This window comes from Falco cherrug, chromosome 3 (genome assembly GCF_023634085.1).
Source record: "Falco cherrug isolate bFalChe1 chromosome 3, bFalChe1.pri, whole genome shotgun sequence".
Taxonomy (NCBI): Eukaryota; Metazoa; Chordata; class Aves; order Falconiformes; family Falconidae; genus Falco; species Falco cherrug.
Window position 1 is genome coordinate 84,158,576 of NC_073699.1, and position 1,153,433 is coordinate 85,312,008.

Below are 1,153,433 nucleotides of genomic sequence, written 5' to 3' on the forward strand. Positions count from 1 at the left end.
TACATTCTCAAAAAAGGCTATTGTATTTTTTTTTCTTGCCTCTGATCAGCGTCCTGAAGGGAAGGGAAACAGTCTGCAACAGAACTGACTTCTTCATTCACGGAGCGCTTCATCCAGCAACAACCCATTCCACCTCTCCTCTCAGGCTTCCTATCTAAACACTAGTGCTACCGTTTCATGGAAAGACTCAAAAACCAGTATACACTAGATGCAGTCTCTGCTCTGATGGGGGATGAAGAAAACCAACAAATACATGTTCTTAAAGAAAACCCAAGAACACAGTGACAAACAAAATACAAGCCTTCACCTTCCTAAGAAAAAAGAGTACACACTACAGGTCTGACAGAAAAATTTTGAGGAAAAAAATAATTCTTTAGGAAAGCAAGTCAGGTACTTAGTACCATTACTAATTTTACAGAATACAATCATGCACCGTGCTTATCAAAGGCTACAGCTACAATGCAGATGTACTTTACCCATCTGTTGAAGAAATCTGATGAAGATTTACTGCTGTAGACTTTGTTTCTTCTCGTTGAGGGTCCTCGAGTTACCATGACCTGCATTCCTCTTTTACTGACAGGAAAGAACATCAGCTGTAACCAGTTACATTCAAGCGTCTTTATCGTGTGAGGGAGGAGGTCTATGTACAAAGAAATACAACTAAAACTGAGATTTGTCATCTTAATGCTTTACATTATTGCAGTGTCTGACCAAGAACATCTCTGCCTGCTGTAAACAATCCCTTACCGATAGCCTCAGTTTTCCCAAGTGCAATTAACATACCTTAATCCTGTAGCTAAAGGCAATGGCCTAGACTTAAATCTCATTTTAAACTTGAAATACCCAAATCTGAAGGGGATATGAAAAGTGTTTTATAAAACCCACACCCTCCTCCTCCATGAAGATGGTGAGTATTCAGAATAAAGTTACTCCAAAGGGACAAAAACTTATTCCCTTCAGCTTTGTATGAAACAGATTGCTGTGAATGTTTTAATTAAACAGACAGGAGCATGTGATGAGCATACCACCATGGATCAAAGTACAAGACGTACGTTTCAAGACATTGATGACAAAAGAGTAAATCATACTGTTGAAACTAGAAGTAAATAATTTCTAATTACTAATAGCATTTGCAATACTGCTGATAGCAGGGACATGGAACGTGTCATGACTCGATCAACGTTATGCTAGACCTCATTTATTTTCCCCAAATTGTAATGAAAGACGACATTTTTTTAATAACACAGCATGAAAAGTAGGCTCAGGAGACCTTACTGCTCTCTATGACGACCTGAAAGGAGGTTGCAGCAAGGTGGGGGTCGGTCTTTTCTCCCAGGTAACAAGTGATAGAAGGACAAGAGGAAACAGCCTCAAGTTGCACCAGGGGAGGTTTGGACTGGTCATTAGGAAAACTTTTTTCACTGAAAGGGTTGTCAAGCACTGGAACGGGCTGCCCAGGGAAGTGGTTGAGTCACTGTTCCTGGAGGTATTTAAAAGACACGTCACTTAGGGACATGGTTTAGCGGTAGGCTTGGCAGTGCTAGGTTAACGGTTGGACTTAATCTTAAAGACCTTTTCCAACGTAAACGATTCCATGGTTCTATGATAATGTGAGTGCAGAGTCTAACGATGTAACACTGCAATAGTCCCAGTGCAGTGTATCTATCGTATCTGCACTGTACCATATATATGTGTTCTATTATATACACACTACACATGTACTAAATATAGGGTGCCTGAAGTATCGGAAAGCTTCTAGAAACACTGTGCCCATTTCTCCAAACTCTTCTGTGAATCACTTGTGTTTTGAAATGCACTATGTAAATGTTAACTGCAGTTTTGTAAGAAACTTGCCACCTCTTCTGATACAATACTTCTTTCTGAAAGAAGACTAGAACTTGAAAAGCAATGGAAAATATTACATTTGATTTCCTTTACCGTACCAATTTATTACCAGGCTTAGATTCTATAGCTTCACCAGGATCAAGTGAGCATCTCCAATTTCATAGCGGAAAACAACTACCATTCTAGTTTTTATTTTAAATTAGACTGGACTATCCAAAACAGCTCATCCACTGTATCATAAAACTTCCTAATAAATTTCACCATCTATAAAATGTTCATTAGTCACGCAGCATTCTGTAATAAAAGCCCATAAACCCCACAAAACCACACTCTGCTGATTTACACTGTACTTAGAAAAAGCCCAATATACAACTTCATGCTTTATTGTTGCATTATTGCCACACTGACGATTACAGAAAATTTCTTTTGCAATCATTTAGAGGTAACATCTGAACATCTCATGTGCTTGTATGTTATTGCAACATATTTTAAAAGGGTGAATAACCATCAGTAGGCAATCCAAACCACCAGTTACGATTTTTATTTTGGGCCAGGCAATGCTTTGGTAAGGACACCTATAAACATGGATACCTCTCAACAATATATAATACAATTTCATACAGAGACATTTTCTAACCATGTAGGAATTCCTGCACTCTAAAAGCCGGTAAAGCTATATTGAGAGCCATACTCCACTGTACAGTCTTACATATCCATCTAAGTAATCAAAGACAAAATTCAGGTATGCTATATATGCTGTATATATTGCAGTACTTTGTAATTCAACATCATCCATGTTCCTAACTTCTGGTATTGGAATGAAAATGTGGTGCTGCTTTCAGAAGCATTTCTTCCAGCTTTTACTAGACACAGGGTAGACAGAGGTACCTAGCCCCACCTAATCGTGTGCTTCTGCACTGAGGTATGTTTAGGTTTCCACTGCAGTCAATGGAGTCGAGAGTGATCCAGCTCATCTTGAAAGACACTTCCATTTGGTCAAAGACACCATATGTAAAGTCACCGACTGTCTTGACTACACCACCATTGACTATAGCTGGAGTCTAGACACTACTTCAGATGCAGGCACAAGACGATGAGAGCTCAATCTCATCCAGCCAGCAGCTACCAGTACCAAGCAACTGCACTCATCTGCTTGTTTCGTTGCTGATGCAGCACACTGACAGCTACTGGTTGCACCATCAGTGAGATGCCACCACTTTCTGTCCTGAATCTGCAACCATTCCTGCCAGCAAATTACCTCATGCAGATACTCCACAAGGCTCAACAGTGCCACCCTTATGAAAGAGTTGCTCATGTGTGAATCACTTGTACACTCATGAGCAGCTACAAAGAAGGCCTCAGATGTGCCAACATCAGAAACAGAAAGCGTTATTTTCAAAACCATGCATACTCTAATACAGAATAATTCTTAAAAACAACACTCATTCCTTAAGGCAAGTACAGTTATCTAATTAAAATGGTAATAAGGACTGCACATACAGACTGTACATCCTTCCTTGGGTGTAGAATACATATATCCATGCACACTCTTTGCAAAACATCATTTCCATTTCAAGACTATGAAGAGATGGAAATGTCAGGTCCCTCCCACCCACATGAAGTGAGTTATTCCACTTACGAAATGGGCCATATTTCACAATTGTGCTACTGCTGTTGTTTTAAATCAGCTACTCCAGGAATAATTATTTAGTCTGCAGAATTTTTTTAAAATAACATTTTTTAAACTCTCCTTGCTGGTTTTCAATACTACTTGATTTTAAACGTAAATGAATAAGTAAAGCCCCAAGTGACCCCAAACTTTCTCTGATTTGCCAGGTGAATATTTGCAGCACTAGCTGTACCCACTTTTTTGATGTTATTAGAAGTTTTATAGAGGGTACTAGAGATTGTACTGTATATTTAGAGTCTGTTAAAAACAGAAGCACACTTCAAAAATGCAGGTGGAATGTTTAAAAAGTTATTTTCTTGGGTTTTACTGAGATGAGTTGCAGAAGGAAAATGATAGAGCTAAGTGATTTTGAACTGTGCAATCAAAAGATTTAATTATGTGGCCAAAACTAATCTGACTGCTCTGTTTGAAAAGTTTCTTCTTTATTCCCTCATATCACTACTGTCTTTATTCACAATAAGAAGACTAGGAAAAAATGGGATGCGCAACAGAGGCTAGGTCATAAAATGAAACACTTATACTAACGGTAACTCCTTAATTTCAAATGTGATCCAAATTGTAAGTTAAAAAAAAACAAACAGATTTTTCACCAGTTTATTTTAAGTTCAATTCTGGAGGGTCCTGAGCTCCTTCAGCTTGTTATTGGAACTGAGAAATCATCACCTCAAAAATACAGCCCCCAGTGAGAGCCATGAGATCACAAATCAGTTTTCTTGTAACTGATTTCTCTCCCCTCTTCATACCCACAGACCTCCAAATGGAAGAACCTCAGCAAGACTGTGCGAGTGCAAAGGGGTATAAAGAAGATTCAGCTGGATTTCTGCCCACTTGAGAATGTTTTTGGGCCCTTTTACCACCTCACTAGTTGAAATCAGAGGGCACAGTCATTAGGGTGTAACACTGCAGGATACTGAAGACTGCAAGGGTTCTACGTAAACAAGACAGCTACCCATTTCTGTCTCAACACACACATCAAACTCCCTCCAGATAGTAAAGGTTCCAGTACAAAAGGGCTATTCTTCCTTACCAGCTTAGCATAAAAACTACATTAATTATCCGCTATTGCAATGCCACAACTAAAAGTACAAGTTTTAAGCTCATTAATCATATTATTCACACTGAAGTTTTATCTTGGCAAAAAGAAAATCTTCTAAAAAACCCACCCCTGATCAGCAATAGAGAATTTTCCATCTGGGATAACAACTGAACAATGTCTTCATTCTTATTAACCCTTGAGAATTAAAATATAAGAAACAGTATATTATTTTAGAGGTCAATTTTACTGATTTGACAGTGTGAATCCTAAAGGATTTTTGTCTTCTCTCAAAAAATTATTCACTGATGGCAGTTTGGCTGTGATTTTGATGGAGAGCTCACTTGCGAGGCTGGTGGATGTGCTGTTTGACATGTTGAGGGTGAGGAAACTTTTCCACAGAAGGATGTGGTTTCTGATGAGCCACCTGAGCCGCAGCTGGAGGGAAGTCCTTATCACCCTGTTCAAAGAACACACCAGAAAGAATATAAGAAATATTAAAAGAGTACTTTCCAGTTCAAGTGGATGGACATTTTTAAAAATGTGAAAAGCAGATGGAAAACAGTGTTGCATGTTACTCTGAAATCCCCTGTACACATCCTATCTTGCCATTCTTTTAGGGAACTTCAAAATTTCTCTTATGCAAGTTTCACTTCTTCCAATTCCACACACCATCCAAAACCACAGTATCTTAAAGCGACCCAAGGGAACAACAAAAAGAAACATTCCAGCCTTCAGTGCTTAATAGCTGCTCATGCTCAGTGACTTTCCCTGGCTCTGTATGGTCAGATCTCCTTGACCTGTTTGGTTTTCATAGAGCAACCATAAAGAGGAGACTATTCCACAAACAAGGTAAGGCAGTGTGAAAAACTACCTGCACAAGAAAACCTAGTGTAGTTCTGTAGGAGGAAAGGCAGGATCTAAAATGACTTTTGACTCAAATCTTAGGGGTGACTGGCTTTTAAGTTTAACATGCTCTTTTAACCAGTTCTGCTAGCGTTAGTTCTCACGTGCTGCTGTTGGCAGCTCAGTTCACGTGTAACCCTTACAGCACCTATGTACACCTGTCATGTCTAGGGTCAGTCCCCACGGGCTTTTCAAAAAGCAAAGGGAAACAACTACTACCAGTGACAGGGGGAGGAAGATAGCACCATAGCTTCCCTCTTTAGAAACTGGGACAAACATATAAACCAGAAACTCCCTGGATTCCCGTGGCTCACGGGGTGGCAACCTTACACAGAGGTATTTTGTACAAAGCTGACATCTCAGGTGGCTTGTTTCACACCTGACCCACTTCAGTCTACTCCAAATTCTTCCTTTCTGTTCTGACATAATGTGGGTTTTTATAAATCTTGATCACTAGGTTAACTTTTTACATCTTTTTCTCTCTTCCAAGTTGCTTCCAATTTTCAAAGATCTCCTCTTCTCAGACTTGCCGCTTCCTGCCTGCCTTTCCCCTGGTGCCACCGTATGCATTTTCCATACCTCTCCGACTCCTGACAAAAACAGGTGTCTGAAACGGGTAATGTGAATGCAGCTCTTCTGTGACTCGTGGGTACTGTAATGGTTGCGCAGGTGACAGAGTCAGTCTGTAAATGTTAGCAGGAAATGCCCATCTTAGAATCAAAGCATTACAGAATACTTCAGGCTGGAAGGGACCTCAGGATGTCTCCAGCCCAACCTCCTGCTCAAAGCAGAGCTAGCTGTGAGGTCAGACCAACTTACTCAAGGTTGTTATACAGTCTGGTCTTGAAAACCTCTAAGGACAGAGGCTGAATAGCCCCACCAGGCAACCTGCTGCACTGCCTGCATGTCCTCAGAGTGAACAAGTCTGTTTCTTTGGCCTAGTCAGGCCCTTCCTTTTGAATTTGTGTCTGTTGTCTCTCGTCTGCCTGCCATGCATCTCTCCATCTTCTTGCTAACTTCCTTGTATATGTGGGAAGGCTGCTGTTAGGTCCTCCCAAAACCACCTCTTCTTCATGCTAAACAAGGCCCGTTCCCCCAGCCTCCTCTGAGGGCATGTGCTCCACCACCCTGATGCCCCTCCAGTGAACTCACTCTGGTTTATCAACATCTTTCATACACTGGGATGTGCAAAACCAGATGAACTATTCCATATGTGGTCTAAAGTGTGCTGAGCAGAGGGCGATAAGCCCTTCCTTCGATCTACCAGCTATGTTTCTGCTAATGCAGCCCAGGATGCTGTTGGCTTTCTTGCTTTTTTGCACGCGGCTGGCTTAGAAGTAATTAGGGATCTAAATGCCTAAATAGATATCCACCTTGGTGCAGACAGAGGTCCAGGAAATACAGCACTTATGCTCCACTATCCTTATGGGATATGGAAAATGGCATCAGCTCGCTCTTTCCACCTATATGACCTGACACAACCACAGCATCTTACAGTAGAACCCATTACACATCCCAGTGATGTAAGGCTATCATGATAAAGCCACAATAAAATCCCGTCACAACATACAAGGCATGAATTACCGACCATACAATTGATGGCTAGTTAATACTAATGATTTAGCTTATGGATTTCCAGGTCCTGCCTGTTGTTAAAATCCAGGGAATAATGCCTTGAATCCCAAATACCTCAATGCACATATGGCAGCTGAAACGTGTATCTTCAAACACGTATCCTTACAGGCAGGATTGTCGCTCTTCATCACAGATCAAGCTATAGCAGCAGACTTAACATGCAACCACTTTCAAAGGAAATGAATGCAGTAATATCTAGCTTAGATATGAAAAGAAGATCCAATAAACTTAAAGTGCTAAAATTCAAAGTGAAACAGTGGAAGTAATTTCAATAAATAATTTCAATTTCACACAAAACCAAAAAGAACGTTCAAAGTGGCTTACATAAATACACAAAACGTAAAGCCTCTTCTCATAAAAGAGGAAGAGGAATGAAAAAGATTAATTTTGCTCTGATCAGTGATAGTTCTGAAAAGCCTACAACAATTTTTCTATGATTGAAAGACATTTAATGATAATCTTACCCTAGCAATGACACCAGAGATGAACACCGTTGGTTTAGGTGGGCTGAAAAAAAAGGAGGGATTATTTGTACCAATTATTTGTAAGGTAAAAATGGAAAGTACATCACACATCAAATGCAGAAAAAGTGGCTTTTTTGGCAATTAATGAATGTTTTGAATAGACAAGACGTATTTCCTCTTCAGCTGACTACTGCCTTACTACTACTTACTGCAGACCTGCAGGTTTTGGCTGCTGTATTACTTCACCTTAATTGTGACAGCAGTACAAGGCTAGTCCAACAAAACACAGTTCCTTACTAAAAGCTGAGAGTCTTTGTTTGTTTGCATTGGTTTCTTAATCCTCAAATTTTATATATGAGCTGCCAGCAGTACTTTAGGCTTAGTATATTTGTATTTCAACAATGAAAACTGTAGTTGGACTAAACTTACTGCTGTGATGGAGAATAAAACAAAATTCAATTTTATATCTGTCCATCAAATGGATTAAGATTCTGAGTCTCAGATAAAACACTTACCTACTCTATTACATAGAAGGATAATGTTGTCTGCAATAAAACAAATGTTAAAAAACCAGAAAGCAGAGTCTGCTCTACTGTTTCATTTGCAGACCTCCATCCATGCCAATAGGAACAGACTCCACAGGCAGAATTCCACTTGAAGCTCGGTCAGCACAAGCAATCACTTCCCCTGGGCCACTGGTCTACTGAACTGACCACCTCTACATGGAGGCCAAAGTGCAGCCACGTCTGTTCACCCTGGTGACAGCAGTTGCCACAGTGTGTAAATTATAAACACTCAGAAACTTCAGTGGTCTCCTGGGCAAGTAAAACCATGCGTCTGCACGGGCTCTGCAGAGGGATCGAGACCAGGAGCTCCAGGAAATCTCCACAACAGAGGTAATACTTTTGTAAAAGAATGATGTAACCTGAGGCATTGCAAAGGGAAGGGGAACGTGGAGGTGCAGCTGGGCCTCCCCCTGAGCTTGTCCATAACTGAGGACTCAAGAGCAGGTGGTTCATTAACCTGGACCATGAGAAGGGTCCCTACCCTGTGATGTTATGGCTGACAAGGTTGGAACAACACAAAGCAAACACAAATTAAATGACTTATTAGAGGAACGATACTGACTCTTATGATGCACTTTACAACTACACAGCTTGTAAAGATTTATTAATATGATGTTATGTGAAGTTAAGGTACCAAGCAGCAGAGTATTAAATCTTGATATAATGATCTAATAAATATTGCCTGAGCCCTGTTTAAGTCACAGTATTGCTACACAGTTTCTGAACACCCTAGTTATTTAACAAGACTCATCATCCCTTCCAGAAATATCTGAAAAGTCAGAAAGAGAAAGGCAGGATCAGAAAAAGGCAGAAAGGAAGGACGTTCTGCTCTAAAATGCCCCCCTTTAAGAGTACCAGTGATATTTCCTGCAGTAAGAAAGAATATTTTGATAGCAACATTAATTCTTCAATCTAAGTTTTTGTTAGTATAAACTAATAACAAGCAAAGATCAATAGCAAAACACTTTCATTTTTTCCTAATTGAACTGAGCCAATTAGCATGTTACAGTCTGCATGAGATTTCCTGAATGCTAAGTAACAAACTCAAATTTAACTTTGAGAAAACACAGATATACTGCAGTGGCTCAAGGTATGATTCATAAACCAACACCATGACATTATACAGGAAATGAACAGTAAATGGAAAGAAAAAGTGTGGCAAGTTATTCTTCAACTATACATGGAATCTGGCTTTAGTCACACTCAGAAAAAGTTTTTTGTTTGACATTGCATTATTAACAATATTCAATAGTGAGAAATTCAAGCTAGATGGATTTTTTTCTTACAGTCTTACCATGACATTTCAGTGTTCACTATGCTTGGATGATGCATGAAATTCAAATCAGTACTTCCCCCCAAAAGCCTCTATTTGCTGAATGTGCTAGTCTGCCCACCACCACACTGTACTATCTGCTGTGTGTTTCATACTTCTTGCTTTAAAAACAGATTAAATGCTCCATGGTTTTGGCCAAACGACAACCGGAAGGAATCTCTTGAATAATGGTTGTTTCAAACACAGCTTTTCCCACTGCAAGTTGCAAAACTCTTCTCAGAAACCCTTGTCTCCTGTTTGAAATGCCATGCTATTAATATTCAAAAGACCCAAGCCTGCAAGTGCTAAGTTCCCTGGGTACACAATAGAGCTGAACAGAGTTACAATATCTGGCACATTTCCATACTTACTTTTACTTAGTTACATGTTCTTTTGTCTAAGGAAATAGGCTGAAGATCCTATAAAGATCATCTTCATATTGAGTTAAGCTAAAATCCAGACTGAGGTTTATGTTTCAGGTAGTACCACAGAATTAGCTAGCGTACCTTTATAAAGACGACAAAAAAATCAGCAATATCATTTTCCTGGTAAAAACTATATCTCTCAGATACAAAGCATTTATACTGAACTCTATCATGAAATAACAGTTAGCCTTGTTTCTGTGTGGCTGCTTCTGTGATTGTCTTTAGTTGCACTGCCGTAGGAACAAGACACTCATTAGGGCTATCCCATGAGTGTGTGGTAGGCACCAAAGCACCTCACCCTAACTTGCTCAGGGTCCACGTGGAACGTTTTAGGATAGCACAGGGCAATATGCTGACTCGGAGGGAACAACCTAATGGGAAATTAGAGTTGCAAAAATTGTATCTACACTCAGATGCAGCTGGAACTGATTTGTCCTTGACTTTCACCCTTGTCTATCCTCTCCATGGATTTTTGACTGGACTCTTCTTGCTTTATGCTAGATTTCCAACTTTTAAACAGAAGAATTAATGGGAATGCTGACCTGGTTTCCAGCTCAAGCGCCTTCACCCTCCATTGACAAAGATCTTTCACAGAAATCCTGGCATTGATTTCTGGCTGACCTGAGTGCCCACACTCAGCTGCAGGCGCTTCACCTCTCTACTTAACTGATAACAAAGGTAAAATGCTTCACTCCTACGGAAGACACACCAGCCTATTAGGAAGTTCATTTTAATGTATTAATTACTCCCTAGCAGGGGAAAAGTCAGAAAGCTGGCCAGAAATGCAAATTATTGTGTCTGTTTTCATGTTCTATGTTAAAGCCACTGGCCTTCCCCTCATTTTTATCAGGTTACATCGTCCCAGAAAAGATCTTCAGAAACTTAATATGATGATGTATAGAACCAGAATCAAGCCAGAGTACATATAATCACACATCTATACTAATAAAAAATTCAACAGATCAGAGAAAGGCCTGGATAATCAGTCACTGATTCATGCTTTAATTTTGTTCTTAATGAGGAAAATCTTTCCACAGATGAACTTTGCAATAAATCCAATCTTTACTGCCAGATTCTCAAACCATTGGCTTTTGTGGACCCAGATTAGCTGGCAGGACTGTAACTCTGTAATTGCACTCTGGACATCTACTGGCATTGCAGTGTTGCAACATCACTCATCACCTTTCCCAAGAACCAACCGAAAATAAAAAGAAAAATGGAGAATATGCACAGGCTATCATTGCTACATTTGTAAAACACTTCTAAATGCTTAAAATTCTACTGGTGTTTTATGCAAAGCACAACCTACATTTCCAGTATTTTGTAAGCTGTGATGGTTGCTTTGAGGATATACTTAATCTGATGAAAATCGGTTTGACAGATGTTGTTTTGAAGATGCAGCATTCCTTTGTCTAGGCATCAGTAAACAAGAAAGCAAAAAAATACTACTTTCTGACAAAAACTGATCTTGTTTATACATATATGTGCTTTACAGCCATTTAATGTGCACATTTATTTAAAGTTAAATAATAGCCACAGCCAATACTGTGTAAGGAATGCAATGGTGTGTTTGCCAAGACTGCTTAGTGTGTCGATACTTTCAGAGCAAATCCTTGTTTTATTATAATATGGAGAAAAAGAACACATCTGTTAAAATCTGAGTGTTCAAAGAACTTACCCTGATTTTACACGTGCGATGCTGCTAAGAAGTGCACCTGTTTAGCATCAAATTCTTTACTGGATTCATTTACCCTGATTGTATTCAAATAAAATAAAAGATTTCTATTATTTCATAATACTTAGCTTAAATAAGATCTTTAGCTGACATTGAAAGGAAATCATAAAATGATAGAATACTTGAAAACATCATTAACTAGATGAAGTGAGGCGTTAATAACACTAAAATCTTACGCCTTCACCTTAGAGGGATTGGTTGAACTGAAGTCTGACAGACATACTGTAAAGGCAAACACAATGACATTGGAATTACTGTGAGATCTCCTACAGGCCACAGAACATCCATAAGGCAAATTAGTATTTATCCAACTTCATTTAAAATAGAGAAACTGAATAAATTAATTTTCTAAGTGAACCGAGAATTTTATAGTTTTTAACTCTATTGATATATAGCAGCGTATGTGCACACGCATGTGCGAAGGCTGTGGATATATACATATATAGATTACACAGATCACACAGATTCACAGCCATTTAAGAGTGGTCCCAAAACGCAGGAAAGAGCACCGCACATCCCCACTGCCAAGCGGGGGATGAACACCTGCAGCCACTCTCCTGTTCACAGCATCCGAATTTCCTACCACACCACTACCTGATGGACGGATCTGAATCTGCTGCTGGTTTCCAGCGGCAGTTTGAATGGCAGATCCAGTCTGGAGGAGGGACTATGAACATCACTCACAGTGTGATCCAAAACAAAAGCCTACGTTTAAAGTTGACAAACAAGGAAACAGAACCAAGCATACGCATCATCCCTTTCCACATGAACTATAAAAGCTCCTGAAATGGGAAATGGGTCTTACTGCAGCCAGTGTAGAAGGCTAGTGATCCATGTTCACTGGTGCTAAGACAAATAAAGAACAAAAAAAAGCAATGGTATAAATAGTACCTCACAATATACCTCATTTAAAGTACTGTATTCAGCACAGGAACATCAGAAATAAAGACTGACAGCAAAAATAAAGATGAAAAAATAGCTGAGAGCATGAAGAACCTCCTATATGAGGAAAAAGCTAACAACTATTTGCGTACAGTATACAAAAGACTGCAGAATACTATTCCCATTTACCTTCTTTACAGTATAAGTGTACTTAAAGCAGAAGACATACATTTAAAACTAATAATAGCAGATAAAATACCATAAAATTAAATGTGGAGCCTCCTGAAAATAAGGCAGCATCAAGAGCAAGAGTTTAGTGAAATTCAAAACCAGAATTAGACATTTATATGATACAAAACCATTCACACATCAGTTAGGATAGAAATGTGTAAAAATTATATGAATGCTGATGCTCCAGGGCTCAAGTTATCCTTATAACTGATCAGGACTACAAAGAAATCTCTTCTGTGCAGAAGCTAAACTTTGATATGCCATTACCCTTTCTGCCTTCAATTAAATATCGTAAGAGACTGTTTTCCCAATACATCTGATTCATCCAAAATTCATCTATGTACTGTAAATCAAGGTACAAGCACAGTCTCAAGATTGCCATTATGCCAACATTTAAAACAGGTTAGCCTACTTTAAAATGGACAGAACTAAACAGATGAAAGGCTTTTGTTAGGCTAGAAGATTATTTGTCAAAATAGGTAAAACCAAGTTGAATACATTAAAATTACATTAAACTAATCTTCCAAATAGGAATGATTCATATTTGCCTTTTCATATTCGTAAGAACTAATTATATGTCTTATCACAGGTGATCACCTTTTGCTGTTTAAGTGGGCCTGGCAAACAAACCTATGAAATATATAAATAACAGCATGATGTGTTTTTCAGAGACTTAAGAACCACAAATCATGTCATAATTTTTAACTACCAAAGAGTAATGGTGGAGTTTGCAATTTGGCATTTCCTTCCTTTAATCAATCATCCAGTAGCATGTACTATGACACATAGCTGGCCTCTAGCTGTGGAAAGCAAAGGAGAAATTCCCGCAACAGGCTGCAAACTGAAGAGGCACCTACACAGAACCTGGAGCCATGCCCAAGTCCCCAAACCACCAAAGGCAGCTTGCAGACAGCCTGCACCTCGCTCCTTCAGCACCCCAAAACAGCAGGGACTTGAAAACTGAGTAGAACCTTCCTCTGAGCAGCCTGTCCTTTAATTCCTTGCTCATTTCCAAAGAAACATACCATTCACTCTTGCTACAAGTTGCTCAGACAAGCAAAATGGAAAATACATACGAGATAGTATGATCTTCAGTTACCCACTGATCCCTCAACTGTCCCCTAATTAGAGCAAGTTTTGCTATTTTCTACCTTGTCCTGGCATAATATTCACTCCATGGACAGGAAGTTCTCCAAATTTTCTCAGCAGATTTTCATCTTCAGTCAACAAAACTTCAGACTTTAATCCTGCCCTTATCTTTCTGGAATTAGAAGCATTTTGGCCAGTTGTTCAAACCATCCAGCTTAATCTTCAAGGTTGCTTGGGAATTCATATTTTCTGCTTATGAAACATGAAAGCTAACTAGTCTTAGTATCAATCTAATACCTCTTTAAAGATGTCCAGATACTTCTGTACAGGGGTGCTTATTTGAATTTACATAGTTGCCTTTGATTCTGGCATTGTATGCAAAAACAAATTCCAAGATGATTAAAAACACACTGAGATGATTAAAAACAGATTTCTCAGGAAGAGTAAAACTAAGACGCACACTACTCATCAGCTTGCCTGAAATACATTCCCATTGGTTATAACACATTTAGGTTATTAATTTTCTGGACAGAAAAGTAATAATTAGTCTGACTGAGTTACCAGAGGAAAATATTCAAGCTGATTGCATGGGGACATACAGTATCTGATGTTCTGTGATAATTATCCTGTTGAGGTCATTTATTTATCTGACATAGCTTTCAAACCTTTAAGACCACCCACAGGATGGCACTGTTGAACCTCTGAGTATCGTGTTCAGTAAGTAGGGAACAACCTCAAAGAAATCCAGGTGCTGCGGCAAATACTAAACCAAAAAGCAATGCTTCCCCTTGATGCCAAATCCTGATGAAACGCACTATACATACGCACACACACACATTCATACACATACCTACAGACGCTACTTTTGGAAAAAAAATTATTGTCCCCATGGAATTAGTCTGTGCCCTGATACACCCCATGAGACAGCTTCCACTCTGCTGAATTGTTTCTCTTCCTATGCAGGCAAAATTAATGCAAGTTTGAAGGAAGAACTCAATGCCCTATCAGGAAATTGTAATGACTATTTGTTTTGCTATTCACATACAAGCAAATTGGGTGTCCTGATCTTTTAATGAGGTGGTAAATCACTGGCCATTATATTTAATAGCAACTGATTGACATTCATTGTTCTTACATTTACTGTCAACATATTGCAGCATATGGCCTGATTAATCTTACCAGTCTCTCATTCATCTTTGTTTTTAGTGCATGTGTTAGCCATAAAAGAAAATTATTTAAGATATCCACCATCTCTTATCTACCTTGTTGTACATGACATTGCTATCAGAAAGTAGATTTCTCTTTCGTGTCATCTTCTGATCACAAAATGAAGATTTAAGTATTTCACCTTTTCCATAGACTCAAAGGACTGAGAAATAGTCTGTTATTCTCCAACTGGTGGTTAATTTATTAGGGTTCAACCCTGTTACCACAGTATCTACATTAGCTCTTAGTGAACATCACTGACAAACTTCCCACAGGCAGTGACTGCAGCATTAGCCCACTTAGTATCTGTAGGCACTTAGCTCTGGAAAAATTAGAGCTATTAAAACTGACATAAAGCAAGCAGTATTTAAATGGTGACACAACTCAAAGGAAACTCTAAAGTAAGGAACTAAGTAGAGTAGCCTTTAAGCACAAAATAGACAGCAGACGATGGTGCAGAGGGGTGCAAAAGGGGAGAAAGGACCAAGCCTTTCACCTATTAGCCAAGTGCTGAAGTGCGTCCCTGCGCATGCACCCATGGCAATAACACATTTCCATACTGAGAATATTATGACCGTGGGCCTGCACTGCAGTGTGCCAGCTACAGAGACACATTAGGCAGCTGTGGCACAACTGTAGCTCCTCCATCTCCCAGCGGTTGAAAGATGAAGTGGAACTGGAAAAATGGTGTGACACTGTACTAGGAATACACGATGTCAGTGCAGTGAAGGAGACACAGAAGGTAGAAGCCAATGAGAAAGTGAAAATCTTCTGAGTCTTGCCCAGGTGAATCTGTTTGCCTCACAGACACACAGCAGTGGCCAAGAACTTCCCAACCTTTCCTGTTAGGAGTTTGTATCTGAATCTTAGATACTGTTATCTCAAGCCATTAATTGTTCAGTAGATGTGCACCTTTCACTCTCCTACTGCTTTGCACATTTGCAATATTGTTTCTTACTACCCCGAACTACGCTGTAGACACAAACGTGCATGCATACATCATCTTCCACACCACTACTGTGAGAGGTCTTTTCAACCCAGTTTTACACCATACATTCTGCAGTTGCACCCCATCGTTATGTGAAGCTCTCCAAAGAAAATGCAAACTAAAATAAGCATTTTTTCAGTTCTGTGGCTGTTCACGGCTCCACCCCCAGACAAAGATGAAGTTCTTGCCCATTTCAATATGCCATCCCTGGGAAAGCTCTGAACACAATGAATGGTGCTGTGCAAGGTCATGAAGACACTGTATGAGTGTATCGGATCCTGTGGTGGAGACTGTGTGAGCGGCTCTGTTGGCCAGGAACTTGCTTCAGTTCAAACCCTGCCAAAGTTATCAACACAATTCTCCGTATTTTCTAGTGACATGTTTCTTGTCATAGGAATAAGAGACCAGTAAATCCCAGAACCTGGAATTCCTCTTATTTCAGACATAGAAAACAAAGAAAAGTCTTTAAGTATGCAATCTTATATTTAGAGCTCATAAAGGAGCAGCAGAAGACATAATGAAAAAACATTTTCAACTTAGTGGCTTACTTTTAATAGTAAGAAACCCCCTAACATCTAATAAACCTAGTCCAGAGCTAGGTGTTTAATATGACAAAAAACAAGGAACAGAGTTGCTCAAAAAGGATTCAGACAAGGGGGCATCTTTGTTTAAATGAACTTGGAGAAATTTGATTTATCCACTGAGGAACTGACCTCTGTTGATCTGAGAGGAAGCAACCACTTCATTCCTCTGCTACCTTTCACCTGCTGCGGAGCTGTGGCGGTTGGAAAGGCAACATCTTTGTTTTCCATATTATAGAAACATCCAGTCACCTAACACAATCAGAACAGGCTGTTTCTTCCTTCCACATTTATCTTAATGTTTTAATCTAGAAAGTCAACATCGGATACTACTGCAATCATCTGCAAAACCTCCACTGTCAATGGGAGTGGAACTCTGTACCAAGAAAATACACAGAAAATGACCTCGAAGAAATCAACAGCAATGGGATTCAAAGCATTATGATCTGAAGGATTTCAAGAGGAGTCCTTAGATGTAAGCTTTCACTTAATGTGAAATAAATGCCTAGCTTTTCTAAGTGATAATAAAAACCATGGCAATGCAAATAGGTAACAGATCAATGTGTTGTTAAATCTGAATATAGTTCTGCAGTAGTACCCTTTCATTTCAATGGGATGTAGAAATCTTAAAGGAACTACAAACTCCTGAATGTCAATACTGCTAGTGATTTTTCTGTTAACCTAACAAAAAAGACTGCTAATTCTCTAGTTCATTCTGTTAGATCTGTCACCTCCTGGTGCTCCGTTTGTTTGAATGGCTTTTAATTGCTTTAATAATAGCTAAAGGAGGCTCAGGGGAGACCTTACAGCTCTCTAAAACTACCTGAAAGGAGGCTGTAGTGAGGTGGGTGTCAGTCTCTTCTCCCAAGTAACAAGTGATGCGACAAGAGCAAATGGCCTCAAGTTGCACCAGGGGAGGCTTAGATTGTGTATCAGGAAAAATTTCTTCACCAAAAGGGTTGTCAAGCACTGGAACAGGCTGCCCAGGGAAGTGGTTGAGTCACTGCTCCTGGAGGTATTTAGAAGACGTGTAGATATGGTGCTTAGGGACATGGTTTAGTGGTGGACTTGCCAGTGTTAGGTTAATGGTTGGATGTGATGATCTTAAAGATCTTTTCCAACCTGAACAAGTCTATGATTCTATTTCCTTAAAGAAGTACTATAGCACCTGCAAGGTGGTAGCTAACTGCTTGGCCACATTACCTTCTCCCAAACAGGGTGAGATTACATTTTTTCTGTGATGCACACATAGCTTTGCTTCTTCACCCTGCTTCTGAAGGACAAATAGAACAGTCTCTCTGAGGAATAAAAATGAAACAAGCACGCACAGCCTCAGCTGAGTTTACATTTACTAAACGGCAGCAATACTGTTGATGCTTCATACTAGTAGTTTGTACTATTATTTTATACTTGTCATTTCTGTACAGGGCACAACAGAAAAGAAAAAAAAAAAAAGACACTACAACCTACTCATTTTATTTATCCACTACCTGGTGGGCCTGCTCTGGCTAGAGTGCTGTCTAAAGTTACGTTTCTGTAGTTCTAGCTGAAGGGTGTCCTCAGCAAGGACAGTTTTTCTAAAACAGCTCCCTAGTGGTAGCACCTCTGGCCACTCTGGATGTTATAACAAGTGACAATATAATAATGGGAGCTGAAATAAGGTATCATTAGCCTACCTTTGAAATCAGGGATGTGATAAGTTTATAAGTAAATAAAGTGTACCTATCTAAGTATCAATCTACATTAGGAAAAAAAAAGTCTCTACATTTCTTGAAAGATTCCTCGATTCCTCTGGATGCTTCAAAAAGCTATTGCTGTCATCCTGTGTGTATTTGGACATATAAACATTTCAATTAATAGCTTTGTATTTGCTAATGAACCAGGACATACCTTTTGCACAAGTCTACTATCATTAAAATCTCTCCTGATTAAGGCACCAATTTTTACTCTGTAGATCAACAGAGTAATGGAGTCCCAAGCACGTCAGTGTGAAAATTAATGGAAATCTAGGACACTGCTATCAGATTTTCAAACAATTAAAAAGTGGAAATAGTAGTTGTCGCAGTAAGTGCACCTTCTTTCACACAAACCAGGCGTGCACATTTATAAGCACTATACTGCATGACTTTTCATAACATGGTATGACTTACTGACAGTTGATTCTTTTCTAATTTTCACATTTTGAAGAAACGTTTTGTAAATATGAAACGCTTCCACTACAAAAATGTATTTCCCATTATTCATCTCTCAGTCCCATCTCATTTTCTTATTTCCCTTCCCACCTTTAAGACGCCACAATCTGCTGGGACACAGAGCTAAACATCTGTGTAATGCTGACTATTTTAAGAATTCAGTATAAAACTGAGTATGGATAAAAACATTTAGTTTTCAGTACAAAAACATGTGGTTAGAGGGAGCTCAAGATCTGCAGGAGCAGGAACCAGAGGGTACAGAGGAGATAACGATCCTGTCCTCTCCATCTCCTCCTCTTCTACTGCCTCTTAGTCCACCCAGGCTAGTTCCCAAACCAAAAGATTTTTGTTTTTTTTTTAATAACAATATGTTACTTGTACTATTTATGCAATATGTTAACTGTGCACAATGCCAAGTTAATCGCCAAACAGCTTCTTTTCTCAGAAGTGATGACTTTGGATAGCAAATCTCCAATCTTGGTACTTTCCTGAGAAAACATATCTGCAAGTTACAGCATAATCACTTCACATGTAAACAGAGAAGATTTGGAACTTGTAGCAACCAAATTTTGCTCAGTCTGTAGTGGAAGATGATGCACTGCCTGATTCACTCCTCAATTCACATGATCTTAGAAGCAGCTGGAAGCCTCTGCGACAAGAAGTCTTAAAAATACTTTAGAGGAACCACACCATTCTGGATCTTAACTTTCTTCTTTTTTTTTCAAAGACTCTAGGGAGAAAATTAAAGACATACCAGCCTGAGATTACTAAGTCAAAGAACACTGAGAAAGGATTCAAATCTGCTCATATCAGGAAAACATACCACGAAAGAGTGTGAACAGTGACACAGAGTAGAAATCATACTGATAGAAATACATATATCTGAGAAAGGTCTCACACTCCATTAAGGCTCTAAATTCTGGTTTGATAACTTACAATACAGATAAATCTTGTAAATTGGGCACAAAAATAAAATAAATCCAGGTTTTCATTTAACTGAAAATTAGAGGAGGTATTATTTGAATTTTTTATTCAGTTAAGAAAATTCTGAAACATAAAATAGCAAAGGTCGATGGAAAGCAACAAAACTAGATGTAACGATAATGCATTTTGGGAAATGGTGTCTATCTGTGGTCACTTCTCTTCAGTCCCACAGCGATTCCCAAAGCACCTACCACATAGTAGGTGCAAATCAAGTGGTGAGGCTGGACTACAATTGAGGCTGCTCCCTGACACACAAAGCTGTTGTCCGGTAAGTATGTAATCTCTGATGGAGGATGAAAAAAACCCAATCACATGGATTACTACAGGTTTTTGGTCACAACCAGATAGTTACGCTTAAAAACCTCAAGAAGCCAAGTTAATACCCAACACGTTAACTGCTTGTATTTGTATGAACTTATAATCCTCCTTTCACATTATTTCCTGTGATCACATTTTGACTCTTCTCATGTCAAATACCTACCTATTCATTCTGAGTTTATCGCCACGAAAAAAGCAAAAAGAACAGGTGTAAAGAGAACGTCCTTAATTTATCAAAAGGCCAAACCATTTTCTAATTTTCATCCTCTATATCTATGGCAAACCTTTACATTAACCAATGTGGCATTCCCCTTATTAACCTATGCTTTCAAGGGAGAAGACAGACCTCTTGTGTATACTTGCTCTAAATACTTGCCACTACGACATAAAAACTGACAGAAGGGTACTGGGCTCCTGTCATATTTATTTAAAATCTTTACATAGAAGTAGTCCATGGGGACATACCCTAGGCACCCAGATGACAGGAATGCTATTGCTGCAACATAATGGCCAGCTGCAAACTGCAGTTTAATTTCTTTTTTTTTTTCCTATCAGAGGGATCTCTTCTAGCTACTTCCAGTTGCAAAGAAAGAAATTTCCACAGATTTTATAGCAGTGAATCTCATTCATAACTGTAACACATCAAGAGAAGTAGAAAGTAAAAAGCGTACAGGAGCTTTAAGTGACAAAACCAAGCTTTGTTATGAAGCTCTGCTGTGAACAGTAGTGTTTCCTGATGCAACATGGAGAGGATAATAGCACAATCCACAGTTCAGAAAAAACCCTGTGCAATTATGCTACTTGATTTGTGAGTGGAAGTAAGAGAAGGGCCCATTCTTTCCAAGGACAGACAGTTCAAGAATACTGGGCAGAAGTACAGCAGGAGAGGAAAGCGTACAGGCAAGGGGAGGGAAAGGATGGAGAAAGAAGAGGGGAAAAAAGGAAGGAAAAGGTGTATCCTCTCCTTTGGCAGTACTGCTGAGGACATACCAAGACAAATTTCCTAAACCACAGTGGAAGTGCAAGCTCCTGTAACAGGCCTAGATGACAGGGCAGAAGAAACATCCAGGGACACACTTCAGTTACAATAAACAGGTATCTCGTTTTGCAGACAACAGTAATACTAGAGGAAGCGCATGAAAAAACAATGCAAAAAAATACTATTGACTTGCCCATGAAGTACTTTGATGTAAATACCTCAGAGTATCAGCAATGGGCATGTTGCCATGGGCTCACCACCTCATCCAAAGAACTCAGCTATGACCTTGTTAAGGATACAAAGGGAGACAACACTAGTGCACAAATATTCTTTCTCCTCCCCCTTTTCCGCATAGGTGGGCTAACTACAGCCACATGTATGCAACTCCCCCCCCTCATATTTTATTGAAGTCACATGGAGAAAAACGATCCAAGTGTTTTGTAGCTTATGCAGAGACAAGGACCACCCTCATTCTCTTGAAAGACAGCACTGAAAGACAGATTTGATACACCATCAGCGGTAATCTACATATGACTCCTGGTACCTCTGCTATTTCCAGAACCCTAGTTTTCATACAGACCACTGGAACTCCTCAGTCTTTTCTGACTCAAAAGGTTATGACTTGACTATTTGAAATAGGAAGCTCACAACTGTCCACAGCAGAAGAAAAACACATGAGAAATTGCTCACTCTGTATCTGCTTTGTGCTTGGCATGGTACAATCATGACGTGTGATAGAAATGATAAACTTAGCATTGCGTCAAAGGGGGAAGCTATGATTATCCATGGATGTAACAGAAGTCATGCTGATTTTAGTCCACATTCGCTTTGCAGAGTTCCAAGTAACAGCAGGGTGTTAATGCAGAATGGAAACACTACAGGAAGCATGAGCTAAACCAATTCACTATTAAGAAAGTCCACCCTGGAGTAATTCCCGTCTGCCTTTCTCTAGGTTGCACAGACTGGAAAGCAGCCTCTCATGATTTTCTCATCAACGCATCAATATTCAGGAAGTCTCATTTTGGTTTCACTTAGTGTTATCTCACTGTCACTCTTAGCATATGAAACAATTTGATCAGCTGTTATCATTTCTTTTAGGTATGGTAATCTTGAGGAACAAATTAATTACAAACTTAAACCAGGCTGACAGGTGTGACTATTCAGTGGTGTTTTTTTAATGGAAATGCATATTTAAAACTTCAGGAAGGCTTGTAATTATTTCAGGTAGGTCAGATTTTGGATCAGATCAAAATATTAATGTAGCAACGTGAAGGTGTTATTTGGTGGTGCTTACATCTTTGGAAAAATCTAAGGAAAATCTATTTGGTATCTCAGCTATTGTGTACATAATGCAACAGTTTCAAAAGCAGCCTGTAAACTTGAAGTCTGTGTATTTTCATTGATATACCTTGCCATAATTTCCAAAGGGGTCAGGCATTCACAATTTCACTTGATTTAAACAGGAACACTGTAAGTCTCAAAATGGAGTGAAGAGTATCAAGTAGGGTGCTTGCACTTGAGAAACTGCTTCTGAATTTTCAGCAGAATGTGTACGTGAGCCTACAGGACCACTTCAAGCAAAAGGGGAACATCGGATACAATCACTGGGAAAAATATGGAAAGAATTTGTGCATGAATGTAAAGATTGTATAGAGCAAAAGAACTGGTGCGCGCCCCCTCACACATTACCTTGGTTTTTAGTCTATACAGTCTGGTTTTCAGAAGGTAACCAATATTTTTCTATAAATTTGGCTGTAATTGTAAGGAAATACAATATTGTGCAAAATGTGGACTCGACAGCCCAAAAGATCATAGTCCTTTTAAGTACAGAAAAGGCAATGCAAGCAGAGGCCAACTCAAACACCACTGCTCATGTGACCTTGTCCCTGGACCTGCACTTCAGTACCTTCCCTAGTGGTTTATCTGACAGCAGCTTAGGCTCTGTTAGCAGTGGCCATAAACAGGCACCAGGCCACCAGTAACACCACCATGGCGATGCACTGGTTCAGTGCTCACGGCAGGCTACCTCTGGAGCTTCAAACACCCGGAGCAGTTGTCTCACTCTGAAGATCACTAGCTTTTTCTTCCTTTGTGAAGCATGTTAATGGTGCATATACACTTTCCGCATACAAAACACACTCATCTGACACTGGCAGTCTGTTGATCAGAACCCAGATCAGACAGTTTGGACCAGCAAGGCTGTAGAGATAACCAAGAGGTGGTTCCCCATTGTCCCATCAACCCAATCTGTAACATCTGGGGATGCTTGCATAAGGCATCTAAGTGGCTCTCCGGGATAGATCATCCAATCTCTAGTACATGCTGCTTGGGACTCCTCCTGGACAGCAGCACAAAGAACAAGGGCCTCCTCTAAGATGACTCTTACTAAAGGTCTGACACTACACTTCAGATTGATTTAAAATTGCGTCTTTATTGTATCATTCCTTTAATCTAAGCCTCTTAAGTCTGCTCAGAGTATTGCAAACACTCATTCCTAACCTATTCCCCAGACATACCATTTACAGAGTTCATAAAACCATTTTCAATGATTCTGCTTATTTTTGAGAACTAGAAGAGCCATGGCTAAAAGACAAACAACACTGAAAGAACTAATAAAACAAATTACAGAACTGTAATTACACAGCAGTCCACAACAGAACCACGGAATGGTTGAGGTTGGCAGGGGCCTCTGGAGGTCATCCGGTCCAAGGCCCTGCTCAAGCTGGGCCACACAGAGCACGTTAGCCAAGACCATGCCCAGGCAGCTTTGGAGTATCTCCAAGGACTGAGGCTCCACAACATCTCTGGGCAATTTGTGTTCCACCACTGCCACAATAAAAAAAAAAAAAACAAACCAAAAAACCACATTTCCTGATGTCCAGAGGGAATCTCTTGTGTTTCAATTTGTGCTCACTGCCTCTGGTGCTGTCACTGGACACCACTGAAAACATCCTGGCTCCCTCTTCCTTTCACCCTTCTTTCAGTTATTTATACATATTGATAAGCTCTCCCTCAGCCTTCTCCAGACTAAGCAGACACGGCTCTTTCAACCTCTCTTCACAGGAGTGATGCTCCAGTCTTCATCATCTTTGTGGCCCTTCACTGACTGGAATCTCTCCAGCAGTTTCAGCTCTCTCCTGTACTGAGAGGCCCAGAGCCGGACACTGTCCTCTGGCATATCAGCCACTCCTCCCAGTTTGGTGTCATCTGCAAACTTGCTGTGGGTACACTCTGCCCCATCACCCAGATCATGAGTGAAGATGTTGAACAGGACTGAACCCAGTACTGACCCCAGGGGTACACTACTAATTACTGGCCTCCAATCAGACTTTATGCCACTGCCCACCACTCCCCGGGCCCATCCAATCAGCCAGTTTTCAATCAACCTTGCTGTCTGCTCATCCAGCTCATACCTCATATCATCCTCTCTATGAAGATCTTATGGTAGACAGCATTGAAAGCCTTGCTGAAGTCTAGGTAGACAATATCCAAGGTTCTCCCCTTGTCTACCAAGCCAGTATTTTCATCACAGAAGTTTATCAAGTTTGTCAAGCATAACTTCCCTTTGGTGAACCCATGGTGACTATTCCTACCATCCTCTCGTTCTTCTAGCACCTGGAAATGGGTTTCCAGGATTAGCTGCTCTGTCATCTTCCCAGGGACTGAGGTGAGGCTGACCAGCCTGCAGTTCCCTGGCTCCTCCTGACTGCCGTTTTTGAAGTGCTTATAAACATTGAGAATTTTCTTCTTTTTTTTTGTTGAAAAAAATACAATTCTTACTCTAAAAATTCTCTTAGGTGCTTCCAGAAAACAAAAATGCTAGGTAAGGGTGGCACCGAAATGTAAAAGTTATGAATAAGGTATTTTCTTCTTCAAAATATTTTATTTTCATTTAGCTTTTAACTTAACTCTTTTAAGTGTCAAATACAGTTCCACACAGAGCAATCAAGACTTTTTAAGTTGAGACATATACATCAGATTATGCAGTCATTCTGCAATAAATACCAAAGATAATTAAAGAACTATGAACTCATGAAGTGATTATGATATACACATTTCATTTTTTATGGTTTAGAATTAACTATGTAAGCATATATTCCTCTATGAAAAGCAGCAGAATAGCAAATTTTAGCAGCTGTACTAGAGAAACTTTTGATACAGTTAAGGACTTAAAAGTTATTATCGACAAAAATTTTACACAATGCTATTTGCACAATAGAATTTGATTTCCTCCTTCCTTACATTTATGAACTCAATTTCTGTTTAAAACAATTCAATCATTCTAATACCCTCCTCTAAGGTAAGAGACTTCTAGGATATGGAAACGTCAGGAATTATTATATGGAGACATATTTGAAGTGGTACATTTAACACTTAAACCACCACCACCACCCCCCGCCCCAAACCAAACCAAACCACTACTGTATTGGTGATACAAGGTCTAGGTAAACCCTGACCTCCTGAAGCTGCCTGGGGAAGATTCATGTAAATTCCCTGGAAGGTGGATAAAGTGGAAAGCGTGGGCCTCTACAGGCAACACTTCATCTTCACAGAAACCGTGTGGGTTAAGAGACATCAAAAACTTCACAGAAGACTGGTGAACTTGTGACTCAGCAGCATCTTAATCAAGTCCCATGAAAACTAACATGTAACCTGGTTTTTTTCATTTTTTTTATTAGTGCTTTCACCCTAAAATAAATAGTACACAGCTGTGCAAAGGTTGGCTGGTTGCTGTTTAGTCCCACTCCTTGGGAGATCAGGGTCGTAACAGAGGAAGCGAAGTCTCTGTCAGAGTTACCACAGTAAATTGCAAATATGAAGACTTTAAAAATCCAGTTTTAAAGCAGAGAATAGGGAACCACTGATAAAAGCAAAACCATAAAAATAATTCTAAAAGTGCAATAAATACAGGCAAAGAAACTGAATTAGTGCCTAGGAACTGCCTTTTATTTTAGTGGGTCTGAGAGACATCATCCTGTTTATAGCTTGGACACAGGAACCCGCAGCATGGCCTTAAAAAGGAATACATAATACCCTTCAGATCAAAGCTCACTCCAGCTGAGATGATTTCCATAGCCAGGAAAAAATGCACATTTCCTAAATTAAACCATATCAACACTTTAAATAAAAAAAAGTTTATCTTACTGGAAGACACAGGGCCAACTTTTTTCTATTGAAAACAAAAAGTTTTGAATTACAATTTCTGTTCATGGAAGTTATCCTTATGTTTACACAACAGTCCAGATCTTTAGACCTCATTATCTGAAGGGGGGAAAAAGCCAAACTAAGGTAACTTCATGCCTTCTACTCTTCTGTGTGCTCAGATCTACTATTCCAATGCAAAAAAATAAATAAAACCAATACATAGCTGGACAGCCAGTCCTGTGCTGTACTTTGTTAGCATCAGTTCATGCACCGCAGATGACTTCCTCTAACTACGAGGGCTTCATCCAAGATAATGTCTGCCTCTATAAGTATGAATCCCTTATCCATGGCAAGAAGTTCTCTCCAAGATGCTGAACTGTTTCTGCTGCAATTGATGGATGATAATCTCACATGTTCTGTATTACTATTCTCTGAATTTCAAAAAAAACAAGAAAAATTACCTCTGTTTCTTCCAGGTACCTTAAGAACAGTGGACAGATTAGCTAAGGGTTGGTTTTGGGGACCAGGTGGTTTCTGGAATTTATAAGCCAAGGGAAAATAAATGCAAATAACAAAGACCTTGAAGAGATGTATAACAGAAGTCACAGGGTAGGACTCATACAACATTACTTGAACACCTCTAGCTATACAGCAGTCAGAGCATATTACTTCTTACCTTTTAAAAAAACCATCCTGATACTTCTTGAAATACTCATACGTGACTGACAGCTGAACCAAGATAGTTCCCACCAGCACTTGGCTTCCTCTACAGCAATGTGGTTGCCTACCCTCTGCAGGTAGAAGAGATCTCTACCACAGAAATTGCTGATCCCCTGGAAAACAGGGATGTAGCCCAGCTGTTTGAATAACTAGCTTCACAGGAAGGTAAGTCCTTCTGCCATGCTGAGAGTGGAAGCAACTTTAAGAGGCAATAGCATTGCTGCAGCTTATACGAGACTCTCAACTGCCACTTCTTTGTCAAGAACATCCTCTGGCATTTGTGAGTGTGGCATAAAAACACAGTGTCTTGAGGTGATAGCATTGTTCTCGCAATGGCCTAAGGACACAGGCAAGGCAAGCTATGTATGCATCTTCAGGTGAGAAACAGAAGTCTGAATATTTCAAATATATAAAGGGCCACAAGACCAAAAGCTCATCTAAATTCCCAGCTATGTTAAGAGGTCTAATGCAATACACCATCTGTGCTTGTAGATAAAAAGTATTTGTGCTTACGTGTATCAGCTACCTATGTGTATAGCACAGCAAATACAGCTCACCCTGTACAAGATTCCTCAAAGCTTCATGGGCCAAAAGAGACTGCCCTACAATTTCAGCAGACAGCAACATCCCCCAACACAACACATAAAACACCAGCTACACTTTATCATCATTGCTTCTATGCATTGTCCCTACTATACACTGTTACAGAGGAAAATCCCAGGAGATACGAGTGCAGAAAATATGAGCTTCACAGGCCAGGCAGGAACAGATGAAGGCAAAAAAAGGCAAAAGATTGGGATTTGTGAGAGAGAGGTAAAGACACCTGAAGCTAAAGTGGAAAGAAACCTAACACAAAGTGCTAAGTGATGAAACATAGGCTACAGACGATGAGGCTGAAGAGATCAGACTAAGTTTTACAGCTAATACACCTCACTTCTCTCCTGGAGCCCTGGTGAACAGCAAGCTAAACACGGGCCAGCAGCCTCCCCTGGCAGCGTATTTTGTGCTGGAGATTTATTGCCCACTGCTGAGCGCTCACTAGACCACACGTGGAATACTGCATCCAGTTCTGGGCCACCAGCGTAAGACATCAATAAAGCAGAGTGAGCTCAGTGAGGGCCATCAGGATGCTCAGGGTGCTGGACCACCAACCCAGTGAAGAAAGGCTCAGGGAACTGCATCTGCTCAGCCTGCAGGAACAAAGGCTTTGGGGAAATCTAACAGCAGCCTGCCAATGCCTACAAGGAGGCTGTCAAGAAGACAGGGACAGTCTCTAAACAGTGGTGCATGGCTGTAGGGCAGCATACAATGGGGCTAAGCTGAAACAAGGGAGGTTCAGATCAGCTGTGAGGAGAAACTTACTATGAGGACAGTTGAACAGCTTGCTCAGAGCGATTGTGTAGCTCCATCCTAGGAGGTTTTCAAGACCTAGCTGAATAAAGCCTTGAGTATTCATTCTGATCTGACTTAATAGTTACCACTGCTTTGAGCCTAGACTAGAGATCTCTTGAGGTTTTCTCCAGCCGGAATTATCCCATGATCCAGAGCCTCGACTGTGTTCATAAGATGCTAAGGTTTATAAGCAGCTTAGAAGTATACTACTATAAACCAGGCAATCTGCACCTGGCAGTTTCTAATAGTGACCAACAGCAAATCTTTAGCAGAAGTCCTGGTGACTATAAAAAGTATACAGCGATCACTTCCCTGCTATTCTTCTCATCAACAGCTCTCTTCATCTGTTCTTATCCAGCTTGGCAATCAGTTGGGAGATCTGAAGTCTCACCATTGCCTTTGCTGTCAGCATACATCCGAAATAAGCTCCAAAATTATTTTACACTCCCCTGTAACGTGTATCCAGGTAGAAAACAAAATTCTGCTAATAGTATGTACATTATTTAAAATGAAAGAGGCTGTGAAACTGGTAGGAGAGTAGGATGAAGGTGCATATGAACTGGCTGCTACTTAATGGATTTTAGATGATTCTACTCAGTTTGTCTACTATTAAACATCTAATAAACAGAATTCACAAATTACATTGAATGCTCAACTAATTTCTTCTACACTTTCATATAAGACAGACATACACCTTCTGTCTTCAGCAAACAGAACAGACCTCTGGTGATAAGTGAGGAACATGCAGAAGGAGATCCCCTTGCTGTGATGGCTGGAAAGGGTTTAGCAAATAAACTAGGGAATGGTCAAGAGAAAAAACAGCGAAGGCTAAGGGAGTCCAGTGATTTCCCGGAGAAAGTGCCAAAGCTATACTTAGCAGATCACATAACCAAACTTTCCACAGACTACACTTTTTTTTTTTTTAATGGTGTCCAACCTGAGATCCTCAATTCAAAGAAAGAATGGCCAACACAAAGGCAACAGGAACTATGGTTGGAAAATACAAAACACTACATGTAGGCTAAGTATTCTAATGTGACTGGGGCTGGCCAGCTAATTAACTATGTTCTCTGCACCTTAACATAAAACTCAGCTTCTTCATACCTTAAGAATGTTTTTAAAATAAACTGATGCTGGAAGCACCACTTAAGCACCATGGAAAAAGCCCACAAGGAAATTATTCAGCGACTGCTGTGAAAAAAGATTTTTTCAGTGTAATAAATAGCAACTAGAGCCACAGGAAATTCAATGGGGATTATAAAAGGTTGAGTGAGTAGCTGCTTAATTGCATAAATTCTGTGAAATAAAGCAAGTTCTGAAGAAAACTTAAAGAGCTGATCATGCAGCTGAAGTCTGTCAGTGAATTTATAGATGGGAACAGATCTAACACTAATTCTTAGTCTGGGGTAGGTGGGTGGATTTGGTTGCTTATTTAAATTCTTACTGCTACTTTAAGACAATTTTTGCATATATGAAGCATCTGATTGCTATCATTTTAGTCTGATGGTCTAATAAGAGAAGTCAAGTCTGAACCAGTTTTATTAAAATCATAAACATGTCTGAAAGGACAGGTCTTATGCCACTCCTGATGCTTTTAGAAGAAATGACCAAACCACCAAAGCTCAATGACAGTTAAGTAGAATATTTTTATTTTTTTTCCAAACTTCCTTTAACCTAGTAGTATTATTTAGGGTATCTGATATCTTTCCTGCAGCAGGATAAGGAAAAGGAAGATAGCTTTTTCTGTTCTTCTGAAGGTCGCTTTCACAAGGGGTGCAGGGCTGCACATAGCTCATTAGATGGTAAGCCTACACAGGATGACATCTTCTGCAAGTTTGTTTTTAAAAAACAAAGTGGGAAAACTGATTTCATCACATGGCATCATACTGACCACCACACTGATGAAGATTTGTAGATTGTTATATTCACTGAGAATATTAGTTAAGTCAGAAGGGTAAACAATAGTAGTAATGAGCTGTCATCCTCTGCGCTGGCCAGCACTGCATGAGGTAAGGACACTGCTAATACCTTGTGTCTAGTTCCTGGTCACAAAGGAGTAGCAGCATTAGAAGCTAAATATGCTTTTCTGCACTCCTTTCTGTTTCTCAAGTATAATCCCTCCTGCCAATCCACTTTGAATCTTGATTTTGTTCTCCTCCTTCCTCTCCCTGTTTCTACTTAGCTCCTTATTAATCTCAGCAGGCTGCTGAGTTTTCTGCCCTATCTAAGTGCAGTCCAGGTCTCTTCTCTCACACTTACACAACTCCACCTTCTCATTATCTTTTCAGACAATTACAATCTTTTCTTCCAAGAGCAGCCTCCTACTCTCTGAATCTCCCTTCCTTGTCCTAGAAAGATTCTCATCCCCTCAGGATCTTTAATTCTTCCCTGTATTATCTAGCTCTGATAAATTACTGCTTGGAGACGTTGGTCCCTGGATATTTCTACAGTCAGGATCCTCTGCTGATTTACTTCTTGTTGCAGGATCAAAAAGGAACTTCAGGAAGCAGAACATTTCCCTGCTGCTGCCACCCAGTGCCACTCAAGAGCTGACAGCAGGTTGCAAAGCCAGAGAGAAAAAAAAAAAAAAGCAGTTCCTCAGGAAAGAAAAATGCCAACATATATTTACGTGTCAACTTGAAAGTTTTGCTAAAAAATCTTTCTGGCACTGTTGTGCAGTTTTGGCCACTGTCACAGGGCAAGAGCTGATAGTTACGTTGCTTCTTCAGAAAATCCAAACAACTGCTGGAACCAAGCAAAGATAAGAAGCTGGTGGCAACAGTAAAGACAGCTGCCTACAAAAACAGCACTTAATCGAGATTGGTGCCTAAAGTCTTACCTTCCTGAGAAACCATTGTTTTTTCCATTTCAAAGCCAATCTCACAGCAGTGTTTGGCAAGCTTCTTTTAATTTTGGAGAGAACCCTCAGCATTCTGTGACTGCCTAAAAGGTAATGCCTAATTACACAAGTCTGAAGCGATAACAATAAAACTTTGATGATTCATACAATTGGCTCTGAGTTTATCTATGCCAGTTGCCAAGCTCTTCTTTTCAGTCTTCTCTTTGATCAGAGAAAGTGACCTTGCTGTCCTTTTAATACCAACTGTAAAATGAGCTTGCAATTAGTTCTTTAAAGTTCAAGTGATTCTAATGAAATCTCTTATGACCAAAAATGCAAATTAATGCTTTAGCTCTACATCTTGATAGTTTAGGGAATTCGGATTTTTCTCTGTCCCAGATACACTAGAGTAGTGAAGGAAATATTAACAGGACCAAAAACATCGGGATAAACATACTAACATGTTGCCAAAACTAGCAAAATTTTTATGCCTATGTTAATTAGCAAAGATTATGAAACAAAAGTACAACAGGGTTTTAAAGCATTTGATGAAAAGAGCACAAAAACTTGCATTATTTCTACATAAGCGAAATTTATAAGCAGCTGTTCCTAAAAACATGCATATTTCAGCTCTTTCTTTCTCATTAAGTCAAACAACAGTTAGATAATAGAGCTGAAATACATTGGTACCAAAATCATTTTATCGCGTTTCCCAGCACATCAAGCTGTCAGTCTAAAAATTAGTTTCATTTCAAATTGAACTTGACAGGCAGTCCCTCGGTGAAAGAACATGTGTTAATTTAACTAAAACACATACCCTTTCTCTTTCAAAATGCCTCCTCCATCAAGTTTTTGCAATACTCTTTTTTCCTGCTTTTTCTGTCATCCCACAAATTCTTACTGTGGACACAGCAAACTTCTAAGGTACTCTCGGGTGGTACACAAATGAAGATTTTCCCCCCTCCCTAAAGAAGCAGACATGAAATCTGGACTTAGGTGTTCCTGTCACTCACGAGCACAGCAGGTAATAAAGTATAAAAACAAACTGGGAGAGGGAACTTCTCCTACATTGGGTTGTTAAATGAGGACGAAAACACCCCCTGAGGAACCGACACTTAATAAGCACAGTGCCCTCTATACTTCATTGCCTATCCTCAGACAACATTCTTCATATCCATCTGTGCTGTTACCCTTTTGCAACTGAGGTCCACGAAGTGGCTCCTGGATCAAGTAACAACCACCAGAGTACGCAGTGAGGACACTCCATGTTTAGCTGCCATAAACCAAGGACACTGAAGAACAGCTGTCTTCCCATATCCAAGTGAAAAGAAACACTCAAAGAAATGCCAGCAAAATTCGCCTTGGAGACTTGGTATTGTTAATTCTGTTATCAGCCAGTGTTACCCCTTGTTCGCAGGCTCATCTTGCCTCAGGGAGAGGTGTCAGACACAACAATACGTAAAACTACTCAAGAATCTGATTATAAGGAAATTTCTTCCAACTATATGATATGGAGGCTGGCATTTTTTGAGGAAGATAGTCTCAAATACGTATAACCTATAAACACTGCTACTGTAAGTCTTTCTTTTTAAACCCTCCAAAGCTCTTGTTTGCAATGATATCGAGTCAGGTCAAACATGTTCTAGGTCAAACATGCTTCAGCTAAACATTCTTTTTTGGCTTGGGCTTTAAAAAAAAACCACAGTTATAAACTATCCAGTGGTCTGAAATTTCACCCCACAAAACAGAAAACTACACAAGTACTGCTATTACCTGTAGACACAGAAGCACAGAATGGTTTGAGTTGGAAGGGACCTCCAGAGACCATCCAGCCCAAGCCTCCTGCAATGAGCAGGGACATCTTCAACTAGATCAGGTTGCTCAGAGCCCCATCCAATCTGACCTTGAATGTTTCCAGGGCTGGGGCATCTACATCTTCTCTGGGTGGCAACCTGTTCCAGTGTTTCACCACCCTGTTCTTCCTTATATCTAGTCTGAATCTACCCTCTTTGAGCTTAAAACTGTAAAATCTTGTCCTGTCACTACAGGTCCTGTTAAAAAGTCTGTCCTCATCTTTGTTATAAGCTCCCTTTATATACTGAAAGGCTGCAATAAGGTCTCCTGGGAGCCTTCTCGTACCCATGCTGAGCAACCCCAACTCTCTCAGCCTTTCTTTGTAGAAGTGTGCAATCTCTCTGATCATCTGGCCCTCCTCTGGACCCACTCCAACAGGTCCATGTCCTTCTTATGCTGGGGGCCCCAGACCTGGATGCAGCATTCCAGGTGGTGTCTCACCAGAGCAGAGCCGAGGGGCAGATCCACCTCCCTGGACCTGCTGGCCACGCTCCTTGTGGTGCAGCCCCAGAGAGGGCTGGCCGCCTGGGCTGCGAGCGCACACTGTCAGCTCACGTGCAGCTCTTCACCCACCAGTTCCCCCAGGTCCTTCTCTGCAGGGCCGCTCTCAACCCATTCATTACCCAGTCTGTACTGATACTGGCAACTGCCCCGACCCTGGTGCAGGACCTTGAACCGGGCCATGTTATGTTTCGTGAGGTTCACCCTGGCCCACTTCTCCAGCCTGCCAAGCCTGCCGATCAACCTCAGCTCAGTCGTTGTGCACTCTTAGGAAGGAATTGCAAAAGCCTCTGGCAAAGCTGATCTTTTTAGCATACTTTGAGCATGTTGGACTGATTTTCATAAGCTCCTCAATGCACTCTTTCAGCACGTTTTATTGAGGAATCTCAAGTTCAGCAGTTAACGTTTACTGCATGCCAGGTAGTGAAGAACAAAACAATTCAGGATTTACAGATTAAAACCCAAAGTCCACATTCGGTTCATGAACTTCAGTAAGAACCGCCAGAGATCTCTACAGAGCACTGGCACAGTTAAACTTCAGATGAATTAAGTTTACTTCTTAATTAAGTTGTGGAACTGTGCACTGGATACAGCTTCTCAGTTGGCCCCGATGGAGCACACAGCAGCAACAGGACATGGGTAGCTCAGTGCAGGTATCGCTGCGCTAGGGAGCAAAGGTCCTTTGAAAGGGAGATATAGAGGGGAAAAAGAAGTGTTCACACCTCTGCTTACCCTATGAGTGTAACAGCCACCCAAGGGTCGCTGCAGGGCTCCTCAATAATACTTCATCTCCCCTGGCCTGAGTTGAAGCCAGCTTGCTGCCCTTAAAACATACTCCAGTCCCTGAAGAATTAATTCAATACCACTCAGAGCAGGAGACACTGCAGATACTCGGGATAAAATCTAAACTAGCCCCTGAAGCAAAGAACAATCGCCTGCAATTCCTCTTAGATGATCACAGACAGGTGGGAACACAATCCAACAGTATTTCACAACCAGTTTTTTTTCAGAGGCTGCTTATTTATGCTGCTTTTGTTTACTATGACTAGGTCATAAATTAACAGTTGTAGTTTCTAACTCACAGCTGGGCTCATATAAACAGAATTATTCACCTCTACAGAAACTTGTAGGGAGAAAAAGAAGTCTGCTTTGCCCTCCCACAAGGCTATTAATTCTTTTATCCTCAAGAAGGTACCTCAAGCTGGAGTTAAGAGGGTTAGCAGTATAGTCTGTGTAAATCCAAAAGCACTACAAGCTGGTTCCTGGCTGGCCTGGAGAGTAAAAACAGAGCTCAAAAAACTGTTGCTTGTCAATAATCTCAGACAACAAATTCCTCCTAGCTGGTGGAAATGGGTAAAGGAGTTTAATCACATTCTGGCTGCAGCCTAGCCTTCAGTCATTTTATCTGCTAACCAGCACAAACCGTGTTAGCCCACGGCCAGGGCTGCAAGGTGAAGCTTGCAACAGAGGCAGAGCTACCACTACAGAGGAGAGATGTAACTGTTTTACTAGCTGCCTGACTCCACTGACAGCACACTGTGCCTACCTCCACCCTCCTTTCTCTTCCCACTACCATGCCAGAGACAGGAATCCAGTTAAGACAGTAAGTTACCACATGAATATTTCAGACAGTAACCAGACTGCCAGCTGTTCATAACTGTTTCAATGTGCGAGGCAAGGCAGAAACTACAGTGCAACTGAAGGAATCTTCATCAGTTTTTCATATTGCTGTGGTATTTGATCATAACAAAATACTCGACATACACACGAACCAGCCAGTTTGCTAGAAGACATCCAACAGCACTTTAGTGGTATCTTTGTAGCTCATCTGAGAAAAGCCACATAAGTATTTCCTTTTATTACCCTGTATTTTCACTGGATATTCCAGTCTTGTGTTATGGAAGAGGGTAAATAAAAGCATCCCACACCACCTCTCTACATGATTAACTTGACACTTCTATTAGATACTTCTTACTTCGTAGTACTATGGAATAATCTAAATTGGAAGGACTTGAAGTGATCAGTCCAGCCTCCTGCTCAAAGTGGGCAATCTTGCTGTGCCTTAACCTGTCAACTTTTAAGTATCTCCAAGGATGAGGATTCAAAACTTTCCATGCGCCTTTTCCAGTGGTTGACTACCAACATCAGTGTGGCTGTTTTTTTCCTCCTTACATCTAGACAGAATTTCCCTTGCTGTTGACTCTTACCCTTTCATTGTCATCTTCTGGGAAAAGTCCACCTCCATCTTCTCTAGATCTGCTCATTAAGGAGTTTAGTTACCAGATAATTTGGTGATCATGTTCCCTAAAAGGGCTTGCTTCTCCTTGCCTGTTTCAAATGCATTTTGAAAACACCAGTACAAGGCACCAGTTGCTTTGACTAACCTGTTTCACTGAAGTGGTAACATACCCTAGGCAGGCAAGAATGGGTTGACTTTTGCTTTCTTAAACTACTCTTTCATGTCATTTTACCACTGGTGTACCTGTGCCTAGCCTTGTCCCCTGCTATCCCAGCTCAATGAACCCTCTCCCCAGGTGGGCTCTAGCCCTGCCCTGCTGGCTCGCCTGCTTGGGTGATGGCAGCCACCCTGGGGACCACCTGTCCCTGATGGGGTGCTGTGGGGCTGCACATCCTCTCCAGCAGCAGCTCCTGCCACACTTGCTACTTCACTTGCAGTATCTTTCACTTGAATAGTGTATGGCTAACATAAAGGTGTCACCAGTATTTTTTGATTAAAGAAATTGTTGGATTCCCTGCAATGGCTTTAATTACCTTAGCTGGTTCCCAGTTTATGTCCAGTCCAAAAGATCTCTTGCTTTTGACAACATGCTATCCTTCTCCAGAAAGCTTTAAGAGAATAATCAATTTATCCCCCTGAAAACTTACCAACTGTTATGTTAAAAAAAAAAAGTGAATTCCCACATGGATTAACAGAAATAAGGCTCACTTCTCTGTCATGCTTACTTTATGTTGCCACAGTAACTACCAGTTTTGCCTCTCCCTCCACTGGCCATGAACTCCTGGATTTGTTAAGACTGGGAGAGATTAAGAAAACCAAAATATTGTCAGTTCCCACTTCCTGCACACCCTTACAGGGCTGGGCTCTGAACTTGGGTGGCGCAGAGTCTGAAGTGAGCAGAGAGGACCTGTCTGAGGTCAGACCTACCTGCCCGCTTCGGGTCGGTTTGCACTTTGATCTGGGTGGCTGTGACCTTGTTCTCAGAACACAGTACCACCCACAGCCCAAGCACCAACCCTCAGTGCTCACCAGCCTTACTGATACCCCCCTAGTTACATGCCCTACCAATGGTGAGGAACTCAGAAGGACATCACCAAACTCTGCAAAAATAAGTTTCAGGTTACAAGAGCCCCTGGGAAATACTTCGTTGAGAGCTACTAAATACAACGACACAAAAGGCTGCATGTTTTCAGGAGAATCTTCTTGCCTCTGGAAACGCTGATGTTGCTGTAGCTTAAAGAAATTTACTTTTTAACACAGCTGAAGAAGCGTCTTTGGTCCCAACTACTGTGTGGGTACGTGACAGACATCACTTCTGATTGTTTCAGGAGTGTCTATAATTACCAGCTGATGAATGCTACCACGGAAGTTGGGGGTTATGCTGCCAATACTACTTCCCCTAAATGTGACTCTTCCAGGACATTGTCTCCAAAACAACATCGCTTCCAAATGGCTTCAAGACGCCTAGCAGCAGATGGACAGCAGACTTGCATCCTACATGAAAATTATCACACCAGGACTGCAGGGGGCAGGGGAGGGGGAGAAGGGTACTCATTACTGAGTACAAAAAGTCATGAACATAAAGAACTACACACTGAATTAAAGCAACTCTACTCCGCATAAAGATATTTTTTATGGCATCTTCCCATACAGTGGTATTTCATCTCTTCCAACAGTTTACTTCAGGGAAGTAAAAGCAACTGACGGATGTACAGAACCAAATTAAACTTTTACATCAAAACCATTCATATCTTGACATCTATCCAAAGATTGACTAGTCTCACTGGAATTTATTTGCAGAGACTATGGTAGTTAGACTAACATATGGTACTTAAATTTTTCATCTGTATTTACCAGGTTGTTTTCTCAATTCTCAACTGGAAAAACACAGACATTTCTTCACAAAATCTCTGCCAAGGTTGCAGTAAAATTCTTTTTTCAGACAACTCTTACATTTTCTTCCTTTTCTGTATTTCAAAAACCAAAACATTTTTTAGGTGGGCTCTGCCCCCCCCCCCCCCCCCCCCCCCGCCCTTTTAGTCAAATTGGCTTTGGCAGATCATGAATCATCAACTAACACTGCAACTCTTATCTCCCTTCATCTTAAGAAAGAGGAAATCAAACTGAAAAATGTATGAATCGAGGCTCTTTTCTCTTTGGTTTTCATTCTTTATGGCAGCATTTGTATCTGCTAGGAAAGCTCAGTCTGTATTTATGCCCATGACTATAGTCTGAAGAAACCAGGAAAGAATGAATCACATTCAATTTATGCCATGTATTAAAGATAATGGATACAAATCTAAGGAAAGCCTAGGAGAGTTAAGGTGCTAACTCATACACTGCTGTGCCAAAACTGAACTCCTGGAAGCATTCCTTGGCAATCAAAAAACAAACAAAACAAACATATGTATGTCTTGAATTCCCTTCTTCCCCCTAATAATTCTCAGAATCAAGCCAGGAGAGATTTCCTGAGATACTGTAAACAATATCAGGGTCATGTCCAAGCAATTAGATTTACACTTTCTCTGGCCCTTTTTGCCTAGGGAATCTTGCAAGATTAAAGGTATTAATGGTATCATGTGCAACAGCAGTGAATCCAGAGAGTAAGACTGCATTTCAGTTGCACCCTGAATTTTCTATAGAGCCTACAGATCTGCTACAGACTAAACAGGCATAGGATACAGAGACCAGATCCGCATCTAAGGCTATGGAGGCATGCCTGTTGATACCAACTGAGAGTCTAGCCTACTTATGTTATGTACAACAGGGTTAAGAAAAGCAGCAAATTGTTAGAATAATTTAGAATTCAGTTTCAAAATGCCTATAGAAGGTGCTCTGATGCAGGCTTCCAATTTTTCAGGTCTCTAAAAATCATATTGCAAACATTTTGCAGACCACTGCAGCAGTGCTACGGGATTGTCTTCATAATCGGCTAATGCCGCCACCATCACAGAGAAGCCATATTCCCAAGTACTCCTCTTACTCAGTCTCAATACATAAAACTTTAATCAGATCACCATTCCTCCCAACACACATATGTCTCTATCAAAACAACAACTGATCTTAATGTAAGTCAGTCTACAATTAACCACACCGTGTTAGATTACATACCACCTTGCTGACTCTCAGCAGGCAGCAGCGAACACGTGGGGAAGGAGATGAGGATGGAGCATGCAGAAGAGTGCTCCTGAGAGCACTCTGCAGAGATCTGCTGCTCAGAAACTTCCTAAGCCGGAGGCTATGTCCCTGTATTTAGTAGCCCTCAACAAACTATTTCCCATGAATTTTCCAGTGGCTTTTGTAATCCAAAACTTCTTGCAGAGTTCCTTGCAGAACTCCTTCTGGAGTTCCTCACCATTGGTAGGGCATTTAATTAAGCTAAACAGCTCTGTATCACCTGCAGACTTGAAGATTCCACTGTTTCCTTCCTTGTTAAGGTCACTGACAACAATCAGTGCTTTCACTGTTTGCCTATATGAAGTCATATGTCTACTGTTTCCATAAATATAACTGTTGCTCATTCATTCAAATCCTAGTGCGTAAATATTTGCCCAGAAGCTTCACCCAACACTGCCCTCTCTACCGAAACGTAAGATGGGCTATTGTCCTCATTTTGGCTGGGATAGAGTTAATTTTTTTCTTAGTAGCTGGTGCAGTGCTGTAGTTTTGATTTAGTATGAGAACAACACTGGCAACACACTGATGCTTTAGATTTTGCTATGTCATGCCTACCCTAAGTCAAGGGCTTGTCATGCTTCCCATGCTCTGCCAGTGAGGAGGGGCACAAGAAGCTGGGAGTGAGCAGAGCCAGGGCAGGTGACCTGAACTAGCCAAAGGGATGTTCCACACCACAGAACATCATGCTCAGTATATAAACCGAAAATTGTTTGCCGGGGCTGCCAATTGCTGCTTGGGGACTGGCTGGGCATCGGTCAGCAAGTGGTGAGCAATTGTATTGTGCATCAGTTGGGTTTTTCCTTTTGGGTTTTATTCCTTTCTCCCTCTCTCTCCTTTTCATTACAGTTGTTGTTATTATTACATTTTATTTAAATTATTAAACTGTTCTTATCTCAACCCATACATTTTACCTTTTTCCCAGTTTGCCTCCCCATCCTGCTGCAGGGGGGTAGCGAGCGAGCGGCTGCGTGGTACTTAATTGCCAGCTGGGGTTAAACCAGGACAGCTAAGGAATCCCATGGCAGTAAACACTCACTGAAATTATAGCGGACTAGAACTGTGAAAATTCAGTAACTCCAATGTTAGCAAACATTATTATAAAGGCTGTGAAAACCTGAGATGATTTCTGATATACTTTTCCTGTTAGATTCTTTGTACAGACACTTTGTCCAATTTGATATTCTTCTTTTTCACCGCATTTTGTAGTAACACAATTAAGTTCAAACAAACAAATGAATGCCACTTATCTCAAAGAAGCTATTTACTTGCCAGAGTTTCTCTCTTAAACACATACAAAGAAATTAACTTAGAAAAGGAAATATTAAAACAAGCAAATAAAGAGTTAATTTGTTTCAGCAATGTGCATCCAGAATTGGATTCAGCATATGAATCTATTACTTTATTCCTTTGTTTGCATATTTTGGTACACCACCAAGTGAGTGTAACAGTGTTAGAAAACTTCAGCTCAGGATTTTCTAGAGAAAATGAGTGAGGTTCAAGGTAAAGTTACTCCAAAATAGAGGTTATATGTGTGGCTAAATATTCAATACAACTTACTTTCAAAACTGAATGATCAAGTGAAGAAAAAAAACCTTCAGTCTACTTGGTATGCACAGAATTCCACAAAATGTAAACAAGTCCTCTCATTAAATAAACTGAGTTACCATGAGATATGGCAGAACACACGCTCAAGTATCAGAAACCGGAAATAAAGCATAGGAATAAATCAAATATCATAATGATGGAGGTTAACAGTGGAATCTTGCAAGAATCTCAGTAAAAGAGGTCTAAATAGCAAGAGGACAATGTATGCTAATGTTAGTGAATTATTCAGGGTATAAAACCCATGAAAGTATACAGTTACAAGGGATCTCAGAGGAACAATGGAACAATAAGGTAAAAGAGAAAGATGGCACCTTGATAAATGTAGAATATACACACTGGTAAAAACAATCCTAACTATATACATAATGATGGGCTCTAGAACAGTTTACAAAACTCAAAAACGGTGAAGTTACTGTGAAAAGATTTTTGTAATCAGCAGCTTAATACCCCAAAGGCAGTTAAAAAGACAACTGGAACACAGGAACAATTTAAAGAAAGAAACAAGCAGAAAAATAGAACCATGCCAGTGTGCAAGTCCATGGTATGCTTTTACCCTCTACATTACCACTACAATTCTGGTTATCACACCACCAAAAACAAATGAAAAGGTAAGAGAGAACTCAAGGAAAAATATACAGTAGAGAGAAGGTAAAACAAGTAAGTTATTCACTATTTCTTAGTATATGAGACTTGGAAATCACAGGAAAAAGTTACCAGGCAAGCAAAAAGAAAACACTTTCTGCAGCATACACCATACACTACTTCGACTGCAGTGCTACCTCCACAGGAAGACAATTATCAAGATGAGAAACATACATATGCTCAGAGAGGTTAGCGAAATAGAGGCTGGGTCCAATGGCAATGATGTATTATGATCAGCAAGTTCCTAAGCACTAATTTTGATTGCTAGATGCTGGGAGAGTTCATTGGCATCACTCTACACAGGCCCTTCTTGTACACTGCCCCGAGGCACCACGCTGTGGGGAGGGCTGCGCGGCAGGCCCAGCACAGCCATCCGTACTCTTTAAAGCAGTAGAGGAAGGAAGAGATTATAATGATGTTATAACTCCCCCTTTCCTTCATTGTATTAATAGTTCTTTATTGTTTCAGAAGACATGGCAACAGGCAGGGAGAAGTATGAACTATACAGTGTCTTAAAAAGCTGTTAGCTAATAAACCTTAGTAATTTTAAAAATATGCTGGAAAGGAAGACAAAAATCTGGTGCATGAACTGCGAGCAGCTGTCTTCCCTTTCCTCCTCCTGTTGGTGGGGAAGAACAGTGTGCATCAACTTAGTGAATTTCCTCTTCCCAGTAAAAGGTACTAAGACCTGAAAGAATTTTCAAAGCAGTAAAACAATCCCTCCCCCCCCCCCCCCCCAAAAAAAAATCTTCTAGCCTATTTGGTATGCACAGATTTCAAAAAAATGCCAACAAGCCCCTCATTAAACTGAACTATCATGGGATACAGCAGGAGACACTCTTGACAATAAGAAACTGGAATAGCCAGACAAAAATGACACATCACTGCTTTAAAACATATATGATTACTATAACATACCTACTTCTGTTAAGAACTACACAGCTCCTAAACACCATTTGTGTTTATTTCTCAGTCCGACACAGAAAATATGGAAGAGCCAATTCCCAACCATCAGACCGGCTAAGCTGTTAGTCAGCTCTGCATAGAAGGAAACCATACACAGAGGTTGAGGTCAATATTTGAACTCTTTTCAGAAAATAAGAGGTGACTTCAGGAAAATATAACAGGAAGAGGACAACTGGCAACCACTAACTAATACAGAAATAACTTCAAGGGTAAGACACAGCATGAAATAAAAACATGAAGACTGGGAAACAAGGTGTCATAAAGGGGGATGCTCCAAAGCATGGCAACACGAATAAAAAAAAATTATCAGCAGGACTACAAGTTTTCTGTAACTTGTAACAAGAGATGAAGGAAAAAATGTAGTATTAACTCCAAAGCCATGTAGAGGTCATTGAAAACATCCCAATACAGGGAAAGAACCACAACAGCTACTGTTACCAGCCCGAATGCCTATGTTTGGAGAAAACGGCAGAACACAAAGCTCCACTCCTCAGAAGCTTTTGAGGTTCTGGCATTTTCTTTCCCCATTGTAAACTGGAACAAGAATAGTATCTTTCAAACACACCAGCAGAAACAGAACTCTGTAATGTCTCAAAACAGGAAATTAATTCTACAGCAGTTTTCAAAACAATAAATAAGAATTTTAAATTTCATTTAGTCAAATGCCTTCTAAATAGCCTTATGTGGAAGAATCCATGGTAATGTTATTAGTGTCACTGTTGATATAAAACAGCATACACATAGCTATATACACTTTCCCCATAGAATCACAAGTTAGCATGATCCCAGAAATAAAAAAAGAATCACAGAAATGCGATTCAAAACCAGCTCCTCTTTGAACACATTCACAGCCCCAGGCTCACCATGTTATATGTATTCTAAGGAACGAGTCCCAGAGAAACTGAAACTCATCAGAACTAAGATTTGTGTGAACATTGCTAAAGTATTTTTTACTAATCGCCATTTATTTAACAGGATGACTGTGACCAAGATGCAATTATTGAAATGCTACAATTAAATCAGAAGACAGCAAGCCTACTGCAACAAACACTTTCGCATCAAGTAATGTGCTACAATGAACAGCTCTATCAACTGCTACAGCAGACTAAACAGAACAGTGATGATATGATAAATGTTTACAGTGTTGTCTTTAATTATCTCTTGTTTATCTCCTGCTTCTAGTACCAGTGTCCTGGGCACAGCTGAGTGCAATTTCCTTCTATCTGGCCCACTGACAGTTAACAAATGATAATTCTAAGTTTATTTTAATATTAAACTGCTTCAAAGTTCAGTGCCTGATGCAGCTGAGGCAGAAGAAACTTAAAGGAGAGGAAGGTGCTACTTAAAAAAACTAGATGCTCATCCTTGGCACACATGGTGTCAATCTCACACACCTCCTACTCATTTTCAGCTCATGGTGACTTCACTTCAAACATAGGGGGTTTTATTCTAAATAAACGAGTAGCATCTGGTCCTCTGGCAGCTTTTTCTAGTAGAAATTCATACCTTTAGCTTTAGAAATGCTCACAATGTTGCTGAACATTTGAATAATAGAGATTTGGGCTTTGCTGGCATAATGAAAAGGGTTTGATTTTACTTTTGAGTTTGGAAATTTTTGTGCTTTATAATGGCTATGTAATACCTGTTTCAATACTGTGTGTGCCTTCAAACCGGCATGGTAACCATGCATTCCAGTATTTCAGAAAGGCACCAAGGGAAAAGCACAAAGCAAAATGTCACCATTTAAGATATTAGCTTATGATATTTTACTGCTCCGTACAGTTGCAGAACACCATGCTAAGCTGTGCCACTCACGAGATACTACTTCGTATCCACTTTCCTCTTTGTGTATGACTAAGCTTTTCACACTTTCCTCATCACACAGAATACAAGACTTCCATTCTTCTAAAATCTTACTCTTACACCAGCTTGGCTGACAATTCAACTCAGCTTCCCAGCTAATTTCATAAGACAGCATATGTTTCCTGGGATGAAACCCAGCTCTTGCTGAGCTGGATGGTGTTATCTTCTACTCATTTGGGGGGTGGGGAGGGTGGGCGCAGAAATATCAGACCTTTTTTAGTTCTTTCACACATGCACACAGTATTTCAGGAATATGAAAAGAGCTATCTGTACCATTTCATAACTGGCACTTACAGTGAGGGATTTATCAACTTACTGCTTCAATCATCAGGAAATACTGGAAGCATGAAACAATCTTTCAGAAGACTCACATCTTCCTGTATGAGAATGCTTCATTCATAATCCTGTCTAGGTTTTTCTCCATTCCCTACATTCACAGATATTTTCACTTCTTAAATGGATATATTCACAGCCTCTTTCCTTGCCTTACAGTAGTTCTGCATTTAAGAATCACTATTATATATTCTGTTCTCTGTAATTCTAGTTACATCTATAACTGCATATGCGTTTGATATGGTTCAACGCAGGTCAGCAATTACTTTGCTGCTTCTCCAAGTAACTGGTCATATGCAGAAGATATTGTCCTGAAAAATCAAATTAAAATTGCCAGTACTGGGGGTGGTGTGTGTGTGTGTGTTATATAATTAAATTATGCATAAATAAACATCTACTAATAGTAAAAACTACACAAAAGATTAAGACACGAAGGTTAATAACAAGGTGGGAAAATGCATTGGAGGCAATATTACCTATATAAAAGATGACTACTGTGACACTGTTAAGCTATTCCCCTACCTGTGAAGTGAATTTAAGTCCAAAATAACAAAGACAAGAAGAAAAAAAAGGCAGCAAGCACAGAATCTTTTTGGAAATTAAAGATATTTTGAAGAAGGTAGGAAGCTATTCCCCTCATTGCACTATGCTCTGCATTCTGCTTAATAATATTACAAAATTATAGTTGTTAATTTTTTTCACAGGTCTTTTGCCAGCAGAACATCCTTTTAGCCTTTGGAATATTTAACCAAGTAAAGAAGAAGTTACAGTTACACGACACTGTAGTGTGACAGAGGGATAATGGCCAATACGTGCTGCAGTTTGCATCTTTCCCAGAAACTGCAAGCATGGTATTCACAGCCAGGTTGCTTTTTCATTGCACTTCCCCCAGACATTTCATCCTCTAAGGCCAACTACCTCCAAAGCTCCACATCCGAGTAATAAGAGCTCAAAGGCCAAAGACATGAATCAAATCCCTCAAGAATTGTATCAGTTATATCCATACATTTGACAGAGTTGTCAAGCATAAAATGGCAATATATGGTCTGTGAACATAATCTTTGCGTAAAGACACATCAGCTCACAGAGGTAACAGAATGAGGCCCCCAAAAGAGGGAAAAAAAGACACAGAGAAGTGATGGAAGAAATGTGAATTCTGTCAAAGAACATCTGGGTGCTTATGATAGACACTTTATCAGCTCCCTCCTACAGAGCTGCCTCCACTGGCACAATAGCCCAAGCGACCTTTGAAGCCAACGATCAGTCTCTCAGAAAGAGACTCAGCCAGTCCTTCAACCACCAAAGCTGCACATTCCCTTTCTAAAAAAACTTAAGCAGACAATGTTGCAGCCTACCTGTCCTGACCTGTCTCTTTCTTTTTACCTTAAAGATTCACCATGCCAAGTCAACAACTGCTTATTTTGCCAATACTTTGGGTTTATAGATGATGAACACAAATAAAGAGGTCTTTTTTCAGCTTTGTGTTGGTGAGCTACATAGAAGAAACACTGATGGGCTAGTCATACTGAGTACTTACGAAGTACAATGCTACCTGTTCATGCGGGTCTGGTTTTCCTGTTTAACAAGCTGTAAAGTTTTGGGTGGTGGGGTTTTTTTTGGTTTTTTTTTTTTTTTTTTGCTTAGAACTTCCAAGATTTCCCTTTTTCAAACACCTGTTAGCCCTACAACAGACATTAGAACTAACTGAAACATTTTCATCCATGACAGAACTACCTCCTCCTACAGCACCTGCGTGCCAGCGAGCCAAACATCAGACATCATTTCCCAGGTGGCAGCTGTTCTGAAAGTTAAAGGATCAGGACTTGAACTCTACAGTTTCTGCCCTGGCTAAATAACCAGAACAACAATGTGAAACACAAGGAATAGAAATAGTTTCAAAGCACTTCCATATGTAGGGTGTAAACAAACATACAAACCTGCTCTAATGGCTTAGTAGTATAATCTACTTTATATTTTTGAAATTCTGTCAGAAGTTCAGACAACAAGGGTCATTAAAAGGCAAAAATTAAATACATTTCAGTGACAGCAGAACCTTCAGTGGCAAATGAAAAACAGAAATAATGCCTGTCACTTATTTCTTGTCAGTTGCAACAGAGCAAAGTGAGGGAAAGGAAAAACAAATTTACTCTTGAACTAAAGTATGTATCTGCAGCCTAAATTTTTGAGATTTCCACCACACTTCTAAAAGAAAAAAAGCAGGTGCGGCTTAACTAGCATACTCACACTTAACAAGTAACATGGAGGGAGATACCTGAAGGGTAACAAGGGCCTTCAACAACATCTCTCTCACCATGTAACTGAGTAAGTACTGAGACCAGCTCTTTGACATATGGACACTCATGTTTCATTAGCATCATTTTGCTTTTGAGTCACAACACTCTAAACTATCCTCTTAATATTTTTTTCTTTTGCCCAATGCTAAGGCCAATATCCACATCCTAGACTGAATTAAAATCCAGGCTGCATAATTTATTCTTTCCAGAGCTAACAGGGAAGTCAGACATAATGCCGGATTCACAATCTCCAGGTAAGTTTGAGGTACAAACCACAATTTACATACATATACCGAGAAACCACTCTACTACATTTATATTCAGTAATTAAGTCACTGTAATTACCCACTTTGTTTCAGAAATATAACAGAAGAGAACAAAAGTCTTTAGACATGAAAGCCTTTGCAGTTTACCCTGTAAAAGACAAAGTGAGCCAGATATCTGCTTTAAATATTTTTTTTTTAAATCCAGATGCTGATATGCGATTATAGTTTCTGCTTCTTGAGGTCCCTGAGTGACAATTAATGAAGCTCTTGTGCAAAACTGAGCAAGCAGCTCTCACATCAAATTATCTGTCTTTCAGGAGTATTTATTATGGCTAGAGTCAGATGCTGGCACAGGAGCGCACACGATACTGCACATCTCAGTTAAACATGCATTAATGGGCTTCTAATAAAACCCAGAACTATTTATTCCAAACATTTTCTGTGATAACATACAGCCCTGAAAAATGATGGTTTCTATTCATAAGCCTACTTCTAATTCTGTTTCACCTTCATCTAGCATCACAAAAAAACCCCACACTTTCTGGCAGCAATCAGTATGACTGCCTATCAATCAAAACTGCAACCATATCTAAAAACCGAATCAACACAAGTCTTAAGCAATTACAGAAACATAAAAAAACCAATAACAGATCAGACCAGAAGCTCATCCAGCTAGTATCCTATCTCCGACCAGGCTGATCACAACCAGTTGTCTTGAAGAACATGAGGGCTGAGGACCCCACCTTATAATCAAGTTTATTGTTGACATCTTGACCCCAGTGGCGCCACTCTCTTTTTTTAGTTCACCTAAACCAAATGGTGCAACCCCTCCCTCCCTTCACTGAGTCTTCTCCATATAATTATATCCAGCCATTCCTCTTAAGTAAAACTGTATTTATATCAGACATATAAAATTCTTTCCATTACCACTCAAAGCTGAGAACTGCTTTGTAGGAAAAGTTTAATTTGTGTAAAATCATCTTACCACACATTGTTTTAAGGGATCACAAATCACCATCATGACATGTCAGCCTACCATTTCATGAAATGGTAGGTTGTCATTACAGTTTTATTTTAGGAAACAGAACTGAATAAAATACTTTGCAGAGTAAATTACAGTAACTGGATTGCAAGTTGCTGAACAACAGAGACAAACGTCAAAGAAGATATACCTGGTGAATCACCTTTACAACAGCACAGCTGGCTACTTCAGGGGTGTCTACCTGTATCAGCTTTGTTTACGTTAAGACTAGAAACACTGACCCACTGTCTTCTTCTACAAGCAGGCTGCAAAACCAATGCCAGCTGTCTCCAAATCACAAACACTTCTATGAATTCCAGCTGAAAGCTTACTTGCAGAGCAGCTGCTCAAATTTGTGCCATCGTGAGGAGGAAATGCTCTTGGAGCACCAAGTTCCCCTCAAAGCACCCAGGGAACTCGAGAAAGCTCAAAATCTTCTGCCTCAATTTACTGCCAATTCCACTAATCTGTCCTCAACTGCAATGAGATTAAAATAATCACTCAATTATCCTGGCCTCCCTCTTCACACACTGACACACAAATTACTCTTCCCTGTTTTATTATTTTCTCTCACCTCATTCTCAGCTTCCCCTATCACCTGATACAAACTGCCTGAAGGGCTGTTTGCTTCTTTTGACTTTGAGATGCAATAGGGACTAGAGATTGCATCATATCAGTGATACTACCTTAAAATGGCAAAGACTAAAACCGTGAAAGTTAAAAACACAGATGCCTCTGCTTAGCAAAGGAACATAAAATACCAGCTAGCAAAACCCAAAAAGTACATATATATTGGTGTCAGAAAAAGCAAACAGAATGCTAGTGGCCTCTTCTCCCCCCTCCTCATAAACATCTCCTGATAAACCTCCCTCTGCAGGCATCAGAAATCCAAGTGGTTTAGAAGGGCACTGTGAATCACAGGAGCAGACAGGAACTCCAGGGGACTGCACCTTCCAGCACAAAAGCAGCTGACATGCTGCAAACAAAATTTAATTCTGACAAACAACAACTTTATATACTATGGCCTGTGGAGTTTGTTTATTCTGTTATGGCTAAATAACTTTTTGCTCACATCTAAAGCTTGTACAGCGACCGGAGCTATACCACAAGTATTCCCACAGGAGCCTACAAAAGGCACACTAAACCCTTTTCCTCACAGACACAAAGGTTTCCCAGTTCTACCAGGAAAACAACTTCTCCCAGCCTTGTAAACCATCTTACAGTTTTGTTTTATAATTCATTCTAGTTCCCATCTATGTTCCTTATGTCCCTCCTGCCTCTTTCTCAAGAAAAAGAGGCTCAGGGAAGAACTTACAGCTACCTGAAAGAAGGTTGTACTGAGGTAGGGGTCAGTCTTCTCCCAAGAAAAAGAACAAGAGGAAATGGCCTCAGATTGTGCCAGGGGGGATTTAGATTGGATATCAGGAAAAATTTCTTCATCAAAAGGGTTGTTAAGCATTGGAGCATGCCACCCAGGGAAGTGACTGAGTTGCCATCCCTGGAGGTATCTAAAAAGATGGGTAGATGTGGCACTTAGGGGCATGGTTTAGTGGTACACTTGGCAGTGTTTGTTTTACGGCTGGCCTTGATGATCTTAAAGGTCTTTTCCAATCTAAATGATTCTATGATTCTAAGAGGATTAAATCAAAGAAACAAAAAGTTCAGATCAATGCTTTTTGTATTAATATACAGGCTTGTGAATAACTGTATGCTCAAGTGCCTAATACAGACTGACAACGTATCCTCTACAAGAAAGCCAAAGTGAGAGGCAGTCTCTAAGTGCATATTTTGACAATAAACTGATCAGGTGGCCGAGGCAATGGATTTTAAGAGGTGCAATATCTAACTATTTCCCAGTTAATAAGGTAGCTCTAGAGGTCATTAAACTTTCTTCTCTGACTTTAAAGCATAAAAATTGCTCATGGACCTGCTTTACAACATTAATATACAGTGCCTACTTGTTAGCATCTTAAGATCAGGCCTCCCGATCGTTCTGCTGGCCAGGCTTTGTTTTGCATCGCGGATTGGTTTCAGGGCACCTGACCTGGATTCCCTCAGATGACGCTGAACTGAACATGCAGTTCAAGGCGACACCTAACACATGCCAGCTAGGACTGGTCCTTCAGTCCAGAACACCACATTAAGTAATCTCCAAAACACATGCCCTGTGAACATGAAGTCCTCAGCACCAACTGTTTCCCCCTGCAGATCTGCTTCCACTGTGCCACAGCACTGGCTAAAGCAGACACAGCCACAAACACCAGGTTAAATTTTAACCTCTCCCTACGCTACTTGAGTGAGAGGGGAAAATTTGATAAAGCAGATAGCTATATTTTAACAGAGGTTTAGATTGGTGAGCAGGCATAAGAAGTCTTCTCATTTGGATCCTAGGATTCCCTTGCCAGGAGGTTGGCATGCCAAGGAAATGTAAGAATAAGAAGGTATATAACACCGTACTGGGCCTGGCTGAGATGGAGTTAATTTTCCTCATAGTGCTGTGCTTTGTACTGGTAGCTAGAAAGGCGCTGGTAACACACCAGTGTAATGGCTACTGCTGAGCAGTGCTCACACAGCACCCAGGGCTGTCTCTCCAACATTACCCCACCTCATCAGTAGGCTGGGGGTGGACAAGGTCTCGGGAGGGGACACAGCCAGGACAGCTGACCCAAAGTGACCAAAGGGGTATTCCATACCATATGACATCTGCTCAGCAATAGAAGCTAAGGGAAAGGAGAAGAGAGGGCATTCATTATTAAGGCGTTTTGTCTTCCAGAGCAACCGCTACACGTACTGAAGCCCTGCTTCTTGGGAAGTTACTAGACATCACCTGCTGATGGGAAATAGAGACTAAATCTTTTGTTTTCCTTTGCTTCTGCATGTAGCTTTTGCTACTGCTTTATTAAACTGCCTTTATCTTGACCCAGAAGTTTTTTCCATCTTATTCTCTCCCTCCTGTCCTGCTGAGGAGTAGAGTGATATAGCGGCTTGGTGGGCAACTGGCAAAGAGCCAAGGTCAACCCACCACGAACCCACCTCAAATAAAAGGATGTATTCCCAGGCAAAGTTGAAATTAACCACAAGACAAGATTCGTTCCTTTGGACAAAACTTGACTCCAGTACAGACTCTGTTCCTGCTTATGTGCCGCTGAACAGAAATACAAGATGACTGACTTTGTTAATAAAGAAATGCGTAAAGTTCAATTTTCCTACCTTTCACTTGAACATATTAATTAAAATTACTTTTGCCTTCTCGTAAGTATCTCCTATTCAAGTTGTGATTTAATAAACACACTTGTTCTTATTTATGCAGACATTTTCACAATGCTTATCTATTACTATTGTTTTGCACATAAAATAAACATCATATAAGCCAGTCTGCTTGCCAAAGCACAAGAATGGCTCTGGGTTTTTTTTGCCTTGAGCAAATAGCAAGAACATGCAGCAAGCTAGTACATAAAGATTTGAGGTAAATGTCTTGGTTACAAAGAAAAACAACTAGCCAAGGAAAGCAGCACAAACCCAGTTGGCTTTTGTATGAACAGAAATACAGCAACAGTCCACTGAACCTCCCTGCTTTCATTTCTACATAGCAGTTACCTGATAAATCTAGTTAAACCTGCTAAGTAACTGCTGTCTTTGTATCCTCCACCACTGAAACCGCTAGATTCCCACCTAAAAAAAAAGCAGATAATATTAACTGCATTTATTTTTACTTGTCTTTTAAAAAGCACCATGTTGTCAAATATGTCACAGAGAAAGGAATATGGACCAACGGGTAGAAGGAATCACCCAGCACACAGCAAGACCACCTCATACACAGACTGACAACCTAATGTTTGCATCCAAATGTGTCTAGCCTCTATTCTTCTGCAGATTCTGAAATGTTTCGAGATCTTAGGAAGGCTGATGTTTTACTTTAACCGTACTGTTTTTCTTTAACCTTCTCTTACCTAACAGGACCATTTAGAGGAGGGTCAGCAAGCTAAAAACTGCCATATTCCCCAGTTCTCTTGAAGGAGCATGTAACTTGCTACTGCTTTAAATCAGTTTTATGATACAAAACCAACCGTATCTTTGCTTTGTTATCCACAAGGCAAAACAAACATGATAAGGTTCAAGGTCATGGAAATTCGCCGTAGCACATGCATCAAATCAAAGAACTCACCTGCTGGTTTCCCAGTCTTGGTCATCCTTATCTTTTTCTTCTTTGGCATCAGAATTGTGTGGGTGTTTCTGCACAATCCGCATCCCACCAGCTTTCACTGGAATGGAAATAAGAGACATGACAAATCTCAGTCAAATCAGCATAAGTAAAGAACTTCTTAAGGATGAGGGGCCCGTTCCCTCCCCCTCCTCCCCCTCAATATTTTGCATAGTAGTTTAATAGTAATCACAGTTTGAAAAAAGGGCCCAAAGTGTTTAAAAGTGGCAACTCTGAGGAACAGCTACTTCAGGATTGCATCTGCCATTCTCTTTCACATCATGCCATCTTTGCTCATCATGAGAAGCTGCAGCTTTTTACCACCTGCTTCCAATACCATTTTAGAAAACTCAACTCTGTTTTAACTTTCCCCCCACCCCTACTAACTTGCAGCCATCAGAAGAAGAAAAGGAGGCGATGGCTTGCATAACACTACACAAAAAGCCACAAACATGAATGTTAAATACTCCCACAAAACAGGAAGGGCTGAAGAACCTTTCCTGTCATTTCAACTTAAAAACTACAGCTATAATAATAAGATTTATACAAAATAGTTCTTCACAAACAGTATAACAAAAAGCAATGTTTAGGAGGACTGTAAACTTGCATTTAGAATAGAGCTTTTTGTTTTGCAAACCATAAGCATTTACTACATTTCAAATACTTGTCCTTATATTTCAAATTTACCATAAGCAGGTATTTCCATCTACCACATTTCAAATACTTGATTTAGTTTTAGAAATGACACAAATGTGAAAGCATCCCTTTGAAACACAAAACAAGAAGTGAAAGCTAATCCACTTACTTTCATCATTTATCCCCATCAAAGCAAAATATAAAATAGGAACTAAGCCAGGCCTAACACTGCAGCTACTAAGCAGAGCAACAGGCAGGCTGCTTTTGATCTACTTTCTGTTTTAATGTTGTACCGTTTGGTTTTGTTTTGCTTTTTTTTTTTCTTTTTGCTTCAACTGCTATACATGCTTACAGGACAGCACAGGCTAAGAGGATGCATCTCATTAGCTAATTGGATGGGTTACATTGTCATCAGCAACCACATCAGAAAACCATTATAGCAGTCAGCAGTCAATAAAACCACCTACAGACGCGTTGGTTTGTGTTTCACGTTGCAGCAACACAATGAGGCTGTGGGCAGCCTTGGCAGAGATGTCACAGCCGGAGCGAGCAGGATGCCAGGGCGGCACAGGGAAGGAGCAGAAAAAGCAGCTTGTCAGCATGGCTGGGGGAAGCTGCACTTCTGACAGCCCTCCCGTGTCCAGTCACCGAGGGCAAGAGGTGCCCCACAGCACCTCACTGCTAATCCCTGAAACCTAGAAACAGGTTTAGTTCTCTGCTCTTAACCAGGACAGCAACAGAATGGACAACCCTGTGCATAAATTTTACAGCCTGAATGAAAGGAAGCAGTAAAGAGAAAGTGGCTGCCCTAGCAGGCAGTGCCAGCTCTTTGGCCCTGCGATCTTTTAAACAGATTTTAAGCTTTGTGTGGTATTTGAAAGATAAACTTCTGAGTCAATAAAGACAGACAATCAACGGACAAAATCAAAGAATTATCTTTTCAAACCCATCAAAACTATGTCCCCATATCAGGTATTTAAAAAAGCCAAACAAAACACTAACCATTTTGTGTTCTTTCTCCAGCATAAAACTTACAATACTTGAGCTGATGAGAAATTATTCACACGGGACAAGAAAAGATAGAAGGGTTAGGCAATAAAGAAAAGTAGTTTTAAAAATGAAACAAAAATTGAAATTCTTATTCATTTTCTTGATGCAAACGCCTTAGAGATGCAAGCTTGTTTGCAAAAGCAAACAACACTCTTGAATTTTGTGTTCTCCTAACACCTCAAAGTGATTGGTATGTTTTATTTACATTAAATTTATAAATTTAACATCATTGCACGATCAGTTCTTACTGGTTCCCATTCAAATTACTTTTTGTTGCTGTCTCCACAGCAATCTGCCAAGTTACAAATAGCACTTCTGCACAGTATGTGCACGCTTCCACGTTCTTCAACCATCTAATAAAAACCTAAAGAAAACAATACCCAAAGATTTAGTGCAATTTTAGGTGGTCTAAAATCTCTCTCCTCTTTGTATATCATGAGGCCACCAGCCACTTGTTTTCTCTTTATCACTGGCAAAGATACACAGCTAACACATTCAGATTTGTCTCCAGGGAGAATTAACAGGGATTAAAAAGCAAAACCCAAGATAATTAAAAGGTATTAAATGCAGTAACTTAGTAATTTTTATAATCTGATTTTTTGCACTAATATCAACAGGCATAGCACAGACAGTTAAAAGTACATTGGTGCACAAAAGCCTTCAGTAATTCAGGGTTACTGTGCAGATCTGGGAAACGAAAAGAACAATTCAGCGAACAACTGCAGTGATAACATATTTCTGAGACCAAACATTAAATAATTAGATCAGCATCCTGTATATATAGGTGGTGTACATCTCTGCCACCCATGACACAGCATGATCATACCCAATCTAGTTTCACAAGATTTAGCTTAAGAAGAGTAACACCCTTGTGACATAATTCACCTTCCTTTTCAAAAGGTTTCAATCAAGCTCCACAACCTGAGGGTTAGCGAGAAGAAATGGTGATTACATCCATCAAGCTATAGAAAAAAATCCATTTGTGAGATTTTCTTGGGACTTAACAAGGATTCATCTGTTTCTTACTTGCCTAGCATTCAATACGTAATTTGACAGATGCTTACCACTGTGATTTTGTCATTTAAAAGTCATTCTTAAAAGACTAAGGGCTCAGATTTCCTTATAGTAAATCCTGCACAGAGCAGAGAGTGGATTTAAGTAACTGATAAACCACCTTTCAGAAAACTGCAAGAAACCAGTGCCCAGAAGAGGACTGTGTCAACGACTCCATGCCGGGACTAGGAAGGAAGCGGTCCCCATGCCCAAGAGGGAGCTCCGGCTGCAGCTGCTCTGTAGAGGCCAGGGGGGACCTGTGCTAAGGCAGGAAGGGACTGGGAGACTGGGAACGGCTCCCTTGATGGTGATGGCCAACAGGCCACTAGCTTCTGAAGCATGAAATAAAGATGGGATCACCTGCCAGCATGCTCCAAGAGCAACAGCACAAGTCTGTTTGCGCCACTGCCAGGTAAGAGTCAAGTTTGGGATTTTAATTATTATCCATCATGTTTTACTCTCAAGAGGCAGACAGGACTGTCTTGTTTGCCCTGTGAACACCAGCCTGTGTTCTTCTTAGGGGTACGACTGACCACTCCTTCTGGAGATGCATTAAACAACTGTGTTAATTACTACTCAAGATGACCTGGAGTCGGGAAACGTTCTCAGTCTATTTACCTACCCTCCCGCCGGCTCTGCCATGCTTCTTTCAGATTCCTCCCAGTTTCTGAGACTGAGTTCTGAAGCAAACCCCACCGTGTTGCAGCAAGCACCCAGTACCTAGCAAAGCACCACAGCTCAGCAACGCCAGCTCACTCAGGTTGCAGACCCGAGGCAATGCTTCCTGGGAAACCTTCCATCTCAACCCAAATTGCCTGCTGGTCACAGCAACGGGACAGGAACTTTTAGAAACCCAAAGTATGATCAACAGCTTTAGCAGCTTCCCATTTTCCTCGAGTATGGTATTAAGAAATACGTTTTATGTTAATATTTATGTACCATATAGTAACAGGTTCCATTATATCGGTAAGACATATGAAAAGCCAGGACCAAGGGAAACACAAAACAAGCTGTTCTGCAAACTTAAAGCAGCAACAGTGTCTGACAAAAGAACAGAGGTAAGAGTTATTGTATACCTCCATTTCGCACAAATCTTGGCTCAGAGCTGTTATTTTTATAATGCAGGAAAAGCATGTGGCTATTTTCATGAACCTACTGCAAAGCTTCATAAACAAACTATTAACACAATCACCTTGCTTTATTCCTCCATGGTATCTACTAGAAGAAACAAAAAAGCATAACTCTGCAGACCTCTTTTGAGGGAAACTGCAAACTGTACAAACCTACTCAGCAATGTATTATAGGCGCATTGATCTCACTGACAGATGGGTATTTAATAAAGCTTAAGTGGGGGCCCTCTTAAGTTTCACAAAGGAGTTCAAAGTCACTTTGTACACCCTTTTACCAGCCTGAGGTCTTGAGGTTTCTTTCCCTTTCATTATCCTTTGCCTTTTTAAGTGCTTTTCTTCCCGCCCCCCCCCATGTGAAAGATCAATGGGGAGAGGAAGCTAACAGACTGCACACAGTCGGTAAGCAAGGGCTAACAGTGCATATGAAAAACAACGAATTTGTCAGTTCTGCTTTAATTCGATGATCTAAATCCTTCCTAGCTTTCACATGTTTAATTCATACTCAGTGGGGTAAGACACATCCATAATTACAGGGAGGGCTCTTTATATAACTGTATGCAGCAAAACCAGAGCTTTTAAACCATTAGGCAAAAAAGATCCCCTATTCACATCTTTGCCTTGCTAGGAACTTGCCTTGTTATTTATGGACACAATTCCACCTGTATTTATATAGTTGGGGTGTGTGTGTGTGTAATAAAATAGAAGTAAAAAATTCTTAAGGCTTGTTTTCAAACTGCCCTATTGTATTATATTATTATTCAAGTACCTAAACTGGCTTGAGATGGAAGATTAAAACCTAGCTTCAGCCCCTAGAGTGAATATCAACTAGTCAGCACATTTGTTGTGCATTTTCCAAGCATTGAAAGACCACAGGACCGCTTTCCTCTGCAAACCAGCTAAGAACCGGCTTCTTCCAGAACTGACCTTAAGATACTGTAAAGCATTAGTTTTTTTCTGGCCTCAATGACAGACTTGGTGATCGCTTTCCTTCAAAAGCTGAACTGGTAAATACTCACAAAAATCCACTCAGGGATGCTAATGATCTTAAAAGGCACATACCGGAAAAAAAGTTCTTCAGTTCATATGCGGATGCATGTTTTACAAAGAAAAAAATAGTAATACTAAAATACTCTTGAGAGCAAGGGAAACCTGAACTGTACTAGAGTTATGCTTTTGCACTGTGCATCACTAGCTTCTCACATGGCTGACAGAGGCTCATTTCAGTCTTTAAAAATTTTCACCCGTTTCAAAAGACAGATTTTGAAGCACAACTCTCAACCATGCAACATCAGAAAATAGTCACAAAGCAGCTAAATGAAAATACCCACCATTTACCTTTCATTCCTTTTCCATCGATGTTAACAGCAGGAAGACACAGCTAAACCAGCCTAAGGTCTTAACCATCCCGCTTACACTGAAGCCAACATTTACCCGACTTCAGGGTGAGCCAGCTTGAGGGGCTATGGCCGCAAAGGCTGTGGACAACGGGAAAGGTGCTTTGGTTTGGGTCCTGAACCAGCTCACCGAGAGGTCAGGTAAGAACTAATGCCATGACAAGGGGGGCTGCAGAACTGGGGTGACTCTGCTCAGCCTAGAGACTGGCTTAACTGTACTGCTGACCTGTACTTGCTGTGCAAAGCCTAGCCAAGCCAGTATTTCTCACTTCTGTTACCTATTTACAGGAATTTCAGGTCCTTGTTATAAAAAAAAAAAAGCAGAATTCAATTAGAGTTCAAAAACTGTTTTCAACTTTAGCTTTAAATCATATCAGCTGATTTGAATATAAAACTCACCACCCTGTGATTTAAGAACTTCAGCATTTTTTGACTGTAACACTTAAAAAAAAAAACCCCAAATGAAAAACTATTCCACTGGGAAACACTAGGAGACACATGAAAAGCTGCTGGTGCCGGGACCAAAGTTCCCTTTTTTAGGAAAGCGGTAGTAAAGAAGAAAAAACTAACAGGACGTGAAGGAACAAAACAACTTGGACACTGCGGGTAACCGAACCCCATCAGAAGAGCTGCGGTCACCGGAGGGTGGCAGGTCAGTGCCCCACCGAGGGCGACACGCAGCTCCTACCCCGGGCAAGGCAGCAGCGGGCGGAGGGCGGCGGAGCTGCGCCGCTGGGCTGCCAGCGAGCGGCTGGACCCCCCCGCCCGCCTCGCCCCCCGCCCCGCCAGCCGGCGGGCGCACGCAGCGCTGTGCCACACTCGCACCGCAACGCCCGCAGCAACAGCGACCGTCTGCCCGCCGGCCCCGCGCTGCCCGCAGCCTGCGGAGCTCCGTCGCCCGCCCGCTTTACCAGCCCCAGGCGGTGGCTCCGTCGGCCCCCACCCCCTCCTGTCGAGGACGGGGTGGCCTCGCACGGAGGGGCACCGGCGGGGACAGCGCTGCCTCCCGGGGCGCAGGCTGGAGATGCCGAACCGCACGGACACGACGAGCCCGCAAGCGGAGCGTGGCCCCCGCTGCCGGCCAAGGCGACCAGCCGGCGGTGGAAGCCGGGGGAGGGCGAGCGGCTGGCAGGGATGGGGGGACGGCGCCAACCTCCCGGCGCCAGAAAGCCGAACCGGGCGCAGCTGGGGGCGGCGGCGCCCGAGCAGAGAGCACAAGGGAGCCACCCGGGGTCACACACCCGCCGGCAGCGGCGGTGGGACCCGCCCGAGACCACCCTCCTCAGCGCCGGGCAGCCGCCCGCCAGACCTTCGCGGCGAACCGGCGCCCGGCCGGGCTCTCCCGGAGACGCTCGGCTGCCCAGGCCGCCCCGGCCCCCCCGGCCCCAGGGGTGGAAAGAGAAAGAGCGGAGGCACGGGAACCGGCGGCCGTACCAGCAGGAGGGTGTCCGGCCCGCGTCTCTGCTTTCTCTTTGGGAGGCGAAGACATTGTTACTGTGGCGGCGGCCCCGCACCGGGCACCCGCGCCCGACACCGCGCCCCGGCCAGCGCCCAGCCTGCCCTGCGCGCCGCGGGCCCGCTCCCGCCCTGTCAACGTGGCCGCTCGCCGCCGCCGCCAGGACGCGCCCACCGAGGGGCGGCGCCCGGGCCCGCCCGCTGCGCTGCAGCCACCGCCCCTGCGCGGACGTGCCGCCGCCGGCGGGGGGCGCGGGGCGGGGCCGGGCGGGGCCGGGCGGGGCCGGGCCGCGGCGGGGGGGCCGCCCCGCTTGGGTCAGACGGCGGCTGGCAGCCGGGGCGGGGCGGCGCCGCCCGTTCCTGGCGCGGCGCCGGCGGCGTGCTGCCTCGGTCTGTCGCCGTCTCTCGGTTTGTTCACCCGGCGCTTCGGGTTTCTTTAACTTCTCGTTATCCGTTTTACCACTGCTCGGTGTGAAGTCAGCGTTGCGGAACCGCCGCCCCGCTGCAGCCGGCCTTGCCGCTTGGGTCCCCCCCCCAGCAACAGGACTTCATCTCACCGGGTGGGACCGGCGCCCGCAGCCGGCTGCCTTTCACCCCGTTCCGGTAGCACAGGCAATCCGGGAGGGCGGCACGCCGTTTTGTCGAATTGCTGCGAGGAAGCGGCACAGGCAGTTAATGTGGTTCTGAATTATGTGCCTCTGCACTTCAAATAACGCTTCCAATTAGCGACTAATGGGCAGCTCGCATCATCCGCCGCACTTTGCGTTGCCGAGCGCCGCCCGCGCCGCGGGTCCCGGTACCTTTCCCGTTGCAATCACGGCGCCGAATCCCACCCGTTCACAAAACCTCTCAGCCGCTTCAGGTGCATTTCCCAAGTGGTGCGGGAAGAGCATGATACCTGAACGAATTATATTAGCAGCAAAGTGGAAGCTATACGGGCTGTTCTTGTTATTTATAATTTGACATAAGAAAGCGAGTCACCCGAAAGGCGAGCGTGTGATGGTTGGAAGCTGAACCCCCCCAAAGTGCTGTAGTGATACCGCATCCCAGGAATGTTACAGGGAAATTAATGTTGTAATATTTCAGGTTTTTGCTATCACTCTGTGTTGCAATGACATTACCATGGTCGAAATAGAACCGATGGGTAAACATACAGAACTTTTTTTGCAACAGTCCAAAATATAATAGCATCATAGTATCTTTCGCAGCCTGCGTGAACAAATGTTATAAAAATGCTGTAACTAAGTTCTTGCATTTTGCTGCTGGGTAATTTCAATTTTTTACACACACAGCACTTCAGAGTCTCAGATTATATTTTCAGCTGTGTCACCTTCTGTGTAGCCTAACACAAATGATGCCAATTCCCTTTCCAGTCTCTGTCAAAGTCTGTTCAGATTATAATTTTTTCTAAGGCAGAATTGTCTCCTAAATGGAGATTTTAATGCTTCTTTGTCTACTGTCCTCTGGACTCAAAATATTGTATTTTCAGTTATTCTTCTTTTTCCCAGGTATGTTTCATTTGGATTTCCCTGTGCTGGCTACCAGAGTTGGTATGAATTTTTGCTGCTGCAGGTTTAATCTAAACCAGCTGTTATAGAATTGAAATTAAAGAAGATGTCCTTTATGACATTAAAACCCCCGCAAGTTAATGACTTTCTCTAAGAATCGGTAATAATTTCATATTTCAGCACAAAAATTTGGTATGGGAGGGATAATTACATCAAACGTGTGCTTCGGCTGTTCTTGCAAACGTTTCTGGACGTTACGAGACTTTGCATGTTGCCATTAACACAAGGCCTTGTATGAAGGCTTGCTGTGGCTTCATGGCTAAAATAGGGCATCCATCCTGAGTACACCTCAGAAGCACCAAGCTGAAACAGGGTGTTTTCTGCAATGCAGCGGTACCTCAGGTTTGAAGCTGGGATCCCAAGGGAAAGGATTCTAGTGCAGAAGGAGCATGGAGTGGAAGAGAGGAAGAGGGATGGAGTAAGGAAGAAGCAAGGCGCAGGAGGTCTTGGCCCGAGTGGACAAGGAGATGAGGACAAAAAGTTGAGCAGTGATTCAGGTGGAGAGGTGGCATGAGAATTGTGGAAGCAGAGCAAGTGTCATGGTGCCAGACAAGAATCATCTTTCCTCAAGCAATGAAGTGGAAGCCAGGACTGGTTGGGTGAGATGAGGATGAGGAGCCCTGGGGGTGGGAGGAAAGACTGAAGGTAGGTCAGGCAGGAGCCAGCATGCGGAGGATCAGGCATGCGGTAAGGAGAGGGAAAGATCTTCGCCACTTTGCAGAGCCTGGAGGTTCTCAGACCTCCCATACTTGTCAGTACACGTAATTACTCGTCCTCAAGCACAGGGGCCTGTGCAAATACCAGGTTTCTGTGCTTTTAGAGGAATTATATAGAAATTGGTATGATACCATAGGATTTAATTTTCAGTCATCATTCAGTTATTGTTGTTAACATGTTGGAAGAAAAGCAAAAAGACAAGAATCACACACACACCCCCCCCAGTGTAAAAATCAAGATTTGTAAAGTCAAACGCCTAAATAAGGAGATGCCGTAAAGGTTGTGAGATTTCACTTTTTGTGAAATAGAGTGATTGTTTCTTTGGTGGATCTAAGGCAACATACATTTCTCCAGCTAGCAGCAGTGACATAGTATTAGTAGTGATGCCCTTTATTCTTTATTAATGACAGGCATTAAAATGTGAGGTGGTGTCGGTCGGTTTGTTGTTGCCAGCAGTCTGGTTGTTTGTGCACCAGCATGAACGAATAGGAGCAACTGTGGGAAACTTCGATGGAAAACAGGCAGAGTTTTTACAAAAAGTTGGCTGTGGAGTCACTTCCTTTGCCAAATCAACCACGCCTGGTGCTGACACCCCTTTCCCAGAGATGGTAGCAAATGCAAGTCTTTACTGGAAAACTAGTGAATGACAGCATCACAACATGGCACTGAAATGTAGCAGTGCTGTGAGGGAAGAGTGAATAAATCAGGTTGCTTAGAATATTTTTATTTTGTGTTTTAATATGTTTTGAAGACCAGTGCATGTTTCAGAATAAGAGCATTTTTGTGAAAGGATTCCACAGCACACCCCTTCCATTAGTAGGTAAGAGCTCATAATAGGTATCTCAAGTATCTGTGACATTATCCAGCACAACCAAGAAAGAGTATTTTCCAGCTACTACTAATTTTAACTAAAATAGCAAGCAGAAAGAAGCTACATCCTTGGTGGTGACGGTGCAGGCAAAAACCCAGCTCCCGCAATCAAAAAAAAAAACCCTCAACCAAAAATAGGAAAAAAGCCCTTTACAGATCCTAAAGGCTAAGTTTAAAAAAAACAAACATGTGAAGAGCTTAGATAGGAAAGTATGCAAAAGTATGCATATAAAACCTATTTTCACTGGCAGTTGGCCCTTCACAGCACTTTTGACAGTAATACTAGGTTCTTATTTTTGTGCTTTATAGCCCAAAGTATGTTCAGTAAGCAGTCTATTTTAAAAATAGGCAGTCTGTTGAACTATGATTAGGACACCATTTATGTCTATTTTGAAAGAAACTCCACAGTACTTAACAGATGGCTGCAATTTTGGTGTTTTCACTCAGGGCCTGCAGCAAAGGTTTGTGTTCTTTCTGAAAATACTGAAGCGCACAGAAAGCCGTTTCTGGGCTCAAGTCAGGGGGAAATTATAATAGTGCAACCTGGGGTTACTCAATGCTTAAAAGGCCGCTAATTGTTTCACCACTCAACTTCTGCTGTCATTTCCAGCGCACATATGCACATGCATGATGTAAATCCGGGCAAGCACAATAAACTGCTCTGTATTTAGCTATAAGGTAGGCAGAACTCCCTCAGTGAATAGGTTTTTGCCAAATTTATAGATAAACTTTGTCAATGAAAACTACCAGCTGATTTTGATCATGCATCTGAAATAGTTTCACCTAAAAACAATCAGTTGTTGTGGCAGTTGGGCTATTTTGTTTCAACAACATGTTTTAATATTTTGCTATTTTTAAAGATTAAAAACCACTGAGAAACGAAATGATATTTCTCTTTCTGCCCCCCTCCCCTGCCCCCCAGCCAATTAATAAAAATATCATTTCTTCACATTGTTCTAATACTTTGTGACATTTTTAGGGTAGCATGATAGTTTCTGAGAAATTGTAAACAAACCAAAAGGTTTTCTTTGGAATTTGAACTTTCACTTTGACTTTTTGAGTTTGCAGACTTTTTACTTGTGTATGTTGTTACCCACTAATTAATGTAGCAGACTTGCAGCCTGATACAGTCACAAGATAGGAAAGTTACCTGCTTGTCTACTTCCATGGAAATATGTAAAGCATTTAGCAAAAGGCACTTAATAGTTGTTTAATTTCTGTCCACTGCTACTCTGGGTTAAGAAAAGGGTGCCGTTTTTAAGACTGTGGTTTGCTTGGAAATCTTCAGAGATTGTGTGGGCTGCTATCCAAAAAGGTGATTTTGTTGCAATGTGCAGATCTGAGAAAACAGCACAGGTAAGAAAACAAGCAAAGTCGTCTGGGGCAAGGAGCAAGGTGCTTCAGCAGCAATTTTTCACCCTTCCCTTACCAACTTCTTGCATTGCCTAATTAAAGTCACTTGGGTTGCCAATGTTTGCTGGTTTCTCCTTATCTTGATGATCTGATTGATTTCATGTTGTTATTCTGAACTGCACTGTTACTCTGAGAAGGAACGCAAATTTATTTGTTCACTAGATTTACCAATTCAGTTTTCCAGGAAAGCCTATATAATTCATTTTTTTTCCCTTTAGAATTAGAACAAGTTCCCACTGGGGCAAACACATAAATCTGTTGAGTGTTAAAAGTTACTGAATTTAATCATAATGTAATTGTAATACTCAGGTGCTTTAATTTATTAAATTTCCTTGGGAACATTTCTGGTAAAAAGTGTGCAACAGGTCTGTCTCATCAGAAAGGTAGAATGATCTTTTCACAAAGAAATGTTGCAACCTTACATTGACACTTTTACGTTATATTGTCATGAAGTCCAGACTTCTGAGCTGCTATCAAACATTAAATCAGCACAAACAGCAATATCTCAGTATGAGGGATTACTGCTGAGATGTGAATCAGATTCAGGAGGTTTGTAGTAAATTAAGAAGTTGTTCTGTAGCCCTTTTTCACACAAGCATTCTTTTTTTCTGTTTTTAGCTATCTTAGATGCAGTTACTGCTTTTTACATTTGCTTCTCCCCACTGTTGCTTACCGTATTATTTTAGCTGTTAAGTTTTAGGTATGGTGCAAGCTAGAGTGACATAATTTGTAGTAGGTTTCTTTTCTTTCAAGAACAGTTACGGGTTGTTATTTGCCATGCAGCTGAAGCAGAAATTTATATTGATTTCATGGGAGAATTCTGCCTTTAAGGAAAACCCAAATGGAAAACACTATCACAATACAGCCTCATGTTAAGCTAAAATTTAGTGCTTTTCATTAAAATCTTTATAAATGTCTCTACCACTATATACTAAAAGGAAAATAAAGCAAAATAAAGTAAATAAAGCCCTGTGAGTTTCCAGAGACCTTGCTCCACAAAATATTGTGGTTCATTCTTCTTCTAATTCAGCGCAATTTAGTTCTGCCTTAGGACTCACAGTGATGATACTACAGAAGTATTCTGATATGGAAGATTAATAAAGCAATTTATAGAGTCAAAGGAGGGAGCAAGGTGGGAGGAAGACAGGAGGAAGAAGAGAGAGGAAAAGAGAAAGAAAGAAGGAAAGTAGGAAGGGAGGGAGAGAAGGAAGAAGGAAGATGTCTAGTGCAACAGGGAAAGTAGAAGCTATCCTTTGGAGTTTTTTCATCCAAAGATCTCAACATTCTGCATAAGGGCCATCGTTTTCATTATCCCCTGCCTTATGATGGGTAAATGGGAGTACAGAGAGCTAAAAATAAATTACCAAAGGCAAACTAGCAGCAGAGATGAAAACAGAAGCCAGGCCTCTTGAGGCACAGTTACCCCTCTGTTGACTCATTAGCCTGGGACTTACTGAAGAAATTGCATGGTTTATCATTATAGACAATGGGCATACTACTGCTGCCCAATTAGCAAGGGTCTTGTTCTTCTAGCTCTGTAGATGACAAGGCTTCCCTCCACAAGACTGTGAGCATGCACAGCCTCTTGGGTTTTTTGAGCAACACGGCAGCTTCATTGTCAGTGGGAATGGGGACTGCGATTGCTCCTCAGAGCTACTGGTATGGCTTCCAAATGAGGCTCAAGAAAATTTAGTGTTGTACTTCGGCTTCTCTGTGCCTCTCTTTCTCATCCCATTCTGTCTTTGAGATGGCAACTGATTTGGACCTGTGAAAGCTGTGCCATTTCAACAAAGCAAAGAATTAATGTGCATTAATTCAAAAGTGAAAATGAAAAAAAGTCAAGCTAATTTAAATTTTTAGTGTTTCCAAGCACATTGGATTTGATGGGGAGGGGTTTCCACATTTTATTTCTAAAATCAGTTAACATCAGAATGTGGGGGGGTTTGTGGCTGTGATGGGAACTGAGAACCTGGCTGACTGCAAGCCTTGCAAGCGCTCTCTTTACAGAACTGATGGTTGCTTAGTGTCCATATTTCATATTTAGGGTCACATACCACATCCATGAAAAACACCACCAAACTTCATTGATTTCAGTATCTTCAGATTCTTCCTTTTCTTTCATAGAAATTCTTCCTGGCTTCAAAGTGAGTTTTGCATGTCCTCAAGTATGGACAGTTGGCCCTGGTTTCTAGGAAATAACCTTTTAAGACTGTAGGGTTGATTGTTACAAATGCTAAACAGCTTCCATTAACACAAACTCATCATAGGCAAGCACCTTTCAGAGCTAGACAGGGTGACTGTCTTGGAGCTTAGGCACAAGGAGCCATTCCTGACACGAATGAAGTTGGTACTCAGAGCTTCCCACAGTAACAGTACCTGACATACGCTTTACCTGACCTACTTTAACTTTCTAAGAGATACTCACATCTATTCTAAAAAACACTTTTTCTCCTGAAAGAGCAAGTTGCCATAGTTTCAGATCTTTGGTAGTTGAACTAAGATTTCTGTTAACTTTGCCGCAAATGTATCAGTTGCAAAGTTCAGGTCTTTACCCTGTGCATTATATATTTATGTTCCTTCCAGAGAACATTAAGTAACAGACAACAAGAAATTATATATTGTGGTGTATATTTAGTCCAAATGTGTCTTTGTCTAGAGTAATGTAGTCGTTTTTTAATCTTTGAACTGATCTTAACACATAGCTCAGTTGTAAATCTACCCAATAATTTTCCTGTAGAAACACTACTTTACATTACAGAGAGAACTAATTGCTAAACAGTAAAAATCCCTTTTCAGTTGAATTCTAGATGCCAGATTTCCAACTATAATTCTTCTTTATTCTTATTAGAAGGAGTCTGACTGTGTCAACACTCTTATTGATGTTTTCTGCTGAATGCTTTGTTATAAACTGAACATAATTAAATGTAAGTAGACTGGTATTTCATCACGGCTCAAGGGTATAAGGCTAACACATTCTTTCTCCTGTTATCTCTCCAGTCCTCTTTCTTCTTACATGAAAAGAATGCAAAATATCAGCATTCTTTAGGGTTGGGAAGTCTTATGACCTCTCCTTAGGAAAATGCAGCGTTTGAACAATGGTGGAAGGGTTATTTTCCTTTTCAGTTGTGTTCCAGAATTCTGTCAGTTTTAATGAATATATGTTCAAAATACTTGCTAGTTGAGAGCTAAAGATTATAAGACATTTTTAAAGTATGCACTGTATTTTTTTTCTTTGCACAAAGATCCAGTTTGCTTACCAATTTTCATTTTTTTCCAATTGTCCAGACTACATAATTTACATTAATTTATTTTAGTTGCTAGTAGTATGATTTCTATACTTTTCCCAGAAGTCTAGTTTTATGTTCAACAGTTATCCTGTGTTAAGTGTTTATCAAAATATCATTAGAAGTTTTTTCATGCTTGTGCTGGGTCTGGCTGGGATGGAGGCAATTCTCATCACAGCAGCCCTTATGGTGCTGTGGTTTGGATTTGTGACCAAACCAGTGTTGATAACACAGCAGTGTTCTGGCTGTTGCTGAGCAGTGGTTGCACAGCATCAAGGTTTTCTCTTTTTCCCACTCTGTGCTCCCCCAGTAAGTGGGAGAAAGGGAGGGAGGGAGCAGCTGTGTGGCTGCTTTGGCTGTTGGCCTAGGTGGACGCACCACAATGCCGTACTATGGGAAGCTGAGAACCAGCTTCACTCATGTTAAGAGTGGCTGCCTGTGCCTAAGTTCTGGGACAGCCACCCTGCAGGTTCTAGGTGCTGATCTACAATGAGCTTGTGTTAATGGCAGCTGTTTAGCACCTGTAATAGTCAACCCTATAGTCCTAAATGGCTTCCAAGAAAATTTAATTCCCTGACTTTTCCATGCATGGTTGCCTGGCCTGTATTTCTCCAGGTTTTCCTTCTTGCCCCTCTTGAAGAGGGGTGTGACAATTGCCTTCCCCAGTCTTCAGAAACCTTGTGATTACCATGAACATTGAAAAGTGATAGAGATCTTGCAATGACAGCAGCCAGCCATCCCAGACTGTTGGATGCACCCCACCAGACTCATATGTCCAGCTGGTCTAAGTGATCCCTAACTCTGCTGGTTACCCTCTACCATGAGTAGCACTTCAGTTCCACTGACTGTTATTAGGTCCTTGGTACACCTGAGGGAAGAACATACCAGTAAAAACTGAGGCAAAAAAAGCACCAAGTATCTCACCTTCTCCATACCCTTTGTCACTAGATCCCCTACGTAGGAGACATACAGCAGATCTAAGTTCTCCCTAGCCTACTTTTTGATGGCAATGTACTTACAGAAGTCCTTCTTAGCCATGCTAGTTTGTCATCCAACTAAATTTTAGCTTCACTAACTCCATCTCCACACATAATATAATATATTATAGTGTATAAAGATGTAATTAGATAGTATGTATATACACATATGCAGCTGTATCTAGTAAAATGCAACAGAAGTACTATACAAGGTGAAGAGCTAAATGCAGAGTGGATATGTGACCCAACTGTGTGTAAACAGGTTTTTATATTAAAAAAAAATTACATATAAGTTTATTTGTTGCGTTTATAGCAGGTATGGATAGACCAGTCAGACTGTCATATCAGGAATCACTTTAGTTTCTTCGCAAAATTCCAAAAGAACAAGTAATACACACTTTAGTATGCGTCATATGCTGTATAACTAATAGCCATGTGTGAAGGCAAAGGTCTGTCTAGCTTCAAGACTGAAGCTCTGTAACTGCCCATAAGTGTGAGTCTTGTATTCTCTCCACTTGTTTCCAAGAAATCCAGGTCTGGCCATCTCTCAGTCCTAACCTGTGAGCTGGGACTCCTACACCATTCCATAGAATCCATCAGCCCTGTACTCAGAGCAAAGGCTGTGGACTGACATTCTGTAGTGGATACTGCCAGACCCTGCTCAGTGAGGAAGTCCACATTGTGCTACATATGCATTGAGGAGGTAATTTTCTTCCAGATTTACCTTCCCTGAGAACCTCAAAAACTCCTCAGAATGTGCTTTTATAGACCTTCCATATCTTTGGTGCAAAATAGGCCTGCGTCCCTTGACTTGACCCTTCCTCAGGAGCCATAGGCACAAAGGCATTGCCTTGAGCAATCTGCTGGCTGAGGAGCTAGTTTCCCAAGCAAACCTGAAATGGAAGTGAATTGTCTCAGACAGGTACATTTACTCAGGCCTCCTATGTCCTTACGTGGAATAAGGCACAATGCCATCAGCACTGTACCACAGGCACCTTACATGCTTATGTTATGGTGAATCATGTTGCTCATTAACAGATAAGCCTCTTTTGTACATGACCATTGAATTTTGCAGTGGTTAATGCACCGTGCCTTTGTGCAATCACTACCACTATGCCATACAATATCTCAGTGTCCCTCAGCGACACCTGCAATTGTTTGAAGGATCCTTCTTGGCATCCTTGTTCTTCTAATTTCTATCTGCTCCTTGTGTGGCAGCAAGGGTTGGTCCTGTGTGGGTGTCTGGCTTGTTTACCTTCCCAAGGCAGCTTCTGTGCAGAAGCCCTCTGTCGTGTTATGTGGCCATAGGGTTTTTTTACCTCCCTGCTATCACAGTTCGCTACCACATTGTTGTGTAGTACTCTCTTCCCTCCTTTTCCAGCAAAGTCCTCAGGACAGTAAGTTACCAGCGGCTTTCCACTTCCCATTTCACTGCCTGTACTGCATTTTGATGAATTACCAGAGGCTGTAATGGCCACCAAGCAACCTATTGACATTGCTTTCTTGAAGAAATACTGTCCCTGGATCTTGAATCCCAGAAAATTGAAATTGTGATGGTGAGCTGGTAATAGCTGAAATACCAATTTGGTGTTACAATTTGCAAGCCATGTTACAAGGCCAGGGGGAAAAATGACTGATACTGCTAGGTTAAGGAAAATGTGCATCAAAGAACTAATCGAGGGTCACCACCATCATTTGTGGACAGTCTGCGAGTATAAGAGAGGGGCTGAATGGATCACTGTGAATTCATCACATCCTTTTGTCAATATCTGTCCTAGAGGAGTAAAGGACCCATAATCCTCTTTGCAGCCACCTCATTTATAATTTTTTTATAGGCCATTCCTTTCCAACCCCTTGCTGATTTTAAATTCTTGGCTGCTACAGTGCTCCTGGTTCCTCCTCAAGGACAACTCTGCTAGAAATATTGACTCTTATGGTCACCCTGAAACAGAGCCTCACATTCATACAGATTAACTGGGAAAGTTCTGGCTCCCCAAACTGCCTCATCCTTCTGCTCAAGTATTAGTGCTCCTTCCTTGCCCTTTTCATCCACTCCTTATCATCCTACTTGCCCTTTTCCATGGCACAAACTTAATCTTAGTTTCAAAACCTGCATCTGGCACAGCAGTGTGTAAGTTTATAAGCTGCCTAAAAGACAGCGCTCCGCATTGAAACTGAACTGCACTTTTGCTGTCATTACCCACAGCCACAAGTTATGCTTCACTCCACTGTCCTCTGTCCATCAGTTAATTCTTGCCTAAATTCAATCACAGGTTAAAAGTGCATCCTTCAAAACACTCTGTATGGGCTGCCTATGCTTCTGTTATGCTTGTTGCTAGCTCTGGCTTCTCCTTTCTCTGCTCTATTGCTATCTTTTCCCAATGTGACAATGAAAATAGCTCCATATGGTCCTGTTCCAAATGTCTTTCCAGAAGATTAGCCAGTCCTCTGTATTGCTACCAACCCTGAACACCTGATGGAAATCCTTCCACCACCAGATTGGGCCGGAAGGAATGCCTTGTTTCTTTGCTCTGCTCAGTCCCATACGTCAGTTAAGTACCTGTTGTTTTGCCTGCTTTCTGTTCACATGGTCATTTTTGTCCTTTGGAGACCACCCTGGCATAAAGTTCAGCTGCATCAGACTCACCCTCAGCAGATGAAAGTATGTATGAGAACAACCTAGCTGCTTTTTAGTCTCGTGGGCACTTCTATCTCATGACTCCCAAGTCCATAGGGTAAAAAAGAAATGAAAAATCCCAAAGGAAAAACCTCACATGATGCTCAAGTGCTTCCACTTCATCTGTTGGAGTGGGTTTCATGGTCTGTCTCCCACACTCCTTGTACCACTTGGGCATCTCTGCTGTCTCCTCAGCTATGAGGGGCTTTATCCTGGACCTCTGCTGGGCAAATGCTGGGACTCCAGCAAAGGTAGCCTTGAGGACTCGTTTGTTGCTGCAGTGGCCTTGGGGTGCTGCTGCAGTGTCTGAGAAGTGCTATGTGAGAGCCTGCATGCTGCACTGATCCCAGTTAGCTGCATCATGGACCAGAAGTCAATCAAACCCCATGCTACAACTGTAGCTGTCAGCTGGGGATACTCTTCAGACATCCCATGCCTAACTTACCCTACAGGGTAGAGTTGAATTGCATCTAGTTCAGTGATCATATCTGATAGACAGATGTGGCATAGTCCATTGTTATGTTTGTATAAAACATGAGTGAAGCCTTACATGAAATAAACCCTTCAAATTAAAGAGGTAATACACACTGACTTTCAGAAATACTTTTGGGTTTTATCAGGTGGGAAGAGAAGTGTATCAGTTGGTGATAAACTGATTAGCAGTTTGTTAATACTCAAGCCAAGGAGCTGACTATGTCTGGTTTACCAAAAAGAAAGCAGCATTTTCAAAGAAACAAGGGCAATTAATAGTAAAGAAAAAGATCCAAAGTGAAACATCACCTTTCACTTAAGAAGCAAAGGTTCAAAATGTTGTGGGAAGAGAAATTTGATTTTGAACATACCCTTAAAATGTGTTTAAAGGAACGTATTATGAAAGGTAGCATTCTTCCCTGAACCAAGATCCCCTTCCATGACCCCAGCCTGAGAATGTAGTTATTTCAAGGCTGGCTCTTCAGCCAAGAGAATGTGAATTTCAAACAGTCTCTCCACTGCCTCATAATGGGTGAGAAGAAACTTTAGTGCCAACATAAATAACGACCAAAGATCTGCACGCATTTTCTGTTTCCTTTTGGCACTCTGACTTTAGAAAAATTAGCAACCACCTATCTTAAATTCCTTAAGCAAACATTTTTCTTCCTTTTTACTTCAGGCTGGCTTCAATTTAGGATGTTTTCATGGTAAGTAGCTAATAACTTAATCCTATAGGTGCAGCTAGCCTTAGACCCAGTTTACTGGAATATTCTTGCAATGCCCAGCATCCCAGTGCATATTTTTTTTTCCTTTCTGGAGCTTGTCAGATAGGACTTTAAGTTGAAGAAGCATTTTCTGGTGACTTGTTCTAGTCAGGGAAGCAGCAGAATAGTGGAGGAGAATGCTTAACTCAAGAATTCTGCCAGTTTGGGTGTCAAAGTATTTCCTAACACTGAATGAAAGGATTTTTAAATATCGAGTTTCATAAAGTGAAAGGCATGCAGCACCATGAGAAGCAGCAGGAAAATGATCTGTTATAAATATTTGAACTCTTGCTGAGATATCTTTTCTCCGTCATCCTCCCTGGCATAGCTAAAACTAACATCTCTATTGAGCTTAAAGAACCAGGTCAATCAACTATTGAACACAGAGCATTTGTCACCTAGAGGACTGAATAATTAATGTAGCCTCACTAATCTGATATCAAAGGGAAGGAAATGTAATAGCAAATATGCTTATGCATAAGGGGAAAAAAGACAATAGTAGCATCCTATCAGGTCTGCTTAAGTGGTTCACACAGATGAAACTGAGCTGAGGGTACAAACTGAAATGCCTAGTGAAAATAGGCTGATTGAGAAACCAGAATAATTTCTTTTTGCTGCAAAGAGAAGTGAGATAAAGGTGGAAAAGATTTCTAAGCCTGCTCCAAAGGAAGCAAAGAAAGTATTTCCAGCTGGAGATTTTGGACTTAGAGATGAAATCACTGCTGCTAAGCTTGGCTATTCTCTAAGGTAATGAAAGATTCAGGCTTGTTGTATTTTTGTAATTTCTTCAGTATATCCTGCCTCTGAATATAAGTTTGGCAAATCTAGAGGTAGAAATCCATTTAATTTTCTATTTACTGCCAGAATATTTCTTTTGAATGGTTCTTTCTCTATTAAAATGTAAGGATGTGTCGAGGAAACAAAATTATATATTCTGAAGATATTTCTTGAAGCTTAGTTACATTTTTGAAGGGAGATGCTGTAGTCTCAATGTTCTAAATTGCCCTAGAGCCAGTACAATCTACAGAAGACAGTATGGAAAAAGCAGGGTAACAAGGGAAACAGGAACTGGTGAGTAAGACATGTAAGCAAGCACAAGTATATTTTTGGAGATCCTTGAGGTCCCCAGAAGCTGCATTGAAATTTATGCAAGTTTCTGTTTTGGGAAACAACTAAAAACCTGTGCTTGCAATCGGATAGAGAAGTGTGGAAAAGATGAGGAACTGACAGTATAGAGTAAAAAATACTCTAGGGAACTGTATATCCGTTTTTCTTGTCTTATCGTGTATAGTTTAAAGCCTTTTCTTCATGAGAAAGTTGAACCAGTCTGTTGAGGCACGCAGTTTTAAATAAATATGACAGACATTCTTATTTAAGCTTAAACCGATTTCTTTCATTTTTATTTCAGGACAATGAAAAATTGTGTATGCTATACCAAGTAAGAAGGTGTACACAAGAATTTACTTTAGTTAAACTAGATTGGTTTAAAACTTAGTCTAAATTAAATTGGTGCATCTTTCTGTTGTGAAGAAGGCTTTCAGCATGTGCACTGTCCACATTAGAGACAAACCTGGGGAAAGTATTTCACTGCTGAGGAAGCACAACTGAGGATTCACTGTTTTTCATAGAAGTACTTTGAGAAAGAAGCTAGAATTAAGAAAAGTTGACTGCCTATAGAAAAAAACCCAAACCACACCACAAACAGGAAAATGCACATACACAGAATGAAGTCAGACCACAAAATCAGGAATTAAAGACATTGAAAGCCAGAAAGGCCTGATCAACAAGCAGCATTAAGCAAAGCCAAGATCACTGATACAGGCAAAGAAACATTGCATTTAGCTTGGTGAATAAACCTGCTGACAAATTCAGAGAATTTAAAGCATATCATATTTAACACTGAAAGACGAAGGGAGATTCAGTGACATGTCTTTGTTTTTAACGGACTAAAGCAAAGTCAGAAAGGCTGCTGGCTTTGAGAGTTGTAGGCAAAGAAGAGCACACACGGAGGCATGTTCATCTCTGCTTGGTTCAGCATGTAAGAGAACTGCAATGTGGACTTCAAAAAAATCAGTGTCACATTCTGTTGTGAGGTGGGTGGATCAACTGAAAATCTGTTGTGGGAGAAGGAAACAGAACTCCTTTCTTAATACATTGACATGGAGATTTTCTCTTCTCCAGCAGTTCATATATATTTGTAAAAACGTAGTAAATCAGTAGAAGAGAGTCTGGGTAGAAGGCAGACTGTACAGATCTAGGAAATAATGAAAAGTACAGAATTTGAGAAGAAATAAAGGGCAAATTTTGCAATAATTTTACTGAAAAATTTCATCATTTTTCAACCATCTGTATGTTATAATTAGGTGATCATGAGATAAACATGAAAAGGTAAAGCATATAGGATTCTTTCAGTAACACAGAATGGCAGTGAAGGGAAAAAAGCAACTGTGATAATAAATGTAAGCTAGGAGAAGAAAGAAGGCTTATCTGAGAAATGAGAGAATCCATGAACTTAAAATACCTAGTGGTAGTAGTAGGAGACCATTACATGGCTGACTGCAGACTAATTGCATTTGTTCAGTCATTGTGAAAACGGATACAGATGGGATGCACAAGTTTGGAAATACCCTACTGTTAAAGAGAAAATAAAGCAAATGTTACGTGATAAGCCATTACCTAAGATGATGTTGTTGGAGAGAACTCAGAAGATCATATGTCTAAAATATTCTTTTCTGCTTTAGCAGCTCTTTTAATTATTTTTTACTGATTTTTTTCCATCAAAAGAGATGTAGGAGAGTGATTGGGGAAAAGAAGGAGGAGGCAGATCTTAGCCAGTAAGATAGGTTTTCTTAGTCTGCCACTGACTGAAGTAATGTACACTTCCTTGCTTGAAACAGAACTTAGTTTTGTGAAAATCTGTTAGAGCTGGTTGCAGAACTTCATTGGCTCAATGAATATTTTGCATTTTCTCCACTGCTGTGGTACTGCAGGTTCTTACTGGGATGCCTTCAAAGGCATGGTCCAGATTTTACAAGTTTTTTCAAGTAGAAACAACTGGGGAAACAGCTGATATCAAAGTTAACAATTCCTTAGAGATCTGAATACATTCCAGATTAAAAGGGAGAAAAAGAAAAGCCCAGACAAGTCTTTTGTATCTGGTTTGCATATACTGCTAGTACACCTAGTGGAAATGGGCTCACAGCTGTTATTCATGATTGCTCTGGTTTTATTACATGGTTCCTGGAAAGTTACATTCGGTCCCAGAAAATCTGGTATTGGTCAGAGGGGAAGCATAAAAACTCTATCTCCAGCTGCATAAACACCACAGTGAAGTCCTATGTAGTTCTCAAAATAGTATGAGATGGCCGATACATGCCAGAGAGGAAATCTTCCTTACCAGTTAGTGTCCATCATTTCCCACAGTTCAAATAGATTTACCAGTCAGAGACACTGGGCAGCCTTTGGGCCAGATGGCTCGCACATCATTCTCCACAGCTGAAAAAGGATGCATGTTACCCTTCATTAGGAAATCATAAGATGCACTTGGCAGTGCGTTCCTCTGAGCAGGGTGACTGTGGCATTTAGTGTGAGAGTATTAGAGGGCTACTTCACTTGCCATCTCTGCACTGCAGGTAAATTAGATTTACTGCATTCACTTTTCTGTTTATTTGTCTCTTAGAAACACCCTGACACAAAACTTGTTTGGGTTTTGGGTTTTTTTGGTGTTTTGTTTTTGTTGGGTTTGTTTGTTTGTCTATTTGGTTTTTTTCCAAATGCTTTGAGGCTTCTGGATAAAAGCAGAAAGAAAATGCAAAAGACATTTTGTGGATAGATTTAAGTCTGAAGGTTAAAATACTGCTGCGTGGTGAGGAACACTGAGGCATTTATGGTACTTCCTTAGGCTCTGTCAGTTACCCACATAAAAAGTCAGAAGTGCAGGCCCTCAAGCTCTGGTAATTTAAAACAAATTTTCATTCATTTTGGCTAAATTGCTACAAACTTAGGCAAGACACTTTAATTAGATAAGCCTGGGGAACTCTTTGTATTGCAGCAGGAAAAACTTGTAAGAAAGGACCTTATCGCCTTTGAACAAAATTCTAGAAAACCACAGGAAAGATTAAAATTATACCTCAGAAACTCAGAAGATTGAATTGTTGGGAAAAAAGGGCTTGGGAAGAAAGGAACAATAGGGAGGGGGAGACAGAGCCAGTGGTAGCGGTTTCAATATCATTTAGAAGAAAGAGGAGGTCAGCCAGAGCGGTATACACCAAAGAATTGTGTCTGAGGCTTCACAAATCACAGGGAAAAGCTCTCACACTTGCTACCTATGATCCATGTTTCTCACATTTGGCTGACAGCAACAGGGAAGACAGACTGCAAAAGCACTTCTGCAGGTACATAACGAAGAAAGTTTGGAAAGCATTATTATTCTCTCTGTGAAAGACAGATTTTAAATATTTAAATCAATTTAAATGCAACCGTTCTTTTCTAAGTCAGAGAAAATCCGTAAGCGCATTGAAGACGTGCGAGGATTTTGGTAGTAGGCTTTGCGAGGAAAGGACCCAAAAAGCAATTACCTGAGATGTAGTATCTAAGCATCTGTCAGCCATGTCTGAAAACCAGGTGCTTAAGCTGGTATGACAAAGCCGTTGCCCAAACATTGGGCTGTGGCTGCAAAGAGGCTCTAATTAGTATTCACTGATGTGTAGCCTATGGACTCCCAGCCCTGGAGGCCTTTGTGCATTCTCCCATCTAAGCCTACACAGACTAAGCAGGGATGCCTAAACCAGGCTATGTTTCTAACCGTGTCACTAAAACCATGGCTTGTCTGGCCAAGAGAGAGCCGAGCTTCCCGGCAGTCTGGCGGGAAGGTGGATGTTGCTCGGCAGAGCAGAATACAAGAAAAACATGTTACAGAAATGTTGCACAAGCAGTCACCATTAATGCTATAATCTTACCTGGTGTTTTATCATTTATCTAAAGTCCTTGCTGTCAAGTTTGCACATTTACAGGAACCTCTTATCTGTTTCACTTTACTGTAGTTATCTGACTATTATTTTGTTGTGTCTTTTCTGCCCTGAACAATGTGGTGTTGTGTTGGTTGGCCATATCCCAAGTGAACACCTGGCTGTTCCCTTGTGTGTAGGTTAGTTACTGCCTTTTCTACGCCCCATCAATGCACAGCCCAAAGTTACCAGCTGCTGGCTGGGCTGGGACTGCCAGTTTCCTTCAGAAGGTGCTGAAGCTCCTCTGCTGGTGACCGGGCTTGAATGGTGGCACCCATGGATTCATTATCTGGCTTAAAGCCCCTCTGCAAAGGACTGGGAGCGACTGCTTGTCTGAGCTAGGAGGCCCAGCTCTGCTCTCCTGGTATCTCTGCTAGCATGGTGATGGTGTCCTTACAGCCTCACTAGCTGACCCGCGGTGGCCAGAGCTGTGGCAAACAGTCATTATTCTCCCTCACGGTATTTAATGGTTGATTCTCTGATGTTTCTTCCACCACATGTGGTGTATGTGTTCAGAGCAAACCAAACTGCTGTTCAAGGCTCTGAATCTTTCAATGAGTGAACCATTCCCTTGGGTACCATGCAATCTTTTCATTAGTTAAGTTTATTGGTTGGGGGATGTCATTGGAAAGAAGATCCAGAGCAGCAGGATGCACTGTGTGACTGAAATAACATCCGGGCAGAAGCTGCCCAGAGGCTTGAACGTGATAGCAGCTTTAAGTTTCATCCCAGCAGATGAAGTACAAGCCTGATGGTGTATTCTTGCCTAAGTCCAAAAGTTTATTTGGATGTGGAGGCATGCTGCTGATGGCTTCTGGCAGTCATGATAAATGGTAGCTTGTGGTCAGGCCTCTCTGCTGCGCATAGCTTCATTGGTTTGTGGTAATTACTAAAATTTCACTCTTCACAGTAAATTTGCAAATAATTTGCATCTTTTCTCATTATGCCTTTGACATTTGATTTATTTAGAGTTTCTGTACCTGAGTATTTCATTGTTGTGCTTAATCACCCCTCAATAACTAACATTTACAGATCTTCAGGGACTTTTCTGTCTTCAGAGAAAGCATTGACCAGCTGCACTTTTTAACATAGTACCACAGTATCACAGTATTTAATTAAATACCCAATTAATTTAAATTGTGAAAATATAAATAGGCCTTTTGCTTTCAAATTACTCTGCTGAGTAGTTATTATCTAGCAAAGTAGTTTAGTTAGTACATTTTATTTCAGAAAATTCTTTATAGTAATTGCCCTACCTGATTTCAGGATGTGATAGATACTGTCTTAATCTTCACATCTTGTCAAATATTTTTCCTGCTTTCATGACATTTTCTACTATGTATATTTATGTCCTGATACTTGGGTTGTATGTCTGGTAAATTGAGAAGAAGCTTCAAGTGGCATGGCTTAGTTTTTCATGACACCAGTCCTTAGGTGATACAAACAACTGGTTAAAAAGAGAATTTCAAGGGTGACAGGTTTTAGGAGGTGGTCCTGAAACCATTATTCCTATAGTAAAGCACCACCTTTTAGTAAGATGATCTCTTCATACTTTATGGAAAATTAATGAATGAGGAATAAAACTGGCTAGAAGCTGAGTATTACTTTGATACGCACTGCATGACAAACTCCAGCAGGTTAGAAAGAAGAGCAGCTGGGTGGATGGCGTATGTGCCTATGAGTCTAGTTTAGTTCTCAGCACCATGATATCTGAGGTGGACTTAAGCAAGTCACTTAAGAAAAGTTATTTAGAGAGAATCAGTTATGTGCCATATTGCCTAATGCCATAGCTCTCACATTAGAGGTACACAGTCACCTGAGTGGGAGCTCTCACTAGCCAACAGAAATCAAAGGTCCCACTTCCTCCAGTGCTTGAGGAAGATTGAAATCCATGTCAGTGGTTTTCTAGGAGAATATTCCCAACACTGAACAGCTCATTATCCTAACAGAAGGGAGTGGGAGAAACCATTCCTTCCGGGACATGTCTCTTGGCTGTACCAGCTGGAGCACACTTAAGGATCCATATTATATTTAGAGACAATTGCTCAGCTGTGACATCTCTACCGATACACTAAACAGGGCACAAGAGTATTCTGTGGCCCTGAACCTTGTAGACCTGGCCTGGCTTGGCCTGAGTGCTCCACGACATAGCAACTAGCCTTAAGTCTCCTCCATGGGGTGCTTCTGTGGCTCCAGGATAAAAATATTGTTTCTGCCTATCTTTTAGCTTGTAGCGTCCAAAACAATGAGAGTGCTGTAACATGGTGAGGCACAACAGCATGCAAAAATGTTTGAGATTGCACAATCACCTGCAATTGCACAGAAGGACAGTGCAGGCCAGACAAATGTGGTAGAGTCTTGTGTGTGCTGCCTAGTGTTGCTGGTCTTCGGCTCAGCTGTCTCAGAGCCTGTGGGCAGGTGTGGGAAAACCCATGCTAGGGAGCATGCTAACAATCAGGCAGTAAGAACAGAATAAGGCAGCCACAGAGTGCTTGAAGATGCCTCTACATCCTGTTCTAGTAAGGTGCACAAGCATAGCCAAAAAAAGAATCATTCCACGTACAAAACTTCAAGCATGTAAGTACCTTGACTGCTGGAAACAAAAGTGCTCATTGGAGTAGAAAGGAGCTTTTAAGAATTAGGTGCTTAAATTGATTTCTGGCCTTCCTCTGTCTCAGCTTATCAGCACTGAGGGTAATCACATGCCCCTCTACTCAGTGTTGTGAGGATGAATAACATAACGACTTACAGGATTCAAACAAAAGGATAGTAAGAGCCAAACAAGGACTTTGGGTGGTTTGACCATGAGAACAGTAATGCAGTTTGACTGCAGTAATACTCTTCAGTGTTGTAGACTATCTCAGCTCTGTCAACTACAATTAACTGCAGTATTGTAAATTGACCGTAGTATTGTGTTGAGATTTTCCAATTGCAGATAAGTGAGTAGCCATTTGGATGGTCACTGAAGCAGTAGTATGTGCTTAAACCTGGTTCCTCTGATATGTCTGTTCATGATGATACAAAAAATTGATATATGTAATTATCTTTGCCTTCCCTCCTTTCATCCAAATCTCCCACATTACTCAACAAAGTCCTCACAGTACGTCATGTTAACCTCTGAGGTGCACTGAGGTCCCAGGTGGGCTTCACACTATTAGCTACAGGACAACAATATGAAGTGGAACCACTCCTGAAACTGGAGGTTCATTGTAGAGTAATCTGTTGTTGTGGCTCAACCCCAGCCATCATTTCAGTACCACACAGCCATTTGCTCACTCCCCTCTTCCCCCACAGTGGTATGGGGAGGAGAGTTGGAAAAAGGTAAAACCCGTGGGCTGAGATAAGAATAGTTTAATAATTTAATTAAATTATAATAATGATTATAACAACAACAACAATAATAATAATGAAAAGGAAAAAGAGAGAAAGGAATAAAACACAAGAGAGACAAGTGATGCACAATACAATCGCTCATCACCCATTGACCAATGCCCAGTCAGTTCCCAAGCAGCAATCAGCAGTTCCCGGCCAGCTTCCCCCAGTTTATATACTGAGCATGATGTTCTGTGGTGTGGAACATCCCTTTGGCTAGTTCAGGTCAGCTTCATGGAGAAATGCTGCAAAGACAGCCCTGCTGGAAGCCTACCACTGCCACCACCCAGAGCTCCTTGGGGAGTGAGCCCACTGGGATCCATGGAAAGTGGGATGGCACCCCTGCTGGTAAACAAAACAGGGGAAGAACAGAGGGTCACAGGTCACTGCCTGGTGGCTATCTGGACTGTTTAATTGCTAGCATGTTCCCCCACCCAGCCTTGGCCCATGCTGGCTGGTATTCCCTGAGATGCTGCTGGGACACAGTTCAGAGTTAGCAAGGGTCAGGGTCAGGAACTGTTCTAAAGTGGCATTATGGGTCAGGACACACTGTTTTGGGAAGGAAATGTTCAGTTGTATGTGTACCAGTTGTGCCATGACATTTGCCCTCAGGGCCAGAGCAGAGGGGATCTAGGTGATGCTGAGATTCAGGAATGAGAGAGTCATTACTGCACTTCAGTGGACAGCATGCTGACACTGTAGTGAGGGGTATGTCTATCCTTCATCTCGAGATCTGGTCTTACTTCTGGCCACCAGGTATAAGACAAGAGTTGAAAGGGACCTTACCAGTTGATTTCCAGGCAGGGAATGGTCTTGCAGCAGGGGAGAGTGCCTTCTAGCCCAAATCATGCTTCAAGGAGCCAGCCTCCCTGCTGTTTGTCCCACAACCCCTCACAATCTCTGTGTCCATCTAATGCAGCCCCAGGACATGATCCAACATGTAGCAGGGAGCAAGGACACCAGGAGATCTGTAGCAGTAGGAAAATATGTTGCAGTTACAGACTGGCTTACCGTCTTGAAAGCTGGCACCTTCAAACTGAGCTTCAACAGCAGTCATTTCTGAGGTTAACTTTTTAATGCTCTGATTTGCTACCTCTCCTGAAGTTGACGGACTAGCTTCAGATTGGCTTTCTAGTTTAAAAGAAAAAGTTTCTGTATAACAACTCTGGACAGAGTTTCTGCAAATGAGAGTTGTTTGGCGACATGACTGTCTTTGTGAAGGGAATTTTTGACACTATTATTACTCCAGCAGAGAGATCTGGACTGTAAATTGTTTAGCATTGGTTGGTTGATCATCAGCTGATACGTTTTTCATTCTGCTCCCATTGTAAAACTTGGCAGCTTTGCAGTTTAAATGCCCTCTGCTAGATTTCTAATCTATGCTTTAATAGACCACAAAGTCTGGTTTTGGCCTCAGAGTATGGGTTAGGCAACTGTGGTTAGGTAACCAATGGTCAGGTGTCAGCGGACTATGTTTATCAGAAATCAAAGCTATCCAACACTGAGTTCATTTTTATTGCTTTTTTTCAAACGTGAGCAAACCTTCTTTTGTACTCAGAGGCAATTTTATCATATTTTCAGTCCCTCACTGCACAAAAAAAATCCCTTTGAAAATAAGAAGAAAAGATTCCATAGTAGTTTTTTCTCTGAGATTAAAGATTAACAGTTCTACTACAGGAACTGTACCAGTTCCTACTTTTCTACCCTTAAACTGGGTGACATGGCTTTTACAGTTCAGAGGCAGTTTTGGCATCATGGAGGAAATGCCTTATGTATTTAATGAAAATTTATATTTTTAATTAGTAGTATTTTATGTTTTATATATCATTATTCTAGACCACTTCAGGAAATCCAAGTAAAATATAAGCATGTAAATATCTTTATTTTTGCAGGTAATATTATCAGAATGATAATAGGGTATGCAAATCACAATAATGTATTGGTGTTATAATGTCTATGCCTATTTCAGATGATGAGTTTAAAGTTTTTAATAAGTTGACCTGATGATCTTTTTAATCTGGAGAAAGCTGAATAGCAAACATACAGTGCTAACTTAAGAATATTAAATGGAGTTACAGTCTTGCCAGAAGCAAAATTCTACCAGAGTGACAAGAGGTTTTTACTACTGTACGTGTCCTACATTTTGTAAACAGTGAGAAAAAAATGCTATAATGACACTTGGTAAACTTAGCACCACTATACAAATGAAAATATAAAAGATAATGTATTGTTCTCTACAATTCTATGCAGTCTAATATATGCATGTTACCTTTTTGTTTTGAATCTGTCTGGTGATTAGCTCATCAATCCTCTTATAATTATTGCAAGAATTATCCCCTAATGGTGGTAAATTTGATGGCTATTATGTGTGGATGTTATTTTCAGTCTTCTCAATGAAAACACAAGATGTTGTCCTAAGGATTTTGCAAACAGTAATTCAGATAAAAAAATCTTTTTAAATAAACACTGTGGATTGTTTAAATTTTAAAATTATTATAGGTTTACCTGCTACAGTATCACAAATACTAGATCCTACAGAATCTTTTTGTAATTAAAGGCTGAGTCTTTATGAAATAGTTAGCAACGTTTGACAGAAGTTGACAAAACCTGCAGACTCTTGATTTTGTATTCATCAGGTACTACTAAATCATGTTTCTGCTTTTAGAAGTCCTTTGAAATAAGCTTAGCTTTTACACTTTGGCTTATTTTTGCTAGATAAGGAGGACCAGAGCTTCAGCTTGTTAAAATTGTTGAAGAACTGCAAAAGCCAGTAAAGAACTGATGTTTTATCTCAGTTGAACCTGTCCAAGATTTGTATCAGAAGTTTTCAAAGTACTGCTCTATACTACTTCTGGTTTTCATGTATGTCCTCTCCATGTAAAGTCATCATCATATATACACAATGTAGCCTAATTTTACACCTAGTTTTTACTATTTTGGAGAACACACTGAAACTACAAGTTGGTTTTTCTCCAGTATTTTGTTGTAATTTAATGGGAAGTCTTGCCTTCTGCTATAGGACAGCTTCAGGTGACAAGCAAGTCCAACTAGCCTGGGCACAACACCCTGCTAGTATAGGCTTCATTGCAGCTGGCATGGCAGCGGGCAGTAAGGTGCCAAGCCAAACACTGACATTCTCAAAACTGCTAATCTGTCTCCTGTTCATGGAACTATATCAGTTCCTCAGACCTGGAAGTTTCTTGAAGTTCTCATGGTGTGTAAGTTTCTGTGGATGAGAACTCACACAGCTGCTCAGATACAGCTTGTTAGTCTTGTGTTGTGATGGACTGATAAAGACTCTTCAGGAAGGACTGGGTGGGAAGGCAAGAAGGAAGAGCTTCCCTTTATGTGAAAGGGCAGCTGGAGTGCATGGAGCTATGCCAATGGCTGGGTGATAAGCCAGTGACAGCTTATGGGTAAGGGTTAGTGGGCAGACCAACATGGGTGACATTACTGTGGGTATCTCCTGTGGACTACCTGATCACGAAGAATAAGATGATAAGTCTTTCTTCAAACAACTGGAAGAAGCCTTGCATTCACAGGCCTTTGCCCTCTTGGGGTCTTTAACCACTCTGATTTCTGCTGGAGGGACAACCCAGCAGGCCACAAGCATTTCAGGAGGTTTTTGGACTTCATCGGTGACAACTTCCTGACACGGAAGATTGAGGAATCAACAAGAAGAGACACTCTGCTGGTCCTGATACTTATAAAAAAGGAAGGATTTGTAGAGGATATGAAGGTAAAGGGCAGCCTTGGTTGCAGTGACAAGCGAAGGAGGAGTTCAGGATCTTGTGAAGCAGGAGCAAGGCTGAAAGGCAGATTACAGCCCTGGGCTTCAGAAGAGCAGACTTCAGAAGAATCTCATGGATTACAGCCCCAGGGAGGAGTCCAAGACTGTTGATCACTGTTCAAGTATCACCTCCTCCAAGCTCAAGAATGATTTGCTTTGATGAGTAGGAAATCAAGCAAAAATAACAGGAGGTCCACAGATGCAATAGACAGACTAGGGAAAATGTAGGTCTGCTGCTGAACAGGGCTGGTGATCTAGTGACAGAGGGCATGCAAGAGTCCAAGGTACTCAATGCCATCTTTGCTTCAGACTTTACTGGTAAGATTTCTTTTCAGAAATCCCAGGCACCTGAGACCCATGGGAAAATCTGGAGCAAGAAAGACTTACGTTCAGTGGAGGAGGATCAGGTTAGGAAACATTTAAACAAACTGGACATACGTAAGTCCATGGGACCTGATAGAATGCAACTGTGAAGGCTGAGGGAGATGGACAATACCACTGGGAGGCCACTTTTGATTTTCTTTGAAAGGTCATGATGATAAGAAGAGGTTCCTAAGGACTGGAAGAAAGTAAATGTCTCTGCTGTCTTCGGGAAGGGTAAGACTTTTGATCCAGGGAACTACAGACCTGTCAGCCTCACCTCAATCCCTAGGAAGATAATAGAACAACTAATTCCCCAAAATATTTCTGGATGCCTGTAGGACAAGAAGCTTAAACAACCAGATAGCCTTCTGTGATGAGATGACCAGCTTGGTTTACCTCAGCCTTAGTAAGGCCTTTGGTAATGTATCCCCCAATATCCTTATAGACAAGCTCATGAAGTACAAATCAGGTGAGTAGACAGTGAGGTGGATTGAAAACTGACTGAACTCCTGAGCTGAAAGGGTTGTGATCAGTGGCACAAAGTCCTGCAGGAGGCCAGGCACTAGTGGTGTGTCCCAGAGGTCAGTACTGTTTAACCTCTTCATTACTGACCTGGATGATGGGACCGAGTGCACACTTGGCAAGTTTGCAGATAACATAAAATTGGGATGCATGGTTAATATTACAGAGGCCTGAACTGCCATTTAGAAGCACCTTGTCAGGCTACAAAAATAGGAAGAGACAAGTCTTATGGAGTCCAGCAAAGGAAAATCTCATGTCCTACACCTGGGGAGGGATAATCTCATGCACTAGTACAGACTAGGGGCCAACCATCTGGAAAGCAGCTTGGCAGGGAAGGACCTGGGTGTCCTGATGGACAAGAAGTTGAACACAAACCAGCAATGTTCCTTTGAAGCAAAAAAAAAATAAAAATCCAATAGAACCTTGGGCTGCATTTGGAAGAACATTGCCAGCAGGTTGATGGAAGTGATCCTTTCCCTCTGCTCAGCACTGGTGACGCTACATCTGGGGTGCTGGGTGCACTTTTGGGCTCCCCAGTACAAGAAAGACACGAACTTACTGGGGCAAGAGTGAAGAGCCACAGAGATGACTAAGGGACTGGGGCATCTCTCCTATGAGGAGAGGGTGAGAGTACTGTTCAACCTAAAGAAGAGAAGGCTCAAGGGGGAATCTCATCAATGTTTATAAGATACCTGAAAGGAGGATGTAGACAAGATGGAGCCAAACTTTTCTCCATAGTGCTCAGTGACAGGGCAAGATGCAATGAGCCCAAACCAACACGCAGGAAATTCTACTTAAACCTAAGAAAAACACTTCTTTACTTTGAGGTTGAGTGAGCACTGGAGCAGGTAGTCCAGAGAGGTTGTGGAGTCTCCATCCATGGAGCTACCAAAAACTGACTGGACATGACCCTGAGCAACCTACTCTAGGTGACTCTGTTTTGAGCAGGGAATTTGGACTAAGCAATCTTCAGAGGTCCTTCCAGACTCGGTTGTTATCTGATTCTGTGGTTCTGCTTTATCTGTTTCCAAGGTGTGTTTTTCTATCTCACAGGGACACTACAAAAGATGATGAAGGCTATGAGGTGCTTAAACACACCAATAGTATGAGAAATTACCTGTAAACCCTAGTTTTGAAAATATAGTTTTCCCTGTAGTATGTTGAAGAAAGAAGAGGCTGGTGATGTCCTCCTTCATGCCTGAATACATTGCTCACTGAACCCTGTGCAGTTTCAGGTGTTTTAAGTACAGTCATTTGCTATTTGCTCAGTAACAGAGATACAGTTCAGGCTGTCCAGGCACATTTAAGAACTGTATCAGGAACTTCAAATGACATGGAGTCAGTGCAGTGAGTGCTATACTAAGTTTTCTATCCTTGTTGTCTGTCATGTTTTAGCAATCATTTCATAGACTGCACTGGCAAGATTAAATTCTTGCACAAATGGAATTTATTTATTTATTCAGTTATTTGATTAATTATTGTAAGATGAAAGAGACTTTGGTGTATATTCTAAGCAACACAATAGAAATATTCCATAATTTGAAAAAACTAATGTTAAGTTACGTTGTGTTATTGTTTTCCTGTCATGGCATATTTCATTATTGCCAAGCAGCATACATTTCTGTAATGCTGTGGCAGATTCTCAGTGGAATGGAGTTTTTATCTATCATGTTAATGAATGGTTTAATAATACAGTGAGAAAGACTACTCACATAAAATGCTTTAATGATGGATGTCAGAGCTGTTTCTAAATGGATTTGTTTTAACAAAGGCAACTGTGCTTCCTCAGGCATCTGTGGGATTGCAACTAATAAAGGAATGAACGTCATTAAATTGGTAATATCATGTGCCTACAGTTTTATTATCCTAACTTCTTTTATTACGTTTTGCTAGATATTTTTGAAACATGAATTGTAAAAGACTCTGTTGCTTTTATCATTAGAGTTGAGGAACCTGCATTCATTGCAGTGTTCCCCACAGTGTATTCCCCTTGTAGCATGTATTTAAATATATCTAAGCCACACACATACAGAGGTTAGAAGACTGTCACTCTGTTTATTAGACTGATGTTCCCTGGGAATAATCAATAGCAAATGATGACACTATAAAAAATGCAATCACTGTTCTGTATTTGAGAGAGAGTGTTATAAGCTTTTGTTTTGCTCTGTTTGACTGGCAAGTCGTGGCTGCATTTTGAACCGAAGCTGGAAAAAGGGTCTACCAGGCAATTCAGATTATTATACTAAAGTACTAAGCACCAAACCTCTCAGTGTTTCTGTGAAGATATTATTAGAAAAGTTATGTGCATTTTTTTCTGATACTACCCACAGAAACAGGACAGGTGTGGAAAGGAGAAGTCATGAGTAAAAGTAGAAAAACAAGAACAGATTTAAGCATAGTACAGATTTCTTTACAATACTGAAACTCCTTAGGATTATAAAACAGCAATTCTTGTTGAATGTTTCCTGCTGTAGTGTTATACTAGTCTTTAAAATCATGTACAAACCAATTTTATATACAGTCAATACCTGAAAAATATCTAGCCTCTTAATTTGCTGGCTGAAGTAGAAAAAAAAGTTGTGAATTACGTTTATCTTGTATAAAAACATATTTACGTTTTGTATGTCCTGTGTGCATCCCAGGTAATGCACCTGGGAGCCAGTCTTTCCTCTATGCATGAAACTCTCGAGTATTTGAGCATAGCAAGCCTCAGATTAAATTATTCAGTCTCCCATTACTGTGGTTTTGCTGCATAGGAATGAAGCAGTTGCAAGATTGTATGAAATATATTTCAATTCAAGTCTGAAATCCTACTTCTGGCAGTGGCCACCACTTGGCACATCAGAGTAGGGCAGCAAACAAACCAAAATCTAAACATGTAGGGGAGAAATTTAATCTTCACTTTTGCTAAGATCATTATTAGACCTGGAACAAGAGACATGAATGCCCATGTTCCTAACATTTATGTCCTGATTTTGTCCAAAGTGGGTCTTTGGAAACCTACTGCTGGTAGAAGAAATATCTAATGTAATATATACATACAATATATGTACACATATCAGGTAAAATACATATATATATGTATGTAGGTATATCAGGTAAAACACAACACCAACAAAATACTATACAATTTTAGTCAAGCATATTCTGAGAAATCTTCCACATTGTTAGCTTCATTGATTAAAATAACATTTAAAGGTCAATTGCAAATTGTTTTTAACGTATTCTTTTTCTGCAGTTTTTGCTGTGACAGCTGTACTCTAAGGCTACGACAAGTATCCAGGGGAACTAATGGCTACAAAAGTGACTGATAATAGAATAATACAGTTTTATTTCCTAATGGTACTACTAAATTTAATTGTCACAATGTGCTTCCTGAAATCTTTGTGTCTTTAAGAAGTGGCTCTTCTTTCTTCACTTCTATAAGAAATACATAATTAGTCCTCATTATTACACAGAAGTATGATTTATCCTTTCTCCTACCACTCTAGAGAGCTGGAAAAATATGTTTACAAGCAGACCCACATAACTACTTGGACAGGGTTTAGGTATCTATGAGCAGCATTGCAGTCCTCAAAAACCTGTGCTCTGCTCATGCCAAATTCCCTCAAAGATTTTGTTTTTTTGTTTTTGTTTTTTAATATTGCTATTACACATGCACTTCTGCTTGTGAGCAAACTTAGAGGTGTCTCAGTCTTGACAGGGCAAAGCCTTTTGGAATCTGTTCGTGCATAAGCCCCATTAGCAGCCATTAGACAGGTACTTGGCCACGTATTTTCCAGAAGGATCCTGTCAGCAAGGCACTAAGTGCATTTAAGACTGGTTATCTGCTTGGAGGGCGGTGGTGGCTGCCCTTCTCCTCCATTTCCACTTGCTTCTCCTCAGCGGCTCTATGGCCAGTGCGCTAGCTCAGGCAATATAAATTTAAGTCCCTGCTTTTGCTTTGCAGAAGCTGGTTTTTATTATAATCCAGCTTTGGCAAGACATGCATTATACAATTTGTACCTTTTCTGTATTTAAAGCTTCTCAAAAAATGTCTAGTAATTGATTGAATAAATTGAGCCCTTCATCTTGGAAAATGGCAATTTTTACCAGATTTTATGACTTGCTAAGTTTGTTATTTCATGTATCCAGAAACCCTGAGGCTTCTGTCATCCAAACAAGTTCCCCGAAAGCAGGAATTATTCCCACTTTACTATGCTAATCTACAAATGCGTTTTTTCTTGGGAAGGCCATTTTCCTTGACATTTCAAGCCTTGAGCTCCCAGCTAAAAATAACAACAGGCATTCCAAATGTGCCAGTCGTTTTTGCAAGGCAGCTTCTTAATAACAGACCAGCTGCAGGAGGTACAGATACATTCAGAGCAAGCCTTCCTGCATCTTCTATGGAAGAATGGGAATGGAAGCCAAGAGGAATGTGCAAAGCATGAGGAAGGAGCAAGGCCCTAAAACAGGCCTGTAGGGGAGAGATGTGGTATAAACCAAAAGCCCCTGGAGACAAAGGAAAGGAGGTCAGCTGGTGGCAGACAAAGAAGGAACCAGTACTAGCATAATGGTTGCTGCTTGCTGACTGGGAGGTCATCAGACAAAGTGGTCTGGTGGCAAGTTCATAAGAAACACATGGAGGCAATTTCTCATACATCATATAGCTCACCTTCCAAGCACCTTTCCTTCAGATGGTGTGAATGCTGGAAGCTTCTGTGAGTTATGGGTCAATGGGACAATTCTGGGGGGAAAAAATTAATTAACTGAAAGTTATTGAGTATAAGTCACCACATCTGGCTCAGGTGGTCCTTGAGTCATAAGCTGTGGAATGCTGGGAGAGAATTTGGGGAAACAGAGCACATTGTTGCAATCATTTGTAATAGGCGTATATGTGGAACCAAGAATTTATTGTTAGCCTAGTTAATGTTTTAACAGTCTACTTGTAAAAATTATGTAGTTAATATGAGAAAGCCTCATTAATAACGGAGTTAAAATTGTTCTACAAGAAAACTTATTGATACCTACCCCTTTTCTCTGGTGTTGTGTTCACCATTCTGATGTCCCTCTGGGTGCCAAAACAAAGACTTGAGTCTTCATTGAGATGAATGGTGGGAGTCAGAACAAGTCATCAGCATCCTCAGGTCTCAGCTGGGCACAGTGCAATGTCCATGTTGGGCGTGCCCATGTCTCCTCAGTCTTTGGGTCTGCTCTGGCTATTTTCATAAGTGTTCCTATCACAGCCTGCCTCCTTCTTCCTGCTTCCCAAGCAAAGTTTGAGAGCTGCACACTGCCCTCCGGCAGGGCATCCTCCCTGCAGGGCTGGGTGGGGTTTTTTTTGGCAGTGGCTATGTAAGGGTTCCAGCCCCTTGACCCAGGCACTCCCAGAGTGAAGCCAGTGTGAAGGGGAGGCCACAAGCATGTGGCCACCAGGCGATCGTTGCCATGGCTAAAACCAGCTCCTACCAAGTCAGAGCCAGACATATCCTGAGAGCCTGCGCTGCCAGCTCTCCACCAAGCCTCTGGCCTTGTGCCACTGATGGCAATTTACTGGGCTGCAATATGGTTGCCCTGTTTTCTCTTCTTCCTAAGTTTTGGTCAGTTTTTCCTAGTTTTGGTCATTGTCACAAAAATGTTACCGATTGTTGGACTTTGGGATCAACCTAGTACAACTGCTCATGTGCCAATGCAAGGCTTCTTCTGTTTAGGGCTGATTAGCTGAGGGAAGGGGTCATGAAGGGGAATTAGATTTCCAAAATTCACACTGGATCTTTCTGTTCCTCCATCCATAGCCAACAGTTGTTCTACAGGTCACTTCCAGAGTAATTTTTCTGTGGAATAATTATTTTGTTGCCTCAGAATGAAAACAAAATAAGTTTTCACTTCCTCTTTGGACAGAAAAGTTCAGAGATGCCTGTGCTACTAGATTTAAGCCCCCATAATCCAAGGGAAATGATTAGCGACCATAGGACACAAGTCTATGGGCCTAGATGGGATCCACCCAAGGGTACTGAGGGAGCTGGTGGAAGAGCTTGTCAAGCCACTCTCCATCATATATCAGCAGTCCTGGCTAACCTAGGAGGTCCCAGTTGGCTGGAGATCAGCAAATGTGACGCCCATCTACAAGAAGGGCAGGAAGGAAGATCCAGGGAACTACAGGCCTGTCAGCCTGACCCTGGTGCCAGGGAAGGGTATGGAGCAGATCATCCCGAGCACTGTCATGTGGCATGTGCAGGACAACCAGGTGATCAAGCTTAGCCAGCATGGGTTTATGAAAGGCAGGTCCTGCTTGATGAACCTGATCTCCTTCTGTGGCAAGATGACCCACCTAGTGGATGAGGGAAAGGCTGTGGATGTTGTCTACCTGGACCTTAGTAACCTTAGTAACCTTTGACACCATCTCCCACAGCATTCTCCTGGAGAAACTGGTTGCTCATGGCTTGGACAGGTGTATTCATCACTGGGTAAGAAGCTGGTTGGACAGCCAAGCCCAAGGAGTGGTGGTGAATGGAGATACATGCAGCTGGTCACAAGTGGTGTTCCCCAGGGCTCAGAACTGGGGCTCACTGTGTTTAATACCTTTATCAATGATCTGGATGAGGGGATGGAGTGCACCCTCAGTAAGTCTCCAGGTGACACCGAGTTGGTGGGGAGCGTTGATCTGCTTGAGGGCAGGAGGCTCTGCAGAGGGATCTGGACAGGCTGGACCGATGTGCCGAGGCCAGTTGTATGAGGTTCAACAAGGAGAAGTGCCGGGTCCTGCCCTTGGGTCACAACGACCCCAGGCAATGCTACAGGCCTGGGGAAGAGCAGCCGGAAAGCTGCCTGGAGGCAAAGGCCCTGGGGGTGCTGGCTGACAGCTGGCTGAACATGAGCCAGCAGTGTGCCCAGGTGGCCAAGAAGGCCAACAGTGTCCTGGCTCATATCAGAAATAGCATGGCAAGGAGGACTAGAGAAGAGATTGTCCCCCTGTGCTTGGCACTGCTGAGGCTGCACCTCAAATACTGTGTTTGGTTTTGGGACCCTCACTACAAGAGGGACATTGAGGTTCTGGAGTGTGTCCAGGGAAGGGCAATGAAGCTGGTGAAGGGTCTAGAGAACAAGTCTTATGAGGAGCAGCTGACGGAACTGGGGTTGTTTAGCCTGGAGAAGACGAGGCTCAGGGGGGACCATATTGCACTCTGCAACTACCTGAAAGGAGGTGAGGTTGTAGTGAGGTGGGTGTTGGTCTCTTCTCCCACGTAACAAGGATAGGACAAGAGGAAAGGGCCTCCAGCTGTGCTAGGGGTGATTTAGATTGGATATTAGAAGAAACTTCTTCACTGAAAGGGTTGTCAAGCTTTGGAACAGGCTGCCCAGGGAGGTGGTTGTCACTGTCCCTGGAGGTATTTAAAAGACAAGTAGATGTAGCACTTAGGGACATGGTTTACTGGTGGACTTGGAAGTGCTAGGTTAACGGTTGGACTTGATGAACTTAAAAGTCTTTTCCAATCTAAATGATTCTATGATTCTTCTGCAAAGCCTTGAGCCAGCTCTGTCTCAGGGTAGAAATGTGGGATTCATATTATATCTTTACTCAATTTTCATCTTACTCAAGCAAATTCCCTCAGAAATCAATGGAGTAAAAGCTTTTGAGCTTGAAATAGTTGCAATAAAAATACTGGTTAATAAATAAGCCTCCAGGACATCCACAGTGCTTTCAAAAAAGATGAGTCTTTCCTCATTATATTAAACTTGCAGAAATATTATCTCTAATGCAGAAGGCCATATGTCAAAACAAGACTACAACCTGACACTAAGCCAAGGTACAAAACTTTACAAATAAAACTTTCAGAACACACAATTTTGATTGTGCAAGAATTGACAAAAGTAGAGAAGATAGGAAAGGGCCATCAGCCTCCTCCAATATGCAGGGCGAGTCACCAGACCATGGTGAAAGATGCTCCTGCCAGAGTTCATTTAGAATTGGCAGCGCTCCAATTTTGCTCCAGTTTTGCTGTCTTTTGTCTTTACACAATCAGCACACTATGTCAAACACTCCAAGTGTGAAGAGGTCTATAGCCACATGTACACTGCTCTTCCAGGAGGGCTCCCAGGCTTCTGAGCCATGAAAACATGATTCTGCCTTGATAATATGATTTAACCTCAGTAGTTTGCTACATTTTTCTCCATTTTTTGCTAGTTTTCTTTCAAATCAATTTTAAATTAAAAACAAGAAAAAGGAAAGACTCAACTTTTTAGTTATTCCTGGACTGTTTGGCTAGAGTTATGCTGTCTGACCCAGATCAGTAATCACATCTGACAACTTCAAGTGAAGGTTTATGCTTGACTAAGGGAAAATAAAATAAAAGTATAGAAAGGATTTATTTGCAAAATGGTCATTATTCTTCATTACCTTACATAGAGGTGTCACAGAGATAGACTGCATACAAGACACTGAAGGGTACTAAAAAGACCACAAAGTGTTTATTTATAGACAGCTGAAATATTTCCCAGAGGCCTAACTTCACTGCAGCACCCTTTTTATCACAGTGTAAATGGACTCTGATTTTAAAGGCAGAAGCTAGCCCCCAATATACATTTAAGTGATCTTCATCGCTTCTCACAGCAGAAAATTCCTCTTCTTTTTTTTTTTTTTTAACCTCTTTTTTTTAACAGGATGCAAATATCTTTCTATTTCAGCACACAGCATGGACAGAAAAAAGGCTCAGGGGCAGGTGTGTGCCTGGCAGAAAGGACAGAGAATTGCTTTAGTGTTTGAAATTGTGCCCTATATTTAACAGTACTGAGTGAACCTCAGCAGTGAATTTTCTTAAGAGTGAAACTCACAATCTGTCTAGATAATTTCCCAGCCTGTAAAGGATGGAGAGAAATCAAAGTACAATTCCAAGGGGTCTTTAATTTTTTTTTCTTACAGTTAATGTGTAAACTTTGCACAAAAGCACTCCAACAAGCGTGCATTTCACTAACTACAGGACACGGGAATACTACTGTTGCTATTGCTACTACTATTCCAAGTGCTTTTAACTGTAGACAAATGAAAATAGTAATCCATACCTCCCATTGGGTTAGTTTTGCACTAAGGTGTAGTGTTCAGGTTAAGGATAAGTTTGATACATATCTCTGAATAAATGTCTTCCTTACTGTTTTGAAACAACAAACACATTTGTTTTTCTTATAATGTGACCTTTACATTTGCTGAAGGCTGCATATATTTTTTATTTTTCTTTAAAGCCATTTTAAGGTTTTCCAGTAATTATTTGTTGTTTATATAAACAATAAAGTTCAAAACCCATTCCTTAATTCCAATACATCTGCATACAACTGGTTTTAGAGCTAGTCTGAAACTTTGTGAAATTTCTTGCTCTGCCTATTCAACATGGCAAGAACCAGCTACTTTTACCAGGCACTCTGCTAGCTAACTGGAAAAGCAGTTCCTACATTAAAAAGCAGGCAAGATTTTTTTCTTCTTTTGAGGTTATTTATAAAATCATTTATTTTTCAATCACATGCAGGCACTCAGGTTAGAGTGAGGCTTTACTTTGTGGGAAGGCTTATGAAGCAGAAGTACATCCTATATACTAAAAATATTTCTAGCCCAATGCTCCAGCCACATTGGGATTTATGTTTCTACTTTGACAGGGTCCTAATGTCAAGCACATGGAGTGCTTGAAGGACCGGACCAAACTAAGGTAAGAGCCAAGAATAAGCACAAAGATCAATAGAGAAGTGGGGAAGACAGGCAGTACAAAAATATAAGCATGTGGTAAGAGAAAACATCTGTGAGAAGTGAGATGGTTGCTTTTTTGTTTTAGTTTAATTGAAAAGTACCAGATGAAACCTATGGAAAATGTTACAACTAGCAGAAATAAAAAATTACTAATGGAAGGCATATTTCTGTTATGGGTTTCATCAAAAGTTGCTACAAATACTTGGCCTTCCTCTAACATAATTCATACTTTTAGTTTCTAGGGTCTTGACAGACACACGAAGCAAATCACAAGCACACTGAAGCTTTACTCTTTCAGGAGACATTTTGCAAAACAGACAACATTGGAGATGCCCCAGCTAAACAACGTCCAATTCAATAAATGCAGCATGCTCCATTATTTGATGTAGTCTAGCTTGAAATAAACGACGTCCAGATTCTCAATTGTTAAAAAAAAATATAAAATAAACCCAGAACAATTCCAGCAGGAGAAGAAGACTGTGTTGATAATGCCTCAATTCTGCTTACCTATGTTAGAGAAAAATGAATTCAAGCTGGAACTGATGCTGGAAAGCAGGTCTATTAAAATGACAAAGAGAGGTTAAAATACAGAAGACTATTCAAAGAGCCTTGTTAGGAAAAAGAGTGTGGATGTTGCCTAAAAATCATCAGGTGCAGGATATGATACCAGGAGGGAAGAACTATTTAAATTATAGGACACGTAGGAGAGGTATTCACTGGAGCACTCAACCAGGATTCAAAAGACTCGGCTTCAAGTGCATCCCCATTGACATGTGGATATTGACCTGCAGTTTCTTTCTACCCAAGCAGGTAGCAAAATCAGTAGGTTAGAGGCATGTTTATTCTCTCTGTCGTAGTTTCACATGAAGTGGAAGTAAGAGAAGAAATGGAGTGTGCCCCAGAGTCCTTTACACCAGAATGCTGCAGCCTGGTGTCTTCCAAATTATTGCACTCCCCAATATATGAATGCTCCAGCTTCTTCCCAAGAACAAGGTGGGGAAAGGTTGCTGTAGCAAAATATATCCTTTTACAGAGACTTCATCTCCAATGCAATACAACACACTTTGCTTTGGTAAGGCTTGCACTTTTGGGATTTCTGGAGCCAGATGGTCAAAACATTTTCCTTCATAGGAGTTATATCAAGAGAGAGCTGAACCAGAAGCTCCCACTTCAGTAACTGAGCTGTCACATGCAATATATGTCAGTCCTCTTTTTTTCTGTGAGATGCTGCCTTTGGCACCTGACCCTGGGAGAGGATGCAGGAGCCTGAAGGGAGCCAGGCACCTTCCTTTTCATTAGGGTAAGGCATCCAGGCTCTAAAGAGGGCAAAATGTAAGACAGACATCTCAGCTATTTTTTCCTTTTTGGTTAGGTAAGCTAGCTGCCTGGCAGAGCCAGCCAGCTGGCTTGTGTGGATCCCTTAGGCATGTATCCCTCTGTCTCCATGGATTATACAGAGAACCTAAGCCTGAAGAAACTTCTGTATTCTAGTTCATTGGTGACTTCATGACACCAAATTAAGAGTATTGAGGAGACAAACTTGTGACAGATGTTAGTCAAATTGCTTCATGCTCTACTGGAAGGTGGTCAGTTGACAAAGAGTGTAGGCTGGTTTAAAAATTTCTGGATGCTGATGGTAGAGATCCTGTAAGACTACTTTGGTTTAACGGAGGTTCTTGCTTACATAAATCTAGCTAGAAACCTTGCAGTCCAGTTGATGTTGTACAGAACACATCTTCATTCTCTTTTACAAACTATCTTATACTTTCATACATATATACATACCCTGTAAATTCAATGCATGATTTTTAGCGCACCAGGGTTCAGATGACTAAAGGCCAAGATCTTCTGATCTCAGTATAAGCTTTTCATTGTTTTGTCACAACAAACTTGTTAGTCTAAAAAGCAGACACTGAAGACAGTGCCACTAGCTTTGCCTTGATGCTTTTTTCCTCATGTCCCATTTTCCCAAAACACACAGCAAAGTTATAAAAAATTGAAAACTAGAACTGTTAATGAGTCTCAGCCAACATGACAGTTTTTTCTTTTTATTCTGTGCATCAAAGAACCATGCTGCTTTTTTTTTTTTTTCCCCAGTGTAGCACAGTTCCTTAAGGCATCTAATCATAACAATGTTGTCTGCAGTCAAGGAAAGAAAGTGAAATGTTTAGCTCAATCTAAGTCAAAACCTATTGAAAAACCCCTGTCAAGAATATAATCTATGCTGCACTCCTTGACCATGCTTGCTTTCTGAGTAGCCTGCCTGTAGCTTGCAGCTAGATCTCAGAATTCCCAGAAGATGGCTACTGGAACTGGTGAGCAGCTGAAAAGAGCATCAAAGGTAAAATTACTAAAACTGTAGTTTAAATGATGTGTGAAAAACTGAAATAAAAAAAGGTAATTAACTTTGAGACTGTTGCCAGAGCAAAGGCAGCATGAGTGCTACAGATTATTCAAAATTGGGGGATTTAGTTTTGTTCCTAAAATAGTATGCAGATTACCTTTTGAATGTCTTCTTTTTACAGTCTTGTTTGTGAGTAATCCCATGAACAGCTGTTTAGCCCAACACTTTGAGCAAAAAGCCCAAATGACTGACCTGATGTAACCTCTTTCCAACCACTGCCCCTCATCTAGACTGCGTTCAGAGACTGACACTACCCTACAAGGGCTGGAGTTAATTAATAGATTATTTTCCCTCCCAGTTTTTAGGATTCGACTGAAAAAATACCAGTGAACAGCCAAGCTGCAGGCAAAAGTAATAAAGGCCTGGCTACATAAAAACACAAATAGGAAGTAATTTGTTATGCCGAGATGTGCAAGACTGCATCACAAATTAAACACAAAGGATTTTATTATGTCATATTTCACATGTGTTTGATTCTTACTGTCATAAACATGCTTAAAACCACTGGATGTTCCAATTTTGTCCTTACGGATAAGCCCATCTTCCGAACGTTGGATTCTTTTAGCACATTGGCTGTTTGTAGCTGCAAGTGTACCCTTCAGTCTGCACCTTTACACAGACAACTCTCTAAATTAGAACTGGGCATGGGTTTTACAAGTGGTTTCTAGGAAAAGGAGAACATTGCCTAATTTGAATTTTGGTTTCCCATGAGTTGATGTTCTTGGTGTTATTACAATTGAGGCTTCACAAATGTACAACACAAAATTTTACTTCAGCATTTCAGAGCACAGCCTCATGTCTGGCTCCTCTTGTGCACTGTTGCTTAATTGCCAAATCTGTAGTAACCTTTTTTTGCTATGGTCAGACATATGTGCCTTATTTCTATGCACTAATGACAGAGTTACAATAAATTAGGTTCTAGTATTTTGGGGGGAAAGTAGGCATTTTTTATCTCATAAAATCTTGAAGTATTCAGGAAAAGGCTCACAGGACACTGGAAGGAAACCTTTCTCCTTTGTGGAGCCTCATGTGGAAATCAACATCTTTCTTAGTCAATGTGTTTAACCCCTGCATTTTGGATCACAAAGGCCGACTAAGAGAACGGTTTGGTGCAATTTTGAAGCAAATCCCATTTCCATTTATCAGCTTTTGGTAATTTCTCAGTATGTATAGAAACTAGATCTACTTGAAGAAAACTCAAACTCTTCTCAAAACTCTTCTTCAAAAATCACTTTAACATTTAAATGGGGCATTAAGTTCTGAACTACTGGGTGGGATGCATCCAATTTTCCAGCATAACATTTTTTCTTTACAAAGTTTTGAACAACATATATATTAAAAGCACTTGGGCCAGGGGATGAGGCTAAATTTAATCTGAATTAGATTTCCTGTCAGGGAGCAGCAAGAGCAGGCTGCTCCACAAGGGAAGGTGAGTGAGGGCTGAGGATGATGGTGGGGCAAGCAGGGGAAGCATCCTCAAGGATCGGGGGGTAGAGCAATGCACCTGAGCAAGAAGAGCAGAGCAGTAACCAGGCTTAGCTGACAGTGATCATCAAATGTTGGCAGTGGTGAAGCAAATCTGAGGTCACATCAGCAAGGTAAGATCAGGATCAGCAGGATACACAGCTGGGCACAGGCACACCTACCGTGTAGCTCAGGCAAGGAGCAAGGGCCTAAACTGAAATACAGGTCCTGAGCACAGGGTGCAGGCTCCAGACAAGGCTTCTCACAGCATAGCTGTTTTCATAGATGAATGATGCAAGGTTTTGTTGCTGCACTGTGTTAGAGGTGATCCTGAACACAAGACACTAAACACTGTTTTGTGAGGGAAGATGTTGCAGATCTTGTTGGTGCGCTCATGGCCAGTTTAACCCTGGACCTGCAGGTTCCTCCAAACAGGAGGAGACTCTATAAGCTTTGCAAACTGAGCAAGAGCTGGAGTTAGTGAGCTGTGAGATAGTGAAGCAAAGAAGATTTACAGGTAATTTTATATTCTGTCCTTTATTCTCCTGTCACATTTGAGGAACTCTCTCCTGAATCTTCCTCTCTGTTGCTGTTTTGCTCTCTGACCATCCAGATGTTTGTTGCATCTTGCCAGAAACCTATAGGTGTTTCATTAAGCAGGTCATGTCTGGGGGTTTAACCTTTTCTCATGTGGGGAAAGACCCCATGTAGGTTCAGGGAGCTTTTCCCAAGCAGTCTAGGTTGCTGCTTTGGGCCAACAGGAGTGAAGACTTTCCAAAGAAATGGAAGGACATGCTTGGTATTGTCTGCAGAAAAAGAGAGAGCCCTTGCTGAGTCTTCTGTGCCATGAAAAGAATTTCTGCATCAGCCAGGATTTGCCTGAGCATCAGCCTGAGATTAGCTGAGGCTCAAGTTAACTTTGTTCAAAACTTGGCCTGTCCCACAGAAATTCAACCGTTGTTTCCCAGAATCTTTTACAGGACGTAGACCCATGTTAAATACTCCCATCACGGTCGCAGGACCAGACTGATTTTGCCCTATTCCTTATTTTGTTGTGAAATATCACATAATTCCAATCCAAGCAGTGTATTTATGCTAATAAACTGAAATCAAGAGGTGTTTTTTCTTTTTCTTTTTTTGAATCATCATGTAGAATCATTAGCAGGTAAGATCATTCTGCTGTATGTCACCAACATTTGAGCTGATTTGATCTTTTCCTTTCCACCATGGTAAAGTTGGCGTTCCGGGTGCATGCCACCACACTCTTCTCACAAAACGCCGGTGAAGTTAATTCCAAAGCAACTCCACCGACTCCAGTGGAACTGGGAAGCGTCCAGTGCCTTTGAAAATCAAGCTTCTTATTTAAAGACTTAACTCCAGGCATGCAAGTCTCAGTAAAGCTTATCTTTCAGTGCTGAAATCAGAGGATGATACAGGGGTACAGAAGAGAAGCACAGAATGATACAGTGTGGAGGCCTGGCAGCTTTTAGGCACACAAAGAAAAAAGAGGAAAGAACTATGAATCAGGCTTTGAAAAAGGTTTGGGGGAATTATTTGAAAGCCACAGCCTCTCTTTCAGACAAGATGTCCCAGCTAGATTTCAAAATACAAATACCCTAAATTCTTAAGGTTTGAAGTCCTTGTTATAGGGAAGTGTTCCCAGTATTCTAAGTCAATCTGAATGTCTTGGGCAAGGGAGCGCCAAGCAATTTGATTTGAATTTCCAGTTCTCACTTAGGATAAAGCTAGTTGTACAAAACCCAACAGTGTCAGAGGTGTTTAAATGAGGCAATCTGATGAACAAAAATATAAAATCTTTTAATATGGGTGAAATTTTCAACTTAAAGGCTGCTGTGTATATATGTAGTAAAGAACAGAGAGGATGATGAATAAGAGCAGAATTAATTCTGGTTTTACTGTCCAAGTCAAGCTGGTGAATTTGAGAGCTGTTCTACTGTTTGTATTATTACCACATGCCATCATTAGATTCACTGATGTCAGATCTAACATCAAATCCAGGCTTCTAAAAAGAAGCAAGTTTAACTTTTAGTTTATTTATGATACAGTTAATGGCTTTTGAAGTGTGTCAATTCCTGCCATGAAGGTAAACGGAGTACGAATACACAGACTGAGACAGATGCTCCCTGGTAAGTAGACCCTTTTGAGATGGACCTGCCAAATGTTGATCATCTTAGCAGTGGAAGGTGTATGTGGTCACTCAGTAGACTTCAACAAGTATTTTGTAAAGTGACAGCTCCCTCAGAATCTCCCTCACCTTCTGCATATGATTGTACTCGGGTCTTAGTCCTTGCTGCATGATCTGGTTTTTATATCTGGGAAGTCAATTCACTTCTGTCCCGTGGCAGGTGTAGGCTGCCAGTAGTGTAGTGTGATTTCCCCTGATGTGCAAAGGCTGACACACTAATGACATCCCACTTACTAATGCTGCAAGGACTGGGAAATAATTATTCTGGGTTTGCAGTGATTTGACCTTCTGTCCTACTCTTCTCTCTGAGCGAGTGTGTGATTTCAAGGAACAGCTCCATTTGTGCTGAAGGCTCAATCCATGAAACAGGTTCCTGAATTAGCCAGGCTAAGAAAGAGCAGATGAAAGGTGAGTGAATGGAACAGAACAGTTGTGAAATCCTTCTTTTCCTCCATTGATCTAATGACAGGTAATGACTTCCCAGTCTGTTCCATAGCCATTTGGCAGAGCTAATATGATGGCATATTTTTAGTTAATCAGTAATTATTCTATTAATATAAACTGCAGTTTGTGAAATGTAGGGAAAAAGCTCAATGTGTTAATGTGTTAAACAAATCTGCTAAAGCATTCCATGTGTTTGAAGCATCAATTATTTCCTTGTTTACTAGACATAGTAGTCTCAGGCTAGTCCTGAAAACCAAAAGTAATAGCATAGACTGATGTGGTTTACATAGGGTAGCAATGCACATGATATAACTAAATCCTTACACTAAATACACAATGTCCTAGTAACATCCATGACTAGTGCAAAAAAACCACCCAAAAAGTGTCTTACCAGAGAAGGAACTACAGAATAATTACTAAAAAGTTTTGTCCCCAGCATCTAAATGGTTTTTTTGTTTTCAGCCCTGCTTGATTATTAAGAAAATCTAAGTAGATGTTTGTTAATTCATTAATATGTAAATTATATTCTTTTGTGACATATCATTAGTTTAGATAAGGCAAAGACACATTTACACCAGAAGAAGAAATCAGATATTAAAAGTTTCCAGAATCATTCCCATGCATCAAAATCATAAAAGGGTGAAGCTGAAGTGCTCTGTAATCTAGAGGAATTTATTTTATACCTAAAGTCATACCTTAAAAGAGTATTATTTTATAGTGACAAACTTTTCTGGTAAGAATTCTTCTGTGTCAATAGTTTGACATAGGAGATAACGGCCAGTTCAACAGCACTGGTGCTGACTCTGCTTGCCTTATTTGAGATGAAATAAGTCACTGAGGCCTGACCAAGCCTGCCTGTGCTCTCAGGACTCCAAAGGACGAAAGATGCTATTTGGCTGGAGTAGCCCCTGGCATTTAAAATTTTTGCAATCAACAAAGGCCGCTGCTGCTGCCAAAAAGATTACTTTCCATAGCCTCGCTAATGCCTGGGAGCCTGTGTAGAACAATCTCCATCCTGCAGCACACACACAAGTCGTGACTACAATAACCCAGAGAAACCCTCTAGCACCCATGACTTAGTGAAATCTTGTTTCAAGCTAATCTGCAACCAGAATGTGATCATCATCTTCGCTCTCAGCTGCCCTGTTTCTGATAGAGAGTGCCAGGGACCAGAAGTGCACATCTGAGGCAGCTTCAGGCCAATGTGCAAAATTCTCTCCTACAGAAAATCCCTGTAATGAGAATTTAGTGACTTGCTGAACTTTCTGCTTGGAGGGATATTATCCATGTTTCCTCTTGTAAGAATTAAATCCTCCCTTTTGAAACTCTAAAGCCTCTATAATGCAGTAATCATCACGGCTGTAAGTGATAGTGACAGATGGCCTCAGATTCTATGACCCTAAAAAGTAATATATTCAAGGGTACCAGTGAGCAGGTCTTCTTAAATGTAAGGCTTAGAAAGCAATAGTTTGCCATTGAGTTTGTTGGTCTATTTGCTGTAGTTTCCAGAGGTCTCAAAATGGAAATTCCCATTTAAAAATGTCTTCTTAAAGAGTAAATTCTACCTGATCATAATTGAAGATTTGTCTTGCTGTTGCAGAAACTGCAGTATTTGAGGAGGCTGTGCACAGCACAGGGTCTTCTAAGCATATCAGTCTGCAGGACTGAAGCTTTTCTGAGCTACCACTGAAGGGAAAGATTTGAACAGCTGTGCAAATAGTATCAGAAAGATCTGGTGTGCTGTGCTAAGGTACTGAAGTTTTAATCTTGTGCTCATTGCTTAGGGGCCACATTTTTAGACAATCACTGAGCTGCCTGGATTTTGCCTTGCTGCACAAATCTTTGCTCACAGACTCCTGGGAGTCCTCTTGGAGAAAAACCTTGCCCAGCAAAAAGCTGTCTTGTTGCAATTTAACAGTGACTTTATGTCCTTGTGGCTACGGCTTTATTTAGTATACATTCATAGCTAAAGATCTCAAAGTAGCTTAAAAGTAAAAAAATAAATAAACCTAACAGAATGTGAGGATCATGAAATTAGAAAAACCCTGTGAAAACAAAGGAAATTTTTAAAACTCTTCTGCGACTAAACTCCCACCTCCCCCTTTTTGTGTGTGTGTCAAGCTATCAAGCACAAAAAAGATTTACATGTGGTTTGCCATCTTCCTAACCCCTCTCCTCTCCTAACTTCTCAAAAATCAACAGCACAGAAGATATGCAAGTATATCGCACCCATGTTCCTAACACACCCTTTTGGGGTATGACAGGCTCCATAAAGATGCTGTAAAATCAGCCTTAATTAGATAAAGTCCCATGGTGTGTATGGCCCTAGGCAGTCATCTGCCTTCTGATTGAAGCTGTGGGGAAGCCGAATGGTCACTGGACTGGGAGGGGAGGAGAAGGCTGCCTATTTTGCCTATGCTTAGCCCTAAAATGCCATGCTGGTTGCTGCTGCCATGCCAGGGATAGCAGGCTCTCCATGAGATGGGGACCCTGGCTCCTCCCAGCAGTCATGGTTGCAACACCCCTGCTTCCTGCTCCCAGGCAGCCCTATGAGTAGCGAGTTCAGCTCTGCAGGACTTTTTTTTTTAATGACAAGGGATTGGTGTTGGTCTGTCATCCTTGGGTGAGAAAATTTTGATTTTGCATAAATTTCCTGTGCCTTGAGCCAGCTTTGCTTATGCACGTCACAGCTGGAGCGTGATGATACAGATATTTAGGATTCAGAAGATATCTATTTCATAAATAAAATATCAGCTATACAGATCAAGTAATGCTTCTCTATGAAGTATTTCAGATTGCCTGAAACAAGCTCAAAGGAAATTTATGTCACCTGTGGTGCATGCCATAATCCCCTTCAACTACAGAGGTGTATATCCTCATGATCAGAGTTTTCTGGAGGGAACTTCAGCTTGCTGAGGGTTGTGAGCCTTCCAGAGCTTCATTAACCAACCTCCCTGCAATTCATACTCATATGCCAGCCATCACCAGCAGTAGCGTTGTGAAATGGAAAAATCAGACAGGGGACATTGGAAAGTAGAGTGTTGCCCAAAATACTTAAAGGGGATTGGTTGGTATGGGGCGATGAAAATATAGGAGTTGAGGTGTCATGACTACTACAATGACACCTTATATCACACAGAGCACGGAGATGGCACTGTTGGACCTCTCCTTGTGGTCAGGACATCAAAAGGACAGTTAAAAGCTGAAGTCAGGTTGTACCATAAACTAAAAGATCAAACATTTTCAAACAAAGAAAATTCAGGATGAGAATGAACAGAACTAAAAGGACTTTTTAACAATTTTTTGTTATACCACCATGCTGTTGCATGGCAAGTCCCTTCTTACAGGCTTACTACTTGCTAACTTCTAGTTGTAACAAGACCAATGCCATCTCCTCTGGCTCTGTAGCAAACAACCTCTTGCTGTTACCTGTCCACCTGCTGCTTGCTTTTCTCAGCAGTTTCCTTGGCTGTTCTGCAGGCTCCTTGCTGCCTGGCTGCCTGCTCCCTGCCTCCCTTCAACTGGGCCCATCCTGATCACTGATGCTTCCCTTGGCCTCGCTTAGTGGCTCCCAGGGAAAAGAGTCTTCTGCTCCATCCACAGGTTTCTCCTGACTCAAGATTGCACAGCTGGGGCAAGGCTGTGGGATAAGATAATGTGCGTTACATAGTAAACCACAAACACAGCAGGAGTCAACTGCCAAAGCTACTTACTTCTTTCAGTTATCATCTCTCCATTGTTTTTGTGGGTCTGTGTGCAAGAAACAGCACACATTTATAATCACAGTGTCTGTTAGAAATACTGGTTCTACAAAAAAAAGCTATGGAGACTTCACTCACAGAATAATCGTGTAACAAATAAACAAGCATACTGTACATGAGCACCTAGAAGATACTGAGGTGAGGTGGCACATCCAACATCGACTTCTCAATCTGTTTTTGCCAGATTTACTGATCTTGTGTACATGTAGAAAGCATCAAATTTCATATACCTTGACTTTAGAAAGACATTGCCTTCCTTTACAGTCTCTAAGAAAGTTAAAGAAACATGGACTGCTATATGAATTGATTTGATATAGGGGAAACACTGACTAGAAAATGAGACACTGTTGTAACAACAATTCGCTGTTAAAATGGGAGATATGTCAAGCACCAACCCACTAAGGGGTGATCTGCATACGGTGTTTTTATAACATTTTAATGAATAATCTGGATCAGGAAGTTTGGGAACAGAAAGCGGGACAGTGGAAGCAATGGAAGAGAAAGTATGACTACTGATTCTGCAGGTAAGTGTCAAACTCGGAAGGACTTCAGAGAGCAAGCTTAGGATTCCAGATACTTTTGATGAATTGAAGGAATAATCTGGAAAAAAGACAGATTACCAATCAGTAATGAGAGTAACACACTTAGGCAGGAACAGTCCTTTATGTAAACAGATGAGCAGCAAGAAAACATTCTGCAGGGAAAAAAGTTAGATTTTGTAGTGAAGAACCTAACTCAGCAGTGTCATGTTATTGCTAAAAAAAAAAAAAAAAAAAAAAAAAAAAAAAAAAAAAGCACTAAAAAAGCAGTAAACCCACTATACTGAAAGATATTTTCTATTTTATATATATCTATATATAGGTAGAGAAATAAGGGATTATAGCTTAAAAGACTAAATTCCACTGCAGTCAGCATTGCCAGGGTCTCAGCAGGAGGAGTATGCCCACTTTTGGTGACATGTTTTAAAAAGGGGTGTGCAAAAAAGCATTGCAAACAAAACAATGAGAGCACTATAAAACACCACCTACAGGGAAAAGTTAAGTCAGTTGAGGTTATTTAATCTAGAGAGGAAAATGTCAAGGAGAGGTGTAATAACAGTCTTCAGATGTGTAAAGGTGTCGCTTCTAAAAGCAAGTGAATAAGCTCTTCTCTGTGTCCGTAATAGGCAGGGGATAAAGTAATAGGTTTAAAGTCAGGAGGAAAGATTCAGGTTAGACATCTGGATATCAGACATACTACATGTTCCCACAGAACGAAGAAAATTTAAGTCAATCGAGGGTGATTTATCTCAGCAAGGGGACTGCACATAATGGGGACTCAGGGAATGATCAAAACTTCCCTGACAATTACTGAATTTGATGCTACTCTAATGATGCCAGGGAATGAAAGAAATGGAGGAAATAATACAAGTTGTGATGTGGAGAGCCAAAAGGTTTTGGAGTACAGTGTAAATAACACTGCAAAAGAAAGATTAAAGAGAAGAAGTAGGAGGCAGTAGGTAAGAGGAAGCAGTGGGGAATAAATTAAAGTGGTGACAGGAAAGTAAGGATGCACCTGGAAGATAAAAAGGTGAGGATGGGGGTGAGAAAGAGAGGACCTGTCCTGGAAGATCCAGTCCTAGTTGGACCCCTTTAGAAGTCTAGATGTTTCCAGACCACACTGCTTTCCAGACACTTCCACAAAGTTCTCTGCATGGTTCTGTGTTCAGGAAATGACCATGAAACCAATTGGCATCTTCTTCCTTGTTTTCTCACAGCAGTTCGCTGCACAGCCCCAAGATTACTCAGTCACTGTTCTCAGAGATCAACACTTTGGCAAACCCAGCTTTTTCTGCACTTGGATTTTAGTACCAATATACTAATTACTCTGGGAAGTTTAATAATGAGCATCATATAGGAAATCTCCAGCAGGAAGTTAGGGGATAAAGTACGTTTCTCCATGGCACTGTTCCACTGGCTCATCCCTTCTTTTATTCCTGCAGGCTCTGTCTTTACTCATCCTATACTTCCCAAAAGCTTCAACAGGGGAATCAAGGATGCTATAGGAAACAGTGCAGTTTGATGCATCCCACCTACACACCACCTTCTCCTCTTGCTTTGGGCACTGCATAGCAATTAGGAGCTGGACAGCCAAATAATACTTCTGAGGGTCTGGCAATAGCATGCTGTTATCTTTTACTGCTACTGTAGTATGAATACAAAATAATAACCATAAACTGGCAGAGTACAGTTAACACTTGAAGCAAGAATCTATATAAATAGCACAGAGATGGTAGCCCCTTTTGCACAGGCAGTTACATGCTCCCACTTTTTCTGTGGGAACAGAAGAGAATCACCAACCATGATGATTTATTTGTGCAATGCTATTGTCAGTGGCAAAATGACAGGGAGGAGAACAATCAAACAGCATGCAAGAGGGAAAAATGTCTGAGCAATTTGCTTCCCATGGTACAAAGTGTAGTGTTGCATCTTTGGACTGCCAAATATTTTAACTGCTGAGATCACACAGAGGAGGCATTTAGAGTTTATTGCAAAAAAACCCAAGTTCTTAAAAATATGTTTCCCCATTAATGTTTTCAGGCACATGTCTGCTACTCATTGATCAGCTAATTCTCTGCAGGTGCATTGTCTTGGAAGTAAAACTTTTCCCCTCCTCAGCAACACTGTTTAATGTGATGAACAGTGTTGTCATGATGAGCTTCAATAATTTTCCCCTCGCCAATAATTCATTAAATTACAGAGAGACTAGAGGAACTTTATGGAGTTAGAAAGAGGCCCCAGCAAATCCTTCCATGAGAAAAGGAACCAAGCACTCTGGTGCTTTATTGCCAAGGAAAGGGGTAAGATGACTGTGACACCAATTTCAAGAAGTCACGAGTCCAGACCTGCTAAGGTTATTGAGAGTGGGAGAATGTTACTATAAGCCAACTTTTTTCACTATCAGGAAAAAATGTATACATAAAAAATACAGGTTTTATGAAGCCCTGTTCCTCATGCATTTTTTTGCCTTTAGGGAATGTTTTCTAGCTGTATGATCATTAACATGAGTATACTTTTTCAGTACAGGTTGTTTACCTTGGTAGCAAAATTCAGAGAAAAAGACCCTGGTAATGGACATTAAGATCTGTCAGGCTGAAGAGAAAGTCATGAACACAAGCAAAGCAAAGTAAAAAGGTCAAACTAATAGCAAACAAATAGTCTCCAAATCTTGTATGCAATAACGCTCTCAGAAGCTGAACACAGAGCTTCTGTCATTCTGCCCTTCTTGGCCCATTGTATCGTCACTTTTAAGACTACCTCCTAATCACAAGGGAAGGAAAAATGAAACTGGACAACCCTGAAGTCCCAGTAACCATACAGTGCCTCTCCTCACATCCTGGACTGACACAGTAGAGCATTCTTAGTGTACAAAGATGTGCTAATGAGCTTATTTTCTCCCCCGCCTCAGAGATTAAAAACAGCTTTCCTGAAAGGGAGTTGCTGTTAGAAGCTACTATTGAAGTAAAGCAGCAGCAGGCAGCAGGTTGGCATCATTTCTGGATTTCTCCAAGACCAGAGGAAATTGTTTTCTTCTTTTGAACTGTAGATAAAGTTCTGCATTTGAAAACAAAATTAAGAAGTCTTACAATACAAATCTACCCTCCTGCTTTCCCTTCATTTAACAGGTTCTCTCCCCTTTCTTTTCCCTGCTAGCGAAAATACACTGCTTCATAAGATTTTCTGACACAGGGATCATGAAATCTCAGCTCTCAGTCTTCCTCCACTTTTTCAGTGGGAATTTTCGAAAAAAGATGAAAGCACTAGAAATCATTTGTTAGATGTCCCAGGGTATTTCCTCCATGTCAGAAACTGGACAGACAGGAGAACAAAATGTATCTTGGTTTCAACAGTGTCTTCATTAACGGAAAGACTACCTAACACTGTTTTTTCTTCTTTCTTGTTGTCTTAGTGATGGTTGTGTTTACTTTATACAAATTTAGCAATCCTTAAAAAGAAAGCTAGTTTTCTACCCTTCTCAGAAATGGAGAACCATGTTTCACAACTGGAGGAAACCAAGCTACTCAAGGATCATTGCCATCGCTAGAAAAAGCAGCTTTTGAAATCCCCCAGCACACTACTTTTCATTTAATCAGGTTTTTATTGAGAAGACTGTTCATGGAGGAATACATTTGAAATAACAGTCCATCAGGCACAATATTCTTGCAAGGGTAGCTAAAGTGAGCTACCCTGCATACCTAGCTATTTAAAGATGGGAAGCTGTGCAGTATTGCAGGATTGGTACTGGACAAGAGTGCAGTGCTTCTATGTGCCAACGTGAAGAGAAAAACAGGGGACGGACACGGTGACCTCGGGTGCTGTGCTGTCGTTTGTGGTAGTACTGAGCTAGACCTTAGGAGAATAGCATTTATCTAATAGCTCATCTTTCCTGGGTAGACAGCTTCCAAGGACTCCACTCCTTCATTTCTCCTGGGTATAATACAAGCTGGTGACAAGGATGTGCCCTCAGTCTGGCTTCACCATCTGTGTGGTGCACACTGGGGCCTGCAGTTCCTGTGACTGGATCAGGATGTTTGAAATTATATACTTGCAGTTGATGACAAAGAGCTTTCTGAAGCATGAAGGTATGCATTACTTATGTACTGCCTTGGAGCAGCTTGCACTCTCCATGCTCCTCTTTAGGGAAGAAAAATGGCACATTGACCCCATGGTGTTAAAGATCTAAACCAAATGGTCTACCTAATTGAATACCTTTGGCCACCCCAGGCAAAGATCAGTCAGTCAAAAGAACAGAGCGCAGATTTTTTCAGGGAACTGATCATCATGTGCCTGTCTGGAAACAGAGCAGATGCCATGTGACAAGAATACCTTGGAATAAAAACAGCGGCAAACACAGGTCGGAGGGCAACCTGTGAAAATTTGCAAAGGTAACACATGTGGAGCTGAAAGACAGCAAATCTAAAACACACCCAAAAAATAGTTTTACAACTGCAGTACATCTTCATTTACTGCAACATCTGGCAAAAACCCCTGGAAATACTGCGGAAACAGCAGGTGTTGTGCTCAGGTTTGCTGCAGAGTCCAACCTGGAGTACATGAAGTTACTGCAGTAGATGTGCTTGTGCTGAGCAGGACTAGGCTGCTACAGATGGAAGGAGGTGTATTGTTAAGGTATGTCAGGGTGGCTCCAGATCACTAAACTAATGTTGGAGTTGACTCAGTCATTTCTGTATGTATTTGAATCCATTATCCCACAGTACTTCTGGAGTTTATCACTTTTTTAACCTATATTGTGTGGTTGGTTGCCTGCATGCAAATATGTCTTTTGATACATGCTATGTAGATGCTGAATCCTGTATAATGCATAGTTGTACTGCTGTGCTAGGCAGATATTTGCTTGTTGCAATTAACATGCAAATAGCAATGGGTGCACTGTTTAATACTACCAAAAACCATTAAAATGCAAACTGTGGTTTCAGTTATTACAGGAGACAGTACTGTGAAAGTGCTTGATTGTGCAGTTTGCTAAAAAGGTTAAAATTCAACATAATGTGGCTTTCATACGAAAAAAAATAATCCTGATTTTGTGTAGGAGAGATTATTCCACAAAAGCTAAAAAGAAATCACTCAAGTTGTTTTCTGGTTGGTTGGGTTTGTTTAGTTTTTCCTACTTAGGTTTCACTAGGAAGTCTTTTCATTAATTTAGGAGAATCAAATAAAGCCGTGGTGCTGACAGCCTTTCACTATCCAGGATGGTCAGGGGCCTTCAGTTAGAGTGAGTTGGGCTTACGTAGTCTGGAAGGGAGGAAAGTGAGGGGTCATGCAATATCTGCTAACTTCAGGGGAAGTCACGAAGGTGGAGGAGCCAAACTGTCCAGAACATTTGCAGATGATACAGTGATGTGCAAAGGACACCAGCTGTGTCTTGGGAGGTTCAGGTGGGACTTGAGGAAAAGCTTCTTTATTAAGAGGTCGGTGCAGCACAGGAGCAGCTTACCTGGGAACGTGGAAAATGTTGAAGGTTTTCAAGAACTGGCCTGCCAAAGCTGTGGCTGACCTGATATTGTACTGGTGATACTTTTTCTTTGAGTGGCTTGTTAGACTAGATAGCCTTTAGTGGTCATTTCCCACCAGCATGACTATGATTCTTTAATCTGCTCACAAGCTTGCAGTACTAATGAGAGTTTTGGTACCATCAGCAATCACAAAGCCATTCCAGATCATCTATCCACATGAGCTATAATGACAATATTAATTTCCCAGAAGAACTGTATTACATTTTTCCTGATGAGGAACAGCTCAAGCAGTTAACTTTTCAATTTTACCTTCTACTTTATGTACTTTAGGCATAGGATCTCCAAAATAAGGGTACTTTCCTGAAATAAGTATGTATACAGCAACATTTCTGCATTCCCCAAACAGAAAAGTTAATATAGGCCTCCTGAGGATTGTTGTTACATTGAACAAGATTGCCTAAACACTGGGGTTTTTTTGCATAATGATAACATTCAGCAGTGCCAAAACATCTTTCACTACTGTATCTGTTGCTACCCATAGTAAGAGTGAGTCATTGCCGTAATGAGTGGGCAGCCAAAGAATAGAAGAAAGGGAGTATATATAGGGGAAAACAGATAGGGAGACGTGTTGTGATTCACCAAACATTGCTTAGGATGGGGAAAGATGAGCCATTAAATAAATGCTATTCTCCTAAGGTCTAGCTCAGTACTACCACAAAATAATTGTTAAAAATGGTGGGGTTTTTTTCTCCCAATAATGAATAGAGTGGAGTTTTCAGAAAATCATATTCTTCAGGCTCCTAGGGAAAACAGACACTTTCATAATGCTTTTGATGAAGCATCCTGGGTGTCTGCCCCTGCTGCTTGCTGCACAGGCAGAGAAGTTCTAACAGATTGTTTCAGAAAAAACTAGAGGCAAGTTTTTGTGATAATTTTATTTCATTCACTGCCTTTGAGAGTATATACATATTGCCCAAGGCAGAGGCACAACTCAGTGGCAAGTTACTGAAGTCACAATTCATGTTTGTGTATTCTAACAGCAGAGTCATGCCTGACTCATTCATAAGGGAGGGAGAAACAATATCACCAGCAAACAAACTTATGGATGTAAAGCTATGGCTTGCAAGTGTACAAACTCAGGAAAGAGTCCCCAGTGAGTCCTGAGCTGGTTTGTTTCTTGGGTTTGGCTGATCCGACAGATTTTTCTTGTGCTGTTCTGTAGTTTCTGTAAGCCAAGGGTGAACACCAAGGCAAGACATCTCAAATATTTTCTTCTTTAGTAATTCCAGATTCTGTTCAAAGCCCACCTCTGCTTCTGCATATCAAGATGAAGTGCTGCCTACAAGGCACTTAAGTAAGTGCACTTCAGCTACCAGTAGCAGGTACATTACAAAAACAAAACCAACCATTCCACACAGCTGGAAAACAGCATAGCCAAAGCTTTTTGGAAAGTAGGAAGATGTTGGTGTGGATACTGTAATAATATGCAGAATCATATGTTCTCACATCTTCACAGTTACAGAGAAGTTTCTGCAAAGCTTAATGAGAGTATGGGAATTTCTGTTTTTCTGTAATGTGAAGCAGAGCAGGTTTATAAAATGCATGTGCCCTGAAGCCCTTGTTGAGCTCATTAATTCCTGTGAGATAACATACTATGTATGCCTAACCTTGCAAAAGGAGTGATCTAGGGGGGTTTCAAAAGTGACTGGACAAAATCATGGTAGAAACAGCCTGTTCACAGCTACTAGCTATAGAGATACCAGTTCTGGTTCAGGAAGTCCCTAGAGGGATGGCAATTTACTGGAAGCTATTTACACTCAGAATCTTGTTATTGGCAAAAGGGAACAGAATTTATCAGGAGCCCTATTAATGTTTTAGCAGTCTAACAATCCAAATTACTACTGCATTTACAGTAACATGCACTCTGAATCAAAACAGAGAAACCTCATTAGTAATAGTTAAAATTGTTTTACAAGATTTATTGATATCTCCTCCTTTTCTGTGATGCTTTGAAGGACCTTCCAAGGTCCTTCTCAGTCCTAAGGTCAAGGACCTAAGTCTCCCTCATGAAAAAAGGAGTGGCATGGCAACAAGTCATCGGTGTCCCAAAGTCTTCCCTGTGGGCAGTGTGATGACTATGGCAGAGGTCCCATTCTCCTCAGCTATGAGTCTCTTTGGGGACATTTTTATATAACCTTTTATCACAGCCTACCTCTTTCTCCCTGCTTGCCAGGCAAAGTTTGGGAGGTGTACGGCTCCCATACCCTGGAGAGGCTGTTTGTCCTACAGTGACTACACGGAGATGCCAGCCTCCTGCTCTGGGCACTCCCAGAGCAAAGAACATGCAAAGGTTCAACAGGCACGTGGCCACAAGGTAATTGCTGCCACAGCTGAAGTGTGTGATCTTTTACTTGTTATTGTCAAAGGTTGTATTTACAGGGCTACAGTGAGGAGAAAACTAAGAGAATATTGCCCTTGTTGGATGTTACCTCACCTTATGGACTATGTACATTTGCTCTTGGCAGCTGCTGAACTAAGGATTCGGGACTAGGCAAATGACCCAAGGCAGTCCTCTTTACGTCTCTCTAAATACAGATGGAGCCAAGAGCCAGTGTCCTGTGATCTATACATGATGCCAGTGCCTCTTGGGTTTCTGTACATATAAAACAACCACATAAACCCCACATCTTTAACAGGGAAGAATTCTGGTTTCTGCTTCCTTTTGTCTGAGGGTCTGACAAAAATGCTAGTGGTGGATCTGAAGGAAGAAGGACAATATTAGTGAGATGTGTGAGAGTTTGCAGAGCTGAAGGCGTTTTGTGACAGGGCAAGGAGTAGGAGCATGATATGATGCTGAACATGCAATAAGAGGCCAAGGAGGGTGAGGTTAGCACAGGAGCACTGGATAGGGAATATGGAATTGCTGAGATTGTAATGATTCCTCATGTAACCATATCAAGAGGAAATCCACTACAGATTTTAGTAAAGTCATTCATGTATGCCTGATTGACTTATCATAGAGATCCTGTTTGGATACCCAACAGTTTACCTCTCTCAGCTGAAGCTATAAATGCAAACTCTAAACAAGCTATGAAATTTATAACCTGAAAAAATAGGTTACACTGTATCCAGAGTCATCCTTTTGCACCTACTGAAGCCTAGGTTTTATATAGCAGGATAAAGCATTTCAGTGTGGACATAAAAGTGATGGCTTTTCTTCATTATTTTCATCTTTCCTGTACTAATTGTAGTGCACTTTTAAAGTATACATTTTAGAAGGTGATGACAATGCTTGTTGGGAAACTCAAATCTTCTTAACATCTGTCTCCTTTCTCTTGCTATGACGATGCTACGGTTGTGGCAGAATGCCTTTGTCCTGCTCCTTAAACAAGTGCAATCCTTTCCTTCTGAAGTTCGGGCACTGAGTAGTTACTATTCATAACTTTTCTTACCAAGTCTTTTCTCCATAGAGCATGATTTTCACGTTGCACTTTTCCTATTCTACAATGCATCCATATGTCCAGGGATACCCCATCATGGGAATGAACTGGAGTAGCTCCGGTGACATCAGTGATTCAAATTTTGTAAATCTGTATTAATCTGACCCATACTGACTTTTTGATACATTGTGTATTAAAATTGTGTGTTGAATCCAAACATTTATTTTCACAAATCAAAATAAACTTCAGTCTGAATGCTTTTTTAGAATATGCTTTTTCGGAACATGTTATTAGGAACTTGTTGAAGCTATTGATCTAAAAAAAGGGTAGGGTGATAGGTCTGCAGTTTTATATACTGCATGTTGGCTTCATAAACCAATTGATCTAAACAATCTGCTTCACGCTGAAGCATAACTCTTTCAGCGTTAACTCTTACTTTACCTTTGTTATTAAATTACTTTCTAAATGAGATATGCCTGATTAAATTATTTTAAAGACCAAACAAACAGCTCAAAATTTGATTAATTTGCTATTCATGAGTCACACTGTAGTCAGAAGAGGCTTTGTTTAGCAGTAAATTGATATTAAACAATGCAAATTCAGGTTCAGTCAGTACCACCAAGAACCCAATAGAGAATATGCCTTCCTTAAATACTTTGACTGACAAAGAATAAACGATCATGTTTATTAGTTTCATCTGGCTTGTACTTTAAAAAAGTTTGGAATATTTACTCTGAATTCATTTTGGTTGCCGAGGTGCAAAACTTGTAATCAATAGAAGGAGGCACATACACCTGGTCATGTAAACTGTCCCCTCATTCTTTTTTGCAGAAAGAAGATTACTACAGTGAAATTACATTGATGTATATTATCATGAGAGAAGGGTCAGGCCTTGACATTCATGAGGTTAATGAGACACAGCAGTTAAGACTGTCATCTGTCATGGGTTTTTTCTTGCCCCCCCCCCCCCCCCCCCAATCTTAGTTTTAAAGCCTCAGCTCCTGGAATCATGAGACTATACTGAGGTTTTACCTTTTTTTTTTTTTTTAAGAGAAGTTTAAAAGTCTTGGAGACTGCTGGACATCAAGGGTTACCTGTTGTGTGACATGTTTGTAGCTGACACTATAAACAATGACCCAGACAAACAACCTCTTGACCCTTCCTGATAGAGGAAAGGAGAACCAGCTCACACATCTGCCTCCACTCAGTGATGCTTTCCAAGCTCATTTGGATGCCTTCTTTGTCAGGTGTTTGCCATAAATTTGTCCTTTTCTTCCTATGTGAATTTAGCAATGTTGGGTTTTAAATGTCTATATCTAGCATAAGTATTGTCCTTTATTTTATTAACTCCATAGGGTGAGATAGAAGGTCATTATTAACGACTACACCGACACTGGATATTACTGAACATAGTAAAGCAATTTATACTTTATTGGCCTAAAAGACAGATCCTTTAAGGACAGCTCCCTTCATAGTTAACAGAAAAGAAAATAGGCACCTCCACAAGTCAATTAATCCAATACTAAAATGAATCCCTCTTTATTACAGAGGAAGCCTAAATAGCTAGCTTAAACTAGATGCCTCTTAAATGGCTACAGTTTGATGGGATGTGTCTCACCCTTGTGTCTGAGGAAGAAAAAAGAGCTGCAGCCTCCACAGACTGAAATTCAATGTGGTGCATAATATTCTTAATGGGGAATACTTGAAAATTTGTCACTGATAACTCATCCAGAATTGCAACAACAGGTCGCTGAATTGCTATTTATAGCAAAGCTTATTACCATTTATCCTACTCAGGTTGAGTGACCTTGGAATTTTTGCTCATCAGACCCTTGAAATTTCATTTATTGCCTAGTCTCTGGCAAGGAAAGGAGTGCAGCTACATGCTCTGATTGTTAATGTGAACAGCAGAAGCACTATTTTCTACAGCTCTCTAGCTTTTCACTTTGGCTTTTTTAATGCCAAGGTGTTAACTGACAGTCCCACTTCCTAAAGAATGGAGGATCTACCGAGTTTCAACCTAGCACAGCTCCTGTTCCCTGGCCCCCGCCCCCTTTTTTAATTCTTTTTGTCTCTTTCCATTGCAGGCACCATGAACATAGCTTTCAAGGCAGGGTGTCACAACCCAGATTACAGATATGAAGATCCAGAAAACAAACCCATGTACAGTACAGAAAGCTCCCTTCATTCTGATCAGATAAGCATAACTTCTCCTCTATTCCAGGGAGACCAACTTTTGTTGTTGTTTTCTGCCCAGTGCAGAAGACACTTTTTTTGTAAAATGATGTATAAAATTTCCTCACATGGTGGAAAATTGGGTTCCCAGGCAGATGCACATGTAGATAAACAGGTCGACACAGTGGTACAAGCTAAGGTGACAGGGCATTCTGGCTCTTGTTGGCTGTGACTGGCATGACCTTGCAGCTGCAATGACACCCTTCCTGTGAATGCGTTCTGTGCACAACTGCCTGTAGTTTTTAAACTAGAAACACACATATGAGTAGCCCTGCCAGTGAACCACCAGTAACATCAGTGGGCTAGAAATTTTTTAGCTTGAAGTTTCCCTATTTTGAGGCAGGTTTTTAATTGAAGAAATTTAGCATTCTTTGGTCATAAATGGCTATATTGTCAACACCTCAGTGCACAGGACAAAGTTCTTCAAGCTGATTTCCTATTTATAGCTGATATCCAAGTGGTCCTATAATTTTTCTCCAGAACTGCAGCACACAGCTGCAGAATATCCCATTTGTTCTTTTCAGACTGCAACCACTTTGCAAGGGGCCACTCAATGTCCCAGCTTAGCTCTTTCACCCACAGCCTTGGGTGGAAGTGCAAGTTGACACTAACTTCAAGTAGATATTCAACTCCTTTCTGTATGTAGACAACAATGACTATTCAAGCCAAGATTGCTGCTTGAAGTGAGGCAAGGCTATTAAGCCAGCAAGCACATAGCTGCCCCACACCAATGTGGTAAATCCTCCAGTCTGTCCCAGACCCACTTCCTATTTTCTGCAAATTGTCTTTGTCATTGGCTACTGGTTGCCTGCAACTATCAATGCCTTTTGCTGGAGGAGGTAAATCTAAGAGAGAAAGTTCTCTTTATGTGCTCTTAGGTAATTCATGATGAAACCCAGTAAAGCAGACGTGAAGGTTATCCCAAAAACCTCCACTTCATTTAGTTGCCACAGCTTGCAATGGCACTGGAGATGTAGAAGGATTTGATTGCAACTGCTGCCAGGAAGGATTTAGTGCTTGTGATTAACACTTGGGCCTGAAAGCTAGGCTTTACATCCAAAGAAGCAGCCTCAGTTCCTAGAAGTGACTACACTTGCCAGCAGCCTGTGAAGCTTCCTTGAGGAAGCACTAAAAAAGCAGGACACAAAAAAGCATTGTTTGTTCCCCGAGTTCAATGATCCATTTTAAATGTACCTGGCTTGTACATTTACATGTACGTGTCTTGACTGCTGAGCAAAGCAGTCACTTCTGGGAACAAAACTGAAGAGGCTGCATTTGGCTATTGTTTTTCACAAAGCTTTCTCCAGGACCCTCAGCAGAAGACCCAGATGTTCAGCAAAATAAGAAGGAACCCTCAATATGCTTCCCACCTGGCTCTTGGGCATGTCAGCCTGAATCCTCTCAAATACTCTAGAGAGGTTATCTGAAACCCATGCTTGCTGTGAAAGGCCACCATGGTCTTACTGCTCTGTGCTACAGCTCTGATGTCAGGGTACCTGAAAGGACAGCCCTGCACAGGCTCCCTGCAGGCAGGCCACGCACCACATTGTCCCCCACTCAGAGAAGAGGAATCTTTCCGTCTTCTGGTGTCTCCCATCTCTGAAGTCAGTCCTGTTAATACCACCAAAATGTATTTCCCTTCCCAGGACTACTAGTGGCATGGAAGTGGTGTTAATACGTAAGTTTGCTCTCTTCTCTGTCTTCACGCAAGACTACAGGTTAGCACACCAGAGGCTTACAAGCAATACTGAGATTTTAATTTTACAGAGCATTTAGTCTTTTTCAGCTCACACATCACTCATTTAATTCCTCAAAATTTTCACTTTGCTTCTTCCCTCTTCTGCCATTTGGAATAGGTAGTGTTAAAGCAAGATAAATTCCTGTTATTTTCAGATCAGCTCTCTACACTTTCCTTCAATGTTTTAAATGGTATCCATTGCTTTGTCTTAAGCACTTTGTAATATGCAGTCTCTGTGGGCTCCGCAAATTTTCTGTAACATCTACTGAAAGGTAAACTACTCAAAGTGCAGCATAATCTTTCCAAGCCCAACTCCTTCATTTTTATAAATCATATATAAAAATAATCAAATGGCATGCCACATGGGGTCTATTCTTAACCTAATCAGGCAGTTTCAAATTTGAAGCACGTTATTCCAACAGCAGCTTATAGGTAGTTTCTCATCATTAAAATAGATATTCTGGTTGCTGTGGCATATTATGCTGTCCACATTCTCTGTTTTGTGGCTCAATGGAGAAATCCTGACTCCAGGCACTTCTTTCCTCTCCTGTACAGTTTAAGAAGGTGTCTGTCAGCTGCTTGTAGGCTGTATTCAGAGAATCACATCTTCAGATGTTTGAGCTGCTCTGTGTTCAGAGGGAAGTCCTCCTGCTTACTAGCTCTCAGGAGATCCATCCAGGACCTGGGTAGGTTACTTCATACTTACAAGTGTAATCAACCAGGTAACAAAGATTTCTGTACCTCTGGATGTTATTCAGATATGTCTATTTCATTCCTTTGATCATTATTTTGAAGAATTAGATTGTTTCCAAAACCCTGCAGTTATCTTCTGCATCTGCGAATGTGTTTCACAACAACTTCAAACACCCAGTCATGTTGGGAAAAAATTGTAACCTCACACTGCTCTGTTTTCCAATGTACTGTATTGAATGACAGCTTTTAATTTTTGAGTGAGAGCCCAGATTCTTGATCTTTAAAGAGTCAGGACTCATGATTTGATATGAAAGAAAACCCCTACTGTAGGGCGATTTTATAAACCTACTAGGCAATTTGTATTCTGTCTACTGTAGCAGAGGTGCACAGTATACCCTTGTCCCTCTTGCATGACAGAAAACATGCACCAAGTTACTTAAATATGTGAATACATAAAAACATTTATTTGCTTTTCTCCCTACTCCTTTCAAAGTACACTTCGAGTGTACTGTTTGTACACAGCTCCTAGTAAATCATTCTAATCAGAAAAGGTCTATGCATCATTTGGTGTTCACCAGCCCAGCATGACACTGGAGTTGTAAATGTATAAACACGCGCAGCTTCTTGACTGCTGCCGCTGCATGTAAGAGCCACTTGACAGCAGCAGTGGGAGACGTACAGGTCCTCTTTTGCAGATGCACAGGACTCTCACCTGGACGTAAGGGGAATAACCTTTACATTTACAGCAGTACAGAACTTACTGTGGGTCCATGGCACATATATATGCACATGAGACAGTACATTACAGCATCTTCTAGATCATGTCTAATTTCCCTTTCTCACTAGCCAGGTTATTTGCTTGGTCACTGAAGCTACAGACCAGTATGTGGTTATAGTTTTGAAATTCAATTTCCAAACAAGATAATCATGCTACAAGCAGATATGGAAGACAAAAAACCAAAAATATATAAAAGGAAACCCAAGGGGTGGGACTAGGTTGGTTTTTTTTCTTAATGACTACCTGTGTTCTGTTCTTTTCTACTTTGCATTAGTGATAAAAGATAGGTATTTTCTTGCAAAACTGAAGTTATTCAGAAAGCGTTATTCATTTGGTTTAACTGCATGTTTGACACTATTATAGCTGGATGTTTACTGCTTGATACACAGTCCTAAAATTTACTATGAAGAACAGTATAGGCATAACTCAAACATTAACAAGCAAAAGGGGATACGCTTGAGAGCCATATTAGTCACATCTTGAATCTACATTGCCAAATCTTGCTCTTGGCTTTGGTCTCCTTCACAGCATTACGGGGCTAAATATTATGTGCACTGCTGAAAGCCATTTTTTTTTTTTATTCATTTGTTTTTCTCAGGAGCAGAGAAAGGTGATGTCTTTCTAACAAGTAGGTCTGCAACCACAGAGAACTTTAAAGAGAAAATATGCTGAATGTCACCCATGCAGAATTCTTAACAGTAATGACATTAGGTTACTAGTACCCTGCACAAACATTCCCATATAAGCAATCTGTCCAGAGACCACAAAACAATGACACTTCACTTGAAAGTATATCTGAAGCTGTACCCTTTCAACTGCAAATATGTTAATCATTATTCAGGAAGACAGATTAGACTTAATGTCAGTAAACTTACAGACTAACTTAACTAGTTTCCCTGTCTACCAATCTGTTGCTCCATATGTCCAAATGTACAGCAAAGTGCCTCAAGAGACAGCAACATATTTTGTGCTCCGAGACATCCATCACACCTGGGGCTGGGCTCTGCCTCCTGAAACACTTGCAACTGCATTCCCCATAGGTGACATCCAAAACCTGCTTACCAGAGTTATTCACCTACTTTGGCTGACAGGAAAACGTGGAGTGGTAGCCCAAGGTCTTACAAATTGCAAGCCTTCCCTTGAAGCCAGTTGTAGAGGAATGAAGGCAGTGGGTTGATTAGTATTGTTAATATAGGGTTTATTTCTCTGTCCACATCTGATTGTTCTAGCAAATCTATGATCAATCTCCATGCTGTTAATGAAGCTGTGGCAATTTTGTCTCTCCGAGGCAGCCTCAAAAAGTACCTTTCCAATACTTTGCCATGTCTGAACGCTGAAAACCTTTTTCACTGTAACTGGCAAATCATACTTTTTACACCACACTAGTAGAATTCTCACTGCCATTTTGTCATATTTTACACCTCTTTTTTCAAATATATCCATAAGCATTGCAAATATATAATTTACCTCCCTGTCCACATTTAATGGTTCTAGTAGATCTAAAGACTAATCTCCATGTTGTTAGTGATGTTGTTACAGTTTTATCACCCCTCAAGGCAGCCTCAAAAAGAAATTTTCCAGCATTTTGCCATATCTGAACACTGGGGACATTTTTCAGCATAACTAGCACATTATTTACTTTGCACCATCCTAGCAAAGTTCTTATTGCCTTCTTGTTATACTTTACACTTCTTTTTTCAAATAGATCTATAAGCATTGTTAAAGTGGAATTTTTTTCTTCTGTACCCATATCAATTAGTCCCATCTACATTGGGTACCAAAAGTTGCAATTTGAGTCAAGATGGACAACAAATACTGCAATAAACCCATATAAATTAGTTATTCAGCTCACCTCTCAGTGTCCATTATGGGTCACAGGTTCTCCCACTTGTCTCAGCTACAATGGGCACCAGTTGTTGTAGTCAGAGCCCAACTCAGCCAGTCTCACACAGGGCACCAATTGTTGCAGCACAAACAAACTAGTAGGCTGCAACAAGGCTTTTACCATTGGTCAGATTCTACTGTCTGTGCTGTTTCTCCTTCCTCCAGAGACCAGACCAGACCAGACCAGACCAGACCAGACCAGACCAGACCAGACCAGACCAGACCAGACCAGACCAGACCAGACCAGACCAGACCAGACCAGACCAGACCAGACCAGACCAGACCAGACCAGACCAGACCAGACCAGACCAGACCAGACCAGACCAGACCAGACCAGACCAGACCAGACCAGACCAGACCAGACCAGACCACACTACCCCTCCCCCACCCAACCACCTCTCCTACAATCCTCAGGGCTATTTAACCACTTAGCAGGAATGAGCTACAGCTGCACATCATCCATGTCAATCAACCCACTGCTGTCGAGGCAAGGACATAGCTGCATGTTATCAGTTCTGATCAACCCACGGCCTTCATTCCTCTACAGCCAGGCCGTTACCAGACAGGTGATGGAAGGTACACAGCCCAGCATCTAGCCTAGGCAAGCTTTAGAAAGCTGGAGAGGGACTTTTTACAAGGGCATGTAGCAATAGGGCAAGGGCTTTAATCTGAAAGAGGGTAGATTTAGATTATATACAAGGAAGAAATTTTTCACTATGAGGGTGGTGAGGCACTGAAACAGTTTGCCAAGAGAAGCTGTGGATGCCCCATCCCTGGAAGTGTTCAAGGCCAGGCTGGACGGGGCTTTGAGCAACCTGGTCTAGTGGAAGGTGTCCCTGCCTATGGCAGGGGGGGTGGAACTAGATGATCTTTAAGGTCCCTTCCAACCCAAACCATTCTATGGTTCTATTATCTAATGATACAGGAGCTGTTGCACTGTCAACAATCATCATATGCAATGCCTTGGTTTATTCTCTAAGAATGAAAATTGATAAATGTGCAGAAGAGCACTGAGACACAGCAGTGCCATTTCCCTTGCTTTTTCATGGCACTGAATGAAAGTCTAGAAGAGTAACTTCCTTGGAAGCAAATAGAAGAGATGTGGTTACATGCCTCCACAGAGCTGCTGGTTTGTGCGTCTGTTTGGTCTATGGCTGGGAGGCCTATCCTTGACTCGATACAGATCATGTTTTGCTTCTTCCCCAGAAAACTGATTAAACCACAAAAAAAAACCCAGCTTCCTAAAATCATCTAAAGTATCAATGAGCACACCTTTTGTCCCTGTAATAGGGCAGGCAGCCTTTCTTCTTTAAGAAATAGTAGGGCTTAAGGCCAATCCTCAGTGTGCTCCATGATGTGACCCCTTTAATGCAACAGGTATTTAAAGGTGCCACAGGCAAGCTGGGGAAGGAAGACCAACTCCTAATCAAAGAGCAGCCCCAAATCAAAAGAAAAGTCAAGCTGGTAACTCATTTTAGAGGGCTGGTTTTTTGGTAGTTGCTGTTTAGGGGGAGCGAGGCTATCAGTTTTGTCTCCACTTAGAGAATCTGTGCAAAAGAGCAGCTGATAAAAGGAAATCAAGTTTTGGAAAAAATCTTGTGATGTAGGGACACTATCAGAGAAAGGCTTTTCCTCACTAGAGTTTGTAAGATGACTCAAACTAGAAAGTTGTGTTGATATTCTGGATGCTGTTTCAGTATTAGCAAGAAATGGATGTCAGGGAGCCTGCAAATGGATGAAGTTCAACCATTGTCCAGATATCTTCAGGACTGTATTTGGCTAAATATGATGTGTGGGGCATGAACCTAATCCTCTTGAATAAAACAGCCTTTGGTCTTTTCATCTGTGTATTTGGCTGAACTGCCCTCCTCACAGCTTTTTCTACGGAGGTAGACGGAAAATATCTCTTGCTCAGCACCTATTGCAAGATTGTAATCGAAAAGAAAACTTTGCATATATTTTTTAATATTTTATAAGATGTATATCATTAATATATAGTTAGACAATATTATATATATGAATGCCAAGTAATATTCATGTAGATATGTAATATACAATATGTAATACACATATATGTGATATTATATATATATATATATAAGGAATTACAAAGCTTTACAGAAGAACAAAAAACCCAGACACCTTTGATTTGCTTTTCAGGTAATCTTTTATCTGTGCTTTCAGTGCTTTCAACCTTCTTTGGAAAACAATAATTAAAGTTCACTGCAGATCATGATTGCCAAGACTGAAATGAATTCTTCCTTTGTCCTGACAATATTCTCTGTGCTCTTGTAATGCCTTTTCACTTCGATCTTCCAAAAATGGCTGTGACTCTTTAGGCCTTCACAATGTTTCTCACTTGTTTAGATAAAAAATTGTTGCTAGGCACACTTTTTATTATTTTTTTGAGTCACTCTTGCATAGTCCTATTCTCTCTTGATATACACAGTATAGCTGGGACAGGCAGGAGCTTCTTTGGGGCAATATTTATTGAAACATACTCATAGTCTTCATGCATCTGTTCCAGCACCTGAGTGTTTGAAAGGGTAAGTGCTGTGATAAGTGGCACAGTGTCTGTAAGAAGATCTAGCATGTACATAAACACTTCTCTGGACAAAGAACAAGGTAGAAATACATGGACATGTATGCAGCTGGTCCCCAGAGACCTGGTCGAGGTCTTGATTTGTTTGGAAGAGAAATGGAAATGAGTAAGACAGTACAGTATATTGTTCCATGTTTTAGAAATGCTTGTGAAGAACTTCAAACTCTACAAAGAAATGTCATTTGGTAACACCCAAAGAATACAATACTCCATTTTTTCTGGATATGCTGAAGTTTCTTCAAAGACTGGGAATAATTTTGAACTATAAAATGAAGAAGCTACTTAAGGCATACTTGGTATGTCAAACCACGTAGTTTCTGTACCAAATGAAATTTCTGATTGGGAAGTTAGACTATACAAAGAAAAATCAAGAGTGCAATATAAAAAATATTTCTGAAATGCCACATGTCTTGCTCTCCTTACCTTGAGCAGCCCAATCAGACTTTATTACTTCGCTTCAAAAGGAACAGAAGTAAAACAGAAGCAGTTGGCTTGAGAAGGGCAACAGGAGGTCAGAATGCTGGAGCTGCTACTGTGTGAAGGGAACTGCAAATGACCTGGTTATTAGCAGAAAGATTATTAACAGAAGATATGGTAAGGGATCATAATATGTTGTTGCAACTCAGAACAGACAGCTACACATGAGGAAAGAGATCTTGGAGCCATTGGTGACTGTTTTCCAAAATAACTGACCTGCTGTGCAAAAGCAGCCAGAAAAGCCGATGAGGCTCTGGGCATCATTGGGAACACCACATGTCAAGAACATGGTGATACAAGAGAAGATACTGAGAAGAGAAACTGCAGCTATCAAAAGGATGCAGGGGTTGCTTCATAAGGGGTGACTAAAGAGGCTGTGGCTCTTCAGTGAGTAGAGGAGGAGACAGATGGGGAATACAACTGGGGTTTACAAAATCACAAAGGCAGCAGATGAAGCAAGTGCAGAACTGGGTTGTTAACCAGATCCCATGAGGTGCTGGTGCTGGGGATGCTCAAAGAAACTAGTAGGATGTTGGTTTAAAACAGAGAAATGAAAGCACCTCTCTGGGCTGTGGGTGGTGAACATCTGGGGTTTGCTGCTGTGGGATGTTGTGGAGGCAGACACTGTCAGCAGGTCCAAAGGGAAGAGGAGAACAGTCAAATTCAGAGTCTGCAGGTCCACCCACATGTGTTAAAGGGAACATGCAAGGCTGTGTACCCTCTAAGATCTCTTACAGAGTCCCAAATGCTGGAGGAGTGTGAGGAGGGTAGGCTGCAGACAGTAGCAGTCATGCCACCTCTAAGTAGACTGTTATTCTGAACCCATCAGGCATTTCATACATTGTTAATACAAAATATAGTAAAAGGGTAATTGGGACATCTCATTACCAGCAGCCTAAAAAGTATAGGCAAGTGGACACTTTATTTATTCCATAATCAGCGGAATTTTAAAAAAAATAGACATTGTTTTGCATATTCCAAATTCATGGAAATCATTGTGAATGATATGGAGTTAAGAAGGTCATCCAGCCCAGACATGAGCCTATCCACCGATTAGGGTAACATCAAGAGGAGTATTTGTCAGCTAATCCCTGAAGACAGGGAGAGATTCTTTCTGTGTATAATTTTATTTGTTAATCACAGTATGACTTGGGTTGGTCTGTTTGTTTTCTGGCACAGTTGTTCTCTTGCCCATGTGGAAGAAGGGAATTAATTCACAGTGTATTGCTGCCACTTTCTACAAGGGCAACAACTTTAAAGGGCAGGTGGTGGAAGGTAACTTCCATAAATGCAAATGTATTTACTTCTGCTTCCTTAACTGTGGCAATTATGAATTCAGGAAAAGTTGCTGTGTTCAGTTCCTTCAATACACAGAATTTGGCTCACAAAAGAAAGCTGATGGAATTCATTAAGCAGGTATATTTTTAAGCTTCCTTCATATAAATGTTCTCTTGAATCTGTATCTTGGCAATGGTCACGTCTGCCAACTTTCGTTCTTTCTTGTTATTGTCTGCCACTGTATGGAGTTGGTTTTCTTTTGCTTTTATGTTAGAGCAGCTTGAGGACTCATACTTCCAGAGCTGAGCTCCATGCTACTGAGAGAAAATGAGCCATGAGCAGTAAAATCTCCAGTGGCACAAGAGAAGTTCTCAGTCTAATGGTTAGAAAACATTTTATATTTGCAAAACAGGAGTGAAACCCCAGGTTGTGAAAATGTGCATGGTTTTATATGAATACACTAATTTTTACAACTTTTTACCCTGAAGGAAACCCCAGGCTTTTGACAGTGAAAATAATAGAAGTTATAGAGGGTTATTGCTATTTCCTCTCTGATTCTAGGTTGCATCTACTCTCATATTTAACAAGATAAAGTAAGTTCTAAGATGACATTTCTAACCACTACATTAAAGAGACTTTTTCTTTTAAACTTTCAGTTTCTAGTTTAATAAAGTTTTGAAGATTTAGACATGTTTTGCTGTTCTGATTTTCCTCCACTCCATGACCCTCTTATTAAACATGGATATTATATTATGAGAGGCTCTTGATGTGGGGCTTTAGTTGCAAAGAGCCACTCCTAGTGCTGAATATCTAAAAACAAATGACTGAAAACTCACCTACAGTATTACTTCCATGTGAAGTCACAATGATAAGAAATGTTTTACTGGAACTTTATGTTACAATCCTACTTTCCTACCCTAGTCAACACTCAAAATTCCTGGGCAATCTGACATGGTTTTGTGTCAGTTCATACGTAGATAATGGAAGAAGAGAGTCCGAACCTCCTTCTGGCTTTTTATAAATGAAGGTACTTTAGATTACAGGATATACCAAGCCTGCAACACTTGTTTTGTGGTGTCATGTCAGCGTGCATCCTCTTTGCAGGACCTGGCTGACAGGAGTAAGGGCCCAGTTCAAATTTCAGAAGTCACTAATAAAACATTGGTTTGCATTCCTATCCAGAAACTGGGGAAATGAAATTAAACCAGCAGTTCCTCAATGACCTACCTAATCTTCCTCACTTGTGACAAATGAATTAACTGGCATAAAAAAAAAAAGAACACAGCATAAAGGAAGGATAGGAAAAATATGCCCACAGATAGATCCATGGAGCATGTCTAATTTTAATGTATCTGCTTTATTAATCTCTTCTCTCCATCAGATGTCAAGAGGAGAGGCCGTTCTACTTTTTTAGGCATCAGCCACTTCAAGATCCCGTGCTACCACAGAATCCATCTGCTTCGACAAGAAAGGGGACTGTAGCTGCAAATGTAGAGAAGAGCAGCTGTAGCACCTTTTTTTAAATGGCAACAAATGGGGTTTCTCTGGGAGGGGTGCAGCAGTGCAGCATTTTTATTTGTGACATACTGCAAAAAGTTTGTCCTGCTGGGAAATAAAAGGGGACAAAAACTAAATAAAAAGCTCATGTTTTTAAAATAAAGAGACAGGAAATTTTCCTGCAAGTCCTTCTGTATATTTGCAGCAGCAAAAAAAAATTATGTAGCAGTGATAGTAGTGGCCCCAGCAGCACAGGAGCAAGTGCTAAACACATCTGGCCCTGGTAGTGGTGGGTCACTCCTCTGTGTAATAGGTACAACTGAAACACTTCAGGCAGTTCTGTCACAGCTCTTCTCTGTCAAATCTCTCCAGTGATTACTGAACTTGGTGCACAGCTGGCGGGGGTAACCCATGGCAAAAAGCCCATCTAGAGAAACAGCCTGGAAAACATAAAGAAGCACTTTAAATCTCCAGGAAAGCTGGATCTCTCCAGAAGCCTGGAGGACACCTGTGAGACTGAAAGCAGACCCTTGTCTGCAGACAGCAGGTGCCAACATGGATGACATAGAAGGTGCCTTAAATTTTTAATTTTGATGTTTTTACTAGTTTTCCGTTAACTGCAAATCTGTTCTACAGATATGTGAATGGTATTGTCTGTGTTTACAGGGAGCACCGAAGACAGTAAAAGCAAAATAATTTGTGACTGACTTAAGGATGAGGAACATATTCTGCAATGTTGGCAATAAAACCAAACAGCAAAAAAAGAAGTTTATCTTGGCATCCTAGTTACTGTCATCACCCAAGAAAAGCAAGAGATCATACTGGTAGCATAGGTGGTTAGGGGTTCAGCCCACATGCAGATGAGAGAGTCAAGTCAGACAAATCCATTCTGCAAAGTCACAAGCAATGTCACCTCCAAATTCCAGAAAAGGGGAGCAAAGGTGGCTGGTTTTGCCTTGATGAGATCTTAGCAACAGCTGCAGTTTTGAAATTAGAAGTCCAGGACCCACTGATGTCAGAGCAGAGACCATGCAGTTCACAAGAGGTGACTGCACAGATTGGTCATCCAGCTCCAGGTAATGCAAACTATGTAAGGATTTTTATTTTACAGTGTGACAATTTTTTATTCTTAACTGCTGTGACTGGATTTGTTTCTGAGACAAAAGGAGAAGGTTTTGGCATGAGCCAGTTGGAATAGGTCACTGAGTTCTGGAGATGCTCACGATCTGAGTGCAATGCTGTGAAAGAGAGCTAGTGCACTCCTTAGTTACCCTTCAATGACAGCACAAGGGCGGGGGTGGAGGATGGGCTGAATGTGCACGAAAGAAAGGCTGGAGACCACCAGATATGTTTCTTGGAAGCAGTGCTGATCAGAGACACTTAGACAGCAAGGACATGTAAATTGAAGTCTAATAGGACAAAGGCCCTTCAGCATTTCCCACCTTATGCTCAGAACCGCATGTGACAGGGCTCCAGATGGTGTACAAATGTGAAGAGGATTTGCCTGGACCTTTTCCTGCAGTGAATTCCCCAAGCAGCTTTTAAACTCAGAAAAGCCCAGGCTCATTATAATACAAAACTCCACTGCTGACGTCTGTGGATGGCGACAGCATAAAGTTGTTGATGGGGTGCAGCACCAGAAAGGGTGGAGCCAAGGAGGTAGAGAAAAGTAAAGATCCATCAGGAACAGTGAGTATTCAACCAAATTTGTGTTGTTTTTTTTTCAAGCACCTATAAGATTTCATTAACTGTCATTAAATTGAGTTGGAAATATTCCCCCAACTACTTCTCAATGTCTCAATAGTAGGGTTGATTTTTAATTTTTTTTTTTAAGAGAAAAGTTTCTTGTTTTAATTAAGCTCAAAATGTTGGCTTCATGGCTGGTCTTCAACTCCTCCCTTCCTGCCATACTGCCTTTCTAAAGAGAACTTCCTCTAAGCAGCCTTCATTTCCACATTGTAAGACTGTGGTAATTATAGTTGGAGCTTTGCTGATTTTGTGGAAATCTTATGAGTGAAGTCATAATAATAGAGCTTAGTGTTTCAGCCTCTTGCTTTTATTTGCACAATTACTGGCTTGATAAAAGAAACAGATTTTGAATATGTGATGGCTGTAGATACTTAAAAAATTCTCTCCAAGTTATTTCCTTAGTCAAGTGCCCAGCACAGTCCCTTATTTAAGGATCACAGTGACATCGTGAGTAGGAAGTCCAGGGATATGGTGACAAGTAGGTACCATTGAGCTTGCATGATAAAGCACATGCTGTCATCAATTTAGTTATTAGGCCCCAGCTGTGGCTAAACTCATGCATTTGCATATTGTTATCACTTTTTGTGAGTTCAAATTTGCCTTTAGTGGTTTTTTTTTAAAGGATCTGCCTTCTCTATTCTATTCAGTAGTGATTCAGACAAGGTGACGTAAGTTGTGAATTTCAAAACTATAAAATTCAGTGTTATTAATAAAAGCACAGACTTAAAGGTCTTTAGAAACAATGTCTTCAGCTTCTATGAGAAGTGCAATCTCAGAAAGAGAAATCCCTCCCAGGCAAATTAGGCATCTGTCAATGCAGCTGTCTGCATAGGCTGTTTAAAGCAAAATGCTTTGATGGTGTAGGTAATAAACTGGTGCTGGAAGTGGTACAGTGAGAACAAAAGAAAAGGTGGATATGTTTGCAATAAAAGCCAGCTGATGGGAGAGCCAAACAAGCGTGGAGCGAGTTGAAGTCTGGCTGAGTGGTGTACCAGGTGTTAATGGGCTCCAGCGATCAAAGTGACTTTTGAACAAAAAGGCATGGAAAAGTCAGGCCAGGATAGGGATGGCCGCCTGCTTAACTTCCACCTTAAACATCAGCTGATGCGGAAAGGAAGACAATGAGAGATCGGCTTGGGTTCGGTATGGGAACAGGAATTCAAAATTAATATGTTTTAATTTCCAGTAATGATATCCAAGGATATATAATGGTGTTTAAATACGAGAGTCTGTAGACTAGACTTGTTCGTCTGGGTTGATAAGAGGGTTAATGGTGGGAGGCAAAGGCAATTTATCAGCGTATCTTCTAAAACCTGTTTATTTCACATAGGAATTCATTTCAGACTTGAAAGTCTTAGAGTCCTTATGGCTAAATAAAATAACTCAGCGCAACAAGTGAAGTATGCAAATGATTTTATGACAATTGTAGCTCTTTCCCTTTCAGCAAGTTATTTGCCAACAGGCTATGAATTTTGAATTTGTTCCAAAACCAATTTCAACATAATTTTAGCATAATTTTCGTCAGCTTGCCATGATGAGTATTAATTGTTTATTTTCACCATATGAATATTCATTCAGATTTGCAATGATATTATCTCTACTTATTTGGCAACAATCATATAAGCAAATAGTTCATTGAATACATGTAATTTTTAAATACATCTTTGGTCTGAAGTCTACCAAGAACATTGCAGCACTGAGAAAGTTTTCCATCCAGACGCTCTCAAAAATATTTGTGTTAGTGCATTTGATGTTTGGGTTTTGATAAATCTTCACAAAACCATTACCCTCAGCTTGCCCCTCAGTGCTACGGCACAGACTTCACTCACAGCTTTGCATAGCTGCTGAAATTTGAACTACTGATTTAATAATTTATTCATAGACTGAATAACCTATGCTATACATAATTTAAGATTTGGTAAACCATCTTGTGTTGCCTATAGGCATGGCTGTGTTAAATCTTACATGCTTATGCAAGATGCAAGTTTTTAACTAAAGCTCTTAAAGGCAAGGTTGGCAAGGGGATTTCAAGATAATATAGCATAATGAGGATTATGTGTTGATTGTATTTAATGCTAATGATTTTGATTTAATGATAGAAAAAACCAAAAATTAAAATGGATTTTCAAATGGAAATGCATTTCAGAAACAAGAACTTTTCAGTTTTCCATTGCCTGCTCTTTTCTTACTATACTTACATATTTCGTTATATATTTTAAACAAGGGAAAAACGAACTTAAAGTACACTTGTGTGTAATACTTTTTCTGCTACCTTCACAATTTTTTTTTTATGTCTCCCAAGCCCACAATGTAATCATAAGGTAATGGTGAGGCTTTTCTTCTGACTTTGAACTAATAATGACACAAAGAGACTGAGTCTCATGGTAGGCTTTTCAAGAAGATTTTCTATCTGAAAATAGTCTTGATAAAAAGATAGTAAAAGTGATCCACAGATACAGTAGGGGGCTACTTGGTTTCAAGCATTTCTTTGATAAAATTTTCAGACAGTATATTGTGGTTCATTCTAGAACTATTTTCCAGTTTACAGTTCCCACAATTGTTTCAGTAGAATAAAACCTGGGAACCAAATAAAAATATAAGGAACAGTAAAACTTTTTCATCTTGGGTTATATTCAGTGTTTGGCAGACTGAGAAATTTATCATGCAACTGGAATAACAATTTTCTATTTTCATAAAAGTTCCATGTGTGATAAGGTATTTCTAAACCCGATCATTTTGGATGTGAAACAAATGCATACAATTACTGTTTTATATATCTTTGGTTCACTTTGTTGACCATTTGGTAAAAGGAAAAATCATTAAGCCTTATGGCCATGTTCATTGTTATACTCTGCAGATAAAAAGGGGCAATAAGCATGGCTTGACTACCTGTTTAACATGATTCACCTTTTACTTGGATTAATGGAGCATATTGCTTAATCTCCTGCTCAGTATCCCACTTTATTCTGAAAGCAGGTGCTCAAAGTATGCAATGGGTCTGGAAATGACAATCAGACATCTGCTATGTGTGGAAATGAATGTGTGTGTTTGTGTCTAAATATTGCATATATAAACATGCACATGTACATATACAAATGTGTATGCATATATGCATGTATCTGTGTGCACACGCATGTAGAAACAAATATGCATGTATATTCTAGATCTTCCAAATTAACAGTCTGCTTAAGAGTTTTCTCTGATTTCACTAATATTTCCATGTGTTTTTTTTTGTTTTGAAAATAAGCAAGCAATTTCCCATCTGAACCTCTCCCAATCACATTATCTTGCCAGACAAAACACAATTTCTCTTCTTTATTTTCCATTTCATGGTTTTTCTCAAAGAAACGTCTCCATCTCCTTCTCCAAAATCATAGGGCTCTGACAGCTGTCTCCTCTGAACTGATTTTTTAATTTTTTTTTTCCCTTCTGGAAATAACAGCACTCCTGGCAGCTCAACACCCTGTACTGCAGCTGCTTTGTAGTTTTAAATTCTTCTCCACTCTCCACCTCCATTAGTCACATTCTCTTCCCTGTGGTGGATCTCTCTAAGTTTATCTTGAGCACCATGATGAATTGACCCTTTGCTGGTTAATGATGTACTCACAGAATCAATTCATAAAACTAAGTTAGGTATTTATTAAGAGCAATGATGGAGAGGTGCAATTGGACCTGCCTTCTAGCAATGTGTACACAGACTTCAAATCATGCCCTCCTCAGACTTGGACTCTCCAATTCCCAAGAAGCTCAGTAGTTGATTTGAAAAATAGCTTGTAAGGGCTTGGATTTCTCATAGTTATTGTACTGCCAGTATATCACTGTCATATCTGTATGGCGCTATTATAAAGCCACTTGTGTAGCAATATGTATTTAATATTTTGCAACAGGGCAATTGGCCTTAGGATAGCATCTCAAAAGCATTATTTTGACCTGTGCAATTAGCATGGTACTTGCAATATAATCTTCTAGCTAATTAGCTTTGCTAGAAATCCCATCAATGCTACTCCTTCCAATAAAGAAAATGCCTTGGAGGGAAATATTTTGTCGGCTTTGCAACAGCATTAGTGAACATTTGGACAATATTTAATGTATTGTTGTATGTGAAAGAAATATGTCTTGGAGAAATTGATTGTAAAACCTGTGGCCTCCCACTTCTCTACTGACAGGTGCAAGCTCAATAACGAAAAGCACAACTGCATTGCTGAACTTAATTTAGCCAACAACGTCTGGGCTTGTGTATGGAGCAGTAGCAATGCCCAAATTCTTCCCTTCAAAGATAAAAGGAAAAACCCCATCCATTTGAAGAGGCCAGAGGCAATTCACTCAGGGTGGTCAGCAAGTGACTTCTCCCAGCTCTCCCACATGATTGTACCAAAAGAGGCAGGAAGCTGACAGCCAGCTCAGATGGGTATGTCAATTACAAACCACAGTTGGTTTTTTCTGGAAATACAAATTGTTCTCTTTTACATAGTAGTTAATTCTTCAAAGCTCAGAGGGGTTAGTGAGATCTATTTCTGTGCAAATCATATGAGACTTTTGCAATGTGCTGAAAAATATTTAACTACAAAAGATAGCTGAGGGCTCTATCTTCTCACAATGATCCCAGATTCTCCAGAACTTCATTGACTTATTTACTGTCAAGAAGTGTTTGAACAGTTTTGAGTGTAGGGTTGAAACTACAGATGGTAATTGCTGTGGTTTGAGTGTGATACCTTGCCATAATCAGGATTTTTAAATTGTGGAGCGTAACTGAGCAAGAGAAACCGAGGCTGGGTACCTTGTCAGGCAAAGGCATTTCCTGATGTGCCTTGCTTCCCAACTCTTCTTATTGCTCCCCACATGGGTTGTTCAGCAACTCATTGTGGATTTCCCCTGCCTTTGTGTATGGTTCTTGTTTTGGAAGGGCACCAGGATGCTGAAGCATCTTCCTGCTGTTAAACAGGGATGTGACCCTGGGGAGCTGGACTGGGGCATACCACAGGGTTGGCAGGTTAGACTGAGTGCTGTGACAATCGTTTTCTCATTCTAGTATTGATCTTTGCAATCTTGATGATCCAAATTTCTGTCTGTGATGTTATTATGAATCTGTAGATAATATGCATTAAGATCTAATTGGATTAAATCATTAACAACATCAGAAGCGTGCTAAGCCAGCTGCTGAAATAAATATTTATGTACCAAATATGCATACAAGCACACACAAATTATGAATACGTATAATGTAACAATATGAATGACAATTAAAACAATGTAATAGCACTTTTAAAAGTTCTATTCTTAATTTTATTTTCCCTTTATCTCTGAATGTCAGCTTTAGCTTGGGCTTTCAATGTTTTGGCTTTGCTTATTTCAAAAAACCTGTGACTTTGTTGTAATGTTAAGAGTTGGGTCTGTTTTGATTTGGGGTTGGTTTTTTTCATTAGAAAGAAAACTTTGCTTTGAAAGTGATGTTATTATTTGCAGATCCCAAGCCAGGTGCTGTAAATAAACATCAAGGTGATATGATAGAAAATGGAAATAAAAACTGAGAAAGCATGAACTGTTCTCAGAACTAGAAAATAAGTCTTTTAAATATTTGAAAGTGGGGTGGTTTTTTTGTGAGGAACAGTAAACAAAGTTGTACATCTGTATGTTGGTTGTATAGCCAAGTTTAGGACTGACATTATGAGGAACTTGCCTATTGGTTTGAAATGTAAAAGCCTAATAACTGAAAGTCAGAAATTCATGTGTTTGTGTTCATATTATAACCAAAAAGCATCAGGTTTAAGTCATCATTTATCCCTTATAAAACTCTGAAATGGTTAAGTGTCACCCAGTCAGGCGTCAAGATGCAATGAACCCTCAGGCTGCACAAGAGACCAGACCACAACCTCTCTGCTGAGGCAGAGATTCCTGTAATGGAACACGTTGAGTGGTGCTATACAACACTTACCCAAATCTTACCAGGAAACAACCATCTTTGGGTGGCTGGGGAGAATCAGTTTCCTTTCCTGCAAGTTCCTTATGGCTTTGGTTCAGGTTGTTGCCAAGTTTTCTGGTTTTCAGTTGGGAGAGAATTTTTTTTCCTGTCCTAGCCAGCAAAAGCAACATTCACCATGTCCCTGTTTAATGTGTCTGTGACTTCTCTGCAAGTGTTTTCAGAACTGAAGGTACTTCTGATTTTGGCTGTCACTCATAACAGGTGGACCAAAGGTCAGACCTACGCAAAGCACATCATCTGTAGGAGATGGGGACGGGCAGTGTGTAGGTGCAACATATCTCCTCGGCGATGGAACAAGAAGTGAAGGTTCAGTCAGATGGACCTCTCCTGATAGCCTGAAAACAGTGTCAGTTGCTAGACCCAGAAGGGGCCACTTCCCTGGAAATGGAGGTCTTAGCAGGATGCATTGCACGGCTCTCTCAACGCCTTTTGATTATCAAAAAGAGAAATAGAAAAGCCTGAAATGGAGACCAGGCTACAATGCAATGTTTCCATACTGAAATAGTATCCTCCATGAGAAGACATTGCTCGCCTTATCAGATGTTTTATGTCAGAGGTGCTGATCTCTAAGCGTGGTGGGCTCTCTTGGAAAAGTCAGCAGACCCTTACCTGAGCAAGGTCGTCTCTGTAAGACGCAGAAAACAGGAATGTCCCTTGGCCCAGACTAGACTAGACTCAGTGAATAATTTGAAGTGAAATATTTTCTTAAGATCAGCATAAAATATTCTCATCCTGTGGTCAAATGTGTGAGATGCTCGAAATGTCCAATGAGAACTACTTGCACCAAGAGGATGTCAGAGAAAGGACTGCTTGGTAGGCCTGAGAGCTATGAAAGTCCCATGGAGAAATTACAAGCTGTTTTACTGAGCAGTGTCTAATATTACAAACGAAGTAACATAAAAGCAACACAGGACAACCCCACCACCCTGACACACACCCAGCTGAGCTGCAGCGTCTGGGTTGTCCCACACCAGGTTTCTGTTGCCATCTCACCTCATGCTCGCTGGCAGTTGGAACAACATTGTGAAACAGGAATGTCATGCAAAGGTTCTCGAGGTTTTAAATATCATGCCTGGCATTTGGGCTCCAGGGAGTGAATATAATCAGATCAACTTAAGGGGGAAAAAATAGTTTTAAGCAGAAATTCCACTGAATTTCCTGGAAGTGATGGAGGAAAGGAAACTGTGGGCTGTGTTCACCTTCAGGGTACAGAGGCACATTTTGCATCTCAAAAGCCAAGCCAGAAGTTAGGACTCTGAACCTTGAAAGAGCATACAGCCCTGTGCAGCTTAACACCTACAAACAGTCCCACTGGGCCGTGGGTCTCTTCAGGTGGGCAGTGGTACTCACAGGCAGAAATACCTGCAGGATCAGTGATCAGTGGCAGTCTCAGATGTGGCATCCATAATCCCATTTCTCAGGCCTCATTCTAACCACCAGAAGGCAGGCTGAAAGTGAGCAAGCCTGCTGTCCTTATACAGTGAATTGTGCTCTTAGTCACTGTGAAAATATTTAAATCATAATAAAAATAAAAACATATTTACACAGCTTTTTTTTTTTTTTTTTCTCTCTGAAATGCGTCTTCTTTCATTTTTTCCTCACTGACCCTGAAAGCTATTTCATTTTCATATTTCACCAGGCCACCTCACCCTTTTGGAGAGAAATAAGTGTTCTCAATTGGGAAGGCCTGGGAAGTTCCTATTCACTGACTAAAGCTGGAAAAGGTCAGCCTTGACTTTGGTTCTTTAAAAATTAAGTTCTTACGCATTTCTGTTGTTGTTAAAATATTCTAAGGATGCCTCCAAAATCTCCTAAAAGTGAAACTAACATCTGGTGCAGGAACATCCATGCCAACATTTAGCCTCATGGCAATGCATAATTTAGCCTGAATTTCACCTCAAAATGAAAAGGCAGAGGGGACAGCAGTGATTCAAGACCTTTCAGGTTATGCTTACCTGTCAGGTTTCTTTCTATCATCTGCCAACTAATTAAGGTAACCTTGTCAAAGAATTAAATTAACACTCAAGTGAAATGACAGAGCTTTAGATGTCCTGGTTAGAGGTTATCCAGTTTCTCTGTTCTTGGCTGCAAGTGGCCATTGCACACATGCTTTCTGCTGCCCCACTGAAATTATTTTCCATTGCAACATGAGACATTGCAAAGATGATTAATCTTTCCTCTTCTGCAGAAAGCCATTTTTTTTCTCTGCTTTCTTGGTGAATTTTGTGCACAGTAGCCAGAAAAACAAGGGTTGCACAGTCAAAGGATTTTGGGTAGTAAAAACACAACATAGTGAGTCAGGATATGTTGCCCAGTTTCTCTGGCTTTACTACAAACATACTGTGCAGCCATCAGCTGCTTGGTAGAAGATACATTTCATGAAAAAAGATCAGGGACAAATTTTTAAAAAGGAACTCATGTTTGCTAATGAGATCTGAGAAAAAAATCTGCCCATGAAAATTATATTCGAAGCTTTAAAGTGATAAGCATTTTATAATTGTTAGGTTTACCTTTTTGCTTTGCATTGCCTTGATTCTTCATCCATGTAATAGTGTTTTGCTGCTTACAGACGTCTGGGGTAAAGGAATTCATTGCTGTCTAGAGTACCAGCACAACCTCAGTAAAACCATGGAGACAAACCCACCGGGTGGGCAAGAACGTATCCTATTGCGTAGATGTAACCTTCATTTTCCAGTTGATACTAACACCAACTCTGAGATCTGTGATCTATTAAATGTAAATGGGATAGGCTAGGTACTATATGTAAGTTTTCTGCAAAAAGCCCCCCATACTAATACAGGAGCTGAATTGGATAATAAAGTAGACTTGTTTATGAAAAACTCAAGTAAAAAAGTCTGTTGAGTTGAAAATACAGGGACAATCAATTGAACAGTGAAAATATGACAAGCGAAAGAGGAAGCCAAAGAAGCAGTGTCAGCTAAAAGTGGAGTTTGCAGTGAATTTTATAGCTCTTCAAGGAGGGGAAGACTCAAGACACAGGAAAAAAAAAATCATTTGCAAGCTTATCCAGGCAAGAGACAAATTATAAGGAATATGAACACACACTTGCTTATGTTAGAGGTGAATAAGGTATATTGGAAATGAATGCTGAATTAATTAGCAGTGCTTGAAGTGATTATTTTGCAAGAGTACCACATGAAGAGAATGCAAGAGAGGAATTAAATCATGTAAATCCAACTGGGATGAGATTGGCTGTATTTAAAGGAGCAAGTCATAAAAGCAGGTAGCAATATGAAAGTGAGGAAAGACTCTTGAAGAAGTGACTTGTTATGGAAGGCATTTTGATTGCTTTCCTAAGTCTGAGGAAGTACTAAACCAATGTTGTAAAAGCTTTGCAGAGTATATGCTTAAATGTGAAGAAGTATTAGGACCAGCATAAATAATCCAAGTGAAATGGTGTTGCAGAATATGAAGCCTTGGCATAGATTACTGGAAGCATCTGTAGAGAGACAGATGTTTAGATGTGTTAGACGGTTTCATGGTAGGAAAGAGTGAAAAACTTGCTGTATGTATTTTCTTGGAAACTTAGAGGAAAAAAAACCCCAAAGCTACAGGAATGGCCTTTGTAGAAATGGAAAAGGCACACGCTTATGTCATGAGAACAAGCAAGTTGGTTTGGAGAACTTTGTATGTGCCACCTCTGCCGATAAAGGTGCTCAAAAGTGAGAAAATATGCAGACAGCTACCACAGAACATGCTGTTACTTAATCAGGTGCAAAAGCTTGTGATGGCATATTAGCTAAAGGTTATCGATGGCAACATTTTATGTGGGCATGAGTTAGGCTGATTGTTGGTAAGACTTACTGAGGTGTAAGTACAGCTCAGATTGACTCTATTCTTTAAAGATAGTCTCAGCATGCAAAATCAGTATGGTTCAGTTTCTGAAAATGATGCTGTTTAGTTGATCAGATGGTTGGCTGCTCTGTGAAAGAAAAAAAAGGAAGGGATAGGGGCTTTTGTTCAGGTTGTTCCAGTGAAAAGCAAAGGGAAGGAAAAAACCCAGTCTGAACTTTGGGTGGCATATATGCACCTCAGGGCTGTATTAATAGAATAGTCCTAAAACAACAGTGGAAGAGACAATTGTGGGAGAGGCCACAGCCCTCGCCTTCAGACAGGATTTAGCTGCAAGTAAATTTGTAGGAGATAGCTGGCTACAGACATGGTAAAGAAACCTGCAAATGTTGCTAACTCCAACTAAGGAAAACTGTATGACAGAAGAACTTTCATGATTTTTACCTCTTCTCTAAAATGCCTGTCATTATCAAAAAATTACTGTACCCTTCGGGAATACAAAACACAGGAGAAAATTATCTGGCTTCTCAAACACAGGCAAATAACCTGTATTATAGATGTGTTCAGTTTCCTCATCTTTTTTATAGGAAAAACACAGTCTGTACATATGCAAAGCCTATGTATAGACAGACAGTACAGCTTCTCTTTGGTTTTCACACCAACCTTTGGCAGCAGCCAAAGAGCTTTGTTCCAACACCTTCAACGGTCAAGTTTACCACCACAGCAATCTGATTATGACCCTCCGTCAGGCTGCATGTTAAAGCCTTTGTAAAGGGTGTCATATTGTCCACTTTAGCACTTTTGCTGCTAGGCAAAGGGGGCTGAAAGCTGGGTGTAAAAGCTGGACTTTCCAAATGTGGAGTCCACAGCATTTACGGAATCCTTGACTCATCCTGCATACTGCCACCAAATAGTGGCTTTGGGATGCTCATTTCTTTGTGATGTGGTTTTGTGTGTGTGTAATCTATGCCCTCCCAGCTCAGCTCTAGAGATACAGCATGGTATTTAAGTGTTAGGTATTCTCTTGGTGATTTTCTTTTACAGACATCTGTTGGAAGATAAAAGCCTTTCAAACAGAACTCCCTCTTCAAGCTGTTAACCCTGTGACTAGCTACTGCCTTGTTAGTCTCTAGTAAGTTATATATTATTTTGGTTTCTGTAATTATTTTCTCTAACATTAATCTAGCTTACAGTTATCATCAAAAGCCATGGATTTTGCTCACATGTTTTTTCTGCAAGAAGAAACAATTCTTTAATATGCAAATCAGAGCAGCAACATTGGATGAATTTAGTCAGCATGCCCCTGAAGGAAAGAAAGGCTTTTATGAAAAACTCAAGGTTACAGTTATGTTCCTAAGTGCGATGAAAAAGCTACTTAAGTCTTTAGAACAGATAAGGGGGAAGATCGTTTCTTCATGAAAAAAAAAATATTCTTGTGGAAGATATTTACAAAAACTGGGAGCTAAATTAGTAGGAGGGTTGATATGCAGAAACTGAACTAACTGTAATTTTGAAAAATAATGATGCAGCCTTATCTTTCTTACTTTGTTGGACAAATTGCACATTCAAACTTTAGTCAACATAGTAAAACAACCTGTCTTCATAGACCCATTGCAGGAATCCATCTGGAAAATACCTTGACTAAAGAAGTCTTCCTTGCTAACAGGAGGTAGAATCAGTGAATACAACTTACTTCATTTACATTGCTATAAAGGGATTGTGGACCATAAGCTTTGAAGCCTGACCTAGGATACTGCTATACAGGATCTTCATACTCTGAGATGCAGAGCCAGGCAAGGAAGATTTTTCTGAGTGTGGTTTCTCTTCGGGACTGAAGAGCAATATTGACTTACTGAAATTTATACAAACTCTCTTTAACAAGTCCTTGTGCATGTCCTTTTCAAAAAGCACATACCTAGCTGAAACACTCAATTAAAATGGATGTTTGTCCTAATTCAGACCCTATTCTTCCAGCCCACATCACGTCTGGGGAGTTCAAAACAAGAGATGCTCCCTGCAACACAAAATGTTTATTGACTGTGATTGATTGGATGAGCAAGTGAATACTGGAACCAGGCTTTAACCAGGAATGAAGAGCTCTAAACACCCTCTGATGTAAATCCAGTGTTAGGATCTCATTTTCACTTTTATAAAGACAATTAAGACAGTTTTAGAAAGAACAGAGCTCCAGTGTTTATTGAACTTTATGAATTGATCATGCTTCATCCTTGATGCTTCCTGAAAGCAATAAAAAGCCAGTTATGCATTATTTGATTATCACTGTAAGGCATAAATGTCTTCAGTGAATTAATAGAAAATGCAGATAAATATTTTGTTTCCTGAAAGGTCAATACAATTTGTATCGTACTACTTAGCTCTATCAACATTAAGGAAATCAAGTAAGTAAATAACGCAAATCAGTTATGAAACACATAAAAATAACATTCATCATCCTTTCAGGTGACAATAACAACAGCATAAAGAGCACAAAGAAGAAAATTAGTATTTGGTCTCATCTATCAACACTGAATTCTGTCTATATTTTAAAGCATCTGTCCTAATCAGAGTCAGCTTCAGCAGGGGTCCTCTTACTCTGCTTTTAGAAGACTGAGGTCAAGAAGAAGGGCTGAATATAGCAAAATATCCACCTGATCAGATACGATACCTTCAATTGTCTTGCGGAGATGCCCTCATCTGGACAGAGCCTTCAACAGGGCTTCTGCTCCACAGGGTACTGAGTCCTTTCCAATCATATTCCAGCATGAAGGAATGCCTTGTGGCATTTTCGTCTCCTGAAAGCTTTGGATTTTAATGAAGTTTGACCCTGCATTATTGGATGTGCCCAAGGAATTTTTGATTTCCAGCAAAGTAAGCCGAAAACAAAGCTGAGCAGCTCTGTGGCTCTGGCAGCTGAGAACTGACTGAAACAATATCTTATTAAAATAATCTTTGAAGTCCTTACCTATAAGCACACAGCCACCGGTGTATTGGGGGAAACAGGTCCCCTTCTGGTGAGGTTTCATGCTGGGATGGGCACAGATGCTCTGCTGTTTTACAGGTGTTGGGTACTGTCTGTGCTGCACAGCAACCACTTGACAATTCTTGACATAAATTTAGCAAGATCTTACACATATGAGGAACAGGCACACGTTGAGAGCTAAGCTAATTTTCCTTCTCTGAGCTTGCCAGGCCTGAGAAATGTTGGACAGGAGCTGCTTCTGTCCAGGGCATCCCTCCAGTGGGGGAAAAAAACATATCCCCCTGACATATCTGCTGTTAACCAGGTTAACATGCAGTCCCTGTTAGTCCCCTCAGGCTGATGGGGCTGTGGGTGCATCCATGCTCTGTAATGCCTGTCCGCTTGGCCTTGGATGCAGGTCATGCCCTCCCTTCTTTGCTTATCACATGTTGTTCATGCCTCAATCCACAACTGTGTAATTTGTTATAGTTTATCCCTCACATATCTGGATGAATATTTTTGCTTGTGCTGACTGCTGACACCACACAAATGTGCAAGGCTAAGCAAAACCTCAGCTAAGACATATAAATATTAAGATGGCCGAAGAGATAGGTAACAAAGCTGCTGTTACAATAGTTTCTAGGATGATTTTTGCAAATACTGCTAAAATGGGTTCAAGAACAGACAAATCCAGACAAGGCCTGACGCTTAATACATTCTGTTATTGTTATAAAGCTGAAAACTTATCATTGATACAAAGGCGTAATTTCAGTTGTTGTGGTTGTTGTTGTTGTTGTTGTTGTTGTTGTTGTTGTTCTTCTTCTTCTTCTTCTTCTTCCTAGTCAGCCTTGCTGACCTTGGCCTGTCTCTGTCCGGGTGTCTGAGCTCAGTGAAGCCTTGGTTCCCCCACAGCTCTCTTTAGGACTTTTGCTTCTGCCAGGGCCACCCACTTGCACGATGGGACATGTTTCTGTCCTGCCACCACCCAGATGTGGCCACTCACTGGGACCGCACCAGAGGACAAACTGATACAAAGCCCTTGTCAGTCCCGTCTCCTCCAGGGCAGAAAGAGTGGCTGGTGCCCCCCATCCTGAGCAAAGGCACCAAAACCATGCAGAGACCTGCACGTCCAGCTGAGCAGGTGGCTGTACAGAGCTGTGCAAAGACCTGACAGACTCAGTGCACCTCTGCCTCTCCTGTAGGCATGCTGCCTTTCATCCCTTTCTGTGATTCGGGGAGCTGTCTTTCCAAAGAGCACTTTAAATGCTCTCAGGACCTTTGCCTTGCAAGTCTCTTCCATTATGTCAAACTGGTTTGACTTCATTGAGCCTCAGTTAACTTCAGTTCCTGGTGGCAGTATTTCTTACTTTGCGTATTGACCCAGGTACATAGCTGGCCAAGTCTGCAAAGGACTTGGTTGCCAGTAACAGGAGCAGTGGGTACAAAAAAGGGAGGTTGCTAATGAAACACTAGCTTCAGCACCCTTCAGATGCATGTGAAAAAAATTAAGCTGAAAACGTTTGCATTCAATAAGCTAAATTTCTCTCATTGCCTCAAAATATTTTACTGAAAGGGAGAAAAATGAGAACCTAACAAGGAGATGAACACAGCATCTAACTGTGCCCCACTGTGCTCTGCCGGCTGCTCCAGCCAGCCCTGCCAGCTGTGTCTGTTACTCCACCTTGCCACAAAACTGATACATTGCTTAATTCCTACAGAGTCCTTTTGCATAGAGGACGGTCCTAGAACAGCTTCTTCACTTCACAGTTGATGCCAGAAGTCACAAGCAAAAAAAAAGACGTGATCAGTGTTTTCCTGGTTTTGGACTATAACTTCGGCACCACGGGACTGGCTGCTGTTTTATCTTACAGCAATTCCTCACCCCTGGCACCTAACTGGCCTGGCCATCCATGCACCTACAGCTACAAACCCTTCTCTGCTTTATAGCCTGCTCTTTTTCAGCAGAAACACCCCCCAGGCACAGTGAAATGACAAGGGCCAGCAGTCCCTGTTACAGGCCAGCCCGTTGGTCACTCCACATATTTTTTTCTCCTCTCCACCAGATCTTCATGGAGTATTTCTCTCTTTTTTAGCTCCTTTTCATCTCTGGAATAATTTTGCAGATAAGATTGCTCACTTTTAGGCATCAGCCACTAGATCTGTCCAAATGGCACAGAAGAGCAAGGAGTACCTGGTACATTGTAGTTAGTAGTGTCTGAATTACCGGGTGCTTCCAGTGAATTTTTCTATGCTGAAATTGAGCCAGTGTTCCTGCTGTACAAAAAATTCCTCCTCTATTACCTTTTAGCCAAAACCACCTAAGGAAACTACACTGCAGCCAGCACACAAGAAAACGAGAGCTAAGATATCATTAAACAGTTTTAGATGTTGCTAGTTCCAGGCAGCAACCTATTTCAAATGGTGGGCTGGGGGGGTCACATCCCCTTTTTGCTCTGCCAGCCCTCCCTGTGTGGGGAGGATGGAGGTCTTGGAGGAAGGATCAGGAGTTTGGTTGTGGCAAGACACACACCTGCTGTTATGCTCTCCAAATATATCTGTCCGCTGAGATTCCATGAAAACAGTCGGCCCCACTGTGGGGCTCCGTCGGTGCCGTGACAGATGGCCTCGTGAGAGCTGGTGAGTAAGTGCCATCAGCAAGGCACAGAGTAAATACCTGGAAGTAAAAGAGTCCCAGTCTTTCTGCAATAATTCATGATTTCTGGACATGGGATTGGAAACACAATAAAAGAGTATACAGTTAATTTCCCACTTTTTACCTCCCTTAGCAGGTCAGGCTTACCTGTGACTGACATTGTTCTGGTTTATAAAACTGCTTTTATTTTTAAAAACAAAGTTAATACAGCAGACAAACATCACACTTAAAATGTGGCGTGGCAGAGACAAGATGAACGACAGCCATTATTTGTCAAGAAAGAAGCTCCAAAATCTTCCTGTCTTTTTAAGAACAGTTTAATCTTAATTTAGCTGATTTGCAGTGTCATTAATTAACTACATATGATATACACAGCTACCCTGATAGATCTGGAATTTCACAGTCTGTTAGAGTACATAATTTACATTTACATCACAGTGTTGTTAAACAAAATCATTATCCTAACACATATGCATCAAATTTTAGGAAGTCAAAACAACTTCTCTCCAACTGCATTTTTCAATTATATATATTAACATAACTTTTTTTTTTTACTTAGTCAAAATATATTCCACAGATAGTTACAGCAAAATGTCATTGCCCTAAACCCTAATTATCGAAGGTAAAAAAAAAACAGTGGAAAAAGCCCAAACCACAGACCTGAGCTGTGGGAAGCGTAGTTTTCACTTTCCCCTGTGTTAACAACTGTGGCTTTACATTCCCTTCTTACTAAGTTAAAAGACATTATAGATGCCTGTATGCTGGCAGGGAGCCGTCCTCCTTGGTGGGGACTGTGCAGCCAGCTGTGGGCAGTGCCCCCCCACCCAGGGGTCTGCGCCCCCTGCTCAGGCACCTCTTCGCCCAGACCTGAGCCTGGCTCAGTGGTGCGAGCTGCTGCCCGTGCTTTAATGCATCAGCAAACCAGGCATATTTAACGTTTCCATTTTTTTTATTATTATTATTATTTTAAAACGAGAAAAACACAAATTTTGTTTTGGACACACAATTTTCAGTTTCCACTAACTGAGATTTCTTTTGTCTCCATCACAGATAACCTGTGACTGCAAGAGCAGAATGAGTGGCTGACATGCAAGTGGTGGCTCTGCACCTGGGTTTTGATAATTGGAGTGGACCATAACAACTGCTTTACATTATTAAAAAGGAATCAGAGGGGAAAAAAACCCAACCAAACAGGAAGCCTCTTACTGAATGTAAAGCAGAAAACTGATGTGGAAGGCCCCTGGCTGAGCTGCAGCAGGGACGTCAGGCAGCGGTGCCCAGTTGGTGCTGAGCTCCCTGAACCTGCAGCACCTGCAGCGCTCCCCCCGCCAGCGCTCGCACCTCAGCTTCAGCACTTGTACCCCACCAGGGACAAAGACACCTCCACCTGCATGTGCCCACTCTTGCTGTCCCTCAGCCCCCAGCCCGTGGTGGCCCCCCAGGCTGCCCCACACGCTGGCACAGTTTGCCTTGCTTGTCCCCACAGCTGAGGGCACCCCGAAGCCGGTGGGTCTTTTCTGAGCAGCTTTTGCACTGTTCACTCTCGGCTGAGTGCTGGTGTGTATGTGTAACAGGAGGCTGTTACTTCAAAAGGACCAGATGCTTTTTTTGTTTTCTTTCCTGTGATGGTGAGCCTGTCGTGGTAGCCAGGTTATAAGAAGTGGTGTTTGTCCCATTTTGTAATGTGGCTGTAATTTTGCGTATTTCGATTTGCTTAATGCTGCTACATTAATAGTGGCTACATGCCACTACATGAGCGGCTGCCTTGTTCACATCCAAGACTTTAGGCAGAAACAACATAAAACATTGTTCAAATACTACATATAATGCAAATTCTCCTCCCCTCCTGCCACCCCTACAAAAAGCAAACCCCAGGGTAGCTTAGAGGAAAAGGTTGTGTTTGATTTTGGGTTTTTTTTTGAGGGAAAGGGCGCAAGTGTTTTTTTAAAGGGACATATATTTGCTATGGGAGATATTAGGCTTAATACAGTAGATGCTTCATTTTTTTTTTTTTCTCCTTTTCTGTCAGTTGATGTCAAACAGAGGTAACAATGGATTGTCTGTGTACACAGTAGCCCCAATCCTCTGCCATACATTTTCTCCTCAGTCTTGATGTGCTATTGTTTTGACATGTTTAGTCATCAACATTTACTGGCTATGTAACATTCATGTAGAATAAGTACATTATGTAAAAAGCAACCCCATAGACACTGGTCTATGTATAAATGAGAAGGTTGATGTGAATTAATTTTAATTAAATTTGCAAAAGAAAAAAAAAGTAAATGAGCAAACCACTGCTATTTTGCTTTCCTAGATTTAGTGGCAAGCTTCAGATTCTGCCTGTCTGGAAAGGCAAGGAATTTCAGTGTCTGAAACTACTCATCTGGCTACTGAAATTAACTGCAAGAATCAGCCACTGCAAGTACTTCCTACCTATGTCTGTACTGGGTCTGGCTGAGCCCCACAGCAGCCCCCATAGCACTGTGCTGGTATGGGTAGGGAGAAGGGTGTTGGTAACACACCAGCGCTTTGGCTGCTGCTGAGCAGCGCTGGCACAGCACCAAGGCTGTTGTAGTCAGAGTCTGACTCAGCCTTACACGGGGCACCAATTGTTGCAGAACAAACAAACTAGTCAGCTGCAACAAGGCTTTGCCATTGATCAGACTCTACTGTCCATGCTGTTTCTCCTTCCTCCCGATGCCAGACCACACTGCCGCTCCTCAGGGCTATTTAACCACTTAGCAGGAACGAGCTACAGCTGCACATCATCCATGTCAATCAACCCACTGCTGTCGAGGCAAGGCCACAGCTGCATGTTATCAGTGCTGATCAACCCACGGCCTTCACTCCTCTACACAAGGCTGTGTCCATTCTCCCCCCACCTCAGTAGGCTGGGGGTGGGTGAGATCTTGGGAGGGGACAGAGCCAGGACAGCTGACCCAAAGTGACCAAAGGGATATTCCATACCGTAGGATGTCTGCTCAGATACAAAAGCTAAGAGAAAGGAGGGGTGGGGGGGACCATTCATTATTTTCATTTGTCTTCCAGAGCAACCACTATGCAATACTGAAGCCCTGCTTCCCAGGAAGTGGCCAAACATCGCCTGCTGATGGGAAGTAGAGAATAACATCTTCTGCTTTCCTTCGCTTCCACACAAGCAACTTTTGCTGTTGCTTCGTTCAACTGCCTTTATCTTGACCCGCAAGGGTTTTTTTTCTATCTTATTTTCTCCCCTCCTCCACCCCATCATGCTGAAGAGGGGAGTGATCAAGCGGCTTGGTGGGCACCTGGCATTCAGCCAAAGTCAACCCACTACAATGTCACTCTCCTAAAGCAGTAAAAATAAAATTTCAGAGAGCCAAAGGCTATATAGTATATTTTCACAGACAGATACTAGCAAATAACTTCCTTTTTTTCCCCACCTTTTAGCTATCAGGTTGCAGCCTTTGGCGTGGTAGCAAGAGTGGCCTCGGTGTGCCCATCCTGTGAGGAGGCGGCACCAGTTCTTCACCTGTTCTCGGTTTAGGCTTGACCTATAACTTGGTGAAGCTGATGGAAGTCTTTCCAGGGACTTCTGTGGGCTTTAAAACCAGGTGTAAGCTAAAGGTTTATACTTTGCAAGAGTTTAGCATATGCTTTCTTCTGGAAAAGCAGTACCAATGCCTACAGAGGAAGAAAACTGCTTTTACAATTGTATTAAAAATACCAAAGTGAGTTCTATTGGGAAATAGGTTTAAGAATAATGCATTGGCATGGTGTGTGGCTGGAGCACTGCGCCTGGCTAGCACCAGGACACGTGCATGTGCCTTGCCGGGCTTGCCGAGGATTGTGGTGTGCTGATCTTTTGAATGATGTGGCCCAGTCAAGATGGTGTAAAACCCAGGGTGGGTGTTGGGGAAAAAGAACTTGAAGTGCTTGTGTTAGATGGAGCTGTTTGGCTTGGCCATCAGAAGACTGGAGCAAGAATTAGGAGCAAGTGCTGCAAGAATTAGGAGCAAGAATTAGGATCAAGATGTGATTGATAGTCACTGCTTTTCTCACTTGTTTTTTAGCATAGCCTGGAAGGTGGAGATGCCCCCCTCTCTACAGCTATCAGCCACAGGCTTCAGTCCCCGTGCCTGGGAATGAAAGTCAGATCTCCAACTTTCAGCCTAAATGTCTACAACTGGCTTTAGGCCACTATTTATAAACTGGGTGGTCCCCTGGAGAAGAGCAGGACTGCATATTTCTTCAGCAGATGACGGTGCACATCTGGCCACCAGGGAATATGTTGGGCTTCAAGTTGCAAGTGGCTGGAGCTGCTTCTCAGCAAGCCCAGCCCAGGCCCCGGCAGCGTGCAGTGTGAGTGGCTGCTCACACACACCTGCACGGGGTATTGCCCAGCTGACAGCAAAGGGTCTTTGCCAGACTCTGTAAATGAGGGTCTGTAAATGAGTCCTCGATGGGGCTGTCCCTGCCCGTACCATACCCACGTACCTGCTGGGGAGAACACACTCTGCTGTTGATAGTGGTGGGGCAAGGGGGGAGGTTAGCAAAATGTTGCCTCTGCTTTAGCTGCCTAATTAATGTCTTTTCGACCTAAAATCTTAGACCTAGTCTTAAAAGTCTTTGATCAAGAGCCTTATTCCTCTCCTCTCTCCTTCAGAGCAGTAAGCAGTTACTGTCCTCATGCCCAGCATCTGCTGGCTGAATCTGCAAGTGCTCAACGGTGACCTGTCATTTCCCCCTGCTGCTCCCCCCCCACACCTCTAGCATCGTGCTTTGTGTACATCATGTTGCTGCCATTAAATATCCAGCACGTTAGCTCATTATTAATATTTGATGACCTTAGCGCTTAAAATCTCTCATTGGGTCCATTCCACTGCTAGTAATTATGGGTGTGTATCTGTCTTCACTCATAGGCTCCAAGTTTCTCTATTTTTAGGGCCCTTGTTTGTTGTTCCCCCCTCCCCTTTGGACTGCTGTCTCCATCCTCCCACTCTCACCACTCCCTGTGATACATACAAGCACTAACACTAAACTCAGAGCTCTTTCTGCCAGCTGGGAGGAGAGGATGAGTAACGGGAACGGAGGAGTTGAGAAAGCCTCCCTTGCAGCGCACTGGCTTGCGCGGCCTGTGCTGTGCCAAGGTATAAAAAAAGTAAGTCAGCATTTCTGATTCGACTTGCAAGTCTCCCCGGCAAGATGCTCCTGCAGGCTAACGCAGCCCAGCCCCAGGAAACAATCACTCCCGAGCCCTTACGTGCACTGCGCATCGGGGCTCCCAGCAACACACCAGTAAATTAATGGCTCGCTCTTTGTTTCTTGGCCGTGGTCTACGTAACATTGGGGCCAAGACTGTGTTTTTTTACAGCAGTTTCCTATCCAGTGGCACCAGCCTTGAGCTTTTTAGTTTATTGTACAGGTGTAGATAAACTATCTCTCTGCAAGCCGCGGCAGCAGAGCTCTTGCAGCCATCATTAGGGGTGAACCGGGTGGTCTCAAAAATACGTTCCCCCTTTGCTTGCTGTTGCAGAGCAGGTTGCACTGCTAAACCTGGTGGAGCGGGAGGGGGGAGTGAATGACTCGAGAGCTGAAAATTTGCTATCTAATATTTAAAATCAAGGGTTTGTTTGCTGTGAGAAGCTAGGCATCGATCTATGGAGTCAGCTTCTGAGTTTAAACATATTGCACTATGACCAGCGATTCTCCACAATACAGTAGGATTTATTAATAGAAAATATGTCAATATGAGTTTGTCTTTGTACATGTCGGCAACATGTACAGTGAAACACATTTTTTTCTCAATCTATATTGTTATAGTTCTTTTGTGTTATCTGACATAACCATTTATATTTTGGGCTTAAATATGTTATTTGTCAAAATGTACTTTCAGTGTTAATACACCTTTAAAATCATAGTTTATCTTTTAAATATTGAATTAATATTATTTTTTTTTCAAATCAATATTGCTCATGTTAGTGCAAATTTGTTAATCTTGAGATAGGTTAACCATTCCTTCCAGACCATAAACAGCATTTAATAAAACAGTGAAATTTATATAGCTCTACACAGCTGAACAAGATTCTAATACGAAGCTTGTTAAAAAAAATCCGACATTTTACAGTACATCAATTGCATTTTATACATTTTTTCGAACAGTTTTGTTTCTTCTCTATTTCTGTGTGTGATCTAGTACAAGAATGGAGGGAACAGCAATAGGTAACGATACTTTCCTCAATATTAAAAAGAATGCATCATGTATATCTTGCTCAGTATGGCAGCAGTGTTGGATTCCCAAGCCTGGAAAAGAAGCCAGGTAATTCAACACCTTCCCAAAACTCAGTACAGCAAAAGTGAACGTTATCAGTCGGAGCACTTGCCACTACAGAAGAACGGAAACAAAACACAAAGTATAGACAAAAGGTATTTTATGCCACTTCATCGATCCAGAATCTCTCAGTTGCGCAATGGTCAACATTTGACTCCAAGTAATTCCTAAGAGGAGCTGAAAGGGGGCAACGTGGGCATTTCAGTAGTTTGAAGAATGGAAATAAATCCAAATTACAATAACCTCCTGTCCTAAGAACTTCAAACACAATGACGGATCCCCTCGGCCTGTTGGCAATCCTGCGCTTGGAGAACTGCACCAGCCTGGTGGTTATCAGGCAGTCAGGAAGAACTTCAAGTTGAGAGTGACATTCTTCATTAAAAAAAAGTTTTTATACTGAAAATGTGCTTTGTTCAAAAGAGCACTGCAAATGTCACTTATCTTATTAAAATCAATGTAATAAATAAAATATAAACAACCTGTGTCCAAAACTATGAATAATATTTTTATCTACCTCACTATACATCTGGCCCACTGTGCCCCTCCCACCCACCCTTTCTTAAATTTTTTAAAAATTTTTTTGCATGCGATTTTTTTCCCCGTTTACTACAAAGAGCAGATAAGGTTACATATCGTACACTGGGAAAAGCTGCCAAAAAGATTAGACTATAGTCCTAGATTACCAATAAACCAATTCTACATCACAATACCTGCCTGCATGAACTACTTGGGCTGTGTCCTATAGAGCAGGTGATGACTTGCGAGAGACTTCTCCCTCTGCGAACAGCCAAAAGTGTGCCAGGTGATGTCAAGACTATTACAATGACTAATCACAGAAATGTTTGCAACCTAAACCAAATTCCTTAATTGTAATTTAAGCAATTTACAACTACTCCATTTGTGGTGGGTCTTATGCTGTGAAAACCATATGCTGAACTGTTGCCTGAATCAAAGAAATGAAGAAATAGCAGATTCTTTTTTTGACTTCCAGAATCCCAAGAGCTAAGATGAATATGCCAGCTCTTCTGGCCTCCTAGCCTAACGTCCTTTTCTTTTTTTTTTTTTTTTTAATTAAAAATAAATTATCTGTCCCTTACATTTTTTTTTTTTTTAGGTTTTACTTTAAATGCACAGAAATGGTCAGTATCATTCATATTTGAGGAATGTGTCCTGGGTTTTCTTTTTGGTATGGGTTAAAATAAATGATTGTCCTAATGGTTCAGGAGTTGGACCCTTCTGTAGCCTGAAGAGTTTGGAGACTCCAGACTTAAGTCTGTTGGGTCTTTGTTTTCCATTCCCTCAGGGAGATGGCAAGATCAGACTCTGCCTTCCTTGAGCAGCTGCTGGTTGGTGGCTGGAGAGTAATGGAATTTCCTCAAGAGAAGATCAAGAGATGCTATTTTCAAGGAAATGGCACCTAAGGGTGAAGGAGTCAATGAAAAATCCAATAACCCCTTCCTTTGTGAGTATGTGGCCTAACAATTTTGAATTGCTATCAATGGTTAAAAAAGTGAGTAAGAGAAAGCACATACTGGAGTTTCCACTGTTGAAAAAAAAACTTAAAATGAAACAAAAATTGAAGCCTTAACAAAGAAAACATTGGATGAAAAGAAGTCTTACGCCACACAAACACACACACTCAAACACACGCACACAGAATACTATGCATACATGGACACACACAAGTAAGAATGTGTATTTGTATGGTAGGTTCTTGGAAATAGACATTCTTAGCAAATATGGATGACAGATCAATTGTAATTTATTTTCTTTTAACACTGTATCATCATAAAGAAAACTGGTATAAATGAAAAAAATCTATTTCAAATATCTACATCTAAAATTTTAGGCAGTGAAAAAGCACTTTGTTGACAAGGAGTGTGGAATGATGAATGTTAATTGTCAGAAACTGCTGAATGCCTTTTTTTTTTTTAGTTGCCACAAACAAATTCACATATCAGAACAAACAATACTGCTAAATATTCCTTTTTGTGGTATTTTTTTGGGTTTTTTTTTTTGTTAAAACGCACCGGGGAAAAGAAAACAAAAAACTGGAAATTCATACATCTTTCAAAATTTGAAATTGAAGCAATATTTAGAACCATAGATGAAGAAACACTGTGGCATTGGTGTAATATACACAATGCACTTTTTTTTTTTTTATCTGTAATGTACATCAAATACTTTACAACAATGCATTAACAAAAGGCAAGAAACATCTTGCTGTACAGAGGAAACCCCAAATGCAACTTGAAGCCTAGATTCACAATGAATGAGGATATTAAACAAACTGTGAGACGCTGTTCCCCATAAAGTATGTACGTTGCTCAGTTACTTGTGCTTAACTCTTAACCCACATCCACTCATATTCTCCCTCCTTCCTTCAGCCACATTCAATATACAGCACTGAACTTTAGACTCTACAGGCCAACAGTAAAGTTGCCCCACACTGTAAAATATATATATGTATATATATATATATTTCTTTCTAATTACTCCCAGGTTTAGCTTTCATATCTTTCAGCCTTCTAAAAAAAAATCTCTTTAATTTTTTCCACACTGGTTATCTGGGCCTTCCTATGGAACAGGCTTTAACAAACTAAATTTGCAGGAAAAAAAATGTCTTGTGGTATGCATGCACATGCACAGTTCCTGGAGCTTTTGTATCTGCCCAAGTCTCAAACCCAGGAGTCGGGAGAGGCTGGATAGTGGCTTGTTTCATAGTTAAGTTCACTATAGGGACGAGCAGCTGAATAGAAGTCGACGTAGTTGCCAGTTGACTTTAGTCCCAGGTGCATGTTGTATTCACTTGCAGGTGGACGATGATGCACTTGGTCCTCAAAGAAGGACTCATCATAGTTTCTTGTTGAATTCTGAAATGGCTGATATGGTTCATAATCTTTTCTGCTGGGCTCCTGTGGAACTGGCTGTGTTGAAACCTGAAAGACAGTAATAACCACAGCTTGTTAGATACCGTTCGTTGTGGGCAAGAGGATGGAAGAAGGAGTAAATCTGACTTGTATTTATGTTGCTGGAAATATAATGTTGTGCATTACCTTAACATATGCTCAAGATATTGCTCGGTGGTGAATTAATTCTGCAGCTTTGCCTTGTCATTCCATTTCTTTAAATTTATTTATTCAATATTATTATTAAATATATTTATTATTTAATATTACTGCTGCTAAAGATGCTGGTTTACTTCAAAAGTAGGTCAAGCAGTGTAGTTTACAGTTCCTTTCATTAACTATAATCTGTGTATAACTTTCTGACTATTTTGCAGATATATAATGCAAACATTGGTGGCCAAAACTCAGCCTTGAAGAATTTGAACGGAAGCGATACACACTCCAAGGACACTAAATATTTTGCAGCTGCCTTTGACACAAGTGAGATTTAGGGTGACACCACATCCTTAAGAATCATTTATAGTCTTCAAGGCCCTGACATGAAAAATTTTCAAGCTAAGTGCCCTGAAATGTGTCCTTCTGGTACTGTTAAGCAGAATCATCTTCTTAACCACCTCCTCGACACTTCATGCTGGCAATCTTGTGTTGTTGCTACATTCCAGCAAGCTGCCTTGAAGCTCAAATACTTATGATATACAGAAAAAAAATCTCGGTGGTCCCCGAGTTTAATGTTGCCACAAAGTCTTTTTTCAGGCAGCCCAAGCGAGTCTCTGTTTTTATAGTTGGGACTTAATTAAAATCTGAAATTTATAAACAAGTGCTAAGTATCTTAGTGGAACACTGCCTTTCACTTCATGCCACCTCAGTAAGTTTGGGCAGACTTTGTGACTGCAAAATGATACAGCCTTTCAGTGGTCAAATGGTCATCACTGGGAATCCTGATGGTCAGACACCAGTGTCAGAAAACTTTGCAGATCCTGCTGACTCTACCAGAGCTAGTACGGCTCCTTTAAGAAGAGGACAGTTGCACTGCTATGGCCCAAACTCTGGTATTCTTTCAAAGCATGTCCGTACTAAGACTCTATGCATAGAGTGAAAAAGGCTGTCTATGCCTACCTACTGCCTTTAAAAATCCCACAAATGATGTTGCAAGACTGTGCCCAATATTAGAACTGCACAAGGGAGCATAACTACTCTAGTTTTTATTCCTAGTGCTGCTACCAACGTGTACAGGACATTCAGCCCCTCATTTCCTTCCACATATTCAAACACAAGTGTTTAATTTTGGACACAGGAGAAAAATTTTATATGAAATGACCTATTCATATGCCCAAAAGGTGGAGATGGTAATTTTTTTAGTAGAAAATACGAGAATGAAGTACCATTTCTGGGTTCTTTTTAGCTAAAACGAGTCTTTCTGATATGTCAATCACAAACCTGGCATTTAATTGAGAAAGCAAGTGGGAAAAGGTGGAAAATTGGTTTTGTTTTGCTCCCCTCCCCATTTGTTTTCTTTTTGCTCAAACTCTCAGCCACAAAATCAAATTAGTTGATTCATGACTGCAGTTAGAGTGCACCTGCTCTTACACCACCTCATACCCTTATCTTCTTTAAATACTGTATTAATTAAAAAAAGCTTAATCTCTCTAAATGCAATAAAAGCAGAAACACCTTCATGCACTGAACTGGCTCACACAAAGAAAGAATATGGTGCACCACAGGAAATACTGGATACTTAAAAAAACAATAAAGAGAAATGTTGGCACAGAATATCAGAAACTCTTTTCACCTTAAGTCTGTGGATTAAAACTGAAATATCAGTCTCTTAATATTGAAATTCCAGGTAATCTAGTGAAAATTTTCAGAGAAAAAATATTTTTTATCAATTTTATTAAACATTCATTTACCTGTCTGATACTAGTGGTACTTCTCAAAGCTCTCTTTGGCCTCATTTCTCTAGTTGAAAAAAGCTGCCACTTTGGCGTATTACATAGGGAAGTTTAAATATTAAGGAGTTGTGGTAATTAAGGATAAAGTAGCATTACACATAATGATGAAACAAAAGTCTATGGCTGCAGAAAAACGTCCGTTTCCTGGGAGCTGAGGAAATACCTTGGCAGTACCAGCCATATGAATGCCATACACGTCAGTAATGCAACCGCCCTTTTTCTGAGTGCATTAGCTTGGCACACAAGCTGCCAGTTCCATTTTTGTAATGCTCACCTTATCCAGGTGCACTTACTGCTTCTGGCTTTCAGAAACAGGACATTTTACAAATCCCAAAGCTCCAGACTGAATGGCTTGGATGTACATGCATGGGAAGTGGCCTTGCCAGTGAAATGCTAGCTTTTGTCTTGCCCATGCCCCAGTGCATACTTTAAAAACCAAACAAAAAGTCTTGTTGCAGTCATGCTAAATGGCAAATCAGAGAGCTTTAGCTACACGTAAGTACGGAGTGCACATCCCTGCAAGAGATACAGGAGGTTCTTTCTCCAGGCCTGTTCCAATCTTGAGTTTTTGCTAGGATGCTTTAGCACGTGAGCCATGTGGTATCAGCAGTAGCGCTGAATTTTATGATGGCTATACTCAAGTAATGAGATGTGCCTGCCCTGCACCAAATTCACTGACATGGGATATCATGAGATACCAGAGCCAGCAGAATTGAACATTAGCTTGGCTTTTGTAGCCTGTGCCACACGTATCTAGAATTTCAAAGGCATTAGGTCTCAAGCCCCTCTTGATTTCAGTGTGAGTTAGCGGCTTAAAAACCTTGGATAATTATTGCTCATATGCTGTCATAACCTGTTGGACATTTTTGAAACTTGGGCTGAAATTATCCATTAGCATAAAGATTATAGCTTGTTTGAAGCCAGTACTAGCATTTGTGCAAGCGGGTGACTCAGTTCCTCTGATGTAGATTTATCAATCGGTACTTTGCTTTATTTCCATATAAGATGTTACAGTGGTCTTTTGCCACCTGAAACAGCAACATTTTAGCCTCTGTACTTACCTGGTTATGTTTGATTTCTTCAGCAGGTGCACCATACGAATTCCTGTACAAAGTTGAGATTCCAGTGTTCTGAGCTGGAGAGAGATAAAAAGGAAGGAAAAAGCAGATTTACCAAACACACCTCTTTGGCCTCAAAGTGAATTAAGTCATTAAATATATTATACAACATCTCTTTCCCACACAGAAAAATCCTTAAAAGCATCTGCAGACTTCTGTTTTCTCTTCCTCCCGCTAAACAGTCACAATCTTTGCTTTGCTGTACATGCATGTACATGGTATACACTTACTAATTGTAACAGACACTGTGTCATGTTTATACCGATCTTGTGCACTTCACGTATAAATCAACAAAGTAATTTCATATACAGCTAGCATTCAGTAATGTATTTCAGGTTATATATGTGATTTATGTCACACATACACTAAACAGGTAACAGTTGAGATTAAGAAACATTTCAGTCTTTTCACTTCAGTTGTATATGTGGCTTATTTATACTACAGTGCTTTTGCTATATCGTGAATTATTCATGGGAAAAGTGATTAAATGCAACTGAAAAATGAGTTATGCAGAAAATTAATATGTAGTTATACCGAAGAGGTCTGGCCAAGATGGTCTCAAATCCATGAACTGCTGTTACATTCCTCTTGGATGTCCTGCTACTAATATGCATGGACAAAACTGAGCTATGAGTTCAAAACCAGAAGTAATTCCAAAGACAAGGATAACATCACACAGTTTTGCAAAAATTTATTTCCCACCCTCCCCCAGAAAACCACATAAAAAGCTAGGATTCTCCCTACAAAGCTGACTTCACTGATCACTTTGATCTGACTATCTAGCTAAGCTTAGTTTGTTGGTAGAACTCAAAAGACTCATATTTCAGAGAATATGAGGGTAGTATTTTGTGTGGCTGCTGCACACTGTTCTTACTGGGTATGCATTATTAACTTTCCAGGCGTTATAACCAATGAATTGATGCTGTCATGAGGACTCTCATTATAAAAGCATGTGCCTGAAAATAAAATTTGAGTAGCTGTTAATCACAGACAGCAGTGGAATTGAAACATGTTGCTAATGTGACTTCTCTCAGGTCTCTGTGTAATGGTATAAAACCTGGAGGCACCAAGAGTTGCTTTTAAATACCTTCACAACTCAGAACCTTTGAGGGTGAGGACTGACCATCACAGCTGAAACCCAACATGGGATCCATGTTAGTCACCTCACTAAGAAGAACCACAGTTACTTTAGAAGTAACCACTTTTTCTTCCTTTGGCAACCTGCTAGCATGGACCCCAGCATGTACAACTGCCTCTGTCTTTCCCCCTGCCAGCACACCCTCTCTGGAGAAAGGAATGGTATCGTCTTCAGTCGAAGTTGACTGTAATATGCCACTTCTGATTCATATCTGTCATGGGTTCCATGGTTAGGGTATAGTTTTTGTCAGTTTGGTGCACTGCTCCTTGTTGCTGATTTACAGATCTCCAGCGGGTTCTTGAAACAGGATAAAGACAGGACGTTTATAGTGGGGTGATGAGCCCTAACCGCTGGAAGACTTTTCACTTCATAACCATTAGCGCATAAGGGTGAAAAAAACTCTTGTTTTTTTTGAAAAGCTGGATGCAGTTACATTATGCAGTGCATAATCCTGTGTAGGAAATGGGGAAGAGCTCTGGAGGCCTCCAAGGAGTACAGCAGGATCCTTTTCTTGAAGGTGGGAAGAACATAAAATCCAGTAACAGATGCTGGTTGGTCTTCTCCAGTGGTAGGTATTCTTAATTCCACCTGTGTGCTAATAGGTGGTAACAGATGGAAATGATGACTGCTTGAATAGTTAGTTCCTCTTTGGTCATAGATGGTGGTGCTAAAGGGTTGATCTGCCGAAGTTCTCTGTTCAGGCTGCGTTTTGCCACCTAACTTGAGTGACGTCTGAGACAACTGTTATTTCAGCATTTTTTGTATTCCAGCTGCATCCTCTGTTACAGTGTTTGCAAATCTCCCTCCTGATAACAGCCTTTGGTATTAGAGGAGTCCGCATCAGCATTGCTATTTATGGCGCATCTTATGATGGCATGACTCTCAGTAGTACAACTGCCAGATCTTTCCTTGACACCATCTTTTTTATGCTGCTTTTCTGAGTTTTTGCTTGTCCCACGAAGTGCTAGAAGAAGTTGGGTTATACAACTTCCTCTTCGCAAGATCTAAAGATACCCAGAGTTAGTGTTTCAGCCACCCGTTTTGTGAAGTGCTACTTCTTGAAAAAAATGAAACTGACATTCAATGTGTTGGACTCTCATAAACAGAGGAAGAACTTCTTGTAACCATTTTGTTTTCATGTACATAAACGGCAAGATAAGCAGGGTTGAAGTTTCATGCATGCAAGCTATTAGTCAGATATGACTGAACATATTCAGTCCAGACAGGACAATAATGTTCATGGTTACTTGACATCAAGAATAGAAGACTGGTATAAGGTGCGACATCTGAGAGTTTTATGAAGAATCTGATGAAAAACAGCAAACTGGGCACGTGCTAATTTGTATGTTGTTCCTTCAGGCGACTGGAGAGACTTCAGGAAGGGTCAAGGCCTTTCCATCTTTTTACAGGTATATAAAAAGGTGCAGTATATATGTGCTACTAATAGCCACGACTATTCCAAAACCAGAAATAGTCCAGAGCTGGTGCGTGGCTGTCCAATGCACTAATGTGGCATTTGCCCTGATGTTCTCAGAATTGTCACATGGCAGATTGAAGACTTGCAGTCTCCCAGATCACATATTCTGTGATAGAAAATGGATAATACCAGCTTATGAAAACAGCTGCAAGGTCTGCATTGCTGATTTCACTGCAGTGAGATGGATACAAATTCACAAGTTTAAAATGAAAAAAAAAAAAAAGGTACTATTCTTTTCTTAATGTAATAAAAATGATGACACATCAAATGCTTGGAAATGAATGCCAGGAGTTCAAGAACAAGAATTCTTGGCTTAGTTGCTGGGAGGCCGAGGTAATTCTGTCACTGAAGGAAACGTAAGTCAAGCGATGTAGCTGCTAGCCTGCAGCCCTGCTCCAGTATCTGCTTCTGAGCACACAGGCAGCATCCCTGGGAACTCCATTCCCGCTCTGCCGTGCTTCAGTGAGCAGTTGACTCTTGCTGTCCAAAAGCAGAGGGTAAATATAAATGAAAGAAGGGAGAGAATGAGCTAGATGAACAGACAGATATTGTGTGGTTTGTATCTGATTCTTCCTCCTCATATTGTACACATACAATCATGGTAAAATTATCGAACAGAGAGAGAGAGGTTAATGAAACAATTTTCTTTTTTAAAACATGGCAAGATGAGGGAAAGGGGTAGAAGAAGTAAGAGATGGGAGATTTTCCAGGAGCTACACTTCCTTACAGAAATGTAAGAAATGTAGCTGCAGATGAAATGATTTGAGGAGTGATAGGTGTGGTTGTGTTGTGTGTATTTTATGCTGTATCTAAACACTAGTACATTAGTACTGAAGAGGTACTTTTTACTAGGCAAGATTGTGAAGGTTCCAAAATGAACACTATGATCAACCTGCAGTGCTTTGTGGTTGCATTGCATAAAGAACATTACAGAAAAAATACCTTCCTTTCTCCCCTGTTTGGTTTTCAAGGTGATACTGGTTTAAAAAAAAATACAAAAATCATAGTTTCTCATAGCAGTTTTCTGCAAAGCTGACAACAGCTTTGAAAATTATGTCACTCAGTGGTTTATGTGACAAAGGTATCACCCACCAAAGCTGTTCCCATATATCCCAGTCGCTTGATTCATGGTTTAATATTCAGCTTCACTTCTTGTAAGTACTTATTCTGAACACATTTACAGACACTTTGAAATAACAAGGTGCTACCCTTTTGCCCCCAGAAACACAGACTGATAGTAAGAAAGGAAAGCTCAGCCGGACAGGTAGTCATCCTCAACCAGTATTGCATAACCTGCCTGTTCTTGCTATGAGCAGCAGGACTCCATTTCCTACATTTTACTTCAAGACAGTAAAGGCAAATGCTTCTGTGCCTCACAAATCTCAGCTAGCAGAGATCATTACCTGTCCCTATCACTGCCACCTTCCGCATGGTGAAAGATGAGGTAAGGGCATGAGAAGAGATTACAGCCTGTTATGGTTTCTTAAAGTAATAACAATTCAAGTAGCGTGAGCATCTGCAGCTATTGTAACAGATGATGGTGGCTGTTTGTGTTCTGAATGCGCAGAGACTTGCAAGTAAGTTTAAGTAAAAAAAGTATAGATGATTGACTCTTTACAACCAAAAGAAAATAAATTAATCAGAAGGTGTTTCTGCTGGTGGAAGTGAAGATACAGGCTGCAGACTGTGATGCGCATGTTAGTTCAGTGAGGGAACTAACAAAGCAAAAAACCACTTCAGAGCAGGAGTTCCACGATAGTATACAGTAACCTTAACTTTCCTGTTCTGAAGGAAAACACCATGGCATAAATAATGTTATCACATGCACTTATAGGTCCTGGGTTTTTTTAAACAAATATAACAAAATTTAATCTTAAATATATACTTTAGGTGGTAAAATTTTATTATTGGTTATTATTTTCTACAAAGAAGATGGACAGTAAATATAAAAAGCATCATAAACCTGTGAAGAGGGCAATGAGAACTTTGATATTGTTCCTCTATTTTTTAGCTGTCCTTGCAAAATCAATATCAGTTATCATGCTGTTTACTTCATAGTTTCTCTATTTTTCCCAGAGGTTGCCTGACAACTCCCCACAACAGCAAGAAGCCAACACTTCTACTTGGAAAATCCATCACAAAACCTTCATTTCAGTCCCAGCCAAGAGGTCATAAAATTTTGGAACTATAAGCTGAGAAGAGTTTTGGAGAAGAGCACGGAGACAGTCATGGATAAATTAGGACTACAGCTGTGGCTCTACATTCTGTGTAAATCCGTAAATCAGAGAAAGCTTTGTGTAATACATCAGCTTGGCACAAAATACAAGAGCAGCTCAAAATATGTATACGCCAGGTGGAACCTGAAAAAACATTTATCTGAGTCCTGTAGGCTCTGTGGATGTATTAGCTGCAATGCACTGTCTGATGCAGAAAATGAAATACAGGCATTGCCATGAACTTGCTACACAAACTTGTATTAGACCATCCAGATAAAGCCCAAACTTCTCACAATTAAAATCACAAATACTGATTTTATATTGTTCTTTAATGGAATGTTTATTATTTAATGAGAACAAATATGTTACAAAAATTTCATGTTGAATGTTGACAAGCAAGACTCCTTCAGTCACTTTCTTTTGCTCTGAAAATAGTGCTTATTTTGAGCTTAGACCAAATGAGCAGAGATTTGGTGATCTGTAAGAAAGAGAAAGTGATTTATTAATTCCACATTCATTTGTACAATGGTTGTGTAACATTGTAAAATATTATTACAATTTTCAACTTGGTTTTCATTTTGATTGTTTTCACTGAGCTCAGTAGGTGGAAAAACAATCAATAGCTGACCACAATGCTGCGAGTTTCAAGTTTCCTTGCTAAAAGCCCACCCAAAAGATCAGTAAGAACAGACAAAATACAAGCAGATATTAAAGGAAAACATGATGCAATAATCAAAGTGGAGCAAAGGTTCCTGGGGAAGTAAAAATCTCACCCCCCAAACATTATATTGAAAGGGAAATAGGAATAGCAGAAGAAAAACACTACAGTAAAAGACAAAATGAAAATGGTTGTGGAAATGAAACCCCCAATTTTTTAACATGTGGAGAGAGACAAGACTATCTGCAAGGAGACATAGATTTTCCACATGGAAACACTTTTTTTGGGGTGAAACTTCTGATATAATCTGGTAGCCTAAATTTGCAGACACAACTAGAACAAAATACTAATGTTTCTGCTTTTCCAGCCCACTGCTTTTACTCCCGAGATTCCCTCTTCATGGATCCTTGACAAAGTGCTGAAAACAATGCAGTCCTGTCCCTCACAATTACACAAGTAAGGACTACTGAAGTGTTTCAGAGAAACACCTTGGGCAGTGACTATGAAACATTCAAAATATTACAGATAGATAAAATGCAGTACCTTAACTGAATCTGCTGCAATCTCACGTAGTACACTGCAGGTGACATTCAGGACACTCCTCATTTCTGTGGTTTCCAAACGTCCTTGACTTTATTCCTCTTCTTCAGATTTTCACTTTCAGACTAATTAATGTTCAATATTCCATTTCCACACAAATTCAAAGTCTGGCCTTTAGGTTTTGATTACACAATAGTGTATAACACAGTAGGTGCTGCATGAGAATCACCATATCCTGAATACAGTCTTGAAAGCTAGTATGGATGCCCTGATGCTGAGTCAGCATGTTCCTGGTGTCCCCAGTGAGCTGAGGGCCACAAAGACAACCCATTCTGGCATCCTCTGAGCAAGACATCTACAGAGGGCCTGCGAGAAGGTAACAGGCATTCAGAAAGTGCAGAGTGACTGCTCACTTGTGATTTTTTGCTTGCCCTGAGGCAGCATTTGGAGAAGAGGACACCATGGTGCTCAGCACTATATAAATGCAACAAAAAGTTCAATAAGGTTTATATAAGCCTGTGCAATGGTGATGGAGGCCAACATGTATTTTGCAACACAATTAATGAAGAGGTGCAGTACTGGGCAAAGCACTCAACATTTTGTAATTACTGAAATGCTAACAGGTTAATGAGCTCACCAGGGGCCTTCAGTAAAGCCTGCAATAGATGCTATAACATACACAGTGAAAACTGTTGCATTTAAATCAGCTCAGCTGAGAAAGCAACATGGATAGACTTCACAACCAGGTAAAAAATGTTCTAGGAATGGCTGATGTGCAAAATAAGCTAACCAGTCCTGGAAAGCCATTCCCTGCAAAAAACAGATGTTAGAGATCACTGCACATGCTCAACCATTGATATGCTTGCAGAAACACCACTAGTTATTTCCAAGTGATCTATCAGCTTTGCTCTGAAATGAACACAAATGTAAAATTAAAAATAAATGTCCAATTGGTTTTAGAGCCTTTCTTCTGTGAAGAAACATGGCCTTCACAAATCATTTTCACATAGCATTGTATTCATTAAGTATTTCTTCAGCTGTATTTCTCAATTTGGCTAAGACTTTGGCATCAACCAAAGCAGGTCGACTCTTTCCTATAATAAAGTAAACCCAGGCAAGCTTATAAAATCAGCGGTCTATCACAGCTGATTTTTACATATGCTATGCACGCATAATCTCACCTGTCATGGTGTCTTTCCTAGAAGTATGTTCTCCCTTATTTCCATGGTAAGTGGCATTTGTTCCAGTTGATTCATAGTCTGTTTTTCTTTCTTTTAGGCTGATCATTTCCCGAGGTGAGGCTGGGGCACTTGCTAGATCACAAAAATGGATTTATTTTTTCTCGCCACATATGACTGAATGTAGTGCTTAACTCTAGAGTAGACATTTTAGTAAAGTTTACATTTGTAAGCATACTAACATTAAGCTGTTTGATGAAACTACCACATTAGGGAGGGAAAGAAAAGGTGCTTTTTTTTTCAAGTACAGGACAAATGTATTCATGGGACAATCAACTCTAAACAGAATTTTCTCTCTGAACGCTTTACTTTTTTCACTCCCACCCAACATCTAAGATGGTCACTATGAAAAGGTACAATAATAATAAATCTTTTTCCCCTTTGGCATTTCAATTTCTTTAACTTGTCAAAACTTTCTGGTATAGGCACTTCCATTTTTTTTCTCAAAAGGGTTCATTTATTTCTGTTGTAAAGATCATTAACTTTCAATGTGTGGAAAACCCCCTATGAAATGGTTTCTTACTTCCCCTGTTGAAAATAAACAATTCAATTAAATGATTCTACTGGAGATGGAAAGAAAAGAAAGGTCTTTTTCACAGAAAACATAGCAAAGAATGCCTAACACTTAAAGGTAACTCAAATAATTTCTCTGTCTTTAAATGAACAACTGCCATTAAAACAACAGCTGCTACTTTAAGGTATCATTAAAAGTAAAACCTTCATCACCTATACTTGTGATATGGCTAAAAGGAAGAAAGTGCGAGGTGACTAGGAGGAGAACTCCGTTTGCACTTGATTCTCACGCACTGGAGAATGTGAAGGTGATCACTGGCACTGATCATGAAGACTTAGAGCTTGTGATGCTTAGGAAAAGGAGAAAAACAGAGGTAAAAATAATGGCTTTCACATAAACTGGCTTCAATATATTTAGGTGTTGGTAGATACGATGCATTTTTCCTGTTGTGGAGGGTAGGGGAAGGAGCACAAGGTGAGTGGCAGAACACCCCACAACCTTGTGAAGACACAGTGGTACAAAAATAACTAAAGTGCTGGTGCTTACTTCCACACCCTCCCCTGCCTCCACCTCAATATCTGATATGTCAAAAGAGCCTCAAAAGCAGCAACGTCCTTGCTTAAAAAGAAGAAAAAAGATTTTAAAAATTGTAACACAAGCTCACTTATGAAGCTTTATCATAAGTTATATATTTCAACATCTCTAAACTATGTTACATTTTTTTAGTTAAGAAGTAGAGAAGTCCTTGTACTTAACTAATGAGTAAGGAATCACAAGTGATGTTGAATTCTGCTTAGATTGGTTCTGCCAGCCCTGGTCTCTGAATTTACAGAGAAAATGTGGGACGGATGGTTTTTCTTTTGAAGCCATTAGAATTGGTGATTGCTTTTAAATTGCTTGTCAATAGTGACGTAATTCTAAAGCTGATAATCCAGCAGATATAAGGAAACATGACATTAAATTACCAAATCAGCTAATGGCAAATTGAGTATAATAGGGAAGAAAACAGAATACAAACCCTGAAAAAGTTGCTAACACAAGGATGCATGTTGTTTCACATACTCTGGTAATGCTTTTAAGCACTCTGGTGTTTTGAACAGAATTGACTGATAAAGACAAAACTATCTCTCTGTTCCCTGTGGGAATTCTCTCTCTTCCCATGTGAGAACAACTGCTCTCCAATAAGTGTTAAAATCCAGAAGCATCTTCTTTCAGAGTTTTTACTGGAGGCAGACATAAAATCATTGGTTGACGTTAGGCTGGAAATTGCCATCAAGATTTTCTGCTCTTATCCTTAAAGGACACTGAAAAGGCGGCAGAGCTTTCTACGCTAGTTTAACCATCTTATCACCAAGTCCTAGGGATGGATGGGACACTGAAGTTCATTTACTTCAACTCTTCACCTCAAGGTAGGATCTCGTATACCAAAATAATTTGTGACAGATTTTCATCTAAAACTAAAGATCTCTAATGACACAGATCACGTAACTGCTTCTAGCAGTCTGTTCCAGTGCTTTGTTTCCCTACTGTTAGAAAATGTTCCCTGATGTCTAGCCTGACTCCTTGCTGCTCATTATTTCCATTTGTCTGCTACGAAAGTAGAGAAACTTCATGCCACTCCTCTTTACAGCTGGCTGTTAGGTGCTTCAATACTGGGTGCATACTTCCTCCCACTGCCCCCATCTTGTGTCTCTCTTATTTGACTTCAACAATTACAGCCCTTTCAGTGTGTCCTCATATCCTGATTTCTCCATCTCCCGATTCATGTGTGCAACTGACAAAAAAAAATAAATCCCTAAATCATTTCTAAAGAACTATTGTCTAGCTAGATATTCTCATTATAATTTATTTGTAAAGGATTGGATCTTTTTTTCCCTTTGGACAGTATCTCAAATTTCTCAGGATCGCTCTGACTTCCAATAATGCCCTTCAAGGTACATGAGTTTCTCTGAGCTTTATGTCGCCCGCAAAGTAATAGGCATCCTTTGTATATTCAACTGCGTCATTAATAAAACCACTGAAGAGTACCGGGTTGAAGGCAAACCTCCAAGCAAAGCATTCTTCCATTTTGGCAATAAGCAATACCCCTTCTTTGTGAATGCTTTGCAGTCAGTTTTGTATGTACTACACGACATCTCCTGTACTGTTTGCTAGTTTGCCCTATCTTGCATATAATAATCTTCTGTGAAAGTCTTACTGATTACAGCAGATTTTATTTACTGACTGTTCTTTCCACAGAGCACTTTAACTATGTTGTAGCAGGAATTCAGGTGGATTTTGTAAGAAAAAATCATATCAAACCAACATTTAGATTTGATATGGATACTACCAGACAGACAGTAATTTATACGACTATGCAGAAATAGACACTCCTAGACTTACGCAGTATCTTGTCTTCCTACTATCTTTGAGGTCCTCAGATTGTGTTTATTTGTTCCAACAATTTTCTGGAATGAGGTTGAGCTGACTAGTCTGTAATTATATGGGCTTCTCTTCCTTCAGAAACAGCAACTGTTATTTGTCCTTTTTCAGTCTAGTGCTAACTCGTTATGACAGTAAGATTTAATCCAACATTTCTTTAAGTATCTTCTTTAAACAACAGAGTAACAGAGGTGAGGAGATAGTTCTGGCAAGAGACAGAACTAAGATCTCAGGGCCAGACATTTCAAGTGCCTTGCACTTACAGTCAAAATGAGCATTTGGGGAACAAAAAAAAGAAAGGTAGAAGAGCCCTTCATGGACTTGTGCAGTGACACATTTGAAAACTGAATAGCAGCTCTCACTGCAGTTCTGGCTACATTTTAAAATTTCCTCAGTGGTTGTTCTGCAGGACTAAGATTCATCATCTATATAATTAACAAAACAATTTATTAAAAAAAATACAACTGTGGCACAACACTGATTGCAATAATCAGTTGGCAATTTCAATCCTAAACTCTTGGTGTACCTATGGAATGACAACGTTTGACTGAACAAGTAGTAAAAAATACATTGAAAGGCTGACTGATTTACTCTGTTTATCTTAGAAGACTTTCACTGGGAATGGTTTTATCTAACCAAGGCACGTTCTACCTTAGAATAAGCTGAGGGGGAAAATATCCAGATTTCTGAACAGAAAAATTAATTAACACTGTGGCATAAGTTGTGATACTTACATAAATTCATTGTAGGGACCATACAGAATTAATGATAACTGGTGTAAATATGTCATCAATGTTACATGAAGACCTGTAGTCAATCTTTTGTGAAACTTACATATGCATGTGTATGCACACATATAGCATCGGAATAAAAGCTGACAAAAAATGATGTGGATCCTTCAGCTTCTGCTAAGTGCGCAGAGTAGTCATAAACAACATAGCCGTTTTCAAGACTAGCAAAGTGAGTAACAGAATTTCCTTGTGCTATTAATGGACGCCACTGCCCTAAGACCTAGTCAGGTAATTCCAATCAGGAAAACACTGCATGAGAATTCATAACAAAGAGTTATGGAATATTCTTTTTGCTGTAAAACTTCACAAGGTCTTAATAAAAAAATAATTCCTTTTTTGAACAGATAATTCATAGAAGAGTAAATAATGTATTTTTTGCCCTTCCACCATTGTTAACAACAAGTTCAGATGTCAGTGATATTGTTTAAAGAAGGAAAATAACACTGATGGGTTATCTCTGTCTTTACTTCAGTCCTGAAAACCTGGTCTTACCTGAGCGGTTGTTAGGAGACATGCGCACGGGAGAGATGGAGGGCGTGCGTGATGAAGAGTATGGTCTTTGCCGATCCCTTTCTATTGTTGAAGATGAGGCTACAAAGTGATACTGTGACCATCCATCCTGCAACATCAGACATTATGACAGCAGTCAGTGAAAATGCCATACAGTTCCTCATTTTAAGTACCAAGTTTTTTCCTCTTTTCACTACATATACACAAATAGGCTACTAGCTTTTTCCTGCCACTGGGTGGCAAATACTCTTAGCAGTGCAGGGTACCATGTGGTGAGTGCAGTGACACACCAGGAGAAAAATTAAAATGCAGAAGTTCTTTATGGTAACACATTCCAGAAAGACTCGAGTTACGAAAACACTGAATGACTTTTTAGTCTATTTGTTTAACAGTTCTATCTTTTCCCATGCCTCTGTTTTTACACTGCCAATGGCATTCTGGCTATGAAAATATTCCAAATCACAAGACTGCCTGTTTTCATGGTGCAAATCAGTTTTTTTCTTTAAGTCATTTCTATCTTACAAGGAAATTTTGGATTAAGTAGACGGTGAAGCTCCAAGATTATCAAAGTTATTGCTACTATTTGGGTATCTATTGTCTAATTATATTAACTGCCCACTTGTTCACATGTAAGGGAAAAGAATCAATGCATTTTCCTTGTTGCATTTTTCTCCAAGATGTATAGAAAATAATTCTATTCCTTCTACTTAAACATGTGGCCATGGTGATGTACTTTTAAAAAAAGAAACTAAGTAGTACAAACACTAGGAACAGTTGGTTCAGCAATAAAACCCATCAGTTTAAATCATTCATGTTTTGTGCCTGTACCGTAATATAATGCAATAAAAAAAAATTAATGTACTTTACATATCTAAAAGGATATTAAAAATAGTTTGAAAGTATCATGACAGAATAAATTTGCTTTTGCTAGTGCTCTTATTAAATGACAGTACTTCAAATGTCTTCAAGCATTGATAGCTTTTATCTGTCTTTATCACTGCTTATGTTAAATCTAAACCAGTAACACTGAGTTTTCCAAATCTTGCACTGAAGGCATAAGATTTCTGTTGAGCTCAGTGGAAATCAAGTCAAGCACCTGACATGTGCTAAACAAAATTTTTGAAATGAAAGGCTCAATAAAAATAAAGACAATAAAATATTACCAAAAACCAGCTGGAATTTTCCTCTTGCTTACACAAAAATAATACTCCATTGGAGTAGTAAAGAATATTCCCACCCCTACCTCAGGCTGCTCCAGACATCCAACCCCGAATACCTTCCCCCGCCCCATCCTCTGCCTTTGCCCAAGGCATCTCTGTGACTGTTCCCTCCACAGAGACCATGGGCACCTGGGTCTCGGAACTGCAAGAGAAAATGGCTTGAAAATCCCCCTTCCACTAGACTTTTAGGAAAGAGAACTCAGCGAGAGTGTGGCACAGCATGAGGAAAGAAGATACTCATACCTGATATAGAGGGAAATGTTGTAAGTAAATCAAGACAGACAAAGGTGACACCTAAGTACAGACTCTGAATGCCTGTACTCCTTACATAATGTGTTTGTATAAACATGCGTGTATCTCAGTTGTAATGTCAAAGGGAAAAAAAAAAAGGAAGAGTGAAGCCTGGGCCATGGCTTTCACAGCAGTCATGCCCTTCCCTGGAGGCTATAGTGAGTGTTTGTCCACAGAGGTCACTCCTGTTTAGGGCACTGAACTGCACCTCGTATTTCATGACAGTCATATAAGAAAATATAAGGAAGAAACCCAGTTAATTAATAAAAAATACTAAGGGTAACTTGAAAAAAGAAACAGTTAATCTTTAATACTACTTGCTTAAAGCAAAATTTTCTATATCCAATCTTTCATTTCCCACAAGCAGCTTCTACACCAGTTGTGTCCTCCAACCTAGCGCAAGGAACAATGAGAATGCAAACAAAAACATCTGTAAGGCCCTAAATTCTTAAATCAAATTTGAAATTATTAGAAAATTTCAATAAATATACATATATATAAAACGTCTATCTATAAAAATGCATACATATTTTGAAGAACAAATAATTTATAGCTTTAATTATAATGAATAGCTTAAGTAAAATAATCTTATCCAAGCATCAAGATTATAAATAACATAATTAGCATTGTTTTCACACGTTCTGTTAAGAATAACTTTCATGGTGGTTTCATACAAAAATGAAGCAGCATACATGTGAGAAGCCCAAGCCTTTATCCTCCTAAGAAAAATGGTTCCCTTCTTCCTTCTTCCCTGGGGTCAGAAGTTCTTACCAGAAAGGTGATTCTATAATTCACTCTGTTATAGTTTCCTGATCATTTATTTTCTTCTAAACAGACCAATGAAGAGAAAGATACCAAGACTCTAGATCTGATAACAGGAGAAGGAACAGACTATTACTGTCTTCCTGCAAAAGAAGGAGACATCAGCCACGCTCACATAGTGCAAGGTAGAAATGCTTCCAGCTTTGTGGATCTCGATACATCCATGCCAGATGCACTCTCCTTTTGCACTCTTGCTTTCCTCAATCCCTGGCAAGTGGGTCAGAACAAAGTGACCTGAATCTTTCCCCAAACTTTTCTTCCTGTTGTCTGTTCCATCTGTATTGTTTACATTAACACCTGGACCCTGGTTCTGATGGGAAGCGGAGGAAATAAATACCTGTTATCTGCACAGTCCCATGGACTCTACAGGAACAGCATGTGGCACCAACTTTGTTTTTCAGAATATCAACAGGTACTTTGACAACGTTGCTTCCTCAGAAAAAGTACTGCAAGGCGGTTCAACAGTGAGGGAGCAAAATCCAGCTGTAGTTGGGATGCTGGCAATAGCACTCCTCTGTGTGGCAGATGTTCCTCCTCCTCCTCCCTGCAAATCCTCATTTTTCTCTCTGCCAAGAGTGCCTATAATGAGGTCTTCAAATGAGGCTCAAGTTTGCAAGCCCAATCAGCTCAATAAAACAAGTCAGGCAAACAACAAACTCTAACAGAAGTATCGCGGTGACTTGGTATTGCTTTTGACTAAACAAGGTGCATTGCTATCGCTGTACAACAACCATCATGGTGTTTTTAACAGCATTATGGGAAACTCCCAGACATCATAGTATCTCAAAACCCTAAAACTTTTAAGTCATCTATTTTTAGATCTCTTCTGCCACAAGGAAGAAGCTTCTTTCCTTGGAAAGGTAAACAGTTTGTAACAAATTTATTAAAACTATCCCCATCAACAATTCCAAAAGCTATTAGCGTTAAATATTGAAACTAATTTTTAAGAGCCTAAAGGGAGCATTTTCAATTTAATGCCGAGATAAATACCACCTGACGTGATGGCTGCTTTCATTAGTTTGTTTCAGCTCTAGTGCCTGTAATGAAATTTAATTAAATTGATTTTGGTACTTAAAGGTACAGTATATGCAGTGTCCTGCAGAGAATAAAGCTAACTCAAAAGCAAAGTATGTGAGACTGCATTTCAGAAACAAATTTACCAGCCACAAACGTGACCTAGGAGAGGAAGAGTAAGACAAAAAGATCTGACAAATTGGAAAGAAATTCAATGCAGTTCGGTAATAGAATGGATGCATTTGTTAAATGGCAGCAATTAATTAATAGGTAGCAACTGCACACTACAGAAAGGCAACCAGAGTACAGAACCAGTATGTCCTTACTGTTTCTTCCTGGGTATCTTCTGCTGGACATTTCTCTACATTTTGACTATAAATGAATATATATATATATATATATTTTTTTCTTTCTCAATTATACTCCATGAAATTCAAATTTTAACGTTTGATTGGCACTGCCATGTTTCTGACGGTACGTCCTTGGGAAAGCTGCAGGGATTACATTTGGGGCGCGAGTTGAATAACCACTGTAGAAAACAAAAGTGATACTGTAGTCTCATTGGCCACCTTTTACTGGGCTAAAGGAGCAAACAGGTCCTTTGTCTCCCTGCTCAACTTTGAAGTAGTTTTGAAAATAAAGCATTTTCTTCAAGCCCATGGGAAATCTTTTCAGGGTGAATAAATTTACTGTGCCAAACACACACTGCATAGGTACCTTATGAAAAAATACTTTGGGTTTTCCACCATATTCTTTTTGTGTTTAAAATGTAGGGAAAATGAGAAAGGAGTTTTCTATTGCGTTTTAAGATTTTCAAATTCTCAGAATTCTAGAATTCTCTGGTAGCTGAGTTCTTGACGATAGGAGATGATTTGTGGAGGTGGGTGACATCAGACACGCTGTTTTCTCACTTGTAGTACAGTAACACTATGAAAGCTGAATGAAATTAAGCCCTGACGGGAACTGACACCATGATGACACAACGGGGAAGAGCACCTGCCTGAAGAATGCACAGATGAGAGAGGAAAGAGAGGGGAACAAGGAATGGGTGGTGGTCAGGGATGGACCACCAGCATCGCCAGCCTTGATGCCGTGCCTAGCCTGGATGACCTCATGGCATCCACTCAGAAAAAAAACATCAGCTCATGTGCCAATAGCCATGCAGCAAAAATAAAAACAAGCCCTATCCTCTGACTGATTATGCTGATCAGCTGCTAAATAGCCAATGACTTAAAAAAGCACTGAGTGGTTTAGAAAAAGTATACATTGGCTGCATGCAGATCAGTATCTTTCTGATGCCCTAATATTGTTAGGAAGAAAGAGAGCAACTTCTTGGAAGCAGAGAAATCCCCTTAGGGAAAAGAAACAAGAATGATGCAATAAATCCAATAATGAAATAGCTAAAACCTGAGAAGCGACAGGGAATGTTTTGTCCTGTCTTCCCCAGGTTTACAAACTCTCCAGCATGCTACTTGCTTTAGGCTTGATCCTCTTGTGACTATTATTAATAGACATTTTTCCAAATGATTTGAGGAATACAGGACCAGACTTGTTTTGTCATCCCACTTCCTTACCTATAAGCCAGCATTTTACTGGTTCCAGGATATTAACTGCAGTAATAACTGCTCCTGTAATGGTAATAAGCTGTAGAAACGTGAAGTTTTGATAGGCAACCGCTTGCAGGAAATCAGTAACTAGACCCACCACGGTGTTAGAGGTAGGTGATACAGCAACAAGGCCAAGTGCCTGTAAGTACGTAATGCTGCATCTACTTGCTTTGAAACTCAGCCAGACATTGCTCTGAGTTGCTGGTGTTGCTTCTTTCGCAAGCAAAGCACTGCTGTCAGGTTAAATGAAACATTCTGACTGGTGTGCACCAGTGTGACACTGCCTAGAGTAAAAGATAAATCTGATGTGAATTAAGTCAAGGCTCATCAGACTTACACAGGTCTAAGCAATTCTTCACTGGGAATTTGTTGTCACGACACTAATAAGACATAACAGAAATTAGAACTGGATCAAATTATCTACATACATTGACATATGAAAGTTATGTGCATGACTCGACTGTGGTGAGAAATCTAAAATGATAACAAGGTTGGGGTGATCCCCATATTTATTTCAAAATGTTCCTAAACGGGATTTTTGAAATAATGTGGATTAAATGTTCACCAATCACCATACTTATTACACTTTACAACCTGGCTTCATATTAGTTTATTTTAATAAAAGAGAAAGAATAAATACACTTCCCAGTGCTTCTCAACAGAGATAACCAAGACTGACTTCTCTCCTCCTGCCATCCCCATTGCAGCGGAGGGTAACCAGCCCCCCCATCACACCTGAATACTGAGTGTGCTAGCAGGACTGCTCCCTGCATGCCGCTGAAGGAGCTGACAAGGAAATGTCAGCTGCTGAAGAAGAGACGGAGACACGGCTGTTCTCTAAAACAGCCCCTGCCTTTGTACTTGAGGTGTGTTTACTTTGGAAAGGGATTTCAACTAAATTCTTGCAACTGTGGCAACTCTAGAAATAATTTTTGAAAACCAAACCAACCAGTTTTAGATAAGTAATCTAATTTAAACATAAAGGCGTTCTTTCATTTTTTCACTGAATTGACAGTGCCAAATCCTTTTATCAGTAAATGATTCCTAAAAGGATTGTTCTTTCTGGATTTGCTTGCGTTGTTTCCAGGAAAACTCAAAACCGGCAGAGAATTCCTGGGCATTGATCTGCTTTATGATGTATTCTGAATAAATCTACTTCACTGACGGTTTCTTCTCTCCCATCAGCTAAGCTACAAACAATTATAAGCAGTATATTGACATTTTTACTCCTAGAATTTTGTCTTTTGCTTCCAAAGTGATAACTCAAGATCTGCTGTTGAAGAGAAGAGATTGAGCCTGTAAGACTGGCGTTCTCCCAGTTTACACATTAGTGGCTGCTATTTCAGCTAAATCCTTCAACTAATTCTGCGTTAAGTCTGCTAGTGGAAATCTGGAGTAATTTCAGTGGCTTCAGAAGATGAAGGCCTGCTGATTCCAACTGTTCTGTTTCCCCTCCTCTCCCAAAGATTTCTGAGCCAGGCCCTCAAAATCAACAGATACAAAGTGAAGACATGGAGCATTGAAGCTCATCTTAATTTGAGGATTTTAGTATTCATGTTTATCGTTTTATTTCTACAGCTTATGAAAGCCAGAATATCACTTAAAACAGAGAAATTATTCAGGTTTGGGCGATTTAAAAATAGTATTATGATTTGGATAAAAGTGCAGGAGTTGCTTACAGCACAACCACTTAGCTGAAGTGGTTAAAGAAAAATACAGTTTGCTTCCCAAGCCTTATGATGGTGATGGCAGTTACTGTTTACAGGTTATGTCGGGAGTATGACATACTGCTGCTGTGCAAGCCTGGGAGGAAGGTCACTCGCTCCTCCTTTGCACAGACATAACAGAGGGAAGAGGACGGAGACCCTGCTGAGAGCACCACGGTAGCAGTGCCATCACTTGAGCCAAGGCAAAGAGCAGTGGTGGCTGGCCGGGGCAGGAAGGACGAAGCCAGCAGGGCAGCAGAGCTGACACTGGAGCAGCCGCCTCTCCCAGGGGCTCTTGGCTCCCTGCCCCAGTGCCTGATGCTGGAGGCTTCCCTTGCTGCTCCCTGGCCAGCACAGCTGTGTAATACACACACGCACTGCTTTAGCCTCCTTTCTTATGATGCACAGTGGGCTTGATCTCAGTACTTCTCCCCTTTTTACTCTCAATTTCCATGTACAAATGGCTTTTAAGTGACCACTTCTGCATCCCGGACACAGCAGAAGTTCACTTGCTTAAGAAGCTGAAAGAGAAATATGTATTTAGGGCAGCATGAGGCTTAAAGAAGGGCTCCTAGTTATTAACTGCAGCAAAACTGTCTGGCAGTGGATGAGGATTATTAAATTCTCTGCAGGGTCTTTAAAGTGACATTTTCAGAATCAGTGGTTAAACTCATTCTTTTTGAAATTAGACGCATATCTCCCAGCTTCCATCTCAGCTTCTGTGAAAGCAAAGCCATTATTCTCCTATTGTCAGTGTTCCACCTCAAAATCATTTGGAATATTTTCTACCCCTATTTTTTTCTTGTCATCGCAGAGCCTGAGGTTCTATATTCTCCTGAGAGTTTCACCCAATTTTTTTCTTTCAAAATACCACAGACGGCCTTGGCTAGTTTTCTCTTTTTCAAATGCTTTTTTTTGGGTCTAGTGTTATCTTCTAATAACGTATCTTCTACCGTAATTTTACATCTCATCCCTTGATTTTAGCTATGAAGAGACACATGAAAAGTGAGAGATATGTTAATTACTTGCCAAATCTACTCAAGTAAGAAAAAGTTAGGTAACTATCCCTGGTTGTTTTATACAGTGCAACTCTGGGACGTTTCAGGAAATCACTGAGGCATTGCTTTACCTATCCATAATTAATTATTGATTTTCTGTTGTGCAAGTTGCAAAGATGACAAGACCTAATCTGATGAATAAAACAGCTATAGGAAAAGGGAATTGTATGTGAGGCAAAGCATGAAGGACAAGACTTCAGATACGGCAGAGTTCATTATTCATTTTGCTGAGGTTATATGCAGCTAAATAATAAACCTTTCAAAACACTGCAATAAAATGAAATAAATTCATTTTTCAAAGCATCACTTTGCCTCTTAAACAGTAATAAAATAGTTTTAATATATTTTAGAGGAACTGAAGGCAGTATTTGGCCCTTCAGCTAGAATTTCTGTTCTCCTGTTTTTCCCTGCATAAGGTATATAAGCTATAACTTAAATTGTTAGAATCCCACAGAACTATTTTTGCTTGTATCTTGTATGCACAAACCCCCTTGGATCCAAGAAAGTGTTTACAGTATTTTTTTACTTCTATTGTAATTTTAATTCCAGTAATGCAATTTTACCTATCTGAACGTGTTATACCCTAGAAATGGAAACTCCCATTCTTGGCCACAAAATCTCAGGGGCAGGACAAACACTACTTTATGCTCAGGAGCAGTTTCTTAAGCCTACTGTCCTTACAAAGACTAGAAGCTAATCAACACCTCATTCTTAATTTTCATGCATTAACCTGTAAAACCATCCAACTACAACTCTTCTATTATACCTGTGAACATGAAATATGAAAAAAATCATTATCAGAATAAAATCTGCACCATTATTTCTTATGTTGAAGAACCTGGCAGGACGGATGATAATGACTGTGATCAAGAGCTATTTGGACTGTGCTTCCTGAAGAGTGGCACTGTGGCTGAAAACTGGGGATTGTTTTATTCAAATGTGTAGCTGCCTGACAACAAGGAATCAGCACCCCTTTGGAAAAATCACTAGACACACTACCGGTGTCCTTGGTTTTAGGTCAAAAGATCTTGCATAAATAGACTTAAAACTACAGAGTCAGAGATCCAACTGATTATGGCTAAGCTGCATGAGTTTGAAAGATACACTGCTTTGAACACGTAGTTTACCAACACACTGAGGCATTAATAATGAGAAATGCATATTCTTTTTTCCTGAAATACCTTAAAGAGTTTTTGATTTGGTAAAGAAATACTTTAGTATTGTTAACTCAAACAGAAAGACGCTATTGGACCGAAACCTACAACTCCCATTTTAGAGAAATTACAACTTTCTCTAAAAGCACTTGGCAAAATTAAAAGTAACAAAACCAACTTAGGAACTGCCAGAGAAACTTTTCATTTCTACTTACTGCAGGAAGAAGAAGCCATAGCTCTTTTATCAAGACGAACTGTATCAGCTAATAAATGAAGTAAAAAAATTCAAACAAAGCCCACATGCTGCAAAAGAGACTCCTTTCAAAATACAAGGTTTCTTTCTTTGAGTCTGAAACAGCAGATTTCAGGCCATTTTTTAATTCTGTTAGCAGTTTCACGAAGAGAAGATGGAAGAATTGAGGAGGACTTCCCATCATTTTCCCCCCACCCATTTATTAGATCATGTAGAACATCAAAGATCCGAAAGTAAGATATTGATGCACCAGCTTAATATTTCATTGAACTTCGATGGATTTTACATGTACTGGCCATGTTAAACAAACACTTTTAACCTCCTTATAGGACCCAGAAGAACAAGGATGATGATAGCATAAATACAGCAACACAGAGGACCATCAGCAGAAGATGCCCAGTATTATCATCAGACCATCATAGCTACACTATTTACCTCTGAAAAGAAAATATGCTTTGATTGCTATAGTAATAAATTTAATATGATTTCCATCCCCTCTGGGCTGCTTGCATATGCTATTACTACTAGTAAAATTTCTGCTGACCTATTAATTTGCAAAACCATAAGCAGCCATCCAAGGCACCCATTCAAGTTTGTTGGGAGAAACTGAGTTTCTCACCAATACTACATATGTGCTTTTATCTGTGTCTGAACCTAGATATGCAAACACCAGGCATAGAAGTTTATTAAAAATGACATTTTGTTCTGAGGGGTAGAAATAATGTCCCTTTAATGAATTTTGGAGAAAAGGACTGAAATGAATTAAAAATGGTTTCTCCTAGCACTCATCTTTAAAAGACTTTGGCAAGTCTTTAGAAAGACTTTCGGATTCTTTTCAGTATTGTATATCTGAATCCACCTAAACTTTGTTTGCCATTAATTAATGTTATTTATATTTGTTTTAAAATATTTAATACATTATTTAAGTGGACTAAAAATGTTCCCAGTCCCAAAACACATGCAGATAATTTTCTTAGATATTTACTTTGTATCCAGGTATTAAAATCCAATCTTATTCTGAGGAACTGTATATTTAAGAAGAAAAATTCTGTAGGTATGACCTTCCACTTACGCATAACCCTCCATATTCTGCATGCCTACTCGTACCTCTACCCTAAGGGTATTTCAGAAACTTCAGTTATACAATTCCCTTCAGAAAGAAGGCTCTAAGTCAAAGATACTGACTCCTGGGCTGCATTTTAAATTTTCTTTTCTTCAGAGAAGTTCAAAGGGTGGAGAACTTTAGAGACAGACTTTACACAACTATGAGATTAAATTTCTCTCTTCTAAATCTGTACTAAGTAACCTTAAAATGGGCTTGGGTTTTCAAGTAAAAAATACCTAGTCGTTCCCACATAAGTCAGCTGGAGCTTACCATGAAACTTGCCATCAGTGCTGAGGATGCTTTAGCATCACATATTTGTATGCCTCATTCTAGAGAATTGTTTGGACAAACTCTGATATTTCATGTAATTGTTTAGCACCTCTTGGGTCTACTAGGTTTTGGACGAGAATGGTGCAGCTTCCACGCACTTCTTAGTGAAAATTTAGAAGAATTACTGCTGACTTGTACAACACTGAATGTTAAAGGACAGCACTGTTATGCCTTTAAGGCCCTCAAGGGGAAAGCAACAGGCATAGCTGCAGATACTTTCTAAGCTCATAGCTAAAACCATTAAGGTTTATCCCTTTACATATTGCCAAGCTTTCTTTGTTCAGAAATGAAGCTTCAAGGCAGCATCTTCTACATCCATGCTGTGTTGTAAGTTTTACATACACACATCTCTATTTGTGTATACATATACGCACATATAGATATTTGCCAGCAAAAATGCAAATATGTTGTCACACAGACATATAAATATTTGCAAGGGTGCAAAACCCATATTTATACAATGGACAAGCTAGGAAAATCGGAACATGATCTACCCGACTGCACAAGTAAAATGATAAGCATTAAAATAAAATCAAAATAACATTGTTTGACTCTAGTATTTTTTAACAGTTTAGATATAAATTTTGTCTATTTTCTAAATTGTTCTTTTTAAAAACTAGGCAAATTGTTTAGAATGATGATACAGCTAGGTGAAGACACAATATATTTGTGTTATGCCAAATGCTGAGATTTTTTTTGTTTCTCCCTCTCTTACTCTTTTCAGTTTATACCCCATTTATTCCATGTGTGAATACTTCTGAAAACTTCTGCATATGCCGAAGTTTTTACCTATATAGTTCAGCTCAATTTATTAGCACAATTTCCTCTTTAGGCTTCATGATTTTGCTTATGATATGTAAATTCCTACTGTACAGACAAACAGGGTATTATTTAAGCAGGCAACCGGCAATAAGAAAGCCACAAATGTTAAAATTTACTTGATAAAGTTTTGAATATTATTAAAAATACAACAGCTGGGAAGGCATACACGATCAAAAGAGGAAGTAAGGTAAATGACAAGTTTATACTATACAATCATGCTACCTAGCACTAATTATGTTGAAAAATGTAGCACCAATGTAAAAAGAAAAACAAAATTCCAGTCTAATGTATCATTCCTCACTGAAGAGGTTTTGTGTCTCTAAGAAAGGATGTGAAAAGATCAACAGATTATTCTTTGGTCTGCAGCTACTACCTGTTATTTCCTGCAGAACAGAAAATATGCCTTTGATTTAATGAAGAAATACTTCATATTTGCATGTCCACTGGGAAAGGCAAACCTATTTTACATGAACACCAGAAACTAATATACAGCATAAAATGTAGAATTAATAATAATACAAAACACACAGAAAAATCTGTAACACCAACTTTTTCTCCAGTACTGAAACCAATGACAAATTCATGATTAAGTATTTAAAAAGATTGCCATTTGATAAAAAGCCACATTTAAAATGCTCATTTAAATGTGAATAACATGTTTTTAGGCAAGAAAGACTGAAATAGGGAAAAAAAAAGGAAGTATATATTTGAAGACTATAATTTTTTTGCTATATTGGTTATGGAATCTGTATCTTCTAAAATTAGTCAGATGATGCTTTAAAAAGGCTTGAGTATGTTAATTCCACAGAAAACTTGCACATTTCCTTTATTTAAAATCAATTTAGGAATTTGGTTAATTCCTGATTAACAGAAAGTAATGTCATATATCAGACGATGAAATGCTGGGCATTTTAAATATCATGCTCCTGTCAGCTAAAGATTAAAAGGATTTACCCTAACCTTGAAAGATATTCATGTCTAAAGTATTTAAATGAGATCTTCTCTGATGTCTTCTTTCTTCTGGGCAAACTTAGTAGAAAAAAAAAACAAAACAAAAGAAAGAAACAGCATAGCTACTATGACCTGTGTGATCAGCAAAAACATACACATTCTTAGTTTCTCTAAATATTTTATCAGAAAAATAGACAAACATATGTATACATAAAGGTTTCTCCATGGACTTACTTGAATGTTGTGCCTATATAGAAGGTATTTTGTTTTTCCAGTAGTGCCATGGAGTCACATTTTATTATGAAAAAAATATTAAGAGGAAAACAAAAGACTATGCTTGCTTAAGGAAACTGAATTTGAGTACCTAAAATCAAATAGTGCCTCTAATAAATCATGCCCAGTTGTGCTAATTCTCATCAACTCTACTTATGTATGAGAGAAATCTTTGTTGTTCTTAGTAATAGATTTTGAAAATTAGCATTTTAAGAATTTAATTGACTCATGGAAAAACTGATTATTCAATAGGTATTCTAGTTTACCTGGGATCCTATTACTGAAATACACAGCTATTGCTTTTATCTTAGAGATGCCATCAGGCCAGAAAAGAAAGCAAAGAGCTTGATAAATTTAATCTGCCTTTCAACACAGTGCTTATCAATAACTGCCTTTCTGTTTAAAAGGTTGCGACAACAAAAAAAGAGATTACAGAAATGCTAAAAAGCTTTTCAGGGAACTGAGTGTAATGCACTTGCTTCCCTCCCTGATATATGCTGTCCTCAGAGCAAAACTTTGCACACCTTCCTCATGTGGCTGAAATGCGTAAGGCTGCTTTCCTAAGTGAAGCAAGATGCTTTCCACCTAGAACCAACAGGCTTTAGGAAATTATATTGTGTAATTTAAAGATATATTCTCTAGTAAGGTTTTGTTACTTTTGATTTGAACACCTCCTGTAGAACTCTTTTGGGTACAAATCTCATATGCATGAAACAACAATTCAACACTGGTCAGCTGACAGCCAGAATACCTGGGTTGGGGAATAGATTCTGGTTTCTTGGCTCTGGGAGAGAGTATGCTGAGCGTGCCATGACCCAGAGTGGTGGGTTGGTGAAAATCCTCTGTCATCAGTCACACTGAAGCTTGGGGCCGCCCACTGCCACAAATCAATCAATCAGTCAATTATTTATTAATCAGGTATTTGCAGTTTCATAGCTAATATAAAAATGGGCCCTAGACAATGCCTTCTCTATAATGATAATCTAGCTTTATATTACAGTGGGGTTTACCTTAAATGAATCCATCCTTTTTCTAAAAGGGTGACATACTAACCTGAAAAAGACCTTGGCAATTGTACAGAAATAAATTAAGCCCTGATGAAAGATCAGCACTGCAAAAGACATATGCTCATTAATGATCTGAGCACATGATTAGTTCCTTCAAGTCAAGCCACTTTTTTGAGGAACTATTATGTTCTGGATTTGGAATTCAGATCCTTAATGTAGGGTTTAAAGTTCTGCACGGACCTTTTCACTCGATAAATTTAACCTAAACCAGCATCTTTTTGGGGGACATCTGACTGATGATCACCTTACCAGATGAAAACCAAGTTAGGTGTTCCAAGTCTACATGACAGCATGATGTAATTAACATTTTTAAAGGGTGAGTAAGTGTATTTTACTTTAGGAAGCACTTTAGATTCTGAAACTCCTTGACTAGGGTTTGGAAGTTTACTGCTGGCAATTTTCATGGAACATTTAGCCATAAAGGACTTTCTCATAGGGTCATCACTTTATTATTCTGTAAGTCAGATGAAAATAGAGTCCTCTTCTAGATCCAGACTGGCTTAACTGCTTCTAAGGCTTTGGGCAATTCTAAATATCTTTTCCAGCCAATGACAGACAAGGCCATCTTCAGAGTGACTACCCTGAATTCGTTAAATGCCTATCACAATAGTATCCCTATTGTAAATGGCACACTACACACTGAAGGATGACTGACTTTAACAGCCTGCCTGCTTTCAAATAATTGGGTTGTATTTTTACTCATATAGTAGGTGAATAGGATTAACATTTCTATTACTCCATGCAGAACAGAAATGTATTATAATAAATGGGAGAGAAAAATAATTTCTACAAATTCATTGCGATCTCTACTTACATCCTAGAAGACAGAATAAGTGTAAACATAATCATAGACTGTAAACAGATTTCATTGGAGCCTAAGTGGTTAGGCAAAGCAAGGAAATTAATAGAAAACATATTCTTTCTGACAGTTCCTCCAGCTCTTTGATATTACACACATTTAATGCTAATTGAAGCTTGTTTTTAGCTAATAAATTTTCTTTCTGTTAAGCTCATTTAGGACAACCCTTTTGCTCAAATTTCCTCATGTAATTTAACAAGCTATGTGTGTTTAAGAGTAGTTGGTTATTTTCTTGAATATTGAGATAGATAGGAGTTTACCAGGTAACAGAAATCTCTCTTACAGAACATCTGTATTTTCCAAGGTGTCCCCAAATCTTCAACCACTTAATACCCTAGACACTGGACTGGCGCCCAGAGTTCCTGACATGGAAGAAGGTGTCTTTAAAGAATCACCATATTAGAACCTTTCATCTTGCTTGGGTGGCTAAACATAAATGGGACAGGACCTCTTTCTGGAGACTGCAAGCAGCACTTAATTCTCCTTCTGACAGTACAGATTACCAAGATATTTGAAGATGAGGGGTGCACCATGAGTCTGAAGCACACGGACAAGAGGAATAGCTCCTCTACCTGGTTTTTCATAAGTGCTGGGCCACTGACCCACCCATGGAGCTATGGATCATGTGACCATTAAGCACTTTTGAAAATCAGATTTCAAGTATTTTGGAACAGACTTATGAAAACAGAGGCGGTTAAATGACCATTTATGAAAATGTACGTCTTATTTGTAGAGAAAAAAAGTTTGAAAATGACATGACATTAAAGTCACTCTTTAGGAAACTATTTAATCTAATGATGAAAAACTGAGAAGATAACTCCTTTTTTACTTGCTAAGCTTTAGCAGTATTTAGAAATCAATCACACTAAGTAACCTAAACACTGTTTATATGGGACTGAACATAATGTTGTTTTCCTTTTGTGGGATTTTTTTTTTTCCAGATTAGATTTCTGTTTCACTGAGCAGTATTTTCTGTGAAGCATTCTGTGATGAAGGACCTGCCAGTTAAACTTCTGGGATGGCTGGCAACTCCTTCAACTCAAGACTAAATTAATTGCTTCCTCTTGGCCCATTGAGATGCTTTTGGGGTTGTTTCCCCCCCCCCCCCCCCCCCCCCCCCCCCCATAATTTTAGGACTGGAAACATTTATGCGTTTTAGAACTTTGTCCTGTTGGACCATGTTAGGATAGTGCCAGACTAACCATAGCAGGGAGTGACATCCTCTTTTTACCCCCAAAGCACAAGCCCAACAGGGATGGTAAACACTGTCACCTCACTCACAGATCTGAATGCTGACTATTTACTTCCTGTGCCTTTTCCATGCCAGCCCAGTCTATCAAGTCTATGTGTCCCACTGAAGCCACAACACAGCTATGAACTGGAAATCCTAGTACAATGGACAGAACCTGTCAGTGGAGCATACAGGGTGTGACATAGCTCTGCAAACACAATGCATAAGGTATTGTGGACTTACAGAGCTTTCCAAGTGGAAATTGAGACAACAAAGCCAATGTCTCCTTCTCCTTGAGCTTGCAGCTCAGGCTGTGGGAAGTTAGAAACCTATCCATCATTCTCCTGAGCCAGAAAAGCTACAGTCTCCACCTCAGCATGCTTTTCAGAGAATAAAATCCTATTTGAGAAGAGAGACCAACAGTTCAAAGAGTGCAACTCCTCTTGTATCAGCTATCAATAAATGGGCACAATGCTCCTGCTCCAGCAAACTGAACAAAAGTAACACAGAAACCTTTATCCTTATTTTTGACAGGACCTTGGGATTCCTAGGACGCATTGGATGCTGCAGATTAGTTAGCCTGTGTCTCCAGTAAAGTTCAACAGGCTGCAAAAGTTCCAGCTCTTGCTTTTGGGGCCTTACAGAAAAGACCTATGAAATCAATAGGGCCTTCTCATTGCTTTCATTGGGAGCAGGATCAGCCCACTGCAGAGAAGTCCCCGGGCAGCACAACTCTAAGCTCTGGACTGGCTCAGCTACATTGCTGGCAGAGCTTGTTCTGTCCACTTGCTCTGCCTTTCTGTTTAAACAGCATACGGGCTAGCTTGAAACTCTTTTTTCCAGAAACCTATCTCTAGCTTAACCTGGTTTACTAGATTTAATCTTCCATGCCTCCTATCTCACTGACTTGTGGAATAATTTTGCATTTTGTCAGGATAAAAAAGATGGATAAGACTTGAAAATTTTGTGTTGTCAAAAGATACTGTTTGTATTCTTAGCCAGATACACTATGACCTTGACACAGGGTATATTACTTGATTTGGTCAATGAAATTAACAGAGTTGTTGCAGTTGCTGCTGCAGTTTTTGGCTTTGAACGGCCCAGAGAAAGAGGCAACGTCTGTCAGACACTGAGCGGCACAACGAAATTTGTGTACGCTACTATCCCTCTTAACATGCTGAAGCTGACACCCTGAAATCTGTTAAATTTGGGCTATTTTTTATGCAACAGCTGATTTTGACAGTGTCCTTGGAGGCTCCTTCATTTAGTTTTCACTATGTAGGCATATTAATGTTACAGCTTTGGTTAAAGCTGAGAAGCTTGCTCACCCATGATGGGATTGGAGCTTGCACGAAGCAATGCACATACCCTGCTTGGGGCAGCCCTGCTACTGGCAGCCAGTGGAGGACTAGTTTCTGACTCCTGCACTTCACAGCCAGGAGTTTATCAGGGAGTGCTGCAAGTGGGAAATTGGTGCCTGTGCACTTCTTGGCTTTTGGTCCTTCACAGGTGAGACAAGTCATTAGGTGACCACATCAATCCCTAACTCTGGATGGGCTTTCTGTCAGTGCAGCTGATACTCTGCCAGCGATGGGATGATTCCTGTAATATTGAGCAAAATCAGAAAAGTTAAAGAGGTTTTCATGTTTTTGCTGATGCAGTCATATTTGGACTAAATATATGACTACTGCTGTATCAGCACTAAACATATGTTGCCTTCTTTCCCCATTAATACAAAGAAAAATTATTCTATTCTTTGTACCTCTCCTTCCTGTACTGCACGCATATGGCTCTAAAATATACCACAATTCAAACTATTTGGTTATACTGTTTCTCAAACAGTAAGAAAAGTGCTGCTGCTTTTCCTTAAATGTGATGTGATGCTTGTAATTTCTTTGTATTACAATACAAAATCGTGCCTCTCTGTAGGCCACCGATTCTTTGAAAGTAATTGTATAGATACTTCTGTACATAGGAAGAAATTGCTGATGATAATACAATGGGATTTACCTGCACTTCAAAAAAGGCTGTGCAAGTGCGAGATCCTGCAAAGTGCTGATCATACTATATTGTCAACTGTATGTTCACTCATTTTTACTAGCATGTGTGTTTTAATGGAACAAAATAAAGATTGCATTGAGTATTAGTATAATGAAAACTGTTCTAATTTTCCTATCACAAAAACATTATTTTCCCAACAGTAGTGAAACTCAGGCAGCCAGCATAAGTCTGCTATTACAGGCAAGTTTAATAAATACTATGACTTTATAAAGATAACTGTATGTCTTTTAACAAACGGGAGTATTTTAAATTCATTATCTGAACATTTTGATTAAAAGAAACCATATTTATACAAGGTTTAACACCATATGTAATGGCATGTAATGAGTACACAAATACATAGCTGAGACTGACCTTAATTTGTGAAGTCTGTAGGAATTAGCCAATACAGAGATTAATGAAATGCTTCTTGAGAATACAGACAATCTGTCTGCTGTGAGTGTCCTGGAAGCTACCTCAGAGGCTAGCCTGCCCTATTTTCCACACCACATCTATTGGTGGCAGCAGAAAATGTTCTTGTAAGCATGCAAGGTACTTAGTACCTAAGTATGCTTAATATGTAAGTATGTTACCAGGCATTCACATTGGCAGCCAACAGAATGCCCTTTAAGTAACAGTATAATCAGAAGCCATACAGCATATAGATTACCTCATGCATGAAGCAACCCCAGAAACTGCTCTTCTATCACAGCATATATATACAGACAGAAGGTTGAAAATGAGCCAGACATTGTAAGAACCTCTACATGATTATGGTGCAATAAATTTCAGCCTCTACAGTGCAGCCACCCACATGTACAGAAGTCAGGCTATGCACACTTCCAGTGCATTACTGCCTTGTGTCAAGAAAAGCCTGCTCTACCTCATGTTTGTTCCCACCTCTTAATGGGGCAGTTGAGTACCAGCTCGTTACTTGGAACATCTTTGCACATGGCATCCCTAGGCCTGCCAAGGATGACTGAAAATACTGGAAGTGAACAATGGGAGAGACTCAATAATCATCTTCCTTATTCCTCACACTTTACACAAGCAGGGCTGAGGCATGCAAAAGAACAACAGCATTTCAAACAGAAGCTTCTGCCAGTTTGAGATTTGCTGCGTAATTTCATGTAACTAAGTTCTTTTCTTGTGCAAAATGCATACAACACAGACTATGCCACTGTGAACTTTCCCTACTTCACTGTTCTTGTGCCTCAGCCTTAACTAGGACCTGAACTTTTGTGCCACATGAAGTCTTAGCTCTCTTTGCTAAGGTTACAAATACAAGTATCAATTAGATAAGCTGTCAAATCCCATGTAACAAGAAGACCTTTGAGAACTAATTTGCAGGCTGATACTCAAATGGGATGTAATTCAGTTTGGAAATATTCAACAAGAATTACTTTAAATGCTGTAATTTACTAATTAGACACTTTAGAAGATATATAGGATGTTGTTTCACAGGATCGTATTACAGTATTGCAATTCATTTTTAAGAGGCCCGTGGGATTGGTATGGTACTACAGATTCCATACACTCTGAAAACCAAGTATATGATGCTACTGTCTTCCAGCTCATAGGAAGTGAAGCTATCAAGTTTCAGCCCAGCTCCACATGTAATTGGTCACTAAGCACCACTACTTCAGACACTCTTGTTCACAATCTCATGAGGAAATTTGGGAGGGCTGAAGGGCTGGAAATCTGATAATCTTGTCAGGACAGGGTGGGGTGGTCTAAAAAGGAAAGGTGCAGTGGGAGAGCTTGCATAGGTATCTTTATGGACAGAGGACTTCACTCTCCAGGGCTGTCGGATCCAGCACTTTTTGTATTAATTATTTTGAAAATCAAATGCACATACCCTTTTCACCACCACATGTATTTTCAAAAGATGAGGGAAAAAACTCAAAGCTCCAAATATCTGAAACTTTAAACTCTATGTAAACTTCCAATCACATAAATGTTTTGGTCTAAAATCTCTCAGCCCCCAGATTCGGATAACTGTATGAAAGATGATAAATCTAGAAAAAAAACAAGCCTTACCTTCTTGTAGAGACTTCTCAGGTCTCTGTACTGCCACATGCTATTGAGGACCTGAGATGCCGCTTTCACCACTTTTGGCGAATGCCTGTTACATACATATATTCAAAAAGGAGAGAGAGAGAGAGAGAAAGAGTGAGAAAGAGACTGTTAAGTACAAGACTTCATTCATCCCAAGTTTCAAATGCATTGCTATGGATTTAAACCCAAAATTAGTGTGTTTCAAATGTACCATAAGATCTTTGGTTGGCATCTTGGAGACCAATCTGTTTTTCAGCAAGGGCAATACATGTTACTCCTACAGTAGTAATTATTCAGTGAATGGCAAAACGTGCGTTCCTCAGCACACTGACAGTAAGGACGCATGGCAAGAGCACAGTAAGAGGAATGGGAGAGGTAGCAGTTGGCAAAATTGTTGCAGACCCTCTTCTTACTCTATAAGCTGCCAACCTTCAACTCTTGATGGTGTGCTCAATGTATTAAGTTCCTCTTAGCAGTGGCCAAAAGAAACACTCTAGATGGGTGATGAGCACTGTTTTTGAAGTGCAGAGCCAAGATGCAGAAATACAACTGATTAAAAAAAGTCATGACAAATTTCATCAGGAATCCAAATTAGGACCTGTATCTTGTTCACACCATTACCCTTTAATGATGGCAATACAATGTTATGTTGAAAACCATATGTAACTTCACATGGACTTTCTCTTCAGAAAGGTTTTGAAAGAAGCTCTAAACTACTGTTAGAATTAGTTGGAGTCACATACTCCTCTTGGCATAGGTAACTTACAAAAAAGTCTAAAAAAAAAGATATTAGAGTATTCAGCTCAGTCACGAAGGGTCAAATAAAAAAGGACTGGGAAAATAACCCAGCCCGCTGAAGAAGCATACGCTGTGCTGTACCAAATAAAGCAGTAGAGCGCTAGAAAACCTTGCAACGGCCAAAGTCTGGGGTGAGGATTGATGGAGTTCAGGGCAGTCACTGAGGTGATTCATGTTTTACTCAGAAAAGGCACATGCATTGCAAAACCAAGGAGAAACCAGAAAACCAGCAGCATATGCTACTGGTTTGGGCAAGAAGTCTCAGGGGTCAGGCTTTGGTGCATCCTGTGACTTCTGTGAAGGAATGCTGGTAGGCTGACACTCAAGCTGGTAAAGCGATGTTCATGACACTACTGATTGAAATAAAATACAGTATTTTCCTAGTAATTTATTTGGTGGGGTTTTTTCCTCTCTTCCATTTCTTACCCAGACTACAGCAGTAGGGGGGTAATTAGTGAATAAATCAGAATTTGTTAAACCCTTTCAACTATAATTGTTTTTATTATACTCCCAGCTGTACTGGCTAGTGGGGTGCTGGCAGCGTGGAGTAACCAGGAAAATAACTGCCAAACATACTATGAGTACTAAGGAGAAACAGGAACTATATGAAACTATGAAACCAATATGGGCTTGGCCAATATGACCTTCTGAACACCAGTTCTCTCATGCTGTCATACAGGGAAAGCGCTCAAGCCCTGGGAATGTTCCAAAGGCTAGCAGGGCCAGCCCCACACTCCTGGCACTGATACATACCAGGATGTACAGTCAGCCTAGTATCCTGCACTTGTAGAAGCAGTCGCTTCATACTGGACAAGATAAATTCATAATGAAGTGGTTTACTGTATTAAAGTGAGCGTGCCAGAATTTCCTATCAGTCCAATAACCAGCAATTCAGATTTTTAAACAATGGATTGCCTGTAAGAAACCAAACCAAGTAATAGTGCACAGTACTAAAATTCCTGAAAGCTTTAAAACGGAATTTTCACTTAAGGTGGGCACTTGTAGCACTGTGAGTCAACAGGTTTTCTTGTTCTAGAACTGTGTAACCTGTAACAATTAATAGCACAGGACAACTCAAAGTACTTGAGAGGAGGGATATGCATCATGATTTGGGAGGGCAATTTGGAATTACTCAATACTATCTAGCCTAAATACTTTCATTCAATATAGATAGGTCTTTCACAGTTACGAGGGTTACATAGACAGTGAAATATACCCTCAGATCCTCATAAAACTGCCCATGAAACTCTGAAAATTCTAAACTCAACAGGTATTAAAAATCTCTACCAGATAGTGAAAAGGTAGACAAATGCATTATTCTGAGGAAAGACACATTCAACTTAAAGAGAAATGGATATGAATCTGCTTGCAATATCAGTACATTTGACCTAGAAAATACAAATGAAATTTTTAAATAGATTTAATAATAATAAAATGCAAATGTAAATAAATTAGCAGAGTATGGGGAGCTCCCACAACTGGAATCACATACTTTGTTATGCTACTACTTTTTATCCCTTACAATTAGAATGTGAGAATGTTTCAATAATGAATTTGGTATGAAAAATAAAAGGGTGATAATAGAGGAAAGGAAATGTGATTAAATTATATTGGCAACGCTCCGATCACATAGGCGAGCATAAGTTCTCATACCAAATGTAGGGTGCATAAATCTTTCCTTCAAGTTGTGGCCTGGCTTTGTGGGGCTCTTTTAGAGCTCTGGTGCTGCAGTAGGCTGTGTGATGACAGCTTCGAGCAGGTGGACTGATGGGTTTTGTACACTACAGTGAAGGCTTTTTGTTTTCAAACTGCCATAGTCCCATTGCACTATACTTCTGCAGGTTGACAAATATGAGAACCAGGCTATCTGTTTTAGGCAAAAGAAGGATAAAGAGTGAACTCTTCATGAAGAGTGTGTACATAGGAAAACAGACAAGTTGAAACCATAGCTGCTCTGAAAATGTCAACAGTTGTGTGTAAGATTTCTGCATGTTTCGGTGCCTCAGAAAGTAGTCTGCAGGTATCCTAACGCTCTCTGAGAAACAAGGTGATAGGAAAATCCATGGATTTACTTTTCTACTATGCCCCACCTTACCAGCAAGCTGGCGGCAGGGAAAAGGGTGCTGTGAAGAGGGACAATGACTTTACATTCTTCATTCCCAGAGCAAGAGGACCAGTATCAGAACTGTGGTGATGTCCCTTTCTTTCACAGGATCCTTCCACCCGCATGTCACCCTTTCTGCAGGGTGCAATCCAACAACTCTGCTCCCTAATGTTTATCAGGATCTTTTGGAAGCGCTTAGAGGTAGCAGTTACTGTAGATAATTACTCTCCCTTTAACTGCACATGCAGTGCACTCCACGCACTGCTGATGGTATGTCAAAAATAAACACAGCAGAGACTTTTGCTATCAGTATTGTCTTGTTTCTTGTCACCTTTCACACCGGGCATATGATTTCTGATGAAACTAAAGAATTCAACTCATGATTGCACAGAGGAGGCAAACACATTCAGGACTAGTAATAACTACTGGAGATGTTAAAAAGGTGCAAGGTGATTTGCAAAACATACTTGTCTCCTTTACTCTTAGATATGCCAACCAGTTTCTCAATGCCGCCTGCGTCTCGTAAGGCCTTGGCATTCTCCATGTTTTTAGTGATGACTTCATGCAGAGTGCAGCAAATGGCAGTAACGGTGTCATCTGACATGGCCTTGCTTGCTGAGCTGTTGCTGTTGTTAGCGCCTGGCAGTCGGTGGACCAGATCCCTCATGGCATACTTGCCTTTGTTGGAAGAAAATGAAGGGAGAATTCAGAAGATATAGCAATAAAGGGTGATGGAGAAGTACAGGGAAAACATGCAAGACTATTAGCACCATTCGCATCATCGCATGTAATCTAATTGGCTACTGATAGTATCCTGGAGCAAGCCACATTTATACGATTGCACTTCAAGCCTTTCACACATTAGGGACTCTGATATCTTTCCATGCTACATCAGTTGGAGACTTTGGATAAGGTTACATCATGCCATTAGGTGAATGAAACGATGACAGTAAAGGCCAAGTATATGTGTAAAGATAACCTGAATACCACAACTTACAGAACGTGGCAAGTCCTCATCTCCCACCACACAACTCATAACTTGTTACAATAAATAGAATGTGCATCAGTTGTTAAAAACACTACAGTGAATGCAAAGCCAATGACGCTGTTATTTGTGAAGAAGTCTTCTCTGAAGGACCAGTTTCACTGTACGAGGTTAATTCCATAATACATGCAGTAATTTAATTGGGTCTGTTAGTGTTTCTTAAACTTTATTGCTCTGAGGGGACACCATCTTTTCCACACATCCTCAGTTATATGCGTAGTACTAAGGAGAAAGGGAGCCTTCTTGACATCTATTCCTGTCTGATGTTTAGTAAAGAATTACTTTATACAACACTAACCTCCAGAACTTAAAATATACTAAAAGGAAAGGGGCTATGAATTTTTAAAATGGTCACATTGAACTGAAGACATAAAAAAGAAATTCTGTTGATTATGGTTGGACTTGATTATCTTAAAGGTGTTTTTTAACCTAAATCTCTGAGTATTTGGATGTGTGTGTGTGTATATATATATATGTATATATAATAAATGTAAATGTAAATATATATATATGCAGGGCAGGGTTAGCACCGGCACAGATAAACAAGAAGCCTCACACCAGTTCTAGAGGGTCATTATTATGGCAAAGTGGCTGTTCAGACCTTCAATGCAATAAAGACAAGATCAGAGGGGACAAGGGCCTAATGAAGTTCTTGCTGAGGTCAGTGAAACAACTCTGAACCACCTTCAGTGCAGCTGTGCTAGCAATTTGCATACAGCAATCACCGTAAGTGTATCATGCAGGATGAAAAGGACAGGAAAATTGGGAAAAGTAAATATAATTAGTAAACTAATCTACATCACATTTTATGAATGAAATAATCAGGTATGATTATTGTATATAATATGATAATTTAATCAGTTTTTTGATAACTTACTAAAGTTCTGATCAATTTGTATTTACAAGTACTTGTTAAAAATCTTATTTCTGAACTCATAAATTCAGTTGCGTGTGTCGACATTTGAAAGCAGAGGTAAAAGGAAACCCACATATTTTAAGTATCAGATGTTAAACTATTTTTATTTTCCACAATTTTGCCTGCTGTGGTAGAAACACAGACAGTCATTTGGAACAGAATATTCATAATACAGATAAAATTAAAATTGTTGTACAGAAATGTTAAAGGTTATCAAACAGATTTTGTGGTAATGTGAGTCTTAGAAACTACCCACTCTGTATCATATAAAAACATTCCTGATTATATAAAAAGCACAACATTACCAAAAAAATGTGTGCAGCAGGATTTGAATCTTACCACTGTGCTGCAGTACAAATACAAATCTTGTTCTCAAACATTTTTATTTCATTGCACTTAATATTTCATTGGTCATTTCCGTTATTAACTTTTCAGCAATATTAATATCCGATATCATACAGATGTTAACACCACTTTCTTTTTCAGAAATGGTTGGTTTGAGCGAACTGAAAATCTTTTTTTCCCCTGCACATCTATGAAACACTGTTCAAGAACAGCCTGAAATGCTATTTACATCTGGATCTGTTTGTTTTACGTAACACGAACACATTAAAAGTTGCTTATCACTTACAGTGACTCTACTTCAGTCTGTAGCATATAGCAAATTAGGCTTGTGTATCAATAAAATACAATAAGCCATGATTTGCTGTAGCTTTTACTCTTCCAATGTCATGTCTGCCACTGGTCAGGAGTAAGTACAAGTAGATAAATCAGATCAATGAGTCCTTCTGATTTACTCTGTACACACATCCAGAACAGACCAGTATTCCTTTTTCCTTTTGTACCTCACTCAAAAGTGCAATGGAGCATCTCACCATCTCAGCCCTCTGGAAGAACCAGAAGACAGTGATCATTCCATTAGCTGCCAAAGACTCTGTCACTTAGCACCGGGTATAAGGCAATCTGGATGGCTGCCCCAGGCAGATTTCTTTCCTGGAGCTAGCCTAGTATTCCAGACAATAGTATTTGTAGCAGTACACACCCCCAGACACACAAGATGCTTCTTACAATAAAGAAAGGCTTTGGAACTATCAGGAAAAGCTCAGTAGGAGAACGAAACTAAATACAACTGACCATGGTATAAGCATTCTGGACATGTTAATGCTCAACAATTCTAACATTTCTGCTGTGCATACCCTTAAGTTAGGCATGAGAAAATCAAACTAGTATTAGATACTTCCAAACAATAAAACAGACTTTCGATAGATAATGTGTAACAGTGGGACAGTACAGCATCCCTTATTCTGAGCAGCTGTAGTAATTCCAGCTCAATACTACTACACCATTCTTAATCAGTTGCATATTTAAATTAAATATTCTGAGCGGTTTTGTTTAGGTTTTTTTTTTTTTTTTTTTTTTTTTTCCCCCAAAGAATTGCATCAGACTTAGCCTTTGGATAGAAACTGTCAGAAGACTCACAGTGCACATTTTGTAGACCTAAAATCTAGTCAGCATATTGCAGCTGTGGCAGCTGTGCAAACTGGTGTCCAGTTTGGAGACCCTCCCTAGCAGAACCTGTCATGACAATGCCAGGCCCCTAGTCCTACCAAGTGCTGCCTGTGGGAGACACAGGCTTCCTCCTCCCTGCCATCAGCAAAAGTCAGAACTGCCACCTCCAACAAAGCTCATCACACATGCAGGTAAAGCAGCTGACTGCAGACGGGGATCACGACTCAATGTGTCCTTCTGGGTGGCACACCAGCAGGATGAAGAGGGGAGTGGCTGGGCTCTAATGTTGATCTAAGCCACTGTTTACACGGTTTTAAAATCTATTAACAAGTGAACTGTTAACATATTTTGTGTAGCTTTAGTACTTTGAACACTTTGTTAGCTATTTTAAAATATATTTGGGATGAGAAACCCCACTGCTTTAGCCATAAAAAATGTATCATTAATTTAATTTAATTCAAAATGTATTGACTTATATCAAAAAAGCAGTAAACTTGCTTTAATACAGAGTTAAGTCATGAAGTTAGAAGGACTATTATTTATACTGCAGAAAACATTCCACAGTAACTTGACTGCATTCTAAATGTGTTTCCTAAACCTATACATATAGTTAGTTAATAACTGTACTACATTAATAGCAAAAAAAAATTAGTTCTCAGTTAACTTCTCTTATCTCAGTTATGTTCCTGCTGTGTTACAAGACATGAAGGACAGAAGAGTTACGATTTCTAGCATTACCTATAGAAGAAACCTTGCTCTGGTTTAGAGTGGTGTAAGTGTCGAGTAATACCAATAAAAGCACAAGTACTGCTACATCTGCCCAACACAGCTGACAGCACATATAATCCTTGACTTCTGCATTGGTGTATCTTACAATCTACAGAGTGCTTGCATTTACAATTATTTTTCAACATTAAGAACCTCTTCTGAAAGCAGACTGAAACGTATAATGGAAACTAGTCTTGTAATGTCAGCAAAGTTTTATCTAGCACTACTAGTAGGAAGGCTGGGGAGCTCAACTTGCAGCTCAAGAAGTGAGAACTGATGCGGGTCCTGGGAAGAGAGAGGGATGTGTGTGAGAATTATATTAAAAATAAATAGCAGTGTTAATTTTCATTAGGGTTCATACAGAACTGCTTTGATCTACAAAGAAATTTATTTTTTTATTTGAGCAACATTACACACTGTAAGACCCAAAATCGATTTGATGCTTTTAAAGGTGACTTACATAATATAACATAATAAACGTAACCACCAGCTTGACAAAGAAAAAAGGAATCATATTTATTTGTTCTATTTTGCTCATCAAGGAAGAAAGACATTACCTAGCCATAATTTGGGGGCAGTGTCAAAAGAAAGGGCTTGTCCTGTAGGTGTTCGGGACAGCATTTTTCTGACACTCTATAAGTTATTTTTCTAAGATAGGACTGCCATGTCTCTTATATTGAGAGCAGGATTTGCCTATCACCGTACACTAAATCCTTGACTGTAAGATGATAACATTAGCTTACTAAACATTTCAGCAATGCAGATTTAATATCCTTTCCTTTGCACGGTAAGGTGTTGTTAGCACCTTAGTACGTGCCTCTGTTACTGAATTCAGGAAGCTTTTTCCTTCATAGGATCAAACTGATAGCTGTCCTAAGATTCTGCCTTCAGACCAAACCAGCAAATTACTCTTCTGGTAGATTTAACAGAAGCAAAATCATCACAGATAAGGTTCCACTTCCAGAAATACTTCTCTACTACTGCCTTGAGATAAATTCACGGCTGTTGTAACTCCATTGACTTCATTTCCATTTTCACTCATCTCTAAAAAATTACTTTGACACATTGGCACATTTATTAAATAGTTGTGACATGGTTCCTAGTTTGAGAGAACCAGACTAGGAAAATTAACCTACTGAAAACATGAGAAACTTCACACAGTAGAGCTTGCTCTAATAAAAGTAATACATCACCATTTTTCCACCCTCAAAGACACCCATTAATTCACATTGTGTAGTTAGATTTTACAAAAATAGCAAAATGCCATCATGTTTTGCTTAAATGCTAGAGATATCCTATTCCAGAACAACTGGTGTCTGTATGTCACAATATATGTAATTTCTGTTCTAACATGTGCACTCCACTTAAATTTCCAGACATAGGTGGTTTTGTGCATATTCATCATCCTGTGTTTTTAATACCATTCAACTTCAGTATTTCACAGTCTTTATGGAAAGAATATTTCTGGGACAGCTTTTATTATTTCTTTCAATCATTACTTAATAAATGTGCCAAAACTGTGTACTTAAATCAGATGTAAGAAATTTTGATCATGAGTCAGTATATTCAACTGATAGTCTAATAAATTAGAGTGTAATCATCACATGACAGCAGCGGAAAAAATACTACTATTGTATTTGATAAATAGTTCATTTGTGCACCCTGCCTTCTCTTGTCAGATAGATGTTGTTTTAAAGTGTAATTGATAATCACTATTGGCACTAGTATAGCATCTGAAAGTGCCCCTCATGGTCCAGCTGTTTCTGTTCCAGAGGAACCTTGTCCCTTCTCTGAACAGTGGAAATCTAGTACGTACTGAGGCGCAATAGGGGGTACAACAGCCCACAAAAAAATGACTGTGCTTAGGATGTGGACTCGGACTGCCTAGACAGTACAAGGTATTTTGTAGAGCATCAGAGCAGCAGTGAATCCCATGTGATTTAAGAGGGTAAAGCTTTGCTAGTTTCCATAGTGAGATTTTCTCCTGCCACCGAAACACCTGAAGGAGAAAAACTACCCTGAATTTTAAAGGCGAAATAGGTTAAGATGTAAGAAATGCTGTCAGACCGGGTCATAGAGCCAAATGTGTATTTTTTTATGGGACAGAGGAGGAAGCAAACTCAAGATGAAGCAGGGTAACATCACAACTACTGGGCCAGCAGCAAAGGCAGTGGATGGAAGGAGACAAAATGTGTTTTTGAAAGCAAGAAAGGCTGCAGTACTGAGGTTGAGAGACACTTGTCCCTGTGAATAGATGATTACTCCACAGACTTCAGGGAGCACCAGGAAAGGTGTGACTCAAGAAAAGAAAAAATCTGCCTGATGTGGCAATGTTTGCTTATAAAGAAGGAGCCCTATTGCAGAAGACAGAGCAGCACAAACTGAAATAAGGGTCATTAGCCACCACAACGTTTAATGCCTTCTCAGCTGAGCACTGAACGTCATGATGCTTCCAGACAGACTTTCCACCACAACCACAGAGCCAGTGACTTTGCTATCCACCTCGCTCCGTAATATAGTCCCTAGCATTGCTGACTGCAGCATACATTGCATATGAAGGAACTGTAAGTCACAACAGTTTGTATACAGCAACCCCCTGTCCCCTTTGGTCACTTCTGGTTTGACATGACTTAAGCTGTTGACTGAGCAAATTTATGAAGCTCAAAGGCAGTGGCTACTGTCAAACCCACATGGTCTGCCCAGTCCTAGCTAATGGTCTGTGATGTTGCTCATCACAACAGATCACCTTCTTGTTGCTAAGACCACCCTGCATAAAGTATTACTCTAAGAGTAACGTGGGAAAAATCCAGAGCTTTAGCACTGAAAAGCATGGGCCCTACCACTTCTAGCAAGCTAGAGAACAAATGATTTTGGATTAGGTTGGGATTTAGGTGTAAAAGGAAAGATAAAACCATTTTTAGGCGTAGGGGGCAATTCATGTGTCCACATATGGGGGCTAATGCAGTTTCAAATTCCCTTAAATACCTGAGGTATCTGCACAGAATTAGTAGACCTATGGAAGATATGCCTTCTGGAAAGGCAGATGGAGACAACGTAGCACACCCTATGGTCTTTAATGTTTAATGCTTATCTTTAGTTTCATGGGGAGGAGAACTGGGAAAAAGGTAAAACTCAAGGGCTGATATAAGCACAATTTAGTAATTGAAATAATAACAACAACAACTGTCATGAAGAGGAGGGAGTAGAAGGAGGGAGAAGGGGAGAGGAATAATATCTAAAGGAAGGGAAAAAGAAGGGAAACCCCTCCTGCCAAGTGATGCACAATACAATTGCTCACCCCCTGCTGACTGATGCCCATCCAGTCCTCGAGCAGCAATTGCTAGGCCCTGGCCAGCTCCCCCCAGTTTATATATTCAGCATGACGTCATATGGTATGGAATATCCCTTTGGCTTGTTCGGGTCACCTGTTCTGGCTGTGTCCCCTCCCAATTTCTTGTGCCCCTCCTGCCCTCTCGCTGGCAGGGCTTGAGAAACTGAAAAGTTCTTGACTTAGTAGAAACACGACCTAGCAACAACTAAAAATCATATGTTATCAGCATTATTCTCACACCAAATCCAAAACACATTGCTGCACCAGCTACTAAGAAGAACATTAAATCTATCCCAGCTGAAACTAGGACAGCACCTGAATCTCATTCTCAATGATTGGCCAAAATCGTTTTTTAGGTCCCCCAAGTCCTTTTACTTCTTATGTTAGGGATGCACACAAACATTTGTAATCTCTGGAACTTCTGAGTAAATGCATATGAAGACATTCAGTACATAATGTTAATTGACTATAGTACTGCAATTATCCCTATCCAAAGAATTATCATTTCAGTTCAATCATTTGTAAGTGAATGAGTGATGAGTTAAGTTAGACTGGTCTGAGTGAGCACTTCAAAACTCGTGGGCTGGAGCCACTACTTTCGTTGCTGCCAATTAAGTTGGGATAATGAGCGCTTTGAGCTAGAGAGTAATGCCAGACTTCACCTCCTTGCAGGTTTATGTGAATTTAAATGTTAAGACTCTGTGGAGATAAATGATTTTTGGAGAAGACAAAGTATAAAAACCGTTACACACACATGCCCTCCTATGCCCCCAAGCACCCAAGTGCACATTGCTCATGGCTGCTGAAACAGAACAAAAGACCAGGTGGAGGTCTCAGATTCCCTCTTACTCTCAGAAACCTGATGCACACTTTTCATTTTTCCACCACCTTTGATGGCAGGCAGCAAGATTTCAAGATAGCAGATTGGTATTCAGTATGGACCATGGCAAAGAAGAACAGTATCTTCCCTGATGCATTGTATGTGATGTTCCATTCATTGGTTTTCTTTTTTTTAAAGTCTTCTTTATCAAGAATAAATTCAGGTCTAGGTAGTGTAGCATATAAAGCCCTACAGGGAGCAGGAATAGTCATCTTTTGCAGTTTCAGGGAAAAAACCTCAAACTTTCATAGAAGGATGAAAATACCTGAACCATCAATATCTGTGTTGGTGACGTCAATTGAGATTTGCTTGTAAAAGAATCAAATATCTAAAAGAGTAACCAATATAGAAGCTTTTATATTTTTAAAAGGATTAAAGATGCTGGTTCTATATTTTGCAAGAGAAAGGTATAGCATAAGGAGAACCAGGAATGGCAAAGGGCACAGCCACAACAGGGAGGGAAGAGCATGCCTGTATGCTTCTATAGTAGGTACAGAAGCTAGCAGCATTGGGCAAAGACAAAAGAGAAATATTTTGGTATTTTCACCCTGAATATGCCATGGGAAATCACAACAGGCTGCAATGCAGTCACCACTTTTCAGCAAATTGCTTTCTCATATCCATGATCCCTCAGTTTTTCTTTCCTGCAGCAGCATTTTAACCCAGCCACCTTCCTCCTTCAGCTTCTCTGCTTCCAGAAACAGATATCCATTTCACTATTTCCTGCCTCCCTCTGGCTTTTCTTGCTTTCATCTCACCTTCTCAGGGCTGCCTCCTCTCCCCTCTATTATATGACTAGTTATTTTTGCTTCCTTGAGCCGTACCCCCTCAGTCCTTTGGGTCTTAACAGCTAAGATTTCATGTGCATTCGCCACCTCTTGTATATCTGATATTTAAGTGTGTATCTCTGCATCTGCCTTTCCTGCCAAGCTTTTCCACTCTCTCCTCATGTTGGTTTAAACACCTTCAGTTTGATGCTCAGATAGATCCTTCTTGTCACACCCCTGCATGCCCATGCCCCCCCTGCCCCAGGCTTCTGCTCTTTAATGTTCTGAACTAAAGTACATTTTAGCTAGCTTACAAGCATAGATTTTAGACTTGAAAACACCAGTGTGTTTAAAAGCTGTTGCTCTTGTACTACTCTTGTTATTTATCTTGTATACCTCAATTCCATAGACAACTATCTATTTAATCTACTGTTACTCCCAATACTGATTTTACTCCTCTCTCAATGGAATACCTTCATATTCTGCATTTCTCTTACACAGCAAGACTGCAGATATTCAGGGTTTATATTAGCAGTTGTCTTAAAACCTAGAGATTAAAGGACTTCCAGGGCTCTCTAACTGGCCATAACCTGCTAATTCATACAGCATATCTGTCCCAACGTGCTTTAGAGGCTAAATCCATGACTACATTTTGCATGCAGAAGCACTTCAGCTGGCTCCATTGGTGCTAATGCCAAGACTAGAGCAACATATTGAGACCCTGCTGTTCATCTCTACCTCTTCCATCTTTGTTGCTGTCTTTTTGGCAATGGTCATGGGATGCATGCTGCCACTGAAAAATGGATTTCTGGAGAAACTAGCTGTCCTTTGGGCGTATAGATTTTTGCAGCAGAACAGCCAGAAAATTAGTACAGAAATGGATTTATGGGTACCATGGCCAAATGGAATTTCTGTTTACTAACCGCATGTCTAACCCAGCATAGTGGATGGCTTCTATTTTGAATGTTAATCCATGTATCAGCTGAGCAATCTCTATCCCTTCTCTCTCATGCTGGACAGTCAAACCAACCATCAAACACAGGCAGCCCAACTCAGAGTGACTTTTCTGGCCTGCAAACTGGTTTTGGAAGCTGAATTTGGAAGGAGGTGTAAGCATTAATTTGTTCACTGTCTCACCCACGCTGGACTATAAAAATAAGTCAATAAAAGTCCAGCTTGACCTGCCTAATTATCTGTTGACCTGATATACCAAACAACTACTGGCTCCACAGAAGCGAAAAATATCCACCATTAATCTTCCATTTGTCAAAGGTAAACTGTCACAAACCCACAGATATTACTGCTCTTCTGTTGTTCCCCCTCCCCTGGCCAGAGAAAAGGATTTGCGTGGTGGCTTTGGCTGTCTCCCTTGCAGTCTGAGCTTTGGTAGGTTGGTTGGGAACAAAAAAAGATTCAGGCTTGATTGTTCTTGAATCCAAGGAAGCTGATCTTGCATGCTTGGGTTTTATATCCATAATGGATGGAGTCCATGTGGGCAAACAATCAAATAATTTCCTTTTTAATTCATTTTGTTTACATTTCCTGCCAGGTATACAAACTGGAAAAGGCATAGAAAGGAGTTGTTAGCCTACCTATTGACCCAGGTAGTGCAAATATATCTAATTAATCAGCTCCTTTACACACCAACAGATTTATTTCTCATTTAGACTGCACTGTCATCTTTCCTTTCATCTTTCCATTAGCCCAAGGTAAGAAAGATTCTGCAAAGGGAAGAGATTCCTCAGTTTAATTGCTGCAGGCTAAATTTTCTGATTACTTGAGCTGGTTTTAGTCCCTTGCTATCCTTTTCCTTGCTCCCTGCAGAGAATAGAGCTTTTGGAAAGCTGAATTTTTTAAAAAAACATAGTCGTTTAATTAATGTTATGATTAATCAGTGTTTCTAAAGTGCTTTGAAGAGGAAAAGTGCTATGTGAGAGTTGAGTGGGATTTTAGTTTTATCTGTATTATTTTCTGAGATAGGATAATATTTTGTTAATAGTCTGATTCAAGGGACTTTAAATTAGGCCATAATGAAGAAATAAGAATGTAATCTATTTTTTGAAAAATAAGTTTAGGCTTCAAGATCTATGCCCTGATCCAACATGCAATGAAATTAATGAGCCTGTCTACTAGTGTCAAAAGGTATTAAATTGGATGCATAAAGAAGTAGCTTTTTTTTTCTCCTTTGGTTTTCACTTTGTGTCCAAAACAGAATGAGATCCTGAGGAGACCGATGTAGCGAGTGAATTCCAACTAGACATTACCCTGCTTTAACTGTCCATGAAGTAATTACTATTTATTTGCTATTATTTTTCTTCTTCATTTGTGCTATGCTATTGCTGCAAATGAAGCAATAATAAACAAATTTGTCCCTATTGTATGGTCTGAAAGACTGATTATTTTTGCATGCTTTTACAAAAAGTTACGAGAACATCATGGTGAAACATACAAAAATTTTTATGTTTGGAGATGTACATGAAAATATTAAGAGAAATAAAACAAAAATGGATCCTCATGGTATATTCTGCTATTAAAGATTAAATACAATGCCTTGATGTAAACGTGTTAATAAATATAAATCTTGGTAAAGTGACAGTGTCTTTTGAAAAAAACTCTTCCAACAAATATCAAAACTACTCCAAGTCATACTGTGATGTTCATATATTCCTTAATTACTGCAATGGTGAAACATTTCTTAAGTCATTACCATGAAAACTCTACATGGAGCAGTTAAGATAATTAATTTGTACATGATGGCAAAACAACAATACTGAGGATATGTATCAGTATTTCAATTGCTTTATGGTGCACCATACAATTAAATCATTTATATCTGGTAACAAAATCCTGGTTAGTATCTAAGGCTCATTGAAACCATACAATACCTTTACAGATGTCAATGGGAGAAGGACAGAAGGGAAAAGAAAAAGAACAGGTAAAAGAACAGCAACAGAAAAAGTGCTGTTTAAAAATATTTTTAAAAACTTCAAAGACAATTTATCCTAGAAAGGGTAAAAGCGTAATACAGTATTTGCTTTTTTCCCTGCAATTTAGAATTGTTAGTAAAGACCTCATAAAGACACAGTATCTATCTGCTGAATTGCTAATGCATCCGTGTAACTAAGACCATACAAAGGTCTGCCATAGTAATGAAGCCATAGGTACATGTACTAGAAATGGGGTCTCTCACAATGGTCATGCAGAAAGTGCACACGTAGTCAGTTTTACTAGATATTTTTTACAAGCCAATCCATTTTGCAAATACTAATGTGACTCAGTTTAATTCCTGTTCATGACAGAGTGCTTTGTGTTCTTAGCAACACAGTCATTGGAAAAGAGCAAATTATATTGTAATTTTATATTTTACTTCACCTGAAGCTACCACAATTTAAGGTCTGAATACAGCAGGTATGCCAGCAAGAATATGGTGCAGAGTGAAAATAAGCTTTGTGTTCTCATGGGAAGGGCAGAAATGCATCCGATAACCTTCCTTAATTAATGTATACTGTATGCTTTGACTACAACATGACTAGTTTTTACATTTCTCATAAAAATCTTCCTCAGTTCTTCTTAGCTGTCATTGTTAGCTGTGTTTAAAGAAATTGTGAAAAATGAATCCTGGATCAAGAGTACAGATCTGCTAGGGCATAGTTCTGTTTGTGCTTCCTCGGGAGGTGGGAGTCAAAGGATTTACAATGTGACTTGGTTTTGGGTTGTGTTACTGTTGTTCCTTTCAAGGTAACAGCTGCAGGTGGCATCTTCAGGCTAGTAGCTAATCAGGTCTTTTCTCTGGTGGTCCTCAAAGAAACCTTGCCTCCAGGCATCCATTTGAGCTTGCTCAGTGCCACTAAATCATTGTTTTTTTAAACTGAGTCACAGCTGCCTACCTACATCTGAGTAACATACAGAGGGAGGCTTCTCAGGACTGCACACTCACTGAATTTCCTTCTCCTACCTCCATGGGCATGTAGTTGCCCACATGGCAAGAGTCAGAAAGTCTACATATTAGATATACTAGCCTTGATTTCCTTCCTAGAGATCAAGTTGGACAGAGATATTTCTAAGGCAACATCCATAACTTCTTAGATCCTTTGAGTTCATCACTCTCAGACCTCTGCAGTGTTGGCTGATCTCTGCTACTACCAAAGAGAGGGTGAGAATTGGGCAAGTCTTCTGAAAGTCTTGAGGAAAAGAATAATCTGCCAGAGCAGCTGGCTCCCTGGTTCCACATGCCCTATTCTAAATGGTCGGAGTGCTCTGAAAGAATAGGGTGGAACCAAGAGTGGAAATTTTACATCTACTCAGCAGTTTTGCTACTTCCTCGTGACAGGGTGGAATATAAACCGCACTCTGCATTGCAGGGTAAGGATGGGAGATCAGGTTTTAAGTGCTAGAAAGGATTTCACTTAACAACAAGAAAACAACAAAGCTGAAAAATAAATGCTCTCAGTCAAACAGAACAGCTGAACGGTCAGATACAATGCTGACCTCCTAACCAGAGGAGATTCACAGAACAATATTCCCAAAGGTAAACTATTTCTTGATAGACTGCTCCACTGAATTTGAAGAATATCATGTTTCTTTTGTGAGAGCAACCATTGTTGTCAGTGTCACCTTGAAAATTTTTGCACACAAATATATGACTTTGCATATACTCATGCTAATAGAAGCATTTTCCTCTAATTAAAATTAGTACTCTGATTATTTGCTAGAATAATCCTGAGTTATGAAATCCAAATAATGTATAAAACATATCACATTAAGAGCATCCTGAGTAGCACACAATCTAAGATTCTGTAACTTTTCTCCTGAGAGTAGTAAGTAATGAGGCAATTTATTTTCCTCATGTTGCACATTAGATCTACCAAACAGCAGGTGAACTCTGAACACCACCACTGCAAATTCTTTTGGTACACAGAGCTGAATTTACTGCCTGATGCTGCAAAATCTGTAAACTTGGACTAGGAGCTTTTTTATCTTAGGGCTGCAGAGAATTTCTCAGAATTTTGAGAAGAAAAGGAAATTCAGAGCCTGTGTCTTCAATAAAATGCAGGACAGCCATAAACTCATAGGGTCATTCACTGATAAATTAAAAGACTAAGTTCTCTATGTTAGAAAGATTAGCTCACCTCTCCTCCTGTTTTCCAAAGGGCTAAGTGTATAAAACTGATGTGGAAACATGCATGAATAAGGTGCCTAGCTTAGGCATGCTTGACCATCAACACTGGTATTTCTGGTAGCAAAAATGAAACAAAAAATGATGCAGATAACTTCCTTATGAATCACTGAACACTTGAAGTTGTCAGGATCCTCTAGAGATCATCTAATCCAACGCTTCTGCTCGAAGTAGGGTCAGCTTGGTATCTTCTTATATTTGGATGGAATTTCCTGTATTACAATTAGTGCCCATGACTCCCTGTCCTGACACTGGGCATCGCTAAGAAGAGTCTGGCTCTGTCCTCTTTACACCCTCCCATCAGGCATTTAGATACATGGAAAAGATCCCCCTGAGCCTCCTCTCCTCTAGGCTGAACAGTCCCTGCTCTCTCAGCCTCTCCTCACAGGAGGTATAACCCAGTCCCATAATCATCCTTGAGGCCCTTCACTGGACTTGCTCCAATATGTCCATGTCTCTCTTGTATGAGGGAGCCCAGAACTGGACCCAGTACTCCAGGAGCAGCCTCACCACTGGTATGTAGAGAGGGATGTTCACCTCCATCGATCTGCTGGCAACACTCACAATGCAGCCCTGTCAGGGCTACTCGCTCATTTTGCTGCTGTGGCATGCTGCTGACTCATGGATTTTTAAAAATTTTCTTGGCAATTGAAATGATGGCGAAGCAGTTAGTGCAGTGAATGTGAGACCACATTTTTTAAGCCCTTACTCTAACTCTGACCACTAACCCTAAGCCCTTGTAACGTGACCCCTAACCATTATCCCACCACCCTTCTCTCATCCTTTAACAGCAAGCCCTAGCACAAAGCCAAAGACAACCCGCCCACCTCTTTATTTTATCCCCACCCTAAACCCTTGCTCTGGTTGGCAGCCTTAAATTACTGTCCCTAACGCCAGCCCTGGCCCTCACTGCCACTCCCAACTCAGCCACCAACCCACACCCTAACTGCTTACCATGAAGCCTTCAGAGAACACCCAGTCCTCACCCAAAGCCCTTCCCCAACTCCCAACCCTAATCCCTCCTCCTGGAAGGCGAGCTCAGCCCCCTCGCCCTCACCCTGTGCAGATGCTCAAAACCTAAGCCCCATCCCACCTTCCTGGCCCTGCGCGTTCTCCCCCTCTCCCAACCCAGCCCTCAGCCTGTGCCCAGGAGGGGCCGAGGCCACTGAGGCAGAGAGGGGGCGCCAGGGCAGCAGGCAGGCATTTGTGAGGTGGCAGCTGATTGGCCAGGGCAGCAGGCAGGCATTTGTGAGGTGGCAGCTGATTGGCCAGGGCAGCAGGCAGGCATTTGTGAGGTGGCAGCTGATTGGCCAGGGCAGCGGGCCAGCACTGCAGGGTGCTGGAGCGCCTTGGCAGGCAGCTGGGGGAGGCACATGGCGGGGGCCTGGGGTGCAGGAGGCCGGCCTGCTTCAGCATGTGAATAGGCAGGAGCTACAGCCTGGCACATGAGGGCACAAAGGCTTGTGAGAGAACTGGGCCAACCAAGGAAGAGTGATTTTGCAGCTGTAAGGGGGATTCAGATGATGGAGTATCAATTGTGAGACCACATTTGTTAAGGCTTTGCACTAACTGAGCACTAACCCTCAGCCTGGCTCCTCAGTCCTGCCTCCGTCTCCAGCCCCCAGCCCCGACCCCAACCCCACACAAATACCTGACCCCAGTATCACAAACACAAAGTCCGAGCCCATAACAAAACCCAATAATGAATAATCTGGTAAAAGAAAAAAATAAATCGCCACAAGAAGTATCTATGATTGTCAAAAAAGAAACCACCTTTTTTTGGCATGATCTTGCTCTCATAAAGCCAAGCTGAGGCAGTGAGGTAAGGCTTAATTTATCACTGTCTCAAGCAAACGTTAGTCTTCACTTTGTCAAAAAATTACAGATTTTGCTCCCGTTAGCCACAGTGTTTCTGCAGCACAAGCTGGTTCCCAGCTCATTTGACTTAGCAGAAACACCCAATTAAAATTCCTGCCTATGAATCAAATCCAGTGTCAAGCAGCTGGATGGATCTGATGCAATGCAATAGCAAATGCCACTGGTCTTCCCTTTGACTGTTATATTAAACACTCTTTATAAATGGCATCACTAAACTCAATAGATCTTAAAGATCATAGCCCTACCCTTAAAAAAAAAAAAAAACAACATTCCACTCAGATAAATGAAACTTTTGTGAAAAAAAATAAGGGAAGGAGACAGAATATTAGTATTGTTCCTTTCAACACAAGCTTCTTATGCAATATAATCAGCAATAGAGAAATATTTGCAGTCATGTTGTATGACATTTATAGGAGACAAACCATACCAAAAAGGTTCTTCAAAAATCATTAATATAAAGCATGCTCTTATCAATTGATATTCTACTGGATATTTCTTAGCTTCCAGATATATTGACATGCATATTTTTATCTTTGCAAATGTCTGAAATATATCCTCAGCACATATTTATTTCAAATATTAAAAGTAAACATCCTGCAGAATATCTTGGAACCTGGCCCACTTCTGAGTTGTGAAATCCTCTTCTGAAAACAAATTAAAGAAGATAAATCTGTCATTTATGTGCAAGTTCTCTTTGTCCTGGAATTATTTTTCCTTTCACAGACTGAGTTAGATAATGCTCTCCTTATAATTCATAGAAGTATTTGGATTTAGATACACATGAAGAAATGTTTGTATTAATATCAACTAAATTTCATAATTACATGAATATAGACGCAGGATAACTGAGATTGGAAAGGACGTCTGGAGTCTGTCTAGACCAACCTCCCTGCCCAAAGCAAATGGAAAAACATCACAAGAAACTGTTTTAAAACATATATGTATTATATCTGATCAACTAGTAACGGATGGCACATACAGTCCCTTTGCTGCTCTTCTACCAAAAAGGCTACTGTTCATAATGAAATAAATATTTAAATGACATTAATATGTCTTTTCATGTTTGCACATGCATGTTTAGTCTCTTCTTCCAGTACAATTTTTAAACAGAATTTTACCTGCATACAGACCACAACAGACTATCATTTATACCATTAATAACACAATGGACTATCACTCTGTGATACGAATATATTCTGGGATATGAAGGCAGCAAGAGTATCCAAGTGGAAAAATGAGCTAACATAGCAGAAAATATGTATTCATTGATAGAACAGGAATGGAAACTAAGATGGTTTCTATGTATTGGTACATGCATATACTACTATGCAGCTGCACATGCCTTTAAACCCCACATCTTTCTTCAACATGAACCACTAGTCCGTTAGGATTTTACATCATTCCATGCTTTAGCTACCCCAAACCCCTATGCTGCTTTTGTTGCTGTTGTTGTTGTTGCAGCAGTTGAAACTTGATGCTACTTTTCAGACATTTTGTAATTTGGGAGGAAAATGGGCATAAGTGTACGTCCCTGGGAGGAATACAGTGCTAGAGCAGCTGCAGTTTACTCTCACGATGTTAGCCCTTATCCTTGCAGACACGCAGCCTGCAGGGAGGAAGAACAATACAGAAAGAACTCAGAAATGAAAAGCAGGCTATTCAAAATCATGACAGCAGTAGCATGGAGTCACTTACAAGGTTTCAAGAGGAGGTTGGTTTTTTTTTTTGGTAACCTATTGATACTTTGTACCTATTAAAATGCAAATGTGCCAGTAAAATATGGCATATTTGTGCATTTTATGGTTAAAAGAAAACACCCTGTAGCAGAAGGTCTATGGAGGAAAGCTTGTGAATCTCTCTCATCCTGACATCAGTAAAGGCTACAAGACTAGTCTCACATAACACTCATGAGAAAGCTAACAGGAACTGCTGCAAACAGGGTGAAAAATGTTTGGATGGTGCTACTCAGAACAGTTACCAATGGTTCATCATTGAAACAGAAGCATGTATCAAATGAATTCTGTAGAAAATTTTTGATATAAGTTCTGCAGACAATCTTCTATCCTGGTCTATATTCATCCAGTGTCATGGTCAGTGGTATGGATGGTGAAAACTGGAAGGACAGGGGCTGAATTTGAGGACTGATTTAGAATTAAGTTTTCTTGATTTAGGAGGGTTGAATTCATTAAAGGCAAATGGATAATATCCCAGGCAGGAGATGATTATCTGCAGAAACACAGAATGAAGAACAACCTATTGAGCAATAATTCTGCAGACAAGGATCAGGAAGCCCGAGTGGATCACAAGAAGGGATGTGTTACAGGATGGGTTGCTGTGAGGAAGACAGTTATACAGGAGTATATTAACTATTATTCCTGGCAGAACATATAGATAATATGTTCCTCTGTGTAAAGCTTATGGAGGAATACCACAACAAGTCTGACTGCTGAACTTCAGGAAAGATAAGGACCAAACAGAGTAAGTCCAAATGAAACTAAAAAGAATAACTAGGAAGACAGAGTAAACGGACTGCTATCTCAGCTTCAATGACATATTCAACTTCTCCAACTATACCACTTCAATCTGCAAGCAAGGTATACTGCTTTCTTCTTTGTGGTACTGTACTGCAGTAGCATCATTCTTACTGACTGTCTTCATGAATAACTAGATATATGGCAGAGAAGGCATCTATTGGAGGCTGCAGATCATCACAACGAGACAGAAAAAGCAGGGTCTCTGAACATATGAGGTCTTCATATGGTCTACTTAAAGAACTGCAATAAAGAAAATTGGGAGTCAAGCACCCAAAATCAGTAGAACTTAAAGAAATGGTCCAGCTGGTATTTTTTATGGTTTGGGATTCTATACTTGCAAGATTCTCTATTGGACTTTGAAATTGAGTGGTTCAATTTATTAGTAAGGTCCATCTTAGTTTCACATAATTTATTCAGCCAGCTAACAATATTTGTATGTGGTCAATTAGGACTAAGACTTGGGTTGCTCCAACGATATAGTTTGGATCCTCAGGAAGAGACTTGTCCTGTCAGGTTTTGGGATCACTATATGGCAGGCGCAGCTCTAGGGGCTTCAGGAATTTTAGTCCATGAGGCCCACACATCACCAAGGGGCTAAGAAGCCTTTCACCTTTTTCTTTGTCCAAAGACAGAAGTATACTGTTGTCTCTGCAGACTCTGAAATAGATTTGCTCTGTCCTTCTGGAATGTCCCCTTGTGGTATAAAAATATTAACTACAGTTTCTATGGAGTTCAATACACCACCTTTGCTGTTAATTACACTTCTTGTTGTGGCTGCAACAGTGTGTCCATCATCTTCCTTCTCATCCTTGAGTGCTGAAGGTCTTACAGGAATAGCATTAGGCACATTATTAACATTATTTGGTTGATATTTGGCTCATTGAACCTGTGCTCTGAAGGCATCCATTCCACTGTTGAACTCAGGTGACTGCCATGAGCTGTGTGCTTTCAAAATTGGTTGGCAAGAATTGGGTGATTTTGATGGCCATTCCAATATCTGTTGAACTTGATTTTTCAGGACTTGTTTGGGTTTAGGACTTTCAAACTTACACTTAAAGGGCTTGCAGCACTCGTGTAAGGTTTTATTGTAAAACAGCTGTTAAGACAGAGTGACTGTTGTCTGAATCTGTTCCTTTAATGGAGCCTTTGTCAGGGAAGCTTTTCTGAGGATAAAAAGTGGACTGCATAGTGTCCTCTTGAGATGATCTGTAAATTGCTGGCTTATTGTGAGGTGGAGGGTCAGACACTGAGTTAACTTAAGAAAGTGCAGGCTTGTGATGGGCTGGGATAGACAGGACAGGACTATTTACTGAGGTTGTGTATACTGTATTGAAGGAGTAGGAGGAGTTGTAACTTGAGGGATTAGCTCATAGCACTTTTCACCAACAGGCCTATCCATTGATTCAGCATCAGTTGTTTTCCCCTTAGATTAATTGGTAAAATTCAGATAATTCTGCAAATGTCTTGGTTTCATGGGCTCAGAATGATGGCTAGCAGGAACTTGCGTAGAGAGCTTATTTTCAGATCTCCTGCAATCGAAGTATGACAGCTGCTTTTGATAGTACTCTTCATCTTCTTCAGGATCATGATCATTTGAGACCTTCACTTGAGGTCTCTGTGGTTCAGGGGCCCTGCAAATACACTTCTTAGATGAAGTACCCTTTAAGCTTGTGAATGAGTGTAACACACTGGTTGGAAGATAAGGTAACATGATCTTGCAAAAGCAATAAACCACTTAACTTCCTGGTATTTGGAAAAAAGGAAAAAAAAAAGACATTCAAGAAAGAAGTGAGATGAGAGAAATGGCAGCTTCAGCAACCTGAGTCACCAGATCCAGGTCTCTAAATCTGTCTTCCTCACATTTAAAACTGCACAATTCCCCAAGTCCATATGACTACCATCTTTCTTTTCTTACTCTCCCTGTTGTCTGTTCCTTTTCTTTCAGAATCTGGAGAAGCAGAAAGCAGAGACACCTGAGCTCCTTCTACTCCTCTTCATAATCCAGGAAATATTCTTCCTCTTTGTTATCAGCCTTCAGGTGATTTAGCAATCCTGGCTTCTGGGTCAGCTGCTGCCATTGCCAGATGGAGCCACAGGGCTCCTCCTAATTGCAGTGTCTTACTGCCAGGATAATACGTACTGATCTCTTAAGTTTTAAGTAGATTTTAAAATAAAAAGGGTAAAAAAAAGACAGCATTTGATATCCATAAGAATGTGAAATAGTTATAACAAAGCTAATCTTTGACTCTTAATCAATTTTTGTCTTGTTTGAAGCTTAAACTAAAGGTGCAGGGTTTTGTTTTTTTTTTTTTTCTTTTTCTCTTTTTAATAACTTTGCCTCAGCTTTGAAGTTTTTGTAAGCTGAGGACAGCTTATCAGAAACATCCCAGTAAATGAAAGATGCTTAAATAGGGCTACAAGTGAAGGAGATGAATTTCAGTCTCCCAAGGAAGAGGCTGAGCTCTTCAGTATAAGGCATATACATATTCAGTCCCAAGGCAGAAGAATGGATTTAACTACAGTGGATAATTCATAAAAATCCATCCTCAGAGCCCCTTTTCAAAGGCTTTGCTTGTAATGTACTCGGTATCTTGGATTGTTCGTGGCTGACAACAGAGGAGAAGACATGTTCTTTTCTTTGTGGCTTGATTTAGACATTGCAGTATAATACTGTACAACAGAGGATAACACCTTTAAATGCTGAAGATTTAATACCTATATAGGGAAATCATACACACTGGTATAATCATATTCCAAAGAAGCCTGCTTTTGTCTGGCTGAAGAATGCAGCTTACCTGTTTTGTTTTTCTAATTTTCTAGTAAAGATGTGAAGGAATTAAAACACTTTTTTGGGGTATTTTGGTTTTTTTTTGGGGGGGGGGGGGGAAGAAATGGGAAGAGAGGGTTTGTAGTTAAGTAATAATTTACAGTGGTGCAATAATACTATGGTAGGACTCACAGTGGCTGAATTCCAACAAAATAAAACAACTTTCAGGGTGCAGGCAGACACCCAGTATGCAAATGTGGAAATTTACCAGATAATGACATTTTGAGCTCACAAGCACTACTGGGCCAAGTCAGAGATTGCCACCCCTCCATTCAGCGCATTGTGTGGCTTGAGTTCATTCTGTTTAACAGAAGTTCATCTGTAAAAGGAAAAGAGTAATAATTTGCTCACCCAGCTCATTTTGACCGGTAAGTCAGGCAGTGGTGACTCACATAAGTGGTTTGACTGTAGAAGTGATGTGTTAATGAGAGGCTGGAGGGAGCCTGGCAGCAGGAATATCTTCTGCCATGGACTGCCTCAGGGTGAGTTACCATGTGAGGGAACTGTAATTTCCTAAAGATGCTAACTCTATCCACTGAGAAGCTACAATTTTAGAGTGAAAATAGAAATTCCACTATTAAAAAAGGAACCGTTTTATATAATATGTTTAAAAAAGAATTTATTTCTGTTAAATAGATGTAGTGGGGGAAGTGCAACATTTTCAAAGGACCAAAGTGACTTCATTGGCATCCAACTCTATTTTTCAGAATAAACTATTCATCCATATAAAACAGTCTACTTAAAGACTATGTAATGACCAAAAATAGAAATTCAGTTCTTAAATCACCATCAAGCACCTAAAGATTCTACCCAGATGTTATTAGCATGGTAAAAAACAGCTGTACTTTCACTTTCCCTGCTCTCAAACTTAACTAATCGATTTAAAGTAGACTTCACCTGTGTTTGACAGTGTTATGATGATTAGCAACTATGCAGCCTATGCACTCCACCTTAATACTGCTTTGTTACTCTGAGTTGAACCTTGCTTCTCAGGTATTTGATGGAAAAATTCCTTTTAGCTTTCATGAGAATAAGCTGATTAATTAAGCAAGATATTATTCTAGTTTTCACAACTGTATGCCATAACATGCATTTTTAAAATGAATGCAGTACCTTTCTATATGCATGTGTACTCCCCAACACAGCTTCACTTCCTCTGTGGTGCAGATAAAAGGTCGGATTAAATCCTACATACATACATACATACACACATATCTATTTCTTGTGCATTTTTTGATATATATATGTAAAGATTAAGTTAAAGAGACTCAATGTCAATTTGATATGGGGATAATTTTGCAGATGATATACAGAGGTGAAGAAAGTTAGAAAAAAGGAGAGAACGGAAATGCATGTGGACACCAGATGTTTGTGATTACATTTCTTACAGTGACAAATTTTTTCCATGTATCTGCAATACTTTAAAATTCATGTTACTGCTTTATAATTGAATTATATATCAGATCAGGTCAGAATCAATTAGTCTACATGTGATTACTAAGATTAGTTTAATAACAGGCATCACAACTGAACACTAGGGAAACTACATGTATACGTTTCCACTGATTTTAAAGTAACTGATTCTAAAGAAAAAGTTAAAGATATTCCACAGTATTTCCCTTTTAAAAACTGCAAGTACAGTGCTTTAGTAAAAATGCAACATTTTGAGCTATTACTTTAATTCCCTCTCTGGTAAATAAAGCAAACTTCTATGTCTAAGTGAATTATAGTGGCAATTATCCTCTTACGGTCGTGATTGCACAATAAGATGATTTGACCCTGGTTCTTATATATTGTCACACTGAAACTGTGCTTTAAAATTTAGTGAAACCTGTCCTGAAGTAACTTAAGTATATGCAATGATGTCACTGAGATTAAACACATTTAAAAAATGTTTATCCACTTCTAATTACTGAGTTTACTCTGCATGGCTTGAAACAACAAACATGTCAGCTTACCCACTTCTTACTCACCATAAACTTACTGAGATCTTGGCTAGATAAGTGGATGATATGGTGGGTGGAAAACTGGCTGTACTGCTGGGCTCAAAAGGTGGTGATCGCTGGTACAAAATCCAACTGGCAAATGGTTACCAGTGGTGTCCCACAGGTGTTTAACATCTTTATTAACAATCTCAATAATAGGATAGAAAGCATTCTCACAAAGACTGTGGACAATATGATGTTGAAAAGAGAAGTCAGTACACTGGAGGGTAGGACTGCTATTCAGATGGACAGCTGCACAGGAACTTCAAGTTCAACAAAGGCAAATGTAAAGTGCCGCAATTAAGATGAAATAACCCCCTGCCCCAGCACAAGGCTGGAGGACAACCAGTTGGAAAGCAGGTGTTCAAAACCACTCCAAAACCTGGCAGTGCTGATAGACAAGTCGGTCATGAATCCACAATGTGTCCTTGCAGCAACGGCAGCCAACCACATCCTGGGCTGTACTGGGGTAAGGGTCCAGCCAATGAATCACAGAAATGATTCTTCCTCTAGACTCAAATGATTCTGCCTCCAGACTGCATCTGGAGTATCACGCCCAGCTTTGCTCTCCCTAAGGTCAAAGACATAGCAAGTCTTTGTGCAAGAAGTACAAGAAAGACACTGCAATACTGGAACAATCCCAGTGGACGGGGGCTTGGAACACATGGCCATATATGAATTGCATTTTCTGGGCCTTAAGAGAAGGTTAAGGAGAGATCTTACTGTTGTCTACAACTACTTAATGGGATGGTGTAGAGAAGATGGAGTCAGACTCATCTTAAAGAGCTCCACAGCCTAAGAAAAAGAAGAGACACAAGTTGGGACATAGGAAATTCCAACTGATAAAAGGAAGAGAATTTTTACTATGAGGGTAGACAAACAGTACAACAGGTTGCCCAGGGAGGTTAAGGAACCTCCATCCCTTCATCAACTGCACAAGGTCCTGAGCAACCTGCTCTTACTGGACCTCCCTTGAGCAGGATGTTTGACTAGCTGACCTCTAGAGATCCCTTCCAAGCCCAACGGATTCAGTAAGACCAAATTCTGTCTTTTGTTGAACTGGCAGACTGAAGCCTTCCCTACAAACTTCAAAAGTGAGTTTAATTTTCAAATGCATTTTAAGTTACCCAGCTAACTTCATTTTCTAGCCTTACATGGACTAAAAGTAGGCAAACTGGCACAAGATCATCTAGTACCCCCATTAATTTCTTAGTATATGTATCCCAGACTGTCAGCAATTACTTAACAGCTAAGCCTACCCACAACGACAAGTAACTTTTGAATTTTATTGGTGATTCCTTCCCTGTGCATTCATTGGGGTTTATAAAGCACTAGCACCAAGGTAGATTTTATTTCCATTTCTTTCTGTAGGGTAGGGCTCCACAATATACTGAAAATTCTCAAATGATCGCTTTGGGGGTGGTTTTCTGATTAAGTTTGTTCAAAATCTTCATTCTGGAGTACAGGAGGGATAGTATCTAAAATACCAATTATCTAGTTCCTTTGAGAAAAAGAAATACCTTCAATTGTAAGTTTTAATAAAATGCTGTATTCTTTAGTCTTAACCTGATCTTTCAATCTGCACTAGGCATATTACATTTTTACACAAAAAACATGGGTTTAAGCAGTAATGCATATAAATACTTTCTTAGATCAATTCCCGAAGTCTGATCTATCATTATAATGTATTATACATTATGCATCTATAAAATTGCTAACTCTAGGGGGTAGTCATTATATCTTTTTCATGTTAGCACAATCTCTTGTATAATGCAGCCACAAGAGGAAGCAAAAGGAAAATGAAAAACATAATAATACTAAAGATTGTATCAGTAATACCAGATTTCAAATCATTTCATAGAGATGCCATGGAGAGATCAATGGGGCTTTGATCTGATTCCAAGGGTTCTCTAGGCTTTCCTTGGGAGGAAAACTAAATTTCTTTATTTTTGTTTAATTGAGCCCATTGAGATACTAAGTACCAGAATCACATTCTTACTGTATGGAATTATGATAATAAGGCCCCTCAGCAAATTGATTATTTCTTCACTTATTTCAGATGATAAGAATTTGTTACCCTTTTAATATTTTGTAACTGCATATTACAAAACTGCTGCTATTCAATCCCAGCAGTTATAAGCATGAAACAGCCGATATGGATTTTTTTTTTAAAATTGCTTGTTAAGTAGGGGTGCAAAAGAAGAACCATAGAAATGAGCAGAAAGCTAACACATAGTGACAGTGCTTCCAGTCAGTCCCAGATAGTGCCTTTTTGGAGACAATATATGCTTGTAAAGTTACAATATTCATGAGGAAACACAAGAATTCATTTGTAAAGGGTGCAGCAGAAGGGTATTTGAAGTTTTAATAACGTTGTCTGAAACAAGAGCCTTTAACAATAAAACCCGTAATAAATGATGGAAACAACTAGTGTATGTAAAAACTTAGTTTTTACAAGCAAGCAAATGCTACATCAAAGTACTTCATGAAGAACAACTATTCTGTAAGAAAACGCATCTGAAGATGCCAATGCAGAAACCAACAAGTATGAGACTGAGTTCCCTTTTTATAACTGTCAAAGACTAAATTAACACTAGTATCACCCGTATTTTGGCATAGAATGCATTTAACTAAATAAAGAAATGAAATCACCATCTGTGTATACTGGGGCAACTGCTAAAAATGAGAGATGTTGTATAAGCACCTGATGGTCAGGAATGGAAAGAAAAACTAAATTCAACTTAACTGCAATGAGCTAGAATGTCAGTTGTAAGAATCCAGACATTCGTACCATTTCCTACTCCTGCATTCTTTGTACACTGAATCTGTATCTTTTACCTTTGTCATATTTTTATCCTGGAAAATGAGACATTTTATGGTGCAAGTATTTATCTAATGGATGATGACAAACATCAGTATTACCTATCTACAGGTATTTTACTTCTGTGTTAGCCTACATCTTGTCAGTACAGTCCTCCCATGCAGGGGCACAGAAATCTTTTATGTTCCTGCAATCTGAGTTTCCTACCAGTGTCACCTTTGTGAAGAGTGTTTGGGTTTTGTCCTTAACATTCTTCCTTTTTAAGCAACAACCACTCTGAAACATGCAGAAGACATGTTTAGGGACGCTGAAATAGAAATCTGTCTCAAAAGCCACATGTGGGGAGAGGGACATTGTGTATCACCACTTCACCTGTGAATATCTAACTTGGGAACTAGGATTGCACAAGATTTTGCAAAAACTGCTACACTAATTTAGAGAGTGCAAGGATGTAGATGCACAGAGAAAATTACTATTAATGACTGGAAGCAATCCATAAATAGCTTAGATGTAATTGACACCCATTCATCCTTTTTTTTTTAATTAAAAAAAAATAATAAAAAAAATTGCCATTTCTTAGCTCCACCTCCAAAATCCTTTGCAACTACAGTGCCCCAGCACCACTCCAGGCTCTTCACATGCGAGAAGAAAAGGATGTTACTTTATCAAATGCTAATTCACCTGCCATGTTCTACTCTCTTTCACTGACATGTGTCATGTATAGGATAGGAGTTCTAGTTTCTTCAAAGAGAAGTGCTTTCAGTAAAAAATGCCATATATGTAATTTCTGTCATTTGAAAATCACTTAAGTTGATAAGGATTTCAGGAGAAAAGGTAATTTTGCATCTTACATAGAATAAAACTAGCTCACTGTTACATGAATTGAAGCAGATACAGAACAGGCTGGAAACATCTGTTTTGATACACTTATCTGTTAATGTAAGGCTGTCACAAAACTTGGATTTTCAGAACTGCTTTGCAGATTTAGGATAATTCCTCCTGGATTTAAAAGTACTTTTAAAATTACTTTGGCAGTTTGTGACATCTAAATTTCTACCTTTGTATGTTTTATGGAATATATGACTGAATTATATGCACTTTTTAGATCAGAACTCTGAATTTTTCAAAAGAAAAGTAGCATTTCTCAGCATGAACAAACTGAGAAACAGAGATGAAAATTAATAATGAATTGTTTGAAATGTCAATCTTTGGAGTGAGAAAAGTGGATATGGTTACAGTTTAATTGCTTTCTACCTTGTGCAGAACAACAGAACCAAACAAATTGTTTGTCTCAAACAAAATGTAAGGTGCAACTTGGAGCACCTTCTTATGTGCAAAATGCACATCAATGAAGTGAAAACACACATCTGTTGGCTGCTTGTTGCTTTTTGGTGGTATTGTTTTTGGCAGTCACACTGAATCTAGGCTTTCCTGGGCAACCGCCACAAGATTTTGTTACTTTTATGACTTGCACTCAGAATTTAATCTTCAGTAATACTGAATTTGAATACAAACTTATAAAACCTATAATAAAGACTTTAAGGATTACAAACCTTAAAATATTATACGTCATCATTTAAAATTATCATTTTCATCTAGATAAGCTGTAATGGTGCAATACTGAAGATGATTCTCTTGGAACTCTGGCATTTAAATAGAAATACAGGCACTTTCCAGGCACTTCTCCATTGACTATTCTGCTATGAGGAATACCTGCCTGAGGTCTGGGTTATGGTTAGTATTTGTGAGGTATCTTGATCTCATTTTATGGAGATGAAATGCTGTGTGACTCTTTGAATTGGCATTACTATGAAAAATAGATCTGTGAAAGTGGTATACTTCATTGTCCTAGATCTGAGCCTGTACACAGTTATTTCTGTTGGTTTTAGTAACAATGAAAAATTGTAGTGCTTTTTCACTAATTGCCTTTGCAAAGTTTACCAAATTATTAAAGAGGAGCAGGACGGTGCTTATTCTGCATTACCAGAACAACTTCTGATGTGGTATTACTTGCTTATCTTCAGTCACCCAAAAGTTAGCCTTTGAGTCTCTGCTACTTCTCTAGGTTCTCACAGGACCCTTTCCACCACACGATGATATCACCTTTAGGTGATAGAGGTTAAGTGGGTTGAACATATAGAGTTGCCATTTTTTCTCTACTGTCCACAGCCTACCCAACTAGCTGAAACACCATTTTTTTAGATAGTTCACAGTACAGAAAAATCCCTTCAAATCCAGACATACTTAGGCAACAGGGAAGTTCAGATGTAATAGACTTATCTAGTCTTGTAAATGCTTGATCTTGACTTTGATACTAAAAATGAGAATTCAGTTTTACCACCCTGTTTTTCCCCCTAAATCCCTTCACTTGAGAATGTTATTTAATAAGAAATGACTGAGGAAAGAAGCCTTCCCTAACCTCTGTAACTACCAGGTCTTCTTGTCAGAAATATAGTTGAAATTAACTGGAGCAAAAGTCAATGCACAAGTGGCTGAAAGAACATGAAAAGTCAAAATCTCCTTGACACACAGCTTTTACACTATAATGGGAAAAATATTTAACATTTAAACTACTACCAGATTGAATTCTCAGCTCATTTATGTATACAACACTAGAAACCAGGGATTCTGGACTTTGCTGTATAGGTGTTATAAAACACCAAAATTTAATTAGGCATTCACCACCTTAAACTAACATCTTTCTCTTCACTGATACAGAGTAAGGAGCACCAGCTATTAATGCATAACCATACCTTCCATTTCATAAATCAACTTCTTGATGACAGCCTCTTCTTATTCATGTATCTGTTTATTGTAATATAGGTTTTGCACAGCTCAACTATTAAATACTAAAAATGAAGTGCAATAAAAACTGACACAAATTAAAGAAACTGCAGCATCTAATCTGTCTTCACCTTCTTCTGAACAAATGTCTATAATTCCTGATTAATGCTTTCTGACATCTTGTGCATTGCAAATTTATGTCAATTTAACATTTCAGTGACTAAGATAGTTTATAAGTCAATTAAACATTCAATAAAAAAAATCACTATCTCTCAGATCCTTGCAGATGTTACATGTGAGAAATTCAGGGGTGCTCACAGTTAAAAAGATAAAACTGCATGTAGACATTCTAAGTGGAATGAAAGTTGCACATTTGATTTAACAATCTCCCAACCCATCCCCATATTCTCTATCAATGTACATTACTAGGAGTTAGATTTTCTTACAGCTGCTGTTCTTGTAACTACAAAACTGAACAGTGTTTTTACTTGGATTTATTACTAATACTGAAACAAAGTTACAGTCTTACGATATGGCCATCTTCTAAGACAGGAGAACCCCATGTAGTTAGTTATGCTCCAGAAGAATGACATTCTACTGTGAGAATACAAATACTTGTTTTGATGTATTTTCAACCTAACAGCTGAAATAAAATCTTTCCAAATGAGAATCAGTATCACACTTTGAAATGACATACCTGACCCTGCTTTGAGTGCAAGGCTGGGCAAGATGACCTCCTGAGCTTCCTTACAACCTCAATTATTCTCATGTTTATCAATTCATTAGAGTTGTGAACTCCTGATACATAATTCAATCAAACTTTCTCAAGTTTAGCAATAAAACTTTGAAAGAAACACCAGTTATTTCAAGCACTCGAATCGACTCCCATTGCTCATGAGATGGCAAGGCATACACTCAGTGGCAGTTTACACATTGCCAAGAATTTTTTCACTCAACAATGGTGAGACAATAATACAGGGTGAGATCCATTTTATCATGTTAGATAAAACACATCACTTTCTGGGAGTCTCTCTCTCTCCCAGCCAACTATAAGGGAGTTTAATACAAGTATTTTATATTGGACAATGAACTTTGAGACACCCAGCAGGATTAAGCAGGTTCCAACGCACATTAACAAACAATTGAATTGATACGCTATCCTTGAATTTTGTGCGTATTTTCTAGCTGCATTACCAACAGATGAGTAGTGAATTGAGAATAATTCAGTACTGACACCCTGCAGCCCCCAACTCAGGAACAATTATTAAAAAATGACCCTGTTTCAGCACTTTACTCAAAACCTTGTGAAGGTAGCAGAAATTGTACCACTAACTTCACTGATCTGAATCATGCTTTTACAGTAATGGCCACAAAAAAGGATGTCTGAGGTATTGCAACACTTCAGGTTATGCCATCAAACTTCCTAGAATCTAGAGCCCTGAACAGACACATGGATCCTCTACACATTTTATGGGAAGGAATACTTAAGGACATATCTTCTATACAGGACAGGAAGTCAACAAAAACCTTCAGGTGGAATTGTCATTTTCTTTTTTCAAGGGTGAATGATGTAAATACTTCCAGTCTCTAAGAATATCTTTCATTTGAGCACAGAAGTACAGGCCAAAAGAAAAAATGATGCTCTTGAAATACCAGTACAATACTTCTCTAAATCAACACTGACCCAGAACAGCGTTAGAAACCACTGTCAGGGTAAGAGAAAACTGACAGAAACACCTGAAGCACAAAACTGCATTGAAATTTTACAAATTTTACCTCCAGCTCTGCATTCACTCCAAAGCCTCTACCGTGTGGACTTATCACTAAGTGGTATGAAATTCAATACTAATACAAGAAGGCAAATCCTATATTGTACATATTCTGCTGTATGTGAATAGTGAGAAATTTCTCATCTGGGGCAGCCTGAAAAATCAGCTTAATTCTTCTGAAAGACCACCTATTGCACTTCAAAAAGCCACAATAATTGTCTTTTAAAATCAAAGGTAAACACTGTGCATACACAAGAACAATGCAAATGCAAATTTTGGGGACAGAAATTCGTCTTTTAAAAATTTCACTAACAAAGTCTGTATCTGCTTGTGTAGGTAGAATAACAAGTCACATAGTTTTTTTCAATTAACTGTACATTTAATATTCTTTTTTTGTTAAAGAGGTCATGGATGGCAGCAGAGAGGAAAACTGCTGGCTGTGTTTCAGATAAAAGAAAGATGAAGCTGATTTGTTTCCAGGACTGAATGGGGAATCTTGGTTTAAAAAGCCTTCTCTCATGTAGTTTGGGGAGAGGAATAGCAAGAAGGGAGGCTGCTGCACTGGTGCTGGCTGGGAGACTCTACGGAGGAAAAGAGAGTTTGTCTAAAGTAGGACACAGGGTCCATAGTGCAGGCTCAGGTGACCCACAGAAAGCTTCCTAGAAGCCCAGAGGACTGTGTGGAAGGTGTCTGAATCAGAAAGCCACTGAAGGTTGCTGGAGCATACTGCAAGGAAAGAATTCATCCTGCAGAGATGGTGTTTACAGGACACAGGTTTATTTTTAAGCCTTTCTGCCATGCCCAGCTGATCCAAGTTTCTCCTATTTAAAGAAAATAAAGCTTATTCTAAGTTGGCCATTTTCTGACATCATTCCAATGAAGTATGGCTTTAAAGAATAAAAGTCTGCAGGTGCGCTTACTGTAGGGAAGGTGGTGGGACAGCTCTGGCGTGAGGCACCAGTCTGACTGGCATCCTGCCGTGGCACTGCCAGAAGCAGCAGGTCTGCAAGGTAATGCTTAAGTTAAAAATTACATTCCTGGAGGAGGAAGAATAATGCCATATCCTCAGATTAAGTCCTCTATGTAGTGCTGAGGGATGCAGAAGGGTGGGTTTGTTATTCTCCTTCCCCTTCCTCCCTTCCCTTTTTTTTTCATGAGATGGAAAGATGAAGGAATATGAGGATGACATAACTGCACAGAGGTCATCAGCAAAGCTCTTGGAGGACCTGTGGGACAAATGTGATTTTCTTCTATCTAGTGAACCATCAAAAGTAAAAAATATGTGCTTTTTGGCTAACTCAGAAGCATCTAGTGGGGTTGCAGGGAGAAGCTAATGGCCCCAAGGAGAAGCTTAGCAGAGACAGAACCTGCTTCAAGGAATAAAATGCAGACTTCCAAAATGCTTACAGAGCATGTGACAAGAAGCAGGAAGATGCTGGGGTACCAGAGGGACACAGGGGCAATATGCAGACTGCTGGAACCAAAGAAGAACGAAACAGGCAATATCAGTAGTAGGTCTTTTCCAGACACACAGCACCACTTCCCCCAGCTGTGGCAGTACTGGGAGAGAGAAAAGGCTGATAAACCTTCCCATGGGGTGCACTGTTGGGAAGCAACGTAGAGTGGGTGCTATTACATGCAGACGAGGGTTCTGAAAGGCAAGTGGAACATGAATGTGGTCTGACCATGACCAGGAACACATCTGGGTGGCATGCCTGAGGAGGGAAAACCACGTGCTGGTGACAGTACTACGTAGGCCAGGTTCACCATTTCTTTGAGTGCAGTTTAGTTTTGAGATGGAGAAAGATGAGCATGCCTGCTGTTTCAGCCTGGGGACACAGGCCACAATGCAAAAGTGATGGAGAAGAAGAAAAAAGAGGGTCCTTTTAAGGACATGGACCATGCCTGAAATCAAATCCAGGAAGAAGACCTCCCTATAAATAAAGAAAATGCTGTTATGGGGATGGCTCAGATAAATTGTAAGAGAAGCTTGGCACCAGCCTTTAGCAATATATCAACACACTTGATTTGTGTGAAAAACAAAACATATTGGTCAACCCAATGAAGTCTAGAAAGAAACCTCTGGCCATTTAGGAACGGAGTCTTTTTGTTTGTTTTGTAGTTCGGTACAGGTGAGTGGATTTTAGCAAGCTTTCTGATATATTTGCCAGATGCCTCAACACTGATTTATGGGCTGCTTGGCAGCAGCAGTAAGAAATACTTCATTCTCTGGCACATATCAGTAAAATTTTTGTCAGCCAGGAATGGAATCACAGCACCACTGAAAAGAAAGCTTTATAGATGCATTAAAAAAATCCAACCAACTCAATTCTACTTACGTAATTTTACTATACACACAATTGGAAAATTCACCTTTAAAAAAGGTTATATTAAGGGGGAAATTCCAGTTTGTGAGATAGAGTTTGTCACCACAAGAATATGATGCACCAACAAAAACTGCAAAGAGGAAAGATAAACAGAATGTTGATTCCGCTTAGGCCGAAAGATGTTTGAGTGACTAACCTGAAGAAGCCCCTTTTGAGTCCTCCTTTCCGTGACAAGAGCTAAGACATCACAGAATGTATGGAACAGCAGCGTTCACAAAAATAGACAACCTACAACATGAGTTGAACTTCTTCACTAACTCGAGTGTTTAGCATTTCTGAAAATCAGCTCTATATGCCCTGTTCACTAATAAATACTCAGGAACAAGTGAAATAATGACCATTGTTATGTTTCTTTGAAGTTCAATAATGAAAGCTGAAGAAATGAACATATAAAGATCACAGCTAAAATGGCTCAGGAATTATAGTCATAACTTCCCTGTCATATTGGCATGTTTAGACTGTTTTTAAACTGCAGCAAATGTGTATTGCAGTTATGAAGTACAATTCCCCAGATTCACCCCATGAATAACTTAAATCTGAGCAGCACTGTACAGCTATTACAAGTTGGCTACATAAATACATTTATTAGGTAATTATTTTCAATAGATTTTTTCCACCTTTTTATACCACATGTTCTTCAATAATTTAATAAAATATTAAAATGCTGGGGTTGTGCAAGCTTATTATCTATAATTGGCCCAGTATTTTGAACGGCACATCACAGTAAGACAGCTCCATTTCACAAGTATAGTCTTACTTTCCTAAATGAAATGTGCAGATATGAGAAGGAAAAAAACCTTTCAATTAAAAAATAATAATCAGAGCACAGAAAATGCAACCATATATAGTCTAATTCATGGCATTACAAACAATGTTTATATTCTGTAAATTCAACTGTACGGAGTTTTTTGTGATGTCAATAAATAGAGAGAAGAGATTATAGAAGATAACTCAGTATGAATGTGGTCTGTGAACCCTGTAGAGGAAGTTCTACAAATAAAGGAATAAGATAGACTATGACATGCTGTAGACAGAATGTGGGGGTGGAATCATGAGTGGAAAAAAAAAGGTGTTATTAATCCAGATTTGATGGCCTGATATACTTGTTTCAGCAGTAATTTCTACTTTAAAATTCCTAGAAAACAACAAAAAAACCCCACTAAGAACACATATGCAGCATCGTGCTTCCTGAAAGCTGAATGCAGTACATAGAACAAAATTAATTTCATGCCAATTTCACCAACTATAACACAAGCCAAAGCTGCAAGAAGCACACTAGTCTTGCAGGTAAAGCATCAGTCTTGTGTTCAATCCCTGGGCAATCACAGTAGGTTTACACTATTCACCAACCTCTACCTCTATTTGCTTTACAACATTTTGTTAATGAAGTCTCTTTAGTTCATAAAATACATGAGATGAGCAATTGTCTTGTTTTAAGGACTTGCAGAGCATTCCTGCAATGAAGCACTAACCCTGAGATAGCACTGGATACAAATAATCAAATACGACCAAGGTATCTACCTGTGGAATTCTGTAATTAAAAGCAGAGAAGTATGCTGTGATGCTAACAAATTAACAAGTAAGCAAAAATGAATAAAAAATATGCTCTTAATGTACAGCAGAAGCAGAAATAATTTTGTCATGACTGTTGAAATAGTTCAAAATCAAGGAAATGATTGTTTTAAAAGGTAGAAGATGCAAGATTTTCATGATCCACAGTGTCTGGATAAACGTCAACTAAAACAACTACAAACCCCAAGATGTGTGCTTACCATACCATCAGAATTAAGGGGCAACACTGATTCATGTAAACTATTGTCCTCTTCCTTAACTGCATACGTTTGTGAATCAAGCATCTCCCAGTTCTCTTTCTGGAGCTACCAATCTGCCCAGTAAATTCCTGGAACCATCTTAAAGTCTTTATGATTTGTCCCTTCATGACCCCAAGATTACTTGCAATAGATAACCTGAGGATCTGGAGTGGCTGCTCTTAGATCCTCGATCTGGAAGATGCAAGTGTTCCTGCTGGCCTAGGAATGAAGTGCTAAAGCAGACCAAAGCCATTGCTTTTCTTTTGGAGATTACAGTATGACAGATATGAAACACTGCATGATATTTAATTAATTTAACAATTCCTTGCAATAAAGCATTAAGCTGTCACATAAAATCTGAATATGACACATCAGAGAAAGAATTAAAGAAATTGTGCTAGAAATGTAAGAATAATTGTTTTCATTGTGCTCATTCTGCTGCAAACTGGAAAAAAAACCCAAACCCACACAACAGATAGATTGTTTGGAAAGAACATACCTATTAACTCCTTATTTCTGACATCTAAGGCCATGTTTCGTAAAGCTGTAGCAACTGCACATACCACCCGGTCATTGTCTATTCGAAGCAATTCCACCAGGATTGGCAATCCTTTTTCTTTGCGGACAGCAGCACGGATGTACACTGACCACTGTAAAAACACAAGGGAGACCATGAAGAAGAAAGTGAGAAATCCTCTACAGAAAACAAGGCATCTGAGGTTATAACAGATACAGAGTAAGGGATAACAGAAGTGAGAGGATGCAAACTCAAATAAGGGGAAATAATTGCATTTATAATGCTAGGCAACCAATTGATTTGGAAATCTGCACTCATTTTTTATGGTGGCAGAGAAATTAGATGATGAATTGCCTTTACTCTTAGGACACCTGGTTACATTTTTACAGCCCAAGTCTGCAGATGACTTTTTTTGCATCAGCATTTCCTATGCAACATCTAATAATACTTGTTCACTGCTAAAACAACTAAAATTATATTACAAAATATGTATTACAAAACATGTTCAATAGGTCTAAGTATTTCTTTGTTATTACCTTAAGAACTATTCAGTCTAAAAACATGAAAATGCTGTTACAACTTCTCTTCTGAATGTCAACTTGTTCAGAAGGAAAAATGAGGACAATTATATATCTGTTTTTGACAACTGCAGAGGTCCTAACCAGACAACTATTGTACATCGAGGAGTTAGAGATTCACATAGGAACTGACCTGAGGGAGGTGCTGGCCTGCACTGCTGTGCTGCATGTACCATGTGGCTGCAGGATAAACCCAGCTGCTGACTGTACTGGAGAAGCCTGTAGGCATCTCCCACTTGGCAGCTGGGCATGACATTACTGGCATGCCCTTGTCTTTATCTCAAAGTGAAACAGCATGTTCTCATGTGAACAACTTTTTTGTTTGACAGTAGAAATGATGAATAGGGTTGTTTACTTCTAAGAAAATACTCTAAGACTATCATTCCAGTGAACCTCTCCATGGATGAGATCTGCGCAGCATGCCATGACTAGGAGGTCCATCCAATGCTGCACAGCTTGGGGTTCCCTGAAGGAATGAAAGATTAACTATACTATCCTCTTCCATTCCACTGTCAGCTCCAGAAGTTGGAAAAAATGTAAACAAAACTGAACTGTGACCTTGTGATTTTAAAATCTATGAGTATTGCCAAATTCGAGATGTTTGGACACCTGCAGGATGTGCAGGTCTTCTCAGGACAGCCCATTTCAAAACAAGCCATCCACTATCCTTACTACATCCCGAACTCTTCTCTGGATCTTTCATAAAGTTCATATTCATGCTCCTCATACTGACAGTTGAAATAAATTTATTGAACCAGAGCTGCTCTCTTCTTTCAGTGCTATGGCATGGATGCTTATCCTGCCATGGTACCTGGAAGGTGAAGACAAAGTTCTGGAAGCCCTTAGCCTTTGAAATATTTCAAATATTTCAGAAACTAGGACGATAAGCCTTAGGATTTTCAGATCAGGATGACCCTTCTCTTTTGAAAAATCTTCCTTACAGAATAGTTCTATCATGCCTTAAAGAACAGTTACATTGCAATAGTGTTCCTCCACAAACAGAGAGTAAAAAAAAATCCCATGAAAACAAAGCATTAGAAAAAGGTAAGCACATTCACTGTCAGCAGACCATGCTCAACCTCTGTGTACCACTTGTACTTACCACAGCTGAAGCACTCACTTTAAAAGCCAGCATCTGTTTATACTATAGACAGGTGCCCCGAATGGCAAAAGCCAGAATGGAGACAGTCAAGGGCTGAAATGTTGCAATATCTGAAGTGCAAATACATTCCAGGTGATGTCGTTCAGGGGAAATTGGCCAAAAGGAAAAGAAATCGGCATTTAAAGAATATTATTTTACTATTTTCCCTCTGTAGTAACTATGCTAACAAAAGCCAGCTGGCTGGACTTTGCTGTAGATGAAACTGGTAACACGATAAGCTTTCAAGTCAGGTAAATGGGTCACGGGGTTCTCAGAATCACTGAGCACAGTAATGTAGCATGTCTAAAACACAGATATGCCATGATTTTCTGCAGCAAAGCAAATAGCTCTTAGGTGAGAGAAGTGGTAGCAGGATTCTTGACAGATCTTAATTCTATACTTTGCCCTCCAGTCTCTTCTCCAGAAGCAGCGTATAGGATGATCATCAGATAAAAAAACTGAAATACATCTTAAGGATCAGTAAGTTTGCTGAAAAAATACTTTCTTTCCCATACCTTGACTTCAGTGCTATGAAAGTACTAAATTAATCATTCTAAGCTTCCTGTTTTAATAACGTGTATTTACCCGCTAGTGAAACACGCTCTCACCTGCAGCTGGGTGTACCCAAAGCAATAGCTCTTTGCACATAAAAACTCCCATTGATGTATTTTCTACACGTCCCCCAGGGGAGGCCTCCACTGTGTCTGCTGTGATTATAAGGTGACTGCCGGAGTTCATGGTAAGCACTGAGACCACTTTGAGAAAGGGGAGAGCCTGTCTGGTTGAGGTGAGAGTTCAAGCTAGCACACAGTATATGGAAAGATGCTGATGTTCATTGCAAAAGTACATCATAGATGTAGTGCCTCCAATATGGATTGCATGGGGAATCAGTGGGGGTGTTTATTTAAAAAAAAAACCAACACCTTATGTGCATCTATTCAATATCAGAAAGAATCTAAAATGATCTTGTAGATTATTCATTCTGTTATAAAACACTCCATATTAGAACCTCAGTAAACAGTTTGCCTTTCATTTTTTTTAGTCAGCTAACAAGGGAAAACACAAGCACTTGTTTTAAGAAACCCAGGTTTAGAAAAGACTTCTTGGGTGTAGTGTTTCCATCATCCATTCAAAAAAAAAAGTTTGAAAGAAACAAATTAAAAAATGTTCTTTTTTTGATCCTGGGGAGAGTAGAAGATGATGTAGGAGAAACACTGAACGAATTCAGCATGAAAAAAAGAGAAAATATAAACCTCCTTACTGAATATATGACACGCGAGCTTTCAGCATCTGTAACGAAGAAATTAATTTTCACTGCATATAAAAAATACAGCTCCAAAGTTTTCATAGGGGAAGAATACAGATATAATGTTTTACAGATGCACATATGCACACACATACATAAAACAATGGGAGAAAGGCAGAAAACTGGGTATGAAACTGCTCCTCTCCCCAGTGCATTCCTCCCCTCACAGCTCTCTTTTTCCAGAGGATGGCATCTGCTTTGGGAAAAGTTCACAGACTCCTCAATGTGTGATTTGCTATCATTTCATCTGCGTTTTCAAGTCATGCACCTTAGGCAGAAACACAGAAATGTCTATTAATTGTTTCAACAGTCTCTGGAGAACTTTTCATGTGGCAAGGGGTAAGAACTGTGTATGTCTCTTTCCTTAAGCTGCCAATTAGAAAAAGTCTCTGCAAGCAATTACGCTGTGTGGATTTCAGGAACGCTGAAATTGAGATGCTTCAAAATGTCTATTTTATTCTTGAAGAGAATGGAAAAATTGATTTGCTCTTGCGTATACCGATGATCCTTTTGTTTGCCTAAAGCCATTGTGAAACGCGCCTGCATTTCCACATTGCAGGTCAATTGCTAATATGAGCTCACTGAAGTATAAAAGAGAAGAGATGAAAAATCATAAAAAAAGAAGAGACAAAGGGTTTGCTGCCTATCAGTAGGTAAATGAGGCACTCTGCCAATATACTTAATCATCCTGTTACTCCACAACTCTGTGGTAGTGTCAACGATCAAATAACTGTTCAGTTTGTAAAGAGCAAGGGCTCCTATGGGAACAGCAAATACTTTAGAGGGAATAAGGAGAAAAAAAATACAATAAAATCATTACTGTTGTATCAGATTGCGGCTAAATTATCAGAGACAAACCTAGGAGCCACAATCTGTCATGAATACTTTTTACAGATAATTGAATTTGGGGGGCATAACTACTATACCTCACTTTGAAGGTACCTAGTGCATCTCTGTGTCCACTTTCATTAGTAGCTCCCTTTTTATTTTTGTCATAGTAATTAAGCAGAAAAATAGAGTAAACTGGAAAATTATTTTTTAGTTTGTCATGGTTATTGTTATGAAGGACCCTTTCCAGAGCTGAATGCCTCTAGGGATTAAGATTACATTAGGCTGAAACCCAACAAAAGAGTAATTAATCTAGATGAAACCTTTTTTTTTCCAAAAAAAATAAAAAGCCTTTAAGGCAGCTAAGTCCTTTTAATGTTTCATATTGTTTTCTTTATTCTTCTATGAAGCAGCATCACATGAAACAAAAACAAAGAAAGAAGACATTTCCAGCACAAAATGAAAAAGTAAAAACCCTATCAAAATAAACCCATAAAAAAATCACCATGAAATACCAACAACTGTATTCACTTGGTATTTTGAATGCATTCACTTTTCTGCCATTGACAACACTGTTATTAGAGTACCTCCAAGATATTTCACCATCACATACTTCAGTTTTGACTAGAATTTGCTTTGTATTGGTACAGTTCAAGACTGTGACTCAAAGACTATTGAGATACTGAATAGTAAAAGAAATTGCTGAGATATAAACTACAAAATGAAAGCCAAATCAGGGCAGCAAGCATGACAAAGCAAACTAACTTACGAACAGAACCAGGAAGATCAGAGACTTGGAATTTCCAAAGGGAAGCTTAGAAAGGGGCTGTCTGCCAGCAGCAGTGGAACAATAGACCATGGAAGAGAACTGCATGTTGAGTAATCAAGGATCAATGAGTAATCAAAGATCACTCTTCCTCTTTGATCATACTCAATGTGATACATGTGTCAGGAAAAAAGAGAGTATTTTTACATTTTTACATTTCACTTGGAAGATTACAGGTCTATTTTACTCAAGTAACGCTGCTGGGATCCCTGAGAACTCACCACCTGACAGAGAGAAAGGCTCTGAAATCTTTATTAATTTTTTGCAGTTTCTGAAGAGAGTGAGCACTTCCCGGGGACTTTCTGCTCCCTAACTGCAGTGTGTTGTTCTCAGAAATGATCCCATCTGGTAGGCCACCAGTAAGTTCTCCACATCTTTGTGCTTGGACAAGAGAAAAGTGTTAATAGGTTACTGTTCTCTTGCTCCATGACCTTAGCCAAGCTTAAAGAGACAAGAAAAAATCTGGTGGGCAAAGATATACAGGTAAATAAATAAGTAAGAAAAAACTAAAATGGTGTTGAAAGAAAGTATCTTAAATGTTTGAGAAAGGTAATGTTTGGAAGGAACTGCCCTTGCACCTCATCATTCTTGGTTCTGCAGTACAAGTATATACTGTGTATTCAAAATGATCTGAGAGCCGTTATAATGACTTTTCCGAATACTGTACCTAGTATCATTAAAGGCAGGCTTTGAGACCAAAGTGACACATCTCATGAGAAGCAAACTCATTTAGTAGGAGATCACTTTGAGCATGAATACACCATGAGCTACCATGCTCCCATTCCACAAACGGATGTCCACTCTAACCTCCTCAAGATGTCTGTGATATGGGTGTCTGCAGCAGCAGGTGTCACTTCTTGAATGTTGTCCTGTCCCTTTAATGTTGTCTTCCTTCCTATCAAGTCAATATGTTTCCCTGTATTAATTGATCTTGACTTATCTATGGGGGGTGGGGGGTGAGTGGAGGAGGAGAGGGAATCCCACCCAGGTAAGAATATCTGACAGAAGAAAGCATTGGTTATTTAAAAAGTTTCCCTTTGTTGATTATGTGAGGTGTTACAAACAGACTTCTCCATTTTATCACATAAGGATTCATAATATTAACATTTTGGAGAAAATGAATATAAACCTTTTCACTGTAATCCAAAAAACTTTGTCCTGGAACAGATTGATGAAACTCCAAAGTGTTAATATGGAAATAACTAGAGTCATCAGAAAGTCTGGCAAGGAACCCACAATATGTCCTTGCCTGATAAATTGAGGAAGATTGATAACATAGATGTCTGCTGCATTAAACAATAATTACTCATTATCTGCAAGTATCTGGATGGTAAGGCGCTTGAAACTCTTTTCATACCACTCTTTGAAGTTGCTGCACTGACCTTGTGACTGAATCAGTCCCTTTTATGTTTTCAGTTTCCTTATCTAGTAAGTTACTTAATGAAGCTCTTGCTCCCATGAGAGTCAGATTTCTTTAGGATGGAATTAAGAAAATAAATGTAGTTGCTTGCCTCAGGACAAAGACTGAGATTGCATCTAGCTACCTCAAGAGATCAGGCCATGACCCATAAACCCCATTCACATGGGTAATGTACCTGTTGGGGACTGAAGGCAGGGACATTCAGTTGTCTAACTAAAGAGCCTTATCATCCCCTGCTGAATATGATCAAACATTGAAGGAAAAGGAAAGGAGGTAGAAAGAGCTAGCCAAGGAATGCTATGGCCTCACGTGATTGCAGGCCTTAAATAGAGCAGCACTTGTTCCTGATGGAAAGGAGCCCAAGGAGAATTAAGGAGGGGGGTCAGCAGAACTGCTACCTTGGACATCCAGAGGGCTGACTTTGGCTTGTTCAGGAAACTGGCTGACAGAGCCCCTTGGGAGGCAGCCCTGTAGGGCAAAGGAGTCCATGAAGGCTGGACATTCTTCAACAAGGAAATCTTAAAGGCACTGGAACAGGTCAACCCCATAAGCCAAAAGATAAGCTGGCATGGAAGAAGATCAGCCTGGCTGAACAGAGAGCTATGGCTGGAACTGGGGGGGGGGGAGGGAAAGAGAGTTTATGACCTTTGGGCAGGCAACTCAGGGGAACTACAAGGGTGTTGTGAGGTTATGCAGGAGGAGGAAAATTAGAAGGGGCAAAGCCCAACTAGAAATTTGTCCGGCTACTGCCATAAAAGACTATAAAAAAATGTTTCTTTTAAATACATTGTCAATGAAAGGAGAGCTAAAGAGAATCCCCATATTGTATTGGATGCAGGAGAAACATACCGACAAAGGATTAAAAAAGGCTGAAGTACTTAATGCCTTCTTTGTCTCAAAGTTAGTAGTAACACCAGTTGTTCTCATGGCACCCAGGCCCCTGAGCGCGAAGATGAGGACAGGGAGCAGCATGAAGCTCCCATAATTCAAGGGGAAATGGTGAGCGACCTGCTACACCACTTAAGCACACACAAGTCTATGGGGCCAGATGGGATCCACCCAAAGGCATTGAGGGAGCTGGCAGAGCAGCTCACCAAGCCACTCTCCATCATTTATCAGCAGTCCTGGCTAACCTAGGAGGTCCCAGTTGGCTGGAGGTCAGCAAATGTGATGCCCATCTACAAGAAGGGCAGGAAGGAGGATCCAGGGAACTACAGGCCTGTCAGCCTGACCCTGGTGCCAGGGAAGGGTATGGAGCAGATCAACCTGAGCACTGTCATGTGGCATGTGCAGGACAACCAGGTGATCAAGCTCAGCCAGCATGGGTTTATGAAAGGCAGGTCCTGCTTGATGAACCTGATCTCCTTCTGTGGCAAGATGACCCACCTAGTGGATGAGGGAAAGGCTGTGGATGTTGTCTACCTGGACCTTAGTAAAGCCTTTGACACCATCTCCCACAGCATTCTCCTGGAGAAAGTGGCTGCTCATGGCTTGGACGTGGTATGTTGTTCAATCGGTAAAAGTACAGCTTCATGGCCGGACCTAAAGAGTGGTGGTGAATGGAGTAACATGCAGCCAGTGACTCGTCACAAGTGGTGTTCCCCAGGGCTCAGTATTGGGGCCAGTTTTGTTTAATATCTTAATCAATGATCTGGATGAGGGGATGGAGTGCACCCTCACTAACTTTGCAGATGACACCAAGTTGTGGGGGAGTGTTGATCTGCTGGAGGGCAGGAGGCTCTGCAGAGGGATCTGGACAGGCTGGACCAATGGGCTGAGAACAATGGTATGAGGTTCAACAAGGAGAAGTGCCGGGTCCTGCCCCTGGGTCACAACAACCCCATGCAATGCTACAGGCTTGGGGCAGAGTGGCTGCAAAGCTGCCTGGAGGCAAAGGCCCTGGGGGTGCTGGCTGACAGCTGGCTGAACATGAGCCAGCAGTGTGCCCAGGTGGCCAAGAAGGCCAACAGTGTCCTGGCTTGTATCAGAAACAGTGTGGCCAGCAGGACAAGGGAAGTGACTGTCCCCCTGTACTGGGCACTGGTGAGGCTGCACCTCAAATACTGTGTTTGGTTTTGGGCCCCTCACTGCAAGAGGGACGTAGAGGTGCTGGAGTGTGTCCAGAGATGGGCAATGAAGCTGGTGAAGGGTCTGGGGCACAAGTCTTGTGAGGAGCGGCTGAGGGAACTGGGGTTGTTTAGCCTGGAGAAGAGGAGGCTCAGGGGGGACCTTAATGCTCTCCAGAGCTCCCTGAAAGGAGGCTGTGGGCAGGTGGAGGTTGGCCTCTTCTCCCAGGTAATGACAGGATGAGAGCAAATGGCCTCAAGTTGTGCCAGGGGAGGTTTAGATTGGATATTATGAAAAATTTCTTCATATAAATGGTTGTCAAGCATTGGAGCAGGCTGCCCAGGGAGGTGGTTGAGTGACCATCCCTGGAGGTATTTAAAAAATGACTAGAGGTGCACTTAGGGACATGGTTTAGTGGTGGACTTGGCAGTGTCAGGTTAACAGCTGGACTTGATCTTAAGGGTCTTTTGTAACTTAAACAATTCTATGATTCCATGAACAGACACTTGGGAAAATTAAGCTGGCCATCCTGTCATTAAAGCAGATGAGGTAAGTTTGTAAAGCCTGAAAACTATCTGTGACAGAAGACTGGGCACCCAGAAGGGAGCAACCAAGGCCCAGAGACCCCGTGCTACCTGTTCTAATGTAAGCCATTGAGTTGCCAACAGAAACATAGTAAGGTTTTGTTTCTTGGTTTTAAAAGGTATGTACCAGCTATATAAGTTATGATAGTATTTTAAAACAAAACAGGGCCATATGAATGAAGAAATTATTTTTAAGGGTTTGAGAAAACTAAGGAAATCCTACTTGTGGTGCCAACACTATGTTTTTAACTGCATGTAATAGCAAAGACAATACTGGAGGACCAGAGGCAATGGGAACAAACACACACAGGAGGTTTGCAGAACATCAGGAAATGCTTTTTCACTGCGAGGGTGACCAAGCACTGGCACAGTTCGCCCAGAGAGGTTCTGGAGTCTCCATCCTTGGAGACAGTCAAAAAAACATCTAGACATGGTTCTGGGCAACTGGCATTACAGAAATGTCTCTGGCAGATAAACAGACATCAGCCTAAACTTAGCTGTTAGAGACATATAGACAGACAGTAATATACAGATACCACAGTATCTCCTTTCTTCCTGAGAGGCAAATTTTGTTCAGAAGGGACATAACCTTGGATTCCTGACATCATTAACTCTAGGACATTTTGCATATAACTTTTTACATGCTCAGTATATTTGATGTATTAATAGCCTATTGAACAAGGTGAAAACTAAAAAGAACTCACCACTTTTATTCCCACCATCTAAGGAAAAATACTGATGCCAGACTACATATAAAAAGGTCTGTGCAGATTTCCTTTTACACTATGAGTCCTGTAATTTTATACCTTGTAATTTTTTTAATCCAAGGTATTAAAGTAAATAATGGTATGAGGTTGCAGAAAAGACTTCAGGTTTGACGTGTTACAGTGAAAGAAATTTCTTAATAAGCAGGGAAATATCTTTGGAATACAGCTGAGTGAGTCAGTAGACCTATTTTTATTTGTGCATTTTGGACAAACTTGATTAAACCCAAATTAAGTGGCAAAGAAAACCTAACAGGGCTCCCAGTGAAAGCTGATACCTAATGGTAAGCAAAGAGTCTCCACTGCTTCCAAAGGCATGTCTCAAGGCTTATTCCCTCAGGGAAAACTCCAGGTAAGCTTGATGAGGAGTGTATTTGCCTAGATTTTTATTTGATATTACTAAGTAGCTTTAAAATAGAAGTTAATAATAAGTATAATTAGAAAAAGTCTACTTTTGAGAAAAAAATGTATCTCAGAGTGGCAATGAAAGAAAGCAAAACCAAAATCAATAGCCATTGTTTTTTACACATTGCTTCTTCTGCCTGTAGGCAGTTTTGGATATGGTGAAATAACCCACGTTACGATTTGATGGGAGAAAATATTTTGGGAAGCAATGACTCCACTGAAACAGAAACCCACCCAGCCCCAGGTAGCAGCTGAATTCTGCAGAATGGGGCAGGTGTGTGCACATACAGTGCTGACAACCCGACCTGCAGGCTGTCAGGCTGCATGTGTACTTGGAGTGCGTACTGCCAATGGCCAGCAGCCCCGTCAGGAGGGGGACGTGCAGTGACCAACTGCTAGCATCACAGGCCACTGTGTAGAGCAGCTGTCAGACCTCAAACAAGGTGGTATCCTGGAAGCAACGTGGAAAACTGTCACATCTCCCCCAAAGGCTTACATATTACATACATTATATATAATGCTGTCTCCATATATATTGTTCCAGAAAGGCCATTCATATTTTCCACTGCATTGCATGCATCAAGTAAGGACATGAATAAAAATGAGAAAACCGAAGACACATGTACTTTTCCATGAAAGAAACAGGCCTGCTTCCTTCAGATTCCAATACCACTGTCCTCCCTATGTAACTTCTTAGCGCAGAAGAGCGACATGAATGAACCTCCATATAAACCTGAAACAGCCTCTTCCAAAATGAGTTCTGCTTTGTAGATAAGCTGTCAATCTTTTCTTCAGAACCAGAATATACAGCAAATACAGAATATACAGCAAAGTCATAGATCACAGACATGATCTATCCCGGCTTAAAGTTTTGCACTGAAAATCCCCTTCCACATTTCTCAGATCAGAATCCTGTTTTAATGGTAAACTTTCACTTGGACCTGTTAATGTGTTTGTCACCAATACACTCCATTTTTGATTTGTTATAGATTGTCTTGGTTCTAATAATAATTGCACAGACCAAATGTTGTATTAGTCATTGTAAAAAAAAAAAAAAAAAAAGGTTTATTTTGCAGATGGGTAATTGGGTAATATATGGTAAGACTTTGGTCCAGACTGTTTTATCTTGACGTAGCAAATAGATATGTATGACAAACTTTTTACTTTTTTGTTAGTATCTGGCTTTAGAAGGAATTCCTGCAACTGAAACAGTGCTAAAAATGTCCTACAGATTAAGATTTATTATATGCATGTGTTGATTTTATGTGTATTTATCAATGAGAAACTATATTCCCTGAAATAATTAAAACTTTCAGCCTCTCACAGCTGTTAATCCTTAAAGCTATGTCCTGCTGCTTTCTTTTTGTGTTTGGAATTTTCAAAAGCAGTCTAGAGAATTTAGACACATATCATCTGTTAATTCTAGTGGCAGACATTTATCTAAATCCCCTAGACTATTTTTTATTTTTTTAAAAATTATTCAGGGTTCCTTTTATCTGCTCACTTTCTGTTCATAATGGCACTGGCTAAGCACTGCCTGTGTTAAAAGTGTTACCTCATGGTCATCAAAGAGGATTAAAAGGCTTTATATCAGAGGAACCAAAAGGATGAAACAGCTAGGAAAGAATTACTCTGAACTTCACCGTATTTTTTTTTCCAGCAGGGGCCGTACCTTTGAAAGTAGGTGAGCATGCCTGGTGCCTTGGCTGCCTCATATATTCTGGGATTTTTCTGGCAGTAAAATAATGCTAATTGGGGAAAACCCCCACAATTGCTTTTGTTATTAATAGCAATATTATTTATTTTCATGTAGTTTGTTCTTTTTCTTTTTCAGTCCATCATAGAAGTTCTTCTTGAAATACTTTAAGTGGAAAAAAAAATAAATTCCCATTCTTTATACTATTTCTTGGAGGAGCTAAAAAAATGAACATGTCTTTTAGGAACAGCCTCTTCTTTTAAGAGTTTTCTACCTTTTATTTTAGTCATTTTATATCCAGAAGACTGCAGCAGTGGAAAAGAGGTCAAAAGGTGGAAACATCAATGCTTATGTAATCCCCAAAGAGGATTATTCCCCTCACAAAAATGGCTAGTATGACATGTGAAATTAAGGATATTCATTCCGTGTCTGCACATCACTTGTAATGAAATTGGTGAATCTTTAGAAAAATAGAGGAACACAAGAACAACTGAGCTTTTCCAGTGGTATCAGCACAGAAAGTATTAAAGTTCAAATCAGTTTTTCTAATGTGGCACTTGCCAAAGAGCTCTGCGGAGCCTTCCTGCCCCTCCCTGTATACTTCTGCCAACTAAAAAATGACAGGTATACAGGTTTATTAGAAATGGGAGAAGGGGCATCACTTGGATTTTAGCACTCTATTGGTCCTGGCAAATATGCACACATTGTTTTCTCATTTGGACCAGGGCTACACCCATTCCCAGAGGCACAAAATACATTTATCATGTTTCTGTGCCAGGATTACACAATCTGATGTGGTCCGCAATACAAGAACAAAAGAAGTATAATGATTTTCAAGCACAGCGTATACATAGCACTTTGCAGGAAAAAAAATCACTGGACAGATACTTGGTTACTCATTTCATATGTCACTCTGAGCGTAACAGTCAAAGGCTAGTAAGTCTGGAGGAACACAGTGTTGAAAAAACCCCATGTGTCTCTGAAGATCTACTGAATGTGCCAACTCAACTTCCACTAAAACTTTACAGGGGAAAATACCAAATTTATTAGCATCAGGGCTAACATTTCAAAATTAATGTCTAATTAAATTGGTATATACATATCATATACCAATGCCCAGCTGCTTCAAAGCAAACAGGATACCTTCTGAGACATAACTTTGGTAACTGCATTTTGCCATACGTGTGTGTTTTCATAGTAAATGAGAAGAATTCCCACTGAAAGTTAACTTAAAATCAATGCATTATATTTATACAATAGGGTTAGAGAGTTAGTACTTTCACCCCATCAAACTAGTTTAACATCAGGAAAGCAAAGAAGGAATTGCCCTAAAAAGTATACCAGGGTCAACTGTTATCTTGGATTTTACTGATTTGTTCTAAATATAGGAATATTTTCAAAATCTAATAAATGAGTTCTTAATTTTTTCCTCAGTTCACTGCAAATGATACAAGAGAGAAAAATGGATCTTTTGTATATAATTGAAAAGCAGGATTAGCTGGAATACAGTGCCTTGATTGAGCATTTCCTTGCTCATTGTACATATTTAATCATATCATTGTCTTATTTTAATAATGTCTTATTTAAAAAAAAAAAAAAAGTAGATGGTAAGATTACTGGTGTTGGTGTCACATCATTTATATTTTGCTCTACTCTTGCCTGGCACTCTTAAAAGACAGAATGCCAACCAGTTTCTGCAGTGACAAAACAATATGGTTTCATTTGATTGTCACCGGTGGTATTCTTGGCTCATTTTTCATAGCTCTGTCACCCAGATTCACAAAGAAGCTGCTTCTCCTCATTTGGATATTGGTTTTCAGTGGCAATTTTTCATACTTGACTTGACCAATGTGATTTTCTCTGTTGTATGCTGACTTTTGCTACGATATCACTATCTGTATCAATTCAGTGGACTTAAAATACCACCTTCAATTTGTCTGCCAATAATTGTGTGAAAACAGAAGGTTATTCCACTACCAGGAGCATTCAGATATATTTATATCACCAATTTACTGTCATCTGTAGGGGGTGTTCTGAACTGAAAAAGGAAGACGGTATCAGGTTAATACTCCTACCTTCCAACTCCCAGCAGCCAAGTTCTGCAGTGCCCCTGCTGCCCCCTCCAGCGTGTCTGGATTTGAGCACTCAGAAAGAAGTGTGAGGTAGGGTTTGACTATTGAAGGGTGCCACAGCATCTGGATTCCTTTGGGTGGTTCTGCACAGTCTGGGAGAGGTCCTACGCCATCCCACTGTTGGAAAGAGCAAATCAGATTGTTAGCAAGGAACAGTGAAATACTTAAGAATTGCCTCAGCTGAAGCTGTAACATCTATGTGTGTGTGTGCGCGAAGGCATCTGCCCACAAGCAGCCATTCTCAATTTTAGCTTATCATGTGATTCTTCATAGAGAAACCAAATTTCCTACTCAACACTCCTTATAAAAGAGCTAGAGCACTGGCAGATATCACAGGGTTTTAGCTAGTTGACATAAAAACACTTTTCACTGCATTTACTTTTTTGGGTGGGAACAGAAGCCCAGTGATGTGAACGTATCTTAAAGAGGCAAATCTAGAACTTGCACGGGAAGAAGAGATTTTCCTTTTTCACATCCTACTCACTTCTCTGCATTCTCTCTCTTCTCATAAGGGAAAAATGAACAACATGAAACACTGTTGTGGAAAACTAAATCATTCAATGCCATGAGCCCTCCAGCCCCTGAAAGGCCCAAGTGTGACAAGTCTTCCTCAACTGCACAACTTCTGGCTTCTCACCATGAGAGTGCTGGAGGCCTCGGCCATACACCAGCCAGCTGTACGGTCTGAGACTCTGATGTAGTTGGTAGAAACACCTGTCACAAAACAGACTCTTGCTCTCATCACGTAAAGAGTTTTGCCATGAAAATAACCATAGTCTGATATCCAAAATGGGCAATATTAAAACCTGGACAACAAGCAGGTTATTGCACAAAATCATTTTTACCAGAAAGAGAAACTTTATGCCAGGAAAATAGGGATCCACCTCTCCAGTGGCATGCACAATGCTCACACTCAAGCATGAAACATATTAAAAGAAGAAAATTCCAGGACATTTTTTTTTCTTATTTAAACAAAAGTGAGATGCGGAATGCACTTTTAATGACATCTTAAATGTGATTTCTATCTATATATGTAATGTATATTTTGGTTTGCTTTGAACAGATAAAGGGATTTAGAAAATTCATAGCCTTCATACCACTGTTAGGAAGAAGCCCTGGCTTTTTAAGAAAATCTCTTTTCTAACACCTCTGACATGTCCCGACTGCATGACATGGTACAAAGTAAAACTTTTAACGCCTTGGGTTAGAGCTTACTGTGATTATATAGATAAAAAATATGTATCAAAACATTAAACATCTACTAGAAATAAAAAGATAGTGCAAGTCAAATTAACTCCTTGTTTAGATCTGCAACAGTTAATTCAATTAGTTATGAGTCAAACACAACAATACCTGCACTGGAAAAGACCTTTTCAGGAAATGTCAATCATAATTTTATTTAAGCTAACTCTAAAAATTTACATGCAGTTTAAGGGACAATCAATCAAGTCTTATCTAATAACAACTAACAGAACTTTAGGTTTTGCTAGATTACTACCATTGAGAACTCAAACCAACATTTTTTTGTAAATAAAAGCAGAACAAACACCAAAGTGGAACGATAGTGGGACCATTTAATACACATGAACAGTTACTGAAAACCAGAAAGCTGCTCGGATGTGAAATTTACTGCATTGGACAAAAGTTACCACAGTTTAAAAGAACTGGCACAGCAATACCCAGTGGTGGTTAAGAAACTACAGGAAAATTGCCTTCTGGAGAAACAAACTCTTTACATGACACCATTACAGGGCTGTGCCTTTGAATGTTTTAATACATTTCTGCCTTTAAACCAATAGGGTGATGTCACTATATGCGACTCAGTTCTCCTTTTTTCTCCATATAAATCACCATCCTTGTCAGAAATGCCTTCTTGTCAGCTCATAAAAAATACATTAACACCTGCTTCTTATTTTAACTCTTGGAATCCAATCATTTGTGCTTTTGGAATTTTTTGGAAAACAAATCAGAAACACATCTGACAGGTCAAACCTAACCTCACACCAGATTTAGGCTCTGTATCTTACTTAATGAACAACCTGTGATGTCCAAGGGTATAAATTCAGGTCTTCACTCATCTTGTTCCAGTTTGCATGAATTATGGATGCATTATGCAACTGCGTAGTGTCTGCACAAGGTATTCACTGTATTATTTCAGGGATAAAGTACATATAATGTATCAAATGTATCAGATCTACCCAATACTTTTTCTGTCATATAACTTTTTTTTTTTTTTAAATTTCAGTATCTAACACTCTTCGAAGCCCAAGGACTACTGAAAATCAGCTGATACAAATAGAGCCATATATATGTTCATGCTGTGCTGGTACATATAAAGCACTACAAATGACACTTGCAGATAAATTAATATTTAATGTGGTTTTGCCTTTCTGTCCAGTAAGGAGAAAACATTTTTTAAAATTGTGAGACAAATTACTGCCTTTCCCTGCCATTCTTGCAACTCACTTTTAGCACAACTGCATTAATTTATCACCAACTCTGCAGGAAGACCTTTTTCTCAAGACACAGCGATGCCTCAGGGTCCTTGTAAGCGTGATGGAAGTCTTTGGTACCGCAAATGCATATGCAGTGAAGGCACAATAAATCCAGTGACATTGGATAATGACCTGCACTATTCTTCAGACGTGGTGTGTGTGTCCAGAACACCTGAGCAGCATGCACAGGGAGAGTGTCACCACCAACTATACGTAACATACGTGCTGTCTCTATGGTAGCCTCTTCAATGTTGTGCAATAGTGACAGAACTGTAGCCAGTTTCTAGGAGGTAGAGGGCGCAAGCAACCATGCCCTGTCACATACTCCTTGTTTCAGTTCCTCTCTGGTCCTGCATGCCTGACCTCAGCTAACCCTTCACTGTAGGACTTAATGGCTTCTGGCGTCTTCTGCATAGTTGAAACCAATGCCTGCAGCTGTACAGTCCAACTGCTGCAGGGCACGCAGGATTGATACAGGTCAGAAAAGATGCTCTTGCAAAGGAGCTGATCTTCACCTATTGATTTTATATTTCATAAATATAAACATCAATTACCTGAGCAAAAAAAGTACTTTCCCCCACACAGTATGTCCATTTTCTCAAATGGTGGCTGAGGCATGACAGAAGCTGCTTTGCAGTTCACATTGCTCAATATCAATGAACCAAGGCAGCATGCTAAACAACTCTACCCAGGGAATTACTGGAAAGATTACTGTATTGTTGCAGACCATGGAGAATGATCAGTAAGGTCTATTTGAGACAGGCTGTGGAGGTAGTAGGAGCCTCTGAAAAAGAGGATGACTCCATGCAATTACTCTTCCTAGCTTATGCTAAGGAGGATAAAAAAGTCGCAAACAAATACTCCTTCCAGGCTTGCCTCCTTCAGCTGAAATTACCCACATATATTATGGTTGAAGCTGACAAACTGTTATGTGGGTGAGATACAAATCTCTCATTTCCTGAAACTGGTGCAAAAAACAGGGATGAAAGTCAAGAAGAATAAAAAGCCAAATATAAAGATCCTTAAGAACAACAGACTTTTGAGAGTAAGAATACTCTTACAAAGTTTCCAAAGTTCTCACATTACTAAGGAACTCAGAGGAGAAAAATGCCACCCATCAAGATGCTCCCCTGTGCCACACAACAGATATCTACTGCCTTCTTTCTCATTTCTTCACTTCTTATAGTGTGACTGTACTGAATAGCAGGGAAAGCTTCAACTCCGTAAGAGGTATTTTAGTTTTTGTACTAACAACCTCAGGTTGGTGGGGTTTGTTATAAGGAGTATCATATGACAATGGGCTTTCCTGTGGTAACAAAACAACAGTGTTTTCTTTTTATTTATTAAATACGAGTACTTCCCTTTCTCTAGGATGTGTAAAATACCACTACCATAAAAAAAGAAAAATCAGGAAAAAACTCAAACAAAACCCAGCAATGACTAAAACCTTCTTGATCTCTCTCCAATGACCCTAGACATTTGAGGTAGTCTGATAATGCTGTAGCGATGCTCTTTACAGCAGCACTGACAAAATTTGTATCAGCAACTAAACAGGGATCACCAAAAGCACTTTTGAAATGCTGAAGACTTTTAAACTAACAGACCCTTAAGAGGACAACGATTTCTCAGCCTGCATATCTTAGTGGCTGTGGCAGTCTATGGCAGCTGTCCCTAGGCATGTCAGTCCAACAACCTCTTTTGGAAGCCTTTGTGCAAGAGGTGCATTGGCAATGTTGTCAAGAGCAGAAATCTAACATTAAGCAACAACAACAAAAAAAATCATCAAAATCACAGAGCTTGCTTTAAGGGGTGATGGGAATACATGCAGCCGATACATTGGAGGCAGGAATGCCACTGTTTACATCAAGTCAAATTTCAGTTTAGACATCCAGACCTAAAGAAAGCTGGTGAATATAATGAAGGTGTCTACTGACACAGCGACAAGAGGAGTAGGGTGGGAGAGGGCAGAGCTGCTGTGGTCCAGCACCATGGAGTCCCAACAAAACTGGGCAATTACTGGATATAGTTTATTGCATAAGTAACAGTAACCTCCCCAGTTTGTTGCAACAACGTTTACCATTTGGGGAAATATGTTTGGAATGCTTTCAGAATGTTCCAAGGTTTTGAATCTTTATTATTAATCTGAGTTATGAACCTAAATTATACTTCAGATTATATATTACATTCTGAAAATACTTATCAATGGCTTTATGCAAATTTTTACTATTATTATACTTAGTTAAGAAAAATAATTTCATTTTATTTATGCATTTTGCCTTCACTTTAAACCACACCTCTCCCAAATAAAACAGGATTAATTCAATCCAGGGCAAGGGTCCTTGGCATCTAACTATATCTGCTTCTCTACACTCCTCTCTACTCCACAGGAAACTGAAGCTAATGGGCTTTGCACTACATTCCACAAATCAACAAATACAAATTATATTTAATAACCCTGTAGTTTTGACTTTGAAAACAACTTGGTCATACATGATACTGTGCAAGACAAGAAAGCAACAAGTGGAAGTAATATCCTTCCTGTGACAAATGTACTGGCAACACAGCCTTTCAACCCTAATCTCAGTTAGGATTATTAGCTAAATGAGGAGAAACCTCAATTTCTCTGTTTCTGTGCTTATTAATTTGGTATCACTCGGTACTGATAAAATAGTGGTCTTGCCACATGAAAAAGCATATCTGACAGATTAATTTTTTATTCTTTTTGAAATATTACTGCCTTAAACCTGCTATTTTACCTGGATAGAACAATTTGCAGCCCATTTAGCAAGCATGCTAAAGAGGTGTGCCAGTCAATTCATAATGATATATAACTTGAAACGTTGCTGTTATACCTTAAAGGTCCTGACAGAAAGTGAAAGGAAAGGTCAGGCTCATTTCAAAAGTGTCACTTCCAACCAAAAATCAGATTTTGGGCTAGATTCTGGGTTGACAAGAATGATCACAGATGGGGAACTCACGAGGACTGCAAAGCCTAAAAGTCAGCTCATTTCTTCTCAGTGAAGAAAGGAAAATAAACTAAATATTGCCATGTGTATATAACAGGCTGCATAGCAAGAAATAAAATAAGGATTAATGACAACTCCCTGATTCTTTCACTGAAATTGGACCATACACCTTATTTACTCTAACTGCTTTTTGTCATAAGCTTTGTTTCTTGTACAGCTCAAAGAATAAATCTGTTGGCAGCAGTGAACATGCCAACATCAGGGATAAAATTTTCAGCAATGGAAAAAAATAGTTTCCATCTGAAGAGTGGCATGATACAAGGCAGAGAGGTCAATGTTAACAATGTCCTAGTTGGAGACAAAGACCTCACCAGCTGGAGGGCTTTGTGGGGTGAGGGCTCAGTAGCAGCTGATCACAGGTAAGCAGCAGAGAGGATATAACAATGGTGACAGCAGGGAATTACAGCCCTTGGGGTCTCAGAAATAGTCAGGCGAGTCTCACTTTTCTCGAGGCCTTCACAGAAGTTTTGTTTTCTGTTTTTCCATAGGTAATACCAATGCTATACCTAGTTTTTATTGCACATCTTTGGAAGTTTTGAGTCTCTTCCAGCATTACACTTGTATGACAAAGCATACACCTCAGGAACCTGTCTGAGCTCTGGTAAACTGCCGAAGAGAAGAATGACCGTGGGTTCTTTTAACACCAACCACCTTTATTCTGAAATGAGAAGAACACTTGTTTCCTGTGATCCTAAGGGAACTCTTTAAGTAAAGTCATTTGAAAAATGTCATTAGACTTAACTATGACCTGAACAGAGAAATGTCTCTTATTTGACTTCAAGATGTAGAGAAATTGCCATTGGTATAGACAACTGACGTCATTAATGAAAAAATATATTCCAATTGGTTCTTAAAAGGCCTTTCAAAGGAAACCACATTTTATATTACCACTCAGGTCTCTTCTCCTCCTCAAGTAACTTATGTGTAACTACAGCTGAAATATAATGTACAGAAATAGGGATAATTGTTTCCTAAATCATCAACCAATGAAAATAATTACTACTTTCTTTACAGAGAAAACCAATGAGAAAGTGACTTTAATGTTATAGAAGGTTTCTCCTGTTTTACAGTTTAAGAAAAAAAACTCCCTTAGCTCCGTATGGGATTTTTTTTTTAAAATACAAAACTGCAACTTCATCAACATCCACCATCTAAAATGCTACATCTGGTATTACCTGTCCAATTACAGTAGTTTTGCTACTGTAATTAGCTTTTAGATAAGTAGAAAACTTAATTTTTTTAAAACTTTATTTAAAGATTAAAGACAACCCCATAAATGCCCACAGTGGTCACTTCAGAAGGAGTTCAAGAAAATACATACCTGAGAAACTGAGTAAAGGACTGAAGAAGTATATTTTAAAAGGAAAATTTCGTAACTGCATTCACTAAAATCTGAATGTTTTTTTCCCTGACACTGTTTGGTAAACCTTATCTTCTGAGGAAGACTGAAACAGTCCATTTTATTATATGAGAACTCCATGCACTGTCAAAAGAAGAACAATACCTATGCCCTCAACACATATTTCCTGGGTACATAAAACCAGCAGGCTGCAGAAGTGGGAATTACTTCCCCGTAGTGAGGAGTTGCAGCTCCAGGGATGTGTCTGTGCCCTGCGCTTCACATGACCGGCAAGGCATAACTCTCCAAATATTAAAGGAATCACACAGGTTAATGACTGGAGTTTTAATACGGGGCTGAACTCCACTTTGTGTATATGTAAGTGACAGTAATAATGAGCCCAAAGAAATATTTGTTTTTACATTTGTGAAGAACTTTTCTGACAGAAAACTAGGTTTGTATGGTCTAGCGTGAACGATCTGTTAAAAGCAGCCTGAAGCTTAATGCCCTCTTCATGGGCATCTGGGTAACTGAATACTCCGGTTTCTTTCTCTTCCATTTCTTTGAGGTTTCCTTCCACAGGTTCCAAATCCATGGTGTGCAGCGCTTTCAGTGTTTTAGATGCTGTACATCACTGCATCTTTTGAAGATTGCATAGGTATGCCCTCGTTATTTACATCTAAAACACTGTCCATCATGAGTGTGATCTTCAGAATGATATTACAAGATATTTCAAAGCATAAAAGCTTTGCTGCTGAGGCACATAAAGGAATGAGCACTTTAAAAATAGCATCCTGAAGAGAGCACAAGATCTGTTCTGAGGGGCAGAACAAGCAGCAGGTAACAGCTTAAGCATTGCAATTGAAAAGAGATTATGAAAGAAAGGCATTACTTGGAAAAATTTAAAATTCTTGCAGAAAAACAATGGGATTACTGTAAAAGAATATGTATATGTGCAATAGGGCAGCAGTCAGCACATAGGGAGACAATGTATAGTGAAACGACATGTGAAAGTGTTCTGTAGAAAGTGTTGATGAGCATAGTTTAGCTGGGTCAACTCTTAACTTGAGGAACACAAGGTGATCCTCTTGTTAGAGATTCTTGCCTGGAAAAAAACAATCTCAACAAACCACAAAAGAATTTAGATTTTTCTTGATGCCCACAGGAACAGTAACCTGAGCATTCTGGACTGCAACACAGACTAGAAGAAGAAAATCATCTGGGTTCCCAGTTACTCCTGCTTTTCAGAGATGCGAATCTACTGGGGTCCTGAAAAACAGGACAATGACAAAGTCAAAGAAGGAATAAGTGTTATTTTTTTCATTTTACATAATTGGACTGGGTGGTTTCCAGAAAGCCAACTGAAAATACTTGCATAGTCATTTTTGCAAAATAACTCGACAAAAAATTACCTTTATCTTTACCCCAGTTTGAGCCAGGGATCAAGCTCTACGCTATTAATAAAAAGGCACAGTTACATGAAAAATATTCTGGTTTTCTTTTCCATTTATGAGGGTAACTTAGGAGACCTGTTTCCAGCATGGTGATCTTGATGACAGATCTCAGATACATTTTTTAGTAGCACTCTAGTTAACTTGGTAACATATTTTACAAAGTTAAGTATGTTCAACCATAGTCAAGGATCATGGGGTGAGATTAGCATAGTCTGCAGAAGGCTCACAAGGCTCCCTTAAACTGCTCAACTGAATAATAGCCACAGGTGAGAACTGGTATATGGCAAGATGGGGAAGGCTGTCCAGATTTAAAGGAAATGAGATGAAAGAAGAAAAAAATAATTAGAAAAAATATATTTCTAACGTTTATAAGGCAAATTGGTCCAGTGCACCACAAAATTAGTTCTGGAAAGAGTAAATTTATTCCTTTGCCACAGAACAGCCCACTGAACATAAACCTGAAAATATGTGCATAGTTTTACTTTTCTTTGTATTTTAAAAATTACATTAAAATCTTCCATTAAACAAACACAAGTGGATCTGAAAAGACTTTTCATGCTGCATGCTGATAATGAACGCTCACAGAATCAGACAAAAGGCTATCTAGAGCAGGCAGAAACAAGTATATTGTAAAGGAAATCAGCCAAAAGAGATTAGTCCTTTGGCCTGGAGGAAGAGAAAAATCTTTTATAGGGAACCTTTAAAAAGTACAAAGAAGTCTAACAGGAACTTTGAAACACTCAGTGGTACAGAGTTACAAGTATGAACCTGAGATCCAGAAATCACAGAAGGCATATAAAGGGAAGAGTTAAAAAAGACTTTATATAGTGTGTGTGCATGCACGTGTTGGTAAACAGAGCACCAGAAGGGAAAGGTTAGTTGCAGTATGACCCATTCATATCCAGACATGCTATTTTTGTTCCTGCACTTTGAGTAACTGCAAGTGCAATGTGTGGGAACTGTTAATTCAGGAACAGGGATGATGACTGCTTTTTGGGGTAAAATCAGTTTGCTTTGGCACTTTTTATCTCACTGTAGCCTAATAAAGGAAACCAAACAAGAGGCCATAATAAATTCAAGTTATCTGATGACTAGTGTTTAACTAGAAGAGTATGTGAAATGAAAATCTTACTAGTCATGAGCGCTGTGTTTTTCAGCACCGGAACGTTAGCTTGTTAATATTCCTGTAACTTTTCCACATCAATACAACTTACCTTTATGAATTCAGGAATACTTTCAATAGTGGTTTACATAATTTACTCAAATACCCTGTGCATCTAATTGCTTACTTAAATGCATATTTTCTTTGAGCAATCCAAAACAGAAATAAATGGCAAAAGAAAAGCCAAGTCTAGAAAGAGCTGGAGAACTACCTGCAGCCAGCACAGGTCATTTGAACAAGTTCATGAATCAGTAGCCATTCTCATTGCTATTTAGCATATGTACTGATACAACATCATCTTTCCCATAATATCATTATCAGCGTTCCAGAAATTTTAAGTTGTTAATGGGAAAACAAGGAGATAAATACACTTTGAAAGTCAACCCACTTAAACAAAAACCTGTAGCACCTCAAATAACTCGAGGAAACTTTTTTTTTGTACTTCTTGTAAAAATTAAGAATTGTACTTCTCAATCTTTACTTGGTAATGATGTTAAATATATCAAAACATGCATGCTTTTTTAAAAATTCACTCATATTGCTTGATTCAGACCTGTATGGTTTTCTCTTACCATGCAGAGCCAGAGAACAAGACTAACTTTGAAAAAGTAAGTATACAAATAGAGGTCTGATGTTTGCTTCCAGCAAGGCCTCTCTACACACACGTGGCTGTGTGGGAGTACAGTGTAAACTACACGCAGGATTACATCTGAATGTTGACCTACACTTTTCATTACAAATGGCTTCATTTAATAGCCTGAGCATTTTACAGTTTTTATGGCGTTCACAGTGTACCCATGACTAGTTTCCTGGTGCACCACAGGATGTGCAACTTTTGTTACTCCACAGCTATATTCAGTTTTAAGTACTCAGCTAATTAACAAAGGCAACTGTTGTATATTATGCATCATGCACTTTATTTCTAATACATTGCATTAATTATTAATATTTTAAATGATGGGCACTTCAACTATTTGCAATGCAGCTGCAAGTAACTTTCATTACCTGATCTTGTGATTTCTTTTTCTTCTTCTTCTTCCCCCAGCACCCTGAACTCTCTGCGTCTTTTCCATTGGCATCACCACAGAGTAATCCATCAAGTTCATCTGTTCCCATCTGCTGTCCCTGAGATGTTTCTGCAGCTAGCCTGTACGAGAGGTTCCTCAGAATGCACACACAGTTTTCAACGGTCTGAAAAGCATGAAAAAAAAAAAAAAACCAAAAAAAACCCCAAAAACCCCAGAAAAAAGTTAAATTCTTCCCTTGCTCAGTCTGTATACAAAGCAGAAAAAGTATCATTGATCTTCGCACATACATTTTCTCAGCACATACATTTTCTCAGCACAGTTCTTATCTGCTCATTTCTGAGTAATCCTCAAGTAATTGTAGCTTAAGAGATTTAGAAATTGTTATGGAAAGAAATCAGTAGTCTGGACAGTATTTTTCTGGGTGTTTTCTTATTGTAATTTTTAATTTAATCCTGGAGCCCCATGTAAAACAGAAGCTGTGGTAAAAAGTGATCAAGAGAACATGAACACACAGAGAATGTCAGCGAACTCCCACCTCAGTGAATAGAAAATGCTACAAACAGAAAATGGCAACAGGCTCCGGGTCTGATTTGTATTTTCTTTTTTAAACCAGAAATAAGCTTTTTCTGGCATAAGGTCTATATAAATTACCAGAAAAAATGGGATCCAAGTTCCATTTCCCAAGTATTTGTACCATGAACAGATGATGTTTCTCAAGTCCCAGAAGTAAGACTAGAAATCTTAAGAGTCTTGCTGCTTTTACTGCTTCTAGCCAGGCTGCAGATACCTTGTGGGCAGCCTTTCCCTTTCATCTGTTCCCCTAAATAGGTTGTGCCTTCTGTAGAAGATGCTGGAAGGAATCCAGAAATGGAGTGAGACCCAGTGGAGGAAAATTCACTGGTAATTCAACATAATTTCTGCAAGTCTAAAAGAAGTTCAGTTTAGACTTACTTGAAGCCTACTCATTTAGCTGGTTCAATTTGGTTTGACTGTCCCTAATAAGAAGGATATGAGCTTAATCTTCTGGAGGCAGGGAAAGCACAGTTAAAAAAGCCAGTCTGTATCTATCTGTATTTATTTCAACTGTTCCTAATGCTCCATGGAGATAAAAAGTGATAGTCACCACATCCCAGCTCTGCTGCTCCATTAACCCAGAATGGAATGACTGTGAGGCTTTCGGCTCTATCTTACTCTGACATATTCACCAGTGAGGCAAACAGATGGGGCTTCATTTACTTTCATATACCACATGAGTTTACGCCAGGTATGCAGTTGGCACACAGTTTTTGCGATGACATTAAGTTTCAGAGATGATACTGAACTCAGACTCATCTACACAGGAATATTTATTTATCTTTTAACATAGATGAAATTTCACAATACACTTGTACTAATTTGACATCTCCAGCTAATTACATAAACACATGTACAGTAATATATATGGGTGTGCAGAAAGTGTCCTTAGTGCACCTTTCATATCTGAAAGCTTTACAGACTTCATAGTGGCCATCAATTTTTTAAGAAGTTTGTCTCCTATTTTACTTTTCTTTAACATTTCCATATGTGAATTCTATTCAGTCTCACTAATAGTTACTTCTGCACAGCCATAGCAAGCTGAAATTGAAGATTGCGTTTGTGGATTGGGGTTTTACATTTTAACTCCCCTTTTTACATATAATTGTTTTTGGACTTGAAAGTCTCATGTTGAAAACAGCTAAGCAGAGCCCATTGTGAGGATGTTACTTCACACTAAAAACTGTTAAGCAAACTTCCAAGGCTCAAATGCAACTGACACCTTCTTCACTAAGGTGAACTCTCACAAGCCAAGAAAGCTGGCTCTAGTCATGCATCTGGAGAGACTTCACTCCTTCTTGACTTGTACCTTTGAACTTCAGGGGTCCTTCTATTCCTCAATTCTTTTTCAGTTTCATCGTAAGAGAGCTAAATATGACTTCACTAGCCTTTCTACTTTAATAGATCAAATTAAAACTGTGAACAGAAATTTCATCAGGTAACTATGTTTAAGTCACTCATTTTTAACATTTTAACTTGAATTAGCATAGCTTTTTATCACACATTTATAAGAAACATTGCTGTTAAAATGCTTGTAATGCTGCTAAGATTTATGCACTCAACTTCACCAACACAAAATGACTACTAACAACTCTGCAGGTCCCCATCGTCTTTCCGAGTCTGCAAAAGCAGGGACATGTTTTTCAGTACTTCAGTTTTTAGTCACTAGCATTATTACAAAATTATCTAATAGGAAAATTGTCATGGCATTTGGAAAACAACACTTGTAACATCAAAAAAGAAAATCAATTTTTTGTTATCATAGCACTATTTTTTGAAACTAGATTAAGAAATGGTGTAGTTATTTAAATATTAAATGTTATTAAAATTATACTCTACTTTCAGGTAAAGATGCAAGGCAAGAGGCTACACCATGGTGTTTTGTATATAGCTGCACAACTGCTTTGTCATACAGTTAGAAATCTGTTAGACAGGAGCTTCAGACTATTAAGGTACAAAGAAGATTTCTTCTCATTTCTTCAGTTTTTCCTTCATTTATGACTTAGCCTGCATTTTTTCCAACTCATACCAGCTACAAATTAGAGTATAAACAGAAGAGTCTACATTAAAAGAATAGGCAAAACAGGGATCATAACTATGCTCCTTATTTAGCCTTTTCAACAGTAAAAAAATCCTGAAACAAGTTGGATCATCTACAAAGAAACTGCTGAAAAAGCAGCAGCTGAGCTCAGATTGGCTATAAACTGACTACCTTCCTCATCCTCCTCTATCCATCTCCTGGTCTGCTCCAAAGAGGCCCAACTTCTCCTTTCTGGTAGGCAAGCTGAATCAGGGAGCTTTTAAACAGTCCCCTGTTCAGCTCTTCCGAAGCTAATGAAGCTAAAAATGCTCCCGTATTTGGGGGCTGCTCTGCAGGAGGTGGCAGAGAGGGGTGGGAGTTAGCTGGCTGCAGACATCAGCTGAGTTTTGCCCTGAACCCTGCTGCAAGTGTGGTGTTTAGTGTGTGGGCAGGCCTCCTCTAATCCTTCTATTAATGAAAAACTGATCATAGACTAATGGGTTGTGAGCTTTGCTGGGCATTTTGCCCCCCCCCTTTTTTTTTTCTCCTTTAAAAAGGCAAAACATGCTGCTAGCTCAGCACCCCATGCTACAAACCTCTCATAATTCCTCTCTCCTCTCCCGAATTCATAGGCAAATTTCACATATTTGGTTCAGGCTAACGACCGGAGAGTTCTTGAGATTATCCCTCTCCAATCTATAAACCACAGAGGTCCACAGACAACCACCTGTGAGGGATCATCTGGAAATATAAACCCAGGGGGCTTTAAAACTTGACGTAAAAGGTTGTTCTCCTGTGATTCTTAGGGGTTTGCAAATGGACCAAGGTTGCCCTAGAGCAGCAACTAATTAATTTAGCACCATATACTGAAAGCAAAAGGTATTTGAAACTAGCCTTATTCTTCTTTGGTATACGGTGAAGTATTACAAACCTTCAATTTCTAAATGCAGGACGTCTTTTTAATTAGGCAGTGCCTTTCACCTTTGCAGAAGCATGTTCATATTGTAGTACTTTAGAGGAGTGAAGCTGAGAAAGAAGTGCACCTTAAAACAGTTATTATTGAAAGCATTCATTGATCCTTTTCAATGAGCAAACACTGTTGGTTGTATTGCAAACCTGCCGATTAATCGCCCAGAATTTTTGCTTGTTTGTCTGTTTGCCTTGTAAGCCTACCTCACTGTTATGAGCTCGGTCTCATACTGGGTACTGACAATCAATTTTAAGGTAAATCTGGCAGAGCAAGGTAAGGAACTTGACATGGAATATAACATATTTGCTCTTCTTAAACCAGTATCATATTTTCTCCTTTAGTAATTCAAATGAGAGGATGACATGCTTACCTGTGCAGACTACATAGGCCAACACAAGTGCAATACTTAATGCACAAAAATACACAGCTCAACAGAAGGAAAAGAAAAAGGAAGAGATGGGCTGAATTATGTTTTGCTAAGGCATCCCTCACAACACATTTTTTAAAAACTCCTGTCACTTTACAGTCCTGATGCACCCTGAATACCTGGATTTCTTGATCCTGAAAAGACAAAAACGACAAACCTTACTATCAATTTCACTGCTCCCCAGAGCAGACTGGATCACGTACAGCAATGCGTCTGTCAGGCCATCACACTCCCTCATTCTTCTGCGGGCCTCCTCTCCAGCAGAGCTGACATTCCTGCAAGGCAACAGCAAGAGTCACCACCTCCCCTCCAGAAACCTTCTCGCAATTAACATACAGATAAAACAACGGTTTTCTTTTCTCCTTTCATCAGTTCAGAGCTGTGAATAATGAAGACAGCTGTGAGTGAGCTCAGGAAATGTAACACAGAGTGGAACAAATGGAAGTCATCAGGTCCACCGCAGGAAGGGGCTGAGAGGCCAAGCAGCATGTGCCCGCCGGAGCTGGGAGACTCTCAGCCTACTAAAATTTGGAGCAGCTGATCATTTCTCCATTTTTATTTTTTTTTTAAGTAGGTTTTATAGCAGTGAGCAAGCGTTTTTAAAATGTGCATATGTACATATAAATCAGACTTTAAAAAGTCTATAGAGGTTCTGCCAAAGAAATCTCCTACGATTTAAAGAGCCCAGTAGTTAGGGCTCTTAACCTGAGGAAAAAATATTATCAAAGCATAACATAAAAAACAGGGTTTCCCTTTCTCTCTCATTTTTGAGAGAACATTAATGCCGCAATCTTCTCTTTATGTTGTTACTCACAAGTTGTTTTGCATTGCAAAATTTAAAACCTTAGCTTTTTACAATTGTGTTCCTCAGACAGGGCCAGAGGGCCTTCTTAATGCATTTATAAAACCGGAATTAAAACAAAATCTACTACATAACATTGTATGTCATAAAGTTCAAAATATTGATATATGAAGAAACTAATATGTATGAATGAGCATACATAAATAGAACCTATACTTGCTAACATCAAGTCTCCCTGAGAAAAACTGCATTCAAATTTGCATAGCATTTTTGATTTGGAAATGGGTGAATTAGCAATCTCAGGATAAGGGCAAAACTTTTCACATAGTTTTCCTTGGTAGGGGAAGACAATCCTCTGCTGAGATGGCTCATTTGTAGCTCCTCTCTCCCCACTACTAAAGTTTATACAAAGGAAGAACAGAAGAGAGCACACAGCCCTGCATACTTAATGCTGATGTATGGAAATGAAAGCGAGAGCATTAGCCCTTTGGTTTGGAAAGGAGGCAAGGCACTTTCTTCCTCTTCCACCATTTTCAATTGTCTTTGCATTAAAGATGGAAAAAGAATGAGAATCCTGGAGGGGTGGGGGTGGGGAATGAATTTTAGATGGAGGAAGGTGAGACGATTTAAGGATAGTTTTCCTTTCAGTTCTGTCTTTGCTTCTACCTACTTCATCCTGTTCAGCCTCCCCATCATCTAGGGGGGGCGGAAAAAAACAACAAAACATTTTCCTTCTCCTAAAGCACCGAAGAGTTTTCCTCATCAAACAATCTTGAATCTGGACAATCTCCCAGCCCCTACAGTGCAGGTTCCTAATTGATTCTGCTCCCTAAACACACACGACTTTCCATCTATACTCTGTATACTACAGTTGTGCTCTCTCACCCACAAGCTGCCCCAATTAATTCAATATTGTTCCCTTCACCTCTGCAGACATCCCTACAAAAAAAACATGCAGCTCAGGAGCACTAGAATGAATTCCTGTATCTCCCTAGCACACAAATTCATGCTTTCCGTCTCCTTGGGACTCGCCAGTTCACCCCACAGTACACATCAGAAGTGTGCCCTTCACAACGGCTTGCAAGTTTTGTGTTGTCTTGCTCTTCCGGCCCCCGAACTCCATACCTCTTCCCCCTCTCTCTGCTGCTGTAAGAGCAACACATGAGGAGGTCTCCTCCAGTTCATGGGGAAACCTTCTTCTGTCATCTAGGAACTGGGGTCTGGAGCGCATCAACTGGAAAAAGTCTTCCACTGTCTCTCCCTCTGAAGTAATGGAAAACTTTTGACTTCCCTTTGGGTGACAGAAATTAGAAGGTAAAATTATAGAGCATGGTCTTCCCAAAACAGTGCCTGTGCCCTGTATTTACAGGGCTGGGGACCCTGCCTAAAGTGTATTTTGAGTAGACTGCCCCCTTATTGAAGGCAACAGCTCCACCTGAAATTCCAGAAGGGCAGCACACCTAGGAAAAGCAGAGTCATGGATCTGAAAAGTGCATTGCAGGGTGGGCTGTGAGGGCAAGTGGGATTAATGGACTTCTTTTATCTGAAATTCTACTCTTCTACCCTCCAGAAAGATAGAGAGAGAGCTGCATCTAGCCCTAAAAGAATAACTGCACAAATTTCAATAGAAGGATGCTGTGCAAGTGTTCTCCCTTTTAAACAGAACTAGATTTAACAGTCTGTACTAACATAACGTGTCCAGGCTTCTTCATTTTCTGCAGTTACATGTACTGAGTGCAAGGTTTCAAAATATATAGACTTAGACACTGGTAGAAACAGAGATGTATATTCTCCCTGATTTTTTATTTAAGGTGATTTCTCCGTCTCTCTAGCATGGCTAAATGCACGTCACCTTGACTCTCCAGAGCCTGCAGACTGGCAGACTCTCAGCTCCTCTCCAAGTTCACCAGAAACTCCTGCTCACCAAGACAGCAATGCAGACAACCTTACAGTCCCTGAGCTGTGAGCTGTCTGCCTCACGCATTTCCAGCCAAAGAATATGAGGCCTTTATACAAAGTAATACAGACACACTAGGGGCACATCTTGCGCAGACAATGCATTCTTTGCCCTGTGTGGAGGAGCTGTCAAGTTCAGTTCTTCTGTTCATCATCCTTCCCCATTATGCTCCAGTTGCTTTTGTAATCAAGAAGTGGATATACTGAATTCCCATGACTGCTTTTCCTGTTCTTTTAAAAGTCTCTGTAGTTTCTGCACTGACTCATAGCTACTGCAGCCCTCCCCAGCTTCGGTGTATTTATTTACATGGGAAATAGCTTCAAAACCAAAACAAATCCAAACCTTGCAGCAACATTTCAGCTGAAATAATAATTTGATTATTTAAAAAGAAATGCATCCCATTTCACCTCTGTTGAGGAGATCATTGTTAACTGAGATCTTTCACAGAAGATCTCTAATATCACCATGTTCAGGCTATGTAATTCTGTGAAAGAGAAGCAAATTCCAAAGTTATGTGATGAGCTGTTAAAGAAAACATGCTGTCATCTTAATTTTGTTACTTCTCATTGTCAACTTGAACACGCTGTAGCTGTCAGTGTGACAGAAGTAAGGCACAGTTTGTCACTTGTGAATGTACAGGTCAGTGTGCAAACCTTAAACTCGAGCATTAGTATTATCTACTGTTGGCAAAACGTCCCACTAAGTAAGTATGTATTACTCCACTGTCAGTCTCCAAACAGATGAAACCACATTTTATGAAATGTGGAGATACAATCCACAGGTTTTCAGGAAAAAAACCAAAACCAAAACAACTTTTCTGTTGTAAAGGCAGCCCAGCAAAAGTTTGAATCATCTGGTAAATTTTAATTCTTTGTGGAAGCTCTACTCACAGGGTGTATGTGAGGTGTAGGCTGACATTTTGAATCTAATTAACTTCAGAGGGAATCCAGTCCACACACGGATACCAAGAATACAGAGTGCTGAAGAGTAACTCTCAGTTTAGTCAGAAGATCCCACTCAGACCTCCAAAAACCAGCTAACGTAAACAGCTTCTTCTCAAGAGAGGAACACGAAGGGCAGATGGGCATAACAAGAGCTCAGACCACGGCTCATCAAACTGCTATTTTATGAACAAATGGCAGGCTGATTTTGCTAATAATCTAGGAATGGAAAGAGAACTACAATAATCCAGCTTCAGTTTTAAGGGAAGATGTATCACAGCTATCATGTCATCACCTGGTAACTAACAGGAGGCATGCTCCTCCAAACACACATAAGAAATGTCAATCCCTTGCTCTATGGATATGAAGCATGTGGCATAAAGGAATGTGCTGTGCAACACATACCTGACTCCTGTCAGCTCTGGCACTTACCTTACTTACTCAGTATAATTGGTGGGATCTGAGGTAGAAGAAGATGGGTGGTGCCACGTAATTTCTTACTCCTTTGGGGTCATTTTCCATGTGCTCATACAAACGGTGGTAGATTTTGAGCAATATCCTTATGACTATAGGATAACTAAGTTTACCTGCCTTATCCAGGGGAGAAACATTGAATTCTAGGGAAAGATCATCTAGAAAGCCAGTGTGCTGACAGACATGCCCTCTGGATGTGGGAATATTTAGCAAACTATTAATGTTACTCCCAGTGGCAGTTCTACAAGTCTCAAAGACAGAATTACAGTATCTACAGAAGCAAGTGCCCTCCTTGGGAGTGCTGAGGTCACATCAAGCAGTATGGCCATTCCTGTACCAACTACAGGTCTGCCTGCAGAGTGCAGTTCTCTCTGTAGTCACCTAGGATAATTATCGAGAACAAATAATCTGTATTTAGCAAAGATGAAACTGAGATGAGTCTTTCTCAAAACCCCATGACACAAAGAGAAAGCATGTTTAATTATCTAGTATAAGTAACATTTTTGCTAGGGACTGATGTGATATAAGAAAGGACAGACACAGGAAGGACAATATCCTAGACCAGGTAGTATGCAGAAGTTATCTTTGGTATGAAACTTCTGATGTGTCCAAAGCATACCTTTATTTCAAAACGTTTGTGTAAGAGGGACTAATCCCAACAGCCTCTATCTTCTTCATCCCTCTGCTTGTTATAATAGCCACCAAAAAAAAGAGATTTTTCACAGACAGCAGGTACAGTTTATATAAACCAAGAATTCAAAAAACTCCATTAAAGTTGTAGGACTTACGTTTACATTTCCCTGAGGATACCTAGCAAGGGAAAAGCCCTCAGGAGAATAATGAATAACTGAATTGCAACTGATGCACTGAACACTCATCTTCAAAACACACATATATATATGAAAAACCCAAATCCTTGCCATTGGCCTCCTCTATATGTGCTCTCTTATATGCTGCCTATTATTATTTGTCCGACTGACTAGGCCTTCTCCTTCAGGGACAGGGCCTTGTCTCAGTGGCAAGCTGGCACCCACAGTCCCATCACAGGCTGCAGACAATGGTGATGGTACTGTAAGCTGGTGTGCAATGTAGCAGATGATCATGTAAGATTATCTACTACATTTTCTGTGTACTTTTCTATAAGCATTCAAGCTCACTGCTGCAAGGGTCTAATACAGTAACACAGACAGCAAAAAGAAGCAACCAGCACCATGCACATACCCAGCAAGTGTGCTCACAGTCATCAGCAGTCCTTTGGCAACTATACAATTTTAAGGTCTTTTTATAATGGAGTGGACCGTGAATCACATTGGCTTATCTGGAAGTATTCAGTGCAGCCATTGGACATACAGTAAATAGACGAGCTGTAGTAGTTATGGTTGCTACTGTAACTTTTAGACAAATCCTAATTTTTTTATCATTATTTGTACACTAAGACTTTTTATAATCATCCCTTAGTGTTGAAAACTAAATGAGCGGATAAGAGTAGGTATTTGCCTGACAACATAAAAGTTGAAACAAAGCAGTGAGACAAAAAATAAACAAACATGAGATGTTTCATATTCATTGTCAGGAGTTTCTAAGTGTTAGACTTTTAGTGACTACAAAATCAGCTTGCTGTTTGGAAGTAATCATAAATTAAACCAGATTTTTCAGCAACTGCTGCAGATCCTCTTTGCAATTTTGCCTGATTTGAATGACAGTTCAATGCAGTATTAGCAAGATTTGCAAGATTTCTTCTTGATATATGTTCTTAGTACCAGTTATTGCCTTCTTTATGTATAAATTGGTCTTCACAGGAGTAATAATTTATCAGTCCTGCATGTGGATTAAGAATAACACAGCTTTTGGGGCAAATTCTATCTTATTAACTAGAACAGCTCAACTGTAAAGAAGCAAGACTATTTTATATCAACAAGGAATTTGGTGGCAAATCTTTATCTCTCAGGTATTCATTTAACTTTAAAAGCATACTTTGTACTTAGAGAAACATCTGACAGTGTAATGTGGATAGAGTCTTGGTTATTAACCTTTCCATCAAATGCTATGACAATGTGATTTAGCTTTCATTATTCAGCCATACTTTTCATTTTCAAAACATCAGAGCAATTAGCCTACCAAGTCAAGCACTCAACAGGTAGCTTTTACTGCTGTGCTTCTGCATGTCCAATCCTTAGGGTAAATACACTATTTTTAATGACTGCTCTGTGTGATCTGTGAAGCAATTGACTTCTAACATAATTTTTAGCTATTGTGATCTATTTTGAGGCGATAAGTGGTTGAAAAGAACATAAGCTGCAATAAATATCATAAAAGAAACTGTCTCCCTAAAAAAACAAATGAAACCAAACAAAATTTTATGGCATAAAGTATTTTTAGTAAGGGTTCATGGTATAATCAACCATTGTCTTATATAAAAGACACAAAAATAATTCTAACTCCACTCCTCCCCTTTTGCTATGCGTTTTAATTTGAACTGCAACTTCCATTTAAATACAGTGCACAGAACCATATACAGTGTGTTCAGAAAATGTTTTCTTCCCTTGAGAAGAAGCTGCTATGGTGCAGACTCTGAAGGTCATAATGGGAACAGTTTAAAGATGTCAATGTGAAGACATTTTTCTCACCTTAGAATTGTACCATTGCCAAATGGAGCTCTATGTACGCTGAAGACCTGCTGCAGACAAGTGAGGTGTGGTGTGATACGGTCACCTCCGCCAGCAGCCACGTACCGTACTGCTGCTCACTCTTGCTCAGGGACCGAAGCAAACCCAGAGATGAGGCAAAGCAAACTTCTATTTTCAGCAGTCTTTCCTTTTTCCCCCTTATCTGAGGGAGCACAGTAAACTGGGCAATCCTAAGGCATTCGAATGGCTGCCTTTTCCACTAAAAAGCACAAGGTTGTATGAATTTAAATAAGAAGTATCAAGTATACTTCAACCATGAATCCTGCTTCAACATACACTGTACTCAGTCAATAGCACTTTGCACATCTTAGGAGGCCAACATTTGAATCTCTAATGGCAGCATCTGAACTGTTCACTGTTACCTAACTGTGCCATAACCATGGTATACAGCCTCTCACTTTAAACTCCTTTGGTCCTTTAGGACTGGAAGAATGTAAAACCAACAGCATGTTGAAAAATGTGATAAACTATAAATAATAGCAATAAAATACAGAAATAGTGGACATAGGATATGCTAGGGGGGTTCAAAAGGGCTGATTCACAATGCTGCTTTTGTACTTTGAAGATGAAATGCATAAGCAATAAGCACATTAGATAAGGGACAGATTGATTTATAGTATTTATTTCACTTTTCAAAAGACTTTTGACAAGATCTCTAACAAACGTACTTTAATAAGAATAAGCAACCATGGGAAGATGCATGAGTAATCGTTAACATATAGGACATAAATGGCTAGTTCCTACAGTGGAGAGTAGTCACCAGTGGAGTGATTTATTCATAACCTATCAGAAACAGCTGATGAACAACGAAATGAAAAGTTTACTGAAGATTCTACGTTATTCAGAGTAGTAAGTTAAGTGCTAACAGGGAAGTACTGCAGGAGTTTAAAATTAATGTACATAAATGTAGTGACGTACATGGAAAAAAATATCTCATCTATTCCTGATTGTATTTACAGTATGTTGGGCTCAGAACTGATCACTGAAACCTTGGAATCATCACAGCCATCCATTAAGAGATAGCTTGATACTCAGCAGCAGCCAGATGAGCAAAATGGACATAAGGCATATAATGCAAAAATATAAAGTAAACTAAACAGAGTATGCCACTGTACACACTGTCCTTATTGTGGTGTGCAATTCTGACCAACTTAACACAAACGCTGGTACAACCACATTGTTCCCTGCACCTGAACTGACTGTTCCAGCATTGGCTCAGGCACTTCTGACCTACAGATTTGCTTGCCCCAGGATACTGCAGCTTTTAACGTTTTCATGGACGCAAGAGCAACAGAACAAATCCATGGCGAAGGATGCCACTGAGGCTGGTAAATGCAGGCATCGTGCCAGCACCCAGAGGACTGCATGGCCTGCAGGAGCGTACCCTGAGGAAGCATTACTGATCTAACTTCTTCCCTGGTTACCCACGCTGGTCACTGTGTGAACTCAAAAATAATGTATCAGAAGCTTCTGCATTGTAAAGTTGCCTCTCCTCTTTTCTGCGTTTTCCTGCTCAGATTGTTATCTCATTTAGAACAAAGTCATTGATCAGACATAAATGGTTATCAATTAACCTCATTCTACCTCTTATTTATCAGATTATTTTCTTCAAATGCTTACAAACTGCTCTGTTTCGATGTTCTTAATTGCCTTCCTCTACATTACCTGTTCAAGCAGTTTCTAAAGTATTAAAATTCAGGTTATTTGTTCAACATTTCTATGTATACTTTTCTCCTCTACTAAAAGATGAAGTCTGTACTTGTCCTGTCTAGCACTGTGGGAAAGCCTCTGTCTTCCAAGAGCTGCATTAGCCAAAATATTTCCACAAGAAAAAAAAACAACACTCCACTTTTCATTTTTTGTAGGCTATATTCTCAGGAAAAACTCGGCATTACAACTGCATTCATAAGCACACCTAAATAGAAGCAAGCAAAATGCTTTAGAGTTCAGAATAAGCACCAAAGGAATATAGACTGCCTGTAAAAGACAGTAATTTACTAAGTGTTTACAAATATTATTTTGACTGTATTTATCAGCACGTTTTACACTACTGAGAGCACATTATGAAATCCTCTGAATGTAATTTCTCTAATACGATTTTCATTTTGTAAAGAAAAATCACTCTCGTTCAGCCAAAATTTTAACACACACAAGAGCTGGGGAAGAAGATTTTCTTTCATACCTGAAACTTTGGAAAAGTAATTTAGCCAACTTCATGTTGTGTGTGAAATTTCTTGCCATCCTCTGGTATATATGACCTTGTTTTAGCTTAAGAAAAACTAGTGTTAACAAATGAGAACAGAAACTCTTGGTTTTGACAGTACTTTCCCCTGTGACTTATTCCCAATGTAGCTCATGTGCTTTTCAGATGAGCCTCTTTTCTATACGCTCAGAAATATTTTGAATGACTGAGCTGATTATGATAAAAGTTCAACTTCAGAATCCAACATGGGGCCAAAATGCATTCCTGACCTAGTTCGATGTTCTACCTGAAATTGTTTAGTCCTAGCAGGAACATCCTAGCTACAGAAGATATAGTTGTCCCTGGAGTAACAGAAAAGGACTAAACAGTTAAAAATAAGCATGATGCTTTTCGCAAACTGAGCAGTTTGCTTATTTAATAAAATTCCCAAAATATAAAATCTGTGGAAAAGTTTCACAAGTATAGTTTTTGGAATCAGGAAAAAACTGCCACCAAAACCCGCAGAAAACAGACTTTGGGTTATGCTTTTTTGAAGTTTATTTGTTAAGTATCTTGCTTTCTTAAAGGACCAGTTTGTGATCTTTTCTTCCCTCTGACAAGAAATTATGAACCCAAGAAGTTCTGAGAGTTTGTACTCTCTGGAGTCATTGTCTGCTCCATTTTAATAAGGCACTTAGAAATGGGTCTCCAACACGCTCAGAAGTCTTTGCTGAAAGAATACGGCTGTGCTACCCTACAGAAGGAAAAGGGAAAGTGACCTGAAGCTCAGTGTCTGTATTTAAACTTTCTCAGTCAATTGACTGTCTTGTATTCCAGTGAGTCTCAACTGTTGTCCATTCATTCTCTTAACTGTTCATTATAAAAGAAAAGTGTGTTTTAATTAGTAAATTATAGCTCCCTATCTTGCTGATGTTATTACTTGGGTCTCCTTTTTGGTTCATATGTACAAATGAAACATGAAGGAGTCAATCTCCCACACAAAACAGGCAGCTTAAATATCCACTGAATAGTCTGTTACGTAGGAAGAAAGTCCATATGCCAAATAGATGCATTGGCTGTGTATTTGAAGGACCTCCTAAAGTTTTAGTCACATGAATTCAGTTGAGGACAACCAAGCCTGTGCAGTAAAAAGCCCTGTGGCACCACTGTCAAATTCCTTCTAAAAGATGATGCAAAAAGACGTATCTGAGACTTAGGTATAAAACCAGTTATCTTACAGTAAACTGGGTGGACAATTACATTCCCAAATAAGTAGACGCTTTGAAATGATGACAAGATAAAATGATACCTCCTCCTAGCTTGAGGATATACCAATGTGAGCGCGTGCCTATGCAAACATGAAAGCTGTGTCTTAAGAAAAAAGAAAAATAGAACTTATTTCATAGATATTAACTCAGAATAGCATTTGTTTGTGAAAGCAAACTACTTTAAAACTTGGGACAGGATTTCACGACACTGTCGCTTTGGTTTCTTACTCTGTGTTAGACAAGCATTCTACTTGGGCTAAGTGACAATTCAGATGTGACTTTCCAGCTGTACAAGTATGAAAATAAATAATTGCGTTCTGGGTTCCATTTTGACAAAAAAAAATATCTATTTTTTATGTTCTAATTTTCACTTTTGCATTTGTTATGCTGATTTTTAAATTTACATTGTTCTCACTAAGCCAAAACAAAGAGTTTTGATTCAGGTATTATAATATATTGCATATTCCTCTCACACACTTCAGTAGGCACCTAAGCTCAGTAAGTCTGTTTGCATGTGCCCTTGAGTTTGAAACATTTACAAGTATTACTAGTAATGCACTTTCTCTCAGGTCTTATTAAATCAAAATACTGGAAAGTTATACAGTTCTTTTGCTTTGGTTTTAGAATCAAGTGAAAAAAGATCATCACCCAAATCAGACCATAAACAATGTAAATAGTTATATTGAGCAGAGTTAACAGTCTGAAAATCCTATGAATAAAGATGAGGTTCCAGAAAAAAATATATGACTTGTAATAAGCAATCTTATCAACGTGGAGGAACAAACAAACAGGATCATGATTGTTTAAGTCATATGATTCCCCTAACCTACAAAGCAATCTCCCTGTCACATCTGAGTTCCAAGTGCCTTCCTGCATCTAATTTACAGTCTTGAAAAAACATTATCAGTGCAGAGCCTTGAGAAGAAGGGATGGTAAAACAGCTTTGGTTGTTGACTAATCAAATGAGCACAATTAATTATAACACCAATCGGTTCATTACATTATTAGGTTCATCTCATTCATCAGCTACTTACAAATTTTTATACCGAGGGTAAGAAGTCACAAAGCAGAACACTCATTAGAATATCAGAAAGTATTAAACACTACTCTTGAATGAAATAAATTAAGTTGCAGCATATCATAGAGAAGTAGTCAAATGCTTTTCAACTGTGTGTATACTGGTACTCTCGGTGAACTGACTGCTATGGACATTTGTGTGGCTAGAGTCTCTCTCCAAACTTGAGAGGCCTCTTTCTTGTCTACCAAACTGAAAATCCTTAGAAATGCTGTCTTATCTCTCATTTCTCCCTGTTCCTAATCTAGACTAGTTACTAGTGTATTAGTTTTATCTTTTGTTTTATGGTCTATATTACCGGCACTTCACAGTTTTCAGTTAGGCATCTCAAAATTCATTTATTATTTGCTTATGTTATTTCTTTCTAGTCACATAATTCATTATACGACACTGTTCCTGTGAAATTGCATTTTACTATTTCTAGAACAATCTCTCCCCTCAATTTTCTTCTTATTATGCTTTAGCTCCATTAAAAACATCAAGGTATCTATGCTGCTTCCCACTCACAATGTTATGATTTTTAAAGCTAAATACCTGTAAAAAAATCTCATTATCATAAATTGCCTAATTGTAAAAAAAACCCAAACCAACAACATAATGTGATGCATAATAAATTATAATTCGTATGCTTTGGCTAAATGTGCCTTCAGCATAAGAAATAAATATTTATGTTCATGTCCTATTTTCATGACCGTTAACCTGAAATTGCCAGAGTGTGTATCCTACCTCATATTATGTCACTTCATCATATCTCCAAGCGGCTTTATGTGCATACTGAGAGATGATGAAAGAACTGACCCTCTAGCGTGCCCTTCAGCCTAATGAGTCATTGTGCATCATTGCTGCTTGAAATAACCTGTAAAAAAAGAAGGGAATCACTCTACTACAACCCTACTTATCTCCACCTAGTCCATGCCATATAAAACGATGAACAAACACTCTCTGCTACTAGCACTATTGTCAATGCTCTCTGCCCCTTTAGTGTATACCCCAGGGGTGGTGTCTGACAACTCGGCTCTCCTGCCGAAACGAACGTCTTACAAAACCCTACGCTGCCCTGTCTCAGTGCCTGACTCTGCTGTATGTCACAGTGATTGCTTAGGGGACAGAGACTGTTTACTGTCCAAGATTTCATTTTTCCCTTTTCATTTTAAGACATACCCTTTGAGTCAATTCACTTGTTCCTGTTAAACTAAACACCAAATTCAAACTTCCCATTGGTGCCTCAAGATGCTCATGAAACTCTTGCATGAATAGCAGGCTCTCTTCTTCCACTTTGTCATTCATTTTGCCAAGAAATGCACTATTATGCTTCCCATCTGCAAATGTATACATTATGTTACTGTATTTACTTCATCCTGATTCTTTGTATAAATTGAACCAAAGCACTTGTATGCAGTGAAAGAAGAGGACAAACAACGCCCCCACCCCTGCCCCTTTCCTCCCTGCAGAAAACTGACTTTGCAGGAGCTGTGGGTATCTAACTGAGTAAAGGCTTCTGCAGAATCATTGTGTTCTTTATCCCATAATAATTTTTATGCATCCTGTTTCTATCAAATCTCACCTTACATAAGGGTTTTACTATACATTCTTTGGGCCAAGGGGCAAAGTGCATTTGTTTTAAAAACCCGTATCAAAGAAAGAGTTGGGGAAGAATTATGGAAACTGAACAACCGAAGTTGAGAACTGGTTTCAAGTATAAAGTTACTGATGCTGTGGCAACCTTCACTCCCAATCTCTTGATAATTATTCCTAAATTAAGGTATTTCTGCAGCTGTGATTATTCATTAGTTGACAAATAAGCATCCCCTGAGTGACAGATACTCAGCACCATCCAACCTGCTCCCTTGTGAACTGCTGTTACAACACACCCAGGGTACAAACTTCACCTCAACACAGTGCTTTGACTGCAGCGGTGTTATGCCTGGCAAGTTTAATACTTTGTATGCTTTGTGCGCCAGTCAGAGACCAAATTAGCTAAAAGATAATTACGGCTTATGAAGGTGTCTGTTCTTTTATGAATAAACACTCATTGTAATTTTTTAATTATTATTTTACCATTCTCAGTTAATTGTCAGTTACTCAACAACATAGCTTCCTCTGGTATAGTGCAAACCCAGTTCCCAGAACTACAGTAAAATTTCCTGTATTAGGTATAAAAGTGAAAATTATTTAACACAGCTTTTGGAGGTTCAGTGCTTATTTCCCAGCACAAAGATTATTTCCATTGCCAAATCTTGCTGAAATAAATATGCTAATATCAAATACTAGTGGATTATTATTTTTTCTTCCTGAACAGGTGGCTCTGGTAAAACGACACTCCATCAAGATGGTAACTGCATGAATCAAGTATCGTAACGTTCCAGTTCCTTGTGCTTGAGTTATCTTTCTGCTTAGAGCAGGAGGGATACAGAAGGCTCATGTGACTGTAACGATAAACTACCTGTCTGTTTTGTATGAGATGATTCATTTACAGACACTGCACTAAGAAAGTCAGAATGACCCTGCAATTTATTAATTATGATTAAAGTTGCTCCTACCACTTCTGTATTTTTTTATTTACCTATTTTTTTACATACCTACCTACTCACCTGCCAGCTTTACATACCAGGCTATGGCCCAGGACCCCTCAGCAGCAGAGCCTCGAGCCCTGTCCCTGTGACAGTGATGCTGCAGCAGTGCTGGACCCCAGCCCAGTTTCTGGCTTGTTGTTTAGATTTCCTGCCTCGGCCTTGGACCTGGCTTGATCCCCTGCTGTCATCTGATGCTCCCTGGAGTGCCAACAGGACCCACGGATTTCCCTCCAGCTCTGCTCCCCTGGACTGAGCCCCCTGTGAAGTCATTGCCTGTCCATGTCGCAGCCACCCTCACCTTCCATCTTGCGGAGCCTGGGGAGCAGCCCTGCTCCTATTGCTCCCTGACCCAATTCGTTAGTTAGCTGACTCTCAGGTTTGCAACACTGGTCTCGATATTCCTTCTCTTTCCACCCCTAAAGCCACTGAAGACTGAGCAGCGCTTTTGGTTAAAGGTCTATTATTCTGAATGCCCTAATACTTGTGTACTTAACTGGACTAGGCTCAACTTCATTGACCTCCACAACTGTGAAGTATATGGTCTCCATCTGAGATCCCCTGAATCTCAGCTCCTCAATAAACCTAAAGCTATAACTATGTCATGTTTAAAATCAGCTGTTCATGTAATTTTATGTATGCACAGACTGGAAGGTCACATCAGTTTCCTATTTTCCTCTTCATCCTGTGGATTTTGTCATATGGGATCTTACAACACTGAGGGCCCTACACCCTCTCATACCATGTGGACTACAGGTACTGGAGGGGCCTCAGCCGAGGCTCAGCCTCTCTTCTCTACTGGCATCAGGATCAGATGATGACTTGGGCTTTGCTGGGTACAAGCACCTCTCCCTGCATCCTCAGAGACTGGCAGCAGGTAAATGTCCCTCTGAGCACAGTCCTGGGAGCAGACTTCTTCGCTGTGTGAAACCACACCAATGTTTAGATGAAGACAAGAGTCATACACCTGCCTCCAGAAACACCCACTGGCACCAATGGGTGCTGCCTAACACCGCAGGAATACGCAGGCATTGTATGGAAACCTCTACTGGAGGAAGTTTATAGAAAAGTTATTTGCATTTCATATGCAGTATTTATCCTACACTAACCTCCTCTGGGAACACATGGTGTACTCTGACCAGTGTTCACAGGGAGAACTACTGAGAAACAACTGTTCTGCAGTTCTTTGCTTTCTGCCCTTCCATTCGTAGGCAAGTGTCTCTAAGACAAAACTCTTGGTTACAACACTCAAGCTGTAATGCAGATTCAGCTTCAATTTAATCTTTAAGCCTACTTCTCACCAGCCTTATCTGCACTCTTACCATTTTACCTAAATGTTGCCCTCAACGTCATGGCATTAAGCCATGCAACACCACTGTCATGAATGTCATCTGCTTTCTGAGAATCTCCATGGATAGCAGCACCCTGGCAGAGGGAAAACACGAACCTCAGTGTTGTTTACCCACACCTCTGCCAGCCAGTAGTCCTGCTGTGACGGCTGCAGCCAAAGCCACTTGAATACATGCAGGTGAATTCTGGAATCTCAGTCCACACAGGAAATGTTTTCTCAGAACATGCTGAATTACACCAAGCTGTTTAACATTTATAACTCAGACAGCAAAACGTCATACACCTGCCTTTACTATTTGCTATAGCCTCTTGCAGTAATAATTTTGTGACGTTCAGTATGCCTCCCTCCCACTTCCCCCAAATTAAAGTGGTTTAGACTACTTAGGTCTTCACTTTACACATTTATAACCCAAACTCCACTTCAGGAGTGGCATTACAACCTGCCCCAGAAGACAGGCAGCCTGTCATACTGTAAACTTATTTTAGAAATCTACTCTGTTAACTGAACAAAGCATGACAGCCAAAAAACACCGTGGTGCTGGAAAAGTTGATTGCTACTATTAATAACCAGAAAGAACAGCAGTAACAAGCATAAACCATAAAACTACTTCAAAGATCAAGTGCAACCATCTTTGTTTATTTAGCCCAATGATGAAATCACTCTGAAATAAAAAGCAAAGAGTTCTGGAATTATTGCAGTATACAAGTTCAGAGATCTCCAGAAATATATGGAGGCATCAATGAGATTGAAAAATAACACCTAAATGTTCCAAAGTTATATTATTAGTTAGGAAAGTTAATTAATGAAAAATCCACTGGCTTTCCCCTATCTCCATTCCTTCAAAAACTATATTATTAATATTTTGCATAGAATGTTGAAGTTTGACCCCAATTTTGAGGGGATTTGACTGAATTTACAGACTTTCAAGTGGCACTTTAGACACTGTGCATGTAATGGTCAATATTTTTTATCTGAATACAATTTCATCTTGAAGTAAAAAATTACGCACAGCAACTTACTACTGCAATTCTGAGATTGCTTATTTAAATAAACATCGTGTTATGTATGTCCAATACCGTAACTATGCATTTCAATTTAAAATCCCATCAAAATCCCACTTACTAATTCACAGAACTTTATTTACTTCATAAGCTATTGTATGACTTAGTTTTAACGAAAATTAATACAAACCAAATGAACACATTAACCTACACTACTGTAATACAAAAAAAAAATATTTCAAATACAAATCTTTCTCTAGCTATTTGGCTGATGTTTGAAGGTAATCACACTTGCAATTGCTAATCAGTTCATCATTATGAATTATAAAATACTTCACAGAACAGTATGATTAGAAACTCAAGCACTGAAAACTTAAGTTAATACCCAAATTAAGTTGGCCTCTGCAACTGCAATTCAGTCTTCTTTTACAGAATGATCATCATGCATTGTCTACACCATCACTTTTCACCCCCGTAGGACTCATGCCACATCCACTGCACAGGATGGACTTAGCTGGTGGGAATCAGTTACCCTGCAGAAGGGGCTGTTCCCCTTTACACTGCTTGCCTCTGTCCACAAGTACTCCACGACCAGAGCAGGGGAAGAGAAATAATGGCCCTGAGACAGGGAAGGAGGCAATAAAATTTTGTTCTTCTTGAGATTTTGTTTCAGAGCTTGCAATTCCTGTATTCCTTGCTTTCCAGGGACATGAAACTCTGGAGTTACTGACAGAATCTCAGAAATACTGGTTGGAAGGAACGCATGGGAAGTCAACCAGATCCAGGCTGCTGCCTGAGGAATGACTACCATCAACACAAGACCAGGTCAGTGTTTTGTTAGAGAGCCCTGAAGACATCAAAGGATGAACATCCCACCACCTCTCTGCTCCAGTGTTGCACTACCTCCCTGATAAAGCATAACTCCTAATTTGAACCTTTTAAGCTGAAACTTGTGACCTCTTCCCTACACCCTCTCCAGATTCTGAGCATCTCTGTTGAACTGGGTGGGCCCAAAAACAGACACAGTATTGCAGAGGTGGCCCAACCAGTACCAAATAAAGTGAGAAAATCTTCCATGGACCTGCTGGCCACAGATGTATCCCAGTCTACCACACGCATGATGAGAACATGTTGTTGTCTCATGTTTGGCTTTGTGTAATCTATAAACTCCAGCTCCTTTTCAAAAGGAATGTTGCTCAGCCAGAGAGTTTCTAGCCTGTACTGAGAAAACGCTCAATAAAGTGACAGTATATTGCATCAGTGCTCTCCCTTCATGCACATGGCCAAAGACTTTATCACAGAAGGCAACTGTACTCATTAAGCATGATTTACCACTGGTAAATCTATGCTGACTGTTCCTCCTTCACATGTTTGGCAATGCATTCCAAAACCTCATGCTCCGTGGTTTTTCCAGGTGTTCTCGTTTCAGCTGGGATACAGTTAATTTTCTTCTTAGCAGCTGGTGCAGTGCTGTGGTTTGGATTTGGTGTGAGAACAGCCTTGGTAGCACACTGATGGTTTTGGTTGTTGCTGGGTGATGTTTATACTAAGTCAAGGACTTTTCAGTTCCTTGGGCCCTGCCAGCGAGAGGGCTGGAGGGGCACGAGAAATTGGGAGGGGACACAGATGGGACAGGTGAGCTCAACCAGCCAAAGACATATTCCATACCATGTGATGTTGGTATGTGATGAAGAAGAAGGAAGCTGGGGACATTTGGCATTATGGTGTTTGTATGCCCAAGGAACCATTAGGCATGATGGAGCCCTGCTCTCCTGGGGGTGGCTGAACGCCTGCCTGCTGATGGGGAGTGGTGAATGAATTCCTTGTTTTGTTTTGCTTGCATGTGTGGATTTTGCTTTACGTATTAAACTGTCTTTATCTCAAACCACAAGTTTTCTAACTTTTACTCTTCCAATTCGCCTCCCCATCCCACTCTGGGGAGAGTAAGTGAGCAGCTGTGTGGTGGTTAGTTGCTGGCCAGGGTTAAACCACATCAAACTCCGGGTTTGAGGTAAAGATGGTCCCCAGACTGTCCTTTTTGTTCTCCTCAACGACAGATTAATTTTTAGCTTTCCTCTAGCTCTCAGACACTTCCCCCAAACACCAGCATGATAGGTGATTCACAACTGTATTGACCAGCTTCTCTTGCAGCACCTTTGGGTAAATCCCATCCAGTTTCATGGATCTGAATATATAAGTTTTCTCCAGATAGTCCTTAATCTACTGCTTGCCCATTGCTGGTTTCTCCTTCCCCTTCCTAAAACATGCTTAAAGGTACACGAGTCTAGAAGTTGGATTTGCCTGGTAAGACTGAGGTACAAAAGGTGTTGAGTTCTTCAGTTTTTTTCCCATTTGTCCATCACTAATTTGTCTTCTCCATACATCAAGGGACTTGCATTCCCCTCAACTAACTTTGGCTTTGAGAAGAATCCCCTGCTGTGATCCTTTATGTCTCTAGTTAGCTCCAGCTGGGCTTTGATCCTCTTCATTTCATCCCCAAGTGCAGAACCAAGGCTTTTCATACTCCATTGTTCTGGTCTCCTCTCCCTGGTGCTTCATGAAGCTTTCTGTTTACTTGAATGAGCCTTCTGCCATAATGTTCTATAGAACAGCGTGGTTTGTTCCTATGTTCTCAGTGATTTATTTTTTTTTACATGCAGTGAGCACCCTTACCCTGTGAAGCAGCTCCACAGAGGATTCAAAATCCATTGAATTTGTGACTGCCATGGGTACACTGGTGCTACTATCAGGAGGAATGATCAAAGCATAGGCAGGTATGGTGAACAACCAAATTTAAAAAGGAAAGTATGACACTACACTTGAGAATAACGATCTAAATGTATAGTCCAGGCCCACAGGAGGTTTATAGCAAATGCAACAGTCCGTACTGCTGGCTGAACATGCTGATGCAAAGCTGCTGCAGGTACATCTACCCAGTGCTGCAAGTCAGCCTTCCAGTTTGTACTGGATCTGGCTGAGGTCTATATGAACCCTCGTAGTGCTTTGTACTGGTAGCTAGAAAGGTGGTGATAACACACCAGTGTTTTGGCTACTGCTGAGCAGCGCTCACAGCACCAGGGCTGTCTCTTGAACCTTCCCCCCTGCACTTGTAGGCTGGGGGTGGGCAAGATCTTGTGAGGGGACACAGCCAGGACCAAAGAGGTACTCCATACCATATGATGTCTGCTCAGATACAAAAGCTAAGCTTTCTGGAGAAGGAAGGCTGGGGGACGACGACACTCATTATTTACGATGTTTGTCTTCTGGAGCAAGCACTACTTGTTGACTTCCAACAAGTGAAGAAGCACACCTGCTTCCTGGGAGGTGGCCTAACATTGAATGCTAATGGGAAACAGAAAATAAAATCTTTTGCCTTCCTTTGCTTCCACACACATGGCTTTTGCTTCATTCAACTGCCTTTATCTTGACCCACAAGGGTTTTTTTCCATCTTATCCCCCCACCCTTCTGCCGAGGAGGGGAGCGATAGAGCGGTTTGGTGGGCACCTGGTGTCCAGCCAAGGTCAACCCACCACACAGTTTGACTGCTGACATCATTCCTGTTTCCTGCCCGAGTATCACGGACTGACAACAGCAGTATACTTTGACTGAGACTGAGTTGTGCTGAGGCCATAAAATTCATTTCACACAAACTATGAAAAGAGCAGAGCAAACTCCAAACTGGCATCTGCTGGAAACCCTTCTGATTCTCACTGCAGATTCTGAGGATGAAAAAGTATTTATTGTTGATAAGATCTGTTAAACATTTATTTTTTACTGCACACACGAACTTCACAAAATAAACAGCACAAGGACAGACCTCCAACAGAGAGGAGTAAATGTGAAATGACTAAGCAGGAAAGGAATGAATAAGCTTAGATGCCTGCCAGGAGTCACATTCCCAAAACCGCTCCATGTCTGCACCAAGGAAAACTCCAGCTGTTCAGAAGTCATTGTAAACATGATCAATCTCCTTCTTTCTTTCTTTCCACAAGAACAAAAAAGAAGGAAAGAAAATGTACTGTTGGTATTACTGGGAACCACGAAGAAAACTGTTGATAGTTTCACTATTACCTTCATAATACATTCCTGCACTTGATTTAAGAAGGGGAGCCATTAGGTTAGCAGGGCTTATAAGGAGCAATGGTAGTCAATTATTTTTAATGTGTGGCAGCTACCTCTAAGGTTTTTGGTAGATGAAGGCCAGTACATGACAGTTATCAAAGTATTAAATATATTACAGTTCCTGCATATTTGATTTTACCTATTATGTCTGATAATACCAGACATGGTTTGCATCAGCATCCCCCAAACTCTCTGTGTACTAACTCTAAAATAATGTGAATGCCCTTATACAAAGTATGAGATATTTACTTTGCTAAAGCATGATCAATTAAAATTGAAGGAAGAGGAAACAAAAATCCTATCTAGGGATTACAATAGTTTAACTTTGTAAACTCTAAATCTTTATAGAATTTACAGTATAAAGATAATTTACAATAACGATCTACCCAAGCCCCTGAAAAATGGCTTACTACATAACACATCTACCAGCAATAAAACATAATGATAGGGCTCATGCTATGAAAAACTAACATTTGTTTACATAAATTAGCCCCCATTTAGTAATTACACTGTATGTCTGCCATAAGGTCAAGAAAAATGTAACCCTGGCAGAAGCAATACTGTATGCATTATAGTCTAGACAGAGATATGTTGGAAAATTATGCGGGATAATAAATCAGGTTACGCATTCCATGTGTTTCATGATATGTGGAGCCACGATTCTAGAATAAAATGTTTGTCCTAATTCAGTCACTTTCCACTTTCTTAAAAGAAATACTACCAACTGCTGTTAATCAGGCCAAGGAGTACCGAATAAAGGAAGTGTATAGCTGTATAAACAGAGAGAAACACCCACACAAATGCACACACGTCTTTCTTTGCGGCTTATTAGCAAGAAATTATATATTTTCATGATAGATAATAATTATATCAAAGTATTTAAAGTACCTATATATTTGGAGGAGTAAATGGTAAAAGAAACTGATTATTTACAGGTCATTTGTGTATACACAAATGTGACATACAGCAGTAGTATGCCTCTAAACAACCACTACTTCATTTAGGTGCCTAGTAAAACAAGCAAGCTAGGACAAGTAATAAATTGCTTTTATAACCAAAGGAAGCTGACTGATTTCCCTAAACTCCTACAAGGTGGAGATGCTGCCTACTTAACTTTGGATACCTCAGTTTTCTTGATCAAAACCCACACAAAAACCCCCTCTCAATAATAGCAATTAAAAAAAAATATTCTGAGAAATCTGATGTTAATTTTGTGCTCAAAGACACAGTTAACTTTTCTACAATCTCATTGAAGGCAAAACCAAAATTACCAGGCCTCTCAAAAGTAAAGCCAAAACAAAACAAAAAAAACCTGAACACATTGTTCCTGTAAAAGCAATTAAAAATTCCCACATTATTCCTGTAAATCACGTAAAATTTCAGTTCAGTAAAAGGCATCATTCATGTGAATTTCTCTCTCTCTCTCTCATTTCAGCATTCCAGTGCAGCTACGCTCCAGCTGATATTGCTGGTGGACCTGTTGTCCTCAGTAACCTCTGCAACCTAGTGACAGGGAAGAGTGACATGATGTGAGCGAAGGAGGACTATACTGTGTTAAAGACAGATAATGTCTAGCACAGAAGACATCATCCTAGTTACATCACTGTCCTTCATGTGACGTTAAATGAAGCTGCACCTTCCTTCATAAATTTGTCCCATTTGATCCTTTTCTTGTTCACAGCAAATATTCATACAAACTCGGAAATGTTTGTTTCCGCCACTTGGTCATGCTTGTAGGTGAATGTAAACAGAACCATTACTCTCTGCTGTGCTCCCTTTATCACATGATCTATAAAAAGGATGACCTCCCACCCCATCCATCCAGTTTGTTAACTAAATACAAGATCTCCATTGTTTCTGTGAGGTTATGAAACTTAAACACTTCTGAGGCACAAGCTGTGCCCACAGCCGGGCAGCATTAGCTCTACTCGTTGACTGCAAGTGCTCACCTGAGCAGCCTGGAATGTAACCAGACTGTGAGCACAAGCAGCTAACTGTAACACATAAGTAACTAGCTAAAGTACAAACAATATTGTGCATTTTCTTGTATTTGCACAGATTAGAAGACACTCCTTTGCATAAAGTCTGGCAACCAAAGACAGCAGGTATCAATCAAAATCAATTTGACCAGTCTACTGAAAAATGTCCTCAACATGGATTAATTACAGAAAGTGAACATAGGGAATTAAATGGTATCATTTAAAAAATAAAATATTTTATTTTCTATTTTATTATGTAATTTTACTTCATTAGGGAATAATTATAATAAAAAAACAACCAACACAAAACACCCACATTTGTATATGGACATTATTTACATGGTCCCCTTTCATGACCACCTCCTTTGAAACACTCTCCAAGTAGTGTACTTCTGTGCATAGTAAATCAGACATTAAGATGGATGAATGACAGCAGGGGAAGAGGAGGAGTTATTTCACAATGTTACTGTCCTTCAAGAGAAAGCGCTGAAGCTGTAACCAACTAACTATAATAAATGAGTACCTGTCAAAAAGAAATGAGCTGTGAAAGTAAAAAAGCTACACTAGGACGAACACTTCAGAAGTACTTTGTCACGGAAATCCTCTGTATGCAGTGTGCAATCCTAGATAAAATACTATCAGGCAGATGTTAAATGTTTTCATAATAGTACATGCAGATGCATTTAAAATACAGGACTATTACTGTATTTTTTAAAAAAGAATGTGTTCTTTCTTTCCAAAGGAAACTTTCTCAACAGTAGTAACTTGAAAATACAAAGCTAATTTAGGGAAGGAAACAGAAAAATACTGCAAAGCCCACAAGCCCCTATCATCTTTGTTTAACTAATTTTTAAAGAGGAAAGCCTTCCATCCTGCCTGCCATATCACAGAGAAACCTAGCCCAGACTTTGCTAGCAGAAAACAGGAAAATCGTCTCATCCAGTTCTGTTGTTGCCTTGCTGAGGCAGTGTCCACAAGGCTGTGTGCGTATCAGTGAGAAGCTATAGCTGGAAATCAGCATCACCTTGCCCTAGCTTTGAACCCTCTCATTCCAATGTGTGAGTGTCTGCATAACGTCCAGAGATATATTCAAACTGGATAAACCTGATGAAACTTAATTAGTGATGTGCATCACATGCCTTTTACTTTAGTATTTATAAAAGTCTCAATTTACCCCCAAATTAGGTGTCCACTTTGCTATTCCTCTCAAGAACGGGGGAAATCCATTTGATTGCAAGTGATGGGGTTCATCTTTCTTTCTCAAAGTATTCTTACTAGATTGTCCTCTCCACTCAAGGAAGAATCTTAAAAAGCAATAAAACTCTTCTATGGAAATGTTTAGTGACAATAAGAACACAAGCTCAACACTCACTGGGCAAAGTTTCACAAAAGATGATATCCAGAAATACCTGCTGCTTTTCAGTCTTCAGCTCAGACATTGTGAATGGACTGTAAACTACGGAGGCTTGGCAGTCTGCAGTCTGTTTCATCACACCTCCAAGAGCTGTATTTTTATTTATTTACTTACTTCATCAGGAGGCTTCCTGGGAAAATATTTCCAAAACAGATAAAAGTAACAAACTTTGTAAGTGTGGTTCCTGGGGACTTGCAGATCTTAGGGCTTCGACGCTGAGGGTATTACTGAAGACCGCCTCTTATGAGCTATCAGTAGCTCACCAACTTGCAGGAATGTGGAATGCCATCAAAGCCTTCCTGCAGGAAGACTTGAGCATGGGCTCAACTTGAGCTGCTGGCATTAATTACTCTTGTGCTTGAAATGATCTGGTTCACATGCACAAAACTTTCTGAAAGAGGGTGATAAAATGTTTTACTCTGTGATGTTGGCTGGCTTATCCAGAAGGATGAAGCAAGCTCAGCGTACTTCAAACAGATATCCCTGCTGAAAATCCTTAGACTGAGCAAAAAGACCAAATGATCTTCTCCCTCCTAGTGGAAGTTTCTTCAGATTTGAAGCAGTCTATCATAAGATAATGAGGGAAAGCTGCAGAAGTATGCCTTGGCTTTCCTTCACTGTGCAGAGCTGTGAGTTTTCACATGTTCCTTTCTCATATTGCCTGGTGATGCTAACAGTTTTAAGAGGAGAAGAGCTAGTTAATATACGAATCATGCAATGAGCACCACAGAAGCTGAACCTTACTGAGTATTATTTTATTATCTGTGATGGAATTGAGTGGGCATACAGACCCTGGATGATTACGTCTCTCATCTTCCTTGGGTAAATAAAACATCATCCTCTATCATCAGTCACCATGACCATGAGAAGTGCTACAGAACTGTCACAATCAGTTTTCCTCTCATGCTGAGACAAATAATATTATCTGTGGAGCCGGAGTATACCAGCTTTTCTAAGTACCCATTCAAAAAGGACTATCCAGGATTTTGGATAGTCAGCAAAGCAACAGCAGACATACACTCCGGTTCCCACCGACACCTGTGGCCCTTGTGATTCCTCCCAATGGGCCCAGACAGTTGAGACAGAATTGGCTCCATCTCGTCAGCTTCCCATGCAGTAACAGCACGGACATGCTGACACCTTCTAAAATACATGTGGTGCCACTTAGGCTTTGAGACTCTTCCCAGAAAGAAAATAGCTGTGTCACTGTGATACCCAGCTCTGTAGCTGGCCAGCAAGAAGGAGGCCTGTTATAGTCAGCTGGACCGGGAGTCAGCTCAAATCAAGTCAGCAGGACACCAAGACTCAGATCATACTTTATTACAGTGTCTGCCAAGCTAACACTCACTACTGCATAAATGAAAACTGTTCTGAGATGAATAAAACTCCAAAGAATCTAAGCCCTTTCACAAAGCAAACAATTTCACTTTCTTCAGAGCATCCACATCCACGCAGCTTAACGCTCTGACAGAAGGAAATGTAAATTAACACTACCTAACCATGCAAATATGAGCAGACTTTAATTTTCACATTAGGCACTAGTTAACAGCAGGCATTCAACCTGAAAGGAATTAAAACCACCAAAAGTTGGGAACAGTCAGTCATTCAAAACATACCTGAGATATTCAACACATCCCTAATCCAAGGGTAGGGAACACCATAAGCCATTAAGCCTAAGAGGCAGCAGTTGATGGTTTTGTCATTGTTGCTGAGCCTAAGAATACCGTAAGATGAAAGCATAGGTACCGAGGCACATTCATTCTTTTCATATGTGTGTGCATAATTTCCAGCAACAGTAAATTAGTAAACTACAGGAAGAACACACTTCTGCCATTGCAACAAGTAAATATTTGTAACTGTATGACACCCAGTTAAGTTGCTTTTTTGTTCCCTAAAAACTCACATATAATCATGTTAAAAAGAATAAAAGATCCTAGTTGAAGAATAGAAACTAAATGTCACCTAGGTCCTAAATTACCAGACTCTGACATACAGGTCCAATATTTCTAATTTGTATGCAAACATGAAGCCCCACTGAAATATGAATGAGTTTCCTTGTTTGCCCAGGGATCATTTAAATAATATTTTCAAGATGGATGTTGACAGATCATTTTTTGGCTATCTCAGGGAAAAATCAATACAGTGGGAGTTCCTTCTGCATTTGAAAGCAGATTTAGGCAGAGCAGCCCAGTGTCTCTCATCAGATAAAATGATGGAGGAGAGCGGTATGCCACCGAGGCTTTTTATATGTTTTTAAGTATATAACAGCAAAAAGTGTCTGGAATTATGCTGCACTATTTTTCAGACTAAAGAAGAATACAAAAGGCATTCCATAACTTCACTTTAAAACAAAATTTCTGCTGGAGATTTTTATCAACTTGAGCGCAGAATGAGTTTCCAGAGCCATGTGGAATTTGTAGCATCAATTTGATAGGCTTAAGTAATGCTTTTACCAGAAATGCTGAAAAAGCATTAAGCTTCAGAGAGCTATTTGAATACCACTGCTATAATTAATACAGTATGACCTTGTATAAACCTTACAAATTTGTTCATGAATATGCAAAGTGGGAGTAACTGCACTGTGAAGAGAAAGTGGGGTGGTTAAGTATCTGACACAGCTACACGTTTAATTCTGTTGGTACTTTTCCCTTGAGTATCTTCTGAATAAAAACATTACAGCAGCAATCAGAGGACACTGATCTAGTCACACTAAAGTCTCCCTCTCCCCCAGAACCTTTACATTAATTTTTATTTCAGATAAATTTCTGAATGATCACAGCATTCAGTAAAAAACTCTCTCATATCTTGCAGAATTTCACCTCCAAAACCTTATGCTTAACTAGGATGCAATCCTTGTGGCATCTAAGATTGGTTTGTGACTTTTTTCTAGAGTTTCAGGTCTTTTTTCTAGGTCGTTTCATGTACTTGAAAAGGCGCAAAATACATTTTGCACAGCCTACTGACTCTTACTCATGTTCTGTGATTTTTTCCATTTTTGTTTGTGGTTAGAAGACTAGGAACATGGCTGTGAACATTTACACATGAGATAATGAAAGTTTTAGGCCTTTTAAAAATACATTTTGCACAGTTCGGGGCCATGAAAGCAGCCTGTCTGAAAGTTTTGAATTGGGGTGCCTGAAATTTGATGCTTAAACTCATTATTAACAACATCAAAACTACAAATCATTTTCAGAGCTGGTAAGTCATCTATAGTCTAGAAATAAGCAAAGCCTCTAAAACCCAGGCTCTTACACAGACATCTACTCATTGATTAAAATGCCTGCCATTAGATAAATGCACCTTAGAGCTTACTCCTTTCTATATTGTTTTAAAAGACAAGAAACAGCAGTTCAGCTCATTTTCGCTCTCGTGAACTATGCTCCTGCCTGGTACTCTGAGAAGAATTATCTAACTTATTAAAGAGTTTTTCAAAATTCATTGTGTACAAGTAATAAAGAACCTCTAAGCTAATACATATAAAAGTAAGCAATATGCCATTCAGCTTTAACCTGGAAAGACAAGATGTAGAAGTTGTGATCAAGATACCTTCATTTATATAAAACTGGAAATTATCTGGTAGTCATTTGTACAGTAGATGTCAGGAATCCTTCTCAGTTTCTTCAAAATAATGGAGAGTTGGCATTAGCCCCTCAGTTCCTCTACAGCTTGTCATTCTTGAGACCCAGGTGCATAAATGATATAATTTCAGTAAGAGTTTAAGTTTTAATGAAAAGGGATTGAACTTCACAATCAGTCATTAAAACTAAACTTTTCCTTAGCTTCTTGACAAGGCTTACCTCTGCACTTACTTCAAACTCCAGGTCCATGAGAAAAATCCAAGCTGAGGAAAGCTCTCAGGAGAGCATGCATTTGTTTAACAATGGACACAGTATAGCCAGTATAACCTTGGAGTTTAGGAACTCTGGTTCGACATCCTATTTGTGACCAAATGAGGTTTAACACATGGAGGGCAACTCTACAGACTACATAAAATATAACGTGTTTCACCACAATGCCTTCACAGAATGTAGCTAGATAATTGGCATCGAGTCTGCGAATCTGATGGTCCTTCAATGTTAATTACACCAGCTTTGTAATTCTAATAGCTCAAAATGTATTAAAAACACAAGAACAGGGGTGATTACCCCTTTACCCAGGATAAGACTGTATTTAAACAGGCTAAGGGAAAGAAAAATTGCACGCTTGGATGGGGACAGCTTCCTCTCTATAAGTGGATAACCCTGCCTCAGTATCCCTCTAGGTAGTTGTCTCTCTCCCACACCTCTTGTTTGCTGGAACCACTTGTACTAAAAGTCCCTCCCTTGAGCAGGCTGCCAGTGGAAATACAAAATTAACAGGAGTTTTAAGTTTGGATTCTGACAGGCTTCTTAATGGAGCATGGGCCTTCTGTTATCTAATGCACAATATTGCAAGGTCAGCCTGAGAAGTGCTCCTGTGCTCTAAAAACAGCAAGGGAAATACTGAGATGGTTAGCAAGTCCCCATATCCACTACAGCATACCCAGGGATGGAGAAAATGTGACTGTTCTATTGACTGGAGCAGAATCATAAAGTCAGCAGCAAAGGTCCTGGTCCTTCTGTAAGGAGTCAGCTCTGTTTATACCCAACAGAAGATATTCAGAGCTTGCACCAGTCAGTAAAGACAGAAACATATTTTTAGCTTCAATTATCAGCCTTGTCAGATCTGTATGTATATACATACACACACATATACACATGCACATATGTACATGTAGCAGTTCAGTTTCTTAAAAAAAACATGTTTTGCATATATCTAAGATGTTTCTACATACAGATGTATGTTTCTTTAGAAACTAAACAGATGATGAATAATACAGTCTGTGCTATTTATTTTATGTTGCTCCCACATCTTCTTTTGTCAGTATGCAGCAGAATATTATATTCAAAACAGATTATAGATATTCCTAAGAACAGGAATCAACAGACTGGGTACTTAGAAGAGAACTGGAAGAGAAATAAAATGGTGGGATAAATGCATTAGCTGTAAACGTCTGTGAAACAATCATTCATTCAGAAAACAGTTAAAAGCATTTGATATTCAGGCTTCACAGTTAACTCGAATTGTTTTAACAAGGTGATTTGATCCTGCCAAATGTTGATCTGTCCAGTAAATACTACTGGGTCAGTTACATTTAATTCATGTTTTAAAAGAATGAATTTTCCTCTTTGCTTTTCTGCTCTGAGAGCTTGCTACATAATTTTTAAAGTTGAAAAATTATGCATGGTATTGTGTGAAGGTTTTCACAAGTATGAAAGTATAAAGTATGAAAATTTGAAATGTATGGGACTTTATAAACAAAAACTACTTGAATTACTCTCCCATACAATTTCTAATCCACTAATGGGGGGAAGATAAATATTTTAATACATCTTTGATTCTTACAATTGCCCCTGTATCTTCAGCGTTCAATGAAAAATTAAATAGAACACGGAAGAAGGAAAAAGACAGCATTTTACGATTTTGCATCTAAAACCAGATTAGAATCTTAAAAGAGTAAATTTTTAAAATTCTTTCAAGTCTTCAGATTAAATTCTATTAACTTAAATTTATCGGAAATTCATAGAAAAAAAACAAGTTTCCAGACTGTACATCAGGACAAAAACTCTTGGAAAGATTTTTTTTTCTGGTATTTTTTCACATCGTCTTTGGACAGAGATCTAGTTTTCTGAAACATAAGATTGACACTTCAGGTTAAGGCAACATTATGCAGTATGTGTCTCCCGTTGACTTTAAAATTTCAGATTAGGGATTGTAAACCCTCTACCCCTCCCCCAAGCAACTGTGATTCCAAATTCAGTTTTCATCTGACTTTTGCTAGTAAGACTAACCGAAACTATCAACCAAAGATACAGTATTTCCTTATCAAAAATAAAGCAGTCACAGCTGAAATCCAAAAGGAAAAAAAGAAGTAAAACCTTCACAGATCTTAATGAGGTAAGGTACTAGCATCTCAGTGGGGCGGCAAGTAAATTGGGTGATTGCTCCAACACATCACAGTGAGGTCTGGCAATTTATGAAAGATGAATATTAAGAATAAATTTTTAAGTGATAGGTATAATGCTGTATTTAGCGCTTTGAATTATCCAAACCATTTCAAAGTATTCAAGTTATGTAAAATTAATTAGTACAATATTGTATTAAAGCTAATTTCTTTTTTCAAATCAGAAAAGTATGCAAAGTGTACTTTGTAAACAACATCTTTAAGGGAAAAAGAAAATAACAGGAAAAGAAGGTCTGATATTGCTGCTGTCTTTCATATGTATGGTTTCATACTGATTTCAGCTGGATTACTGTGTGACTGGAATTGCAGCCTTAAGAATGTGGTTAAGCACAATAATGAATAAGCAGTTAAATGTACTAAAAATTGTAGTTAATAAGCAACTTTTTAATTGAAAAAGCATAAGAAAGTCTCATCTAGAAACTGAAAATTTATTTAAAGTTTTCTGCGGTGAATGCACCAGAAAACCAAAGGCACAGAAGTCTGAAAGGAAACCCGCAAATCCTCCTGGCATATTTGCTAGCATTAAACTTTATGTAATAGAAACTACGTCTCCAAAATCTGTCAGCAGTACAGGTTCAGAAACATTTGTCAAGTATTCTGAACACCACTTCTTTTCCTATAATACAGAGTATTGTCACTGATAATCCTGATGCGACTGAATTTTAACCAGTGCCTCTTCAAAAACCAGCTCTAGCAAAACGAGAAAAAGAAAACAGCAGAGGACAATCAAACCAGAATCTTCAAAGAAATTCTATGATGGACCTTCCATTTGCCAGATAAACACAGCACTAGCTCAGCCAGAAACCACGTAACATCTTGATTTAAATTACCTCCCTTGCCCAATGAGATCTTGAAATGGAAATATGAGGCTTGTAACTAGTTACAAGTGGAAAGCATGAAAGCTTTTTAGTTTACTGGGGTGGTGGGTATTTAAGGAATGCTAGCTGAAGTACTGCTTGCACAGAGCATGCACTACTCTATCCATCTCCAGAGCTTTCTAATCTTTTCTTTCTGACATTTGCTGTTCCCTCCAGCCTACAGCCCCATTACCTGACATGAATTCAATGCAATAATCCAGTTACCATCTCAGAGGTCAACTGACACTTTTCTCTCTTCCACAAACTTAAAACTTGACATTTTGTTCAGAGAGAGATACTTTCAACAGCAACTGGGGAAAGGTAAACAAGAAAGTTCTGGGTGGTGTGAAGCAAGAGTAAGTTCAACCCCCTCCAACATTCTGGCTCTGCCAAAGAGCATCCAGACTACGTGGGATGAAATTATTTAAAGAAGATGGGTGAAAGCCAAATAAATACCTGAAATTGTTAGAGAGGACAGAAAGATGCATCTGGGATATAGGGAGGGTCTGATATCAGAAAGATATTAAAAAGCTGTACTATGGCTGAAGGGCCTGGGTTTAGAAGGAAGACCAACCTGCTCAGGACACCTGTTTGAGCTGCTGTCACAGCTACCTGGGAAGCATTCAGGAGTTACAATATGCACAGTCTTTTGCAGGCAGATATGAGCTTATTTTGCACAAGCTGACCAGAAGCCATTCTGCTATGACAGCATCCCATCAAGCAGTTTGGTAGTAAGCCTTGCTGCAAAGCAACAGATCAGGCAACATACCATTTTCATGTGGCCCCAAGTCCTCAGGCTGACCCAGAGGGCAGGCTACAGTAAGCTCACAATCAGTTTGCAAATGGGTGCGTGCGCGCACGCGCGCGCGCACACACACACGCAAAAAAAAAAAAAGGAAAGGTTAAAAAAAAAAAAAGATTTCAAGACCAATGTGCAATGAATCCATCAACTATGAGAACTGAGGTTTGCAGGATCAGGGATGGATATCATTCCCTGAGAAGCAGTTTGGAACAATTAACAGGAAGATAAAGCTTAAAATGTGGGGAGACTAGCACTGGACATGCCCATTCAGAGAAGGGGCACCATAAAGCCCCACATTTATAATGGACACTTCTTCCAGAGGCAGCTCTTTAACTAAGACAGGTTAAACACTGGAAGTGTGAGACGTATAACATGGTACAGGTCTTTATGAAATGACTTCTGTCACAGTGATTTCAGCAACTTCTTTTCTAGTGATTTGAATGCAATGCAACATAATTATACTACCAAACTCTTCAAAAATCAATCCAGCTCTGGTACAAACACCTAGCTTCAGTCACATATCCCAAAATAGCTGGTGTTCGCATATACATACCTGCATTTAAGCTCGATACAAGTATATTTGCAATATGGAAGTTATTAACTTCTTTCTTTCTCTTCCAATTACATATAAACCATCAATAGTAATTAATACTTTTTCACTTAAACTTTTCAAATATTAGTTCTGAAAGTCAGACATTCCATTTGATGAAATAGCACAAAGACAAAAAGGTGCTTGCTATGGATATGTAAAAAATATTTGTTTTACTTTGCTTCCTATCGAAGTTTTTTTTTATTTTGCTCTTTGATGGATATCTGCTTTGGATGCAGCAAATATCACAGATTGTATTACTGATACATACTATTCACCTAACAAATTTCCTATGATGTATGTATGTAAAAATATTAACTAACCAATTTTCATGTCTCTTGAGAAAGACTACAGAATCTCCAATATACAAGAAAAAAAGAAAAAAATGCAATGCTTGAAAAAACTTGCCTAATATGTTAAAATATTTCAAAAACATGATATGCGTTGGAATTCAGAAATTGCTGTGACTCAATCCTTTTGTAAGGTTTTGTCAGAACTGAAACTTCTTACTCATCCTATTTTCATTCTTACATCTACAGTGATTTTTAGAAACAGGCATATCATATTGGACATATTTATATAAGTGCACTTTGGTGTTTCATATGCAAGTTTGGCATACAAATATAAACATAAATAAATACCATACTTGTCAAGTATCTATTTAAGTATCCTAGTTGAATAATGTTAAATTGGTTGGTCTCTTATTGAAATCCGTTTCTCATCTTCACGGAGCAGAAAAAAACCCTACTTTATATATTTATCGTAACTCCAGCAATGGCATCTGGAACCTGTAAGGCATGTTACTTTTTGTGAGCATCTTCGTTACTTTTTGTGCTGATTAAATTGGGTGTAATAGCGAGAACATACTCACTTCACTAAGCAACTGGGAGATGGGACAAATCTACAAGGAGAAGAATATCTGTAATATACAAGCTTGGATGAAAAGACTGATCAAAGCTGCTAAGAGAAGAAAATATAGAAAAGCCACGGCAGCGCTTCCAGACATTGTTTTTTGAATGGCCTTGTTTTCTAATTAGTTTCCAAGTTTACAGCACTGAAAGTCATCATCTTTGCTGACAAACAAACCAATTATTTACTTCACAGAAGCCTAAGAATGAGAAATATCAATTCAAGCCAAAGCAAGATGATTAAGACAAAACAAATGTTTTGCAGTACTCACCTTAGGCACCCAGTGGCATTGCGCAGCACCTGTGATGAATGGAGTTGTATTTTATGATCATCCTGGAGTGGAGAGTTTTCCCATCCAGAGTGAGGGATGATCACTGCATTGGTCAACACTGCAAGGGCATCCTGGATGATTGGCATTTTCAGTGCATCACAGGAGGATAGATTCCAGAGAACTCCTACAAAAAAAGCGAAGGACTAATTATTAACACTCCTGCAATGAAGACTGAATAATTTTTATTTTTAAAAAAACCAACACATTTCACAGCATTGGTGTTCTTAATAAAGGTGTTTCTGTCAAGAAAAAAACCCACTGCATTGTAAATGGGGCTAAACAATACCTGCATGCTTTTGCAGTGGGAATACAGCTCTGAATACACAACAAGTTGTCACAGGAACACTGGAAATTTCTCAGAGCTAAGCCTAAAAACTGAGCAGCTGGTTATGACCTAGGCCTATTTAGGCTGTGAAGCACACATGGAATGATGAAGTATTACATGCATATTTTTAGGGCTTAAGACTTCAGATTTCTTACTTCTAAATAATAATAATAATAAAAAACAATAGCAGAAAATAGGTTCTCATTTATGCTAAGACTATCACTGTTGACAGATATGCACTGAGAGTACAAAACATCAACTCTGTGATCTTCAATGTAATGAAAGTAACTGTCTAGGCGCGTTTATACTACAAGGAAAAAGACTTCCCTCGCAACCTGATACAGTAGTATGGTATTATCCTGGACTCCAGCAAGTAATTTTCTATTTTGTCAATACTTTACTACACAGAGTTACAGAATACTACTGGTTTTGCACAGAAACAACCAGCTTAATGGTGCAACTCACAAGAAGATTTACTAGAATTAAAAAAACCCCAACCCTTCTGTGAAAATTCCCAATGTGCCAAAGAAATGGAATAGCAATCAAGAGCCTAAGCTTTCTGAGCACAGCTGCAAGGATCAGGGCCACTAGAGACGTGCCACACAGAACACAGGCAAGAAGTTGCTGGGGGCAAGAGACTCTGCTTTTCATTCCCTTGTATATATTTACATATTTGTTGGAAAAACACATTTGATTTTTGTGCTGTGCCAAAAGCCTGGTGCTGCCGGGCAGCTACTAGTGCTGGAGGAAGCCAAAGGGCAATACGCTGGTTTGAAGCAGCAGTGGTTTTTATTTTAGCCCAGTGTCCTCCCAGGAGCAGCTGGAAGAGCAAGCCTGCCTCGTCCTCGTCCTCCCCTTGCCAACATACACCCAATCCTACTCCTTCCTACTTTCCTTCCCATAGTGACAGTAGCCCAGCGGACCCACACCTAACCTTGAGTGGCAAAACTGAGTTTTGCCTTTACGGCTATCATGCCTTGAATCAACACAGAGAAAGATTATCATCATTGTATACGCGAGGTTACAAATAGGAACATTACACTATGAAATTCCAAAGTGAGTGGTGGTGGGAGGAAACTGCTAAAGACCTTACAAACAGACTCAGACATTTATAAACGTAAGCAGCAAGAACACCACTTGCTCAAGGCTTTCTTTAGCGTTCTGTGTTTTGAAGGACAGGTGTAATGAACAGGAATTAACGTACATCTTTGGGTTTCCCTTCAAAATTAATTACCTCTATGGGGAGACTGTTTCAGTCATCCAATTTCATGTTTTAATTATTTTATATGGAAGTGTATGCGAAGACAGTTATGCAGCTTAATGTAAAAGATTTTCTTAGCATACTAATAAAAACCCCCAACAAAATCTTAAAATATTCTGTATGTAGTAAACAGGCAGAAACTGACAGACTTCAGCTACAGACCAAAAAAAAAAAAAGGCCGAAATAAGAATACTCTTCATTTTTTCATTTAAGAATTGCTGCTTGAAAGGGGAAAAACTGTTTGAATTCTGTTCCGAATGCCTTTATGTAAAGCAATAGCATATTTAAAGGAATAAGGGCCATAAAGATATTTATACTTGCTTTTCTATGACCTATTCTCAATAAGCTTTATTGGCACATTTACTATTCCTGAAATACCTAGTATTTTGCTGGTTTCAGTCAGTACAAACAATGTGGTTGCCACTGTTTTAACATTTATCTAGACAGGTGTAAATTATGTGTGTGGTATAGAAATAGAGAATCAGAATGCCAGCCTTTCCCCCTTCAAGGTCGGATTTAGTTCTTATGCATCACAATGTGTTGCTTCTTTGTGAAGAAGTCCTGTTTTAGAAATGAAGCAGAAAAGAGTGCTTTGATGGCAACAAAACAGTACTTTGGGCCTCAAGAACTAGTCATAAACCAGAAAAGCAGAAAAAAATTCAAAAGAAGCAAACACAAGAAACCTGCCTAAGCAACATGCTTAAAAATGTGTGTCTACACTATTTTCTATTTACTCTAGGTCCTTGCTAATTAAGAGTAAATTCACATAAACATCACAATAACTTGGTGTTCAGCAATAGTCGAGAGACCCAGAAATAATCTTTTAGCCCTTTTTCTCTATTTAAAATCCACTTGACACTGTACATGAGCTTTTGCTCTATGAACTGCCATAGTAACAGGCAAGCTCCAAATCCAAATAAAAACCTACGCATTTACCCAAAAGCCAAGAAGTGTGATCTAGTTTCACTAACTGGAAATTAAATTTTCATAGTAAGAGGATGAAGGGATTACTGGACTACATTAGCTGCTCTACATTCTCCTAAAATGACTATAAGTCAAGGCAGAATCAAGCAAAAGAGCACTGCTCAGTAGGCCTGACACAGCCTTCAAATTTTTTGCAACTCGCATACAGTTTAAGATGTAAGATAATCTTCTTCTGTGCTAGAACAATGTATTTTATATAATTGTAAGTCTTTGAGTACTAGCAACCACCTTAATGAAAAAAAAAAACATTCTGAAAAATTATAATTTATTCTCACAAGTAGTGGGAGTCTGCTACTTGCTGAGGTTGGTATTTTAAGTGCCTCCTTGTACCCTTCCTTAATTAAGGATTTGCAATCATGAAAGGGCATTGGCAATTCACTTTCCATTACTTTCACTAAATGACGACCCAGAGCTAGATTTATGTGGGGTCTAAGAAGATGATCCATTGCCTTGACTTTGCAAGAGAAAGTGATAAGAAAATAAATCTTTTACTTGAGGCACCTTCCATTATGGGGCATCTTCTTCTCCATATGACTCTGAACATACTTTTCAAGCACATATGCATTACATGCCCTTTAAGATTATAGTAAGGATCTTGTCACTGAGATCATCTGCCACCTTACTCTGAAAGCCCTGACTGCACTGGGTCTCTGAGCACAATAAACAAGTCTGGAATAGCCTCAAGAGGTGCTTTGGCTGCCCCCTAAATCACTTGTGTGTCATCAGCTGCCCACAGGAAGGGGAGGGACCTGACTCGGCATACCAGTGATTCCTCACAAACAGTAGGACCCATGCTGTTGTGTACGTACTAGAATAGAGCTGTTAACCCAACAAATAAAATAGTCCAACTCAACAGTTCAGCATCCACAGACTGACCATTAGATCAGTGCTGAACATCTCATATCCAGTCACTAGTGCTCATAGTATCTTATCTCCTCCTTGCTTTTAAGGTTGTAAGGCATTCAGAGTAGGCGTTCTGTCTTCCCATTTGCAGATCACTTTAGATTGTGTTGGATGCTTCATAGAAAGAGAAAAATAGCTATGCCAGACTGATCATGTCTATTTGCAGGTTGAAGTTTTTCATCCTTACATATAACGAACTGAAGCACACAGAAGAAAGCATCTTGCAATCCCATTCTGCATTCAAAACTAAGGAGAAACTGGTACTGAAAGCATTCAGCTGGTTCCAGTTGGAAGATGGATTTTGTGTCTGAGTACCAACTAGCAGTCTTGCAGACATCAGACAAAGGACTGGGGAGTCTACAGGAGTGCTCACTATGGAGATATTGCTGTATCAAGCTACATCTTCTGGAGTAATTTATCAGAGGGCATGCATCTACTATGTTCAAAATGTTATTTAACACACCAAATGAAAATCATCTATTATAAGAAGGCCTTTCACAAGCAATCAGATTTAAAAACTGGCTATAAATTTTGAAAAAGGTTATAATCAACCTTTTCAAAGACATAACTGTACAGATACAGTTCATAAGGAAAACTACACACAGATCTTAATTAAGGCAACTTAAATTTGTTGCCACTGGAGGAGGGAACTGAGAGAACCAAGAACCAGGAAAACTTTATCTTTCTCTTAGCCAAAGTCCAGAAGACTGAAGACAAGACCAAGTCTTTTAAAAACACAGTCCAGGCTGATGAGAAGTTACTGCAGACAGAGCTTGTCCACAATACTTTCAGCTTAGAAACAGCACTCCGTTTTACATAAATTAATTTAAGCTATTGCAATAGGTTCTGTACCACTTACCCTAAAGAAGCAAAGTATTTAAAAATTTGGAGGGACTCAATTTAATGGAGCAGTCTGAGACAAAAACCCATCATCTCTGAATCAGGCTGGAGCTGAAACTCATCCTGATTAAACTCTTCAGTGCATTTTTTAGCCAGTGTTTTACTTAGAACTAGTACTCACATATGTGCATCTATAGCCATATATAACTAAAGACCAGATGAGCCACATGCTATCCTTACTCCATTCAAAGTTAAGAAAATAGAGATCAAACACTTCCATGCAAAAATATCACCCTAGCAAGAGAGCGTGTGCAAAATCAGGAAAGTGTTAACAATTATTCAGTGCATGATTTTAATGCTACCACAAAATATTACTTTATACATATAAACAAGCCCCTCTGTGATCTAAGAATTATTTACTTTAAAGACAAAAAAGAGAGGGGGGGAAAAGTAAACATCTGTAGTGAAGAACAAGAAAGAATTTGAAAAACGGAGGATGTTAGCTAAATGCTTACAAACAGGTAACAAAACATGGCCTTGGGAGAAGGAACAGATACCATAAATATGTCAAGCTGGGCCACAACAAGATAAGCTCAAGGAGAACCAAATAATTAATGAGACTAAATAAAAAAATACTGGAAGTATGTGCGAACTATCCTAAGATCCACCACCACTCAAAGATGCACCTTTGAGTAAAGAGAACCCCCTACTAACAAAGCCCCCTCCCCACATAACATGCCTAGTGAAAAAACCCACACTGTACCTTTAAATGGAGATGAGGCTTGTATCAACAAATGAGAATTAATTGTGATTAAACGTAATTGTAAATAATTGTTACAAGTGTATAGAAATTTTTACTAGGCGTGCTAGCTTTGTGGATTTAGCACCCGGCACCCATTTCTGCACAGACATGCCATAAACAAATACCTCCACTTTGTGCATGGATCGGCTCTTGCGCACTGGGTGAAGAACCCAGATTCGGGATAACATTAGAACAACTTAAGACTACAAATATAAAAGGAAAACAAGAAACTGGAAAAGGCAGCTTTGCTAAAAAGCACTGCCCCTGCCACACTACCACTGTGTATTTTATCTTTTCATTTTGCTGCAAAAGATGTACTTTGCCAAATAAATTATACGTTAAAAAGGATTGTAAGTAAAGAAGTATTATTGGGAGAAGCAAGACTTTGGTTTTTCTGAATTTGGTATGTTTAAGTCGACCTTAAAGTTATACTAAGATTTTTCTCATTTAATATTCTTTATAAAAATTTAAAAGCCTTCCAACTCATCTAGGCTTTTAATTTCCATCTTAATTTAATAGTTTGGTCATGGACTGATGCAGAATGTCATTTGGTAGTGCTGGGAGACCGCATCCAAGGAAGAGCTAACAGCGTTGGCAGGTTGTTTGGTTTATACACTGAAGGCGCACACATGGGTACTAGAGGGAGTTTCCCTCATGAACATGACAATTAAGAATGAAATCTGAGAGCTAAATACCCTGCACAGAAGACAAACACAAGGGATCTTTTGCTGGAGTCTGCAGGAAAAGCATCTTTTACCCCACGCTGTCAAGTGCTAGAAAAGTGATTTCTGGCTCTTCCTTCGGCTTTGCCCCCTGGCGCCCCCGTCGGTGCAGCGCCGCCCTGCAGGGCTGGACCCGCGCCCTGGCAGCAGGGTCTGCGCTCCCCACGCGCTGCAGCAGTTCTGCTGGAAAGATGCTGGATACCAACCCCAACACGCCTTAATACAAAGCACGGTAAGATTTCACAGCCAGCTCACCGTCAAGGGGAGGAACTGGTCCTGGTAACAGACTTCCTATAGGAAACAACCAGTGGCTGATTCGAATTCTGGCACCTGAGCAATTCGCAGTTCATAAGACAGCTCCTTAAAAGTACACTATAAAAATAAGTTTAAAATTGGCATAACAGAGGAAGAAGTTTCACCAGTTTTCTTGAAATAATTTTATCTGGTTACTGAATGAATACTTATGTGCACCTTTCTTGTAATTCACTTATTTACATGCACAGAGGTGGTTTTCTATCTGTGTGTAAGACGACCCATGAAAAGTTCAAATTGAGAAAGACTGGGTTTCAGTAAATGTCTTAAGCAGCCAGGGGCTTCGGGAACAGTACGTGAAGTTGTAGCCAGATGTTTTTTTTTCCCTTTGCAACCACTCATAGCCTTACAGAGCAAAAACTTCCATAGAAAATAAAGATTATTGGGTTTTGTGGTTTTGTTTTTTTTTTTAAATTAAAAACAAACACAGCTTGATCATGATACATACAAGCACAAGACCATATAGAAGTAATATAAACATTTCCTATGAAAAACTAACTTTCTTTCTCAATTACTGCTCTTTTCATTCCAAAATTACATCTAGGATTTTATTAAAACAAAATGGAGGGACGAATTTTAATATTGTTTGCAAATAAATTCTGTCCAAATGCTATTGCTTTAATTGAAATGTCTGTATTCTTCTCACAGGACTGAATTTTGACCTGACATTGCTGCTCTCTTTCTGCTGTACAGTTTAAAATAACATGTAACTGTGGAAGGGAAGAACTGTCGGACAAGAAGTTTAGACATTTATTAACTTTAATGTTAGACAGTAGAGGAATTAGTAGAAGGGATTACTGGGGAAAGAACAGTGGTTCCTGCTTAACTTGTTTTCCTAACTGATCCTAAGTGATGAAACTGGTCCCATCAAACACAGAAGCCAAACTAAAAGCAATTAATTCTAAGTGAAACACAGAAAAAAAATCAACTGCTTTCAAACAAAATTTCATCCCAACATGTGACTAATGGCAATACCATTCCCAATTAAATACTTTGTTAGAAAACAAGGAAATCAAACAAGGATGCATATATAAATGCAAAGATTATTATTTTTTTTTAATGCTTACACATCTGTTTTACTGAAGAATTTCTTCTCACACGCAAGACCAAAATATATGTTTGGTAAGACACCCTAATACAGAGAACAAAAATGTTATATTTAAAACTGAACATCAAGTTACAGGTTTAAGTACCAAACACCTTTCTCACAAGAACCAGTTAGGAAGTTAGTCCTGTCTATGTTGCATATACCTACATGATGAAAGGCTCATTGTACAGTTGGGGGGGGGGAAAAAAAAAAAAAAAAAAAAGAGGATACACTTATTTACCAACCAAATCTTAAAACTGTTATCTAAGATAGAGACAGCACTGAAAGTAAGATTATTTTGGAAGGAAGAAGGGAGGTTGGCCTCTGAACCTAAGAATAAGAAAAAATTAGTGGCCAAAGTGAAAAAAATAATTTCATCACAAAACAAAAAGCTTTCAGCATATCCTCAAACTTTCATTTTGCAATCAAAATAGCGAAACATTTAGATCTGTTTCTAAACAGAAACTATTTTCAAAATAAATGTTGACGATTTTGTTTTGCAAGAGGCAAACATTTCAAACTATAGAGTGGTTTTAAACTGGAAGTGTTTTAATACTCCATTTTTCAGTCAGAGGCATTAAAATCACATGTCCAGCTGAATTTTTCCAAAGGACTACTACTTGCTGAAAAAGTTCAATACAGTTGTTATGTCAAGCCACATGCTGCAACAGATGTCCTCTATTTATCCCTCTAGACTGCATTGTTTGATATTTCCTCTTAAACTTAGATTTGACCAAAGTAAAAAAAAAAATAATATAAGAATAATTTCTGTAGCATATTAACAAGCAAACTAGGAAATTGGTTTCATTGCCATATGAATCAAAGCAACTGGAATTAATTTTCCACAGAAGAAGTATGTCGCTGGCTGTACAAGGGAAAAAACAGTTATTTCTCATTTAGACTTGGAAGTTGATGTGGTTCATACATGGGAGTGATTCCACTGCTAGAGAGAAAAAGAGAGCAAAAAGGGACTACCTTGAGTTTTGTGCTGGCACTGAGTGTGGTAAATTCAGGACAAGTGAATGGGAATTTGCCTGGGAAGCAGGGAGGAGGCAGGCTGTGATGGGAAAATTGATGAAAACTTCCTCAAGCAGCCCCTAAGAGAAAAGAGAGGGACGTCCCTGCCATAAGCATCGCTCTGCTCCAGCTAAGACCTCAACTCCCCAGTGACTTGTTCAGGCTTTCCCCTAGTCACCTCCAGGGAAAGAGGCACTGTGAACACGAGGAAGGTTTTGTATTGCTATTTTACCAGTATGTTCCCTTTTACCTGTAACAATTCTTGGAATGTAACAACCTTACACAATAAATCAGTGCCCCAGCCAGTTGTTAACATAGCAGGCAGAAGATTTTAGAAAGCATCTATTTAAAAACCTCTCCTTATCTAACTGGGAGCTTCAGGGGGTGAAGTAGTTAATCTGGTAATTCACAAAAAAGTTAGAATGTATCTTCATGAACACAGCAAATCCTATTAGTGAGTTTTCCCATTTTCAGAGCCAAAATAGTGACAGCATATTGAAAAAGGGGACAAAGACTGTTCTGTAATTAGACAGTAAATTGTAATACATTTTGTGTAAAATAATTCAGTTGAACTGTCAATATTGTCTGCGTAAGTGTTATTTGGTAAGACAGTATAATTTCTGAAGCAAAATTACACAATTTATTAAATTACTTCTAGATTTGCCGTGACATATGAGCTATAAATAGGACGTGTTTTGAATGGCTCCAGAATTCCCTGAAGACACTGTAGCCTACAGGCTGGAAATCAGTTTCCCAACAACGTGTAGGTATAAGCTGTACAGCCTTTTACCTTCCCGATTTGCAAGGAAAATGGGTACGAAGATTTGGTGTCTCAGTAAGTGACTGCACAATGGGTTCATTGGAAGAGTTTATAAAATGCTAATTAATTTCTGCTCTGAATTTGTTTGGAAATCACTTCCACATTTCAAGAAATGATGACGATGTTTTTTGTAGGTGATGATAAAACCTAAAATTTAATTTTACCAGACTGTAGTATCATACTGTAATGTCCAATGGTGTTCCTCCTTACATGGCTGTGCCTTGTTATAACACATCCACTGACTGTGAAATGTCAGCTTATTAGTCTGGAGAAGGACAAATAGGTTTTTTTATTATTTTTTTTTTAATATAAAGTATTTTCTAAAAATTATGATGATGCAATAATGATTTTGAAGACTCTCTATAAAACCTTACATTAACTGATTACTGGGGTGGAAAAGCAGAGCAGCCCTGTAGCTCACTAACCATGCCACTGCCATTGCTAGTAACAGGCCAGAGGGTTTATACGACTTCAGTGAGACCTCCAAAGCTGAGTTGCTTGAAGTTGTTTTGGGGCACTTGGACCTTTAGCTTGATTAACTCTAGCAACTGCTTCTGCAGACCAGGTGGCTTCATTTGCTCTTGTTTAGCTTTGCATAATGGTGTGCCATAAGCCTAATTTTATTAAGGCAGCAGTAACAGGTAGTTTTTCTGCATTACATGAATCCTTGGACTCCTTTTTTCCCTCTAACATGATCTTAACTGTAACAGCAAGGAACCATAAACTATTCTGTGCAAAGTTTGAGGTGTGAGACGCAAAGCATGTTTCTACTGCCATCTGAAACGTGCAGTAGATTTGACAGAGAGTCTGGCATTTTGTATGAAATTCTCACTGGTTCACAAAACTCGGGGCAGAGGTTGAAGAATCCTTGCTTGAAAGTATCTGAAGTAATGGGAGGGAGCCAAACTTACGCAACTTCTATGAAATATAAAGGCTTTTGTACTTGAAGAAAGAAATACTAAAGAAATCCTAATACGTAATCCCGCATTCAGTCATTGGCTTCAATCCAGGGTAAACAGATACAAATTTCCAGCACACAAATAATTTTGTTGGTGTTGAAAGTAGTGTTATTTCAAAAAAATAATTAGAAGTAAATTAGTCCAAAAGATTGAATCAACTCTTAAAACTGATCATGTTTGGATATTGTATTTGCAATTACATCCATATAAAGAATGTGTAGGAAAGATTTATTACAGCTGGTACCCTTCACACCTCCCTTTTGAATGAAAAGCGTTTAAAACATACAAGCAAATCTTAGTGCCTAAGCAAGCAGATTTGAAAGCTGTGAATCTTATCCTATTTTTAAATAATAGCATTTAAAAAATAATTAAGCTTAAAGTCTTTAAGTCACCTGTCTCTGTGCTTGGGAAGTTCCTCAAAGCATTTGTTTAAAGTTACTGCAGAAAATCTGCCTATCTGCAGAGGAGAAACTAAGCAAGAACGTCTTTTCTTGCCAAAATAAAAACAAGCCCTTCTGAAAGCTGTGTTTTGTTCTAGCAGCTATCTATCTCCACACTTAACCTCCCTAATTTCCTTAACTTGACAGGACATTGCGATTGGGTGTTGGAGGCGGAGGAGAAACTAATTCACAGAGCTGCATCTTAAGAGGCGTTTGTACACTTTCTGCATTTATCCCATGCCTCCATTTTCTTTAACTAGATGAGAGTTACGAGCCTCAAATGATACTTAGCAGTCTTACTCTCTTAGTTAAGCTTATACTGAACCAAATGTATGTCAACCTTGTCGCAGCAGTTACACCATCATGAGAATTTAAGCACATAGATGGCTCTTCACATTGTCTGTTTGAAAAATTTGTGATATCCAGGATATGCCAAAAAAAAAAAAAAAAAAAAAAAAAGGATATAGTAGAGATTTTAAGAATTACATCTAGGTGAAATACTGTAAGAATGCAACTCATGGGAGAGTTTGATTCTTTACTTAAGTCTGTGTGAAGTAACCTCAGAGTGCGATAAACCATCCTTTACTCATTTTCAAATCAAATTTCTGAAGAGCAATAGGGTTACAAATAGTTGCCACCTCTAAATGAATGTTTATATCACAATAAAATTTCACATCTGTGTTTACACACTCCAGTAACTAAGCTAATGTCAAGGGCACTTTCGCAGAAAATTATTAAATTGATAAATTGCTTCAAGATCCAAAGCACTAGTCAGTCCTCTGCCATAATATTGTTAAATATGATTTACTATACAAAAAAGTCACAAGTGTAATACTTAACAAAGTCCATTTAGAAAATAACATCACAAATAGGAAACAACTTCACGTGGGTGGTGTTGACTTTGGGAAGCCCCAACAGAAGAATTGCCATTGTACTAGGAAGTTAAAAATTCTAAAGAAGTGGTCAGAATTACTTTAATAAAAATAGAGCATAATAAATCTTCCACTGAAGTAAGCCAAAAGGTCCATTTAAATAGAATACTCCCTTAAACCTGCTTTACACATCACTGCAGGGTTGCTCACTTGCAATTATGCTGATTAGCAAAGACATATGCAAGGCTCAAAGGGACCTTCTATAGTGTCTTGACCAACCTGCCAACAATTTATGCACATACTAATAAGGAGTATGCAATCAAAAGGAGGTTTAAACTGCAGCCATTACCTCAAACCAGATAGATACAAGGGCTACAACATATAATTGCTTTCAGTAACACTGACAGACTATCAATAAGGTTATAAATACTGCATTATATATGTGAAATCTACTAAAAACAGAACACAACATAACAATGTTGCATAACATGGGGTGACAACAGAGGACCAACCAAGCCAAAACACAAACTGGCCACAGCTCAAATTAAAGACAACAGTAATTAATATTGGAATCCAAAATCTGGAAAGTAAATGAAAAATTTTTCCTGCCCAACCTGACAATGGGCCAAATACACTTGGAAAACTAGTGCCTCTTTGAAAGGAACCTACATACAAAACATCTTACAATTTTTTTTTCAGGAATGGAACAGATGCTTTTTGATTCAGTGAATAGAAAAGTGAATTAAATATACAAAGTCCATGTCTATCTATCTAAATATAGTGTATATGTATAGCATTAGACTGTTTATGCTTTTGAAACTATTTTGTTTTGTAAATGTGGTAATTTCCATAATTTATTTATTTTCAGTAGACAATAGTTAAATCTCTGACACCTTAATGTCAACTAAAATAAGCAGCAGGCTGGTTGCCAGCACAGGAAGAAACAATTTCCCATGTCATTATTTATAGCTATATTTTTTTATCATCATGTGCCTTCTGAAAGTGGATCATCCCCTTTTACCTTTCAATCAAATATGGTATATACAGTTTGAAAACGGGTGATACAGTCATATAAGGGGCCTCTTTAAACAGAGTTATTTCTAATTCAGCTAGGTTATTGTTCACAGGTAGAAACTGTGCTTTTAGCTGTAATGGATTTTGTTTGTCAAAATGAGAAGAACGACAGTTCAAATCATTTTGTCTGAGACAGGTACCGAGGTACCAGATGGAGCTGATAGCACAGGGAGCAAGCACAGGTTGGAGCTAGCAACAGCTGCTTATCTCACCTTCTTCACAAGGCATCAACAGGATTCCTGTGTTTTCTTTGCTAACACACATTTTTCATGTCTCTCTTTTTTTTTATTATTTATTTTTCCCAATAGCAAAACAAATAGAAAGAATGCTAAAACAGAATTTTGTGGAAGAGTTCATAATTAACTTGGGAAAGGCAAGAGAATCACAAATCAGCTACTCATTGTCATTATTAACAAGGGAAAACATTTTTTTCTACCATCTGCAGGATCTGTGCTAATTTTGTACTGTGTTCTGGTCTATTTATATTTATTAGGAAAGTGTTAACATTTAATTATTTTAAAATAGAAGGCTTTTATTTTTTTCCCATTAACAGGAGCTACTGTGGAAACTAGTGGCACAGCGCTGGGGTGAAGATGGCTACATTAAGTACAGTGCATCCAGCTCATGCCAATTTCTTTTCATTTACAGACCTACATGAAACCAGGTATCGTAATACAGGTTCTCCTTGAGTTTCTGGAAATTACCAGAGGTTGTAGGCCATGCTAAAATCTGTATTTCTATCAGAGTATTCCACTTCTGCATAAATGTATACATTCATTGCTATACCTCTGTTTATCCAGCTTCTTCTAGTAAGAAACAGCGACTGTGGAAGTGTTTCTGGAAGAGTACACTTTCAGTACATTACGAAGTATTTCCTGGACATTAACACTATCTAATTTTGCAACAGCCAGGCAGCAGACTTCCCTCATGGCTTCTACATGGAAACCTGCACTGAAATCATTTGCTCCAAGTGAGAAAGCCTTGAAGCACTATCACTTTGCAACGAGGTTCAGTTTGCTCAATAAAAAAATTGAGCATGTTAAGGTTTTCCAGCATTAGGCCAAGACCTCTGCTGCTGAGGAGAAAGACAAGATAATGAAGAAGTGAAAAACTCCATTTTGGAGAGATTATGGCAGAAAGAAATCTCTGAAAAGAGGAAAACCCACAAATGCATCGAAGGCAATCCTGACAAGCAAGGAGCTATAGACAGGGCTAGAAAGCTGGTCTGCAGGTAAAAAAAAACTTCCAAAACCAGTCTTGAGATATTTCCTTAGAGAGAAGCAACAAGAAGGAAGAAAATGTGTGTGTTTTGAGGAAGAAACTAACATCGTAACTTCCACTCTGGCAGGCAGCGCTTCACGGTACTTGGGGCAGGTGACGCTAAGGTTCAGACATATTGAGCTGCTAAAAACCTGCCCTGCCCATATTTCTTCCCTCACAGCCAAGTGCCTACTCAAGAGTGATTTCACACCTTCATCTTGCCAGATTTCTGGACAGGTTGTTTAGACTTGATAGGCTCAGTTCCCCATCTGTACAACCATGATAATGACACTTTCCCACCTAAGAGAAGCACTCTGAGGACAAATGCTGGAGGAGTATTTAGAGGCAGTGATGACACAGCCTGTATGACTTCCTAAGGCAGGAACTTTGTTCCTTCTCTGAAAGTAACAAACAAGAACAGCTCTTATGTAAACAGGCTGCACAATGAACAGGAGATGGAAAGGCTCAAGGCTAAAACACACACTTGCTATTACTTTCTCTGTACTTCCTTGAGGCTACAGTGGCACTACTGAAACAATTATCTTTCTGCCACCTGAAAACAGGAAGGCTAGCAGAAAGCAGGAGGAACTTCATTTATTTTCCCTTGTGCCCACCACCAAGCCAAATTTTCATCACTGAGGCAGCTGCTGCAGGAGCCATCTTTCCTTCCCCAGAAAGGACAGAGGGAAGGAATTTAGCTGGGAAAGCTGTCACACTATAACACTTTACAAAAAAACAAACGAGAACTGATTCAGAAGCATGATTCCAGCCTGTTTTCTAAGAGATACAAGATGAGAGAAGCAGCAATGAGCCTTGCTTTGGAAAGGAGCTTAGCATTTTCAAAGCAAAGGCCTATGATTTCATTCCAAAAGGCTCAAACCCTGGCCAGGGCAAGCAGTGGCCTTCCGGGATCTACTGGCTATTAAAAAACCCAAAACAACAATACAAAACCAGGCCTAGGAATAAAATCTTGAAATACCACCGACTTTGACTCCATTCCTCAGGGTCACCATGTTGCGCTGCTCCCCCTTCACAGATGTCCAGCATTCCTGATGCTCACCATTCCTGGGAGGTGCACCTACCCATACAAAGGCTGGCTACTGCCTGCCATCGCTGGTCAGGACCTGCTCATCTCAGCAGTAACAGCTTGAGGGCATGCTAGCATCCTCCCCCTTTCTTTCTGTTGGGATTCAGGAAAATTTAACAACATACTGTGCAATGGAAGGAATGTAAACTGTAGCCTAGTATCTTTTATTTAAATGACCTAATGACATTATGTGCCCTGTCTACAGACAGCAAGAGAAGCGCCACTGTGACTGCTGAGGTATACTGCTGATGTTCATTAGCAGTTTGCCACTTACTACTCAGAATAAATAGGCAGAATGTTCCCTGGAGCCAGGACACAAGACAACATAACCGAGAGACAAACAAGTATGTTGAATCTGAAGCGGTGGTTACACTTTATTAGATCTGTCAGTAATTCTGTCACTCTGCAGGAGGCACCATCCGAGCTCATGTAACGCAGTATCTCCGCCCCATTAATCCTGACTAACAAGTATGAGATGATAGGTGTTGTAACTAAGAAACAAAATTAAATATAAATATCTACATTTAATAAACACCGTGTAGTTTATTCAGACACCCTCAAGGAAGGAACCTGGAGTCAACCAAAGGACAATAATCTTATAAACTGCATCCTAAATGAGGCCTGACCCACAAGGGTAAGTAATTTCTGCAGAAGCATAGATGTAACGTGTACTCTGATGCTTCTATGACAGAAATGAGAAATTTTCTTACATAATTTAGTAGGAAAATCATAATGGAAATACAGGCATTGTAAAACAGGATAATGAAAAGATCGTAAGTTTTTTTTATTTGTAGCAATAAATTAATCACCACATTGATATTAGAAATCAAATAAAATTGAAATCAGAAAGTGAAAAATTTGGAAAAAATATCTAGCTTCTGTTTTGCATTTTAAACAGGATAGCTTAGGGGAAACACGGGAGAAAAAAATCTCCAAACATTCCAAGCTGGCGTTGTTTGACAGCAATTCTGTATTTCTGAACATCTTTCCCCACCTTGGATTTCATTACGAAAAAGTCCAAACAATCTCAAAAAGATCAGATTATACTATATAAAGAAATACTCTACCACTACATGCATGTCTAACATACATCACACAGCATGCTACCAAATTTAAAAAAAAAGGCTTCAGAAGATGACATTGTCCATCTTTTCCATTTTCCTATCAGAACCACAAGAAAGGTACAAAACCCCTCAAACAAATTCTCCCTGTCAATATACCAGATATAAAAGAAATGAGTAACAGTTTCTAAGAAAATTGAGTAAAACCTGACTTCTGCAGGTGCAGCCCTACAACAGACAGGAGGGAGAGCAGTGGATTCCCCCCACAACTTATCTGTGTATGGAGCACATCTCCTGCAAGAATATTCACAGCTAACCAAGAACAAAGTGACCAGCAACTGTCAGTGGAAACCATGCCTACATCTGTAAACTGCCTGCATGATACTGATAAAAGCTATTCATACATTACATATATCCAAAGGGCTTGAAAATGTTTTGTTATGGCGAAGAAGATGGTAATAAGTTACTGATGAAGCAAGTGGCATGCAGCACAGAACTGTGCTTGCAGGGCCTATACAGAGTTTGAACAAAAAACAGCGAAAGATTCAAACCTGTGACCAGTTCTCTAATTTCCAAATCTGTAGTCTTGCGGAGTAACCGTACTAATGCTGGGATACCACCACAGTTTTTCAGAGCGATTTTGTTGTCATCATTTGCCTTCCCATATACCAAGTTTCTCAAAGCTCCACAGGCACTACGGTGGACTTCTGTCATCCGATGGTCCAATAGGTCCACCAGTAATTGTATTCCGCCTTGTCGTCTTATCTGAAACAAGCCAAAGTGATAATCATAAAATTAGGGAATGAACACTGGTACTATAGATGCTATGCAATGCAATTAAGTTGTGGTTTATGTAAGCTATGCACTAGCAAAGGTATGCTGATAGCTCCACAAAGGTGTTATATTACCCTACTTTGATGCCTTGTTTTATTTTTTTCAGTGTCAACATAACTGAATAATGACAAACCTGAACCTCTGTAAGAACAGCCAGAAGTTAGTCAAGAATGTTGCCTCATCAAGGTTTCTCAAGGTTTAGCAAGGTTTGCCTTGGCAAGGATTTCTCCTGCACTGGAGAAACATCACCTGCTTTGGAGTGTAACATATCACAAGGTAGAGGAAAAACCACAAGACTACGGCAAACAAGCAAAAAAACCCCATGTAATGTAACAAAAATTGTAGGAGTCCCACCTTTTAAATTTAATTACTGGGAATATGGGCAGCTACTGTAGTCTTTGCAAGGATGTTATATCAAAAAAAAAAAAAAAAAGAAATGGGAAAAGCAAAGATGAAAAGGAGGAAGTCAGCACAAACATAAAGACAAGGATAATGGATAAATAATGAAAAGCTTGTTCTGTTATGACTGAGGGAGACCCTTAAGTGATGCAGAACAGAAGTCTTACTCATTCCTAAGGCAGCCTGCAAAATAAATTTCTAATGCAGTATCTTACATTAAATATCATTCTAGAAAAAGCACAAAAATCTTTGAGCCAAATGATCAAGAAGTTCAAGAATGCCAAGAACAACTTATAAAATTTGTTTGCAAATACCCACCTTTGTTGTTCTCTGGCACTATTTGCTCCTCAAACAGTAAACAGTAATCAGTAACTATACTGATTCATACCTAACATCCAAAGAGCACAATGCTTCAGCTTCAAGTAAGTTATATAGACATTTCTGTCAAAAAGTTTCTCCATGTGTGTTATCAGCTAAGGTGCTAAGACATTTGGCTAAGGTTGACCAGACATTTTAGCTGGCCACTTTACCAACTATTGTAAAATTTTGCATAAGACAATAAAACAGATACAAATAGAGTGTTTTCAAAACTGAAGGGAAAGGAGAAAAACTAATCTTAGAATAAACATTTATGATGAAAAAGTTTCCAATTCTTTGTGAAGCTGTTCTTGCATAGGCATTCATTCTTAAGGCTCTTTGCAGAGAAAAGGCTCGGGACTAGGAAATGGTTAAACACAGCATACTTAAATTTATTAGAAATTCATGCTTATTAACTTCAAATATTTAGGAACAATCAATGTATGGCATTTCACGAACCTAACATAAGCTTCAATAAGGCTAAGTGCCGGGTCCTGCCCCTGGGTCACAACAACCCCATGCAATGCTACAGGCCTGGGGAAGAGCAGCTGGAAAGCTGCCTGGAGGCAAAGGCCCTGGGGGTGCTGGCTGACAGCTGGCTGAACATGAGCCAGCAGTGTGCCCAGGTGGCCAAGAAGGCACACAGTGTCCTGGCTTGTATCAGAAACAGTGTGGCCAGCAGGACAGGGGAAGGGATCATCCCCCTGTATTCAGTGCTGCTGAGGCTGCACCTCAAATACTGTGTTCAGTTTTGGGCCCCTCACTGCAAGAGGGGTGTAGAGGTGCTGGAGTGTGTCCAGAGATGGGCAATGAAGCTGGTGAAGGGTCTGGGGCACAAGTCTTGTGAGGAGCGGCTGAGGGAACTGGGGTTGTTCAGCCTGGAGAAGAGGAGGCTGAGGGGGGACCTTACTGCTCTCCAGAGCTACCTGAAAGGAGGCTGTCGGCTGTCGGCAGGTGGGGGTAGGCCTCTTCTCCCAGACAACAAGCCATAAGACAAGAGGAAACGGCCTCAAGTTATGCCAGGGGAGGTTTAGATTGGATATTAGTAAAAAATTCTTTACTGAAAGGGTGGTCAAGCATTGGAACAGGCTGCCCAGGGAGGTGGTGGAATCACCATCCCTGGAGGTGTTTAAAAGATGTGCAGATGTGGTGCTCAGGGACATGCTTTAGTAGGCCCTGGTAGTGTTACGTTTGCAGTTGGACTTGATGATCTTAAAGGTCTTTTCCAACCTAAATGATTCCATGATTCACTGCAAATAAAGACTGAGAAAGGATTCAGCCTTTAAGGTTCCAAAATCAAGCTATACAAAATTACTCACTGATAAAACAAAAATTCTCTCTTTCTTCTGCTGGTTTATCTGGCATATTCCTGTTTTTGTAATAACAGCAAGAACCAGCAATAGAGCATTTTTGTAATTAAAAAGTGTACATGCCGAGATGTTACAGTATTAAAGTTTTCATGTTACACAGTTACAACACAGCTTTGGGCTAAATGCAGAGTGGTAGTGTTTAAAGATAAACTATTTTCCCTGAAATAGGCATTATATCAGTATATCACATCCAACTTTCTAAGCAATATGCAGGTCACCTGGAAGACTACAGCAACCAACACCACATGGAGTGTGCAGAGAGATAAATGGACATTAGTAAAACATATCAACTTCAGACAGAAAAGTTCATTAATCTTTTTGAGAGTCCATGCTTCTGCTGCTTAAAGAAACTGTGACATTCTTCAGTTTAAAAACCAGAAAAACAGACCAAAGAGAAAAGGTGTTGCAATACATCTCCCTGGTCAAAACTTCATCCGTGTGAACAAGGTGACTTGCAACGAAATCATTTGCTCCTTTCCAAGCCTGGAAAAAAATTTACCAAGTTTATCTGGAAGGGGTGGGGGTGGGGTGGGGGTGTGAGGTTTGTCTGCTTGCTTGTTTTTATAATCCATCACCATTTAATCTTCAAATTAAAATACGTTTGTTTCCCCTTACAACCAGATATTCAAGACTAAGCATACTACATGAAGAGCCACCTACGCGACAAAATAGATGACATTTACTGAAACAAGACTAGGAACAAAAACTTGCCCATCATTTCTACAAAAGGTGAATCAACCAGTGAGCTTCACACTTCAACCTCTGAAAAGAAACAAGATCCGACAGAAGAAAGAACATGTTTAAAAAATACACAAATTGTTCTGGTGTGATGAGTAATATCAGGAACAACAGAATGAAAACATGCCTGCTGATCTTTGTGAATTATATTTTTAAAGCACAATATGCTGAATGAATATTTTAATTGCTTCACTGCTAAAAAAAGATTGAGAAAAAATATTAACTTTGTAGCAAAAATCATTCTGTGTACTACAATTAACATGAAGACTCAAAGGGCCCTGCCTCTATTCAAAGTTCAGGGGCACACTGTGCCTGTGCTGTTTTCTCCACTCTCCCTCTAGGACACAGCCAACAGGCATCCCATACTCCTCAGAAGTTTTTCTTGTGGATGCTCTCAGGTGACAGTGTTTGCTATCTTCCACTCATGTCTAAGAGAAAATGTGTGGTATTGCCACATTCAGCCTGTCCTGAATTAGTCCTGAGCTGCACCTTCCCTTTTCAGTCACGGTATCTGACAGCACAGTAGTATTCAGCTCATGCAGCTCCTCCTCCCCCAGGAGCCCAAAGTCAGCAGGCAGACTGAAGTGATTCAAAGATACTAAAAGCAAGAACATTAAAAATTAATCTAAAATGCATTTCTGACAGAAAAAAATGGGTAATACAGCAGAAATGAAATGGATGTTACATAACACTTTACCTAATTTGACAAAATTTTTTAACTTCTACCGAAGAAAGTACCTATCCTTACCTGGGAAAGGCAAGACTTATTTTGCAATCTTTCTTTGAATTTCCAGGCTCAGATACTTGGCAAACTGTCATGCAGGCAGAGGTGAAGCTGATTCTTCACAACTGGGAGCTCAGTTTCTGATGCTGTTCTTTTTCTGGACTGCTGTCTTGCTTTGTTTTTGTTTTTCTAACATCCCATTATCCACCAGAAGTCTCACTCCACCTTTGTGTTTCCATCACATATCTATATAGCTGTTTAATACTATATTCTCCAGCAGGTTTAACTATGCCTGACAAATGGTGAGACTGTGATGGATCTTAGCAGAATCTATTTACATTTATGGAAACTGAAGCAAAGGAAAGAAAACTGTTTGTTCAAGTCCTTTATGGAGTTAATAGCCGCAGCCTGGAGGTCAATTCTGACCTAGTAAGTCTCCTGGGGCAGATCTCAGCTGAGCTAAGTTGTCACAGCTCCAGTGAGTTCAGCAGCACTATTGCCAAACATCTTTGCCAAGAATACTGGGATGGGCGCATAAGCAGCAATTTGCACCAATGGGGCATCAAATCCCACTCTCCCAAAGGACTTTCAACAGATACTTCTGTCTCTCTTCTGACTATGAAGAGAACATTTCTTAATGTAATATTTATTGGCAGCTCAGTGGCTGCTGCCTTGCTGCTTCTAGGAGAAAAAGAAAACAATACACTGGAGTCTGCATGCCTACTACAAGGAAACAAACAGCATAGTACCAAGTTGTCAGGACATAAAGGAGACCAACTCTATTCTCACACAGACCAGTCCCAGAGTAGCCACTTCTGAAGTCAAAAGAATGACCTTCAACTCTGCAGCACAACAGTTAGCCCAGTCATAACATAAAAGTTTATTCTTCCTGTCTTGAACATTCCTTTTTTACTCCATCTCTTCTAAAAATAAAATAAATAGAAATTAATAATAATAAAAAAGGATCAGACTAGAAGTATAAAAATGCTGGGTGTGTTGCGATGTTTCTCATGACTAATCCATGGACATGTTAATTTCTGAATGTTCTTTCCTTTTTTTCCCTCACTAGAAATATTTTGTTGACGTCTTCAGAAGATGCTGTTAGAGAGCTGTTAACTAAATAAAACAGGCTGCATTCTTTCACACATGGCATTATGGAGTGTACAGCAAATCCCATCAGGACCAGGAATCCCAGCATGCATCAGCCTGAATTCATTTGTTTGAGCCTTCCTAATGAATTAGGAATCTATGCTGTGTAAACCTACGCCAATCAAAGTAAAAACTGAAAGAACAGAGATTACATGAATTTTGCCATGAATTTTTTTCCATCAAAGTATGCACAGAGCTGCTTTTGTCTGATGAACCCTCTTTTCTTCTTCCATGAAATTTTTAAGCTGGTTTTTTTAATGTTGGCCCTCCACCGTTAATATTGTAGCCTACTTGCTGGTCAGAAGCACTTGCTCTGGTTAAGTCCCATGATGCCATGACGCAGACAGACAGGACAGGAAAAGGCACTGGACTTTCTGGTCCACAGACCTGCAACAGTGTCTTCGTGTCAGCTTGATGCCAGAGTCTTCTCCTCTGCCACTGTTACGATGTTAGGTCTTGCATGACATCTGGGAATGTATCTGTATCCACACGATGCAGATAGAAGGTGAATTTGGACTCGAGAAGGGGTTCAGACCAGCGCTGGAGGCAGCGAAGATGTTAATTATGTTCCTAATAAGGACAGCCTGGATGTCTCATGCCAACAGCCTTTGAGAGATGTAATTTATCAGTTTAAAGGCTGACCTTTGATTCGATGGTGTTTACCAGAACAAATTTTCCGTATCAGTGGACTGTTACTACCAGGAGTTACACGTGACCAGCCTGAACCATACGCATTGGTAAAACAAGTCAATAATACATTGATGGTGTCTGAAAGAATATATATATACACTTGATTAATGAATGATTTTAGCACATGAATTATTTGACAGCTTGCTTTTCTGATCTGATACAAGAGATTGGATGCATGTGTGGAAGGAAAAGAAATACAGGATATTAAGGGTATGTAGATACGTGAAATGTAAGGACACCATTGTTGTAAGGACATCTGATCATTGGCTGTCCCATATAAAGAGATGAGACAGGAAAAGTAATAAACCACACTTAGGTATGCAAACCCCGCAGAACAAGAGACAATACCAAAGACAAGGTCTGTGAAGTCACTGGTTGATGGGCTACTGGAGGAGCCACTCACAGGGTTGCAGATGTTCAGCCTGAGCTTTGTTAAGTGGTAAGGAGGGTGGGGCATGACAAAGTTCTCACAGGTTCTATGGGGAACAGCATGTTTACAGGATGCTTTCAAGGGATTGTGGCAATGTGCAGAGCTTATGGGATGTTTAGAAGGGCAACGGTAGGAAAAGGGAGACAACCAAATGTTTGGGGAAGGAATAACATGAGAAAACACAGGGAAGGGTGTGATGAAAGGGGCTGGTCATGTATAAGTAAGTTGCACATCAGCATGGCTCTCCGGCCAAACCTTGTGCTTAATCACTGCAGTCTGTTTTATCTTTTTATTAAACCTAATACCTAACAATTTTCCTGGATGAAGATGGTCTACATTCTGGATTGGCATATTGCTAGTGAACCTTGAGCTAGAACACCTGATGAGCAGGACAGGAGATCTGCGAAAGAGCTGTCAGAGACACTGTAGATCTAGGGGACAGAGATAGGTGAGACCAGGGTCTGAGGATGTGCTACTAGGCAGACCAAAGGTCTGAGCCAGCTACCAGAGAGACCTCTTTGTGTCTGTGTGTATGTGAGATGAGACCTGCCAGCAAGCTTTGAGCCTGATTAGCTAGAGATTAAGGACCACGTATTGTTCTTTGTGTTTGCATGAGCGCTGCTTTGTGTGCATGGGGTGCCTGTGCAGGCACTATCCTCATGGTTGTGTTGATCTGTTGCGTGACCTAAGCTTCTTCAACATACATACCTAACAAAATGAATAGGGACACTTTTATTTCCAGGATGTTCTGTATCTGATTAATTTCTTGTCCATTTATTTCACTGGTTTTGTAGATACGTAATTTAAGTTAGTATACGCTACACTAGAAATTTTAACTGGGTTGTATGTTCAGCCTTATCTCATGTTTACTGAAGGATAGAGAACAAGAGAAATCACCAGCTGCCTTGTTAAGCTAGTCTAACGGAGAAGTGCCCACCTTCTGATGCAATGCTATAACATGTCCTGCTCCATTTCCAAGCAGCAGTTAAGAGCTTGGTCCCAATCACTATGAAGACTACCGACACTAATCCCACAGATGGGAGGAGATGGTTCATGCAACATTAAAGCACCACTCTTATACAAAGGGTATCTGGAGTCAGAGGATCGGATACAGAGCACCATAAAAAAAAAAAACAACAAACAATCCAGAGACCTCTCCCAGGGTATATTTAGCTCCCTTTGGGAAAGATGTCTGGATCTACAGCTCTTGGTATATTCTCCCTGCTTTGTTTTACACCGGTTAAATACAACCTTTACTATTTTTGAGACCACTCTGGTCAAAGGATACCTTCTGTGCTCTGAAAAGAACCAACAGAAGGAAAATTTATGAACATGGGATTTCTTAGGAAGGGGAAAAAAATTTGTAAGTATTGTAGCAAAGACTGCAGCCTTCTTAATTTACCTTTTACTTTTCATGACAAATGCATGCCCAAGCTTGCACAAATCGTAACACAGCTTGAAACCAAATTATTGTCAGATGTAAGCAGTAACAGCATCACAGTTCATGACCTTAATTGACAAAGCATGCTACCTGTCACCGATTCAGCACAGACGCCACACTGTTCCTCCAGGCTCTGTTTAAAGCCTAACAATTGTATGTGAAAACCCAACTGACCTGGTTCCCTGGGGATGGGGAAGGTTTGCCTGAAAAGTGAGGATAACTAGAACTGTCAGACTGACCAGAATTCATGCTTTGACTTACAATCAAAAGTATTTTGTCACACTTAGAAGGACAGATAACTTTTCAAATGTGAACAAAATACAGGTGAGTGATCTTTTTTCATATCAAGGTATAAGTAAACTGGGCCTGGAATTTGGCTGTTGCTTACGGCTTTGCAACAGCAGAAGCAAAGTCAAAGCAAAGAGATGTTAGCTGTTGTGACTATTACTATATTTTTCAACTCAATTTTAAACAAAAATTATACTATTCCTCCCAGCAGCAAAGAAGAAAAGCAAAACCCTTTCTCTCAATCACTGCATAATGGAAATTGCCTCTTACATTCCTTGGAAAGCTGTAAAAATCTGAGCTAGAGCTACAAAAAGGAAGAAAAGTGAAGCTTGAAGTTTTAAACAGTTTAGCCAAAGACTGTTAGGTAATGAAGTATTCCAACACAGCCTAAAAATACTGCTGTGATAGAAACCAAAACACCCTCCCCTCTTCTATTTATACTCAGCAAGTGGGTATCCGAGATATTGTTCAAATTTTGCCAGTAGGTATAACTGGAACATCCTCTTCTGCATTTAATTCTGACTACCCTGCTGTACAAAGTAAAATATAATGGAAATAGAGAGGATGAAGAATAGGTGACAAAAACTGTTAGACTGACAGAGTGATAAAGTGTGTTTCTAAAATAACACAATCTCCTCTTCCCAATAAGACATTAATGTGTTCCACCATTAACAGCTCTCCAGTCCTAACTCAAAGGTTAATTCATTGTTAAATGCTGGCTTTCCAAATTTTTCTTAATAACCACTTTTGAGTAACTCTTCATCCAGAACACATAAAGGAACTCTAACAACAATCAAACCATTTTAGGCAACAGGGATATTAATTGTCATCTTAATTGACATAACACACTGCATCATCCACCACTTACTCTGTGGCATTTCCATTATTCAGAAAGCATGTTTCAATATATCAAAACACATGGAATTTTTTTAATGCCACTGTGTTACATATGGAAGAGAACAACTCACTTCTAGCACAGGTGATGGTATATATCCAATAAACCTCAAATTAAAATGGCAATTCAATTTTAATCTGCTTCTGGAAATTTTTAGTAATAATGAGTTTTAATTCTTGTAGATGCCAGCTTTCTAACTAGCAGAATAAGTGCTTATTATTTCACACACTAATGGATTCTGAACAATTCTGTTTCATGGGTTCAGGAAGGAGAAGCCGCAAGTGAGCAGAACCAAATGTCAAAAGCATTTTTAAACAGAGGCAGACAGCACAGTGTTTCTGAAACACTCTGGCTACGGCCACCCTGCTCCTCTCAGGCTCACTTTTTGGGCAGACCGGTGTGCCCATACAGACCAAGGACTACAGGGAAGTCCAAGAGGCCACTGCCCACACACAACTTGACCACACTGATTGGTTATACACAGTATATATGAAATGGTTAAATTTCTGTATTTTTTCACTGCAATTTCAAATCCTCTCCATGAGACTCTTCTTATCCTTACCTTGTTTGCATTATTAAAATGACTTTCATCTAAGAGGAAAAAAATGAGTCTTTTTCAGAGAAGGGTTTGGAAGATGGGTAGTCTCATTGCTAACTGCTTTCAGAGGGCTGATTCCTAAAACTTAAAATAGATGTGAAGGGAAGAAGACAAATCTCTATCAAAACAGAATATGGGAATAGTATTCATTACAATATGTCTCTTAATATAAATGTGCTGTTTCGAACTTTAATTCCTCTCCACTATTTCTTCTGACCTGTCTATGGAGCAGCAGGTAGACAATACAAAACTGTAAATTGCAAACATCGTGAGATTTATTACAGACAAATTTACCTGTAACATCATAGGGTAATTTAGTCTCATTAGCAAAGTAATTTGCTACAAGTTAAAAAAAGCGCTGAGAAATTTTAGCTTAAAGTAAGAGTGGAATGTTATGCAAATTGCTGCATTAGCTCTGAAGTCTAATTTGTTTAAGGAAGTTAAATTGGGGTTTGGATATAGGTCCTGTTTAAGAATGGTTTTGTCATTAGGGCATACTAGATCAGACACAAAGGCAACAGAAAGCTGTGAACAGACATAATATAAATAACTTAAACCACTGGTACATATACAATGTTCTGGTTGAAGTTAAATAAAAATTGTCCCCTTTGTGCTACACTGCAGCACTTGCAGAAGGAGGCCAATCTTCTTTCTCCCTGTAGAAATCAGGCAGGTGGTCGGAGGAATGGTCTGTGACACGTGAGGATGCACAACATGGGGTCAGCACCCAGAAGCTTTTCTTCTGGGAGTGGATATTCTATTTTTGTTACTGAGTATACATTTGTTTCTCCTGCACCTCTTAAGTGACCTCTTTAGATCCTGGGATCTATGCGTGGGGTTAACAGAGACTTGAAAACATGTTCTGAACAGGAGGAGACTCAAAATCATGCTCTAAAATTGCCTTGAAAACATACAAATAAACGTGCCGCCTTCTCAGCCAGTAAGCCTTAATGTATTCTGAACTGTGATACATTTTGGTTTTCATGCTTGGAAGGAAGGGTATGTCCATTATAAATCAAGGTTTTAGCATGATTTTATTTTTTACTAAAAAAGTCTCTGGCTAGGTATGTGTTACCTATAATAGTACAGCAGTTTAACCTAACACTCTTAAAAAACATTACATTCATAGGCTGACACAAGCATTCTACTCTAAACATCAGGCATTAATGGGATCATCCAAATAACACTTCCAACTGCAGGCACAGAGCTGACCTAAAGTGCTTGTCTGACTGTGAAGGTATCAGAAAAGCGATTTTCAACCCCACTGTTAAAAGAGTATCTCCTAAAATGAACAGATCGGCATTGACCTGCATTAATCAAGCTTCTCAGCTTTTGAATCACTGGAGGTATAAACTAACACCGAGGAACACACACAAATCAGGAAAAATACACATAAGACAAAGCCCTTAGAAGGTATTGTAATTACTTAATCTCAATTCATAGTCTTTCCTTTTTGAAACAGTCAACAGAGGCCCAGTACTGAAGAAGGTTCAGCAGTGTGCACTTCATAGGTAATGCCATGGCAATATTAATTTAGGATGCAAAAGACATCAGCATACTCAAGCACTGATCTAGTACTGTCTGAAGTTAAATTAAAAATTATGATGATTGAATAATTATGATTAAGGCCAAGGGTTTGGATCATTTACTTTCTGGTATTTAAAAAGAATTACGCATCTATGTGAGAATGAAGGATTACATTTATTAATGGGGGTGGGGGGAACAATCAACATATATACTATACCTAAGAACAGCCTGCTACTCCTATAACTAGGTTCCTAGTGAGGATAAACAAGGTGAAGAAAATTTTAAACAAAATTAATGTAAATAGAAAAAAGTTTTTTAGACAAATGCAATAGGTAAGTACTTCAAATATTCTAGCAATAGCAGAAGACATCAACTTCTTGTTAGATGAAAATTTCTGAAGCTGTAGTTAACTATACTCAGTTAAGTGTATTATTAGTGGGATTTAGTCCATGTAAACACAAACATCATCTTGCAACAAGGTGGTCACCACAGAAAATTCCTTTTTTTAAAGTCATTTAAGCCCAAACAACAGAACAACTCTATCTGATGTTTCAGTTCTAATTCAATAAGACTGTTTTGATGCTTGCTGTAGCTGTCTCAGATAGCTGCCCCATAGAATAAACAACACATCATTCTCAGATTAAAAATACATTTATAATTTATTAGATCAAGCATCACACTGATGACCCTCTGTTCCCATGACATTCTCTACTGCAATTTAAAGAAGAGGTATTCTCTCCTTATAACTGATGTATTATCTTCCAAAGAATCTTTCAGTCACATAATAATTTTCTGTATTAAAGCTGAAGTATTTGGGCAGCCAGTTATTGCCTCAAAAGCTAATGAATGCATTCTCACAACATCCCTCTCTGGTAGTAAGATTTGCTAATAGAAACTAAGGCACATAAAATTAAATTATTTGCCTAACATCACAAAGGTAAGCTGTGACAAAGCTACAACTATGACCTGTAATTTGAGCTCCAGTGCAAAACTGCAGTGCAGGATCTTTCCTCCAACTCTCCATTTACATGAGTATTATAAATGGAGTAAAAGTCAGCACAAATAAGCCTGCCTCGTATCTAATGTACTTTGAAATACCCACAGTTCAATATACAAAATTAAATATATATCTGTAAAAGAGTATGTATTATAGTAAGTGTGTGCATACATATATATACTTTTCCTGGTTTGAATATTATTTTTTCCCCTTTGTGTAGCTCATGTTTGCTTTCTTCATCTTCTAAAATCCATTACTTTCTTCTGTTTTGTTTTTTTTCTAAATCACCTACATCTTTGAAATAGATGAGGACCAAAATCTCACGTGGTATCTAGGACACGTGGAACACAGACTTGCAGAAGGCCCCAGCAACCTTCTCCATTTCATTGCCTATTGCTTTCCTGACACTTAACCTTCCATTTGTTTGTTGACTGCCAATAAGCTTCAGATGACACTTTCCAAAAGCTCTCCAGCATAAAACAAGAATTCTCTTTTTTCAATTAGCAGAATACAGAAAAAGCATACAGAAATTAGGAACAAGCAAAATGACCATAAAAAATAGTGCCACCTCACTGCTAATGGACTAACTTCTTACTACTTTATAAAGCTTGTGAGTCGCAGCAATTTTTCAGTTGCTCCTCAATACAAGACTAGCAAAGTAGCAGTTTAAAAAAACACCCAAACCCTCATCCAAAACCCCGTCATACCTTTGTGTGTGGGGTAAGGAGCGTGTCCCTTTCTTCAGGGCCTTGCTTGGTTAACCATGTGCATGCAATATGTCTAGTCAGGCAAACAGACAGATCCAGCAGTGCTGCTGACACCGGTGGGCTGCGTTCCCACCTGCTCTTCAGCAACCATGGCAGCAGCAACAGCTGAAATGTAGGGGCTGATTTGGACCTATTGTATATATCATTTGCCATCTTGCATCAACTATTTCTTTATATATGTTAAATGAACCTTCTAGTGGGCATTACCATGTCCCTACTTTTTATACAGGTGAGTACGCAGGCACAAATCAAATCTCTTTGCCAAACTAAAAACCGTGATTATATTCCAAGTAACTTTTCAAGCCGTATCTCACAGATCCATATCTGTCCAAACCAAGGTCTCAACAAGATACCAACCTTAGAAATGTCAGCTGTTTATCAGGAAGCAGTACTTTCCCAGGATGAGGATAAAGACAGAATCTGGCCCACAACCAGTAAAAAACGTGCTAAACTTCAGATTTGCAAAATGGATTAATTTTTGTATCTTGTTTCTAATTGTCTTGTTTTTTATTTTATTCCTTCTGTGGTATGAGTCATACTCTTGGGTTACACCAGTGTAAACCCTAGAGAGCAGGTCTGACTTCAGTAGCATTGCTATAAGTTTACTCTGAGATTACATTTAGGACTCTGGTTCAAGTGACTTCTAATAGTTTTATGCAGTGGCTGGATAGACAGGTATGTATTTTAATTTTAGAGCCCCAGTTGTCCTTATGCCTCTACAAATCTGTGCCTTATGCTGGAACCATTCTCGGTAGCTTAGTAACAGCCACCTCTTTGTATTTTTAAACACATTTTGGAGATCATCTGATGGTCTTTACCTTAGAATTTTCGTTTGGCTTTGCCTTTTTATCAGGACTTCAATACACCGTATTGAAATAATTTTGCTGCCAACCTTTTTAGTTCAGATATGTTGAGAAAGCATCAAATTACAGTTATTGCTATCGATCTTAGGCTATTTTATTTCTATATATAGTGTGCAAAGTCTTATTGTGGCTTGCTGGATGATGAGAAAGGTAATAAAAAAATACGCTTTACAATAGGAAAGTAATCCTCTGCATTCACACATCAGCCGAATAAATCAGAGAAGCAATTGGCAGAAGAGTTATGAATAGGAAAAAAATCCATGGTACATACAGTAGAACATTATATTACTTGAAAAAGTTGCAAATATGTTTATTGCCCATTAAAATGTGGGAACATCGTATTAGTTCATGTCAAATGACGCTGTCTTTCAGTGTGTATTACCTTTCCTTCCCTAACATCTAATTTTTGTCAAATACAAAAGGTAAGGCTTTTACTAATGTTTTAATACAACCCTGTCATTTTGTCCTCAGACCAGCAAAGAGATACTCATGACACAGTGCGATGTTCTTCCTGCATCTGCTGCATGCCACAGGAAGTAGCAAGAAGGCATTCCTCTTGCACACATAATTCTATTTTTTTTCTCTCCTCCTAACTGCATGAAGCATTATCACCAGATGTTCACATCCGAATTTTCTGGCTAATTGAATTTATTGCCTGAAAGCCTCTTCTACGCAGTTACCCACTCACAGGCAAGCTCTGCCTGCCCAGAGCTGAAAAAGAAACCTTTAGCCAGTATTCTCATTTCCTGCGAGGTATGCTGTAGGAGCAAGTGCTAAACCCCGATAAACAGGAGGTCTAGACAGGCTTTGTTCAAGACCTCACTCACTCCCTTCAGCCCACAAGAGGACCAGTGCCAGGCCCCTAAATGGCAGCAGAACAGAGGTCAAACTCTGTATCCCAAAGGTGTTTGCAGACACTGCTAACAGTTTGCAGCAAGAGGATAGTCCAGGCAACAACAGCAAAGCTGCAATTATCCATATGAAGCACGGACAGTAGTTAGTAATTTTAAAAAAATTATTTTGGCTTGTTTTGGCTCTAAGTCATTGTTGCTGACTACTTATTAGTATCACAGAAAAATGTATCTTAAAGAGGAACTTCTGCAAAGAGCAGGCAAAACTTTTTCCATCTGGCTATTCCCTGGAGAGGGAGTAACTGGGCAGTGGGGAACGGATGGACACCAAATCAGTGTAAAGCGGTGTTTGGGGTAAAAATACCAATACACATTCACAATATTAAGCCCACTATTCTGTAAAATAATCATGTTTTCAGTCACTTGTAAATTAATTCTGTTCAGTCTCTTTGCAAGATGAGGCACCCAGAATGAAAGTAATGAGGGACAGCCCTTACAAATGTTTTCAACCTGAAGCTGCATGGGTGTTGATATTGATGGCTTGTTGCCATCTTATCACCCTTAAGAAGAATAAAAGAAAACAATCAAAGCAGAATAAAATTATAATCCCTGTTTTACAGTAGAGCCCATAGTCACGGAGGGCTAAAAATGGACCCAGGGCTTGAAACTTAGTCAAGTGATTTCAGTATAAATCCATTTTATTTCAGGTATATTCAGGTATCCAGCTTTTACTTAATCTGTTCATGAATTATGACATCTTCACATATTTACCCCATCTTTCTCTTCTCTCTCTGGCTATAATGAAACATAAATATGTAAATTTTTTTGTGTTGCTGCGTAAGAGTAGATTTTAGCTATAGGTGTGCTAGAGAAAGCTAAAATAAAAGATACTCAAAATTAATCAAATGAACTGTTCTTGTCATGGTTTGATTTTGTAATTATTATCATTTCCACAGCTGATCAAGTCTCATTTAATAATTATAGGTCAGTTATTCTACACTTTGCAGTTATAGATATTACTTCTCATGTAAGATATATAGAGTACAACACAAATACTGCAACGATGTAGCCTGTGTTGGTTGAAAAACATTCTTCAAGTACCTCCAGTTCAAAAGTTCTTTGCAAAAAAAACCATTAGAAGTTAAATAACCTTTGAGAAGGAATTAAAAATCGGCATTCAACATGCTAAAGAATAAAAATATTGAACGTAATGGGAAAGAAGTAATCATAAAGCTATTTGCAGACTCTGTCTTACTGTGAAGAGTAAGACTCTGTGGTGCTCTTGACAGTCGTGCATGAAGTTACAACTAACTTTCAGTGTAAAATCATACTCTTGAATGACAAGATACAAGGAATGGAATGTCTTCTTTGATGAAAAAGTATTCTCCAATGCAAACTAAGACAACTTACGAAAGAAAAAACAAAGGGTCACTTCCAAAATTATTTTGAGAATGAAATAAATTAAAAAAAAAAGAAGAAAGCATTTTGTATATGAATAAGTGACAGTAAAAACCCCCAACCTATACTGCAAAACAACACACTATTTGTTGTTTGACTTCTTAGAAAACAGACTAGATGCCTGTGAGAACTTGAAAGATTAAGTCCTGTAAAATCATCATTAATAAGGCTCTATAAAAATAAAACCCGTAAATTCTTACATAAAGACTTGTTTTTGGGTATGTCACTGGGTCCTGCTTCACTTCATTAAAATAATTTCTACCAGTAAAAACTACACAGAAAGAGTAGGGAAAGGGACTGTTTGACATTTACTTGTAAAGGCAATGGGGTGACAGGGTGATGCCCGGGGTGATGGGGTGATAAACCGAACCGTCCTGCGTGCAGTAATCTATGAAATCATAGGTAAGCAAATGTATGAACATCTAGGGGCTCATTTTGGGAATAAGGTGCAATCATCATTAAAGTTGTAAATTCCTTGTGAAACCATTCAGGCAAACATTTCTCAAAATGTGTGCTTTTCCCCATACAGATGTTTAGCCTAAGAAAACTATAGTTATCAACATACTAATAAAATGTTTATAACTGAACAGGGGAGTATACTTAGAAAGTATGTAGCTGCTGTTTGCATTAAAATGCACTCAGCAAATATTTTAGAGTCTCTGCAATTTTTACATTGCTTCTCAGTATCGCCTATGAGATACCTCTTTCATTCAAACTAAATACCATGACTATATCATGCTGCATACAGAGATTAAAGGAGTTTACATAAAGCCTTTAATGGAAAACTAACAGTATCATCACTGGACAAGCCAAATGCCAGGCTTTAACTGAAGAGATTTCAGAGGAAAAAGAGAGAAGAGGAAGGCTATGGGAAGGTGAATGCAAAATTATGATTCTTCTTCAAACACATAGGAAAAGAAGGATACTCTTGTTTTCTCTGGGACCCCTTATGAAAACGGGGGAACCTTGCATAACACTGAAGAAACAAAATCAAGATATTCTTCAAGGAAGATGAGAGCACCTTCAATCACCTTCTGGATCCTTCAAATGTTATAAACCAAAGAATTCTGTCAGTATTAGCCAGCAGGTCTAAAACAATATGGACTGTTTCTCCACCACCCCATACTAAGTGTAAGTATTCCCTGGGAGAAAGCCATGCTAGAAACAGGTACGCATGTACCCTTGACCATCATGCACGTGCCAGTACAACGGATGACATCAGAGTTACTACAACACTATAATGAAGGTAAACAAGAGGTTAATGTAGTCTATGCCTGCTGCCTAACAGGTGAAAGAGTGGTGGTACTGTGTTGAAAAGGTTATGGGCACACTTTGAAGAACTCAGAGAAGACGATGCAGAAACACCTTAAGTTTAATGACAAAATGAATGTGAATGATGGTTCCGAGCAAGTTGGGAAAATGTTTTCAGTGTGCAATCAGTCAGTTTTTAGAACTCCAGCAATAATGCCTGGACTGACACTTCTGAAGGCAGTGTATATATATATAGGAATGCTCTCCAAGATAAAGAGGAAACTGTCCGATGCACCAGTGTTTATTAAGGATGCCAGGGAAAGCTTCAGGCAGGACAGTTCAGGTTGCTGTTCTTTTGTTTAGCATCTTTGCATGATTTTCCTGCAAGGAGAACCTAAGTGTTGTGGCTTTGATGGTAAAAATTAATTTCCTAGATTGCAGCAAGGAGTCACTGGTGCAGAAAACCCCAAGTGACCTGTTGTACCTTTGCAGCTGATGGCAGGCTGCCATCTTCCATGAGCACAAAATGGTGTTGGCGTGTGAAACTGCACAACTCAACCCTTTTATATGGTGACCTCATACAATGGAGTAAGATGTCATTACAGGAAGAAAAATTGCTGTGGCAGAATGAATCCTGTGTTTAATAGAATGTGCTCTTTTAAAGAAATGTTCTCTGCTGTGTATTTTAAAATACTTCTCTTTTCCTATATCCCCTGTCTGTTCCTCCTTGGCATCCAGGACCGGCTGCTCTGGCTCTGCTGACAATCTCACCATTGTTAGTGTAAGAGCCCTCTCCCAAGGAGAAAATGCCATCTGAAAGGGCCTTCTTGTGCTCTTCTGCCTGATCAACTCTTCATTTGCCTTCAAATACCAGATCAAAACTTCTTCCCCCCTTTCCTTTTGCCTTTCAGTTGCATTCTCCACTGTCATCAATGAAAGAATAATTTATATTATGAATTGCTAATGTATTCTGAGGTTCTGAATTACAGAATTATTATGCCTAACTGTAATGGGCTGCCTGGCAATTTTTACCTTTAGCCTTCTGCCTCCCTGTGTCCCCTTTCAGATATATGAGATTTTCAGTGAGGATTGGTCACTGCTCAACAGGAGTCAAAAAATCTAACTATCAAACATTAGCAAAGATAATCCAATTTCTCCAACTCCATTCCAATGTCTGCTGTACCACCTACGCACCAAGCACAGGGACTAAAGGTAGAGAATGAGAAGCACTACTAACAGCAGATGTAGTGCATGCCTTGCAGTCAACAATACTTAAGGGGACTCAGAAGTAGCACTTGCAGAAAACTTTCAGGTAAGAGCAGTAGTTACAATTATACTTTTAAATAAAGACTAGCACTGAACAGCTTTTAGCAGCATACAAGCGGCAGTCAGTGTTTATCTCATTTACCTGTCACTGTACTGGTATGTTCAGGAGTGGAAAGAGCAAAAGAAAAATTTTATCAGAAATATAAAAGCTAACTCAGTCCAGAAGTTGGTTTTTTTTTTTGTGAAAAAGTAAATGACTTGTGATGTTTTAGTACCTGGCCTGGGACATCTTCACATAAACAGTTACTAACTTTGAAGGTCCTTTAAGTTAGAGAAGGGCATTTGCAGATCTCATTGCTACATAAAAGACTGCACAGGGCATTTATGCTCATGTAGCAATAAAGGTACATTTTGAGAGAAATTATCAAATTCAGAAGTGTGCATGTGATCAACACACGTTTTAGAAATAACACCTACCATAAAGAACATAGTCATGAAGGGAAAAAGATCTCTTGTTTCCCTAGCCATACATCAAACGTTTTTGACTGCACTTCTTTTTCATATTTGTCTTCTGTAGAGTATTTCCACTTTATTTTCATGGGGGGAGCACAGGAAGCAAGGGGTAGCATTCCACACTTCAGCCACAGACATTTAAAGCATTTTAGAAGAGAAAAATGTAATGGTAAAAACCATAAAAGGTGTTAGGAAAATCAGAAGTGTATGATCATAGCTGCTATTTTCTATTTCTGTCTAAATTTTAGCTGACACTGTTCTATGCAAACCTTTGTCCTGCCAAGCAGATGAGGATAAATTTATTCAAATCCCACTAAACTCTTATGAAAGTAGGACAAGTTTACCGCTATACAACAACAAAACTCGAAGACTGAAAGCATGGTCAGGTTCAGAGGACAGATAATTCATCGACTTTTTGGTAGGCAATACAGCGCAAATAATGCTTAAAAGAATCAAAACATTATTTCAGGACAACTACTTCCAGAAGCTCTTGATAAAACAGCCATTAAATGCAGTGTGACAATTTGATGCTCACTAATGATAAAGGTAAATGAACATTATTTTTTTTCCTGTCAGGCAACTCCAGAGTTGAAACTTTAACAACTGCATTACTTTTCAAATTCAATGCAACCAGTAAATTAAATTGTTGCATAATATTATTACCTCTGTATGTATGTGTATGTTCAAGTGCATGTTGTACATAAACACTTAACCAATTATTTAGTGAATTCAATCTGCTTTTTCCTCTGTGCCTGACTGCTGTACAAAATTCCAGCAGTTTTCTTAACTTGCACATTCCTATGTTTGTCTTCCTCCAGGGTTTGAAAGACCACTATGTTTTCTTTCTTTAGTCCAAATCATTTGCTATGTTGAATCTAAGTATCTGGTAAAAGAGGAATCTTCTGTGCTTCAAAAGAATTGGAATTTTTCAGTTTTGTAATCTCAAACTTACACCTGGATGTGTCCTGGTGCTTCTTTTGCCTGCACCTTGTGTCCAAGCTGGAGTGTTTCCCTGCAAGTGAATGAAGCAGGACTATTGTGCTACTTTCCATGAAGAAGGAATTGGATATTAAATGTGGTCATTCTCAGATAGAGGAGAACCTGGTCACAGCACACAACTGCAACACAAATACTTTGCAGAAGAGTGAATTTTGGTATCAGTTCTTATTATTTAGGTGTTAGTTCAATTCATAATTCACACACATCCTTAACAGTCGCCATGTGAGTTGTCCCAGGCAGGTTTAACAGCACCACTCAAGTTCCTCTGGCTAGGCTCAACCCTAGGAGGAACCTCAGATATCTGCTGCAATATCCCCTTATCAAGAGGATTTTGAACTCCTCACACAAAAGGTTCCTCAAGAAATTCTTATTCAGTGGAAAGCTCAAGCAGACCCTAAGCACACTATCGAGCCCTTTGGGTGGATACTGATTCTAATGAACACAGAAACTGTTTAAGTGCTCTGCTGAATCATGGCCTAAACACAACAGGACTTACTAAATGTTATAGGTTCATAGATAGATAGATAGATACAGAAAGGGATAAAACAGTTTGCTAATGTTGGATGCTTTAGTCTAAAAAGCTCCACAAAGCATTAGAAAAATGAACAATACATACCATTTTTTGCCTTTAGAAAAATCCACAGTACCAGAAGTTTGAAAGATGTTTAAAAGCAAATTCTCTGGTGGACTGTTAAAAAAAATGTATTTTGGCTTGTTTCCAAACACAGTTTATGTATTATGGAGTGAGGAATATATCAAAGCCCTGAATAATAACACCTGAAGGGGAGAAATCCTCATGTTATCTGTTATCTTTTTTCAGAGAAGCTCAGAGCTGCCTAGTGCTCTACTGTTTTATACAGCTTCATCCTTCCAGCTTGTGAGTCTGAAGCTTACAAAGGCTGGTATCATACTGGGATGGGTTACATCAACAACAATCAGTCTTCTTTTCCCTAAATGGTTAGCAATGAAAATCAAACCATATTCTTCCCTCAAATGTGATAGCTACCTAAGGGCTCTCAATCTATGGCTAACAGGAGGCAGCACAGATTGTGCAACGAATAAATTGCTCTAATAATTTAACTGACTTTCTCAGAGATAAATCAATTCCTTTACTGAAAAACTAATTTGTGAATAAGGATGAGAAAAGAGTATGGGGAAAGCATGCAGTTAAAATTTTCAGCGATACCTGTAACAGAGTTCTCTTTTCCAGTGCATGAACATTCTTCATTTTAACACTTCTGTAAGGATTTATTTTATTATTATTATTTCTAAGATGTTTGAGGTGATGTATTCAACTAGTGCAGTTCTGCCAGTGCCAGCAGACCAGATACTTATTTACTCACTGGGGGATTTCTTCTGCATGAAAAAGCCTAGAAGGGAAAGCTACAGCCAGACAGACCCACGAGAGGTATGTGCTGAGGGTGAAGAAAATGAAGCACTAGCAAGTGAGCATCACTGCACAGTTCTGACAAATAAGCAATAGCAGATCTTGATCTCAGTTTACCTTTACACGCCAGGCTAAAAGATGCCAGTACAGGCACAGATTTATGTACACACCACATGTCCCTGATTAGCAGTATCTCTGAGAGGGCCAGGGGAGGCAGCTGGGGCTGGTGACTGCTTCACGCATTCAGATTTAATTGACTCCTGTGTGTTTGTCACATCCTTCAGAGCTGCCTTCCTTCTGTTTCAACTTGTGCCAAAAGCTGAACTGGTCCCATTAACCACAGGGATCAAGCAAGCAAGAAGTACCGATCAGCTACAGGTACAGAACAGTCTATAGTGCTGCCTGAATTACATTTTAGATACAATTTGCACTGTATTTCAAGATCACAGACAAATGATCATAGTTCAAGCTGAAAACCCGGTGAAATTAAACTCTATTCACACAATTATACATTAAAGCAGGCTTTGATTCAGAATCTGTTTGCTTAATTTTCATCTTCTGAGATTGCACTTAGCATCCAAACGTCACTCTTTGAAAATCCTATAGAAATGCTCATACGTTTCAGTGAGATTAAGACTATGCCGCTATCTGTTTACTGAACTACTGTTACAGTGTTTAAATGGTATCCAATCAATAAAAATTCAAAACCAAACAAAAAATGAGTGATAATGTTATTTTATGCATTTTTAAAATTTCTCCAATGATAACAAATTACTTAAGTGAAAGCTTGAATAAAATGGATCCAGACATACACATGTGACTTCTCTTGTAACTCTTTTTCAAGTACATATTAACAATTGGTGTTGATAAATGGTAGACAGCATCAGTGCTGAGAAAGGGTTTGTAAATCTTACCTCCGCTTTTATTTTATTGTCTCCAAAACAGAGGTGTTGTAAGTAGGCTGCAGCATTGGACTGTACTGAGGGAAACTGATGCTGTAACATCTGTATAACTTCTGGAAGCTCTGGATCTCGCCATCCAAACTCTCTGTGTGAAAATAAGAAAGATTCATCAAAAATTCTGCTGTTAGTGGATAAATGTGGCAACAGCTGGGTCAAAAAGGATGACAGACATGTCCAAGTAAAATCTTGATTCTTTCCCCCCATTATTTTCACTGCAAACATCAAATAAAATAAAAAGCTATTTTTCATTTTAAACTGTACTTCTCTGAAAAAAAAGAAAAGAAAAGGTTATATCAAATGTAATTAGAGTACATAACTTTATGGAACTAGGTCTCTAACCGCTAAAGCTTCTTAAATTAAAATGGTTGTATGAAATCTTACTATAAGAAAGAAAATACATGCTCATATCATTATATTTTCCTATTAAAATATGGAGGTTAGAAGCAGAACCACAAATGGTTTGCTATGAAATGCTGGTTTGTCAAAAAGTCCTTTCTACTTACTGCAAGTTTGGTATAAATTGCTATCTTATTTAGAAAGTAATGGCTTATTTTGTCTTTTTGTTTACTTTTTTCCAGATAAGGTCTATGCTCAATGTAAAACTGTTACACAGTTCAGGCTCTGTTTGAGCAGGGGGTTGGACCAGGTGATCTCCAGAGGTCCCTTCCAACCTCAGCCCTTCTGTGATTTTGTAATGTTACAATTATACAGTAAACGCTTATATGTCAGGTTGCTTTTAAATATTCATTCACACTACTCAATCTAAAGCAGCTAGGCAAATACAAAACCTCAAACTTTGTACTTTAATCCTACAAAGCATGAAACACTATTAGCATCAAATGAAACAACTGAATACAAGTGTGTTGAACAAGTCCCAGCAGGTATTCCACAGCTTCCAGAACTGAACCTAAAATCAATCTGTCACTTCAGGTAATTTTTCCCTTTTGTGTTTAAGGGTAAAATCATTCATGAAAATGGCTTTGGACTTTGTGTCTCAAGCACCAGAGTTGCACACAGCCACTCTGCATGAGATATCTAATTCTCACATGCCTTTTCACTAAGAGCTATTTTTTTGTGCCATATAAATATTTTTCTCATTTTCCCTCTAATGCTACATGTACAAGGTAAGAAAGTCAAATTAGGGGAAAGAGGCGACTTGTGAAAAAGTCTATAGGTTCTCTGTTGCCGTTCACCTGGGAGTTCATCACCAAAAAAAAAACAACCCACAAGAGCTGTGGCAGAGTCCAGCTGTAATATTTGAAAAAATATTCCTGATCATTAATTTCCATCTCAGATTACAGGGATTCTGCTGCACTGAGGCTGAGCATACATCACTGGGGGAATTCACAGTAGCTCTTCAGTCTGTCTCAAGTAAAATCAGGCATCTCACACTTTAAATACAATAGTTCTCCCAAGACATTTTGTTGAAACAACTCTCATCTGACAATAATAGTGAATTACTACAGAACAGAGGTACTGTCTGTTCTCTTCTCATATGAGATGTTTACCAGATTGAGAGTTGTCATTACAGTTGTATTTTTATGAAGATCAGAACATAAACAGGAGATATAAAAAAAAATACACTCAGAATTTAATCTATTTCTCTTCTGACAAAACAGATGTTAACTCATGAATATTACATTTCACATTAAGTGTTTAATACAAAGAAACCAGGAAGATGCAATAATAAACTATATATGGACTATTCCATTGAACCTTTAGATGATACAGACTATTGGGAAGCTTCTACAAGAGACCTTTTGCATATGTTTAGAAAGATCTTAACATTGAATTGACATTTTGAAAAGTCAGACAACATTGTAAGGGGTATCAGGGAAGACTAGAAACTTCAGCAGCTGAAGATGGCTAACACCACATTTTCTGTGTGTATCAGCTTACTATGACACTGTTAAAAGAAGCGATTCTTTGGTTAAGCACTTATTTCTATTTAAAAATGGGTAGTACAAACCCAGAAGCAAATCATAAATTGACACAGGAGACAGAAACAATGTTATTTGACATGTTAGCTTCCTCTTATATTTGATTTCTTACTGTTAACCATGGTAACACTTGTTAACAGGTTCTTCGAACATATTAGATCTGCCTCTCATATACATGGCTCTCAGCCACTCAAAGACATCTTCCAGAAAATTTTTAAAGATAAAATATGAAAACCCCAAACCCACCAACCTTATTGAGGAAAAATTAATTAGCCTACCTCCACTTCTAATTTATTCTTATTTTCAATCCTAGGTGCCAAGTGGAGGTGTTGGTATTTTGAAGAGGTTACAAAATACCAGAAGAAAACAGCTTGTATGACAAGACAATGAGGGGGAACATCTGAATGAGTTGTTTTATACTGAATAACTATACTTCAAAGTGTTGGCACTTCTACCACCAAATTCGCTGCCAAAGGAAATTTCCTCCTTCATAATATATGTATGGCTTGAACAGAAAACAAACAACCAAAAAGCCTATTATGTGCAATAGTATACCATGGACCATGACGACCAGCTCAGGTTCTTCTTCCTCTTGCCCTGGAATACAGGCCAGAAGAAGTAGTGAAGGGGTAAAAAGAAAAGGTCCCTTCATCAAAGGTATGGTTAATTGTTCTGATGAACCTGCAGTCTTGACATGGTATTTACACATGAAAAAAAGGCTGTGCCTACTTTTCCCCTCTGATCTCCCAAAAGAAAAGTCAGCAAATAAGTGAGTACGAATACCTGTTGGAAATGGCTTTGTGCACTTTGGACTTTCAGTAGAAAATCGATTCAGAAAAGAAACCCTTAGCACCATATACTGAGTTGATGTCACCAGTTTTAGGAGAGATAATGAACAAAGCAGGAAAAAAAAAAGTTTAAAAATCTACTTCCAGTATGCACTGTCATTTCAAGCAGATGGTCTCTAAAATGATTATATTTTTAGTAGTTTCTAAATCAAATAGGGTAGCTATATAAAACAAACAAAAACTTCTGTCAACAGTTAAGGCTGCTTGAATAATTGTGATAATTTTAGTAGCCTTCATGACAAGAAGGACCAGTTTCCAGGGGTTTAAATTTTTCATTTATTTTATACAAGTCTCTTCTAGGTGGAAAAAAATAAGTGAGCTAGAGAAAAGAGAGGATTTTATTTGTTTTTAAAGAACTGCAAGCTTGCCACTCTATTAACATTTACTTGAAAAAAATATTTTTTAAAATTTGGTTTAACTATGAAAAGTTAGGAAGGCTGCTTAACAAAGACAACTGGCAAAGGTCTTGAGAAGAAAAAAAAATAATTCCTGAAGACAATGGTACAAAACTGTCTGGAACATTTTGCATAGATGTGGGGGAACTTTCAGGCCATGGCTCCAGGCATACCTGTATGACAAAAAATACATATTAAAATAGAGAGCCAAACAAAAAGTATGAGAAAAAACCACGAGTATGGATAGAGAATATGTTGCAGAAGTCAAGAGCTGGAATAAACTGGGTTGTACCCTGGAAAGGTAATTGAAATCAGATAGCAAAGTATCTTTTACTGCCTACCAGCAAAAAGCAGTAGTAGGGTCCGTACTTGATGAAGACATGGGTCAGATTAAAGGAAGAGAGAGGGATGATGGAAACCCAATCTACCTCCATTTCTGTGAAACTTCTGATATTGTGCTCCACGGAAATTAGGTAAACTGTCAACATACGAGGGTCCAACCCCTAGTGAAATTATAAAGTAGAATTGAGCAAAATTTGAAACTGTAGTGAATATCCTAAACAAATATAGCTAAGCCTGTGCTCTTTATTAACATCCCCCATGCTTACAAGATCCAAGCGAGGCAATATCCACACAGATGGTGAAACAAGTCGGAAGGCTGGAGTAAATCTGAGGAGGTGTGTGGCATGCAATTTTTGAGAATGCTAACAATGTATCTGTGTAGTTGATCCAAAAATGAAGAGTAAGCTAGATCTGTACATGCAGTATCTTCTGCTATTGTCTAAGTCTCCCTTGGAGTACTGACACTAAGCTGTTCAGGTCAGCTAAAGGCTTCTGGTGGTGGTGTGAGTTTTTCCACAAGACAATCACAGCTGTGCAAGAACACAGCTCTGGCTGGAAAGCATCATTTGCTGTGCACTTCAAGTATTTTGGCACGTTGTGAAAGTGCATTATTTCTAGGAAGCACCCTCATCTGAGGAGACTGACCAAAGCATGCCAAGGCCTTCCACCTTCTTTCTTTGACGGTGCTCTAGGAATGTAGGTTTGATCTCATTTTGAAACCTGCAGATGGTTTTAGGTTGAAGTGGTGACTAAGGCAGATGTTCCATGGATTATAGCAGGCTACTGAGTTATATGTAAGTTAGCAATATGCATGCCTAGACTATCACAATAAGCTACATTTTATCTGTGAGCAACTTAAAAGAATCAACAAGGAGCCAGACATGAGACACAAATCTGAAGTGGAGCAGCAAAAGCAGTAACACCAAGAAATCCATGCTGACTGGAGTATAGCAAGTATGGCAACTCCTACTCCTGTCTCGTATCATGTACATCTCAGAAAGTAAAGGACATACAGACTTAAAAGCGATTGTTAATAACACAACTGAGTGCAGTGGCTATGAGGCTTAAAAGTGCTGCTGGATACAGTGTACTGCATCTAAATGTTTGCTTGAATTATGACTGAATTTTCTTCTGCTACTGCAAATACTGATGACATACAGAAAAAAAATTCCAAAGTTCCTCTATATCTGCACTGATTTTAAAAAGGCTACAGAGTAAGTTTTGAAAGCACAGGTCTCCAGTTGGTGACTAAGCATGACCACTTCTACAGAGCATTGGAGAAGCAGGTGTGATGGCTTTGGTCTACTCTCCATCCATTGGTCACAGTGAATCTCACGAGAGCTTGGGTTCTTAATTCTGAATCACATTATTAGAGCAGAACATTCACATCTGATCAAGCAGTTGGCACAGGAAAGCGCTGACACCCAGAGCTATTCCCGTCTCAGCAGCATTCCCCAAAGGCAGCACTGTGAAGACGCCCGCTGTAAAGAACCATATGCTTGACAAACACTGAACTACCACCAAGCATTTATCAAAGAAAAAGAATACAAATTTTTAGGTGTATTTATTACAAAACTGTATGTTTAAACCAGACTGGTCCATATGTGCCTACCTGTCTTCATACACATGCATATATAAGAGACAGTTTTAAGACTGGCAAAGGAGAGATTTTTGTATATGAAGTGGTATTCAAAGGCAAAGAAAATATAATCAGAGGTAAGCACAACCTTTCTTATAATTCTAACTCATAAGCATTGTCCGTTGCTAATGCCAATCTACCAGACTTTCTGCTGAACTTACGCCTACAGAGATATACCCTTCTGTTTGCGCTGCACTCCCCCACCCCAATTCAATAAACAAAGCCTCAAAATTCTCTTTTGTCTAGTTTCTGAAAGGAGAGCTGTGAGAATAGTTTTCTGGTAGTACTAGGAAAAAACAAACTACATGTAGCTCAGGATCAAACACAAGAACTATCAAAAGCCAAGAGAAGATCAAAGAAGGAACTACCTCCCATGTTGAAAGGGAGAAATTTACTTCTTTTACAAACATTTGGAAGGGAATATACCAGTACTACAGGAATATCTCTCCGAGGACTTTATCTTAGTACATTTAAAAAGAGCAAAGACAAGATGTTAAACTTAACTGGGGGGGGGGGGGGGGGGGGGAAGAAAAAAACCCAAACCTTAAAGATAATCCAGACAAGTACTGTGATATAAAGAAGCCATCTAACAGCTTGTTCCCTCATTTCCTTTCTGTGATTCTATGACAGCTGGTCAAACAAAATTGAACATACACTTATTACACTTAATTTATTGGGAGTTAAATTTGAAGTATTTGCAGAAAGTATTCCCCTTTTTCAAACATACTTCACCAGTCTGAATGATTTGCTGCAGTTTAAGAGAGGCAGAACTACTGTATTTGCTTTAAAATGTAACATATGAATATTGGGTACCTGTAAGCACACAATTTTAGGAAACAAAACAGATGTCAATCTCTGTTCCACTCACCTTGAAAAACAGACAAAACCCTTCACCACATTGTCCTCTCTAGTCAAACTTGGCCAAAGAAGTGTACAACAACAAGCAACTGATCGTGTTCATCCTTAACCCCACAGTGATTTTGAACCACTTGCATCCACAATATAGTGCTTAAAACAAACCCCTTAAGGCAGCAATGAACCCTCATTAGCAGAGAGCTCCCTGTACTTCTGTTTTGTCATTTCAGGAAAGATAAACCAAACCAAGACTACTGGAAAAGTCAGGAACAAAATAATCTGTCATAGTTTAGGCTAAATTTGAAAACACCAGAAATAAGAACAGAGAAAAGGTGCCATACAAAATGTAAGTTGTAATGAAAGAAAGAAATCCATCTATGTTACTGTTCATTCCAACCTGAAAACTGCATCCTGTGTGGGGTTGGATTGCTCTGTATGACTGATGCAAATGCGTCCAGGGTCACACAATCAAAGTAAATGTAAACATCTCACTAAACCTGCAGTTCTTGAATCTCACAAATCTTCACCGTTTCTTTCTCTAATGGAGTTCTTAACACCTTCTGAACAGCTGCTGTTGTTAGAGCAGCATGCTTGACTAAGGGCTTTGTAACATCAAAAAATGATTGCAACAAAGTCCTCACTGCGGGGTTGCTTAATTTTTAATACATGCACAACTGTAAACTTGATTCACAGGCAAAAAATTCTACAAGTCGTACAAATGGAACTGAAGAGGAAGCATTTCACTACAGAGTCGAATGACACTTGAGGTATGAGTGAAGTTTATTTCAGAGCTTGTCAGCACTTGAGCAGGCAAACATTACAGGCGTGTTTGGCCAATAGTTACAGATTTTCACTTGAGTAACATGCTGGATCTACTTACACAGGTATACTGTGACCTGCTAATATACTCTGTGTTATGATATTATGTACCATTCCTGGACCCACTTTACCGGATCAATAATTTCACTGATGGAAATGGGCAACACTCTGTAATCTGGCAACGTATCATTTAAATATTTAAGTGTTTAATAAATGAGCAAACATTTGACTCCAATATGTAGTTTATTTTTAGTTAAGCATGTATATTACAGCTTCCCTAGATTTCAAATTTAGCACAACTGAACGTAAAACAGCTGTGCAAACACTTGGCAATCCTGCCAAAAACCTGGATGCTGCTCTTGGGTTATGAAATTTTCCTTGGTTTATGCTTCCATGTGGCCTAAACTAGAACCACCATGCAGTAGTGCTTACACAGATTCATAAAAAATGTGGTCTCTACAATGTATTTGTATCTGCTAATGTGGTGCAGAGGAGGATGTGCTGTGGCAGGTGCAGGGGATTCCTGCCCGGCTCTGCCAAGCAGCAATGGAGATGCTCTGTGTCCCAGGTCTAACGGAACCATAAACCTGAGCTCTCAGAGCTAATGCAGCACTTGAAAGGATTACCTCTTTGATACAGCAAAAGGCTAAAACCAACTTGTACAATGGCAAATCTAACCTCCTGAAGTTCTGCCTTTGTATCCTTCAAATATTCTCTCATAAGGTATATTTTTCCTGTTTTTACATTGCTACCTGTGATCTAGCTTTTAAAAGAAGAAAACCATATGAAGTAAGCTTGTGAAGAGGCAAGTTGAGAACTACTTCAACATAATGAAAATGGTCTGGAGTTAAACCATCTGTAGATTTCTTGAACATTTTCATCTTAAGAGGAAAAGATTTTGAAGATGATACAGTTGAGAAAAGATTATCTAATGACACTGTCCCATGTGGTACTATTTACAGCTCTAGGCTACTGCTTCCAATACAGCATGATTATATTGGCAGGTATAAGCATCATCTGCTCAAGGTTACCATGAATTCATTTACAAATGTCTTTTTAATAGAGATATATTTATGAACCTTTATGAAATAATCTTTCACACTATTGGTACTGATCTATAAATATTTGATTCGGTTAATCCCAGTCAGGGAGCTTTTAAGAAAAAAGTTGCCTGTGCCCTGAGGTAGCTGGTATAATGTTATCTCCCCTCTAGACTGTGGGGTCGGGAGCAAAGAAAAATTAAGGTCTTTGGTGCTTTAGGATGTCTTTTGCCATTTATACTATAAAGTTTGTTTAGTGTTTTGCCATTTGGTGGGTTGTGTTTTTTTTTTTTGTTAGAAAGTGGCATTTCTCTTTCGGGGTGGTTGAGCTCAAACTGCCTTGAAAATCTTGTTTTATCTCTTCTTCTGCAGGCATTTGCATATACAGGGACTGCTTCTGCAAAGGTGAGTAAGAGGCAAATTAGGTAAGCTATCAAGATGTCTTTAAGCTGCCTAATTTATCTTCTTTCTCCCTGCAATGCATAACATTTTTTGACCCCCTACTACAAAAGGGCCTTACAGTAGCATAATACATTGCAGCTGTGAAAATATGCCAAGTTAACCCTTCCCTGAGGGACCAGCTTACACTTGCTTCTCTCCATCTACAGCAGTTCACACTTCACAGGGAAGATTTCAGAAGATTGTGAAATGTTGTTCACTGGCAGAACAGCTGCTGCAGATGTGGATGAGCTTTCCTCATAGATCAGAAAGGTGGAAATGTAGACAGGAGATTAACACAGTAGACGGACCCAAGGGATTCCAGCCTTAGCTTTGTCATTGACTTACTTTGTCAGACATAGTCATTTACTTTATTGCCTTTCTCCAAGGCTTGATAGATTCTTTGTCTTTGGAGACCTGTAAATCAAAACTGTCTCTTTTTCTAGAACTTGTGTTCCCATTCAGAGGTTCTTAAACCTTTCTGTATTTCAACAAAATAAAAAATAAAAAAAAAAAAAGAAAAAAGAAAAAAAAGCTTCTGAGGTCCTGCTCCCATCTGGCCATGTAGAAATGTATGCTGTCTAAAGAACAAATGCTACTCCACAAAACCCTGATTTTCCTAGGAAAATGGAAGGGGCACTTTAGAGAGGAAGATATTTTATTCCCCCACATGCATCGTAACACCTAACCATTGCAGCCATAAAAAGAGAGAGCAAAAAAGCAGCAGGAACAATTTAGCGTTAGCCTAACAGCACCAATGTTAACAATTCAAACCACGCTCATCTGCAGGAGAGGAAGCTGGCACACACAATATGCCCTGGAAGTCTCAGAGCATCCATGTTATTTTTTGAAATAACCACCAGCACAAGAGCTCCTAAAAGGTTTTGGGGCACTCTGCCTCTCTCCAGTTGAAACTTTTAATGTCATGTTATTAAGCACAATGAATGTCATGATTAACGACATGACAACACATAGACTGTCTCTCCCCACTGCTCTCTTTGCTTGATCAAACTTCTGGCCCCAGCACATCTCCTGAGCTCCATGGCAGTCAGTAACAGGAGAACAGCTTCTACCCTTTTCCAGCAGAGATGACTGAAATTCAAGCTTTTTCAGGTTTGGGAAAATAAAAAAGAAATTAAACTGCATATCTCCCTCCTATCTGCAAATAAAACGTCTGGGCATATTGCCACCTGGGTAACCTGCAGGCTGCCATGGCAAAGTAGGGACCACTACAACCTGTAGAAAACTGGGGATTTTCTGTGTGTGCAAACAGCAGACAATAGAAAATGCCAACAGTGCATACAGTTATCACAAGCTGCAGAAATACTTTTTACAGCTGGGGTAGGGCAAGGAAATGGTGCCCCTCAGAAAGTATTATAATGCATTAACCCCAAATGTCTTGTGCTATTTTATTGCTTAGTGATTCCTCCATCAAGTGCACTATTGGCTTGCTTTTTGCTGCATAGCAGCAACTCTCATCCTCACACCTACATGCCCAGGGCATGGTTCTTACATATATAACACTTCGCAGCACTCCCTGTCTTCCTCAGCACAGTAAACCCTTCAGAGCAGACATTCTTTTGATATTTAAGCAGTGCATATTAAACAATAAAACTTAAAGTTGACTCAAAATATCATACACATTGATAAGCCACAGAAACTGGCCTGAAACACCACATCTGGAAAGCCAAGAGAAAAACCCATATATATTTCAAACACTGCACTAAAAAACAACAAACTGTTCTCATCTTTTTTTTACAGCTAGACTTCTATTTAATGTTTTAGAGAAATAGATGAACTCATTCTGTTCATTAAAGTTGCAAGCTGTACAATGCTATAAATGCACTTGATCTTCTTGTCAAAGGGAAATACAGACTAATGGCTTTTCTTTGCTGCCTTTGAGTTTTCATTAAGCATGAAAAAAAAAATGATCTCCTGCATGCTAGCTTCATGTGTCTCAATGTACAACCACTAAACCAATGTAGTAATGCAAGACATACTTGACATTCAGGAGACAGAAAGTTCATGGGATCAATAACGAAACAGTCAAATTGTTAAAAAATTGCTCAAATGGAAAGCTGTTGGATGGAAGGAAAAATATCCACCGGTAATGAGTGGTGACACTCAAATACTATTACTACTTTCCATCACATGCTTTTCATCTACGTCAAAGCACAGTAGAAATTCTAGAGAACTCTCCTAATGCAATACATAGATACCATCTTCTTCATGTCAGGCATGGGTAAAGTGAGACAGCGCTTACATGCCTCTCTCACAGGGGAAAAATAAAAAAAAAAAATGGCAAAAGTTGTAAGAGCCAATATTAAATCCTCAGCCTTAGCTTTTAACTCTCTGAACTAATACACTGATTCACTGTTAGCTGACTGCTAAAGGTCTTCAAGAATATAAAAGTGCACCGGATCTGGACAGTATTTCAGGGGAGCGCAGGACAAGAAGAGACCTTCAGGGCCATCAAAGCCAACTTCTGACTGCAAGTCTGCTATTTGGGATGTATGCTGCAGCATACGCTGCTCAAGCTGAAGATGGCCTTGTTTAGGGAAATGTTAATCAATCTCAGATTTTGTTGACCCTAACAACAGTTTCAGTTTATAAATGAGAAAAAAAACCCCACCAAAACGTTTGTCCACATATCCATTCAGAAGGGGTGCTTTTTTGTTGTTTCTAACCTGGTATTTCAATCTTGTCCTATTCTACTCAAAGCACCAACAAACATAATACATCTCCCAGAGTACTAAAGCAGAAAAGAAGGCTGTACTTCTGCACTTGTAGGGTGACGTAAATGGAGAAAGGATGGTTTCTAGGTGGGTATCTAGCACGGTAACATCTCTGTTCTCTGTTTAGGCCACAGAATAACCCAGCCTCTCCACAATGACTCAAAAGTCAGCAGAAGCGTAACAAGCTCGTCAATAGACAGATACAACTAACAGAAAGTACCACCAGTATTCTACAACACCAGGGAAATCGACAACCCTCAAACTGCTGTGTCAGCAACAAAACCAGACCTAGAACAGCTTGTCTTACCTAAGAAAATACTGCAGAAGCTGAACCTGGGGAAAATTATCTTACATGGACTATACTCAAGAGTCTAGTGCAGAAGTAGGCTGTAGAGTTTATATAAATGGAAAATAGACATCTCATATGTATATTTGATAGTTTTACCTTAGTAAAATACAACTCTCAGAAAAACATCCTTTGAACATGGAAAACCAGGTCCTCACTTAGTTGCCATCCCATCAGGGTACAACTGGGACGTGACTTTTATATCCTTGACAAGAAGAATGAGGCTGCGAACTGTTCTGCACAGCACTTTTACAGAAATGTTTCCAGCTGAACTGTGAAACACTGTACATATCTAATAAATCCACTGCAGAAAATAATCACACTATTGATTCAGGCCAATTGCCCTTATTAATGAAAGAAAGAAATACTGCCAAGGATCTGTCATTTAGAAATCAGGATCAGTATCTTAAAGAGCTCTTTGAAACTTGAATATATTAAAGGAAAATTTATGCTTCAATCTATCAACAATATTTCCTCAGCCTGTGGAAGTACAGCTACCTACAGAAGAAAGATGAGTTACTGGTATAGTACCAAGTTGTTATTGTATGGTACTTATTTCCATGCAACATGTTCTGGGTGGGATTTTTCACCTGATATACTGAATTCCAGTGCCCACTACCTTTGCTGATCCAAAAATTTAGCTGGCGTGTGACACCTTGCAACATATTCTGCTAACTGGAAGAAGTACAGACTGTGAACTCCACCTTTCCCTTTTTCACCTCAGAGCCAATTCCTTTTCAGACTCTGGGTAACCTTCCCCCCCCCTAGATTTCCTTACTTAAGTTGAAAGGACAACGCCACTCCTTCAGACTTTGAAACTGTCCTCGTATGTGCTCAGCTGACAGCACTGACTCCAGCTATAAAAACCTCCAATATTTACATCCTGTAGCTCTAAATGGAATAATTGCCTCAGACTTCAGCAACAGAGCTGAGATCATGGTTACATACAACCAAGGAACTGGTATCATAATTGTTCATAAAACAGATTTCTGATATGTCTGATACATTTCTGAATTCTGATACATTAAAATTAGTTTAAACTGTGATTAAAGACTTAAGTATTTATTCTGCAGCATGCACAAGTCAGGTAAGCATGTACCCTATGAGTATTTGAACTTTTGAGTAGACTATCTCTTAAGAAATTAGATTTTGCTCTAAAATGCTCCCCCAAATGAATAGCAGGTTCATTTGCTAGATTGATGAAAACTGTAATGACAAGTCGTTCCAGTCATCTCTATCAACCCTCATTCACAGACACTGAACCCATTCTGACAACTGTTTATTTCCTTCCCTCTTCTCCCCTGCGATACACTCAGATCAAGGGCTGGACAGCATAACCTGCTTTACAGAAGACATGAGCATGCTTGCACAGAGCAGACAAGAGCTCTCTGTCTAGGCTGGCAATCAACCATCTCTCACACAAGACACAGAAGCAACCCTTGATTCCCCCCTCCCCCTGCCCCCTTCCCTTTCCTTTTTCAATAGCCACCGATGTCTGCAAGCAGAAAAAAATGGTTTTTTACACATCCTTAATTTTATATTTTTGGTTATTTTAGAAAAATCTGTATGGTTTTGAAATTTGTATTTCAAATTGCTGCTGCAAATTTCAAAGTCAAGTTCAAACACAACAAAGTCCGTAGATTTTCAGTATGTTGTTCTCACAAGAGCAGGCTGGGAGTGAGGAGTCTTGAGATTTTTTTAGGTCTGTGTCAATACTTGTTGTTCATAAGTTTTTTTCTAATGGCAAATACAAATTCACATAGGAGCCAGTGTTCTTGATATAGCTTGATAAAAATGAAACTGATATCCAGTTTCACTAAAACTGTGGAAAAGCCATGGAACTGTTCTGCAAGATAGGATATTGTATCTGGTGTTATTTATTTATTTATTAGTGGAGAAATCACTATATAAGCCATTGAAATGGTTTTTCTCCATTTAATAATAATATCTCCCTCTCTACACGTTTTCATTTGAGCATAAAGAAAGGTGATCCATGAGCAAAGCTCTGTAGGCAACACTGCAGATGAAGTTCAGAGCACACCACACTTTCAGGCTGAGACTGCACTTTTTAACCACTGCTTTATACTGGAGTCTCTTTCGCTCCAAAAGCAATGGAAGAAATACTAAGCTCAGAGATGGCTTATGAAGAATTTCTATATATCAATTTACATGCACAAATCAAATGACTATATTAGCTTTTCCCAGAAGCGGATACTAATTTACATTAAGGAGAATATACTGCAGCCTTCTTTTCACACTCATGAATATCTGAGATGTACAGCAAACATGGATATTTTTGTAACATACAAAATTATATGTTTGTTGGCAAACTCCTCAAGGCTTTCAGTCTATCAGATGGGGGTCACGTAATTCTGCGTTCTTTGGTTTTCAGTACGGTACTGCTGCTATGCACCTGCAATGTTCTAAGTGGTATTTAGTGTATGTGTCTGGTGTGTAAGTACTTAGTTCTTTCCTCCCCTAAAACAAACTAAACATTAATTTAAACTTGCTGATGAACATAAAAAATAAAGTTAGATATGAACAGCAAATAGCCTCTACCTTCTTCTACTACATAATGAGAATTGAAAATATTTTACCCTTTGTAGAGAGCAGAGGACACCCTGATGTTGTAATCACTCTAGCATGAACTATAGATACGTAACTGTCAAATTGGCAACCATACATTTTACTTGTACAATATATATTTTAAGTAGAAATAAAGGTAAGTGCGTTAATTAGCTAATTGGGCCCATTGTAATTTCAGAATAGGAAAACTGAGAAAAAAATCAGCAAAACAACAATTACAGAGTTTCAGAGTATGTTTCCCATTGGCTTTGCAATACACACATTTCTCAAGCTTTTGTGTAACTGATTATATTCTTTTTTTTAACTTCTACGAGTAAACAGCAAAACTAATTAGCTGCACACTATTAAGTTAATGCACATTTATCTACAACAATTCAATTCTGACTGTGAAATAATCTTTCTAGCCCATAATTACACTCCAGCTTAATTAGCTTAATTTCCGCAGCACATTCTTTAATAAAGAAGCTGACATAAGCGTTGGTCTTAAATACCAAGGATATTCTAGACAAGTAGAAAAAGGGAGACAGGCAGAGCTGCATTAAACACCTATTACATTATGAAGATAGTACATGTAAAACAGAATACAAACTCAATACTGTCTGAACTATGACAAGCATCTGAAGATGCTTTCACAGAAGATAAGCAAAACACTTAAAGGGCTTGAGAGGTCCCTCTGCCACTTCACTAGAAGTGGTCCCACATCCTTCGCAGCTCCTTCATCCCAGCATCACATCTCATCCCCCTCACCAAGGGAAGCCAGCAGATTACTCATTATCCTATTCAGTGTATTAGTTTCCTTCAAAAACAAAACGTGTTTGGTCTTGCATCTCTTACATTAATTTAAGTGCGAGCAGTCAGATCCTACTGAAGAGAGCCACTGTAGGTGAAAAGACAGATTGGTCTACAGGCTCATTTAGTCTTCAGTTTGCTGGTGAGAATTTAGCAATGACAATCCCAGTCAGTAGCAACTGGGCCTCTTACGGACACTATTCCTCAGTACTCAGGCTGACAACACCAAACCAGTTTTCTATGGGCCAATGTGGACAACATGTATGTGGAGGTATTGGACAACGGCACCTGAGTGCTGCTGTGCTTGATGTGAACAAGGAGTTTTGCAGGAAAGGCTCTGCTTCCCCTCACTAACCCTCTGGCTCATCTTGCTCTTCTGCTGCCTAAGCCCGCAATGCGCTGGGTGTCAGCATACATCAGATTTATATGTCTGGGCTATGAAATGTAACCTCTACCGTAACACAAACAGCCACAAGTCTCTCCGGAGAGTGAAGAGCTAAAATGAAAAAAAATACTTACTTGTGTCTTCCTCTAACTGTTTCTAAATAATGGTAGTTTAAAATGAACTGTTACCTGAAGTGCTCTTGAGTTCTGTGAAGGATTCTGCCTAAATATATGCTGTTGGTGATGATGTCCTTGCACTCTTGCACAGTTACGAATGGTGTAAGTACAATTTGACCTATGTAGGATTACCATTTATTGTGTGAGACAATGAAAGACACTGAGCAAGTTTTTTCAAAATCACCAGGGTGATTTAAAGCTGGAGTCCTATTTTCATGTAACCTCATAAAGGATTTTAATTTAATCAGGTTTCCAAAATGCCTAAGACTCTCCTGAAAATGTAGAGTTCAGCTTTTAAATCACACAGACACTTTTAATAACTTTACTTGCTGTAATTAACTTTTTATTTTGAGGTTAGTGCTATTAAGCAAGACCAGGACCAAAACGATCTTTGCATACTAATCAGTCACTGACTCCTGGCTGCTGAAACGTAACATGTGAGATGTCCTAAAAATTGAACATAAATTCAGAGGAATAGGACTTGATAAATCAGTTCTTGGAGAAAAATAAATGGGCAATACCTATTCCAACTTACTGCTTTCTCAGGAATATGTACAACTAGGCAAACTCTGCTTGATTAGAAATTAAGATAAGGAAATACATCATAAATGAGGTTATAAAATAACTTTTATTTTTATTCAGACATATGAATGATGCATTGACTACTGTCTCCAGACTATATAAACACAGCCAGTTCAAGATGTTTCAAAAGCACAAGGAAAACTGAAGAAGATGCCCCAGGAAGCTGTTCTACTGCTCATTCTGCTCATTCATTACATCAGAAATGATGTAATCCCATTTTGAGGCAGCCCTTGCTTGGCAGAAGTGAAGAAAGAGGCAGCAAGGCTGTGGCTAACTAGTTCTGCACCTGCAAAACCTGCTTGGCCTTCCAGCCCAGCCCAGGGTGCCTAGGAGGATGCTCCTGGGACAGGCATCTTACTGCCTATTCTGAACCAGCACCAGCCAGGTCTGCTTAGGACCACAGTTTTGCAGCTCCCATCAGTTTGCAACACAAAGCCAACAGCAGCTGAGCCCTTTGTTTAAAGCCACCCCTTCGAACTGCAGTTAAACACATCGCACAGAATTACAAGTCAGCTTGTCGGAAGTCAAGTAATAAACTTTTCTAGAAGGTTAACTTTTCGTGTTATAGTTCAGACCAGAATCCACAGGCAATAAAAACAATCATCATTTCCAACAGACTTTTAATTACCTCTGCTAATAAAATTTCACTTTATCTACCTGTTTAAAATTAGGTTATCTAAAAAGATACTAAGGTAGCTGAGATTATCAAAAGATGATAATGATTTTGGCTGCTGAACTACAGCTGCCTGCCTGTGAGTCTGTCTTTGTCAAACTGTACACCCAAAATTAGTGGACCTAACACTACTAGCCAATTTTGAAAGTCTTGGCCTGCTATGCTTGTCTTGTTCTTTCTCCTTGACAGTTATTTAGCTCTGCCAATTTTTCTTTCCAGAGAATCAGAGCACTGAGAAGAAAAGAAAGAAATTCAGCTTCAGCCTTCAGTCCTGCAGCTTTGAGTCAGAAGATAAAGAGTTATGGCTTGAAGACATGAGATAAAAGCAAAGCAATATACCCACAGCCACAAACTCAATGAATTAAACTAAGAAAAAAAACCCTGTAGGTCAGGCAGAGATCATGCAGAGTAAGCACAGCAAGAGACAAGGCAATGGGAGACATAAATGTAGTTATCTTTTCCATGTCATTTCATCTCTCTATACATCTGTTTTGGTACGTATTAAAAAAGGCCCTTCTGAAAGGCTCTTTGGAAAGATTTTTGAGAGCTTGCTGCAAAAATCACTAACTCCAGGGCAAAATGTTATTACCAGCATTGCCACAGAGGTGCAGAGTAGTCACCAAGACTTGGATCATTTTAAAGAGGGTGAAGATCTAAGACAAAAAGAACCATCAGGAGGCAGATTATTGACCACAATTTGTCAAGCAAGCATTGCGCAAAGGAAAATGAGAGAAGCTTTGTAAAAGGCAGTTTGTTTCACTTGCCTAAAGAGCGTTTTTCATTTACATTGTCAGGTGTTTTTCTCTGGCCTAAAAAATGAATTTCCTTGGAATAGGTTCCTTGTATCCCAGTACTGAGGACTGATGCTGACTGGAGAATATACACACAATACGTATCTAAAGAAAGAAAGAGAGGCTTAAAAAAATTCCCCAGCTTATTAAAAATAAACCCAGAGTATGCAGCTGCAAGAATGGTCAGTCACAAGTAGTCACTGAGGATAGTACTTAATAGCATGACATCTTAAGTCAGCATTTTACCTGTTCTGTTACCAAGTTGTTAATAAAACACGCGAATGCCCCTCACAGCTGAACAGTTGGGGAGGTTTCACGACTGTTTTAGCAAGTAGACTTGCTCTAGTTTTCTGGTGTGATAATGAAATGACTCATCAATACTGAGATGTCAAAAGGAAGACTCATCTGCCTAAAAAGTGGGTTTTACTTTACATACTCTCAACAGCAATTTTATGACAAATCTGGAATGGGTCCGGGATTTGCAAACAGTATATCTGAGTATTTCTGTGACACCACTCACCACCAGACTTGCCAGTACCTATCAGCCTTTATCACCATCTATTTAGCTGTCTCAATTGTTTACCAACTGGTAAATGTCTAAAACTACTCCTACCATCTTCCACAAAAACAGTTTCACCATCCAGTATAACCAGGTAAGAAGCTTACATTTCTGGAGAACGCTGCTAGCCTTGCCTTGGCACTGATTTCTTTCTGGGTCAACAAGGGCTAACATTTAAACTGTCAAAATTTTAGTTATCAACATGATGGCTCAGCACTAGATTTACTTTTCAGACATTTTAATTTTTATATTGAAGCCACATACTTATATGTCATGTTTTATTCTATTCTAAATGATAACAAAATTACATTATCAAAATTCTTTTTAATAGAAATTAATTGCTACATTTTTTATTAATTGCAGTTTATGTGTTAAAAGTTTGACACTGCATTTTGTCCAATGTACTTTTTTTCATAAATGGTATCTACAACTGTATAAGGCACAGCATCAGACTCTCAGGGGCCTGCTTCATGAGGAAAGTACAATGTAAATGAGGGAAAACCAGGAACATGGTACGTACTTTTCTGTTATCGTGGAGAAGACTTTTGAGAGCTGGAGATCAAATACGCTGCGTGACTATTTCATGAGTAATTAACTGATGCTGGAAGGAGGACACCAGTTTGGCAGAAGTGCTCTGGGGCATCGATCTAGAGGTAACACTAAACCAGAAAATAGGTAACTGAACTAATCAAGCCATTTTCGATCTTCTTTTATTCACAGTTCTGGTAAGTAATCATTAGGAAGGCATTTATTACCACATTAAACCTGCTCTTATGTCTTCCCAAGACTATATTTGGTTGACTGTAAAACTCATGAGCCAAACAACGTTTTCCTAACTTTTAAAGAGTTTATTGACATACTGCAGGCTTACATTCTCTGCCTTCTATGCATTTTAGAGGAAGGGTTTTAAAGGAAGAACTGCTCAAAAAGGCATGTTGTGAGTGAGGTAAAGTCATGAGCCCCGCACATTTAAAACTTGCCCACTGCCTGTTTCTTTGGTGGGTAGCCAAAAGCCCATGGATCTCCAGGTACGACTGGACTAATTGACAGGCAGTTCCCTACGCATCAAAGTGTTAAATCAAAGAATTATACCATAGTTTACTGTGATGATTTGGCATAAACAGTCCAAAGCCCTGTTTGAACTCAGGAGAAGGCAACACTCAAATTACCTTTCATGACTACCTCATGCCATGTGAACCCCAGAGAAGAGAAGTCAGCCAGGAGCCTGTCCAAGCTGATGAATGTTCCTCTGGAAGGAAACCTGCATCTGCCCACCCAGACCGTGACTGGATCAGGGATGTCCAGCCCTTAGGGACGCACTGACTGAAGCAGCTGCTGAAATGATCAGAGCAGTTTTAGGCAATCCCACTTTGTAGAGATAACAGCTCATGAAATTTTAAAGAGCAATGAAGTTACTCATTAAAAAAAAAAAAAAAATAAGGCATGGCATCCACCACTATATAACACCAAAGCTGCAGAATGTCACATTCCTCCCTCTATTCTAAAACCTTCAGAGGTTTTCTACAGTCATGTAAAAATCTTGAGGCATTTTTAATGTTTGTAATGAAATCCCAGAAGTTAAAAATGCATGAGAATTCAAACACTTACCAGAGCTGTAATGGAGGTAGAGTACTAAGCAGTAATTATGAATATTTTCATGTGATCTGTTTTGAATCAGATTGCATAAGGATGTAAAGGCTCACTATTGCTGAAACTCAGATGGAGCACCAGAAGTGAGTAAGACCATCCAGCACACAACTGAGTGACAATGACAATGATACAGCTTAAAAACCTTTGTGCTTCTCTGTGAGATATGAAATTCATTTGGCAGTGCTGGAAGCTAAGGACTAGTCAAAGGACTACACAGAAAAATTATTTGCTTTCTGTGAATACTTGTTTAAGGCATATTCAGTGCAAGCTGGCCTTCAAGGATCTGTTGATAACTGAATTCCAGTTTCAAAGGTGGACATAGACATGGTAAGCAGACAAAAACCCCCAGCTATTCTCCTTTCCCCAAAAGAAAACAGAACAAAACCCCCTATATAAATATCTGTTCTGTGAAAGTTGTCCTACCACTGGTAGATGAAAAACCATGGAAAAGGTAACAATACATTTATGCAGAGCAAAGTGTTACCAGATTTTAACTCTGTAAGATCCAATGAGAGAAGTAGCCACTAGCTGTAGAACACCGCAGTCCTGGGACAGCTTTCTGAACCATACAGGCAGAGAATGTCAGGGCTGTACCAGCAGCTTCTAAGACACAAGAAAGTGGTGCCATAAAACATCCCCAGGGAGGACTGAAATGTGCAGTCAGGCTGGAAAATGTGTGCTACACTAAGTTTTCTTCAGTTAAGCACCAGGATTTCTGCATTTCCCCATGACCTTCCACTCCAGCTTTTAGTCTTTAAACAGAATACTCACTTTCTAGATTGATGTTCTGCTCCTTTAAATAGTGATCGAACTTAGTAACATATACAGAAAACCTTACAAGTTACAGATACTTTATTACTTTCTTTCTAAAATCTTTCCACGCACATTGAAACTGACAATTAATAGTGCTAAAATTTGTGGAAATATCAGTATACTAGAAGATAATGAGGTGCAACTGTCTAGTCAGGCACAGAAATAGGGAAAAAAATACCGCACCACACGCTTTAGCACTAATTAGCTTTAGAAAAGCACAAACCTGTACACTGGAGTTTAAGCAAAGGAAGAACAAAACCAAAACATGTCTTTCTGCACCATTCAACTGGACCCTGAAGATCTAAAGTTTTTCTAACATATATTTAACATGCCTTTTCTAGTTTATGGGGAAAATAGTTTTGAAAACATTTATTTTAGTTTATATATGACACCGACATTCAGACACTTCTCATATTTTTAAGCTAATTCAAGGACAGAGAGTTCACTGAAGTGGATAAAAAACTAGCATCTAATAAAACAACCTTTCAGTTTTCAAACACAGTAGTTAAAAATACATCTTTACAACAGGAAGGAGGTCAAGATGACACTACCATTGCATGGAGGAGCCATGTCCTTACAAAGCACTCTAACATGGGCTGTTGACAGCGAGGAACAAGAGAGCTGTGTCCTTCTTCACAGAACAACTGAGTTAATGAGAGCCAGTTTTTGGAAGGATATCACAGCTTTGCATTTGCAGTATTTATTAGAGAGTATTCTGAATCTGGAATTGTATCAACTATCTGTCATTGATATAGCATGTCCTTATATTAGATTTCGTTTTTCATTGATAAAACAGGAGAGTAAGTATATGCCATTAACACCTCCATATCCATATTTTTCTTTCCGACTGTACATACGTGGCTGTGTCCACAAATTCAAATCAGGTTTAAGACACTTGCATAGGCAACTATTTAGCTCAAATGTTTTTTACCCCTGACTATATACGAAACAAAACTGCAAACATTTACAGTTCCTGGTAATAGAAGTCTGCCCGTTAAATTTTTGTTTTCTTTCTCATTTAATAGAACTAATATATAAAATCATACAATTAATGCTTTAGTTCTTAAGAAAAAAAAAAGTAAGATTTTAAACCCCATTGTTTTTATTTGAATCTGTGCAATACAGATAGCATCAGTCAGTCACAGTATGGTGACCACTGAACTCGGCAGATTTTAACCTTCTGACATTTTACCGTGTATTTTTATTAATGGAACTTCAGTCCAACTGTCTGGCTATACAGCTCTTCCACCACCCAGTGCCAAGGAAAATTTGGGATAAACGTATCACACTAAACCCCACAGTAGAGTAGCTACTGGCATTTTGGCTCAATGGGGAAACACTTGTATTTTAACTGCCAGAGATACTCAACTCTGAGCACACACCATTTGTGTGCAATGACATTCTGTTAGCAAACTGCACTACTGAGCAATCCCAACTTTATTAGATTCTTAAATCCTAATTTGTTTCAGGTTGACATGACATAGTATGTTTCGGCTCCTGCTGTTAATAATACTGTTGCAATGAAGAAAAAACGCCCATCTGCATCTTCCCACACAGTCAATGACACTGAGAATCTGTGTGCTAATGGATTTTTTTGCTTCTCCAGAGTATGAAGACATTAAAATTTATCTATACCACAAACAGCATGAAAGAGTATTTAGATTTTCTAGTAGGTTTTTTTTTTTGGTAGTGTTTTATTGTACAAATAGACACTTTACCTAGACAATTACGTTTTTCTAAAATCTTCAGTCTTATCCTACATTTTCAAATGCTGAACAGTGCTGTGGATCACGTAACTGGGTCACTGTATTTGTTTATAAATCCAATGTTTTAAGTTAGAGTGGTACTGTTGAGTCAGTATGGAAAATGGCATTGGTCACGGAGAACCATCAGATGACCATGGAGATGTCATCTGACAGGCTATTTGGGGCACACTTAACATCATTTAGGACTCACAAAGCAAAAGCTCAGATCACAGATGTAAGGACTAACACTCCCATGGAAAAAGGATAGCGTGTGGTGAATCTGGATAATTCAATAAAATAGGTCTATCTTAAGAGTGGAACAAATCTCTAGTAAGAAAATATGGCTTACTGGTGGGTTAGATTTTAAGAAGACTTTGTCTAGTATTGCATAGGGACTAAAACCTTTTACTCCACCAGAAATTAAGCCCCATAGTTTTGACAAGAGCAGCAGCAGAAGAACGGGCACCCTCTGATTCTCTTGATGTATGACATAAAAATACCTTTTGTCTTTTGTATCTAAAAATAATACGGAATCTATACATTAATCCACTGCTTATTCTACTCATAAATGGAAATATTAACCTATATTATGTTCAGAACGATGAAATGATTGTCATCAAGGTTTTTGGCCAGAAGATCTCTGTTATTTCAACAAAACCAAGACCTCTGACAACTTATTTATTGGGAGTTTTCAGCAGGGAGGTCTGATGAAGAGAAACAGACCTGCAACAGGGAGATGGTACTGACAAACTCAGGAGGCAATTCAGGCCTTACTCTCTGAAATGCTAAGGAATTTACTAAGCTAAATCAAAGCAGTCAAAAATGCCATGTTGAGTAATATGTTACAAACTTGGGGTCTGGCTAATGGTTCATCTCAGCCACTCTGTCCAAGTACCCCCTCCTTTTTGTTGTTGTTGTTATTGATCACTGAACAGCCATTTGAACAGAGCGACCTTTTACCACCACAAGAACCCTCGTTCATGCCTGGTATCCACTTAAAATGCACCACTGTGAATAGGAAGTCATGTTTTTTTCCACATACATCACTTCATTTTTACCCAAAACAAATTTCCTCTGAATATGGTGTGACATCACAATATTTTTCTTCACAAGCACATTTATCCTCTCATATTACATTATAGTAATACGTGAGCTCATCAGTTCTGTTCTTGATTGCCATCTCTACTAGTTTGATACAAATGTGATACAGCTCTGAGCTGCCTAGACCTAGTTTGAAGCCTATTTAGGAAACAGCCATCCCCTGAGACATTTTATGGGGGCCAAAAGAGGAATGCTACAGCCTTCAGTTTGGCTATTTTGTTTCTGAGTGCTCTTAGTACTCTTAGATGAACATTATTCTAGTCCTGGCAATCTGTCATTCCTAGTTTAGTACTTGTTCCCCCAGTTTTGTCACCGATACCACACTGAGATAGATCCTATGATAAGCTCATTTCCCCTTCCCTCAAAAAGGAGAAGGATGGGAAATGAAAACTTTTCACTTGCTTTTCAGATGTTTTAATGGAAATTGCTGTGTTGGCAGGGAAATTCTGAAGAAAGAAATGTTCTTCTAGTGTAACAAACACTGTGATTCACAGGTTGAATTGACTGTTGGCACAGTCCGCGTAAGCAATTCAATATTGAGGGCATTTTCACTGAATCACTTTATCACATTCTTCTCCATCCTATGACCTTGCCATTTCTAAACTTGCCTACCTTTATTTCAGGATGACAGACTCTAGAAACTTGTATAATCTTAACTGATGACAAGTGATGTTTTCCCAGGTAAAGAGCTGGCCATGGATTGAGAACTGGCATATACGTCTATGCCATTAAGAACTGGGGGAGTCAGACCTGATGCAGTGCAGGCTAAGGGAGCAACTAAATTAACAGCTAGCACTGACACTGCTTAATGTTTCTCAAAGCTGCGTGGCCACATGGCAAATCATCTCTTAAGCACCAAAGGAAAGCTGGAAATTTTCTTTGTAAATCTGATCATATGAATGAATGGGAAACCCAGAAGCTTTATGGACCAAGATCATCCTCTCAGTCTTTGTCATGAGAATAGGAGTAAACCAAGAGACTGAGACAGATGCTACAGGTAGACTTGGAAATGTTTATCCTGTATTAGGGATAATATGATGTAAAACATCGTACCAGGCTCACTGAATCTAGCAGGTTTAGTGCATTACGTGGTGGACAACCCCTAAAACCTGTTTGTTATTAAAAAATAAAAATGTATTTTAGTAAAGGTTAGGACTTCCTATTATGTCAGAATTACAAGTTATCTTTCATAAAAATACATTTATTACGGATTTTAAGTTTTACAAATAAAAATTCTCATTTCCTATTATGTTCTATCTCCTCCACAAATGACAAACCACTTTGACATATGAATCAGTCTCACATTTACTCACTAGACAGATTCACTTTGTGATTAATGATGTTTAAATGTTACACTCACATTCTTCCTACTTCTAAAAATTTCCTAATTGTTGCAGTTGCAGAAAATCTTTAAAAAAAAATCAGCATCAGAGAAGACATCTCTGGTTGGAATTTCATTGACAATTTGAGAAATACTTTGTATCCACTGGATGATGGGCTCAGATTAGGGAACTGATTTCCAGATTTGTGAACACTGGTTTCATTTATGGCTCAGTGCATATCAAGGGAAGAAAGATCAAGTCTAAAGTGATGTTTCAAGAATAAAATTTATCAAAATTTTTAGATGCAAAATTTGAAATCAAATCCAAGGTTAATGGTCGGACAGTTAATAACTTTTTAGTTCTAAACACTGTGAATCAGAAATTCCTTACTAGTCCTATTTTGTGCTTCTTCACATAAAATTTGTAAATTTTATAGGGGAGCGGAAAAAATATGTGTGTGATTGAAGCACTCTCAGCATTCCAAGTTCTGTCTCCTCAAGGAATTATGCAGATGAAGATCACGTTCAGCCTATAAGTCTTGGCAAACCTTGCTGTCTTAATAAGAAGCAGATTCTTTCTGGACAGCAGGTATAATTCATATTAACAACACAATGATAAAAAAAGAGCTAGCTAAAAGAACACAAGCAAAAGACTAAACATTATGGTAGTTTCTGGAACAACTTATTAAAAGAAAAAAGAAAAGTATCTGATTTTTAGAGGAGCTACACTCTCAGTATTGAACTGCGCAAGCATGCAGCACTACTGGAATGTAATTCCCTTCTAACGTATTGCTCATCTCTGTTCACTAATAGCTCACTTCTAATACATTGAACTTTGGCTTTGTTTTTCCTCCTTTGTTTTCTTCCTTGAAAAAATGTCATAAACTGCTTTGTGGAAGTAAAATTATGGAAGTAATTCCAATTATATATATTAATATTAATTTTAAGTTAATGAGAAACTTCATAAATTTCTTTTTAACAGTAACAAAGGTTTATGCAATCTGCTTCTCCATTATTTTCAGATTTTGCAATTTGCTTCTTCAATGAAGAGTAAAAATTTGATTTAGATAAACACAATTATTTACATTCTTTCAGCAAATGTTTCTCAGATGAACTGGAAAATAATTACACTCTGGATACCCAAAGGAATAACAAAATCCTTGCAAACAGCAATCCACACAAAAGATTTTAATTAGCTTTTGCTTTCCTGTGTTAAATTTAATGCACAGAGGGTGCCTGTCCATCTTCTAATTCTGAAGAATATTTTCTTGCATTTTACCCTGTTCAGCTTTGAAGTAATACATTTTTTTGCACTTGACCACAGAAGTCTTGCAAATTCCTGTAGCTCATACCTCTAAAAATACATGATTTGCAATCCACTATCATTCTTCATCATTACTTCACATTCTTCTTCAAACACATCAATTTCTATGTAAAAATGAGTATTTCATGTACTGACTCTACCATTTCTTTTATATTTATCTGTCCTTCTCCTGAGGTACTGCAAGGAAGGCTTCCAAACAAGAATAGTGTATGGCTTTCATTGCCATGCTTCCTTACTCCCTCTTCCACTTTGTTAATAAGGACCTCTCGTTTAAAATGATCAGATATAGATATTTTTTTCAAAAAAGTATTTTACCACAACCTATAACAAAAGCTTTAATAATCATGTCTAAATTAAAGCCTTTCAACAAGCTCTTGGAGTAGATGACAACACTCAAACTGAGAATATGTGAATTAATTTGAGTCACATTTCATGAGGCGCAGTATGAAATGCAAAACTAAACCCTAACAGATTTCATATAAATATATAAAACCTCCAGCATACTACTAAAATATTAAAATTGCCAGACAGAGAATTTGGAGTCTAGGAAACACCAAAATTGCAGATCTGCAATCAGCTTTCTGTAGTACAAACAAACATCAAGACAATCGCAATGAAACTGGTCACAGAAGATTTATGATTTCTGGAAATTTATAATTGAGTTCTGAGATAGTTCTTTAGGAAAATATCCTGGCTACAAATGAATAAATATAGCAAGATAAAATAGGGGTAAGTAAATGAATCAATGCTTTAAGTCTTGTATATTGGAAAAACTCATGTCATTTACACATCTATATGTCAAAGTCTGTTCTGCTGGAACACTGTTGAATCATTCAGTGTTCAGCAGCTACGTATCCTTCCTCACGCAAAACTCATTCTGACGTGAAATATCTTTGAAAACACAAGTAATCTATTCTGAGTAGAAGAAAACTGCATAATGTACTATTATAATATAACCAAACACAGATACATAGTCACGGTAATGGAAAACAAAATATGGCAGTGAAAGCTCAGGAAGAGTTTCTTTGAAATACCTGAAGGACCATAACAGCTACTCACAGCTCAGGATGCTTCAAACCAATTATAGAATTAACCCACAGAGGAGGGAATAATTTAGTTATAGTATACTATTCCTGGTGTAACAGGGTAAGAACGCACATGCATTTTGCTTATGTGTGTAGAGGATGATGGTCTTTTGCTCCATTAGTTCTAAGTGGTTAAAGCTATTCAGTCCAGCAAGGACAAGGTCACAGCTTCTGAGAGTAATAAACTGTCCACACAAAAAGCTAATACGGTCCAGTAAACAACCTGGTGCTGTTAACACCTTCTTTAAGAATCCTGGTCTCAGAGTTCAGGGAAGATCATGAAAAGTTCCTAGGGAGAAAATTCAATGTCCCAAAGTAGGTGGACCCACCCAAACCTTTCCAACTCCAAGAATACCCTCAAAAATGGGATAACTGTCCATCAATGCACATATTATGGATGAGGGCTGCAAGACTGCCTCAGGTTGTGACCTGACTCTCCCTTAAGTGCGACTGATTCCTGATCAGACGACATAGCTGGTTTTGGTGTGATTTTCTTAAACTAGAGAGGATGTGATCTAGCTGGGTTTTTTACTTTGTGTATTTTATTATTGATGCTTAAAGACAAGAAAGTCCCCAATACAATTCCCTCCAGCAAACTGCTTGTTTAAATGGAAATCAAAACTATCATAATTCTGTTTTGACCATAGCATATTGTTTAGTACTCCTCCTATTTTCAAAAAACAGAATCTAGGTATTTTCCCAGAAATTTAAAATACGTTAGGTGAATATATTACGTAGTGCAACATAAAATATTTACATATTTTTCATTTGTCCCTCTTGCATCAACAAAAATTCAGTCTTATCTCAGAATTTTGTGAGTAAGATCAAGGACACAAACTCACTCAGGAAAGCACTGGGGGTGGCAGGAAGGAGGGAGGGAAGGAAGATGCAGCTGAAAATACAAAACTAGAAGCAGGGCAAGAAGCCCTTGCTGGAGGCAAGGCTAGTCCTAGCATAGAGTGAGAAGAGCTGTTGGAAATAAAAGATAAATGGAAGTTTCGATCCAGGGGGAATTTGGCAACATCTGGAAGTTTGCCAGTCAAGTGAGTCGCTGCGATACAGAAACCATCTTAAAGCACAAAATACACATCCAGATAGAAAAACAAAGGCAGAGCTCCAGTAAGAAGGCATCTGTTGCACATCCCATGTACAAGCACCCGCCCCCTAGTAAAGCTGCCTGGATGCACCATGATGCAGACAGTCTCTGGGAGCTTTTCTGAGGGGCCTGGACTGAAGGAACTCAAAGAAACACAGTCCATGGTTCATGGGTAGCACTTTTAGAGACACTGATGAGCAGTCTGGTCTCTACAAGTAGAAACCAAGTCCTCGGAGAAAGAGGGTGATCAGACTGGTAGAGGAGACATTCAAGAACATCGTAAAACAGTATCAAGTCCAGACTAGCATCCATGACATTATGTGGCAGGAGGGCATAGTACTAACCACTGATGGGGAAATGACTGCAGTACTGAAGCCTTTCTATCCAAAGATGGCCATGCACCCTTCTGTTCTGGGAACAGGGCCCATGAGGAAGGGAAGAGGTGGGCTGTAACAGTGGGATTGGCACCTAGGAACCAGAGGCTGGGTGAATTTGCAAGACCACACATTCGCTTGCTGGATGCAAAGGTCATATGAAGGTGTTCTGGTTTCAGCTGGGTTGGACTTAATTATTTTCTTAGGAGCTAGTGCAGTGCTGTGTTTTGGCTTTGATGTGAGACTTCTCAGTTCCTCAGGCCTTGCTAGCAAAGAGGCTGGAGAGACACAAGGAATTGGGAGGGGACACAGCCAGGACAGTTGACCCGAACTGGCCAAAGAGGTATTCTATACCATGGGACATCATGCTTGGTATATATAGCTGGAGGGTTGGCCAGGGTGGGCAGGTCATTGCTCAGGGACTGGCTGGGCATTGGTCAGCGGGTGCTGAGCAGTTGCATTGTGCACCACCTGTTCCTTTCTTCCTTTCCCTCTGGATTTTGTTCTTTCCCTTCCCCTTTTCATTGTAACTGTTATTGTCATCATTGTTACTATTGTTCTTTCATTTTCATTCTGTTTCAACTATTAAATTGTTCTTATCTCAACCCTTGAGTTTTACATTCTTTTCCAACTCTCCTCCCCATCCCTTTGGGTGAGGGGGAGTGAGTGAGCGGCTGCGTGGCACTTATTAGGGTTAAACCATGACAGAAGGGCACAAAGTTTCTGGATCACTAGGTAAGAAGCACTGGGTTTGAGGAGTCTGCAACTCTGCTCTCCATGGATACCAGTAGTACAGGGAAAAGGCAAGAGAAAGGTTCAGAGAGAAAATCTAGGACCCTGTAAGAGAAGCTGAAGACAAGGTCTTCCATGTATTAATGTACTTGTATACCACACAGGACTGTTATCAGACAGAAAATCAAAGATGCTTGGCTAAAAAGTGAAGTTTCATATTCATTATGGAGTGGAGACTTTTGTATGAATGATTAGATGCTGGGAACAAGAAGCCTGTACTGGAGGGATGGAGCTCATTTGAACGTTAATGGAATCAACCTGTTGTACTTCAAATCCAGAAGGTCATGAATGAGCTTCTTATTGATATGTGGGGGCTGGGGTGAGGAGGGGTAGAAGATGGTGGCTGCGGAATAGCACATGGTGTAGGATAAATCTTCTACTATGGATAAAGACAAAGAAACAGTAAAATTTCTGCTTAAGGAGTCCATAATAGAAGGTGCAACTGTTGATTCTTATGGCATGCAAGCTCTTATTTGAACTCTTGCAACAAGACCCATTCCATAAGTGACCAGAATGTAGTATGCTTCAACATCCCCATATAAAAAAAGGCGGCCAGAATATCCTCCATAGTTTTGCTCAACTTCAGAGAATGGAACTACAGAATGAAAAGACTGTCTTATAAAAGAAGGGTAGATAAGATACTTAACACAGTGTGAATGCTCCCTTAGGACACCATAAAGAAAGCACTATGGTACTGTGAATCACCTATCAAAAGGAGCCTGAAGAAAGAAGCTAAAAAAGATGAGAAAAGTTAATTTTCAAGTAGTGCTTCCGAGGTCTTTGAAACTAGTTCATCTAAAAAGCACACTAGAGAAGTTGGAGAATGAAGGAAAATTCAAGCGTGAGCTTACACCATCAGCTCCAGATAGGCACAGTGAAATGATGTAATTCTACCTACAGGCAGATGAAACAGTAAAATCTGTCCCAAGTATGGTGTAGTGAAGGGGAATTCAGAAGGCATCTAAAGCACTGATTGCATCACATCCATGAGATGACTCATAATGGAAGAACCATTTAAATAGAGCTGAAGGATAACAGCAATATAGTATTTAAATTGTTTTGCAGTGTGCAAAGTCAATTGGAATCTATGAATGGAAAGCTTTAGCAATTTTTGTGCATTTCTCCTTTTGTTCCAAGAGCTGAAAGTACTTTATAAACATCAATTTACTGAGATGGATGAAATGTTATGGTTTTAAGAATGAAGTGACGTCTGAACTGCGACTCAACAGTTACCTAACACAGTTCCCAAAGGCTCAGAAACAGCACAACGTTATTTCAGTGTAAGGCTAGAACAGACTTTGGACCCAGCTAACAATCTCACAGAAGGAACAAATAAAGCCAGAGACCAGTAATGGCTAAAAAGAGTTAGGGCTTTGGATTTTCTCTCTCTCTGCTGGTATCCCCATACCACCACGCTGGGCTCAGAAGCTGACTCAAAAGGCAAAGCTACCTTCACCTATTGCATTCCCAGCACCATTCTTAGAAGGATTGTATATGAACATGCATCTGGCACATGTCTGCAAAAGTGGTAAAATCTGAAGAGATGGAAGCACAAGGTGGTAGGAAGAGAAAGCAAGACTACAAGTTGAAGGGACAGTCACATTAAGAACTCTTTGTTGAACTAATCACCATTTTCTAATGTTTGTTGCTTAAAGGTATACAAAGAACAATAACAAATACCAGACAGTGATTAATGAATACTTGCTGATTTGCTACCACAGCAGCACTTGTCAAATCTTTACAAATTATTTGCAAAAGCTAAAGATTATGAAACCTTCAGAAGAAAGTACTGCTGAAAAAAAAAAAAAAACCCCAACACAAGGGGAAAAGGACAAATGGGAGAAAAGAATTGCAAGAAACTCTAAATAAGCTAGCTAAGGAGTTAGCCTCTTGGTGCTTTTCCCGTTAAGAGATTTTGCATGAGATGCATGATCCTTAACAGTTCAGTAGTCAAAATGTCTCATTACTCAACAGTCTTATGGCCAAAAATCAGTACCTAAATCCATCTGAAACTGTTTAAAAAAAGAGTTTGAGATAAACTAGTGACTGCAAGCAGTAAAATGAGATCACTGGCACACATTAACCACTGAATACAATTTAGAAATAGGGAGGCTGAAATAAATGTCTACTGGCCAACACGCACAACTATGAACAATTGCAGTATTTTAGCTACCTTTTCACCCCTATAGTAACTACTTTTTATTGAAATCATAACCATGTACTTTGTGAAACTCAAACTGATGCTTCCAAAATACAGGTTATACATTAATCCCATCTGAATGCCTTTTCTGTAACTTCTATTCAAAAGAGGCCCCAAATCCTCTTAATTACTGAACAAGTCATTTAACTTTTATGATTACAACTGGGTGACCAGTTGAAATGCCAGACAAACTACTGAGTCATTTTTGTGGATTTCCAGCACTGATGCTACCTTTATCAAGCTGATATTCACGAACATCAATTCAAAATGAGAGAAAAGAGATCAAGATGATTAAATGCCATGTTGAAACGTGAAATCTCATGTACTGCAGCTGAGTTAATTTGCCTAATATCTGGAACCCTCAATATGGAGCTGGCACACATTTCTGAAGTACATAAGCTTCTTTGATTTAAATTATTTTGACCTATTTGATACGGTTGCCCTTGATCTTCTGTTTTTAGTCTACTTTAATGAAGTATGTAGAAATAAACTATACATATCTAAACAACTAAATCCAAGCTCTATTTTCAAGACTTTCTACATATATTGTATCTTAATACGTTTTTGTTTTCACCCTAAGTGAATCACAACACAGAAATCTGGGAAGGAATTTTAACTTGGGTCATTGCTTGAACTCTCATTATTTCTTTCCAGCTGAATCAAGACTGGTGTGATACTATGTCCAACTACTGCAAATGTGGAGAGGAGAGACTCTCCCTGGAGAGTAACTTCAGGGAAAATAACAAGACACAAAAATTCACTCATAACAATACTAGAGAGAACACTGGGTCCTGATATTCCTTGGATTGTTTCGAATTTTTCATCCTAAAAGGCAAAAATCTTACCTATACTTTAACATTTTCATAGTGACTGAGCAGTTTTGGCTTGAGGTATCATTGCATTTTGAGAGACAACTACGGAGATTACAGAAAAAATCAAAATATGAAACAGAAAACTAGCACATATCAGTCAAATTTCATAATCTGACTGGAGAAAAGGAATTTTTTAAAGCTAACCTCAAAAACTGTAAAACCAACCAAGAGAAATCCCAAGATTATCTGGATTATATTTCAGAATAAAGAGGATTACCCTCATTAACAAATGCCCATGAAGCTTACCTTTTAAATAATTATTTGCCTATTGTTATACCTATATCAATTTCTTTCACTGTTTTACTATGGTGCTGGATTCTTTAAGTACATTTTCCATTTTGTTAATATATTACCCCACTCAAATAAAACACAGCAAGGTGTTTTAAAATGCCGAGCAACAATTCCTCCACAGCAGTTCCATGATTCCAAGTCTTACAAAAATCATGTGCAGTGAAAATGAAAACATATTTATTATTAAATCTGTAATCCAAAGGTGTAGGTATCCGCTCCTGAATCTGTAATTGTATACATTGTGAATTAAACTAATTCAAGTGTATGACTGTTATTTTAGAGCAATTCCTATAGGAAGTAACTCATAGAAATGCTATGTTACATATACTATGTAAAAAGCTGTCCAGCTTACTGTTCAATGACTGTTTCTTTAAAAAAAAAAAATTCAGAAGAAATTGCAGCAGGAACACAGCATGCAATGACTGTTAAACTTTCCTGCAGGATTCATTTAAAATAGAAAAACAATCTGGTACCAACAATAGCATTATATCTTAATTTTCTGAATTTGTATTTATTATTACTATTAATTTAACATTTAATGAATAAATACTTATTAAATATTAAGCTAACAGTTGCTAAATGCTAAGAAGCACTTTTTCAATAGATATTAGAGAAGCAAAGTTTTAAGATGCTACAGGGAATAAACCAGCCAGATATACTAGCAAATATCAAGCAAATGTCAAGCATAACCCCAAATGCAGCAGAGAGGTCACTCTTAAATTATTCTCCATTTTTTATATCTACTGACTGTTTGAGCAGAAGTTTTAAAAGAAATAGATGAAAACACAGGTGAGTAACACAGATCACAGAGCTTAAGGTCTGCACATATTCTGCTGGGACAACGATTTATTTTTCTTTTTGTTTATTTTTTGGAAAGATAAAAACTTAAACCACTATTCCACAAAAAATGGAAATAGTAAGGAAAAAAGGCATATTATTAGGAAGAAAGATACCTGTTGCTGAAATACAGAATTTCCCAGGCAGCAGACATAAGGGAAATTTTGGTCTCTGTCTATCCCCCAGATTCACTCCCCACAGTGTTGGCAGGCAAGTACTTGATGCCTGAGACTATCACTGCAAGAAACACACTTGGCATTTTGTGCTGCTGTAAAACAACTCCAGTTACACTGCTAGCTAGCTTGGTGCGGATGAGCTGCTGCATGACTTATCTTTCTGTTTTGCTGTTAACTGCTGTTAAGGTTTTTAAACATGTTCAGATGCCATTTTCACAACGAAAAATAGCCAAATTCAATACTGCCTGTAACCTCTGTTCTGCTTAAGATTTCAAGATACTTTAACCACGTCCCTAACTTTCCAAAGTGTCCTTACAGCGGTGGCAGATTAAGCCATATGCTGGTTTTCTTATTTCGCTGTGAAGTTTTAACACAGCCCTTTATCTGATTTGTTTAAGTGCAGAGGAACTGATTACTGACATTACAAATCACTAAAACCAGAAAGTTTACGTTCACTCAAAACTGTCATGGAGTCTAGAAGGCTTCCTTAAATCCCAGTTTGACCTGTTTTCCCCCTCCGCAAAACGGCCAACACATAACTTTGCAGGAAAGGGCAGTTCCTTCTCCCCTCATCCATGAGTAGATGTGGTGGTGCATTTCACTCCCTCCTCCGGGCTGCTCTACATCCTCACAATCCCCATTAGGCCTTGGGGTTCGTGTAAGGAGTTGGGTAGTTAAGCACCCCTTGACAGTACCAACAACTCCTGCACGGCTAAGGTGGGGAACGGCACTGTCCCTACCAGGAACTCCTGGTGCCTGGCCAAGGTAGGGAATGAGAGTGCAGTTAATCCCTGACAGCCCTGAAACATTTCCTGACTTGGTTCACAGCCCAAGTGACATTAGACATAATCCGCTGACCGAAGACATCTCCCATTAGACATAAACTGTCAACCAAGCCTGAGACTAAGACTGGGTCTAGCTGCACCTAAGCTGTATTGAGAGTTTAGAAAGCAAGGGAGTCCACTCTGAACCTCATGACTCAACAGGAGGATTTCCCTTACCCTCTTACACCTTTGATCTCTATAAATCACTTCTAACCCTATTCTGACTTGATTTTAATTTGATTCACCTTTGTGTATTCAATTAATGTAATAAATAAAAAAGCAGACCTTGCCATCGAATTCTGTGAAGTTGCATTTCTACAAATTCATATTAAACCTATTTCACTCATATCTTTGATGGCTACTTTTTCCTTTAAGCAACGTGACCTAAACCACTCATTTTGCAACAGCAGATGGCTCTGAAACGTAGTTCTCCACGCTCCCATCCTGCAGACGGAAACAAGGAATCCCAAGAGTCTCTTCCAGTACCCCTATTTCCTACATGACTGTCTATCTTTAAATAAATAAATCTGGCTCATTTCCACTTAATTACATTACTTTGTAATTTCCAAGTCAAATACTATTTTGTGGTTTGATTCTTTTTTTTAAATAAATAAAAAAAAACCAACTGTGCCAAATCACGTCCTCTGTCCTGACTGGTAACTACAAGAATCTTCAATATATAAGATTCCAACTATGCAAAACAAAACATAAAATTAAAGTTAGCATATGTTTGCATTCTTTCCAAATTAATAATGAAGACGGAGTGGGACTGTTCCCAGCGTCAAGCTCCTGGCACCATATGCTTTGCTGTCTATCCCTACATCACTGTCTCATCTTTTATTCTTTAAACAGTGTTTAGCTTTTTTTCCCCCCCTATGAGATCAAGTTTTTATTTCAGCTACTGTGAATTCATGACAGACAGCATCAAAGGCTACACAGACACACAAAGGCTACATCTCCCCTATCTAATTTCTTTCAGACAGGCCATATTTTTCTCATTTTTCTCAGGTTTGAAAAGTATCATTGAAAGATTCTTCAATTTTTCAGTATATGAATGTTACAGGCATGAATTTTTCACAAAGAAGTAAAGCATGGATGAGATTCAGTTGTCACTGGAAACCTGGTTCAAGCTCCTCAGAAAATTCCAGACATATATCCTTATTAATATTAATTTCCTTGTAAAACTAATTTAAACAAGGAGAATTAAGGCTAATCAACTGATTTATTGTTGGCATTTTATTCTCAGCTTTTGTCATGGGACAACAGTTGCTACAACCAGAAAAAAACCCCAAGCCCTCATGTTTTAATAACTGAATAGACCACAAGCCAAGATTATTTCTGTTAGTGTAACAGGTATAAAGCTTGAGGAATTCACCACTGAGCTCCAGTGTGACAAGGATGGGTACAGGAGATGGAAGTGAGGACAGGCTATGGCAAGAGGAGTGCAGAAATACTGCCTGGACATGCATGGGTGCCATTGAGAAAGCTAAAGATGAGCTTGAGTTGAGATGTGCAAGCAATGTCAAACGTCCTAAGAACAGCTCCTATTGCTGCACTAACAGGAAAAGGATGACCAAGGAAAATGCAAGGTCATTTCTAAATCAGTAATCACAGGCACAGACAAGGTTAGAGGTACCCAATGCCTTCTTCATCTTAGTCTTCACCAGCAAGCTCTCCCAGGGTTTCATGTCTGGAGCAGGGGTTCAAAGAAGAGAGAAACTATCAGCAGCACAGGAGGATCAATTCAAAGATTACTTGACGAATTTAAATGCATACAAGCCCATGGGACTAGAGAGGATGCATATGATGGTGCTGAGAGAGCTTGCTAATTACAACGAAAGGCTGCTCTTTGTCATGGCATGGAGATTGGCCAGATTCCTCAATACTTGGAGAAAAGAAAATATTACACTGGTATTTTAAAAATGGCAAGATGACAAATCAGGGTAGTACGGGCTAGTAAGCTGTTCTTTGGCACCTAGAAAATCATGGAGTAAGTTGTCTTGAAAGCCACTCCTAGGCACACAAATTAGAAGTACTTTATTGGGAATAATGAGCCAAGGGTAATCGTGTTTGCAAACAATGTTACCTTCTGTAATGAAATACCTAGATCTGCGGATGAAAAGAGCCATCAATATCAGCCACCTTGATTTTAGCACGGCTTTGACATGATGTCCCACAGCATCCTTGTATCCAAGCTGAGAGGTTATTTAGCTAAGTGTACTTAATTTGTACTCGACCTGAAAGATTGTAACAAAGTGGAACTTCTCAGGGGTTTATTCTGGGACTACTCTCATCAGTATGTTTATTAAAGACACACAAGAGAAAAAAAAATGCACCCTCATCAAATTTGTGGACAACATCAAACTGGGGAAGAGCAGTCATAGAAACACAGAAAACTAACTTGGAGAGAACCTCGGGAAGTCAGTTAGTCCATGCCCCACTCAAAGCAGGTCTAGTTAGACTAGGCTCCACAGGACCTTATCTAGCTGAGTTTTGGGTATCTCCAAGGATGGAGATTTCACAAATTCTGTGGATATGTTTCAATATTGTAACTGCATGACAGAAACACATCTTTGTATTTAATCCAAAATTCCTGTCTTCCAACTAGTGCCTGCTGTCTCTTATGCTATCTGGCTGAAACTCTGAAAGACGCATGGACAAACTTGAGGGCAGGTGTGCCACCCAGAGGGACCTGGACAGAGTGGAGGAATGGGCCAGCAGGAATTTTATGACGTACAAAATGGAGAAATGCAAAGTCCTGCTTCTAGGAATAAACACCTGCAATGGTACAGGCTGGGAAATAACTGTCTGAGGAGCAGCTCTGTGGAGAGGGACCAGAGGCTCCTGGTGGATGGCAAACTGAGCACGAGCCTGCAGCATGCCCTGGCAGCAATTAAGCCTAACAACATCCTGGGCTGTACTAACAGGAGTGTAGCCAGTACGTCAAGAGGAGGGATTGCGCTCATCGGACTGCATTTGGAATGTTGCATCCCAGTTTTGGCCACAACCATATAAGATGTTCATAAACCAGGAGGAGCTCAGTAGACGGCCACTACCACTTACCACAAGGTAAACAGGTGGCATAGTGTATAAGGAGAGGCTGAGGAACCTTTAACTTGAAGAACAGACGACTCAGGATGGGCACTGGACTGAACAGCAACCTTACTTCACCAAAGAGAAGGTTATACAGAAAGTTGACCTTAGGCTCTTTACTGAGGTCCATGGCTGAAGGATAAAAGATTGGTCAAAAATTAAAATCAGGGTTGCTCTGACTTGGCATAAAGAAAAAAAATATGTTCAATATTAGGAGAATAAAGTACTGTAAGAAGTTGCCTAAGGAAGCTGCAGAATCCCCATTCTTGGAGGTTTACAAGGCACACCTAGACAAAGCCCTGGGCAACCTGGTCTAAATTTGCTGTTGATCTTATACTGAGAAGCTAGTTGCATTAGGACCCCCGAGGGGTTCCAGAGGGAAAAATTCCACAATTCTAACTAGCTCATTTCAAGAAAGCACTAAGCTCATAATTAAAACCGAAGAAAAAAAACCCAAAACAAAACACAACAAAAAAATACCAGTGGCATAACCGTCTTCTATTTGGCCTCTATAAAGTTCTTCTGGTTAGTCAGAGTTGACACTGCATTATCAAACAGTCTTAGTGCTCATATACTGCCGAGTTATTAGAACAGTACTATGTTGTTTCCACTTTAATGATTCAAGACTTTAATAATGTTTACTCTATGATATATAATGCCAATTCTTTCTATGATTGCACGTAATTTCTACAGCAACATGCAAGTGAAAAATTTAGCTCTTCATCCTTTAGAGGTAAATATGGTGGGGAAAATGTAATTTTCCTGCCTAACAACAGAAAAAAAAAATGACTTAAAATGTTACTATTTTTCATTTCAGAGAGAGCGAGAGACAGAGAGAGACAGAGAGATGGAGAGAGAGAATCTGGGTTTGATCCCTTCCTTTAACATGCCCTTAGGATTCATACACTAGATTTATTCTGCAGTGTTCTCATAAATATAAGATGATTAACAGGTGGCTAATATCTACCAGAATCTACAAGTAGCAGGGAAAAAGCCCAAGCCCTCTATGAGGAAAGAAATGCATTTTGATACTGAGTCCATAGCATACACCAGCTTTTGAAACTTGCTGTGATTTGGCCCTACAATCATACTAAGCTTGCATTGTAGTCAATTAAATATAAATAAAAATAAGACACCCCTTACCAAGGAAAACCACGTACTGTGATCCTAGCGGAAGGTAATACAACTCTAGCTGAAACTGCAGAAAGGTTTATTGTATCTTTGTTTGAAGCTCTGATCACAGCTGCTGGGACTTATCTTGAGTCAAACACACAAGAATCATTTGGGTTGGACAACAAAAACCTATTGGGTTAGCTTCTACAAGATTCAACACTACAGCAAGTAGTTAGTAATCCTGGCAGAAATGTTTTGCTTGTTATTTTGCTCAGAGACCACACAGTATCAGACTCAGCATTACTTGTTCCACAGTCATGTTCTTTGTATTTCTTCAAGGAAAACTGTGAGCAACATACCCAGACTGAACGTATTCTTTCATAGATGTTAAATTAAACTCCTAATACTTCCTAAAAATTAAATTAGAAGATGCAACTAAGTGAATACTATGTTGTGAAATAACTCTCATATAACCTATTAGGTACACACACTCAGAATGGGCCCTCAAACAGACTGGTCATGGGTACATGAGACTAACAAATCCTGATAAAAACTGCAGTGAAATAAAGACATCTGTAACAGTGCGTTAAATCTTAGATAACCATAACTCTGTGGAATCTTAGTGAAGACTTTGCTTTTTTCAACTGATGTTAATGCCTGCACAGAATGGAATTTACCTTTCATTCTCAAAAATGACAGCTGATTCTCCAACTTTTGTGGTCATCCTGTGGTCCCTGTGACAGGTGTTAGGGTGGCAGGCCTGCATGGTGAAGTTCTCACTAAAATACAGGGGAAAAAACTGTCTCTGGTCTTCCATACATGATCTAGAAGAACCAAGTCTATGGACCACAAGGTAACTTAGAAACCAGATCTAGTCACATCTTGCATGTTTTCCTGTCCCTAATACCCTGAAGCACACTGCAATATTGTGTCTTGCACTGAACACCCATTCTAGACTCCTAATACTTCTTAACCATCTAGAAAGCAGCTGTGATTCTTGAAATTAAACACTGGTCTCCATACCCTAACCAACAAATGAGCATAGGCCGTGACGCTGCTGCTGACAATTACCTATCAGCTCAAGTGCTAGAGCACAGAGTTGTATATCCAAGTCGTCCACGCACCGGTGGCAACTCCTGCCAAGGGACATTATGACTCCCTATGACAGAAGTCCTCCCCGCCCCCACCAACATTAAAGATAAACCTTTTAAAAAGATAGCACCAAAAATTACTTCACTGAAAAGTATGCCATAGCCTGTATGCAAACAACCAGATGGAGAAAGGAGGCAACTTTCATTTGCATAATGACTTTAACTGGAAATGCATTGCAAACATGGCATTAACAGCATGTGATATATCATTGTTACTATAGTGGCATCCCCAAATAGCACTGATGGGATCTAGGCCTCATTATAAGATGTACTCTATAAATGTATATGCAAAGACATAAACCATACTTTAAAAAACCTTTCATCTATTACAGAATATCATCTGCCCCAACTGACTACAACACAAGGAAAGAGAACAGATGGTTCAGATGGCAACTGTAAACAAATTTTACAGATAGCTAAACTGCTCCTAATTATATCAGTTTTGAGATCTCCTGTCACAGCTTCACAATTTATAGTATGTAGCCCCCTTAACCTCCCTATAATAATAACTACAGACTCCCTGCTTCTAGTCCGACACTTCCTCTATTAACTAGTTTTTCCTTGCTCCCTTCTAATCTTCCAGAATGCATGAAAAAGGATTTCCCTTAGCTACTGCCTGAATTAGGAAAAGACCAGACAAAATAGCAGCTCAAGTAAAATTCACAGCAGTGATCAGGTAATGTTTCTCTGCGGTCTTGCCTAAATATTTCCTCCTTGTGCAATAGTACCTGATTGAGTCTTGACTAGCCTCACAAACAGCCAAGGACCTGGGGCCTCAGGTCACTGACTCAGTCTCCTGCCATGGACAATGATGGCAGGAGAGCACCTCAGTGTTGCTGTCTTCCTCTCGCCTCACGTGGGTATCATTGTTCCCCACCCCTACACCCCAACCCTATTTTAATGGGCAATTAGTGGTCAGTTATGATAAACTATTTAAGCTGTTATTAATTGTTTCTCATTACAGAAGAAAGTCTAAAGCCAATTACTATCTTGTAGAGCAAAAAAAAGGATCTTCTGTTACTTTCAAGGGACATTTCTAGGTAGCGACTGTCAGTAACATGCTGAAAAGCAACAGCCGAATTTAAGAGCTTGAGTTTTTTCTTAGCTTTCAGAAGACTGTGTGTCTAAGAACTACGTCATTTATCATTACCGTAACTGGGAGTTTTATGCTTTTTCCCCCAGAAGAAAACGAACATGCATGATAACAGGAAGCACATACGTGGGTCTAGGTTGGAAACACACTCTTTCTGTTCACAAAGCAAACAAGTACATAAAAGCATAAGTTACCTGCAAAAAGAGAAATACCACATACACCTTAGGTCCAGATGCTGTCCTGAAACAAGATCATGCTGAGCTCATTTACTGTCATACCTATCCAAAGCCTACAGCTGGGTTTGGTTACGAATCTTCAGTCCAGTTTAACAATGGAAGTTTTTGTTTTACTTGTCACTGTGAAAGTGTATGTAGTTTAAATCATATTTTTCATTCTGAAACGTTTCACAAAGTGTTTGTTTGCATTAAGTCCAAGTTATTGTCATACTACCTTTAATTTCATTTTCAGTACTGTGTTCTAGCAGTATTTTTAAACTGAGATGTTACATTGATGGATGTATTCAACACTGACTACTTGCAAGACACAGAAATGTAAGAAACCCAGCCTAAATGAAACAGACATCAGGGAAAAAGTGCTCAACAACCTTTAATCAAGCAAAACAATAAATAATAATAATAATAAAAAAACACACAAAAAAGCAGTTCATATACACCAGCACTCGTGTTAGGCTTACTTCTTAGCAGCTGTACTAAGAATTCTATACACCTGAATAGAGTTTAAAACTAGTAATCTTATTAAATTTCATCAAAGCCTTACTAACTGAAGGAATCATTTTTCTTCCATGGGAAGCATTGAAATGTATCAGATTTGACCCCACTTCAGGGACTATTTGTCTTCCCATGCCAGCTCTTCTATCCAAGGACAATGATAAACAATAATGAGCATGGTTCAGATTGTAGCAAGGTGAATATAAAGTCATCTGAAATTTAAACTGGTTTAAGCTGCAGCTAATTAGAAAACCAACAGATACAAACAGGGAATACAGAAAGCATTTTAAGAGTACTAGAAGATGAGGGATGATGATCCAGCGAGGAACAGTATGCTTTCATGAAGAACAAACAACTATGCAGGGACAAAAGGACAGCCATCAACAGTCAAAGCCTGAGCTCTTGGCACATTTGCCCACTGCTTGATACTGCATGTAGTCCCTAGCTTTCCACTTTGTTCTCCTTTTAAGAGAATCTGCCCTGCCTTTGAGTACTTCATGTAAGAATATAAAATATAGCAGAGGCCTTTCATTATGGAACAGTAAGTTAGTAACTACTCTCTAGCAACAGATTGTAATATCCACAACTAACTGGTCTGTATTTCACATCATCAACAATACTCTCTCTCCTAGACTCACTAAAAGCTTTTATTAAAATATCTCAAATTCTATTTTATATATACATGGATATGTGGTGTGTGTATATATACATATACACACACATGCACACACACACACACAAACTCATTCACAATCTTTTCTGAAATGTATCAGTCCAGTCAAATCGATGACAAGGATGACTGCAGTCATCCTTGGATGAGTGTGTAAGCAAACTCATTAGATAATTTAGGTTGGAAGTGTCATCAGAAGACCATCCAGTTCCACTTCTTGTTCCAAGCAGGGTGAGCTTCAGACCAGGTTGCCCAGGGTTTAAACTTGACGTGTCTTAAAAATCTCCAAGGATGGAAACTGCAGCACCTCTCTGGGCAACCTCTTCCACTGCTTGATTCTGCTTGTGGTAAAGTTTTTCCTATATCAGGTCTGTACCTCTCTGATTTCAGTCTCTGCCTCATTCTTGTCCTTCAGCCATGTGTTCCCTGCGAATACTCTTCCCAACAACATCCTCTTAGGCACTGGAAAGCCATCATTAGATCCCCCCAAAGACTCCTCAGTAAGCCCTGTTCTCTCATCCTTTGCTCACAGGATGCATGTTTTGGCCCCCTGCCCATCTTCAGTGCCCCCTCCACAGAGCTCCAGTTTGTGATGTCTCTCCTGTATCAGGTGGGTTGGTGTGCAAAGCTGGGCATAGAATGTGGCCAAACAAGTCCTGGGTAGAGGGGGATTATCACTTCCCCTGATGTCCTGGCTGTGCTTCTGTTAACACAGCCTGTGGCACTGCTGGTCGCCCCTGCAGCCAGGGCACACTTGTTGGCTCATGCTCAGCTTGTGTCTGCCGAGGCCCCACGTCCACTGCTGCAGAGCTGACCCCAGCCAGGCAGGCACCTGCCTGAGTCACAGCCTGGCCTTATTCCTTGCCAGATGCAGGACTTGGCATCTGCCCTCCTTGAATTTCCTAAGGTTCCCCTGCTGGACCATTCCTACAGCCTAAGTCTCTCTGGAAGGCAGCTCTGCCCACAATGGTATCAACAGGTCAGCCTAATGTGGTGTCATCTGCAAATCTGAGTACAGTGGTCTCTGTTACTTCATCAGATTACTGATAAAGACATTAAGTAGGGCAGGTCCCAGGATATCCCACTTGCTACTGGCCTTCAGGTATAGTATGTCCTTTAATGACTACCCTCTGAGCCTGACCACAAAACCAAAATGGGTCTCATCCCATCCAGACCATAGTGTCCTAACACGGATAAAAGGATACTGTGGGAGACACAGTGTGAAAACCTTGCTAAAGTCAAAGTAAAATGACATGCGCTGCTATTCTCCATTCCTCAACTCTAGTCAGTTTATCAGACAAGCCAATTGGGCTGGTCAGGCGTGATTTACCCCAAGTAAATCTGCGCTGACTGCTTCCAGTCATCTTTTCCTTCACAGGCCCATAACTTATACCGGAAAGACCCACTACACCAGACAGGTTACTTTACAATCCCATTTCATTAACTCCATGGGCACACAATTTTAAAAACTCCTAATAATAATTAAAAAAATGTAATATTCTAGTGTCAGTGGATGTTCTGCGTGGCAAATACTCACCCCAAAACCAATCCACTGTCACTGATAATAACTTATTTCTCAAGTTTCTGAAGCTTTCTAAGTAACACAAAATTCTTCTTAAAATAGGCAGGCAGTATAAGAATGTATCCTACAGACAGAAAATAGGCCTAGAAGTTCTCTGAATTTATTAAAATGCCAAGTAAATATATGAAAAGAAAGTACTTGTCCTTTATTTATTTACAGAAGGTAAACACAACGTAATAATCCCCACATATCACATAACAATCCAAAAAAGGCTGGAATTCTAATCCTCTGATTTTTGTCAGTGTTTTGTTTATAAATATATATTCAACAAACAGATTGCAGTAATGGAAATACTAGGACATGTCATTGCCTTGGACTTTTCATGTGACTCAGCATCAACATTAAGTAATACTGAGCTTTGAAATTCAGTCCATAATTAATGTTATCAAAAAAATTTAGTGTTCAGATAAGCCCCTTCCCTATTGTGCCCAGATAAACAGTACGGTTCTATTCATCTGTTGAAGACTGGTTAGAGTCAGACCAACTTAATAAACTCTGTCAGGCAGTGACATAAAACCACAGGAACTGAAACTCCAAGCCCAGACAGGATAGGTGCACGGTTAGGACTACACTCCCAGTCTCCAGCCAGAAGGGTGACAACAACTGTGACAAGCACAAGAAAAACAAGAAATCCTGAGGAGGCAAAACCCACACTCCTAACAGATGTACATTTAGACCACTGAAAGGGGGATGGAGATGCTAACATTAATTTCTACACATTGGCAAAGTTATTGCATGGAAGAACTAGTCTTTGCTAATCCATGTGGGGAGTGTATTGTTTGCAGTGATCCTCACTTGTGCAAAGGCCTAGTCCACAACATCACAGTCAATAAACCATCTATCAAGAAATCATAAAGTATACACAGATCAATTATCTTTCCAGGAGCAAAATCCCAAAGAAATCACTATGGTTGTGTTTGATTTCAAGACAAGGAATCACATTAGTAGGAAGCAGCTTGCTAAAAAGAGGTTAAGAAGAACAGCTAATGGTGTTTCTACCATCTGTCAAGATTTAGCGCTGTTTAATACACTATACTGAAGTTTGAGACACACGAATATAAACTAAAAATAAGTTATCATGGCTAAACAGCAGGGAAAAGGGCATAATTAGAGATTAGGAAACCAGTCTTCAGAAAACTTTGAATTGTGTTTAAATGTGGAAAAGAAAATATAATGAACTAACAGGTTGAACGTAGAAAATAAGGCAGGTCAAAACAACAGGCAAACCAGTACCTCAAGAAACACTTTCAGAAGGTATAAAAGCCAATGATAAATCCTTTTTCAAGCACACAACAAGAGTTGAAAACACTCCTGAGGAGCATATGACCAAAGCACAAGGTATAAAAATAATGTTCATAAAGATGAAGGCGAAAGCAAAGGAAGTGCACATATTTACTATTTCTGTGCTCAATGTGGGAAAGTTCAACAAGCCCTTTCTAAGGAACTCACTAAGAAAACAGTCTCAAATTCAATGCCACAGAAAAGGGGGATGGAACAAACTGGATGAAACAAAGAACAACAAAAGTGCCAGGTCCAGCTGTTCAAGGAGTTAGTCAAAAGGATCCCCTTTGAAACTGGAACCAGGAACCAGGCAGCCGAGCAGAACTGGCAGATCTTTAAGTACGCTTTCAATAAAGCACAAGAGCTCTCAATCCCTAGTAAGAAATCAGGAAAGGAAGGCAAGAGACTGACATGGATGAGCTGAGATCTGCTGGTCAAACCAAAGGGCAAGAAGAAAATGCAAAGGCAGCAGAACCAGGGACAGATATCCTGGGAAAAGTATAGGGATGTTGCCCAGTTATGTAGGGATGGGGTCAGGAAGGCCAAGGTGCAGCTGAAGCTGAACTTGGCAAGGGATGCAAAGAATAGTAAGACGGGCTTCTATAGGTCGGTCAGACAGAAAAGGAAGGTCAGAGGAAGTGTACCCCCCCCCCCCTCCCCCAACAAACACAAATGGCAAACTGTTAACAATGAATGAGGAAAAGGCTAAGATAGTCAAAAACATTTTTGCATCATTCTTTACTGGTAAACTCTCTTCCCTTACCTTGGATGGATTGCAAGACAAGGACTGGGGGAGAAAAGTCCCCCCCAGTGTAAAAGATCAGGATCGTGACCACCTGAGGAACCTGAACATACCTAAGTCTATGGGGACCCGACGAGATGCATCCCAGAGTCCTGAAAGAACTGGCTCATGTAGTTGCAAAGCCATTCTCCATGATATTTGAAAAGTCATGACAGTCAGATGAAGTCTCTAGTGTCTGTCTGCAAAAAGGGAAACGTTACACACATTTTTAAAAAGGGTAGGAAAAGAGGACCCTGGGCTCTAGTGAACCATCAACCTCACCTCTGTGCCTGGGTAGACTGTGGAACAGATCCTCCTTGAAACTATGCTAAGGCATGTGGTGAACAGGGAGGTGATTCGAGGTAGTTAGCATGGCCTCACCAAGGACAAGTCTTGCCTGACCAATATAGTGGCCTTCTGTGATGGAATGACTACACCACTGGACAAGGGAAGAGCTATGGCTATCCGGACTTCTGCAAGGTCTTTCACGTGGTCCCCCCACAATATCCTTCCATCTAATTTAGCAAAATACGGATTTGATAGATGGGCTGTTCAGTGGACGAGGAACTAGTCTGAGGGATGCATCCAGGAGGTAGTGGTCAATGGCTCAATGTTCAGAATGAGATCAGTGACAAGTGCTGTCCCTCAGGGGTCTGTATTGGGCCCAGTACTGTTTAATGTCTTCACCAATAACAGACTGTGGGATCGAGTGCACCCTCAACAAGTCTGCAGATTACAACAACCCGAGTGGTGTGGTTGACACACCTGAGGGACAGGACATCATCCAGAGGGATCTGAACAAGCTCGAGACGTGGGCCCACGTGAACCTCATGATGTTCAAGACAAGGCCAGGCCCTGCACCTACGTCGGGCCAACCCCTGGTATCAGTACAGGCTGGGTAATGAATGGGTTGAGAGCGGCCCTGCAGAGAAGGACCTGGGGGAACTGGTGGGTGAAGAGCTGCACGTGAGCTGACAGTGTGCGCTCGCAGCCCAGGCGGCCAGCCCTCTCTGGGGCTGCACCACAAGGAGCGTGGCCAGCAGGTCCAGGGAGGTGGTTCTGCCCCTCGGCTCTGCTCTGGTGAGACACCACCCCCACCCTGGAGTGCTGCCTCCAGCTCTGGGGCCCCCAGCACAGCAATGACATGGACCTGTCAGCGCGGGTCCAGACAAGGGCCACAAAAATGATCAGAGGGATGGAACACTTCTGCAAAGAAAGCCTGAGCGAGTTGGGGCTGTTCAGCCTGGATAACAGAAGGCTCTGGGGAGACTTTATTGTGGCCTTGCTTTACTTAAAGCGGACTTGTCAGAGAGATGGGGACACACCTTTTGGCAGGGTCTGTTGCGATAGGACGAGGGGTAATGGCAGTAATCTGAAAGAGGGTAGATTGGACTAGATAGAATGAAAGGAATTTTTTATGAGGGTGGTAAACCACCGGCACAGGTTGCCCAGAGAGGTGGTAGATGCCCCATCCCTGGAAACATCCAAGGTCAGGCTGTACAGGACTGTGAGTAACCTGATCTAGTTGAAGATGGCCCTGCTCATTGCAGAGGGTTGGACTAGATGATCTTTGGAGGTCCCTTCCAACCCAAACTATTCTAAGATGGCATGTGCCCCAAAGAAAGCAAAAGAATGCAAGAGTGAAATGAGAACTACTAGCCGGAGCGTGGAACCTCCCACTTAAAAATGTATGTGTATTAAGTAACTGGGAGGCAAATAAAAGTAATGCTAATTAAAAAAGAACAATTTTGCAGGGTTTATGTGGGGAACCACAGGCCTGTAAAATGCTGGCCAAAATTTTAGAAACTATTCTAAAAAACTGAATTAGTGAACACATGCAAGCATACAAGCCACTGGAATCTTGTGGAGAACCAAGGAATGCATTGTTTTTCCAGAAGAGCAAAAAACTTGGGTTATAACAGAGTTCTAAGAAAGTATCAGCTCAATACTCTGAAGCATCTGTGAAATTAATATGAATGTGATTATTACGAAAACAACAAAAGACAATGGAGTCATCATAATTTTCTTAACATACCTATTGATGGTACACTTGTATCTTGAATGCTGTGCATAGTTCTAATCTCCCTCTCACAAATATAATGAAGCAAGCCTTATTAAAAATAGAGAAGGTTGACAGGGAGCACTAGAAGTCAAGGAAGAGCTTCCATAGTATATATTACTAAATACATTAGGAATGTCTCAACCTGGAAAAGAAATGAGCTACAGGATGTGTGGTAGAGATCTACAGAATTATGAGTGGCACTGAAAAGGGGAATATGGATCTATTTTTTATAGCTGTGTTCAGTACAAGAGTTAAGGGATGTCAAATGAAACCATCAAATGTTAAGTTTTCAAAGAAATCTTCACACAAGGTGCATATAAGCTGAAAACCTCCTTGCCACATGATGGATGCTAAAGCTTACATGTGTTCAAAGAGAGATTAGGCACGTTCAGGAATGACAAGTCCATAAAGGACTGCTAAGTGTAAAGCTATCAGGTTCTTGACTTGTGATACTTGGTGGGGACTGCAAAAGCATTCTGTCACAACAACAGGCTTGCTGTCCTCTTCCCCAGGTGTCTTAACGTTGGCCTCTGTCAGAGAGGATACAGGGCTCAACAGACCTTTGATCTAACTTAGAATTGTAATTCTGATGGTACGCTCCTTTGTCTTTCAGAATGCTACAAGTGTAAAGACTATTCAAAATCTCAGACAGAAGTCAACAGCAATTTGAGAGGAACGGGGAAGAAAAGAAAATATCTGTCTTGCATGTTTAACAGTGGTCTAAAAAGCATAATGGAAGCAGCCACTGTGTAACAGATGGACATGTATCTGCTTTAAGAATACTGCTTTGGGTGCTGCTGTTCCACACCAGTTTTTCTTATCATCTCAGCTGCCCTTGCACCCTATGATAAAGGCAAATCATGCAGTACATGCACATCTGAAACATAATGAAGACAATCTTCATTAAATAAAAAAGGATGCATAAAATATCTACAATGGAAAACAATTACGGAAGTTAGTACAATATTCACTTGTGCACTTTTTACATGTAGTTTGATTAGCAGTATCTTGTCTTAAAAAGGGTCTCTAAGCTTCTCTCACGGCTCTTAACAGGCAACTGATTTTAACATCATCAGCATTAATAAATTCAAAGCCTTGGAAAGAATGTTGATGGTCTTGTTTGGCTATAGCTATAACTTTTGCCAGTCAAAACAAGTGTCTGTAGGAAGACATTCACAGTGAAAGGTGAAAAAGGAACAACAACATGTAATGTACCATTTTTTAAAGCAAAAGTTATTAATGCAAATTTTTGTGTGGTTAAAACAATTATTATCCAAAAAAAAATGGTCTGCATCAAGCCAAGGGCTAATTTTTAAAAGTGTCCATGGTACATGATTACATCTACTGTGAACACTACTGTGAACACTGATCACAGTAACTGTCCAAGATTCTTACTTCTAAGAATCCACCTTCATAGTCCTTGCAAACATCTTGAGCAATTTAGTCTTATTCTTAAACACCATATAGTTGGGTCACATCCTCTTTATCTTCTCCCTCTAAGGGGAAAGAAGTCCTAAACCAGTTTTCCCTTCTCGCTTCACTGAGGGACTAGTCTACAGCACACATACCCCATGCAAACTTCACAACCAGACGCAGCATACACACATCAAGCATGGTGGTGCATGTCAGCAAATCCTTCTGAAGAGAAACAAGCTTAATACCTCAAGAATAGCTTCCTCCATACAAGCTTATGCTGCTTTCAGGATTGCTTCTTCCTCATTTATCCCTATATCAATAGCATCATGCCTGTAAGTGTAAATAAGCTGCCTGTAAGTGTAAATAGCATATCTGTCTGTCTCCAATCTTTGAAGACCGTTGTATGGTCAAGACCTTAAAAAGATTCTGCATCTCTGTTGTTTTTGCATGATAGGACACTGTAGGTCTCATTGCAATTTACTCTAAGCATCGTTACGTAAAAAAGATTGAAAATAATTTCTTGCAGGACTACTGAGGATGCTGCTTTAGGAAATTATGAATCCTTAAATTGTATCTGACTGCAAATGTCCAGATTATGCATATTGACATTCATTATCAACAACTACCATCTTTATAGGAAAAACAAAGAAATTGCTAATGGTGTGGTCTGATGAGAATATACAAATAACATTCTATCAGGCCCTTGGCATCAGCTGACCCTCTTAGGAGTGTGCCAGCACGAGATGCTAAAGCCTCTTCATCATCTTGATCAACCTCTTAAGCAAGCTCTGCATTCCTTGCCTTTTACTTACATATGCATTTGTGTGCACGCACACATATAAATGAGAAAAGGAGAACTAGGGCTCTAACATATTCCTAGTAGCTGATCCGTAACATTTCTATCAGCTAAGTGGAGATCTCTAGAAAGGTAAACTAGTATTTCCTGTCACCTCTCTAAAGATGAATAATAAAACCAAAGGTATAGTAGATTCAGTGCAGAAAATAGGCTGAGACACCTTTGCAGAACTGTTACCCCTTAAGTTCAAAAGTTGGGCATTTAGCCACCTAAGGTAGCTGATAACATGACCTTGTCTCAGACAGACTTATTAGCCTGCACGGACAGGTGAATCTCTTACACATTGCTGAATAATTTTCTCTTCCATCAGTAATGTCGTACCCTCACTAAGCTATAAAAGCGCAGGAACATCTGCGTGGGTGTGTGTGTGTGTTTTATAGTTCAACTATCACTGTGGAAAACCAGACCCGAAGAAAATACATCAGCTTCCAAGTACTCATTTCTTTCATTTTTCTTCGTTCTTACCAGTCTTTAACAAATCTAGGCTTCAGCAAGTTGCAAACATCCAACATTTCTTGACCAGGCTTTTCCCTTTACTGACAGCTGCATTTCTTACAGCAGGTGGACTCCCAGGGACAAGGACTGTTTTGGACTTTGAAAAAAAGATCTTATCATGCCATTATTCCACTCTTTGTATTTTCTCTGGCTAATCTTCTGGATATCTTTAGGATAGTTGCAATTTGAGAGACACAAACATCCCAGAATGTTTGGCATATGGAACTATGTTTTAAAACCAAAGTGGTCACTTCTGTCAAGGAAATTAAGATATATTTGCAGAAGGAAGTAATATTTTAGGGTAGATGCTTTACCACACTTTTCTTGCCTCCTCCCTCCTCCAAACCTTTAAGATCTCAGGAAATTAGACTCTTTTTTAATAATCCATTTTATTTTCTAGGAGTTTGTCAGCATCCTCAGATTGTGTGCTTTTCATCATCTGATAGAGAATCAGAGAATATAGAGTAAAATTCTATCCTGAAAGTCCTTCAGAGAAGCATCTTCCAGGAAGGTGTCATGTTCTTTACCACTCTATCACTGACTACATATGAATTTTGGCTAGGAGTCTCCTGCACCCCTCACAGCCACCCACCCCTCCAAAAACAAAAATAAAAAAAATTGTGATGTACTTGAAAAGATGTTCTGACTCTGGCCTGAGAAAATAGCTGGTCAGTGATGACTCTGCATCACTAAGTTCTAAGCTGAGAGACACTGGCTAAACAGCAGTTATCTTGGGAGATTTAAACAGCAGTGAAGTAATGATGAACCCTCAACATCATCTTCCCTGAGCAGAATGAAGGTAAACAAGATGAGAAGTGATTGTAGCAAAGCTTTTCTACTTCATATTCTGAATCCTCACAGAACGGCTCTTTTGATTGATCCATTAACCAGTCTTTATAGCCACTGGTCAAGCAGGAAAGAGAGGTTGTGCTCGAACAGGAGTGTCATAGCAGCCAGCCTGAAGCAACTGCACAGCCACACTTGTTCTTTCTCAGTGAAGAACAACCTTCGTAAAAGGTCCACATTAGGCACCCAAATTCAAGTATGGATGTCAAATCATTATGTCAGTCAAAGCTGAGCGGCAGGCAGTGTAGCAGACGTATATCAATTGTGACTAAGGATGTCCAACCCCACCAGTGTAGCTCAGAGCCCTCAGGTCATTTGGACCTTACTGGCTCCCCATACAAATGAACCAGGTGGTGCTGACTTAGGGCCAGTTTCACTTGCATCAGGGCTGACCTCCCTCTGCTGATTCTGTCAGAGTAATGCTTCTGGCTGCGGCACTGTACCCTTTTCCTCTCCTTACAGCAAAATGGCTTCTGTGGCCAGGATCACACTGTTATTAAATGATGCAACCAAGACAGGCATTCTAGACATTAAACTGTGAAGAACAGTATTAGAAAAACTGAAGTAATCTTAAAAACCATTCCCTGGTAATATCTTGTAATAAACAGACAGCAGGCCACACAGCTAACAAGATTCCTAATCATTATCAGTCTAAAAATTTGAAGATTAATTTCTTTCCAGGTTGTATAATGTAACAAAAATAATTAACATTTTGGAAGCTTATAAACTACTTTAACCTATATAAAGTACAAAATGCTCAGAATCGACACAAGCCGTTTTCCCTTTTGGGTTTTATATAAGCAAAGTCTGTGAGCAGGACACAAAAGAACGCTGTGGATTGAGGGTGTAAAAGAGACAGATGATGAGGAAGACCCCTAGGGAAGTTGATGTTAATACAGATCTTGCACTGTACTCCAGAATATCACAGTGTTAGAAAAAATAAGTACATTGTTTTATCATCTAAAAGCCCAGATGGCCACAAAGGAACAGTTGTTCAAGATAAACTCTAGTATCCCACAGGATTTGCAGTTTAATAATATGAAGCCAATTATAAATCTGAAGAAGCAAGCCAACACTTTTTTGATCTGAAGTCTAGTTCATTTTTTCCTATGTATGGAGAGAGATATATATGGATACCAGAAGAAATTAGCATGCTACATCTTTCATGGATAATTTTCAATGTGCTAAATGACAAACATGTAAGTGTTATTGTGGCTAATATTCAAATGAGATGATATTCCCATCCTCTATAGCAAATGTTTTTAAACATCAGAACTTGTAACAGGAATGTAATTAAACCTGTTCATTTTTATTTATTATTTAATTCAAACTGCAGTGTTCAGCCTTTTCACTCTTAGAAATTTTTTTAGTAGCAATAGGCTACCTGCATGTCTGCATTTAACCTGTGGCCAAAGTGACAGTATATAGCATGAAACAAATAGGTTGATTGTGGAAACTGGGGAACAAGATTTCATATGCAGTACAGTTGCTTTTTCACGAGATGATCTTATAATCATGCATGGCTGAACAATGCAACTTGAATTTGGAAGGCTATTTACAACTCATACGAAAGACAGTATCGTTATTCCCACACTGCTATGGGGACATAAAACAGGTATTTAACTACCATAAAGCCCAGATGCCCTTTATAATCAAACTCTTTCAAGCCATCTAAAAACAAAAAACAAACAAAAAAACACCCCAAAAAACCCAACACAGAAAAACTCAAGCAAAAACCTTTGAGAAGGCACTTTCAAAAAAATGAAAATAAATCACAAACAAAATACTCCAGGTCAACCCCTTATCTCACACATCTCAAAACACTGTTAACAATTACAGGATGAGTTCATTCTGAGACATCTTTCTTAGTAAAGTTCTGTACATGATCCAGAAATATGAAGTAATATCACTTCCTACCTGTTACAAGTTAAGATAGTATTACCTCGACAAATTTCCAAGGAATTTTCCAATTAGCAGATAAGGGGATTAAGGAGAATAGGCAAGTATCACTGGGTCTGAAGCAAACAGTGACAGTAAAACATAAGTGGATCATGGCTTTCCAAGCATGGCTGTAGAACAACTAGCAAAAACACATTAAAAGGATCATGTAAGAAATATGACTTATCTCAAAGTCAATACTGCAATCTGTATCAAAAATCAGTATTTATAAAAATCAGAAAGGCAGTGTTTCATTTCATGGGCAAGGCTGAAACAGGAAAATACATAAACAAGCACTATTACATAGTAAATCATGACTGTTTTTTACAGGCCAATCTGTATCAATATATGCTGGGGCTGCACAGCAGCGCACTGGTCATCCTGTGACATAACACAGGCAAAATTCTGTACTAGACAGTAGAAATGAAAGAAGAGTGGTGCTACATGCCTTTTTTACCCTCCCTTTTCCTTCTCTGTAATTCCCTTCCTTCACATCCCTTCTTGGACTTCTAGGTTCAGTCTGTTTCTGTGATACACACACATGCACATACATACCCACATGCATACATGTATCCCTTCCCTTAGTATGATCAGTCATCTGCTGAAGACAATGGAAAATAAGGTTGGTAAAATTTGCAGAATCAGAATCAATCCATGCTAGAAATAACATACTCTGTAAACACAGTCATGCATTCAAATACTGTCCTCTGGAAGTCCCAGACGGGTATCTTTCTTTCGCATACAGTAAACAGATTTCTCTGACAATCTATGACAGCTTTTGTAGGAAAATGCAGTAATTTCAGAGTATGCGCAAGCTACAGTTTATGCTGACAATTCAAACTAGCCTTCAGCTATAGCTGCCTCACCTACCCACAAAACAGCAACTGATAGCCTCAATTTTTGGATTGCTATGCAGAACAATCGTGGTTCTGCACATTGTTCTCAGAACACAGGCTGCCTGGCTCAGGTTTGCTGTTCTATTATTTATGCTGCCTGCACAACAGTAACAGTACTGTACGCTTACCTTTAGTGAAAAGTGGCATCATCTTCAACACTAGGAATATAGAGGGGTTGAAAACTTCCATTCTGTTTTATGTCTGTGGACCAGCAAATATTAGAGCATTTCTTGTGAATCAGATACTATACCTTCTGTTACAGATGAGTTATGATCAAGTGTTCAAATACAACAGGTAAATTTTGTAAATAAAATTAAGATCCCTTGTCACAAGATGTCTGAAATACTCATGGCATTTATACAATCTAATCTCCTTTAGAAATGCTGGGTAAATTAACTTCATTTAAATACATTTCTATGACCACATAAAGTCAGTAATTTCCAACCAATACAGGTTGCTCTGATAGGGACTTACTAGCAAAAGCATCTACACTTCAGCAATACATAAACTAAAATAAACTATGTAGCTTATTCTTAGCTCTGCTATCCTGAGTACTCATGATACTCACAAAACCTTTACATCAGTACAACCACCTTGATATCAAAATAATTACTTATGTAAGTGACTGCAAGCAAGGATAAACTTCTCCTTCAAAGACATCTCAGACATGGTTTGTTACTGCATCACTGCAGGAATCCCATCCTAATCAGGTTCCATGGAAATGAAATAACTGACTGCCAGAAACTGCTAAGGATTTGGGTGTTTTCCCCAGTTTTGCCTATTAAGTTTTGTTTACTAGACTGGAAACAAAACTTTGGCAAACAGTCATTGGATGAAATTTTTTGTCAAGTTAGAGCTACTACTTCACAGAAAAGTGTAAACTGTAATCAAAACAAACAGCAAAGTCGAAATCATACAGTAAATCAGCATGTGAAGAAATCTGTCCTATGTGAAAACATTTAGAAACCTCCTCTTCTCAGCGTTTTATAATCCAGATACTCTCTACGGTCAAATTCCGTTAAACAAAAACTTTACTTATGTATTGGAAAGCACAGCTTAATATTTTAGAATGCAAAGATTGAAATGCAATTGTACGACTCCTCCTTTAGTCATTAAAAGCAGTAGAAGGCCACATTCCTTACTGAATGCATCTATGTGCTTCTTCGACCATATAAAAATAAAAAGACAAGACATAGAACAAACTGAAATTTGTTTGAAATAATTTAGAATATTTAAATTGTTTTGTAAATTCAGAATGAAAATGCAAAGACAATTCACCTCAGAACATGTTAAAATAACCTTAACACAGCAAACATTCAGGAATGCCATATTTGAATAATGCATGGTTTTGTATTATATTCAGCTTTACCAATCTGTTGCAGTGAGAACCCTCGGACTCCTTGGCAAGTGCTCTTCCATGGGGAAAGGCATACTTCATCCCTTTTTCTTGGTTTTGTTTAAGCACAGCATTCTTCTGCAGGACTTCCAAAGTTACTGAGCCTGTCAGCTTGATATAACTGAAAGCAAGTAATGGCAAGATCCAGCTTTCAGGTCAGTCTTAATTCTCAAAATATTCTTTAGCTTTCCATGACAGAAGATTCCTGATCCCTGCTTTTTTCTCCCTTCCCCCCAGATGGCATTCCATATGGCATACCAGAAACTGCATGTCTCTTCAGTTTTGCTCCAGTCTTACTACAATTTGTGGAGTAGACAGGGGGAGGAAAGGAGGCAAAAAAAGGCATCCTCTCCTACGCACACCCAACTAGCTCAAAGACCAAGTAACCTAATGTGAAAAAAAATATTTCCTACCTATAAAACAAACACCAATCATGTTATAATCAGGTTTTGCACACCTTTTAGTCATCAGTATGCCTACGCTCCCTAAACTCCAAGGTGAAGTGAGGATAAAGGATATTTTTTAATTACATAATATATATCCAGTAACTTTGACAAATGAAATCCAGACATTGTTTCCCAGAAGTCTGATACACACAAAGGGCTTCCACCATTAACTAATCGAAAAATAATTTCTCAACAGCAGCTCCCTGTCAACACTCACAGCTTCTTCTATCAACTCCAACAGGGCTGTTAGACCTACTCCTGAAAACTTCAGGCTGTGCCAGTTAGAAAACTGCCAGAAAGGAAACTTCAAGTAATAAATAAGGTGGGGACCATCTACTGATAGAGCATAGGCGTATTGTGTGTCGTATAGCAAGGAATACGCCCCCCTTAGCAAGCATGTGCCCCTCTTCCACTACCAAATTTAAGTTTTAATTTGCCCTATGAGTTATTCTGAATTATGAGGTATTAAAACCTTAAACTTCATATCCGAAGTATCATCATACTGCCTCTTCACCATTCCTTGCATGTAAGCAAGAGTTCAGCTTCACTGTCCTAGCTAGGCACGGCACTTAACACAAACCTAATGAAATTCTGCTCTGAATTCCTCCCCTTTCAGTAGAGTAGTACTTATCCCAAGAAAAATAATTTTATATTCTGCTTTGTGAGGGGGTAAAAAACGTATGCTCATGAAGCAAGGGGACAGAATTCCCACTCTAAGCAGAGAATGCTTTAGAGTTGTGAACAATGGCTGATGAGATGGCTGCACACCCTGGCACACAGCACGTTAATCGAGGCTCTAGAAATTATAAGAACAGGGAAATAAAGGCTGACAGCAATTCCAAGGAAGCATTATCTGGCAGGACACCTGTATGCTACAGTTCCCCTAAATGTCAGATAGAAAATTCCACATCCTGCAGGCCATACTTCAAATCTGAAGGATTCAGAAGCCTAAGAGCCAGGAATACCTCGTAGGATGAAAACAGAAGGTAGTAAATTTACAACTAGGAATATTGCTCTTGGAGTTCACATGCAAGTCTACTTTACTGTAAGTCTTAAGCATTTTTTCTGCTTTTCTTTCAACAAATACAGAAGAAACATTTCCATGTCAATCTTCTGGCCATTTTAATTCATACTAGTTTTATATCTGTCACTCTCCCATGTATTTTTAGTTACTTGTTAAAGATCACTCAACTACGTCTAAAGTGTCAAACAGCAGAACATGACAGGAAGAACATATCTATTCTAAGGACTTCAGAGACCGAAGTCTTTGGTTTGCAGGTGAGGTAACTCAAGAGGGGTATTCTTCGCTTGACTCTTACTAGCTTTGTATTATTGCAGGGGTTTTGAGATTTCCCAGCATTACCAAAAAACCACAGAAAATTTTCTTTTATTACTTCCCCTCATTTCTTGAGCTTCCATGAAGAGTAGTCTTCCTTAATAGGCTATAAAACTTAATTTGCCATTAAGCATGTTGGGAGCCTGCTTCCTACCCAAAAGAAGGAAGCACCTTCTTACGTGATGCAACATGCAATCATTTTACATTATTCCACAACTCCTCAGAAAAAGAGATTTTAACTCTAAATAGTAAAATTAAACCCTAGTCAGGGATAATTGTCCTTACGAAGAAAAAAGCAGTTCTGTGCAATTCAAATATAAAAACAATGCCAAAATGAAACAACACCGTATCAGCCAGTGACTAAATTTCATTTGAAAGATAGTAACTTTGCTGTCCTATACAGCAAACTGCTGGTTTCACAAGGAAGGACCTGGTTACATGTATGTGAAATACATAATATAAAAAATATGTATTTAATACAAAAAGCTGTATTACACTTTAAAATGTAATACACTCTGAAGTATAAATACTATTTGAAGTTTAGACATGTTTGGGTCTTATTCACAGGTCTTCCATGGACAGCAACCTCTCCTAGCAAGCAAATTAGCAAGGACTAAACCAAAACTTACTTACTTCCTCACCTCTTTTGAACTGAAAAGCTACTTTCTTTTTCATCATAAACTCAGTCATGAAACAAAGCACAAGAACTTCAGTCTTACACATTGGCTCTTCTGGGGCAGAGCTTCCAAATATCACACCCCTAGTAACATGTCAGGTTTTCTTAGACATACCAGATGACAAAAACCGATTCAGAAGAGTCCTTGTCACTTCAGAATTACACTTATCACATATTTTGGTTCTTCATATAATAGGCATGCAAAAGTAATTTGCTGCAGCGTCAGTTTGGTTGATCACTAAATTTGATTTGTGTTAGTGTACACAGTGTCCGAGGTAAAGTACTAAGCTACAAGAACTCAATAATGTGGAACGAGGGCAAAACCCCTAGACTTCTGTAAATCCTCAGGTTACTTCTATTTGTTTTATAAAATGCATCCCATACTTACTCCGTATTTGAAGCCATGGAAAAAACATTAAATTCTCTGAAACTTGCTTGTTACTAAAATACTGAAAATGAACTTGTCCACTCATTGAGATGCTTGTCAGCAGAAGGTACCACAGTTTCCATTTTATAATCAAGCAAATCCCAATGGTATCAATAAAACTAACTGCTGTAAATTGAATTTGGGTATGTAAAATACACAGTTCCTGAGCTGATAATGTCAAAGCAGACAGATACTTTGCGCTGACCAGTACAAAGACCGTACAAGGATACAGGCAATGACTCTACCTGAAGTAGGCCATACACTCCTTCTAAAGAGGACACTGGAAAGACCATGTCCTTTGAACATGAGGCCTTAGTGTGAAAACTGCCAGAGAGACTGCGGTCTACATCAGGCAAAGTGTTTATCACCATTTACACAATCAATTTCAGCAACAGCCAACTGTATTGCCAAGGACAATCCACTCACACTGTACCTGTCCTACTGTTTCTTATAAAACAAAGTCATCTGACACACCTCTGAACAAAAATCACACCCTGCTCCTGTGCCCCATATCCCCACCTACATGTACATGCTGACAGCATGTAGCTCCGTGCCATGTACATGTAGAATCCATAATCCATCTATGTATACATATTATATATAAATTTTTGTGTATATTTATAGTTTGTATTTATACTATATACACAAAGATTGAAGTTCCTACAAACCACATAAAGGTTGTAGGCTGGGTAGAGGCAGGAGGTCTTCCAGTGTCCCGTTACTGAAAATCCCATGCTCTGCACTTTTGCTTTCCATGACATTCTGTGGCCAACACATGTTCAGAATAGAAGCCCTACTTAATACTATATACATACACATATACACAAACATATATTTATATGTGTACACAGTAAGTTACGGCTTTGCAAATGTTAAGTGTGGAGTGGTAAAGAAAACCAATTTATTCTTCCAAGTTAGTTAACTATACTTAATACTTTAGCATTTAGATTGTTAGCCTATTTGAAAGACGTGGTTTTTTTAATTCCAGCAACCAAGCTTTCACAGCAGTTTTGATTTTTACAAGGTGACAGCATGAGATTGTTGACTATAGCTGGCTACATTTTCCACACAGCTTTCATAGATGTCCAAGGTCCTTCAGACTTCTGCCCCGTGCTGCACCCTCTGAAATGCTCTTTTAACACCAACCTTGAAAACATATTTGTTCATGTCTTCCAAAAAGATTTTTACAATTTTCACATAGCATTCTTCATACAGACTTTCACAGCTGACCTATTCAGAAAGAAACTATCCCCTTCCTTAATCCTTGGGTTTTCTACTTAGACACGCTTACTAAAGTAACAGTGAAACACAACAACATTAAAAGCAGTCTGGGGATACCAGTAATTATTTGTTTTGAAGAATAAAAGCTTTTAGCTGATTCAGAAAAGTAAACATATTGACATAATAAAATAATTTGACTACTTTTCTTTTTAACCCTGCCTTCCTTTCTATTTTATCTTGTTTGTCGCCAGTCCACCTTTCTGCATTTCATTTCAAACACAAGATTTCTGGAACAAAGACATGCAATTTTATGCAACGTAGCATAAAATTATTGTAGCATGTACAGCAAAATTAAATCAATGGACCACTTACATTTACATACTAGCAAGATGTGCAGAAACAGCAGCACAAATCCATGTTTTTACCTGTGTTTTCCATATTAAAAAGGAATGCAGGCCAGTAATTCACCAAGAACTTTTCATAGCCTCCATTCCACCTTGCACCTTCCCATGGGAATTACATCATTATCACTATCACATGTGTATATTGAGAGAAATACATAAATATTCACAGTAGTCTCCTTTTCAGTGGGATCCTAAGAGTATTTAGGATAATTTAGTATTACAAAGCCTAAATTTTACAGGGGTTTGGGGAGAATGAGGAAGCAAATGTTCTTTCCCAAAAATGTTCCTTCCCTGAGGTAAAAGAAATGAAGTCAGAAATCGTATTTTTTACAATACTACAACACTCAGCTAAAAGCAGCCATTTCTCTTCCCTCTGAGCCTTCTAAGCACTCAATCAGTCTTTGAATTCCATGAAAAATCAAAAGCTACATTTACTCTATTTAGTTTCCATTCTTCATTCTGGCTTTTATTTCAAAAAAGCATTATTATTTTTCTGAAGTTACTAACCAAAACCAAATGCCAGCACAGGAAAACTACTACTTGCTCTAATATAAGTTTATTTGCTTTTCGCTTTTACCACTGAGAAATAAGTTCAAGCTTCAGTCTTGCTAGAAAAATCTAAACCATGCTTCACTATAGGTTTAATTAAAATTTTAAAGCTGGATCCATGACATCCAGTTTGAAACAAAATCCTTACCCTACAGAGATCTTGGCAGCAGAAAATGCTTCTCTTGTTACATTGACATCTTAACATTTGAGTGGTAAGTTATTTTAATAGACAGTTATTATCCAAGAAATGTTATTTTCTTGTTTGAATCAAGAGGTTTTATCTGTCTGAAAGTAGGAAAAAACCCACAAAACTGCTTCCAACTGTTGTGAACAGGCTAAGAGACTCAGATGTTGCAGATAACAGAGGTAGGGGGAAACTACAAGAGCATTTTAGAGGAAATAGACTGAGAAAGTTTTTTCTGCATATTTTTCATTGCAGATTTGTGAAATTGGCAACAGCCTATTAAACGTTTCCCCCCCTACACAAGCAGTTTCACAAAGTGGAGAAAAACGTATTAGTAAAACGACAGTTTCTGCCTATATTGAGAATAAATGTTGAACCTCAAAGTACCATCACTGAATTTCTGAAATTCACTAGTTTCCCTATTATTCTAATAAAATGTCAGACACAAGTTTCACCTTAATTTTCTTACGAAAACTAACAGGGCTCCGAAAATCAAAATCTGCCTCTTAACCACTGTTGATTAAGACTCACTGTCAAATTTCCATTTAGAAGTTTCTTTGCATTGTTGCATTTACTCCATCCAAAGTTATGTTACAAAGTAAACAGAATATACTTTTTGAAAAGACTGCAAGATTTACCATATATTATTATATTCAGCACAAATGGAAGCACCAAGAGCTTAGCTTTCCCAAGAACCCTGCAATACCAAGGAACTAAATCAACACCATGTGCAGAGAATTCTTTTTCCAAAGAGTTTTAAAATGTTAGAGAAGAGTGCTCATAAATAGTTTATTTTAAAATGTTTCTGAAAACTTTTTTGTGCATTTCATTACCTTTCAGGCTACACTGAAATTATCAAGACAAGTGTGACAGGCTACCTTCATTATTCTGCATGTCTCAGCTGTCACCTACCAGCACCATCATTCCTCCGCCGTTCATTCTATTCTTAATTGTACAGAGGCAATATAAATAATGCTTTGAAATAAATCCTAGAGAAAGATTGATGCATAGATTATTTTTCTGATATTTTCCCTCCATAAACACTCTTGTGAAGGAAAACAGCTCCAACAGTTCTTCCCTTCACCCTTCCAAAACACGTTGGGTTTTTTTTCCTTTTAGCAGTAAAGTGCAGACTTCTCATCACAGGTTCTTGAAAAACAGTTGAAAAGCTGATGACTTTTATCCCATTCTTACTGCTCATTAAAAAAAACAACAAAAAAATACCCCCCAAAACCACAACAGAAACACCTCAGTGAAACAGAGTGAAACTTAGTCATGTTTAACATGACTGAAAAGTAAAATCTAAGCCAAACTGATTTTATTTTAAAGTAACAAGGGGACAGAAGATCTAAGTTCAGTATCAGACAGCATTATGTCAATGAATATGTAACAGAACAAGAATAAGGATTCTGCATTCACGTTTCAAATTATTCTGAGAAGCTGTTTGCTTTATTATTATGAGGCAAGTCTGGCCTAGGAATAAACCTGCTGGGGATTAGGAACTATTAGGCTCGGTTTCACTGTACCCATGTGTACAAGTGATACAATTACATGCATATAGGGGGTTATAAACAGGGTCCTCAATGAAAGTATTTCCACTTAGCTGACTTGCAAAATGAATCAGTGATAACCCATAACTGGAAAGGAAAAGGTGGAGAGGTGCTCAGCGTGCATTTTGAGATATCAGCTCTTTAGTTTCTCCGTGAAAGCCACACACACACATTTGTTGACAAGGAGATTTCATTTAGGAAGTTCCCCCTGTGAAAACGCAGCCCCCTGCTTCCTATACAGCATAACCAAACTGCTTGAAAGTGTCTCTTTGCAGACTCAAGAACTGGACCCCCATTTTTACTGAAATAATGTATATAACCTTACATACTTCAGAAGGAAGGTTTTGTGCAGCACTTCTCTGTTGTTATTGTTGGGTGGTGGTGGTGGCGTTTTTTTGGTGGGTTGGTGGGTTTTTTGTTTTTTTTTTAATTCCCAGGAAGGGACATTCTGGTGTGCAAATCGTGCAGAAGCAGAAAGGTAACAGATGGTTGCTGGAGCTGTGCCACAGAAAATGCAGCCGCTGACAGGATCTGTTATCCCTTAGCAGCTGCAGATAAAACCTTTACAGTTTAGGATAAAATTTCATTAAAAAATGTAGCTGCTGACAAATGGAAAAAAAAATTCCACTAGAGAACACTATTCAAAGAAGATTTCACCCCGCAGAGAAGATTTTATGTATTTAAAAGAATTCCTGCATATGTGAAGGAAAAAGTACTGTCTAAACGGGGGTTCTGTGATTTGGCTACCCACGGCAAACTCCATTCTCAACAAGGATGGTAAAGCCACCAGAGAAATCAAACCCCCTTATCCCACTTTTTTCTTCAGAAAAAAGCTATCTAACACCAAAACATCTAAAGGATTCTCTGTGTGACAACCTGTGTGCTGCCAGAGCTTTAGAAGACATTTGGCAACTACTCCCAATGCAGAGGAATGTCAATCCTTCCCTATTAAAAGCTACTGGAAGGAATCATAGAGCTATACAGAAAACTCAAAAAGGCATGAAATGGCTAACCCCTTACAAAAGCCAATTTCTTGCAGGAGAACAACCCCAAAAACACGTCCATTTTAAGGCCATTCAAGGCCATAAATTTAGGTATAATGATAAGAACACCTATGTAATTACAGGATCACATCACCAAACAACAGAGGCCGCTTCTGTCCGTGAATTACTGGACACAAATTAAGACTGTCTAAAACAGTTAAATATTTTATGTCTTCAACTAAAGTAAACTTTATTAAAAGCAAAATATCTGTTGTGAGTAGGCTCAGATACCCTGACCCTCTGCAAGCAGATGACTAACCATGCACTCGTGTTCCAGAGATACGCAGTTCCAAGTATCAAACCAGAAAGTGGACAGCAGCAATATAATTTGGCCAACAGTAAAGTATCAACTCCACAGAAATACAAAAAAATGTAGGTTGCTCCAGGTTCACGCTCTGCCCAGAGCCCTAAGCCGTCCTGGGCTTCACTGACATGGTTCCCTCAGGTCCTCTTTGCAACACAGCATCAGCTCCAGCCCCTGCAGCTGGTGAGTGAGGCTGACCCACCCTGTCACCACCCACATCCAGCAATGCCTGACTGCAAGCATGGCAATGCTCTGCCGTTAATCCAAGGGGCATGGGATCAGCAGGTCTCCAGTTAGCACCGTATCCCCACACAGTCAGTCCCACGGGCAGGTCCCCTCCAAGTAGCATGCTCTCCAATGGGCACTATGGTCACAGGCTGCCCCCGTGTCACCTTGTGGACGAGCAAAAGTAGCATGGTAATTTTCTACTGACATCAGTGCCTTGCTAGTGGGAAAATCCCAGGTCATGAACATTATACCTAACATCTTAAACGTCATCTTGGGCCTTAGGCCAGAGGAATCCACCCCTGGAACACTTTCCTGATTCTTTCTTGAGACATGTTAAGAAATAAAATAGGAATGTATACCTCCCCCGCCCCCATTGTTCTGACCCCCGTGATTTAAGGCAATTTCTTTACCAGAAATTGTTTCATAAGTGAAGGTCACGCGATATTCTGCACTTGAAACATTTACAAAGAAAGAACAGGAGAACCTCATACTGCAAAACTGTTGTTCAAATAACCTTGCTGATTTTTGGAGGCATAGGTAAGTGCCAGGTCGGAATTACATAGGTGTTTCCATGAGGAGGTAGCCAGGACTATAGAACTGCTAACACTGTGTTAGTCTGCAGTGGTTTGAGAGAAGTTACCAAGCATGAGTATTTTAAGGACAAAGAAACTGCATAAAAAGCAGTTATAGGAAATTTAGTTTCTGAACCTTTCCAGGACTGCCAGGACTGCCAAGAGGAGGGATCACTGCCCATAGTAATAACAAGAGCTGGAACAAGTGAGGCCAATTAGCACAGCTTCTGAGAGGGTAACGCAGAAACACGACACAATGCTAAGGTGGTAATGGAATTATATTTACTAAGAAACTGTGTTACACTTCAGTTGTCAGCATTCATTCCTCCCGCTTCCACCAACACCCCCCCCCCCCCCCCATAACTTTTCTTTAGCTTTATCAGCAACCAGAGCTACACATTCAAACAAAGTTTTTATATTAAAGATGCTCAAATTCAGGTAGGCAGAAGGAAAAACATAGCATCAAACAGCATAAAAACAAAATGAGCCCTCCTCTTTGAAATGTAGTATATGAAATAAATACATCATTGTCCTGGTTTCAGCTGGGATAGAATTAATTTTCTTCTTAGTATTTAGTACAGTGCTGTATTTTGGCTCTGATGTGAGAGCAATGTTGATCGCACAGTGACGGTTTTGGTTGTTGCTGGGTGATGTTCATACCAAGTTCCTTGGGCCCTGCCAGCAGAGGGCTGGAGGGGCACGGGAAATGGGGAGGGGACACAGCCGGGACAGGTGAGCCCAACTATCCAAAGGGATATTCCATACCATGCAATGTCATGCTGAGTATATAAGCTGGGGGAAGAAGAAGGAAGGGGGGAATGTCTGGCATTATGGCGTTTGTCTTCCTGAGTTACCATCATGCCTGATGGAGCCCTGCTGTCCTGGGGATGGCCGAACACCTGCCTGCCCATGGGAAGTGGTGAATTAATTCCTTGCTTTGCTTTGCTTGAGTGCGCAGCTTTTGCTTTACCTATTAAATTGTTCTTATCTCAACCCTTGAGTTTTACACTCCTTTCCGATTCTCCCCCCCATCGCTCTGGGTGAGGGGGAGTGAGCGAGCAGCCATGTGGTGCTTGGTTGCCCGCTAGGGTTAAGCCATGGCAATCATGTCCTGGTATGGAACAAAAGGATTACCAAGGTAAATTCAAATTATTTTTAAAGAGTAAAAACCTAAATCCAAACACTTTAAACTTGTGTAGCTTTTGCTCACTTCCCGAAGTAAAATACTTGTTTTCCCTTGGGACAGAGTTTGCACAGCTCCTCCTTTCTCCACATGTACCTTTCTCCATCATATTTTTACCTTTAGTGTATTCAGGAAACCTAGAGATCTCACCCTGTCCTTCTTTGGGCTAAAAAACCCTTACCACTTCTTTCCAAGTCTTCAGATATCTAGATTCTTCCATTTAACATGGTAAGGATAAACATAACCCCCAAATTATTATAGGTGGGTGCCAAGTTATATAGCAAGTGATCCCACTGTTGCTGCAGTGGCTTAAAAAACCCAACCAACCAACGAGTAAAATGAATGAATATTTCACAGCAAGTCTAGAAACTAGAAGTTTCCCCGGCAACAATGGCTGTAGGATTTCTATGGGATTGGTGGTGGCTTTTGCTTCCTAGGAAACAAAAAATGCTAAGAACTGTGATGCATCTCTGAACCTCACTTGTTCATCAAGCTCCTGGAGTGGGGCAGTGAGGGGGGTGAGACAAAGATCTAACCGAAGGTGGTGGAGATCACCAGAGAAATGGTGATGCACCGGAGAAAGAAAGGCTAGCGGCTTGACTTCACATCAGGCTCCGATCCTGAGTGAGCTGGCAGAGATCAGTTTATTCCCATCTAACATAGTTAGTATACATCGAGTGAGCTAGGGTTCTTGCAGTCAGGCTCTTAATTTATAAATGCTATGAAGTTCTGCTAGAAACTAATAAAAGTCGTGAATGATTCTTTCCCTTCATCATTTTTAGCTCAACTCTATGCTAGAAACATTATTTCATCAAACTCCTGGTGTTATCTCTTACAGAAATTTCCTGCACTCTTAATGATGTATTTTGTACAAGGGCTATAAAATTAGCTAGCTTTTGTTTCCTGCCTATAAAATAGTTATGCAATAGCACATTAAGGTCCAGCTTCAGAAACTAACAACCTCTGCACAGCAATTTATGTCTCAGTGTTGAGGATGATTTTCAGTTGCTTTTTTTAATGCAAAAATTTGAGACTATGTGTCCTGATCTTAGCAAGCTTCTTCAAAATTTTCCCTGTTCATCTTCTTCACCTAACACACTTCCCTCCCCTCCCTCCCATCACGTTTCCCATGGAAGTAAGATAATGTTATCCTTGTAACTTCAAAGCACCTTACAAATGTAACTTACTCTCCACATTCCCGTCAACAGTAACATCATTATTATCTATTTACCTGATGAGACGTCCAAGAGCTACTACTGAGAAGCTTCTTACGTGGTTTATCTTGCCAGGAGATTGTAACAGCTTACATGAGCCCAGTAAAGCCTGAAAGTATGGTTCTTTCCATGTTTTTAATGTCTGGTTGGAAAAATATATTTACAACATTTTCTGGCTCTTACAGCCTGTAATCACAGAAAGGCACCACGCAGATTTTGCATCTGTCAAAGTCTGCAAATGAGCCACAGGATACTGAGTAAAATGTGTGGCAAACAAAGGCAGAAACTGCACTGAGACGTATACTCACCATTAGAAGCTCAGTTAAGCCATTCAAGAACCAGGAATAAGTTACAGACAGCGTGAGCATGAGGCACACTGTACACCTGCTACTTCCTGGATGAATGAAACCATTAAAAAATGCAAGAGATTAAAGAAACAGTGGAATGAGCTTTGTTGCTGCTGTTCTTCAAGTGGCAGATGTGATGGGTTTGTGTGGTAAGGTTTGATAGGGGCTACAGGGGTGGCTTCTGTGAGAAGCTGCTAGAAGCTTCTCCTATGTTTGGAAGCACAAACGTTAGCCAGCTCCAAGATGGACTGGCCACTGGGCAAGGCTGAACCTATCAGCAACAGTGGTAGTGCCTCTGGGTTAACATATTTAAGAAGTGAGGGGAAAACCTGCACAACAAATTGCAGTGGAAGAGAGGAGTGAGAATATGTGAGCAACAGCCCTGCAGACACCCAGGTCAGAGCAGAAGGAGGGCAGGAGGGGCTCCAGGCACCGGAGCTGAGATCCCCCTGCAGCCTGTGGTGAAGACCACGGTGAGGCAGGTTGTGCCCCTGCAGCCCATGGAGGTACATCTGCAAGCCCTGTTCTGTCTCATTCAAACCAGGAATATGAACTTCAGTCTTCTACCTCTTGGGTTAGAGAGTTATGCCAGAGACCCACCAACACCACCAAGAGTCCTCTGGGTTCTGAAAACCCAAGCCCACATTTCAGCACTGACCACAGCAGTGCTGCACAGTGTTGCCAGCAGCTATACTGTAGTCACAGCAAGACCTTCTAGCCCACCAGAAGTTCTTTTCTGAAGGTGACAACCCTTCCCAAATAGGCTACCAGACATGTTCCGACCAAGGTGTCCAACCTCTCACACATGCAGGTTTACACTGTTACACTGATACCTCCTTACACTTTTAAGTGCCTGCTGGCTATTAGAGAAAGGAAACTCCCTAGCTCATTTCTTGCAAACAAAGCATGTTTTGGGGGGGAAAAAAAGAGGGAAGGAGAGAGAGGCAGCAGGAAAAGAGAAAAAAAAAAGATTAGTTTTGAAACTTAAATTTCATACAAAATGTTCTGATCTAAATTATTTCTTTTCATAGGTGAAAAGAAAGCCAATTTAAAAGTTTAGAAGATAGACAGACAGCACCGTCATCTTCTGTTTAGGAGGAAATTAAGTCCAGCAGAGGTAATGAAATGGAAAGTTGACTCTGAAAGCACCGAACAGAGCAGAAAGGTCTCAAAATATTACAGTTAAATCATGAAATACCTGGAAAACTCTTTCCCTATGCTGACTTATACCCAGACAGTTCTAACTACAAGATAGTCTGTTTTCTTGTAAAGTTGCAACAGGATTCTACTGCTATAGTGATTTTGGTTGGGTTTTTTTGTTTGTTTGTTTTGGTTTTGTCGTCTTTTTTTAAAAAAAAAATAAACAAGAGCGTAATCATTATTGTGGTCTGCTCTATAATGAAGAAGGGACCTTCTACAGCTTTATTCACCAAATTACCGCATTTCTTAAGAAATAGTTTTAAAGGTTAATAAACATATCTTGGGAAAGGGCATGCCATAAAGGAAAATTGTAAATGTAGATCAATATAATTCAATGCAATATGAAACTGGACATTTGAACTCTGAAATTCATTTGGGTAGGCCTAATGGAATGTATTCCACATAATTCTTGCTGTTAATTCAGCTTCTTGCCAGCTTCTTTGAAGGAGACGATGTGTGTATACTGGCATGTAAACAAAAGCAGGTAGGAAGAGAAGTCACACAACAATGAATGAAATGTTGACACAACCTATCAAACCAGACACAGCAAGCCCATAAAAAAGCAAAACCAAGTTTTGTTACTGCAAAACTTCATTCTTATGTATTTAATTGAATGATGTGAAAATTATGTATTTTTCATCTGTTATGCAGCAAGTGATTTATCAGTGGTGCGACATGGACATTGTTTCTTTGTAGGTTAAAAAAACTTAAAAATTAAGTAATTTACACACATTTGTCAAGTTTGTATTTTGGAGCAAAAACTGGAAGGCGCACAGACTGAACACTGGATACTAGCACTGCTATTTCTAAAGCTCCCCAGTTCCCCTAAAGCATAGGAACAGACAAATCTTTGATAATTCTTTGGTGCCAAGAGACAGATTAATCTTTCTTAAATGAAAGTAGGCTGGAAAATATCACACGAATACATATTTCTGATACTTTAAAATACTCACATCTTCTCTCATTCACAGTTCAGTAGGAACCAAAGGCAAGACAGTAATTAGAAAATAAATATTGTATTCTTTCCCTCCTTCTCTCCCTATGCCACTTTGTCATATAAGAGATTATGGCATGAAGCAGTTGATATCACAGCTGTACTGCATATTTCTCTTCCTTTTTTGATATGAAGTAAACATAAAAGAATGCTCTGAAGAATCAATCTGTAAATTATATTTGATAGCCAACTTTCCTGTTTTCCATATGTGGAACTTAAGCATTATTTCTGACAGGCAATAAGGAGTTTATTTCCTTTTAAATAGCAAAGCCTCAACTTCTCCACCAGTATAGATGTGCAGAGTTTTTACTACCTGTTATATGAGCTCCTATCAGCTAACAGTCTACATGTATAAATTAAAAATTATCCTTCACCAAAAAATGGGTAATAAATATCTTGATACTTCTTAAAAATAGTTTGTCCTAAACTGCATTTTATGAAAGTTGGATGACGCAGAACAGATGTTGAGCTAAAATTTCATTTGCCAAATGTCAGCTCAGAACATATATGTAAAACTGGAGTATTAGTAATCCAAACTACACAGTGAAAACAATGGAAAAAATTGTCAACTACATCAGCGCCTGCCAACCATCTTTCTGGGACTTCAGATGGAAATTCCGCATGAACTGAAGAATCCAGAAAATAATGTTCAGTTTTAGGAACTCTAATTGCTTATTAGGATGAGTACATTCTCTTCTGGGTATGTATTTCTTACATTGAGCCGACTGACATATAGCAAACACTAATCAAAAGCCTGCAATTAGTATGCTTTTATCTTGCAGATTTTCCTCTGTCAGTGAGCCTTTGTCTGGACCTCTGGTTGGATAGGTAGGCTCATTATCTGAAAATGTTGCCTGCCATTCCCCTTCATGATTCATGTCACTCACAGAAAACGCCAACTAATCAGAGCAGCAAAAGGTATCTAAGGAAATTCAGAACTTACTAACTGGCAAAGTCCATCCACTTAACAACGTGTTTATTTTTTGCTTGCTGTGTAAAGTATAAACTTTGAGGAATACAGTTAAACTTAACACAGCCATTGAAAGTCTTTCTTGTATTTAGGCCATGTTTTCCTTTTACTAACTAAAGACAGTACTTCTAATTATATGTCCCATGTGCTACCCCAAATAATTTCTGTCTTTCCATTATAATTTTTCAAGCATCTGGAAGTCTTCTGTCCCCTCCTTTCCACACTTGTCATTTATCCACATTTTTGTAATCTATGCATAGAAAGCATCATATTAAAGGTCACCTCATTGCTTTTGTTGCTTTTCTCCAAACTCCTTCCAATTTTTCAGTCTTTCCAATCGCTGAATGATCAGCAACTGCTGTAGGCCACAGATTCAAAAGCCAGCCTGTCTAGGTGGACTACAGCTTATGAGGACTAAGGCATAACATGATTATGTGTGCTTCTGACATTTCTTTGGAAGATTTATTCAAACCAACAAGTGAGGGCAGCAATACTAGGTCCGAGACATCACACACAATCCATGGATCAAATCAGTGAGATCAAGTGTAATGCAAACCTCTTTTATAAAAAAGTTATTTCATGCAAAATCCCAATCCATCTAATAGTAATTGGCAATAGTCTTTAATGATGCCTTCTAAAAGAGTTTAGGAAGTTCAATTTATACCTGAATGCCTGCACTCCTACTTTACCTAAGGAATGCACAAGTGGTATCACAAGAGGAGAAAGAACCAAAAAGCAAGACAATGAAGAATTGCAAGAGGAAATCTTCTTTTACAAGCATATATCCTATATATTAACTGACTAACAGTTGTGAAGTGATACAGAGCAACTAGACAGAGATAACCTCTTCTTAAGAAGACATTATGTCTAGGACTTGTAGAGATACTGTAAATTTGTCTTTCCTGCCTATAGGGAATAGTGCCTTAAACATCATCATGCTTCCCCTAAGAACATTTCATATAGATCATAGTCATTTCTCCTCTGGTTTAGTGCACCCCTACTGTGATTTTCTTTAAGTTTGAATATGAGACAATTACAAATCAAAGCTCTTCTTCCTCCATGGGTTTTTGTATTCTGGTAAACAAAGAAATCAGAATACCAAGGCTTCAGAAAAAGACCTCTGGTTACTAATGTTTGCTCTGAGGCAGGGGGAAGAAGAGGAGAAATTAAATTTATATTTTCTCAGATTTCTGGAGGAAAAGCTAAGGTGGGGGGGAACGCTGAAGACAGACAGACGTTTTCTCAACAAGTAAAACTCCACAATGGCAGAAGTAGCTGCAAGAAGTGATGTTTCTGTTGTGCCAGAAAATTTAGTTGCTGTTGTGTTCCTGGCTGGACAGACCAAGAGAACTGCTCTAATGCTAAACAAGTAGGGAGATCAGCTTGTGAATATTTGGCTTTTAATGCAAGGAAAGAAATCTTTTCAAATTGTAACTTAAACACCTCCAGCATTTTTGTTGGGGGCAAAAATCTCAGCTCTCCTATCATTAAATTACACATATCAAAACTAACTAAATCACACCATCTGCCATAGAAAAGCTTTGTATAAATTAACACTTTTAACAAGTTTAAACTTAAGTTACTAAAAAGACTTGTTTTCTTTTCCATCAGAAAACTGAACAAAATCACCAAGTGCATGAGGATTACAGTTAGCATTACCATTGCTGTTATCATGGAAGTCAGATCATTTGCTACAAATGCTTGGGGTATGCATGCCTACAAAGTTTCCTCCTTGCACCTTCCCTAGGTCTATGAGGATGGTCACATCTCGCAGCAACATTAAAAGTTGTGCTATATATTTTAAAAGCATGCACGGTAACAACCATTTCTGCAAAGCTGTAATACATATATTCTGTTACCACGTACTGGCATCAGAAGCTTGCACAACACACAGGGTGAAGCATAAGACCGATTACGTGTTGCTTCACATTGCTCAGTCTCATTTCCCAGCACCAGAATATCCTTTTCTGCAGCTTTTATGAATATGAACTGCAGACAAACCAAGAACTGTTAACAACTTCTGCCCAAGCAGCGACTTGAAAATTCAGTTCACAATGGTTAGAGCCATACCACTCCTCCATTTTCAGAGAAAATTACTTTTTGTAAGTTTTTGAGGGCTGGTGCTACTGAAAACAAGCTAAACACACATTCCAGACCACACTGATCATTTCATTTCACAGAAAAGCTCATGAGAGCCTTCCTAGGTAAAGCATTAAGACAAACTGTTATGAAAACAAAATCTTTCATGTAGAATCAGGTTATTTTTGGTTTTGTTTTTTGATATTCAACAGCAGAAACATACAAACCAAACTGCAATTAGAAACCTCTGCATGACCAAGAAATAGTAGACAATGAAGGTTTCACCCACCTGGGATCTTTCTGAATGCTATCAATGGAAGGTGACCTAGCCAAGGTCCCTTCAGGTGGGATGGCTGGCCCAGATTTGCTGTATGGTGATTCAACAGAAGGACAATACTGCAGCTGTCGGTAGGGGTCTGCGTAATTGGAGGCTGGGCCGGCTGCATAGCTGGCCCTCTGGAAGGTCGCTGTTGCGTTCTGTGTGCCGTGTTGACTGCCTGTGCGCTGTAAGGGTACGGAGTCGACACCAGGGGAAGATGGGGCTACGACAGGAAAGTAGGGACAAAGTAAAAAATTGAGGACCTGTTCACAGAAATGGTTAACCAGGTCTAGGCAGAGGAAAAGAAAAAAAACACCAAAAAACAAAAACACACATATAAAACAGGGGTTAAAAAGAATGAGAAAAAAACAAACAAACAAACAACATTGTCATTTTCAAAACCACTGAGGTAAATAACCATCAAATGAATTTCTAAATGATATGCTACTTCTGGACTAAAAGACCTTTACACCAGTTAAACAGACTGTAGCAGTGCTTCTCACTTTAGGTTTTAACTGCACTAACCTGAAATGAAACAAAAGTGCAGAAGCAGCATGCAAATAGCCAAGCTAAGATTCACAACCACCACCGAGTGAGGCTTTTGTGGTCCTTACAGTGGTGGAAGTCAGTCAGATTCACCAGCAGAAGGAGGGTCAAACCAAGCTCAAGAGTCCAAATTGAGATGCATGGCTCTATGGCAGAAGAAACAGACAGCCATAGCCATCCCGAGTTTGTAGTCCTGGTATCCATGAAGCAGGTAAAACCAGACACCTGCTACTGAGAGTCACTGCGTATGCTTTGTTAACCAGTCTTCTGCAAATTTCACCTTAACACTTAGGAAACTGCTACTGCTAACTCAGTCTGAAAAAGAGCTAGGCACAAGGTGATCATGTAGATGTCTTACTGCATGCCAGCAACAGGTGTGCTCACACGCCACAGCTCAAGATCAGTGCATTACCAGTTTTGAGCAGCTTAACCGATAGATTTAAACTGACTTAATGCATTTGCCACTCAAAAATCTTACTTATCTCTCCTGTAGCCCATTATTTTTCTGTTACAGCATCATGCACTGGAGACCTAGTCTGATTCTTATAAAACATGCAACATTTTTGAACCGAAGTCCAGTAATAGCAAATGGGTTACCACTGTAAGGACTAGAGGACGAACATCCCCATGATCTTTGGCCTGGAAACAAATACATATTAAATGCTGGCTCTGCTCAGAAGGAAATTTGGACTGTTTGTAGTGGCATGTGAACTCACGATGGCTCTCATTTCCCCCTGTCCCAAGATACCAAGAGTACTTTTGCCAACAGGAGTGAGCCCAGGTCCAGGACTATTTTTAGCTTGGGCAAATTCATATGCTAAACTGTAGGCAAAACTGCATACAAAGAGACGAGTTTTCGTAACAGATTTCCCAATCATTTCACATCAACATGCACATTTACATTTTAAGAAAATAAGTATTTAATATCTTACAGGTCCATGAAAGAAATTTTGTTTTATGTAAAAGTGTCAGCAAATTAAATACAGTAAGCTTTAAATACAATTACAGCAGTTTTGTCTGACCTAGTACTTATCAAAATGTGTATCATATCTTTGCCTTATTTTTAATTCTTACCCATGGTTCTTAAGTATATTATTTTACAGTAACAAGTATCGTAACTTTCTGACAAACATAGATAAGAGGGATCACCCCCTTATCTATTGCCCCATCCCTAGAAGTGTTCAGGCCAGGCGGGATGGGGCTTTGAGTGACCTGGTCTAGTGGCAGGTGTCCCTGCCCATGGCAGGGGGGTTGGAACAAGGTGGTCTTTAGGGTCCCTTCCAACCCAAACCAGTCTATGATTATGCTCACTTACATATATGGCAACATTTTACAAGTACTGCTTTTGTTTAATTGCTAGTATATATTTCCTTATGAAATGAGTAATAGGACACATACAGAACTTTTCATAAAACTGCATCAGTTAAAATGCAATAACAATATCAGCACACTGAAACATCCCATGCACAAATCATGCTAAATTCAGTATTGGGAAGACACATTGAAAACAACACATTTTAACAGAAAATACACACAGTTCAAAACCAAAACTTGATGCCTTGTGAAAAAAGATTAAAAAAACAAGTTAGAGAAAATACCGGAAATATTTTCAAGTGAAAAAACCAAAAATATAATTGTATACTGACATACAATACTCTTATGTGTTGTCACTTCCTAGAACATGCCGCTAGCTTTTGACATATTATATGGGGAATTGCAAAAAGCCCTACAGCACTAATACTGCTGAAAACAAGAACTTAATTGTCATGTAGTTTGCTTTGCAAAATACTCCATGCTATTTCCCTTCCCCTCCTTTGAAAGACAGTTCAGTGGAAATCGTGTTTGCTTTTAAATTTTTTAAACTTTTCTATTTTCTCCTTTATCTTGTTATCAAAATAGGTATTTATATGAACTGAAACTAGCTGTCATCTTAACACCTACAAGCTTTTTGAGTCACTGATTAATTTCTCAAATTATCCTCCTAGCAGACTGTTACTTCCTTTTGAATTTTATCACAATGAACACAGAAGTGCCATGGACCGAATATGAGAATGAGACAAATAATGATTTAGTTTAAACATGTGCAACTAAGCTTCATTGGCTGGTGTTACCCAAATCAGTTAAAAAAAAAAAAAAAAAACAACCAAAACCCCAAAACACCTAAAACAAAACAAAACAAAAAAACCCAAACCAAAACAAAAACCAACCAGAAATCCCAAACACCTCACACTTTAGAATGACTTCTACATCTAACTTGACTACACTACCTTCAGGGACTGTAAAAGGGTTAAGCTTTAGCAGACACTTTTACATGAATGATTTCATGCAAGACTGAAGCAAAGCCATATCCTCCCAATACGCTACTCTTGCTTAAACAAATACTTTTGTCAGCCACACTTACTGGGCGAAGTGTGGCTCTTTAGGCTATGGCAAACCTTCTGTCTACTGAGATCTCCCTTCTATTTAGCTATTAAAACAATAAAGCCATAGTAATTATGCCTACTAAAATTAATAACTTTAGAAGTCCATTTGCCTCACTCAGCAACAGTAAATCTTCAGTGATGCACAAGGGCATCCAGAAGGCACACACCTGGAGTGGACCAGAAAGTGTTCATGTAAGAACCATGTTTGCAGATTGTCATGCTTTTTTTTTTTTTTACTTTTTTTTTATTTTATTTTTATTTTTATTCTATTTTTTTAAATTTATTTTTATTTTTTTAAATTGAAGACACTTACGCCTTTCTCTAACTTTCACATTTGACTCTCCTCTCAAATCCGAGCCAGCTACACCTTGATCAGAATCAGCTTAGCATGGGTAAGAAGCAATACTACTTTGACAAGGATTCGGGGTTTGCCCCAGAAAGAGAAGAGATGGGCAGGAAGGAGTTGTAGCAGAAATGCTGTTTCTGGAGAAGTAGGTTGCCTCCCCTTGCCCCCAGAACCAGCCACCAGCCTAGCCTTCCTGGGATCTGACAGGATCATGGTCAAGTCATGCTGTTGCCCTGGGTCTACAGCAGACCCTATTCTGCCTCTGCATAAAGGTAAAACCGAAAGTCATAACCAGATGGTAAAGAAGCAGGTATAGTTTTGTGGACACCTTGACACCTTGTTGATTTAACAAGAAGCTTGGAGGTAAAGGTGTCCACAAAACTATACCTGCTTCTGGTCTTCAGAAGTTCCAAAACTGATACGGAGATCAAGATTAAAATCAAAATAACAAAAGGCCTCAAAACCTTACTTACCCTGTATCCTGCTTTACCCAAGTGACCACCCACTGAAAGCGCTGGTTTTAATAGTGACTGCTGCCCCCACTTCTTAAACACTTGTATTCATTCAGTGGTTCACGTCAGATAAATAAAGTCTCTCAAGTTCTGTTCCGCTCCTTTTGCACTGCTCAGCCTACCTACCGCTCCCTTCCCAGGCCTGCTCAGCACAGTGGCCGTGCAGAGGCACCTGGAAGGGTCCTGGCATAGGGCTGCCCTTCCCAAGCGCCCGCTCCACACACACACGAGGGGCAGGTACGGACTGCAACCTGCAAGGCTGAGGCTGGCTCACACCGGCGGCAGGGTCACAGCACCCACTCTCCTGCAGCTAGCACTGAGTATAGCAAATAACATGCTTACCAGTAGGCCAATACATTTCTATATATTCATTAAGTTTTAAACGACAGTGTAAGAACCATATGCTTGAGAGGAGAATTTAAATTTTGAGTTAAGAAAAAGATTTTACTGAGAACTTCCAAAGTGGAGATTTCACACCGTGCAAACGAAGAACTATAGTCTCGGTGAAGAGATTTCAGTTTGTCACCGAAAGATTTAAGAGCTTGTTTTAATTTGGCATGCCATTAATACCTTAAAAACACCATATCTACCAACACTTCACTACTGCAGCACCAGAATTGCATCCCCCAGGAAAATGGAGTGTCTGGTGTACCACACAGACATATACTATGTTCTTACAACTCTTTTCCAAAGAGAAAGAAAAACCCCTGTTAAATGTAACGAAAACCCTCCAGAGACCTGATGTATGCTCTGATTATGGTTCTTTTGATTGCAGAAATAGCATATAGAAAAGCCAGCCTTCATGATTTTCTACAGCTTTTGCACAGTATCAACAAAGATACAGCAACTTTTAAATTATTGCCGAAAATTTAGGTGTATCACTAAATACAGTTACAGGCTCATAATGAGATACTCAACTTCAAAATTCACTTTCAGGTTTTCTACCTTGTCTTCAAAATTTTGACACCTCTAGAAACAACTAACGGAACCCAAAAAAGCAAGAACACCTTGATTTAGGTGGGGATACTATTGCACCATGCCTAAGTATCTTAGGTAGACCAAATCCACATAAAAACTGCTAAGAAGTTCAGACTCTGTAGAAGTCAGAGGGCATTTTGCCCTGTTAACATACAAAGGATTAGACCTTCAGAAAGGATAAACTCATTTGCAAGACTTATCTTGCTACACCTTGCTGAAAATTACTAATTTTACAAGGTAATGCTGCCGTTTGGTTTGTGGATATTACCTTGTAAAATTTTACTCTTATTATTCCGTATCAGGAATTCAGTTCCTGTGTTAACCTTCTTCTTGTGCCTTTCATACAGATTTCACAATTCTGTACTTTTTTTCCCCTGCTTTCTTTTTTTGCTTCACTGATTTGCACCTGCAGTCGATTGTTACGTGAAAGTTGAAAACTGGATCCCAGTAATATGTCTTATCAGTGAAAGGAATGTCCACCATCCCTCCATGAGTTCATAAATGATACAAATGCAGTGCATTCTGTTGGTAGCAAATACATAGGAAGATTTATAAATCAGATACTTTTCCTATCCAATACACCATAAAAATAACACAGTGCATTCTCTGTCAATTAGGAAACAGAATTCATCAAATCTGGGGGATACAAACACTTTTTATCTTGAAATATAAAGTGTGTTTTAGACCACGCACCAGCTTTTTTACAATAGAAATTTAACAAAATCTACTATAATCAAGCTAGGAGCCAATCAGCAATCCAAAGCAACAAGCACATGCAGTCAAGTTTAACACTGTTCAGGAAGTACGATAATACATATATAACAAGTTTGCTTAGCGGTTACTTTTAGCAGCACTTTTCTACATTGGAAGTGTAAGATATTAGAGAAATATTTTCAGGTTCCCCCACCATATATTTACTGAAAGAGGAAAAAACTCCCAATTATAATTGATATTAATAACTACCTCTAAGGTAGTTAAGACTTTATGAAGGTGCTATCATATCCTCTGCTCAAAGTACACAGGCACAAGGAATTTCATACTTTAAACATGCAAACTGAGAGCAGAACAAACAAACAAAAAAAGCCCAAACCCAAAACCACTAAAGGATTTCAAGACACAAGGCTCCAATTCAGACTTAAAATACTCAGGACCTTATGCAAATATCAAGACCACAACTTCTGTGGAGCTTGACAACTTTGTTACACAACTTCTTGTAGTCAAAATGGGAAAACCAGTCAAAAACTACTGCAACTTTCTATTGCTCGTTTTCCATCTTCTTCTCCCTCACTTCTCCACACTCTTTTATTTTGTCCTATTTAGCTGCCAATCTTGCAATCAAAACTCCAGTCTTCAAATCCTCAGCCAGAGAGAAAGAAAAAGAACCTGTAAGCGAATCTTCCCTTGCATCCTCACAGGATGGGCTCTTCTCAATTCAGCCAGCTTTTGCTCTCAATGTATCAGCTTTTTAGGGCTCCCAGGATTGCATGAAACTTCACACAGTCAACTGGAACAGCCTCTTTCTCTCTATTACCTCCTTGTCCTCTCCTGCTCTCAGGGATTTCTAGTTATGCTTCAAAGACTCAGCTAGCCTTGTTCCCCTACTTCTTCCTGCTGGCTCCAGTTTTCTCCATATGCTCATATTTTGTGTTTATCAGGGGAAATACAAACTCTTTCCCTTCACAGCTAGCTCCAGCATGCTCAGCACCTTCAACAGCCAGGCACGGCAAATAGCCTGTCTCCCTGCTGTACCAGGTATGCCTTTTTATGGGAATACAACATGCCGTACATGGCAAATGCAAGCAAGCAAAAGAAACAGATACTGAACAGCATGGTATTCAGCAAAAAAAGTGTCTCTTCCACCCACAAACACGTGAGTCACAATTTCCTCAGGTACTAGTTATACGTGGCTGTCACAACTACTTGTAATTAGTGTGTCTACGTGCTGTAGCAAGCACGTATTCAGTAGTATTTTTATTATCAAATGTTTCCATGACATGGTAAGGAAGAAGCCTTTTTTATCAAGGCAACATCCATGTCTCTTGCAGATGGCATCACAGGAGATTTATGTTGTTCAAACTTTCCCAGGCCAACTTCAAAGCCAGAGGTAGCTGTTTGCTGCTAAGCTATTACTTCTACAGCAAATACTCAGTGAATCTCCAAACTGGTTAAAACAAGTTAATTCCCACCACTGGCAGCTGCAGAATACTAAGCCTAATGAAGATCATAAGCATAGTCAAAGTAACAAATTATTACCCATCTGCTATTTGATCCTTTCAAAAAATCTTAAAATCAACTCTTGACCACCTCTGTATTTACATGCCACTGTTTTGTGGGAGAACTACTCCTTGCTTCATAGAAGTCACCTGTCACTTGTGCTTTGCATACTGTTGTGTTCAATAAATCCTCATCCAATGCAAAAAGTGACAATCTTTGAAGACTGAAAAACTGAAGTCACTATTACACTGATGTATCTTTTAATTTTGATTTTTAAAGTGTTCTTTAGATCTGACACTAACTGTTATAATAAGGCTGAACATTCCTTTGCTTAGAAATTTATTATTTTTTCCATAATGCAGAAAGAATTGCTGAAATAAAATACTGCTTCCTTGGTTTCTGTGCTACTTCTCTGTTTACAGAGTACCTGGTATCTGGTCACTTTGAAGGCTCCTTTTGTCTATGTTGTTCCACTTCAGTTTGCACATTCTTACATTGTCTGTGTCTTGGTTTCCTTGTCATGCTTATTTTTTGGTTTGAAATACGTACCTTTTTTTCCTTTTATTGAACAGTTCCATTGGGGGAAGACATATAACTGCCATTGCTTAGCCTGTAGCATATGGAATAATGTTCTTAATCACCAATTTAGACTCAGCATTTCTTTACTAGTAATTATTTATGGGTTCAAGTATGTGATTAGCTGGTACCACCTAGTTCCATTAGGGTTAGCAACGGAAGGAAATACATACCTTATGAATTAAGTTATCTATAAGGATTTTTGTACTTCTAAAGAAAATTTTAATGAAGAAATAGGTACACAAGTAATTCAGTGAGCAGCAATGGTGACAGAGTCTGTATCTCAGAAATTTGTATTTCAGTTACACAGATACGGAGCCTGATATGAAAGAATTCTGATCAAAGTTTATTTGCAGCTGTGCTTGATGCAACTTCAGTGAAACCCAAAGTCAACACTTGAATACAACCTCTTCCACAGCCAGGTCTGTTGCAAGGCTTCACTGCTGTGCCCAGCCTCACACTCCCAGACCCACACCCTTCTCAAATGCTACATACATCCCTCCAGTTGTCCTCCACCATCAGGTTCCAAAGTTACAGGGTGTCCATCACAGTAACACAGCCTGTATGTCAAAAGTGTATATAGCTAAAGCATCATTTTGAAATTCATGTGGTCTGAGGGGACACCAAGGTTTTATGCAGACATTAGGATTCCCCTAGCAACCACATACGTTCAATTATTTCAGATTCCCAACTCTCTGACTCGAGACAGGAGTGACTGACTTCCTTCTTCGCAACCAAACAAGGCAGAAGCCGTATTTTTCAAGTTCATATTATTAAAAAAGTATATTAAAAATATAATACTCCTGTCCATCTCTGGGAACTAACTGCATTTTACCTCTGCCAGATTTTAATTTCCACTTGTATATCCAACTTCCATTCTTAGACTCAGTTTCTAACACGTTTCAGTGATGCTCCTTTGCACAAAATAAAAATGATGCATCAACATAAGGTGATAATTGGATGCCAGCTTTGGCTGCCAAAGGTGTTATGCCAAGCTCTTTGCTCTGATTGTCTCTTGTCTCTCTGAGTTGCATTCCTCAGTTTTGGGAGAACATGCAGTTTAATTCATTTGTTACATGAGCATTTAAACAGAGAAAGTAACAACTGCAAGGCCCTTAAAAGCAACTGCTCCTTCAGAATCTGAGATACTAAAATTCATCTGCCAGTTTCCTCAGAGGAGATAAAATTCAACCCTGAGCAACAGCACTATACAAGACATACACATCACTTTCCTCCTCTTTGTAGTACTACATGGTTTGACATTGTGCACATGGGACATAATGACCGTAATGATTATAAATCCCAATCACAGCAAAACCACACAGACCATACTACTGCACATCAACTAGCCTATTGAAACTAAATTTCTGTTTTCATTCCAAATTCACCTTCTCTTGAAATCCCTGTTAAAAGTTTCCTGTCCAGCTAGCTGACATAAAACAGAACACATGGATGGAAGTCACTATTATTATTAAAAAAGGTATAATTATGAGAAGTAACAGATGAACAGCCTGCCCTGCATCATGCTACAGCCTTCAAGCACACAGATGTCTTCTCCTTCAAATACTGACTTCTCCCTATTTAATACGCTATGATTCCAAGTAACAAAATGGGTGCTTACTAGTATTTTTTAAAACACCTTACTGAGCTTCAGCTATGTTAATTAGTAGTTTCCACTCTGAAGGAGAGTTATTTTACTATTGTTAACCACATTTGTATTGCAGTGCCAGATCATGTGATATGTACACCTTAAACATTAACTTAAACTTCTGCAAATGATAGTCTGAAACTTGCTGGACCCATTATAGTAAAAACTAACATCTTTGAAAACTTGCTGTACTTGTAACCCTACATGTAAGCTGCTGAAATTATGATAGAGAAAAAGACTGCATCTAAAAGAAGACAGTCTTTTATACAGATCTATAAAATAAATATTACAGCTTGAGTTAAAAAAAAAAGGGGGGGAGCCTGGTGATTTATTAAAAGGGTGTCTTTAAATACAATGCTGCAGAAAGAATGATCCTCTAAAAGCATTAGTTGTCTTGAAGACATCACTGGGTAGTTACCTCAGGTACAGCATTGTGGTTTTGTTCAGCAAAGACTACAAGGAGGAGATTTATGAAAGGTGTCTGAACTGCTTCTTATTTCATGAATGACAACCCTGTATCCCTACCCAACACTGAAGTAAATAAAAAAGAATGGACATAGTCCTGCATCACTAAAGTCTAATGTGACGAGGCTTTAACCTGAGACTACACCTGTACTGTAAATAGATCATAAATAGTTTCTGGCACAGAGTAGACAAGTGTATTTTCTCAATAGTGTCAGGTGAGATTTACAGGGTATGCTTCCCTGACCAATGTTTTATAATCACACTTCTCCCTCAATAGATGGCAAAAGTCAAGGGACATCCAAGAAGCATTCAGACACACTCTAGGTCACCCTTCTATTCAAAAAGGAGAATTAGAAAATACATAGGACAAACCACAAGCATCTGGAGGTATCCCATTCATGGGACAGAGGAAGGAGACTGGATAGTGACCATTTTGAAAGGTTTCTATTCTGAGCAGCACTGAAATCTTGGCTGTCTTCAAATGGGTACAATTCCTCTGTGGAGCCCAGCCACAATACTTTGCACCTATAAATATCTTATTTGGAGAAATTCTTCTCCACTATAAGGGACATTACAGATTACAAAGCTGGTTCTACAGGGTTTTCACATCCTGCCACTTCTCTCCCTTTCTCATTGCTCTTGTCCACAGCTTTACAGTGACCACTGGGTAACAATGAAGTTCAAAACAATGTAATTTATTAGACTCTGCCCAAAAATTTAATAGGAATGATTTTTTTTTTTAAAAAAAATAATTCCCCCCCTCCCCTCAGAGAGGATGCCACTGTACCTGGAAAAAGAATTACCTAAAAACATATACTCAAGAATGTAACACAGATAAGGCTATACCAGACACCTCGGATCTCTTGAATGAAATGGGATTATGACTTTGCATTGCTTTGAGGCAATTTGTTATTCACTATGCAGATCACTAAGGTATTTTGTGCTCCATCTACTTTGTACTGAAGATTTGTTCCCCACTTGTGTCCTATAATTCTCTCTCCCAAAGCAATCTTATCAAGTGGATGTCAGTTAGCAATACAGGTCTATTATCACAACATTACCAAACTGATAGAGATGCAGTGGTAGGAATATTTTTTCTTTTTAATTTCCCTGAAAACATTATGTCCTATAGTCAAAACTCCATGCTGTGTGATTTACCAGCATGATCCTCAATTAATCTGCAGCTGTGGCATCACAGTATGCCCCTGCACAGCACAACAGCTTGTGACAAAACAAAAAATAAAACAAACAAACCTGTCCCTCAACCAGAAAAAAACCCCATCGCTTAAGCAGAAAGAAGTGTTGTTTTGTATTTGTAACCTACCTGTTGTACTTTAGGACTGAACAAAAACTAAATAAAGATTTGAGAAGCAATATCATGGAAAAAGGGCTTAATCCAAATGGGGAAAATTTAAGATAATTTTTCTGTTGCTCCTCCTTTGTGCCTGCAGTTACAATGCCTGCAGTGACAACTTCAAAGCCAAATTAAGTAAAATATATTTGAAACCAAGGTTTCCTTTCTCCTTTCAAATGAAGTATCTGTAATCCAGGAAGTAGCATGTAACAGGTAGCTTTTCATTAATAGCCAGATGTTGCTCTGGAACTGAACTATATCAATGTACTCATTGATGCTCACTGTAAGAATCTGAACACGCCTACCTGCATGTATAGAGGGACAACAAAGAATGATTTTCCCTCTCTCTTAAAATTTCTTTTACTCATTAATCTGAAGTCTATGGAATTACAAGTGATACATATGGTTAACTAAATCTAGTTCCATGCCAAGCAATACTAACACAACCTGAGAAAGGATAAGATAGCTGTGGGGCAGCTGGGATATAAACTGCCACGTGGAACCTGCCACTGGCAACATACAAGGCTCAAACATCAGAGTCTGGTTCCCAAAGCTGAAGTTATGGTTGCATGCCTTGCAAGTATAGAAAGCTATGAACTAAGCCCTATATACGGGATTCATCATGACATTACAATTGGAGTCCTATAATGTCTTTTTTACATAATCTTATTTCAACATAAAAATGTTGTGTTAGTATTCTAAATTTTTTTCAGCATGTTGAAGTTACAAACAATTTCAGTGATTTGAAATGGCTAAAGAGAGTAAGTTATGAAGGGACTGCTTGCTATAAAGTATTGTAATAACTCTATCAATTGTATTGTAATAACTGTATCAAAATAATCTCTCATTTTGTAAATGACTATCAAAGGAATATCTCTCACAGCAAAGTTTAAAACCCCCGATGTTCTCATATCTGTTTCAGATATCATCTGAATACCAAGTGCAAGGCCATGCATACGGGCCAGGCCAACCCCTGGTATCAGTACAGGCTGGGTAATGAATGGGTTGAGAGCGGCCCTGCAGAGAAGGACCTGGGGGAACTGGTGGGTGAAGAGCTGCACGTGAGCTGACAGTGTGCGCTCGCAGCCCAGGCGGCCAGCCCTCTCTGGGGCTGCACCACAAGGAGCGTGGCCAGCAGGTCCAGGGAGGTGGTTCTGCCCCTCGGCTCTGCTCTGGTGAGACACCACCCCCACCCTGGAGTGCTGCCTCCAGCTCTGGGGCCCCCAGCACAGCAATGACATGGACCTGTCGGCGCGGGTCCAGACAAGGGCCACAAAAATGATCAGAGGGATGGAACACTTCTGCAAAGAAAGCCTGAGCGAGTTGGGGCTGTTCAGCCTGGATAACAGAAGGCTCTGGGGAGACTTTATTGTGGCCTTGCTTTACTTAAAGCGGACTTGTCAGAGAGATGGGGACACACCTTTTGGCAGGGTCTGTTGCGATAGGATGAGGGGTAATGGCAGTAATCTGAAAGAGGGTAGATTGGACTAGATAGAATGAAAGGAATTTTTTATGAGGGTGGTAAACCACCGGCACAGGTTGCCCAGAGAGGTGGTAGATGCCCCATCCCTGGAAACATCCAAGGTCAGGTTTACAGGACTGTGAGTAACCTGATCTAGTTGAAGATGGCCCTGCTCATTGCAGAGGGTTGGACTAGATGATCTTTGGAGGTCCCTTCCAACCCAAACTATTCTATCATTCTGTTATGAACTACTTCATAACCACCAAAAAAGAAAAAACCTTAAAAGGTTAAAGGTTTAAGGTAAAAACCTAAAAAATGGTTATAGAACAGGTCATCTGTAAAAGGAGACACAGAAAAACATTATCAGTTTTTGATGTTGCATGACTGCAATAAAACAGGCTTAACAATTCTTCAAAGAAGAATAAATCACTCTATAGGATATGGACATCTAACTTTTTTATATGACCTGTTTTTCAAATATTGGAAAATTGCTTCACAACATGAAAAAAGCTTCACCTTGAAGGAATGACTTCTAAAAATATCAAACATATGCAATAATTTATTACATATGAAGACAAATATTTACGGTCTTGTGAAGATGATAGACTTCAGCTCAATTCATGCATCCTTTGTAGCCTCATGCTCCTTTTATAAGGGACAACAAAAGGCGCTAAAAGACATGACAAATGTTGAGAATCAAAGAAGGCCTGAGCTGGACCAGCATAAAAAACATGCAGCAAATTAAGTACTTGTGTATTTGGAAGCAGCATTAAGCAGTCCATGCCACACCCCTTCTCTGTTCTTGCTGAAAAAACCCTCAATTTAAAAAAAAATAATACTTGCACCTACTCTGCAGTTACTGTTCCCACAGACCACTGGCTCCCTTGCTGGCAAGGCAGAGCCGACTGGCAGCAGCACAGTACTCACTCCCAGAGCAAGGTGGGTCTCTGCCCCACCATGCCAGCGGCAGAGGGAAGGCAGACCAGAGGCACGGTGTTGGCAGCTGGCGCAGCTTTCCAGCAGCAACTCCACCGTGCCGGACTTCTGTCTACCAGGGCAACGAGATGAGATGGAAGCTCAAGTGGGTTGGGTGTGTGGCTGCCTTTCCTACAAGGAGGGAGTCCCCAGGGAGGGGATGTGAATGGCATCTGAACCTGGCACTGAGAGTGGGAGGCAACCAGACACCAAAGAGCTGGGACTGCTGTGCTTTGCTTGTCCAATGTAAATGAGAGAAGGCCAGAGCTATCTGAGCACCCAAAAGCCATAAAACTAGCAACATCTTTTCCCTGCAAAAACCACCAAACTTAAACAAACCAACAGTGCAATCAATTTTGTATGGGCTGTTCCTGTCTGGGGTGGCAGAAAAAGGGGGCTTTGCTTCTCCCTCTTGTGCCTCTCCTTTAGGTCCTGAACAGAGACCTAACTCTCATATCACAGGCACCTTGTAAGATGGAACAAGGAGGCAGAAGACAGGAATGGCCCAGCCATGTCATGAGAAAGCCAGCACAGCTCTATGATAAGACAAGACATGTCAGTTTTCCTTGTAAATCTTGCCTTCAGACACTGCTTAACCTCCAGGACAGCAAAAGCCTAGGCCAAATGCAGGGGCAAAGCAGCAAACACAAGCACAGTCCCCTGGGTCCTCTTCCCATCCCTACAGCAGCGCACTAATCCGTGCAGAAAGACCGGACTACAGGAGCAAATGCTGCCCCTACCCCACTAAAGCAAGACACACTTTTAACAGGAGAAAGATAACGTTAGAAATAACCAGGAGCAGGGATCCACACAAGGCACCCCTCGGTGCAGGCTCCTTTCCTTCAGCAGATGAAGAACCAGGCAGGTGCAGGAAGGAAGGTGGAGAACAGGAGGACAGCATTTGTCCAGAAACACAACAGTAATTCTCACCTCCAGCAGTTCTTCCTGAGCTGCATCAGAGGACAATGTAATACAGTTTCTCCCTGCCGCTGGCAAGCACCTGAACAGAACCACGGCCTAGAGCAACGGGTAACTCTTCCCTCTGAAAAGGAGGCCCCTTGACTCTCCACGGCTCTCCTGACAGCACTTGCCCTCCACACAGAAACCCAGGGCGCAAAACCCCATGTTACTAGTTTGCACCTGCCATCATGAATTTCACAGGCCTCCTCTCTTCCATCAACACTGTCCACCACGGCAGCCAGGAGGCAGTGCAGCCTGCGTAACAGACAGCTTCAGAGGCAGTGGTGCGCTGGTGGAACCACCCAAACATCAGCAGAAGGAACCTCGGGGAGACCTGGCCTTAAGGAGCAGAGGCCATCAGAGAAGCTGAAGGGCAGCCTGGTAACCACCTTAATACACATAGGCATTGGGCAGCCTTGAAAGTAGCACAAGAAGTGCTGGAGGATTGCCCCTGCCCCACACGTGCTCCCCCATGGATAACCCGTTGCAAGGGCATGCTTGGTAGACCCTTCAAGTCCTGCACTAGGCCACTCTTCAGAGGCAATGCAAACTTTGATGGCTTATCCTCTCACTATTTAACCTCCTTTCAGTAAATCTTTCATTTCAGGGTCCTCTTTTTGATTTCAGCAATATCAACCACCGACCCTACTCTTCCTAACTTTCCCTGTCTCTCTGGGAAGCACAGAAGAGTTCTCACAATGCCCTGCGTGCCCTGTCTTCATCAAGGAGACACTTCAGCTCTGTGCACACAACACTCAAAACTAATACCAACTGGTCATGTAACTATACAAAGCTGCTGGACTTCCCATGATTGAGCTGTGTCACAAGGCCTTCTCCACGGTGACCTTTGGGGGTCAGAGGCAGAGACAGTCCTAAGCCTGTGCATTCCAGCCAGTCCTTTAGCTTTCTTCAAGGCCATCAAGGTTCCCCTGGTACCAGCAGGATGCGTATGTCCTTCACATTGCTGAGGAGGCCAGGTTCACTCCTCTGGTGTAATTGATGGTTCATCCTTGCCACTTGTGTGAGGTTAGGGACAAAGACTCTCACCCACAGCCCCTTGAAACCAAGGAATGCTCTTAATGTGTGAGCACTGTGCAGGTGTTGAGGTCTAAATACCCATAGATCACAACAGTCACCAGTGCTTTTAAGCAGCAGCACTTATTTATGTGACAAAGCCTCGGTTTGTAGTGAGTTCAGAATAAGCACAGACCTCCCACTTACCACCCCTCCTGCCCAGACTGCTGGGGACAGCACTCTCGCAAGGCTTTTAATAACTCTATCCAGAAATCACATCGTTTTTACAGAAGAGGGCTCATCTCTTTCACTGAGAAACCACAACAAAAGCAAGCGTCATTAAGAGCTTCCAGACAGTGTGTTGCCAGCATCCAGAGGGTGATGGCAACCGGTCCCGCAGACCCCACTGCCGCAAAAGCCATGCTCCCCTGCTGCAGGTCGGCAATGACAGCCCAGCACACAAGCAGCACATCTGCTTTCTCCTCAAGGCAGCTACAGAAATCCCAGGCTTGCAAAACAGCAAGATTTTACTTAGACTTATTTCATGTTTAACGTTAATTAAATGCCAATAACTAAGGACTAAATCCCTAGTCTAAACTTTTAACTGCAAATAAGCAAATGATCACTGATTCTGTCCCCTGCTCTGGCTCTGCGACCCCTCCCTCCTCTTCAAGTAATAGCCCTCTTCAAATTCCAGTGGTGTCCATGTAAACATCCCATCAAATAAGCTTATCTCTGCTATTAACAACTTAGGATTTAAATTAATAATGCATGGCCTTTAGGTTTATAAGGGAAGTAATGCACCTGCCTTGACAAAAGTTATTGCTGTATTTACAGCCCAACTAAATAACAAGTTGTAAGCTGCTATTCAGTAAGTAAATGAATTCATTATTTATACCATGCCAGAGTACTTCCTCTAAACATATCTTTTGTGGATCCCCATTTCAAAAGTAGAATTTCACATTTACTGCTACTTTCAGTGCAAACATTTGGGCTTGTACTTTTTATAGGAGAGAAGGCATTACCCTTTCAAGACCAAAAGGGATTGTTAAGTAAAAGCTACTGATCAAAAAACCTATGCACCTACTGCAGTCAAGTTTGAAAGATTATTTTTAGCTTAGACAGCATGACAGTAACACACCCGGTCATAATTTAAATCACAATGTGATGAATAATTCATCCTGCCCCTATCTAAAGTTATGCTAGTAAGGGAGATGTTCAGTAAGCTCCTAATATTTTCTACCTTCTGCAATACGTGGCCTTTAGTGCAGAGGTACCGGCATGCATTTCATTCACAAGTAGAATACAAGGAAAACAAAAAAAGTTTAGAAATAAAAAAAGAAACATCCCCAAAACAGTGAGTAAATAGAACAAACTTAAAGTAATTTACCCCGTAGAGAAATTCTAGCTTATTGAATTCAGCTCAGTAAAAGTTTATTCATCTAGAGGATTGTCCTGGCTTCAGCTGGGATGGAGTTAATTTCCTTCTTAGTAGCTAGCACAGTGCTGTGTTTTGGCTCTGATGTAAGAACAATGTTGGTAGGACACTGATGGCTGTGGTTGGTGCTGGGTGATGTCTATACTAAGTCAAGGATTTTTCAGTTCCTCGAGAGGGCTGGAGGGGCACGGGAAACCGGGAGGGGACACAGCCGGGACAGGTGAGCCCAACTATCCAAAGAGGCATTCCATACCATATGAGGTCATGCTGAGTATATAAACTGGGGGAAGAAGGAGGAAGGTGGGGACATTTGGCATTATGGCGTTTGTCTTCCCGAGTAACCGTTACTCATGATGGAGCCCTGCTGTCCTTCGATGGCTGAACACCTGCCTGCCCATGGGAAGTGGGGAATGAATTCCTTGTTTTGCTTTGCTTGCATGCGCAGCTTTTGCTTTACCTATTAAATTGTTCTTATCTCAAGCCATGAGTTTTACACTCCTTTCCGATTCTCCCCCCCTCCCTCCGGGTGAGCGGGAGTGAGCAAGCGGCTGTGTGGGGCTTCGTTGCTGGCCAAGGTTAAACCATGACAGTCCTTTTCGACACCCAACGTGGGGCTCGAAGGGTTTGAGATAACAGATTTGATTGGAATGTGCTAGTTTGAATTTATAGCCGTTATTGCTGTTTAGCTATTAAGGGGCAGGTTTCTGTGCTTACCATGGGGCTTGCCTGCCTTACTGTATATATACTGTATACCAGTGCTCGTTAGTGGCTGCTTCTTGCTTTCACTGCTGGCTGTACTGCTTATCATCTCACTGTGCTGTGCCCCGGAACGTTCTGGTAACAACCGTGGTGATGCACTGGGGCTGGCAAGTGGCCATGGCATCGCTGCTATTTCTGTGCTGCTGTACTGGACAGGCTGGAGCTCCAGTGTGAACTCGAGTCAAAGGGACTGTGACCTGTGGATGAGCCCACGTGGGAGCTGGACACCCCAAAGCCCCTGTAGCCGTGACTAAGTCCATGCCTGAGCAGGTATAACTCACAGTGTTTGTGGTCATGGTTATGTCTGTGCTGCAGCAGGCATTCCTCTGGAGGAATTGTGGCCCAAGGACAAGTCCGTGTTGGAGAAGGTACGCCTCGAAGCATCTGTGGCTGTGGGTAAGTCTGTGCTGCAGTAGGTACACCCTGAAGCATCAGTGGCTGTGCACAAGGTCATGCTGGAGTACCTCAAAGTGTGTGGCAGCGGAGAAGCCCACGACAGAGCAGGTACAGCCCTGAAGAGATTGTGGCCAGGGATAAGGCCATGCTGGAGATGATTTACTTCTGAAGGGACTGTGGCTGTGGGTGAGGCCACGCTGCAGCAGGTCTATGGTGATGGCCCATGGGTAAGGCCATGTTGGAACAGGTGCACCTCAAAGTGGTTGTGGCTGTGCCGCAGCAGGTATACCCTGGAGAAACTGTGGCTCGTAGCTGAGGCTCCACTTGGAGCAGGCTGCAGTCTGTGGCTAAGTCCAAGCCAGACCAGGGGCAAGGGGAGGAGTTAATTACAGCGTTAAACCCTACAGGGTTGTCCGAAGGGTCCAGGGGTGGAGATTGTAATGGATATACCTTTAAATTGTGACCCATGAATTGAGTTTCATGTTACAGGAATGACTGTAGCAGCAACCATCTGAATCATCAGAGGCCAAGCCTGACAACAAGCAGTGCAAGTGTAGCAGTGACCTGACCTGAGCTGGCTTTGATGGCTGATAACCCCATACAACAAACAACCTCTCTTCTCCTGAGTGACCACCATAAGAGATCATGTTCATGGACTAAATGAACTCAATGGACATTTTGTGGACATTTTATAGACATTTTTACAGGGGTGGTGCATAGACTAGGGGAATGATGTCCGTGTATTATACCAAAGAACGGGAAGGGGGACGATGGTTAACGAGGGTGTATTGGAAAGTGTAGCATGATGTAAGTGGTATGGAATAAGGGGTAGATACTGTCCTGGTTTCAGCTGGGATACAGTTAATTTACTTCTTAGTAGCTAGTACAGTGCTGTGTTTTGGCTCTGATGTAAGAACAATGTTGGTAGGACACTGATGGCTGTGGTTGGTGCTGGGTGATGTCTATACTAAGTCAAGGATTTTTCAGTTCCTCGGGCCCTGCCAGTGAGAGGGCTGGAGGGGCACGGGAAATTGGGAGGGGACACAGCCGGGACAGGTGAGCCCAACTATCCAAAGGGATATTCCATACCCTGTGATGTCATGCTGAGTGTATAGGCTGGGGGAAGGAGGAGGAAGGTGGGGACATTTGGCATCATGGTGTTTGTCTTCCCAAGTAACTGTTACGTGTGATGTAGCCCTGCTGTCCTGGGGATGGCCGAACACCTGCCTGCCCATGGGAAGTGGGGAATGAATTCCTTGCTTTGCTTGCGTGTGTGACTTTTGCTTTTCCTTTTAAATTGTTCTTATCTCCACCCTTGAGTTTTACACTCCTTTCAGATTCTCCCCCCCATCCCTCTGGGCGAGGGGGAGTGAGCAAGAGGCTGCGTAGGGCTTGGTTGCTGGCTGAGGTTAAACCATAACAAGGATGAAAAACTGAGCGGGCTTTATTCTTAGTTGTGTAAACATTCCTGAATGTAGTAAGTATTTAAGAGCTAACAAAAAACAAAGAGGTAGATATCTACATTTAAAAAAAAAAAAAGTTTTCATTTGGTAAAGTCACTTAATCTTGCAAATTAAATGAAATTTTCAGATTCACGAAGAATGTTCGCTTTAGAAAAAAGCGACAAGAAACAACACAAAAATAAATGCTTTGCAAGTACAACTAGCATAATTTTTGTTTCTAATGGGCAATGCTAGCTGCAGAGAAAAATATCCATGCTTTGGACAAAGGCCTTAGACTAGGTTTGCCTTTCCTTTTTTCTTTTTCATCAGATGTTTAAAAGCATGCAAAATCTTCATGACTCCATTTACTGTTGTAATGGGCAAAAGAATGTGAACTATGGTCTATAAAGGAGCACACTGAAGTTTTAAAGCTCCCCTCCCCACCGCCAACCCCAGGTGAGATTCATGCATACATAAGATACAAGCCATGAACCCTTGGCATGTATCTTCAAGGAGTACACAGTAATCTACAATCCCTCGTATTTTATACAAAATAATCAAGAGAAATAGCTAGTCAGTCCTCCAATAAAAAAAACAATGTAACACATCCCAACGAAGAGATAAAATGTTACATGTGCCAAATATCAGTTCAACTCCTTCCCCTCCTTTCTGCTAATCTGAGTAAAACTGCATGGTCTTCATGAGAAGGGGTATGTTCCTACAGGCCTTTATGGTAGAGGCAGAAGGGGTCCGAGAGCTGATCCAATCCGGCCCAAAATTCCCTCTGAGCACTGAGAGCTCTTCAGCCTGGTTGTGTGAAAGGCTGACAGCATCCACAGCTAACAGCTATTGATGGAGCAACAGAATAATTGGCCTGGCATGCATCCACTTGCTTTTATTTCCCCTGACCCTGATGATATAGGTGGAGGGGGAAAGCAAGGGATGATCAACGCAACACAAAGCTGGACTGATGGGGTTGCTCCTCAGAACGAGCCTAAAGTAATGTTCAATCCATATCCCAAACAGCAAGACAAAATTCACCTTCACAGAGCCTGTTTCTGCTACCCAAACCAGTGTATTTTTTTAAGCTTTTTCTCCTCCTTTCTAAAAACCCATCTTCAGGTATTACCCACTAACATCCCGAGTCCTGGTTTCATTCCCTGTAATTGTGATCTATGTTGACAGGGTCTCCTTCCTTACGGAGGTGTTGGGAAGATGACAGTCACAAGACAGTCTGCTACTTCAGCACAGAGAACCAAGGGATGTTTTGCAAGCAAAACAAGAAACCCTCTTCAGGGCATGACTGGGAAAGAGAGCGCTGCATAGAAAGTAAGACCCAGCCACATGTGGAACATGAGGCTTAAAATTCAGTATAAATAGTTGCTTCAATCACTATCGCTGCTTCCACTGCTCAGTGATTCAGGCAGAGATCTTTTCCCTTTCATGCAAAGAATAGTAATCTTTTCTCATATACACCAAAACATACACCATGGTAGCTCCTTTAACAGGAAGGAAGTGCTGTAATGGCGTTCTTCAAAAAGTACAAAGCTGTTACAGGTATTTAGCTACAGAACTCTGAAAAAAGTTTTAAAGTATTTTCTTCTGTACTCTGAACACCCACAACTTGCATAAAGCCATAGAAATCTTTAGACATGCAAAACCTGACACTTTGCCCTTGGAGAAGTGGTTCTAGAAATAAAAAAGATAAGTTTTAAAAGAAAGCAAAGTATCTTGCTCCAAGAAGTACACAACTTTTTCTTGAAGAAAATGGGAGTGATCTGAAAATGGACATAATCTTCCACCTTTAATCAATACAGCAAAGATAAAACACCCGAAACACTTATAATTCCTAAGACAAGTTCTTTCTACATCTGCTTTAGGCTATTTTGGCTGTAGCATTTATGTACTCTAATTATTTTGTGCATTAAATACCATAAATATCCCTGTTGATTTGTGATCTATTTGTGGGTTCCAACATACAGCTGTATTTCATTTGGTGAGATGATGTTCTGCAAGCAGGACTTGTACACCAATGCATTTCATGGACAATTTTTATTATTTATGGATAGACCAGTGATGCTAACAGCTTTTCTCTATGCCATAGTTCAACTTTATGTCTGCATACCTACACCTAAGTGTACCTCTGTAGGAGAGAGGAAGAGCATTTATGTATGATTCACTTGGAAAGCAAGTGAATAATCCTTTAGCTTCATGTGGAAGAAACTTTGCAGTCCTTTTGCAACACACAAAATACCTTTGCAAACAAAAAAACCCTACCAATTTCTTCAGAGACAACAGATTTTTCTCAAAGAAAATACACAAGATTAATAAAAATATTCTCTCTCCCCTTAGTAAGCACCTTCCCCAAATTAGATTAGCTTACTGTACATATAGCACAACATTAAGTATTTATCCATTTCATGTGTGCCTTTGAGGTTCTATCAATAGCTGCCATCTGCACAAGGTATTTTGTTTGACTGGCATGCACATAATAAATTTTGTTTGGCACATCAGAAAAAGGAAAACTAGGGCTGAAGAATAAAGTATATCTCATAAATAAAACAATCATGCAAGTTACATCCACCTACCTGTACTAGTGCGGTATGTGCCTGTGTGTGCTGGTTGCAGAGGGTCCCCTTGACTCTGGCTGAGACTCCTCATAGGGGGCTTCTGATAAACTCTGTCTTCGTAAATAGGATCTATATGGTGTTCTGGAGACTGCAGTGCCCTTAACTCGGAGCCAAGGTGGCTGTGCTGGCTGCTGTAAGATGCCCGAGACCCAGCTGCAAATAGATTTATAAGAGACATTTAAGAGAGAAGAAAAAAAATGACAAACACAGGATATGACTTCATTAAGTTTACTTGAAAGTAGCACGTAAACACAAAAAAAACCCCCAAACAAAACAAAGAAATTAATCTCTTCAACATACAAATAGAAAGAGCATGCAAGGGCAGCAACAGCCTCAGTTAATCACTTCAGTTGTAGCATCCAGCTGCCTGCACCTACTTCAAAACCTCACTTCTTCCAAGGGAAGTACATATTTTGGAGAGATAGGTATCATGATATCATCTCTTTCTTAAACAGAGACCAAAAAAACCCCAACCCATCTCAAAAAAAACCCCCTCACAAACACCTGTGATCCAGAAATGACCTAGACCAAAGGGGTTCACAGAAGAATGAGGAATGGGGGAGAAGAAAGGAGCTGCAGTCAGAACTAGCTCCACACGTTATGCTCATATCTTCAGATCTAGAAATGAATTAAGCTAAAGCTGATGAATAGATGTAGCTATATGAAGGCTTATCTCTTTGGTGCTTCACTGAAGTACAATATAATGGTTGTGCCTTATCAACATTTTGTCCTCAACAATTTTTAAAAAATCATATTGTTAAGACATCTACAACTTAAATATCCTCTGATGATTAAACACGCCTCCTGCAAAAATCTATTTTAAGGATATAGGGTTTGGGCTTTCTTTTGGTAAATAGCAAGATCAACTGGGAGTGTATTCAAACACTTTCTTATTCTACTATTAAAATGTTATTTTCAATTATGAAATTTTAAAAAAATACAATAGACACTTGTGTATTTCCAGCTGAATTCACTTGAATCCCTTTGTCACTTAAGCACTTCAGTGCTGTGGTCTGTTAGCAAGATTCCCAAGGAGAGGCACAGGAAAGCTATATAAACATTACACATTTTGCAGGCAAGAACAAAGCAAGTATTCAAGCAACACTTGACAAAGGTTAGGTCTGTATCACAAAGTGGTAACATGCTATTTAAATGTTTAGAAAAGCAATCAAAAGAGACAACTACTACAACTCTTGTTGATACTCCTGTGAGGTTAAAAAAATGGATGTAAGCAATGTTCTACTAGCTTAGCTTGTCCCGCTCAGACCAAAAAGCTCTACCACATTCATTGTGTCAGCATGGGATTTGTTGCACAAACAAACACTAAATATTTTTAAAATTTAAAGCACAGATATAAAGTAATGCACGATAGTAACAGGATTGAAATGAGAAAGAGACGCAGACAAAATGTTACTTAATCTTTAATACAAATTGTCTGGAGGAAACTAATAATTTATTCCACTTCTTCCTAATCAGCTTCTGCCATAGATGTGTTTTCTTCTGATTTTTAAAATGTACATGCATGTTTTCAGGGCAATACCCTATTTGCATATTTTTCCCTTCAAACATTTTTCAGAGTGACTTTCCATTAGCACACCACTGAAAGTAATTCTGTTGTTCCCCTTACTAGAAAGTCTGCCAAGAATCCCAAAGACATATTTTATCTGTAACTACTGCAATTATCCAGGAAGTTGATACTAATATTGCACAATTAAATTTTTCATAGTCCACATTTTCAAAATGCTCTTTAACCCTGCACCTTTTGAGACTGATTCTTGGACCAGCTCCACCAAAGTCTAGTATCCTTCAGAGTGGACTAAAATACAGCCTGTTACGATTAAGTTCACATTTCACTGTGTACTTGGTTCAATCTGTATTCAGAGGAAGAAATATAGAAAAATTGAGGGCAATATTTTGGAGGTTCAACAGTGCATCAACCAACCAGACTTGTCACAGAAGAAAGAATTACACCCCCTTCTGTAAGTACTAAAATTCTTTTGTCCATTTACATATTAACATTGCTTTGGAACAACAGATTTTCTTCTTAATCCTGCTTCCAGTGAGCTGAAAGATTTTTTCCCCATTGAATTTGTTGGCAGTATGACCCAAATTTTAACCTGTTCTCACACAGTTATACTAGTCTTCTGGTGAGGTGGGCTTAATTCAACCTCCTTCATACTCTGCCAATAGTTCTGAATCTTTAAGTGCTAATACTAGCCTAATACTAACTGGAAGTTTAATATTAGTTTATTGTGCTAATATTAAACAGAGATTTATTTGCATACTGCACATGTAATTAATACTGTAATACTACTATACTAAACAGTAAACATATATAACCAGAGAAACTTCTTGATCAAAACACATTACACAGTTCAAGCAAACAAGACAAGGAAGATGTGATAGACAATAAAAGAAAACCAATATAACTTGCCAGGAAAACAGTTAAGTGGCAATTTAGAAGTAACTTGGAAGCCACCTGAACAACACGATTATGGGCAAGCACCCCCAAAAAAGGTTCAAGAATTAAAACTATCAGGAAGTAACTGCCACTATTCCTGTAACATTTCAAGAAAACAAAGATTTCAACAGGTAATTAAAATAGTTTCATTTTAAAACATAAATGCTTTCAAATATCAGAAATTGTGGACATCAGAACATGAATATAGTCTTTCAAGCACATCTCAATAACCTTTAGTTTCAAGCAAAACTGATTCTTTTCTACAGACATCAAAATGCAATTTTACTACGCTATTTCCAAATTATCAGTTATCCATGTTTAAACACAAAATACTACCACCCTTTAGAGTTCTTAAATCTAGTTTTTAAAAGAAAAAGAAATCAGAAAGTTCATAAAAAGATGCACCACCACCATTGTTAACGTTTCCATTAAGTTGTTATTCCAGTTTTTGAAATACCAACTTCTGGTTTTGTTAAAATCTCTTTTCTATCACTCTTAAAATTCTTAAATGTATTAATTCATTCAAGTCTCAACTTAGAGGCAATAGGTTTTTATTGCATATTTTATTTAGTAAAATCAACCAACCAATTGCTATTATACCAACAGTTATCTTTGTTGCCGCTGTTGTATCATATCTAGCAAAGCTCTCACAGAAAACTTTCAGAAAAAAACCTAACAATTACAGCTGAAGACAACAAAAGACTTGTAGGTTTTTATATCATTAAAAAAGAAAAAGGGGGAAGTGTGATGGTTTCATACAACTGCATGCTACTTCACCTACACACTCAGCCCCTCCACCATACTCTGCTGCTACTTTGGAAGACACTGGAAAGACAGTTAAGATAATTGATCAAAACAAAGACTGCACACTCAAAGAACTGATGCTGCTGGGAAAGAGAGAGGTGAAACAGACCTCCTGCCTGCATCCTGGGATAGCAGCAAACAGCTACATCCTTTACTACCTGAAGCTGCAAGCTGATCTCTATCATTTGCTTAAAAAACCCCAAACCCAACTTGCATTAATGCAGTCTAAAGCTCACAGCGGTCATAAAAGCAAAAAGGTAAGAACTGAAAACCAGCAGTCAATATACTGTCAGGAAGCAATAAAACACTGGCTTACCAAGGCCCATTAGCATTCTCGCATTCAAGGAGGCTCACTGCCCTCAAATGTGGTTTCCTTAAACACAGAGGCACCATGGACACATGCTCATCTCAAACTGCCTTGGCCAAACTGTTCTCAACCAGCCACCATCCTTTCACCCCAGTAATAATTGTGCACTGCTCTGGGTTCCTTGAAACCAAAGCAGTGATGCGCATGAAGGCCGCACACAACTCTCCTACACATTCTGAAAACGGACTCATGTCCCTCCCCTGGCCAACAGCTCCCTAACAGCAATGCTATTTTTGCCTGGGGGAAATATAAGGCATCAAGCCCATTCAAAGACAGGTCTACATACAAGTTCAAAGAAAAGTCATGATTAAATTTAGAGTTCTACAAGCCATTAATTACAGATCATGTATTTAGCATCCGTGTACACACAGAACTCTTATGACCATGGCTGTGAAGGAGTGTGGGGTTTTTTTCCCTCCCTTCTAGACTGAAAAAAAAAACCAAAACCCAAACCCAAAAACACTGAGAAGAGCTAAACCATCAGGGGATGAAGAAACCACTTGATAATTAATTCCTTAAATAGTCCGATCTTTAGTCTGACCAAAGACTGAGAAATTATCTGCCTGCAATTCTGGAGACACAGCACAAAGTATGAAGAAGACTAAAAGGCTCTAAAATAGCTGTGAGAGGCATCAGAATGAAACAGACAAGTAACACCAAATAATGTATCCTACTTTGATTTTTTGTTTGTTTGTTTAAAACCAGAAACTGACTAACTCTAAGAACAAAGTACACAGCAAAGAGCATTCTCTGTCTTCTGAAGTCTCCAATACTGAAACCTGATGCAAAGTGGAATGCCCTTTCTGCATCTCTGTGGAGCTTGTAAAAGTGGACTGTGCTCAGGCTGCAGCAGGGGTATCTCGTGAGTCCCCAGCCAGGTGAATCAGACTAGGGCAACCTAGAACCAGCCAGAAGATTTACCAGATGAAGATACCATATTCCTACAACCTTTGTTCTCCTCCCACATCCAAGAAGGGCAACAGAACTCAGGAAGAGTGCAGTCCTACCTAACTGGATCAAAAAGACAATCTCTACCATTGACAATTAAAACCCCCCACCCTTCTAGCTGAAGGTTTCTGTATTATTCAGGTATGTTCCTCACTAGTATAGGGAAATGGTTGTTTCCTAGGAAAATGTTCTTTTCTGACAGCCTCACTTTCCAGATGAAGAAAAATACTGTAATTAGACAAGTGTAACATGAGAAATACACAAAATAATCTCTAATTGCTCTTTAGAGCTTCTACAGGCTGTCACGGAAATCAATACAACACGTCTGAATGGCACTGCTAATCTGACAGTTTAGGTCAATAAAGTAAACCACTATCGGCAGCATTTGTCACTTCAAGAAGCTAAAGACATTAAAACTATTGAAATGAATGGAAACACACAAGCATTTGCATATTGCATAGGCTTTAATAAAGCCTGGACAGTTTTTGTTTGTGCCCCTTGTGAAAGCCTTTACAACCTTCATCCCACCTTGCTGCAGCCCTAAGGAGCGCTAAGAATTCATAATACTCTCTAAACATGTCTAATAGCAAGAACATACAGTATTGACCTCCTCTCCAGGATTTAAGAGCGCATTAGAAACATGAAATATGCAAGTGATCATCTCAACATGATGAAAAACATCCAGATTCGACTAGATAAACCATTCAGTCCTCATTTAGAAATCCTCCATCCCAAAATACATTCAAGTGTCCTGTTACAAATTTTCCTTATGCCTATGATACAGGAACACCATTAATGAGATACAAGCTGAGGATACAAGCTGAGGATGAAGTTCAATGACCATCCTACTACTTATTACTCATCAGAAATGTGTTTATGCCATTTAACTTAAATTGGTTGTAACCCCACACATTTCAACACACCGTGTATCTCTGGCTACTTGAGGCTCAAAGTACCAAACTCCGACTTGAACAGATATGACACACTGCACTCAAGATATCTGATTTTCTAACAAAGAGGACTGACTATCCACAGCTGGCTGTATAGATTTTTAATTTCAAATATAATGACAATATTGCTTATGTAATTTGCACTGAGGTTTTTCTTAGGTTACAATTTAAAAAAACTACCACAACAAAACCCAACCCCACATAACAGTAAAATTGTAATAAGACCATCAGTGAGATAAGAGACTGCAGGCACAGAAGCCAAAAGAGAATCACAGGAATTTTGTAGCTTTGGTATGTTGCATGCTTTTCAAAGGACTGAAAGAACTTTTTGATTTAGATGATGCATCAGGGCTGAAATCCCTTTCTGACATGAGTTTCTTCTAAATGCTTGCCCTGAAATGCTACTGTCCTTAAAAAACCCAAACTAACAAAGAAAAATTATACAGTAGATCAGGTCATAGCTTCACTGTAATGCTGAAAAAGCAACATGTGAGAAAGGGTAAGAATAGCAGGATTTTTACTCTGAATTCATATGTAACGTCACCTATTTTACAGACACTAACCTAGTTTACATAGTAAATAAGTTGATGTGAACCCAAGTACAGAATTAGAAGTGAACAGGGGGGAGGAGAAAAGTCAAACATTCATAGCGTTTTGGTATTGACCTTTTTTTGCCAGAAATTTATGCAGAAAAATCTCCAAAATGCTTGTCTGAATACATGCATCTTCCACTCACAACATTGGAAAAGGACAGTATGATCTACAATGTTACAATAAATAAACACAATAAAACTAATAAAATGGGAATATACCAGCACCGTGTGATGAAAAGTATGATACCACAGAGAAGAGAACATACCTAACTCAAGTACTGAAAGCAAATACAAATTTGAGACATGACAGATGGTTAAATTAACCAGTAAGACATGACAGGCCATATGGCAGTACCAGCTAATACACACCTTGGGTATGTCAGCGCTTGTCCCTAGCATACCAATGATTTGCATTCCTTAGAACCAAAACACAGTGTGAAGTGAATTCATTTTAATTGGGTTTAGACTTTTCTTAAGCACAGGTTTCTCACGTGTTTAGATTTTACACACACAGAGTATCAATTAAGGTTTTTCTTTCTCCAAATACTGAAATTAAAGATAAACTAACAGAAGTTCAGAATTAAACTAATTTTTGTCTTTATATGCTTTTTCCATTCTCTCTACACTATTCTGTCTGTGACTTGAGACTATTTGTACAAATAAAAAAAAAGAAATAATGCCATCACTGAATTGACTGATTACACATGATACCTTTCACCTTATGTCAAACTCCGGATATTCAGAAAAAACATGAATGTGGTACTTTGGCATCCCCAGTCCACATTATAGGAGGTCACCACAAAACAAGTATGTGCTATAACATATGAGCCCCCAGATCGGAAAGAACAGACTTGCCTCAACTGTCGGTATCTTAAGACTGCCTTTCCTCAGGTTTTCTACTTAAAAGATTAAAGTGTAATATGAGGCATGGCCTGGAGTGTTTCATGTAAACCATCACTGTACTGTCAAACATATTAGCAGCTTCATTGTCAGGATACAGTCAATGTTCAGCAGTAAGGCTCACACTGTGGAATTTCGCAGACATAATTTGACCATTAACCAGATTAAGTATCTTAGGAAAGTCTCCTCAAAACAGATTGGCTTTGGCTGCTTAAGCAACACTGCAAAACCAGCCTCTGACCTAGGGTTAGCACTTTTCATATCACTGCTAAAAATAAAGGCAGGGGGTCAAAGAAAGGAAAAAAGATTACACTTTTTAAAACGTAATAAGCAGGTCTAAATAAACTTTAAAAATCATTTGGTACTTCTTATGAGACACAGTAAACTTTTATCTGGATAATTTTTTATTCCATTTGAACTTTTTTTAAATCAAATATTGAAATTAAATACACTCCTAAGTAAATTTAAAAGACATAAAGCTATTTTTTTTTTCTTAGGTTGCCTATGTTTACTTTTTAATCACGCAATATAAATTTACTGCAAAGTATTGAATCAGCTATCTTAATTCTACAAGTCTAGGAAAACCAGAACCCCCTCCCCCATCATAAATTTGTGTTTCCTCACAAGCACTTTTTTTCCTGCTATCGTCCTCATTCTGTTGAAAAGCATTCACCTACTTAAAATATTTTCTAAAAAATGAATTGTTAGTGGAAGAAGAGAAGTGTAACTGGGAGAAAAGAAATAAGAGGCAAAGTTAGCCAGGAAGAAACAGCAGATTAAATGTGACAGACAAGTTCAGGGAGATAATTCCCACTTCATTTCTGATATAGGGAACTGTCACTGAAGAAAAAACAATAAATAAAAACTCCCCCAAATCAACCACTACCACACAGTGACAACAACTTGCCTCCAGCAAGGCAGAAAATGATAGGTAATTTTTTAAAAAAACCAACCCCCCCCCCCCAACAACAAACCCAAACTATTAATTGAATTATTGTATTAGGTGCTCCCCCTCTTCTCTTAAGCATTGCCTCTTCCCTTCCCCTCAATCCTGCCAATTTTTCAAAAAAGGGGAAAGTCCTATGTACAAATGTGAACAGATATTGCTATCCAGCAATACAAACCACTGTTTTTAACCTTCCTGCTCACTAACTGCATTGACTGAGGGCTGAGTGCTTCAGCAATAGGATGATGTTACTAAGCAACAATGCCAAGCAGCCCTGTGTATGCTGTTTGGAATAGTTCACCACAGCTTCACGACAAGTGAAAACATCAAGCCTTTGTAGCAGAAGAGATCTTCTTCAAAGTTTTGCTAAATACATTTATTTTAGAAAAGTTAAAAAATTTATTATTTCAAATTTTGAATTATAAAAGCTCGTGTTGCACCATGCACTCTATACTAAAGCAGCAATACATTCAGCTCAACAAGTAAAGGAACAGAAATACTAGTGTAATTGGTGAGATGTGCCCCAAAAGTAAATATCCAGGAAAAAAACCAAAACAAAACTCTGTGGGATATTTTGCAAGACTCTACAGCTAACACTTCTCTGACAAGGGCTGCAAATCAAAAGGAAGAAGTGTCTTTAATTCCCCAAAGCTGGGTCTTCCTTCCTTCTCAAGGCACAAGGCCCCACCCAAGGCAGACTCAGGGACCTAGTTTCTGCCTGGTAAGCAGCAGTGTCGACTAAACATCCAAAACCCCAATGATCTTTATAGGGCTAGAGACCACTTCCAGCAGCACGAGTGACTTGCTAAGAAGCATTGCTGCCTCCAACAAAACGAATCAGGTACTAGTGCACTGATGCTTACCAGTGAAAACATAATTTTCTGATCATGTTCAACACTGTGGGAAAGCACAGCATCTAAAAAGCCCAGCAGCTCACAACCCTTGCCCCAAACCAAGCATCGACTCAATCAACCTTAAATGGAGCAAGTTCTCACAGCAGCTCTGGTGTAAAAGGAAGAGGAAAGCATTTCCACATCAACTCCTCCCTGCACATGGAACAGAAAGAGTATCTGGAGCTTAAATCCAACTAGAAGTGAAAGTCTCAAGACTGGCACAGGAAATTCATTAAGGAACGTGCGTTGCAGAATAGCGGTGCCCGAAGGGAAAAACAGTCAGTGTGTGACAGTGTGGGAAAGGTAACACCAGAAAATAAAACTCACTTGGGTAATGAAATGTTAAGTTTGTCCAACTATAGTACTCCTCAACTGGCTTTTGCTGGGCAATCTGAATTTTTTATGTAATCACACTATCATTCCTGGGAGTTCAGAGTTCCAGCCGGTGGTTTCCCAGCTAACAGGGAAAATGCAAATATATAGTTCTAATGAATCCTGACTATGCATGCATCCTTTTAAGAAGTATTAATTTATGATGAATATTGTACATACTTCTTTTGCAAACCTATGTTCCAGTCTCTGACACAAGCGGCTGAAATCTAAGAAACCACATCTGGGGTTTGCTGACAGAAGAGTGTTTGCAACTTATCTTTTGTAATTCCTTTTACAATGAGATTGCACATTATTAGACATGTGAACAATATTAACTTTTGAAGATTTTATCTGTAACACTTTGTACTCAAACTTGCATTTCACTGAGAGAATGGAGAAAAGCATCAGATAGCATTTGTTCTTTTACGTAAAGTCATCTTCGTTAGAATATTAAATGCTTTCTCCTCCCAGTAAGTGTTTCCTTGCAATCCCTGGTTTCTAGAAATTACCAAGACCCGACATGTAAGTCTGTGACATTCCAGGGGAAAAAATGTGGTTCATTATCTTTGCCTTTCTTTCAATGCCACATTTAAGAAAGGGAAGATCTCTTTGGATATTCTCTAACACAGTATATTACTCATCAAGTTTCTATTATCCATTTGAGAATCACTGCATTTAAAATGAAAGAGTGAAAACACGGACCTTTTATTAAAGGTATACATACTCAATTTGAATACAATCTAATTGCAGAATAGAGTTACGCATGTAAAAAAGTTTAGAGCAGCAATTATCCACATTGACAGTTACGTTCATTAGATTATCATAGCATTATTCAAGCTGGTTCTAGGTTGTTAATCGCTTATTAAAATCATTATAATATCTAAAGCGATTCTAACAGGCTTGCTCTAAATAAAAGAAAGAAAAGAAATGCTGAATGTAGAGACAAAGAGGAATACTGTTAATACCATGATCATGAGGAGCTTAAGGACCTAAGCAAAGTTTATCCTGTAACCCATAAAATAAGTTTTCTTTTTTAATTCAGTACGCTTACTAATATAACAATAATAGTAAGCATTTAGTACCCAATTTAAAAAAACTCATGAAAATAGCTTATGTAAATCCTTCCTCAACAACCAGAAAGCGAAAAAAGGAAATAGATAACTACTGATTTTTTTCCAGGAACTGATTTAAAGGAGATGGGGGGAGGGGGGGGGGGGGGGGGTGTAAGAGAGAGAAGAAGAAAAAAAAACCAAAAAAGACAAGAAAAGAAACAACACTAACACAACAGACTTTGTGATGTGCCACTAATCTCAAAAATTCATATTATCCCTGAAAAGCACAGCGAGGAAAGGACCACAAGCTGAAAGAGTCCTGTCACTCCAGCAGAGTTCACAGCAACGACAAATGGTGCAAGAGAGAAATGGTGACAGAAGGTCATTAGCAAAAGTAAAAGGAGACCTAACAAGAAATATAAGAAATGTGTTCACAGCAGTTTGTAATAAACCACTGGAAGAGTTCAGCTTTGAGAAGGGCTTCAACAGTTAATTAGTTGATGAACAGTTAATTAATTAAAAACAGTCAATTAGAAGGATCAGATGCATGTTAGTCCAAAGGTGACAAACACTTGAGGGATTCTGAACTGTCCCACAATTAGCTCCTGGTTTTCCATAAATGCAAACTGACAACACTTCCATGTCAAATCGATGCCTGACCTGTGTAGCCAACACCTCCATGATCACATGGCTGGCTGAAGACACTTGCATCAAGTTTTGCCTGATGTTACAAAGGCAGTCTGAAACCTACTGCAGACTGAGAAAAGCAGTGACATGCAAGCCATCACGATCTTGATAAACTTCAGACAAAAAGAGATTCTTGGCTAAGACAGTTAATCATTGAATTCCCAGACTCACAAGATAGGATCTTAAGCAGGGCAGAACACGAAGTGGATCACTTTGGAGAAGACTGCTCAGTGATGCTCAGCATTAGCTCCAGATCCTTGCCAAAACCAGCTTGAAGTGGGACACAGACAAGGATGACATGAGCTAGACGGGAACTCCAAATTCAGACAGAAAGTTATGCAAAATTTTGATGAATAAACCTTGAAAACTTTGAAGCTTAGTTAGAGACCAGACAATATGGAATCATGGCTCAAGGGTCACTCTGACAGGGCTACCAGTCTCAATTCTTTGAGGGAAAACTGAAGAACTAATGTTCACAGAGAACCTCCAGCCAAACACATCACAGCTGGTTAGTCAAGGCCCTAAAACCAAAGCCTGCTGGTGAAAACAAATCACTCTTATGATACCTTTTGCCCTCACTCCCTCCTTGGTCAGATGCTACTATCCTAAAAGGTGCCAAAGACTCCACATTGATTTTGTCTTTGAAAAAAGACTGGCAAATTGCTTCATCAAATTACTTATTCTTACCAGGATTTAGCAGTCTTGATGCATAACCTCCACCTACTGATAGCAGCTACGTAAGCTATCAGCCTTTCCTGTGTTAAGAAAAAGAGGGAAACACACTAAGTCAGGTCTAGGCACAACAGGCTTCTACATTTCTTGACCACCCAGGCAAATCGTTTGAGAAGAGAAGAGGGCTGGAAAGAGTCTCTCTTACCCACAGAGGGTCACAGTTCTATACAGTTCCCCTGACGAAGTCCTAACCCTATGTAACACTCCCAATTTTCCTTGTTATGTGATTAGACCATGAAATATTCTATTATGTTCCTAATATAGGTAGCTGAGACATACTGCAGTCAAAAAGGTCACCCAGGTCTTTTCCTACTCTTGTTTTCAGCCAAAGGTTCCTAATTTGTAACTAGCTATTAGGTGCATTATTAGCTTGGTTCCAATTCTATTCTTTCTCTCTGATCTGCAGAACTGTTTCTATACAGGATTTATCGTCCTCTCTTCAGAAAATGGCTCTTAACATTCTGCTATCAAAAAGTTTCCCTGGCATATTCCAGGGTTTAGTACCAAGATAATAAAATGAAAAAAGTATTTTTCAAGTGGCCAAAAGAGTTCTCCTTGTGGGGCTTTATTAGTAGCATCCTTCCTTTCCATTAATTTGATTTATTAAATGACAAACTGACAATGCTCCTTTGCACAGGTCCTTGCCCAGCTATGCTCTCACAAGAATATCCATCTTCTCTAGCTTAACTAAACACTTCGTAAGTGGCACTACAGAAAATGGGTGCTCTGACAGAGCCCTGACAGGGAATAGAAAGACATCAGATATAACCTAAGAAAAGGTCAGTAAGCAGGTTATTCCAGTACAATCTGGTTTTGGTGAACTCATGTTGCAAATTATCCCATTAACCATTTATCACCTTCATGTCCTGTATTATGCTTTCTATCAGTTTCTGTTGCAACGTCCACCAAAGCACTGTGATTAGCTGGTCTGCAATTTTTCTTTTACTTGGTTCTCTCTTTCTTCAGGGCATAGTAAACCCAAACACACAAAAGCCTGTCATCTCCCTCAACCCCCTGACCCCCCAAATATCTGAAAAAGTCCAACTCACCCTCCTTTGCAGATCATGCTCGCAGGACTTTGATATCAAGCCTGTGAAGAGCTTATGGCACCTTTTGGTGAGCAAATGTAAACACAATTGCATCTCTGCTGAACTGGAATGCTCAGGGAAGGTGTGGGTGTGGGAAGGACCCCATGGAGAGGAGGCCTTTTGGTCTCTAGTCACAATAAATCTGCCCCAGTATCAGAGGGCCACAGCTCCTTTTCCACCCTTGCTTTCTTCACAGGCAACACTCTTTAAACCCAGGGAGAGCTTTAGTCCTACGATCAAAAGGTTTTACTGCCGGACAGCAGCACAGCTGGCAATCTGATAAAAGGGATGGTTCGCACCTGGGTTGGAGGGGGAGGGCAAGGGGCCATAAGGCAAGATACAGACATGACACCATGGAAGAGATAAATATAGAAAAGTGTATGCAACAACTTCCGCAGAAAAGTGAGGGCTGACTGAGATTTAAGACTACTTGTATTCAAACTGATACAGCAATTTTCTATTCTTCACTTACACACTACAAGTTGCAACTTGATGTACTTATTAAAAATCTATGTCATTCAACTGGCAGTTTCATATGTCATACCTTATAAGATTAGTCATCAGTTGGTCCTTCTCATTTCAGCATATTGAATTCTGACTTTTGCTTATACCCACTTAGGATAATATACAGTTCCACGAATTCATTATCATTAGACAGTATCTCTCTGCCCTCTATAATACCACCTTCAAAAAACCAAAAAGTATTCTGTCTGTTGTGGGTCCATACCTAGGTCATCTTCAAGTTTGACCCTACAATTACAGAAAAAAATGCCTCATTTATCTCCCATGATTGGTCACAGCAAATTTGGTCCAGTGTAGTTTCTGGCAGCCACCACTGATGGCCAATGTTTTTCAACTGTGAGCACTTTGCATCTCAGCATGGGTAACCATGGACACCTCCCCACCCAAGTTTTAGCCTTAAATAAAGGGAGCCTTCTTCAGCTCCCCAGTTCACAATCTTCTTCCTGCCACAGTTAATCACTTTACTGATGATCAGAGGCACCTGCACTGCTTTAAAGCTGGTGTGTGCACATAACCACCAAAAAGCTATCTGATATCCCAGCAAATTAATACTTATGTTATTGATGAGCTGTGTACTGACTTTCTAGATCTCGGCTACTCCACCTACTGCAAAAAGTTTGCGTGCCATAGCAACTGGAAGGGATGAAGTTTTCAACCACAGTAGAAATAAGTGCATATTATCACTTCTCTTAAATACCTGAAGACCATGAGGGACTGTCACCATTTATTGAGGGTTTAATGACAAACATTTCCAGGCCTTGCAACAGGGTTTTAGACCCTGAGGAAGCTACAGCTTCCACATGTGCCTTCTTTGCCCAGTAAATGATCAACACACACAGTCATCCCAATTTAGATCATATACCAACAAGCAAATCAGAAATGTGATTGAAGGGGACTTTCCTATTGCCCAATACTCCCTATACCATACAATAGCATTCTCTTCTACACTGAACAAGCAAGTTCAAGGCCAAAGACATTTGGGAGGACTCAGAATCATGCTCCCGGCCACTGAAAAGGACAAGTACATGAAGACACCATGCAGAGCTGAGGGCACAAGGCATGGTAACAGGCATGGACAACACTCAGCCTCACTAGCATGCCCTCAAGACCCAAAAGTTCATGAGGCCCTAGCCTCTCCCTGTAATTTCACTAAAAGTAACTAAAGTTACTAAAGTTACTAAAAGTAACGTTTAGTAAAGTTACTAAAAGTAACACAAATCTAGGTAAGCAAGACAAGGCTGTATGAACTGGGAATGCCAACACTGACTAATGTATTTCCATTGCTCCAAACAAAAGTTCCAAGAAGTTAGGTTCCCAAAACACTGCTCTTCATGCATTTCATTATCCAAGGAAAACTGATGGAAAAATTCCAGCTCCATGGATTAAACACCTTTCTGCTATGAACACTGACTCTTCTCTGCTAGCTTTTTGCCAGCTTTGGTTCCTTTTTGTGCTTCTTTTCATCAGGTATTTAAGCACAGATTTTCTAAACGCTGTTCTGATGCTGAAGAAATTCCTTCCAGTGGCTTGCATGCTTCCATTCAAATCCTCCCCTTTTAGGTACACTGCTAAAGTTCAGGACCAGAGGCCAGAAACTGCAGGCCAGGTTGTGGTTAGAAGCAACAGCACAGACTTCAGTACTGACCAGTCACCTTAAAGCCCAGAAACAGCCACTGCCACTCACATTTCCCACAGCCATTCAGTTGAAGTACTTGCAGCTTCATACCAATGGAATCTATTTTCAGCAATGTTGCAGACTGGTTTTCTGTGCCTTAGAGCTTGCTATTTTGCAATATTGTTTGACTTCACACCCCTCTGAAAGACCATTGGGAGGAGCAGTCAAATATCAAGAATAGGAAGCAAAGGGGAAGGTTATGGTCAGTATGAGAACAGGACCCGTGTTTAGATGTATTTGTAGCATTTGCTCACACAGTAAGTCAAAGCTCAAGTTCATTAGTTCAAAGACAGAGCCTACATGAGGCCTCCATATCTGGCAAATTAATGTCACGTACGCTAGATTTGAAAGATGTAGGAACAAAAATAATGGCAGTAAGACATTTCAAAGATACCCATCTTATTTCTTTTGCTTTACTGCTGTAGACTGTCCATTTTGGATACCTTCTCCAAATTGAAACTGAGCACTATTGTAAATGTTTCAGTTGTAACAATTAATAAGATCATTACTGGTGGAAGGAATAGGTAGAAGTAGAAGAAGCGACAAAGAAAAGCAAAGTGAACACTGAGTTTTGTATTTTTATCACCTCCAAGACCAACTTGAGCACTTTTAACCTCCAGGTTACAATGCAGAAACAAATAACTTTGTTTCTTTCAGACAAGAAAATAAAACAGAAGATTTTGAGACATGCAATAGTATTTCAGATACTTATCAGAGACTTATAACTTGTTCTCTTTCGGATACAATCTCAAAACAAACAGGAGTGGAAGGAGAAAAAAAAAATATCCTGGGACTGCACCGTCTGTCCCAGAACAAAAAAGGATTACCAATGTTCTCATATGTAAAAGGTCTGACAGCAGTTAAAAGAATTTCCTAGCTAATAAAAACAATACTTAGAAGAAATCTATAGAGAACCATTTTGGTTAAAATTAATGAAGTAATTTTGTTTTCCCTATAAAAGAAATAACTCACAAGATCCTGTAAAAACACAAGAAAAGTAGTTAAGGGAAACAAGTGAGTATCCTTTTTGTTATGATCGATCACATCTATAGTCCAAGTCCAACGTCAAAATATCCAAAGATTTTCCTTCCTTACCTGTCCAAACAAGTACAATGGCACATCACACCTAGACTGTTTTATTAGCTCAGCCCTGTGTCTCAGGTGGGGATTTTAAGGTACAGAGAAATTTTATTTCTGGGATGATTTAGATCCACTTTGGCTGTGGATTAACATGTTGATTGCACCTTCCTTATCTATAATGTCCTGCCCAAAACCTGAATGATGATGCATGTGGTAAGTCTTGCCTGCATTTGCAAATGGTGCAAATTTGGGTTTAATGTAGTCCAAAAAGAGTATTTTACTTGCATAGAGCTTAAATCCCCCAAAGAGGCTAATTTAAATTAGGTTAGCAGTAACACTGATTTTAATACTAACTCTGCTGAAAGTTTTTTCTCCCCCATGTAAAAGTTTGAAAGACGGGTTTGCATGCATGTCTGCTCACAAGCAGTAATGCAGCTATTCTAGCACACCTACATAGTGCAGTGTGATTTACCAGAGAATTGTAACACTTAACTAAATATTTTTTTGTAAAGATGACAATGAACTAGTAATAAAGAAATCTCAATCCATGCTAGTAGCAACATTTATCAGATATCCCATAAACAGCTACGTAAACTGATCTGCTCTATGCCCGTATGATTGCACACCAAAATGCTAAAACATGTCAACACTCATGATCAAACAGCAGTCCTGCCATAAATCTCATCAGGAAAGCAGAGTTCAACATGTCACATGCAATGAAAAGCATACAGAAGGAGAAAGGGCAAAGGAAGGTCCCCCGCAAAGAGGGAGAAGAGCGAGACAAGACAGATGAAGGAGCAGAAGGAACCAGTTAAGACCTTGATGAACTCTGAAATCTTTGCCCAATTAAGAGTGCAAAGCATATTTTATATAAACAAGTGCTATATTAGTATTAATACCACACATGCATACAAACAGTGCTGCCTCAGAAAGGACAAATTCCCTTTCGTTTTGATTTTACAAGGACCTGAAAGACGACTGTGTTTGCAAACATGAGGCTGAGCACTGAAGTTTTCAGCTGTGGCATCAGGGCTGTCTGAGGGATACTGCAGCTCCTGTTTCTGTGGAACATGCCACTACTGCATGAAGAATAGCTGCATAACATTCTTTCCACTTAATATTATACAAAGTGATGCACACCAACACTCATTATTTAAACCTAACCTTTTAGTACAGTTGATGGAGCATGATGCAGTCTTCAAATATATTTATTTTCTTTTCAGTTTTTTGTAATAATGCATAAAATGACCTGCCATTGTCTTACGTGTCCCTAGTCTTCCCTAAGCCTGATGAAGAGGCCGGAGTGGCTCTGCAACACCAGGGCTGCTACACCATCACATAACCTGAGGCACAAACTACATCAACACCACCATTTCACTGCCTCCTCTCCCTTTGCTCCTAAATCTGCCCGATTCTGGCCAGCAGGAGAGGCTTCAGAGGACCTTGAACAGTGGGCACCTGTGTGACTGACCTGCCTCCTGAAAAGCTTTTCCCATGTTTCTGCTGCTTGCTGTCTTACATACTCCTCATTCCAGGTGAAATGCACTGCTTTGGTGAGTTTGGCTCTCAGCAGCACTCCACAGCTCAACCCAGGTGCGGAAGCTGCAAGAAGGTAATTACAAACTGTGCTTTCTGGACTCAGACTGCTGCTTGGACAGTTGAGTATGCTTTAGAGCAGTGCGGATTGGAAAACTACTTCCAAAGCTGTCACTGCAGATCATAGCAATGAAGTAGCTAGACTAAGAATAAACACAGAAAGTGTACACTCACAAAAACCACTATATACACGTACACACACACACAGTTGGCAGTGGTAACAGTTCAAGTATAACTAGACTAAAACCAATTTCTGAAGACGTTTCTAAGGTTACTTGGTTAAAACTGAGTCACTGCATGCTGTTGCATGTCTTATTTAAAATTCAGGATGCAGTCTAAGAGTTGCCATTATTCTAATTTCAAGATGTTTCATAATCGAGTTCATGGGAAATTAATATAAATAATACCATCACTTCAATTAAGTCTAACACAGATTCAGTGTTGGGCAATCTAGGTTTGTATTGTACCTTTACAATTACAATTTCAAAGAAAAAAAAAATCATATCTGAAGGTCTTCTCTTTTAAACATCTAACCCTGGTACTGATGCCATTCAGTTTGTTTAGCACACTGACACCCAGTAGTATTCATGAATTAGCTCCATTACAAATTTCTAATGTCATGCAAAATAATTAAAACAAATGCATTATTTGTGTCCCTGGTAATTACTACAAATATATTTTTTTTTTCCCAGATATAAAAAAGGATTATTTTGAGTAACATCATCCCTGTGATGACACATACATACCAATTCAACTTCACATTAATCACAGTAGGCAGACCATCTATCAGTGCAATGTGACAACTATTCTCCACTCCTACTCCTCCTGTCTCTCTCTCTCAAAAAAAATCTTTGGATGTTCTGAAGAAGAAGCAAAAATCTCATTTATTGAACATTAGCTTTTCAACATACATCATAGCTTGCTCTCCTCAATGAGTTTGATTTCTAACAGAATGATTAGAAAACTTCTGCAATAATATAATATACTTGCAGCTCAAATACCAAACCTGTTCTGAGCAAAAAAAGCCTATAAAAAAAATAATTATGAGTATCCATAACATTTGATCCTGGCTAACTCTAAAGCAAACATTAGTTTTAAGCCTCTGTGTAGTCCATTGAATTTAGTGAATCCAGTGGAAGTCTAGAAGATTAGTCAGACTCTTACCAGGGCTAGCAAATGTGTAACTCCGGATCCTGTGGATGCCATTGAGGAATATGTTACAGAAAGGTAATGGAAAATAAAAGGTGGGAGTACACAATAGGAAACTTTGCAAAAGAATAGGTCATGTGATACAGCTCCTTTCAAGAACTACCTGAAAGGCATGTCAACACTGTGGAAGAAAAAAAAAAAGGCAATTTCCTAACATACTGTTGCTTTCATTTTGATTACTCTGTTTTTAAGTAGCAATACTATCTCTGCATGTCTGTCACCTAGTACTTCTTCAAGTTACAGGATTTTCCATTTATTATAAAATAAGACAGTGAGATTTTTTTTGCATATCTTAAGATCCCTAAGCAAATCCCTATGAGATACCATAACTGGGAAGCTCTTTACGTTTGTTCTGATTGGCACAACATTTGGAAAAGTTAGTATTGCTTTTCCAATTTTTACAAATGTAATAGCAAGTTTAAATGAACAATCACTATTCCCCTTCCATACTAAAATCAACACAAAAATACACCAGTCATTTCCTAAATGCATGTTTTTACGAGTTCTTCCTTCACCTGAACCATAAATCAGTGACAAGTAACTCCTCACAGTGTGTCCTGAAAAGAGGCAGTGAAGGAAGTACCTACATTATGCAAGACGCAGAAGAAGTCTTATCAAAAGCTTTTATTTAAAAGCAATCCAAGAAAATGAATGCCAGTTTTTTAACTTTTATTCAAATCAAAGTAGAAAACCCCATTAGAAATGCCTGTACAACCACTATTGGCTAACAAGTCCAAAAAAGTCCACATGCACATTGCAACTTGGGTCTAGTACAGGACAAACAGCTTCTCTAATGCTGTAGCACTTCAGAGTCATTGTAATAGGCCTTAAGCCCTACAGAACAAGCTTTGACTAAGCTATCAGCACAGGTTTAATGCTGCAATGCTATAAAAGATGCCTTCTTCAAAAACAAAAACCCCAGTAAAATACAAATTCCAATGCTAAAAGTACGTAAAGAGAGATATGGACTGTGCTTCCTAGAAACTTCCCGAAGCAAAGACTTCTATCCCAGAACAAAGGTAAAGAAAAATCAAGGAAATACTGGCAGTTCATACCCACAGGTGTCCAAGTTTTAGATTGAATTATCCTTCAATGCTGACAGTTCCCTCCATGCCTATTTAGGCCCAAGCAACTCTTGCTATAGGATTAAGTTGCAAAACTCCCAAAACCATGAAGTCTATGGCAATTCTAGGTTTCGACTTTACAAAGGCAGTATTTAATACCTGTGGCCAACAGTGCGTTGGACTTGAGTGGAGAGAAGCTGTACTAACATAATTGCTAATAAACCACTTTGTAATTTGAGAGTGAATATTTGACAATAGGATTGATACGTGTCCCTTGATCTCAATTTTAGCATCATTTAGTGATACCATCTCTTTATACATTCTGAACTTCAATAACAGTGTTACATAAACTAAAAAGGTTTTCAAATTCCCACCCTTTAAATAGGGGAAAAAACCCCAAACCATCAAAGAGTTCTTACGAGGAGATAAACTAGTACTGTATTTTTTTTATCAGTGAATTTAATCTGTATGTTTAGACACACTGGAATTATATAGGATGCCAAGAACTGATGGAGTAGAGGGGGAGGGGAGATGGGTGAGAGGAGAAAGGGGGATGAGGAGAGGTTTTAGCTCCAGTAAGAAACTTGTGTACCTGCCTGATAAACACAGCCAAACCTCTTTATGTATCCTATTTATCTTCAAATCTATTTATGTCACACAAGAGAACATATGAGCATAGCAGCTGTTACTATAGCAATGAAACTGGAAATTTTGAGAACACTAAAACCCACCCCTGAAGGATCCTCAGTTTAGCAGAGAGATGGTTTAGAGAACAGTGCACCCGTATCTCACTTCTAGGATCTGTTCAAAGTCTTCGGTTACAGAGGCATTAAATCAGCTGGAACAGCCGATTCCCCGAAGAGCACTCGGAGCCAAATAACCGCTACCTATTACTCGGCACAACTTGGTACACCGGGAGTTGCTGCTAAGTAACCTCAAACTTGTCAAATACCCCAGGAAGCGCCTGTAAATCCGGGGGAAAGCGATTCTCTGCAAAAGGCTCACAGTTTCTGATCGCGGCAGAGAAGGCATTCACCATAGTAACATACTCCCCCCCACCTCCCCGATCCGTGGGTAAGAGCAGGGAGCTCTGCGCCCAGCGCTGCCAGCCCCGCACCCTCCCGACACGGCGCGCACCTGCCCGGCACCGGGAGAAGTAACGCACTTTGCTGAAGAAGCAGGCGGGCGGCCCGCCGCTCCCACTCACCGGAACGGCAACCACGATCCCCCCAAACCGGCTCGGTCAAACGCCCCCCGCTCCTTCCCCTTGCCGGCCCGCAGCCCCGTCGCCCGGTCCCGGGAGGCGCGGCGGCTGGCGGGGCGCTGCCGCCCGGGGCCGGCGGGGCCGCGTTGCCCCTCCCTCGCCCCCCGCCACCTGTCCCCCTCCGCGGCCGCGGCGGCACCGCGCGTCCCCCCCCCCCTCCCCGCTGCCGCGGACCCTGGGCGCTGCCGACCGCGATTTACCTGCGAGGGAGCCGGGTCTCTGCAGGGTGGCGGTGGCGTACAGCTCCTGGGAGTGCTTGCTGTACTGATCGGCAGCGTGAACCAGCCGCTTGGTAGGCGACAGGGTGGCGTAAGTGCCGATGGTGGAGCTTAACTGGTGGATAGGAGAGGAGGAAATGTTAGACTGGACGGTGGGCGGGGAGGTCACTCGGATGGGGGACGGCGACAGTCCCGCCGAGGAGACGACGATGTTGATGGGCGAGCTGGTGCTGTAGGACTTGGCCAGGCGGCTGGGGGACTGCTTCGGGGAGGAGAGGCGCTGCGCGGTGGCGTAGGCGGCGCCCTCGGCGGCGGAGCCGGCCCGCGGCAGCTTGGTGGGGGAGCCGCCGGGCTGGGCGGGCAGCGGGGAGCTCACCCGCTGCGCCGGCAGCGTGGAGCTGGCGTAGTAGAGCGCGGCGGCGTGCTGGGGCTCGGGCAGGTGGAAGGCGCTGCCGTGGCTGGGCGCGAAGGGCTCCCGCGGCTGCGGGGCGGCGGGCGGCGGCGGCGGCTCCGGGCCGCCCGGGTGGGCGCCGCGGCCCCCCGGGCCCTGCTGCGGGAAGGAAAGGCAGAGGCGTCAGCGGGGGGGGGGGGGGGCGGCGGCGGCGGGGGTCGTCCGGCTCCCCCGGGCTGCTCGGGGCGGGGCGAGGGGGCTCGCTCGCCGCCCCCCCCCCCCCCAGCCGCACGCAGCCCCCTGTTTGACCTTAAACCAGGCCGGCACCCAGCGCCCGGGGGATTAAGGGACGCGTTAATCTGCTAAAGCATTTCCAGCCTTTGAGGGAAAACCGGCCGCCGGCTGCGGCCGAGCGGCGTCTGAACTCCTCCGCACGGCTGCGGCGGGCACACGCCGCCCCGGGGTCTCTGGCTCCGAAATGCGTTGGCGTACCTGCCCTTAACCAGGCGTAGGGCAGCCCGAGTTCGAGTAACTGGGTAAATACGCCTTCCCCCCGCCCGCGCCCGCACTGTCGTCCCGCGTACATCAGAAAGGAGCAGCTGAAGCCACCGGGAAGGGCTCCAGTCGGGGCTCGTCGCCCACAGAGGAGCAGCCCGGTGCCCGTACGAGGAGCGGCACCGCGCAGGACACCCCCCCACCCCCGCGGCGGCAGAACCGCGGCGCTCGCCTCAGCGCCGGCCGGGCCCGGGGCAGCCTCGCGCGGGCCGTGTCCCGCCGCCGGCAGGGCGGGCGGCCGCCTCGCGCCTCCGTAGGCGTTGCGAAGGGGCGGGAGGGCGCGGCGGGAGCTGCCGGCGCGGGGCTCCCCTGGGGCTCGGTGATTGCGGGACTGGGCCGGGGGCGGCCGACGCTCCTCGGCAGGTGCTGCCTGTTGGAGACTCCAGCGACGTGCCCGAGCCGCTTCTGGGGCAGCGGAGCGTGGAGCTCGCCCTGGGGCGCGGGCTGCCTCCCCGTTTTACCGAGGATCCCGGGCTCAGGAGATCTCGGTGAATCTGGTGATAACTGAATCCTCCGACACCTGCGCCCCGCGGTGAGCGAGAGCCCGGCGCGCCGCTGGAAGACGCGCTATCCTTTCGGATACGTTATATTATTTTTTTTTCCTGGTTATGCAGGAGATTTATTTGAAACCTGAGGGAGCGCTCCGGCTCCCGGGAGCTGGCGGTGCAGCTTGGTCCGTCTGACCAGTGCTTCGCCCAAATACACACACACACCCCTCAGCCACTGATTTCCTTAGCAAGAAAAGCCTTTAAAATGCGAATAATGAGTTTTGTGACCCGATTCAAAGCGGTGTGCTGAGTGCCAACAGCGGCGTTGTTTCACATTTAAATAGCGACGTGGGTTTTTAGTAGCCTCCTACATGAAAAAAAGAAGTAAACAAAAAGCACCATGTTCCCGGTGTGAAACGATTTACTTTCACTAGGATACCCAATAAAGGATTTGGTTGGGAACAAGATAAAACAACTAATCAGAGCAAAGAATAAATGAGGTTCAAAATGCATGAAATACACTTCTTCCTATGTTGGCCCATAGCAATTTTTCTGTCCTTTTTTTTTTTTTTTTTTACTTTTTGAGCTCTGCCCCTCAAATGCTTTGCATCTGAGGGAAGAATATGTGTTTTTCTAGGCATGGACAAGATGCAAGGCTCTGAAAGAGCTGCTCCTGGTGCTTTGCTCCCAGTTAGTAGCATGGAAGCTACCAGCACTCCCAGCATTCAGGTGTCTCCAGGGAGCACTGCCCGACCCAACCCTCTGTGGCTTCGGGAGGTTTTGTGCCTGAAGAGCAATGGCCTTATAGGTAAATGTAATGTAAACTGTTCCCTCCAGCTATTCTGCATGCTAGGTTCTGGGTGGACAAGAGGATAAGAGCTGTAAGTAGCTAGCTTGGTGTTGAGTTGGACTGTCCTGATAGCGACTGTGAGTTACAAACACCACGGCATCAAGTACAAGCCTTGAAATTTTCACAAACAGCCAAAATGTTCAAGGTCCTCATCTGAAAGACTCCTAACAAAAACCAGGAAGGCAAACTCTGGGAACATCAATGAACTTTTCAAAGCTACTTTCATGCTGAGCTACTTACCGTCTCTGCTTTAAACTGGAAAGAAGGGCTAATCTGCAACTGACTGTCCAATAATGCGTTTGAAGGGAGTAGAGTTTTCATTTTTCCGGGTTTAAACTGTATGGTAACACTTATAAAAGAAAAACAGGCTGGCAAGATTTAAGACAACATGGACAGAGCAAGTTTTGCACATGGTTGTTTGAACCAGCTATGTCATCAATTGATATTTGTTAATAAATTTTTCTTTTTGGACTGTCAAGTGGCATAATAGCATACTTTGTAATATTCAACATTGTTCCAAAATAGTCTTCTGTAATGTTACCAGTGTCTTCAGCAACACACTGCTAATGCACTGGTAACTTAGGCAGTTTGTCATTAATCATAAGGGTTTTAGGCAAGCACTGTCTTCATGTATACAAAATTTCGTTTTCTCATCTATTTCTACACTGGTTTATGTGTCAAGGATTTAGAGTAATTACTTTTAAGTAAACCAGTATTATCCCATATTCCTAATAAATCTCTATAAAGCTACAGGCATTCTGCAAGTACTAATTAAAAAAACAAGTAAGTCCCACTTCACAATTGGCTGTTATAGGGAAGAAGGTGTAGTGGTGGGACACAAGAATTAAATAATTAATAATGCAGCATACAGCACTTCTTAAAAAGCTAAGCATTTGCTCTGTGTGAAGGAGAGAACTTTTGGATGAACAGATTGCAATGAAAACATTAGCATGCCATATTTTCTAGGATGTGACTAATCTCAGACCTGTCTTAAATTTACTGTGAGGTTCTTAAGGTTTTTCAAAGAGCCAAGTATGCAATCACATTCTCCACTTAAGCTTTCAGAGGCAAAATGCATTTTAGTTTCCCCCTCTGTTTCTCCTGTCTGTTGTTTAAGAGAACCATACAGACATGTCACTGTTCATCCTCCAATGTGATGATATATTTCACACGGAAGAATGAAATACAACGGTATTTCCCCCTTATTTTATCATTTATCCATTATTGTTGTCAACCTGATAGTGAAACTGTGTTTAAACTAATAAATTGAGATCAAATTTTCTTCCCAGTTGTTATATCCTTCTGTATCTATCGATTTCGTAGATGTGAATAAAAGCTACAACCCTATAAATACCTGTTCTAAGACTAAGAGATTTAATTTTTTGGTATCCCAAAGAAAAGAAGACTGATTTGCTTATTTGGATTCAATAAATCAGTTCTGTTATATATCCTTTTTAACAGCAGAAATGTGTGAAAAAAACACGAGAACATTAATATAGTTATGAAAATACGTTTTTCTCATTTAATCTTTAATTCCTTACTGTATAGACAAAATGAGATCTGCACAATCTGCAGAGCTCTATACAGAAAATTACTGAGGGTGTCCAGTTAGGTTATGGTAGACTATAGAACAATGTAACTGTTGCTTGCTTGCTATAATTCATGCATTTAATGCACTACATTTCAGGACATCAGCATTTTTGGGGTGTTTTGTTTTGGTTTGTTTGTTGGTTGTTTTTTTTTTTTAATAATTCCATTTGAAAATTTAAATCAGAACTTTAACCGAAAAAGATTAAATATAAGACTGCAATACAAGATTTCTTTTTTATGAAGTGGAATTGTGAGGGGCAAATAACTATTGAATTATTTATTCTGCCAGATGTTTTTCATGGATAAGGAATTATAAAATCCTTGATGGCTAGAGAGCTTAAGCAAAACTTTGGGGTCAGCTGCTAATTACTGAAACATCAGCACACTGATTATTGGAGATTGCTCCAAGAGGGAAAAAACTCTGAGTAAGACCAGCAAAACCAGAATAGAAAACGCCTCAGAGAACAACAAGATGACCATTGTGAATATATTAGCAGGTGCAGTAGATCTATTTGACATATCTAAAATCCCTTCAAACTATTTTCTTTTTAGGAATGCCAAAACGTAACAGCAAAACCTGGTACGTTCTGTACATCTATGCTTCATAATTCACAGGTGCTAAGGAACTGACCTTCTGTCAGTGCAACTGCCTGAGCCTTAGAAACAGAACTAAGAACAGAAAAAGCTTCATAGTAATTTCCTGGGAATGAGATAATCATAGAATTTCCAGGAAATGGTGGAAAATTTGGATCATGATACCAGTTACCCTTAAGAAATGACAACTTCCCCTCAAGAACCTGTCTACTCCTCTGACAGATAATAGAAAAACTGAAAAGTCGTGATAAATTTGAGTAAATCTGCATGCCCATCTTAGGTCTGGATGAACTTGTATTCACAAGCGTTTTTAGTTTAGCATTAAATGCCAGCACCAGTTTTCTGTACATTTTGCTCTCTGGAACTTTCAGGGATCACTTGGCCCTTGAATTCTGAAACAGGGTCTCTGATGAGTATGATGCAGTACACTGTTGCCTGTAAGAAGACCCTTTCTCTTGATTCGAGTGAGGATTTTCCAATTGGATGCTGAAGTGGTGCAGAAGCCATCCCTCCAGGCTGCTTTGGCTTCTTGCATATTGGTGAGTGTTAGGCAGCAGGCTTGATCATCCTTACTAGGGTTTTTAAGAGACATGGGTGGTTAGGCAGCAGACTTGATCATCCTTGGCAGAGTTCTAGAGAGACACAGGTGGCCTTTTAAGGGTCCAGCTCTGTTTCACAATCTCAGTGATGCTCTGTGCTCTTTCAGTGACTGCAAGACTCGCCAGCCAATTGAGAGCTATTTTTTTTCTGTCAGCTCAAAAGACCATACGGCTTCACTCAAAGTATGACTCTGCTCTGGTTCTGATGCCTCTATCAATACTCTTCTACAGAGGGCAGAAGAGCATATGGAAAATGCTTAACAGTCTCCAGCCTTCAGGATGCAGACTTCAGTCCTTGGGGAGCACCTGTGGGTGGGTCTTTCTTCTGCAGGACTGCTTTGCTGTCATTTTTAAGTTCCTGACCTAACTAGGAAGATGCTGCCCTATGTTCAAATGCAATTATATAACAGATGCCAGACTATACGACTGGATCCCTCAAATGTGGCTTATTCCATCTCTTTCTCCTGATTTTATCACAAAGGTAATGGCTATACTGTGTTTGCAAAATCCAGCTCAATGCTATTAGGAAAACTTGTCAGCATACCTGACCCTAATCTAAATGGTCATATGTATAGATGAAGGTAGGTACCACCATCATAGTCTACATGTATGCACAGAATTGTGAGAGATCCTTTCACAGTGTTCAGAGATGGTCAGTCTCTGATTTTAAAGCAGCAATGAAAGCTGCAATCATTACCTATTGTAGCATCAAACCAGCATTATGCAGATCAGTTCCTCACTACCGTAGGTGTTATACTAGTGAATTGTTCTCTGTGAGTATCTTTGTAAGAGTAACGTGTCTTAAGATTTCATCTGCTTCCTTTAATGACAGAAAGATTCTCATGTTCATATTTGGAATCCAGTTTTAAAAACATCATCATCGGCCACGTCCTACCAGAAGTGAGGTAGGTTAGCCTATCACCCTTGTGGCACAGGTGACTGATGGTGAGAGGAGCCATGAGTTTAACTGAAAATGCCAGTATACAGTTTTTGCTTGACAACTGAATACTTTCTGGTACTCATTTGCTAATGTTCTAAATAGGGCTAGTGAGGTGTGGTGGTCTGATGAACGACAAACTCATGACTTGTTTATAGGAAAAAGGAGACAAGTTAGAAAATTAACTGTTAAAGGATTTTTAAAGACTTTTAAAAATTATTATTACCTTTATTTTCCATCTGCTTTTTATTTTTAAGGGTTTTCAAATTCTCTGCCAGCTTGTTCAGTCCAGAAACTTCAGGAGCATAGGGTAATACACAGCAGGGGTTTACCGCTGTTGCTACCTCAGCCTCTGAAAAGACTGCAGCATCACCAGAAGCTATAAAAGTCCTCATACAGAAATGTAAACTACTTTCACTTCCTTTCCGCTCCCCTTGCAAATAATTGACAGTACATGTGGAAACCACTATTAGTAGTACATGCTATGCATCTTATTCTTATGATAGCTACAATGTAAGCTGACCATTCTCAAGGTGACAGTAAACCAAATCAATCATTGTCAAAATAGAAGATTCACTTCTGAGCAACTATCTACAAAATCTGCTACTTTTTGTAGTAAGAGCCACTACTGACTCTTCACAACTAACCTTAATCAATTAATACAGGATATATCAGGATCTGGACACCAAGAAGCTGTTTTCAGTGAGGAAACAGAGTAATTCCCAGAGGAGCAGTTGTTACGAAGAAATCCTATTCCAGTAGCATTTAGAAGATAAAAGTTTCATGTTCTCAAGTACTCAAAGCAGTGGAAAAACTCTATGATCTATAATGAAGCCCTCCAAACTGACAAAAATGTTAGATTGCACTTCGCAGCACTATACAGGAAGCCCCAAGACTAATTAGTTTCTCTTTTTTATACAATTGCTTTTTCAGAAATTGCTCTTGCTGCCACAGCTGGCCTTGGGACTATTTACATGTTTTTTCCACCCATTTGGGCTATCATTCATGTTCAGAGACAGCTATATTCCTTGCACAGAAATACCAAAGAAAATTATCACAATCTGAGCATTTTTGACTCCTGAGGCTTATTTTAATTATAATAGGGATTGCAAAACAATTCTGAAGATTGACTTTTTTCTCCTTAATTGTGGGCTCAGCAATGGTCATATTCCAAACTTTTTAATTTTAAGTTTTGACTCTTCCTCTTCTTGCTTACCTCTTTTAAAACCTCCTTTATATGCATTTTATGGTATCAATTCATAGTTTACATGGTAATTTGTTAATATTTTCAAGATGTATTTTAATTGAACTGAAGCTGTCAAGCATCCTTTGCAGGATGGTGGTGTGAAAAATTATTATGTTCAATGAGTTCTTTCCTGCAGGAACATCTACCATACAATCTGGAGGCACATAGGAAGAAAACCTATCTTCTGCCCTCTCATACCAAGAGAAAAAAAAAAGGAGAGGAAAGGTTGGCTTACTAACTTACTAGTTACCTTTCTGAAGGTAACCAGTTCTCTGCAGTAGATGGGTAGATGGTTCATGAGAGCTCTTCAGATCTAAGCAATGGCTTTTCAGTGTGATCTCAATGAAAGAAATCTAATCATTATTTTTCCCCTTTCCATAAATTCATCATTTTCTGTCAATGAGTATGAAAAAAATTATATTGAATATCACTACATCTAATCCCTAGACAATTGCACACTTTCCCTTCCTGACTTTTTTTGTTGTTGTTCTTTCTCCTTCACCTCTCATTTCTTCTTTGTTTTTGTTTCTGTTGCTGTCATAACCTGTTCCTTTTCTTCCATCATATCACTTTTTCTAGCCTCCTTGAAGAATGCATCACACCCTTTCAGGCTAACACTGAGGGTATGATGCTCTTCACAAAGCGCAAATCTGCCCAGGCTTCAACTGCCTATTATAGCCTCCTTTTTCTTTCTAGAAATCTGGAACCCTGCTCTCCTGCTTGCTTCAATCCCAAAGAACATCAGGGAAGTCCTCTTTGGTAAACACAGAAAAACCCTGAGGACTTACCACTATGCAGGCTCATTTTAAAGCCTTTATAGAAGAAAAACTGATACCTATCCAATTTTAAATGAAATTTAACTGTGCTTTATTTCATTTTTCTGTCTTAGAGGATAGGGAGCTTTTCTGAGCAACCTGAGAGGACAGAATATTGTATGTCTCTCAGTATCCCACAGACTGTGCAATGACTATATAACACTTGAAATCTCTTAGCAATTTAAGGCTTTGAAATTTAAATACTGCTTAGTTCTACAGAATCCTGAATTACAAAGTGTCCCAGTGTCACGCTGAGATGGACTGCTTTGCTGGGGCAGTTAACATCTAAACAGAGAAAATAACCTGAGCTGACCAACAAAACCCAGTCAAGACTTTGATTATGTACAGAAGAGTGAACTCTTCTAGAAATTTTTGTCTAAACTGAAGCTTAAACATCCCAGTGAGAGGCTTTGATGTCACACTGAAAAGGACAGAAGGTGAGAGGGTTACGTGTCAGAGCCGGGAGGAATCATTTAGACAGGAAGACGGATTTACAAAGCTTTAAAGAGCATCTGAAACAATCTTTCAAAATGTTTGAAATGTACAGGTGGCTGTCTGATAAGTTGCTTGTCTTGCAATATAGGGGGAAAAAAAGGCCAAAAATTATTCTTACACTCTTACACTTGGGATTAGGCCATGGCACCAGGCGATGCATGGTATCCCAAGCAGGTTTTGCATCTGGTGTCAGTCTGACTTTGGTTTTGTTTGCTGGCACTTCACTGCTTTCAGTTATACCTGATGCCAACGAAGAGAGATTCTAAACCTTAGTTACAGTTCCTAGTCAGTGCACTTACAGAAATTTTCGTCCTTAAATGCCTAAGCATGTTGTCACCAAAATATATATACAAATGAGTAGTACAACTAGCATGTAAATCTCCTTTTTATGTCACCAAAATATATATACAAGTAAGTAACTACAACTAGCATGTACATCTCCTTTTTAATCAGGATTATTTTGTTACCGTGCAAGTCAACATACTTTAGATTTACAAAAATCAAGGTGGCAGCTCCCCTCTGCTGCAGATGCACTGAACGAGACAGAGAGTAAGGCAGACATTCACGTGCGGGCAGGCACCTAACAGGTCTGTTTCCTGGGAGCCACCCCACATGATTTCAAGTGTGAGAGACCCGTGCTGCTCAGAACACGTACCTGGCTGTAGCTCTGGATGGCACCTCTGGCCTGACTGCTGCGGGCTGGGAGCTGGGCAGCCGCTGTTTCGCCCAGGGCGAGGGTCTGGTTGCTGTGGTAGCTGGCTGAGTACTGGAAGGACCCTTCAGGTTTGGAATTGAGCTGGAGTGCACTCTGCGAAAGGAGGCTGGGTCCTGTGGGGACAGGATTTGAGGGCAGTCAGAAAGTCTCAGTGAAAGAGCATACCTGTATTATCTGTAGAGTGAGCCTTGAAATTATCAGATGTATGTGCTTTCAACTTTTCACAGTTTGGCTTTCCAGTAATAAAAATCACATACATTAAATTATTTCTTTAGCACTCAGTCATCATTATCATTGTATTCAAGCTACAGACTACATTGATTTCTTTGCAAAAAATGTATGGTTTTGACTGGTGAAGAATTTGTAAGCCTAAACAAAGCCAACCATACTATTTGATAAAATCTTGGTTTTCAGCTCAGAATACTTGATGAGTTTTCTTTTCTAAGGATAAGCCTTGTTTATTTCGCTTAATTATATCCAGTTGTTCTGCATGGTAAATGCTAACTTGTCCCTCCCTGGGCCCCCAGCACATTAGCTCTATTGATTACTGCCACTTTGTCCTGTACACACCATGATGTAATACTTCAGTGCGTGTAGGGATGGATGCCAGCCCTTAAAATATTAATAGCTTCTCTCATCATGTAGGACTCACCCTGAACTCAGTGAATCTTGGATGCCTGTTTTGTCAGCTGATCTTATCTTCCCCATCCCAGCACTCACCGTCAGGAAAGCAAAATGTGGGCAGCGAGCTTAAATTGGGGCTGGCAGACTGAAGTGCATATCAAGAGCATGAACAGTGACACTTTCCACAGTTACGAAGTTGTTCTTTGAAACCAAAACATGTTATAATATTAATTAGGTTCATGTACAAGTGATTTAGCTTATCATGTGTCCATAGCAAATTCCCCAATTTTTGACACAAGAGTAATTATCAGACAGGGACAGGCTCTTCCTACACTACATTGTCATGTGGTTTAGACATGACCTCCCATAACCACTTTTAATGGTGAACTCATTCTATCTCCACACACAAAGAGCTACATTAAAGAATGCCCACCTAATCCTTCCCTATGCCTTCATCAATTTTAGTCTCTTTTAATTTTCAGTAAACTAGCTTACTCTTCCATGGCGTCTGGGCCCAGCAAGCAAAATACAAGACTAGAGGGTTATGCTTTGGCCATTGAATGAATTACAAAGAAGTCTACCTTCAACCCAACAGCTATTATCTACAGCATATTCAGGAGCTTCATGGGGATGATAGGTTCCTCTTCTGGTTAGCACTAACAAGCTCATGAAAGCATAGAAGGTGACACAAGCCTTATGTGACGTGAAATGACTGCCTTGATTTTGCTCCCACAGAGCATGTGAAAAGTTCAGTTTTAAAAAGACTCACAATAGCAAAATTCCAATTTATTTCTTCAGAATAACTCCCAGTACATTCCTGATACAAAGGCCAAATGTTATGACCTTTAAGTCTTTGCTACGAGGATGTATAGCTGCTCCAAAAAAATTTCCACTTGAAAGTGTGCAAACAACCCCACCTCCAAATTAACATGGAGAATATTTTTTCCCCTAGCCTGTTTCTCAGAAATGGTAGAATCTTTATAACTGGTATTTTCCAAAAAACAACCTGAACTGTTCATATTACAAACAAACTTTGTAGGCTGTGGTCGTGGCTTAACCCTGGCCAGCTACTAAGCCCCACGCAGCCGCTCGCTCACTCCCCCCACAGTGGGATGGGGGAGAGGATTGGAAAAGTAAAAGTTAGAAAACTCATGGGTTGGGATAAAGACAGTTTAATAGGTAAAGCAAAAGCTGCACACGCAAGCAAAGCAAAGCAAGGAATTCATTCCCCACTTCCCATGGGCAGGCAGGTGTTCGGCCATCCCCAGGACAGCAGGGCTCCAGCACATGTAACGGTTACTCAGGAAGACGGCCATATGCCATATCCCGAATGTCACCTCCCTTCCTTCTTCTTCCCCCAGCTTATACATACTCAGCATGACATCGCATGGTATGCAATATCCCTTTGGATAGCTGGGGTCACCTGTCCCGGCTGTGTCCCCTCCCCATATCCCGTTCCCCTCCAGCCCTCTCGCTGGCAGGGCCCGAGGAACTGAAAAGTCCTTGATTTAGTATAAATATCACCCAGCAACAACCAAAACCATCAGTGTGCTACCAAGGCTGTTCTCACACCAAATCTAAACCACAGCACTGCACCAGCTAAGAAGAAAAAAATTAACTGTATCCCAGCTGAAACCAGGACGGCTATGTAAAGTGGAAGTGTTTGCATCTAAATGCAGACTGGAATTATGACACTATTTTACATATCAACACAATATATACTGCAAATTCAATTGCATTCATCAGAATATTCCAGGTATAGGACAAATCTAGAAAGTAATTTCTGGTCCCTGCATTTTCCGTACAAGTACAGAAGGAAGCAGGGCTCTAGGTATGCTGTGAGGTTATTAAAAACCTATCACATGCATAGGACAGCTGAACTTAATCCTGCATGGGTGCTTGTCTTAAATCCAACATTTGGTAGCTTTTCGTTCCCTGACTGAAAATAGGGTTTACTAAGCATTTTCCCATTTCAGTGCTTTTTTTTGCAAATTTTGTTCTTTAATGAAAGAAATATTTTCACAGTGTTTTTTTTTTTTTTTTTTTTAAAGAGCATGAAGAATATACAGGCTTAGTTTTAAAATATATCTGTAGACTTTATTTAATATTTTGGATTTTTAATTTTCACTGAAAATTTGCCTGTGATCAAGTGACATGATTAAGTTCAGAAAAATCACAAAAGCATAACTTTCCCAGGAGGGGCAAAAGTTGCAGCAAGAAAGCAATTTTTGTGCATGAAGGTGTTTGTACTCATTCTGAAAGTAATTATGCCGTGACATTTCTAAAGCTTAAATAATGATTAAACTATCACATGCTAGTAACTCAATATGTTTCAATTTTCATTGCATCTGGCTTTCAAGTGTTCCTTTCATATTACTATGGCTCACTAGGGGATTTACATAGCCAGCTATAATCACATACATGGGTTCTCTGCACCATTTAGCCTAAACACTTCCATGCACTTTAAGAAACTTATCCAAACCATTAAAAAAAAAAAAAAAAAAAAAAAAGAGTAGAAAGTTTGGAGCACATGGTTTTAAATTTATTAACTATTGTATAGCAGTTTTTATTTTGTACCTTAACAAGTAGTAACGATCAATTAAAACATATACATTTCAATAAAGTAATTACACCGTCATTTGAGAGAGACAGCCAGATATTTAAATTTTAAATAATCCCACATTTCTCAAGCAAACCTAGAATGCAGTTGTGGCTGCTTGCCTGTAAATAGTAACTCCGTCTAAACCAAGCATACAAATGCCATGAAACATTTGAGATCAATCAGCATGATCTTGAAAAAACTCAAGTTTGTTTTTCAGGATTTAGGGACTACAAGCAGTCCCATCTTGTTTGATATGGAAAAGATGGATCACTTTTCTCATTAACATTTTTGAGATTTCAATGTGAAGGCAAAATCAAACCTTCTGAAGACCCCTCAGCTCACCCAGAAGAGAACAAAGTGGTTTGTTTATGTACTTCTATATGCTGATAGCTCTTGACAACAAACTACTTGTTTTTCCTGGCAAAAATTTAAACTCTGCTGTGTTGGTATAAGAAAATGGTTGTGCAAATATTTTTCATTTGTTTTCAGAGAATTTAAGGCAGCTAGAAACTCTGTTTTCAGTTAGGCACTGCAAATCACTAGCTGACTGCTAGAACAATTCAGTCTTATTTGTTCCCTTAATGCTACATAATTAACTACCAATCTCCAATTTAAAATAAGCTTAAGAACAAACACTACCAGCTTCACAAGGGTTAATTTAGCAGATCCCAAGGATCTGTAGTGTTGCTTTAAAAATTCATACTAAATTTTACTTCTCTTTGGGGCTATGGGGAAGATATAACTACCTGTTTTCCCCTATGTTTTTTCATCATCACATAAAAAAAATAACACCTATTTTCTTTGTGAAAGAATGTTAGTGTTGGAATATTCATACTGGATAGTACCAAATTTTCACTGCTTCAGTCAGTGCCACTTTCTTCCTATATTAAAATACTAGCAGATATTTGTGCAAATTCAGGAAGCTAAGTCAGAGCCATCAGACTGCAAGAGATGCCACAGTGGACTAACTTCAAAAGATGGAGCAAGGTATTGTACTTAACTCTTCCATTTGTCTCCAGTTTGGACTGCAGACAATACCTTCCTCTTCCTCTCAACCCCAGGCTGGTGAAAGTCTCCCTGTCTTCCTCCCCCTGGCTGCTGTAACCTGGCTCAGTAAGGAGCTCAGGGTGTGCTTCTTGCTTGGGGGACAGCCATGGTGCGCTTAGGCTGGGGAAAGCTGCTGGAACATGGAGAAGATCAGGCAAGAAGAGAATGAAGAACATGCTTACATCAGGGAGCCACCCCACAACGAAACCTCAGAGGTGATGGGAGAGCACAGGACTTTCCTGGGAACCAGAGAATGGAAACAGGTGTTCCCTTTATGGTTTGCCATGCCTGCCAGCACCTGTGTCTGCAGAGACAAAAGCAGTCACCTGTTCAGACAGTATGGGGAGGGGGCAGGCTGTGAAGCTCTTTTAATTAATTACCCACCCCTCTTACTGGCAGTTACATTGACTACTATATGGCTACTATTTTTGTTTCAAAAACCTAATAGTTTAAGTTATCTGGAGCACCTGAGGGTACCTGGCACACTTACTTCAAGCAAAGCAGGGAAGACAAGCAGATGCAGTGCAGGACTTGGCCCTGCTCTGAGTCCTACCACTGGAGAGAGCAGCACTGAAGCCCACACTTGCTACCTTCCTGGCATGTTGCATTCAACAAAATAAGCATAGCCTGGCGTTACACAGAACAGGCAGATCCATGGCATTTACTATAGTATGGCAAAAAATGTGAACCAGTGAGTTATAGGATCCATCACAAGCCATAGAAGGACAGCTTCCACAGTATCTCTCTGCTTCTGTCAAGAGGGGGGTCAGGGAAGTTGGAGGCTTGGAAGCAAACCCCAGGAGAAGCTGGGTGCTCAGCAGGCTGCTGTGATCCACAGACCCAGGTGCTATGATGCCCAAATTAAGCAGAGACAACATTACATTTAAAAATCGGGGGGGGGGGGGGGGGTGAGAAAAAAAAAAAAAGAAAAAGACTGATGTGCATCAGCACAGTACTGAATTTTGACTCAATGAATACTCATTAATACTGACTGGAGCTTCAGTAAAAGATGACCAAAAATAGGCATCATCACTGACAGCAGTTGAAAAGCCAGGGGCACTTGGTTAGGAACGAGAGCTGCCAAGTTAGCATGTTTTCGTTTTCTTCCCTTCCCCCAGGGGGTAGGGCCTTGTCTAGTGACCACAAAAGTAGCAAAGCTCACCTGAATTCTATCCCATAGTGGTCATAAGCAGAAGCCTATCTCACATAAGAAACTTGGTAGGAAATTGGGCTCCAAGGAGCTTACCAGGCTCAGAAGTTAAGCAGTCTTCTAAGTGGTGAGAGGCTGGACCTTACACTGATTAGAGATGGAGGGCAAGGAAACACATCCTATTAAATGTTGTTACTTGTAATATTACTGGATCATGAATTAGATTTTTTTTTTAAAAACCAAATAAATGATATAAAGTCTGATAAGATTTAAGTACAATCAGTATTTGTGATATGTATCTTTACCTACAGGGCAGCAAGTTAAGGTAGTAGGAATCTGTGGAATGTCTCCATTACAGACTCAAGAAAACTTTGTATTTTTTCTGTCTTATACTGTCGTGCCGTTGCTGGGTCACAAAGCAAAATAACCAGATGAATGTGGGATTCTTGTAAAGGACTCACAGAAAAAAAACCTGAAGAAATTGTTCCCCATGGGGATATCAATGACAGCCTACCCCTAGCGTCCACCAGCCAAACGTCTGAAAAGTTATTCCTGTTTCCTAATCTTTAGACTGCAGTATCTCAAGGAATACTTCACAAATTGTAGCTTCACAATATGTAACAATTCAAGATGATGCTAATCAATAGTATGGTCAACCTTCAAAACAAACAAAACCAGGCTGAATTATGAAACAGGACTAATATATTACAGAATTTATCATGGAAGAAGTATTAAATAAAATATTATCTGCTAGTTGTTCAATTATAAAATAATTACCATATAATGACAATTTCCACATAATACTATATTATTACAAGATAAGGGCATGATTAATTCAGTATTCAAAATCTGTGCAATAATTACTTCTAATGGGCTAAAATAATTACACTACAAAGTGCAGAAACATATACCTAGTCAGCCCCCATGATGTGACTGCACACTTGTTACTTAGCTTTTCATATGAAGTTCCCAACAGAAATATCATGCAAGTTAAAGGAGAAGTTTGGTTTGTTTGGTTTTTTTCTCTCCTTAAGATTTAAAGTCAGTTAGTTTACCAGGGCACATTTCCTTCTCCAAGTAAGTACTAAAGTGGAGCACTACTACTGTGTTACACATTTCCATTTGGTCAGTCATGTATTGCGATGCCAGTTGTAACTGACAGAGAAAATAGACTAAAATGTTTAGGAACGAACATTTAATTGTCTCCCATACCAATTATAAACAACACTTCACTCACCTTCGATCAATTGACAGAAGTAGTAATGATAAATTGTAGAGTAAGTGTAAATAAAGTGTGTTTAATTAGTGTGATTAATCACTTCACACATTCTTCAACCTGCTTTGCTCATTTGGGTAACAGTTGAAAGAAAGGACTAGCAAAACTAATTTAATGTCCTTTAAACATTCATTTACCGAGTTAATAGGTTGAGGTGCCTCACATCCCAGTGAGAGGAACCATCTCCAAACTGTTAGTATATGCCTAATTAAGGATTTCAAATACCAAAAAGTCATCACTTACTGTTTCTTCTGCCTCTCACGTCATTTAGTTTGAGCATGAAATATTGATTTCTACCCTATAACCTGGTATTTTCCTTAGTTCATTGAAGTGCGTGTACTCATGGTAAGCAGTTGCTAACTGCTTCTAAAACTTAGTTGTATTTGTTACCCTGTTTTGCAAAAGAAATGGATGATTAAGAGAGTGTAAAAAAAAAAAAAAGGATGAGGTCAGAATATCTGCAAAGCGGTCACTCAATTTCTGAGGTTTCAACTGTATTTGGAATGCTGGGGGAATCCCGGAACTATACTGCAAGAATAATAAAACCAGGGATAGCTCTTGATGGTAACCTGCCAGTGTCCTTCCACAGTATTTGACAGTAAAGAAGAGGGAAGGATAGTTAAAAGACAAGGTAGAAGGACCTGTTCCTAGTGATGCTAAATTCTTTGGCATCTGGTACATCCTGTTTTCCAAGTTCTGCTCCCAGAATTCAGCTGCTGGGACCAGTAAAGAAGGAGTAAACTTCCCGTACAAAACAGAAGGGTAAGGAACATTTGTTTGCCTGTTTTAAGCCCCTGCATTCCAGTATGGCCTATTTTTGAGGTCATCTGAAACATTCGTTGAAGAAACTCTCCTGCTGAGGTGATTTAGGGTGGTTTTGGGAAGCTGAGTAATGTAAGTGAGGGGAAGGGAAGCCCTGGAAGTACCTCGGGGTGGCATGGAGCAGCCCCCTTGGCACTGAAGTTCAGACATCTCTCCCCTCTTCCCCATTTCCTAGTCTCTGAGGAAGGTGCAAAAAGTGCAGGCAGAAGCAGTGGAGGCGGGGGGCAATTGTGGGGGGAAACACTGGGAACTAGACGAGAGACCTTTGTGGCTATCAAAAAATGATGTTTTCTTAATTACAGGCAGAAAAAGGAAAGACTAAAGAAAGGCAAAACCTAAGATCTGCAGACAAAAATAAATCCTGTCAGCTACAACTGGTCAAACAGATTCCACAGAAAAAGGACGTTCAAGCCAACTGTTAGTCAGATCTCCAACAGAAGATAACAATCAGCTACAATAGAACTAGTAACAAGCCTTGCCCCCATTCTCCCTCCAAATCCAGGACTAGTACTAGAATTGTACTAGGAAAATATTTAAAGATCTGCCTTCTAGGAGATAGTATTAAAGATACCAGTACTTTTATATTACAAGAAAAAATGCCACGGCTGCAATGTAACAAAGGTATTTTGTACCCTAGGAATGAAGAATGTTGGGAAAAAAGTGGTTGTTGGGGGGAAGGAAATACTAAAAATTAAGAAATAAGTGATAATAAATTATATGCTAAATCAGAAGCAGCTCCCTTGGTATGAAAAAAACTTATCTCTTTAGATGAGAAGCAGCAATTCTTAAATGAGCACACTGAAAACAAACTTGTTCTAGAAAAAGGGAGAGTAATTTATATGCAATACCATGCTCTACCAGCATTAAGAAGGCTATGTTCTACCTAGAAATACAGAGAAGGGCTTCAGTGTTGCTATAGAACCTATTCTTAGGTACTGGAAAATAGGATTGGGTGCAATGCATTCAGAAATGTAGAATAAGTTCATTTTCATCCAAGAATTCTATAAATTATATATATCTGGAGAAAAGATGCAAAAACTAGGCTGAAACTATTATGTAAGGGAACAATACAAGGATATCCCTTCTAACTCTCTTTCTGACCTAATTATTATTGGAATGAAAGATGAAGAACACTTTATTTCAAGAGTAAGCAAACCGAGAATAGCAAATAGTTTCATTAGGTGCTGATAATATGCTTTTTACACAAAATACAAATTCTGCTGTTATTGTAAGAGATAAACAGAGGTGTTGGCTAGGATTTGAAATAATAAATCACTACTCCAAGGCATAACAAAGAAGCAGAAATGTCCACAAGAAGTTGTAGAAAAACATAAGTCCTGAAGTACATAGAAAAGAGTAAGGCCTGCATCCCAACTGGAAAGTAAATGGTTCTTTTTTGATTACTTATTTTTAATGGTCATATTGAAATCCCAGATTCAGGGCAGGGGGTATAGCACCAATGTCTAATTCAGAGACGATGTCTGACACTACCAGGTTTCCAACTACTGCATAATGCTAATGAAGTGCCTCCAAAGAAGAGGGAACCCTGTGTGATTAAACTAGGACTGCAGAGTGGCAAATGTGATCTCCTCTTAGTGTTCAGTAGAATCATGTTTCAAAACTGGCACACGCAAAATATTGCCCAGTGGTTAAAATTCGCTGACTGTGCACTTCTGAGGGACAGGAAGAAACCCAGAGAGAAATAAGCAGTTCTTCAATAGCTGAGCTTAGTAAGTAAGTATTTAATGCGGAAGGATTTCTTTAGGGATAGATAGCTTTTATGGCAAAAATGTTTAGGCAATGGATTATAAAGATAACGGGATTTCCAGTGAGTTTACATAAAAGTCTTATGGAAGTTTGTAAATGTTGCAAATATGAAATACTATCAGACTCATAGAACAAGTAATGTAGCAAAGCCTAAGAAATCCTGACGTAATCGGCTGTCTTCAGGGTTATTTACTCAGATAGTCAACGTTTTGCTTTCTGTACTGTACCACACATAGCATTAATCCAGATGTTTGTATGAAATGTAATACAGCCAGATCTTCTGTTATAAGTAATTACTTGGTAATGTTTGAGTGTAGGGAAAAAAATCTGGAGTTCCATTACTAATGAGAGAATTACTGACAATTTTAAAGAACAAGACCTAAAGACATGCACTAAGCAACAATAGGTGTATACATACTTAAGCTCTGAATAAATAAGTTGCCCTTACATTCTTTTTTATTTTATTTTTAGTAGAAAAAGCTATCCTAAATTTAGATTAAAAGCAAGGATAACCTACTACTGCAATTTTTAAATGGCCCCAAGATGAAACAACTTCTTTTGTAGAAGATTAAACATATTTTATGAAATCACTTGCTAAACTCTGCAGATATCGAAATCAGATAGTCTCTGAAAGAGGTCATTTACCATTGGCAGTAAGGTTGACATGCTTTATAGGAGCAATATATAAAAACAACGTAGGAACAAGACGGGCAGGCAGCAAGGATAACGACTAAATTACATTTCTGCACTATGGAGGACACAAAGAGGAAAAATAATATCCACTAGGGATATCGAAGAATGATCTGGAGCTCTCTTGGCAGTAAAATTTCTGCTGGCACTTGTTACACCTCCGTGAGAAGCCTCTGCCAACAAAACCTTGCCAGTGGCCTAAGGTAAACATTATGTGAATTACATGAAGAAAATAAATCACTTCTTTCCACAAATGTCACAATTTGCTAATAGTGACCATGTTACTACTGTGAACGTCTGCAGGTGATATGCAGTACTAGGAGGGGCAGAAGTCACAAAACAATTCAGCGTAACAGAAGATTGGTACCTATTAAAAGATCAGGCTATAGAACCACAGGAGAACAGTGCTCGAACTGGGCTTCTGGATGGGATTAGATAAATCTCTGAATGTGACAACAAGAAGAAACTTACACAGAGGAGAAGGCACTGCATGCAGCAACACAGACAGCAAGCCCCAACTCAGAAGGAACTGTCATGATTCCATTTGCGAAACACTGAATTTTGGCATAAATAACTGTTAATTTTTAATTTGCGTTTTCATTATCAGACTCCCATTTTGCAAAGAATAACTACATTTAAAATTAAATGCATGCTTGGATAACTGAAGAAAAAGCCAAGTATATCAAGAACATACTTTGCATGATTTAATCTTAATTTTTTGGAAGTATTTTATATGTTGGAAGACCAACTGTGAATGTCAACTGTTCCTAGTCACCCTCTGTGCCTAGCATAGCCTAAAGCTGGTATTGATAGTATTAAACTAATGTGTTCCCTTTTTATTTCTAGCAAATAAAATCAGATGGTTATAGACATCACACAAACATGACTCATATTGAAGCTGAATGCATTATCAAAAATAAAAAAAAAATCAACAAATCTCTTCTGATAGACCTAAATTAGACTGTTAAAAAACCCCAATAATATTAATGATTTTAAAAAGCACCTACTAGCTTTTGACTGTAAAGCACATAAAACTACTCACAGATATATGGATCTAATACAAAAGTTATTAGTAGATCTACTGTGCTATTATGTTGTTCTATGAACTTGACTTCTAGCACAGAACAGATTTCCTCTTCTTGTGCAAAGTGGAACTCATTTTTTTCCTGACCTTTGACAGGCTTAAATCTTGAATCTTTTCTGTCCACAAATGAAAAAGGCTATCTGGTCTCTGAGGCAAGCCAGTTCAGAACATGAACTTCTGCCACTGCCTCAGAAGTTAATTAATAAGTAAGTCAAAAAGGTCAAAATTATTACAATCTTTTTCATCTGGCAAAAACTCCCCTGCCATAAAACAGAAAGTAGACCCTTTTGTTTCTGCTTTCTCTTTCTGTGTCCACAAACGTGCACTACTCTCAGCTCTCACGTTTTACTCAGAAAATGCATTTCTCTATTTATAAAGCCAGAATGGAAAAACCTGAGGCAACTCCCTACTCTGTGTTATCACAGAAGTCACAAAAATCCTACTTCATTGAGAGCTATGTAAACTGCATGTACCACAAAGGAAATCAAAACCAAACCCATACCTGCCAAAATTTTCTGTTCCACATACATCATTTTACGCAGGCTAACAAGCCAACTACCTCTTTTTCAAGGCTGTATCTACACACTGCTTATGCTCACAAGCTGGCACCGGCAGATCCCAGAATGATGCGGCTCTTGGCTCTTCTAACTGTGCCGAGCACGCGGGTGCTGGCATGCCACTAAGGCATGAGTAGGGTGAGTGGTTTGTCAGTCTGTTGTGAGGATGTGGGTGCATTTGTTTCCTGGCCCATACTACAGACACAATATTTACTGATGTTCTTTTGCGTTGTAGGTTGGGATGCCAAAAGTCTTTCTTTGTTCTGCTCCTACAGATGCTGCCATAAGTCACTGTCATTTTCTAATGAGTTTCAGTAACTGCCTCCTGTGGTAGATGAAGGAACACCTGGTTGCCTGTGCAGGATTTGTGTTTGCCACAGCATTACAAGCTGATCACTACCTCCTTTCCACCTCTGATGCTGCTACTAATTGTTCCTGCTTTCCTGGTCTTGACTCACACCTTTCCGTTTCCCTCCCCTCCATGTATGTTTTACCTGCTGTTACTGCTCCTGTGTTAATTTGACATTCACATTTTGTACTACCAGTACTAAAGCCAGATTGTGAGGTGTTGCTTTCTTTAGGCAAGGATTTTAAGTCAGCTGCAGAGCATAAAATGACACCAGGTACCAAAGTTGGATTCATCTCAGGACAAGTAAGCTCAGAGGTATGAAGTAGTATCGCGTTATCAGTATGGAATTTATATATAAAAGTACATTTCATCACATAGACATAACCAGAAATAGAGAAACTCCAAGGAACATGCTGCAGGTGATGGCACATGGAAACAAAAGATCAGCCTACAAGCTGCTGTACGGAAATGGAGGACAATTAGAAATCACATAGCTGTGATGTTGTCACTGTTACCCCTGGACTCCCAACGTGACACACCAATGAGCAATGCGGATTTGCTGGAAGTTACGTAAGCATGTAAAATGTGAGGATAGTAAGGCCACTTTTACACAGAAAACACATTCTGACTTTTTTTTTTTTTGCCTCCAAGGATGACTCATCATCTGTTTTGAGGACAAAACACTGAGGCTTTATTTCATGATGTGTGATAACAGAAAAGATAAAGGAACTGGAAAAATAGAAGATCGAGCTAAAACAAGAAGGGAAACAACAGACATAAGGATATGGTAAGACAGTAATGGGTAGTTTATGGAAAGATGGGACAGCATAAAAAGGTGAGAGAGCACAGGAAAAGAGAGGGCTAGGGAGAGATGCTAAGATGGCATGTCTCTGTCTGGAGATTCCTTCCTGAGGAGAAGAAATTGCAAGAGGCAGCCTGTGGCAGTCCAGGTCCAACAGTAGGGGCACATACTGGACCATCATGTTTTGAACATTACTTCTCCAGTGGCTTTTAGCACTTTCTCCCTGACAAGCCTGTAAATACTCCCAGACACCCTATTGATCTACAGAAGGGCCACAGAAGAGCTGAGGTGATTGAAGTCCTGCACAGGAGGGTGCCACAGCAACCCCTTTGCCACCCCTGAGGAAGCAGAAGCTGCTTCCCTGAGTTGTCGTGGTTCCTTCAGCCTTCACCAGGCCTCCTGCTTGTAAACAACCACACATGAACTTGAAGACAGGCAGCGAACCGAAGCAGAATGAGATCAGCTGGACCCGAGTCACAGTCCCTAACACTCCACTTTCAAAAAGTCATGGTGGACCATGGCTGGTGAAGCAGACACCAAAGCTTGCCAGCAATACCGGTGGTGAGAACCCATATGGTGGCTCCGCTCCTAAGTTTGACTGTTTGCAGTGGTCTCCTGCTGCCTGCATAAGGGAAGAGACTGAAAAGGGAAACTTCACTCATGTTCTTAAAGTGAGAAGACTGATACGGCAGCAACAAAGATGTGCCTGTTCTACCTGGCCTTTACCATCCTGATACCTGTGGTGAGAGCAAAGGTGATGCAGTAATGAATGACAGTGTTTGAGCTACATCTTTTCATCTGATGCTGTTCTCAGGACCTTTGAACTCTGCCTCTGACAGAGGATGAAGACAATGAAGTCCAAGCTCAGAATGCTCAGTGCTGATGGAGCATTTCCTGAGGCAGCACCAGCTGTAAACATTGATGCAGAGCTGCTGGCTGTTGGGTCAGTGCTAGAGCCTGCTTCATATTAACAAATCTTAATGTCTTAGTGGGGTTTAGCAATGAATCTAAAGAAACTCTGCATCGTCAGCTATTTTGTAAAGACATTAATTTCCTGCTGAGGACGGCTCCTCAAAGCAGGTCTTGGTCTTTGTTACCAGCCTGTGGCTATTACAATGTTAAATGACGTGATAATTATTTCATGCTCACACTTAGGGTGATTAGGGCCAGAAAGAGGAGGTGGATAAAGGAAACATCCTCATTTCTCAGAAATCTAAGTATTTCACAATTACTTCAAAAGACTGAAATTGACCCACAGTTGAGACAATTTCTGTATAACTTTCTCTGTGAGAACATACAACAAATAACTGTGAGATCATCCTTTAACAAAAGGTGTCCATCTTTCAGATTTACCCCATCACCAACTGGGCAAAGATGACTTCGAAACTCCGAAGTTTTGCAGCCAACATACTGAAAAGGCTTGTATTGGAAGAGATGGATGTAATAAGGAGAGGCATCCAAAATGCCCAACCATAAATGTTTACCCTAAATAATACTGACAGAGGTTTCATCTGTAAATCAAAATTTCCTCAGACCTCATACTCTGAGAGATTTATCTGGAGCTAAGAACTGTTGAGTCAGACAACTGCCAGGTTTGCATTAATGCAGCAGAAGAAAAGATGCTGTGACCTGTGTTACTCGCTTCTGCCACTCCTACTCCAAAGTCTCCAATCCTAAAATGAAAGAGGGGCACACATACTTCCTAGGTGTTTTTCAGTTCTGAAACACGCTCAAAGAGCACATGATTTTATTAGTGTGTGTGTGTGCTTACCAGGAGATCCCACAAGAACGCTTTGTGTGCACTAAGAATGACTCAGCTGGATCGCCCTGCCTCTTGGAGCAGATAATGAAATGGAAGTAACTTCATCTATCAACAAATTGTGAGGTCTACTGATGCCAAATTTCATCCCATTGAGCATGTCAGCCATCTGACAGGTGGCAATTTCACAAAGCAAGAGCTATGGGATGGGAAAAAAACACACATCCTTTTACACATTCATTGTATAAATAGTGCCTGTTTGTTTCAATCCATTTTCAATATCTATGAATAAAGCAGCTGATAAAGGATGAAAACCATAAAGGTTGAACAAGGAGTGCTCCTTCAAACTGGGACATCTGCTTTCACACTGAGTAAGGAGGACCTCTCTTATTGTAAAAAATTGCTGAAACAAAATGGAATTAAGAGAGTAAGAGCTTAGCCCATCTTTTTAGCCTCAGAATTAGACAGGTTATTTAAGTGAAAACCACATCTGTCTAATACAACAGTTATATATAATTTCATGTGACAAAAATAATCGGTTCTTCTAACATAAATCATTCTTCAGAGGAAAAAATGTTGACACCTAAATGGCATTACTACCTATTTGTGCTGCATTTTGGACAAATAGTTTCAAGGGACTATAAGACTTAAGATACTGTGGGACTGAGTCCTCAGTGGTGAGCCACACTTTTTCTTCCCCAGAAGGACTAAGACATCCTTAACTGACTGTATTTCTGTCAACATGTAGCCTCAGTGAAGTGCACTCTGAAATCGTATTAGCCAAGAAACTTAATCTACATTATTTCTATTCCTTTATCGGTGTGCTGAATTCTGTAATTAATCCTCAGCACCAGGACAATAGGATCACAGAGATAAATAAAAATATATTCACAAAATTTGGGAGGAAAAAATTGGAGTACTGGCAACGTTAGCTGGGGAAACTGCAATTGCAATGTAAACCACTTATTTTTAAGTAAGTATTTATAATGTAGCTTTTAAAAAATATCAGACAAATGGAAGACTGATCCAAGAGGTTTTCTGATCTGTGTCAACAAAACCTGTGGCTGCAGTCTGTGGTATTGATCTAGAGAGCAAAGAAGGAGGGCTGCCACATGACGTGATTAAGCAATTGAAAAACAGTGTTACAATTCTGTTTCAGTTAGAAACCTGAACACCAAAAGCTCCATAAATCTGACCCATAATCCTTTTAAGACGGGTCTTATGCTCATTTTGTGGAGACTGAAGCAAAGGAAATAGCATGAAAGATTTAAGTATAGATACCTTAAAATAGAATTAAGAGACATCTGGATTAGGAGACGTTTGAGCCTGTGGTTTAAATTAGGAAGAAAGTGCCAATGGATTTGCTTGGTAATCTCAGCAGTCCGTCTAACCCTCATTTTGCTAATGCCATGACAGAGGGAGTAACCGTTGCCTGTCTCCACCACTGTAGCCTGTAAGGGTTCAGTGTAGTCTGTAAGGAAACGAGCTTCAGCTAATTATCTCGAGAAATGGTTTTGATGCAAGTATCATGGCATTCCTCTAATGTGGCATGCTAATGGTTCACAGGGATAGGGGTACAGGGGAACTAGTGGGAGGGAAAGAAATACAGGACCAATATATTCCTCTTGTTCCACATTTATCTCACTCGTACACTACCCATCTATAAAATATAAATTTACAAACATTGGCAGGAAAAGGTAGTTTGGTCCTTAACGATTGCTCAGATGCCTCCAGTTTCTCCCTGTCACAGAGGACGGACATCTGGGGGCCCTCAGGCAGTTCATCGGGACCTTTCCCTCTTATCTGCAGGGCGGACTGTGACATTTTGAAGCCTTAATGACAAAGGTCCTCAGCAATCACCTTTCCTCACTCAGTGTTGGATATCTGTGTTTACTCTCTTTTCTTTCCATGAAGCTTTCTACATTTTCAATTGTTCTTATGTGTAATGGAGTGGCCAGGGGAATGGGGAGTGGTGGTGGTGGTGGGGAGAAGGAAGCAACAACAAAAAAAGAGAGGTGTATTGACTAGGCAGTAAAAAGAATGAATCTGAAGTAGTGTGATTTTGAGACAGTGGTGCAGTAATGGGAAGGGAGGAAAACATCTGTTTCCTTCATCCCCCATCTTTCCAAGCTTTCTAATCTGCAATATTAATTTTTGTTCTCCACCATACATACTCAGCCCTCAAAAAATTTTTTTTCATGTGTCTTTCCCCACTAAATTATTCAATTTGCCATGAAAATACCTTTGTTCAGCAACAGTCACTATTCAGTACTCCTGTGTCTCATGTCTGCCTGAAACATCCCCAGTACTATCTCTGTCCTAAACTAAATTTCGTTCCCCTGCATGTTTCCTTCCCCCAGTGATTTCAGGTCCTACACTTAACTGTGCACTCCTGTCCTTCTCCCATGACTCATCTCCAGTGTCTTACATGCAATTAACTTGGCTCTCACATATCTGGTCTTTCCCCTGATCCTATTTAAAGTGACAAGTTATTTATCTTCATTTGTGCAAAAGCCGTATTTTTGAGCTCCCATTAGAAAGACATAATGGTGAAGTGAAGAGATTGTTTCAGAGAGGAGCAGCCAGCTCTGCAGTCAGCTCTAAGCTGCCACGCTGGGTGTTACAGTGATGTATACAGCAGAGAGAAGGACAGATCAAGTGCCCTCTCAGTGTCACTGAGGAACCAGGCTGGTCCCTAGGACTCCCCATAGCTAATGGTTACTGCCACTAGCAGCAGCCTGTATACCTGCCCACCCTTAGGGACTGAGGGTATCTGTGGGACCACCATCGTTCTGCTGGTGACATGCCCACAAACACTTAGGACAGGACAAACTCCCGTCTGACCCTCTGGCTCCACAGAAACTATGTTAGATCATGTTTGATGTAAACACTAGTGATGCAGTGGTGACAGATCTATAGTTACATAAAGAGAAACCACTGCAGCACAGGGAACTGGACCGCAGAGATACACGTTCAGGTCTCAACTGAGCTGCAGATTCTTGCATAATTCTAGTATTTTCCTTACTTTTTGCTTGTTCGCTTATAACTGAAAACACATGGTTTTGGGAAGTCAGTTTACACTGAGTTGGAACAGAAGAAAGGCATGGTACAGAAGCTCCCCTCAGATGTGTATAACCCTGTGCCAGGGTCAGCACCAGCACGGAACACTTGCAAGACAGCATGCAGCAGGTATGAATCTGCCTGTCTTTGTCTGATAAATACTTTAAAAACAGTGATCGCTCAGCTTGCGTTTTACAAATTTAATACAAGCTTATTTCTTCTTTTATTTGCCGATTCACATTCAGTAAGGTTAATTAGTGAGCATTCCTATTAGCAATACAGAACCCCTCCTGTGTACGCCCCCTTTCATGTGACTCGTCCCATTACACTTTTTTTCATGGCTTTTATTTGCTACGAAAGGAATAGCACATGTGGAGTGATGTTTGGGATTTAGCATATTGTAATAGCCGCCTGCTATGTGACAACTTTTTAAAACTAATTCTGAGAAAAATCAGAGTGCATGAAACTGAATCATAAAGATTCTCACTACAGACACGCTAATCCTCTACAAAGGCAGAACTACTGATAGATTAACTTGTTAGACTAGATGTGCATAGTTCAGAAAAAGAAGCTGTGGTCATACCCTTGGGCGGGCTTTCACATGATGATTTTTAGAAAAAAAACGCCTCAACTAGATTAGAATTGCCATGGCAGTCTGGAAACACTCTCCTCAGAGTCAGCCTTGTTACTTAAAATAAAGCTATGCAGTCCAATTGCAGAAGTAAACATAACTAAAACTGTAAAGTTAAGAGCTCAGAAGTTAGGAAATGCCAGACCAAGTTGCCTTTTCTGAATCATCACTCTTCCTCTCCTTTCTTGTCTTATGGCCAATGCACCCAATCCAAAGCTAATCAGTGTTTTGTAGTTGCCTCATTTTTTACCGCATGACCTCAGGCCTTCATTGAAAAATGTCCAAGAAAAAGAAAAAAAAAAAACCAAAAAACCATGCTGGTGGATTATTTAGTGATACTCAACGTTTATTTCAAATAATGATTTTATGACAAATAATGATTTTTAGAATACCTGTGAAGTGTGAGATTTATATAGATCTCATTTTCTATTTGAAGATTGAAGGAAATAAGATTGAAAGTGTCTATACAAATGCTGTGTGTGGGACACCTCAGAGTTTTAAACTTCCTCTTATATCATGCTTCATATGTTTGAGCCTGTGCTTCCACAGTGTCTAGTTACAGTTGTTCTCAGCACACATGCAAACTAACTAGGCATGCCTAAAATTAAGTATCAGTAGAAGGTAATTTGACTGATTTCACAGCTATAACAACAGAACTTTAGGATGTGAAGAGGAGATACAATTAAATTCTAGAGTAAAGCTGAACTGTCAAATATGAGATTTTTGTTTTCGTTTACTGTGTGTGTTTTACTTATTGCTTAGAGAAGTCAAAAGTGCTCCAGATGAAACCCCCCATCTAGTATGCCATGCAAGCTGAGCCTTAGCTTTGGGTAAATGAGGCATGGACAGAAAATGTACAAAACAGGGCATGATAATAATTGTTTTATAATGCAGTCATAAGAAATTCAAATGATGTTGTCCAGACAGCCCTGACTTTGGTCTTTTGACTGCAAACACACTAACATTTTAACTGTCTGATGTGTTTGTGATATTTTACTCTAAATTGGAAAAAAAACCAAACTAAGAAGAAAATCCAGTATATGACATCCTAATTGCATTTATGAATGATTAGCAGAGCTGCAGCTGTTAGCTTTGGCATATATATATATCTGAATTTTAATTAAAACCATAAATGGAAAATAGCAATCTAGTTTCATTATGAGGTGGGCCTGAAGCAGAGGCGTTTGGGGCACTGTGACAAAAGGCTTCTGAAATATTTCCTGACCGTGAAGATCAAGCTTGCAGCCCTACAGGGAAGCCTGTTCACTTGTGAGCACATGTACCTGCCTGTTCTCCCCAGACCTCTGTTTCTTAGGGACAGCAACTTTCCTGACTATCACTATTTCCTTTCTTGAATGTCATTCTCACCCTGTTGTTCCCTCTCTTTGCACCTAACTCCTGATCCCATGAACAAACCATCCAACCAAGCAAATTCAGCTTTCAACTTTATGACTGGACCTCCTGCTTCAACAAATCTCAGTTCCTCCCCTGCTGGTCCCACACACAATCCATCTCTATTGCTCCTCTTCTCCATCGCTGTTTTCCATTTGCCCGTGTTCCTATTTCTCCTTCCCATCTACCTACATTCCTATTTATGTCTTATCTTTTTGTGAAACACCCCAGAAATCTTCTTTAGTACTGGTTTTCGTCACATACCTAGACTTCTCTCCAGCTAGTGTCTTCATCTTTCCCTAGCATTTTTTCTTAGTTTTCATCTCTTCGGCCAGTTTCTGCTGGTTTCCCATCCAAGCTAGCCCCTTCCTGCCCCCAATCTCCTCTACTGACATCTACTCAGTTTCATTTCCCTATTGAATCACATTTTGAAGGCAAACCTTATCATGCTAGTCATTTAATCTGTTTCTCCTCACCCCCAAATGAAGAAAAAAACAGGGTAAATTATAAGGGCTTACACTGTTTCACCATGCTTTCCCAACTTTGTTCAGACCAAGCAACGTCTGAACAGATGTTCATAACACAGACTGTGTTCAGATCAAGCAACATCTTAACAGAAGTGTTAGTGACATTGTTGGCCCAGAAATCTTGTACATATGAAAAGTGAAAAAAATTCTACTGTTCCAGGACTGTCAGCTGTGAATTTTACTGCAAATCTTGGTTTAAAATAATGACAAATGTTCTGACAAATTAAAATTCAGCATTCAACTTGCAATGCCTTCCTTTCATCACCTGATGACCACATTTCAGGTAATGACTTGTCACTGCTAGAGATGCTTTGTGGAAGATGGCTGTCACATCATCAGCCTTCCCAGATGAAGGGGAGATCATCTCCTTTGGTTTCTTGAAAGCTGAATTTGGGCAGCCACCTTGAAAGATGTGACTCAGTCAGAGAGTATTGGGCAGCAAGGGATTGAAAAAGACAAAAATGGCTCAAGTGAGCAGAGAGAAGGACATCTATGGGAATACTAAAGAAAATCAAAAAGCCAAGGCAGTATCAGGAGCTGCAGTAGGAGTGAAGTGAAAGTGGGTATACTTTGTGACAAATGGGAACAGAGTATCTGATAGGAAACTAAGGGGGAAAAAAAGAAAATAGGGAATTAACCTGCTTTTTCAATATCCAGTGCTATACCTGAAGAACAGATCTGTTAACCTGTTGGAAAACTTTGTCTTAGTGTATTTGACTCATGAGCATTTGTAGACATCTGCTCTACAGATACTTGAGCAGCATGCCCCTCATTCACTTTTGCTGTTGCTTAGCCTTGATTCACTTCCCCTATGTCTGGTCCTAGCAGAGGATCTATCCGCTCACCACACAGTTCTGCAAACAGAATGGCTTCTAAATGACTAACTAGTGAGCCAACCTTTGATAAAAGACTTCAGCTTTCTTGCTACAGCCGCCATTCTCTTTGTCATCTTTAAAAAGTTCACATAACTATTTTTGCCTATGCATACATTTGAAAATTTTAGTCATAAGGAGTACCAGCTACCTGGCCAAGTGGTTACAAAGGGACATTAGAATTACCCACAGTCCCGCACTACGTTTCATTTTAGTACTTTTGCATACTGAAAAACTGCTGTTTGAAAGTTACTTTTGTAGTGGTGATGCTGAAGTTTTGTGACATGACCTTGTGGTATAGTACAGCAATATTGCAAACACAAAATATTTTCTTGAAGATATATTCCACATTTGGTGTTTTTCCTCACAAACTAGCAGTGAGATTCTCTTTATTACAAATAAAACCAAAAATTTACTTGCAAAGGCAAGGAGGCAATTTGCCTGCTCACAACTACATTGTCTTCTGCCAACAAATAAAGAAAAAAACCGTGAGATATGCATTCAGTGTTAAAGCATGACACATCAAAAATATGTCTGTTTCTATAAAACATATTTATAGCAACTTACTTTCACTGGCTGAATAGTCCTGTGGATCCAGTATCCCTGATTCCTGCAGTGATCTAATACAGGAGTCCACCAGCTCCAGACCAGTGGTGAGCTCATCTTCTATATCCTTCTGACCATCTGTAATAAAATTAAGAACATAAAAATATAAAAGAAAGGCAAAAGGTAAACCCAGTTACATGTGACTAAACATTCACAGCTGATGAAGGAATGGAGAACATACCAAGATCACATATTCAGAGGCTGGACATACTGAAAATTATGCCACCCTTTGAAAGCACGGCCTTGGATTAATAAAAGCAAAATGAGGAAGTTCAGGTCCAGACTTAAAAAAAGTTAAGAGACACATTTAGTGATGCCCCCTCTCAAAACTCTATGTTAGTCTCAGCGTTGTTTTTGTCAACCCTAACAACTTTTGCCAAATTTTGCCAGTTTTTAAGTAGGGTTTTCACACACTAGGAATGAAAAAAAAAAACCCAACCCAAAACCCACCCTGCATAAAGAAAAATTGCTTTCCTTTCCATCTTCTTTAGGAAATACAATAATTCTGGGAGAGAATATATGCCATACATACATGTAGATAAGTACATTACCTTGTGTTTGCCAGTGAAACTGCTCTTCTGTTGAACTAAAAAGAGAAGGAAAAAAAGGGTCAATTTTTTATTAAATCAATATTCAGATCTAAATCAGTTCTGAAGGAATTGATTTAAGAATAAAGGAACTCACTTCAAAATAAATAATGTACTTAAAATATACCAAGTATTATTTTACATATTTTTTAATGAATAACTTGTACAACATTCATTCAGCAGGAGGGAAGTACCTTTACTTCCTAATTAAGTAATTTAAAACATACATATAGAAACTGTCCTCTTAGTCTTGATAGACAAATTACGCTATTTCACAGCAAAAACATAAACATTTTGCAACTTTTTTTGATCCATTTGTCAGATTTTCTGTTTTTATAAAGAAATTTGTAACAAGCTACATGTTGTTTGTAAGAGAAATTATGAGTATGAGTCTGATCTAATTCTACTGATCATTATGTGAATTTTTATATTATTCAAATGTGAAGCTAAGTTAATTCAATTGGCCTACATAAGAGAGTAAATTTAGATGTGTTTGTTCTTCTATGTACAAGCACTTGAGCAATGGAATGTCTTAATTTTAAAGTAATGAGCATGCACACTAAAGGATGGGTTAGGTAGGGTTTTTTCCTATAAAATAAATTATATACTCGAATGATAAAATGAATTATATATTCAATTAGGCAATGAGTACACTTCCCTCCAAAGCCTGATCTGTTCATGCTTCAATACAGGTCTTTCTCACATCCAAGAATACAAAAAGGATTGAAGTTACACAGTAGTAATAATTCTTTTGATAACAGTGAATTGATTATTACAGTCATGATTAAAACACTTTTCTGTACTTTTTCACAAGATATTTATAAGGGAGAACAAAATCATCTGTTGTATCCATTAGTACAAAAACCAAAGAAAAAATTTAACTTTTCAAACCACAAATTTATTTCTTTCTGATGTTGAGAATAAATGCTTTTTTAAACAACTAAATGGATTTTAAATCTTGATTTGTTTTCCCTTTTCCCAACAGATGCTGGATCTCCTATGTGAGTATAGCTCATAGTATCTAAGTTCTGAACAAGAATAATGTAAATCAAATTGAATGCTTCTTTTTGGAGGTTTCTTTTTACAGGAAAAGAATTTGGGTTAATTAGTTATCAGATTTGACAGTGTTAAAAAAAAAGGATAATTGCCTAATTTACATATAAATAGTTCTAAAAGGACAACTTCTAAGTTCTAGCTGGCATCAGAAGTGTTAACCTGACAAATTCGAATCTATACATCATCATCAGCATCAGCTTCCAAATATGTACCATCTGTGGTTTATATTGACTCATTGTAGTGAGATTTCATAGATTAAGAAGCCAGCCCTTTGATGAGACATTCAACTAAAATGCTTGTATTCAAGTACATTGAAGTAAGTAATATTGAAGATAAACGTAGCCAGAGTCTTCTAGCAAATAATAATGGCAAAATGCTAAACTGGAAGAAATTATTTTAATTTAAATTACTTTTTCAAATGGAGGTCTAGTGGGTGATGACTAGGGACTGTGGCTCTTTTATAAATATTACTTTTTCCAATTTGAAATAAATTTTGCCTGATTTTCAAAATCACTAAACAACTGCAGCTTCAGCTGACACAATGGGACTTGACAGTGATTATCCTTTCTGGAATCTGCATCATCACAACAAGCGATATATTAGTTTCTACTATACAGTCCCTCTTCCAGTATCCAGTTTTCTATGTGCAAGGTACCACCTCAAAAGACAGAAAAAAAATGTAGTATCTCTGGTGGCATTCTTGCTGGCAGAATGAATTACTAAATGTTGCTGGCAAGAACACACTGACGTAAAAGACCGTGCCACCCCATCCAAATCAGTGAGAAAAGAAAACCAAGTCTGTGCATAAAGCCTGAATTATCATTTCCAGGAATTCCAGCTTACCCCTTTTTAAGCAGTATATTTGTGTAAAATGTAGAAGTTATTGGAATAGTACAGACGGTATTAAATGAATCACTGGTGGCTGATTAGTGGTGATCCCTAATACCACTAGTCTGACTTCCATAGAAACATTTTAACGCATTCACCTTAAGAAATCTTAGGTATGAAGGTCTAAAAAAGGATTCCAATAAATTTTGAATATATTTTGTCTTTTCCAGTTTTACAGTCAGGCTTCTCCTCACAACTAATGTAATGGTCTTTTAATAAATACTGTAACTTCTATAGTCAAAGTAACAGATCCACCATTACAAATTTTATCCTAATGCTACCTTGTTATTCAAAATATGGAGTATGGGACTGCAGGGAAGTGGCTGAGTCACCATTCCTGGAGGATTTAAAAGATATGCAGACATGGTGCTTTGTGACATGGTTTAGTGGTAGACTTGGAAGTGCTGGGTTTGCAGTTGGACTCAATGATTTTAAGGGTCTTTTCTAATTTAATTGACACTGTGATTCTGTATTAAAAGTGTATTTGCTCCTACAAGGATATCAATATATTCTGGAAGAGACAACGGTTTTCCCCAGTCTAAATTCATGGTCTTTAGCTTTTGAAGAGTACAGTATAGTTGCACATTACAGTTGACATTTCTTGGTTACAAACTGATGCCTCAGTCTTGCAGATATAACACGTGAAGAGTTTCCTAGAATAATCTTATTATAATTTGACATTGTTTAAATTTAGATACCCTGTGTTTGTTTTGTGGGGTTTTTGTACCTTTTTTTTTTTTTTTTTTTTTAAATATTCTAAACTTTTTTTTTTTTTTAAATGAGCTTTTCCTGCTTTTGGCCTGAAAAAGATTCCTGACTGAAGCAACCTGACATGTCTGTGCAGGGAGCCTTTAGGCTGTCACACAACTGTGCCAAATCTGCTTGAGTGTGTGTGTGCGCTTTTTTTTAGTTTGGTTTTTTTTTTTCCAGCTTCACAAAAGATCAGTACAACTGACTGTAAACTCACATCAAAAACATGAAAAGACACAAAAAAACTTAACAGAAGTATTCCCCCTAATAAATTTTTCAGCATGCTCAGCAAAATAAAGCTTTCTGCTTTATTGTTTTTTCTGAAGAAAAGGTTTAAAATTCATTATCAACCACTTTTCTGCATATTCCTATGGTTCATTATAGAAGGCTGCAAATTCTAGCAACTTCAGCTGAGGAACTGAGCAATAAAATACTTTGTTGAGAATTCTGAAGTATGGAAACCTGCAGCAACCAAGAGTTTGAGGAGGGCGTAGGGAGATTTTAACCAGAACTACATTAGTATAGTATTGGAAAATAGCAGCATAAAATACTAATAAGCTGAGAACTCAGGCAGGTGTAATTATTGCCCTCTTTAACCCAAACCCAGAAGAATAATTATGCTTTATTTGCCGTATTCTTCTCTCATTATTGGTAGTCACTGCATCCTATATCTACTTCAAAGGATTATAGTACAAATAAGATGACCATTCTACTTAATTCTATTCAAATCATATAAAGAATCAACTGAAAAAAAAACTTTGATTCTTCCACACTTATATTCTTCCACACACATATGTCTTTGGAAAATAGGATTTATTGACAGACAATCTTAGGGAAGCAGAATAACTTAAGAATGAGAAGATAACAATAAAAACCAAGCAAACAAAACCCCCAACCAAATAAAAGAAGAATATTGTCTCATGTTTAGTTATGCATGTTCATCTTGAAGCTAATAAACCCATCTTCTGTAAGGACGGATGACACTCTGTCTAAAACTTTATCTTTAATAATCACCTATACAAGGAAATATTCGAGTAAAAGTTGTTTTACCTCCCTAGGCAAATATCCACAGAGTGGTCATCTTGATTCCAGCTCAACTCACACGTTCCTATTTCTGCATGCATGGAATAAAAGCATTAAAGTAGCAAGAAACCTTCTATATGTGGCCTTGCATGCTATGAGGATGAAAGGCAAATGAGCACAGCCTGCTGCAGGGAGTTTGTTTTGGGGAACATCATGTGAATAGAGCACCTGGGGAGTTCTACCTGTCTGTGCACAGCATGGAAATATCAGAAGCACAAAATGATGCAAAAACGCTGAGTTTCTATGGTCAGCAAGGGGTGTCTGTTACCAGCAGTCTGTTTACATCAAGTTTATTCCTTTTCAGGCATGGATAGAAAAATCACAGTGAGCTACAGTATGTCTATAAACAAGCAAGAAATCAGGTCTTTGGGAGCCTTCATTATTTTTTCCTGTATATCAAGTAAAGCTAAACAGTAAGTGGGTGTCCTCTTTAAAGACGGACTTCACAGGAACCCATTATGACAGGATGGGCTCTGCGGACACAACGGTAATGTCCTACAACAGGCAGCACCAGCAGAACAAGGTAACCTATGTATGACCGTCAAACACCTCTCCCCACAATGTACGGCAGTCAAAAGCAGTTTTGGTGGTGTACAAGTGAATGCTAAACATGACGCCAAAATACTGCTTTCCTGGACCACGCTCATGAGCCATGCTCCTATAAAAGTAACCAGAACCCTCACGGGAGGTAACCCAGAGGTGGGAAAGGCTGTTGAGCACTTTGGCAGAAGAAAAACTGCCCGAGACATCCTCAAACGGCATTGTCATAGGGCCCATACAACCACCCAAGGATTCACGTTCAAAGCAGGTGCTGGGGAGCAGCTGAACAGAAGTCAGGAGTGTGCCCATGGCCCTGGCGGGAGGGACAACAGTGGGGCAAAGGCAACTTGCATCAACCCTCCAGCCCAACACACATGGTGCACACTACCTGGTCACAGCAGTACTTGCAGAATCGCTTGGGTTTATTTTTAGACATTATATGGCCTAATGTGAGACCTGACTCCCTGCAGATGAATGCCTCTCGATAAGCTTCTGAACCATCCCATGCAAGGAGGAGGTTCAGTGCACTGTACACACTTCTCCTAAGATATTTTTTATTATGCAGCCTGTGGAAGTTAATTTTTCTTATCCTGTGCACCAATCTACATGAGTGCAGATGCACATCGGGCTATATGATTTGGTTGTTGGAAGTCCTGTGCCTTACTGCTCCTCGGAAGAACACCGTAGTGAAGAAACCCAGTTATTGTCAGGAAGGGACGTAGGTCTTCTTTCATTCATGCTTTCTGGCACACCTCTTGGATTTATCACAGAACCTGCGTACAGGCTGCCAGGGCAAATTCACACTTTTGTCTGCCTTTGATTATCCAAGAAATGTTTGTGTGCCTCTTCGTGTAAAGTCATTCAGTTTACAGTTTTCACTCATTTCTGGAGAAAGTGCTATAGCTATTTGCTACAGAAAAAGATTTCTTTTTATTGTTTTCTAAAGCAATTAATGAAATTGTATCTAACACTACTACAGAGCAGCTATGAAAGGATTTTTACTAAGAGCTGTATCAGCACATGATCTTTTCAATTATTTCTGCAATGGAGCCACATAAACAATGCTGTATATAATTACAGGCAGATACTGTCTCACTGATTTTTAAATTGCTATTCTGGTTATGGAAGGTGGAAGAAAATTCAGAAGCATTTATCAAAAAGCAAGGAGGTTGAGAAACTATTATTCCATCTGAAGCAAAGGGGAAGAAAATTTTCAGTCAGCAGTACACTTCAGGGTATCTGCAAAATAGTAAACAATCTTTAGTATCAACTATATGAGGGGAATAAAAAAGACCTTTAAGAATAAATTTTACATTAAATAATCATGTGAAAAATTACCAATCCTTCAATAAATTACCATAGAAAAGATCAATCCACAAGTGCAATTTTTATTTTTTTGTTGCCCAATTTAAAATTATGCCAAAATCTCTGACTTTGGTAGTTACCCCTACAGATGTGACCCAGTAACCTCTCTCAAATATTTAATTGCACCCTATTAATCAGCTGTGGTATCAACTTGGCTACAATATCAAGAAGTGCTTTTGATATTCCAGCAAACCTATTCCAATCCCCTAAAATGATCCTGGAAAATAGAAAAAAACCCAACAAACCCAGAAAGAAAACACTTGCTACTTAGCTTGCAATACCAGACAGTTCCCTTTAGTTTCAGTTCTGCAGATAGTTACTGGTGTGACAGTGAAGACAGAGAATCCTTTCACAGCGGAAGCCTGTGAAGCTCTACTATTCTGAGGAAAAGGATTTACAGGGCAACACATGTGAATACTTGTTATATTTTATTTAACTTTTAACTTGGAAGCAATGACAGCATTAGGAAAACAAGTATGATATGATTGCCCTATTCTCACTCTTCCCTCAGGGTCCATTTTCTGGCCCCTATGTACCCCAGACAGGATACTGGGCTAGGCAGACCCTAACTCTGAATCAATACAACCATTGTTTTATTCTTATTTAGAGAAGCTAAAATCAAATGAAATCACATCATTTTGCACTTTCCCTTCATTAATTAAGAAAAAGATGGATGGTTTGACACAAAAAAAAAAAAAAAAAAAAAAAAAAAAAGAAGAAAAAAAAAAAAAAAAGAGGAATTAGCTCAGGGCTGGATTTCTGCTAAGGTAATAACGTTAATTCTTCCTGTTTGCTTCAAACCTGTTTTTATTTGAGGAAGGTGCTGACTTACAAAATGGAACTACCTTAACAGGAGCACATTTAGAATGGAATGGAACGGAACAGAACAGAATAGAATTGAGTATTTCAATTGGAAGGGATCCACAAGGATCATCTAGTCCAACTGCCTCACCAATTCAGGGCTGAACAGAAGGTAAAGCATGTTATTAACAACACTGCCCAAATACCTCTTAAACACTGATAGGCTTGGGGCATCAACCACTTCTCTAGGAAGCCCATTTCAGTGTTTGACCACCCCCTTGGTAAAGAAATGCTTCCTAAGGTCAAGCCTGAACGTCCCCTGGCACAACGCTGAACCATTCCCATGAGATCTATCACTGGATCCCAAGGCGAAGAACTCAGCACCTCCCACCTCACGTCCCCTCCTCAGGGACCCGTAGAGAGCAATGAGGTCACCCCTCAGACTCCTTTACATTTTGAATTTTGCCGCTCCTTCACAGCGTAGCAGTTTAGACGGTAGTATACTATCATCTATCTTCAGTCCCTGTGGTGATATTTGGATCTGATCCAAACCAAACAAGCATGTAAAAATAGTATTTGGAAGGAACTTAAGTGCTCAAGAAATAAAGCAGAAATGGCAAATTAGAGGAATACAATAGTGGAGAGGTAGAATCAGCTCTGCCCTGAGGCAACGGAGCAGTCTGGTGCCTAAGGTGCAACGCAGACTATCAGTACCCGTAAAACTGTATTCTTCAAGCATGCTTAAGACAGCATTGCACAGAAATTATGGTAATGGTTGACTTGATTTAAAGAAAACACAACACCCTGAATGATGAGGTCAAATTTCTTCTTCCCCTCCTCCCTCTTACCCCAGCAGTTCAATTATTAAAGCACTAGTGCTCAGTGTGATAAAACTTGACATAATGCTGGTTTATTCACTTGTGAGAAATCAAAGCAATATTTAAGTTGAGTGTAACCGTCTGGCTATTCCCTATCTCCCTTTCCCCTCCATCCTGTATAGAAAATACCACAGTATTTTAGTTAAGGAACTCCATTATTAAAGATGCCACCACAGCTACCTTGTCTTTGCACCAAGTTTTAAAAGATGGCTTCAGAGAAAGGGTGCAAGACAGTAATACCCGCAATAGGAAGGACAGTTTCCCAGTGGAGTGGAAAAAGGTAGTGAAGACCCAGAAGTGAGACTGAATTTCATGTAAGGTACCTTAAACATCCTGCCCGACATTATGATATTGGATAAGAAACATTCAGCAAATTGAGATCAATTCTGTTCTGAGGCACATAGTTCCCTATGCATTGTATAAGCACTATAGGAACTCAACCCAAACCACGGACACATGGAATCACCTAAAAATAAGCATTATAACACACTTTTTCAGCACCTTTTTGGTTCTGGTCTTTGGTACATGACAGTAATTTGTAAAAAAAAAAATACGATGCAGTATAAATAAGTCAATAAAAATAAATATAACTAACTAACTAACTAACTGGATGTCCTTTATGGAAACTCACTTTTGTACATGAAGGTACTGCAATGTTTCTTCCTGGGGCAGTTAACTGCTAGAGCAAGCAAAACCTCAGTAATAAGATGAAGCTCCGCATCTTCTCACTACAGACAAACTGCACGCGGACACCCCTTCTGCAGAAGGCTTAATCCTTAACATGCAGATCAGATCAAGTACCTCATGCTGACCATTGTTGTAGATAAATTATTCTAAGTATGACCACACTTTTATAAGCATATTTCAGCTACAATAACCATTCTGTGCTGTCCTTGATAACTAATAAGAAAGTGATTTTCTCTAGGTTTTGAGGGATAATTCATTTCGAGTTCAGTACTTCCTTAGTGAAATGATGCAGACAGAAGGCAGAGGGCCTCTACCTTGAGGAAAGCACGTTCCATGCAGGGAAGGCCCAACACACAGCCTGTCACTGTGTGACACTGCACATCCCAGCCCTTCCCAGCCCCTCTCCCCTACAGCCTCCTTCGTTAGCTTCATTCAGCTCCTTTCAAGAAACCTCTTCAGGGCTCTTCACCTTCCCCTCTTTCCATGTAAACAACTCCCCTTTTCTTTCCATTCTTTCTCCCCTCCTACAGAAGATAACACAGAGCCAGGATGTTTCTTCTTTTTACTTAGCTGATTATTTTCCTATTCCCTTTCCTGCAGCTTAGGCCTGTTTGGGCCTACTGTACCGACATCGTGGCAGGAAGTCCCCTGTAACTAACAAAGAATATTCTTAATATATGGTCTGAATTTTGACATTGAACAGACTGCACAGCAGTCATCTCTACCTTACATGGTGTCTTTTATTTCTGCATTCTCCACCAGATACGTGGACATAAACCATTGCCGTGAAACAGGAGCAGATTCTGCAGGGAGCAGGGAAGATTTTGTTGATACTTAAGGGAAGATTAAGTAAATGATAGGAGGTATACATTTAAAAAGCCAAATTTAACAGATGTGTTGAACAAATTATTTTCTGTTGAGATGGAGGAGGAATAATCATAGAATAATTTAGGTTAGAATGACCTCTAGGCATCATTTGATCTAGTCCCCACTTTGAGCTGGGCTAACTTCAAAGTACTGTACTGGACATAATATTGTAGCAAGGCATGCAGGAGACTCCTTCAGTATTCTGCTGTTCAGAGTTTTTGTTAATTCTCATTTTTTAAGAGAGAAAGTAAAAACTGATTGAAGATAAAGTTTAAAAAGTTTGGTGAGCTTAGATGAGAGAAGTAAAGTCTAAGAAAGGAATGCAACTGGCTTTTATACCTAGCAAGGCTAAACAATGAGACAGAAATAATCAGAGGAAGCATACAGGTGGGACAAGAACAAACTGCTTCAAACTGGTCACTGAAATTCTTGCTGGAAATTTAAAAAAGGTACTGAAACATCACGGAAGCAGCAATCCCCATCCAATCTGAGTTGATGTGGCAAAACCGTACCTGCTTTTAGAAGGCTGTTTGAGAAGTTTGTTAGAAAGAGCTGATGTTATTTTCATCTTTGAGAAACTGGACTACATCCCAGGATGGTCCATCCAGTTCTGTATTTGAAATAACCTTAATCTGCAATGTTGGCAATACGGTGATTGTTACGTAAAGCAGCATACACACAACTGCATACAATAATACCTCGTACAACCGAGCAACAGAAAAAATTTGTTCTAGAAGCAGGCAGTGCTAAAAATCACGTGTGAAAGAAATGATACATCTTAAATTTACATTTCAGTGGATGAATGTAAACGCAGCAGAGATCTACTTTCTGACTTAAAAAGTTGGATGAATGTAAAGGCAATTTAGCCTATTAGGTGGATGATAAGCAGCTGGATCAACCCCTCAGCAATTGCTATTGATTTATGATTTTAACTACAGGAGTGAAAATTCTTATTTGTAAGCTGTCTGTTTGTATACAGAGTTGACAAATTATCCAAGTAACTAAAATGGCACATGGTAATAACAGCTATTTAGCTATATGGATAACCTTTAATCACACATTCATTATCGAAAATGACTAAAATTATATTAATGCAAGCTGACAAAAAATAAATGTAACCTTTAGACAGATTTGGAGCTTTGTGGTAAGCACACAGTCTTTCTACTCTGCCTTTTTCCACCACTAAGGCTCAGAGGGGAAAATGAGAATCAGTTCCCTAAGAAAATAATATTTGTTCCATTATTCATTGCCTACCAGTGACTAAAGATATAAACACAGGAGACACTATGCATGTAAAACCATTAAGTCAGACGTTTGGTAAGGACAGATGTAAGAAATACATTATAATTTTATTTTTAAAAATAGTATGTAGACATTAAAGAAAATATTCTTAAAGAGTAAAAGGGTGTCTTTGTACAAGCTTGAAACAAATGGTCTTCTAGATATCACACTAGTAATACAGACAGCAATAATATTTTGAATCATCTTTATTCTTAGAAGAATATTACAATATAAAATATGAAAGTTACTTAACAACAAAAAAAAGTCCTTTAAAATTTTGTTTTTTCAACAAAAGGATGAAATCACCTTTCTACCTGAATTTAATCTACATCCAGAACATGAAGTTTCACAACACAGTTAATTACTGAATCTTTTCATATTGGTATATGTACATAATCTACACATTTCAATAGCAAGTTAAAACCTTGCAAAAGAACTTTGGCAATGTGATTTCCTGATCATGTGTCGGTCAATTTGTACTTTAAGGTCTGTAAGCCAGGTAAGCTGTGAAGGGCTGCACTAGTAGTAAGAATTAGATTGAAATTCAGATCAAATCAGAAGACAAGTGCTCAGTTGATCTTCGAAGTTCTACTCATGACTTCTTTCTTCCATTTGGGTTTTCCATAACCTATCTATTGCTAACTGTTTGCACATCAAAACAAGTACCAAATTCCTTGTCTGCACCTAATATCATGCAGATGATTCTGCTACAGCTGAATGGTTGATTTCTTTCCTGAACACCTTGTTGGACTTCAGCTCTCACTACTGTTTCGGGCAATCCCACTAATATTAATGTAAAACAAAAGCATGCCCCTGAATTTCCATACTGTTGTTCCTTTAAGCTGCCAAAAAGATCATCTTTCTCTCCACAAACTGAGGAGACCAAAGTGGAGAGTAAATAGGACCAGTAGTGAAAGCTATTTTTTAATTATCACATTTTCTGATGCAAATCTGGCCCTAATATACTAGAGAAGGGACTTCACAAATATCACAGGTTCTCATGTTACATTAAAAAAAATAAATACATGAGGCTTAGCTTTATGCTTTTATCACTTGTAAAAATTTAAAAGACCAGTTAGTCTATCACTTATGGTAGCACTGAGGTCGTTATAGCAGAACCACTCAATAAAAGGATTCAACTGTTGAGATGTCTGGCTTAATAAAACCAAATTCTACCTATTGCAGTCCTCAAAGCATTTCAAATCAGAAAAGCTGTAACACTTTAAAATGTTAAGATAGGGCACTGATCTTCATTCTGCTAAAGGGGTCATCTAGGACTTCCTGGAAAGTCTGTATAATTATGCAGAAAAATTTTAAACTGTATTAGGTTAAATAAAAGCACTATTTTTTTTCTGCTGACTCTGCTGAAAAAGCAGACAAGGGAAATGAAACACAGATCTCAAGTAACTAGCTGAGCTTTACATTGGCAGATACAAATTTTTAAAAGCCCTTTGTTTTTGTGAAAAGGTTCCTGAACCATGAGAAAATTAAGTTCTTGGCCACCTACGCAAATGCCTCTCTAGGATGCATCAACATTGTTTGTTCAAAACAATTCATTAAAATTCTTTCTTCCCCATGGCTCGTAGATCCAGAATCCAGTTAGTTTTCACTACAGCTCATGCTAATAAGTAATAATTTTCTCTCCATGCCCACCCTGATCACATGTTCCATAATCAGAAATATTACAGATACACAAAATAAGTTACCAGCTTTGCATTTATTTTAGCTTTCTTTTATCTATTTACATGAAATAGAATTTTGAGGGGTTCTCAACTGAGTTATCCCATCATTTTGCTAACTCTGAAACTTCTTTCTCTTTAAATACCTTAATCTAGGTTTAACAGCTTATTGTAAAATGAAGAATGTTATATTAATTGTTCAGTTTATCTTGGAAATAATCCAATCAAAAAGCTCAATCTGTTTTCACCGGCAAAACAGAGCAAATACGAAAAGACAGAAGACCTTCTCTCTCCTCCCCCTCCCCCCCCCCCCCCCATCCCCCGCCGAATATGAATCACATAAAATCTGTTTTGGACTTGACAAAATTAATTTCTCACAGTACAGAAATGCTAAAGGTCATAGTTGAAAACAATTAAGAAATCAATGTGTTTTGTGGCCATTTTGAGAAAGAACAGTATTTGCAAGTTCACTTAAAGGGCAGCCAGCATCAAAAGCAGGGAGACTTTTACTACCCATCGATGTAGCGCAACCCCCTGCTTAAAGCAGGGCTGACGAGCACTGGTGGAGAGGTATTACCAGTCAGTCATTAATTGCTAAAAAAACCTGTGTCCATATCTTAATGTTTTTCCATTTTAAAGAATATAATGAGAAAGGAAAAAGTCTGTAAAGAAAACGGGAAAAGATCCATAGATACAGAAAATTTTAAGAATCTCCAGTGGCCAAACAAGTTCAACAATTTTTTGTGTTGAACAATATAGTTCAACACAAAACTGTACAGGACAACTGTACACTTTCGATGACAATACAGGACAACTTCAGTTAGGATGAGACTGGAGTAAAAGCGATATATAGAGAGCCATAAATGGTATCTGCCCTGTTTTCATTAAGAATGATGTTCTACTGTGAGATCATGGTAAGGAAAAGTCAAAGAATACAGTATACTCTACATCTCATGATGAATTATATAATCTCCAGTCCAAAACTGAAATAACTATGATAATCATACATCTTATTGATCTTTCAAGATGGGGATGGCACTTTCTAAGCAGACATTAAAAAGCATTGTACCTACTTCAGAAAGGGGGAAAGAAACTAAATCAAAGAAAGCTCAAGCTTAGACTGACTTTTAAAGTTAAAAATTTGCTAATTATTTGAATTGTAATGGTCAATAGGAAAAGAAATAAATGCACTTGCTTTTATTAAGGTTTAACACAGCACATAAAACGGTAAATTTCTGTCAAGGAGTAATAAAAGGAAATGTATAGTTAATACATCTGGAATTTCATCAGTAATTTAACCCATTATCTGATGACATTCCCAAGTTAACAGCTTTAAAAATAAAGTGAGGTACAGTAAAAGACTTGAACAGTGGGCATAAAAAAGGCCAGACAGGAGTCAACCAGTGGTGACACTGAGGCTGAGTGAGAGGAAAATGATGAAGAAATACTCAAAAATCAGTCTTGGGGGAATATAGTTTTCCACAGGAGTGTGTAAGACAAATTCAGCCAGTCTGAAGATGAGCCAAGATCAGTACCTGAAATGTATTAAAACAGTCTTCTGATGCCACATAAGAGTGGACTTTTTGTTTGATAGGTTAATTCTAGCCTCATCTTACCATGGCTTAGATTTATTTTTTTCAGGAAACTCAAGATGGAAAACTGTCTTCCTTCTTCTTGGACAAGTATATCCCTCCACCCCCCACCCCCACCCCCAATGGAAAAGGAGGAAATGGGTTTTGAACAGGTTGTTGAAAGAAAGCAGGAATTCTGAAAATACTTGACGGTCATCTACAAAATAGAACTTATAATAGCAATTCAACTTCTACTGCTCATAAATAGGTCTTTAATAAATTGCTTCAAAATGTACTGCCAATAATATAGATAGTCAAATGGAGAGACACTGAGGAAGCCAAGGTTTACTATTATTATCCCTACATGCATAAAAAAGTAAGTTAAAACATTATTTGGTCCAGTGTATTTATTAATTTTTTATGTAACAAGGAAACATTGTCTGTATTGAAAGAGGGAAAAGAACATAGGACAGCAAAGAATAGACACAAAGCTATATTAGAAGCATAGCTATCTGTTTCCATAAGCATCACAATATATGCACAGGTTCGATCTGCACGTTGCAGCATATTTTCATCTTCCAAGATGACAAATACAAGTTAGTTTTAATTCCAGATTCCAGGCCTCAAGGAAAATAGATGCCTCTAGTCTCAGAGAAAGCAGCTCTTCATCTATACATATATATATGTATATACACATACAGGAACAGAGACAGAGCACTGACCCATTTGAGTACTTGATAATCATATGTCTTTGTATGAATCTTAATATTAAATCTAATGTTATACATATATATTTTTAAGAGCCTGGAAAAAAATGTGGCAATTACAAACATTCAAAAGATCTCCTAACATACTTACTTGCCAAAGCAAACATTTTAATTATCGTGTCAGTATCTTGTAGCTACTTATAAAGAGTTGTATATAAAAATAAATACTATTTGGCAAAATTCATGTGACATTTAGGTCATGCACTCTTAATATTAGACAAAAGTTTTCTGTCCTATTTTTCCTTAAGTCACTGTTTTCACCATTGACAGATTAGATCTGAAAACATCTTCTTCTGCAGCACTGTGAGCTCGAAGCACCTTTAACGTTTCCATATTACAAGGAAAAACTGTGTCCTCAAGTCTCACGTGCACTACAAAGTCTGCTGTACAATAACAGATGCGCTTTCAAGAATTAATGTATAATTAAAACAAAACAAAAAACAAAACCCTCACAACAGCATGCACAAGAATAAAGGTACTGCTACATCAGAGACAGACCCCTCTGTGTGCCAGGCCAGTGCCAGGCAGCTGCAGAGCCCAGAGCTGGGGACACTGACAAGAGATGTCCCCAGCATGCCTGCCAGCACCCTTACCTGCCTTGTTACCAGGGCAGGCTGACTGGCGCTGGGGGGAATCCATGCACAGGAGTGAGCATATCATCAGTACTAGGAGAGAAGGATCAAGAAGGATTTCCCCATAAACCTACATGAGGAAAACCCTGCTACAGCAGATGGTGTTTGTAAAAATGGTAGCTTGACTGCCTAGCTCGTTCCTGTCCACCTCAACTCAAAACAGGAGGGTCTTCTGACAGAACTGCAATTTTGCTGGGAACTGCACCCATACTAGAAGTGCAATCTTTCTGGAAACCTTTATTATGAGGGTTTTTTTTTTTTTTTTTTTTTTTTTTAATTGGATTGTTTCCTTTCTTTACAATTATTATTATCTCCTCCTCCCATCTTCTGCCTATTAGAAAAAGCATTAACAGAACCTGTGACAAAACCAAGCATGCTTTAATCCCAAACACTATTTATCCAGTGAATAAATACAACTATCCCAAATAATTCATGAATCTTTTCATGTCTTCCCAAGCAGTTCAGATTTTACTCAGACCAGTAGGACTTTAAGAAGGTAGATTGCTATGCAAATGAGGTTGTCCATATGACATGACATTAAAAATGGTGATTTGTTAAGTAGCTTGATTCCAAATAAACAAAGCAGGTATGTTTTGAGCATGTCAGTACTTACGTTAGACAGAAATTTAACTTCTTCAGATTTAGAGCCAATGCAGCTTGGAAAAAACAGGTGGCTTGGTCTGGCTCAGCATTACTGCTAGTGTCCTCCTAACTGGGAGGTTATATGTAAGAAGCCTGGCTGCATTAAAAATCCAGTCTGAAGTTGCATTTCAGACAGGAAAAAGAGAAGGAAAATATAACCTCTGTTTTCACTTCTGAACTGTGAAAATATAACCTGGAATCACTGGCACAGCAGATGCAGCAGCTCATGATACCACTTTCTCAGGGTTGAACTACAGTTAGGAAGGCATTTGAAATGAAAGGATTGTTTCAATTTCCTCTTCAGCAAAGGGCAACAAGACATACATTGAAAGCAGATGCTGAAAAGAAACTGCAACTCAACTACAAGCCTACCTTCACTGCAGTTCACTCTACAGAGCTCTGACACAAGGTATGCATGTGACAGACAGGGCAAACTTTCTCATGACTGCAGAACAACCTGCCAAGAACAAATGGGGCATTACCTAAAGTGTAGGGCCATCTGACAGAAGATGGCCTCCTTCTCCTTTTTCCTTCAAGCCCTTTGTGAGTTTATATTAGAGCAAAGAATAACCTAAGACCTCTGTAAAAAAAAAAATAAATAAAAAAGATAAAAATTCCTTGTCAAGTCTATTACTCGCTGCAGGGCACTAGGCACAGTTATTGTGCATGGCAAGTATGACTTCGTGGGGGCTGTTGACCGCACACTTATTCTGCAGTTTTCACTTTTTTTCCACAGGGCTCAAGCTTATCTGTTTGCACAAATGAATTTGTGACATCTGCCCTATTATTTTATGAAAGTATTGACCACTTGAAAATGAATCTGTGGAGAGCCATGCCCTACCACGATGGGAATTATACCTGCCCTGAATTCACTTTTCTGTATGTCCATAACCCTGATTGCCCAGATCCTATTTTGCATCTTACCTGCCCCTTGCAGGAACCCTCCAGTTCCCACTGTCAGATTTCATATTGCTCCACTGCAGTATAAATTACCTGGGTCTGCATGTTAACTTACTGTATCAGAAGAAAACCAAAATCACACATTATGCAAACATCTTTCAAAGATCTTTTTGCAGCGTACATGGTTACTTGCCATCTAACCACCTCTGTTTTATGTGGGAAAAGGGTCACTACATAGCAGAGGGAATTAATTATGATATGGCTTTATTGCATGGCCCTGCTGACAGCATTTCGTGGACATATATGGAAGTATGCAACTGATTTGTGTTTATACATACACCTACTACACAGCGAAGTAAGTTTGAATCAAACAAAGGCGGAACTATGGAGAAGATCCACAAAAGCTATTTTGATGTTCTCATAAAGATGTGCTTCTGGGGAGTATGAAGATCTAACAAGTCACCATCGGGGAAATGGATTGGGTCCCTCTTCTCCACCAGCAGCCCAGCAGAAGTGTCCTAGATTCTCTGCGGTAGCATTTTGTCACAGCTCACAGCAGAGCGCTGTACCAGACAACTGCAACAGCAGGCTTCTCTGTCAGCAAGGTGGAGCCACCAGCCAAGGGTGACCACAGCACAGACACTGCAAATACTCTCCTGAGCCTAGCGCACTGAACCCAATGCATTTCCATTTCCTTCCTGTTCAGTGACAAACTGAATGTGGGTAAAATGCTCTTGGAGCGCCAAACAAAAGCGACCTCCTTACCAGTACGAACTCCTCTCAACTTCTTGGGCAAATAGACTAGCAAGGTCAGCACATCTTGTTGGTCCCATTCGTGCCATGTGTACCAGCAGCGAGTCTACTCGACAGCCATACTCTGTGGCTATGGAAGTCATGGGGTACTAGACACAAGACAAAACTACTATCCCTACGAATTGGCCAAATCTATGTAGCAAGTTCTACACATATTTACAGAAGGAAAAATATTTGAATAAATCTGTATGACTAGAATACAGCCCAATCAGTAGTTAAAAGAGGTGTTTATTTGGTTTTTTTTAATCTATTTTATTTCTGAAGCTACCATCACTCCACATATGACAGTGTGAATAATTTTTTAAATTAGTTTAACTTTATAAATATTCGTCATAAACATTTTTTTCTCTCTTTCTCTGACTTCCAGGTTTAAAATCTAGTCTACCATTTTATCAATTTCCAGCTTTAAGGTTGTGAGTAATAATTTGATTTTTATACAAATGGATTACTGGATCCACAGCTGTCAGTACAATTACGGCCAAGACCTTTGTAGCCTGAATCAAACAACAGAAACATTTAAATAGAGCCTACTTAAATGAATAACCAATGAATGAATATTTTTCACAAAAATAACTTCTCTCCAAGAAGATGGTTATTTAATAGGCTTTTATTGTCCATTAAGGATGAACTCTGATATTGTGAACTAGTATATATAGACAGATGTAGTGTACAGTTTAAGCACAGAAGCAGTAATTTCAGGATGGAAGTATTTCCTACAACTTCTCTAAAGCAATGGGTATAAAAACATTTAAACAGAATGAACTACATACTTCACTTCAGAATCAAATACAAATACTAGTAAATTTAAGAGGGGTTACATGTGTGAAGTACAAGGGGCATACAGTGAAAACCAGAACCACATGCTAGAGGATATTTCCTTTTCAGTGAGCCAGACCCCAAATTAATAAATTTGGTGCTCAAAACAAAGTCACAATAAGGCCTTGCATCTAAAAATCCTACATTTATGTAAGTATTCATAACTAGTCTCACCTAAGTTTCCAAGCCCAATATCCTTTACATCCAAACTGCTGTTCCAAACCCCTTGTCAGATTATAGGAAATTAAGAAGTGCTATTCAGTTTTTAAGTGCAGCACATCTGTCCCCTAACATCCATCCCCTCTCTTCATCAATTTAAGGGAAAGGCAGCTGGATAAGAGTACCACATGGATTAGTATCAGCGTGGAGATGAGAATTTTGACCATCATAATTTAATTATGAAGATGACGGGACAGAGTGCAGCCTCAGCAACTGTGTAGATAATGAAAAATTGTGAGAAGTGTTTGAGACACCAGAGGCTTGTGCTGCCATTCAGAAAGACCTCAACAGACTGAATAAATGGGCTGACAGATAACACATGAAGTTCAACGAGGGGTGCGCCATGCCCAGTACTTGGGGAGGTACAACCCCATGCATCAGCACAGGCTGGAGTCTAACCAGCTAGAAAGCAGCTTTGCAGAGAAGGACCTGGCGGTCCTGTTGGGTAATAAGCGGCACACAAGCCAACAGTTTGCCGTTGCAGTAAAAGGTGGCCAACAGCACCCTGGGCTGCATTAGGAAAACCATTGCCGTTGAGCCGAGGGAGGTGATGCTTCCCCTCTGCTCAGCACAGGTGAGGCCACATCTGGTGCACTGTGTCCCATTCTGGGCTCCCCAGGACATAAGACACAGAAACATACTGGAGTGAGTCCTGTGAAGGGCCACAAAGATGACAATTGCACTGGAGCCTCTGCCATGCAAGGGAAGGCTGAGAGAGCTGGGAAGCTTCAAGAAAGGCTTCAAGAAGGGAAATCTTAGGGGGATCTTATCAATGTGTATAAATACCTGAGGGGAGGGAGCATAGAAGATGGAGCCAGGCCTTTTAGTGGTAGCAAGTGAGAGGACAAGAGGCAATAAGCACAAATTAGAGTAGAAGAAAACCCACTCAAACATGAGGAAAACATCTTTTGCAGTTAGTACACTAGAACAGTTTGGTCAGAGGTTGTGGAGGCCACATCTTCTAACCACACTGGACACAACCTTGAGCAACTTGCTCTAGCTGACCCTGCTTTGAGCTGGGAAGATGCAGCAGACACCCCCAGAGGTGCCTTGCAACCTTAACCATTCAGTGATTTTACATCAGAACTCTGAAAGATGGAGCATATAGGGATGTCTAAGTGATTTGCAAACACTCGTGTTTTTTAAAGAAACAGAGATATAGTGAAAATGCTTTCTAGATTACCTGATTACCCTAAAGCAATGTTACCAAGACTAGATAAATTCTGAAACAGAATTTAAACCCAGGTATGGTGAATAATGCAAACCAAAAGAGAATCAATTAATAAAAAATCAACCTAAAAGATCATCGTCTTCAACCTTTACATGCAACTTTGCAGCCATGCGCAACACAGAGAAACTATGAAACTACACTCTGCACTTAATCACTGCAGCAACTGTACATAAGTTGAGCTTAGCTAACCAGCTTCCTATTAGGCACAAAGTGGACTTGAAAACTAAAAATTAGACATCGGCATGTGTTGTCCTTTCTGTAAATTTCACAACTTCAGCTCTCCTCCGGATGCACTGCAAGTAAAAGCTGAAGTGGAGCTGAAAGGTACTGGATTCATAGTTAAACTTATCCTAACAAGACTGTCCTTGTCTGTAGTGGTCTGACTCTCAAGCCTAGGTCTGATTCAGTTCTCAGCTCCCCAGCACATACCCCTCCACATGCAGTGAAGAAGCAGGGTTCCCCATTACTTGTTCCAACCGTCTGCAAAGTTTTTAAATTCTGCCTGTCCCATTCTCCACTCGCTGAAGGTGAAGTGCTATTTGTCCCTGCCAACATATGTATGTAGCTATATGTCATAAGGAGTTAATGTACAAAACTGCACTTGCCATTAGAATACAGGGATGTTACCAGCAGGACAGAATTCTGACTACTTCACAACTGTGTTTTGATCTAGTACTGAGGTTGCATCCAAGGAAAAAAATGTCATACAAGTTATCATTATAAAACTTTCTGAAGAATCTAACTTTGCTATAAATACAATGGTATATCTTCTTTTTAAATAATACTAATATCGTGAATAAATTACTTAATAATTATTAACCACTGATAAGTATAAAGTTTTGTATCTATATTTTATTCACTTGTTGATAAGCCACTCATCCAAATTTGTCTTATTTATGCAAAGCTACATGTTCAAAAAACCACAAATTTTCTTATTTTCCATCTTCTCTACTGTATTTTTCCACAATAAAGTCCCATGCCTGCTGCCTGCTGCCTTGCTGTTTGCTATTACAATCAGAGACCTAATTAAGGAGACTTTGTATCATTAGTTTTCAAATTAAAAATATTTGGAAGACAACATACACAATTTTTTCAGAAGACAGAAAGTGATGTTCACATTTCCAAAATAAAATCCATCCCCAAGCAAATCTTAAAAAGAACCTGAACAGCACCACAATGGCCTGGGACTTGGATTCTTCTGAGTTTCAGAAGTCAAAAGGGTGATTGCCCCATCATCTAATGGCCAGCTGGAAGAAAGGGAGATTTGATTTCAAACTAAGAAGATATCCTGAAAATAAGAAATGTTTGCAGCTTCAAAAAAAATTTGCCAGCATATATCAACTTAGCTGGATCATAAGCAAGCATCGGAAATACCATTTCTATTTTCAGAACATCATGCATTCAGGATGAAAGCTGGGTTCCTCCCACATCTAAATTGCTCAGTAAATCTTGTATTTCAAGAACAGTCTTATGATAAATGTCAATTTTGTGCTAACTGCATTCTGCAATCACTTAAATTGAGACGTGTACAAAAAACAGATAAGGAAGACTCGTTAAACTAAAGATGCACCTTGGCCAAGCAAGAAAAACATCTAAGCCGTGAGCTACAGGTACTGTTCAGCACAGACTGAGCTGGGAAAAGGTATTTTTGCACACCCTTGATATGTATCAGAAAGGAAGTATTTCATAGAAGTGGAACATTTAAACATGAAGCTATGTGATACCACAAAATAATTACAGTTAGAACTTGGGAAAAAATTAATAGACAGATGGTCTCCACTTTCCACTCCAAAAAGTTAAAAAAAACCCAAACCAACAAACTAATCTCTACACAGCAAACTATCGTTAAATTCCAGATTTTTGTGATGTATTAAAGAATAATCTGTTCAAATCAGATATACACAGAAGACAAAAATCTTGTTGAAATTTTCGGCAAACACTGATTTAAGTTAAAAAAAATCATTATCTGACACTTGTACAATTAGGTATCTTTTCGTCCATGAAAAGCATGGCACCAGCACTCCCTTCTTAGCAAAACAGTAGTTGATACTAAAGAGCATCTTTTGTATCTGAGTTATGTCAGTATAGAAAACAAAAATAATTACAACTCTGCGACAAACTTGCTTATCATTGAAAACAATCAAAAATCTCAGAACTGAGAAAATACCTACCACGATTATTCCTTTCCTAAAACTACTTGATTTTTTATAGCTATGTTCTTCTAGTGCACTCAGCAGGGCACAGGCAGATGATAGGATAAGGATCTCATTTTATTGTCTATATTTGAATCCAAATTGGAAAGGCTGCCTCCTCAGGTAGCTGGTCTGTGGATTAGAATTGAGTGGGTAGTTTATAGTTCAATTTCTTCACAGACAAAAATAATAACAATTAAAGAAAGATACCTTGTTTATCAGTCTTAGTTCAGCAGAAGGCAGGCCTGGAGATGTTCTCTGTCTCTATTAGAAGATATCCTAGAATATATTCCTGAAAATAAGCAAGCCTACCAAATAGCACCTGAATATTCAGAGCTTTTTAGTCCTTCCTGTACTCAATATCCTCTTTATAAGGTCAATATATTTCTTTTACTTCTGGATATCTGTGATGTATTAAGAAAAATCAGAGGCAATTAGAGCAAATACTATGTATGGAAATTTCCAGCTTTGCAGCTGAATCAAATAACAAAGGCTGAATCAAATAACAAAGGCTGAAATCTAAGTGAATATATAATAAGTATTGCTGGTAGAAAGGCATCTATCAGAAGTCAGGCTAAAGCTACTGAAGATGCAAATATTGAGTTCCTCTCGCTTGCAAAATATTGTGAAATCATTATGACTGTGCATGCACAGCTGTACATAAATGTTTAGTAATGATGCTGGCAATACTGCAAGAAAAAAAACAATAAGGATGGAGTAAGAGCTGCCAGAGTTAACTCAACAGAAAAAAAGGCTTTTTCTGCAGAGATCTATAGATACTGAATATACAACTGGTTATGGAATTTTTAATCTTTTTTTACAGTATCTGAAAGCATTTTACAGCATAGTCATTATAAGGAGTGCAAAGAGATTTTTGGCTAAACAATTCAAACTGTGTAGTCAGGGTGAGAATAAATTCACATAGTTTGAAGGAATTTTTTAAAATGAAAAAAATAGGGGAATTCTTTTGGATAACATTACTTACTATTCAGTGTTTCTTAACCTCAGTTTCTTAACTGCAGAAATCTGTACCATATTCATTAGATGAAACTATCACATTGTATTTGCTCCACAGAACTCACATGTCTCCTTGGCTGTCATTTCCTGGATTAAAAGATTAAGCTAAGAAATTTATATTGGAATTAAATGTTACAACAGGCAACTTTGGACACAGTACAAATCCTGAACTCCCCTATCAGCTAGAGATAACAAACTCCTAGGAGAAGTAATGAGCCAGACTCTGTGGTGGATCAAAATTTTGGAGGCAAGAAGCTAAGCTCTGCCAGTGTTCATGTTTCCTTAAAGCTAAGGAATGGTGAGATATATTATCACTCTATGTCTCATTCACAGAAGTCAGTAAATTGGCATTTAAAAGAAACTACATTCTGTTTTACAAAAGCAAAAGGCCATTTGTTGAACAGTTAACAGTAAGCACATACTGTAGGGTAGAAGTTATGTTGTTTAGATGAAAAGCCTGTTTTCTCCTGAAAAATCTTGATTATTATATCCTTTTTAAGTTACTTAATGTGAGTACCATATAACTTAATCAAGATAATCACCACTGAGTATTGCAAAGCGCTGTGATACTGTATCGTTCTTCCCTTATAAGCACATTCACCAGGAAAAATACAAGTGACCACATGTAGAGTTCCCACAAATGTGAACGTTATTCCTGTGCAAATTCTTCAATTTTCATATTGTATTTTTGCTAGAGCTACAACATTGACACTAGCATTATCCACATGCTCCCAGTTCCTTAAGTATTTTGGACTATTTCACATAAACAGAAAGAATGGCCATCCTGTCAAATCGGCAAAATCATGATCCTATTTTTTTGATAATGGAAGAAAAAATCTCATTGAAAAAGGAAAACCGAAAGGGCTTGGCTTTATTATAAATTACTGTAATAACTGTTCCTCTCAATGTCAAATACAGTATCACTTAACAGACTTGGCAAAAATATGCAAATCTTTGTATTTACTGTTTGGGGGGATGATGCACTCTATCAGCAGCCTTCCAGAGAAGTCTCTGTACCCTTTAATCTGTAGATTTTATACCGTGTGGTAATCCAAGCCATATGGCTCCTACCTGCATCTCCTCAGCTGAACTCCTGAACAGGGCTGTCAAGTGAGGAGAACCTGCTTAGATCTGTGACCCCTTCACAACTGATCCTCAAGTATAACTCAAGTCAACCAGCGAACAGTATTACAGTAGATTGTAGGAATTGCTGAACTTGCTGCTGTGTCCCTTTGTCAAGCATGGTATAGGAAGTATGGTCTCCTAACAATATGTCTCGTGGTTTAAAAAAAAAAAAAAAAAAAGAAAAAGAAAAAGGAAAGCTGGCCATCTTTCCCCTCAGAACTTCAGAACTGGATACTGTCACCAACGTTTTGAACATCATGCACTCCTGCAGGCGTATCACAAGCTATGGAAACAGGTTTGTCTTAACTGAAAAAGCAATCTTGACACTACTCGGATTTGAGTGTAAGAATCTAATACATTATACAGTCCTAACTATTAATTTGAATAATGAAAAGATTGGATTTTTTAAATGAAAACAGTAAAATTTAATACGGGAAAATCTTTATTCAATTAAGAGGTTAATTTATGCCAGGATCTTTTTAAAAGAATGGTGCATTATTTGCAATGGATAGGTATGCAACAGCTTACAAAGCTATAGCACGTGAAGGGCAGTCACAGTAATTCCAATACTGGTTCATTTGCCTGTGATCTCAAATGCTGATTACAAACCCCTGCTGTCTCAATGAATTTCAAAAACTTTCAAGGTTAATTTCTTACATGGTTTACACTTAGAAAATGTTAAGATTGAAAATTAAATTTAAACCATACAATCTAATTAGTAACTTATATTTAAGCCTGTATCCTGCTAAGACACTTAACAATTGTAAACATAATGACTGCAAGTTTAATTAGAAAATACAACTTCAACAAAAATTATATCCCAACGCATGCTCCATCCATATATACTTGGAATCTAAAATGAAGAACAAGTTATTGGTACAACTCAATACTCTTAAGCTTCTTACTGCCTCATCAGGCTTTAGACTATGTAGCGACTTTGTTCACATCACTTGTAGTCCAGCTATTAGACCATCTCTTGGTTTAAACTGCAAATGGCTTTAGCAAGTTCAGGAAGGGGGGGTGGGTTTGGGGAGTGGGGGAGAAGATACTATTCTAAGCATAAATTCTGAAATAAATCATGCCTGACTGTTAAAGGCTTATACAACAAGAGCCAAGAGAAAAAAAAAAAAAAAAAAAAGATGTCTGTGTTTCCCTCACAGTGAGAACACAGATCAAATCTAGAGAAAAGATTTTTGTAATTTTTGCTTTAGTCTACCTTATTATTCTTCCATTTGCTGAAACTATTGATGGGTCAATTACAATATTTCCTGTTTGCATTGATCAAAATAGAGCTGATCCTGAATGTCAGTCAATAAGACTTTACCAAGAACAGGTATTATCAAACTAATTTGATTGCCCTTTTAGTTCTGAAGTTGCATTTCTTAAAAATAATGGTAGATACAGTTTCCACAATGCATTTTGATTTATATTTTCAGTTAAGAGTAGGACTGGGCAGAATCAAATCACATGTAGAAAAATGGCTGACATCTTCAGTAGCAAATGGGCACAGTTTGTGGGATAGCTAACATTACTTTCATTGACGAGCTGGAACTCGGCATTATAATGACTTTATAAAGCTTGCTGATTACTGAAATTGGGAAAATTATTAGATATGAGGGGAAAGTAGAAAGACTGAGTGTGATTACTTTCCTAGGTATGTGTTTCATTACAGCCAAAAGAAAAATAATTAAGTGTTAGGGAATTCTGCTCTTTCCTGCAGAATGGAGAATGCATCTTGGAAAAACTGTGACAGAGGATTGTAGGTGTCATGGTTAAGCATCTAGCTAGTTGAGAGTGTTGTGCCGTGGCAGAAAGAAATAATATAAAATCCCTGGATGTAAAAGGAGAATAAAAAATACTGGAGAAAATTCTGTTTTGTTAGAAGACTTTCAGAAATATTCCTGATACTTAAATATTGCTTAGAGAGATGAAATTCAGAAGGGGTCATAGAAAGAACTGAAGAAGCAGGTGAAGAATAATACAAATTAAACTGATGAAAATGACTCTGTATGACTTGAATGATTAAAATACTTAGTTTTATCAGTTAATCAAGAAGATTGAGAGGTTGTCTGATTACAATATATATGAAACTATTTCTCCAGTCAAGGCACTAGGGTTTTTGTCTAGCACAGGAAGCCTAACAGGAGAGCATTACAATAGCAAACTCTTCCTTTGAAAATCTGACATAAATATTCATGAAGGTTGCTAACCACTAGAGCTACAAACTACCAAGGTCACTAACAGACTCTCCATCCGTTAATGCCTATAAATCAAGAGTTTGCATTTCTCTGAAAATTATGTTGAGGTAAACATGTTACCCAAATACATATAGGCTGACTGAAATTAAATTACTTAAGGTAAGTGAGAGGTCAGCTCTGTACACTTAAAGGGCCATTTCTGTCCATGAAACTTTTAGAGGCTGCACTCAAGTATCTGCACATCAGAGAAAACAGAGTCTATCCGTGCACAGAATTTAGTGATTATGCTGAAAACCAGAAAACCAAAGGCAAAGGTCAGATACAACTTTCGCCACTGATACACAGCAAGTAGGTTCTTAAACTTCAGTAAGTAGATTCTTAAACTTAAGCCTAGACTTCACATTCGAGTTCTCTGCTGTATCTCCTCCACCCCACCAGAATTCTGCCCCATTTGAAAATCCAGCAGCCTAGGAGTCTTTGGGACTGACTAATTGCATAAGAAAGGGAATTAGTTTGTGCAGCACAGTGCCCAAGTACTGCGCGAATGCCCAGTCAAGCTAGACCTAGTTTATAAAAAGGTCATTTTCTGCTCTATAAAGTATCAAAGTAATATGAGAATGGATGAAGGAGGAGGGAAGAGGTGAGATAGAAAAAGGGGCACCATTAAGTGGCTTTTCTTATCTCACATAGAGTTTCTCCCAGCTCTCATTAATAACCTTTTCTCTAACCATCAGAGAATGCTTTCAGTTTTATTCAGTGACCACAACAGAGTAGAAGTCATGTAACTTTCACAGCCCTCACACAAATACGGCAGATACCTGAGCTGACAAGATAATCTGAAAATTAGAACCTTTGCAAACAGTTTGTCCTATGCCTCTGCAAAGAGTCTTACACAAACATTTTTAAAGGACTAAAGTGCAACAATGCATATGTTGGAATCATTTAAGTCTTGTATGTATTTGCGTAAGAGGTTTAGACTATTTACATCAAGTTTTCTTAATTCTCAGCTAGAAACAGAATGAATTAATCTTCTTAGCTGCCATACAAAATTATGAATTAATGGGAAATCAGGAAATAACGAGCAAATAATGTGCTAAAATTCATAGCTGCAGATTGTCTATTCTGTATTTCTAATTTCACTTAAAGCATTATTACAATCACAAACACCTACGTATGCTCTTCCATGTAGCTCATGAAATTGGCTGGATGATTACAAAGACTTAAAGATGAAGTGCACTACAACGGATTATTCTAACACTTGATTGGTTTCAGATAGCTGCAGGGCTTTGACAGCTGATACTTGGCAGATGTGCTTCCATTTTAATACTGTTTGTCTCCAAGTGATCTACTTCAAGGCATTTGGTCTTTTATTTGGAATGTGTGATTGTCTTCTGTAGGATCAGGCTAACCATATGTAACCACTAGACCGAATGCACTGAACTAGAACTGTTAACTGTACAAAAACCGTAGACTTAGCTTGTAAAACCTTAAAAACAGTATTCATAAGGATAATTGATCTGATGACATCTGGCTTGATTGCTAAGGCTTAATATTTTACAGGCTCTGATTTTCTTTTTCATTCTAGAGAATTGTACTGTCACATGAGCATTCTTCTCTGTGATGTTCTTTCTGTGACAGGAACTACTAACTTTCTGGTTTGCTCTCTTCTTTTAGAAAACCCTAGGGGGAGAAGAAAATTACCACTCCTCCTCATAATCCTTATACTCGCTCTGGATCTGCTCTCTTGAGCAACTAAAATGTCTTGGTTAATTTATTCTTTCAGCTCATGCAAAGCCAGGTATACTTGTGGGTAATGGGCACAGCTCTATGCTGTCCTGGACTTGAGTAAAAGATGTGTTTCTCTTAAGTGAAAATTACCTTTCTTTTTCCAAGGGTAATGTAGAGGGTTTGTGTGGCAAAGTTTTGGAAGTGAGGTGGCCAAAGGGGTGGCTTCTGTGAGAAGCCGCTAGAAGCTTCCCCTATGTCCGACAGAGCCAATGCCAGCCAGCTCCAAGACTGACCCGCCGCTGGCCGAGTCTGAGTCCATCAGTGATGGTGGTAGAGCCTCTGGGATAATGCATTTAAGAAGAGGGAAAAAAAAAATAAATATCTGTTCAACAGCAACTGCAGCCAGAGAGAGGAGTGAGAGTACGTGACAGCAACAGCCCTGCAGACACCCAGGTCAGAGCAGAAGGAGGGCAGGAGGGGCTCCAGGCACCGGAGCCGAGATCCCCCTGCAGCCCGTGGTGAAGCCCACGGTGAGGCAGGCTGTGCCCCTGCAGTCCGTGAAGGTCCACGGTGGAGCAGATATCCACCTGCAGCCCATGGAGGACCCCACACCAGGGCCAAAGGGATGCAGCCAAAGAAGGCTGTGACCCCGTGGGATGCCCACGCTGGAGCAGGCTCCTGGCAGAATCTGTGACCCAGTGGAAGGCCTGCACTGGAGCAGTTCATGAAGAACTACAGCCTGTGGGAAGGACTCATGTTGGAGAAGTTCAAAGAGGACTGCTTCCCGTGGGAGGGACCCTACTTTGCAGCAAGGGAAGAGTGTGAGGAGTCTGCCCCAGGGGAGGAAGGGGACACAGAGACAACGTGTGATGAACTGACCGCAAGCCCCACTCCACATCCCTCTGTGCCAGCCGGTGGCAGGAGGTTGAGAAGTCAGCTGTAAAGTTAAGCCTGGAAGAAGAGAGGAGTGAGGGGAAGGTGTTTTTAAGATTTGTTTTTATTTCTCTTATCCTACTCTGATTTGATTGATAATAAATTAAACTAATTTCCCTGAGTCAAGCCTGTTTTGTGCCCATGGCGGTAACTGGTGAGTGATCTTCCTGTCCTTACTTTGTACCAGGAGCCTTACATTGTATTTTCTCTCCCCTGCCCAGCTGAGGAGGTGAGTGATAAAGCAGCTTTAGCTCACCACAGCCACAAGTGTCACTTGGAGAATACTCTCAAAAGAGAAGTACTCGAGTCTGACATTTGTGTCTTGCCACCAGCAGACCAGCAGTGATAGGTAAGACAGATCACACCCACAGGTCCACGGCTGATGATTAAAAGAAAAAATACAAACCTTTTGAGCAGAAAACTGTTACTTTTCAAAAAGTCAACTTTTGATAGATTAAAAGTGGTTAAAATCCTAACAACTATTTTAGGATATGAATATGTTGCAGAGGAGAACTAAAACCAATTCTGTAAGAGGCACCATCCCGAGATGAGAAGACTCCCTTTACTTGGAGGCCCCCTGGATGGAGGCTAGAAACTTCCACCTGACTGTGCCACACTTGCTGAACAACCCTCAGAGGGGCGGTAACTTCTAACAATTATGCAGATGGCATTCTCATCTTCCAACAAAAAAGATGCCCTGTTTTCTTTTACCTAGGATAAGAGCAATGACAATTAAGACATCTTTAGATTTATATTAATATATTTGTTTACCCCCCAAAAATGTCACTTTCAGCAAACATGGGGTTGGCCATAAGGGGTGTGTGTGTGTGTGTGTGTGGAGAAAGCTTTACATTTTAAATGGTGATGTCTCAGTCCTTGAAACCACAGTACAGAAACAGTCCTGGAAGCACACAGATGGGAATACAGGTACCTCCACAGCTGTCAGAATAACATTCCGCGACCTCTTTCCACTCTAATGAATCTTGCATTCTTTTTACAGCAGAACACCCGTCACAGGAAGTATAAAAATAAATCTCAGCAAAAATAATTTGTATTTCTGGTCATTAGAAAACTTTCCTAGCAGACTGGGCAAATGAATTTAACTTGGCCCTCATACATTTTCTTTACCTCAAGCACCGAGCACCTTTGCTGGTGGCCTTTTGGAGATGGGTGGAAGATATCTGGTATATTTTTTGATATACAGGAAAATATTTAGGCCAGCACGCCTCAGGCAGACAGAACTGACCTCCTGAATCTTGCAGTGATAGACTTAAATGTGACTAGATGTGTACAGCTGTGTTTTAATATGGTGTGAATTCAGGTGATGCCCCATTCAGTATGCTGACTGTTTCAGATCACACTGAGAAGCTCTTAACTTCGTGTGGTCGAGCTCACAGCCATAGTAAATTAAAGGCAAGCTACGTCCATAGTAACCAGCACTTAAACTCTTTGGGACTCAGCGCACTCAAGAAAAACTCCAGGCATAACCAAGGACAGTCAGCAGATGTCTGAGAGAGGTATCTATGCATCTATCTGTTCAAACCGCAAATGCCAGAGATGAGCTTACAGAACATTACATACACAAAATTAAAGGTATCAACATGAACATGAGTTGCAATCAAATGTAAACTCACTAAAAGCTCTGAATCTTTCCATGGTTGTCAAAAAGATAGGTTATCATTATTATGGCCTTAAAAACACTTGGCTACATGGCTTCCGTATAGCAACTTATCGCGAGTTGGACTTACACTATTTTTGTGGAGTCCGAGAATTACAAAGAATCTATTTTAATATCCTTCAAATATTTCACGACAGCTCTTGAAGACAAAACGCCATTTTTTCTGAGCTAAAATTCCATTCATCACCAAAGATTTTATCAAAGCTGTAGGATTTGACCCTCGGCTAATAGATGTCAGGAGAGATATGTGCACAAATTTTCAACACAGGAAAACAAGTCAGGTAAAGTCCATGACAGCTAGGCAGAACTAAATAAACAGATCATCCCTTAGAGGTATTTCGAGAAGCAAAATGGAAAAAACCGAAAACTTATTTTGCTTTATACGACAAGTTATTCAACAATACGTTTACCTTCATGACCACTATACAATCATAACCCATATATTTTGTCTCAATCCTGTGTGTTCTACTCTGTGACACTGGTTCTTGCATCAACTGTTTATTGTTTTTAGCTTCTATGTGAATGCAGTGTTTAGACCTAAGAAGACGACCAGCCATCTGATTTATGTTAAAGGAAAATTCAGTGAGAGCCAGTACATTTGCCTTGATTATTCCAAAACAGTATTTTAGTATTATTCTATATATTTTGGATAACACATTCCTTTTCTATCTAAAATTCCTTTAGAGGTGGACCCTATACCCTTGATTTTCTACTGTAGTAGCAATGTTACTTTAGATTTAAAACCTTAGAAACTTTGGCAATCATAAGACTAAAAATCTTTTTTCTTTCTAAAGCATACATGCATAAATAAGATGCACTGGGATTTTAGCCTTCAGTACACAAATATCCAAAGGTCCTGCACTTTAAATACAGGATTAAAAAGTGCTCTGAACTTTCAATGCAGTTGTGATTACAGATGGTTGAATGTATATAATGAATGTTTGATTCCTCTTTATTGCTTTATACTATGCATTCACTTGGTACTTAAATTATATTATTTCTGCAAAAAGATGCTTCATCATATTACCACAATCTGAAGTAATACAAACCTTAAAACAATTACTAATGCTGTTGTTACTTCTATATTTGTGATAAAAATTAAAAGTTGCTAAATAAGTGTTCTCTTAGATAAGCAAGTAGGAGAGTTAAGATTATGAACCAGTGCTTACCTAGATAAGTATTAAAATTAACTTATGCTAAGACTCAGTTGCTCTGGCTAAAGATAGCATTTTTTAAAATGAGAGAAGAAAAAATACATTATAATCTATCGGTAACTTCCAAGTGACTTGGCAGAGGAAATGTTTGGGCTTTTTTTTTGTTTTGGTAATGAGAAACAATACCCAGCTGTGGGTGATTTTTAACTGCAGATGATGACAACTCACTTCAAAGGATCCACTTTATGATTTTTTGTATGTATGTTCTGGTGGGGGGTAAATTTGACCTATGACTTAAAGAGTAAAAATACTCAAAAGCATATTATACCCTCTATCTCCAAGACGACCTTGAGATTTTCTTTCCCACAAACTTTCTTACAGTCCTCCCTATCTCGAAAACTTTAGATCTCAGTCGTAGCCCAATGTTCATAATTCATTTAAAACTTCTGTACCAAATCTTTCCAGAATTAAGACCACAAAAACAACGTAGTCATTTTACTAGTTTTCTTTGTATTTAAACACTCTAATTTTTATGGGATGTAATTGTACTGTCTTCCTTCTCAGCAATTTAAAAAGATGACTGATGTAAGAGAATGGTCTGATACAGTACTGTACATAGAAGATGGGACTTCTTACATCCTTTTCAACGCCTGAAAAATGCAACTTCCTACACAATAAAATAATAAGAAAATATTTTAAGTGATTTTTAAGTTAAAATTAAGTTATTATAGTGCATTGAGAAACAAGTATTTTTTGTCCAATAATTTCTGGGGTTTTAGATACAGCTTTATTTATAGCACCATGGAGCAGTATTGTTGAAACCGGATTGCATTAATATTCAAATAACGCTGCCTTGATTCACCTCAGTAAATGGGTTCTCATCTTACCACACTACAAAAGAGAAGGAGGTAAAAAAAAACCAAAACACCAAACACCAAAATGTCTCTAACTATTAGTGTTCTCAGAAAGAAAGACCACAGGAAGTTTTATTGGTATTTATCAGCAAGGCTTTTGTTCCTGTCCTTCTAACAGGACACTAGCCTAGCATTTTTGTATCTTCTCTGAAAGTCATTGTTCCCCTCAAAATACTTTGAGCGTTTATTCAGTCATCACCTGCTGTTCTTGGACTTAAGAAGTAGAAAATAAGACCTGATAGGGCATCTTTTTGGCTCTAATGGGATAACATCCAGGCACAGCAGATCTACATCTCTAGTTTCTTGGCTTATTTGAAGACATTTCCTTGAATAGGTGACAACTGTACCTAAAGCCTAGTACAACATTTGTATTAGAGAAGCAAAGTAACTTCTAACCAGAAAAACATTTGGCAGCATAGATTTTGTAATGTTTGCTATGCTATGGTCTTTTCTACTAACAGAAGGGACATCTACAGGCATAAACATGAATACGCAGTGTTCAGTCTTAACCACTTTGATTCTTTCTGGAATGCAGATTCCTATCCCAGATGTAAAAATACTAGTACTTGTAAAAGGCAAAATTAGGAACCATAAACAGTTTCCTATATACATTTTACTGACATATGTCAATGCTTACCTCAGGAAGTGAAAGAATGCCATTTACTTCAGCAAAGCAGTGTTGGCAAACCTTAAAACAGTAAGTTCTGGTGTTGTAGTGTAACCGTTTTCCCCCTTCTTCTTTTCCAAACTATTACCTATTCTCACAGATAATTAGCCTGACAGCTCTATCACAGTATTAATATGAGTTGCAGCCTGGGAAATAATAGTAAGGAAAAGAACACAAGCTGAGAATGCAACAAACCCGCAAGAAGCATGGCTTAGAGAGTAACTGTTGGAAGCATATGTATGAAACATGAGGCCACAGGCGCTAGCTTACAGTCAGTGAAATTCAGCTCACATTTAAGCTCCAGACAAGATGACATCAATTTGAAACACATGTTCATAATTGCAGAGGGAGGGGAAAAAAAGAGCAATGGGGTTCTACAGCTTTTTTAAGCCATTATTGAGATTAAGACTGTATTCTGCTACTTAATACTCCTGCTAACTGTACAGCCAAGCTGGAAGAGTATTGGGTAGAAGAAGAAAATGATTTGTGGAGATATCTTACTGTTATTATGTACAAAATGATGTACCTGGCTAAGTAAAATGTACCACCTAAGTATGGATGGAAAGCAGAAGTATTTCAAGAAGCTTAAGAAATCATTTCCAAAGTGAGGGAATATGCCATGCAATCATTTATTAGGGTGAGAGACATGAAGATTCATACCGAAGACCAGCAGATCAGCTTTCATGACCACTTTGACCTAAACCTCATCCTCCAAACCATTCAGATTCTACTGCAATGTCTATTTTTCTACATTCAAGAAAGGCATGCTTTGAGAGGAGACGTAATTTATTAGAACAGCCATTCCAGATGGCACACAAGCCCCTTTTTTGAATCTGACACAACCACCACCCCTTCTTATTCACAAACATTTTATGTTCCTGGTCACACTCCCAGTAAATGAATGTTAAAATTGCCAAGAGAATTTCAGCTGCTGACTGGGTGACAGACAGAACTTTCAGATCAGAATGTAAGTATACTAGAGATCTTAGATGGTCTTCACATTATTTGACATTTCAGCCCTTAGAACTGGACTTAAATAGTAAAATCCTAAGGAAAATAATTCAAGGAAAGATCTCCAATCTTCCATTAGCTCTTTTAGATTGAAAATAAAACTGTTTAAAGCAAATGCAGATTATGAATGCGGGAGTTTCCATGCTAATTGATTTGGAAGAGGTATTAATGCTAGTCAGCAAATCAAGTTTTAAAACTATGTCACACTTGGATATGTAAAAGCCAGTGAAAAAACCCAAGAACTTACTGCAAATCATTCAAGCCCCAGAACTAATTCTGAAGTAGGTTGAGGATGAAATGCATTAATCTTCAGGGAAGCTAGAGGGGGTAAATGCACTCCACTTGTTTACTGAAATAAGAATACTTGTCTGTAATTTTCTGACACAGTAACATTTTATTTTGGGAACTAAGGGCATCACTAACCATGATTAAAATCACAGATCATCAATGATTGATACATCACTGATCATGACTGCAACTATTATAAACTGTGATATATTTGCTAAAAGGGAAAAAGTATGAATAGCAAGTCCATGTATGATTCTTTCACCTATGGCAAATAACTTACAGAATAAAAAGAGGAGGAGCATTTGTTGCTCAGTTTACAAACAGGTTTGAGACATTGAAATACAATACTCTGAGGAAGTGACTAGTAATCATAACAGGTCATCTGGTAAACAATTCTACTACTAAATGGATTGAGGTTAATTACTTCACTCAAATCAACACATTATATTACTTGTATCAGTAACTATTACAATCAGTAGGATTTCCCACATATACCACTCCTTTAAAAGAGTTGCTTTAAAATGTTTCTTTCACTGTTTGCATATAAATTACATTAAGGAAAGAACATCTCTTTTCACTGTATAACAATTTGCAGATATTGAAACTTGCAGGATAGACTAATAGTTTTATTGCAGAGGCAATGGTACTGATTTTCTGAATTCTCATTAATTATTTCAGTTCTTACAGTTTTCTCTCAATGATTTTAAAGCATTTCTATGCATCTCTCCCCTTTCTGTAAACCTATTGTTTCCTCTATCTTCATTTTACATAAATTTCTTGCTAAAAAAATAATAAATTTGATTTTTTAATTTTTTTATATTTAAAAATATTTAGATTTATAAATAAATCTAATATATTAGATTTATTTATTTTTTTATATTTTACCAACCTTTTAACCCTAGGACTAATCAGCCTTTTGGGTAACACTCACACCTGTGGCCAGATACAGATGAACTTTCCCTAGTAAAGGTAAATTGGATTATGGATTACCCAATCTCATTTGGGAGAAACCCATTTTATTTCCACAGTGAAGAGATAAAGAACGCCTCCCTGAACCCCACTCCTACAGTTCAATCACATCAAATCAAAAAGTGGAAATCACACCATCAGAAAATTAAGTCACCTAAAGCAATATGGGGTCAATAAGTAGCTTCCTTTTGAGACACTAAAACCAGCTATGCGAGGTTTGCTTGATTTTGTTTTCCCATTCTGTCCTTTTTTTCAGAGCAGCAAGAAAACCGAAACTGTGCAGTGAGACAAGCAGCATTACATCTTGTAACTTCACACTAGTACATGCACCAGCAAGGCAGGGCGTTTGGTCAGATGGCCTAAGGATGCTCTCTGAGAAAAGTGTGGTTACAGGCCGCAGCCTTCCAAGTTTTGGGAAAATATGCAGAGGCCTTCACATCCAGCTAAGGCCTCACACCTTTGACCAGCCAATTCCCTAGGTGGGTGGTAGCATTTCGGTATTCATCTTCAGTCTGCCCTAGACATGGCTTACATCTTTACATGGACATACAATATGTATTACAAATAAATCAGCAGCCTATCAGTTAGTCCTGTAAAACTCTTCATTTCTGCCTTGGGTTGCACGTCCATTCCAAGCTCTCCCCTCAGAACTTTCCTGTTATGCAAACCACAAATATAAATTACTGAACCAACACAACTTTATGCAGATCAGCATTTCCCGCATCCCTCAGTGAAGCCTGAAGATGAATGCAATGCAGGAGAACCCCTGGCAGCTGTTTTCTCACTTTGAAGGTAAAGTAAGGAGAAAAAATAGCTTAGGAGTTTCAGATTAAAAGATAATGGTGTATTTGCAGAATTGGTTGCTTGTGGATGAACTTCTTACACAGTGGTCGACATTTTTTTTCTTACAGTAAGGAGATCAATTATATGAGATTGTTAAAAATCACCCACAGCTGGGTATTGTTTCTCATTACCAAAGCATATGCAATGGCTAGAGATATATGAACATCTCTTTTATATTATACAACTGAGATCTACATAACTTGATGCTGACTGCTACATATTAGTAAGATATGTGCATGTAAGTGTGTAACTTTGTGGTTTCAAGGCCTATGATGATATTCTGCAAGTCACATTCAGTGACAAATATGCCAGGAAAACACAGGTAGATACAAGAACCTACATTGAATTGATTTTTCTCCTTGCTAAGGCTTCATAGCTGAATCAGAGTAAATGTAAGACATCACACCCCACACGTTTAGTTCCAAGCTATTGAGACAAAGCTTTTTGTAAGGTAGGAAGAAGTAGACAGAACTACATAAAAGCTTTAATGTGGTGGAGATGTGCTTCCTCCTGTTAACTTTCCCCTTTCCTCACAAAAGTGTATGGAACAAACTGTAATAGTTTCATGGTTTTTCTTGGTGAAACCTGCAGAATCTGAACAAGGTATGCAAATGAGACTGCTAATAAACAAGTTAACTGTTTATTTAGCTTGCTGTTTATTTAGACACCCAAGTAATGGACCCGTGAGCTTATAAGAATGGGTCAGAATGTTAAGGATCTGTAGGAATTGCTTTGTCAGCATCTTCCTTTCCTGAAATAATTTTTTTATAACTAATAGAGACTCTGGCATAGTCATGCAGAAATCCTAGCCTGCAACTTGCCATGCCTGTGCCAGAATCCTGCTCTGTTTCAAGGAACTGAGAACTGAATCCTGTGTTAGGATCCAGATTGCCCGCTTCTAAGGTCAGACCTTACAGCTGTAGTGAGCAACAGCAACATTTATTGAAGTATCGCTAATGGTGAATCCAAGAAACTGTGCACCCAACCAACTTTACCCACTTCAAGATCAAGAAAAAAGCAGGTGTAAGACCAGGGCCCTAAATGGGTCTTTCTTGATGTAAGATATTGGCCCCTGAACCCAGCGTACATCAGCTCAGTACTAGAGGCCTCGACTTTCTTTCATGAAGTCAGTGACAAAATTTACCAAAATACACAACAGTCTATCTAAAGATAATCATAGCACGCCTTTTTCTTTTGTATTCTTTAAGACTTTGTGACTTCTGTGTTTTTCTCTCAATTCCTTCCCTTTAATCATGGAAGCTATTTAACTTAGTTAAATGGAGTTTGTGATTACAAATTAGCAGTATCTGATAGTATAGCATAGTTATTTGCTATGCAATTCAAACGTTAAGTTTTTATGGGACATCACTGAAGAAAGTGTACATATACCAGCAAACAAAATGATACACATTTATTGACTCAAATATATACTTCTGTACTTCATATCATATATTATTTTCACTTCATAGTCTTAGTATAATTTACATTTAAATTCTTAACCTTGTCCTGCAAAAAGCCCTAGAGCTGCAGAAGAGAGGATGCTGACTTGTTCCAACTAAAGCAACAAATTAAATTGACTAAAAGCAAAAGGTACACTCCAGGAGTAAAAAGCTGCCTGCAAGAAAAGTGAAGATCATATATTTAGGGCTCTTTTTATTCACTCACTGAGACTGGACTACTAAGATTTACGTTTTGTAAATGAATTGCACCACAACTATTCAAGTTTCTGGGTAAGTAGCTCTAAAGAGTTTAAATAACTGATGAAATCTTTCCAACTTATAATTGCTCCTCATAAAGGTGACATACTTTTTTCTGAACTTGCAGTGAGGGAATATGAACCAGAAATTACACTGATTATGTAGAAGACATTTGAGAACTTGACTTTTATTAAAAAAAAAAAAAAAAAAAGTGTGCACTATGGTTGATTTAACACATAAGTTTATGTTTAAAGATGTTAGTACGTTTTTTATATTTTTATTTATTTGTTTATTTATTTTTAGGCGATGCCTGGCCAAAAATGGCAAAGAGTGCCCGAGACACAGAAGGAAAGTGTAGCAATTCCACACGCATCTATTAAGCTTTTTCCTCTCAAATGGCATAGTCCTGAAGGAGTGAAGAACACAGCACAACTGGATTAATAAAATTTTAGTGTCTTACATTTAAATAACTTACACTGAATTTACGTATGGGATAAATGTATTTTCTGCTAATTTCAGCATTAGTTTATGTTGAAGTTTCTTTAGTCTAATGACATTTGAAAGCAGTAAGTTTTTTTCTTAGAGAAATTTGAAGCGGGAAAGGGATAAAACCAGGCTTGCTATAGGTAAGCCTGTTTGAAGGATGGTATGCTAGTGAGATCCTTCAGACTGCCATTTCAGTGGAGGTGGGGGATGGAGATCCATGCAGCAGCAAAGACACCAGAGTTACTGAAGTGTTAAGAAACCACAGAAGTGCCTGAGAATGGTCATTTAGGAATTAGGGCTTATGTCCCCAAAAAGCTGGCAGGCTCAACAGCCCAACTGAAGAGCACCAATGTACACAGGATGGGCAACGAACCGGAGGAAGCCACTGTGCAGTAGGAAAGTTGTGAGGTAGTTGCCATCATGGAAACATGGTGGGATGACTCACACAACTGCAGGGCTGCAATGGATGGCTGTAAACTCTGCAGAGGGATAGGCAAGGAAGGAAAAGCAGTGGGGTAGCTCTGTATGTTAGGTAATCTTTTGCTTGTCTAGAGCTTAATGGTGGTGATGATAGGGTTGAGTGTTTATAGGTAAGTATGCGGGAAAAGACCAACAAGGTAGATACCATACTGGGAATCTATTACAGACCACCCCACCAGGATGAAGAGGCAGGCGAAGTATTCTGTAAGTGGCTGGGAGAAGTCTCACAGTCACTAGCCCTTTTTCTCATGGGGGACTTCAACCAACCAGCTGTCTGCTGGAAATACAATAAAGCAGCGAGGAAAAAGCTTGGGAGGTTCCCGGGGTGTGTGGAAGGTAATTTCCTGACACAGCTGGTCAGTGAGCCAGCCAGGGAAGGCACCTACTGGACCTGTTGTTTGTGAACAGAGAAGGACTAGTGAGTGATGTGATGCTTGGAGGCTGCCAAGGTGATCACGAAATGATACCAGTTTTCAGTTCTTGGAGAGGTAAGGAGGGGGGTCAGCAGAAGTGTTACCTTGGACATCCAGAGGGCTGACTTTGTCCTGTTAAGGAGACTAGCTGACAGAGTTCCTTGTCAGACAGTCCTGAAGGGCAAAGGACTCCAGGAAGGCTGGACGTTCTTCAACAACGGAAACTAAAAGGCACTGGAACAGGTCATCCCCATGTCCTGAAAGACAAACTGGCGAGGAAGAAGACCAGCCTGGCCGAAAAGAAAGCTGTGGCTGGAACTCAGGAGAAAAAAGTTTATGACCTTTGGTAGAAGGGGCAGGCCACTGAGGAGAACTAAAAGGATGCCATAAGGTTATGCGGGGAGAAAATTATAAGGGCCAAAGCCCAACTAGAACTTAGTCTGGATACTGCCATAAAAAGACAATAAAAAATGTTTTTATAGATACATCAGCAATGGAAGGACAGCTAAGGAGAATCCCCATCCATTATTGGATGTGGGGGGAAATGTAGTGAAAAAGGATGCATGAAAGGCTGAGGTACTTAATGCCTCCATGGCTTCAGAGTCTTTAATAGTAAGACCAGTTGTTCTCCATGTACCCAGCCCCCTAAGCTGGAGGACAGGGAGCAGCATGAAGCCCCAGTAAGTCAAGGGGAAATGGTGAGTGACCTGCCACACCACTTAAGCACACACAAGTCTATGGGGCCAGATAGGATCCACCCAAAGGTATTGATGGAGCTGATGAAAGAGAGCTCACCAAGCCACTCTCCATCATTTATCAGCAGTCCTGGCTAACCTAGGAGGTCCCAGTTGGCTGGAGGTCAGCAAACGTGACGCCCATCTACAAGAAGGGCAGGAAGGAGGATCCACGGAACTACAGGCCTGTCAGCCTGACCCTGGTGCCAGGGAAGGGTATGGAGCAGATCATCCCGAGCACTGTCATGTGGCATGTGCAGGACAACCAGGTGATCAAGCTTAGTCAGCATGGGTTTATGAAAGGCAGGTCCTGCTTGATGAACCTGATCTCCTTCTGTGACAAGATGACCTGCCTAGTGGATGACAGAAAGGCTGTGGATGTTTTCTATGTAGCCTTTGACACTGTTTCCCACAGCATTCTCCTGGAGAAACTGGCTGCTCATGGCTTGGACAGGTGTGCTGGTCACCGGGTAAAAAGTGGCTGGATGGCGGAGCCCAAGGAGTGATGGTGAAGGGAGATACATGCAGCTGGCAGCCGGTCACAAGTGGTGTTCCCCAGGGCTCAGAACTGGGGCTCACTCTGTTTAATATCTTTATCGATGACCTGGATGAGGGGATTGAGTGCAACATCATAAAGTTTGCAGATGACACCAAGTTGGGGGGAGTGTTGATCTGCTTGAGGGCAAGAAGGCTCTGCAGAGGGATCTGGACAGGCTGGACCGATGGTCAGAGGGCAATTTTATGGCCTTCAACAAGGAAAATTGCCAGGTCCTGCACTTGGGTCACAACAACCCCAAGCAACACTACAGGCTTGGGGAAAAGGCCCTGGGGGTGCTGGCTGACAGCCGGCTGAACATGAGCCAGCAGTGTGCCCAGGTGGCCAAGAAGGCCAACAGCACCCTGGCTGGTATCAGAAACAGTGTGGCCAGCAGGACAAGGGAAGGGATTGTCCCCCTGTACTGGGCACTGGTGAGGCTGCACCTCAAATACTGCGTTCAGTTTTGGGCCACTCACTGCAAGGAAGACAGTGAAGTGCTGGAGAGTGTCCAGAGAAGGGCAGTGAAGCTGGTGAAGGGCCTGGAGCACAAGTCTTATGAGAAGCAGCTGAGGGAACTGGGGCTGTTTAGCCTGGAGAAGAGGAGGCCAAGGGGAAAGCTTATTGCTCTCTACAGCTCCCTAAAAGGAGGTTGTAGGTAGGTGGGGGTAGGTCTTTTCTGCCAGGTAAGAAGGACAGGACAACAGAAAACAGCTTCAAGTTATGCCTGGGGAGGTTTAGGTTGGATATGGGGAAAAATTTCTTCACTGAAAAGGTGATCAAACATTGGAACAGGCTGCCCAGGGACAAGGTGGAATCACCAGCCCTGGAGGTATTTAAAAGATGTGTAGATGTGGCAATTAGGGACATGGTTTAGTGGTAGACTTGGCAGTGCTAGGTTAATGGCTGGATTTGATGGTCTTAAGGTCTTTTCCAACCTAAATGATTGTATTCTATTTTATTCTGTGAAATTGCCTGAGTTTATTATGATTTGACATTTACATCACAGTCATAGCCTGCAGCTTCAGCCAAGATCAAATCCCCACTGTTCATGCACATAAAAATGTATGGTCTCTGCTCCAGAGAATTTAAATCTGAGGTCACCTGCTAAACCAGCTACAGAAAACCAGAGAATCTAAATAACAAATTTTCAACATAGCCATTCAGAGAACTGCAACCCTGAGGTTATTGTTACTGACACAAAAAAGCCTGAAGGAGGATTTTTGTTCCCCACAGTGAAACTACTTCTTGTATGCAGCCCACATAATCTGGGTAAACATTCTTTCTAAGATGGAAACCAAACAACATAGATTTGTTGTGTGGCCTAATGTTTGAATATAGTAGTTTTTCTTGTGCGTAAACGTCACGCTATGATTCAGACCACTGAGAAAGGGTCATTAATTTAGAATTCAATTTATTTTACTTGCACAGGAAAGGTTTGCATTACCGATTTGCTGGAGTTTTATTATGTTTGCTGTGATGAAGGCATACTTCTTAGAAAGATAGATTTTGATTTTCCATTTTAAAAATGCAGGACTTGTTGAGGTCTGGATTTGGGCCTGTCTTTTGACTGTGAAATACACCTTAACCTGATTGTTAATTCACCAAGACTGTACAAATTTTGAAGGGCTGTCTGCAAGCCAAAGTCCTTGATACTTAATACTTCTGTATTAATTGCTTTTAGTCCCTTCCTAAGATCCCTTATTTCCAATCTCCTACCCTACAATATACCCACATATATTAAAAAAAAAAAAATTGAATATGTATCAATAAATGTATATCAAATATGCAGCTGTCAACATTTAGTCCTTTAAAGTTCTTTTACCTTGTCTAAAACCCACTGCTTGATGTAATTGTTCAACCCGCCAGTAAGCAGTAAACACTCTGCATCCAAAATTCAATTCTGTCCTACTTGGGAGGCTCACACAGTGGGATGCTGATGAGGTTTCACAACTCTCCTTCATTCTGTCTCAGGTGCATAGATGTCCTTTGCAAGAAATTATCTGGTGCTAGATAAAACACCTCCAGGCACTAATAGCATTACAAAGGCAGTACTTTCTCAATCAGCATAGCAGCAATTGCTGGTGACCCAACCTGTTCCAATTCTGCAGCAACTGAAGTAAGACCCATTCTTTCTTATCTGAGATCTCCTTAAGCATGTTAATGAAAGATTTTGCCATCTGAAACACTTTTTAAAACAAAATCTGTTGAATCTATTGCTTCTTTCTTTGGAAGCATATCCTATATAGAGGTTCTCTACAGTATCTATTTTCAGCTGTTTTCTTCAAGACTGTTAAACTGACTCCATATACAGTATTTTGTTCTATACTCAGCATGTTCTTTACATGTGGAATGACAGTGGGCCTTTTTTATAATTGTACTAATATTTTGTAATTTATTTGAAAGCCACTTCTCTGAATACTTAGGAAGCTCAAAAGACTTGTTTTTTTAAGGCTGGAATTTTCTTTCTAAATCTCTCCTTTTGACTAATTGCTTTCATATGCTGTATTTGACATTCCTTCATCACTTTATACCGGACAGAGGAAAATGAAAAAGGTACTTAATTTGCTCAAATACAATTTTGTAGGGGGTTATAATTTTTTTTTGGGGGGAAGGAGTATGAATATTAGACACTAATAAGTTGAGCCTAAAAGCCTAAAAACTTTACACTGTAGTACTTATAATGTGAATTTACTTACTAGAATTTCCTTTTTCTTCATCTGCAAATAAGTTTGCAAATTTTCTGTTTAAAAGAATGCTTTCTTATTAATCAGAGTCTGAGTTAAATTCTTGAATTAACTTTTACTGTTACACTTGGAATGCTTTTTGCTATGCTATTTAAATCCCTTTATTACATGTCTGCACATCACTGTTGTGAAGGACTTTATTGGTTTGTTGGACATACTTCAAGTCACATTGAAGATTATCCAGGATTTTGTTTCACTGGTTGTTTTTCCACCAGTGAACATGAACTATTTTGTTGTACCTTTCACCAACCTTGATTTGATCAGTTTTATGCTCTCAGGTCTTTGTTTCCAGTAATTTGCCAATTAAGTTGCTCAGATACATCCTTATTTATTAAAAGTGGCTGCATTTTCTGCTTAGTTAGCAATAGTGGATGAACCTATTATGAATACATAATGAATTAATATAGTGAATGAGGCCTTAACTATTATTATAATTTTCTCTAATTTGGTTTCTCTCAAGACCTGCATTACTCATAGTGGAATCCTTTGAACTCTGAAGGTTATGGAGAAAGTGAGATGCCACTTTCAAGTTAGTGAAGCTATGAAAAGCTTTTAGGCTTCATGGTGAATTTAAAATCCAGTATTACCATCACAAAGCTGTATGGTCTGAATACATTTCATAGACACCCACTAACAATGAATGTCTCTGTCCCTGGCCTAGCCTGTAGGCAGGCCTATTAACCCTCCTTCAGGTAAACATCTTCCAATCTTCTCCCACTTGTCTGCATCTGTGAAAGTCTGTTGGACTGTGAGGTCCTTCAAAAGGTTCAAAATCTCCAGAAACTTCTACGTCATTAATGACAGCACCCTCCCACTCATGAAAGAGGGAAGGGAAATGCCAAGAGAAAAGTGAAGGAAAAGACAGCATCTCTTCAGTCCCATTGCAAACAATTATTTTTTTTGCAAATGTTGGCTTTTTTGAATGCAGAAAACTCAGGTGGCAGTCAATAAGGAAACAAGAGTTGCTCATTTCAATCAGTCTCCCTACTGTCATCCCTGTGATTTTATTCCACTGGACTGCTGACACACACCCACAGCAGTGTGAACCCAAGGTGATCCTACTTAAGTGTTGCCACTTACCAATATTGATTGCATAACAAAGCTTTTTGCTTCATTTTCTGCTTGTCTTTGAAATTATATCTAAGGTCTACTAGCATTTTATTGTAACGCCTGTAATATCTACTTGCAGCTTTGTTTTTTCCTCTTCTTTTTCCTGCTAATAAAGTCTTCTGCTATCACCTTTGGTCAATTCATTAGCTGCCCAGACACGTCAGGACCACAAGAGGCCTTGCTGTCCCTGACCACCCCCTCAGGGCACCCGCCCACGGCCCAGGGCCCCACCGCAGCCCCCCGGAGCCACCAGCTCCTGCCCCAGTGACCCCACAGCAGGGCTGGTCTCCAGCTGCCCACAGCCCTCCCTGCCCAGCCATGGCCCCCGCTGAGCCGTGCCCGTGGCCGGGCCCACCCGTGGGCCCATGTCCCAGCCTGGCCTCGGCCTGGCCCCATCCCCAGGGAGGTGCCCGGGGCCGGGGGTGCCCTGGTGCCCCTCGACTGCCCTGCTTGATCCAGCAACCTGGAAGTTTGACAGCAACCCTAACCCACCACATTTTTGCTGTCATCAGTGCAAAGCCAAGCTGGCAACAAGAAGCTCACAGGCAATAGTTTGTGTCAATGAAAATATCGGTAACGCTGTATGGCACAGACACTAGCAAACAGTTATTTAAAAAACAACGCACAGATTACTAATTGAGATGTTTTGCCTTGGGTAAGACTCACACAGAGACCCAGGCCTGGTACAGAGGATGGGCAGTGGCCTGTCTGTGCTGCTGGGGAACCCCTCAGGAGTTCTGCTGGGCTCTGACCCTGGCCCGCCCTGGCCCTGGGCGCTCCGTCCTGCCTTAGCTCTGCACTGGAAACCTCCTGGTGTGACCATTTCTGCACCTGAAGAAGCGGCTTCCACTGACTATTTAAAATTGTCAATATGCAGTTTGGAAGATTTGACCATCAGAGCTGCCTGGTGACAGCTATTCCCACAGCTGCTGCAAAGAGAAATGCAGAAATAACACGATCATAATTCTCACCATGGCTAGTAATTTGGATTATCTATTTTCTGTGTAAAAACTAAGTGCTTATTTTAAAATAATGATCTATTCCACTCAGCAGCACTGCTGTAAGACCAAGTCAGGTGCGTAACAAAAGATCAGTAACGCCAGAAACATGCACATTTTCTTATGACTATACTGATTTCTTAGCAGAGACATGGCAAGGTATTTTGTCAAATAATGCCGAAAAACAAAGTTCAGGCCCATGAAGTTTCACCTTTTTTTTCTGAATGTTTATCTGTACACAGATATCCAATTCCCACAATGTCACTCAGAAAGAGAAGTTTTATGTAGTCTATCTTGGCAAGAGTGAAGGCTCTAAAAAATTAATCACAACCCCCAAAATTCAACGATCAAGCAGCATATTAGATATTTTTCCTGCAAGAATGCAGTAAGAGGTGATGTGAAAGTCAGTTTGCTAGAAATGGATGTTGCTTCTAGGAGGGTCAAGCTAAATTTTCTTGCTTTTCAACATGACCAAATTTGTAATGAGAAATTTAGAAACTGCAGCCACATGCATATATACTTGCATTCTTTAAATATAAAACAAATATAAATAGAAAAGAAAAAAAAATGCTCACATTTCTATTTAAAATAGCAAACCTCACTGTATCACAAACTATTTCATTTAATATTCAAACACTTCATTTGTAGTTTGATTTACTTCATTTTCTATCATCCTTTGCATGTCTACTACTTGTTAAAAAAAATCCCTCAAAAAATACAGTATGAAAACAAAATATGCTTTTTTTTTTTTTTAAATCTTTGTATATGCATAGTGATATGAAGTGACCATTACAGTGTAAGAAGCAAAGTGATTTTATACAGCCTGTGGACAATTAATAAAAATGCTAACAATCTCTCAACAATGTTAACAATTCTTTTATGGCTACGTCCCCTTGGGGTTTTCTCTGGATTAAACTGAAGTGATTAATGTTCTTTTCAGAGAAGTAGAACGCATTTAAACCATTGGTAAAGAAACCACTAGACATGGACAGTTCAGTGTCCTATATTCTAAACCACCTTGTCTGGAGAGGAAAAAAAATGTTTTCTGGAGTAAAAATGGACCAGAAATAATTGCAGGGCAGCAAAGCAAATGATGAAGTGAGATTGCTCAGTCACAGTGATGAAAGCAGACCTATGGCATTTAAATATTCACTGGGGTTCCTATGTCTGCTAGGCTTTTCCTGCTGTGGAGATGATACGGCATTATGCAAATTTGCAGTGGTAAAAGACAATTTCCATTACCAGAAAGGCTGCTAATTCTAATCAATCTTTTGTTAAAAAAGAGCTATTTACTGAACGGTAAAACTGCATCCCAGGTATGAAGGGAAAAGTTCAACAGCATTGTTGACAGATGTACCACTTAGGGCTGATTGCGCACACAGAATATTAAAAGCAGTGCTGCCATCTCTTGGTTGTTTTGGGCTGTATGAACCGTACTGTATTTGACACACATAAAAAACCCAAAAACAAACCTGCAGAAATAATACTGTTCAGCAATGCCAAACTACAGGACATGAAAGGGTAACATTCGAGTATTTCAGTAGATGGGACTACCCATATTGTGTCTCCCTATCAGCTGTCAGGAGACATACAATGGTGGGGTTTCCCCCTCTCTCTTCTTGCCTTTGGGGTAATTTCACTTCCTGAAAAATGTTCACATTTGTAGTAGACAGAAGGGAAATGTCTCAGAGACCATTTAGGGTGTCATCTGTTAAATTCTAAGCCTAAAAGCATATGAGTCCTGCAGGGAAGATTCCTGCTGGGATTAATTTATTTTTTTTTTTTAATCGGGAGGATATATATGTGTTTCACATTTGTATTTATATATATATATATAATTATTTCTATATATACAAGAATGTATCAGTGAAATAGTTGCCCTGTTACACTGGAGGAATAAAAATAATTCAATCAATACCACACAGATGTTGGGTCCTGTCCATGTGGCAGAATCCTAAAGGCAAAACTTGCCAATGAACTGCCAGAATCAGAGCCCTGTCTTCTCTTTCCTTCTAGATTTCATCCCATCTTATATGCAGACAAGGGATTGCATTATATTTCCTTCATAGGAAAAATATAATAAAACATGGTGCAACAGAAACCTGCGTACTGTCTCTCTTACGTATTAACGCTCCTAATATTCTTAAAACAGATGTTTATTGCCATGGCCCTATTCACCTAAGCTTTTGCTTGGATATAAAGTTTGAAGACTCCTAGAATCATCCAGTCCAAATCACTTTTTAAGACACTTCACACAAACAGAAGTTGTGTATATGTAATACTTGTGTTGAGTATTTTTTTTCCCTATGACTCAGGCCTCTCATATCTCCTTAGTTGTAAATCTAAAACTTGAGTCACTCACTATTCTGTCATAAAAACCTAGTTAAAACCTTTTCAAGAGCAAATTCATTAGGCATACAAGTAATTTAAGTCACAAAATTCAAAAGCACTTTCTAAAAAACGTTTCTCATTCAGTTTTCATTTCTTCATTTAGATTGAAAATGATAGTCATGAAAGAAAAGAAAGATCTTTTGTTTTTCCAACTTCAACAATGAAATGAAGGTGCTTCATTAGCTATTTTGTTACCTTTGCAGGGTTCACCCTTGCTTATCATGAAACCTTATAGAAATTAAGGTGGCAAAGGACCTCTGGAGATCATTTAGCCCAACTCTCTGCTCAGAGCAGGTCCAATTAGATGAGGTTGCCCAGGGTTCTGTTCAGGTGAGGATTCAGTACCTCTGAGGACAGAGGTTCCACAACCAAACTGTGTACCTGTTCCCAAACCTGACTACTTCTGCAGTAAAAATAAAAGTCTCAATATTTTATCACAATTGTACTTTGTGTACATTGGCTTTCATTCTGTTGCTGCTGGCTCACGTCTCACTGTCCACCAGGCCCTCTGAGCTCCCTTCTATCCAGACAGCTCCAGCCCGTACTGTTGGATGGTGCTATTCCATTTCAGATGCAGGACTTAAACTGTGTGAAAAACGGAAAGACGTGCAGGACATAAAAGACAATTGTCACAAGTGTTTAAATGGAGTACAGAGTGGAATGGTACTAATGCAACATATTCTTTCCACTGAGTACCAACATACAGGGGTTTTTTTTACAGCAGTTATTTGGCAGTTCAGTTCCTTGTGACCTAGGGTGCAGGTGCAAGATGGGAGAGGCAACAGATTATCGATTATCTGATGTAGCTTGACACCCAAGTAAACAAATCACAATTTATAATACAACTCTGTCACATCACAGCTTACTACTGCTTTGTTTCTGCATGTATAACTCATGACTCTTCAGCTGCATTTAAATTTGGATATATGTGATGCAGGTAAGCACTCTGTGGTACTGGAGCCCCTCTGTATGTAGTAAGGGAAGAAAAAGAGAAAACAGAGAAGCCAAAACACAAGGGGCACCACCCACCCCACCCCTACCCTCCACGATTCAAAAAATTTAACATCTGTCATTGATCAAAGAAAGACATTCGCCTGTAGCTGCAAAAGCAGGCTAGGAATTAATATGTCAGGTACCACAGGAGTAGAAAAGAAATCCTCTGGTACTGAGCTGCATAGAAACAAAACTAAAAACTTCAGTTACACCATCCAAACTTAACAGATTAAAATTCTTAATATCAGGAAATCCTGTATTATATACCAATATTGATACAATCAAGAAATTCAGCAGGTGCACAAAATCAGTAATTTATTATTTTTCTTTCAAGATCCCAGGTTTTGTTTTGTTTTGTTTGGTTTTTTTATGTATGTGAATGTAAGCAAAGATTGCCTTTACATGAAGAAACTCATAAAACTGAATGGAGACACCCACCCACTCAGCTGAGGGTTTTGACCTGACATGTTCAAAATAAAAAAGGATTCTTAAGTCCAAAGTTTGCTTAACTATTTCAAACCTGAGAAGCTGCAATGGAATCAAGAACCGGTGGGATATACCATTCTGAACCTACTTCCCAAATACTACGGAACAAAATGTTCAATAATAAAAGCGTTAAGTAGTCTTTGATCAGTTTATATTGATCAGTCACAAACATGACAAGAGAAACAGATAAGCCGTGGGAGATGTAGTATTATGTTACGTTACCTACAGATTTTACTTCTAGGTGACCACTAAGAAGAATACATAATCAGCTTTTCTACTCAAATAAATATTGTTAGTTAAAAGAACAGTTTAAATTTATTTTAAAAGAAATCATGAGTAATGCTTTTTAAGATATTATATGCTTGTTGCAGTATTGTACCATATAATTCAAGCACCATTTGCCTTGCAAATTAGTGTTTCAAGTGACACCCATAGGGCACAGCCTTGCAGCAAGGAAGTTCACCAGATACAAAAGCTGTAACTGTTCAGCCTGGAGAAGGCTCAAGGGGAATCTTATTCATACATATAAATACCTGAAGGGAGAGTGCAAAGATTACTGAGCCAGGCTCTTTTCAGTGGTGCCCAGTGACAGGACCAGAGGCAATGGGCGCAAACTGAAACACAGGAGGTTCCCTCTGAATGCCAGGAAACACATTCTTACCATGGGGAGTTGACAATATGTAACCATCACAATATTTGAAGACATTTTCCAAGCTATAAAGCATCATTTCTGTATGACAGTTACTTCTGTAGCTTTCCAGGGCATTATGTTCATTAGTTTCAATAACACTTGGGTCATAAATTAATCAGTTTTCTGCAGATGGACACTATGTTAACAAGAATGGCAATTAGTACAGTGGTTTATGTACTATTGACATTCCACAAGTATATCATCTATTTAACTATGATTTTTTATAATAATACCAGTCTCTGCCAACACTTTTGCCTAGCATTGCTTTGGTTATAATATCTAACCCTGGTAGGTTTTCTGATGGAACCAACAATAACCTGGAACTAAGTTTTCTACTTACTTTTTGGTGAAACACCCCTACACGCATCAGTGCAGTGATGTACTGCCAGTATTATGACTGATGGTCATAATATGGAATTACCAGAGTCCTATCTCTCTGTCACTTTCTTTACGAAATATGGCAGACAGTAGAATTTGCCCAGTTGCTCACCACCCATACAATGTTATATATATAGCACCTAAAATAATAATGATCCTTACTACATCTTTCTTGTCACTGAGACACTAGAAAGAAAAACATTCCAACATCACCAGTCCAGATATGTGAAAAAATAGAAATATATGATGCCCTGATGATATGTTTCTGCTAACAGGTTCACCTTCCCTGATAACCAACAGAGGCAATACTGAAACGTGCCATTGAACGCTTCAGAAAAGGTTTCTCAAAGCTTCACTCATGGAGGCCCATTTCATGGGTGGGACAGTGTGCCAAAGGGTAATGGAACATTCACCTGTGATTTAACACTTTAATGTGTTGTCTTGGTTTCGGTTTTTTATCAGTACCATCCCTAAAGGCTTCCCAGACTGCAATATGGGAACGCTTGATAGTTAGTATCTAATACTTTCACTGAATCTCATTTTTTTGTAATGTGTTATTGCTGGGGATTGTCTTCGGAATCATACCGATATTATTTCCTATTTTTATTTAGAAAAAGAGGGACAGCCCCTGATTCAAGAGGCGTTTTCAGAAACTACATAATCACATTTATTTATATAAGAGAAACATCAAAACACAGTTTGAGGACAGAACTGTTGACTGGGAGAATAAAATGGAGTATCTCTTTTACTGCTGGTTTTATTCACAACAGTTACTACCTCACTGCTCTTTGCTAATATACATTCATGGTTTTCTCACCTTGTACTTAAACTAAGACTGTCTTAGACAATGTATAAAGTTCCATTGATGATGGTTTTGTCCTTTATAAGCTGAGAAGGAATATTGCTCTTCCTAAATAACGATGTCAGTAGTTTTAAGTTTAAAGGTTTAAAGACAGCAGTACTTTTATCATCCACGAAGTGGACAATGATAATGGCTTAGCTATTGAAATGATTAACACACAGCAGAGAAGACAGAGAATGTTATCCTCATGAAGGCTTCCTTAGTGCAGCTGATTTCTCACCTTAAATTCACAAAATGTCCTATTTTAGAAACTCGGCATGGCTTCCGGGATTCAGCCTAGCTCTTTGCTATTCTCCACACGCAGGCTCTGGAACTTCTGCATCCATCAGTGTCACGACTCCAATGAAGCCAGGAAGTATCAGTACTTCCTGTCTTTTAATCACAAGTTTCCTTAAAAACAAACCAGTAGGTGTGGAAACTTCTACAGAGAAAGAAAACCCATCAAAATTTTGCCACTTTTTTTCACATCACCATTACAAGGCTAATACAGAGTGGTACATTTTGGACTATTTATCCCTACCACCTTCACTACGCTTCTCAGAACTGAGTTCCCCAGCTATAACAAAGACAAAAAAATGAGATGTGTTCCTAGAAATTCCAAGATGGAAGAATCTGTTAGAAAAAGATGACATTTCCAGCATTAACCCATTGTAATGCACTTTTTGAGGTCAATTTACTTTCCTAGAACATCTGGGAGGCATGTTTCACAGTTAGGAACCTTTTACACACAACTTCCACAGGCTCACCACTTTTCAGGACGAGTTTTAAGCTTAAGAGCTTATGTTGTCCACAGCCGTGATAAGGATAAAAGCAAACTTTCTAACTAATAGCTACCAGTCCTCTTTGATAGTGGCACCGTGGTGTACTTTTTCCTAGGGCCTTGTTTGAAAAAAGATCTGAGCCTGTCTCAGGCAAGGTTGTTAACTGGAAGACAAAGAAGAAAACCTACAAGGAGGGAACTGAAAACATTTTCAGGAATGCAGATGAGGCCCATTTTACTTCAATATGTGCCTCCATCCTCCAGGACAGAGAGAAGTGTTTGCCATGGATATGGCAATGATTTTAATTTTCAATATTTTTGCTCTACATCTGTCTTATCCTACTTCCTTACAGTGCTAACATAGGATGTGCATTCTCAGGAAAATACGTGGCCAGATATATGGAGCTTAAATTATAATTGTGTTGTGGCTGGGTATCAGGGCTCTGTCTGTGTGCACACCTGGGACTTGGTGGGGGCGGGGGGAGGAAGTGCCAGGCAAACACAACTGAGAGTCTGGACTGATTTGAGCCAGTGGACTGACCGATCTCCAAGCTGGCTGTTTTTTAACAAACACGCTGTCCATGAGTGCCTGTACAACAAGTAAATCCAGCTGATCAGATACTCTGGAATCACGAAGGAACATTTCTCAGTTAGGGAGAATAGTGTAAACAGCTGTTTTTTCTTCCCTGCCTCACCTTCCTGGAAAGGAGAAAGGCATTTAGATTAATTAATGGAGATGTTTTAGTATTTTCAACCAGTATGGTTTGCCTTGCCTCAACTTACTGCTACACCCTGTATAGAAAACAAGTATTTCTCAGGTGAAGTCAGCCCAGAGTACTGCTGAGAAACCTCTCTGACTATCCAGTAAGACCTCAAAGCATCACATGGAGGTGACCTTTTCACTTACCAGAAGGAAAGAGGACAATTAAAAGACACATCACAATCACATGAACAGGTAGGTTTTGACAAAGTCATAGCCCACTGCTTAAAAGCTGTGTTTATCTAAGATTTCAGCTCTCTGTAAGTCCAAAGCAGACTGACATCCTTAAATGTAAACGGGGAGTCAAGGTAGTACCAAGAACAATTGTTTTTCACTGAGGAAACGGAAAGTGGGCCAGGCACTTCAGGTACAAGAAACACACAGCAAGAGGCTGTCTGAGCAGAAGCTAAGGATCTACTGAAAGAGTCTGAAGCTATCATTTCCTTAAAAGAGACGGTTCTGTCAAGGTTATACTAGCTGAAAGATGAGACCTAAACCAGTATGTAATTCAAAACACTGCAAGTAATAGATTTACAAATTTAGTCCAGGAGTAGTAGTAGAACTAATGCTGTTTGACATGTCAGATCTATCACCAGACTGACCACATAATCAATGGAGAAATTAAATCCTGACATAACTATTAACTGGAAGAGGTTAAAAGAATCTCCAGACCAGTACACTTTCCTAGATGTAACTAAAGCCGTGTTTGTAACATTATTAGGCACCAACCTATGCAGAGGAAAGTTCTCATAACAGATCCTCATTTACAGCATTCTCCGCTGTGCCGGGAGCTATTACATCTTGCATGTCTTTAACAGGTATTGTAATCACATCCATCTTCATTTTTTTCTAAAGCTCTGAAGGGCACATATATAATTATCTATAGTGGACCTACAATGAAGCAGCTTTAAAAAAAAAACCCAACATTTCCATTTCTATTTCTAAAAAAACCCCATTTTTCTTATTAAATTCATGAGTAGCAACTTCATTCTTTACTACTTACACATCATCCTGGTTTGTGTGAGATGCTTCTACCATTCATTAGATGCCAATCAACCTTGGGATAACAACCACCTCAGAAATAACTTCAGTGAATGAAATTATGTTTAGTAATACATGAAAGACCTAGACAGTTCTGATGAGAGAGTATACAGCTTAACAGAGGTCCAGGGATGGGGAACTGCATTACTGCTTGCATCAGCCTAAATGATCCTACAGCAACCATCTCACATTGACACAGCTTGAAGATTTAGGCACTGTGTAGCAAAGAGCCAGTTTTATCACAGCCCATCCACTATCAACTGTTTGCAAAAGATAAGAATTCATTTGCATTTTTAATGGTGGTTCAATGTCTTGACTTTTTTTGCAGATGCTACATTGACAAATACAAATTATAGCTGCAAACGTTCACTTGTGTAGGCTTACTACATATATTTTGGGGATGTATTACTTCAGTAAAGATCAAGCACTTGTATGGCACCAATTGACACAGGTGAGTAATTACGCTGTATTTAAACTTGTATTAATTCTTTGATGGAGTATTTTAATATATCCTACAACCTTCTGGGTCAGAAGATTACAAGGTTTATTTGCATTCCAAGTCCACCCTTTCAGTAGCAGAGATCACTAAAAAGGGTTGTCAACTGATATCCACAACATAGAAATTAATCTTCTCTATCACTTCTTTTCCCCCTTGTTCTGTCTTCATCAGGAAAACATGCATGGAAGACTGCAACAGTCCACATTCATTTGCTAAATCACCTAGTTATTAATGACAGCCATTGGGCAGACTTTTATAGGGCAATCTGTTTTCTTCAGTTTTAACAGCTATCCATCATTTGACCAAATGCCCCTGTTGAAAAAAATGTAATAAAATAAATATATCACACTTTATATATAATCTTAATATATCACAAAAAGGCATTCCAAGATACTGTGAATGTCCTATGCACTACATATTTGCCTTTAATGTCTCATATATAATTATCAGAATACTACCTTCTTACTACAAAGGTACCTTAAAAAAGTGATGCAAATCTCCTGAGAGGCTAAGCTGAGATGAAGAAGAATTAGCAAACATAAGGGACTTCAGAGTTGTTTTATGGTAATATAAGCATTTATTTCTGATACATTTCCAGGAATGTACACGGAGTTTATGCGATTGCTTAAGTCTGTACTCATAGTTCTATATACCCTGAATTAAACACTAGTCACTCACTTTCAAGATGTCAACTTCTTACACTGTGTGACTATAGAACATTAACCATCCCTGCTCAAATCTCAATTGATTAACAAGGCAGCACCTCTGTTGAAGGATTTGTTAAGGCATGGCAGATAAAGACAGTTATCTAAACTCCATGCTGACACACACAATACACAACTTCACTGAAGGATCTGCATTTAAATCAGCTGAACGCCTTGTATCATCATATACATTTTACAGCAGCTATTTCAAAAGTGCAACAGTAAATTTCTGGAGGAGCTTCCATGGAAAACAACAGCAGCAGAAGAGGGAGGCTGTGCAGCACTCATTCCACGTGGTTAACTTATTTACAACTCCATTATACGCTACAGTGTGTTCCACTGTACTGACGGTTTCATATAATGCTCACTTACACTAATGCTTCAGGCTGAGTGGTGCAGTTGTCATGCCTGCGGGACAGGATGCCATGCAGAGGGACCCGGACAAGCTCGAGACGTGGGTCCATGTGAACCTCATGATGTTCAAGGCAAGGCCAGGTTCTACACACGGGTTGGGACAACCCCTGGTATCAATACCAGCTGAGGGATTGAAAGATTGAGAGCGGCCCTGCAGAGAAGGACCTGGGGGAACTGGTGGGTGAAGAGCTGCACGTGAGCTGACAGTGTGCGCTCGCAGCCCAGGCGGCCAGCCCTCTCTGGGGCTGCACCACAAGGAGCGTGGCCAGCAGGTCCAGGGAGGTGGTTCTGCCCCTCGGCTCTGCTCTGGTGAGACACCACCCCCACCCTGGAGTGCTGCCTCCAGCTCTGGGGCCCCCAGCACAGCAATGACATGGACCTGTCAGCGCGGGTCCAGACAAGGGCCACAAAAATGATCAGAGGGATGGAACACTTCTGCAAAGAAAGCCTGAGCGAGTTGGGGCTGTTCAGCCTGGATAACAGAAGGCTCTGGGGGGACTTTATTGTGGCCTTGCTTTACTTAAAGCGGACTTGTCAGAGAGATGGGGACACAACTTTTGGCAGGGTCTGCTGTGATAGCACAAGGGACAATGGTGTTAATCTGAAAGAGGGTAGATTTGGACTAGAGAAAAGAAAAAAAAAATATGAGGGTGGTGAAACACTGGCACAGGTTGCCTGGAGAGGTGATAGATGTCCCATCCCTGAAAACATCCAAGGTCAGGTTGGACTTGCTTATTGCAGGGGGGTTGGACTAGATGATCTTTGGAGAACCCTTCCAACGAAAACCTTCTATGATTCTATTATAATGAAAATAACAGTGGGATGTGACTTGTGAAATATAAGAAACTTTCACAAGATGTGTCTGAAAATATAGGCATATATCAGGATGCAGGACTTTATTACAGCATAAAACTTCCCTCAATATTACCTACTGTATTATTAAACACAATATGGAAAGCAGTGTTTCATAATAAAACTATACATAATATATATAATGATAATAAAACTTATAAATATATGTTTGATACTAAAACAGTGCTATTGCAGAAACCTGTAGGTAAACGGAAAACTTGGTAATCTCTAGTTAGGTTAATTAATATGTGTCCATCAGGAGTGGATAAAAACAAATATGTATCTGTTGGGCTGTATATTTAGTATTTGCTAACATATTTGTTTAGCAAACAACATGTGTTTCCTTAGACTTCTATCTCCTAATTTCTAGATTTTTCCTCAGAAATTAAATTTTTGTCTTGTTTGAAATCCTTTCCTCCTACTATATAATTTTATCATTTATTATGATTTTATTTGTATTCTCAGGCATTTATGTTTTACATTAAGAACTTCATATTGTACAACTATTTTTAGTTGTTTTCTCATGAGAGAATTATTTGCGACGAAGATGATACATCAAATTCTCTAGCTATGAAAGAGGCTCAAAGTAATTAGGTCTGTAACTCTTCTCTAAAACCAAAAGGAATTGATAACCTTATCAAGACTTCTTTGAAATTCTTAATCAGAAGATTAATGTATTCATTTTTTAGATTTTTATTTTACATAATGTACTTTGTATATTCAATTTTAGTTCTTGTTCAAAATACCTATAATCTTTTTCCCCATATTTTTAAAACTCCCTTTTCTATTTTACATCATTTTCACTTTGTGCTTCCCCATATCTTTTATGTTCACTCCACAATTCCATTTCATTTAGGTACAAGACACAGTGGCAAGTGTGGATTAAACTTGTGTATGCAGCATGTGTGTGCCTGTGTGAGCCAGAGAATATGTTCATGTCTTTTAGCGTAACTGAGAAAAGCCTTTCTCTGGCTCAGTGCCCTCAGCTCTACAAAAAATGAAATCACAAACTAAGTCTCTGTCCTTCTATACCTTGCCAGCAATGATTAGACAGATATCTTATTGCTGTAATGAAAAATGTTTCATCCATGGACATTCCCCCTCACTGTGCAAAGGAAGAAGAAAAAAAGCCAGGTATTACCCAGGCTGACACTGAAGTACAGACTTGGAATTGCAAAATTAAATAAAATTGCAAAGTTCAATCCAAATTCTGAATACCAGTGAAGCAAACTAGATGCTGTAAGCATTTTTTCCACTCCTACACTAAGTCCCCCCCAAACCCTTTAGACATTTGTCCTGGTAATTGATCTACTTTTGCTTGCTTTTTATCAGCAATGCACTTTATTTCTTTTTTTTTTTTAATTCATTGAATCTGAAGAATTTTTTCTATTGCTATATTTGGCATCCCTCCAGACTGATGTTAAATAATGATGACAGCAAATGTCCACAATATAGTACACATTCTTGTATGTATCAGAAATTTTTATCTGTAAACTACTCACAGTAGACTACAGACTGTGTAAATTTAATCTGAGTCACTGTGGCAATAATAACTCCTTATTTTTGTGAAAGTATTTCAGCACAACATTTGAGCTATTTCAAAAATGTAATCAAAGAACTCTCAATGTTTGCTGTCAATATCTTGTGCTTTTAGTAAATTATAGATGTAGGTATGCATGTCCAATTACCTGATTTGACAGGCAACAAAACTGCACGTAGTTCGGGTATCCCAGCGCCCCTTCAGGGCAGTGAGGACGGCTGCCTTCTTTTGGAGGCAATCAGAACAGTACTGCTGAAGCCTCTACCTCCACCACTTAGTTAACTAATAGGTTTAAATGGCATTGGTCACTCAAGGAGTTTTTTCAGTTCACTTTCCTCCCTTTGACCTCTTATTGTTCATTGCCTGTTTTAATTTTGTAAGCAGATTTTTGATAGCCAACCTTAAGACTGCACATCTTTCCACATTCAAACGCAAGTATTGTACACACGCACTAACTAAATACGTTGACAGGACAGGGTAAAATTTGACATTTGGGAAAGTAGGAACTGCTACTAAATCAAATGTTTAGAGTGGCATAAAATTCTGACTTTAATAGAAGGAATAAATCACTAGTGTATATTCTCATATTTAATTGTGTGCACTGCAGCACAGCATCTGCATACAAACTAGAATTTTGCTAGAAAACAAGGCACAATTTTCAGTAAACACAAGCAGTTAGAAATTTAAAACTCACTTATGGAGGAAGGACTTGTACACAAACTGCAACCATTACAAAGCTGGTAGAAATGAAGTTTCCCAAGTAGTTCTTCAGTTGTCTTGATTGAGACGCACCCAATAGCAGATGTATGGAAGACAAGTCTCACTCTCAGACAGACGTAAGTCATGAACATCTATTTAAGTCTCCAAGAATTTAACATTCTTTAAAACAATTTCATCATCTTTCTTGTCACATTATCTTCCTCTACTTCATGATGTAATATTTCAGTATTTCAGAATTTCAACTGAGATATAAAATAGATGTCTACTGTTTACTTATATTTCACTCATTTAGGTCCTCTAGAAGAAGAGCAAATTCTTTACCGAGACGCTGATAAAAAAATGGAAAGGAAAAATTAATGAAGTAACAGGATAATAAACAGCTTCAACCACTTTCCTCATGTGCTTCTTTCCGGTTGTACAAATTTTGAGATAGCTTAAGGGTCCACATTGGGTAACCATTTTTGTATGTTACTGGCAGCATGTCCTTCAGATCCACAAAAGGAACACGTTTGTTATGCTGCAAGGTGTGTGTTTTCCAATAAAAATCCTGCCACTCTGGGGCTTCATGCTGAGCACTCACACATCAGTGATGAAGTTTTGATTAACTGATCCAGGATAGGGTTCCTAAGGAGGTCAAGCTAACCCCCTGTCTGATGGATTTACTTGAAGGCCATAAACCCAATGGCCATCAACACATTTAATGTCAGTATTTCAGTGTTTTGGAACAGTGTCCCAAATTCACTGCTGTCAGACATAGCTATAACTTCAGTGAAATCCAGACATCCATGAAATTTTCAGTGGCTAATTTGTTACCTTAACAGACAAAGTGCCTGTTGAAACATGACTGAGATTTGTAATGTCCACCATTAATGACATTTACAAGCCAGCAAAACTACAAAATAGGATTACACAGTAAATAACATCACAAAAACTAAATATTGCTCATGGCAGTGGAACCTCTGTGTACAGAGAATAATGACAAAATGAAGTCAAACAGTCATGCCTGAAATTTGCTATGCCTAATTTCTCAGAAACATAAGGTTTTCCTTTTTTCTCCTTGATATAAACCCATTGCTCCCATTAGGGTCCACACTCACACTTCACACTTCACTCTTCCCTGCTCTTGGGAACCCAAAGTCAGAAAGTGTTCTTGAATTAGGCATTATCTCAAAAAAAAAATAATTTTAAACCCATCATTCCTAAATTTGTGACAGTTCTGGAAGTCATTACTGGCAAATAAATTGGCTATACCCCTTGAGGCATGTGGGCTGAAGACCATGATTTTGTCAGCTGTAGCCTCAAGAGTGATGATTGAAAGTTTCAACTTTTTTTTGGTTGTAACTGCAGGGTTAAACCAGGAAAATTCCAGTGTAAAAATGGCACTCAAAGACAGGCCTAACTTAAACCAAATGCTATTAGCTCTTATCTTGAATCAAGGACTTACCGTTTTCTCTCTTGAATTACAGAAAGAATTAAAATCAAGTCCTTTTGTTGCATATACAGTTCTGAAATGTTTGGTAATTACTGGTTGTAAAAGTAAAATGAAAAGCAGTTAATCTTTAAAGAAAGAAAAGTTTGTCAAAATTAAAGGCATTCTCCATACATAATGATTTCTATTTCTCTTTCTTCTTTGTGGAAGCACCTCAAGTTGTGTGCCTTTGGAAATTATTCCAACTCATTTCATCGTATCACTGTCATGCTAAAGAAACAGTTATAGGAAGCATCATTTTATAGTTTTTCAGATGTTACATTGTACCCGTTCTCAGCTGTAGTCCTGCCAAACCTCAACATATAATTGGAGCAGTCACCAAGAAATGTTACAGCTATTTGTTCAAACATGAAATACAGACCTACACTACTATCCCAACATAGATTCTTTTGAACTAGAATTTTTTTATAAACTCCTTTTTTTCTCCTCAAGTCAGAAAAATTACTACAAGCAATAAGCATTATCTACAACGTGCCATCACATCCCTTGTTATCTCTCAAGCTGATATTCAGTTCAAAGGTATTTTCCTAATGTCATAGCGTAATAGAATGATTTGGGTTGGAATGGACCTTTACACATCAACTAGTTTCAACTAGGTGATAACAAGGTGGGCTAGATGTCCAAACTGATGAGAATTAATCTTGGCATAATTAAATAGATGGATATTTTCACAGGCTTAAAGGGAAAATAAATTAAAGAAATAATAAAGCCAGAAAAAAAAGTAAAATTAGAATTTTTCAAAAGCTGAGAAAAGTCTATCATCTTTTCCTTGTAATTTTGCCTGCTCATCTCTTTACCTAAATGAGGTATTTTTTTCTCTTCTCTTTCTTAGTTTTCATCTTTATGCTTTTTCTTTTGCCACATATATTTAAGTTCCGATCCTGCTGCAAAACCAAGCTATATCAACATATATGCCAAGATGAAGTGGTCATCTTGTGCAGATACGGTCAAACACAAGCCAGCCTGATTATTATTTATTTTTTTCCTCTCTTCATAAAGGTGAAATGCTGCAGATTATATACAATAGCCTCCCTGAACCTGTACTGGCATGGAAGAAAACATCAGCACTGGAATTAAAATGGCAAGTGATACTTTTTGAACTGTTGTCATGGGGTGCCAAAACACTCACACATTAGTTACTTTTAATGGGGAACTTTTCTTATGTGTCTGTAAACACTGATATCTTTTCCTCTGAAAGACAGCTCAGAATCCCACTGCAAGATGATGAATCCAACCGATTTCCTGGATGTTTACAGTAGCACACTGCTCAATAAAAATCTAATGTTTCCCAAGAGCTTTGAACCTACTGCATGTTCAGAGTGCTTTTGAAAAGCTTTGGCCCTTACTATACAACCCATGTGCAGTACAGACTAGACTTCATGTACTGTGGACATAGTGTGTGACCTCCTCTTGATGAAAAGACTGATACTGCTAAACACAGGCTAAGTCACTGAAGCACAAAAAAACCTGAAATGTGCATTTTGTAAGGAGCAGCAATAACACATGCACAGTTTCCCAAATAAATGCACAATTCTTTCTAATCATCAAGTCAAAGAGGATATGCAAAAAAAGTGAAGGTAAAAAGTGTTGCAAAAAGAGTAGCAAATTTGAATTCTTCAAGCCTATCATTCAGGTACTCGGTGAAACATTTTTTCTCTCCTTTGAATTGCACTATGCCTTGACTTTTGCTTTAATTTCCACACTGGACTTTAACATCTTTGAATCTTACGCAAGTCTGCAAGCTAATACAGGGTTAGCAATGAGTATTAAAGAGACATTATCATGGATAATGATTTGTTCAAATAGGAGCAGCATCAAGTAAGTTTATTGCATCTTTCCAAATCTCCAAATCTGGTCACTAAAGTGCAAACATGCAAATCAAGAACTATTTGCCAATGGGTTTCAATCTCTTCCAGAGAATGCTGTCACCTTAGAAGACAAAGTGGCTGGTTTTGGAAAAGACCTGGTTTGTTAATACAGCAGGGCAAGGAGAGAAAACTGGGTAGTAGTGGCCCAGAAATCCAAGGTATGTGTACAGTGGGGGAAAGGTTAATTTCTTCTGGATATTTTGTATCTCGTTTTTTCCTGGTCTAGTTTCAGAAATCACTTCACAAAATCTAAGCTCAAACTTGTAAAATACAGTGATGTCTTCAGGGAGTAGACTGGAATCCTAGTTTCTATTTGGCCACTTTAAAAGATACAGATATAGCATAAAATTTAGAGTTATTTGTTAATTAAAAATATCAAATAGCTGTTAAAAAAGGGAAACAAAACTTTCAACATATAATTTCTAGACTCACTTCAACTATGTAGCTATATGGGATTTCTCTTCAACTCAAGAAACCTTTTCTCTTGTACCTTGTTTTGGAATGAGCTGGCATTACCTTCATTTCAGCAAGGCATTGTAAACTAAATGTAGAAAGAGGCCATTGATTTTTACCCTGTTTTTAGTGTCTACTCTTTTGCTCAAGGTTTTACCCATGTAAAAGCCTTACTTTAGCAAAGCAAAGAAAAAAAATTTGGGAAATTTCAAAGATAAATTAATATCCACACTTTTCTTACAGTTTTCTACTTAGCTTTGTTCTGCTTTCTTTGCCCATCCTTCTGTACTTACGAAGTTCAGCTGAACCTTCTTTTTAAGGAAAATTAAGCCCATGCAATTCTGTGTTTTGCTTTGTCTCCTAGTATTATCAAGGGTAATGGCAACCTATGTAGCCCTGGAAATTCTATAGTTTAAACATCACTGATAGGAATCACAAAATATTTTGTTAAGAGTTAGGAAAAATAAATAAGTGAAGTGTTTTCTTTAAACAGCAACCCAAATAGGGCACTGAATCAATTACTAGGTTGAACAGCTGAACAATTGCTTGTTAGAATATGTATGGAACTGATCAAATCAGTCAGTTACTACCATGATCTAGACACCCAATCTGTGAAAACAGAAGAAAGCAAACATACAGGGAGTCCAGGTGTACAGTGCAGTTTAAAAACAGATGCTTAAAATTAATACTGTGGTAAATATTAAATTTTTGCTTCATCAGTTTACCACCACTTTATTTCTTTTGATATGCAGTAACATTTAAACATTATCATGTCCATGTCAGAACTCACAAGAAACTTTTAAGCACTTTAACTTCTGTGTTACAAACATTTGGGGAGTGGAAGGGGTATTGGCAAGGAGCAGGACAGTGGAAAAAACTTAGGATTAAAGGGCTTGTATTATATTCTTTTTTAAAGTCTATTTGAATATGAAGTTTTTTAGCAGTAGATAATAATTTTCTCTACTTATTTAAGGATTTCTAAAGTTGAAAGAGCATTGCCAAACTAATCATATGAAAATGTGCAAACTGGGGATACTGACAATCACTTTGCTCACAGGCAAACTGTAAAATAATAGGGGGAAAGAACTGAGCCAACCTAAAAGGATATGCAACTTTAAGTATTTCTGCTTGACAAGTATTTGACAAATTCACCTTACTCAACTTGTGAAGAAGTAAAAAAGATTCAAAACATAATGTCAGCGTCAGCTTTTTAATGAAAAACCCATCAAGCCACAGTCCCGCAGCCATTCAGCCTGCTTCTGCTTGATCTGGTGAGATGCTCTGGAAAGTCAACTGAGCAACCATTTAGCACAGGGCCCATTTTCTTGCTTCCCTGCAATAGCAAGTTTCTGTATCACACAGACCCTTATTAGCAGATGTGTAACACCATGGAGAGGGCAGCCACTGAGAAAAGCTTTTGGGATTGCTTTGAGGCACTGAGGAAAATTTCCCCTAATCCTGCGCTGAGAATTAGGATTTTTCCTCCCCCGTTCACTGTCTCTGGAGAAGCAGTGTGAAGTTACACAAAAACCTACGTAGCTTGCTCAAACGAAGAAACAGCAGCCTTGTAAAGTGCCAGTTACCAGCAAATCCATATCACGAGTAGTATTAAAGTGTTCTTCTCTTTGACTGTCTAGCGCTAACAGTAGGCCTTTAAATTCAAGAATAATTAAGGCTTCAGCTTGTTATTCCTGAAGTCAAGGGCAGCTTTGTTTTGCCTCAGCCTGAACTGTGATTTAGCAATTACTGGAATGCAACAAGCAGCTGCACGCTAAGTTATTCAGTGACTGTTGGGGAAAACTATCGTCATATACCCCTGTGAGGCTTGAACTCTCGGGGGTACACGGAGCCCCCCGAAGGGGCCAGGCTGGCCAGGTAGTGGGGCTGCAGCTGAGCGTTGGAGGCTGTGCCTCCCTGCCAGGACACCCAGGGATGCCACTGAAAGACAGGCTGCGGGGTGGGGCAGATGGCCATGGCAGGACGTGAGGTGTGGGGGGAGGAGGGGGAGTCAGAGGGACCCTGGTGCAGCCAGGCATCAGGGTGGATGCAGAGGAAACGCAGCAAGCCATGTCAGTGGGAAGAAATGTTCATCGTTCCCTACAGCTCCAGGTCACTAGCTGGCATAAAGGAAGGCCAGAAGGACTAATTCACTGTACCATGACACAGTGGGAACCACTTTTATTTCTATGCTGTTTTTCCTAGTCACATGGAATTTTCTGTACTTAAAAGATAAGCATTTTAGCTTCTTTTTTCCTTTTTTCTTTTTTCTTTTTTTTCTCCTCTTCTGCATTTAAAAGACTTTTTGGATTTCTTCAGGGAGCTTATTTTAAGGAAGAATATTAAGCATATTCAACTCACTCACGATCTTGTCACAAACCTCCTAAAAAGTACATCTTCTAACAGCAAGATAACTTCAGTAAAACGAAAGTTCTGTTCTGATGCATGGTTTTCAAACCAACTACCGCATACTTTTTGGCTTAATGCCTTTTCCTCTAGGAAGCTGCAAATGCAAAGATAGAGTGGTTGTTTCTTACAAAACAGAAGTTGGAGTACTAGGGTGGTATCATCTCGTTGCCAGAAAGACTTTATCCCGTATATACATGTCAGATCCATTATCCTTGACAAAAAGCTACTACTTGTATGAATCATTTGTGTGTCCTAACACTTTCTGATTTTGTAAGTTTTCTTTCAAAAAATAATTGAGGCTGCACATCCCTTAACAACTCTTAAACTGCTAAAGCACCATTTTCACAAAGTCAACAAAATGTTCTGTATTAACGGCAATAATCCTGGAATTTGGCAGCATTGCTTGAATGCACTCACCATTTCAAAATAAAACTTTCCAAGTGTACTTAAGTGGAACAGTTAAAAAAACACACAAGCAGCAAAAATGTTTTAACTTGGCATGCAAATCACGTACCACTTCGAATGAGTACCTAGACAACAATTCTACAGCTACAAATAGGTTTTCTTCATGCCCTGTTTTGGCCTTTGGGAAAAAAAAAAGGCCAATTTTTATTCCTGACAAGTATGTATTAACATAAGTATCAAAGTAAATTGTACTACATAAATACTTGAAATTATTTTCTTTACTATGAAATAACCTCCAGTTTTTCCTGCTCACTCCTTCCCAGTGCATCATTAATCTAGTCAGAAAGTAAATAGATAAAAACAAGTAAACAAAAATTTATGAGACTTTAATTGTAGGTCTTCACTGAACATACAGACAGTTTTGATTTAAAGGGCTTTGTGTTTTTACTGAACTGCTTTGTGCTCTGTGGTGCTTTTAGCTGTTTCTCCTTTCCCTTCTTCATGACAAATCTGCTGTTACAGTAAATAGACTCCAACACTTGCCAGAGTTCCCGTTGATCACAGAAGTTTAACACTGTCCCATGACATTATCAGAATAATGGAAATCTCTCATTAAGGTAATTATTTAATTGCAGAGAAACAAAAGCAGAGAAAATAAGAAAAAAACCCCAAGCCTTAATAGCAGCTGGTGCCTTTTGCTGGGGTGAACGCCAAAGAAACTTTGAAGTGGGAAAATACCCCAGCAGTTCCCTGCAGACTCCCTGCCGAATGTCCCCATTATGTACAAAAAGCTTTGCACAGGCCCTACATAAAACACTGCCTTGATTGGAGTAATGAGGTCCGCAAAAACACGACGCTAAATGTCTACTCTGTTACATCCTGAGGGCAAGTCACACTTGTCAGCAAGTGCCAGAAGAGATAATCATTCCACTTCTGAAAGTCTGCCTGCTGAGGTATGCCCAGGACCCCAAAAACCTTCAGGAAGGAGAGCGGAGAGCATAAGCCCATCAGGGCAGATAAGCCCATCCAGCAGGGAAAAACTACCCCATGCTTCCCAGCCACAGAAATGGGAAGCCCTTCCCAATGCTAGTGTGCAGAAGGAAAGGCACGGGAGGTGCAGCTGTCCCACAGCACTGCCAGGCATCGCAGTTACCTCGCTCTGCTCTACATGCCCACAAGACACTACCTTGGAAAATCTTCCTGCAGAGTTTTTGCTGCTCCACAAAATTTACTACTACAGCGCTGGACTTGGAGGGCTAGTCCTAAAAAATCAAGCTGTAAGGAGCCTTCATTTATCCATTTGGTATTTTGTTTCAGGCCACATGAATGGATGATGTCACTTGTGCTAATTCTAAGGTCAGCACCTGTAAATACTGACTACCACATCCAGTAAATTCAGTATTTGGTGTCCCATTAATGGTTTACAGATTTATTTAATTATTTATTTTTGTTGGAAGTATGTGGAGTGTAAATAAGGACATGGGAGGAGTTCCTATCCCAACCTGAGCTTTCATGGGTTGACTCCTTAAGTCAGAAAAGTGATTTAACAGAGGCACCCCACAGAGACCACCTGGCTTGTCTTCTACCATTCCCCACCTACTGCCTTTCCCATGGCAGAAGGGGGAGGGGTGGTCCACGGATAGTGATTTTCTGTAAGAAGGAAAGATATCCCTTTGCTGATAAAAGCACATCCAGGAGCCTGAAGATCTTGAAAATATTTCCTTTAGATTTGCTCTGTAGCAGGAATAGGCTACTCTGCCTACAGGACTTGAAAGAAAACAGCAGTCTCTACAACAGTTTCATGCCTGCCTTGTCACTAATTGATATGTACGGTCTGCCTCCGAGATCGTACACAGCAGAGATTTAGTGTCACAGACCTGTGGACCAACAGCATGGACAAGCAGGAAGATACTTGTCCTATATCGTTGATTTAAATTTTTTAACTTCTTGCCCACTTCGTGTGGTACGGAAGATATCCCAGCAGACTGTCTTTGGAGGTGTATCAGAAATGTTCTTCCTTTTTTAAACATTAGTAAAAAGACCATATTTTCTAACCACCATTGTATAGGACACAGAAATTGAGACCTCGCAGCGACTGTCGGGACTGCAATGCACTCTAGTCCCGCTTTGTGCGGCAAAGGCCAGTTCTGTGATGCCTTGTCCCACCTTAAAGAGCTTTTCAAAAGAAAGCTGGAAGAAGACTCAGTGGCTGCCCTATCCTTTGTGCAGGTTTGGGGTTTAGTTTGGTTTGGTTATAGGTGGGCTTTTTTGAGCTGAGGTTGTCATGCTTGTCCCTGATCTGAGCGATGCTGCAGCTGCACTGCACATGCCTGCACCTGGCTATGCAGCCCGCTGACCCAGACCCAGACCCAGGCTAACTTCCCAGTTTGACCTGGGAACTGCCTCATCACTGTGACCTTGCCCAGTGATCACTGGATTCTGGCTGACCCGGGTTACTGTCCCTGGGTCTGCCTTGACCGCGACTCGCCGACTTGTGTTCCTGGCTTCACCTCAGACCTGCCTCATCACCACGAACTTGTATGACCTCTTCACTGAACCTCCTGTGATCTCTTCTCTGAATCTCATTCCTGTCTCCAGACCTGCCCTGCTTGTGTCCTGTGGGACGGGGCCCCGGCTGGTGCATCCCCTGCTCTGCCGGGCTTGTCAGCACACTCTGCCCCCCGCTCCCCACGCCTGAGGGCCAGACGTCCCTCGCTGGGGCCAACAGCAACGCTGGGACGGGGAGTACCAACCGGATACCCACAAACTAAAGGTCTGGCACCGTGTTAGAGCCCTGCCGAGTTGGAAAGAGAATCCAAGAGCATCCTGTTAAGTGGTAAGAAATACTATTTTGTACTCAAACACTGTAGCCTTTGTAAGGGATGCTGGCAGAGCAGCAAAGTAAAACCTCTCGAACAGTCATTTCTAAAGCAGAATTTATACTCCTTCAGCTTGACACTGAGCAAAAAAGAGCCTCAGCTCCCCGCAACTGTTTGTGGTGTGGGATGATTGCACATGACAGGAACAGACTGCCAATGTGCTGATGAGCCTGATCACAGAGGAAGTCTTCTGGGGATCAAATTTTATTTCTGGGCCGGTTAAAACAGCAATTGAACATAACCAGTGAATTACAGTATTGAATAATAATCAAAAGCAAAGTCACATACACAAGAAAACCGTACAAGATTTCATCCATCCTGAGTGAAATTTAATGTTAACAAGAAAATACACTAATTTTCACAACAAACAAGTGATATGTTGTAACACAGCATAAAGAGATGAAGATAGTCTCCAAAATCCTGTTCCATTCAATCAAAATATTCAGAGCACTTTAGATTTCTAATAAACAGTTTTGTCAAATAGAGTCATCTAGAGGCAGTGTGGTCCTGAGCATTGACTGAGAACACTCAGTGCTGCATAGATTCTAACGTTTACTGTAGATTATAACCCCTGTCTTGACACTGGCATTTGACAAGTGAACAATTTGACAAATTTGCATTTTCTGATTCTGAGATGCCAATTTTAAAGTTGCCCTATGCAAGATAACACAATATATTCTTCTCTGCCTTCTGTTAGTTCACAACTTAAAATAACACCGTACATCAAATCCCGGTACTTGATGTAGGCATCAAAACTTATGTCCTACAATGATGGTAGGAATGCACAAGTTCTTAGAACCATGGCTTGTGAAAAGAAGAAGGGTAAAATTGGAGAAAATATGGGCCAAAATTGTCTCTTATGCTTTTCCACTGAAACATATTTGAGCTCATTAGATACATCTTTTAGCCTACTCTGGATACATGAAACCAGTCAGAGCCATGGGTACAGAGCCCTGCAGACAGCTGCTGAGCTGAGTTTGTGAAATGCTTCTAGCATTGCCCTCACAGAACGGTCTGTGGCTCCTCCACTGCCACCGTACATAATGGCAAGCATAACATAGCACAGAGAAGCCCAGCCTTGCTGAGAGTGGTGTTTCTATGGTCAGGGGAGAAATGAGAAGGCTCAGCTAGCTCAGAACAATGGCACAGCAGTCACCCAGGAAAGGTGGCCCCTTGGCCCCCAAAATGCAAGCAATTCAAGTGCTCAGGCAGCAGGTCAGCAAAAGGGAATGCCTTCAAACATTGCCACAATAGATTTTGAGTTATAATTTAAAATTTTTCCCTCCCCTTTAGCTTTCTCGGTCCCTTCCCTTAATCTCGACATTTCAATTACAGCTCAACAGGAACATCTTTTCTGCAATTTCAGAGCTGAATTAGCCTGGCTGAGCTTTCCATGCCCAGAGCAAAAAGACCTAGACAGGGCAAGAGCCAGTATGTGCAAGGTAGATGTTCTCTTTGGAGAGTTAAGTATTGAGTTAGAGCAGTCATCCCTGAATCACTTACTCTGCCACAATAAGCATACTTGAGATTAATCAGGCCATGAAAAGAAAGCTGTATATACACTAGGATTTCTTCCCAAAAGGTACAGCAGTGACTTTCTACAAAAAAAAAAAAAAAAAAAAAAGAACAAAGAAAAAAATATTAATGAAGCCTCTCCATCAGTGACCCTTACATTACTTGGTATTTTCACACAGAACCTGTACGTGTAGGTACTGAGTGGTATTTTTGGAGCTCAATACCCTGACAAGTTAAATTGATGATTGGGTTGACAAATTAATCTTTTCTGAAAGATAACCAAATGCATCTAAGTTAAGTACTTGCTTTACTGTACTGATAACAAACAAAATTATTATTATTACTTTTACCAGTCATTTAATACAGCGGAACCAAGATCCCTGCACTATGGCCTCAACATAAAACTCTCATTATGAATACATGTTTTGGCTTCATTCTCACCTATAATTTTTGCTGACAGATTCTTCAACTCCTAGAAAGGAAACAGCAGGAGGCTATAGTCACATAATGAATACCAAATTCAACTGTCTTAAGTATACCCAAAATACAGCAGAAGCACAGGTGAAATACCAGTTTTCATTACATTATAGCTTACAGGTGCCTTAACGGGACTACACAAAATCTATTACTGCAAAGGAACAGGAGCCGAGAGGTCTGTGTGCTTTCTGAGATGTATATATAAGATGATTAGCAACTAATTTTTGAGAATATCTAACATAATACAACCCATTTATTATTTTTATATTTAATTTCTTAATACCTTAAACTGCATAATAATTTTGAACCATTCATAAAGCTGATCCACCCTGTTTACAGAATGACACAAATGTTTGTAGAAAAATACCACCTGACCATGTCATTAAGGACTGTGACTTGGAAAATACTGTTTACCTTGAACACGGGTGCTACCTACTGCACAACTGACTCCATAGATATGGCATCATGCTGAGATCCATGCAGATCAACAGCCTGATGGGGCTCTCTAAATCAGCTCTGCAATCTTCTGAATTAATAGAATAGTTGATACGCTCTGCCTGTATCGAAGGCAGACATGTTTTCCCAGGAGACACTTGCTGACAGCAAGGAACAGGAATGTGCAGGATCAGTCCTGGACTTCACTCCAGTCTGGGAGGACACTTGTTCCTTCTCCACAAGGCTGGTCTACCTTTTCTCCAAGTCTGATCTCTGCTTTATAGTGCCAAGCCATTTTTCCCAGTCCTACCTCCTCTCCAGCTCTGACTTTTTAATCCACAAGTACTCCGTACACTTAACTGACTCTGGTGTTCATGGGGAGTGTCAGACCCCATCTCCCTGCACAGCAACGTTCAGGGTCACTTCTGAGCATTTTCTTCCAGTTTGATTGTAATTCTAGCATCTCTGTCTTTCCCTTCTGTCTTTCTAACATAACTATGTAACTATGATTTTTGCTGTCACCAGCACAAGGCCAGAGGTTTGGTGGGCAGCTGGCAGTGCAGGCTCAGTGGGAGCTGGTTTTAGCGATCGCCTGGTGGCCACGTGCCTGTGGCCTCTCTGCATTGGCTTTGCTTTGGCAATGGCTGGGGCAGGGGCTGGCACCCCTGACTGGTCACTGTGGGGCAAACAGCCCCCCTGGGGTAGCTGGGCTTGGGGCGGGGGGGGGGGGGCAGCGTGTGGCTCCCAAAGTTGTGTTGTAAGCAGGGAGAAGGAGGCAGGTTGTGGTAAGACACTACACAAAAATATCCACAGACAGCCAAGAGAAAGGGACCCTCACCATGAACCACCCCTAGAGCAAAGACCTCAGGCTGCTGGAAACACTGTCCCCTCTTTGTTCTTCAGCAAGACTGATGCTGTCAGCCCCAGGACCCAGAAGAACATTGGAAAAATACACATAGCAGCACACTGAAGGGGCAGCTACTAGAAAGCTTCTCTTCTACACGAATTTAAAAGATATTTTAAATGAGTTTTTTCTTATTTAGTTTATTTGGACTTTTAGACAATTAAAATATTAATTTGGCTAAAAAGGAGTTTCTGTTTGTATATATGTATACATATGTATATGGTGTGTTCCCTTTTGGTGACAAGATTTTGAGTCTAATATTCATCATTTTGTGGTGAAACAGGTTTTCCCTATCTTTAATCTCATCTGTCTGCCCACTTCCTTTGGCTCCCATCCACCTATACTAGTTCCTTTTATAATCTCAAGTTACTTTTTTCCTAAGATTTGGTACACAGTTGGCTTTCTGTGTTTGCTCAACCAGTCCTACCTTACCCTCTCTTACTCTTAAATTACCCTCCTTACCTTGCTACTACATTCCTGAGCCCCTACTGTTAAACATTTGTTTACATTCCTCTGTCTCCTCCTCATTTCTAGTTTTAGTCTGTTAAGTTCCTAGCATCCCCTTTTCCCACAGAATAGTAACAGAACTCAAGAAGAACCAGATGAACACAAGTAGGAGAGGTCTCGAAGCTTGTGATTTCCACACAGAGCAGAAGCATCTGAAAGCCAAGAAAAGGGTCAGGCTGCATCCACCCTCGCCACATTCATTAAGGGGATGCAATGAGGAGGGGGGTTCTCCTGCCCCTTTGGAGAGGCTGTAGCTATCAGTCTGGAGATTCACTAGTTCAGGAAAAACACAGATTGACTTGTTTGCCCAGGTGAGAAAGAGAAAGGACTTAGGAATACATCAATCTTGTCTCAAAAGGTTTTAGAAGATGAAATTTACCTATATTTAAAACCGGGTTTTCTCACTGTACCTCCTCTTCCTATCTGAACTGTAATTAATGCACATTCCTTTCCCCCACCTAAGCCAGATGCTACACTTATGTACACTTAACCCTTGCTGCAGTCCCAAGCCCATGACATCCAAAGGGGCTAGGTTTGTGTGACTGAGAGTTTTGCTCTTTTCAACTTCAAAGAAAAATAAAAAATACGGCAGAGAAAGAAAATTTTCAGGAGCAAATTTTGTTTTGTGAAAAAAGATGTAGAATGGAAGATCTGGAACAGAGAAGGCTGTCATTATTTGAACTACTACGCTGAAACTGATTTATACTGGCCATTATAGTAACAGACCAGGATGCGGCCTTGAGGATCTACACCCACACTTCCTCTTTTTTCTGTTTGGAAAAGGTGTGCAGAGGCGTAACAGCTGTCCCTTTCTTCCCTGTTCCTTTATGACCCTCCAAGTGGCCTGAGATTCAGCGCTTGTTGGTGAATATCAGGTGTCAGCCCATCAGTCCTCAGGAGAAAAAAAACCAAACCACATGTTACACTGAGCAGCTAACGCAGTTGAGAACACACTTTCAGATAATGTTGTTCTGCACTTGGATACTCTTCTTTGAAAGGTAACTCTTGAGAGACAGGACAAAGTGTAGAAGTTTTTGAAAATGTGAGTCTAGAAGTCACGAGAAACAAGGAAGAACATATATTCTGGAATATACATAGATTTACTGACAAAGTAATTGTATTCATTCATGTCATGATAAAATGGCTTCAATAAAAATAACTAGGTAGCTGCAGTACTTGTATGCAGTACATTAACATTTACAGATACACACTCTGATGTGACATTTCTACAATGAAGCAAGAAACCCTGGGATCTCATAACATGGCTTCGTATCGAGAAGCAGCCAAATTTCAGAAAAAAACAACCAGAAAGCAGCAGGTTTAAAGCACTGAAATTGCCTACCTAAGGAGAATGTTAACGATGATAATGATTTATACTGCACTGCAGAACATGTATAATTCTATGCTGACTAAATTAATAAAAGAAATATTTGGCTCAGTTTTAATTTTTCAGACTTAGCTGTTTTTGGGTTTTTTTTCAAAAAGCTTAGGGAAAAAAAATGCTAATATGCAGAGAGAGACTCCAAAGCAAGGTGAATAGTAGCTTTGGGAGTGAAGCAGGGAGCAGTCTTGGGACTAAAAATGTTCTATGTCAATACTGTATCCATATACACACACAAAGGCAGGAAAAAAGGAATCATCCACATAGGTTCAGACGCCCAGCTACTCTTTCCATTTCCCTGTTTCTGGAAAATGGCAAAGCAGTGGCGAGGTGCTCACTGCCTGGTCAGTGACAGCAGTTGGGTTCCAGTGCCCACTCTGCACAAAAGGGAGAAAGGTGCAGAAAGGTGTGTTTCTTCTTGGACTATTCTTGATTTGTTCTACCACGTTTATGATGCTTTTTCAGTTGGATGAAACTCAGAAGTGCAACCAGAAGAGGCACTTAGTGTCCCCCAACCCCGACACTATGAGGACAGACATGTTCTTTGGGGATCCTAGGCAGAATGATGACGGCTCCAGGGGTCAGGAGCAGTGGGTACGTGTCACAAATAGACACGGGTCATCCTTGATGTTCGCAAAATTTAGTGTGCAATAACATGCTATGTATGCAAATTATCTGTAAATGATGACCACATAAGGGGATATATTTTTTTTTTTTTTTGTAATTCAAAAATACAATGCCTCTAAAGCTTATTCTAGCACAATCCTCAAGCATTCTTCAAAAGTACTGCCTTGGTATTTCCTCTGTAAAGCTCCCTCACGCAAACTAATATACTTCAATACAACCTGTCACAACATTGCTGGACATATTCACATGGATATTTTCCCCTGGAGAAAAATCATTTCAGTTTCATGAATGGAAGTATCAGAGCAGTCAAGGTTTCAGAAGCCAGACTTGTTTATCATATTTCACTTTCCTAAAGCATGTTTAATATAATGGAGATAACAAACATCAAGTACATTAAGCTGTCAAAGCATTTAGTTATAGCCATTTGACACAACCCAGTACTAAACTGGACTGTCCTAGCTACAAGCTCTCAACAACCGCAGGACAGAAGTACGGCCAAAGGATCTTCCTTGGTATTTGCTTCTTTCTTTAATGCTCTAACAGTGTGTTAGATGCATTGTACTGTTGAACATGATACATAAACATTATCTGCTATTTTTGCTAGAAGTGTGTGTGGTTAGCTATCTTTCCTGGCTGCTGCACTCGGATTTAGAGCAATTATACTGAGAGAGGAGGAAGGGCTTCCAGGGTGAGGCAGAGAGGGAGAAATGCAGAGGGGAGAGGCTCTGCTCAGAGCAGAAAGACCTCAGCCATACTGCTGAGAAATCTCGGGGGGAACACACGACCCAAACCCTTAGGAGCCAAGAATGTTTGTATAGTATTTATTCAACCCCGAAGAATCTGTGAAAGCTGCTAGTACACAAGCAGAAAGTAGTAACTTACATGAATACAAAGGGCAGACTTGACTTTAGAACTTTGATTTTAATAGACCTATACACCAGCACTGAGACTTCCTAATTTCCAGAACTAACATGCTCTAATTAGATAACCTTATTTCTAACAAAATGCATATTTAGGGAATAGAATACTCTCCTGCCTTTTGGTATGTTATTTTAAAGTGAGGTGAGAGCAGTTACAGCAGGAGGCTCAGATTCAGTCACAGACTGAGCAGTGTTTTAATATGGTATTTTAAATAGGTTTCTTTTTTCCTCAGAAAAAAGACAAAGGGATTGGAAAGAAAGCAGAGAATGTGAGTTTTGTAAAGTATAAGTAGAAAAATAAAATGTAGAATTTCTAGTTTTATCATCTGATAAGGACAGACAGACGAGACCAAAACTGGTAAGAGAATCAACATCATACTAAAATTGGTCTAAAGATTTTGGAATGACCAAAAAAAGAAACTTAGTGGTGCCTTTGCTACTGTATCTGCCTATGAGTATCATACTGGGATGTAACAGCTGTGACTTTCTGAAATGCCACCATTCTTCTGAGAAGACTGACAAATAAAATGAGGACAGCCAAACACACATCCAGTGTTTCACTGTTTGTCGGGAGAGACCTCCACAAGACATGTGAAAAAGTTTATTATCCACTGCAAAAAAACCCCGAACGATTCTGGGAATTCCACCACATTTTTTAAACAGTGAATCCTCAGCTGTGTGAATTCTCAACCAGCAGCGACAGTGATAATCTTCTCTGAATAAACCTACATGCTTCGCCTTCAGGGTGTAGTTTCATACTATACTTAATTCAATTTAACAGCAGGCAGAGGCCAGAGGGGGTAGACCAGACCTGCTTTCTCCTTGCTTTTCTGCCTCTTCCCTTGTGTTAAATTTAGCAATTGTGCAACTCTATAGCAACTCCATCAGCTTGCTGATCTGAGGGAAAACTCGCAGATTTTCATGAGTTAGCTTTCCCTCCAAGCAGGGAAGATTTACCATGGCAAGTCAAACTCAGAAGAGGAAGCAGAAGGAGAACACAAAAAGTGATGAGAGAATGAGAGGGCTATTGCTCCTTTCAGTGGCAGCCATTAGCCCAAACTAAGCATTATATGAACTCATGTCCTAAGGCTGTATCTATGTTACTCTTTCAGTCTGAAGCAGCAGCATGATTTTGAAGTGAATCCATGAAGTAATGGCCCTACTGAATGTTAGCTCAGTTTGAAGAATAGCTACAGTGCATCCAAACTAGATTCTTTTAGAAGGAAACGTGGCTGAAAACATTGTTCCAGCTGAAAACTACACCCAATACTAAACATCCATATGCCATCCAAAAGGCTCTTGAAAGGTTTAAGAGCTCAGAGCTACTCTGTAGTGCTTCTCATACTACACTGCAATGTATGAGATGACCGGGTGCTGCGCTGTCTTCATGAAGATGAAAGTCCTGGTCTTTACAGGCCCTAAACAACCACCAGTCTCTGGGAGTAGCAAAATAGACATGTCTCTATTACAGAGATGCTGAGATCATTTTTACATGGGAACAAAGCACTGAGCTTTCCATTCATTAGGATATCAGCATCCTCAGACCCAAGATCACTAAATATTACAGTCCTCAAGAAGAGTGAACTTCCCCACATTGCTGAACCCCACAGAAGACCCTTGTGAAGAAATATTCAGAGACCCATCTTTGGTCTCCTACATACCTCACACTGCACTGTGCCAAGGCTGCTCATTTCAGCCAAGGAATTAAGCAGAGCCGGGTGGTGGTAGAAGAGTCTTATCAACAGTTCCCAAGACGGTGAAGCAATCAGTCAGGGCCAGGATCCATTTATGGGCTTCAGTCATGAGCATCGGGAAATACGGCTGGGGACAGGACTGAAAGCAAGCTATAATGCATATCCAAGAGGCCCACCCAGGAGACAAGCTACCTGTAACATATGTCCAAGGTCCACTCAGGCAACAAGGTGTCTTGGTTTCAGCTGGGATACAGTTAATTTTCTTCTTAGTAGCTGCTGCAGGCCTGTGGTTTGTATTTGGTGTGAGAACAACCTTGATGGCACACGGATGGTTTTGGTTGTTGCTGGGTGATGTTCATACCAAGTCAAGGACTTTTCAGTTCCTTGGGCCCTGCCAGCGAGAGGGCTGGAGGGGCACGGGAAATGGGGAGGGGACACAGCCGGGACAGGTGACCCCAACTGGCCAAAGGGATATTCCATATCATATGACGTCATGCTGAGTATACAAACTGGGGGAAAAAGAAGGAAGGGGGGAGACAACATCTGGCATTATGGCATTTGTCTTCCCGAGTAACCATTACGTGTGCTGGAGCCCTGCTGTCCTGGGATGGCCGAACACCTGCCTGCCCATGGGAAGTGGGGAATGAATTCCTTGTTTTACTTTGCTTGCATGTGTGGCTTTTGCTTTTCCTATTAAATTGTTCTTATCTCAACCCGTGAGTTTTACATTCCTTTCCAATCCTCCTCCCCATCCCACTCCGGGTGGGGGGGAGTGAGCGAGCGGCTGTGTGGGGCTTGGTTGCTGGCCAGGGTTAAGCCACGACACAGGGCTGGAGACAAGGCTGCCCACAAGGGACATTCAATGTTCATCCAGGAGACAGGACTGGAAATAGGTACACCTACAAAACGGCACTGCGCCCTCAGGACGCTGATATTCAGTCTCAGTGTCATACATTTTTCAGCTTAATGAACTGAAAAGACAGAGATGGGAAGTTTTCTAGAAACTTGAGCACTGCTAGTGCACAATCCTTCAAAACTATCTTGCAGGTGGGGGCAAGGATACCCACACTCTTCACATTACCATTGGCCCCTGAATGCCTTACTGATACTATGCTGACAGCAGACAAAGAACTATCATAGGTAACGTAAGTTGCTCTAAACAGGGAAATGAAATGGAAATGACATTAAAGATACTGGTCTACAGCCATGTAGTGTTAACGCAGTCGTTTCAAGCAGCACAACCTGCCTATGCATTTATAGAGCAACACAAGCAAACACAAAAGCAAGTTCTGTGTCACTGTCACACTCACAGCCAGTCTGCAAGCACAGTCATCTTGCACAAAGTTCACAGAGAACAAATATATTGTCACCTGGCTGCAACACTTGGTAAAAAATGACAACACTATATATCAGGGAATCAGTATACATCTTCTTCAGGTGAAGCACTGGAAGACATTCAGAAAGGCTTTTCAGGTCTAATTATTTCAGACAACACTTAAACAGTCCCCAATAAATAATTCCTGGCCTTTTCATTTTGATATAGGTCTCCTTTAAATGTACTCTCTAAAAATGTCTGTCAAAGCCTCATATTTACAGTCAATAGCTTCCACCAAAAAGTCATCTTTCCTTAACACCATTTACATTTTATTACACAGTTATCCTGCATACAAGGGAGCAATGATTGGTGCCTTGCAACAGTACAGTAACTGTCACTGGTATTTCTCCATCATTATACAAAAAAAAGCATAACTTAAAATTTTCAACAGCAAAACACAGATTAAAAAAATTAAAAATCCATAAGTGAAATCAGAACCAAAAAGAAGAGCTGGTGTTCTTAGCACCGTAGCACTAAACTTAGTTTAGTTTGAAGTTAGGAGAAACTGTAATACTTTCAAGATGATAAACACCAGTTTAACACTTAGGAACAGTTGCAGAGATCCACAAAACCACAGAAACAAGGGGTATAATCAGAACCTGTGGACCCAGGATTGTTTCCTAACTGTTGAGACTGCAACAGACTACCACTTACAATGAGATATAAGCGTGCACTATGACTCTGCACACCTTGGTTTCCACTTCAAAGAAACTAGGCTAAACCAGCAGTGATGGAGCTACAACCAGACACCCAGAACTCCATGTCTGGACAACTGGTGGAGAAGTGCAATGAGACACAATAACCCTGCAGAGAAAATACAGCCAGTCACTACAGAAACCTTTAAGTGGCTGACCACTCTGTTCCCCAAATCAAGGGTATCATATCAGCTTGCAGCCTGCCGGTAGTGTCTGTGTGTTCGGACTCTGCAGGGCTGAAACTCAAAATTTTCTTTCTAAACTGCCACATGACAGGATTTCCTGAACAGAGTATTCTAAATGTCTACACTCAAAATGTTAGTAATTAAAAACAATGAGTTCCATAATAATAATAATAATGATAATAATAATGATAATAATAATAATTTATAATAATAATTCATAATAATAATAATTTATAATAATTTATTATTATTAAATAAAAAAAGTGTAGATTGTATTTTTTAATCAAGACGACAGCTTTGACTGTAGTTGAGCACTACCTTCAATAGTTATGAATTATTTGGAACACTTGAGCTTCTAGCTTCTTAGTTACCACATGTTCAAAATCTCAGGGGAAATCTGGAAATCACTGAAGGACTCACAATACCATTTTGAAGAAACACCTGATATTATTTTCATTAATTAAAAGCACTATTTTGATTCTGGGAAAAATAAAAAAGCAGCAATTTCTATAAATTTTATTTCCTGTAGTAATTATTCTACAGTTTACGAACTTAGCAGAAATTATAAAAAAATCATATGCTGCAACACTGAAACAAATTTAATTTGAGCAGCAAGACATCTCTCTTCTTATAGTACTAGTCTGAAATCCCTATGGTTGCTATAACTTCTAATAATGTAGTGAGTTTGTTGATGTTCAAAATCCTGATTTTCCCTATATTTCTTTTCTAAACATCAGCACTCTTTAAAAAACCCAATGCAGTTGAAACTGCAATTTGAAGGCATTTTGAACTGAGTTCAAAATGTAAGCAATGCCATTTTAGAGGCTATATTTCCCATAAGAGTCTGTTTGACCGCATGTATTTGAATCTTTTTTTCTTAGTGTTAATAGTTTTACCACCTGATGCTACCAAAAGGCCATCAAGATGACAGTGGAAAAGATAAAAAAAGTCGCACTGACTGCACATAATGTGCTGTCCAATAAATAAAGAAACTTTATTCTGTATTTATTGCTCCTTCCCTCTCTCCTCATTTCTTTCGTTGGAAGCTTTCAGCTCAAAGAGAATGAGCTAAGATTTTTCGAGCAGTAGTTGATGGTGAATCTTTCCCATCAGGCTTCACACTATCATATTGCAAACCCACAGACCTAAAAGATACTACTTTTAGAGAGTCTCCAATTTAAAAATAAAGGAGGTATCACAGTGTGACAATCTTGGCAGAGCAGTGATGCCACTGCAGAGAACGCATGCCTTGGCAGACCTGAATGCTTCATTCAGCCTCTGAAATCGTCTGTCCTCCGTGCAAATACAGCTCCCCCTCCTCCTCCCTGCTTCCCTTCCATGTGGGACCATCTAACGAAAGAACTGAAAGAAAGAAATCAACTTGTCTCCATGGAGTAGAGCTTATAGGTCGGATCCTTTTAAAAAGCAGCATGTCAATTCAACAAAATAAAACTTCAGTATTTATCTCTGTACAAACTGTGTTATGAAAGTTTATTTTTCATTTCATTCAATTTAATTTCATTCAATATCTTTCCATTATATATTTTTCATATATAAAAAAATATTATTTCACCTTTCTGATATAAAAATGATCCAACAGAAAATTACCTTGCATTTCTGCTTTGAAACTCTTCGAAATTATTCCTGCAGATTTTCAAGGGGCTGAAGTTCAAAACCTGAGAACTTGTAATCTAATACAGATCATTTAAATTTAGTTGTGATTTTACTGGTCTTTTCAAAGTCTCTGCATTCTCTTGCAATTCCATCCTACAAGAAGGACCAATGTCAAACCAACACTGTAAGGTGGGGTTTTTTTGAGATTAACCTCTAACCATGCCACGGATAGTATCAAAATAGATACTGCCAAGCTTGTGAAAATCAATATAGAAGTAAATCTACAGAATGTACTTCTAACCAGACATTTAGTATCTTTATTTCTTTTTTTTTTTTTTCCATAAGGATGATGCAACAGCTCCACTAGCAGTTTAAACAAGCAAAATCAAAGGTCATTTTCCAAGTTCTTTACCCAAGCAATACCTTTGAAATTAATGAGAGGTCACTGAATTCAAGAGCAGATGCAGGATTTGTATCTTCCATTAAAAGGCCTCCTGCCTGCTTACAAGTCACATTACAAAGTACTGAGATTTGGCTGCAACTAAACATCAGTTGAAATGGATTTAGTGATTTAATTTTTTTAATAGAGTACTTGCAAACTTTAGCAACATCGGTGCAGTACTTTCAGACTGAACAATTCAAAGGACCCTAAGGGAGGAAGGCAAGCACATTTCCTTGAAACAGATAAAATGTCAGCTGCAGTAAGTGCTTGTGTTTGCATAAAAGATTATATTTATAGCTATTATCAAGAAATTTAGCATGTAATATTTCTGACAAACCTCAATGGAAGTACTTTATTCACTCAGACTGTGAGCATCTATGAAAGTGTTATCATCTTTTCCAAACTTTACTGCCTGTAGTCTTGCAGCCTCAGATCCTGACCCAGGAACCATTACTGAACTGGGTATGTTAGCAAAAGACATAGGAGACTATGTACATATTTTTCATCATTATGAAATGATGATAAAGCAAAGAATGACATACCTCCAAAAGCCAAAAGAGAAAGTCAGAAGGGGATTCTGGTTTAACTGAAGACAGTAAATTGGAAAGTCATGTATCTACTCCTAGATCAGCTAAGAACCAGAGATGACCAACAGAGAAAAAAAAATATCTCTGTCCTTTTAGACACATCTTTATTTTTCAGAGAGGGTTAATTGGTAAGGAATTTCAGCTATTAAGACTTCAGGGTCCTTCGGTCTTGAAACTCATGAATATGACATCATTCCAGTAAAATAAATTATTTACCTCATCAGACATTCCAGAGTGGCAGAATCATTGAACCATATGGAATAGATCACTGTTCATCAAAAGACCTACACCTTTCTAGTATCAACAAAAGAGAGAAGGAGGGAGAGAAGGAACAGCCAGAAATATGACAAGAAGCTAAATCAGAAATGAAATTCTAAGAAAAATATGGAAGTAGTAGAAAACATTAGATTGCAAGGACGCCAGAAAATGATATTAAGAATATCAAGTCATGGTTTTATACCCCCAAAAAGTGTGTAGCAGATATAATTCTTCCTTGTTTACATCACCAACTATGTAGAATAAGAAACAAAATGGCAGCTCAGAACGAAAGCACATGGATGCCTGCTGGTGGTCTGTAATGCAAGAATACGTCAACACGACTGGCCTGTGCAGCACTGGGCCAGGAAGGTCCTGCTCGACCCAAGGTCATTTCAGTTACTGTCTTGGTATAACCAGCCCTGATCCAGCCACCAATCTGCCCCGTGTTAGATTGCACCCTGCATCACAATGAACAGCAAATGCTTCTCCTCCCTTCTTTGATGAAAGATACTCAGTTATATTTCACAACCTAAATGCAAGCCGCCTGAACTCTGAACAGCAAAACAGTAACATCAAAACAACTTATTCCTGTGATTAATTTGCATAAAACAGCAAAACAAACCTTTTAAATTCTACCTTAATCACTGGATTAGGTTAAGACTATTTAGCATTACTACTGCTTCACATCACTTAATATAGCTTTAAACTTTAACAGGATAAAGTAAAAAACAAAAACCAAGAAACAGTAGATCCAAAAATTTCTACCTCAGGCTGGTTACACTCTTAATTAATGATGTGCTGCTGTTAAAATACTCAGGATAAATGCAGTACTGTTTTTCACTAAGTCAGCAGTAATGCAGAAAGCTGTACATTAAACTATAATATCTTTTTAAATGAGTAGCCACAATTCTGTCTCTTCACTGTGTATATCCTGCATTATTTTCAAAAATTCAGATCATCCATAGCCTACATTTTCAGCAAATGCTTTAAATAATCAGAACCTGACAAGGTTATATTATGCATGATAACAGAGCTTTCTTTAACTTTTACTCATCAATGAATAAAAGCCATGCTTATTTAAACATCATTGATGTTAGGAGGTTCATGTCACAGATTCTCTTAATAATATGAACGAGGGCATTTACTGTAATTACATCAATAACCCTTTCTCTTGTTTGGGTCCTCTTTTTAAGCTGAATATAAACTGTCATACAAATTCATTGCAAAGGAATAAAGCAATGTATTATCACTGCCTCACTGCAGAAACAGAGATTAATCTTGAAACAGTTGTGAATTCCTGAGCCACTAAACAAAATACATTTAGAGGCATTAACAGATTTTATTTTTATTTTGTTCTTTTCTCTGCGATATGGATCAGTAAAGACAAAAGCTAACTGGTTTAAGTGGAAACCTATACAAAAATTAAAGCAGAAGGCATGAAAAAAGAGTTTTGGTTGATTCTTCATTTCAAAGGTGCTAAAATGAAGATTTTATTAGCAAAGCTGGTTGTAGCGATGTTTACATGGATTAAAAAAACAGTTCAGAATCAGAACAAAAGTGAGTTGTAGTACAATCAGATGCTTATAGTGGTAAGGAGGTTAAACCACAACATTTTGCTGTTTCTATAATTTCTGATTAGAGCCAAAAATAAAGATTCAGGGAAGGTGAAGGCCTTGAAAAGTCTTCAACTTCAAACGTAAATGCTAATGCCTTCTTAATGATAGCACTAACTGAAAACACTGGGAAAAGTGAAGTCAAGAGGAAAGGCAGGGAGAAGAGGTAGATGACAGAAGAATACCCAGTAACAAAAGCATTACTCTTTTCACATCTAACTTCCAAGTATTTTTTTTTTTGAAATAAGAAAAAAAATCTGGGAAACATAAATACGGAAGCTGTTTCAGACCAATGCCTTTTTTTTTATTTTAATGCATAAGCTACACCTCCCTGTTCAAGAGCAGATTTATAAACACCATTATGTGTGGATAAGCTATCTTTTGCTCATTTCTGCAACAGGATTAACATGGACTGGACAGGGAAAATTAGAAAGCTTTGCAAAAGCTTTTCATATATGAAGTCACTTTATGTCCTGACGTTTACATATCGCTAGGAAGGAAAATGCATTCTATTGTGATGTAACATATTCAGCAGACTAGGATAGGAAGTGGAAATGATGATTACTTGGAATTATTAATAGGGTCTTCTGTTCTCATCAGCAACTTGCAATGATTATTTTATCCTTACAGCTACACTTACCAATTTGCATACACTGTATTTCATTGAGAAATTATTTGGCCATGAACTTCCAAAGATCTGCCAGAGCTTTCTGTTAATCAGCTAGAAGGGGAAAATTGGATAGCTGAACTACAAAGCACTGATCATAATTGGATCAGTCATCTAAGTATAATAAAGAAAATTCTTTTAAGGTTCTGTATCTACTAGTCTAGCTTTTTGACTAAAAGTGACTCAATATAGACTAATGCTTCCAGATCAATGTTGTTGAAATGCTGTTATTGCATCAGGTTGAACTGGTTGTAATGGGTTTAGATTAAAATACTAACTTAGACACTGATTTTTAGAATAAACAGATTTCATAATGAGTAATGTAGAAGTAAAAAGTTATACTTAACTGCATTACACCACCCCATCTATATATGTCTCAGCATATATAGTAACGTAGTAACCCTCAACATCAGGGTAAGATCATGTAAATACTGGGAGTTAAATCCCAGGTACATCATAAACTTATTGTGAGGATAACTCTGTGTGTATTATTCAGTAAAGCCATAAACCTGAGCCAAAAATTAAGGATTAATGATTGTGTCTGTTTTACACTAGCAGACCAGGGGAAAAAAAGGTAGTGATAGAAGGAATCTATCTTCTTAGGAAGATAGAAGGAAAAAAGAAGGGAAACTATAACTTTGGTGTGACTGTTGGTGCTGCATTCTCTACGTGGTGCCCAATATTGTGAAAAGAAGACTGCAGCCTTCAGATGGCCTAGGTGAGGGGGGAACTCCCACCTGCCAGATCTATCCTTCCCTCATGGCCCTACACCTTCCTTGCTTTCAGCCAGCAAAGGTATCTTGCCACGACTGCTTGACTCCTTTCATGCAGGGCCTGAGGTAGAACACACTTGCTTCCACCAGGTTTCAATCAGACAGCTCCACAGAAAAGTTACTACCACTATGAGATCAGTAGTCCTCCATACCAGAAGTGTCCAAAGCAGAGTGTTCACGTGCCAGGCGTTGTGCAAGACAAGTCACTGGACTGCAGGAACAAAGTAATTTTTGACCATTAATACATAAAAACAAACAAACAAAAAGTGTTAAGTTATTCCAATTTTATCTCATCCCTTTGTAAATACCCGTTTTTGTTTATGTTTTATAAGGTTCATAATATATTACTACAGTAGTGCATGTATATAATCTTTAAATATATGCATATATTGCAGGTCCATGCTCAAAAATGTTTTACTGATAGGGGTGCACGATCCAAAAAGTTTGGAAATCACTGCTCTAATCCAGAACCTGCTACCAAGTCAGTCCTCTTGAAACTGATGTCTGATTTTGGGGGGGCACATGCCATTGCTGTGAAGCTAGCTGAAGCTTCCACTGTAGCTAGAACATTTCTACCAAATATTGGGGACCTATAATTCTTTCTTTTTTCTGATGACCTTTAAAGAAAATATTTTTATCTAAGTGAAAAATATTCCTTTCATGGTAGTCACTGGCTCCTGTTAGCCATTCATGAATACAGTAAAGATCAGTAGCTATATTGGGAACCTTGAAAGTAACTTTCACAGGATATTTGAAATTAGGCAAACTTCACACTGTACTCGGTTTGATGTTAATCCTATTGCAGCTATATTCACAGCCATCTGTGTGATATCATTTGTGATGGTTTTCAAAATAAAATGCCGAAGGAAGATTTAAATTAAAACAATACAACTAGTCAATGTTGATCTAGTTGCTTCAAGATAACAGAGTGGACAAAAATGCAAAAGTTGTACTATATCTTCCTTCTCTATACCCAGTGAGGTGTGGATATTGCCCTATAGAGGGTGATGTAGAGGGCTGGTGCACAAGAGTCTTGTATTTTAAAAAAAATCTTTCTTTGTGCAAATGAGCACTGTGGAGGAACAAGGTGAAAATAAAAAGGGTAGAGGAAAGCCAGAAGGAGGCAGAATATTTATTCATGATTAGCAGTAACTGAGACCACATCTACTATGATCTGAAAGCACAAGGGATTTAAAAGCCTCTTCAAGTTTAACGTATTAAAATCTATAAAATCTTCCTTAACTGCTGAAATGGCAACATGCCTAGAGAGCATATTACGTTAGCCGTTCAAAGCACATCGCTATCCAGTTCTGAGATGCCTGTGGAACCAGAACTGTATTCATTTACGACATTCCAGGAATTCAACTGTATATATTAGTAACTCTTCCCATGCACTTTTGATATTCGATATACTTGAGTACCAAGGAATTCATAGCTCAGATTCTACTACAGAACAATCACAGTTGTAGCAGCACCATTAAGATGTTTCTGTCAGTCCTTCAAAAGTATACAGTGAACACAAAAGAAAATCAACGCCAATCCCTGTGTAAATTATCACATATGAACAAGAAGGCATTACCTAATAGTTAAGAGTAATAGCACTGGCAATTCACTGAAGGGAGAAAGACTGGGTAAAAACCTAACCCATGTCTTTTCAAAGTGAATTGGTAAGTCTTAAATTTCCTGTATCAAACACTACAGCTAAATACAACAAAATTACATTTTTTTCATCAAGACAGATCATGGCAAGACACAGGATCCACTTTCTATGTGACAGCAGAAATTACTGCTGTTGAAAGGCATGTATTTTTGAAAGCTATGACCGATGAGTCTATAACTTCTACCAACGCACTTTTATTGAAAAGCTCCAGTCACTTAAAAAGATTGCATTGGAAAACAACTATGCTTTTATTAAAATCAAGAACCCAACAAAGCCAGCTTAATGCAAAAGTAACTTAGTCATTTGCTAGGGACAGATAAAATAGCCTGGATGAGGTTTTGGCAGGAAGTGTTAGTAACTGTTCCCATACCTGCACTTGGTGAAAGGTGATCACGACTTCCCGAAGCAAGGAAGTGTGGAGAGCAGGAGGTAAGGGCTTTATTTTGGCAGATTGCAGTGTTTAGTGAGTTAGGTGGAAGATAAATATAGTCAATGGAGAAAAAAAGGTATCAAAACAGAAGATGTTCAAGACGGAAGTCAAGGTCATCTACACAAGCTCAGATGGTGAGAAGCAGAAGGTAGCGGTGGTGAAGGGAGAGAAAATACTATGCCTGAATGCAGTTATTTCTTTGAAACTCAACACAAAATTTAATTTATTTCCTCAAGAACAGCAGCAAGATAGGCTTTGCCTTCATCTTTGGGGAAAAAAAAATAAATAAAATATGGTTTGTCTGGATTTCTGGGAAGCCTTCAGCTGGCTCTATTTTGATGTACTCCTTGTACAAACGCATTGTTACACAACTTCTGCTTCATGACAGTTTCATTTCTAAACTGCTCTGGGAATAAATCATGTTTTTTCTGGAGGGATGCTGTTGTCTACAGGACTAATGGAGTTTCATAACGTGAAAAATCTGCATCAGGAAAAGAGCTAGGTATCTGCCAAAGGCAATCCAGCAGAATCGTATCAACTTCTTCTGCCTATTTCTGTTGTTGTAAAGATTTGTTTGAAGCCCTGTTCAGGTATTTTCTGCTTCTCATTTCTCTGTACAGGGTTCCAGATATGCAGGGATCCTAACAACCAGATCAGCAACAGACATACAGGTGTAATGACTACTTATAGCAGCAAATTAAGCCAGTAAGATCTCTTCAGCAATTAGTCCTAAATTTCTCAGATTGTGTAGCCAGGATAAATGGGTGGTTTTAACCTTTGTCTTTGGTCCTCCAACTGTAAGCAGGACATGATGTGGTTCCAACTCCTCTGCCTTATTCTCCTGCACTTCTCTAGAGTCTGCTCCTGTTACATTTTCCTCATACTGCTCCATCCCACTCGCCATTTTTCAGACTCTCTGATTTTGGTGTGTAGCCATTAAATATAAATCTTCACTTTATAGACTGAATTGGGGTTCTTCCATGTGTCTCACCCATGTTCCAAACAAAGATTCCTCCTCCCCAACTTTTCCTCCCATACATGCATGTAACTAGGACGCTAAACGCATGTGGAGGTCTGCTTCTTGGCCTCTTGCCATTGGACTCAGAAGGACCCCTCCTTACTCCGACAACACAGAGGGAATGATGGAATAACACCGAAAGGTCTTCCCTCCCAGCTCCAGTATTCTGCCCCATCATACACCGAATTAGGTTTACAGCAACAAGCACTATAGGAAAACAGGGATTTATCTCTGTAACTGTGCAAAGGTACGTTTAGTTCCTCTGTTAATAGCAAGGCCTTCTGGTGCAAATCCGTAACAACAACAACGATGATGATGATAGCCGAAATTTTCTTCTAAACCCCAGTATCTGCATCTTGAGAAGGAAATATTCAACCTGGAAGGTTCATCTTCATGAAATAAGGAACAACTGAAAACTCGGTTTAATACAAACCAGCAGGCAACATTAATGACAGATGCAACTACAGTCTCTGTAGTTTTGATTACTCACAACTGACCCCTTGAAGCACCTTGGGTATCTTACTTCTCTTTCAGCATTTGATTCAATTGCCCATGGCTATTAAATACTGCTACCATGTTACAGAGTTTGTTCTCAGCTGTAAAGTAGCTGTTTGTAAGATACCACAAAAAAGGTATCTAGTATTTTTGACCCACAAGCAGTAGGCACTAAAAATGAACTTTCCTGGGCAAGTTTTATCAAACTTTCCTGCAAACACGCTACATTCAAGAACTTTATAATAACAAGGCGCTTTCCCTCAGCATTATCATCAATCTTCTCTTCCTTCAAACCTATCCAAAACAATTTCAACATCCGATAAGTAAGGATGGGGACAAAAAGAATGGTGTCAAATTATTAAAGCAGAGCCGAGCAAGGTATCATAAAAAGGAGAGCTAGAAGGGCTGTAGAGAAATAGTCTTGTCACTTGTGTCCCATTCTTGATAGATATTCTACATGTCCTTAAGCTTCAAATGACAGTTTTTACAGCCTCCTTAGGCAATCCATTACAGTGCTTATCCATCCTTAATGGTAAACCATATTGCTCTAATTTTTCAACAAATGCCTTGTCAAAAAGTAGTCTGAAAACAGAACCTCACTCTGTAAGACATCACCAGGTTTTGCATTAACAACAATGTATTTCCTAAGAGCAGTATTTCAAATTAGTGCAATACTCAAGTGTCAGGCTTACAATAACACATTTAAATTGCGAATGTAAAAACTGGAAAGATTTTTCAGATATCTTAGCATCATCCTGGAAGTGCACTAAGGTAGACAGTACACTACTAAGTACAGTCTTCATTGGCTGACATATGTAAGTTGGTATGCAAAGTATCTGATGTTTTTTCTCTTGTCACCATTCTGCTTTTTTGTGGGCTGGTTGGTTTGTGTTTGGGGTTTTTTTCTTCCTGTTATTAGTGAAACAAGAAACAATGAAAGGCTTGAGCTAACTAAGAGAGAATCTAAGTGATACAAGCTGAAAGTCTTATCTGAGACTGCCAGATAAGACCCTTTCTTAGGGCACTAGAGAGAAAAATATCTATATCTGTATCGTCATAGCTTCTCTGCGGTAGCTTTTGATGAGATTAAAATAAAATCTGATACCTTAATTTAATAAATATGCCAGTGTTATGAGTTTGGCAATGCTGAACATTACTGTGTTACTGCTCTCATGGAGGTGACATCTCAGGAGGGTACTTGGCAAACAAGGAAAGAGGGAGAGCATCTGTGGTGGGGGTGTTTTAAAAGTCTTGTTGGAGTTGGTGCCTTCAGAGACAGATCTATCTGGGAACTATATGATCCATAATACTATTGTAAAAGATATGGATGTGCTGTGAAAATAAGAAAATTACACCAGACCTGTTTGCTTGGACATTTGCTGAAAATTTGCCTTTCAGCAACAGAAGCTTATCTGCTGCAAAACTGTGAAACCAGTTAGTTCAGTCCAGAAGATCAGCAGGACTAACTTGTTTTCTTGACATGCCTTGTTGTGGAGAACCAGCACAAAGACCCCACAAATGCTATATTACTCAAAATACAAAAGAGTTGTACAACCTTTTACTTTATCTCATTTTCCTGCTTTTGTACCAACTTCTCTCAATATATTTTTAACCGTTTCCCTAAATACTGACTGGACATTCATACAGTGAGTACAGACAGGCTCAAGCTTAATCTTGTATCAGGCTGCTCAGAATGATCAGATCACAAGTCTGATATTTTAATCCAATAAACTGTCAATCTGCAGAATATTAGTAACATAACTAATCACATTTTTAGTATTAATTGTACCAAATGTTCCAACCACAGTTTATTTCATTGAATGAACATTTTCTTCAAATTTTCCTTTTTTTGATAGCGGTCCTAATTTATTGACCAAGTCTAATACGATACAGAGTTCATCACCCTTCAGGTCTCTGCATCTCATAGCCAAAATATTAAGAGGTGGCGAGTACAAGGTGAAACAGAAGTATTGAAAACACCAGCCACAGTATTTCCCCAATCACTTTTTCTTACTTATAAAACATATTCCCTGACTCGAACAATCTTACATGTGACAGTGCACATGAAGCCAAAGACATCAACTGTCAAGGTCAAACTGGCATAGAGAAGTAGGTTTGGTATGCTATAATACTTGTCACAACAAGCAGAATATGTCCACTCCACTTCTTGACAACTTGCTGCATTTCACACAATTTATTTCCAAGCAAAGACTACGGAGTGCCTAAATGCTGTGTTTAGGCATGTAAACCAGTAGTCTGATTTTCAGAAGTACTGAGCTTCAGCTAGTATCTAGCAGACATGCATTAGCACAGTGTCCAATCACTCATCAGCTAGCAACCCAACATCTAAAAAATCACCAACAATTTTGTGGTAGGTAAGCAGATTGTTGGAGAAGATTAATAATATGGGGGAGAATCCCTAAATGACTTAGCTAAGCTGTAGACTGAAAACTGACACGGGAAATAAAAACCCACCTCAATAAAGTGACCAAGCATTCAAACCACATTGTTCATTCTTAGTTGTGGTCTGAAAAAAGCTCCTTCAGTTTCTTTCCTTCTAAGATTATCCAAATGAACTCCTCAAGGATTCTGAATGTAAAGAAAAATACCATCTCTTCAACTTTTCCCAAGAAAATATATCTCTCTTTGTTTTGGTTTTTTAAGGTTTGGGAGTTTTTAATATATGCCTTTTATTGATAGCAAAAAAAAAAAACTTTTTAATTTATGCCTTTTAGAGATAGCAAAAAAACCCTCAAATAATGCAAAGACTTCAAAGAAAACATTATAGAATAACAAACAGTTGCACATTTCCCCACCATTTTGATGTAATTAAATGTTTCCTTCCAGATCATTTCATTCTTATACTGGCTTAGTAGCATTATATCCAAAGATGCATAATTATCCAAAGAAATTCTTCCTAGTAAAGAAAGTTTGGAGTTTTTTCCTCTCTACTACCTTGAAATCTGTAACATGTTTTTATCAGCATATTCTGTTTTACCACATGCCAAATAATGCATTATAAGCTTTATACAAGATCTGGAAATATATCAGATAGTACCGTGCTTAGCATGGACAAAACATTCCTCATCAACGTAGCTAGATTTGAGTTAGTCTAAAACATTATTGTATGCATGGCTCACCTTTCATTTTAGTTTTCCTACTCAAGACCCGACATCAATTTTGTACCTGCTCGTTTTTTTTTTTAATGCAACTGCCATCAAATAAGACACAGTACAGACATGAATCAAGTGACACAAATTAATACCAACAGACCCAATGCAACATTTTCCCCCTGCTCACCCTGGGTTGAGGCATTCTAAGGGATAATGATGTTCAGTATTGGTTCCACCAACATTAGCACTGTCCTTCAAAGTAACAGTGCATCTTTGAAGTACACCTCCTACTTTTACCCACTCACCAAGCTTTAGTTTGCATCATGAAGTGGTCTTGTGGCACGCCAACTGAACTGTTTTCTCAAACTAACCTGGAAGAGGGTCTCTAGGAGCCTAGCTTTACTTTAACAACTAATGGCAGGCCAATCCATGGGACCAAACTAAAATCTGTTATAAATCCCCTCAAAATGCTTACAATATGGATGCTGTGTTCACAGAACCATGTTTCCTTCTGCTGAGCCCCAAGAACTGTGCTGTTCACCTACTAATGCAGACACAGCTATAAGCTGAGGAGGTTTGAATAAAAAAAAATATAAAAAATAAAAATAAAAAAAGAACAGTCAAATGAGAAATCAGGGAAAGGACACTTCTACCTACTTCTAAATTATTCTTCACATTTACCAACACAGTGTTTCATGGATTCTATATAATACTTCTGAGAAAGAGGGAAATTACATATGCTGTACTTACATCTTTCTGCTATCAGCAGACATGAAGCTCTAAGGTAAAATTTTATGACTGAAGACAGCATGTTTATTATGGATTGGGAGGAGGGCTGGACACGACACTTGTTAAGCTCCTGTTCACTAAGAAAAGACTTTCTATTATGTTCTTGACTACAAAAGAGAAAGTACAATACTGAGATTTATTTTTTTTTGGTCACATATTCACAACTAAAGAAGGAAATTCCCTGTGAATAGATTCTGCCCTTAAAATGTACTGCTGTTCAACATTTCTTTATTGTTAGAGGACCCCAAACTAGACAGGATTGTAGGATGGATGTACATAGATCTTTTCCAAGGACAACTGAAAGGCTTCTACACAACTCTTATTTTCCCCACACACAATTTTCTTAAGAGTAGAAAATAGAAATTTAACACTTATTCAGAAAAAGAAAAAAAAACACACACCACCTCCTCCTTCAGACAACTAAAGGTTTATATTCCACTTTTCTTTAGCCCATGTGTCTTCACAGCTGGGTCTGGCTTTGTCACTTGGTTTTACCCAAATGAAGAATGACTTGAGATGATGCAAATCTATACAGTCACACTCGGCCCTTAGAAATTTCATGCCATTTTACTCCAGTTTACTCAGATTCGGCTGACTGCTTCCTCACGTTCACTGCAGACTGTGCATGAACTCATAATCTTGCTGGTCTGCATACAAACTGGGGATTTCCTGCTTTTGATTGTAATTCCTTTGCCTGCTGTACCCTGAATTCTCTGACATCTACCCTCCCTGACCAAGTTACATCACTCTTTGGGAGTGGAGCAATCTCTGCATCTTTTTAAAGGGTTCCACTGACCTGGTCACTTATAGCAACATAAAGTCATGTGAAATAGTGGGGGGGGGGGGGGGGGGGGGGGGAGGGGGGAACAGCAACAACAACAAAAAAACCCCAACCAAACCCAAAAACAAACCACAAAATGCTGTCTTACCACAGCTAAATATTCAGACTTTCAGAATTTGAGAGAGGTTTTCAGGAACTCACATTCTCAAAAACCTGCCTGCTTTTATTGCCATTTTGTATTTTATTTCAGATAAACTTCTTAATTAATTCTGTTGACAAAAGTTCATCCAAGCATGACTTGTTAAGCTTTAGACAATCCACAATGAAGATGAGCAACAGTGTGACAAAACTTTAAGCTTATTCAGCTTCTGAATTACTGATCAAACACACATTCTAGAATGAGATGAATCTCTGAGATACAGCATTTGCTGTCAAAAGTTTAGTCAAAATCTTCTCTGTTCACTGGTGAAATGCCCATCTTCTTAAAGATCACCACTTTAAAAATCTTACTACATTTCTTGAATATAGCCACTATTAATATCATGCTATTGACTTATGTTTAAAAACACAATTAAAAAAAAATTACAGTCTGCATTTTCATACATAATGATAAAATATTGATCCTTTTTATTTCTTCTCTGAAATAATTGAGCATTTTTTATTTTTAAAAGTTAAATTTAAAATTTACATTTAATTAAATGGGGTTGGGGTGTATGTGTGTATTTTTGTTTTAAATTTAGAAGCTTCCCAGTAGCCCGTGGCAACATCATCATAAGCAAAGCAATGTGAAAAAGTTAAACACGTTAAACTGGAAACATGTTGAGTTGATGGAGAACCTCAATGCAGGACAAACAGATTGCCAGTAGTGACAGTGTATAAATTTTACTTGAAAGCTATGTTATTTTCTAAATGTCACTGTTGCTAAAACTCTTTGCATACAAATGACTGTTCTGCTCTCATAATAGAAATGTATCCTTTTCTTTTGGCTTGTATTTTGCTCTAGGAGTCCACAATAACTAGATATTTTTTCAATGTTGTTTTTCTTAGTACCTACCTTCACAAGCAAAACCAAATCAAATGTTCATTAGATTAGGTAAGATTTTTTTTCTGAAATACTTAAGAATTTGATTTAAAAAATACAGGTAGAATTCTAATACAACTATTTTGCTAGGATTTCTGTGGAAATAATAATTAAAAGCACAGAAAAAACGGTGGGAAGGGGAAGTCATGTTTTTAGTATCTCCAAGGACGGAAACTCTACCACCTCTCAGTGCAATCTGTTTCAGTGTTTAATCAAACTCAAGGTGAAAAAATGTTTTCCTTACATCTGGTCAGAATTTCCCATGTCCCAACCTGTATCTGTCTTATTCTACCCACAACTCACCTCCGAGAACAGTCTCAGAGCTCTGTCTGCTCTACGTCCTCCCACTACCTGGTTATAGACAGAAGAAAGACCCTTCCTTGATCCTTCTCTTTTATAACTAAAACCCCTTGGTCCCTCAGTCTCTTCTCATAATACCACGTGCTCTCCAACCTTCCTGGCAGCCCTGCACTGAACTTGCTCCAGCACGCTAATGTTTTTCTTGTACTGGAGAGCCTCAAACTAGATACAGTACTGAAGATGTAGCCTCGTGAGTTCCAAACAGAAGGAGGAATCACTTGCCTGGATCTGCTGGCTGCACTTTTGCTACTGCAGCCCAGGATGCAGCCGCCCACTTTTGCTGCAGAACACACTGCTGACTCATTTTCAGCTTGTTGTTGAAAAGGTCCTACAGGTCTTCATCTTTAAAGCTGTTCTCTACCTAGAAAGCCCCGTCTGTGCTGTCACATGTGATTATTCCATTGTAGATGCAGGAATTTGCATTTGCTTTTGTTTATGAATTCCAACTTCATAAGGCTCCACTCAGCCCATTTCTCCAGCCTGTGCAGGTCTGGGCTTCTGGTAGTCTCACCTTTACTAGGCTACTGGATTTGTCAACCCCTAATATTAAATATCTATAAAGACTATTATATATACTTCTACAATAAGTAGCCTAAATTAGATCTAAGACCCACAGCTGTACAGGGAAACTTTATAACTGCAAATTTATTTACTTCACCAACTGAGTGGAAATTGTCTACCTATGTCACAGTGTATTTCATCTGTTTCTTCAGTGTTCTTGAAATGAAGGATCTTACAGGTTTATCAGTTAGACTTGCTGGACATTTTTTCAGGGAATTTGAAAAAATTGTATCCTCCCAAGTAAAACACCAGTTTCCCCAGTAATAAAGTGTGAATAACATGCATCTCCAGGAGAGAGAACTACTTTGAAAAAAATATACAAAGCAGGTAAGCTTTCCATGCCATTCAGTAAATTAGATTCTATTTTTGCTACCTGTAAAATACAGAGATTTTGGCATGTTACTTAGGACACTCATGCAGAAATATCACTCTTTTCAGGAGACTTTCAATAGCAAATGGCAAATCACTTCTACTAATTTCAGTGGGGGGCTGAAATTCAGTTGAGAAAAATGTTATTGCCTGACCAATTTACAAACTATATGTTCAAAAGAAAAAGAGCAGGCTATGCTTGAGCTACATTGCTGAGTTCAAGCAGTAAGGCTCCATCAAAAAAATACATAAACAGACATCAATTGTTCACATAAAACTGTAATGAAGAATGTGAAACAGAAACTTATTTTGAAATTTTATGGGTTTACTAATAAGTACATACTTATTAGTAATAAAGAATCTTTAACGAAGTCCAAAGGACATTTGCTTGTGTAAAGACACAGATTCCATATATGTTACATGTATATGCATGCAACCTAATTTTTTGCTTGCTCAGTCTTTCCATTCTGTGGCACTATTTAGTTTTAATTCTTTCAAAAGAAAAAACGAAAACATGTAGCTGAGTCTTCAAAGTGCCTCAGAGATTTTGTTTTCATCTCTGGAATAAAAAAAACACTCTCACTTTCATCAGCCTGTTTTGGGGAACTACATGATATCATCATGGGAAATTCAGAAATTGGAAATACATTAAGATGTGTTTTAACTTATCAGAAGCTGAAGACCTCAAAAATATGCAGGCATCTAGTGACCCTTCATAGAAAAGGGAGTGACAGACTGATGGATCTGGCTCAGTAGGCATAAGCACTTCAGCCAGAGCCATGGAGTAGTATAGAACATGACGGCTCCTTATGCAATGTGTGATGAAATTCTAAAAGTCAGCAGGCTGAGTAATGAACTGCTCAGAGTCTGCCAACAGGGAAACACCGTGGCATGGAAGCCTTCCCTCAGCTTTGCCCTACTTTATCAGAAGCCATTGATTCCCTCTTTGATTCACAGCCAAGAACCTGCTCCTGAAGAGAAGGCACTCAAGTCCCTGTGGTACAATTCCTAGTGAATGTAGTTCCCTAAACGTCTAAAACATGACTAAGGATCAAGGATATCACAAAGCAAATTTACTTCAGATATTTTGATGGGGCCCAGCCGTGACATAGGTAAGCACAGAAACGATGAACACTACTAAAGCTGCGGTGTTTCCTCGCACGCCCAAAACCAATTCTTAAAGGTCATCAAATGGTCCTGCAGAAGAACTGAGCATTTGTGTCCCTTCAGTTGAGCAAGATGTGTCACAACCAGAGCTTTGGACAGAGCAGTCAGTTCTGGTTAACCCAATCTCTTTTGAACAAACTAGTGTATCTACAGACAAGCTAGAGTACAGAGATACCACTTTGTATCACAGAAACTACAAATGCCCGATTCCTTCCTGGCTACTTAGACCTCTATCTCACCAGGCTTGATCAATATGAGCTATGGAGCTATACCAGTAATTCCCATTATGGATCCAGGCTCATAATTCTGTGCAGTTGCATCATGCTATGCAAATTCACCTCACATTATTTTCTGGATACTGATTTCTGTGACAACAAAAGGTTATACAGCAAGCCCTTAAGGACTGAAAATTGAGCCACGTGGAGCCTCATGGTACAGCTGGATAGACAACTCCTTATGGCCCAAGCATCAAATATGTAAGATGAGCACAGAAAGGAGAATTGACGCCAGAAGTAACAGCCCTTTAGCACGTTCCTAAAAATCCAGTTTCAAGGGCACAATCTTAAGACATATAGGAAGACTCCATGAAACTACTATCCCAAGGAGGTAAAGCTGAGATCAATTTTCCTGGTATCTCCACAGTTAAGAGCACTATAAGTACTTGTTAGGTATATCTGCAGTTGTTAGACCAAGGTATGACAGAAAACATCACTGTAAGCTGTTTTAGCCTAAAACTGCAAATACAGACAGCTGCTCCATGTACTAGCTTTAGACACCTGGGCACTAACAGGCATAAGTAACATATTAACAGGAAAAAAACCACTTAGATATTTTGAGTGAATTATTTTAAAGCAAAAAAACCCCACAACAAAACCTAAATGTCCCAATATTAAAATATGCTGATTACAATCAGTCCAGTTTGATTATTCCTTGATAAGGAAAAGCATCTGAATAATAAACTTAGGTGTCATCAGAGGATGGTGACATCACTGAAGGATGTATATTCACTTGTACTGGAGACTTACAGTAGGATTTCACTTTGAATAATGGCAGTATTTTAAATAAATTCAATTGATTTAAAGATTGTTTTAAAAAGCTCTTTACCAATAAAAGCTTATTAATAACAGCTCTAAGTTCTGATTTTAGTTTGCACTCTGCCAGAAAAGCATGCTTAAAACAATTAATTTATCATTCAGTAGCTGAATAAAGATTGCAAAATCTTCCGATTAGCCCATATCAGTAAGAAGCTCACTTTTAAAGCATTTATTATTGGCCACAAAATTACTTCCTTTGTTTTAAAGCAGGTATGTCTAAAAAGTTTAGCTTCACAGGGGGTCATATCTATGAAAAAAAGCAGTTTTAAGGAAGCCTCTTCTGCCCCCACAGACTCCAAAAGACTTTAAGAAGTTAGATACTTTTCTTAACATGTATTATTCCACTACATGATTCTTTATCATCCAAGTGTTTGTCTCACTATACTATGTCAAAGGAATGGTCTCAAATCTGGATGAGCACTGGAAAGTCAGCACACCAGCCAGACTGGTATTTGACTTCACTTAATATTGATGTTAGTTCTACCCCTTTCCATAATTTTTAAATATTTTTAACACTAACAGAAAAATAAAGCTCATTTAATAGGTATGGGAGAAACAATGCCCAAACACAAACAATATTAGATTATGATTAATTTTCTTTTTAAATCCCTTGCCAAGTCTAAGAACTGCTATCTAATTGTAAGCTTTCGATGTTATCTTCTGGACGACAGTATTTCATGTATTTTCAAAAATGTTTTTAATTGAAATGCTGGAAATCTTTAAATCTCACATGTAAAATATTTCTGGGACAAATTACATGTCAAACATTTGCATGAAATCTCCTCAGTGATTGTAGGTACTAGTTTATTCCATAGAGAGATTAGTACTCAAAATATTAAAATTCTCAAATAACTAAGGTCTCTTAAGAAAATGCTGAGGGACCTTGATACCATTGATGATTTAGAAGTATAACTTTACCAATAGGAAAGAAGTTCGCCAGGAAAACACATCCTTCCAAATAAGAAATTTCCCAACCTCTGTATCACTGGCTGGAATAATCCTAAAATAACTGTATTATTCAAACATAGCTGAGAATTATTCAAACACAGTTCAAATAGCATTTTTGAAATGCAGTCATACCATACCTAAAATTCAAAGTGCTGGGGGAGTGCACTTGTGCAAGTACAGTACTGTACTGCCAGATATTACCTACTCTGTGCTTAAATAATTCTAAATAATACAGTTTCTCTAACGTTAATATAAGTCTAGTTGGTCGGGAAGATTATATAGAATACATTAAGATTTTACCTTATGTGTTTATTTATTCAAAATGTTCATATTTAAGTAAACTTCATGTCCAGCTTCTGATGAACTACTCAAGACTCTTCTGACTTCTGCCATATTAATTGAACTGTTACATTCAGTACCTTTGTTGCATCTTTGGCATTCTATTGAATAAATATTTCCTACTTATCATGGAAAACAATAATTTAATTGAAATGTAGTCAGAATTGCTGAAACTATGGAATAGTTTCTTCCAGTAGTAATAGATTTGGGTTTTTACTTCATTTTTTTTGATTTAGTTTTTCTACTAGTATCACACAAAACTTGGTAATAGGTTTGGTATATCACACTTAACCTTATGCATTCAAAAGGTATCACACATTTCCACTGATAAAAACAAAAGATATGTCTATGCAACATATTTTTGTCTACATCTTTGAGACTCAAGTACTATCATCTTTCATTTTTTAGGTTCATCAGAGAAAACAAAGAATCTAATATCAAGAAGCTCAGAACTACAAAATCTTTACTTTCACCAAACTGACCAAGAGATCAGCTTCCTTTTGTTACAATGTCTGAAATAATCTCGCCACCATCCAATCAGGGTACCAGTATAGTTTTTAAATTGAAGAAAGCCAATGTTAAAAAAAAAAAAAGTGTGACTCATATCTTGATAATTACATTTTGGTATCACATCATGAGCTTTAAGTAATTATCTCTAAAGTTTTTAATACCTTGAATGATGAAATTATGATAAAACAGGTTCACAAAACTTATCAATACATCTCTGCAAATATGACCTAAAAGAGCTCTGGCAAAAATTACAGCTGTATTGGTAGTAGAAAAAGGAGTTTTGCTGTTAATCTATTCAGAGAACATCGAATCATTGAATTCCAAATGTGACTACTATTTTGCCGGAAAAACCAGATACCAAACTCATAAAATTAAGCCTCTTCTTGAAAACTGTATTTATAAAAAGCAGATCAAAATGCAAAGTTTCAAACTCTACTAACACCTCATGCTCCCTGGTGTAGAATTCTTTTACGAAGAGATGATCAACCTTGTTCTCAGTGCTAATTCATAACAGTGACAAAATTCATTACATTACAAAGAAATTAGCAATTAGTGTATTACCTAATGCTGCTCATGCTTCCAGTTTCTGATCCAAGCTTACATCTCTCCAGCTGGCTAGCTACAATCTGACGTTCAGCCTCAAGTTCTCGAGTCAGTCTCTCAAACTGCAGTTCCTGAAAAAAATAAATTAAACCATTTGTTTTGACTTCTCTTGAGATTAAGAAGGAATTTCGGTACATAAAATTGTGATTTTTGCAAGAACTGTTAAAATGGTATCTTACAGGAAAGTTTTTCTTTATATCTTTTTAAACACATTCACAGTTCAAATACTTGTGGTAATGCCTACTTGTTCCTTCATTCACTCTAATGATATTTGTGATAGAATGAGCCACTTTATCAGGAATGGGATTTCCAAATACACTAAACAATTTAGGCCTACATCAAAACCATTCATAGTTTGTGTAGGCCTCCTCACAGCATACAATACAAATGTGTTCTTAGCAAGCTGATGAGAACAATTTGTGTCACTCAAAATAAGACACAAAGTTCAACAGATGATCATGTGGTGACAAAAGCTTTTGTACTCAAAAGGACAACCATCATAGTACACAGCAGTAAAATATACTAAATTGAAGGTGTGTTGTTATGGACTGAACACACAAATTTCTATATTTAATGATGCACATATGGACAACAGCTGTATTAAAAATCCTACCACTAACTGAATGTATTTTCTTTTATTCTGCCAAGGAAGCCAAACCAGTCCCACCAGCTAAGATTTATCCACAGATCTTATAAACATACTTCTAAATAGTTTTTGGTTTTATACTCAAAAAGATATTTTTTTTTAATTAAAAGAAGAAAAAAAAAAAAAAAGAGAAGCAAAACCAATACAAGTATTCTCACTATTCCTTAAAGATCTACATTTCCGACATATGGTAGCAATAGTTTTATGAAATACAAAATGAAACACAGGGAATTATGTATGTTGTAAATTTGCCAGTTGTTGCTGCCCTTTCATTTTGGTCATAGTTACATTAAGTCATTTTCACAGGTAAATAGGAATAGCTCTCTTGCCCCTTCTCCTTGGGTTTGTTGAAGGCTGAAGTAGAAATATCTTGAAAATTCAGTTGTTAAATTACTTCTGTGTCCACATAAATGCAAATATTACCTCTTTCCTCCTCTTTTACTTTCAAAAAAGGTCTCCCCATAAGGCAGAGAGGTATGGGAAAGGGTACCTTGAATAACTCCACAGCAATGTCTTGCCTAGCAGAAAAGCAGCACTGGAAATTACTTGGGTCATGACTTAAATCCACCAAGTGCTACTGAAGAACTTTGTTTTTAAGAGAAAGGAAGAAATGGTAGGGGTAGAGAGAAGGATTCAAGCCTTCATCCTATCTGATACCCAAGACCTCTGACCAAGAAGCTAAGGGTAAATAGAGGCATTAAACTTTTCACACCTCTGAAAGGAGACGAACCATAACTGAAATGGAAGGAGGAAAGGGCTGGTGATTGTTCTGCCTAATTCAGCTGGACCACCCCTCTTTGTTTCCCTTGTTATTGGCTGGAGTAACTTCTGTCCTGCACTACAAGTTACCTTGCATTACAGGTTACCTACAGCACAAAATAGCCAGTGTGTTCTTAAAAGGCTGCTGACTATTTGACAAAGTCCTTAATTCTGTTCATCATACCAAGCAAGACTATCTAGAGTACGAGAATACCATAAAGAGTCAGACTGCTGTAAAGAACAAAACATCACTGCTCACTGAATGATAATAGGGCATTAGTAATCATAGTTAATAATATTCTCTGCACATTTTTGTAGTACTCAGAAATGTCTTTTTTATTGTTGTTTGTAGATAGGGCTATTAAACATCACCTAATAATTATCATCTATTTCAGATATGCCTACTTCACGGACAGGATTTGTCTCTTGCCTTGTAGAATCAATTGTCTGCGAAGTTGAACAGACTGTTGATCAACTTTCCAAGAGCTATTATACAAATCTTGTCCATGCTTGCAGAAAATAATACCAATATTACTAAAGTTTTGAACACCATGAAATCGAAGTGCCGCAGTATTTGCTATGCTACTGTGCTTACATCAAAACATGTAAGCACTGAGAAAATTGGATAGCATAGAATACAAAACAAAATCAAGCAGATCATTAAGTTTACTTTCAAAATAAAAGCATAAGCTTTAACAACTATTCTGTTCCACTACATTACTTGATTATATCATGACAATGATATCAACGCACATTTTGATGTTTGGTACATTTTCATCCAGCCAGCTTCACTTCTCACCATCCCAGGTGAGGCAGGCCAGATGTGCCCTTTGCCACAGCCTAGCAGAGGGCACTTCTTTTACCTGCCTAGTTGAGAAGATGGAGCTATCCTCACGACGTTACTATGAGAATGTAAGAATCAAGGACTCGGGAGCTAATGCTCCTGACTGCCCAGGCTGTCATTTGCCTTTTCACAGACAGACAAGTGTAGCTCATTGTGTCCTTTTACTCTAGGTGTGCAAATAACCCCTCTCCAGCTCCCTTTTGCCTATGCTATCCCAAGTCAACTAAATATAGAAATGCCCTTAAACCTAAGTAAATACTATTCTGCCTCTTTGTCTGGATTGTGTATCTTCTCATATATTTTCTATGCTTCATATTCCTTCAGTTAATCACTCTGGTTGACTACTTTCCAGACACTTCTCCCTTTTCCCAACTAACAACCTTATGTCATGATTACTTTGCCTATAGAACATTTTTTGCTCATGATTCTAGTCTCCAGAAGACACTTTACTCTTGAGACTGTCACTTATCATTCTTTCCTACTTATTCCTTTCTGTTCTCTTCTGCATTGCATCTTTCATTTCCTAGCATACTTTGTGACTCATCTTCCACTAATGTCTTTCAGTCCTACTATACAAATTGCTACCTAGCAAATGCCCTAAAATGATCAGTTCAAGCTGCCTCTCTCTCTCTTTCCCTAATTAGTCCCTTATTGAGGGAACTCTGCTCTTCTTAAGATGTACAAATTAATGTTCTCTGGTTTCACTGTGAATACTTAAGTCCTGCCCTGCAGAGACGACTGGAAAAGGACAGTTGTGTGTATGTTCCTCCTCAAGCAAGAAGCAGAGATGTGCTGGATCACTTAAGAGAAAAATAATCTTGGGCTTCTAACGCATGAAAATGGCTAGAATAGGTCAACAGTTAACTACATTATGAGTTTGATTTAATTGCTATTTCTTACTCAGTTGTCTTCTGCAGGTGCCATCAGAAGTTAGGGAAGGAAGGGAGGAGATGAAAGGTAGGGAGGTGGGATATGTGAAGGGGCAAAGCCAAACAATTATTACCTCAGAATTATCCTCTACATTAAATTTAAGAAACAACGGTGTTAGGTATTCCCTCATGTGTTAACAAAGGTGCAGGCCCACAGGGCTGCCTTTAGAATGAAAGAAGAATTCATCTAAGAGTCAGGACAGTCTGCTACCCTCCTGTATCAAGAATCCCTGGTAGAAAACAAACTAATAAGCTTTTTTCTCTTTGTTCAGGAAGCAGTGAGAATTACTAATATTTGAATAAATCCATATGTTTAGATTTCAAGCAGCTGCCACAGAGCAAGACAGAAACTAGAAATAGTATTTCCTTACATTTTATAAAAATAACCACTGAACCCGATTCTGTCATTTGTCTTATTTGTTCTGTTTACCAGTTCATTTTCACCAGTTCATGCCATGTTGTTATCTTCACAACCGTCTATTATTTATCTGAATCAAGCTAATCAGAATATCAAAACTAAAATCAAATTCCTATCCACCGATTATGCAAATGTATTGTTGAGACAATTTCAGAATGAAGAACTGCAACATCAAAATTAATTTAAGTAATGACACATCAAGTGCAGCTTCATGAACTGTCCTACAAAGGGCAATGATGCTAGACCCAAGTGCACATCCAAAGGCACTGGGAAGTGAAAAGCCCAGTCTGGCAATCCTTAGCACTTAACACCATAAAGGGTATGGGATTGGGAAGCCAACAGGAAGATTAGAGAGACAAGAGCAATCCAGAGAAATCATTCAGGAGAACCGCTGGCAAAGGGAGCAACTTCATGATAAAGACAATTTATCAAATTGTTTTGAAAATTTATCTTTAAAAGTGGTATTTGTCCACTAACATGAGGTCTTTTAGTAAAAAATATTCATTATTCCATGGATGGAAATTGGACGTTTTGGGTTTTTTCTCAGTATGGGTTTTATCTACCCTCTGCAGCCACCAAAACTTCAAGCATTAAATAAGACCTGAGTCAAGTCATATGTTTCACAGTGGTCCAGAAACTGAATACGCCTGATAGAGATCTTCACAGCCTTCAGACAGGTTAAGAACTCCTGATTTCAGAGCACACCAAGAGGGTATTTGGTTATTTTCATGTTTTGTATCTGCTAGGTGGTTTGTATTGACCCATTTGAATGTTGGGAGAGGTAAAACAGCTCAAAAGAAATTTGGCTGATACTCAGAGCTGATCTCACTTTACTCTGTTCTTTACAATCTTAAAGTAATCCCTCAGTCCTTTCCCAGAGAGACATGTGTTGATGCTAAGCAAAAGACACAGCAAAAGCAGTAGACAGCAAAAAGCAGCTGATACAAAAAAAAAGTAAAAAAAAAAAAATATCTAAATTTAGGCTGAATAGCCTTGTGGATTTATTAAATTCCCAAGAATCTTAAGGTCGTAACATTAAAGAGGAAAAACATATAGCTTTTGACTATAAATATACTATACAAAACAAACTGGTGCACTGATGATCATTTGAATCGTCAAGTACAGACAAATAACAGCACTGAGGTAAAGCTGGGAATCCCTGGTGAGATGAATAGAGAAAGCCTGATTACAGCTACACAAATAAATAAATAATCTCCTGGATTGAAATCTTTCATAGGAGTATCTCAGAAACCACAGAACTTCCTGAAATACACAGGCTGTAGAATGTACAATATTGGCTCTATCTTGTTGTAACCTATTATATGAGAAAAACCGCACCTCAATTAATGTCACAAGTAGTATGTGTATATTACTAAGCAGATCCTATGGTATCATGCGAAATTCCATATACTGCACATCTATAAACTCCAAGTAAATGTCATTATTTAGGGTGGTGTTCACAACAAATTATTGTTAATCTGTTGTACCAGACACACATGAGCAGTTAAAATTGGGGCACACACTTCCTGAAGAAAACAGCAAAATCTATGGTAGTTTAATTTGGCAGAAATCTAGGGACAGGTTTGGACACAAACCAGACCTGATAGACCATCCTGTAAGTAGAAGGAAAACAGAATGTCGGTTTCAAACAGGATGAAAACATCATAGCAATGCTCCTATCCATCTGACACTGAATATTGTTCAGAAGCTTCAAAACTGGGCTTTAGAATGTAACATTTGCTTCTTCCAGCTTCTCTGCTTTCTTTGTTGGACTGTGTTTTCAGTTGTTCTTATCCTTTTTCACTGGATTGTTTCACTCTTCCCTTTCACTGAATAACATGGGGGTGAGAGAAAGAGCTCACAACAAGGTAATAATCAGATAAGCACAGAGGTTGCAACTTCAGAAAGTCAGCAGTGGGTATGTTGTTGCAAAATCTTAATGAAGGCAAAAAAAACCCCTTAAGTCTGAAAAAACCCAGACTTAATAGCCACAATTTTGCCTACATGCAACAGCAAGTTTGCAGGTAACATCAGCCTGAAGGAATCAATTCATACATTGGAGGGCAGGACTACCATTCAGAGGAACCTTGACAAGTTGAAGGAACACGCCAAAGATAGTGTCATGAAGTTCAAGAAAGAAAAATGATAAATCCTGCATGGAGGATGGAGTCCCACATAACAACACAGCACCTCCACAGAAAGGACCCGCGGTCTGGTGAATGATGATTACCTGTGACTCCGCAGTGCATTCCTGTGGTGATGATGCCCAACCACTTATTTCACTGCACTAGCAAGAGAGCTTCTAGCAGAACAAGGAAGTAATTATTCCCTTTTATTTGGTACTCCTGAAGCTGCATTTTGAGTACAGTGCCTGGTTTTGGACCGCCAGGACAAGAGACATGACAAGATTTTGAAGCAAGGCCACCAGAGGCCCACAAAGATGGTGAGGAGATTGATGCACACACATTATACAAGAAGCTGAAGGTATTTGATTTGTTTAGTGTGGAGATGAGAAGGACTAGGGAGGATTTAATTGCAGCCTTTTTAATGGGGAATTATAGTGAAGACATCACCAGGCTCTTGGCAGAGGTATAGAGCAAAGAGACAAAGGCAAGAAGTCACAAGTTGCAATGAGGTAAATTCTGACTGGATATAAGGAAAAAACCCACAAACAAACAACAGCAACAAAAAAACCCACCCAAGTCCCAAAAGCAAACACAGCAAGGGTGGTTAAACACTGAAACAGGCTGCCCAGGTAGGTTGTAGAATCTCCATTCTTCAAGATTTTGAAAGTCAACTTACATCTGATCTAACAACAGAGTTAGACCTGCTTGGAGTAGACCTCCAGAGGTTTCTTAATCTAGTTTTTCCATGGCCCTAGAACTGATGAGCTCTGGAAATTTTTCCAAGTCTTATGGTAATCTGCATTATGGATTAGAGATCAGAGGCTATCAAACTCTCTTGACGATCATCAAGGTTACATGAAGACACATCTGACTTGATGTAAGCGCTAATATTTTATCAGCTGGAACCTGTGTTTCTCTAGCTTACTCCCTCACCTGATCTGAGGGTTTTAGCAAACCCATGCTTCTTTACTTGAGATTAGCATGGCATCTGGGCTATTATGCATATGGGTTATTTACAAGGTAAAGAACTAGTCTGGTTGATTACAATGTTTAAAAATAAATTATTCTGTCTTTTTCGTGTAAGATTACTTGAAAGAAGTCCCTTTCATGCCTTTAACAATTTTAATAGAAATCAGACCCTATTTTTTTTTTCTATTTTTAGGACCCTGATACAAATGAGGTCACAATTGCATTCAGTTGCATGTTTCAGCTCTCCAGGCACAATGCCCTGTTCCTCTGTGAGTTACAGACAAGCCTTGCTCTCTGAAGGCACACTGCCCAATTGCCTGGACTTCTGTTCCTAGGGAAATTGTATTATTTCTTCTCCAGCACAATCACCAAAGTTATTTAAATTATCTCCATTTTTCTGTTACAAATTGCCTGGTCCTTTTTTATCCCATTTTTTCTTCTCGCTGTTTTGTATTCAGCTTTAGTCTTTTAGCTCATTCCTTTCTTTTTTTTCTTCTCACTAGTTTTTGCATCCCTTGCCAACACGCCTAATGGTTTATCACCCACCATGATCACTGTGCTATTCCTCCCATGCAAACTATTTCAGTCCCCTAAGTAATAAAGCGTAAGTAAAAGCCTTGGAGTGTTAAGACAGGATCCGAATTACTAAGAGTCTTCTAAATCTCATACTTCTGTTTCTCCATCTTCTGCAGAAGGAATTTAAGATAAATTGATTTCCTAACTCGCTCGCTTTGACTTGCTTTAAGGATTACTGTTGTTAATTGTAAACCTCAATGTAGGAGCAAAACAAAACCTCAGAGATGGTGGATCTTCTCGAAGGAGAGTGAGAAAAACAGAGCGGGAGTTTAGTAACAGACCCTGACTCTTCAGTGTTACACTGGACCAAGCTTCTAATTCTCATTTTGTCCATGCAGAAAGATTTCTTTCAGTTGTCCCAGCGCAAAGATTTACTACATCTAAGTGGAAAGGAAAAGGGTAATTCCATTTACATTAGCAGTTTTTGGAGGCTGACTTTGCATGTTTGGCAAATCTAATATAACAGACAGAACTGTGCCTTTTACCTTGATTTTCCAATATATATCTGTAGGGTAGTTTTGTTCTGAGAACAGCAATACAGTCCTTTTGCAGCTGGAAAATGCTTTATTACTATGTAAAAAATATTTGCATGGTTTAAAGACGTGAAAAGCCAAGAAAGTGAGACAAAATGGTTTCAAAAAGTGAAACTTCTAAAAATATTGTAGACATCAAAGCACTAAGAAAACATTTTTCTCATTCTGACAACACACTCGGTTTCCAGTCTCCCTTTCTCCTCTGATCTGATCTGTGGTCTGATGGGCATTATGCCAAGATGCTACCAATAGCTACAGAAGTGTCAGAATACACAGCAACATATGTGCATACCAGTAACACACAACACTTTTTGTGCAGTCTATCTACATGCTTAGATATCTAAAGTCTTCTCCAGCATTTTATTCACAGGGTTCTCCAGTTCCCTATTTATACATCTTTAAACTAGTTCTCCCTTACAGAGTTTTCAAGATGCACATCATCCTAGGCATTGCGTAAAGATGGAGAGCCAGCATTATAAATCATTGCCTTAACACTAATTCAGAATGGTCTAATGGATTAGACATCTCCTTCCTTCTTCTGCTTCCATTGGAGAAATTAACTCTGGTGAACAATTTTCTCTTTTGATTTTCCTTGCCTCGTAAGACAGACTGACTTCTCAATCCATACGTAGAATGTCAGTGCAGCACATCCAAGGATAGACTCCATAATTTACAATTATCCTTGAATCTCTGAATTAATTGGGATATTAGATCTGAATATTTCCATGAGCATCTATATAAAGAGCTAGTCATTAGCATGATAGTAAAGGATTCAAAAGTTATCTAACAAAACAAATTGGGCTTATTTTTCTTAGGGTAACCTACTGCATGCAAATCAATACCTATAGGATTTTGGGTCTTCTTGTCTTACAGCTAACAACACAGAAGCTTGATCTTTTGCATACTTGCAAGACTCAGTTTGCTATACTAACTGAATGTGGATGCCCTTTCAAATAAATAGAGGATTACAACAATACTGTAAGGAACAAACATAGAGATGTTTCTGAACAAAAAAAGGGTAGCAGACACTACATGATTAGTCAAATAATTCACTTATTTGCAGTAATATTGTTACAGAAAAAAACAAAGAACAAAAAACAAAAGCCAAGTTTTCAAACGGCTAAAAAAATTTGAACTCAGGAACTGCAAACCCTCGAGATTAGCACATTTTCTCTCACAGATGATTCTGTGGAAGTAGCAGTTAACTTTAATAGCCCAAACTGTGCTTTTGAATCTTTACTCTTTTATTACACCTTTTATTACAAAGAAGACAACTAGTAAAATAATTAGGCAATTCATTCCTTTTCTGGCTACCCTGCAGAAATACCAGATTAATGAAATTCCCAACAGATTCTTATTGTTCCTTATGAAAGAGAAAAGCAATTAGTAATGAAAATGTTATTTTTAAGAAGTATCATTATGATCTTACTATCCTAATTTCTAGCTCATCTTTTGAACAAAGTAAAAAGGTTTTCATAATGAAATTACAGTCTAAAAATTACCTGTTTGAAAACAAATAGGTGAGGAACATGCAGTTCAGGATAACATTTTTAGTACAGTCAAAGATAGGGAAACAGCTTAGAACTAATTCAAATTAACAATCTCATTGAATAAAAAGAACTTGCATGGGTTGACACAGTATGGAGTCGGCAGTACTGGCTGTCCATCAGGACCAAGACATATTTTGAAAGAAGGGTACAAAATGCTATAGTTTTGGGAGTCTTCAATTACCCCTGTAGTTTGTACAGTCAAAAAACATGACCAGGAAAGCATGGCACAGACTGAATTTTGGACACTATCATAGGCAGCTGCTTCAGATGCCCACAAGAAAAGATGCAATTCTTGACTTGGTCTCAGGTAATGCACAAAAGCTGGTTTGACATCTTGCAGCTGAGAAGCCACTCTGATTATTCTGTGCTCAGATCCAACATCCTTATAGAAGTCAGAAAACCTGCCAGTTATAAACTACATAAAAAGAGAAAATATGTAATAAAAAATCAAAAAGTTTGTTTCAAGCTAAGTGTCAACTCCTCCTAGGCAGTATGGAAACTACTTGATGCCCCATATTGGAAGCACAGAGCCAATGCAGTGTATCAAGCAAAGCCTAAGACATATCAAAAAGAAGTTAGCACAGTTGAGCAGGAGGGCAAAGGAAGTCACTGGAAACAAAAATGTTTTTTCTGAAAGCTGAAATCATCTTCAAATGAAGAAATTCAAAGACCATAAATGCTGACAGGTTAAATATAAAAACACAAGACAGCACAATATGGTTCTATAGGGACGAACAGTCGAAGTTTCCAAAGCAAACAAAAAAAATCTTTCTTCAAATGCATCAGGAGCAAGAAGCTGCCTGGAGAGTCTACAGAGCCCCTGGGTGATCAGGATACAAAAAGGTTCATTGAAGAGAAACTAAATGAATCCTTTAGAACAGTTTTTTACTATTTCATGGGAAAATCCCATGCTAAGAACTCACTGAGCTAGTCTTATCACAGAATCTGCCTGAAATTGAAGTGACTGTAGAACAGGTCATGAAACAAACTGACAGAATAAACAGTAACAAATTGGAAGATCATACAGTATTCACTCAAGAGTTCTGCAGGGACTAAAAAATACATAGCTTAAAACAGATGTAATACCCGAGAACCGAAAGAAATTGAATGCAATGTCAGTTCCCAAGGAGATCTGTAAGACTACAGAGCAGGAAGCCAGACAGTCGTATCAGGCAAATTAGTTGAGCCTACAACATGAATGCAATTAGTGTACACCAACATAAACATAAACTACTTATCCAGAAGGTTTCTGTATGGATAAGTACTTTCTTAAATAGGAGGTCAAGACTAGAAATAAGTGGTAAATTCTTACAGCTGAAGGTGTCCACCAGTGACTTGTCTTGTGTTCCACAGAGTTCAATACATAAACAAACTACTCGAAACAAGGAGTGAACAACAGCGTGCCCACATCTGGCAACAACACAAAATCATGCAGAACAGTAACGCTGAAGGGCAACAACAGAGAATTTCAGAAGGATGTTTTCACAGCCTGAAAAAGCATACAAAGTGGGAGACGAAATTCCATGCAGATAAACAGAATGTGACCCTCATGGAGCCAAATCGATCCTAACTTCACATGCCCTTCAACAGCCTGCCAGTGCTTCCACTGAGTTGCATACTTTTTCCCAGAAACATAAGGGTGACTGGTCTGTAGTTTCATGGATCTACCTTTCTGTCCTTTTTGTAGATGTCTGTATATTGCTCTCTTCCAGATATATGGGATTGCCCCTTACTTCCATGACCCTTCAAAGATGTTAAGTATTAGTTTTTTAATGATACCAGACAACTCTCAGCACCTTCAGCCACATCCTATCAGGTCACACAGGAGTTGTACTTGTCCAATTTGTACAGATGGTCCCTCACTTGATCCTCTTCTATCAGTAGTTTGCCATTTGTTTCATCATCGCTGCTTGACATACAAGTTTTGGGGCCCAACGTTACCTGGAAGACAGGCTGAGCGCCTCAGTCTTTCCTGTCCCATTTTTTTGAAGATGCTGGCCCTATTCAGCAATGGGCTAACATCTTTCTTGTACTTGCGCTTCCTGCTAACATACCTGCAGAAACTTTTATGTTATTCCTGCTATCTCTTGCTAGTTAGAGCTCCAGCTGAACTTTCGCCTAATTGCATCTCTGCACACTGAAGCAGTATTTCTATATTCCTCTTTGGGAGTTTACACCCGTCTGCAATGCTCTAGTGCACCTCATCTCATTTGAGCTCTCTTAGTAGCTCAGTGTTTTTCCAAATTGTTTGTTTTTATGTCTTTCCAATGACACCGTAACTGCGACTGCACAAAAAACTTCACTATTTCTGTTTTCTTCCCCAGAGCGCAAGGGCTGGTGCACAGGCATTTGAGATGATGAGCCACTGCTCCTTGTCTCTCAGGGGAGGGTGGTAGCTGGTAGCCTCACCTACAGCTCTGCTCCACACATGCTTTCACCTTGCCCCCTCCAGCCTTAATTGTCTTCACCCTGAAAAAAACTCATTTAAAGTCCAATTTGCCAGTCTATTGGTAAAGGCTTCCTTGTACTTCTTTAAAAAGTGGATCCCTTAACTCTGAAGATCACAGTCCCCTGATCATGTAGAAGGACTGTCAGTGACACCAGCTACACAGCCAGGTGTTGACCTAGACAACGTGCCTGTTTCTGTCTACACCCTTCCCTGGCAATACTAAGGAGAAAACAACCTTAGCTCCTTTTTCCTTAACTTTAACCCCAAAGACTCTGCAGTCCTGGTTAATTTTTTCCCAATCACACTTTGCAGTATCATTGGTGTCCACATGGAAGAGTAGCAAGTCCTTGGAACCGATGAGTCTTGGCTGTGTAGCTATGAAGGATTTCAGCTGTATTTTGACTCCAGGCAAGCAGCAAACTTTACATGACTGTGTCAGGTCAGCAGATGCATACCCTCAGTTTGCCACCAAAGAAGTCTCTGCTGTTAACCCTCAGTACTTTTTTTTCCCCTGACAGTTGAGACCTCTTGATCTGTTGGCCTGGTTGTTTCTTCCCAGGTAATGTGTTGATTCTTCCAGTCTGTTCCCAGGAGCCCATAACTGTTCTTCAGCTGAATGTTTCCAGATGAGGGAAGAGCTGCTGTCTTACTGCCACAGTCACAAGCTTCCAGGGTGCCTTGTTCTGTGCACTGCTATTCCTTCCCTGTTTAAGCTTGCCTCTGGGCTTCCCTTGTCCGTACACCAGGGCCTTGGCCCTCGCCCCTGCAGCACTGCCGCTTGACATCCTATTAGTTTCCTGCTCACTCCACCTGCTGCAGCACAACCTGCGGAGCTCTGCCTGCAGGTCCTATGCCTGCCAGCTTTGGCAGTCCCCATCCTGCCCACCCCAGCCAGGAGTACCAGGCCCTCCCCACTGTCCCTCAACCAAATGGCCACATCCCCCCACAGGGGCTCTGGCTGGTCAATGTTTCTGCATCCCAGGAACAGCCTTATGTGCTGCCACAGGAGTGTCGTGTCACTACCATTTGATCACCAGCTTTCTTACCAAGACACGAACACCAACAGTCTTATGCCACTGAATAAATTCGCGGTGCGCTAGCATCTTGAAAATCGTGTGAAGTCCAGCTCTTCCCATGTCTGAAATGATGTAGCAGAAGTGGAGAGAGAGAAAAAAGGGCTATGAAGATAATTACAGGTATGAAATGGATTCTGTAGAAGGAACAATGAAATCAGGAATCTTCAGTTTGGAAAGGAGAGAGCTTAAGGAGGACACTGCAGAGATCTACAAAATCCCGCATGGCATATTCGCTGGCTCTTCCAATACAAGAAGTCAGAACATATCAAATGAAGCAAATAAGAGCCAGACTTGAAAACAGATGAAAAAAGATGGCTCTTTATGTAACAGGCATGCTTCTGATGGTTACTAAGCACTTAACTTCAATGGGTTACGGAAATCTGAAAACAGGTGGCTTTTGAGTATTAGGAGACAGTATCATTTACGCTTGCCCTGTTCTTACTCTTCCTTCAGCATATACTTATAGTCACTGGTGAAGGCAAGTTGTCCAACTTCCAAGTTCTCTTTAATGAAACATACATTTATGGCCACAAACCAGAAAAACAGAAACCAGAAAACACAATTAATCAGTTTGTTGGTGGGGTTTTTTTGTTTGTGTGGGGGTTTTTTTGTGGGGGTTTTTTGGTGTTTTTTTTTTTATTATTATTATTATTTAAAACCAGATTTTCATCCATAAAACATCCAGTTTGGGAATCTGGGCTATTCTTCCAATAAAACACAAAACAGTCTTGCTATTGAATCCTCAAACAAACAAACAAAAGGACTCCTTGATTTCCACTACTCATTCTAAGTAAAACAGTGAATGGAACAAAAGAATTAAACGTACTGGACTAGATACGTGGTTATGGCTCTGGGAGATCAAACACATAATCAACACTCGTTGCACTCCAAAATTACAAAGCCTCACTAAAATAATCATGTTGCTTCCGCAATTACAGGACCGATTTCAGTTCAAAGACTAGTCGTCACTAAAATGCTGTTCAGGAAACTGTCAATAAATTAAAATGGACAGAAGCATCTCTACAGGGATGTTCCTTACAGGAGAGATAGTGGAGTTACTGCTGTGATACAATTACACAATAAAAGCACCATAGGATTCATTGTTACTGTCATTGAATCAGGGGAATGACAAAAAGAGAAAGGGAGGGAGGGAGTGAAAATAATAAATTAATCAACTTGTTCTGTAACTGTAATCAGGATATCTCATTGACATTACTGTGGAAGTCATCTGAAATTCAAGCCTTTACTACAGCAAAACACTGCGGCCAAAATTGTATCTATCCCCATGTGATAAATACAGGAACCTTCTATTACTGTTAATAACTCCAACGATTTTGTCCAAGATGTGCATTTGTATGTGCCTGGTCACTGAAGTCCCCAACCCCCAGTGCAGAACAAGCAGGTAGGAGTTGCAACTCCCTTTTCAGAACAGATCAGTTCATGATATCACAGTATTGAAAAGGAAATGCAAAGTAAATAAAAACCAGCCAGCACATACTGAATTTTAAATTTAGTCCTTTAAGCAAATTTAATGGCAGAAATAGGGTTCAAATTGATTTCCAACCATGGCTTCTGAGCTGTGATTTAAAGCCATATCTGTTCTTCCCCCTGCCCCCCATCTTAAATCAGACATCTCTCCCCACAGTGGGAACTTGGACTGGCTAAAACGCAGGCTCTCTCCTCCCCACACCTGGCAGCCACTGAATGCCACACACATTCCCCCTTCTTCAAATGCAGGCACTGTTTCCATAGCAGCGCCAGCCAACCCACTCCAAAATGGTCAGGGAGGGAGGGAGGCAAGAAGAACCACTGCCCCAGAAAAGCTCCCTCTCACCTCCCTGGACAAGGCACTGTGAGGCATCAGGAGCAGAAGCGAGCTGACTACACGGCCTGTGAGGGATGGAAGGACCAGGCAGCACCATGCAGCACAGAAACCTCCTTTGTGTCTGGTGAGAGCTGCTGTGATCCACACTGGCTGGAGTGCCCAGTTGTGCAGGTAAGCAGAAAGGTGCAGGTCTGTGATGGCCAGCAAGTGCTTGGCTCTCCCCTCCTCCCAGGGTCTCAGAGCACATTGCCTGCGATTCTCTGTCAGATGCATTTCTGGCTGCTCCCTGGTAAAGGAGATGTGGAGATGTACACCTGCCATGAATTGAAACAGCACGAGGGGACCTCATTTTTACTTCACAAATCACCAACACCAAACCTGTGGGTACCAAAGTCTTAACTGGATTTTTTAGCATCTCAGGACCACGTGTGTGTTGGGATTATTTTGTTACAGCCGTACGATTCCCACAGCTCAATGTCTCAGACACAGAAAGGAGATGAAATGTGACACTCCTGAGTGATTGTGGCTAGATGAAACAATGAGAGTTTGGAATTGCAATCCATGCTTGCACACCACACCAAAGACATGAAATTACTCGGCCACTTCCAACCCCCAACCTGCTCACAAACTGCAATGCGATCTACCAGCACCACACATAGGCTTGAACCATACATGGCATGCGTCTCTACAGGATCACGGATGGGCTGAAGTTGGAAGGGACCTCTGGAGCTCATCTGGTCTAAACCCCTCGTTCAAGCAGGGCCACCTACAGCTGGTTGTCCAGGACCATGTCCAGACAGCTTCTGAATATCTCCATGGATGGAGGTGTCACAACCCCTTTGGGTAACCTGTGCCAGTGCTTGGTCACCCTCACAGTGAAAAAGCATTTCCTGATATTCAAGGAGAACCTCCTGTGTTTCAGTTTGTGCCCACTACTTCTGGTCCTGTCACTGGGCACCACGGAAAAGAGCCTGGCCCCCTCTTCTCTTCAAGTGTTTAGATAGGTTAATAAGATCACCTCGAGCCATCTCTTCTCCAGGCTGAACAGTCCCAGCTCTCTCAGCCTCTCTAGTCCCTTCATCAGCTTCGTGGCCCTTCACTGGGCACCCTCCAATGCATCCATATCTATATGGAACTGAGATGCCCTGAATTGGACCCAGGTGTGCTCCAGATGTTCCAGGTGTGGAATCACCAGTACTGACCAGAAGGGAAGGATCACCTCCCCTGACCTGCTGGTAACACTCCTCCCAAGGCAGCCCAGGATACCGGTGGCCGCCTTTGCCACAAGGGCATGTTTCTGGCTCCTGTTCAATTTGGCATCCACTAGGACCCCCAGGTTCTTTTCTGCAAAGCTGCTTGCCACCTGGGCGGCCCCCAGCATGTTCTGGTGCATGGGATTAGGGGGCATACCCCTGTCTGCAACTAGCATTACCAAGGTTATTGAGGCAAACACGTCATCCCTGAAGCATAAAAATTTTACTAGACAGTTGCCATGCACATAGTATTAGGTAACTTCCCGAGCCATTAGAATTACTCTCCCCCTTAGAATACCACTGCAGTGAAAGTGAGAATTTCTCAAGTGTTCTGACCAGTGTGAAAGGTATAATTTACTCCTTGCGTGCCTGAAGACTAGGAATGTCCATTTATATGAAAAGTTATATGGGAGAATATAATTTTCTGAATTGATCATGGATGCTTCATCTTGTTGAATCTTGCAAGATTCATTGCTGTCTGTTCACAGACACTCTCCAATTTCAGTAACAGCCTGTCCCATGCAAAACACTAACTCTCCCTACTCTGTTTGAGAAGCTACATTAGATATAGCCCCGAGAAGCCTCTTTGCTGAGTAAGCCTGGCTCTTTTGATTCAAACCTTTCGAGGAGAGTCTCAGCAGACTGGAATACACAAGTAACAGCAACAATTGCAATGCTAAAGAAAGTCTACTTAATTTTCTGGGCCTGTTTTGTTGTCTATTCCTTGTGTGGTTTAGATTATCCAACCACTTGACAAGCAAAATGTGACATCAAACTGATTACTTAGCAAGTGCTGGAAACTTCAAATTTCCTCTTTGGCTTAAAAAACAAGAGAACATATTTAGTGTAGGAAAGTCAGATTTTTAAGCCAAATTTCACCTAAAGTTAAGTTTTCTTATTTTTGTCTTACATTCCCAATCCTACAGCTTGATTTCTATTGGGTAAGGACCGGGTTTTGATATTACATGCCTGGCAAAGTGTGTATCATTTCCAAAAGCAGTCACTGGAATTAGAATGAAAGAAATGATTTAATGAGATGCACCAACTGTAGTCACTCTATTTCATTTCCTCCAACAAGTGACTGCATTGACCAAGAGAGACGTTTCTCTGGCTCATGTCCATGGCAGAGCAAAGTCAGAAAAAGAAAGACAGAGAGAAAGAAATACAGCATTCCCTCCTTTGAATACATTCGTTAAAAGTGGGCAGAGACCTTTCAATAATTTTTGGGATTTCTTTGACAGCATCATTGGAATTTGAAGTGTCTCTAACCACTTTTGACATTATTTTTTTGGAAAAGATAACCTCTCCACAACAGTGCAATACCACTTAATGTGGATTTTTAAAATCTAACCCTTATAAAACTTCAGATCCATTCCCTTTAAGCAGCTTTGTATCTCCACACTGCAAACAGTTTCTACCTTTTGTTCTTCCAGTTTGTGTTTGACACAGGAGAGAGGTAGGGAACCCTTTCAGACTCAGTACTACCACAAGCATAAGGCACTGTCTCTACAGCCGAGAGGCAGCCTGGAAAATTAAAACCAACCCTAATGCTGTTATGAAGTTTGGCAGCTTGATTATTGTCAGGACTGGACAGAGGGGAGCATAACCTCCTGGAGTTGTGCTGAAGCGGATACCAATTATTTTTTCTTCCCCAGGATTTTAATTGCCTTCCCTGAATTTAGAGAGCACATCTCCCAACCGAGTGAAACAGGCACTGTACCTGCTAGTCAGTTTACAGACAGTTTTATACACATCACTGCTACCTCGCTCATCTGTCTGTATCTTGGGAGGAGAGGATGACAAGTATCGCCGTAGCAACTGAGTAGACATGGCTCTGGATACAGGACTTAAGGCAAATAACTTGCAACTATGTTTTGCCTAAAAAAAGCTCAACCAAAAACAAAACCCCAAAACAGTTAGAATCTCTACTAAAATGGAGGCTACAATATTATTTAAAGTGAAACAAACCTGAGCCTGAGAAGCAATCATGTGAGAAATAACACTGAAAATAATGGTTAAAACAACAAGAACTACATGACCTAAATTATAATTTTAAACATATAGAAATGGGAAAGATTTGGATAACTCTGATACCATGACATTGTAACTACTGAAAATGTTAACTTTTTAATGACAACCACTATATGCAAATGATCTAATTACAAACGTCAACACACAATGCCTTGTTGAAAAACAGGGGGAATTGTTTTGAGCAGCTTAAGAAGAAGAAAAAATTGCACTTTGAAAATATTACTATGTATATGGAATAATGAGGCCTTATAATAGATGCTGGATCTTATTTACTAAAATTTTGCAGTTTGATTCAGATGTTAATTTCATGCTGCATTAAATGAATAACAGATAAAACCCCAAAATTACAGTTTGATACATTTTTTAATTAATCTTGCAAAGCACTGAATCTAAATTTGCAAGCAGTGATGATTTAGAATTTTAAAGAGTTCTAGTAGTGGAAATGAAGAGAGAAGAGACTGGAACAGATAACAGACAGGGGATGCTCTATCCATATCTGCATACTGACAACAGTACCTTCTGACTACAGGACAGCTGGATTCACCACCAGTTTCTTTCATGCATATATGGACCTGAAGAACAACGACTCACAATTTAACAATCTGACTAAATATTTTTAATTATTGATGTATTTTAATATTCTATTGATCAAGTTTAGCCCACGTTCCATTTCAGAATTGACTGTACTCCAGGGACACACAGTAGAAAACCAAATGCAAAAATCGTTCAGTTCAATAAATCTAGAGACATTTTTGTATTTTTTTTAAGGGTGAAGTTTGAAAAGTGTGTAATATATCTTCTTTCTGTCTGGGAAGGTCTGAAGTCTCACTGTGGTTTTGACATGTAGCAGGTTATTCTTGCAAAGCAATTCATCCCGCTGTAGACAAACCTAACACTCAAATATGTTTTGAAAGAAAGATTTTTATTTTTTAAAAAAAAAAAGTAATTCTGCAGCTAAGACACTGCAAAACATGGCTGCTATAACAGGTGAACCATTTTGTAGGATTAGCAGCCTACAATAAAATCCTTCTCTGTAACAAACCACAACGTGAAAGTAGATAAACTCCATTAGAGTGAATTTAAGTACATGTAACCATGTAGACAGAATAAGCCAAACATCTGCCCATGTTTTTTTTCTGTACTTTGTTGATGTTGCTGTCATCTGGACACATTACCCACATGTCCCCTGAAACCATGCATTGCAATTTCCATCAGCTGGTATTACACCTGCTGAAGAGGGCAGAACCGATCGATTACAGCTTCTCCTGCTGTTGAGCTCAGCCAACAAGCTGTTCATGAATCCTGCAGATGTTTTGGTAAACTGGGCCAAACTGATTTTTTTTTAAAAAAAAAAATCAGTTTCCTACCCAATTAAAAAATAAATAAATAAAAGCTACTGGTTTTCCAGTTACACTGTGCCTTACTGATGTATGTTTCAAAACTTCAACTGAGATGAGCATGAGGTAAATGACAAAAATCATAATGAATAATAATTCCGTAATATATATAGAAAATATATTATGTCATGACAGAAAGGTGTCCTGAAGCAAAAAGGACAGTGCTAGCAAACAATAATGATGGGGCTCCCATCCGCAGGAACGTTTTCAATCCCTTCACAATGTACAGATTTTATTTTTCCAAATTTCTTTCCAAGGTATATTGTTTTTTAGATGACATAGCATGTTTTTGGTTTGTTTGATTGGTTTGGGGTTTTTTGCTAAACCTACGCTGTCATTCAAAAAAAAGATTAATCAGAAAAAGCAAAGTCCCAGGTCTGACTGTCTCAAATCTGCACTTAATTTCTCCTACCAGATAACCAAATGACTAATTATTCTTTTAAGGCATTCCATGAATATTAAAAATACAAGTTTAAGGGAAGGAAAGAGAGAAACTTGCATAAGTAGGTTGTGTTTAGAGCTTGGAGAACCTGCTTACATCCAAATAGGATTTCCACTGATTTTATGAGCAGCATTTCTGTTTTTCAAGAGCCAGTATTAATTAAAACTTAGGTTCAGTTTGTTTCCCATCATAGAAATGTAAATACAGGGCCAGGAGGCCCTGGCAGGACAAAAGGTTTAACCATAAAGACTTTTAGGGTTTGTCCAAATGGATATCCAGAGTCTGTTTGGAGATCACAGCCTATCAGGCAGTTTCTTTGCATGCTCTATCTTGCAGCCATGCCACAGCCACCCCTATGGTACAACCTATTAACAGAAGTTAATTCTAGAAACCAACATTTGGACACCTTGCCTTTACATCAAGCTCCTTTCCATTTTGAGGCAGTATAACACTGATGCCAAAGAACTAAAAGTAAGAACAGGAAACAGTGAAGATCATTGCTGCCAACCATTCTGAGCTGAAGCCGTACAGTAGCCTCATGATTTCTGAGCACGCTACAGAAAGAAGCAGGGTAAAGGCATACTGACATTCAAATAATGTCATAGGAGATTTTAAGGACTCAAAACATCAATTGGTAACAGCCCACTAGTAGTGGAATTCAATAATATCTGAAATACGAAAAAACAAATCATGTTTTGTGTGAAAAAAGCTCAGAAATCAGAAATATACAAAACCCACTTTAATTTGCATGCATATATAGACAAATAAAGCCTCAGTCATTTAGGTGAATGCAGGTACTATTTGTGTATGTGCTTCTGTTCAGGAGCAAGTGAGTCCACTTATCTCAAATATTGCATTTACCACAGCTACATGTGCAATTTCTAAGCACTTCAATGACTAAAAAAAGAACATCGAATTTAGGTAGAAAACTTCTGCTTTTAGATGAGCTCAAGCAATTCCTAATGAAAAACATTCCATATGGTGCGATACGTAGTATCAGATAAAGAGAATGACACCCCTAAGTTGGAGCAGCCTTTGAGAACTTGGCAAGCCTTGTCCATAGCAGGACAGGATGGCAACACTGCAGAAGTTTAAGAGAAGAGAAAGTTGAGCAAAACTGCCTGAATCATTGCCACACTTGGTTACTCCCAATGCAACAAACTTTATTCCTGGGAAAAAAAACCCAAAAACCAAACAAACAAAAAAAAATCCCAACCCACCACACCAAAATGACAGCAAAATCAAAGAAACATTATGTTTCTGAAAGCTGCACAAGCCACAGAAGACAACTCTCAGACTCAGGAGACCCAATGGAAGTAAGGCCACCCTGCAGCCTGCCAGAACAGCCACCCCCCCAACTGCCTGAGACTTGCTCAATGGTCTCATCAAGCACGGAAACAATTTAAATATGAGAGAACACTTCAACCACCTCAGCGTGATTTAAGACGGCTGCCCTAAGGATAGGTTTGTGCTTGTATGGTATAGTGGACACATATCCCTGACTCGACTTGCTGTCTTTTGTTATGGATTATGATAACGACTGACCATTTCCTTGTCAGTCCTGTATTTTTGAACCAAAACACGGGCTGCATATACCCAAATGCTTGAGAACAAATGCAAAAATCTGTACAGCATCCTCTTCAGCATGCCCTCCTGGTATCCTTAGAATGCTTTTACTGACCTGTAACTTACATATGCTACGCTGGAGGCAGCCACTCAGCACTCCAAGGGCTAGATCTAGCCTGCAAGGTAATCTCACCTGGCTTCCAGAAGTGCTGGCTGCTTAGCAGACTAACAAAACCTGTCAAGTTGCTTCTGCATTTGTCATTTCCAGAAAGGTGAAGAAGTGCAAACCCAAGTCAGGGAGGTCAAGATTTTTTTAGCTCAGATGCTGCACCGTACAAACTCGCTCACTAGTCTGGTACCTGAACATCCAGGTAGTAACAGAGATGGCCCCAAGTTGCACTATAAACCGACCATTCCTGTCCTCTGCTGTTGTGAGCACTTGCAAGTGATAGGTGGCTGCTTTGTAACTTACTTGTCTACATACTGTAACTACAGCTTATGGTCTAAAACATGTACAATTTGCTACTATTTAAAACAATAAGCATCTTATCTTATGAAGCACTACCATTTCTGTCTTAATGCATGCATCTACAGGAAAATGGATGACAAAGGAGCCATAGCCGAAGTTATTCCAACTGTTTTTCCTCAAACATCACCAAGCACATTCACATGACTGAGATGCGTTGTGTCTTTCCAGACGGTATAAATATATATTTGTATACTTGGCAGACTTTTGGTGTTTCCAAAAGATTAGAACAGGTGACATTTTCTGCAAAGAGAGAAATTCACACATGTAACAGATGTGCTCTGAAGTAGCACTGTTGTGTTTGTACGCAAGTTATCATGTGTATAAACTGACAATTTAAAAAAAAAAAAAAAATCCTGCTATGACAGGCTAAAGACGACAGCCTAAAGATACAAGTTTCAGGAAAATGTTATCACAAGAGCTTATCCATGAAAGCAAATCCTGTAACTTTTAAGGAATGTTTTCCAGTAATCCTCCAAATAGTTCATTGTCATAGCCCAGAGGAAAAAGATTAACTTTTCCCCATTCTGTTGACCTACTTCATTTCAGTGGAACCTACTACTGAGATGTATCCAAAGACACTGGATAGGTGCTTTGGGTCTCATTAAACGTGTGATGGATCTGTAACCCTTCCTGATTACATCTTTCCTTAAGACTGTCTACGCTCTGTTAAAATAAGAACAGCCTTCTCCTTTGGTTGGAAGTATCAACATCTGAGCTAGATGTCCAAATGAAAAACGTGCCCCCAGCATCTTTTAAGAATTTGTGTGTCATTTTCACCTTCCCCTTCCCTCCCTCACTGAAGTTGTGACTTTGCTTTAGGATTCTAGCACAGAGCTACAGCTACAAAGCAAATGAAGTTCTGGCATACACAGTCAAATGAAAGGGATAGTTTGGCACCTCAGAACATATGAACACACGTCTAATTTACATCTAATTTAAATCCTCAGCATACCAAAGTTATTTAGAATATATGCCAGTCAGCTCCTACAACACTAGAAACAAATTATTTATTATGTGCTATGCAGGTTCATTATATTGATTTAAAACTAATTTTAAGACATACTTTAAATTATTATTAAACAGTGAAAATAACACAGATTGTCAAAGGTACTGTGAAAATAACAGTTTTTTAGGAATGTTGTGTAAAACATCACTCTTCAAAGACAGGCAACTTGTGCAATGAACACTGGGAGAGCACACAGATCCAGCATGTTCTAGATGAAGTTCCTATTTAAATGCAGAGCTAATGTTGATATTCTTTATGTAATTCTGCACTGTATGTATATATACATGGACTTTTAAACAATTGCAGAAGCTTACTTAAGAGGGACAGTAACACTTGAAAAATCTGTTTACAGGAACACTACAAAAAAGTAAATTTTATTGGTGGTAAATATTTGTTAGCAATAAAGTACATAGCATAGCTAGTGCAACTGCAAAATTATAGCTGAAAAGCTAACAGAGTAGTAGTTACTTCATCTACATAACAAAACTAGAGCACCAGTCTTTAAAAGGCCCTAAACCCATGGATTGTCAGCACAACAGTGAATACAGCTATCCATACTGACGGGACATCGGAGGTATACCCTCATCTCCCCTAAAAAAGGACAAGAGAAATAGCTAAAGCCAAAGTCCTAAGACAAAAATGAATGAGAAATCTATATACTCTATTACGTTATTGCTGAAGAAAATTCCCAACCTCTGTAACTACAGCTTCAATACAGTTCATATTTTGGCAGTGAATACACAGTCTCTCTTACAGAAGCTCTATAATTTCCAATGAAAATTACGCAGCACTGGTACACCGAAGCATATAGGCTTAAAGTGAACTGAGGCAGAAAAGAATTAAGAAGGAAGTAAGATTAATGCAAGGGTTACTCAATACTCATACGTAGTATTAATCTTGTGTGAAAACAATTATATTAAAATAAAACTGCTCTAAATTATTTTCTGTATGTTTGTTCAATTAATAGTTTTGGGAAAGCAAGCTATTCATCTCATCCTAGCACCACTATATTATTTACTGGGAATTACTTTTTAGGCACCCGTGCCTGGTAAAAATTAAACCAAAAATATTACGGTGTGTGAAGCTTTACGAATGTCAAGCACTTGCCCTTCCAGTCCAATATCTTATCTTATGACTGTTTAGAAGGGAACAAATATAACCAGGATGCTATACAATTATTTATGAAAGCTCAAGGGCTTTTGCAGTTTATATTTTTTTTCCCTCTTTTAATTACATCATTCTGAGTTAATAATTTAAAACACAATTCAAGCAGATAAAGCTAGTGACATTTCAGCTCCTCCATAGAATATGCCTGTATGTGGCTTGGTTTACTATGTCTGAAGTTACTTAAAGTAGTTGTGTAACTATTTCAGCAAAAGAACACCACCACCTATGAATTCTGGAAGCTCTGGTAAGTCTCTTCCACAACTACAAAATGTACCATAAAACAACCCAGCACATACCTCCTCTAAGTAAGCCAAGTTCCACTAAATTCAGTAGATTGTGGTATCTCATTTTAAACCATCTCATAACTTGTTCCAGCTTTTACTGAATATCATTGATTCAACTAGAAAAAGAAAAAAATTCTAAAATAATAGAGACAAATCACTAAAAATAATTCCTCTGACTCAGCAGCCACAAACTTTCCTCCCTAATGGCGCTGAATTTCCTATGAGAACTGAGGACCAGTTCTCTCCCCAGCTAATGGCTGGAGCTGGGCTGACAGTATTTTGAAGGACTCAGGAATAAGTCTTTACCCTTGTGACTGACTAACAGTTAGGGGGGGAAATTATTCAAAAAGAGTCATAGCCTAGGAATATAGGGCTGTACACACATAATGGCTTTGAATGTCAGGGTAAGACAGACAATGAAAAATAGCAGAGCCACTGCGCAGGGCGGGCTAGAGAAAAGGAGCACAGCCCAGGCACAAAGATGAGAACTTGTTCCACACAAAGCGGACGTTAAAGCCATTCCCATGCTTGACTCAGCCTGAAATTTGGCTATTAAGTCTTTAGCACAACCAAAGCCATTTGGGAGAATCAGCTGTGGAGCCAAAAGAAATCTAATCTGAAATCAGGGCAAGGCGGATGCATAACACTGTAACCATGAAGAAAAGAAAAAGAAAAAAGACGACAAAAATATCAGTGTTTGTTGGTTGTTGTTTTTTGTTTGTTTAAAATCTCTGCTAGCAGATTTTTTATTTTAATTCTTTGTTTTTATTTATTTACAATCATCTCTAGTAGAAGAAAAAATTTCAAGGTTTTACAATTTAGAGGTTTCTAGCAACAGGCTGAATTTTCTATTGTTTAAAGGCCAGTTTGTGAGAACTAACAGTTTCAACAGCCTAAAAGGTAAAAGCATTAGAAGGTTCATGCTAAACTGGGCCCAGTAATAAAATACTGACCCTTCTGAAGATAAGCCATTAAAATAACAGGAAAAAAACCTGCAAGTGTTTATCACCTCTTCACTTTTAAGTTATCTACATTTTAGTCAACAGCACCCCTCTGATATTATCAATGATGGATTAATCTTAATCCTCTATGCATGAGAATTTATATCAGGTTTGTTTTGGCATGTCCCTTTCGCATGTTCAAAAAATCTGGCACTTAAGGGAAGTTGAAAGAGTTGGAAACACAGAAAAGAAAAGCCAGTACTGGACCAAGTCAGCTCACATAAAAAAATCAAAATAGAACTTTTACTGTAGAAATAAGTTTTAAAAATAAATTCACTCAAAAAAAGAAAAAAAAAAAAAAAAAAAGGACTGAAAGGTCAAGCAGCAGAGGCTAACTCAACCATATTAGACTTCAGATTCACGACCAATCCCAATCGTGCGGTGGTTTCACAAAATAGAAATGAGCCACTGCACAACCAAGCCCATAATGAAGATGCTGGAACTTCCTGCTTAGTCTGCTAGGACATGCTGCAGGCTAGGCAAACAGTCTACCTTTTTCTCACCACAGCAGCCAACATCATCTTTGAGCCACTGTTCATGCAAGTCTAGCAAGAAATGGGTACGTGTTTCTAGCTGAAATAGCCCTGTGCATACGCCAGAATGACAGCGAGACTGTATATACATAAGGCAAAGGCATCTGCCCTCAGTTTTCAAATGAACTATTTGCTACCACTCCAGGTGTAGATATCCTTACACAACACTTGTACAACCCTAAAAGAATGGTAATAATGAGTATTAATTTGTTTATTAAACAATCAAAATATCTTAACATATAGTGCACACATACTAAGTGATAATACTATTCAGAAGAATGCAAGCTTTCCTTTAAACAGAAATTAGCTGTATTCATCACTACCAGGAAAACTGAGGCCACAACTAGAAAAAAGACCCCAAACACAATGACATCTGCCTGCGTGCCTGTTCGTCACCGAACAATTTAATGTTATAACTCGACAGTTCAAAAAGATACTGTTTCTCTGCCTACAGTTTTAGCAGAAACTGTCAAGAAATGCTTACTGCGTTTGTAAAACTCAGTAAGAGTTTTAAAGCCTTTCCTAACCCCGGAGGGAGCAGTCTCCCTACGCAGCTTGTCTGACAACTTCTACAGCTCTGAAAGTTTTCTGGCTTCAACATGTTTCTAGTCCACTAAGAATAAAACTTTTAGAATTGGTCTAAATACAAATTATACACAACTGTTATAATTCCCAGGTAATATACTAAATAAATAGGCATTTTTCTTACGAACTCCAAAGGTCTGATTTGTTCCACCACACTGCCACAAAATCAAGGACCTCTGCTGAATAACTCTGCCATACACACTGTTATTAGAAGGTGTTAGACACAGGGTGTGTTAAGGACAGCCTTACTTCAATGGACATATCCTTGTGTTTCCAACTACTTTTTCTTCCAGGTTCTTCAAACTGCACAATTTCGTAGTACTCCAGATTGACAGAGATGTGTTTCATGTATTCACGGCTGGGAGGACGAAGTCCCTGCTTTGTCAAGTTAGCTTTTTCAAAAGCCAATTCATAGAATAGTTGTTCCAAGAATGTCATAAAAAGGTCTTGACCTCTGGCAGAAACTATTTGTAACAGCATGAATCCCATGCTAAAAGTTTTCTGAGAGGATCTCCCTGGATGTCAAAAAGAACTATTTTAAATCTTTCATTATTTCTACTAAAGTAAATAAATAAAACCAAGAAACACACACACCCCGACACCACCACCACTCAAAAAAACCCCCACAATACCTGTTTTCATATACCAGACTTAAATGTAAGGATAGTAGCTTCCATCAAATGCCTTCTCCACTCTGCCACCTGAATGGCCTGCCCAGTGCCAGCATTTCAAATCTAGAGCATGCAGTTAAATCAGGGCTTACAATTTTCTGTTACCTCTGCCTTTACTCATAGGTTAAAACCAGTCCTTAATAAGTACCGATACATGTACAACAGTTTGTATACATGTGTATTTGTATACATGCACACACACAAATGTAGTATGTGTTAGTATCACCCATTGTATGGAAGGCCGCTTAAAACACGAAGAGAATTTCTACTTTAAGTATCATGGTACAGAAACAGGTGTGTCAAGACTTTCTGCTTTAGTAGGTTATTGGGATGACTTTTTACCAGTGACAGAAAGCTGCTTTACCATATTATTCTGTCAGTCACTTTAGGATTCAACAGCTAGAAGACTGAATATGTGCTTTGGTTGTTTGGGTTTTTTTTTCAGAAAAAGTAGAAGAAAGAATAAATTCTACCTTCTGCTTACAATTACTTCAGTGAAAGAATGCCTAAGCTACTGAACATTACTAGTTAGTATATAAACAACTATTACCCGTTTAACAAAATCACTGAAGTAATTCCAACTTTGCCTTGAACTTCCAAAAAGCAAGATGTACACGTATGGTCGAATTAGTTCAGTTACTCAGAAGTCACTGGAGTAATACCAAAGATAGATTTGGCCCATTATCTACCTGCACAGCACAAATGAATAATGCAAATTTGTATGCAAAGGACCATGAAGTATCTTGGCTTAGCAGTGCATTTAAAATGTATCACTAACTTTCAGCTTCTTGAAATATTTATCAACCACAGGAGGTTCCACCCAGAGCACACTCTATTAGGGACTCACTGATTATTTATTTTTTTTTTTTTTCTACACCTGACTCAGAGGACTTTAAAAAACGAGACTGGAATTAACTGCTAAAACAACTTCAGATACTGTTCTGTCACCACAGGCTTCACGAGCCTCTTCCTAACTGTTTGTAAGTCTCTTCCATGTTCCTCCCACAGCCAAGACTAATTGGGGTCTTTACACAGCCCACCTCGAAGGGGATAAGAGGAAGGTAAGAAATTTCTGGACACTTGACTTCAGAAGCCAGTAAAATTAAATTGCATGCCATTAGAAAGCTACAGAAAGAATCCTCATTAACAAGCATGCTTTAAGACACCACAGTCACCTCAGAAGTATCACATAACAAGCTAAGCTGTCCTATTAAAATCAGTCTCATGGTACACGCTAGTTAACATGATTAGTTGGATCAACTAGGAACAAGCTTGAATCAATCACACAAAGCATTTAAACTACTGAGTGCCAGCCAAACATTAGTTTTACTAAACTCTTTTTTTAAAATAAAATTAGTTCCTAACCTTGAAGTAATTAAAACAGTTTTATTGGTCTGTTAAAGGCCAGAACATCTGAAGTAAGATTTTTTTTTTCATCCTAAATACTCTGGAATAAACAAACAAAAAAACAACAAACCCAAACTATAAAAAAGCCTTTAGTTTAAGATTGAGCAGTTAAACTGGTTTCATCTAGAAAATCTTTTGTTTCCAATTTTCACTAATAAAAACTAACAGTTATGGTTATATCAGAAGATAATTCCCTGATTCATTATGCACTTCAGGAGGGTACATGCTTATTCATCTAACTGACAAATGCAATCACCTAGTAAACAGTATTAATCCACAATACATATTCCTGCGGTGTCTTGAGTCAGGAATAAATAAAACCTATCTGCTCTAAAACCCTTCCTCCCCCCCCCCCCCATCCCCTTTTTTTTTTTTAGGAAGTACTAGACACAGAGGGTGTGCGTGTGTGTTTTACATTTTAGATATTTCACTTTAATTCAAACAAGTAAATAAAATGTTACTTTAACAGGCATACAGATCTGTTTTGGAAAACACTGTTGGGACTTTTACACATAACTGACCTCCACATTAATTTATTTAATCCCTTGAACAGTCGGTCACATTTCCATGGGACCTGAGCAGCACCGGATGAAACTAGAAGGTCATAACCATGCATCACTTTCACTAATCTTCTATAATGAATTTCAAATTAGCTGAACCATTACGAAAAAAAAAAAAAAATCTACCTGAAAAGCTTAGTAAAGACTTAAATGTTAAACATAGGCAAAACCCATTCTCACCTATTGAAGATTCTACTCTAAAAAAAATACCACTACAGTTGAATACATAGTATTTCTCAAGAACACTTTCTAGGGTAAAAGTACAAAGCAACAGGTCTGGAAGCTCAAAGCATGCATCTACAAAAATACATTTTTGCACAAGGAAGATGAGCCTGGTAAATTATTTTATCTCAGTGGAATTAGTAATTTCCTTAAATCTTTGCTTTAGGCAATCTGAAACAAGAAGTAACAACAATGAGATAAAATGTTGCTGAATAAGGACGTAAAGCATTTTGGGAAAACAAGACACTTTCACTGAAAAGTAACATTTACCTTCTTGCTTTTAATGGACTTTAAAGTATCCATTTCTCTCCCTCTTTCTGAGCCGAGAACTCCGTTTAAAAACAAAACCACACGCACACACACACACAAACCCAAACAAAAAGACCCAACACCAAGACCTACCAGGCACAAGTCAGACAGCTTTCCACAGGGACTTCAGAACCCAGCATCGCACTCACTGCCCATATGCCCTCGTGCACGCAGATTTAAAGCATCTTGAGGTCCAAAAATATTTCCAAAGCCATTCAGAAGCGGCGTTTAAAAGAAGTTACACACCTTTTCACCAAAGCTCTCATTTAACCTCAAACAAAGTACAAAGCAGCCCCCAACAAGTGATCCATCTTTAACTCTTTTACCTTTGTTGCTCACTTGTAAATTAATCCCCTTAATCACTTCAGCACTGGCTCTGGGGAGTCCTCAAAGCTGAGCTGACTTGCTCTCCTCTCCGGAGCAGCAGCTCAGGCAGGGCTGGTCACTTTTTTATTATTATTATTATTATTATTATTATTATTATTTTCCTCCCTCCTTGTACCACTTACGAAAAGAAACTTGCAAAAAACATTAGCCTGCGAAGGCTGCCGGCCATTCCGAACGCTGGGAAAGGCAGCAGCCGGGACACCAGCACCCGTCCCCTCCGCCGCTGCCCTGCCTCCCAGGCGCGGGGGCAGACGGCGGGGCCGGGGGCGGGCAGGGCCGGGGGTGGGGGGTGGGGGGGACGCAGCGGCGGCGGGGCCGGGGGGCGGGCAGGGCCGGTGGGGGGGGGGCGCGGCGGCGGCGGGGCCGGGGGGCGGGCAGGGCCGGTGGGGGGGGGGCGCGGCGGCGGCGGCGGCGGGGCCGGGGGCGGGCAGCTGCCGCTGGCCCAGCGGGGCAGGCCGGGCGGGGCAGGCGCGCTCCGCCGGGCACAAAGGTCTCCATGGCAACGGCGGGCCGAGCCCCCCATCGCCCTCATTCAGCAACACCTCATCGCCGGCCCCGCCCACCCCCGCCACCCCGCGCTGCACGCGCGCTGGCTGGGACCGCCCCCCCCCCCCCCCCCCCCTACCACCCAGAAAATAAAACCAAAAAAAACCACAAAAAAAGACCAAAAAACCCCCACCCAAACCAAACCACTCTCAGTGATCGCGACAAGGGTGGCAGGGGAACACCCCCGCAGACGCGGGGCCGCGACCCCGCCTCACAGCACCAGCAACAACGGCCGTTCAAACGCAGGCCGGGCGGCACTGGCACCGAGCCCGGCAGATGCCGCCCCCCTGCCCCTGGCCCAGCCAGGCATTTCCAGCGTTTTCTCTTTCTTTTTTTTTCTTTTTTTTTTTTTTTTTTCCTTCCAGAGTGCAGATCAATCTTCATACATGTCCGTATTTATTTAGGTTGATCTAACTGAGAGTAGAAGTCGATATGCTACAGCAGAATCTCAGCACAGCATAACTTCACGCTGAATTAATTAAAGCTCACAATCTTCAGCTTATCAGTCTCCTATACAAAACATTGCAACTTGGGGTATAGTTGGTTTTGTAAAAAAATATTTTTCTTTTAAACTTCTGCTTTGCAGCCTGTATGACCTGAAGCTCTGACACTTGTTTTAAATACACAGGCATCTAGAAATTAAAACTTAACAGATGCTCACATTTTTGGAGGTGCGTACAGCAGTAAAGGGCAAGGTTACAGCTGAGGGCTAAGTGCCTGGCCTGGCCTCCAGCAGGGACAACCCCAAGGCTCCACCACACGTTCCATGTTAACTTTGCCTACAGGGTCACCTCCGCTGAATGCTGCCAGGCTCCTTGCACACCCTGAAGTCTCAGAGGTCTTGGGTCTAGGATCAAGATGCCAAAGGTGGAAATGAGGCTCAAGCAATATTCACGACAAATTCTTACAGACCCCTGCAAGGCCCCCGTAGATGTAATTATGCCTGTTGAAGAACGCTATTGCTCTTTGGTGCAGTCCAAATGTTTAAGTAATTCAATTATTCTGCTGAAGTCTGGAAGACTTGCTTCTGAGGATTTCTTGCTAAAATGCCTTACTCATTCCGTGCATTTCAGATGAGCAACACCTCTGTGATCGCTACACCAGAGGAAAACAACTGTTTATTTTGTATACAAAGATTCTGCCAGGAAAAATAGCCTTCCCTTTTACCTAAGTAAGACCTTCATATGCAAACATTTCATGTGAATAAACTGTCAGCTTAGGCTCTCCAAAATAAGCCCTTCCCTAATCGAAGTTTTTAATGAAACTAAACGTGATTGTTACACCCATTTTAATTAAAAAAAAAAAAATAATAAATCACAGCACACAGCCTTCATTATTTGCTGCTAACATTCAGGCAAAAGGCTGAAGGCCTGGACTGAAGGTGTGCATTTCAGCCTTTTCTTTAAATTCCATATTCAGCCCAGATTTTGAAGAAATGTCTCCTTTCTGCTTCTTACAAAGAGCCGCCCCCTTTTCTGAACCATCATGACCACGTACCTAACACCCACTATCATTAATATTTACCATTAATGATTGGGACTTGTAAAATTTCAGCGCACATTTCAGTAGTCTTCTCTCGAAATGTCACAGTGAAGCTGAGGTCAGTTTTTCTTGATTTGATAGGACACAGTATACACACTGCAGAACAAAGAACGACATTTCAGGGTCTGAAGGGAAAAAAAACACCGACTCAGCTCCTACCAACCTTCCCTGGGTTTATCCACGCTCTCTGGGGCAGACAAAAGCACAGGGGTTGCCCTCAAATCCACCCCAAAAGGGGACAGAGGGAAGAACCAGGAAGCACAGGTTCAAAGGTTTAGCATTAGAAACCTACACTAAACATCTGCTGAGGCCAATGCAATAATAATAATAATAATAATAATTTTCAAAAGGATGCAATTGGCTGCTTCACCCAGAAACTTTTCTAAGGGTAAACCCGACAGGTAAATATATTTCTAAAATTTCAAGAAAGTAAAATGTTGCTGGGGGCAATAGATAGAAAATTATAATGTAAAGCTTTCAGTTCCTGAATGGCAAACCTACTAGATTCCTTGAAACTCTGCCAAGCTGTGTCATTTAAGGAAAGCAATGCAAAAATTTATTGTTATTCTCCATGGCTGCCTAGGATGTAGAAGGAAGAGTGTTTATGATAAATTAAAGGTCACAAATAAATGGCAATTTAATAGAAATAAATCTACTCCACATGAAATAGTATCTCCAAGGGGTAATTAATTACACAGCAGTCTGAGTGTGTTCTCCTTTACTGAAATATTGTGAACGGCCATCCTGTTTCATTTCAGTGTGCTAATATGCATCACCATCTCAGGAAAGTTGTATTGAAAAAGTAAGAAAACAGGCACGATGAAGTTATAGATATTGCAGCAGTGCACAACACACTCCATTTTGCAGTATATTTAATAGAGAAATTTAACCTCACGATAAAATTCAAAGGGATTTCGTTCTCATTGCCAAGATCAATGACTGGTATTAAAATGGATTCCCACATATTCATGAAATAGTTGTTCAATAATTTGACATTTGTACAGATTGCTATGTTTATATAAAGGGACCCTACCTTATAAAACTGATTGATGAAAGTGGAAGAAAACTATTTTCATCCCAAACCCATACACTCTTCCTGTCGTTTGAGCATGTACTTTTTCTGAATCGAAAAAATTCCTATACACTTTGAATTGATCAAATCCTGTTTGACTTACTATAAGCTAAAGCTGTGCAAACTTTGAGAGTTTGGACAGGGAGAAGTAGAAGGGAATCCTAAAATGTATTTTAGGCTTTCCAGTAATACTTACTCAGGGAAAATTGCCTTTAGGTTGGTACACTGAGAAAGGTTAGGTGAAGATTTTTTCTATTGCTTATGCAGCACATGAATGCTATATCTGAACCACAATTCTGTGTATGTATGCTAACAGCCACCACCTCACTTTAATCTACATAAATGCGCATTCCCATCCTTGTCACACTGGTCCTTCAAGGATCAAGAGTGTAGCAACACTAAGTAGATTCTTTGTAATTTGAATGAAAAACATCAATACTGAAATCTGTGCTTTTCAGAAGAGATAAATGTGTAAACATTTCACGGCAGCTTTATTAAGGTCAGAGTTAAGGGTTAACTTGTGCTCTCCTCAATGTGTATAGTGTGCCAACAGGATGCATGAACAGGATAAGTTGCTGTGCAAAGCAGAAATAAGATTATTTTATTTAAAGTCACACAAATATTTACTGGATTAATTTGGTAGTGGTTTCTATACTGGGTTGTGTTTTCCTCCTACTAAATCTTTTCTAGGGCACATTTAGCTGTTCCTTTGCTTGAAAATCCATGCATACTCAGACAGAGATTACTCCAGAATCTTTCCCTTTTCTCTACTAACATTTCATGGTTTGTGACATTAAAGTCACCACGAAATAGTACTGCAAAACCTCAGACGATTTTCAGAAGCTCAGGCCTGTGTCACAGTCTTTTACTGTGTTTTACTCATGCTTCAGCCTTGACTTGGTAACACCGTGGGGAAGACCACTCTAGAAGAACAAGTATGGGTTTTGTGTGATACTGTGGCTCTGCAGATCCCTCCAGTTTCTCTTCCATGACATATTCAGCTCAGGCAAACAGTGTAAACAGGGAATTTTGTTCTTGCATAATGAATGAAGAAAGCTCTTCTCCCCATCTGAACAGACAGTAGTATATACCACTTTCCTCCACCAACTTTTGCTCTTTATGTTCTGCAACACTAATGAAGAGCAGAATTCTTTTAAAAAACAAACAAACAAACAAAAAACAAACCACAAAAAAACCCACCTATTACAGGCCACAGAGTCTTTAAGACTTACTTTGTTTCATTGTGGGTGGGAATAACCAACTCAGTAACATTAAGAAAGAAGACAACATAGCCAAGCACTTGAGTATTTGCTAACCAGCTTTGTTAGAAGAGCTACCAAGACATATCCTACCATATTTCATCATACCTCTAAGTATTTCTGAATGTTTTTCAACACCTAGCAAGAATTTTGCAAAATGTGAGCCACTTTTAAGTCAGACAGTAGAAAAAACAATTTTAGGAGGACTGGACACTTCCATGACTTCCTGGAAACCAGAAGTAAAACACACTCTGATTCTAGTAGGAACTGACTTAGGTCACTAGAATTACCGTGGAGAGCTAACGCTTGTGGACGTACTGTACTTAAATCTCAACTAATTGAGTTAATAGTGGTTTCTCCCTGCTACAAAAGGATTTTCTGGACACACTGTTCAGAAAATGTTTGAAAATGAAGATTTGCAATTTAAAAAGTTCATTGGGAGTTTCTTACCAGATTTCTAAGAGATACACAGTTTAATTTAATTGTATCTCATGACTTCTGTTTTAAAAGTCTGGTTACCCCTCACAACAATCAAATCTAGAAGGGTGATCTGCTGGGGCAGCGTGATAAAGTCAAACACTGAAAATACAGGTGAATTCAGGGGTATGGTGTGGGGTGGGGGTGGGGGGTAAGATATTGCCTTTTGCCAAAATCTACATTTATAAACAAAACAGCTTTTCTCATTTCAGCTGTTTTCCCACTGCGGAGCTTGTGCTTGTAGTACCTGAGAGTTTTCTTCTATTCCTTTTTTTGTGCTGATTGTTTTAAAAGCAGTATGAAACATCTTACAACAGTTTTGCTATGAGATAGGTACACTAACATGTCCATTTGCAATATGAAAACACTTTCCCAACAACGTTCAGCCAGCTTCAATTTCAGAACTGGTAATCTAGAGGCAAGTATGTTTTCTCATTCCTAGACTGACAAGCAGTTCCTTTTATAGGGTTGCTAAATACCTCTCATACTGACGGAAATGACCACCAAACCCTTAAAGGAGAGTTACATTAGTGGAAATGGCAAGCACTTGCCACAATGAAACCTGCAGGTGTCTGACAATGACAGAGCTATGGGAAGACTGGTAAAATGCACAGATGTTAGAATCACTTAATATGACACATTTTAGCTTTATTCTTGGTAATGTACTTGGCTTCCACCTAATTTCTGATACCTGTGATTTTTAGATTATACAGAATAGTTACTTCTGCTGTTGTACATATTTTCAAGTATTAGTGGAAAGTAAAGAAGATATTTTGTGCTGCCAGCCTTGGGGACTTGTATCTCCTATTGTCCTTTCCTAGCTGAAGTTAGAATTACTCTTTTAAATTTTTCCCTTGTCCCTGTACAAAAGAGACTGTTCATGCACTCACTTCTCACCCTCCTATGAATGCTAAAAAAATAGAAGAAATCCATTCTGGATAAACTCTGCAAACGTCAGTGGAAACTCTACCTGACAGGCATGCTGAAGGTACTCCCAGATTTGCAGAGAACATGGATGTCTGCAACATCACCTGGTCTGTGCATGCAGAGCCTTGCAACAGAAAGCAGTTCTGAGCACTGTATTAAAGAAAGAGAGGTAGCATGGGTAAAAAAAGGGCAAAAAAACTCCCAAAGTAGGCTATTTCAAATCGTGAAAACTGCTTATTTCTTTCTGTTCTTGACGTCAACAGCCTGCCGGTCACACTGGCAATACAGAACCATGGAAAACCAAATTAATGACATGTTCGGTTGTATACAATCTTCAGAAGCCTGAGTAACGTGTGCAATTTTCTCTTCAAATGTAGGATTTTTCCAGTTAAAAATTATTCTTCAAATAAAGGAAACCTCAAAGTTGCTTTATTTAATACCAAAGTAAGTCCAAGTGAAAAAACGGTATATCAGAAAAAAGATTTAAATCAATACTGCAACTAATAAATTGAATGTGAAAATGTGTTATTACAGCTGTGTACTCCATTGCTGGTGTAGCGATCAGTGACAGAAATAATTCACCACCACAACACAAAACGATGTCTGTAACCCAGTTTCACTTGCTACATCTTGTATGATGTATACAAATGTCAGGCAAAGTTCAACATCTGTGACGCTGAAGCTTTGTAATAGTCAAACATTATGATGGGTTTTCTATCAAACTAAAAAGAGTTCAAGAACCAAAGGGGTACTTTGAATCCACAGAACAAGCACACACACTGTTGTGTGTCATACCCAGTCTTACACAGTGTCACTTCTTCAGCCTCCGAGTCACTTTTAACAAGTAGAATGCTTTTTAAGTCCGACTTTCTGTCACAAGGCAAAGAAGAAACATATCCTTTTATCTGAAAATTCATCTCTGACCAGGAATAAAGACTTACTGGTCACAACAAGTTATTTTTCTTCTTTCTGAATATAAAAATACTCAACTGGTCTGGTAACGTGAGGCTGCTACCTGTTCCCCAAAAGATCTTGAAGTTATGCTTTTCACTAAAAAGCATGATGTGATACAGAGGATGAGAGCAAATGTTATACTTTGTATGGAAAACAAAGATTTGGGTTTTCAAGCAGACCAGAATATAAACAGGTCAGGTGCTAGTAACCAAAATAAAAACGTAACAGAAATCCATACAAGGAGTGAAGAATATTGACAAACACACTTTTCACTAGAAAAGACATTTTGCATCAATTTTTTAATTAAGAAAATCAATCAGAAGTCAAGATATACTGAAAGCAGCATCAGGAAGCGGCAGAAGTTAAGCTCAACAGAGAGAAGCTGTGCAATCAATTCGACCTTTTGTCAAGACACTGTACCAGCTCTGCAGAAATGGGATATTAAGCAAATAGCCATAAAACAGGTTGAATTATTTAGCAAGGGTGGGACTTCTAAATCATCCTAGGCTACGACCTACCTGTGTCAGCGAATCCAGCAGCACTGGAAAAAACAGTCTCCCAGGATGCAGCCGTGGTTTGATGGGAGGGCAAAAATAAGGAGAAGCCCTTCAGGAAACCCAAAGTCTGTGTTTCATTCAATTAGCAAGCAGATGTAACTAAAATTTTATAGCAAAAATAAAAGTGTAAGGGAGTAAAAAAAAAAAAAAAAGCTGTTTCAGGCTTCTCTTTTTGATAGTTTCAAAACTCCACTTCTTGAAAATAGCTGTATGCTGCTGATTTATTTTTTTTCATGTATATTTAAAATGGACATTAGGAAATCACTGGGCATAGACATAACGTTAATAACTTCTCTTTTTTCATGCAAAATTTCCTTGATAGCTTGGCATATAGTTAATCACTTTCTTAAACTGAGTGCACCCCAACACAGTGGACCTAATTTTTCAATCTGTCAGCCAGAATTTGTCATTAGCAAACTTTACAAAACAGATTAGATTTTTTTCTCAGGCTTGTGACTTGGCAATGGGCTGAAGAAAATGTGTATTTCCATCAAGATTAATAAGTAATTATTAGTTGAGATTAACCTGTTATATAGATTTAATGGATTTCTGTATTGGCTGGGGAAGTTCTCAGAATAAATTGACAAATGATTACCACAAATGAACACAAGGTAACCTGATTGGAAGGAGTCATGGAGGATGATGGAGAAAAGGAGAACAGATAAAAAGCAGGGAGTGAATCTCATGTTCAGAAAGATATCTGAGGCATTGATACTAACAGAAAAGAGAGAGGCACTCGTTAATGGCTGCACCCACCATTCCTTTTGGGGTGACAGGCACATTAACCTTCACTTGTTACAGCAATAATACCAGGTGCAAAATAAATCTATTTCAGAGAATTCTTTGAGACAATCATGACTGCTTGGCTACTGGATTTTAGTTTAGGCTTTTAATCAGATAAAGGCAGAGGTGGTGGTTTGTTTTTTTTTCCTCCAAACAGCACACAGTGAACCTGTTTCGTAAGTTTTATTAAGAATATAATGGTTTTGTAGAACAAGAAGATATGGAAGTATGATCATATGCTTTCAGGGCAAATATTTAAGGCCTCAAATTCCATTTGTAGAACATTTTTTGAAAAATATTTACTGCAAAAAACCAAGGAACACTGTTATGCACTCCTGAGAGAAAGCAACTTGGACAGTGATTAACAGACCAATTAAGTGACTTAAACTTCTGCTAACATGCCCTACTCAATCATGCATTCACTCTAATAACTTACCGATGCCACATTTAGATAACATCCTTTCCACACTGTGTCTTCACTCTGCAGCTCCATCTTTTTCCTCATCTCTCCTCAATCTCTCTCTTTATGTTTTCCTTCCCTTTCACTTTTCTTACCTCCCATTCTTTAGGCTAAGTCCAGTTCCCTGAAGAAACAACAAAAAAATCCCAGCAATCCTCTGCAAGCACATTATTCTCTCTACTGGCATGTTGTTTCTCTGCCTGTCCCTCATGCAAACCCAACAAGATTTGGGGGAGAAAAACCACCTACTGACTTTCCTCTACATACTATAGGAGACATCGTTGCTAGTTGCTAATGCTGTAGTAAGCACAAATGGCAGCAGTATATTTTTTTAAAAAAATCCAACTTGCTTTCTAATTGCCTCTTTACATTTCAAAATACGGAACAGGGCAGTTAGCACCCCAAAAAAACCCATGCCCCCAAAGCACCAAACAACTCAATTCAGACTGGTAGCCAGACCTCCCATTTCCCACTCAACAGCAACAGGCTGTAGTGCCAGACCTTCATGGCCCACCAGCAACTCCTACCTGCACCCTTGCCCATGGGCTCAGCAGCTCTAATTTCAGCTCTGTCTGGGGCACCAGTGCTGGCCCCAGCAATGGTCAGGGAGCAGCAAGCCCAGGGCTGCACTAGGAGGAGGGAGAGGGTGCCCACTGCATGGGCAGGGCAGTGTCCTCCCCAAGCAGGGTGCAGCCCTACAGCAATCTCTTTCATTTTTGAAAGGTGACAATACATATCCCTGCCTACATTATCCTTCACCCCACCTTTACCTGCCCCGTCAGCCATGAGTAACTCTGATCTAGTGGATAATTATTTCTCTGTGCACAGAGTGCTCCACCACACTATTTTCTTCTCCCTCTTCACAAATTTCCAGAGATTTTGATCATTGCCTTTTCCCATGGAGAGATGCAAATTTATTGTCTCTTTTCTTTTTTTGGCAACACATTTTGCAAGAGTTTCTGCTTGTGCCCTGACCCATGCTGAGCTGTCTGTCAGCCTTTACACCTTGCCTGTGAGTGCTAAATTCAAAATCTGTTACCAAGCTTTCTGAGTAGCAGCGCTCACGTGACATGTTTATAGCTACCAGTAAACCAAGCTGATATACTGTGTAGAAAACATGAGTGGAAACCATCTAATGATAACAAAGAGACTGTTCAGTCTAAGAACTTACTTTGATATTTAAGACCACATTATCTCTATCAGCCGGAGGACGCGAAGTTACATTATGTTGACCCACATAAGAGCTCAAACTCACCTACACTCAAAATATCTGCTGGGAGTGTTCAAGGAAAGGTAGCAATGCATTTCCCAGGGTGTCTTACTAGACTAAGAAAGCTAACCCTCCTAATGAGAATCTTTTCTGGCTGTATACATTTATCAAAAGAATGGCTAAAATCTTCCCTAACTCATGCCTCTTGAAGCATCTTTAAAATACCTGGAAACAGCCATACCTCAGGGAAGACCGTCTCTTTCACTTGGCCTCCAGGGGAAAAGGGTTGGCTTTTGGGTGTGTTCATAAAACAGTCCATAGGGCATCATTACTATAAATGAAGTGGCCTCCAAGCTTTGCTAGTGGCAGCAGAATTTCTCTCAACTAGGAAGTTACAGACACTACAGCTGAGGGTATGACAGAGAACAGGAGCTCACTGCATGAAGAAAAACAATTATATCTTCCTAAAACAATCCCAAGACATATTCTGCAGGAATTAGATGCCTGCTGCACATTTTTTAAAAAACAACCAAACCCCAAAATAAAACAACAACAACTACAACAGAAAACCCACATAAACTGGTACATGCCATTTTTATTCCACTTATGGACCAGGCTGCATTCCCTGTGACCTAGGGAGAGCAATTCTGCTCTCACTCACATGCGGACATATCCCATATATGTCAGCTGTTTTGGAGAAGAAAAGAGGAACTGATTCTGACAGACCCACACGTTTTAGCATGCAACCTGGCCTTATTTTAACAATAAAAATCAATGCAAATAAACTTTTAAACTCAGAATAAATGATAATGGAAAGAAGTTACACTTGCACATTTTGAAAGGTCTGAAACAGGTAAATGTTTATGCAATGCTGGTATGCATGCATAGCTGCCATATGCATTCTTAGAGCAGAAAGGGTTGCACCCACTTAAATTACCTTTTCCACACTTGAAATCTTTATGCACTAGGTAGGTAAAGATTAATCCATCTTAGAACTTCCAGAATATTATAGCACTTATAGCTGTATGTAGTACAGCTTTCTAGAAGGTAATATATGACAACCACCTCAAAATACCATGTTCTTCGAGACTGCATTAATACAGCAAGATGTACCAAAAGAATCATCAAAAAGTTGTGGGTTTTTAATGGAAAGATTTTTCTCATACTGTGTAAAACAAGCAGACTTCTCAAGCATCTGGAATTTCAAGCAGATGTAAATAAGTGATAATCACAACTGATAATGATGTCCATGTTTCTGCTCCTTCATGTTACCGAAGACAACGAGAGAATGAGGAATAGTTCAGTTAAAAGTCTTTTGCCAGATGTTTAGCAGTAAGTAGTGGAATAAAGTCAGTCTGGCGATTAATTCACGCTACTTCATAAGCCTAAAACATATTACTTAGCCTGTGGGAACATAATTGAAAGCAGTAAGGAGAGCATAGAGCCCAGCAAGGCTATTTCCCCAGCTCCCATAGCCTGTGGAATATTTGCTGTCAGCATTGCTGCAAGAAACCACAAGCAAGGGGTGTTGGAGGTGTGCTTGTTGCCTTGCTCATGGCTAGTCTTTCACTGAGCAGGATGACAACTTGGAAACACCGTCTTAGGTGTCAGCTATATTCCTTAAACCATTCATCAATTCAGAAGCATCATCCTTTTTTGGGGTTCATCATGAGCTCTTAAACATTTTGGGAACCTGAAATCAAAGACTGTGGAACATCATGGAAAAAAACATGAATGAGTAAATCTCGGTCAATGATAAGGGGCAATGACTTTTCTAGGATTTTTGTCTCCTGATGACAGCTGGCAGTATGAACTGAAGGGGCAGGTAAAGAGGTAGGCAGTGTTTAGTACCGAGCACAAGGCCAGCTGCAGAAAGTCCTTGCTTCCTTTGGTTTTCCTGGCTCTCCACGAGAGCAATTTTTCATATTCTGCCTTTTCCAGTTTCTTTCCCCTGTCCCTCACCACTTTTGCTGTTTCTATTAGTGTGTGTCTCTAATTATTTTCCTGCACGCTAAAGTTAAGGGCAACTATGCTTTCCCTTCTCTTAAATGTAAAATAGTATAAAGTTCCTATGGAAGACTGGAGAGCTATCATGAAGTATTTCTTCTTTTTAATTAAGATAAATACTTCACAAACCAATTAAATTTTATGGCACCTAAAAATGCCAGGTAATTTTCCAATTCAAGATTTTGCATAAAACAACCATACTACTGAGTGCCTAATTAAGGAAAAATTGCTATGGCAATGGCAAAGAATTTTTATTTATGGCCCATACATTTTGTCATCTGCCGCTATATCACTGGAGATAGAAGCCTCAAATACCTTCAGAATTTCTTTTGCAATATGGTTTGATTCAGCTAAGTCAAACACCCAAGAGAACAAAAGCTCATAGAAAATAATGTGTGCCATATGTGTCACATTTTTCTCAATGTGAAGATATTTTTAATTCGATGAACTTACTATGATTAAACGCATAAAGTACATGCTAGCCATACCGAGCAATTAAGTGTCAGTAAGGAGCTCTGTTTAAAAGTTAACAGTATTACATGGCCTTGTAATATATATGCACTTATATATTTAGAGAAAATGTATCTGACTATAAATCAAAATACAATGATTCTTTTCTGGAAAAATACACTTTAGAAATGGGAATAAGTTCATAAGACCATTTCCATATATAAAAAAAACCAATACTTTTTTTGTTGAGAACTGAAACAGGCAGGAGTCATACTTCTGAGCTAAAGGAAATCCTGGATTATAAAAATTGTATATTATATGAAGATAAAAGTAACAATAATAAGAACCGTGTATCATCTTGGAGCATAATTAAGAAGAATACATGGAATGCACACAAGATATTTTAAAGTACAAGACTGAACAATGTCACTTCTTTTCAATTCTACCATTATTTTATATTTTTTTAACTAAGTATGTGAAAAAACCAGACACAGTATACAGTACTTTATGTAAGATAGTTGCAATATGACAGAAGTTAGGACTAAACTGTTGTGTAGAACATAGGGGGAAATCACTTTTTGCTACTCTGTTATTCAAAATAATTCTTTAATCTCCAAACACAAAACCCCCATGGTGCCAACAGCCACTATAGGTACTCAAAGGTTAACCTATAGTTTCAACGTTTCAGGGCTCCAGTTGATATTACTAGTGCTGGTCACATCTATCTGTACAGTTCAACAGTTAGGTATCATGGCTAGAATGAGTTACACTTTCCCTTACAGTTACATTAAAAGTTAAAACTTTCATTCTTTCAATGAGAAGGAATTTGGAATGAAATTGTAAAAGGCCAGTTAAGAAAAATAAAGCAAATAATACCATTAAAGTAGCAGACTATTGTCGCGACGGAGGGAAGACACAGTCACTCAATATGAGTGATCAGCAGACTTCGTTTATTGTACCTTACAGTCACCTTTTATGCCTTGTTATAATTAGCTCATACATATTACAAAAGTTAAGCTCATTATTGGTTAGTTGCCTAAATACCAAGCCCGCCCCTAGTTTCTCTTCTGTAGTTATCTGTTCCCACCTGCAACATTCTTTTCCCACCGAAATCTTCCTGTTACTGTGTAACAAGAACAGCCAAAGACAGTGTATTTTTGCTTTACTTCAGATAAGCTGAGAACGATGTGCATTTTTGTCCAGCCAGCTGGACTATGTCTATGTGAACTTTTTCAGCTAGCCAGTTATCCACAGACTATGTTTTCAAATGGATAAACTCGATCAAAATAATTATGGCACAGCACACATTTTCAAAATGGCTGAGATACAAAGAATAGTACTATGAGAGTATGGCACATGCCACGTCAGGCTGTGTCTGTTCAAAGAAAGACCATTTAATTTTTTAAAGAAAGTTACATGGCTTTAGCACTGTAATAGCCTTATGTATTGTATGTTCTGCATCAGCACTCAACCAAAATGGCACTGCCTTGCATTGAATTTTAAACTTATTTTATGGAAGGTTTTTAAAGCCACCAAACCAGAAAATCTGATGTTTGATAAAGGAACAAAGCTTTCCTAGAGCATTAAACCCACCGATGGTAGGTATTTGAGACAGTCTTGGAAAGAAGTATGGCAAAAAATAAAAACCACTTATGTATCTGTCTCTTGCATAGAAAACTTCATTGCTTGAAGTCCAATCACATGAAATAAATAGTAAGAAAGGAAAAGTTTATCTGTATGATGAAAACAGTATTCAAGCCAACATCAAAAGATAAATACTCTGAAGGCAATATTTCCTGAAAAAATGAAGCTTTCCTTTCTTTCACCCTTCCTTTCTCATGGCCTGACCTCAACAACCTTGTTGTTGTTGAGAGTGCTTTCTCACTCTCTCAAAAACAAACACTAAAATACAGCTTCTCCGTATTTACAGGATCAGATGAACACTTGGAAAAACTACAGCAGACATGCAATTTTGAAAATTTGCAACACACAAATTGAAATATTGGTACCCCCATCTTATCCTCTTTTTTATTTCAGAGGCTCTTTCAACCTCTGGTGTGCAACCTATACACACGAATGTTAGTCTGAGAAGGTGAGCTCCAGGTATGAGGGCTTTGGCACATGGCCATTCACCACGCTACAGGTTTTGCACAATGTTTGCTGTTCAAGTTATGAATGAAAGTAAAGACTGAGGTCACAGTAAAGGACAAAGGTAACTGCAACAATCTTAAGAAGTTCTGTGAATTATTCTCACAAGCACATACTTCTAAATTCTTATGATTTCCACATAGTAAAAATCATTTTCATAAGAAAGAGTGAAGCCATGATAATTCCTATGCTGAATGAGGGCCTCTGGCCTCTGTCGGGGGAATAGACAGACATAATTGTGTTATTATTATTTCATTATTACTTCTTGCATCATTCACTTAGCACTGCACTACACAGGGGTTAGCGATACTAACATCTGCAATTGAAAAACAACTTCAGTCCTACCTTTTGAAAGAATGATAGCAGAAAGATTACTTTCAGGATAAATATGTAACTTCAGACCAAGCAGATCTTTTCATTTTTATGAGGGCTTCCATCAGTGATGTGCAATATTTTTCAGTCTTTACATTTTTTCATCCATTAATTTTTGTACTGTCATACTGTGCTTATTATTTCAGAACTCAACATTTAAAGATAAATTTTAAAATGAAAATGGTTACAGTTATCTTGCAAAGTTTTGTTTATTTCACACATCATATTGCCTTAATACTACTTTTTTCCACATTACCTGAGACGTAACTGGGAAACTTGTGTAATATGAGATCTCCATCTATGCACTAACCTCCAGAGCCCTGCTGTAGTCTCAGTCTGACTTCTCTTTACATTGAATGTAATGCCATGTTATGTTGACTTATGAAGATGAATAATGCGGCAGGGCAGACTCCTTTCTGCAGTTTCTACTGACAGTTTTTTTCTTGGTTATTGTATTTGGAGTTGAAGATGGAAAGTAACATAACATTATTAATGATGCTGATGCTTCCAATTGGCATTGCAAGCTTTACGACTGGGGATACTGAGCCAATTTGGACAAAAAGATTGACAGCAAAAATATAGCAATGCATATAGTAATCACAGACACCAAGGGCCATGCTGCCTCAAAGGCTGGTGCTGCTTCCCAGCATGTCCGAGAGCATTTCGTTGCACAGAGTGGGGCAAGAAAGCCATAAAGAAACATTATGGCACTAGCACTAACCCTGATGTAACACAGTACCCCTTTATTTTCCCCCAGAAAGGTTTTGCTACTGTACCAGGAGAACCAGGATACAGCTGGGGGAAAGGAAGAGCATCTGGGACAATGTTACAGCCCTGTATCTTCTGTAGCTGCATACATAGGAGTTGAGAGCCTTGAGATGTTATGTTCGCTGCTGGCAGCAGATATTCTCTCCAGAACTGTCAAAAGACCAAGAGGCTAGAAAGACAAAAAATTAGCCAAAGGCCATCTAGGCCAAATGTCTCCTGGATCCAGCCCCCGATTTCTACATTCAGCTGAAGTCAGATCAAAGATTTAGATTATTTCCAATAGGTATTAATAAAATACTGTAACACTACAAAAATATTCAGAAAATTGTTGAGTATTGCTTCTCTTCAAGCACAAATATCCTGGATTCTAAAGCCATTACTTTTCCTGCACAGCTCCTGTAGTATTTATTCTTGGTGCCATCTATAGATAGTCTTTACTGTAAAAAAGTTAGTCCAGCAAGACAGTGAAAGGCATTATGATCACAGATATTTTTTTTCTAATACAGACACTGTTGGGCTCTTATTAAGCAGAATTAAAATTGCAGTTGTTATTAAGTTACACCCAAGTATGATTTACCTAAACTCAAGACTTCAACTCGTCTTATTTCTTTTCATTTTTATAATTCACTCAAATAGTCATTGAACATTGTTATAATTAAAACTGTAATCTGAGCAGAAAGTCAAGACACAAGACCCAATCTAAAATAGCTATAAAATTTGAAAAACAGTTTCTTCAGTCAGCATACTGTAAAGATGCAGTATTTTGTACAGGCATGGTTAGGCTGATACGAAGGAATAGATACTTTGAAGTTGTACCAAGAAGAACAGGAAAACAAAACCTTCTAATCCCCGCTTCCAAAACTCCTACACAGAAAAAAAATCCTCTTCTTCAGGAAAATGAAGAGAAAAGAAATGCGTTATTAATAGGCCATGAAGAAAGGAGCACAGTAAAACAACTTTAATATATGCAATATTATGTATTGTGTCTCTTGCACACATGTACCATCACGATAACTTAGCTGCTTTATAATGGGGGAGAGACAAGAAAGTTGTTATTGAAGTCTAAATGAAAAACCTCTATTTGCCATAATATTTGCCATTAGAAAAAAAAAGAATGGATTCATGTGCATGTGGGGTATACCAGATTTCAATTTGTTTTATGAAATCAAAAAGCATTACATGTAGAACTAATACCAATTCCATGACATTTCCCCATATTCAGTTCTAGATCATGCTTGCGTTTGGCTCTCAGCTGAGCCAGAGTATTTCCCAAACAATTCTTTTTAGTTTTAAGTTTTAGAAATTACTTGTTTTAAATTATTACTTAGAAGAAACAGTGCAAAGTGCTTTAGCTATGGTATATAGGGCCTACATGAGAAGGAAGAGCTCTTCAGTTGATAGTTCATCTAGGTTCAGCTGAAGAAAAGCAAAACAAATTCAGAAATAAAAACCATGCCTTTAACAATACAGGAAATAATACACTAGAATAACTTCCCAGCATTGTACTGGATTATGCATCAATTCCTAATTTCAGATCGACTGTCTTTCAAAAATTATGCAATAAATCAGCCGCTGCTTTTGAGAAAAACACTAGGATTGTTGGCTGAAATCTTATGTCTTACAAAATGCATAATGGATTATCAGAATGGCCCCCTTTATCCTTACAATCTACTAAAACAAAATCTGAATGGGTAACAGCAGAAACATCAAATGAAGGCAGACGTTTATAATCATAAATACAAGTGGGTAGGAGGACTAAGCAGACAGAAAAGCTTTTTTTACCTCACTTTACACCTTTAGAAGAAGGGGTATCACCCTTAGGATGTCAGTATACTCAATTATGGTATGTGTTCTGAAAGGCACTGATGTAAATAGTAAGGTTTTCATGGAAATGTGTTATCAATTGCATTCAGCCACAAATCATTTAAGATGTGATAGAACTAGAAAGAGAAAGCAAACACGAAAAAAAAAATTGTGTGTGTGGATGTTAACGTTAATACAAAAAGAAAAACTTAACTGATGCGTTCTTTCATATCATAGCCAACAACAAATACCTTTAACGTCTCTTTATTAGAATTGTAACATCTTTGCCAAAGACAGGCAAAGGTGTAAGACATTTTGTTTCCAAATACGGTATAGTGTACACAGTGAATTCTTACAGTTTATATGGTGAACTGTACGACAAGCCTCTACCAACATTTTCATGGCTTCATCAATCCCTGTCAGGTAACGTCCTCTGGCATCCTTCCTATTTACCATCTTTTCCCTGTTTTATATGTACCCCGGAGTCCAGATTATTTAATTAGCCAATAAACACTAGCAGGGAAAGGTTTGCCTATTGCTCCTTTTGACTGTTCAATTGCATGTTATAAACTGATTACTTGTTGCCCAGTGATGCAAACTGATTACCTGATTTAAAGCCCTTAATTAAATAGCCACTCATTAAACCCACAGTTAAATAGAACATGTGATATTTCGTAATTAAAACAAATTGTTGGACAGAATATCTTTTAATTCAATAGATTTATATGATCGCTTAACAGTATATTAAGGGTGAATACAAAAGCAGCACTGTGACTGAGGAGAAAAAGGGATATACCGTATGCTCGAATGGGAAGTAAATATGTAACAACCAATAGCAAGCTGTTATTTATAACAGCTATTAGCATTTTATATCACTTTTAAACTACCTCACTGTTAACTCACTCACTAGGCCCAGTTTCTAATACCTGTATGTGTATGGTGTGTTTCCCATGAGGTGACTTCTGCTCTCTAAATAGAGTATTTGTCTGGGGCTGCCACCTACTATAATTAGAATAAACCAATCCAGATTCTCCTTGTCACAATATAAACAAACACAAAATCATTCCAATTCAACATTGAAGTATTTGATTTTTTTTCCCTTCCTTGATAAACCAGTTTCCTTCCTAGTGTTTTTCCAACATCACCATTTGCTTTTTTAGCTCCAGCGCTGCTTCCTTTCTTTCTCCTCCTGACTAGCAGCACAGATCTTTCCAGTTCCATCCTTGTCACTCAGCCACTGTGATTCTCCATCCTGAACTACTCCATTCCCTTATCCCTAGCTATCTGATGCCAGTCAGGTCATGCTGCTTTTTCAGACAGGCAGCTAGCTCTTTTTATGTCCTCCCAGGACAGTACATGGACCAGTGGGACTAGACTTAAGAGGAGAGACGGAAGGGAGGTGATTTTTCTCACAGCAGGGTAAAAGGTAAGATAAAAACAGCTTACGCAACTCAATACAACAGGAAAAATACCACTATGAAATATCTGGTTACCTTTGCCCAGGATAAATATTAAAAACAACAGCCTCTTTTCAAGGGGAAGAAAAAAGTTATCTTTAAATCACAAGTTTTTTGCTGGTTTATTCTTCAATAGCCCCTTTGCTGCCCTGTTGTACATAGGTAGATTTTAACCCTCTTACAGAATAAATGTGGATCAGGAGTAAGAATTCTGCCAGTTTTCACAGCTGAAGACAGAAAGAAAAAGAAGAGGAAGAAAGTATAACACCTTTCCTCTTCACACTTAAAATCCTCATATTGTAGAGAATAATGACCCAAGAAATTGAAGTATGTTTCAGGTGAATATTTTTTTTTGAGGGCCAAGACCAAAAAAATAAATCTGAATGCAGTATGCCCAACATGTCTTCTGTATAATACAGAGTACTTGTGGTTTTTTAAATTAAAAGCAGACAAATAATTTCCTGGTTGGAAGCTTCTGAATAATGGCACTTTCCTTTATTTTTGAGCTCCTCTGACTTTTTTTTCTTCTGTCAGTTAAAAATAACTTGATAAAAATAACTGTATAAAGAATAACTTCATAAAATGCTTATAGCTTAATCCTCTAATGAGAATTAGCACAGAGTACCAATTTTATTAAAGTGCATTTAAAAATCTTACCTACTTGCTGCTAAAAACTGAGTTATCTTAAAGTCAAGTAAGTGTCAAATTAAATCTCACTTTTATCTTTCAACAGAAGGCTCATGAAGATCTGAAGAGCTGTAAGATTAAGGCAGCATAACTAATAACTAATACAAAAGAAAAATCACATTTGATTTTATTTTCAGGGTATAGTGCTCTATGCACACCATGGAACTGGACTCACATCTTGACCAAAAGTTTTAAGCTCCATTAGCACAGCTGCCTATGCCAGGGCTACAGCCATGACCATGAAAATACAGATCTGAGTAAAGCCACAACCCTATTTGTTATGTGACAGCACCGATGAAATGTTTTTCGCCACTTCTGTAAAAATGAAGGCAATTCACGGACAAACAGTCATGCAGAAAGAGCCCCAGTCAAGAACCCAGTATTTTAAAATAATATTACTAGAATATACTACGCATAATCCATCTTCGCTACTGATAACTACCATTAAGTTGCAGGCATAGTACAACTCCAAACTTAATCAGTCATCATGAAACCTAGTCTTTTCTCACTGTTAACTACAAACATCAGCTGAAAGCCTTTTATTTACAATCTTCCCAAGCAACCTTTCAGCCCCGCTGTTTTACTGATCAAGGAGATACAAATCTGCAGCAATGAGAAATTTGGCTGCCTAGGTATCAGATCTGATGTGAAGTGAGGAGGTTTGTACTCATTTCAGGGGTCCATGTATCTGTTTCTAAGCCATAGTACTTATTTCCACACAAGAAGTGTTCTGAGAATATCCCAGTTTTGCTGGTAATGGCATATATTATTTAATACTCCTGAAATTGTGGCCTGTGATAAATTTAAAAACAACAAAAAAGTCCATTTCTCAAATTAATTTATTCTTGTGTAAGTGCTATGGTAAAAAATGAGTATTTTCCATTAGATAAAAATATAGTCCAGCAGCAATCACTACAGTTCTTGTAACTCCCTCCCCTTTTTTCCCCCAGGAAAAACTGCATGAAGAACCAAGCCAAATGGTAAATGCCGTAGTTGCCAGACCAGACCTGCCCTGACTGACTCCCTGTTCCTTCACTGTACTCCCCACTTTGATCACCCTATGGTTTTTTCCTTTATACCATCATCTTTCTCCCTCTCAGTGCGTCTCTCCATCCAACTACTTCCCCACGCAAATATAATAGGATCATGGAACTTACACAACGCTACTACTATTACTCGTTTGGTGCACCCTTCACGCTATATACGCTTTAACTGAGTGGCCAACAAACGGTTCAGGATGGGATGGGAACTCTTGACTACCTTCTGTCTGCCCAGTACCTAGCATGACAATGTCCATCCTCGATTGCCTGATCAATGTAATGAAGTTTAAGATTACAATTCATGTGGGGTTAAATGATCTCTGTTACGGTAATATCTGAGTATCTAACCATTTTTTATGTATTTCTTCTTACATACCCCATTAAGTAGGGAAGTGTGGAGAACTGGGAAACAGAGAAATTAAGTGCCATAAAGCAGTAACAAAACAAAACAAAATAATCACATAAGCATCTAGTAGCTACTGCCTTGTCAATTGTGTCTCAGCACCAAAATCCATGAGAATCACTGCCTCTTCTCTCAGGATGAAATTCAACCTCTGTATCACCACTATCCTTTTAAGTGCTCCCATTGGTCTCGCTTTTGATGCCATAGCATCTAAAACTCTAAATACAGTATAGTGTATCAGTAACCACTCTGCCTCCAGCTATTTCAATAACTGTCACAACAAATATGGAGAGCAGCTGAATTGACCTACATAACTACTCACTCATACAGTTACTTTATTTTCACAGCATTGCCACAATGGGTTAGCTTGCTGTATTTTAAATCTTTATTTTGTTGAAATAATGACAATCTTTGCATTGTATTTTCATGCATATGCATGTGAAAAAAACCCAGCCTTTGTTATCACAAACGTTTTTAAAAATCTACAGTGCTTTCAGTTTCTGTTCTCCTGAGAGTCTGAAATATGAGTTGCTATTCACATCTGAGGTATCCCTCTCACTGGGTGCAAGTGAAAAATTGCTAATATTTGAGTGCATTAATAAAGATAATTATATTATTTATTAAGAGTATATAGTAACCAACTAAAAGTTACTTAAGTTACCATAAATTTGCCATCATAAAAGAATGATCAGAGTATTTTCATAATATATTAAGAAAAAAATGCCTACAGCATGAAAAAATATCACAAACATCTTTAATGATAACATTGATCTGTTTTCTTCTAGGGACCTGATTTTGAGAGACATACAAGGCTGAAAGTCCAAGACTACAGGCTGGAGCGGGGTTTCTTGTTAAGGTACAAAATGAAATGGTATTATTTCAGTACCAGAAATATTCAACAAAAAACTGTCCAATCTATTTTTAGAAAACAGCATGTATTAAACCCCTGGATTTTGCTTTCCAGAATCTGACCTTTCAAAATCCAAAACGGACTAAAAATGACAGCAATAGAGATTATGAGATACTTCTTTCAGAGATGATAAACCAGATTTGTGATTAAGTTTCAGTTACATTCTACCTAAATTACAATGTAGTATATTTATATGACTAATTCATGAACACCAGTAGAATTTTTTTGTGGTCCAAAAAATTTGAGTTCCTGTAATGGGAACTGATAACATACTTTGTTGCTTAAGAAGGAGCGCCACCATCTTCCCTGCTAGATGAACTTGCAAGAGAAAGCAGCTGAGAAACACAGCAGAACTGAAGAATGACTTAAAAACTAACCCCCACTCCCCCATCTGCACATACAGATCCTCAGAAAATGCTTCCTTTGCACATAAAAAAATAAAATAAATAAATGCTGTTCAAAGCTCTTAAATAAAATAACTCTATCAGAAATTGTTTGGGTCCTTTTCTTTGCCCCCATTCACCAAACCATAGGAAACAAGTTGTTTTAGATGTACTGCTGAACCCTACTAATCCATCCTTTGCAAAAAGTATTTGCTTTTGTATGGTAAGCAAAATGTGTAAATTTGTGTCCTAGAATAGCTAAGCCTCTGGCCTCGTAGGGTGACAGTGGGTCATGAAGGGGTGAAAAACTTGTCTTCACCAAGCGGACCTGCATTTTGACAGTCTGCTGACCATCACCTAAGCTTGTTATATTATTTCAGGATTTCTTACATAACACAGCATAAAAGATGAGCAATCAGCAAGAACTGACTGGAGCAATTTAGCAAACTATTTAAATAACAGACTTTTTAAACGCTCCCAATAAAATTTATCAATCCTGTGTGACTTCATAGCAAAAGCTACAGAACTATAACAGAGACATTGATATTGAAAGTAACAGGACATACTAGGAGTGGGTAACTGTCCAAGCCAGCACATCCTAGCATGGCTGCAAAGGATGACAACACCAATTAAAGGGATCACTCTGTGCACTCTATTAGATAATTATCCAGATAAGGTCAAGGCTCACATTCTCCTCAAGTGCTTTGATAATGGTTTATTACAGCAGCCCATTTCAAGTTACATTAGGCTGACAGCTGGTATATGGAATACATTTCAGCACAGCTGCAAGGAAACAATCGGGAGGTTAATGGGGAGCCCAGCAGTCAGAAAGGCAGGCTTCTCCTCTCCCCGCTTCCTCCGCAAGGGCTCAGAAAGCAGCACATCAGGCTGCGCTTTCTGTGCCACCCCAACAGGATATGCACCCCAGTGTGCATTACTTCTGTGGTCACAGGAGACCTGGGCATTGAACTGACAGCTTCTGCATCCATGGGGTTTCTGCTGATGGACTTTGAAGATGAAATGTCTCTTGCGGCTTTAGAGTCCACCCCTGGGATTCTTGTTATTTGCACAAGCCCTGCACAGATATCACAGTCAAGCCCTACATATTAAAGCTATTTAATAATTTTAATGAAGTCCTCTTTTCATCTATACTTTATTTATAAACCTGACTCTTCTGAAGCATATTGTAATAATTAAAAACTACTAAAACATTGTTGTTATATATATAATTTTAAAATTAACCAATGCATATATGCACTTGTAAAGCCCTAGCTAAAATACAGAACTTAATAAAAGAATGTACTACTTTCTTCCACTGATTTCAATGAACGTTGAATTATACAGAACTTAATAAAAGAATGTACTACTTTCTTCAACTGATTTCAATGAACTTTGAATTATGCCTGCTGGCACTCTGCCCTTCAAACACCTGCTGTAGCTGCAGACTCTTATTTATTTGATATTAAGAGTTTATTTATGGACGAAGTCTTCAGAGAAGGCACATTATGACTTCCCTATATAATTAAAGCCCTTCTTAATTTTTTGTAATATTCTGAGAAGCCAAGATAACCAAAGTTAGCTTCTTAAATCCACACTTTAAGCAGCTGTTTAAGTGAACTCATTTAGAACAAAGAAAACGAAACCAAAAAACTGTGCACATTTCCTCTTGACTTCAGTGACAGCTGCTAAATACTCAGAACAGAAAATCAAGTCGCACATTCAGCTGCCTTACTTTGATTTAATTCATCATACCGTGGTTCAGAAATCATGGTCAGATAAGATTTTAAATCAAAATTTCAAATTTAAGCTTCATAGGTTTTTCACCTCCCAGGATTCCACTTCTTAGATTAGAAAATGAATTTGGCTTTCTGACATCAGTGAGATTGCCTCAAATAAAAAAACAGATTGTGCTCTCTTGTGTCTTAGGTTTAACACTGGCCTATTAACTCTACTCTTTGAAACCCTTTCTAAATGTCAACTAATTAATCCTTACAACACAGTGGGAAGTAAATACTACGTTTTACAACTCAGAGAAGCAACAGCCACACCTGCAAAAAGAAGTCTTTAACAGCAGGCATGAAAGCTCAGAAGTTCTGTCCTCAATCCACATCAGTAGATCTGGGCATCCTACTGCACTGTGCACACTGGCCCTGTAGGCTGTCCTGCTCAATCGTTTATCAAGAGCAGAAAGTAAGTGGTGGCAGTGCACATGCATCAACAGTCTTGCTGTTACTGCATAATCTTTTGATTACACCACTCTGTCAAGTGACTAAAATAGCTATCTTGAGACAGCACGCTATCTTGCAGCACACTTTTTGAGGTCTCATAGTAATTCCCTTTGTAACAAGAAAATTACTCTCTACCTCCAGCGAAAGGACACTACCAGAAAAGGTGCGCCAATGAAAGAGCTGGTTTCAAATAGTTTCATCAGTCAGCCTTTTCCTCCTGTTGAGAATTTGTGACAGATCATGACTGTTTGTTAGTTCACAGTATGCTTTATGATTTTGCTCGTGTGCTTAGAATGTCAGCTGCCTAAATTGTGCTGATTGTAAAATGAGTAAACATTTCATGGGGTCCAAGAAGCTAAGATGCCTGGATACACCAGACAGAGGCCCTAACCATGCATGGCACGCATCTTCACAGAATTGCAAAATGGCTGAGATTGGGAGGAACATCTGGAGGCCATCAGGTCCTCCCCCCCTGCTCAAGCAGGGCCACTTACAGCAGGTTGCCCAGGAACTGTGTCCAGACAGCTTCTGAGTATCTCCAAGCATGAATACTCCACAACCTCTCTGGACAACCTGTGCCAGTGCTTGGTCACCCACACAGTGAAGAAGTGTTTCCTAATGTTCAAGAGGAACCTCCTGTGTTTCAGTTTGTGCCCATTGCCTCTGGTCCTGTCACTGGGCACCACTGAAAAGAGCCCGACTCCCTCTTCTCTGCATCCTCCTTTCAGGTATCAGTATACATTGGTGAGATTCCCCCAAGCGATCTCTTCTTGAGGTTGAACAGTCCCAGGTTTCCCAGCCTCTAGTCTTATGAGAGATGTTCCAGCTCCTTAATTGCCTTGGTGGCCCTCCTCTGGACTCCCTCCAGTATGTCCATGTCTGCCTTGTAGTAGGGAGCCCAGAACTGGACCCAGTGCTCCGGATGTGGTCTCACCAGTGCTGAGGGGAACGATCACCTCCCTTGACTTGCTGGCAACATTTAGCCTAATGCAGCCCATGACCTCAATCAACTTAGTCCACCAGAACTTCCAGATCCTTTATTTGGCATGATACGAGTGCATTTGGAGAAGTGTCAGTGATATACCACACCAAAATTCAGTCCAGCCTGTCATGATGATGGATGTTTAGAAAAATACGTGAAAAGCTCTCCGCAAACAAAAATGCATTCAGCACTTGTTGGGGTTTATCTGTATTGATGAGACATTTCAATGGCTTAAATCTTTCTTAACAACTTTTTTCCCCGAAACTGCCTATCTGTAGAAGGTATTTTCCAGTATTATTTTTTTCAGACAAGTGAAATTTGAGTTTGTGAGTATAGAAAGCATTACTAAGATACTTAAGTCTAGCAAAGACATAGTATGTGTTCATCCTTTGTCACGCAGTATTTCAGCAAGTATCAGTACACAAAAGTAGAGTTTAAAGTATACACATTTAGAGTGAAAGCAGCATGGTGAGAGTTTGACAAATGCATATGTATCAAGCAGCAACATTTTTTTCTTGAAGCTTAAGACACCTTGCCCATAGCAGGTCTGGGGTTTTTTTATTACTTTCTCCCTTTATATTTGCGAGTTTTAAGCAATAATTCACTACATAGTTTAACAACAGTTTGATACTTAATTAGAAAGCAAGAATACAAAGCTAAGTCCTTCAAGTGTTGAGTAATAAACCCAGCAGCTGTACCAATGAGGCAACATTTTGAAGATCTGACTGTACCAAAAGAGCAAAGTACGCTATCTATGAATAAACTTTTTGAAAATATTTAGACAACTTCCGTCTGGGATTTTATATATTAAATATTTTATTCTTACAATGGTGAAAGAGTGTGAAAGCAAGTGTTTAGTGTTTAGAATAATCCAAACCAAAAACTTTTGAAGTACCTTTTAGACCAAAGGACTTCTGCTCTTCAGGGTCTCCCATCTCCCTCCTCACTCTTCTCACAATGTCAAGCACGACACACTGATATTACAGGGATTCTCCTTATAAATCATGCCTGCCCTCCCACCACATATGCACAAGACGAAACGCCTGTAAGTACAACTGCTCCCTACTCCAACCAAGACCCTTTAATACAAATGGTGTACAGCAAGCCAGCTTGCCTTTCAGACTTACATCTTACTCTATGTCTCACTCATATCTTACTTTATTTCTACAGAGATTTTTTACAAAGATACTGTTATTCAGCTTCCTTACACTTCTTTCGGGGAAAAATAGTACAAAATATATTTTTTCTCATACTTAATTAGCTTAATGGAACAGACCTTTATCCTTATAGGAATTCAACATATTCCAAAGTGTTGGAAATGATCCAAATTTTGATCTGTAAAACGTTAACAGTAATGATCAACACTACACATATAAAACATCTAGTGAGAAACAAAGCCTAAGTTTGTATTACGCAGTAATGATAGGGTTGAAAATCCTGTTAAAAACCACTGGTATTTCACTGTTAAAGTAAAAATTAATGAAAAAATATATTAGCCAGTATACTTAAAACAGCATGATTATTCTCACTCCAAATCTTCTGCAAAAGTTAGACTCATCAGGACACAGTCACATAATGACATACGATGAAAATGTGAAAAAAAGCAATTAAACAAATGAAAGAATGAAACTGGATTAGGCTAGGACATGAGTAAATATTAGCTTACTTGCTTTGGATAGACAAAATGTAACTTGAAGACACTGTTGCTCAGAAATACAGAAAGGTAATATGATTTCTCTTATTTTTCTCCTGGTAAGGACCAATTGTTTATTTGCTTGTATTTTAGAAGACAGAATTACAGGCATCCAATGTTAAGTGGACAGAAGATGAGAGCGAAGTTGTTTATAATTACTAACAGAACAAATCTATTTCATATTGAAATAAATTATCTAACATTACAGAAAACATTATGTTCAATACTGTTGCTGATTATTATATCCTCATACTATGTAGTTATGTTGGCAACATTAAGGTTTACATTTCCCATCTTCTTTCTACTCATTGGCTGAAATAGTTGCTATTGTAGCACACAATAAACCTGCCTTTGTCTTGGGATGGTCTTAGGTACAAAAAAATCCCTATTTACATCACGAAAAAAGGTCACTGTGTATCCCACTTCCGTGGCATACTGCAGGAGAAATAAAATCTGGTTATAAAGCTAGACTGTAAGACTGATTTTTAGACAGGAGTCGAAAGAGAGAAGGTCAACTTAACAGATACCAGTTCCTATCTATAGCAACTAATCTGGCTGCTAAAAGCGAGCAAAAAAACAAACAAAAAAATCACTAAATGTTGGAACTGACTGTCCTCCCATCAGATTATTCTATCAAAGTGAAGACCTCATCATCTTAGATGGAAATTGGAGGAATGCATCAGCAAGAAGTACCAGAGACTACTCTTACAAGAATTTTGATCCTACCTCAGAAAGGAGTGAAATCCATTGAAGTCAATTAAATTTTTCATTCAAAACAGTCAAACATACAGGAAATTAGTTACCTAAAAAAAAAAGTAGCTACAAAAATATTGTGAATTGGTTTTGCCATACTAAATTATAAAAAGTATATCCTATTTATCAGGTACATTTTAATTCAAGGAAAAAATTTGCATCCAAGTAGATGGCCCTAGGTTAAAATGTTCCAACAAATATTTTTTCATCTATAGAGTTGCCTACAGTTCAAACGTGCTGTAAGGGTTAACACTGTTATCAGTACCTATGGCATTTCCTCATTGTAAGTGCACAAAATAGTGAATATTGGTTGAAGTGGTAATAATTACAAATTTGAATGAACTTTTAAAGTGGTTCCATTGCATAGAGTGTTGAAATGTTACAGCAACTAGAACTTTTTTTCCACCAGATTCATTCAGGAAAAATTCCAAGCAATGCTGAAGTAGCTCTTGGGAAATAATTACTAAAATAGTAAATGGAGTTCATAATCAACACAGATGCTAACTTAATGAAGTACAGTTTCCTCCTGAATAGATGGTATGTCATGTCACCCTAGCTAACCTACAGGTCACTTGAAATCCTTGAAATCCTATCTTGAGAAACTGAAAGAAACTGCTACAGGAATGCTGGCTTAAGATCACATTCCTGTTGGAAATGCTTTGATTTGGAGAAGCTGCAGCTACTCATCTCTGCAATTTATCCTCAGAACAATGAAGGACCTGGAGGTAAGAGGAATGAAAGGGAGGAAGAGTTCTAGTCATGATAGTATCATGATAGCTATGACAGAAATAACTTCAATAACTAGTTTCATCAATTTAAAAAAAAAAACTCAAATGTTCTAAACAATTTGGGCCTATTCTGTAGGCTAAAGCTGTAGGCAGATCACATTTGCCATCTATGAGAAAAACTGGAACTTTTGGATCCATTTTGTGGTTTATTTAAAATCTATTTTGTTACAAATCAACAGATTGCCGTATTGTTTAAAATCTGTAGTGGAATTTTTTTGTTACCATCCAAATACAGCTTGGATGCTGCCTTTCAGCATACTGCAGAGAGTTTTGAAATTCTTAACATACCCAAAAAAGGGGAGCCCAAAGTGCCAAGGCAAAAAAACCCACATTTGAAAGCTAGGTTGCAGTAACTGATTCAACAGAACTGGGAGGGCTGGGGGGTGTCAACCAGGCTGAAAGTTCATCCTTCTCCAGTTAAGAAGGGTCCTGACAGGCAAACCCAGGTTGCGTTAGAAATCTGCTCCAGTGCCAGCCCTTCTCTATCTCGGCTACATGCCACCATCTATGTCCCCAGCTGCTGCAGCTAGACATGCATTAGTGGGGCAGTTACATTCAATATGTTGTTAGCGCATTTAATGTTTCAGCAACTCACAGGTCTAAAGCAAGCCTACTGCTTCTCTCTGGGGTTGTGCTCACCCTTTTGATGTTCCTCTGTCTCCTAAGGTTAACAGTTTCAGTCTTCTTCCAGCTGAGTGGAGGGAGAGACACACAAGTTATGAGCATCCTGAGGTACTTGCTGAGAGCAGTACAATGTTCACAGTGGGGGTCTCTTCTTCCCAAGTCTTGGGGTTCTGCTTGGGGCTGTTACAAATCTCCTTGCCACATCCTGCCTCCTTCTCCCTGCTTCCCAGGCAAAGTTTGGGAACCACACGCTACCCTGTCCCAGCCCTGTTATACTGGAGGGGCTGTTTGTCCCACAGTTCACTAGGTAGGGGTGCCAGCCCCTGCCCTGGGCGCTCCCAGAGCAAAGCCAACGTGGAGAGGCCACAGGCACGTGGCCACCAGACGACTGCTGCCACAGCTAAAACAAGCTCCCACCAAGGCCGCACCGGCATGTCCTGAGCCCCTGCACCATCAGGTCAGCACTGTGGCCTTCTGCTAATGCCAAAATCATAGTTACTGGATTACAGGGTGGGAGGAATGATGGTGAATTCAGCTCCTGCAGAGTCTGCTTTTGGCCTATTTAGCCAAAACAAAACTTTAAAGCGTGTGCAATATAGGATCAGTCAAAGGCAGGAAAATAATCAGTCTGATTAGTGTTTTTAATTTTAAGAGAATGGCTGGCAGAAAGGGAAAGACTGCTCCCACAACACCTTGGCTGTTGCACCAAGTTCTCAATATAGACAAGGATACAACAGCTGATTACAAACAGACTATTTTTTGAGGAGAAGCCCAACAGACTGCCTAGGAAGACCGCCTGATGGGGCTTGCAGAATCCAGAGCTAAGTGCAGATAACAGGGTGCACAATGGGTTGGGTTTTTTCTGGCCAGAAGCATAGGACTACAAAGGCACATTTCTGCATTGGCAGCTCTTCCAGTGGCAGCTCTGCCAACACCCCTTCTCAGTGGAGTCAACAAGAGGTGCTTAGATGGAGACTGCAGCTGCTACGGGGGAAGTTCCAGCATGCAAAGGCCGCTAAGGCCCTGGCAGATGATTCTCAAGACAAAGGTCACAAAGAACATGCTTTATCCTACAAGACAGCATAAAGGATGGCTGACAGTGACAGACCCTGGACACCCATTCTGTGGTTTGGGGGGGCTGCACCCACATCCTGCAGCATGCTTGGCTCAGGGGGCCAAAAGCAGTCAACCAGCTACTGCTGGGGATAGATCTCAGAGTCTGGTTTGGCTGCTAGATACAATCAGCTTCACTAGTCTTGATAGTGGCATAAAGGACGATGACTCAGGTCAACATGTTCTCCATAATTCCTTGGCACAGTAAAAACACAGTGATATTCAGGTTATGAGACCTGTTTCAGTGGGTGTCCAACCCAGCTTGGGTGACTGATGACCATACACAAACTACCAACATACACTCTTTTAGAAACAGTTTAATTTAGTCTGTCTTAACCCAGGCAAAAAGTTCTTTGCTTAAGGGACTCTATCTTCCTCTTCTGAGATGAAGAGAAATTGCTTTTAAAGTACTTTATTCTCCTGCTTCTAGCAGATATAACTGCCAGCTCTGAACTCAAAGACAAATAAGGGGAGCAATGGCAAAGGATAGTGAGTTGCCTTAAAAAAGCTAACTGGCTTCCAGGTGCCAGGCACTAACAGGGCTTAACAGCCCTGACCAGCCTCACCTGGGGTCTTCACCCATAGGCTGTGTTCAGGGACTCCACTTACACTCAAACTGGGGCCTTCAGGCCTCAATCCCTAGTCCTGCCTGGACTGCTAGCGAGACCTGTTACTGTCACCACTCTGCTGGCTGGGCTCAGGCACCATGGGGTTGCACCCTGGGTGAGGGCACTGTTGCAGTCACCCTTGGCTTGTTAACCCTCAGGGAGCAGCTCTGCTCCTGCTGCTCCCTCACACCAGAGCTCACCTGTGACAGCCAGCCTTCAGCCTAGTAAAGGACATTCTGGCCTTGGTGCTATTTGAGAGAATGTTTCAGACCTGAAACATTGTGATAGGCTAAAGCTTTTGGCGGCCTTTGTAGCTAATGCATGGAAGCTCAGCCTAGGTGAAGAACTGAAGTGACAATTGACCATTCAGGGACATTCTGGTGAAATACATTGACTTAAAAAAAAAAAATATAACAGCTGATGTTGGGAATAAATTGATACATTTTCCCTTTCAATTAGTACAGAATCATTAAAAGAAAAGCAGCAGCAAGAATATGCAACAGTACAGTATTTACAGAGACCACTGTGGGTCTTTGTAACTAAGTCACTTCCTTCTGCATCTATTTATGTAACCCATCAAGCTACCCAAGCTGGACAGTTCGTATTTGGGGACCATTTGCATATTTTTAAATTATTTTGGACACACAGCTTGATTAAGATAGGACTGAAAGCAAGTAAGCTTGATCTACTGACCCAGGAGGCAGGCGTTTTTCCACTCAAAGCTAAATTTGACTGTGATGTCTCCATTTTTCTGATTCCTTATTTACTGAGGCTCACCCAAAATCCTTGCAGACAGGAGTGTAAAGCAGCACGTTCAAAGACTATATAATCTATAGTTGTGATTTAAACGACAACATTTTCATATACGAGTTTTCAGATTGCTATATAGGTCAGCATGTAGATGTTGAGGTCCCCATGTAATCCCCCTTTACATCTAAAGGGATAAAGGACAGACAGAACAGGCTGGGAGAGAAGTGGCTCATAAATGCGATTCAGGTGACAAGGCAGGTTGGGATGGGAAACATAAAGCTTCCATAAAGGAAAGTGACCTTTGAAGTCTCTTGAATATCCATGAAATGGGTATTATAAAAATTTTCACATATACAAACACATTTTTTCCTGTTTTTAAAGATCAGGTATCAGGTAATCTAGAAATCTAAAGTTTGCTAGGAAGTTAAAATATAAGTTCATAATGAAAATGAAGGGATAGTTCCACGGAGGTTTTAGTTTCTTTTAAAATTTAGGTAATTAGGGCTCCATAAGGCTGTTAGCCCTTGTGGCAGTAAGCTCACCCATCCTGACCCTGCTTCTGTGACTTGAACTGTCACCCTGAGCTTACTCCAGGCCAGGTTGGTAACAACTGACTTACTGTTTATAAACCAAGAACAATCAACCCAAGGGGCTTTGAGCAGGTTGCCTTCTAGTTCCTGATGTTGTTTTCCTGGTCATGGCCAACTTTGCGAAGATGCTCAGTGCACATGGTATAGCCAAAGCACAATCAGTACCTAGCAGTGATTTTGATTTGTGCCCAGCAGATCTTAAGCTTTAAGAGAAACAGGTTAAAGTCTTAGGGAACCTGGCAAAAAGGTTTCTCTTTCCCCTACAGTTTCTACTGAGACTGGGGAATATTTCCCAACCATGGCAGGACATCTGTACCTAAGCATTATTATGACTGGACTTTTTATATTGCAAGATGTACCTTAGCTGTTGCTTCTTGTGTTCATGCCATCCTTTTGCAGAACCTTGGGATCTGTATGGGTCAGCCACAGTTCCAGGTAACAACAATTCAATAATGTTTAATTGGGTTTTTGTTTGATTTTTTGAGTGTGTGTTTGAGGGATTTTGGTGGGGTTATTTTGGATTTTTTAAAATTTGCTCCAGTATAAACTTGGCCAACTGAATTCTAGCAAGACAATCCTGTTATATAAAAACACATACTACGATATAAAGACAAGATACAATAGTCTGTAAAACTCATAGGAAATTTGGCTCATTTCTTCTTTGTCATAGTGCAGAACTAATAAAATAAGAGGGGTTAAACCTTGCCATTTAAACTTTCTCTTTTCTTTAAGAGAAAATCAGAAATGAAAAATACCATACAGTTGGAAGAATAAGTGTTTTGCTTTGGACCCTGCTCTCCACAATAGGAAAATCTTAATTAATAGCTAAATCAAGAGATGAATCAATGATAAACAATGAAAATAACCAGATTAATAGGATATGAAGGTCTGGCAGGTTTTGCCAAACCAGAAACGGGATACACATAAAGTACCATTTCACCTAGAATGTATCCTATTGTGGGTTTACCTGGTTTCTTTCACTCTTTCAAATATGGATATAATTTTTGGTTGGAACAAAATGTCTGCACTGAAAACTATCCAAAAAAGTCCTGCTGGTTTCATGAAACTTTAATTGCAGCAGTAATTGCAAAGGTTTATCTTATTTGAAAAGACTATTTTACTGATCTGTTAATGCAAGAATTAGGAAGTTCATCCTAAATTGTTGTAATACGTATTACTTACCTATGAATTAAATCTGGGAATAAAGAGCAAAAAATATGAAAATAACTGTAGCTTAATCCAGCCCTTTGAAATGGTGAATGAAAACGTGAGGGCTTTTTAACAAACTTATGCCAGGATAAAATGGCACCTTTACATTCAGCTTTCTGAACTGGTAGAAGGATTATTCATGTTCATTTAAGAATAGACTCTGTTATCATCATTTATAAAGGTAACTGCTTTTCTGGGAAGGAAGTCCAAGTCTCTGCTAAAGCTTTAATGTGGAGTAAGGTGTAAGACACTGTGAATAAAGAGGGTAGGAATTGGCACAAAGTCAGCATTTTCATTTCCTTTTGTGAGAAGCCAGATTTCATTTACCATATAAATTTTCAACCGCCTTTTTAAGATGGTTATAAATTCGTCACAATTATTTTTCTTTAAAAAGCAATTGCAGCTGAACATTAACAACTGCAATAAAACTAATTTTAATTTAAGCAGAAATGACCTTTGTTAACACTTCTCAGTAAATCCTTTACAAAACCACAGTTCCACTACAGAACACCTGTTCTGGGAAACCTAATGACCTCCTATCGCAATAAGAAATTAACCTGATAGGCAGAAATTTGGGATCAAGTTTTAGGACAGAATTATTCCTCATTGTTCTAACTGAAGTTTTTCAAGGATGTAATCTAATAATCAAACACATTTGATGATATAAATTCCTTAGAAGTTTTCATTAATATTCATTCATTACATTTGAAGCATTCAGGTAGAGAACTACAAGGACACTCAATTTGTAAGTGATCAGAGAGGAAAGAAGTTTTATTTGTGCCACACTTCGACCAGAGCAGATAGTCTTAAATTGCATCAAATACATTAGCTCAAATTAACCCCTGCTGCTGCAGGAAATTCTATCAGCCACTCGTGAGACGGCACCCCTGTATTTACCAAAATGAGCTGCTGCTAGACTGATGGCTTCCGATTGAACAAGATAGCAACTGCAATGGGGGGTGGGGAGTGGGGGTGCATAATCACAAATAATTACTGCTCTTTTAGCATTACCTTGAAAGCTGAGAGGGGGGAAATAGGAATCTTTGTTCAATTTCAGCACTGGCAAAATATTTTTCACTCAAATGTCTTCTACTTCAGTCTCCTTCAGAAAAGGTGGTTGGTACTCACCATTTCTGACACGCATTCAGTCATATACAAGAGATTCTGTTTAAAAGGCTTATAATTCAGTGTTAGGTTGCAGTCCAGGATATTGAAACTCTTAAATCATGGAAATACTTCACCACATATCAGGTGAGAAAGTATTACTTTCACCATTTTCTTCTTAGGTAAGAAGACCTAAATAACTCATGAAATGCTGAATCCTAGCTTGGTGTCTTAACTTAACTTCCTATATTATATATTAGCTTGTGCATTATTTCACTCTCTCCAACCAGAAGAAAGAAAAGAAGCAAAAGTGTATGTCTACACATGTACAAAAATGAGTTCACTGTGTCAGCTGCCACCGCTCAAGCACTGCAGTTTCTCAAAAACTGAAATAAGAATGACCCTACACAGGTTTTATTCCCCCTAGTTGTGGTCAGTTTATTTACTGGTGCATCTGCACTGCCCCACAAAAATCCAGTAAGATGACAGACTGTACAGATACATTATCACTGAAGGGAAAAACCTGCTTGGACCAGCAACACTTGGACCATTTCCTCCACCAGAAAAATTATTAAGTTATCCTTGCTAGAAGATGTCAAGAGCTGCACTATATATTTATCAGAACAAAACCACAAGCTGCTAGCCAGAAAACCAGCCTCCTTGTTCTAAACTAATAGGGAAATAAAGGGAAATAAATGCTGGTCTCTTCTGAACTCAGGTTTGTATTGCTGAACCTCACAGTGGAACTGAAGAGGAGGGAAGAATTTAATTTGCTTTTGCAATGCTTTGTTCAGAGAAACTCTACAAGCATTAGACAGCCTGCCTCTATTCCTTTAGTCTTCATTGCAGCAAAGCATTTAAACACACAGTTAGTTTCAATTGGCTTTATTGGGATTTAAGGGTATGTTAAAGTGCTTCCAATTGTATTCTGAATTGGCATCTCAATGATTAACAGACCAAGAATATTGTCTGTTGCCATTACTGGGAACCCAAAGGGATTTCCGACAATAGAGCGGTCTGTCAAGAGATGAGAAACTGCTTCACAACAGACTGGAAGAGTTTTCATGCAAGGCTTTTTAACTCCATTGCTTTTAGAGTGGATCATATGTACTAGGGAATCAACACACACGGCGGTGTTTCCACAGGCTTCTGAAATACCTTTTATGATATAATTATTTTGAAAATCAAATTAGAAAATGTGTTATTGGAAACATTCGCTAACTTTATCATCCTCCAAGTTAATTACTTCCATGCTCCTGCAATTTACCAGATCCTGTAAAAAAGAAAAATCACTAGATTTGTGTTTCAAAAACATGTATTTTATAATTACAAGTAACAGCTGAGATGATTCTAACTGAAAGGGATCTGAGAAAGACTTCTTATGTGAAGACAGGAAGGGACTTGACATCTTGCAACTTTCTCTTACCAGGAAGGAAACAGTCCTCCCAGCCCACACTGAAACCTTTTTAAGGAAACAGAGAAATAAAAATAGAAATTATGTGATTATTTTTTTTTTAATTTAAAGAAATTAAAATATAACCATGAGGGAATACTATTTCAAGTAAGGACTAGTCAAGTGTATGGCTCAAGGCCAGCTAACAGTATGAAACTTAAAACTGTTATTATTAACCAAAGGTGTTTGGAAAGGGATTTAAGAAATAAATTCCATATTCCAGGTTTACAAGATACTCCAATTAAATGTTGGGGAAAATTACATAGTATTTTTAATTCATTCTTATTGACCAGCAAAAAATTCTTCAAGAACAACAGCTAATTAATGCATTACAGAAGTAGTCAGTCTGTTCATAACCTGGGAAGTGTCATTAAACTGGTAAGTCAAGACTACTAAATCTTAATACCCTTGTAGTGACTTTTCATGTAAGACTACCCAGTATTGCAGTGGATGGTCCAAAGCAGTCCTGTCTTTGATCCTTATTCCTATATCAGATGTGGCTTATTTCTAAAAACATTAACTTTTAGACATTACTGCAACCTCCACCTGCAACACTAGGTCCTGCCAGGTGTAAAATTAGAATCTGTATTTCCAGGGTCAGCACATAAGGCTCAGATTCAAGAAAGCACTTAAGTAAATGGTTTACTTCTAGCATGAGCTCAAAAGCTTTGCTGCAATTCTTAATGGGCTCTGGAGCAGATTTTAAAAATATCTTCTTTACTAAATGAAAAAAAGCCCACCATGTGGACATTAGCTAGCAGAAAATGAAATGCCCCTGTGGAGCGAAAACTGCTTATATATTAAACTCAGCAGGGAAACTCTCAAGTTCCTTGGCTTGCTGGTACATTTCTCACTTTTTGCCAATAAACTCCATTCATTTGAAAAACGTGATAAAAATAGATCACCGTTCCTGAAATAAACCACATTAAACTGACTCCCATCACACAAGCCCTACGACAAGGCAAGCATTTAGGTAAATTTTGACAGACTTTTGGAATACTGTCCTTGGTCGCAAGAACCGCCCTATGCATGGGAAGTTACTGCAACAAATTATTTCTTCCTTACTAATGAAAAAGAAATCACTGATTCCAGTCATCTCAATATTTAGCAGCTGACAAAGTTCCACACACACCCCTCCCCCCATAAATAAAACTCAGCTATTTAAATATATACAAAGGTTGAAGTAAACACCAAAACTTTCCTTATTTAAATGCTGTCAGTGTTCTTGCATAACACATTTTCAATAAAAAGTGAAAGTTTTGAAAAGAAGGTTAGATCAATATAATTTTATTGAAGGCGCCACTTGTCAATGCTCAAATAATGATGGCTTGCAAATGCATGGAACTTATCTGTTGGGGAGCTGACCAGGCCTCTGCTAAGGTAATGGTGTGCAATTGCAAGCTGGATCTTTACTTCACTTGAAGTAATAATAGAAAAAGGTGAAATAGACACAGTTCAGGGGCTTACCTTCATTCACACCTACAACTTTTATTCAATTGACTACCATGGGCATGCAAGCTTGTAATACTGGTTTTGCCTCTTAATTCTGAATCACTTCTTGCACATATGAATTGCACATCAATGTCCACTAACCTAAACAACCACTCACATCCAAGATGGTTCCACTCTTTCAAGCCATTGTCATCCTACCACCTTCTACTAAGCCCAGAGGCCCACTTCCATGTCAATATATGAAGGAGGCTTATAAGATAGAAACTTTTTAGAGGCCCCCAGTAATAGAAGAAAGGAAGGTTTTATATCAAAAGTGGACAGATTCAGATTAGATCTAAGGAAGAAATTCTTTACAAGAAGAGTGGTGAAATACTGGAACAAGTTGCCCAGAAAAGCTATGGATGCCCCATCACTGGAAGTGTTCAAGGCCAGGCTGGATGTGGCTTTGAGGAGACTGGTCTAGTGAAAGATGTCCCTGGCCATGGCAGGGGTGTGTGTGTGTGTGTGTGGAATAAATTATCTTTAGAGGTTCCTTCCAACTGAAACCAGTCTATGATTCTAAGATTCCATTGCTGTCTCCAAGGTACAGGACCGTAGGTTCTACACAAATGAAGGTTTTGACAGCCAATTCATCATGTGAGGAAGGCTAGCCATTTTGGCCTTGAAATACTTTATTTTCTACTAATGGAAAAAAGAGGATATTGTACTTTTGTCTAGTTAATTACTGTTGTGTGGGTTTTTAAAACTGACTTTTAGATCTGATCAGTTTTTCCCATTTCTGTGTGTATCATGAAACGATGCCGAAACCAATTGAGTATTGTCTAGTCATCACTTTTTTATTTCCTCATTTTTTAAAGCATGGGGTCAGTATCAGTTGTACCTGTTCATACTAACCTTATTTTTAGGTTCAAACTAACCATAGTTTTGGTTCTTCCTTTGCTGGTAAAGCAATAAAATCCAATCAAATTCTTTCCTAACAAACATATTTGGAAATAAATATTGTAATTACACTTTTCTGGAATACAGCAAAATAATTTTGTTTCCTACCTCAGGCAGTTATTGAGCTAATAATTTTCTGAAATCAAAATTGGGACTATGAAAAAGGCAGTTTCCTTTCTAATATTCCTTAAGATTTTCCCTATTAAAAAATATTAAATGCTATTATTTTCCAAGGGCTCCCTAGAGGCAAATTGTCTTCTAGATTTCAAGAAGACTTTATTTCGTAACACAAAGATGATATAACTCAATAAAATCTTCCTTCTACACTCTCATTTTTTATTTAAACAGACATACCCCACCAAGCAGCCTCCAAAAATTGACTGGAGAAGGCAGCCTGACTGAGGTTTTCCAGCTCACCAATTTCACTGCTAAAACTCATCAAGTCTAACCATTTCCCTTATTTATAAAGAAAGAAAAAATCACCTCACTTTTTACTGCTTCATCCTTGAAGAGAGCTTTACTGTTGAAGCTTTAGTGTCTCAGTCACACGGGCTGCCATCAGCAACCCATGTAGCAAACAACAATAAAATGAAATCACCCACAGAGGTCATTCCTTTTGTCCTGTGATAATATGAAGAATCAGAGAACTAGCAATGAATTCCAGAACTTTAACAACTGGAATAAATTGTGAAGTACAAACCAGAATGAATATAGGATGTGACATTCATTTCACATGAGTCAATGCACAGAGGTGCAGTCTGAAATCTGCAAAGATATCTTCCTGGTTTTACTGAGGAAAAATGACAATGGAAGGGGATGACAGGGTTTTATGTGCATCTTTTCCACTGAGGAAAAAATCACAAAAATGGTTTTTTTAAGTTCTAAGAGGCGTGTGAATTAAATACCATCTGATGGAAAGCACTGCAAATTTGTCACTGAAAACCAGCGGCTAGCCCAAAGCTTCCGATTGTTCCACTTTATCCCTCCCTCCATTCCTCCCTCCCTTCCCACCTCTTCCTTTTCTTTGCTTTTCTTTTCCCACCTCCCTCCTTGCTTCCTTTCTTTCCCTTTCCCTGCCTTTTCCATTTTGTGAAAACAAAACCGACAAGCCAAACCAAATCCCCAACCCCCTATCATAAACCTTGTTACACAGCTAATTCTTGAAACAGTCTTGTGATGACTCAAGCTAGATGATTACAACACAAATAATTATTTAACAGCACTGTATTTTGATTGGAAAAAAGCTTCAGTCAAGCCTGACTCATCAAAACAGTGATGTGACTGAAAATTTTCATTCATAGAGTTTATCGCTATAACTTAAGATAAATACTAGCATTGCTTATATGACAGCTCAGAACTCAACATTAACAAAACATACAAAAGGTCAAACTGTCGAAGCCCTCTATAATGATCCCTTAATGGCTCAACTTCAAGGACTCAAGCATGACTGTCACTTTCAGCTTTTTAGACTAATATATAAAGCAGTAAGCACAACAGATTTTGTGGGTTCAGTAACTACAGCACCTTCAAGGATTTCAAGTTGCTTCCTCAAAACATAACCTCACATCTGTTTTTCTTTTTTTCAGACACCTATAACTGACACCTTTGATTCATGCCTGTTGAGGAAATGCACAACTCTCTATCTGTGCATTCTGTTGTCAATTTGTAATTGTAAGAATGTTAAATCTGAGTTGCCCAGGGAAAAATCCATAGCAAACCAGCCTCGAAACAAGGGAGCACAGTATATAAACAGTCATAATTCTAACATATTTCTGAGTAGTTCTATTTTTTACACAGATTCCCCCCCTCCCCAATAATGTTTTATGGCTTTCAATACCTTTATTTATTAATTCAGTTCCTGCATTAAATAAGCCAGGATATTAGGATATTTATATGGCATATAGGTGTAAAAAATCATGCCGTGTTTAGCCTGTTACATATTGCAGTAAAATAATATTTTGCAGATAATAATCTCTCTCGTGACAGAACACATTGCAAAGACAGAAACATAATTTAAGTTGGACAGATAAAGATTTTACAAAAGTTATGACCTTAAGTATCCATGACAATATCTGAAGCTTGAAGGACAAATTATGTCTTTATTTATTCTGCTAAATCCAATGTTAACAACAACCGACATCAACATGAAATCAAGCTTCTAAAAAACAAACAAACAAAAAACCCACTTCAGTTTACACATTTCTATCTCCTGCTCATCCTGTGCTGACATAATAGCAGCAATGAAATAACACCAGTTTTACTATATGAGTTCAAGAGGCTTCAATTCAAATCAGAATTTGAGTTTCCCAGATTCAATTTAAAGATATGAAAGAGCGTCTTTTTCTTCCAGATGCTGCACTCCAAGGGAACAAAGTCTATGGACTCATTGAAAGGGACAATGACAAGGGAGGTACAACATTTCAGAAGATTTAAACAGAATAGTTATTAACCAGAAAAATGCTAAAAATACTGCTTTCTTTCTGCCAGGCCTGGACTTCAGAGTGGAAGAGGATGACAATGCAATATCCAACAGTTTTTCTTTGGAAATAAGAAACAGTAGCATTTTCTTTTTCTAGTGAAAGTGGTTACATCACATTACCATTAATGCAAAGTATACAGGAATAACAGGAGAGAAATAGTAATCAGAAAATGTGTCACCGACTTTGTGAAAACAACACCATTTTTTCTGAAACACAAAAAAGCATGTTCTCAGCAGTGATTGTATGGCTTTCTAACTTTAGAAATTTTAATACTATGTACTGTAAAACCTGCACTGTATTATCTTTTGAAACAGAAGTGTTACATTCCATTTCAAAAATCAGCAGTAGCTGAATTGATTTTCGTACCTTTCCACAGAATCACAGAAAAGCTCAGGTTGGCAGGGACCTCTGGAGGTCACCTGGTCCAACCCCCAGCTCAAGCAGGGTCACCTAGTGCCAGTTGCCCAGGACCACAATCTTTTAGTATCTCCAAAGTGGGAGACTCCACAACCTCTGAGCCAGTGCTCAGTCACCCTCACAACACTAAAGTGGTTTCCTCCCTGCAATAGTGTTAGATACAAATTAAGCATGGCAAGTATCAGATTCAAGGAACATTTTCAAAAAATGCTTATAGGAGACAAGGTCATAAAACAGCCCTCCTTACCAATTTTAGCATCTACTACTGTTACAGTTAACAGAATGCTACTGTAAAGGTGAGTTTTCCAGAATGAAATAAATCCTATGCTTTTCACCTAAATTTTTATGTCTCCACATGATACCTGAATGAATAAATCAAGATTTTTTAGAAAATTCTTACACATCTCATTACCAGCCACATTTGAGAATGAACCAAAATTATCACAGAAAATTCTGAGATTCTTATAGCAAAGTTCCACTCTCCTCACCTGAAAGCCTTTCTTACTCAAGTGGACTACGTGACACCAAGAGCAATTAGCGTGATACTTCCACACTAATTATTCCCCCTTCCAGCAGAGAAGACAGAAAAATACTTTCTGCCTTTCCTAATTCTACCTTCCTATCCTGTTAAGCTTCCCTTGGGCCATTCTAATGAAGAAAACCTTATACTCCCTCACAAATAACATACATGTGTCCAGGAAAGTGAAGGAGAAGGAAACCAAACCCCAACTCCCCATACCATACAACTAGGTAGCTTCCTGAAAAATTCAACTTCATTAAGTCCTATAAGGGAAAGACATCACAAACTACAAAAAAAATCTTTCTGGAAGAAACAAAATGGTTCCTTTTATGTTTGTCAGATCTAACCATGATAATTCTTCTAAACAATTTGTACAATTTTTTTCCCTTTGAAATGAAAATTGTTTTACAGGTAATGCTACTACATAAATGACATTAGTCAGAAATGCAGTAATAGAAGCCCTACTCCCAACACTTTAACCAGTAACTCAAATAAGCTCTACTATTTGCAATTTCTAATGAAGAAAAATGATGACTGATCGTAGGAAGGAGAAATACATCAGCAAGAGACATTGGCAAAGACCTAGTACATCATCTTATATTCTGTCTCTTACAAGCTCTGTTACCTGAACAAAACAAACTTCTGAAGAAAGTAGTGACAGGAGCAGTAACAGAATAAACTAGTGATGGCAAGGCACACGGCTGTGCAAAGAGAAAAGATGTGCTGCCTCTCATTCAGAATCGGGAAGAGGCATCCTGTCCAGCTAATGAACCGGCCCTGCCTAATACCAGATCAACAAATCTCTGGCACAGCAAAACATCGTATTTATGTGGTTTGTGCCCGTTTACACTAGTCAATCACATAATCCCATTTAGGTCTCCAAAGACTCTATACACTCCTGAACATCATCAGTATTTCACCTATCTGCATGAAATAGCTAAGAAACACCTATGTCCTCAGTGCTGATCTATGCATAGAACTGCAATTACTGTCGGTAGCCTCCTTAGTTTCAGTAAGAGAAGCCTGTGTAGGGGATGTGACGGTTCTAGCTCTATAGATGTCAGCATGTTGCCACATACTGAAAGGTATTTTCTCATTTACTTTTGGAAAACTTTCCCATCTATAAATAGCTGAAGGATACATCAAAATGCTATTATCAAGATTGCAAAGCAACTCATTCAAAATTAAGAATTATCACCAAAATATGTTCAATTAATTGCAACAGTTCTTTCTTTAACAAGGGAAATCCTGCTTATTTCACAGTATGGGTTAGGCATATCCTGGGGATATCTAAAAGTTCTGTAGTCAGTGAAACTATTTTCTTCCTTATTTTTTGAGGAAGTTATAATTTACAGTCCTGTCCTTTAGTCTTAATGCATGAATAGACAGAATAGCTAGGTAGTTCAGGCAGTCAAATGCTATACTAGACTAATTTAGATCTTTACAAATGTAAAGCTTTTCACAGAGTCATCACAAGTTGTGTGTTCCATACTGCTTCATCTTAAATAAAAGTTGTGCTTTGAACCAACAAAATGCTGTAAAAAGTAAGTATAATAAAAGCTCATGTTCTAGGAACCTAAGACTGATAATACAAAATAAAGACACCTTTGATTGTAATTGCTCAGTGCCTCAGTTCCCCACCACTGAAAGACGGAACTTATATTCTTCCATTGTAGTACAGCGTGTGCTATTGGAAACTGTCATGGAAAAGCCAATGAGGAAACTAAAAAAGTCTATCCCAAACCACAAGTCATGAGGTAATAATTAATAGGACCCAAGGCCGAATGAAGGTAAAGCAAATTACTGAATAGCCAAATGAATACTAAACACTTAATACATTAGAGAAGGCAAATGCTGTGGAAAATTGTGATGTGATCATGTAACAGGAGATTATCTGAGTGTGAACATCAATAAATTCCTGACAAATCTTAATCCTAATGACTCAAGTTTTGAGCAACTGATTTAATAACCTTGAGTTACTTCTGCTCTCTTTCTTCAACCCTTTTAAAATTTAGCAGTATCCTATTTGGTCCTATTACCCAAGTTTCATAAAACAGAATGCCCAGGGGAATGTAATTCAACTTCTCCAAAACACACAAAGTTCTCATTTCCTTGCTTTCAAATAATTTTCTACCAGCATCTGCATTTACCTTCTACTCCAGAGTTCTTTGTGTAGGCATTTATCTCTGTTGTGAAAGCCTGTCAAATTCTTTTCGAAATGCAAGGATGCTACAATCTAAATTTTCCTTATCTTTCTTAACACTAATACCTTCAAAGAACTCAAACAGATTAGTTCAGCATGATCTCTTCTGCTTGAATTCATGCCGGATGTTCTTTATCAAACTGTTTTACTAGGTGTTATTCTGCCACATCTTCAAAATAGCTTTCCAAACATTTTCTAAAAATAGGAGCTTTAGGGTATTGTTTCCTCATTTTTCTTTCTCTTCAGACAACTATTGTACCATCTAAGAAACCTCAAGCATTGTATCAAATAATTAATTCATCTTCATAACATCAAGAGAGAGTTGAGCGGGGTTATTTTCAACTTTATATACTTCGCAGATTATGTATATATTTAATTAAGACTACATTTATTTTCACTGTACTGCATCTCAGGTCTGTGCACAGAATTTCTGTACTCATTTCTTTGATCTTTTGCTAGCACCATATAGTTTCAGGTAGTAAGCAAGCTGGCCCACGTTCTCAACAGATACCCAAGTCCTTTGGCACAGTTTCTCTATGTGCACTTTTTAAGCAGTCAAGGCTATTTCAGTTAGTGTTAGAATGGAAAAGAAAATGAGAGGGACCCATACTCAGATCACCTCTCAGTGCCCGAGAATTTTGCAACTCTTCCCCTGAGCTGTGTTTCACTACAATTATACAGGGCTGTCAACAATTTTTAGCTATTTCTAGCAATAATTTCAGTGCAAGAAAACTACCCTGAGATACATCTCACCAGACAGAGGAGCACACTAGCCTTAAACTGCACCCAAGCAGAGAAGGCAGGGCAAGTAGCACGGACAGCTGACAGAAGTAAGACTACAGATCTTAGAAGAGAGTGAGCGCATATGGAAAGTCAAACCACTGCAACAGGTTTGGTTGCTTTATGAACTACTATAGTTCTGGTTTTTGTCATAAATGGTGTGGCTATTTCCCATGTGATTTTAGCCCCTCACCTCTCAAAACCAATACTTACTTGCAATAAATCCATAAATAACAAAATTTTCCATAAATAAGAAACCACCTCACACCTCGTCTTTAGCCTTAATAACACACATTTAGGCCTCTTTATGGGGTGGCTAGTTTCTTTTTTTATCAGCCCCCCCTTCCAATTAGAAAATCTACATTTCATCGTTTCTGCTATCAGATTACTGGTTCTCTGTTTCATTCTTTACGCTTATTCTATAACATTAATACTAAATAACAGTGTTCAACCACTTTACTTACTTCTTTGCATTTAGAAGTTCTCAGTGTGTTCTTAATTCTACTAAGTCACAATTATTTCTGTTACTTTCTCAGATATTTTAGGTTCTCAATACAACTTCCAAGTATGGATAACTCGGTATTTTTCAGTATCTCTTTACCTTCCAATACAGATTTTTCAGATGCTACTGAGTTTTCCTCACCTTATTCCATGTTCTTTCAAAGCCTGTTTTTCTCAAGTCAAATATTTTCCTACTACTGCTTACAGAACCTATTTTTGGTATATTATATTATAGGTGCTGTCCCAGATAACTGTATTTCTTTATCATACTTAACTCAGAGCCAGTAATTTCTGATGCGCAGTGTAGCTTTTGACTTAATTCTGTGTTCAGTATCTGTGCTCCCCTGTATATGACTCTGTCAGAGAATTCTGCCAGCTGTGATCAGTACAGAGTCAGGACAGGACATTCATTGGCGTCACTGGAGGTGATTCTCACACCAAATTGCAAAGTGTGCTTATTCTCCCCTCACACATCATCCTTCTCCCTCTACTCTAGCTTGTTTTTCTTTGCACCATTCCCTTTGCACACTCCCAACACTTTCTAGTCCCTTCCTACCTATTTTAAACTGAGAAAACAGTCTTTCCAGCTCTGACGTTGTGCTCAAGAGGATGCTACCCAGCATCCAACTCTGCAGTACACTGTAAGTCAGAGTCCCATCCTGGGGTTCACTCTGGACACCCTGCGGTGAGGCAGAAGAGGCTGACAGTGCCCTCGCATGGCCTCTTGGGCAGCATATTCTTGGGACCAGCTAGACCCCGCTGTGTGCACTGAGAAGCTCCTGCTAAGCTGTTGTGCTTATGAGGTCATTTGTGGGAACACAGTGAACAAGAGCTGCTTGTCTTTGTCCTTATTCTGTGTTTAGCTGTCACAAATAATTTTTTGTGCCAACTGTTCAGTGTTTGAAAACACTGTTCTTTTTTCTGCGCTTGCTTCCTGCCAGATTTTCCCATTACCCTTATAATTATCTACTTAAATGAATCTTTTACCACCAAGGTATAATGGACTAGTTTAAATGGGTAAGTCATCACACAATCCAATGATGGAAAGGGTTAAAGCCTGATTTTATAACACTTATAGTTACATTTGTTGATGATTACAGTCATAAATTGTAATACGAAAAAAGAACTACAAGAACCTCATAATAGTGTCTAATCCCTAGGAATGGAAGTATTACATTATTTTCCAATCAACTTTAAATACCTAAGTCAAATTAATCTATCCTGGGCAACCAGCCTGAATATAATAAAGTGTGTCACTTGCAGGAAGAACAGGCCTTCTGGTCTTATTCTTTATCCCTCTGTTTGGAAAGCAACTATAACAGCAACGGATTCTTTCCATTGCTTACCTTTTTTCAAAAACTCATATATATGTACATATATATATATATGTACACATATAGCCAGTGTCACCTTCCCATACACACACTAGACATACTTTCTTTACCAATTTTATATGATGACACAGGCTTAATAACATCAACGTAATGTTTTCTTCAAACAGATCTCTTAAAGACTTCTTCCTGGGTTGGCAAGTAGCAAACAGCTGAGCTCATCAAGTTTATGATCTAGGGCAAAATCCAAAATGAGATCTCCACTGGGGACAGGCTGATTAAAGGAACAATCTTGTCCTCTGATTTCAATGGCAATCATCAGTCCTCAGTTCAGTAGGAGTGTCAAAAGTGTTAAACAGCCTCCCTATCTGAAGTGTAGATGATATTCCCTTCAGTTCTTTGTTATAGTTTCTCTTTTATTGTGTAATTTTAAGTACCTGAATTTCCAAAGGAAAAACCCAAACAAAAACCAAATCTGCAATAACATATGTTAATAAAGATGAAAAAAATGGTCTAGAGTCTATTAAATATTATATTTCATATATTTCATATGAGGGGTAAGATTGCAAAAAGCATTTTTTTTTAAAAAAAAGGGGAAAATGCATCCTTGATTTGCCTTCCTTTTAAAGCCTCGCAATCATTTTGTGTGGACAGAAACACCCTGACAATCAGACAATTTTGTGTAAAAATTAGAGTTAAAACGTCATTCTTACTAAGATTTATTGTTCCTCTTGTAATTTATCACATTCCAAATATAAACTTCCTAATGTACTCACTGGCTCAAAACCAAATCATGCTTATTTATTTGTCTTGTACAGACATGTTTGGATTTGGTTGAATCCCTGCCACAGTTTGTGAATTATGCATGTAAAAAGCAAAAAATTCCTGTACCACATATACACACACACACACACAAAAAAGAACAAAACCCAAACAAAAATATCCTACACATCAGGCTTATCACTTTTCTACCATTTCCTGTGGAATTAAAAGATAAGATTTTCAGTTCTGTCTCAGCCAAGATTGCCAATTCAGCTTGTAAAATCTAAAAACAAACTCATGTATTTGAAGTTCTAAAGAACTACTTAAATTGTCCTTTTTAATGTTCGCTCTTAGGCATTCTACATCTTTCAAACACCTCGATACATAAATATTGATTGTGGTATACAAAGGATGCTTTTTTTTCATCCTTATGGTTCTTTGATTTAAATAAAAATGAAATTAAGTCACTAAGTTTTAAAACTCTTTTTCTGTTTTTTTTTTTTTTTTTTTAATATCCTTCAAAAGAGTTCACATCCTTTGATCGGTAACCATTAAGACATATTTCATTTTCACTTTAAAATATCTAAATATGGATACAACTACTATATACACAAATGAAAAAGGAAGAGTTTACATAGTGAGGAGGTTGGGGACAAATTAAAGGCAATCAATATATGGCTTAAAACCTAAATGAGTAATTCTTTCCATTTTTAGGAAGAACAACTGTTTCCAAAGGAGTGAAAGGAAGATGTCAAGTGCAATGGGGATACAGAAATAGTGATGTCCACATCAGGACCAAGAAAAAAAAAAAAAAAAAAAAAAGGAAAATGTTACTCAATGACAAGTAGCAGCAAGTGTACCAAGTAACTGTAAACACATCATAACTAGGCTTCAGAAGGGGAAAAAGACTTTACAGAGTAGAGATACATTGAACACACCTGTTCATGATGAAGACCATGAGGTATTTCCACACAGTGCTTTTGGTCCCTTGCCTTTTGTACAGGTAAGAGCCCCTTAGCTGCGGCTCGGTATCCCTTCACCCAAACTGCCAGGGTACTGCTTTCTAGAGCCTCTGTGGCAGTATTTTTCACTGCTGTTCTCATGCAATCGCCCTTGTGCTGTTACTGCCATGGCCTTGCACCTACAAAACCCAACAGTGTTGTTACGGTGGTTCTCCAGGGAAGCAACTGGTCATTCCTTCCTTCCCCTCTTTTCCTAGTCCATCATTGTAGCTCTTGGTTTACATTTGGGCAAACAATATATGCATGCAGAGAGCTTAATATCCAAGCAGTGTGTGGCACCTTCGGCTGATAAAAGTGTGCTCCAGCCAGTGTTAACATCATATGCAGCTGTGAGTCTGAGCTGGTCCTGAGGAAAACTACATAGCTGCTGTGGGAAAAATACTATGGGGGAAAGCACCTTCTGCACTAGAGAGGGCACACAGGGAAGGATGCTCTTTTGGGGTCCCCCAGCCCCTCTCCTCCCAGCTGGCCACTGTTGGAGTTTGCCCTTTCTCTCTCATTTCCTCTCTTCTCCTCTTTTCTTTTTTCCATTTTTCCCCAAAAGTAACTTCCACCATTAGAATCTGCATGGACCACAGCCACAGATCCCTGCTAGTAAAGCTTCACTTGTAACCTTCTCTCAACATTTTTTGTCTAACAGCCTGGTTATCTGCCCCAGCAGAAGACAGGCACTTGGAACTCAGGGAGACTCTGCCACTCTTTGTGTCCCTTCTAAGCAAGTCTCAAGATTACCAAGCACCTTCTTTCCTAGTGTTCCTCACTCCTCATTTTCTTAACCACCCACAGAAATAATTTTGTCCAGAAAAGCGTTTGAACCAAAAGCCAGGTAGACTCAAACATTATTTTGCTAAAATACCAATGTGAGACTTCCAATACACTGTTTGGTGCATTCAGTGTATTTTGCACTTATCCTGTAATTTCAACTCACAGTCCCTTATTATTTATACCTAAAATTCACAAGACAATTTACCAGTCCCATTTGAATCACTACAAAACAACTGTGGTAGATGTTAAGTCCTCATTTCCTTTCTAATCTGAATGTGTTGCCACAGTGAGAAACTGTTTTCTAGACCTTTGGTGATTCTCGTTCTCTAAATATTCTTAAGGTTATCAGCATCTTTCTTGAACACACATAAGAACTAGTTCGTATACTCCTGTAGAATTGAATTAAAAACAAAGGCACTGTTAAAATAACCACTCCAACTAAATACTCTCGCTGGGCTTCAGTCACACCAGGAACTTGTGTGTCACATGTCCCATCATGGCTTCCAATCATTTCCACAAGAAAGCTGACTATTTTAAAGTATGGTTTGAAATCCTTGTATACACAATATACAAAGATATATCTATATAGTGATACAGATACATATGATGTATGGCTTGTTCTTTGTCTGTTCTGAAATAAAACTGATTAACCTGTCTATAAATTCACCAGTATGACTTTACCAACAATAAGTCCTTTTCAATTGCAGTATTCATCCTTAAGGTACTTGCAAATATCTTAACCAATAAGTTTATTCTGTCATCTGAGAAACTGCCAAAAAAAAGTTACAAAAAGAAGAGCCAAAGCTTTTTGCTGTCCACTACACATCAAAGCATTTGGTAACGTTTCTCTAAGAATTTTGATATTCGCCAAATATCTGGGGTTTAATTTATTTAATGCATGCCATTTTGATTTCCTAGTACAGAGGTAATTATCAATTACAGTGTATTAGGAAAGCCTGTTCTACCATTGCTGTCACCTTTACCAATCCAATTTGAATCTTAAAAAATTAAAAATACAATCATCTTGCTTCTAAAATTCCTGATTAAATAGCAGTGACCCTATCTCCTCTTTCAATTGTCAAGTAGTAGTAATTATAACAATAAAACCCCCTGTTAATCAAAGTAACTTTTTGACTGTGAACAAGCTGTGTATCAACTCCTCTTATCCTTAAAAAGACACTTTTTTGTTGCCTTAACTTAGCTAACTACCCTTCTGTTTACAGCTCTTACCACCTATTAAGTTTTGTAAACTTATCTAATTCCCTAATTGCATTTACAACCAATAGCTTGAACTTTTCATCTCTTTGGATGTGTGTACATACACACATAAATATGTATGTATTTTTAAACTGCCTTCAGATTGCACTTTTCTTGCTGCTGTTCTTTTCTACCCCAGTTTCTTTCTAACCAGCATTATTTCCTAGATATCTTGAAAATTAATTGCTTCCCAATTATTGTTTCCTCTACTTGTTTAAATACTTTACTCCAGGTAACGTGCTATAAAATGGTTTTCACTGCCTTAAAATCCACTATTTAGAAACAGCAGCTACCATTCCTAGTCACATACGATTTTAGTCCATTTCAATGCAATAATTAATAATCAAATATTTTATGCAGATGAATTCATTAACCTTTATTTAACAGGTCAGACGCAGAAAGGATCTCTGAATCATTAACTTAAGCTTAAAAAGTAACCTCTCCACACCTACGATCTGAGAGCTCTGGGCATACTCTCACTTCCTTTTGCTAGTCAGTATTTGCTATGGCAATGTGGTTTTTTCAGTTGTGATTTTCTGAGCTACTTGTAATCCTGGAAGATGATCATAGATAAAAGAAACCTTAAAACCTATCTCACTCACTGACATTTCAAGTCTTTGCATTTCTTTTGTGTTTCTCGCTCATCTTGATAGGCCTTTTTCATTTCTGCTCTTAGCTAGCTTCACAACATGCTGTTCTTTTTTGTGCCATGGAATTCTGATATATCCCATCACATAGGTAAGCAGGTTTTTACTGTCCCAAATTATTCACAAATATAAGAAAAAAGAATGGCATAATTGGGACCTTCTATTTTAATAAACATAGGCTGATACAAAACTCATCCCTATTTCAAGGGAAATCTGCCATTAAAAGTAAAACTAATCCAGCTTAAAGTTAATTACTTTGACAAGTAATATGTGGGGTCACAAATACCAAATGTAGAACAGATCTTGTAAAATGAGCTGTCTGAAACATTAATATGAAAGGTGTATCACAGGGAAGAGATTTTCAAAGTGTTACAGTCAATGGCAAATCACCCGCACAACTCTAAGTAAAAGAACCCCAACAAACTGAGTTAATTTTTTATTTTATTTTTAAGTAGGGGGTGTGTGAAGCATTCAACAAACTTATAGTCTTGCTGAGAACACCATGATGGATATTATGAAATCGATATTTTAAGGAGTACTGCAATACGAACAATAAGAAATAAATCATGACAGAAGAGATGAAGATGTTTCTTAGAAAACTATTTCTGCTGTAGGGTGTTGCAGCCAAAATACAAAACTGACCTGTTATTCCACATGTGACAAATAAAAATTATTAGAACTATTTCACTTCACCTTTACCACTGAAGAGAACAAAACACCTGAGGTGGCTTTTGTGCTTTTCTCAAACACAGAGATAAAATACTACAACTCTGGTGTACTTCACTTCAATTGATTAGGGTCATCATTCTTCAAGCTCTGCAGCCTTGGAATAAGTGTGCTTATTCTGAATTTCTGTAGCTGAAATACTGTAAAAGTCTTCCAATTCTGTGCCTAGCTTGAGAAAAGAGAGGGGGAAGCTAAAATATGTTTGAGGAACTTTAGTTTTATTCCTATCTTCTGAAGGGATTTGAGATGAAAAACAGTTAGAAAACACAGTGTGGGATGAAAGAAGATCAATGAAGGCTGAATAAAGATATAATTGATTGACATTATAAGCTGTAGTAAAATAGAGGTCAATTAAATGAATGAATTGCTTATTACAGTAATATTAAGCATTTATTTAACACTTATCTGAAAAGTGCTTTGCTAACAATTAATCTGTACAAGGAAAAAGCATAAAACAAATTACACTGACTGGGAGACAGCAAGGTTATGAAGGCCAGAAAGTTGGTTTAATTCCATTTTTTTCTTCAGAGTTTATTTTAAAGCAGCATTTGTTCCACTGTATTAAAAAATGAGTTACCTTAAAATAGGAGGTCAAGGAGTGAGAATTGGCCATGGCTCAACAAGTCTGAACTATTATCGTGGTTTAAAACACTGTCTCTTGATGACGAGCTTACACACAGCTGACACTGTTTTCTTTAACGAAATGGAGAATTTCAAATGTCAAAAAAAAGATGTCAGATATAAATAAAGTAACCTTTTAGGTTTGCAAAGAAATATTTCATGTCTGTGCAGTAAACTGTAAAGAAAAAGAAGAAAAATCTATGTAAATGTAGACTTCTAGCCATGCGTATTTTGATCTGAGCCTGTGATTCAAATGCAATTTAAAGCTGTGTAAACCCATTAAACCGCTTAAATTGCTGGAAAGAATATAGCGAATGCAAGAGTAAGGGAAATAAAAGCAAAACAAGGGTGTTGTAGTCAAACACAAGAACATGTATTTAAGAAAAATAGTATCTGGAAAAACTAATTAAAGACGGATGATTTGTGTTTGTTTCTGTTGTTTTATTAGTTCACAACAAATTTCTCCATTCTGTTAGTCGAATACAAGCATACAAGCAAAATATGCTTTTTGGCCTTCTTTTATTATTATTTTTTAAAAGAGGCTGTGAATGTATTAGCAATCCCATTTGGGCGAACTGCATCTCAAACCAAATCCTCTGATTCGCTCTTACTGCATTTCCTATGTGCTTGTTCAGTTCTCAGAGCATTTTTGTAAACAAAATAGATTTCAGAGAAGTAAATTAGAAGTACTGCACCAAAGTGCTGTACAACTTTGATGGGGATAATTGGATCTGAACTCACATGGAGCTGACATCACCACATGTAACTTCAGCACCACTAAAAGTTCTTAAACCACAGCAAATATCAGGATATTCCTCCATCACAGAAAGTGATCGCCAGTGGCTGAGAGTCCTCAACTCGTTCTTCAACACTTCTGTTGCTTCTTCAGTCACACCCCCTTCTGGTCTAAAAAACTTTCTCTTACTGCAATCGCCCCTTCCTAAAGTTTTTGCTACTATAACTTATTATTCCTTTTTACTTTCAACTCTCTTCTGTCCTATTAATCAACAGCTACCTCTTCTCGCTCTTGGAAAAACTTGTGTGACTTGGTGCCCCAACAATATGATACTACTTATCAATCTTAACCTCTCTGAGAAGCTTCAAGTTTCTTGGGCAGTAGCTCAGCTTGGTGACAACACCAGCAGGTTTCTAACTTATGACTGCAGTCTGGTATGAGAGGACTGCTTCATTAAACCAAACAAGATTATACCAGTTTTCTTGAAAACCAGTAACAATAATCATAATTTGAGGTCACTGAGGCAGATTTTAATCTATAAAAAAAGAGGCTTCAGATAGGAGCACATGACTGACCCATCCAGCGTATTTGGAGCACATCCCTGAGCTCTGCAGGTTGTTTGAACTCAAACTGCCAGGCTTGCCATGTGGTAGAATCTGAACAGTCCACACCATCCATCACTGAAATATTACTCCTGCATGCCTTCCCTATATGTTTATCCTTGGGGACAATGTGGGGCAACTGGCTGACACAGAAAGCACAGACCAAAATATGTCAATGGATCAACATGAGCTGGGAAGGCACGGTCACTCGATATCCCTTCAATCCTGCATTGTGCTGTATGCACCAGGCACCTGGCCACTAACTGCTCCATGTGCAGAAATACTTTCTAGAACAGAAGCTGCTCCTCTGTGAGGACTCTTCAGACCACAAGTATGACCCTTTGCATGCTGACGATCCATCATAAGGTGGGAGAAGCATAGTCACTCACAGGAGAGACAGGTGATACCTCCTGAGAGTTGGATACAGTGTGGGAAATAGGATGGAAGCTCTGCTCTCACTGGAAGATGGGGAGAAAAAGACTTCCTTGCTGAGAGGGTTCTTTTCCGCAGGCCTGATGAGCTGGTTCTGCCCTTGGTTTAACCCTTATCAAGAAGTTGCCCTCCCTCTCATTCTCAAGCTGTGGCCACTACTTTCACTTCCTTTTTCAAGTCTCCTCTTTCCATTCTCTCTCACAGCGCCTACTTGGAGATCTGCTAGCAAGCAAAGCCTCACCTCCTTGCTCCTGAACAGTGACTGCTGCTTCGCAATTCTTTAGTTCCCTTTCCACTCCCTCCTCCTTTCATCGGGTAGTGACTGGCACAGCTCCCAGCTAGCAACTGGCTAGCTCGATCTTCTACTGCTACATTACAAGTTTAAGCAAAGAAAATACAGGACTGTGGTTGAATGGAGTTGGTAATTAAGTGCCAGTGGATACTGCTGAGGTTCCTGGGCCTCTGTGCTGAAAGGCAGGGTTGAAGAGGAGGAAGAATTACCAGCAGTGAATAATGCTCAGGTGAGGGATTACTTGTGAGAACTCTGCTTACCAACAGTCTGCAGGACCTGTTGCACCTCATCCAAGGCTGCTGAAAGAGCTGGCCAATGTCATAGCAAAGCCAGCCAGCCTCACTTCAGCCCAAGAGAAAATTATGGAGCAAGTCCTCTTGGAGCAAGTTTTTGGGACATGAAGGACAAGTGTCTGTTTGAGGAGGAGGCTGGAGTAAAATCGTCCTGAGGTGGCTTCCAACCAGAATATCATCTGAAATATTTACAGAGACTTGTGCCACCAGCAGTGTTTTCTATATATGAAGATAAAAAGGCATTGAAGCAAGTGTGCAGATAACAGAAGCATGACAACGAATAATCTAAAATAACAGGAAAATCTAAATACAGAAGACACACAGAGTGCACCAGTGACTACAATTCATAAAAGAAATGCCATGTGTAACCTCATTTTCTGCTATCTTATTAGAAATCTGCATAAACCAAATCACAACTAGAAAGAGCAGTGTGTTAGAAGGAATACTGCACATCTACAAAATATTGGCAGGTAATACATATGTACTGTGAAGTAATGTAAAGCTTATGGAAAAAAAAAAACCTCAAAACATATAGGGTTCTTTTCTTCTTAGAAAGATTACAAATGTCGGATATTGTTCCTCATAAACATAAAGAAACCTTTTCATGTTTAAATTTTCATTACTACAAATGATAGGCACTGAAAATTCTACATAGATGAAAACAGCGACTGTCATACAGAAACACAGAGCACTTGCATAAAGCTGATATAAAGAAGTCTTAAGACTTCTGGAGACTGTATGCCACTACTACTGTGTGTACAGATAGCTGAAATACAGGAACGGCAGTCTCCAGGGTAAAGACTGTGCATCACTGACAGTGGATTTCTGAAACGAAATGTGATTAATGATGCAAGGAGACCGGGGGTGGTGGTGGTGGGGAAATCCAGTAGATGCCAAACCCCTTTTTATGATATCCATGAGAAGAACATCCTACATGTAAGCAGGCCTCCCATTAACACTTTCACATGACATTTGAAATGTGATTACATAAAGATACAACTGAAAAGCTCTTTCCTTGTCCTTTCAACAACAGTGCTACTAACTCCTCCTCCATCTTTTTAGGTTCTCTCTGATACTACAGTCTGAAACAAGACAGAAACTGTTATACTCTTTAGAGAAAATCCTTCTTAAATCAACACATAAATGTACTTTAAGCATGCTTAAGTAGCCTGTATACTTTGTTCAGCAGCCCTACACAAGTTCATAAGCTTTTTATACTGTTACTAATAATTGTTGAAAACATGAACACTCCAAGATGCCAAAACAAGTTTCCTTCTGTGTTTCTTCCATTTCATCTGACATTCTCCTGGTCATACTTTTTCCCATGTATATCAGACTTACTATTCTCCCTCTTGGTTTTGGTTTTGGTTTGGGGGTTCTTCTTCTTTTATGGACGGGGCTGGGGGGGTTGTACCTATTATCATGCCTCCCATTCTCTTATTCTGAAACCACTGCATTTTAAAAAATTCAGTTATCTTAAAAATACTTCCTTCTCCTTGGCAACAACCCTTCTTTTTTTTCCTTCCTTCAGTTGCTAAAATCAGAATTGTTTTGTTTGCCTTGACAAAGTTCACAAAATCTGGGGGGCCACCAAGGTATGGGGTTTTTGTAGGATTTTATGAAGTTGGGAACAGAGTGCCACTGAAACAATGGTTATTATAAGCTATTATGGCTACACAATGATTATAGTAATATTATTATTATTATTAAAACAGCAGAACAGAAAAGATTAGGTTTGGCTAAATATTAAAAATATTAATGCTCATATGAATTCTGTGTCCCCCTAATAATTTTACAGAAGAAAAAAAGAGACAGCATGTAATAGCTCTATCACTCATTATACTTGTTGGAAACACAGTTGAGGCAGAATAACTTAAAACAGCAATACTGCAGATACTGTTACATATGAGAAAGAACATGCAAATTGGTCACGATCAAGCTAATCAAACATTTGCAGCAGGGAAAGTCTGAATTGAAAAGCGACATTTTACTTAATGGCAATAATAATTTAGTTGTAGAGTTACTTCTGCCTTTGGACTCTAGGGATGAATGAGATGACCTCATAGGTCTCCTCCAGCTCAATTTTTTAATGATTCTATGAAAAAAACCAAATTAAACAATGTGAAATGACAGATTATATTAATCTTTAAATGAACAACAGAAACAGTATCCAATTCTGTATGGAATTACGTTCATACAGAAAAGACATACAAACTAAATACACCATGAAAGCTTATAATATTAAACCTTCGCCAACAGCAGCCTCCCTCTTACTAAAAGGAGCTACCGGCATTAGTGGTAATTCGTCTGGCTATAGAATTCCTAAATGAAGGATTAAAGAAAAGATAATAACCTTCTTTTGAGAGCAAGATATCATACTGCATCATCTTGCTTGGGTATTGCAAATGAGTGTTGATGTTGGGTTCCCTAAAGCAATTCAACAGAAATAATCAAGCCTAATGCTGTGGAAATGCAAGACACAAAAAGTTTGAAAAAAGACTCTAACCATCTGCAGCAGCTTGGGGGAACCATTTTGACTATGAGAAAAAAAAGCTAGAAGAATATGCTGCATTTTACATGAGTCATTTTCCACCATTTTAAAAAGCTTCTTCCATTTAAAGTCATTAGCCACAGCTAACATGCCATCCAATTGATCATCCTCTCCAAGTCGTCATGCCTTAAGTTGTTATTTTTGAGACAATGAAGTAAAACAAAAGGTTTTAATCTAGGGTAAAATATTAGTTACTCTGGTTGCAATGAAATAAAATACATAAGTGCATACTATATGAATCTGTTTGGCTCAACATATTATGCACAAAGCAGAATTTGGTGCATAAACTTAATATTAAACTCAAACTGTGAAATCAAATGTGTGATTGAGTGTCATTTCTAAACAAAGAACAGAAAGAATACAAGCAGTCTTGTACTGCCAGATGTTGTTTAAAAAAAGTTTCAAAACACAATGAATTATTTAAAGGGAAAAAATTCGGGTGCACCTGCTAACATTGAACAGGACCCCGTAACTGAGCAAACTCGAGGGAATCTGGGACAAATTCCTCTACCAAGAGACACAAAACTGCACAAGCAGTCAGTCAATAAAAACCACTGAGTGATCAGGCTTTCTGCTGTTTTCTAACATAAAAGACATCCTGAAAAGCACCTTGGGGAGTTTGTTCTCCCACAGACGTTTTTCAAACGGGTAGTCAGACTGCTAAAAAGAAAACAAGTTTGAGTAATTCATTTCTACCCAAACTTTGAAATAAAAAGGATTAAAATTATAAGACTCAGTCATCAAAATACATTTTAAATGATGTGATATACCATGTTCCCAGCTAATTGCTTAGATGTTATCTTTTGTCAAAAATAGTTCTTTTCCTACTCAATTGTAAATTGGATACGATTAATTATACTTTCTGTTGTAATACCTATACATTGCTACATACTCATTTCATCCTTCTCATGATGAATGTGTTTGTGAAGTGCTTATCTATAGTGCAGTTAGATTAGAAATACAAAAGCATGCTACATGAGAATCTATCAAAAATTATAAAAAGGACAGAAATATATTTGGTCTGTTAGTAACTGAGCTAAATTGTAGCAAAGCTTGAGTTTCACATTTTTGTCCACATGAAGTTGCTCACATCATATGCTGAGATGCTGTATACATGGCTGTTATCCTTTGTGCATAATGTTAGCTTTACTGTAACTATTTATATGCTGTCTGGAATCCTTGGCATAGAAGTAGAAATTTGGAGAATGCCCTTAATGGGCCCTCAGTCTATGCTAACCCATCCTGAAAAGAGCTTCTTTTTCTCAGTTTCCTCCTGATTACCAGTGAGTCAAAAAAAAAAAAAAAATGTTTAGTGTGCAAAACAGTAAGGCTGCCTTGCACACAACTAGCTCTGAACAGCTTGCTGGCCCCTGTGCAGGTAAATACCACAATACCGCAATTATTGTCCCTGCCTTCCCACTGTTTCTTAGTAATTCAACAACAGACCATCTGTAGCTCACTGCTGGTTAATCACCTCACATCTTAATGCATCATTTGAATTATTTTCATACTATGTAGTAGACATGATGTAAACACTACAAGCAAAATACTTAAGAGAGCTAGCTGGGTATGTGAATAGCTAGCTGCTCCTTACACTGCTAAAGGAAGGTTTATAAAATAATCTAAACCAATCCTATATAGCAGTAGTTTACCACAGAATGCTTCTACATAGCCATACATCCTAGTTGCTACTAATAAATTGATGGCAGTGAGATGATATTGCACATCCTCTGCATTTCCAAAAAACCTGGTGATATAGGTATTTGCAGAGATGTCCTTGCAAGGGAAATATAAAACTCCTAATAGACAAGTAGCCAAGTTCCCAAAGCAGCCCATGGCTCTGATTCCTGTATCAGATGCCAAGCTTAAACCATCCAGTTAAAAGTACCATAACAGCGTACTATTTCTCTAGATAACATCCCTGGGGGGAAGAGTGGGAGAAGACCAGGGAGGAAAAAGCCCCACATAGAAAGCACGCAACAACTGAAATACAGAATCCAAAATTTCTTTTCACAAACCTAAGATACTAGAACCAGAATTTAAAAGAGTCATCTCCAAACCATGGTAATATTCTCAAGAATATGTAAACGTACTACAAAAAGCTGAATTTGTCTGGGCCTGCATGCAGCTTGCTTTCAAAAGCTGCTTGCAAATTTGTTCTGGACTCTTATTTAATGCTAGTTTTACACACGTATTTTCCACTCACAACAGCTACCACTCCTGCTCCAATATGCATTAGTGTAAAATGGTAACCTTGCCCTTTGGTCTTTTCTTTCAGGGAAATGTTTAAGAAGTTGGGGGCAACAGGCAACAGTTGCCATTCATGTGATTATGAACAAACATGAGAAAACAATAAATGAGAACCCCTCCAGTTAAAAATATATTTTTTTTCTTCAGAAAATACCAAGAAAAAAATAAACCTTAACCTCAAAAGTAGCCAGCAACAAGAAGCTAATAAGGCTAGAGGTTGGAGTATTTAATTTCCTCCCTATTTCAAACCTATCAAGACAGGATTTCTGGCACATTAATTTCTTTAACCTGTTTTGCTGTTGGGCTTTTTGTTTTGCTTTAGTTTATTTGTGGGGTTTTTTGGGTTTTTTTTCAACAGTCCACATAAATAGCTGCAGAACAGTAAGAGCAGAAAGTGCACTGGATCCTCTTCCCCTTATAATAATATGTATTATTATACCAATGAAACACAAATGTCCAACGCACCTGCAGTAGTACTTTGGCAAGGCAGTATCAAGCAAGTGGAATATAACTTGGGAAGAGAGTAGGAGAAAAGACTATTTTGCTAGAGGCTCAAAATAATGTGTATCTTATCCTACTCTACCTTGCCGAACTCTGCAAACAGCTCTATATTCATACACGGCACCAGCTTCCTCTATCCTTAATTTCTGCTTTATTATTCTGTTCCTTTATGGGGTCAAATTCCTGCGTGATGCAGCAAATCCAAAGAAGTGTCCAGATGTTGTGAATTACCCTGAACACTCAATTTTGTATTCCATGTATCCCTTGTGTTTCCTCTTCTGTTGTCATGTGCTATAGGCATCAGCAAGAGAAAGCACTTTTGTCTGCCTCAGTTGCTCATCTTCACTTCCCCAGAGCAGAAAGCCTGCCATTCCTAGGCAACCTCAAACAAGTAACTGAAAAATCTCCAGGACCTGCTAGCCAGGGAACAGATTCAAGTGTAAAACCCCTGGGAACATAGGTGGAGAAAGCAATAGAGAGCTAGTGTCTCCCTCTCTTCGTGCATCTGCTAATAAACATCAGCTTTTTGTAATCCATAGAGGCGGTTAAGTAACAGAGGCAGGCCAAAGGGGGAAAGGCAGGCTGCATAACGGTCACAACACTGCAGAGCAACTCCTGAAACAGAAGCAGTAACCAAAAGGACACCAAGCTCTGAAGAAGTTATGTGATATCAGGAAATAAAATTACTTCAGATCTGCTTTTAGAGGCTGTAGTGAATACTCATTGGGACACTGAAGCTTCCGAGAGTGAAGACGTACTCACCAGCTGCCTGGTTTCAAAACAGTGCTCAGCTGGTGGCAGTCAATGGAACACAGAAGCTCCCACATTCATCTTCAGCTCAAGCAGCTTTCCCACACAAGCTGTGTATGCCACACACTTCCGCAGAGCAGCTTAGAAGAATGACAGTGATAGTATTTCCCAGCCACAGGGCTCAGGCCCGGCAAAAAGGAAAAAAAGTGATTCACCCTGAATTAGTGGTCACCTCATATACCACCAAGGCCTGATTTCCTGCTTGTGCAATGCAGCTAACGGGACGGAGCTTCCCTGCTTTTTTCAGAAACTGCCACAGAATTAGATGACAAACTAGTACTTTCTCTGCTTCAAGCTCCTGTAGCACTCTCTTTCCCTGAAACGATACTGAAGAGGAGTTTGGATCAGCCATTTGAAGTCACAGAACAGCAAACTGGGAAGCAAGGGCAGCTGTTGAGTTACCTTACCCAACAGTTCTTTCAACAATCTTTCATATTTTTTATCATATAAATCAATTTACACTTTTCAAATTGGTAATGTACCACATTCTTTTGAGATTTAAAAATCAAATTTTGTAGTTCAGCAGATTACAAGAAATCTGCATCATAGCAAAAGCAAAACAACCTTCTTTTGTGATTTGGCCACGCAGTTAAGATACACACTCCTGAATTTACTGCTTATGATCTGTATGAAGCTGGGGGGAAAAAACACCGTTCTTAACCCTATTGACTTACTGTTCCATTGAGTCATGGAAGTGAAAGAAGTTTCCCATCAATTTTCAGAGTTCTAAAAAGTGATTCTTTTAACACAAAAAGATTCTCCAGCAGGAGTCAACATTTAACGGTGTGTAGGGTACAACCAGACATTTTTTGCTTTCAATTTGGCATAGTGAATAGAAAAACCTGGCTTACAGCAACTCTTTCTTTAACTATGGAGCTCGATTGCTAGGAGTTTTTAGAAGCCCTGCTAAGGTGACACCAAAAATTGACAGTTATTTTAATGCAGAATTTATGAATTTGAATAAATTTTACCACATCCAAGCCACTTTGTGGTTACACATATGTGGCTTGGCAGGTTTTATTTTTCTTTTGTTTTCTGAGTCATTTTATCAAGTCCTTCTCTTCTAAAGCTGAAATTTAAGCCACCTATAAAGTCACCCACCAAATCTTTTATTTGCATATTTAGAGAATTAACATTTTCAAAATTACATGATGTAATAAGATTTTAATAAATCTGTGATCCTGAGATATTTTGCCTCCCACTGTGATTTGACATCTTGCTTAGAGCTGATCTGAAAAGCTATGATTTTCTTTATTCTGAAGCATTTTATTACCTTGTTCTATCAGTCTACTTTATCATTTGTAATTGTATTCAGCTCTCCTGAACGTGTTAACATTCTTAGATGACACATGCTCCTTGTATCTTTATTAAAATTAACACACCCCATTTCTCACCTTGCTTCTGTGTCAGTTTTTGCAATAATCTTTGCACATAAAAGTCTTTGATAACTTCTCACAATGCCCCTATTTATGATTCCCATTGTACTTTAAAGGCCAAATGTGAACAGGTTGATGTATAACCTGTATTTTATTTGAAGTACTTATACTTGCAAGGCACAACTATATATTAAATACTATCTAAATGGTTAGGAAGTTAATTATACCTAAGACAATTGCTTAAGCAAATCATATAGGCCTAACAGGAACAGGAAGTTCAACACCTCGAACAACTGTGCCAACTGATGCTCAGAAAAGTTAAAGGCAATATTTAATCATTAATTTTGATGGACTGAGATTCAGGAAGACTTGCTGAGGCTGAGGTATGCAAAACCTGTAAGAAAGATGTGTAAAATATGAGGCATCTAAGCCATGTTCAAACAGTGCTAAGTCACCTGATCAGAACTAATACTGTTGAAAGACAGAGGAAAGCAATGACCAACAGACCTAGATTTGACAATTAATTCTATCAAACACCTCCGAGACCTAAACTAGTTGATGCTTTAAAAGACTGGAAGAGAACTAAAGACTATGAAAAACAGAACAAAAAACCAAGAATGCTACAGAAAGCTACCTACTTGAAGAACAGTGAGGTAAGAAACACCTAAACCAAAATATAATATTTCTTATTTTTAAAAAATATCAGCAAATTCTACCTACATAGGGCTTGGAAGAAAAATACAATAAATCATACACCACCTAAAAACATAGCAGTTTGCACTTCTGAGAACAGAATGCTATGATCTCTCTAAGAAGAAAATGTAAGGATAACATCAGATTATTTGAGTGCCAGAATTACAATACACCTTTCAAAAGAAAAGAGGAAAAAACCAATGTTCACTAAAAAACCTCACTGTTTCTTCACACTAAACGTTTTAATTTCAATGGAACAGATGAGGCAGGCTTCCTAAGGTAGTTTTTTCCATACTGTTCCAGGCTCTAGTCCAACAGCTATGTAAACCCTGTACACATTATAGAATAAAACAGGCTTCAGGGGGATACAAATGTTGCATTTTTCTATTAACATTATTTGCTAATTTATTAACTCCAAATTCTATGGATGATTGTTGGCACTTCAGTTTCTATTCTCCCTTAACTCCATGTTACAAACAAAATCAGTGTATGTTCCATAACACCTTAGTACGATGCCACTTACAAGGGCTACAAAAAAGGAGAACTGCAGCAATCTACTCTATCGGAAGACTTCAGGTATGCCCCACAGACCTCTGTTTTTTATTATAGTGGTTAAACATAACTTTTAATTTCACAAAGTGTTTCATTGGACTACTGCTAGGCAATAACTGAGAAAATATAAAGAGCCTTATACAATAAACCGTTCTGTCCATACACTGGGTGGCTAGAGCAATGTTTTTGTTCATTTACTGGCTGGTCGGTTTTAAGACACAGAATGGGCAAGAGCAACCCCTTTTTCTAACAGGAGAAACGTGCCATGGTTTACGCTGAACATGGGCACCTATAACTCAGTCAAGTCATTCTCTACAGAAGCCTCCTCCGAGCTTCTGTTTGAAGCTTGTCATCTGCCTTCCAGCACGGTCAGATAAAGGGAAGTTTATCTATGGGAAGCAGCTGTACAGTGAGAATGGGATGTTGCCATTTAACTAGTTCTGGAACCAAAAATAATACCGTTAAAAAATTAAAGCTATTGGGATTATTACTACAGAAGTCATGACAAAGAGAAAAATTATGAAGAAATCTAGTTGAAATCAGTCCTATGTAAGATGCAGAGAGCTGGCAAAATGGGAAAAATCACCAAGCATAAAAACAACAGAGAAAAACTTCAGTTTATTCTCTTGTTCTTCTTGAACTCCTTAATTTTTCTCCCTCTAAAACAGAACACCATTTTAATTCTAGCTAAGAAATCTTTAGCAAAGTTTGTGTATACAAGCAAAAAAAAAAATATCTAATGCCTATCATGTGATCTTAAGACATGCGATTTTAGAAGGTTGCTTCCCATCCCCCAAGAAAACCTAAGCAGTTGAATTTCCTTCATAAATAGTTCTTCTGTTGTACAGACAATAAATTCTATAGTGAGAGCTAGCTGTACCTCAAAAAATGCATCAGTAGCTTCAATTACATGAGGCAGACAAAATTTAAGAAACTTAAGTATGGAATCAAGAAATTAATACTATTTTTAACTTGGAAAAGATTGCCTATTCCAGTGGCCTTGACTACTTCTTGTCATGACAAGCTGAAACACTTTAACTGAAGAGGATGGGATTTCTTTCAGAATAAATGCACATTCTCCCATACAATCCCAGAAATGAAGAGAATACTTTAGACTTTCCTGAAGCCTATACTACACATAATGAATCCCTGAAAGTCAAGCAAAACCAGACACAAGTCCTATAGGTTGTAGGTGTTGGGTTTGGTTTTTTGGGGGGGTTATTTTTTTTTTCTGGTTCCATCTTTCTTCATGAATTTAGCATCATCAAATGAGAATCAAACTGTTGGCTTATTAAGCATAAATTCTGACACTAAAAATCAACATGTAGCTTTGGTTCATTAGTTTACAAAATACACAAAGTATGGGGATGTACACCACATGTCCTAGTTATTCAAGTAGAAAGAAAATTGTATTTCCTTCCTGAAACAGGTTTCAAAATTTATTTTGTTTATTATGCTGTGCCTTAGGATACTGGTCTTTTTAATACACAACCAATTTGACAAGGACAGAGTTCAAGTGATAATTAGATTCTCTTTTATTGATTTTTGCCTGGTAAGTAACCAACCTAATCTTGTTACATTCTGCCCCAACTTTGAGCCCTTTCACTATTAACTACTCCAGACACATATTTGAATTGTGTAGTGGCAGAAGTAAACATGACTCATATTCTGTAAATTAGTATAACAATTCAGTCAGTCCAATACCTATGCTGAAACAATTGCTCTTAGAGTGCATACCTTTTGCTGGTACACAAGAAAGGGGACCTGTATTGAAGAGCGTTCAGGAAGCTTTTGGGACAAAACCATTCTTTCTTTCCACTGCCTTTTCATATGTACTTTTTAAGAGAAGATTCACATTACACACAAACTCTTAGGATACCCACATACTCCACAAACAGAATGAAAAATTTACCAAGATTATATGTTGCAATATTTGGTAATATACACAGCTTACACAGTAAAGATTGGCCTCTTCCTACTTAAGACTTGATTGTACTCTGTAAATGTTGGGCAGAAGGAAAGATAAGCTACTGACAGCTACTAAACTCTGTTGCACAGGATTCAAACTGATAGATTAAAGGAACAAAAATCCCATGTTTTTAGCACTAGCATCCCACATAGAAGGATGCAGCTTCAGTTTATACAAGGGGATGGTTGCACAGACATGTGACTGCCACATGAGCAAGAAGAGCATCTGCTGTACCAACCACTGTCCACAAAAGGCAAAGTCACCTTAGCCCGTGTGGTAAGTCTGTATATGTCTCACACCTGTCACGTCATGCTCTTTTTCTTAGGATGATACTGCAACTTAAATTCAACAGATTACATTAGTTTATCATGAAATACAAATCTATCATAATCTTAAGCATCATAAGTTACCAAAAAAAAGGAAGAGGCAACAATTTTCTGAAATCACACAGATATCTTCTGAATCTGCTTAAGCAGCCAAAAAAGCTGGCCTCTGGCATGCTTCATTAAGTTGAAAAGCCTCTCAGGAAAACAGTATACACCATGATTACATCATTACAGGCAAAAAACAACAACAACAAATCACAACACATAAAACCAGAAGAATTAAGACACCTTTATGCAAACTCCCAAAGTTAAAAGATTTGTATCTTTTCAAACCTATGGCATTGAGAAACCATTTCTAATGTAAGTGAACAAAGCAATGGAAATTAGTTTTTTGGTCAAGCTTTAAAACTACTCCTGTTACAGTTTACTGGCAGAAATTATGAATCTTTAGAAAAACAGGAAGGATATGAATTTAACTAGGGAGAACAGATCAAAACAATTTCTGATCTGAGATGTACAAATAATTTAAAAATCATTCCGAGGCAGCAAAATAAAACACAGATGCTCGACTACACTGAATCTTACACATCTAGGTACTCTAAGGCCAGAACATGGTATAACATCAACTCTAGGTGGTCTTAAGTACAGTATTACCAACATTAGTTGATAAAATGAAATCTAAATAATATTGAGTAGGTATTCAGTGTAATTTCTAGACAAATTCACTAACAAAGCAACAAGATTACAAGACTAACCAAAATAAAAAAAAAGACAGATACATGATTTCATTTCTGGAGTTAGTTAAACATGTCTTTTACAAATAAAAAGCCCTAAATAACCCTGGTGTTTTCATTACAGCCAAGATGCATATAAGAACTCCTGGCAACTAGATAATATGAAACTACTTTAAATCTTTAACACAAAGACAGGTAAAACAACTGTCTAAAAAATAATCCCTACAAAATATCTAGTATAATCACCACTGGACATACTATTCTATCTACACACATATCCACTATTTACTTCACATAACCTCCATTTTGAAGCTCTTTATATGAAGAAAATGTATCACATGCAAAGGAAGCAAAGGAGCATTCTAATTCTCAGCATCCTTAGGTATCAATGTCTCAAACTTTAAAGACAGAATGTTTTAGGAGTAAAACAGATGTGTCATTTAAACTTTCTGTCTGAGAACATGGGCCTCCCTTTTTGGCCACAAAACCAAATCCTCTTTGGTGGAGTTAAATAATGAGTTAAATTAATCCATATTAAAATATAAAATAAAAAATCCTGACCATTGAGGAAAAAAAAAAACAGTACAGGAGAATAACACTTTCTCTTCATTAGTCCTTATCTTGTTTCCCCACACTATGAACTCTGTCAGTCAGTGCTATAGAGGTAGGATTTACTCTCTAATCCCTTTTTACTCTAAACAATTATTCAATGCCACTCTGAGACACATATTTTATATCCTCTTTTCCCACAGAGGGTCAAAACATAGTTGTTAAGATCCAAGATCAAGCTGCTACCCACAATAAAGCAGCAGAAGCATTTACTTAGTATACTGTCATGAATGACTATATTACATCTTTTACAGAGGGGTAAAGACAGTGTTCTTTGCCAGATTTAAATGACTGGATTCCAAAATTACATTTAACATCTTCAACGCAAAATTTTATGTTGTATCTTTTTAAGAACCAATTTAACTCCTCTGCGAATACTTTCAAAAATGTCTGCTGGTTTTACGTAGTTTAGACCCGGTCTAATTTGCAATGTATTGCTATGGAGATACTTGCTAACTGGAATCTCTGTGTAATTACTGTCAAAATAAAAAAACTGCATGGGTGTGTTTGGTTTTTTTTTAATCAATCACATGTTTTTGTTAGTTTTTACCACTCTTCAACATGTAAACTAGAAAATCAATATATAAAGTATAGTTGTAGCTCCTTTTTATTAACAACTGATTTCCTTTATCAGAAGACTCAGCAACGGGGCAGAGAATCAGAAACTAGAAGAGGAGCTAGGAAATATCCTACAAGAGACACTTAGTTGGCTAATGATTCTGAAAGAAGCACAGGTCAGTGTGGGATTTGAACAGTATGTTTTATCAGAACATGACTGTAGCCACATAACAAGCACGACATATGAAAAGAATAAATATTACCTTCATCCAGAATTTTCAGAGCTTTATGCCTTAATTTAGGTTTGTCGATCCTTACTCATTCACCAAATACGTAGGTTGATTTTAAAATATGGAGCACGTGCAGTATCCACGGATATCAATACTATCAGAAGGTTCACTAACCAAAACCAATACCTTTTTCTTATATGCAAATATTTCAGTATCTACACAGTGGCTCAGGACTTCAGAAACCAGGTTTGTAAATTCCTTGTTTTCCTTCAGTTTCTGCACAACAGTATGTTCTCAGTTACATGAATACTTCATTTTGCTTTTACTCACATAGTTACATTATTTTGAATATCCAAGCTATTTATGACTATTATGGATAAGGGTTGTTTCCTCATTAGCAAAGCAAATGAGGAATACTTACAAAATAAAAGCAAATAACCCCTCATCCAAGTCTCGCTTATATGCAGACTAAACAGCAAGTTTTAGTGAAAATATGTAAAAACAAATCCAAAATATGAATGTGGGTGTGTTAAGAGAAAAATGCCAAATTTACAAGCCAACATTATACTTCATGTATTGGGAATTTAAAAGGGAAAGCTGTGAGGCCAGACCTGCACTCTGCATTCCCACAATCTAACAATTACCAATAGCCATGAATAAACTTTAAAATGCATCAGGAAAATAAATCCAGCGTCTTTTTTTACTTCAACAATAGGAATAGTTTCCTCAGCCTTTTTAATGGCACAGAGCTTGACAGCACAGAGCTGAAGTGGTCTCGTTTCTCCACAATTTGACAGAGTTCAATTGTCAATTGAACTTAAGGTATTCCACAACTGACACATAGCTGATACTTGCACTTCATGAATATTGGCATATGCGCTGCAGCTGTAATATTGATATGACTAAATACTAGAGGGGAGTATCAATACTAAGGATCTATCTACACACTTACCTGCTTCTAACCCCACTCCTCCAAGTCATTCCCATATAAAACACTTTCTGTGTGCTTATACCTGAGGTTACCAGGTTTTATTTATAAAAATAGACTGTGACATCCACTTGGCTGCTCAGCAGTGTAGCTGTTCGGGGCTACCAGCAGTGACACCCAGGATTTTCAAACCAGTTGGTACCATGCTATCGCTCCTCAGGTCCTCCTTTTATTTGAATTAACACCTATGTGGCGTTTGAGAGGCACACCGGAACAAACTCTTTGCCTTTTATTTCACAATACCTATTCTATTGCTGCAGTACTCTGGTCATATGCCCCAAACACTGCTTGCAATGCCTTTAATATTTTAAGCTAAATTTTTAACTAACCTTCTGTGAGCTAAGCTTGATTTAGCACCCAGTGCCGGTGCTTCAATATCCAATTACCAGGAACTGCATTCTCAAATACCTGCCCTTGCTATCTCTAGATTAAAAACTGCAGTTAGGTTTCAAAATCTGTCTTTAAAGCATAAAGCAGAATACCTTTTAAGATCTATGGAAGATGATTACTTACCAAAATGTTCTCAGTTATGCAACAACCAACTTCTAAGTCTGACATAAGCTTTGCTATATAAAAATAGGTATATTCCTGCATTCAAATATATTCTGTCTTGAAGATTTCAGTGAAATGGAAGTGTGCATTCAGAAAGCAGATGTGATAAAGCAATTAAGGTTGTGTGGGTGTTTGTGATAGGGCTGTTAAGGTTACATGGGTGCCCTAAGTGTACATTTTCATATCACAATATGGTTCGCCTAATTTTAGAAAAGACAAAAACAGCTGAAACTTCATGTATCTAAATAAAGCACATATCCTGCCATATGTAATGGGCTTTGATTTGATTTACTAAATATTTTTTCTAAATTACTACATTACTACATGAATCCCCTAAAGCTATAAATTCTGGAATATTCAGTATCACTTATTGTCATCTGTACTTCATAACAAATAAACAACATATTGGCTCTGTTGTGAGTGGGTAGTAACAAGACACTGTTAAAAGAAAACATTTGATCATTATGCAGATTATAATTGTAATCATATTAAATACCACAAGACTAATTAAACATCACTTAGATTATTATAATAAATATTTGGAACAAAATAAGTGGTCATTCTTTAAGATAAATGTGTTACTACAATGGTAGGTAGAGACAATACATATAAGTTACTACAACTACAAATTAACATAACTGATATTTTTCAGTGTTTTTCCTTTTATCTGTATGTAAGATCTAGTGATCATGCAATATATAAAGGACGTGTGAAGTAGTTTCAAATTGTAGAAAAAATTAATCTTTCAACATTTTCTAGATAGGTTTTCCAGTTTGCTAATATAGTTCTCCTTCTGAGACACCTTTCCTTTTTAAGTAAAATTTCCCAATCTATGTCAATACCTGAAGCATTTTAGTCCATGAGATTTTTAACTCAAGAAATTGTATTTAAAAAACTCATTTGCTCTCAAGACTTCAACCTCCCTGTCCATCAGTACAAAACACATACACAGAACTCCTGAAAACAGAATCCAAAGAAAAACATATTTTTCTCCAAGATAATTATCAATAGTAAGATCCAAAAATAATAGAACCATGACTCTGAATAATTTTATTACTGACTGGAAAGCTCAAGGCACTAGTCAAATGCAGCTTTGTTGTATTCCATCTATAAATAAATAAAGTGAGCTAAATTACAGTCACATCAGTGATGCTGAGCATAAATGATAAGAGAAAGCAAACGTTTCACATTGCACATATTGCATTTTTCATTTAGAAGCATTTAATAACATTTTTTCACACGGTAACTGTTACATAGAAACTGGCAAGATAAAGTCCATCTAAAAGTCAAAGTTGCACACATGAAAGCACAAGCTGCAACTGCTTCTAGTTTATATGCAGATTCCCAGTTTTCACACACATGCAGTAAGCATTCACATAACTAAAGCTAAATATTTGTGGAATAAAACTCCCTCCTCTGTCAGGAGATGGAAGCAGAGACAAGCTGCAAAGGAGGAGCTCGAAACCATTGCCTAGACATGCAGCGATGGTATTACAAAAGGTCAAGATACAAGAGGTAAGATTGCAACAGAAATTGAATACAACAAAAAGACCACTACTAGTAAAATTGGAACAAGGAAAATGTGGGACCACAGTTGAATAGGGTGGGTGGTTTAATGACAGCAGATATAGATACACACTGAGATGCATGATGCCTCCTCTGCCTCACCCTGGAGGTGAACCAACAAGATCTTCCAGGCCTCTGTGCCCAAAGGCAGGGCTTGGAAAGGTGAGGAAATAGTAGCAGAGAAGGGGGATCACATCAATGATTACATGAGAGAAAGGTCTTGACCCACACGTGGGACATGATGGGCTTCACCCAAGCATGTTGAGAGCCATCTGATATCCAGATCTAGGATACCTGGATAGTGGATTGCAAGCTCATGGGAAAGACAAAGAGTGGGTACAACTCTTGGTTTTGTGCTCATCAGAGGGTGGGGGAAAGGAGTGCCTCAGACCTACAGTGTACTTGAGCCCTTTTCATTTCTGCTTCAAGGGACTTGGATCTGATAGCCCTGTCCTCCAAAGGCACTGGTTCCTTGTCCACGTACTGGAAAGGTGAGCTCCTCCCTTTGTCCTTCCACATTTGAGGGAACACAGCCCTGCCACACTGTAGATGTGAGTGATCTTTAGATTAATCCCTGCTCCTCTGTGAGCAGAGCATGAGAGGCCTGCTGAGGGGCACTCTGGGTGGAGACTGGGATGAAGCAGGGAAAACAGGCGTGACCAGTACCTGAGACAGGTGTCCCCAGCACTGGGAACAGAGATGTACAATCACAGAGCTGAATAAGCCTTTGCACTTTCTAGATCTCCAGATAAGGAATTCTCATCCATCTGAGAACCTGTTGTGCTTCTGTCTTTAGTAGAATCAAGATTAAATTTAAGGTAAGTCTTCTGAAACTTGCATGCTTAATAATGTTCAAAAGGCTTGTGTCAGTAATCCAGATTGGGAAGGGGGGTAGTGAAGGGAGGGAAGGAAGAAAGGAGGAAAAGAGACTGTAAAATGATTTATTTATTTTTTTTACTTATTCATTGGCTTATTGGGTTTGGAGGGTTGTGTTGTTTTGCTTTGGTTGAAGGTTTAAACAAAGGCTCTCACAATATTCTAATTACTAGATACATACTTTAGACACTAACGTGATACAGGTACTTTAAGGAATGAGCATTCAACAAAGAACTATGGCCTACAAACCAGTGGGATGTAACCATATTCAGATTTGCATTTAGGCTCTACTCCCTGTTTTCCCATGTGACTAAGACTTCAGCATCTCCCCTTCCCTTTTTTTACTTTGTATACCATATTACAGTCACAGTCCTCTGCAGATCTACTAAAGTGCAAATGGTCAGAGAGATGAATAAATCCTAAATGTTGGCTGTGAGTGAACAGCTGAAGACATGGTAAATGGGAAAGCATAATTTAACATCATGTGAGCTAAATGACAAACTAGTTTTTGCTGTCTACATGACATGTTGTGATACACACAGAGCAAAAAAGACACAAAAGAGAAAGAGGACACTATTTCAGGTATTATCAGCTTCTAAAATTACTTCAAAATGTTGTGGGTGAAAGTTAAAAGTGATGGCCTGTATGTGTGAAAGGGATGAGGGATTAGGGAGTAGAGCAAAGTAGTTAATCAGCTTAAATTTAAGAGCTATATGATATGCTTAAAATCACTTTTCCCCACAGATGCCTAAGCTGTTAAGGCTGAAATCAAAACTGTGATGTCATTCAACCAGTCTCATTAAGTAGTTAGGCTGAAAAAATTAAGCTTCAGCCACGCCCACAGCAGTGCAGAGAAGTGAGAAGTCCTTTATAATTGTGTATTGATGAAATCATGGTGAGAGCACTGCCACAACCCCTGGCTGCAATCCTCAGATCTGCCCTGTCGTGCTCATGGCCTCCTGAAAGAAATACTTGCATTACATTTTATGTTAATCCAAGATACATGGTCAAAGTATACTTAAATTTGTTCAATGCTATCTATTGTCTTTGCAAACAAAATTCAATTGCTCATATACTCAGAAATCTGGCATTCTAGTTACCTATTTGACAGCCAGCACTGTTCCCCTTCTCCAAATCTGCTTCCAAACCTACACATTTTTACTAAAAAGCTACACTGAATTAATGACTGAAACACCCAGCCTATTCTGTATAAAAAATATAACCTGCTTACACTTAGTTTTTTTCAGCCTACACAATGCCTCCCATGTATACATGCCACCCACCGCAGTATTTGTACTTATCTAGCTTTACCCTTAAGGACCTCATTCAACTTTCAACTCACTGCTAACGATCTCTAAGGAAAAGGCCACCTATGTCTGAATTGGAAAAAAATAATTTGAGAGAAAACTGTGTACATTTGTTTGTTGGGGTTTTGCTTTATTCCAACTTCAGCAAAATAGAGGTACTATCTATATAGCATTCCTGACACACACACACACACACCCCCAAAAAAAAAAAGTGAAATAATGTTTAAAATTAAGTAAACATGAGTAAGGGAAAAAGCCCAGCTTTTCTAGATATAAACCAAATTGTGAGAGTCTGCGAGTTGTGTTTTAAATCCTTGCAAGAGGTAAGTGCTGAGATTATTTCATTCAGAGAAAACCTTCTAATGTGTAGGATACTATATAATTATGATGGGACAATTTTATATAGCAAACTTTCAATAGTTTAGCAGAAAAAAAATTGTCAATATTTAATGAATATAATTTCACTAATAATCATTAACTTTTGCTTTTCTCCATGTGTTTCTAGAAAACTGAGTATCAATGAATAAATTAATTTTGTATCCATTATAGGTCTAACTACTTGAGTCTAACTTCTTTTACAATAAAGTACTTGTGAATGGAACAGGTCAGACTTTCTGGAACCACAAGTCATAGTTCAATATTGCACAGGTATTTTAGGTTCACCTGTTTTTCACAAAAACTATTTCAGCAATCTTTCCCTTACATACAAATCAATGTAATAGTTAAAGAGTTAATATCTCATAAAATAGTGTTTTAAAAAGAAAAGCCCAGAGTTATTACACCAGTTTTCTTTATGTGATGATAACTATTCAAAGGTCTAAGCAGTCTATGAAACAGGGAATTTTTAAACAAAAGCTTTATCTTTTTAGTGCTGTAGTTAAAAAAAAAAAAGGCATCTCTCTTCTGTAATTTGAAATAACGAGGTTTGGTGGGGCTTGGTTTTTTGGTTTTTTTCATTTTTAAAAGAAGCTTAAAAATTAATGATCTCAAGTTGAGCCAGGGACTGAAATAATTTCAACCCCCTGAAAAGCACTTGAGGAAGTTACAAGCATTTAAAAATCTATGAGCTATGTAATGAAAACTGCATTTCAACATGGCATTTCCTTATTAGCACTGCCTTGCACAGGCCTTCAAAAACCATTTAAGTATCGTCTGAGCTTTGTATCTGTAACCTACAGACATGCAAATCTTCCTCTGCTTCCCAGCAACACATCATGAACAAGGAGACACACAGGTGAGATTTGCAGCTGTATTTTTTTTGCAGATATGAACATGCTTAATTGTTAAAACTGCACAAAGAGTAAGCATCCTACTGACTAATCTGTTTTCCATGGGCAGATTTAACTGTGTCCATCAGCACACAGCACTAAGATAAGCAACTCTAACAGAGATAGCTGAGAACCAGGAACAAGGTGTCAACTTTCCTGAGGGCCATTCTACAAAGCCCATCCCTGCTCCAGCACGGTTAACACTGAAACAGAGCCAGAAAGGTGGCTTATACCCAAGCTGAGCTTTAATTAACAAGTCAGGTTATTTGAATCATGAACCCAAAATTTGTGTCCATGGAGATTTACCAGAACAGTCTTGCTGCATATACAGGGGAGCAATTAAGCTGAAAAGCCATGGGCAAGTAAGTAAACTATTCTGGTTCCCAGAACACTGTAGCGCTTAACACATGTAAGTTATGTAGGAGTCACCTCAGAATTAGCCAACATCTATGCTGTCTGGTTGAACCAAATCCATGCTATACATTGGCTGTCCTACTCCTGTGCAGTCACTGGGAGGGGGGGTGTGTGTGTGTGTGGTGTGTATGCTTAAGTTCCCTGGTGTCTAATTCTACAGGTGTTCCAGGGACAGCTGCATTTCCAAGGGTACCCTGACATAGGATAGTCCCATCGCATCTCAGGTAACAGGAGGCTGACTGTATTACGGAAAACTGCACGCTCCGAAATATGTTTATTGAAGAGGAAGTATAAAAGCAGAAAAGGCAGACAATGTACCTAGGTTAAAATTCATACGTCTTTACTACCAGAGTAAAGAACTATTTTTTTCCAGAAGTTACAGTAACAGAGAACAGCTACAGGTGTTGGAAGACATCAGTCATGCTTTTGTATTTGCAAGTGGCTATTACCTTGAGTTAATAGTAATTTGAAAAAGATTCATATGAGTAAGAGAATCTGAAAAATGTGAAGTCTGCCGACATAGTAAGTAGACTACATAGTGAAGAAGTACTTACCTAAAGTACATTATATTTGAAATATAATATGACATGGGTTTTCAGACAGGGATGAATTAAGTGGAAAACAGCATTAAACATCTGTTGTGAACTTTCAGTGTTTACTCTACAGGGGTTAGTACACACAGGATCAACACATTAATTACGAATGAGGCGATAGTGAGTATTTCACATCCTCTGAGCCTCAGTTACCTGCAGAGCTAACTGCGGCTGGGGAAACCAAAACTGTAAATTGAATCATCCATCAAATCAAAATATCAACTTGCCTGTAAAATGTGAGTTGTATTACAAGAAAACTATCTCTATAATCAGTTCTAATTATGACATGGCTATAGACTTCAGCTGGAAGTATTTTTCACTTTATTCCTTATGCTGTCATCAGAAATAGTATGTAACAAAACCACGGTATTAAATGATTCATTCTTACACACTCATCGTTTTTACTAGACATGGTTTTAGTGCTTAAAGGAACGTTAGACAGACTTCTATACAACTTGATGCATATTCCTGACTCAGAAGGAGCCAACAGTAAGCTTTAGAATTTCAGAACTACTGGATAGCAAAGAAAAAAAAAACAACAAAAAAACAAAACCAAGCGCACAAAACCCCAATACCACAGAAAATCATTATGATATTTTTTTACAATAAGAGAGACTACATTTTCCATCTGTTTCTCCCCTCTCTCAGAAATTTTCGATTCAGTTATTTTTGTAATGACTTCTTTAAGCAAAGGAAGTCTTTATACCTCAATGTAATCTTTACTGACTGTGATGATATGATGGATCATCAAGGCTCTCTGATGTTTTCACACATTTTAATAGGTATTAGTTCAGATCAAAATGGGTATCCACTCAGCTTTCAGTGTAACTTAATGCTGCACTAGGGTCTCTCAAAGTCATTTGTGTATGCCCCTTTATAGGACTATTTTAGTAATTAAGGAGTACTGCACCACAGCGTGTATTTCTGGTGACAGCTCTTCTATTCATTTACTAGCACAGAGCTGGAATCTGTTTAAAAACACTGGAGTGTTCAGTAACATTTGGGCACTCCTCTACCTCAGCCAGAATCCTATACTACTTGCTACCACTATCAAGCACCACCCTTCTAGGTGCTTGGGTCACTGTGGTAAAACCATCTAGCACAACACAAATTGGTTTTAAGCTGAACCAAGCTGACTGATTTTAAGGAGAATTGAAACACTTAAATTTCAGTAATACTCAAAAAGCCTCCTTCTACTGTGCTTGAAGTTGCAGAGATCTATCATTTCCCCATAAACCATGCTAAACAGCATTTGCAAAAATTACTGTTGCCCATTTTCAGCTTGCTTAATTGTTTTCTAGCCTATCCTAAGCAGGTGTCATGTAATTTTTATTTTCTGTCCAGGTAAAATTCTGCCATTTGTGCCATAGCGCTCAAGTTTTGAGATTTCTGCACAAACACAGCAGCATGCTGAAAAGTAAGTTAAAAAACTGTACCTGTGCTGACCTGTCAGCATTTCTAATAAGACTGTTATATAAATTTAGCTTTGACAGCAAGTTAAATATTAGTTTAATTGCAAATTACACTCTAAATCAGATTTTTACTAGGGGCAATGAATGTTTGCCATTGAGTGATGGTTTAATTTATTTCTAACAGGAGCTTAAAAGACTTCTCTTGCAATTGTAACTCGAAACAAAGTGGAACAGACTGAATATCCTTTGTAGATATAAGTTTAAAGGGAATTTTGGGCATTATAAAAATGCCAATGCAAAAACTTACACTGACTCAGGTTGTGAAATGCAGAGATTAGAAGTACCTTTTGAACTTTTTTAATCACTAAAGGAAAAAAAATAAGGTGATCGAGCAGAAACAGCATTTGAGAGACTGCATTTATATTTTGTTTTAAATAACTCTGTGAATATTGTAAAAAATTTCTGAGTCACTTAATAGTTTGAGACCACTCCTCCCTTTTGCCACACACTGCTACTAGTAGTGTTAAAAAAGACTGGATTCCCCAAAACATTCAAATATGACTGCTAAATGCTTAACATGGCTAGTTTCAAGATGTCCCACCACTCTTGGACATTAGATCATTTATATACACACCCAAACATGAATTTGGTAGGCCAATATTAAGCTTAAAAGAGGGGGAAAAGACCAAAACAATACACACACAGACACACAAATTTGGCCTCAAAAAAAGGAATACTACTAAAATTAACAGACTCTATAATAAAGGGAGCGGAAGCAATAATGCCTCATTCTTATGGCCTCCAAAAGCCAAAAATATCTTTCATGTACCCACCACTGCTCACTGCTTCTGAGTGCAACACTCTGCATCACAGACTGCACTTCAACAACTTACAAGACTGGGATAGCACTTTGACTATGCAATAAGGAGTGTTACTTACTGCCTTTTTCAAGCAGTGCTGCCACTGCCACTGTTCCCACGTTACAAAGATTTAGGTCAGTGATTAAAAAAGGGGGGGGGGGGAGGCAAGGAGGGGAAGGTATTCTTTTGCCCACTGCACTGTAGATGATGTCTATTAAAAGCACTACAAAGTATAATAGAAAGACTTGAAAACAACTTAAAATAACAGTGGCTCCAGCGGCTGTTTTATCTTTCTTTCCCTGAACATTCTGAGAAAGCTTCTGCAAGCAATCACAGTAATTCTGCCTTATTTTTCCACTGAAATGAGTGGAAGTCAAGAAATTGTAGAAATACTTAATTCTTAAACTTAGATAAGGCTTTGCTCAGAGTTTTTTGAAACCAAACTAGGAATTATTTCTCATTCTGAGCTTAATTATTTTATTGTGAAATTATTTCAAACAGGAAAGAATAAGTGTTCTTCCTGACAAAGATTTGGTAATGCTTTGTGTTTTACTACTCATACTGTTACCTGAAATAAAAGCTGATTTTATCCTTTGTGTTTATTCTACAGAAATCAAACTTTTTACTTCATTAACACTTGTACAATCTATTTGTATTTTGGCTCTTAAATGAACCAAAACTGATTTACCTATACCTCAACAATACTCAATCTATACTTCAAAGAAATAATTTCAGTAACGTTAAACATACACATTAACAGATTCAACATACAGTATCTGCTGTTTATTTGGTATACAAATAAGCATAAATACAGACAGTTAATCCTAATTAATGTTTGAGCAAAATTAGCTATGCTCAGACAACTTTATACGCTATTTCTTAGTTTAAGATTCTGTAATGAACCCTGAAGAGTTATTCCCTCTGTAAATTGGAATTCTTTCTGGAGAATTCTGAAAAATTCTCAAGAATATTAAGAAATCTTACTGTTCCTAAAGGGATGCAGCAATTTTTTCACATACTTGGTCCCCACCTACTACAAAAGGTAGGTAAATAAGGAAGCCTTCAGACATTTGGTGTTACATATCCTGAAAGCTCTGGCTTCTTTGTTCTCTGTTAATTACAAGAAGATCTCATTTTTCATAAAAAAAGACATGCCTATGTTTATGTGGAAGCATGAAAATGTGGATTCCTATGTTCAAAATCTGAAAGACTAAATAAAAACAATCCAAAATAAAATACAAAGATTTTTGTTGGCCTTTGTAGGAAGTCACATGCTTGGTACTGAAAATCCTGTATGAGTGAAGCTGACTCTCTCCCCCACGACACAGAAGAAGAAATCCTTAGTCTTGTTTCTGTAGGTACCACTACAGTGACAGAAGGCAACAGGCTGTCTTGCTTCTCTCTCCTACACTAAACAGCTTTGTAGGCATCAGAAGCAGAAGTTTGTCTTTTTATGAGCTACTATATAACCTATCAGTGCAACTGAAAACAGTCACTTTTCTGATTAAGTTTAAAGAAATACTGTAGAACTCCAATTTTCATATCCTTTCTGCTTGCTTTCACAGCATTCTGCTTGATGTAGTATAACCTTGATACAAAAGTGTTTCTTGCAACGGAAGACTAGCTCATCTGTTTCTGTATGTGAATCACAACATAAAATATACTACTTTCAGCACATGCATAAAAGTGGTATGTGTGAACTTTGAAAAAAACAAACCATGCAAATCCCTTACAGATCCAGAGGCATATTTTAAGCGCTTACTAATACTGAGAAGTCCAAGTCAAAGTATTTCAGTGCTCCTTATTCTCCAGACAGCCAGCTACATATTGATCTCCCCAGATGTACAATGGTTGTTCCTTACAGGTCAGCCAAAGAAGAGATGGTGCTATATATTATATTGCATAAAGAGGAAACACAACAATTAGTGTTAACATCAAGTCAGCAACCCATGTGCACCATCTTCCTTCCTCTTCCCAGGTAGCTTGTAAGAGGAAATCAAGTACGTGCTGTTTTCAGCATTAAACAATTTACTGTCATACGGTGTACTAGCAACAGCGAGAGAACATGGGTTAAGCCAACAGTTGAGGACTGCACCAGGCATTCACAGAGAAATCGAAGCATCAACCATATCTCACTCAAGGACTTGAAACAAAGAGTGAAATTCCAAATAAAAAAGAAAAAAGGGCACAGCAATATTTTTCCCCTCTTGAGACAAAAGCACATTGTGTAAACTTCCATTGTATTCCATTATATATTCTTTTTATTTCTATACTGATGTAGGAACAAATTTACCCTACTCTCCAACCAAGTGAATACAACACCCTTTTTCCTACAGTGGAATAATTTTTCATTCTAACAAAACAAACAAACAAGGATTGTTTTCAGCAACTGAAAGCTTTCACCCTATTAAAATTTGACAGGTACAAGGAAAGCATTTTAAAAACTGTTGACAGGTTTACTTAGAGGGTACACAGGCACATCAGAAAAGAACATAAAAAAATGACAATCAGATCAGGAAAATATGATTTGAATTTTCATGTTTTACTAAGAGCAAAGATAAAATATTTAGATGTTATCTCAAAATGCCTCTTTTGTTTATTACTGTTTGCTTGTTTCACTAAAACTGATACTAAGCAGATGAAGTATAAATACATATGAAACCAAAATAACCCGTAACAAAATACTGAAAAGATTTGGATGGCAGATACTGTTCCTCCCATCCTCCTGTTCACTTCCAAAACCTGCCATTAACAGAAGCAAGAGGGGAAAAGAATAAAGGCTGTTCAAGTTGTTGTGAAGTTTTTTTTTTAAAGTACTAAAGAAACAAAACTTAAAACTTCATTACCTTGAGAAGACCAAAAAGCAAAAAATAAATTGTTACAGAACCTTTTCTTTACAAATAAATTCACAAACGATCACGTCAGATTTGATCCTTAGTAACATTCTGGGAAGTCTAAAGCAAAAACACCAAATACATATTCAAAAACTGTATTATAGTTCTGTTTTGTCTGAAATCTATATAAATGGTGCCGAAGGAAGAAAGCCACAGGGACTGAACTCAGTTCTATTGCTTGCTAACACCTGTTCCAGGTACTGTTACCATGGTTCACATAACTTCATGTGTATGCTCATAAAATTGTTTTCCTACTTTTTAGTTTTATCAGATTAAAACAAGTAAATTTGTTTTAGTAAGCGTAAGACTAGAAAAGAAGCCTATTAAGTAGAAGTACAATCAGTGCATTATTAATGTATTATTTTAATGTCCATAGAGATGTGTGATGCTGTCATAGCCCAGCAACAGTGGTTTGAATAGTTACAATTTTGCAGTAAAAGAAAACCCGTAGCTAAGGAATAAAGTTCTTAAATTTACAAATACAACTGAAGTACTTTTAAAGTTAAATATTATTTAATACCCTACAGACACAACACCCCAGGAAATGCTGAAAGTATAATTTTATCTTTTAAAGCAGGGGTCCTCAAACTGTTTAACCAGGGGGCCCGGCGTGCGGATGAAGTGGCAGGCAGCCATCTGCGGCTGCTTGGTTTCCCCCCCCAACCCCCGGCGGGAGTGGGTGGGGGGTTGTCTCTAAATACCGGGGGCCAGATTGAGAACCCTGGGGGGCTGTATCCAGCCCGCGGGCCGTAGTTTGAGTTTGAGGACCCCTGTTTTACAGACTTCACAATGTCTTTCTGACAGATAAAACCGTTTATAAAACTTTGAAACTTTTTTTGAATGAAGGCAAAACATGATGTACTGTTTTGAACAGCACATCCCTTCAGCTGTTCTACTGCCAAACAGTCTTTTATTACCTTCAACCTAGGATGGCTCTGCACTAAAAGCCCCTGATGTCCTTTTGTGCCTACACAGACTATACAGCCCTTCCGGACTATATAAGCTGAACGTAACTGTACTTAATGGAGTCCCATAACTTCCTTTAATATACTCACTGTTTCATGTCTCTATCAGCTGTTTGCAAAGCCTAACATACACTGTGATTTTGTGACTGTGTTGGAGTGACAAGACGGAAATGCAAGCCAGTACAGATAGGCTGCATGCGTGAAAGCATACGCTGTCTTTTGAGCTGTCACAAGCAATTCCATTCTCAATACCACTGCCACCTGTTGTAACACTACCTTGATCTGTGCTGCTTAAGTCAACTTGCACCACTGCTAAAAATCCCAGGGCAGATCAGCTTGAAATCTTCAGGCACAGTTTTTGCGAACTTACGAAGTAGGAACCCCAGAAAATTTACTTACTAAAAAAAAAAACCAAACAAATAACACAGAGATCACAGATGGATAGGTTTCTTTCTAAAACAAAATGTTAGTAGTTGCCTGCACTAAACATGAATTACAAGCAGCAGTTGAACAGGTACAACCCTGCTAAAGGTCCTTTCACTCCAGTCCTTACACCTTCTGTAATACTGTGGAACTTAACTGCAGAGTATAAAGGGGCTCATTCTGGAAGCTTAAATTATATATTTCTATGTACACAAAAATAAATGGTTTTATTGTGATAGCCAATACAAATTTTCAGCCCCAGCTATTTCTTCCACAATTACACAAGCTCAACTAAAGTGCATTAAGATACACTTCTGTTACAGTGAGATAACTTAAATAACAACAAAGCTCTCTGCATGCTAGTTCAATTTTTAAGACAGTGGCAGCCTACACTTCTTACTGACTGCAGAGGACAAGGAATGCTCAAGCATCTGTGAAAAAAGATACTACCTTTTTCCAATTTTTTTCCCAGGTATTGTTTTTAAAGTTCCTAGTGCAAAATGGTTCAGTTTTGAGAAAATCACTTGTATATTGGTTCTGGCAAAGCTCCTGGGATCTATAATCAAGCCCATTTTTTCCTGTTTGCGTATTACTGCAAGTAAGGATGATGATGCAGTTCAGACTCCTATCACTGCAGCTGTGCAGCTCCTTTTATTTCATTTGGCTTACAGTGGTAACTAATAAAATTCAATGAGCTTGTAAAGGAGAAAGGGAAGACAGAACGCAAACATTCAGAACTCTGAAAAATCAGACAGCAGATGCCTGAGAACAAAAGGGATTTTGCTCACTCTTCCACAACACTACCAGGGATAAAATAACCTTGCAGTTTTCACTAAATGCATCAAATTCTGAAATACATTTAGTAAGGTACGTGAAAACAATTTCACCTCCACATTAAATAAACAAATATAACTTCTTTCATATCAGTAGACTGGCTATATTTATAATATTTACTGTGTATATTACACGTGTAAAGGAATTGGGTTGTAAGTGGTCTAGAATTGCTTTTGCAAAGTGATTACATAACATTAAAATCTTAGCAGTATTCATCATTGACTCACTTTAGAATATTCCTCTGAAATATTTCCTTGTTGTGAAATGCTGGTGAGTTGGGAGCTAGATGTTACCTTGAAAGACAATGGGGGTGGGGGGCTGGGGGCTGGGGGTGATGGTGATGGGAAGAAGGGAAGAGTAGAGTATTTCAATAGGGCCAAAAGATTTCATCTTGGGAATATCTGGAAAATAAAAGTAGTACTTTGGTTTTGGAAAAAAACCAAACCAAACAGGTTTTTGCACAATTCTATTTGGAACCTCTCAATATAGAGAACAAGATTGTACAGAGTTTAATTCTATTTCACTTTTTCACAAGACAGGAAAACTAGCCTTGTTACTCAGTGACAAGTAATCCTCAAAACATTAGCAGAGCCTACACATCACACCACTTTCTGTAAGTCCTCAGTTGTACACTACCTAATGTTCTACTGATACACAGTTATTTTAATAACAAACTCCTGAAGTACAATAAATTTATAACATTTCCATTTTAAAATTATTAATCTGGATGCTTAACTAATCATTTGCTTTCAGATATTTCTCTTTAGCTTTCAGATGTTCCCTTATAGCTATTGGGGGGGGTGGGGTGGTTGTGGTGTGTGTGATAACACACACCTATAAACCACACTTAAAAAAAGAAAAAAAAATACCTTGAAAGACATAAAAACAAAAGTACTTGTTACCAAGAGAAAAACAGTGCTCATTCTCAAAACTCTGCTGAGGCATTACATTTCTTGGTTTAGTTTTTTGTTGGTTTTTTTTCAGTAGCAGACCAGCTTTTACACATTCTCCTGGCTTTTTAGTCTTTTAAAATATATAAAGAATAGTTCCAAATTCTCCCCAAAACTAACAGATACAGAGTCTTAACCTTGAAACAAACCCATCTTAAGCATAAAATACGTGAAAAAATAGACAAAACCCCTCTGAAAGCCAAACAACATACTTTAGGTATATGAGTTATCAATGTAAAATATTTACAAACAAGTTATTTGCTGTATTTAAAATTATGTACATACAAAGGCCTATTTCCTATTCATGCAGGAAATTAAGTTCCAATAGTAGAAAAAAAAATAATAAAAAATAAAAATAATAATAAAAAAAGATGTAAAAAGTCATAGGATTTGGAAATTACATTCCATGTCTGGAAATTTGTATTCTAACATACAAGGATTCATTTTTTGTAATTAACTTTAACATCATTTGAATCCCAGTCTTCAAAGCTGACTCTTCAAAATCAAAATCCCGATTCAATTCAAATCTCTAAGCCCTCTGACTTGCAAGTAACTCATATGAATAACTTCATTAGTAGTAATACAATACTCAAGTGAGTATAGTTAGTCATGGCCAAGGCTGTGCAGGATTAGACACCTTTCCTGATTATATTTACACAGAAACAGGTTGAGAATTTAACCTCTAGCTTCTCAAATGAATGCAGCTGCTTATTCAACAGCTGTATTAGGCTGTCTGTTCTCCACATCCTCTGCGGTATACGTGAGAAAGGACTTCCCAGATACACAACTATAGCAAGGGCATGACAATGGGCTAAGACAAAGAACTGAATAACTCTTCCTTGTCCGAGAGGTAAGATCATTTTGTATTTACCATAAGCAGACAACTAGATGAGCTTTATGACCTCCTTTCGTACCATATAATTTTGTCCCATTACATTTTCTAACATCCCTGTAGCTGGAAACCTTAATACCTTTCACAACAGAGAATGCTGAATACAGTTTGGTCCACTGCGACAACTATGGGGCATGGAGAAAAGGTAGGGTTTAGGGAATTGAAACCCAGGCGATAGAAACGTAACATGATGAATTCTCACACCTAAGGCTGAACTATGGAAAGATGAAAGGTCAAGAAGAGACAGGTACAGTACCAAGTTTTAAATTTCTTTAATTTCTTTACTTTTGAAACTGCAAGTACTCAAAAAACATGGAGAATTCATCTGATCACATGAAGCCAGCTCAGGTCTTACCTGGCATATTAACAAGCTCAGTATTAGCCTTTCCAGACACTGGCTGGCTGCCAAGCCACTGAGAGAGTGCTACACCTGTATTATCTGTGCTGTTCCATTACACAGGTGTACAGATAAAGAAGCCTAGTTTAGAACAACTTACTTCTAGAGATTGTGTTAACTTACTATGAAAGTGTCAGAGATAGAAGATTAAGTTACTCTAATTCAAAAATTGCATGATAGCATCCAGAGTCCCCAGAAACAGGAAAGGATTTTATGATGTTGGGTACAAAAACGCAAACGGGAAAAAAATAAGCTTTTTACTCAATACACTTTTATTCTACAATAAATTAAATCTCACTTCATAAACAAAATTAAGACACACATGATAACTGGGTAGCAATTCTTACAGCGCTGAACTATGGCTTCATTAGGGTTAAAATTAACAAGTGCAGCAATAACCAACACATCATAACTAACAAGCTGTAAAAACCTAACCCCGATACAAAATTCTTCCTTTAACAAGCTCCAAATCTTTATTCAACTATTTCAAAATATGTTTAGAACAGCACAACCTACTGAAAAAATAACACAACAGCCTATGACATCTGTAGCCAAATCTAGGCAGTATGTAAAACAGAAAGCACATTAGTTTGTGTGGTAAGCAAGAAAACTGCTGCAAAACTCCTCTGAACAGCCAAAATTATATATATTCACTGAAGACCATACAGCTTCACAAGCATATGAAAGTTCAGAACATACCCTTTTTACTGGCAGTGATGTAACAGAAGTAATTGGAGAAAGTACACTTTAACTGCAAAGAGACTGCTGTAGAAAACGCTGGTATGCTACCTTAGCCAATACAAGCTGCAACAGGTTTTGCAGAAAACGTCAGTATTACTACATCTCCCTTCTGGGCACTGCCTAAATACATTGGACTCAATAGGGTACAGTACAGAACTGAAAGAAAATACCCACTAAAAGTAGCACAAAAGCTAAATCAGTACTGTTGAATAACACCTCAATAAACTACAAAATGCCCACCAAAAGCTGTTAAAGTATGGATTTTCTTTAAAGCACCAAGCATTTCTTAGGATTTAACCTGGAAGGAAGGAGGGAGGGAACAGGTATTGGTATAAGGCTACTGTAAAAATAGTCAGATCATGTAGACAGGAACAGGCCACAATCCCACTTGTGTTGCATGAAATCCTCATCCTGCATTGTGACACCGGAATTTCCTCTAAATAACCTTTAAAAGAACATGAACCGTCTCTGACTTTAACAACCATCCATTTTCATGACAACCACTTCAGTACTGTAGAGATAACAATCAATGCACTATACCCTAAAATTCATTATTGCAACTATTAAATTGTATTTCTCCCTTAGCTCTAGAGAGAGACGAACAAACACCAGGAAATAACTTGCTGAATCTGAGGATTAACCCAAAGAACAGTCTCCTGCACACCGATCATGCATTCAAAATGTGTTGACTCTTCTCTGTGCCACTGAGATGAATCAGTCAAAGACAGCCAGCTTACTGCAGCAGCGTGAACAGTCACTTGGTTTCCTTTATTGGGAAGAACTGCCCTGATTTCCAGTCTATATATTTATATGCTACACACAGACTATGAGGTGATTATTTTCCTGCTGAAGGCATAATTGGCTTGCCTGGCCTTATTTGATGTGACCTGAGGTCCAAGTCACATGGGGAGATGCAAAGTGTCTATGAATTAGTTCTGAATCCTCTGAAGGGAAGGTTCAGCCCTCACGAGATAGGAATCTTCACCATATTTAAGTGTGTAACATGGTTTTTATACCTTTTTTACTCTCCTCCAGGTATTCAAATCTGATACAAGCAACCGAAAGAAGAAGAAGAAAAAAAAAAAAAAGCACTCTACCACCCTGAAGGGACCTATACTGGCTCTCTTCATGTATATATACATGCAAACTGCCTGAAATATAGGTAAATGTTACTATTCCCAATTCTAAGAAATAGGAGGTGAAGGGATTATGAAGAGAATGGCGCAATCTTATAAAGGCTGACCAAAAGGATATGAAATCTAAATGTGAGGTTACCTTCACACTTTTGGATTATTAAATTAAAGAAAACTTCTTTCCATGTGTTGCTCTCCTGTAAATACTAAGGTCTGGTATAGTTTGAAAAGTAACAGCTTGGTCTCTAAAACCTGCTTAGAAAGTGAAATCTTTATGTAAAAATAGAGGATATTTATATATATACAAAATACATATAAAATAGAGGATATCTCAAGGGGAAAAAAAGTAAATCTTACTAAAATCTTCCATTATCCCATTCTGTGTTAGCTAGTTTTCCCCTTCATGCATTAGTCCTGTTGGGTGATCTGTTATTTCAGCCCTTACCACTATCAGCTATCCTCAGTTTCTTGTTTTTTAAAGCATTAAAAGCTAAGTAACAAATTGGGGGAATTTTTAAGCCACACTATCCTCCCTCAAAATGTATTTTCCATGGTCTACATGCAAAGCATAAAATATAATTTGAGCAAAACTGTGCATTATCATCAAATTACTATAGAATCATCACAGAACCACAGAAAATTTGGCTGGAGGTCACCTAGTCTCATCTGTCACTAAAAATATGGTAATTTCCAACACCAGATCTTGATTTTTGTAGTTGACTGGAAAAGATCAAACTCACAGCCTTTCTGGTCACCTCTTCCATTACTACAGTATACTCTTCATAAAAAAGCTTTCCTGTGTCCAGTCTGAACTCCCCAAGCTGTGATTTATGGCTATTGCCCCTTGGTAAACTGTAACCCACTGCTTCAGAGAAGTTTTGTGTCATGATCTTTGTCACTCCTTTGAAGCTGTTGTGGGCTAACCTAAGATCACCCCCTTAGCCTCCTCTTCACCAGACCCTGCTCCCTAAAAAACCCAGCTCTCCAGCTATTCCAATCACATCATGAGGTCTAGCCCTCTGACCAGTTTAGTATCCCCCCCATTAGACTATTTCCAGTTTCTCAACATCCCCTCTGTACTCAAGGTTATGAAAATGACATACAGTTGTCCAAGAAGCAGCTTCACCAGCCTCAAGTAGGGGTGCTAACAGCTTCCTTCAGTCTGCTAGTCATGCTCCTTGTTCCTTCTAATGTAGCCCAGAACACGTCAGTTTTGTCTGCCCTGAAAGCACACCAATGGCTCATATTCAGCTTGACATTCTTAATATCAGCAGGACTTTGACTCAGCCAGGTGCTTCCCAGCCTGGACTGATGCATGGTGTTATTCCACTTCAGATGCAGAATTTCAGTCTGCTCTTTCTTAAATATATGAGTTTCCTGTTGGCTCAGTCCTCATTTGTTCAAGGTCTCAAGATGCTTTAAGACTGAAGCTCTCTTTGGCTTTCCAAGCACCACCCTAAATGAGTAACATTCACAGATTTGCTGAGGGTGCATTCTGTTCAATTCTGTCATCCAAGTCATTGCAGAATTGATACCATGAATACCAGAATCAACCCTTTAAGTATTCCATTTCTTACTGTCTGGTAACCGGTCAAGCTGTTGATTACTACGCTTTCAGCACTGTAGTCCAGCCAATTTTCAGTTCACTCAATACCCAGCCCATGTTTCTCTGCTTACCATCAACAACAGTGTGGGACATGGCATCAACAGTCTTAATAAAGTTAGTTATACCATATCTCATCCTAGAAGGCAATCAGATTAGCAAAACGCTAACTGCCCTTCAGAAATCTGCGTTGACCCTTCCTGTTTACCTTCTTGCCCTTCACATGTCTAGAAGCAAGTGCCGAGACAATATGTTCCATTATTATTCTGGGGAGTGACCTTAACTTGACACAGCCTGTAGATTCCTGGACCATTCTCCTTTTCTTTCATAAAGACTAGTATAAGGTTAGCTCCCTTCGAGTTCTCAGGACTTTCCTCAATTACTATGTTTTTCTTGGACAACAGCTGCCTTGCAATCCTATCACCTGAACGAGCTCTCTTCAGTCTTGGCAAAGAACCCCAAGACACAGAATACATCCACTTCCCTTAAGCAGCCCTTAACCTGTGGCTCCTCCATGTTACTGTTCCTTGTCTTGCAACAGCTAAAAAACCATGGGAAATTTCTTCCTTTCCTGTCTTGTCCACCATTAGATTGCATCCAGCATTCATCCATGGACCCACATGTCCCTGAGTTCCCTTACGGTATTACTTGAAGAATCCTTTCATGTTACTTTATGTCCCTGAGTTCAGCTCAAATACGCTTTGGCCTTCCTGATTTCAATTTGTCTTTTCCAAATATAATGAAAGAGAAATTAAAGTTACCGTATAAAGCACTGCAGCACAATTACATTCAACTTCTAGATCAGAACATACATAAGGTTAGAAATCAAATTATATTATGGCACTGCATGTTGAAACTTTGATCCAGCAGGGAATGCAGATGACAAATTTCTGAAAAGTCTCAGGAAGCTTTGCAGAAAAAGAAACAGAAACATGAGGTTTTCCCTACTATAAAATAACTAATATGCCATAATAAAGAATAGAGATGCTGCTGATCTTTTCAATTCACTTATTAAAGTGAACGGAATTGAAGTAAGCTTTTTTGTACTATGCTTTTCAGTAATGAATAGAAACATTTTAAAATTTGCACGGTATTGTATTATCTAAACCAATTAATCTTGAACTCCAGGGGAAAAAGGCAGTATTAGACCACAACTTCAAAGGACACATTGACTCCATAATTTGATTACTCTTTCAAGAACGCACTGAGAAAACAAATGCTAACAATAAACACACTCAACTAGGAAGACCGTCAAAAATACTCAAATTAAAATCAGCATTAAGTAACTTGTGCATCTTTGTCAATGTTAATACAATCCTTTTCAATGTTAACCTGAAGATTCACACTTTCCTTTAGTCAGTTCACTCATCTGTCACTTACCACAACCACTGATAAAAGGAAGAACCTCTATGCCTGTTTCTGTCTTTTCAAGTAGTGCTGATTATTAATGCAGATTAGGGATCAAAAAAAAACAACTGAAAAAACATTGTTTGACAAAATAGAAATCTTCACAAATATCTAAAATACTGAACAGAAGAGCTTCAAATTTATATGCTTTCATTAAAAGACTTTATTTCTCTGTATGCATAAATGTGCACTGCTATACTAAAAGGAGCCATTGACTGCATTCATACAGGCATGAACTATGCAAAAAGTGCAGGTACAGCAATAATGCCCATGTATATCAGCAGCGCAAGGTTCATGAAACAACAACTGGGTGTTTGTTTTTTTAAAAAATAGTCTACCAAATTAACCAGAAAAACATTAACACCTATTATCTATCATACGACATCTTCACACCAGGGAAGGCCTGCAATGACAAGGAGTATATGCTATTAAAACAACTAACACTGAAAAAATTAACAGGTCAAACATTCAGATGCATAAGTTAGACCCACAGAAAACTTGCATAATTTTCCCCTTTAATAGTTGGCCTTATAAAAGACATCAATTATGCATGTAAATCTTGCATTGTAAGTACAGACTAACAGCCTACCTTGTTAAATAAAAGTCAAGAAAAAATCATCAAGGGACGCTATATACCATTCAAAATTACAGTAAGAAACCATTAAGTAGCTCTCTGCATGACAGATAAACTGAGAGGGAGTAGATACAGTTGTCAACACAAGAAAATCCAAAGCTACACTGCATGTGGTGGGGAAAACTGAGAAGAGTAAGATTCACGAGTCTCATCAAAGATGAAAAGGGGAGGGAACACACTGTTTTCCGTTCAGACTAATCTGATCACAACCAGACAGATTTCTTTCAATCCTTTTCTTTCCAATGCATAAAGAAAACACAACTAGACATGGTCTTTGCAACCAAAGTGCAGTAAAACTACCTGACAGCAGCAGTGCTTGCTCTCTCTTACACAGAAACAATCTAGCAAGGTTTTAAGTACTGGACTATTTATCGTGTCAAATTAGGGAATACAGCTGCGTATTGTCCACATACCACTGCTGCAGGAAACTCTTTTATTTGTATATGTATTTTTACACCTTTGTGGAATAAACTGTAGTTCACTTCCTAAAATTAAATGAAAAGCATTTAGTGGCCATACCAGCCTTTAAATATTCACCTATTACTAAAGAAATAAGTATATTTACTTGAGTCATTACCTTAGTTCTTCTGCATTTAGGCAGGCATTACTGTGGCATATGCTATCAATGAATTTATATTTCTGTGTCTGACAGCAAATGTGGCATGTAAAAGTACAGCACCAGTAGCAACGCTGATTCAGTCTCAGCAAACAGGCATTGTGACAAACCTCAGTTTGAGTGGCTATCAAATTTATTATGGACAACTGTCCATTTTCTACAGTCCATCATCCAGGCTCAGCATGAAAAACCTCTAAAGGAGATGCTGCTGCTGCATTCGAGCTGTGGGATGCTTACAAATCTTTATAGACCGCAGTGAGAAGTCACTGTTACGTGCACTTTTTACAATGCTTTTCAGTCCCAATATGCATCTCGCTGGTACATCCAGTCCTACTTTCAGCAACAGAGGCGCTTACCTAGTGTTATACCTGGTTTTGTAATACATTTGTTGTGCAGACAGGAAGGGCACAGGATGACACTACACTGTTAATTTAATCTCAATAATTTATTCACCATTTAAATAAGGTTTTAAAGCCGACTAGAAACTGTGAAAGCAGGCACAAAATGTTGGTTATTTTACAGGTGCAGCAGCATACATAGTGATCAAAGGTTTCAGAAAGGTGCCAATGTACACGTTGCCACCGGAACTGCACCTAACTCCCTTTTTGTAGCTGTACAGGAAACACAGCCTACCATAGGTTTTTCCATGCCTGAAAACCTTTAGCCAGTACAGCATCTTGGAGCTGTACCAGAAGGCTGCCTGTCACTGTGGCAAGAATGCATACTGTTTGGTTGGTCCCTGCCACAATTTGTGGTAAACTAGCAAACAAAACCCTAATCCAAAGAATCATCTATTTTCACAGCACAGGTACCTGAAAACATATAGTAAGAGGAACAATATCATCTATTTTCCGTGACCTGAACAAACAGAACAGCATAAACTGTGTTGGAACAGGTATTCATGCAAAAGCACTGCTTTTTGAAATAAAAATAGAAGTTTAAAAAAATTAAAAAAAAAAAAAAAGGTAGTTTAAAGGGTCCATTTTCCTCTCCAGACAAAATTAATAATCCTATGTTAATTCGGAATTATTCCATTCTGGAATGTCAAAGTTCTGAAGATAACAATTCATGAAAAATTATTATGCTACCGATTGACAGAAGTATGCAGTAAATCTTCCATTTCATTGAACCTAGTACAAAACTGAGAATTTTCAAGTGAATCTGCTGACTTACTATAAAGAATCAAGCCTATTTATAGTATCAGATGCACTTACTCTCAAGTGCTCTGTCAACAAAAGCTTCAAATAATGACCTAGATAGACAATGCAGCAGACAAGGAGGGGTGTAACTACATACAAGAAAGACAGAATGAAAGGGAGTGGGGGCTGGAATCCTCAACTGCTTTGGAAAAAAGAAAATAGTTTTTTCAGGGATACCAGTTGTAAGACTGAAGCACAGATGTACTTCAGTAAATAGCACTAAAAATATAAACAGTATTTTACCATGATGTGTTGCCATGCTGAAGACAGGGGGAAAAAAAAAAAAAACCAAAACCCAAACATTTACCAGTTTCAAGGCAGCATACAGTACAATTCTTAAATATACATATTTACATTCAGACTCAGAAGACCGTGAAACACATAGAAGTGAACAGATAAAGTAATTTTTTTTTCCATTCGGCTTTATTTTTTTTTTCACTGAAAATATTGCTGAAAAATGCTTAGCAATGTGAACATAAATGAAAAGACTTCCTAGATGAAGAGGCTAGTAATGCTATACAAAAGTCTTGATTTAAACTTTAATTACACAGTCAAGCATATAATTGCACTGTGTTACTGTTGGGATAGATGGATAATCATGACCATGGGATAACACTGCAACATGAATTACAGGTTAGAGTGACAGAGGATCACACTAACCAGCAAAACGTCATTCCAGATTAATCAGATCATTATATTGGAGGGTGCTAGATACCCAAGGAAGGAAAGCTCAACACAGACAGGCACTAGTTGTGCCTAAGAGATGGGACTGTCTGAAAAATATAAAGAATAATGCTTTATGAGAACTCAAGGAAAAAAAAAAAGTGGCAACTGAGGGAACAGAGATGGAATTTGAGTACAGCTCACATTTTGAAACAACTAAGGAGACAGACTACAAGCAGCTATTTGCTATATGACGATCCAGACTGAAGAAATTGAGTGAATACTAATAGAAACAGAAATATTACTTTGTATGCTGTCAAGTAGAAAACCAGTGAGGGTTTTTCACTTACAAAAGCTGGTGTTACAAGTTATCATCACCCAAAAAGGTAAATTTCTGCACATGAGAAAACAAGATTTCATACCACATGATGTAAAATAAAGGGACAAAGGGCTGATTAAAGATACCCCCAACTCACCCTGCCCCCCAACACATGCACTTACACACCCACAATGAAGAAATGCTCTGAAAAGAAAGAGGCTACATGACCTGAAGGCTCAGGGGAGAATAATGACATGATTGATCACAACTGTTGAAAAGGAAGCCAAACTCTTCTCAATGCCAAAGAAAACCCAAGGGTGCCTTTGTTTTAGAGAAACTGACTATATCAGCAAAGTATTTCAACCGTTTGCCTAACTATCTGTCCCTGAATGAAAGGAATGCAGACCCAGAGCAAAAAAACCCAACTAGTTTTAGGGGTGCTACTGGTTAAAATAACGTAACTTCTATACGTATTGGATCTGCTTATAATTGTGATCCTGTAAGTCTAATCAAGAGTATTTTTCACTCATGTAACTGTAATAGGTATTTAGCTTATTGGTTTATGCTTTTCTGCAGTGCCCAGTCATTCCCTCAGCGAGTGGCTTTGCCTGCTGTGATTCCACGTACATTACTGACTGAAGAAGCCGCAATGCAACAGCAGACTCCAGGCAAGTGGGCTGAGCTGGGGTACACCTCCTGGGAGAGGAGCCTCACTCCACAGCAGTTGCTAACCTCCACCTCCAGGCACACTGGACAGGTTACTCTATTGGACTCAGAAAGTGATGGAGGAAGGAACGTGTTCCCCATCGTGGAGGTTGCTGGATAGCTTCATATTAATTATATGAAGCACTTAATGAACCCAGTAATGGCTCAGCTTTGTACCAAGTCTGCAAGACCTCAGGACTAAGCCCCGCCAGGCTTTCTCTGTCTGAACTTTTTGATCTACATGCAGTTTTGTTTTACTTGGTTAAGCTGTAGCAGCAATTTTGTAATTGAGTAGGTGCCTATGGCTAATTTCTTATGACCACAGTTTATATAGATAGAAGTATCAAGCAGTCATTCTGTGTAGAGTGAGGTATTTACTGCCACTAACAGGATGAGCTACAGGCTTGTCATGAGAGCAGTGGCCTTCAGAAGTAAAGGCAGAGCAGTACAAAAGCAGGGCAGTACATGTGTGAAGCAAGAAGAGATGGGCCATCACTGGAGACCCCACAGCTATGAACAACTCAGCCAGATCAGCATGGGGAGTGTGTATGTGGTTAAGCCCAATATAAAAAATCAAACAACAAACAGAAGAGCTCTTAAGAGAGCTGTGGGCTTCAGCTTACTTCAACAAACACACTCCTTTCTGGTGACCGGGGGATGCTCAGTGTCATGATGGTGGGCATATTCTAGATAATGAGATTCACATTTATATTGTCAATCATATACTGCAATTGGTATACTCCACTAACTGTAATTTCTAATTAAATTGTGATTTGAGTGCATTGTTGTGTTACTGAGCTAAATCAAAATCCCTTGTAACTGCAAGCAACGTCAAATTAATTAAACTTCGTACTGTATATTAAGTCCTTCACATGTGCAATATCTAGAAGAACACGGTCAAAGAGTATTGCATTATGACAGGGTCTCAAGAGCAGAAAAAGGTAACATTCTAGAAACAATTTCAAAATTTAGGCTGCTATCATCTCACCATATCTACCCCTTAAATAAAAAAAAATCCCAAGTTTCTCATTAGAGGCAACTATAGAATAAGTTTGTGTCACCAGAAATTTCACAGATAAATACTTCATTTTCACCACAAAGGAGGAAAAAAGGAGAAGTTCATGCTACACATTGCTAAAATCAATTTATTGTGTAATTCTAAACTGGTTTAGTGTTATCATAATTACATAACTCACAGCCAAAGTCAAGCTTATTTGGGTAGTAATGTACCTTAATTAAGTTTAAACTTAGCTTAGCATTTGCTGGGTTCTATTTTTCTTATTTGGGGTAAACAGAATTGTAACAGATTTTATTAAAGCATAACATGCAGAGCGTTCAACTACCCATTAAGTAGCTTTTTCTAGAAATAGAAAAGAATTGACTTACTCACAGAAAGATACAGTTCCGTTCAGTAGCAAATGCATCAGTAGCAGAAAATGCCATCATGTGAGAAAACACACAGAAACAGATAGGAAAACATAATAGAAGCATTCAGTTTTTCAAACTGACATAAAAGGAACAAAAATGGCTAAAACAAGGACAAAAATTAAATATCCTGCAAAAATCCCTTTCAAAACTCAACTTTTAAGAGCAAGCTGCATGGGAAGTACTGTCAAGACAAGTTAAAGGAGAAGGGTCACTGTGGAATCTGGAGATTGCTCTTACTGTTATTCCTTCATTTCCAGAGAAGACAGAAGAAATAAAAACAATTACTAACTGAAGAGTTCACAGTTTAGTCTTCTAACAGCACTTTCTTTTCTCTGCAGAAGTATGATGGTTTTGAAAGCCATGGGCCTCACCGCCTCATATATTTTCTATGCAAATAAAAATTACTATTGATGGATATTGCTTAATTCAAACATAGAAATAGAAAAATACTGAAAACGTAAGATTGCTAAATCTCATAAAGTGTACAGAAACATGATTTGTGACTTCCTTTTAGACAAGTAGGGCAGAGCTGGGGGAGACACACCCAAAATCTCTGCTCCCCTGTGCATTTAAAAAGGGATGTTATGTTGACCTCTGAATCATTCCAAATGCCACAAAAAAGTTGCCTAAACCCATGGCATGAACTGTATTTTTACAGCAGCAGTGCTGAAAAGCCCAGTCCTTGAAAACTAACTGGCAAATGGATCCACCAAAACCCAAAACAACACACTCAACCTTCCATAACACAAAGCTGCCACCTTCCCTTTTTGGATGGTTATTTTCAACTCAGCATCCCAGCAGCATTCCCCATGTGGCTGCCTAAGTCCACATTTGTCAGTACAACAGAGGGGAGCTGTCTCGGTACAGGAAAAAGCACATCTTGACCAGGCACTTCAAACTCTTTTAAGTTAACTTAGATCTCCATCTCAAGTGACTTTAAGGGGAGATCAAGAATCTATTCCACTATGCTGGTTAAAAGATGTGGGTTGAGGTGTAAAAATATTTTACATTTTAAAAAGCCCTAGTGAACAAGACCAGAGAAAAAGAAATCAACAATGTTAAAATGTTACAATTGTAAAATGTTAAAATGCTATAATTTTAATCTACTAAAATTTAAATTCAATTGAACTTGAGATCAGTATTACTACCTTCTTAGGGTACCTTTATTCCAAGTTTCAAATTCTTCCACTACTGGCAAAAAATCCAAGAAGGCAAAAGTGCTTGTGGATCAGCAAAAGTGTGTTCATATATTGGCTGCATGATAAGAAAGGATATTTTGCCTTTCTTTGTGATGGCCTTAAATTAGCATCAGATTGGGCTGTCACTAAGTGACATTCTACTCAGCTTCTCTGAAATTCTTGGCTTTGAACAACTAATTTTTCAACATTATTTTAAGTCAAAATAGCATCATATTTAACTCTAATTTTAATCTGATAATTGTTATTTTCTTCCCTCTCTGCAAAGATGTTTTTGCTGGGAGGATATTTTCACTCAATACTCTTTTATCAGACTAAATGGTCACATAAACCTTTCCACTCGCAGCTCACTTCAAACAATCCCATAACTACATAGTTTGGATTACCACCACATTCTCTTATCAGTGAAGTAATTTTTAGTTTCTCCATACTGCATCAACTATGGTTATGCATATTTCACATGGCTTACAGGATACAGGGTTCTGAATATGAATCACTTTTCCAGGTCTTCATTCTTGTCAGCTGCCATTTACTGAGGAGCACAACATGAATACATTCACGACTGCTGCACAGTGCTGGGTGAAACCAGTCCCAACTATATCAAGGATGCTATAGAGCAGAATGCATAGTAATTACACTACATGATTTCCTTCTCCACCAACCTCTGCCATGACGCTCTTCAAAACTTCTCCACAGAACTCCCCATTTGCAGTAGTAGAAGCATACATCTCAAAAACAACCCCCATCAACTGGAGGACGTACCTGGGAAGCACTACCTGTACTCACAAAGCTTCGTATTTCAATAGTATGTTGGTCCATCCAGCAACTTTTAAGTATGGCATCCACTGTACAGACTGTACTACTCAATACGTATCATACAGGTAAGTCTAGTTCTTATCTAAAATCAATATATTAATGAAAATAAAAGATGGCAAAAAGGAAGAGGAATATCTCCCGGGAATACTTTAAAAACTTAAGTGGAAACAAGGGAGTCCTGTAACTAAGGAAGTGAATATATTGACATGGTACTTAGAGAGATGATGAAAGAAAGAGATATTGATTTAATATAATTAGCATGGTTCTGAAATACAGCTGGTAAAGCTTTTACAGGCAAAGATAGAGCCTGATGTTTGAAGGGAAGCAAAACATGAATGTATCATAACTGAACCTATTTAGAAAAGCTACAGAATACTTAGGGTTACTAATTACTGGTTCCTGTAAGGCAAGAATGAGATTTTACTTTGGTGAATATCACATATTACAATATGGGATGCATTATATTAGGAAACACAGCTGCAAAAGTCATTCCGTGGTCAGACTTGGGGTCTAATACCTGGATAACTGTATGAAATGTGACAACCTGCTAGTCAGACTAGATGATTCCACAAGTTTCTTCTGGCCTTAAAAAATAGTCGGAATTGAAACACCCATATAGATAGTGACTTTGTTCTAAAACTTCAATCATGAGATAAAGACATGGGAAAAGTAATCTAGCACAGCCAAGAAAAGAAATTAAATCTTTCAACTTCTACAGCCATTTCTATCTGCAGTTTTACTTACATATACATATATAAGATGTGCATGATACATGTAACAGTTTCCAAAGAGTACCAACACCTAACATACAAGTTCACTTAAGTCATGTATATTTTCCTTATTTAATACTGATGTACAATACAATGCTGAGTCATTATTACCCTGTATGTGTTTTTAAGTCTAATTTTAACCATAATTTCTTGACAAACTAGTAGCTTTCTAATGGGAAAATTGGTGAATATTTAAAAGTAACAAGTCTTAAAAAGCTGGGATGTTTTTAACTCTGAAGATGACACTTCTATTCTTGTTTTAGCAAAAAAAAAACCACCAAAAAAACCCCAGAAAACAAAACAAAGAAACAAAAAAAAAAAACAAAACCAAAAATTGTTATCAGCAACTATCTCAAAGCCAAAGACTTCTGTTTTCTCTGCAATCAGAACTATGAGTTAAAGAACCTATTAATTAGTCACTTATTTAAACAGCGTGAGAAATATTCCATAAGTCTTAGAGCCTAAGCTTTTTCTTCTGGAGAGAGGGGGTAAATGAAGACAGGCATCTGGAAACAAGTATCTTTATTTGAAATAAGTAGATTTAAAAAGGATTCAAAAGAAATATTAAACATTATGCAACTTGGTCTTTGCATATGTTTTCTGAAAGGGAAAGGATATTGTAAAAGGCTACTGAAAGGCTTTTGAAAAACAGGCTACTACTAAGATGGCAAAGGGAACTAGAGTCACAAAGAAACTAAAACAAATATCTATTTTTTCTGAGTTGAATATAATTGTCGGTGCTTCAAGATGGAACTCACTCTTAGGAAATTATTTTATCTTACATTCTCCAAGTGTTTTTATTAAACAAATCTGACACAACAAGCTTCTGCTAGGTCACTGTCACATTCCTTCTCAGCTTCCAAGGGAGAAGTTTCTGTATGCCAGGAACTGAAGTACACATATGAGTATGTATGAACCACATCTATCTGCAGACTTCCACGAAAAGCATCAGCTTTAATACTTATTTACTCAAAAGGTCCTCCAGGAGCTATTTCTACCTTCAAAACGTCATTAGTAATAGCTCTTTTCCCAGGAATTTTTTAACACCAAGTGGGGTCAGAAGTGTCTTGCACGTGTGGAAATCCCCACTGAGAAACATACCGTGCTTTTTGCAGAGGAAATAGTTGTATCTATCACATATGTTCTCACAAATCATAGTCCTGATCTCTCACTTTGTTGAAGATTTTTTCCCGTATTTACACATACAAAAGCATATAACAAATCAAAACCAGAAATGGCATTAGGTTTTCCAAAACCTATGAAGCATGTGTTTGCCAGTATATCGTAAGGAAGAAAAGATCCTCTTCATACAGACATTTTATCACGTTTTGTTCAGCACAGACAACTGAAACTATTTGTCTGATAGTTTAACATTGCTTGATAGTTTCTCTTTGAAGAACTTGATTCTGATTGTCTAAAAACAAACAGCACACACACACCCCCCCCAACAATTTCTGTGAAAGTGAAAGCTATTAACCATTCTTCCTCTTCATGAGGACAGCTTGAACATACCTAAGCCAAAGCTCACTGCCTGGCATCTCACGATCTATTAGACATACACTGTACAATTCTGACATTCCCTTCAGCACTGCCTGCTGACCTTAAGAAAGTTTGCAGCAAGGGAAAAAATATGGTTTCATATTCTTTAACCATCAGATCTTCTCAATTGCATCTTAGAAGTCTGAAACCCAAAAGTGATTCAGCACACTTGTCCATAGGTAAAACACAAATTAAATGGCTTATAAATTAAAGCAAGGAGTTTAGGATTTGAGTTTCCTAAAATCAGCCTATCTCCTCAACAACAAAATACAGACTTCCTATTTTGACAGAAGTCCTCACCTTGAAAAGCACATGGCTAAATCATCTGATCCAGTTATTACCAGCATGAATGTCACTTTACATTTGACATATCAAGCACAATTTTTTCGACCCAATAAATTTTCTCAACCCAATAAATCTGTTCCTCAAAATGGCACAGCATAGGGATATGTGTTTTTCAAACTAAGCACAACAAACCTTCAGATTTTCTGAAAAAAATGTTTCACATAGGAAAATTAAGTAGAGCAAATAAATATAACATCTCTAACTTCTCTGTGTCTTTCATGTATCCTGCCTTCTTCAAAGACTGCAAACACCTATCACAGACATCAATATCATAAATTCCACCACTTAATCTGTTGCAGTCACTCAAGGACACTATTCCAGTTATTTCATGAGAAGTAAAACATGAAGTTGCCACAAGTGTTCCAAGAGAATTAAAAAAGGGAACTTTATTTAAAGTTAAGCATCAGCACAGGTGAAGAAAATGTAACATATTTAATTCATCAAAACATACCTTAATTATGAACTCAATAATCTTTTCCTTAGTTAGTAGTACTTTTGAATAATTGTCTGTGTTCGTATTTCCGAAACTCTAAGTATATTTTGGTCTACAGTCAAAGGGCACATAAAGCAACATCACATACCAGGCAGTAAAGTAATTAGTACTTTCTTCTAAAAAAGCAGAGGACTACCCATCTGAACAGTTAGAAATTTACTTCATTTACTCCCCTAATGCAGAATCAGTGTAGTGCATTTCATCTGCCTGAAGCACAGGATGGTGGCAATACCTAGAATTCTTCCAACAGAACATTAAATAATGGAATTCTGTCAAAATACAAAATACTGTGGGGAACAGAAAAATCCCAAAAGTAGGTTTGGAGGTTTTTTGTGGGGTTTTTTTTTTTGGTTTTGGGGTTTTTTTGGTGGGTTTTTTGGGGTTTTGTGTGTGTGTGTGTGTGTGTTTTTTCTTTCTTTCAAATCTTTACTAGAAAATAAGTAAAAGAATATTGGAGTTACATGGTTTTCCCAGTAGTGACTGCGGCTGAACATAAATGTGTGCCATTAAGCCAAATTTACTGAAGTCACCATACAGTCTGAGGAACGCATTCAGATTAAAAAAAAACCAAAACAAAACAGTCTCATTTTTTATCTTAGTACAGTTTTCCAGCTTCAAGACAAGCTTCAAGCTGACTAGAGATCACCTATCAAGAAAGAAGTTTACTTAACAGGACACCTGTGAAATTTTGGTACCTTAAACCACAATATTTAAAGAGATTATCTTCTCTAGTCAGCAGTACCTTACGTTATCTGGCTAGGCTGTTCTTGGTAATAAGGGAATGCAGAACTCCTTTGTTACAGGTTCCTTTTCGCTGTAGTTCACAGGAATCAGAAATGACTTTGCTAATACTTTACCACTTAAGATCCTTTTCATCTAGTGCATTCAGCACTGATCCCCTCTAGTACTCAATTCACTGATTTACAGGGGTGGGAGGTTCAGTTGCAAACTACATAACCAGATATGAATTAGTAATATCATTACAAAACCCAACAACAGAGAACACTATTCAGTATCGTGTTTCAGATTCTAACAGGCAGAGCAGCGTATCTTCTACCTCTGTAATTTCCCTGCACACTTTTTCAACATCAGAAGTCAAAAGCTAAGGCAGGTATTTTTCTTCACAATAGTACAGTAACACAGGCTAAAACACTGGTACATGCCCAAGTAATAAGACTGTCCTGGAAGAGAAACAAACACCTAAACCATGGCTAAATCAAATACAACAACATGCCATAAATCTTAAGACAAAACTCCATGTTACAACTTTTCTTTCTTGCACTCCTCTTAAGAACCAGAAAATAGGACAAACCTTCAACACCAAAATAGAGAACTGGTACATTTCAAGAAGAAAAAATGAAGAGCAAGGTCATAATTTTTATAAAAGCCCAATGATTCAACAGCTATTACTCCAATGGTGTTAGATATCATAAGATAAATTAATGTATAATTTTAATAAAAAAGCACTGAATGTCTTAGGCATGGAAAGATCACTATAATTGGAGAAATAATTTAGACACATTCAGCAAGGAGAAAGCAGACTAAAAGCAGCTATTTTTTGACGTCTCTCTTTGGAATACCTGCTGCTGCTGGTGAGCCAAACAGCGTAACAATGAAAACCAGTTGTTTGCATGAACTGCAATATTAACCATCTCCTGTTGTACAAACAGGCACTAAGCAAAAATTTAGATACTTGGTCCACAAAAATTTACATTAAGATGTCCAAACCTGACTTGTTAGAATTGAGCAGAGTATCACACTAAAGATCTTTCTTTCAAAAATTTCTAATACCTTTGGTTTTAATCATCCAAGGCTTATAGTCTCTGTCCCTACCCAATTTTGCCCTAAAAGAATCAAGTTTTACACAAAAAAAAAATGTATATGTTAAATTTTAATTTTCTTTTAAATCCTTTTAACTAAAAAGTCTAGGATAACATCTTATCTACAACTATTAATTTGTCTATAGTTCTTATATGCCATGCCTATGTGCTATAACTTCACGTGCAAATTGACAACAAGGAGAGATGCCTGAAAACCCCCATTCACAGCACAGAGTGAAAGTGGAGAATAAAATGAACAATTTGATTAAATTATGTTAAATTTATTTTAGGACAGAACACAGAAGTATACTGACATGAAGAAATATTTACAATTCTTTGCAATATGCATCTATGAACAAAATGATTCAGATACCAGCTATGAAACCTTTCTGAAAAAAAGAACTAAATCATATTACTGTTTTCTAGCCTGCAGATGCAGCGCTTGCATACCTGTTCTTTAACTGAAGCTAGAATGGCAGAGGTTGTCTCAGTTTCAGAGCCATCGCCATTGGATGTGTTCAACACGGGACTAAGGGAACTTGTCTTGTCAGAAGACGAGGGCTGGTCTGGAACAGGCATATTTTCTGCAGTATTGGAAAAACAAAAGAGTGATTTTGTTATTAGAAACCTGATACTTATCAGACATCATATGCATGTAAGAATAAAAATACTAATGTTAAGGAAAAAATTGTAGAACATGCTTCTGTTCAATAATATAGAATTACTGTATCACTTATTTAAAACTAAAACTAGTTCTAATTTAATTATAAAAGAAAATATTAAATGATCTCCCAGAGTTACTCCAAAATATTCACCACAGTACATTTAGAGAGGATTCATATAATTTACAGCTGTGATTTTTGTATACTACTCCAGTGGTAGCATCCAACATGAAATTACAATGTCATGAAAGTAATGAATCATGAAATGCTTTGCAAACAGAAAATGAACAAATGATACATGAGAGAAACATAAAACATCTAGTGTTGACTTTCTAACGTGTGATTATTTAGTATGTACTATATTGTAAGCCTAGGTAATTAAATTGAACTTTCATCCAGTCTAGAAGGTGATTTTGAAAACATTTTATCAGAGTATTTTTGAGAAAAACAGTACAGAAGTTAAGTCATTTTTAGAGACCTGTTAAAAAAAAAAAGGATTCTTAGCACTTAAAGGCATTTCTAGTATTCTTTTTTAGAGAGCAAAACAGCGGTGAGACTGGAAAGATTTATCTTTCTGACAGCTGAGCTACGGTGTACCATCTCTTTTTAAACGTCACCATAGGTACAGCTCTGCAGGCAAGTTGTGCCACATTCCAGAAGAAAGGGAGCGGAGAGGCAGCTTGCATAGTTATGTGCAGGCGAGTTATGAATTAGGATAAGAACACATTTAGGTGGGTGCTGGCCAGAATTACTCTGTGTAACTGAACTGGCCCACAGGCTGGCAGCTGGACAGGCCTCCTGAAGAGCAACGGGGATATTCAGAGGGATATCATCAGAGGGATCCTACATGCACAGCACTTGCCATTCACATCAATGGCAGAACGCCTGCCTTGGCTCTATTCTACTTTTCAAAGCACAGATCTTATAAAATACAGCTTCTTCTTGCAGAAATAAGAAGCCCGAAGCGTTGAAAAGGGAACTTGGTAAAAGGAAATATAAAATTCAATACCCACAGCAAGCATGCCTGCACCAGTCTGCCATGGAAATTAGGGCTCTAAAAGAAGGGGAGATGACATTCTATAATGCTTTGGCTCTGAAGCCACAGTGCTGCCCAAGAACACCCATTCAGCCCAGCTGGGTAGCCTGTGCCAAAAGCTTTCTGAAACTGAGGACACTGGCATACGTAAGACAAAACCACAAAAATACAGATTATTCATTAAAAAGTCAATTATTTCTCATAAGAGAAATCTCCCTACATCTCAGGCTAGATTAGTTTATATACTAAATAATGAGATTACATATAATTTTAATTAATGAAGCTACATCTTTTCATATGGCTCACTTTTTGTAAGTAAATCACTGAAAGTAGTAAATACCAAAACTTTTGCTCCAGTAATGTCCTTGCTCCAGTCACGTACACTATTTGAAGTTAAACTTTAAAAACTCAGATGATATACCTGTCTTCCTCTACCACAAGTACACTGTACAAAACTTCTATATGAGTACAATACCTCAATCTAAAAGGACTTCTGAATTGTATTTTCTTATTTTCTGCAACAAAGGAACCAGCTTAACAAGTTACCTAGTTTGTGGCATACAATTAAAGTTGCTACTCTCTTGTAAAGTACCACAGAAAAGACATGTACACACATACATAAACATGCTTATTCTATTACCTTACTTTCAAACAATCTAATTATTTTTCTCTTTACTAAATTATTAACTCCAGTATCACAATAGAAAGCAAAGTAATTTCTTTTTTTGTATTGCAATTTACCTGCAAAAATACAAACGGCCTAACAGTTAATTTTGTAGAGCTATATTTGCAGAAAACATCGAAGTGCAACAATCCCTGCTATCAACTCCATAGCTTATGAAATCCAGCTGAAATTTGTGCACAGGAACGAGAGAGACCACAGATTCAGGAATATGGGTAAGGACACACGAAGCGGTCCTACCATGCTTACAGACACTCTGGGAGGTGGAGAGCCGTACTTCCCAGTCGGGCTGGTTCACCAGGGACACACGTGGAACTACAACTGCACTGGGACAGGAAGAAATACCACAGTTGTGAATGAGATGCCTGCTAAGCAATTTCAGACACACTGGCTGAAAGTAGCTCCCCTGCTGCAGGATCGCTTTATCTGCAGTTGCAAAGAAGCCTCCTGGAAAAAGCCCCTTTGCCTGCTTAGCTCACCCTCATGCTCCTCCAGGGCTGCCTGACCCTGGCAGGGAGACTCTACTGAATCAGCTGTTTCATAAATACTAGTCCAAGGAGGTAAACCCCAGCAAACTAAACAAGACTATGAGTCAAGAACTTGGTCTTGCTCCCAGCTCTGCGAGTAACTGTCATTTGACATCCATTTAAATTTTCCTCTTCACCTGACAAATTAAGATGACTTACCTGCTCACCCCATCCCCAGCACCCTACCACAGAACACAGTTACTGGGCCTGACTGGGAAGACACAAATGCCACCTGGAATGCCTCTTGCTGCAATCCAGGAGACCCTCATTTCCATAGTGCACCTTGCTGTATCAGGTAAAATCAGCAGGGGTTTGATAAGTGTGCATGTCTGGGAGTGGGGTTGCTGCAGAGCTGACCTGTGTTGGAGGACCTCAAGTCTAACATGTAATGAGAAGATGGGACACCAGGATGGGTCCAGATGCCTTCTCTGCATGTTCATTTAATTGGCTATCTTATTTATTTCTGAATACCAAAATCAGTAATTTAAAGCTTACATTAATTGACAACATATCTTAGTAAGTGAAATTCTCAGGCTCAAATACTAGTTTTGGCCTGTGACTAAGAACAAATCCAAATGAGGCCCACCAAAGCATGGTGGTTTTCTGTTCCGATTAGGTTTTCAGGAAGATGGGGGAAATGAGCCTGCCTGAGTTGCTGGAAAAAAAAATTATCTGCTACACAAAATGCTTGCCCTAGCACAAACACTCCAAAATATTTAAAGTGTATTTGAAAGGGACAGCAAGGCCACATGGTCAATGGGGAAGCTGCTTTATGATCGAAACTAAGCTACTGTTAAGACACCACCAATTTCTGTGTGTTCAAAACCATTACATCGCTGCCATACAGGCAGCAACTGCCTTTTGTTATTCTGAACTTCTCTGGGGACTGTATTCAACTTTATCAAATTTTAATTTTTAGGCTCTAAGTTTTTGTAAACTTTGTTTCCACCAAAGAACACCTCAAAAACTGCTTTAGTAATCTAGAATTTTGCAAGCATCAGTTTACATGAAAAAAAAAATCATCAGATTACACAACCAAGTGCTGCAATAAACTGTACTTTTGTCAAATAGGCTCAAAATCTGAACAGAAAAGTAGCTAGTATTCTACAACCACCACATGTTTCCAGGATTTGGGTTTTTCTAAAAAATACATATCTTAAAAGGGGGCTGGGGGGAGAGGTAAAAAAAGGCACATTGCATATCCTCTTCATCTAGAAACAGAGAAATCACAAGGAATGTCTCTGACTTTAAAAGTAATGTTTTGTGCATCTATATGTTATGTATACATTATTTTATATAATGTATCGATTATATATTATATATAGATATGTATATATAATATATAATATCATATATATTGTGCATAAATAAATAAGGTATTTATTTATTTATAGATAATGAGATAGATAACGATCTATCTCATTAGTTTACTACTACAATTGTTCAAAGGGGAAAGATTGCAGCCAATTGCACTTAGTAAGCTATCATCCATCACTGAATCTATAGCATGATGTTACCCAGATGAGCTGTTACCATTATATATTTTAACACTTTTTCATTACACAAATTCATATGAGAAATACCATATAGAAAGGAAGCATAGAATGCGTTTTCAAAAGCTACAGAGAAGCTACTGTACCAAAGGTAGTTGTATAAAATATATATATATATGAATCAGCAACAGTGTTTCAACAGCAAACACCAACACAGCAAAGGCCTGTGTTTGCACTAGTCCATCTGCTCAGAGATGGACTTGTAATTTAGCTCAGACTTCAGTACAAGAAATCGGACAGACTCAGGTTTTAATGAGACTTAAAGCTGCCAGTACTGTAGAATTACAGAAAATATGTCTGAAATAGGCCTCCAAGGCCATAGGCCACTACAAAATCTCTAGATAAGGCAGATTTTTTTCCCTAAGTCATTCTGGATATTTAATACACATAACCAGTCCCTTACAGCTCCCCTCACCACAGCTTCCCTTGGCCGCCTCCCTCTGTTCTGGGCACCACTGGCCTTACTGGTAACAAACTTGCTTCAGTGTTTAATGTAATACACGTACGCTTAGTGTTCCCTGTACTACCCAGCATGGACGCAAAAACCTAATTCCAACAGTTTTCTTCAGAAAAACATTCTCCCACATGATGTTGACCACTGTACCTTTCCTTCTGCTCTGGCTTCTCTCCTCCGGAAAAGCTACCCCAAATTCTTCCCATTTTTCCCCACAGAATAAGCTGGCTGATAGCTTTTTAACCCTCACTCCTGAGAGCTTAGCACTCAAACTGAAAGGAAAACTAAAGCAAATAGAAGAAAAAAAATAAGAATTAAGCAGTTTAACAGAGTACACCATAGCTGAGCAACTATAGCACAGAAGTACATCAGCTGCATTTAATTTCCACAACAGCAACAATATTTCCTAACTGTCATAAAAATACAGATGAGATTCTCCAAGTCAGAGCATACACATGCTCCTGAGAGAATCAAATTAAAATCTTAGATGATCATAGATAGATGAACAGGAAAAATACTACCAGCCTTTTGGGAACATACTGGGAAGTCAGATATAAATCATTCATGAATTCCCATACTCCACAGCATTGGCAAAATTCTATCTCAAGTTCGACAGCACACACACACACCTTTTTTTTCCCCCCGTGTCTTTCTAAGAGCATCCAAAAACTTTATTTCACTTTAACGAAAGAAAAAACCACATAACCAACCCTATAAACCCAAACAAAACCACCCTCTCCCCATGGACCGGGTGCAGGCACTGGCAGCAGCGGCAGCCCCTGTGAGGCAGTGTCAGGGCTGCCCCGCGCCGGGCACAGCCGGTTCCAGCCGGTTCCAGCCGGCTCCACCGGCCCCAGCGCAGGGCACAGCCGAGCCCCGCAGCCACGGGCGGGCGCCTCGGGGAAAGCCGGGCTGAGAAAGGGCAAAACGGTGCCCGGCAGCCAGGGCTGAGGGCAACGGGGTGAGAAACAGCCCGGCCAGCCCCGAGGGGGGAGCGGGAGGGGGGCAGGGGGCTCCGGGCGCCCCCGCACAGATGCCCCCGCGGGCCCAGGGCATACCCCGGCGGGGCCGGTGGTTCCCTGCAGCCCCTGGGAAGGGCCCAGCTAGAGCTGGGAAAAGTGTGAGGCGGAAGGAGCGGCAGAGAGGAGCTGTATGGACTGACCACTGCTTCCCATTCTCATCCCTCGCATCACCCAGGGGGGAGGAGGCAGCGGCTTTGGGAGTGAAGGGAGGACACTGAGCCTGGGGGAAAAAAGTGGAGGTGTGGGGAAGTTATTTTAGCTTTTCTCTGTTTTTCACAGTCCAACTCAATCGGCAGTAAATTAAGTGTATTTTCCTCAGGTCGACTCTGTTTTCCCAGTAACTGGTCAGTGACCTCCATGTCTTCATCTAGACCCGGGAGCTTCTGCATCTTACCTTCTCCCCTGTCCTGTTGAAGAGGGGCTGGGTAGGGTCTGCCAGCCCGACCAGGTCAACCCACCCACCCCCCACCAGCTGCTTTTGACTTTAACAAGAAAGGTAGACAGAAATGGCCTGGGTTTTTCTTTTCTTTTTTTTTTTTTTTTCTCTTTTTTCTCCTTTTTTTTTCTTTTTTTTGTTTTTGTGTGTGTGTGTGTAGGTTTTGTTGTTGGTTTTTTGTTCATTTGTTTCAGTCTTGTGACAACATGGATTCCTGAATAGATGGATACAATCTATGGTTGTATACACTATACAGCTATAATCTGCAACTACCACGGTCACCACCTCATGAGCCAATGAAAGCCTCATCACATTAAGATTCCTGTTAAATCACTATTAAGTACAGTGGTGGAAGTATTTAAAAAAATTGGACAAAATCAGAAGCAGAAAAAAACCTCAACAATATATAGCTATGGAAAACCAGTATGATAAACATTATACAAATAAGGCCAAGCTATGTAACTGAATACCAGTTTATTGTCTGGAGTACAGATGGGCAGACGCTGCTCAGTGAGGAACTGAATCCAAAGAAACTCAATAGTTTACATGGGTACACTGGTTACTTTAACTCTCCATCAAAATAATCTGAGCAACGCTTCTTTATGCTTTGCTGTCCACCTATTATAGTTCCATAATCGACTACCAGGCATTCATCTCAATCCGTACAACTAATTTCAACAAAAACTTCTTGTTTTGCTTTTTGTTGTTGGCTTTGTTTTGAAACTTTTTAGCCTTTATCACTTTGTGTGAATTAAGTTTTTTAAAGAAATTTGAATAAAATCAGTTGACAGAATTAAAAATTATTGACTTTTGGAAAAGCAGGTTAAAAATAACTTTTGCCATGGAACTACTCACCAAAAACTTAAAATCTGACCTGAGTCCTACTGGAAGCATTACTCCTAAGATAAACAGGCCAGAGAGGGTCAGTGGGTTGGTTCTTGACTCTGAAGGTAAGTAAAAAATAAGCTACCCTTCCTTATAGCAGGATTTCATGCCTTCTCTGAAGCAATACAATCAACTTGGCTAGTTCCAAGGTCAAATTGCAAATGGCTGTTCAGGCTGAACTCAGGCACAGAGGTACATACCCAACAAATACACAGAGGTGCCTTCTACACCATACATAAATCCTTAGGTAAAACAAAATAATGATGTCATTTCTAAACGCACATGAAAATGGCAATGTCAGATGTTATGGTTTCACTTGAAAGCTTAATTTTGCACGCACACTTTGATTTTAATCATACTGGGAAAGCACTTTATTAAGCAGGAAACTAAGGAGGTATAGCTATGAAGACATCCCTGGTAAAAGCATTTTGGTGGCATAGTTCGCCAGTGACATGTTGCCACTCTTTCTCAGATGGGGCGGCTACACCTGCCTTTCAAGGATCTTAACTCTCCTCCTCCTCCTCCACATCAGAAATGCTATGCTACATTCACTGCATCCATGTAGAGCATTGAAAAAAAACTAGAACTGAAAAAGTAGCAGCATCAACTGTAAACTGAGCATTTCATTCCTTTTCCAACTTAAACAGCATTGTTTTAATAAGTTATTTTATAATGTACACTTAAAGAAAAAGGGAGTATTGCTTACAGGGGCAGACTTCTATTTTTAAATATTAGATTGATATTCTTTTTAAAGTCACTTCGTTAATGCTGTTTACATAGTCTAATGTTACATCACCTTTTCACGGGTAGAAAGTGTAGACAGGTTAAAAAACCTGAAACAAACAAAACAGCTCTTCAACGGCTGGAAATCTATGGTAAAACCCAAGTTACTCACTACAGTGGCAACTGCATCAAATCAGTGAAATCAGAAAATCCAAATATGTTTCTTTAATAAAAAGATACTGCAGTAAGGAATATGTACTCCCCAGTGGGTCTTTCTTGTACAATGAACCATTTATCAGTGAGAGCATTCATTATAAAAGTGTAAGTTATGCTGTCTTACTGCACAGCAATCAAATGTGGCTTATTACTGAGCTAGTCTGGAGAACCATGAATAACACTTAAGTAGCCTTGGATAAGAACCAATCACTTAAAATAATCCAATATGCAATTATGTATCTAGAAATGCTTCCTTTCCTCTACCTTAGATATGCTGTATAGAGATTACAGTATGACTACCATTTAATAATAAGAATTGTATTGTTCATATTAAAGTTTCTCTTACTTTTTTTGCTATTGTTTCAAAATGATGGGGATTTACTGTAAAATGAAAATACTGGAGCACATTATTTTTTTTACCTAAAACTGCATGTTTATGGCTACACTTAAATTTACTGTTTATGATTTCAGTAACTCATATCAAGATTTCAGAAGCAAGGAGTAATACTGATCCTGTTTCTAGCTGGTTTTAATTAAAAAATAAATATATTAAGTACTCCAACATTCTTCATGATAGTAACTGTATGACTGCCTTAGGAAACTTCTGTTTCTCCCTGCATATGTGAACAACAGTTGTTATTTGAAACCCTACAGTCGTGAATAGCTCTTACATACTAGCTTTGGATAACTGTGGCAAGGAAAAGAAAAAAAAGAAAAAAAAAAAAAGGTTTCGCATCTAAAATCATGAAAACCACCAGCTTTCATGCTGTTCACAGAGTCATTCTGATAAACTAAGAAGTCAGTGGGTGTAAGTTAGGACAACATAGAATACAATAGCCCTGGCCATTCTTGCAAATTATTACCTGTATCACAAGTCATACTTGGTGCAGATATGGAAGGAAAAAATAGCCCAAATAATAATTCTCATTATTACATATTGTAAAGCCAATCTAGACCAACCAAAATGTTTACAGTAGTGTTTTGGAATAAAATCTAAAACAGAAGTAGTAGAAATTGGCACTGCTTGAGGATTTACGTATGCAAGGAATCAGCTTCAGCAGAAAGAGAACCAATTGTATTCCCTTACTAATACCAGACTGTGGAGGTGATGGAAGGCTGAGACAGCAGGATACATATCTACTAACGTATTAAAACTATTCTGCAATGAAGCTGAATCCTTCAGCTGTTCAACAGTGAAACAGGGTAGGAAGACTGTGAAGATGGGCCTTTTGCACACATAACCACTGAAATTATAGATTTCCTCTACTGTCCTATCTTTGCTGACAGGTTGATACAATTTGTGGCTGGGTAAGTATTCTTAAAAATAGGTTGATAATCCATTGCATCAACAGAAAGATAAGAAAATCTGCCAGACCCTGCCAAATACCTCAAAGACGAAATGTCTTAAGATTGCCCAAGTAGTTATCACAACATCCTAAAGCACATATCTCCTAGGTTGAAATTACTAGATGGGAAAAGAGATTAATTAAAGGAGACATGATATCTTTAAAGACCTTTGCAAAGGCTTAAGCTCCGTTAGGGACCAGGGATATGAGGGATCAAGTCAGCAGTCTTCTTATTCTATCTAACCCATCACAGGGGCTTTCCAAAGAGCAAGGGTTCTAGTTTCTTGCTAGGATTGTTCATTGTTCATAGACCCATCCAATTCCCTGTTCACCAAGACAGGCGAGCTTGTCTCTCCTCTTTTGTGACGTCAAGCATTGCATTCTCCATTATTCAGCCATACTATTTGGGTATTAAGCCTCTTAAGTGGATGAAAAAGAATCCTCTAGTTTCAAATTTTAGGTAAAGTTGAGGTTCAGGTTCAGTAAATCATAAAATTTCCGTGTTTTGTTTTGTTGGTTTTTTTCCTACTGCTCTTTGCAGAAGTGTGGTGGAAAATATAAAAGATCCCAACTATCACAGTAAAGGACAAAGACAAGCAAATTCTAAAACCTGACTGAAGAATAGCTATATTGGCAAACTTCTCCCAACACTTTACTCGACTTATCCTACCTTGAAGTCATACAGATAAACATGTAATACCTAACCTGGAAACCACAATTGCTGGCATATATGCAGCCAGTATATATGAAACTTTCTGTTCCTTCCTCTTCCACAGATGCCTGACTCAAAAAGGCATTTCCTGAAACAATACAAAGACTACAGCTCAACAGGAAAAAAAGTTTCTTCCTCAGGGACTCTCTACTCTTGCCCTGAGTCTGATTAAAACATCCCTATTTTCCTACTCTCCAAAGGGGAAACAAAATTAAGGGGGTTATGCACACAGTAGCCAGTATGAGGTCTCTGCAGGCTGCATCAAATACTTTCCTACCACTACCTACATTAACCAGTGCCAGAGTGCTGGAAGCTGTATGAAACCTGAAGTCTTGCCTAGAGCTTAAGGCATCTGCAATGCTTCCAAACTTTTTAGTTCAAGATGATCCTGTTAAGTACTGTTTTGTTTAAGTAATATGCCATAAGACAAGGCAGTTTTGCTTTTTTCTGTAATACTTAAAATTTCAAATGCTTTGAACTACTATAGAGCCTTCCTCCTTAAAATCAAACAAAAAAAATCCTAAAACATTCCCAATTATTTTAGCACTATAACTCTGATGTTATGACATTATGAGAGAGAAGTTACGGCACTTGGCCCAAAGGGCTTTGAAAAAAAAGATGAGCGAAAGATGGCCCAATTGTAGATATCTTGGTTTATTTTCTCTCAGACTTGAGTCAGCACCACTCCTGAGTACACAAATATTTAAAGATCAGACCCAAACCACAAAGACAGTGAGTTCTATGTCAGCCAACTGCCCCCATCCCCTTTATCTGTCAATATATTGTAGCAATTGAGTAAGTGATTAATCAGGACCTGTAAACCACAAGCTAGCTTGAAAGATGTTGCTACTTCATTGGTACTGAAACCACCTACCTAAACTGTAAGAATTTACCCTGAACAGCTAGCATGCACCATCTGAGAACTGAGCAACCTCCTATAATTCTAATGAAAATATTTCACAGTTGGAGTCAACAACACAATCACAAAGAGAAACCAGCACAAAACCTCACACTTCTGTCAATATTTTAGAGATCTCAGCGTGAGGATTTACAATAATTGATTTCAGTTTTTCTGAAAAGTCTATTCATAAATCAAGCAAAATTGTTCCATTCATGGAATACAATAAAAGAACAGTTTGCTGGTGTTACCGAGGGAACGGGGGTTCTTATTTCAGTGACAATGCCAATATCCTCAAGCACACAGCAAAATGCATATCTGTAAGCAAAAGCCAGAAACACTCCTACAGTGAATTCTGGAAGTCTTGTATAACCTAGATAGCATAGGAGTAGATGGTACTGACCAAGGAAACTACAGGCCCCTCAGCTTCACCTCCATCCCTGGGAAGGTGATAGAACGCCTCATCCTGGAGGTCATCTCTAAGTATGTGGAGGAAAAGAAGGTCATCAGGAACAGTCAACATGGATGCACCAAGGGGAAGTCATACACGACCAACCTGATAGCCTTCTATAATGGAATGACTGTCTGGGTAGATGAGGGGAGAGCGGTGGATGTTGTCTGCCTTGACCTCAGCGAGGCTTTTGTCTCTGTCTGTCACAATATCCTCACAGGTAAGTTCAGGCAGTTTGGGTTACATGAGTGTACAGGGAGGTGGATTGAGAACTGGCTGAATGGCAGAGCTCAGAGGGTTGTGATCAGTGGCTCAGTCTAGCAGGAGGCCTGTAGCTAGCAGGGTCCCCAGGGGTCAGTACTCGGTCCAGTCCTGTTCAACTTTTTCAGCAATGACCTGGGTGAAGGGACAGGGTGTGCCCCCAGCAAGTTTGCTGATGATGCAAAACTGGGAGGAATGGCTGACACACCAGCAGGCTGCACTGCCATTCAGCCAGACCTGGGCAGGCTGGAGAGTGTGGTGGAGAGGAACCTCATGAAGCTCCAAAAAGGCAAGTGTAGGGTCCCGCACCGAGGGAGGAACAACCCCATACACCAGTACATGCTGCGGGTTGGCCTGCTGGAAGGCAGCTCTGCAGAGAAGGACCTGGGAATTTTGGGGGACAGCAAGTTGCCCATGATCCAGCAGTGCTCCCTGGGATGCATTAGGAAAAGCATGGCCAGCGGGTCGAGGGAGGTGATCCTTCTCCTCTGCTACAAAATGATTAGGGGACTGGAACATCTCCCTTATGAGGAAAGGCTGAGAGAGCTGGGCCTGTGTAGCCTGGAGAAGACTGAGAGGGGATCTCATCAATGTTTACAAATATCTCAAGGGTGAATGTCAAGAGGATGGAGCCAGACTCTTTTCACTAGTGACCAGTGATGGGACAAGGGGCAATAGGTACAAATTGAACCACAAGAAGTTCCTTCTTTATATGAGGAAGAACTTCGTTACTTCGAGGGAGACAGAGCACTGGAACAGGCTGCCCAGAGAGGCTGTGGAGTCTCCTTCTCTGGAGACATTCAAAACCTGTCTGGACACGACACTGTGCAACCTGCTCTAGGTGACCCTGCTTTAGCAGCGGGGTTGGACTAGATGATCTCCAGAGGTCCCTTCCAACCATGACCATCCTGTGATTCTCTGTAACATAATAATGGTGTGTTTCGTTTGGGTTTTATTCATTGGTCATTTATTAACTGGGAGTAACTTGAAAATTTAAGTGATGTTATGTTCTGGGTCTCGTTGGGATAGAGTTAATTTTCCTTATAGAAGCTCAAATAGTGGTGCTGTGGTTTAGGTTTGTGATCAAAACAGTGTTTCAGATACTGCTGAATGGTACTTGCACAGCATCAAGGCCACCTCTGTTTCTCACTGTGCCCCTCAGCAAGGTTGGGAAAAACCACAGCTGGGACAGCTGATCCCAGCTGACCACAGAGATGCTCCATACCATATGACATCATGCTCAGCCATAAAAGTGAGCGTCAGTTTCTCCAAAGTAGCTGTTGCTTGGGGACTGGCTGGACATCAGTGTTCTGGTGGTAACTGAGTGCTTTTGCATAATTTCTTACTTTTTCTTTCACTTATTAAATTGTCTTTATCTTGACCCACTAGAGCTTATTTCCCCTCAATTTTGCCTGTCCAATTCTCTCCCCTGTCCTGCTGTGGGGATTTCACAAGCAAGTGGGTGGGGGGTTAGCTGCTGGCCAGGGTCAACCCACCACACGCCACGATGAAGCAATTCCCTACCAAAAGTAATAAGAGAAAAAAAAAAAAGTTTGTAATGCAAGAGATGAGGTCAATGGCACCAACACCTAAGGACACATGTTTGTTACAAAGAACAGAAATAGCAAAGCAAAAGCACAGCCCTTTTGATTCTGAGGCAAGTAATCCACTATGTGCTAAAATAGGCTGTTTATTACTACTGCTTTAAATTTAAATTGCAGGCTGATTCATGCTGACTACTCTTAATGTTTCCCATGGCTCTGAACCTGAAGGAGGATAGACAGTTTTGGTATTGGTGTAATCTCAGGACTAATCTACTTCCTCACTAATTCCTCCAGTTAAGGAGCTTACTTATATATCATACTGAATTGCACAGATTCTCTTTGCCTCACATCTCACTTTTACCAGAACCCAGACAGCAGGATGCATATGTCCAAGCCTCATACAACACTGTACAACGTACCTCCAGACTAATCTACAGAGACACAGTGTCTAGCAGTTAGGGCTCCACTAGCCAACCAAGAAAGCAGTCACTCTGGGACTCCTCTCATGGGTGTATCCCTCAAACAGAATGCTGACAGAAGAGCATGAAGTCTCCTCACTTATTTACTACACGCTGAAGTAGGGACCTGCTGGAGTAAGGATGTCTTCTCCTTTAAATGGCTGGATTCACCTCCCCCAGCCTGAGATGAGCATGACAATCAAATGTTTCCTAAGCATTTTCCTGGAGAGCCAAGGTGCGTCTGCAGATAGACGGACTGCAGTGCTTATCTCTCTTTCCACATACAGTATCCTGCTGATGTGATACTGGCAGAGCTGCCTGGTGGGCAGGCAGAGGACTGAGCAGTACTCCTAATGGAAACTGTGGCTGCTTGTCTGCTCACTCCTTTTGATATGGGCTTATGAATACATCCCAGACCCCACAAAAAGCACCAAATCCCACATCAGATTCCTGTGTGATAAAATGAGCTCAGGATCCATAGTTTTAAAGGTGAAGCTGGGAAGTTATACTCTCCTTTCTCCTCCATAAGTGCATCATTTTACATTTATCCACATAATTTTTTATCGCCCAGTATTCTGGGGGTTTGGCTTAATAAACTCCTTACAGTATTTTGAGACCCTAATGCGTCCCCACAGAGAATGCTGTGGTATGAGAAGCTCCCTGAACATACTTCATGGTCAAGAAAGGTGAAAAAAAAAACCTTAGTCTTTCTTTAATTTCTGTAGCAGTTAGCATGAACTATGTCTAGACAGGATAGCTGTTAGCATAAGGGGTAAATGTTAACCAGTTCTTTACTGTGGCAAAAGCAGATGAAATACAGTCAACCAGCCACCCTGAAGAACAAAATACTTTATGTGTGTTAAAAGATAGCCCAACTATGCAAACAGCCCATTGATCATCAAACAGTGCAAACATCCAGAAGTTTCTGGAACAAACAGATTGTGAGCAGCAACAGCAGCAACTGCAGATCAGAAAAGATCACCATTTAAAAGGACTAATCACAAACATGGTACTCCCTGCCCAGTCCTGTACTTAGACCTGGACCAAATCATCTCTCCCATGGAACAGCAAAATCATGTAATTTTTAAAACTGCATATATGTGTGATGAAAGTCTTTAGGTATCCAAATCCATTTAGTCTCCATACTGTCATTTGGTTTTAAATGGCAACAATCTCTAACTGTCCCTATTCATTACTAACCCTGCAGTATCACTGCCAAGCTTCTTGCTCCAGACAAGTTTTTATTAACTTTTTATGCCTTTTCTTGCTTCCTAAGCCATTTCTGATGTTCTTATTATGTTTTTATATTGATCCTGCCAAAGTACAAAATTATTTCTCTCTCTTACATGGGAACTGGGCCTCAGCAGTTGATTATGCTGGATACCCATGGACAGCTTTCTTCTGCTTTCTGGCAGTACTCAGTTGTTCACCACTCCAAGTCATGTCCTTCAAGTATACTCAGTGCCTCCTACAAAGAATTAGTCTTGCTATTGACCACTTCTGGCTTCCTTGAGAAATGTTCTTCCCACACCACCATCTACAGTTGAGCCTAGTCTGGTAGATACTTCGACTCTGCCAATTCCACCATCAGTGAAAAAACTAGAATACAACAAGCTGGCTAGTACCTGCTTTCCTGGTGATAAGCTTTGATCATATAGACTTTTAAAATTGAGGGGTTTACTGCTGCCAATGTACTGCTTCTAACATCATATCTGTACAGCTCTTTGCATTTAACACGCTTGGTATAATAAGTCCAGTTCACTTTCTCCCTCTTTCTCACCTATCAGTAGGTTAATAAACAGTCATATCTGAGCAGTGGTGAGTGAAGGTATTTTAGTTAAGGTCTATAAGAAAAATGATTTTTTGTTTATATAAATATAAATGTATATAAATTTCATTTTTCTATCAATACAATAAACTTGTACTATAAGAAAAATATATATCTTTTGGATCAGAAGATACAAGAAATGTTCATAGGAAAGCAGTGGTAAGTATAATGCTATGAAGTCTGAGAGAAGACAAAGTAACATGTTATCCACGCAGTTTTGCTTTAGGATATGCATGGACTTTGTACCAATGCCATGGTTTTCTTTGTGTACATGACTGTTCAGAAAACTGTAACTACTAAAATAGTAACAAGAGAAATATATAGCTGATATTACAAGTTTACAGAGGCACAAAGGATGCTAAGTAAACATGAAAAATAGACAACTTCTGTTACCAACAAGTCAAACAAAAAAATAAACTAGTCACATGAAATGGTGCATTTGTAAGGATCAGTCTAGTTTTTCCACAAAATTCAATAGTATTCCTGACACTGTGTGCATCTGAGATGCCATAAAACTTTCTCTAAGTAATTTATATGCCATACCTGGTTATCTTAAAGTGGGGACATAAAAAGTATTACTGTACCAGCCAACCCAACACTCTCTGAGAAAAGAAAATGCTACTGTTTCATTTTTACAGAGTGCAGATGCACAAAAAGACAAAGTATCTCACCTAAGATACAACAGAAACCTTTTAAAGCAGACCAAAGTTGAATCCAGCTCTCCCAAGAGTCAAACTTTTTTGACCTTTATGACAGCATGTACAGTTTAATGGAGAAAACCAAACAGATATTACATCAGTATGATCCTAGCTATTTTTCTAAACTGTATACAGAGGAATATTTTATGTGGTACTGAGCATGGAATCTGGTTTTTCATAGAAATAACTACTGAAAGAAATGTCTACTGACACATCAACTAATGAAGTGCATTAAAAACCCAGCAGAGTAGCAAACTGTGTCTACATCTCTGCCTGCCAGAAAGCAGAGGCAGAAGTCCTGGCATTAATGCATAATTTTTTGGAAAGTATATTTAACGTGCATGAACCAAGTTTGAAAGTTTGGATTTAACTGAAATACATTAAAATCAACAATGACAATCAGTATGACAACTCTTCTAAACATGTTTGGTTGAAAACCTATAGCCACATGTTGTGGAATGAACTGAGCAATTTACAGTAAATGACATAAAATAAGAGGTTATCTGTCTACTTATATGCTGTGTCTTGTGACTTAGAGAGAAAATGTCATTTGCATTTTCTTTTCAGTTTGTCTGAAAGTTAGGAAATTACTAATCCCTTCACATAGTTGTTCAACTGAAGCCAGTAATCCCTTCCCATGGTTGTTCAACTGAACCAATGTACCTACACAGCACACATCATCTATTTTAATTTCTTCCTAGCCAAAATGATATTAACCAGGAGATAGCTAACTGATGGGAAAGAATAAAAATATGCATGTTTAAGTTGTGTAAGACTGTAATTAGTCTTAATAGTTTCAATCTTCACTCTGTCACACTAAAAGGGTATCAATTTACAGTGTTATCTTTATACACATATGTTGAGCACATTCTTAAAATATATCTGATAGGAACACATCACTTGCAAGGCATAATAAGCTGGCTATATTAAGTCTTTCTTCTTCCTGTTTTCAATACATCAAGCTGGATAATCTGTTAAATGACAGAAAAAATTGCTGGGAGAAAAATACAGATAAACCTAAACCTTTGCATAACTCCCTCTGAGCCAACTGTTTTAAGGGTCATTTAAGAATTTCTGCCCTCCTTCACTACAAGCTTGGAACTTCTCATCCTCTGATCCTTCCACATAAGGGACTTTGAAACTTTGTTTCAGGAAACTAATTAATCTGGAAGGTACAAAATAAAATTAATGTGCTAATACTTAGAAAGACTACAAAGTGTACGTATGACCAAAAAGTGCAACAGAGCATATAACATCTTAAATATCCACAGAAACACTCAGAGCAGCATCAGAAATAGCAGAGAGAGGTTTGTAACTACAGGCAATAGACGGTCACAACATGTGAGGCAGGAAGTGCAGAAAACTTTCACTCCAATATTTTTACTGCTAAGCGATGAAAGACGGGAAGCAGTCTAACATAAGGATTCTGCTGTTGCTTAAGAAGAAAACCTACAACATTTTTTCCAAACACAAGCTGAATAGACTTCAGTGTGATGGAGAGTGAGGCTGATTTGAACTGTATTTGTGAAGAATGTACATCATGTCCTGCCTATCCACAGCCATTTTGCTACAAGACCACAAGTGACCTACAAGACCTCACCTGGCATCAACAGATTAGTCAAGTGATTCTTAAAACAATGAAGTACCATAGGAACTCACCTAAAGGAACAGTCCCACTGCACTATCTGAAGCTCAATCAAACTTCTTATTTCAATGCCAGGGATGTGTTGCCTCAAGAGCACAAACCTTCCTAGAAAGGAGATAGTAGACCCTTTTTTCAGTGAGGATAAACAACTGAACTAACATGGCAACATTACACTGACCTTTAATTGTGATTACTTTTATATTGCACCTACAGGTATACCAGGCAAGTGAACCTGAAATAATTTTCTTTAAAAGCCTAAAACTAGGGCCTTCTTTTACAATATTGTAATACCACTATCTTTTTCTTAGGGGACTGCTTGACACAACTTACTAAGAACATATGGCAGAACACAACTTGGTTTCTAAACAGGCCCATTACAAAATGGTATGCTCAGATATCAGAAACAACAATGAAGTTGCAGTGGCAACTAAGCATAAGAAGCGAGTCAGCTCTCCCCCTCAGTACTGTACCTTGGCTTTACACCAGCTAGGTGCACAGAACTCAAAATTACCTGTGACTTAACTGTACTTAAATCTTACTATACACTGTGTAACTCTGTTTTCCTAAATCAAAGTTATGAGCAGTAACTGAAAAGAAATCAACATATTCAATTCAGTACATATCCTCCAGCATCCACTTCTGCCATCTATTGTAGCCCTGCAAAGACAGACTAATCTCCCCAACTCCCCTGCTTTTTTTTCAACAATGTCTCATGGATTGACTACTTCCGTAGCATTGTATCCCGGTCTCCAAGCAGTGCAACTCCTTTTCACCATTCTTTCTTTTCAGATTATTATTTTCAAATAAGAACTATCATGCAAGTCTTTGACAGAATTAACAGCAAATTACTGCGATGTTTAAGTACTTAAAATTGCCTCACTGGAGCAGTATAACAACTGCTATCCCCAGTTTTCATTGCAAGGTCATTTTAAGATGCCACTGAATTCCTTTGCACTGTCAAGTGGCTGGAACAGCAACAACATCCACTCAAAGCAGGTAATATTTCACTGCACATGCAAAAGACATGCACACAATTGCTTAAAGTTACACAAATTTTACAGTATCTGTTTTGGCTGTCTACATTACCTAGTTTTAACAACCTAAATACACACTATAAAAATATATTCACAGGATGCTCTCATCTACTTATATCTACAGCATCTAAATTGTATTTATTATTTTACTTACAAGCTTGTCCCGTCAAGTTACACATCATAACAGAAAATCCAGTTTCTTTATATTAAAAAAGTTTGCACAAGTTAAGCAAATGGTGCATTCAGGGATGTACTGCCAGAGACACATCACATGATATCATGGAAGCAGCCAAGGACATGAGCAGGAGGCCAAGAAGGAAAGTGCCGCTCCTCCCTCTGCCTCCCCTTCCCTCTCCCAGCCTGGACCCAGGCGAGAGGTGCCACCTCCTGCAATGGAGCCAGTGCTGAGGGGGAGGTGCACAGGGCAGAGCTGAGCCATCCCAGCTTGTAGGAAAACAGTCAGCAAGAGCGTGGAGTCAGGTTTGCTGGAAGCAGGTTTTGAAAACAGCTCTGGTGGTATTCACTTATTTCATGATGTAAATACTGGTGAGGAAATTTCACAATTATTTCTCTTTTAGTTACAGGCCGAGCTAGCAGTGCTTAGCACTTCCCATTATAAGATCCTATTTTGATCCACTTATGCTTTTCACAAGCTCACTGTTTGGGCTGAAATACTCCATCCAAGCAGCTGGCTCATAATTAAGCACACGCACACATACACACACACCAGTCTTAAACAGTTCAGACATTTCCAAGAATTGTATTTCTGGAAAGTATCTTTTCCTCTCTTCATGATAAAAAAGTCTCTCAGAAAAGTGGAATCTCTGCAAGTGCTTATGTTCTACAGGGCACAGCAGCAAGATTATTGCATTATAGGAGCACCTAGAGCCTTCAGCTGTAACTGAGGATCCACTGGCTTAAAAACTGTAAAAATTAAGAAAAGACAAAAATATCACAAAAACATAATACACAGATCTCTACTGAATTCAATATGCTCCACCAAACAAGCACAGAATTTAACATACGTAATTATTTTCTGACTACAAAATAAATTATTCAAAGGCATTATTCGTAAGTTATTTGATAAGAGGTTTGGGGCTTGTTAGTCCAAACACGCACAGGAAAAAGAAATTCAACTGGAAGTTTACTAGCCTGCAATAAAGCCAGCTAGGAGAAGCAAAGCCAGCTAGGAGAAGCAGTGGATATTCATGGCTCTGAAACCCCCTCATACATTTTACAGTGACTTAAAGCTGAGGCAGTTTGAACTTTATGATCTCATTATGGCCACTACTTAATGAAGATTGCTTTCCCCCTCACCCTTCACTTCCAAAAAAAAAAAACCAAAAAAACCAACAACAACAAAAAAAACCCGAACAAACAAGCCACCACAATCTGAAATCACTAAAGAAGCATTTAAAATAGGCAGCTAATCATTAATTGTTTTATGATCTGCAAACATCTGCAAGATTTACTGAATGAAAATATTACACACAAAGACTGTACAAGGCTAGAAATAGCGATTCATTATCCATTTCCTTTATTAATTTGCTAGAGAAGTTTGAATATACAATCCCAAAAGAACAGTTATTCTAATGAATCCTCTCAACACTCATATGCTGTTGCCCACCAAAGATAGATCTTAACACCATGGACAGTCGTTTCCTCTCCTGTAACTTAAATCATTGGATACATCTTATATATGGAGCTGATCCAGGTTCAGCTACAACGAGCCAGCTTTAGTTTCATTGCTCAGCTACATCCTGTCTTTGAATGCTGAAGCATTACCATCACCTTCAGCCCTATCACTTCAGTTCGAGCTGGGCTTTTATAGGTACCTACCAATTACAAGAATCTTCTATTAAGTATGCTCAACTCCACCACCAGAAAAAAGAACTTGCTTTCAATTACTTTCTCTAAGAAAAGAAAGTTGTAATACTTCAGACTTCATCCCATTTAATCCGGAATGGATACAAACTCATATATGTGACATGTCCTGAAGAGGACTCACATATTGCCAAGGGAGAAGAAAAGAGACAAGTATCTAACATCAATCTGTTGGGTCTAGATAGTAACCAAGAAAAAGAAGCAAAAGAAAAGGAAATTCCAGAACACATTTGAAGACTTCTCACACACATCACTTCTGCAGTTTCCAGAGTCTCCCAATGATACCTACCTTGCTTAAATGTATCTCTGACCCATGTAGTAGAGTTATTGTATGTGGATGAGCCTGAGTTTCCTACTATTGATTAGAAAACAAAAGGCAGATGTAAGCTTAATGAAGTATGAGCACTTCCTGCAAAAATTTAGCTCTCAATATACTGGAAGAATCCTGTGGCATAAGATGAGATGTTGCTTCGCTGTCTTTTCTTGACAATTCTGAGGTTGCCAATAGACTCCAGTACTGAAGTAAGAAGGGAAGTAATGTCTCCTGTGAGAGATCCAGAGAAGATGAAACACACACAAAATACCCCAACACAAAACCCAAGCAGCACCACTCCACCACCACCTGCAAACAACCCACTGTGTATCTAGAAAAGGAGAGAGACCTATGTCATTGACTTCGTGTTTCCCACAAGTCATCACACCAGGTATGTATCTGCTCTTCAGGCTCCAGCTGGGATATGTTCCAAAATGCTATGAAGAAATGAAAATATGCATCAGCTACCAACAGCCCTGAGATAGGTTTAAGGAATTTAAGATTAACTTTTTTTTAGCTGAGGTCTCTTCTATTCCTCCAAAGTGTTTCAGTGATGTTTGGCAAGGGAAACACAATACGGAGTAAGTGGGGATGTAGAGATTCACAAAACGAGCATATAAAACTAGTTGTCTAATAAGAGCTAGCTGTCTATAGTCTCCTCCTAGTTATTAGGGTAAAATAGGTGCTCCTGCAGAGTGATTAATTCTATCACAAGACAAGCCTCTAAGGCAGAACGGATGACTCATGTTTAGGAAAAGGAGGAATCATCTCGATTACCTGTAGCAAGTGCCTAGACCACTATTTTAAACTCTATGACTACCTTTTCAGAGAGCTAAAATTAGGTAAGATGAATTGCATCTGAGATGCAGAATAAATATACCAACAAACAAGCTCATCAGGGAAATGCTATATAATGAAAAGGTTATTCAAAACTTCTTCTGGAAAGATGAGTATAAATATGCCCATGAAAACATCCAAGCTTTTCCTATACCTTTCCTGTTTCATACACAGAATTAAGTATCACTGGAGATTTTTTCATACATTATTTTCAGCAGAAATGTATGTGCATGCAAATTCAGTACAAAAATAATTATGCAAAGTATGCGGCATTTATGATAGAGTTGATTGCTTTTTTTCCTTTAGAAAAGGAGATGATATAATACTCCTCAAGCACAGGCGAGCAAGATTTATTCCAAACTAGAATCCCTTATAAAAGTGACATTATTTTTACCTCTTCTGTAGTTATGTCTATGTATTAAAATGTAAGAACTCAATCAAGTGAGTGCTGAATGACAATATCTATTCTCCACACTATAATTATTTTTAAATGTTTTTAGCTAAAAGTTGGATATTAAATAAACATGCAAGAAGGTGGTTATTAATAAATATGCAAGTGTAAAATGAACAATGATTATACCAAATTATTCAGGTCAGAAGGGACTTCAGTGGGCATTCTTATCCAATATCCTGATCAAAGCAGATCACGATAATCTGCTTCACCCAGATGATCAACCTTCAAGACTAGGTTGTTCAGGGTTTTGTCCAGTTGGCTCTTGAAACATCTAAGAATGAAGATACTACAGCCTGTCCAGGCAATCTCTTCCACTGCTTAGTTACACTTAAAGTTAATTTTTTCTCCCCCTTTAAGTCAAGTCAAAACATCTCCGTTAGTGAGTCCACCTCCAGCCATGCCTCAGCAGAAGAGCCTGCCTCCGTTTGTCTTGGTAACTACCTCACAGATACAAAAAGGTGGCTACCAGGTCCCCCTAGGCCATCTCTTTTTCAGCCCAGTTTCTCATCCTCTCTTCACAGAGCAACCGCTCTTGTCACTGACAAGCCTGGAGGCCCTCTGCTGAGTTTGCCCGGGTTTATCAATATCCTTCCTGTACTGGAAGGTGTTGGTGTGTCCAACATTGGGGTGTCCCCCAAACCTGTGCATGGTAGTCTAGGCACAGTCTAACAAGCGCTGAGTAGAGGTGAATAAACTTTTCCCTCTATCTACTGGCTGTGCTCCTATTAACTCAGCCCAGGACGCTGTCAGCTGCCAAGGCACCCTGCCAGCTCATGCTCAGGTCGCTGTCTACCGTGACCTTCAGGTCTGCTCCAGCAGAGCTGCTCCCCAGCCAGAAAGTGACCAGGATGTTCCAATGGCAGGATTTTGTCCATCCCAGGCTCAAGGTTAAGTTACTTGCCTGATTTCACAAGGTTACTGTCAGCCCTCTCTTCAAGTCTGTGTAGGCTCTTCTGACTGGCAGCCAGGCCTCAGAATGCTTTGACTGCACCTCACAGTTTGTTGTCATCCACAGACAAGTGCCTTGCATCTCCTCCTCCTTGTCACTGATGAAGAATTAAACAAGACAAGGGCACAGGATACACCACTGGTCTGACAGCCCCGCCAGTTTTTCATCCATCTGGTAGAGCACTCATTTGGGATGTAATGTCCAAACCTGGATACAGGGATGCCGCAACAGCCTGTGCCAAAGTCCTAAAGTCCTTCATTGAAAGTTATTTTATAAACTAGAGAGATATTACATAGGATAGAAGGTCTGTAAGCAACTGGTTACATATGAGAGAACAAACAAAAATAAAGAGAGAGTAAGTGCTTCCTACAGTGACCATGGACAGATTCCCAAAGACAGCTGGGTTGCAAGCTGGGGTGTTTAACATATTCATACTGCTCATACCCTTTTCTGGACTGCAGGCATGATTAAAGTTGCTAAAGTTTGATAAATTGAAAGTATTACAAAAAATGGTCAGTTAGGGAGAACTGCAGAGGACCTTACAAGACTGAATGACTGGGCAATAAACAGCAATAGTTTGCCTGCATCTTGAATATGGTGAACAGCTCTGGTTCTTCTTCGTTAAGAGGATACGGAAGAATTGGAAAGGCAGAGAAGGGCAACAGACTCAACCACGTAGGGAACAAGGACACATGCCAGAGCTCTTTGGTCCAGAAAATACACAGCTGAGGGGGTGAATGAGAAAACTCAAAAACCCTGGGTCGCACAGGCAGGGTGAACTTGAACAAACAGGGACAGCAGACGAAGTAAGCGAGTGCCAAGTTCCACACAGACAAAAGGAAGGGGCTCTTTGTACATCACTGAGCTGTTGAAGTCCTTGTGAAACGATCCTGCGGTTGCTAAACATGAACATGGTTTCAGCTGAAGTTTCAGGTGAGAAAAATTCACCGAGATTACTAAATAAACACACAGAACCACAACCATTTCTGAGGCTGGTACCGTGCTAAAAAGATAGGTCATGTGCACTTGCCTTGTTCAGATCTTCCTTTCAGATCAAGTGTCTTTCACAATTGTTAGGGGCAGGACAGTCAGATCCAGTACAGCAGCTCTGATTTTTTTTATGTTGACTTCTCACAATACTCAACTAAAAAAGTAACTACACTAAAGGTAACCATGGGTGTTCTACTGCTGTTTGAGAGGCCTTTGGGTTATCCTGCCTGGACTCCAGGTGGCACTCCAGAGGGAGTCTCCTGTAGATCCTGTATCCTACCTGCTATGATGGAACTGCAAAAACTAGGGCTGTCTCAAATGGCATTTGGCACCTACGTCAAGATAACTGAACTGAGCCCTCCATTCTGAGAACACAGTGAAACAGAAGAAAAAAAGGCATATAAAGACCTTAATACAGGGAAAGTTTACATATTTTACATAGAAAACCTTTGTTTTCACAGTGCACACATAAATCAGAGAAAATGTGTTACAGCAGAGCTTACTATGGGAACACAATATTTATTTTTCCTCCATACTTGGGGATATGGAACGGACTTTAGCGCATAACCAAAGGATCAGTGCAACCCCTCAGCAGCTGCAAGTTACGTGAGATTTAAGCAGTGTACTATGGAAAGCTGCGAAGGCTCAAAATCAGATCTTCTTAACCATATGGAGAAAAGCCACACGAGCTCATGAACAGAAGTCAAATTGAACAACCTGAGTATGAAAACAGAAAAAGTAACCTTGATACTGGCAAGCATGTTGACAACTTCAGGACTATGCCAGTGATAAATTGATCTGTTGGGAGCAAAGAGACAAAACTATTTCTACAAAAGGAAATTCAGACTTCTATCCCTCCTTTCTTAAAGGGTCTGACAGGGAATTTGAATATAATTTTTAAAGATCCCACACAGTTATACAGTTTTCTAGATTAATAATTTAGAATTGCTTTTTATATAAACCATGTTGCTTAAACAAAATAAGAACATCTCTAAATTCAAGAATACCTGGAAAAATGCTACTTCAATATTGTGCTGCATTTCCTGTTACTTTAGTAAACACCTGTAACTTAAAAAGAATCATGTAAGACTTTCACTCTATCATTTTGTTAAAACAAGTTGTTTTCTCCCTTTCCTATTTAGGTGTGTGGTATAGCTAGCATATAGGAGTAGATCCATGATCTAGTAACAAATGCTAGGTGTTCCAAGTACACAAAAACAAAGTAAAAAAGGTTCCCAAACACTCCATGACTCAAGAATTTCAGAAATGGTGAGAAATTCAAGAATATTCAGAAAATACTCAGAATTAATGGCAGGAGGCAATGGAGCGTGACCAGAGGATATTCAGGGTCAATCAAAAGTTCTCTTCAGAAGGGCTGGTGTTCAGGAGTTACAAGGCAAAATGCCATTAGTCTGTCACATTGAACAAGCACATCAACGGGAACAATCGCACATTATTAAGCTCTGTTTGAGCTGGTGGAAGTGAACCGAGCTCCTTCTGTACAACAAATCCTTTACATAACTTTCTGTTCAATATTTTATTTTTGTGTTCAGGTGTGATTGCTTTTGGAGACATGTACTGCAGAATTATGTATATCATTTTTTACCAAAAAAAATAGGATAATCTTCGACATTAGGACTGAATATCTTGAAGCTAAGGTCCAAAACAAGAAATCTGCAACAAAAAAGAAATGTAAATAACATTCATAATACTTATTATTCTACTTTTACATTGCACATTCAGAGTAAGTGAAGTTATACATACACAGAGTACAAACAAAAAACCTGATCGTACCATGTTATTGAGAACACAGACTTAAATTGATAGTTCTAATGTCAAAGGTTTCCTCAGAACGGAGGTTTTATCTGACTACTTATGTGAAAAATTTTCATGATAAAAATAACTCTCTGAGCACAAAGGTAATTAAGCACACATAACTTCCACAACAGACTGTAGAAAAACAGATTCCTCGTCATTTCTCTTTAAAACTCCAGCTGCATTACAAAGCTTCTGCCTATCTGAGATAGCCTATACCCAGTATGGAAGAAGGCACCGTGTTCACTGAGCAAGAAAACAGTTCCGCCTACAGCCAGTGACCCTGTGGCAGAGGAATCTGTGGGAACCTTGAACAAGACAGAAAGAGAGGTCCAGCAGGATCAAAGTGGTGCACAATCTGCTGTCTGCTCTGTTCTGTCCTACGCATACATTCATCAGCATCTGCCAACCAATAAACAATGGACAGCTAGATCCAAACTGCTGGACTGAAAATAAAAGACCACTCTGTTATCAGAGCTTTGATTTATTCCATTTAATATGAAGTTCTCCTCCTGCCAACATGTCAGACATCTTGGTATAAGAAAAAAAAAATATCAAAGAGAGGTGATACTGCAATGATTTACACAGCTATGAAATTGGTACTGCATGAACTCTCTCTTCCAGAACTAGATTTCTCACTCATGAACAGTTCAAAGTATGAAAACAGGTACACCAAAAACCGCATACCGACGATGATGTGTAACAAAGCTGAGTAGATGCAATGAAGCCTTATTACACAGCTAATTACAAGTACCTATGTAAATGTTTTGTAATGCATTTAAAGATATGCAGTATTATTATTTTTCTTGATCAAATACAATTTGCAATGCAACACCACTATGTGCTGCTTCAAAACACTTCCTCTTTTTTTTTTTTTTTTTTTTTTTGAGGGGGAGGTGTGACTTTGTTATGAAAAAAGAAAACACAACCCACTCATTTAACCATGCTTATTATTTGCTTATTGGCATTGACAGGGCTTCCTTATCCTTTGCAGCTACGAGCCTTGAGATCAGCTAGTTGGGCAGACTACACTGAACAGTAAAGAGAATTTCAGCAAAGCACACATAAAAATTGGTATATTGGAAAAAAGACGAGTGATTTTGGAATGTCTTCTCTAATACCGACGTCCAAAAGCAACACAAAGCAGTTATCTTAGAAAAATATAACCACCACAATGTGCTGCAAATTGTGCAACAGTCTTCTAAAGGAAGATTCTTCCCCAGATATCAGATTTTACTGTAAAGCTTATTATACACTTTTGTTTTAAATGGTGAATTATGTGTCTCTGTGAACTGACAATGCACCACACAAGTTTAGAAACCCTTCATATACTTAAAAATAAATAAATAAATGAAAAAATTCCTCTGACAGTAAATGTGTACCTGTATGGAACAGCAGTTTTTCCAGTCCAGGTAGAGAGAGGTTCTGTTACATGCAGAGTTAAGATTTCTACAAATAATATCTGAACTTTACACCTCATATTTTTGCACTGATGCCAAACTGTGCATTACATTTAATAGCATGTAATGATGTAGAAAATATTGATGTTCACAGCCATAAGAATAAACCTTATCTCCAATATGAATAACAGCAACTAGTTCCGAAGGAAACATGTCAGGAAATCAGTGTTATTAGAGATCAAGAAAAACAGTACATAGCTCAGTTGAAAAGAACTAACATGTAATTAGCAGAGATCAGGAGAATAGCTAATGAAGTCTAGGATGTCGACACTTACAATCTAATTTCTTCATCAGATGTTAAGACAAAAACATTATTGGGCAGAAACGCATACCCTTCTGTATGCTGCAACTGTACATCAGGAGCCTAAAGGAAGTGCTTACAAAGTCAATTTTTTGTGAAAATCCATCAGTCCAGAGATGGTAAAACTGTAAAGGAGCCCACCTGGGAAGTTTGTCAAGTCTGCTTGGAAACCATACGCTAAATAAACCTTTTACTGAAGTAATGCAGGACTTATTACCGCCGTGAGGTGACATGTGTTTAGTGTGGTCAACAGACTGTCACAAGAAAAAGAGAAATAATGAAATTACTACTGACAACAGCCAGTCATTCTGAAAGTTGCTAATAAGGCCAGGCAGAGAGCAGGGATGATTAGACCAATAAACAACACAGGATTTCCAACAGAGGTGACACACAGAGGCCCAGAAAAGTGCCTTCCTACTGAAGAGAGCTGAAGCAGGACACTGTTGAGGAATACAGCTCATGAAAACAATTTCTAGGCTGTTGGCCAAGAGACTGAAAGACAAATCAGGGAAGGAACAGGAAGGCAAAGATGACGACCTTGGCACACTGGTTCATATCCTTTCACTGCAAAGGAAAAGTTACAAGTTGGAGAAAACCACTGAAGAACAGGGATTTCCCTTGTGTCTCTCCAACAGTGAGTAAGATGCAGTTTCACAAAAGCTTTGGGATCTACTTTGATTCTAAAATGTTCATGATGATGAGCATTTTCTAAGGAAAATGCTGAGCTGTGGTATGCTGGGAAGACATCCATCATCTTTATTCAACATGCAGTGAGAACCTCACTTATGTTTACTAAAAGCATGCTAGTTTTCACACGTTCATCTTCAAGAAACATTTAATCTTTGAAGTATCTTCTCAGTGAAAATACTTATCAGCTGCAAAGTCTAGTGCAAAGTCACATCCAGTGACAGCAAGACATTTGTCCTGGTTTCAATGGTTAAACCACGACAACATAAAAATTACTTCTAAAAAACAATTCACACATTTTGTACTCACTCCCAGAAATAAAGTTTCAGCATGATTAAAATCAATTCAGACAGCCTGTCTCATTTTTCTCCTATGAAACTCAAAGGCAAGTACTATACCGTTCATGTGGCTGGGAATGGCACAAGCAAATTACAAAACCATTCCTAGTTTGACTTTTAAGAATTTTTTTCCAAAACATTTCACTGGCGTTACGTGTAACTCTATGATGGTTCTTTGCCTGTGGGTGGCTTTAAAATTCCTTTGGCACTACTCTCTTATCCTTTGTCTATAAGTGGGTAAAAGAATATATGCTACCCATGTTCTATGTTAACTATGGACACTTTTTATAGGCTAACAGCTTTCTTATTTCCCTTGGCATAAACTTCATCCATGAGCTCTATTTCAAGAAAAACAGAGACTGAATCCTACTTATCTTAAAATCCACTTGAGCGTTGCTTATAGGTGCAAGCATAAACAACCATTTCAGGAAGGTAAAAATGCATTAAAAAATAAACTTCAGAATCGATCCGCGATGTGGATCTCCATATATCCAAGTACTGTCCCTGACATTTAAAGGGCAATGTCTCACATCCAATGGATAGCAGTGCTCCCTTTCAGACGCATATGAAAAAGGGCAGAGGGGAAGGAAAGGAAAAGAAAAAAAATATCATCCTTTGGACATAATCTCAAGAGAAACAAAATAAATTCAGAGATTTTGCATTCATTTTCTACTGTGTAACTACAAGTCTCTTTACTCCCCTTGTCCAAACTCCAATGAATATTATGTTTTGATTTCTGCATAATTTCTTATTTCTATGCAAATTCTCAAATAATCAGATACATAATTTGGTTCTCTGATGTACAAGATGTTCTGTTTCCAACAAAACCCCAAAATTTGCTTCACTAAGCTAGTCTGAACAAATTTGTTTTTCAGCTTTTACAAAACTGTCTATGAATTTATTCTATGAGATTAGAAATCCTGTACTCAGTTCATAACAGCCTACACCAGTTCTGCTAAAGGATAAAAATCTCATGAAATTACAGGTAAAAGATAAAAATGCTAGCACATGATAATACTACATCCAGAACTGATTTTTAATAATGCTGAATTTAAGACTCTGCCCAAGTAATCTGAACTGCATGTCAGAAGTACACATACACTTGCAAATTAAAAAAAAAAAAAGTCCCTAACTTCTGCTGAAGAGTTCTCTTCTGTCTTCCTCTTGCATTTTTGCTGACTTCATGTTCTTATGAAGAAGCGGCACTGACACTACCTCCCTCCTCTCTTTTTGAACTCCTCTGCTCTCCTCCTGCCTTAGCCCCACACCTGCTGCAGCAGGAGCCCACCCAACCGGTGGCACAGAGCTGGGATGATGCACTGCAGCCAGACGTTCCCATTGACCACACAGCAGGTACCTACCAACCTCCATTTCTCAGGGTGGCTTAGGCTGCCGATTTAACACAGTAATGATGACGGCGCTGTAACTCAAAGCACGGTGAGGCAGGCATCTGACAAGCTGAAGTATGCTGACATCAAGAGAGTAACCTGAAGCACTGGTTAACTTTGACATCTACAAGTCCACGGTGAGGATTGCCTCCGAACAACACGAGGTTGTGACACTTCAGGCAGATAAAGTAATACTCTTCTTTAAGATGATGTGAAAACAACACTTACACTAGGTGCTGATTTTACCATTCACTTGCAGAGTAAATTTTACCACAGCTTTTCTACAACAGCTGTGGATAGATGGAATTGTAGTTGTAGAAATACCAAAAAAAAAAAAAAAAAACCAAACCAAAACCAAACCAAACCAAATACTGAAATCTACACTATGAAGCAGAAATAAAGAAAAATATCCCTGAATATTCCTGCCCTAAAGTTCAAAAGAATCCATTGAAAATCCAGTACCCAAACAGAACAGATCTCAAGTGAAAACTGGGGAAGAAAAAACAAGAGGGGGAAAAGCTAACAAAATTATGGAACATCAAAAGATTGGTCATGTGTATTGCATCCAACTGAGGCAAATGATGGACCCACACATGAATTAGAACAAGGTCTCTTTTCTGCCAATGAAAAACACACCTTAAGGTCATGCACAGAATTCTAACAAACAAAAAGCAAACATAATCAGATTTTATGCCATCTTAAGAGTAATTTGCTTTATGTAAATTTCTGCACCCACGTGAGGAGAGATGTAGCTACAAACACTGGACAAAAATAGATATGACCACAAGAGCAGCCAGACTGGGTTCTTGAAGCTGCCTGTCACTTGGATGCTACACGAACGTGCAAGACTTACGACACATTTTCTCCACAGAAATTTGCAACAACAGAAACTAGCACCAGAGCAGCATTTAAAAACAAAACAAAAAAATCCCCCAGTAGTCAGGTTTCCTTTCTCAAGAAAGCAACGGCTAGGCTCTGTACTGCTGTGTCAGCTCGGTAACATCTGCCACCAGAGCCCATACAGTGTACACAGTTCATGAGCTGTTAAAATATAGTTACACACTGGACTACATGGACAGTGCTACAGAGGCATCTCGTTCCAGTAACATTAAAATGTCAGTGGACATACTGAAAGTTTACCTTCAGTTTATCTTTGTCCAGTTTACCTTCTTCCAATAGATAGGCTCAACAGAGATGAAGAAACTAATCTCCATAGTGACATGAAGTAGAAGGAAGGGTGATGTAGATGTTCTGGGATGATGGCTGTCAGTAACGGAACAGGAGGAAAAACACCCCTATAATCTAAAGTGATTAATGGAAGGTAGCACTAGCAACGTTTTTTAAACTAACTCTACTGAGGTGAATCAATGAGGACCCTAACTGATGTGGATACTTTCCATCAATTTCTGACTGGTAATAGAGCAAAAGGAGTATTCTATTACAGAGGATGTTGAGTTAAACTCATCAGTTCTAATGAAGAAACTCCAGATTTACAAAGGCACCAGTGAAGGCAGAAGGAAGGAATTTAAAACCCAGATTCTGAATTCAAAAAGCTCGATCCTGACCCAGAAGTGTGTACAGACTGGCATATGCACATCCATCCCTTTCAAAAGGTGGGAAAAAAAAGAAAAAAGAAAAAAAAAAAAAGTACTGAGTAGTATTCTTTAAATTTCATATATTCTATTGGTTTAAATGTCATCCAAGTCTTTTTCAAGCTTGCACAAAAAAGAGTAACTGTTGTAGGACATGCACTGCAATGCAAAATAAATGGAGGCATCTTAGGAAACTGCCACTCCGAGACAATTCTTTTCAGTGAGAACCATGATTCTGGCTTTTCACCTAGCATTTATTTTCAGAACATAAAAACATAAACAAACCAGGCAGATGCAGTTTCTTTTGTCTCCCTTTAGACAGGATATGGTGGCACAAGCAGTGAACCAAAACAGAACTGTTCCCCTGGCTTTGCCACCTATGCTGACATTTACAGTATGCATATGCAGTACTATTAAGGTAAAAGAATCACACATGCATCATTAATTCATAAAAGCATCACTGTAAAAAAAAAAAAAAAAAAAAAGTGTGGAAAAAAGATGGAAATCGTTCCAAAGCATTTTATGATCCCAGTCTGATTATAATTTGGAAGTGATGCCCCAACCCACCCCCTCCAATTCTACTTCAGTTATACAGTAAATCCACAGTATTTCAACCAACCAAATCAGTCTGACAAGAAACAGACATCCCTCTCTGTAATTATTTCCACAGAATCTGAGTAACTTTGAGGAAAAAAAAAAATATTTGAATGTTGGGGCACCTATTGTTAACAACTATTTGGGGAGAAAATCTCAGGCGCACTTTTTTCTTCTGTTTTGATCAGAGAGGGAAGTTCTCAGCTATATAAATGCTGGTACAGCAGGAACCTAGTGTAAAGCCCAGTGTGGTCACCATCCACAATGTGCGACAGGCTTTGCTTAATGTTCAGGCTTCACTTGGCTTTCTATTATTTTCTTACATTACTTTGTCTGCAAACATTCATTCTTCAACTACCCAATTCCACGGTTATGTTCAGCAATACCACCAGGATGGCTTGCTAAGAGGAAGGACTTCATTATGACTTAGAGCATAACGTTTTGATCCTGTTTCACTTTTCCGCCAGCAAAAATAATGCAGATCATAGGACTTCATTCTGATCGCGGCCATAGTTGCTATGCTTAATATCACCAATGAATTAGAAACAAGTCATTAGCTTATATACTTTAGAAAATATATATATTTATAATATACTATTAAGTGGTTGTTTTCTCCTTCCAGGCTTTTAACAATATAAATTAAAAAGTTACATTAGCTCTGCATTTCTTTACAATAAGTACTTACTTCAAATAATTATTATTTTTAAAAAGAAAAGATTACCTATTGATATTACTCCAATTTATCATTTGGTAAATGTATCTTTATTTTTAAAATTATATAAAATACTTAAATTCAAATAAATGCAGACTTAAATTATGTGTGACTGTAGATTTTGCAGCTATAATTATTTTAAAAAGGAAATTAAACTTGGTGCCGTTTATATGCCTATTTCGTTCACTCTTTGAGAGAAAAAAAGCATTCTCCAAAGTCATTGTGCATGCAAAAATTTCTCTAACATTGTTATAATGAACACCTCGAACACCTCCCCTGTGAAGAAAGGCCGAGGGAGTTGGTGTATTTCAGCCTGGAGAAGAGAAAGCTCCAGGAAAATCTTACTGCAGCCTTTCCATATATAAAGGGGACTTATAAGAAAAGAGGGAGAGAGACTTTTTACCACATCCTGTAGTGACAGGACAAGGAGCAACCGGTTTTAAACTGGAAGAGGGTAGAATTAGATTGGACAGAAGGAAGAAATTCTTTACAACGAGGGTGGGAGACACTGGAACAGGTTGCCACCCAGAGAAGATGTAGATGGTCCATCCCTGCAGTGCTCAAGGTCGGGTTGGATGGGGCTCTGACCAACCTGATCTGGTGGAAGATGTCCCTGTCCATAGCGGGGTCTTGGACTACATGATCTTTAAAGGTCCCTTCCAACCCAAACCAGGCTATGATTCTATGACAACATGACCCTGTTCCTTCTCTGAGCTAGAACCTTGGCTGTGCAAGAAACCCAAATTATGGACCAGCAGCTTTTCACAGGGGCTAGTATTTTTTCTAGTTTTGTATTTCATGTGCGTGAACATAAGAATGAGTGTATACGCACACAGACACACATACACTTTTAAGTGCAGACTAATTCTGACAACCTAATTAGTTCTGACCTTAGCTCTCCAACCTTTGACTCTGAGAGCCCTCTAAGGGGAATACCCCTGCATCTTGCCTCCTTTCTCCTAGTGTCTCCCAGGAGGAAAAAAAAAATAAAAATAAAGTGACAAACCCCTGAACATGCACCCCTCAACCCACAATGATTTCTAGGTTCGATCAATACCTTTAGGTAGCAGATGAGCACTCCAAACTTTGTCTCCTCTAGTAATTTTTTCTTAAAATTGGAAATTAAGCAGCCTGTGCTTTGGAAACAGACACATCTGAAACTCACTTTCTTACTCCTGCTCCTGTGTTTTAGTTGAGGCAAGGTATGGAAAGAAGGCAGCTGTAACTGCTCTTCTTGGCACCTACACAGGAGATGAATACAATTTTTATCACTATACAAAGCTATCAATTGCTGGTGATGGCTCTCTGCCACCTCCCATTATTTGGTCTTTGCAGTACTCCAATGGAAGTACTTTATATTCTGAATAAGCCAAATCTAGAATGCAGTCTTTTAGGACTAGCTACAACTTGCTCGAACCAAATGCGAAATGAATGCCATGCTAAACCACATGGTCACCGAACAGTACTAGGAAAGCATCGAACAAAGTTTTCCAATTTGATGCATTTACAAGCCCTTGAATTGCCAAGGAAAAAGAAAAAATATAAATAGGTAACAAAAGAAAGAGAAACAAGAAGAAGAAAATTTATTGCTTTCCAAAACATAAAGGAGGCAAAAGGATGTAGTACATCTAGAGGGACTATTTAAAGTCTGAGGGTTTCTTATGATGCTGGTACTAAGTCGGGGGGCATGTGAGGGAAACTTGTCTCAGGTATTTCAGATTTTTTAAAAAAGGAAGATACTGGGGGGGTTCAGCCTTTTTTTTCTTTCCTTTTTTTTTTCCCCCTTCTTTTTTCTTTTTTTTTTTTTTAAAAAAAAAAGAAAATAAAATAAAAGAAAACACTTGCCATGCAAACCTTCCCCCCACTCTTTTGGAAAAGGGAAAGCATGAGTCATTCAGGAGCTGTGACTTCCAAACTGAGTGGTATTTATGAGTTTTCTTTATTTACTTTTCGAGGGAAGTGACCCCTCACAAGGTCTAGTGCTTTCCTGCCGATAGCCTAAACTTCAGCCAGCTTAGTGACATAAGATTCTACTGGACAGCTCTCCTTGGTGCATCCTATGAAACATGTAGGGATGATTGCACCAACAGCACTCGGAGCCTCGTTCCTCTGCATCACAGGGAATGCAATGACAATGCAAATTATCAAGTATGACGCAACTAGTAAAGATAAGCAGACAAAAAAAATACACTGACAATAGACTGAAAAAAGCAGTCTTAACCAGCCCAACGCACCACATTCTGCCATGTGTAGAACGCTACCATCTGCAGCACAAGAATCCTTGGAGACATCAGTGATGATAAGAAAATAAAATTTAAAAAAATATATAAAAATCAATCCGTAAGAGCAAGTCACATTATGTAAGTTGCTCCCAAGAACTGTCTGGACAGTCAGAAAAATTACAGAAAAAGGAGTATAGAATATCACCCCTAAAATTTCAGACAGCAAGAATGTTTGGGTTTTTTTCTGAGATGCCTTATATGAGGGTGAAGCAAATGAAGATGCAGAAGAGAAACAGGAAGGAGTGTAAGCAGTAGTTCACCTGATAGCAGCACTTCACAACAAAATTATGCTTGAAAATATACCATAATGTCCAAGGCCAGGTTTGATGGGGCTTTGAGCAGCCTGGTCTGGCAGAAGGCATCCCTGCTCATGGCAGGGGGTTGGAACCAGATGGTCTTTAAGATCCCTTCCAACCAAAACCATTCTAAGATTCTATGATCTCTTCAGCCTATACGGGAGGGGAAGGAAGGCATTCAGAGCTAAATTACATGCAGAAGAACACTGAATTTTGCCAACCCTTTTCAAGACAGTCAATTAAGAGAACAGAAGGATTTTTTCCCCTTAGGAAAAGCATCATTCTTTTCCCAGTTTGGAAACAAGTAGTTCTCCATAAATAAGACTTCTGAATGCTTTAGATGCACATTATATATACAAAACCATATAAAATAATTAAATGAACAGCTAAAACACAGGCTGTCAGTTGATCTTGCTCAATAATACTACCATATTTTAATATCTTACCAAAGTTCTCACCAGTAGTTTTGTCAGTGATGCTCTTAAAAGTAAACTCAGTAATAAACTTGACCACATTCACAGAAAGGTAGCAGGTGTAAAAAAGGCTTACAGCAGATGAGATTCTCTCTAAACACATTTTCCCAAAGAAAAATGTGTTAACAGAGGTCCTTGTAATAAAAGAATTTCAAAAATTTGTATCACAGTTCCAAAAAAATGGAGGTGTCTCACATCTGTTTCTGCCTAAAGGTCAAATTTTTGGCTCCAACAAGACGTCTCTTTTTCTAAGGCGCAACCTTTCCCCAGGTTTAAAGCATGCTGAAAACATTCACTGTTTCAGATGCCTTTCTAAGCTTGCCACTCCTACACTCAAAAGTCCTTTACTATCATCACAGCATTAATACCACACAAACCATACTGATTGCTGATTTATACTATGCTACTTCCTTCAGACAAGGTAACGATATTGCACAGGCAGGGCTGACCATAAGGCTATGTATGTTGTCATTCTAACATCTATGTCATTCAGACTTCTATTATGATACTGAAAACAGTATTTAGCACAAGTGAGCTGCATATTATATAGTCCTTAGTCAAGATCAATTATTTTTTGTACTGTTTTGTCTTCATTTTCACTATTTGTTCATAATATCTCATATACATCAGTAAGTTTAAAGCTATTTTATCAGAGGCTCAAAAAATAATACTGGATATTGATACATATTGAAGCACTTCATTGCAAATTATTCCAAGCACACATTAAAGACATGCAAAAACAAAGGCTGTTCAAATATATTCTTTGTTCGGTGACTACCCTTGTCTCAAAAGTGAATGATCAATAAAAGGAAAGTCAAGACCTTGACAACAAAAAATCCACATCATAACACCAGATCAACTGTCATTGAACCCACCTTGCATACATTCATTCATTCAAAATCATGCCTGCCTAACTTTTTGACTTTACATTTTTGGCATCTTCCTCTACTCTTGCTCATGAGAATGTCAGTCAACATTACCGCAGCTCTGCCAAAGTGAACACTGAGGTTATGCATTAGACTGTGACTCAGAGAAACACACAACAAATTATGATGTTGAAGGCATAAGCAGGGGGAGCAAAAGCAAGGTACAGGGGTTTTGGAATACAGAGGCTAAGCTGAGGCAGGCCAGGAGTTGCAAGGAGTGCTTTGATGAGGGCTGCTCTACCAGCCAATCTTGATAAGCAAAGAAAATAAGCAAAAAAGGCAAAAGAAAGCAACATACTATGGTTTCTCTGAGGCAAACCTCAAAGCAAGAAAATTCACATTGTACCTGCTTTGTCTTACAAGGCCTAGGGCTCTTTTCTTCTTTCCAGCTAAGGCAACATGCTGCAGGGCAGCCTCCCAGTTTCTGTGGGACCAAATCTTGTAGGCTCTGCAGAAGGAAAAACCTTTCCTCTCTCAACAGCACTGATATCTTCCACTGAGGATGTAACACTTTTGCCTGAGTAAGACCTACCGAGCTCCACAAGATGTAACCATCAACAGAGGGAAACTGGCAACTTCTCCCAAAAGACGGGTGGGGCATTGTATAACAACCACCAAAAACATATCCAAGCCCATCTAAGCTGAACATAGGATAAAGTTCGGACACCTAATTCAAACGTGTCCCGTTTACTGAGAGAGCACAACATTGATAATGATCTTTGATTTTTTTTTATCTTAATGTCAAGGAATTTAAGTTCTGCTTATCATGGACTATTTACAGCCTCCTTAAGTACATGAGCACCAGCTATGCTGGTTTTTAATCTAAATTATATATGTTGTGTAATAAATAACTCAGGTGCTATTCATGGAGATAACATTTCTATCACAAAATGAAGAAATAGCAATACTATTTGAAGTCAACTTAGTAAAGCAGCTATCACTGCCATAGAGACTACCAGTTTTGCTCCTACAGAGGGTATTTAAGGAAAATTAGTCCAGACTTCTATCCACATATTATATTAATGTATAAAATTTTACATTCAGAAATGTTTTTAAAGGATTTGGAATATTGATAACAAACAGCCAAATTAACAATAAAAAGCATTGCCCAAGCGTAATGAAAGCTTAGGAAATATAAGATACTGATTCACTGCTTTTGAAAGCTTCCACATACTGCTTTTTACACCTGAATTTTTTTGCTCTGCTCGCTAAAGCCGAATCTGTCTCCTCTGCTTTGGGAAGGAAGGCAGTAGATGAAAAATCAAGCATCACTCCATCCTTGGCAAGTACTCTTTGAGGCCCCTGAACTTCCAGCATTCATGATTGTTAAGAATGTCTGACAGAGGTTTGTTGTTTGGAATGATAAAATGTTGACAGGAAAATTAATTTGCTCACCCTAGATCTATACATACTCTTTTTAAGCGACAAAATGTGAAGGCTGTACAGTATCTGTAAGTTGCAGATGGAATTTATTTTTTTAGTACACACACAAGTCAGTGAAACATGACTTCTGATGTTCTAGCCTAGGACTTCACTGTAAAACTGTATCATGCTATCTATAACATGGTATGCGTGGGAGGTAAAAGACATCTCGTGTTTTATGCTGTGCCGCCGCTCTGACAGCTGGCAATGCACATTCTATGTGAAATACCCACTGCTGGGCAGTCAACGATATTGCAAATTGCCTGGATGCAATGTCTTTTGGAAGACCGATGGTCTACCCTTCTCCAACCCAGCCACCCAAAGGTTTCAATGCGTTCCAAGCGTTGTATCTTCTGCAGCCAGGAAAATGGAATTCTTGGCAGCTGATAGATATCTCTGGGATCTGCAACTGGCAGAAATTAATTCAAGAGCAATGTTGGCTATATTTGGAATGAATTACAAGACTTCTCTTCACCGGGTTTCCTTCTGACTACAGATAATGACATCCTGCAGTGACATTCACTGCCCAGATGCTATTCATGTCCTGAACTTTCAAGTTGTAAGCAATGTGGGCCAGTGTCTTGATTTTCTCTTTTAAGAAGCATTAACACCTCAAATACATACTACTGAGAGATACACACAAATTGTGGGGTGATCCTTTTTATTTTCATTTTATAATGAACTCATTTTATAAACACATCCAATACCGATCACCTTATGAAATATTAACTTTTATGTGATGTCTCCAAAGATCCAGTTATCTACTTACATTTTAAATCATAAATTGAAAAGGGTTGGAAGCATGGCCACTTCCAGAAAACTTGCTTGCCTAAAGTAAATATTGCTTCCAAGGAAACACTTTTTTTTTTTTTTGTAAGACAATGCCATTCTTAAAAAAACCAGCAACCCAACCAAAAATAAAGAAACAAACCCCAAACCAAACACCCCTCCACCCCCCCCCAAAACCACACCAAAACAAAGACAGCTAAACTGGATGGTAAACTACTTTTATCTTTTTCTGGTTTTGAGTAAGCCAAGATGAATAAAGTAGTTATTTGTAACTTTTGTTTAAAAGGAGACAGAGATTTAAAAAAACAAACTCAGGGTACCCTTCAAAACTTAATTTTACACAGCAATATCATCCAGCAAAACCTCATAGAAATCAAACATCTACTATATCTTGTCAAACATCATTCTTTTGAAACAGAGAGCAATGATGCGGCAGACTAGGGTCCTGTAAAATAATTCATACATACATCATTCTTACATAGTGACCTGGAAAACTTTTTACACTTTTTTTTTGAAGTTTACTTGAAACTGCATGAAGGATATCTCTGCAAACACTTAAGTGAACTAACAGGAAATAAAGCTGTATTGCTAGGAAGACAATCCTTGCCTTGCAATCCTTGCCTTAAAATGTCTTATCTATAACACAGACAGAGCCTTAAAGGTATTTTAAGACACATGAGATAGAGAACTACTCCCCCATCCCCTTAACTCAAATTTATCAGATCGTGAAATCACTGGAAGTAATCCAGTAATTTTCTTTCAACCAAGACTGTCAGTTCTGTACCACTGTATTTCAAACAGTACTTTGTGATGCATATTAATTATGAAGTATAATCACAGAGGTATATAAACCACAAGCTAGCAGCTTTTCATCAGACCTCTGACCTTCATGAAATACGCCAATCCTGCACCACCATTCTGTTTTCTTCCCGGCTGCCAGCAGATGTAATTACTTATGGAAGACACATATTTTTATGGTAAATTTTTTGCTACATTTACACTGCATTTTGAGCATGACTCTGAACCTACACATGTACCCAAATTCTCCGATCATGTACACATTGTCAACACAAGGTTGCACTGCACAGGGTACAAAATGGTCACTCCTGGGTCTGGCAACCACACGACTTCAGTCCATGCTCTTTAATCATGAAGGGAAAAGACATTAGCTCTCCCAAGTAACCATCATCTTAACATGCTTACCCTTACTGTAAAAATAAGCACCTTCCACACTCATGAAGAAATAATTTATTGGATCAATATACACGTCAGCTGTGACCTGACATTTGTTCTTGAAAAATGCCTCATACTCTAATGACATTTATCTGGCAGCACCATTAGCTATAGCATCATCTTCTCAAACAGAAATGTTTAGTTGCTACAACTTTCTATTTCACTGTTTAGCATTTTAAAGAAAGAAAATTAGCAGTCGCAAAGAGTACATCTTACTTCTTATCCTTGGAATTTAAGTGTTTACTAAGGTGTTTTTTTTTTTATTTAGATGGAGATGGCTATAAGACTGCAATAGCTAAAATGACATCAGAATTTAACTGAGAGGGCCGTCAAAGGAAAAAGAATGGGAGAAGAGATGTCATGTTAGCCAAAATCAGATTTTTATGTTTTTACAGGACTCTGGTTTACAGGGCTCTCTGTAATGTCACTGCAAGGAGGATTCTGCCCAAAGATGACAAAGACATAATCCATAAGGCAAAGAATGTTACACCAATCTCCAAATTTCTATCCACTTTATTTATATAGTTTTAACCAGGGAGTACTATGTGGATTATACTAATTCTGCATCACAAACCCAAAGTATGCATTTCTTTACCACTCCTAAAGGAAGCAGAACAGGAAAAGGACAAGAAGATGATATGTCTGAGATGCCAATAATTGTGACTCCTGTAGTGAGTTGCATGACAGTGCAAGATTTCACATGTAGTTAGCGATACACTTAATTAGAACTCTTGAGTATGGACAGTGCTTTATTACAATACAGCTTTGAAGGTGGAAAAAAAAAAACACACAAAAAAAAAAACCAACAAAGGAGACAGATTTTTTCATTCCCCTCATAAAAACAAATCTCTCAAGGTCTCCAAGAACTGTCTACTTGATATCTGCAGTGATATCAGGAGATCAAGCAATTCCAATTACATAAGATAAAAAGTAGAATAAATGCAAAACCACAATAAACCCATGATTACTTCTACTAAGAAAAGCTTGTATTATTTAAAGGTCTGCCATGAAAACAACAAATATTTTCTGCCCTTTATGCTGATCTCAGAGAAAACACAACTAATTAGTGCATTAAAAGCACTGTTGATGAAGTTCATAATTTAATTTTCCTCATTTAATTACATAACAATAAGGTGTCATATCCACAGGTTTACAGATCACAAATTTGCTACAAGCTGCAATTACTGTTTTTCAACATCAAGACACACACTTAGACTGCATCTGCAATAAAATGTCATTATAGCACATACAAAAAGGTAGGATTATTTATTTTTTTTACTTGAACAAACCTAACCAGTTCATGTATCAATAAACAGAGAAGGACTCAGAAACTCAAGAGTACATCTTGGTGATCAGACTTTGCATTAAGTATCAAATTACCGTTCAGTGAATTTTTCTTTGGGGCCCATTTCAAACCACATTAGGTTTTTACCTATAACATTTTAAAAAGAGATCAAATTTATTACAGGAACAAAAGAAAAAAAATAATGTGCTGAAAAAAATATTGGAAAAGCTACTGAAAGAAATCAAAGGTAACTGCTGCCAGATTTCAAATGAGTATTTTTAGGAAGTCTGGGCAGGGGAGGGGAAGAGTTTGGCAGGTAGACAAAGGCCATTTTCCCCTCCAGCTTTCAAATGAGCAATAAACTGAAAGCTATTCACTTCCATCTCTCACTTAACATAGCCACAGTCAAAGCAATGATTTCTTTGCTCAGATGAAGTGCCCCTTAAGCATGCCCTAGATTTGCAATGAATTCAGTATGATTTTAGCTATACAGCTCCCACTGACTTAAATGGAAAATGCATGACAAAAGGACCAAGCAATTTTATACAGAACTTCTGGAAACGATCGCTATACTCATAAGTCAGGTTTTGGAAACCTTAAGGCATCTTTTTTTCCAGTTCATACCACCAGCAAATCATAACACATGGCATTTTAATTTAAGTACATGCGTATAAAAAATTACAGTAACTCTACTTCAACTACAATAAAATACACCCATTTACATGATTAAATAAGATGGGATACTTCCACTCACTAGCCGATTAGTTTGCTCAATTTATTACGTAATGTTAGACCTGGACCAAAATTAGCATCCCCTTTTATGTTTCATTATATGGAAATACACAATAAAAATTAAGTACATATAACACAGCGCTTGTTTCTTGCATAGATCCCAAGAGAGCAGCTTTCAAATCCAACATGAACAGCTAACACCATACTTGAATGCTTCTGTGTTAGTTTGCCTGTTTATGCTTCTCAGAAAAAGGAACTGTAATTACTTCAGCAAAAATATGGAAGTTTTAAATAAAGGTAAAGGACAAAAAAAGTGGGTTTTGGTTTGTTTAAGTAACACATGTACGCAAAAGATTTGAAATATATAATACCATCAGTTTGGTACTGTTCAGCTAAAATTGTAGAGGACCTCGTCAGATGAGAAGAACCAATGAAGTCAAACTACATGTATGAATGAGGGCAGTATAATCAGTCAGCTAAAGTGGATCCTTTATTACAATTTTTATACTTTTGCATAAGGTCAAATACTAACTTAGAATATTAATATCTGAAGAATTATTCACATTAAATACTAAATTTGTTTTCAAAGATATTATATCAGTGGAAGACACTTGATAACAAGTCTTTATTGTTGAAGCATTAAGAAGTCTTAAACTTCTCCTAAGTTGCTTCTCTTTTACAAAGTTTCCCATCAGAAATGGAAAATGCTTTAAGACAGAGAGCAAATCATTAACCAGAAACAAAGAATAATTTTTCATAACTACTGCATATAGTTTTGCATCCAATATTATTTTGTCTAGCTTTTAGTGGCAGTTAAGACTTAAGATAACTACAAGGGAAATCAATGGGAAATGAAACAACAGAAAACTAAGATGCCACATATCTGCAGGTCAGCACCTGAGTCTTGCTGGCATTGTATCACTCTTACCTTTGAATCTCCAAGAGCAGAAAATCCTAAGAGAACTGTACACCTAATGTTTAAAAAGGAAGTAATGGGAATGTTACTTTCATCTTTTAGAAGACAGAACAACGTAATAAGAAGTATTCCTTCTTTTTCATGGCTTCAGTTTTGTAGTTATAATACACAGCTTGCTCCTGGAAACACTAGTAAGTGTAAAAATACAATCATTAAGACAGAAAATGGATGACTAAAGGGAAAGCATATGTATTTGCCATGCAAGGGTTTAATTTAAAAAAACTGGACACATAGATGTAAATACACCCTACACATTACATACATGTTTATATGCATATAAATACGCATACATGTGTGCATATTTATTTTAGAACCCTCATTACATAGTAATCCATACCCTGTGACCCTTACCTGACATAGACTCATGGGAGTCCTTCATTGCAGGCTGCTTCTTCCTGTGGCGTGAGCAAATGCAACTAGGTATAGATTAGTAAATGCAAAGGTGCAAAGGTCTTCGCATTTCACAATTCCACAGCAAGAAGGAGGCTGCGGGAAAGGACTGCCAGGAGTCTCGTCACTTGCAGATCAGGGAGCCATCTCATCTGAGCAACTACAGCTTAAGATGATGGTGGTTTGGGCAACTGCAGTATTGGTGTCCCAGATCTCACAAGTACCTTGTCAGGTGGCAGTCTGCTCTTGTGAAGCTGCAGGACCACACTTGAACTCCTCAAGAAGAAAAGCAAGTCCCCAAAAACAGCTGGGAGGCAATGGTTATTGGCGGCTACAAATCTCCTTGAATCAACACGCTAGCACGTTTACTCTCCTCTTGCATCTGCTTTCATGATTAAGACACTGTGAAAACTTTAGAGATACTGATCTTAAAAATAAGAGCTGTGCAAGTTTTCAAAAGGCATGAGGGCGCAGGTTCTCTGCTAGAACCAAAGAGATGGGGAGAACACTGCAAGCGTGCTTTTCTCAGCATGGCAATGGAAAATAAACAGCTTTCAGTAGCAAAATATCAGTGAATTACAGAGTTAAGACCCATGCCTATGAAGTCTTTCTCCTGTGGCATTTCTTTTCTCTGGCTGCTAGACCCATCTGGATGAATAAATTGCATGTTCTTTGGAAGAAAAAGTGAGTTGGCATTCCAGGCTTTCATATTCCGAATATCCTATGGTAGACTGGGTCACTCTGCTTCCACGTCATTCTCTAATCATACCGTAGCCCAGTTTTCCACCTACAGCTAGGACTTCATGCTCCTTCCTAGAGAGCAGTGAAGCTGATGAAATCTCTTCCTAAAGGGATCAGCTCAAGCGAAACTAAATGGAAGCCTAAATAAGAGCTCACCCTTCACCTGCATTAACAACTCCCCATCGTCAGTCTGTCTGAATCTGTTCATGGGAATCTGCTTCACACAGAACACTGAATCCAAATGAGCCTAAATTCTGAAAAAACATGGAAAGAGTCCAAAATAATTTTTGCACTTCTTAAACTACACAGTTTTCTAATTTTTGCACATTTTCTGACCAGAATAACAGTGCCCATTGGCTCCATCTAGGAACCACACAGTGCAGGTTGTATTTTAAACACAGCTGAATGCTCAAAACACGGCTGATGCTGGCAAAGCAAACAGCACATTCTGTGTGCCAGTGCTAGGGAGGGTTAAATTGTTGCATCCAGTTGTTTGTATCACTTCATTGGGTTTTACTGTGGCTGTAACCAACGCGTATCTTCTCTTTACAGTGAATAATAATAAAAAAAATAAAAAAAAAAAAAGAGAGAGAGGGATAAGATGCTGCTTAAATACAACCAGCCTGCAAATTCAGAGAGGGAAAACGCCAAGACAACATAGAAAAGTGAAGGGGAAGAAAAGAAAAGTCCCTTGAGTCATCTCTTCCTAAAGCACCATGCTGAAGCGAATGTTAGAAAAAGTGTTTAGGGTGGGTTTCTTTGGTTTTCTTTTCTAAATCAATGTAGGGCTTATCAGAGTCACGCTTGGATTTGAACTGTTAGCCCTTCCCTTAGTCCCTAGCTCAATTTAGTGGTGTTGGAAACTAACAAGGCCAACTGCTTAGACCCCAGATTACCAAAGACATAAAAGAAATGCCTCAAAAGCGAAGCTCTGCAGATAGCACAAGCGGTGAGCAGAAACAGATGAAAGCTGGTTTATCCCTGGTAGGAACAGGGAGGGAACTGGCCAGGGATAAGGCATATTGGCGGGACTGCTTAACAAAGATAACACTGGCTGTGCGCCCTCTCCAGAGAAAAACAAACCAAATCAAAGAAACAAAACAATGTACTTCCAGGACACATCCTCTGTACTGCACTTCTCAGATGACTAAAGGCAAATGGAAAAGTAATTTCAAAAGAAATTAAGGAGACAGCTTTAACTTTGGTTCCTTCATAAACTTCACAGAGACCACAGGCAATTTGAAATACATGAACTTCAGGGTAAAATGCTTGCTTAGTGCCCACCTTGCCATCACCCCCTAGCACTGGTAGTTTCCCATTACCATTATTTAAAATAAGTAAATAATAATAAAAAAAAAGTCACAATGGTGGAGTGCAGCTCCTGCTCCTGTGAGTGTTGTGTTGTAAAAACCTAGTGGACATTGATTAGTCATCCCAACACACAACCATATGCTGCAAATTTTAAAACATGGTGTAATTAAAAAGACTACATTAAAATGTTCACATATGGTGCTGCAGATTTACTTCTGAGAAAGAGTCAACAGTTTTCAACCACTTGGTTTTAAACAGCCTCCCAACATTACATTTTCTCCTCTTCCTTTAAAAGATGCACCCCCCAGAGTCATACAATTATCTCAAATGTCTTTAGACCTCTGCTTCTGGATGAAAGCCTGAAACTATAAACTTGATTATGTTTAAACAAAAAACAAATTAAAAAAAGAACCTAAACCAAAGCACAACATCACATAAAGCCAATATGTGTCATTTGATTCTTTCAGGACGATAATAACAATATTTTAGCATCAAAAGAAAGAACCTGAAAACTTTCTATTTTCTAATTGTCCCAAATGCTAGCTTCCATCTAGCTAACTGCAGTCACAACATGCATGATTTTTCTAAGCTATCAAGTACTGCATTTAAACAATTTTCCCCCAAAAATTAAAACCATTTTGTTGTTTTCAGACCCCAAAAATGTTTAAGGGGAGATGAGTCATTCAACTGATTATTTTTTTATTATTATTATTAATTTGGAGAGCTATTTTAGAACACAACTAGCATTTTTATATTTCAGAAGGGTTCAGTAGAAGCCATTGGCTTTAATTAAATAAACTGGAATATTCAATTACATTATGGTTTATAAACAGAATTTAAGGTCCTGCTGAAGGAACTCTGACATCCTTTTCTCATCTCCTAGTTTCTTAATGACACCTTAATGAAGCTTAGAGTTAGGACTAGTTCTGTTTAATTAAAACAAACATGGCTTGAAAGGGAATTGGATTAAGAATAAGGAAGGTCGTATGACTGGGACCTACAAGACCTGGGTCCTATCACTGTCTTTTTAAATTCACCTGGGGGAGTATTTTTTTCCTCTTCTTCCCTCCATTTCCCTGTATGTAAATCTGGTAATTAAAGGAAGAAGAAAAGATACTGACCTCTGTCACAAAGTGTCTGAATGCTAAAAATACTTTGTGGTGGTTTTTTTGTTGGGTTGTTTTTTTTTTTTTAATGGTAAAGCCACAGGCGTTTCAGATAATAGGGGTCAGAATGGATTTTAGATGCATCAATTCACACATCAAGCTCCTTACATATGCATTAACATATGAACATTTAAATCTGTGTTAGCAACAAGCATAGTGCAAGGTTGAGGTCACATCAAAGTCCAAAGTTGTTCTAAAAATTTTAAAGGAGCTCTTCTCATTTCTAGCAGAGACCATGTTCTATGCCACAACTTGCACTATGCATACCAGTCAAATGCAACTTATTTCCTCTGCAAAGAATTTTTCTTCAATACAAATACTTTTTATAATTGGAAGTGCAGATGACATTTTCCAGAATGTGCAGGAATAAAAACAACTGGCTTTCTTCTCTCTTTTTAATGGATAAAGTCCCCTGAAAACAGTGCTTTGTTTACAATAACAATATTAAACATTACGAGAGAATACAAATGGATAAATGCAATACAACACATCAACTCTATTGTCACGTAAAAAATCCTCTAACTGGAGAGTAACTGCACTGAAATCAACAGTAAACTATTCTACTGAAGTCATCTAGTGCAGAGGTCCAAATCCCTGCCTATTTTTAATTTAAAAATCAAGATACAAGGGAGAATTTAAATAATAAATATCCTATTTATTAATGAAGAAGGCAAAACAGTCTGGAGTGATAAACCTAATCATTAAAGCCACTACAGTGCTAAGAATGATCATCCTCCAGACAATGTGTTCTGTTCTCCTTGCTGTATACAACAACCACAGATCTTGATTCAGATGTGGAAAAGGTGCTTTTGGCAAAAACCTAAGATTTGCACCTTATGAAATCTGACCAAAGTTTGTTTTTAAGCTCCTGAAATCTTACCAGCTGTTTGAAACCGAATTTGAGTATCGTACTTCAAAACAGTGTTTCACTGTCTGGTAAGATCTAGTAAGTCCACTGAAATCTTCATAGTATTGAATGATGGTATAGGCAAGAAACTTATATTATCAAGTTCTGTAAATTATATTATGTAACATTATTATAACTATTCACTTTAGTCAAAACCCATGTCTGAGTATATACAATGCATCTTTGCCACTAATTCAGATGAAAAAGCCTGTTACATGCAAGGGAGGCATTGCACAGGCAATTTTGAGCTTCATGTCTTAAGAATTACAGCACAAGAGCATTGAAATTTTAAACTTAAAAGCCTTTATACTTACTCTTTAAGGTCACCTTCACAAAAATAGCACAATGGACTTGGTTCAATCTATATCATTTTTCTGTTAAGGTTCTGAATTGATTCCATGATCATATAAAAACAAGCTCAATACACAATTAGAACTAACTGTCGCCCTTGCCACTGAAATGGACAAAGCAATTTATGGGGGGGGGGGAAAGAAAAAAATATTTTTTCTTTTCTGAGATTCACTTTTTAAAAAGGTATTTTCCATAGTAAGTGACATTTCTCAGCATAATTCTGAGAACTAATAAGATCAGTTTCAAGAAAATGCCAAAACATTGCCCCAGGCAATGTTCTGAAAATTACACTTACATTGCATTCAATTCAAAAGAAATAAATTAATTTTTCTAATGAATGCTTCTCTGTATATTAAAAATGAGCATATTTGCCATTTAATATAAATATGATTTCAATTACAATCAGCTTTACTGTCTTGAATATCTTCAATGTGATAACCAGTAACTTTGATTCTACTGTCTTACATAACAGCTGAACAACAAACATATTTCCGATACTGTTGCATTATAAAAAAAAAAAACAGAACAAAAAAAACCCACCACAAAACAATGGCATTTTCCTTGATAGACAGTTGGCCCGAATTACTTTTCCTGTGAACATATATATTTTCTGCAAATTCTGCACTGCACTTCTGAAGGACAGGAATAGGGACAAAACCACGTATTTCGAGCTCACTAAATAAGCTAGAGACCTCAAGAGGCAATGGAGCAGAGCAGATACAGCAACCCAAAAAAAATTTTTACTTTCCCCTTAGAAATCAGCATGGCTGTAACGGCAGTGAGAGAGGCTCCTGCATGAATCTAACAGAATGAAAGTGATCCCTCTACCATCTCACATCACCATAAAATAGAGGAACATGGTTAGAGGAACATGGTCTATATAAATGTAAAAAAAAAATATAAAAATCGTCAGAAAACAATACTGACTAGTTGTCAATGGTAACTATCACAAAAGAAGTATATTGTGAAGTGCAATCCCCAACCCCATCTGCTATTACTCCCAACACCTAGACAACCAAATGTAGTTATTAAACCTGTAGCTTGTGGTGAGTGCAAGCACAACAAAAATGGTGTTAGAACCCAACATGGTGGGGAGGGAAAATAAGGGACTGGATCAGATCCCATACAGATAACTGCTGGGTGCCAGATTGACAGAGAACTAATTTCACAATAATGAACAAGCAACAGAAGAGGAGAAGGGAGCCCTGCAGAGAAAGGTCAAGTAGCTACCAGGTGAGCCTGCCTCAAATTCACATGGTTGTAAAAATGCCACACTGACACCTACAGACAGCAGCATGGCTACCTCATTTGCTTCTGTGTCGTAAACTGTCAACTGGAAAGATGAGCATCACCAACAGCCTCACCTTGTCTCCCTCTCTAGCAGATCAGGATGAAGGTCCATGAGTGGGAAACACATTGCGCATCCCCTCCAGTCACTGGCCTGAGATACTCAGCCTGCCCAGTAATTTGCTTCTGAACAGCCAGTCTCCAGCGGCTTCATGCATAGACACCTCCAACCCTCCCACAACCCCACTGTCTCTCTGGTGGTTGTCCTGGACTCTCTGGTCACTCCAGTAGCTGACTCCTTCAGGTCCTCAGCACACACATACCTGGCTCCCAAGGAACCTACTCACCAGCTACAACCACCTTGAAATGCCCTTCCCTTGCCACTCATCATGTGCCCCATAGCCCTGGGCAGTGACCCCACACGAACTCCAAGGGATGCTCCAGAGAGCTGCTCCCACAGCAATGAGGGCCAACCCCAGGCCATGGGGCCAACTGGGCAGCCCTGGGATGGGCCACAGCAGAGGATCCTTTCACTGAGATACTGGGACTCCCTGCCTGCTGTCATGCCTCTCTGGTCCTTCATGCACGTGGGGTTGTGTTTTGTGTCAGGTAACTTCATATTTTGAAAGGCAAAGTCAACAGATAAAAAAGCTTAAGCAATGCATATGAAAAAGTGAAGCATGGAAAATAACAAGGAAATAACCTTAAAACACTGAAATAAGTAACTTGTAAATAATTCAGGTAGAAACACAAGAGTATAGAGAGCAGAGGACTTAGTGACAAAACCCACTAACTCATACTTGGAAAGGTATTTAAGTCTTGTAATTCACTGGTATGAAGTATTCAACTTTTATAACCCAGTGGGTGGTAAAAAAAAAAGTAGTTGTACTTAATACTGTATTTAACAGTTTATAAATATCTAATATATTGTTTCTTTCAGTAAGCCACTCTACTGAACTAGGTTTAAAATGTTTTTTTCAAGTTCATATTTTCCAGGTATCAAAGGTACTCTCCCCTCAGTTCCCAGTCCACCCCATTCCAGACTAAAGTACTGGTTGCTCACACGTATTTGGTTTCTGTCTAGGTTTTTTGTTTGATTTTGTTGTTTTAAAAATAAATTAAAAAAAAAGAGAGTGCAAGCATTGCTCAGAGGTATGTGGGTTATTCCAACAGCACATCCACTTGCTCACTTTTTCAGGGGCTCTAAAATACAGGTCCATTATATTTTCAAAGAAAAACGAGAACGGAGAAAAGAAGAACAAGACAGCTGCTAGGCTGTAGCTTTCCACCTTTGCATTCACGACTGCATTCACTACCCACAGGAATCTGCTGTAACAGAATGGAGAAGACTGAAGGTATTATTATGCCACAATCCAGCACTTACAAAGGCAGCCAATTAATTTCCAAATACAGACTTTACTCATTTACCCTTCCCTAGCACCAGAATCCTGAAAGTTTCAGTCCATTCAGTTTTAAACACCTGAAGTGTTTAAAAAGTTAAAATACTTCTCAAGTCACCAAAGATAATGACCATTACATGATGTTCAGTTGGTGGAATCTCACGTCGATCTCCCTCATTAATGTGCTTAAAAAAAATAAATTAAAATTATTCTCCTGTTTTGCAAGAAACTTGAAAGTCCTTTCCCACAACTGTTAGGGAAGTCCAGGCAAGGCTTCTGAGACGCACGGTACTGTATCAAAACCTACAGCTTTTAGAACAAATGTAAGGACCATTCAAATCTATGGCACTTAAACTCTTTATAATGTGCAACAGAAAACTCTCAAACATCAAATATTTTCTCATTTCACCAATGAAAACACTATTCAAATTGCAAATTTCAAGACATTGTTTTCCCTTCATTTCTAAAGGACAGCACATCAGACATCATACCAGACATTTCTAACAAAGTGAGGAAACAGCTTGCTACCTTGAGAAGCTAAGTGTAACACACAGCTGCTAAAGTATCATCACCTACTTGATTGATCTCACTGTTTCAGGTAGCAAAATACTCTGAAAAGCCCCAGGTATGTAGGAATTGTACTAAAAATAGAAAGCCCTTACAAAGCATAGACACAAAGTGGCAAAAGTGAAGCCTGAGCAAAGACTTAAGACTAGGCATCAAGATGTCTATAGCAGGTTTTATTAATTCCCCAATAACTACGAACAACTATGGTAATTTCATCTATTCAGAAACATGAAGTGGTTTGTCAGCAAACACAGATGTACCTTTACACTCACAAAGTATACAAGCACTTAAGAGTTAACAGGATGGAGCAAGTCAAGGGGCTAAGGTACCACCCTGTGCAGAGTGGCAGCTGGCATCTCCCATACCATCAGGGGACAAGAAAGCAGAGCAACTCTTTCAGGTTATGGGGATTCCTCCTGAGACCACCCCTCCTACTCACAAAATTTTCCCAGCGCCCCCAACAGTTGTTGGGGTGGAGGGGAAATCAATGTGCCCTTTTTCCCTCTTGTCACTTCATACCCTACTACACCAGGCCTACCACAGACACTATACTAAAAGTAGTAATAACTGCACTACAAATAAGGCAACAGTGATTGACAGAAACAAAAAGCAAAAACTCACAACCAAACCCCTGGGAATTCTTCATTGCCTATGCAGATGGCCTTAGGTATGTAAACAGAAGAACGAGAAAGCCATTTCTTTTAAAGAACTCTTATGCCTATTGCCGTACTTGCCAAGGGAGATGAAGTAAAGTTTTACACTGTTCTAAATATTCTATAGCCTGGGTTCCAGCTGCTCTCCTGTTACAAGAGAAATGCTTAGTGTTAGACTGGGTGGCTAATAAAAGTAAACTGTGAGCACTGCACACAAGCAAAATTAAACAAGAGTTGCTAAAAAAAAGTAATTAAAGATCTCAGAAAGTAACTCTATGCTTATCAAGACTGAGTTTATTGGTTTTTCAGGCCTTTCCTCCTCTCTTGGCTTTCTGGACAGCACTCTGCAGCAAGTTCTTTGAGATCAGTACATCTCTTCTTAATATCTAGAAATCTATCACCTTCCTCTAAATGTATCTCAATTCCTACTTGTTTCAAGTACAGGACACATTTTTCCACCAGAGAACTGCAAAGACACACCTTGACCTCTGACCACATAACCCATCCTTTCACAAGCTGGGAATCAACAAACTCCCTACATTTTTGCCTGATGAATATCAGTATTTCAGGGCCACCAAACTTTCCTGACATCAGATGACAACTACAAAACCCTAACCATTCAGGGATGAAAGGCTTCCTGCACTGTCTTCTTTCTTCGGCTTTCCCACATTCCTCTTTCTTGTGTCCTGCTCCCACTTCAGCTATCTTTGTAGAAGTTGCAACTGATTAAGAGAGCGCTGCATGTGCTACCACACAATTACTTCATTTTCAGTAGCAGCAGGTGACCTTGTCTGACTTTCACAGAATCAAAGGCTAAATGAGGTTGGAAGGGACCTCAAAAAGTCATGCAAGCCAACCTCCTGCTCAAAGAAGGGTCCGCTGTGAAATCAGACTAGGTTGCTCAGGGCTTTATCCGTCAGGGTCTTGGAAACTCCAAAGGATGGAGGCTGCTCAACTTCTCTGGGCAACCTGATTCACTGCCTGACTGTTCTCATGGTAAATTTCTTTTTTGCCAGAAACAACATTTTCCTAAACTGTGTAAATGATTCTGGATTTGTTGTTTGTGGTGACAGTTGCATGATGATAGTTATTCTTCTCAGACAAGAACGTGAACCCGTAAGTTCTCTACAGAAATCTTCTTTGGCATGTTTTATTTTAGTTGGTTTCAAACGGTGTTTGTTTTAACCTTTGGTATTTAAGATAAACCTCTTTTGGTGACCAAATTCAATGTCATGTTTATAAACTCTTGTTGGAAAAACTAAGCTATCACTACCACAAGATTATTTTACAGAAGTTTTAAAAACGCCAAATGTAAGGCAAGTTGGAAGACAGAGATATAGTTTAATAATGCTTTACCACATGGATTCCACTGCACCAGCCACCATCCTACAAACAAGCCTGCAAAACAGTGTTTAATGTACCAGCTCACCAAGAACCTCCAACATCAGTTTAAACCGACCAAAGGCTGGAAAGTAATCAGATAAAGCTGAAATTGCTACAGCTTTGGAGACAGGGGAAACACTTGGAAAACACCATCATAAAAAATTGTGTCTCACACTTGGAACCACCTGGACTGATAATACCCGATAGCAAAAAATCTCTTAGGGGCGAAAGGACACGCAGCAAAATAATGCACGCAGTTCGAGAAGAGGACTGCCCTTTAATTAACACAAGCCTGTTGGTCTGTGAGTTATGCGAATGCTTCATTGCTGCCAGCCATATACAAAAAAAAACATCATGTGTCTCCAACAGGACCTGAATAATCCAAAATACACTTGCTCATCTTCTTTGCTAAAAATACATCATTTCAGTGTCTATCTGCTAAATTGTGCACCTAAATGAAAAATGAAGTAAACAAGAACAAACCTTAAGAGCCAAATCCTCCTTTTTTAAAACAGGGGTTTCCTTAGTTTATCTAGTGCAACTAGTAAAAAAAAAATCTGAAAGTATTAAATCATTTACTTCGAGTAATTTATTAACAAAGACAAACAAAACAATTGTCTACAAAAAGACTAGAATAAATATTTCAAAAAAAACCCATCAGTATGAAAACATTTGTTACTGCATTTATTACTCTCTTCCCTCATTCTTTCTAGCCAGGTCAAATGTCACTATCAGGCTCTGGCAGTAATCTCCTCACATTAATTAATTGCTGAAAATGTGTCTAATGCCTTAAGAAAAAAGGTCAATGAATGATCAACACCTGAAAAAACTTACACATTCATTAGCAAAAAAAAGTGAAGGGAAAAGGGCACTCCTGAGTTGTTTGGGAGATGCAGAGATTTCAGCACAGACTACAAATTAGCAACAACATGATGAAAGTCATCTCTGATTTCAAACACAAAATTTAAGGGACTAAGGTTAGGGGAATACATACTGTCATCATTTTCTCCATAAAGTGTATACGAAAATATATGCTCAGAATGCATGCTTCAACCATAGCTTCATCTAGCCCTTAGAATAAGCAGCAAAATTATGCAAGACCTTAATACCATCACTTTCCACTATGAATGTTTACCAAAACAGTGGTTCCTTTGATTTAAAAAGGTTGTTCAGGAAAGCTAAGATACACTCAGAAATATGAATCAAAACTGATAATTTGGAATGAGAACATATGTATCTGACAGTCTATAAATACTCTGAAAAAAACCAAAGTATTTGAAATTTCATTGTTTGAAATTGCATTATGCATCCGGTTATGAATAGGTATACTCCCTCATCTGTGGAAACAGATTGTCCTTCAGAATTATGTAGCAACTATGTTATCTGTCTCATTTATAACTACAGAAAATGGGAAAAACAGCCTTAAAGGGCTTTTGCACATTTTTTTTTTTTTTTTTTTTTTTATTTAACACACCAGGTCAGGATACAGAACGGGACCCAGGTTTGGAACTCTGACAGTTTAAATTACTGGATTAAAGTTTACGTCCATAATTTGATTTCAGTGTCATTTAGTAATTGAATGTCCTCCAGAGTATGGATACATGGACTTTTTAAAACAACTTTATTATACTTAGACCTAAACCCCTTACAAAGAGGGGATGGATTACTTTTCAAACTTAGCAAATGTGAATACAGTAACTTCTATTTGCATAGCAGTCCCAGTTTACAAATAAAAATTATAAAAAACTCACTGTACTACTTTACTAAAAGATGTATTTATTTAAACCTTACAGACATAAGCAGTCAAATATATGCAGGACTAAGCTACAATACAGGCAGGGGGGAGTGTGCCTGATCTACAGAAGAATTTAAATACCTAAAATTATTGGCATAGGAAGAATGATGTATAACATTAATCCCCCCAAAGACAGGGCAGATAGTTGAACATATTCTCATAGTAAAGGCTGCCTGCCTTCACATCCTGAGGTAATCCTGAATGTAGATCTAAATCCCTACCTGCAATTGTAATGCAAAGCAATCTCAGTGCAGCATACCTGTTCTATATGATAGATCAATCAATAAAACCCAAAAATAGTTGTATAAATTGATATGCACACATTAAAAAGCCACTTAGAATTCTTCCCTGAAGAGCAGATTTAATTTTACTGTGCAAGTGAAATTACTGAGAACTGCTCTTAAGATATTAAGTAGGCTGAATAGAAAGAATAACCCCTGCATATGCTCTATTGATAAAATAATTAGAGTAATTATGTGTCTATCAAGATAACATTTTATATTAAATAAGGAACAGAATACAGAAGTACAATTTTCCTGAGCTGAAAGCAGTAGTAATGTTGGTGCTCTTCTCTAAGAGGACACGCCTTCACCTCCAATGAAACGTTGTGAAAGTGGATCTAGAAAGTCACTGTGGTACACACTAAATGGAGATAAAACTACCAGGCATACACAGATGTGAAATTTTCTGTTTAATGGGAAAGACCACAGATAAAACCTTGAACTAAAATGACAGTGAAAAGACAGTTAATAAACCCAAAGCCAAACACATGCTGAAGGTGTTAAGTACTGACAGTACAGAGAAGGTGCACTGAAAGAGAGCCACAGGAACACTTCTAGGCTGAACAAAAAAGCCTTATACTTCATAAATCAATTATCAATGACCTAGACTTGATCTCCATAAATACATGGGAACTGATAAAGAAGACAAATACTACCTTCATCTGCTAGATTAAGAGGTGGACCTCAAGAATAGCTAGATTGATACTCTGAATCCATTACAAGCTTTTAACAAAGAGGCTAATCATCCACAGCAGAAATTTAACAAGGTTGTTTATTCATCAGAGGACATCCTGTCCAGCTTTCAAGATAAAATAATTTCTAAATCAGAATTTCTCAGAGTCTTACAGTGAATGACAACTACATGAACTGGGTTGAGATCCCCGCTTCCTGAAACTGCTTCCTGCAAAAAGTTTTTTCCATTTTTTTACTTTATTGTTGCACTTCAAAAAAGGAGAGGTAAAAAAAATAAGTAAGAAAAAAGAAGAGTGAAAAAAAAACCCCAAAACCAACAACCTGGGCTGCAGAATGTCTCAGACTTCATGCTTCATTTACAGATTTTTAGAATAATCTGCATTCTGGGAAAAACCCCAAGACAAGGACTAAGTGATGCTATGCCTAAACCTACAAGAATTTGGGTGTCTGCAGTGCTCTTGGAGGAATTACAAAGTCAGTGTCCAACTCTTCTCAGGCAGAACTCTGAATTCACAGGCAAAATAAATGCATCTAAGTAGAGGCTGACACTATTACTCAAGCTCAAGTTATTTTTCCCCCGATACATGTGAAATAATTTTTGGTTTAATAAAAAAAATGGTAAAGTTCCACCTTTTGTAATGAGCATTAATATCAGAATTATAGAAAACAAACAAACAAAAAAAAAACACAAAGGAAAATAAAGTGAAATGGTTACGTTTAAGTCTATTTTAATCTATCTCTATATATACCATATGCTGTGCAATCCCATAAGATTAAGTTCAGAGGAGTTCAGACGAGATCCAAACTGGTGATTAGATGAGGTTAAGGAAAAATAAGAGGCTAAAATGTACGCATTTTAGAGGCTTTGGGTTCAGGCGGTTTCTTGTTGCTGTTTTTGAGCTTGCTTGTTTGTTTTTTAAAGCAAACATATCTGCACTTGTTTCATCCTTACCCACTGCTTGAATGAACAGAACAATCAATTACCCTAAGAACAAGTATTTTGGGATTATGTACCTATGCAAACAGACATTAAAATAATTTTTGCACCAGAGAAAGCAGATAATGGAAAAGCATTATATCCTACCAGATAGGATATAATAACAGAAGGCAGCCTGTGCAACTAGTATTGGGTCTTTTTTAAGCAGGAAACCCTGATTCAGTGCAGGTGTTTCAGATATTTACTGATTTAGAACAGAGTCTTTGAATAATAATGCAATTTACATTTTATTTCTTCTGAGTAATTACAGTGATCTACTCTGTTTAGCTCGATTCGACTTCATCAAGTGCAACAACAAACAAGAAGTGTCTGCCTCAGAGACTGGGGAAAACATTTGCTTGGTTGGTTATTTGTTTTAAGGAAAAAAGGAGTACCTAGTAACATTTTCATTTCTTTCAACCATAAATTCTAAGTAAAACCATCTGCAAGGTGCCAGGCAACATTCCAAGGAATTCCCTAAAGTACTAATCATTGTATTTGTCTTGTACCTGTTGATTCATCAGCAATTCTGAACATTTAGAACAGATCACATGTAGATCAAGGTATCTGTGCTTGTGGTCTAGCCTGTTCATTAATTTTAACAGTAAGTGGGAAAGTCCTAGGCCACCCCCATGAACATTTAACTTCTGAGACTCTGTCAGACCATGGGTAGATGGTTGAAACCACCACACAAGTCAGCCAGGATTTTTCATAAACCCTGCAAAAAATCCAAACAAGAATCCTGAACATCCCATGCGCTTCTCCAAGGATCTCATTCTAGGAGGGCTTTGACAACATCCAAAAATCAGGTTTACCTGCTCCCCTTCCCCCACCTGTTACCTCAACCCAGACTCTCCGCTGGGTGAAACCTGACTTCATTTATTTTCTGCTGACAATCTTTATACTTTTTTTTCCCACCTGTAAATGTTAGCTAATTACAGCTGTGAGGCTTTCATATTATGTCATCTCAGTTAAGGATAACAAAGTTCCAGACACCTTTGTCTGATGCTTATTGTGCTCTGTATCATCCTTTCACTGCTAATATTACACTTTAATTATTCACATTCGGTGCATCCAGTCTGTCCTGGTTGCAGCTCGGGTGGAGTTTATCTTCTTAGGAGCTAGTGCAGTGCTGTGTTTTGGCTTTGATGTGAGACTTCTGAGTTCCTAAGGCGTTGCTAGCAAAGAGACTGGAGGGGCACAAGGAATTGCAAAGGGAGACAGCCAGGACAGCTGACCCGAACTGCCCAAAGAGGTATTCTATACCATGGGACATCATGCTCGCTGTATAAACTGGGGGGAGGGGGGTTGGCCAGGACGGGCAGATCATTGCTTGAGGACTGGCTGGGCATCAGTCAGCGGGTGCTGAGCAGCTGCGCTGTGCACCATGTGTTCCTTTCTTCCTTTCCCTCTGGATTTTATTCCCCCCCCCCCCCCCCCCTTATAACTGTTATTGTCATCATTGTTATTACTGTTCTGTCATTTTTATTCCATTTGGATTATTAAATTGTTCTTATCTCAACCCTTGAGTTTTACAGTCCTTTAATACTCTCCTCCCCATCCCTCTGGGAGAGGGGGGAGTGAGCGAGCGGCCGCGTGGTACTTAACTACCAGTAGGATCATTATGCTGCTGACACCGTGAAATGGCAGATACTCCCCAAAATACATATCCCACATCTGTGTGTATGCACTTATAACAACTAAGAATGAATTCTTTTTCTAACAAAATTTTCCTCTTTTTTTTAGAGTTGAAACCACAATTGGTTTCAGCTGAGGGGTGAAGTAGGAGAGAAAGGGAAAAAAGAAATCCACCCCCTTTCGTATTAAGGTTTGCGAACATCATCCTGGAATTAAAACTAGACTAAGCATGAATAATATTCATCCTATTACTGCAAACAATTGATGGAAGCACTGATTCAAGACATGTAATACAGCATTTTACCCTTATAAACAGGTGTCTGATTTAGCATTGGAACTTGTCAGCAATGGGCATGGGTAGTAAAGTTTTGAAACTAAGTCCACAGTGCAACAGGAGAGTAAGAAGGGAAGAAAACTGTACAAAATTATGTTTGCTGTATCAGCAACGTACAATTCAAATTTGAATCTTCCTCTCATAAAAACGAAGTCTGGAAGATTTTATCTTTAATACAGATTCATTCCTGTCATTTTGTAATTACTCTTCAAGCTGTCTTTATGCTTCTAAGTTCCTTGAATTGTCATTAGCTAGAAATAAAGAATGAACTTATTTCCATCATCCCCATCCCCAATTCTTTTAAGAACCTTTGCTCCCTCTTTCAATGAGACTTCTCAAAGCACTGAAGCCCTGTCCTGACAACTGCTGTAAGATTTGCAAAGTCATCCTTCTAAAAATGGAGTCCCTATTCCTTTTTCAGAGCTAGAAAGCCTTCAACACTGCATTGTCTAACATGCTATTCTTTCCCTTCTGTTATTCATTACCGATTTGGCTGATATTGCAATATCTTGTCCCCTTTGCTCTTGATTTGTTTGGTCTGGTTCCTCCTTTTCATAAAGGAAATCGTATTTTCTGTTCCATCATGGCAATGCTGCAATAGAACAGAGTTTTCTTTTGGTACTATGATGTGATAATTTTAATATTTTTGTTACCATAGTAAAGTTCTCAACTGACAGATTTTAAGAAAATTAATAAAGGAACAGTTGTGCCGCTAATTCAGTCAGCTCTTCTCAAAAAACCCCAAAATAATGTTCAGGTGAACTTTTGGCTACTCAGAAGTATGATTAGCTGGGACACAGAATCACAGAACGGTTAACGTTGGCAGGGACCTCTGGAGGTCACCTGCTCAAGCAGGACAACCTAGAGCTGGCTGCTGAGAACCAGGGACAGATGGCTTTTGAGTATTTGCAAGGATGGAGACTGCACAACCTCTCTAGGCAACCTGTGCCAGTGCTTGGTCACCCTCACAGTAAAGAAAATGTTTTGTGATATTCAGAGAGAACCTCCTGTACTTCAGTTTGTGCCCAGTGCCTCTGGTCCTGTCACTGGGCACCAACTGCAACAAGCCTGGCTCCCTCTTCTTTTGTAAGCTCCTTTAAGGTATCTATATACATTGATAAGATCCTCCCTGAGCCTTTGCTTTCTGAGGCTGAACAGTCCCAGCTCTCTCAGCCTTTCCTCATCAGAGAGGTGCTCCAGTCCCTTCATCACCTTCATGACTCCTCACAAGACACCCTCCATACCTGTAAGGAACCGAGAAGCCCAGAGCAGGACTTAGTGCTCCAGGTGTGGCCTCACCGGCACTGAGCAGAGAAGGAACACCTCCTGTGACCTGCTGGTAACACTGAGCAGAGAAGGAACCTCCTGTGACCTGCTGGTAACACTGCTCCCGCGGCAGCCCAGGACGCCATTTGCTGCCTCTGTGTCACAGGCACGTGCTGGCTCATGGTCAACTTTGTGTCCACCAGAACCCCAGGCCCTTTTCTACAAAGCAGCTTTCCAGCCGGGTGACCCCCCAGCAAGCATGTTCTAGGGCCTGGGATTGCCTTTCCCACTTGTGGGTTTTGTAGCCAGAAGACATTTCTAATGCCAGATGACAGCTTTTCCAAAACATGACACGAGTTAACTGGAGTGGTTTTCAGGCAATAACTATGGAGCGGTGAAGCACGGCTTAAGACCATAACTTAACTTCTCAGCTTCTTTTATAGTTCAGCAAGTCCAGCTTCATTTTCACATAATAAATGGGCTACCTAGAGCCACACAAACTTGATAGCCCTGCCTGTGCACTCCTCATTGATTTGTATCTCTCCTCCTTGCCCTTGCTGCTTTCCGTCTGACTACTTGCATCCTTCTAGCTGCATTCACACTTACACACAAGGTAACGTAAAACTGGAAGAATTCTTCTAGACCCAACAGTTGGAGAGGGAAATGTTACTACTATGAAGCAGGATGTAAAAAATACAGACATGCCACTAAACCCACAAACACAATCTGTGGAGAATGCACCAGTGTTCAAAGCAGAGCAGCTTTCCACTTCCCCAAGAGAACTCACAGGATTTGTCACAGCAGATCATATTGCTCCTCTGTGAAATCTGGCATGCAGCCTCCAGCACTGGCCAATACCTGATGCTACACAGAAAGTGAGCAGCAGCATATTGCACCTGGCTAATCTTGAGAGATTTGCTCTTTAATTGCTAAGCAGAGCAGAAAAGAAATACACTGGAGTTCCTCTTGGGCTATGTAAGTCATTTTGCTTATGTTTAAATTTAGCAACACAGACACCTTCAGGTGACACTGTATTAAATGCAGTCAATTAGAATTAGCTTCTTGCATTTAGCTGATAGAGCCAATTTAGATAAATGTTGAAGTAGCTACGAATTATATAGCCATGTGTCTCACAGTTACTGATGCAACATACCTAGTCACTACATGAAAAGGTTATGTTAAGGGGTTTGTATCCTATATTCTTCCTGTAGGCAAGAGGAAAGGTGCATTCCATGGGCACAAAAGCCTGTTAAAACAGTGATCTGGGCTTGTATAAAATTACTGTCCTTAACAATAAGGAGGTTAATCTCCTTTGAAAACTCTGGAATATCCCCATGGAACAGCGTGCCACAAACAACAACAACAACAAGATCATTAGGGGTTATCATATCTGGTTCTGCAAAATTTTTCTCACCTGTATATTGCTGCCTTCCCCTCCCTCCCAAACCCCCACCTTGCCCTCAGTCTTTCTTATCTCCTGTTTCTGGCTCTCCCAGAGAAAACTCACAACAGATAAATTTCCACAGAAAGTATCACTCACTGTATCCTGAAATAATACTCAGGCAGTGATAAGAAACAATGAGGACAGAGGAGCCACATCCTTGTAGTGAATGGTTACAACAACTATCTTTGACAACACGATATGAAAGTCATTTATTCAACCCAACACCAACATAATGATTCCATGGAAAAAAAATGAGAACCCTTCATAAATTACTTCTTATGACTAAATTATGCCACATTCAGCTCACATTTTTCTCAAGTTATCTCATTTGCTTTACAGATTGATGATGGTCTTCATGCCCAAGCCTCCATATTCTACAGAATAAACATTTTCAACCTACTCATCAATCTGTCACATTCCTCACGTTTTATGACCCTCTTCAATTTAGTCAAACTACTTTTGTTGGCAGAGCAAGATACAGTGCAATTGGATTTCTCACCATCTGAGATAAACAAGATGGACTTCATCCTTCCTTTCTCAATTCTTTCAAGCAGTTTTGTACAGATATGATACTGCTTATAGTCTTGGTAGGCTGGGGTTTTTTTATAAGGCTAATTTTGGTAATTTTTAAATGGACAAAGATTAAATTTGAAACCAGAAGAAAACAATTAAGACTTAACACATTTTCCAGTCACTCCTACTAAGTATTTCCTGTTACAATTAGCCTTTCACCATAAACAAATCCACTGGGGACACCTGCAGCCTAGCAACTCAGGTCCTTAGACTCGGAAAAACAAAACCAAAAGGTCTTCTAATAACTGACTTTAGTTTTTTGAAATTGGCTTCAGAAGAGGCTACCAGCAAGGAGAAGACTGAGCATCCCTACTAGCTTAGGGCAATGTTATCTCACTGTGATTTTCCCCAGCAAGGTAGGGGCAGACAGTATGTGCCCAAATAAAGAGGGATTACTATTTAGCATTGGTGGTTTTATTATCATTGTCATTAACATTTTCTTAGCTGTCGAACTACTGCCTACTTTTTCCATCAAATGTTTCTAAAAAAGCCATTTATTGTTTGGTGTATTAGACATGTAGCAAACACACTGTCCAGCTCTTTCAGATGTTTGTAATCAACAGAGTACTTGATACCCAGCCCATTACAGAAAAAAAGAGCTACCTATCTTGCTTACAAAACCTCTCATTTGCAAATGCTTTTATCTACTAAAAGTGGCACTGAGATATCAAGCTACTTGACTGCACAGAGGAAAACTGAAGAAGTTGCCAGGAACCTCTCACTCATCCTCTCCAATATGGGGAATTCCAAAGGAGGGTATGGTCCTAAGCCAAATCAGAACATTTCCCATAACCTGGAACAGCCTTAGCTAGGTCATACGTACGGCTCTGGGTTTTCTTAACCTTTAAGTGAAGAAGTTGAAAAGTTTCATATTCAGTACATCTAGTGAAATATGAATTACATGTAAAAATTAAGCCAAACTAGCTGGAAATTACAATGCAACTGGTAAAAGCTAATCCTCACATCTTCACAGGTCTGAAGATTTCTTCACAGAAATAATACCCTGTATTCTTCACCTTGATAAATTGAGTAGCAGTGCCATATAAGCAAAGATAACTAACTAGCCTTTCCAAGTTTATGTCCACCCAACTTAATCTTAATTTGCGTATGTTTAAATGTACAAGACTAGAAACTCAGTAGAATAGTCTAATGACTAAATGTTTACTTGTGTGTGCAATGGGGTTTTTTTGTTTGGGTTTTTTTTCTTTTTTTTTTTTTGTCTGATGCAAATCATGGAGTATCTCAAGTAAGAAGGGAACCGCATGTATCATTGAGTCCAGCTCCCTCCCTGCTCCTCACAGGACTGCCTAACACTGAACCATACAACTAAGAGCATTATCCAGATGCTCCTTGAACTCTGATAACCTTAGTGCTGTGAGCACTCACCCTGGAGAGCCTGTTCCAGTGACCACCCAAGTGAAGAACCTTTTCCTAATGTCCAAACTGAACTTCCCCTGATATAGCTCAGATACTATAAGCTGATATGAGTAGACAAAATCTTATGCCTCTATAAAATCCAGAAGCCTGGTCTGAAAGTTCAGTCCTATATGGTCTTCTGTCATCAGATAGAAATGTACAGACTATCTGTCAGGAGTCTATAAAACACCATAGTTTGTATACTAACAATTAAAAACTCCAAAACACTAACGTTTCAAACCAGTGCTCGACATGGCTCAGCATCAACAGGATCTGGAAGATTACAGCTGTACAGTGCTGAATTTCCCCTTCTCCTACACTCCTCCTGACCAAAAAAAGACAGACAACCCCATTTCAACATTTCCAGCAAACTCCACTCCCCACCATCATTGTTCTGCTTCCCATTTTTTATATGGCCATCCCCATCTCCTTAAACTACTGTTGTCAGTTTGGCTGTCAGTGTTGATCATGTCATACACCCTAGAAATGGGTGCATTCAAAAAGGATGAAAAAAACAACATTAAAAAGGCAGGATACTGAAAGGAAAGGACTGTATTACCTTCTAGAAAACAGAGTATCGAGTGTCAATGTTCAAAAATTGCCTCTGTAGCTGTAGCGACTCAGACCCCAAGTAACCCTTGTTTGGAAGTTCAGGGGATCACATTTTGTGTGCATCAGTTGAACTCCAGTAGGATCAGCACTAATAACCAGATGAGAAGCGAATGTTATCTTGCCTCTGCAGTGGAAAGCCACCGAAGTACAGCACTTTTCAAAAGATGTTCACTTTTCAGATTAAAAAAAGTTACTCAAGGCTTGAGGCTAATTTCTTTAACACTTGGGGGAGGGTGGGGGGCTGGGGGTGTCTGTGTGTGTGTGTAGAAAAATCTGATCATAGTTACACAAAAGAAAATGAGAAGAAAAACTTTCTTTATATATATCAATTATTTTACCCATTCTACTGAACTACATACTCAAATTTGTACAGACTCCTACACAGCTTTCAGGAGGTTTATTTACTTTCTGGTTGCACACTTCATCATATTCATTTCTTCGTATATAAGGACAAAGTATACTGACAGAGATCCCAAAATAATGGTCTCCATCCTAACTGCTCATGCCATCAGAAGAGATAAGTACACCATACTTGAGCAGCTCTGCAATTGCACAGCTATCAAGGAACTGTCAGCGCTGCACAAGCGGCAGAAGCTGCAAAGCCACCCTAAATTGAACCAAGGACTGAACAGGTCTCCGATTCAGATGAGTAACACTGCAGTTTCTGTATTGCTCCTCATCACCCTGCTGGAGTTCTCAGCCTTGGAGGCACTCTGTTCAGGGTAAGTGGCTGCCAGCCTTCCTCTCCTCCTGTTGCAAAAGTAACTACGGGGCACGTTCTGAGTGAACGGGCTTCGACACCGTGCATGGGCAGCTTCTCAAACAACTGCTTCTTAATTCTGCTGCCTAGTTCAAACCATCAGTCTTAACCTTCGCCTTTCACTTCCAAGCTCCCACACTGTTTAATTCCTCTTGCATCTTTTCCCATAGTAGAAGAATTTCTAATATTCTGTGTCAGTGTTATTCAGCAATTCAACAGCTCCTTAAAAAGCTAATTTAGGATTAAACACCCGTTCTGTCAAATGTTATATAACTTTTCCTATTTAAAGGCAGTATCAGTGCGAAGTAATTTATGATTTCAGATTATCAACACTTCAGAACAATGTCTTCATCATTAAATTCCACACTCATAAGCTTTCTTGATCTCCTTAATAAACTTGCTACAGATAACTTGGGAGTTCTCGTCTGGGTGGTAGTGGAAGCGAATCTGGTTTCATCATCTTATATGCACTGCCTTATGTAACTGTTTAGAGGTGTTCCCCACATCAGTACTGATGGCACCCAAACATTCAAAATTTGACTGTAGAGGGTCTGACAACAGTGCTGCTATTCACTGAACAGAGCCCAGGGGCCAAATAGTAAAAAGGAAAATGTAACCACTTTTTTTATTCTTTTTGAGTAAACAAAACTTAAGCAAGTTCTCCATAAAAGCATGGATCAATGCTCTGCCATCAGCTTCCATGCTAACCTCAGTTAACTATCTTGCTAGATATAAGTCATAGTGGCAAACCACAGGCATCAAGGTCTGTACCCTAAACCAAATCTATTTCACTATCATGACATATGTGGACACTTCCTAAATCAAATCAGGCCACGTTCATGCTGATGTCCCTTACCACCACAGTTATTTCCACTGGCTGACAGAACTGAAAAACAAACTCCCCCCTGCCGCAGCAGCAGTTACGCGGACAGAGTTGCCAGTTTGCCAGCATAACTCATTCCACAAAGAAATATGAAATTGAATTTCAGTCTACAATAGATACCCCAGCAAGGTTCCACTGCCAAAGACGCATCACAAAGCTTCTTCAGTTTAGGCATAGCCTTAGAAGCCATTTTAGGAAAGAAATCACAACTTGGCCTTAGAAATAGACGTTGATAGTTATACTCAAGCCCCTTAGAAACACCGTACTAAAAAAGAACCAGCTTCTTCTAAAGGCAGCAGTACACGCATCTTGTTCAACCTCTTTCTAAAAAAGCCTTTTCAGTAGAGCTAGGATGCTGACCCTTGTGATATAAATATGCAAAATCATCCACCCACTGAGAAGTCTTAAGGAAGGTTGATAAGAACTTCTGATTTCAATAAGCTCCCCCTGAAAGGAAGGTCACACCAAAGGCTAAATGGTATCTTCTGATACATACGCTCAAACTTAATAGTATCTGCAAATGTTTGTGCTGCAAGCCTACACGGAAATATTTTGAGTTTGCCTCATGCCAAAAATAAATAACTGTTTCTACTCTATGTAAAAATAAAGTAATAAATAATTACATACAGAATATCTTTTGTGCTGGCAATATATATGTCCCTGCCTTCTCCCCTCTCCTTCTTCCTCTGAGGATCAAGGTACCAACTTTTGAAACTCAGTAGGGGTTTTTTGGAGTGGCTGGGCTTTTTAGTTTTGCTAGTTGGTTGGGGATTTTGTTTGCTTTTAATAGTGTCTCATTCAAATGAATTTTGCAAATAGCAGAGGCAATCCATTGTCACATAGCAAAAATGTTTTACTTTATTTTGGATAACCTGTTCCAGCCTCATGCTTGCAGTGTGGTGGGGAGGTGCAGGGGAAGAAGAAAGGAAAGGAAGAAGGTTGAAACACAGGCTGAAAAGTAGGCTGTACCAGTAACACCAATGATCTAGGAATAAGCAACATCACATATTCTGATAAAACAATGTTTACATTACAGTTTTAGAATTCAGAGGAGTTTCTGATACTACACAGGAGCAAGCTGATGAAAATTATTCACATAAGAGTAACCTGTCAAATATGTAAGTTTTATGCATAATAAAGGCACATGCAAAGTAGGCAAAGACTCAGAGTTTCTTAAAATACCGTATTTTAAAGGCATTTAAAAGAGTTATTCCGATAACTAGTGTGAGGTTCTGACTGGGAAAGAATATTCCAACTCATTTGCTCTCACAATTAATGCAACATTTCATTCAAAAGTTTTGGTTGTCTGGGGTCACTTTTTTTCTTTTAATTGAAGCATTTAGGCCCCAACCCCTCTGTCCATCCCCAATACTATCCATTACCTTAATCAGTTCCAGGTTTTAATCCCTGAAAAATAACTACCATTCATGGCCTTCTATTACTGAGCCTTAATTTTTCTTCCTTTGACTAACTAATGGGTTGCAAATATATGTTGCATAGCTACACTTGTATACACTGTCAAAAAAACTCCAAAGATACAGAAGATTTTTTTTTTTTCTTTTTCCCCGTGATGTTGTTTACAAGCTTTACAAAGGTATAGTATTAGAACAAACTGACTGGAAGGATGCAGACACCCTTTGCAAATTTAGCATAATCTGGTTTTTTTAAGATTCTTGGCAAAAAGGGGGGGAAATGGACTTGATTCTGTCTGCGTGCTACAGAAGACCATTTTTACAGGCCTTGGGGGTGGGGAGTAGCTGTAAAGAACTTTGAAGACTTCAGTTAAGACCCTGAGATTTTAATTTTGAGATTTAAAGAATATTTAAGATTTTCTCACTCTGTCTTTTCTGTTTGTTTAAACAGATTTATCTAAACTGAAGATCTGTTGAGTGCTAGTTAGCTAAGGCAATTATTCAGCCTGCATAAAGTAGGGCAAATACTCCTTAGGTAAGTCTAATTTGGAACATAAACTTGGAAGTTTTTAATTTACAAATTTATGGGCTTATTTGTGGTGAACCAATTAAATAAAGGTCCTATATCCTCTTTTCAAAGAGCAGTACTTCCAAGTCAGAATGATAAAGCAATCTGGGATGGGAGCTAATTAGGTTCAGCATCTAAAAAATGCTTGAGTTCCTTCCAAAGGAGAAAATCCAGCTGTTTTCTTCATCAGAAAATAGGTCAGGAATCTATAGGCCATATGTACTAAATGTCTGCTGTAACATATTCGAGCTTTTTACACATTAATAACTGTAAAGTTGCATGGGGAAGGACACCCAGGTATTGGTTGTCAAACCTGTTGCCTAGTCCAAATAAAAGCTGAAAAAAGCCAAACTCCATACAGGGATTTCTTCATTTAAACTTCAACTACACATTAATCTTTCCAACACATAGAAGATGTGGCCTGAGCTTGCATTGGTCACTCATGACTAACAACTCCATAGGCGCTGCAACACATGCCTGGAGCACCACATAGACAAGCAAGCCTCAGGAGATCTTGCTGTTGGCTCGTACAGTTGACCGGTAGTCTATTATCGACACAGGCTTAAGTGATCTACTTCTCTACTTGCTGACTGTGTCATTGTACACTGACTGTTATGCCCTGAGATTTATCCCAGCTCACAGACAAAAAGCTATCACCAAAAGCCATGTCACTGCTGTGCTCACCAAGTGACACATCCATAGAAGAAATGACTCGTTATCAATAAAATGCTGCATTTCCTTGAGAAATGTCACTTCAACTGTATGTCTACCTCAGAACTGAGCATAACTTCCGAAAGGGTATGTAAAGACTGCTCAAATGGATTAAAAATGGCAACACAACTTTATAGGTCTCAAGCCTGGAACCAGTAGTTCAGTCTGACACTATCTGTAGGCTCAAGAGCCCCCCACATGGGCCCTGGGCTACAGCTGAGAAAGACAACCCTTGTGCAAAAGGGATAAAGTGGTCACTTACTTGAAAACTCTGAAATTACAAGACAGTTTTGCAGGGAGGATAGAGGATAGAGGCACAGAGCAATAGCAGCACAACCACCTCATTATGCAAGGATTAGTGATTATACAACATTGAGTAGTGCTTTTGTTAATCAGCCAGAGATACATCACTGTATCAGGCAGCTCCACAGCAACATACCATGACACCTCTCACGTTCTCATTTTCACAGCCTTGTTAAAGGGGGAGGGGAAATGGTTTTCAGCTGGGCCCTTTCCAAATAAAATCTGAAAATTAACAGAGTAGAGCTGACACAGAGACTTATGCAGGCTTTTTAAAGACAGTTTGTATAAAAGTTATCAGGCAAAAACTGCTTCAGATATTTTGATGAGACATGGAGTCTGAAAGAAAGATGACTACAGTATTAGGAGGTGGGGGGAAATCAATACAGTCTGCTTACAGTAACCTTTACATAAAACATCTCTGATTAAGGACAGTGTCTAATTTTCATACTTCAGATGGGCAGACTTTATTTTCCCCAGCAGTGCAACTGATGGGGGGCTGGGGGGCTAGGGGTGTGTGGTGAAGGTGTTGTGCACAGAAAGCTTTAACAGGGTTTTCACAAGGCTCGAAAATTTCCTAAAGTACATTATTCTAACAATTTAGAGCTCTAAACTGCTGCATCAAGTTTGCTACACAAGGTTAAGTTAACAAGCATTTGGAAAAAAAATTGTTAAAAACTGCACTACACTTGGTTAGGGGAATAAAGCTTAGATCCAGATTTGGTTCTACTTTCTTCAAAAAATTTAGACTGAAGTTCTTCATATATTTCTCTCAAAGAAGAAATATTAGTCAATATTAAGTCACAGCACTAAGAAACCTGCAAGAGTTTTCCTCTATCCCATTTGTACAGAGCTGCAATTAAAGACTTATTTAAGCAAAAGATCTTATTAATGGGTTGTTACTCTCTATAAAATCTATTTCAGTTCAGTAGCCCTGATTAAATCCCAATTTATAAGACTGGAAAGAGGCCAAAATAGGAAATCAGTATAACTCCTTAACAACATAGATGTTTTTTTTCTTTTTTAAGAGAGCAGTTCTGAAATAGATTATAAAGCCTTCTAATGAAAATCAATGGCATTTTGAAGTCAAAAGCTTAAAGCACAATCAAAGATTTAAAATTCCAAAAATGGCAACATGTGCTTCAAACTTTGATTTTCTCTTGTGTGCCAAAATTGGCCTGGATGGTTCATAAGCTTAAAGGAAAAAAAAGTGACTCTTTGAAATGCTGCTATCTGGCCTAGACTAACAAATGGTCTTCATAAGCCTGCACATGGAATGCTAAGTAATGTCTTCTGATAGACTACCTACCACTGATGTGAAGTCCTGTTTCCTTCGCACCTGCCTTCAGCATCCTCTCCCCGAGCACCTCCTCTCCTCGGCTGCACAGTGCCCACGGGGTGCCCCACCACATCCTTCCTCCTTGCAGCTGCAACCCTGGCAATGGGCATCAGCCGCCCGTGGGCAGCTTCACAACCCTGGCCCCGGCACTTCACCAGGGAACACTTTAAATGGGTCATGGGTCTGCTTTAGTTGTAACCGCAAATATTGATAATGGTCAGGAGAGGCTCAGCAGGGTTATTTCCTATAGCTGGACACTAACTCTGCAGTGACCTATTTTCTACAGCTTAACAGAAGCTTCCTTTGCTACAGCTTAATACTGACTCTTGCCATGACGCGCTCTAACCATACTGTGCTGAAGGTCTAAGTGAAATAACCAGTTCTTGTGCAACTGCCCTGTGAGCCATTTAGAAAAGGAGCAGCTGAACAGACTGCAAATACATAAACCAGCCACAAACAGACCTGAGACCAAGAGGGAAGCCTCCCCTTCATGCAGATGGTATCATACCACCCCCAGAGAAGAACCAAGGATGCCAACCCTCCCCTGCCTCACTGTCCTCAGGGAAGACTAACACCACTGACCTCAGGACCCAGGGGGGTGTTCCATGGTTGAGCATGACACAAAAGGGATCAGTGCAAGGATGTTTATGAACAATGTTAAGCATATTGTTAATGAGGGGTTTTGAGTCCAAGATAATGTGGTATTATTAGTCCAATTAATGTGACACTTCTTGATTAGACTGCTACAACTTCAATTAGATTAACAATAAATTCTTGGCTTCACACAAAGGTGTGTTCTTTGACCTACAAACTATATGAGGTATAGTGCAATACTTAAAACCATGACTGCCTAGCTTCTGCTTTCCATATTCACGAAGACCACATAGCCCTGTACCTTCCCAACAGTGCTCAGCTCTCCTGTTCTCCTTCCAAAGTGGCAGAGTAACTGGTACAGTATCACGAGTCTTCTCCTTGCACCTCCTCCCTGTCTGTCAGCCAGAAAAACCAACAACCACCAAAACCAACAAACACACACCACCTCCACCACCACCCATTTTTCCATCCACAGCTAGCATCTGTCTCTGATCCCAAGGTGCTGCCCAACAAGACTTTACCAGGCAAAGAAGAGATGCACACTGCATGGATGCAGTCAAATGTAATATAGGGGTGCAGTGCGTGTAGACAGTGTAGATGCTTTTTTTCATACATTCACTGCACTGAAAATGTATGAGCTTGCCTGCTTTGGATAAACATCCTAACTTCATGAGTTCTCATAATTCTGAATGAATGAACACTGAAATGAACACCAGATACTAGTAACATATAAAGCAGATTAACTTTCAAGAACCACCTTTACCTCAGTATCAGGAACTTTATGCAGAGTGCAGCACCTAGCATCCTTCGGAGTTTCTTTTATAGAATTACAAATTTAAGAGATGAAGTAAACTGTGATAGCTCAGGAACATCATTCCTTCCTGTATCATAGCAGACCAGTAACATTAGGGTATCAGCCTGACACATAAGTAGCTCTTAATCTCTATCGAATCTCCCACCTACAGAAACAGTTAACATCTTGTACCTTTGTATCACAGATTGAATTCATATGAATGTACAGGGCTGTTCTGCAGGTAATTTACACCGCTGTGTCATCAAGGAGAAAGTTCAGTTTTCAGCTGTTTCAGACAAGCTCATTGCCACCACCCCCAATTTTACACAGGGCAGTAACACACAGACAAATTCAAAATTAGTATTTTTTTAGGGAAATATTTGCACAGCATCAAGTAGGACCCTAAGAATTGAGTCACTTCTCATATCATTTTAGAAATAATCTACATTTTAATGTGTTTTAAATCATCAGAGAACTGTCCCCCTACACTCTTTCAGTTATTAGTTGTAACCAGAGATGGATACATTGTTTTCATTCCCTGCAACAGAAGGCCCACTCTGAGAGTTCTTCCAGACTCACTAAAAGACAGATGTTAACCTCTAAATACCTATAAATACTCTTCAGCCAAACCATACCAACGCCAGATAGCACACCACATGAAATTTCACCCTCCCAAGATAATAATTTGTATTTCCTTAAGTAGGAGCTTATGAAAGAGGTGACAAAATCCTGAAGCACTTTCAACAGATAACAAACACCCTTACACCAAGTTCAAATAATCAAGACAATTCCCAGGAGAGGAAGGGGCAGCAGAATGAGCTGGAGAATGAACGCCACTGAGATCATGAAAGCTTGCAGTAGCACCAGCTACAGAAAGGAAATAAAAGGAACAAGACAGAGTCAATGAAGTCCTAGATATGGGTCAAATGTTTCATCCCTAGTTTTTCTCACTTCACTACCCCCCTCTTCTTTTTTCCTCCCAGTACCTTCCCAAGTGCAACTAATGAGGATGAGCAGTACACGTCTTGTTCACTACAGGCGAGTTCGGTTTCCAGCTCAGACTTTCCATCCGAGATCTCCCTTTTGGTTAATCACATGGACATAATAAAACCAAGTTCATTTGGGCAAGGAGGATTTTAGTCATGGTACAAGCTTAATTCAGGAGAAGCAGCGGAAGCATTATCAATTTTAAACAGTACAGGAAATCACAGAAACATTTAGGTTGGAAAAGATCATCAAGTCCAACCATTAACCCCGGACTGCAAAGTCTACCACTAAACCTTGTCGCTAAGCACCACCTTCTACACATTTTTTAAACACCTCCAGGAATGGTGATTCCACCACCTTCCTGGGCAGGCTGTTCCCCTGCTTGACCGTATAGTCAATAGTCATACAAAAGTTGAGGAAACTGCAATACTGCTTCCCCTCCCCCAATCTCTTCAATAGCATTGTCTAAAGCCTATGGTTTCTCCCCATTTAATTTACAAGCTTTATCCTTCTTTACTGTTACAGCAGATTAAAAAGCCTGCATGAGAGAAGGGGGAAAAAAAAACCACCACAAACATAATCGTATACTATGGCATACAATGAAACTAACTGAAGCCCAGGCTGCTTAGATTTTTCTGTTTAAATACATCCTTTGTCTTTAAGGAGCAATGAAAAGCCTTTTCCTTAGACATAGTTTGAGGCAGACTGGATCCTCCTTGTTTTATTTTAAGATGACACCCTGTGGCAGAGCCTCTGCCCTGTTTCCCCCCACCCCCAATCCTGACCTTTATTTCCTTAACAATGCTCAAGTGATAAAAGTGATAACCAGTGGCAGCAGTAATGGCTGTGTCTGGTCCTGACAGCTGTATCCACAAAGTGGATTTGGGGGAGACAGATAACCACGTGATAGCCAAGGGCTAATTTGAACAATACACCCACCTAACAGTGCTGGTCAAGGTCCAACTCAAACCAAATCTGAAAGAAACTGACTTCTGTAGTCGGTGTGCAAATATGACTATGAGTAAATTATCTTACACCCTAAGTAGTGGGCAGCCCAGGGCCCGTTGTGCTCTCCTGTGTGGCACGGGCTGCACACCAGGATCTCCCCTTGAGCAGGGATGCTTCTCAAGGTTACTCCTCAAGGCTGAGAGATTCCTTGCTGCAACAGATTCTCAGCAAGTGATTAACAGCATGCTGAACTTTGAAATCTTAGCTAAGTGGTATAAAAGCTTGATTGTGCATATATAATCAATCCTTTAGATATAAACTGTTGACCAAGTCTGAAACAAAGTCTGGATCTAGCCACACATAAACTCCCCTCAGAGAAGTTCAGAATGCAATGGCATCCTTTCTGAATCTCATGACTTAACGGGAGGGTCTCCCTGGCAGTTTTGTCTGACCCTGTCCTCTGCACAGTAAATAATCAAGCAGGCCTTGCCATCAAATCTTGATAAGCCACTGTCCTATTTACTATCAAACTTTGTTACATCTCTGTTTTATACCAAAAAACACATTGCTGCTGCTTTCTTACGAGTGAAGTGTGTCAGTCCATCCATGACACACCCTAAGTACAAATTCTAATTCTTTAACATAAATCTATCACTATGGTGTGGGTCTAGCAGCCTCCTCGATGCCACTTCTTCAAGAACAGCTCCAGGAGACAAGCCCCTGTATCAGCTGTCCCCTACATATAAGCAGCAGTGACAGCCCTCTCTGTTGACATCATTCTTGGTGAAAAGGTTTAAAGAGAGTAACATAACAGCGTGACAACAGTTGTTTCCTGGCCATGCTGCCAAATCTCCTAGGGGAAAGGGCAAGCTCTGAAATTTAGGGACTATTTGCATTCCCAGTGCTCCTTTGTATTTTTATTTCTGGCAACAGACATGCACAATACATGCACATATTTAACGAAGGAGTAGCATGAAATAGTGATTAATACTGTGGTGACCTTATGTTGTGAACTTCAGCAGAGTTTTTCTCTTTTCATCCCCAGTTCTGTCTGTTTCTTAATCCCAGCTGTAACAAGGTAATAATTCTTACTCTTAAATTCACCCAGTCAATAATTACCAGGGATCCTACAGCGAATAATTTCTTTTAAGGAAGGAAGGAAATATTTTTAAAAAATAAAATCACACATATTTCACAAAACAGAGTAATGAGGGGAAAAAACCCTGATCCCACTGTCTATTATCCGGAGGATATTTATCCATCTAAAGCAAGAAGAAAATGTAACGAGGTCTGCAGCATATTATACCATGATCCTGCTCACACTACTGCAGCAGATCTCTTCCCTTAGGGCACGCAGTTATGGGCAGCGGTACAAGGTGCTGACACTCCACCACCATGCTCCAGAAACCCTTCACTCTTCCAAACCCTGAATCTCTTCATTAACAGGTTTCACTTCCATTGTTTGTTCGAGTTTTTTCTTCCTTACAACAGCAACAGAAGTGGATACTTAAACAAAATAGCAAAAGGCAGGCAGAAATGATGTATTTTTATCTTGGTAATGACAGCTGCAGTAATATCTTATAAGAGAAACAGAGGATATGCATACAAAAACAGTGTATTCATATAGAAGATAATCCTTCGTTTTTTCTACAGAGAAAGTAAATATATCTACCTAAAACTTTGGAGCTCACATTCCATATAGTACCGTATTAACCACAAAGCTGAGCAATTTCAGTGTTATGTATCTGTTTTCAGCAAAGCTACAGGTAGAGGTACAGTCTGTTTACTTCTCATGACAGACCAACCATTTGTTTCTTAGTCTCGATGTGCCTGCATGCATAAAACTAACATTTACAAAAAATATTCTAAAAGCAAATGGTTTCCCCTTTAGCTCTCTATTTCTTTCCCCTCCCACCCTCACCTCAAGCACATACTGCCAGCCACAAGAAACGTGCCGAATACCACTTCAATGGTCCATCTCATAAAAAATGCACAGTCTCTGCATGCACATCTCTTCTGGAGAAGAATATTTCCCAGAACCAAAGAATACAGAAGAATGGGATGCTCCTAGGGCATTTTTCCCAAAAAAAATCTCAACCAGTTAGAATGACACAGAGCCATCATTCATATTCGTATTTTCTCAGAAATGTAACCTGCTTTAGGTCAAGGAAAAAGCAAAACATTCAGGAAACTCAGTTTTATTGGACTAAAATATTTGATAGTTAATAGTTTGGGATTCTTTCTCTCATCTGTCTTCTTATTAGCAATATCCCTCTTGCTCATGAAATAGGTTACTATATTAAATGGAATTTCTCATAAATGCCTAACCTGCCAGTTCTGCAGCACTGTTTTTTTCTCTATAATTACATTTCACAGAGAAAATGCTTTATTTTACAGTTTAATTTTTATTATAGTGGCAATGGGGAAATATTAATTATATAGTCATGTTGCAGCTACGAAGGTTAAGCTTTTCCATTCTTTCACAGGCAAATGTTCTCTTTTCCAGGTGGAGAAAACACTTTTGAACTGTTTTACAAACTGGTATTACTAGAACAAATAGCTCCACAATGGCTTGAAAAGAAGAAAAGCAATAGTTCCACAGTCATTGTGCAGCTTTCCTTGGGCACTGGGAAGTTTGAGTCAGTTCCAAAAATAAAAAATTAAAAAAAAAAAAAAAAGGTACTGAAGGATTCCTGAAACTAGATACTTGCTTGGAAAGGTATAACTTTTTTTCTAGCTATACAACCTATTCCCCCTTCTTACTGTCTCACCGTGCCACCTGTCAAACAGACTAAAAAACCCCAGCTAAACCACACAATACGTTTCGTCATACCTGTGTGTTAACAGACAGCCCAGACTATCAATTTCTGATTAAGGCACGAGCCCCACAGCAGTGTATGTTACATGCATAAAAATGCAAGACCTAAGGAAATCTCATGATCATTATGCAGGTACTAGAAACAATTGAAGAACAAAAGTAATTGCTGACAGAAGAACAAGAAATTTGTCAAATGTTTAGTGAAGGAAAACAGACAAGACAATGAGAAGTGAATTAGGTTCTGAATATGAATTTCCAAGATTTTTCTCTATAATACTCTTGAAAGATTTATTCCTGCAAGTCTTTCTCACATCAGCACCCCTACTGATTCTTTTTAATGTCTCACTTAATAAAACCAATTCCTCAAACTTGGTTTAACCAAGTCAGAAACAAAGAAACATCAGGAAAAATTGCCAAGAGAAACAAAGATAGGATGAGGGAAACTCACTGTATGCAAGTGAACAACAGGCAAGTGAAGGGAACTAATAAATTTAACAACATATATGTATCTGTTCCTTGATATTAGAAAAAATAGATACTTGTGCCACATAGCTAGAGAGCTACGCTGATGCCACTGCTTAGTGGTGGTTAGCCCTATCAGGATATATCTTATCACTGTAACAGAAAAGTTGCCATCAAGATCAAGAATAAAAGTTACAGAAAAAAGACATCAACTTCCAGTTCTCTGTTACAACAAGATGATGGTTGTGCAGTCTTGAAGTATACCTCTAATGATGTTTCTGCAATAGGTTCTATAAGTCACTGTTTTCACAGTCATACTTGACATCAAGAAGGAAGCTGAAAAATAAATAGAAGCCCTGATATGACAGCAGCTTCCATATGAGGTCAACCATTAATATTCTCATGTGCAGGGCTTTGAAGTGTCAGAAAGTTACAGAATGACATATGACCATGTTTAGCACTGAGTATTTTCTGTAATATTTTTTTTTACCTCACGGTTGTATATACCCTAAACTGCATTGGAAGGGGCAAAACAAGTGAAATAATATGATCTAGAAAGCTGTTCCACCTCCATCACCTTCATTTGCATATCTTTTAGGGTTCCTTTTGCAAAACACCTCTAAACAGAACAAGCTACTAGTAGAAGTTTTGACACAGGCATGCAAGTAGCACACAGGGTCTTCCTCTCCTTGTGACTGACATATCCACTATGCTACAAAAATCCAGCCCACAACACCTCTTCAAAACACCTCATCTTTCCTTTGCCCTGCAGAAAGCCTCAGAGAACCAGTTCTCAGTATCATACAATTATTACAGTAGACCCCTGCAAAATGGACACAACCAATCACCTGAAGTATTACGATCATCTTACAAATTAATAAATTAATTTTGAACACAAACAGGTCTTCTCAAGAGTCCTCTAGCACCTACTTTCTAAATGCAAACCAGAAAGTTTGCAAAACCAAAAAGAACTAGGAAGTGTTCCAATACCTGGTATTTACCTTCTCTCATGGACATCTTTCCAGAAATTTGCATTTTATTTTATCTTTTTAAAAAAAAAAAAGTGTCACAGGCTTCCAAAATGAAAATTTTCTTCCAGCATAACTGTGACTTTGCCTATGTTATTGAAACTTCTCACATTTTTGATAATCAGCATGTACAGAAATATTACACCGACTTATTAACATTGTCCCTAACAACCACTTCACTGTGCCTTTCCCTGCATTCTGGAATGGCACTTGCATTATTTAGGACTACTTTAACAGAATTTAATAGACACTGACAACACAACCACATTTGCTTCAGTTAGAAGTCACCTTTCTGTGATAAGTGATGTCATTTTTGATCCTCACTAATAAACTATATTGAAGATAATTTAGTGGCAGATACATTCGAATATCTCCTGTTTAAATCAACCTGTTAACGTACCAGCAACTCTCAAGGGCCTGGTAGCTATTATGCCATTTTAGCCTATGTTCATACCATGAACTGGTTCATAAGAATTAGTCACTAAGCACATCTTCGTCTAACATTAGCTGTCTGAAACATCTCATCAACTCTATTACTGAGACAATTTCAGTACCCCCCGAAATGTTTTAAAACAAGCATTTGATCATTCAACAGGAACAGACTTCATATGTGAAAGATGACATTGTTCAGAATACTTCATTTTCTTTCTCAAAATGGTTTCACAGTACTCCCACAATTCCCATTACACCATTCCACAATGCTAGATATTAAATTTTGTATTTTTTACTGTTAGTGGGCTTTTTTGTGTTGTTTTTTTTAAAAAACAAAAACAATTCTAATTATTGCATACAAATAAAATAATGATCATCTAGTTTAACCACGTATAATTACGTGTAGATGTTAGGGACCACCACAAATGACTTAGTGCACAGAAACTGACACTAAAACAGAGAACTGTGGATGTGTGGTGTTTTGACCCTGGATGAGTGCCAGGTGCCCACCAAAGCCACTCTGACACTCCCCTCCTCTACTAGACAGGGGAGAAAAAATACAACGAAAGGCTCCTGGGTCGAGATAAGGACAGGGAGATCACTCAGCAATGACCGTCATGGGCAGAACAGACTTGACTGGGGGAGAATCAGTTTAATTTGAAAATTAATCAGAAAATCAGAAAAAACACCTTTCCCCCCAACCCTCCCTTCTTCCCAGCCTTAACTTAATCCCCAGTTTCTCTCTCTCCTCCCCCTGAGCGGTGCAGGGGGACTGGGAATGGGGGTAGCAGTCAGTTCATCACACGTCATCTCTGCTGCTCCTTCCTCCTCACACTCTTGCCTCCTCTGGCGTGGGGTCCCTCCCGTGGGAGACAGTCCTCCATGAACTTCTCCAACATGAGACCTTCCCACAGGCTGCAGTTCTTCACACACTGCTCCAGCGTGGGTCCCCCGCAGGGTCACAAGTCCTGCCAGCAAACCTCCTCCGGCGTGGGCTGCCCATGGGGGTCACAGCCTCCTCCAGGCATCCACCTGCTCCAGCATGAGTCCTCCACAATCTGCTCCACCACGGGCTGCAGGGGCACAGCCTACCTCACTATAGCCTCCACCATGGGCTGCAGGGCAACCTCTGCACTGGCACCTGGAGCACCTCCTCCCCCTTCTGCACTGACCCTGGTGTCTGCAGGGCTGTTGCTCTCACACAGCCTCACTCCTCTCTTTTGCTGCAGTTTTTTTGCACAGATTTTCCCCACACTCCCATAAATATATTATCCCAGAGGCGCTCCCACTGTCGCTGATGGGCTTGGCCTTGGCCAGCGGTAGGCCCATCTCGGAGCCAGCCAGCACTGGCTCTGTTGGGTGTGGAGGAAAGCATCCAGCATCTTCTCACAGAAGCCACCCCTGTAGCCCCCCAGCTACCAAAACCTTGCCATGCAAACCCACTACAATATGGTATGGAAACCTCCAATAAGAGAGACAGATGAAAGTAATCTAAAGTCTTGAACATATTTTCTATATAATGCAATTGCATTAAGGATGCTAAAATTAGAAATGAGTAGAATGTTTGCCAGTTGATTATTCACAGCTGAACACATACTCTGAGTTTATAGCTTTGTGAAACAACATGTTTATACAAGTTTTTGGGTTTTTTTAAAAAAATAAAAGCTATTACAACATACCTTATACCCTTCAACCTTTCATTTCACTGCAAGTGTTCTCAAGTAGAAAGCATAAAGTGAACACAATCGAGTAACTGTATTTAGGTGCTTTTAAGTATACATAAAAATCAAATTTTGTTAGTTTTGAACTCTGTGATCCAGTAATAGGCATAACCCTTTGTCACTGACTAGATTTATGGGTTTTAAATGTATGACTAAGTATGTAAGAGCAAAACCAGCTGAACAAAGGAATGTATTTTCTTAACTGCATCACGTCTTTGGTTTTACAGTACACATCACATTAACACTTGGAAGATATACATGCCTATCTCTTTTGCTTATAATATAATTTCATATTGCTTTTTGTCATGCCATGTAAAGACTGTACTAACAATAGCTTTGAGGATAATTTAAAACTTCTGTATTTATTTGTCTGCCAATGCCAATGTTGAAATCTGGAAATCCTTTTGATTAAGTATGTTCTGTAAGGTTAGCAATCTTGTTAAGACTTCCAAGCTTTCTAAAATATGGTCTCCAAGTGTTTAAGTGCACAAAGCTGACCAACGAGTAAAGCCATCAATTAAATAGTAGGCATATATGCATATCCTTTCTGGGTTCTCCATATATAGACCAATGCAAAGGATGCAGCATGCATATGCAGCCACAGGCATAATATGGTGACTACCAACATTAGTTTCAGCACTGAAGGGAAGATGAGAACCTTATGGCAAACACCAACAAAGAGTACACCAAAACACAGCCTCTCTTCACTTGGAAAACTTCTTATGGAATATAAGCCCCGTTTCAAGTTTTCATTTTATAAAAAAATGCTCCTGGCAGATGTAGTCAGGCCCATTTTCACTGTCCTTTCTGTCCCACCCACGTGCTTTCAAAAGGCAGCTGCTGGATGCTATACCCACAAGCAGATTTAATACACGTTGAATCAGAAGTGGAAAAAAGTGCATAAAGCTCTGGAAATTCATTAGTATTTCTGGAGTTCTGCTCCTACATCTCAGGCAGTCATCACATATTTTCTATTAACACAAATTTATTCAAATATGAAGAAGCTGTTACAGCAGTTCTCTATCTGCGGTTCTTGAAACATGTTGTGATGATTAAGAAATCCCACACACATTGAGAAAAAGTTACAGTGAATAAATTTGTTACAATACCCTCATACCCTATGCTCACTTGCAGTATTCAAAGCTGATTATGTTGAATCACATCCTCATGATTCTGTACTGGATATTTTCTACAGGCTATTAAATACTGTCACCAACCACAAGGGACAAAAGTTTGCCAATTTAAAAAGCTCACTTTCTTGGCATTTGGACTTCAGTTGCCTACTCAGACTGCCCAGTAACGGATTGGATCTTGAATGTTATTGAATGTGATTAAATGCTGAATATTTTGTATGCAGGCATTCCCTCGTGCTTAATGCGTTGTTCAAAGGATGAAGTAGCGCAAGTATAATTCCAATCTGAAATAGTTTCCTTCTGACCTTATTACATCAAAGTATCATAAAATTACTGAGCTAAGTAACTCTACATATATGATATGCCCCTACTGACATCTTCAAAGGAATTTTCTTTTTTTTTTCTTAACCAGAGAAAAATAACCTTACAACAGGATGCAAATTCCGTGGAAAAGATCCAATGATAAAACACTTTTTTGCCAGAAGGAATGCTGAGCTACTGTTAAACATCAACAAAACCCGCAGCAAGGTGGAAACTGCCTCTGTGCCCTCTTCCAGTAAGAAAATGTCATTTTGATTTCATGCCTTTATAATCATTCCAGGCTCTCAGATCATCAGTATTAACTGATCATCAATCAGTTGTCAGATTGTGACAGCATGTAATTTTAAAGGTTTGCAAGTTTGGCAAATTCTGAACTGATACAATCCACATTTAGGTACTGACTATTTCTTGAACCACGACATGGCAGTTCTAATAGGTAGTGTCCTCTGTCTCCAGTACTCATCAAAACCACATGTTTTCTCTCATACACTCTTCCCAGCTATATGGCAGAATCCTGTTGAACAGCTCTCAGTGGTGGGTTTTTTTTCTTCCATATTTTTTTTCCAAACTCTTATCTAAAAAAAAAACAACCCACAAAAAACACACCACACATGAGGATTATTGGATTATTTATCTAATTATCTTTAAACGGACAGCTGCAGCTAGCAGTTCCACTCAACTACCTTTATTAGGGGAGAAACATTGCTTTATGTTTTCCACCTGTTTTTTGAATACTGTGGCCATGTTTGCCTGGAACATGGAAGGGAGATAAGAGCTTCCAGTTCACATCCTCCATATTTCCTGGGATTTATCTTATGCTCATTCAGCTGTCCCTTCTCTAGGATGTATATCCCAACCAACCACCAGCCCTCACAGGAAAGCTGTCCCATACTCCTGATAATTATTTGCACTTTCTGCACTTTCTCCATCACTGCCATACTTTTGGATCACTGCATAATTCGGTGGTCAGGGTGATGAGTCCTTCAGAAACCTGAAACTGGCCTCTTCAAAACTATTTGACATCTTTTCCTTGATCAGCTACCAGGAACTATCTTCTGTAAGCCATGATCTTTGACAGTAAGCATTCTGCTTCCCAGGATCTTCCCTGGTTCATAGAATTGTTGTATAGATCATGTAGGAAGGGACTTAGGTGGTCATCTACTCCAACCTGCAGAGAACAGAATCAACTCTGAATTCAGACCAGGCTGCTCAAGGCTTTGCCAGGCAAGACTTGAAAACCAAGGACAGATTCCACAACCTTGCTAGGCAACCTCTTCCAATGCCTGATTATCCTCACAGTGAATGGATATTTCTCCTTAAGTCTGAGCCTCTTACCTCATGCACGTTGTTTCTCATCTTCCAGCCAAGCACCTTAGTGAATAGCCTAGCTCTGCTTTCCTGATTACGTCCCTTGTCTGTACCAGAAGGCTGTCATCAGGTTCCCCCCCCTTATAAAGCATCTTCTCCAGCCTGAACAAGCTCCATTCCCTTAGCTTCTCCTCAAAGGACATAACGCTTCAGCCTCCCAATGTTTCAGTGGCCCTCCAGCGAATATATTCCAGCCACTCTATCAAAGTCTGTGCTGGACTGGGCTGGGGGCAGGTGGGGAAGTGGTGCCCAGACATGGACACAATATTCCAGGCATGCTCTGATGAGTGCCGACACCAAGGGGAACGCTTCCATCAGCATCCTACCTAACATAGCCCAAGACACTGTTAGCTTTCACAGCTGCCAGGGGACACTCCAAGACCTTATTTTAGCCTAGTGAACTTGCAACAAGTTTGCTCATCTCTTGCTCACCTCTGATGAGAAGTTTGACACAGTTCTGTGGAAAGGTGCTGCGTTTTTTCTTACATGTTTGTAATCCTTGAATAGACTTTCTAGGTGCTACCAGATTATCACTTACTATTGCAAAAAATAAATTAAAACTTCTCCTTATCTTTATGGATTAAAATTTAAGGAAGGGAACATTTAAGGAAGGAACAACATTAAGCAGGGAAACGTGTAAGTGACTTTCTCATGTCCAGCTTCCATAACCATGCCTGCAGTAGAGGAGGGCTCAACTTGATGATTAGGGACAGAGGGAAAAAAATCACAGGCATAAAAAAAATAAACCAAACCCAAAACCTTCCTCACCACAGAACAGCCCTCCTTGTTTTTCCAACAGTGATGGAGAAGTAATTCTACGGTTCGTGAGACTGAGAAAAATGAAACTGTAGAAATTTGATTCTGGCTTTGACAGATATTTGATTGGGGAGATTACAGGCTCTAAAATGTTTGGAATAGAGATTTTACTTGAGCATTGCCTATGTTTAGGGAATACAATTGCCAGACAGATAGCAAACAGTGAGGAAGAAGAAAATCTCAGCTAAATAGAATAATAATTTCAACAGCAAAGATGCTTGTCTTAAAATTTGTCAAAAATGCAATTGTTCGCTGTAGTCTGACATGTTAGAGGCTAGGTTATTTTGCTTGAACTGTTCTTGACAGATTTTAATGTTAATTGGTCTGGGGAAGATGCCAGGCAACCTAAAACATTTGCCACAAAACAAACATTAAGGAAATACGGCTCAGGGTAAGGAGTCTCACAATTCTCTTAAAACTGCAAAGAACAAGCACCATTTTCTACAAGGAATGACAGAGGAAGCTGAAGGAAAAAAAATAATTAAGTGGCAAGTAACAAGCAACTCTGTCACAGGATTTACTTCCTGTACATTAAGCAGCAATAAAACATTAATTTCACTATAGTAAAAATGCTGACTATTAACTCCAGCAAGGTATCAGCAGAAATACAAAATAGTTGCAGTCAGCAGGATTTTTTCTGTGCAGGAATTACCATGTACGGCTAGCCAAAAACAAACAAACAAACAAACAAAAAAAAAAACCACCAAGAAGGGAAAAGCAATGGAAACCAAGTTATGAAGGAATCCCTCAAGGGCTCGTTCCCCACACCATGGCTGTGAATACTAAGCTAGCACATCTGAACCACAGCCCATCAGCGTTTGTGTTGGGGTCTCGCTATGTCACTGTGCCTTGACACTATCAACAGACCTGCAGCAACAACAGTATGTTTGACCAAGTCAGGGCCACATTTCTAACAGAAGGGGCCTTTGAACAACATCTGTATGCTGCACAGCTTCCCACGTTGGTTGTGAAGCCAGCAGCATCTCATACTCCTCAGGGCACGCTCAACCAACACTCTGCAACTCCAGCAAAACCCCTTCTCACGCAAGACAAGTACTTAGTGAAAGCACTCAGCACCACCACGAGAAATGGAGGGTGGCACTCTGAATCACCGAGTACTCTGGATGCCCAATTATTGTTGATTTTCATTCGAACTGTGTGCACCTGTCTATTTAACAGACTCACAAACTGATGAAAAGTTGAAAAAACATCTTTGAATACAGCTGCACAGTGGTGGAGGTTAGTCACAGAGATCTTCCTGTCTGGACAGAGACTTGCCTCCCAGACCTGTTCAGGACACATGAGCACAGACAGTCTGCGGCGCACTCTTTGTGTCATGCAAAATTTTAGTTTCACACAGTCTTTCCATTTGCTCTTCTGTCTGCTCCTAGAGACAAGCAAGAATCCACCCTTCTCTTCCTTCAGAATGAAGGGGCAAAATACTTCTGTAGCCATAACAGATGCCAAAAAAAAAAAATGAAAAAAGGAACGGAGCAGAGGAGAATGTCAGTCTTCGTTGTACTTTAGAGTAATAGCTAAACTAAATCTGGTTCTCGAATGAGGAATCAATATATTGGTGTTAAGAAGATTCTGGCCAAAAAAAGAAAGAGAATCTCATCTGTGTGATGTCCAGGAGCGTGGGGGAAAAAAAATTGGTGCAAACTATTTAACCCTTCAGAAAGGATTTTAACCCTTCAGAAAGCATTTCTGGAATTACCCAAGAGACAGCTCCTTCAGACAGGTCCCTCTGACCAGGCTGGGAACTCAATCCATTGCCCACGACATTCTTAATGCTCTGCTTGTGCAATGCATGAAAACCCAGTCATTCTTTAACATATATGAGAGCATCCCTGAACTAGAAAGACACAAGCCTGAAAGAAACAAGGCTGACTCTGGAAGGGCAGGCGGGCAGCTGCGGTTTCATCCTTGCATACACAGAGACTGCAGACCAAGAGAGAATCACTCCCCGCCCTCAGCAAAGTGACCTGAGACCTTTCAGGGCTTTTTAAGGAGCCGTTGTAAGAAATACAGCACCGTATTTGAGACTGCTATAACAAACCTAAAAAAAAAAAAAAAAATTAATACAAGTAGCACCCTAAAGAGAAAAGCTCTATTCACTTTAAAAAAATAGCTATCGAAAAATTTCTAAAACCAAGTATTTTGGCAGGTGAAATCTGATTATGGTACTAAAATTCACATAAATCTCCTAAGCTAGGAAAAATACAAAGCCAATACTTTATTGTACGTATTGACAAACACGATTTTATAAAATTAATATTTTACACTGTCAGTTCAATGCAGGTGCTTTTTTTGGTCTCCTTTTTATGGTCACTTATATTCAAAGATATGCATGCTAAACTCTTTGTTTCCAATCTCCCCCGAATTAGCAGCACAAGAACACTCTCAGTATTCATATACTTCCACAACAGAAATATGAACTTAATGTTTCTATCCAAGATTCAGTCCAGAGATGCTCTTCTCAGCCAGCTATTTCTGCCAGCCTTGGTTTTCACTAAGGAAAATGTTTATTGCAAGTACAGTTGGTCCACACCACTCTCTACGATTGAGTTTGACTGCCACATGGGATCAGCAATGCCCTAAATGACAGTGGTATTACACATCCTTCTAAAAAAGCCTGTACTCAAAGCAAGAGAACACCACTACAATGCTGACTGACTGCAATTAATAGCATGTATACTACATATTTTTACTCCATCCCGATTTCTGGCACTCGCCAAGAAGAGTAACATATTCTTAGCTGCCTTGGCGTGGTAACAGCAGATTCCCTCCCACTTAGCATCCACGAAGCTCAAGGAAATATTTGTCTTCTATGACAGAACAGCTCCTGGTATGTCCCTTGTACAGGGCAAATAGATGCTTTGCCTAGCAGTGGTTTTGGTTGTGGTGTTTTTGTTGGTGTTGTTTTAGGGTGTTGTTTTGTTTGGGGTTTTTTTAGTGGTGTTTTGGTGTTTGGTGAGATTTCTTGTGGTTTTTTGATTTGGTTTGTTTGTTGTTGGTTTTTGGTTTGTTGTGTTTTTTTGGTTGGTGGTTTGTTTGTGGTTCTTTTTTTTTTTGTTGGGGTGGGTGGGTGGGTGTTCTTTTTGTTTTTAAACTTCTATGTTTTTCAAGCAGGGACCTAACAGCTATAGCAACCACTTCTCCACCCCCATTAGCGCTGACTGGTCCTTGGATTTAAATCCTCTTATGTGGGATATGACCATGTCTGCATAAATCTCTTGTGCTTTGAGATTCCACATTCCCTGTCTTGGATAGAGGCTCCATAATTGGTCAGTGGGGAATTCAAGAGCAAAGTAAGTTTCAAAGAATCACGTCACAAGAAATATTACTGTAATAGGACTACTGTATAGGATAAATTTTTTGATAGGGCTCTGAGGTTTCTTCAGCACCAGGCAAGTACATTATTTAATGAACCATGTTGATATACCTTAAGTTCAGTACCTTAGTAATTGAGACACCCTGCTCCATTAAGAACCAGTTCAAAGCCCCATTGAAGCCAGGTTCAATGACTCTAATTAGCCTGAAGTCAGCAACACTAAGTAACACCAAAGCTATACTACTTCAAGGAACACATATCATTCATAGAGGCAGCCATGCCTTTCCATTATATGGTATCACATCATTTTTAAACAGAAGAATTTTGTAGAGTTAAGACCTTGATAAATTACATTTTATCAATTATTTCAAAACAGCCAAATGGAGGAATTAGAATAAGAGGATTCTTAGCATTTGTTGTTTATTTTGGACAGTAAAAGATAACTGCTTTTTTTTTTTTTTTTTTTTTTAGTATCAACTGTGTTTCAAGCAATTTTCAAACATTTGAACACTTTCAAAATAAAAAAACCTAAAATTTGCCAAATATCCAGTGTCAGAGAAAAAGATTATGTGCAAAAAGATTTGAGAGATTATTAAAGCCCATGACACTCATAGCATTAAAAGAGCCCAAACAGAGCTCAATGTTTTGCAACAAGGCATTAAAGAACAAGTGGAAAAAAATCCAATACCACATAGCAACAGAGATGCTACTACAGCTTTCCACCTCTGCAAACACATCAGATATTCAGAGCTTTCTAACACCACTTAACAAAACAGGTAATCTAGGAGAAAAGTATAGCACTAACAAAGAAAACCTGAAGAGTTTCACATAAACTCCCACAGCCACCTGGTACACCCAAACTCAGCAGCCAAGGGCCCAGAGGATGAATAAAAGCTCCGGATCCAGAAAACAGCATTAGCAAAGCAGGATCTGTGCAACATACGGCTACTGCTCAGTCTTCAGCAGTAAGCCCTAGAGTATACCAAATAAAGATGAAAAACATACGGAAGAATCACAAGCAAGTTAAAGATATCAGTGCCTGTGCCCATAAACACGCAACCATCATGAACATACAGAATTTATACATTATAAACATAAAAAAGCCAGCATTTATTTTAAGTAGTGCTTAACATACAGCTTTGCCCCAATTAAAAAGGCCAAGGCTGTTCTTGTCTGGCCAAAGCAAGGACTAGAACTACATTCCTGTTTGTGGAGAAACGTTCTCCAAAATCCGAAACTATTTTATATTTGTCAACATTTTGATGTATCTGGGCTTTAATGTTACACCTCTAGCAAAAGTAATTACAATAACGAAAACAGAAATGCTTAGTTAAACTAGATTAAATAATTAACACATTGTCAGACATATCATGTACAAAGCTGAAGTCTGGATGCACAGGATGTTTTCCACAAGATCTGGAACTCATACTGCACATAATTTTTAAGCATCAGTAAGTCATTTTTCTCATCTTCAGGTTTTTTCTCTGTACCATTCAGTGCAGAGCACCAGACACCTGCTTATGGAAAAGTTTCTCCATTCTGGATTGAATACAGCTCCACATTCTCCTCAGCACTTCCTTCACCATCTAAGGCCATTTGTGCCCACCACAGCTCCCCTCCCTCAGCTGAAATAATGTTATGCCATCTGTACAGACTGGGAGCTTAGTCAAGTTCAGCTGCATTAAAGGAACCACAGGCTGAAGGCGTATACTCTTCTTTTCAGGGGGAGCAAGCAAAATTGTGAAACTCTTGAGTTTGGAAGTGTCTAAACCAAGTTCCGAAATACACAGTAATTTTCTGAAGGAAACTAGAGTACTTGTGTAAGCATATACTGGGGCAATGGTTTTTTTCTATCTAAGCATCTACTTGGACAATGGTTTTTTTTCTACCTGATCTGTAAAGTTTCTGAACTGCTGAAAATTAAAAAGCTTTTGATTTTGCTTTTGAAGTAAGACGTTTTTCTAAACCTCTGAGGAAATAAGCCTTTGTCGCTGCTAAAATATGGGGAAAAGATAACATTGCATCAGTAGCTGGGTGTTATAAAGCACAGATCAATACTGTTTCAGTACCATATGCATATTAAACATTTCTTCTATTGACAGCCATATTTTATAATTGTTTGATAGTCACATTTCACTGTTATTTGTACACTTACCTCAAGCCCAGTTTGTGAATTTATAATTTCTGCTATGTAAACATTTCAGGCAAAAAAACCTGTGCTCATGACGAAACACTGGAACACTGACTTATTCTTTGTACTAGTATCCTAGTCACTACTTTGGATCTTCATTTTCAAATTAATTTATTAAACATATTTATATTACAGAAAGATCATGTTTTTCAGAGATAAAAATATAAAAAAGCTTAGAATCTTTATCCTGCAATAGCCTCCAAAGAAAAACAGAAACAAGATTCACAAACAGCAAAATCTTTATCTTAAATTATTATGGAAATGTTTTGGCAGTGATCACATTAAAAGAATATTCCAGTCGTTTGAGGTGCAATATATTGGTTTTACGCTAAAGGAAGCTCAATTTTCAGTAAAAAAAAAAAATTCCAACATCATACAAAATAAGAGTTAGGAGGGACACTGGTCTTATTCAACTAGTAGTGAAAAGTATGTCATTAGTGTGGTCATCAACAAAAAGTACTTAGTCAATGGAATTAAGCTTTTCTGGTCTACTTTGAAAGAAAGTAATTTCAGCCTTTATAACAACAAAGAAATAGATTGACAATTCTGGGCTATCCCTGGATGTCACCAGCAGATTGGCCACTACCCTAGAAAAGCTTTTAGTGAATCAAATCAAGAAGGAAAAAAAAAAAAAAAAAAAAAAAAAGTTAAAAGGATAAAAGAGGGAGGGAAGGCCGGAGGGAGGAAGGAAGGAAGGAAGGCAGGAAGGAAAAAGAAAGGGGGAAAGGGGGAAAGGGGGAAAGACAAGCAAAGAAGCAGCAGAAATGCAACCAATACAGATGGTATATGTTTTGTTTCCATGGTATGGTTTTTAAATACAATCTGATTTGTTAATACTCTTACAGGATTGCAAAAGCTCACTAGTCATCCACTTTATTAATTTATTTAAAGTTATTTTAACTCTGTAACGTGAGTCCTCATAGTATAGGAACAACTGGCAGGAAACCATCAGAACAGTAAAATTTTCTGTTCAAATGAAAAATGACAGATTGACATAACACTAGCTCTGCTTTGTTTTCCCACATCCTCCTTCAAGACCTAACCAAAACAGCACATAGCTGCTTTCAGAATCCTGGTAGAATAATGAATAATTATCCTGGATAGAGTAACTTTCTTAAATGCTGTAGGAAATGGTATTTAAAAACAATGTAAAAAAATACGATGCTCATTTGTGGCAACAAAATAGGAATACCTGAAAGAACAGACAATAAAAGTAAGTAAAAGCTTAGACTTCATAAGGTTGTCAGTGTGGTAATGGTTCACTTCCTTTTTGATCTTTAAATCTTCATAATAAATATATTATTGGATGGATTATCCATAGTATCTTTCAGGCAACTGAATTCATCCAGCACCACTAGGATGTAGTTCCAATAGAATCACTGCAAAAGATCTTTCTCCTAAGGAAAATTTCAAGTCTATGCCCCTGCAGCTAAAAGAACAGATGACTAGACTCAGACTAATAAATGATCAGTTTACTGCTGGTGAAAATACATTTAACACTTTCAGGAAATTATCTGAAATCAAATTTTCAAGTTAACTTCCTCACATCAAATCAACATCAATTCATGTAAACAACAGAAAATTTTTCCACTGCCTGTTCGCTTCAATAAATTCTACTGATTTGGACTGATCTATGATGCCAAACAATATTCTGCCTAGGTACAGCAAGCCTTACACAGGCATCCCAGTGCATCACGTTTCCCAATACTATCACTGTGTTACAGCGTCCAATGTCTCAGATTTCTTCACTATGCCAACATGTACATGCACGGTACGTACTTCAGCAGTTTTGGGGTACAGTGCATACACCATACCTTTCAACTCTGAGCTGCACAATAGAAAGGGATGTGTAACTCCTCACCTAAAGGCTATAAAGTCTTTACAACCACTTAAGGAAAACAAACTCAGTAAGAACCATGGCACTGCCACAGCCCCTGTGCAGACCTATGAAACTTCTGCTACAACATGTCCATGATATAACCAATCAACTATATCTTGTTTTGGCAGAATAAAGCATCTTCACACAGGCTAGAGCATGTAGACAAGAGAACCTTATGAGAGCTCAAGTTCAAGAATAAGTAAAAAATGATAAATTTAGAAAGACTTCCCAGAGTTCAACAGCAAGCAGTGATAGAGGAAAGCATTCTCCATGCATGAAAAGTAGCTCGTTTTACAGGGAGTACAATGGAAGGGATTTATTTTTTTTCTTATTAATTCACCCAACCCATGGCAGGAGACTGAAAAAAACAGAGCAAGAAATTAACAGTTATACAGTCAGGAGACCACAGATGACTGTGAAACACACAACATTGTTCATCATTTACCTCCAGTCTTAATTTTTAAAGCAGTATGTAGCTATGCAAACAAAAAAACATTGGAGTCCTGTTAATCCCACAAGCTATCCAAAGCTTTTTTCAAAACTTACCAGGAAGACACAGCAAAACCTCCTCCTTTCTTCATTTAAAACAAAACCATGAACAACTCTGTTGTTGCTTTGACCTTATACCTACTGCATAAGGGTCTCCTGGAGGAAGACACACACCACTAAGACCCCTGCCTCCACACACCCCATCCAAGTCCATCAAGCAGTGCCGCCCACACAAGCAGCACTCCTGGACCAAAGCACTGAAGAAGCGTAACAATATCTTGGTGATGGAGCTTCTCTGTTTGTGCTTTTTTAAGTGTTTTTCCAGTACTTAACCACTCACAGATGGGATATTTGCAAAGAACATATGCAACGCCCCACAGAGACCCCATAAGACTCCCACAAACTTTAGTTACGTCAGGAGAAATGCATGCAAGGGTTCACTGCTGAGCAGATGCTGATTGCTGCCTGTATTTAGGAAATGTTGCTATCTGATTGCAGTGTTACTGTAGCAAATCTCACCAGAGGAAGGTGATGTTGTCTTAAAACAAAGCTGTTCTCACTCCCTCTCACTCTCATTCCCAAATACTCACCAACACACAGAGGTCTGAGCAGCCTGCCCCAGCAGTGAGGCTGCAGAGTCAGTGTGTTTCTGGCAGCCATCCAGGGCACCCCATGATGATTTGGGAGCCAAGGGACTCCCACGATGAACCCTCCTCCTGTCAGGATGGCAGCCACAGGCAGCTCTGCGTGGCTTTTTACAGCCTTCAGGAGACAGTGATCAATGCTTCCATCCTGAGGGTCATCAGGGTTTGAGCACTGTCCTTTGCTTCTCCACCCAGGCCTCACGAAAAACTGCATTTAGACCTGTACATTCCTATAGCCCCTTTCCTGCAATGTGTTCCTCCTGGTGCTTCCACACCCATACATTCCTAACCAGGTCACCTTTAAGACTGCTACTGCAATCCTCTACACATGCAATAGGAGCGACTGGATCCCACTGATTTATTCCAGCTACATCTCAGTCCACTGCTAGTACAGGAGACTATGGAAGGAGTCTTCTGAAAAATAAAATCAATTCTGGGCGAGCATGCAACAAACAGCCTTTTACCAAATTTTGTTCCTAATCCCTTTGTACTTAGCAGACACTCTAAAGTATAAGGACACATTTTCTGTTTTAATCCCATCTAAGGAAACATTGAAACATTTTCTTGTACTTACAGTTTTTAAGACCTGGTAATCTTTTTGCCCTCTAAATCTTTTTTTTTTTTTTTTTTTAAACACAAGTTTATCACCATTTACTTAAGCCTCATATAAATAAGTTAATCAGCCTTTTCTATAAGAAGAGATATGACTTAACAACATTTTAATGTTCATTATTTTGTTCCAGAGAGATATCAGCCAGGCATAAAAGAGTACAGACTTCCACAATCCCGCGCACACAAAGCTGACTCCTACTGCAGTCACTGCTTGTAGCACACTTACACTTCACTACTTTTGCTTCCCATCTCACATTAGGGGAATAGCAGGCCAAATGCAGAACACTGGAGGAAGCAGCAGTGTTATAAAAAAAGTTTTATCAACATCTGCAAATTTACAATTCCTAGCTACGTAGGTATTTTGGTTTGCTTGAGTCTTTTCCAAGCGTTCCTTGATATAAATCAGAATCAGCCTTCCAGCTGAACTGGTTTCTTGTGCAGCTCACTGCTGCATTTATTCATTAGCTTTAGTGAAGCCCTAGGCACGGTGACAGCATGAATAATATACAAAGTTTAGCCCAACATGCTCAAGAAATACCACAGTTTATTAAAAAAAGTAAATGGAGAGGTAGGGTTTCCCCCCCCCACCCCCCCCCCCCTTTTTTAAAGAAACTTGTACAATCTTGAATGACAGGACAAGCAAGCTCCTTATTTTTCCCTAGATGTGTGCATATTTGGCCATAAATCAGCTAAAATATGCATGGTGTGTTCTACTCAAACACTCCCATAAAACTGCATACACTTTTATTGGTTTAGATATAGAGAAATAAACTACTTGAATCTTAGTTCTAAAGTTTATTCATTCTCTGATCTCCAATAATTTTGCTCATAACTCATAAAGGGGAGAGCAGGTCACACAAACCCTGTCAAAACGTAATTGGAAGCAACGGCCTGAATTCATTAGTCCTATAAACTCTGAATTTAATGCTACAAGACAACATAAGCAGTAACAAGTATTCTTATCAAGCTTAAACATCTCTAATTTTTTCAGCCAAATATCTTTTATGTGTAGCATGGCTTAGCCTCTACACTAGATAAAAAGAATCCTGACCTATAATACCTTCTCTACACCCTCCCCTGCTTCACATAGAACAGTCTAATACTTTTCAGCAAAGTTCAGGTTGCATGGTCATTCCAGTAGTATTCATTTTGTGAATTCAGGGGTAGGACATTTTTGGGGGTGGAAGGAGGGCTTTTGAGTGTACTACCATTTAACAGTTATTGACAGGAGAAAAAAAAAAAAAAAAGCTGGCAGACTGTTTCATCTTCTCACTCATGACTCAATAATAAAAATCAAAGCAGGCACAATCTTTCACTATAATCAAAAACCTTACATAAAAGGTTCTGGATAGCTATAAAAAAAATAGACCATTTACTTTTTCCTTTTCTTTCATTAATAAATAGAAAGGAGAAAATATTTTGTACACAGATCATGTAACATATCAATTAATTCACAGGAATTAGTATTTGCTTTATGACTTACGTTCATTGTAAAACTACCCTTAAAAAATCACAACATAATTTTTGCTAATTATATTGTGCTATTCCTTTAGTCACAATTGTGTGAAATTCAATTTAAGAAGTGCACAGTGGGGTTAAGGACTCAGCAAAATAGTTAAGAGTCCTGATGACCCCTGTATCACACCGTTTCACATGTTTATTTACCACAAGATCTCACTGGGCACAGAAATCACTGGAAATAAGCGGTATTTTTTTCCCAGGTTTACAACGGAAACAGCATACAACCAATGCACATACCAGTTGATGTAGCTGGTCATTGAATCAGCTATTTCAAAAGACATTTTAGCATTTTTATGCTAGGTTTTAAACAGCTGAATGTTATATGACCGTCTCGATATCCAGACTGCTTTTTCCCCATAATGTATAATGTATTTTTCTATTTTTTTTACATATTTACAGAGTAAATAGCAACACCCACAATTAAACTGAAGTGCCTGAGATCATTAGGCAGTATATACACAGTAACTCCTCCATTAGCTCTCTTTCACTTGAACAATGAAAGATTATTTACAGATGCTGAGAATCAGCAGCAGCCACTCTTCTCTTACCATAAACTGGTACCACAAAAAGAAATGTACAATTGTAAACAGAAAAAAAAAGGAAGAGGGAAAGACAGATAAAACATTGAAGAAACTGGAAAGAATGTAGCAGAGAAAAACAAACAAACAAACAGACAATCCACACAACTAAAACACCCAGTAAGAACAGAATTAAATATATCATTTCACAGCAGATTAAGAAGTTTGTACCTTACTCAGCCTCCTAATATCTTGTCTGAGGCAATCCAGCACTACTAGTAAGCATTTAGCAAGGACCTAGCGGTCATGACTACCCTATACTCAAGTTCCTTCTGAAAAACAGTATTTCTTCTGGGATGGGAAATGGAAAAAACTTCCCCAGAATCAGACAGGACCATACAGTTTGCTGCCACAGCAGCTAAACCCAGCAGTAAGAGCTCTCCTTGCCAGGGCACACCTGACCAGAACAGTTCCACAAAGTCCTCCTCTTTTATCCCTGACTACACTCATCACTTACCTCTTTTTGATGAGGGAAGTATCCTTCCTCCTAGTAAAACCTGACACTTTCTTAATGTAAAAGTCATCCAGGCTTCTTTGGGGACCTTCTAAGAAGGGACAGTCCAGGGAGATGTATGTCAAAAGCTCTGGTCACCTCAGAGCTACATGGTCAGTGCAGTCACATTGCTTTAACTCCACACATTTTCCTTACTACTGTCATCCTACATGCACAAACGGCAAGGCAAACACATCTGGGTTCACTGCAGGTAGCAGCATACTCACAGCAGGTAGGATTTACTTCAGGTATGCCAGAATCGCAGGATCACACACAGAGACAACTTCCACCATCAGTGAGAACCTGGTACGCTCCAGCTAGCAAAATGTTTCCATCTTACACTTGAGCACCCTTGGAACAGAACACGCAAGGGGAAAGCCGGTCACAGAAGCCAGAGTACTTCCAAAACCTGGCAGTAATCTGCTACACCAGACGGGTAATTCACAGATGATGACACCAACTCAGAGGAAAACTCACTTTATCACATCCTGAAGAAAGCACAGACCGCTGGGACTTGGGGGGGGGGGGGGGGGTGGGGTGGGGAACGACGAAGAAAAAAGGTACATTCTCTTCTGCTAAAACACATCGGTGTTTTGTTTGCACTGTGATAAAAATGCAAAGAATCCAGTTTATGCCAAATATCTACCTCCTTCAACATGATATAAAAAAAAAATCAGTAATATGAGGACACCTTTCCTACACTGAAACACAGCTCAGACAAAAGGCCCAGCACAGCGCCTGCACTTCACATAAGCCCTCGTAAAGCCTTCAAAATATTAGCATGTTAGAATCTACACAATCCACAGATTTTCTGCTGAACATATGAAAAGGGCGTATTTCACAGCTACAGCAGAAACTCGAGCTCCTCACATCAGCAAAAAGCCGAGCAAAACACAGAAATGCAGAGCTGCCCTTTGCTTGCTGACTCCGGCTAAGGCGCCTGACTGCATTGATGGACCATGTAACAAGCCTGCTGCTGCCTTGATGAATATTCACCCTTATGGCCCCTTGCTTCACCTTCTTAAAAATTGTTTCCAAAAAATACCTTAAGGAGTTATTTGCAGCACAGTGCCTCTGCTTGGCCAATAATTATTTACTATAACACTAAAGTAGGATTTAATTTTTAGAGCAGGAGAAAATCTGGATCTCAGTGAAATGTCACACTGAAGAGAGAAGCACAGAATAGACCAATGTTTCAAAAGGGTTTTTTCCACCATGTTAAAAATCATATAATACATAAAATGCAATGCCTCTGCTATTTAAACAAAATGTTTCGTTTAACTTCTTTATTTGTCAGAATTTCAGAAACTCCGCATCTGCAAAGTTTGCTCCTCAAACAAATTTCCATTCCTCTTCAGCACTTGTGATACTCAAGATTACTAAAATATATGTTAATATCTGGCAAAGATTATTTCAGTTTATGAAAGATTGAAGGCTGAGAATGAGTGAGCTTATTTAAAGATATACTTGAAAATTTATACTGACATGTGAACAGGAGTTTAGTCTGTGCACACCAAAATAGCTTGGCTCCATCACCTAGACACCTGAGAAATCACAGACTTCTAAAAAACAGCAGGCAGATGGAGTAACTTCCATTTTCCAAAACAGAGCTGTAAAAGGTTATTAAAGCTCTGTAGTAGCATGCAACTTCATGTTCTTCCTCAAACTTCAAGATAAATATGACATTAAATGAAAGGACACCTTTTAATTCAGCATTTAGGAACTAATTCTGACTAATTTTAACTGACTTCTGAACAGCGTCTGAACTAGATGCAAATGACAAATAGTTGGCGTTCATCTGCAAGTGTTGTTCCTGCATCATAGATACACTCATCTGAGATTGAATAAATACGCTCCATCTCCTCATAAAGTGGAAGCAGCTGTGATAACTGATTTTTGGCAACTTCAGTCCCCATCTACTTGTAGGTACCAGAAGCAGCCTCAATCTCATATAAAACTAATTAACCCGATAAAACTACACCATAGCAAAAACAAATGCCAGCTTCATCAGTGAGAGCAAATACCTAACTCTTACACTGCATTTCCACAGCAATTTTGAAAGCATTTTATAGAAGGTGGTAAGCAGATGTGTCTGTACATCCCAGATCTGCACATGGATCTTTCACCCCACCTTTTTCATGTCATTGCAAAGGCAGGTAATCTGGGCTCTGGCCAATAGACCATGATGTTAAAATAAGGAAGAACTAATTATTGCGGGAGCATCAGAGCTCAGCAGATCTCATAGTAATGAAAATAAGATTCCATCTTTATGCAGCACTGCAGAATGGGAAGTTTATGTATTTTCTTCCATAATTTCATGCTAAGCAGGAGAATTTTCTGCTTTCTTGACAGGAGAGCACACTGCGATAGAGCCCCCGGAACGGGCAGGAGGAGGCAAGCGCTGTAATGGCATCATTACCCTACACTGCAGCCCACAGTGGGAAACAAATCCTTTTCATGCCACTCTCTTGCCCTCTGTAGTTCAGGTATTTGAGAAAAATGGGGTTGAATAGATCCTGGTTCATGAGGGATAAAAAACTAAGTATCTTTTTCAGAGGGTCTGAAAGAGACTACATCTTGAAATACCTGAAGATAATGAATTTTTGGTCAATCAGCACAGAGCACTTCAAAAGCATGTTAAAAATGAGGAAGCCACCGTACACCGAGACATACAGTAACAGCAGCAAAAGTCCTGCTGAGACTTTTTCTTCTGTACCCTTCCTCCCACCAAGGAGGGAAACATGCTGCAAGTAAAAGCCTTAAGATCAGGACATGGATGCAACAAGGAAACTATAAAAAAAGAGTGTGGGAAGCTGGAAAAGGAAGACCTTTCCTAAACCAGCAGCAGCAGTTCTGGTGGTTGCATACAGAAGAGACCACAGAGCCCCACAAGTTGTCCAGGGTGGAGAAGCAACAGCTGGAGTTTCTCCAAGAAGACAAAAAAGGCTGCACCCTTTCCCAGTAACTGACTTGAGAAGGACAGCAACCAGGTTTCCTTTCCCGTGGACCATCAATAGCACATATCCTCACTACTTAAAAAAGCAACATCCATAGGAACGTTTAAATTAAGCAATGTGGCTCATTCACAGGACTTTTTCTTGACTCAAGCCCCTACTTGGTCTGGGATTGTCACCAGCACCACCACCACAAGCCGTAGTTCTCCTGGTAGGCATCAGACAAAACACTTACACTGATCAGACTGCACAGCACAAAGAGGTTCCTAAATTTATATTTTACTTTGCTAATTACCAAGGGGTAGAGCCTCCCAAAGCAAGACAAGCTGCCTGACAGTTTTCCTGTGCCAAATTATTAATGAATAATAATAATAATAATAAATCCTACCACATCATATAATAGTAAACCTAAGCTTTCTAATGCAAAGTGCCGTAATGCTGTCCCAAGCTGAATTAATCTCCACCGTTACACACGGGCTTATTAAACCACAGTAGAGTGAAAACAAAAAGACCGTATTATTATCACTCGGCACCGCCACTGAGAGCCCAGCGGGGAGCCAGGACACCTTGCATGAACCACACTTATTTCACAGCACTGCTGTTGGCAAGACCCTGTGAAGAGCATCCGAAACAAGCGGTGCAGTTATTCATGAGCTAAATGGATGCCAGAAATGCCAAGTCGAGGATAAAGGGAAAACAAAAGAAATTTGCTCCTCTCTTTTCCTCTGACAGAACTGGTAGGTGGAAAAGACAGATCTGTTACTCTCCGTTCTGATGTCTGCATCGGCATGGAGGTTTTGGCCAAACCAGGAAATGGCTTCTGCTCTCAAACTCAACATAAAATTAGGCTTGAAAACACAGAATAGCCCTCTCAACTGCCAGAAGAGGGAAGGGAGCTAAGGACTTTTCCTGCACTTCCACAGATCGATATGCATATCCTCTAACCACCAAAAAACAGCAGCAGTATGAAATGCACCAAAGCCATTGTACAGGAGAAATCCTTACAGCGTACACATAGTGAAGAGACTTTCTGTAACAATGACCTAGACAGATATTAAACTAGCAGGTGTTTAACACGCATCTGGGAGACAGACAATGCACTATTAATCTCAAAGAAAAATAATGCAGCATGATAACGTGACATCTGGCCATGCACAGTAAAAACACTGTAAAACATTTATTCTTCCATATTTTCTAAGCAAGCAATGAATCTTCTAATTATTCACATCAAAGCCAGGTTCAAAAGATGACAATGAAAACATTTGAAACATCTGGGAGAGCTTGTATTTTATGCTTAGTGAAAAAGGATGTCAGTGCTTGTGGATCTGATTCTGTCCATGTTTATCAAGTCTTCCCCTTGAAGTCACTGGCTATCTGTGCACAGGAGAGGGCACATTTGTGTAAGCAGGATCCTAAAAGTGAAAATAAAGTTCAAACAATGTAATTTCAAATCATGTTTGAATCTGGCTTTGTTCTTTTGTTCTCCTCTGGAGCATTTCTGTAGCCTTTTTGCGAGTTATTTACCTGTTCTTAAACCATTCAAAAGAAGAAGTGGTCTTAATACGTCTCTTAAAAAAAATAAATCATAAGATGTAATATCACTTTGCAACTGCACACAGCAAGTGCCTATGTGGAATTAGGTGTCTCCGGGCACCAAGAACAGAAGCATTAATTATTCTGAAGACAGAAGCAGTGTTTCTTCAACTAAGCTAAAAAAACAACCAACCAAAACCAAACCAAACAAACTTCACACAAAGAATACCCTCCCAAACCCCCACCCTAATAAAACTAAAATGCCTTTCTGAACTAGTCCGAACTCCACTAATAGCCAAATATATTAATGGGTGTTTATTTAGAACTAACAACTGAGTTATTTAAACAACCTTCAACAGAATTGAAATTATTTTTATAGTCTCTAATGTGCTTCTTGCTGAACTTTCTACTGTATTTCTGAATGCTGACAAAATGCTGCTTATTGTTTTCAGTAAGTCAAAATATCCCACCAGTTTTTTAAAAAAAAAACTCACACCCTCATAAGCATATTTTTTTTAAGATTCTTATTTTATCTGCACAAAATTGTTAGACATACTATTTCACTCTGAGGTAAAGCTAGTCTTAAAACACTAGCAGGTCCACTACCTCCTCTGTTAAAGTCAAAGTGAATTTTAATAGATTTACCACAAGGAAGGGTGCAAAAAGCAAACTGGACTGAATCTTGTCCTGATTACTTCAGCTTGGGGATGTTTGAAGGCCCCTTACGTAATGCTCTTCTATTTCACCTGACATTGCAATTGTTTTCTCAAGCATGATTTGTACAAATCAAGAAAGCATCTTCAGTTCCCCTTTCTCAAAGCCTTATCTTCAGCACAGCAGCTTCCCTCCCAGAGTGACAGCTCTAGACCCAGACTGAGGCGCAGAGCTGGTTCTTGCACCTTTCAGAAGACACAACTCATCCAGACCACACAGCCCAACAGCAGCATAAAACCCACATCTCTCTTGACAAAATCCAAACTGGCTCAAGGAAAGCTACACACCACTTAAATGACTTCACAATTAACCTACTACTTAAGAGAGAAGCTTTGATACTTTAGCCAAAGCCCTCAAAGAATAATTCAAGAGGCAACAGAGAGAACAGAGCTTGACTTTTTGGCTAGCAGGCAACTGCTCAAGGTCCACCAGCACGGAGCCCTTCAGAAAAGAGTGGATACTACTTTAAGATTTCGAGACTTCACTTCTGCCTAGAGCAAGCAGGAGACCACAGTCATAATTTGCTCCAAATTATCTGAAACAAGTATTTGGGTGCGTATGTTACTACCACTAAAAAAAAAATAAATATCCACAGATAAGGAGTCTATTTTAAGAGGCTAACAGTTTGACAACCCAAACAGAGTAAGTACAGGACTGTGTTAGCATACCCTGAAAGAAAAGGGTCCTATGAAACAAATGCACTTGAATAACCAAAATACAAATGAAAGCAATGCCGTGCCACATCTTTCTGGGCAAACAGGGAGCACTCACACACCAATACACTGTCTGCAACATGGAAGAAGTAGTCCAGAGTAAAAACCAATTCTGAACTTTATTCTTGTGATAAATAGCCCAATGTACTTTTTAAAACCCCAGAAGTACTGCCTTTAAGCCAGGCTTCTAATTAGCCACACATATTTGAAGTATGCAGCTGTTAAAACACCAAGTTTAAAAATAAGCACAAGAATCATTTTCTACTTGCACGTGCACATCTCTTTCAATTAGTTATGAGATGCTCTATTTCTGAACTCGTAGTTCACTGAAGAGCTGTCACTACTGTAATTGAGGAAAAAATACTGAAGCCTCATTATTATCTGATCCATTTCAATTTACAAGTGTAAATGATTAAAAACCACAAAAAAAGTGACAGTTTTGGTCATCACGTTCTTAGAAGAATTACCTTGTTCAAAACTACTTACCATCACATAACAAATCATTTCTGTATCATTTAAAGGTGCTTAGGTTACATCAGTCATTACTCTTCAGAGAAAACATAATCATTAATTGTCATTGTATTTTGGGGGAAAGTAATGCATACTGGTTTGGAATGAGCTGGGCAGAGGCACTCAGAGAGCCCACGCATTCCCTTTATTTGCAATGCAATAAAGTGCAACACTACAAGTTACAAAACTATGTTGATTGACAAGTTCCCCGTTATTCATAACAGGTACTATAATTTCTCAAGAAACTTTTCTAACCACTGTAATTTTACACAAAGGCCCACAAATGTTTCCTTTTACAAGGTATTTACTGAAGTAAATCACAAAAAAGTTACCTTGTCAAAGGAAACGTTTGTGGGAAATTTAGTAAAATTGTCTCCACCTATAGTGATAAGCCACTATAAACACTGCATATGTATTTCATTATACTATAAACATCTCATTGTCATATACTAATTAAATAATATACTATAAAACAAATACTAAGTAAATAAATAAAATTCATATAAACTGAGTTCACTACTACAGTCATAATTCAAGTTCTTTGATTTCAATCCCAATGTCAAAACCCTTTAAAAAAAAAAAAAAAAAACAAACCAGCAGCAACCAACCAACAAAACACCCACAAACAAAACACAGAAGCCTCACAAGTATTTCCCACGCACACACACCAACCAAAGTTTATAATTCCAGGACCTTCTTCGCCACCTTGGAGATTTAGACTGTTCTTCCTCACACGCAGGTAACTGACACCATGACACAGTTACCCCATAGCAAGACAACATGTTTAAGTACACACACACACACGCGCAACAATAAAAAAAATAAAAAACTCACAAGATTCATTCTTGAAAAGCAACAAAATCATCACAGGTGGCTATCAATATTGGGAAATGGACCAGAAGGTAGATACAAAATATTACCTATTAATCAACACTACCAAGAGTAGACTGCCAGCATAAAGGGATGTAACACTAGAAATTCATGATGAAGAGAGAACTATCACTCACTATTACTAATAAATCTATCTCTGTGTAACAAAATCGATACAACTTACCCTAAATATAATTCCTCGAGTAATAAAACTCCAGTGGTACACTATACAAGACACATCAAGGTTTTGAAAAGAGAAACTTTAAAACACAGGAATGAAGGTTTAATGAAAGATTTCTAGGTGTTCAGAAACCAAAAGCTATTCACTCACTAGACTGTGATACCTGGATTTTATAAAAGTTTTCTGTAGTTTTTACTGCAATCGTAAGAAGTGATCTTTATTTCTTAAGTAAGGGATCTGCAGAAGAACAAACTAGAAATATCAGTCCCTTTCCCCCTCCTCTTTAAAACATGAACAGATGCTCTCTTGCTCTTCACAACATGGTCAAGACATTTGAAATTAATAAAGTTTAATTAGCACAACTGAGAAGCCTAAATTAAGTTTCAGATGTGCCAGTCAAATAAATCGTCATAGCTGCAGAAGAGACATGCTTACTCTTAAATTACAAACCCAAGTATCACCACACTTAAGGCTGTTGAAAACCACAGTGTTCTACATAGCTGTCCAAGCCTATACTGTACTAATGCATGGAAGAGCTTAAGCCTCATTAGGCTAGTTGTTTATATTATTATTAACACACTAAGTGGCACGTATCATTTTCAGTATTTGGATATTCAGGTATTGACAAGTACTGAAATACTTACTAAGTCTGTATTGATTGTAGAGTCAGGTTTAGGAACAAATTCTAAAGTTACCACGAAAGGAAAGCATGATACAGAGTAATGCTCATACTAAGGTGCAGAAGTGCTTACACCAGTATCTGAACAGAATGGCATCATTTTAAGGCTACCTCACCATACTAGTTGAGTTATTTTAGAAAGTCATCACAAGCATTTATTACAATAAAAGTAAATTGACAATAAGCTCAATTTCCTATGTTACTCAGGCTTAACTGGTTTGTGTGTTACATCATATGCACATCATGAAGAAATTCATCTCTGTAGCTTAGCACACAACCATAGCAGAGACAAAACTAACTCCAGCTTCAGCATATTTTGTTACCAGCTACACTTCAGTTTTCCTTCTAAAAACCCCCACTCTTACTACATTCATTATGCAATAAGTCAATTAAACAAAATTTGGAAGACATTTATTACCATTAAAATTCTAAAACATTTCAAAACAAATCGACAAACAAACAAAAGATCAAAATAGGGCATCATCAAAAGCATACTTCCAGTACCTTTTACTCTATATTAGCAAGGATTCTATTTAAGCTGAACTCTCCCCTATACTCTTAAGAAGTGGATAGAAGCAAAATCCTAGAAACAACCAGAAAAGGCAATCAAATGCTATAACTTGCCTTCTGGTGCTAGCTTTGAGGAATATTTTAGAGAGCAAGATGGAATTCTGATAGTTTAGGAATTTCAGATGGAGAAAGGACCAAGTCCTTAGGTCTGCACATAAGATTTTGTTCGCAATTTTAAATTCTGTAAGATTCTTACATTCAAGCATCATGAAATGAAAAAACAATTAATCCAGGGTTTACTGCACCTATAAACATATGATTCTCTTGGAATTATCCCAGAACCAGTGGTAATATAAGTAATGCCATCAGTAATGTAACCAGTGGTATTACCTGGTATTACCACTGATGATTTAGTGTAGAAATAAATGAGCTTCAAGTATATTTTTCAAAAGGAAGGACAGAATACACAATCAGTACACTAAACAATGGTGAGCAACTGAGAACAATTTAAATAATCTGAAATGCATTAGTTCAGTAATTAATTAATTAGTAAGGCCAGAAAACACTATCATTTGATCTAATATCCACAGTAGAATAGTTTACCAATCTGACTACTCATGTATTTTAAATACATATATACATAGCATTCAATAAATATACTACTACTGCCATTTGATAGCTTTATTTCCATGGTGAACTACAACCAGTATTAAACATCTAAACGCATTCTAAAATCAATGTGTTTAATATCAGCCACCAACTCCAACTCTCATTGTTTTATTTGCTACAAAATTAAAAAGCCCTCCCACCAGAAATCACTTCCCTGTGAGGTACTGGCGGACTGCAATCAATTTACTGGTAAAAGAAGATAACTTAAGCTTCTTTATCATCTTCTGCAGGTGTTTTTTCTAGATCGTGATTCACTCTAAGGCCTTTCTCAATACACTTGCAGCACCTCAGCTGATTGCACTGAAGGGTAAGGACCCTTAATTTTTTTGGGTGGGTTTTTTTTTTTTTTTTTTTTGAGGATCATTCAACTAACTTTTAGTCCAATGCATACGATATGATATTTGGGGGGATAGATTCATCCCTCCTCCCTTTTTCTTAATCCCCAAGTTTTGCTCTTTTGTACAAATGACATCAGATTTTCTCTGCACTCTCATGATTAGCTTCATAAATAAAACTACCTTATTTTTTTAGCAAAACCAATTGATTCCATCAGTTCCATCCATTAGTCTTCTCATTCTAACAAGCCTATATTTTATAGGGACAACCTTTTCTCTTTAACTAGCCTTCTCCCACCATTTTCATGATGTGTCCTCAACACTATTCAAAATGGTCATCTCCAGTTAAGAATATATCCTGATATTTTTTTAAGAGAAGTTTTTTTCAGGTGCTTTATTTTGCAATGTTCTTAAAGTCCACTTTAGATATGTCATGTAATTAATCTATATTATTATTATATAAGTACAATTTCTGTAGACTAAATACTGATCTTTATGATAAACCACTATAAATGCCCTGTTAATACATACAAATTATGAAATACATTAGGAGTTTATATAATTTGGGCCAAATCCCACTGGTTTTACTCATGTAAATAGTCCCACTGATGTCAACGGAGTTTTGAGAGTAAATACGAACAGGATTTGACTATGTTGACCAGACTACAAAGATTTACCAGACCTTGAGAGGTGGAAGAAATGCTCCTAGGTCATATACAAACTCCCCAAACAATTTTATCTTATAACTGAAGCTTCCAAATACCAACAAAACCCTCAAGAACCTTTGTCCCTGACTGTTATCTGTGTTGATGACTCTTATTTTGACATACCATCTTATTTTTGAAGATATACTTCACTAATATCTATAACCACTTTAAGGTTGTGCACAAGGCTGTCATTAAGAAGAATTCCTAGGAATATTCTGAACTAAAATATATCCAGGTATTTTTGGCACACCTATACAGAGAGAGATAATAGACAAAGCAAATTTTGTGTCTCTAACAAGGTGCACCAGGAGCAATTACTAGCCTACTGCTTCTTCTAGTGTCCTGTTCACCACTAGTTGTGGCTAATTGGCAGTGATGTTGCTCAATATATAGTCCAGCTGGCAATATTTTGTCATGTTCTGCATGTTTAGCTGCTATTAAGCAGTGTTTCTTAAAAAACATCTGGTCTAGTTTTTCTTAAACTGCAGTTACATGTCAAGAAGTCAATTAGGAATGACTATTTAGAGAACCTGTTCCTGGAGCTTCAACCCTGTACCTGTCTTGACTACTGAACACTTCCCCTCCCCCTCTGTTGTGTTTTCGTTTTGGGGTTTTTTTCTTCCTTTAAACGTAGTGTGCGCCTGAAGCTTGCTGGGGCTTTTGAAAACCTAGCAACAGTGAAGGGCACAAAGTTGGGCACGATTAAGAGTTACAAAGGAATGTGAAAATCTCTTAATTTGTAGACATCTGGACCTTGCTGTTATAGGAAGCCTTGGTGAAAACAACTATTTATCTTAGTGTATGCTCTGTGTGGCTTTAGAAACATCATGTATTCTTTGTGTTTGGGCAAATTATGAATAAAGATTAAGTATGTTTAAAAAAAAAAACAAAACACATCCAAAACCAGTCCTGTCAATCACACAGTGCCTAGTATCAAAAAAAAAACCCCTACAAAAAAAGACATCATCACAGAGTAGAAAGACTTCAAAACCAAAATTAAAGGAGCAAGCATTTTAAGGCATCTAAATTACTGAAAGCACTAAGAGCTTTCAGGAGCTGAACTCTGACCTGCACTTCTGAAGTTGGTAGCACAGGACCCAACAGCTTCTTTAAACAAAACCAGGTTTTGGCACCCTCTAGAGGTTTTGCTCCCACAAAGAAACAACTCGGAAGACAGATAATTATAATTATCATAAAACTTGGGAGAGCTTACAACCCAGAACTCAAGCCCGTAACCAGTGCAGACTGGTACAAAAAGGCTTATGCAAGAATGCAAAAATAATACATTAGAGGATCAGTTCTGGTTCATTCTGTGTGATCAGACTGTTCACCTCATTCAATTAGTCTAGGACTTCAGGATCTGTGGGAACAAAAACTGGAAGAACACATAACAATTAATACTCCTCTGTCAAAAGACAGGGAATCTAGTTTCCACCACATAACTTTGGAGCTTTATAAAATTTAATATGTCACTTAGTTTATGAGATATTAAACTTAACCTGAAGACAGCTAGCAAAATATTAGATCAACTATCTATGCAACACATTGTAAAACAATATTCCAAACTTTTAGTGTCACACATATTATTTTCTTTATGAAGTGGGATTTAAATTTTATTCATGTTCTCTGAATAAAAGCAGTATTAATTATTGAATTTTCCATCATTTGCCCAGCTACTTCCCACCAAACCCTGTCCACATAAAATAGGAAGGGAAAAGAACTTTCTATTACAAAACTACCTTTCTGACTTTTTGATCGAATCCGTGTCAGATGCAACTTCCTATATTACGAGATGTGGAACTACCTGTTCAGATCTCAGTAGGTCTTGCTTTCCAGATCCAAGACAAATGTGCTCAAACATTAATCATTAATTTTCCACCGTCACCCTGTAAGTCTGAGAATATAGTGTTTCAAGCAGTCGTGCAGATTTACACCACTTCCTCAAAACAAAGTAGAAAAGAATAGCTCATTTTAGATGCTTCATTATGAAAGAAGAAAAAAATAAAAAAAACGTTATACAATCTGAATATTAAAGAGGCATTTCCCATTATCAGTGATAACACAGAAATGTAAATTTCAACTGTGAGATGTTTATTTTTAGGATAGTTTGAAATTGCAAGCCATTAATCCACAGCTTTCCAACTCAGAGACCCTTAGAATTTTGCTGCAAACATCTCTCCTGGGCTCTGTTGAGAAAGTAAATTAAAAAATTAAAAAAAAAAAAACCAAGGATCAGGGTGTCCAGGGTATCCCAGGAGCAACTGTAAAAAGGGAGCACACTGCATATACTTCTCCAGTTCCACTATCAAGTAATTTGAGGCACACACATCACTTTATTCAAAGTAGACTCCCATGTCAGTGACTGGTGAAATTAAATGAAGGCCAATCGCTAGCAAAATCCTACAGCATCTGCTTTGGAGGAAACTGTAATGAGACTCTTGAAATACCCTGATGATGGCTCCTCAGGGATCCAGCTCTAGCTACTGTGAATTTTTCATTTCAGGAGACTAGTTCTTCAATGTAGAAGAGTTGGTCTCGGGCCAGGCGGAATGGTGCTACACAGACACCCTTACTGCAGGCATATGGGCCCTACTAGAAACCATGAAAAGCTCTGAGCTCCTTTAAGTCCTGTTATGTCTGAGTTTTCAGGCAGCATCAGAACATTCATTTGCCATCTGCCTGCCAAGAAACTTCTCCTGCAAGTTGGACAAGCCGCAGTAACCAACGCAACTGACATCCTTGGGATGATCACCACATCCAACGTTCAATCTGAAGACCACACACAGACTGCCATTTGCAGAGAGACCAGCTTGTCAGCGGGAACACATCAGGCCCATACCCAAGACTCTTCCCTGGTCCCAGACAGCTACCCTTCCCAGTTTAAACCTCTGTTCCTCATTTGATATTAAGTAACAAACTTAAAACATACCATAGCCCACTAATACCTGAACTTCTTTGAAACAACGCAGATGCCGAGCAGAAGTCAAAGAACAGCTGCAAATTCTCTAGAAATGCAGCAGACCTGTGCACAGCTCTCCTGATGTGGCCTTATCGGTGCTGCACAGAAGGGAGGAGTCGCTTCCCTCCACCTCATGGTGACGTTTTCCTTAATGCAGTCCAGGAAGCCGCTGGGTCTTCCCTGCCATGAGAGCACACTGCTGGCTCATGCTCAACTTGTCCACCAGGAACCCCAGATCCTTCTCTTCAAAGCTGCTTTCCAGCCAGGTGGCCCCAGCATGTACCGGCGCAAGAGGTTATTCCAACCCAGCTGCAGGACTTGGCATTTTGCCTTTCAGCTTCACAAGGTTCCTGTCAGCTCTTTTCTCCTGTTAACCTGTTAACATGGGTCTGAATAGCAGCACAATCCTCTGGGAAACCAGCCATTCCTCAGTTTTGTATCATCTGCGAACTTGCTGAGTGTAGCTCTGTCCCACCACCCAGAACATGAACAAGGATGTTAAACACTACAGGTCACAGCAGTGACCCCTGAGCTACACTGTCAGTGCCTGGCCTCCTGGACTTCATGCTGCTGACCACAGGCCTCTGAGCCTAGCAGTTCAGCAGATTTCAGCCCACGTCACTGTCCATTTATCCAATCCATACTTCAAGAGCTTGTCTACGAGTATGTTATGGGAGACTACCAAAATTCTCCCAACAGGTCATAATGACACTCACTGCTCTCCCTTCATCCACCATAGTCACTCATTGTAGAAGGCTATCGGGCTGGTAAAGTCTGTCTTAGCCTTCATAAATCAATACCGACTACTCCCAATCACCTTCCTCTCCTTCATATGTTTGGAAATTATTTCCAGGAGAACTTGCTCCACCCACCTTCCCAGGGTGTGGCCTGTAGTTCCTTCTTGAAGGCAGGAATGACATTTGCTTTCCAGCAGTCCTCAGGAACCTCCCCGGACTGCCATGACCTTCCAAAGATAATTATTAGAGACTTTAAATCTCCTACAACTAGTACAACAGTACAATTTTTAATGCAGCTGACGGGCAGATGCCATGGTGAAGTGGATCAGTACAAACTCCTCCGCTCTCCAGTGAGGGAACATACCACTGCCTACCAGGTAATGCTGAAGCCGCAGCCCGCAGATCGTTAGCATTTGATCAGATACATTCTTGCATCTGTAACAGAGTCCACACAGGAAGAGAAGGAAAAGCCCTACTGGAACCATCCAGAGACAGCCTGGTTGTCACAGACCCGTGATGAGATCCACAGAATTTCCCGTTACCGTGGCCAGAGAGTGAGCTCTGGTTCTCCCTCACTCAGAGCAGGCTGTACCCTGACTCAGCAAAGAGCCATGTCCAAAACAAGCAGCTAGTGGCTAAGATTACAGGTGATGAAGCCTCTTAGAGCAAAGCTCATGAGAGCAGGAGACTGGCTGTGATGTCAGGGAAGGGTGCTCAACTGTGCAACACTGCTGGAAGAAGAAAAACAATAAAATAAAAAAAACTATTCAAAGTCTAACCATCCTCTGAGCACAAAAAAAAATATCTCTACCATGGATACAGGAGATAATGTACTCTGCCATATCCACACATACCAGTAAACAAACTTATCTCCTAGAAACTATGGCTTTTAAACGGAATTTTCCCTTCAGATTGTATCTGTAGGAAATACCATTGTCATTCACCTTGTATTTACTCTTTTGAGGTGGAAATGGTTTGTTAACTCCACAAGACTTGCTGATTGTAATCTGACAACCTAGAGGAACAATGGATAAGAAAAATAAAGATATGCTTTGAGCAGCTCCTAGAATGGAAATGTACAAAAACCTAAGGAGTAATTGCCTTGCGTACATGCATTTAGGATAGTGATATTTTGAATAATTAGAGGGCAGATATTCTAAAATTCACTGTACATTTCAATAGAACATATTTGATATCAATGCTGACTACAAGTATATAAATGGATCACAGTTGTGAAAATTTCATTTCTCCAATAATTAAAAAGTTTGCTGAGCAAAGATAATTTATTATCTTAACTGAAATATCAGCAGCTAAAAAAGCTACAACTAATGTCTCATGGAATTTTTTAAGTTTAACAGATTTTATTTTTCAAATTAATATTGCATTAAATGTAATTTTGATTGTGTATTATATTACTAACTGTAAATTATCCCAGAACAATAAATACAATCCATAACATGCCTCAAAACATCATTATACATTCTTGCCACTGAAGTCATTAATTGTATTTCTTCAGATATTTCACTGCATTTTAAACACATGAAGTGATAAATGCAACTTCTACCTAATTTAAAAAGTGTAAAGAAAAGTCTATGGCTACCTTCTGATCCACTGAGACAAAGCTTAGGGTGCTCAGCCACCTTGGCCCCTTCCCCTTTTGTTTCTTTTGTGTTTCGTTTGCTTTACAAAATGAGTGTCAAGAAAAATTATGTCAGAAAAGGTAACTTTGGAGAAATCATCATAAAAGCTCAGAGATATTTTTAGGACAAACAAAAATTAGAGTAGTATTCAATGTTTTGTGAAAGTGAGATAAAATTGCTGATTGTCCAAATATTCTAGGGCTTACCTATGCTAATTATTTTGCTGAAATAATCTTGAACTACTTCAACATCAATTTGACCCCTATTTGAAGACAACCTATGTAAATTGTAAATACAAACATTTGTCCCTCATATTCCTGCTCTGAGACTGTTCACTTCTTACTTGAAACCAAAAATAATAAAAAAAAAGGATTAGAAAGAAATTTTATATATATTTAAAAAATGAAATAAAGAAAAACAAGGCTTGAACACAAACTGCCTGTCCAGTTCTCTCTCCTAGTACATGATGAAACAATAGCAACAGAGACTTGCTTACAAATAAGTTTAATACCATTCCTAATACACTCTGTGTTAATACAGTAGTATTAATGCTGTAGTAAGGGACTAGCAGCAGAATACTCACTGGTACTTTGTATAGCTTCATTATTCTTGCAAAAGCAAGTTCTGGTTTCGTTCTTTAAATGTCTCGTGAAGAAGGGACCTAGTACAGTTTACCCTTCCCCCCAACCAAATGACTCCCTTCTTACTTATTTTCATTTTTTTGAAGAAGGGACAAAAGCTCAGAAATTACATTTTCTGTTTTGGAAAAAAGCCTCTTGCATAACCTAAAACATGTTGTTACCTGCTTGGGAGAATGTCATATGAAGACAAAGAAAAGTTAGTTTTATGCCACCTGTGCACGGACAGCAACATAACAGGAGACAAGTATTTGCTTAAGCAATATGGAAAGGGCTACACCATATAGGAGACAGGGTACATAAGCAACTAGTATCCTATTTTCATGCTTGTACCTGACCTGTTTTCAACCTCTCTAGGCATATTTTCCCTCAGCAGTTGTGTTAGCCAGGTTTTTGAACTTTTCAGCACAAGGACCACCTGTGAGTATGTTTTGGACAGCACAGGTTCAACAGGGTTGTGATCTAAGTCCAGTTGTCAAAACACTGATTTAGTACAAAGTGAAGAGCCACCATTAAGTTTGATTGCTTAGATGATTGATAAATTAACATTACAGTCTGCTACTCCATCTGCACTCTTGCATATGGCCTTTCATACATGGTACAGTTAATGAATCTACAGCCCACAATTTTCTAAACACACCCTGTGAGGGAGCTGGTTATACGGCACTACACAGGCAGAGTGCTGAAGCATAATCCTGACCGTGGTTCTTGTGTTTGTTATGGCTTGTAAAAGGTCACAGATTAATTCAGAGGTGTTGAGCTCACTCCGTATTTCAAGGTGGGAAATACTGGGATATTTACCACTAGCTTCAAGGTCCTGTCTTAACTTATGTCTGAGGTCCAGTTTTGTAACAAAATTAGCCTACTGAAATTCAGTATCAGTCAGTGAATACACTTCCACTCAAACACGGAGAAGTTTGGTGTCATATAAGGAGAACAATAAGAAAGTCTGAAACAAAAGCTTCAAACAGGACAACTGAAGGAGTTTCCTGGGGCTTCCACCAGAAGCTAGCCCGCATCTAGTGCTAGCAGCTACAGCCCCTTGACAACCCGTTTTTGCTCCATAAAACTATTTCAGCCGTAAAGTAGTATCATAAACTGCAGAGAGATGCAATATATAATGCATGCACACTTGTCAACAAATGACAGAACTCACATCCTGTCAGAGAGCAGGAGAGATCCCAGATATTTAAAATATTTTTTTTTTTAAAAAAGAAAAAAGGCAGCAACAGAAATCATGAGGCCACGGAAACTTCCATTATATTCTATTTAAGCCATTAATGACCATTTCAAGACAACTGAACAAAAAAGTTTACAAAAGAGGAAGCCTGACTAACAGAAGTAAATAATTAAGGGAGAGGCAGTACTGCTTTTTATGTCTCTTACCTTTTGGCTAATATTTGAATGTCATATTTAGGAATTATTAAAAACTCCACATGTATCTTCAAACTTCAAAAGTTTTGGATATATAAATGCTCAGACCTTAAATTGCAAGTCTCTTTCTATTCTTCTCTTCTACACATACATGAAAAAGGTGAAGATTAAAACATCAGAAACATTACACAATGTTCTATAAATTCATTCAGCAAGGTAAGTCACCTTTTTGAAACAGTTCTGAAACGATTCATGTGCAAAAAAGAAAAAGCTTTGTGCTAGCCTTCCTTTCTTCAACTGCTCCTGTGAAATGCAGATGTATAGCTGTGCTTCAGAAATACACTTTATATCTAAAACCTGGTATTGTGAAATAAATCACAAGTCTCTAACCCTTTCACATAAACTACTATAAGTTCCACATTGAAGGGAATGGAATACAAAACTAGAATTATTTTAGCTATCCTCAAACTCCGTTGAGGGAGTAGAGGATTTATCGCAGTTATGTTGCCTCCTTTAGCTGATCCAAAACCAAACATACATCTCAACTCACACCATTCCAATAGGCAAGGTTCCTGATGAATTACACAGGCAAGCTGAGGTGCTGTAGCTACCACTTATTGCTGAGTTTGATTTCCCTTTTGAATTGGAGCAGCCAGTGAAAGCCCATACCACACTTCCATGTAGACATTTCTACCTTTAAATATGTTTCCCCAACTTAATACAGACCCTGAAGCATGTCCCTCTCTCCTATACCATCTGCTTTAGCAGTTGTACCGTAACTCTCCTCAAAGTACTGCAGTCTTCTTGTTTCACTGTAAGAAAACAGGTATTTTTGCTCTGGAAAAAAGAACTTCATCTACACTGAGTTTCAGGTGGCTACCATACCTCCTAGCAAGAAGGGGGGAAAATTCCAGAGTTCAAATTATCCCTTTGTCATTTTACAACTCTTACTCAAGTAACAATATACTACATACTAATATGTGCATTCTACAAACATACAGAAGAATGGGTATTTCTAATTGTGTTCCTAGTATTCAACGCCTGCACTTCTACACTCAGATGAACAGAAACAGTTGAACGTAAAGTCCAATAGCTTCTTTCAGACCTGAAGACTAGGTCACATCATTAAAATGTCAAACTCATTAACCCTATTTTCAGTGTTAACACCAAAATAGTTTCTTTATAGGGTGACAGCATCCTCATGTGTACAACACATCTACCAGCCCATGGTTTTGCTAGACAGGTAAGTAAGCATGAGCGAAGAGTGGAATCAAAAAAGCACAAATTAGTATCACCTTGAGTGTGCACAGGGGAGGAAATCTGGCACCTACTTCTCCGGACACAAACAGCTCAAGACACTATATATAGTAAGGATTCACCTGGAACCTTATAGTCCACTGTGTAGGACTAATTAATTTCAGAAAATGGATCAACAAGTAAAACAGAAATACTTTTAACTCTGTAACCTCAACAGCAATCACTTTCCCTTCCCATTCTTCCTCTGATTTCAACCTTAAGGACTGCTTCACTTTTCCACTTGCCCCATTCCTCCCGGCCAACTCAGCTTTTTCATACCAACCACTTGTTCTCTTTTGTTAAGCAAAAATATGACTATATTGCATAGCTACAAATTAGACACTCCTAAATAAAACCACATGACAAAAAAACCCTTCATTTCTGGCCACCTGCCAATACTACCTAGTTATTAAATCCAAAGTAGAACCAAAAGACCATATTTAAATAAAGACTTACTAGAAAAAGTATTTGAAAAACATGCATACTTAAATGTTATGATGAGAATATTAAGCCCTTCAAAAATCAGGGGTCCTTACTTCTTTATTACAGTCCTGGTATTTTACTGCAGGCATGGCCAATACTTATAAGTGAATTTAAAACTAGCGGAAGGGGGAGAAATAATTGCTTCACTCTCAAGAACACATATTTCCATAAGCTTAATTACTTGGTTTAGCGGTCAACATGACTGTCTACAGAGCAGTACCATTTATTGACAAGTATACCACAGTATCAGGTAAACAAATGCTATACTTGCTGAACTATACTGTTGTACAGGTCAGGAAGGATGTGTCTCTAAGATCAGTGAGCTAAGAAAACTAGCATTCTGATTTTTTCCTTCTCTTTCCTTCTACTCCATCATTTTTTCCCCCACCAGGAACTCATATATTGATCAAATCTGGAAAATAATTATTTAATGTAGTATGGCAAAACTTAGAGACTTAAAGTATAAAAATCATAAACTACTACTGAGATGATTAATCCTACCTGCCTTACAATAACACTGTAATACCTGTAGTTTTCTTTAAAAGAAAAAAAAACAAACCCAAACAACAATAAAGAACAACCAAAAAAACCCCCAGCTGTATTATGACAATCATTAGACCGCAGAATTTTTGAAGAGTCAAGTAAAAGAAGGTTAAATTGAGAGAAAAAATTCTTTTATTATTTTTTATGGGGTTTAGATGTACTAAGGTATATCACATAAAGCACAGGTCTCCTGTTGAATCACCTGGATTTCTGTTAACAAATTCAAAAAGAGTATAATTGGGTTTTGCCTGGGGGAAAATACGAAATTACATTGCTTTTGAGATTAATATACAAGTTAGGTAACACACGTGCAAGAGAGGAATTTTAACATTTGACACAGGTGCAACTAATTCCATACTGCTTACAGCATACGAGTTGAATATATTCACACATGCATTTCTTCAACAGGTTCAAACTGTGTTTTGCTTATTGTATCTTTGCAAGATGTTCTGTTACAACAGATACACATTTGTAAATAAAACACTCCTGAAAATGTATTTCTAAAAGTATTTTACTTCATCATTATACTGGCTCAACTACCTACGTTAAATGACTGAAGTAGCATCTTTCCTATTCACAGACAATACAGCAATTGTGCCTTCCAGCCTGTCTCCACCTTCCTCCCCCATCCTTTCTGTGGTTTGGTATCAACAGTTTCACAGATCTCTTTCTCTGCTTTGAACACTAGATACACAGTAAAAAAACAACAACAACAATAACAAAACAAACCCAGAAACCAACCAAAAAGCAAAAGCAATTTATATTGCAGGGTCTTTGGCTCCTTGACAAACATCGTTGCTCCAAGTCTGTTCTGTCAACAGATCACCAGCAATCTGTCATTCGGGGACCTGAAATATTGTCATCACCACTGATCAAAAGCCAAGTAGCTCCTTGCTGGATATTTTTCGAGGGGAGACCATGCTGAGAGAGTCTCAGACAGAGCGATCCATCAGCAATGTCAGCCTGAGGACTCCAGTGGGCAGAGCAATGCTGTAGAGGAAACCCCCACTCCCCCCTTGCCAGCCAGTTCTTGTTTGAGTAAACATATATATAGGGATTTCACATACAAACAGAAAAATCAAGTTCTTTGAATTGACCTTGCCCAGCAGGCTTCCCAGTGAAATGGCACCAGCACGTTCAAGAGGTCAGACAGAGATGCCACATCTCAAAAATGCAAGATGTCCCAAAGTCCTAAAAGTAGGTCAAGTTTATGTGACACTCAGCTGGTATTATTATCGCATGTTCCTCAAATCCTCATGTTGCACTTGCTAAAAATAATAATAATAAAAAAATATTTTGAAAATCAAACTAAATTGCTTTACTTAATCTAACTGTTCAAAGTTTTACCTATTCCAAGCTAAACTGAAGGCATAAAACATGATCAAACTCTAGAGTTTTGTTTTTACCACTCAAAAGCAGATGCCTTCTCTGCTCAGTTTGAGTCTTTTTATACTAATACACATGAAATAGAGAAAATATTTATTACTTGCTACCAAAAATTCACATCTCTTCAAACAGACCGGGAACAACAACAACAAAAAAAACCAGCAAGACCTATACATGCATGTACCTCCCAGACTTAGATACCAAAATTAAGAATTACAAAGCTGATTAATCTTGGCTGCTTTTTAATTAAAGGTATTTGCAGAGAGGGAACATTTAAGACAATTGATCAAAACTCAACCTCAAAAAGGCAAAGAGATGTAAAGTTTTACACCATACCTTTGCATTCCATCCACATAAAATAAATGCTGCACAGACCTACACTACATAAGATGGCACAGAATATAAGGAAATGTTTGTTCCTTTCTGAAATGAGGAGTATTATCCATCCTTGGAGTGCTCATTATGACAGTCAGCATTGAGAATTAAGCATGTGGGATCCCAGTGGAAACACTCAGAGGCTAACAAACTTCCCTAATTTGACCAGAAATGTGTGCTTTGGAATTGTTGTTATTGAAAAAAACCATGTAATGACACATATTAAAAAGACCTATTTACCTGAAAGTATTAAAAAAGTGTTTAACAGAATAGTGCATTAGGCTTCCCAGATACACTATGGCTTCAGTTCAATGCTCCCATTTATATGAAAAATTTTATTTATATGAAAATTTGTATCATCAATCTGTTTCTAATGCCAGTTCTTAAAACTTGCAATTCTAAATTCACTCTTTGATTAGACATTAATTAAGCTCAACCTGTCCATCCTTCTTCAGAGAGATTAAAGTCAGACTCGCTCAAGACCCTTGAGGCTTTGCGCAATAAAAATTTATTTGTTCTTGGTAAAGACAATAGAAGTCAGAAGTGGAAGGAAAGTAAGTGCAATAAGCTTGTCAGAAACACTTTCAACGAAAAATACATACTTGTGAACCTAAAAAATATTTAAGGGACCATATTTACACAGGAGAAAAAGAGGACATGATGCTGCATACCTCATGTGCATTCAACTATTAGATGCTGCATGTCTTCAGTAAAATAAAAGCATGTGCAGTAGTTAATCCTTACTGAGGTCTATGCCAGATGATGAACATTATTTTTCCCAGAATGAACTTCACCTTCTGAAAACCACATAGACACAGCTGAAAGGCATCTGGGAATCCCCAAGCAGGACTTCCAACCCTATTACTCAAAATCCTTCTGTTGGGCATTAATGCCATTAATGTGGCTCAATGACAGAAATCAAGAAAGCAGAAGCCAACGGTCTTCTGCTGTTTTAACTGTACTGATAATTTTGAGAATGCATTAGGCCTTCTGTATTATTGACATTTACAAAGAAGAGATGTACTATCATACTTGCAAGTTTTCTCCTCTACCACCCAATAACATACGCTAGCACCAGAGTGGAAACCCGCATATAAAAATCACATTATTCTTGTAACTCAAGCTTCAAAACCATCTGCAATAAAAATAGCATGAAATATGCAATTCATCAATTACTGTCAACCTCCTTCATTAAAGCACAAACTTTTAAAAAATATCCAAAGCTTTTCTGTTCTATGCACTACATTTCCAAGCACACTAGGTCAGATAAGGTTAGGCACTGAACTGAAGGTTCAGGTTACCATCTTATATGATGATCAAGGATACAGGAACATCATCAGAAATATTCATAGTGTCAAATATGACTAATAATTTTGCAAAAAATTGACAACATACTCATAGACTGACCTCGATTTTGATTTGTAAGAATTCACAAGATGATGCTAAATACTGTGTGGATAATCTACACCCCTCAGGAGCCCAGCTCCCACTGCCTGTGAGACCTAAGCTTCTAGATCGCACAGAACACCACTTTCAGAAGCATCACACCATTCAGCAATGAGATGATGCCACTAGGTGTGTTCAAAAGCTGTCCTGAAGCTGAGTAGTTACTCAAGAAATATAAGTGAGAAAGAGGGGGCGTTAAAAATGCCTTCAGGTATCTGCTTATTTAAAGAACAAGACAACAAGGTTTGCCCTGGCAGGCTTTCCATGTCTAACCCTGAGCCATTTCCACTGCTGAAAATCCTTAAGCTGTTGTTTCCTTAGATAAATATTCTCTGACCTAGCTTTCTGCCTTCTCACTCTGCTTTTCACTGAGTATGAGCACTCCATATCCCATGCCATGCCACTTTTCATGCCAAAAATGAGTGTGAAAAGGCTTTTTGCCTTCCCATATGCCAGACAGGTAAAGCAACAGTCAACATCTTGGCAAGAAGAAAGATTATTTTTAAACAAGCAAATTTGACTGGGACAACAACAGCCTGCTTTCAAAGAAACACGATTAAGACCCAGCCAAGTACAACATTAGGAGAAAACACCATAATGTCAGGACTTGATATGACCCATGTAATAGTGTATGTCATCTTCAGAGAAGTTAAGACTCTTCCCTCAGATAAATCTAAAATAATGTAAATATTTTTAAAAACAAGCAAACACACAGAGCACCTGTAAATCAGCTAGCCTACCAGAAATACACACTCCTGAGTTTCAGTATTTTGGTGGAAAACTATGAACAAGAACCATAGGGTTCATGTGCTGTTTTCAACATCCAGTGCATATTTCCTTGCTTTTTGGATATCCAGCTTCAAAACTTGTAGTACTCTCTTGGGAAGCAGGAATTAAAATACAATAAATTCTTTGAAATTCATTGTCTGGAGTCTTGAGTCACCCCTGAGACTCCTGCCAGTCACCCTCCCAAACTGCTTGCTGGTTGTCACGGAAGGGATATACCTTTACAGCATGCACATGACAGGTTTCAGTAATCCCAGTGGTCCTAAGAGGCACAGCAATTTTCTATCACCACACTGAAACTTATTTCTAATTATTTCCCCAAACATCTTAGTAATTTAAAATAATCTCATATAAATGAATATATTAAGACTAAAGTCTCATCCAGTGGGTTTAAAACTATTAAGAACCCCATCAGAATCCCTATTTACACTACCTGCCTAATTTCGTTTGGCTCCCTTCAAAAATTCAGCCTTAAGTAGTATTTTTGTGTTACTTAGTTGAACAATAATTGACTGTGTTAGGGCAAAAGAATGCACCTATCAGTGAAAAAAAAAAAAAAAAAGAGTAAGTTTATGTTACACTAAACAGACAAATGGAAGTATGGAAGTGTTACTGTCAGTTTCCAAGAGTAGTTTTCCTGACCAAAAGGAAATTGCTGTAGTGTGAATATTTTGGGGAGATTAAGAAATCAATTACAAACTTGGCAAGGAAAAAAAATGGAGCGGAGGGATTGAAGAAAAGGTAGAAGAAATGGGGAAAACGCAAAATCTTCTAGAGAACCTTTTATGAGAAGCCCCATTCACTCTCAGATGTTCTTGATTTTGGATGTTACTACTTAGACTGCATATTTGTGGCTTCTCAAAACATATGACAACAAGTGAAAAATAATGGTTTGTTATACAGCAGAACTATTTGGGCTAATGCAATAAACCACAATAAATTGTAAAATCAAACATGGTTATTTTATATACGCATTAAAAAAAAGTTACAAACTTTCTGGTAGGTCTGAGAAGTACAAAGTTTTAAAGTTTCATTAGAAGCCTGTTTTTTCCCAGAACTTCAATGTAATAGGCAGTGGCTAAAAGGACAAGATAATGCATACTTTTCCCATGCTTTATGTCTCCTGAAGTTACTGCTTATTACTACAACTGAATTTTGTAAAGATTGAGAGCCAGTAGGATGCACCAGAAGTTAGCATGCCAAGGGCCATTTAAACAAATATTAAATACTTGCTCTCATAGATAACAAGATGTTTTTCCATTCCTTAATTTTACACTAAACTGGCTACTAACACAAGAAAAAAAAAAACCCCAAAAAATATTAACACGGCTATCAGCTTACATACAAAGATACCATCTTTCCTTTTTAATTTTGTTGAACTTAAATTTTGCCTAGCATACTGGACAGGTGAGATACATGCCAGAGAATCTGGCCAAGAGATCTGATTTTACAACCTACTCATGACACCAAGTCAACACATCCCAAAGGGATAGAAGAAATTTTTTCACTGTGTCATGCACTTTCAGACCTATTTCCAAGTGAGCCCAGATAGGAAGAGCCACTAGTCAAACCGTTGGGTGGTTCTGCATTGCATGAGCAGAGGATTGCATCGCTCTCCTGAATGGAGACTTCCTACTGACATAAGAGAAATAACTTCTACTATCATGCCCCCATCTAAAAAACAAAACAAACAAAAAAAAAAACAAACCAAAAAAAACCCCCACACAAATAATGTTTTTGCAGGTGTAATGGCTTCTGTCAAGAATAAACTATCAATCTCTGATTTAAAAGCAAATGCGTTTAAGTCCCAGTTGAATCCATTTAAAAAATAAACACATCATATTTAAAAATGTTGCCTCCATTAAAGTTTGTTTACTTGTACGTTATTAATAATTAGACTACTAAATTTAATATTGTGCAGTTAAATAAGCATCCAAAACTCATCCTGCAGTAAGACCTTACTGAGACCTTCAAAGGGGAGAACCAATCAATTTCATTTTTGTCAGACCTCAGCTGTAACTTGAAATATCAAACTCTTCATGACTTACAAGTGCAATCAATAAGCATCAAAACCACAGATCCTTATTTAAGTGAAGAGTACTGTAATAATGTATTTTCCTTATCTTGCTGATACTCCTGGAAACAGTTGCTTCTAGGAATTGTTGAAATATATGTTTGAAATCCTAAAAAAGACATACTGGAATTTCCACAAGCGATAGGCTCTAAAAATCGTATCACACTGAACCATGAAATAGAAAATGTATCTGAAGTTTAGTGCAAAATTTAACACTCATGAGTTCTGCTGATTCTGTTATCTGCTCCATCTGCGTGCCAACCTAGAGCCCTACCTAAAAAGGTATTTCTTAAAACCTTAAAATAAGCTGCTCCAGCACTTTCTTTGTAGTGTAAGTTGATTTTACATGTCTTGAGAAACAAATACGTAACACCGAACCACAGCCATTAAACTGATACAATCCATCAGCAAAGGTAAATTATGCTAATCCGAATTATGCAAACACCTTTTTTTTTTTTTAGTTGCTACTATTTCTATGTTGTGCAGCTGTCTGTCGGAGTTCATTATATGAGAATGAAATTCATCTAGTAGCATTACTCGGGGGAAAAAATCACGGCACAAGTCACAAGCTTGCGTCACTAATGAGCTATTTATTATTTTTAACATCCGTTAAGGTACCTAGCAAACAGAACTTGAGCACCGTAGCTGGAGTTCCCTCCCAAAAGCATCTTTCTTGCAATCCACAAAAAGTCATGCAACTGGAATTCACAAATAAATACTTTGCTTCCTACCAGCAGCTTTGAGGGGCATTTCAATCAGTACATACACGCAGCACAGCCCGCTACTCCTTTTATTCCCCCCCCAAGCCTCTCTTATGTAACAGACTGCAAAAACCATCTCTTAACAACGTGATCAAGATGTGATCTCCTGTTTCGGTACTACAACATTCAACATAATCACATTCAACACAATCCCGAGCCATTAATCAACTTCTTACTAATGAGGATGATCTACCGCAAGTTCCCTGCAGTTCTGCTGGATGCAGACTGATAGTCAAGGCTCCCAAAGGGTCAAGTCATTCACAGGCTGACAAGAGACAGCTTCACCAACTTGGCTCACAATTAGTCTTACAAGGGTATTTGATCATTGCAGAATGCCTGAGTTTTGCTTATATATCACAGCCTTCCTAGGTGGTCTGGGTTTTGAGTGGGGGCACGTCTCCAGATAACCTGTGTAAAGGTAAATAGGCTCACAAAACCCCTAAAGCCGCTTGCACCTCCAAGGCCCACAAAAGCAGGGCATGCAGCAGCTTGTTCTGGAGACCTGCACCTATACAACCCCCTCACACCATGTCATTTATACACCCACCAACTAACTGGGCTGTCTGAAAAATACCAACCCACCCTACATGAGTTAGATAATTCATTTTTTAAGGGCAGGATGAATACATCCTTAAACACAGGATGAGAAGGATACTTTCCCCTCTCCTGATTTTGCAGAAGCCCACAACAGACTTACATAAACTCCCCATAATTCCGGGTAGTCCTCTCGCCATCTCAAGGTACCTAAGCCTTGACGTACCATATGGAGAGGTTTGCTACGAACCACTGCTCAGGCCAACTCACTGTTTTCACTTTACATACAGACTACCGATACAGAGTGTGAAAATGAACCTCTAACAGGAAGTTTTCCACTTTATCTTGTTTTTGCCAACAAAAAGGCATACATGTTTTAAGGGGCACAAATACCAGTTACCGCAGCCAATAAAGTTAACAGCTAGGTGTTTAATGCAGAGGCCTACTCGTTTCTAAATATTTTCTGCAAGTTTTGGATATTTTTATATAATGCATAGGGTTAACTATGACACCCTGAATCCGAACAAAGCACACCCTGCCACTTAAAGTATGAGAAAGAAAATGTCTGTGTAGAAGATGCTGTATTCCAGTTTTTCACGTATTCATACCTCCAATCCCTCCAGGGGAAATTTAACATGGTTTCTAAAATGATCTCTCTTCAGGGTTTTTATATTTTTCCCCACGATCCCCTGCCAGATGAATCTGTGTATTACATGTACCGCCGGCGCTGCTGCACCTCCTCTGTGGCGACTTGATTCAGCTGAAGCTATGCTTTGACCGATCGATGCAAGCACATTACACACCAGAATAAGAGTAAGGTAAGGGTAAAGGAAGGAAAAGCATCTTTCCTTTCAGCCATTAAATATAGATCAACGAAACATCACAGTGCACAGCGCGGCTCCCCTCCCCACCCCCCTCCGCCCGCTCCTCGAGCGCAGGATTTCGCAGACGGCGGCTTCAAAGGAAGACACCCCCCGGCCGCGCACACATACACACGCACACACATGCACACACACACGCCGCAGCAGCCGCCGCTCGGAACCGCCCCAGGGCCCGGGTCACCGCACCGGCACCTCCCGCGGACTGCGCGCAGGGCCGGGCGCTGCCCCCGCCCGCGGGCCCCCGCGCTCCCTCTTCTTCCTCCACCGCCTCCTCCTCCTACCCGGCCCATGACTTCACTGCTGTAACGAGTACACCCGTGCAGGGCGGCGGGAGACACGGTGCCGCGGATGCCCTACATAAGCAACGACTAACGTAGAAAGAAAAGAGGAAAGAGACGCGGGGGGGTCGGGGGCGCGCGAGGAAGAAACAAGGGAAAATAACGCGCTCCGCTACCTCGCTCCGCCGAAGGCACAACCGCAGCTCCCAGCAGCCCAGCCCAGCCCCGCTGCCTCACCGAGGGGAGCAGCGCAGGAGCCCGCACCAAGAAGAAATATCACGCAAGCAGGAAGGAGGGGGCGGGGGGGGGGGGGGGGGGGAACCTGGCACCATTACGGTGCCTGTCGTACTCACCGATCGGCGCCGATTCAGGCTGCTTTCTCCCAAACATGTACCAAAACCCAACAGCAAATCCTCAGTCCACTAGGCAAGGATGTACAGAGAGGGGAGGGGGGGGGGCGACCGACGGCCCCGGGCTTCACCGCAAGGTCCTGACCTTGCCCAGCTGCAGCATCTTCGGCTTGCCCCCCCCCCGGGCGTGCGTGTGCGCCCGTGTGTCCCCGTGTCCGTGCGAGCGCGCCGATCCGGGCCGAAGGGGCTCCGCCGCAGGACAGCTGCCCGCTGGCTGCCGGGGCGAGGCGGGCTCGGCATCCACCGCCCCGCCGCTCGGGCGAGGTGCGGGGCCGCTGCGGCGGCGGCAGCGGCTGGGGCAGGCTGCGCGGCGGCGCCGTAGCGCAGCGCGCCTGGCGGGCGCACCGGCCGCGGGATGTGGCCGAAGGAGACACAGCCGCCGCCGCCGCCGCAGCATCTGCCGCTGCCGCGCTCCCTCCCGCCCTGCCTCCCTCCCTCCCTCCCCGCCTGCCTCCGCCCCTCCCTCCCCGTCCCCTCCCCAGCAGGAGCCCGCCCGCCGCGGCCGAGCAGCCGGCGCTGGGGGAAGGGGGGCGGGCAGCCCCCCTCCCGCTGAGGCGCCGCCGCCTGCGCCGGGCGGGGCCGGGACGGGCCCCCAGTCCTCGCTCCGAGCGGAGCCGCGGCCTCGCCGCAGAGGGGCGCGTCCCCGTGTCCCCGCGGCCCGGAGCTCCCCGCGGCCGGGGGGGCCCGGCTCGCCGGGGAAGGGGGCGGCAGGGCGGCGGGCCGCGGGCGCAGGTGTGGGGCGCTGCCCGGGGCGTAGCGGGGAGCGGCCCCTCGGCGGTGACAGCGGCTCCCGCCGCCTGGGGCTGGGGGACCGAAACTTCAGGTGTGCCAGCCAGAGCGGGAAAAGCAACAGGGAAGCAAGAGCTTGTTCCCCTGCTCGTTTCTGCCTTGGTTCTCGCTCCCCACCTTTGGGGAAGCCAGGTGGAAAACGTACCGTGTTTTCAGAAGTCTTCTTGCGAGCGGAGGGGCTAAGGAATGTGGAAGTCATGTTTGCTGCTGTGCACGCTTAACCCTTTACGGAGGAAACTTGTGTAAAATGCAATTACAGCACTCACCTGAAAGTTGTCATTCCATCGGTCCCTTTAAGTTGCTGGCGGAGTTCTGGTATCTGCGGAAAAACACCGAATTTTTGTTTGTTTGTTTTATTTTGGTTGGGGTTTTCTGTTGCCCGGGGTGATTACTGCTAGTTCACGCTCGCAGCGACCTGGGTACCACCGTAGCAGGCAGGATCAGCCCTCAGGGCAACGCCTACAGCCCGTTATTTGCCCGCCTGAGCCCCCGGCCCCGGCACCTGCTCGGCGGGGAGCGAAGCCGCGGCCTCTCCGGGGGCGCGTGGCGGCCGGCGGCTCCCGCGGGGACGGGCGCGGGGCTTCGGTGCCGCCATCCCGCCGGGCAGCCCCGCCGCCTCGCTCCGCCTCGCCGCCCCGCCGCCGCGCAGCGGGCTTTGAGCACGGCGCCGGCGCTCGCCCAGCGGCGGGGAGCGCGGGGCAGCTGTACCTGCCGCCCGAGGGCGCGGCGTGGGGAGCGGCGCGGCCGGCCCAGCCGCCGGGCTGCAGAGCGACTCGCGGCTGCCACCTGTCGCTTGGCGTTCTCGCAGCTTCCCCGAACGCTCCTGGAAGCGGGAGGTTCGCCTCGCCGGGGGCTGGGGAGGTCACCCCGCTTCCCTTCATAGCATTGCTCGCGCTGTGTCCGGCGACAGGAACACTTGTCTTCTGCCCGTGGTGTCTTTCTTGTTTTGTTTTGTTTCTGTTTTATTTCACCATATGACTTGTTTTCATTTTACCTTTGCCCTTTACCCGGGGAATGATTAACAGCAGCGTTTTCTGCGCACTGCCTTGAGGCCAGCTCATTTATCAGCTATCTGTAGGCTCACAATAAGCGTGCTTGTGTTTGTCTACTTAGAGATGCACCATAGGAACAGAAGAGAAAATTAGTATTCAGGGGAGCCTACTTAAGCAATTCAAGAAGCTGTAACAGTAAATAGTTGAACAAACCTGTAGTAATTAAGATTTTGTCCATCTGAATCTTCTCCTCATCTAATGAAAGAGGAGAAGCTGATTCCTCTGTCTTTGTCCAAACTCATAACTGCAGGACTGAGTCTGCCCTGACCATCTGAAGCTGGAAAAATCAGCAGCTGGAAGTATAAAAACTGCCTGCACGGTAGCATAGCTCACAGTTTGATGATTAGGACCCTATCCTGGGAAGCAGACTGGTCTTCCAGTCTGAAACTCCTAATCTGACATGTAACTCAGCTCTCGTGTATCTTGACAGATGTTCTTATTTCCGAAGTATTGCAGAGTAAGGAGAGACCCACCAACAGCTGCCCTTTCAGAGGGAGAGAGAAAAGAAAAAAGCAGCTCATCACCTGCATCTGGAGGAAGAACATAATGTCTGTTAAGCGAGAGACACTGGGCTTGTGATTCCCAGCCTGAGAAAGGCATCTAATCCTGAACTGAAAGTGGTGTATTATCCAGTAGATACCTAGAGTCACTATCTTACTGTTAAACCTCAAGATGTACTTGATGATAAAATTACTGGGAGTCACAGCATCTTAGATCCACCACAGCATCATGTGATCCACCTTCTGCAGCCCAACCTCTTCTTCAGAGCTGAAAGGTCTTTCTGTCAATAAAGGGAGAGGAGACAGAAGGGCTAGAAACAGGCTGTGTCCCGGGCGTGCCCTCCTTCATTCCCCTTGAAATATAGCCGTGTAATACGGGCATTTCACGGCCCTGAGAACTGTACACGTCTGGCCTAACTGGAGGATGAGCAGAGTGTGCTAGTGAAGGATGCACCTAAGATGCCAGATTCTCCCCACACTGTAAAGGTTACCAAACTACCTATGCCACTGTGTAAGTACTAGTCTGGAAGCTGCTGGCCTTGAAGTTAAATATAGAAGAAATAGAGGTGTATAGCAACGTGAATCCTCTGTAGGGCAAGTAAGGGCTGGAGACAGAAGGGGTTTGGAGGAATCAGGGAGGTGTCTGAAGCCATCTGTTTTTCTCTCACAAGATTTTTGCTTTTTCCCATCACTGTCTTGTGTGACAGGGCATTCATCTTAAGACATCGAAGGTTTCACAGAGCTACTCCTTCTCCTACTGTTTATCTCCCCTGATTCTCCCTGCATCACCTTTTCAATGTTCCCTGATGCCAGGAGAGGTCACAGAAGAGGCCAGGACTGAGCCCTGCTTACGGATATGGAGAAGGAATGGGACAAGGGAACTAAACCAGATTTCCAGAAATAGCTTTTTGCTCCTGTTGCTGTTGTCACAGAGGAAGGATAAGGCAGAGCAGTGAGCAGTAAGAAGGTAAAAAGGAGCGGGACCATGTTCTGGAAGGGGTGCCCCCTCTGTAGTAGGTAGTCTGCCTGATTCTTTCTCATTGACTAATCCTGTTGTTTTGACAAGCCAAAAGCATAGATAGGTGGAGGCTGTTTTCTTTTTCGGTCTGTCCCAGCCTTCTCAGATACAGGCAGTCTGTTACCTTAGGCTTGCTTGGTCTGTGCCTGAGAGTGGTGTACCTACCCTGACCCTTGGTTAACTTCCTTGAGGGTTTGTTCAGTTTGGGGTTTTTTTTTCTTGAAAAAGATGGGGAAAAAAAATGAAAAGGGAATTATTATAATATCAAGGCAAATATTTTCAAGCACAGGAATGGTAAAAGCATCTTTGCCATTTGTATTTTCCTGTAAGATTTACAAACGTTCTGGAGGCCTTAAGTTTCTATTTTGTCAAAACAATGACAAGCAAAAAATTTAGAAAATAAAAAATGTACTAACATGAACAGATTGAAATCCAATAATAGAATTTTCTGATTATTTGTTTTTTAAGTGACTATATTATAAAGACCACCGACAACAAATTGTTTAAGCTGAGGCTCCAGGGTTGCATGTTATTATAGCTAGTTGCCAGTGATTCTTTTTCTGTCCTGTTAACTAGAAATATAACTTTTTACTTTGTGGAAGGCTTTGTCTTCAGGTAAAAGATGAAGCTAGCAGTGGAGGAACACAGGGAAAAGTCCATTGGACAGCAGTTAGACAAGGCATCAAAACATGGGATACCTAGACACAAGTATTAGTTGTGGCTGCATGTTCTGTCTCAACAGAAACCATATTTAACTTTGGTTTAATCCTTTTTGGAATGGAGTTTAGGGGCTTGTTTCCTGAATTTCTGGACAGAAAATAAAACATTTTCTGCCTGGTTTGACTTTCTTACTTTTAGATTATGTTTAAAATTAATGTATACTTCCTATGAAGATCGTAGAGATCCTCTGTCATGGTCAGGGTCCAGCACCCTCCTTTGTCACATTGAAGTCAATAGGAACTTTCCATACGAAGAACGTAACCAAAATAAAACTAGGTCTATGAAACACACTAATGTTTCAGGCAAACTTTAGCATGTCTGGAATAAAATCAGGAAAACATGTTTTCTGCCCTTTTCAATAAACTGGAAAATCAGCTAAACATAGTTATTTTTCCAAGTTTAGAGCAATACTTTAATGAAACTAAAGTGGGAATGAATTTAAATAACTCATTCAAATGTCTTTTCTCTTATTTGACTATGATGTTATCTTTAATAAGTCAAGTCAACATTGAATTATAGTAATATTATTTGTATTTTCCACTTTTCCTACACTGTTACATAATATTCTATACAACATTGCGTACCTAACAGCAAAGTACATGTAAATCCTGGGATGCGGATGGTTTTCTATGCAACAAAGATAAAATGACAAGAGAAGGTTTGCACGATTGTACTTACATAAGCTCATGTCCTGATCTCATGGAAATATTTCTTTAGCAGTAGCATCTTAAAGAAATATAAGGTATTTTCTATTCTGAGGCACAGCTTTATTTTGACTCACTCTGGTTGTGGGTAAATTACTGTTGAAGTAAGCTTGATTGGCAATAGGAAGATACAATTGATTTTGTGGTACCTACAGATTTTGTAAATGAATCTATATTTGCTTTGGGAGAGTTGGATTGTATGTCCTGGAAGACAACTCTCAATTCTCTAGGACCTGATTCAGATTTTCTTATTCTCAGCTTCATCCATAGATGATCAGATAGGCAGTTATGAATAAAATCTCTCTGAAATAGCTGGGTTAAAACCTTTTTTGAACCTGCATAACTTTAAAAAAAACATTTAAAGAATTATTATTTAGCTGATCTGACAACTGGCATTAGTTTCCTAACCGGTTTGGCATTTTCAGCAAGTTGGATTTTCACATAAAATGCTATAAAAAGGTAAAAATTCAGTTGAATTCAATTGTGTCAGTCACAAACAATCATCACTTTTATTCAAGGTATGGTAAGGCGACTGCAATACTTAGTAATAGAACTTTATCTAAGTATTCCTGATTAATGAGCCAGTTGGAGTTTTACACAACTCCAAGGAAAAACATAATGAAAATACTAAGATAGTGAGAGGGAGTTTGGCTGATTAAACACATCTGATTTAAAGAGGGTTTGGGGTTTTGATGTGTTTTTGGGGGGTTGATTGGGGTTTTTTTTAAGTTTTTGGTATGTTGTATAATTTAATGTAATGTAAAAGTTGTTCTTTTTAGCATCCAGTAGAAGACAGGTTGCTGTTAAAGATTCGTATCCTATACATGCACAGGCTACACAAAGAGCTGAATGTTCTGAAACAATTTATAAACCCTAATCCCATGAAAAAAAGTAATCTCAATCTATCTTCATGTGACCCAGATTTATGAGCAGTGCAATGTCAACTCGGCTGCAAATTACAATCCTGTTTTAACAGTTCAAAACACATTTATCCCTATTAGTGTCAATGGAAATACCAAGCCATTCTCAAAACGTATCCCTTAATACATTTAGAGCTGCAAAAGCATTTAGGATTAAGGTATAACACTTACAAAACTGTATTTTACCTTTTAGTTTCTTTTTCCTTTCCACCACACTTGTGTATTGAATAAGTCCATCTCAATGATAAAGACCATCTTGCAAAAGACCAAGTAGAAATCTTGCCATAGATTAAGAAAATGATGCTGTTTGAACAACAGTGAAACCTTGTTATACTGATTGTCCTTTTATGTAATCCAATTACGTGCGAGTTTTACTTCATATTTTTCCACAGTGTAAAAGACTGTCAGAGTTCAACGAACCAGTAGTTTGAGCATCTGGTGATATCTCATATTGCATAAGACTGAGATGCCACCTACCCTGAAAGCAAAATTAATGACTTGGCGTATCTTGCAATTATGGAGTGCTGGCTCATTTTCTAATCTATTCTCTATTACATTTAGGAAAGATGATGCTAAATTTACTTGACTGTTATACTCCATGAACATCACATTCCAAAAGTCACACGCTTCTCCTTTTTTCCAGCCAGCATGGATTTAAGTTCCTGGAGACTGTTGATCTGTTTTTCCAGCGCTCAGGAGACTAACGTCTCATCTGACACCTGTTCAGATCCTTTTTCTCAGGTTCATTTGATAGTTACACTAGCAACTGTTGTGAAAACCCAAACCACTGAAACTCCATGGATATACAACGGTTAGCAAGGACTCCTTGCAAGAATTTTCCTGCTCTTCAAAGCTTTTTCTTAGTCTTCTTATGTGGCAGGTACATTAATGTTTTAGTGTACAGGAGAACACTTTGTAATATTCCTTGCATCCATACCTGGAATTTTTTGAGCGTACTCCTGATGTGTTCAAAGTGGTTCCCCCACCAGTGGCACCAAGGCTGAAGTCACAGTCAGGTGATGTCTAGACAGCACTGTTTGCAGTGTAGACCCAAGGTCCTCCCGCATGCCTTGTGCAGGCTGAGGCCCAGCAACTACTGTGAACTTTAGTGCTGAAATGGATGTAACGTGGACATAGAGCCCTGTAACCTTAATAGATCTCAGCAAACTGAACCCCAGTTTTCTCCTCTTTGCACTGTGCTGGTGAGTAATGTAGATTCCCTGTTGGAACAAGGGCATTTCCTGGCCAAGTGGGCCAAGGACCAAAACTACTTCATTTCCTTTCTCTTCTCAACTGAACTCTTCTGTACCTCACAGTTGTGAAGAAGATGTCTGATTGTCTCATGCTTTGACCTGACAATTCCCTCTGTCAGGTCCCAGAAGTAGTTTGTCTCAAAAAACATTTGACTGTGTCAGATCACCTGGGTCATGCATATCATGCATGGTGACCAGTCTTACAATTTTTTTCTTATAGGCTGTCCTTCATAATTGGGTATCTCTAGTCCTATACATGATTTGTACTGGAGAGAGATGTGTTTATCATCATCCCATAGATTTTTCAGTAGTAATTTTTCTTCTATGAACTAAGCTGTTTAGAAAGAATAGTTTTCAGGAATGAAGGATCATCAAGTGCTGCAGTTTAAATGGGCATTCACCAAAGGGTAGAGTGAATGAGTGTGCAATGGATAGTTACAATGCTGAATTTTTCTTATGAAAGTTTTCAACATCACAGTTTTTCACCTGGGAAGTTAGATTTTCAGGTTGATGTTGTAAAAATGGAAAAAATGAAAAAGAAAAATAATGAGTGAAACAGCCTTTAAACAATTAGAAATTGCCCAGCTTGGTACCTTTTTCAAGGGCTGTCACTGTCCTTCTGTGTTCTTTGTGATACTTTTCAGCACAACTTTTAAATGTGTCAAGAAAATATGTGGAGCACATGGGGCAGGATGTGTTTTCCCTCACTTCCCATTCTGCTCCTGCTCTTTTGGTGTTACGGTAACAGCTGTTGAAGGAAAAACTGAATTTCTTACCCTATGCTTTCCAGCAGCAGAAGTAACTTTCTTTTTGTCTAATCCTGTTACTTAAACCTCTGTATTACTGCACACCTGATCTCCCTTGTGTTATTTTTAACTCAGTGGAAAACAGAAAGATATGTTTTATCGGCACCACCTGCTTAAATTAAAAAGGGAAAGATAACTGAGTTTGATATTCTCTTACCTTCCATGAAAAAAAAAAGAAAAAAGAAAAAAAAGGAAGTAATAAGCTGTAACGTAGGACAAAGTACTAAGAGGGAAATCAGAAGATGTTTCTAAATCCTAATGTAAAGATTTCCTCTTTTTTTCCAATTAAGGACTTATTGAAATCGTATTTATATTAAACCTATTTAGGTAGTGATTTTGTCTGGCTTTTGGAATTCCTACAACTTCTACTGTTGCCATATGCTGTGAGAAGAGCTGTAGGTGTTCGAAAGTAGCATACCAAGTCCCGACATCAGTCCTTTTGGAGAGATGTTAGAAGTATCCTGTGAGAGCCCTGATAAACTCAATAGCAAGAATACTTTTAAAGTGGTAAAACATTTTAAATGAGTTACAAAAAATCTTTGACACTTTCTGTGTCAGCTGTGTCCCTAAAATAAGTTACTATTGTCACATACAGAGTTCAGATGGCAAATCTTTTCCTTTATTACTCTAGGATATCTATTTAGAAAATCGTATTAGGTTCAGTGACCTTTGTTTATGTTTATGTTATTTTGTGATGCCTGGGAGATTTTTTAGCTGTTATAAAGCAGCATAGTACTGTGCTTTTGGAAGTCTGAACATGTTCTGTAGAAGGATACTGGTGAGCAACTATCCATCTTTGGATTCTTTTTTCTTGTTGTTTATTCCAATTACAAGGTTGTTGCCAATTAAACCTAGTACTTCAAGCAGTTATCTGACACATTGTAGAATCAGATATTCATACTCTTAATATGAATTTTAAGTTTAGAATGGACTTTCACTTTGTAAAGTTGGCTCTCTGTTTCTTGTAAAAAAAACTATTATGCAACAAGACCAAAATTTGGGGCATCTCATCTTGCTGCCATGTCATTTTAGTAGTCCATAGTATCTAGAAAGAAAAACTTTTTAAAAGCTACAATTTTTGTTTTCATACACAGAGCTCAAAAAAAAGAAGGATGTATCTTTATAGAATACAATCTGTGTTTATAAGTATTAAAATGGTGAGCTTTGATTCAAACAATCTTTCGTTTAGGTTCCATGTGTGAAAGTAATGGTCAGTGTATTACAGTGAAGAGAAATACTTTGATCTGTACAGGGCATTTTATCAGTGGTTGTTTAGTGACTTGTTCTTCAGGTATTTTCTTCAGGTTGTATTAGTCTAAGAAATGTGATCTGGAACTTTATCTCAGGATTGTTACAATGATAGCATTAACAGACCATCAGTATGTTCCATTAAATACATATATATATATATATATATAGGCAGTCATTAGAAGAGATGATTGAGGGTAGGATGGTTTGTTATGGGTCTTCACTGAGGCAGGACATGTCCGTAACTTCCATACAACTGGTTTCTACTTTTTCACTAATAAAAGGGGGATATCACATATACTAAGGGACTAGACTAAGGTCTTTGAATGGGTGACAACATATAAGCAAGGTACAAAAAATTCCTGAATACTACTGGTATACTCCAAAGCAGGCAAGTACAAGCAGCCACCACAATGTCAACTGCAGCAAAAGGCAGGCTGCACTGGCGATGGCTGTTAAGCTGGTAGGCTTCTCTTCTCCCATTGGTTTGTCAGCTGGTCACAGCTTTCCCTCTTATGAGTAATTGGCAAAGAAGCATGAGGATATGGGAGAGGTGAAGTAGCCAGCCATACACTGCAAATTGCTGTATTCTGTTGTGGAGAATGACCCAAATGACGTACTCCTGACCACTTCTCTGTCAGACCAGCACAGGCAGTGGAAGTTCATTAGTCTTCCGGAGCAATGAGAAAGTTTCACAGCACTCTCCAGACTAGCTGGCTGTAATAAGGTCTTTTACCATCTCATGCCAGCATACTCTTCATGCAGTCCCTCTGCTGCCTTGCCCTCACCTCATCCAAAGCATGTGTCCTCTCTCTTCTTGCTTCTTCCTCAGCTGCTCCCTCTTCCTTGGCTGCCCAACCACTTAACAGAACCAGCCACAGCTGCACCTTATCTACATCGGCCAACCCGCTGCCCCTGAAGCCAGCCCACAGCTGTATATTATCAATGATAATTAACCCAGCTTCATTCCTCTACAGGAAAGGCTCTTTCACTTACTGTGCCACAGGTGCCTCCTTTGCTCTTGATTTTCTGTCTCTGTAGATGTCATCACTCAATTTCTTTTCACTGTTATTGTCTACCATAGCCAGCTCTGTCATCTTTCAAATTTCTTCCCTTTGTGCTACTGAGCTCTCTACAGCCATGTTGCTACTTTCAGGTCAGATTTCATTTCCAGTAGCCTATTGACTCTAAATCATACTCCCTTATCCTAAAAGACTTATTCTTAGGGAACCTGTTTTCCTTCACTGTCCATCATCCATTCCTATTTTTCTTAAGCAGATGTAGGAAACTGTGATTACTTAGTTAGCAATACATTTAGACTGTTTCCCTTGAAGCATTTAGTCCATTATCTGTACTTAATCTTCAGTGGCTTAATGGAAAGATGGTGTATAATTAAAAAGTGAGAATACAAGAAGATTATACATCTAGCAATTCAAAACTGCTGCTTCTTCCTCTTCCTCCCCATCATTCTTAAACAGAAGTTATAGTATTATTATTACTTGAGGAATTTTGGGATATGTGTGAAGGGTTGCCAAATTTAGTGGAGTTTAAAGCCCAAAAGATTTCTGTTCCCCAGTCTGTTTTCTGGTGTTCCTGTCAGTAGGATCATTTGTTAACAAGTCTTAGCATGCATTCCCAATAGACACATAGGCACAGCACACACACAGCGGGCCACACAAGTGGGCAGACTGTGCACCCACATGAACATCAACAGCACTCACACAGAAATGAACAACACAGTGCAGTCCTGTTCCCCTTCTCCAGATGATCAGCTCACTAGTGGACATTCATACAACTTTGCTTGCCATTCACAGTCACTCCTAAATTCATGGCTTCCTAGATCAGACAGGTCTGCCCAGGATCCATTTAACCCATCTCCAGGTCTGACCTTGTGTCTTTCCAGATTCTGGACTATTCCAACTTGCCAGCTAGTCCAGTTTGAAGTGTGTTGGTGTCATCTCTACACAGAGAGCAAGGTCATACTGAAAAGAGTGAGGAACAGGGTTCAACGAGATAGGACAGACTGCAGTGATCAGGTATGGAGCTCAGCTTTACAAGGGTATATTGACCCTTTCCCTGCCTTTGGTTCTTTCACCTAAACATCCTCTAGAAAGTTTCACCCGTTCCCATAAACCCCTTAAAGACTCTGAGAATAAATTTGCTTTTTCCTGTGAGACCCATGATACTTTTGTCCCCCCTCTTTCAAAAAGCTGTTGGAACCTCTCCAAGGCCTTGAGTGATTCATTCAGTTGTCGTCCATCAATCTGTGAACCGAGAGATCTTGTCTTCGATACTGTCTCTGTTATCTCTTGTTCCTTAGGGTTTGTGTATCTAGGTGGGACTTATTACTTTTTCAGCTTCTTTTTGTTTTTCAGCAATATTCTCAAGAAATGCCCTTACATTACAGGTGTCTACATATCCTTTACATTCCGCACAGTTTTTACCTTCCATGTGTCCTTACAGTACTTATTAATATTCTGCCATGTTTGAGCAACTAGCGCTTGTATGCTTTGTGCTCAAGAAGACTGATCTACACCCCCCACAAAAAAAAAAAAAAGAGCCAAATCTCTTTGTTAGAGGCATTTATTAACAAGATTCTAAGAACAGCATTACCAAATGTTCTTCTAAGCAATACAGTGTGCTTTTTGCAGACTTTGAAGAGAGCAACAGCTACAGAAAATTGCTTTGATTTTTACACGATATTTTGCTGGCAGAAGAAATACACTGATATTAAAAACACCTCTGGTAACAACAAATAACTAGCCACTTGGATTATATCATGATTTAACGTGAAAACTCAGGAACAACTCCAATCCTGTGGGCTTTCAAAATACCCAGTAATCTTCAGATCTTTTAGTGCTGCTTTGACAGCTTTTCTACAACAGCAACCGAGAGGGTCTGTGTATTCTGCACAGAACTCCTAGTATTCAGCAAAAAAAAAAAAAAAAAAGGAAAGCCAGAATATTTTAGCTGCAATACTTTACATTTCCCAGAGTACCTTCTTGAGCTGTTTCTTAGCAATTTCACTGCAGTAGTGCCTTATGTGATAAGAAGACATGAGACTTCATTTCACATGATGTTCTTCAGCTGTGAATCTGAAATTATTGAAAAACTCAGTTTTCAATAATTATTTTCTCATACAGAAAGAGGATTCTTGATGAACACAAACTGTTATGTGAGGGAAAAAACCCGAAGCACCTAAACAATTTGTCTCAGTTTTGATTGATTAAAATTTTTTTATCTGCTGTAGAAAGCCTGCCAAGATATTCCATAGACCACAACCCCTTCCCAGAGGCAGCTTACCCTTCTCTGTTGGGTCTCCATGTGAAACAAGCCAGACCTATTCCCTCACCTTCAGGCAATCAAAAGTTTGAATGAACTATGAATATGAAGGATGACTTTGACCTAGAGCTCAAAGCAGTCAAAGCATGGGGAGGTGGGATTTAAGCCATTTTTTTTCTTTCCAAGAATTACATCAGAAAGCAAAAATTTTCCTAAATACAGGAAAACACATAGATGAATAAAATGGTTTCTGAATGAAATGGCATAGACTTTTACAGCCTACAAACCTTAAAAACTCCTGTGGAAAGGACCAGTACTGCATCTTAAACAGCACAATACAAAAAAGACATATCTTTCTAGAAATTGGTGATGATTTTATTCACTGCAGATTCCTAAGACTCCACATATTAAAGTAACTTCCCTCTAAAGTCCAGCCCCACATGCTGAAACAGCCAGCCCATATAAAGGTCAAGATATCCACCAGGTCTACCACAGCTCCACATTGTAAAAACCCAGGAAAGGAATGGCTGCTTCTGGACGCAGTATTTTAAACAGTATGCATCTCTTGCTCAGGTCCAAAATCCTAGTAAAAAAGCATTTTTTTCCAGATAACTTTTTTTCTGCCATTATTTTTCCATAAAATAGATCTCATCCTTCACTCAAGTGTATCTAAAGCCATTAAATACACCAAATTAGATCTTACCTTGCCTAAAATATTCAGTGTGTACGTAGCTGCTATTAAATTTTCTTCTCCTTTCCTGGTACAAGAACAGGCATAGATAATGTGTGGACAATGTGGACACATGGATGGCGTAGAAGTGTACTTGCTGTCTTTCAGAAATGATCACTTGAAGGTAACCTTTTTATGTTCACATTGTTTATCTCTTCCCATAGGACTGATTTCTAACAGTTTGCTTTTCACCTTTCACTTGCACAACTGCACACTGCATTTCTCACCCCTGAATTTCTTGTTTTGTCGGATCATTTCTGCAATTTGTCAAAGTCATTTTGAATTCTAACGTTATGTTTCAACCTACTTGCAGCCTCACCTGGTTTTCCATCATCTGTGCACTTAATAAACTTGCTTTTTACTTTAGTATCAAATTAATAAATGACAAGATTTCAGTAAAACCAGATTCTGAGCAGACATCTTCTACTGCGGGCAGTCATTCTTTGATAGCTACCCTTCTGGTAAGTTTTCCAACACGGTTTACACCCACGCTGTAGCAGATTTTATCCATATAATCCTGTAATAAATTTTGTCTAGATCATGTCTCCCAAACTTGCTTATCAGAGTATCATACGGGACATCACTGGAAGTTTCACCATTTTCATGATATGAAACCTCTTTCTGTGTTTCCATTCTATCCTCAAGTCTCATTACCCCACTGCAGAATAAAATTATATTGATTTGACACATTTAATTTTTTACAAATCCACATTAGCTGCTATTAATCCTGTAATCTTTCAGCCCCTTCTCTGCTTGCATATGGTTTAGTTACTTGTATCAAGGTTACTCAGGGTCCACAATGAAGCTCTAAAATCCCCATGAAATCCTCCAGCTTGCTTCCTTTTACCATTCTTAGGATTAGCCTGCATTTAGGCTGCTTCTCGTCCCTATGAATTTTCAAAAATAACTCCTAGTGGATGTGTTTATTTCAGCCAGTTCCATAAATATTTTAGAATGAAATTTATCAGGGCCAGCTGATCTCCAAACAATTATCTTACCTAAATGTATTCGTACCTGTTTTCCCCTTGCTCTAGACTGAGATCTTATCCCACTGATGTGAAGTAATCAATTGGTGAAGCCAGAGCTGACAGACAGGGGATTGCGGGGAGGCAGGATTCAAAAAGGGCACAAAATGCATGGGTTTTCTTAGCTGTTAGTAGTTTCCTTCTCTGTTAGGTAATGAGCTGGATTTTTTTTTCTACTTTTATGCTGGCATGCTCTGCATTTGTTATTGTGACATGTCTTGTTGGTTTCATGCTTCCACATGCTTGCCTATGTTTTTTTTTTTATTCATCTTCAGCAATCTGATTTAGTCTTCACTTCCTGAATTCTTCTTTTGTTTGAAGTAACTGAAGAATTCATTAGTTAAATCGATCGCTTCTTATCCTTCTGCACTGCACTGTGTGCAAATATGACTCTGGCTTAGAAGTCATGTGTAACATGGCATTCTTTCAGAATAGGTGATGCTACACAGAAGCAGATGAGATGGATACAAATTTAACAGAGGGAGATATATAGATATATAATAAAATACAGAGGTAGTTAGCTTTCTCAAAATCAGCTGTACATCTTGTTTACATAGCATGCAGAGGCATTTGAATTATTGGAGTTTATCAAGTAAATATTTTAAGATTAATACAATAACCTTGTCTAGGAGAGAATTACTGCTTTTTTTGTCTCTCACCTATTTGTATGAAGTCTGTTTTATAACCCTACAACTAATTCATTAAATGTTTTGCAAACAGTGCTAATACTAGTCAATTATACTAGCTAGCATTTGACAAGACCTAGAAATGCCTTACAGATTACCAACTGAGTCACTACATGAACAGGAATTTACAGATATGAAGAATGCTGGCATTTCCATTTATAAGTGTTTCTGACTGTTTTTGTTTTGATTACTTACACACACATGCACATAAGCGGGACTCATCAGCTTATTGTGGCTTGAAAGTTGACTCAGGCTGGCAACTGATGCATCTACTGCAGATCAGCTGTTCCTTCATTAGAATCTGTCACTATGGCCTGTAAGAATTATTATAATTAACATTGCAGAATTCGTATTGCTGGACAAGGGTGGATCCCCTTATGCTGAAAGCATTTAATAGCCTCAGTATTTACATCATAAATGATATCTGGCAAGGCACAGTGTCTTGGTCCTTTGTAATTAATAATCTTTTCTGTTAATTTGGGAGAAAAGATAATCATTCACTCTACGAAAAAATGATCTAACAAAGAGTATGCAAGGAAAATAAAAGATCTTCATTTTGCTCTGTCATGCATGCAAACAGTGAACAACAAAGGAATGTCTGTATTACATGCCTCAGGCTGTGAACTATTGGCACATTTAATCTGAGAAGAAAGGCTTTGAGGGTCCATCTGACCTCCCATTCTTCTTCTGTGATTTGGTCAGAATAGAGAACTCATCAAACCTCCTTGTCCTGAGGCCCACAGTGAAACTCCCATAGCACTACAGCACCTGCTTGCAGCCAACAATTTGTTTACCACATCTTTAGTCTCAAGACCTTTTATAGCCTTTTTTTTTTTTTTTTTTCCTATTGGATTCTCCTCTGATGTGCCAGATTCAGAGGTGCAGTTGCTCTTGTGCAGAGAAATTCCTTACCATGAAAGGAAAACATGCCTTTGCACAAAATGGGGCTCTGTCACTCCAGCCCTTACTTTGTGTTGCTTTCCCCATGCTGAGAAGAACATAAGGTACCTTTATTTTACTGAAGGTTGAATATGTATTTCAAATTCACAGAGCCTAGCTTTATAGTGTGTCATGCTCCCACAGGCACTGACTGAGAATAAAATGGGCTAGATTTAATTTCTAGTGTTTCTTACTCATATACTCAAATAATCTGCAGGGGAAACTAGTCACTAGCTAGTCACCACTCTGCTTTTGGAAAGCACAGCAGAGGTGGTGCTCCAGGCTGGCATTTGTAGCAGCTACGTGTCTGCTACGCTTCTTTCTGCTCTGCCAGAAGCTATCAGTACCACAAGGCGGAAAAGGGTGAGCCAAGGAAGGGTGGAAATTTTCCATCACCTTAGCAGGTGTGTGTGCATTTTGGAAACCTCTTCTGTCCTCTTGGTGGTGAAGGTCTCTTAAAACCACAGGGGCCAAAATTGTTTCTTCCTGCCACATGCCCATGCAAGTACACGTACATCTGACGGGCCAGTAAGGAAGACATAGGGGAACATGTTCACTACTGTAGGGGATGGCTTTGCCCTATTATTTCAATGGCAAGATAGGGACCTGGGAATCCTTCACCTCACACCTGTGTATGAAAGGAGGAGGGATGTGGTTCTAAAAATGCACCTCATTTAGGCAGGTTAAAAGTTTCTGACCCCAGCTCTTCCCCTTCAAAGGTCCTGGAAAGTACATTTGCTCCTCCACTTCTGGAGCCAGGGCTGCCCAAGTCTCATCTACTGGCAGACAATAACAGTAGGCATGAATCAAAGCAGGAAGCAATGAGCAGGGCTCAAAGGTGGGGACAGAGCACCCCAAAATGACTGGGGAGTATCCAGCACTCTGAACAACAGGTCAATGTCCCCAGCATCTCAGAGACCTGAGCCACCCATGTCATATGAGCACTCTCGCTGTAACTGGAAGAAGGTAAATGAGTGGGCAGCAGAAGGGCTGGGATGGAAATATGGGCCATAAGTGCTCTTGACAAAATCAAGCAGTGAGGAGTATGTAGCCTGCATAAGAGCTGCTATCACCTCTGCTGTAGGACCTTTTCCCCCTCTTGTCTGCCAGATTTTTGATGCAGAGGCAGGACTTGCTTCTGACTGCATTAGAACTGAAATTTTTGTGCTGTAAAGGTACAGTCAGGTATCATTTTGGACACCATTTGGCAGCACTTAGAAAACAAATAAGGTTTTTAAATCTAGACACTAAATGAAGCTAGTATTATTTTCAAAGAGGAAAATGCTGAAAGGTTTCATTTTATGTTTGAAAACCATCTTATCAGAATGTGCCAGTGGTTAATTTTCCAAACATTTTATGTGTGTGACACAAAGGGACAATAAAAAATCAGGAAAGGTAAAAACAATCATAGATTGGTAGATAGACCATATGGTGAGGGCAGACCTTGAAGAATGATAAAGTCATCATCTTCTGGCCTTTAATGTTCATTTGTTTTCCTCTTTGTTTGTAATGTGCCCTGTGGCAGCATTATAAATCTTCTTCCTGTGTAATAACTCTCACTACTTCTTTTCTTGCAATTACAAAAGGTGGTTTATGTTTATGTGCCATTCCAGACAACACAGATCCTATCTAATGTCTATCTGGAGCAGTAAAAAGATTGAGTGTATCAGTGCCTCATATAGTGTGATACATAAAATTAAACATTAATAAAGGCTTTTGACAATCTCCATCTGCTTGATCTTCACACTTCTCCCTCTGCTTTTTTAAGACAGAAAGTCTTGAAAATTTTCAGCATTTCCTTTAATTCATCTAAGTCTGCCAATTTTTTGTGTGGATCAGAAGATTTCAATTTATGAGTGAGTTAGTCCTGTGACCAGAGCAGAGAACAGTGTTTTTGTTGGCATCATGAGTGTTACTTTTGTGTCTCTGCAAAACATGCAGAAAATATCTTGGAGCACTTCTGAATCTTAGGATAAGTTGCTGCAAAGAGTTGACTGTAGGGTCATGGAAAGCCGTGGAAAGTGAGATTACATATACTGAGATGTAGGAGGAAAAAGATTGAGAAGCTCTTGAATAGAATATCCAGTTATAAGGCTCCACTTGAGCTGAAAATAGAATTACCATTTCACTGTTACAAGCATAAAGTATCTGTGCAGTTTTTCTTGATGCAGTTTGTTGAATGTCCATCTGAGCAGCTAAAGCACAGCAACTGCAGAACTTGATCACAAGAGTTCTCTCTTCACAGGTGTAACCTTCTCTGACATAAATTAGATCAAGAAAATTTAACGTATCCATCTAAATTGACATTTACGTCTCTATATTTAGACCCCTGACTTAGCAACTGCATTTCATAATTATTCTGCCCCCTTTTCAAAACTAAAATCATAATTTAAAAGGTTAAAAACCCAACCAACCAAACAAAACCCAACAGAAAATAGGAATTATGAATCCTTAGGCTGAAAATGATCACATTTTCCTCAGTTCAAGTTCTTGCCTGTCTTCAACACGTTACTGGTTGCTTTCCTGGTAAGCACAAGAATTAGGCTGCAGTTTCATGCTTTCAGTGAGTTTAATATAAAGGAAATAGATTTAAGATTCATACGGGAGAAAAAATATTAAGACTATATATTTTGATATGTGAGGAAATGGCCTTGCAATTAAACACAACTCAAGAATTTTCATATAAAACAGTGAAATCCTTGAAATAATTCAACCCTTGGTTTGCATTAGTTCTATTTTATATAAGTAATTATTTTCTTCCATTTGCTAAAAATAGTATTAATCTTATTCTTGGAAAGAGGAAAAAATTATGAAAAAACAGTAATCCAAGCTTGTTCATGTCATGTTATGAGTAACAGTTTAGTTCCTTAGCCTAGGTCAAACTTTTATTCTTCATGAGGATGTAATCTCATGTAATCTCATGACCCACAGAGATGAAAACTCACTTAAATGATTGTACTCTACTGGGCTTTTGTCAATACATGTCACAAAGAAAGTTTTCTTACATCTTTTATAGATCCTAATTCTGACATATGTTAGCAAGGGGGAATGTATTTTTAAGAAGAAATAGCGTAAGTCTTAGAAAGTGACTCTATCTGTAGAATAAATGTATTCTGAATTCTTTTTCATTTAATCAAATTGTTTCCTGACCACAGCACTTCTTAAGAGTATGAAAGCCAAGTAGTACTAAAACAAGCATCTGTCTGCTATTTATGAATGAAGATCAAGCAGACAATTTTATTTTTGTTAATTTCCTTAAGGAAAAACTGCTTCCCTAAAACTGCAGCCTATGGCTGTGTCAACAAAACACTTAACAGAACACTTACTAGTGGCCTGTGGGTTGATGTCAGTGCAGAGAGCAGGTTTTGCTAGCAAGGAAGCTATGGGTATTTCTGTAATTCCAAAAAGGAGCCCTAGACCTAGGAGCTGAAGGCTCTAGAGGTCAAAGGAAAATGATAGGTGTCTAACAGAACGTTTCTACCACCACACCAGTTATGAATGCTGGTTCATAAACAGGTACAGGCAGTAGGACCAGGTAACCTATTCACATTTCCTAGACTGGAAAAGCCTCATTACCATTCTGCAACAATGATATCCCCTGGAAAGTTCCTTAGGAACTTCCTGAAGTAGCTCTGAGGTAATCTTTTTCTGAATCAGTCCAGAAGGAAATGTTCAAAGAATTCTCATAGCAGTTTCACTGGTGTTCATATCACAGTTGGCTCAAATAGCTTTAAGGAGGTTTTCAAGACTTGGTTGGGCAAAACTCGAGCAGCCTGGTCTGCATTGAACACTGATCCTGCTTTGAGAAGTAGGTTGGGGGTAAGCAGTCTCTCAAGGTCCTCTCCTGACTGGATAAACTTATCAGTGTGGCCTCAATCTGATTTTTAAAATGTTATTTATAACCAAAAACCTAAGCAAAATATGATAAAGTATTCCATTACTTATGAACTAAAATCTGTTTTAGGATCCTGAAGCATTATCTGCTTTTGACATATCAGCATAGTTCAGAAGTGGTTCTGGACCAGATGCGGCTTACAGGATGCTTGTGGGTGATTGCTGCTCACCTAGAGAAGAGAGAGTAACAACTGTTCAAAAAAATCAGTGCCACCTAAATATCCAGATACTTCCATATGTGTTTGATCACTCCTTCCTCTGTATAGCAGTCTTTCTCTCTTTTTTATATCTACTAAGTAAGATGTTTTCTGTTCAGAAGCAGTGCTTCCATATATTCTGCTAGGTCAAATTTCATTTCCATGTACTTCTACTTTACGATCACTGAAATTCTTTTATTCTTTAATGACTGAAAAGAGATCGGGTAATTGTCATTCTACCTTAGAAACCGCATTACATGAAATTTTCTTTAAATTCTAGCTCTGTATATCTTCTCGCATATCTATTAGGACAAAAGCTTTACAGTAAAATGGTGGTTAAAAAAAAAAAGGTGGAAACATATGTTCTCATAATCCTGACAAAAAGGTATTGTTCAAACTTGGATTTTTTTCTTTTTATGCACAATTTTGATTATAATGTTAAAAGATGTAGATTCGGTGGGGGTGGGGTGGAGGAACAGGGAAGTTAAAAATCAAGGATATTTAATGAGGCAATGTGCTAAACCATGAGATAGTATTCTGCTGTTGAAGCTACCATCCTTTTTCTATGCGTACGCTGGGGACAATCGAATTGTAATTTTTTCCTTGTTGAGTAATTAATGTGTGCTAGTACCTTTATTAACCCACAAGGAATTTGCATCGTAACCAAATAATTTCTCCAAAAGACAATGAAACTTCATGTGCACTTTATTCTCCCCACTGCTTTTGTCCATCACCCACCTGGATATTCCTCACTAACGTGAAGTGGTAGAGAAGGATCTTCTTGCATTGTCTGGGCAGGCTCTTCAGTGAGAGTAAATGCATGTGACAGCACACCAAAGGGTCACTGCTCCTGTCATCCTGGTGACACTTCTACCATCATGCTTTAGTTTAGGACTCACAAGTGACCTTCACCTGCCCAATCCACTCATCATTGTTGTTTATTCCCTTCTCATCTCTGTAGATCTCATATTCCATGACTCTTAAAAAAGACCTCATACTCATGTTCTTCCTTCCATGCCTTTCCCAACAGGTGGCACAGGGTAACTCTGGTTGTTTTCCTTAGCCTTCCTTAGACTAAACAAAGAGCCTCTCCAATGTTTTTCTCCCATTTCCTTGTCATCCTTAATTCCAGCATTTGTCAGAGGGTCCTATTTATACTGCCAGTTACAAAAGTGCTTAGAATATGAGTACTCCTCATTTATCTGGAATCTATCTGAAATTATTCACAAACTGATAGGCATAAACAGATGTGTGTGTGCATGGTTGTGCATGCATACATGTCTGTGTATTATAGGTATAAACAAAGGAGAGTTCGTGTTCTTATGGGAACAGTAGTGCTTCAAAGGTCTTAAAACTGGAGAAAACAGAAATATCAACTATTTTCCTGAGCAAAATAAAAATGTCCTTTCTATTTATGAATGATACTTTTTTGTGTAGAAACCTTACCTGCAACAAGAAAGCCCCTCTCGTGCTAACTGCAAGTCTCCTCTTTCTTCTTTTTAAAACTAAAACCAAGGCTAAGAACAAAACCAGTAACTATCAAACAAGAGTTTTTCTAGGTGAATGGTTTCTGTCAGCTCCCTCTGTACCTTTTCCAGACTAAGACAGCCTTTGTAGCAACTTCTGAAAACATAATCTGAATTGTTGTACAAACACTGCATAAATCCCTTCTGTGTTTAACCAGTTGGTTGCCACTTTACCTTTTTTCTAAACCATGATGATTTGACCATTATAACATTCATTTCAGCCAGATGGATAAAAGTTTGAGGATACCTATCCATGAATGAGTATATTCATATAGCACCATCATGCGAGTGCACTGCTGAATCAAAGATCAGAATCCTTGTGGAAAATCAGTATGTTGTTTCATTTGAACTGAAGTATCACCTTTGCTTCCATTTATGTAAACTTCAGTGCTCTTTGGAGATTACTTTGCATGATGTTTTTTACAGAATATAATGAAAAATAAATTGCAATTGGATACACATTTTTAGAAACCAAAATCTTGTTGAAGAATTTTATATATAGGAAATAATACTGACAATAAACTTCAGGTATGAGAGTGGTTGCTCATCCTGCATAGAATGATTTTTCTTATTTTGAGTCTACTTAGATCATTTAACACCATCATAACTTACAAGTGTCAGGTACAGAAGAATAATAGTTTGAAAATAATGAATTCAGAGTTAATATCAAGCATTTAATAAGGCATTTAGTTCTCGCAGCTGAAGAATATATTACATTTTGAACATTAGAGGCTGAAAAAAAAAAGTGAGATCATTTCAGTCGAACAACTTTCACAATGATTTAGAAACATTAAGAAATGAACGATTCATGGGCAGTTGATACTTGCATTTTACAGTAATACGTCCTTTCAGGAATATGAAACCTAATTGCCTCATAACATCAGTTTAAAATACCAGCAACTAAATACATCATACTGTCAGCTGGTAAGGAAATACTGCATATCCAGCTTGTTGAAGGTTCATTAATCAGTAAATATCAATGATGTTTCACTGTGATGAATGACAGCTAGGCAACAGGCCAACTGAACCCCCTCCAACCATAAAGCAAGTTATCATAAAGCCAATATGTTTTTTAAATCCTTGTTAATACAGGTTTTAAGTAGTTGTATCATCAAAGGAGGAGACAAACTGTATATTCATATAGTAAAGAGAACTATGCACTGATATATACAGCTATGTGATATTATATTGGGTGATGTAAAAATTACCTGGTGATGCATCTGACTCAAAACTCTTAAACTTTAGCTGCTAAAATATAATTAAATTATTAAGTTGAGTCATATGCCCTGCAATGAATTCTGTCTAAAATAAAGCATAAGAATAAATGGCTGAATGAGGTAAGAAGTAAGAGTGTGGGCAAGACTGTGGGAAGTGCATGACAATGCAAAAGGAAGGTGAAATAACCTGAATCATGTATTCATTAGGCAGTGGGGAACATGTCTGAGGAACAGAGATTTGTAAATAATTCATGGAGAAATTGCCTAAGAGTTAACAAGATCATATGATTTCAGAATAATTTCACTTAGGTCTGCATTTGTGCTGCAGTCCTACTACATATGAAAGGAAGAGGCATTTTCCATACACCATGGTAACCTTTTACAGTGAGAAACTGGAAATTTCCTTTAGAATTTTCTAAATTCTAGAAATTGCTTTTCAGACATGATCAGTAAGCTCTTTACTGTTTTGCACTATTCATATAAAGGTAGGTATACAATGCATAGTTCTCCATAAACCCCCACCTGTTTGTCAGACTAAAATATGTCTTAAGCTATCATAAGGCTATTTAAAGAGAACTTAAATTTCAGTTACATTCTACATAAGTAGCCATGGGGAAGCATAGTGTCCGTGGCTCACTTACAGCAAAATGTGGTTATTCTGAGCAGCATTCATTAGTCAGCAGCAGCTGTATTCTGGTAAGGAAAGCGAGGGCAAAAACTTTTCCAGGAATGGACAAATGTAGATTGGACAACAGCTGCTGCAGTGTGAACAGTGTCCTTTGTCTCTGTGGTCTGATGACCTCTTATTTCTCAGCCAAGTCTTTGCTAGTTCCTCGGACCTTCTGCCACAGCTCATGAAGGGTGATTTGTTCAGTGGCATGATTTAGCAGATTTGGAGTCACATTGGATTGCTCATTTATACTTGAACTTCTATGTAACGGCCTTTGTTCCAAAAGTATAAATAAGCCTAGTGAATTATCAATATTCCTATGGCAATTCCGTTGTAACAGTGTGTCAGATGGTGAATAGGTTTTATGTAGAGATGTTTGTACTTAGGTACCCTTTCACAGAAACTAGGAAATACGTGTTAAACTAAGAAATATCTATTAAAAAAAAAAAAAAAAAAAAGAGAGAGAGACAGAATCAAACCTGACTACAAAAGTGAAAGCTATGGCCAAAAAGAATCAAAGACTTTTTTTGTGTATAGAACCTACTAGTTAAAATATAATATGTTGTCATAGGGACATACGATTTAGGGAAAAAAAGGCTATTTCTGTTTTTCAGTTCTTTGCAAGATGGTATTTTTCCTTTTTTTTTTTCCTCATGATTTATAGCATTCAAGGCTGGAGCTCATTCACAGTAGATTCTATCACCAAAGTCCTTCCCCTGGATCCTGGGAATTAATATAGATAACAGAGAAGGAAAGCCTCACATTAATCAAGAAGGAGGGTTTGCTGACTTTATAATGAGTTAATGTGCTAACATCCTTAGGGAGGTGAGTCCAGGGCTCACAAACAAAGGCCAAAGTCTCTGGAGCGACAATTAGTTATTTGCCTTCCTAATGTTGGACTCCATGTCCACCTATTTCTTTCAAACTGCCTTTTTGAAGATGATCAAAGAGGCAATGATTAAGGGCAGATGTTGAACAGGCTATGCTTCCTACACAAGTGTTTTGGTACATTCATTTCCACGCTGCTTTTTTTTACCAGAGGTGGCTTTAGTGCAGTCCTTTCGTGGTATCCACAGGCTGATGTTATTTGTTCTTAGATTATTTTTTCTCTCCTTTCTCTCTCCTTTGTAGTTTTCCTCCATAGTATAAGTTATTAACAGTTGTCAGAACATTTTATAAACTTTCATTGACTTTGCAGCACTTGAGCTTACAAGTGGGAGAGACCTCTTGAGCCTCAGTTATTAGTCGTCAGAAATAGATCCGTTATTTTCTCAGTGTAAAGCTGATTCAATACTACAGTTAACAAAATTGAGAAAAATGAAAGCACTTGCTGCTACATCACTGGGCTTGACATTTCTAAATAATCTTAGAGTTTCTCTTGTCATTTCCACTGTCACTCAAAGGTCCAGGCTCTGGGAAGTTTAGTCAGGAAATTACTCCACCATGCAGGTGACAACATAGAGCAAGTAAGGGTCAAATCTGGACCAAAAGGAGCTTCTCATAAACATTAAGATTGTTGGTGATCTTTGTGGTATTGCATAGATATTAAACAATATTATATTTCATGAACCTAAGCTACTGTGTTTGCTGATGACTAAACTCTTGAGTTATAAAAAAGACTTTAGTGAAACTCTGAAATACTGCCTGGCACTGGAAGTTCGCTAGGACTTAGCTAGATACTGGTCTCGTCTCTTTTTGAAACAGAACTGATTTGGTAATGTACTCAGCACATTGCTTCTATAGGAAACCCTAGAGCACAGACGAGGTGTTTAAAGATGCTTACTACAGATGGTGTGGCAATCAGCCAAGATACAAAGAGGGAGGGAACCCAGCTATTATTTCTGTGGTACTTGATCTTGAAGTCTAGAAAGGAAAAACATAGAGAAAAGTAATTTTAAAAAATCAGCAGGAGCCTTGCCTGACTAAGGCCTGCACTGTTAGGCTCATAATTGCATAAACTGTTAATTAAATAAGACAACTAGTGACAACAGACTGACAGGAGCTAAGCAGAAGTAAAGAGCAGCTGCTTTTTGGGACTCTGCCGTACGTAGTCTTCATCCCACTCCAGGGGCAACTTTCCATAATTCCCTTTCTGTTGCGACGGAGGGAAGACACAGTCACTCAATATGAGTGATCAGCAGACTTCGTTTATTGTCTCTTACAGTCACCTTTTATGCCTTCTTATAATTAGCTCATACATATTACAAAAGTTAAGCTCATTATTGGTTAGTTGCCTAAATACCAAGCCCGCCCCTAGTTTCTCTTCTGTAGTTTTCTGTTCCCACCTGCAACATTCTTTTCCCACCGAAATCTTCCTGTTACTGTGTAACAAGGACAGCCAAAGACAGTGTATTTTGCTTTACTTCAGATAAGCTGAGAGCGATGTGCATTTTTGTCCAGCCAGCTGGACTATGTCTATGAGACCTTTTTCAGCTAGCCAGTTATCCACACCTTTCTTCACTGCTGAATGCGGGCTTAAACCAATAGCTCACAATTCTTCCCTGGTCTGGCTTGGCTAATTCCTGAGATAAAGAAGAACAAATCTTTTTGTTCCCTGAGGAACCAGCTTTGCTGTGCTGGAGAAGTAAACAGATATTCAGGTAGGAGACGGGGTGACAAGGACAAGGATACAGAAGACTTTTTCCAGCAGAAAAGAGGAAGAAGAAAATGGACACAGAGAGGGACAGGAATCAAAAAGAAAGGGACGATCTGTCAGAGAGACTGTAAGAGAAACCTGAAAGTGAAATACTTGGGAAATATAAGGGCCTGTGGCAAACATCACAAATCTGGTAAGTTTTTGCTAGTGGGGACTGCTGTTACAGTACTGGCAGTCCTAAAGCCAAAGCAGAATCAGGGAATGGAAAAATGAATTGCCTGCCAGACACACTAAGAATAAGAAAGGTGAATCTAAGGTGAAAAAAATGGGTGGAAAAAAAGGATTCTGATGAAAACAAAGAAAAATCTACAAATTGCTGTTATTGAGGACAAATATTCAGACTGAAATGTCTCAAGCATAGCTCAACTAGATTTTAAAATGAGCAAGGACCTGAATTAATATATTAGTCGAATTAATTTCAGGAGAGGATTGCAAAAAATTAGTACCACAGCAACAACATAGAAATACTCTATAGATTCCAACAATGCAAATCTGTGGTTCTTCATGTTATAAATGCTACAAGTATTTATATTTGTGTACTTACCAGATTTTTAATTTTACAGATATGGATAGTAGAAAAAATTATTAGTAAGAATAGCACTGTCATTTCTCTTTGGGACAGCTGGAAGATTTTGTCATTAAAGAGTGATACAATATCAAGAAATAAAGCTATTCCAGAAGGCTGATAAGTACTAAGTATACAGTCCAATACCTTGAGATTTTTCAGCTTAAATTAAAAGGACAGATAAACAAACAGGGCACTAAATAATGTTTTCTAGTTCAAAATCATGTATTTGATGTATATAAAGGAATTCAGAGAGGTCATACTGAAAAGGTTCACGTGTCAAAGGCTCTGGAATGATGTGAAGGTACACAGAGTACTTGGAGCTTGTTGTCAAGCGCAAGGGAAATTCTGTAGGGGAAAGTTCTAGATTTAGCTGGATAACTAGACAGCTGAAACAGGATCTGAAAAAAAACCTGGAAACTTGTAAGGATGAAAAAAAGAGAAAAGACTGATCATCAAGGAATCTTATCAGGGAGATCAGAAAATTAAGAAAGAAGATGATAATTAATCGAAGTCAAGCTCGCTCTGATCAGTGATGAAGAGGTCAAAATAACTACAGGTGTGGCTCAAGCCTAAATTAGCACTCTGCTTCTGTTTGCAGAAAATGGGACATTGCAGGTTACGTAGCAGGAGTAAGATGGCTATGAGAACAACGGTGTGGAAATGAAAACTGAGACCTCTGAAATTAAAGGAAAAGTTGTGGAGGTCAGTACCTCCTCATCAGGTGCCCCCTCAGTGCAATAAGTGGACAACCTGGTGGGATGGATTACCTCCAGTTTTTAGATTTCTGACTACTGGAACATAGGAAAGTGTGCAAATGAGTCTGGTAGCAATGATTTTTACTGAAAGTCTGATGTTGTATGTCATAAAAAATAGTTCATGAAACAGTAACTTTTCAGAAGGGAAAAGTTATCTAGGCAGTTGAAGATAAATTACTTTGACCTCTGCAGTGTGAAAAACTTGGAATATATTGTCAAAGAAAAAGCAATTAGGACTAGAGAGGCAAATAGAAATTGGTATAAAATGCAAGAACAAGAAGGTCTTGCTAGTAAGGACTGATAAAATAATTTTCTTCTGTAAATGAAAGGTTCATGAAAAGGAAATGATGGTGGAGAATAAAAGTTTGAGTTCATCAAGATGGGTTACAAGTTATTGGTGTGACGTGGCCCAGAGAAAGGAAATGCAATTAAAAATATCAGAAGAATTTTCAGGAGAGTAAGAAGTGTTAATACAGGACCCTAGAAAATTACCATGACGAGTACTACATCATCCATATTCAAGAAAATGGGGTTTGTATTAAGAGGAGTACAGAGACTGCTCTAAGAAAGGGCAGAATTTTCTGCAAACAATGACTAACAGAAAATGGTTTAATAGTCCTACTAAACAAAGTCTGGATGATACACACTTGATCCCTCTGTGAGAGACCTTCACTTCACTCTCTGCTTTTCTAGAGCAAAAACTGTGGAGGAGTTTCTAAAGCCAAAAGATAATATTGGTACAAGAAAAAAAAAAAAAAAAAGCTGTATGCTGTGCGTAAGTGAGTTTAAGCAGGAGCTAAGAAGATATTCTTTAACAAAATGAAACTCTGAATCATATTTTCAGGAGGAAGTGGGGTGAGAAAACTCAACAGTTTTCAGAATAGGTTGTGGCTGCTTTATTAAACTATTCAACCCAGCTGCTTGGCATAGTTGAAGACTTGTGATTTTTTTCCTCTTGGTATTTTTATGACCTGCTTTTTATTGTAGCAACAAATCATTGGTTCAGATTACTACCCAATTCAAATGGCCACATATGGCCAGGTATTGTCTGCAATATTCATCCTTTTCATCTTACCGGTAGCATTAATTTATTTGTCCCTAGCAGAGATGTAAAGTTTCTATCTGAAAGATGTGATATTGGCCACTGCTAGATCTAGGGTCCTGGATGGTCTAGATAAATTTGAAATGATTATTCCCATGCTTCTCTAGTCTAAATTTTAAAAGAAAACATTTCTTTGAACAAGGGAAGAACATAAGCCTTCTGATCGTCGCAAATATTAGACCCTCTGCTAATTGATTCATAAAAAATTCAAATACCTATTTTTATTCCACTTGTCAAATATAGTGAAAATGCACTGAAATGTTCATTGACCACGTAAGATTAAATAGATTCCTGTTATATTTTAGTAAGTGAATTGAGAAAGTATAATAAAAGTTGAGTTCTTATAGGTCATAGTTTAGCGACAAGAAGTAATTAACAAAACATCACCAGCAATGTATGTGTATTAAACTGACTATACCTATATGTAAATATACTGATTGAGATAAGCATGTAGGCTAGTTCTTTTGCAGAAGTTTGCCATCAGCACACATTTATCTTAGAAATCCTGACACTCATAGAAAGATGTCTTCAAGCGGCAACTAGATTCTTATGAAGCCTTTTTTCTAAGCAGCAATAAAGACTGACTTTTGTGTCAGTGGCAGCATGAGAAAGATGCATTCCTTGCTCAAAAAATGAAATGAAAAATACTATAGCTGTGCTTAATGCCTTCCATTCCCCACAAGACACTTTCAGTCATTTCAAAAATCCCAGTGATGCTGTATCCTATCAAAGAGTGAAAATGAGTTCATAAGCCAAGCTTGACATAATGCACTTCTTATTGCAGCCTGTATACATGGTGGAGAGAAGTATTTTAGATGCAGTCTGTCTGTCTTTTTGTTTTGACAACTAAGCATTTGGAGCCTTAGCATCGGATGACTGAGCTTCTGTCTTGTTCCTCAAAGGTCATTGGAAGGAGACAGCAAGGTCTGTAAAAAGCTCCAGCACTAACAGGTTAGTGACTGTGTGCTAAGGAAGAAAGCCCCAGGAGCAGTATCCCTTTGTCAGTGGTAAGCACATATATGCACACAATACTTATGTATGCCCAGATGTACATCGACAGTATACCTACATATACATATATACATACATATACTCACACATATATGTACTGCATATGCCATTCAGGCAGAGACAGAGGATCATGTAAAGGTGACCCAGAACACCAGAACACCCACTGAAAAAACATGCTCTGACAGCTGTGATACCACGCAGGGTCTGAGGCAGCCACCTCTCGGAGCCATTTCTGAGGCATCTGAAGGCACTGGGATGCACTAGCTATTTTTTAAGCATGCCTGCAGAACCCTTATATGCCACTTCTTTCTTTCTGAGTTTTTGTTTGCTCAGGCCAAGACCCGAGTCATAATTCTAAATGTTGAGGCAGGCAGGATTAGTTATATGCATTTTTTTGAGAGCTTTCAAGCTAAAAACAAACAAAAAAAGAAAGCTCTAGAAAGCTTTGTTTGCTCCAGGTGCTATCTAGTCACCTAGGTGTCAGTCTGCCTACCCCTGCTGCAGATATTTACAGGGTAAATTAAAATCTGAATTACATTATGGTAAAGAATAATATTGCTTAAAAAAATGAGTGAAAATATATACCTATTTCCCCCTTTTTTCCTTGTAATTAATTTAGATCCATCCTGAGGACAACTTTCTTACAAAAATCTTACATTTTCTTTTTCTTCCTGATTAGTGAAAAAAGCTTTAAAGAAAAATAAGCCAAAATTGTTTTAAAATCAGCAGAAATTTTAAGTAAACTTCTGAAAAGTGTATAGACTGTACTGTGGTTTGAATAATTTGTTTGATACATACTTTTTTCCTTCATACCTAGTTTATTATTTATTTTATGTACTTGAGTGAAAAAGAAATATCAGCCACTCTTCAGTAAAACAAAACAGACCTCGTGGGTGTATATATTTTTAGACCTGAAAGAAGTTAAGTCATCTGAGACTTGCACTGGTTTTTACAAGATACATTGGATCTCCAATCTGTTGTTGCCCTGGGACATAAATTCATGTAGTGATGAACTTCAGGAAAGCTTTCAGTTCTTTCAAGATGGCTGAGGCTGAGTCCCATCAGAAACCTCCTGGTCTGTGGTGTGGAGATACATGGGAACATACTCTGCGGTAAACAGGCAGAAGTGTTTGTAGTGTCTGTCAACTACAGCAGCTTTTGCACTGCTCAGTGGGATTTTTTTTGTGTGGCTGTGTGGCTGTGTCCCTATCTGACTTTCTGGACTAGCTAAGGGGTGTGTGTGTTACACCTTTTAGGGAAAAAAAGCTGTATTTCAGTGCCTTCAGTAGCTTCTTTTTACCATCTCCATAGATGTGTCTTAATGCTAGTCTGATCTGTAGAACTGCAGTTTTCAAAATCTCTGTTTTGACATAATAGTTGTTAATATTAGAATGGGCTCTGTGCTACTTTATATCCACTTACATTCTACTGTGGCTCATTTTTTTTTACTGTATCACTTACTGAGGTGGCTAATTTTAATTTAAGACATTTATCCAAAACAAAGTATGGCATAAAAAAAAACCCCAAACCAGAGAGACATATTTATAAACAAATTATATAATGTTTGCAATGCACTTGAAAAGTGGTTTGCTTAATCAGCACTGCGTAGCAGCAACTTGAAATAATTAAATCATAAATAACTAGGAATTCTTATAATTCTGCTTCACATTATATAGCTTGGCAAATTGTCAAAAAACATGACTGATTCCAGTTCTTCACCAGAGCATGGCATCTGCCGTTCAGCAGGAAGTAAAGTTGCTTCTATTTTTCACCAACAGGTGGTACTCTGAATTTCTGTATTCCTTAAAAAATTCATATTGCAATATGGATTTAATTAATGTGGAACTTGTTCTTAGGCAGACTACTTAGGAAGTAAATTCTTCTGTTAGTAACTTTACATGAATTTGTACTTTCTAGTGAAAAAAAAAATATTCCAGAAACAAAGATTTGGTCTGAAGACAGCCTGTGGTTTACTAGATTAATTAAAGATGAATATCTATCTAAAGAAGTGAGATTAAAAGTAGTTGGGTTGTTTGGCTTAGCAGAACAGAGTCTGAAGGGAATGTTGACTGTATAAGAAATATAAAGATAAATTTCAGGAGAGAAAAATAGCCACAGAAATGCAAATTTTGTTATAAGAATAAATTTTAAACACTTTTATTATTAGCCAAAGGTTTATGCTCAAAAATAATCTTCCAAAATAGCGTAAGAATAACAAAGAATCTTAATTGTTTTAAGACAGAAGATGAAAAATGTATGGAAAAGGTGGCAGAAGATGAGAATTTTTAAAGTTTTAAACAGAACCTCTGCCTATCTGACGTATTGATATCTTCAAAGAGATTTGAAAGGAGACTGTTCTTTGTATGTGCTATAGGTGGACAGTTGTATTAATTTGCCTGTTGCCAATGAAGCCTGTTTTGTGGGGTTTTTTTTTCCTTCCATGCATAATATTGTTTCATTTTTTTCAGTCTTTTCCTGTGGCCAATATAGTTATTGGCATTGGTTAGTGATCTCAGTATTATTAGAAGATTCTTTATATGTTTCTTTGAACTACTGTTTTCTGTGAAACTTTCTGAAATTAATTATTTCATTACATAGCTGCTATGGTACTAGAGGGGGACTGATTACTGAGGTGGTTGTTTCCAATTGTGCTTAAAATGTCAGACAAGGCTTAGGCAGGTGCCAAAGCTTGATACAGGTCACAAATTTGTGTAACTCATGAGTCACACTTGTAAAACTGCACAGCTTTATTTTATAACTGCAAAAGAACTGGTGCTCTTATAAATGTTTCATTGATAACAGTGGGGAATAATTAGAAATATTTATTTAATAGGCTTCTCAGTATCTTGTAAGAAAAGTTATATGCCTAATACTCCAAAGTTTTCCAGTATTACAGTTTTATGATATCATATGAATAAAAATGCTTTTATTGCACAATATAGATCACTTCTCTAGTACAAAGTATAACACTAGAGAAAAACAAACAAGTCACTGAAAAATTTGAACAACAATTTCTAGAATAAATGCACAGTCTGACAAAAAGTTGTTGGTGGTGTTTAAAATTGTTTCCCCTATTCCGCAGTGTTTAGGTGTATATACCAGTTGCTTCACAGGTCAATCTTTCAGCCCCTTCTTTCATTATCCTGAGCAATTTATGGCAATGCACAAGAGCATGAAATAGACTGCCCCTTATAAATTGTGATCTCAGGCTAAAAAGTAAGGTTTAAACAAAACATTAAGAGTTATGTTTTTCTTTCCTTATTTTGATTTCCATTTTTTTACTTAGTTGAGGCTATTTACCTTTAAGTTTATTACAACTCAGTCTCAAATACTTACAAAATCCTGGCTTTGCAATGGCCAGAGGTATCTAATTTAGCTCCTGAAAAGAACATTAAAGTAGTTAGACTCAGTATGCGCTCATTAATCTAGCTAATCTGTCAGTGCTAATACTATACTCGGGTCTCTTTCTCCCTATATTTTTATTTCCGTTACCAGTGCTTCCCTCCTAAATTCTTTCTGCTGCTTTCTGATTCCTCCAACTCCTTTCTCTTCCTGCTGCTCTGTTTATACTCACATAAATCCATTGACTTATTTGACCCCTGCTTTGTTCCACTGTCTCCAGCATAGTCCCAACATGTTTTGATCTTCCTTCACAAGCTCCTTGAATTCATCAGTTTTCAGTTTGCATCCAGCATGAATCTGGTGCTCGCAACAAACATATGTGAAAGCAGTAAAATGGAATGAACACTTCATTATTTTGCCACTCTTCAAGTAAAAAAATCTAGCAGTGTTGTCATCACTGAAATTTTATAATTGACTCATCTGAAGTATGAGAGGCTGAATGGTAATGTTGTTCTCCTTTAGGATGCACGTTTCATGGTACATTAGTCTTGTGGGTCCTTGAGAACTCCAGCCTGTACCTAAGGAGGGGTAAAATTTAATTATCCAGCAACCAAAAATATTTTTAGCAGAAATGAAGGATACAAAAGGAAAGGTTATGTAATTCATTATAGCTTTTTTATTTTTTTAACAAGAAAGATCTTATTTCTAATGGATAGTCAGAGAGAATTCAACCAACAAAATTCTACCACCATGTAGTAATTTATATAACTAATAATTAAGTTACGACCAAACAAAGATACAATAGAATACAGAAAATTACAATATATTGTAAACTGTCATAAGTCAAATATACATGAAATATATACATAAGTATATATGAAATCTAAAGCATATGCATATAGTGAAAACCGGGACCTAATAAAATAATTTTACATAACGCTAATATAAAGCAGGGAGTGAAATTGATCGTATAATTAAAAGAAAACTATGCCAGCCAGAGAAGAAAAGAGATGAGATAGGAAATAAATTGTTCAACTTGCTGGAAATACGATACAGAGGAATTGTGAGCTTTTTCAGTTTTCAGTTGCGTCTTTCATTTTTCAAAATAAGGTGTTCAAATCAGTTCAGTTTGTCAAAGATATTTTCATATACTTAAGCTTAATGAATTTTACATGAACAAAACAAGAACCATGTTTATCTTCTTTATATGTTTTATTCTTTGCGTGTATAGCTGCATAGTCATTGATAATATGTAACATAAAAGTTTGTAAATTACTCTGGAGTTATTCCTGGATAACTCAAATATTTGAAAAGTAGAATGAATTAAAAATAAGCTCCACATTTGGGAAGGGAGTAAATTTTCTCTTCCTTTTCCTTTTTAAGAATAATCTTTGGCATTAATCCTGCTACCATTCAGCTGGGATTGCCATAAATCACATGTATGTCACTGCAGATGCTCAGCTACCAGCTTGTATAAAATAGCTGTATAAATGAGAATACCAACCCTGCCATTCAACCTAGCAATCTGAAGCCTTTTATTCTGTGTATGTTTGCCTAGTCTTCAACTAATACATCCAAATGAAAAAAAAACTCAAAGGCCACTGTATACTGAAACTTGTGACTCCTGCTTGTCTGCTGTGTCTGTAAATCACCTCTTGCTTTTGCATTTCACAGTACCCTAGTGCCTAGAGCACTGCAGGATAGGGTCCATTTAAAGAATTAAAAAATATTTTCTTCTGTTCTCCTGTTTTCAAAGAGGGAAAAGGGCTTCTGAAGTAGGACAAAGGCAGAAAGAAGAATGAGCAGCACAGACAAAAAAAGGTGGAAAAAAAGTTATAAAAACAGGGTTAGGAAATGTGGGGAAAAAAGTGTGGTTAAGCACTGTGCATGACCGGTTGTAAATAACCTGCAAGCAGTTTAGGAAGAATCTGTTACCTTATGCAGGTGGTGTCCAGCCATCTCACGCAACAGAACAGGCTAACCTGTTGAAATATGGAACGTCCTTTCAGGTGAAATTACAAATGATGAGCTAGTCTCTGTCCTTTCCATGAAAGATTTTTCATTGGACCTTGAAATAAGAATCCTGGCCATCACCTTGATATACATCCTGCGCTGTGGAGGATGGAGGGGAACGGTGGTGGAGGGAGCTGAGGCTGACAAGCAGATGAACAGGTGAGAACGATGTGGGAGTGATTCACTGACAGCCCAGTTCTCTGCAGGGCATTTGGGCAACACACCCTCTGGTCCCCCCCTCCCGGCTCCCCAGTGCTCACAGCCACCACTGGTCAAACAAAAGCACCATTGTGCATTTCATGGGGCAGGCTGGATGGCTCCCCTGTGAAGCAAGGAGGACACTGCATATGTTTTATAATCTCAGTACTGGTGCCACATTAAATCCTCAATGACTTTCTTTTTAAAGGTTAAGAATAATCAGTTGGCAGGTGATCAGTGTTAGGGCTTACAGCCAAAAGTTTTAGAACTGGTAGTATAATCATTTGGATTTGTTGAATTGATTTTTTTGTACCTGTTTTCTCCCATAAGCAACAGGGGAGTTAGTTATTCAGGTACCTGAAGTTAGGTTCCTGTGCAATTTTAGCACAGCTATCCTGTTTAGCTTCCAGTTGCCATGCCAGAAGAAAAACAGGCCCTATGCTTACCCCTGTCTGTCTTGTATATATTTCTTGGATTGCTATGTTTAAGCACCTAAGTAGCCCCTCATTACCTATGTCTAGGATAGGCCGAGATCATTTGTCAAATCCCATGGCCCTTTGTCAAACAAAACATGGATTTATTCAATGTTAATTTTGTTTACTTCAAGAATCACTGTTGCTATGAGCAGATTGCTTTTACCAAAATATTGGGTACTACAGCTCCTTCACAAAACCCTGTATACAAACCCAAGGGTACCCATTTCACCCTGAGGTGACATCCAACATGGTTAGTCTGCTGTGAAATAAGGAAGGCCAATATCATTTACAGGTCATGTAAATTTGAGGCTCAGCAGTTCCTTCCACAATGAAATATGCCGGACTAGATTTACTGCTCCAGTGGGATACGTCTGCAATGTTCCGCTGGTGCAAAATAATCTACTACAACTGTTATATCTGCAGATAAGCTAGAATGGGAGATCCTCAGCTTGCCCAGTGACAGGAACTGCAGGCTGCTTTCCCGCTTGCCTGTTGTAACATTCTTTTATGAATACTTTAGAGTTTACAGAATTAAACAAACCTTTTGGCTGTCTCCTTTCAGGCACTGTCCCTTGTGCTTCTGCCACACAGTGCAGCGTGAGGCTGGAAGTGGAGATCTGTCACCTTAGCTTCCTTCCTCTGCCAAGTCCCAAGTGATGCAGAGCGTGTGTCCACAGATTTTTTGACTATTCAGGGCATTGCTATTCAAAGCAAGCCAGCTCTCTGACCCGGCTAAAGACACAGCATGAATAAGATGAGCAACATGGCTTAGAGTATTCTTTTGCTGCCAGGTCTCATTTCTTAATGAGGTTTTAATTTTCTGAAGAGTTTGATTTTCTTTCTCTCTAAGATCTTTCCCTGTTCAGAAAGAGCAGCTTTCCCCTTCAAGAGTTGTATTTTTTGCAGATCTCTCTGCTTCTTTATTCTATAGACGCTGCCAAATTTGGCTTTCAAGACATTGATCAATGCAATAATTCAACAGAATTTTGTCATATCAGCACTTGCTTACTGACATTTCATAATTTCTTCATTCAGAAATTCACAATCTAATCAGTGTGTTTGCTGTGCAGAAGTAATAAAAATGTCTATCTTTTCAATTTTATTCTTGGAAGTACTGGCTCCAAGTTGTTACCTTTTCCAAGTCATAATGCTTAGTTGAGTCCAACCAGTTTCAAGGCATTATCAGAGAAGAAGAATACACATCTGATGGAATTACGAGTTGGTGGCAAGTAATAGACAAGGACAAATCTATAGGCGATACATATCCATTTACATTGTGAAATGAAAAATAGCTGTAAGAGGTAGTTTCCAATCTCATAATGTTTTTTCAGCTCAAAACCTGCAATGAGGTGATTTACTGTGAAATCAGACTCATGCTCTGCAGATCATAGGATTTTAGATCCTGAAGCTTATTAATGCTAATGCAACATTTTTCATTTACTTAGTGCGCTTTCAATGAACCCAGAAGCATCAGTTCAACAAATTGCTTAGGCCCATGCTTCATTCTGATCAGACCCAAGGAATGTGGCTTCCCCTGCATGATAGGACTATATATGTGGAAAGCAAGCCCATGCTTCTGTGCTTTGCTACTTGAAAGTAAAGATATACTCAGCTGGTCACCTAGCAAAGCTGCTTTTCCTTTGGGAGTTACACAAACATGGCTTCTCCTCAATGCTGGACAGAATATGTGCAGAGGTTGTTAATGCTGCTCAGAGACATTATTTGTACCCTGGGAAATTTTCACCTGAGATGTACTATACAGCAGCTCATCTTTTAGCTTCAGTCCTTTCCTACCCTCCTGTAATTCCCACAGACTGGCTAAAACCTGACACAGCTGCAAGTTGGTTGTGAGAAGCTGTGGTTTCATGGAGAATGAAACATAAGAGTTACCCCTGCCAAGTTTCACCAGCTTTAGCTTTACTTTGCCAGAAAAAAAAAAAAAAAAAAAAAAGGAAAAAGCAAAAAGAAAAGGGAAGAACCTAATCCTCTGTTTGTAAAATAAAGCTAAATACAACATTGGCAAAACGACTTGAAAACATGTACTTTTTAAAAGACCTGTTTCCATTAGGTGACACTCATGCCATTTAAGAATGTGCTTTTTTATTCAGCACCTAAAGGTAAGCAGGCCACAGGGCATGACTGAAAAGCCTGCTGCTCTCACTGCATCTGCCAGTTCAGGAGAAGGCAGCACATAAAAGGATAGTGGTCACAGGAAGGTTTAGTGCAAACCTGAACAGCTGTTAAAGAAATTGTTTTATTTCAGAAATACTTTTGTAAGGATCCCAAGCAGTATTATTATATGAATCAAACAATTAAAGAGGAAAACTCCTTAACATGGTAGCATAAATAGTGCTTGCAGGGTAAAATGAACAAACAAAATTCTTCAGAGGCATTTTTTCTATGTCAAATTGTCACTGGTTACTAGAATTAGGGATGCTCAGAAGTTAATCTTTGCAGAGAGGTGTTTTGAGTTCTAAGTATGACAACATATGATGGAACAATATTTTAGATACTAGGTATTAAATAACTGTACAGGTAGAGTACAGGTAACAGTACAGACATGGCTGACAATGCTATTGCAAGCTGACAAGCTCCTACGGACCTTAATGAAAAATCAATTCAATCACATTTGAGAAATAAGAGTTAAAGAGCAAGCTAATTTTCTTCTTCCATTTGCTACTCACTAATTAGGTTGTGATTTACATAATTTCCTCAATATTTATTTGAATGCTTTTGTTTGATGTTATTTGTAAATATTCAATATTATAACTTGAAGATGGACTGGTTTTCCATACCTTTGTCTAATTCTGTATTTCTGTTTCTGGCACGCATACCTAACTCTTCTTTTATAATTTTCTTGTAATGACACTTACATAAGTGAAAATTTACTTTTCCAGAGTAAGTCAAGATACACAATTAAAATCAGTATTTGGATGTGTTCCTGAAAAATAATAATTTGCTAAATGTTTGTGAAGAATTAACATAGTGTGATGTGAAAGGAGTCAAAGTTATCATCAACAAAAGTATTCCAAAAAACATTCAAAAAGGGGATTAGGCAATTATTTCTTCCTGGCCTTATGACAGGGATATAAAATGATGTTTTCTGGAAAGGTAACATCTCATTTCCAGAGACCAAAATCAAAATCTGATATCCCAGACATCTTTTCTATTTGTAAAGGTATTGGCTCTCCTCCATTGCCTATAACCTTTCCTGAAAACCTATGCCCCGATCCTAATCGAAATCATAATACATTATCATACTTACCTATTTTATACTTAGTATGCTAAAGGGATGTAATTAGTGCCTTTCATTAGCCTCATTCCTTGATTACAAATCTGAAAATAATTCTGTTTAATCACTTTGGACAAATACAACATAATTGTGATCCTGCACATTACTTTTAGTGTGTTGCTGTAATTCCTTTGAGACATCACCCTTATTTGTCCTGCATACAGATACAAGAAGAGGAAATTTTTTATTTGAGAAAAAAAGAAGCTGAAAAGGGCTTCTAATACAAGTGTTAATGCCCAAGAACACTCAGAACATTTGCTCTGGAACCAGGGATGCTGTTATGTTCTATAAAGGTCTTATTGTGCAGTCAAATACGCTAGAATAGGGCTTTCTATAACATCATGTGGGGGTAGCCATCTGATTTAAGACCTCTTCCATCAGATATTCTCCTACCTCCTCATGTTAATCTGAAACTCCGGAATGTTGATCCAGGGCGAGAAGTCCTACAGCTGGGTTTTAAAATGAACCAAGAATCTCATGGAGGGACAAGGAATGTAAAAATCTGTGAAAGGCCTAAATACCAAAGTTGATGAAGTTGAAAGTAATGGTTAAGAGTACTATGCCTGCATTTGAATGATAAATAGCATGTATTTTTTGATTTGATTTTAAAATGTCTGGAATCATAAAAACTACTCAGTTTGATCCATGAAGTTTCCTTTCTTTGCTTCCAGAAGCAAAACAATGTCCCTGCTTTTCCAATGGAGAGGAGAAAAAGCAATTTCCCATTCAATGCATTTAAAGACATGGGAATACAAAGAAGGAAAAAAAGACTCCTGATTACTTTGGAGTAATCAGACAAAAAAAAAAAAAAAAAAGTCATAGCCAAAGTATTGCAGGGGCTCTACTTTTATGAAAAAAGCAAAACAGCAGTAGGAAACAGAAAAGAATCTCAGCTTCTATCAGCTAGAAAGAAACCTAGATGACAAGAAAAAAATAGTTTGTTTCATAGCGTCTTAAATACAAGGTTTTGAGGATCCCCCAGGTATCAGAATATTATATATAGTTTCAAAAATTTTCATTTACTTCTTAATTTTTGTGGGATTCATTTTTTCAGTAGTAAAAATGTAAGGTTTTTCTTATTTTTACATTTTTCATGCCCTTATTTTGTAAACACACAAAGGATCTACCTAAGAGGAAATCCTATTCACAGTTCTGCAGCTAGGCAGGACACCTTTCTTTCTATCCCTATTTATCTGTCTTTGTGTTTTATTGTTTTGTAAGGAGAATGTGTTTTGTCACATTCATGAATTGCAGATCAGTTTCCCATGAACTGGCAGAACTGATAGCAGTAGTTTTTCTTCTCAGCAGTCCATAATTCCACTTCTTTCTCATTGCTTGTCTTTTGGGTTTCCCTCTTATCTATTTCTTTCTCCCCATAGATGGGCAAACCTACCTGGAATACTAGACGGCAATTACATTCTGCAGGTGATTTCTGCAAATTGGTTACTTTTCAAGCACTTATAAGCAAAATTATTTTAGCTGAGAGTAGATCAACCTAAGAAAAGGAAGAAGAAATTTTATGTGGTTTACATGGTTGAATATACAGGCTCCAGTTTAGAAATTGTCAATATTGTTTACATATGTTAGGTAACGTTCATCAACCTTATTCCTTAACACTGTTTTTAATAATTCCCATTATCTCAAAGCATATTTTTATAGCTAGGGTTTTCTTTTTATTCTAGTGGTCCTATGCATTTTTTATATTAATTTAGCCATCTTCTTTTTCTTCATTTTTAGCTGCAATAAAACATAACAAGCAAATTTTAGAAATGCTCAATGTAAATCAGTCATTGATAAATCTGAGAAATTATACAAAAATAAGTAGTTTGGGAAATCTCATTATCTACGAAGTAACTGTGTGTTTCATCCTAAAGAACCAAGGAGTTGTTGTATCACAAACTAATACAATTGTCACTTTACAGATCAAGGAGTTATAGAATGGTGGAATTGGTTGGGTTGGAAGGGACCTCTAAAGATCATCTAGCCCAAACACACTGCCATGGGCAGAGGCATTTCTATTAGATGAAGTGGCTCAAAGCCTTGTTGTACCTGACCTTAAGCACTTCCAATCATGGGGCATCCACAACTTCTCTGGGCAACCTGTTTCAGTGTCTCATCACACTTACTGCAAATAATTTCCTCCTTGAATCCTCTTTCAATTTAAAACCATTGCCCATTGCCCTATCATTACTGGCCTTCATAAAAGGTTTCTATCTTTCTTATATACCCCATTTATATAATGAAAGACTGCAGTGAGGTCTCCATGGAGCCTTCTCTTCTCCAGGCTGAACAACTCTCTCAGCCTTTCTTCATAGGAGAGCTGTTCCAGCCCTCTGATTATTTTTGTGGCACTCCTCTTAGACGAGCTTTAACTGGTTCATGGCTTTGTTGTACTGGGGATCCCAAAGCAGGATGCAGTACTCCAGGTGGGATCTCATGAAAGGACAGTAGAGGGGGAGAACCACCTTTCCTAACCTGCTGGCTTCACTTCTTTTGATGCAGCCCAGGATACAGTTGGCTTTCTGGGCTGCAAGTGCACATTGTTGGCTCATATCCAATTTTTAATCCATCAGTGTCCTAAAGTCCTTCTCCACAAGGCTGCTTTCAATTCATTCAACCCACAGCCTGTATCAATATTGGGGATTGGCCTGACCCACATGCAGGACCTTGTACTTGAACTAGTTGAACTTCATGAGGTTCACACAGGCCCACTTCTCAAGCCTGTCAAGGTCCCTCTGGATGGCATCCCTTCCTTGAAATATATCAGCTGCACCTCTCAGCTTGATGTCATCTCCAAACTTGCTGATACGGTAATCAATCCCACTATTTATGTAATTGATGAAGATATTAAATAGTACTGGACCCAGTACAGACCCTTGAGGGACATGACTCATTACTAGTTTCCACTTGGACATTGAGCTGATCACTGTGACTCTTTGGACATGGCCATCCAGCCAATTCTTTATCCATCAAACCCATACCTTTCCAATTTATCAACAAGAATGTTGTGGGGGACCATACCAAAGGCCTTACTGAAGACCAGGTAGATGACATCTGTAGCTCTTCCCTTGTCCACTGATGCAGTCACTCCATCATAGAAGGCTACTAGATTACTCAGCTAATTCCCTCAAGACCTCGGGATGCATCTCATCTGGTCACATGGACTTATGTATGTATGTTCAAGTTTCTCAGGTGGTCTTAAACCTGATCTTCTCCCATGATGGAGTGACTTCATTTCCCAGTCCCTAATTTGAAGTTCAGGGGCTTGAGAGGTGGGAGAAGAGAGTTTACCACTGAAAACTAAAGCAAAAATATTGAGTACCTCAGTATTCTCCATGTTGATTTTTACCAGTTCTCCTGTCTTATTTATGAGGACAGGTACATTTTCTTTACTCTTCCTTTTCTGGCCAATGTATGTATAGAAATCCTTATTATTCTTTGCATCCTTTGCCAAATTCAGCTCCAGCTGTGCCATAGCTTCCTGATCCCATCTCTATGCATCTGGGCAGTTTCCTTACATTCTTCTCAGGAAACCTGTCCTTGGTTCCACTGCCTGTGAATTTCCTTCTTATACTTCATTTTGACCAGAAGATCCTTACTCAGCCATGCTGATGTCATGCTGTCCTTTCCTGATTTCTTACACACAGGAACTGAGAGCTCTCGTGCTCTAAGAAAAATATTCTCAGGTATCTGCCAGCTCTGTTCAGCTCCTGTATCCCTGAGGGCAGTTTTCCAGGGGATCCCATCCAATAACTCCTTAAAAAAAATGAAAGTTTTCTCTCCTAAAATTCAGGTTCCTGACTCTACTCTTCAGCTGGCCCATATCCTTCAAGACTGTGAATTCCACCAGTACATGATCACTGCGCTCGAGGCTGACACGTCTTGACTTCTTTAATTAGTTGATCAGTATTCTGAAGTTTGTTACTTGCAATGCCTAAAATAATCATAAGACAATTATAAGAAAATAGTAGAAGTTCACAGCAACTTAAATAAGCATGTACTTGCAAGATTTTGCCAACAACATTAGTCAACTGAAATATCAATATATACATATTAGAAAAAACTAATGTTTGACTGAAATTTTAAGGCAGCAAAAGTACTAGGGCACCCCTTATTTCTAAAGCCATCAATTAACTTAATAATTTTCTTTAATATCTGAGACCGATCAATAAGTTGTCCCATATTTACTAACTTGTTTGGAGAAAATGAACTTACATGACTTAAAATGAATAATATTGCACTTCTATAGTTTAAACTTCTCTTTTAAAATTTCCAATATTTTCCCTAGCTCAGGCTTTTTTTCATGGTGTCTTCTGAATTTGACATATATCTGAGCTGAGTATGACACTCACAAAACTGACAAACTAGTCAAACTGAAAGACATTTTTTTAAAAAGCTGATTATGTTGGGAAAAGGAAAGCCTCATGGCCTTCAGTATATTTCCATTACATTTCAGGAAATTCCTTTAAATTAGACATTGATAGTTTAATTCAAGTGTTCCAAACTATAACTGATATATTTTGTAAGTGAAGAGAGACAGACAGAGAGAGGAAGGGTTAACTGAGATAAAGTTATTCTTTTCAGCTATTTTTGTTGTATGTTTATTTTGTCTTAAGTGAATTTTTCAAGTGTCATCTTTCATAACTGTGAATTTTGTAAAAGCTGCAATCCAAATTATTTGACTAGTATAAGGCCAATAAAAGTACCAACATTTCTTCATATTAAATACAAGGCAACTAACTTTATTTTTTTTAATTGCAATACCTTCTAACTGTGGTACAAGCTTGATAAGGTATCTGGAGTACTGGCATGGCAGTCAGATTGTTCTAGTCTAAAAATCTTCAAGAGATGCATAAATCTTGTTAATTTTAGTGGCAATTAAAAATGCTCACACTTTGAACTACATGCATGGACTGCGTGTCTTTCCTACAGAAGAAGAACCAGAGTGTATTGTTACATTTAGAAAAAACATGTGAGGAGGCAATTAGCATTTGTTTGAATGATACCTGCATCACTGAAGAAAGAGACAGGAAAGTTTAAAAAAGGAACTAGAAAGCACCAAAAAAAACTTTGCTACTACAGCCACCTTGCTACCTGAAACAGCAAAAAATACCTTCAACCAGTTATATAGATAATGTAGTTAAAATATTGAAAGGGCATCATAAAATAGGAAATTCCCAAAATCTTATTATGAAGAGAGGTTCTACTTGCACTATCAGTCTCCTAAACAAAAAAATGTGATGACCTGATACAAAAGGGGAAATAATGTTCATCTGAGGATTTTTTCCTAGTAAGACTTTGCTTTCATGTCATTTTATTTTTTCTGTAGTGCTGCCCAGCCTTGATGGAGTTGTGACCGTGAGCATGACAACAGCTTGGATGCTGTATGTGGTCCCCTTCCCAGAGGGCCTCTTCTAGCACCACTGTTGTTGCAGATACATCTGTTCCTCACGCTTGCTTGACTTGCCTGAAACCTGTAGCTTTTTCAGATTACCTACACAGGTAGGCATCTTTTCTCTCTTCCCTCCGCCCCCCCCTTCTTTTTCCCCCCCTTTTTTGTCATAGAAGAATTTGCACATAATACTGCATAGCTGTTCCCAACTGCCTGTGTGTTCTCTACTCAGAGGTTAAGCAGCACAGAAGGCTTTCTGCAAATTCTCTGAACTAAAGTTATTCTAAAAGGATTTACCACACATCTTTTTTAGACAGAAAAATATGAACAAACAACATTTTCCATGAACTCATATTGAAAGAAGTGTCATGTGGGGGAGGAAATATGTAGAAAGGAGAGATTTTGGCTTTAGGTAGTGTTTTTTATTTTATGATATGTGTTAGATACTTTTACTGTTGCCTGGCCTGGCTTCATAAAACAGTTGCAATATATTTTTTGAAAAAGATCATTAAAAGCTGCAGTAGCTTAACGATGATTGAGACATTGTTTCTAGATCTTTACAATAGAAAATGATATCAAGTGGTCTATCCACATGTAAAATAAAATTTAAATTATAACATTACATCAGAAGTTTTCATAGCTACGTTTGATTTAAAAGAACTGAAATCAGATGTTTCAGACTAGTCACTTCTGTCCAAAACCTGAAAATCAAGGAATGTACACCTGTAGACTTAAAGGTGCAGGGTTTATTTTAACTGAAGTGGTCTTTTGGAGTTCTCAAAGGGTTCCATTCTGTTTCTTAAATGGGTTAATGACTTTAATTTTGCATTTAACTTTGATAGATTTCATTTATCAAAACATTAATTAAAGCACACTTAAGGTAATAAAGTGGACTTCTGCTTTGGTACATTCATCCACCATTTATGGTGATGATACATCATGAATGTATATCATGAATATACGTTCATGACCACTAGTCAGTCACAAGTATGAAGGGCTTTTGCATTTTTCACAGCCATTGCTCATATATTGTCCCAAATACCTTATTAACATTGACAGACTTTTCCACCTCACTGCTCAGCTTCTTTACAAGATCATTAATTACTAAATTAAAAGCTACCTAGTCAAGTGCAAATCTCTGAGGGATTCTTCTGATAATCTTCTTCCCCTGTGAAAACTAACTGTTTCTGCCACTTGTTTTCTATCTGTTAATGAAAATTTGTTTATCCATTTTAGTCCCCTTTTCCACAGTCGTCCTCACCTCTTTAAGAGCTTTTGGTAGAAGACATTGTTCAATGCCTTTTCAAAGTCAAGGTGCACTGTATCAGCCTGCTTGCTCCAGTCTGGAGGCTTGCTGACAACTTCAGAGAACTGTGTATTTGTGAGGTGCTATTCCTTTGCAAAAGCCATGTTGCTCTCCCTAATTGTTCATTTTTATGAACCAGAATGGTTCATATTTATACAGGCGCACAATAATTCTATTTTTCAGCCAGTTTCAACTAATTAACCTGCTGGACATGTTGAGCTACTGGTCAGTCCTTGGATTCTCCTGCAGTCTTCTGAAATAATTGGTGTCACGTGTGTCAGTCCTCTACCTCCACACTGTTTCTGAGAGAGGTTTGTGATTTACTCATTTCATCTTCAAGTCTCCCTAGAGCCCGAAGATAAATATCAATTGGTCTTGCAAATTTTTTACTCTTAATTTTATCTGTTTCTTCAATAACTAACTTCTGCTGACAGTTGGGCATATCCTTTAATGTGTCTATAGCTAAAAAAAAGGTTCAGCTCAGAAATCTCCCTGAACATATCCATGTTGAGCAGGGATATAAACAAGTAATTTTTCTTCTCAGCTGTGGCCTCCTTTCCTCTGCATGCTCTTTTCATGCTTTGATCAATTTCTTCATGCTACAGAGTCCCTAGCAGGCTTCTTTCTCATCTGTTTGAAAATAGATTTACTTGGGTTTGTGATACCGACAGATAGTTTCTCAAACTCTTTTTTTGGTGCTGCCATTTTGTGGTTTTACTTATAACCAACTTCTTAGTGGTTCTTACTCCTTCTATTATCCAAATTTCAATACAATTTAAGGCTTTTAAAGGATTTCCCTTTCTAATAATACCTCTTAGTCTGTTGATTTTTCTCAGGTCTTTGCTAGTGGGTTGTATTCCTTTACATATTTGAGAAACCATATGGGGGTATTAGATACCCACTCTGCCACTGGGAATGATTAATCTCTTCAACCTTTTTCTAACATCCTTTCTCATTTATCTGTGATTTTTCTTTTTAAAATCAATATTTTAAAATAAAAGACCTTTTGATTTAGTAGCTTCAGGATTTTGGAATCCAAATATGCTATGGTTATTGATTACACAGTGACTTGTAATGATATCACTTGAACCCATTGCTTCAGATTTAGGCCAAACCTAAAAAAAAATTGTCATTGACAGTGTCTGGATATTTAATCTCAAAATCATACACAGATGTGATGTTCACCCAGGTGACCAGGGAGCACTTTATTCTCATCTGTTGCATTTCCTTTCAGATTCCAAACTCTTCAGTGTTGTGAGGCCACTGTCAATGTCTTTGTCAGGTCAGGAAATATATTCCCAAGAGTTGGTGGCTGTTTTTTTCTAATACGATCCTGGTATAATTGACCAGATAGATTTTGCATTCAGTATGGAGAAGACAGTTTGACTTGTTTGGTTCTTTGCAACTTTGCAAAGTACAAATCTAAGAAAAATACACAATAATAAACTAGATATTCCACCTTTCTGATCACATAAATCTTTGCAGTAGTTTTTCCGGGCTGTATTCAAGTGAGTTATACTGGTTTAATTGATTTCAAACTCTCTCAAGTCAATATCAGTGCAATATAGAATTGAATTTCGGTTAATGTTTTAAACGTATCCTAGAATGCCCTTGAATCCTTCAACAACAGACAAAAACCACCAAAGAAGGAAAATTATAGAAGATTCTTTCTAAGGCTTGGACAGGTTTGGTCCAGTAACTACCAATAAAGGTTCTTTAAAATGTGAAATACAAATCACAAAACCAGGCTTATTTCCAAGGTGATAACATAAAGCATTACATTTATATGTATTATATGTTGAAAGAGTTCTAAAGTGAAAAGCAAACTGCCTATCTCCGATAAATCTGCTACTTGTAATGCTATTTGTAATGTTATTTGTAAATACCTGTATTTGTATTGACCTAATATCCTGAAAGTCCTAATTTAGTAAAGCTCTCCATCCTCTTCCTCTAACTTGCATCTTGAGACCTGTAGTGCTCCAGGCAGATCATCCTTACAGGAAAAAGAAGATGAGGCTGACTTTCATGCTGGATGCCTTTATTAACTTGCCTGACCCCTTCAGCCTGAAGCACCCCCAACAAGTGAACACCCTACTACATTTTGGGTCCAGAGGGGCCAGTCCCTCTGCTCTTGGTTGGCTGTGCAACACAGCTACCTCCTCACTCAGCTGGGAGTAAGATTGCCCAAGAAGAGCCAGCTTCACCTTTGCCAGTTTCATATGGGAACATTCTCTGTACTGGTGGTATATAGTAGATTATTTAAACGGCTGCTGCAGTGTAGGTGTCTGTCATTGGATAAGACAGTGAGAGCTGAGCAAGGAAGTGGCTATAGGTTTTTAAAATGTGAAGACCAAGTTAAGAAAAGCTCTCAGGTATCTCCTTCACTAAGGCAGAGTCACAAGCTTGTTTTCCAAGGACTTCCCTGATTGCTGTGTTAAACCTAAAACCTAGCACCATGCAGTGATCTTTTGGGGGTCAATAGGTATAGACAATCACATCTATCTTCCTGAGTGAGGATTCAGATGACTACAGGCTGCTATTAAAATTTTACTTAGTGAAGCTGTTGTAGATTAACTTTCTTCCAGTTGTCTTGTCTATTCAGTTTACATGAGATCTAACTGAATACCACTGGTCAAACACCTTTTAATGTTAGCCAGCAACAGATTAAAAGGTATTGCTCTATCTACCACTCTTCTGCAACTCTGACATTGTTCAACGCCTCCTGAACAACAACTTAAAAAAACAAAACCAAAGAAAAAAAACCAAACAAACAACACCCTTCCAAACTGAAGACGGCTATCCATGAAAAAATAATTTGAGCATTACTTTTCTCCAACAAGCACAGTCCAATAACATGGAAGTGTCAGAGGTATAAAAACAGGATTGAAATTTAAGAAAGAATGTAGAAGCACACTGCATCATGTCTGCAACACTGCTGTGCTTAAGCTCACATTGAACCAGAACAAGAGGTAATCATGTAACATCCAGAGAGAAGATAAAAAAATGGGATCACACTGCTATTGGTTAATATGTTCATCATATATATGGTCATCCTGTCCCCATCTCATTCCCTAACTTTCATTCTGAGAGGATGATCAGCATTGTAAGAGATGCTGTCTTTTTACAGGAATGAGCTTCTTTTGGAGGCATGATAAATGTTGTTTATATCTATCATCAGAATGCATAGACTTAGCACAGTTATTGTGAATTCAGTCCACAGTAGATTTAAGCAGATCTCCAATAAAGTTGAAAATATGACCATGGATCCTTGTACCCAGATTCTATCTGATCCCAGGGAGTAAAAGTCTTTAAATAGAAATAATAAATCTTAACATCATAGAATCATTTAGGTTGGAAAAGAGCTTTCAGATCATCGAGCCATCCAATTACTTAGGCTATATGGTTGTAGTATACTAAAATTATGATTTCTAGTCCTGAAAATAAGCAAGGATGTTACTAATTTGAAGTTTACATCTGTTATAATCACTATATTTGAGTTGGTGAGGGAGTTTTTGAGTTGAAGTAAGAACAGGTAGTGAAATAAAAGAGACTTAGATCATTAGAGCTTGTTTACTTCAAGTTCAACAGTCTATTAACATTTATCAGGGTCTATACATTCACTATAATGACAGAACTCTCCCAGTTTAATACTTCATGACTTGTACAGTTCCTGTACTTCACACCTTCCTGTTTTCACAGTATCCATGCTCCCATACCTTTCTAAAAGGTAGGTCATGACTTTACTAAATGCAGACTGATACGAGATACAACCATTTTGAGCTCTTTTAGTTAAAATGATTCTGCTGTTACTTTGTGTTTTCTTAAATAAATCTATGCTTCAAGTGCCCTCTTTTTTTTTTTTTTTTTTTTTTTTTCCCTCCACAAGTATTTGAAAGCATTTCAATGATGTTTACACCTTTTTTTCACAGTGGAATGTAGTGTGACCATGCATATTCTAGAAGACTCTTCCAGACACCTTTTTAAAGTAAATAGCATTCAGGCCTAGATGTTAGTACTGGTTGTCTCTAATCCAAAGGAAGTTACAGTCACTTCATTAATTTGAAAATATGTTCAGACACTCACTTGGATGACACTGAAGGTTTCTGGCTTAATGATCAAAGTAATGTACAAAGACATTATTCATGCATCTTCAGAAAGAAAGGCATTGTTCAACTACTTTAAAATATTTACCACACATGGTAAATTAGTGTTTTCCTTTTACCTATCTTTCATAAAAAATTGCACTTAAATCCAAGGTTTCCCTTGTTCAGGCAAAACTTGTAATTTTTTTTATTTTGCTGTTACTCACAACACACCATCTCCTATTTAATAACAAAAGGACTACAACCAGCCTAGTAAAATGGAAGAGAAACAATCAGTCTTGGCATAAGGAGTGTCTAGTTTTTGTACCATTTTACAGGAAATTTCCTCAATGGCTTAAGCCGCAGGTTTCCATTGTATCAAAACTAGTTTTGTTTATTAATTTAGGCCTCTGCAAAACTTTCAGCTGCCCCAGCTTCCTTAACTTTTGTTGAGTGGTACAGAGGTACAAATACAGTATTGACAGCATCTTTTACCTTCCTCTTGAAAAGTTAATAAATCCATTGCTGTTGTAGAGTGAACACTTTTCTTGTTTACACTTCCAGCTGTGTTTTTCTTCATTCACTGGTTTCAGATGAATAATCTTTCAGGTTTTTTTTTCTGTGAAGTTTACAGGGAATTTACAATTCTCAAAGGACAGCTGTTAGAATAATATCAGATACCCTATTACAATCCTTTTCTTCCTAACTTTTAAGGTATACGGTTTGTACCTGAGATTTTGTTTTTGTTGGTCTTTTGGTTTTCGGCTTTTATTTATCTATTTATGTATTTATTTATTTCACCACTTGATGCTGATTGCTTCAGGGCCCAGAGGGAGTCAAGCCAGTTTGTGTGAGATGAACTTGACAGTTTTTCTCAGTTTGCTCTTAAAGTGTAGAAAATGGTGGGTGAGATGAGGTGCTGCACTGACAGGCACAGACTCTCTGGAGTTGCATGAACCTATAGTGCCTCAGCAGAGAGCTGCAAATTCCTCCAACAATAGGCTAAAAGCACATGTGTATACTCTGGGCTGTAATTAGAAGAATAAAGTAGAATTGCAGCATTTCATGTCATCTCTACAGGCATTTTGTACAGGCAATGCTTATTATTATTTCTTGATATTTGTTCACATCAGCTCTTGTAGGGGAGCAACACTAAAGTTTGGGAGTGGCTATGAAAATAGAAATTCACTGCAGAGGCAAGAAAGATTTCTTTTCTTCTTTTGAATTATGTTTTATCTTTCATCCCTTCTTCCTCTGAAGCATCAGATATTGTTCACCTACGAATGCAAGGAACCCCAGAGAAGACAGCATTGGTGTTCAGATGGCATTCAGCAAACCCAATAGCCCCAAGTGTCAGCTGTGCTGTTCTTGCTCTTACACTGCTTTGCAGGGAACCTGAATTGGATGGACATGAGAACAGAACCACACTACTCAGTGACAAATAAAGTTAATTTTATTTAATAAGGTATAAAAGGCAATTAATAAGTTCTGTTCTAAGATTTCTGTTCCACAGCACTCACAGACTTCTCACTCACGATAATGAAGGCCCTCCAGTCCCTCTCTGACCATGACCACAGGTCTGGGGGAGCATGACACCACTCTAACTTCTCAAAGTGCCTAAGGCTGCTGGCAGCCTGACCCCTGGGCATAGCATCTCCAACTTGGACTCAGTCTTCTTCACTGTGTTGGACATATATATGTATAGAGTTCCCCTCACCTCCCCAGAGGCTGTTGTTTTCCCTATTTATTGCTTTCTAAAATAGATTAGATAAGCTGCTAATCGTGTAGCCCAAGCCAATTTCTTTCAGTTTCCCTATACTGAAGGCCAGCTGGCATTTTCTACCTGGATTTCTATCACATTCTGGTCTCCTGCCCCCAGGTATGTTACAAGGCTGTAAATTTGGCAGCAGCAATATAAGGAAGTTTATCCATCCTTTTTTATATTCCACTGTATACTGGATTAATATAGTCAGTCAGAGCCGTGAAGATATAGTTAAGATCTCATTTACCTGAGCAGATGCTGAGTTTGGGGTGAGAAAGGACTTTTCTTCCAGGTCAGACTGGCTGAGACACTGGGCTTTTTTTCATGTTCCCTTGCAGTACTGAGCAACGGTTGTTGCCCAAGACCATCATCGAAGCCTAGGTTTCTCTAAATGCTTTCTCCCAGAGCATCAGACAAGAGTGTCCTCTTGCTTTCCCTCCTCTTAACACAGTCTCTGGACACCTCTTTGGTTTGTGACATGGTTTTCTGCACTGCTTAGACTAAGGAAAGAAAAGGGATTTTTTTTTTCCCATATTTTTGAAAAATATCTGACTTAAAGGATCCCAAAGAGCCAGAGGATATGGGGAAGAAAGTTGCCAGGGCCCTGGGGTAGGAAAGTTTGGCCCATTGCTCATGAAAGCACGCTAATCCCACAGTACAGTTATTTGCTTATCCAACTGAAAACAGTTAATTGGGAAAAAAAATGGGTTTTGCAGAGATGACAACTCCTCTGATGGTAAAATATGGCAAATAACCCTGTTAAAAATCAATATGGCCAAGCTATTAAACCCCAAACTATATTTCTTATTTAAATATTTTTTTTATTATAGAAGGCTTCTCCCTTGACTATACCGTCACTTAAAATATCACTGCAATACAGGAAAAATATGGTTTTTCTATACTATTGATTGTGCTCCGCATGAGTATAAATGGTGTCACCAGATGGAAGGCAGATCAATAGGTCAGAACTTACTGATGATATAAAAATTCCTCCAGGTTTCAAGATAAATACATCAAGTCTTTCAACTATGGTTATAAAAAACTGCCCATTTTCTTTTTACAAGTTGTCTTAAAGAACTAGAAAACAGTTACTTACCTTGCAGTCTATTCTGCTTTGGCAGTTTTATTGTCTTTTTTCTGGCATGCCATGGAAGGAGTATACATTTTCAGCATGAAATGGTTTAAGATATGAAAACACTAAGCTCTGAATAGTCTTTCATCAAAAAGAAAATCTCAGACCCAAGGTCTTTTAAGAGAAACAAAGCACTGAGATGCCATTGGACCAAATGGATGCACATCCCCTCCTGGCTCTGGCATGAAAAATAGCTCTACTGCAAGTATGGGATCTTGTCTCTTATTTGCACTTAGTAGCAAACTCACTCAAAAATTCTAGCTGAACTGTTGAATGCAGGAATACAGACAACGACTGCAATCAGGAAAGCCAATGTAATGAATATTAAGGAGTGGCTTCAGACATAGGGTCAGCTGAGCTATATTGCATTGCTTTTAGATTTTGTTCAGAGAGGATCATTATCACAGAATCACAGAACCATAGCATCATGGAATCATAGAATCATAGAATAATAGAAAGGTTGGTGTTGGAAGGGACCTTAAAGAGCACCTAGTTCTAATGCCCCTGCCATGGGCAGGGACACCTGCCACTAGACCAGGTTGCTCAAAGCCCCATCCAGCCTGGCCTTGAACACTTCCAGGGGTGAGGTGTCTGCAACTACTCTGCATAACTTCTTCAAGTGCCTCAGCACTCTCACAGCAAATAATTTCTTCCTAATATCTAATTGAAATCTGCCCTCTTTCAGTTTAAAGCCACTCCCCCTTGTCCTATCACTACATGTCCTTGTGAAAAGTCCCTCTCCAGCTTTCTTGTAGGCTCCCTTTAGGTACTTGAAAGCCACTATAAGGCCCAGAGCGTTCCTGTCTCCAGGCTGAACAACCCCAACTCTCTCAGCCTGTCTTCAGGGAGAGGTATTCCAGCCCTCTGATCACCTTTGTGGCCCTCTTTTAGATTCGTTCCAACAGGTCCACATCTTTGAATGCAGTACTCCAAGTGGGGTCTCACAAGAGCAGAGAAGAGGGGGTAAATCACCTCCCCTTACCTGCCGCTCAAGCTTCTTCTAATGCAGTGCAGGATACAGTTGGCTTTCTGGGCTGCAAGTGCACAATGCTGGGTCATGTTGAGCTTGTCATCCACTAACTTTTTTTATTATTATTATTACGATAAATAAGCCTTCTCCACTGATGTTAAAAAACTTTGTTCAGTATTTCAGCTTTCTGCTTGATATGAGAGAGACTAAAGCACCGCAAGATGATAAGAGAAGAACATTTGAATCGTACATTATTCTAGGGTACAGCTGCAATGCCAATGTACCAGGGTCTTCATTAGTAGGTAGAAAATTTTCTTTTGAACTAATGTACATGCACCAGGAATAAAGAGATGAGAAAAAAATTACAAAGTAAAAAGAATAAGTAAGAATGGCCAATGTTATTTTAACTAAATGGACAACCCAATTAACTAAAACATCCCCTTTTTTCCCTCACCACTGTCCTCACAGCTTATCTCTTCTGCGCTTGGCAATTGCAGGACAAGACAAAATAGGTCATAAAACTCAAGCATGTACAACTTCTATTGATGACAATAGAAGTCTATCCATAAGCATAAAGAACAACAAAATATGACCCTTTTTGTAGCTGATGGCCAAGCCACTGAAAAATACAAGACAGAAAACTCAAATACCATTACTCAGTATTTAATCAAAAACACTTTGTTCAGTTAAGCTGCACTGATCTTGGCCCTAATTGCACCCAATTTGTAATAATGCCAGCAATGGAGTCAGCATCACAGCTTAGCTTCAAACTTCCAGCGGGGGCTTCTTTTCTCTGACAAAAACAACACTAGACAAATCCACAGTTGGGTGAGTTATCACAGGCTTTTCTTTCTTTTCACATAGGAAATAATTTAATTGGACTAAGAATTTGGAAATTTCCAGAAAGGTAACTTGCTTCTTTTGAATGCTGCATGTATTATAACCTATTCATAATTTCATTGGAACGGGTTATTTTTACAGGCAAATCTTCTGCCTCTAGATAAGTGCCAGTCTGTTTACTGAAAATAAAAATTGGAATGCAGCAAAGATGGATTTTAAAATTTGAAGTTGTTGAAGTAAGCCACTTCAGAATATGAATAAATATCATTTGAGGAGTGTAGTTTACTTTTATAGCTTTTTGCATTCTATTAAATGACCAAAAAGGTCTCAGCTTTTTCTGGTGTACTTCAGAATCAAGTATTTCCTTGATTCTCAGAAAGCGGCATCATAAAATAATTACAGGTGACTTGTAAATGAGGAGCAATGAAACTGGTGAAGGGTCTAGAGAGCAAGTCCTGTAAGGAGTGGCTGAGGGAACTGGGGTTTAGTCTGGGGAAAAGGAGGCTCAGGGGAGACCTTATCGCTCTTTACAGCTACCTGAAAGGAGATTGTAGTGAGGTGGATGTCAATTTCTTTTCTCAAGTAACAAGTGATAGGATGAGAGGAAACGGCCTCAAGTTGTACCAGAAGAGATTTAGATTGGAAATTAGGAAAAATTTCTTCATGAAAAGGGTTATCAAGCATTGGAGCAGGCTGCCCAGGGAAGTGGTTGAGGTCCCATCCCTGGACGTATTTAAAAGACATGTAGATGTGGCTGTTAGGGACATGGTTTTGTGTTGGGCTTGGCAGTGCTAGGTTAATGGCAGACTTGATGATCTTAAAGATCTTTTCCAACCTAAATGATTCTATGGTTCTGTGATTCCGTAACTGTGCTATGAGAGCTTTCCTGTAAGAGTTCAGTTCTTCTGGATTGAACTTTACCTATACAGCTTATAAGGGCTCATCATATTCCCAGCTGAGTTAATAGGTGTTGTTTACAGACCTTGGTGAAGACAAGCCTAAATGAATATTGAGCTCTTTGTTGTGTCTTGCCTTTTTTTTTTTTTTCCAGCTACAGTCAGTTGGTACCACGTATTCCACAATAAAAATTGTTAAACAGCCATTTGGAATGAGTGACATGCAGCAATTTTACAGGTAGTCAGGCAAGAATAACAGTTATAACCATTACATACCTTAGGAGTATAGCACTGTAATTATGGGAGCTTTCTTAGCAACTCTGAAAGTCTACTGGGTGTTATAATAATGAGATTTTATTTTTATCCTGGTTTCCTAAGAAGAAAAGTTTTATGCAATTACGTTGTCCGTGTTCATTTATCTGTCAGTCAGTTGGTCAGTCTCCCCAACAACTTTTGAATCCAGTATCCAATTTCAACCAAGTTTGAAAGCACAGCTGAGGACTCAAAGCTATTAAGTTCCTACAGTCTTAATGAAAATAAACTGTTGCATGGCAGCTGAAGGTTCAGATTAGTGTTCCCTTGAGTGAAAGATCACATTCTGAGTACAAGAGGTTTGTGTGACAACTAGCCAGTTAACATGTTTGTACAAATCAGCTGTAAAGTCTGCCACAGCACTGGCTGGCCAGATCAAATTATTTCAGTAAGTGAAAGAGAATATAGAGCCATCTGACACCAAGCCACAAAACCTGCCCCCTTAAAAAAAGAAGAAAAGAAAAAGAAAAAAAAAAAGAATCTGCTTAATTTTCTTTGTCCTTGTTCAGGATTCTAACACAGAATTCCCATTGCTTTCCTTGGAAATTTTTTTTATGGATTGATATCACGCTATTGATGAATCTGCAGCAGTATTTTATCTCATTTAAAACTACTTTAAAAAATTACTGCTTTATGCAGTCAGCTTTTTATTCACTAATTAATTCTCACAGTATGCTTATGAAACAGCTACATGTTATTATCCATGTTTCTCAGAAATTGAATTCCAGTACATCAGGTTGAATCTATGTTGAAGAGCAAAGACCAGTGTTGTTCTGATCTTTGTCAAAAAGGAAAAAAGGCACTTCACAAACTTGCTATCCCCCACATAGCTATGTTTGATAGTTCTAGTATGACATTCATATCAACATTTTCCATATTTTTAAATAAATTAGCAATTTTTTATTCATAGGAAAACTTGGTCACCAATTACAACTCATGGAATTTTCTTCTTTTCTCATTGATTGCAGATTAATTTAATATGTAATTACAGTATCATAAGGAATGTTGTGATCTAGGATCATCACAGAAATAAAGGAAATCAGAGAAATAGTTGGAGACCATTAACGATTAACTACACTGCTAGCCATAATCTGGTAATGCTGTGTTTAATGTTTGACAGTGTGAAAGAGCCTGGAAAAAATGGCACATGATAGAAGTACTTTTGGTGATTTGGTCCTGAAGAATCAGTTTACAAGCTTCTGCTTTAAAATTCTGCCTTGAATTTAACTACAGAAATACTCACCAAGCATTAAGCATCAAATTCCCTTCCTTCATGATGAAAGAAGTGGTTTAGGTCAGGTCGCTTACAGAATCACCACCAAAGAGTTTGGGTGAAATAGGTTTAATACAAATTTGTGGAAATGCAACTGCACAAGATTTTATGGCAAGATTCACTCTGTTACTTATTACATGGAGTAAATGCACAGAGATAAATCAAGTTGAAATAGAGTCAGAATAGAGCTGGAAATAGTTTATAAAGATCAAAGGTGTAAGACGGTAAAGGAGATCCATCAAATCATGAGGTTTAGAGTGGACCCTCTTGGTTTTTACACTTTCACAGAATTTAGATGTGGCTAGATCCAGTCTTAGTCTCAGACTTGGCCAGTGGTGTACATCTAATGGGAGAGATACAGACAGAAGAGTAAAGGATAAGGGACACTCTTCCGCTGAGTCACGAGGTTCAGAGGAAACCCCCTTGCTTTCTAAATTGTCAGAGTTTAGGTGTGGCTGGATCTATTCTTAGTCTTGGACTTGGACAACAGATTAGATCTAGAGGAATGTAAAAAGGGGGAGAATTCTACTGCTGAGCCATGAGGTTCAGAATAGACTCCCTTGCTTTCTGAACTCTCACAGTTTAGGTGCGTCTAGGTCCAATCTTAGTCTCAGACTTGGACAATGGTTTGTATCTAAAGGGCGGGGGGGGGGGGGGGGGCGGGACGAGAGAATTTGTTTACAATTCAAGATTATCCATAGGACTTTAACAGCAAAGCAAATCAATAAAATTTCTTTTAAATCACAAAAATAACCTAACCACTTCAACCTTGCAATGCATATTGTAACAAAGGCATACCTGTTACAAGTTCTCCTCAAGTTCAGTGAATAATTACATCTATTACCTCCTGCATTCCTCAGCAGGTGAAGGGTTGAGCCTCAAGGAGCAAGGGTATCAGCCCAGGCCCCATCATTGGATTTCTATGATGGTCCCCCTAATCTCACAGACTTGGTGGTTTGTGAGCTTTCAGTGGTGTCCTGCTCTGAGGGATATGCTGGTCACAGACTGCTGTGGTCCACAAGAGCTCAAAGGGTCTCACTTTAGGACCGCTGTTTATAAGGCTGCATGATGATTGGCTTTAGCCATCTGTAAGTTTCCATCTTGGCTGCAGCCTGAGTTGGTAATTTTTCAAAAATGTCAAGAACAATGGTATTGTTCCACTCACATTGCCACTCGTACTGTGATCCAGGCATGAATGTTCCAGGATCATCAGGGAATAACTCATTGTCTCCATTCTTGTTCCCTGCTTCAACCAGTCAATGGGAATTCTGGTACAGACAGTGCCATTCTCTGCCTTAGCCAAGTAAGAGTTACTGGTCTGGTGAAGAGGGGCTTAATTGCCCAACTCATTACTCACAGTGTTGAGGCTGCGTTGGCAACTCTCAGAGTTGTGCAATAGTCTGGAGAATGAGAAGTGCACCACCACACACTTTCAATTCAAAATGTTCTCCTGGCAGTGTTTTGTGGCAAGGAGTTCTTTCAGTGAATGACACACAGCAGTACCAGACAAGCTGCCCCTTTTTGTCTCCTATAAGAAATGGCAAAGGGATTTACCGTTTTTCTGTGTTTTCTTCTCTCTGGTATTCATTGTTTTGTTTGATACTATAATACTTTTTTTTTCCTCTGCTCAAACAAACAGACATATTTCAGAAAACCTTCTTTTGTGCTTTTTCACTGCTTCTACTGATTCACATTGACTTTTACTGAGCCTACTCCTTATGTGCTGCTTCCCTTTTTGATTAAGATGAGCAGAACTGAGCACTGTCCTGCAGCTGAGCTGTGTAACTGGTACCCAGTTCTCGTTCCTGAAGAGGTTCGCCTGACCAGTGGCACATACCCTGCAGTATGCCCAAGCAGTTTGTCTTAACCCTTGCAGTATGCATTGCTTTGTACTTTTTAACATTATTTTCGCTTGGCAAATGCTGCACAATCTCGTCTTTACCTATCTGCCCTGAAAACCTTTACAATGTATTGTACTGCTGCAGGCTCAAAACCTTTTTAATCATTTGAGATCTGATCCTTTTCTGCTTATATTCTGTTCTAAATCATTAATTACTGCACTGAATTCTTCTAATGCTGGCTTGAAAACTTGTGGCTTTCCACAGATAGAAAATACTAAAAATGTTTCACATTTCTTTTGTTTTTTCCACACTGAATTTATGCACCTAGTTATTTGATAATTACAGCTAATTATGCAAATTAGTTATCACAAAATTACATTAAATCAACATTACATTTAGGGGCAAGGCTGTAGCTGTGGGATGGAACAATGGATAACTCTGCAGCTGTATGCTGGACCTCACTACCATTGCAAGGCTACAGAAGCTCCATTTCTATCCTGCGGTGAAGTGCAGTAGGCAAAAGAAGTTGTTGCAGTACTGTACTGACCGCATGTACCAGCTGACATTCACAGCCATTGCCTCTGTAGCCTTTACTCCTGTTTAGCTGCACCTTGATGGGAGCAGCGGGAGTATCCGGAAGGTCCTGTCTTGTACGCCTAGTAGACTTATGACCTTGTAATTTCTTTGAAGTATAAAAAAGTGGTATGAACTCTTCTTCCTCCTACTGGGCTTAATCACAATTCAATTATTTGAATTTATATTGATAAAACTTGAGCTACGTTTCCAGGGCAACCATAATGATCAGAACATTGTAATGTGGTATACAAACACTGTTTGGTTTGGTAACTTAAAATGGGATGAAGCCAAGTAAAGAGCATAGAGTCAGTCGGTTACACTCACAAATTTAGAGTTGGATACATCTTGCTGACTTACACTCCAAATCTTCCTGGTGCTTAAGACTGCCTTTGCATCTCACTGGGAAAGGCAGGACCCCTCAAAGAATGATTCATTTCTCTCTAAAGTAGCTTAGATCTGATATATGAAGTTAAGCAAGTTCCATCCTCAAAAATTCTTCATTCCATTGATAAATAACCTATTTTTACAGTGTCATATCCTTTGGCCTCTAAATGATAATGCTCCCTTACATTTATGTCCCTGGATTTGGATTCTGTTCTAAGATCCATGGCTAATAACATGCAAAGAAATATCATTTTCCCTTCTACTCAATTACCATAAAGGAAAAAGCAGGAAAATAATGTGAGGAAGAGGGTAATTGCTATACTTGAATGCAGAGCAACATAGGATCCCAGTGGGATCCTATATGAGAATAATTATCCCAAATGTTAAGTGAGTATATTAACATAATATATAAATATTCAAATTTACATTTTAAAGATGTGATCTTCTTTAACTCTTGTCATCTCAGTTTTACATGCAAGTGGCTTAGACTGGAGGAGTTTGTCAAAACCATAGTGACTTTGTCTAATTTGGGGATGCAAACACCTCTGTTACTTGCCCTTTCCAACTCATCTTAGTTAAATCTGAGAACTACATTTATGGCTTCTTTTAGCATAAATACAGTCAAGAGAAATGACATTCACAGTTTTATGTATAATTTCTCATCTTTTTGTGTCAACTGAAATTCCTTTTATGTTGCTCTTCTCTCTGCATGCCCTCTGTATTCATATTTCTCAATGTATGCCCTTTTATCAACAAACCCTCCTATATTTACACGTCAGCTTTTTGTTACCAATGTTGTACTATGCTCCTTAGAAACTTATATTCGCTTTAAGCATAGACATCTATAAAAAACACTTGGCACCTCCTTCAAATGTCTGTGGATGGTCAAGGTCAGCACCTTTCTTTGGTTTTTCTATGTTAGTTATATTTATAACCAGTAGAAGGTCTGAACTTTCTTGACTTCATTTGAAAAACTGGGAGGTTTCATTAGAAGTAATTAACACCTACTTTTTGAAAGAATTATTGTTCCCTTGGCTGTCCTTTCCTTTCTTAGTGGTTTGTTGTTCCCGTACCCACCCCCACCCCCCACCCCCCTCCACCCCCCGCCCCAGCCCCAGGAATGCTTCTTGTAAGTATTATTTCTCATGGCAAAACAAGAGATGTTTCAGGGTTCTTAGCACAGAACTTGTGAGTCCTGAGATGTTAACTAGTGTCACCATTATGGAGATTAGGCTTCATCAACATATTTGCTCAGAACTATCTTGACTTATCAAAGAGGAGAAAGAAAAATGTGGAAACTGATTGACACAGTTCATCATAAATCTTTATATCAATAAGTTGAGAATTCAAAAGAGATGACAAAATAATTAAAGGGATTAGAAAAGATGAATTATGAAAATTTTGAAGAAATTAATTCAGTATAGACATGGTGGAAAAAAGTTCTATTCTAGTTGTCTAATACATTTGAAAACCTAATGACAATAAGTTTGAAAAATCTATTGACAATAGTGGAAGAGAATGGGAATGCTAATTGGCAACAGCATGCTGTGTGAAAATGTTGAGGCATCAAACTTTTTTACTTTTTTTTCTGAAGTAACCTTTTTTCTCACTCATTGTTCCATCTGATACATAGAAAGTACTCTAGATCTTCTAATATTCCCTTGTTAAGTCCTCCTAGAAAATCTTAATGAGTGGTTCAGCTGGGGTAATTTCTTGACTCCAACAGTGCATACAGTTGTTTCAGAAACAGTTCTAAATCACCACGATTTAGAAAGATTAACTTCTGGAGACTATTTGCTTGTAGGAAGGTATCAAACAATACAAATGACAAACAATAAAAGAAAATACTGTGAAATTATACACCTCTACTCACGATCAATCCCCAGTGAAGGGTCATGCCAGCTGAATGCTGTCTTATGCTCTTCAGTGAAACGCAAATTAACACACTCTCTAGACTTTCACTGTGCATCTTTATATCATACATTTCCATGTAGGAGAATATTTTTGTCATAAATCTTGTTAATTCTGCTGGTGGCACATCTTAGCCTTGCAAAAAACTTTCCTTTTGAAGGACTGGTAAATGAGATAACATATATAGGAATGGACATGGAAGAGGAAGATAAACCTGTATTTTACAGCTTGTTCACTGAGACATCCAAAGAACACTTGAAAAAACAGATTTACACATATATGCATTTAGTTTACCAGCAGAAAAAGAAGAGTTGGCACATCAGTCCTGGAAAAGTGTCTGACAGAAGTTTTTATTTTTAAAAGATTACATAAATATTTTTCTTAAAAATAAGCTAAGGAAAAAAAGAAAAAAGGCAATCAATTCCTCAGCCAGCAGCCCAACAAAACCAACCCAAAATGATAAGCATAATTGAAGTTTTTATCAAACTCTGAGGACTGATATGTGGGTATTTTGCACCTGTGTTCCAAGTAAAGAAAGTCTTTACAAAGGAAAGATACGGAACTTGCATTTTATATTCCTGTGAGGCTTAAATTTTGTTGCTTTATGAAAAAGGTTCTTGTTATGAAAACCTAGAAACATGAGAAAATGTTGAAGCAGATTGATTACTACTGTGAAGGATTGCATTCTGATTCAGGCAGCAATCCTGAAAATATATGCATGTCCCTTGGTCATGTAGTTAGAACAGCATTTGTAAATGTTTCAGCTTTTGCATATGGTGGAGGTAGCACCATTAGTTTTACTATGCTCTGCTTTATTATTTCATGCTGTTACAAAGAAACCCTTTTAAAATATACTGGATGCATAGGAACTTCAGCTGTTTTCTAATTTTCTCATGATAAACCTTAAGTAAATATATAGGGATGAAAAAGTAAATGTAAAATAATAGCTACAAATAAACATTTTCATGCATTAATTGGATCTCTGTAATAGTCTTCTCCAGTACATGCAGTAAAGGCATCAACCAATATTTGACAGAACTGTCTGTGTATTATGTGCACTATGCTGTGTGCTCACACACATTCTCTTGGATGAATTCTGTGAAGGTAAATCCAATATTATTTAAATTTTATTACTTGTAGGATGGGAGAGGAGAAAGACTTACAGGGTATGTGTAGTCTTTGAAGCACAGCTAACTGCAGGAGAGCATGCACAAAGTTAGCTAAAGTCAGCTTGCTTGCAAAGAAATTAAATAATTGCTCAGAGAATTATACCTTATTTCTGAAGTTAATTAATTGATAGTGTGTCATCCAGATCATCATGAAACTGTATAACACTGCTGAAAACCGAATTATTAATTTCATATGCAGATAACCATAAAGGACTCTGTGGAAAAGGTACTTAGTGTCAGCACTGAAAGCCAGGGTATTATGTTTAAGTAAAAATATTCCTCATGTCAGAAACCACGTCATGTCCCTGTCCCTGATGTTGCTATTCTGAGAACAGATTATTGCATTTTACCTTCACCTGTTCATAAGCATTTTGCTGTTCTGACATCTAGTCCTGGAGAAGGACAGCCACGCTCTGCTGACCTCAGGCTAGACACCGGCTGCGTTAGTCCTGCTTTGGTCTAACTGTGTGACTTACAGTGTTTTCAGAGCAGATGAAAAGAAGCCAAGCTTCATTGGGCCATTTTGCTGGAAAAAACACACCTAAAAATCTAATTTACCTTGATGGTTGCTTTCATTAGTGGACGGTCAAGACAATTATTTTTTTTTAAGCGTTCGCCTAGGCTGTAGTTTAGAGGGCTCAACTTTTTATAAATTTTAGAATTTGTAAGCTTGTATTTTCAACACACCTCCATAAGACCAATTCTTGTATGGTTTAACTTAATCTTCACATTTCTGGTTAAGGTATTGTAATGCATTTTTTCCCTCTAAATGCTTTTTTTTTTTTTTTTTTTTTTTTTTTTTTTTGGTGTACTACAATATATCTTCTCTAGTCACCCTGACCAGCGTGACATTTGGAGAAACCTTTAGCAGACTATCAAGGGAGAAATGCTTCATGTCTTTTCCTCTTAATACTTCCATTAGGCAGAAGAGGAGGAGACTGCATGGAATATGAAATATTAGAGTTCATCTTTAAATCCATGCATCTGGTCAATGTGTAGACTACTGTAAAATCGACCAGTGCTTCCAAGGAGCCCTCCTGAAAGTAAGGCATCAATGCAAATGTCCTGATAGGGATTCCCTTACATCTACTACTAGCTGTACAGAACCAGACCAAAAGGCACCCTGACTCCGTAGCCTTTTTTGGACAGTGGTCAGTAGAGGAGGCTTGAGAAAGAGTGTAAAAGCAGAGCTATCCTACAATGATAGTTCTCCAGCATATCATCCTAGACCAAACAGTCTGAAACTCAATAAAGCTGCTAAGTCTTAAAAACTTTGTGAAGTCTGAAAAATTTTCATTGTGTTTGGACTGCAAAGTACCAGAACAGAACGAGAAGACTGGTTTTCATGTATAATTTCATGTGATTCTCCTATCCTCCTGCTCTGAGGTCTCTAGGGGTTGATTCAGTGTTAATATAATTTTATCTACAGCAGTGCATTCATCTGAAAGAGCCCCAAGGCCATAGGATAGCACCCCTTGCCCATATCTTGTTCCAGGCTTTTAATCCCATATTTCCTGTAGTCAGACTGGAAGTGTTCTGGGAAATTTTGAGAAAGGTACTGGTGCCATGAAGCCCAGAAGGGGTGCTGACAAGGTGAGACTAGGAGGCTTCAGCTGGACATTCCCCTCCTAGCAAGCAAATGCATCTGGATCCCCTTGGTCCACCTGAGGGTAAAAGCAGGTTCCCCATCCTTTGTATGGTCACAACAACAGTTCTGTTCTACTGTCCTGCCCCAGATGTGATAATCAAGCACCAAGACCACCTGACTGGTTCATCTAGATAGCTCCAACCACATACTTGGTTGCTGCTTTCTATTCCTTTTTTCCTTTTCTAGGTTCTTCCTTTCTACCACTGTCCCTTACCAAATAAACAACCCATCCCTAGTTACTTTTCATTACATTAGTCCCTGTTCTGGTACATCTGTACCCTAATTTTGTATTTCTGATACTGGTAACCAGGTTATCTGGGGCCTATGTGATATTGCTGACATGATTTCCTAGGTTTCCTAGGCCTTGCAAGGTTCCCCTCCCCAAAGGTCTCCCTTAGTCACCTCCCATGAAGTTTGGCCGTTTCTTGCTTATCTACTCCTGACCCACCAGTAAAATTCAGACATGCCCTCATTGCACTTTCATAGCTTTTGTTAGGTCCATATACACCCATCTTATTACATCCAGGAGTTTCTCTTGTTCGGTAGTTTTCCAAACCCATTCAGCTAGCTTAACCCCAGGCCAAGACCTGGACAGTCATCAGCCTGCAGCCACAGCAAAGTGGGGATAGCCTGAATGACAAAAAATAGTCAGCAGAAGAGGGTATCTTTTGATACACACAGAACATCAGACTGAGTTTCAGAAAACTTGCTTAAGAAGGATGCAAATACCTGTTTTAACAAGTATGGCAATATATTTTTAGACCCTATCCTTGTTTTAAAAGAGTAAAAATCTCATTTGTACTATGCTCACGAGAACAATCCCCACTGATGGGATAAACAGCCTACAGAGGAATGATGCAGATGTCCTTGCTTACTGAAAGGTGAGGATAAAAGCAATGTGCTCCATTGCTTTATTCATGATGCATCACTGCCTTCACGAATAATAGTCTATGTGATTTAGTAATTAAATATCCTTTACTACTTCCCACCTTGTGTAATCAGATTTGGTTTTAGGACTATAGTGCTCAGGAAGACCTCCTGACCCATCAAATCCACCCAGCATGATTACAGACAGCCTTTTAATAAATATCTCATCTAGAAAGGGCCACACTGACATACCCTGCATCACAAAGCACTTTGGTGCCTTAGAAATTAAGATCTTTAGTGTAAAAGATCACAAAAGGAGGAGGGCAGGAACAATCAAGTGTATCAGCAATCCCCATGACACTAGAATGGCAGATAACTTTTTTTAGGTGAATATGCTCTGATGAGCCTGGGTAACAGATGACACATGATGATACAGAGAAAGATAAAAATAACTTGGTCAACACAACAGTAAAAAATACAATCTCATCAGAATGATGAGCATTTCCATCAATTTTGTATCTATGTAGGTGACTGCAGAATGGTATAATAATACTGTGGAAAGTTATAGTATGTGCTCAAAAATTCAGAAGTAAAATTGTGTGAGGATTTTTAACTTACAAATTCTTTTCTTTTAAATTTACTACATGATCATTTCACTGTTTCTTTTAGGTTTTACTTTTTCTTTAAAATTATGAAGTTCGGCTTTCTGTTGAAGGACATCAAACTCTTTAGTCCTCAGATATGGTATATTTATAAAGGTAAAAATTATTTCAGAAATCCTAACCCTTGTAGGGAAACATTGCAAACATTATTTGACAATATATTTGTGTTTTCAAAAGGAATCCAGGAGTTAGTTATTTGCAGTGTTTTTGAAGTACGTATAAAATATGGACACCAGCTAAACTATAAAAATATTATGTATTAAATTTTTCTAAATTTCTCTCACCTCTTCATAAAAACAATTTTTATTGGAAGCAATAGTTATGTTGTCATTATGCTTATAGAAGAGTTAGATTTGTATCAGTATGTCAGGCATATAGTGGAGGACAGTAGATGGTAACATCATAAAAAGAGCATGAGAAAGGGGTATAGCTTTCTAAGAAATATGTTCTTTTTGATTGGATTTCAATGGTGCTTTGTTGCCTGCACATATCAGTTCAGGTTTATAAAGCAGTTGCTTTGCTCTAGATTGTAACTTAAAAGCACAAAGCAACAATTATTAATAATTAGGTTAATATAAATCATTAAATATAAATTGTTAGTTTCAGTAGTGTTTATTAAAATTACAAAACACCTTTCCAAATACTTATACATATCAGATCATTTCTTATCACAGTAGAAATACAATTCCTCCAAGTGGATTGTTAGGACCAGGAACTTTTCAATACTCAAAACCAGCAATGCAGTTTCTTAATAGTTTTGCAATAGATAGACAATAAATGTTAACCATAAGGAAGAGGATTATGGTATATTAATGTATAATGGTATTATATACTGTATATTGTTTAATGTTCCTTCAAGTAGATGCTTCTCTGGGCATTTCAGAGACTATCTCGCCACATCTCACTTTAATTATACATTTTAATTACTCTGAAGAGTTTTCAATTAAATATATTTTGTGTAAAAAATTATTCAGCTCCCAATTTTCTCCTATAAGTATTCTGCAACTGTTTTCACCATTGTTTATCCTTATCTTGCAAATATTTACTTAGGCATGGGACCAACTGTATAGTGTCTGTTTCCTGAGTTTGTTGCTGAGGTTTTCTTCTCTTTTGGAATAGACTTCTAATGCTTTTTTTTGCTATTTAACTTTAAATGTTTTCAAATAATTCATTTAAGAATGACAGATGAATATCCCATTTATCTTTGAAATTATATAAAATAAATTATGAAAAATATTGTACATAACTACTTGTAGTATTATTTGGTTGGCATCACTTTAATTTGAAATCCAGACCTATCATCTGCCTTTAGGAAAAGAAAAATTAAATGTTTAGTTCTGTGAGTTCATAGAATATATCCAAGTCTCTCACAAGTTTTCTGCAAAATATCTTAAGAAGCAAAATAAAAAGTATTCTACTGTACAGGTTTCCTCTCAGCCCAAAAAGGTGGGTTGAAATATCTGCAAATCCATGCAGTCACAGCTGATACATTGTTAAAGAAAAAAATCAGAAGAATAAGCTAAAGAAATCTTAGTTGTGAATTTGAAGGTCAAGTTCATTACATTTGATGTAGCTTTAGAAACATACCAAACCTACCCATCCTGTTCAATCACAGTCTTCCAAATCTTTAATAACAAAAGCATGTAAAAGTCACCAAAAATTATATTCAGAAGTGTCTGTGTTCTCTAAATCATGATTGTCTTTTAGCCATGGCAAAGTTTCTCGTAGACAGTCACACCTTGAGCATGATTCTCTGAGAATAATGACACCAGAAAGTGTAAGGGTTTATTTCTACATAGACATATTGGAAACTGGCAGTACAAACTGGCAATTGTTGCAAGGAATGACAAATTTTCTCAAGGGTCAGAAATCAGATAGTGAAGGTTTCCTGCAAATTGTGACTGGATCAAGGGTTAGTTTATGCCTCCCAGCACAAGTTATATGCAGTACAAATATTTAGATTCCAGAGAACTATTTAGCTTAATTTCATCTTTTGAGGTATGCTTTTCAAGAACATCGTATCTTTGGTGTTTTAGGAAAAACAACAGCCATATGTAGGAAAAGACTATGTAGATATAGATGGTATATAGATACATTACTTAGTTATTTTGAGAAAGAAAAAAAGAAAACGTTATTTGGTAACAGTCAAACTTCTAAAAAATCAAAAAAAAAAGTTTCAACAAAAAAGATTCAGTCACTGAATATTTGTATTTTTCTAAAAACAAGGCTGTGTGAATTATGAAAAGCAAGGAATACATGTGAAATCTCATTTATTTTTAGGGGGTTTGTCTGCTTATATTTACTTGCAATTAAAGTTTGATACCAAAATATAACATAAGACATCACAGTAAGAAGAAAAACTGGACAATTAGCCCTGCTAGAAGCATCTGTTCTCTCTGATCACACGATACAGTTTCATTTCAGTTATAGATTTGGCCAACTTTAAATGCTTATGATTACAACATAAACAACCCAGACATCTCCATAACAAGTTTTAGTTTTGGTAGGTTTGATCAAACTTTCACCACAAATAGAAAGAATGTGAAAATACTGCAACTTGCTCTTTCTAAATTATTTTCATTCAAATCACCAACATTTTTGAGAAGTGGACCAGGAAGCAAGGGATCACAGAAGCGTCCTTCATCTAGTATTAAAGAGGCAAATAACAAATGAACTCACTACTGTCATTTTATACAACTTGTATTACTATATGCTCTTGGTCCTTGATGAGGGTGTCTCTACAGACCTCTGCAAGTGTGGAATCCCAGTTACAACAGCCTATAGAGCATCAATTCCTTTTTAAGGTATTATTTAATGTAACTCTGATAATTCCTATGGCATCATATTAGCAAGATCTTTCTTAGTATGAAGAAAAACTTGAATTATTTCCCTCTCCCATCAAACCTTTTTGTCTCTCTGTCCAGATGTGAAACATTTTCAATATATCTTCTTTCTTGTCAAAATTCCATTCAGATCAAAAGAAGCTTTGGGAAAGTAAGAAGCCATATGAAGAGATGGTCTGTTTTCTCCTTTGATAAAGTTGTTTCTTAGCAGCAGTGAGCAAAAAGAAAGGATGAGAGGGTAGTAAAGTAAATGTATGAATGAGAAAGCCTGAACAGAAAAGACTATAGCGACTTCCCTTTTTTTAACAAAAGGAATTCTCTCAGAGGTGCATTTTAACTCAGCTATACAAATACACAGGCTTGAGAGCCAGAAAGCAGCAGACCAACACATACAATTTGAGCATCAACAGAGACTACATTGGCCACAGAAAGGTGTCATTTAGAACACAAAGTAAGATGAGTTCTGTCTCACTTAGTGAGCCTGTTTTAGGTCCAAAATACTATGTGTGTGCATAGCATTTTTGCTCACAATCTGTAAAAAGTTGGGAATTTTAACTTCACTAAAAATGTCAGGCTGTAATCCATACCTGGTTGTATTATCAAATACATTCAAAAACAGAGCAGAGAGAGGCATGAGGAAAACCCTCCCAGCTAATGATATGAAAAGCTGCTGGCCATATGATTATAGGATAACTCAGATGATTGGAAAGGACCTCAGAAGATTTCCAGTACAAGCCCCTGCTCCAAGCAGGTTCAGCTGTGGTATCAGACTAGGCTACTCACAGCTTTTCCAGTTAGGTCTTGAAAGCATTTAGCTCTTGAAAGCGTTCAACGGTGGAGAGTGCATAGCCTCTCTGGGCAACCTGTTCCAGTCCTTGAAATTTTTTTCTGTTGTTTCAGGCTGGACCCTCTCTAGTTTCTGCTGTGTCCATGGTCTTGTGTTCTCCCATCATGTGCTGCTGTAAAATGACTGACTGTAGAGGTATCTAGGAGAATGAGCAAAGAATGGTGCATCGCCAAAAAAAGATACGTGATGCTTTCATGCTATATCTTGGCTAACAACTGAAAGACATTTTCTTTTTCTTGGTAGTCTGAGCTTACTTTGAAAATTTCTGTTCAGGACTGAGCAAAGAAACCATCTGCCACAAGTACACTCAAAACAAAACATCTGCACAAAAGCAGTTATTTTAAGACGTCTCTATATATTCTTTTGGAAGGCGAGTTGTAGGTTGTCCAAGGCTAGAAAGGTACAAACCTAAGTTATTTTCTTTCATAAAATGTGCTAACTTTATTAAGAAGTGTATTAAAGCTATATTAATTTTAAATTTTTGTTAGAAAGGACTTGATTAATAGGCACAGATAGTGCTTCTAAAGATTCTAGAGATTCTAAAACTCTTCAAGCTGATGCTCTGCAGTGGCTCTAACTTTTTCTTCTTTTCTTCTGGGGTTTATAAGTTTGCAAGAAATGTTGTGCCAAGCAAAACTTGGTGGAGATTCAGTTAATTCTTTTATCTGTGAGGAGAGAAGCACCATTCATTGGATCCAGTGAGGAACTTGCCTTTCTTGACCCTACCCAGCAGATCAGACTCTGACATAATTATTCCTTTTGGATTTTACTCTCCTGTCCAGTTTGGATCTCCAAAAGCATTCATAACTTCTACTGCATTTGGCTTTTGCATGTTTTCAGTGCTATGGAGTGTGGAAGTGAACTGAGGACAGATTCCATTTGAGATTAGCCCTGCATGGACTGTCAGGAAGCAGCCAGTGTGAGGTTGCTCTGCAAGAAAATACAAAGGTGACAGCAGGGCAGGCAGAGGCAGGCTCCTCATGAACAAGGGGTACGGTCCCATAGTGCCTAAGCATGGTGAACAGAGCAGGTCTGATGGTAGTAACTGGTTTCAGCCACGGTCCAGCGACCAGCAGACATGTCTGTAGTGACAAAACAGGTCCAAGGTCAAGCCAGAACATTAAGAAGATTGGTGGTACAGTGCAACACTCACGCTCTGGAGATCAGGCAGGGACTAAGGCAGAGGGTCAGACATCACATGCAGCTCTTGGGCCATGGGGTGACAGTGTACTGGGGTGGAGTCCCCAGATGAGGCTGGTCGTGGTAACTGGAGCCTGTGGATGTGCTTATGGACCAGCAATTGACAAGGAATGTCTGATAATTACGTCACAATCTTTGTTACTAGTAGCTCATATACTTCATAAAAGATTCTTCTAAAAAAGTATTTTCATAGTTTGCTTATAGGAATTTCATGCCATATGGTTCCATCAAAATATTACTGAAATGAAGTTAATCATATTTGCCGTTCCTTCTGTTCAAGTAAGCCAGTTATTCCTGCAAAGGAGGACATTGAGTCTCATCAAATTAATGCCTGACATTTATTATACTCTCATCTTTTACATATGAGCACCCCAATTACTTAATTAATGCTAATATCTTTGAAAGTTTGAAGCAAAATAGTCTCATACTTCCATTTTTATTTCCCCTGTTTGAAATATAGGTGCTGTGCTGCAGACCTCTGCCTCGAGGTCAGGCCTATCTTCCTGTAACTCCTGAAATTAAACAGTAAAAATGTTTCTTTAACTGCCTCTTAAACACCTTACAGAAAACCCTGAAATCTGACCTGAAATCTGACTGATTTATCTAACTGCTTATTAAGCTATTCTTTCCCTGTTCTGTCACTGTTTCTATTCCCTTGTCACTACTAATTGTTTAAAATATTGGGTTGTGAATATTCTTCTTTATGTGAACAGTGAAGCAAAAAAAAAGGCATTAAACTTTTTAAGAAAAAAAGTATTGGCCCTTATCATTGTGGGAAAAAAACCAATACCTCATCGCTCTAATGAAAAGCTATCTATAATTCTGATTGATAGCTTCTGACAAAGGTTCTTAAATTAGAAACAATTCCCTCTTGGTCCAAAGTAACACCACATGAAGCATTACCGAATGAGATTTTAGCTTTACTATATTAATGAAATCAGTAGGTATATAAATTTTTAAATAAGTAACTTATACTGGTTTAAAGATGATCAAAAATAGTACCTGTTATATTTTCAATATACTATTAATTTTTCCAGTGTTTCCAGTAAGACACAATTCCTCCTGCTTTTATTGCAAATATATAAATCAGATGCAGGGACCTAATCTTTTGAAGAACTCCAAAGTAATCAAAACAAAAGGTGTTTGTAATGAGCTCTGAAATAAAACTGAAAATGTATCCTCATCCCTGGGAAGTGTGAATGGAAGAAAGTAGAAATCAAAACATTATTAACTGGGACTAAAGGACAGCGTGCATATAATCTGCATGCAAGTTAACACTGAACAGATGGAAAATGCAACACAGACTGAGATGTCTCCAAAACAACATAGAAGAGTTTGCATATGGCCATACTTAGACACAACTAAAATCACACACTGTCTCACTATAATATTAAGGGTTAATCAACTTAGTTAACAGTACTCCACTGTATACTATACAGCTTGCATTAAACCAGAGTAGTAATTTTCCATGTGAAATAAACTATCAGAATTGTACATAAAGCTAATTTTATTACTTCCCACTTATTCTTATGCATTAGCTAAATAAATATACATATTAAGGAAAATGGTATAGCTAATAAGACATCTACAGGAAACAAATAAAACGTGCTCTACTCTGTGAACAATATTTAAAAGGATATCAGTTTCATAATGTGATCATTAAAAGAATAAAAGTCAAAAAGCAACATTTTGATGATACCAGGGGTTTTGTGGCTTAGAATTCCCAAGGTAATCTTTCAGTGGTTGCTTCAACAGAAGCATACACTGCAAATTAATTTTCAGCCTCTAGAAAAAGGGCAGAAACAGAGAAAGAAGAAAACCATTCTATTCTGAAACACCCTCTACAAATACATCCCGTTTTCTGACAGTTGCTGTACATCACTGAGGGTGTGGCAAAATTTAGATGTTCCAGAGCTACTCTCCTCCACATCTTTCATGGCTGGTATAAAAATGGCTAGTTGCCAAGATAATGTAAATTTCATGGAGATATCTAGTCTGACTTCCTTCTTTCTTTTTCATCATAGGAAAATGTAATTTGGGCCACAGAAAGAATATATATAAAAAAAAATCCTTCTTTATCTTAGAGTAAGTCCTGTTATCTAAGAATATGTGATTTTTTGAAAATGTAAATTAAACACACTTTCAGTTTATAAGAGAGTACAATTTCCTTTCTCGTAGTGGAAAGGAGCACATCCAGTCCACCCTCTTACATATGACAATCTTTATTAGTTTTATTTTTCTAGTCAAGACCTAATTTACTGGGCCCTAAAGCTATAGATGCTCATGAAGCCCTCTCTATTTTGTTGGGTAGGCTGTGAACAAACAATTTTTTTCTGTGTGATTCTCTAACATAATTTCAACTAAAATAGTTTCAAGACTCAGCAAGCAAGCAAACTGTCTCAACAGAAAACCAAGTCCATAATTCTAACACAAACAGTTGCAGATTTGGATAAATAGACATGTAAGCAGTTATCAGAGCACTCCCAATAATACATTTTTAATACTCTAAAAATAGATTGCAGAAAGGAATCAACATAGTCCCTCAGGCTATAAAAAGCTTCAAGTGACTTTTATCTTACATCCTGTTAGACTATTAAAAATTTGCAATTGTAACTATATTAATATTTCAAGGCTTCTCACCTTACACAAACCCTCAAACACGTCGATACACGAGGAAAATACATAATAAAGAAGAGTGAAAATGTTAAATTCTCTCTGTGACTTTCTGATCATCTATTTTTAAATAGAGAAATAGTTAAGATTTTATGGCATTTTTTACAGCGTTTAAGTATGGAAGACACAATGTAAAATCTGTTGATGTGAATTTAGTGCAAACATTAGCAAGATAGGTAAGCATTTAAAACTTATCAGCATTGCTTGGATGGTTTTATGTTTGTGAAATAATTTTGGAAGTATCAGTGGAGGTATGAGGTAATATGACAAATATGCTGTTCTTAATTCTGTGCAAGGATGTGACAAATTGGGTAACAAGATGAGCCACACTTAAAACCTGATATTCTGTGTGTGACATCAATAATTTTGAAGTCTTGTACATATCAAGCTATCCTTGTCACTGCTCAAAGTTTCTCCCATGTAGTGAGTGCTGCAATACACAACATGCTACGCAGACAAGTAATTCTTCATTGTCACTAATGTCTTAACACTCTCCTAGACTGTCAGAAATGAATAGGAATCCAATGTCAGCTAAAATTAGTGTTTCCTGATGGCTTGGAGGAGAGGGAAACTGCAAAAGATTAGTCCTGTCTCTGCAAATGGAATGAAAATCTGATGTTAACTCAACTGCTGGAGCCAAATTCCCTTAATTCAGAAGAAACGTATTTGACTACAGTAAAATCCAAAGTCAGGGATGTCTTTAGTTCTGAACCCCAAGAGAAAGAAATTGCATATATGAAGGGGCAGATTTTTTGAATGGTTGAGGTTTTCTTTACATATCCAAATGAATGATCAGATTGCAGAACAGACTAGTACATCAGGTGCTAAATTATTTTGAAAAATCTGACATGGTGGTCTTAATGGGTGCTGAGTAGTAGGAAAATTGACTGTATTTAACTGTCTGAAAGTTTTGCTGAGCTTTTAAAAAATCTGCTTCGGCCGTGAGCCTTTAACAGTGCTGGAAACAAAGCACTGTTTGATCCATATTGCACTTTGTCCCTGAATTAAAAACGTAACAAATGTTTGTATAAAAGCTAAATAATTTATCCCTCTTTTAAGAATATTTTAAAATACAGATGAGGTTCTTGTGAAGAGCAAATAGACATTCCTAAAGAAAATAGCTTACTGAAAAAAACCCTAATTCAAATAAATTAAAAATAAATGCGAAAATCAAACATTTTCAAATCCCACAAGAACTTATCATATTGAATCGACAGTTTGCCTTATACTTGACAGTTGTGTACAGGAATAAAAGGGACTTCCATTCACTTTTAATCATGTGGAAGATGTGAGAAATACAGTGTAAAGTATAGCTAGAATGACTTTGCAATTTAAAAAACAATAAGTGAAAATTTAGTATATTTGGAGTGATGGCTTAATGCAAATCAGAGCAGCGCCACTGTTATTACCACCAAACACTAAGATAAAACAGAATATGCCTTTGGCACCATGGATTTCTTGTCTTTCTTACAGTTCTTGGCTATCCAAATCTCATACTGGTTGCACTGAGAATTTTAAGTTTGTCAAGAGTATGTCTTTATCCAATTTGTAATCTTATTAAATTCTGATTCTGCTGGCATACGAGAGAAAATACAGTAACATAAATATTTACTGTTTAAGTATATTAGAAAATAAGCTTTTTATCGAAGGTGCATACAAAACAAACCATACATTTTTTCTTGTATGTTTATTAAAACACTAGTTGTTTCTTACGCAAAACAGCAGCATAAACCTAACTACATGAATAAAAATCTGTATAGAAAGAGAGGAAGTTAAAGGTAAAATGTTGAATTTCTTCACAAGATGTTTTCCAGAATTAATGAATTTAAGAACAAAATTTTGCATTTTTTAATCCTGTATGTAATCTCTAAGCTAAAGATGGAAAACCAAGGTGGCCCTCTTTTCTTCCGAGTGAATTTAAACTTATAACCTCTTTATAATGGTACTGTTGCTGCTGTAGTAACAACATAAGGATACGGGCAAGGCAAAGCTCACAAGCAGCAGTGACGCTTCATTTGTTACGTTCACTGTTATAGCCAGAGAAAATCAGACAAGGGTTCAGGCAAACAAATCCTTCTTCAGGTCAGTGAAAAGAAGAAACAAACATAAAAATGAAAAGCAAATTTGGAAAAACCAATTGGAATTTAATTAGGTATGTATCAGACTATTTCTGAAAGATAAGGCAGCTGGTACCTGTGAAGTGGAAAATATTTTTTTTGGGGGGTGACATCTGTTTCTGAAAGAATCCATTTCTGAGAGCTGATAATGTATCAACCTCCTAGGGGAAGGAGAGACACAAGTAGTTTATGGCCTTTACAACATAGAGAAGAGCAGGGAGGAGGGAAAGATCGCAACATATCATAAAACTATTATCTATAATCTAGTTTTAGACATTAAGTGAAACTATGGAACTTAACACTTGAGGGACAAGTTTGTACAGCAGAAGGCTGCCAACTATATGGTCCTAATTACTAATATTTTTTAATGACTTGTTGTTCTTAAATCCTGGTCTACTTTCACATTTCATAATGAAACTACTGATTGTAGGACATTCCATATTAGGTACCTATAATCCAGGTAGACCTTGAGTCTTAATGCAAAGGACTTTCAGAAAAAATCATTGACAAAATCCTTCATAAAAGGCTTTTAAAGATAAAGAAATGTGTGAAAGGATTAAAAGTACCAGTATGTCCAACAATTATTTATAGAGTAGAAAACAGGAAATTAAATGAAGTATTCAGCCCTCAGAACAAACGGTGGTCAGCAGTGGAGTTCTGTAGGGAATTGTGCTAGTTAGTATAATCTTAAATACCCATGAAGAGAGCAAGCAGTAAGGTACAAAAATCTGTTAATAATACCAGGTTATTCAGGACATGAAATGCAAAGGTTGTTTGTAAAATTGCAGGAGGGAAATTGAGAGGCAATATGATGTCAGCTGAAACTCTGTAGATGCATATAAAGGAAAGCGGTGTGAAAGCGTAAATGGGAAGCTGAAATACTGGGGCATACACTAATTTCTCACTAAATGGCCATATGCCTCCTTCCCAAGGCAGAGACATATCCTCAGTGAGTTTTGGGATTGGGAGCCCTGATGAATGACCATGGAGAGGTCCCTCTTGCCAAGAGGGAGACCAACTCCTAGGCTTTGCCAGAATGGCCATGCTGAGGAGTCAATGGGATGATTGTTTTGGGGGAAGGTGTCCCCACAATATCAGACACATCTTTATTAGTAATTGTGTGTGTTCATTTGGGTGCATATTGGTTGCCCAGTTTCACTAGCTACTATGGTAGTATGATGGCACCTAGTACACCAGATGAAGCATATTAAGTGACTTTTAGTCCAAAACGGCCCAGTAATATAATTTGAAGTGGGTAGAAAAGAATACTGGAAAAAAGCAAATGATAACGTGCCATTAAAATCAGGGTCTTAGTAACTTTTAAAGTTCCTGTTGGGTAAAAAAGTAGACAAATTCTTGTGATCAGCAATATGTCTTCTGATATGTACTGTCATTGTGGTGGGTTGACCCTGGCCAGCAGCTCAGTTGTTGGCTTATTCCCTGCTCAGTGGGATGGGGAAAAAGAATTGAAAGAGCAAAAGCAAGAAAAGTTGTGGATCAAGATAAAAAACAGTTTAGTAGGTGAAGCAAAGCTCATATGCAAGCAAAGCAGAATATGGAATTTATTCGCTCCTTCCCATTGGCAGGCAGGTGTTCAGCCATCTCCAAGAAAGCAGGCTTCATCATGTGACAGTTACTTGGGAAAACAAATTCCAAAGTCCCTTGCTCCTTTCTCCCAGCTATTATTGCTGAGCATGATATTGTATGGTATGGAGATTCCCTTTGTTAAGATCAGGTCAGCTGGCCCAGCCATGTCCACTCCCCATTTTTTGCACACCCCCAGCCTGCTTGCTAAGGGGACAGAGTGGGAAAAAGAGAAATCCTCAATATTGTGTTAGCACTGCTCAGCAACAGGCAACACGCTGCTGTGTTATCACCACTAGGTTCATCACAAATCCAACCCAGACCCAGCAGAGCCAGTAAAAACAGTGAGTACAAGATAATGAATAATAATCAGAAGCCTATTTTTAAAGATGCTTTTACTAAAAATATTATAAAGTAATTTTTGAGGAAAGTACCATGGAATAAACTCCTTTGTATTACAGTTTGGAAGGTAACAAAGGGACCTAACAGTGAAATTCTAATCTTCATGAACTCCTTTCCATTTTCTTTTCTGGTTCTGCACACAGTGATGGTTCTTGAATGTTCTTTGTTGCCACACAGAAGGAGGAAATAAACTGTCCCTGTTTCACTGTAAAGAAGATGCAGAAAATAGTATGGACTTTTAATTGCAGGATGACACAGGATTTTGATTAGATGTAAAGAAAACTTTAAAGTTAACTGTACTTAAAGATTGGCAAATTGTCTGAGAAAAGTGTTCAATGACTATCATTGCAAATTTTTAAGGTAGGGATGGACAATCATCTTTTAAAAAGAGATGGTATGATTGTGCCGGCCCTAGGTCATTTGCTCTTTCCTCTGTGCTCTTAAATTCACTTACTTGTTATTGTTCATGATTTTACTACTAGTGCTCTGCAGGACTGCTTCTCCCCGTAGTTCAGATAAAGAACTGTCACTGCCGGGAGGTAAAACCAAGACAAACACACCAAAAAAAAAAAAGAAAAAAGATTTCCACTATCTTTGAAGTACATAGTTAAAAAATAGAATAAATAATCCAACACAAAGCTGCCTAAGTTTGACACATGTTATTTCACTGTATTTCATGCTGTTTACTTTTAGGTTTTTATTCCTACATTTCATGTTCCATGTTACTTCAAATAGCTGTCATTTTCCTTTTGTGCCATATTTCCAAGGTCTATCAGTGGTTTAATTTATCCATTGAGAGGATAACAAGTGAGCTTTTTCAGATCACAACAGTAATGTAAACACACTTTCTTGACTTTCAAATAGGTGTTTGATTTGCAAGTGTCAAGAAAAAGGTAAAAAGATCACAAACAGTGTAATCCTTGCAATGGGAGGTCATGAACAATGTGTTCAATAAATCAATACGAATGCATTTGTGAGTAATTAAGGTCTGGAACCTTGGTTTCCTTAGTCTGTTTTCCAGTGCTATGTTGACAGATGTAAAGTTGAGTATAACAATGACATGGCTATGTCAACTGGTCAGTTCTACTAAGGTTCATAAAGAATTTCAGAGGCATCTACTCACATCAAAACAGAAACTGCTAAAGTATGACATTAGCTGTAACAGTGCAGTATGCTGTATATTTTTTTAAGTACGAGGTTGAAGACCTTAGCTGGAGTAACAGAAAAGTGTTAATAGATTATTACTTCACTTGTCACCTTTTAAATTTCTCTTCTCCTGTGCTGAAATCCTTTACTAACCCATGCTCTTGACATATGTTTCCTTTTTGCTGCCCGGTGGAGATACTATCTCTATATCCAAGAAGCAGGGGCAAAACAGAATACAGAGCAGCAGAGAGGAGGAAACAGTTATTACCGCTGCAGCTTTTTGAGCAGACCAGAGGTACAGCAGTTGTCATGGGACAGCAAGGGTGCACAGAAAATGCATTCAAGATCACGTGAGGCTGCTTGCAAACTGTCCAACCATGGTTTCAGGATGCTGAGGGTACACATTTTGGTACTGACTGGTACAAATGTCATTGATGCTTTGGAAGTCTCTTTCCCAACAGAGGTCCATGGGAGAGGTACTGCTGTCCAGGTGTGGGGCTGTAGGGAACACCTGGTGCTGGTAACCTCTCATGTGGGAGATGTGCTTTGACTGAAGCACTGAGTCACTCACTGAAGGAACTGAAGAGGTGAGCAGGCTGTGTGTCGTTGTGGAGAATGAAGAGGAGATTGGCTGGGTCTTCAGAAAACTGGCAGAGATGACAGCCTGAGCCATACAAAGCAACAAAGGAGTAAGTCAGAGGCCATGGTCAAACAAGCAGTGGAGGTACACTCTCAAGATGGAGAAAGCTGGAATCTTCTGACTTATGGCTCCTGCTTCACCTGCAGATCTGCATCTTCAGAACAGATACTGGTAAGGACAAGCAAGACCCATCAGAAGATGCATCTGATCCAGCTTAGGCAGCCCAGTGTCCATATGAAGAGGAAAATGTGAAATATATTTATAGGAGAGTCTCTGCTGTGGTGGATGGAAGGACCTCTGCTGATCTGACCTGAGAGCTCAGGAGGTTTGTTACTTGCCGAGGCCAAGATCTGGAATGGCCTGCCTTTGGAGTCTTTCCCTTTGCTTCTCCTAAGTGTGGGAAACAATGATGTTGCGAGGGGTAACTTGGAGCATACCAAGAGTGATTACAGAGCTCTGGGGGCAAGGTGAAAGGGTGCTAAAGGGGAGGAAGGCGGTGTCTTCTCAGTCCTCACAGTGAGGAGGAAATGCTTGGGCAGAAGTGGAGTTGTCAGAGCAAGACCTTGCTGAATGCCATGTGTTGCAAATAGGACTTCAGCTTCTTGTGATGATGGGACCCTGTTTGAAAAGCAAGGACTACTGAGCTGTGCTAGGTTAGATCTGATCAAAGGGGCAAGACTACTTTTACAAACAGGCTTGCTAACCTAGTGAGGAGGGCTTTAATGTAGATTGAGGGAGGGTTACCATAACTTGAAGAGTAGTGAGGACCCAAGGGGCAGAGCAGATATGTCCAGGGGAGACCATGCTAGAAGAGGCTTTCATACTCCCACTGTGAAAGCAGCATGACTTAAAAGATCATCATAAATGCCTCTACACAGGATGGGGAACAAACAAGAGGAAGTAGAGATGTGTGTGGAGCTGTGGAGTTTTGACTTCATTGCGATTATAGAAGCATGGTAGGATAGCTCTCATGGTTGGAGTACTACAAAGGGGAATACAGGTTTTTCAAGCAAGATAGGGTGGAAAGCAAGGGAGAGGTGTGCAAAAGGATTTTGACTTTGCTCTGTGCAAAGGATTGACTTGCATACATGGAACATATACTGGAACAAGTGAAGAAGCAGTAGAGAGCTTGTGTGTAAAGAGCAGAGAACAGACCAGGAAAGTTATGCTGTAGTAAGTGTCTGCTACAGACCTCCTGACCAAGAAGAGAAGGTAAGTGAAGCCTTTTATAAGCAGGTGGAGAAAGCCTCACAATCATAGGTCTTGATACTCATGAGTCACTTTAACCACCCCAATATTTTCTGGAAGAGCAATACAGCAGAGTGCAAGAAATGTAGATTTCTGGAATGTACAGAAGACAGTTTTTGATGTAGGTAATCAGTGAACCAGAAAACAAATACTTTGTTGGAGTAGTTACCCACAAACAAGGAATAACTGGCTGAAGACATTAGCATTGAGGACAACCTTGGCTGCAGTGACTGTGAGACTATGAAGTTTAAGATACAGAGAGAAGTAAGTAACACATACAGCTGAATTACAGCCTTGGACTTGAGAAAAAGCAGATGTTTACCTCTTCATGGGCCTGCTTAGTAAGATCCCCTGGGGAAACCTGCCTGGAGGTCAAAGGTCCCAGGAAAGCTATGACAGCTTCCTCAGAGGAGGCTTCAGGTAATGCTTCAATGACAGCCTTTTTAGAGTGCAAGAATGGTCCATTCCAATCAGCAGAAGGTTGAGCAAGCACAGAAGGCAGCCATCATGGATGAACATGAAACTAACTGAATCTAACTGAATCAGACACAAAAAGGAAATACATAGAGGGTGGAAGCAGAGACAGCCTGCTTACAAGGAATAAAAAAGGTATCACCTGCACATGTAGTAATGCAGCTAAAAAAGCTAAAGCTCAGCTGGAGTTGAAAACAGTGAGGGAGGTGAAGGACAACAAGATATTATTTTGTATAAACATTTGTAGTTTAAAGGAAGGCTAAGAAGGAATTGTTCAATGGGGCAGGGGACCAGGGGACCTAGTGACTAGGGATATGGAGTACATAATCTTTGCCTCAGGTTTCACTGGTAATGAGATACCATTTGAGTTAAGATGGGCCAAAAATATTGCAATAAACCCATATCAATTAGTTGTCAACAGCTCACCTCTCACAGTGTCCATTATAGGTCACAGGTTCTCCCACTTGTCTCAGCTACAATGGGCACCAGTTGTTGTAGTCAGAGTCCAACTCAGTCAGCCTCACACAGAGCACCAATTGTTGCAGCACAAACTAGCCAGCTGCAACAAGGCTTTTTACTGTTGCTCAGATTCTACAATCTGAGCTATATCTCCTTCCCCAAGAAATCAGACCACACTGCTCCACCCAACCACCTCTTCCCCAATCCTCAGGGCTATTTAACCACTTAGCAGGAACAAGCTACAGCTGCACATCATCCATGTCAATCAACCCACTGCTGTCGACGCGAGGACATAGCTGCATGTTAGTGCTGATCAACTCACTGCCTTCGTTCTTCTACAGTATTTAACTGTAGAAGCAATTACTTATTATTTTATATTTATTACTTATTATTATTATATGGTTATATACTGTATATAAACTGTATATAAACTATACAGTTTACCAGTGAAATATTAACATATTTACTCAGGCATCCCAGATCCTTGAACCCACTAGCAGGGTCCATACGAGTGAAGCAGAACTCATAGTAGAGGAAGAGTCTGGGATCACTTAAGCCAGCTAGAAATTCAAGAGTCCTTGAAACTGGATGGGGTGCCTGCCACGGTGCTGAAAGGGCTGGCTGATAGCATTGCAAGGGTGCTCTCTATCACCTTCTCATGGTCACGACAGTTGAGAGAAGTGCTTAGTGACTGGAAAAAGGCAAGTGTCATGCCCATCTTAAAGACAGGCAAGCAGGAAGGTCCAGTTAGAAGGCTGATAAGCCTCACCTCAGTCCCTGGGAAGATTATGGAGCAAGTCCTCTTAGAAGCCGTTTCCAAATATGTGAAGGACCAGAGTGTGATTAGCATCAGCAAGCACAGGTTTACGAAGGGCAAATCATGCTTGAACAGCCTTGTGGCTTTTTGTGATAAGATGCCTAGTATGACTGACAAAAGGATGGTAGTGGATGTTGTATACTTTGATTCTATTTAGCAAAGCCTTTGACACAGTCTCGTATAGTGTCCTTGTCACCAAACTGGCGAGATATGGGGTGGCTTGGTTAGATGGTTAGATGGGTAGAAAATAGGCTGAGAACTGCCAGTCTCAAACTATGATCATTGCCAAGTCCATCTGATGGCCAGTAACTAGTGGCATCATCAGGGATTAATAAGGGGACCAACACTGTTTAAAATCACTGGTAAAGCCTGAATGATGGGACAAAGTGCATTTGCAGCAAATTTATGGATGGCACCAAACTGTGGGGAGTCGTAACTATGCTGGAGAACACAGAGACCTGGGAAGCCTGGAGAAATGGCCTGATAAAAATCTCATGCAGTGCAGTGAAAGCAAATGCAATCTTACATCCAGAGTGGAATAATCCCATGCAACAGTACAAGCTGGGGGCCAACTAGCAAGCAGCTCTGCACAAAAGGATCTGAGGGCTGTGTTGAATAACAAGATGAACATGAATCAGCAATGCACCCTTGCAGAAAAAGACCAGCCGCTCCTGAGCTGTATTAGTAAGAGTGTAGCTAGCAGGTCCAGGAAAGTGGTGCCTCCACTATATTCAGCATCTATCAAACTATATCTGGAGTTCTGTGTCTAGTTTTGGGCTCACCAGTACAAGGAAGACACTGACATCCTAAAGTGAATCCCGTGTGGGCCACCAAGATGGTTAGGGGGTTGGAGCACATGATGCATGAGGGCAGGCTGACAAAATAGTGGTTTTTCCTCCTGGAGATGAGAAGGCTGAGGTCTAAAGACCTTAGTGCTGTCTAAAGCTACTTGTGAGGATACAGAGAAAATGAAGGGAGACTCTTCTCAGACAGTGATAGGGCATGAGGAAACAGGCACAAGTTGGAACGTGGAAAATTCTGATTAGATACAAGGATTATTTTTTGTTTTCCACAAGGTGGGTAGGATGAAGGAACAGGCTGTCCAGGGAGGCTGCCGTAACTGTCACTGGAGTTGTTCAAGACTCAACTAGACATGGCCTTGACCAACATGATCTAAATGAGACTTGCTTTGAGCAGTGGGTTTGGTGAGACTGCTCTCTGGGCCTCCCTTCCAACCAAGATAATTGCATGATTCTACAGTCCTATGAAAAGCAGATGAAAGCAAGAAACTCTCTTCAGTTGCCTTTTATAGGGGAAGAAGTAACATATAACAAAAGCACAAAAAGAAGAGAATGGAACAGTGTAAGTGAAATAGGCAGTAAGGTTAGTACCAGGCGGGAGTTGTTAACTGATGGTCTTCCCATACTTTGCATTGCATGTGATGGATATAATTCAAGGCACTTGGACCTACAGGGAAATATTTAAGCCGTGGACTGGTTTCTTGCAAAATGGCAGTATAAAGCAGGATTTAACATTCCAGATGACTGGGAGGTGGTAATGTGCTACTTCTTAAATAAAAGTGCACTGCAGAAAGAGCGAGCTCCATGGGAAAATGAGAGAAGGTAAATACCTGTCAGGTATCATGATTCTAACATTTCATCCTTGCTTATGCTTAAATGGTATCCTGATTTGGCTTTCAGTTTCAAGCAATTTTTGTTGCTTCATTGTTTTAGCTTTGCTTGTATTTTTCTCATGCCTTTGTATTTTAAAGAAGGAATAAATACAGAATTCAATTACAAAATTGGCATCCTAAGTATTCAGTTCCAATTATCTAAAGTCTGATCTTCTTCAGTAAGGAACAATATTTTTCCTTAGCTTTTGCTCTGCAAGTTTGTTCTGGAACCTCAGCATCAAGTCCTACCTTTTCTTGAACCTTAAACCTTGTCAGTGATTTAAAGAAGCTGTTCCTCCATTTACTCTGTGACCATTGAATGCATTTGCAGAATAAGTGGTTCTGTCCATTACTGGAATTTACTAAGATATTCCCTTGATGCAAAGAGGGAGCTGAATTCATCTCACCACCTCTCAGCCTCAAGGTATAAGAGTCAACAGATAAGAGGTCTGTCAGTCTGGCTAGCTATTCATTTTACACATAGTTTTTCACATTGTGCTACAGTGTTGAAAAGCACTCATCAGGGCTAATGCAAACAAACAGCCAGCAGTGAGAATAGCAAAAAATGGATGAGTAGCTATCCCAGGTCAGACCAAGCATTTTTCTAGCCAAATAGTCTATCTCCATCAGTCATCAGAAACAGATGACACGGAAAAAAAGCTAAAACCAAGATAGGCACATAGTACAACTTCCCCTCAGCGCAGAAACTGCTGAAGACAGTGTGTGAGTCAGGGACTTCTTGAGCCAAAGCCAGAACTTTAATTGGTAAGCTTTAGCAAGGAGTAAACAATATTAAAAACCTATCCTGCTTTCATCAGAGGACTCAGAGAGACCTGGTGCAGTGATCCTTCACATGACAGCCTGTTTAGTCAGACAAACAACTACAATGTAATTAAGAAAAGTTAGAACTAGTGTAAAAGTCATAATTTTTTACAAAAAGGAAACTTTCACTTCTTCCTGAGATGTTTTTGTTGAATTATTGAAATATATATGAAGCTGAACACCTGACTAATTTGTCTAGTGCTAAAACGTCAGTGAAACTTGTTTGCAGGTAGGACCCTAAATAGACAATCCCTTTCATTTAATTACAGAGAATTATGACTTTCATACCATTAAGCTTTCTACATAATGAAGGTCCCTTTCTTATTTGCTTTCTTCCTTTAAAGGTATTTCTGTCTTGGTTTTTCTTTGACTCTTCTTCCTTTCTCATATATATTGTGGTTATTCAGAAAAAGAGTAAAAATAGATTTTGTAACAGAATAAAAATAAATTCTGTAGGGTGTTTACAAACACAGAGCAAATCTAAGGAACTCGCTACCAGTTGGCAAATGTGTTCTCAGTGCCAGCCAAGGAATATTTCAAACACTTTCACAGTGCAAGTCAAATTGTTCAGCTTGTTCTGATAACACTGCCAGTTGTTTTTTTTTTGGATTTTAAGTCTGAGTGTAAATGCTACTTTGTGGTACCTTTTGCTGATTGATTGCAGGTTACCACAAGACTCTTATTTTTGTCTTTGTGTAAGGTTTCTGTTCTAGAAAGCTGTGCACTGAAAATCTTAAGTTTCTCACACTATTGTTACAGGCTATTTTGCCCATCCTGAAGATTAGGTTAGTTCTTTAAGCTTAAATGGCTCAGCACCAGTTGCTCACCAAGCCAGTCTTCCCCCGCTCCAGGTTTTAAGGGGAAGGAAAAAAAGGGAAAAGATTCCAAAGTTACTGTGGATGGCAAGTTTGTTTTCAGACTGGTAGTGTAACTTCCCTGTTGTTTCTAATCACTGCACTGTCACCAGAATCGTCTGTTGTAATGGGCTTAGTCAAAACAGTGCATGCTTCCCTGGCGTTACTCAGTTACCCTCTCTCGGCTTGCCCTCACCATCGTACATGTGGCCACTGAATATGTTGTTTAAGACTGCTGCTTTGTTCCAACTGGACAGGTTTCTAGAAGTTGAAATTGGTTTTTGAAAGTCTCTATTTCAGTATTACATTTTCTTCTTCTCATACGTTTACACTGGTAAAGTGTATTCCATATTGACTTCATTCTATAAATTGTATGCATTGATGTTCCTGTTTTAGAATTTATACCAACTTGTTTTATATTTGCCACTGAGTTAAAAAAAATATTTTACTCAGTTTTGATTTAGACATTAATTTAAACTTATGATTTAGCTAGCACATGTAATAGCTTTAGAAGTCTGGAAATATATTTATATATATACAATAGATTTATTAATCCTACATCATATTTTATAATCCTCCCCTAGGCTTATAAATCTTACCTTCTATATGTAATTCCTATGATTAATTTACAAATCATCCCAATAAATCCTAAATTAAAATGAATAGATTTGTAAATCCTTTCTTTGTAAGTATGGAACAAGTAGATGATTTGTAAGTGAGGTCTTCAAAGCTTGACAGTTACAATTAAATCTGTATCCAGTCTTATTCATCTTTCTTCTCTGCCTTCCCAACTTTGCCTGTAAATCCTGATCATCTGTGTCTTTCATGAAATTAAGCTTTATTTAAACAAGACAGATATTCTGTAAGCCTTCACATGCTTCAATTGACTTAACCACATCACTGTAATCACACCAGCTTCAAGACCTCCGAACCTGAAATGTACTGAAGAAAACGGATTGAACCAGAGACCCAAGAGAGCACGCAGGATGTTTCAGGAAGTGGTGCTGGAAATTTAGTTGACAGCATTTTCTTTGGAAAAACAGCAACTGCAGCATGCTCCATCATGATGTTTGATTATTCAATGACATTCCAGGATTCTTTTTAATGGCTCCTCAGAGTATTATTCCTCAAAAACTTAAGAGCTTTTGTGCCAGCAATTCTGGCTTTACAGACAGTTAAAACTCGCTTTATTTCTAAACTCAAAAGCAAGTGTCTTACTTCTGCTGTAAGTTACAAAGTAGATGAGAAACAGGGAAGACAGTCTCTGTTCATGCCTCTGAAAGCCTCAAATGTATTATCCATATTACTTTAATAGGTTCTTTGGGTCCATACACTTGTATAATATTGCCTGAGCACGTAGAAAATCCCCCAGTATGCAACTAACAGACCTGCACAGCTCCAAACCAAATGAAACAAGTCTATTTGAAAACCCTGTCTGTTTTTTTTTAATATGTATTTTAAATATGTATTAAGTGGCAAAGACCCCTTTCTTATTTTGTCAACATTTTTGCAGTCAAGGTTGTGTTTGAGTCTTTCAGCTTGTCATGCAGGGAGTGGGGAACATTAATATTTCAATGGTTCTCTTAAATCCTCCTTCCAGCCAATATAACAAATGTGGTTGCTAAACAACTTCTCCCAAGAAGGGTTGTCCATTACATTTTTCTCTACAAGTGCATAGCATTATTAAGCATTTTAAGACTTTCATTCAGCCCTTACTCCCCTCAAAATTCAACCAATACCCTGCCCATCCCACATCCAAGTCTCACTTTCACCTTTTGTAAACGGCTCCTTGTAGTACCACTGCCGGACTGCAGGGAGACGGGTGAAATTCCACTTTTTCTTCTTGCAAGGCCACACACACCTATAGTCTGCCCCACACAGATCCCTATATGTCCCCTCATATGGTTTTCTTGCCTGCATCCCTGATTTCTGAGACTCTGTGAGAAGCAATGTGAGGAGCTGAAGGAGGCAGGGTAGTAGCTAACATTCTGGAGAAAAAGAGTTTAGTGGGTTAAGGACTTCCCTTGCAGAAATGAAAGACTATGAGAAAGGTGTAACTTCTGTTTATTAACTTCTTTTGAGGGAGAGGTAAATTTCAGTTCAGAAATGCCTGTATTTGTGCTTGTACGTGAATTCATGTGTAGGAGGTATGTCAGGGAAGTCTGCAGAGTGCCTCCACTTGAAGAACCTCCCCAGTCTGAAGTCCATTACCTATTAAGCCAAAGTAATTAATTTTTCAATATTTGACAGTAACAATTTGACTAAAACCTATTCTAGAAACTTCAGCTGGCTACAGAAGGACGAGGAAGTCTAAATACCAGTGTCTTGAAAATTAAGCATACAAAAAGATGATTTCACTCCTGCCTTAACCAACAGGTAGCTTTGAAGTCTTCTGGGTATCTCCATAATTCCTAATTTCTCAATAATGAGCAATAGAAACCTTAATTTTCAGACTGAGAATTCAGGTAAAGCAAATGGACATCTCTAAACTCGTACTGCAAGGACTGTCCGGCACTTTGGGAAAAGAAACAATTGAGGGCTGTTCCCTCCTGCCTCGCCTTTTACATTTAGATGTAGTCACTTTATTTCAGCAACAAGCTGCTGGTTCACCAGAGGTAGATCATGGACAAAGTTTCAATCAGAAGTGAGTTTTGAATAGGTGATGCCCTCAGCCATTCTGATACCTGGCAATGCAAAATAACTCTGTTGCTAGCTATACTTTCAAAGGCAAAGATGTGTGTATTATTTCTTTACATATATGCAAACACATGTTGCAAGTACACATATTATATATTTATGTTAGTATGGGTTTTGTATGTATTTATGTATGTGTGTATATATACACATAATAACACTAATAGTATAGATTGTATTATACTGTACTAATATATATATATAATAGTATGCACATATATGAAAATATATATACTTATGCATGCCTATACATACTATTGCATACTGAAACTTGATTCTCCCACAACATTAGAGAGAGGCTATTATCTATTCATTGGTAACACTGGCTAGTCTTAACAGCTCATCAGGGAGATAGTATTTTCTCTGGGTCTTCATATGTTGAATACAAATGAGAGGAACGGCTAGACAATATGTTTTACCCAAATTGTACTGCTCTGTATTCTCCCTTGCCTTTCCTAATCAGTTTCGAATCTCCTGTATGACTTCTTAATTATACAGCTACACATTTCTATCCTCTCTCATACCTTCTCTTCCTCTTCTTGCTAAGCTGCCTTCAAAGACACTTGTGATGGGGGTGTTCTTTGTAAGTCTGCCTGTCTCTTTGCAGTCTGCAAGTAGGGATGGAATGAAGCTTTACCAGTAAGCCAGCTTCCCTGCAAAGGGGTTGGCAAAACCATGTCCAAAAAAAGGAAATAGAAAATGAAATCCTAGAGCTACAAACATAAGATTAAATCTATTTAAATGTTTTTGAAAGATAGAAGCAGCTAAAATAGAAACCAAGAACTAGGTTTAAAAGCTTGCCTGGAATTTCAGTAAAAAGCCTGTATTAGCCACAAGGAAAGAATTGCAGGCCAGAAGAAGAGTAATGGGTTCAAAGAAAAGAACACTTTGTTTCTTTTTACATAAAACAGAAAGAAAATATTTTATAGTCCACTTTTCCTAACAATGCCAAAGAAAAGCTAAAAGAATAGATAAATTGAAGTATCGTGTAAAAATAAGTATTATTTTTTCAATACTTAATTACTTATCTAACACCGACTGTCAACCACTGATGGCTACCTTAAAATCTTGGCAATAGATAAGGGACAATATTTTTATTATGGTATAATTATAGCTCCAGACTAAACACAAGAAGTGCTGGATTTCTTATAGCACAATTCTCCCATCTTTTTTCTATCGTTTTGGTTAACACATTTGCAACTAGAAAAGCCTAAAAGCCCAATTCTGGCCTGAACAAAGATGGCATATTTATCATTGTATCTGAAATTTTGTAGTAACGGTTTGCCAGATCTTTTGGGTGCCATTGCATTTACAAATGGTGCCCCAATTCAATGGCAAAAAGCTAAATTCATTTGAATCCTGTGAAGTACCTTATTTCTAATACTGCATGGTTTGCGCCAAAAGCATCCCAACCTTAACCTCTGTCCCCCAGAGCTACCAAAGCCACAGACATTGGCCCAGTTCAATTTTAAAATGAAATTACTGTTACTGTAACCACAACTCATAGTTTATTTTAAGGCTCTATGTCCCTGTCCTTGTTATTAAACTTTGTATTTTTTATAATTGTTTCAATTTGGCCTATAATATTAATGGTGAAGTGGGAGAGCCTAATTTCTCATATTCTAATGATTTTGTATCTGCTTTGACAGCGGACAGATATGCACTTTGCTAAGAGAAAAGATAATACATAAACCCCCCCAGTCTGTTATGGAAAAGAATAAAACTGACATAAGAATATTTTTACAATACAATTGAAAATCTAGCCCTCTTTCTCCATCTTCTAGCTCTCAGTATTATGCTTTTATACAAAATCAGGAATTAAAAAATGATATCAACCATCCTAAACTTTTTTTTTTTTTTTTTTTATTTTCAGTCTGGCAAATATTAGTGCAGTAGAAGTAAGCTCTGCACTAAGCATTACAGAAAACAATATTTGAAAACATTCCAAGGAAATGAAAGACATTCATTAGCCTATACAATTTATAGACACAAGTTCAAAAGTTCATTGTAAACAGTAGCAAACAAGGAGTAGTTAAATAAACACTTGCAAAAAACCATATTTTTAAATTAAACCAGGTGGAAAATAAGCAGGAAATAATTAATTTGCTAGAAACAGAAAGCAGATTGGAATTCTTCAGGGTTTTTTTGAGGAGAGTGGGAGCACCGTTGGCAGCAATAGGAGTTTGCTGACATTGTTTTGATACAATGAGGAACTGAACTCAGCTGCTGTTGCCTGTTCCACAATAATGTGTAGCTCTGAGGTAACTATCAGGGCCCTGGGATCAACCTCCCTCCTGTGGGTTTGGCTGCTGGAGCTTAGGGCCAGCAAAAAGGCAGTGCAGCTGAGGGCTGCCCTCTTCCTGATCATCTCCGTGGAGAGTGTTTCCAACCTTATTGTGCTTCCCAGATGCTCCTGACCTGTTCCCAGGGAGGTGCCTGATGTGAGGAGTTGGAGCTGCCTGTGGTGCCCCCCACGGCCTGCATTGCTCTTTGACTGGGATGGAGGGATGGGATGGTGGGACAGATCCTGACCATGCCCCTGCCAGGGGAGCCCCTGGCCCATACAACACTCTGACATGCTCCTGCTCTTGTGTAGCATCACTTCATGACCTTGGGTAAAACTGCTACACACTTTAAAGGGAAGAGAGGTTAAAGCTAAAAGTAAACAAAGGTTATGTCTTAATAGAAACCACTGTTGTGTGTGAAGGAATTTCCATCTTTTGTACCAATCATTTGAAACAGGCTTCCTTCAATTAAATGTATATCCTCGTTAAAGTGTCAGACATTATCTTCCCCAAAATGAATAAACTGCTTAATACCTCTATACAGGCAAAATTCTGATCTTTGCAAAAAATTTCACTTGCAGGTACTGCTCTGCTTCTCTGGGATGCTCGATCAGAAATGTGCTGGGGGAACCAAGAGAGAGAGATCTGGGGAGAGGGTTAACACAACCAGAAACAAAGCAATGAAGCCTTCCCTGAAACCTGGAATGAGGCCATGAAGCTCCTGAACCATTTGGTTTCTCCTGCACTCTTTTTAACAGCCTCTTTCTGAATACTTGTATGAAGAAAGGAAAAGTGCATTGAGAACCATATGGAGCCTGCATTTCCCCAGCCATTTTCAGCTCAGTTAGGCACTTTATCTGCTTAGTCCTTTCGTATCTCATTAATCTCAATCCATTCCTAAATCAGCTTCCACCCTGCTCGCTGCTAGAGCAGTCTTACCACTTTTACGTTGGCTGCTCTCGATACCCTCTATAAATACTTCTGCGTTTTGTGTTCTCCATGTTGATTGTTGGCTTGTTTTCTGTATGTATCTACTAATGTCAGTGAAGCAAAAGAAAGGTGTTTAAAGAAGCAAACTGAGATGGTAGTTCCCTGTTGCTTTCCTCAGAAACTAAAATATTCTGCTTGTCTCACTGAGCAGCAGGGCAGACTAGACATATTTTCAGGTGGAGAACCTTTGATAACAAAGAAAAGGTGTCACACTATATTTATAGAAATTTACATACAATGAAGTGAAAACTATCATTTTGTTGTGGCACAAAACCCTAACACTGTCTTTATGAATCCTTCTGTCACAGGCAGGAGTTTGTATTACTTCAGAATATTATTAATAAATTCAAATTTAAACTGCCCAGTAATAAATCACAATTCTTAAAAGTCTCAGGAGTATTTGCAATTATCTTTCAAATCAAGCAGACCTTCAGACTACTTTACACCACTGCTTAGCTTACAAAATTGAGTGTCCCATAAAAAATATAGCACTTCAGCATTTCATTCAACCGTGAATCCATGAGACACAATTGTAGTGTATATTTATATTCTCATATAAAAATAAAATGGAGAATCCATTCAGTGCTTTAATGCTCCAGTCACAAATGAATAAAAGAGGAATAAAAGTAACTAGAGAGCAAAACACTAAACTCACCTTGTTTTCTCAGGAAGGCAGTTTCCTAAAAATGGGAACATATAGATAAACAAGAATGATTACTATTACACCTACAGCTATGCTGGACATCATGTACCAGTCTCTGTCTAGGAAGTTTAAAGTCCTGGCACTAGCCAAGGAACTGTGGTTTAAATGATTTGTCAAGTATTAAACCACAAAGACCAAATGAGTGGAAAGACTTCACTTTATTCCATTCTTACTGCTGAGGTGGCAGCAAGCCGTGAAGCAACCTGACTGGCTGAATCTAAGGTTTTGTTATTTTAAATAGGAAAATAGTTTGGTCACGTTCTAATTACCTCCTTTTAATATACCCAGAGATGGCACTTTCCTTTCCTATGATGATTCTTTAATTCCTGCCATTTCTTAAAAAAACCCAGAAAACTGGTCTATTTGTCACCAAAAAAAAAAAAAAAAAAAAAAAATCCCAACACAGATCCATCCCTGTTCCTACTGTTGCCGGCAATGATGTGGACAAAACAGAAATCTGTAAAATGAGCTTGGCTGTGGCATGCTATTATAGTAATAAATGTGATGTAAGTGAGAGTACTTTATCCTTCAACTTCATTTGTAGTAAAAATGCTTCTAAGAAATAGTTAAGGGAGACATAAATCAACATGATTCTAAACTATACCTATGAAAAACTTCTAATCAGCTTAAAAAAAACCCCACACTAAAATAATCCTTATCAGCCAACCTGTTTGTTAAACTCATTTGTTAGATTGTGTACCTTGGTGAATTACCTGTGGATTCCTCAGGAAAGTTCTGTTTATTCTTCTGGTTTATCTCATTTAGAGTATTAAAAGAAAGAAAAAAAACCACTCAGCAAACAAAGACAGAACTTACAAAAAGTTTAGAGTTCTCCAGCTAGCAAAGATGCTACAGCTATTGTAGTTGAAAGGCTTGTTAAATAACAGACCCAAATGTTTACTTGAGCTTTTGCTTTATATAGCCAACATGATTAGAAAAATAAAATCCAAGACTATCTTAATCATGTCACACGCGGTTACTTGGTTTGCATTTGTTTTTCCTTCCATTCGAACATTAATTACTCCAGAGAAAATGTAGCTTCCAGTACAAGGTAGAACAGTTCAATTATTTAATAGCATTGCTGATACTGACACAAGGACCAGAAGATATAATTTTTTGTATTTCTTTAAATTATTACCTAACCTTGATAGAACTGTGTGTATTAGAGTTCAAACAGAGAATAAATTTTGATTGTCAAGTGCATTTAATTTGAATCTTGATTTGAAGCTCTGAGGTGGTTTTTTTTCTTGGATTTTTGGTGAATACATCAGAAAAAGTTGCTGTGGTGGAGAGAAGGAAGGAGGGTTTTTTCAATTTGTTTTTGAATTTTGGTTATATAGTATTTTCAGGGACCTAGCAAGACAGTTCCACAATCGTCTTGAGCAATGCCTTACTATGACAAAAACAAATGTTTCTTTTAAAAAACAATTCTGTTAAAGCCTATGAAACCCATGAATACTCAGTATCCCTGTTTTCACCAAAATTTATGCAAATAATTGTCAAGTAATTAAGAGTAACTATGCAATAAAACTTTCATATTTTATAAATTGGACAAAAGCAATCACTGAATATTGGATACTGTTGATATTCAGGTCATTTATAGCTGTATACATGAAAAAGAAAAGAAACTCATAGGATTATTTTGCACTGTCAACACACTACCAGGACTATTTTTTGACACAGCATATATTGCAGAATCATGGAAGGACTGAGGCTGGAAGGGACCTCTGGGGGTCATCTGGTCCAACCGTCTTGCTAAACAGGGCCACCTAGAGATGGTTGCCCTGGATCATGTTCAGGCAGCTTTTGAATTTCTCTGAAGATGGAGATGTCACAAACTGTCTGGGCAACCTGTGTCAGTGCTTGGTCGCCCCCACAGTGAAAAATTGTTTCCTAATGTTCAAGTGGAACCTCCTGTGTTTCAGTTTGTGCTCATTGCCTCTGGTCCTGTCACTGGGCACCACTGAAAACAGCCTGGCACCCTCTTCTTTACATCCTCCTTTCAGGTATTTATATACACTGATGAGATTCCCCTGAGCCTTCTCTTCTCTAGGCCTTACTCATAGTAGAGATGCTCCGATCCCTTCATTATCTTTGTGACTCTTCACTGATCTCTTTCTAGTAGCTCCTTAGCTCTCTTGCACTGGGGAACCCAGAACTGGCCACATTGTTATTCAGGGCATACGTCATAGAAATCATACAAAAAAATTAATTTGGAAGGGATTATTCAAGTTTGAAAAGCAGGACTAGCTTCAGAACTAGATTAGTTTGCTCAGGACCTTGTCCAATGTAGTTTTGAAAATCTCTAAGGACAGAGATTTCACAGCCTCTGCAGTTCATTTGTTTCAGTGCTTGACCACTACATTTGTTTGTTAAGAAAATTTTCCTTGTGTTCAATTGGAATTCCTTTGTTGCAGCCTACGAATATGGCCTCTCATCTTTTCATTGTGTAGTTCTGAGATTATCTTGGGTCCCTCTTTTGCATAACTCCCCCCTTAATGCCTGGGTGCAGTTAGATACTCCCAATTCTTCTCTTGTCCATGTTCAGTAAACCCAATTCCCTCAGTATCTTTATATATCTGATGCTAGCCATTTACTGATACTTCAATGGACTCTTTCCAGTCTGTTACTCAATACTTTATACTTAATATTAATATTAATATCCTTAATACTTTAATCATTTCATTTTGGCATTACATTATGTTAGGCCTGAGCTTGGATAAATTGTATATTGGATAAATGGATAAATTCTATCAACGCTTTCTTCTTGAGTTTTGCACCAGTTTGAGGAATGTCAGTCTCCAAGTAATGAAAAATATGGCACAGGTTGACGACTGGTCTGAACTCAAAATTTGAACCTTACAAGCAGTATGGATGTAACCAGTTCACGCTGTCTGGCCCAGACCCGTATCTGTGCAGAGCTAACAAATCACAGCAGGCTTAGTAAGACCAGCTGTGGGGACTGTCTTTTGAGATTCTGGGTGTAAAGAGAAAAGCAAAAATAGTACATGAGATCACCTCCACCACACTATTTAAAAAAAATATTTAGACAGCAGGTCATTAGTTGTCCAACTAAGAAAAATGCATTCAGAAAGGTATCTGCTAAGGTTTTTTCAGCTAGAGTTCTATAAATGTCTGATATCTGAAGATGCTATTGTAATTGCAGGTGATAACACTACCTGCAGAAAAGATAGCATAGTTCTTTCCCTGATAAGACATTGTTTACAGTGGGTTACAACATGGCTGAACTCAAGGTTTTAGGGTTAACATTTTTATTTCATGTGCTTCCCTCTGCCTTTTATTTTTATGTATTTGCTTTCATTAAATTCCTGAGATTCCTGCAGCTGAGCAAAGCAAGGAAGTATGCAATTCTATAGGAGTAATTTCCAAGAAGAAAAGTATGCTATCCTCAGCTGTTTTGTTACCAGACTAAACCTCAGCCTCAGGTCTTACACTGCTTCATGAAATGTTATCAAGTTGTAGGACTCTTGCAAGACCTAGTTTCCTCAAACCTTGAAGAACTTCTTAGTGTTTGGCAACTAAATTTTTATGCAACCCCATCTGCAATGGGAATGTGCTCTATGCCTTTCTAACTAGTATTGATGACAAGGTGTTATTTAAACTTCCTGACTTTCACTGAAAAAAGTTGATATATATTAAAAAAGACGCACTTCTTAGGACAAAAGGGCTGAACAAGTGATTCAGTCTTTTGGTATATTTTGAGTTCTGTAAATACAGGACAAACTTTTCCTTCTGACAAAAAAAAATGTGATATTTCTTGCAGGGTCTACTGAGACTTAAGCATTTCCATGGGTATTTGCTTAGCGGTTGTAGCTATCCTTTCTGAAGGAAATGACTCACTATGTTTGCCACATTTTGCACAGTTATGGTACAGTCAGAAACTTCTATCAGCTGATTACCTTCCTCAAATAAAGTAGATATTCTTTGTGTTCATTTACCTTGAATGGTAAAAAAGAAATCCGTGATAAAGAACATTGGAGCTTCTACCTCATATTTAAACAAAGATATAACATATTCACCTCATATTTGGCAGTAATCAGTGGACAGGAACAAACTGCTAAAAGGTAGTTTTGAAGTAAAATTTCAGATGCACTAAGATTATAATAAAATATTGCTTAAAGATAAGAAGTAGTTGTTTTTTGTGATAAAAGGAAAGTTCATTACCATACCAGCTACTACTGCTGGTTTTCAAGTCTCACATGGCCTAGTCAAAGCTTCAGTAGATAGTGGCATTTTGCTCCTTAACCTAGACAAAATTAAACCCACAAAACAAAACAGAATAAAATCAATCATAATTAAAAAAATGCAGATTTGGTCCATCTCCCAGTAAGGATAATCCCCAAGATTAAATCCAATCCAATATTTCCTAAACTGAAATAAACAGGTATCTTGAGAAGCAAGATCTTTCTGGCATACCTCCTTCAACTTTCACAACACACTGTGTTTCTGTAAACTGGGCTGATAAAGTCTGGGGACTTGACAAGTTTTTGCTACCTCACTGACAGGCTTTGTCATTATTCCTTTATGGATAATGTCCTGAAAAAACATGGATACTACCTAGTTAAATGGAGATGGAATCATACAGTTCTGTGGTTTGATAGAAGAAATTAATAGTCTGGTCAACTATTAAGGTCCAAAAAAGTATGTGAACCTGTTTGTGATAACATTATTCACAACACTGGTACCAGAAATATTTTATTCTTTTTTAAAAAAACTTAAATTATAAAAGCACAATCAAGTGAAAATTAGCTGTCATTTCTGCTTTATACAGTGACAAAAAGCATATTCCTTAGCCACAAAATAATCATTCTGTTTGGATCTGGTTCCAATTTGCTGTATGACATGGTGGATTTGTTTCCTGTTAAAGTGTGCAATACCTTACAGGATTCTTGGTACTGAATTCATAGTAATTTTTAGATCTCTTAGATCATTAGAATGCAATATATGCTATTATTAATTTTAATTTCTTATTACAGTACTGAAATAGCATTGAATAAGCATTCGCTAGCAATGTTTTCTAGTTTTAGCCAAGATTTACATTCATTGCCTAAATAAAACTCCAATCCCTGTATACAGAACAAAAACCAGCTGCTAGTTCAGAAATGACTGTTACAAGAAATGCTAATTTTTGGTTAAATTGCAAGGGGTGATTTCACTTATAAATAGGGGAATTCAGAAAGTTAACATTAACAAAAGCTAGCAAAATGAAATTTGTAAGAGTGGGTGGATGGCGTACTGTAGTACAGAAGCTCTATTTATTTGTGAATTATTTAAATGCAGAATAATTGAATTGGAACAGCTTACCAAAAACCTGAATAAATTCCCATTTTTCTATATTCCTGGATTTGAGTAATCAATACCGAATGTGACAAATGCTATAGGATCATAGAATAGCACAAGGCTACTGTGTTAGGGCTATAAATGATACACAGGGAGCTAGGAATTCAGTCAGAAGCAAGCCCAAAAAGAAGCTGGTGAACTAAGGGATGGTAAACTAAAGAGTCTGGGAAAGGTTAGGAGCCAGTAGGATCACAATCTTATGGTGAAACTATGCAAGTGAAAAGTGTTTAAAGTGCCACTGTCCAAATCTTCCCCCTACTAGAAGGAATACTTGAAATAGTTAGACCTAGTCAGAGACAAAGATAAGGAATTAAGACTTAAAACTCACAAAACTGGCAGTCATGGCCTGAAGAAATGTTGTTTGCAAATGACTAGCCGGGTACTGTAGCAAGTATAAGAAGCACCAGGGGCAGTGTCTTGGTTCATTTGAATCTTTCAAATTTACAGGACAATACACTCTGTAAATCAAACTTTACTGTATGAACTCATTAGGAAGGAAAACAAATACACACATCAAATATGGGCTCTGTCTCCTTTGTACAGGGAGTCTAATGAGAATTCACTCATTCATCACCTCAGTAATTCACGACTCACAAGTTCTCTAATTTGTAACTCATGCACCAACAAGCAGAACCCTTACCTTGCAAAGGATGGGAGAGCTCGTTCTTCCTCCATCTCAGAGCCGGTGTCTCCTGAATCGCATGGGGAAGCACCAAACCTCCAACAGTCCAGCTGCTCTTGGATCCACTTCAAAATCCTTTTGGGCAAACTGATGTGTTTATACCTCCCAGCTTGGAAGTTTGGTCTATACCATTTCCATAAATTACTGGATACTGAAGAAACTTTGGGCAATTGATATGCAAGGATCCAAAAGACAATGGCTGCAGGAGGCAGCAAGCAGCAGGTGATAACAGCTGCATAATGACCTTTATTCCTCCCTGTCCATCCCGTCCTGTCCTGCCTACATCTTCCTCTTGTGCTGACCTAATGACGCTGCTCCCAGCTTACATCAGGCCTTAGCATGAGCTGTGTGTTAGGCCAGAACCTGGGCAGGAGTTGAGCGAACAGTCACAGGGAAGACATTTAGATTTGTATTTCCTTTGGGATAAAAATGGACGACTCCTAAGCAAGACAGGCATTTATACCTCTTTTTCATTATAATGCTGCTGTCCTGAGTAAACTGCCTTTCTTGGTGAGGGCTAACAGATTATTAATTGAACTTACCACTCTTCTGGCAAAGGAAGAGTGCAAATACCAATCTGAAGTCACATCTGTTGAAACAATTACAGAACACTGCAAGAGAAAAATAAACCAGACAATTCCTTCTTTTCTCCGGCTAAGGCTGACCCCAGCTACAGAGCAAAATGTAACTCCAACTCAGAACCAGAAAGCCCATTACAACCTTTTTTTTTTTTTTTTTTTACATTTCTATGTTATTGCATCATAGTGCTCTGGGTTTTTCTGATGAATGCTGATGAAAGCAGCACATGTAGTCATCAGCCTTTCTGGCTGTCAGACTCCAGGGAGCTACCCAGGGCATCCCTGCTCTGCACCTGCACCCCAAAGACTGTTTCAATGTGTGGAGCTTGGTTGGAAGAAATCAGACAAGTATTTTTTTTCACAAAGTAGGCTTTCAATTTGTGCATTTTAGCCACAGCTTTAACTTAACTTAAAGTATTTGACTAATTGCAAAAACAACTAAATACTCCTGCCATGAAAAAGATCCTGCAGCCAAGTAACGTAACTATGGACAAGCAGGCCCAGCTCTGCAGACAGAGTCTAAGCAACAGCAGCTTAAGAGAGATCTTGTCCAGTAAACAATAATTACTATGTCATCTGCTGTATTATAGAGTATGTTACAGTACCAATGTCTGTCCTTACTTTTGAGGCTTGATGGCATGACAAATCAGATCTCAACATCGTCTATCTGCTGGCTGAATAATGGAGCATTAATGTCTAGTATGTCCTTAACGCACGTTCTACCTCTTTCATCCAAATTTCAGTGAAGTGCTTTCTCTAGGAAGTCCCATTTTTTTCTCTAGTAAATTGCCCAGAACATGTACCATTTTCATTACTTGCATTACTAGCAATGGCAGTACTTTGCAGTATTGGTACTCTGTAGTAATCTCCAGTGACCATGATTGCTAATCTTTGAATTTTCAAATTTTTTCAATATGTTTACATTTCAGGTGTGCAGACACTGTGAGGACTGGGGAGTTGTAGTATATATATTTTCTAAAAATTTCCTCTCCTGTTACAGTAAATCTTTACATATATATATTACACTCTGTTAATTTTTGTCATCCTAACTGGTCCTACATGTCAGTTCACCTAGTCTAGGTTCAAACTGAATACAAATCTATCAACAGAGGATGTTTTAACAAAATACCAGACATAAGTAATTCATTAGTATTCTCCTCATTCTAACCGAATGAGCATGCTGGTAATCTTTTGCCCCCTAAAGGGCCTCCTAAAAAGCCACCTACACACATTCAGAAGTGATTCCTACATGTTGTCTAGCAACCGATTTTAACATTTATTTGAACTTAGAAATTTGATGGTGGTAGAAGTTTGAGGAAAAAAATATGAAATATTTTGGAAAGCATAGTCCTGTTTTTTTCAGAAATTCAAAAGACTTCTCACAAAGTTCCTTAATAGCCCACCCCATCCTGAACCTAGTAAAAATTCCGGAATGTGGTTATATGACTAAGTAAAAAATGGGAAAAAAGTTGCAAAGCCCCAATTCACAAAAAAACCAGCTTATGCTTCACTACATTGCCAGGAGGTGGGGGGTGGGGGACTGGGGGTGGGGTGGGGGGGTGGAGAGCAGAGAGCCAGGGGGAAGCAGGGAGGCAATAATTAACTATTCTCTTGTCTGGTTTCATTATTTAAAAGAAGTTGCTTAAAACAGCCTTTTGTAGATAAAGCCTGAAAAAGAACCCAGTCCATACAATCCACCAAACAGTAGCACTACTAGTAGAACACTAGAAAATAAAATACATTAAAATTAAAGTTTCACATTTTTGGCAGTAGATGCTAGTTGTGGGTAGCAAAGGTTATTTTGGTGTGTGGTGTGGTGAGGAAACCAGCTGACTCAAAGAAATTTCATTTTGGGAGCAAGAAGAAAAAAATTGGGTTGAAGAGAGAATAAGATAGGACAGGACACAAGAAGAAGCTAAGAAGAATTTTGAGAACAAACCGAGTAGAAAATAATAAATTCAAGAGGAAGATACAGACATGCAGTAGGTGTGGAAGAAAAGTATTACTATATAGAGTGGTGCTGAAAATAAGGCAAGAGGCTGGGATTTGGGTAGCTTGATCTTATTCCTTCCTGTTCCATAGTGGAGTTTTTATCCATTCAGGCTGTGCATGCCACCGATATAGGTATTCTAGGCCTCATACATAACTCATTTAGTTGTTAAAACCACTGTCTATGTACCCTTCTGCAGTAATCTTTTGTGGTACAGTCTGAAAAGAAAAAGGGATGCCTTTGGATAATGCAGGGCTCAAAAGCAGAATGCCAGTCCATGAAGCGAAAGCACAAGATAGGAAAAGGAATTTGATGGAAAAACACAAAAAGAGGAACAGAAAATAGAGTGATAAGAAGAGAAAGAACATTGGCAAGCAAAGATACTAAGAAGTAATATTAAAGTTATGAAATACTAAAAATACTCTTCCAACTAATGATCGGCTTCCAGGAAGTCAACAAGAGATATTGATTGTTGAGAAGAAATAAAAGCTGTTATAAAACATTTGCATTTGTGAGGTGAAGGAGGTGTCATTTCCAAAGCAATGCTTTTGTCATCTATCGATATACAGAGAACTTCTTTAGACAGAAAAGCCAGACCAGGAAAAAGTTTGAATTTCATGTGCAGGCAGGATGCAGAACAGGATTTGCACATAACCCCTGTGTCTCCTTTGCTTTAGCATAAGCATAGAATTTGTGCCAGCTTATCCTAAGCTTTTTTTGTGTGTCAATTAAATACACATCTTATTTAATTGTTGGGTTTAGTTATTAAAGCATTTAAACAGGGTAGCTGAAAGAAAGATATGCTAACTGCATCTAATTTGTCTCACAGGGATAGCAGATCCTTTATTCAGACGTTGATGTATATGGTGGGTATATAGGTAACATTACAGTCAAATCTATTTATTTAAGCTCTCACTGAAAGCCTTGTGAAATAAGCATTTTGACCAGATCCTCTGTTTTTAGGAAATGAATGTGTTTCATAAAAATGCCTTGTTGTTTATGAACTGAACACAGGTGTTATTCTTTTCCTTTAGGGATCCTGGAGAACAGCAGTTATACAATACTGCAACATTTATTTGTATGGAACAAACCAAATTAACCTTATCCATTCAGCTTCTGGAAGACAAAATAAGTAGCTCTCATTTGAAGCAACTTGAAATTATAAAACTTTAAAATATATATAAGTGCATATATACTCCCAGACAGATCCCACACAGATTTTACTCATAAAGACTATTGCATAAAGACTCAGAAACTGTCACAGCCTGACAGTTTAAGGAAAGAAACCACCATGAGCTGACCCTAACACCCTGTCCCTGCCCTTGCTCTGTCCATATCTTTGCTGAAGGGGCTGAAGATAAACTGCAGCGGTAACAAGGGTGGGAAGAGAGGAGTCAAGAGTGAAGGAGTAAAGATGAGCCTGGGAAACAGGGAAGGAAAGGTGTTGTTTAAGTGTTGGCCTTTTTGCTTCCCACTACTCATTTATATATTTATATTTAATTAGTAATTAAATATTACTTTATTTGGCAATAAATTAAGTTAATTTTCCCTGAATTGAGTCTGTTTTGCCCACGATGGCAATTGGTAAGCAATCTTCTGGGCTTTATCTTGACCCATAATCTCTCTCATTCCTGTTCTTCCAATTTTTGTTTTATGTTCCACTGGGAGTGAATGAACAGCTGGGTGGGTGTTTGGCTGTCAGCTGGGCCAAATCTACCAGGCTAGTAAATCTCAGGAAGGTTAGATAGCCTTTTTTGTAGAATAAATACTGAAACTCCAAGAAGCTTTCATGGCACCCAGCTTTCACACAAATAATTTATGAAAAACATTCTAACTATGTTAATTCTTTTTGTGTAAAATGTTCTCAGTCTCAGATGCTTTAAGGAGAGATTCTGATATGTGTGTTTGACAAAAAGAATGAGACAGGTCTAGGTAGCCTCTGAGACAGGAATGAGAAAGTTAAACCTCCCGTCTGGTATTTTTAAATGGCTAACAATATGCTCTTTTTCATCCTGGTCACTGAATTATGGTACACTTATTATGATGTAGTGTTTCATGTCTTTGTGTCTAGAGTAATCTATCTTTTTTTAAGGGACACTGTGAAGGACAATGCTTTGACAAGTACACCTGTGCCAGTGACTGAATTAAAAATGAAGGTACACAGCAGATCTAAGCTACCCTGCCCTGGGCCATGCCCAAATAACATCACTAGCCTCATGGCTGGCTACATGCCGATTGTCCAACAGATTCATCCCTGGATTTCTTGAGCCTCTCATTGCTGCCAGTCTGTGGGCAACATTGGGTGTTAAGAGACAGGCAGAGCACACAGGCTGCTGCCACTGCTGCCACTGCTCCCACAGCACACTGGCCTGGCGGAATGACTAGCTCTGGAGCCTGAGGCTATGTGGCAACAGCAGGAAAGACCTGATCAATCAGCACCTGCAGGACCTGGCCTTGCTTCCCTGGGTGTGGGAGCATAGCTGAGACCTTGCAAAGGAGGTCAGAGGTACTCACTATTGATTTAGTTCATTATCTCTCCACTCCTGCAGTAACAAAAAGCTTCTGTCTGCAATAATCCTAACAGGCTGCTTACTTTATTCCTGGAGGGGTTTAATTCTTGTGTTTTACTGCACTGTACAAAAAAACCCCCACAACTTCAGAGAGCACAATTGAAAAAAAAAATTTGTTTCAATATTCTTACAGTTTGCTTTTAATAAGCAGTGTACTTACTGTGGCACTCAGCTATTCAGAACCCTTGGTAGCTCTCAGTTATTTAGAAATCACAGTTATCCAAGCAGGAAAGGAAGGAAAGATGTACTCCATACTTGATTTTCTCTTCACTTTGTTTTGCAAAACACTTAATAGGTGCAGGGAATCCCAGTCCTTTCAATAACGGGGAGATGCAGCTTGTACAATGGCTCACAAATTTTTTAGGTTTAAGGCTTTTAAGGCTGAGCGCCCATTATTCTGTACTGTGTTATACCTTTCCTGCCTCTACAAAACAGGTTTGAAATTCCCAAAAAAATAAAATCATTAAAAATATTCATATTTTCCATGTACCGATCTGGCATTTGCTGGGACAGACGTTTGCCTTCACAGTACACAACACACTAAGACATGCAAAAATAAGTGCAGAGATTGCTTTACTAGTTCCCAGTGCTTCCTATTTTCCAAGGCTTGAATGGAATTACAGACCAATGCTAATACCATTCAGGATGATTAATCTCTCTTTCCAAACATATCACACCCTGCTTTTCAACAGGAAAACATTGCTCTGTGGCAACTTTCCTACGGCTGATGCTTTATGACATGAATGTGCTAGAAGTGCAATGGAGAGAGTTCACACTCCAGGACCTGCACTGCTTCCTTCAGTTTTAATTGAGTATGTAAGTTTCACGCTAGTGGCCACACTGGTTACCAGCCATTGAAGCTCTGTTACCTAGCGTGTTTTAACTGTTAGCAGACCAAACAGGCTTGGTTGAATTTAACGTTTGATTTTAGAGTGCATTTTTATGTATTAAATACATGCATTGTGAAGGTATTCCATATCTGAGAGCAGGTGTGATTTTTCTCCTTTTTCACAGATGTAGATCTGAAGTTCCTTTGCCACATGGGATATCACTGAAGGCTGACTTCAAGCATCCAAATATCTAAAAAGCAGAAGACATTCTTCTTTTGGAATTTTCTTGCAAAGCATAATAAAGTTTCTGATCGGCTTTATGCCATGAAAAATAGTATCTTTATGGAAAAAAGAAGCACAAGGGAATACGGCACTTCAAGCCCAGAGGGTTGTAATCATCAGCAGAGTCTAGCTGGAGACCTGTAGCTAGCAGGGTCCCCAGGGGTCAGTACTGGGTCCAGTCCTGTTCAATTTTTTCAGCAATGACCTGGGTGAAGGGACAGGGTGTGCCCCCAGCAAGTTTGCTGATGATGCAAAACTGGGAGGAATGGCTGACACACCAGCAGGCTGCACTGCCATTCAGCCAGACCTGGGCAGGCTGGAGAGTTGGGCGGAGAGGAACCTTATGAAGCTCCACAAAGGCAAGTGTAGGGTCCTGCACCTGGGGAGGAACAACCCCATGTACCAGTACAGGTTAGCAGCTGACCTGCTGGGAGGAAGATCTGTGGAGGACTTGGTAGTTCTGGTTGTCCGCAAGTTGCCCATGAGCCAGCAGTGTGCCCTGGTGACCAAGAAGGCCAAGGGGATCCTGGGGTGCATTAGGTAGGAGGAGTGTGGCCAGCAGGTTGAGGGAGGTGATCCTCCCCTTCTGCTCTGCCCTGGTGAGGCTGCCTGGGGAGTGCTGTGTCCAGTTCTAGGCTCCTCAGTTCAAAAGAGACAGGGAACTGCTGGGGACGGTCCAGCTGAGGGCTACAGAGATGGTTAGGGGACTGGATCATCTCCCTTATGAGGAAAGGCTGAGAGAGCTGGGCCTGTTTAGCCTGGAGAAGAAAAGAACGAGAGCGGATCTCATCACTGTCTGCAAATGGCTTAAGGGTGAATGTCAAGAGGATGGGGCCAGACTCTTTTCACTAGTGCCCAGCAAGGGGACAAGGGGCAATGGGCACAAACTGAACCACAAGAAGTTCCTTCTGAACATGAGGAAGAACTTCTTTTCTTTAAGGGTGACACAGCACTGGAACAGGCTGCCCAGAGAGGCTGTGGAGTCTCTCTGGAGACATTCGAAACCTGTCTGGACACGACTCTGTGCAACCTGTTCTAGGAGAGCCTGCTTTAGCAGGGGGGTTGGACAGGTTGGACTAGATGATGTCCAGAGGTCCGTTCCATCTCCAACCATTCTGTGATTCTGTGATTCTGTGATTCTGTGATTCGGTGATAGCTAAAGAAGTCAGAAATTAGAGTAATAATATATTAATTCAAAGAGGAGAATTCAGAGATTAATACCAAATCTATGAAGAGAAAATATTTAGTATGGGGTAATAAAAAACTAATGTATGAATACAGGTAAAATGTAGATGCACATTATTGTAAAAATGGAATTTGGTGGAAAGCAGTAATGCAGTTAGAGCAGCTGGGAAAACAGAAGAGCATCCTGTTCTCATCTTTAGGTAAAAAATGTGAGACACTGAGGATTTTCAAGATGTCAGAATGATTGATTTCACTCCAAATTAAGTCAGCTGAAGCTGGTCCATTTAACTACAGCATTAAGTTGCTTGCTTATACAAATCTTTTTAACTGCAGCCTGATATTTTCAAATTTTCTGGCAAATAAAAAATAACAAGAGAAGATGAAATGTATACTATAGAGCGGTGGAAAATAAAGCAAAGAGAAAAAATATTTAGAAGAAATGGCAAAGTAATTGAGTAAATGAAAGCAGACAGCAAATCAGCAAAACCTAATTAAATATCCCTACAGTTAAGCTGTAGGAAAAAATGAGAAAAAAAATAATAAAAGGATTAAATCAGGTTTAACTATTCAAATATATATATATATACATATAAATAAACAGCAAGACTAATGTTAAAACTTGCTTCTCCCACATCTTGTCTTCTCCATCAGCATTTGCTGAAGGTAGGGGTTTATAATGCTGTCCTGTGCTTTTTTAGAGAAGAAATCAAAAACTGCACAGATAAAAATCACATTCTGATGGATGCATTATGTGCTGAGAGAATGTGATGACTTATGCTTGTACCTGTCATTATCTTGATGCACTGCATCTTTAGTAGTGAGAAAACTCTTCTTTACTATGAAATCAAATATATTCCTAGGAAAATAATGAAGTCAGAGAGGCAGAAATTGAAAATAGAGTCTAACTTGCACATATTATGTAAAACATGAACTAGTAGCTAAGCTATACTCAAATACAAACGTTTTCAGCAGCTATGATTTTCAGATCTTTAAGGGGCATGCTCAGAATCAAGTATAGTCTTCAGTTTTTGTCCTAGGCCCCCAGAACAAGTTTCTGATTTGAAAATTATTTCAAGCTCCACCCACAAAATCTAGTTTTTCTTCACATGCATCTATATAAAATATTAGTCTAAAAACCCGTCATTATATTAAAAAGAGCAAAGAACACTTCACACTATTAAGCATTGCCTCTCATTTTTGTTACATTCCTCTTTGTAGGAGTTCATTATAGAATAAAACTGTCCCTGTCACAGTAAGTCCTGAGGAGTTCAAAGCTATACTGCTCCATAACTATTAAGATCAGGCCTCTAACTGCAGCCTGACTTCAGCATTTAGGAACTGATGGCTAAAAGTTAAGACTTGTTCATGCCTAGCATTTAACTTATAGTGAATCCTAACAATTAATAAACACAAGAGTTCACTGAATAGAACAACAACAAAAAAATTATCTAGTCTGTGTACTACTAAAGATAGCCTTATTTTCTTAAGTATATGGAAATGGCTATAGCACACTGAAGATAAGACACCTCATTGTAACTCAGAACATATGACTAGACACCTCATATTTTATACAACTCTGCACAAAGGCCTTCTGTCACCACTGAAGTGAAAATTTATATCCAGAATAGGTCTTTTCTCCAAAAATATCATTGTATATATTCAATGCTTTACTATTTAGACCCTGCTCATTTCCTACAGGGTTAAGTAAATATTGGTTTACTCCGTGGTGCAGTAAACATTGGTTTACAGGGCATTGAGTCTAGGCTGCCTTATCCCAAAAGATGAGTGATGGTGAGCAGAGAATGTAATCGATCATGTAAGGGTGAACTGAAATGTTTTTATGAATTTTTAGAGGTAATTGCTATTATTCTATATTATAATAATTATTCTGAATAAATTCTAAATCTAAATAAAATATTATTCTATGTTATCATAATTACTATACTAATGCTATTATTATAGTAAGACTATCATTTATACAGAACAGGTTTCTCCATTTCTCATGGCTAATTTTCAGAATGGCAGCAAAGTGTATAACTAAGCCCACTATAGAACATCTCCTAACAGCTCTGGGGCTTATTTCCCCTCTGTTGCTCGGAGTACCAGATAAAACAGTCACAGAAGCAAGAAAAGCCAGCCAAGTAAATTAAGATAAATCAAAAGACTGTTAATAAAATGATAAATTAAATTATCACTGACGATTGATATAAAGCTAAACTACAACATCTTAGTAGGACAATGTATTAACTTCTCTTTCATTTGAGAAGAACAAAAACTTCAATGAAAATGGCATGTTTTTCTCTGTGGAGACTGTTGCCATAATCCATGGAAATAGTGTTGCATTTCTGATAGTTGCTTGTTATTATAGTGTTGGAAAAAAGGAGTTTCCCTGTTTGATTGTTTATGGACAGAAATTAAGCTTATTAAGAATATTTGACAGAAAATGTTATGCCACAATCAAGTTATTTGAAGCTTGGCAATCTGTCTTTACTAATAATTCCAACTTAACTTTCAGAGATGTTTGTCATGAATGACTGAAAATAATAATTTGTTTTCAACTATCTTTTTGTGCAAAATAGGTAAATAAATTCCAGGCAAGTCATCATTCAGAGGTTCATTTAATGATCGCTAGAAAGAGTTGGAGATTGGGAGAGCATTTCTGTTATTTCTTCGTTTCCGCCAAACTCTAAATATATTTTCAAGATTTCTGGAAATGCTGCCTTTGTCTGCCTGACCACAATGGCATTTTGAAGCACGTCCAGTACCAGAGTGTTATCTCAATATCCTGAGATGTAAAGGCCTTAGAAATAGTTTCCTACTTCTTGAAACTATTTTTACATAGTAACCCAAAATCAACAAACCCAACTGCATTTTTTAAATGCTGCATATTGTACAGGTATAAGGAAAAGATGCTGGCAAATGAAAATATGGCTATTTTTTTAAAATGCCAATGTTTTTTTCACATTCTGGTTTTAAATTAATATCCAATCCATGTTTGCATGTTGAGGTTTATGATGCAATTCAATAAATAGCAAAGATCTTTATTACTGGTATCAATATTAAGACTGAAATATTCAAATCATCACCCCAGTTCAGTTACTTCCTTTGCAGGAAGGTGCTGACCTTTCAGGAAAACACAAATCTAGTTTAAAATTTGCAGTTCAACAACAACAGAAGTGTACAAAAACTGTGTGCAGAAGAGTATGTACTTACAGGATTAGTAGCATGAGCATGCCATTTGAAAAACCTTGCACAGACTAATTTTTTCCTAATCATATCTAAGTTCTTTTGCCTCTAATTATTGCACAAAAAATAATGCCAATTTGTATTTTAAATATAAGGCAGAAAGGAATGGTTTGTTTCATTGAAGAGATTTATGTAGCTGAGAGTTTTGATATGACAATTGTTTCTATGACTGGGTTCACAAAACGTGAAATGTTTATCTGTGGAAAACAGAGACATACATTTAAAAGAAAAAGAAATGCTTTACTAAAAGAAAATAGTATTCCTTTCAGAAATGCTGAAAATTAATCCAAACCCTTGTGGTTTGTTTTTTTATTATCCTTTGTTTCCTTCAGGAAAGATGGCTATCATAAAACATTATCACTGTTCTCTTTAGCTTTATCTTACAGACATCCTTCTGTGAGGACAAAAGATCAAAAACCCGTATGTGAAGATGCATGTAAGTATTGAGGTCAGGAGAAGATTTTGCTGTCTGGGTAAAAGCAGTTTGAGAGGAAGGTTAACAAGGGTGAAGGAATATGCAGGGTATGTTGCAAGGAGCTCTTCCCTCATGCAGCATTTCTGTGATTCATGAATGACTTCACTGATACGTTTTTATTCAGTCTGAAGCCTATTCTAATTTCGCAAGCAAGTGAGGTGGTCAGGTAAGCTCTGTAACCCAGCTCAGGTTGGCTTGCAACACACTCTGCTAATGACATCTTCCAAGCCTGGCTCAGCTTTTCCTCTTCCCTAGACCCTCACTCTGCTTATTCCAGCAGAAAAGGGCTATCACATCCAAAACAATTCTACCTAAATTAAGTAGTTCTATGTAACTAAACAATCACTAGAAAATGACAAGGAATGATCTATGTATTAGTACTTAAAATTAATTAGTATTTTTGAGGTTTAAACATAGCTTCTGGCTGCTAGAAATTATCATCCGTTCAGATCCTATATAGAGAAATATTTTAATCCAAGCAATAGCAAAGTTTGGGTAGATATGATGTTTTAGGAGACTGTGAGAATAATAACAAAGGATAGAAAAGATTATCCTTGCTGTTGACTCTCCACTTAAAAAGAAAGATTAGAAAGATCTACCAGAAACAAAAAATTACTTCAAAGGTTACTTGTTTGAAATAGATGTCTGATATAGTACCTTGTGTAGAAAAACCCATATCTCTATCTGTTCAGAGGAAATAACATGCTGAGTCTATTGAAAATGAACAAAGCCAATCTTAAAAAAAAAAGGAAATGAAGAGTCTTACTTGCTCATATTAAAAGGCAGAAAAACAGAATCTATGCTATTGTTGATTTGGGGTTAGTAAAAGCAGGGAATGACTGCAAAAAAACCACTATTAGGAACTGCTTCATTTGAGGATATTTTTTGGCCTTGCAAAAAATCTTAAAAGATCCCTAAATCTAGATTATCAATGTTAAAATCTGAATGCTTTTGTAGTGTAAGAGGGTCTCAAGAATTAACTTTAAAACAAGTTATTTCATGATGATCTGGCTGTAGCACAACATAGGGTTTTCACACAGGCTGAGAAGAAAGAAGAAATCTGAAAGAATTCTAAACACACTTGCCTCAAAGGGACCTCAGGAGGTCCACCCAGTCTGTCCTATATGAAAGAAAATACATACAGCAGAACCCATATCCTGAAAGCTGTTTAGCTACCTCCTTTTTACAAAAATCTTCAGTGAAAAAGATTTCATAAACTCCACAAGAATAAATTTTTCCTGTTTATAATTAGCCTTGCAGGCAGAAAACTTTTCTTAACAAATGATCACCTACGATAATTACACTTTACGAGGCCTCTCACTAAACAAATTAACCAACCAACAAACACAGAGAAGGACTGACTGGCCATTTTTATTAAGCTTGTCTTCTAGGGGAAAATTGTGTTCTCTTTTAGTGTCTTTTTTTTTCTGGAACTGGTAAAACTTACTCTTTTGACTCAGTCTTTACAGGCCAGTATACCAAATAGCTTACTCCACTTAGTCTCTTTTTAATTCCCTCTGCTGTCAGTCTCTACATTCTTACCAACCTAGACAAAGTATTTTGGCAAGGTTTCAGTATTGACAAGTAGAGCAAACCAACTATTCAGCACTGTAACAATTATTTTGTTAATACTTTCTGGAAGTCCAAGTGTAATTTCCCCCCCATCTTTTCTTCTCATGTTGATCTAACAGTTGGGTATATGGGGCAGTGCAGTCTGCACATTCTCCAGTTTCATCTCCACATGTCCCAAGTGTCTGACAAGATCTTGAAGAAAATATGAAGAAGGATAAATAATAAATGTGTTTGTGGATAAAATATCTTTAAAATTTACAGTTACTGTTCTCCTTTGAATGCTTGTCTGTGTATGGATTCACAGCATGGGTGATTTTTCCTCCCCTTTTTTATTTTTTTTTATTTTAAGAAGCATTCTTTGGAAAAGATATTAATGGAGACACTACTCAGCAAGGCACCTGCAATAATATTGGCTCTGGTGAAACATACTTTGATCAATGAAGGAAGATCCACATGGGCATAAGATATTTTAACACAGCCCCTGATCCAGTTTCTCTTTGTGCAGAGATCTCTAACTATTGATCCAAACTGCCACTGAGGTTTTTAGGTCACCTCCTTTGCAGTGGGAAGCAATTCCTGCTATTTAATACCTGTAATCAGGCACAAACCCTTTGCTGACAAAGGAAGAGTAGACTACATACTGTCTACCAAAGCAGAGGTTTATATGAAAAAAAAATCCAGATCTGGGCAGTGGAGAGGCTGTAGGTTATTGCTCAGTTGTTGCCTACATCAGATGGCTAAGCGATCTTTGGATGGCTGGGCTTTATGGGACTCTTTCCTTACAGCCTTTTCTTGATGCATTTCAGGCAAATCTCAAGAATGTTGCTTATGCTCCTTAAGTAAGAAACTTCCCTGCATTACAAGTGCATGCACTAATCCTCTTTAGTAAGCTATATTCTGCCCTATTGAGCTTATCTGGAAAATTCATGGAATATACTATTGGACATAAATTGTAATCTTATCACTCAGCCCAAACAGCATGAGAAAAAACTCAGTCTTATTTCTGTTCTGAAAAAAACCCCAGTGTCTTAAGTTGCTTTCTCACTTCACACAAGTTCAGTTTTGGCACAAGCCTTTTCAGTGTCAGACACTCAAAAAATAAGTTAGAAATTTATTGCAATGAAACTGAAGATCGAGCCTATCAGAAAACAAAAAAACCCTCAGAAATCTAAAACTAAGGGGGGAAAAAAAGTCTGGATTCCATCAGACTTTGATTAGTACCAAGTCAGTTATTTCACCTTAAGTAGAACCCGAGATAAATTGTGGCAGAGGTCTTATCCATAAAGGAAACAATGTAAGAGGGATTGTTTACCACTGTGTGAATCTCCTGCTTCCTATCAGAAAAAACAGCCTCTAGAAAAAACTGTCTTCACAGGCAGGAAGGGTAATGAACAATTTCCAATTGTGTAGAGCATCAGGTTTAATTCCGTGGAGAAATAAGGTTTCCCGTTAGCAGGAATAGCTTCACAAATCTCTAATAATCCATTAAGAATAGCAATGAAATGAAATGGAGAGGAAAGAAAGGAGAAGGAAATGGCTGACACAGGAAAAAGAATTTAAGACTCTTACCCCAAACTTAATTTTAGCACCTGAAGGCAGATGTCTGTGGCAATCACTGGGCAACACCAGCTAATAGGTATTAATAAAACCAGTGGTAGTGATCTTCCCCCTAGCTGGTCCAGGGGCCAGCTATTGCAGTTAGGATTTAGAGGATCTAAACTGGTATTGTGGCCTGGTTTATGGCACCAAGGACAGAACCTCTGGAAATCATGGTGGCGTGTTATCATCAACAGAGTAAAGAACTGAATCAAATCTATAGTTACGCAGCTGTGCCTCTGAGCCAAATTGACCATTTTCGTTGGCAGCCAAGATCCTTGCAAGAAAAACCCCTGTGCTCTGTAACAATTGTTGCAGCTGTAAGAAACTGCACTTGCTCTATTTATTGTCTTTTCAGAAAAACAGAGACAGGTAACAACTACATTATGTTGTTCTCTCTTCAGTGCAAAACAGACACTAAAATCAAACAGGTCCATGCTTGTAATTGCTCTCACTGCAATATTTATAGCTAACAACTAATTTGGATCTTACTCTGCAGTGGTTAAGAAGGGATGGATCTCACACCCGAAAACTCCAGTCTTCCAGGGCCTTTCTCCAGCCTCTTACTGCCCTGTGGCCTTTTTATTTACCTGTGCTGTTATGAAAGCGGTAAAGGCCAGGTGTAAAAAGAAACATACATTCTGCCTGCAAAAGGTGTAATACTTCCTGCTCACTCTTCCTGCTATTCTGGGAGTCTGGGTTTGTTAGATGCTGAACGCTAGATTCTTAACCACTTTGTTAACAAAGAGGATTATTTTACCTCCAATAAAAAAGTGAAGGACAGCCATGTCAGTGAGTTGGCTCTGTAACTTACTCTCTTTCCTAAGGTTGGAGTTGTCTTTGAGTAATTTTGCAAAGCTTGGAACTGTTTCTTTCCAGATAATGGGCACTGAGTTTTCAACCCCGTGTGGTGCTAGTAAACAGCACAAACAGTCCCTTTCTAGGGGGAAAGTATAAAAACTGGAAACCTGTCAAATAGTACCCACATATGTCTGGTTTCTATTCTACAATTAGAGGCCAGAGCCCAGATGTGGCTGTATTGTGACAGTGGAAGGGTGAGGTTTTTCCACATGAACCTGTCTCAGCCAAACAGCATTTTGCCTTGAAATCTGCCTTCCTTGAGGTCACAAACAACAACAGCAAATGTACTTGCCTTTGCAGTGGGAGAGGAACTCTAACAGACTCTAAAGACAGCTTTCTTGCTAGACACAACTCTGGAAAGGAGGGTGAGCTTCTACAACTCAGAAAAACATAGCAGGAGTCAATGAACTTGGTGTCTTGTACTGGAGGGGTGAGCTTTTGATAGCTCAGAATCAACAAAGGAATAAGATTTTCATTTAGGCTTCCCACTTTTGATTTTTCTAAAGGAGTCACCATCACAGCAGCTTGGGTTGTCACTGGGGTCATTGGCAGAGTCATCTTCCTCATCGGCAGGGATGTGTTCTTGCTCTTTGCATCGATGGAGGTCCCCAAGTGCAGAAATTTGCAGAGCTCACTGCCAGCTGCAGAGCATACTGTTCTGTCTTTGATGGATTGTCTGATGCTTCATTTCTAGCAAAGTACTTGTTGCTTTTCATTTATTTTTGTCTTCTGAATATCAGATGTATTTTGAATTATCATCTTGTTCTTTGAACTAGTGATTCCTCTTAGACTGGCATTTTCTGCAAATGTTACAAACATATGCTTGATCCTTTCTTTCAATCCATTAATGAAAATACCAATTAGAATTTGGCCCGAGCCAGATCCCTATAAGTATCCATCTGAAATATCTTCTCAGCTCATCAGCGAACGATTACTTTCTACTGTAAGAGTACACACTGCTTTGGGAATTTGACTTACGGCCATAGTATCTAACCTGATCTTCCTAATGTTACAAACGTCACGTGGGCTAGTGGCAGAAAGCTTACTGAGCTCAAAATATATCACATGTATTGCTTCAACCTTATCTTCTACCTATCTTCTAGTTATATTGTCAAAAAGGATTTGCAATGATCAGAAACAGTGTATGTTCTTTACTGTTGTCATTCAGTTGCTTATGAATTGATTACTCAATGACTTGAGAGGGGAAGTTGAAGCAATAAATCTATAATTCATGATCTACAGTTTCCCTTGGGAGGGTAAACTTCCTGAAAAATCACACCCTAACCATTTCTTCAAGAATAATTGTGAGATGGTCTCAATTACTTATCAGGTTCTCCAGGATGAATTTTACATTCTCTGCACATTTGAACTTTTCAACTTACCCTATCCAAAGTCACCCTCCATACATTTTGTAGGACTGTGCCCTACATACTGTTTTCCAATAAATAATTAAGTACTTAGTCCCACATTGCTGTCATCTGGTTGCTGCTGTTGCCTGTTCAAAAATTTCATCTACAGTTTCTTTTTCATAAGGACATTTCTTTTGTTCTTTCTCCTTTTATTTTAACCCAAAGAAATGCAACAAATTTGCCTCTCACCTCTTTTTCAGCTTCAGAGAGTGACTTCAAAGCATTCTTGATCTACAGTGTAGTATTGGTTTCCTTTTTGCCTGTACATGTTTCCTGTATAAACTATTTCTCTTTTACCAGTCTTCCAATTCTATTGATTTGTTTCACCAGCTTTCTGTGATCTTGATGAACCAAGTTTTTTGGTTGTAAAGCAAGATTTAAGATCCTTTCTCTTCAGTTTCTGTGCTGTTTTAAGTTAATGTGTAAGTTATGTGTTCAAACTGACTCTTCTTGGTTTAAAGAAGGCAGAAGGAAACATCTTTATACCTCAATACAAGATCAATGTAATGTAATAAGCCCTATCTCCTCCATGGGGCTGCATGATCAATAATACTGAGATGTAACATTAGGAAACTTCACATGACCAAGCTACCTTTATTGAACGTTCACACTAAGAAGGCGCTCACCTTCTCCTTGGGGGCGATATTTCAGGCTGGCAGATGGCCAGATGTTTGTCTTCTAGAAGGGTGATCATGAAAACTGCTGTCATTGCCTTTAGATGGTGATTTTTAATGCCTTAGTGTGGTGGGTTGACCTTGGTTGGATGCCAGCTACCCACCAAAAGTGGTTCTGCCACTGTCCCTCCTCAGTTGGACAGAGGAGAGAAAATATAACAAAAAGCTTGTGGGCTGAGATAAGGACAGGGAAAGATCATTCACCAGTTACTATCATGGGCAAAACAGACTTGACTTGGGGAAATCAGTTTAATTTACTACCTATGAAAGATTAGGACAGTGAGAAATAAAACCAAAACTTAAAAACACCTTTCCCCTGCCTGTCCTTTCTTCCTGGGATAACTTTACCTCCTGGTTTTGTCTACCTCGTCCCCACAGTGGTGCAGGTGGAAGGGGAATGACAATTTGGGTCAGTTCATCACATGTTGTTTCTGCTGCTCCTTCCTTCTCAGTTGGAGAACTCCTTGTCATGTTGTGAATGAGTCTGATGTGTGGCCAGGGAATGAAAAGACCGCCTGTTGAGTCGTGAGGTTTGGAAAGGATCCCCTTGCTTTCAAAACTCCTTCTCAGAGAGGAGTCTAGGTGTGGCTACAACTGATTCTAGTCTCAGACTAGGTCAACACTTTAAGTCTAAAGGATAGGGCCACACATCAGAGTCTATGTTTGCCTGTCAGAGCCCTCTCAAGGACTTCCACTGAAACAGTTTTGCAAAATTGAAAAAAATGGATGATTTATTAAGGTAACAAATATAACAAATTCAGAATTGCCACTGATAAATGCACTTACTGCAAACATTGAGCTTGAGTTCAGTGCTTTTGTTAAAAGTACTTTCCCTGGTGGTATCCAACACAGTTAGAGGTGCAAGTCTTACCAAAAAGGTGTCCCTGCTTGGGGAGGAGAGAGGTCCAAGCCCATTGACTCATCCAGTGGTTGGAGTTCTCATCATCAAAACAGAGAATTCTAAATGCCAGATTTATACTCACGGGGAGTTGGGACTAAGTCAATTATTGTGTGTTGATTGGCCTTTAGCAGGGATTGTCAGTTCTAGAAGGTCAGTGGGGCCTGATGGTTCAGTATGAGGCAGGGGATTTTGTGCAGATTTATGGGGGTCTTCCTGGATTTTACTGAAGCAACACTGGGCCGTGAGGCATGAGGCCTCCACCTCACCCCAGGCATCACTCAAGTTGTGCTCATTGTTAGACTGCATCTGTTACCTGTTTTGTGAGCGAAGCATGTTACCCAAGTCAAATCCCCAAATCCACATCAAGTTGAATACTTCCATCACAACCAGATGTATCTAAAATGTGGGGCAGTGATGGGGGTGGGGGTGTGTTGGCACACCACCACAATCCTCACACTCTTCCCCTGCTCCAGCATGGGAACCCTCCCATAGGAAGCAGTCCTCCAAGAATTTATCCAATATGAGTCCTTCCTATGCACTGCCATTCTTCACAAATTGCTCCAGTGTGGGTCCCCTATGGGGTCACAAGACCTGCCGCAAATCTGCTCCAGCGTGGGCTCCTGTCTCCACAGGGTCACAGGTCCTTCCAGGAACCTGCTCCAGTGCAGGTTTCCCACAGGGTCACAACCTCCTCCAGGCATCCACCTGCTCTAGTGTAGGATCCTCTGCAGGCTGTAGGTGGATATCTGCTCCGTGGACCTCCATGGGCTGCAGGGGGAAAAGCCTGCCTCACCATAGTCTTATCCATGAGCTGCAGGGGAATCTCTGCTCCAGCATCTGGACCACCTCCTCCCCTTGCTTCTTCACTGACCTTTGTGTCTGCAGCATTGTTTCTTTCACATATTCTCACTCCTCTCTCCTACTGCAGTTGTGCAGTTTGTTGTTTTTCTGCCCCCCCACTCCTTAAATACATTATCTTAGAGGTGCTATCACCATCACTGACGGGCACAGTCTTGATCAGCAGCAGATCCATCTCGAAGCCAGGTGGCATTGGCTTTATTTGACATAGGGGAAGCTTCTAGCAGCACCTCACAGAAGCCACCCCTGTAAGTCCTCCACTACCAAAACCTTGCCAGGCAAACCCAATGCCGGCTTTAGGGAAATATCATTATTAGGTGTCAGACTCAGAATGGTATGATAATTTTGGAGCAGCAGGGAGAGGACATTATGAGTAAGTTCTTGTAGATCTGATAGTTTCACTGTAGTACTCTTGGGCCAGCTGACCTCTACCATCTTGTTTACTAATTCCTGCTGATATCATTCTTCTCATTGAAATGATCTGCTCCAACAGTTCAGTGTAGCTTCCTGAGAGAATCCTAGTGCAAACCTTTTTTAAACATCTGGTATGTCCTACCTGAATTCCTTCTGTTGGCTAGTTCACCAAAACCTGACAAAGTTCACATTAGTTTCCTTGAGCATGGTATTCACTCAGCCAGTAACAATGCTGGAAATACTTTCATTATACTCAAAATCCTGTTACAGTCAAAAGGGAACACGTCACACATATGAAGCCATGGATTCATTGATAGACTAATCGATAGTCTAATCAAAATATCTCAAACATTTATCATTAGGCCAGTTAACAGCACTGCTGACATGTATAGTCCAAATTAATATGGCAAACCCTCATTAAGACGTTTATCCCTAAAACAGTTACAAAAGAAAATCTCCAAATAGCTACTCCTTTGGTATTGTGTTTACACTTGCAACGTCCTAGTGGGTACTAACATCAATAGTGACCACTTTCCTCAAAGAGAGAAACCATGGGTGACACAGTGAGCAGTTGTCATCCCAAATTCTTCACCACAGGGCACACAATGTTTATAGGTGGGATCCCTTCCTCTTCAGCCTCAAAGTCAACTAGGAGATACTTTTATGTATTGTCTTTTCACAGGGTCCTTCTTCCTCACTGCTTCCCAGGAAAATTAGAGCCACATACTATACTTTCTACAGTGCAGTTGCTCTAGAGGAACTGTTTGTCCCCCAGTGACTACATGTACCCCTGCAGTGGCTACTCTTCCTCCAGCCCTCAGCCTCAGGCACCCTGAGTGAAGCCAATGCAGGGACACCAAAGGCATGTGGACACCAGGCAATTGCTGCTATGGCTAAAACCAGCTCCTGCCATCACAGGCAGACAAGTCTTGAGACCCTGCACTGTCTGCTCAGAACCAAGCTTCTGCTTATAAGTAATGATAAAGACTTATTTAATAGGCTTTTTATTATTCATCGCAGTCTGCCAATAGAGATTCTGATCAGAGCACTGGAAATCTGCTTTACTGTTTTTAATCTACTAAAAGTTATCCAGACAACTCCTACTTCAGCCCATCAGGAAGGAGTGTGCTTCAACTTAAATGTCACATCTAATATGTTCTATCTTTAACATAGTTTTGATGCTTTCATTGAGTACTGGTGTTTATAATGATGGATCTCATTCTGCTGCCCTTATCTATATGCCTAAGTCAAAACTTAAAGATACAAATGAAATCCAAACTGGTGGTGAGTCTAAGGAAAGATACATTTGTAAGATGTTTGTAAGATCAGGATCAAATTTTACCAAGGAGCTAATAACTTCAAATGTACAGGTGTAATCTTACGGTCATCTAAAAATGACACAATTGTTGAAGTCTTTAGTACAATACTATGAATCAGTGAGTGCCCTTAACCCTCCTACTAAAATAATGAGGGCTAAGTGTATTAAACATTTTACTGTATCAGGTCTTTAACCCTTTGTTTTGGTGATTTCACAGGCTGTGGTTTTTTTGAGAGATTCTACTACATTTTTAAACTTTTATAAAATATGAGTTTGAAAGTTTTATTTGCAATTGAAGGTGATGACTCAGGATACAGAAATCTGTGTATAACTCAGTTAAAACTCAAAATATGATTTGTAAGTCCCTAACTTCTGAAGGATTGGCACCAGAATACACCTATCACAGATGAAACTCCGCTTTTAAATGTCCAAGCCTGCAACTGTGATGCTAGTATTGTGCTTGTTTCAAGCATATTACATATCAGGGTGTTGTGTCATCACTGTGGGAACATGGATCCCGATTTGAAATTCTCTGTACTGTACATAGCAATTTTAAGAACTCCTTTGACCTCTGAGATTCTTGTAGCATACCTCATACCATAAATCTAAATGAAGTGATATAATTTCTTTTATGCCTAAATGGAACATAACTTTAAAACTTTACAGTGGCAGTCTTTGGTGCCAGAACAGAAGCAGAAAAACTAGTGTGCCTCAACCAGATGGAGTTATCCATCAAATTGCTTAAATATTTATACTGAAATACATGTAAGATCAGCGTGTATTTTAGAAAACAGTAGTTAGGCAGTGCAGTTTTCATTTAAGAGCTGTGAAAGGCAGAGGTTCAGGTTTATGATTTCTCTTTGACTAATGAGTTGTTTTCATATCATGCGGCTTTTCTGAGTTGCATACTCTTGAAAAAAAAACCCCAACAACCTTGAAAGATGAATATACCTCTATCAATACTCTCATACATTTCAAGCTGATTCTTTTCAGGTCTCACTTTCAAGAAGTTTTACTCAGGTAAACAGCAGTTAAGGTTATTCGTAACTGTCTGCAAGATCAAGGTTTGATAAGACTGTGTGTGAATCCTAGCCTCCCCTGTGGCAAAGGCACATATCCCTCTTTATAGCAAAAGCAATTTTTTAAAAAAAAATCATCTTAGATGGAGTAAAGAAACTCACATGTAAACCATGGTTTAGATACGATACCCAAACCCACCTCTCCCCAGATGTGCTTCGGCTTGCTTTGAAAGTTTACTGTATTGGTTTTTCTAATTCTGCACAATGCTTGGGATGGTTTGCTACCTCCTCTCCCTTCTCAACCACATGGAAAAGCAAACAGAGGCCCAGTGAGGCATGCACAATGAGTTGAACCACAGCAGTTTTGGCACAAGCCCACATGAAGATTTAAATAATAGCATCATAGGATCATTTAGGTCAGAAAAGACCTTTGAGATCATCAGGTCCAACCATTAACCCAGGACGGCCAAGTCCACCTCTGAACCAATGTCCTAAGCACCATATCTATGCAGTTTTTAAACACTTCCAGGGATGGTGATTCCACCACCTCCTTTGGCAGCCCATTCCAATGCTTGACCACTCTTTCAGTGAGGATTTTTTTCCTAATATCCAGCCTAAACCTCCCCTGGTGCAACTTCAGGCCATTTCTACTTGTTGCCTGTTGCTCATTGTCTGGCAGAAGAGACCTACCCCCAACTGCCTACAATCTCCTTTCAGGTAGTTGTAGAGAGCAATAAGGTCCCCGAAGAGCCTCCTCTACTCCAGACTAAACAGCCCCAGTTCCCTCAGCCGCTCCTCACAAGACTTGTGCCCCAGACCCTTCACCAGCTTCATTGCCCATCTCTGGACATGCTCTGGCACCTCAGTGTCCCTCTTGCAGTGAGGGACCCAAAACTGAACATAGTATTTGAGGCGTGGTCTCACCAGTGCCAAGTACAGGGGGACAATCACTTCCCTTGTCCTGCTGGCCACACTGTTTCTGATACAAGCCAGGGTGCTGTTGACATTTTTGGCCATCTGGGCACACTGCTGGCTCATGTTCAGCCAGCTGTGAACCAGCACCCCCAGGTCCTTTTCCTCCAGGCAGCTTTCCAGCTGCTCTTCCCAAAGCCTGTAGCATTGCATGGGGTTGTTGCAGCCAGCAGTTCTCCTTGTGGAACTTCATAGAACTGGCCTCAGCCCATTGATCCAGTCCATCCAGATCCCTCTGAGGAGCCATCCTACCCTCAAGCAGATCAACACTCCCCACCAACTTGGTGTCACCTGCAAACTTACTGTCAGTGCACTGAATCCCCTCATCCAGATCATTGATAATGATACTAAACAGGACTGGCCCCAGCACTGAGCCCTGGGGAACACCACTTGTGACTGGCCACCAACTGGATGCAACTCCATTCACCGTCACTCCTTAGGTCTGGCCATCCAGCCAGCTTTTAACCCAGCATAGAGTACACTTGCCCAAGCCATGAGCAGCCAGTTTCTCCAGGAGAATGCTGTGGGAGATGGTGTCAAAGGCTTTACTAAGGTCCAGATAGACACCATCCACAGCCTTTCCCTCATCCACTAGGTGCGACACCTTGTCACAGAAGGAAATCAGGTTAGTCAAGCAGAACCTGCCTTTCATAAACCCATGCTGGCTGGGCCTGATCCCCTGGCTGTCCTGCATGGGCTGTGTGATGGCACTCAGGGTGATCTCCTCCAGAACCTTCCCTGGCACTGATGTCAGGCTGACAAGCCTGTAGTTCCCCAGCTCCTCCTTCCTGCCCTTCTTGTAGATGGATATCATATTGTCTAACCTCTAGTCTTCTGGGAGGTCTCCAGCTTGCCAGGACCATTGATAAATGATGGAGAGCATCTCAGCCAGCTCCCTCAGTACCCTTGGGTGGATCCCACCTGGCCCATAAACTTGTGCACATCTAAGTGGAGCAGCAGATCACTATTAATTTCCTCCTGGACTGTAGGGACTTCATCCTGCTCCTCATCCCTGTCTTCCTGCTCAGGGGGCTGAGTACCCAGGGGGAAGCTGGTCTTACTATTAAAGACTGAGGTAAAGAAAACATTAAATAGCTCAGCATTTTCTTCATCCTTTGTGGCAATGTTCCCCGCCACATCCAATGAAGGATGGAGAATATCCTTGGCTTCCCTTTTGTTTCTAAGGTGTTTGTAAAAACAATTCTTGTTTTATGGCAGCAGCCAGCTGGATCTCAAGCTGGAATTTTATCTTTCTGATTTCCTCCCTGTATAACTTTGCAACATCCTTATAGTCCTCCAGAATTTCCTGCCCCTTCTTCCAAAGGTGTTAAAATTCTCCTTTTTCCCCTTAGTTAAAGCCAAAGGTCTCTGTTCAGCCAGGCTGGTCTTCTTCCCTGCTGGCTTGTATTTTGGCACACGGGGACAGCCTGCTCCTTTTCCCACTAGATTTCATTGCAACAATGCCTTTTAAAAATGCTCAAGAAAATACCATCATGGCTATAGCACTTGCCCTAGGGCTCATGTTACCTGAGTTGGAACAAGTTTGAGCTCACACTTCCCAAGACAAGTTGCTGTGGTTCTGGAGAGCTCTAAACGGTCAGGCTGCTTCACAATAGCAGCTGTGCTACTACTGGGGAAAGTGCATGAAAGACTTTTCAAGATTCATGGCATCAGGCAGAATAATGGTCATGAGAGCCTGCATCTGTAATCTAGTAATGAAGCAGCTGCTTTTGCAATTTTCATTAAGTAGTTCCTGAATAAAAATGAAAGTAAATTAGGGAACGCTCCTGAGATACATGAGCTGATATCTGATTTGAATCCTGGGTGGTTCATAAGCGGGAGTGTTCTAACAGTGCTATGAAGGATAGGCAGAGGTAATCAGCCTTTCTTTGGATGCTTTTTAAGAAAAAAATGTTAATACTCTTCAGTTATGTTTTCCAGGTTAGGAGCTTTAACACCACTGTGTTCTAAATTCCACCCTAGGATTTAAGCGTAAGGTGCTACATCTCATAGTTTGCAAGAGTATGGAAGTTTTTCTTTGGAAATGATATTATGTTTGTACCAAATATTACCAAACAGCTCTGTATCCTATGCATAAATTACCTTATTATGGTATAACGGCACAATACATTATTGCTATTAACATGAACCAGCAGTAAGCCCAGGTGGCCAAAAAGGCCAACAATATCCTGGCTTGTATCCAAAACAGTGTGGTCAGCGGTATAAAGGAAGTTATTTCCCCCTGTACTTGGCACTGGTGAGGCCGCACCTCGAACACTGCATTCAGTTTTGGACCTCTCACTACAAGAAAGACATTGAGGTGCTGGAGTGTGTCCAGAGAAGGGCAACAGAGCTGGCTGAAGGGTCCGGAGCACAAATTGATATGTTTATGGAAGTATTTATATACATACAAATATGTGTGTGTGTGTGTGATATGTATATATGTATATGGTATATATAAGCGCACACATATATGTATCTCAGCTAAAAAAAATCATGATGTAACTGTTTGTGAGTGGCAAATCAGGCCAGCCTTCAACTGTAAAAATAAACTTTTTCTCAATTTGTTCATTAGTAACACATTTATTGATGGTCAGATTTTAATATTAATCATCACTAATACACATGGAAAATTCTTTGCCTTTTGACAGTCACATTCTAAATTAACTGTGAGTATATAATACCATGAGGCAGACGCCATATAGTTGGTACTGACGGGTACAGTCTTGTGTGGTTCTTAATTGCGGAGATCCCACTGATCAGGCTTGAGAGTTCGTGAACATGAGAAGTCAGAACTGAAGTGAGCGTGTCTTCCTTCGGTTCCTCCAGTTCTCCAGTTGTTACTTGTGCTTGATGTGTTTATCTTAGTGTCCTCCCACCAAAAGAGGAAGGGGGTCTTCCTTTACTCCCATACTGTTTATCATGTTCTCTTTGTCTTGCCAGTCATCCCTGTGTATTTGGAAGGATGTCCCTTGTGCTTATCTTGTTCTGTGTCTGGCGGTTTTAGTTGTCTGGATGCCTTTTATGTGCAACTAGGCCTAGCTTTTTTTGCCTCTTAGGTGGTTATGTTACTCACATATTTAAGTAAAATTGTATCTGGCTATGCCATCACAGTGTTATAAATACATACAACTGTTAATGATTCCATTTAATAGTTTAACAGTTATAGTTAATTATATCTTGATTAGTCCATTTATAATTTACCGGTGTCACAGGACTCTGCTTTGGCTACATCTTATTTGTTTTCAGTTTGCTGTGAAAAAAACATGGCACAAATCTTTCAGAATGAGAGAGCTTTTATGGAGGGAGACCTTTGCCTTCTGATTGTCTGCGGAGATGACTCAGACTCTTTTACCCAGTGAGCCTGCCACTGGTGTGGAGACCAGTGATGCGTGGCATTCTTCAGGGATTGGTATTAGGCCCAGCACTGTTCAAAACCTTTGTCAGCAACATGGATACCGGGATTGGGAGCACCTTCAGCAAGTTTACCACCAACACCAGTTTGTATGGTGCAGGGAACACAATGGAGGGAAGGGATGGCATCCGGAAGGACCTTGACAGGCTTGAGGAGTGGGTCCTCCTCACACTCATGAAGTTCAACAAGGCCAAGTGTAAGGTCCTGCACATGCGTCAGGGCAATCCCAAGCACAGTTATAGGCTGGGCAGAGAATGGACTGAGAGCAGCCCTGAGGAGAATTGAGGATATCGGTGGATGAGAAACTCAACATGACACAGCAATGTGCACTTGCAGCCCAGAAAGCCAACTGTATCCTAAGCTACATCAGAAGCTTGAACAGCAGGTTGAGGGAGGTGATTTACCTCCTCTACTCTGCTCTCATGAGACCCCTCCTGGAGTACTGCATTCAGCTCTGGGGTCCCCAACATAAAAAGATGTGGACCTGTTGGAACGAATCTAAAAGAGGGCCACAAAGGTGATCAGAGGGCTGGAATACCTCTCCCTGAAGACAGGCTGAGAGAGTTGGGGTTGTTCAGCCTGGAGACAGGAACGCTCTGGGCCTTATAGTGGCTTTCAAGTACCTAAAGGGAGCCTACAAGAAAGCTGGAGAGGGACTTTTCACAAGGACATGTAGTGATAGGACAAGGGGGAGTGGCTTTAAACTGAAAGAGGGCAGATTTCAATTAGATATTAGGAAGAAATTATTTGCTGTGAGAGTGCTGAGGCACTGGAAGAAGTTATGCAGAGCAGCTGTAGATCCCCCATCCCTGGAAGTGTTCAGGCCAGGCTGGATGGGGCTTTGAGCAACCTGGTCTAGTGGCAGGTGTCCCCGCCCATGGCAGAGGGATTGGACTAGACGCTCTTTAAAGTCCATTCCAACACAAACCATTCTATGATTTTATGAAAACAGCTTTGCTTTTGCTGTCATTAGTTACAGTGTGACACTCAAAGACAAAGATGCCATTTCCCCTACACTAAGTGATTGTTTCACTGCCTGTATGGAAGGAAGTATTAATTTCTCACCAGGATCAGCATGTTGGATATTAATGCCTCTAATGCTGAAGTGGTTTACTTCTTTCTTTAATTAAACACCCATGAGAAAACATAATTATATAGTACAAGTCTGAATGGCAAATTAATCAAACCTATTTAAAATTCTTATTTTGCAATTGGAATATTGCCTGCTCTAGTGTAAAAGCATTTTGCCAAGTACTTAAGGTGCTCAAAATTTACAGACCAGGAAGCACGGGCATTTTCTTGGCAAATGTTCTCTGGGTCTGCTTCAGCTATGCTTTTCTTAACTGTCACTCCAGAGTAACAGTGCTTTAATTGTTCTCAAAGTGTGTATTTTGCTACCAGAGGAGAAGAAATGCAGTCAGTTATTTCTTGGTCCATATGTATTTCTTACTGACAGGTTCTGAGTTGTTAAATTGCGAATAGTGAAGTTGTTAAAGTAGTGAATAGTGAAGCTTATTGTAAGCAATGACTTGGTAAAAATTGAGAAGTAAACAAAAGTTTGCTTCAGTTTTATAAACAGTTACTCAGTGAGAACCAGGAAAGCAATCTATTTCATAAATATTACCCAGTTATTCGAGTGCAGCTTTCTTACACATCACTGTGATCATGGCACAGAGACTACCTAAGGAAAAAGCCATTGATCGTGTGTATGTTATGTTAACCCAAAAGCATTTATATGGACTTTACCTAGTTTGCTGCAACAGAAATTCTACTTTGGGAAAGAATGAGTGCCTCTGAGGAGACTTTTAAACATGAGCCCTGAATGACATTTTTGCCAAAGCAAACCAAGTGAATGCCCATGAAGTAATTCAGCCTGGGAACAACCCACTATCCAGTTCTTCCCTGACCCTGTGTTAAGGTGGGAAAGTGAGTGTGTCTGCCCCAGAGAGGAATTAGCTTGCCTTGAGGTTGTGGCCATATTTTTAAATTCTCAATAGTTAAAAGCTGACTTGGACATCTACCCATCGCTGCCTGCAGAGTGAGACAGCAGGTGTCTACTCTCTTCTCCTTTCCCTCTCCCTCTGTCCCTCATCGCACTCAGTGTTTAGGCTAAAAGAGAGAATCTATTGACCACAAAACTTTTCAGAAGACTTGCTACAGTCATCCTCTTTATTTTGGTATTGCTCTTTTTCTTGGTTTGTCTGTGCACAAGGACAGACAGAAGAAATTAATAGCAAATCCCGCGTAAATGAACATTAATTTGAATGAACATTATTCATGCTTTCATTACACTGTAAGAAAATAATACAAATTGAGAATATGAAATCTGTTATGTAAAGTGGTTTGTTTAATCAGCCCTTACAGAGATACCTCAGATTTTTTTCTGCTTTTAGCTCTATCTGTGGAGAAAAAATGACAGAAAATGCTTGGAAATTGTGCATTAGTAATTTTATTTTATTAAAAACATATATCATTTAACAGGGGCCAGCAACTTGCAAAGGCTAACACCAGAGCACTGAAAAATTAGAGCAATTAGTAAGCTAATAATATTTAAAATGAAAATTTGGATGAAAAATATCCTTAACATTCCTCTGCAAAACAAGATTTGGACAATATGATTTCTATAAGTCTCAAGCAAAGAGTTTCTGGAAATGAGTATTTCACATAAATGAGCTTCATACAGATGCATGAAGTTAGATTGAACTCGACAGGTACCCTATTGCATTACAAATCTTGTATCTCATGCTGGGTTGGAAGAAAAGATGGGACATGGACAACATACATTAACTTTTCCCAGAAAAGCAGAATCTTCACCAGTTATTTCAAGAAAAAAAAAAGTCAACAAGGAAAGACATCCATAACTTTCCCAAATGACTAGATGCTCCATAGTTACTCACCATAGAGCTCAGGAGTTCAGCAGGGAGGGGGGCCATGTGGAAATGTCACCTGCACATAAACATTCTCAATTATTTGGAGACAGGGTGTTTCTTTAGTTTTGGCAATTAAAAAAAAAAAAAAAGAGAGAGAGAGAAAGATAGAGAGAGCATAACAATCCCTCAGATCAAATGACACTCATCTAGTTTAAATCCTTACCAGTTCTACAAAAAAACAATGATAACAGAAATTATACCTCCAGTAATACATTCACAGGGACATGCTCACTGTACCTTTGATAATCAAACATCAAACATGAGTTTTTCAGTTAGTCTTCAGCACACATGCACAACCAGTCACACACTAACAAGGGATCTTTTGGATTGAGGCAGATACAAAGCACAAACAGCACAGGACCTCCATGAGGCAATAAAAACACCTATACACTCATGTGATGGTGAAAATTTAATGACCAGCACAGACTATCTGGAAACTCACAGAAACACAACAATTACAGAAATAATTCAAAGAGTACAGCATTTTAGAAAGTGGTAAGAAAATCAATCAAAGAGAAAAACACACATGTAATTATTGCAAAACATTGCTGGCCCTTTTGAAAGAAAGTGGTACGTTGGAAGAAATCAATAAATTACACTTTCTACTGCATTAGCAACAAAGCCTAAACCAACTGAAATATGAACTGGAATCAACTCCTATCACTAGTGTCCAGCTTCACAAAAATTGACATTATGTGCTATGGAGAATGACTTGCATGAAAGATGGTATCTGTAGACATTAACAGAAAGCCGAACTCCAAAAAGTTAGTAAGATAGCTAAGCTTCCCCCCCCAATATATGTCTATTTTCTCAAGCCAGGAAATTCTGAAGTGCTTCTGGACTGAAAAAATATTTATAAATCATTTTATGATTGGAGTGACTAGTGACAGAATGATCATTACATTATATCAAGGCCCAAAAATGGCAATCATCCTTGCTTGTAAGATGTCAAGAATAGGAAGAAAACCACATTCACCTCTGCAGCGATGGACACTTCCACAGAGCTATGGGGACTTACTCCTGTTTTATCAGGGGTAAGAAACAACGTTAAAAACTGCGAGACTTAGAAAAAATTCAGAATCTCTGTTCAGATGGGTTGTGCCTTGTCCTGCTGTCATAGGTCAAAACATATGACCAAGATGTGAAAAGAGTTCTGTAAAGAAACATGTGCCTTATCCCTTCCTCATTTTGTGATCCTCTTCTAGAACATCTGAATGGGAAACAGCAATATCACCCCTGTATACTCTCTGCCACCTTGCTTAATTGTGTACTCATTTCAGTAAGACAGCTATGCTTCACAGGCTTGCTGCAGTTCTACAACAAAGAAAACAAGTCACTTTAAACTTTGCTCTCTAACCTCCATTTTTTTCTACTCAACTATAACATACAGTGTTCGGCAAAAATAATTTTGCCTAGAGTGAAAACTGATGGAACAGGACAGCAAACCTTTTGTGCAGTGCTTGCAAAGCTGGCACAGTGCCTAGCTTTTCTTTCTGCACTACATTTGTCACTGCAAAGACATATACTGCTGAGGTGAAACAAAACTAGGTCTCCTTATCACCTTTTGCAATCTCGTTGAAATAAACACAATACCTTCCACAAAAGTTAGATTAATTCTTTTAGTCAGGCAGCACAATGTAATATTCATGTAATGAAAACTGTCTTAGTCTACTCATCAAATATATAACTGTGGTAGGGAAATAGACTTTTAATTATTTACATAACACCAAAGACATTAATTTGTGTCTTTCATTTACCTATTATACTCTACTAATGAATAAAAGACTAAATTGAATACCTCATTCTCTAATTGCAATTAAAAAGAAAGGAAGTCATCACTCAGGGATACTACCAGAATTAACCTTCATCTTCGGTTAAACACTTGCAGTACAAATACTCTTACTTGAAGGAGCTGGACAGCTCAGAAACATTCATTCTCTTTACCAGAAAAGCTTTTGAGTTACAAATAAGCAAATGTACATGTTTATCTCAGGTTCTGCTAACAAGCTAAATTGAGAACTTGTAGGTCTCTCACATTTTACTACTATGTTTCTTTTCTATTTCTTCAGTCAACAGCAAAGGGTAATAAATACACTGACGTTACACACAGGGAGGCTCACACAAAATTGGCTTTAACCTAAAAGAGAAATTTATTTTTAAATTAAAAAAAATCTATTTGTATATTTAATAAAGTATTGTTAAAATAACAGAAGCAAAAGTGGTTGTTTTTGTGGGTTTTTTGTTTTTTGGGTTTTTTTTTGTTGTTGTTTTTCTAGATGTGTTTCAGCTCATATTCCAACCCCTACACAGTTCATCTTGCTCTTAGTCTAGCTTACTACACAGTAAAGGTCCTGGGTGTCATGGTTTGGATTTATATTCAAAGCAAAAGCTCTAATCGCTCAAATTATGAGTAAACCAAGGGACTGCTACTATCCACCTTCTATTTTGAATCAGTTTATGCAAAGAAATGTCTTAGGGCCAATTAAGATCAGAGGAAGACCTGTGGCATCCATTAATTTAAATCACTTACCGCATCAATTACAAGAGGTGCCTGGGAGTAGGGAGCAAGGCTGAGGCTCTCTCCCCAAGTGAACACTTTAACAGGTAAGATACATTATAATGTAGGGGTTTGGCTTTCCCGAGCATGAACTTCTCATCTCTGCCTGGTTTGATGAGTGAGATTCTTCGCCCTGCTGTGGTAGAGCAGAGCTCTAGCAGAAGTGGAGGAGATGCCTGGTGCAGGCTGCTGCCCACGCACCCGCTCCAGCAGCGGGAGGGAGGGGGGAGGCACGCTGCTGAAATGGAGTTAGAGCTTGATGAAGAGGGATGACAGTGAGACCTCTTCTATTAGCTCAGCACTGACACACGCTGACTTCAAGTGCTCACAGAACTGTTTTGAAGTATGTCAAAACGGTTTTATGGGGCTTGAGTTTCTGTCATCTGCTCGGCTAAGGTTTTGACATTGCTGCGCTAGTCAAAATACTGTTTCCCAGTAACACATATTCCTTGTTGTTTTTTTCAAGTGATCTGCTTTGGTTTATGTGGTTGCTTTTCAGTTTTGACATATTTTTTATTTGTTTCTTTTTAACCGCCAATGCTTATTGCTTAATGTATAGCACTTGATAATATACTTAACAAATTTAACCTGTCTGGCAATGTATCTTCCTTTATCCACTACTGTGTCTTTCACATTCAAAGATGAGCCATGATTGGAGGTTTAATCCCCTAGAAATCAATCGGTTTATTATCAGACACAATACATTTGAGAGTGATGCAGCATCCTAAAGCAAGAAAGCTTCTCAAAATTTCATTCTTTTCCTATTAGCAAGTATCTTGAACTCTCACATGTTTTCTCTACACCATAACCTCCACATTGCATATATTGAGTTTGCGTTCAGGACATGCTTCAGGCTGGAATATGGACTGGCATCAAGTTAATATAAACAAATTACAGTTTCAGTGGATTCAGAATTTCTCCAAGTGAATGAAAAGATTCCTGCTGATATACAGCAAACTAATAATTGTCCCCACAACTTACAGGTTAGATCTTTATTCCGACAAAAATGTAGCATAATGTCTACTGATGTCCAAATGAACAAGTTTTCTAACTCTCAGTGAAGCTTTAATGCTTTCATGCAAGATAAAATCCACATATTTTTTGATTCCAAACTAGAATTCTGGAGGTTTTGACTGTAGACTTTGTAAGAACAATTTGAAATTAACAAATTGCATAGCACTCCTTTAGTCATCCTTACAGACAATAAGGAAAATAGAAGTATTTATGATTCATCAAAGGCAGAGCACAACCCAGCACTTAACAATGACAGCAAGAGCTTTAATCTTTCCATTCTGTGTTTCTCTATCACCTGCTGTCTGCTTGAGTGCAAAATTACATACGTGACACATAACATCAACAGGAATAAGTGACAAAAGCAATTTGAAAGAAAAAAGATTGCTGTGATAATCTTAATTTTAGCATTTTAATAATTGATTGTTTAAAGAATATAGATAAGCCAGTACTGTAGCTTACTTTTCACCAATGGGCTTCATCATATTTGAACTCTGATGCTAAAATCTAATCTAATATCCCTAACCTGGAAAGAGTGCATTATCAGCAATATTTTTGCAGACCTGTACCTTACATGCATATTACAGTTTGAAGAATATAAATTATGTGATAAGATAAACAATTTCTTTGAACAAATGATTTCTCACATTCAGTCACCCAGGATCTATACTTATTATCTGGAAAATACTCAATTTTATTTCCTTTTTTTTGCATTTCTGGCTATGCCATGATCTTTTTTAATTACACTTTAAACAGGGGATGTGGAATAAATCTGCAACATTTGAAGCTCTGCAGGAACAAAGAATGAAGACTGCTGCACTGAATAGTGAAATGAGATTACTGTATGGTCAGAATGATATATTTCAGACCCAGTTCTGAATGTCATCACACCTTTAGATTGTGACATAATTTGTATTTTGGAATGAGGGCATTCCTTTGTTTTGAGGAGTGGGCATGTTAGTGAGTAAATAAGAATAAGATCCATCAAACCAAAACTACTCTTTCTAAGCTAAAGCAGAGTATTTAGTTTTCTGTGGAGATGTAGTGACTGTTACAGTGCTTCTTACAGAAGCAGCCTGATGGGAGCCTTGCCTCTTCTTAAGAACTAATATGTCTGAGACTAAGAAATTCCATCCTCAGTTTATATCTTTTTTTTTTTTTTTAATTGTCAGTTTGTTCTTTAAGAATCTAAGTATGCAGGGAACCTTGGGAAGGGAGTAACAGTGACAGAGAAGGAAGATATTTGTGCTTCTAAACAGCTAGAGGATCAGAAGGGCAACAGAACTGGCTTGGGTCGCTATCATACCAGACTTTACATCGCATGGACAAGGAAAGGTACTGGAAACTTAGTTTGCACTGATATATCTTGGACTTAAAGAGCTGTGACACCCTTACACCCTAACATCAGAAGACTGGGGTCAAATGGGAATGAACAGCAAGGGCTGTACACATAGGACAGGTGTCCCATCAAGGCACAAAGACAGGCCATAACAAGCCATTTGTTGTGCTTCCCAGTGTTTTCAGAAACTCCCAGAACAAAAAAAGAAAAGGTCAGCTGCGCAATTCAGTTTTGTTTTGTAGGAGCAGAGACTGCTACAGCATCCTCTCTTAGACTGCAAAATCATGTGAAATGGATGCACAATATCCTAAGCAAAAACTTGATGCAGGGACCTTTCCAATTCTTCAAGTGTTCAAAACTAAATCTCCCAGTATGCTATTATAGTATGTTTAAAAAAAGTCCTTTAGTCCAAAAGTATCCCTAATATGTACTGTTCCGAGGAGTTTAATAGAGCTTGCTGAGAATTAAAACACATCTAAAGGTAAAAGGTGCCTTTAAAGATACTCAGTTTTTCTGTCTGTAGGCATACATTGTCTAATAGGTAATACAAAGAGTCACACATGATCAATATGTCCTGGAAAGACATTGCTACTGGTCTGTTGACAGAGCTGAAGTTTGCATTTAATCTTGGAATTCAATCACAGAATACTGACTCTAAAATTAAATCTCTGATAGTGTATATATAAAATACTTATCATATTAAGATTAATTTTAATTTTTTAGTGACTATCAGCCATATTTTAGTTAGGCCCTGTAAGAAAGATATGGCCTGTTGTTGAAACACTTTTTTGTGAATGATAATACCTGAACACTCTCTAGTGAACTCATGTGAAACTTGTTACACATAGTTGTGTAATGAAGCAATTAAAAAAAAAGTTCATTCAAAAGAGGAAAGAGATAAATACTTATTGGGAAAAATCAATTTTTTGTAAAAAACTATGTTTTTTTTCTGGAAAGAAAGAATTCTGAAAATGGTTGGGGGTTTTTTCATTTTTGTTAAACTATTCTGAATAACTATATAACAACTCTGAATAACGATATATTAATACATATACATATGCTAACATGCAGTAAAAATTTAAGTTATTGACTAACTATTCTGAATAGCTTAGTTAATTAAGATGGCATAATAAACAGTTAAGGATGAGATTTTTAAATGTTAAAATGTTTCCCAAAGGGCTTTTGCCTATTATTGTTGCACTTTCCTACAAAACCATTCAAAAAGAACTTGTAAAATGTTTGGATGACCAGTGATGATTTTTTGACTAAAAGAAAACCTTTCACTCCTTTCCAGATAAATCTAATTCACTTCTCATGTGCTAGCTACAGCTGACAGCTGGATTTTTTTGAGTTGGTTTTGGTGGGGGTGTTTTTGGAAAAGGAGTAGGGGGTATATAACTTTATTTTATAAAAACAGTGAACAGTAAATTCTTAATACATGATAAAGGATTATTCTTGGTTCCTTTGTTTTAGTTTATATTTTGCACTTTCATTTTAATGTAGAAAATGTCATAGGGACAAGAAAAGTCTCTTCAAAAGTTGATGTATAAAGCCTCAAGTAACAACTGCCTGGCAGTTTACAGCAATGTAAGTTGGAACTAGTGCAATGTCATGCTCAGTTTTTCCTCTTTCTGCCCCATATGTTCCCATTCCCGTCACTATACATTGCCTTTCTCTCCATTATACTAATACTTGTAATTACAAGATCAAAGTTGTGCAGGGATTTTGTTTTATTAAAAAAAATATTTTTTTCCAGGTAGTTTTAGTTGCATTGCTTGAACTGGTTCATCTCCTGAACATATGGCAGAGAGGACAGGATTTTATACCACATTTCTGAGAAAAACATTTTATCTGCTGTGAAACAGCATCCTAAATTTAGTCAGCTGCAACAATTTTTTGAGCACAGTATGTTGAACTTCTCTTAGTAATGCCCATATACCAGCTCAAAATTACACAGGAAGCTTGCTGCACATAAACTTTTGCTGATAAATACAGTACAGCGTAAATTCCATTCAATATTCATACACTTATAAGAGTCATTGATGACACCAAAATATGTGTCCCTTTCAGGCAGTTAAAGCAAGCAGTATATACTTACACTCATTCTGTATAGGATGGTTCATGCATTCTAATGTTACAATAGTCATACAAAAGTTTGAGAAGCTTTTAAACCTAATTCCTACTTAAGACTTTCACAGCAGTATGAAGTGCTCTGTAAATGATGTTTCTTAAAACTAGATTCCTATGGTAATTGTTCTAAGTTGTTACACCAAAACAGTTTTAATCTACTTTCCTTTGTATAATGAACATTTAAGGGTTAATATTAGTGAAATAGAAGTTCAATAATCAATACATATATGTGTACAATTTGTATATGTGTATGTATAAGATTTATATATATATTAAAATTCAAATTATTTTGCCATATGTTTCACCTCAACATGTGTTTATATTGCTTCAAATAAGCAGCTCAAATTTTAAGTCCTTTCAAAAAAAGTGTGTCCTGCTAGCATTAAATTTATTTCTTTTGGAAATTCTAGAATTTATGTATTGAAAATTCCTTTAATTACAGAAATCCCTTTAACATTCTCCACCACAAAAATTCAGACCCTGAGAGATCCAAAAAAGTACAAACCTCATTCCTATAGAATATTTTACCAGCTAAACCACAATTTTTTCTTAGGTGTTCCTCATCAAGCTCTGCTTGCATTATTTCTTGTAACAGGAATACCTAAATAATACTTGTAAAGGAAGCCTGTAAAAAACACCTATGGATAAAAAAATTCCATGTTATGAAAATCTGAAAATTGTTATTATTTATCTAAGGCAAGTAGACACAGTGACAATATTCTTATGTTTTATTGTTTGATTTTGCACTCAATTTTTTCCATAAAGTAATAAAATAGAAAAGCCAACAAATAGTTTAATGATATAAATAATCGGAAAAAAAAAGTACAAAGTAGTTAGAAAGATGAAAAATAAACTTAATTTTAAATTCAATGTTTCAACACTGTTTAAACTTGTTCCTCATATTTCTTTTGAAATTCAGTTACAATAAAATTAGTCTGAGTGAGGGAAGAAGGAAGGATAGATTGAGTAAACTGCAACAGGCCTTTATTGAGGCCTTTTTATCTTCACCCATCTTCTGTACTTCTTTTGGCACAGTTCAATTGGATTACTCACTTCCTCCTGAATTCGCCTTGTAAAGAAACAAGTTAATTCTTGGCTAACCCTCCTGCTTGGCAGGTTTAGCAGGTTTTCCAGACCACTTTACTGCCTTTTTCCAGCCCCCTTCTATCAGAACAAAATGAATCCTGTGCTGTGGCACTCATCTTCTTTACTCTACAGTTCATTTATTAATTTTGTATTTGAAAGGTGAAATGAAATAAGCAGTGACTTTGATAAAGACAGGGCTTCCAGGAGTAAGCCTGAATTCAGCTAGATCATTGTCTTTAAACAACACTGAGGAAAATCATGAAGTCATATTATACTTCAAATTTTTTTTTGTTTCTTCCAAACTTGATGCAGTCCTAAAAACATCTCTGTAACCAATATTTAAATTGTTTTATTGTATTATTTACCTAATAACTCCAGTTTAAAAAAAAAAAAAGTGGCATAGCTGATATCCTGGTATGTCTAATAAACACAGAAGATATTTTTGCCTTTCCCAGTAACATGAGCTGAGCTAATAAAAGGTACTATTTTTCTCCAGAAATTTGGTTGTATTCAACACTAATAATTAAAACACATAGCTGCAGAAGAAGAAACACTTATATTGAGGTTTTTCTAACATATGTATGTATTTATATCATTCTTCTGATTATATACTTAAAATTAACTGTTCTGTGCAGTAACAGTTACATAATTCAAATGCTCAGGTGACTGTTTCTTAATAATCACCATCTGAGGTCTGTAATATTATGGAAATCCATGCAATTAATGTTTTTAAAGGTGTACCAGATTTAAAATCATGTTTGTTAATAACCCAGTTTCATTCCAACTGCCTTTCATGTATTGCAAGTATGATTAATATTTCTGCCCACTAGAAAGACTTCTCATTCATTGCAATAAATTTGAAATGCAAAGATTCAGTTATACAGGAAGACAGGATGAAGAATTTCACCATAGTGGTAAATACTCTCAAATCATGGATTTTGAATATTGAAGTTTCTGTATTGCATACACATCGGTTTGGACTGTGGAACACGCTATATTGTTTCCCTGCGGAACTGGTTATTCAGTTACAATGACTTCTGCTTGCTACCAAACCACATCAGAAAAATTTGTCAATGATAGTAGTACGTAAAGCCATGTGTTAAAACATCAGCTGCTATAAAGAGAAAACTGATGGCTGCCCAGCCAATGGCACATAGTGTTGTAAGTAGCTTTATTGGGTTTCAAAGCTTTAAAACACTCTAGGAAAACCCCTTCACTGAATAGGAGATCTTGCAGCTGTTCTTCTGACAAACCCGCATTAATTCAGGAGAAGTAAGCTTGAGTAAAAGCAAATAAGGTCTGGAAAATCCTGCATATCTGGCACTTACAAAATCTTACTTTCTTGCATCAAAGTTTAAAAAAGAAAACCAAACCAAATGTTTGAAAACAATTAAGATAATTTATTTTCTTTTTACATAGATGTATGTACTGGAATTCCTCTCACCTTTGTCTTATACTTATTGTGGTGTGAATGAAACACAGATTGTAGATGAATGTCTCAAACATTTCCACTTAAGTGTTAAGATATTTCTAATTTTATGGTTATTTCACTATAACTTATGTTAGATGAGTTTTCCGAAGTCTGCAGTCATCCTTCCAATAAACAAACATCTACTATGTCACTGAAACTGAAAATTGCAATCCTCTTAGTCTGAACTGCAGGTACTATGAGATAAGACAGCCACTTGCCAACCATTGTCAGACTAAGTCTCTATTTTTACAGAAACTTAAAAGCAGACATTTGCTACTGGCAAGGTACTGGGTTTTCACTATAACAAATATCCAGGGCCTTACATCGAGAATGGCAGAGTACTATAAAAGGTAATTCTGTCGCTGTGTGTTACTGATAACCCAGCTGCCATGGTTTCTGGATGAGTATCAAAACTCTTGGAAATCCTGCATTGTTTTGTCATTGTTTTGGCTTGACAGCTGCGATAGTGTCTGTACCAGGTTGAAACAGCCCTTTTTCCAGATTTTCAAATATATTCCAGGCTCTTATCTGAAAGAAAGCTGCTTCTCTGCTGTATGGATGTGAAATGGTTTAGATGGGAACACTCAGGGAACGTGGGAGACTCAGGGGAGTCGTGACTTGAAGAGGTACTTCACACACGTTCATACAGACATTAAGTATGCAGAAGGCTGAATGTCATCAAAACAGGTAGTGCCAAATCTGCTCGATGTCACTGCCAGAGCCTCCTGCCAGCACTAGCGTTTTCAGTACATCTCTGTGCTCTGGTCTGTTTGGAATGAAGTTTGAAAACAGCTACGGTATTTCCTTCTTCTGAACAGTTTTGAAATACGTCAGCTTGAAAGTCCACTTCTTGATTTTTTTATAGTAGCTGGCCCTTTGTAACAACTGTGGGTACAGAGGGCTCTGTTCAGCTAAATAAAAATAGCACAATAAAACCCACTGAAGCAATTTTCTTTCTCTTCTTATTTTTTTAAAGCCATTTCAGTCCTATCACTCTCATATGTTGTTGAAGCCCCAAGAACACAGTCAGCTCACAACTCTTTCAAGGGGCGTTGTTTTGTGTTACAACATTAGACATTTGCTGAGAGTTTGATTTCACAGAGACACCATAGATCGCCTAGTCAAACTTACACCCATTGCCAGTCACACATCAGTGTCTCTACTGTGTTGTCCATTTACTTCTGTCATTGAAGAGTTGTACTGACGTGTCTTTTCCAGCAGAAAGGCTATCCCCTCCATACAGTCTCCACAGACTACTACATGAATAATTCTTTGCAACAGTTAAATATCAGTGATTCTGCCTAAATCCTTTATGTGCAGATCTCAGTGAATGCTGTTCTTCACTAAATAGATTTTTTTTTTTTTAGGCAATCCTCTTAGCCAAGTGTGTTTCCTCATTTTACTATTTTTAAAAACCCCAAGAATATTTTAACTATATGTTATGGTATGGGAAATCTGCTACTTACCATAAATTACAGTACCAATGACCTCATTCTACACTGGTGAATTGTCAAGTTTTATTGCAATAATTCTGTAAAATTTTTGAGAAATCCTGATTGTTCTTTTTGAAATTTCTGTATCTCTGAAAAATGTATCTTCACTTATAAAATGATCTGCTCTGGAGTCTCTTCTGTTTTATTGTTGATAATTTTATTTCATATCTTTGATTCTCCTGTATCTTTTGTGTGATATTACAATCTTGGTTATTTGGATTAGCATTTTCCAACTTCAGCTGGGACATTGGAAAGTGCAATGAGCAATGGCACCTGAGTTACTCAGGGTATCTTACTACCTGATGACCCATATTGCACATGTCACATGCTAGGGAAGAAAGTTACACAAACCCCAACTTTCTGGTCATATTAAAAAAAAATAATAAATCATGTATAAGAGGATGCCCTGGTTTAAGTACCACTCTCCACAGACTATAATGAACTAACAGCCTGCAAAGTCCAGTCCTCCTTTGCTACTTGAGCCCTGCAATCTTTTCTTCCAAAATTTCTTTTAAACTAGCAGACCCAAGCTTCAAAAAGCTATAAATACTCAGGTCTCACATGCTGGGAAACAACTGTTTCAGTATTTGGTCCTGCAGTGCATTTTGTTACTCCTTACAGCTGCTACTCAAGAAAAAGATGTTGTAATCCCAGTCCTAGGAGCACAGAAGGATAACCTGGGGACTGGAATAAATTTGATTTTTGGTCTCATTATGCTGGAAGAAGAGTTGCTACCTGGAGGATTTCCCAGTAGGAACACATGGAGCACCATGGTTGAGTCACTTCTGACAGAAGCATAGAATAGTGCTGTTTCAGGAAAATGAATGCTAGTTGAATGAAGGTCAAGGACAACAATCAGTGGCGAGGAAAAGTTTGTCTAATGTACTTTTATTGTATTGAGGTCACCCAAGACCTCATCTGAAAAGACATCAGTGTACAATACATTGCCCACAAATGTACTAGGTATTGTGACGTAAATGAAGACTTTCTGGGCCAACACTGAAATCTGGGGTCAATCACAATAAAGTGGACAGGGGACCACATTCCAGGGACAGTACAGTGATTTTTCACACGTCCCTTCCCTGGCTACTTGACGATGCTTGTCAGAGCAACCTAATATATCACAACTTGTTCCTTACTAGCTCAGAGGAAACGTGGCAAAAATTTTCTGCTACTGCTTCTAGAGAAAATGAGTAAGAAGTGGCCCTTAGAAGAAATCTGTGCCCAGCTATGGATGCATACACCCAGCTCTCTTACCATTACTGACATCTTACAGACCTCATGGTGCTACAACAAAAAAGAGCCATGTAGAGTGCAAGATGCTGCCAGAATGACAGATCTCACCTCTCCCACACACTACAGAGAGCAATGCGGTTGTAAAATTATTCTCTTAGGTGTAAAATTTCCATTTCACCATGCAAAGATGAGTCTCAGCCACAGGCCACATCATGGACCTAGTACTGTGTAGGGCATACCAGCTGCCCGCCTGGTCAGCATCCCACAGGCCAACAAGCATTTGACCTCCAGCCATAATAACAGTGGGATGTTCATATCCAGGCTTGTCTGGTGCTCTTTCAGATGACACTTACGGTTTGCACAGCAAAATCAGAAGCAGTGACCTAAGAGACAATGAGTAAAATTATCTGGGAAGACTCAGTAACAGCAGCAAGGTAAAGTTTCCAGAGCATCCATTTTCTGTAATGATCCCTGGTGTAATGACATAACAAGGTATACAAATGGATAACTGGAGAACAATGTAAGGAGACTACCATTATGTGATTGGAATGCCCATCATCATTAAGTTGTGTGTGGAAATGTACGCAATTTAGCAATGATCAGTTCAGCCCACCAGCTTGCTTTGAAACGCAAAGGAAAACTGAAGCGTAAAAATATCCTACAGTAATAATGGTCTATTTCTCATCCTAATTTCCAGTGGCTGTTAGCAACTTCAAAAGATGTTGCAACCAACTTTGTCGCCAAGATAAAGGTCAGGAACCACCAGTCTAGATTTCCAGTTGTAAATTTCCTTTATTTTGTGCATTTATTGAATATTCCCTATACAATGCATTTCACACAATTAACATCATGTATTCCTCTTTCACACTTTATCTAAAAATAAATGAATAAATAAACAAATCACCGAAGGCACAATTCATTTCTTAAATACATTCCCAGCTGGAATTCCAAATGGCATTTTGCTCTTGGCTCTGTAGGGGCTCATCCCTATTATATCTACCACTAGAGACCTAGCAGGTACTTTGGAAATGGTTAGGGTGGAGTGGGGATAAGGAATACATTTTTAGGTGTATTTTCACTCAAGCCAAAATATTTCCTTTTGATTCTAACATTTTATTGTGAAAGGAATATTTTCTGCTAATCATCACTGCACCACAGACTGAGATCATACTTATTCTCTCCAGGCCTGGCCTTCCCACAGACCTGCTGTCCCCATGTCAGCCTCTCCACATCGATGACTTTCCATGGGCCTAGGCATACAGCCGAACAGAAGCAAGAAGCCCTTAGGGAGTGAGAACACTATAGATCAGGAGGGGGTGTAGAGTCACACAGTTGTTCCCTGTGGCTCACTGACTATCCTTGAAAAAGTAAAACACCTCTTAAAAGTTTAAACTTTGCCATCTGCTGGAGCACTACTGGATTTTTTCAGGAGAGTAATTCATAGTAGAAAATGACCTTCTATCTTTAAAACACAGTGCAAGTCATTTGGTAGAGTTAAAAACAGTTGCTATTAAGAAACCAGCTGATCTTTCAGTTGATGTCTAAATCACTGCTTCTCTATAGTACGCTCAGAAATGTTACTGTTTGGCAGAATGGAAAAGCATAAAGATTTTAACTGCTAATTGCTGTCTTATCTGGAATTGGGTAATTGGGGGTGGGGGGAAGAAAGAAAGAGAACAAAAAACTTGGTATCAAACATCTAACCTAGTTTACTTATGATTGCATGAATATATGCTTACTCCAATAATTTTTTACTCATAAAAATAAGTAGAAGTGTACCTCATAACTTGTACCAAATATCACTGTAGGGAAATGAAGTAATCTGCTAATGAACACAATACTATAAACAGTGTTTGGATGAGGAGAAATTGTCTCCATGCATGTTCTTTATTCTAATTTAAGGTAGCAAAGCAGTGTCATCTGCAGACTTGCTCTGGGCGCACTCTGCCCCATCATCCATATCATTAATTAAGATGTTGAACAGGATTGGGCCCAGTGCTGACCCCAGGGTAACACCATTAGATACAACTACATTTTGTTCCACTGATTATCACCCTCTGGACCCAGCAATACAGCCAGTCTTCAATCCACCTCACTTTCTACTCATACAACCCATGTTTCATCAGCTTCTTTATGGCAGACAGTATTGAAAGTGTTACTGAAGTCTAGGTAGAAAATATCCACTACTTTTCTACCAAGCCAGTCATTTTGTCATAGAAGTTTATCAAGGTGGTAAAGCATGACTTCCCATTGGTAAATCCATGCTGAGTACTCTTGATGACCTTTGTGTCTTTCATGTGCCTGGAAATGGTTTTCAGTTATTGTTATTAGTTATTAGTTGCTCCATTGCATTCCCAGGGGTCAAGGTGAAGTTGACCAGCTTGTAGTTCCCTGTGTCCTCCTTGCCCATCTTGAAGATAGGAATGACATTTTCTTTCCTCCAGTCCTCAGGCATGTCTCCCTGTCACCACAATCACTCAAAGATTATGGACAGTGGTCTCATAACAACTTTAGCCAGCTCCCTCAGCCCTCATGGGTGCATCCCATCAGGGCCTATGGACTTATATACATTCAGTTTGTTTAAGCATTCTCTGACCTAATCTTTCACCAAGGGTAGGTCCTCTTAGTCCTAGTCTGGTCTCCAGGGCAAAATCCTGTCTTTCTCTTTCTTATTTAGAGAATTCATGTAGAAAAAGAGAGAATTGCCATGCATGTTGAACTCAAAGGTTTGTTTGGCTGTGGTTTTATGCATTTCACATGAAGTGATCCATATATCTCTCCTTTGGTCCCACACAATGCAAATGCTATTATCGACATAGCTGTACTTAGGAGCACTACAGTTACTCTGGTAAAACAGATTGAAACAATGTCTCATTCTAATAAAGAAGCAAGAACTGTGTGAATTAATCAGATCGTTTCACAAGACTGCATACGTGTTGTTCTTAACTTATGTATACATTAGGCAAAGACATCTGTACTAGGTTGATAATGTACGTCTAAGCTAGGGAAAGTTAAAAGTACCGTGAGTTACTTTTAAGATGTCATATGCTTAAGGGTCATTATTTCAGCAGAGTGAGACAGAACTTATAGATGGCTCAGACAGTGAAGAACAAATGGAAATAACTGTTGGTCAGTACTACCTCAGTGTGTAAAACATTTGGAACTGCTTCTAGCTGAAGTAAGAGTAGCAGTGCAAAGCTTCACTAGCTTGCAACATCGCTGCCATGTCTGTACATCACTGAGCTCTGAGACAGTGTCCTGCTGCCAGATACCCTCACTGCAAAATAATGTGCTCTGCTTCAGCGTGGGTAAACTTGTAGGGAGCCAAGCAATATACAAAGCCACTGTTTGGTGGACTAATATTCTGATAGCTCAAGGCTCCATTTCCACAGTGTCTCTTTACCTATCATGTAGTTTGATGCTAAAACAGTTTCCCATAGTTCATCAAGTTTTTTTTTTCTTGCTGCCATTTAGCTGTCAAACCCCCATGGATCCTACGCAGATCCATCAAATGCTTATCTCAGCCTTTACAGAGATACTCCACAGAGACCAAATAGATGAGGTAAGGAAATAGGTTAGCTCTGCGATTTTTAATTATCTTCCCCTTCTCCTATGCTTTCAATCCCCGTTTTACCTAAATTCTTACATTGTTCACACTGTCTCCCTCTGGAAGCTTTCCTGTATTTAACTTGGCAATGTAGCTTGCACTACCTTTTCTCACCAGAGTTTGAAAAGGTCTCTTATGTTCTTTCATTGTCTAGGCATTATGGTGAAATTTAGCTTTTTTTCCCCAGAAGATCTTAGTGTTCCTGCTGGATTTTGAGTGTGGATGGAGAAGGAGAGAGAGAAGCTCAGAATAGAGCCGTTTTTACTTTGTAGTCTTAACTGGAAGGAGCAAGCCTGTGAAAAGAAGTCAGAGAAGCTCTGGAAATTACTCAGCAGTTGTCCCTCCCCCATTTGAAGATTATACCATATATGAATAAATAAGAAGCTGTGTAACATGATAGACTATGAAATTAATATTTGAAAAATACTAATTTCAGTTGCATAACATCTTTTATATACCCCTAAATTAATTTTGATTTTCATTTGGCTCTGAAATTTTTGACTGTGTTTTAGGAAGGTATGTGTGCAGAGAGGTTTGCAGTAGAGAAAGAAAATATTTTCTGTGTTGCTTTAATCTCTTTTTTAATTTTTTTTTTGTATTTTTTTAATGTGGGTAATGCAACATACCCAAGAAAATTCCCAAAAGACAGGAATTCTTGAACATCCTTTGGCTTTCTTTAGCAAGAAATAACTAGCTGATTCTGCACCTTAAAAAGTTGCAGTTAGACATGACAATTGTTCAGATGGTATTGAAGAAAAAAAATTAAACAACTTTAATTTGTGAATTTTTCTTAAAAAAGTGTGGAACTCAAAATGCCAAGAACCACACTGAAATCCCAACACAGGGTTTAGGTCAAACAGTCCTGGTTTGCAGCCCTACTTTGTGACTTTCATCAGCAGAGAGTTGGATTATATGACCTCCTGAAGTCCCTTCGGGCATGTATTATTCTGTGGTTTTAATCATTACCTTTGAGAAGATGCTGATTCAGAAAAAGCTGGTTGCTCCAGCTCCAGTGAGAGACCCCCATATGATAAGGAATAAGCTCATACCTGTATTTTCACTGAATCAACAAACAATTTCAGAAAAAATCAAACATTGCGGATTTCTCTGAACTGATACAGAATTCAGACAGTGATAAATTAAAAGTTAAAGAAGATTGGTGCTTGTGGTGACATAGTTTGTAGCTGCATTTTTGTTAAACTTCTGTGAAAGTATCAGAAAATAGTAGAACTTCCATAGAAACTGAAGATGAACCAGGAACAGGAATCTCAAAACATTTTCTACCCCAAAGTATTCAAGAGTCACAAAAGTTATAGCAGTGAAAAAGAGAAAACTACTCATTTTTTGTTACCTCTCCAAGGAAGAGCTGGAGAAAATCAAGCCTGAGTGCAGAGGGAAAATTCTTTGCTGTGTAAAAAATGCTGGTATCTGTGAACTGGATAAAAGCTGTTCTTACATTATGACATGCTTTTTTTCAGACAGAAAATCTGTGTCCTCACCACACAACTTCTGTGCATGTTACTTTCTTGCCATGTAGGGGTAATACTAGTTTCTTAGTTGATCTCTTTATTTACCAGATGTTTCTTTTTTGCCTCTAAATTGTCATAGCTCTAGCACGTAATGAATATAAAATACAACTTTCATTTTGGCAGGAAATGCATTGAAAATAAAACTGTCAATAAAGGAAAATAGAAACAACAAGAGGGCATATGTTATGCATTATGGTAAAACAAGAAATCACAGCATATATTTTTCAGGTTGCTCTTTCCTGGGATATGGTATATATAAGGCTCGCTCAGTACTGGCAAGATGCAAGAACTCCACACTGAGCTGTTTGTTCATAATCATCCAAAAGCTGCCTGAGACTCTGAGAAGGAAACCACAAAAAGTACAATATAACCCACCCACCCCTAATTTTTACTCTTCTTTAAATTTAGTGTTGCACAACATCAAGAAGATGTTGAATTTCCATCAAACATCTCTTGATCAGGCTGTTCACTGTTGAATTTACTAGCTCTGGCCGTTACTGGGGAGCTTCATGTAGCTGATGGTGGCATTTGTTCTAAAAACTTATTGATGTACAGTAACTGACCTTTAAAAAAGATTTTTAACTGGAGCAAGGAAGCTCTTCAAAGACAGTAAAACATTTTATTTTTCTTCTTATACATTATTAATTAATAATCTGAATGTATTAATTAGTTTATTACTTGAAAAAATCAGAGACTTTATAAGGAATTGTAGGTCACTGAAATCTTTGTATCACTGATATTTATAGTTAGTGAAAGGACTGAGTTTTTCTTTTGACTTGTGATCAGTCCTCAAGCATTTAGACAATATTTAGACACATCAGCTTGGAAAGAATGAAAAAAAGTTGGAGGAAGTTTATAATTTTAGTGTAGCCTTCTATGAAAGTATGCATTTTTAGAAATTTTTTTTCAAGTTCTGAAAAATATTGAGTGCAATTTGTCACCAAAAAGTCATGAAAGATAGTTATATCTCTGAAGAACATACATAGATTAAAATTGTGGCTTAAGGGAAATCTATAGAAAAATCATCATTACTTCAGCAGAAATGAGGACTCTGGTAATTATTCTAAACATCATACAGATGCAAGGAAATATTTGGAAAGAACGTTCCATGTTGCTGAAAAGCTAAAAATTTTAGGCCAACAAAATAAAAACCAAATACAGTCAAAGAAGGTGGGTACAGCAAAAGAAATATGTAGTATTTTTTAAGAGGCATAGATTATCCATGGCTTGCAAAAAGTAAACTAGGAGATTTCTATATTGAATTACAAAGCCTTCACTATTTAAAAATTGTAAATTATGAACTTTTCAGTCACATGATCCAATGCAAAGAATGAAAGGGGTGTTTTTAAACAATTCTGACCTCAGGTACTTGGAAAATAAATAATTGTATTGAGTGCAGGTGTCAAGGTTTTGGTAGTGGTGAGGGGCTGCAGAAGCAGCCACAGTGAAGGGTGAGGGAAGAAGTGTGAGAAACAGCCCTGTGAGTCCCAAAGGGAGAGCAGGAGGAGGGGAAGAGTTGCTCCAGGAACCCCAACAGAGATGTCCCTGCCATGCCAGCAGAGACCCTGGTGAAGCAGGTTTTCCCCTGCAGCCACAGGAGAGGCCCATGGTGGAGTGGGATCCACACTGCAGCCCCTGGAGAACGCCTCTGCACAGGTGGATTTTTCCTGAAGGAGCACGTCCTGTGGACAGCCCACATTGGAGCCGGTTTGTCCTAAAAGATTGCAGCCAGTGAGAAGTATTGTGATTCTCACATCAAAGGTCTAAGTAGCACATCCTGGTTTTGTCAGAGTTTATGAAATGAGAAAAATATAACTCAGTTATCCTTTTGATATGATTTAATAGCTACTGTTATCCAATGGTTTAAGGACCATCTAAGCAGAAAGTGAATAATTATTCTTTACTCACTTTCTCTATATTGTTTATGATTTTATGATATCGCTGTTTTCTGCCATTTAGACAAAAACATTGCAACTGATTTAGTTTCTTTGTGGAAAGTACTGTATACTTCTGATCCTCCTTGTATCTTCTCTGTGGTCCTGGACAATGGAGACGTTGGGCCATCAAGAACTGCAAGCAGTACACAAGGTGTGGTAGCAATGAATTTATATGGATACATCTATCTTTTGTTTTGTTCTCTGTAATGATTTTGAACACCCTGTGAGTAGTGAGGCTGTCCCAAATCTGGGTTCTGCACCCAGTGTACAATAAGCCAATCGACACACAGGCCAAGGTATTTGTTTTATTGCAGTTTTGCTGAACTGTGTGCTAAGCATCTAACATAGCCAGCCCACCTTTTAGGAAACATGCAATGCTTTTTATACAAAACAGTAACAAAACGAAGTTATATTGAAATAGCTGATCAGTGACTTGTATAGAAGCTCATTCGTGCATTTTCTGTCTATATTACTATGCTAAGGTGGTCCTACATTTTTACGTAAAATCTCCTAGAGGTGTGTTTTTTGGTATTATAATCGCCTAAGGTAAGCAAGGGTTATAACTTTGTTCTATCAGCTACTACTAACTTATAGTTTAGTGTTATGTCCTATTGCGGCTCCTTTTGAGACAACACTTGGCCACTAAGTGAGTACTAGCAGCATCTTATTTCTAAGGACTTTCTGTCTCCATGTTCCCATTGTTATGGTTTTCAGGACAGACCATCATAATTATTCATTTCATACTCTTAATCCCTTATGGCACCAAGATGATATCCACAAAAGAGTGATATCCACAATTAATGATTACCCTTCCTAAGCAGCAGTAGATACTTTTGAACCATAATGGTCTGTGCACAGTGTTGTCTCTGCTCCCATGTTTTATTTTTCTTATGTGGATATAGAAGTTCATGTGCAATTATTATTCAGCATCAGAAGATCTTGATGCAGGTCTTCAGAGTCAGTTTTAGTCTGGACTTTCATAAGGGTCATTTTTTCACTGCAAATTTCATAACCTTGTTACACACCCTCTTTATCAAGCACTTAAGAATATCTTAACTACACAGCTTCCCCCTGCTCCCTTACTGTCATTGTCCCTCCATGAGGCCACCTTCCCTACTTAGGCAGTGCAACATCTTTTCTAAACAGAAAAGTATTTACTGCCCTACCGAATGCCCGTGGGATTATTCCTTGAAAACTGTCAATTACTTGCTCTGAGCCACTCTGATAAAACAGTGAAATAGCTGCCTTATCAAGGCTACAGGTTTTGGCCTGCACTTCTTCAAGACGGTAAGAAATTCTTCTGCATACATCAGTATTCCAAATATGCAAGGTATAACACTTTTATGAAACAGTTTAATTTTTTCAGAACCTGTTTAATCATTCTTAGGAAAGTGTAGATATTATTAAACTTTTTGGATACACTGGTGATATAGATAATTAAGAGAAACACAACACTATTTTTTGCTCATATCTTAAGGGGAAACCCTAACACCATTGCTATTAGAATACAAAAATAAACTAACAGAATTAAAACAAACTTAAGCACATACGGAAATGAATGAAATGCTCTACTGATATTAACTGGGTAACCTGTTAATAACATGGGTAAACCTGCCAGGCTAACTACAGTTGCAATATATGAAACATTTAAAGTAAAACCACAGTTACTCATCTATTGGACTGTGATTATGCAGTGAAAGGATGTGAGTTAACAGCTCCCCTTCTTACAAGATTGTATCTGTCAGTTTAAAACCCACACTCTGAAATTCACTGAACACCAGCTAGTCTCCAGGAATTCCCCTTCAAAGGAAACCTAGGAATGTCTTTAAATCCCCAAAACCCCCAAGACATTGCTACATTTCTTTCCAGGTACAACCAAAGAATTGCAAGAAGAATCTGTACTGTAGAATCTCTTTATACAGCAGAAAAAGCTTCACTTTTTTTTTTTTTTTTTTTTTTTTTTTTTTAAGGATAAATATTAATAGTAGCATATTCTGAACTACTTAATAAAGTTATTTCTATATTGTGCTGTTACAATTAATGTCATGCGGTATCCCTTAGTTCAATGAAGTAGCATTCAGTAGAGGACTAAAAAAATCTTTCCCTCTCTCTTTCTTTTCCTCCTCTCTTTAATCTCAGGGATGAACTTGACCACAAAATGCAATGTTTGTCCTATAGTGAAGCAGATTTACTTTTAAGAAAATGAGGCTTTCCACAGATTCAGATTCACAGAAACCTTTCACTTTCAAGACAATTCTGGATCAAAACATTTTCCTGACTATGTTGCTCATAATTTACATCAGTGTCTTAGCAAAGAAAAGATTTCCATTCCCATTATCAATTCCCAAAGCCAGATACTCTTTTTATCTTCCCTGGTATGCCCTTTGTCTGAATATCCATAACAAAATAACTGTATTAATAATTTATGTAAATAACTTAAGAGCTAGAAAAATTAAATAGATAGAAGGAACATCTAGCAAGAATGATTAATTCAAAAGATAATATGAAGTACAGCAAACTGAAGTTCAGATGTTTCAAATCTGAATGCCTGACAGAATAATCTGGACTCCACATGAATGGCACATGCTTTGGTGACTCATGCTGTAAGGAGATATTACAGTTATGGTAATTTGGCTCATGGTGAGAATCCATGGATTCAAGCTGTTAATTAAAAAAAGTACACTTCAGTAATCTTCAAGATCAAGTACTTACAAGTGGATTTCTGCAGATGTGCTTCCAAAATAACTGAAGAATGCTGCACATGGAGTTGTCTAGGTACCTACAAAAATAAATATCTGGTCAGTTGTTTAAGTTATTTAAGGAGCAAAAGAGAAACACATTGATATTTTACAGTAAAAAAATAATCTCAGGCGCCTTTCTGCATAACAGAGCAACAATGCCAACTATAGGAGCTCAGAATTCTAATTGTAAATTATTTTTTCTCATTGCAGTTTTAGGAAATAGCTGTTAGTAAATTTCATTTTCCAAAAGAAATGCTGTAAATTCTTTCTAGCTTTAAAGATATCTTTTCTATCAAAATATATTCATTCATATTTACCAGATGACTGGGACTAAGAGGCGTAACTGAACATGTATATGATTTAGTGAAATCTGTTCAGGAATATTTTTACAGATTTATTGAATCACAGTTTGGAAAATCAAAACTGTTGAATTAGTTGGAAAAAAAATCTCACATTAGTAGCATGTTAAAAAAACAATGTATATCCCACCCTTGGGACAGAATGGTAGTAGGAAAGATAAATGCAAGATTCTGAATTGTTCATCTAAATGCATCCATTTTCAAGTCCTTTTGTAGATAAAAAATGGCATCACACAGTACATATTGGTTTTGACTGAATCTCCAGAAATGGTGAAATAACATTCCACTTGTAAATCACCTCTCTTAATCACTCCCTAAAATTCAGTGGGGGAGGTTAAAATTCCTTTTGGTTATCTGCATTCTGAACAGGCAGATAGTCATATAATCTCAGGTGCTGTAGCATTGCCAGTGACATGATGATAAAATAAATCAATCTGCCCTCTTTGCTAGGCAGAAAATATGCCCATTGAGCAAGTGACTTTCAGTTCTAATTGTCAGCCTTAATGAGTAAAACTTTATAGATATGCTCATCCGTATACTAAGAGAATAAGGGGGAAAAGTTTAGACTTAAAACCAGGAATGGAATTTTTTTAATTTTTTTTTTTTAATCATGAAAAATGAGAATATTTATTTTTTTATTTTAACCAGAATGGAAAGTATTGCATGAAGATCTTCTGGTATTTCCATCTCACATAAGTTAGAGGGTATTGAAATTTGCTGAGAAAAGTTTGATTGTGAACTATTGGCAGGCTAAACCCTTCAAAAGAAATTTGAATATTTTCTGATTTTCTGCTCACTCTGCAAGAACGCCTGGCTACACATCGAATCTTCTTGTTTTCTCAAGGTTACCATGCTCCAGGAAGAAATTTTCTTTTCCTTCCTGTAAACAGGAATTCTGATTCCTGCATGTATCAGAATTCCTGAGAAACGCCAGTACTTTGAATTAATCTCTTCTGGAAGATAATTAATCACTTCCAAAATCTATCTGGAATCAACAGTAATGCTGTCTTTGTGGGGAAAAAAAATGCCATGATATTCTGTGAAATTTGTACATGGGGTCCTAAAGATAATGTTTCAAAACTGCTGGTGGTAAAATATAGCCTTTTGCTCCTTAACCTGCATCATGAAGCACTTTAGTAAACGGCAAATGTGGGGAATGACACCTACGATGGTGTTCAAATGATATGATACCTCTGGTTTTGGTGACCAGGACTGCTTTTGGTAAATTTAAACTTTCATCCTTAAGTAGTCTGGATTGTTTGAGCCAAGGTCATTGGTAAATGCTTAATAGATTACTTTAGTCAGTAGGTAAGGAGCTCATAGTGGAGCAATTCACAGCTCTGATTTCCACTGGAATAGGCACTTCAGGACAACGTCTGTCAGCAAAATGTTCTACTACTTGTACTGGTGAGCAGAGTACTACATTTCTAAAATTTTATCAGATCTCTTTGTCTTTACAGGTTAACTATTTCCTAGTAACATTTTTTTTTCATTGCAATGACAATAGGCATGCTTTTTCCAAGACATTTGATGTCCTTCCAGACAAGCACTCCAAACACAATATCCTTTGACAGATTTACTTATTCCAAGAAATAATGATGTAAGTTTGTTTAACATTTAATTTAGCAACTTAAATTAGTAGAATCATAGAATCATGAGATGGTTTTGGTTGGAAGGGATCTTAAAGGTCATCTAGTTTGGGCAGTAAAATTTCTGTTTAAGGAAACACTTTGTAGAGGAATGAAGCTGGGTTAATTAACATTGATAATATACAGCTGTGGTTGGCTTCAGGGGCAGCAGGCTGGCTGATGTAGATAAGGTGCAGCTGTGACTGCATCTGTTAAGTGGTTGGGCAGTCAAGGAAGAGAGAGCAGCCGAGGAAGAGAGGAGGAAGAAGCAGAGAGAACACACACCTTGGGTGAGGAGAGTATGAGGGGGCAGCAGAGGGACTGGCATGAAGAGTATGTTGGTATGAGGTAGTAAAAAGACCTTGTTGTAGCTTGATAGTTTGGAGAGGGCTGCAACAACACTTGACACTCTTTTTCCCAGTACTCATGAAAGCACAAACTGAAAATAACTGATAGGGCTTAACAGAAGAGAAGTGTTGACATGGATTCTTAAAAAAAAACCAAGGAAACAAGAAATACTGAACATGTTGGTTTATTATACCAATATTTGCACTGGATTGCACATGTGTAACATGCCCAGAGAAATACTCTATTTTAGCTGTTTATGTCTCTGAGCTTTGTGATCAGCTAATCATAAATCCTGGTAAAAAGTACAACACCCAAAACTGAAATGTCAAAACAAATCTAATAATTCTTCAAATTCAGTAATTTGGTTCCTTGACATTTTCCTTCTGGCTCCAAAATAAATGAAATGTAGCTTTTTTTTCATAAACCATTTTCATTCATTTCCATGTCACGGAAGCCTGGGTAACTGCTCCCACAATTAATGCTGAATGAATTTGCAACAGAAATTACTTGTTCTAAATGTAGAGAATAACTGCTAATGTCCCACTCTTTAATGCCTACAGCAATCACTTGTAACTCCTGTTTACCACTTTGAGTTCTAAATCAGTGTGCATTTAAACAAAGGTTACTAGGTTTCTCACATAGGCTAACCCTCATGGGTTTACTTTCTGCTGATCTTACTGAGTCAGAAAATCTTGTTGATTAAAGTACCACAAAATAAGTTTGGGTCTTATTCAAAGTATCTTCCTTGACTTTTAAATTATTTGTAATTATTTTAACGGCTTCATTTTGAGCACACTGGTGTCGTTACCAGTAAAAGCTTGAAAGTTTTGTGGAGACTTAGTGGTTTCTTAGCAGAACTACTTTTGCAGCCCCCAGGTTAAGCTAGCCAGAAGCTTCTCAGCTGACCAGCATTTACACATTGCACTGGTAATACCACTGCAGTGTGCTGCAGCCACTTGCAGGCTTCTTGAGAAGTATTTGCTTGTGAGTGCAGAACATTACTCCATAACCACTCCTATGCTCAAGAACAGAAGTATCTGGATAATGATTCCATGGGATGGTCAGAAGCTTCAGCTAAAACAGGGGTCCTCAAACTTTTTAAACAGGGAGCTGGCACGTGGATGAAGTGGCAGGCAGCCATCTGCGGCTGCTTGGTTTCCCCCCCCAACCACTGGTGGGGCAGGAGGGGTCTGTAAATACCGGGGGCCAGATTGAGGACCCTGGGGGGCCGTATCACCCATGGGCCGTAGTTTGAGGACCCCTGGGCTAAAAGATAGTAAAGGGATGAAGAAAATGGCAAAAGGAAGAGAGTTACACCTCTATGAAAATCTAGCAATGCAAGTACTGAACTACTGATTTTACATATGGGATCTAGAAGCTCATCCCATTATAAAGGGATCATTCTTACTTACGGGTGTGAGTGTGTGTGTGAGGGGGTAGTAAGACAGAGGGAGGAGAGGAAGATGGTAGAAAGCTGTCTAATAAATCTTACTAGTTAGGTTCTTCAGTCCCAACTTTTGTATAAGTCTAAGAATGCTGCATGGAAAATTATGACAAACTTAAGTCTGCAGAGAGGTGCCAACGTAAGTCTCTGGCAGCGGCAGTTACGAGTGTAGTAGGTTTTATTGTCTATGTAATAACCGAACAGAAGGGAAGGGAGAGCAGTAAGTGTGGGCACGATATGCTTGAGCAGTGGGTTTAGTCAGTACACGATACACAGATGCCTATCCTGGAATGTCAAATTATTGGGGTTCTAGTTCAATTCAGCCTTTTTTGTTTTGATCTTTTTTTTTTTTTTTCCCTTTTCCAAAGCAGAATGCATCTTTCTTTCCAATATAATCCATTTGTTTCACACACATTCAAAGCCTTTTTCAAAGATTCATAATCAAGAAACAAATCATAAATTAAGTGAAGCAAAATATCAGCTTACTGGCATATAAAATTGGAAAACAGGTAACTTATGTTCTGCTTTATCCTTGAAAGGACAGAAGTAATGGTGATTTACATACTTAATTTTTTATAAATCAATGTTACAGAGTTTTCTATTCTAGTTGTTCTCACCTGCTGCAGCCATATTCTCTGTGCAAAGTGATGAAGTGATGTTAGTGGTGAAAAATGTGGATGAAGTGACAAAAATAGAGAAGGTAGATCATATTAATGGCTCAGTAAAATTGTGTGCATTCTGAAGTTGCGTTGTACTTCATGTTCTCTCTCCCTGGCCATTGTCTTGCAATCCTGACTCAGTTAAAATTTTTGTCAGTATATGTATCTCCTGGCAACTGATTCTGTGCCTTTATTTCTCGAAAATCTGTTAGCTTTTCCCTGATTTTCTTAGGAAGGGCAGAGATTTAGCTACTGTAATCTAAATTTCATTTATTCTGAATTACAGATTCCAAATAATTAACAAAATGGAAGAAATTACACTGTGAAGTTTAGCTGTTTCTTTTATGTTGCAGGTATCCTGATCCTGAAGTTCTGTTCAGTCTGACTGCTTTTGCTGCCACTTTCTAAATGGCTATATTCTAAAATAAAATGCAATCTCATCAGATTTCCTCTGTTAATAATTTACTTTAATTGTTTGATGTGAACTGAGAATTCGAAGAGCTTCAGCTACATGCCCTAAATTGTCTGGGGCCCAAAGACCATTATCAGAGCACGTCACATAAAAACCTAGATTATAATTTTAAAAAAATGTAGGTATTTGATATTCAAGACTATATCTGTGTCTCCAGTCCTATATGGATATGATACTGCTTCAGAAATAGCTGTGATAATAAATTTCTGATAACACTGGGAAGACACTTCATTTCAGTACAAAGTTCAACATGTAACACTGATTTGCCAGAAATAAACTTTCTTTCAAGGGGGTACCAACAAAAATGCACTGTAATGACTTGAATTTTGCTAATAATACTATTAATTTTAAAATTATAAAAGTTAAAAAATTTTAATCTGCAGGACTGATATTTAAACATAAACACAGAGGATACATATATATGTACACACACATACATGTTGTATCATACGAGATATATGCAAGATACACACCATACCTGTGTACACATATATCTCATGTGCTTATCATCTTGAACATATATTATACCGAATGCATATGATATGTATAAAGTAAATACTACTTGTAAAAATATTTTTCTTCTGAATTTAAAAAAAAGCATCAGGATTCAATTTTTTTATAAAACAAAAAAATCCATACATGTAAAAACATTTATTTATTTTATGTGTTTTCCTGTCTTGTTTGGGTTTTTATGACTATAATTTAAGATCATGACTGGTAATTATTTTTGTAATCAGAGTAATAGATATTGTAATAAATGTAAATGTTAATTGGAGGTTAATATTGCAATTGATATTCTCATTGCTTTGCTATCTTGTAGCTTGTTTTCTTCTTAGTCATTCTAATTGATCATTTATGATAGCCACTGTAAAAGAACTGCAATCAAAAAAGTTAATGCAAATAAAAGGGCAATTAAAACCAATTTCCCATGACAATATATATTAATACATATGAATATATAATTATGTAGATACATAATACATTTAGCATTATTTCCTCTCCTCAAATGCAGAATAAGTGAGAATTTACTTAAAGGCATGTAAGACCCTCCACATTATTCATACTTTCTGCACAGAACATTTTAAAGAAAATCATGAAAAAAAATATTAAAGAAAAGCCATGACTCACTGCTTGTGATGACTGTCTCACCCATCAGTGAGGCTGAAAGCTGGTCTCTCCATTTCAGAATGCCAAACTAGGCAGATCAAGGCCCTTGAATGCCCCAGGAACCTGATCTAAGCTGTCCTGCTCTGAGTGGTTGGAGGGACCAGATGACGTCTAGATGTCCCTGGTAACCCTAACTCACCCAGGACTCTATCCTGTGGCTCTCCTTGCTGAGGTGGAGACTGAGCAAAGCCTAGCAAGATCTTCAGAACTAGTAAAATAAACTACTTGTAATGACGAGAGGCAAGTCTCCATAGAAGTACCATCTTTGTCAGTGCTATGCTGACAAAATACAAGCAGCCTGTCTCCCTCATTCAGATGTACTGAAAAGAAGTGACTCTGCTATGCAGTGTTAACGCATCAGCTCTTTTGCTTTAAGAATAGCAGCTGGCATGCCAAATTCACATAACCATTTTTTCTCAACAGGAAGCCATCACAAGGTCACATTATACAATATATATATCACAAGGTCACATTAACAATATATAATATATGTTTAGTGGTAGACTCAGCAGTACTAGGTTAGCCGTTGGACTTGATGATCTTAGAGGTCTTTTACAACCTAAAAGATTCTGTGATTCACTGAGACACAAAAGTGCATGGGAAGGAGTACAGTCCAAACCTCTTCATACATAGGAGTATATTCACATACATGTGAATTTTGGCTTTGCAGTGCAAGCAGCTAAGGAAAAGGTCGATGAGGGGATGGGTGCACTTTTCTGTTTCCAGATACTGACCAGTAACAGCAAGCCTTTTTTATGTCTCCTCCCAAACACACCCAAAGAAAAGTCACCAGTATCAGCCACTTCCAGAATAAAACCCCTACATTGCATAACACCCTGTGCGCTGGAGAGAAAGGGAAGGAAGGGGAGAAGCTTTTAAAGTAGAGTGAAGTTCATCTAGTGGGGCCAAGACCATTATCAGGAGCATATGCAGGAAGAGCATTGAGCTGAAGAATAGGGTTTTTCTGGTGCAGCTGTTCCTGAAGCAAGAAAGAATTTGGAACTGACATCTTCTGTGGCAGGTGTTTGCCCCATGACCCTTTTCCAGAACCTTTTCCATTTGCAAGACCTGTGGTGGTAGTATGCCCAAGTAAAAACTTCCTCGTGTCTTGATTCTGGTAAAGACCACATCGAGAAGGCTGCACTGGAGCTCACCTCCCCAGGGCTACAGTGCTGCAGTCTCCATGGCTGGGACCAGAAATGTGGCCAGGGTCTGGAGAATGGGTGGCTGTAACTTTGTTAATGATAAATTATGTTTTGATTGTTTGCATGACTTTATAAGTAAATATTGTGTTGTCCCTGGTCCTTTTTTTAACAAGTAGAATCTGAAATTGATGAATATTTCAGCATATGGTTGTGCAGTTCATCAGTCCCAGTGTTAATATTTTATATTGAAAAGGGAGGCAGGGCTGAATCTCAACTCAAAAAGGCATTGTAGAATGAAAAGTGCTATCTACCGTAGCTCTCACTCTTCCTAGGAAAGGAATTCATGGTTTGTTCTAGACTCCTGGCCTCTGCAGAGTATGTAGTACCCTGAGATAAAGGCCAGATTTCAGGAAACAACATGACACTGGGAGGACTGTTTTTACAGGGGTAAACTGTACGTGTGTAAAAAACAGGCACATGGTCAGCCAGAAGGCTGGATGGAAGAGTGAAAGAGAGCAAGGAGTAGTCTAACACGCTTCCTGAGCAAGGAGAGAAAAGTAGGAAGTAGAGCAGATTTATTTGTTTTATTTTTTGGGCCAGACAGTTTAGCTACTACAGGAGTTGAGAAGCCTCTGCTGAGCTCAGTGTGTGGCACGCTGTGAGCCGTGGGTGGATGTGACCGGAGCCAGGCTGCGCTCAGCTGTGCCAGAGAGCCGACTCCAGCAGGGAAAGCTGCAGCGGCTTCCATGCACAGCAGCTGTGCTGAAGGTGTTGGAGGATGCAATGCTTTTCCAGTACACTGGCATGTGGCAAGTCCCACAGGCTTCTCCATCTTCTAGCCAGCTGGCCCAGCATAGTCATGACTCTGCAAGACTCCAGTGCTAAAGGAAGGGGACACACCAGCCGCCAGAGGGTCACTGGTGTCTCCAGCAATATTGAGCTGCACTCGGCTCCATCCTTTGCGGGAGTGGGGAGGGGATGCCACCAAACTCCAGTAGGACCTGGCTGGCAGTTACGGACAGTGAAGCACATATAAATTTCTTCTGTATACTCACCCTTCTGTGGGATGGACACTCCCTGTAAAGCAACAAAGTTTTCCACCCAGTGGAAAAATGGCTTGGATTCATAACAGATCCCAGAAACACAACTCAGATGGTGGTAACACTTTTCAGTTGCAGAAGCAGCAGAAGCAACAGCACCTTGCTATCCCAACAGAAGCTAAACAGAGGCTGCAGCCAGAAAATGACATGACAAAAAGGATTTCTCATATTCTTTGAAATCATGGTAATGTATTTCATGGACTTATCATCTCACTTTTTAAGTTCCCCCCAGATAGATACAAACAAAAAATATAGGGGAATGAAATGGACGGATTAATCTTTCACCTCAGAAATAGTGAACTTCAATCCTTTGTTTCATTAAAAATAATGTCAGTTCGATGCTCTTATCCCTGTCTCTTTCACATATTTTATGTTTATAAGGAAAAATTTATGTATGTTTTTAAATTAAGGCAGTTGGGTACTGCAGTGCCGAACTGAAATGTAAATCAGAGCTGCGGAGGTGCATCTGTCTCCATACCTGCATCTGTTGTAATAACAAACATGGTAGCTGAATTCCACTTGAAAACTTTAATCTTTGCATGGTCTTTAACTGTGTGGCTAGGAGGTCAGTCATGATTTTTTTAAGTATCTTCCATTGCTCATCTTGATCACAACAAGGCTTCATCAATACATAGAAAGGAATATCCAGGTACCAAATGGAGTAGCAGATTTTCTTTTTCTAGCAGACAATGAAAAAAATAACTGTAAAAATCAAATGAATCAGTTCTTAGCCTTATGGTTGAATCAATTTCATAGGGATAGGAAGGGCTTTGCTTGTCTTGGGAATATCCAGAGAAAACAATTTCAAAAAACACAACTAGGACAAAAGTCTTAGAGAAAATAGTATTTACACATAATTATTTTTTTTCTTCCTGCATATTTTGGAAGGCTTATTATCATGTTCTGAGTTAGAGATTCAGGCTGAATAAAATATTTCTTATACTGAAAGACTGATGTATTTTTCTGTAATTGACCAGCTGGCCTTTCTCAAAGTTTTCAGTAAATAACATAATGCACTGCTATTTTCATTGCTATGAAACAAGTACTGGAAAGTTATACAAACACTGGCATTCAGTAATAGCTAAAGTAGGACTTTACTCTTGTATTGATATATTATATATAATATATCCTATAATAATAATATATTTTGCAATTTATTCTTAGACTGCAGTATAGTGCCATTTCTTGGACATATGTTGAAGAACTAGAAAGTTAGGCAGGAAAAGATGCGTCTTTGTTAAGGTGAGAACAGATGACAGATAATTTTCAAGATTAGCAATTCTGAGGAAATTGTGTGAGAAGAAATATACTAATATTGAATTAATTTAAGATGCTTAAGATTTCAAAGTTATGTCAAGATCTGTGCTGCTTCATAAATTAAAAGTATGTAATTATACCTCAACCTTATTTCATAGAAATATTCCAAGAAGCAAGATATTGTCAGAGAAAAATCAAATTATCAGGTACATGAGCTCCCATCTAGGAAGCAACAGATAGACATTAAATATCTCAATGAAATATAATTAGCAGATGCTTATGAAAAAAGCTCTGAATGAACTTGTAATTCTGATCCCGTTAAAGTGAATAGAGCTTTGCCATTGACCTTTGTATGGGCTATTTTTCCGCTAAAAGTGAGTCACAGAAATAATTTAGGAACCTCATATGAAGATCTATAGGGGGAAAAAGGCTTATAATTTGCTAATAGACCATTTAAAATAAAATCTCTTTATTTGTTAAGGAAAATAATTAATTGCATCTCACTTGCATTTCAAGTTAGGTTACCTTTTTAAAAGTTTCACCTGTTCACTGAAATTTTCTTTCAAATATCTCTCTTCTGTGCTGCCTGTCATCAAGGTACTTGCCACATATTTGAGTTTTGAGAATCCCGTAGACACAGAATTGTTTTTAAAGCTCCTATCTCATTTCCACATTATATTGCATCTGTCTAGCATGCTGAGAGGAGGGAAGCGACATTTTCATGTAGCTTAAAGGAAAACTGTTCTTATTTCATGAAGTCCAGCTTTCTAAAAGTTCACACATTAAGAATCATTTGTCATCTGAGCTACAGAATGATTTTTTTTTTTTTTTTAAAGTGTAGTATCAGTTAACATTACTGAATGGGCATTTTGTAGGGAAGTAATCTGTGCAGTGTATCTCCATGCAAGAAACTACACAACATTTTCCAGCATTATTTTTCTTATGACTTTAACAGAAGCAAAAAGCAATAGCCCCCATAAGCATTTTTTTCCCAGGAAAGTTTATTGCATAATAATTGGTTGCGAAGTTTCTGTGTTCCTCTGAAGCAGTGCTCTAGAAAATGTGCGGGACTGAACCGCTGCTGGATACCATTTAGACTCACCTCATATGTCTGTATGTGAACACTGAATAGTCCTCTCTAAACTTTCTTAAGAAAAGATCTGGATCAAGACTACAACATTACACACACACCCCATTTTTTGTACCGCATAAAGAAGTGAGTTAACACTATAGAAAACCTCTGGCAAATGTTTTTTGAGTGGTGATGATGCAATGAAGTTTTTGAAAAAGCTAAGGTTTGAGTGATTTAACTGCAATTTAATTTAGGGTATTCTGAAGTCTGATTTTATATGGTCTATACGTGGCTTTACACCATATTTGTCATCTTGCTCTCTTTTTGGTTCTCATGCATGAGCCTTATGAACATTTTGATTCATCTGATTTAAAGCAAGATGTAAAAAAAATACAGAAAAACTAAAAAACACACCCCATTTGATAGGTCAAATTTCCTGAAAAAAAGCCTATGAGACATATATATATGGAGTTTTATTTTGGAGCATTACTGCTACTGAGAATATTGAAGATATATTATCTGGAAAAAATAATGTGATTTCACAGGGACATGCACAGATTTCTGGTTCTCTTTAATCTGTCTGGAGAACAAGTATAGCTTTTAAAATAAGAATTTAGATAGACATTAAAGGTCTGTGATTTAAAAACTTTGACCTTAATTAAATTAGGGGTTTTTGTCCAGAAGCATAAATTCAGGAAGACATAGGAAAGAATTCTAGAAAGAAGGATTAACAAGATAATGTCTTTGAGAGGAAAAGTTATTAGCAGGATGAAGAGGCTGAGAAAAGGACTGGCTTAATATAACGGGGATCTGTGGAAAGGAAGTGAAAGTTATAGATAAAAGTGTGATCTGTGATAGGGTCATGTGGATGAAAGAAGCAAAACCATCAACACTGAATGGCAAGATGCAGACAGAAGAAATACCAGATTAGAAATTAGTTAGGAGACAGGACCTACTAGAAGTTTCACCTGGAGCGCAAAGGGATAAACTGAGGAGCGATTCTGGCATGTCATAATTTATCCCTGGACTCTACAAATCTACTCTGTCCATTGAAGACTGATTTTATTCTTATATTTCTGTGAACAAACATTCAAAAATGTTTGGCAAAATATTCCAAACATTTGTTTGTAAATAACCAACAACACTTTTTCATTTAATTCAGTGATAATGCTTTTTGCCCTCTTTTCAAATAGTTCACGAACCTCCTTCCACATTTTTATGGAAGACTGCTCTATGTTAGAATGTTACTGCTTCGAACACTACTCTGCTTTATCAGTCATGGTCAGCATTTTTAGAAATCAGTGTCTCCAGAAAGTATCCTGAATTGATATTTAGCCTGAAGGATTTTCAAAAAATCCTGACTCCTTCGCAACTGCCTTCAATGACAAACTCCTTGCAATCAAGAAAACAGACAGTAGCACAATTTTGAAAGAGAGGAATTCATTTAGATATCAGGAACCTAAATACTAGTTTTAGAATTGCTGTTTGAAAATAAAAATATTTTATATGTATATATAGGCACACACATATATGCATATACCTATGTTACATTTTCAATTAGTATGCTTGATAATTGTTACAAAGGTGTAAGTTCTATTCGTATATTTAAATCTAAACTATGATACATGCGAAACAGGCAAGAACTATCTGATGATCTGATTTTTCTGGTTAATAGGAATAATACTTCAAATGAAAAGGGACGTAATTTTTTCATCCATATTTTGGGCACCTCCATTCATCACAAGTGCTGCTATCACATATGCGTGACTGCTGCACATAAAGTTAGTAAACTGTTTTCAAGGCATGGTATTTTATAGATGTGAATCGAAAATTTTTAAGAAGATCAGACAGAAATCATTCTGTTTTCACAAATAAACTACCTGTTGGAAGCCTGCAGATGAAGGGGTAATGCTAAGGCCAGGCTGCAGATGAGCCAGCCAATACAGTCAAGTGACACCTCACTACTGGTGGATCAGAAATGCGTAGTGGCTCAGAGACAGCAACCAATACTTTAGAGGTACTATTTTGAGTTAAATTATAATTTAATGGAATTTAAACAGTACTGGAAAGGTATGATGGTAGCTGGTGGAATTGACAGTATATGTTTACTATGTCTTCTGTCCAGTCAGAATTGAGTGACTAGTACCAGACAAAATGCAGTTTCTTGAAAGTATTTATGTCGGTATACGTAATTTTATATAAACTTTTTGTGTGTGTGTGTGTATATATATATATATATACCAAAGTGTATACTTTTGCTAGGGGAACTTTAAACGGGCTTTTACCTGTCCTGTGCCTTTGCACTTCTCAGAAATTATTAATGGTATTGCATTTCAGTCAGCTATCTGTATTCTCTCTGCTGAAGTTTCAGAACATGCCTCAACTATTTTACAAAAACAAGATTTTGAGGGATAAAGCATTCCTGTGATACTTGACTGAGCTTTGGCACTGAGTTTTATGGAAGAGCTGAAAATATATTTGACAGATTTCATCTTCATATCTGGTATCTACATCGACAGTATGTTTGGTGTCTGGAATCTCTGTTTCCTTGGTATTCTGTAGCATGCTGAACAGAAAGAAAGACAATAGAAGGCTGACCTCCCCCTACTCCTGTTCTGATGATGCTTATGTGAAAGGCCTAGGACCCTCAGTTTAAACCAGGTACATTCAGTGTATTCGCTAATGCAAGTCTCTAAACAATTCTGAGAATAATTGTTGCATGGACTATGATATTAAGTTCAAAATTGAGTGAATTCATCTGTGTTTCTCTTCCAGAGGTGGTTTTAATTAGTTGATGAACAAAGCACAGTGAAAATTATTCACAGTCAAGGTCTTAACACTATCTGTTAAACATATGGAACCTTCCTGCTCATTTACTTGCCACTTTACTGACAATTCAATCATGCAATGGAAAATTGTAGGCAATAGAGAAAACCTTGCAAGTACATCTCAAACCTCACATGGTTTGTCTTTTACTACACATATTTAAACCAGCAGCTACTTACTACAAAATGACAGTATCCAAAATATAATCCTGATTTTAGTGTAAAATTGTCAACATTGGAAACACAATATTTTTTTCTGCTTTTTGGCTGCTGCTTGGTTATGCACCTTCTGGATTTCAGTATAGAATTAAATTGAGATTAAAACTGAGCATGGCATTGTTCTTCAAAAATTGTAACCTGTGTGTCCACTTGAGGAAAATTTACGTCTCTTCTGAATTTTTATATTCTTCCCCTTAGTTCAGCACATGGACTGAAGGAAGCAAAAACCTGCAGGGACAAGTGGTGGTAAACTAACAAATCTTATAAGGTACAACTAGAATAAGAGTTTTAAAAAAATGTTGATCATTGAAAGCAAGTGAAAGATATTCTTAGATTTCTAGATTTCTTCAGAGTCAAAACCAGCACAAAATACATCAGTTGTTAGGTAAAAGAATCATTCAGAATCAGAGTAGAATCAAAAAGAATCAGTCAAAATATCATATTGAAACTGAGAGTTATTCTAACATTTTAGGTTTTTGTATGACACCATGATAAGGCAAGCATATTTAGCAGTCAGGCAACCCACTATGACACTGCAATCCCATACACCCAGCTAAGTCCTTTCATAATACTGATTAAACACCTTAAAAGCAGATTTGTGGCCCTTTCTCTCTGATCTGAGAGATTTTTGAGAACTTCTTTATTCTGTTCTAATAGTCAAGCATCTTGCAATATCTGTGCTAATTTAATTATAGGCAGTCCCTTCCCCTGTTTGTGCCAGCACTGATACTTAGCTTTAACAGCTCCTCTCTTCTAAGAGCTTCCCTTATGATATATTCCAAGGCAGTAATCATACCTCTTTCCAACCTTTGTTTTGCATACAAACAAGCTGTGCTTTTCTACTAGAATCCTCTCGAAGTACAGACTCTTCATTCCCCTGATGTTCCTCATTGCCCTTCTGTTTACCTCTTCCTATTTTGGTAATTTTTTCTTGAATACGACTGTCTAGAACTTTACAGTTTTCCAGATGAGTTTAGAGTAGGACCTTAGAGAATGGCACTAATACTTCCTTACTTGTCTTGGAAATGTTTTGCCTGGAGCATCTTAGGATTAGATTTGCCTTCTTCACAGATGCATCACATTATTTCAGGAATTTGATTCCACTGAAAGGAACAATGAAATTAAAATGACATTCAAATAAGCTCATTCCCACCCTGTTGCTATGTTCACTCAGTAAACAGAGTACATTTCTTACCGATATCTTTCCTTCATTATGTATCAGATTCCATATTTTTGTCATAAAAATAGACTTTTCAGTTTAACAGTTTTATTTTCCCCAATAGATCTAACATGATGATCCTCCATATGTGAAACTCAAATGTGGTTTAAACAAAAACATTTAGAAAGCATAGAATAAATTTTTATGTAGCCAATTCAGTCTGTTCCAAAGCATTATGTAGAATATGTCACCTCGCTGGAAAGTACAGTTTTCAGAAACATATTGCAAATTACTTTAGGTAGATAAGAACATATTGAAAAACCAAGGGAGTTTTCAACTGATCAACATTATTATAAGAAACAATAAGAATAGGAGGTGAGTACCTCCTTTGCAAGTATATAAATAAGTACCCTATATATATTTTAAAGTTATATCAAAAATATGAAAATAAATGTTGAACTGTATTAACATCTCAAAGCGCATGCTTATCTATCAAAATTCAGTAAAACTCCACTAATTTGGAGTGAAACAGTACAGAAATAACTCCTCATAATAAAACCGGAGAACAAAAAAGACATTTAAATTCAAACTACATGACAAAAGGCGTAACTACTTGCTGAAAGGCCAATGTTTCTTCTCAATGTTTGTTGTAAAAAGCACCCAAAACAACCCAAAACCAAACCCCACACTTCTCCCCCCCAAGATTGTAAAAGAAACTCCTAGTAAAAAATACAATTAAAATAGGACAAATTTATTTTAATGTCAAACAAATATATTAGCTTGTATAAGAATGTGTGATATATGTGTATAAGAATGGGACAGAGGAATCCGAAAGAATACTAGGACTGGAGATTAAATGAGAGGGAAAAGTAACTGCTGCACCAGCCTTTCCCAGAAGAAGGACTGCTTTTAGTCCGTAGTGTGTCCTCCTCCTGAAATACTCTGCTTTCTGACAATTTTATTACAGCATATTATGATTAAAAGACTTCTTATGAAAATAATAATGGCAATAAAATATAATTAGTTTGATAGAAAAGAAATTAAACTCTAAGTAAGTAAATGCACAGTTTTATACATTAATTGATGGGTCAATAATTTCTCCTTCAACAGATTACTGAAGACAGTACTGAATGAATGCAATGCATCAGACTATTCAAATTTTATTGGAATATTAGAGTATCACCTTGCTGATTTGACTGAGACCAGTTTGTGTCATTATATCATTATATCATGAAAACACAGAAATCTTGACAGTTCAATACGAAATGTAATGATATAGGACAGTGGACTGAGATGGAAGACTAACAGAGGCTGAATGGATTATTTTTTCCTTCTGGGTTTATCAAATAAATAAAATTCGATAGAAGCCAGAAAAGTTTGAATTATGATTAAAATTCATAAAACAAGAGAGCTAGTCATAAGGAGAAAGAAAAAAAAAAGGAAACATACTTGCGGGGGAGTTAGTAATACTAAAAAAACCAAGAGGGTGGCAATGGTCAAGGGGTGAAGTACATCATATATTTAAACTGAAATCTCGCAGCAACATACTTTGATAGAATGATAGGAGGAATGTAGAAAATGGAAAAAAGAAACTGGAAATCAACATATATGATATATGTGATATATGAAATTATGTTTAGGTATTTTCATCGTGGGACACCCCAGCTCATGGTAACACGTGTGAAACCTGTAAGCACCATAAAAGATGGATAAAAATCTACAAGAGAAGGGTAGTTCACCTTTCCTATACATCGTAAAAAGAAATCACAACCCCTAAAAAATCTACACTGATTGTGGTGTAAAATTCGATTGCTTATGCACAGAGTTTTAGATTTAATATACTTAGTGGCATTTTATTCTACCTCTAAATTATATTTTAAATTCTTCCAGCAACTCTCTCTACATTCTGCTTCTTGACGGTAAATATAAATCTGGTGCTTGATCCAACGCCAAACTCTCAGTAGTTCCAAAAGTAGAGAATCAAGCTCCCAGGTTTCTCATCTGTAATTGTTACTTTCACCCCTGTTTAAGAACTTGTCCAAGTGAGCTGGTTGTACTTTATCTGCAGTTCCCTTCAAGTCAGAGACTAATAAAAATAGAATGCAAGGTAGGACTGCATTTTAATGTATCATTTTAAGTTAAGTAAAATAAAAAATATGATTGTAAATTATATAACTCCTCAGTGAAGAGCCTACCCCAAATGCTAATTGTTATTAGTTAGATTTTGAGGTTAAATAAATCCTTACCACAGCTTTTTCTGTTGGACTGTAGGATGGTGGAAGGCCCATGATTTAAAGAAACTCAAGCAAGACCAATAAATTAGAGAATATTGTATGGAATAAACCTACACTGGAAAAAAGGACAAACTAAAGTTAGTGCTGAATGATATCCCAGCTGCAGGGAGTCAGTGGCAAAGTTCTTTCATTGCCATCTTCATGAACATCTTTCATAAAATTTCCAATATTCTATAAACAAATGCAACACCCGCCCCCCAACAACAACCCCAATACAACCCAACCAAAGCAACCTACTCTTTCTAGGTATGCATAGAAGCTCAGTCAATAGCAGAATTCTACAAGATTGATTTAATTGAATTTTGAAATTAATGTTGAAAATTTCCAGACAAGAAGTTTTGGTATGGCTATTAACTCTAATTTTTTGAATAAACATGTTTAGTTAAGTTTTTTATTCTGTACTCTTTATTATTCTCCAAGAATTTGTTTTAGTGTAGTTCTTTAGTAAACCTTTTGGTTCCTCGACCTCAAGTTGATTTGAACCCAGTGTCAAAAGAATGTCAAGATCAATATGGGAAAAAAAAAAATAAAGCTCAATTACTTGTTATTAACTCACTGGATGTCCTTTTTCACCTGAATCACCGAAGAACAGTGTTTGTACCCTGCTCCCAATCTAGCTATGATATGTTTAGCATTTTCACCTCCATTATATACAACAGCATGTGTCTGTGTAACTTGAAGTAGCTTTTATTTTCCTTGCACTGACAACACAAGAAGCAGAGATGAAGAAAGTGAGCAGAATGACTACTGAAAGTTTGAAGAATTTGTACTACAAATCATCCCCACCCTACTAGTAAAGCAGCTATGCTTGCAATGCTTTCAGTCCTGTGTATCTCATTATTATAATCCCTTGCAATTACATAAGATTTCTGGTATTGAATCAAGACTTACTGTAGGAAAAAAATGGAATATGAGAAACAGAAAAGCAATGTTAAGAAAATGCACCAAATTTGTGACAAATCGACCTCCGTATTGCACATAAGGAGACAAATCCAAGTGAGACAAATCCATAAGAATATCTTTACTGTCTGTTTTAAAATAAGAGTATAATCTTTAAAAAAGGACAGTTTGAGGCTATCTGATGATATTGTAAGATTAAAGATCTGAATGGTGTAAATTAAGTAAGGCTTATTAACACCAGTGGAATATTTGGCTACACCCTTTTTTTTTTTTTTATCTTGGATATTTCATACATTCCTCATATAATTAAGTTAAAATGAACTGAAGTCTCTGAGTTACTGAAAAACTTCTATTTACTGTTCTGTAAAAAACTCAATCAAAAAAAGCCCAGTTATGGGGCTAGGCATATAAACCACTTGTAGTGGGTACCTGCATAACCAAGGAAACATCTTTACATCTGCCTTACATTCAGAGTTCTGTATGTCATTAATCTCTTTTCTAAGAAAGAAGATCCTGTTCTGGCGTGGTGTTGTGGTTTAACCCTGGCTGGCAACCAAGCACCATGCAGCTGCTCACTCACTGCCCCCCACCCGGAGGGGTGGGGAGGAGAACTGGAAAGGAATGTAAAACTCAAGGGTTGAGATAAGAACAATTTAATAGGTAAAGCAAAAGCCGTGCATGCAAGCAAAGCAAAACAGGGAATTCATTTACCACTTCCCATGGGCAGGCAGGTGTTTGGCCACCACCAGGACAGCAGGGCTCCATCATGAGTAACGGTTACTTGGGCAGACAAACGCCATAATGCCAAATGTCCCAACCTTCCTTCTTCCCCCAGTTTATATACTCAGCATGACCTCATATGGTATGGAATGCCTCTTTGGATAGCTGGGGTCACCTGTCCCGGCTGTGTCCCCTCCCAATTTCCCGTGCCCCTCCAGCCCTCTGCTGGCAGGGCCCAGGAAACCAAAAAGTCCTTGATTTAGTATAAATATCACCCAGCAACAACTGAAAGCATCAGTGTTCTATCAACATTGCTCTCACATCAGAGCCAAAACACAGCACTGTACTAACTACTAGGAAGAAAATTAACTCTATCCCAGCTGAAACCAGGACACGTGGACAACTAAAATGCCCTTTCTTGCCATCACCCATTCAGCCTGCAGCCCCACTGCAGAATCTGCCAGCGCAAGCACTTTGTCAGCGTAAGTACTCTCCCACTGGGAGATGCTTTGAGTTACACACAGATAACAGGCAGTGCTGAACACTGTAAATTCATAACACACTTCAGCAGGCTCCATCGCAATGGGTCACACCAATGATTCATCTACCTCAGAATCTTCCTTCCCGGTGTACCCATCAGCCAGCTCCTTGGGCTCTTTTCAGGGAGCAGAGGGTGCAGCTGGGGTGTGTCTGTTTTTCAGGTTATCTTTTGGGTTCCTTATTCTTCCACTTTTGAGCCTTTGACCTTCAGTTCATTCTGTGCCTCCCATTGATCCTCCCCTCCCGCTCCCTGCCCCCCCCCCCCCCCCCCCCCCCCGCCCCAATCTGTTGTCTTGAACACTCTCCCCTCCGGATATCTTTTATTAACCTAATTCTCAGGCAGGGCTCTTATGCTCTACAGAGATGTATCTTCCTTCCATCTTCAAGAGAAAAAAGTGGAGTAGATATGTGCTAATAGTTAGGAAAGAGTAAATCAGGGCAAGAATACAAGATACTTCCTTTTAATACTTTCCAACCTTTTAAATGTCATGAACTCAGGGCCCTGGTAGGGTTTCTCTTCCCAGGAACCAGTCTTTAGAACTAATATAATCTTCTTATTGTCACAGCCACCTCTGGAAAGGTTGCCAAATGTTGCATGAAGGCTTACCTCTTTGCTTGTTTTAAATTGACTCCTAATAGCTTCCTTAATTTGATTTTAAAGGATAAGTGACAGCAGAAGGCCCCTTTATGCCATTGCTTTCAGCTTTTTAAAAAAGTAATATCATTATCACTTCCTTCTCCCCAAACAAGACCAGTTTTAGTTAGCACTACTTTAATAATAATAAAATTGGTTAAATGCAACATTTTGCCTCATCTCCTAGCTTGATTCTTTTTTTTTTTTTATAAATAACATTTCAATTTGGAGTACTGTGGCACGTTGCCCAGTTACGCCTCTGATTCATGGTGCTAGACTGGCATAAAAGAAAAGTCAGTTTTGAGTCAATCAGACATCAATCAAGAAAAAGCTGTATTTCTTCTGTTCAACATTATTTCTAGATTGATTATCACCAGGGGTGATATGGGCTGATACTCTGCTTTCCTCAGTTATAATTGTCTTGCACATTTACCTGTATAATGTTAGTCTATTATAAACTCTCAGATTTAAATCTTCAAAAGAAATATTTTTTCTTAAACCAGAAAATAAAGTATGAAATATTTCTCTATTGAAATGTACTACTGGTACTGTTAAATATAGGTACTACTAAAATTTAATAGTAATATTACTTTTATTTAAATTTCTTGAAAAAATTCCATCTTAAATCTGTGATACCTAGATTTGGTTATTGTCGAAGTTGTGATACTACTATTCAAAGTGTTCTTCATAGCAGAATGCAAGCAATTACCATTAAGGAAATAATCGAGTTAGTACTTTTCTGTTTAATGGAAACTGATTTTTCACAACTCTTCTGAATAGAAAAAGCTCAGCTCACAAACATATTGCAGGAACTACTGTGTGAGAAATTTCATGATGCTTTTGGCTGGATCAGGTGAAACTCCCTGAACTGCTGTGCTGCTTAACCCTTATTCAGCTGGCCCCCAATTCTGTGAGACGTCTCCACATACATGATCTATTCCTAATAATTTGCTTAAACAATGTACAAAACATCTCCTAGCTGCTTTACTGCACAGAGACTTTTCTATGTAACCATTCTTGCACTTGTAGAACAATTTTCACTAATATTCACAAGTTTCTTACCTATGTACAATGGTAATTGCTGCATCAGCAACTCTCTGGGAATCTCTGGGTGGGATGTGTCTCTCTGGGATGGCCAGATTCTCTACCCAGGATGTTAATTGACACACTGAAACGTACTGATTGGTTTAGGTACAGCAGGAGTTTCCTGGTGAGGATCTCCAGGGCAGTCAGAGGGGCTGTGGCAACCACTCAAGTACATAATTATGAAGGTGGCTAGGAGTTCAGTCAGTCACTTGGTCTGAAGTTGATCCACTGTCCCAAATTAGTCCATTGCCTCATCTATGCAGATGAACAACTGGGAATTTATTAATTGAGGAGTTAATGACTTAATTGTACCAGATGTGGACACAAGCACAGCCCTGACACAGCTATACTATGATTACAACTATAGGACAAATTTTAATTTCATTCTTAAATCTCATTTGCAACTTAAATTCCAATGCTGTTGCCGCAAGACTAAACCAAAATGTGTGACTGCATCACTGCATGCATATGTGCTTACTGTATATGGCATCTGGCCTCCTGGTTTGATTACAGTTATGATCTACACAGACCATTATGAAACTTCCCACACCTGCCACATGTTACAGCAATGCAGATATATCTGTTGAAGTAGCATGTCTTTTGAGACCTACAACTAATGAGCTATAAAAAACGTGAACAGGGAGAAATACAAAAGGTCAGAATGGTCAGAGTATTTTCTCCACAGTTAATAGCTCCTAATAATCCCGCTGAGTTTAATTCTGCACTTACACCATAAACAAGTAGGAGCTTTAGGACAGACTTTTATTTACACCGTTAGCTTCCATCAGTATTAGCTCTGTATGTCAGAGAGGGTTTCAAGTGCCTCGAGCTGAATGATGGCGACAGTAGGGTTGGGTGTTTATGGGTAAGAATCAGGGGAAGGGCCAGCGAGGCAGATATCCTGGTGGGAGTCTGTTATAGACCACCCAGCCAGGATGAAGAGGCAGATGAAATATTCTACAAGCAACTGGGAAGTCTCAAGATCACTAACCCTTGTTCTTGTGGGGAGCTTCAAACTACCAGATGTCCACTGGAAATACAACACAGCAGAGAGGAAACAGCCTAGGAGGTTCCTGGAGTGTGTGAAAGAGCTTCCTCACACAGCTGGTCAGAGAGCCAGACAGGGAGATTCCCCAGGGGACCTGCTGTTTGCAAACAGGGAAGGACTGGTGGGAGATGGAGTGGTCAAAGGACATCTTGAGCATAGTGATAACGAGACGTTAAGAGTTTTTTATTCTCAGAGAAGTACGGAGGGTGATCAACAGAACTGCTACCTTGAACTTCCAGAGGGCTGACTTTGGCATGTTTAAGAGCCTGGTTGACAGAGTCCATTGGGAGATAGATCTGAAGGGCCAAGGGGCCCAGGAAGGCTGGACATTCTTCAAGAAGGTGGTTTTAAAGGCACAGGAGCAGGCTGTCCCCATGTGCTAAAAGATGAGCTGGTGGGGAACAAGACAGTTCTGGCTGAACAGAGACCTTTGGCTTGAACTAAAGGAAAAAAAAAAAAAGGAGAATTTTGCCACCCTTGTAAGAAGGGGTAGGCAGTTCTGGAGGACTATAAGCATGACACAAGGTTATACAGGGAGAAAATTGGAAAGATAGGTGGGGTAGGTCTGTTCTTTCAGATAACAAGCAACAGAAAAAGAGGAAACGGCCTCAAGTTGCACCAGGGAAGGTTTAGATTGGATATTAGGAAAAATTTCTTCACTGAAAGGGTGGTGAAGTGCTGGAACAGGCTGCCCAGGGAAGCTGTTGAGTCCCCATTCGTGGAGGTGTTTAAAAAACGCATAGTTGAGGTGCTTAGGGACATGGTTTAGTGATGGACTTGGCAGTCCTGGGTTAACAGTTGGATTTGATGATCACAAAGGTCTTTTCCAACCTAAATAATTCTATGATTGTATCAGTCTATGAAAATAATTTTAAGAGTAATGAAAATCAGGCAACTTAACATAACTGGCAGTTCTTCAACCTTCTTCATTGCCCAACAAAATCTCTTTAAACTGCATATTGAATCAAGCAGTCCAGCAAAGACCTTGGCTGAAAATAACTTATTGTTATAACTTATTATCTTAAAAGAAATAAGGTTTGCTCATACTGAGTCCAGTTCTTAAAAACTGTTCTGTTGTATCAACCACTGAATTTTCTTATACTAAATGGACTATTAAATCCCATCTAATGTAGTCAAAAGTGGAAATCAGGATGTGCTTGGCATGTATTAAATACTTGCTATAGTCACACATACATATCCTCATGCACACACACATGTAACAGTCTACTTTGACTGATAATTTCCATTCATGTTCTCTTTTGCCAGTTTCAGAATAGATGCCTAACTGTGGAGATCATGAAGCTTAATAATAGCACAGAACAAAAATGTAGGTGAAAGTGATTCTGACCAAGGACTGTACTTTTAATTCTCTTTATTGGTATACCTGTATCTAAGGGCTGTCTTTCACTTTAAACTTAAGAAGTGAAAAGATCATGTCAGAACACTGGTGAATATTTGACACTGTAGTGGTTTTGTATAAGCGTATGGCAGTTAAAATAAAATTCTCAGGTTGTAAGGTTTTCACCCAAGCAGTGCATTTGGTGTCAGTGTCTGACATCAGTTTCTATGTTGCTTTAAAAATAGGTATGGAAAGTTACCCATGGAGTAATTTATTTCAGAAATTGCACAGTCCATGCATAATGCTCTGGGGTTAAACCACAACATGCTCCCACTCTAATTTTATACCTGATGGTCATTCCTGTCTCCTGCAGTCCTTTCACAGAGTTTGGGTTCCAATCAGTAAAGCAAAGTAATTTAACAGTGTGTTCTGTCTGCTTTTGCCCACACCACAAAGCAATTAAGAGCTTCCATATATGAAAAGCAAATAAACTAACCCTGTCTGTCATTTTACTCTCCACTTCAGATGTAAAGAAGAAAAAAATGAAAACTCTTTCAGAGATTTGCATTTTTACTATCATTATAAAATATAGTGATAATGGTTGAATCCTAGCACAGTCACAGTAAAGTGAGCCATGTATGCAACTGCCATGAGTGAAAGGCTTGGGAGAAAAGACCAAATCATCCACAAGTTTTCACAGGTCGGCTTTGGTTTAAATGCTTGTCCCTTCTTTAAGGTTTGTTCTTTTTCTACCACATAAATAGAGACCAGGCCTTAACAGCTGTGTCAAGATAGCTACAGTACATGTATGAAGTATGAAATTTGAGTATCTGGGAGGTGTAGAATCAGGGAAGTGTTTTTCTAACCTATGCTGCATTCTTCCTGCTGCAGGATAGGATTTGGTTCTTGGAAGGAAAGTAGTTCAGGCAGGGATTTTGACTTACAGTTGTCTACATTGCCTTTCAGCCGTCAGTTCGGCTCCCATTCATTCGCTTTTAGCAGTTTTTCACAGCTGGATGTCACCTTTACTGCCCTGAACAGCTTAACAGAATCAGCAGCTTCTGTCATTTCAGTATTCACCTCCTTTTTCCAGAATGCACGAGTGTGTTGAGTGCCAAAGAACCCAGCATCGATATCTATGGAGCTTCTGCAGTGAACTGTCTTCCGCTCCAAGGATGGCTGTTCATTTACTCCTGTCTTCTGTTTCCTATGGTTTTGATTAGTCTTTACCATTAATACTACTTTCCCTGTTTAGTTTTCTTAAAAATCTTTGGTGAGGTACATAAGTAAAAGCACTCTGCACATCCAAAGTAATGGCAGTCCGATCTCCTTTATCTAAATTCATGTTAACCTTTGCAAAGAATTCCAGTAGGTTTGTGATATCTCATATTTATCCATATGTCCCTTAATTCCAGTCTTTATTCATCCACTGTTCCCCTGGAGCTCTTCTTTGAAAATTGGCATTGTTTTAACCACTTTCCAGTCCTCTGACACCAAGTCAGTTTTCTACACACCATAGTTTGTAGTTTGGCTATTTCACACTCGAGTGCCCTCAGAACTCTGGGGCAGAAGCCATCTGTTCCTGGTGATTTGTTATTGCTCACATCGTCTCCTTGATCCATAACCTTTTCTGCCAATACTTCAATTTTAGACAAAGCCTCTGACACATACTCTGAAAAGAGGGGTCCCTGTTTCTATACTTCAAACTCCTCCATAGTTAACACTGATGGGAAAAAAAAAAAAAAAGTTATAACCTTTGTCTAGTTCTATTACCTCTGCAGATTTTCTGGAAAGCTTCCTCTTTCTGTTGTGTGGGAAAAAATGTGTAGTGTCAGTTTTTGAACCTTTCCAAGTAGTTCTTCAGATGTTTTTTTGATCCATCTTGCTGTACTTTTACACTGTGCCCACTGGGGTTTATAATACTGTCTTGGACACTAAATTTTTGGAAAAATACCTTCTTAATTTATTAGCTTCCTTTACATTGCTACTGAGCTATTTCTCTGTCATTTCTCAAATCTTTATTGACAGGTGGTATGCTTTTGCCTTGTGCCTCCAATATGGTTTCCAAGCTGCTTTCAAATATTTTTCTGTTTTGACTGCTCCTGCTAGTTTCCTCATTTTCATGTGGTTCCCCTTTTGAAAACTGTATACAGTTATGCTGGATTTCTCTTTTTGTTAACTTCATGAAGTAGTCATGATGTGTAGCTAAAATTTCAGCCTTAGCATCATGCTTCAGTGCCACTTTTCTCCAAACTGTAGCAAGGTAAGTTAAACTCTGTACTGATACTGTGCTTCCTATTCTCATTGCCTCTTTGACTTACTCAGCATATTATTGGCACTGCTACCATGTTAGAAAGAAATGACACATATCCATTTTCTTAAGATTTTTGGGTGCGTCTGAGGTAGCAAAAGATAGAACTGAAAAATCAGGAAACAGGAACCTTGGAATAGTCTGTTCAGTTCAGTGGCATCTCTCTGCATATATATCATGTTGTTTCTTAATGACTCATTTTCACATGTGGACTTATTACTAAACAAAACCTAGAACAAACTAATGTCTTTTCTCTCCTTATACAGTGAATGTAATCTCTCTCACCCTGTCTCCTTACTAGCTGTATGCCCCTGCATGAGCATCCACTCTTTCCCTGTACCACACTCTTTTCACACATGATTCTTCTTCCTCTGCCTCCATCTCATTTTCTTTCCAGCTTTATTGCAGGTGTTATGCAACTATAAATTCAACATAAAGGAGTAGTTAGATGCTATGGCTGTAATTTGCTGTTGTTCAAACCAAAGTGCAGAGATGTAAAAGATTAAATAAGTGCAAAGCCCTTGTGCTGAATAAATCTGAACGCTTCATAGTCCTGAGGCAATGAGTTAATATTTATCACTGCAATATTATACGGCAATATTATACTGATAGGTCATACTGCACTATTGCCTTCCATTTTCAGTGCTCTTCTTCCGTGTTCAGAGACTTTCATATAATCTATTTGTTAGTGAAAAGCTAAGTAGCTATGAATATATGATCCTGCATAACTGCAAAATGTAATATGTAAAATAAAAAAAAATATTGCATATAATATCCCCCTCACATTTTTCCAAAACAAATGCATGGTCCAAATTAAAGCAATCTGAATCTTTTCCTCTCCTCATTTATTTACATTTACTCCATACCCAGCAGACTTCTCAAACACTATTTCCAAATATGTCTTTTGAAGTTGATAATATTGTACACAATGTAAACTCTCAGTCTATAGTGCTAAGGCAAATATTAACTACCAACAAGAATGATACCCCATGCTCCAGACGCAAACTACCTCCTAGTGTAAATAGCAGATGTTGTCCATCTGTCCCGGGAAGACTGCCATCTACAAACCTCAGTTCCATTCATTCAGCTTTAGAAATGGAGTGAAAGTCCTGGATTGTCAAATCCACTCTCAACAGTTGCAAGCAACAATGGTGGAGAAGTTTAGTTTATGGTAACACATGTAAAGGCAGCTGCATACAGCACAGGCTGCCAAAGGCTTCTTATTATCTTGCAACACATCTAAGAACTATAGCAGTAGGTTAAAATATACTGGCCATAAGAAGGGAAAAGTACAGATCAAGATCCTCATCAATACCTTACATTCCTTTGACTTGCTAAATTAGGCTGCACTTTCTTTCTTTTTCTTTTTTTCAATAGAAAAAGCACACAAACGATTTCAGCTGGATCTGCCCTTACAGTTCTAAGAATACGAGGGAGACACAAATATAGGAAAGGTGAAGGCTGAGGATGGTTTTAATAAAGGCTGTTAGACAATGTTGAAAAGCAAACTATTTGCTACAGTGATGAACAAAACCTTTTCGGGTCATCCTGTCAGTCTGACCTAGGCTAAAAATGCCCCCCTGGTCTCTAACTGGTTTCATAGAATGGTAGCTACATCATAAAATCCTAGCATTAAAATTTTAGGGAATAATTGCTTCCCATGCTTACAGCAAACATTGAAAATTACCCTTGCAAAGTCCACCACTCCAGATCTACCATCTTTCAAAGGGGGTAGCATCTGTTCTGTCTAGCCTCAACTACCAAGAGCCAGGAAAAACTGGGAGATTGTGTCATTGTGTGTGGGAATAACTGGCTGGAGAAGATTATGGAAGTTGGGCAGTGTGCTGCTGAAAGAAACATAACATGAAACTATAGTCTCTGTCAGCAGAGGAAGACAGTGAATGGTTTTACTGGTGGTTGGAGTATGATTTGATGGTGAAACAGCACATTTGAGTAGAACCTCTGGGTGACCCCTGAGAAGAAGCCAGAAACAGTTTGTAAAGCCAGCATGCTTCAGCAATGAATGCTATTATCTGACGTGCACAGCCTGCAGTGCCGGGCATTTGTGAAAAGAAAATCCCCATGAATCAAGAAGGAGACATTCTATAACATGATTTTGGCTTAGTGGGAATAAAGAGCCTTTTTTTTGTTTAATTGTCTCACTTTTATCTTAATGTATATTTCTAAATTTGATTATTATTTTGGATTTGGTGCATTAATACATTCACTTGTATTTTGCTTTGATTCACTTGATTTAAGGGTGATTTTCAAGATCAGTGGTTAATATCAAGACATTTGTCACAGAGGGATATGTGAAGCAAACCTGGGGTATTTGAACAGCCTTACAAGTGCCCCACTCTCCACCATGTTTTTCCAATGAATCTGAAGAAATCCTATGGTCTAGAATAATTTAATATTGTAGGAATCAGAAGTAGTATTTTCTGGTGACCACCAATGCCCATGTAGGAAGGTAACATGCAGTAGAGCTGACGGGACCCCACATGTGTTAGCAAGATACATTAAAATAATACTTGAGAGATATTAATTTCTCTAGGGCTCTTGGACATCACCTAACTGCTCAATTTTATATCACATTTCTAGTACTTCTGAATCAAGAGATAAGAATACAAAAATCAAGTTATGCATCAAGGGAGAGAAATAATTCCTGTCTGGTCTCAAAAGACAAGTCATTGCCTGTGGTTGCAATATTTATTCATTTTTTAATTAATTTTATGACTTCTGTGCTTTTTTTCCACAGATGCTCAATCAGCTTTGCTAGTCTGAATACTTAAAGTCCTGGGAGCTTGAGTTTTCTGAGAATAACTTTGAATTCCTTAGAGATAGTGCAAAGTTAACACACAATAGAAAAATATAATTTTTCCTTTTTCCTCCCCTTCTTTTTTTAATGAGAAGGAGGTGTTATTCTTTCTTCTGACAGATGGCAAATGATTAGCATGCTGTGGATATATCTTCAGAATGGCCACATTAACTGGCTTTCCTAATAGGACAAACCACAAGTTCTATTTTTTTACCCCTTCAGTCTAAGAATTAAGTTCATACTGAGCTTCCATTAGTTCATACAATTTTCTTCCTGCAAGCAATATTTTTATTAAAAATGGCTCCTCTAGCTTAAATTTCTTTTCCTTATGAAAGCATTTTAATAGTTGGCTTTCTGAATTCACTTGCCCTTTATTATTGCTTTCCAAACATCCCAAAGTCCCTTTTCAGTATATCAACCTCATGACTGCTATTAAATTTCAAACACATTTCCCCAAGATCTGGCCTTCAGCTAATGCATTTACAACTTCTATCTTTTGATAGCAAAAGGCAGGAGGTAAGCAGGAGTAGAAATTGCTGTAGCAGAATTGGCCTGTACCCCAGCTCTTGTACAGTCTTGTCTGTTACGGTGGGTATTAGTTGAGAGTGAAAAAATTAAGTCAAACAGCTAGCAGTCCAGTGTTTTAGTACAAGACAATTTTTCATTACCTTAGTGATCACTTCTTCATATAATGTGACTGATTATTTAAACATAGATTTGCAAGAGTGGTGCAACCAGCACTAAATATTAAAAACAAAGTTCTATTTACTTGCTGTGTTCTTGTATCTTAATAAGCAACTGGTATTCACAGAAGAAAATATTTCCAAAAGGATTTATCACCTAGAAAAACTACACAGTTTTTTTCCTTATGTCTAATGTAAGTTACTTTCTGTTCATGTAAACAAACTTTGAAAAGAAAATCTGCATTTCTGCGGGAACTGTGAAATCATCAATAATTACTGGTAAGGAAGATGGCAACTCCCTAGTTTAACTTTCAGTCCCTGTCTATTGCCTTTCAAGGCAGAGGCATCTGATTAGAGCTGTTTGGCAAGCAGAATGAACTCTTGCTTAGCAGCTTAGGGCTACTCTTGCAAGGGAGAAAAGGGTACTGCAATGACCCCAGCAGCTCTCCCATTCTCTCCACTCGCTTCCACCCTAGGGAGATGTTACTCCTGCTCTCCCTGCAGTGCAGGGCCTTGGGGAAAGGGAAGGGAGACATTGCTTATTTGTCCTTCTGGTCCCTCCAGAAGGGAGTGGAGAATATTAGGAGCAAAGGAAAAAGGTCAGGAGAGGCAGAGTGTATCACTCTGGGATTGTGGGGCAGATGTAGAATGAAACCCAGGAAAGGACTGAGGCAGGTATGAGGCAGCAAAACCAATCCTTCAGCTGGGAATAGCTGGGTATGGGAATGGTGTGAGCTGCTGCAGAACCAAAGTTTTAAGTCTTCTTAGGTAGGATGGAATAAAAATGATTATCAAACATTAATGTCTGGGTGAGAATGGAGAATATTAAAGGAAAAATGAGGAAGACTAAAACCCAGAACGTAAACTGTGCGAGAATTTGCAGTATTGCGGTCCAGTGACAGGAGATTGATTAATTTTTCATCTCTCAAGAAGGGGCTTCTTCTGTCTTACCTACTGCATTATTGAAGTTTACAAACCTGTAACTAATGAAAATAATTTATGAAGTTTTAATGGAAAGAGTAAGGATTTGTGAATGAAAAACCAATACTAAAATAAACATTATTCTAAAACAATCTTGTAAAAGACTGAAAAGATGCAGCATAACCCTTTCCCAGTACAACTAGGTCTTCAGAACAAAGTACAAATATATAATACAGCAAATGCAAAATACAAGCCAGGCACACACTTCAGGTATGCAATAATTATTCGCCTATCTTCTTTTGTGTAAATCTGTGATAGGTTAGCTTTGGCAGTCTGCCAGATGCCCACCAAGTTTCTCTTTCACCCCCTACTCAGCAGGACAGAGAGAGTGAATAAATGAAAAAGCTCATGGGTTAAGATAAGGACAAAGAGATCACTCATCAACTACTGTCATGGGCAAAACAAACTGGACTTGGGGAAAATTAATCTATTACCAATCAAAAATAGAGTAGGAAAACAAAAGTACAAATACCTTCCCCCCAGACCCATCTTCCCAAGCTCACCTCCACTCCTGCCTCTTCTACCTGCTTCTCCCTGGCCTTGAAGTGGCTTCGGCATATCCACCTGCTACAGCATGGTCTCTCCACTGGATGCAGTGGGGTATCTTTGACTTGGTCTCTCTTGAGCTGCAGGGAAATACCTACTCCACCATGGTCTGTGCAGGAGATGCAGGGGATCTCTGCTTTGGTACCTGGACCACTTCCTCTCCTTCCTCTTTCTCTCACCATGTTGCTGCAGGGCTGTTTCATGTTTTTCTCATCGCTCTCACAGCTGCTGGGCAGCATTTTTTACCCTTTCTTAAATACGTTATCACAGAGGCTCCACCAGAATTGCTGATGGGCTCAGCTTTTGGCCAGTGGTGGGTCTGTTTTGGATCTAGCTGGAATTGGCTGTTTCTGACCTGGTGGCAGCCCCTGGTCTTTTCTCATAAAAGCCATACCAGCATCGCCCCTCGCCCAACTGAAACCTTCCCATACAAACCCAATACAAAATCTGAACTCCACTTCTAGTTTATTGGTTTTAGTCCGAGTAAAATGCAGTTACTCCAAATACCAGGCACTCTAAGTTTGCTTTTCTTTCTCAATCAAATTGAAGAACAAAATGCTTTAAGAAGAACCAAACCGCTTCTTTTTACTCAGTTTGCTCAGAATATAGCATAATACAATTCTACAGAAGCTTGCACATGCAAAAAAAAGTACCAGATGCTAAATGCGGGTCCCTTTAAAAAACTCAACCAAACAATGAAGAAGTTGAAACAAAAGAATCCTGTGTCTTCCAGTAAATATTCACTGTCTTCCAGTGAGTGGATTTTGGTGAATCCATTCTTTATCTATAACAATGGGAATGTTCAAAAGGAGCTTAAGAAAGTTTACATTTATTGGAATTTCTCTGTCTCTTGTTCTGAAAGCTTCACTGGAAAAAAAAATGACATCATAAAATGATAGAATGATAGAATAGTTTGGGTTAGAAGGGACCCAAGATCATCTAGTTTTAAAAATGTAAAGATAGTCTAGTTCAACACCCCTGCTGGGGCCAAGGATCATCTGTAAGATCAAGTTTCTCAAAGCCCCATCCAGCCTGACCTTGAACTCTTCCAGGGTTGAGGCTTCCACAACCTGTTCCAGTGTCTCACCACCCTCATCCTAAAGAATTTCTTCCTTATGTCCAATCTAAATCTACACTATTCCAGTTTAAAACCACTGCCCCTTGTCCTGTCACCACAGGCCCTGGTAAAATGTCTCTCTACACCTTTCTTATAAGCCCCCCTTTATATCCTGAAAGGGCACAATAAGATATCCCTAGAGCTTTCTCTTCTCCAGACTGAAGAACCCCAACTCCCTCAGCCTGTCTTTGTAGGAGAGGTGTTCCAGCCTTCTGATAGTTTTCATGATCATTTGTCAAATCCTAATGAAGGTAACAAATGCAACAAAGTATGTTTAGCTTGTGGATTAAAAATATAGATATAATAAGTCCTCAAACATATATAAAAGATTGCTTCGTTGTTTGGGTTTTTTTGCTTCCCATGAAACTCAAATTCTGATACTCTTTGTTTCTTTATTTCTTTAAAAACATCTTTTGCAGTTTTATCATTCTGAATTATGACTACCAGAATGTAAATGCCTGGATACCTTTACAGCCCAGGCTTTTATCTGTTTACTTTTGCTTAACTGTGGAATTATATACTACTTTTCATCTGTTAAATTATTATAAGTAGGCCTCTAAACTAATTTTTAAAATTTGTTTACAAGTATTTTAAAATTTATAGCTTATCCTAAAAAGGAAACTAGTGGAGATTGAGACATCAAAAGCAAAAAGCTCTTTCGTTGTACAATTTCTTTGCCATATCTGCTGTATCTCTTACACTGACTTGTTCTATTTGTTAATGGGAGAGCATAAGCCACAGAAGTCTGAAGCAGTTTCTGTTTTGCTTTGCTGTGAATGCTTTAGTAGGATTGGTTCTACCATATATTGTCAATTTTGGTTCAAAGTGATATTCATGAAAGAAAGGGTTTTAGTATTGCAACAGAAGTGTAGAGCTGAAAAAGGTAACAGCCAAGTTCAGCTCTTCTGCTTAGACAAGTAGGAGCTTTGCCTTCCCTGTGGTACTTTACTGCTAGGACAAGAAAATCATAAATCCTGTCTAACTTTTGCATCACAAATAGGTCTAACTGGACTGGAAGTAAGTAACAATGAAGAAAATTGCAAATTGTTATCTGATGAGAATCAGGGAGGAAAAGTCAAACTTTTAATATGTATTTTAGTAATATGCCTCTAAAAAGGAGTGCAAAAGATTTTTTTCCTTATAAACTAAGTATTCCAACATTTTCAATATAGAAAAGAAATGTTTCTGAACAAGCAGTTTTATTAATTGGCACAAAATTCTTTAAATAAATTTCATTTTTCTGTCCTGGCATTGATTTCAAGAACTCAGTGCTCCTAACTGTCCCTCGTAGCTAGATCATATATTCATAACATAACATGAGAACCAAAGCATCTGAGTGCTTCTACATTCCATGTAGGAAGAATTGAGTTAAAATGGTGAACTAACTTGAGATGGTGTGTTCCAGATCAGCTCAGTAAAATTTTTTATTTCATGCATGTTTAACTCAAAGCAGAAAATTTAACTCCTTGTTAGTTTTGCGGGTTTTTTTTTTTTTTCTTAAATAAAGGCTTTATATCACCAGATTTCAATTATCCATGTAAAATTGTCCCAGAAAAAAATTTTCCATCAATGTGAATTTTAATTGATTCATTTTGGGTTTTTTTTGTTTGTCTGTTTTTGGGTTTGTTTTTTTTTCTAATAGTGAGAAGAAAAAAAATCGATGCAAATACCAGCTGGTGGAAATATCATAGTTACTTAGATTCACGTTTCACTTTCCCAATAAAGCTGATTGCCTCTTTTCTCTAGACAGAAGAAAACAGCCTAATTTCTAACCTACATCTTCAGTTCTGTTTGCATTAGGATCTAAGGCTGCTTATTACCTGGCGGTGGAAAACCCACATAAAGTATTAAAAAATAAGAGTATCCATTCTACAGATAAAAACATGTAGTTCCTTGCTGAATGACATTATAATTAGGAAAAAAAAATCTTTTTCTTGATGCTTTCACAGCAGAGAGGAAATTACTGAACAGATTTCAAAACAAGAAGACACAGCTAGAATTGCTTACTAACTGGTTATTGGTGTAACCTGTAGTATGGCTCTATTTTTTGATAGACTCACTGGAATTACTCTGACTGTGAGAAAAAACAAGAAGAAAGGGACTCTGAAGTAAAAGTGTATATAGTAGATCCTGCTTTTACATTCCGATTTATTTATCATGCATCATAATTGCAATTTTGCATGAGATGTGTTTGCTGTGTGTCTTCAGGATACGCTGCTTCCCTAACTGTGAAGCACAACCTTGATGAAGTTCTAGGAAATAAAAGGCAAAATATCTGAAACTAGAAATCTCTAAGTATTTTTATTTAATTTACCTCTGTCATTTAGCAGCAATTAGTAGTTATTTCATTGCTTCTTCGTAAGGAGAATGTTTATTAGCAGTTATCAGTTGCTTGAGTTACATGAGACAAAGATAGACAGGTTATGTAAACAGAACAAAAAAGCTAGTAAGAAAATACAAAATAAACCCCCCAAAATTAATGCAAAAAAATTTGGTTACAAAGATGGACTTGAAAAATTAGGTATAAAAAGCCCAGTGAAATATACAAATCTGCTGTAATGATACCCTTTGTTCTTCAGGATAAAATTTCAATACTTTAGTCAAAAAGTTAACATCACCTGAGGCACCCAGTTATAGTATACAGGTCTCTGAGGAAATCCCAAGTGTGACATATAATAGTATCTTTCAAGAAGACAGCCATTTGCATTAAACATTTTTCCTCATTTGAAAGAGATAAAGCATCATTATTAAAGGAACAGATGATACATTTCAAGCCTTTCTCTCCTGTGGATTCTGCTAGCTCTGACATGGAAAGAAAAATCTTTTAAACCAGCTGCACTATATCTCCCCCTCCCAAAAGCAAGTAGTTGATATTGTAATAATGCTTAGGTACTTCAATGTGGCTATGATACAGGCCCACAGACCATCAAATCTGAACTGGAATTTAGTATGGACTAGGAACACTAATATTTACATAATAAATTGCTCCATGCCAAGAGAAAGCAGTGTTCTTTCTTACCAGAATGCAAACAGCAAACTGTCTTGCCACAACTATTACTGAGACAGCCGTGATTTTAACAGAAGATATGTATTGGTTCATTTATGATATTTGACAAAATGCCTGTTAAAATGCAAAATGTTTAGTATTGTTTGTGTATTAATTATGCTAATAGGATACAGTAATTTGCTCCTCACTCAGAACTCCAGCTAATCGCAGCCGGAACACACATGGAAAATTTCCTAGATGCTCTTTTCCCAGTAGATGATCAATTGCTTGAAATGATACTAAAAGAATGAAGATAAAGAGCACAGGCATAATGCCTTCTCTGCTCTCTGGTGAGCACTTGCATCAGTACAGGTGCATGAACTTCATCAGGTACTTACCCGATCCTCACATCAGTGGCCCAAGCAAAGAGATGTTACCCGGTGTTTGAAAGCTACCCCTCCCTGCTAGTGCGACTTACTATCAGCCTGCGCTCAGACAGGTAGTATTTTGAACAGATATTCCTTACTGGCAAGGGGCTGCTGCAGAAATAACTGGGATTGCAACTGAGACGTGGTCAGAACTGAAGCAGTTTATTCCTTTAGCTGTGGGAAAGAGCACAGGGCAGCGGATCCAGACCCTGCCAGCGCCAGCTCTGCCCACACGGGCCAGTGGCAGAGCTTGTGTACCTTCAGGTTACACAACCCATTCTTCACCAAAATTGTGTCAGATATAGATGGTATGGTAAATAACAATAGCGATTGAAGTCTTTCAGATACTGAGGCTCTAGACTGTGCATCCTTTTATGAATAATCTTGAATATAACTCCTTTGTTAGTTATATCATGTTAACTGACAGCTGCAAATGTTTATCAGCTAGTGAGGCTTGCAAAGGTCTAGCTAACTAACTAACTAACCAACTAACTAACTAACTAACACTAAGGTCTTTGCTTCCACAGGACATTTCCTGGAAATGAGAAGCACAACCCAAAAATGTGTATGCCATGGAAAGAACCAAGCTAATTTACATCAGTATCTGAGTTTTGGTACAGTCTCATTTCATTGATTGAGTGCCAAACATTTAGACAGGGAAATAATCAGTGATGGTTCTATGATTTCATTCTATTGTATAATTAATTGACGTCTTAGGGCATCAACATTCTTAGATACATGACTAGTTACAATTTTATGTCAAAATCCCAAATGAATTCATGAGTAACACTCATGCACTAGAACTGTTGTTCTCTCTCTATATATATGCAAGCACATGAGTCACATCGATATACTGTTGAGGATCAGAACATGAATTTGGAAGACAGAGGACAGTTTACCGCAGGATATGTAAGGATGCTCTTTATTCTTCCTTTTCTATTTCTAGCCTTAGAAAAGCAACAGATAGAGGGAAGATGGAAATAAATGACAGAAAGCAGATTTCACCAGCAGTGCAGAAGTAGACATTTGTTCATGCCTAGGAGCATAATGAATTAGTTGAAACAAAACCTAGTTAATTTTCCTTACCAAAGAAAAATAAAACCAGTGTTTGAAAAGTTCATGTCCATTGTACGTTAAAAAGTTATTTCTAAACTTCTAATTCTCATAACAGTTCATGTCTGTACTCTCAGGGAACAAAAAACTGGAGAAGAAAATGAGATCCAGTGGTTAAATCAGGAATAATTTTTATAGATACATATAAACTCCATTATATAATTTAAAATGTACAGTGATTTCAATGAAAACTTTTCTCAGAGAGATAAACATCTCTGCTTTCCAACAAGTATCTGATTCCAGAAGAGGAGCAATAGGTCCTTCCTTTTGTCACTGATTTTTAAAACACTAACAGGCCAGATTAATTGACAGATTTCATCATATATTTATGACCACTTCTTGTAGGTTTTTTGAAGGAGGAAGAACATATAGAGGAATTTTTTGGATTACTATCTTTTTAAAACAAGGCAGGTTTCTTTCCCTAAGGCTCCCATTTTGAGAGTAAAGGGTGAATTAAGAAATGAATGCAGTGTTTTCTTCAATTAGTGTTTTGAGATACTGTGCTAGGAATGTTTATACAGCATCAAATATATTATTTAAAGATATTTTTCAAATATATCCAAAGTTTTTCTTTGGGGACAAAGAAATTCCCTGAAATATTTGAAGACCCTCAGGTAGCCTGTAATCTAAATAAGGGAGTAAAACATAATGATGAAATATATTTCAGGATTGCTCAAGTGTTACCCAAAGAATGTGAACACATAAAACATTTTTTTTTTAATTAAAAAACAACAGTAAATAAAATGGCTTTCTTTTAAAGAAAGTCACTAGCAACAAGGATTGTAACATCCCTGGGAAGCTTTCAATTCATGGTCAAATTTCAGTTCAGATGAAAAAAACATTTCTTAAGTGAATCTCATTGTCCCCATTTGGTGTACTTTGGTCTCAAGTGAGCAAACTCACACTTTTTGCAACATTTTGGTTGTAACAATGGGAAGATGTTCTCCAGGAGCATACCAACTCTTCTGCAGTACCCATCCGCTCTTTTGCACCACATGACTTGATAAACTAAATGTAATTTGAGAGTCCCATGGCTCTGAAAACAGGAAGGATTTGTATGAAGTCATGCACAGATCCTTTCCCTGGCAGTGTTGCAAAGGTGCAGGAATATTGCACCTCTGCACCATGAAGCAGGACAGTTCCTCCCACTTGTCTTGTTTCTCACCTCTTCAGATTTTGTTCAATAGTTTTCATGAGGATTTCGGGTGGGTTGGTGAGGGAAAAGGAAATTCAGTTATGCACTTAAGGGAGGACAAGAAATTGAAAATTTGTATTCTTTTTTTGCCCCTAACTTTCCAAAAGATACAACATACAATAAAGTAGTCACAGAGTTGGGAGAAGGAAATTTAGGTAAATACCTGGCAAGCAGAGAACTTTATGGGTTTTTTTACTGTGGTTGGCAAGCATTTGGGAACAACTTGACAAAAGAATTTGCCAATCCAATACAAAAGTGCAGATAAATGCTAGCAGAGCTTATTTGATGTTAATAAATGTGCATGAGACCTCACATCTACACCTTGGTATGAGGCATTAACTACCCCAAAATTAAGCAGAATGAGCTTTTCTGTCCATCTTCTCTCCAGAGGCAAACTGTAACTAAGTAAGCTTAAGAAGAAAGATTTGCTACATGCCGTGTGATGAAGGCTGAGCCACGGCTGTGTCTTCAGCAGCTGGATCAGAGTTCTTCCACAGACAGACATGTCACCAGGGAATTCTCTCTTTTCAGAACATGGATGTGGGTTGTAAATCACAGCTCAACCTTTGTTTTTAAAAAGAAAAGAAAAAAAAAAAAAAAGAGGTGGATTTCTGTGATGTTGTTTATTAAGGGAAAGCCCCCTGCACAGCACTGTCCCCCTCACTGAAACTACTCACAGCTTGCCCCGTGTTTGTCTTTAGGCAGAAGAGTTGACTGAAGTGCTATTTTACACCAGAAATTAATCCTTCTGTGTGCCTTTCTCTATTAGGTAATGCCACGCCAAGGCTTAAATGCTAGCTAGAGTCGTGTGTCTGCACATACACAAAAAGGGTGTGTGGAAGCCCTTTGGGGAATGTATTTTCTACAGTGACAAGCACTTATATAGGCATAAAATTGGTTAAGCGCGTTAATAACATAACTTGGAATATACTGTGAAACAAAAGATGTCTCTGTGAACTGACTGGAAAAAACAGTGGAGCAGAGCAGACCTGTAATCATCGCAGCTCACACCACACACCGCTGATCGTCGCTATGGCAACGGATGGTGTTTCATGACATCACTGAAATCAAGGGAGGATAAGCAACAAGGGCGAACAGATACCAAACAATTTCTGAAAAGAAGAAATTTGTTTGAATATATACATTGAGCTAACACAATGTCATGCAAACCAAAGGGTAAAGGAAGCAGAAAAAAAAGAGTGCCAGATGCATGTACAGCAATTTGCAGTGAATAAATCGGCTTTGTTGTAACCTTACAATTTTACCATGGAAATTGCATTTCTGTTGAACATCTTTAGTCTTTGATATTTTTCAGGAATGTGATACGGGTGATCTGTAAAACAAGCTATCCAGGGCAGCTGAAAAAAAGAGCAAAGGCTTTTATGGTTTTGCTCCAGGATTACGCTATTTACTTATTTGTTTCACACTAGGAATGTCTACAGCATTACCAAAGGGGTGAAAAAACTAAGTGTGAGTTATGTTTTTACAGTGGAAGACATATCTTATGTGAGTAGAGAACAAGAAAAGAAGCAGTGTGAGGAAATGGGAGTCAAAACACTGATAATGAGACTGTTAGGAGTCAGCTGGCATGAAAGCTCGCTACTACCTAAGTGATGAGCACCATGATCTTACAAAATATAGCTTCATTGAAGTCTAAGTGTTTTCATTGATTTCCAATGGTTTTGTACCTTCCTAAAAAAGTGAGTGCTTTGACCTCCAACATATGCAAGAAACAAAACCTAGGAACTGATCCAAACCGCAGATTTCCCATGTTACTTGTACCTTTTTGCTGTGCTGTAAGTCTAAAACATATGAGTGAGCCTAGAAATATAATTTAAGGGGGTACTTGTTTTCAAGTTTGTTTCCTAATCCACCTTCTTTATTGCAGATTGCTAATTGGTAGCTTTTTTTCATTTACATCTACATTTTTGCATTGCTGTTTGCTTTCACATTTTTGCATGCTTTTGCACAAATTATGTAAAAAGAGTGATCAATTATCAATAAAAAGAAGAGTAAAATAAAAACCAACCCAACAAGTAATTGAGATAAAAAAGTGTAACATACCATAGGATGCTGAGTGTGAAAAGATTATCTTCAGTCACCAGCATTCCCTTGAAGGATGACATAAAGGTGACTATTACCTCATATGGATTTACTTGAATTTGGCCATGTATTATTTTCTGTATCACGATTGCTTCTATAACCTTCTCCCATAATACAAAATCTAGGCGTGCAATTAACCCATGGCAAAAATTAATCAAATCAAAAGAAATATAAAAGAAGACAGGTGATTAAGAAGTTTTAAAATGTGCTTGGATTTTTGTATGAATAACAAAAATTATTCAGTAGTTATGGATACATTAAAATTTCAAAACTTACTGAAGAAAAATGTACACTTTTTCAACAGGTACTCAGGTTCTTAAGCGTTCTTTTTAAACACTTACTTGGATATATATGATCTAAATTAAATTTTTATAACTGTTACAGGAAAAGTGCTAACTGTATGCATAAAAATCACAGAATATATGATTTCCAAGGGGTAAGAATTTAGAAATAATGGTCAGCCTTTTTAAATTAAGCTTCCTTAGGAGAGCAGGATTGGCATTACAGAGGGAGTAGATTTGAATGAGGCTGACAATATTAGCATACAATGACATGTTAATATGATGTCATTCTTCTTTTCGTAGCTAGTTGAACTGATCATTTTCCTTTTAAATAATACAGTGATTAAAAAAATAATTCAAGGTATTAATTTTATTGTTCCATAGTTTAAAATGAAATTAAACCATGGCATTAGAGATGAAATAATTTTGTTTGCTATTAGAAGAAAAATAAAAGGAGGTTCTGAGTATGCTTAAAATAATTACAATATAAATGTTTATGACTATGAGTCAAGCTTGAAAAGTTTTACTTATTATAAATTTTCAAAAATCATGTAATAGAGACATCATCTATTTTAATAATAATATTTAAGACTGATATATTGTGCTTTCACTTCAGAACACTCACAAAATTAACCAAGTAAATACAGTTTAGTTCATGCATTTGACACTTTTTAAGGAGCTGAAAAACCCTTTTTAATTAAATTGACATGTGCAAACCCTTTTCTCCATGTGTCCCAGCTTTAGTTCTAAAGACCAGTCTTTACAGACAGAAGATGTAAAGCTGAAAATGCAAAACCATGTTACAAATTATATTTAAAAAATAAGGACCACCATCCCAACAGACACTCAAGGAGACTTATTTGCTTTATTTTAAGGGAGAAAAAAAATCAAAGGTTGTGCAATTTCACTGTCAAGTCTATTCAAGAGCAAAACAATTTATTTCCTTAATGTTTTCTCTGATTGCTCCATAACAGGACACCAGCAGGCAGTGTTTTCTTGCTGCTCCTTTATGCAGTTTCTGACTGTGTATGTCAGTAAGCTATCAGTTACATTTCTAGGAAACCTCTAAGAAGTAAACCTGTTATGCCTAGTTATGTACTGATATCATAAGTGCAAAGTATACAATAGTAAAAACCATAGTGATGGACTTTAATTAGGATTTCAGTAATAACAAACTGCTTATTAAGAAGAAATTACTAATATTACAGGAGCGACATGAAGAACTATGGCTACTGGTTTAGTGATGTACTGGTAGACCCTAGAACAGTGTAGAGCTCTCTAGTATGCATAGCACATACTAGTCTTGCAACAAATAGTCCTACTGACTAGACTGTCCCAGTTCACATGGTTAACACTTACTTAGAAGGAATTAATCTCTACTCTGGGAAAACCTCACAGGGGCAGCTTCTGAACGTTCAGCCCACATCTCCACAGCGCTCAGAGTGATGCCTACACAGTGCTGAAACTCACTGAAAAGAATGTAAGCAAAGTTGCTTAGCAGCTTGCAGTAATGAACTGTGAATTTGCGGTAGTCTTTATATGCTTTGACTTCTAAAGAAAAAGAAAAACAAATTTAAAAGGTGTTAAGGTTATATGTTTGGAATGAGTCCCTTAAAGTATCGTGAAATATCATTTTTAATTTTTTTTTCTAAAAATTTGTGTTTCCCTAAGGAGAAAAGCTGTAATTATTAAATTAAGGAGCTAAAAATCCCTCTATGTTAAAAGAACCTTACAAGGAAATTACCTGTAAAGAGTGTCAGTTCTTACTTTTGGATGTGTTTTTTAAAATGTGTTTTGAGTTCCAAGTATATAATCAAGATATTACATAATAGTACTAGCCTTTTTTTTTTTTTTTAATCTACTGATTAAAAAATAGCCTGGTCTACTGGCCAGAGCCCTTAAAGATTGCAAATGTCTTTTTTTTATAAAACCAAAAAATCGAAAGAACAGTAAATATTCAACAATGTGACTTAGATATTGTATTTTTTTCCTTTGAGATTCGTTACACACAGTGTTTCAAAAAGATGAACAGTAGTCTCCATAAAGCCAGTTTATTCTATTTGGTCAGCATGAAAATATTGTTCGTTAAAATGCAGAGTACATAGAAGGATTCTAAATGCTCTTAAGTTGAGCAGTTTTATTCTGTCACATAAGAGGTGGTTAATTATCAATTAGAACACAAAAGGCAACTAGATAACTACGTTGCAAAATGTCTTGATCCCTATTATTGTTTTCCTGCTATTCAGCTCTTAATGCTTTTTAAATGTCCCATCTGTCCTGACAATTTATAACAGAGGCTTTTAGGATCCAAACTGAGATACACAAGCCAATCTGATGATAAATTTTTAACATGGAAATATGTTAGGGTTAGGACTTTTGGGCCAGACAAGTAATGGGAAAGCTCCTAAAAATTTTGGGAGGCCTTTTCTAGAAACAAAAAGATGAGCTTTTTATTTGCTTGTTTCTTTTAGTTTATTACTTATAAATCATATTTAGTCCAAATTAATCTTAAATTTCAAGTGCAAGCAGTGATGCTTCTAAGCCAGGAGAACCGAAATGAATTTAAATATCATTAAACCCAATGTACACAGAACCCTAGCAGGATTTTGAAAACAGATATTTAAATGTAAGATTAGATTGGTAAGTACCCAAAGGAGCCTCCTAGAAGACCTTTCTTCAAGTGCTCTCTTCAAGTTTTGTAAAAAGATTTCAAAAGGGCAGTGATTTAAGGATAGATACATATATTTATAGAAATTAATCCAATGTAAACAGAAAAGAAACAGAAAAATACATCTTTTCGGATTTTTCAGAATGGAAATCATAGTTTGATCGCTAATCTGGCACAACTAGCCTTAGGAATAAGGTGAATTATCATTAACTATACAGATTACCCAGTAGACTACAATTTAATATACTTACAAAGACAAGATTATGCATTAATTGTATTACAGCTGTGTCTTTTTCATGATTTAAGACAAACGCCTGCAACCACCTCTGATCAGTTAGATGTTTGTGGGACAGCTTTGTAAATCTTAGTGTGTTGCATTATTTTTTTTCAATGCACAAGCATATATGTTCATGGTTTATCTACAATACAAGCTATATAGAAACAATGCTTCATCTGATTAAATAAATGGTATTTCTATGTAAAAAGAGTTTCAATAGACAAAAAATACTGCAGGCTGTCACTTGACTATGTTTTCAACTGAAATATTTTAATGTGGTTGCTCATAACAGATATTTTGTGAGGCACAGGACAGACCTATGGCATCAAAACACTCGGAAGGATGAAGTTGCACCTGATAATTTCAGCGAGAGTTTTGTCTAAGGCAGTTACTTGGAGAGGTGACAATACTGTTGAGTTTTTCATGTGGAAGGGATACATTTCATTGGTAACTGGACCAAAACCACAAACTCATTCCATCATGGTCACTACCTACAAAAGAGACTTACAAGTAAGTGATCAGGCCCGGGATTGCCTAAACAACATTTAGGCAGAAGATCTGTACTCGTTATCAATATAGTGTGTTTTTAATCTCTGTGAACAGGAAACTATACTTGAAACATGAAAAGCTTCCTGTAAGGAGCTTCTGGGGAAAAATATAGTAGTGGCCACATGAGATCTTAGAAGTGTTTTTTAGAAGTAGGCTGATTGCTTTTGAAGAATATGCACAAGTCCAGCATCTTGTGCCTCTGACAGGGTTTCCCTAGGGTGTGGATCTTTTATTTGTAATACTAATTTAAAGCAATTTGAACACTTTAAAGAGCCAAATCTGAATCTAATGTAAACCAGCATTCTTACTATTTCATGTCACACAAAACCTCCAAAAGAAAAAAAACCAAACAAACACAGAACCCCCGCCCACCTTGCAGAAGCTAAACTTCTCATTTTTCCATTGTGCTTATGCTAAAACTAAAGTCTTAACCCTTCCGAAAAGGGTTGCAAAATCTTGTGTTTATGCTCATTATGAATAGGAGTGATATTTGTGCTTACAAATGTCTCTGTGTAGTAGTACACAGCAAGGACGCAGCGTGCTGCAGACTGACAGCATCTAAGTGGGGGAAGTTGAGACTTCAGTAATGGCATAGTAATTTGCTTGCTTTTACTGCTGCCTCATTCTTGTCACCCCATGCTGTGTTTTCACATTTTGTACACACTCGTAAGAGAGATTGTCTTTTATGGTATGTCTGTACAGTGGCCAAGAAAATGAGATTGTGACAGGTACCTCTGGATACAATCCCCATGCAAGTTATAAAGCATCATGCCCACTAATCTGAAAGCGCAGGTTTTACTTGATCAATGTGCTAAAAACATTTCTAAATGGCAATTAACATATTGGAAGTGTCAGGCAAAAGATGGAGATCAGCCACATCAAAGCTTTTGGTGTGGCATAACAAAGTTTTGCAGGTTCTGTACATGGAAAATGATGCCACAAAAAGAGATTGTCTTAAGGAGGAGAGAGCTGCAGAGGACACTCCAAGGAACAACTGCAGTTTCATAAGACAAATTCAGATAAGGTACCTCTGTTTGTAAGTACCCTGGAGGGCTCGCATTCCTAGGTATGTCTCTATGAAGGTGAGATCTTTCTCTTTCCTGCCTTTCCACAGAAGGAAATGGAGGAGGCAGGAGGACCACGGTCCAGCAAGACTGCTTCTTGGGTGCATAAAACACCATGACGCTCATACCCACTGCAGTGTTAACTCACATGTGAAATTAAGCACAATGTACAGGATTAGATGCAACCAATGAACCAAAAATGCTAAGTTTCTGTATGTCAGCAAATGGCTAGGAGCTATGCCTTTAGGGCTGAAAGATTTGCATTTCTGGGGAAGCAGAAATTAATTTTATCAGATGCGTTGTGTTTGAACCTACTCTGTGTCTCATACTGGCTCATAACTGACTAATTTATCCCACATGCTGTTGGAAACATATTTTAATTGTATTGAAATGTGCTTAGTAAATGGGACCATGAGTTTATCTAACGAAGTGTCCATATTCACATCTGCAGGTGCAAGCTACCTTCATTTTTATTGTAGGGTACGAATGTAAGAAAACTTAACAGTATGTTGAAGATTGATGTGTTTCACTAGACAAAGAATGGCCTCACAGGCTTATGAAATCTTTCAAAAACTGATTTAGAATAAGAAAGAAATAACTGTTCTTGAGCACTCCTAATCAAAATCAGTACCAAGTGTTTAGCTGTTAACTCCAAAATCCTGTGTTTGATGCACTATCAGACAGAAAGCTGAATCAATTTTTATTATCGTCTGTGTATTAATGGCTTCCCTACTGATTTTTAACTTAATATTTACTCATCTGTCTGCCTAAATATAAATTCATTGAAAGGCACATTGATTTAATTGTAAAAACAAGTAGATGTACGAGCTGTTAATCCACCTTCTGTGACTTTTCCTGCCTTGTTTAAGAGCCATATGTTCCGCGGAACCCAATGCAAAGCAGACATACAAATGCCTTCCCTTCTCTAAAAGAATGAGTTGTTTTATGTTTGGTGACAATAACCTACATTTGAAGGAGTGTTTCACTGGAAGTCCTAAGTTTAACTATGTAAGTATAATAACATACTGCACAAAGGTATAGTTAGTACGTACTTACATAGAATAGCTATAAAAGTATAACATAATTATTTAAGTAAGTCCAGTATCCCCCTTTCCCTCTAACAAGGTGACATCGCTTGGGATAGTACTTTATGAAATCATGAATGATACAAGGATTATTTATTTAAAAGTAATATCTAAATATCTATAATGAAAACTAAAAAATAATTTGAAAAACAAAGGCTGTTAATCAACCTTTATAAACAGTTAAGAAGACATGGCCTTGGGAGAAGTAATAGACACCATAAATTCAAGCTAAGAAATAACAAGATAAGCTGAAGGAGAACCACAGGGTTAATAAGACCAAACAGAAAATTACTTGTACTGTGTGTGAACTGTACTAATTAACATATTATCCACCCTCAAGCAAAGAAAGCCCCCTACTAAAAAAGCCCCCTTCTCACAGAACAGTGGCAGTGAAAAGAAAGAACACTGTACATTTAAATGGAGAGGAGACTTGTGAGAATCAATGAAGTGAACTGAACGTAATTGTAAACAATTGTCCAAAGTGCATAAAATGTTTTACCATGTGTTAACTGGCGTGCCAGCACCCAGCTCTACTCAGACACAAAACAAATATCTTGACTCCGTGTGTTGATCGGCTCTTGCACACTGGGTGACAAACCTAGATTTGGGATAACAATGAGCTTTCTGTCTCCTCTATTTCCATCTGGAAAACCCAGAAGATCACATCAGGTAGGTGAAGTTAAAGGATATAGGAAATAGGGGTCTAAAACTGTACCCTAAAATTCCCGCTCATCTACTGTATAGTTTTTGCCATAGGCAAAACCACAAGCAAATCCTTCCATGGTTCAGTGGAAGCCAGTGTTTAGGCTTTGTTGAAAATTTATACATATACATTGCCATGGGTTACATTATCTCGGTGTATTTATATCTATTTGCTTAATGTAGAAGAAGTGTGCTTCTACTACATGGGTGGACTAGCTGTACGCTTTGGTTACAGAACACACTCATAAATACACAACTTTCCAAAACACAGCATTATAATAATAAAATAATATGGGACAAAAGCCTTCTGGTTTCTTTAATCCTGAATGTGTGAGTCCAGGAAAAAAATCACACACAACATAATGAAAGCTGCAATGTAAGCTCCCTGAAAATTTACCCAAGTGCTAAAAATGTGCTTGGCCAAAAGATATTCTGTTATTTCTTTCTAGATTGGAAAAGATAGTTTATTATTTTTGCTTTTATTTTATTGACATTGGAATTTCAGTCCAATAGTTACATGAAAACTAATATCAGGACATGAAATTTATTTAGGAAACTAAAAATTACGAGTAATATTTGCTGACTTTGTCAAAAAAATAAGCCCTAAACAATCTTATGCCTCATTTTGAAAGCTAAAAGTGGTTTTAGGAAGCTAGTATCTAGGCACAGGGTTCTGAAACATGGCATCTACAATAATATTTTACTATAGAGATAATGCAGGTTGCCAAATTACAGTACAAAGTCAAAGGATATTCAGGGTATGTGATTCATCTATGAGTCCATTAAAAACATACGAACTCTTCCTTGCACTCTCACTTAGTTTAACCAGAAAAAACAGCAAAGTGATGTCTAAAAGGGTGGGAAATGTGCAGAACACCTTGGGAGACTGCACACATTCTTGTAATTGAGCTTGTTCACACAAAAGACAAAATATCGATCCTTGAGTGCAGAGTAGGGGAGCCCAGGAATGAGTATTCAGCAAACTGTGTCTGGAGTGCAACAGAGATTGTTGAAACAGGCAGCAGAAACACAGTCAAATTATAGAGGTGATGAAAAAAAATAATAAAAATTTACCTGGAGACTTTAAAGGAGAATCAAAGGGGTTTGTTGCAATAAAAAAAAAAAAAAAAATCAAAATATATTTGCAGATATTCTTGACTATGAGCAAGCTTGAAAGAAAATTGGTGGTCGTATTCGTGTTTCAATTCATTCTGTTTCATCAATTTGCGAAACTGCGATTTTTAGCTAATGTTCAAATACAAAAGGATTTTAAAGCTTTTGGTCTAACAATAAGAGTCTACTCAGACCCATCTATAACTTAGGCCAACTCAGGGTCTTGTCACACAGAGACAGCACTGAAAGTTACCATGCAACAAAGCCAAGTTCGAGCTGTCTGTTTGGGTGGCTGCAATAAACAAAATCAAACAAGTGACCTCTTCCCTTCCTCTGCTCTACAACAAATGTCAAAACACAAAATAAGTTTTCCCACTAAAATCTGTTTTGGCATCTAGTGAGCATGACAAATTATATCCTATGACCTAGAAATGTAAGTTGCCAGCCATTCTGGAGATGTAACAAAATCTTTCTAATTACTAGCATGACAATATGTACAATTAATTTTCAATTTCATTGACAGATTTTAACACTCAAAGTGCTGATTGTGATCCAGATTATGTAGCCTCCTCCTGCAACCTGCAGGGAACAGAATTTGAACTACTAATTTCATTATGAAATCCTTAATTTCTGATTTAGTTCCAACAAATGTTTTAGAAAAATACCTTGATTGAGAACAAGGAAACAACTACTGCATTGCTGGGTCATTTGTTTCCATGTTTAATTTTTCTCACTGTTACACTTCACAATTTAGAATGACGTGAGGCAAGAATTAGTGTGCTAGCAGAAGGAAAATTCACATAGCTGTTTTCATCCTTCTTTACATATAAATGTATTGCTACACCATGTGTGGTCTACAGCTTGTGTAAGTCAGATAATAATACGAAAAGTATGTAGCTGAAGTGCAAAACACTCACACACACACAATAAATAAATAAATTCACTGTTAGGCAAAGTTCATAGAGTTCATAGTCATGATATACTAACCTTCGTTGGAGACCACCCTAGTTATTAGTAGCCTCACTGATGGAGAGCTTTGCGAAGAAGCACCCAGAAGTAATTTCTGTCCATAAGCTCATGGGGGACCTAATACAGCTTACTTCCAAAGGTGAAAAATTTAAATATAACTAAATTTATACTGAAAGAGGATGAAATTACAGGCTATTATAGGTGGTTAGTAGATAAGTTATTTACACTGCTTGAAAAATCTTGCCTTATTCTTATGTAACATCAGAAACGACATAGATGAGTCACAAAGCCCATCCTATATCAGTGAAATATACTCCTAACTAAAAGTGTAGATGAGGCAGAACCTCACTGGGAGTGTCATGGCCGTGAGTTCAGTGCCATATCTGACTGTCCCATCAGGCTGGGAGTGCTGCTGACTGGCAGAGAGCTCCTGGTGTACCAGGCACAACATGGCACACACTGGGGGAGAGGAGTGGCAGGAGAGAGACACCACCTCTGGTCAGAAATGGCTGACCTCCCTTCCTTCATTGTGTCCATGTTCTTTTACCAAGTAAGAGACTCTTCAGGCTGGAGACCACTACCATTGTGGAGGTCGTGGATAATTCTGCCACATTTCAGTGTTAATGGTCTTTCTTGGTACATTATAGCCCTGTTTTCCTCCACTCTTGGCCTTGCCACAGCTGAAAAAAATGAAATAAAAAAGGGCACTTGCATTACTGGTACAAAAGCAGACTTAGCTGCTGCTTCACCTTCCCAAATATTTCTGTCTTTCCCTGTGTGTTCCTCCAGAAGTGAAAATTGTGCTTGTATTTTTGAAAAATTACCAACCAGCCCTCTTGGTCCCTTCCTCCCACCCGCCTTAAAAAAAAATAAATTAAAAAAAAAAAAAAAAAAAGGAAGAAAGGTAGCAAAACAAAACCACAAGACAGAGGAGTGGCTTTATGCCCTGCTAAAGGCAGCTCACTCCACAGTCCCAGACACTCACTTGCTGCCTCTGGGCCCTTCTCACAGCAGTACCTACTGCTGGCCAGGTCACTGCCCTTACTTTCCAGTATTCACTATTGCATTAGCTGCATTGTAGGAGGCCTTGTAAATACAAGGAAATGTTCAAGGGGACACGATTCACATCCTTTCCTGGTAACGACTGCAAAGGAACATTGTTACTACAATACAAGACTTCGTTAATAGTACACATGCACATATCTTCACCATGTGGAACAAGTCACTCCCTACTTGACCCTTACACAAAAGCTACACAGCCTTCAAACTTCTGCATGGGTACGTGACGAACAAGACACTATAGAAAATTTCTCGGTATGTGGGTGGACAATACTGTATTTGAATTAAACCAGATCGCTCCTCTTCAGGATTAGCTATGATATTTTTCCTTTGTCAGCAAGCAACCTTCCCATTTATTTGCAAGCTAAATTCTGAAAGGTATCCTGCCCTTCTTTTCAAAGACTTTGGTGGCAGTTAAAATTCAGTGGGAGTAATAATTCACCCATAGGACAGGAGGGAACCCACAAGCCAAGGTAAACAAATCTTCTCCGAGTCATGTGTACAATATTTCCAAATTTCTTTTTCATGTCATCTAAATACAGGATTAGGGGTGAAAGAAGAAGAAACAGCTAAAATGGTGCAGGAAATACAGATACCATTACTGGGCCAGACTCTTTTTATGTGTAAAACAGGTTAGTGCCAAACAGTCAAAGAAGCTCTACCGTTTTGCAACAAATGAATGTCTCACTTTATTCTAGGTTAGGAGCAAGGTCATTAATATCTTTTCAGGTTTATATTTGAAATCAGACAGATATTTTAAAAAGCTTATTATCTGTGAAAACCCTGGTGACATCTTTCTGTACATGCTGTACCATTAATGTACAATTCCAACAGGCTGTCTGTGCATCAGGATGAGTGATAATCAAAGGCAGATGTCAGTAAGGGACAACTCAACATTTCCAAGTGTATAAGAGAGAATATAAAGCCAAAATGTTTCTTTCTTTCTTCAAAAATGTACAATGCTTGTATGATCACAGGTCTTGTATAGTGGTTAAATAACAAAAGCAAATCAAACTTTTACAGTTGCATTTCTGAAAGCAAGAGCAGGAAAGCTGATACGGTTCCTTTTGATCCTGAGTATCATAAGAGAGAGGGGTACAGAACTTCTGCAACTTCAGTTAGCACAGTGTCTTTCCTTGAAGCCTTGCGTTTAAATATATCTAGCAATCTGACCCAGACTTCTCACCTTTCTCCACAGAAGAAATCGGTGCTGAAAAATCCCGAACTGAGAAAGACTGTATTTAATATCTGTTACAATGGTGTTTCACAGATCTTCCACAGTAATTAAGCACCTAACTACCCTTAAACATCTGTGGCTGAAAAGCTTGAGAATAATGTAACCAGAAAAAGACCCTGAAGTAATCAGATAATAGCAGGAACAAAACACAGACTGAAGGTATTCACATATTCATGAATGTGAACAAATTACTCCAGCACAATCCAGTGCAGGGCACCCTGCTTCAGAGCTGGAAGCTTGGCAAGAAATAAACAGCTTCGCTAATTTATGTCCTTCAGACACCTTCTCTGTACCAGGTGAATTCAACACAGTCCAATTTCTTGAAACACAGAACTAAACCTTACAAAACTAATTTGCAACGAGTTGTAAGCTAGCTAGTAAAATGTTAACAGTACTCATCATAGAGGTGCTCTGCCTATACAGTTCCTTTGCAGTTTTCTTTTGTAAGAATAAAACTCTTGGTCTGTGCAGCCGGGGTGCTGCACCTCAACTCTAACATGTGAACAACTTGTCACAGCCTTCAGCCATATAACGCAACAGACAACATTTCATGGTACTCTGTACAATTCATGCTTCACTTCTCCTGTGGCTTCTTCTCCTGTTGTGCTACTGCTCACTTTTAATATTTACCCCCAGAACTTTCTCACTTTTCCATAGCCATCTACTATCTTTGGTCTTTTCTATATCTTATTGATGCAATTCTTTGTTCCAGTGAATTTCCACTCTGCTTTTCAGGGCCATCTAGATCTTTCCGTTTCTCCATCACCCCCTAGTTTTTTTATTTTTTTTAAAGTGGAATCAGTTCTTTCTATTCTCACTTGATCTACTGATGTTCTATTCTGCCCTTTTCTTCTAAAATTTTGTTCTTATATTTATAATATAGTTATTCTTTAGCTTTGCTTTACTCTGACCCAACAGTTTGGAGCACTTAAAAGCTCAGACTTTGTCTCAGGGATATAACATGCAGTTGTCACCATGACAATTTGTACACATGCAATTCTCAGTAATTTTTTTTGGGGGGGTTCAAAATTAGAATGAGGACAGACAGATGTACAGCATTTTTATTCTATGATGACGGAACAAAGTATAAGGTATGTCTTCTTTCGTTTGAATCTATCAACTTCTTTGAGAAGAACACACAGACTAGCATGCCTGCATTTCAAAAATGCTTCTTTTGCCTTGTGGAAAAGGGTATCCTCATCTTATTGAGGTAAGCTGATAGCTGTAATTTTCAAGACAAGTTTCAGCAAGTTGTATACAAAATTCTCAATGCACTCTGTTGAAAGTACACTTCTAAGTATGCCCCATATAAATAACATACATCTATTGCCAAAAAGCAGATGGGTAGTAAACTGAAGCACAAAGCATCTGTGCTCTGGGCAGCATATTCAGTTCTAAATAAAGTTTTTATTTTATCATAATGTTAGAAAATAAATATGAAAAGGTGAACCTGTATGCTACCGTTATATTAGTAGCTGTGTCTTACAGCTGTCAATAAAAAGATTACTAGAGTTGAAACTGAAGCCAAGATATTTAATGTAGGTAGCGTTGGAATATTTAAAGCAATTATATGATTGAAACAGAAAAGATGTCATTTATCTCAAACTCCTAAATTAATGACTGTTGCATTGTAATCCTAATATCAATAAAGTAAATACGAGTTTTATCACAATAGCAAAAGTTAGTAATTCATGACACATTGGGAAGAATAAATTTTAGAAAATGTTTTTGTTTTGGACAAATGCATTATTATTTAGGATGCAAGAAAATAATTTAATAGGGAAGAGAACAAAGGTAACTTTATATTTCTTTGTTAAATCAAGTTAGCAGTTATTTACAATAAAATAAATCCTGGAATACTGTACCAAGAGATTTGCAGCTTGCCTATTAGACACAATAAAAGAACATAATTTGTCCTTCAAGCTAGAAAATAAAACTGGTACCAGGGGGCATCTCAGACTGAACTATAGTCACCTGCTTTCATCATCAGCTTCCTTTTCTGAATAAATAAATAGTAAGCATTTTTAAAAAATATTATTACTTAAGTTAGCTCCCTGCCAGAATAATTCATAAATCAGAGTAGAGTACTAGAAGTAATGAAATCTGATTCAAGGTAAATTATCTTCATGTCTTTGACTCCTGATTGAACAGACTGGCTTATTTGGGTTGGGGGTACAGATGATACCAACTTCCCCTAAATTTCCTGGAGAATGTAAAAGTGAACTGTGTACAGTCCAAACTCTGTAAATCAAGAGAGAGATGAGGTGTGTATGCAGTGATCAAGCTGGACAAGCATATGATGCAACAATCAAATGTTAACTGATGCCTAGTGAGTCCAGTATGTTTCTAACCTGAAAAATGCCCAATGGTTAATGCTGTTAGGGTTGCTTTAACACTGCAACAGGGCAGTACTAACAGTATTACCTGGGAATTTGTTGATGTTACCTCATAATCTTAGAATAAAAATGATTTTTCTGGTTATGGTAATTAAAATTCTATTTATACTATAATTAAGCATTACAGATTAGAGTAGGTACTTTTCCTGCTGGTTTAAATGAAACATTAAAACATTAAATACTGCAAGTCGCAATGATTGAATTCCACTTCTTCCGCAGCCTCAAGTGTTAAATGTTAAATGCTGGCATCAAAGGGAAACAAACCAACCAACCAACTTAAGGTACAATTGTAAATGTTAATGTTATAATAGCAAGAAATGGATATGGATGGGCTGCATTTCCAGGGCTGCAGCATGAGAAAGATGAAGGCGAGAAGAAGGTATAGGCTGAAGTGGTGAACTGAGATTACTGGAACTGATTCAGGAGATAATTCAGATAAAAGCAACTTCATGTACTTCTGTATCAGAACTGTTAACTGGATATATATTGATTAGGTTAAATCCTACAAAATTACAGACTTAATTACTAGAAGGAGATTTCACTTAGATTGTCGAGGAAGTTATATGAAATGACACATAATGTCAATGTGGAAGTCTGAGTCGACTTACAATGAAGATTTCAGTGCCCTAATTGGTTATACTGAAATAAAACCATAAAAAATACTGGCTTGACTTCCACCCATATTGGAGCTGAACACATCATTCTGACTTAGATGGAGTGACAGAAAATGGTGTAGATTGAGTTTAATCCATTCCTGTGCACTTAACACAGTATTTTAGCTTAAGCCATAGTTAATAGTTAATCAATCAAGTTAGTTAAATCAATTCAGTCCAAGTTATGCTGCTTCTAACCGCAGAGCTAGCTTTTCGGTACTTGCTTCAGGATCTCTGATCTGTATCATGCTGTACAATATAAGCATGCTTTTGACTGTCTACGAAAGTTAGGTGGCAGGGAAGAAGAGGGCTTAAGAAGCTAAGTTTCCAACTTCTTGCTCATCTCTGTTTCTTAAGTATATAAAATGTAAGAAATTCAGGATTAAATAGAGAACAGTTCACAAGGTATGTAACATCACACTGATAATTTTTTAAGTACCCATCAACTTAATCAATAGGTATGTTTCATTAATTAGTTAGCCAGACTTAGCCAGAGATGGCTTACTACACCTAGCAACAAGTGTGGCAACAATAATGTCCAATGGCAGCTTCCTGAGCAAAGGCCTGCCATTTCTAAATCAATTAAAACAAAAAGAACTTACCTTTGTGAGTAGACAACGGTCTGTCTAGAAAGACAAAGTCTGAAAGAGACTTTGAATGATGCAATATTACAGCTTAAGTTGTTTGTTTTCCAAACCTCATAAGAGTATTTTTGTTTTGTGGTTTTCATTTCTTGCTAAGCCTGGCAAAGTTTTATATTTAATTTAAAAAAAGAAGAGAATACTTGTTAAACTTAACACTTCCAAACCTCTGCTAAATGCTTCAGACATGTTGCTGATCAAAAGAACACAACAATGAAAAAGTCCTTTCAAACAATACGATATGGTGGGGGTTTTTTTGTAGTTGTTTAGCATTGTTTTGTTTTGTTTTTAATTTTAATTTTCTGACATTTTTATTTCTTTGTAACTGGTATCTGGGGAATATGGCTAGGGTGACATCAGGTAAATGATCAGATTTTGTCTGACTGAAAAGCTGACACACATTTAGCACTTCTAACAATATGGAAACCAAACCAATTCTAACAGTACAGTGACAGAAAATAATAAGAAACACATTAGCAATTCTTAACTTGGATATAGACCTTGCTATGTACTAGGACGTTCTCACACTCTTCAACAATTTCTTTAAGTGACAGTCTAACAAGTCTTCCAAGTTCATACAGAGCTCAAGTCTTCTGAATAGGCCAATGGATGCCAATATGACCAGTTACATATTTAAATCTATAGATAAAAGTTGACATAGTTTTGGGATTATTGCAGTAACTGCTTTGTAATCAGTGCAATGCCTCTTCAATAGATGCTGTTCTCAAAACTGTCACAACTGTCAAAGTCATGCTTGCCAAAGAATCAAAATTTCGAGGAAAGACTAGAAACACATTTCTAAAATTCAATGCAGTGAATGTCTATTTTTTATGAAATAGAACTCTGCAGGAAAATCATGGAAAAATCTAAACAGACATCAAAGTGTTATGATTGAAGGACAAAGTATTGCAGGCAGATAACATCACACTTTGTGGAAAGAACTTTGTCACAGTTAGTTTCATGTGAAGTAAAGAAAAGGTTTCCATTGAAGCTCCACAGAGACTTCCATTTAAGGAAGGGCTTCTCATCAGGCAGTAATTCAGTCCTAATGTCAAAAGCACCCATACAAGTTCCTGTGCAGAAACCTGAAAACTTATATAATAAATCAACTGTCAAACATTTTACCCCATGAATATTTGAAACAGTGTCACAACTTTTTAAAATTTTCTATTATGACAAAAAGATCAGAGAACACAAAATCCTGAAATGCTAGCTTCAGGATTTTTTTTTTTTTTTTCATTGCTAGGAAGTTTACTGCACCCCTGTGAAATCTTGAAATTTTATACAGATAGAATTTCTGTCAGTTTGGGGAGTGCACACCAACTTTTCTTTTTCCTTTCTTTTTATTTTACTTTGCAGTGCATTTATTTATGTTTAATGCATCAGTTTAAATTTCTTTCTTCCCCTTTGCTGAAAAAATAAACCAAGCAGATCTTGAAAATCACAGAAAAACAAAATCCAAAACAGTTTACAGATTACACTAAGGAAGAATATCCTAAAGCACAAAGGTTCAAAAATAAGAAAAAATGAAAAATACTGAGACTTTGACTTCAAAGAGATGAAATGTATCGTTATTAAAAATTTTCTATCCTACAGACAGCTCACATAACTGCTCTGGGTATGTAGATCAAGATATAACCAGGAAAGCTGCTCAGTGTCTCTAGAAATCCTGATAAGAGGTTCAGAGCCTTTGCACATGACATGGGGAACCTGCCCTTCACAAAGAGCATATTTAATGGTTCACCACTAAATGAATTAAACCGAGCACAGTGGTCTGTGCCCACTCTTGGCATACATTAAGGCAGCCACAGCAAAGTACAGGGGGATAAGATGTTTTGTCAATATCATGAGACATAATAGCACAATTTTTAAAATATGTGTCAACTGAAAACCAAAATTATATTGCAGCAGTAACAAGGCCATTGCAGAGAATACATTTCAGAAAGTAGAGCCAGTTAAGTGAAAATTTATGAGAGCAATAACTGCCTCAACAACAAAGCTGTACTTTTATGAGCATGCTTGAACTGTTCTGCTTTAAATGCTAAGTGAGCCTGATTAACGTAGATAAACAAAAATGAGTGTGTTCAATACAACTCATCCTCAGCACAGTAAAACATTTCAGAGGGCATAGCTACGACAGCATGAACTTTGCTAAAACTGAGAGAACTTTAACTTTTTCCAGAAGCTGAGCTTCCCCAGCTATGACAAGTATGTATACAGCAGCAGCACTTAATTTTATTCCATCCTTCTGACTGTACTGCTTTTTTTTCCTATTCAAAAGGAAACACACGGCTGCGGATTGCTCTGGTCTTTTGACGAGTACAGCCCAGCAGCCTGCTGGTTTCAGTTTCCTACTAAAAATGGGTCTGTGAAAACTGCAAATCATCTATGTTGCACGACCAAAAAAATACTAGTTCAGATATTGGCATCTTTGTCTTCATTTGTTAACCGTTTTCCTCACCTAACCAACATCACTTTGAGTTGTCAGGGATTAGTTTTGCTCCTTGCCTCTTTCTAAACCTCAGATACACTAAAATAAGGGTGGCAGTTCTGGTGGATTGCTAAAATAAATTAAGACTGTGTTGCCATCCTTTTAGAAACTTTTTCACCCATGCCTGTTTCCAACTTTTATACGTAAATATTCATCATAACATGAAATGTCAAACCCTGAGGGACAAAAAATAAGAAAGCCTTCTAATGCTATCAAGTGCACGATATCTGTCCTCTGGTGACTGTGCAGAGCACCCATGCGGAAGGCATGTAGGCTGCTTGTGCTGTTTTCACATTCCAGATCCTCTAAATTAGGACTGCAGTCTTCATCCTCAGAACAGCTATCAGTAGTCAGCAAGGCAAATTACTTCAGGAGGTTTACTTGGATTTAACTCATGCTTAACGAGATTTAACTTAAAATTGTAGACTTCAGAGAACATGTATAGCCTTTCCTCCTTTATTAGCCCACTGGTTTGAAAGATAATGATGAGGTAATGGCTCAGCTCCTCCATCCCCAGGGTAGACAGCTGCTGAACATCAGCCAGCAGTGTGCCCAGGTGGCCAAGAAGGCCAAGAGCATCCTGGCTTGTATCAAAAAAAGTGTGGCCAGCAGGACCAGGGCAGCGATTGCCCCCCGTACTGGGCACTGGTGAGGCTGCACCTCGAATACCATGTTCAGGTTTGGGCCCCTCACTGCAAGAGGGAATAGGGGTGCTGGAGTGTGTCCAGGGTAGGGCAATGGAGCTGCTGGAGGGTCTAGAGTGCAAATCTTAGGAGAAGCAGCTGAAAGAACTAGGGTTGTTTAGTGTGGAGGAGACTCAGAGGAGACACTGCTCACCACATCTACCTGAAAGGAGGTTGTACTGTGGTGAGCGTTGCTTTCTTTTCCCAAGTAGCAAGTGGTAGATCAAGAGGAAACAGTCTCAGGTTCTGCCAGGGGAGGTTTAGATTGGGTGTAAGGAAAAATTTCTTCATGGGAAGTGTTGTCAAACATTGGAACAGGCCACCCAGAGAAGTGGTTGAGTCACTGTCCCTGGAGGTATTTTAAAAACATGTAGACATGGCACTTAGGGACATGGTTTAGTGGTGAACTTGGCAGTGTTAGATTTGCAGTTGGACTTGATGATCTTAAAGGTCTTTTCTCCAACCTAAATGATTCTATGATTCTAAGTCTGGTGCATTGTTAAAGTAAACACTCTGACCTGGCTGTGGCCAGGCTCCACTGGTGAGCACACAAATCAAGGGCAGGCTCTGGCCTTTCCCAGCTCATGTGCACTTATAAAAAGCCTGACAGCTGATTGAGAATATTTTTCATTCAAGAATACAATGATGGCAGTTCTCTCAGAAGTGTTTGTGTCATTAAGTACTTTCATTCTTCTCTCTTCAATGTTTTGTTAACACTGCAGGCTCGACCCTACAACCCTTGCTCACTCAAAACTCCCACAATCTTTAATCAAAGAGACTAGTGTCTAGAAGATGGGGCTGTATAGTAGTAAAATCTGTTCACAGATCTGCCATTTTTAGACGTCCTTGAAGAATACCCAGCTCACTTGAACTTGGCATGTGAAAAAGCAGTATCTGGTATATGTCAAGGACCTCAGTATGGTCTATTTTTTTGCCCAAGGTAAAGACAGGCATTCAATACGTCAAGTACTATTTTAACACTTTGCCTTAGGAAATCCTCAGCTTTTCCAAGAGGCACCTGGAATATACATTTTATACATTGCAAGACAAACAGATACAGACACAATTAATCATTGGAATGGTAAGATTTACCGTGATTATTACTACTAAATATTCAAAGAATAATCACTTATTGGCAGTTTTTAATTTAGAGCACCACATGACACTGAAGAGGAATTTATTAAGGTTTCTAAGTGATTTTGAGACAGCTTTTATCAGAAAAATACCAAGAAAGAATAGTAAAAAAAGTTGACTAATGAAAAAAACCCACAAAACCTCCCAAGGAAATTAGCTTAATTTACAAGAAAAAATATATTATGTTGAAATTTAGCTGAGGCACAACTGGGGAAAAAAAATCTTTCTAGTTATTAATAGGACTTTTTTTAAAAGGAGTTATTAAAATGAAAGTTATGGCTTCAGATTAAGGAATGGATATAATCTTTGTTGGAAAAATGAAAAAACCCAACCTGTGACATAGAAGAAACAGATTAGCCTGAAACAAATTGACAAACATCTGAAATAGAATTCTGGAGGAAACTGCTGCAACTTTCATTTCCTTTTATGAAAAAGGATTATACAACCAGATTCCTAATTCCGAATCAAACTTTCCAAGAGAGTGTAAATTAGTATGGTCATTATTTCCAGATATACATCATCAACTACCTATATTGTCATTACAGGCAGAGAGTTAAGAGCACATGTTGTGGTTTAACCTCACCCAACTAAGAACCACGCAGCTGCTTGCTCCCTCTCCCTTGGTGGGACGGGGAGGAGAATTGGGAAAAAGGTAAAACTCATGGGTTGAGAGAAGAACAATTCAATAACTGAAATAAAATGAAATATAACAGTAATAATAATAATTACAACAACATTAATTGTAACGAAAATAAGAGAGAGGGAGAGAGAAATAAAATCTAAAAGGAAAAAAACCACAAGTGATGCACAATACAATTTCTCACCACCTGCTGACTGATATCCAGCCAGTCCCCAAGCAGCAGTCAGCAGCTCCTGGACAACTTCCCCCAGTTTATATACTGATCATTAATTTATGTGGTATGGAATATCCGTTTGGCTAGTTTGGGTCACCTGTCCTGTCTCTGCTCCCTCCCAGTTCCTTGTGCCCCTCCATCTTTCTTGCTGGCAAGGCCTAAGAAACTAAAAAGTCCTTGACTTAGTATAAAAATTACCTAGGAACAACCAAAAATGTCAGTTATCACCACTATTCTCATTCTAAATCTGAAACACAGCACTGTTCCAGCTACTAGGAAGAAAATTGACTCTATCCCAGCTGAAACCAGATACGTCAAGCCACACTTTCTAATACACCATCACCATCCCTGTCTTTTGAAATAAGCACACAGATATTATTCTGTTAGTCTATGGATCATCCATCTAAAAGTCCGCTGAGTTCATGTAGTCCATGACTTTGGGCTACACCTTCCATAACAGTGTTTCAGGACATGAAAGATGGTGTGAGGTGTTGGATTGTTGCATATTAAAGCCACTTCTGATTCTAGTACTGTTGTGCTGGTCTGCTTTCATCAGAGTTCATTCTTTGTTAATAAGGCAGCTGGGGGCAAGTCAGGTTCAGACCTTCAAATCCAGAATGGCAGAGATTGGTGCTGCAAGCATATAAAAGTGACAAGATACAGTGTTGTATAGCAATTGACATCATACAATCTGATTCATTGGCTATTTCCACCCAAAATAAAATCCCCTTGAGGTACACATCAGGCTTCCCCATCCTCCCACATTACCCACAAAGTACACCCTTGTCCTTCAGCAAAAGCAATCCCACAAATAGGTTTTGCCTTTGCCTGAGGCAGGAATAACGCAGACTGTTTTCCCAAGCTTATTTCTAATGTGCACTACAGGAACTTTACCCTGCAGTGTGCACCTGCTATATTCTCCCTTTTGAGCTGAAGGACAGTTACTGTTAATAGCTGAGATGTGGATCTGTACAGGTAGGGAGCAGGATCTATCCTCTTTGAGTTGCTGGACCAGTTCTACCAGACAGCCAAGACAACAGAGGTAGAGATGTTGTCTCCATATTCCCAGAGCTGGCAAGCCACTTCATCCACTGTTGTTGGTGCTTTGTCTCTCCAGCTCATTAGTGCCAATGAGTTGGTATATGATGATGATGGGCTCTGTACAAATTTCTGTCACATGGGTTGTATGCATAGGACTTTATCTGGATCTGTGGGTAACTGCATATTGTTTGGGTCATGATAAATCATCTCTTTCATGGCTAATTCCCTCATGTACCGGATATCTCTCTCTATTGCAGTCCACTTGCTTGGGCAACACGTAATATCCTCCTTGAAGGGATACTTTTCCTTCATGCTTGTGAGTTGCCTCTAGAGGCTGAAGGCTTGTGTCCCTCTTCCAATTGCCTTGTCAATGTCCCCTTCCCTAGAAAGTGTTCCCAGCTGCTTGGCTTCCTGACCCTGTAATTCCAAACTATTAGCCCCATTATCCCAGCATCAAAGCAGCCAAGTGATAATGTGCTCACTTGGATGACAGCTAAAATCTTTTCGCATATCCCACACCTCAGGGATAGGGATTAAGCGGTTACCTTTTGTTTTGCCTCTTCCTCTTGTTCCTGTGATGGCCCTGCTTCATCTTTTACTGAATGAGCTGTCTTCCATGTCCATTTCTTCTTGTGTATACAGGTAACTGATACTGATACAGGCTGGTCCTCTGGTTCAGCTGCAGTGCCTGTCATGGAGCCTGGAGTAGCTGCACCATCTGTCAATGGGGTTGGAGTAGCTGCAGTGTCTGTCCCTTTGCCATCAGATACAGAGACCTTCTCTTCCCCTTGAGGATACTGAATAGTGCTGAACAGGGCTCAGTGGGCATGGGCTAGACCCCAGCACTTTGCAGTAATTTGTGCCTCTCTGGATTTTCCAGGGTGACAGCATGCTTCTTCCACATATTTTACTAGTTTCCAGATTCTGCACTTGTTCAGGGGTGAAGTTCCAAAACACTGGAGGTGCCAATGTCCTAGGTACTTCCCCATACTATCCCACACACCCTGCCACTCATAACTATCCAATGTCAAGTTAGATCTCTGGGTGGTATTCTTAAATATTTATTCAACCTTAAGCAAGACTTGGAACACTCTCAGCATTCCTATCAATAGGATCATGCTGGTTTGAACATCCCAAGGACATTTGGAATTTTTAAAGTTCTCAAATGAACATGGTGGGGAAGGGCAAGATGTGGATGGATGTCTCCTCCACAGATTGGCTCTCCAAGGAGAAAAGGCAAAAGAGGTAATTATTAATAGTTCCCATTAGATGACCCCCAAAGTACAGAGGTGGCAGGAATGCTGAGTGCACAGAACAGTTTAATTTCATGACCAAAGAGTCTATCATATCAGAAGCCAGCACTATATAGTACAACACAAAGATAACTTTGGCCCAGGCCCCAAGGACAAAAACCAGCACCTCAGGGAACACGTACCGCCAGTAAAGTACATAACGCAACCCTGAGATCATGGGCAGCAACTCTGAGAGCAAAGGGATCAACACTGTGGCCAGTAATGATTAAAACAATATAATGAATACTTAAAACAAATTTGTTTTAACACACTTTAGTCAGATGTCTTGTTATCTCAACCCTTCATGCTCCACATTGGGCACCAAAAAGGACTTTCGTGGTTTAACCTCAGCTGGCAACTACGAACCACGCAGCTGCTTGCTCACTCTCCCCCTCCCCTGCCGTCATGGGGAGGAGAATGGAGAAAAAGGTAGAACTCGTGGGTTGAGATAAGAGCAATTTAGTAACTGAAATTAAATGAAATATAATAACAATAACAACAACAATTTTACCAGCTGCTGGAAAGAAAACTAACTCTATCCCAGCAAAAACCAGGATAGCACCTACAAGGAAATATGTTAGATTTTATTTCATGCACTCAGTCTGGTGACAGACTCAACTGAGGTCAACAAGAGTTCTTTCATTCATCCTAGGAAAAATTTGTTTTAATTAAAATGGGTTTTTAGAAGAGAATCAAAGTCACTGCTCCTGTGATATAAATATGAATAAAACACAGAAAGACACAAAAACTGACAGTGGAGTAAATCCTACTGATTAGTTACCATTTCTCTTTGGTTCTCTACAGCTGGAATAACAGCAACAGCTCTTGTCTCAAAAGTGAGGATAACTATCAATTGACTCACAGTGCTTTGAAAATGTAAATATAGGGAAATAAACTGTAAAAGAAACAGGTGATTTTTTCACCATTGCCTAGGAAATTATCCCTGTCACGTGAAAAAAAACCAAAAAAACCCAAAACACCAAACCAAAATGGGTCCTTTTCACTAAGCAATTGCACATACATTCAGCGTCTACTGGGTAAATGCAGAGATGGAGGAAGAAGAAGAATTTGAGGAATTTGGGGAATCTGGGAAAATATTCTTATAAATATTATCCTTTTGTTTTTCTGTGTGCCTGATGGCAAAGCTGTTCTACATGGTAAGAATCATTATTCTTTCCTGTATTCAAGTTTCATATCATCCAGAACACAATCAAGACAGATCTTATAGACTGAAAAAATAGTAAGAAATTTCTTAAGGAGGCATCAACTGAAAGTTATGAAGAAAGAGAAAAAGTGTAGGGCAGGTCTTATGCAAGAACAGACTAAAATAATAATCAGATGATAATGTCTTGGGGGAAAAAAAAAAAGTAAAGCTTTCTGAAATGTATCTAAAGTCCATACTTTAGAAAATACTGCTCTGAAACCATGCATACTGACAATAAGTTTTCTAATGGAACCTGTTCCTTCCCTTAAAATGTATTGGAAATTCAAACTTGATTCTTTACTCCAACAAATGATTTTATGGAGAATATTTTCATCAGTTTATGGTTTCTTACTGTTGTCTTCCTTTTCCTATCTCAAGAAATTCCCTTTATATACAAGAAAATGATCCTGCTCAAGCAGAAATCATATGGACTGGTATTGTCAAATGTGTCAAACAAATTTAATTGTTTTTCTTCTCACAGTGTATTCTTACCCAGCATTTCTTGCACACTACTGGGATGCTAATTTTTTCTTCCACTTCAGCAATGCAGAACCTTTACTGCCAATTTAAAAAATTTCTTTCTAAGAAGCACCCTTGCTTTTGCTAACATTACGTTCATGGGTTTGTGGAAAGCTCTCTGTAAACTTCTAAATAAATGGACAACCAATTTGGCATCTACAGTGAAAATCCTTCTTAAAACTCAGTTTTGCTACAGAGATACTCCACAGAAGTACACAGCTGGTGTCTCATGATTGCTCATTCTTTGAACATTCATGAATGTCTTTGTTGCTTTATGTTTTCTGGTTTTCTTTTTAAACGTGTATGGTTTAAAGTAAAGAAAACCCCACCTTTTTCACACCTAGCATAGCTGCAAACAACTTGTGATGAGGACTCCTACAGCAGTAACAAATAATACTAAATGATATCCTTGAATCCAAACATCAATATACAAGTAGAGTGAGTTTATTTCATGCCTGCAAGGTAGATACTTTCAGTTCCACTGAGAGCGTATGTTGGAAGATTCTAAAATAATAACAATTTTTTAAAAAAATGTTGAACAGCACAGGGTTTCACTTGTATACAGTTGCTTTTGCTCTCCTTGCCACAGGACAATTGAGAAGACACTCCTTTCCAGTGATGCACTGAATAATGCGCAAAGTGCTCTGAGATGAAAGGTGCTATATAAATTCAAAAGCATTATGAAGGATTAATGCTACAGTACTTTTTAAAAGCAAAATGCTGTTACCCCTTGTCAATTGGCATATGTCATTCAAATTAACCCAGCATCTAGCTTTTCATGTTGCTTCTGGTCTGCTGTTGGAATATTACAGTTCCTGAGAGCTGACTGCTTGTTGAAAAACTGTAAATGAGGTCTTGTATTTCATTCATTTACCCTAAATGTACCCACAAAATTCCTGACAAATACTGCTGTACAACCTCTTCCCAAAGGTCTTGAATGATGGAGAATTCACAGTCTCTACAGCCATGGCTTTATTTTCTATCCCATCTTATTTCCTCTGCTATTTCCTATTCTGTAAATTGAACTGTGCTTGCTGCAATATAAAGCTATGGTTTGTGCTCCTAATGAAGTCTGTTAAGTAGCCACAAATACTAAGTAGACAACTTGGGTGATACCACTACATTTCTGTCTCCAGCTTGCTGCTATTAAGAGTACTTGAAAGCATTCAGCAAAGGAATTAAGTACTCTGGGATCCTGTCTTCAAATTAAGGTTAGTTTTAAAAGTTATCAATCTCCTGTATAAATAATAACAGGATTTTCAGAGTCTGGAGACCTATCTCTTTGTGATTCTTGTTTGCCAAAGGTGAAGACTGCCTTTCTATTGCTTGTTGGAACAAGTGGCGACATTTGTTGGTTTACAGAGTTGCCACACTCAAGAGAAATATCATATTGTTCTCAAATGACCTTAAAACACAACTGGCACTCATCAGTGAATATAATATATCTGGACGTGACATGCTTTACTCATGCATTAAGAACACACGCAGTAAGAAAACATCCAAACTGGTGGATCTTGCACCTGGTTCCTGATGAGCCCAGGTGTACCTATAACACCTAGCAACTGGTGCTTGAGACGAATGGCCACTGACTTACCCTTCCTAGCTGTTCCCCAGCCGCCTCTTGCCTGGTGCTGCCCAGCTGTGAGCCCAACATCCCTTTGCTTGCCCACGCAGCAGGAAAGCAGCTGGCACCGCTGGATCCTGCTCTGTGCTGAGCAGCAGCCCAGAGGTGCCAGTCAGGGGCACAAGGGAGCCTTCCAGGGCTGTTTCCACCCTGCACATATACAGGGTTATCAGGATCGCATCCAGGTTCCATTCAAATCCAGAACTGATTGCCCTTCAGTAACAGCAAACCAAAGGCTTTAGAAAAGGGTAAGGAGGGAGATGAGGAGGGGAGGAAAGAGACCACACATCTTTTGCTGATAAATTTGTAGATGTTTGAAGATCTTGGAAAGATTTACAAGCTTCAGATGGTACTTCAGGGAAAAACATTTTTTTGCTTTTCTATTTTTATTAGAAGAATGCTTTGTTATTTGTGATATGATACCATGTGTGGCAGAAAATGCTGAAGGTTTAACTGTAGGGAATCTTCTTCCCTTCTAGTTATTTTTAAATATCAATACATATTTTATGTCCCATATCAGTTATTAAAACTTTTCAAACCTCTTTTAAATTAACAGGCATGTAAGTTATCCAGTTGATTTTTTTTTTTTTTAATTTTTTTAATTTTAACTTTTCTTTTGGCAGTGAAAAACCTCCCGAAATTAAAAGATTCAGATTGGGAGGGTTAAATTGTCTTTAATCAGTAAGGCTAAAGAAAAAAAAAAAAAAAAGTTAATATCCCAAAATTGAGATACTACTTCTATTAGGGAAATTCAGATGACAACACTGAAAAGTTACTTAAGTTTATGGTTTATGTTGTAGACAGACAGCTTGTGAAGATAAATGTGGATACTGAGAAAGCAAAAAAAAAAAAAAAAAAGTCAAAAATATAATTATTTCTTACAGGAATGCTCTGATTCCTCAAAAAGTAATCTTGAGAGATCATAAAAAAAATACTAATCTATGTGACATGTTTAATTAGCATTTTTAATTCATAGTTAGCTAAATAGTGCATATGTGTATGTGTGTGTGTATGTATAAAAAATACTCAGTTATACTGTTATTACTAGTTATGCTATTACTGATGTAACTAAAATTTAAACATTCACAAATGGAACATTAACAGAGAGAAATCAAATGCTTAATAGGCAGGAAATCAGTGTGTCAGTGTCCAATATTCTCTGATCAGTTTGTGTAGATATTCCATGAGTGGAGGGTGTAACGTTTAGTATCACACTTACTTGTCTGAAGACAGTTGATGTTACATGGCATTTCTGATTTAGCAGACTGATAGAAACTATACTGAAAACATAATACAAATGTAAGTTATACTTAAAAAAACCCAGCAATTGCAGTGTATGGTTCAATAATAATACCAATGTGGTCCAAATTAATGTTCTCTATACTATGCTCACCATGATGATGCTGGGTTGCTGGGAAGGAAAACATGGGTTTAAGTCAGCTCGTGCCCATCGCTCTCTTTTAAATACTTCTGTTAGGTTTTTAGGTTTTATACTCCATGTTGGGCTGAGCTATGTATATTCACTTCCCCCATACTGATCTGGCTAACTCAAGGAGACATTCAGAGTCCTTTAATAAAGTCTGAGAGAAACGTTTACACCACCAGTTGATCCACTGAACTGTTAATAGCCTTTTATCTAAAATGAAGGCCGCCCTCTTGTCCCCTGTGTTGAGATACAGTCACCTGCATAACAGCTGTGGTCAGTCACAACCTGCATTATTCCCTGAGTTCCATGGGCTCATCCTTTTAACCCATCTCTTCTGAGCCTTCTTCCATTGTAAGGATTTATTGGTCAGTGACATAGTGACATAAAGAATCCTATTTACTAATAATATTTTTGACTCTGTGAATCAAACAACCCGTTTCCCATATGTATTGTTGCTTCTAAACTAAATATTTTTGGCTTACAGAAAAGGAAGCAGTTGATCAAATGGTTTAGGGTAAAAATTAGGAAGACTCTGAGGAAAGACGATTGACATCACATAAACTGCTTTGTCATGTTTGCATTAAAACCTCATTTAAATGATAAGCTGGTCTAGAACTTTACCTTTATTTTATCTATTCCAGAAAAGATTTTTTTCCCCACTACTGTTTACATAACAGTCATGTTACTAAGAGCCAAATCCTAAGGTTTTCATGTACTTTTTGGAAAGGATTGGCTATGAAAACTCTATAAAAGCTGAGAGACACATTTTGCTTTCTGTGAATGGTAACTTATACATTAGAAATATCACCAGTCCTGATAAAAGTACCTTGAACATTCACAAAAAGTGGATTTTATCCTTGTACAGAAAGTCAGTATTAGAACCAATGTACTATACTGCAAGCCTGTTTAATTCCAAGGCTCTAAGGATAATGTCTATATGACTATTGTAGAATATTAAAGGTCAACTCAATCTAGTATTCCCTTTATGAAAAAAAGGTTTTCCTCTCTCATTCACCACACATGGATTTTTCAAACAATGCTTTGTCTTTCTTATTCCTTAGCTACCTTAGGTATTCATCCCATAAATCCTAACAGACAGAAATCAATGCTCATGTCTCAGTTTTGAAACTGGAGCTTTCATGTTCAGGACACGGACAAATAATTTGTTGCATTGTTTATATCACCTGAAATGCCTAAATGCAGACGTGCAAAAACTTAAGTGCATAAAACACATGCAAGTATTGATTAGAAGTACATTAAGGGTGAAAAACTTAGAAGACAAGTTCAGTCTGGAGAGTGTAATTTCTCAACTATTAGGTAGTGCCAGAATTGATTTATGCTGTTCTATACTCTTGTACTTGATAAATATACAGTCAATGTATGCATAAGTTCAGTCCAGATATAACTAAAACATATTTAAAATACCTTGAATAAATTTGCTTTACTTCTTTTGTTCCCACAGTTCAGCAGTTGCTTTGGCTGCATGCATCTCTTCTTACCCCCACCCCCAAATTTACGTCACCATGTCAGATCTGAGACAAAGAAAGTGAGAAGCATATCTAAATACATGGATGTCAAGGGAGTGATTTACCTAGCAACAGTAACTATGTGAAAGTTTTTCAGAAATGTCTCCCTGTGCATGTGATGGTACCTTAATGGCTTGGATTTCAGAGGACTGAAGAAATGGATGGGAGGATTCTAGCCAAGCAAAGCACCAAATGACATGCAATGCACATACATTTTGGGAAATAGAATGCCATCAGTGCACAAAGGAATTTATGCATATCCTTTCCATTAATACTGTAAGGATTTTTGTTTATATATCCATAGTTAGAAGAACATTATTTTACTCTGTGCTACATTACATATAAGAAATATGTGAACAGAGGAAACGTGTTAGGATAAATGTTTCTCGATTGTAATAGCCATAATTTTTTAAAAGCAAACTACCACATAGAGAATTGTCTGAAGTGTTACAACAATAACCCTGAGACAAAGGAGAGGCCAGAAGCTGAGATGGCACTGTGATATGTAACTATCTGCTACTGTGTCAGTAAGGGATACTTCTGACAAGTGAACCAGGGGATCAAACCCTGATGTATACAGTGAACAGCTTTGTCTTGGGCAACAACATTTGATAGATCTTACTGAAAGAAAACTGTGTTCACATCAGTTCAGCATAGCAACAGGTGAGCACGGGTTAAAATAATGTAAATCCAGAATAATCCAACTGAGGATTTAATCAAAGTCACTGTACATAAGGATCCAGACTATTTGATTTCAATGTACAATCTGAAGCAGAATTTCCAGGTGAGATCATAGCTGTCCAAAAAACCATACCTTTGCTTTTCCACCCTATCTCCCCTCTCCCCACAGACATTTGCCCTTGATTCCTGTAAATTCAATGTCTTTCAAAAAGATAGTGTAACATGAGTCATTAGACCTTTGTCTTAGATTCCCTGTAGTGAGTCCCCAATGAAGACTAGAAAGGTTAAACTTAGAAAAATGTGCTTTTATTATAGAAAAGTAATTAACTTTTAAAAAAGAGAAAGTTCAAATCAGATCAGACTGAACAGAAATAAAGAAGAGTTTACAGCTAACCCTGTCCATGATGGTTTTGCTTCCAGGTGTGATTTTAGGCAACTTAGTAGTTTTCCAAACTGTAGCAAATCTAGCATATTCCAGATGGGTCCTTCAGTCATCTCTTGTAGGGGAATGAAGGCAGTGGGTTGATTGACATTGGTAATATGCAGCTTTGGCCTTGCTACGGAGGCAGTGGGTTGGTTGATATGGACGATGTGCAGCTGTAGCTTTTTCCCACTAAGTGGTTGAATAGCCCTGAGGAGTGTGGAAAGGGAGGCTGGATGGAGGAGGAGCCCAGAGAAGGAAGAACCTGGATGTAGCAGAGACAAGAAGCAGTGTGGTCTGGCCTCTGGAGGATGGAAAACCAGCATGGATAGTAGAATATGACCCATGGTAAAGCCTTTTTGCAGCTTGCTAGTGTTGCATGTGCTGCGACAATTGGTGCCGTGTATGTGGCTCAAACTGATTTGGACTCAAACTGTGACAATCTCTAAGGGCTATCAGGCTACTTGCTGCTTCTCTGAGGAGGATCCTCCTTCTTTTCTTACCCTGCTGCATACTGCTGGTCCTAAAACTTTTGCTCTCAATGAACAAACTCAGCTGATCCCCAGGGACTGTCCCTGTCCTTCAGGACTCCCCCTCTGACCCAATCTTCCATAAACTCACAACTGGGGACAAACTGCACAAAATAGAGTTAATCAGAGGAGTGATAATAGCCATGTTTTCTTTGCTCCTTCTTCTAACATATCATTTACTTCTCCCAGTATTCCTTCTGTGTTTTCCTTTTCTATAGTTTTCTTCTTCAACCTGGCTTATCAAAACCATTCCTACATCTCTGCCTTTCCCATGCTGTCTCTCTTCAAATTGGTGTCTTTTGCACACAGTTTAACTTTCCTTCTTCCCTAACAATGACTTTGACTACTCATCTTTTTCCCTTCCTAACTCTTCATATCTGAAAAGGTATTACCAACACAATTCTTCTACTTCAACCAGTTGCTTCTTTTGGGCTGTTTGATTTGGAATAATCCCTTCTTTCTCCTTCAGTTCATCTTCCCACATCAGCAGCCACCTCCTCTTTCTTTCCAGTCTCTTCCACTGATCTTGAAAAGGAGAGACCATTGCAACATTAAAATGGTGGTATCTGGACAGACAGATATGATTCCACTCTTAATTTTATGAGTGGTGGGACAATGCATCTTTCTCAAAGTTTTCACATGCATTCACTACAGATTAAAGGAATCTCAGAGAAAGTGGTCAACACCATGTAGCAGGAAGCACTATGAACCAAAAAAATCCTGAGCACCAAAATAAAAGCATTTTACCTAAATTCAACAGAACTCATTCAGTCAGGAAGAATCTACTGAGAGATCCAGTAGCCTTGCTACTCTATTCAGTTCTTTCTGCAGAAACATTTGCAATTATGTGTTTTAAAGCACTCCAGGGTTTTACTTTCCAGAGAATTGGTAACTTTTAAAATTTTGCTGTAGCTAAGGTGCTGTCATTTCTGTTACTTGGACATTGACTTATCTTCTTTCCTTGTCCACTCCCAAATATTTTGCTTATTTAGTTCTATTATATATGCAGCTAGAACCAGCCACATACTTGCTACCATCATTTTTTTCATTGGTAAGAGCAGTAAGTGGGCATAGATCAGGTCTGCATTACATGAGAAGAGATCTGTGAACAGTCTTAGTGTATTCTCACCTTAGCACTACATAGCTGTACTGTCTTTTTCCAGTTTCTGCTATCATACTAAGGTATTAAGGTACATAGTTCTCACTCTATAGCAGGCAGACCACATATACCCACTTCATTTGCCTGGATAGTTCATCTCATCTGACCAGCTGCACAGATTAAGTACTAGTTTGACATGGGTGTTGGGCTGGTATCTGAATAACACCTCCTTCTCTGCTGCTTCTCACACAAGACTAAATAAATCCCTGCTTTTCTCTATATCTAAATGAATAAAATCACAGATAATCTTCACTGTTGTCTGTTTAACTGAGAAGTGCCTTGACTGGAGGTCAGTGAGGTCGTCTTATGTTCTATAAAGCAGGGTAGAAACAAAAAGGTCCATGAAAAAAATTTCAAAAATGTACCATCTTTAGAGTTAGATAGTACCATTTTCCCTGCTAGCAAAGGATTCACTTGTTAGTAAATACTGATCTTTTGGGAAAGCACACACATGTAATGCCTGCTTTCCTTACAGTGAGGAAGGAGGAAGGAGAGGCAGCCACCGTTCCTATGAGCTTGGTTCTTCCATTGTTTAGACAAGGTTCTTGCTTGAACAAATAATTACCTGCTCTGGTAGAGAAAGATTCTAATTTCAAACTGCCACCAGTGCAGAAAATGATGGTCACTGATGACATGCGTCTCCACTGAACTGTGTGTTCACAGGTAGCGTGAAGAGTCAGTTTTCATGCAGTCCCAGATCGTGAGACATGGTACATGATTTTTACAAAGGTTATTGGGAAAATCATTTATGCAATAGCTTTTCTAGACTATGGTTTAGAGACCATGAATGATGGTATCCTCTATTGTCCATAGACATCCTTATAACAGCACAAATGTTAGCTTTAAAAAAAATAATTTGCAAAAGTTGTTAGTTAAAAAAACCAGCTACAGATGTCATTCTTCAAAGATTTTTCTTCATTATCGGTGTATGCTAGCTCTGCATTTCATTTAACTTTAATTTATTTGTTAGCTATTGGAAAGAAATGTATAGACTGTTATATTCCCTTTCATGTAACTATCCCTCAATTTATAATAAAAATTCCAATGTACATCAAAAAATACAACCTGTTCTAGAAATTTGTTGTGACAGATTTAAAGTGTATGAAATTTTACAGTATTTGTAAAACTCTTAAATTTATGTTATTTCATTTCCAGTAAAATGATTATTTCCAAAGTACAGTGAGTGTACTATATATCCCATCAATACTGCACAGGCTATGTTTACAGAAGTATCTGGGCAAACAACAGAGCATACACCCTTATAAAGAGAACATTTTTTTGAACTGTCATAGCATTTATGACACAAATGTGTTGCATTGCCTAATGGCTCTTTTCATGATTGGTTACCAACGTTATATACACATTTGTGTGATTTAGTAGAGTTTAATGTTTGTTGGTAGCTTTTAATAATTACACTTTTCAAGAAAAATTATTTTTTGTTCAGTGGTTAAAATGAGGCCTTCATGTATTTTCTATTAAATCTATTATGCAAGCTTATCTTTTAAAAGTACATTACAGATGTGCTCCCTGATTGAGATCTGTCACATTTCCAGGTTAGAAACCTCAAAACCCAGTAGAGGGGGTTAAGATCCACCCACTACTGCACAGAAAAAAACCCAACTGTTTGCTAAGATTTAACTTCTGCCATAGGAGTCATCTACGACTTCAGCAGTAGTAATTGATGCATTTTGAGAAGTTACCCCCTCCTTTAAGAGGAATTGTGCTAAGGGTGTTTTGCTTATAGTGGGTTACTGTGTTGTAATGTAATATGAGTAACAACATAGGATTTTTATGTATGTATCAGTGCTTTTTACTACCATGACACAGCTGGTTTGAAAAACATTTGTATATTACTTATAAGAATGAAGTTTACTGCTGTACATATGGAAAGATCTGAATGGCAACTTTTGACCTAATTCTTACACGGACTGGTAAACATAATTACAAGAATTTATCTTTTTTCGTGGTGCATGCATTCCTCTGTGGTGCTTACAGTCCTCCAGCAGTCCTATTTATATTAAGGCTTTCATACAGTCAGCCTCATTGCTGAACAGTTTTTTAAAGTTCAAATACTTTGGATGATACCTACAGGTATTATTCTGGAAATCTATCTAATAAAAACAATTGTCTGTGGAGATAACTTCTTGACACTATGACAATTACTTAATTGCAACAATCTTTTTTCCCAACATGATGTGCCATTTAAATGATTTTACTGAATTAAATTGTGAATAACAGGAGTGGGAAGGCTACCCTCTGTACCTCCATGTTCAGATTTCTGAATGAAAAGTAATAATGTTCAAACCTGCATGAAATATATTGCACAGTATGTGAAACTGACAGATACATTTTTCTGTCTTCCCTAATGGATTATGAAGTAGTTGATTTTTTCCCAGAATATTTCCTCGCTATTTTTTCAGCACAGAAAAAACATTCATCCATACTCCCAGTAGCTCTGCATGAATTATCAATACAGAAATCATCAGCTGCGTTGAATATGAGACATGGAAGTTATAGTTCTGTAAACTTTATGAAACACTAAGTAGCTAAAAAGTCCTACCTTTTAAACTGAAATTAATGGAAAAAGCACAATCTACTTGATAATATAGGACTGGCACCCCCCATGTTTCAGCTGTGAGATGACTGTTTCAGTGCAGAGGGTTAATAAACCTGACTGACAGTGCAGCAGAGAGAAGCCCTTGAAGCTGGCACAGCCAACTACTGGAGGATTGGTGTTGGAACATGACTTGGATAAATGGAGTTGAAGAAAAAGAAAACAAAAATCACTTTGTTGATCAGCTCATCGCTGCCAGTCTGAACTGCTGCAAACAACATGAAAACAAAGCTCTGAAAGGTTGCTTCCAGTAAGCAGCTCAGGCATTGCGGCTGCTCGGGCCCTTAATAAGGAAAGTATTTTTCTCCAGAAATACTCCCATTTTATATGATTTGCTGTAATACTGGGGAAGTGCTGCACTTAAGGTATACAGAGACAAAAGTAATTTCTACATTACAAAGTAAAAATATGACTAAGAAAACTACAAAAATTGAGAGTTTTGGCTGCAAAGCAATGAAGAGGTGTTTCCTGCTTCTGTATTTCAGGTAAGAGACAGTGCGGGCTAGTACATGCAGCCATAAGAAAACACACAGGCCTGATTCTTCTAAAGTACCAGAGTAATAAAGTATCATTATTCTAGAAAAGTCTGAGATCAAAAGCCAAAATAAGCTAGGAAAGTCTGTACCTTCAGGGGGTGCTCAGTATGTAGAATGCTTATGGTTGGTGTGGTCAGAAGAGAAAGCAAAGGTAGCTGCATGCAAATACCTTAAATACGCGGTATATGTGGTATTAGAGTACAAATAACTCAGCTGAATTCTTGTGTATGTTGACATTCTGGCAACTGTCATCTGCAATGATTACTGTCAAAACCTGAAAACAATTTGATAATTAGATTCAAACAAACCAAAACCGGGATTTCACTCATACTTTCTGTTTAAATGATCACTAAACTATTTTTTTCAGTAAAGAAGAACATCTTGATGCATTTTAAACACCTTTTGGTTTTGTGCTCTGACTATTTATCAAGTGAGCTACAACTTCAAGGTGCTTTGCATTCACATAGAGTCCTTTAAATTATGCCATTAAGTTACTATGCCTTTGTAGTAAGTTAATCAGTATACTAAAAGGAATCTTTGCCACATTCTGCAGGAAGCTTGCAGAATTTGGCAGCTGCTGCTGTGTCTTCAAGGCAGTGCCAGAGTAAGAGGGCAATGTAAAGACTATACCTTAAGCCATAAACAGCATTATTTTGCATGTAGTTTCACTGGTGAGGATTCTGGTAAAAAAATAGTATCTTAATATCTGTTATGTTTTAGTGGTTGAACTACACGGTGTTATACACTTTCTAGGAAATAATGGACTGTCACTGAGGTCAAGTTATGTCACAGCTAACATGTTCACATAAGATATAGCAAGCATGAATGCTGACTGTAGTTCCTGCTTGTAGTCACTACTTCAAAGACTATACAGAGTTTTGATTTCATTAGTATTATAATCTGTTTTGATCTGGTGAGATTCCTATCACCGGAGAAAGGAATAAGTTAATACACTTTAATGTTACTTTGCTGCTATTGCCAACAGGAGGATCTTCAAAGCATTCCTTCTTCAGGCTGCAGTACATTCAAACACCTGAAGTGAAGCAGAGATATGAGTTGGTGTTCAATCTTTAATGAAAAACTTTGATGTCTCGGTCTTCTGCTGTCCTGATGAATTTCACAGGAAGATGTCTGAGGTTCAGTTCATATACAAAGCACTCGGCTATTATGAGGAAGAAAAGTATGATCTGCTCATATGGGTTACATGATGAATGTGCAAATTTATTTTCAACTACCTTACTCTCTTGCAGTAACAGTCTGGGTTGCACCTGTATGCTATATAGCTCTTGAATTTCATTACTTCTTAAAGTCTGTCTCTTTACAAATCAGTCACTACAGAATTGTAACTCTACTGGGTATTTCTGGAAAATAGGCTTCCAGCTGTATGGTCCCCTCAAAAAACAATACAGCAGAAAATCTTGTATGTATCTATGTTACAAAGGATATAACATCATGGATGTATCTTATATTACACTGACATTGGCAACTTTTGCATGATCCACAAAGCTGCAGAACTCCCAGAGAGTGGAGAAGTTTCTGAAAATTCACAGAAAATACTAGTAGAGTTGTTTCTTTTTGCCCTTCACCAGTTCTAGTCATCTGGTCAATTCCTCATGTTTCCATCCCCACCCATGTAAAGCAACATCTTCATAGATAATTTGGCTAATATTTCAAAGTTCTAAATACCCTTAACTCTTATAGAGTCTTTCTTTCCATTTCATTGACTAAGCAAATTACACAAAAAAGCTTCCTTACAGCCACAATATTAATTGGTGCATAGCAGTGCAGCAAGGCAGTTTGGACGATCACTTCTTTTTTTTTAAAAAAAAAACAACCAGTTTAACTTACTAAAATTTAGTGGAAGTACCTTTTGTGCACTGTAGTAATGAAACTACTAACATTTTTTTAAAAAAAAGAACAGGGTCGAGTCACAAGCTTTCACTAAGCACATGCCTCCTTGGATCAGGGGTTGGTTCAATCTTTGGCTTCGAAAGCATCCAAACATAAACACACTAAGGTATTAGGATTCCATCATCTAGTCAACATCTTGCACAATGCAGATAGGGTTGCTGTGGACCCACAATCATTTTCTTTCTGGATATGTCATAAAATTCTATTTCTCAAGCAGAAGAAAGGAGAAATTTTTTTTAATGACTGTCTTGAGAAGTTGTTCCCTGCTTGCTCCAGATTTTGTAACAACTTGGTGGATATTTTTTAGAAAAAAACTGAGGTATTATTATTAGATTCCCCACAATAGATTGTCTTTGATTACCACACATGATGACTATATGTCTATTTTCAGAGGGGAGGATGAGCAATCCATGGTATATGCTGTGACTTTTGCAGGTAGTGTCAGAGAACAGCAGGAATCAACTACTCCAGAAGTGATGGCAAGCCAGTAGCTGAGTGACAGCAAGGCAGGAGGGGCAGCACCCTCAAAGATAAAGGGCAGAGTCCCACAGTCCTCAAAAAAAAAAAAAAGCAAGTCCAGAGACTGGGTTCAGCTGACGGTTCATACCATTTTCTTTCCACAGGTCAGGAGCAGCAAGATATATGGGTGACCACAGGCAAAGCTGTAAGATGGCTCTGGCAAAGACATGTTGAGTTAAAAGCACTTCTTGTGCAAGGAAGAGTAGGATGCTAAAAAGGCTTCTCAGCCTTTTCTCTCCAAGCTCTTTTCCCAGCACTCTGACCCTGGGTCCTGCAGCTGCACCAGGTCAGAGCTGGCCTTGAGCACAGGCAGCCAAACCCCAGTGAGGGAGTGATAGAAAACTCAGGGCTCTGATGCATTATTAGCAATGTTAAGTTTTGCGAGTGTATGCTACACCTGGTGTGAACATTTACTACTGGCTTTTATAAATTGAAGAAATTAATAATGTGTAGAATTAGTTTTATCTCCAGCATGCAGATGCAGAAGTTGGACACCGCAAAAGAAATCCTAAACTCAACAGCAGTCTGACCTCAATGAGTGAGGCCAGGATTTCATCCACAGAAGTCAAATGAGTTTCCTAAGATCACAAAAGGGGCTTCAAGTCCCTCTTTTTTTGTATGAAAGGAGTTCTCATGGCAGTTAATAGGCTTGCATTACCTTTTTTTTTTTTTTCCAAAAAAAAAAAAAGCTCATTTTATATTTGTAGCAAAAACAAGGATGAAAATACGTCTTTACCTGAGGTTTACAATTTAGTTCTAAAACTGTACTTGCTTCTAAAATGCATCCTTTATAACACAATGTTTATCACTTTCCTTTACTTGATTGGACTGCAGCCTGAGAATGTAGTATGTACTGAGTGTGTGCATGTGCTGGTTTTAGCTAGGATAGTTAATTTTCTTCATAGTAGCTAGTACCAGGCTATGTTTTGGATGTGCTGAAATCAATGTTGATAATACAGAGATGTTTTTGTTACTGTTGGGCACTGCTTAGGCAGCATCTAGGCCTTTTCTGCTTCTCACCCCACCCCACCAGCAAGCAGGCTGGAGGTGCAGAAGAGGTTGGGAGGGGACACAGCTGGGACACCTGACCCCAAATGACCAAAGGGATATTCCTTACCATATCAGGTCATGCTCAGCAATATAAAGCTAGTGGAAGAAGGTGTAAGGGGGGACATTCAGAGTGATGACATTTGTCTTCCCAAGTAACTGTTACGGGTGATGGAGCCCTGCTTCCTGGAGATGGCTGAATACCTGCCTGCAGATGGCAAACAGTGAATGAATTCTTTGCTCTGCTTTGCTTGTGTACACACCTTTAGCTTTAACTATTAAACTGTTTTTACCTCAGCCCATGAGTTTCCTCACTTTTACTCTTCCAGTTCTCTCTCCCATCCCACCAACGGTGAGTGAGCAAGCAGCTGTGTGGTGTTTAGTTGCTGGCTGGGGTTAAAACATGACAGCATAAACCCAATGATTTCACAACTTCTGCAGTCTTGACCAAAATGATAACTCTTTTACTTTCCTATGCTTTGCCACTGTCCCCTTTTTTGCTGTTAATAAGAGAACAATGCAATATATTAATATCATGTTATAACATGCAACTAATTACAAAACCTTTGTATTTTATTAAATACATATTTGTTTGATTTTATAAATTCTCCCAATGTTACTTTCTTCTTTCTCTTTCTGTTTTGAAATATGGATTTGTTCCAGTTACAGACATACGGAAGCAGGTTTGAAATCTCCAGAAAAAGTAGGTTATGGACTGCTTTCCTTCTAAGTAAAAACAGGTAAGATACAGAATGTAAGATTTTACTAAAAATGCCTTTTGGATTTAATTTCCTGTTTGCCTTTCTCTCTTGCCTTATATTCATATATACATACACCCTTGTGCATATAAATGCACACACATATAAAATACTGATTTTTTTTTTTTGCATAGGACTGAGGTTTGTCTTGACTTCTGTAGTTAAAAAAGTCAAAATATGTAACAAAATGAAGATCACATAACCCTGTTAAAACTCCTGTTTCACAAGACTAAACCTAAATACTACTTTGCTTAAGCTTACCCTCATTTTAGCTTTAAATTATTTTAGTTAAGGCCCAAAGCATTTCTTTTCCAAAAGTGTAAGAAATTTTGCTTTTTTTCCCTATATTTTTTCTCAGCAGCTTTACTCTTGATTGTATTTCCTGTTTACTCATTTATTCCCACAATTTCTCTAGAATTTGCCTCTTGTGTACTTCCATTTCTTTCACAGAATCATAGAATGGTTTGGGTTGATAGGGACATCTTTCACTAGATCAGGTTGCTCAAAGCTCTATCCAACCTGACATTGAACCCTTCCAGGGATGGGACATGCACAACTTCTCTGGCCAACCTCTTCCAGTGTCTAATGACCCTCATAGTAAAAAAATTCTTCCTTATATCTAATTTAAAATTACCCTCTTTCAGTTTAAAATCATTATCCCTCATCCTGTCACTACAAACCTTGGTAAAAAGTCTTTCTCCACCTTTCTTATAAGCTTCCTTTATGTACTGAAAGGCTGCAATAGCATCCCCCTGGAGCCTTCTCTTTTCCAGGCCAAACAACTCCAGCTCTCTCAGCCTTTCCTCATAGGCGAGATGTTCCAGCCCCCTGATCGTTTTCGTGGCCCTCCTCTGGACCAGCTCTAACAGGTAGATATCTTTCTTGTTCCAGTGGCCTCACAGCTGGATGCAGTACTCCTGATGGGGCCTCACAAGAGAAGCAGGTGGGGTCTCACCAGAGCAGAGCAGAGGGGCAGAATGACTTTGATCAACCTGCTGGCCATGCTTGTTTTGATGCAGCCCAGGATGCAATTTGCTTTCTGGGTTGCAAGTGCACATTGCCAGCTCACGTCCAGTTTTTCATCCACCCGTATCCCCAAGTCCTTCTCCAAAGAGCTGCTCTCAATCTGTTCAACCTGCAGATTGTGTTGATGTTGAGGATTGCCCTGACTCAGGTGCAGGTGTTTGTACCTGGATTGTTGAATTTCATGAGTTCACATGGGCCCATTCCTCAGTCTGTCAAGGCCTTTCCTTCAAGCCTACCAGCTGCACCACTCAGCTTGGTGTCATGTGCACACTTCCTCAGGTTGTACTCAATCCACTGCCTAGGTAACTGATGAAGTTATTAAAGAGTGTTGCCCGCAGTACGGACCCTTGAGGGACACCTTTCACTCTTGATAGTGAACACTCAAACTTTTAATAAGATGTTTCATAAATTCCCACATTTTCTAGGTGGTCTGGGCTTGATGGGCTGCTACCATAAACTGATGCAACAGCATATGGTGTCAAGGTTTGTGAACAGTCACTGTAGTTATTGAGTTAACCAGAGAAAGTTTTTTTACTTTAAATAGTTCCTACCTTTGTGTGTATTCATACCCACATCAGGCCACAAACTAACCCTGCTGTAAAGTTATTTAGAATAGAAACAAAATGCTGTTTTCAATGTTTTTAATTTATTTTTTTATTCCATAGATGACATATAATTTCTGAGATATAACCTTCCTGTTTCCATAGAATCTGTTGTTCTGTTTATTTTTTCCTGGAAGTAAATAAGGCAAAATGTTAGTTGGAAATGAAGTACCTTAAGATCAGGAAAGTGAAAATATAAAGATAAGCATATCTGGTAAAGGACTTCACAGAAATCACAGAGAAACAACTGAATCAATAGAATTTGCTAGCATGTAGATCAAACAGGGAAATAAACCTTGATAAGAAGAGAATAAAATTAATATTAAACTAGCTCTTTATCTGGTCACATAGTGTAACATTGCAGATTAAAAATGGGTGTCAAAAATGAAATTTACTGTTCTATGCTTTTGCTGATTTGGCGTTATGTGATGGTAATTCAGCATCTCTCCATGATGTACACCTCCAGCCTCCTCACGAAAATAAAAATGGAAAGAATCAGATCCCATTATCATTAATGGACTGGAGAAGGTTAAAAAGGGAAGAAGATAAAAGAAGGCCAGCTGTCTACACTGCAAATTAAAATCACCTCACAACCAGGTCAGGACACAGCAGCACCTTAATCAAATTCTATACAGTTCATGTTTGTAGTATTGACAGATCCCAATTGTAATGAAATACTATTTGTTCCCTGGTGTTGAATGTTTCTGTTGTAATGACTATAGTGATTTAAGCCAACTGAGCTTATAATTCACTTTCTTGGCTAAGACTGAAAAGTTAGAAGTGAAAGCAGTAGAAGAGAGGTGGAAAAGAGTGTAAGCCTGGAAAAGAGTGTAAGCCTAGGTGGGGTGCAAACAAAGATGTTGAAAAGTCCTTTAAATCTTTTCTCCACTTCTAGAAAAACCTGTCAGTTCAGCACTGGATTGTTAGCCAAAGGTACCTGAAAACTGCAATGCAAACTAAAAAAGGCACATTACTGATCACATTACCATCTCTTGAAAACGAATAATATTTGTTAATATTAATACCATTAATATTCACAGGTTTTTAGTTATATAGTCACTGCAGACTTGGATCATTGCAAAATGTGTCTCTTGTCTGTTTCTTTGACTCTTGGACTCCAATATGAACTCTGGTTATTTGAACAGGGGAGGTATTTTAATAGTCACTTAGTCATCACTATGATGCTCCAGCAGCAATGCTAGAAAAGCTAGTCAGTAACATCATTCAGTGTCTTTTTAAAGCTGATTACATGTTAAAAAGGAAAGAAATATAATAGTGTTGTTGAGCACAAAAGAGCAAAATCTTTCCTGAACCTTTGTAAAATGCTTTCCTACACACACAAGTATAATCTTATAATTTGACTTTCTAGAGGATTTTTTTCTGTTTCATGTACTTTCTCAAGAACTCTGTCTTAGATTTTTGCTGCTTTAGAGATTTTTATCTGAATCATAAAAGCTAGTAAAATTAAACAATTTTATAAGTTTACAGTGTCAGTTCCTACATGATCAGAGCTTCAGCAGCCTCCTGGGGAAAAAAAAAATTCCCTACATAATGGCAGTCATGTTAATGGCAAAGATATGAGATGAACTACCATGAAATGGTAGATTGTAGTTTAATCTGCCATTGACTTACTAAGGGCTAAGAAAAAATAATTTTTAACATAATGCCACCATTTATCTAGAGCAAAAAATGTCCTATTTGGTCATTCTCACCAAATTACCTGCCTAAAATGAAATTTAATATATTTTGGTCAATCAATGTTAAGTGCAATCATGAAATACCTTACAACCTGATTGGATCTTTGTGATGTCAGTAACTATTTGCAGTGCATAGTGCCAAGTTTCTCAAACAAATAGAGCTGAAATAAAGTGGAAACCTGATACTTTGAAACTGATGTCACTACTCTCCAACCTTTACATAAGAAAAAATCCTAATGTTTGAAATCTATTAATATTTTAAGACAATTTTAATATTTTTAGGTTGTGTAATTCAGCATATGACATTTATAACACAGGAAAAGTCAGAATACAGTCAATGCATTTTTAGCTGTTCCTAGATCAGATACCGTGATTTTCCATTAGTGAGTAGTGTGCAAGATCAGTGGTGACAATAAACAACAGCCCAAACTTGATGATTGTATGAGAACATCTTTCTGTTTCCTGTGAAATGCCTAAAAAAATATAGAAAATGCTACCACTTACAACTCCCCCCACCCCCCACCCGTTTTGAACTTTGTTAGAAATAAAACTTAATGTGAACTATTAAAACCTTACAACTTTTTTTTATCCAGAAAATTTCCCTGTCAAAGTTCAGTTGCATATCTTGGTGAGGAAGCCAATTATTTATGAAAATATTATCCTTCTTGGTTCATATGTCACCATTCAATATTTTCAATGTTAAAAATTTTGCTTCGTATTCAAACATGCAGCATTTAAATTGGTTCAGATGAAAACTGAAAAAAAATATTGGTTTGGTATTTGTGCTTTATTGTCCCTCTTTTTGTTTTTTAATTTTTTTCTTTCTATATTTCCCATTTGTAAAGAAGATAGCTGGGGAAGAAATCTGGAAAACAATGGAAAACTCAAGACTGGAAAAGAACTCTTCTTTTGTGCTCACTTACATTCCTTAGTGACATTCACAATTTCAGTGAAAAAGGAAAAGAAAGGAAGAAGTGAAGAAAAAACAACAGAGAAAACAAATCCAAATGCAAACAGAAAGGGCAAGAGGAGGCAACCTTAATCATTGAATTGTGAGTTATCTGAGCATTACCGATTATTTTTTCCATCTCAGCAAACTATTTTAATACAATAAAAAAGCAAAGAACGTAGGTGTTTACTATATGACAATGATAAAAAATGATGGAAGAATTACTTGCTTCTAAAAGTGAACAAATTTTATGACAATAAATGTTAACAGTCATGCCCCCCCCTCCCTTTTTGATTCACTATAATATTTCTAATAAGATCTTTTTCCAGTTCCTTCCTGCTTGCCTATTTGCTGCAGTTCTAGAATGTAAAGGTAGATTTTTAAGAAAAAAAAATACAAAGGGAAACAATATGTTGCCAAGCCACAGTAAAGCTTAAAGAAAGAAGATTAATTTAAAAAGTAAAAAGTTTTTAGAGAAAAATTTTAACTGTGTTCCCTGAGTTTTGGATACAAATTGAAAGATGTCACAGGAGTTTGCATTATCTTTGTTCAGGGCAGAGATCATCTGAGACAAGAAAAATCACCATACAATAAAAAAAATATTAAAAATCATAACTAAACCCAAATATCATAAATATTGATTATAAATTTAATTAAAGTGATTATAAATAAATTTAATTATAAAGTTCAATACAGGAGACACTGAAGAAAAGAAAGAATCGGGAACAGAGGAATAAGAAGTCTGAGGTAGGGGGAGACAAAAAAGCAACAAAATTATATAAGAACTAAAAAAGAAAGTATTAGGTCCTAAGATTAAAGAAATAGGAACTCATGCTGTAAAAGAAAGCACAGAAGTGGGGAAAAAAAGGCCAACAAACCAACCAACCAAAAAGCCTTGATTCACAGCTATAGAGTGTTTCTTCATATGTTGCACATACGATACCACTGAGATTAGAACCATCTCCCGGTAATCGGATTTGGACCTAAAGTGCATAGGTATAGTCTCTGGACAGTATCCATGACTTTCACTACCCTTTAGAGCATGAAAACGTTTTCTCATGCAGTTCATGAAAAAACTCTTTGGAATGTATATTTACAATCAGAAAGAAATCACTCAGGAGCATTGATTTATAACACCAGTCTCACAGTTCTTATAGCCAGGTATAAAGTCCTGACAGAGGCAGCCATTTAAATTTTCCTTTGAAAACAGGTTATCATCTTGCATGCCTTCTGCTACTACTTTGTATTTAGAGATATGATATGTACTTCTGTGAAATTTAATAGATTTACACCTCTGTGGCAGAATAAAAAGTAAATATTATGGTTTCCTTTGGCTAATATTTTTTACGTACACAAAAAAGTTCCAGATTATCATGTTAACAATTGACTTTGTGTATTATTCCTCCCCAGCCTGTACTGTCTCTGGAGGAGGAAGGTACTTATTTGTGGGTGCAAAGTCTTGGCACACCTGTAGGTGCAAAGTCAGGGAGGAGAGCTATGCTGTCATGCAGTCGAGGAAAGTATGTTGTCACATAGTTTAGGGAGGGCCACACTTGACATAGCAGCAGTGGTTTGTGTTCCCCAGAGATTTCCTGTATGCATATACAGAATAAAGTTTGTTTCTATCTGTGTTGTTCTTACTGTATGATCACAATCTTAACCCTTGGCCCTGTGAAGGCATCAGAGCAAAAAGAGCTACAAGAGCAGTTGCTCCTCAAGTCCTCAGAGAAAACATGACAAAAGCAGCTGGATTTTGTGTAGCAGTTAACATTTGTAACATTTTAATACAATCTGGACTGAAGTGTAAGATGAATCTTTTTATACTGTTTTTGCTCTTTAAGATGAACAAACTTGGAAAAATGTAAATGAGTAATACTGAGTGACAGTTATTCACAAAGGAGATACAGGACAAACTGACGTTATATTATTGCTTTGTGCATCACCCTGAGATTCTCTTGTTATCTGTAAAACAACATTTATGCTGTGAACTTGCATATTATAACCTATGACATTATTTTATTTTTTAATGACAAATTGCTCTGAACTAAAAGCAAGGCAAGTTTCAGAGTCACAGAAGAGTTACTCAAGAGTAGGAATTCTAAAGGCTCAAACCAAGAGAGATTTTGAATCAAACATTATTATACTGAAAATTCTTTACTTGTTTTTAGCTGATATTATAACTTGATGTGTGGGGCAACCAGGATGATTTCTGGATATATGGTGCTAGCACTGCTGTGTATGTATGTCTCACATGCCATGGCTTGTCTAACATGCAGATCTTCAGGTGATGACTGCCTGGCACAAATTAGGTCTCTGTTTTCTTTTTATTTTTTAGTTTGTGTGTCTTATGTATGTTGTTTTTCCTGCTTCCATAGGGAAATATGCATGATGGTTCAGCAGAATCCAATTCAAAATCTCCACTTTATACTAGCACTTAGTATTGATAAGGTCTGTTTCAGGGACCTTTCACATTTCTCCACTAATTGGGAATAGTCTGTATGTGATTCATGCAGCTGTATTTCACACTGCTGTTTAAATAGAATGCTGTGTGGGAAGAAGTGAGTGAAAAGTTACATAAATGAAGGCAAGAACTGAATTCTGTCTAAAATTTGTTCTAGGCACCCTAAGTGGCCAGCTGGGCGCAGCAGACTGGGCAGTGACTGACTCACAGAGCTCCTTGTTCAAACAGTTTCCAGCAAGTTGAAGCTGGGAATTGGCCGTTATCTTCTCTCAGCAGCTTCACAAATTTGCACTAAGTCTTCACTTTGAGATACTTTAAAAGGTTTCAGAACTATTTTTTGTTCTTACCTTGTCTTTCTGTCTTGTCTTTTCTATGCTTATTTCATTCTCCTGGCTTTCAGATCAGGCAATCTTGCAACAACCTGGATCCTATTTGAAATAAGTGAATGTATTTCAGCTGTAGCCCCATCACAGAACAAAATATATGGCAGCTGACTTGTCACTGAATTGGCCTGAAAAAGTAGAGCTCTGAGGAAGTAGTTAAAAATCTGCTTCATGTGCTGTTGAGAGTCTGCACACTACCAAGAGCTCAGTGAAGCACATTTCTGTTGCACTTACTGCAGCCCTTTCTAACATTTTCATTATTACTGCATGGGCTCTTCAGGTAGGTGGGAATGAATAGATAGTTGGAAACCAAGAATTTTTCCTGTTTTCAAACTGTCTCCTCATCTTTTCTGAGAAGTCTTCCAATATAACAGAACTGGAGCAATATCTAGGAAAGGACCTCTGTACCCACTCTTGTAACAGGATTCAGGATAGTACATACTCATGGACCCTACCTTGCTCTCTCTGAACTTGTGTGATTTTTGTTGCTATGTGTTGGAAACAGATATGTACTTGTTACTATCGAACTTCAGAGACTTCCAAATCTTAACAGACACTCCCCTCCACACTCAAACTGAATGTGCTTAAAACATTGACATTGTCTTTCTTACTCTTGTGGGAGTTCATTGAAACAATAAATTTGCACTTCTATTGTCCTATTAAACTTATAGATGTCTTTCACAAGAAGACAGAGTCCAAGGCCATGAAAAAGCTTCAGACTGAGGAATGAAACCAGGAGAAGCATGCTGTCAGTCTTCCAGGCTGAGATAATATGCTTCTAGAATACAAGTGATGCTATCAGAGAAATGTATCTTTGACAGATAAGTGTCTCAGTTTTCTCTATACTTCATTTTATGGATGACAGTCTATCATCATGAGGTACAGAGGGAAGTATATATAATGAAATGGCTGGAGTCTGGACAGCGTTGATTTGCTGAACATTCTTTTGTGATGTTTCTTATGAAAGCAAACGGGTTTTAGAGTTGGCAACAATAAGATAAAATGACAAAAAAAATACTGTCTTAGGGTGATATAACCACGTTAACTCAGTGCCCTTAACAAAAAGTACCATAGACCTTCAAAGCAAATGTCTTTGAACGAGGAGTAGCAGACTGTAAGAAAACAAGATTGTAGATTTATTCTTTCATAAACAGCACCATTCTGTAGATATACACTGAACTATAAAGTATAAAAATAACATGCTCTCTTCTTTTTTTCAAGATGGATGAAGTTTGAACCTCTTTTTGTTGTATCTGCTCTCTTGCACTAAATACAGCACTGGGACACATCAGGTTTTCAGATGGACCATTAATTCTTACCAATATTGAAAAAAACATGTTTGACTCTTAAGGAAATTCAGTGTTTAAGCCTACTAACTTTTTGCTTTTTTCTTTTTTTGATGGTGGATTCTCCCCCTATTTTTTGTCTGTTTGTTTAGTTTTGTATTATTTTCTACACTCCTTTTTGAAACCTGGACACCCTACTTGCAACCCTTATAGACTCCAGGAGTTTCTGTGGTTGCCCAGAGCTAGTAAATATCTTATAAAATAATTTTGGAATTGGAATTAGATTTTAGCCTTGTTCTTACTGTAAGGTGATATAGGTTGTCTTGGAGGGGGAGTGTAAAGAAAAAGAGTATAGAAGAGAGTAGAGGAAAAAAGAGTAGAGGAAAAAACCTTTCTTGCCAAGCAAGCAGTGTCACAGTTAAAATCACTTGATAAATCATTTTTTTTTCTTTTTCTTTTCTTCCCCAAACAATCTGAAAACAGAGACAATTGATTGCACTTAAGAACAAAAGCAATAACCAGACTTTGCTCTTTTCTTTCCTGTTTCTTCATCAACTTTATGAGATTGAGTCTCCTAGGTTCATTCCCACCAAAGAATAAAACCTCTCACCATCTCTTCTCCTTCTGCCTAGCAGCTTAAGTCAGACAGCTGAGAATTATGGCCCTGGTCAGAGACCCAGCATACGTGCCTGGTTTTCTTGTAAACTCAAACAAACCATTCCATTGGCTTCTTTGAAAGGGCCCCTATACCCCTTTATTTTATGACCAATACATCTAGATATTTTGTGATTTCTATGAAATCACATAATCAGTTTTTACTTACGCTATGCTGGCTGATGCTCATGTACTTAATAATAATTTGTATTGACTAAATGCTGATAATTGGCTCAACATAAGTGATTTTAGAGAATACGAAAAAACCTGCTTAGGCCTTACTGGCCTTCAGTCTAAAGAAGATGGACTGGTCCCCAGACTCCTATATCCTTTACTCCCCTTATTTATTTCTGTTTACAAAGTTAATATTTGTCTTCCTAGAAGTTGCTATTTCCAATGTTGCATGCCTTCTTACTTTTACATAAGTTTTGAGCTCTCTTCAGACTACACTAATACTTTGTGTAGGCTTTACTCATCCTGCAATGGATTCTAATTTTCTTCTGGGTTTCTTGTCTTAGCAGAGCTTTTCAGGTCTGCATTACAGTTATGTTTGGCAGCCTGCATCTTATTTACAGGTACTGCTGCCATCAATAACTCAAGGAACTTTGCCCGTCAGACTAAGATTAAGGCAAGTAATTACATTTGTTTATGTATTAAATGATAACAATTAGAAAAATCAATCAAAACCATATGATTGTAATTATTCTGACACCAAAACTCATAAACCAGTGGATTTCCACTGTGCCTGTGTTTTTATGTTCATAACTGTAGGGCACAAGCTGTTCTCTCCTTGAAGTGACACAGGTGAATTCCTTTAAACTGTGCTCATTTCAAGTTTCCCATCCATAGACTTCTGAACACTTTCAGAGAGAATGACTGCTAAAGGTAATAGAGGTTCCACAGGCTGAACAATAGCTCAAAACTGTTTTGACATGAGTGAAGGGATTATGGTCTCAGCAAGCTTTTCCTTCTCATTCACCAGCTTGACCCTCCCCAGCTGCAAGCCCTTATCTGACCTCTGATGACAAGGCTCACTGGTCTGAGACAGGCATTGCCTGCTCTGGATTAACATCTGCACGATGACACTCATAATCATAATGTGGAGGAAGGTATAAAATTCACGTTTGTTTTCGGCATCGTCTTTTTTTAAATTTTATAGTCATTAGTTCCTACTATGAGTCCTCAAAGGAAGGAAGGTACATTTACCTCCCAAAACAGTCCCTCCCCTGCATTATCTAATTTACCACCCAAACTGTCTCTAAATGGTTAGCCTTAAGTTTATATAAAAAAAGCTTGACAGAAAAGGTCACAGGCTACAGCTGGAGTAGGTAAAGGATTTTAATATTTGGTAGGAAGTCCTGAAAAGAAGATAGCAGGCATGAACAGGTCTTCTCTGGAAATTACTACAATACCTCAAAATTTCTTGGTGTTGTTTTATATCATGTCAGCTATGTCTGTGCCTTATTAATGTCCCATTCTTACTAAGTTTCCACTAACATAAAATAACAAGACATTACATGCATCTAGACTATTCCCTCTACACAAAGACACGTGTACTAGCATATTTCATCTTATTATAGTCAAGCCTTCTGAGCAGTTGCAAAATCTTCACTGACTAGCAGACATGGTTACTGCAAATCACATTTTCTTCTTTTGCCCAGCTCTTCACAGTATCAGTGATGCTACTTAGTACAGGAAATACTGTAAAAAATAATGGCAATTAAGCAAAAAAGCCTCAAAATTTATAACCAGCAATGTTGCTCACAGTCTTAGTGGTATCTAATGAGATGCAGTGTGGATAGGAGCCATCCACACTCTGATACTTCTGGGAAGAATAACCACAAAATCCACTTTAAAGTTGCACCTTTTGTTTGTTTTGTGGAGAGACAAAAGAAGGGCTAACCAGAGTTTGCTCACCTCTGCTCCTGTGTTGAAGATACTAATTTCTGCTGTGAGGCCACCTCTGTGACATTCACAGTAAATTGATTAGTTGTGTCACTTCTTACAGTGTGTCCTCTGTGTCGTGTCTCTAAGAAAAGTTGTTGCAGTCAAACACAATTTATCACCTGTGCAATGTACAACACCACGTATGCCGTGGGAGGGCAGTAATGAACAGCACGTCCTTTTGAATAGAAAGGTGGCTGCCAACAAACGGGCTCTTGAGTAAGAGACATTTTCCTTCACTGAGTTTTTCTGGGCATCCATTACCCTCCTAGTGTCTAAGTTCATATGCAGGTATTAGAATTTCCTAGAAATTTTCAAATGGAAAATGTGGTTGCACTTCTAGTTTTCATGTCAAAAAGGGATAAAATGCAAAACTTTGGCTTCTCCTGCGGAGTGGGAAGTCTGCTGCTCATCAGCTCTGATTGCTAGACTGCCTCTCCAAATATCCCTAGAGGAGGTGTGAGTGGGTGATGTATGTCTTAAGTTTTTTCTCATTTTTCCACACAAAGGGAATAAAACCTCTTTCCCCTCAGGAATTTTTAATCACTGGACTTGCATGGAACTGTCAGTCTTTGAAAGAAAACTGTATTTTCTGTTTACTGAACTGAGTTACCGATAATACATAAACAAAGTATTCTGAGGAAATAAGCAGTCTCACTGCTGTATTATTTATACTGTAAAAGGAATTATAATATATTGTACTTATTTCCAAACAAAAATTCAGTTTACAATTTTATCTTTCATTGTAATTTCCCACTGGGTCCCAATGGTTCACCACACATGCATGTCAGAATTTAGTCTCCATTGACAATCAATTTAAGAGAGTATTTGAGAAAGCACATGTCTTGAGCTATTGCACAGTGTGGTTGCAGGAAAGGGAAGCAGGAAAAAGAAGACATGCAGTCCACATTTACACTGATAAGTTAAATTCAGGAACGTCCTCTGTCACTGATGTCACTGACATGGAACAGACTATTGCAGAGGGCTGGAACATGTGCCCTGTGAGGAAAAGGTGAGGGAACTGGGCTTGTACTTGAGGGGACCTGCCAATAGCATTCTAACTCCTACAAGGAAGTTGTTGAGAAGATATAGCCAAACTCTTTACTGAGGTGCATGGCTGAAGGACAAGAAGCAATGGTTTTAAATTATGACATGGCAGGTTCCAGGTAGGTACAAGGGAAAAATTGCTCAGTACAATAAAGAACTGGAGCTGGCTGCCCCAAAAGATCATATAAACTCCAGCTTCAGAGGTTTCCAAGACCCAGCTGGACAAAACCCTAAGCAACTTGATCTGAGTTGCACGTGGAACTTGTGAGAGTGAAGTTGGACTAGATGGCTTCACAAGATCTCTTTTGTAGGGTGTTTTCACAGTCTAACCTTGGAAAATGGCCTGGATAACAGCATCTGTTAGGGTAAAAACATGAGGCTATTTAATGTGTGTGCTGAGTTGAATATGCAAAACTAGAGAGCATTTGCCCACAGCTCATTGTACTAAAAAAAAGACAACTGTCACCCCCAATTGATCATGTAAAAGGGGAAGACAGACATCAGCTGGAGAAAGAATAACCAATGTTATTCTTGTCCTCAGTTAGAAAGCCTTTTGAAATGAAGCAGGAGTCACTCTGAGACATATAAAAGAAGCATGAGAAGTTGTAACATGTAGATAGAGATCTTGGAGTAGACACAGCAGCAGTAAAAACCTGGTTTGATACTGCTAGAAATCATCCCATTGGCATCACACCTCTGCCTGGGCCAGACAGAGCAGCCTGGTCAGATGCCACAAGCTGCCTGCTCTCTGGCCAGGGAGCAACAGTACAGGCTACCACAAGCAGGGACCCACACCTCCTGGGGTGCACACGAGCTCATGGGTGCAGCCCCACCAGCTGCAGGGAGCAACACAGGGCCCCACAAGGTGATAACACCCACAACTCCTGCAGGATATAGGCACAAGTAGGGGAGCCTGCACCCCCAGACAGTGCAGGGGGTACTTGTAACCCACATGTGCTGTTAGGGAGGGGTTGTGTGTGTAATACTGTGTGTATGATTGTGATTAGAACTCCTTGGGTTTAGTTATAGAGACATATTAAAAAAAACGGTATGGATTTATTAATGATTTGTGTGTTCTGCTTTATCTGCTATATTAACAATATTCTTCCTGCATGTATAGTTCACTGATTGCTAGTTAATTACATGTCATTAGCAAATTAATAAACCATTTCAAACCTTCTCTTGGTTTAAACTAAGAAAAATTAATAGTTTTTCTCTGTGACACTTTCTAACATGAATGATTCCATGATTTTATCTTGTGATAATATTTTAATTGTCAAGGGAATTCTCTGGGAGGGCAGTAGACAGCACAGGCCATATTCATGCCTATAGACATTTCTGTGAGTGCTTGAATTCACCAGTACAGAAGTAGCTAATTTCTTGCTCCATGCACCCAGCATCATGCCAAAATACTAACATCCAAGTTTCAAGGGGACCAGATTTTCCAGAGCTGTCTCCTGTACACTTTTAAAAGTGCAGTACTCAGTGCATTGATTTTTTTGGAACACAACTCATCTGCAAGCATCCAATATGTGGAACAATCTAACCTATTAAAACTTTCTGAATATTTAACCCACTTTTCTTAGACACTGGAACTGTGTAATCTTCTAACTGTTTTGGGATAACTGAAAAGGCAGAAGGAAACAAAGGTGGAATTGTAGCCTCACAGCATTGTGATCTTCCCTAAAAATTCTTAGGAACAAGCCTACCATTTTTCCTTAAGGAATCTTCTGTTGTTCTTCCTTCCTGTTTTCCAAGACACAATATAGCCCTTAGTATACAGTCAAACTGAGATTATATTCTTACCCCCTCATAAGAATCTGCATAACTTTTGGTTGTAAGAGCAGATACTGCTGTGAGTAACTGAAGATATTCAATTTTGCATAAGGGCTGCTATGCTCATTTGTCTTTACATGGGAAAAAGAGGAGTTGTGTTAAAATCTGAATTCACAAAGTGCAAACTGCAGATCATGCTGTTGTTCAAACATCATTAGACTTCTCACCTTTATATAGTCTGCCAGAGGCTATATTTTAGACCTGTCAACAGGGCTAAGAATCATAGCCAACATAGGAAAAGGTTTAAATTCCTGGCAGTATTGGATGTTGCTGGAGCCAAATGATTAATGGAGAAATGAGAAGATTAAGAAATGGACTCTTTGGAAAAAAGAGATGAAAGTCTGGGTCAGGGCAAATGTACAAAAGTAAAATGAAAGAATCATTTAGGAAAGAAATTACCCTGTATGTTATAGTGGGAGCTCATCTTTACACAGACAGGGTCTCCACAAGCCCTTATAGGTAGTTTCTCTACCTTTCTTTCTTCTGCATTCTTCCTCTTTATTCTCTTTGACCTTCTGTTCTCTTACAGCACCATATAAATAAATGCTTGAAGTTAAAGCTAATTCCCATAGAAGAGATGTAAAAGTCTCTAAGAAGGCAATTAAAAAGATTGGCTGATGCAGAAATGTATTATTTTAGTATGACCGCTATACTTTATCAACTAGCTCAACAGTAAAGAAGATAATCTGATTAGATCTAGTATTTAAGAAAATGTATGCATTAAAAGAAAAAAAAAATCAGTCTTGCACCAGATACTGTGGAAATCAAAAGTAAATACAGAAAGCCAAACTACAGGTCTGTACAGCATTAGCTCCCACATCTTTAACCCATTGAGACCACTAGACAGTTTCTGGACAGCATCACTGGAAAGTAAAAAAATGTAAAGAGGACTGAGAAGCTGAAGTAAAGTTGAAAGTAATAAGGAGAAAACTGGAGGTGGTTATTTAATACTTGCTTTAGAACCCTAAGCAATGCTTTGGAAGGTCAGTGCAATCAGGCTGCAAGAAAAGACATGCAAGGTAAGCAGAAGAATCTGTTGCTGTATCATAGTACACGAACATAAAAGTCCAAATGCTTGTTATCTTGCCATTTTGCATCTGAAAAAGAGGATGGAACTCCAGAGCCAACTATGTGAAAAATTCAAAAACTGCTTCTGCCTGAAAATTGGTTTGAGCTAACCTCTAATTTTACTACCAAAAAATGGTTTACTTTTCAGAGTACATCCCTGAAGTTTCCTCTTCTTTCTTCTATTTGTAATAAATTGTCTTTATGATTATGAATATAGATGCTTCTAGTTCTGGCAGTTATTTTTCTAATAAGTCTCACTGGGCATGGTTTGCTGTGTTCTTTGTGGGACATAGTTATTTGGTTACATTTCTAAAATTTATTTGTTAAAATGACAGGCTACTCACCTTTACTGATATATCATTGAAATGTTTTCCCTCTTGTTCTTATCAACTTGCCCATCAAAACTGAGTAACTGTTCCTGGAATTAAAAGCTTCAGGGAAATAGTTCTTGCGGTGAATGGACCATAAAATCTCATTCTGCTGCTGGGACTAAAAAACATCTGACTTTTTCTTTCAATGCAATTAAAAAAAAAAATACATCAGAAGATTTTTCTTCAGTAAAACAGTTTCCATTTTAGGAATATCATTTTGCAAAGATAACCTCTGAGAAAAATCTAGACTATTTCCTTATAGGTTCAAGTTATTAACATGGAATGCTATTAGCAGCTATTTGACTGCATCAGGCAAATCTTCAGTGATCTTGCAGAATGCTTGGATATCACCAAATCTGATTCCTCTCCAAGAAAAAAAATCTGCAACAGTGTTTTGTTGAACTCCTCCCACAATCATAGAGTCTCAGATAGTAATTTAAAAGTTAAGGTATTGAGTTTGTTTTCAGTTTTACATAATTGAAGGAATATTTTTTTATTAACTGGGAATGACCATTTTCACTTTTATTGTTTAAATATACCACAACAGATGAGACAGTGATATTGTTTATGGCTGTGCTAAGATGGTAGTCAGCCAAATGTATTTTCTTTTCATGGGAATCTGTTTATATATAAAGGATCTTCTAATCATACGCAAAAAAATCTGGATCTAGCTCTGCAACACTGATTTGTGTATCACTTAAGATAGAAGAAAAGCTTTTGCTGCCTTATGTGTGTAGGAACATCACTCAGTTCAATCACCACATTGTCACCTTTAAAGACCAATTTGTTACTTTCACTTTTATTGTTAAAACTACTGGCATCAGGAAAAAAATAATTTTATAGAGTCTGCTATCTAGAATAAGTAACTACTATAAAGCTCACCTTCTTTATGTTTTCTGCATGGATAATTCTGTGGTCCTGTTATACATTATATCATGGCTTTTGGCATTGACAGCTCCAAAGTATAGGTTTTAAGAGAAGTTGGATGAGACCTTTAGGCAACTTCTATACTTCTCTTTTTATTCCTCATTCACTTCTTGCTACCATAAGAATAATTACCTTAAGTAATGTCAAGCTCTTTGAACAAATGCATGTAAAAAGCATAAACGTCACAGCACATCATATTCTTTTATAATATTATGCCTAAAATGCTTCAATTTTGACTGCAGGTAGTGATATATTGACACTGCAAGGACAAATTAATCCTGTCTGCTCTTCATAAAAAGCAGGTAGTTGGAATATGCAAACAAAACTGAAGCAAGTTAAACTTAACTTCCAATGTTAGATCCTTACAGTCTTTGAAGAAGTGTGCACCTAAGTTTTATGAGTTTTCCTGTGTCCTGGCGTGGGACTCCATATTACAGTATCAAAGAAAAAAATTCCACATTGGCTGGTTTGGCTTTTTTCTGAGTGGAAAAATAAACTTTAAAATATCATGATTGTAAATAATATGATCTGTCTTTTGTCCTCTTATCTCTGACTAATCTTTCCTTAATAAGGGCTTTTTATAAAACCAAATGGGCATATTTTTGTTTTCCTTTGCTACATATGAAAGAATAAAAAATAAAACAATTTTGACTGATAATATTTCCAGGTAAGACATAGATTATTTCATGCAGTTTACTCTGTCTGGTCTGTTTTCTATAAAGATTTTGTGTGTTTTTCTGTCTGTCTGCCTCCAGTAAAAGAAGAGCCTATGAGGATGATTCAAATAATAAAAAATTAGTAATGTGGATCAAAAGCCTGAACACTGCTGTACAAAATGATCTGTAAGCACCTATGTAGCTTTCCACAGTTGCAGAATTTCAGTCAGAATTCCAATTGCAGAGAGCCCTTTAGGGATCTGAAAGTAAATGAATTTTTCTTTATATCTGCTTCTTTCTTTCCTTGGCAAGCACTCTCATTGACAGAAGACAGCTCCTTCTTAAGGCAAATTAAGTAACAGCAGCTGACAATGTACGATTCATGCAACCTGGGGTCTTTCAGTGGTTCTGAGAGGCTCTGTCTACATGAACAGAGTGATGCTTTTGGGTAGAGGGTGTATCAGCACATGGTCTTTGTCACACATTAAGCGGATCATGGTTGGCATATAATATTCCCATATTAATAAATCCAGGAACTTTCCCCTTTCTATCCCCACAGTAGCCTACTGGCAAATATTACTCATGTTCCTTTAAGAACAGAATGCATCAAACATATACAAAGTATATGAAAAGTAATAGAATTATTGAAGGAATGAAAAACTCTGAAGTCTACACATATAGAAGGAAGGTAATATGCATTTGATGCAAAGAATAAAAGATTACCAATTATTAAGAAAATAAATGGCTTTTATTGATGAAATTTATAGAAGACATTTTTGTAAACAACAGTTCTATGACATAACAGACATAAATAAGAATATTTTATGAAGGAAATAAAGAATTTTTTCATTGAATTTTACTGTTAGTGCTGTTATAGCATATAGGATGTTTTCTCCATCATAAACAGTAGAATGTTAGATATTTTATATAATATATTGTTCTAAAGAGACAGTTATATTTCCACATCTGTAGCTAACTTGGAAAGCTAACAACTGTTGGAATAGCTTCAGGAATATTTTTCTTAAGATGTATTTTAGGGCGTTTTCTTAAAACTTTTTTTTTTTATTATTCTAACATGAATCCTGCTATGTACAGAGTATGTAAAGATAAAAGTTGAAGTACAAATGCAGAAGAGCTTACCTTACTTCTAAGTTCCTTATCTGAAGTTCTTTGTGCCTCTGAAAGTCTTTTGCTGTTAAATTCACTTTACTTACAACACAATAGGAAGGAATCTTTCTATACAGAGATTAAAATGGCCTAACATTAAATCATAAACATTCATTGATAAATTATAATGCTAGTGTTGAAGTGGTTTAACAATACAAAGAAGGCAAAATTTATGGGCAAAATGTCACCTCATCAGCTACAGCATTTCTTCTCAGGCATGGGATTTGTCTGTTTATTCACAACTCATCATCGTACATACATACATTAACAATCCAAAGAGCAGTCACTTAAAAGATAGTTGTCAAATAATGTATGAATGCCGGGAAGCAGCAGGCTAGTCACAGGTTATTGCAGAAGCTGAGGGAGAAGCCCTGTGAATTATTTGCTGAGCTCTATTTCTGGGCAGCAGTGAATCAACTTGACTACCACAGGGTGGCATTATCAAAGAGGAGTTACATTAACATCTAGTTTATGACTTAAGTCAAACTGTTAAGTCAAAATTCCTCCTTCCCCTGAGAAAAGAAGGATGGTAAATTTCTGGTAGTTTACAGCTGCAGTAAATCAGGATAATCCTTGAATTTATTCAGTGGTACTGACCAAGAAGATGGAAAGTCAGGCCATAACTATGCCTAGTGCCAGCACCTTGCCAGAGATTCCATCTAAAGGGTGAGTGGCAGGCAGAAAGACAGACTTATTCATGTGCACTTGAACAACAAAAATGTGATAGGGCTTGTTTAGTTAACTGACTGGTTGCCAAATGAAATTCAAGTCCAGTCCTCACCATCTAGCCCTTTTTGGCACTTTGTCATTGGCAAAATGAATAGCAGTCCCAACCATGAGCTTGCAATATAATCAGCTTTATTTTAAAAATCACTAAACAAATGTTTCCATCCTATAGCTGCCTGAGTTTTAAAGCAGTTTGTGAAAACTGAGTTGCAAATACTGCTTCATTTTCTTGTATTCAAAAGATAATTTATGCATTCTTATTTCATACATGAATTTTTGCAGTTGATCTGCTCTTCTGCATTCTAACCAGATGAATCCCAAAGGGATATACATGAAGAAAATGTTTCTTAAAACTGAAAAATAAAGAGCATATTTTTTTCTGGTCAGCAAAATTATGTTTTGATATGAACATGAAAAAAGCAAGAGTTCTTTTAAGAAAACGTGTACTACTATTTGCTGACATTTTGTCAGGTACATAATAAATGTTATCTTGAGGAAAACCAGATAAATCTACAAACATTTCAAGAGAGAGCAGTGTAAGTACAAAAACCAACAATAGATCAACAAAAACCTAATTACCATGATGGCAAACATACTGTATAAAGTAAGGATAGCTGTCAATATCCCTAAAGTGGAAAGGTCACTTTGCAATTACAATAGCTTCACTTATCTTCCTTTTGTCTGAAGCTGTCAGCAGAAGATAAATGCCTACATCCACCCTAATCACAACATGAGTTTTATCATGTGATGACATGCTTGCCAAACCCAATCATTTAAGTCTTGTCTAGGTAGAGAAACTGAAGAAAAATGACCTGGTTTAACTTTTATATGACTTAAGCAATGACAAACCTTTGCATAGAAAGGTAATTTAGGACTGAAATGTCAGTAATTTTGTCTAACATTCTTATTTCCAGTCTAAAGGAAACTGAATCATACCACTGAATGAAGTTATGCAAACATACACATTTAGCTAGTTTGCTCTGAAGCTGAACCTTGAGTCAATTTGGATTCAGTGCGCCTCTAATAAACAAGGTCTTAGTTACTTTAATTAAATACCACAAAGTACAAGAACTATTAACATGCAAGAGGCCTAATTCTACTTCCATGTCACTGAGTGGCAGAGCTTCAGTCAAATGTAATAGTTCCATATATTTGTTCTATTTCCAAAGTCAAAGAGACAGGTCTCTGTTGTATCATGGAAACAGAAGACAGCAGTTGAAACTAGAAAGGCACGTATCACAAGCTTTTGTAAAAGAAGCTTTCAGACTTCAAGTTTTTGCAGAACTGCAGGCCAAGATAGATCAGTAGGAATGTCATCTATGATGTGACTATGAAACAGTTACAAATGAATTATTTTTTTTTTTTCTTCATGGCCTACCAAGTGTCCAGAATGAATGTCACCACTCTTTTTAAGAATGTGTTGTGCTGTCTCCAAAATTATGAGAACCTAGATGGCTTGTGTGAAGCCCCAGACTGATATGCTTAAATGGCTTCCATTGGTGGAGCTGGCAGGTACCTTTGCCTGATGATGCAGTGAACATTTTTCAAAAAGCATTGGTAGTCTTCAGAATGAAAGGCCTTTCTGCTGTACCCTACACTCACTTAAAACATAGCTATGTCACTAGCCTACTCCAGCTACTGAAACAGAGATAAAATACATTGACATGGGAGGATGTGGTGGGTTGACCTTGGCTGGCTGCCAGGTGTCCACTAAGCTGCTCTCTCACTTCCCCCTCCTCAGCAGGACAGGGGGAGAAAATAAGATGAAAAACCCATGGGCCAAGATAAAGTCAGTTAATAAAGAAAAGCAAAGGCCAAGTGCAGAAGAAAAGAAAAGCAAAAAAGGTTTATTCTCTACTTCACGTCAGCAGGCAATGTCCAGCCACTTCCTTGGATGTAGGGCCTCAGTAACTGTAGTGGCTGTTTTGGAAGACAATTGTCTTAATAACAAATGTCTTCCCTCTTCCTCCTTTCCCTTACCTTTTATTGCTGAGCATGACATCATATGGTAGGAAATATCCCTTTGGTCAGTTTGGGTTAGCTCTCCTGGCTATGTTCTCTCCCAGCCTTTTGCCCACTACCAGCCTTGGTGCTTTGTGGTGTTGGAGAGATAGACAGCCTTGATGCTGTGTAAGCACTGCTCAGCAGTAGCCAACACGTTGGTGTGTGATCACCACCATTTTAGCTACAAATAGAAAGCACATCACTGTGAAGGCTGCTATGGGAAGTTATCTCCATCCCAGCCAGATCCAATACAGATGAATGGCCAAACCAGAACTATGGTCATTGGGAACACAGAGAAAGCTATTAATAAGTTGTTCCTCCACTTTGCACACCAAGAGCAGCATGCCAGTATGAAAGGAAAAAAGATTCAAACTAGAGTGAGTTTTATGAAGCCGTGAAGTTATGAGATGTTAAGAGAAGTGTGATTTCTAGTAAATAATACTTCTGCAATAAAGAAGCACCCCTAGACTGTGTATAAGAATATGAAACAAAGTGTGGTTTTCCCTGCTAGGGAACTGAAGAACATAATAGGCAGTAACTTCTAAAAAAGTTTCCTACAGTTTTGAAGACTCCAGAAGAAAAGCAAGGCATTTTGCCCTCACCAAATCCAAATAGACAAGTTATTATGAGCACATCAGTATGGTTGGCACTGAAGGAATTTTCAAAGAAAACATAAATGTTTGCAGGAAACAACAGTTTCCTCCTATTTGAAGACATTCCTCTTTGTTTCTCTATAATTCTTGAAATTACCCAGCACTAGCTGTCCAAGACAGTATATAATATCGCATTAAACATTTCTTTTTAAAAGATGTTCTCTCAATGATCCATCTTACACACAATGAAAAATTCTTGTGAAAAACATATCTATGCCACACAAAATTAAAAAAAAATGCTTTTTGAATAGCAAGCTCCATAACTCCCATTCTTCTGAATATCTGTATATCTGGGCCTGTTTTCATCTTGAGGTAAGAACAATATCTGGTAGCCTTTGGCTTCCTGGGAATATTTTCACATAGGTTCCCTCCATCTGAGGTAACTTCTACTAGGAAATGAACTTTTACAAAATAGAGAATGTGTTACCTTAACTCTAGAGGCAGAGAAGAACTACTGCTTGCTACCACTACAGAGCATAGCAAGTGAGATTTAATGACAGGAAACCATGAGACTTTTCATTTCTATTTCTGTTGCTTCTGGGTAATCTGATTTTCCTTCTGGATAGGTGAGATCTGTAGATTCCACTATTCAGTAGAAGAATATTCACAGCTAGACACTGCTGTATTTTCCTGTTTTTTTGACAGAATATTTGTTAGTAGCACCCTGTTAGTGGAATTTTTAGCATTGAGAGTAAAAATAAAATCATCCTTTATTCATGAATCTCTCTAACAATGTTGATTATTTACATTATTTTGGTCATCTTGTTTATTATTTTCTGTATATTATTTCCTCCATCTTTCCTTGGATTCTGAAGTATGGAGAAAATTTCTGCCAGAAGAAAAGCAATGTCACTTCTTAAAATTAATCAATGACAATTTAAATTAAAAAGCAAAGGATTGGATAGTAGATTTCCATGTGACCACCATAGATATACTGTCAGCATTCTTCTGATTTTTCTGTTCTTTGATAAAGGAATTCTTTCTCAGCTTTCACGTAGTTGTGAGAATGTGCTAATATTAGAAGTACAAAACAGCAAATAAGTGGAGATTATCTTTCCTTCAAGTAAAGATTGACCTGATTAAATCTACATTTCCAAGGCCTGTTTTAACTTCTGGTACTATAAGGAAACGTCTAGTTTACTACATCTCTCCTTTACCATTCTGAGAACTCTACTATTAAGGTTTACTGCCCTCCCCCCTCCCCTCCCCCCCCCCCCCCCAGTAATTCACATACCTGTAATAAGCATACTGTGGAAGAATTAAAAGCATGTTTCATCCATTTGACAAGGTATTTAAATTGCAGACTTTATACTAGCTTACAAAGTAAGCTTATTTGCTCTATTTGGGCTCAGAAAACAATAATTGCTTCATTTAGGTATTCGTTTTAAATCCAGGTAGAGAGTTGATTTTTTGATGTGAATGGTTAGAGAAATATCCAAGCCTACCATTTCAGCTTTCTATTCAGAAAGTCCTACACAGTTCCCAAACTGCTGTTTCACATCTACTTTTTCAGTGATCATGAAAAGCACCAAAAAGATGTTAAACCCTATTTTATGGGAAATAAGTTACACATCCTCCATTTTGCTTATTCTGCTTTTCTCTCCATTCACTGTGGAAGTCAACAATGCATCTATTTCTAATTCTTTGTCAAAAGAAGAGAGGAAAATGCAGAAGCCATAGGCCGGACTACCTGAAAGGTGTTGAAAGTACGCCTCTGTGAAAGAGTATGATCTATAAGAATAATTTGGGGTTTATTTGTTTGCTTGCTTCAAATAATACTTATTTTTCACTTAGATAGTAATTGGGTTTGATCTTAAACTTTAACCAAAATCTTGAGTCCTGCAGTTTATTTCAGTTAGAAACAAAATTTATTAATGAAGTCAAGTATCTCAGATGTGATCACAATTTATAAACAATGAACAGTGGGATCCGAATAACAGAGAAATCAAAAGATGTGTTGTTTTGGGGTTTTTTTTTCTCATTTCTCAGGGGTCTACACAAAATAGGTCCTCAAACTCTTTCACTGCTCCTAAGGCACTCAAGCATGTCTGATTGGAGGCTTTGGACAAAAGCTGCACATTCATTTTTTTGTTCATAAGCAGAAGTAATTTGGTCCAGACTGATGAGTGCATGTGGCAGGGGAGTATATGGGTAAAAAACAACAGCTTAATTTACACAGAATGTTTTGAGAGACCTGCAGACTCCAAGTTACTGAATCTGTGCTGGTTTAGCTCATTCCTCGATGCATTCCTTCTTTATACCTGCTTTATAAAGAATTTGTCATCCCACACACACAGAGAAATAATAGGAGTATTTCTGGTCCTTGTTGTCAGAGGCACATAGCCTTAAAAGAAGCATCTCTTGGCTTTGAAGTCAGTTAATTTTCAATCCTAATTGACTCTTTTTGGCTGTGGAAGGAGCTTTTCACTGACTTGTCTCATTTGGAGCAAACAGAAGGGCCTGCAGATGTGGTAAAGCTCCTAATGCGGACAAGCTTACAACTTGTGGAAGAGGCTATGGGGCAGGTGGAGAGGACACAAGCCACTCATTTGGACTGTAACTGAATCTTTCAGGGCATAACCTGACACGAACATCAAAATGAGTGTTCGAATTGAAGACAGTCTCCTTCAAAACTAAACACAGCTCTTAGAACATGGCTGGAAATTAAATGGGCCCATTTAAGGTCCTCAGAAAAATCTTTTGCCAGAGGGAAGGCACCTGCTGCTGAGGGAAATGTAATTCCCTCAAGTTTTTTTTCTGTACCCTTGCTGGCTGCTGGAGACTGACAAATCTGGATCCATGCACAAAATGCAGGGAAACTGAAGCAGACATGGAAATGTGTCTAAGGACCTCAGCAGGGAGAGGTATGGCCTTTTTCCAGCCACATTTTACCACAAGCTGTATCTAATTTGCTATTCACAGTCACCCTTGAAGTAGGTTTTGAATGTTAGCTTTTCTTCCTTTCCTCTGAGTGTATATAGCTCAGATTAGCTCAGATATTGCTTCTGATCCCTGCAATGCCCAGTATGGTCAGTCATCTTTTCAAATAAAATCTTAACCTTTAATTCCTGGTGATGTGAAGAGAGACAAAATTTTGGTTTTGTTTGTTTTTAAGATGAACAATAAAAATGTTATTTTGATAATGATTTATTATAAAATTAGCTATTACCTCTACCTTTAACAAGGTAGAAACAATCAAGGTGTTTCAAACAGAAAAATGCAGAATCTTTGATCTTTCCTACATTTAGGTTCTTTGCTCACAGGGGCAAGTCCATAGCTCTCCAATGTTGGCTATCTAATCTAGACAGCACTCTAAATAAAAACAGGAGCTATACATACTGTATCTCAAAATCTGTCCTGTAGCAAGCCACAGCTGAAGTAAACTACTGCCTGTTCTTTAGAAGACAGAAGAAGATAAATTAACACATTATGTAAGGCATGTTGTATTTAGAGCTATTACTTAAAAATTGAGCATAACGCTAATACAGAGGCTGTTATATACTGTCTAGCACCCCTTCTATCAGAGGTAGGGTGCATTGTCATCTCAATCAATCCTAAAATCATTCACTTGGAAAAGAAGAGTTGTTTCTTGTTTTGTTTTAGCCGAGTTTGTCTAATGCAACAGATAAATATAGAAGAGTGTATGTGCATGCATGAGAAAGAATAGAAAAAGAAACAGAAAAAAAAATTCTAATCAGGTCGATAAATATGCATGCAGAAAGAATAAAGATTGATTGTACTAAAGCAAAGTATGTATTGGATTTTGGAAATCCTTCGTTATCTTCGCTGACAGTGGCAGCAAACATTCCTGATATCCCTAAAAATAAATTAAGTGGTCTGGAAAATACAGAGTAGTAAAAATTGTCCTGGTAGTGTGCTTAACTCCTTAATGTACAACTATGAACATAATGTGCCACTGTGCTCTATCTGATATATGAATTTGGCTAGCTAGCTAGCTGAACAGTGAAAAAAGTCTTTGTTTCCCATTTCAAGCACATTGATCTCTCATGAATGGAATAAAACTTTGTGCAGAAAAGAAGTTGTTTAAAAAACAATTATTGTGCACTTCTTTTGTAATAGGCAGAATAACCTTTACAGCATCCTATGATTCATTAGTGAATATGTCAAGAACCTGTAAATAACACTTGAAGCTTGCTTTTTGTTCTCTTAATTAAACTAACAGTGAAAGTCTTATCTCTTGAGGCATATGCTGCTGCCCTGAATATTTTAAGCAATATTTCATTTCTTGCAGTTGTTTTCACTTTAAACATGACAGTGAATTAAACAAGTAATAATGTTCTGTTCAAACTCAAAATTACCAGATTAAACATCTTTAATATAACTAATTTGTTTGATCTACAACCCAGGATCAAGCCTTTCTGATTTTTATAGAGCAGAGGTTGTTTTATAGTAATGGATACATGCAGTTCTATCTACAGTTGTTTAGTAGCTCCAGCTACACGGTAAAACGAGCATTTGGCCCTCTTTGAAATAATGAAGTTGCAGTTACATTTTGATCTAAATGTCAACATCGCTTTTTCCCTAAACAGAGGCTTCTACAACTCCATGATTTAAGATAAGCCCTTAGTTAGAGTTTCACTTACATCCAAATATGTTAAGACCGTTATTTCACCACATGACAAAAGGTGATGAAACCTTTTCAGCCATTGTATAAACCAAAATTAATTTTGTAAGCTTGTTCTGTATTTCAGAAACATATAGATTAAGGCTTAGGGAGCAGCAACAAGAGTTTCCATTGCCTTTACACTCTGTTACCTGGTTTGATTGTATAATGTAGTCAGAAGATGCCAAAGGTAAGGGTTAATTGGAAAAATAAATGCTGCCCTTTCACATTGCTTTGCTCCAAACACATTACAAATACAGCAACAGTATTTTCTACCAGAAGGTGCCTTTGGCACCAACTGGACTGTTCCTCCAGCAGCAGTAAATCAGCCACTATTTACCTGTTTTGTTTTCAGTTGCAAAATACCTTTGTGTCTAGGATGGAATTCCTCTCTACTTCTCTGTTTGCATGGCAAAAGATTACCATATTCTTGGCTAAGTTCTTTTGTTACCTTTAAGTCAAATATTGGACATGTTACCCACCCCGAACGCTTTATATAAAAATCTCTTATAGTCATCTTAGGAAGACTTTTGTTGCTGTTTTGTATTTCAAAAGTCAGAGATGTAATTCTATTAATCGTCATGTGACTAATCATCATAAGCCATGCAAACATGATTAGTAGTATGTAGGATTCCTCCTTGCATTCCTCCATTTACTTCCACCTGCCATTCCTGATCCCAACATATTCTCCCTCATTTATGGATGAAGTATTTTAAAATTCCAATATTCAAATGTTTTGTCTATACACAAGATAAGAAGGGAAACTGAGGAAGATTTTCCCAACTGAATCTATCTCCTGAATCCTTGCAGTATCAGATGGATTATCTATTTTTTTAACTGACTTGAAAATTCCAACTTCAGCATTCTGACTGTATTCAAAAGCTCATTTGAGGAAGCGGGAAGACATCAAACAGGTATCAGGACCTTGGGTAAAGTCCTTGGTAGGTGGTAATCTTACTTTCTTCTTAGTAATAAACTCATTTGTGCCTATCCATAAACGTTACACTTAAACCAGTGACTACTCTGGTAAAGGGATCAGATCATGACTTAAATCCTTAACCTACCCGTCTGTACACAGATTACTTTGCCATAAGAAAGTAAGGAGCTACTTTAAATCTCATAGCTTCCCTGAAATGGCCACAGTGTGCCCCATGATGGTCAGGAGCAGTCAAATCACTTCTGCAAATAATCATTTAGGGTCAGATTTTGCTGTGCCCTGCTTAAAGGTCCAATGCCTACCTTGCATCCTCACCACACAAGCAGAAATATGGTTTCTTTGTCCAAATTTGTCCCTATTTAATCGTGACAGTAACAAGACCATTTCCTTTAATGTTTCCTAAAGAAGCTAACAATTTTTTCACTTTTGCTTTTTTTTTCCACATCAATTGTTTGTTAACTTAGCTACACAGTTTATCATGAAAATACAATAAAATAAGAAAAATGTTTCAAAATATTTAGTTTGAGTTTAGACAAACAACTACCAACAACACACAATAATAGTAGACTAAAAGGGAAGGTCAAAGCAGTCTATAATGTGAAAATTTTGATGTCACAACTTTTCATAAAAGAGGAAAAGAATATAATGATAGATGTTATTAAGACATTTTTGAAGAGCATGAGGCACTGAAACAGGTTGACCAGAGCAGCTGCGGATGCTGCATCCCTGGAAGTATTCAAGACCAGGCTGGATGGGGTTTTGAGCAACCTGCTCTAGTGGAAGGTGTCCCTGCCCATGGCAGGGGATTGGAACAAGGTGATCTTTAAGGTCCCTTCTGACCCAAAACATTCTGTGATTCTGTGATTCTATAATCACATGCTTTGAAATAATCTGTCCTGACCATACAGCTAAGCTATTGTTACCCAGCAAATTACAAGAGACAGGAGAGTAGGCAATAATTTTTGCCAAAATTTGAAACCTGAATTTCTTCTGATTTGTGAAATGTTTACAAATTCTAATTGGAAAATATTTTGTGTAATGATGACAAAAGAATCATACATCTATTGTTTGATTACGTCTTGGTCATTTCCATGATGCCCATGCTTTGTAAGCATTATAGAGTTCATTTTCACAATGCTTCTGCACAGTGAAAGAGCCTTATTTCAGTTTCACAGGCTGAAGGAGGAGCCTACAACTTTCAGGCTGGAGGAGTTGAGTTTTGGAAATGTATCTTGTACTTTCCAATGAGGAAGACAAGACTTGGCATTTTAGTACTTGTTAGCTAGAAAATCCAATCACATTTACCCTGGAAGAGCAAAGGTCTGAAGTGATAGTAATTAATGACTTGAAAATCACAGTGCATTAAACAGTTTTAAAGTTATTATGTTTTTTTAAAGATGTCACGGGGATTTTTTTTGCACCTGTTTAGGGAACAATCTGATAGGCACCAATGCCAATAGTTGATTCACACATGTGAATCCCTGTTTCTCCCTTCCAAGGTGTAAAATAGGTCTCTGCCAGTGCAGTTTCTAGATGCTGGAGACCTGTGAAATGCTGCATGTAGAATCGTATCTCTGCATTTGAGATGTATATGGGAGTAATACTTGGGAGTCCAAGCATCATGGAACAGTTTTTCTTCAGGACAGTATGAAAGCAGAAGTCTGGAAACTGAACTTCTAGAGTTTCAGTCAGTGAATTTACTATGGAAATTTGGACAAGTAATCTAATAGATCAGTTCCTATTTCCTTACCTGTAAGGATACATATGCACTTTGTAAAAACAAAAGAAAACAAAATCAAAACAAAACTGATAAAGAGCAATTGATATAGAAAACCTATGTAGGGTAGCCTATATGGACAACTACAGGCAAAGGGCAACTAAGAAAACATATCCTCATTTACCTAAATATAGAAGATACAGCCCAAGTGTTCCATGTCCCAAAGAACCTTAAAAACCCAAAACCCAACACCAAAAAAAACCAAAAAACCCCACCGAATATAAAAAAAAGGTTCTTGTTCACCAGTAATTCCTCTAGCTTTTTCTAGTTTATTTGTAAAAAAAAGTAAAATTTACAATTGTATTTACATACTACAAGAACAAACTGAAAAATAAAACCCGTAAGAAAAGAGTGCTTTTTCCTGGTTTCTATATGTATGCAGTAGAAGTGTAAAAAAGTTAAATGTGAAATACATTCAGTTTAAATCCCATTGTCACTTAATTTATTGTCTGTGTTCACCATCACAGCAAGACTTGCACAAGCTTGTGTGGGCATCAGTACCAAGTATTATAACACAAATTTGTTTTATAATTTACAGTAGTACATTAGAATCTTTATTTATAGTCTGATTTTCAGTGACTTAAGTGAACCCTAGTATCTGCATTTTGACTTCTTCATGGGTACATTCTATACATCTGTTTTACATCTAGAAGTGTTATTTAGGTTTTCATTGCCTCTAATTCATTAACCTTGTGCATCTCTTTCAAATCATACTCATTGGAACTATGTCTCTTTTTCAGCATTTTTGATACTGCCATCAGTGAATAACAGTTGTGAAAAAAAACCACAAAAGAATATGTGTATCTTTCAATCCATATATAGAATTATAGATACGTACATTACTGTCTCATAGATGGGAAATGTGATGCATTCCCTGTGGTCATCAGCCTTCTCGTGACAGCTGTTAAACAGTAGTAAGCTTTTGGAACAGTAGAAAAGCTTTGGATGCTTCTGAAACCCTGGTTATGCCGCAGTAGGTAACCATTCATCCTTTGCGGATGATACTGACCCCCTGCCTGGCAAAGATGAAGCCCGTTGTTTTTTTGGGAAATGTTTAGGCTTCTCTATAACACTGACACATTGTCTCATGCTGTTTCTCTTGCTGCCTGGCTGATCTTGAGCCTGGGATAATTGGTAGAGAGGTCACAGACTTGCAGAGGAAAATGAAACCTCTATCTCCATGGTCCTAGATAAGCATTATTTGATGGCAAAGGAGTTACTAAGCTGATGTATTACATGCTATACCTAAACAGATATTGCCATTACTGTATCATTTTAATACAGCAGTCTGTACAGCAGAGGAGGCGAAGAATGAGCTATAAAACATTTAAAGAACTTTCACTTGATGAAAGCAGGAGTATATCTGGCAATGACCGTATTTCGCCTCTAGATACCTACATCTATCAAGGACAAGACAAGTTATAGGACAAGGATGCAAAAGAAAGTGAAGCAAGTGAAGCAAACCTAATTAGCAGTAATAGGATATTAAATCTATGCTGTATCACTGACTCCTTGTATCCATCTAAAGGTGATTACTGGGGATTACTCCAGTTCAATCAAGTATTGTCTAGTCTATAGAACCTTTCAAAATCTGCAGTACATTGAAGTACTTTTTATTAACATTAATTAGGTATTAAAAGTATCCCTGATGTAACAAATGCTGTAGTTACTTGGGAAAAAAGGAAATACAGACAGATAAGGCTTTTAGATAAAAATCTCACTTTTGTCCTTGTTTCCTTAAATGACTGAAGTCAATAGGACTATTTCCTTCATTTATCCATGAAAGTTTATGATACCTTCCCATGATACAGCTTCAAGCCTGTATTACCTTTAAAACATGCTGCAAATGATGATTAAATTACATATTTTTGAGAAAGTAGTGATTTTGTTTTCTAGCTGCATTATTCTAGTAGCCAAAACCCATTACCAGCTGAGTATTTGTGAGTACAGCTAGGAACAGAGCTAGAAAGACATAACACATGACAAGAAATTAAAATGTAGTGGTTGCGGTTCTTTGTAATTGTCCACTTTCTGAAAATTAGAAAGCCATAACAAATTGTTGACTTTTAAAAATGAAAAATAAGAAAAGTGGGTATACTTCTTAGTAGTCATATGCTGAAATCTAAAAACAGAGGTACATATAGCATGATACAAACAAACAAAGCAAGCCCCCAAGAACAAGAATTTGAACATTAAATCCCAGGTAAGAAGCATACCTTAAGAACCACTTTTGTGCAATACGGATCCAAGAATATGGTGAAAATATTTTTACAGGTTTTTTTTAATTTTTTAAGCTACAAGGAATCAGGAATATGAAAAATGAAATTATCTGAAAAGTAGAGTTTTGTCTTGGAAAAAATAAGTTTCTTTTTTCATGGCTCAGTAGAAAAATATAGTCCAAGTTAGTGTTCTTGGCATAAACTCACGGCTTTATTTTCAATTTGCTGTAATATCTGCAAGTGGGAGAAATTTGTTCATCATTTCCATGATTCTGTACAGGTAAGCACTCAAACCAGTTCCCCAGCAAGGTTGTGCAGTCTCCAAGGGGTTTTTAAGACCTGGTTGGGTAAATCCCTGAGCAACTTGCCCTGACCTCATAGTTGACTATGCTTTGAATAAGAGGTCAGACTGGATGACCTCCTGAGATCCCTTCCAAACTTGAAGTACCCTGTGATTGTACAAATCGTGGTATGCATCTGCAATCTCTACCATGACAAGTTATCTGTGGCAGCTGACAATTCTAATTCTTATTGACTACATAAAGCAGTTGTAAAAGGAATTTCTCTATCCTTCTCATATCCAGACTATTTCTGCTTAGTGGAGGATCACAGAACACAAGGTAGTAAGCACTTCATGTAATCACTATGAAGGACATAGAAGACATCATCACATGTTAGAGCTAGGAGTTAAATAGAAAACCACTATGAGCGTAGCAGTAGTGTCCCCAAGCACTGACTGCTGAAGCTGAGAGCACTCACCACAGTCCAACTTTTTTCCCCTCTTCCCTTATGAAGGTACATGCCTCAAAAAATCTATACCCAGTGTAACTTCCTATTTGAACTTTGACCCCACATATTTTAAGGAACCTCACTTAAGTGTGAATTGGAACAGGTATATAAGTAAGGTGAGAGCTTACTCACCTTAATTATATACCTGTTCCAATTCACACTGTGCCAACCTTCTGAATGTTATCATAGCTGCCTTTCAAAAGAAAAAAGCACAGGATCATCTCTAATGTTTGGATGTTGGTTTTGGCTAACAGTATACAATCAAAGATTCCCCTGTGTCATGTATATGGACAACATATCTCAGAGACACAATTTTGAAATATTGTTGTGAAATAAGCAATCATCTTTTACTTAGTCATACAAAACTCCATCTTTGGTGATTCAGGCAGTGACCTAGATCACAGGATGCTATGCACATATCTGCAAAAGAGCTGTAAATCAGCTTAAAGATCTTGCAGTTTGACATCTTAAGTAACAGCAAATCATGACTTCTCTGTAATATAAAGCATGTTGGCACCAATAAGAGAAGATAATAGTTTATTGTCAAGAAACAGAAATGACCTATGAATTCCTGATTTCATAAAAACTCTTGATGTCCATGTGACACTCTTTGTAAAGCTTAGAATATGTTTTCTAAGCAAAAAATATTAGATCCTTCATATTTTATGAGAGTAATCTTGTGACAGAAAAAAAAACCCAGTATGATTTTTCATGAGAAAATTAGGCATGTTTCAATGAGAAAACTACATTTTGATTTATCAAAATACAATATTTAATTTATAAAATTAAATACAAACAGTAAATATAAACAGTATTTATTCTAGGTGTCATTACTTCATATAGTTTATGCCTTATTTTCTCTTTTTGTCAATGTAGATTTCTATAATACATTGTTTTACCTTGTGCTTGGTAGATTATTGAAGATTCCATCGTCAAAGAAGAAAGATAATATTAGCTGATTGAATCATAATTACCTGCAGTACTCTGGGCAGTTGCAATTCAATGTCAAATTCTCTATTAAATAATGTCTCCCCGTTTCAAAATGAGTATTTCAAACTTTGTTCCACAAAATGACCTTCAGCTTTTCAATCAATTGGTTTGGTAGGCTTTAAAAATTTTATTTATTTCTGTTTAAAGCATGCAGTAGTTCCAAACAATTCCATATATTTCCACTAGGCAGGGAGGAAAAAATTCCAACAAGCCCATGCTATCATTTTGCACTACAGATATTAGTGGGGACAATAATATGCACCCAGAGAGGTTAACAGCCAAGCAGTGAGCAGTACCTGTGCTGATCTAGTCAGCTCTGACAGCTTCATAAGCAGGAACAAACAGCTGGGAGGCTGAGCAGGTCCTGATGGAAATGTTATAGTCACCATAGGAAAAGTATTACAGGAGGAATCGCTGCATCAGAGACACACAGAGAAGGATGTTTGGGTATCCCCGCTGCTTCTTTTCATGACTGGCCACTGAGAAGACTTTTCCCTTTTCTTTCTCTCTTTCTTTCTCCTTTCCTCTTTCTCTCTTCTTTCTTTCCACCCTAAAGCAGCTTTCACCACTAGAATGGCTGCTTGCTGTCAGCTACACACCACAGTAATAAATCTCTGTGCATTTGAACACGTCTCAACATCCTTTCTGTAACTCTGTGTACCTCTGAAGCAGGTGCACTACCTTCTCTGCCAGCTTTGCTTCAAAATTATGAGAACATCAGAAACAGCTTGCACTATATCTGGTTGGGATGTAGTTAATTTTCGTTATAGTACCTTGTATGGTTCTGTGTTTTGGATTTTGAGAGCTGTGTGGGGTTTAGCTGCCTACTGGGATTAGACCACAACACTGATAAAAGTCTTAGGTGATCATCATGTTGTTATACTTTAAAGTAAGTCCTGACAGATTTATAACTTCCATCACCACAGTGAGAAAACTGAAAAAGAACTGAGGCACAAATATCTGCAAATGCTAAATATATATATTTAAAAAAAAAAATAAAAAAAAAAACAACAGAGAAGGATTGAACTGAGAAGAAATGAAAGAAAAAAATAGATTTCATCCTGTGTTCTACAAATCCACCAGGAGCTATAGACAAAATGAAGCATTCTTATGGTATTAGTATGGCATTAGATGGCTTGACAGTAAACTCACACAATCTATGAAGTTTCTATGCATAATATAGTCACAATATTTCAACCTTGTTAAAAAAATTTCCGGAAAAAGCCATCTTCTTCCAATATCAGCTCCAAAGCAAAATTACAACATATTTTCATATAAAATTAAGGGCTGTAAATGAGAAAGCACTATCTCTTCGAAAATCTTTCAAAGATTAAATTGGAAAACAAACAATAATTAATAAACTCTTGCTGACTTTAAGAACTTTTCTTCAGCAGAGGAATAGTTTCTGTTTAGTTAATCTCAGAAGAGACATTTCCATAAAACAAGGAATTGGTTTTGTTATACAGGATAGCAGAGCTATTTTTTTTTTTTTTAAAAAAGGAAGAATACCCTAGAAATAAGATTTTTTTGACATGAATATAAAGCAATCCTAAGCCCTGTTAGAGCACAGCAGAAACTGTGTTTATGTATGTCTTCTTACGTATATCTGAAATGACCCTGCTGAAATACTTCAAGGCTAATAAAATAACCCCCTAGTTTATTAATATCAAATATTTGGCAGCTCAGATCTCCCACTCTCATTTTATTTTTTAAGGTCAGACCAAAACTTCATTAATATGACCACACAAAATAGGAAAGGAAAGCAAAGTGCTCTCTCACTGTCTGATGTGAAATACCTTATTGTTGTTATTACAAGTGCTGTAAATAGGAAAGGGCATTGTGAATGCTAGGGGAGAAAGTATTCCTTCTTTATGGCACAGATATACACAGATCTTTTTTGATATATATATTACTCTAGTCTTTGGTGTGTTTTTTTCTTACAAATAAGGATTTTTGTACCGTAAGTTGTACTAACTCTGTAAATAGACTGATGGGATTTTTCTGGAGCGAAATGTAACCTGAGTGAAGAAATTCTCAGTAAAGAGGGAAAGTAATATTTTTATTGTTACTATTTAATATATAATCTATTTTAAGATACAATAAAGGAAGACTTAATTTGTTATTCTTGTCTGAGCTTCCTTTTAAGTCAGAGCAGTACAGGTCAAATAATTCTGTGTCTAAAACATTGGTTTTATAAATAATTTTGCTTGGTTTAAAAGCAATTTCTAAAAATCCATACATACATACAACAGTTCTGCATCAGTCTATACAGGATCTGATCTGTCCTCATTGGACCGGATTACTTTAAATCACACTTGATTTGCTGCCAAGTGGGTAGGAAAAAAATCCCTAGACTGAAAGTTTCTATTAACTGCTTGAAAATACCATCTCTGTACAAATCTAATTATGGATTAGATTTTATCCCTCTACACTCACAGATCAGCAGGATCAATATCTACTGCCTTTATTGTATTTTGGACATAACTAGGAGTATTTATAACAGTTTTATAAAGATAACATCTTCATGTACTGCGATATCTAAATGTATCACCCTCCACAGTGTAGGTTTAGTTTTTCTATTGTGAGAATCACTCAGTCTCATCTATATCAGCAGCAAACTCAGGCAGGAAATCTCTGCTGCATTTCCCACACCCAATGGTTTGAGAATTGCAAAGCAATCCCCACAAAACCTTCAGTTGCTTAAATATATATTAAGTGTATGTACATAAACTGCTGCCACTCACATATAAGAACAATAACCTGAGAGATTGATTCAATGTGTAAAAACAAGGGATATGTGTGAGTGTATTATGAAGAGATACTTCTGGCTTTGTTAGGCGAATACAAAATTATTTTTCTTTCAAAATATGTTACATATTTTAATATGATTTCCATAATTCTCAACAATTTTGTCTGTATTCCAAAACCTCCTGCTGCTGCTCAAGATAAAGGTAAGCTTCCAGCTTTATTTTTCCTTTATTTAAATAAAACAGAAAACAAAGCCAGCCTCCTCTGTGGGCAGGGAGGACAGAAAATGAATCCCTTCTTTCTAGTCAGCTGCTTGTTTTCCGTAAGCCAAAGAAATATTTTTCTGTACATTTCATAATGTGTTCTTTCTTGTAATTGTAAGTGTACCTTCACAGAACTTAAACTTCACTATTTTTGTTGTTTTGCAATGTATTTGCTTGCATAACAGATCATGACACTTCTGCTGTGATTTTCAGGTTCCTTGTGTTTGTTTATACATGCATCTAGGTGAAAACTTACCTGCTGTATTGAGGTTCTTCAACCCTTGAAACCTAACCTGCATGATGAAGTCTCTGGACACATATTATGTTAAAAAAGGCTCTGCCAAAGCATTCTAGGTGCTTTTCCTGGAGTAACATTCAAATTCTTACTTTACTTTAAAAGCTTACCTTCAGTTTCTGCCATTTGCAGCCAAGCTACTGAGATAATATGAATATTGATTTTTTATAATTTTTGTATATCAGTAAAAAAGGCTATGGTAATAACCAGGTAACATCAGTGTCAAAAAATAGAAAGTAGGATCAGGATGATTCTGCTTCTTTAGAAGAATTTGGAAAACTCACTGTATGTAGGGCAATGTACCAGAAATGTGAAATGCTATCAGGTGAACAGCAAGCTGCTGTCTGCTACAATGTGAAAAAACACCTAAAATGATACTCAAATTTCTCTTCACAGGCAAATGTGTTTTTAGTGAAAATTAACCTGAAAATTGCTAATTGCACTAGTAGGAACAGGGGTTTGACTATTTGGAATTTGTATAGATGCTTATCTCTATTGGAAACCAAACTACTATGAGTAAGGGCTATTGGTAACAAAACAGAACAAAAAAACCCTAAACCTCAACTCTGGATGCACTCAGTTTGGTTATGATGGATGTAATGGCAAGGAATTTTGAAAGAATATAACCACAGTTATGCTATAGAAAGTAAAAAAGCTAAGAATTTATGCTACTAGTCTTGATCAGTAGTTCATTTTTAATGTCAGTTTCCTCTCATCTCACTTAAACGGTGACTGCTAGCTTGATTAAAAAAGAAAGAAAAAGAAATTATTTTGTTTTTTCACTGTCAAAGCAAGAATGGCAACTTTTTTTATTTTTTCTGACAAGCCGTCTTTCTCCTCCTGAAAGGGCAAAAAATTAAATGATCAATCAGTTTCATCTTTATTTAAAAGTGAGCTTTGACATTGTACAAACCAGCCACATATTCCCACCTGTGACCCTGAAATTACACAAAAGAAAAATGAAACCTAATGAAAATTTTTTTTTTTTTTTTTTTGTTAAGGTTGCCTCTTCATGTCTTGTGGGCTGGTGTTTATCCATTTGCTATAGCTCTGTGGGATATTCCCTTGAGTATTAACTAGCCTTGGACCCAACAAACATCCTAATTTGTATTTATTTCTGGGTAACTAACTGTACCTTCCTCAGTTAATCTTGTTCAGCTGCAGGTGTAGCACAAAACAAAGAAATCCTTGTGCAGCTTTAATATTCATGTCCTACAGGAAAGCAGATACTTTTCTATTAACATTACCAATAAAACAAAAATTACTGTCTATTGTACTTTGTATTGAAATGGAATGATTACAGTTTCCATCAATCTCTGTTATCTCTAACTAGGGGCATGAGTACTCCTACTCTTTTTCATCACAAACTCAAATGAGTTCACCTATGCTATGCCTTGTCAATAATCTGTTTGATTTTGTACTGAAAGGGAAGCCGTAGCCTGATATGTTTAGTTACAGTCAAGTGGAATTCCATTTGTTTCTCATCACCTCTCAGCTAGTAAATTGAGATTGATAGCTGGCATCTTGGTTTAGCTCATGGCCGTTATCATCCAGAAATCGATATGGCATTCAGAAAAACATTGCAGTTTGGCTTCTGGGAGACATTCCAGACTTATTTAGAAGATAGAGTGTAGATACAGCCAGGACAACTGGCACTTCAGTTGATGGTTGATTTAAGGTTCACTGGTGGAAAGAAGAATCAGCTCTGAGAACACAGTGATGGAAAGCTGGGAAGAACAACATCTAGTGAAGTTATTTCCAACTTTGGAGTATAAAGCATTATCCGGGCATATGCTTGCATTCATATGTACTGTCAAATCACATTTTAATAAAGCCTACTTTACTAGTAAAAAAAAAATATTCAATGGTTATTTCCTTAGAGTCTTTTCATGTGAAGAGAACATACCTTTTCTAAGTTCCTTTCATTTTTTCTTTCACCGAGAAGTTCACAGTAGAATACAGTATCACACTTCTCTGTCTTTTTACTATTCACTGTATCCTTTACTAAATAATTCTAAGGGAGTCTAGAATCTACAAATGCCTTTATTTCACTCCAAATAAATTTTGCTGGGAAACAATAACCAGACTGGTGTTTTAATGTGCTCACCTTGTTAGAAGCTTTCTGTTGTTTACAGTAATTGCTTTCTCTTGTTGCAAGACAGCCTTTGTTGAGAGTTAATAAATCGTGTTAAAAAGCAAACTGATCATAATAGGCATAGTTTGACAGTTGTTTGCCTTCTGAAAATTCTCCTCAATACATTTTAATTACATGTTTAAGTTAACATTTATATGATTTAACACAAAACTAAGTTAATGGTTATTTACATCTGGTGCAGGAAAGTATTTTTTGCAGACTGATTCTACCCTTTGTTATTTATTGAGGACCAACCTTGACAAGGAGGTTTGGATAGGCCTGATATCATCTTGAATGAGAATTGCTGCCAGGCAACCCATCATTCCTCTCCAGGGTGAGTAAGATGCTTCAATATTATGAGTGCTCTGCTGGCTGCTGTGAACAGGTTACAACTAAATATATCCATTGGATATTTGTACATATGACAGGTAGCATCTGGGACCTTCAAGGAATGAAAAAAATACCATGGATGGAGAGATGTGGTAGCAAAGGAAAAACTCTTTTGCAGTTCTGGGGACTACATATGGCCCATGAGGTCACAAATCTTAAGAATTCATTTCTGTCTTATGGTAATAGGTGCAGATTTGCCAAAGTATGAGTTACAAATAGTAGCAGATGTCATAGTTAAAACTGAAAACATGCATTTTTTCAATTCTTAGTTCTAACTTATTGACATAAAAGCAAATTAGTGCTAAATAAAGTGAAGAATGGTGTCAATTACAAAAAATTGAAAGGTAATATTGCAATGCAAAAAAAAAAAAAAGTTGAGAACATTATTTGCAAGCTAATTTTGATGTAAACAATTAACAGACCATGTGCCCAATGTGTCCTACATATATTGATCAGTATGAATGAATATGCTAAGTGCACAAGCAATTGATGTAAGTAGATTTCTAATTTAAATTAGAAAATTTATAATATAGTAAATTAGTATACATTTTATTTGATGCTGAAACTAAAAGATAACCAGATGGTAGCTTATGATTCACTATATGCCAGTATGCAAACTCATCCAGACACAAAATCAACTTAACAACCCCTATGTCTTCCCTACTCTGAAAGAAGAAATGGAGAAAGAACTACAGCAAAAAAGTCATGGTTTATTCATTTTATTGCTAGCACCTCCTTCTGAAAAGATGGCATACATATATGTATAACACAGTCCATTTGTAGCTCAGAGGACGTAGCTCTTGAGAGCAAAGCAGCTGAACTGGAAAGGTTCACTCACAGTAAGTTTAAGAACATCCTTGAGCAGATTATTCTCAAAGCAAACAATCTCCTGTGCTGAGAAAAACAGCAAAGCTTCACAGACATTTTCAGGAACATCACACAGCAGAATCGTATTCAAGATAGCAGTCGCATCTTCTGGGAGGAGGACACTGAACTGAAGAAAGGGCAAATAATCCTTTTGGGAGACATCAGTGTTCCTTTCCTCATTAGAAGATGACAATTTAACCTCTTGCACAGGGGATGTCTCCTTGGAATCAGAAACTCAACTTGGAAAGAAGTACGTTAGTGGTAGAAGATGCCATTTCAACCAAACTGACAGCCTTTCATCCCAGACAACATGTGTAGTGATTTGTCTGTTGATTATAAAAGTGTCTGATTGCATAAGGAATCTGGATCCACCCTAGAAAGTTCTGGAGAGAAGCCAGCAATCACAATTTACCTGGATACTACTGACAGAGAACAGCAAGAAAAAGAATTTGAAGCCAAATTCAGACACTTTGGAAGAAAAATGACAGCTAGTGCAAGACCGAAGGGTAGAAGAAACTTAGTGTCTGGTTTAGAAGGTGCAAGAAGTAAGAACTTGGGTTCATCAGAAACAAGGAACATTGCGGATGAAAGAGCACCTCTACAGAAGAAATAGATTTTAGCTCAGTGATAGGAGAACCAGGTTTCTTATGCCTGAAATAAATAACAAAATGTTGAGTTATGGAAGAACATGTGCTACTCATGCAGAGGAATTAGGAATGACGGAGCACTTTTCATATAGGATGTGAAGGCAAAACCAAAGCATCAGTACTTATGCTTCTGAATCAAAGTTGGAAGTTTAAAAAAATCGTGTGGATGATCTGTTTAGTCTAGCACTAAATAAAGACACATATAATAGGATGCTGAATATTTGTCTGATTAGTTGGAGACTAAAACTGGATTACAAAATATGCAGAACTAATGCTGAAGTTCAGTATATATGAAAAACTACCTCAGAATGTAACAAAATCTGAATAGATTGGAATTCTCAGGTGGGAAGATCTCAGACAGGAAGAGTATAATTTTTGATCTATTTTCCTGATACCACAAGATGGTGACACTGATTGTGATCTGCTTACAGAGATTACAGGCATGAAACACAGTGGTCAGGGGACACATGACTCCATCTAGACTAGGCAAATGTCATCTCAGGCTCTAATGCAAAGACTGTGTTTTCATGCATTATCAATGTCTAGCAGCTGGCTGGAGGCTTCACAGGAAAACATGCAGTCTTTCAGTTAGCCCTGAGCAGAATGCAGGATGTACTTTGGTATGTTAGAGTGTCTCCTCAACTGTAACAGCAATTATAATGTATGTAAATGAGCTGTGTCTTTTAAAAGGGGCACTGCATAAAGATTAGGAAATTGTCAAAGAGCTGCAAGGGCCAGCTAAGACACTTAAATGTCTGCAAGTGGAAAGGCTTAACACAGGATGAAAGGAACATGAAAAGGCTAAGTGATAGGGTAAGGTAAGTTATTGGAAGCAAGGAGACATCTTGGAAAAACCTAAAATTGTTTCCAAATGAAGGAAGTAGCAAAGCTCAAGTCTTGCAGAAAGGGCATAATAAACAAATAAATGAAGGTTAAAAGTTTGAGGAATGTCTAAACAAAAGGAATAAAAAACAACAAACCCTCCTCCAAACACATCAAAGATCAGAAAGGCTGCCAGAGAATATGCAGGAAGAATGGATAATCAGGATGTAAAAAAGCATCGCAGAGAAGCTACATCCATTCTTAGCAATGATATCCACTGTGGAAAAAGCATTGGAGTTTCTAATGCCAAAACCAGTTCTTAGAGTCTTTTTAAACTTGAAATGATTGCTTGGGTGAAGTCAGGAAGCAAAGAGATAAGAAATTAAGAAATATTTGGCCAGTAATGAGTGGTATTTGCCCAAGAGTTTAAAGGAACAATTTAGGTGAAATAGCCAAATTATGAATGAAGAACGTAACATCTTACTTAAAACTGCCTCGGAGTGTGGCAAATATGATGTAATCTTTTAAATGTATTCCAAGGGAAATCTCAGCAACTACATGCTTTCAATTTTGTCCTGTATTGGACAAATAAGTAGAAAACATAAGAAAAAGAAATAATGGATACCTAGATAAAAATAACCTACTGGAGGGGAGGAAGAGTGAGCATGGCATTAGCAAAAAGAGGTCCTGCTCTGCAAACATTTGGGACTTCTCTGAAGGGGATGGGAAGTCCATGAGAATGGGTGATCTGGTTATTATGCTCTTGTATTTCTAATCCAAAGAGAAATCCAAGGGTCTTTGGATTCAAAGGCTTTTATGAAAACTCAGTAACTATGGAATAAAGAGGAAGATCTTGCACAGATTAAAAAAGGTGACTGAACAGTCAGATGTTGAATAATAATAAAGAATCAGTACTCAGTAGAGGGAAGTAATCAGTGGACTCCTGAAAGGAGTTTTCATAATTTTCTTTGAAATCCTGATAAATTTTTCAGAAAGAATATCTAGCCACCCCTGTAAGCTTCTAAGTGGAACCATTTCAAAAATAGTAAGAATATTTCTGAACTCTACCACATGTAACTAAGACTTGTGACAGGTGATTGAAGTAAGCGTTTAGATCAGGGGTCCTCAAACTATGGCCCGTGGGGCTGGCTGCCTGCCACTTCATCCGTGCACTGGCCCCCTGTTTAAAAAGTTTGAGGACCCCTGATTTAGATAATCATCTGGCTTTGGATGTCTGTTTTGGCATGACCTCCGTCAGCAGTGCTTGTATTTTTGTTTGGCAAATAAAACTTATACATCTCATGTATTGATTAAAGACTTGAATCACAAAAACTTGCTCTTCATTTTGCCAATGACCAAGGTAATATCCCCAAATCACTATTTGTGTATTGCAAGTTGTGATCTGAAGGATGTTTTTATCTATTCAATTTCATATTAATTTGATACATGTAGTAAAACTCACTTACCTTTTTAAATGCAAATTACCCAGCATGTACTAGCTGATATTTTCAATACAACTTTAACTGAATGACTACTGTTTTGATGGTGGCATAGCATATTGCTGCATGTCCTTATACCATTAGAGTATTACAAGTCCAGAAAATCGTATACAGTCCTTTGAAAAGCTGAGGTTTTTAGGAGGCCTGTTATGTTACTGAAGAATAACTATGTCTGTAACAACTTCATGCAGAAGCTCTCACGTTTTGTTAGAATCAATGCTGTAGGAAGGAGGAAAACAAAAGTGTTATCTGTATGGAGGTATCACAAACATACCTCCTTTCATGCTTTCATTTAGCTAACAGGAGAATTTGACTTCAAGTGTGGGACAGCCCTTTGCCCTGCCCCATTTCTTTACTTCCCAGGTGAGGATGCCAATCCAGTATTCACCCCACTGTACTGACAAAACATGTATTTTCAACAGCTTTTCCCTACTTTCCATTTCACATCTTTAGGTAAATCTTTAGGTTTTGGCTCTTATGAAGCATTTCATGCAATATAGACACTGACATCCACCACAGAAAAAAGTTACTGTTAATGATTTACTTTTTCTGTCTGTGAAGGACAGTGTCAGAATATTTACAGTAGAGTTACTTCTGACAGTATCAGAAATACAATTAAATATTGTAATGGGTAAATCAATGCATTAATTAAAGAAAATACATGTCTTTGAACATATATTTCAGGTAGGTATTTTCTATTTCTGCAATGTGTGCAGGCGCTATGAAACACTTATTATATACCCAACGTCTGTCTTGATTTGACGAAAAATATTATCCCTTATTAAAATGCAACTTATATTCAGTGTAGGAAAAAGGTCTGTTTTACTTCACCTACTTTATGACAGTACTGGTGGCCTTCCTCTGTCATCTTGATGTAATTACATACAAATTTTTTTTGACAAACAAAAAGTTCTTGAATGGTAGAACTATCATGTTCTTCTACCTGCAGGAAGTGTTGTCTCCCTAGCTGGGCCCTGTTCTAAAGGTTTTGAGTGAGCGATACGCCTATTTGTTTTGTTTCAAACCTAGCTTTTGCTACGCTAACTTATGCAGCACAGTGACTTGCATACATAAAGTATTTTAATTGTTCCCTGCTATTAAATAGCTCGACCTCATTCACTTGCAGGGGTATTGAGATTTGTCCAGTTTTACTTTTCCTCATCACTGAACTCCAATTTTCAGTTCTGCCCAAATTTGCTATCATCTTTTAAAAACTTTTTTTTTTTTCTAAATGAACATGGAAATCATGGTGTCCAGTGTCCTCAACTTAGAAGTCACCAAAATGTTCATGTAGCTGTAAATTGTGAAGCATATACCTCAAGAAGCTGAGCAAAGGGGAAACTGTGGGCATAGTTACCAGGCATGAAAAACTGAGATAATGCTATGTGTGGATGATACCACACTACTCCAGGGGTACAACTGATTTCCAGGTTGACTCAGTCATACTAATTTACCCCATAATTCAGGGACAAACACAGTTATACTACTGGTTGTGTAGCATCACTATGAGAGTTGCTCTCAAACCAACTGGGTTGCATGCACCTCTAACCAGTTGTTCTGTTCCCTGGGATATTGCTATTATCTTGCTCTATTTATAGACTGTACCTATCGGCTATTCAAGATATGCCTCTTGTCAAATTGTGAACATACCTTTATAGTAGTATATGGTATATTTTTTGTTTGTTTATTTAGGTAACTGAATCTGGTTTTGGAAAGTCTCATTTGTGGAAATAAAATTGTAGTTTACAATTATCCAAACATTTCTGATCACAGGAATCAACAACAGTAAAGGCTGATACAATTAATGGATAGCAGTCCAAATTAAAATCAGGAATGTAACTTCCACCTTAATTTGTTGTATAATCACCAAAGAAAAAACCAAAGGGTTTCATAACCAAAGCTAGTTGCCTAAGCAATCTAATGATAAATGTTTCTTTGGTAATTAAAAATGCTTTGTAGGGTAAGAAAATGAATTCAAATATTTTTGAGAAATGTCATGAATTTTATACTAATTTACAGTTCTGTTCCACACAAATCTGATTCTTCATTGATTCTGTATGAAATCTATGTACATCAGCAATAGAAAGGAATGTAGCTGAATAATTACAGATGTGCTGGCACACTGGAGTCCAACAAGTAACCAAAGACAACATATACTTAGCGGAGATACAATTACATGGAAGATAATTTCATGTGAAATGTTTGCCATTTCTTTCTTACACAGTATTAACTTTGTTCTGTATCCTACAACAATAGCATTGTCAAGCATCTAAGTTCTTCTCCTTTGTTTTAGAGAAAAAAAAAAATAGACCAGTCAGTAACTGTAAAGATTATGATGGGGTAGTACCTAAACTTTATATACTTTTTTAAAAAACAGACTTTCAGCAGATGCTTTTTCACTCCTTTCAGATTTTTTACATGAGGTTTCTATGTGCCTGCTACTAGAAGTACCTTCTAGTTGTGCATTTTACAAGACTATGAAAAATACATGTTTTGGTTCCTTGTTTTCTTACAATTCTGTGTGAACAACATGGTTTAGGCCATTTTCTTCTCATGATGGATTTATGCCTTGTTCTGTTTCTGCAGCTGAAGAATAGTAGGGCTGAAAATTACTGAGTTTATTTGCAAAGTTGCAGTAATCTGACATAATGTTAAACTTCATAGTGTTTGAGAAAAATTTTCTTTCTTCTAATAAAAATCTTTTTCCTGGAATGTGCTGCATTAGATGTTTCTAAGTAAGCAGCATATTACGAGAAAGAGTTCAGACAATTGTGTACCTCAGGTTAAAATTCATTCATGACTGCTCTGGGTTATGTAGCATTTGCCTAGCTAACTAGTCCCTACTGACTAAACAGACAGATTCTGCATACTTACATATTTGATTATCATAGAATTAATTTTGAAGTAAATATCTATTAAAATTATAAATCGCTTTAATAAGCTAATAGTTTAATATTTTACAAATCTGCAAATTCTTTCTTTGCTAAAATTAGCATGAAATCTGGTATATATTGAAGTCTGTCTGGGACATTGTTTTTCTGTAAAAGCCAGCTGCTTCTCTTTACATGTTACAAACAAACCACAGCAAGCTCTCCAGCTGGTTTTTTTTTGTTGTTGTTTATGCCAGGTATTGCTGTCATGGCCACTAATCCTAATATATCTTTCTAATTTGAATGTAAAATATCACTCCTTAATGATGTGACAAGAATGATTTGATTTATTTGCATTTTATTGTAAGTATTTTGATGGAACCCGATTCCCGATCAAAGCTGATGTTCTCAATAGATAATTGGAAAATCTACTCAGGACAGTATTAATTTCCTAAGTGAGGTTCCATACATCAAAGAGAAATGCAAATCATAGTTACATGTGTGATATAAATTCTATAAGCCATGGATATAAGTATATGACAGTTTGAATTCCTTTTGCCGTATTCTGATGCCATTTAATAATGCTCTCAGACTTAAATATGTCATTAAGAAATGGGAACTTGTTGTTTTAGCATAACTAGACTAAGTCTACAAATTCATAAATCATATACATTTTTTAAAAAGTGTGTTTGTGCATACTGTATTGATGACTGAATGTGTAAATACTTTTTATATCCAGGTTTTAGACTTAATTCTCTATAAAAGCATAATTCTTATGTGTATGGAAACTAACTTCTCCCATAGAGATTCAATGACAGAAGAGCCAAATATCATAGGTGAGTAGTATTGTTTTACATTGGTTTAGTAATTTGAAGTCACAGGGCTATTTAACATGCGGAGACGTGATTGGTAAAGTAAAACTCACACACTTGTTTAATGGTATAGTGAGGAAAAAGTGTTTTCCACTTTGATATTGTCTCCTACTAGTGTCAATATTAAAAAAAATATATTTTAGTACAAGTTCAAATCTGAGTAGGATGTTAATAAATGAAGTCAACTATGGGACTTTAATGAAGAAATTTTATTCTTCATTAAAATGAATAGCTCTCACACTCTCACTTTATTCATTTCACATCCAACATCCCCATCCAATTTGTGGAAGCCACAATGTGAAGTATGCCACTTGAGAACTGAGCTTAATGACTAACATTCTTTGGTTGCATAAAATGACAAGAAAAATGTGAACAATCACACTGACAAGTGCCCTTTTTAGAACATTTAAGAAAAAGTCTGTAGCACAGAAAAGGCCGAACATGAAGATAGGTTGCATAATACTGGTTTGTTCAGTTTTCTGTTTGAAAGTACAAACTCACGGTGATGAAATCTCAGTCTCTCTCTCTCTCTCTCTCTCACACACACACACACACACTCCCCTCCTTAGCTTTCAAGAAGGGTTGAACAACTTTAATATTGTGACCAGTTATTTAGCATTATTGTAGTTTTTTACTGTTTCATGACCTTTTTTTCAAAACCATAAATGCAAATATCTTTAAAGGCTTCACTATATTGAAGACACAGACAGAGTAACTAATGGGGTTTTTTAGACTACTACAAATCTAAATGTCTAAAAAGTAGTAATAGTGCTTAGAAATAACTCATATTTAGTTCATAAAAACAAATTCTACTTCCTATCCTATTTAGTCTTCAAGGTTATCTAAATCAAAACCCTATAATCAGCTGGGTTACACTACACAGATATTTGTCTCATCTGTTCTGAAAAATGCTCCAGAGATAGCTCACTGTGGTGTTTTTCCTTCCCCAAAGCTTTTTGTGGTATCTTAGTATGTCTGCATATATGAGGATATGCACAAATTGTAGTAAACTATCATTTTCCTTAAAACAATTTTTCACACATTGATAGGCATGCTAAACCTGTTGTAGTTCATATTTGCTAAATATCTGATACCTCTTCTTTGGATACTTTTCTACTCACTTATTTTTAAGGAGTGTTTAAAAGAAGATAAAAGGCTGGTAAATTCTTTTACTTTAACACAAGGAAATGTTATCAGTGACAAGTTAACAACATTTCATAGTTTCATAACAGATAATTATGACAACTCTTTTGGTGGCTTTTATTTTCTATTTCACTGCAATTCAATCCATTTAACTGTTTCTATGCTTTATTATACTCTATTAGAGGATCTGGTATTCTGTATTTCTATTCCTTGGTTTTATATGCTTCATGCCCCAAATAGAACAATTACTTACAGAGTTCACGATTTGAAGGTGTTAAATTTCACTAACAGATGATAAAGACTATAGATACTCTACATGCCCCAGTCAAATATACTGCAAAACTTAAGGATAAATATATGTAATATTTTGTATGAGGAAGACTGTATAATGCTGAGCTACTAGAATAATTTTGCTATATTCCAAGCCTAAGCTTGACGGTTTTGTTTCAAATATCTGTACAAAAGGATGAAGACATAATCAGTCTAGATTAGTGACTTAGTCATTAAATCTTAGTTTGCAAAATGTTCAAATATTTAATTAAAATGTAAATTTAAGAATACTTAAATACAGTCTTTAAGATTTCAACACATTCCCTAAAATAATGTTTCCCAAATATTTGAAAAAATATTATGATCTGTCCAATTAAATTTAGAGTAGAAATAATTTTCCAAAACAATTTTGGTTAATTTTATTTATTTCTCAAAGTAGCATTTTATTAGGCCATTCCAGTGTTATTACTACCCATATAAAAACATAAAAAGTTACAATGTTGATTAATTTTAGATATTTTGACTCTAGTGCTTCTAGTACCATCTAATAATTTTTATTTTCCACATATTAATACAGATTAGTACTATTTTTCATTTAGTTTAAGGTTTTGTTGAATAGCAAACACCATACAATGTAATATCTGTTTTACAATGGACAGAACCAGGGTATTTTCCAATACTTTTCTTGCAAAGAATTTTCTGGCTGGCTGGGTGACACTGCAAACGTCAGCCTGTCCTCTCACACTAAAGAGTAGTGAACCCTACTGTGTTTATTCTCCTCCACAAGAAAGGGCACGGTAATGATCCAATCCAGATGTAAGGGGGATGTTAAGTAAGAATTAAAGGCTTTCCAAACAGAAGTCTTTGCTATAAACCCCAGCCCTATAGCAAATAAAAAATGTTGGCTAAGCATATTACTATTGTAATATTGCACACTTAAACATGTCATGGGGTTGAAATGATGTAAGCTCAGCTACCCAAGAATATTTATGTTCTTTAGCAATATTTTTCCTGAATGTTTTCACCATTATTAGTGTGTTTGCTAAATGAAATTTCTGATGAGGCTGAAAGTTTATTTCTAGTCATATGGGAGTGCAAGCTGCTTTTATCAGTTTTGAAAAAGAGCTGAAGGATTTTAGGCACACCTAGAATCTAAACAATTTAATTTTGGTGAAGGCTTAAGGGAATGAGAAGGCAAATCTTGAATCTCTGATGTACCCTCCAATCTTATAATTTTTTATTTTCCCCCTTATTATTTTATCATTCACTCCTCTCCAGCTCCTATTACCTGCCATCTTTTCAAATAATCCACATTCTTTTTTTTTTTATAAAGTCACAGGAGTAGTAGTTTGAAGGGAATTTTGGAGGTCATTAAGTCCATTCTCCAACCCAAAAAGGGTCTACACTAATGTTGCATCAGGTCAGAGGTCACACATGTCTTTGTCTAGCTGAGTATTAAAACCCACCAAGGACAGAGAATTTGCAACATCTCTGGGTAACCTGTTTTGGTACTGCATTATCCTTCTGGTGAAAGAGATTGCCTACTGGTTAAACTGAAGGTCTTTTGAGGCTGTCATTGTCTACATGATTTTCTTCTGCCAGACAATACTTCATACTTCTTTCTCCTTAGACTCTACTTCCTTTCACCTATGACAAGATCATCTTTCCATCTCAGAACTGTCTCTGTTATGCCTTAGTGTATCCATTTACGGCTGTGGATGTGAAAGTTTTCCACTATTCTGGCATATTTCAGTAATTCTTTAATGATCTACCCTGAAAGTCAAAAAGACAAATTCTACCTCTAATTCTGAAGATAAAAGTAAGTTCTATGAAGTTTTTTCAGTAATGCAGATCTATGAGGAGTTCTCTATTTATCCCCATACAAGAAAATTCTTGATTTCTGGATCAAGTAAGTAAATTGCATTGTTTTAGAAATCTCTATTACCATAGCTTACTTCAGGCAAAGACATTCCTTGTTATAGTATTACAAGGAAGGATTTTTTTCACAAGAATTTGTGACCTTCTAGAGGCCAATGCTTCATACCTACAAGTACAAGATACATTTCTGCAGGTGTTTTTCCTCTAGGTTAGGTGTGTATGAATAGATACTTTAATGCACTTGAGATACTTTACTGCTTTTATTTCTATCAGACACCAAGAAAAAAGATTTCAATGATGCTAGATTTCTTCTTTTTCATGACTCAGGAATGCTATTATTTCTCCAGAACTTTCTTGGCCCTGATGCATGTGCTATTCATGGTTGTATGCTTCATTGTTTTTGTCAGACAATACATGATCAAGGTTTCTCCAGGTTAAACCTGTCATTTCACTGCACAGACGAATAGACTTTTTTAGTGCAGAACTATCCTATACTCTTTCCTCTATTAAGAGTTTTTACCATCAAGAGAACCATATTGTTCATTTGAATCTTTCAGTACTGAGCTGAAAACGTCAGGGGTTCCAGCTCCAGGTCTGAGAGTACTTTCTTATAGTGAAGCTACTCCTGCATTAGTCTCAAAAGGACATCTATTTTCCATTCCTCAGCTGCTTCTGTTCCTTTCCTTGTCACTGAGTAATTTCCTGGTTCATTAAAAAAAAAAGCATAGCTGCTATAACAGGAAAAGCCCACAGGACAACCTTAACAACAGTATTAGTTAAATGTTCAGAAAGAACCTGCAAATTTAAGACAGAACATGAATTGATATCTAGAAGGTGAATGAGCCATTGGTATTTGGAGTAAAATAGTGGTAATTTGACATTAGATATGGTATATGATTACCAAGACTATACCTATAATGCAAATTATGCATTAATGCATAACTTTTAGTTAATGAATATTTTAAAATAAAGATCAGTTTCACAAACACTGCATTTAAAAAACATACTATTGAATATATTGAAATATATTAGCTGTGACTATAAAACTGCTGAAATGAAAATGTGTGAGAAAAATTTTTTTTAAAACCTTTGTATTCATAAAATGTACACATTAATCTCAAGCACCATCATAGCATCTGAATCTGGAATGTGAACAAGTGAAACAACTGTGGGGTCAGTACTCTTCCAAGAAGTGTATTGAATTTGCAGTATGAATACGAACACTTTGGAGAGACAGAGATTTAGAAACAAAACCTACAAAAATATTTAGGGTTATACACTCCTATAGTTCAATAGGATTTTTAACTTCTTTGGAAATTTTCTCATGCAAATAGGCAAAATATGCTCCCTTAATTTGATTAGAGACTTGTTCTGCAGGCTTTAAAAATTTGCAACAATACTTGATTAAAAGTTAGACTTGTTTTCTTCATTTGGAGACTTCCTCTATCATTGCAGATTTTTGATTTCTCTTCTTTTAACAGCTATCTTGAGATCTGAAATGGTTTCAAACACTAAATTACTAGAAATATGTATTTCTGAATGTTAACAATAAAGTAAAAAAAATTCTGCTCACAAGAAATTACTGGCAATGAAAATATAAAAATTAACTGCCTTTGTAGCAGTTTTCCTAGAATCAATTTGAATTCTCACTTGCAGCAATAAATGTGGGTTATTTTTCAAAATAAGGTATTTTTTTTTTTTATAAAAGTAAAATATCCTCAAAGCACTATAGTCAGAGGGAACTGAAAATGATGTCAACATTGCACTTAATTTTTTTCAATAAAAATGGACTTGACACAAAGTTTATAGAAATATATTATGAATAAGTTTGGAAAGAACCCCTGAAGATCATGTAGTTGAAACTTGTGCTCTGAGCAGGGCTAACTTTAAAGTTGCTCAGGTTCTTAGGGCCTTGTCTTGTTTAGTTTTTAGTAGTCAAAGGAATAAAGATTTCACAAGCCCATTAGTCCCTTCCAGCTTCAACAATCCTGTGATTCTATAAATTTCAAGTAAACTCAGACATTTTTAATGAAAAATCAAGAGATTAATTCTATTGTAGGCAAAGAGTCCATGCATTTTAGAGACTGCTTTTCCGCTCTTTTCAAACTGTTGGTGTTAGAGACTTGTGAAGAATTTTTATATTTGGCTGTCTATGTTCATAACCAAATTAAAATACCTATATAGCTATCTATATTTATTACTGAATTTTGATTTAGATATATTATATTTTTATTTCTACATATTAGTGAAGTACAGAGATTCTGTTTCTTTAAGAAACTTTTGTCCTGGAGCATAAAAAGGAGAATTAGGATTTCATCTTCTGGAAGAGAAAGACTTCTTCAACTCCTTCAGTTTTATGGCAATCACACTAAGGAGAGATCCAGAGACGTGTACATACTTATTTTAGGTTTAATGATAGGAGGACAGAAAAATTCCAGTTTAAGTCACTTCCTGGACTTTACTTTTTTCCTCCATCTTACAATCACAAAATAATTCAGGTTTGAGGGCCCATGAAGAGGTCACCTAGTCTTCTTCATTGAAGTAGTATTTTTATTGAACCATACAATTTCATGACAAGATATTGTTGTTTTTCTACAGTATTTTTTAATCCATTGAGTAAGAAAGATCAGCCTTCTCAGCTTTCTCTCTGATAGTTATGCTCAAGAGAGGTTTGTAAATCATTAAAGCCTATTCATGTACAAAAAGTCAGTCAGCAGTCTGCTGAGGGTACTAGCAAAAACTGATACACATGACTATTGCAGGTTGTGGACAAGAAACAATATGGTCCTTAAATTAGTACAGCATTTCCATTTAATTGTAAACCATAGCTTTTTAAATAAAGAAATTTTAGATTTACATTTTTAATGTATTCTGCCATGCTTCTGAAAACAGCAGCATGTGGATTGTTCCAGCAAATAAAAAAAATACAATGATGAAAATCAGGATCTCTAACAAATTTTTGTATTGTGTTTGAACTGCTGAAACAACAAGCAGCCACTATCATAAAGTCTACCTTACTGGAAAAAGGAGTTTCTCACTTCAGCCTAATCTCCACAGAAAGTTTCAATTCATACATTCTGGTACAGTGGTGTATATATACAGAAGTGTTTGCACTGGAAAAATGAAAAGGCCAGATGTTACTGTTGTATTGCTATTTCATTTTATTTGCTTTCATTCCCATCCAAAATGGGAGGACACAATGTAATAAGCTTTAAATCTTTTAAAAATCTTCTTTTTTAAGAATCTAAAAAAAAAAGATTTTTAAAAAATAATCTTCAGAAACTCAGAGCATTTCATTGAAGTCCCCTTTGGCTTCCTCATACATACTGTATTATAGCAAAATTTGACTACTGATGAACTGTTAGACCAAATTTTACATCATTATCAGCATATCCTATTACAATAGAACACCTCATCAAAAACAGTAGCAGAAGCTGTTTTTTGTACTGTGAAACAACATCTTCTACCTTGGAAGAGCTCATATTTGTAATGAATCCTATCACAAATAAAGGTACCAATACCATTGCTTACATAATTGTCTAGTAATAGATTTGTAGTGATGGGTAAGGTGCCCATAGTGGCAAGGTTTTGGTGAGTGTTCATGAAGTAGAAGTCCTAGTGCCTCTCTATTGCCCACCAAGTGCCACAGAAATAACACCTCTGCCCTTTGTGGTTGTCATGGTTTAACCTCAGCTTGCAGCTAAGCCTCACACAGCAGCTCATTCACAGACCCCTGGTGGGATGGATGAGAGAACTGTAAAGGTACAAAAGATTAAACTTGCGGTTTGAGATAAAGACAGTTTAACAGGTAAAGCTAAAGCTGTGCACACAAGCAAAATAAACCAAGGAATTAATTCACTACTTCCTATCAGTAGGCAGGTGTTCAGCAACCTCCAGGAAAGCAGGGCTCCATCACACTTAACAGTTACTCGGGAAGAAAAACATCATCTCTCCAAATGTTCACCCCTTCTTCTTCTCTCAGCTTTATATTGCTGAGCATGATGGCACATGGTATGGAATATCCCTTTGGTTGGTTTGGGTCAGCTGTCCCAGCTTTTATCCTCTCCCAGCTTCTTGTGCACCCCCAGACTACTCACTGGTGGGTGGTGTGCAAAGCAAAAAAGTCCTTAACTCTGTGTAAGCACACTTCAGCAATATTGAAATCATCTCTGTATCATCAACACTGTTTCTGGCACAAATCCAGAACATGGCCTTATACTAGCTACTATGAGAAAATGAACTCTATCCCAGCCAAAACCAGGACAATGGTGTGTCTTGAGAACATCAAATGTACATGATTTCTTCTTTGAATAAAAGTTCTTAAAAATGCCTCAATACCATGTTATACAACAGGCTTGTAACAATATTAAAAATGTAAAAAAGCAAGCAATACAGAAAATCACAGATAAGGAAGAAGAGACAGTACATTCTCAAGAGTGCCACCATGTGATCTTGCTGTCCTGAGGCAGGGGCCACGTACACTCCAAATTGAGTATATATGTATGTCAGAATTGTGCACTTAGAGGAAATATTTATTGAGTTTTGAAGATTTGCTTTAACCATGTGGTTTTAATGACATTTTCTTGTATATTTAAATATTCAGGTGAATTGATCTCTAACCACTGTGGCTGACTGGACAGAACACAGACACATGGCATATTAGGTGTCTAGAATATGAGAAATGAGGAGTTCTCCTGGGATCACCTCATCAAAGTAGATTATTGACTCAGTTTTCACCTGATGTCAAAGCAGAAGATTCCCAAGACAAATTATTCAGTTCATCTAGCTGGCTAGACTGGCTTCACAGAATACTTGTGTAAGTGCTCCAGTTCAGCACCCTGGGGATGACAGCAGGGCAGAAATCTTCATGATATTTCTGCGGCAGATGGAAGGAGAAAGATCAGATAGATGATACTGCTTTGTTGTTCATAGTGCATTGTAGTTCTAAATAAATGTAATCCATCTTATTCCATAATGTAACTGCAACTATGGGAATATAGGAATTCTTGTCCTAAGGGGTGTCCTGGTGTTCTCTCAGGGTAACTTTTGGTTCATTTTATAAAGTGTTTTTTCTTGCAAAGTGAAGCCAGGAACAAAAACCTTCACAGTCTCATTAATTTCTTTAAAGTTTCTCTATCAAAGAAGAAGGATCTAATCTAGTCTAGAAAATGTTGAGCTAGCAAATTAAGTTTTCTAACTTCAAGCAAAACCACTCATTAAAGATGTAAGATACTAGACTAAAACACTACCAATTTTTTTAATATAAACTTAGCTGAGGAGGGTTTGTGCCTACAATAGCCTGCCTTGCACAGAAAAGCTGAAGAAGCAGTTGTAAACCTTTCGTACCTTGAGAATAATGATCACCATTGTACTTTAGAAGTCGACCAGTCACTAAGGAACACTGAAAATGATCCAAATGTCTTACAAATCCACAACGATGTAGGGGTGTGCCAAAGAGTCAAGAAAGAATCTGATCGATGTGTGGACCCAACCACACATTGGCCACATATATTACCATAGAGAGAGCATTGAAGCAGATCAAAACTATCTTGGTCAGGTGATCAGCAATAAACAAAGCCTGAAACTTAATGGGCTGAAAAGGGATTTTTAACATGGAGCAAATGGAGCAATGGCAGGAAAATGAAGTCCCAAAGACTCTCCTTCCCTAACCTGAGATACAAATTTACCAACAGAAGTCAGATAGCTCAACTGGATACTTTAGGCTAGCTAAAGTAATCACTCTTCATTTGAAATAGATAAAACAAGTACTTATAAATCCTTCAAGAGAATGGATTTTCAAGTTAACCAAATTAATTGTCACATGTATTATTGGTGGAAGAAAGGGATTGCTATGTATTTGTAAATAGTGTAGGCTGCTTATGATCCTTTGAGGTAAACACCTGTGCCTTGAGACCAAGGTTACTGACTTGAAGGAGTTCAGGGGAATGTAAATATATATTAAACACATGTTTGTGCACGTCACTGATCAATCATTCCTTTAAGGAAGGATGCTAACTTCTTCAAAATTATTCCAGTGTTGTGTCCAGCCCAAGACTATGTATCAAAGATGCAGCTCAGAAAGAAAGGATTACAGTGAAATGGAAGAAGCAGCTTGTTGTGTTACACAAACCATTCATCAGGCAAACAGACTTGAGAAAAGACTACATAGTGATTTTCCTAAAAAATACAGAAGTGGCAGACCTTCCAAGGTGTCTGAACAGGCTTTAGAAATCATGTTAGGATGAGCTGATGGTTACCGGCTGCATAGATGCCTAGAGTATAGGAAAGAGAAAGGTTCTCAACAAAATGGGTTTGTTAGGTTTAAAATTGGAGACCAAAAAAAACCATATCAGACATACAAAAAACGTTCCAGACCTAGTCATATAGCCAGTAGGGAGGCAGAAATGCAAGTTTTAATTTTTTCATTGAGAACATGATTGTATTGGGTCAGGCTGGAATGGAGTTAACTTTTCCCATAGCAGACCTTATAGTGCTGTGCTTTATATTTGTAGCTAAAATAGTGATAACACACCAACATTTATGTTTTGGCTACTGCTGAGCAGCCCTTACATAACATCAAGGCTCTTTAACCCACTCCCCTTCTCACCAAAGGCCAGTAGGCTGGTGGTGGGCAAGAGGCTGGGAGGGGGCACAGCCAGGGCAGCTGACCCAAACTGACAAAAAGGATGTTCTGCACCATACGATGTCATGCTTAGCAATAGAGGCTATGAGGAAGAAGGAGGAGGGGGCCATTCCCCTTATTAAGGTGTTTGTTTTCTGAAGCAACCACTACAGGTACTGAGGCCCTACTTCCCAGGAAGTGGCTGGACATTGCCTGCTGATGGGAAATAAAAGAATAATTTTTGTCAACCCATCACAATGGTGTATGAAGATATATTGAGATTAATCTTGTGAGGGTACTTTTGGAACAAAACAATTTGCAAAGATGGAACAAACTCAGAACTGTAAGAAATCCGAGTTTCTGGTGTTTGAAAATAAGAAGATTGGAAACAAGTCTTCAAGCTAAAAAGTGGGAGAAAGCCAATGCATGTAGAAAGGTGCAACCACACAGAGTAAAGTCACAGGCTGAGGAAAGACCAAAGCATAGCAACAGTCAAATGGTAAAGGAAAAAAACAGGCCCAACAAAATACCATGTAAAGAGAATGCAGAACAAAAGAACAATTTGTTGATATGAACAAACCCATGAGAAGGCTATTAAATGGAAGAAATCGTTTGGAAAACTTCACTATCCTAATAGACATATGTTGCACCTGGTAGAAAACAGGGAGTAAACAAGACAGTGCTAGATTGCAACATAAACGATACATGGGAAACAAAACAGGCCATGAAGGTGGTGGTATACAGCTGTATGTTGAAATGCATAGACAAATCAAGTTAAAAAGCAATTTTTTTCCACAAGTGACATGAAATCCCTGTTGATTAGAAGTCCAGACCTAGATGAAGTAAAAAAAAAAAAAAAACCACCAAACAATTTTGAGATAATATTACTGTCTCCCTGACCACAAAAGAAACAATGACAGCAACATATAAAAGAGATCAGAGATGCTTCAGGATTAGGACATGCAACAGAAATAGCAGGCTTCACTTACCTTATTTAAACTAGGGAAAGATTATAGGGTACCCACAATAGAAAAGGTAGTTTTCTGTTTGGTCTTCACCAGTACAAAGAATTTGGTTTTAAATGCTGATGCCTGAGGCCAATTCAGCAACAGTGACTGATTTTTCTAATTCAATATTCTTTGAGGAGCAACAAAAGATAACATTCACCACAGCTGCAGTCAATTTTGAAAAGGTGACCAACATAAAAATCAACAAACTTCTTGAGAAGAAGGTAAATTACATGTAAGTCTTTGTAGACAGCATGCAGGTCACTTGAGAACCACACTGGAAGCACAAAGTATATGTGTACAAAGTATCAGGAAAGATTTTTGAGGGCAGACCAATATTAGCACAGCTAAACACCGTAGTAAAGAGAGTTACTAGAAGTGGTATTGTATCCTTCAAAGAAATGGAATTGTGCTCAAATAAAAGCCAGAGAGTGAATCAAAAAACCTAGGAAGGTAAAAGTGATAAGGCAGCAAAGCACACCAACAGATTATTTTACTGAACAACTAGTGAAAGATACAAAAGATGATAACTAACCTTTCTTCAAAAACACACAGAGGAGAAAGTCTTCAGGGATAAAGGCTGACTGAGACAGAAGATCATACAGTTCATGACTGGTGATTTATTCACCAGCTTTCCTACATCCTGAACAAAAGGTACATTGTAGAGGAATGAAGTCAGTGGGTTGATTAGCATTGATAATATGGATGACATGGATGATGTGCAGCTGTATCTCGTTCCTGCTAAGTAGTTAAATAGCCCATAGGATGGTAGGAGAAATGGTTGGATGGAGGAGGAGCAGTGTGGTCTGACCTCTGGAGGAGAGAGAAACAGCATGGACCATAGAATCTGACCATCGGTAAAAGCCTTATTGCAGTTGGCTAGTTTGTTTGTGCTGCAACAGTATACACCAGCTTTTCTTCAAAATCTGGACTCAAATCAGGGTTTAGAATTTCCACTGAGGAGTAAGGAGATGCTGGCAGCCATGCTCTTTTCTTCTTACTCCTGCATTTATGTTCCTCACACAGTAAGGAGGTAAAGTTCTTAAAAATATATCCTCAGATAACTTCCACGACCCTGCTTCTGGGTATCTTTGTTTTTACAATTACATCAGCCCCATAAAGCTCTTTTTTTTCAAGTATTAGGTGAATGTACCTGTTATTAGTCTCCTCTTCTTTCCCTTACACACCTGCCTCAGGACAGCTTAGGTATTAACCTAGTTATCCCAGCCCTGTTTTCACATCTCTTTATGGCTAGCTAGCCATCTCTACTGGCTACCTAACAAGGTTTAACAGTTGTTCTCCTGCCTCGTGTCACTGAAGACATTTTCACCAGGCTGCTTCTTAGTTACCCACAACAGCTTAGGACTCTGTTCTTAGTCTTACTCCGGGCTCTTGTATCTCAACTGCCACTAATGCTTTCTGAGATTTTTATTTTTTTTTTTTGTATAATGCATAAGCCATGACCTTTTCTTTTCACATATATAGCTTGAACTTGTTCATAGGCTCATTTTGCACCTGACTTTCTACAGCATGGCCTTGACAATTTCAATCTTTCTCTTCTATTTAAAATGACAACAAAGACTGTTTTCTTAGTTGGATTTAGACTTTTCATCCCTCTCTTGTCCTCTTCCACTTCCTGGCTACTTTGCACTAGAGTCAAATAAACTGCTTATTTTTACTATTGCTATCCTTCATCTATCGTATGTCATATATTGTCTCTGTTTTTGTATGAAGAGTGTGACTTTGGACATCAATTATCTCATGAAGCCAATATTCAACCTCTAAATAGGTTGTGGTTTTATGGGAGGTTTTTTTTGTTGTAGTTTGGTTGCTTTTTAAAAAAAATCTTCATGCCTTTGCTAACATATTTTTGCACCTTTGAGAAATTGTATTGGATTTATGTGGCAAGGTTTTGATAGCAGGAGAGGGAGGGCAGCAGCGGCAGCCCCTGTGAGGCAGTGTCAGGGCTGCCCCGCGCCGGGCACAGCCGGTTCCAGCCGGTGCCAGCCGGCTCCACCGGCCCCAGCGCAGGGCACAGCTGAGCCCCGCAGCCACGGGCGGGCGCCTCGGGGAAAGCCGGGTTGAGAAAGGGCAAAACGGTGCCCGGCAGCCAGGGCTGAGGGCAATGGGGTGAGAAACAGCCCGGCCAGCCCCGAGGGGGGAGCAGGAGGGGGGCAGGGGGCTCCGGGCGCCCCCGCACAGATGTCCCTGCAACCCGTGGAGAGACCCCGGTGGGGTGGGTGTTTTCCTGCAGCCCCAAAAGGACCACATCAGAGCAGGTATGCACCCTGCAGCCTGTGAAGAACCCCACATCACAGCAGGTGGACATGCCTTGAAGGAAACTGCAGCCCATGGGAAGGCCCCACAATGGAGCAGAGAAAAGTGTGAGAAGGAGGGAGCCGCAGAGAGGAGCTGTTATGGACTGACTGCAGCCCCCCATTCCCCCAGGCTGCTCACTGAGGAGGAGGCAGAGGAGCTGGGGATGATGGAGCAAACCTGAGCCTGGGCAGAAAGGGCGCATGGTGGGGGGAAGGTGGTTCAGGTTTTGTCTTCAATTCTCATGGTCCAACTCTATTTTTAGTTGGTTAAGTTATCTGAATTTTCCCCAAGTTGTGTCTGTTTGGCCTGTGATGGTAAGTGGTCAGTGATCTTTACTTCAAGCCAGGAGCTTCTGCATCTTATTTTCTTCCCTGCCCTGTTCAGGAGGGGCAGTGAGAGAGCGTCTGGGTAGGGTCTTGCTGCCAGAGTATGTCAACCCATTGCATAAGTTCCATATAAGTATTTACAAACTTCTCTACCATCCATCTTCCTAAAAACCTTTCCTTCATACACTACTTTGCTGTGGATTTTTTATAAAACCCATTATAATCATTAGTTTGATAATGTGTGAAAGAAATGGTCATGTTGATTATTAAAGTTTTATGTAATATTATGTACCATTGTCTCTTTTGTGTGTAGACTATACACCTTTAAAAGCCTTGGGGGCAGGGATCACTTTATTGTGTGCAATTATACAGTATACATCTACAGTATTGATTCATGAATAGGGTCCCTTAAGGATACTTGCACAGATTAGTATTCTGGGCAACTAAACGCAACACACTTTGCTTTACGTCCCCTTATTTTGCATCACTTCTACTTTAAATGTTAATGTTTTAAATACAAATTTAAGACTTGAATTTTTCATTCCTTTGTATACTCTACAAAAGTCCTATCTTAAAATTGCCAGAATATTAGGCACTTAACACTACAAATTCTGTACAATGTAAAATAAACAGGAGGATAGAGTAGGTGGCCACTGGAGGTCCCTTACAACCCGAATTATTGTATGATCCTAAGAAGCAAAAATCTCTCAAATCGTTATTGACAGGAAATTTTATGCTGTTATGACCAAACTACTGAAATGAGTAAAGACTTTGCAGAATAGGTCAGCAATCTGACTCTAATTCCAAACAAAAAAAACTAGGATTGGAAAATTGACATGTAAGAAATCATATTTTATAGATGCATTTGGAGTCCTCCAAGAAAAACACCAAAACCAAATGAATTAATCACATACAGTACTACCATGATACTCAATGAATAATTGTTAACTATTCGCTGGCTCTCCTTCAAATATTTTCCAGCTATTTCCAAATCATATGTGCATGCGCTTGCACACACACACATGCACCCACAGAGAGGTCTTGGGAGCCAATTTTTTTTCATCTTTTCCTAATTCTTTGATATATGTTGTGTATTTTTCAGTAACCTTGGGAAATTTTGTCTAAAATATTTTGGTTGCATGTTACTTAGATGTAAAGTTTGAATAGCTTTGTGGTGTCTATTACCTCCTTTTTTTCCTGAAAATACCCTAGAAAATGAGCTTACTAAGAAAAATGTTCCTAAACCAGCAAATTTTAAAAGGAAGGAAGAAAAGGTAATTCTGCACATAAAGACAGCATTTTCACAATAGAATCTAAGTTACTTTCATCCAATCAGGAAGCAGAAGAAATTCTATGTGATTTATAATTGCCACATCAAGAATCAAGTTATACTGAGTATAAATTGAATTAACTGGTTTTGAATGCTGTGCAGACCTGCAAGTGACAACACAATGTATTCTGGAACTGACTGAAATAGCAAATAAATTTGAGAATGGTAAAAAACAGTGCATTTACTCTTTCTTGATTTTGATGAATCTTAGATGGGACAAGTGATTTATAAATTTATAAATCACTTGTTCTTTGATTATTAGGAAACAATATGGAATTGCCACTTTAAGGAAACCAAGCTGGTAACTGCTGAAAAATGACAATTGTAGCAAGTATCGTTGATGTTGAAGAGTACAAGCAGCAGCAGTGACAAACTGGGAGAAACACCAAACTAGCCAAACAGCTTGTAAGCTTACCAAGACAGCCAGCCAGCTTGCACCATTTCTTGCAGCAGTTCTAATAATAATAAGTAACTTATTTTGAGACATGAAATTCTCTCCTATAACCATGCTGCACATGGTTTACGTGGCATGCATCATAATCATGACTGGTCAAATCTGACTGAAAGGCCTCCTAGCCAAACCTTTAGAAAGGGGAGGAAGAGAAGACATCAAGGTTTTAACAATGATGTCCTAACATGAGTATTTTCTGCATACTGTGAAAGAAGACTAATACCGTCTTTTGTGGAAAGAAGGGAATATCTAGTCTCCTTATACCTTCAGAAATGAATAAGTATTATCTAATGGGTGTTTGTTCTTAACTCATGAATATTACTCAGCCCTCATCTGTCCACATTGGGTAGGTGGCACAGAAAATGCCTGGTATCAGATGTCTATAACTATGAGCCATACTGTTTAGAGCATCATCAGAGACACAGTCAGAAGAACGGTTTATAGAATATAAAATCCTTCTATATGGCTTTATGATTGAAAGCTGGGTAGCTTCCTTAAATCTTAGAGAAAGTGAGAAACACATAATTGCTAGATCATATTAGCAGAACATTCTGGGCACTCAATTGGTTTTCATTGTACTGCTTTAAAAAAACATGCCATTCAGCTACTGAAATTTCTTCTGCCTTTCATAGTTATTTTTGTAATTAGAAAGTTTCCTGCTTTGTCTAGAGTGAGTGACATTATCTTAAAGTATCAGATGAGGTCTTCCAGTAATTGAAACCTATGGGATGATGGCAGCTATCAGCACTTAAAAATCTGGACCTATATTTTCTTGTAGCTTCTGTTCTGTGTACATACCACACACAGACACAGGCACACATTTTGAAACCATGTAGAAACGATACTTTCGTATTTTGTTAGCCTGCAGGGAGAATTGTTCTAGCTTTTATCACTAAGGGTACAAAAAAATTTAACATTCAATCATCTCATATTAATAGGAGTTTTTCTCTTAGGGCAGAAATAATTCTGTGTGGTACCTCCCGGAAGCTAAATAAGACAATTTCAGCCTCTTGGGAGGTGATACAACAGCTTCACAGAAGAAGCCTTTCTACTGACTTTCATTTAATTCCCAGGAGGTATTTAATTTTCTCATAAAGATTTCATCATTATTTTTTTCTTTTTGTTCCGAGCAAACATTTTCCCCTTCAGCTGCAATAAAAAGGATCTGAACTCAAAGAGCTTACTTTTCATAAAACATATGACATGCCTTTTTCCTTTCTAGGAGCAGACTTCTGATTATCTGAATGATGAACTAACACTGATGAATGAATGGGAAGAATTAAATGTGTGTTTCTGCAGGACTCAATGAAAAAGGAAATTCTGAAAGATAAATATATGGATAAGAAAAAAATCCAATTTACAACTTAGCTTATCTGCTGTGACACTTAACACTCCACAGATTAGAGTACTACCTGAAGAAAAATCAAATCGAAAATGAAAGCAGAATAGTTACAATTTATCTTTTCAGAATTCAAAAGAATGTAAAGTCCTTCATAGACACATTAATGACATTCTGAAGGAAGCAGAAGAGGGAAGGAAAAAACCCACATCCGTGAACTCTACCAGAAAGATGCAGGAACAAGCTTGCAGGAAGAAAGTTAGAACATGGATCTCACAAGTAGAGATACTGAAGGAAGATAAAATAAAGACTGATACATTAAGAAATGCTTTTTTTAAAAAAATTTGGAAATATGTTTTTGGTTAGAAAATTGAGATTTTCTTAAAATGAAACAGCTCACAGGTCTCTAATTTTGACCACTTTGAAAAGAAAACCTGTAATTTTGAAGAGTATTTTGCATTCAAAATTTCAAGGTATTTGTTTTGGTTTTTGTTGTTGTTGTTGTTGTTGTTTTTAAAGCACAAAATTAAACAAGGGCTAGAACAGAGACAGCAAAATTACTTTAACATTATTTTTTGGTCCCGACTTTCTCTTTGGCCATTTCTAAAGTTTTTCATAACTAATACAGAATTAAACTGTTAGGGAAGGTAGCAAACTTGGAAAAACATGTATTCTTTTCTGGAGTTTTATGTCTCACAAATCTCAAGTATTAATTGCAGATGGACTGTATTCCATCTAATGATTGAAATAAAGGGGAAGATGTGAAACTTTAGCAGAATATTCTGAGGAACTGGAACTTTACTGGGAGTTACAAATGGTCTCTGTAGGCAATATTTTCCATCATTTTGCTAAAGAAGCAATGAACAAATATAAGCATGGGCCAATGAATAAGCAATAATTTTTTGCATCAAAGAATTTTGAAGAGAACATTTCAATATGCAGAAGATGTCTTAAGTACTACATGAGTTTTACATGCAAGAACTGCTGCCTTCAGATATCGGCACTTCTTCAGGACTAGGATGTCCAAGAAGTGAGAAATGCCTTGAGTGCCTATACTGTGTAATTAGTTTATGGTACAGCTTGGTACTTAGTCAACTAAATAAGTGTCACATGGACTAAATTTTTGTTGATGCTGTGGTTAAAGGGGAAAAGATTTTTTTATTATTTTGCAAATCTCATTTTGCAATCCATTAAAGACTCCATAGTGCAGAGAAGTTCCACATACGTACAGATTGTCATACCAGAAAATCTATACCAGATAGTTCCCGTGAAATTCTTTCTTTGGATAAGCAGTTAACTGCTGTGTTCCTTTGGTCACTTATTAAAACCTGTCCTGAGAGAGGTAGACTCACTTCTGCGTGTGTTCTAAGGCTGATTATTTGGGGATTATAGGAGAGAGATTTTTTTGGTGTAGAATAGGGAAAATAAATGCCTGAGGTTGGTCACTTAAAGACGACAAAGCTCATGGTGGGAACTACAAGGTGTGTGAGCTCGTGTATAGAGGGAAGGAAAGAGCCAGAAGAGAAATCAAATCTATTAAGGACAGGTGATGGGACACAGTGGCATAACAGCAGAAAACTGAAGATATACTCACTTAAAGGGGCACAATTTATATATGTAACTTCTGGGTTTGAAGGTCAGTAATAAATCCTGAAATGCAGTTCAAGTGATAGGTCTTGTACCAAACACTATGGACCTGATTAAGCAAAGCATTTCATTTTAAGCTTTGAGATGATCTCTTTGTAATCATTGTATGACTAAGACTAGGTTTTGGTACCAAGTGTGAATGAAAGAAAACCCAATAAAACCACAAAAAAAAAAAAAAAAGGAGGGACGGGAGGAACAAAGCGTGAAGAATGTGAAACCTACTTTATAAAATATAAATATTAAGTATTTTTTTTATATTTTAATTCATATAGATAATCATATCCCAACAACTGTTGACTTCAGTAAAACAGGAGCAGCAGTGGACTGGATAAATAGTTCTGTATTTAATTTTTACCCCTTCCAGATTGGCAACTTTATACCCAATAGTAGTAAATTAGCAGAAAGACTTCTACCACAGAAGTCATAAAACCATTTTCTGGGATTAACAATAGTAAGAGACCTAAAAGCATAAAAGATCTTAATAAAAATTAACTGAATTGGAAGAACAAATGTGCTTCAAGATAGATTTTGAACATTTGCAGAAAATATTGCTGTGGAGGAAAAAAAAATATTTTATAGGTAGGAATTTAAAAGAAATTCTGTTCAAGGAAATAAGTCTAACTTTGTTTTTTAAACAATAGTTTTCTTAAATCACTATCTCAAAAATTGCTTTTTTCCTAAATTGTGAATGTGCAAGATTTCATTCTTTTTCTGTTAGTTGTCCTGTTCATCAGAAATTTTATTTTTAACTTAATTTGTTGGTATTTTCTGAGGAAATTTGTTGAGATTTCCTGGTTTTAGAAGATTTTCAAATGTGATCTGAATCTAAAGCTAGGTGTTGAATCTCTTCTAATATGGCTTAACAAAGTTAAATTTTAAAAAGATGTCAATTGTTTACTCATAAAAGTCCCTACATCAGGAAGTTTCTGTATGAACATGTAGACATCTTTCATTACATCCTTCATTAGCAAAAGCTGCATGAGCTACCCTTCCTCTTCCACACCAACTTGTCCTACCAAATTTATATCCCATTCTTCATTTCTCAAGAAACAATGTTAACATAATATTTTAGGTTTTCTTGCATTGTGAAGATAGTAGTCTGTACAGAAAAGTGTTTTTGCATTCTCTGTTTTTTTTCTTCGAGGTAAAAGACAAGAAAAATTAACACAGCTAAGATGAAGAATAAGAATGCACATACTCTAGAACTGCTGTAAATGTTCTTTAGGAAGAATGCCTGAGCTGAGCAAAATATATCCAGATGGAGAAAGTTACATGCAGGTGTGCAACTAGCCACCAGTTCAGGCTCATGAGAAGTTGTGAAGCAGAACTGCAAGGATGGAGGGCCTGCTAGGCAATCTCAGATAAATGATTAATTATGATGTTCATGATAGATATGGCTTAAAAGAGACTGTAAGTTTAATTCTTATTAGAGCTTTAGGCACTCTTTGAGATCTTCTCCCGAATCACAACCTGCCTTTGTTTCTTAGGCAAATGTCTTTTCTTGACCTGTGCAGAATACCTGCAGAGAGCTAATGGCAAGCCATACAAAATTATATTGGAAACAGATATCAGGCTGTAGAAAGTTTGGTATGAAACATTCTGCAGAATATCTATTAATCTTATACTGTCTTAAAAAAAAAAGAAAAAGAAAAAGAATTAAAAAAAAAAAGAAAGAAATGGAAAAGGAGAAATTACTGGTGTTGAAAAAATTACTAAAAGACTTACCAAATAAAAATATCTTAAGCTTCAAAACGGTTGTATAGTTTTTCATTAGCTCTGGAAATGATGATCCTAGTTGCTACCACTGATAATAGTATTTTGTTGTATAATTGATATTTGATCAAATCTAGCTATTAACTAACTCAGAAAACACTATGATTTGAATTTTTTTCATGTATGTGCTTGGGACAAACTGTATAAACTGAAACTAAAATATTTAAATAACTTTTTTTTTTTTTTAATTCAGCTTCTGCTTAACATTTTGATGTTAGGCAACTTAACAGACATGGAGGATATTGTAACTCAGCTTTCTGCAATTTGACAGTCCATTTTCTAAAACAAGAATGCTAGATTCCACAACTGTATTCCCTTTAGTAGATTCTAGCATCAGTAAGATATGGATGGCTGCACACTTGCACAATTGTTCGGCAGTATTTTTCACCAAATTTCAAATGATAATTTATGACTAAGAGAGGAAGTATTTCCAATCCATATTTATTTCATGCCTGCAATTTCTGATTCAAAATAGTCCTAACAACATTTTTGGTTCTTATGACTTAGTTTATTTAGACATTTTCTACCCTTTGAAGTCAGAACGAAATGAAAGCAAAACCATATTGGTAAAAAATACCAATTCTTACTCAAAATTAACAAAGCTATTTCCCTCTCCACTTAAAGAAAAAGAAAGTATTTGAGGAAAACATAATCAATGATTCTAACCTGGGGAATTTGAAAATCCTGACTTATCTGTGACATGAGGCATGGGTTAAACTGCTGGTGTTGAGCAAGGATTATCTACCAAACTTTGCCCTTCTACCAGGTAGTTAACTGAAGGTCTACTTTTCTTCAAAGAGAAGTTCAGCAGAGGAAAGCTCAGAAACTCAATCTATCTGAACTGCTTCTCAGGATGACTTAATAATTGGAAGAAATGTTTTTCATCTTTGCCTATTAAATTACTGCCAGCTTCTTGGTATTTGGGGAATAGCTGGTTTATAAATGCCCAAAACAGAGTAATGAACACTTACACAAAAGTTGCATACTTTTATATAATAATGAACTACTGGCCTTTTCCTTTCTTCAATATAGGTACCGAGCATCCAGGTTTAACATGAACTCTAAAGAAGCACTTCCTTGTTTCCTTCATCCATCCTTACTTTCCTGTGATGAAAATCCTTTTTGTCACAATACAGAAATTTTCTGTAATTTATTCCCTCCATTGAAAGTATCAGTTCTAACCACAATAGTGACTTACAAATCCATCAAAATGCAGAAACATCATTCCCCGTAAAAAAGGAATGCAAAAGATATTTCAGCCCCCACCGAGATTAAGTGTGACTTAGTAGTGAGGAGGAAAACTCTGTGTCTTCTGGTTTGTTAGAGTTTTACTACCTAAATCTATTTCCAGGAAGGTTTTAAACATGGGCATTAGGCACAGCCAATTTTTAAGTTTTAACCAACATACAACATATTGATTAAAAAGCCCCTTGGTTTCTAATTCCTGAAAATAGACATAGTGGCTGAGTCACTATCCCTGGAGGTATATAAAAGGCTTGTGGATGTGACACTTAGGAACATGGCTTACTGGTGAGCTTGGTGGTGTCGGGTTAATGGTTGGATGATCTTAAAGGTCTTTTCCAACCTCAATGATTCTATGATTCTATACACTCACCTGTATATAGTTTTATTTTGCAAGAAACAATTTCTGAATATGTGCAAGTAGCTTTTAAATAAGACAGCTAGTCAAAATAATAACCACATGTCCCTACTTGTATTAATGGTCACATATCCCTACTAGCCACTAGTAACAGGTTGATTTTATTAGCAGGCAAAAGCTGTTGGGAGACCTGCTTCTGCTAGAATAAAATGAATGGCTTCTGACTTCAATATAGTTGAACTAATAAGTAACTAAGAGTCTAGCCTTTTATTTCACACACAAAAATAAAAAAAAATCCAAGTGTAACTACTCAGCATGAACAGGCTGTATCATTGGGTACTCATTAGAGAGATAAAAGCTAGAATCATTCTACATGGAGTATATTTAAACTACAGAAGTCAACTGATGTAAGATTGTTTTATACACATAAAGGAAAATAAATTTTACTTAAATATTAATTACTGAAAAATTAATTGTTCAGCATGTAGGATAATAAATTGTTATTTTAACAAAATCTTTATGGATGAATATAGTTTAGACAAATTCCTTCCCCTTAGACAAATAGTAGATATAATAACCCATTAAACGTATTTGTGATAAATTAGTACAAGAAAGAGGAAACTAATAATTTTCTAATAGCTTATCATACACTGAACTTACATTACATTTAAAACTATAAGCATTGAGTTTAAAAAGGAAATATTTAAAGTTGCTAAGCAACAGTGGGTTTGTTTATCATATTGTTTTTTAAATGAACACACTGAAAGGGGAAAACAGAAGAAACAAACATACAATAATACAACTTATTTCACAGCAAACATAAAAAAAACAACTTTTGCTTACAGAACATAAATTAAACTTTTTTGACAACTTGATCTATGGTCCAATGGACTTCCTCTCAATGCGTTGTTATTTTGACTTGGCTTTCTAAAATTGTCAGTAAAAGGATACAGCTAAGTAAGAAATAAGAAACTACAGAAAAGGTTTATTATTGATCAGAATTTCTGAACAATGTTCAAACTAAAAGATAATTTTATATCTGAATTTGGACACAGGCTGATAGAAACATATAATTTTAATTTACAGTAAAAAATACTTTACATATAGAGTTGATTGTCCAAATGTGCTTATTTCATCTCTCTTTAAAACATTTTTCCTTCTTCTTACAAAACAAATGAAATGGATGAAATCTTCACTGACTCCAAACTGCTCAAGTTACAAAAAGCCAAGTTAGTGACTGTGTGTTGAGGGACTGCATAGAGCTCTCCAGTTGCAGAGCAGCACAGCCTCAGTGGAGGTATAGCTTCTTTCCCAAACATCTCCAGGCAACTGCTGAAGCTTAGCTGTTCTCCCTCTGAAACACTTTCTTCTTGTGCCAAATCCCTTGCAGTGAGTGGGGAGAAGGGATGTGGACCCACACACTCTGTGCAAAGGAGTGTCCCATCCTTATGTTGATTCTCAGCTGGAGAGGTGCCACCAGAGCCAGTCTTCCTTGGTGGTTGAAAGCTGAACAGGAACTGCCTAATATCTCTGTCCTACCACTAACTTCTACTTTCCTGTTTATTTCATAGTTTTGTCTCAAAATACATATGATTCTTTTTCACAGCTTTCAGCTTTTTCTTCACTGTAAGTAAATAAAGTCAAGAGTTCTTGTGTTCTGGAAAATGAGACAGAACATCAGCCAGGAAAGGTGACTAGCCATCTTCTAATGTGTCTGAACACAGTCACTGGGGCTGGCATGTATATGCTGCTGAAGTGGATGAGGCCTCATTCCACCCGAAAAAAGCACTGCAGCTTCAATATATGATTCAAAGTGTCTGTTTGACCTTTCATTGCCTCAAATGGTATACAACAGTTTTTTTCCAGGGTAATTTAATGAATCCCCTTAATGTGTGGTAAAATTCTCGGTGTTTCATGAAGATTTCCAGATCTTGGAGAAGAGATTTCTTTGTTTCAATTTTTCCTCCTATTTCCAAATACAGTTGACTTTTACCTCGGTTACTGTAAATGATACCATATATATATATAAAAAAACCATATATATAAACATGGACATACACATGGGCAGTGGGAACGCTGGTACTTTGTTTTAGCTCACATTCCCCAGATAATTTCATTCTAGGTGGCCTGGTGCAGTCCTTCAAGTTAAGCTTCCAAAATCATCCCAAGCTTTTAGGGTTTATATGAAATATGAAAAAGGCAAACATCACAATGAGACTTTTTCCTTTTAAACAAACAAAGAAATCTTTTCCACGCGTTTTATAATGCCCTATATAATTTTTTGAAGAAAAAGAAATCCAAAAGAACAATTAAGGCTGACATTCCAGTTATCTTTAGCTAGCCACAACTACCACTTTAGTGTTTGGGGTTTTTTTCTGTATGTCAGTTAAATAAATGAAAACAAACCTTTGATCACACAACAGAACATTCAAATTTACAATTTTAAAGGTATTAATGAAGTACTTTTTAAGTTAACTGTTATACTGCTAAGATAACAAAACTACACATCTGGCTTTATATTTTTTTTTTATCTCATAAGAATATATATCCAAATATTTTTTGAAGAAAATGGTGATTCCTTGGGTCATACATTTTTGGGCCTCTGGAATAAATAGTCCATTTTGATGTCATGGTTGGGTACTGGGAAAATAGCACAGCCAGCCCAGCAGATATTTCTGAAGATAATCAGTGACTGTCACAAGAAAATACAACATGTACACTAAATAAAAGAAATTCAATTTAAGAATGCTTCTCTGAAAATGGGGAAATACATTTGCAACCTAGTTTTTAGGCTTCCTTATAAAAATGGGCTGAGTATTTGGCAATGGTTTCGAAAATACAGAAAAGTAATAATTTTAGATCAATGTTCTCTGGGAAGATGCACAGTGGATTCAAATATGCAAGAAATATAAAACTCTGGTTCTGAAGTACGGTACTGATCTGTGAATCAGACTGTCCCAGTCTTTGATGCACGTTAATGGATAGCAAGATGAGAAGACTTTGTAGAAGCAGGTCCGTAATTTTGAGCTTGGCTGTTTAAGAGATGTAGTGAATTTTAAATCCTTGTCTCACAGTATATTAAGAGCATGTTTTATAAACCCACATTTTGGGAACTATAAAGATGACATGATCCTATAAAATACCAGGTGAAATTAGATCTGAGCTCTTACAGATCCCAGTGGCATTCAGGAACTGTTCCTAAAACTTTAAAGGCACGGTTTAGTAAGTGCTATCAGAAAAACACTACAAGTTCCTTATTTTAGTAATGATGTTCAAAATCACTGCTAAAAAAAGCCCCCCCCCAAAAAAAAATTAAAATCCACCTGCACCCTAAAAATAGGACTTTCAAAAAGAAGAATCTGATAAAGTTATAAAGTGTGTTTATTTCACAGAACATTTGTATTGAGTTCTTAATTAGTTATGTTATTAACCTATGAGCAAACTACAAATTTAAGGGCAAGCAAGCGTTAGGAAATGATAAATGGGAAATGCTTTCAAAGCAATCTTATTTATGGATTAAGGATGTACAAAGTTCTATTTCCATAAACACCGTGGGAAGCTGTCAGCAAGGACACTCATCTTTACTCACAACTAGAAACATCTTTCTAATTAGTGTGGAGCCACAGGTACTATCAGTTAATTTCCCTTTTGTTGTTATAACGACATTCTTGACTTTTTTCTTGTTCTCTATGTGTGGTTTTTTTGCATAAAAAAGAAGTATTCTCCTCCACCTTGTTGAAAACCATGACGGGCAAATCAACTCACCTGCTCCGCAAATTTTCACTCATTCTTAGTAGTCTGATGTATTACATGGGTTGGGAAGTGATATGCAGCTTTGTCCTTTTTACAGGCCTCTTCCTTTTCAGCTGAACAAAACCTTAAAAGTAATAGCAATACCTGCCATTTAATACCACTTTAAAAAGCTAGAAAATATTTTGTTGAGCGAAAATGTTTAAGCCTATCCTTGCTATTCAAAATAGTTCCCAAATTCTATGGAAAGGACACGATATAGATGATGTCAAGGGATATGTCTCTCTTCACCCAGCACTGTTCAAACAGTTCAAACTGTTACAGAGGCATACTGTGACGTGAATAATTTTGGACTTGAAAAAATTTCACATTTGGTGGGTTTGAAAGCTACTACACAAAGCAATAGAAAGATTTCTACATACTTCTTATTCCCTTAGATGGATATTTAAGCTTGAGATGACTTGAATTCCATGTGTTCTGATGTAAAGTACTTAAACTACATATTTTTACAAAAAATGTGTTCAATTTAAAATCCTGAAGAAGGAACCACAGATTCTAGTATGCACTGGTGTTTACAACAGGATGGTATAGTGCAACAAGCTCAGACCTTGTAAATGACAGTCATATGCCAGTGGCTTATCTGTTATTATGTTTTTTATTTTACTCCTCAAAGGCCAGATGAGACAGACAAGTCCTAAAAAAATGTCCTGAAAGTTGCTAGCCTATGACAGCATAGACGAAGACAAAAGAGATTCCTGAACACTAGGTATTATCACCTTGATATATCAAAGAATTTATTATCAGTGTCTCACTAACTGGTATTGTAGCAGTGCAACATGTGTAGACAATTATCTTTGAAATTCATAACTTGTCTGCATTCAAATCAGTAACTTCAGTATGATACTGTAAAATTACTATACACTTACTGGATAAGTATGACTACAGTTTTAATTGAAATCAAGAATTCCTATGATTTTGGTTATAATTTTCACATATTATTTAAATAAGCTCAGCTATTAAAGGAAATCAAAGCTGTAGGAACTGTTTCTAAATCTTAAGCAAGAAATTTTAAAAAGTTTAAAGGTTAACAATCTTAAAGTGAAGACTAGTAACCTTTAGCATGGTGAAAACATGGAATATTCACCATCTAGAAATACAGATAAAAGATTAAAGGAGGAAGTTATTTTTCTGTTTTCATAAACTTAGACGTACACTGATTCACAGCTAGGACTCTTAGATATCATATCATCATCATCATCATCATTGCACTTATTATATAATCTATTTTACTAATTATAAGAGCTTGAGGGTAGACATTTTATACTTTCTTACAGCTTTTTTGATATCCCCTTCATGCCTTTATGGTAAGTAACACCAGATAATTGATCTATGCTTTCTACCTCACTTATGAATTTCTAGACCCCTTTATCAGGAAATTTATAGACCCTTCTCAGTTAAGCTGAATGGTTTTATTTAATTCTTTACACACACACCTTCAGCCATACCTCTTAACTTGTCCTGAACTTTCTCCAGTTCTAATATATCCATTTTAAGATGACAGACTAGTTCAGAAACTGCATACAGCACTCAAAAAGGCAGCTGCATCATGGATTTGTACAACAATATAGCATTGTTCTTATATTCTCTATTTTTTTCCTACTAAATTTTAGAATTTGATTTGCTTTTTTATGACTAATTCTCATCAAGTGACATCACTGAGCTGAATTTTCAAGAAACTGCCTGTCATAACCTGTCCTTTACAAAAACTCTTAAGTTAGTACCCATTGTTTTATTTGTGAAGCTGGATTGTTTTTACCCAGTGTAAGGTCCTTTACATTTATGTGCAGTAAATTTCACCTGCCACTTTAATGCTCAGTCTTGTAAAGTCTTCCTGCAGTTCTTGACAGTCAGACTTTCTTTACTATCCTGAATAACTTAGCATTTTTTAAAAAAACTTATCTCACTGTTCAGTTCTCTTTTATGAGCTTTACTGTTTAATGGCACAGGTACCTACAGATCCCTGTGGGTCTTCATTCATGATGGGAACTGACCTTTTCCTCTTCTTTCTATCTCCTGTCACTTAACCAATTTTTAATTTGATTTAATTCTGTTTTTTAATCCTTCCCTCTCTTACTCCAGCTATCAAGTTTTCTTGAAAGCCTTTGGTAAGACACTTCATTAAAAAAATATTTGGTAAATTCAATTAAGCTATATTTGAGAGATTTTTCTTATCTACATGCCTGTTGACTCCTCCAAAGAACTTTAATGTAATTAAATTTTGGAAAAATATATAAAGTTTAAGGAGGCTATCAAGAGTATCACTTTTACATTAAATCACAATTTATAGAGAATTATACACTATTTTCAGCAGTATCTTTTACTTGTAGCTGCTAAAACATAAATTATGGTCAGATAAAAAGTGAAGGAGCTTCATTTCATTGGACTTCTGGATGTTGTTGTTTTTTTAAAAAAATATTTCGTTTTTGTTTCTTTTTTTTCCTAAAGAACTGAGACCTTATTGAGACTGCCAGACAATTCTGAAATAGGAAGAAACTGAAAAGTTATCCAATCAAAATTTAAAACCAGAAGAGGAACCAGTAAAAAGAACCATGTATTCAAGACCCTTGGAAACATATATACATTTCCACTAGGCGACAAAGAAAGAACATCTTATCAGACACTGTTGAGTAATATTGTTGTAAGTACAAATCATCAAATCTCATAAAGTTTCTGCATATTTCCAATGTTTTATGCAAGAACATTTAACTCACATCTTCAACTGTTACCTGTATAACAGAGTAAAAAGAACAAGTGATATCTGTGTAATAGAGACTAGAAGGAGCAAGAACACATTCTCTCTTTTTTTAGTTTACTAACAACTAAAATGATTTCATAAACTGAGTATTAGGTATATTGTACTTTCCAAATGGATACGAGGAGACTAGCCTTTCAGTACATGTTCCATAGATGACTTTTTGTCTATTTCTTTTAAAATATGTAGTAGTACATTACAAAATATATTAAGTTTTTAGTAAATGAGAACTGCAGTTTTAGGCGCAGCCACACATATCAAGTAAATCAGACTTTGTATTGAAGAATTTTATATTATAAAAACATACAACTTTAAAACCATTCAGAAATGAAAGGGGAAATATGGAAAGCTATGGAAATATGGGATTCTTCAGCAGTGCTAATCAGTAAGGATTTTTTTCACATTGCTGAAAATTTTACAAAATAAGTATTCAATAACTTGTATTGCGTACATTGCTTCAATGTTAGCAGGAGAGCTAGATGAAAACAAAAATACTTTAACTCATGTTTTGTTGCAGAAAGTGTTATAATTTTTTCTCCCTGAGTTTTCAAGTATTAACAGTTTGGTTTTATATGCAATTTGAAGACAAGAATCTTTGCTTCATAAAGTTTTAAGAAAATAGAAGAGACTATGCAGAGATTAATGTTCACAGTTTTTTAAGGCAGAGCTAACTCTGGAGAAAGACGGTTGGTATGTCTGCTAGAAATTATAGGTGGGTGAGCAGCCAGTAGTATATAGAAACTTGTGATAACACTATACAGTTAAATACATACTTGTGTGCGTAGAGCAGATATTCAAAGTTTTAAGGCATGGAGACAAAATTGTCTTTTTCTTTCTCCTATCTTTTCCTTATCATAGGTTGGGAGGGTAAGGCAAAGGAGCTTAAAATAAAAGAGTCTTGATGATGAATGAAATATTTTAATGGGGATCTTAGCAGGTTGAAGAAAGAGGATGAATCTAAAATTTCAGAGAAATGTTCAGATGTATTATTATATGAAAAGATTCACTGATCTTTGCTTTATGTAGGACCAGCATAAATGGAGTCAAAGTTAAATCAACTTTATATGATAACTGCAAACAGTTCTACAGAGCATTCAACCAACTTCACCCTTTTTTTTAAACCATTAGAAATATCCTAAGTATATGTGAAAATGATCTACATTCTCTTTCTCCTTAATCTGGTTAAAATAAACAAGTGAGTGGACCTCTTGGCATACAATATGTGGATTTTTTTTTTTTCCCCCCAAAGATTTTTTCAGGCTATCTCCAAAGAAACTTTAGTAACAAGCAGATACCCATAAAGAACTTTGTGCCAGCTTATGGTTCCTTGTTTTACTCCCAAAGTCTAAGAGAAAAATATTGACATTAGATTCCCTTTCATTACAAACATCACTTCTTAGAAAAAATATGTTACCATTAAATTCCTTACACTGAGTTTAGCCAGCATATGGAGCTGTATGAACTATACTTTCTATTCATGCATTTTGTGCCTCTTTAATCAGCCGTGGTTTTGCTGCCCAGCACAGTTCATCCTTCATTACCAGGATGAATATAACATAAAGCAAACAAACTTTTCTACTTTATAATTTTTGTTGGCAGCATTGAACATTTACATACATAGAATATTAGCACAAGGGATACAAAGTCATTATATACTAATGCTTTGCAAAGTGGAAAGACAATATCTTCAGCATCACTCTGCACTGCATTTCAAATGGCACATTTCAGGCAATTTATGCTAATTTCCATCATTTACAGAACATAATGATACAAATCAGTTAGAATTCAGCACAACAGCCTTTAAGTGTTCAGAACTATGGAGAACACGGTAATGGCCTCATTAACTGTAAGCTGAGAATCGAATTTCCATTTCTAGGCAAAACTGTTATTGCTCTACTCGTGATCCACAACACTTTTCCTGTTTAATAGGTTATAACAGCCACTGGTCAGCTCTGTTTCTTTCCCTTAGCGACCTCACTGAGCCCACCCAAAGCAATAAAGAAAGATCAATTGTACTGATCTTACCTGAGGTGACCTTATTGTCTTCTTTCTAGCTGGTATTAGCTTGACAAAGAAGGGCAATATCTAAGTTCACTTCATATGCTTAGAAGCCTTAAGTATATACAGAGTTCATAGTCCAGGCCTTTGATATATTGAAAGGAGTTGGCAATAGCACAGCAAATGTTTGCCTTTCAATTTGACATTACAGTGAGAAGGATAATAAACACTGCGTTCATAAGAATAAGTATAGCTAAAGCAAGCAAAAAGCCATCATTTCTCAAGTACATGAATGCTGGGAGGTATTAGGAGAAAAGGTCAACTGACTGTCCAAAGCCTATCAAAAAAGCTAGTTACATCAAACAGTACAGCTAAGATATGTCCTGGATCATCAACTTTTTTTCCTTCCTCCTCCTCCTCAAAAAATGTTATGAGTAGTTTTGACTAGAAAATTGAAAAGGACAATGACAAGTTTAATAGACCCAAATTTGTTCCAGGTTATATATACTTAAGCATATTATTGTCATCCCATCACACTGGTAGGGTGCTATACAGTTACTGATCCATAACTGCAGGTGTATCTCAATTATGTAAATCCCTCAACTTTTATTTGCTAAGGAAATTAATTTACATAATGACTGTACACTTCATACTCAGTAACTATAAAACTATTTTTCAAAGATCTGTCTATCAGTAGTTAATATTCTATGACTACACAGATTTCTGTTGTGGCTGCTACAGACTTAAAAGCATAACTGAACCTACATTAATTATTGGAATACAATGATCAATCATTTTAAATGTAGACACCTTTGTATCTGCCTGCATGAGGAACATAACAAATACGCAACAGAATTATAGCAATGGTTTATCTGATATGTTGTATTATAGCAATCAGCACTGGTGTAATAGTACAGCTAGAAGAGTACCAAACAAAAAAACAAACAAACAATCTCCCAGTTTCTTAAATAAGCAAATTCTGAACTACTATCTGTATACGAGATAGGAAAATGGAGAAAATACATAAGGTACCCAAAGAGGCTAAAAGTAAATTTTAGTAAACTTCAAGTACTACTGTACTGTAGAAATTAAAGGTATTGCAGTGTAGTAGAACTGAAATATCCTCCAGTAATTCTTTAGCAGATCATTTTCCCTAAGCAGAAGTCAATAAGCCACCAAAGGTGCAGTGCCACAGGAGCTTACAGACTTATCAATATATAAATTCAACACTGAAAATGTACAGGGGTTAAAAACCTGCATGCACTGGGAGCTATTTAGACACTACCACTATCAAATAGTACTGTTTTACCCAAATTGCATTACATTTGTTCATGAGCAGTGTAAACAATGCCCATAATATGAATAATGTTATAAATAAAAAATGTTCACTTATCTTGTTACCAGCTGAAAAAACTCCAGGGAGGTACAACCCTACTACTCCTAGCACATACATTCTTTTTCTTAACTGCTTTTCATTAAATCACTTTTAGACAAACAGAAACCCTTACTGGACTTATATCTGCCATGTATGCTTTTGGTATCCCCAGTAAGCTGTGGCAAAGTCTTCTACAGTTTAGCTCCATGTTCTGTAAAAAAATATGATTTCTGATTTTGTCTAGGACCTACATTAGCTACATTCAGATGACATTATATATTTCTTGTGCTGGAACAGAAAGTGAACATTTTTCTATTCGGGTTCCTACAGCCTCTCATGATCTTACAGGTGTCGGTACTGACCCTCTAGCATGACCTCACTGCAAACTGCTTTCAACATAAAGACTATTTATTTTCAACTGGTTTCCTTTCTTTTAACTTTAGACTTTATCTGTTTAATATGCTGTATATATCCACTAACTCTACACTTTATTTTCATTTTTACTGTTTTGTTCAGTAAATACGTGAGCCTTGTTGAGGTATTCACTATCCAGATAGCTCCAGGAATGCGTTGAAAATTAAAGTAGGTTGCCAATACCTGTTTCTATGGTTTTTATCTTAGTTATTATATTATTTTTCTTTACTTAATAGAAGTGAAGATCTGTTAACTTATGGCAACAGAGAGAAATTTAAGATTGTTTGTCATTCATTGTCTGTACAAACATACTCCAGGATCATCTTTTTAACACCTGGGAGAAAGAAACAGGAATATTAAGTCAATTTTACCAATGAGGTAATGAAGGCAGAATATATTTATGTCTTAATATGGCCATAAATTAAATAAATTATGCAAAAAAGGATAATGTATTAGGAAATCAGGAATGACAGATTCTAGAAGTAAATATTTGTTCTGTCTCTGAGGACCTTCCAGTTGATAGTTTTCAAGTCAATCTGCTATGACTTCTTTGCAAATATTTAGTTAAATCCTTCCCATTGATTGTTTATGATCCGAGATTTCTTGGCTAGCTTTATTTTGCATACAAATTGTTATTTTAGACTATTACTGATCTAGGAAAAATGCTATTATTGTTTCAAATAGTCTGCTGTGAAGTTTGTATCACCTTTGAGTTACCAGATTCAACTATATTAATTAGAAGGACAGGAAGAGCTATAAAATAGCACATAAATATATTTTTGAGAGGAAAGGATGCAAAATAAGAATTCAGTTTCAAAAGATAACTGCTATTCAAAGCCTTCTTAGTGCATTTATGGCTTACCAGTTTTGTAGAACCATACATGGCATCTAGAATATGTTTTTTTTTTTAATCTTCAGCAGGATCTAAATATTGAGATAAATGCAAAAGTAAAATTTGTAGGAAAGCATAATTCACAAAGTAATCATTACAGTATCAAAACTGACATTACAAAACCAGTATCTTCCCCCATGCAATAGTTTATAGAAACTAAAAAATTTTCACTCTTTTTTTCCCCTTGTCTGAATTGTATGGGTGGGCAAATTAACTATCAGAAAAATGAAGGCTGAATGAGTAGCAAACACAAAATGTTATATTTGACATGTTTAAAATTTTCTTGCCTCAATTTAGAAATATAAGAGGACTAAACCATACTCTCAGTAATACAATGAAAGATAAAATGCATTTTATTACTTTCATGAACCTTGTTTTTCCTGTAAATGCGTAAAAGTCACATTAAGGGAACCACACTGACTAATCAAAGACTTTATGTGAAAAAACAGGAATGACGGATTTGAGAGGTACAAACTTTGGTTGTTATCATTATCTGCTTTTGGATACAAGTTGCTACCAGCTGAACCATTTGGGAGTAGTGAATGAATTTCTACATACATTTTCAATTTAAACTGAAAAACTTGAAATTTGCATTCAATAGCCAAAATGTTAGCTGTAGTCTTTCAGCTTGATGCCTGCACTTCATACCCAAACAAATAGAAAAAGTAAGCACAGGACAAAGAACTGGAAAGAAATGTCTCTTTATAAAGACTAGTATTATTCTTTTGCAGTCTAGACAGTATTAAGTACAAAGAGCTCACAGGGCAGAGCACTAGCCTGTGGGAGGAAGAAAACTGCAATCTTTGTTCTTAGATCTTTTCTTATTCTTACCATTTGCACCACAGCTAAGTCTAAGCAAAAAGCAAGTATGTTACAAGTAGGAAACTCAGTGGTAAAAGATTTTGGCATACATTACTCACTAGGATGGGAAAGAGAAACAGCTATGACTGACAGTTACAGAACTTCAAAAATAAAAGCTTTCCAAATGTTAATGATATTCCTTTGTTAAATAATCATGTAAATTAATGCATTAGATATGAATTAAACTGATATCCTTCTCTAGTGTTGTTTTTAGCGAGGCATCATTGCCTATAGAAACAAGTTCTTGCTCTTAACATTCTCAAAATGATGCCTTAAAACATGCTTAATCTGTGTCTAACGGAACAAGTTGATTTATTATGACCTGAAGTAGTAGCCAATAGAAAGCTCATGAGGGGAAAAAAAAAAGGAAAATCCTTTACTTTCTTGGCCAGTAAAAAAATAAAGAGCAACAAAAATCTTTCTAATTTGTCCATAAGGCATTGCCAAAGTTTTCAATTGTATCTGAAGTCAACATTTGGTATTAGTGTTGAAGTCTTACTTCTAGTGTGACCTAATAATGTGAACAATCATATTATTAAAAAAAAAAAAGGGGAAAGACATTTGCTCTTACAGCATGACACTTCCCTCTGCCTAAAGTTCATTTCTAAGTCTCTCACGCTGACTGCTTTAATGGCATGTATTAATGTTACAGTTGTGGCTGAAAAAAAGGTAAACCAATATGAAAGGTGAATTTCTTTAAGCTGGGGTTGGGGGTGGGGAATAAGCATCACTTACAGCAGCAAAGACTTGGGGTTTTCTACTGCCTTCTGAAACATCTGATCTGGTGAATGGAATGGGACATGTGTGAAACTGCAAAACTGAACTTTAGGAGAGGGCCCAACTTCTGAGGTGATAAAGGACAGAAATGGAAGGACAGAGAAAATTTGGGGGGGGGCATGATTGCTGATCCAAAAAGAGTGTTGTAGAAAGTGCTCCAGCTTAAAAAGATTCCCTTTGCAGCTCTACAACAAAAATTCAAAAATGTCCTCTGCCTTGCAGAAACAAAGTAATAAAACACCGTTGAAAGCAAGCCTAAATAAATGTTAAATTTCAGGCGAGAAAAGGCACACCATCTGTTACTACGTACAAACAACAGTATTATTAGATTATACATAATGTATCGCCACAGAAGATATGGCTGCCTTTGGATTATTAGGTTAGGAGGCCTACAGAAAGACTCTATAAGCAGGAAAAAAGAATTACTTTTACAAGTTAAAGTACAATCAGAAAACAACCTTACTGAGATGCAAACAAGAACAAGACAGGTCTGTGCCATAGAAAGTCATGAGCAGCAAGGGAATGACATACTTGGTTATGATTTAAGGACAACATGTACAGATAGCAAAACTGTGAAGCTGGTAACTTCAGTCTTCAGTGCATCAGTCAGTGCCCCTTGGGATATGTACAGAGAATCAGACATAAATGATGGATGTAGTAAATAATAGTCCCTGGAACCGCTCTGACAGAGTCTTCTATGAATAGTTCATCTTTGGACGTGGTTTTATAAGGCAGAGAAAGGAGATTAATCCTAATTGATGCAGCAGGCATAAAGGATTTAAATATGATTAAAAAGAAATAAATCTGGCAATCTAAACATCAGAAAAAAATCATGTACCTACTAGAAGAATATATAATTTGATAAATGTTAAATGAAAAGCCAGTTTATTTTATGTCACTAGAAGAGAAAAAACAACAACTTTAGAAATATAGTAAAGGAGTAGCAATGCTGTGTTTCTAGAAAAAGGCTTCATGAGCCTGAGTGTGTCTGGTAACAGAAAATGTCAGTACTGTGGGATGTTACTAGCTTGTGTGTGTGTGTAAATGTGTGTATAAGAAAGCTCAATACTGAGTTACTCTAAGCTACATCGAATCTGGCACAGTTAAGAACTCAGGCATTTAGGCAACACAGAGAATTTTGCCATATGTTCTCTGCCCCTTGTGCATGTTTTATATACTTGGATGATATGACATTAATTTTTGTCTAATACTGTATAATGTGTCACGCAAACAGAACTATCTCTCCTCATGAAATAAGGCTGTAGTTACAGATAGTATTTTGCTTACATTATACCGCTGCACTGATGCAACTGTACACAACTGCAAGATGACTGTGCACCTTCTCTAAGGGTAAGGCTACCTTTTGTTGTTCTAGTGTAACTGAGCAAAAAGTACCCCAGCTTCAAAGCTCACACACTTGCCATTTTTGACAAAGCGCAGCTGTTAACACAAATTTTGTCCATTTTATCTCTCAGAGGAGATGGACTGACATTTTGCAGGGGATCATGGGGAATTACCAAAGAAATTACCTTAGTGTATTCAGCTATTTTTGAAACCATAAACGTTTACGTGGTCCTTAGCCTGCCTCTTTTGAAACCATTTTGCAACAACTAGATCCAAGTGTAACTGGCCCTGCTGCTGCCAGCTACACTTTGAGAGTGTGAAATATCTGCATCACTTGAAATTGCAGATAAAAATTGGTCTGAGAACAAACTGCTAGAATTGCAGAGCTACAGTTTAGGCAAGATATTTTGTATTTGAAAAAAATAAGACCCAAGATTTTAATATGAACAACGTGGTATGTCACTATAGAGAGAGAAGAATTGAACAAGTTTCAACTCCTACAAAAAAATTATCATTAGCAACTCAATGTGATAGGCTATTTGACACCAGGCACAAGAAGTTCCTTGGAAGACATAATGAGCTTCAGAGCAGTTTATGCAATTTCCTTGTCAAGACATCAATCCAAGCACTTTATTAGGAGAGAAAGGTCATTATTTTGCCATGTGTATGTCCATGGCTCTCTCCCATCTGGAGGACCTTGTAGCATTCTTGTCTTTTATCCTCAGAAAACAGATAATACTGGAAATTATTCAGAGAAGGGTCAAGGATGATCAAAGGTCTCAAATTAATTTCTTATCAAGCACTTCTATACATACGTGTGTGTTTGTATTGTTTGTTTCTAAACCTTGAAAGAGAGAAAAACAAGAGCGGAAAGAGGAAGAGGATAGAGATTTGTAAAGTCATGAGCAGCATGGAAAAGGTAATTAGGAAATACATTTCATTCTCCTCCAGTACAGATGATGACAACAACCATTAAAGAGAGGAGGTGACAAGTTCAAAACATTCACATGAAGGTGGTTTTCCTGGCACATTGTAATTAAACTGAGGAATTCTTTACTGCAAGTTGCTATGATTTCATTAATCAATTGGACAAATTCATGGAACAAGAGTACACTGTAAAAACCACTAATATTTATATGAGTAAAACCAAAGATATCATTTATAATGCATGGAATTTCCACATTTTCAATCTTTTCAGCCTGGAAAATCCTGAGAATGCATCACTGTAGGTTTACACTGTTTCATCATCTTCTCTAGGCTTCTATTTTTGGCCACAAAATAGTGGGTTAAGAAGACTTCTTGCTTTCATAAAATATAGCCGTCCTTATAGTCTTACTTTCTCTCACCTATACAGGCTGTGAATGTCCCTTGACTTCCTTCAATAAGAAAGGTAGAAAGTAAAAACAGAAGGGAGCTTTCTTTTACACTATGTTGTTTAGATCGCTGTTGTTTCTTTCAGCTAATACTTGGAAATCCAGGTGTGTCATCGTTTCCAAGACTTATGGGGAATGGATAACATCACTTTTAAGAATTTACAAGATTTATTTCTTTAAGATGGATTGCAGTGCAATCCAATTATATCTCTGTTATATAACATACTTGCGTTCATGGTATTTGAAAAAGAGTTTATTTTTATACTGGACAATTTACATATTGTTGATTTATTGTGCTCAGTAGTGTGTATAATTTCCATTTATTCCGAAACTTTAAACTTTTATCTTGTGCTTTCAGTGTGTTTACTGAATTTTCAATGGATTTTATATGTAGATGTAGATACTGCATGTCAAGATTACCAGGTTCATTTTGTAAGATTGTTTCTTACAGAACAAGAAACATTTTTGCATAGAATGCCATAAAAGTAAATGTTCCACAATTATATATTCTTGCTTTAAAACATTAAAAAATATATCTGAAGGCTCTTTTACCTTTTATGTATTTCCAGATAATGATGGTTTTCTACCAACTTCAAAAGAAAACAGGGACATCATTAGGATGTGTAATACCATCTTTCTTTAATAGGTCAGGTTCATTTATAGCATTGCACATGGAATCATAGAATCTTTTAGGTTGGAAAAGACTTTTAAGATCACTGAGTCCAACAGTTAACCTAGCACTGCCACTAAACACCACATCTACATGACTTTTAAATACTTTCAGGGATGGTGACTCAACCACGTCCCTGGGCAGCCTGTTCCAATGCTTGACTACCCTTTTCCATGAAACAATTTTTGTTAATATCCTGTCTAAACCTCCCCTGGCACAACCTGAGGCCATTTCCTCTTGTTCTATCAGATTTTACTTGACACCCACCTCCCTACAACATCCTTTCAGGAAGCTGTAAAGAGCAGTAAGGTCTCCCCTGAGCCTCCTTTTCTCCAGGCTAAACAACCCCAGTTCCCTCAGCCGTTTCTCATAAGACTTGCTCTCTAGACCCTTCACCAGCTTCATTGCCGATACACATAAAAATATATTTCACTGAACAAAAAGAAATTTTTAAGAAGAGTTTACCCCAGAGGGTGCTAGTTGGCTTCAATAGAAGTCCCAATGTGGCACACACACTATGGTAGTAGATTTGGAAGTCCTACAGAGCAGAGCTATTCATAAACCATACATGAGGACATGTATTCAAATATACCCAAAAGGTGTGAACATTTTCAAAACTGAATCTTTACCTCTGCTTATAAATTATTTGCAGATAGACATTCTTTATCTCTTTTTCAATTTTAAGTGCATTTTTTAAAAGTTTTAAACTCTGGTTAATTTTTTAGCTATAGAATATTTCCAATTTGCTATTTTAAATTACTATTACCTAATAATAAGTTCTGCTTTAGAAGAATTTCATAATAATAATTTTAAAATATATTGTGTAGATAATAAAAGACTTCCCCAAAATTTTTCTAAAACCAGTAAAAAGGTCATGAATTTGCAAGTAATATCTTCATTCCCCTCCCCCCCCCAATACTCTTGTAAGTACACAGTGACTTAGCCAAATATTTGTAAACTGAGATATTAAAAAGATAATATATATCAATAAAACATACTGGCTTCTTTTTTTCACTGAACTATTATGAATGTTTTTGTTTTTTTTTTCTTCTTGGTATTTAACCTGCTTTTACAGTTTTAACAACACAGCTACTGCAAAGCACATTTTCCAGTATTTTTTAGTTGATAAAGCAAATCTTTTGCTAAGGCTGTTATCGTTTTTCTCATATATCTGAATCTTACCTTAGGAAAACCAAAACCAAAACCAGCCCTGCGACACCACATTGCTGGGGAAAATAAGCACACTTCTGCTTGTGTTTTCCCACATGCATGGTTTCAATTTTTCCTTCTAGTCATTTCTTTTCAGCGAATCCTTTTCTTTTTCCTGTAACCCTGATTGCTAATGAAAAACCAATAAATAGAAAAAATTAAGAAATTGTATTAGACAATTCAGTATTGCTATTCATGAAAACCTTAACATGAAAAGTGACTAGAACAAATAGGGTTTGGTGAAGTAATGCCCTATACGATTGGATCGTTCTGCGTTTCATAGAAAATAAACACTCCACAGAAAGTTAACACCATGTAACTTATAGGGTAATGTATCCAAAAGGAGGTATCTGAGCAACAATAATGCGATCCTGATGTTTCACAAAAATTGCATATGTCCTGCTTAAAGATTTGATATATATTTCAATATAAATAAATGCACAGGGTCATCAAATGAAAGTACAATGGAATATATAACAGGGAGAATGCAGAGTTCTTTTCAGGGCTATAGCTACAAGCAGCTAGTGGGGAGCAGCTAGCACTCATGAAGGTTTGAGCATTTGGTGGCCTATACTGAAATCATATTTCATGAGAAACTGTTGAAACATTGTTCTCTTTGGCTACATACAAACGACTTAGCTTCTCAATGAAAATATGACAAGAAGCAAAAGGAAGTTTGGGGCTTTTTATTTGGTAGGAAAAAGAAGTTTGAAAGTATGTTTAAACCCAGCAATTTCTTACAAGTTCAAGATTACCCTTAGAGTTAAGTTACTTAGAACTTTTGGTATTATTCCCCAAGTAACATGGCATATATAAGTTAGATGCCTCCATTGCCACATTAGATTCACCACTCTGAACGGCCAGTTGTACCCTAGATACCCTGTTTGGCTAAATCTCAACTGTTTGGCAATACTACTCCAGTTTAATGAATTTCACGGGTGTGTTTCAGGAGTTCTGTACCTATTGCAAGTACAAAAGCAGAAGCAGAAGTCTGATCTCATGCGGAAGACAAAGGAGAGCTGCTTGAATTTTAAGTTCAGAGGGGAAAAAAATATTGCATTCACAGGTCCCACACCAAGACCTTTCTTCAACATCAAAGGAAAATATTTTCAAATCATATATTTATATATGTTTCATACCATCCCTAGGGCACTGGTGAAAAAGGTGACGTACAGTGGATAGTAACAGTAAAAAAGTCATGCAGGACACAACATTTTTACTTAATGCTGAATCAGTAAAACTATTCAGCAGTCTAACTAAAAATCATTTAGAACCAAAGCACAAATTCTTATTTGTAAAATTCTTTCTGTAAATAAAGAAAAAATGTCTGTGACATCATATAAAGAGCAGGAGAACTGTTTTAGTCTGAGCTGAACTTTTCCCCATTGCTACTTAGTGCAATTGCACACTTTCAGTACCAAAACCCTCTCTTATTCCACATCCAGGTGGAACCAAGACTCCTAAAATTTAAGGAATAAAGAAGGAGTAGGAGGGGAGCTCATGCAGCTACTAGCTCTTCAAAACCAGCCACTAACCTGGTATGTAAAAGAAGTACAAAGTTAACTGTAGAAGAAGATGAAGGCTCAGAAAAACTTTTTATTCCAGCTTTGGACCACTAGAAACATTCTTCTTAGTTCCTCATTACAATGAAGTCTTAAGGAGGGCCTCACACACTGAGTGGCCAAGTTCCCAGAGAGTAAATTTATATTAGGTGAGAAATCAGGACCTAAGGCAAATCACATAATTACCTTCAAGTCCCCTCCCAATTCTCTGCAAATGTCTCTTTGAGCAGGTGACTAACTGTCTTAAGTGTTGAATCCTCACAACCTTAAACAAAAATCAATTGAAGCTCAGTGTTCTAAGGAAGTAGAATACTTTCCCTTCATGACTGTTGGTTCTAAATTGCTTAAGACAGATTGACAATGCAAAGCAGACTAGCCTCCTGCTGTTTGTGATTTTTTGTAGTTTTGTTTTTGTTTTTTTAGGTGAATAATTCATAGCAGGTTGCTAATTTTTCATCTTGTTCACATAAAATATAATTATTACAGATATGGAAAAGACACCTGTGTGTATATGTTTTTGCATCCTTTACATTTTCTCACAAATGTACAGGAAGTCTGCTTTTTTCATGTATCTTTGGGTACTTTAAAGGCAATCTGAGCTGACAGACAGAGCAGAACCACAGACCTATACTTCCAGCTCCCTTTTCCAGTTGTACAAAATAGTCTTCGAAGCAAAGAAGGAAAATGACTGTTGACAGAATGTATTTCATGCTGCAGTTAGCCATAAGATGAGAAATATGCCTATGAGAAGACAAACTTTTATGCCTTCAGCTTTCCTGCGTTTGAAGAAAGACTGGTGTCTTGTTCTTCCTTGATTTGCATCTCAGTGAGCCTTTAAAGACTAGCTTTCCTAACATCTGTAAATACAGGACATTCTTGGATGCTCTAAGAGGCATAACAAAGTACTATGCAAACTGAAAACTGAGTATGACAGTGGACTACCACCATGGACTCTTTCCTTCTGCTTGGTTCAGGAATGTCAGCAAGATTTTTTTTTTTTTACATCAAGACCCTTAGTTCATACAATGTTTTAAAAAGGTAATCTTGTAATAAAGGACAGGTGCAGTTCTGATGGGATTATCAGCATATGGTTTGAGTTCTGCTGTGGCATAAGATCACATGATGGGGCAAAGAAGTAAGAGGTCTAGATTTACGTATGTTAATAACATCTCTCTGAGTCTTCTCAGTAAATCAACACTACTGCTATATCTGTGCTAGCTTGATTAGACCAGCATGGGCATGCCAAGTTCTAATACAACACCATTATTTTCTTTGAGATATATCCCATATTATATGTAAGAAGTTATATTTACCCTATTGATTTTGGCTAGTGCTAAAAGAAACTTTTTGTTTCTTCTCTTTAAATTTGTAAGGTAAGTCTCCATGTGCACTTACTTCTTCACAGATCAAAGCACATATTTAAAAATCCCTCATAAGTCCATCATAAATATTTCAATTTTTACTATTATATTTACTATTAATGACATGAATTGCACTCACCACAGTTGTAATCTACATAGATTTATCAGATGATCAGTGATGCTGCCTAGCATATTGAAGAAACCTGTACTGTCTGTCCTTTGCCAAAAACCCAGATATGTTAGATTCAACCTGATGTTAAATACTTTGTGAAAGATTAAGAACTCCACTTCTTAGTGTTCTCAGAAAGTTTGTATTCCTTCATTTTTGGTAAAGTTAAAAACTGACCACCAGTTACCAGTATTATTAATTATGTTATTAACAGTAACATAACTCATTCTTTCTCTCCCTACTCTCTCTTTATTCTGAGTGAGCTCCCCAGATGTTCTGGCTGCATGCAGATGCACAATATAACAGTTATGGCAGTGTCCTATAGAAATCTATACTTAATAACTAACAGCATTTAAAAAAAAAAAAAAAAAAAGGTTGTTTAAACTCTTGAGAGTGAATTATTTTGTGACCTCAAAACCCATCAATATAACTGACCAATCAGGCTAAGAATGTTGAAGCTTATGTAACAAGACTTTAGATTGATTTCTAAATTCTGAGAACAACATACTTTATTATCTCTGGTGTTGTCTGGACTGCTCCACACAACTACGATAACAACCTAATTCATCACTATGTCACTACAGTGTTATGCCTCTTTAACTCCAGCGGTTTCAATGAGTTTCTGTGATAAATCAGGACCCCAAAGAGCACAAGTGTAAGATACCATAAATGTCCATCTGTTGGACCAAATCACACCCTCTGCAAAACAAGAACAGCTGCTGAATACAGAAAATTATCTTAAAATCTTTACACACTGTACTGAGTTGACTGCCATTAAGCCATGCAGCAAAGCAGAGCAAGGCCTTGCAAAGACTTCTGCTGGTACTGTGTTATTCTGGAATTGGAAAAATGTAACAGATCCTAGGAAGAACTGGCAAGTAGCAGAGAAGAAATGAAAAGGCTTGAGTACCCTGCTCTAAGACACTAATCTGCACTGATGTAGAGTGAAAGAGAAGCACAATTAAAAAAAAAAAATGTAAACAGACTAAAACCATTATGCATCATCATTTTGTTTCTTGAAAGTATTAAACAAGCTGCAGCATAAATTAAAAGACCTTAGAAATGTCACGAAGAAGTGAAAAGTTATCTTTTTAAAGCTATGCAGTGGACACTTAGTAATGTGGGAAACATACGCAAATATGTAAGGGGATGTAGTAAAGCATATGAATCTTCAGAGTAAATTCAAGGTTTTATTAGAGATGGTTGTTTACAGAATACTCCAGTCACATATAGACACATGTTCATATGTTCATTTTTCTTTAAAAAGTTCTGCTGGTAAGCAGGTCAAACACAATCACTTAAAATGGCGAAAGTCTTTTGGAACACTGACTTCCACTAGAATTTTAAAAACTAATATAAAAGCATAGCATTAAGCAATATATAAAGCAGAAACACATTTCTTTATTTATTTCTGTCTTCATGTGATGTCAACCTTTTAGTGTGGCACATAACAATTTTTTACAGGTCCAACCTTCCTAAAGAAATAGCTATTAAAACTTCTATATTAATTTTGGATTTTAGTAATACATAAAAGTAAGCAAAGTCTCATATGAGGTAAGTATGGTCAAAAACTATAGACCAAAATAACAACTGGCTATATATTAATAGGATTTCTGTAATAAATGTTCTCTCTTCATTATTATGTCTTAAAATACCCACTTTATTGAGCCTGTCATTAAATTAGGAACACTACTTGTATCTGTATAAAATCCTTAAAAAAAATTAAAATTACCTGAAAAAGAAAATTGACTATAACATCTGGATGTTTTTCATATCTCTTCTTCTGCACATAGACACAAAAAATTCATGAGCTATGACATCTTAGCTTATCTCAGCATTTTCATCTCAGCTCCCTCCAACATTTCACACCAATGCAGTGAAGGAGGAATGTAGAAAAAATCACTTATACCAGAGGCTCCTATTAAAGGTCAGGGACATAGAACCATGGAGAAGTTAAATATTACAAAATGTAGACCACTGATCAGATCTGTAACAGAAACACTATTAGGAACTAGTCGCACTTACATGGTCCATCCAGAGCATCAGACACTCACAGAAAACTGAAACCGGCTTTTTCAACTAACAACTGAATTCAAAATTTGAGATAAACACAAGTCCTGCAAACAATAGCTTTACAACAAAAGTTAATGAGATCAGAAGTATTTCAGTCAGGACCTAGTATATTAAGCTCCACTCATTCTTCAGGTTTATTGAGACTTGTCCTGATCTGCACTCTGTATTTTACCAGAAAGTGTGAGAAAAAAATAAATCAACTTAGAAGCCCACATATTTAATAGCTACAGCAATGCACTCCCAATGGTGCCATCACAAACAGCCTTTGTGCAACCAAAGGTCAGGCTAATGATAGGAAAAGAATCACATGCCTGGAGTTTCATGGCAGGAGTGTCTTTGGGGCTGGAAAACAGAAGGCTACAACATTTCTTCCTTTATTGCCCTATTTATTGTTCAGTCTTCAGACAAGAATATCCTCAGGTTTTGCCTTCTTTTTCTGGGATTTACCACAATCTTTCATGGACCACAGGGGGACTGTTAGTCTATCATTCTGGAGTATCAGAAAATGCCAAGGTTGGTCAGGTTCCTGAATTTGTCCTTCCAGGGTATAAATTCTGTGTGTACAAAGGAAGACCTTTGCATTCAAGTTTTTAAAAGTCTGTGATAATAAAAGATGACCAAATAACTTGTAATTATTCTTATGAGAAGTTTTTAGATGGAATTTTCAAGGTGGCTGTTGGTTCTTTTTAAATACATTTTGCTTGATTAAGGGGTATACGGTCTCTGATTTAGTAAAATAACATCTTCCCTTTTCTTATCAGATTACACTTAGCATTAAAAAATAAGAGATATTTTATGTAAAAAGAAATCAATTGACTGCAAGCAGAAAAATAAGTACAGTTTAAGAGACATTTCAAGGCAATATTTTATTTTAAAAAAGACCCATGACCTTGGATAAGAAAATCAGTACTTGAAATTAGGATTAACTTCCAATAATTAGAGTACCTGTTTCTTCAATCTACATAAACTGTCAGAGTAGTGTCAAGATAATCTATTGTTATATCTGGTCCTTGTAAAGTTAGCAAGAACATTCTGGAGGGACATAAGTTTTCACAGAATTATTTCTTTCCTGTCATCTGTATGGAATAATTGGGTTACTACATTCTTTAAAATCACTTAGAATAAATAAAAAATTCACCAGTCCTCCATGTTTTCCTGTTCTTCTGTCAGAGAGCCTTCCGCTGCATAGTGGATATAGCTACAAGACTTTGAATGACAGAGAATGAATAAATTTGCAGAAGTATATATCAAAAAGTGATAGGAGATACTTACCCTTTTTTCAGAAAGTAGCACCATGCATTCATACTTATCTGTGAGTAGCCTCTGTTTCAACAGTATTGTGGACTTGGCCTGTGATTTTTTCAGAATCTTATTTGTTAACTGCTACCCCCAATATTCATCAAAAGAACCCCAACTTCTGAGCTAAATTTTTTGAAACTCTTAAATAGTCTCTCAAAGCCTTCATGACTCTACATAGTGCCCAAAGCCATGTAACTCTCCTTTGCTGGGTTGTGTTTGTTTGGGAAACTTCTATTGTTCATAGAGGCTCATGAAATTAGGAAATACATAACTTCAATGTTGAATGAGAAACCTCTAGAGAGAAAGGAAACTTTGAAGAAGGAAAAGAAATACTTTCATAAGTTCTTGCTTGTTTGGTTGGTTGGTTGGTTTTGACTAAGTTAATTTCCTGAGATGACTTTTCTTTCTTTTTCAGACAGGGCATCTGCACTGACATTTACATGAGGAACAAAAAGAAGGAGGGAATTAATTGTTGTTTGCTTGACCATCAGTCTCAGAATTGTTGACTGAGAAATAAAATATTTTGACATTTTACGTGAGGAATTTTCCTCATGAGGAAGCTGTCCTGTTAAGACCCAGTAGTTTGCTATTCCTCAGTGGAAAGGTAAACCATATAACAAAAAAACCAACCCAACAAACAAACAAAAAAAAAGGCCAACAACAAAATATAATAAAAACACAAACGAATAATAATAAAAAAACAACCACAAACCAGAAGTATACAAGTTGTATTAAAAACAAAGTTTTAGCAGCACATTCCTACTCTCCTCATCAATCTCTCCTTTAACATTTCTTTGTGACAGGAACAACAAAAATTAGAAGGAAAGAGTAAGACAACAGTTGCACCTGCTGCAATGATCAACGTTTCCTTAATAATGCACATTCCTTTTTATATCAAAATCAAATATTGCCATTGGCACTACTAATATTCTGTGATTTCTTTCCTTTTGTGAAGGCTTAAACTCCATATAATAGAGTTGATTTCCTTCTCATTTCTTCTGGTTCGTCCCATTTTATCTTCACAGATTTCTGAAAAATGACTGTATATCTACTGAAATTGTAAGGAGAAGCAATTCATAGCTTTGTTCTCAAAAAATATGGAAAAAAGAAAGCAGAAATGCTTCTTTAGGTCACATGG

General features: G+C 38.6%; 2 protein-coding genes and 1 long non-coding RNA gene across 11 annotated transcripts; all 3 read right to left on the reverse strand.

Annotated features, from left to right (window-relative positions):
• Window positions 1-2,212: 2,212 nt before the first annotated feature.
• On the reverse strand, window positions 2,213-58,994 carry DAP (death associated protein). Its single transcript, XM_055705381.1, has 4 exons — window positions 58,817-58,994; window positions 52,084-52,180; window positions 7,574-7,616; window positions 2,213-5,028 (listed from the first exon to the last, which is right to left on the reverse strand). Exons 1-4 carry the CDS (start codon window positions 58,869-58,871, stop codon window positions 4,909-4,911), a joined length of 315 nt encoding a protein of 104 aa, XP_055561356.1. The 5' UTR covers window positions 58,872-58,994; the 3' UTR covers window positions 2,213-4,908.
• A 93,467-nt stretch (window positions 58,995-152,461) lies between these two features.
• Window positions 152,462-833,142, reverse strand: CTNND2 (catenin delta 2). Of its 9 annotated transcripts, none has more exons than XM_055705594.1 (23): window positions 832,678-833,142; window positions 708,091-708,224; window positions 574,884-574,996; window positions 474,929-474,963; window positions 474,339-474,455; window positions 452,701-452,873; window positions 443,468-444,035; window positions 422,023-422,217; window positions 399,897-400,149; window positions 326,797-326,929; window positions 304,642-304,855; window positions 288,205-288,388; window positions 255,067-255,184; window positions 250,897-251,082; window positions 240,359-240,532; window positions 226,651-226,801; window positions 191,431-191,641; window positions 188,044-188,128; window positions 181,558-181,683; window positions 168,183-168,309; window positions 163,908-164,039; window positions 156,641-156,714; window positions 152,462-153,660 (listed from the first exon to the last, which is right to left on the reverse strand). In XM_055705594.1, exons 1-23 carry the CDS (start codon window positions 832,712-832,714, stop codon window positions 153,400-153,402), a joined length of 3,801 nt encoding a protein of 1,266 aa, XP_055561569.1. In that variant the 5' UTR covers window positions 832,715-833,142; the 3' UTR covers window positions 152,462-153,399. The 9 variants fall into 9 exon arrangements, with proteins under 9 accessions (XP_055561569.1, XP_055561568.1, XP_055561574.1 ...); XM_055705593.1 differs by having other exon boundaries at window positions 399,897-400,215; XM_055705599.1 differs by having other exon boundaries at window positions 399,897-400,215; window positions 443,468-443,600; window positions 832,678-833,141.
• LOC114014542 (uncharacterized) lies at window positions 161,840-163,899 on the reverse strand. The gene is made up of 2 exons (XR_003558074.2): window positions 162,730-163,899; window positions 161,840-162,006 (listed from the first exon to the last, which is right to left on the reverse strand). It is a non-coding gene; the product is annotated as an uncharacterized LOC114014542 (long non-coding RNA).
• Window positions 833,143-1,153,433: the final 320,291 nt, after the last annotated feature.

Excerpts from the sequence above, each read along its gene's own strand:
- DAP (XM_055705381.1), bottom strand. The coding sequence starts at position 58,871 with ATGTCTTCGCCTCCCAAAGAGAAAGCAGAGACGCGGGCCGGACACCCT. Across the intron at positions 7,617-52,083 it reads CAAGACTGGGAAACCAGCAG|CCCACCTAAACCAACGGTGT; the intron begins GTGAGTTCTTTG and ends CTTTTTTTTCAG. Across the intron at positions 5,029-7,573 it reads TCTCTGGTGTCATTGCTAGG|GGTGATAAGGACTTCCCTCC; the intron begins GTAAGATTATCA and ends TTCTTTGAACAG.
- CTNND2 (XM_055705593.1), bottom strand. The coding sequence starts at position 832,714 with ATGTTTGGGAGAAAGCAGCCTGAATCGGCGCCGATCG. Across the intron at positions 251,083-255,066 it reads GCAGTGAAATTGATAGTAAG|ACCGTTGAAAACTGTGTGTG; the intron begins GTTTGTCGTTTT and ends CATGCTTTTCAG. Across the intron at positions 164,040-168,182 it reads GTCTCCTAACAACCGCTCAG|CAAGTGCCCCAGCCTCACCT; the intron begins GTAAGACCAGGT and ends TTTGTGATCTAG.